Raw genomic sequence first — 1,153,433 nt, forward strand, 5'->3', positions numbered from 1 at the left:
GGATTAGCTATGAAAACAGTTTTCCCTTAGAGTAAATTACTACTGTGCCAGTAGGATGTAAAATGGAAGTGGAAGACTCTGTTAAACTTCATGATGCATCTGGGACATCAGAAAACAAATTACATCTAGAAAAGGTTGTCAGAGAAGAGTTGGGGGGCCACCGCATTCTAGGACACTCATGTTATATGTTGTTTTTTTAAAATACCCAAAAAACTCTAGTTAGAATATAAGTTATCCCTTGCACAGATAATGACGACTACTGAATTTTTAAGTTTGGTGTTAAATTCTTCAGAAGAGTAAGTATTTAAAATAAATAAGTGCAAAAATGTGCATTGCTAACTAGTAACAGGGTCCTAGCATGATACAAGATCCCACATCCAAAAAGTCCCAAAGAAATCGTCTGTGAAAGTGGCCTGAAAAGCAGCACTTCCTCACCATTTTGACAAAATTTTGATAAGGCTAGTGCCAATGTTCCCAGCATCTCAGTAATCACAGAACATTAAATGTCCACTGGTCTGGTTGTGGTATGTGCCCACCCCTCCAGTATTCTCCTGATCCGGACCCCGCAGTAGGACACTGAGAGCTCATGCCAGTCACATGTGAGTGGAATGTAAGTTCCACCAGCCTTGTCCCAGTTGTGGATAGCCCTAGCCTACTCAGTAAACTCCATCTAACAATACACAACTCCAGCACCCAGACCTCACCACTGACTTGAGCCACCACTGCTGCTGATTCCTTTCTACCTGATCTGTTGGTTGAAGTCACTGAGCTTCTCTCCATGATGATATGGCGGTGAGGGCAGGGAAGCCCCAGAGGGAGCTTGGAGAGAGAAATTCCAAAGCACCCAGCCCTACTGTTTTGTGAAGCCAACTGGGCCCTGCATTTGCAGTGACCAGGAAGGTGTTCAGAAATATCTTCTTTACTGGCTGGGGAAGGACTGCTACTGCTACACCCACAATGAACCACAATGAATTTGAGGAGGGAAGAACCGATTTAGGACATGCTCAGATTTGAGTTTAAGTGGAAAAAATAGATCTGAAATATTTAATTTTTTTTCATTTTCTCACAAAAATTTGATCAGTGCAGAGATAAAATGCCAAACTCCATTGGTTTTGTGTGGCTGTGTTTCATGGCACCACATAATCTCAGATAAACAAACATCATTTACTCGATCCCCTCCAGGTAATCGAAACCATTTCACTGTCCCTCACAGTATTTCAATGCATTGTCACATTAACCACTCTCACTGGTCTTCGCTGGGGATTGAACTTGTCACCTCATGCTAAAGTATGACCCTCCATGCTAAAGGAGTAAGCAATTTAAAGGATTGCTGTAGTGAGTATCTTTGGACCAGCCCCTAGAAAGGGACACAATACACACTGAACAGTAGATAACAACAGCAGTCTTGATTTACCCAGTATCTGCCAATATATATACTCCATGTGTCCTTGGGAACACGTTGTTTTCTTGCATTCTTCTATAGTTATATTTCTCAAACTGTTTAATGGCATGGTCCAGCTGCCATTCAGTCAGTGGCAGTTTTGCTATTGACTTCAATGAAAGCAGGATCAGATGTCAAATGCCTGAAAGAGTAAAACAAACATTTTATATTCTAGACTATGATAATATTTGCATCTTTTCATTTATCACTTTTGTGTCCTTGTCTCTGCAGTCAAATGTTATGTTGACAAAATATTTTCAGTCTGTGCCAATAAACCTGAGCTCTCCTCTCCTCCTTTTCCAGGTGGTTGCTTTGGTCTCATGTGGTGTTATGTGCTGCTGTTGTGTTTGCCTAACAGGGCAATTTCATATTCCTAATGCTTTCAGTATGGTATTCAATTCCAGCATCCAGTTCTTTCTTTGTTTTAAAAGAGAAAGACTGCCAGGAAAATGGAAATTTAAATAACTCACAGAAACTCTCAAATGTCGATGACACAAAGCCACTTACTAAAGTAAATCATATCCTGGCAACTTAATGTCTTGCCGTAATGAGAAAATTTGAAGTAATGTCTAGTGACAATAGATCACAACTCTACATCCTCACACGAAATACAAGATAAAATGGAAAAATGCAGTGCCTATTAATAAAGGAAACTGCTCTAAAAGCAAATATAGCAGAACAAGCCTTAAATAAATTGCCTAGACCACCTAAGGTGATAATGCCAAGTCAGATTTGGCCCCCAGCTAAGGTTTCATTTACAACATTTAGTACTACCAGAAATGTTTCCATGAATAAAAAAATTCCAGTATAAACACAGTGGCTGTCTAAACAAGTAAGAAACCCAGCAAACTTGGTGGCTGAACTTTGTGACTTTGTCCTCACCCACAACTATTTCATATTTGGGGACAATTTATACCTTCAAGTCAGCGGGATTGCTATGGGTACCCACATGGCCTCACAGTATGCCGACATCTTTATGGCTGACTTAGAACAACGCTTCCTCAGCTCTTGTCCCCTAACACTCCTACTCTACTTGTGCTACATTGATGACATCTTCATCATGTGGATCCATGGGAAGGAGGCCCTTGAGGAATCGCACCAGGATTTCAACAATTTCCATCCCACCATCAACCTCAGCCTGGACCAGCCCACACAAGAGATCCACTTCCTAGACATTACAGTGCTAATAAGCAATGGTCACACAAACACCACCCTATACCAGAAATCTACCGACTGCTATACTTACCTACATGCCTCCAGCTTTAATCCAGACCACATCACATGATCCATTGTCTACAGCCAAGCTCTAAGATACAACCACATTTGCTCCAATCCCTCAGACAGAGACAACCACCTGCAGGATCTTTATCAAGTGTTCTTAAAACTACAATACGCACCTGGTGAAGTGAAGAAATAGAGTGACAGAGCCAGAACGGTACCCATAAGTCACCTACTACAAGACAGGCCCAACAAAGAAAGTAACAGAACACCACTAGCTGTCACCTACAGCCCCCCAACTAAAACCTCTCCAGCGCATCATCAAGGATCTACAAACTATCCTGAAGTACAATCTCTCACTCTCACAGACCTTGGCAGACAGGCCAGTCCTTGCTTACAGACAGACCCCCAATCTGAAGCAAATACCCAGCAGCAACTACACACCACACAACAAAAACATTAACCCAGGAACCAAACTCTGCAACAAACCCCAGTGCCAACTCTGTCTGCATATCTATTCAAGGGACACCATCATAGGACCTAACCACCTCAACCACACCATCAGGGGCTCATTCACCTGCACATCTACCAATTCCATCATGTGGCACAATGCCTCTCTGCCACATAGATTGGCCAAACCGGACAGTCTATGCAAAAGAATAAATGGACACAAATCAGGAATTATAACATTCAAAATCTGATAGGAGAACACTTCAATCTCGTTGGTCACTCAAAAAAAGACTTAAAAGTGGCAGTTCTTCAACAAAAAAACTTCAAAAACAGACTCCAACGAGAAACTGCAGAACTGGAATTAATTTGCAAACTGGACACCATTAAATTAGGCCTGAATAAAGACTGGGAATGGATGAGTCACTACAAAAACTAAATAATTTGTTAGTCTCTAAGGTGCCACAAGTACTCCTTGTTGTTTTTACAAAAACTAAATTCCCTTTGCTAAATACGCACACCTTCTTGTCAACTGTTTGAAATGGGCCACCTTGTTTACATTGGTCTCTTTAGCACTACAAAAGTGATTTTCACTCCTTCTTGTCAACTGTTGAGAATAGCCCACTTCCAACTTAATTGAATTGGCTCGTTAGCACTGACACCCCTTCCCCCCGCTTGGTAAGGCAACTCCCATATTTTCATATGCTGTGTATTTATACCTCCCTACTCTATGTTCTGCTTCATGCATCTGATGAAGTGGGTTTTACCCCGTGAAAGCTTATGCCCAAATAAATGTATTAGTCTCTAAGGTGCCACAAGGACTCCTCGTTGTTTTTCCAAATATGATTGACATTCTCTTGTGCTGTTAGCAACCCTAAGGTTACAGTATTTTGCCAGTGTATGCCATGACAAAAGGGAAATTGAGGAAGCAATGACTAGATTCAAGAAAAGGGAAACTTACTAGTCTACTGTATGTCCAACATGAGAGAAAAGTATCAAAAGTAAAGGGGGTGAATTAGATTTTGAATATACTTTTGATTTGAAAACTCTACGGTGGTATTAAGAACACACATAAAGACATGTCCTTAAATACAAATGGGGGTGACGCCACTGATTTCCTAGTCTGCAAAATACAGTCAGTCAGCTTTCAGTCAGTTGTGGTCCCTTCTTCTTAGCCCCACCTTTATGAGGACTTATAAAGAGCCCAAAAAGAACAAAACAAGTAGTAGAAAAACAAAGACCACATCTATAACCAATAGTCTCCACATAGACCTATGTACAGAACTCAAACTCCCCCTCCCTCCCCCCAGGCAGGTCCTCTAATATTTCCTCTGCTCCCTCTAATAGGCAGGGATAATTGGCTGCTGCATCAACCCTATACAGACCAGGCTAGGGAGAGTCCTTGTACTCCGTTACAATGAATTTCAGTTTGACAGTGCCCCATTTAGAATGCAGCAACTAAAGGAAGTCAAAGAAACAGTGTACAGAGATCAAGGAAATAAAATAGCATTCACTTCTTAGGTCTGCTATTCCCTAGAGCTGCAGCAGCCAGTGTGGCTGATTGGAGAATGTCAGAGATGCTGAGAATCTGATTCTCCATTTTGGCTGAACTATACTCAGCACAGAAACATAGCTGGAGAGAAATGGTAAAGGTAATTTCATGCCCAAGACAACCTGGTCCACAATGTCTGTTAAATCAGACTCAAGGCTGTTTTGACTTGCTTGCTGGCTCCTCCATTGGCTCTAAAGGGTTATTCCAGCAGCTAGGAATAGCTGGAATGCAATGCACTATGTTCACATCCCCTTTTCCTGTCTCAACTCTGCTCTAAAGCCCTTATGTTGGGACGGGGGTTATGCAGGAAGGTAGCACAGAGCCATTATGCTGGTTTGCTTCCACACAGGACTTGGAGGACTGAATCAGCTGGGTTTCTCAGCCCTTTGAAGTGTCACAATGAAAAACCGAGGGCAGATAATTCTGACACTTCTTAAAACCATGGAATTAGGTGTATGATGAATGCATCATAGAATGGTCAGGCTGGCTCTATGTCCATATCACATAATCTGATAATATGTAACTTTAAATCACTTTTTAAAAGCAAAGAGATATGAAAAAAGCAGATAAAAATATTTAAAATCATGCAGAAAAAATTGTAGCACCTTACAACTAAAAAAAGAACCATTTTGATGCAGCCAGTGAGTGTTGCACTAGTTTCTGAATAAAAAGATGAGAAACACCTGGGTCCAACACAGGATGATAAATAGGTCCGTATTTGGAGCCTCGTTTTGCACTGGGTGATGCACAGCTGATTCTTGGGTTTCCTCAGGAGCATGCCTCTTACCACCACTCCAGTGAACAATCAGGCTACTGGAGCAGCACTGCTCACCAGGCTGAGCTAAGCTTACTCATGCTGGTCTCAGCCCTTACCTACTACATCTGTGCAGCAGGAAGAAGGGACATGGGGGCCCAATCCAAAGTCTCTAAAGTCAATAGAAGACTTTCCATTCTCTTCCATGGGCTTTAAAGCAGGTCTGTGGTGCAAGACAGGCCTTGAGAAGAGATGCAAAGCCCTACAAAAGGCCATCTTCCCTTAGCCCCTAGGCTCTCACTCCTATGTTTATACTACAGAGCTTACAGCGACACAGCTGTGCCACTGTAAGGTCTCCTGTGTAGCCGCTCTATGCTGACGGGAGAAAGCTTTCTCGTTGGCATAATTAAACCACCCCCAATGAACAACAGTAGTTATGTCACTGGGAGAGCATCTCCAACTGACATAGCACTGTCCTTACCGGTACATTTGTTGGTGAAAGTTAAGTCGGTTAGGGGGGTGTTTTTTCATACCCCGACCGAAAAAAGATCCAGCGTAGACATAGAGACTTCAATGGGATTTGTAGAAAGTCATTGTTGAATATGGTATTATTCAATGTGAGTAAGGGTATCAGAATCTTGCCCTAAATATCATAACAAACCACAATAATAATAATTATTATTAACTTGTATTGTGGTAACACACAAATGTCCCAGTCAAGATCAGGGACCATTGAGCTACACCTTGTACAAACACATAGGTAAATTAAAGTTAGAGGGGGTCTCTGTTGAAAATCAAGTTTTTTAACTTACAGATCTGCTTTAATCCTATTTTGAGGCACCTAACGCAGGTATAACTCTGAAAATCTAGCACACACCTAAGTAAAGTTGGAAACAAGGTTTCCGCAGCTAAACTGAACCCTTTTTTCATTGTGTGATAGGAATGTCACTGCACAAGATTGCACTGCAGGAAGTTGCACATTTCAAATCCTTCCACGAAAAGACTAAATCCTTTCATGAAATAGGTTCTGTTCAGCTTTCCATATAATCGATTATGATCTATTGTGTTTACAGAGGAACTATTAGCAGAGCATCTTAGGGCCCTCCTCTAGTAATCGTTTATATAAATAGAAAGTTTATTTGATCAGTATTTTTCTGTATTTTCTTTAATTTTATGACATATTTGAGCTTTGTTCCTCAGAGTCTATTATCTCCCTTCTGCTGAGCTTACAGTACAATGAAGTTATAATCCTGTGTTTTGTGACACCACACTGTTGCTATGAAAATGATTGTGCTATTGGAAATCTGGCATCATTATGATTTCACTGAGGGAGGTAACAGAAGCCTAAAATACATTAGGGGGAAAGTCTTTCATGTAGAGATGGCCTCAAGCTGCCCAATTCAGATCCGGATTTGTAACTGAAGCATAATTTCCCTGAATATGGGGAAAGTGTTGTGAACCAATGTTCCACTTCGGGCCTGTTGTTATGTGAACCACAGGAAGCTTCAGGGTTAGATCAGATGAGTGCAAAAGTGGGTGACAGACCGTAGTCATAGAGTAGTTACCAATGGCTCACTGTCAGTCTAGGGGATGCATCTAGTGGGGTCCTGCAGAGGTCTGTCTTGGGTCCCGTACTATTCAATATTTTCATTAATGACTTGGATAGTGGTGTGGAGAATACGTTTATACAATTTGTGGATGATACCAAGCTGGGAGGGATTGCTAGAACTTTGGAGGATGGGATACAAATTCCGAACAACCTGAACAAATTTGAAAATTGGTCCGAAATCAACAAAATGAAATTCAATAAAGACAAGTGCAAAATGCTTCATTTAGGAATGAAAATACTGTAACGCACAACAAAATGGGAAATAACTAGCTAGGCAGTAGTATGGCTGAAGAGGATCTGGGGGTTATCGTGGATCATAAATTAAATATGAGCCAACCATGTGATGCAGTTGTGAAAAAGGCTAAAATCATTCTCGGGTGTATTAAATAGGAATGTCATACGTAAGTGTAGTGAGGCGGGCTCTGGTTCTGCCTTCCAGCCCCAGGCTCAAAAACAGGCTTGGACTCCACTGTCTGTGTATATGCTGAGCCATTTATTTGAGTTCCCTCTACCAAAACCTTCACGATCCCTTGCAGCAGTGCTATTTATAATATCCCCCATGCATTTCGCCCGCTCCTCAGGACCTGAGAGGAGCAGGGGGAGGGAGGGAGGTCTGGCTGTTTGGCTGCTACTGTGCTAGTCTTGTTCTTCTCCTCCTAGCATTTCCTTCCTAGGCCTTTTTATCAGCCTTGAGCTGAGAGGCCAGTTGTTCTTGTTAACTCACCCAGCATGCAGGCCTGATTAGCTAATTACCTTTAGTTATCTCAATTAGCTTTCTCCTGTGGGATGTAATGGGTGTCAGAGTGTTCAGAGTGCAGGCTCATCTGTCACACACCTCCTCCACATTGCCTACCAGCCAAGTTTCTCTTCTACCATGCTTTCCTTTTTGTAGAAGGGGGCATTGGACTGCTTCTGCTCACCTTTGCCTCCAGGGTGGTTGCCCATTCTCCACCCACAGAAGTCACATTTCATAGGTAGTGGTCACCCCCATAACTCCGTTCCTGTCCATAGGTCCTCACACCAAGGGCAGCCTGTATCCCTACTCTCCATAATTAGTTTGGAGCAGGGCCTGTTGCTGTCCCTCCTTTTCCTTCCTCTACTGGGGACTCTGGGTCCCCCACAGCTTCATAAACTGGTCCCGAGATTCCTTCTCCCGCTGTTCCAGTGAAAAGGTTCCTTGCGACTGTTTCATCAGCAAACTAGGGCTACTTTTTCCCCCTACATCTTATCCTGGGCTGCCTTTTTCCTTCCTGAGAGAGGTCCTATATTCCTCTTGGCTTCTGTCCTTAGGTCTAGGATTTTCTGATTTTTCTATGTCAAACCCCTTTACCTGATTTCTTGTTAGCCCTGCTTCCTGCCTTAGGGGACTTACAACTTACATGTTTCTCTTATAAGGAAAGGGACTCTAGTCAGTTCATATAATGACCGTATGAGCCAGTTCATCCACCACCCCTACCCATTTCCACTTAATCTCTGTCATTAGGCAGACTCTCCTTTCACCATGGATGCACTTAAGCTTTTAGTTCCTACCTAGCAGCATCCAATTGGGATTCACCAAATACCTTCAGACTGGTGATCTACCTGAAGCAGCATTTACTAGTCATCTCTGAAGTCTCCTCCCCCAACTTTTACAGAGATGATAGGCATGCTCCCCTTTTCCACTCATCACTGCTAGTCACATTTCACCCACAAAATGTAACTGGGCAGTCCTGCATTATATGCCTTGGATGCCAACATTGTTAGTAACCACACCCCGGTTCCCTAAAAGAATCCCCTTCATCTTTTCCTTTTTTCCTTCCCCGATCATCCTTGGTGTGGTAAAATCATCTCTCTTCTTCCCTGAGTCCAGTCCCTGAAATGTCTGGACTTCATTCTTGGGAAAGTCTGCATCCACAAATGCATCTGCAAACTTTACCACCTCCTCTGGGGTCATTGGCTGGTGCCTCCAAACCCAAACATGTGTACTTTCAGGGAGGGTCTGGAGAAATTGCTCCTTTATTATCATATCTATTATTTCCTCCACACTTTGGGTGTCTGGCCTCAGCCAGCAAGTCACCTTGTCAGTTAATAAGTTTTTGTGAAACACCCTGAGCCATACCCCTCCAGTACATCTGGCAGCCCAAAATTTCTGTTGATATCCATTGACCAAAAGGTCTTGCCTGTCCAGAATGGCTGCCTTTACCCCATCATAGTCCCAGGCCTACTCAGGGCACTAGAGGCCTGGGCTTTCCATGACAAGTAGGGTGCCACCTGGAAGGCCCACAATCCTTATCCCATCCAGCGCCCATTGCTATTCTCTAGAAAGTTAATAAAGACACATCAGGGTCACCCATTGGGCTCTCTGTGTCCTGCTGCTGTTCCCCATCACAGGATTCATCAGACTCTGGATCAGTTGCTGCTTCGCATGCACTTTCTCCTTCATCAGCTCTTACAGGCTCTTCTACTGTTTGGCCTGCCACACAAGGAAGAACTGACTTTCCATCTGGTAGGATTCCTGGAACAAAGGCATGGTTTTATGCATCTCTTTTTGCTGCTCCACTAACCACTGTAGAGTCTGTTCCATTACCCTAATGCCAAATCCTCACTCCAGCAGTCCCTGTCTGGTCCTCAGTCACCACAGATGGGGAAATCATGATCTGAGACAAGCCTCCACATATAGCAGGGCAGGCTCTGCTCCTGCTTTTCAGACCCACAAAAAAACAGCTCAGACTCCACTGGCTGTGTACACTCTGTACCATTTGAGTCCCTTCCACCAACATCATCACAGTCTTTTGCAACAGTGCTATTTACAATATCCCTGTGCTTTCTCCTCCCCATGCAGGACCTGAGGGGAACAGATGTCTCCCTCTTCGAAGCCTCTGTGATACTAGCCCTGTTCCTCTCCCCCTCACACTGCCTACTTGTGTCTCTTTAACATTTGTGAGCTAATGGGCTAATTGTCTCATTAGCTCATCCAGCCCACTGGCCTGATTAGCTAATTACCTTTAATTTACTCCAATCAGCTTTCTCCAGGGAAACTAATGGGTGTCAATGTGATCAGAGTTCAGGCTCACCTGTTAACTCACTGAACTCTGTCACAGCAAGACAGGGGAGGTAATTGTCCCACTCTACTCAGCACTGGTGATGTCTCAGCTAGAGTACTGTGTCCAGTTCTGGAGACCACACTTTAAGACAGATGTGAACAAACTGCAGAGAGTCCAGAGGAATGCAACAAAAATGATTACTGGCCTATTAGGGAAGGTTAAAAGCATTCAGCATATTTAGTGATCTACCCTATAAAGTTAGGTCAACCCAGCTACATCACTCAGGGATATGAAAAATCCACAACCTGACTGACGTAGTTAAGCTGATCTAACCCCTGGTGTTGATAGTGCTGGATAGACAGAAGAATTCTTCTATTGATTTAGGTACCATCCTTCAGGTACCAGTATAGGTACCTAACTATACTGACAGAAGAACCCACCCCATTGGCATAGTAAATGTCTACTCTGAGGCTCTACAGTAGGCTGTATATATTACAAGCTGTGAGAAAGAGGAAGAGGATCAGTTGTTTTCCATGTTCACTGAAGGTATGACAAGAAGTAAAGGGCTCAATCTGCAGCAAGAGAGATTTAGGTTGGATATTAGGAAAAATGTTCTAACCATAAGGCTAGTTAAGCTCTGAAATAGGCTTGCAAAGGTGGCTGTGGATTCATCCTCACTGGAGGTTTTTAAGATCAGATTAGACAAACATCTGTTGGGATGGTCTAAGTATATTTGGTCCTATCTCAGTGCAGGAGGCTTGACTAGATAACCTCTCACAGTCCCTTCTAGCCCTGCATTTCTGTGTTTCTATAACACACAATATGTGCCCATGCAAGGTGTTCCCATATTGCCCTGCACAGGCTACCTCCATCATGGGTCACAGAGGAGGATGGAGAAGAACCTCTCCAATGTGCCAACCAACACAGATGAGCCAGTGTAGAGGGGGAAGTCAGGTACTCCAGGTAAAGAGACAATGCAGCATATTTACCCTTTGGAGCGGGAAGAGCCAGGGACAGCATTGCAACACCCTGGTCTGCTCCAGGGGCAGTGCATCCACAGACAGCTGCTTACTCAGAGCTTACAGTAACTCCACAAACCAGCCCTCAGTATTCAGCAGAAATAGGGCCTAATCTTGCAACTCTGATTTGTGCAAATAATGCTTACTCTCACAATTAATCCCACTGAAATCAATAGATCTACTCACATGACTGAAGGTTTTAGGGTTGTGTTCACAAGCAAGAAAATATAAGAGAAAACATATTAAGCGTACTTTGTGTGTCTGACCCTCCAGAAGGTGCATATAACCTTGCAAGAGCAGGTGCTAAAACAATACTTACAATGGAACCACCATCTGTGGCACAGAGGACATAACCACTAAGAGTTATAAACCTTGGGGACATAAAAGAAAAATAAGTTTCTGCATGATTAGAAACATACAAAGACAATTGGTAGTACCTTGAACCTGTGTCCTTGCTAATCAAGTGCAGCCCAAATGATACAACTGGTGGGCTTGAATGAGAAAACAGTAGATGGCTTCTACCATGTTTTGTTGTTGTCAATCAGATTCCAAAGAGAAAAATCCTGCAGAAAGATTTAAATGGTGCCAACCCTGCATATTGAGTATTATCCTCTAGAAAAGATATTCTCTGAACACCCTAAAGGATAAGAATGCATCTCACCATTATATAACCACATTGCTTTCAGTGGTCCATTTACACCAGCTGAAAATATGCCATCTGTATGTAATAGTGTTAATGCTGTATAAGGAGCACATAACTATTGAAACATACGAGAACACATTTTAGCTAACCGGAACATAAACCCTGTCACATACTATAGTCTATGCACATGTAACATAGATCACATGCAAAACAATCTATGTTAAAAAAACATTAAAGTTGCAAAGTCTAGCGCTCAAATTTCAGAAATGCCAATGTTTATATTATCGGTACAATCTTGATTTGGCCCCCTTGAGTGCATGCATTATGATACAGTGTTTAATTACATGATCACATGCTATTTTTTTGTCCAGAGGACCCTTGCCCAGAATAGCGGGTGCTCATTTAATGATCAGCTATTCCATATTTTGTTTTCTCTTCATTGTTCATTGTGTGGCCCCCAGGTTTCATTTACTGCACACTATTAGAACCCTGATCAAACAATAGAAAAATCTGTGTGAAAGTTAATAATTTAATGTGCTTATCTTTAGAGTATCTGAGTTCTTCACAGACATTAAAGACCTTTAAAAACAACACCTTGTTCCCATTTTACAGATGAGAAACTAAGGAATAGAAAGAATAAGGTAAAAGTTTCCATTGATTTTGGTTGCCCAAATTGAAACCTTGATTTCTCAGAATACTTAGCCTTTTATACCACTTTATATGTTCAAAGCACAGCTGTCATTGACTTCAGTTGCAACTGAAATTGCTTAGTATTTCTGCAAATCAGATCCCAGTGTATCAAGTTGGGCACCCAGCAAATGAGGACTATATAATTAGAGACTGTCTATGAAAAGTGTGGTTTAAGTGACTTTCTTGCATCACATCGGAACTCTGTGGTAGAGGTAGGGATAGAATCCGATTCTCCAAGGCAACTTTCAATTGGTTCAAAGAGGAGACTGTCTTTTCCCCTTCTGCAATTCCCGATCTTGTTCACTAAACACCTTTCAACTTCTGCCATGAAGTCAAAATGGTCCTACAGTCAACAGTCTCCGTCAGTACACAACTCCGAATCATCGCCAGAGTAAGTCCATCCTGTGTACCCAGTGAAAAAAATAACATGTGATGGAGTAGTTAAAGACTCTATCACAATGCATAAGGAGCCAAAATTAAGGTAGCACAGCCAACTCCTTAATTCTAGCATATTCTAACTTCTGAGTGCTTGATTTTGCAACCATGGTGATACCTTTTTAATGCAGTTTTGTATGTATGTGATTTCTTTGGCTTTTAGAAGAGTACCGTTAAAAAAAAATCCACCATGTGGCATCATATTGACATTCGTGTGGTTCATCAGTATGTTTGGAACTGTTAGATCCACTGCACAGATCTCAGCCACTTGAGCTAATTGAGTAATTGATATCAATAGTGGATTGTTATCCTATATGTGAACCCATAATAGAGTGGGATGAAATACATACTTTGCCAATGGGTTTTACAGATTTTTGCTGGGAGTTGAGGAATGGTGCGACTCAAGGATTATGGGTTCCATTCCAGGTTCTGGAAGGGGGTGTGCTATAGTGGTCACATCTGCCTGCTACCATAAAGTTTGACCCCTTTTGCCCCAACCTCTTGTTCCTGTCCATGTCCTGTCTCTTCCCCGTCACTAGCTCATTGTCCTAGTCCCATTCGCCTGGTCTACCCAGTCCCAGTCTTCACTCCTAAGGCTTCTCATCCCAGTCTCAATCTCCTTGCCCAGACAGCCCCAGTTCCTTCCTCCCAGCTCCTCGTCTTATCTGTCCCTCCCCTCCACTCCCCTCCCCCTACTGGCTTCCAGTCCTAGTCTCCTTCCTTAGATTCCTCATCCAGTCTCCGTCTCCCCCATGCCCCCTGTCCTGCTCCTTGCCTCAGTTCCCCCCCCACACACATCCTATTGGCTCCTTCTCTCATTATCTTTGCCAAGCCTGTCTCAGTTTTCCCCTCATTTCCCAGCTCCCCGTAAGATCTGACTTCCCTCTCCCCTACCTTGTGGCATCCCTACTCCTTTTCCTCCCACTTAATCTGGCTTTTGTCCTCCTGCATTTAAATCCTCCTCTCTGCCTGGGTGCCAGCAGGGGGTTCACTGACAGCACAGGAGCAACAGGCTCCCTGCTCTCACTTCCAGTGTCTGGCCCCATGCTAACCCAGAGCAGCCGTTACAAGGAAAGTCTGGCTTGCCCATTATAGCCCTGGACTACAGCATGCTCAGACACTCTGCAGAGATGGCACATGGACAGTCTGATTAGCACTAGGAGCTATGAGAGGCTTGCACATGCTCAATGAGGATGGAATCTTCATAGATTTTTTATCTATTAAACCCTAAGGAAGTATCTACTGAGCACTGACGTTTTTCAAATTCATATAATATGGCTAAATTTGGGTGGATTTTCATAGGGACAGCAACAGACACATCACAGAACTATCAAAATGTAGGATTGGAAGGAACGGTGATAGGTCATCTATCTCTGTCCCTGCACTGAGGCAGGACTAAGTATTATCTAGACCTTCACTGGCAGGTGTTTGTCTAACCTATTCTTAAAAAATGTCCAGTGACAGAGATTTCACAACAACTCTAGGCAATTTATTCCAGAGTTTAACCACTCTGACAGTTAGGAATTTTTTCCTAAAGTCTAACCTAAATCTCTCTTGCTGCAATTTAAGCCCATTAATTGTCCTCTCCTCACTGCATAAGAAGAACAATTTATCACCCACTTCTTTCTAAGAACTTTTCATGAACTTAAAGACTGTCATCATGCTTCCCCTCAGTCTTCTTTTCTCCAGACTAAACAAACCCAATTTTTATCCAATCTTTCCTCCTAGGTCAAGTTTTCTAGAACTGTAGTCATTTCTGTTGCTCCTCTCTAGACTTTCTCCAATTTGTCTGCATTTTCCCCCAAAGTGTGGTGCCCAGAACTAGACACAATACTCCAACTGAAGTCTTATCAGTGCTGACTAGAGTGGAAGAAATACTTCTCGTGTCTTAATTACTACACTCCTGCTAATACATCCCAGAATGATGTTTGCTTTTTTTTGCAACACTACTACATTGTTGACTCATATTCAGTTTGTGATCCTCTCTAACCCCAAATCCTTTTCAACAGTCATTTCCTATTTTATATTTGTGCTGTTGACTATCCCTTCCTAAGTGCAGTACTTTGCATTTGTCCTTACTGAACTTCATCCTATTCATGTCAGACCATTTCTCTACAGTATTTCATCAAGATAATTTTGAATTCTAATCCTGTCCTCCAAAGTGCTTGAAACCTCTCCCACATGTCCACAAACTTTATAAGTGTACTCTCTATACTATTATCCAAATAATTTAAGAAGCTGATGAATTGAACTGGACTCAGGTCAGATCCTTGAGGAACCCCACACAATATGCATTTCCAGCTTGACTCTGAATAAATGATAACTACTTTGAGTATGCTTTTCCAACCTGTTGTGCATCCACCTTATAGTAGGGTCATCTAGGCTATATTTTCCCTAGTTTGCTTATGAGAAGATTTTATGAGTCAATGTCAAAAGCCCTTCTAAAGTCAAGATATATCACATCTAATGCTTCCCCTCATCCATCAAGTTTGTTTCTGTGTTAAAGACGGATAGCAGATTGGTTTGACAAAATTTGTTCTTGACAAATCCATGTTGACAGTTACTTATCACCTTATTATCTTTTAGGTGCTTACAAATTGTTTGATTATTTGTTCCATTATCTTTCCAAGTACTGAAGTTAAGATGACTGGTCTGTAATTCTGGTCTGTAATTCCATGGCTTGTCCTTGTTCCCCTTTTTATAGATAAGTACTATATTTGCCTGTTCCCAGTCCCAGTATCTCTCCCAGTCCCAGTATCTCTCCTGTCCTCCATGAGTTCTCAAAGATAATCACTAATGGCTTAGATATCTCTTTAGCCAATTCCAGAAGTATTCTAAAATGTATTTTTTTTATCAGGCCCTGACCATCTGAAGACATCTAACTTGTCTAAGTTATTCTTAACTTGCTCTTTAGCATCATATCTTACTGTAATTACACTGATGTTGACTATGTTAGTTGTTCTTTTTGGTGAAAACTGGTCATTGCTGTGTTTTCTGATATTGTCTTTCCTTCCTCATTGGTCCTTCCTCTTCCTTCTAATGTATTTGAAGCATCCCTGAGACAAAGGCCACCCCTCTGCCAAATTTCAAGTTCTTCCTTTAAAGCATAGAATGCTAGCACTATTCAAAGAAAAGGTCAGCAGAATTCTTTAACATGGGCAAAATCATGTATTTCCCCTAGCTCCCTTCTAGGAAAAGGCTGAATTGTTTTGGCTGAAATTTGCTACAGACATTTTAACCTGGGGCAGACACACATAGCATTTGAGTCCAAACCGTTATTTATACGTAACTGAAAACAGATTCTTATAACAGGAAGTGTTGTGTAGATAGAGTTTCCAGTCCCACCTATAATAAAAAATTACATTATTTTAATGTATTATTAATGTTTCGGTGTAAAAGTTAGGCACATGTATGGTCGCTTGAACAACATTAATGGTTTGTGCCCCTGGTGCATCCATCCTCTGTGCTGCAAGAAGCAGGGGTCCATGGAAAAAAAGCCCATATAACCATGAAATTAATTACTATCATTATGCACAGGGAGCAGAATTAAATGCTTGATTTTGCAACTTAAATCTTCTTTTACTATAGTTTTTTGTATATAATCTCTTGGGGTTTTTTTTTAAGGAAAAGGAGTAAAAATAAATTCTATTGTGTACAATTGTCACATTCCCTGATCTCTCATCTGCCACCATGCATCACCACAGTTAGTACCTTGAATTTTCAACACAGACTGTACCACTTGAGCTAAAATACTAACAAGATTAGCTGTAGAGGGCTATAACTGTATTAACCTCCTCTTTGCCTACTACCAGCTATCAACTCAGTGTAGAGGGATGAGTCACTGAGGCCAGTTGCTGGGAACAGGTTAGAGGCAATGGGGAGCGAGGTATGGCTCTCTTTCTTCCCCACCTCAGGAAGGTGGGTGGTTTCTACCCTATGTGTTGCCCCCAGCGTGGGTACGGGATACTGCAGTCAGGGAGTCCCCTCCATCCCCACCTCCTACAGGTACTTTGGTAACTCCCAGGAGTTCCCAGTGCACTCGGTGCTGCTGCTGCTTTGGTGGCAGTATGGGCCTGGCTCGTTAAACTGTTTGTGGCAGGCTGCCAACATTTTCCAAAGGATCACAAGCAAGAAGAAAAAAATTAAGATTTTTATCAATTGAGTTACATCAATTGTAACTCAGGTGCGGTAGTTATCCTATATAGAGAGGTCACTACCCACTCCCTCTATAATATAGAACATAATGTCTTTGTATATTAAATGTGCATGTGCTTGCCATAAAAGGAAAGACATTTTTATTTTTTTAAATTTCTGCAGTAGTCTCTATCAACTTAGACTAGCACAGCTATCACACTGTTTTGCCCAAAGAAATCAGCATCTATGACTGTTTGCAGCTGATAGCTACATATCAGTGCTGTTCAAGCATCATTTGATCTACTGAGATGGCACTAAGTGAATATAGTTGATGGTTACATTGAGTTCTAGTTGTCAGCTCCAGTTGAATGCTAGCTGTTTCTTCGCTGGAGATATAAGCTGAAACAACTAATCAAGAGTGAGATCTCATCTGAATAGTTAAACACTCTCTTCATTTGAGCATTAACTAATTTGCATGGCAAAATTCCAGTTTACCATCTATCACTTAAATGACAGCTTGTGCAATAGTAATTCAGCACTTTCCTTTTACATTGTTAGATTTCTGTCCAAAACAGATTTCTATCTGTAGTAGATATAAGTACAGTGTGTACAGAGGGGAAGATGTAAAAATCACACACACAACACATACTTAACACCACTGAAAGAATTAAAATCCAAATGTGACATGTCATTCCATATTCATTATGAAAATATGCTTATGATATTAGTATAACATAACAGATACTTCATGCAAGATGGGTCATGTGAGATATCATTGGAAAGGTTATGATTTACTGAATGTGATTATCCTATTTGTATGCATGTATCATTTCTGTATCTGAAATTAGGAATATCGACTATGTATCTGTATTTCAACTATGTTACTTTGGGTGATGCCCACTGCCAACACTTCAGGTACAACAATGGAAAAGCCAACAAGGACAATGGACTGTAACAGATCTTAGTCTTCCTGTGAAGGTGTGGGTCAGCCTGTGAAGAATGGCTACAAGGGCCCTACAGAGGCATGTAACCATGTCACCTGACACTGGAACATATCTTGAATTCTGTACTTTTCCATGAGAAGCTAGTGGGGGGGTCAAACTAGGAAACAAAGGACTCTCACCTTATGCAAATCCTATTTAAGGGTGGGGCGTGAGGTAATCCTGGCTGTCAGTTCTCCCCTGCTACCCTACCCAAGATGACTGCCGGAAACAACTAAAACTGAACAGGGGGAAAGAAATGAGCCCAGGCTGGACAGGCATCTGGCCCGTGAAGAAGATTATTAGAACCACATTTAGGGTGAGAACTCACATGTAACCAGTTGTTTTAGTGTATTAAGCTTAATTTGCACGCTTTGTTTTATTTTCTTAGTAATCTGCCTTCTTCTGTCTGCTATTTCCTTAACTATTTAAAATACACCTGTTATAGTTAATACATTTATTTCCGGTTTATAATACAAACCAGTTTATGTGATGTCTAACTGGGGGGAAGCAAGAAACTGTGCATACCCTCCTCCACATGGAGGGACGAGGTGAATATAATATATCTTTCGGTCTGTACTCCAAGGGAGGTGGACATCTGAGTGCTGGAGCAAGTCCCTTAAGCAAGTTCTCCCCTGCCTGTGTGTGTGTTAGAAGAGGTTTTAAGAGCCTGGCTCAGCAAGACAGGTTAAAGGGGGCTCATGCTGGCAGAACACGTAGACTCAGTGGTATTGCAGCACATCAGGTGGCTTCCCAAGGGGTCCAACCCATCACACAAAATATAGACTAAAATGTCAAAAATAGACATTACTCTTCTCCATTAAAAATTCACAACTCTGTTTGAATCAAGCATGGACAATAAGCAATACCTAATTATCTTCCCAAGGGTTCTCCTTTTAATCCAAATCATCAAAGGCATTTTACAACTCAATAGATTTTCTCAAGCATAATTGAAGGTGACCACAGAATTTTCCTTTAGAAAATTGCAAATATCTGGTAGTAAATGCAGCTCCACCATTTTGGTGAGTTGCAGAAAGAGTTACACCTGTTGTATGTCCGAGTGCATATAAACACCTGTTTTAATACAAATGTTACTTCTGGAGAAGACTATTTCACAGCAAGTCCATAACCTTGTTACATTCTGGCCTCTTTGTGTCACTCAGGCAGTCCAAAGGGCCCAGAAACTGGGTTAGATCGCCTATGTGAGAACTCCATTTTGCGCAAGGGAATTCTCAGTTTATCCAGAACCAGTGTAGCTAGCTCTGAACCCAACAGCCTAAAGTAGGGAGCATTAGAGTAGGCACAGGTATGCCCAGAGCACTCTTATACTCTGGCTATTCTCAGCTCATGGACAGTCACTTGGAGACTGCAAGTGGCTGCCTTAGTTTAGAGCAGCCTCAAGTTTGTAATAAAAACATAAGAGGAAATTGAGAACTCTTAGTCCTTCCCCAAATACCACCTACCTGAAACCCCACTCCCAGATCCAACTATATTCAGTGGTAGTCAGGAGGTGTGAAGGGGTGGCTGACCTCTGCTGGTCTGGTCAAATAGAGACAGAAGAATTCCACGTGGCTCAGTGCTGTGATAACCTCCTCATCCTGATCTGTTGGGTGTGGATACTGCAAAGTCATCTCACTGCTGCCACCACCTATGAAATAGGCCAGCCGCACTGTCAAGTCAGCTTGCTACCACCACCAGACAGGTCCAATCCATTCTCACAAGCTCACTTTACACAGGGCTGCATAATTGCCATCTGGGGAACACAGCCTAAAAGAAGCATATCAGAGAGAAACACTGCTTATCGGGATAGATCTCCTACCACCTAAAAAATAAACCCCTTATCCCTCTCTGCCCTACTAAACTTGAGTTTTGTTACCAAACCAAAGCCAATTACCTAATCATTCAGAGTGACCCACTCACTCCAGGACATATTTGGCCCAATTTCGATGCCCTTTCATGAGTATAATAATAAATAATAATTATTATCACATTTACAGGTCAAAATATAAAACTCCAACAAAAGCCACAAAACTCAGTAGGTGGACTCATGTGTAAACATATATGTAAATGAAGCTGGCCAAAGCTGGATATACCCCTTCTCTCCTACAGAAGCAGCAGAGAGTTCAGTCTTCTGGACCTGGGGTTTACAGCTGAGTAAAGGGCCTCTTTCTCATATGAGCCTATTACGTTAATGATATGCTGGCTATAATTTATCCCATACAGGGCTATATTTCCAACCAACAGGATGAATGAATAGGACTCTACCAAATTCACGGTCCATTATGGTCAATTTCAAGGCCATAGGAGTTGAAAATTGGTAATCGGGGGAGGGATAGCTCAGTGGTTTGAGTATTGGCCTGCTAAATCCAGGGTTGTGAGTTCAATCCTTGAGGAAGCCACTTAGGGATCTGGGGCAAAAATTGGTCCTGCTAGTGAAGGCAGGGGGCTGGACTCAATGACCTTTCAAGATCCTTTCCAGTTCTAGGAGATTGGTATATCTCCAATTAATTTAAATTTCACGTTTTCAGAGGTTTAATGCTGAAATTTCACAGCATTGTAACCGTGGGGGTCCCAACTGAAAAGGTGTTTGGGGGGGGGGTGTCACAAACTTGTTGTAGGGGGATCATGGGATTGCCACCCTCATTTCTGTGGTGCCTTCAGAGCTGGACACAGCAGAGAGGAGTGGGTGTGGAGCTATCTGAAGCTGGGAGAGATACCAAAGATTGGCCCTGCAGGGAAAGAGCAAATCTGTCCCGCCCCATCCCAGCCTGGACTAGGAGCCCCCTTTCCTGGGGCGCTCCCAGTAGCACAGGAAAGATTGTATCTAACTCCACAAGCCTCCTCCAGCTGCAGGAACCTCTGGAGTTGCTGCACAGTCCCAGAGCATCCTGCAGCAGGCAGAGGCACCTGGAGGTAGGTCTGGTCTCCCCAACCCCGAGAGTGGCTGAGCAGGGGATGGGCAAGTCCTGTCCCTCCCCAGTCCAGCCAGAGCTAGGAACCCCCTTTGCTGGGGCGCTCCTAGGAACAAGGGGACATTGGATTTCACAGGGAAAGGCTTATTTCACCATCCATGTCGTGTTTTTCACTACTGTGAAATTGGTAGGCCCCTATGAATGAGGAAACCAACAGGAGTAAAAACAAGGGAATATATATATATGTATATATATATATATATATATGTGTGTGTGTGTGTGTGTGTGTGTGTGTATGTGTGTATACACACACACACACTTAACTTTCATCATATCAGAAGAGCAACTGGCAAGAGATTGCAACAGATCTTCTTGCGAGACCCTTCAATTGAGAAAAACCTGGGCCTGGACCCTAAGGAGTGAAACCAGACTACCACACCAAAACACTGGTGCCAGGCAAGGACATAAAATAAAAGCCACTTGCTGAAGTATTTAGAGTTTAGGAACCTAATCCAAAGATCACTGAAGTCAATAGAAGGACTCCATTTCAATTGGATTTTGTGAGGAATGGGCTTGGGACATCCAGGGACCTTAATCTGAATTAAATAAAGGTGTGAGTGGATTAAACTGTATTAAACCCCTATGTGAACACCCTTATTCAGATTAAAGTGGCCTTAATTTTGTTTAGTTTAATTGCCTTCACAAATGAATTAAGAGGTGTAAATGGCCTTCAAGAGTATGCTGAACCCACTTGAAGGCCCTATCCACTGCCAACACATGGGGGCCTTAGTTTTGTAAATGATAATCTGGTTTTTGTCAGAGGGACATCTGAGATGAAATTGAGCTCCAGTGGAATCTCCAGGACTCCTCGTGTGCTCAAAATGTCATCAGACATCTGATTCCTGTGTGCTCTAAATGTCATCATTTGCAAAAGTACCAACTTTGTTTTAACATGTGTCATGTTGGCGGTGGAGGATGAGAGGGAGAGGGGTTGTTATGGTTTATACTATGTGAAACGTTTTCATAAAACTTATCCCGAAAGTTTTCAAATTTTCACTGTATGGCTGAAAACATCTTTCCAACCTCCAAGCATTTGGCCAGACTCAGGCTGAAATGCTTTAGGCTTCCCTCTGGTTGCTTGTATAGCAGCTCCATTGGTAGTCATCTTTTTTTCATCACCATCTGGAGGTCCATTCATTAGTTTCCTCTCATCCTGATTACAGTATCCCACTGATCCCATTCCACTAGCTCTGCTTTTTAACAGGATCTCCCATCCTGGCTCTGACACTATAAAGCAGTTAATAATGCATGATTAGCTCTTGCATCAATACTTCAGCCTTTGAGGACTGAAATGGGTCTTCAGCTTCTTGGCCTGGGAAGACAAAGACTCAGACTGTGGACCCAATGACTTGCCTTGAGTAATAACAGAGCAGTTATTTGAACATCAGCATGAGATGATAAAGTATAAGCATCAAAACCTTTTGTTACGTCTTCCATGACCTTATATAGTTTTTACTATACTAGAACAAGAGAGTAGTGCTCATGTATGTACTTTATGTGTTATTGACTAGAAGGCTGAGTTCCCTAAGAAAACATTAACACTTTCTAGTATAACTAGGCAGTTTGTATTGATGTATCCGAATGCTTTATATACTTTATTGGTCATCTTTGCACATGCCACACACCAAAAAATCGGTGGCTATATCCTAAAAAATTCAAATAAATATTTTTATAGAAATATTTTTTCCAAAAAGTAACCCATGATAATCACAAGTCCCTGTGTATTTTCCCAGAATAAAATATGATGTTCAGTTAAAAGTTCCTAGTGAACAGACTGCTGAACGCTCCAATTTTTTAAAACAATCTTTAACATATTCCCACAGATTGTCCAAACATCTGTTCCAAAAGATACACCAGGAAATTTTGTTGCTTGTGTCTCCTTTGTTGCAGAATATTCCTGGTTCCAGTGATTTACAAAATTACAAAAACAAGCAAGCAAAACAAAAAACAAAAACAAAACACCACCACCAAAATCAAACAAAGCCACACATATGTAAGCAAAATAAACTTTTAAACTATGCTGTCACATTTCACTCCTCTCATTCCTGTAAGAAGCATTTTTGTAAAGGAAATTAAAAAAAAAAAAGCTAGCGAGAAAGAGAGCAATATTTACGAATATGCATGCAGCATCCAAAACCCAGGCAAACCATTGTGCAATATCTGTACGTTTCTCTGTGAATTTAGGTGTTGCTTAAATTGGTGTACTTCACAAAATACCATGTGCCCCGTTGAGATGTTCTTAATGCATCAGGAAGAAGCTCACACTCTGTGTTCTGATTGCTTACAAAGAGAAACTGCTGCCTCTTTCGTCTTTTCCCAGAGGAGATGGGCAGTTTGCCAGTGTTTCATTTTCTAGAGCCATTGTTCACCTAGGGCTTTAGCAAAAAGCTTCTGCTTATTTATTACTAATCCTAGCCTAAGTAATGATCATTTTTAATCCTTTCACATTTCATAACAAATTTTTCAGACAATGACACCAAACACACTGTCACAAATAGCTCAGGCACTTATTTTTTCATTTAGTAGGTAATGCCGTATTTCACACATCCACTGAATTGCTTTATTAGTTCATGAAGCTTGCCTTTATGAACGTTCTATTGACAAAATCTAAATCAGTTTTTGAGGATTCTTTTCAACATGGTTTCATTAGTTACAGTCTTGACAACACAGCAGTAGAGCATGTAGCAGTGTTTATTGCATTACTTAATCCTTCTGAATGTGAATCTTTGCACCACACTGAGGATATTCATAAATTCACAACATTCAGTATTTATATGCATTATAGGTTCAGAGTAAAATTGTTTTACTAAATAACACTTGACATTTTATTGAAATAGTAGCAACATAAGAGAAGCACACAGTTTTTTAAACACAATTTCAGTATGAGTTCATGCTCTGGTTTAAATGTAAATAAGTTTTGGAGGCCCAGTTTAATCCCTGTACTCCAAACTAAACAGCATAATTTGGTGTAATTGACTGTGTTCGGCTAGGAGAGGCCCAGAACTGAGCAAGCATTGATGCCAGATGTCATCTTACACATTATAAAAAATCTGATCCCTTCAGTTTGATGGCTAATGTGCTATAATTGCTAAGGGATGCTGTGAATATCAGATGACTACTTCTCTAGCTAGGCTAGTTTAGCTATCAGCCTGCCAATCCCTAATCTACAGTACAAAATAATTCACCTAATTATTTAACTAGTTTAATGTCAACAAGAAAATGCCTGCCAAGCAATTTGCAATGAATTCATACCATGCCTTTTTTTTTTCTTTTCAGAGTTGGCATAACATCTGATGTAAGCCATAAACCCATCCAACCTCAAATTTCACTCATGTAACTTTAAAACAATATTTCTATAGGCATGTATACTTTAGCAGATTACTTGAATCCTTCATAGAACTCTCAAAGTTTTTCCTGTGACCCACCATTTGTGCTCCAGCTAGTAGTGCCAGAAACACTCTAGAGACTGTTTGTGTGATTATGTAGTTTCCACCCCATGCAGAAACAGCAATCTTGCATGAGGAAATGGAAAATGGACATGTTATTTAAGCTGTGCACTGAGATTACTATTTCATCTTTTGTACCAGGAATTGGCGTATCTGCCAACCTCCAGAACACAAAATCCCATAGGTGACATATTTGCATAAATGCACAAAGTTTACATGAATGTATATAAAGACAGATAATGAAGAAGGAGAGAGTGAAAAGGGGAATGGGCATATGAGACAAATAGAGAGATCCCAGCATTTTGTTAGTTTTTTCCTTCTCTAACTGCTTTCTTTTTCAGCATTTCAGTATGTTTCTCCCTCTTCACCCTGCAAGCTAAAATTTCATTCTCTTCTTCCACCCCTGACCTCCAACAGTTCATAGGATCCCTGCTCCAGTTACCTTTGAGAAGCCAGGGTTGTAGGAAAGGGGACAGGACTTTGAAGATCTTTTCCCCCTTCTAGGCCTGGAGACAGAGAAGATGAGGAGTTGCAGAGATGGCAGAAGCTGCTTCTCCTACAGCAGTGCTCCAACTTTTTAGCAGTGAGAAGGGAGAGAGTACTAGCTGCTGCATGTGCTGATGGATCTGACTGTCACATAGCACAGGGAGAAGCTCTGATTGCCTGTCCTTTCCCAGGAAGCTGGAATATAAGGAAGAATAACCAATCCAATGGGGCAACCCTGCAGGCAGATCTATTTGAGAGCCAGGTAAACCCATAAGTTATGGAGTTTCTCCAACAACTTGGCAGGTTGGGATTGGTAGTGCAGAGTACATTACATGTGCGAATGGCAGTTGCTGTCCTGGCAGGGGGATAGCCTTGCTGACAGGCTGAACTGGGGAGGGGATAGGAAGTGGAGAAATTTGGGGGGTAAAAAGGGAGAAATCTTGGGGCAAGGGGAGAACATTACAGGGAGGTTAAGGGCTGAAGGGCACAAGAAATCTCATAGCAAGAGGAGGTGTAAAGTTTAGCAAGTATTTTGAATCTGGTTGTTTGGAATGAAGACACATACCTTATTAACTGCATAATCATTTAGATAGATCTGAGTCTGTTTAGGCTTCTGCAGTTATCTAGTTCACACTTGGCATGCTCAAAGGTTGGGTACAGGAATTAGAATAGTCAGAGTGTCTCATTTGCATAGTCACCCATACTAGAAGCTCAGATCCTTCAGCTTCCATTGATTTAAATAGGCACCTGGCAGGATTCCACCACTATATCAGAAAACTATCTAAATATATATTTTTTTAAAGCTTGAATTATTTCAAGATAGAATATTTGGGTTAGGCCAATTTTGACTTCGTAAAGTTCAGTAGTCAGGATGTTGCCTTCGCTCTATGCAAAAACTGCCTGTTTCTTTGTCCGCATGAATTATGGTCCTAAACATCACCCATTTTAACTGCTACCCGTTTTTGAGGGATTGTTAATCCCTCTAAAAAGATGTGCAATTGCTAGTTGAGATACATCAGGAGCAGAACTAATACCAAACAGCATTCACTTAAGGATTTTGGCATTGTATATTATCATAAACTTGATTCATAATGTGATATGCCAAAATCAGTACTATGTCCCTATGATGGTCTTTGCTCATGGGGAGTGTTGTCTAGTAGTCAGGGGCTGAAGGCCCTTCAGCATGCGGGGGAGGGGGCAAAGGGGAGTGGAGGAGAAGAACAAGGATAAACTGGGGAGAAAAAGAGAGAGGGAAAATAGAGTTAATGGAGGGAAAGATTGGAAGATGGGACAAGGACAGGGAATCTGAGGGAAAGTAAAAGGAAAAAGATTCAGAAAATGAGAGAGAGAGACAGGAATGTTATAAACTAGTAGAAGTAGCATAAGGTAAAATGAAGAAACAAGCATTTTATTGAAAGTAATTAAATGTGTTATTACAGTCTGTAAATGAAATGACACTTTCTGTTCAATGACAAAGTGGTATTTTATGTTTAGGTAGTTTTCCACCACATTTATTCATATGTTAGCAGATTAAGGTATTGGAAAATATGTTTAACATCAAATTCAGGCAATTTAAACCACATATAAAATGTAGAGAAATATTATAATGTGCATCAGTGGTTTTGTTGTCAGCGAGAGACACAGAGAGAGAGAGAGATGCAGCCATTTGAAAAGAGAAGTGGGTGAGTTGGGAAAAACAAAGGGAAATCTCAGACAATGGGGCTACAGTGTTAAAGAGACATCAGTCTTGAAATAAAAAGCTAATTAATTGTCAACCTATTGTCAGAATCAACAGCATATTTTCTGTTGATATTTACCAGCTGTGAGAGCAACTCAGCCTTGGAATCCAAGGAGGACCATATTCAGATACTAGTCAAAATCACCACCGGAAGTCCACATCATTCACAGGAAACTTTGAAGAACTGGCAATCTTATTATAAAGATATTTAATATACTAAATTATGCCATGTCGACTATTTTTCCTCATATCACTACTGACAGGTGAGTCTGATTTATGCCACAGGACCACCTTGCTCACACTCATTTGGAGACCTAATATAGAAATTCAGTTGAAAGAAAACTCTGGTAAAAGTAATTGAAGACAAATTTAAAATTTCAATAGATTTCTCTGAAATTTGCCCACGAAGCATATTGCTTACATATCCAATTCCATCCAGTAGGTGGAAAATGTATCCCAGTGCACCTGCTTTTAATATTATAACCATGGTGTAGCCAGCCTTCTCATAAAGCTCCTAAATATTCTAGGCCAAGACAATTAATCAATGCCAGGTTGTATGATGATTTATGACTATAGCTGACCCAGAATGCTGGCTTGGTACTGTCTCTCCATAACTAGTTATTTTGAATTGAAACCATTCCAAATAGCTAGCTGGCAAAGTGGATTTAGCATTAGAGATAGAGAAGTTGTTTATTGAATTCCTGGGTAAAATCAGCAGCAATAACTTTCACAGTTGAAGGAAAATGTTGGAAAGGTAAATATTGGAGTAAACCTTTCAATTATACAGCACACATGAGTTAATATAGCATGTCAGAGAAAGAAACTAGACCTTTCTAGGAGATAATGAATCCTCTAAAATGGATGAAGAGTTATTGGGTCAGGATTTGTCATCAGACTCTGTCAGTGTACCAAAGTAATGAACAACTGAACAGATATCCAACACATAGTTGTGAAAAGAGTATAACGTAACTTAGCAGACAGACATGTGCATACATTTAGGCAGGCTATAAGTGAATCTATTTGTACAATAGGGAACATGTTGGCTCTGAAGCTTCAAAATCTACTATCTGCACAACTAAGAGGCCACATATAATCTGTATCTTGGGACAAAAGAGCAAAATAATATCCGCAACAAAGAAATGGAAGAAAAGCGCAATAAACAAACAGTTAGCAAATGAGTTTTAGTGGAACCAAAAGCAAAAATCCAACTTTTCCAAAAAACATAAAAGGGGGAGGGTCTTCAGCAATCTACAGGGATCCACATTCATGTGTAAAAAATGAAGGCACACACAGAAGGAGGGTCAAAGTGGCCTGTATTGTATGAGTCACCATGGATCAGATGCTGCTCCGCTTTGTTACACTGAGTAGCACCTTACTCCACAAGTAGACACTTTGCATTCAATGGAGCTGTTGTGGAATAAGGTGCTACTCATCATAGTAAGGATATCAGAATCTGTCGCTACATGTCAGTGGGTGAATGTACCTCTAAGGGCTTGTGTACACAGGAAGTTTATTGCACAATGAGTTGATGTACACTACCTGGTGTTCAGTATGTATGCTGGAGTAACAGAGTGCACACAGGACAGCTGTGCCCTGTTTCAATTTGCATAATTGCTTACACTTGACAGGGACTTGGTCCACACTAAACATGTGGCATTCTGGGTGGATATCCTCTCCCCCCATCCTTTGCTTTGCTTTGCTGCAGCGTTGTGTGCATTCTGGGATTTTTCTTACTGCACATTTTGGGATACAGTGGAATTCTGGGACTTGGGGGAGTTAAACCTCAAAAATCCCATGCTTCCTTCATCCTATGGTTCCTCTGCTTCTGGGCAGACTAGGACTGTTTTGACAGGACATGTCATTTTCAAATTGTTCTCAGCCACAACAATGCTCCATGTCACAATACTGGCAACTTCAAATATATAGCAGCTTTCAGGGCCTTATTTGAGCTGTCAACACAGGGTATCTTTGGCACAGCTTTGGACAATGATGATGTAAAGAATGCTCTGGTCATTCTGGGACACAAGGTTTATCCTACCCTTTCCTGGCTAATGAAGCTATTTACAGTGTACTTGGTCAGAAGGAAGGAACTGTTTTAACTATGACCTCAGCAGTTGCAGAGTGGTGTGTGCGTTTGGCCATTTGAAATAAGGCAGTGCTGTGTTATGGCTAGTTTACAAGCTGCAGAGGGATATTTACCTAGGATTCTAGGTGCATGTTGTGTTTGACACAGTATTTGCGAGCTCAAAGGAGAAAATCTTAATGCTAGGTGGGAGGCGGAGGGGCAGAGACTGCTTAGCGGCATGAGCAGCCGGCAGAGTTTCTGCTTGCAAAGTGTAAACCGCGAGGACTCAGTGCACTGAAGCTGATTTAGAAGTGGCACATTGTGGTATTGTTTATCGTACATTGTGTGAAAGCTTTTATACTTTGGTAAAAACCCATGACACAACTCTTAAGTATAAAATTGGTGTTTTGTGGGCTTTATTCAAAAAAAGCATAGGTCAGACTAGCAAGCAATGCTGTGATATTGTTCACCAAGATGGCCCTCCCCCAGAAGTGCTGCAGGGGGAATAGGGAGTCGTTAGCTATACCAGGGGCAATGATAATGCTGCCAGGCTGCTGAATTTTTATACTGAAACCGAGCAATTTCTTAGCCTTAGATTCCGCTTTATCTCTTCTGCAGACATGCAGAAAGTACATTGAAAAATAGATCAGGTTGTATGCTGATTGTTTAAAACCTTAATGGCTCCCAGTCTTTTTCTATGAAATATGTAACCCTGTGAAAAGCCATTATGCCACCTTTGTCTATTTGATTGCAATAATGATGAAAATGATATTTGATATACCTCAGCTGAGAGACTTAAAAGCTGCATGGCTATGCAATTCCTAAGCTAATCTTCTTTTCCTGTACAAAACCCTGTTTGCCATGCTGTACAGGTATATATTTCGCATTTGGAAGCATTAGCCTTATTATGTGTACTTGCATGCAATGCCTAATGCTTACATATACCTCATGGAAACTGTGAAATCTAAAATAACCTTATTTTCTTCTGTAATGACTGTCTCAGTAAACTTTTGAATCTGGCACAACGGCAAGGCTTCATTATTTGAATCCACAGTGCAAGGAGAAGGGCAGGGGAGGTTGTGGCTGTGTCATGCAGATGCCATTTTAAGCACACAGGTGGGTTTGTTATTGGTAGGGGTAGGCATCTGCTGGGCAGGACAGATGGGGGAAGGAAAAGGAAATCAGTAGGTGGGTATGTGCCCTTGATGGCATAGGCTTCTCAACAGTCAATGGTCGGTGCAGCAGCATGAATTAGGCCATGTATACACTACCACTTATGCCAGCAACACTTCTGTCACTCAGGGATGTGAAAAGAACACTGAGTGACATAAGTTTCGCTTGCATAAGTGGTAGTATGCACAGTGCTATGGTGGTGGGAGAGCTTCTCCCACTGGCATAGTTACCACTGCTCACTGAGGTGGTTTTATTATGTTGACAGGAGCGCTCTCTCCCATCATCATAGAGTGGCTACAAGAGCGAACTTACAGCAGTACAGATCCCAGATGCCATTTTGAAAACATATTCCTGTGGGTGGAAGGAAAGGGGACGACACTGGGTAAGGGAGGGAGACAGGGAGGTGGGATCTGGTGACTTGGAAAGGCACCTAGCTCATATCCACTCAAAAAAACAATGGCCCTCAGGCACCTGGAGCAGAAGTTACCACAGCAGTATCACATCATCATCATAAATTGAAAATATAGATACTTATCTGCTGAGCTCCCCACAAGATGATCTAATTCTTGTGTCCCAGGCTGGAATGGGGGCTGGGAGTAGGGATGGCTTCATACAAAGCCACTCTCAAGGTCCCAAGTTCTGCAGAGATCCTGGTGTGGGGAGAGCTCTTCATTGTCCTCTTCCGATGATTCATGCTTGTTTTCAGGGGCCACAGTCTCCTTGGTGGTAGCAGTGGCAGGGTACCACACTCCCCAATGTCATTGGGTCTGTACAGTGGCAGATTAGACACTGGGTCAATGGGGCCTGTGACCAGGGGCCCTGGCTAATTGGGAGGATCCAGAAAAATGGGCGCTCTTGTGCTCTAACCCACTCCACCTGCCCGCCTGGCACTCCTGCTAGTGAGTGGGCATGGGGGCTTCCTCCACTCCCTAGCAGGAGCGCCGGTCGGGCAGAGCAGGGCAAGTCCCCACACCCAGACCCTACTCCCCAGCAGGAGCACTGGGTGGGGCAAGCCCCCACACCCAGACCCCACTCCCCGGCAGGAGCACTGGGTGGGCGGAGCAGAGGAAGCCCCTGAGCCCCAACTCCATTTCTACAGCAGAAGTGCAGGGGACAAGCTAGGGGAAGGGGGGTTGGAGGCAGAAGTGATGGAGGGGGTCCCCACTTGCTCTGGCCCAGGGCCCCACAAAACTGTAATCTACTTCTGGGTCCATAGTAGCATGCTGGCAAAAATCCTGTCCAGCTCCTCACAAAATGGACAGGTCCAATGAGCACCTCCAAACTTGTTTCTTGTTTTCTTGTAAGTTTTCCTGATCTCATCACTCTTTATATGGCGCTGGTCAGAGTCCTGGCTGTGACCCTTCTTGGCCATCTGCTTAGTGATGTCCTTGAAACGTTGCTTAATGGGTGGTCAGTCACAAGAGCTTGGGATACCAGTGCGTCTCCCCAGATGTCAAGGAGATCAAGGATCTCTGTGTGATGCCAAATAGGTTCATGAGATGTGTGATGGAGTAACATCTCTGTAAGACTGACATATTTGATTCTGGGACCAAATGGGATGACCTTGGTCCTGTGCCAGGCTTAAATGGGGGAAAGGGCCATCTGAGCAAAGCAGTGTGGGATAGCCGATGGAGGACTGCCCAGATAGTGTGCAGAAACATTGCATGTACACAAACAACAGTGTGCACTAATTCAATTTGCACTGACCCTACTCCTCTTTGAAAGTGTAGTACACCAGGCTGCAGTCTGGGATTTTCATTGCACTGTAGCATGTCCACATGAGACGTTACTGCTGGCAAGCTGGTGTGATGTAGATTCACATCCTGGCTCGCCACGTACTAGCGTGCCATGTAGACAAGCCATAAAAGAGCTACATAGACATTAGGGAAAATATATTTTTCTGTTTTTAACAATATTTTCTAACGGAACATCTTTTATACAGCGCTGTCATCCAGCAGAGCTTTATTAATAGTGCTATGCTGATAATGGACTGCTACTTTCTTTTTAATGTACCAGCTAGTGAGACAAAACTGAGCATCGTCAGGAGAAAAAAACAACACCCACAAGTATTAGTGATGTTGATTCACCTTCACAGAATCCACGAGCAGGTCTAAGTCATATAATTTCACTTCAGTATAATACAAGCAATTTTGAAGATTATAGCAGGATAGCTTTATTATTCACTGCAGTACCTTTCAGCATGTCTTGACCATCTCTGACAAGTGTTTCTGAAGCTGAAAACAGTCAAACCCTCAAATTAAATCTGACAAACACATAAAGCATTTTGAGTTAACTTGTCCTCCCTCAGAACTCGCTTATTACTGAATGATCCGCTCTGTTCAGTGTTCTACAAGACATACATTCCTGTGGTGTGTGTTGATTGCAAGTTGATAGTTATCTTAACTGACATTTACCAGCTTTTATATGCTAGGAAATTAACATTAAAAGGAGCTGAGAAATAAAGACATTTACAGAATATGAGGGGCCCTTCCAGTGTCTGAAGGAAATGGTATCCATGAAGTCTGCAAGCCCTCTTGGCAACAACATATTTTCAGTGTATGATCACTATTAGAAGTGCAGGCACAAGGCAGCAAGGATAATGGGGTGCAGTCCAGACCAGCAAAGAGTTGTGTCACCTCTTACCCTGTAACTCTGTGTGTCTCACAGTGACTTGCTACCGTAGCTCTCCTCCTGGGATGCCCACCGTCAGCAGCAAACTTACACTCTACGTCTATGTAGTGGATCTCAGAGCCTGCCAACAATACCACAGACTTCCACTGGTTTCAATCAACCTGGGTAACAACTGGTAAAATGATTCCACACACTTGTCAACCTTTAATTTCCCCTCAAACCTGTGTTCTAACCCTGTCCTGGGACAATCAGAAAAAATGTAAGGTTCATTGCTCCTTTAAAGAGCCAATATTCAACAGTTTGTTGTTTTAACAGGAGTTACAAAACAGTTCGGTTTAAACACAGCACTCGATTGGTTTAGATTAAAAATAAAACAAGTCTGTTTAATTCCAAAGAGACAGATTTTAAAGGAGTACAATTATAAGAATTAAAATCAGAAATGGTTACTAGAAATCTTTATTTATCTTGTAACTAAAATGTAACAAGCTAGACTTGATTCAAGGCAAAATCCTCACGTTTCCATCAAGATGGCTGACCAAATTCCTGGGTCACGATCTGTCCCCCAAAAGTTAAAGGGCTGGTACCTTTGTCGTGTTAGGTGAAAGATAGATAATATGGGATTTCTTGGCCCCTTTCTTTTATAGTTCAGTGAATCTTTGAAATGGATTCTTCTGAAGGATACTTCCAGATAAAACTCTATTTCCAGCGATGAGGTAGTCAACATAGAGTCTGTCTTGAAGGAAGTTTCCTACCATGTCTTCCCCACTTAACTTGTTTCTGCTAAAATGATTTTTTTTAGTTCCTGCCTCCTCCAGTGCAACTGAATGAACATCAGACATGTGATTTTCCATCTCTCTGCCATGATAGTGTGAGGCTTGACTCACCCCTTGTTAGCTTGATGGGCCTGTTTATATGGTATGTAAATACATTCTCATTGTCTGACACCCTGCAAGACACTTTTCAGCCATATTTCATGACATTAAAGAATTGGGGTACACTTGAACTGCTTAAGCCTGCTGCAATTCATTACCTGCTATCTAGGTGCCCCTTGCCCTCTGCCTTTTCTTAACATCACAGACATTTACACTACGTAAAGGTTTCAGTTTGCCATAATGAGGACTTCATCATACAATGAAAATTATTGGCTCGCTTCAGTCCTGTTGATGATTTCCCTCAAAATCTTAAATGTTGTCAATTTGCCAGATGGACTGATCTTACTAAGCACAGACATTTATGAAGTTTTGAAACTTTAACCGCTGGCAGCCGTGCTACAGTTGAAAAATCTCCCAGAATATCATTTAAGCAATAAACAATGGTCTGCCTAAATAAAGATATGCTGTCCTGACAGTACTTCCTGAGCTCTATGGTAGGAATACATACCAGCAAAAGGAGAGGGGACACATTGCAGCATTATAACATTGCTTCCAAAAACTAGTACCCTGAAGCTATCAAAAGCTACTTGAGAATAACCTAATCTCAGCATCCTTTTAAACAACATTCAACTTGATAAACAGATTTAGACTGTGAAAAAAAATATATGGAGATATACCTATCTCACAGAACTGGAAGGGACGCACAGAAGGTCATTGAGTCTAGTCCCCTGCCTTCACTAGCAGGATCAAGTATTGATTTTGCCCCAGATCCCTAAGTGGCCCCCCTCAACGATTGAACTTACAACCCTGGGTTTAGCAGGCCAATGCTCAAACCACTGAGAAGCAGTCCAAAGAGAAAAGGAGCTATTCATCATAGGGCATTTTGTCTCTCATTGGTCTTGTTTCAGAGGATTCATTTAGGGTAAATTTACTCTGTAGCTGGGCGCGTGCTTCAAAGCTTGTAGCTCTGCTTGAGCTAGCCTGAGTGGTGTTTTGGGCTAACTTCCTGAACATATCCTTAGGGAGTCTGGGCAGGGTTGTACTCAGGAAGCTAGTCCATACTACTTTTAGCTCATTAGCTTGAGCAGAGCTATTGCATGTTGGGCTACCTGAGCTGAGAAGCACATTCCCTGCTTTGGAGTGCTGTATTGTTAGTGTTTTAAGCACTAAGAATATTCCACTACTTATAATCTGTTTACAAACATTACCTAGCTGAGGTGACAGGCAGAGTAGTGAATTAAGTGTAACTATCTTCTTTTGGCAGCTAACCGTGGTTTTTCTGTAATCTAATTTTCAAGGTTTGTTTTACTAAGCCCACAACTCAGTTTCTAAAAGAAGTGTAAGAAGTGTTCTAAAATCAAAGCAACAATATTTTCTTAGTGTTCTCTCCACCTGAACCTGAAAGGGGCCAATCAGCCTGATAGGAAAATGGAAATATTTTGTTTGTATTTTTTGTCAACATTTTCTGATCAGCTGCAGTGCTGAGCACATCCTGCGGGATGCTAACTACCAAGTCCCAATAAAATCAGTGGGAGTGCTCAGAGGCTTGTAGGACTGGTCCCATACAGAAGAAAAGTGTAAAAGCACTGTACTGTTTACAAAAAAATTAGAACCTTAAATCTGCTGCATTGAGTTTACAAGGTGAGTTACAGCAGAATTACAGAGGAAGTGGGGGAAAATGTCTTGTTTTTTCTATTAACGGTATTTTCTAAAAGAACATTTATACAGCGCTGTCACCCAGCACTGTGTTATCAACCGAATACCTTACCAAGGTGGTATGCTGTCCTGGATGGGAACATTTGACCAATCTTTTTATAGGTCAAATTATTTTCATATGATGGGAGGTTTTAGAATCTAGATAATTTCACTGTAGATAGTACAGAATGGTATAATACTTCATCATCATTCTGAAGTAATAGTTATATGGTACTGATATTGAAAAAAATATTCCTAATAATATTAAAGGGACAGATAGCTTTTTGTGTACTGAGACTATCTATCTATATGGCCCCATTACAGCAGTCTCTGAGCATTTCACAGTTTTTAACATATTTATTCTCACAGCAGCCCTAGAGAGAGACTAAGTGCCTTGCTCTAGATCACACAGGAAATCTATGGCAGGGCATGGATTTGCAACTGGGTCACCCAAATCCCAGACTACCCCTCTAAATTCTGGGCCACCCTTCCTCTCTGAAATGAACCCTGCTGAAATCAACTGGTTAACATATGGGTAACTAGAAACTGAAATAGCTACATGAAATTGAAATAGAAGCAATTTTGCCTCAATTTAATCTTGTATTGTAGCATTTTCCTCCATAGACTGTATAAAATAGACATGAGATTCTGGAGAGATGTTTTTTGATTAAGAGAACACAGAACATTTATGGTTAGCAATGTCCAAATCCGCTACGGACTCTGACATCCCTCAAAGAAGATGCCCATCTCCTAGATATACACACATATGGGCTATTCAGTTGACAGTTGTGTTGTTTGGTGATCTCCATGTTAATCCTCTTGTTCTTGAAGAGATGGACTTCTATCTTTAGGGTACATGTGCCACAGAGTTTCAAGAACTGTCAGTCATTATCAGTTGGAATGCTTTCTGTTGCTGAACCCAAGACTCCTTTTGAGCCAGTACAGTTGTTGCCAATTTGTGCATTGAAATCATTTGTCATCAACTTGATGTCAGGGTTAGGCACGTCATCCAATACTTGCTGCATCTGCTCATACCTGCTCACTGTTGCCTACTGCATTTGTTGGCGCATTTACTTGGATTATTGTACACTTGAAATGTCTTGTTTGCAGCCCAGCTGTTGTTATTCTGTCATTCACTGGCTCCCAAGACAGTTTGCTGTGGTGTTAAATTCCTACACCTCTTTCATGCATTCCTCCTGCCGAGTATAAGATTGTAACACTATTAGAGCCCATCTTGCCACTCTCTGTCCATTTCATCTCATAGATGACAAGCATGTTCAGGTGGCATTTTTTCATTTCCCATGTAACCTGTACCAACTTTCCCATAATATACAAAGTACATACATTCCACATGCCTACTCTTGTTACAGATTTGGTCATCAGCATTCAATGTCTCAAAATCTCAGCTTCTTTTGCCTTTCGCTGAGATCTGTCATAGTTAGGTTTTGAGCTCCATCTGCACCAACCATACTCCATTTTTGGTTTAACTGAACAGTTTCTGTTGCAATAAAGTTTTACCTGAGTTGGATGCAAACCCAACTACAGAACCCGCATCTTTTATCTGAGCTTGGGATTGGCACTGTTGCTAACTGATGGTGACTCTGATAATTTTCTCTTTGTAGCCACATTTTAACAAACTCAAAAGAGATCACAAACGTTGTGTGGGGGAGACTGTTATACCAATAGACAAAGAAATGTAGTTCAGATTCCAGATTGCATTTAGCCACTGTTCCAGTACAAAGGGGAGACTTCAAGCAGCTCTATAGAATAGATAGCTGGGGGAGATATTACACATTTTATGGAAAGACAAAAATAACACATGCAAGAGTAAGGCTGTTGACAGACCAGCACATGTTAGAAAATATCATCAAAGAAAGATGGCTCAGGTGGCTGGGACATGTGCACCATACGGCAGATGGGTGCCATGCTAAGCAAGCATTGAAATGGGTACCCAAGGAAGAAAAGAGAAAGTGAGGAAGAACTTGCAGAAGACAGGTATAGTGGATATTGCATATGCTGGCATCACCTGGGAAGAAGTGCCATAATTAGTGAGTGATCATAATCATTGGAGAAACTGGACTACTATGTGTCAGCAGCAGCACAGGAAGAAGTTAGATGTATGGTACTATAATGTCCAAATTCCTGGGAGAACACCTGGGGCTTGGGCTAGTCCCTAAAGGTCAAAAAGTGTTATTGGACCAGTGAAGGAAGAGGTCCCTGACACTTCCTTATGCATCTACACAAATCTGGGGAATGGTAGAAAGAGCTAATCCCAGTGAGTTATGAGAGTACACAGAAGACAGAACCATGCCATCTAGTAGGCATGACATAAACCACATTTTATGCCTACTACTGGCATTTAAAAAAACACTTTAGCTGTATTTAAACAAGAGAATGGATCCCTCTTTACTACAAGCAGAGACAAAGATAATGTCATCTCATACTAACTGGCTAAAAAGCAGTACCTACAATTTCCTTTCTTCCCTCCATGAATATCATTCATTAGTTACTTTATGTGTTTCAACTTCCTTTACAGTCGGGGTAGAATCAATGGGAGTGTTGTCAATCATTTGCCAGGATGCCACCCCAGGTATTTTGCCATTGCTGGAGGCAGGGTATTAGACCAGATGTATCAAATTATGTTCCTATACGTAGCTCCTAAATTGCTATTGATTCACCCAGAGTCATGATTAATGCTTCAAGGGCTCAAAGTATGGTACAGAAGACACTACTACACATGCCCTTAAATTTGTTGCTGTTAAAATTAAATTGAGCTCTTTCATTTTCTCCAGAAGTATGGTTGAAACACTCAACAACACTTACTTAAGAAAAAAAAATACTGTAGCTGGGCTTGGAAACCTAAGAGAAAGACCATTCCCTGACCGGCTGATACTATTGATCTGTCTTTTAAATATGCTTATCAATGGACCCCACTATTTTTCAGAGACATCTAGTGGTCTCTCACCTGCCCCTGCTCCTCCACCCTGCAGCCTAGGATAGCTACGCTTATTTTTCACACAGCACAAATATACAACTGAAATTTTATAAATGGAAACAAAATAAAAAAGCAAAACCTGAAATATCTTAGAATGAAAGTTATACCACGTTGGGGGCAAACAAGTAAAAATACCAATTCCCACAGTAAAGGCCTAGTGTCAAAGAAGAAACAGTACAGGTGCATTGTTGGTGGGCTAATCTAGCAAAACTTAACCGGCTTTGCAGTGTAGGATTTGTTTGACAGAACCCAGTATTTACACTGGGGGAGGTGATGAGGCAAAATCATTTGAGGGATTTATTTTCAATACAAAATTGAATAAATTGTCTTTTTAAGAGCAAAAATGTCTCCATTGACTCAAGAATATAAGGTTTTCAAACGATTAATGACTAATTGTGCTTTTTCTATATTGCATCGCTCTCTCTTAACTCTAAGATCTGTTTGCTAATTGTTTCTGTGTTTCTCAGCTTAGCCTTTTGTCTTAAATGTAAGTAGGTAATTTCTATGCCAACAACAATTAAGGTCTGTTGGAAATAAAAGAAAACCCTCTTTTTTCTTTTTTTTTTCTTTTTGTGACATTTTATGACACAGCCTTTTCTTTGTTTAGGTCCTTTACTTCCTGGCATTCTCCCTCTTCGGGTTATAGCTTTATTTGTTTCTTTTCCTGTTGGCACTTGATCATTCTGTAAATTATTGTTGCATGCTTTGCCATCACTGTATATTGCTCTTAATTTCCCCCTAAAGAAATTCCTATTTGAAGGCTGGTAGCTGGTTGTGCTGTGCTTGAGTAGAAAGCAATTTTGACTTGTTTGTGAATTTGTTTTCTTTTCTATTTCAGTTGGACTCAGTTCATGTTTGTTTGTGTTGTACCCTGCACATCTAACACCTCCCCTCCCTCCGCCCTGGTGGTGACTAGCATCTTTACTGCTGTTATTAGCAAGGCCTAGCTAGTAAGTCAATTGCACTTTGTTCCTGCTAAGAAAATCAGTAAAGCACATTAACTGGCACTTGGACCAACTATTGTTTGATAATAAATGTGGCCCCCATGTGGAAATTGCTCACGCTCATTCCAGGGATGTGTAGTTAACAGGTCACCACTGACACATTTAGGCATGTATGGAATTTTACAATTCCCATCCTCATTTCCCTGTTTTCCCACCATTGTTTTGGTACCGCTGCATTTTGGAGTCCTGTCCAATATGTGGGAGAGGAGCTGCCTATGTCACTAATTTACCTGTAGCAGGGAAGCTGTATTTTTCTTCTTCGTTCACTCCTGGAAATGACAGCTTAGTACAGCAATAAATTATTATCTAGGGATACTCATCAGCACTATAGACATTGATTTTTTAAATCTCTCACGGCAGAACTCTCACTTACATTGTACTGCCCAAATACAGTGGAACTCAGTTATAAGGACAAATTGGGGCAAGCCTTTTTTTTTTGGTTGTTAAATCCACATCATTACAGGCTGCTACATGAAACTATGCATCACACATATGCTTAGAGGCAGTATCTCCGCTCTGCAAGGACAGAGTTCTAGTATGCATTTTACTGCCAAAGGAGGTCAATTAAGTTTAATTGGCTCTAATTAGCACTTGCTCAAGCTGTTATATTCTTTACCTGCATCCGAGTGGCTCGCAAATTGGTGCACATCAGTTTCCTGCTTTTCAACACAGCATAGAAATACTAATGTGATCCTTGAAGTCAAAAGCTGCATTGATCAGCATAAATGAGGGCTAACCCACATAAATGGCAACTGACTTTTGGAAAAACTAAATGTAAGCCTTATTCTGCATTTCATCAGTAAAATAAATGCAAGTGTACAATTTGTTGATACTTTCAACATGGAAAGGAAAACACTTGCTATAATTCTTCTGAACGGTGGTAATTTTTTTAGGTGCACAAGATGCATCCTATGGGCTGATTCATTTTTACACATTAGAAAGAGATGACTAATATGTATGGAAGTTAGCAAAAAAAAGCATGTTAAACAGAATACATATTAAAACATCATTTTTTCAGTGACAATTTTTTATCGTGAGTCCAGTATCATGGATCGGAACATAATCAAGTAGGTTTGACCTTTGTTAAAAGAGGGTAAACGAAAGGAACTGGTAATGAGATGGACTGGGAACTCTAGTGGGTGATTGCCATGGTAGGCCTCATATTAATATAGTCATTAATAGAAAAAAGAGTAGTTAGCATGTGAATCAAACTCATAGATGATACTAAATGGGGAGAAGAAGTGACCACCAGTGAATAAAGAAAAGTTATGAAAAGGAATATTGGAAAGAACATTAGATCCATTCTGGAAAAAAAAACAGGTTAATAGAACTGGCGAAAGAATCGAAAGAGACAGTCAATGGGAGGATGAAACCTGGATAGCAGCGATGTTGCCACGGCCAGCTCCTCAAAACTATGGAGGCACCTAATCCCCATTGAGCCTTGTAATGCGAAATGGTAGCAAAAGCAACAAAACAAAAACACCAAAACCACCCCCGGCCAACACACACAGAGAAACCAAGGCATTTTTGTGCTGCATCTGGGATACCATGTGCCTGCCCATGGTTCTGACTGCTATTTCTGACCAAGATATGATCAGCACAGGGACCAAGGGGTGGAGGATGAGGAGAGGAGAAAGACCATGTTAATTCACCTTTGTGTTTCCCAGTATTCTGGGTCAAGTGCTTGGCATAAATTAGAGCATACTTGAAGCCTCAAGGATGTGCTAATTTACACTAGTCTCCAGTATTCCCTAAGGGGCTCATTCAGCATCCAAGAACAGACAAATCACAGATGTGGTATTGCCTGGATTAGTTGCCTTCATGACCCGTTTCCCCCCTTAAACTGATGGAGCAGCAGCCACAAAAGGTCCTCTATGGCTTTGGCTGATGCAGTACAACTGGCCTTCTGGCCTTCCAGCAAACAGACTATAGGCAGCAGTGGGAGGTGACCTAGAGCAGGGAAAATAGGCTATTGTGGGATTATTGCACAGTAGCCCCACAGAGGCAAAATATAGGTCTTCTCAGTTGTTCCATGCAGCCTCTATTAATGCTGCTCCACGTCCAGCACTAAGTAGGCTGAATGTAGAGTCAATCTGTACTAATATTATGAATATATTATGAATATGTGACCTAGTTATTAAGATAGTCACTGCATAGCCATATTGGGATGTGTGAATAGACTGGTTCAGTTTTGTAGAGAGCTGTTGGGAAACAAGTAGGAACTGAAACAATGACTAGAGATTAGCTAGCTTGGTAGAAAATACTTAAAGGGTCCTTAAGAGACCAGTGGGTAGGCTACTAATTGGGACATGCCTAGCTGCCTGGTGCCAGCCAGGTAATGCTAAGGCTGGGAGCACTAAGCACGCTAAACCATTAATAAAACCTATCTGGAGAGGATGTGTGGGTGTGTGGAGGGGGGTTGAGTGGATATCAGCTGCTCAGGGGAAAATACTTTGGGCAAGACAGAGAGAAATTGCAGCAGGGCAGTCTGTTCCTGCCAGCCCAGAAGTGTGTGTCGGTTTGTGCTTTGACTGAATGGCACGTACCCAAATTTGCAAGGAAAAAGGAAGGTGTAAATGCCAGGTGGGTAGCCATTTATTGTTTTAACCCTATTTTGTGCTTTTATGTGCCTTTGGGTGAACAAGCTATTCATTTGCTTTTGAAGAAGCTGTTTTAAGTTACTTTAATGAGCTCAGGGCTCAAGTGCCCAGAGGAACGTGTCTTGTGGATGTCATTTAAGAAAAGTTGAGGAGGCAGGAGGCAAAGTTGTGTCAGCATATAGGATGATATGTTGCTTATATTACAGCCTGCAAAGTTAAGTGATGGAACAGCAAAAAGAAGCAGAAGCCATAATTGGCTGGGGGGGGGGCCCTCCACTTATAGCAAATGATGCCCTTGAACAGGTGCTCTGACCCAGAAAGCCAGGCTAAGAGTGGCTGATCCCTAGAGTTCCACCTCTGAGTGTAGGAAGTGAAGCCTGTCATATGAAGGGTGCCCTTGAGAGGAGCTATAAATGGGGTCCCAAATACAACTCACTGTGTAACTTTGACAGGGAGGTTCTGAGCAAAGCTGGGGTTCTGCCCAGAGGTTAAGTCTCAGACTTGGCATAGGTTTCCAAACCCGTATGGCTTTTAGTGTGTGCATGTGATGGGAAGGGTGTTAACATGGAGAGAGAGAGCATGCGTGCATGTGTGTGAGTCATTTTGCAAATGCACTAGGTATTTTGGCATCAGCCTTATTATACACCTGGAATATTGTCTACAACTCCAGGCACCTCACTACTATGAAGCTTTTGACAATAAAACAAAACAAAACCAAACCAGAAAAGAGCAGCAAGAAAGCTTCAGGCTAGAAGAACTGACATAAGAATAAAGAGCTAAAAACTATGAGGTACATTGAACTCTGTCCCTGTGTGAGTGCAAAAGGGGAGGCAAGATCACAAGACACCTTAATCTTTATAGTCCACTGTCAAACACAAATAACTGTGCAAGTTGGGTTTGGTCCTGCTTTGAGCAGGGGGTTGGACTAGATGACCTCCTGAGGTCCCTTCCAACCCTGAGATTCTATGATTCTATGAAGGCTACAAATATGAGGAATGCTAGACACGGTCAGAGAGCAGGTGGAGTTACAGCTCCACATCACCCTCTGCACTAGGCAACAGTGCCCCATGGGAAACATCATACTTTCCAGAGACCATTCTGGGGCAGTGGACTCCTTCCCTCACTTCCATTGTTGAACATTGCCTTGGGGCAGCAGCCCTTATAACAGCAAGGATAAAGGAAGGGTGTGGTGATGTGATAGCAAAACACTTGAAAAGTTGTTGAAGGGTGTAAACACCCAGGAAGGAGAGGAATTACTGATTGCAATAAAAGAATTTTCCTGATGAAATTATATTTTCTGGTTTCATCACATTACTCAAAATTTTAACTCTTTGTTTCACTCAGGAATCCCTTTCCTTCCTGGGTGTGTGCTCCCTTCAAGGATTTTTCCAGTGTTATCCTGTCATATCCCATTTTATATTTTTATTTATTGCTTGCTATACTTCTTCCAATTTTTAATAGAAATCCTGAATGAATCCATGTCCATGTCCTATTTGGTTTTCAGAGAGAACTTATTTTTAGTTAAAGGGTTCCAGATGTGGTGAACGTGTTACCAAAAAAAATCAACTATTTTTTAAGACTGTGAGAACTACATATGTCTAACTTGTGGACAAAAGCATGTAAGTGAATTCAAAAGTCTATTACAGAACAGAATAGAACCTTTAAAGTTAGAGTTCCCATCTTTTTTTTTTGCCTTCACTCCTCAGCTCAATCTCCACTAATTTGAAAAACAAGAACAACAACAACAATGGACATGGCCTAAAATAAAGCACATCTACTTTTCAAATTTCAGGACTCTTCCTCAACGCTGCTGCTGAACTTTTCCATTGTCAGGCAACATACAGGTTGGAGGCAAACACAAGCTAGAGTTATTTCGGACTGATTCATAATTTTCTAGCTCTCAGTATAGTTTAATAAATACATTAAAACAATCCATGTGTTTTAAAGAATTCTCTCCCCTCTCCCCCCCGCCCAAGAATTTGTGTACCACAAAGTACAAAAACTGTTTCTGTTGTATTTAAGGACCTTAGGGAGATATTTGCAACCTGGGTCCTGCATTTCTTAAACACTTCAAAGACCTGTTGAAGTTAATGATGATTTGGGGATGTATTAAAGATGCAGAGCAGGGCATTTGGCCCTGGTTTAATAACCTTTGAATCAATGGAAAGGCTCATTCAAAAGAATGGGCTTTAGATCAGGACCTTAATGTTAATGTTTAATAAATATTCTGTTTCAGGTTGCCATTTGTATTTCTGTATGTATCGTTGAAGTAGCTGCCCAAACAGTATTCTGAAGTACAGATTTTTTTTTTATTATTTCAGCTGTCTTTTCCTTATTATTTACTCTATGCAAACCTCAGGGAAAACTGGTTTAGAGTCTGTTTATACTGGGGATATTTGTACCAGTGTACCTACACCAGTTCAAATCCCCAGGGTAGATGTGCTGCATCAATGTAAAACAGTTTCAATCCATGGTAAGCCATACAGCTGCAAGCCTTGTATTACATTGATGCAGCACGTCTACACTGGGGAGTGTGGCACCAACATTGCTAAATTGTTGAAGTTACATTTGTACAACTATTCTCACTCTAGATGAGACCTTAGACACAAATCCCCCATGATGAGCAATATTTACCACTAGCCTAAACAGGCACAGCAGAGTTGATTTCAATTATGTCATGCCACTGACACTGGTGGTAAATTTGTCCCAGAGTTCCTAAGAAAGTTAGCAGCAGTGTTCAGCAATACTTGGTACCTGTAAGTAGACAGTGAGCATTATAGCTCAGTATATGTTATAATTCCCTGTTTGTTCCCAGTTTATAGATTTATAGATTCCAAGGCCAGAAGGGACTGTTGTGATAATCTAATCTGACCTCTTGTATAACCCAGGGCATAGAACTTCCCCAAAATAATTCCTAGAACATATCTTTTAAAAAACATCCATTTGTGATTTAAAATTTGTCAGAGATGGAGGAGAATCCACCATAGCCCTTGGTAAATTGTTCCAATGGCTAATTACTCTCACAGTTAAAAATTTACATATTATTTCCAGTCTTGAATTTGTCTAGCATCAACTTCTAGCCATTGGACTGATTTATTTAGGGTTTTTTTTAGGTTATTTACGTTTATTTACTCTTTTCACATATTGACTCCTTACTCACATTATTTTAACATAAATTTGAAATGTGAATGTGTTTTATTTTTTTCCCCAGTAAATATACAATACACAGCTCAACAATACTATTAACCAACTTCTTATGGCAATTAAACTTTGCTGCACTAACAATACCAATGAAACACATTAAGAGGTCATACTTTTTCATGAACAAGCTGTAGTCAATAAACAAATTAAAAAAAACAAATTGGAAAACTATGTGCCGCCACAACATCCCCTTTTAAAAAGCACATTATTCACAATAAATGTTTTCGGTTTAAAAACCAGAAATAATATTTTTTTTAAAAATAGTAAATTAAACTGCATTTTAAAAAATATGTATTGTGGTTTGTTGGAAGTACACTGTATAGAAAAGAGGAAAAAAAAGATCACTTGTAAGATAATGGAGACACTTGGAGATACACACGGACAACTTGTTATGTAATATTGTAAGCAAATTATTAATGAACAAAAACATACAGAAGCAGATGGACAAGGTAGTGAATATCATGATACTGCACAGCTTTAATACTGACGCACATTTACTTTCCAGTGGAATAGATAAAACATATCTGAAAGTAATTGGGATGGCTTTTGTCAACTTCTCATTATTCCAATTTTAAAATAGAACCTAATGAGAAAGGTGTTCCACCAAAGCTCAGGACAAGTGTTCAAATCAAAATCCTCTCTAGTCATATTGAAATGTTTCCAGTGAACCAAAATTTGAGAAGTGTGCTGAAGAATCTCTATCTTCACATATCAGAGTCAGCATAAATCTGATGCCCTTTTTACCTTTGTTGAATATTTCTGTACGTTTACAGACAATGGCTTTAACTATATTCATTTAATCAGCAGGAAAATTACATATATTCATTGGTTACATATATAAATAAATTCATACATTTTGTTTTTGTCTTGTAACCAGCTAAGTAACGGATTTGACCTTAAGAAAAGTTTAAATACCAGTTTTTGATATTTGACAGTTCTGAATAAAATTGAAAACTGTAGTGTTTTATTGTATAATGGAACAATTAAACAAAATGAAAAGAAGCACATATATTTAGCAGTGTAATTTACTTGTCCGAGGACTTTGCCATCACTAAAAGTGTACTTCACTTAATACTGGTGAACTCCAAGGCGATATACAAAACAACATAGACAGGATATACTTAAAGGGTGTTTAAATGCAAACTTGCATTCATGATTAGGTGATTAATAGAAAAAAAACCTGTAGAATGTAATATTTAAATTAAGTATTGAATGAATGTGGTATACAATACATGTAGCATATTCTAACAAATGTTTGAAAAATTTACTCATAGGGATTTTGGAGGTGCAGAAAATCTAGAGAAAGTCATGAAAACTAATGATGAGACAGGATGCTGTTAATAATGTCCACTTACAGAGTTTGGTTTATTCAAAAAGTGTATAAACATGCGTTACTTTGTTATTATAGTAGGGTTTAAATTCACACGTTAAAAGTAGGTCAAAGTTTTTTTTGTTTGTATCCAATTTCTGAGAACATATTGCATTGAAAGAAAAATATTTACTGCAAACTGAATATAATTTTACCATTGCTTTCTTTTTCAAACACTAAGAATTTTGCTGCAAATTCCGTGGAATCAACTTCAGTTATTGAGGACTTCAGTTAATAAAACACAAAAGTTTCTAGACTGCATAAAAAACAACTCATGTAAATGAATTTCAGTGGTGCAGCTCTATCCTCTATTTTACTGTACATGTATTGGAAAGATGAACTAAGATACTCCAACATATTTTATTTTTCAGAAGCATCTTGAATATGTCTCAATAATAAATTGCATCTTTAACTATTTGCTAGGTAATCCCAGAGTTTATATTGTTTCTTTTTCCTGGGGGAATTTCTGCATTACATGCTGGCTTTGAGAGATTAATTATGGTAATTCTTTTTAAAATGTAACATAAAAACAGCTTTAGTGAAACACCTTAATTTCTTTTGTTTGTAGCAAGTTTTCCCCTCCTCCCCCCCTTCCATTATTTAATTATATTGGGCAGGTAAAAACTGATCCTAAGAGTTGAGAAGCTTAGCGTTCTGTTCAGAGGTCACAGTTCAACTCTGTAGTCACTTTTTTCATATTCACTCTTGAAACTCACATTTTCATCTTTTGACACCCCCCCTTTTTTTTTAAATAGTAAGAGCAACTATGTTGCTTGTTATTAAAAGATTTAATTCTGTCCCTGACATCTTTGCTAACATCAGTTTTGCCTGTCATCTTCCTATTTCTACACCCCAATGGAAAACCATTTACCATACTCCATTACATCCAGCATTATCCAACACAGCTTACAGCACATAAAACGCTCTTCACACATTCAGTCTTCTTCTTCTTCATGTCACAATGAGTAGAGTTTTGTGCTTATCACCAAATAAAATTGCAGTGCAAACTTTAAACATAAAAGTTACACAATTAAAAGTTAATATATGGCACCACAGCCTATTAATTCACATATAGTACAACAGACCAATAAGAACAGACAATAATATGAACATAGCTAAAAAGAAGGTGAGCTTGCATAGCAATGCAACAAAAGAAATTATATACAGAGGGAAATCATTTTCATCCTGGAGGGTGATTTTTTTTTCTTTCTTTTTATATACTCCTGACAAGAAATAGTTTAAGGTGGATGGTGTATTAAAGAGACGAACACAAGTATCTGTGGGATATGTGTGGCTGTGTGTCTTTACATTGCATTTACAGTTCTTTTAATAGTACATAAATAAAGAAAATGTTCATTGCACTGTTTAGTGTCATCACTTCCATGAGTTCAGACCTGATGGTCCTTCAGAGCAGCTTGGGATGTCTCTTCTCAACTACTCTATAGAAAGAAAAAGAGAAAAAATGCACTAAATAAAACAAATCCTCCGGCTACATTACCACAGCACATCTCATAAACGTATTGGATTTTTTAAAATTGCTTTTAAAATTGCAAGTGGTTGACTTTAAAAATTCCACACTTACCACCAGTTGTACTAAAGATAACAAATATGTCTTCCTGTGTGCGTGTAGGTCAGGAGTTTCTGCCTTACCACTGTGTGGTAACTGCAAGTAAATATTGAGGGTCTGGTTCTCTGCTGTACCTCATGGAGTGAAGTGCCTGTGCTGAGAGTCCACTGGGATGTGTATGTATGTGTGTGTGTGGGGGGGGCGGGAATCCTCACCTAACTGTTTAATGGGACTAGTGTAAATGCTAACCTAGGGCTTGATCCAAATTTCACTGAAGTCAGTGAAAGTCTATCCCTTGACATATCAGGCTTTGGACCAGAAACTAAGGCCTTACTTCTTCAGACTGATCCACATAGGTAGACAAAATGTCTGCAGAGCTCCACTGACAAAGGGACTCCTTCTGGTGAGTATCTGCTCAGATATTACTGGAGGAATCTGGTGTAGGTACAGTTAAGCAGGATTAGGAATAGTTACAGGGTTGATTGTATCTAAGAAACATTTATTTGAATAGGTCTGAAAGAATATTCTGTTAGTACACTGCAATTGCTGTCCAGGTAATATCTGTTATGCTGGTACTGCAAGAGTACCCTATTTATTGCTTTTACTAGAGAGAGAAACAGTGATCAGAAGTGAAAAATATACATGTGGGAAAGAACAACATACTTAATATTTTTAAATGACCGCTATATCTTTTTCAAATGGAAAATCTGTGCTGAAGTCAAACCTGGGGCTTAGACTGGATATCAAGTAAAACCTGGTTATTTAGTTATGTACTTCAAGTGTTCTCTAATTGTGTCGCTTTTAAATTGCACTGCATGTGGAAATTAACATATTCTTTACTAGAGTGAGATACCAATTTTATGGGTCAGATCCACAGCGGAGGTGTGCTTGGCAGAGCTCAGAGAAAAGCAAAGATGTCTTAAAGGCACCTTTGCACTCCTCTGATCCTGGGGTCACCCTGTGATGGGTTGTACTCCTAGCTGCCTATGGCACCGTCATGGAAACTGGGGCCCATAGAATAGTAGCAAAGTCCAAGCCACATCCCTCTTCCTCCGGCCATGTTCCCTGCATTGGTTGCATGACGGTTCATCCTAAGGCCTTGTCTACACTGGCAACAGCATGTAGCATAGGTGTAACTACATGCCGCTGTGAAAAGCAGGCTGCATTCATACTATGGTGTATAGCTACATGCATCAGTGGACGGCTCTGGCAAGCGGAAGGCCTTGGCAAAAGACTCCAGCAGCAGAGAGATCCCAGAGCCTTTCTCTACTGCCAAAGTTTTTCCCAATGGTGGAGAAAAGCTCCTGCAGTGGGGAGACAGAGGGACACTACACAGCTAAAAATAGGAGTGTAGTTTGGGGGAAGCACTTCTTGGGCATGAATAAAGCCATGTAGGATACATACCCGGAGGTTTTGGTGTATCTTTATTCTACTCACCTACGCAGTGCCTTACTGTCTACACTGTTATTTATACCTGTGCTGGAGGGTGTACAATATATGTAATCTACATGCAACCATACATGGAGGCCTAGCCTGAGATATCCTATGTATAGGAGAGCCTTCTGGCCCTGGGTAATCCAATACTGGCATTGCTTTGCACTGACAAACATCAGCAGGGGTCAGGTATCAGCCTTCTCTAAAGGAGCTGCTGATGTGGTGAAAAAGTCCCAGAACCTCCTCCAAGACTTCTGGGCCCAGGTGTGTTCTCACTGTGTTTCTCAGGCAGCCAGAACACCACAGTATTTGCTGTCCCTGTTACTAAAAGGTCAGCTTCTATGACCTAACAGTCTTTGAGGTCTCATGTGAGTGTCATCTAGCTGACATATACACAGCATGGTACCAGGTATGACATACATAGTGGTAACAAATTTGGGAAGGAGTTCTGCTGGGTGGGGGAACTTGAGAAAAAGGGAGGCACCACTTTCTTTGGGATGAGCAAAAGGGAGACCTAATCAGGGGGCAGAGAAGAGAGAGAAAGCTGAATGGGAAAGAGATGGGGTAAAGTAAGGGAGTGATAAGTTTGCCTGCCAGAACAAAGTCCTCTTTTTAATGCACTTCTGTAACAACATCACCAATGCCACTTTCAGGTCAAGTAACTTGAATTTGGCCAAAAAATTCTAAAGGGTAACGACTAATTCTAATCAGCTGACCTGATGTGTTTCCCTTTACACTAGCATCATAGATTCAAGGATGTGTTAAATAGATGACCCTGGCATGACTTACAGTACTAACACAGATTAAAAATCATGTTGCAGGGTGAAGTCTAAGATAAATCTAAAGGCACAGAAAGATACATTTCAATCATTTGCCTTTTTCACAAGGAAGTGACCTCTCAGAGATGACAGAGATCTGGGTCAGAATCATATCTGACTGACAAACTGAGCTTCTCACTCTCTGGAGTCCAATCTTGCGTCAATGAAAATGTTAATAAAAAATTGTTCTTTTTTTTTCTTTTTCTTTTTTTTTTACATTTGAATTGCAGCAAGAAAGACACTTACATAATTCACCAGTAAACTGTCCTGGATTATTTGATCCCATATATCCTACATCAAGAAGGTCACTAGCATTGCGTTGGTGACCTCCTCGCAAGGCTTCGCCTTTTCTGGGTCCAGTCGATCCTTTAGAAGAAGCTGTTCCTGAAGAGCTGTGACCACCTGGGGATGGGAAACTGGGCTTACTATATGGCACCAGTGCCTCTTCTAGAAAACACAAAATCATAAACATATTATTAACAGCATTATCCAGGTGTGGATATCAAACTCACCCAGTGTGTTTGATAAAAGTTTTTTTTTCTTTTATTTTACCTTATGATATGGCAGTAATAGCAAAAAGCCTCCATGTGAATCCTAAACTGCTTCCACAAATAATGAAACCAACGTGTTTGCATGTAAACTTATAAACTTATTTGCATTAATTATAAAATGAGATTCATTGTGAACAAATAGAAGATGAATTACAGATTGCTTAATAGAAATAGCTGCACATAGAATTTCCAGAATAATGTAATGATTATATTTTCCTTTAAACTTCTAGGAGTGTGTTTTTTCTCCTCTTCTTTAGTTTAACTTATGGTAACACCACTTCAATCAATTTAGATAAAGAACTGTGGTATCAGCTAATTTAATTAGCTTCCTGGAGCTCAGTAATTTCCAACCATAGAAAGTACATTGGAAAAATCTCATTTTACAAATAATCCTATTACTTACATATTTGTGGGGGAATAAATCTTTCTGTGACACTCTTTCAGGGGCACTACATGGTCTTCTTTGAACAAAGGGTTATGTCCCTCTCAGTTTACCCCTCCTCTTGCGCAGATGAAGGATTGGAAGAATAGGCGTCTTGGGAGACAGAAAGTCTTTGGGGATAGGCTTGCACCTCTGTGTTTGTACAGCACTTAGCAAACCAGGGCCTCAAACCTCATTGGGTCCTCTGGGCATTATGGTAGTAACAGTAGCAGCAGCAAACAACAGAATTGGTTTGATTCCCAAACTGAGGAGTTTGGCTGTTTATTTTGTGGAACTATTTTTATTTTTGTACACGCAGCACTCTGGCCATCTTGACTAAATCTTGAGGAAGAGAACTTGATAACTACAGCACCAATTCAGCAAGGTACTTAAGCATATGCCTAACTTTAAATACATGAGTAGCCCCCACTAAAGTCAATGGGACAACTCACAAGCTTAAAGTATTCACTTGCTTAAGAACTTTCCTGAATTAGGGTTAAGATTTTTTCCCCTCTACCTATTGCTAAACCATTTCACTGGGCAAGGCATATCGTATTTAATGGCGGACAGAGACAGGGAGGGAGAAATAGAGAGGGAGTAGTGGAAAAGGAAGAGGGAGATAAGAGATTATATTTGACTCTCTTCCGTAATCTTAGTGCCCATAGATCTAGAATACTAGCACTGCAGAATATCCGCTTCATATGCTATGATAGTGCTTGTCCTTGCTGAAATGTAAGCAAACATTTAAAAGACATAGAAAGGTGGCATTTAGCTATCAATGACTTTTAAATTTTATTAGCAGTTCTTTTCACAGCAAACCCTAACAATAGAGTCAGACGGAAACTCCTTCCAACAGCTGGATGAAATATGCAGCAACCTGCAAAGGCAGCAATAAACATAAGTAGAGGAAATCAGTTTAGCAGAAAGCTGGACACATTTCTAGAGTATAGAATGGAGAAGTTTAGGAGAATGAAATATACTATATACTGGTTTGTTTTCCCAGTTTTGGGATGAAGACTAAGGTTTTGATGAATAGTCCATTCTTCAGCACTTTTATGGGTGAAATGAAATATTTAGAAACAACCACCACCCCTATTATACTGTTACAATAATTTAATAGAATATATGATGTTATGATGTGGCCTGAGAAATGTGTAATTCATAAAATAAACAATAACAATATAAAATAACAGTCAGATTTTTAAACATTCTAGAACTTGGAAGCTATTTGTCTAAATCCCCAAAACAGCTCTGAAGGACATTTCCCCACCCCAAAAACAGCTTTTTATGTCCTGATCCTGCAAAGAGTTCAGTATCTGCCCATGTGGTTCTCTTTGCAGAACCAAGGCCTTAATTTACATCTACAAAATTGGTGTTTGTTTGTCCAGACAGGTGTTCGTATGACCCACCTGAGCTGGACAACCACAATGTTCTCCTTGTTCTCAAAACTACTCTAATCTGATTTGCATAGTGTGCCTATTATTGGGGTAGCTGAGCATATCACATTTAGGTATGTTGCTGCTATTACTCCACTTAGTGATCCTGAGCACGCTCAAAAGTCATCAGTGAAAATATGGTTTCCAGTACTAGACTACTCATGCTCTTTTGAAAAATACATGAAATTAGGGGCTTAGTTCTGCACAATTGAAGTCCATGGGGGCTATGCCCTTGATATCGATGGCATTTTGACCATGTCCTACATGGGACCCTACGATAGAAAGAATAATAATCTCTTCGTATATAATTAGGGTTATTATTACAGCTATTACAGTACTTTAAAATATGTTAATAAATGTAACTCATTCATTGAATAAATCATCTGACAAATGCAGCAAAATTTTCATTGCATAGGTCAATCGATGTAAAAAAGAAGAATGTATTCAGTACTCAGCCAGATTCCTTATTGTTTTATATGTGCAGCACCCAAAGTGGGCTTGGTGTTTTATAGGTACAGTACGTATGGCCTCTGCCCCGAAGAATTTACAATTTCAAGCTCTGATCCTGCAAACACTTATGCGTGTGCACAACTTTACTCATGTGAGTACTCCCACTGACTTCATTTCTGAACCAAATCAATGACACTATTCAGGAACACAATTTGCCACAGATGCAGGTGTGTGTTAGACCCAGGTCCAAATGTAGACGTGATACACGGAGTCAAAGCAATGAAATGGGGAAGGTAGGATGAGGGAAGAATGGAAGGGAAGATATAGCTACTGTGGTTTCTTATGCATGTTTTTTTATTCTTCTGCTATATCTATATATCTATTTCTACAGTATAGCTACTGTGGTTCTTATGCATGATTTTTATTCTTCTGCTATATCTATAGATAGATATAGCAGAAGAATAAAAATCATGCATATATATATATATATATATATTGCTATATGCAAGTGTTTGCAAAGAGGTTGCAATTAGCTTTCTTTTGTAAAGCAGATTATGACTACTCACTTTCAAACTAAAAGTCATGCTTTCAAAATATTAAGGCTAACACTCAGTAACAATAGACATTGTTTTGAATGGTATCAAGGAAATTGAGCAAATAGTTTTTCAGAAAGACAATAATTAAAAATGCCTTCTTTTGAAAAAATTTGTTAAGTGTCTAACCCTGTTATCTGGTGAATGGATTCCCAATGAACTTCATCATTAATTGGGAAAATAGTTCAGGACAGATTTCAAGAAAAAAATATACTCATAATTAACGTTATAAAAATGATGCATGAGTATCCATTGTTAAACCTAATAGAGAAAAGAATACGGAGAAAGAATGCTTCAATACAAGAAGTTGGAGTAGAAAAGAAAAACACACACAGTGAAAAATGCTGGCACAGCTTCAGTGAAGCACCTTGCATTCAACTACTGGCCATCACGGAAAGCATTTGGAGACAGATTTCTGTATGTCTCGCACTGAAGGAGAGGGCTGCAGCAGCTCCCAATGCACCTCCTAAGGTATGCATGAGGGAAAGCCAACTGCCTTGGATCTGTAAAGTTTCACAGGACAGGAACTCTGCAATCACTGTAACCCCTGGGGGGCCTGATTCAACACTCACTGAAGTCAGTGGGAACCAGTCCTTTGTACTCAATGGGCTTTGGCTCTGACTCAGGTGTGAGGTCTGAGAGCCCTACAACTGTAGACCCCCTAAGTTACATAATAGTTAACATCCTCATCAGGCCTTCCTGCACATTTACTAGAAATAGAGATGGGGACCCTTGTTGCTGTGGAATTTTGAGTTTGGTAGCAGAGGAGCTTCTCTGAATATAGCTTCACATAACAGATATACATACAGTATATCAGAGGTGTATACGTAGAAAAAGTTTGTAAGTATGTCTTGTGGGTCAGAGTTAAGGTTGTTATTGGACTGTACCAGGTGAAATCTCACATGTTAATATTGTTTTTAAACAAACATCTGTACTGCAAAGGTAGAACAGACATATAAATGTCCTTTCACTTGTCCATACTAATGAAGGATTGTTTTGGTTTGTTTTTAATGGCATATTCCTGTTATTTATTAAAATATGGGTTATCATATTTACGTAGCAACTGTAACCAGACATTAACTTTTTTTTTTGCTTTTGCCTAGAACTGAAGAGACCAGTCATTTTTCTTCTGAGGCTGTCCCGAGAAGCAGATAAAGGAGGATAACATACAGGTATCAGAAAAGGACCATTCAGAAATCCTTGCTCCAGGACAGGTGCACCTACCCATATCATTGTTTTTACAGATATGAGATTAGCTATGAGAATTAGATTTAAATACTTATTGCCAGTGTCATTGTGTAAGTTTAGTACGTGCATGAGGGTCCAGCATGGCCCTAGAAAAAAGAACTGTATATGCCTTGCTTCTATGCTGTATGTTCCTTGTGCAATTGTCCCCTTGCATCATTCTATTTTATCAGCACTGGACTAAGATGTGAGATGAAGGTTACGGAAAATAGTTAGGTGTCCTGAAACAGAAGCTGTTAGTGGCTGAACTGAAGGAATCTGTGAATGTTGTAGAGCTGAATCTCCAGTCCAATCTCACCTCCTGTACATGGTTTTACAGGCCTGAGATCCATTTAGAAGTCAAGCTCAGTAATCAGCAAAGACAAGTTCCCAGATAAAGTCTATATTGTCATCAATCGAGGCCTTACTGAGGAAGGTTATTTTGTCATATTCTTGAGTAGAGAGGAAAGGATGCTATAAATATAGTGGGAAAAAATGGCTTAGCTAAGGAGGGTCAGCCCTCTGTAGGCATGCAAAACAGCTAGTGCCAATTCAGTTGCTGGTTGAAGATACTGCTATATGTGGCCTTACATGTACAATTAAATACATTTATAAAGGGGAACAGTTAAAAGGCTGTTCCTCTTGCCTTGCCCACCAAGAACAGAGTTCAGCTTTTGTTTTTTTGCTGCTATGTTTGACAATATTATTAATTCCCTAAATAGTGTAATGAATGCACTGGCTTAGGGGGTGAATGTATTTATTCTTCTAAGTCTTGGCAATGCTGGGGACGACTGGTTTAAGGTGATCTTATATTCTAGTGAGTTATAAACCTCTACTGGAAATGTTTCAAGAAGCTGTCTACACTTCTTTGACTTGTGCAGCACACACACCTGATCCAAATGCTTGTTTATGTTGGGCTTTCCTGAAATCTTCTTGACGTTCTGTGGAGCTTATCCATTCCTGGGTTTGTCGCTGCCACTCTAATGATGTTCTAGCTTGACGATCCAATGAGCTCTTTGTTTCATCTATGTTGGAAGTATGCTGCCTCTCAAGAGAGCTTCCTTTTCTCTCTGCCGAGCCTCCACGCTGGCCAGGGCCTATTTGCTGCCTTAAACCCTGACCAGGGGGCGGATCTGGTGGTGGTGGAAGATCTAAAAAATGTGAATAAGATTTAGAACAAGCTAATATTTAATTGAAACATGTTTTGTTTGAAACCGCAGAGAAAAAAATGTCCCCTAATAAAAGGATCTGAGTCACTTATTATGACTTTTTAAAAAAAGGAAATGAATGTTAGTCAGAAATGCAGTTTATTTGTCCTCACTACTAGCCTCTCCCTCCAGCAATTGTGCTACTAATGTCTTCCATGAAATCAGTAGAATATGAGCTACCATTTGTGTTCCTTGATGTATACATGATGTATACTACTGTACTTGCCTCATTCAGCAACAGTTAAGGAATTTTGTCAAGTTGTGAAAAATTAATCCATTATATTTGACTCAGTTTATTCTGTTTCAGTCTGTTTGGGACATACCTCTCTGCCCCCATCCTTGAGTTTCACTTTCAGTTTCAGTTTTGAATGAACTCAAAATCTAAAAGTAATATTCAATCAAATCCCACCAAATTTCACATAATTTCACAAAATATCAAGTTATTTTAAAAATGTGTCTTCACTGACAATATATTATTATAAATGTTCAAAATATATTTTAAACAGAACCATTTAATAAGAGGAATATTTTTTTCAAAAAAACCCCTCACTTTTTCAGAAAAAAAGTTCAGTCAAAACTTGCTATTTTGGAAAAAATTCAGCCACATCATAAGTTTAAAGAACATATAGTTTACCCAAATCAAAACAAATTTTCAACTGATCACTGAAGGTCACATGATGTTCAGAATAACTTGTATGCTACATTTCAAAGTTTATATACTAAACCACTAAAGTGGTAGTACTGTTCAAAAAAAGAGGTTTCAAAGTATGTTTGTGATGAAAAAAGCATAAGCACATAAGAACGGCCATACTGGGTCAGACCAAAGGTCCATCTAGCCCAGTATCCTGTCTTCCGACAGTGGCCAATGTCCAGTGGGAATGAACAGAACAGGTAATCACCAAGTGATCCATCCCCTGTCACCCATTCCCAGCTTCTGGCAAACAGGTTAGCGACACCATACCTGCCCTTTCTGGCTAATAGCCATTGATGGCCCTATCCTCCATAGAGTTATCTAGTTCTTTTTTGAACTAGATAAGCATACTTTTCTCACTATATAGAATCCTGAGACAGTGATCAAAGTTGGAAAATGATAGCTCAAAAAGTGAAATTTTGACTGAAGTTATACAATAGGAAAACAAGAGACAGTGGCTCTTTATGCCTCAAACTCAGATTGTGAGGAATTAAAAAAAAATTGAAGTGCCTCTGACATTCCCCTGAGAAGCTGCCCCATGCTGCCTATCTATAGTGTATGAAGAACAGCCTGTAGCTCATCATTGTTATGTACTATATTATGGTTCAACTAATTGTACTGGGAACATTTTACAGATATGTTGGGAGAGATCCTCAGATTGTGTAGCTCAATTGACTCCAGTGGAGTTATGCTTGTTTATACCAGCTGAAGCTCTATCCTTTTGTTTTTTACCCTTCAGAAATTACAGCATTTGAAAACTTTTAATTGGAACTTGACCAGGAGCAGTGGATAGTATGAAGGATTATTCCTCTGCTTTTGGAACCTGCAGAGAAATCTCAGGGTTATAGCTATAAAGGGACTGAAGCAATTTTCACATATTGATGAGGAGGTCTTGGTCAACAGATTTATTTTAAAAGGATGGCAGTGTTTCAGTTTTATATGGGGTAAGATTTCTCATTTTCCATGTCCTTGATAGTAGAGGTGATACTTGCATTTCCTATGTGTGGGGCAGTGTTGTCTCCAAAGTTGATGAGACATCTTCCCAGTCAGCACTTCTGTCTTGCATAGTTAAATGAGAAAATGCTGGTTATTTGGGACAACAGGTCAATGTATGGGACAGGAGAGTTATATCTGGTAGCAGCACTTTACCTTTGTTCTTGAATGAGGTGCCAACCCCCAGATTGAGACCTCTCTCTTCTGGCTAGCACAATATTATAATAATCTGTCAGTGGGCTTGGTGTATACTTTATGTTCAGTGCTAATTTATTTGATTTTTTTTTAGTTATGAATATAAATGTGACCTTCTATGCCAACGACTGTGTTTGAGTTATTGTAGGTGGACGACGGGAGGGGTATGGGAGCCTGCCAATGTTAAAATTGCTTTATAGTGTTGGCTTCCAAAATGGCATTCCTTATAATTGATTTTACTGCAATCATAACCAGTTACCTTACAAGAATCACGACACTGGCATCTGCTTATGCAATTTGAAATTCAGATTATTGAAGTTGTAACTTACAACCTCTATTTGAAAGTCCATGGAATTCAGTAAAGGCAGTTTGTAATATGGAATCTGATTCTCCAGCATAGAACTATTACAATTTCACATGAACAAAATAAATATAATAGGGATCAACAAATGTGTAAATTTTAAATCTGCAACAGGCAGTAGCACAGAAAAAGAACTTCATTAAATTCAAAAATTGTTTCAGTATTTTACTTTATACAGTGCCTTTCATCTGACTATCCCAATGCACTTAACAAACTTTCATTAATCAAACACTGGAGAGGAAGAAAGCCTTATTGTTAAGGTACAGCTTGGGAATCAGGAGATCTGGACACAACTCCTGGACCTGCAGCAGATTGACCTTGGGCAAATCACTCATCCTCACCTTTCCTGCAATTCCATCTGTAAAATGGATATTGTTGCCTACTGCACAGCAGTGATGTGAATATTGATGTTTGTAAAGGACTTTGAAATCCTTGGATGATATCAGCAAATTAAATAAGTTATTTTTGAAGGCAGTCTCACACATTTTTGGAAGTAGGGTAGGTCTGTCTTAGAGAATCCATATAGGTTGGTCCCACCCTGAGTCGAGGGTTGTGGAGCCCATGTTGTACAAAGGCTGGCAGAGGAGGACTGTAAGCACTGATGGCCCTACTAGCCAGTCATGGCCTGATTTAGTGTTGAGCTGGCTAATTGCTTGCTCTCTGTCTCAGGACTGGCTGGGAAAGAAACACCCTTTCCTCCCTTTTTTAAAAGAAGTTTTGCATTTAGTGGTAACCCTTTTGCCTCCCTTCTTTTCCTGTGTCCGTGACATTAATTATCCCTTCCCCCTACCTTTAGCCTTAGTTAAGCTCACCGGACACACTCTGCTGTCTCCCCTGAGCCTATATAAAGGTCTCACTGCATCTGGAGCCATGATGAGCCCGTTCCCATTTCACAGCAGGCTAATCTCTCCCGCCCACACACTCTGCTCTTTGTCTAAATCAGTGGTGGTGGCAGCACCCCACATAATATAAAATCACCTCATAGTAATCAGTCAACAGGTTGGGATTTGGGCTACCAGCAAAGAATAAGAGAGACTGGATGGATTTACAATCCCACTTCCCTATGGCCAGGCTAGTATGGTTAGATTCATCTCCATAGCACACATGGAGGGGAGTCAACTTGTTTCCTAAGATCAGTAGCTCCAAGAAAATTGTAAACCAAGAAATGAGGGGATTTCAGAGGGGAGACCCTGATACGTGATGGTATTGCCTAGTATCTTAGTTGTTCCATCCCAATGGGATTCATCTTTCTGATGTCAGGTACTACATATTTATCTTGGATATCCAGCAACTGATTGGTTTGGTGGGATGCCAGCCAACCACCACTAGCAATATCTAATGGCTGGATCATAAATTTGCAAGCCAATTTATAATTGAAATGGTGGGTGGTGGGGGTGAAGGCCTTGTCTTCTGATCGCCTAATTGAGGGACTGGGATTCAGATTCTTTAGCACAAACCCCAAGCAGAGATTAATGGAGAGTTGGCTTAGGCTTAGTCTAACCCTCTTTATGAGTGTAGAGTGCTGGCTGCCTTTCATGGCCAAGTCAAACAGGCTCTTGGGCTGTCATCAACTGGATGAAGGCACAGCATATGGTTGGAAGGTAGGCTGCAGGCACCCCTTTCTGCAAGATCTGGCCATTCATTGTTTTTCCCAGGAGTGATTTTTATAAAGCTGCAGCCTATGAGCTGTTCTTTGCAATCAGAGTGTGAGTATCCTCCTTACAGTGGCACAGGCAAAGGTGAGCAGAGGCAAAGACTGGGCAAGTCAGTGGCAAAGATGAGGAAGTAACTGAAGTGCTAACTCCAGCTCCACTGCTTTAGTCACTAGATGTACGTCCTCTCTGATTCTTCTTCTATGGCTTTGTCAAGCATGATGTTTCACTAAAGATGTAAATTTAAAATCAGCCAGGAGGGTATAGTGTAGTTAAAATATGTAGCTTGCAGTGCTCTGCAATTTATAAGTTTATTAAATAAATAAGTAATGGAAGAGTTTACTAATGGATTTAGAGCACCGAGAAATGTTCATAACAGAACCACACACCACCTGACTTCTGCATTTGCTGGAAGATTTGTCAAGGCTCACTAGCCATTAGAAAGAAGAAGAGACTCATTTCTGAGTGAACACAGACTCACAGGCATAAATCCCACCCAAGCATTGTTTGAGGGACCACAAAGTTCAGCTGATCCTATGGTACCAACTGAAATAGGAAAAATGCAGCCTCAGGGGATGCCCTTCTTTCTGTCTCTGATTTGCCTGTGTGGAAGAGAGGGCAGCTGCAAAGCATCAGGGGGGACTGAAGGGTTGACCAGAACAATGAGGAGAGCATCCACTCCCCACCCTCATTACAGGAGTGGTGAAAATGGCTGATGGATCTTTTAAAGCTGATTGTTTGCCTGCTGTCCTCTCCAAATCCTTCAGCGTTTACAGTAGCCAGCTATGAGAGCAGCAAAAGTGGTAAGACAGCCACACATAGGAGTAGCAGATGGTGGTTGCTTCTTTTGCTAATCAGAAGTGTAAGTGAGGTAGGAATAACAGGAGAGGTGGTTGTTCAATTGATTAGAAGGAACAGATCCACCAGGGATTTGCAGGTTGGAAGAGGGGATTAGAGAGAAACAGAGGTGTCAGAGAATTGAAGAGAAAGACAGAGCCACTAGGGCATGGAGGTGAGTGGAATTCAGGAATGGGATAGCATTACCAAGCAGTGGGATAGGTGGGCAAGGAAAGCATGGCATGGGTTAATATGGACCTTTTGTATGGGTGGCACAAAGAGCATGAGCAAAGTGGAACACAGCACGGCACACTTTGAATTTGTTCTTGGGAAATTCATTTGAATATTGTTACCTCCATACATTGGCTAAAGTCATGGTTTTGGAGTGAAAGCAGATGAAATTCAGTCGTTTTAGATGTGACTTGCAATGACATTTCTGGAAACCTGAGAGGAGTTAACCCATCCATAGATGAACCAAAGAAAGGTTTGCTTGAAGTCCTGCTCAATGATGAATCAACCAAGTTTTGCACAGCTCTCATTTCAACATTATTCACTTGACAACTTAGAGATCTTACATCATGGAACAAATAGCTCATTGGAGCACACACACTTTAAGGGAACACTCTACATTTTTTTCAGTCCTGCATGAATGCAACATATCAGTACTACTACGGAGCTGACTTCAAACCAAAGAACTTACCGTCTGTCATTCCCTCCCTGCGATGAGGCAATGGGAGTTGGTCCAATCTACCCCCCTTGTGTTTTTTAGTAGGCCTAGGCCTCTGACTCTGATTCAGGGCTGCACTGGTGTTACTGTCAGTTGAAAATGGGCTGCTTGGCCGAGGTCGCTGAGAGGAAGGGTATGCTTTGCCTAGAGGGAAAAAAAGGAAACCAAAATGGAAAAAGTTATTGCAATGAAGTAAGCTGTGCTCTCATGTGTCTGATCTGAAATACTGCATATCTTTCCTTTCAGCACTCACGTGAAAATTGTCAACCCTTTGGGGCGGGGACCATCTTTTTGTTCTGTGTTTGTACAGTGGGGTCCTTGTCTATGACTAGAGTTCCTAGGCTCTCTGGTAATACTAATAATATTAATGATGATGATCAAGATAAAGTAAGAGCCCTGCTGAAATATCCACTGATGACAATCATTTTAAAATACTCCACAATAAGCCAAGTGGGAAACTCAGCATTATATTTAACTAAAACCATTCCAAAACCATTATGTTAAAACGATTATATGTTGTTTAACTCATGTCTACTTTTTATACTAAACAGATGTATTCAGAATAATTTCTTACACTTGCAAGGGGATAAAATAGTTTTGCAATTATATAACATTTATTCACCCTATATCATCTTTCTCTGTGTATAGCAAACATATACTGGGTCAGATTCTTAGCTTCGTGACTCCAATGTACTGTATATGTGGTGTAATGCCAATGACACTAATGTAGCTGATTTTACAAAATATATACTAACTCATGCCTATAGATCTATGGACCCAAACAAACAAAGAGCAAGAACATTTATTTTTGTAAAGATTTCCCCATTATTTTATTATTTTGTGAGTATGCACGTGTATGTAAAAACTTATTCTGGACACATGTTGGCTAACTGAATTGATTACTCAGAGATCTGTTTACACTAGAAACACTTCCTCTAAAAAAACACCCCTCCTCTGCTTGACTCTATTCTAATGGGGCATTCAAGAGTATCACAGCAGGGGTTGTTTGATGACAATTCAGTTGCTTTATTCATTTCTTTTTTACACGTATATATAAATTCAATCAAATTCTCCAAAGTCTTTTGAATACATTGGCTTATTTCCTATTAAGATTGGATGATCCCTTTGGAATCTTTTCAGAATGTTTTATTCTTGTTTCGCTTGTTTGACATCTGTAACAAGTACCTTAGGAATTTTAACATTGTACTTTGTTTTGAATTGGTGGTTATTCTAATTTTCTTTAATTGTATCCAGAGTTGAATGTGTTAAGGCAACCAAACATCTTGTTTTTCTTTTAAACCCAGAAGGACCAGTGCTTAGGTCTGGCCAAACTGCACAGGACTTGATAGGAGAGATGAGATGGCTGTAGGACATCTTTGTGCTCCCAGGCTGCTTGGGAGTCGTTTTGGTGTCTGGTGAAAAACTTAGAGATGACTGTGGGCTGCTCTAACTTAAACTGGCTGTTAATATCCCTCAAAGAGGAACTTGCAGGAACTCTACTGGACTACAGTAGAGTTCTAAATACACCCCCTTCTTTTAGCCATGCCCTAGCACATACCCTACTCTGGCGGGGTCTTTTAGGGTTAGAGATAGCTATGTTGGCTTTCTGTCATCTGGGGTTTCCTCCATGACAAGGGAATCTTTATCTGCCAATTGGTAGAGTGTTACAGCCCTTTGCACTGCCGGAGCGGTGCAAAGGAATCAAGATCTCTCCCACAATCTCCCAAAGATTGATTTTTAGTAATTTGTACATGCAAGAATTGCTTTTTCAGCATTTGATTTCTTATTTTTCCTAGTTATAGATTCAACCAGAAACAAATACATGCCAAAATAGTGAGGATTTGATTTAAAAATTGTAAGGAAAAGAAATTCAGAGATGAGTCTGAAATCCCATCATTAACTCACTCCATATTGCAGCACAGATGTTTTGTAAAAATAAAACCCGCCAGCACGTAGATACCATGGAGTGTAAAAATAACCTCCTCCATGGAATTTTAATCTGCACCAGAGGAGATTAAAGGAAAAGTTTCCTAGTGCATGTTAATGTAGCACTGTTTGAAACAGGACTACATTAATGAGCACTTGGGAACTTTTAGTGCACACCAGTACAGTCCACACTGTTCAGTCAGTGCATGAGATGTTAGTGAGGACTAAAATTTGGTGCAGACTAAAGCACCTTGTAGGCAAGCCCTGAATCTAGGATGAAATTTCATCTTTAAGTGAATTCTCTTGCTTTCATGGGTATAAGTCTAACCCTTAATTCAGCATGCAGGCTTTGGAAAAAATATATGACATGTTTGTGACTGACTTAAGTACCTATGAAAGAGAGGGGCTAACAATAGTACTGACTTGAGTCGTACACAGGGCAGGCAGGTGATGTGCAAGCTTCCCAGCACAATTCTTTCATTGCACCTCAGATCTGACCTATAGCATATCTGTTATTCTTGTCTCTTTAGTAAAATCTGCTCAATTGTGCCAGACTGTCTGTATTAGTGATATAATCATCCCATTATAGGGTGTTATAAAAATGAGAAGAAAAAAATACTCCAAATCACTGAGCTATATGACAATTAGCACAACAGCACCTGGAAACCTGAATGAGTGTGTCATGAAGGAGAGATACTTTGGTCCCAATTACCAATGCCTTGTCCCCTGCATAGTCACAGGCACCCATGAAAAGTGAGTGTAAGATGATACCAGATCAGAACGTGCCAATCGCACCAGTGATGGTATTTTACACCCACTTGGCTATAGGTGTTAATGACTACACTGGGTATAAGGTAGTGGAGAATCGGGCCTTGAGATAACACCCCTGAATGACAGTCATAAAGAATATTGCCTCTTCTCAGCTAGAGAAATGCCCTGTGAAGAGTCATTATGGTGCATCAGGTAATATGCATTTTAAAAAATGCATAAATATATATTGTTTGATAGACCATGGCCCAGGAGGTATCACTAAAAGTACCATATAGTCATTAAACTATATCAAGTCCCAGGAAGTGTTTTTGCTTGCTGCATCAGACCCACAGAGGAGAACAAAAATCTTTTGCCATAATGGTCCTGTGATGATAAGGGATACTTTGGCATATTCTAAACTGTAATGGTTCATCAAATAGGTAATATGTTAGCATGCAATTTTTAAAATGCACATCAATCACTTGATAAATCATAATACCACCATCAAATAATTGGGTGTTTTTCAAGCTGAACACTCCCAATACTTGACCAGAAAGATGCACCTTTCTTGCATGGCTATGCTACAAAATAATACATTTTAAAGTTTGTGCATGTGGAGGGGAAGAGGGCCTGTACCTCGTAATGGGCCTGATCCACACAACATTAAATCAACATTGACTTCAATGGACTTTGAATAAGTCCCAGTGAGAGCGCACAAAAACTAGAAAGGATGCAAAAGTTTTGGTGCTCTCACACAAGGCTTTTCAAAGAGTCTCTTCAAGCAAAATAATCAGTGTTAAATGATATTTTGGCCAAATTCTCCCCATATTTTGGCACGTCTAAAGGCAGGCAGTCTATTTATTTATTTCCCTATGAAAAGACAGACTGAACAAATCAATGTTTCACAACTGCAGAGGAGCAACTGGAGAGCTTTGTCTGTTTTTAAAAGTGAAATAACTGTTTTAAACATTGATGAATTTAACTAAAGAGTCGGGTGAAATCCCGGCTCCACTGAAGTCAATGGCAAAACTCCCACTGATGCCAATGGAGCCAGGAATTTTTACCCTCTGTCTTTGTGAGTGGCTTGGGTGAGTGCCAAAAACCTTTTCTCCATTTCTAAGGTATTTGCCATCTAGTCACTGAGGTAATTTTGCATGCATAAAGACTGCAGGATCAGCCTCTATGTTTATGGGCAACTTTCCTAAATGCAAATAATGTACTAAAGGGCAAACTTTATATGAGAATGGTACTAAAAGTTCCAAAGTTATGGGAACAGGGTAGTACCTGCAGGCAGAAATGTGAAATGAGTGTGTAACAAAAAAAAAAAAGTTCCCTAATTAAAATTGTGCTGTTAGTTTTTGTCAGTTTAATTAAACAGCAAAGGTTGTTTTTAGATAAAAGTCAGGATACACAAATCAATTCTCGCTGTGTCCAGAACATTTTTATTACATTTTACTTATCTCTTTTTTTTGCTAAAAATGAACATGTGAAACATGACACATAAGAGGCTTGTGAATTATAAATCACATAAAGTAAATTATATTTACTCTTCATTTGTTTCAGAAGGAAAGAGTGTGTTGTTTTCAAAAGCAATACTCATTTTGCCACTCTTACATTTAACTTGTAGATGCAGGTGATATATTTTTAATTAATATCCTGAAATCCAAATATAATAAGTTATTCCAATAAGTGCCATTAAAGCAACTGATTAATAAGGCTGTTAGTGATAAACTTACACCAGCTCATCCCATGCTTAGAGAGCCTTCCCAGAAAACACATTGTGCAAAAGAGATGCACTAGAATAGCAGTAATGGAGGTAATGACTAAGTGTGCTCTTCATCACTAGAAATATTATTGATTGTGAGAAGATTTTGCAAAAAATAAATCATCAAAAATTGCATGGCAAAATTAGTAGTCTCTTTGCTGCAATATAAAAGGGAGCACATGTCAGTAAATCCATAGTGGAGTCAGAGTAAAGGGAAATAGCAGATTGAAGCTGGTGATTAAAAGCTTGTGCTATTCATTGCTTTGGAGTACTAAAATTAAAACACAGTGGAAGGTTTTGATTAAAGCTATGCAGAAAAAAAAATGTCCAACCTCCTTATTCCATGCAGGTTAAATAAATTCTGAGTGAGACTTGAGTTCACTGAAAAGAAGAAGAGAAAGAAAAGGAAGAGACCATGCAGAAAGCATCAACTTTGAGTCTACAAACCTGTTCTTGTCAGGCTGGTTCCATCCAGCCTAAACCCAGCTTTATCTGCTGCTGCAACCAATGCTTGTGCAAAACTGCCGCTGGTAAAGATCGAGTCATCTGAGGAGCTACCTACACTAGATCTATGACTAGAAAAGTTACGGTCCTCATCAGACGCAGAACCCCATCCATTTACCATTGAACCTAAAAACAAATGTAGGGGTCTAGTGAGTTGTATACATTTAATATCTTATCTGTTTATCTAAAGCTCAAAGGCCCATCATGTTTATTTTCTCTTATCAAGAAAACAAAAGTTTATCTGGGAGAGTCTGGCATCAAAGCATTATCTGTGTACAAGGAATCTTTCAGGAGTAGATGGAATTACATTCATAGGTTGTCCCTTGATCATTTGACCATATGTACAAAATGGGCCAAATTCTGATATCATCTATACTTATGAAAATTCTGTGTCAACTCCACCAAAGTCTATGTGTTTACTGAAAATTTACAGCAATGTAAAGGAAATCTATTGCCACATGATCTGGCTCCATATGTTGTAAAGTAGTGCATAGCCTGACATTCATAATGTAAGGCCTTAATTTAGGAGACCATGAACGTGCATAAGTCTCACTGAACTTCTTTAAATTGAACATTGAACGCATGCTTACATACTGTAAGAGATGGAGTTAAGGAACTATGTAAATGCTTTCTTTAATTGAGGCCTTAAAATGGTTATGTGATCTTTAAGTCAAAACTAGAGAGTAACAAGTACATACTGCAGTTCATTGTAATTCCTTGAGCAAATTCAAAGAGTTTCAGTCTTAAAGTTTTGTTGGGAACAGATTTGCAGGAAATATGTGACTAAATTCTGAATTTAATATTGAGTCACTTATACATTCAAATGCTGCCTTCCTGCCCTGCTCATGGGTTACCACTATTGTAAGAAAAAAGTGCAACTACAGTGACAAAAACATATTCAGAAATAGAACGGATCAAATCGCTTGAGAGAGAGAAAGAGAACGAACATAAGTATAATACTTAATACTGATGGAAGGATACATCCTTTTGGCTCCCCAGTTATCTGTACTTTTTAGCATCTGAAGCGTGGTTTTGATACACAATGTACAGTATACAGATTTCAGAGTAGTAGCTGTGTTAGTCTGTATCCGCAAAAAGAACAGTAGTACTTGTGGCACCTTAGATACTAACAAATTTATTGTAACATAAGCTTTTGTGGGCTACAGCCCACTTCATCGGCTGCATGTAGTGGAAAATACAGAAGGAAGATATATATATATATACAGGGGCCATTACACAAAGTAAAACTATTTCCCCATGCTTATCTCCCCGCACCCAGTTCCTTATATCTCTCTGTCAAGTGCTGGAAATGGGCCATTTTAATTACCACTACAAACAGTTATTTTTCTCTCCTGTTGACGACAGCTCACCTTAACTGATCACTCTCCCTATAATGTGTATGGTAACACCCATTGTTTCATGTTCCCTGTGTATATATATCTTCCTTCTGTATTTTCCACTATATGCATCCAATGAAGTAAGCTGTAGCCCACGAAAGCTTATGCTGCAATAAATTTGTTAGTCTCTAAGGTGCCACAAGTACTCCTATTCTTTCAATGTACAGTATAGTATGTACTACATTTTCAAGAGTTAACACTGAGTTTGGGATTTTTAAAGTTGCTGGACATCCATAGTACCCATTGACTTCAACTGGGGTTATAAGTGGTGTGTACTTTTGAAAATCAGTCCCAACCAGGGCCGGTGTAAGGATGTTTCACGCCCTAGGCGAAACTTCCACCTTGCGCCCTCCCCCGTGCCCCCCCAGCCCTGAGGCGCCCCCCCCACGGCAGCTTCTCCCCTCCACCCTGAGGCGCCCCCCTTGCGGCAGCTCCCCGCCCCCCACCCTCTGCCCTGAGGCACCCCCTTGCCCCAGCTCACCCCTGCTCCGCGCACAAGCATGAGCACCCCGAGCACACCATCGCCGCTTCACTTCTCCCGCCTCCCAGGCTTGTGGCGCCTAAGCTGATTGGCGCCGCAAGCCTGGGAGGCAGGAGAAGTGAAACAGCCACGACGTGCTCGGGGAGGAGGCGGGGCAGGGGTGAGCTGGGGTGGGGATTTCCCCTGCATGCTGCCTCCCCTTACTTGCTGCAGGCGGCCCTCCCCGCGCTCCCCTGCCCCAGCTCCCTCCACCTAAATGCCGGCGGCGACCGAGGCGGCCAAAGATCCGGCAGCTGTGGTCGCTGTCGAAGAAAATGGTGCCCCCCAAATCCTAGTGCTCTAGGCGACCGCCTAGGTCGCCTAAATGGTTGCACTGGCCCTGGTCCCAACGTGTATGATTTCCAAAAACTGAGATACTCAAAATCACACAGTGGCCTACATCACTACATACATTACAAAATAAGCAAGTGAGCACCTGTGCAGCAGCAGAAATGCTGATTTTTTCAAGATATGCATGGATACATGTGGAGGGATAAATCATCCCTTAGATTTACTATATACTTACTGATGATGTACAAATGTTGTAGTGTAATTTTAATACCTGACCTGCAAACTCTCTTTTTCGTTACATGTACAAGGGAGTTATTTAAAGCCTAATGTCTAAAACAAAACTTTTAAATTATGGATTGCTTATTAGGCCCATGTTGATAGGATAGATATTTGTGGTATTGTAGTTTATTAAAAGCTATCTGGCAAAAGTAAAGGAAAAATATAATTGAAATCAGGAATTCAAACAACAACATACACCAGTGGTTTCCAACCAGGGGTATGCATACTCTTGGGAGTACAGAGAGGTCTTCCAGGGGTACATCAACTCATCTAGATATTTGCCTGGTTTTACAATAGGCTACATAAAAAGCATTAGTGAAGTCAGTACAAACTAAAATTTCATACAGACAATGACATGTTTATACTGCTCTATGTACTACACTTGATCTGAGCTCTAAGGAGCCGAGAAGCGATACACTGAAATGTAAGTACAATATTTATATTCCAATTGATTTATTTTATAATTATATGGTAAAAATGAGAAAGTCAGCAATTTTTCAGTAACAGTGTGCTGTGACACTTTTGTATTTTTAGGTCTGATTTTGTAAGCAAGTAGATTTTAACTGAGGTGTAACTTGGGGGTACGCAAGACAAATCAGACTCCTGAAAGGGCACAGTAGATTGGGAAGATTGAAAGCCACAGACATACATTGTACTACAAAAAAAGAGGAAGAGGGAGAAGTTTATGTGCCACTAACTTTTTGAAAACAATGGATTGCTTTGCAGTGACCAAATCTTTTAACATCAGCAAAGTGGCAGGCTGTAATAACACAGGTTCATGCACTCCAAAGATACACGAACAGAAACTGAAGAGGTCTGTGGAGGTCTGACAAGCAGAAAGTGTGCTAAGCGCAACAGAAAGTGACAGAGTTTGATTCTGCTTGCCAAGAGCACACACAAAATTATTACTTTCCAAATAGACTCCACTTGACACAGACAGATGTAAGGAATGTAAGATAACAGCAAGGGAAGGCTGAAACCAAACCTCCTCAAAGAGGACAATTTCTTAAACAACAATAAGGGGTCACAGAACATCATACAGAAAGGAGAGCAGTAGCTTGGCAATAGGTATTGATATGAAATATGAAAAACAATGGTATAAACAGATATAAAAACAATGAAAAGGACAAAAGAAAATGAGATGCTATAGGTGAAGACACTTTCAAAAAATTGCTTCCTATGACCTTAAAGTTCAGCATCTGCTTAGTTACCTTGCTGAATTGGGCCTACAATTTTAACAATGTAAATAGAACAAAAGGAATAAGTCTAAGTATTATTTTAAGGAAGAAAATTAAAATATACTTTCCATTTGCATTCCATCTACTTGAATACCAGTCATGCAATTTTCTGAAGCAGTTGTTATACAGTATGTACTATACATGCATACACAAACTACACACGCACACAGACCAGGTTTACTTAGCAGTACCTAGACTTTAATTATTGCCAAACTATTATTACAAGAATACATATTTTTTACATGTATTCTTTCTGAAAGTGTTGGAAAGCCCTGGAGACTGAAGTCCCACTTTTAAGTACAGAACAAGTTGTAGCATGGTCAGGGCCGGCTCTAGACCCCAGCGCGCCAAGCAGGCGCGTGGGGCGGCCCTTTCCCTGGGGGGCGGCATTTGGCTCCGGCTGAGCTCCCGCAGGCGTGCCTGCGGCAGGTCAACCGGAGCCCGGGAGGAGCGGACCTGCCGCAGGCATGACTGCGGCGGGTCCCCTCTTCCCGCGGCTCCGGCTGAGCTCCCGCAGGCACGCCTGCGGCAGGTCCGCTGGTCCCGGGCTCCGGTTGACCTGCCGCAGGCATGCCTGCGGGAGCTCAACAGGTGCCGCGGGAAGAGGGGACCCGCCGCGGGACCGGGGAAGGGGCGGCGCTGCGCACGGCTGCTTGGGGCAGCCTATTTTCTAGAGCCGCCCCTGAGCATGGTGAGCAGCAGTGCGCTCCTAAACACACACACACGTGCACACATGTCTTTCCCTTTGTCTGTCATACTTCAACTATGTTGTGGAAGGACCATCTCTAGAAGTGAAAGGGTAGCTCAATCCTCTTGCTGATTTGATCTTTATTTGCTGAATCTGTCAACCTGGTTGCCAGCTACTGATGATATTTTTGGCATTATGGCTTCCTGTACTTTGGAAGCTGAACTGAGATTTGCAGCTCATTTCACATAGATCAACAAACTGCTATCAAATTGTAGGGAGTTTTTGGTATCCACTGACTTGGGATATAATTGAACTGGGAACTATGGGTGAAAATATCCAGACATTACTACCAGTCTCCTGAGCTATTCTGGCCAACTGCTTAAACAATTTTTTTTTCACCACAATCTGTAAAAATAAAAATGTTCCTTTGTTTATCTTAAAAACACGTGGACCCTCACAACTAAAGACTGAATCTTGTTTTGTTGTACAAACACTCCTAGGCCATAATTCAGCTGGGTTAATCTAACACACTTAGTAAATGATGACTGCTTTTTAATGGTGCCCACTGGCACTGTTTTCCAAACCAGATAAACAATTGTTATCTGAATAAAGGCAGAATAAAAGGTACTGGTGTTCCTCTTAGTTCAACTGTGCATTTTCCAAATGGGCTTTTAGTAAGTTTACCTCCTTTACATGCAGCAGGTTACTCTGTGTTGTCGAAGAGTACATTGGAGTTTTTATGTTTTCTGGCAACGGTAAATTTTACTCTGGCAGACAGCAGCAGTAAATGCATTATGCAAAACAAAATCAACTATCTGAAAAGTTGAACTCTGTTTTCTTGCTCTATAAAACATTTTTGGATGCTATGGCACACAGGAAGTTGTTTTGCTCTTACAGAAAGGTTAGGGGGATAGAATTGCTAGTAGATTGCTTGCTACTGATTTTATTATTTCCTGACATTTTATAGGCAATGAAAAAGCTACTTCTTTGTGCAAACTGAATCTTTCAGTACATCTCAGTACTGTTTTTAAGTCTATCTTGCCTGTGAAACACAACCAACCTCTCTTTTCATAAGAAGCTGCCTGTTGGTCCAGATGCCTTCAAAACAAGCTCTTAGCTATTGACTAGTACTAGTCCAGGTGAACCGATTTAAGGCTTGATCCTTCAACGTGTTGAGCACTCTGGCCCCAGTGTGGCAAAGCACTTAGACCTAGCTTTACAAAGGCATTTAGGTGCCTAAAGATGCAAATAGGTGCCTATTGGGATTTTCCAAAGGGCCCAGGTGCCAAATTCCCATTAGCCCTTTTGAAAATTCGGCTAGGCACCGATCTACATATTTTGGTGCCTAAATACCTATAAAAACTGGTTTTTTGCACTGATATAGCAAAGAATCCCTATTCATTAAAGCACTTATAAGCACATGCTTAAGTTTAAGCATTGAAGCCAACAGAACTCAAGTATGTGCTTAAGTGCTTCCCCAAATGAGCATCTTAAGCACATGCTTATCTTTAAACATGGGGATTATCCACATGCTTCAAGTTAAGCTTATGCTTAAGTACTTTGCTTGATCAGGGCCAGAGTGTCCAGTGCATTTGCAGGATCCAATTCTCTGAGCCTGATCCTGCTTCCACTGAAGTGAATGGCAAAACTCTCATTGCCTACATTGTGCAGGAGTAGCCCTTTACACTCCTAGGAGCGCATCTGGCCTTTTACATTTAATACAAAGCATGATCATTGACTTTAGTGGGGTATCATGCAACAGTGTGAGGCTATGGCTATGCTGGGTAACAGAAAACCATGCAAAGTCCTGAATAGTGAATAAAAAAGTGCTCTCTCCCTCTCTCTCTCTCTCTCTCTCTATATATATATATCTATAAACCCACTCTGAAAATAAGACCTTGACATATCCTGTATATTATACAACAGTGATTTCCCCCTGTACCAAATATTGAAACTTATAAGTATGAAATGAAATTTGTATGTTCTTAAAATTGTCTCTCCTGGCCAGGGAATCTTTAATAAAAGAATACAAGCCATTCATACAAGTTTGACACTTTATAGGTCCACACATAATCAAGACATCTATAAACATTTAATGAAAAATGAATTTATGCCACTTAGCCAAATTTATTTGTGTTTTTATTTTCAATCTTTCTAGATATTTTGGTTTCCATATTGCTGAAAGGCCCAACATTTTTTCTAATTTATTCAAGCTGTTAGAGAAGAAATGCACATAGAACATTAAGTAGTTGCTCAAATGTTGCCGAGCAATAAAATACTATGATAAAGTGGCATCTTGCTGTGTCTCTACTACATCTTCAGCACTAAAATTAATTTATGATCAGTCATCAATTCATTTACATGTCATTTTATGCTAAATCCATCCTTGCTGATGAATGCGTATCCCCAGATCCATTAAGCTAGGATAAAGTCTGTGCTTTATAGTATGACCCTGCTAATTGTTGTATTACCATTTTTATGAGATACAAAAACTAGCAGTTCCCTATTTTCTAAGCACATATTTAATCCTGAACCACATTCTTCCTATTAAATGCAATCTGCCTAACTGCCTGTAAAATAAAATCTTTAGCAATATGTATCCCTGAGCAAATCAATACAAATATTGACCTCTGCCTTGGTAAAATATTGGTTAAGTAACTGATGTTGTATAATTTTCCAGAGTTATGCCATTCATGCTCAGACACACTGAATAAACAGTTTTTACCACATAGCTAACAAGCAGAGTGTTTTTTTTTTATTATTAGGTTGAAAATATGCAAAAGAAGGCTGTTATTTTCTCTGTGCTATACTTCTTGTTGGCATCTTTATTAGAATTTTAGATTATTTCAATTTTGTTACCCATGTGCAAGAATAACTGTGTACTATTTTCAGTCATAAGAACATAAGAATGGCCATACTGGGTCAGACCAATGGTCCATCTAGCCAGGGGCGGCTCTAGGCATTTTCCTGCCCCACGCACGGCAGGCAGGCTGCCTTCGGCGGCTTGCCTGCGGGAGGTCCGCCAAAGCCGCAGGACCAGCGGACACTCGGCAGGCAAGCTGCCAAAGGCAGCCTGCCTGCCGCCCTCACGGCGACCGGCAGAGCACCCCCAGTGGCTTGCCGCCCCAAGCACGCGCTTGGCGTGTTGGTGCCTGGAGCCGCCCCTGCATCTAGCCAAGTACCCTGTCTCTGACAATGGCCAGTGCCAGATGCTTCAAAGGAAATGCAGAGAACAGGGCAGTCATCAAGTGATCCATCCCCTGTCATCCAGTCCCAGGATCTGGCAGTCGAAGGCCAAGGACACCCAGAGCATGGGTCTTGGCTAATAGCCATTGATGGATGTATCCTGTTTCACTTGAGCAAACTATGGGTTTGATTAAACTACAATAAACCCTGGAGTTAACAGGGTTGCATCTACACTAAACTCTTTTCTCTTCAGCTTCCACATAAGTACAGATGCACTAACGGGGGGAATGGCATGAACCATTATGTAGAATGGTCACTGGTGCTAGACCACCCAGGTGATCTATCCCTGCCAAGAGCAGGTCTATCACAGATGACAAAGGCTGAAAGTTCTTAACATGTCTGTACCTTATTTGTAGCTAGAGTGCTCACTGTTTCTACACTGCTGGTGGCAAGGCTATGAAATTTTAAGGGGGTTGGTCAAGGCCTAAGAGTTTTTCAATTGACTTCAATGAAAAGTGGCTCAAATCCCATACAGTAATCTTAGACAATTAAGTCCTTATGTACTCTTAAAGCAAAACAACAAGAATTCTGGTCAAAATTATGGTACAAAATTGAATCATAAATACTAACATTACATTAAACCAATGCAACCCTGTCCCCCAAATGTCCCATTACCAATATTTCAATGAACCTGTTAAAAGAAAAGGAGACATAAATGATCAATTAACTGAAAGTTAAGAAAGCAGGAGTTTTATATCAACTCAGTATTTTTATGAGAACCAGCAACTTAATCGTCTAATAAATTATGGATGATTTGGGAAAAAAACACATCATAGTGTTAAAAGAACTCCTTCTTTCCATTTACTATTACTCAGAATTTTGCTGGAAACAAGTTAACGCTTCAGCTTTTAGATTTATAAAATCATTACTCAAAAGTTTAAATAGAATTTTCCCAGCTTGGGTTTCCTTTATAATACCTAGAGACGATTAAGATGTGTTTACTGTGAACTCCTCTTTTCCTCTTTCCCTCCCTCCCTCCCCATTTTTTTTTATACATGTCAGCATTTAGTTTCTCATGCACAGAGGAAAATCTCTGTCTGCATCCTCCATCATCACTAACTAAATCAAGAGGGGCTGGGAAATAAAGACTTTTTGACAATGACTATAATTTCTAAATCTAACATTTCCTAATTCAGTTGACATATGAGCCTACTGACCCTAATAAAATAGCCTTTGGAAAAAATCCTGATGGTGACTTTCTATTTTGGGTCTCAACCTCAAACTTTTGGATTTGTATCGGATTTTCATTCTATCAAATTATATGGTATAATCAAAGTAATTCCTCTACTTTCAGATAAAAAGATCCACTACCACTGAGAGACCACTCAGAATGCACTAAAATCTGATGGCATCTCCAACAGCTCTGCTTAATCATGGTCTTAGATGTTATTAGGACTTTTCTAGCAACTTCTCTTTTCTAACTGCCATAATGGGAGACTTCCTGGAGAAACATCAGCAATAAATTCCATCACTTAAACATGCCTCATGTCAGATGCATTTGGAAGTTGGAGTTCTGTTTCCACTGAACCAGTCTGCATAGCACAAAAATCTTCCCCTTAGTGGGTGCTGGATATAAAACTAGTTGGCAACCTCAGCAGCAAGCACAAGGATTGACTCTGCTATGAAGACCAAACTACCCTCTCACTCCTAGAGATGATATCTCCGGGTCAGTGCTGAGGCAGGCACTGCTTCTATCTCTGTTGTCTCTCTGTTCTGAGGCCTTCAGTATCTGGGGATGTGAGCCAATATTTTTCCATAAGTATTAACCTCACAAAAACACCTCTTTTTAAAAATAAATGTTGGCTTCTGAGTTCTTAAGGACCAGGTACTACATTTTTGCTCAATTTTCTAAAATATTCATTAGCTTTAGAGAAATGAAACAACATTATAAAAGTCCCAGGAAACCGCCGTTCTAACGTATCTGAAGCCCAATGCAAATAATGAGCTTGTATTTTAACTCATCAGTTATTTTGTTTGCAGGATATGGGGAGACCTCAGGAATGCCTAACATATCAAAGATAAGCAAATCAGGCAATTTGAGAAACGTTTGAAACAATGGGTTTTACATACCATGCTTATTGCTGAAAAATCAAGCCTACGGGGGTTAATGGGATCATAAAAATCTCAAAATATTATCCTTTGAAACATTCCCCACAAATATAATATGCACTCCCTCATGTGAAAGTTACACTATTGCTAAGAGACTCAAATCCAAGAGAGAAAATGAAGGCTTTTATCCTATTTCCCCATACAGTCATTGAAGAAGGCAGAAGACAATTTGTTATCTAGATGCCTGAGATTTTGTAGGTCATTTTACTAAACATATGTATTATTTATAGGTTACGAGGTAAAGCACAACTTCTTCCTGCAATATACAACTTCACAGACTGAGATTTTGAACACACCAATAATTAAGCAGTATTTCTATCTAGGAAAGCAGGTTTGATTTTTATTCATCAATTGTAATGAACCCAGAAGTATGTTAACTGCAGCAGACATGCAGCTGTCCTTATTTCATTCACATTAGGTAAAGTAGGATACTAATAACAGTTGAAAATGTAAATAGGTGAAATGCTCATTTTCTGATATAGATATACCAATATTGACATATTAATACACACTGAAGGGACAATATGTAGTAAGCTGATTTTTTTTATTTAGTCCTGTATTATCACTGTAAAACCTTTGCTGCATTCCTAATGGAAAGGCTTCAGAGCCATTAGTGAGATATGCAAAAATATGCAGAATTATAGCCTGAAGGAGATTATGCTAGAAATTCAGGCAAAGTAGCTTACCATATTCGGGCACTAATAAGTCAGCCTTCTGAATTCAAAAATTTAAACTATAACTCTACAGCTTTCAGTTTGGATCTGGATTTCAAATCACAACACTAGAGCTACAGTTTTTAAAACTTAATTAGCTTGGCAAGCAGTCTGGCCTAGGGTAAGGGGGAAACCGGAAAGTGGGATAGAGCAGTACACTGTTTAATTCAACAAGGGAAGAAGAGGAAAATTATAGGTACTGATGCTTCATCACTGTCACAGTCCTGCCTCCATCAGTGGGAACTGCAATGTGTTTTCAGAGCTGCAATGTTTAGATAAAGGAGTAAAATTCTTAGAACTTGTAAGGCACAGAGAGGAGAGATAAAATTAAGTGGTGCTACATTAATATGTCCCCAGTGAGCAAGGGTACTGTGCAGGTATATCAAGAAATTAGTGCTTTCACATAAAGATCAATGACTGAAGAGACAAACAGTATTTTTAATGAGCTATGTAAGTCCACGCACATTTGAGTCATCAGTAGAGCTAAATCATCATGGATGCAGTACGTTACGTACAGGTCCACCTTCAGTTTAAAGGAAAGTTTACTGATTCCTCAGAATGGGTTCATAATGTTCATGTAAAAACTGCTTTTTCTCAGAAAACTCCATGGCTTTCTGTCTTTCTTTGACAGTAATTTTACTAATTCAGATTCGGTGGAATAGTTTAGCATGCATTTTCAGGCCCTTCTTTGTTGATCCCAGTTGTAACTTTTCTAGACACCCAAGGAATAAGAAACATTGAAGGAAAAGGTGACAATAATTAAATATCTTCACTGAAAGGGAACAATTATTAAACACAGCAATATGAAGTGGGTATAAAATATATGTTTCACCTACATATACATTTTTTTCAGTCTACAAATACATTTTGTGCTGATCTAGCCAAGCTTATTCTGAAAAGTCTTTTTACCTCCCTGTGTTCATCAGTGCATGCTTTTACACAGCCAGATATCTAGAAACATTTTAAGATAACATTTACTTTTTATGCTGCTCCCAATATACAAAATACAGAATTTCGTTTCAAAGTTAAGAGCTTCCCCCCTCCTTTTTATGTAATAGACTTGCTTCCCCAACAGACTGAACTTTTCATGAAAGACAGGATATAATTGAGTTTTCTTTCATGTCTTTAAAGCTTTTTAAAATTCATGAATTTTCTTATCATTTTGCAGCAAAGCAAAAGTATTTTCAAATCCTTCTTTAACTTTAGTGTTTAATATTAACATATTTTAAATATCACAGAAATAGAATGGAATAAATTTTTGCTTAAAAGGTATTTGATTTATGATGTATTTTAATATTACAAACAGGTTGGTTTCACTGTTAAATGTGTTCGGTTACCTGTCACAGAGCTGTCTAGATTGTCCATACTGGATCCCGGAGTATGCTCTAGACCTCTTAGTGGCCTAGTGATTTCTATAGCTTCTTCTTCAATATCATCCTCATCATCATCTGGAATGTCTGTTTCCAAATCTGAAATAAGGGTTCCAGCTACATATCCAAGTGGTGGAACTGGCGCCAGAGGAGGTTGAGTATTGCTTTGGATGTGCCTATACAAACAGATAAACAGAAATGCTGTTGGGCTGAGCAGAAGACATTGGTTTGCTGGGCAAATGAGAAAAGAGACAAATCTTCCAGTATACCCTGAATGTATTTACACAGTTGTTTGTAAGTTATTTACCCAAGAAGAGGTGACTCAGATATCTATTTCAGGTACGTATATGGTACCTATTACCATAGTATCTGAGCGCTACCTTTTAATGTATTTCTCCTTACTACAACCTCAGTGATGTGGAGAATTGCGATTACCCCCATATTACAGATGGAAAACTGAGGCACAAAGAGAATTAGTGAGTTGCCCAAAGTCACATAGGAAGTCTATGGCAGAGCAGGGTCTCCTGGGATCCAAGCTAGTGCCCAAACTGTTAGAACATCCTTCCTCTCAATACAAGCCAAAAGCTTTCAAATTCAACTCGTACTGCAGGAAGAGGACATTTTTCCCACCCAAACTAGATGTTATTACATCGAATTCAGCCTGAAGAGCAGGAAGTGTTCTCCAGGAGAAGAGTTTTCAGGTAACATGGATTGTATCTCATCTTCAGCAAGCATGTATTTAGTTTGCCCAACTAGAACTAATTTAACTAGAGCACAATGAGGTCATTATTGTGACCCTTCACAACACTGATTTTGAAATCTGTGGATCCTAACTCTGCAGCAACTCTAATAAGGGGAGCAGAAACCAGTCTCTTAGCTGTGAACTGCTTTCTTGAGCAATTCTGTTTGAGTGGGCACTGTGACAGGCCAGTAGGGGGTTCTCAGAAGCCAGTTATGACTTTGCTTGACTGTTTGCAATCTGTAAAGTGGATCCTTATTCATGATTGGTCAGCATGGTAGAAAGCCCAGAATTGGTCTCCTTATTGTCGAAGAAATAGATTCCACAGTGAACTGGATAGGGAGGCTAGGACTTAGAACATTTTACTTGCACCAGCAGTAGGCCACATTGGGTCATCTGACTGCAGTTGAACAGGCTATGTAAAGCAGGTGTAGTCATCAGATAGCAACATTCCAAAATGGCCTCCCTACCCCTTATTTGGAAGTTGTGAAGGGCACTTACTGAGCAATTTTGTCTGCCTGCTGGTATAAAAGGGCCTTAGGTGGCAAGAGAGAATTAACTTTTGGTTAGTGTATATGGATTATGAGTATTATGTATATTTATACAGGTGTATTTTTATAAGCTAAAATCAGGTGGATAGCCCTTCCCCCAAAAGCAAAGATGTCATAATGAGATTCACAGTGTCATCTGACACCAAAATGGCACCTGCAGTTTGCAGGCCATTGGAAGCATAATACCTGCAAATTACAGCCTTCACAGGCAGGACACACATTTGTATGCTGGCTCAAGTCAGATACTGGAATGGGCCAGGATTAGCTGCTGCCTCAGATTTGGGCCAGTCCCCTGGACAGGCTAGGCCTATACTAGGCAATGTGGCACTGCAGTAGGGCTTAATTACCCTGTGGATTGAATGCAGCTCGCAAATGAGCCTAGAGGCTTCCAAGAGAAAACAACTGGCTTTGATTTGGCATGGATTGTCTACCTGTCTGTTCTATTTATGATGGCAAATGTTGAATATAGTTGTGACCTTTGTTTGCCAATGAAGCATGTCTGCTTCTTCGCTGGTGGAGTGTCATTCAGTAACTAGCTGTACTTTATCTTCTCAGATTCTCAGGCTCTTTTTATTTTCTCTAGATGGAAACGTTTTAAAAGGACAACTACTACTTAGGGGACACCCAGAAAGCAAGTGGCCTTCAGTTCTTGTCCTGTGCAGCTGAAAAGTTCTTTTTTAGTCCCTGAAGAGATCGCTTCTAATGTTTGTTTTATAGTGAAAATGTTACAGTGATATTTGTTTCTTCATCCTTTGAATAAGCGAAAAACATTCTAACAGACTAGATCCAGTCTGTGTAATTTAACAACTTTCTTCCTGCTGTTTCTATTATCTTCTTATTAAAATTAGAGTTGCTATTTCAACATACTATCAAAGCTCTTAGCTGTGTGGATACTTCAGTCTCATGTAAATGTGAATGAAGCTAATTGTCCAGAAAAATAACAGTTGTATTGATACTGAAGGTGACTGACCTGAAGTTTAAACAGTGATTTAGTGTCTTGTTATTTCCAAAGCCCTGAAAAATTCAATTTATTTGCTATCCCTGAAATGTGTGGATAAAAGTTACCTGTTGATGGGGTTAATCAATTGGCATATACCAGCATACCAGATGAATATCGTCTTTAGATGTATTTTAACACAAATTGAATACACTACCAATTTTTAGGCTCCATTTTCATACCATAGAGATACTCTTTTTAATATATATATATTTTCAATTAACAGTTTCATCTGTTGTGTAGTAAAAAGGATTTTGGCACTGGATACTGTATTATTACAGTATCATTTTCTAAAATTGCATGTGTCTAACTCAAACATTTACCATGTTTGCTTTGCTATGTCAAACTGGTAGGCCCTGGTTAATTCATCAAGGTGGGCTTGAAGCATTGGCTGCATTTCCTCTCGTGGAGAAGGTGTGAGAGTTGCAGTGGACTGTTGCCCAAAGGAGATTGCTGGTGAGGAGGCCACCCCTCGGACAGGTGGTGTAGGCACTCTGTCATCATCTTCTTCAAGCTCATCCTCCAGGCCCTGGTGTAAGTATGTCTGAACCGGTAAAGGAGGACACCAACCATCACTGTCATATCTGAAATCAAGATAATGTAAATTTAGTATCAACCATAACTAGCCTCTTCTCTATATAGAGGGAAAGATGCACATCTTTATTATTACTAGTTATTATTGACATTACTGTAGAGCCCTAGTTATAGGCTAGACCCCATTGTGCTAGGTGCTGTACAAACTCAGAAAAGGTGACTTTTGAGGAGGGATTTGAAGGTGGATAATGAGGTCGTTGTGTAGATGTTTATGGGACATGCCCACCCTGACATGTAGTTTGAGTCTTAATTATTATTTTAAATATAAGTAAGGCAATAACTGCTGAAATTTGTCACAATGGTTTTGTTTCTTTGTCTCATAATAGCTAAGCAATTGGAACAAAATTTGGTACAACAAACCACATGTCCATTATCATGTTTTTTAATATTAATCAGATAACATTATCTCACAGTTACCAAAGGAAATGAACTAACTCACTTTCTGGACTATTAAGCTAAGAGAATGAATTAAAGATTTACCTGCATCTAGACATGAAAATTCAGGCTACTGATTAAAAGACAGTGAATGAACTCAAATATTTAGGCATAGCATTTTCTTACTTCCACCTTCCTTCTAACAAGCATATGTTAGATATCTTCTTGCATCCCCAAAGCAGTGACCATACCAAGAGAGGTTTGGAAGATTTGTTGTTACCATCATTCCACACATAACCCAGTCATTACTCCCTCCCAGTTGGTAAATTAATCGTAACTAGCAAGGCAAGCAGCCTTTTCACATGCTGTTCTATAGCCTGCTCCACACCACACTACCCTAATTTAGCCCAGGTGTAGGGGTGAGGGAGGGTGGTTGGCACAGGAGATGTCTATTCTGGTGTCATGTAAACAAAAATCTCTACCTTGAGGAAATTCTCAGCTGGACACTTAGGATATGTCTACACTGGGTTTTAAAACTCCTGGCAGCAAGTCTCAGTGCCTGGGTCTACAAACTCAGGCTCATGCTACAGCATTAAAAACAGCAGTGTAGAGTTCAGGCTGGAGCTGCCATGGGATATAGAGTGCAGTGTGGACATACTCTTAGGGCCATATTTTAAAAAAGGTATTTAGGCACGCAGCAGGATTTTCAATAGTGCCTAGATGCCCAGCTCCCATTGTAGATGGGTGCCTAGGTGTTTCTGAAACTTCCACTAGGTGCCTAATTGCATCTTTAGACATCTAAATACTTTTTAAAATTTGCCCTTTGGTCCACATTTGCTGCATGCTCATTACAAAGGAGCCAGAAACAGGGAAGGGAATATGGCTCTAAATGTAAAATACTAGTGTTCATTAATACATTATTACATCTTTGGCTTTCAGTGCACTTGTCATAAACAGATAGTTAAGGGTTAATGTCTCTTTTACCTGTAAAGGGTTAAGAAGCTCAGTAAACCTGGCTGACACCTGACCAGAGGACCAATGAGGGGACAAGATACTTTCAAATCTTGGTGGAGGGAAGTCTTTTGTTTGTGCTCTTTGTTTGGGGGTTGTTCGCTCTTGGGACTAAGAGGGACCAGACATCAATCCAGGCTCTCCAAATCTTTCTGAATCAGTCTCTCATGTTTCAAACTTGTAAGTAATAGCCAGGCAAAGCATGTTAGTCTTATTTTTGTTTTCTCAACTTGTAAATGTTCCTTTTTGCTGAGAGGATTTTACCTCTGTTTGCTGTAACTTTGAACCTAAGACTAGAGGGGGGTTTCTCTGGGCTATACAAATCTGATTACCCTGTAAAGTATTTGCCATCCTGATTTTACAGAGAGAATTTTTACCTTTCTTTCTTTAATTAAAAAGCTTTCTTTTTAAGAACCTGATTGATTTTTTCCTTGTGTTAAGATCCAAGGGGATTGGATCTGGACTCACCAGGAATTGGTGGGGGAAGGGAGGGGGGATGGTTAAATTCTCCTTGTGTTAAGATCCAAGGGGTTGGATCGGTGTTCACCAGGAACTTGGTGAAAAAGCCTCTCAAGGCTGCCCAGGGAGGGGAAGGTTTTGGGGGGACAGAAAGTGATCCAGACACTGAAATTTCTGGATGGTGGCAGTGTTACCAGATCTAAGCTAGTAATTAAGCTTAGAAGTGTCCCCACAGGTCCCCACATCTGTACCCTACAGTTCAGAGTGGGGGAGGAACCTTGACAGCACTATATGTAGTGAATTCAAAAGTTATGGTTTCCACAAAGGTTGTAAACTGCGTACATTGCCTTTGCGTATTTTGTGCAACCTAGAAAAAGTATTAAATGCATACAACTGCAACACACCCAATTCACCCCAAGCACAAGGAGAGGTTATATACACATGATAAATTACAGAGCCATCTGATAAATTGCATTTATCATACACCTGGGCCTCTCTGCCAGCACCTCACCAGCTAAGTAATCTCTGTTGAGACTGCTTAGATGACATTCTAAATTTCTAAATATCTTCAACACAGTTGCCACAAATTTAAAAAAAATGCCAAAAAATATTTCCTTCTTTCATTCTTCTTATATAAGGAATTCTCAGCTAGAAATACGTTGGTCTGAGTGTAATACTCAGTCCTGGCCCAAAGAAAAGTTTAGGGTCTAATATATTGTGACTCATCAAGGCTAAAAACTGAAGTTGTATCTTCCATTCCAATAAAGCTATTGTTTCTAGTCCTGACATATCATGAGAGAGAGAACATTAAAGTTACATTATGGACAGAAAAGCTATTTTACGCAATATTTAGAGACTTTTAAAATGAATGAAAGTACAATTTCCCGCTCCCTGTGTAGAAGTCTATACAGTTTAGATACATAATTGTTAAAGGAGCTTGACTTTACAGACCGAAGTTTGGTGGAAAGGATCATGTAATTAAAGACACTATCATAATGCATATGCACAGGCAAACTTAATTTGGGTATTTCCTAACTTTTGAATGATTGCTTTTGAAACCTTAATGTTCTTTTAAAATGTTTTATGTAATATAACATGTACAGAATACCTGATGGTGTGATATAGTATCAAGGCATTGCTGGCACTTATCTGTGATGACCTTCACAGCTAACTCATTTCATCTGATATACCTTACTTAGGTTTTGGAGATGAAACCGTAGCACAGTAAATATTGTTAACATCCATGTTTTCTGAGTAAAATACAATTTAATACTTTCATAGTAGCTATCTATAAAATATGAGTGCTTAATATCACCAGGGCTGCCCGGGGGGGAAGGAGGGTCTGTGTGAAAGTGGGGCAATTTGCCCTGGGCCCCGCAGGGGCCCCCACAAGAATTTTTCAGGGGCCTTGGAGCGGAGTCCTTCATTCGCTCCGGGGCCCCCGGAAAACTCTCACCCGGCCTGGGCCCCCGGAGCTTCTTCCGCTCCAGGTCTGCGGCGGGGCTCCAGGCCCCCTGAATCCTTTGGGCGGCCCTGAATATCACCAAGGATTTCTGGCAATGATTCCACAGAAATTCACTTAAAGTCCATGTCTGAAACTTGTCCTGGAAAACCCAAAATCTGTATGTTCCCATTACTGTTGCCACTCTATAGTCTTATGTGTTTTAATCTATTTATATTTGGCTGTTAACGAACTAATATATACTCCATTGACATGTTGCCCTCTCCTTACAATATGAATTAGATAAGATAAACAATGTGATAGGTTGGTCTTTACACTGCAGATTTGTTATAATACACAATCTTTCAAGCAAGGAAGGTCCCTTTCTTCAGGTGTTGTCCAAAAGGATGTAATTGAACTAAAAGAGTATCATATTATTACCTTCATTACTTTTTCCTCAAGAAGCAATATGATTAACAATTATATTGATATCACAACTAATAATATTTCCTTTTTATTTCCAGTTAGGAATAATCAATAACAATAATTAAACATGTCTTATAACTACCTGTCTGCATGAAGGGTTTTCATTACTGTGGTTGGGTGGAATGATGTATATTATTAGTGATAAAATTAAACACTGAAAACAAATACTAAAAATAAAAAGTGATAATAATTAAACAACCGATGTTCAATACAGCCACTGTCCAGATTATTAACTAAAACAAGGAGAAAAATACAGTTTCTTGAGAAGGGGAATTGGGAGGGTGCTTGACTGACAGTAGTTCAGGGAAAGGAGAGAAGGTACAAAGGGCATGTGGGGGAACTATGAAAAGTTAGGGAAGACAAAAGGGAATGGAGATGGTGTTAGCGGAAGATCAGGAAAGAGAGCTGGAAATATCCACACACACTGACTTTCTGAATATCTTACCCAATAGCCCACACCATACAAAACTCTGCTTTGATTCGGAGATGATGTCTCCTCCCTCAATTGAGAGAACAGGACAGATTCTTTATCTCGTCCAGCATAGCTGAGGCAAAAGGAAAGGCTGGGGGGCAGCCACAGGTAGTCAGCTGAAGCTATTTTATAATCCTTAGCCACTCAACTCCAGTGCAAGTTGGAGCCACATAGGAACAGCACTAAGTTAGGTCACTGGAGAATATGGCATCGTGGAGCTCTGCTATGCCACACTGCTTCCTCACCCCACTCCTGGCACACCTCCTCTATCCATTTGTGTTGCAGGTGCCTGGCACAGCATGTGGCAATCATCTCCATGAGCAGGGAGTTCCCCTGTACAGGGGGAATTCTCCACTGGCTATCTTTGGCCATTTTAAGGCCATTTGTGTGAAGTATCTTAGTGGCACAAAATGGCCTTAGTGAACTTGAGAATTTGGCCCAATATATCCAACTTATGTAACAAGGGTTTAGGGGAGCGTGGGACTGATTTTAGGCCCTTGTACACATCTGGAGAGCGGTAAAGAGCTAAGAGGTTGGCCAGGTGACCATGACCATTGTTCTTGGTTGCAGACATCACAACAGTTAGTTCTGGACTGGATTACTATAATGCACTTCATCTGATGCTATGCTTGAAAACAATCTGGAAACTTAATCTAGTGCACAAAGTTGCTGCCTGCTAATTTAATGATGAGGCTAATGTAGATTATAATATAGATGTGCTTCACAGGCTGCTGCCTACCTATAGGTCTCCAGGTGCAATTTACTGTGTTAACTTTGATGTATAAAATCCTTTGCAGTTGAGTTTAGTTAGGATGCTCATGGTAAGTGTCCATAAATGGAAACTCAGGGATTAGGGAGAGGAGAGGGTTGGAAGTTGAGCATTCTCCAGGACACTGTCCTGCTGGTATAAGTTTGTTCATCTTCAGATCACATTGCAAGGCCTGTCTGAATGGATTCAGTTTTCCTGTGCAACATGGTTATTTCCAAATATGTGATTTTAAAAGTTAAAATGTAATGTTATGGTGGGTATTTATGTTAGAAATCAAATGAATTAAGATGAATAAAAATATAAAAATAAAAATCTAAGCAACTTTTTTCCAACATGTCAATATTAAAGCTGACATAGGAAATACAATCTTGATTTTGCACTTTCATTTGACTTTAGAGGTTGAAAGAAAAAAGATGCAAAAGGCCAAAAATGTACTGGCTACATCCTCAGCTGGTATAAATCAGCATAACTCTACTAATTTAAATGGAGCTGTGTCTATTTATTCCAGCTGCAGATCTGGTCTATACATTTAATTTATTTTTTTATTTTTTTGGTCATTTTGATGTACTTTAGAAAGTCTGGTTGCCATTACTATCAATGTGACATTATAACTAACTGAAAAGTGTAATTTGAAAGATAAACACAGCAAAAACTGAGCCTGAATTCTGTGGAACTTGAAAGTGTGCTGTCAATAGCCCTGATTACTCTACCCTTAAATAACCAGTGTTGTCTTGGTGACTAATATAATTTCTTCCATCTAGATAACAGATATTTTATGCAACTAAGAAGTCAAGCCCTGTGTCACAAAGGCTTTCTCTAGACGGTACTTCAATTCACCTGTCTTATTTATCAGTTTGTCATCTTTAAAGAAGATGGAAGTGGTTTGCCTATTATTGCGGAATTAATTTAGTTAAATATTAACAGACATTTATTTTAAAAAATAATTTAAAAACCAAGCTGATCTAGAGAATTATTATTATTTATCATATCTTAAATTTGTATAGTACTCTATTAAAGTAGATTGCATTTTTGGAAAAAAATCCTTAAGTATAGACAGTGCTTTGAAGTCCAAAATATATATAGGAAATAGAGCTGCATGAAATTTGGGGTGCAAACTTTTCCCCTGAAAAATGCATTTTTAGGTTGGCTAAAATGTTTAGAGACTTTCTGTTGAATTGACCAAATTTATCGGGCTGGAAAATATATTTGAATAGTTCTAGGTATAGTAAGGAGTATTTCTGATTCTGGCATGCTTACTTAGGCTGAATGGAATCTCACTCTGGAAGTCATCCCATAAATTCATGGAGCTGGACACTATTCAATGTGAATAAGGGTAGCAGAACCTGGCTTAAAGACAATATTTTAGATTTATTTGATCACCTACATTTTGGTATTTTGGAAGGAGGGTGGCTTACAGGGACACGTAGCTCTTTGTGAGCAGGATGGAGATTAACTATCAGTATACTGTTTATGCCAGATTGTGGGGGGAAACATAAGCATGGATCCGAGCCTCTGCCCATTTTCTGAAAGGAACCATATCAAAACTTTTGTGCCCATATCAAATAGTGCAAATAACATTTCTTTCCATTTCAGTAACTAACAACTTTTTTCTTTCCCCATGACATTCTAAGAGGCTCCAGCTCCTGCACAACATATTAATCTCCAGTAGCCTCCTTTTCCACCCACCTATCTGGAATTGACTGATCACACTGCCCCAGCCTGCTCTGTGTAAAAGTGTGGCGGGGGGCTTCACACACAGGGCTACCCCTTTTAAGCCCTTCTACCCATCTGGTTCCCATGGGATGAGTCGGTGTCATCACACTTGCCCCTTGCCCCTTCTGCAGCAGTTTTCCTCTCCACCCACCCCCAGCCATAAATCACTGTTCCCTTCATTCAGCCAGCCAGACAACTCCCACCTCCTCCTCTTAAAGGTGCAGAGTCCATTTCTGGACTGAGGGGGCACAGCTCTGTGGCAGTCTCTCTATTAGGCCACAGTCACATCCATATTCAGTATTCCTATTCTGAGTTACATAACCCAGAATATGGCAATGCGAATTCTTCTTTTGGGACTAGTGCCCTAGAGAGAAGAGGCCAGAACAGTTTTGCCACACAATAAGAGGTTGTATCAATAATAAGTGTTGACTAAAGATGCTGGCGCTAGAGATCAGTGTGTGGGGGGAAAAGGGGAACAGGTAGGAAGGATAATTAAGGATATGTGTTGGAGAGTCAGGGACAAGAAAAACTGTGAGGTGAGAAAGAAAAATATGAACCAAGGGAATGGGTAATTAACTCCAGCTAGCAAGATCATAGGGATGAGAGGGAGGAAGCTGAGACCTATCGAGGAACTGCAGGAAAAGAAGAAGAAACTAGTTGCTATGGCTGGCGACTAGGAGAAGAGGGGAAGCTGAGGGTAGCGTGTTAATGGAGAAAGAGAAAGAAGTTTATGGAAGGCCTCAGAGAGGGTGGGGAAGTGTGGGCCTGTTGAGAAGGTAAGGGAGCGGGATGGGGGAAATGAAGGATAGATTGCAGGATTCCACAGTGGAACGGGGGAAGAGTGAGCTTGAAAAAGTTTGGTATGTATTCTGGTAAGTATGCCAACACCGACAAATACACAAACAATATATCGTTTGCCCATTAAAATGTATTAACATAACTTAAATCAACCGTAGGTTTGGGAGATGATTCATTAAATATTTCATGACCTTTCTCTAGGATAAGGGGAACAAGAGGATTAGCTTCTAACTTAAAAAAAGGAAGATGTAGGATACTATGATTATTTTTAAAATTACTTCTCATGATCTTAAATTATTGGGTTATCAATACAGATGGATGGTCCAAATTTATCCCCAATGGTGCTCCATTGACTTCCACAGGCTCCACCAGAGATGAATTTGAACATTTCCATCTGTTTTCCTATATTTGTTATAATTTCTTTTTTGTTACATTGTGATTGTTCTCCTCAAAAATGTTAAATACGTAAGTTATGAAAACAAATCACAGGGTTGTTTTTCTTTACATAAAATGTCCACTCCCATTTAAAAATGTTTGTGGCATGCTTTTCTGTCCCTGGGAATGATTTTTAGCAATCCAAAGAGGTTTAAAGTGTCAAGATGCATGTTTAAACTCCGGAAACTCACACATATAGTGTGTCTATAACTTGAGCTCCTTTTTCAGTTCTGCAAGTTGAGTATCATCGACTGGCAGGTCTTCTAAACTTATTCCATTTTGGTGTCTCTTTGGTGATTAATCTATTGCCAGACTTTAGAAAAGTCGAAGAGCCAGATTCTGCTGCCCTTCCTCTGCAAGAAGCCCAATTGACTTTAGTGGAGCTAGTTGCAGAGTAAGGTACTACTTCGCATGAGTAAGGATAGCAGAATCAGCTCTAAATCATTATGACGCAAGGTTGTCCTTGGTGCCCTTTTGAGACACTCTGAAGAGAATCTATGAGACTTGATCATGTAACCATTACTCGTGGAAGCAAACACCCTGGACTTCATTAAGACAATTTACATGATGAAAGGTTGCAGGATAAGGCCCTTATTTCACAGAGATGGTATATTTTCTACCAAATAATAAGCAATATAATAACTGGGAATTCATTGCCATGGCTTGCAGACAGTCTAAGATAAGGATGTTTTATTCACATTAAGACAAAATTGACTTTGATAAAGAACTACTGATTGTGTCAAAAGAAGAAAAGGCCTCACCCTGCTTCTTGCTGGTCCTCTCCATAGTGCTCTAGCTCTGTGCCTGGGAGCGGCTGCACTGGAGGAGGTGGTAGAGGAATATTGGCCCAGTTAGACCCATTATTTTTCTGGGGCTTGGAAGTATTTTTGTTTTTCTTCTTTTTTCCTCCTTTCCCACCTGTAAAATCAACAAACGTTACAGCAATATAATGGAAAAATATATGTTGGCTTTGTACACTTCTTTGGAAGAAATCTGAGTCCAGATGGCATACCCAAAAAAAGAAGATGTATTTATATCTTAGCAACATCAGCATCAACATGTTAAGGTTGTTTTAAGGTTCTAAATAATAATAAGATGAAATGGGAAAATATTCTACATAATTGCTGAAAATTGCTTCTTTTAAAAATATGAACCCCATAAAACCTCATCACAATGGTGCATAAACTGAATAAGGCAGAAACATAGTTTTTCTTTATCAAAAATATATGTATTGATTTATTCATGTCTGCTTTAAGCCTCCGTGCATTCATTGTTGGAAAAAATAATAGATCACAGCATATTCTTTCAAATGTCAGATTTCAGTGTATTTATAAGACTGTTTTGCATAATCTCTTTCTGTGGAAAACAGAGAGGTTAAGGACAGAACCTAAAACTTTGCCATTAGAGTCAATTTCTTTCAGCCAGAATGACAAGCATGGTTGTCAAAATGTAAAGGTAGAAGTAACTGGGTTTCTGCTGAAACGGTATGAGCAAGTTTAATTTAAAAAAAGGATCAATGAGCCTTTCAAAATGTTTTAGGAGAGTATGCTTCACATGGCTTATTTTGTAAGAAGCATGCAAATAGCTTGTGGACAATGGGCACTACCATTGGATGTGCAACTCAAAACTGGGAAGATGCAGGTGGAAATGAGGTGGGTAATATTCCTTGCTTTTCTCCCTCTTTTTCCACCTTTTGTTCCTTGCCTTGTACCCTCTTTCATCCACACTTTCCTTTGCTCTTTTCAATCTTTTTGTGCTACTTCCATTTGAATCACTCCTTGTTTGGTGGAAACCAGTCAGTTTTCACACATCACTTCTTTACTTCCTCCTTCTTCTCTACCTCTTTTCTTTCCTTTGTCCTCCCTTTATAGTACAACCTCAAAGATACGAACACCAGAGATAGGGACTAACCAGTCAACCGGACACCATGGGGAACCGAAAATAAGCTATTAGGCAGCATCGGAGACAAAAACAAACAAACCAGCAAATACAGTGCTGTACTGTATTGCATCTTAAAGGGAGGCACCCTCACCCCCTACTCGTCACAATGCGGAACAGCCACTTACAAGTTGGAGGTGGTGAATGTTGTTTTTCCCTCCCTCTCCCGCTCACCCCTATCTGGGAGGGGAATAAGCTTGCAAGCTCAGAGTCTGGGAAAGAAACTTCCTGAGCTGCTACTGAAACCTGGCCTGGAGTGCAAGCTGCTGGAGCTGGAGCCCGAGCTCCTGCCTGCACTCTGAGCTCTGGAGGAGCAGCTCAGTTTTAAAGGGCTACAGCTTGCACCGTGCACCCATTGACACTGTAGTGCCCTAGGTTGCCTCACTCATCACCCTTTTAGCCAGGGGGCTAGAACCAGCTGCCTGCCCCCATCCCCACTCGCCAGGCAGCCACTGCAGAGCTGTGAGCCCCCACTCCGAGCAGTCTGCCCTGAGGAGCATCCCATAACGGCTTGGTCAGAGTCATGAACATTTCAGAGTTATGGACAACGTCCATTCCTGAGGTGTCCATAACTCTGAGGTTCTATTGTATTTTATTCTCTCTTTCCCTGTGGCAAATGCAATTTTGGGAGGTAGGACATGTACAAAAGAGATGGTTGTTCCAACCCGCCTCCCCCACACCACTCTGTTGACTGATATTCCCATTCATATGCGATTACAAGAGAGGTAAATCAATCATCACTCAAGCCTTTTATCTCCTGTACCTGCACTGGGTGAGATGCAACCAACAGCATGGCAAGATTTCTATGCACCTGGCAGAGCCAAAAAACCAACAACCCTCTATGTTTTGATCAGTCCTACTCAGAGTGAATTTTCTAGGACTGGTGTGCCAGCATCCTCCCTTGGAACATCAACTATTACTTGTCATCCCTAAACTGTGGTGTTTTCAGGGGACAATTCAGGGGCTAGATAATGTGGGGGTGTCAGTCTGTCAGTGGAGGTGGATTAAAGATTGTAATAACAGTCAGTCAACCGGACACCCAAACAACCCAAATAGTGTTTCATCAATGTGTAGTCAGCAGCATTCATCTGAGAAGCCTACAACACAGCTGAAGCCATCAGCATTTCTAGGCCCAGCATTAAAATATTTCCCACACATATTTGCCACCACCCCAAATCAACAAAATTTTGGATAGCTCCTCTGAATCCCAGCCAAGAGGAGGGGTGGCACTGACCATGACTAAGACAAATATCTTCACGCTATATTTTGCTATCGCAGCTCAAAGAGCAGATGCAAGCTAGTCTTCAACCACTTGGAAAAACCTGTGGTTATCATGGAAGTCATGAGATCCTGAGCAAAACCCAGAAGCATCAACCAGAACAGTAAGTCTATATGATTCCAGTACTGGATTCTTCAAGTAGTCAGTCATCTTGTGGAGGAATCCAGGGGAGTAATAATTCCCATGTTAGTTTCTTGATTCTACAGAAAAAAGTTAAGTGGACCAACCCACATGAGTTTATATTTGGGACGAAGCATCTCCTACAGCAAAGACTATCTTCAGAAAGCACAGCCTAATCCAGCCTGCCCATCCTACTCTCATGTTATGCTGATCTGAGTATGCAGTTAGGCAAATACCAGCCAAAATAGCGTCAAAGGTCACAATACCACAAGCAAGGATTTCTAAGCCATGATTGAACTGTAGGTGGTGCTGCCAACCATGCATCAAGCCCTGCTTGTCTCATCCCAGCAATATGAGCAGAAACCCAGCAAGGGGCATAATGATAGATGAAGGGTGAGCGCAGCTCAGGTACACCAGAACTTTTCACTTGTGAGGGACAACAGCCCCTTTTGACTAGCTAAGGAGAGGAGAGGCAGTAGAGACTGCCCCAGCAATCAGGCTGCTGCTTTATACTGAAGTTCTCAGTCACCTTGTCCCTCTCCTGCAGGCTGCCAAGCCGGGGTTCATTGCACCCCTGCTGGAGAGATGCTGCAGCTGAAACTCCCCATTGTAGCTAGCTCATTTCTGTGCCTTCTCTGCCAGGGTTCCTCCTCTTCTCTCTGGGAGGGTCTGGGAGCTGGTAACAGGAAGGAGTCTTGTAGAGCTGGGAGGGAGCTGAGCTGGTTAGGAGTTCTAACTATGAGACTGGCAGAGCAGTCTCTTTTCTTCTTCCCCTCTTTGGAGACAGATTAGGAGGAACTTTCAAAAGAAGGGGAAAGTGTAGGAAAGGAAGAGTTTGGAGAACCTTAGTGTGGGGGGCGGGAAGGAAGGAAAATGGGGTAGCTGCATCATGGAGCAGCTTCAGGAAAAATGAACTTCCAGGGAATAGATTAAATGCATCTTTGGGAAGGGGAGGATAGAAATGAGGCTGGAAGGACATGGAATCTTGCAAGGACAGGAAATGGACATAAACTGGGGCACCTGAGGCACCCTAGAGAAAAGGGGAACCAGTAAAAGGGGAAACTTTGGGAAGGCAGTGGGGACAGGTAAAAGGAAGAGCTTGGGGGAGGCAGATATAAGGGGCACAATAGGGAGGAAGGAACCTGTGGGAGACAAGAACAAGGAAGGAAGTTGGGGCAAGGAAAGGCAGGGGAGACCTTGAACATTGAGGATAGGCATAGGTGTGTGTGACCCTAATAACATACCAATGCAAGAGGTTCACTGTTATCTGCTAATGTTATAACCTGTATCTAAAAGGTGTCATGTAAGATATCAACAAAACACCAATAACATACTGATCATTAATGTTGTTTCATGGTGTATGTATGGAGGACAAATTAAAAATTACAAACATATTGGATATTGTGTTATCAAAGTGTGTCTCCCAGGCAGGGCTAAAGTTACCCTACCCTAGACAAAGGAATATGGTTCTTCCACTTTGAAGGTGCTTTCAATATACAATAAGAAACAACATGTATGTAAATTACATAGAAGGTGCTCAGGACCATCAAGCCAACAAGGGGAGCACTACTGAGCACCACAGCAGGGGGAGAAGATTGCAGTAAACAAATCAATTTGCATTTTAGCAAACACTAGCAGGGGAAGAAACCAGCATGGAACTTCCTTCACCACCAGACTCCATGTTGCCTTAAATGAACTTTACCCTGAGGGGGTGGGGTGGGTAATTTCAGAACAATCCATTTCAAAGGTGCACTGGACTATAAAAGAGAGGGGCAAAGAACGACAAGGGATCTTTCACCTAAGATGACAAAGGAACTGAGCACTTTGGACTTTGTGGGAGATCCTGACCAAGGGGGAACTTAGCCATCTTTCTGGAAGGTAGATTGGTAAGGAAACCACCTTGAACATTTTTTTAAAATTTTATTTCTTATTTTATTGAAAGAACTAACAAATCTTAATCTCTTGCTGAGTGGCGCAGCAAAGAGTAAGACATTGGAGAGCACAGAGTTTTGAGAAAATTTAGGACTGGGGGCAGGGGTTGGGGTCATCTTGCCAGATGTAATTAAGGCTGGTGGAGGACAGAGTGTGGCAGTGGTGTAACAAGCAGGCTCCTGGAATCAGATTTGCTGAGTCAGAGCTGCTTAACACACAGGCACTCCTGGTGCAGGCTTGTATGCCAACTGGCAGCCTCCAGCCAAGGATGAAGCAAAGCATTTTGAGGCACTCAGGGTTACAGGGCAGGTAATGACACAACCCCTCATCAGTCTGGATTGCACCCCAGAATGTGATGGGGATCCCGGGAAAGTGGGCACCTTGGACACAAGTACAAGAAGAGAACCTTAGGCAAGGAGAGCTGGGAAGTGTGGGATGCTGCGACCTTGGGGAGAAATTACAAGTACTGAGAGACCTTGCGGATACTGGGAAGGGGAGGCAGAAACTTGGGGGGGGCTGTTTGAGAGGAGAGATTTGGGAAGATGGGGACAAAGGTCTAGGAGAGCCCTTTGGGGGAGAGGGATCTGGGAGAAGAAAAGAGATTTGTGAGATAAAAGCCAGGGACTTGGATAGCAAACTAAGGGGGCATACATGCAGGGAGGGAAGACTTGAATGATTTTGAGAAGGGACAGGAAACTTCAAGGAATGAATGGAGGACAAAATAGGAAATAAGGAGAGAAATACAAGGTTGGTGGAAAAAAGTGGGGGAGGGAGAGAAATAACATGAGTCTTCAGGAGAATATGACTTGTACGGAGAAAGGGAGGATGTTTGGGGAGAGGGAGGGGAAAGTGTGGGGAGGGAACTTGTATTACTGTGATCCTTGTGGATATGGGCCACATGGTTCTTTGTGGAAAGGGATTTGTCCTCTCCTCACTCTTTATAAGCAAAAGTACTCCAGTGCCTGATCAGAGGAACAGAGAACTAGAATGTAATGTCTAGTCTATGTTTGAATATTGTTCCTTACAAGTCTTATTTCTCCATGCCAGTCAGGCCAGAAATTCAAAGGTCTTTTCACCTTGAATTTCAGTGATTCTACAATCAAATATTTGAATGAATCCAGCCCTTGAACAGAATCTGCCAGGTGGACTGATTTCAGTACCAACAACACAGTTAAAAGCTTGATACTGCCTTCTGATACCTAGCACATACTGACTCATACCTCGGCATAGAAATGTCTGCACTTGAAAATATGCATGGAGAGGAGCTAATTTTCTAAGATACGTGTCAATGCACCTCAGATTAGAGAGCAAGTACAAACATGTAAAATACCACAGTATATTATCTCACTGTCCATTTTTGCCAACACAATAAGATTATTTCCCCATCTAACTAGAATCAGTTATTGTTTCCCATAAAATGTGAGAATACTTTTGGCTACTTAAATTACAGGCAAACAGTTATAGCTGTATGAGCTCAACATTTATTTTGAATCATCATTAAAATTGACCTACAAAGAAACCATTTCTAAAGTTGATCTGTATTGTTATGTTCAGTTTATAACAGAATTTCAAAGGTTCAGAAAAAATATGTACCTCTAGTTAAAATCCCTGGAACTCTTTCCTTTTGTGCTTAAATGTAATGACATACTTTCACTTTAAGTGCAAGTTTTTTGGTTTTGTTTTTACTTTAAAAATGGCATAATTTTACAATAATACTATTTTAACAAAGTCAAAATTAAAGAGTATTTATAAAGAAACAACATTCATTGTTGTTCAGTGAAAATGTGTTATGTTTCCAATATAGCATGCAGCACACATATACTATTTACATTATGTTTGTATGCAGACTTGAAACAATTTTTGAAATACCATCTTGAGGATTTGTTTGGACTTGAGAATTTTGCTGTTTCTGGTGGTTCTGTTTATATAAAATTTATAACCTGACTCACAGGAGTTGGGATCCAATAATGATTCAACAAAAATATTAACCTCTTCATAAGGCTCAACAGAGGTAATCTGTACTGTAAAGTGAAGACTGATTTGAGAATAAATTCAATATCGGACTAGAAGGGTGAGAATGTTACAAAGTACGATTTCAAATCAGGCTGAAAGATACAAAGTCTAGAAAGATTTTCCTATTATCTCTAAATAGGTTTCTTGTGCAGCCTGGACAAATAAGATGTTTTTTGTAAAAGCATGTTTTTATAGACTACAATGACATGTTCAGTGAAGTCTAAATGGACAGACATAACATTTGACTGTAAATTGTGATTGAAGTAATCTCTCTTTCATGGTTATAATCAGGACCACAGAGCAAGCTGCTTACAAACACAAATACTTCTCTTTACACACGTTGTAACGAAACCAACCTGAAAGGCTGCCACTTCTTTCTGAGCTGTTGTGAGAGCTGGTGGTGCTGAAATCCTGTGACTGGTTGTGTGGCATTCTATTAGACAATCCCTCAGCCAATCGGTAGTCAGGGATGTAAAGTAAGGCTAAAGGTTAAAGGGCAAAGGTCATAGTGGCACCATGTGATTAGTTTACAGCATAAGCACATGCAGAACATGCAGTTAGCAAGTCAGAAGCAGATGTGGTGGGACTGTGGGAAATGTTTTACCTAGCCTGTCCTAATGGAAATACAGATGGGCTGCAGATTACGGTCAGACAAAGAGGACTAAAGCACAGAACAATTTATTCTGAAATGGTGTAAAGAACAGTATGCATGCAAGGTGCATGTTATTAGTTAAGGTAAATATGAATAATAAATCAAACCACAATTTTCTAATTCATGCACAGAAGATCCAGTATAAACAGACTCAGGAAAATAAGAGCAGGAATCACCGTTGTTGCCTTTGCTTTGGTCCGGCAGAGAGTAACCAAATCCGATGAGGTCAGTTTTTTGCTGAATTGAGCTTTTCCACTGAGGATCAGGTAAGTCAACTGCCAACTCATGGATGCTGTTGGAATGCAGAATCTGTGTGGTGGCATATGGTGTAGCTTGTGTGATTTGGCTGGAACTGTTGTAACTAGTTTTGGTGGTGAAGTCAATGCTGCTGTAAATGGCTCCATCAGAAAGCATAGTGGCAGTTTTATCCCCTTGGCCTGGCACTGGTGGCAGCACATCTGTGGTGAGCATAGGGAAATAGAACAAATCAGTGATGCACAGGAAGCCTGAAACTATCAAGGTTTAAGATGAAAAATAAATGTGTCATTCTGCACGTTTGCATTTCAGCTGAGACAGGGTCCATGAGCCAACGAAGGGAAGATGATGTACAACCATTGCCAAGCTATCAGCATCTGTGACAGGCCTACCACTTGTCCTTCACGTTTCACTGCCTAAAACCATCTTTTTTTTCTTCCATACCTTCAACTGTGAAAGTGAAGTTTGGAATATTTCACTACTGAAGAATGTTTTCAATTGTTCGTTCTATGTCAGAACCAATGAAACTGTCTGGGCTTTACGGGGATGAAAGTTAATCTACAAATCACAGAGGAAACCATCTCCCTGCAAATATCTAACAAAACTACTGAATGAATGCCAAGACTTCCCAAAGTAATTCTTTTCAGGGCACAAAGTGCATTTTTCTAAGTTTTATCCATCAGTTTATCTGGTTTGATTTTAGAACCTAAACAAGACATTTCATCTGAACAATACAGGAAAACTGACATGAATAAGTCATTTCAGAATGTGACAAGATTTCAGCTACACTCAAGAGATTCAGGTGATCAATCAATTATAATGATACAGTACACTGCTGGAAATGGAGAACAACTCAGTTAAAAAACTGTACTATGTATAGATTGAAATTAAACCTTGGAAACAAAATATCTGCTCACTTTTCCACATGCTGAATCATTTTACATATTGCAGAATTATATTTTTAATTCTGTAGATCTAAATTCTCTCTCTCCTTCTGAAATTTCACAGTGATACTTACTGGCAGAATACAGTAACTCCTCGCTTAACATTGTAGTTATGTTCCTGAAAAATGTGACTTTAAATGAAACGATGTTAAGCAAATCCAATTTCCCCATAAGAACTAATGTAAATGGGGTGGAGTGGTTAGATTCTAGAGAATTTTTTTTCATCAGACAAAAGACTATATTATATATAAGTATAAGTTTAAAACAAACACAGTATAAGTTTTAAACAAACAATTTAATACTGTGCTCAGCAATGGTGATTGTGAAGGTTGGTTGCGGTGGTGAAGTCAGAGGGTGGAAGAGGGTGGGCTATTTCCCAGGGAATGCCTTGCTGCTAAATGATGAACTAGAACACTTGAGACCTCAAGGGTTAACACATTGTTGTTAATGTAGCCTCACACTCTACAAGGCAGCACAAATGGAGGGAGGGGAGACAGCATGGCAGAGAGAGACACCTATGTGTGAGAGAGAGATGCGCATTGCCCCTTTACGTATGCTGACCTCACTCTAAGTACTTTGCCTTTTTAAGAAGATCAGCAAGATGAGACAGACCCTGCTGCCAGCAAGCTCCCTCTGTCCTGAGCCCTGTCCTGTCTCCCCCAGCTCTATGGAGATGGGGTAAGCGGGGTGCAGGAGCAGGGGGCACATTACCCCCCCACTTCCCTCCCACTTGTACAGCAAGCAGGAGGCTCCCGGGAGCAGCTTCAAGGCAGAGGGCAGGAGCAGCACATGGCAGTGCAGGGACGGACAGCTGAACTGCTGGCAACTGATAGCCTGCTGGGAGGCTGCCACACAGGGAACTTAGGGGAGCGGGGAGCTGCTGGGGGGCTTCCAGTCTCCCTGGTTCCAAGCCCCCACCAGCTAGCTCCGACGGGCTGCTCTTTTTGCAAGCAGTGGACAAAGCAGGCAGCTGCCAAACAACGTTATAAGGGAGCATTGCGCAACTCTAAACGAGCATGTTCTCTAATTGATCAGCAACGTAACAACGAAACAACGTTAACTGGGACGACTTTAAGTGAGGAGTTGCTGTACTAGATTTAAATGTGAACACCTCTGAAGTATGAAAAAGTGCCTGGAAGGTGACTGGTACAATGGCATAGGCAGCAACACTGCTCAGTTTATGATACTCTCTCAGAGCCAAGTATTTCAAAAATGGCTCTTTTTCTAATTTAAGATAAAAAAGTAGCACTCTGTGTGGAATCCAACTGATAGAAAACATGCGAGCACCCTTCTGCTTTATATCATGACTGCCAGCTACTGGACATGGACTCTGACTATAAAATTTGAATCATAATAATTATGAATACTCCTAAATTCAAAATGCTCAGATCTGGGGTTTTGGTTCAATGCATTGTTAAAATCAGGGTCATTTGTTGGTTTTTGGGGACTATTTCCTACTATGTGTATGTCTGTACAGCAACTACCACAATGGGCCCCTAACTTTGGTTATAGCCTCTAGACACTAACATAACATAACTAACAACTACTATTCTGGGTTCAAACGTCAAATATGGACAATTTCAGAAGATTTTGGAAATGAGGATTTGGTTTGGGCTCGTCTGTATTTTCAACTTTTGCAGGCACCAGTGAAAGGATTTAGATGCCAAATGATCTATGTGTAAGGCACAATCAGGTATACAAAATGGCTAAATTCTACCACTGTTGAATCAGATGGTGCCATTTCTATATAATCACTTTTCAAAGTAGTCTGCATGACTACAGATTAATTATGGGCACAGAAGTGAGATATAATCAATGAAGAGCACATATTGTAAAACAAGTGTTATTTTTTTCAAAAATCAGGCAGTTAGCATCTACTTACATGGTCTAATGTACTTTCAGTGTTCAGTTTACAGCTATAAAGATTTATTTTCTTACTACCAGCCCTGCAAACTCAGCCTGAGATCTGAGAGTCAAGCTGGGTCCTATCTGGCTTGTGTACCATCACCAATAATACAGAGTCTACCTTGCCTCAAATGGTTCCATGATGGTGCAATGGATTAAAAGTTAGTAACCAATTTTGTTAGTGACGTACAACAATAATAGAATCCAGCTTAATCAGCCTGCAAAAGTTTCCCATAAATATTGGGAATTTTCAATAGAACTATTTATTTTAAATTGATTGTTTTAGTTCAATAAAATGCACATGCTGAGCACATGAACTATTAAATTGTCAGCTCACAAAGTAATTATATAGTAAAAAATCAAGCACTACCAGAGCAAGACTCATATCATTCAATTATACCTCTTGTGGAAAAGCCTAAAAAAAGAAATGAATTTTGCACCATGTTGTTATACTCAAAGAGGAAAGCATATTCCAGAATCAAGGTTTCTCTGTTGAAAATACTCCAAATCCTAACCTGCACTGCAGATCCTCATGTAATTGAGACAGTCTTGGAGTCCTGTCTGAGTTACAGTAGCCTCTTCAGCCTGCCATATGAGGTCAAAGCAAATATTTGCAGCACTCTATGATATGGGCCTGCCCCCAATATGTCCCTCCCACTCGGCACCTTGGCCTGGCACACCTGCTACACCAGAGATTGCAAGGGGATTCTTGTAAGGCAGCCTTAAAGCCATCCTTCACAGTTCCTGCACATGGAAACCCTCCTCTGGTCACATCCAAGATGTCTAGAGACCCTTCATGCTACTCCTCTGACTTCAGCCTCTAGGGTTCAAATCAAGGGACTGATACCAGAAGCATCAAGTTATGAATGCAATTTAGCTGCTAAAATTGAAAGAATAAATGTTATGTCCTTCTGATGAATCTGGCCTTCAGCTCCATCGCCACTGAAGGCAAAAATCTTGAAAAGCTACTTCCAGTCCTGGGGCTTATAGAGCCAAATGCTATAAGAAAATGTTATTTTTTTGTACTATGGGTGCTCATGTAAAGATGTGGAAATGCTGAAGAATCATAGTTTCAGGGCCTCTGCAGTCAAGAAGCTGACAGATGTATGTATAATACTACCGCTGTCCTCTTAATATTATCTATACACCACTTTTGTAAGATCAGCACTTAAAGATAGCTTTGCTATATTGAAAGTTAATATAAAGTGTTTTAATGCAGTTCAGCGCCATAGTGTAGTATCAGAGAGACAGAGTCCGTTATTCAACACAACAAAGTGTTACAAACAAGTTAAGAAATGATTCTCCAGATGGGAACTTTGACACACTTTGGTTTATTTCTGCTTCCATTTTTTCGTCATTTTTTTAACATTAGAAATTCGGGTCTTTTTTACCTTCGAAGGCTTTATGGAGACAGGAGAACTGGTAGGATTATGACATTACAGAACCAAGGAAGTGAGAGGGGATGTGATTATTATTTGGCATGTTTAAAACTCGGTCTTTTGTTTTTTTAACACCTTTTTGACGAAAACACTTGAGAGAAAAGCTCTCTCTGTTAATGAGTCAACACTCAAAGTAATGATGCCTGAGACCTTCCAAAAGGGCTTCCAATGAAACCACGGCAGAAAAAAGACCTTAAAAAATTCAAAGAGCTCCCCTCTCCCTACTTCTCTCCTCAAAACCCTGCCACTCAAAAAATCTTTGAGGTTTTCTTTATAGATTACAGCCCTCCAATGATTCTGTGCAAGCATAGAGAGTTGAGCAACAAGATTCCTCCTCTGTGGAGATGCTCAAAAGCTGCTCACAACTGCCTTCCTAAGTTCCTTGCTCACTCCTGCTCTCCCACGTGACCCATTACTCCAAAAGGGGTAGAGAAAGAGGTGAGGACATTTCCTTGTCCCCTCTACACCATCCTATAGGGCTGATTGCTCATCCTCATACAGGGCTTAAATAAGAGTATTTCCAAGAGCCCACCACATCCCTCCCATTCTCTGTGGGAGGTGCCAGGGCTTGGGGCTTCAGCCCCCACGGTGGGCACAGGGGAGGCACTGGGGTTTAGCTGCAGGGCGAGGGGATTTGGAGCTTTAGCCCTGTGGGGCTAAAATATTTATCAGCGCTTCACTCTGGACAGCTCCAGCTGAATTTAAGTCCTGCCCTCATACGAAAGGAGCAGCACCTGGAGAATATCTTGTGTGCTTCCTCTGAGGTGATGTTGCCCTCTGGGCTATTGCTTAAGTCACTATTTAGCCCTATATTTAAAGAAGCAGAAATGGGCACAAACATAATTCTATTTTCTTTACAAGTCATCTTTAAAGCAGATGAACATTTCATTTTGAGTCAGCCATAGTACACAGAAAGAACTGTGCTTTTTACCACCCTGAAATAAAAATAATTTGTATATAGTGCTTATCACAGAGCTTAACATACATGAAATAACTAATTAATCCTCAACACTCTGGCGTGATAGGAATTGTTATATTCCCACTTAGCATTTTAATCTCTATGACTGAAGTGCCTAATTTGCCACAGTAAGAAGTAATACTGAAATTAAAGTAATAATAACAATGATTTTACAGACTAGGGAAGTGAGAGAGGTGAAAGTCAACATTTTCAAGAGTAGTCTCTGATTTTGGATGCCAAATTAACACTTTGGGCCTGAGTTTTAGAACTGCAGCATACCCACAACTTCAGATGAAGCCAACGGAACCCGAGGCAGCTGAGCACTTCTAAAATTCAAGTCTATGTTGAGCACCCAAATACTGAGGTAGCCAAAATAAGAGACTAGTTCTGAAAATGTTGGCTGTAATGACTTCCTTCTGGCAACATAGTCAGTTGCAGATCTGGGGTGGGAGTCAGGAGCTCCCGGCTCCAAGTGCTACACTCAGCCTGACAGACCACACCTCACCTCTCTCCCCTTTCTCTACTATTGGTGTTTCTATGATAGATTTAAGAATATGAGTGGGACATATAAGGACTGGAAATAGTGAGCTAAAATGCAGATAAAACCCAAACATTACTAATTAGCAGAGTTGTTGTGCTTTACGGTATTGTACCAGGCAGCAATTTTACAGCACTGCTAAGGCTCTTTGATGAACAACTCCCCTCCCCCACAATATATATACACGGGCACAAAACAGAACCCAATATGAAAAACAAACTAAAGTGAAAATAATATGTGTTATTCACCGCATGATGACATGATTCAGTAAAACCCACCTCCACGACCAAAATTCCCAAGATCGTTAGGTCCAGTAGTGCTGTTGTTTACTGGCAGACTGGTGGCAGGCCAAGAGTCTGCAAGCCAAGGATAACTGGGGTCACTTGCATTCAACAGACCTGGTCGACTGAAGCAGGATGAAAAAAAAAAGGAAATGAACATGAAAATATGTCTGTCAGACAACTCTGGACAAGATTGTGATCGAAGAGATTGTATCATTTTTCTCCTGCCACAGTATGTAATAAACAGTTTAGGAGACTTCAATATATTTCAAATTAAAATTGTGTAGGCTTTCATGATTTAAAGACCTTCAGCAGTTAATTAAGGCTATATACAAAATAACTTTGGCAGTTGAAATGGAACTAGGCATCAGTCGTGATTCTGCCAGAATCCAAATGAACTCTGTTGTCTGTCTGAAACAGGGAGTAGGCTGTATCACTGAAGGATTCTAAACAAGGGTTGAATGATAAATTGCCACTTCAAGGGAACAATCACTCAAAATGACTGCTCTGTATCAGCCATTTCCAGGACTTTGGGCTACTATTTCTTCACTCCTTGAATCCCAAATGTACATCTGTCATCTATAGGCTGGTAGCTTTTTCTTTGAGTACTCTTGTATAGTTTAGAGGCAAATAGGTTTGAGTTGGATTAATGGAAAGTTCACAACAGTATTTTTATCTGTGACTACAGCATGCTTTCATAATTTTGTAATATTTAACTTCGAGAGCTGTTGTGTGACTTGGATATCTCAAATAGGGAAGGGAACTTTGGCCATAAGAAACTGTGAACTCACTAAGCACAGGATAAATAATGTGGCCCTATCCTGAAATTCAGCATAGCAAATGTGGCCAGCGCTTTGTGTTTTGCAAGGAAAATCAATCTCTTAATATGAAAAGCACAGTTCTGAAGGTTTTCCGGATTATTAGCACACTTATGAGGAAGAAGCAACATTTATAATCATTGTAGTTTTTCTGATAGACCCCTTCTGGTACAATCCCTAAGAGAAACATGGGTTTCTATGGAAACGGCAATAAGAAGTTCCAGCAGTTTTCTTGCCACATCCACTAGCTCTCATTAGGTCTAATCTCTTTTTGCTAAAATATTGATTAAATGGGAGATTGGAAGTTATTACCATGGCCTAATTACAATCTCCATATTGGCAAAGAGAAAATAGATGAGGATATATGGGTTTGTTATCAGCTTTTATCAATTTCAATTGAGTAGCCAAACTTGTGGAATCCAGTCCCATCAATCTACAACCTATTTATCATCCATGAATCATTTATTTTGTGATCGATTATGTGTAATTGTTCACTCACAGCAATTTAGTGTGAGCCAATAAGGAGTCTTAAACAGCAGCAACTTCATTTGCTAATGTCTAATTAATGCAATAAACATCCTGGTAACAAATGAACACATTCCTTGTGATATTTACTACTAATTTCTTCTTGGGCATCTGGGAGATATGAAACATCTGGACTTGATTCCTCTAAAGTGTCCAACAGATTGATCATTAAACCTCATGGTAAGCCATTTAATTCCTCCTAGACTTGTCAGTCTTATAAATAATCTTTTATTATAATAGTCTTTTATCTATAGAAAAGTTCAAGTTCCTAATCAAAAAGAAAATAGGATGGAAATAGATCTTTTTAACAACAAACCTACCTTCCATTGCTCATTAGTCCTCCATCTCCTCTTTGAAAAGTGACTGAGATTTAAAAAAAAAAAAAAAAAAAAAGAGAGGAAAATAAAATCAGTTAGTAATAATTAGTAATAAAAAAAAATCAGAGTTTTCATCACGCAAGAGTAAGACCTCTGGGCATCATAACAAAATATAATGCGCAGTTACAAGAAAGAGAAACATGCCACATTGAGAGCTTCCACTGGACAGATTTAAATCAATCTGCCCTGTAGCCTGTAAGCCAAAATTGCAGGATGGCTAAAGAATCTTGAATTTACTATGGGTCCTCTGACATGACTATGTTGTGTGAGACTACATCAGGTGGAGAAATTGTGTTTTCCTGGCATGTTTCTGCTTCAGTATATAATGACATTATACCGGAATGTTAATGACTTTGGTGTCATGATGCAGCAGCATAATGCCACCACACAAATATTTTGTCCCATAGGATAAATGCAAAGAGGTGGCAGTCCTGCTAGAATTATAGTGGAGGAAAAACAAGTATAAATCCTACCTCACTTCCCTCACATATACAAGATAAAAACATCACACACACAAACGCAAATACATCAACATTACATGGGGGAAAATCCCTTCAGTCTTTCCCTGAAGGATGCCAAGGATACACTTTGAAGTATATGAATCATGTTAGAAATCCATAAATAGATCCTTGACAGAAAAGTCCCTGCCCCCATCGTATATTCACAGAGGTATATTTCAGGATGGCCCACAGTTGTAAACCCCATTTCTCAGATGCTGCTTTCAAACGTAGGTCAATATAGGTGTTCCTATATTGTGGTCCTATGTTATTAATTCCTTTATATACTAATTCTAAGCCAACCTTTGCTGCACACTTGCTGAACAGCAAGTGCAATTAATGCACTGTAGAAATCACTAGATATTAGGAAACAAGCCAATGAGCAGACCTGGTCCTTCAGTGACAATAATCTATTAATGATTTTCGGAGATCATTCCAATTAAAGTGCCCTACAGCAGACTATTTTAGTGGTCCGGCCTGGATCCTGAAGATCTTGGACAAAATCCACATCTATGAATGAAGATTGCAATTTCAGATGGAAAGAAGCTTCATGGTCAGCTTAGTTAAAAATAACCTCCAAATAGGGAATTCTGACCACCTTCCTGGGGTAGCCATCTTCATCAATAAATATACAGTCACCAAAGCATTTGCAAGGTTCTCCAGCTGTTACCCCCACCAACACAGAAATACCTTTCTTGTATCTAGGCTGACTTTAACCATCTCTGTCAGATACTGCACTCTCAGCCAGATAACAATACAGCACCAAGATGAAAATGCCATGATTAGCAAAGAAGCTGACATAAATCTGTATATCAGTAGCATACTTGTGATACTTCATATTTTGCCAGTTTATCAGTTCTCTAAGGCGCTTCGCAATACACATTTAACAAAATTTAATAGTGATAAAACTAACCCCTTTGGAATCTCATATGGAAGGGCTTTTGGGGTTGATGATTAATTATCCATTAGACCACAGACTGGACTACTGTTTCTACTGGAAAGCCACTGTAATTCTATTTTGCATAAGACTATTTAATAGCTGTATTTTGAAAGAGTTAATCTGAAACAATTAATGAAAAGAAAATCAAAAGTGTGGGAAGTATTAAATAAAAACCTGCTTACGAAAACACCACATGCTAAAAGCATTGCAGCTAATTAGCTCTCGATCTGACACTACTTTCCAGTTATGTTGCTTTTTAATGGACTATCAAGTGATCATATCACTCTTTGCTAAAAGTGATGCTAAAGAGCTGTGGATATCGTTTGTGAATATGCAAATAAATGGGTGCTGTCTGGCTATGTCTCAAAACATGTTGTTAAGAAATGTATCAGTAGAAGCTAATTTAATGTTCTTTTTCTTCCCCATCCTCCATTTCTTCCAGACATATTATCTCTGTCAAAGCAACAAAGATATAAACCCAGAAACAGACCCCTAATGTATTCAATAATGAACTTTATGAATTTGGTTTAGTATTTTATAGGGGACTTCCAGGATAACATAGTCTACATTGAAACTAATTTCACACCTGAGATTAATATGTTTGTTTAGGCTACAGACTGATATTAACATTTTAATTTTAAAAGAAATAGTGTCACTCTGTGTGTGTGTGAGAGAGAGAAATTTTAAATATGACAAATGGGGAAAAATAATATTTTTGGTCACCTACATATTTATATCTGTAGGACTCCCTAGCATAGCTGGAGGGGGGAATACACAGGGAGAGCACACTAACAACTGTCCCCAGAGGCGCTCTACTTGCAGAGCCATGCTGTATGCAGGATACTTCTGAGCATGCTGGAGATCACATCATGAGAAGACGTGCTTCCTACACTATTTGTATTAAGCTGTAGTTGATCTCCTCGGGCCGGCAGTAGTCTGCTGGCACAGAAGACGGGTGGATGGCACCACTCTGCCCCACCTTTGGGGTCACTAGCATCTAGTGGTAACCCTGCCTTGTCCTTGTGCACAACCTCACTTTCTGACCATTCAATAAAAGCCTTGTGCTTTATGGGAGAGCTACAGCTAGGTATTGGCTGAAAGAGAGAAACCCATCAGAGAGAAACAGCTATGGGCCAGGTTGTGGCTGGGCATGAGTAGGTTCATGTGGCTTGGAAAGAGGAGGCTCCTTATGCTTGCTTCCACTTTGCACACTGATGCAGGAATGGCTACAACCTTCCCATAATGTGGAACAAGCAAATACTACAGTCACTGTTCTTGTTCGACAGGCTTCGTCTGATCAGCTAAACTCTCCAATCCAAGGTTGTAGATCTTTTTTTGAAACCAGAGGACATTACTGGCAGATCACAAAATCATTTTGTATTTCTGATCCCCTCCAAAAAAGGGCTACCTCAGATTTGCAGGAGCACATCCATTTCTCTAAGAAGAAGGAAAAGGCAGCTAACGGCACGAAAGACACGGTCACGCTGCCAAAATAAGCACTTTGTTTATCACTCCTGTCATATGTTTTGTCAGCATTTTTGCCTGCAGTTTGATTTCTGAAATTACAAAACAGGTCTAAATGCTGGAAAAAGAGCATATTTAATGCAACACAGTCTTGTAGATGTCAATGTAAAATAAAATGCCCAGACAAGCTGGCTTTATTCAGTCTGTCTCCATTTCAAATCAATGCTGAACAGTCTCAAGGGGCAATGGGGGAGGAGGAAGAGGAGGGTCTCTCTAGCTCTAACCCAAACCAACTTCTCTTGCCTTTTATCACTGAGAAAGCATGAAAGGTCTTTCAGCATTATCTGTATCTGATATATGTCCTTAGAATGGCTGAAGTCCTGCATAGGTGCCAGGAGGAGATTGTCTTTTAAAAGAAGATGGGGGGAAAACAAGAATAGTGATTTCTAAGGGATTCTCACCAGACTATACTGCAAGAGCTGCAAAAATGCAGAGTATACTCCAAAGTGTATTTAAACTATATACAATGTAAAGAAATTATACAGTATATATTTGTATGAAGAGTATATGTTAAAAGAGCTTTTGCATGTTTTTTTAAATATATAAAGAAGTACCTATGCTATTTACTAATATTATCTGACAAGGTTGAACCTAATCTTCATGCCTGCTAGAACTGGAAAAATACAAATATATAGTAAGTTGACATTTTGAGGCAAGAAGCTTCAGAAAGATTTCTATGTGCCTATCTCTAATAGGCCACATTTTCCTGCCACAAATGAAAACTTTAATGTTGCCAGCCAAGTCTCATTCCTTTTCCTGATAAGCTGTTCCTCAAATATGAATGTGGATTAATCCTCTTTTAATAAGCATTAACTCAGAACAGATAATCAGTGTATAAAAATTCCATCAACTCTTCTGCCTGCCTTTGGATGATTCTGTCAAATAATTTATACTCCTCTAACAATTTTACGAATTATGCATGAAACATTTAGAATGCCATGATTTCCTGTTTTTAATTTGTTTATATTTATTAAGTTTCAAAAAATCTTTAATCCCTTAGGGCACTAGTCACTAAATAAGCTTACCTACTCATAACTGAACATACACATTTACTTTCCTTGCATGGCTGATGGCCTGTGCATTCTTGAAAAAACCTTGAGTATTCAAGTGAGTGGTTATTGGCACACCATTGAGTCAGAGGAGCTATGTGAATTTACTGTACAGAAACCTGCGTAGAAATGTGATGACACATTTGTAACTTTCCTGCTAAATGAATCAATTCTGTTCCAGAATTGTAATGGATGGGAATGAAAGAACTTGCATACTGTACTAGAAGGGATACCTGTTTTGAGCCAGCTCCCTTTCTTTGTGTCATGTGCAAACCTGTGTTGCATGTTTGTATCTGGGGAATGTGAGTAGAGGGCGAACATGAAAAACAGGAAACTAGTGAATAACTCAGTTTCAGTGTGCATAGCAGCAATTTTGCTCTTCTAAAGGGTGTCAAATGTGCACAGACATGTCAGGCCAAATTGTCCTCTACAATCTGCACTGCCAATTGCTAAATAAGGAATAAATCATGCATTTGTGGTGCTGACAGACTTCTGTGTCCAGCTTTTGCTTTGCTGATACACTGCCATCTTCCAAGAATATATATTTAACCCACTGGTTCCAGTTATGTCACTACTGCTTCCCAGCTAGTGGAGTCACTTATTTCACTCACATGGTAGACACTCATACCTTTAGTGCTTTAAGTCTCAGGTTCAGTCCCTGCTGATGAATCATGCAGGGGTAGGGTGGGAGGGGGTGTTGTTACAAGAGATGGCCTGTGAACCTGAAGGCTACATACATATTACAGATGTTCCACTGTAAATAACCAGAAACCATGTCTGAGGTCATATTATTTGTGAATATGTGAAAATGTTCACAAATCCAGAAAGTTACCTAAGTTTTAGCCCAACAGATTAATCTTCCCCAGCCCAGCTATGTAGCAGCAGCAATTCATTTGCTATTTATTATTTTTCTGATTAAAATATTTCAGTGATTCAGTCACGCAGGAGAAACAATACCTTTCTGGTGGCCAATCACACAACATAAATAGCAAATAGTCCAAGTGAACAATTCACAAACTTCCCATAATCAGAAAATTATCAGTCCAAATATTTTCAAATAACAAATACATGCCATTTAAAAAAATCAGTGACAATTTGTGAATAATTTGCAAATAGAGTTGGAAAACAAAAAAAGATTGTCACAAAAAAAATAAAAAATGTTCTTCCTTCTTTTGTTTGTTTTTTTCAAAACTTTCCAACCAGTTCGGTTTATGAAGCAAAGCAAAAATCAAAATTTATCACAAATTTACATAATGAACAGTTTGACCAGTACTATTACATATTCAGATATTCATGTTTTATGTATTCATGAAGGAAGCAGATGTTTGGCCTGAACAAAAATGTGCTTCTTTCCCAAACAAATATATTAGGATAAATTCACCTCCAATGTAACTTCACTGAAATTCACCTCTGATGAAGGTGAATTTGGTCCTAAGCCTGTCTAAAAATGTAGGCCTGGAATCTATTTTAGCATACATGGGTTACAACTGACTATGGAAGGAACGACCTATAGACTTGAGTCTTCTCAGATCTGTACAAACTGGCTAAGTGAAAATTTCACCGGTTAAGTGAAAATGTAAACATTTTGTGACTGTAGATCATATAACCAACTCCAAATTCATGCTGTCAGGAACTTGATTTGAGACTCTTCTTGGGGAACTCAGAGCCTGGACAAAAATCAGTAGATTTTGGTTAAGTGAAAATGTAAACATTTTGTGACTGTAGATCATATAACCAACTCCAAATTCATGCTGTCAGGAACTTGATTTGAGACTCTTCTTGGGGAACTCAGAGCCTGGACAAAAATCAGTAGATTTTTGCTAATCTCCAAATGCACTTTTGTGCTAATTGTGACAGTTTCTGAAGACCATGGGTCAGATTTTGATCTTTGTTCCCCCAGTGTAAATGGACTTCATTGAAGTAACTCTGGATTTACTCATTATGAGGGAGATTAGCATCTAGCCCAATGTGTTCAGAACACACATGAATTAAGTTACTGATATACAGTAGTATGTGATTAGGGTTCAAAGCATTCACGTTGTGCCGCCCAATGAAATGAGAAAAGCATTAGAGTCTGTGGTTACTGTCTGTCAAGCTGTGCCATGCCTTACTCTTATCTGAACAAACATGCCAATAGTGCTGTTTTGGCTAAGCCATTCATGAGTTTTCAACCCTTCTCTTTGGGTACAGTTGTTCCTAATAACGATATAATGATTGTGTGGGCAGGTGGTATCCAGAGCCGGCTCCAGGCACCAGCCTAGCAAGCTGGTGCTTAGGGCAGCAGATTCCAAGGGGTGGCATTCTGTCCAAATCTTTTTTTTTTTTTTTTTGCACTTCGTGGCTTCCGCCGCCCCTGCAGGTTTTTTTCTTTTGCTGCTCCTGCCGCCCTGTAGGGGGTGGTGGCACGGAGGAGGGGAGCTAATAATAATTGGAGATATACCAATCTCCTAGAACTGGAAGGGACCTTGAAAGGTCATCAAGTCCAGCCCCCTGCCTTCACTAGCAGGACCAATTTTTGCCCCAGATCCCTAATTGGCCCCCCTCAAGGATTGAACTCACAACCCTGGATTTAGCAGGCCAATGCTCAAACCACTGAGCTATCCCTCCCCCACACTGAGCTAACTGCTGGGAGCGGTGCCAGGTCTGCAGCAAACCCAGCACGCAGCCCGCGTCCTTCCCTGCCTGCCCCCCGGAGTGGCGGGGAGCCCTCCCAGCAGGCAGCCAGCAGGAGGGGCCGCATGGCGAGTGCCCCGCGTAAGGAAGCCCTGGCCACCCCCTTCTCTCCTCCCCCATCCCCACTAGCTGGGGTGTGCACACCACTGCCCGGGGTCTGCAGGGCTGGGAGTCCCCCTGCATTTGCGCTCCCGCCACCCTACAAGTATTATTTTTTTCTTTTTGGTTTTTTGTTTTTTCTTCCCTTCACTGCTCGGGCGGTTTGTTTCGCACCCAGCCCCCCTTTGCTGCTCCGGCCAGCAGGTTTGTTTCACGCCCCACCTCCTTTGTCACTCCGACCGGCCAGCAGGTTCCCCGCCCCCCTTTGCTGCTCCGGCCGGCCGGCTGGTAGGTTGGTTTCCCGCCCCCCCACCCTTTGCTGCTCCGGCCCCGCGCAGGTTTTTTTTTTTTGCTTGGGGCGGCAAAAAAGCCAGAGCCGGCCCTGGTGGTATCACCTCCTTCCCTTTCTTGTCACACCTCTCAGCAGCCAGCTGTGCCCTCCTGCTGAGCTGCATACAACTCCAGAGATGGCTGAAAGGTAGACAGAGCTGGAGAGAAGCAGCAAGAAGGGAGGAGTGGAAAGTTCCAATGAGCAGCAGGGAGAGGAGTTAACTGTACAGGGAGTGCAGAGAATGAGCATAATGTGAGCAATGGAGAAAGAGGGGGACCCATTAGCACAAGGTAAAAGGAGGAGGAATTATGGTAGGATAAGCAGAAGCACCATTTTAAAGGTCTGTTTTCAAGTAAGCCAGGAGTCTGGGGCTGTCGGAGGATTCTGGGTACATCTTGGTGAGTTTTTATTGCAACTTTTTGAGGAGAAAATAACCTAAAATTCCCTGAGAGGCATGCACAGCTTACTAGTAGCTGGGAGACCAGTGGCCCACAAACCTCCAACTTATTTGGAAAAATATCCCTTGTCAAAATTCTTGGCATTTGGCAGGTATGACTGAGAGGTGTACTACATGCCACAAAATGTTGCACACTTATACTGGAAAACATTGAAATCTATTGGCCACGTACACTGTAGTGCATGGAGATAATGTAAGAATTTTTGGGATTGTGACACTCATGCTTAGATATGAGAATTGAGGTCAATTATTTGTATTAATTATTACAATTAACTGGATACACTGTATCTCTTGACCATACATATGTTGGCAAAGCTGTTTGCAACCTGCTGTTTCAGCCACAGTTCGTTTATTCTTCACACAACTTTAATCACACTCATGATAATGGCCTACCGTATGTTACGCCTTGTAAAAAAATGATAACATGAAGTTGGTTGTGGATTGGACAGGCAGAACAAAGGCAAATGCTTCAATTAATAAAAAGCTTTAAAATGCCTTAAAGACCTACCTAGTGTATCAATGTGTGTGTATGGGTTAATCACTGGCTAGGTTTGAAATAAGTGCAGATCTGAAAACCCCATGCAGAGGCAGATTCATGTAAAGTGAAGAGTGGAATCTGGGATAAGTTCTGCTTCTCTGGCCAGGTGCAGAGGCCTTCAGAAATTTGCAAGTTAAATACAGGAATCCTCAAGAGCAAAATTTGGCCCTTTGTGACTAATGCCTGCCTATCGTAGTTATGTTAGTTCAAGCATTGCCCTGAAAATTACCTTTCAAAATTGCATAATTTAGAAGGGTTGGATGAGTAAGAAGAATGCAGAATTATAATGAAAGAGAAGTTAATTGTGGTAGATTGTAGCCTTCTTCTGAAATCACTAGCAGAGTCAATACCACATTATTATAACAGATGGGGAATGGGAGTGTTTCTCCTTGCACTTGGTTTTAATTCTGTATACCTGCTATGATTATAAACACTTATGCTAATGGTTGCAGTGACATGTTGGTGAGGTAAGAGACAGACTAATGGACAGTACCTGCAGGGGTGAAGGTGAAGGACTGAACTGCAAAACAAGAAAGCAAACACATCGTGAGTTACAGACCCTGATAACAAGCACTGATTGCAGGGCACAAGGTTCCCTTGGAATTCACTCATCTCTAGTTTAAAATCATATGCAGGTTATAACAATTGAGCTTTAAGCACTAGTCAGCCAGCAGCCAATGAGAAATAAAGGTTGAAGAAAGGTGAATAGCGAATTTTGAGAATTACATTTGATGGAAGTTAGTTCTGAGGTGGGCATGCTATCCTCCTTATCATAAATAGTAGGATGAGTCCTGAAACATGATGTCGTACGAGCTTTCATTGTTAGGAGCATACAGCATTTCACAATTCTGATAATGGTCATTCTGTGTCACGATGCAATGTTCACATAACGTTTAGGTGCTGCAGATGTCATGAGAAAGAATGAGCTACATTAGACAACAGCTTATGGTAGTCAATTTAAGCTGCATTTGAGCAGGGGGTTGAACTAGATGACCTCCTGAGGTCCCTTCCAACCCTGACATTCTATGACTGCTCACAAAAATGTGCCATGCCAACTCACATAGATATAGGCCAAAATCCCTTCTCTGGAAAAATGAGGCTTAGTATGCATTTAGTTAATGTATTTGAAGTACATGGAAAGGTATGACACCTCCATAAGGAAATGAGACTGCTAAAATCCTCATGTGTTCATGGCCTGCTCTGGTATTTTTGCCGCCCCAAGCAAAAATAAAAAAACTTGCGGGGCGGCCGGAGCCAGGGTGCAAACTTTCGGCTAGCGGGACTCCCTGCGCTGCAGACATGCCCTGGGCAGTGAAGTGCGCGCCCCGGCTAGCAGAGGGGAGGGGGAGGGAGTGGGGGGCAGCCAGGGTTTCCTTCAGCCAGGGCGCTCACCACTTGGCCCCTCCCGCCGCGCTGCCTGCCGGGAGGGCTCCGCACCACTCTGGTCGGCGGAGAGGGAAGGACATGGGCTGCCCGGCTTGCTGCAGACCTAGCACCGGCTGGGGCAGATGGAGCGCACAGCCAGCTCCCAGCAGGGGCTCCCCTCCTCTGCGCCGCCGCCCCCTACAGGGTGGCCAGAGCGGCAAACAAAAAAAAAAGATTGTTTAGGATTGGATGGAATGCCGCCCCTTAGAATCTGCCGAGCTTGCTTGGCTGGTGCCTGGAGCCGGCCCTAGATGTGTTATCAGTTTAATGTAAGTAAGTGATAAAATAATGTAACTATTTCCTACTGTTAATTATCCTCATTAGATAGACAGATACATATTTATCTATCTGCATGAATTAACAAAACCTCTCAGAGTAGAAACTGTCATCATGTATATACACATTATTAATTACAAGGAAAGAAAGAAAACACCATGTGCAAACAGCACAGCCTACAAATAATGTTACTTCACCACTGTGGTCACTCAGGCTCACTGTATAGAATTAATAAGAAATCAATAAGATTTTGGAGTGAGTTTAGCCTGGCATGCTAATACTGCCAGCAGTAAACATGTGTGAATTGCCAACAGTGCTTAACCAGGGCCAAATTATGAAAGGTGTTTTCCTCTTTGAAACCAATAATGTGCTAACATTAATTAGTATATTGGGCAAGAAAACTAGCTGGAAAATACCTCAATATTTTAAGAGTTATTTTTCATGTAAAATTGGCCAAATTTGGAGGTAGTTTTTTTCTTGTTTTTTTTTTTAATAGAATCATATGTAATTTTATTATAACTATCTGACTTCTCCACAACCCACAGGAAACTTGACATATATCAGCTATAGGAGTGTTACCACTCCTGACAAAACAGAATAAAGACATCTGACGGGGAAAATAAGAGAATTTTTATTTTTATTTTTCCTTACCAAACGTAATTCTCTGAGGCTAGATTGTGACTGTAGGCAGAGCACTGAGAAAAATATGTGTGTGAGAGCTGCACCACACTGCTGGGGTAGCTCCAGGAGGCATTGTGCTTCATAGACATGTCTGAGGGCCTACATCTCACCCACTGCAAGTAAGTAATTTATTGCTTGCTTATACCAGCACTAAATTATTACTTCCCCTGTACAGGCTCAGCTACTCTCGACAGTGAGTTGAGGTGGATGGAGCCAATGCTCTGCCCATTCCCCTCTCCTTCCTTCCTCAGCCCCCAACTCCAGATAAGGAGGGAGTGGGTGAGTAGCTCTGCTTACTTGTATGTGCCTAATAGGGTGACCAGATAGCAATTGTGAAAAATGGGACAGGGGATGGGGGATAATAGGTACCTATATAAGAAAAAGCCCTGCATATTGGGACTGTCCATATAAAATCAGGACATCTGGTCCCCCTACTGCCTAAACCCAAAGTTTGGGGCAAACATAGGAGTAAAGTGGTGAAGTTGGTGGGGGATTCATACTCCATCTTACTGTCATGTGATTATGTAGTCTGATTCGCAATGTAGCTCATAATTAGAGTTGGGAACACTGAAAGACTGCCTTTTGCAATAAGAGTTGGGTGAGAGATACAGTTAATCCTTTCTGTACTTTTGTTATGCTAGATGTGCTGGAGATGTAAAAGACTGTCTTACAATAATGATGAAATGTGGTCCAGAGCAATGCATTTAAAGCTTCTCATACACTGGCATTTTTACAGCACATGTTAAACAGGCATACGACATTCATCCATTCCACCTTTATTTGTAAAACCAGCATTGTTAGGGTTGGGTTCATGATAGAACCTGACAAGTTTGTAGTAAATAGTTACTGTTCTTACCAGCATAATTGCTCAGCCCCTTCCTCTTCTTTCTTCGCCAATACAGCCAGATGCTGAAACCCATCAGAATTACCCAGCATGCCCCACCAATGCCAGCTATAAAGGCAGGCTGCTTGACAACATCAGTGATTTGCTCAGTTATGCTGTTGTTATTTTCAGTGATGACAACTTCGTTACGACCTCCTGCACAAAGGAAAGTCATTATCACATGTTTATAATGTACTCGTAATGCAACCAAGAACCAGAGACCTGAAATGGAAAAGAAACAACAGTACTGTGCTTCAAAATAATTTTCCATGATGGGGTACAGGTAGTTGGGTGTAGATTTATAGGGTGTTCTAAAACAGATTTGAAGGCAATGTTTCCTGCAAGAGAACCTACAATTCATTGCAGTTATTCAAACATATGTTGAAAAAATATCTACTATACTACTGTCCTCATAAGCTAACAGATGGCAGCTCACAGTCAATTTTTGTGAAATATTCTTGATATGGGTATAAGCAGAATACCACAAAGAGAGACAAAGACACAAAGTGACTGGAACACAGACTATATGCTGTCTTGATTGTATGTAATGATTTAGAATTTATTGACTTCCTGCATATGTCCCATTTTCCTTCTCCTGATTTTAAAACTGAACTGGTAGCTCAGTATCTGGCTTGATAACAAGCCCCTAATCTAAACTGTTATCTGTGGATGGACGTCACACAAATGCCAAAGTGTGTAGCTACAGAACTGACAAACACTGTGATTGCTCAGTTATTATAAACTCTTTTAAAAAATGTCTCGCCTCTCCAATCTGAGCCACAGACTCAAAAATTTAGCAGTTATAAAAATATGAAAATCAGATAACATTTTCTACAAAAAATGTGAATAATAACCTTGTACATGTTTGGTGTAAAACATCTTGTTCGGTGTGGGTTTTTTTAAATGATGCCAAAATTATCCAACCTTAATATTTAGAGCATTCGTGAAACTACTTACAGCATTTTTAAGATGTAGAGGAGATGATTCAGTGCTGCAAATTACTGTATTATAAAAAGCAAATATTTGGACTCTTAATTACAGGAACTAGCAAATTATAAGAACCTATCCCCAATGTAGGAAGTAGAATATCTGTAGCAATAAAGTGGTTATTTCAGGCAAATTGTTATAAGTATTGTAGCATTATGCCTGCTGTGAACATTTCTATATTCCTCTTCTATAATTCAGCAATGGTTAAATTCACTCTTCACTTCTTGGAACACAACTGCTGCTGTGTCAGCATACTGGCTGTAGTCTAAAGTAAACAAACAAGGTCATTTGCTAAAGTCAATGCAAGAAAGAAAAGACTTTAAGGATCTGATTCTTATTCCCACTAATTCTCCTTTACACGACTCCAGCAGCCTTGCAGTGGATGTAAATGTAATATCCCCTTTAATGCTCCCTTTCATTGCCAAATCAGTGTAATGGGGCCTTAATATAAATGAGACTCAAGTCCAGAGAACATAAGAGTTCACTTTACTTCATTATGCTCTACTTGTCTAACCATACTCTATCTGTCAGAGCCTCCACCCCTTACTCGGTCATTGATGTCAATTGCAGCAATGCCTTAGTGACAAGCCCGGTTTAGATCTTATACTTCATTCAGAGGTGGTTGAAGTTACTTATTAATAAATATGATGTAGAGTATTATTTGCTGGAACTGCTGTTAGTAATCCATGTGATTTTATTATGCTTTTTCCCTATCTGATTACTTATATCAATACTTAGTAATTCTGTCTGCCTTTGTGAACAAATGGTTCAAATGTTATGCTTGATGTTGGCTTGGTCTTAGTAGTTTTGTTGAAAAATCACTGACAATTGTACTATAAAGAGAAAAAAAACAGGGAATTTTAGGAAACACCAGAGAGTAGAGTCAAGGGAGAAAAGCCCTTGACTGATTATGGCTGAGGGCAACATGCACCCTCCCTTATATACATTTGGTAATTTCAAAGCATTGCATTGCATTGTGCTTGAAACTTAAACCACAGGTTACAAAACCTGCCACAGTGCTTTCCACAACTTTTCAATTTTATCCGGCCAATTATCAAAACCCCAGTGCTTCCCACCCATTATATGGTACGAAGGCCAAAAGCTCAGTGGAAACCAGTGGGCAAGGAAAAGATGAGAGGGAGCAGTGGCTCCATCAGATGTTTTCCTCTTCTTTAGTGCCCTTGGAACCCTTCTTTAGGTGCACCATAGAGTTGAGTCTCCCAGGGCTAGAAAGGAATGAGCCTCTCTCCTTGTGTACCTCAAGGGCTCAAAGGGACAGAAGAGGATGTGGTGAGACAATGGAAGTGCTGCTGCTGAAGAACCCATGGAAAAAGGAAGGCCAGGGGAACACTTTGGACATGCTGGCTCCTTGAATAGATGTCCAGGAATCCAAAGAAAGGTAAGGAACTGCTCCGAATGAGCTCTTCTCTACCATCTACTGATGGGGGGAAAGACCTCAAGAGCAGACCATATTTTTATAGCTGTGTCTAGTCCATGTAGGTCACTAGCAAAAATACCTGCTCTGCCAAAGTGATCAATTTTGGCTGTTTTGGGTTAAAATTAAGTCTTGGATGGAGGGATAATGAAATGTCATCCTTATTATATAAAGGAGAAAAATAAAACCTGTATTTAATATGCCCTAACTACAACCTCACTTGCTAAGGAGGATAGTGATGCCAAATCCAAGTGAAAGTCAGACGGGGTTAGGACAGGTGTTCCTATCTAGTAGTGTAGGCTCTGTTAAAAGGTTCTTAGATATCATTTTACCCTTCTCCTCCAGTGTTTAAAGAAAGAGATGATTTTCTGTCCATACAGAGTCCTTGATCTTACCAGTGATCACTACAGCTGAAATCATTAATAAGCTGGTCTAAATGGCTGAGTCTTAGACCTGGTGAGGGGACAGTGCTGCAGTGAGAGACGACACAGAAGAGGCAGCAGTGGTGAGGTTCTCTGCTACCTGGTGAAATCACTAGAAGCAGGAGGACTGGGCTAGTGGCAGAACATCAGAACCCAGCATTCCAGCTAAAGGGAGCAGGGCGAGGCAGGAGCCATGGTAGTGATAGTGGTGGGCAGGCAGAGGCATCACTCAAACCCAACCTCCCCCACTATTGGCAGGAGGTGAACTCATCTGATCACAACTCTGGAGTCTGGGACTCTGCTGAGCTCAGACAACAAATCATGAATGCGGATGCAGCGAAGGGAAAGGAGAGGGATGTGTTAAAGGGACATTTGTCCATTGGACTTTTCACACCACAAAGGACTACCACCCACAACACTGTGGCGACGGTATTTTACTTATGGCTTGCCTGCTTCTGAATCACCACTGGGGTGTTTTCCCAAATTACTACTGTGTTCCCTCTCCTTTTAATATACATTTTATTTTGTTATACACAATGTGCAAGCAAGTGGAGAAGTACGGCCTTGGAGAGGCATACAGGCATGATGATTAGTTTTTCCAGATTTCTGGGTGGGGGCTCGAGCTGGTTCTGTTTTGTAATGTTAAGAGGAACCCTAAGATATGAAAATAGCCCTTGTTGCTACCACCACCACCTGGTAGAAAGGTTACAGAAAGGAATCTTGTTTCCTTATAGAAACCTTAAGCCCTGGACTGGACATTCTGCCTTCACAATGAGGTCAGAAACAGGTCCTCCATGAGTACTGGATGCACAAGAAACTCCGCAAGGAGAACCTCAGAGGAGCTTTCAGATGACTTTATCCCCTCTCAGAGCCTCTTCCAGAGGAAGATGCAATCTGTCTCCAAATTAGGTCAACTTACCTTCTAAGTTAGCAGCCTGGATGTTTGTTCTACCCTTCAGTGCTTAGCAATTACATGTACAAAAGTAATAATTCATTTAAATGTCAAAATAACATATGCTTTGTGATTTCAGTAGCTGAAAAGTAAATGAACACAGATGCATGTTTCCTATGGACGTAAAACAAAATTAATCTAATTGTAAGGAGTTTGGGGAACAAATTACATTAATTTTGTATTTATTTGTCTGATATTTAATCAAAAGTAATATATATGTCATCCAAGGTATCAATGTACTATTTCATATACTGCAGGTGTTTCTATAACAATGCTGTCAATTCTACTAATTAGAACACATATGAGGGATGTGTATGACCTGTAACGCTCCATTGTTCTTGCAGACAAAAATATAATGAAATATGTCTTCCTCCCATTGGAGAGTAATGAAGAACAAAACTAATTTGTTGGACCAAAAATTAATTAGACACATCAGATTCGATTGTACCTATTACTGTGAAAGTTTGCAGCTGTTCCTCATATTATTACACCAACTATAAAATGTAAGTATGAACATGCCAACTGATTACCGAAATAATAGCTATATTATTAATCAATATTATTTTAAAAATTATTTCTTCTTATAATCCAACTACATTTTCTTCTCTAGCATCCTCAACACTGGTGAGAAAAATTTTAGGTTTTTTTCGTAGAAATAACAAGTTTGACATATATTTCTTTATAGAAGCTTTGCAAGGTTTGAAGACGCGTGCAGTTCATGGAAAGAACACAATTCATAACAGTTTCTTTGTATTAGACCAAGCAATCAAAGTATAGTTTCAAGATCGTAATTACAAATCAAAGTAAGAAAGTATTTTAATGTAATTAGGGAAGAAAAATTTATTATAGATATCTATATATAGATATGAATGGCATTAGAATGGCAACGTAAGATATCACTGTGGTATTATTTATACTGCATAGTTGTGCAGATAATTAAAAAAAAATTCACATTATGGTCCTTTCCCATGTAATCAAAATTTTATCCTGCAAACACACATATGTGAGTAACTATTCACTTGAGTAGTCCCAGGGGCATAAATTATAGAATCATCAAAATACAGGGCTGGAAGGGACCTCAAGAGGTCATCTAGTCTCTGCACTGAGGCAGGACTAAGTAGACCATCCTTGACAGGTGTTTGTCTAACCTTTTCTTAAAAACTTCTAATGATGGGGATTCCACAACTATCCTTGGAAGCCTATTCCAGTGCTTAACTCTCCTTATAGTTAGAAAGTCCTTTCTAATATTTAGCCTAAATCACATTTGCTGCAGATTAAGCTGATTCCCTTTTTGTCCTACCTTCAGTGGATGTGGAGAATAATAGATCACCATCCTCTTTATAACATCCCTTCACATATTTGAAAACTGTTATCAAGTCCCCCGGAAAGTCTATTTACATGAGTAAAGTTACTTACATAAGTATTTGAGGATTGCAACCTATAATGATTCCCCATTTACAATTACCTTTTGAGACCTGTCAGTTAGCCAGTTTTTAATCCATATAATGTGTGCTATATTGATTTTTCATTGTTCTAGTTTCTCAATCAAAATATCATGTGGTACCATGTCATCTTTTAGGGAAATCTAACTATATTACATCAACACTATTACCTTTACCAACCAAATCTGTAATTTCATCAAAAATAATATCAAGATAGTCTATAAACAATAGAAAAAAAGATGGGATTTAAAGAAAAGTGAGATGCAGACAGTATTTTTCTGAATACAAAAGGGAAAATTTAAGTGAAAAAGGGAATCAAAATCAAAATAGAAAAGCCCTTATCCATCACTTTTCATCTAAAGGGCATTAAATATGTAGAAAGTGCTACCAGACAAGATTGTTGAGGCAGATATTCTGGGATCATTAAAGTAAGAATTAAATGACATAATGAGTATAACAATGAATAAATGAAAAGTCTCTAAGTTCTAACTGGCATTTTCCGATTTATGATGTACTTACATTCTCATGTCTCTTCCACAAACATGGAAGCATATCTTTCCATGTCGTTCTGGGGTATATTAACCAGTTTTGTAAGAGTCAGGGAAGGACTGATGGCTCAGTCCTGCAAGGTGCTGAGCACTGTAGCCCAGGTCCACCAAAGCACTTTCGCACATGTTTAACTTGACGCAAGTGAGTAATGGGACTACTACTCACATGTTCCAAGTTAAACGTGCTTAAATGCTATGCTGGATTAGCACCATTTATGTTCAGCATCTTGCAGGATTGAACCCTTAAAGCAGTACTTCCAGAGACACCTCACACAAAAATCAGGTCATTCAAAAGTAATGAACTAAAAGTGAAAGGTCAGTCTCTCGGTAGAGATCATTTGAAGGGAGGCCCCAAATTCATATCTAGTATCCTTCCCAAGGTTTTTGTAATAGCTGAGTTCATTATTTTCAGTCTTGCAAGATTCTTTTCCTTGTCATACATACTCCCGTGAAGCTTCAATGAAGAGACTTACCCTAAGGGTAGATCTATCTTAATCTCCCTTTTCAGACTTCCTCTCCAAAAAGAAATACAAGAGAAAAAACCTAAATCTAAACTTCTGCATTGCCCTACTTTTGAGAGGATACATTTGTAATGTGAATGTCATTAACCACTTAAAAATGAAGCTTAAATAGGACTTAAGTGGGAGCTAGGTCTTGTGCTGGCTTTTCTCCGAAGGGTGAATTTCACCCCAACTCAAATGAATATTCTAAGTCTGAGACATTGCTTTAGTTACATTTTCCACTTTTCCACATTTTCAGTAGTCTCTGCCAAGAGTCCTAAAGGCACAGTATAAGAAATAGAAGAGGCCATTACAAAACTTTGTCCCAGTACTCTTTTAGAAATAACAAATTTTTAAAGCAACATGAACAGTTGGCCCAAAGCCATAGTTCAAATAGATCAAATTAATAAACAAATTCCTATACTCAAAGCACTTTAAGGCAGCTCCACAACAAAAAAGCTCAATTCAGATCTGTTCAGTTGCCTGCCCCACCCCCAGTTTCTGTTATAGAAGAATCTCAGAAGGATAAGGTTCTAGGTTTCCCTCAGGTCATGAAATTAATTGAGCATGGAAACCACTAATAAGAAACAGTAATTTCAAAGGAAAGAGATGATAATACTAGCTTTCCTCTTTAGTTGGACTAGAGGCCCCTTGTTCTTTGGCAGAAGGAAGCCCATCTGCTTGGGATAGCTGAGAAGTGCTAAACTTCAAATGCTCAGAAAACCAACTTTAAACAGTGCCTCGAGCAGCAGCAGCTCAAATAAGGCAATACTACGAGCATCTGAACAGGATAAAAGAGCTAGTTCTATAAATCTGTCAACCTGTAGGAGTGGTAAATTCGTAATAAAATATTAAATCAGCTGTGCAAGATAATCTATGTTTTTTAATATGTTTCAGGAAAGGAAGAACAATTTCATCTTATTAGCTGTGAGAACTATACAGAAGAGGAAGCGGCAGTGTTGGCAGGCAGTGGTACATTTAAAGTTAACTAGATAGCTCAAATTGAATTGCACCTTGTTTTTTTGCTCTACTGGATTTTTATGCTTTCAGAAGTGATTTATGAAAGCTTTTCTGAAATACTAAACAGGTAAAATAAAACAGAGGAGACAATCACTTACCAATTATTATGGGTTGTGGTTCACTTTTTACTCCAACACCTGCACTGGTACTTGCTGCAACTTCCACTCGATATTGAATACCAGGGTATAGGCCACCTATCACTACAGAGCGAATGGCTGCATCTACTGTTTTGTTGATGTGAAATCGAGTCTCATTACCTAGGCACCAGATCTGGGGTAGGGATTGGAGAAACAAAACAATATGAAAATAATCATGCTTGCAAACAATGGTGTACAAATATTGTATATTAATGTACTGCATTGGAAATACATATATTATGTTGAAATGCAACTGCTAAATTCTTTAAACGTTTACGCCTGATTCTGCAAAGCCTTATGCATGTGCTTAACTTTACACAGGGCTAAAATTCTCATTCTTGCTCTGGCCTCTTTACACCAGGTAAAAGAGCCAGAGCAGCATAAGGGGGCTATCTTAAAGCCCTAGATCCAACCAGTGTGCAGGAATGGAGAAAGACTGCCACATGCTATCTTCCAAGGACCCACTTACCAGCCCTGACATAGGGGGAATGCTGAGAACAGTGCTGGGGGTGGAGAGGCATGCTGGGGGTGGAGCACATAGCACGGCAGACATTCTTCATGCTACTACTGTCCACAGGCAGCTGGGGATGGGATTCAAAAAGCCCCCAAGCAGCCCAGGATCAGTAGGGTTCAAAGATGGCTTAAAATCACCTCCTTCCCCATGCCCCTGGGCTGTAAGTTCCATGCTGCAATTCTTAGAGGCACAGCCCAGAATCTCACCCATTGACTTTAATGACATCAAGCATATGCATACATCTTTGCTGGATCAGGTGCTTGTTCAGTTACTATGGCTATAATCTATGGTTTCCTAAAGTTATTTTTTCAGTCTCATTTTTTCCTATTGAATAGAAAATGTGCATCAAACATTACAACAAGAAGCATGTTGAAACACTGCTAAGAATATTATACAAAATTTCCTTTTAAGTATTTTCAGCTTTCTATCCTGGTAGAAAAAGGATGTGTGCCATTTCTAAAATGCTATGCTATGTTGTTGCTGTCATAACTGAAATTGTTCAGGAATCTAAATTTTGCGGTCTGACTTATTTTATCCTGTAATTCAACAAACACAAAAAATGCTTCCTACATATCCTGATATGTGCCATATTTCAAACCCGCACTTTGTGGCGCGAGTGGTATATTATTTCAAGGCAGTTTTGCTTCTCTCCTTATATTTATTCATGAGCATTTCCTGAGACATTTTAGCATTGAGATGTTCAGGGACTCTTTTTTAGTTGAAGGGATCTGTGGAGACTATTACGATAATATTAAAGAATGCATTAACTACCACTCTAATTCCACTCAAGGGAACCAATACATAAAAAATCCCATATATGCATGTATGTAATTACTGTACCAAAGGAAGGTGCTGCTGGTTGAAAACAACATGTGGTTGCTGACAAAGGGCTGGATTATCACAGACCTTACTTGGCTCAGTAGAAGAGAAAGCAAGAGTAACATCCCCATTGCTCCTTTGCTTGGCACTGCTCAGTTTTTGATTCTAGCTTCACAGTAACAGAGGCTACTCACCTGCTACACCTCCCTGTAAGCAAGGAGTGGGGGATGGAAGAATCCCTGCTTCCCTAGGCTCAAATAGAGCTTATTTGCTGGCCAGAGTCCTGGCCAGGTGCATGAGGGAGTGGGAAGAGTCATCATGATTTGTTCTGATCTGGTCCTAGAAAAGTACAGTATTACATGGTGCTCCTAATTTAAGGCAGACTGTAAGGTCGCAAACCAGTACTTAGTTAATGAAGGCATTTCAGACTATTTTGACAATGAAATTGTTGTAGGCATAAATGAAGGAAGAAACAAAATTCACAGCTCATCTCAATTGATTAGACTCTTCCTGTTGGTATGCATACTTCCACCATTTCATGTTCTCTGTATGTATAAATATCTCCTGTCTGTGTGTTCCATTCTATGCATCCGAAGAAGTGAGCTGTAGCTCACGAAAGCTCATGCTTCAATAAATTTGTTAGTCTTTAAGGTGCCACAAGTACTCCTGTTCTTTTTACAGATGTGTGTGTAGCTCAGATTGTAGGAAAATGCTGAGATATTATATTACTTAATAAGAGAAATATCACATAAGCAAGTAATTACAGATTAATTAAGATTTTCAAAAATAGGTGCATAAAGGTAGGGTCCTAAATTCGTACTTATTTAGGTACCTAAATGAGGTACCTAATTTTTAAAAGTGCTGATCATACAATGCTTGCCACAGAGGTAAATGGCAGCTACTGGGTCACTTTTGAAAATCATGTCAATCAGGTACATAAATATGGAATTAAGAGCCCAGATTTAGTCTCCTAGGTTTTGAAAATCTTGGCCTATGTCCCAATGCATATGTATAAAAGTTAAGAGTTAAAGTTGTGTGGATAACTCTTACGCATTTTCTGATGTTTTTAATGCTTAACCGCGAAGTCATAACATTCTCTTAAGATAGTTTTTTAATGGAATTTATATGAAGCAAATATTGACATATTGGAGTTGGTATGAAGATGAATTGATGTGAAAATGAGGTTTCAACAGCATAGTTGGTTTAATAAATTGTGGTATTGACCAAACCAAATAAAACAAAACAACAAACTAATACATTACAAATAAATATTGTGTGTCTTTAAAACACCCACTCAAGAGAATGAAACATAAAAGAGCCTATACTGATTTTAAAACTAAGTGCCTGCCTCCCTCCTCCATCTTTGAGTTAGATTCACCCACATTGGAGCAGGGGGTATAAATTACACCTTCCTGTGTGAGATGACCAAACTGCATCCACAAGTGGCAATTCCAACACTTCCACTCTTCTGGGACTTCTGTTGGGGCAGGGCAGCTTCCTTTTCCACCAGAGACTCCATATGAGGCCCACTAGCTCAGGCTATTGAAGATACTCACTGAAATAGTGTATCCCCCTACCCACAACCTTCTGATATCCCCAATAGGATTTCTCCCTGAAGAAGGGAAGTTGTGGCCACTTTCCCCAGATGCAACCTCTGGCAGTTTTTTTGCATCTGGAGCTTTGTTCCTGGATTCCCACTAGCTTCCACTGGCAGAAACCAATGCTGAATCGGCCCCAAGAGTATGGCTTCTCAAGTTAATTCTCTGACCTCAAGCATGTATGCTGCCAAGCCCATCATTTCCCCCTGGCATTTGGGTAGAAGATGTGATGAGGGCTGAAAGGGTTTTACTACTATTACATCTGCTGTGCAGGGCTATTTCCGTTATTCTATGTGCTGAGGGGTATTTATTTACTGGAGTGGGATGAACAGTCCATTGGATAGCATTTTGTAAACATTTATTTATGCATAAGTGGTCAGAGCATGGGATTGACCGTTGACTGATATAGCCTCTGAGGATGACACTTTGCAGACACCACATGAATGATGGAGGACAAAAGATAAGTAAAGGGAGATACTAACCCACTGAGGAACAGATACAGCAGGCATTGGCTATATTAGTGATGTTCAACCCGTTGCCCCAGGGAGGCTGCTTGTGGCCTGCAGTTCTCTAAATTATGGCCCTTAAAGGTGACCGTGGAAGAAGATTTGCATTTGATTACAAATTGAACTTGTGTTCTCAGGGTCACGCCTGGTGATTTTTAGACTGAAGTGTTTGAGTCAGCATTGTTGCAGGGCAGGGAGGAAGGAGTAGCTTTGGCTGATACACTACCAGCTTCCCTGTCAGGCTGTGGGAGTTCTAGGATAGGAGCTTGGCTGATTCACCCCGAGCCTAGAGTGGTGCGTAGTACAAGATGACTCCTCTCCCCCTCACAGATCAGTTTTGTTTTTAACATAATGTTGATGCTGCTTAACTTGAGAAAAAAAGGTATAACTGCTCAGACCTCTCTGCTTGTTATTATACAGATGCATATTTCATTATGTCAAAATCTAAATCCACATAAAAAAAAATCCGACGAAGTGGGTATTCACCCACGAAAGCTCATGCTCCAATACATCTGTTAGTCTATAAGGTGCCACAGGACTTTTTGCTGCTTTTACAGATCCAGACTAACACGGCTACCTCTCTGATACTTTAAAAAAAAAAAAAGTGATGTTCTATAATTCAACCACACAATTTGGCTTAATTCACATCCCGCCCATTGTACATCAATTCTACCTTATACTCCTGGATGATTCCATTTTGGTGATCTGGCGGGGGAGGGTCCCAGGAAATGCTGATGCTTGTGCTGTTATGGTTTCCAACTGTTAGAACAGTAACAGACTGTGGCGGGGCACTTGGAGCTGTACCAGGTAGAAGGAACAAATAGAAGAATGACATTATTTCAGTTGCTGGATCATTACTTTTGCTTAAACAGTGTAAGAGCAAGCAGAGAATCTATGAAGTTTGCACTCCCATGGGCTTGGAGATGGACACATTCTTGGGCAACGACAATTATGAAAAATGCCTTTCTGAAGAGAAGCATGGCATTGAATGAAAATGCAGTATTGTGGCAACAGAGAAGCAATGCAAATCACTCTTATTTTATTTATTTATTTATTTTAGCATGTCTCAAGTTTACATTAGAATTAGTCTCAGACTTATAATCATTTTCTTATACACATGGTTGCGACTGAATACAGAAATTAAATCTGCTAACTCAGTCTGCCCTAAACATTGTTCTGACCCCCCTATCCCCACTGCCCCTCCATGATCTAATATTGCCTAGTGATGAATAGAAGGGGATATTTTTAAAGACACGTATCCTTATTTAAATGTAGGATATTCCAATTTTTGCCCGGCCAAAGAGTTAAAACACATGTGGCTTTAATCTCACTCACATTGCCAGAGAAATGGTCATATATATTGTTACTCCTTTTGATTTGAGGGATTAGCCAAAATTTTGGGGCCTTGTGGGTTGTCCCAGTTAGGAGGATAAACTGATGATGGAGTCAGGTATTTCTCTGAAGCAGTCCTGTTTATTTACAAAGAAATCAGTGCTCAGACCTCTCCGGGACAGAGCAGGAATCAAACAATCAGAAAAATGACAATTTCTTTGCTCACAGTTCGAAGCCTCTTTCACACAGCACTCAGCTCAAAAAGATTTCTCTATCTAGGCTTTTCCTCGGGGCCATGCTCCAAGTGCTCATCCAGGCCATGCCCCATCTTTCTGCTCTTCCTCTGTGTAGCCTTTTATTTTCTTAAAGTGAATTTTGTGTTATAATACACCACCGTGGGTTCAGCTCTGGTTGCTACCGTTTGAAGCTCAACAGAGTGAAAATTGCCTCTGGTGCTTTTTTCAAATGTGGAGACTCTAGAACAGGGGTAGGCAACCTATGGCACGGGTGCCGAAGGTGGCACGTGAGCTGATTTTCAGTGGCACTCACACTGCCCGGGTCCTGGCCAGCGGTCCAGGGGGCTCTGCATTTTAATTTAATTTTAAAGGAAGCTTCTTAAACATTTTAAAATCCTTATTTACTTTACATACAACAATAGTTTGGTTATATATTATAGACTTATAGAAAGAGGCCTTCTAAAAACATTAAAATGTATTACTGGCACGCAAAACCTTAAATTAGAGTGAATAAATGAAGACTCGGCACACCACTTCTGAAAGGTTGCTGACCCCTGCTCTAGAAACACACGAAGTCCAAGGATGGGGATCACAGACACAATCACAATCACAAAGTCCTGTCCATACTGCAAGTTTTATTAAAGCAGTAAGTAAAGTTACAATTACCCATAAATATAGAAATCCTACAACAACCCATGCAATAGTTATAACTGCAGTCATACACAGATCCACAAAAATATTCTAGGGTCTGATGGACTTCTCAATAGATGATCATTGCTAGAGGTATGGTTCCTGCTGGAGGGATCAGATCATTCCCTGGGTTTTCCCATTTTTACCCAATCATGTAACTCTCTTTTATATTGTAATTCTGACTACACCCTCCTCCTTACACATATGTATGAAGGTGCTCTTTTTTCCTTATCTGTTCTTTCACACCCCATGACTATTGGGATGCCCCATTTTTCATAGGTTGTTCTTAGTTCCTCTTATTCTCATTATCATCTACGCAAAACATGTAGCCTGCAGTCAAGACAGACATTCAAAGATGTTACAATTAGGTGTCTATTGGTTTTGGACAATACATTGCGGTCATTACGATCTACTTTCCGTAACATCACATGTTGGCACATCTTTACAGTAAACTTGTGACTTTACTGCACAGGGTTATTCCCAGTTCACCCACTCCTGTCAAGTTTTCTTAAGCCTAGGACCTAGTATGGCTAAACTAACATCTTACAGGTCTCAGCCTGCAGGCCTTGCGTTCCAGTCATGCTTTACTTATACACATAATACACACTCATCACTCCTAAATACTTATTAATCCTATACTTGTATAATCCTACAATTTATTACTATTTAGCATATATAAATTATATATGAAATAGCATATGAACTGACCATAACATCACATAACAGAATGATCAAGGGATGATAAAATGAACTAATGAACATCTGTAACCCTTTGTGGTGTGCATCTCTCTCACATGCATCCCCACTCCAAATAGCAAAACCTCTCCACCCATACAGTTAAAATTTCTGAATGACCTCACATGTGCCATAGTTGTAGGTGGTGACATGTGCCTGTGTTTTGTTTGAGGCCTCTATTGTTTCAGCTACGTGGTTCTAAAAAGAAGTTTAATTGCATCTTAAAACTATTTTACATGAAAGGTGGCAGTTAGATTCCCTCTGCTTCAATAATATTGAACCCAACCCATAAAGATATCCACCTCTTCTTTTCTGTACATTTCTGTCATGTTAAACAAAAAATTCACTGAGGTCCAGGATGTCCAACTGAAGCCCTTCCCTCAGTTTTCTCCTCTAGCTCTGTATCCCTGTCCATAAAGGACTTGGTTCACTTTGTTGCTCCATTAGTTCTGAGGGCACCAAAACTCTGGACAAGTCCTTTCGTTACTGGGTTTTCCTGATTGTTTAAACATCCTTGGACCATAGTTCCCTGAAAAGTGGGCCCAAAGTCACCGTCATCTCCCTATTCACCTTTTGATCTTCCCTGGCTTTCAATGCCTGGGTTACCCAAAAGCCCTGGCAGCCTCAGGACAGCTGAGATGTCAGGATCACTCAAGTTTCCTGAGTCAATCCAGGATTCATTAATTTTCCCTATGGCTTCTCGACTACACCTGTTGTTTTGCAGAATATGACCTACAAATCTGGATCCAGGAATTTAAACTCAACTCCTTTTAGTGACTATAATGGGGGGAATCTCACCTCTTGAGAGACTCCTAGTAGCTGGGTGTGGTACACAGTCTTTTTATCATGCCTGGAACTCTCTGTAGGCTGCCAATTGACCTTGGTGGGGCTTCAGTGGCTTGGCCCTCCAACCAAGTCACAAAGTCCAAATGAAACACTTCTGTGATAGTAAAGAGTTCAATAAATGAACAGTTACACTGCCCTCACTAGGGTCTTCAGCCCCAGCTCTGGACCCTTTAAATTTAGCTCTGTGTTTAGGTTCTCAAATAAGCTATGTCCCCTTCTTTGGGTTTATGCCACTGTGACTGGTAGAGGAACCTGGGATATCCGACTACTTTGGGTTCCAACTCAGGGACCTTATACGTAGCAGCCACATAGTGCTTAATTTCAGTTTGTTGTTGTTTCTTCCTTGGGCTGCTTCCTATCTAGCCTCCCCCCGCCCCCTTTTTAATTAATTTTTTGTTTGCTTCACTCTTATCTCAGGGTCCTCTCTCTCTCCCTGTAAACCCAGCTATTCAAATGCAGCCAGCACCAAACTCTGGCTATCCATTGAGCACCTGTGGTCAGAGAGGAGAACCTGGCCTTGCCTCTCTCGTCCGAGCCAGGAATTGACCTGCTAAGGCCCGGCATCTCCTTTTATCTGAGCCTGCTGGGTTCTGATTGGCTAGTTCTGTGAAACCTCTCAAAGCAGGCCTGGAGGACCCACCTACACGGCTCTTTCCCTCTGAGCTCACTACTGGCTTGGGATATCTTCGTCTCCCTGCTTGGGATCTTGACCTACCCCAAGCTCTCTGAATGCATGAACCTGGAGGCCACCTCCCTCCATAGCCATCCTCTATTGGGGTCTCCATTCCAGAACCTATTGCCTTTCTCTCTTCCCAATACCACCTACTGGTATGGCCTCCACTACTGGTACTGTCTTCTATACTTAATGCCACACCCTTGGATCAAGGTGGAAGACTCACCACAAGTGTGAGGCCACTTCACTTTTGTAGGCCCTAGGGTTCTTCACACAAAGCCCCTCTTATCTACTTTCCTAACTGCCACCTCCTATCCCCTAGCTGTAGGAATATCCTGCTTGACCTCTCCAAAGGGACTGCTCTGACCTGGGATTCTTATCCATAGCCCTCAGTACACTAACGTTCCCCATATGTTTCAAAATATTATGATAGAAAGCATTCTGGAGTTCTTGCCAAACTTCCCTGTTGTTGCTCTATCATGTTGGTCATTAGCAGCAGGTTGGCTGTGGTATCCTCTTCTCTTATGGTTGTCATCTTCTTCTGCTCTTGCATTGCTGCCCGTTGTTGTTGCAGGATCAACAGGGGTGCCTCCATCTTTCCCTTCTTTTGGGGTCTGGTCTGAAAATCCCACTTCTAGTACCAAATCATAATGGGACCCTCAACATTTGAGTGCCTCCTAGCAGATAAGTGTGGTACCACAGTCCTTTACTCACCTATGGCAGTGTAGTGGTCTCTAAGGAACTGCAGTAGCTGATGTAACTTGTGCAGCACTTAAGTTGCTCTAAATTACTCCAGAGGCAAATTGGCCCCTGGCCAACCCAAATCAGTGAAGCAGAAAGGTGGCCTAAAGCTACTTTCCTCAACCATGCTGAGTATCAAATTGGTGCAGTTGAAGACTAGGACCTAAGTTTTGTAGCACTTGAAACAGAACTAAGCCACATAATAAAAACAGTATCAATATAAAAAATCTATTTTCTCTTTAACAACAAAAATGTAAATAAACCTACCTGATTCTAAAAGAAAATAAATAATAAATGCATGAACCTGTAGGACATCTCTCTCTATAATCATCCTCCATTGGGGTCTCCATTCCTGAACCTATTCCCTTTCTCTCTTCCCAATACAACCAACTGGTAGGGCTTCCCACACGGGTACTGTCTTCTATTCTTAAAGCCACACCCTTGCACCTGCATTATTATTATAATGGCAGAGATTAAAACTAAGTTGCTTATGGTCTTTACATTAAAATATAATGGACTGTTTTGCTGAAATACATTCACTTCCCTCCTTAACATGTATAACATTCATGTATATACAAAAATACACAACACATATGGAAAGATAATACATCACATATACATACTGTACAAACATATGTAGCGATAGAGAACTGGACAAATACTGCAAGATATTTTTGAAAAATATTCATTTTGATTAAAAAAAAACAAACCTTCAGTTCAACTGTATTAATTCTTTCTTTGAGTTTATATTTTATGACTATTATAGTGAATTAATTTACTGGAATGAATGTTAATGGAAATAGCAAATTTTAAGACGATACAGAGTAATATTAATGGAAAGTGAAATTGAAATTAATAAATGCAATCAGAAGCCTTGAGTCAGTCTAATCTAAACAGCAAGTGGACACTATGAAAACAGTGTCCAATGAACACTGAACAAGAGAGCTCAAGTTTAGAATACCATACATTTGCAATGAACAGGTCACGAACAACACACAGACCAATTATTAATAATTCCCTGAGGAATTTCAAATAAGTGAATGAATTTGAAAAAAAAATCATGTTCAGCTTTTAGGATAATTTGTGAACAAAAAACCTGAAAATTATCAAATACATTATCCATTATATTTGTCCAGTTCTCTCTTGTGTGTGTGTATATAGACAGTCCTGACTTCTCTCTCTGTGATAATATTGCTCTGTAAGCTGGCACCATGATATAAATTAAACCACTTGTCTGACTGTGCTGTAGTTATTAAATAGCCCACACTGAAAAATAACATTTTTTAAACTATTTTCTCATTTCTCTTGCTGCTGGCTTGTGGAGAACACCTTGCCTGATTCTTGACAGATCAATTATTCCAGTGCTCAGCTTCTTGCTACAGATATGAAAGAACCCAAATCACTGCTCATCTTTTCCAGACGCAACCAAACAGAATTCCATTTGTTACTTTCACAAGGCCATAGAGGTAGGAGATGAATGGATACTGAATTGTAACAAATGTCTGATCTAGAGGAAAAGTCTAACTGTGGTGAAATTGATTTCTGGAGGTAGGCCTCAGAAGTAACATTCTACGTCAAATTAAATCCAGTAAAAAAGCTGAAACTTCTTTCTGGTAGTACGCTGCCTTTGCCAAAGCTATATATTTTGATGTTGCAAAAATATACAGTATTCACAGCACTCTTCCAAATTGTTTCTCTAAAGATAGTATAACTGACTTTTTCAAAAGTAAGGTCTTCTGAAACGTCTGATTTTCAGAACAGAATCAGATGTCAATGCAACAAGTGTGATACCTTTAAAAATACTACTCCTTTTATGTATGAATGAGAAGTAAATCATATTCACCATTTATTTGGGACTATCTTTACAAAACTATGAACAGCAAGGTAATTACAAAGATAATTGGAAGAATCAAAGGAAACAGCCATTGAAATACACTCACTAATTTTCTCACGGAAGCTTATGTTACCTATTGGTGCTTTGATAGAAAAAAAAAGTCTATCACACAAGCAGTTAAATACTGTGGGGGTTGGGGAATCTTTTATAGTGGTTGACATTTGACAGGTGGCAACATTTATTTTTTCTGAAGAAGACACTAGTCAACAGAGTGGCTGAAGCTTAGACTAATATACACATGGACTGTGCCTTGAACATATCTGTAAGCAAGGAAAGTTCTAAAAATCTTTACTGTGCAGAAAATTATTCCACAAGGAAAAGTGGCCTTTAAAGTAGGAAATTACCTGACAGATTCTGCTGGGAGGTGAGGGTTACAAATGAAAATGTCACTCCTGAAGTACTTTACAGAAATAGACTACAGATACAAAGCCTTTTCTCTTTTTTAGTGAGTCTTAATTTAACTTTAGCAGGAGACACTTAGATGAACTAAATAAACAACAAAAATCAATTGAGAATGGACAAGGATAAAATCCTCTAGTGAGGGGGAGAAAAATCCTACAGTGAAATTCTAGCAAAGCAATTTCAACCTAGTAAGCTTTTTCCAATTTTCTTTTTTAAAACTTTTAAAACAAGTTTTGTTCAAACTACAGTGAAGCTAATCTTTACTGAACAATTTAGGATTTATGATCTAATCGAAGCAATGGGAGTCAGGCATTCCCAAATTCTTAATTTGCCTTTGCCAATGACTCCCTGTATGATCTCAAGTAAGTCACAGGACCCTCAGTTTCTCCATCTGCAAAACAGGGACAGCAACTACCTAACTCACAGCACTGATCCCAGGGTTGCTTACTTAACTGTTGTCTAATTAAGTAATTATAACATGTTTGAAGGTGAAAAGTATAACAACAACAACTATGATGATGACATGTTCGATTCCTAGATCTCAAAGCATGCTGCAATCATTATTGAATTAACTTCCTCACAACACCCTCTGAGCAATGGAGATCACATAGACCCATATCTGAATGATAAAAAAAAAAGATTACAGTCAAGATTTAAAAAAAATAGATGCCCATTTTGAATGTCTTGGCCTACATTTCTTGCCTAAGGCTTCAAAAGAAGTCTGTGGCAGAGCCAGGAAGATAACCCAGATCTCTTAACTCCAGGCTTGTAGTTTGGCCAAGACCATCCATGAGATGCCAATGGTGGCTCAGATACTATGGAAATAGGGATGATTAGATAGACAGACAGGCAGATTTTTTTAAAAAATTGTGTGTGTGTGTGTGTGGGGAGAATACTTATGTCAAAGCCAGCTTAGTTTCTCCTCTCTTTACACTCCACCCAACTCTAAAAGCATCTCTTTCTAAGCAGAACAATACATCTATGTTGCATGATGTACAGAGGGTTGTTTCTTCATTTCAGTGTTATAAGATGGTTGCTACTTCTGTATAGTATGAATGTTCTGATCTGTGTTTTAAGGATATTTTACACTGAGTAACGGACAACTGGTTTCATCGTGTTTAGCACCATAGAGGGCTGCTTCAAGAATGGTATGCTACTTAGACTAATTTTAGTGTTTTTGCACACTAATTAAAGGCAGTATTGGGAGTCCTTCACCCATCCTCTTCTCCTAGCTATGCCATCCATCTATGTTATTTCCCACTCAAAAAAGAAAGCCTATTATTACTCAGTCATCTGCAAAAGGTTTCTGTACTTGCAAACCATGGACTGGGTCTGCTGCACCAGCAGCCTGGGTACTTTAAAGGAAATGCTGTTGCAGAGCATGTGTCAGAAACCCTTAACTGCTTGCTGCACACGTTGAAGAGACAAAAGGTAACTCTTCTGGAGAAGAGAGGCATAGGACTGGCCAATGCAAACCCCATAATATTATACCACTCAAATAGATTGTTAGGCGAAATCCAAAAGCCAGCATTTCATGCAAAACAGAGAAATCTTTGGTGAATTATGTATAGACATTTTGGAAACTAATTAGAACAAAATTATTTGCAGTCTTCACAGTGAACACAATGATTTCTCCTTTCAGACAAGATGGGGAAGCCAGTTGCTTTTTTTGACAATTATACTAACCTTCTTCAGTCGTACGGGCAGACTTTGATTCACTATCCATTCCTTGGAACTCATTGAAATAGGGTCGAACTTTAATTTCATAAGAAATCCCTTTTTTCAAGTTGACTAGGACAGCACTGCGCTCAGTGGGGACTTTCACATCCAAATTCTGCCATGTCATTGGAGAAGACAGGCCTGATGTTTGGCGATACATTACTCGATAGCCCTGAATAAACTGGGATTGGCGGTCAACCTGGAAATAGTATTAATTGGCACATTAATAAACATTTTAAAGTACATGATCCATAATCCAATAATGAAACCAAAAAGGCTGCCTACTGTATTCATGTGTTTATGACAAACAGTAAGCTAGTCAGTTGCCTGTTACTGACTTCCTCTAAATCTAAAATTAAAACTTCTTGTGGATTACTGTCATTTCACTTAATTTTTTTAAAGTGGTATAACTCTATCTCTCATTGTTCCCTTTAGTTTATCACAATCGATATTATGATACACCCACCTAAATCTCAAAGTATAAAACAAAAATCATAAGTAGATAATTTTCTAGCAATTTGTCATAATGAGTATTGCATGTAAACAATTAAAACTAACTTGGCTACTGATGTGCTGAAATATGAGAAAGGAAAAAAATTATTTTCAGAAAAATACAAAGCTTTGAAGATGTACTATATGCTTTTAGTTAGTCCATTACTTGGCTTATGGCTGGTCCTTTCATGAGATATTCAGGAAAGCAAAATAAACATAGACAGATGCAGAAAAAACAATGACCAAGAAAATGTGTTGTTTCCTGTGTTCTTAGACTAACCAGTCTATTTGCATTCTGAGGTTACAAAGCACTCATGACATCCGATGGGGATGGAATGTTGTTGTTGTTGTTTGTATTTAATTTGTTGCCGTGCAAACAGAATTCAAGGTTGGGGCTGTATACAGTAATATAACAATTCTACCCTGTCTTTCAAAACAATAAACGTTACTGTAATTGAAAAAAAGATAGTTCAAAATGTATTATGTTGAAGTGACCACAAGCGTTTTTATTTGGAAAAAAAGGTATTATATCAAATAACGTTGAGGTATTATGCCGTACTGTACTGTAACATTTGCACGAATTTGTATTTTAATCTCTAACAGTCAAAATGTTGCATGCTAAAAGAAGATTTTCACTTCTGCATTTGTCAAGCAAACAGCCAAAGAAAATAATACAAGTAGCACGTTCTGTGTGTCAGTTTGGACATATAGCTGAGTGGATTGTTAGCTCTAGTCTTATAGCTGAGTTGTGACAAGAACGATTTCCTTCACCCTCTTGACAGCTTGCTAACTCATCAAAGATTTTCCAGAATTAGAGCTATGCTTGTTTGGGCTATGTCAAGAATAAGTGGGTCCAAGACTGAAGGCACAAACCAAGATCTTCTGACTTCCACTACCTTTACTATACCCTCACTTACTAGTCATTAAGTTCTTCAGTTCTTGTAACATTAAAAAACAGAGCAAGCAAGAAGAAATCTTAATTTACAAGAGCAAAGCAAAAATGTCTTTAATCAAAATTGTCACCGTTAAAAACCTTGCAACATATGTTACAACAACATTAAGCCTGCATTTTGTAAACTTTTCTACATTCACTTTAAGTGAATTTATGCACTGAAAGAGGGACATAACTCACAATAATAGCTTGTTAATACTGAAAGAATCAAGCTGTGTTTTTAAGAAGAACATTAAGCAGCTGTTTCCAGATGAAGGGAGTCTGTAAATCAGGGTAAATTGTTTTTATCCATGTTTGACTTTCATTAATTAAATGTTTTACAGACGTAAAGACTTTATGAACCTCAAGTTTACTACGAAATATAGTATTAACTCCTTTGCATACTCTATAATACATCATTTTCACCTAAACTATAGTATATGGCTGAGCTGTTTAATAATCCAAAGCTAATTTTAAATTAGATTTCTCTCTACACTTCAGAAAAATACAGTAACTTTTAATCTGACTGGTTTTTTTTTTTGGCTGAACCTTTAAGAACGGATGGGTACAAAGAGTTGTCAAAAAGGGAAAATTTAAAAAATACTAGGCTGAAAATCAGTAGGCTGTATATAAAATATGGGTAAATTTCTGTTTGCGACACAAACTATATGCATGTATAGGTGCATGTCCCCACCCACACAGAGTACATCTAATAATGAACTGAAGGCTCATAAAGCTGCATACATTGAAACTATAACTATTAATTCGGATCACCAGATTTTAGCCATTAAATATCTTCAATTCTGAAGTGTGAGGTATTGCAAGCATTTACTATACTACCAAATATTAGAATAGATGACCTTGCTAACCATTTCATAACACGCCCAACAGTGCAACTAACAAAGCACCATCTATAGTGTCATTATTTCACTTGTGGTGTGTGCTTATGAACTGCCATCTGAAACACCCTGACATATTGTTAATGTCATGTATTTGGGCCAGACAGTGGCTGGCCCCACAATCATATGCAAGGAGTATCATGGAGGACACGAGGAAAAGCTTCCCTTCTCTTGTCCTACACAGGATGCAGCCAGGGGTGGCCCTATGTTTTTTGCCACCCCAAACATGGCAGTCATGGTGCCTTCGGTGGTGCTTCTGCAGGAGGTCTGCCAGTAAAGAGGATTTGACGGCGGTTCTGCGGCTGATCTTGTCCCGCACCTTCGGCATACCAGCCGCCGAATTGCTGCTAAAGCCGCAAGACTGGCGGACCTCCCGCAGGCATGACACCGAAGGCCACCTGACTGCCGCCTTCACAGTGACCGGCAGGCTGCCCCCTGCGGCTTGCTGCCCCGGCAAGCACTTGCAGCGCTGGTGCCTGTAGCCGCCCCTGGATGCAGCCACAGACTACTCCTAGCTAGTACAGATAGCAATGCTATCCACCCCAAAAGAGCTGGACAGGAGGTGGAACTAAGGCACCTTTCTTTCTTCAAATAAGAGGGTGCATATGCCTTCAAGGGGCATATAATCTGGTACCAGAGAATAACTGCTGGTGGGCTGCTGCTCTACACTGCTCCCAATATCATGTGATGCCTTAAAAGGCACAATTGATCTCTATGTCATGATGACTATTTAGTAGAGAAAATCTCTGTAACACCAATCAGAGTTTCCTACACAGGGTAGGCAATAGATTTTGTACTAAACTAACACATTTGTTTTACCTACAAATAGGACCAGTTAAAATACACTAGTGACACTTTGTGCACTATTAGCACTAGTTGCAGATACAATTCTATGGAACAGGAAACTGCCTTTTCCAGATCTATGCACATCACCACCAAATGCTATATGGATTCTAAACCCATTAGATTATACTATCAGGCTATTCAGGTGTTAAAAATATGACACAGAGAATTCATCACTTAGCCAACCCTGTAGCTACGGCTTCCTGGGGACAAGCCCACTAAGCCACAGCCTAAAGACATTTTACAGAACACTCTTTTGTATGTAAATTCTCCTCCCACAATATCCTGAATAAGATACTACTTATAATTATGCCAATAGCAATTCTCCATCTGGGCGGAATAACTTGTGAGTTTGGTCACGGCTACTGTACATCTCAGTCCGTGCCAAGTTCAGCAGTAAGAACTCACCATAACCTTGGAAATTCACCAGCATTCATGCCTGGCCAGAATATCCATAAAGGATGGATGCAGGATCCTAGTGTGCTCTGAAATCACTCAAAAGACCCTACTCCTGAAGTCTGAAGTGAGATACACCTAATATTTAAAGGGCTGCTCATAATTTCTTATGTCTGCCACTCCTTTCAAATCCATGGGGTTTACTTGCATCACTATGGGATGGGTAGCCAGCTGGCTCCCTCTCTCAGTTCCTTGCCTCCCAGCTCCCATGATCTGTGTGAGTCCGTGTCTTATGCTGTGCACAGTGTGTGACTGAAAGCAGAGGAGTGAGGAGCAGTGAGACGAATTAGAATCAGTCAGCTGGTTCATCCACCTGTCTAGTATCATCGGAACAACTTTCTAATACTCCATGGAAGGCACAGTGATTGGAGAGAGAAGAAAAGACATTATAGGGAACAGGTGAGTTCTTGGCTGAGAGGGAAAACAATATTGTGGAAAAGAAGAGGAGAAAGGGAAAGAGTATGAATGCAGAGTAGACCAGGGCAGGGGAATTAAGCTGCATTCTTGAAGTGATGGGACAGCAGGAGGGTGCCGCATTAGAACTGGTAATTTTTTTCAATTATTTGTTTATTGGTCAAAACAGTTTTCTGTTGGAAAATGTCATTAAGAGAAAACCAAATTTTTTGTGAAACTCTATCAATTTTGACAAAATTTCACTGGGGGGAGAGGGTAAAAAAGTCCCACGTTGCCATTTTTAGAAAAGATGGTTTCAATTTTTTGTTTTGAAACAAGTTTTTGTTTAATTTTAAATTTTAAAAATGTAAATTACAAATAATCAAAATTGAAACAAAACATTCTGGATTCATCAAAATGAAAGCGTTTGATTGACCTGAAACAAAAAACAAAAATGCAGAAATATGTTTTAAAAAAAAATCAAAATTTGGGCCTTTGGTCCCAATTTGAGTTGAAACATTTTTTTCGAGTCTCTTTTTTTTTTTTTTTTGTGGGATGGAAAATCCATTTTCCCATAGATCAGCTGAGCTCTGATACCATTACAAAGAAAAATGAAGGGAAACATAAAAAGAATCAGCAACATAGGTCTTAACCCAGTAAAATAGCAGAGATCTTGTTCAGAATTATATAGTGTTTCCAGCCTGTGTTTCACCTACATATACAAATTCTTTCAGACAGCAGAGTTTACTCATCATTTCCTGACATTTAGAAATGTATCCTCTGTAATGGAATGCTCAAACAATATTATAATGTACAGCCACTAGGTGACACCACTTATAACATACCTCACTTGAGCTGGTAACGTCTATAGGTAGCAGTGCATTCATGTATCTCTCTCAACACGATGGAAGCTCTGTAGTCAGTTCATATCTGCTGCAGAAGCCTGACATGCTAGTAGCAGCCCTGCAACCTGCCATGTACAAGGAGTACATGACATCCTCGCTTGGGCATTTAATCAAACCCCAATAAAGAACATTTTAAAAAGAAGATATCATAAATGCCTTCAATGGTGACTAGATCTGAGCAAATAATTCATAATGAAAAATGTATTGGACTCATGTAGTCTCTTCTTCTTGTCACAGGACACCCACAAGCAGACAACCATTTCTCAAATATATGTGTTATTCAAAATTATTCAATGTCTTGCCATTTTTTAATCATGTGCTGTGTTGGCTAGTTATGATTAGTGAAACAAGTCACATACTATAGTTTCCGTTCTCTTATTATATGAGTGCGCAAGTGTAACCCATACACCTCCTGGGTGTGGTGCTCTGGCGCATCTAGTAGCACTGAGACTACTTAGAGAAAGAGATTAATGAGTCTGCTCTACAGCCTTAGCTAATAGGTATATGGCTTTTAGCTCATGCAGTAGAGGCTCATGCACTAAGCTTCAGAGGTCCCAGGTTTGAGTCTGCTCACTGACAACTGAGGCCTGTCGGCATTACACAAGCACGGCTGATGTGAATTCTCACACACATGGTATCATGGATCCACAGGATCTGTGCTACTTCCTAGATTTTAAACAGTCCTTTGGAGGAATCACTTCAGTGTGTAAAGGGGTCCCACTCTTCCTTAAGGGTAGGCCATACAATCTCAGCACCTCCGAGACTGAGCCTCTGTGCTGCAGCACTCCTGTTTCTGCCCAGTGAGTCCAATTGAGATAGTCTCTGAACAGGAGCTTTTATTTCCTCTTCAGGGATCAATGCACCTCAGCAAATATTTGCAATGACACTGGGCAACTTTTCCAAAACAGAGCAGGGTTTATTAGTCAACTGGAAAACAGCACTGGGAAGCCCCTACGTTAGTATAGAGAAGCAAATGTGAAGACAGAGTTCAGACTGGCCAACATCAGGGCTCTACCCAGTAAAGCTGCTGTGGAATACATTTTGGCTGCCTGTCTCTCTGTCCCTTTATCTCTTGTTCCAGAGATGCATGTGTCTTGTATCTCTTTGATCTCAGCTCCTAACACAGACACCAGGTGCCCTTCTCCTTCATTCTACCACTTGGGATCTTTGCTTGGCTTCCCTGCAGAGAGGTGAGGGAAAAAATCTCCTTCCTCTTGGCTATTGGATGCTAGATGTGAATGTCCAGACCACTGGAGTTCCAATTGTCTTTCCAGATCATTAATTGATATGGTCAGTTTCAGACAGTCCTTTAACAACCCATTCATACCACCCCAGACAGGTACAGATACCTTGTGGCTCTGGCTCTGATCCAAGGGCAGCTTTTTAACCATTTTTACCAACATGGTAGTAATCCCTACTCCAGTAAATCACTGCCATGCTTATCATTCATAAATGTATTGCAGAAAATTCCAACTTTGTCACACATGGGAATGTGAAATTCAGTTTCCACAAGTACTTGTGCCTGTGACTTTAAGATTTGCTTTATGCAAATATTTGTGCCAGTACAACTCTGTTACTTAAATGTTTACAGGAAGAGACATAAATCTGACTCCTCACAGCCTCAGTTAGGCACATCATGTTCTACATTTCCTTAATATGGCCCCTATTTTACTGTTAACTCTGCATAGACAGACCCCAGTGCCTATATAGAGCCCTATTGAAGACTTTAGAGGATTGATTGGAGAGGGAGTGGGGTTAAAGAAAGCTGAATACTGCCCTGGGGATTCAGATTATATCCGTGTCTCTGCCACAGAGCTCCTTTGGGATGTTGGAGAGGTACCTAACCAGAATTTTCACAGTTGGCCACTACCAGCATGTTCCTCAATTTCTGGGTGCCCAAACAACCACACATGGGGCCAGATTTGTAGTAGTGCTGAACCCTCACAACTAACACTGAAGTCAGCTGGAGCAGTACTTTGAATGTATAAAGATTACATACACTCTGAAAAATCAGGTACCAGGTGTTTCAAGTTGAGCACCCAAAGTTAGTAGACACTTAATAATTCTGGCATTGATATCTTTTGTGTCTCAGTTCCCCATGTATATAATGGAGATAACGATACCATCTAATTTCACAGGCATGTTGTGAAAATAAATTAATTAATGTTTGTGATGCACTCAGACACTATGGTGAAAGCACTACAGCAGCACCCAGGAGGAAATTAATAATTTTATATTTGGTATAGGGTTTGGATGGTGTGCATTAAATAAAGCCTGGGGGCATTCTTTGAATAAAGATGATAAAAAGAAATATTGAACAACTACCCATTCACTGAATGAAGCAGGGGGTCCTGTGGAAAAAATACTATGTGACCATGTAGTTAAAGACTGTATAGGGGGAAAAGTAAGTTGTAATGGTAACCTTAATAGTGCCATTACCTAACTTTTGAGGGCTTAATTTTGCTATTTCAGACTCCTTTTGACATAGATATTTGGATGCAATATTATAGCCAATACATACACCTCTACCCCGATAAAACTCTGCCCTCGGGAGCCAAAAAATCTTACTACGTTATAGGTGAAACCACGTTATATCGAACTTGCTTTGATCCACAAGAGTGTGCAGCTCCACCCCCCCGGAGCGCAGCTTTACCACGTTACATCCTAATTTGTGTTATATCGGGTCGCGTTATATTGGGGTAGAGGTGTATATATAAAGTTTGCAAATCACAGAGTTATTATTTCTGGAAAATATTTCTGGAATTTCAAGTCCTGATTTGGAATAGAGGAGACAATTTCAGAATCATTTTAAAAATCTGTAACAGAACCCAAAGAAGGGGAGCGACTGATGCAAGTTTGCCAGCCATCATAGAATATTAGGGTTGGAAGGGACCTCAAGAGATCATCTAGTCCAACCCGCTGCTCAAAGCAGGACCAATCCCCAAATAGCCCCTTGAAGGATTGAACTCTCAACCCTGGGTTTAGCAGGCCAATGCTCAAACCACTGAGCTATCCCTCTCCATCAAAATGATAAAAAGGCATCTAGGTGGTTTGTCACCTAGCAAAGCATTTGGAATTTCAAACAGGAATTTCCAGAAGGGAAAGAGTCACATCATTCTTCTGACATCTGTCTCCTTTTGGATGCTAGCTATGCTGGATCTTTATGCCACATTAATAAAGTTGGCTTTACTCTCTGGATAGTGTGGCTGCTATCCCGGAGACTGTGGTTAATTAAATGGTTTTGTCCTGATTGCTAGAAACTTTCTAATTAGCAGTGCTAACTTCCCCTTCCCTCCCCAATCTCTTCCTTCTTTAGGGCAATTCTGATGTATTACCGGTGGGCAGTGTGTGCTTGGTAGATGGTGTAGGGTCACTGCTTTTCACATCAAGGGATCTAGCAAAAAAAGCTGATATTATAAACCACAACAATTTGTATTTTCCTTATGAAAAACAGGGTAGGCACAACTGTGAGAGTTTGTTCACATTATTTAATCTCTTCCTGGTGGAAAGAATGAGTGTGTCTGGATCAAACGGTGCACTCCATTTTGTATTCTGAAGCCCTATTTTACTAGGACCTCCATTTTGTACTATTTGATGAACACATCTAACCTTGCCCAAGGCAAGCCTATTTAAATGCATTCCTGATAGCTATCCTGCCCAGGAAAGGCTCTTGACGCTTCACTGAAGGACTGTCACAGAGAAGCCAAGGGGACTACAAACTGGGGCTATCAACTTTGAATGATTCTTAACTACTGAGCCACCCCCATGGAACAAAGGGTTTTCTGCACCGGTGCCTTACTGAGGGAGGGGCTGGAGCTTTTCAGCTGAGCACATGGCAAAAGGAGACAGAGACTGTATTTAAGAAGAGCTGCTGCTCCGAGTTGGAGACCAACCATCGCCACATGTAAGCAGAACTGGCTGAAGAGAGAGAGGGCAGGAGAGACTCTGCCCAGACTGAAATGCTAACAGACTTCAGATTCACAGAAGAGGTGAGGCTCTTACATGATGAGGGTGTGTCTGAGGATATTTGTTGTTCTTCAGACTAAGATCTGTACATTTCTAGAACGGTGGTTCCCAAACTTGTTCCGCCACTTGTGCAGGGAAAGCCCCTGGCGGGCTGGGCCAGTTTGTGTACCGGCCGCATCCGCAGGTTCGGCCGATCACGGCTCCCAGTGGCCGTGGTTTGCTGCTCCAGGCCAATGTGGGTTGCAGGAAGCGGCGCAGGCCGAGTGACATACTGGCCGCCGCTTCCAGCAGCTCCCATTGGCCTGGAGCAGCGAATCGCGGCCACTGGGAGCCGCGATCAGCTGAACCTGTGGATGTGGCAGGTACACAAACCGGCCTGGCCCGCCAGGGGCTTTCCCTGCACAAGTGGCGGAACACGTTTGGGAACCACTGTTCTAGAGTAAAAGTGCATGGTTAAGAAATTTCTTTGCTAAGACCATGTTCCTTGCTTTACAGCCATGTTGTCCCTGAAGGCTTTGGACTAGGAGCCCAGTGTGACCACATCATCAGTGAAGCTCTGGGGGAAGCAGTGTAACCACTTGGGGGTTTCATGAGGAGGAGCTCTGGGGGAGTCCAGTGTGGCTGGACTGCAAAGTCCCACATCCCAAAGAAGGGTGTCAGAAAAAGTCTGAGCCTCAAAAAGCCCCTTACAGAGCCAGAGCTGAGAATAGTGACTAGACTCTGACCAGACCCAATTGTCTTTGAAGTACATCAGACCTCATCAACTGGATCCATTTCCAACAGATTGGTGACCATACAACCTGGTCCAGTGCACCTCTGTAATACCTGGTTCCATGGATCATATGCATGAAGGTACTAACTGCCTGTTTAGGGATAAATTCTCCCCCTATGCCAATCCAGAGTAGGAGGGCTTGTTACAAAGCCATTATCTGAGGACTGGAGATAAATGGGTTCCCCCATTCTCAGTCTTTGAGATGCAGTGAAATATTTCCTATAGTCCTCTGAAAAAGTTAAGTCAATGAATTTCCCATTCTATTCCAAGCCTGCCTCTGTCCAGCCCCAAATCTGTCTGAACAGGGATGTGGTATGAGTAGGGCCCTACCAATTCATGGTCCACTTTGGTCAATTTCACGGTCATAGGATTTGAAAAATTGTAAATTTCATAATTTCAGCTATTTAAATCCAAAATTTCAGTGTTATAATTGTGTGGGTCCTGATCGAAAAAGGATTTTTGGGGAGGAGTGGGGTGTCGCAAGGTTATTGTATAGCGGGTTACAGTATTGCTACTCTTACTTCTGCGCTGCTGCTGGCATCGGTACTGCCTTCAGAGCTGGGCAGCCGGACAATAGCCACCACCCTCCAGCAACCCAGTTCTGAAGGCAGGGCAGAAGTAAGGGTGGCAATAGCGCGACCTTCCTAAAATAGCCTTGCCACACACACACACACACACACCTTCGACCCCCCTGCCTGCAACCCCTTTTTGAATCAGGACCAGTTTGAGAAACGCTGGTCTCCTCTGTGAAATCTGTATAGTACAGGGTAAAAGCACTCAGAAGACCAGATTTCACAGGGGGAGAAAATATTTCATGATCCATGATGCATTTTTCATGGCTGTGAATTTGGTAGGACCTAGGTCTGAGTCCCCACCAAGCCAGGCTCTGTAGTACAAAGGCAATAAGCCTTACATCAGTGCTGCAAAATTCACCACACACCCTCTCCCCCACCCAATACATATACACAGTTCTCATCTTCAGTCCCCTCTTCTCTTTTATAGTCTACATGACTCATTAGCTGCTGGCTGTAGTGACAGTGCATGTGTAAACAAAAAATACTGTGCCCTGGATCCCTGCAGCAGCATATATAAAATAATCATTCAAGCCCTGTGCACTGATGGCACTGCTGTGGTGCTTAGTCCACTCTCTCCGATCTGGTATTCCCCTCCACAGGGTAACTGCCTGAAGAAGAAAGCACTCATTTGTGGTGTGTAGTGCCCTAGAAAATCTCTGCTTCTATGGTTACAAATCCCTTCCCTGAAGTGCCAGGAAAAGAAATGTAGCATTTTGAAAGCTAAATACTATAAACTTAGTCCTCGGGAGCTCTAACCCTATAGTTTGACCTCTTAAACAGAGATGTTGTAGGTAATGTCAAAGAGATTCAGGCCTTCCATAATCCATCAGGTGAAGTTAGAGCTTGTGCTATAGAATGAAATACCATTACATACTTAGACCATGCACGCACATCCGTCCACAGGTGCCTTGTAGGAAGATCATTATTGCAAGTAAAGGTCACCAGGCAATGGGATATTGTGGCAGGAGGTCCCCAAGGATTGAAGTAGAGAGAGATTATGAAAACATCAATTTATCCTTAATTCTGATACTTAATTTTGCTTATTACACTCAATTTACACACTGAAGACTAGTGTAAGCATCAGTCACATTTTTGCGTTATGGGTTAAGACACATTCTGTTAAAAAGATCTTCTTTGTCAGTCAGTTAACATGCTTTGTGCTACATGTGAAGCTTTTGAACCTGATTGACTTCAACAAAGACAGATAGACACAATGAAAGAGAGAAAGAAAGAAAGAATCCATTCCTTTAGCACACTGTTCATTGTCTGTACAATGTTAGCTTATCTGGCCACTTGTACTAAGGTCAAACTAGGGTTTTTCAGAGCTGAGAAAGAATTGCAGGGACAAGTAAACAAGATTAAAGCTGTCAATGAAAGGTAGCAATTAGAAAAGTCTTACTGTCCAGGTGACTTGAACTGTAGTGGGTGTCAGCACAACAGGATTATGTAGCCGTACAATGACGTCTCCTAACTCTTTCTGGACTTGCCTGTGATCCACTCCTTGTGCTGGTGGGCTGATATCTGCCAGGCCAACCACAGACACGAAATGATTATTTTAATAAGGAGCCTCACTTGTATCATTAATTCATTAGGAGGACTGACAAATTTAATGTACTGGGTTAAAATAGTATTAGTTTGTATCACTTTCAAAAACAATGCAGCAGATTAGATTAACCTATGAACTCTGAAAAGCACCAAGTAAACATTCACTGCCATAAACAAACACCACATGTTCTATTAGTTAGGCAATTAGAAAATGTTCCTCTCTAGCCCAAATAGTCATTGAAAACATTTTTTCCCCTACCAGCTAGTGAGTGATTGGTGAGATACCATATTCACATGCTTTGAAATATTCAGATGATAATAGTCTAGATGTGCCAGTGTGCCTGCAAATCTAGAGCACAAGTTTGTATAATCTAAGCAAATTATATTGCAGAAGCTGAATATGTACATTTGCTTGTTTTTAAACTGTGTATGTTACACTCATTATGCTTCTTCAAATTTTCCCTCCTTTTCAATATGTATTACAATTTCCTTTCCTTTTCAGTTTGACAAAATTAGAGTTAGAAAGTGAGAGAAGACAGAGAACCATACTAAAAATAGCAATTTCCTGTTATTTAAGCCTATTCCACTATAGAAAATTTATACATTTTCCAGCTGTTCATGTCTCAAAATGGGATAAAGTTGTGAGGTCAAATTGCCCCTTCTCACATAAAAAAAGACATGGGAGAAAAACTCCACAAGGATTATCTTGCAGAGATTAGTCCAAATCATGCCTTCAGCAGAAGGGTGGGGAAGGAAAACATGGATTTCCCTATCTGAAACCAGGTAGGTTACAGTGGCTCTGTGTAAGGTCAGGGCAATCTGTGTGGAGGCTCCATCCCACCACACCAATCTGGCTCTGCTCCCTGGCAATAGTGGACCTCCAGAATTTCCGTGGCGCTATGTGGAAAAAGTTATGCAACCTGAAATTGTATTGTTTTTACTGAGTGTGGCCTCAAAATGTGAATCCCTCTAGTCTTGTCTCTGGTCTACCCACTCATTCCCCATCCTGTTCACATTTACTCTGAGCCTACCCATCTGCATCCCATGACCACCTGGAGAAGGACCTGAAGAGGTGACTGAATCACCCTTCTGCTCAGAGAAGTGGCTTTCTGTGCGTGGATCTAGTGTGTGGTGAACTGGCTCCCTAGTATGCAGCACTTTGAGAAACACTTCTCTGTCCCAATGTTTTCAAAATTCCATATATTCAAATATTGGGCCTCATGTTCTTCTCCACAACATAGCATGGAAGGGAGCAAGTCAGCATAGAAACCTCCGTAGGGCTATGGAAGGAGTAGTGCACCTTCACCACATTCTTCCCAAACTTGCCCTTGGAAAGAATTGAGGATCCCTCCCACGAGGTGCACTAGTACTCTGGGGAACTTGAGGTGTTATTCTGGGTTAAGAGTCAGAGAGGAGCCACTGAACATGGTACATGTCCGTATGCATACCACAGAATTCCCAGTGGAAATCCATGTAGGACTTACTGCTACTGGAAACCATCACTAACTCCCTTGGTATCTGCTTTCCTCCCTGAAGGGCAGGGAGTTGTGGAACAGGCAGGGTACTCAGATTCAATTACTTCACAAGAGTTGTGCTCCTAGAGGAGAAAGAGGGCCCAGAGGCCTGCTACAAAGCGGATGAGCATACATGAGTTCTGCTCAGATTTCAAGGATGATCCACTGGAGCCATTGGTTTCATTGACCACACTTACTTCCCCATATATGCTGCTGCAAACTCTTCACCTCATAAAGGGAAGACTCAAACAAGGTGACATCTTTTCTGTCTGATGGGTATGGGAGAGTAATATGTGGGCCTTTGTTCTCTTAACAGGAAAAACATTATGTAAAGTAGAGATAATACTGCTCTTAAGAAAGAAAAACATTCAAAGCATGTCTCAAATACTTCAGTCCTCAGGATTTAGATAAAAATCTAGTTTTCATAGTCCAGATTTCAGCTTCATATTTCAAGCAATATTATGGGTTTTGATTCACCAAAGAGACACTATCTACACAGGCTTTCTATTGACTTTCAAATGTGTGGGATGAGTCTATGGGCCTCCCAAAGGGAATATAATCCAAATATGGAAATGTTAGCAATGGTACAGAAGTGGTGTGCTCAGCAAAATATGCCTATTCAAAGTGAGTGAAAAAAAAAAGACAGATATTAAGATAAATCTATAACAGAGCAACTCAGACTTGTTTATTGAAAGATAACTTATACTAACTACAAAACATTTTTATACTGGATATAAAATAATTCCCATAGCTACCCATGATTAAATCTTAGAAAATATTATCTACCAATGGTACAGAACCAACAGCGTGCTATGATTATATCCCCCTTTGGGAGGGAAAAATATATTGTGTATACAGTGTGTATTTTTGTTTAATATGGACAAATGTCCATAAGCTATAAAAAAATTACTAATTAGAGCTACAGCGGGATATCACCACTACACCAAACACAAGAACCTACATGTGTTAGTGTTAGCCATGTGATTAATTGCATTTTGCATGCAACTTTAACTTTCTATATCGGCATTCTGCCCACTTATCCATCTTCCCAAGGTCTGCATTCTAAATGTCTAGCAACTTCAGATAGCTGCATTTTTCAAAATCAACCTGAATGAGAAATATGTCCTTCTCTCCCAGAATTACAGTCACCTGATGTCCAGGGCAGGAAATAGTAAGTCCAAGACCCAGGAAGATCCCAGGATACTGTATCTTCAAATCATGCCATTGTTAGGTATAGAAAATGTTCTTTAGGTTTCTAAAATTACATTGTGTTCCTCTGCTACTGAACCCTATGTCGTTGGATTCATGGCACTAAGCATATGTGCCTTTACAGATGAGGGAAGTGAAATACGGTGCCAATAAATATTTCTCTCTGAAACATGTTCAAATATTTTCTGAAAAATACCTAGCCGATCCTAAATAAAATGCTTTCCAACTCATAAGGCAGCTTTTCCAAACTCATTCCAATATAACTTTTTTAACCAAACCACACCATAGGATGTGGGTATAATTATTCTGGAGCAGTCTTTGTGCATGTGATTTTCATGTAAACTTGTTTAATCGATTTTTCTGTCCTACGCAGAGTAGTGCACTGACCTACAAGATGCTACTCATTTGTATATAAAGCTGTAGAACAGATGTGGGAAAACTACGGCCTGCGGGCCACATCCAGAAGAGGAAGGGGGGCAGTTGGATGGAGTGGAGGTTCTGGGGGAGCGGTCAGGGGATGGGGAACAGGGAGGGTTGGGAGTGGGAGTCCCAGGGGGCCTGTCAGGGGCCGAGGATATGGATAGAGGTCGGGAGGGCAGTCAGGGGACAGGGAGCGGGGGGGGCAATTGGGGGTGGGGGTCCCGGTATCCCACCGCCTATCCATCCCACCCTCTATCCAACCCGGGGCAGGTGGTCAGGGGACGAGGAGCAGAGGGCAGTTGGATAGGGGGTGAGAGTCCCAGGGGGGCTGTCAGGGGGCGAGGGTATGGATAGGGGCTGGGGCAGTCAGGGGACAGGTAGCAGGGGGATTGGATGGTTGGGGCGAGGGTCTCAGGAGGGGGCGGTCAGGGGACAAGGAGTAGGGGGGGTTGGATGGGTTGGGGATTCTGAGAGGGCAGTCATGGGGCAGGAAGTGGGAGGGGGCGGATAGGGGGCGGGGCCAGGCTGTTTGGGGAGGCACAGCCTTGCCTACCCAGCCCTCCATACAGTTGCACAATCCCGATGTGGCCCTTGGGCCAAAAAGATTGCCCACTCCTGCTATAGAAGAATACTGTGTGATATTCTGTTGTATTATTTGTGAAATTAGGTGTGATTGTGTTATGAAAAATTACCCTAGAGTCACAAAGGGGCAGAGTTAGATTGTATGGGCAACCTTACTGTAGTCATTGTTTGATTTCAAGTGATTAATTGTACATTTTTAATGCTTTCTTAACATATTTTTTCAAAGGAATAGAAAATAAAAATGTCATAATGTGCAACTATTGGCTAGATGTGATTGGACTGTTCCATGCCACGCGGCTAAGACAATCTGCCAGGGGGGAGCTACTCTTCTGCAAATCTTAGGAGCTTCACAGTCCCTATCATGCTAGAGGAGAGTCCCTGCCCTAGTGGAACTTATCCTAGAAGGAGACCTGATAACTAGTGCAGGCGGGAGGCTACACTTCTGTACTTCTTAGCAGGCTCACAGCTAGAGATACTTTTGGCTGGTTGGATGAGCTTGGGAAAGGGAGTTTGGGATAGGGGAGGATGGCACAGGAGCCAGGGGAGCCACTGAAATTGAAACTTTGTTCACATATGAAAAACACTGTTCATGACATTGAAAAACTTGGTGCTGGCCATAGAGAAGTTAGACCATAGCAGGGTAGTCCAGGAAGGAGAGAACAGATCAGACCCAAGCCACCCTGAAAGGTATGGCAATTGGGGTTGCCCGGAAATAAGATATACCAGATTAGAGACCACCTGACAGAAGCCAAACAACAATATGGTGTTTGAGAGCTCCTCAGAATAGGAGGGCTAGCCTCAAGTTGTGTTTGCTAGACATCTTCTGGGTGACCAACATGCCAGCGAGAACCATGTATTTATTTGGAAGTTACAAAGGACTTTATTAGAGCATGACCTCAACAACTAGTAGCTCCCAATGAACCTAGTATGTTTGGAAGTGTTTTATTTAGAGTTTATTATTTCAATATTATTCAAGGGTGTTTCTGAATATATGGTTATTAAACATACAAGCGATCAGTAGTGCTCTTAATGGCTTGAGGAGTTCTTGCTCAGTGTAAGGATTTGCAATCCAATGGTGTAAATTTGCCCAGTATACCCTGCATGTTATTTGCCATATTTTTATTTAATGAAACCAAATTTTAAGACATAAAAGTTATCATGGATACCTGTTGTGAATTAATATAACGTACCATTGCTTTAATTGCCTCTTTACTTTGCAATGGCTAGTATGAACAGGCTTTTTACTGCATGTCGGCTTCCTTTGTGAGTCTGAGTTGAATCCAAGCATTATTAGAAATCACATCAAAACATTATGCTAATTCTCAATTGATGTTATGATTTAATTCTACTAAATGGTAAGGTATCAAAGAGCTATGCATACTCTACATGTTGCACCATGTGTGGCTGGCGAACAGCTTGTGGAAATGGAAACTACAACATGTCCTGAAGCTAATGAAAAGAACTATTTTTGCTGAAATCAAATCTCTTGTCAGTATGTCAGATATAAAGATGTGGAACATAAGAGTTCTCAAAAGCTAGATTGTGCTATGAGCATGGAGCTTAAAGTCAGGGATGGTGCAGAGCCGCACATCCCTGGGGAACTGATGGGAAGCGTACTGCTTTGAAAAGCAGAATCCCACCTGGAGTCTCCTTGATGCAGTGGGGGTGGGGAGCAAAAATTTGCAACAGACCTTTAAAAACCAAGCCTCTGCCCATTCCTCATCTGTTCTCACCCATCCCTGCCCCTTTGCAGAGAGGAGCCTAGGGTCTCCTACCAGTGCTGTGGCTACTACTCTGGGTGACTCTGCAGGGGTGGAAAAGCTGTGTACACCCTCCTTGCCTCACTGCACAACCATAGAAGTCCTTTCTGTAAATGAATTGTAGGAGATTACTCTGAATCATCCGTGAACAGGAATAAGTCTGAGTAAACAATTGTTCATAACTGTTTTCCAATCTGTTCAATGAAGAGTTATGCTGTGGGGTGCAGAATTTGGTCAATGCATTGACAAACCTGTGCTCCACCGAGAAGCGTGTCCATTTTCACCATATTCATTTAGACTGAGCATAGAGAGAGTAAATTGGGTATAAAACAACCATTCTGGTTTGTCAGCATTTCACACCCTTTTTGTACAGGTGTAAGAGATGGGAGGCAATGGAGGATCAGGCCATCTTCATCTAATTGCACTAGCTGTCCTACAGTTGAGAAGTCCTATTTAGGCCATCCTTTTTAGTTTAGTATTCAGTAGATGAATGTAGAGAACATAAAATATGTCCATACACACACACACATGTGTCTCAGAATATCTTTTAAAATAATTCTCAGCATGAATTAGATTCACATTGATTCTCTGCAAAAATATTGGGCCAGACTGATTCATACACTCTGGCTGCTTTGTGCCACTCTGGTGATGAAATCTAGCTGTAGACCTGGCTTTTATCTTTGTATCATACTTATATGTCCCCCATTAACATAGTGTTTAGTGCCTCATGATCTTGAACATATGTATCCTCACAAAAACCCTCTGAGGAAGGGAAGTGCTACTATCCCCATTTTACAGATGGTAAACTGAGGCCCAGACAGACTAAGGGCCAGATTTGTTAAGGTATTAAGGCACCTAAAGATGCAGATAGGAATCTAGTGGAGCCCAATATGAGTTGGGCATCTAGGTGCTTTTGAAAATTCCACTAGCCATCTATCTTCATCTTTAGGCACCTCAAAACCTTTACAGATCTGGTCTTAAGTGACTTGTCTACGGTTATACAAAAAGCCTGTAGTGCAGCAGGGAATTAAACTGGGGTTTACAGGTTGTGTGGGTTTACAGTGTTTTGAGTTACCAGAGTGGTGGAAAGCAGCTGAACTAAATTGGCTCAATTTTCAGAGATTTTCCACCCTTCTTTCTATTATCAAGTAATTCAAGCAGAATTCCTGGATACAACTGGAGATCATGTGAACAATTAATGATTGACATTACCTTGTGTGCGGACAGGATCTGACATAGGGCTGGGGTCACTCAGACCTTGTGAGTTGATTGCTCTCACCATAAACAGGTAGATTGTATTGGGTCGCAATCCTCTTAAAGTGTAGAGTGTTGTCTTTACATGATTAGCAACTGTTTGCCAGCTATTGCTCACAGATTGGCTGCAATGAAAAAAAACATGGTTGAAGACTACAGATTAAAGCAAAAAGAAATCATACTAATACAGAATTGGAAGTGTCCCTGATAGTCCAGTTCCCTGCACTGATGCAGGACTAAGTTTATCTAGGCCATCTCTGATGGGTGTTTGTCTAACCTGTTCTTAAAAACTTCCACTGACAGAGATTTTACAATCTCCCTAGGTAATTTGGTCCAGTGCTTAACTATCCTTACAGTTAGGAAGTTTTTCCTAATGTCTGAATCTCTATTGCTGCAATTTAAACCCATTACTTCTTATCCTTTCCTCAGTGATTAAGAAGAACAATTCATCACCCTCCTCTTTATAACAAACTTTTACATACTGGGGAGAGAAAGGATTTGTAAAAGAAGTTGGGTTTCATTTCCTTGCCAAGGTTAACCACTGGGGGAAAAAAATAACAAGATCAATTAAAAAAAATGAAACAGTTCTGCTGGTTTTAATTAATTCATCAAGAGGGTAGACCACATTATGAAACAAAACAATAGTACCATAAAAATATTTCAGCCCAGCTGAAGAGAAAGCCTTTCCTAATACATGTTAGCCCTCTAAAATAAATACTTGCAAAATGAACAGATACAGAAAAGTGGAAAAGTAAATGTGAATGATAAATGGGGCCCTCTTGAACAAATGTATGAAAATAATAAACCTGTTAAAAGAATAACTTTCTATACTACAGGGTAAATTATGCCAATAAATTGTCTTGCTAAAAGAATGTGTTCTCCTTGAATTAAATCCATATGTAAAATTACTTTTGACTCTTTCAAAAACACAACTGTAAATGAAAAATGCATGAATATATTTTCCTGTGCTTATGTTTTCAGCTGGACTGTCCTATAAACAGAATATAGCACTTGCATCTGTAATGATCTCAAGTGTGATTGTTAAAAACAGCTCCCTATGAATATATGGTGATTTTTAGAGTCATCAGTGGGATGTCACTGCAGCTATGTAAAGACAAATGGAAACTTTTGCTAAGGATAAAGAGAGGATTTCATTTCATAGCTGTCGTTTGTATATTATTCATTAGAAAGTTTTTCTGTCTTTTCCATTTGGGCTTATTAAAGGTAGTCACTATTTTCATATGAGTCAAAAGACATACTGGAAGTTACCATTTTTATGGAAAACAATTATTTGCATATTTTAGAAATGGTACATAGATATTTATGTAGAAGGATGAGTAGTCATCATTGTAGCCTTTTGAGCTATTACTGTACATATTTTAGATGACCACAGACTACCATGCTAACTAAAAGGAAAAATATATTTACTCCTTTTCTTTCACATAAGACTCTGATTCAGGAAGGTCCTTAAACATCACCCTAATTTGAAGCACACAAGTAACCCATTGATTTAAGTAACTTGCTGAATTGTGACCTAAGGGCTCAGTCCTGCAAAATACTGTGCACACCTGTGAGGTGCTCAGCTCTTCAGCTCTGATCGACTTCAGACTTGTAGGATCAAGCTCTAAATGATCAGATGTTTGTTTTTTAAATGATATATTTTATTCCATGTGGTATACACATACTAGAATTTCAAAAGGTGTTTTTGTTTGTTTGTTTGTTTTTGTTTTTAGGTTCTGCTTTAAGACTAAACATCCCAACATGTTCAAGGTTTAGGGAATTCTATTATTAACTTTTTTTTAAAAATCTGTTTTGCCCAACCCTAATTAAACTACCTCCTCTCACGCTGTCCAATCTGAATGTCAACATTCTCATTTGAAACCCTCAGTGATGATCAGGATTAAAAATAATAATAATGGAGATATCCTATCTCCTAGAACTGGAAGGGACCTTGAAAAGTCATTGAGTTCAGCCGCCTGCCTTCACTAGCAGAACCAAATTCTGATTTTGCCCCAGATCCCTAAGTGGCCCCCTCAAGAATTGAACTTATAACCATGGGCTTAGCAGGCCAATGCTCAAACCACTGAGCTATCCCTCTTCAGGGATTAAGAAAAAAGTAACAGATGAGTGAATGCATAGTCAAGCTATACTTTTGCTGACCTGAAGAAATAGTCTAGTGCTTGTCTAAAAGTTCTATTAAGAAATAGGTGGTTAATAATAAAAAGGAGAAATTCTTGAAGATTAAGAATGAACTCCATGTCATCAAAGATAAGGCCTTTAGTGAGTTAATTGAATTTGCAGATGTCCACACAAGTACCATCATACCAGGAGCATAGTTAACACTAGGGTTAAAACAAAATTAGAAAGGAAAGAGATTAGAAGTAGAAATTTTCACATACCTAAAAGCCTCAATGATATATGCACTAGCTGGTAAGCTTCCAGGGGTGCCTGGCTGCCAGGACAAGGTGACACTGTTCTTAGTAACATCAGTGACCTGGGGTTTGGATGGTGGCCCAGGAAGATCAATCAAATCATAATTTTTACTGATTGTTGCTCCACCAGACTCTGTAAGGGGTAAATAAAAAAATAGTTAACTTTTATCCTTGACTGCACAATTTGATTTTAAAAAAGAGGAGCAAAAATAAAAAAATATACAAATAATTACGATAGTCAGCACAATGGCCCCAGTGCTTACTGACCTAACTTAACAATAACAACAGAGAGTCAGGTTTACATTTAGAGGCTTATGTTACTGGATGATTGGCTGTGGGTCTTTATAGAAGCTTTTGCTCATAAAACAAACCAAAGAAAGCAACAACAATAAAAGAAAAAGGAGGGGAGGAGGCAGACAGCCTAGTCTACTTTATTTATTTTTTAATAGCTGGAATAGATTCACCTAAAATGTCAACACATCAGTCAATAGAAGGCATGAGAAAGCTCCCAATCCTACAAAAGGATCTCCAATTAGGTAGAGTCTTTCACCCCACATGAAGCCCCAGTGACTTCAGTGGGATTCTTCATGGCCATAAGGGCCTTCCTGCATGGAAACAGTTAGTTTGTTGATACTCCACTTGAGACTAGATATAGCTCTCCAACGTACCTTGATACTAATACAACTGGTTGTACTATCAATGGAGATTTAGAGATAATAATACCAAAATCTAAGGCGCATGAAGATATCCAGCCTTTCTACCAAAAAATATAGTAGTCTCAATCCTGGTTCCCTTTAAAACACATCTGCTATGATACAGTGAACACAAGCCAAGAGAATGGCAAGCCTCTGACATGACTTACCTGTCACCTCTAGCACAGCGCTCCAGGATGTCTCCCCACTTGAACTTGTGGCCACACATGTGTAAGTGCCAGTGTCAGATATCTAGTCATACAAAAATGGTAATTTTTGACAAACCTTTAACATCAGGTGACACAATCCTCTCAATTTTTTTCTGAATATTTCTTGATGTAAAATAAGAAGGACTTAACCTACATTGTACATCACTAAAGGACACCAGACATTTCTCAAATAATCATTTAATGGTGGCTTACTTTTAGCGAACTATAATAAGATTACTTGCTCTTAATAGTTTCACTCTCTTTTCTCCCCCCCGCCCATTATTCTAATTCTCATATTGTTAATGTCATTGGTACAGGGTATGGGCATTACAGAATGGTTAATTTAAAACATGTCACCAATGTTTTTTAATATATGAAGGAAGATCCAGGTGAATTCCAGTAAAAATATAACATAACATAGATGTGACTGAAATTATAATTTAAAGTGTGTCTAAATTGTGAAATGGGTACAGATTTCACTTCTCAGAGGACATTAAGCTTCAGTTTCATAATCCCTGCCTTGATTTACAGTTTCCAGTCCCAGCAGGGTTGTCTCACCTCCTTTTATTCTTCTGTTGTAGAGGAAGTATTACTATGCAGTTTATCATGTATGGGTCTTTTTAGATGAGACTTTAAAATCAGTCCTGTCTAATTAGTATGGATATTAAAGTCCTCATGCATAACATTTTCTAAAGGGTAAGGATGGCCAAAATTCCCTCTTCCCTCTCCACTTTTATGCAGAGTGGAGTGAGCCTGTTGATGAGCTAGCAGCTGCCTTCCACACCAGAGGGGTTTCAGTGATGCTGTATGTGCATTTCAGTGGCGCTGTACGTCTGGGGTTTGAGACGTGTTTTGGGATGAAAAGCATTATATTCACATAAATGATCCAGATATGCAGAGTTTATTTGGGGAAATTGTTTGTGGTCACATTGACACTATTAGAGTTATTTCCCCCCACTTCTTTTTATTTTTTTTCCATCACACTGACTGATTTCCCCTGATATATTGTTATTTGAAGGAGACTGGTCTGGGGAAATTGATTGAGATCAATGGAATACCACAGTTGGCCAACAGTGTGTAGTCTACTCAGAAGCCCCCAACCTGCTGTGTGTAAAGCATGTTAGCCCAGAGATGGAAATGAAGTGGGGAGAGTGCTGACTCTGATGATATGAGAGAAGAATTATATTCACTGGGGGAAGACTGCATTGGAACATCTCAATGGATATAGGGCTAAATCCAAAATGGTTTATTGGACTGTAAGGGAATAGTATGTGTGTGCTCTGAGCTATATTAAACTGGAACTGAAATCAATGTGCTCATAGCTTGATTTTCCAGATGGCTGTTGAGGCAAATCAGCAAGATGCTCTTTACAATATCTGCTGATATATATTTTAATTGATTTTGAAGTTTATCATGTTTGAATTGTGTTGGCACTTTCTGCTTCTGACACATTATCGCTGCAGTATACTATTGTTATGGACAGGGCACGACAGGTAATTAGTGATGTAACTGTTTAGTAGATTTGTATAAGCATGGCCCGAATTTTAAGAAGATGCAGCTGCCCTGACTCAGAAAGGCTCTCTGATAAAAGCTGAAATATTCAAAATGTGAACCAGTTGCCGTGGCCTGTCCCAGTGCTCTGGGCAGCGCGGCTGAAGTGCCGCCAGCCACCAGTGCTCCAGGCAGCGCGATAAGGGGGCAGGGAGCAAGGGGGGGGGTTGGCTAGAGGGCAGGGGAGTTCGGGGTGGTGGTCAGGGGTGTGGATGGGGGCAGGGCAGTCAGAGGGTAGGGAACAGGGGGGTTGAATGGGGGCAGGGGTCCTGGGGGAGCAGTCGGGGGAGGTTAGCTGGGGCGGTGGGGGGCAGTTAGGGCAGGGGTTCCGGGGCAGTCAGGGGACAGAGAGATGGGGTGGTTGGATGGGGTAGGTGTTCCGGGGGGCAGTCAGGAATGAGAGGAGGGGTGGGATTGGGCGGTGGGAGGGTGGAAAGGGGTTCCGAGGGTGATGGGGCAGGGGTCCCGGGGGGCAGTCAGGGAATGGGGGGGTTAGATGGGGCAGGAGTCCCAGGGGGGCTGTCAGGAGGCGAGAAGCAGAGGGGGTCAGATAGGGGGTAGGGGCTGGGCCACACCTGGCTGTTTGGGTAGGCACAGCCTCCCTTAACAGGCCCTCCATACAATTTCAGAAACCCAATGTGGCCCTCAGGCCAAAAAGTTTGCCCACCCCGTTCTACATAGTTTGTGGATCAGCCATCCCCTCCCAATGACTGCGGCCAACTGGCTGCTTTTAAGGACATGGAGGGAGACAACTGAAAATCTGAATATATGGCTGGATTATGATCGTTATTAAGCACTTTCCCTCCTTTTCCTGGTTAACACTGGGTTTCTGGGCAAGCTATGAATAATAAGCAAGTGGCTTTTATGGAGCAGAGAAGGAATTTTCCTGTCACCATTGACATGGGTATGGAATTTTTTTCCACTTCCTCACAGCAACTGGTATACTTGGCACATAGGGGAATTGTGTAGATTCACATTCAAGGTTTATCACAACTTTGGCCTGGGGTCCAGTGTGGTTGTTATTAAGCATGGGCAAGGTGATGTAGGGGCTCCAGAGTAAATGTCAGCATTGAGCTAAGGAGAAGGACCATACCCATTAGATGTACTGCAATGAGCTACCTCGACATATACAGTGAACACTTGTATGCAATAAGGGCAGTGACAATTATTTTGGTAAGATGCTAAAATCCCTATTGGTTGGTTATGGTGAAGGGGAGCTAATTGTAGCCTGCCCTGAGATTGGTCCTGTCTAAAGGACTTCAGTTTGGACTGGACTCCTTGTTGCTGTGGTAGCCTTAACAGAAGACTTTAATTCATAAAAGTTGCAGCTTCCTGTGTAAACTAGGGCTGTCAAGTGATTAAAAAAATTAATTACAATTAATCGCGCTGTTCAACAATAATAGAATACCATTTATTTAAATATTTTTTGGTGTTTTCTACATTTTCAAATATATTGATTTCAACTACAACGCAGAATAAAAAGTGTACAGTGCTCACTTTATATTTATTTTTTATTACAAATATTTGCACTGTAAAAAACAAAAGAAATAGTAATTTTCAATACCCACATTACAAGTACTGTAGTGCAATCTCTTTATCATGAAAGTTGAACTTACAAATGTAGAATTATGTACCAAAAAAACTGCATTCAAAAATAAAACAATGTAAAGTTTAAAGTCTACAAGTCCACTCAATCCTGCTTCTTGTTCAGATCGCTCAGACAAACAAGTTTATTTACATTGACAGGAGAAAATGCTGCCCGCTTCTTGTTTGCAATGTCTCCTGAAAGTGAGAAAAGGCATTTACATGCTACTGTCGTTGCCAGCATTGCAAGATATTTATATGCCAGATGTGCTAAAGATTCATATGTCCCTTCATGTCAACCAACATTCCAGAGGACATGCATCCATTCTGATGATGGGTTCTGCTCGATGACGATCCAAAACAGTGCGGATCATCACATGTTCATTTTCATCATCATGACTCAGATGCCACAAGCAGAAGGTGGATTTTCTTTTTGGGTGCTTCAGGTTCTGTAGTTTCCGCACTGGAGTGTTGCTCTTTTAAGACATCTGAAAGCATGCTCCACACGTCGTCCCTCTCAGATTTGGAAGGCATTTCAGATTCTTAAACCTTGGGTCAAGTGCTGTATCTATCTTTAGAAATCTCACATTGGTACCGTCTTTGTGTTTTGTCAAATCCGCAGTGAAAGTGTTCTTAAATCTAACATGTGCTGGGTCAGCATCCGATACTACAATAACATGAAATATATGGCAGAATGGGGGTAAAACAGATCAGGAGACATACAGTTCTCCCCCAAGGAGTTCAGTCACAAACTTAATTAACACATAATTTTTTTTAATGAGCATCATCAGCATGGAAGCATGTCCTCTGGAATGGTGGTTGAAGCATGAAGTGACATACAAATGTTTATCATAGTTGGCACGTAAATACCTTGCAATGCCAGTTACAAAAGTGCCATGCGAACACACCTGTTCTCACTTTCAGATGGCACTGTAAATAAGAAGTGGGCAGCATTATCTCCTGTAAATGTAAACAAACTTGTTTGTCTTAGCAGTTGGCTGAACAAATAGTAGGACTCAGTGGACTTGTACGTTATAAAGTTTTACACTCTTTTGTTTTTAGTGCAATTATATAACAAAAAATATCTACATTTGTAAGTTGCATTTTCACAATAAAGAGATTGCACTACAGCACTTGTATGAGGTAAATTGAAAAATACTATTTCTTTTGTTTATCATTTTTACAGTGCAAATATTTGTAATCAATAATAACAGAAAGTGAGCAGTGTACACTTTGTATTCTGTGCAGTAATTCAAGTCAATATATTTGAAAATGTAGAAAAACATCCAAAAATATTTAATAAATTTCAATTGGGATTCTATTGTTCAACAGTGCGATTAAAACTGTGATTAATCATGATTAATTTTTTAATTATGATCAATTTTTTTTAATTGCATGAGTTAACTGCAATTAATCGACAACCGTAGTTTAAACCAATTTATGGTGTTGAGTCTTTCTTCCTGGTGTGTCTGATTCAAATAATGCGTGCTACTGCACTGAGAAGGTTTAAGGTGTATCTTTCTGAGCCTTAAAGGAAAATGGGTATTAAAGAATGAGCCACTCAAGGATCAATAAAAGCTCCATGTCTTTTAAAGTCACACTTAATGCCAGATTTTCCTTCCCCCTGCCAGTATTTCTTTTCTCCTTTACAGATCATGTGCCTCTAACAAAGACATTAATGTGCTGGCACGATTCAACAAGTATTTTACTGTTTGTATAACTGCATGCAGGCAGGCATCCCATGAGCTTCTGCCTCATGGACACTCCACAGAAGCCCATCATCAATGCTCTGAAAGTTTGTTTGAAATCACCAAGCTCCCACCTTTAATTGCTGCTTTCTAACACTACTGGGGAATCTTGACTATTCAACCGCACTGTTTAATCCAGCTCTACAGTAAAAATGCATTAACCTTCATGGCCCAAGCCCGCCTTTAGCCCAGAGAGGGAGGATAAATTGTTTACTCAAGGAAAGCTAGCATAAATTTTTTAATAAATTCCATTTTGTTCCAAGGAGGTTAACAATTCATTTACGATCACTGATGAGATGTTGGCAGAAAACTAAACGGCTGCTCATTTCTTGTTCTTTATAGTTCTGCAGATTATCTTTTTTTTTTCATGATAAAACTAAGTATAAGCATTAGTGCTGATGAAATTAAATATTTCTGAAATTATTTTTAAACAATTAATGTATAATATAACTATATTTACTTCCTGCACCGTATGTATTATATATTTGGATATCTATAATGAGTATCTCTATACTTTATATATTATACATAAATACATACATCTACACAAAGGTTGTCATTAGCAAGATAACATTTACCAACAAGATACAGCAGATTTTGTTTGTACTCTAAATAAGACATAATAGTGTTATCTCAGATATCAATATGTTAAATTGTTGGTAAATTTTGCCTTTTGAATGCCAACCATTCTGTGAGAGTATAGATATATCAAAGAAGCAATCCTCTATCCGTGATCTGCACAGCAGCATAAAGTAGCCAGAAAGCTACTTTAAATGAGCGACTGAGGATTACCCCATGCCACCTGGCTCCTATCGCTTCCCATAGAGGGCATTCCCCGAGTGGGGAAGGAACAGGTTGGAACACACGGTACATGCTGGGACCACTGCAATTGGCATAACTTAGATCCACCACATGTATCTGATTCCAGAATTGAGCCTGTGTATGCACACAAAGCTACACTTTGTCACTTCATTCAGGGTTATTTATTTTGTTTTGTTTTATTTTTGCTTTCTTATAAAGCCTTGTAAACAGCAGATTTTGAACACAGTCCTCATTTATTTAAGAAAGGAGTGCCAATCTGCATGTGTAAGGATCACAGGCATGACTACAGGCTGCAGGAATGGACCCAATTATATAAGAAAATGGCCTATTAATTAAATTCTAAATCCCCTTTGGAAAATAAACATGCTTCAAACATATAGTGTTTTTATTTTATTTTATTTTAGATAAAAAGTCATTTAAAATGTTTGACGAGAGGCGATCAAGGGAACCAGAATTTCATTTCAGATCAAATTTCATATTGACAACTTTTCATTTTGTCTCTTCTCCCTTCTAAAATTCAGGGCATCTGATTTTCACATACCTCAAAACCACACTGGCCAGACAGTGTTCCATGCCCTGTGCCAAAGAGGGATGAAATATTACCCTAACCAAGCAGCAGGGGAAACACCAATACACATAGGACAGAACCAGCGTAGCCAGCTGCAGGGTATCTCCTTCTCCCAGGCCCTTGTGTAGTGGATCTGGTAGGGGAGGGAGTAGCCAAAGCCCGGCTGCAGTCTAGGAATCCCTGGCTGCGGTAACACCTCCAGGGAGACAATTATCAGCTGGAACAAATGAGGCTGCTCTGACTTGCAACTTTGAATGAACTGGCATCCAGCCTCAGGATCAAATGAGATGGAGATGGTGACTAGTCCTCCCTCCCATCTCCTGCATGGAGTGAAGCTTGACCAGCCCCTGCTGCTGGGTACTATGTTCTAACACATTAGGTCTGTATCCTAATGTGTTACCTGAACCCTCTACAGCAACGTTAAATCATATCTCCCTTCTTTATTTCTCTTGCAGAGAATTTTGCTCAATGAAAGCTTGCTGGTGAAAGACATTATTCTAAATGGAGGGACACGTCAACTTTGAAGATAAGGACGCCTAACTGTTTGATGGGGGCTCCTCACCAGCTCAGTAATGACCCAGTCCCAACAAAGATTCATTCGTATTAGTACTCACGCGTAGACTTTTAATCTGCAAGGTCCCCTGCTCCTGTATTGATGTTCTAGGATCTCTGCCCAGGAACATGAATCCTTCCTTTAACCAGCTAATAACAGGAAGTGGGTCGCCAGTGGCCTTACACTTCAACAAAGCTGTCCCATCTACTGCCAACGTCTGATTGGCTGGACCTTGGAGAATGATGGGTGGAGGCCTATCTGTCAAAACTAAATGAAAACACAACAATTACTGAACCTCTCTACTTTTAAAAATCATGTTTAGCAGTTAGTATCTGGTATTGTGCAGGAGGTCAGACTAGATGATCATAATGGTCCCTTCTGACCTTAAAGTCTATGAGTCTATAACAGAATACAGATTTTAAGAAAATCCTATATGATATCCAGGGAGGTTGAAAATGCTAATTTCTGCAATGCTCACTATGCATTCATGCACCAACAAATGAGATGTTTGATTGACATATTTAAAAGGGTTGTCCTTAGTTACAATAAAATGGTACCTAGATGTGAGTTTGCTATTAACAAACATTGAAAGATTATCACATTTATTTGCGTAAGGGTATGTCTACTCTGCAATAAAACACCCATGGCGGGCCCACGTCAGCTGATGCAAATTGCAGTGTAGACATTCAGGCTCGAGCCTGAGCTCTGGGACGCAGCGAGGGGGGAGGGTCCCAGGGCCCAGACATCTACACTGCTATTTTAGAGCCCTGCAGCCTGAGCCCTGCAAGCAGGAGTAACCAGACACAGGCCAGCCGCGGGTGGTTTTTATTGCAGTGTAGGCATTGCTTAAGATTAGCTAAAAAGTACTCAAGCACATTCATAGGTGCTGGAACTAGAGATGCTGGGGGTGCTGCAGCCCTAGGTGCTGACTGCATGAGTGCTCCGAGGCTAGAACACCCATGGAAAAAAACTAGTGGGTGCTCAACATCCACCAGCAACCTCCCCGCATCAGTTCCTCACCCTCCCTCCCAGTGCCTCCCATCCGCAGCAATCACCTGTTCAGCGGTGGGTAGGAGGCACTGGGGGCTGGGAGTGGAGTGAGGGAACTCGAGGGGGGGTGGAGTGAGGGCGGGAAGAGGCGGGGCAGGGCAGAGCAGGGATGGGAAGAGGTGAGGCAGGGTAAGGGCTTAGGGGAAAGGGTGGAATGAGGGCAGGGCCTGGGGCAGAGTGGGGGGTTGAGCACACCCTGGTAACTCAGAAAGATGGTGCCTATAGCAGCAGAGCCTTTTGGCTTAAAGTGGTTTATATCATAATATAGGGTTTACATTTTGATTCAATGGCTCTCAGCACCCCCACTATACAAATTATTCCAGCACCATAGAGCACATGCTTAAGTTTAAGCAGGTGTTTCAATCTCATTGGCATCAAAGTTAAGCATATGTTTAAATGCTTTCCTGAAAACAGATGGTCTCCTGAATCAGGGCCTTAGATAAAAGCTAAGACAGTTATCTACCAACCATAACGGTTAGTTAGAAGTGTGCATTTGATCATGTTTCCCATTCATGTTCAGTGTGCAAATGTTCATCATTAGGAAATAACATTTAATAACAACACAAAATCTTTCCCTAACTGATCTAACTGATTGCATCATGCTCTTCAGTGAGGAACAGTTCAGACTTAATCAAGCTGTGTGTTTACCTATCAAATCATGTTACCACCTTTTGAAACCATGAACTCTGTTATTATTCTCCTAATATTTTACATTTGCATGCTTAAAATAGTTCATAAAAGATTTTTAACTAGTGAGTGCCTAGCTGCACCTGAGCCTTATTCTGCTACCAGTGGGATATCGTGAAGATGAGGTAAATGCTCATGTTAAATTTTCTTGCAAGAATTTTTTTCAGAAATAATTCTGATGAACCTATTCCGTGCCATCTGTGAAGGAGAAAAACATAGCTTTGTTGTTTCTATAAGAGTTGTTTATGGAGAGAGAGAGTAAAATAAACAAGGGGCTGGATTCTTCATTAATGGAAATGGAGTTATACCATCATAACAGCAGTCTAACAGAATTGAGAAACAGTTCTCAGATGTTTAGCTTCTATACTGTTATAACTTTAAATCTCTGAACAGTATGTCTGGCATCTGAATGAAAGTATTCTGATAAACAGAATTAGCTCCTGAGCTAGTGTAGGTTCACATAGCTCAAGTGATGTCAATTGAGTTACATCAGTTTACTCCAGCTGAGGATCTGGCCCAACGTATTTAGTATATATACATGCTTTTGAATGAAACCACAATAAATTTAAGTGCGTCTTAAAGAAATGTGGCTTGCATTGTGTTGATCTGTTCAAGACATGAGCCCACAGCATTGTCAAGGCTCCAAAGTGCTTTCGGTACACTGTTTAATATATAGGAAAGAGGAGGGCTAATGTAAGCATTTGTTTTTTTATTCAAAATGTTTGTTTTTGGAACTGTAACATCACACCAACCCTAAAACCTTCTCTTAATCTGGGAAATAAGGATGATGAATCTACTTGCTGTAATAATACCTTGGGTTGTGATTTCAACAAACTTATTGTAACTAGAAATTTAAAATGTGCATTGAAAGCTAATTTTGACCATTTGTCACGGGAAATGAAAACTGCCTTGGAAATTCTGAAATACCATACACTGAATTCAGCTATGACACAGGTACCAGTAGGACACAAGAAAAACACAATGGGATGTATTTTCACCTCAAAACACATATTTACATCTCGTTAGGGTTAAGCACAGTTACACACAACTGTTGAAGAGAGAGTACTGCCCCGTCATTTTAAGAAATAAAAACTCAATCTCAATTTTATGCTGTAATTACAGAAATGTGTGTATGGCCCATCAAAGTACTATACCTACAGCAAAAATATATCCAGGTGACAACTAGGCCACATAAGTTTTCATTTACATTTAATGCAGATCAATGAGTTTTCAGTTTTTTAGGTGAGTAGGTATAGATTAAAAGAATGAAAACATATAATTGCTTAGGTTGAGAACTATATGTCTTTAGTTATTTGTAGCAACTCATTGCCTTGTTTTATGGGTAGCAATCTAGGTATTTTAAAAGCTTATTGTTTTTTAGATATTGCTCTTTGGCATCTAATTAGTTTTTTTACTGCCCAAATGAGTAGCTCATAATCTTTTAAATGGGTTTGATCAATAAAGTAATTGAAAGTCTCCTGGCCAGAAGGAATCTTCATTTTCAAGGGTGTTATGGGTGAAAGACTACTACAGGTTTCCATGACACTAAGGCTAAAGGTTAAATGAACACTTAGGATTTCCAGTGATCTGTGAACAACTGTATTGTCTTCACTTCTATGACTTGTAAATCTTCTGTAAAATGTTTCTAAATTCTCCTGTTTTTGTCAGTTATTTAAATATATAAACAGGATTCCCATGATATAGGTCCCTCAGTGAATCAGGAACCAACACTTGAGCAGCGCTTTGGAAAGATGTCTGTATATGTCTGAGGGTCTATCTATCTCAAAGATGGACAAATACGGTAAAAAATCCATGAATGGTTGCTTTAATTTTTAGGTGAATTTGTTTTGTCCAAGCACAAACCCTTTTGTGTTCATTTTCTACAAACGTGTGTGATTGAGCTATACTGGTATGAATATTCACGAAAAGTGAACTTCAAAGTCGTATGTGCACACATTCATGAAAACTGAATTTAAAATTAGTATCTGCAAGCATTCACATATGCATGTAATCTAGTGATGGAAACAAGATCATGTGCCTTATCTGACTAGTCACAACTAAGCAATACAACTTGAATTTCAAGTAGAGAGAGCTGGATACTCACAGAGAACTATTTGTGACTAATCCATAGAGTAAAAAAACATACACAGTGGCCAAAAAGATCAATCAATAATTATGAATAATGAATTGATTAGGGGAAATTGAGATTTACTTCTGAATATTCTGTGCACAAAAAGAGGCTAAATTTATGGAATAAATTACTAATTGTGAATTATTCTCTTTATATCACACAGACACACAGTTAAATGGAAGCTTTTAGTTTATTTGCATGACCTGCTGTTACAAGACTCTGAGCTGCATGCTTACCTTTGCTTTTGAAAGATTGCAAAGACTGTCTCATTTTTTTTTTGAATGATGTTACTTTTCTAGATGTGAGTTAGACTCTGGATTTATGTGATGATCTTTCAAGATAGTACAAGATTTGAATTTCAAATATATCGAAAGCTCTCAGCACAGTCCATAATCAACAAAATTATCACTCAACTCAGCACATTTCATCACAGCAAGTAATCTTTTCTCATAGGAACACTTGAGTTAAAAATATTTCCAGTGAAGACGTCTAAGTGCAAAAATGTAACAACTGAAACACTGCTATATATGGTATAATTAAGCACTTGTTTTTCTGCACATGACATATGTTTTCATTCTGTATTGGAATTTCAATTGAATCCAAATTACTCTGAGATCAAACAAAACTGTGTTCAAAATGAAAATGATGGCTTGCCACTATTATTAAATCATTAACCAAACAGAAAAATTCTGGGCTATGAAGTAAAACTGAAATCACCAGCCAAAAACTGGAAAGCTAATGCTTAAATATATGGCTAATATTTGAAATGTTTATATTTTAATATATTTTTAAACCCTGACATTAGATTTCTCTACTGATAAAAACATTAACTTCTATAACCTATACTTAGCATGAGCTGACAAAGAATATTTAGTATCAGAGGGGTAGCCGTGATAGTCTGGATCTGTAAAAAGCGACAAAGACTAACATTATAGACTAACAGATGTATTGGAGCATAAGCTTTCGTGGGTGAATACCCACTTCGTCAGACGCATCTATGATACAGTGGTACCTTTATTTATACAATCACACTTGCAAAATACTCTATTTGCACATTCTTCATGACCTTCATCTACCCCTCAACTCAATAATGAATTCATATTTCTATAAAATAATCTTGTATTATATTACAGTGAGTGTCCTGACTTTGAGGTTCTGGGAGATATTTGAAGAATGCAGGTTTTTCATTCCTTTAGTCATACAGGCACCATTGAATGCTTTCTTAAGGAATGTAGAATGCTAAGTACCTTTGAATGTAATTAGTTCAAGCTGAGTTTGCTTTTTGCCATGGACACCTTAATGAGCTTTTTCTGTTGACTGGCTGCATAAGCTGATGCAGATGCAGAAGAGGTCAATTATGATTTCTTTTTTCATACAGAGAAATAAATAAAGATTAAGAAGGACCAGAGGCCTTGTCTGTCTAAAGGAAGAATTTTTCATCACTGATATCCCCTTGAACCTGACTTGCTCCTTTCAGCCCCTGTTGCAGTAAATCTCTGCAGCAACAGCAGGTGCAACCATTAACAGCTCAATGTCCTATCAGCCAATGTTTGTATGTTCTATTTATTCCAATCACAGCCATGGCATTGAATCAGACAGCGCCGTGGACAGATATTAAAAAATACTGCCTTTCCATTAATTTTAAATGACCTTTTAATCTACATGTAAATTTGAATTGTATGAAAATGCATCATTTTGTCATAGAGAGTAAGAGAAAGAGAAGACTTAAAGAGGTCACAGAGCGAAGGTTAGGCTTTAATCTCCTAGAAACTACTTTAAGGAAATGCAGTGTGTGCTTGTAAAGATGCAAGGATAAGGAAGAAATTATCTTTCCTTGTCATAGAAATATAGACAGCTTTTGGAAAACAACAGGAAAAAAGGCATCAAATTCATGCTCAAACCTCTATAGCGTGTGTCTGAACCTCTCTACCTGTCACTTGCGATGAATATGCTTTTGTGAAAAGCCAGATTATTCAGAATTAGACATCTTTTCAAACTTTCATGATGTAGGCAGGTCTCTGAGGGAACTGTAATAGTGGATCTGTGCATGTAACAACTGTTTTAACGGCAAAAATTCATCAAAGTCTGTCAGGAGATATTTAATGAGTCGGTTAAGATAGGGAATAATAAGGCCTGGGAATGCGATGACCTGCTAGGCAAATAGGAATTTCAGCTCCATTTTCTCTAGTAATATAAAGGCACTATTCTGCCCTAGATCCATGAACAGAACTCATACTGATGTTAACAGGATTCATGGGCTCAAATGAAAGGAGATATATGTACTATGTAGGAAAGAATGCATTTAAGGTATTTTCCTGAAACAAAATGTGGAAATGATTAGTGACAAATCACACTGTGTTGTAGTATTTGTCAATCTGTCAGATTCCTATCACTGCAGTATCTGAACGCAGCACAAATATTAATTATCCTTAAAACACTCCTGGTGAGGGTAAGGAAATATTACGGGCCCGTTTACAAATGGGGATTTGAGACACAGAGAAACTAAGGGCCAGGGTCCTCAGTTGATGTGCACAGACATAGCTCCATAGATTTAAATGGAGTTATTCCAATTTTCATGAGATGACAATATGTCTCAAAGTGACTTCCCTAAGGTAACACAAGAAGTCTGTTGTGGAGCTGGGAATTGAACTGAGTTTTCCTGAGTTGCTATTCAATGCTTTACCACAAAACCATGCATTGCTCATTCTGGATTAGGATATGGGCATCTTAAATTTCAGTTCCACTGTATTGGACAGTGTCCCTTAATACAAATTATATTCTGAGCTGGTGTATCTTTTTCACTTTTGATTGTTTTAAAGAGGTACAAAATTTCATATAATGTGCAAACCTGTATTCCATGTTTTTGTGTTCATGGAGAAGACTCTGCACCAAGGTCCTTTTTGCATTATTCATAATTTGTAGAATCCTACATGTTTGCCAATATGAATTACGTTATCTGACATGTCTATATTTACAAATTATATTTTAATTCTTTGGTGCTATTGGTTTAAAAAAAAATCCTGATTTCTCACCATCAGTAACTTCCAGTTGAGCTTTTGCTAAAATGCTCCCAGCAACCGTCAGTGCCTGACAGATGTAGTAGCCTGCATCAGATCGTTGAATGTTAGTAATAGTGAGGTCGCCTGTTGGTGATACTGAATATCTACTGTTGGGCTGGAGAGGCTGGTTTGGAAAGAGTAGATTCTGTAGAGACAATTCAAATCACATCACTGCAAATACAAGAACATTGCTTTTCCCTCAGTCGAGGGCACAATAATTTTCTTTACAAGCATTATGCAAAAACACAAATAAAAAAACACTACTGTTTATATAATATCACAGGTGTGCATAGGGCTTTACAGACACATAATAAGATAATGTTGCCTGCCTGGAGAAGCTTGCAGTTTAAATTAGACACAGCACCATTGAGAAATTATGACAGACAATTGTGTTGCCAGTAGGGGTTGAGGTTTGGAAGAAGATTTCAACAAATACATGCGGGTGATTTGTTTCATATGTATCTCATTAGTTCTGACTTTGTTTCATATGTACCTTGGTAACTCTGAACTTTATTTTAATAACATAAATAGCTGGGTGTTACATCAGGAAGAGCTAACACTACAGTGCACATTAGAAAGCTACCTAAAAGGAATGAATTATGAGTAGTGATCTGAAAGAGCAGAGTGAGATTGTTTGGCAAAGGGGGCAGCATGAACAAGGCATAGAAGCAGAAGTGGCAGGAGGACACAAAAGGATCATAAAGAAAGAGGGATTGGCAGAGCATGGGAGGTGAAAGGAGGAGTAGAAGGAAATTAAAACTGAGACGTAGACAAGAGGCAGACAGTGTGGAACCTTGAAGGTGAGGACAAGAAGTATAAATTTGATGTGAAAATTGGCAAGGAGATGATAGTTTTGAGGAGAGGGTGGCACATTTATATTGGGGGTGGGTTATTTTAGCTGAAGCCCTTTTAATGGACTGGAGGGGGAGAGATGAGAACTGGGGAAAATAGAGTGGAGGAGATTCAGTAATCAATTCAAAATGATAATCAAGGAACCAGGGTTTTAGCAGCTGGGGACAAATATTCCAGGGAAAAGTGGTAACATTTGACAGTGGCTTTGATGCGAGGAAAGAAGGGTTGAGAAGAGTGAGACACAGCACTTGGGGAAAGACAGGTTAGTGAAAGTGACGGGGAGAGAGGGTTTATAAGAGTTATGATGAGACGTTAGTACCTAAAGGAGGAAAACTGACTGAAATAACTAATTCCATAAGAGATATGGAACCATGATTTATGAACCAGCTTAAATAAAACAAGCACTGAACCAACCCCTATAAAAAATATTACAATTGTTAACACCAGTGACGTACCCAAACACTGCAGCAACACTACGGTTAGCTATGGGTCATTACTCTAGGGCAGTGGGTCTCACACTTATTTGATTGTGCCCCCCTTCTTTGTGTCTATAGTTGCTTATGTTCTCCCCCTACCCCTCACAAGTATGTATACTGCTGCCCAGCTCTGAAGGGAGAGTGGAAACCAGCGGCTGCTGGCTGGCCACTCAGCTTTATGGGTAGTGCTGTGCGGGCAGCAGCTCAGAAGTGAGGGTGGCAATGTGATTTTCTAATATCACTTTTCACAGCAGACTTAGCACCCCATTGCCACCCTTACTTCTGTGCTGCTTCTGTCACCCCAGCGCTGATAGCTGGAGTCCTGCTGCTACCAGGTGAGGGAAGGAGAGCCGGAGCCAGCTAGTGCTTGGGATCCAGCTGTCACCCTGGGGGTTGTGCGGTGGGGCTCCGGCTGTCCCCTGGATCCTATCCCCCCACCTCCTGGATGTGCATGACCCTTTTGCACAAGCCCCAGCCACCTGGGACTGACAGCCCGAGCTCTTAAAAGAAAAAATAGCACACAGCTCAGGCCTCCCCTTGCTTGACACATTCACATTCTCATGCCTCCTTTGAGAGGCCCGCTCCATAGTTTGAAAAGCACTACTTTAGGGTAAGGTAGTTTTGTTTGGCTTTCTAATAATGGGAGTTTGGAAAAGTTCAGTTAAGATTTCGAAGTTTGCCTAAATATGCAGGATGGGATTTTTAAAAGCTTTGAGTGTTGACTAAAACTGTTCCAAATGGAACTATTGGGAGTTTTACCATTGACTTCCATGGGAGCAAAGTTAGGCTAATGCTGAGTCGTTTTGGAAAAAAATCACACCTCCTACCTGACATGGCTTTATCGGCAGTGTAGATGCAACTGTGCCAACAGAAAAGTGCTTCTGTCGGTTTAGCTAATGTCATTCAGGGAGGTGGTGTAACAATGCCAGCAGAACTCTTTCTGCCGGCTTATGCTGTGTCTACATTAGGGGGCTCTGCTGGAATAGCTATATTGGTCAAGGATCTGTAGTGTAAGCAAACGCTGAATGAAGAATGAGCATAAAAGCCCACTTGTGTGAGAATTTTGATGAGGCCGAGTTTTGGAGCCACTCATCATCCATCTTGACGATTTGTAGACGGCAACACGAGGTAGTACAAATCAGGGTTTATAATAATTTTCACTGTTGCATTCAAAATATTAATTTCCGATTATGCGACCATCCTTCTTTGATTCTTCAGCATGGGCCAGATACTGACGGGCCTTGGGCCCCAGTGAATTCTACGCTTCAGTGGGAATTGATGAGGCTCAGCACCCTTGAGAATCAGACCCCATGGATTATAAATTGCCATAAATTGACCGCAGAGTAAATTTAAAAGAATTTAAAATAAAGTAAGTGGATTCAGTTAAACTGTTCGCTCATTCAGGCCTAATGGTGACATGCTGGCCCACAGAGGGCCACAGTCATCCCTGGCATAACTCCACTGACTTCAATGGCTTTATGTCCATTGACTGTAATGGAGTTACACCGGGGATTAATTTTGCCCACAGTGTTTAGGAACTAGAGACTAGTAAGAGTAAATTCACTGCCTTAAGCTGCTGCATTTCATTGGAGTGCTGCTGTTAAGCTTTGGGGGGAAAGGCTACCAAATACAAAGGATCAGCTGCTGATGCACAAGTTGGCACAAGGATTGTTCCAGAGGGAACTATTCCCCTCCCTTCCAGCTGGCTGTGCTTAGTGAAACAGGATGGAGGAACAGGTCCAGGATGAAGAATTCCCTGTAATCACTGGAATGGGCTAGCTTGACTAGCTCTACACAGTATTACAATAAACACTAACAGCAGCATTGCAAGGAAAATAGTTTCTTGACAAAGGGTATGTCTACAGTGCAATTAAAAATCTGTGTCTGGCCCAACCGTGCCAGCTGACTCGGGTCCGCCTGGCTCAGGCTAAGAGGCTGTTTAATTGCAGCGTACACATCCTGGCTTGGCCTGGAGCCTGGGCTCTAGGAACCTGCAAGGTGCAAGAGTCCCTGATCTTGGGCTGCAGGCTGAACCTGAACGACTACACCACAATTAAATAGCTTCTTAGCCTGAGCCGTGGGAGCCTAAGTCAGCTGGCATGTGCCAACCACAGGATTTTAAATGCAGTGTAGACATTCCCTCGGAGACAAAGAAAACATTGCAAGTCCAAATGGCAAGGAGTAAACATTCAGAGATACAGTGTCCTCACATGTTAACCTTAGGTGTGGCCAAAGTATTGTACTCTTCATTTCGATGATAAAATACAGTAAGTGGAGACTTTGCTATTTAATGGAACAGTGTCTTATTTCAAACCTGGAAAGTTTATATTAGGATGGTAACATTAACCTGGTTAACCTGTGTTGTTTCATTGTTGCTCAATTAAGAACATGCGGGTATAATGAATCACATTGAGCTATGTTTCAAGGTTTGATTATAAACATCAAGATATCAATTTTATGTTGCCTTTATTTGCCAAAAAAGAACATTCTAACCCTACGGGATCTGGTTCTCAATATTGTAATTAATTTTCCAGGTTTGTAATTAAACAGCTTCAACATGGTACAATCAGTAGGTAATAACATTCAATTAAAGACAGAAGACACATTTTCACCTTAAAATGTTTTTACCCTTGAAGTGATACCAACGGAAGAGGATAAAATAGAGTATTAACACTTTTCAATTACACTAAATGACTTTAATCCTGCAAATGATGCCCTACTTTAATTAGAAGCTCTTCTCTTTATTACAACATGATGGATGTCCACTTTATTAGATTCAAGCGTGACACTATAAGCCCACTTTACATAAACATTACCATGTTATTAAAACCCTCTACAAGAAGGGTTTTTGAAATGTTTGCTAGCACATCAGCATTTCCTGGTTTAATTTCAAAATGCTATTATATTTTCCTCCTGGAACAATTTGCTCCTTAGTGAGGCCACAATCCTGCACCTTGCAAGAATCAGAACCACGTATTTGATGGTTAGATCTGAACTTCCTTACATGTCGCATAATCAAATTAATAAAATTGAGTGAAGAATCAACTTAAACAACTTAACAATTGCACACGCATGTACTCCTGTAGCTGCACAAACCCAGAGAACATAGGATATTGAGTCTGGTCTTGATCCTGTAATTAGACCGTTGCGCCCCATGCAGTGCTCCATTAATTTCATTGTGGCTCCATGTGGGTAAACCTTTGCACAGGTCCGAGGCTCCACTCATGTAGATCTTCTGACTGCACAACTGGGGCCTCAATTAATATGTGCAGTAATAAAGATGTCTTTGGACACCTTGGTGCACAGCCATACCAGCCCACATTCTAACATTCTAAGAAGATGAGCTTTTATACAGGATGCAGACTTTCTCCATTCTTAACTCACTTTCTTGTTATAAAGGCACAATTAGATGGTGACTAAGCTGATGGGACTTCAATGAGGTCAGGTGGTGGCAGCTCATGGTGGGACTAGACAAGCAGCTTTAACAGGCCCAGAAACAGATCTGCAGAGAATGCTGGGCTACTAATATTCACTGACCCAAACCAAGAGCAAGTTTTGTCGTGGGTGGAGTGATGTGATCAGAGAACTCTTGCCTAGGGCTACTGGGAATTCACTGAGACTGGTGGGAGGGATTTGAATGGATTACACTGCAGGTTTCCTGATTGCTTTAATCTTTATTTGAATATTACTGGATTGCTGCATTTTCCAAGAATCTATGTCCCTATAAAAATAATGCCTTGGTGGTAGCATGTAGGACAAGTGTAGCTATATGCCACAGTGAAAAACAGGCTGCATCCACACTATAGTGTGTAGCTTCCCTGTAGTGGGGAAAGGCTCCAGCAATGGGTATGCAGTGGGACAGTGTATATGGGGGAGATATTGCTTGTGCGTGAAAAGAACTGCGTAGGGTACATACCCTAGGGTTCTGGCATGTCTTTATTTGCCTAAGCCATGCCTCGCCGTCTACACTGCTATTTATACCCGTGCTAGGTGGGAGTGCAGTGTACGTACTGTACATGATGCCATAAGTGTAGACATAACCTGAGTGCTTGGGGGTGGTGGTGGTAATGAAGTTCCGCCTGCTTAGGGCAACAGGAAGAGGATTTATTTATTTTCCCCAGAATTCTAGGTGGGGGCTAAAGTTAATTTTAATATTCTCCAAAAGGGACTCATGACACATTGAATCTGGTCCTTCTAACTACCATTAACCACCTGGGAGAAGGGTAACAGATGAAAATATATCCAGTTGACTCCAGGAGAAAAATTATATTAATATCCAGGGCTACAGTCTCTATTTAGATCTAGGCCATTTGTACAATTCAGGTACCACAAAGTGCAAGTAACTATCCACAAATGGGCAGCAGAGAATTCCACCAGTGCAATGTATCTCACATGGATGTAACAACAGCCAGCTCCCTGATGCTCTCCTCTCCTGCCCTTAGTAGAGCTCATGTTCAGGAGAGAATCTGGGCCGTGGTTTGCAACATCCAAACTTTACCCACCAAAAGGAAAACCATCCAGACAGTGAGACAGCCTGTCTTCTGAAATAACTAGTCTTGGCAAAGCAGCAACATTGAAAATTTACACAAAGATTTATCGGTGACAGCACCACATTCAAATCTAAAGCTAAGGAAATCATTATTGGCCCTGGGTGGTGTCAGAAACTCAGTCATTAAAATGACACTAAATACCCAGGGGAAATTTTTCCAAAATGAGTCTCGGAAATTGTGCATGCCAGTTTTATGGAGGCAAACAGCTGCATGCTCAAAACCTGCATTTGCATGCACTGTGGCACACGTCAGTGCAAATCAGGCAGTTAGATCTATAACTACCTGATTATGACAACACAGGTGCCCTGTTGTAATTACTGCCCCTGATTGGGTAAAAATTGTGTACATCCTCTTATTTTTGTTACCCTGTCTCCTTCGCTCCATACCATATTTATCCCATCCACCTGTTGTCTTGTGTTTCAGACTGAAAACTTTTTAGGGATACAGACTGGGATTTTCTGTATGTCTGTACAACACTTAGCACAATGGGACCCCACCCTGGTTGGCCTCTGGGCGTGTCACAATACAAATGTGCATCAACAACAACATTATTAAAGGACATTTATGGAGTGTAATGAAGCAGACAAGATCTCTTTATAAGGTGCACAGAGCATGTGAAAGACAGTGAGTTAATTAAGTGACTTAAAATACTGAATAATGTGCAATTTCAGAAAAGAGGTAAGCTTTCAGATGAAGGGTTTAGACTCACCTGGCTGCCTTCCTTTTGCCAAAAAACAGCAGGCTGGGGATTTCCTTTAGTTTCACAGGGAAAGGTCACTGTTCTTCCCTGGGCTACAATCTGGTCTCGTGGCCTTATCACAAACTGCGGGGGAGCTACAATGTAAGGAAAAAATGATGTAAAATTGAGGGAGATTTCTCAAAGAATGGATGAATAATATCAAAGGGAAAAGACAGCATTATGTAGATGCATTTTCATGCCAGAGGACATTCATTAATTAGTACATACACAATTAGTAAATACAGGGAAAAAAAAGAGAGAGAGACAGAAAAGAAAGCATCTCCATGTATGACCTCCATCAGCTGTAAGAAGGAAAGCATTACAATCACACATATTTGTTTAAGCTCTGATGTCAATAAAAGCTGAGGGGCAACAAACGGCCCTTTATGGTGCACAAGCTGGTTATGTTCTAACCTTGTTCTCAAGCCTCCCCTGGACCAATACTGATACTCCCATACCATCTGCACTTTAGAGAGCTCACTGTTGTGCCTTAAATCTAGAGGCAACTGTACTTTGTTGTGGTGAGCCCCAGGGTATGGAACTGGCATGTCCCCAACATCCTTTTCAGTCCCTCTCATCACACTTTTAAAAATGAATGGGAAGGGAGGGGTCTGGAAGTGACAGAGGCAGGAGAGGAGAAGTCCAATGCCTCCCCTATGGTCCTTTAGGGATGAGTGGGAGCAGAAAGTGTGTGGGAAGGAGAAGTAGCTATGAAGGAGAGTGGCAGTGTGAGATATTGTCCAGGTTTCAATGAGTGCAAGGAGATGACGGCAGCAGGAGCTAAAAGTCTGTGGATGGCAGTGATCTATGTTGAGAAGGAGCAGGCTTCCCAGACAGAACAGAAAGAGGAAAGGGGAGAGTAAATGGGGAAAGAAGGGACAAGGGGAAGATTGTGATGCCAAAGAGATGTGAGAGTTGGCAGGGAGGGCTGCAGTTGGTGGTGAGGGAGGAGATACATGGAAGACCAAGACCAGGGGAAATGTCAGAAGTGAGCAGTTGAAGGCAATGGAGAATGGAGCAGTGTAGTGTGAATTTACCAGGGGAAAGGGGAGCATAGGAAGGGGAGGAAGGGCTGGTGAAAGGAGTGGAGAGTAAATGAGTGAAAGAGAAACGATGATGTGGAGATGGGCGGTGATGAAAATAGAATGGAGGAGGAAGGTGAAAACACGGCAGCTGAATTTAGGAATGATAAGCATGGGGGAATAAAGGAAGTGACACACTTAAAATGCATGGCAAGCAAAATCTCCCCACTTTGAAAATAACTGGTGGATTCCTTAGGCATTTTATGATTGGATTCACAGTATTTTACATTTCCAAAGGGTCTCTCCCAAAGGATCCTAGAACATACTTCAAATATTGCCAGCTGCTCTGTTTATGTGCTGGGTGCAGAGCAGCATAAGGAGCCTCCCCTTCTCTCTCATACTCCTGAGTGTGACTTTTCCAGCTCCCACTGAGGAATGCAGTTTGCGTATCCTGTTAGTGCCCAGCAAGTTGCTAGCTATTCGAAAGGGGTAGAGGGAGAGATTGAGGTTGTGCCTTGGAATTTCCCTCAACTTCCATCAGTCATCTCTGAGTGGCCTCTGTATTGACAGCGATGGTACTGTTTTGGTGTACAGCCCCTAGACTCTCAACTCAGCTTACAGCCTTCTAGAGCCCTTAGCTGCAGCATGATTCTCTCCCCACCATACTTCTCTCTACCCAATGCACATTCATGCAATGATTTCAGGGTGCAAGAGCAGCAACGTGATGAATAGCCAGGGAAAGCAAACCCTCGCTCTACAAAAAGTGCCATAATGTCTACACACCACAGGCAGGTTTTTCCAGATTAATCTGAAACACCCTCACACATCATTGTGGACTTTCATCTCCAGGAGCATCAGAAGAAGTCCCCCAACACTTGGAAGAAGCAAAGGGCTTGTCTTCATTAATGAGTGGCAGGAGTGCTAATTGTGGGAGATGGGGGTTAGTATTTACACCCCTGCTGCTGGGGTACCTGCTTGAGTGGGAGGGGTGGGCTTTCTGTGCTATTCTTATTGAGCCATAAACAAAGTCCTCTCTAGAGTGGTACTGAAAAGGCCACCACAGCATGTCATGCATTGAGATGAATAGGGCAGCTCACACCCTCACAGCAAGCATTTCAGGCTTTCTGCAGACTCAGGCAGACATTGTTGCACTGATTATGCTCACGTTTCCAAGCTTTTCTCTGCAGTTATGAGGGCTAGAAATATAATTTAAAAATATCAATAAATAAATGATGAGGTTTTGAGGTAATCACATGACATCAGGAGTTGGCCTATAGTATCTATGCCTTGATCTGGTACTCGTCATTAGAGCACAAAACCATCCCCTCCAGTCAACTTTTAGCTAATCTATTTTATACTATACTTTTAGGGAACATAAGAAAAGCATCTAAAATGACTAAACCCTACTTTTCCAATGTCCCTATACAGGGTAACCTCTCTACAGGATGTGATGGATCTTTTTATAGGGAAATCAAAGAGTGCCCCAATTTGTGCCAATGCACTGCAGTGTGGAACTGCAGCTCTGTTAATAGGGAACTTTGGATTTTAATGGTGTTCACCGGATGAAAACCATGACTTCACAATACTAGAACAGATTTACCTACCAAGCCAGGCTTCCCAACCATAATTGAGACTCGATAATAAAATTTAGCACTTACAACAGGAGGAATTCTGGTGGAGTGTCACCTTCAGGGCATCAAAGTGGTAGCACTACTACTTTTACAGAGTGCAGGGTGTGCCTTAAAGCAGGGACTGGTTCAATCTTGTCCTCTTTCAGATGACTCTAGGGCTTTTTTGAACTTATTGGAAAGGGGGCAGATATAGAAGCAGTTTCCAAAGATGGGTAGTCACTGTTATTCCCATTTTACAGATTAGGCAACTGAGGGACAGAGCAGTTAAGTGACTTGCTTAATGTCAGCAGGTCAGTGGCAGAGCTGGGACCAGAAGCTTGGTCTCTCAGCTCCCCCTTCAGTGCCCTGGCCATTGGACCATAAGTTTTAAAGCCTTAAAACAAATGTTAATCAGATAAACTCATTTCAGCCCTAGCAGGCACTGCTATAACACATTGTTGCACTTACCTAAAAACCCAACACATTAGGAAACCTGTCCAAAGAACCTGTTGTGATGTAATAAACCAAGAGTTTTGCCCATCAACCAAATACCCTTCACTGTTTCAGCTGTAACATTAACAGGGTTGGGGAAATGGAGTGGAAAAACTCTTGTTTAATTGACATGCGCAAGTCAAAGACAGTGGCTCTAAAACAAAGTATATTGCCTGAATTCCAGAGAACTAGACAAGAATATAAAGAAGAAGAATTAAGATTAGAGGCTTAGGACAGTTTTCTTGAAACAGTGTTTTGAGAAATTTTAATATGGTTCACTGTAAATTAGATTTGATTTCTGGCAAATTATGCTTTGATACTGCATTCAGCAAGCACTGGCTTCAATCAATGTCATGCTAAAGCTCTGTTATGCTAATAGCAGCTTGTGAGGGCGAGTAGGATTATATGGAAATCAGATGGTTGAACATGAATAGAAAGCACAGGCCATGTACGAGTGGGCTTTGAGATGAGGGTCTGGGGGACCCTAAGGTTAATCACATCATGTTCAGCGTTGTTTTTACAGCACAGGATGGTATTCTACGGCATGAATTAAAATGAAGATAGCGAAGATGCAGTTGTGAGTATTGGTATGTTAATTCAAGATGCTAATGGTGGCATTCTGTTGCACCCTGTCTTTCTGGATCTTTTCATGCCCGAGTGAATGATTTCTTTATGCTATATTAATAAACGTATATAAAAGGTAGCCTGTGCTTATGTGTTAAAGAGCCTTAATAAGGGGGGGGGGGAAGCAATGAATATTGCAAAGTATTTCAAAGGAATTCCTCAGCATTTATCATAGCCTAATAGCTAGCAGAATGAGCCCATTGGGATAGATTGCAAGCCATTCATTTTTCCACCCAGGGGTGTTACTGAATTCTAAGGCTATGCTGAGTCACATGGGGCTTATAAAGCATCGGCTGTAGAAAATTTTGACTGATTATTTCATTCCTCCCAGCTGAATGCTAGTCACCTTATACGAAATGTGGCAGAATATGAATTGTAGAGGGCAGGAGCTCAGGCGAATTATCAAGGTAAAATGTACAATTTCATAGTAAAAAGTGTAGTGACCCTATAGGAAGTAATATCACAATAGAATTATTGGCCTTCTCCTAAGAGGTGCTGTGTACTAGCAGTAATCAATGATCATAAGGGACTTGTATTGTCATTACCTCCTCACTGACAACGGCCCCAAACTAGGTGCCCTTAGGTCTATATATTATATACTTTGATTTTAATTAAAAGTAAATTCTGTAGTAAAATATACTATACTATACTATAATCACTATCGGAAACTAAAACTGAAATAAAATCAGTGCAAATAGTACCGTTGAGAGAGTTATGTCCACAGTTGTCCACTAGGATCTACTATGCAAACCTAACTCATTGTACATAGTCCACCAAATAATGCATCAAATGGTGACAACCTAATTAATTTGTTAATTATGCATACTTAGATAAGAATTTTTAAATACACCATAACATCTAGGCCCTGATCCAAAGGGGGACTTTCCACTGACTTTGATGGAGTTTGGATCAGGCTCCCGATGAAATTAACTTTCACAAGAGAAGCGTGACAGTAACAAAATTAAAAGGACTTATTTATAATTAAAATGTATTCACTTACTATTTGTAGAGTACAATTTGAATTAATGATTTCATAACATCTAATTTCAGCTATTATATATTCATGGTCAGTGACATACAGCATGAAAATTACTTTGGATACCTTTAAGTTCTAAAAATAGGAGCTCAACTGAAACTTCAATGATTTATTAACACGTTTACCTCAAAAGGAAATGGTGTATCAAATGAAATCTCTAATTCATGATGGAACATATGTGCCTTCAGGCTGTGAGATCAAAAACAAATTCATTCTGAAGGCCTTTTTCCAGTTGCACTTTATTAATTTATGGTCTGCAAGTGGCATGAAAGTTTAATTTCTAAAATCTTTTCACCTTTAAGATGCATCATTTTCATAACCCATACAATATGGGTTGTGTGCTTAGCCTCTACCCAACATTGAAAGTTCCATTAACTGCTGAGATGTACTACACAGCTACAAAGATCAGATCTGCTCTTCTATTAGGTAATATTATTACTAACTGTCATCATCGTCTTTTTTTATTTATTTGGAAGTAGGGATTAGATGACGCTGAAGAATAAGATGACTCTTCGTACACTTGACCAGGATAAATTTCCCTGATACTCCTCTAACTGGGTGAAATGGAGATATAGAACTGCAGCAGGTGAGAGGCTCATTCTGGGCAAAACAGGTGCTGCTAATTGACAGGTACATTCTAAAGAAATGGTCCCTGACCACTCCCTCAGCTGAGAGCATCTGGTTCAACAAAGCTGTCAAAGTGATGCCACAGCCTACAAGCACTGCTACTGAACTTCTAGATGTAGCAGTGGCAAAATTATTATTTTTTTCTGTCTACAGGACGACTGGTCAAAACATTGCAGTCTTTTCCATCAAATTATCACCAAATTATAGCGACTCATTCCTATCAGCACTCCCAGGACAAGCCATTGAAACGTGCTGTATCAAAGATGACATATGAAGGCCTCCTCGAGGTTATGTCTCATACAACATGCTGCAGCACAGGATGGTCTGGTAAGGACATATCATAACTGCGCTTTCCACTGGATGTCTGTCTAGGTCTGCGTCCAATTCAAAGTCCTGATCTTCATCAGTAGAGCCCACAGTGGGTTTGGATCTGGCTCTCAGTGACCACTTCTTTGTCCAACTCCCAGGACACTAGTGGCATTCATTATGAATATTTCAGTGGATTTAGGTGCACATGTTGTTGGTGGGGAGATCATGACATTGTCAGTGGATGGGCTTTGGAATTTGTAGGTCACATGACAAGACTCACATCCACATGGAGGTGTTTTCCTGAAGGATGGCAGGATTCTCTAGCTCCATATAGGTACATAAGAACGGCCATACTGGGTCAGACCAAAGGTCCATCTAGCCCAGTATCCTGTCTTCTGACAGTGGCCAATGCCAGGTGCCCCAGGGGAAATGAACAGAACTGGTAATCATCAAGTGATCCATCCCCTGTTGCCCATTCCTAGCTTTTGGCAAACAGAGGCTACAGACACCATCTCTGACCATGCTGGATAATAGCCATTGATGGACCTATCCTCTATGAATTTATCTAGTTCTTTTTTGAACCCTGTTATAGTCTTGGCCTTCACAACATTCTCTGGCAAGGAGTTCCACAGGTTGACTGTGCATTGTGTGAAAAAATACTTCCTTTTGTTTATTTTAAACCTGATCCCTATTAATTTCATTAGTTCTTGTATTCTGAGAAGGAGTAAATAACACTTCCTTATTTACTTTCTCCACACCAGTCATGATTTTATAGACCTCTATCATATCTCCCCTTAGTCGACTCTTTTCCAAGCTGAAAAGTCCCAGTTTTATTAATCTCTCCTCATATGGCAGCCGTTCCATATCCCTAGCCATTTTTGTTGCCCTTTTCTGAATCTTTTCCAATTCCAATATATCTTTTTTGAGATGGGGTGACCACATCTGCATGCAGTATTCAAGATGTGAGCATACCATGGATTTATATAGAGGCAATATGATATTTTCTGTTTTATTATCTATCCCTTTCTTAATGATTCCCAACATTCTGTTTGCTTTTTTGACTGATGCTGCACATTGAGTGGATGTTTGCAGAGAACTATCCACAATGACTCCAAGATCTCTTTCTTGAGTGGTAACAGCTAATTTAGACTCCCATTATTTGATATGTATAGTTAGGATTATGGTTTCCAATGTGCATTACTTTGCATTTATCAACACTGAATTTCATTTGCCGTTTTGTTGCCCCGTCACCCAGTTTTGAGAGATCCTTTTGTAGCTCTTCGCAGTGTGCAAAGCTTGGAGTCAGGCAGTTCAAGTAAGAGTCTAAATGTTTAGGAAAGTGAGCAGAGCCAATTCCTGTTGCATGGAGTCCATTACCTATTAAAACAAATATATGTAAGGCCACTCAGATACTATGGTGATGGGCATTCCCAACCTCTTTTTCTATATATTTAGATTGAGGTTGAAATTGGGATTATGATATGGAAAGTGGGGGAGAACAAAGGAAATAGGGAGGATTTATGGAATAGTACTAATTATTTTTGATGACTGCTTTCCTGGAGGGTTGTACTGTGATTAAACCTGCCCTCTGGTTTTGGTGATAATGGGATTGGGAAGGATGTTGACTGTCCCATTTCAGGGAGATGAGAGCACTTTTGAGGGTGGCATAGGAATTGTTGGGAGGGAAATAAACTGGGTTCTCACCCACCATTGTGTGTGGATTGCATCGGCATTTTTGGAGGTTTATGTCACATATTTCTAAAAGGAGACTGAAATATCTATTTAAGGATCGGGCTGTTGCACTGTGTCCATTACAAGGCGGAGAGTGTCAAACAATGCTGCTATGAGCTGGGGATATGGCAATCCAGGAGACTAGTTGAGGGAGAATGGTCTCTTTGAGCTCTATTGTTGTGAGTAGAGGAAATGGGCAGATACAGACTAACAACATATAAGCTGAGAGTGAAGTATTAAATATTGGATACATTGGCTGAGGCAGCTGTATTTTCTCAGGAATACAGAGCTGGTTGACAGTGACTCTATTCACCGCTTCTTGTGAAACATAATCACCGTCAACCACGATATGATCACAGATGAAGCCCTCACTTTGGAGACATAACGGAGAACTGAAGGGATGACACTGCGGATTTATTATTAACCCAAATATCTTTGACTGGTTACTCTGTTCAGCATGAAACAAGGGAGGGTGGAGGAGATGGTGAACCCATCTCATTAATGTTTCGCTTTAAAATGAAGAGGATTTCCCAATCTGATACTGGATTTGATATAGTCCCAAGCTGGAGTAGGGAAGCCACTAGTATTGTTATGCAGATCCTCTCGCTGCACCACAGTCAGTACTAATGGAGTTGTTTGGAATATCCATACTCTTGTTGTTCTGCCTGGATGGGGAGCTGTGTTGGGTTAGCACAGGGAGCTATGCTTGCAGTCAGTAGCCTGTGTCGTACATCTTGACTTTGAAGCAATTCCATGGATTTTCTGGGCACAATTTGTTTCCTGAATAACGATGAGTTTGTATGTATTATTTGTCTCCCAATTTTTCTTCTTCAGATGGGGGAGAGGGTAGCTGATGCATACTGTCTTACACTGGACTGGGATTCTTACCTAGAAAAGGTAATAAAGCCCCAGGCATAGATGATGGAACTCAAACAGATATTTTGGATGGATTTTTCCACCATTAGAATTTTATAATAAGAACAAAAGGAATTATTTGGAAAAGATCAGACTTCTATTATCACACCAGAAGCATCTTGATTCCAAGACTAATTGTTTTTATCTTCAATTTAACTTCAGAGTCTGAAGTTCATAAATAATAAAATACTTATTCTTATCTTGTTCTGTGATTTTATGTGGTTCAAAATGCAGACAGCCTCTGAAAATTTTGGAGAAACACACACAAACTACTCGCTCTTTGAAGGAACAGAGAGAAGGTCAAATAAGAGCAGATCAAAGTGCATTAACAACCAAGGTCCATATAGACAGTTAGTCTGTGAAAGGCTAATGCATGGTAGATTCATACACCAGCTTGCTGTGAATTTCATGTTTGTGTGGACAAGCCCCAGTTTGTGTAGACTGACTCAAAGCCCACTGAAGTCAGGGGAAAGACTCCCATTGATTTCAATGTCCACAATGGAGTTGGCTAAATTCAAATAAGCAGCAGACAATAAGCATCCCAAATTGTGGATCCAAGCAGAAAGTATAAATCCTTGTGGGGTCCAACAATCACTAATGAAGCTCTCCATGAATACTTGTACTTGTATCAATCTGGGACTCTGTAATGGTACATCATGATTTTGGCACAAATTTGGCAAATATTTGTAGAAGCCTAAACAGAGAAAACAGATGAGTTTGGGAGATTTTGAGGTGGAGAAGTTTGTGGTCCAGTATTTTACTGTTTGGTGGTCAGCTTATTGTTCCTTCAACTGAAAGGGATCGGCAACCTTTGGCACGCAGCTCACCAGAGTAAGCCCCCTGGCAGGCCAGGCCAGTTTGTTTACCTGCCACATCCGCAGGTTCGGCCAATCGCAGCTCCCACTGGCTGCGGATCACTGCTCCAGGCCAATGGGGGCTGCAGGAAGTGGCAGCCAGCACATCCCTCGGCTCACGCTGCTTCCCGCAGCCCCATAGGCCTTCAGCGGTGAACCACAGCCAGTGGGAGCCACGATTGGCCAAACCTGCAGTCACGGCAGGTAAACAAACTGGCCTGGCCTGCCAGTGGGTTTACCCTGGAGAGCCGTGTGCCAAAGGTTGCCGATCCCTGTGCTAATCTTACCTGAGCCATTTGGGTCTCTATGTCACTACTAGCCAATAAAGTTACAGCAAAATCCAGTTTGGACACATAAATGCCATACTGTTGCAAGGCCAAATCCTCAAGTCCTCACTTAACACTCACTCAGGCAAAAGTTCCCTGAAAGGCAATGGAATTTTTGCCTCAGCACAAAACTGGACACGAAGGTTTGGCCAGTAGATCTAAAAAGGATAACAACTGCCTGGCCAAACTGCCTCAGTATTTTGTTTTCTTACTAAAACCCAAGGAAATGTGTATGTTGCCCTGTGATTAGGTTTATTCTATTTTCTGATTTCATCACTGATCTGTCTAAAGTGTTCGCCAGTTAATAAATAATGAAGAATCATTCTAGCTCACTCACTTTCCATTTAGGGAAGCGCTAGCTGCAAAATGTCTGTTGTTGCTTTGGTTAACCGCCAAATCTCTACAGGCAACAGCAGCAGACATGTCAGAATTTCTACCACCGAGAGATGGCACAATCCTGGCAAGTGGGATCTCACAATCAGCATTTCTGATAATGATGTATAATTCCTGAAAGTCCAATGTGAACTGCGATATTTCCATGACTGGCACTCAAATATAACAGCGTTCACAGTATAAAGGGTTTGCTGCAGAGAGAGAAATATCTTCTTCACTTATCATCTAACCAAAGACATTTCAAACCACAAAGTGAACTTAGTTTAAAATACAGTTCTATGCATTTCAGATGTATTGTGCTGCAACATTTCAGATACGCCATTAAGTTGTGCCAGGTTGATTTACGATGTGACAACTTCCCAGAACAGGGTACAATGCATCAAAAAGTTACATTTCACTTAAATTTGAATAGATTGGATCTAATTAGTATTACACATGGCAAATGGAAAGTAGGCAACTTATCTATATTATCTGCCTACTCCATGTTAGAAGGAACTCTCCATTTTTAGTTAATTGCAGTTAGATATTTTTTATACAAGCTGAAAATGAAATCCAACTTCTTGATGCATTCTTTTCTGGGAAGTTGAGTCGTATCATAAATCAAGTTGGCTTGACTTATTACAATGGAACTGAAATGCAAAGAACTGTACTTTCAACTGGATATAGGCAATTAATTTGAAAACTGAGTACTGTTTTTGATCTGAAGTGACTTACTGAGTGATCAGGAAAAAAGACTGGTAAACAGAAGCATCAGACACATAGTTGATTTTCTTCTTTTTTAACTTAATTTTAAGTTTTCCATCTCAGGCAAAACAGTTTAGCAGTTACTTTTGAAGACTGGGCCAATGATACTTTTTTGTAGGATTGATGAATCTTTTTGGCTCCTTCCAACTTTGGTGATGGCTTTTCATAGTTATTCTAATGTGTGATTGCCATAAGAAAGACAGCAAAAATGAAAATGTGTGAAAATATTAATTTGTTCATCTGGAAAATGCATCTGATGAGTGAAATAACAGAAGTAAATGGGCTAAATAGGGATAAATATCCTGCTTCCTAAACCCATCTGTTGTAACTCCTATAGGAAATCTTTTAAAAGCTTATAAATAAAGAGAGCATCTATTTGGGAGATTGACAACACATTTATTTCAAGCAGCAAATCACAACATGATGAGTAATCTGGTAAAGAACTGTTAAAAATTCACAAGCTGCCATCAACCTCAGGCAGTACCATGCTTCATTTTTGTATACTATATGCTACTAGCTGCTTGAACAAAAGATGGTGAGCAAGAAAAATAATTCAGCCCTGAATTTTTCTGCTCCATCTGAAGTTTAAACAAAACTGTTAAAAATAAATTCAATAAATAAATATTTGAAACTATCATGGAAAAAACGGAATTGAAAATTAAAAGTACTCATTTTGCAATAAGAATTACATTATCTTTGAGCATTAAAATTCCTCCTCTTTTGCATTTCAAGGAACATTCCATTAAACAATATCCTGGTTTTGTTGTCCAGGTTTTTGGTTTTTTTTTAAAGATGCTTTTCTCCTGAAGCATAAGCAGAAATAAAGAGTGCCAGAACCTCTTCTGGTACATGAATGGGATGATAGAGCAAAATCCTTCAAATTCTACACTGCATGCAGCTGTTGTTGTTCTCTTACATGCAAATATACCACTATTAAAAATAGTCATATGTTTCTAGGAGAGGTCTAAGTATTTTAACATTAAGAAATCAACAATCATTACCTTTTATCATAACCTATAATCTTACTGACAGTTGGTAGACATTGGCTTGGCCCAAATCCCTGATGTGAATTTACTAAACCTGGTGAAATGGAGATCTGAACCTTGTGCATCTGGCCCACCTCAAGAACAGTAATTGCATATACTGTATTGTGGGGAAAGTATTTTGTTGTTGTTGTTGTTGAGACTTCTTGTAAAGTTATTCAGTTATACATGAATGATAAACATCAAGCAATATACAACCACTAGTACAGTAAATTTGCTTGGTAGATCCTTACATCTGATATGATTAGCAGGGGTGGAAGGTTTGCAGAAATTTTGGTGGTGCCCACAACCCACCCCCCCAACTCCACACCCCCAAACTCTGCCCCCCACCTTCCTAAGGCTCTGGGAGGGAGTTTGAGTGGGGGAGAGGAGGTCTAGGGTGGAGGCTCTGGGATGGAGTTTGGGTGTAGGCTCTGGGCTGGGGCAAGAGGTGGGAGTGTAGGAAGGGGTGAGGGGTGCAGGCTCTGGGCTGGGATGAGGGTGTAGGAGGAGGTGAGGGGTGAAGGCTCTGGGAGGGAGTTTGGGGATAGGAAGCGGTGCAGGGATGAGGGCTGTGGGGCTGAGGATGAGGGGTTTGGAGTGTGGGAGGGGGCTCAGGGCTAGGACAGAGGGTTGGGGTGTGGGATGAGGGCTGTGGGGTGGGGCTGAGGATGAGGGGTTCATGATGCAAGAGGGGGCTCAGGGCCAGGGCAGAGGATTAGGGTGTGGGGGGATGAGGGCTCTGGCTGGGGCTGGGGATGAGGGGTTTGGAGCATTGGAGAGGCTCAGAGCCAGGGAGGAAGGGCAGGGTAAGGGCAACCTTCCCTGCCATTAGTGGTGGGGGCACTAGGACCCTGTGGTAACAGTTGATACCAGGAGCCGGCAGAGCAGAGTCAGTGTGAGCTGCAGGCTCTGGGGCTGGGGGAGACACACAGGGGCAGGAAGTGGGGGCCGGGGGACACTCGGTGGAGGCGCGTGGGGGTGGCAAGCGGGGCCAGGGGAGAGACCCAGCCCCAAACATCGGTGGAGCAGCGCCCCTAGGCCCTGAATATTGCTGAAGCCCAGGCACCATGGGCCCATACAACTTGCCACCCCGATGATTAGGGCTGATATTTTTACATTATTCTCAGCAAATTAAATAATTTAACAAATACTGTACTAAACAATAATTATTTTAAAATAACCCACTCTATTTTATGGCCATCTCAATAAGTTAAATAAGGGAGACATTTTCTTTGTACCAAATTACTACTTGTAACAAAACAAAACAATTTTAGTATGGTAAACACAAAGCTACACCCTTATGAAGGAGTCATGTGCTTGGAAATAGAATAGCTTAAGATCAGGAGTACGAAATAATGGGTATGAAATAATATGAAGCATCGACACAGCAAAAGTCTATTACTTTCCTTGTAGATTTTTTTTTAATGTGGCCTTTATAGAGCCCAAAGAGCCTTAGCTAATGAATTTCTTCTTCCTTCTCTTTTAAGGATGAGAAAAAAGAAAGCTTTCCAAAACAAAATGTTTGTTTTCTTGCACTGGCTTTCCCACTGCACTAAAATGTGGGTATTTATTGTTTATTAGTAGTGCTTTTCTAACCTCCATCAACCTAGCACTATCTTCACAGGGGGGTTAGATCAGAAGTTTTCACGCCCCTGAGCAACATAGCTGAGTAAACCTAACTTTTTTTAGTGTAGACCAGGCCTGAGTCACATTCATCTCCCAAACAAAGGGCCCAGTTCAAAGTAACTTTACTCCATTTTCACAGTGGTGTAATTCCATTGATTTTAATTGAGATCATTTGTATAAATCAGGCTCAGAGTCAGCTTAAGAAATTCCAAATTGTGTATACAAACTTAATGTCAAACCCTTCACACCTTACTCAGGCGCAACACTAATGATAATTTTGCCTGAGTAAAGGATTGTACATTTCAGGAGTGTTTATTAACTAAGCCCTAATTTTGATGCTAAGGGTTTGTCTTCACCACAGTATTAGCTTGAGATATAACTCAAATGTCATCCCAAACCGACGCACATACACACACAAAAATCTGTAGCTCAATTTGCTTTAACCTTAAACTCGCTGGCCCATGAAGGGGTGTTGGTGGAAGTTCGAGTGCAGTGGAGACTCAACTACTCTGTGCTGCTAATACAAACACTCCATTGCTGTCTGACATCTCACATGAGCTATACTTGAGTATAGATAACTCGAGCTGACACTGCAGTGAAGACAATTCTTTATATAAAAGGCTAAAACAATGAAATCATTATTCTAAAAAACAACGTAGCTACAAACAATGACATTCACAATAGTAATTTGTCTGGAAAAAAAATATCTAGCAAATCCCCCTGAACATGGAGTGCAAAGCCATTAATGAAAATAACAAAACGAAAATGGATTTCCTTGGAATATTTTTCAGTACAAGAATAAGTTTCAGTGAGTGACAAGCTTCCTTTTCATTTTGCTCAATCTTTCAAATGTAACCAAAGTTTTGAAAGAAATTACCAGGATATGTATTTTCTGAAGGGGGATTCAAAATGCAGATGGTGATTCAGGCCAGCCTTCCTATGCACATTGTATTAGCATGCACAATATTTTCATTTGCAGCCATCTTGTGCACTCCAAAGGCAAAACTTACACTCTAAAAGAAGAATTATGATCCACGGATAAAAATCAGTTATGGCAGGCTTTATACAGAAGGACGATGAACTCCTCCAACAGGAAGGGAATCCATTCCACACTCTCTTCAATTCAAGAACAGGGCATAATCAACTATATTGTTTCAAAGATTTTACACCGGTACAAAAGACACAGTATGTGCAAAGTGTGTGCTTCTTTTCTTACTTCAGGAAAAAAAAAATAATGGGCTGCTCATTTAGTGCCTGATCCAAAGCCATTTGAAGTCAATAGGAGTTTTTCATTGACTTCAATGGCCTTTGTACTAAGCCCTTAACACACATCCACAAACTGTTAAGAATTATCCTATTAGTAATTTCGGCTTAACCACACTACATCCCTCTGTGATATAATTGCTGATTTGTTAGTGATTTGGCAAATGCCATTACATATGATATTCTAGAAGTAATAACAAATTCAGAGATAGCACTTCTTGCCCAATCAAAATCGGTTGGCTAGCATTAGAAAGTTAGCACTATTAAGCATTGGTCATTAATAATTGTGCTTAAGTCAATTAAATGCTGCTGCAAATGAAAGATGAAGCATTGCATGAAGCCGTGCGAAAATGGATAGAAGGATGGTTACTTACCAACAGGGCGAGCTGTAGACATTACAATGGTGTGGTGAGAACATAAAAAAGAAATTAAAAAAAAAAGAAAAGAAAATCTGTCAGAATGCATGACGTGTAATGTTACATTTAACTATGGACACTCCAGTGATCTCTAAACTCACAAATGTCAGTGAAAGTAAGATGCCCAGCTTTATTGTTTAATTGAGAGTTATTGTTATTACATTTTTTTTGGAGACAGTAGTTACACAGCTTCTGAATAAGCTGGCTGGAACCAATCATCTGAGAAACATTTTTGATAGGTTCATATGTCGTCATCAAGTATCACTGTTAATGCTTGATTGAAGTAAAATAGCTTTGCATTAGCACAAACTTCTAGGCCTAGATGAATACATCCATTCAAGCCACAGACTGGCAAATGTCATGCCAATAAATGAAAGCCATCACTGTCTGATTTAAATACCAATTGAATTTTAAGCATGGCCAGTCAGTACTGCAGTAAGAGCTGAAAAAAAGCCCAAGACACCATTTTTCCTATCCATGAAAGCTTACAGCACATCACTTTTTCTTCACTGACAGGGTTGATGAAAATATAACAAATAGGTTGGAATGGCCACAGGGATTTCAATTCAGAGCCTCCCAAATTACTGCTTAGATAAACTTGTACTTCCTAAAAAATTGCTGCTGAATGATTGACAGGTTAATTCTGCTTCAGACTGATATTGAGATTGAAAGCAGTTGCTGCAACAAGTGATTTCTTGATTATAGTAGTAGCCCTTCATTGCACCTGAGTTGAGGGAGAGGGCTGTCAGGCCTGCTGTTATTAAAATACAGACATCCCTTTTAGAGGAGCTTAACATTTGGACAGAAAATTCACTTGAGGTTAAAACCTGGGAAGATGAAACTTACCTTATTTTAGCCATCACCTGTGGATAATGAGGTCAAATGGAGCCATGGATGCAAGCTGGGTATTAACCTGTGGCAGGCAGGTTGCGTATGTGTGCGCGCATGCACATGTAACTTCAGAACTGGGTTTTCAATGGACACGTAAGTTACACAGGACTAGGGCCACCCCACACAGTGAATTCTAAGGCTTGTGAGTTGTTCCCCCCTTTTCATGGGACAAAGTGAATATGATGAAAGTAAGGTAATTTCAAATAATAACTTTATATTAAATACAGTAATGACACAAGCTGACAAAAGTTTGCTAATTCAGGGTTAAGACCTTCATTAATTAAAATAAGACCAAATCCTGATCCCTTTGAAGTCAAAGGAAGTTTACCTAGGGGTTCCTTGTTTCCAAAGAGCCTAGAGTGCCAAGCATTCAACATTGAATTTCTTAGCTTTTCTCATTTTCTGTCACATCCTGAATGTTTAATATGCTTGTAATATAGTGGCTTCTTTTGTATTGAATAAACACTCTGCCTATGGCCTTTAGATTATAAAGCCAAGAAAAAAAGATAATGGGAAATCTTCTTGAGAGTAGGAAAATCGATTAAATTATATATTTCCTTTTTCCACCTTAATTTGGTCAAGTTCAAGCTCCAGTGAGTTCAAAAGATTTTTGCTTTGTTCTAGTCATTGCTCATATCACAAGGCTAGGCTAGTAAAAAGAAAGGCTTGACCCGATAATGTATACAGTAGACACAGTTCTAGGAGAATGTAAGACCACTAAACTAATGGCTGGATTTATTGGGTATTGTGATTCCTTCTGTGACAAAGGAAGTGCACACTTTTTGAGAGTTAATTCTTGTGCCTATTTTTATCAAATTATACCGTAAAATGGAAGAATGATCCTCATCACAAACAAATAGCAAGTAAAGCCTTTTTCAGCTTACATCAAGAAAGCCACATTATCACTTATTATCTAAAGTGACATTATGGCAATATTTTAGCAGATGGATTATCACAATACTCTCTTTTCTTTGTTATATACTTTACTAACATCTCCCCCTTTGCAAAGCCACTGGGTGACTTTTTTTTCTTTGAATTCAGCAAATTAAACTGAACTGTGTCCATGCATTAAATGGATGGAAATGGAAGTCGGCCTCTGGGGTCAGTTGACCCTGTTCTAATAAAGCAATCCATAGAGATTTTGAACATTTGATTTAATGGGTATGGGGGGAAAAAGAAAAAAAGAGAAGATGAAGCTAAAAATGTTTTTATTAACCTTTCACAGCTCTACTGAAAACCTTCATCATGCACCAATAAACTGTGAAATAGTGTCTGTGTGATACCCATTGTATCAAAATTGCGGCTTATCTTTTTTGAACGAAATAATAAAATATTTTAACTACTATTATATTTTATTTACTCTTATGTAATTTTTTTTCTCTCTCGCCATATTTAACATCTCCGTATGTACTGTCACAGAGTACTTTCCAAAAACTCATTAGGCTGCTGGGATTTTAAATCTCCTCACTAAATTCAACTATACTATGTAAACAATAGGTGGCAATAGGTGGGTACCAGTGTCCAAAGATATTTTCAGAGGAAAAGGTTATGCTTTGACTCTTATACTTAACCCAGTCTCTTATTTCTTGGGATGGTGTTAGTCTGTCATGTGAAAAAAATGGCAGATGGCTCCATTATGAAATGTATAATATTTAAAAAATAAAATAAATATACATTGACTTATGTTGTTCCTAATTTTATTACAGAAAGGAACATGGAAAAACAGTCTACACGGGGGTGAGGGTGGTTGGGCAATACAACCTACAGCTAGACACATACATACATATGAATCTGTGCTTTCACTTATAAATACTGAGACAGATCCTCAGCTGAGGTGAAATCTTTGTCCCATTATAGGAGTTTTGCCCTTGACTTCAATGGGGCCAGGATTTCACTGTTGGTGAAAATCAATATAGCACCATTGGCTGTGATGGATCTAGGCCAGGGGTTCCCAAACTTGGTTCGTGGTTCGTTCAGGGTAAGCCCCTGTCCGGCCGCGAGATGCTTTGTTTACCTAAGCGTCTGCAGGTATGGCCGATCACAGCTCCCAGTGGCTGCAGTTCGCCATTCCCAGCCAATGGGAGCCCAGCTCTCATCACTTCCAGGTGAAGATCTGGCCCACTGTGTCAGAAAGTGACACTGAAACATAACACTATCTCAAGTACTGTAGCACTCACCTCGAACTGTGAGGGTGGCAGAGGCTTCTACTTTTCCAACTCGATTCTCAGCAATGCATGTGTAGGTTCCCTCATCTGTGCTCGTGGCCTTTTTAATGCGTAAGGTATAATCATCTTTGATGTCATATCTGCATTACAGAAATAAGGAAAAGGAAAGATATTATGTAGTTGATAATATACGTGGCAAAATTTCTCACCTGAAGTTTACCAATCAGATTCCATCTTGGATACATCTCTGGAAGATAATTTATTATCTAGAGTTAGATAATTCCACCAGGCATTAATCTTCATGACAATTTTATTGCACTATGCATTAGTTAAAAACTTTACAGCCATAAAATTAGTATTGCTATGTTCACTCAGTATTAGGGCTTTATTAATAATATCACTCACTCTGCCCTTGATCTAGAGTAATATGATAAAATTAAGCTATCAGGCATCAGTTATCAATATATGACAGCTTGGGTTTATCATGGCTTTAACTGCATGAGCTGCATATTTTACTTCTGCTGCTTTAAAAACAGTTTTCCCCTAACGGGTCCCTAGTAAAATTGTCAGCCCCTGTAGGAGGGCGGAGCAGGAAATTACATTGCGTTCATTTGTGCACAATGCACATGGAAAACACAGGCTTTGAAAAGTGACAGTTTAGATGCAAGACACACATCAGTTTCCCAGTAGCACAATGTAATAATTTAACAGAATAGGGAGAGGATATTTATTTATTTATTTATTTTTAAACAAAGAAGAAACATTTTCATTGCATTTGTCTCCCCTTTTTTCCTCTTTCTTGTTACTTACTCTTATTCTAGTGCTAAAGCTATTCAGAATGTATCTGCATAGTGTGCATACTTCAGTATGAATGAACATTCATTTGTAAAGCTTTTTTTTTTTAACTTAAATTCTGAAAGATATTCAGATTTCAATTGCTGTCATCCTGAAAAACATTCGCTTGATAAAATATTATGGCTGTTTTAGGGACTGATCCATTGAAGTCAATGGGAGTCTTTGTCTTTTATTGATTTCAATGGGCACTCTAAGTCCCACAAAGGGTTTTATGAGGTATATTTTACTCCTGAAATATTCCCCTTTACAGAATTTGGATAAACATTCTGTTTGGAGGTAACAACCCTACTATACGTGAAATTAACTGATCTTGACCATAACGTTTAGCTGCAGATTTGTCAACTCTAAGGGGGAAGGATGCTCTTGAGGATAAAGTACCAGACTGGACCTCGAGGGAGCTGAGTCTTATACCTAGATCTTCAAAGACACACTGTGTGACCCTTAGTAAGTGATTCAACTGCACTCTGCCTCCATTTATTTACCTGTAGAATGGAGACTATGGTCCCAATTAAGCACTTGCATAATTTAAATGTGATTTAAGCACATGTGTAAATGTTTTGCTGAATCAGAGCATAATTCAGCTACTTCCCTCCGGAGTGTTGTGAGATTGTGTAGTGTGAGGCTGAAGTTATTAAAACTTGTAAACCATTTCTGAACCCCAGATGTTAATTTCTGTGTACATGCTAATTATTATGTATTGTTATTACTTTTTTATTTTGTACTTGTAATAGATGCAGTCAATATACAGTAAAGCTACTGGGATGTTAGTGTACTAACAAAATTACTGAAACATTAACCCATGAGTTCGACATGCTGAAATACTGTAAAAAGATCAGTTTTGCCAAGTAATGCTCAAATTATCAATTAAAATTAATAGTTTCAGGGATAATTAAAAATCAGAATCCCCTTATTTTATATTCTGCAGAGCTTTTATTGTGATCTGAGATTGTTCCCTTTCATATTCAATAAATTCATTAGGTAAGAAGCTATATAAAAATTAACAAAAAGAACAACTAAGGCTAACCATTCTACTACTGGTGTGCATGATGGTGCATAAGTACTTGTCACGTATGTATTTAGGAATCATATATAGGTGCACTTTTATTCAGTATGTCACATTTATCTGATGCATAAATGGTATGCCAGAGGAAAAAGCGGGAGGGTGCTACAGTGTATTCCAAAAATTTAGGGCCGTATTTACTGTTGGCATAATTCCATTGAGGTTAAAAATTATGACAGCAGAGAATCTGGCCCTCCATTCCTTGAGCAGCTATTGTAAATATGCATTTAAAAGCCATATGCGGTTATTATGGCACATTTATTCTGGGGTGTTGCACTGAATTATGTAATTTTGCTCACTGTGCTGCACCAGTCAATGACAAATTGAAATCACTGTTTTCATAGGAGTGAAAGGCAAATGGAAGCAATAACTTCCATAAAATCACAAGAATACAACACCCATTTCCCATACGGATGGAGAAGCTACTGTCTTTGGCAAACAAACTGCTACAAACAAGAGAGAATGCTTATTTCCTTGACACAGGGCTAGCTCTAGAGAAGTAAGACACGTGGGGCCACATTCGGTTCCTGTAAAATATTCTGAAATTAAGACTTGCTACCACATAGAGATTAGGTGAGGGTAGAAAAAAACCCTACAGTGTGGGGCAGCAACTGGCCATTTATTTTGAGGAAGTGTTTTTGTTTGTTTGTTTATTTGTTTGTTTGTTTTTTAAGGAAAGATAAAATCCAAATGGCACTCTGACCACTGCTGGGCTAAAACCAGACGGCAGCAAGACTGTGCCTGACTGACTGTTTGAACTTTAATGTAGGCAGTCTGGGGCATGACTCTGCAGTTTGCTGTGGGCTGCAGCTGACTTGCTCCTCTTCGTCTCACGGATGTGTTGTTTGCTGTGGGCCAGCCAGCTGCCTTGTAAGCCTCAGCAGCTTTTATGTTTGTTCCTGTCCATCATGCAGATTGTGAAAAGACTACCAGGTGAAAAAGCTGGCCGCCTGGCATGCCAGAATGCAGAACTAGAGCACAATCTTAATCATCCACTTGGGTATTGACATGGAGGGTAGAGTAAACATGTCCCTATCAAGGTCCAATCATCAATTACTGGTACTTCAAACTGAGGTCCAGGCCTTCTTGCCTGCACAGCCGCCAGGGCCTCAGCGGGTTTCTGGACCATCCTGAAAGAACATGCCATCTAGCAACTAGACCAGTGCATGGAGGCACTCGTGGGACATTACAACCATCTGGTGTCCTGAACCATTGATGCAATACCCCTCAGTCATCTGTTCCATCCACACTGTCCACATAAGTCACCATGGTTAAATGATAAACTTTGACAGATGAAGCAGGCAGTAAGAAGACTGAAGGAAAATTGGCTCTGAATCTGATCACAGCAGCACAAATGACCCTGTGCAAGAAGGGGTGGTAACACTGAATCTTTCTTTTCCTCCACCATGGTCTTTGTAAAGTCACATCCCGCGGAACTGTTGTGGATGGTGAACAATCTAATCAATTCAAACTGCCTTCTCCTACTACCAAAGTCCAGTATCTCCTATTATAAAACGCTTGCATCTAACTTTGCAGGCAAGATCTCCTGCATCTAGATTAATGTCACTGACCCTCTGGAGTATCACACCTGACCAAATTATGGCCATGCTGAGACCTGGAGGTACTGAAGGCTCTGGAATAGTCCATTTTAACACATGAGAACTGGACCCCTGTCCCTTACTATTGATGAACGGTATAAGTATTTAAATATTAAAAATATCATATATGAACAATAACCTAGAGCCCCAAAGAGAATGTTACCATGTGATATCTCTAGTGAACTGAACATATGTAGCATCAATTTTAAAGCTCTGTGTGTGTGTGTCTGTGTGTCTGTCTCTGTGTGTGTAAGTAAGTAAAACTGGAGCAGTGCAAAGAAGACAGCACAGACTGGTCCTTCATTTGCTAGCATACAGCGACATAACTTTTAAAAGCAGTGACAACTAGCAGCAAAGTAATTTATCAGTGAAAACTCTTGACACATGCACAGACTTCCTCATGTCACTGACCCATTTCTACCAATAGAATATTAGCACGCAATGATGATTGATTCTATCATGGCTCCAGTTAAGAATGACCTCAGTCACTGACCCATCCCTATCTAATTAAATACAACAAGTAATAACTTAGCTTAATTACAACATAATTTCTTCAAATGTAGCCCATACATAAGATTTCAAGGAGCTTTAACTTTATGGAAAGTTTGCAGGGCCTGGGTTACTCCATTATTAAGATCACTCAGGGCAGAAAAAGGTCTGATAGTGAATGCTAAATTTCTTACAGAACCGATTTTAAAATTAATTGTAACTCAAATTTATTAAGGGATGAACTTGTAAAGTGTTAGAACATTCATTCTGTACTCAGAGAATGAGCAGGGTAAATTTGGGGATGATACACTGTACTCGTGTATAACAAAAAAGGCTGAATCTCAGTGTTAAGGGGAAAAAATCAGCTCAATCTTAATTAACTATGAAGTCACAACCAACGCTTGTACAATATGCATAGTGTCAAGAAACACCTTTCAATATACTACCTGAATATTACTGGCTGTTACCCAAGCTGATGCCAAAATTAACTATAACATGTAGCCCCTAATGTGTAGTTATATGTATTTACTATCATCTAATAGCTTTTAAATAGTTCTTTTGTTAAACAGTTTGAGGTACTTAACCTTTCACTCTAGCTTACTCTTCAGCCATCAGTACTGAGTTGAGAGAGGATTTTTAAATAAGCAGTCATTATATGTGTGGCTACAAAACAGCCACTTTAAAACATCATATAAAATTATTCCTGTTCTACAAGTAACAGTTAGAATGGGTCTGGCTTTAATAAATGAGAAAAAAAGAGAAAGCGAGCAGATGAAAAAACATTGCCGGTGAGGAAATTCTAACAGAAATTGGGTGATTCTGATTGTGAAATTTGGCAGTCTCTGGCATATATGAATGCACTCATTGTTGCCGGTTTTGATTAATGACAGTTGTACAATAGTGTGCTGACAGTCCCTGCCATGCAGACACGTTTTTTTCTGATATGAAACACTGCTGAAAAAATGCAACCCAATCAGATTTGGCCCCCGGACAACATGTGCTATCATCACTGTACCGTGAATTGAGATTGATTGGTAACCAGCTGTGACAAAGTGGGGAAATGAAAAGAAAAGAAAAAGAAAAGAAAACTGTGACAAAACCATTACCATCTGTTTCACCAAATAATGAATAAAACACAACAAATTAATCTACAATGCTTAAAAATAGTTAATATATTGAGGTTACTGTCATGCATTGGTTTGAATTTATAAAAAAAATGGTTAAATTATTTTTCTTCTCCGCTGCTAATGATTTTGCCCCATTTCTAAAACTTTATTTGTTCATTGTTCAGTACCCAATCATCTGTCTGCACTTAACAAATAAAAAAAAGATAATGTACTGAAATTATAGAACTTTTGATAATTCAAATGCTGTGTAGGTGACTGTTAAAATGAAGGTTCTTGGATTTGCTATCTTCTATTCCATTAGAGTGTAATAAATTTACACAGTGCTTTACAAAACACATTGAAGGCAAGATTTCCAAAAATGTCCACGTAATTAAGAAAATTAGAAAATACACATGTGCTTACATGCCTACTTTGCATGCACAATTAGCACAATTGTGTCTGCAGCTGCAGTCATTACACTCATAGATGGCCTGGTAAATGTCTAACTGGTGATGTGAGCGTGCATTTCCTTTGACTGTGTATTCAATCATTGCAATTGTGAATGCAGATAAGACACATCAATGGGCATGAATTTTAGCATTCATATAGTTCTCCAAATGTGGCCCATAGAAAGTCATGGTCTCTGCAGAAAGCAGTTTACAAGAAGAAGGATTAGATCTTTCACTGGTGCAAATTGGTGAACCTCATTTAAATGAAGTTACAACAGTTTATACTATCTGCGGATTTTTCTCCAAAGTATGTTCACGACATTATCTTTATTAAAAAGAGAGTTTGTGTGCAGATTTCTTGTAGCTACTACAAAAAGTGAGATATTTTGCTCCATTTTATAAGCCTACAGCTTAATTTTTTTTATCAGGCTAATTAACAAGTAAAAAAGAAAAGTTCCAAAAAAATGAAGTTATTTTATAATGGAAAGCTGGGATTACAGGCGCACACCATAATGCCCGACCATTTCAGATGTTTACATCTAAAATTTCACAGTGCTGTAACCGTGGGAGTCCCGACCCAAAAGGGAGTCGTGGGAGGTCGCAGGATCGCCACCCTTATTTCTGCGCTGTTGCTGCCGGTGGTGCTGCCTTCAAAGCTCGGCAGCTAAATGGCACCAGTAGCAGCGCAGAAGTGAGGATCACAGGATATGGGATGGTCATCGCTTTTGGGGGGGGAGAGCCTGGTCCCCCCCCACATCCTGCCCAAGGCCCCTTTAATCCCTGAGCGCTGGATCCGGAACCAGGGAGGGGCAGTCTGGGGACACCCCAGCAGGGGGTTCCTATCATGCACTGGGCCATTCCCGTGGCTGGGTCAGACACACCTCCGGGAACCTCCACTGGTTGCAGGAAGCTCTGTGGCTGCTGGCTGGGAGCTCAGCTCTGAAGGCAACACAGAAGTGAGTTATATATAAGATAGATGTGTGGATACAAACCAGCCACTTTAAAATCACATAAAATTATTCCTGTTCTACAAGTCACAGTTAGAATGGGTCTGGCTTTAATAAACGAGAAATAAAGAGAAAGCGAGCAGATGAAAAAAACATTGCTGGTGAGGAAATTCTAATAGAAATTGGGTGATTCTGATTGTGAAATTTGGCAGTCTCTGGCATATATGAATGCACTCATTGCTGGTTTTGATAAGTGACAGTTGTATAATAGTGTGCTGACAGTTTATATATGCTTTAAATTACCTTTATTTGTGTGTGTGTGTGTATAAAAATAACACACACACACAGAGCTTTAAATAACCTTTATATATCCTTGAGCCTGGGGATCCCAGATGCTGGTGTGGTTTTGAGATGTATCTTAGAGTCAACTCAGGACCATTCTAAATTGAGCCAGCTGCTAAGAGCCCCCAACTCAGCATTAGAGCAGGTGGACTGTGGCAGTCTGCTCCACATAGTGGCTACCTGTACACTCCCTTTTCCCTGGGCATGCCTCCTACACCAGCCGCAGGGTACATGCACAGCATAGGATCCATATGCTTTCTCTGAATTCACCATGCCACGGAAATCCTCAGGTAGCTTTTTAAAATGGCTTCCTGGTGGTTTTTCACTTGCAGACCAAGTGAAGTGGCCAAAGTAGGGCCCAGGACCTGGACCAGGGACAGAGCTAAGTGGCATAAGTTATTTTTCACATCTGCTATTGGCACATTAAACACTTGGAAAGAATTTTTTGGCTTCATCTGAAAACATTTATGGTTTGCTATCAGCACATTTTTATAATTAAACTACTATTTCCAGTATTAATTGCAGCAATATAAAGTACAAAACCACATGCTCACTATTCCTTAAACCAACATATGCTTTTGGCATTTGATAGAGTGGCCTGAAATACGTTAAAATAATATAAAACTCTAACAGTTACATTCATTGTGCAAAATTGCTTCAAGTTCTGAAGTAACATGTGATTTTTCTCCGCAAGCAATGCATTTTTTTGTTATTAATATTTATACAGTGCCATAAGTCACACACACATATGTATGTATGTACACATTATTGACAGCTCAAAATCTAAATAAGACAAAATTCAAAAGTGATGGTTACAGATAAAAAAGAATAAACAATGGGAAGGATAATCCATAGCAAAAGACAAATGAAGTGTGTTAAGTTTTCTTTCTTTAAAAGTTACAGTGACTGGTAAGAGACACGGTCAATGCTGGAAAGCTAGCCATAAAGTTTAGGTGCTAAGAAGGGATTTGAAGAAGAAGAGAGTCAGGATGCCATTCTTTTCCACAAAGAAGTTCTCTCACAGACAGTGAAGTAAATCTGTAACACCAAAATGTATACAAAGGACCAAATGTTTGTGTTTGACTAAAGGACTGAAGGGCTTATTAAAAGGATATGGAATCATTCACCTCACCTCTACATTACCTTTTCAATTACAGACAAGGTCAGTATTGACTGGAAATTGTTACCACCTATGACTACGTGAAATAGCTTTGTGGTCTCACTTCAGCTCCTGACAGACAGTTCTCCGTGACACAAAAATCAGAACCAATTGTCACCCTTTTTGGCATTCTGACATAAGAGGCCACATGGGCAGCAGTGATACAAATGTCCCCAGTGCCTGACAAATATACTTCAACGCTGATGTAAAGGACCATTGATTTAAAGGAGGGTAGCTCTCCACGCCAATTCATTATGGGTATGCGTACACTGCAGCTTGGAGTGAGCCAGACTTGTGGAAGCGGGGCTCACACTACCATACTAAAAATAGCTGAATGACATTGTGGCACTGGCAGCAGCTCAGCCTAGCTACCTGTGCTCAGACCTGGGGGTGACTCATGCTTCCCCAGGTGCTGCAACATCCACACCATTATATTTAGTGCACTAGCATGAGCCCCACTACCACAAGTCTGTCTACCCAGGCTGGGAGGCTCGCTCTCAGCTGCAGCCTAGATATACCCATAATGAATTGGCATGGAGACCTATCCTCCTAGCTCTGAAATGGTTCTTTACATCAGAGTTGAAATGTATTTGTCAGGCACTGGGGACATTACTGCTGCCCATGTCGTAATTCATCTGTCAACAGAGGACTCTCAAGTCTCAGGGCTGTCAATCTAGCACTTTTCACAGCCACAAAATTCACTTTAAAGAAGGGGGGAAATACTACTTCATGTCCATTTCTGCTTATACATTTTAAAAAAAGGATACAGCCATGGCTGGAATCCAATAACCAAGCCTGAGCCAAGATCAGCATCTTGAATTCACTAAACATGCTTTTAGACAGTTAAAAGAAGCATTTTTCAGAAATCTGAACATGCTGCTTGTTAACATTCTGAAATGAACAGAATTTGTGTTGGCTGGTCTATGCTTCTTTGCCTTAAGCGTGATGATTAACTACGGTAGTCTTGTCAGTGAAATTAACTGAAAGATTTTCTAATCTCTATTGTAAAGCAAGAACAAAGCATAAGGTGGTCACTAAAGAGGAAATCGTGTTAATGTTCTAATTCAAGCATTTTTGATGTTACAGTTGAACTCAAAATCATGTTATTAAAACCAGTTGTTTCACTATTGTTGAATTGGTCTCAGCACAAGACCTAACAACAGGAGCTGGCTCATGTCAGAGGTTTGTTGGTTCTTACAGTATAAACATTCTTCTGCAGTGGTTTCATGGGCAACCTTTGATTTCTTCTAATGAAATGCTCATCCTTCATATCCTTTACTGGGAAGGAACATACTTAAAATAAGAGAGGAAGTCTCCCTGTGTCCCACCTTCCAAACAGTACCAGTGAGCTAGTGGCTACTGGTCCTAATTCCTGTTTGTGGAGAATACATCTTATTTCTCTTCTGAAAGGGTTTCCATGCAATTTTTTTCCACACAATTTTAAAAAAAAGTATATGGTCGTATTAGTCAACCCAGGCAGTGTAATTATTTATCAGAAACCCAAATTACTTCATGTCCTTAAAAGAGTGTAGTACATATCAAAAACGCAGGCTTCCTTAGCATGAACTCTGAGAACCTGCTCAACATTTCTGAATTTTAGAAGCAAATGTTACAAACAATGCAATTACCAAGCTTTTTTATTTGGTATAGCCAAAATTTTCCAATATTGCAAGTGGTAATAGACTGGAACAAGTCATATTAAGAATTTTTAATTTGAATGCAATTCTACATCACGGTTTTCAACAGCATTTATTTAATATCCAATAAAAACCAGAAAAATTGTAAAGGAAGAATCAGTGCTTGAAGGGAATATCATTGGGCTGGAATGTTGTTCCAGAACATTATCAATTTCAACAGAATTTAAGTATTCTGATTTTTAAAAGGATTGAAAAGGTGGAAAAAAAACAAAAACCATCTGTGACCAACCAGCTTTCAGTGGGGAAGCAGCAAGTGCTCCACAGAACACCAGTTGTTCATGTGGCAAAATTTGAGCATCTCTGCACTAAATTGCTGGTTGACAGGGTCACTTTAAGTCTGTAGCCACATGGTTGTAAATAAATTCTTCCAGACTTGAATCACATCAATGCAGGATTGTCTTCATGAGTCTGCAAAAAGACAGTTTGAAATAATACCACCTCTGAGAGGTATCAACTCCCTTTCTCACCTTCTGGAGGGCTGTTGACTCTTAAATACAAAGGAGAGGGGGAATCAATCCTCAGGTGAAAGGGAAGGGCCAACAGGAGAGAATCATGGTGAGTGGGGCACCACTTTGATACTTGATAAGAATTATATAGAAGACACACACACACCCCAGTTTTAAATGACTTCATCTGTTTTAGGATAGCAGCAAATAAATATGTTTGTATTGCAGGTCTTGGACCTCTACTTTTGATCTGTTAAGTTGTATGAAATATCCACAAGTTATATTATAGACCAACATATACCAGCCATGTGCTGTATTTAACACTGGACAACAATATCCTCTGGAAACTGCCTCTAGTCTCTCCAGTTGCACATAAGTATACAAATATCACATTCAATTTCTTTCTTTTACTCTCTCTCTTTGACAAGCTATTAAAAACATCCTGTTTTCTCCCCTATGTTCCTCATAAAGGGAGTCAGTCTCTCCTTGATGGTTAGTTTAGGAAGCAAAATGCTGAGAATGGAAAACACAATGGATGTAAGGTGATATAGTGTGAGTGCTACAGTTAATATGACAAACCTTTCCCCCTGATTCCTTTATTTAATACGATTAATTGTTATTAATTGCAACAGAAATTTGCTGATGTAATCAAAGATTAGATCCATCACACCATTAAAACACAGTCTTTCCTCTAATTAATTTTCAGTACACATTAGACTACATTTTGTTACAATCTGTACTAAGATTAACTCGACCAAAGCACTCAGCACTGTAGGGTTATTAACTCATATTTCATTGAAAGGTCATTCTCCCCTTGGTTGTAACTAGAGGAGACTGCAGTTAAATACCTCACTGTTCCATCCACAAAATATAAATGTTGTTATGTAGCGCTTCTTTTGTACAATAGAATTCAAAATTACACAGTTTCTTTCTTACTTACTGAAACAGCTTTTAAAGCCTGATTCTGAGAGATGTTGGCGTCAAAGGGAAATATAAGTGCTCGGGATCAGGCCCTAACTAAATCCTTTTTAAAAATGAAAGTTTCTGACTTTTATCCATTTAGAAGACCTGATACAAGTCTTATCTGAAACTCTTTCCGAAGAGTCCTACTATTGTGGACACTAAAGGGCTGATTTTTAAAATGAAGTCTTGTACCTGCAATTTTGTGTCAACAGAAATTACCAGTGCTAATCCTGGAAACTAGATCTCTGCCTGACAATGCATGCAAATCAGAAATCCAATTGATGGAATTTGTGCCCACAGAATGTGTATGAAATTACGTGCACTAAAAAAAGATACTAGATTTAAAAATGTGTCATGGGCTGCTACATGGGCCTTACAGTTGAGGCCAAAATGTAGCCAAATTCATACTTGAAAAAAAAGAGAACTTCTAATTTTGTCTAAATTCTCACTTGTGACTGAAGTTGGTGCTCATATAGCTCTCACTTCAACAATTGCTTAATCAAATTAAATATAAAATCAGAGGTTTGAATAATGACTTTTTTTTACATATAAGCACAAGAGATTATCCTTTAACAGAACATAATGCATGTATTTTTCCAAAATAATTTTTAAAATGAACATTGTCAATTTTAAGTAAATAACAAACCATACCTCTGCTTTTTATGATTTTCTCTGCTGTTTCATATAATAACCCTCAATCTCATAACACTTAGCAATGCACTTTGTGTAAACTGCATACCACTTTAATTCTGAAGTATAACTTAAGGTTTCCCTGCCTACCTTCTCCCATTGTGCGGATGGCATCTAAAATAAATAACTCTTTCTGCTGGTGCAGTTGCCACTTTTCATTCCTTAGTACAATGCTCATCTAATCAGACAGTGTCTGTAAATGCAACTTACAAGTGCAGGTTGTAATTTCATTAAAGATGTATTTACAGGGCTCAACCAGCTGTTCTGGGCTGGAATACCAAAAGAAAAAAAAAAGACCCATGTGATTGCTACTTAAGACATTTTTTAAGGCAACTGTAAAATACATTCTCTGAGTAAGTCTCACTCTTATGAAGAGCTGGCACTGCTATCTTCTTCTATGTGAAAGGTTTAAACAGTTATTACAGCGTGTCATAAATTTTAACTTGTAATTGAAAATCTCTTCACTTCCTCAGGAAAAAAAAAATCCTGTATTGCTTGCTACATAATTACAGGCTATGCAGCTGCTCTCTTAGGCTTTACTAGGAAATTTGAAGACATGAAACACTGCACAAACTCTATTCAGATTTTTATTAAATAGAAAGCCAAAGAAATGTCACCCTCCACCAAAGAATCTCAAACAATAACAATGCCCCCCTTCCTGTTCTAAGGATTAAAAGGAGCAGAGTCATGATTTGAGTAAGGCCATATTTGGTTAGAGGTCTTAACTGTTACTCCCCATTTCTTAGGAGTCTATTTGCCCTTCAGTAAGTCCTGTTTACATCAATCATGTATCATGGAGACAACTGGACACCGAACTGTGTCACTGAAAAAGGGTGTGGTATACTGACTTAAAAAAAAATCCAATATGGCCTGGTTCCTCTGCCTAACTTATTTGCTTTGAAATAATCTTTTGTCCTCAGTTGCTTTGAAATCATCTTTGTCCTTTCTACCTGTATCATTTATATGGCAAACCAAGTTTATTCATGAGATAGTGAACCTAATCTTTTAGCTAGGGGCATCAGGCTAGTGACTGCACAATTTCCTGTTCACCTTCAGTAGTTTGACATGAGTCATACTTGATTAACTATTCCCCTAGCCTCAGTGCAGTGTGGTAGCTATGGATTGATGTAGAATTTTTAGAGCAATTAAAATAAAATATACACCATGTGCCTCTCTCCTTGACTCACAATGCATTTCAGTCGTGGGTCATTGATTCAAAATGGACAGCCTCTGGAATGAAGCTTTACACATCCCAGAGTTCACATTGTACTATTATTTTCCCTGTTGGTTTAGTACCAAAAATTTGTAATATAGGGAATTGTTAATCTGTTGGGAGTAGTTTGTGGTCTACAAAAGAGTAGAAATGCTGAATAATTCAGTTAATATACAATCAAAACAATATAAGAGGAATATGGCTGTAGGCAGCAATATTATTGTATAAACTGTGTCCATGGACCCTTTCTTAGAGCTTTCTTAATTGATGACCAGTTTCTTTGGAAACGAATACAGTGTTCTGTAACTATGTGGTTAATAAGGGGGCACCAGGCACCAAAACCTTTACATATTTTCCTTGCAGTGCCTACTTCAAAGTTTAAAATAAAAAACCTATCTACAATACATATATAGCCCCCTATTACTTTATTATCTGAGCATCTCACAGTCTTTGTCTTTACCTTCACAACTCCCTCACATGCTATTATCTCTATTTTACAGATGAGGAACTGAATTATAGGGACACTAAGGGCCAATTTTAAAAAAGATATTTATGCTCCTAATGATGCAGGTTGGTTCCTAATGAGATTTTCAAGAGTATCTATAGTGACTTGCCAGAACTCACACAGGAAACCTGTGGTGGAACAGGGACTTATACTCAGGTCTCCGAAGTCCCAGGATAGTGCCCTGACCACTTACTTTGTTACCTCTCATTTCTCAGAACTTTTGGAAATCAGGTCTTTTATTTAGGCACTTACAAAAGGATTTAAGAGTAAGATTTTTGTTAAAAAAATAACTACATGACTTCGAAGCACCAGTCATTGACTTTCATTTGGATTTATGCTCCTAAACCACTTAGACACTTTTGAAAATTCTATCATGGAAAACTTACTTTAGGGATCCAATTTTGAAAAATCTTGCTAAAAACACCAATCCAAACTTCATATTTCTACTTGAATTCAGCTTAAAAATAACATCATTCATTTATTTTTGTAAATAGGAATCTGAACAAAAACACTAGATTGCAACTTTATTGTTAATATAACTTAAAAATACTCAAAGTTTCTTCAGAAGTTATGAGTTGCTTGCTTTTCTTAAATTAATCCAGCTGCAACTTGATATACACATTGATCACAAAAGGATCTTTATAACTAAAATTATAATAGGAAGGTTTCTAAGGAGCTGAAGGGCTTTTCAATTACTATGCAACACAAAGTTTGGTGTAGTAACAGCTATATAATTTGACTGTATTATCTCCTAAGTATGATACGTGATTATGCTCTCCTTACTCTTAGATTTCTCAGTAAAGTTTAAAGAAGAATTTAGATTGATAGAGAGAGAGAGACATTTACATTCTTGTAGGCTAATATCCTGATCTTGCAAATTACTTTGTACAATTGCTTCCTATGAGGTGCTCATTTCAGAATCAGGGCCTAACACTCTGTATAACAAAATTCATGTTTTAGCATTACTGAACTAGACATTTTTGAAAGCTGAAATCTTGAATGGAAACCTTAATAAACCTTTAACACTAGTCACCCTAGTGGGCATCTCCTATAATCCTGCCATTGTACTCCTGGGATGAAGCCAAGAGGAGATTATTATTTAAAAACAGAATATACACTAACATTAGGCAGCTGCACAAAGAATGTCATCAGCTGTGGAAATAGGAAATTGACACTCTAAGCTGTAAGACAAATAGATGGGTGGAACATCTGCTCAGAGGAGGGTTTTATTTATGTAATAAGGGATGCAAAGGGAAAACTTTCTGAAGGTTTCATACTGAAACATAGATGCAAAATGCTTATAATAGAGGTGCTCAGAAGATGCAAGTTCACTTCATTTTCTCTTTAAAAAAATCTCCCATTCAATCAAAGAGAAAATACTCAGAAGTTGTCTTCAATTTCAACTGACAGAGCTGTCATGCTGTCACTTGCCCATCTTTTAGATATTCATTTTGTCTACAGCTAGACAAATATCTTTGCCCACACTGAACAAATATATATATAGTAAAAGCTGTTCTTTCAGATTATTCCAAATTCAGCTGCCTAGATAAAATACAGTTCAAAATGGCTTTAGAGTCCCAAGTACTCTTTGAATGATGAGGACGTCACTTTAAGATTTTGTTTATATAAATGATAGATTTTTCCTCACTTTACCTCATCCTTAAAGGAAGCTGAGCGGTCATAAAATGTACTAGAGTGAAAGAACTAGAAACTAAAGTAATCTTCTTATTCAGTGAACACGTAAAGCACAGAAAGGGGTAGTAGAAATCCACTCACCCACACAAACAGGGATCTGATGGGGTCAGTGACAAAGGGAAACCGTCCAAGCAGCCAGGGAGGGAGACACTTGCCAAGGGACAATAGGTAGCACCTCCCCCTGGGAGTCTCTGGAACTCATTGGCCAGCTGGGGAGTGAAAGGTACTGATTGGCCAGCATTCCCCAGCTTCAGGATTTAATCCAGCATGGAGGCCATGTGGAGTCTACTTTGGATCTGTTCCAGCAGCGCAGCCTACCCTTCCAAACAAGGAGTGGGAATTTGGCCAGACAGATGCGGCAGGTCTAGCTGATCACCTGTTTAGGGGATCAGGAAGGAATTTTTTCTCCTATGGGCCATTTGGCAGAAGACCAGGGAGTTTAAGTAGGAAGGTGCTTAGTATGTAACTGAGATACTGGGGTGGAATTGTTTATTTGTTGCAACCTGTAGCCAGTTGCCAGAGTGGCTAATGAATGGTTCCCAGAGGTAAGAAACCTGGGATTTTGGTGAAGGACATTGGGTTCCTGTGATAGGGTCAGACCCTGTGGCCCTGCTACATCCTCTGTTCTCCTTGGACGGCAGCGGGGGCGGGGGGAGATGGAGGGTGCTAAGACTTAGAGAGAGCTGACTCCTGGAGGGTAGACTGAGGAGAGCCTACTCTGCTTTCTGGGTTACATGGTAAGGAGCCCTGTAACTTCTGCAGTGGAACCAAATAAATGCCTGGTATAGGAGAGTATGGGTGGTAGGTGGGTAGCCTCCCCTGTGATAAAGTTTAATAAAAGTTGTGATCTTATGCTTAATTCCATGCATGTGTCTGTCCTCACTGTCCTGCTCTGTCCACATAAAGCCTTCCCTGTACTGCCTCATCAATGTATCTCAGCCTTGACCTAAAGAACTTAGGCCAAATCCCCAGCAGGTATAAATCATCGCACATCTATTTACTTCAATGAAGCTATGTCATCATGGAGGGGGGTGCTCTAGTCCTCTCTCTAGAGAGAGCAACTTCCACGTCCTTCGAATCCTCAGCCTTCCTGATGAGACTGCTGAGAAGCATCTGCCTGTTAGCATGATATTGATCCCAGAAAAAAAATAATGGAATGACTGATACTAACTACCTAAACCAAAGGACTCAACTAAAAGAGTTAAAGAAAGATTGGCATTAATTATGTTACTGTAACCCGCACACCTGGGTGTGGTGTTCTGTCCCATCTCGTAGCACCGAGACCACTTAGAGACAGAGATTAATGAGTCTGCTCCACAGCCTTAGCTAACGGCCATATGGCATTTAGCTCATGCAATAGAGGCTCACGCACTAAGCTCCAGAGGCCCCAGATTCTATCCCCCTTGCTGACAACAGGGGATCTGTTCGCGTTACAAGTGAGGGCTCATCTGGGATTTCAACTGGGAAGTCTCTGAAGCTCGGGACGTGCTTGCTCAGCTAGGGGAAGTATGTAACCCACACACCTCCTGGGTGTGGTGTTCTGTCCTCTCTGGTGGCGTCGAGACCACGTAGAGGCAGAGATTAATGAATCTGCTCTACAGCCTTAGCTAACAGCTATATGCTTATAGTTCATGCAGTAAAGGCTCATGCATTTAGCTCCAAAGGCCCCAGGTTCAATCCTGTCCACCAATGACCAGGATCTGTCAACGTTGCATTACCAACATGGGTTTATGGAAAATACATATTACCAAAAAAAATTAATATAATATTCTCAGACATCTGAAAGGCATTTGACTGGGTATCATAATTTTGGATAAAGAATATAGAATAATACAAAATCAACATGGCACATAATAAATAGACTAAAAACTGGTTTACTGATAGGTATCAAAATACAATTGTAAATGAGGGATCATCATAAAGTAGGTGTTTTTCTAATGGGATCAAACAGGGATTGGTTCTTGGCACTATACTATTTAATATCTTTATCAATGACCTGGAAGGACACACAAACCCATTACTGATAAAGTCTGCAAATGATGTAAAGATTGGTGGTCTGGTAAATAATGAAGAAGAGAGGTCACTGATACAGAGTAATCTGGATCGCTTGGTAAGAGGGGCATAAGCAAACAGGGCCAAATGTAAGGTTATACATTTAAGAATGCAGGCCACATTTATAAGAGGAGGAAGAATCTATCCTGGGAAGCAGTAAGTCTGAGAAAGACCTGGGCGTTATGTAGAAGGTCAGCCTAGACCTTCTGGTCTTAAAATGAATGAATCTAAGTATCATTGTAGCAGCTTGTGATGTTCTAAGGACTAAGATGAAGATTCTAACATTGTACCTTCCAATTATAAATGCAAAAAACCTGTTAATGCAATGTTAAACTGCACTATAAAAACATAACATCTGGGGTATTCTCTGGTGGCTAAAGCTGGTTATGATCAGAATGTTAGCGTGCATCTCCCTTCCATTTAAGTAAACAATGAAAACCAGTTTTGTGTGTGTGTGTGTGTGTGTGTGTGTGTGTGTGTGTGTGTGAAAGCCCGGTGGATGTTTTAAAATCAAACTTTTACTAAGAAGAAATCATATTTGGATATGAAATTAAAGGTAATGCATCTCACAATAGTTAAAATATGAAAAGAAAGAGAAGAGCATATAGGCAGTAAGAATGAACATGATCTAATGCAGTGTTTCCCAAATTTGGGATGCGGCTTGTTTAGGGAAAGCCCCTGGCGGGCCAGGCTGGTTTGCTACACCTGCCACAGGTCCAGCCGATTGCGGCTCCCACTGGCTGTAGTTCGCTGCTCCAGGCCAATGGGAGCCAATACGTCCCTGGGCCCGCGCCGCTTCCAGCAGTCCCCATTGGCCTGGAGCAGTGAACCGCGGTCAGTGGGAGCCGCGATCGGCTGGACCTGCAGACGCAGCAGGTAAACAAATCAGCCCGGCCCATCAGGGGCTTTCCCTACACAAGTGGCATCCCAAGTTTGGGAAACACTGATCTAATGAAATATAAAACTTAATTGCAAACCACCATCAGTTCAGAATCTGGAATTTCTACTTACAAGACTGACTTAATAGTAATAACAATGATTTTTAAAAAAAGCACCTGAACACAATAGATGTCCTAAGCATGAAAGTATACGCAGTGAAACAAAAATCAAAACCAAAAGGACATCTTGATCTGCCCACACATCAAAATCCCAAGTTTGATGTAATTATTTTAATCATAAGCTTCCCTGATGCTGGTTCTCACACTAGATATACATACATTTGTTACTGCATTTGGAACAATAGCTCTGTCAAAAATCTCCCTTTATTTTAAACTGCAAAGTAAAGATATATTTTAATAGCTATAAATATGCATTCTATTCAAATGGTACGTTCAACATGTGTAACGAATTTAGGGTTATTTGTCCTATTCTGTTTTTTGTCATTTTATTAATTTTTTGGGTGGTGGGGGGAATTAACAACCCAATCTTGAAAATATTACTAAGAGTATTGTTGCACCATGAGTTGCTACCACTGACTTCAATGGACCTGTGCACAACAGTAAATGCTACATTTGGCAATAGTGTTTGCAGGATCAGTTCCTAAAATATTAGTCTTACCACATTACGTGCAAATACATACAGTATACCCAAATTCAATATGTATTATCATTACATTAGTTTTGATGTCACAATATATCACTAGTAGGAACGTTACAGGAAGAAACAAATTCCAGTTAACACATTTTTAAATAACTCTATTATTATTATTATTATTATTATTATTATTATTTGGTGAAAAAAGAAAACCCAAACATTAAATATTTTAAAATCCAGAAGATTGGAGTTCTTTGTTAGCCTGAAATCTTTATCAAACGTAGCAGTTAAAGCAACGAGATCAGCAGTTTTCTACTGGTGGGGTATGAGTCAAAAGTAGATCATGAAGGAGCAATAGATTGGTCATACCCTCCAAACCGAGAGCAGCAAAATCTTTGGATTAATATGTATGCATCCAGGAAGAAAGAGTGGTATGTTTATAATAGATCCTTGTAGTATGCTTTTTTTGAGTACCCAATTTCAGACATCTTAATGGGGTCTGATTTTCAGATGCTGGTCGCTGAGCATTTTCTAAAAATCAGGCCCCTTTAAGTTGTTTTAAGTTAAGCGCACAGAAATTGAAGCACATGAAAACTGAGGCCCGCAAAGGCTACATCTACTCTATGAGCTAGGGTTATGATTCCCCTGCTCACAGGCACATACATGCAGTAACTTGATGACAGTTAGTGCAAGTATAAATGGTAGGGTAGCTATGGTAGCAAGGGCAGCAGAAGTGGAGGCACAGCTTAGCCGTGCAGAGTATTTTCCCATCAGTTTCAGCAGTGCTTCTACTCTGCACAGTTAAACTGCCATGCTGCCATTGCCTATGCTAGTATCACAGCTACACTTCTATTTATACCTGTGCTAGCTCTCATTGAGCTACCACAAGTATGTGTACATGAGCAGGGGAATGAGACCCTAGCTCACAGTACAGGCATGGTCAGAGTCACTTTTGGTCAACAAATGAAGGTGTTAAGAGGCCTTCAGTCTACCAAAGGGAAATCGGGGCGGGGATAGGTAAAGTTTACTACATGTCAAACAAAATGTTCTTGCTACCTTTCACAACATCTTATCACAACACAAGCTCATACGGAGCATAATGGAGCAAGCCACAGAAAAAAACAGAAAATTATTTATTGATACCTCAGAAAAAAACAAACCTCTTAATACAATGAAATGTCCATTTTCTGTAGAGAGTATTATTCTATTGACAAAGGTACATGCTAACAAAATACCTACACATGGTTTTGTGCTATTTTTCATGTCACTTTACTTGTCTATATACAGAACATTTCAAGAAGAATGAGAAAAGACAATATAATGAGTATGACACAGTATATTGTTTATGCGGGAGATGAACAAGGGGTTAGATGATGAATGCAAACTACCTTAATGTTATTTCTACTTGTATATCAACAACAACATGTCATGACCAAATATTTTACCATTGCTGGAAATATGAACATTGCTTTTGTTTGTGCTTGGTCAGGTAAGGAGAAATGTTTGGTTGCTGATCATGACCGCTCCTGACGATTCTCCTCCCAGGGAAACCAATGGGAACTTTACAATTCATTTCAATGGGAACACCCTTAATGTGTTCACAGCTGGAGTTCTTTTCTCATCCTTCATTTGCTCAGTCCTCTACAGTTCTAGCACTTGAAATTATTATACAAATATTCACCTCTCTATTAATAACTACCTTTTCAAGCTGTTGCCTTATTTTTCACTTTCACTGGGGAAATATGTTTTTCAAGTTAAACTAAGTCTGTTGTGTTAGTGGTTTCCTGCCTTTCTTTCTGCCAGAACATCTGTTACTAATGACTGAACTCTCTCTAATTTATTTTCTCTACTTCTGGCATTTTGTTTCTTTCTTTCCAAATAATCCAGAAAAGACAGACTTATTTTCTAGCCTCAAACCATTGTGCAAGACTGGAGAAGAGCCAGCAAACCCTTCCAGCCTGCCTTATTTTTATGCCTTCCAACTACTGTTTCCAAGTGATATGTAAGCACTCTGCTCTGTTTGCCCCCTATAGAGCATTTGTAAGTTATTGCCTGGAATATCAGCTTTCTAAAGTACTTATTATTGTTTCTGGGGGCTCATCAGATACGTTCTTCAAGTGGAGTGAATGTCTATGTGGGCAAAATAACTCTCCACCATTGCTCTCCCCAAGACCCTTTTCCATGGGTCATCATACCCCGAGTGGTTTTCCTTAGTTCACCAGCTCAGGTGCATATTTGATAGGGTCATTTGACCAACAGGCAATAAATTTCCTTACCTATTATATCTGATTACAAGGGTACTAGAGAACAAAGCAATCGGGGTTAACCAGAGAGGAGAGACTGACAATGGGAACAAGAATGGTTACTCTTACCTTCCTCTTGGCAAATCCACATCATCTTTCTTCCACCGGACTGTTGGCTGAGGATCCCCCTGGACCTGACATCGGAATTCTACTGCCTCTTCCTCCAGAACCACTTGGTTAATTGGTCTCCTGAGAAACGTGGGTCGTTCTTGAAAGAGATTTTAAGATGACATATAGTAAGTTGAGTTGACTACATTAAAATATTTCAGATATAGATATAGATGAATTGATGAAGATGTGATTGTTTATAATTTGCACAGATACACTCAACTGTTGAGAACAAGGAACGAAAGTCAGTGGCTGCCACAACATATTCTGCATGAAACATAAACATAAAACAGGGGCAGCAAAACTACATAATCAGCTGCCACAGAAAAAGTAGCTTTACAAAGAGAACAAATATTTTAACTGTATCTACTCTAGTTCTAAATATGCAACATCAGGCTATGAAATACTAAGTCTAAGGCTACATGGTGAGCAGCCAGGCAGAGTGAAAGGGAGCAAGCAAAAAGCATCCCATTTTTGCTAAATTTCACAATAGCCACACACAGTCACAGTTGCATTCCCTGCACTCTGGGTAGTGTACAGACAGTTTGTGGGAAATGAGAATCAGAAAATGTGGCAGGGAAGTGGGATCACTGCCCTCCCCCTCTGTACCATGCCACAGAGTAGGACCAGTGCACCAGGATCAGTAATCCACTAAGAGATGGAGTAGATTGCCAACCTACCATGTACAAGGAGCAGTCCAGACAGAGATTCATAGAATCACAGAAATATAGGGAAACTCAAGTCCAGCTCCCTGGGCTGAGGCAGGACCACATAAACCTAGACCATCCCTGACAGGGTATAGAACCAACATTCATGAGGAAGGCATCAGAAATGTTGGGGGTGGGGGGGCTAGAGAGGAAACTGTAGTCAGCCGGGGGAGATATCACCCTGAGCAGGAAACAGCTGGAGCGACTCCTGAATCCGCAATAGGAACTCCCATCCAGGAGATCACAATGCCCGACACTACAGGGAATGCATTGAACTTCCAGGGTAAGCCTGACAGAGTGAGCCTGATTCAGCTATCCAGATAGAAGGACTCCTAGAAAACTGCTACTTAGAGAGAAGGTACTGCAGGCCTTTTCCACTTTGGCCTGGTCCACACTAGGACTTTAATTCAAATTTAGCAGCGTTAATTCGAATTAACCGTGCACCCGTCCACACCACGAAGCTATTTAATTCGACATAGAGGGCTCTTTAGTTCGACTTCTGTACTCCTCCCCGACGAGGGTAGTAGCGCTAAATTCGACATGGCTATGTCGAATTAGGCTAGGTGTGGATGCAAATCAACCTTAGTAGCTCCGGGAGCTATCCCACAGAGCACCACTCTGTTGTCGCTCTGGACAGCAGTCCGAGCTTGGATGCTCTGACCAGCCACACAGGAAAAGCCCCGGGGAAATTTGAATTCCTTTTCCTGTCTGGCCAGTTTGAATCTCATTTCCTGTGGACGTTGTGGCGAGCTCAGCAGCACTGGCAACGATGCAGAGCTCTCCAGCAGAGGAGTCCAGGGAATCTTAGACTAGAAAGAGGGCCCCAGCATGGACTGACCAGGAAGTCTTGGATCTCATTGCTGTGTGGGGCGATGAGTCTGTGCTTTCGGAGCTGCGCTCCAACAAACGGAATGCAAAGACCTATGAGAAGGTCTCCAAAGCCATGGCACTCAGAGGATACAGCCGGGATACAATGCAGTGCCGCATGAAAGTCAAGGAGCTGAGACAAGGCTATCAAAAAATCAGAGCGGCAAATGGACGCTCCGGAGCCCAGCCCCAGACATGCCGGTTCTACGAGGCACCGCATGCCATTCTCGGTGGGTCTGCCACCACTGCCCCACCAGTGTGCGTGGACTCTGAGGATGGGATACTGTTGACGGACTGTTCCTCGGAGATGTTCGCGGACGGGGAAGATGAGGAGGACGAGGCAGTCGACAGCGCTTACAACGCTGATTTCCCCGACAGCCAGGATCTCTTCATCACCCTCACTGAGATCCCCTACCAACCCTCCCCAACCGTTACCCCGGACCCTGAATCAGGGGAAGGATCAGTCTGTAAGTGCTTTAAACATGTTAATATTTATTTTTAATGGAGCAGGAATAGTTACTAGTTGAAAAGAAGGTCAATATATATGGGGATGGAACATATGGAAATCTTGGGAGATTTCCGAGAAGCTCTCCTGCAGGTAATTGAAAAGCCTCCGCATGAGGTTCCTGGGGAGAGCTGCCTTATTGGGTGCTCCGTGGTAGCACACTTTTCCGCGCCAGGCTATCATCAGGTACTCCGGGAGCATTGCCTCCACGAGCATGGCAGCATAGGCCCCTGGTTTGTGCTGGCTTTCACGCAGCATGCACTCTCTATCTGCCTCAGTGACCCTCCTCAGGGTGATCTCGCTCCGAGACTCCTGCATTTAATTAGTGTAATTTGTGTACTATTAGTATTGGGAGTGCTTCACTGTTCCTTTGCATAACAATGAGCAACACTTTACAGCCACGTGGTGGAGGCTGCAGAGTGGCAGCATACAGGGATCTTTCCCAGGGAACAGACGCGAGGGGGTGCAACAGGGGCAGAGTTTATGCTTTCAGGATTGCCTGTAGCAAGAGGACAGTGGTATACATTGACTTTTAAGCAGCCAAAAGTTTTTGGCTTACCATGCCTGGCTGCTCCACAGATTCTGCTGTCCTGCCCCGCTTGTCTGATCTGCAGTGCAATCCCCCCGGCAATGAAAGCGAATTCCGAAAATTCGAACTTTCCCTGAGTGAGTGCGTATGAGATAGGTGCTGTGCATGGTCTTGTTCACAGAGACTGACTAGACTATGTTTCTTCTTTGGAAAACTGTATCTTTATAAGGAAGTCAATCCCTTTTTCCCATCACACAGCTGCAACTGTATCCCGACCTGCTCCAGCATGCCCCTCACAGAGGCTGGCGCAGATTAGGCGGCGCAAGAAAAAGACACGGGACAAGATGTTCGCAGAACTTATGGGCTGCTCCCGAGCCAAGGCGGCCCAGCAGAGCCAGTGGAGGGAGAACCTCTCTCAGCAGCAGCGCTCACACAGCGAACAGGAGGACAGATGGCGTCTGGAGGACCAGCAGGCGACTCAAACGCTGCTTGGACTAATGAGGGAGCAAACGGACACGCTCAGGCGCCTTGTGGATGTTCTGCAGGATCGCAGGCAGGAGGACAGAGCCCCCCTGCACTGTATCTGCAACCGCCCTCCCCCGCCACAAAGTCCAATACCCCCCTCACCCAAAATAACAAGAAGGAGGTGCCGTGAAAACTGTCACTCCACCCCAGCAGAGTGCTCAAGTACCAAAAAGCTCTCATTCGCTAAATTTTGAGAAGTCCTTCCCTTCCTGGATCACCCAAGCCCAAATCCCAGTTTCGTCCCCTCACTGTGTAGTTGATTATTAAAAATAGTTTGCTGTTCATTACTTTTTCCGTCATGTTTCTTTACAGAAGACTTTGTGTGAAGGGGGGCGAGGGGTTTGGTAATTGCATAGGACGGTCACCATTACCTGGGTACAGACACGGGGGCAGGATCTACAGCAGGTCACACACACAATGCAGTCACTAGGCACCCTGGTCAGTCTGGGAGGTGTTTTTCATGTTCTGTGCATAGGCGGCAGGTGCCCTGCTCCAGCTATATTTGGAGCTGGGTCTCTCCCCCGGCCCTGCCTGGATTGGGCCCTTGGCCCCACGGGTCTCCCCCTGCCCCGCCGCGCTCCGTACCTGCCTGACAGTAGAGCGGCTCCTCGCAGAAATGCTGTCTGGTACCCCAGGGTCCTAGCGCCTGCCACACACAAATGGCAAGGCAGGCTGCCTTTACCCTGCCCTTCCACCATAGCCCTGAGCCTCTCCAATGCCCCAAGCCCTCAGCCCCAGCCAGAGCCCTCATCCCCCTACACCTCCTCCCCCTTCCCACACACGCCTCACCCCTTCCTACGCCCCCACCCCCAGCCCAGAGCCTGCACCCCTCACCCCTTCCTTCACACCCACCTGTAAACATCCTCCCCCGAGTCCTCCCCCGCCACAAGGCCACATAGCCCCCGCACACAGAGTCCCGAAAAGGAGGGATGGCAGGCTTCGTTGAAACAACCAGTCCGGCAGTGCAGACCGCTCTAGGGGCAGGAGCCTGTCATTCCTCGGGTGTAGAAGTGGTCTGTACATCACTGCACACCCTACCCACCACAGTCTGCGTCCCTGTTTCAACCCTTTAACGTGAATTCATTAGTAAAGAAAACGTTGTTAATTAACAATATTCCATTAACTTTATTTTTAAACGTGTGTTGGAAGGGGGGAAACGTGGTGAACGGGCTACGTAACCGCAAAAGAAAGTCAACAGTAACTGAAAGAGGGGCAGGTTCAGCTTCTCTGTAAAGAAACAGAACTGTCACAGGTTACCCTGCAACCTGAGGAATCTATCTTTCAAAGCCTCCCGGATGCACAGCGCTTCCCGCTGGGCTCTTCTAATTGCACGGGTGTCTGGCTGAGCGTAATCAGCAGCCAGGCGATTTGCCTCAACCTCCCATCCCGCCATAAAGGTCTCCCCCTTGCTCTCACAGAGATTGTGGAGCACATAGCAAGCAGCAATAACAATGGGGATATTGGTTTCGCTGAGATCCGAGCGAGTCAGTAAGCTCCTCCATCTCCCCTTGAGACGTCCGAAAGCACACTCCACCACCATTCTGCACTTGCTCAGCCGGTAGTTGAAGAGTTCCTTGTCGCTGTTCAAGGCGCCTGTATAGGGCTTCATGAGCCAGGGCATTAGCGGGTAGGCTGGGTCCCCGAGGATCACTATAGGCATCTCCACATCCCCAATAGTTATTTTGTGGTCTGGGAAGAAACTACCTTCCTGCAGGCGTCTAAACAGAGCAGAGTTCCTGAAAACACACGCGTCATGAACCTTGCCCGGCCACCCGACGTTGATGTTGGTAAAGCGTCCCCTATGGTCCACCAGTGCTTGCAGCACCATTGAAAAGTAGCCCTTTTGGTTAATATACTGGCTGGCCTGGTGGGCTGGTCCCAGGATAGGGATGTGAGTCCCATCTATAGCCCCACCGCAGTTTGGGAATCCCATCGTGGCGAAGCCATCTATGATGACCTGGACGTTTCCCAGGGTCACTACCTTCGAGAGCAGTAGCTCAACGATTGCGTTGGCTACTTGCATCACAGCAACCCCCACGGTAGATTTGCCCACGCCAAAGTGGTTCGCTACTGACCGGTAGCTGTCTGGCGTGGCAAGTTTCCAGAGGGCTATGGCCACTCGCTTCTGCACACTCAGGGCTGCTCGCATGCAGGTGTCCTTGTGCTTCAGGGCAGGGGACAGCAAGTCACACAGTTCAAGGAAAGTGCCCTTACGCATCCTGAAGTTTCGCAGCCACTGTGATTCATCCCAGACCTGCAGCACTATGCGGTCCCACCAATCCGTGCTTGTTTCCCAGGCCCAGAATCGCCGTCCCATAGCATGAATATGACCCATTGCCACCAGGATCTCCACGGTGCGGTGTACCGTGCTTTCTGAGAGGTCTGTGCCACTCAGACTTCATGTCCTCACTGCGCTGCCGGAGCCTCCTCGCCCGATTTCTCAGCATCTGACTGTTGAAGAGGTGTACGATAAGGTGCGAGGAGTTGACAACGGCCATAAGTGCAGCGATGATCGCAGCGGGCTCCATGATCACAGTGGAGTGCTGTGGCATCCGCGCTGTCACTAACAGGAAAAGTGCGCGAACTGATTTCCCGCCGGCGGGAGTGACGGTGGAATGCTGACAGTTACCCAAGACCACCCTCAACACATTTTTCCCCCCAGCATGCATTGGGGGGAAATGCCAGAATTCCAATGGGCAGCGGGGAGTGCGGGAACTGTGGGATAGCTTCCCACAGTGCACCGCTTCCAATGTCGACGCTTGCCCCGTTAGTGTGGACTCACAAAGTCGAATTAGTGTCCTTACTGTGGACACACAAATTCGACTTTGTAAGGTCGATTCTACAAATTCGACTTAAGTTGATTCGAACTACTCTTGTAGTGTAGACATACCCTTTGAGTTGGCTCTGGAAGCAGTTATTCTCAGGTGCATTGGTACATTTATTTTCCTTATCAGAAGACCCACAATGGGCAGGGGCCCTCTTCCAAGGACTAAGAAACTGAAGCTGAACATAAGCCACCCAGTGTAGATAAGTGGGGATGGTCAGGGTCTTCCACCATCTGGGATAAAAACCTAATGGGACTCCTTTACAGCATATCTCTGACAAGTGTTTGTCTAACCTGTTCTTAAAAACCTCCAGTGACAGGGATTCCACAACCTCTCCTGATGACCTAATTCCAGTGATTAACTATCCTTACAGTTAGCAAGTTTTTCCTAATATCTAACCTACATATACCCTGCTGAAGATTAAGACCATTACTTTTTGTCCTATCTTCAGTGGACATGAAGAACAATCGATCACCATCCTCTTTATTACAGCCGTTAAATATATTTGAAGACTTAACTGGTCCCCACCTCAGTCTTCCTATATCAAGACTAAACAAGCCCAATATTTCCTCATAAGTCAGGTTTTCTAAATCTTTTATCATTTTTGTTGCTTTCCCCCTTATGTCTGTCTGAGCGCTCCTCCTTGCTCTGCTCCACCCCATATGCAGGGAGTGTTTTAAAACCTACAGTCTAGCCATAAGAATAAAGGATTTGCCAAGCAATATCAGTCTAATAGGCGATTTACTGTGGCAGTCTGCCTTTCATGATAATCAATACTTGATGCTGTAGAGGAAAGTGAAAACACCCTGCAATACATCTAGACCTGATCTCCATCACTAAAGCCACCACAAGAAACTAATAGGGCTGTCGATTAATTGTCATTAATTCATGCGATTAACTCAAAAATATTAACGCGATTAATTGCAATTTTAATTGCACTGTTAAGCAATAGAACACCAGGTGAAAATTATTAAATATTTTTGATGTTTTTCTACATTTTCAAATATATTGGTTTCAATTACAACAATGAATACAAAGAGTACGGTGCTCACTTTATATTATTATTTTTGATTACTAATTTTTGCACTCTAAAAATGATAAACAAAAGAAATAGTATTTTTTCAATTCACTTAATACAAGTAATGTAATGCAATCTCTTCATTGTGAAAGTGCAACTTACAGATGTAGATTTTTTGTTGTTACATAACTACACTCAATAACAAAACAATGTAAAACTTTAGAGCCTGCAAGTCCATTAAGTCCTACTTCTTGTTCAGCCAACTGCGAAGACAAACAGCTCATTTACATTTACGGGATATAATGCCACCTACTTTTTATTTACAATGTCACCTGAAAGTGAGAACAAGCGTTTGCATGGCACTGTTTTACACTGCAAGGTATTTACGTGCCGGATATGCTAAACATTTGTGTGCCCCTTCATGTTTCGGCCACCATTCCAGGGTACATGCTACCATGCTGATGATGCTCGTTAAAAAAATAATGCATTAATTAAATTTGTGACTGAACTCTTTGGAGGAGAATAATGTCTCCTGCTCTGTTTTACCTGCATTCTGCCATATATGTCATGTTATAGAAGTCTCGGATGATGACCCAGCACTTGTTGTTCGTTTTAAGAACACTTTCAAATTTGACAAAATAGAAAGAAGGTACCAATGTGAGATTGCGAAAGATAGCTAAGGCACTTGAAAATCAACCTTCTACTGGAGGCATCTGACTCAGATGATGAAAACGAATATGCATCAGTCTGTACTACTTTGGATAGTTATTGAGCAGAACCCATCATCAGCATGGATGCATGTCCTCGGGAATGGTGGTTGAAGCATGAAGGGATATATGAATCTTTAGGGGATTTGGCACATAAATATCTTGTGACGCTGGCTACAACAGTGCATGGGAACACCTGTTCTCACTTTCAGGTGACATTGTAAACAAGAAGTGGGCTGCATTATCTCTTGCAAATGTAAACAAATTTGTTTGTCTGAGTGACTGACTGAACAAGAAGTAGGACTGCATGGACTTGTAGGCACTAAAGTTTTACATTATTTTATTTTTGAGTGCAGGTTATTTTTTAACATAATTGTACATTTGTAAATTCAATGTTCATGATAAAGAGATAGCACTACAGTACTTGCAATGGGGGAATTGAAAAATACTATTTTGTTTTTACAGTGCAAATATTTGTAATACAAATAAGTATAAAGTGAGCACTGTACACTTTGTATTCTGTGTTGTACTTGAAATCAATATATTTGAAAATGTAGAAAACATCTAAAATATTTAAATAAATGGTATTCTATTATTGTTTAGCAGCGTGATTAATCGCGCAATTAATCACGATTAATTTTTTTAATTGTGTGACAGCCCTAGAAATGAAATGATGCCCTGAATAATTAGTTTTGCTTAGCCTTGTTATTCTAGCATGCACAGCTACAAAAATTATTATTTGTTACAATCTTATCCATTCCTGTTTCAAATTTAGTCTCACAGTCAAATTCTGACCTCAGTTATACTGGGACAAATCCAAGGTAATTTCATTTAAAGACATATCACTGATTTTAGTCTCAAAGTTGCCTATGCTTCACTCAAATTTAGTTCCAACATCCCCCCCCACCAAACACACACTTTTACTGTTATAAACTATATAGATCACAATTAAAGAGGGCATAGTAAGAGTCATTCACACTACAGAGAGTGATTTAAAAATAAAGGTGCTTGTCACGCATTGCAGCCCACATTTCAGTCTCAGTGAGCTGAGAGGTTACATTAAATCAATCCAGATTTACACCATAAATAAGATCAGAATCTGGCTCATAAAGTTTGGCTTCATGACTTCCTGTATTGAATTTCACAGGTTGACTACATTATGTGGTTGCATGCTATTTTTTCCACAGTGCATAGAATGGACAATAGTAACTAAATGAGCAGCCACTCGATGTTTTGTTGTATTCTCATTGTTTAATGGGTGGCCTCAGGCCTTATTTACTGCACACAGTTCAAACCCTGCTGTGAGAAAAAAATATTTTGTTAATTCATTAGCTAATAAATTCATGGGCTTTTCTATGGCACTAATCACTATAGTATCTGAGTGCTTCACAAAAATAATTAATTAATTAATTTTTCCATCACTTCATGAGATGGGAAAGTAAAGCACAGAAATATTATATTTGAAAGTATCCACTACTTTTGGGATCCCAATTTGAAGTCCCTAGGACCTCATTTTCAGTCTAGTTAGCACTACATAGCACTTCAAATGGTCAAAGTGCAGCTCACAGTGACTTCATTTGAAGCTGTGAGTGCTCTGCACTTCGGCAAATCAGATCTCAGATCAGGCACCCGAAAAATGAGGATCACACAAGTAGTGTCCATCTGTGAAAGGTAAAGAGATTTAAAAAAACTATTCTGGCACACCTGTGTTATTCTTGTGACTACATATATGTGTGTATGTGTGCAAACATGTGTGATGTTGCTTGTTTATATTGTTGTGTGTATTTGATTGTAACAATACATATGCACGCACGCGCACGCACCTCAGAGACATCCATATAGCTAATATGTGCAGATTTGCAAGCACAAAATGCAATGCAAAGCTCCAGATGTCCAATATTTCATGGAAAATGTAATATTTATTACATTCTTATCTGTTGCTGCATATGCCTACACAGAACGAGCCACAAAAAAATATCCCAACACATTTTCAGGAGAAACTTGTGTGATAAACTCAGGACAGACAGTTGCCAGAGGGGGGGGGAGGAGTCAGTCCCAGAGGGTTAAAAGGCCCTCCTCCTTATCAACTGAGAGGCAACTACAGGTCAAGCAGGTTCAGCTGAGAAAGGGTTACCAAGGTAGCAAATTAGAATCAGCTGAGGGGAGCTACCTGAGGGTAATTAGGATCAGCTGGTTCCAACTTGGAGCTGCCTGAGACCTTTTTTAAACCCCTTCCTGGGAGGAAGGAAGCGGAGGGGGGAAAGCAGAGAGAGAGAAGGAGCCTGGCTACCAGGAGTGTTGAAGCAGCAAGCCTCCCCAGGCAGAGCGGCAGGACGCTCTCCTACAAGGCAGGGTAAAAAATACTTTAATTAAGACTGGTGAGAAGACAGGGAACAGACTTCCCCTGAGTCCTAAGGGAGACTGCATTACCCTAGCCGGTCTCACCAGAGCTAAAAACAGCAGAGGCTGGGGAGACTGAGACGGGACTTTGCCACACTTGTTGATATGTCAGTAACTGGCTCAAAGGTCTTAAGGAAGAATACTTCCTTCTGCATCAGGCAGTTTAAGAGCATAGAATCAAATAAATATATGGTTGAAAGGGACTTCAAGAGATCACTGAGTCAAGCCCTCTGCACTGAGGCAGGACCAAGTAGAGTTTGAAAGCATGTTAGAAAGGCAGCATCCATAGGTGCCACCTCTGTGAGTGCTCCAGCCCTGGAGCACCCACAAAAAAAAGGGTGAGTGCTGAACACCCACTGGCAGCTCCCCCGATCAGTACCACCTCCTCCCCGCCCCCAGCGCCTCCCATCCGCCATGGATCAGCTGTTCCGAGGCAGGCAGGAGTTTCAGATCAGAACTTTGGAAAATATGACTTTTTTTTAAAGCTTTGGCCATAAATAAAGTCTAGAGGTGTAATTAAACATTGTAATTCTGTCAACAATATTCAGAACACAATATATCTGAGAAAATAGCAGGAAAGAGTGATAAATTAAAATCATAGCCATGTATAAAAGTTTTAATGTAGCCATTTTAAAAGCTTGAACTGAGTAAATAAAGTGTCCATTGCCCAAGCTATGCTTCACTGATGAATACTCTTTGAAGAGGACTATAAAATAGGTCATGATTATATGTCATGTCAGCTGGTTGTACTATTACTAGTGTGACCTTTATAACTTCAGAATAAACTTTGCTTGCAGTTATAAAAGTGGCTTGTTAATGTAATCAGAAAACCAGATAGACACCTACAGTATGCTGCAGCACTTGAGACAGCCACTTTGAGAAAATTTGGGTTAAGTAGTTCACTGGACAGTAAGGCAAAATCCTACAGAACCCTTCCTACCCAGATCAGAAGGAGAATCCTGTTCTTTCTTTGGAGGATGATGATCAATCAGGGCCGGCTCCAGAGCCCAGCGGGACAAGCACCCGCCTGGGGCGGCCCTTTCCCGGGGGGGCGGCAGGCTGGGCCGGCGGACCTGCCGCAGTCATGCCTGCGGGAGGTCCACCGGAGCCCCGGGAGCAGCGGACCTGCCGCAGGCACGACTGCGGACGGTTCGCTGGTCCCGCGGCTCGGCTGAACCTCCCGCAGGCATGACTGCAGCAGCTCAAGCGGAGCCGCCGGACCAGCGAACCGCCCGCAGCTGCGGGAGGTCCAGCCGAGCCGCGCGACCAGCGGACCCTCCGTAGTCATGCCCGCGGGAGGTCCGCTGCTCCCGCGGCTCGGGGGCGCCTCCCGGGCATGACTGCTTGGGGCGGCCAAATTTGTAGAGCCGCCCCTGTGATCAATGATTAGGGCCCTACTAAATTCATGGTCCATTTTGGTCAATTTTAAGGTCATAGGATTTTAAAAATTGTAAATTTAATTATTTCAGCTATTTACATCTTAAATTTCACAGTGTTGAAATAGTAGGGGTCCTGACCCATAAAGAAGTTGTGTGTGTGCGCGCACGGGGGTGGGGAGGGGGGTTGCAAGGTTATTGTGAGGCCGGGGGTTGTGGTACATATATCTGCACTGCTGCTGGTGGCAGTGCTGTCTTTGGAGCTGGGCAGCTGGTGAGAGTGGCTGCTGGCCAGGAGCCCAGCTCTGAAGGCAGAGCTGCTGCCAGTATCAGCGCAGAAGGATGGCATGGTATGGTATTGCCACCCTTACTTCTGCGCTGCTGCCTGTAGAGCTGGGCCCTCAGTCAGCAGCTACCACTCTCTGGCTTCCCAGCTCTGAAGGCAGCAGTGCAGAAATAAGGGTGGGATTTTATGGTATTGCCACCCTTACTTCTGCGCTGCTGATGGCGGGGCGCTGACCAAGAGCCACCACACTCTGGCCACCTAGCACAGAATTAAGGGTGGCAATACTGTGACCTTCCCAAAATAATGTTGTGACCCCCCTGCAACTCCCTTTTGGGTCAGGACCACCCATTTGAGAAACGCTCATCTCCCCTGTGAAATCTGCATAGTATAAGGTAAAAGCACACAAAAGACCAAATTTCACAGGAGGGAGACCAGATTTCATAGTCTGTGACATGTTTTTCATGGCCGCAAATTTGGTAGGGCCCTACCAATGATTCAGTGTCACTGAATGCACCCTATATTCACATCCTAAACACTACTATAATAATCTTTGTACAAATATGTCTTGTGAGCTATCATTTGAAAACTAATAACTTACTGAGACAATAATATCATGGTGAGATGTATGTAGCAACATTATTTGTAAAGTTATGAACATAAGCTGAAATTATGACTAAAATGGGGTTATCAGATAAACCTGTTTCTCAAAGCCAAAAGACAAACTGGCACCTCTAGTCAGGTGTCATCCAAGTTGATGGGCAATAACCTATTAAGTGGCCATTTTTTGGCAAAGAAGAGAGGCAGTAACAGATCAATCTACATTTTAGCAAACAGCAACCTGGAACCTCTTTCACCATGAGACTCCATGACTCCAACCTCACAGTGGGAATCAACATTATCTAGGGCTAACACTCAGGAAAATGCATTTCAAAGGTTGACTGGACTATAAGCTTGATAAGTTTATGGAGGGAATGGTTTGATAGGATAACGTGATTTAGTCAATAGGTCAATAAGGTATGACCACTGGTAATTAGTACCGAGGGTCAATGTTTGGATATTGAAAGTCTTTTTCCTGAGTGTCTGGCTGGAGAGTCTTGCCCGCATGCTCGGTGTTCAGCTGATCGCCATATTTGGGGTCGGGAAGGAATTTTCCTCCAGGGTAGATTGGCAGTGGCCCTGGAGGTTTTTCGCCTTCCTCCGCAGCATAGGGCAGGGGTCACTTGCTGGAGGATTATCTGCTACTTGAACAGCTGAGTCAAGGGAGAGAATTATTTCAGGAGTGGGTGGGTCAGCTTTTGTGGCCTGCATCTTGCGGGAGGTCAGACTAGATGATCATAATGGTCCCTTCTGATCTTAAGTTCTATGATTCTATGATTCTATGATAAAGGTGAGGAGCAAAAATAGCCCATGTATCTCTCTTTCTTTCTTTGTCACCTAAGACAACAAATGAAGCCACCATTTTACTCTGGGAGAGATCCTGACCTGAAATTTGGTCAGTCCTGTTGCTGGGAGTGTGCGGTGAGAATTTTATCTTGAACCAAGTCCAGTCTGTTAAGTTTTAGTTATTAGAAAGTGTTGTATCTTTCAAAAGAATGAGGAGTACTTGTGCCACCTTAGAGACTAACAAATTTATTTGAGCATAAGCTTTCATGGGCTAAAACCCACTTCATCGGATGCATGCAGTGGACAATACAGTAGGAAGATATATATACATGGAGACCATGAAAAGATGGATGTTACCATACCAACTATAATTAGACTAATCAATTAAGGTGGGCTATTATCAGCAGGAGAAAAAAACTTTTGTAGTGATAATCAGGATGGCTCATTTCCAACAAAAAGGTGTGAGTAACAGTAGGGGAAAAATTAGCATGGGGAAATAGTTTTTAGTTTGTGTAATGACCCATCCACTCCCAGTCTTTATTCAAGCCTAATTTAATGGCATCCAGTTTGCAAATTAATTCCAATTCTGCAGTTTTTCGTTGGAGTCTGTTTTTGAATTTTTTTGTTGGAGAATTATCTTTATTTCTCTTGTATCCATTTCTGACTTTAGCACCCTGTACTTGTACTAATTTAAAAGCTATCTCTTTGCTGTTAAATAAATGTGTTTTATTCTTTAATCAAAACCAATCCAGTGTTGTAAATGGCTTGGTAACTCCAATTAAAGTAGCAACCTGTTGGATATTTTTGCCTTACAAAAGCAATGGACCTAAAATACCTGAACTCTCTAGGAGAGGGATGGACAGTGCAGAACATGTGTTTTGGGGTGAAAATTTGGGACTAGGAGTGTATTGGGGTCATCCTGCAAGTAGTAACCAAGTCTGCTGGAAGCCAGAGTGTGGCTGGTGTGCTGCCAACAGGCTGCTGGGGTCGGAGTTGCTGGACAAGGGCTGTGGCCACACACAGACATTCATGGGATCTGCTGGTTGGCAGGCTGATTGTGAGGAACCCAAGTTGAAAGCTACAACAGCAAAGCATTGTTGAGGTACTCAAGGTTATAGGGCACAGGTGACACACCCTCTCGCTGGTCTGGATTGCACCCTGGAATGTGACACCCAGTACTTATTTTTCCTTTATTTAACTAATTGTGTGTATACTGCAGTCCATTAGAGAGGCACTAATGGCCTTCAAATATGTGTTACTGCCCTCTATATGCCCCTCAAAAAAGTTAGACGAACATGTATGGGAAGTCAAAATCTAATAAAAGGAATCCTAAATGCCTTAATATCTTTTTCTGCCAAAATAATCACTGGAGTGAAGGATGTAACGTGTCCTCTACTATGTAGATTCAATCAAATTTAAAAATCTTTTCTCTTTCTTTATTGGAAAGAAATAATCATTTTAAAAGTGTTTTCACCTTCTAGTAAGAAACATGACAAACCTGTGTAAAAATGCTTTTTTAAAATAAAACATTGCAAGTGTGTGTGTGGGGGAAATCTGCTTTTTCACCTAGAAATATTGATACAAAGGAAGAACATGAGAGACATTTTTTTTCCAGATCTCAGCCAGTGGAGTGAATATTTTGTTAATTGTAGCATGATTTGGATTACTTTCCATCCTGATAGCCTCAAAGCTCTCATTGCTAAAAATAAGTCCACAGGAGATGAAAGGATGAGTGTGGGTCATGCTATGTTTTAAAAGGTTCTTAGTGTATGCTGAGTGAGCAAGTAAAAATATGATGACAAAAGCTGGTGTTTCTGTATTCAGGACATTCTTCCCAAGGTATTTCTTTTCTTAGGGTATTTTTTCTTGTCATTTTGGAAGTAAAGCACTTATGCAGCTATTGTAAACATCTGTGCCTTATACACTATTAAGGTTCTGTGAGTTTTCACAATAAGGTGGTGAGAATTGTGAAAGCTACATGCAAATGGACTGGAACCATTATTATTGAAGGTTGGAAGTCTCTCCCTCCACCCCCCACCAACACACCTCTCTCCACTGATTTCAGTGATACCTGTTTCTAAATATTAGGTTCAAACATCTAAGATCTAATAAGCACCTCTTATACCTGGCTAATTATCCTATTACGTCTGGATATTCTGGCAGTATCTGTGGGGTAGCAAATATTGTGACATCAGCTTATCTCTTTACAAAAAAGTAAAAACTAAAATATATGGAGATATACCTATCTCATAGAACTGGAAGGTACTCTGAAAGGTCACTGAGTCCAGTCCCCTGCCTTCACTAGCAGGACCAATTTTGCCCCAGATCTCTAAGTGGACCTGTTAAGGATTAAGCTCACAACCCTGGCCAATGCTCAAACCACTGAGCTACCCCTCCCCCCGTCAGGGTCATGAGTATAATATATTTGCATTCTTTATATGGAACATTTTAATAACTAACTGCAACTAAAATGACTGAAGTTGAGGAAAATAATCATGACCCTTGCCATGACAAATGAAAGACATGCCAACTTCTCTCTCTCTTAAGAGATCTGAATTGAATTGTGGATATAACAATGACTTAGTCAGGTTTGTTGCCACAGTTTATTTAGGAATCTTCCTGTACTGGAATTAAAGAGCCCTTGATATATAGAGAATAGCCAGGATACTTTATCAAAGTCCATCTTGTAGCCACAGAACATAGTGCTGGCTCCAGGGCTATAAGAAGGCAAAAATTGGGACCTAACATCTTCAGTAAAGCGCCTTCTTCCAGGGGTATTTCTTTTCCAAATATAGTGTAACCCTTAATGGACAACTCAAATTCTGTCCCTAAGTGTGTGGACCAGGCAGTGTCTTTCTAACAAAGACACTTCCTTATCTAATGCTGACTGAATAACAAAGTTCATATAGCTTAAAATAAAAGGCTGAATTCAGAGATGGGTCCATCTTAGAGGAGTCTAACCTGTGTCACTTATACCTCCTTCTGGCACCCTCTCTAGTTGTGTTTCACCAACTTAAATTCCCTCTCAAAGCCTTTAATTTCTTTGACTTTCTCAGGGCCTGATCAAAAAGCCTCCTGAAGTCAATGGAAAGACCGCCAGTGAGTGAGCTTTGGATGAGGCCCTTAGATTTAGTGACAAATTATTCACACAACATATAGTGTATACATCCTTATGCATCATCAATGAATCGGAACTTTTGAGTCCAAGACAGTGACAAGGAGCAACTCATGCTGAGATCTTTGATGAGAAGAGTGTAGGAGAGAAGCAATTGACAGAAGACAGTGAGAATAGTAGTTTCTATGGTACTTAACTTATACCTTCTGGTTCTTCAGACACCCTTGCACACTGATGAGTGGGTATAAGTGGCTCTATAGGAGCCTAACTGCTAACAGAGCACAACTGAGTGCAAGATTATCTGGCTACATTCTCCATCTTGCTGAGCTCAGCTCAGCACAGGAATGGAGTGAGGGGGCAAAGGTGCATTTTAAGCCACTTATGTGCTGGCCTGTTCAGACCTGGGCACAATTTAAATCGGACTAATTTATACCTCTTACACTTCTGAATTTGGTCTTTAGAATTTAGGGGGAAAAATGAATCCATAATAAAATAGAGTAGCATGGTGCCTTTTGTGACTGAAATTTGTTTAATCGGTCATCCACTGATCCTAGATTCTGTGACAGTGTTCTTGCTCTCTTGCTGCTCTGCTATGAGATAACACCTGGGAGCCTCAGAAGACCTAAGCAAGCAGTGAAAAAGAGGACTGGCAAAGCCTAATGCTGTTCTGGTGTCACAAGAACAGGACTAATTTTGGGATGTGCTGCTTACAGAACCAGTTACATTTCTCAAATGTTACTGTGAAAAGTTGGACAATTTCTGCTTGCAGAGGATTCAGGATTTGACTAGGGGGGACAAAATCCCCTTTTTTTATTTACAACAAAAATGCTGTTGCGGATCGATTTCATAAATGCACACAAAAATATCAGTTTTATAAATAGAGGGCAAAGTGTAACTTGCTTGTTTTGAGAACAGTTCTAATGGGGATATTTCTGAATATTATTTAGTAATACTTGTGCATCTCAGTGGGAGGGTTCTAAATACTGCAACCTATCCACATCCCCTTCTTTTCTCTTCTCCTTTCATTCCTTTACTATCCCTTTTATTGTGTTTTCATATATTGCTTTATTTAAGGTGTTGGGTTTACAGGCTTTTGTTTTTAAAATCCCAGACATCCTTGCTGTTCCCATCAAGCCAACAGTCACCACCATGTGGACTCAGTTTTTCCAGAGGCATTGCCTCAAGCTAAATTCACTGCACAGGGAACCCAAAAACTATCAGGAGTGACATGCAAAAGGTATTATAGAAAAACTTCCAGAGCTAAAAACAAGCTACAACTGATTTCCGGAAATGTAGTATGGAACTATCCCATTTCCTAGTAGGGCAGCAACATACACTAAAGCTTCCCACAGGGTTTTGTTTTGTTTTTGTTTTTGTTTTGGATTGAGGCTTTTTTAAAAGGGGAGAAGAGTGGTTAATGATTAATGAACTTTTCCCTACCATAATCAGTAGTTTCTGTATATTTGCCAGTAACATTAATAAATCCTTTTAATTTCCCAGTAAAGGCAGATTCATTTCCTGTCCTGGATTTATTTTAAGTGTCAAGGCCAACATTTTTAAACCAATCAGGCAATCCATATTTAGGCATCTAAACATTCATTTTGGTGCCTAACTTTCAGCATCCAACTTTGAACATATTGGCCTGTGTGGTACTCCTGCTGCAGCAAAAAAAAAAAAAAAATCCTGAAGAGCTGGAAAAATTTGGACAGCAAGGAAATTCTAAGTACAGATTTCCTTATATAGACTAACTCAATTATGTGGGATCAAAACTGCTAATTTAATTTACCATTGCCTTTATACAGTACTAGGAAGCCAGGCATAGAATGTACTTTACTGGTTGACTGCTATGATTATATCCTGTAGCAAATTTTCAGAAGATTGTAATTGATTACATAAAAGTTTGCATATTAAGGCAAACCTAATACTTCTCATGACTTTGCAGTATAGGAATTTAAATGTATGTTTCACATGATTTTATACCTAGTATTTAATTCCTTTAACAAGTTATGGGAACCTTAGGGCTCTGTAGACTTGGACTTCAATCTGTTTAGTATCTACCGGGATTATTACCATAAATTACTAGTACTCAAAGTGATGAATAAGAGAGGTCCTGTCTCTCTGTCTCTCTGTCTCTCTCTCTCAATCTCTAGTATTATAAAATAATATAAAATAATGTTGATGTACTGGTTGTAACTGAAACTATAATCAAATACTGGTATGAGTTGCAAGGTGCAAAAGTACCATTTAAAAAACAGTCATGTGATTTCATGCTTCGTCAATGCAGTAAGCAGAGTGGTAGTTTACAGTCATGTAATACTGCATCGTGGCAAATCCACAGGTGGTCATGGAATTTCGCTAAAGGGAACCATTTCATGCTCACAATTTGTTTCAAATGGAGAAACAAATCTTGATCTGTGTATGTGAAAAGACTGATAACATTGTATACTATATTAGATACGACAAACAGGGCCACAAACCAATTTTACAATTATCTTCAAGCAGAGTTTTCATGAACCCCATCTAGAAATCTTCTGCTTGTAATGAAAGGATTTACTGTCAAGACTGGGAGTGATAACATGGCCTGAGAGAACACCAGGGGAAAGAAGAAATAGGATCAAGAAATGAGAGGTGATAATAGTGCAGAACTGAAGCAATTTAACAATTTGTTTATAACAAACTCAGCATTTCAGCACAGGCAATTCCATAAAGAAACTTGGATTTCTAATGATGGTATTACAGAAAACATGATCAACTTCATCCTAGTAGGACAATGCTTGAAAACAAGTGTATTAGACTGGACACTTCTACAGAAGTATGAATGCAAACTCAGACAATCAAGCAGTGATCACTACCATCAGAATCAGACTTCATATTTCAAAATTTGCAAAAATAGTCAGAATACCATCGGTGGCCACTTTGCCCTTCATTTAGACCTAGATGACACAACAATAGAACAAGTCTGGACAGAGCAAGAAAACATAATTCATGCCACAAGTGAGGAGGTTTTAAAGATGAGGCTGTATCCAAAAAGGAAAAAGTGGGTAACACCAGAGATCAAAATCCCATCAAAAAAAGAAAAAATCTCAAGAACATCTGAAAGCTGAAGACTGTGCTGAGCAGAAAAACAAATAGATCAACAAGGAACTAAAATGCAGAGTTAAAAAAGCTAAGAAAGAATGGCTTAAGAGAGAAGACAAAGAGCTTGAAAAAAAATATTACAGAACTTAACACCTGTAACAAGTCAGCTATGCAATGAAAGATTAACTCAAAAGATGGAAAGAACATTTTCACCAGCTACTCCACATGAATAGTCAAGTTGACCCAGATGTCCTTGAGGCCATCAGCTACAAAAGCAACAATGAAGAACACATAATGGAAGCAGAAATTAAAGCTGCAATGACGTGTTAAAGCATGGTGGAAGAGGCAGTCATGCTCCTTTACAAACTATTTAACCTAATTTGGGCAAAGGGTAAAGCCCCTGAAATAACTGCAATAACTACCAAGGAATAAGTCTTATGATTATTCCTAGCACGGTATTCTGTAGAGCGATTCACAGCTGAATGAAAAAAAGAGCAGAAGAAATCCTTTCTGAGTCACACACTGGCTCTAGACCTGGGCACTCCACCATAGATCAGACAGTTGTTTTTGGTCAAATCTTGAAGAGACACACCAAGTTCAACAAACTTCTGTTTTGCACATTCCTTGCCTTTAAGAAAGCAGTTGACTCTGTTAACTGAGAGGCTTTGTGCAAAGTACTCAAGTGGTACAATGCTAGAAACAAGCTGACTCAAGTACTGCAGAGTTTGTATAGCCTCGCTTGGTATGCAGTAAGGGTCAATGGAGAGCTGACAGAGTTTTTTGTGAAAACTGGAGTCAAAACAGAGATGAATACTCAGAGATGATTACTCAGTCTAATACTTTTTGCTTTAAAGTAAAATGTGATCAACTCATGAGATCAGCTTCTTAACTGTATAGATATTTTTATCTAAAGACTTTGTACAGTTGATCCAGCTTCTGTGTGCTGTGCTACAACAGCTTTGATCTCAGAGCCCTCTGGGAATAAGAAATTATTTAAACGGGCTATGTTGGTCCAAGTCTCTGTTAAGCAGATACTGTATTAAAAGTGGCTCAATTATACTCGGTAATGTTGTGGGGGAAAGCATTATCTACTGGATTAAGGTTTCTGAGTTTATGCATTTCACCAAGGATCTCCAATTAGATTTAAACTATGCACTCACAAAAAAAGGACTGCTTCATCCCAGCTTCCAACTTATAACCTGCATCCCTTGAAACTTGTCCTTCATGGAAAAATTATGAAATGTAGCCTGTACATTAGCAGTTACTCTGTCTTTTGTTACCCTGACTTTGTCACCTGATTTGGCTGTTCAGCTAGATCAATTCAATATTTTGCATGTATAGTAAAAATAAAACAAAAGCCGAGGAAGTAGTTTTACCAAAGACAGTCAGCTCTGCTGGATCGCTGTCTCGTTCGCCCACCATGTTGGTACCGACACAAGTGTACATGCCAGCATCACTTTTCCTCGTGTTTGAGATCATTAGTTTCCCACCTCGTATCTGTTTGTAGCAAAGAAAATACATTTTAATTTACATAAACAATCAGAAATAAAGGGAACCTCTTAGATTGCAAAGATCTCAAATATGGGGCGGGTCTTTTATTTTTTTAAAGAAAAGCTATGACATTTGTTGTTTAAGGGTTATCAGGCCATCTATTTGGTATTGAACAATACCAAAACTACTAGATATTAGGCTCTTCTGAAGTATATTTGACCCTACTTCTGGTCTTGTCTCAATTTTTTGTTTTTGTATGATGCCCTTACATTTCAAAACAATTACATTTCTTGCTACCTTTCTTTGGTGATATATGTGGCATCTGCTACACTAGTTCTAGTAAATTAATCTGTAAGCCTACAGTACCACAGTGGCACTTTAAAAGAAAGCCTGATTTATCAATAGTAAATTGATCTCAGAATCTGTAGTATTCCCTTGTACTCTCTGTACTTACAAGGCCAGATTTTCTACTTATTTCTGACTGGTGCAAATGGGATGGAATCGATCTGCAGTTGCCCAACTAAGAATTCCCTTGACATCTATATCAACCTCACTTCAACCCCTGAACACGGTCTTACCGAGGAAGAGAATGATAAGGTTGATTAGAAGAAAGGGCACAGCTCAGAGCTGCAAATTTTCAGAAAATGTATGTACTCTTTGGGACCCTAGGTAGCTGTTATAAGTTAGAGCAGTCAATAGGTTGCTTCAACTTAAGTCAGGGCTGGAGCCACTATAACCTGAGACACAGGGAAGTGTAGTAAGCTCCCTGCTACTCTTTCTTCCTCCCCCAGTTTGAGCAGAACTTAGTGGAGACAGTCTAGTCCACAACACCTTGAATAGTATATATATATATTGAGATCATGTAACTGCACATCTTTATACATCAAAGGCAATCGAGTTTCCAAAGGCCACCATTGTATCAAATTATACCAGCACTGAACAAGTTCAAAATGTATTATGTATAAAATAACTATGTTAAAGGAATACTAAGGTTGCAAAGCCAACTACTCAAAAGTTAGGAAAGGCCAGTATTAAGGTTGCCTGTGCAAGGGTTTTACAGATAACAGCCTTCTTCACTACACAACCCTGATTAATTCTCATCTCTGTCCAGTTCAGCTCTTTTACAACCTATGGTTCCTGTCCTTGGTATCTATCAATGCCTCGTCCCCACTCCCCCAACCAATTCCTTCCTCTCCCCACTTTCCTCCACTTCTCACTCATCTGCATTCAAGTCAGGCTGTTTCCTTGTTCTTCTCCACATCCTCTGGGCACTAATACACTGGTGCATGCCCAATGGAAGATGGAATGTTCAGAGAATTTTGCTGCCAAACTCTAACAAATTTCTCCTAAGCATGTGCAAACTAGTATTTTTCAGAAGCTTATATCTTGGACAAATTTGCATAGCTTTTCAGAGGGAAGGCAAAGAGACATCCCTGACATCTGGGCAACTCCAACTCCAAAGCATAGAAGAGTTATCAATAGAAACAGCTGTAACAATTCTTTTTAACATGGACAAAATGATGTTTTTTTCCTAACCTTGTTCTCAGAAACAGCTGATCCATTTATGCTTAAACTTTTCAAAATATTCAGCCGATAGGCAGATAGTCAGCATAAAATATTGCTTCCTGATTAAAGTTCAGCAAAGTTAACAGTGTATTTAGTAGAAAATATTAGACAATCTTCATTATAGACTTTGATACCAAATCTCCCTATGACTAAAGATGGACCTGAGGTGCAAATTTTTAACTTTCAAAGGTTAGCACTGGAGGGTTTGGTTTGGCCCATTGTAGAGACAATCTGGGAAATTCTGCTCCAGTTTCAGAGTTGCAAGGTGTTCAGTTGTGGGGCTAGTGGGGGTGTAGTGGTGCAGGCCCAATATGAATACTTACATCCTCAGTCCTACAATAAGAACTGTGCATGGACACCCAATGTTTGCCTAGTGTCCCAGTAACATAAGTGAAGTTCCATATAAGCACAAGAATTTCCCTCCATGGAGCCAATTGAATGACGGGGGTTTATATCTTTGTGGATACTGCTATGTAAATTATTCAATGCTCATTCAAATCCATGGAGAAATATACCTTTTAAAAAACATTGTGGACAACTATCTATCAATGGCATTTTGGTAGGACTTACACTGATTCTCTCTTCCCTGTCGTCAATGCGGATTTTATCTTTCTTCCAGTAGATTGTGGGCTCAGGATGTCCTCGAGGAGGCTGGCACTCCAGAATAGCAGGTTCTCCAGCTGCCACAACAACATCGGTAGGGTTTTGGCGAAAGTCATCCCGTAGCACTAATAAAACAAATAAGGAAAGGAAAATAAAACTAATTGTTAGGAATTGCAACATGCTAAAGGGAAACAAATTGTTTTTCCGGTAAAAGTAGCCTCCAAGTTATTCAAATGATGCCTTTGTATACTAGGTGCACTGTAAAACTCCTTGCAAAATATGTTATTGGGGGCAGAGGGAAGAGGAAAGATGACTCAACAGGTAGCCTCTCTTATCTAATGAATACAGACAAGATGTGCGTGTTTTTACTTTACATTTGCTAAAAGTAAATGCATTGCTCATCATTTAAAAGCAAAAGGACCAATATACACACTGCTCCTTTTATCCTTCTATTGTAGATCCACCTGCCAAGTGACATCTGGACAGCCTGACGCGCTGAGGAGAAATATTCCTTATGGCAGTAGTTCTGGTCTGACACTGAACTCTTTTCATTAAAGACAGCAGCATGCTGGACATTGGTTGTAACCTTTTAAAAATCAGGTGTGCCTGTTCTCTTAAATTGGCACCTTTCTTGTCAGTGATTATTTTCCTCACTACTGGCTAGGTGAAAAGGTTCTAGATATGACACCGCTGGTATCAAATTGTGGAGTTTTGCCTTTATTCAGGAAGGATTATTTTTATGATCAAATTGGTGCTAAATGATCAGTGTTTTTGAAAGATGTCAAGAAATTGAGCTGATATACAGTATGCTAGCAGTGCACCTGCTTCTTCTATTCCTTTGATATTCTTGCAGCCTTGACCAGTCTTGTCTCACACTGCCTAAAAGCATATACATTGCCAAGAGGTTTGAAAACTAAATTAGGCAACACATGCTAGCTCCTTATGTAAATCATGCTGCTGTAAAGCAGGATTAGGTCCAGCTAGCTGGCTCCTGTGTGTGTTGAAATGATATCTACTTCATCATTATTCCTCCAAGTGTGTCCTCGTCTCTAGGTTAATTGTCATTCTTATAAACATCAGACTTAAAATAGCTCTAGATAGAGCTACTGAAATTGAATTTAGAGCATTTCCTCTTCTTGAATATCAGCAACGTATGGGCTTCATTACTGCTTTAACACAGTTCCCACCCTTAATGAAACCAGGGCCCTTCGAGAAATTAGAAAACACTTTATCCTAATGAAAGTGCAGTCAGGAAGAGTTTAATAGAAATTAGTCACTTTCAGTTTATAGGCAGAGTTAATTTACTGCTTTCACTGTTAATAAAATAAAAAAATAACATTTTAAACTGCATATTTTCTGTTCTCTTCTGTACAGACAAGAATAAATTATTATTTATATGCACAAGGATTAGCCTCTGGGTGTGCTCAGGTGAGAGTGCATATAATTGTGGAACTCAATATAGGTGTGGGTTTACAGTCATCATTCAGTATTTTGGGATACACAAGTAAATCCAATGGGGAGAGGAAATTATATATATACAAATTATATAACACAAAAGGAGGGGCTATTTAGGCCATTTCTAGAGGTACAAAATAAAAATGACAGGAAGTGGTGGGCAACAAACTTCATTTTGGCAAGGACCCAACCTTTTCCGAAGTAGCACATCTAGTAGGTTGAAGGGCATTGTTTAGTACTGCTTTCCAAACAAATGACTTGCCAAAAGCCTCAACCCAAAAGGTATTTCTGACTAATGCAAATTGCTTGTCCAATGCCAATTTTTGATCCACAATAACTAAACTGAGAGAAAATAGGGTCTTTTGGTTTTTAAGATAAAATGGAATATAAAGAGGCTAACCCATGATACAGAAATAACATGATGAAGATTATGGGCTACTAACAATTTGGCACTACAACATGTGTTTGTGGCAATCTTATTAGAAAGACAGTATTTTCCAAATGAAGCCAAGAAAGGCAACATCAGCAGCAATTTCAAGGGAGAGGCCAGGAAAGGAACTTTCAAAACCACCCATTTCTGGAAGTTTCTCTTATATCTGAGAGCTGAAAGAAAAAGAAATGTTTTTGAGTGGAGAAATAGCCTCTTGCACAACTGGTAAACAGCTGCCAAGCATCAACTGTTTCTAAAACTAAAAACCTGCCAAGTGACAGACATTAATCCTTTTGAAGAGGCCTATGGACAACATCAAGTGGTTCCATCATCATTACATATGCTACTAAACTCATGATTGTTTTAAAAGTTAAACAGATACGTATGACCTGGTTCTTCATTATATTACAGCCCTTTTAATGCAATTCCAGAGATGCAAAAGGGTAATAAAATTAGCAGGATACACCAAAATGATCCCCAAAGCATCATGGTTCCATACCACCCAATCACAGTTCCTGACACGGGGTTGAGACTGAGAGCGTGGTTGGGACTCTGTGATTGTTTTCAGCAGCCAGAACAGTCTCTGAGGGCCACAGGAAAGCAAGAGTAAGTTACAGCAACATGGAAGCTGCTCTGACTTAAGCCAGGAGCAGAGTAGGGCCCCAGCCAGCCAAGAATAAGGTTTGAACTCCCCTTTTCCCCTCTACCCTGTTTCTATATCAAGTGTGGCTTGGATGGAACACAGAACTGTGATTTAGTGGGGAGAAAAACATTGAAACTTGACTCTTGTGGCTGTAATAGATCTATCTAACTATGTACCTCTGAAAGTGTCTTATGTTTTAGAAAATGCAGGAGAGAAAATTGGAAAACAGGAAAAGAAGAAAACAGATGGAGACAAAGGGGAAGAATAGTGGTGGTTGGTGAAATAAAGATGACCAAGAACACAGGAATTATGAAGCACAAAACAATGTGTTAGGTGAAATGGGGAAAAAAAGAAAGAGGGTAAAAGGAAGGGAAAGGAAAAGAATAAGGAGGATGAAGAACAAGAGGATGGCGTAAAAGAAAGGGAGGAATAAGTATGAATAGAGATCACTTGATGCCATTTAGGATGAATATGTGACTCAGGGCTCCCTCATACATTGTAATAAAGACAATACAAAGCACAAACATCAATCAGATCAGCATGGCTCTCCCAAACATTTCCAAAAGTATCAGCCTTGGGAAATAAGAGGAAATGGAGGTCTGGTAGGCCATGTGTACACTACAAATTTTTGCTGCCACAAGTTATGTTGGCATAAAGCCACAAAAGTTAGCGTATCCCTTGTGCATGTCCTACTTGGCTCCTTGCATCAGTGCTGCATGTGCTTACCAAGAGCACTTGTGTCAATGCACAGTGTGGTGCACCCTGGTTAGGTATTCCAGCATACAACCTGCTGCCATCCAGTGGAAAGTTTTTAGCAATATATGGTGGGGAAGAAACAAGTTGCATGGGCTGACTGGGAGAAGTGGATCAACTTCCAGCATGCAACTGATTCCATTCCATAATGCTATCTATATCCCATCATTTTTGTGCCTTTTTAAAAAATCCCATGAACCCACTTGGTCCTCCTCGCTGTCCCCCATCTCTGTCAGAAGCATGGAGCCTGCACAGCTTTGCACTATTGTCATAAGCATTGTAAACACAGGACACACAATCCTTCAGTATTTGCAGAGCTGCAAGAATCACCAAATCACTGGCGAACATGACAATTTCTTGGAGGACAGATTGCTATGGAACATAGCGAGAATCAATTCAAGGTTGTTGGTGGCATTCTTGGAGCAGCTGCAGATGGTGGAGCAGCATTTCTTGGCCTGAGAAAAACACTGACTGATGGGATTGCATTGTAGTGCAGATTTGGGGTGACTAGAAGTGGCTGCAGAACTTTCAGATGGGGGAAGACCATATTCCTGGATCTGGGTGCTGAGCTTGCCCCAGTCCACCAGCACAGGGACAGCAGAAAGATCACTGCACTGACAGAGGAGAAGTGAGTGGCAATTGCACTGAGGAAACTTGCAACACCAGATTGCTACCAGTCAGTGGACAATCCTTTTGGAGTTGGAAAATCCACTGTGGGGGCCATTGTCATGCATGTGCACAGTGCCATTAATAGCCTCCTGCTACATAGGAGTATGACTCTCAACCATGTGAAAGGCATAGTAGATGGATTTGCACCAATGGAATGCCTCAACTGCGGTGGGGTTATAGAGAGCACACAAATCCCTATTTTGGCACCAGAAACATCTTGCCACAGAGTACATCTGCTTTTCTATGGTTATGCAAGGTTTGATGGATCACTGAAGAAGCTTCAACAACACTAGTGTTGATTGGTCAGGGAAGGCGCATTATGTATGCATCTGTAAGAACACAGAAAGCTACAAGCACAGATTCTTTCCCAACCAGTAGTTTACCACTGGTGATGCTGAAATACCAACAGTGACCCTGTGGGACCCAGGGCTGGCTCCAGACCCCAGCGCGCCAAGCGCACGCTTGGGGCGGCGTCCCCTGGGAGGGCGGCAGGAGGCATGCCTGCGGAGGGTCCGCTGATCCCGCGGCTCCGGTGGACCTCCCGCAGACGTGCCTGTGGAGGGTCCGCTGGTCCCGCGGCTTCAGTGGAGCATCCGCAGGAGGTCCACCGGAGCCGCAGGACCGGCGACTGCCAGAGCGCCCCCCGCGGCGTGCTGCCGTGCTTGGGGCAGCGCAAATCCTAGAGCCGCCCCTGGTGGGACCCAACCTACCTCTTGCTCATGAAGCCACACACCCTCCACCTTGACAATATGAAGGAAAGATTCAACTACCAGCTCAGCGGTTACAGAATGACAGTTGAATGGATTTGGGTAGACTGAAGGGATGCTGGTGGTATTTACTCACAAGATGAAATACTAGAATTTTATTGAGTAACAAAACCAGTACAAAGAAAAATCTGTGCAATTTAAAAGCAAATATGCTAAAAACTTAATAAATTAATGGAACAGAACTTAACAAGGGGAAAAACATTCATGTCCATTTTAGCTACACATGCAGCAACTGTGGCTTCCACAGGTCAGTGTACATGAAGCTGTGGTTGTCCTTAATGGCCCCTGGTGTGAAGCAGTGGGGGTAGGGTTGTGAGTCTCGATGCCATGTGGAATGTTGTGGGAGGTAGGGAAATGCTGCAAAGGAGTGCTCCATGGGTAACAAAGAGAAGCGAGCCTGGGATTGTTGAACCTATAGGTCCACAAGAGTCTGCAATATCTGTTTTTGCTACCGGAGAAGCCCCATTATGTCCTGGTGTATGCATCTCCCTTTCCTTTTCCTGCTGGGACTCTTGAGCCTTTCTTCTGTCTGCTTTTCCTTCCAGGCTGTCTGCAATATTCACCCTTCAGGCGCTTTATTCATGGTCTGATGCAGCACTGCATTGTAGGATCGCATTGATCGCATCTTGAGTCCTTCCCTCCACCTCATTATCTGACTCAGGCATTCTGCAGGTGTGGAGGGGGAACCCTCAATGCCGCAACAGTGGCAGCCACAGATAAAATACACAAAGGTACCATTGTCAAAATAGTCACAAGTGAAAGTGTAAGTTAAGATTCAGAACTTGCTCCCCTAACGTTTTAAACAAGACATGATTATTGACACTTCTGCTTCAGAGTGCTTGTGCACAGCACCACTAACAACATCAGCATTGGTGAAAATGGACCACCAGGGGTGAGGGAAATGAGAAGAGAATTTCTCAGTTGCATGACACTGTGGGTATACAACAATGACACTGAATAACTGGCACCATTTTCCGCAGGTGGTGGTGATTTTAACTAATATCTCACTCCTGAGGGTAGGCCACCAAAGCCTTCTGGATCCATATGTTGCTAGCCTGTTTACTGCAATGGTGCCTGCTGAAATTATTGCTGACTGACATGGGAAAGCATCATACTGTGGAGTAGAAATAAGGCAGCCATCCCTAGAAAGCTTCAGGAGATGATGCAGAGTACCTCCATGAAAGTTTCATCAAGATCTCTCAGGAGGATTCAAGGCCAGTCTTGTGTACATAAACAAAATGCTCTCTCCGTGGTCTCCACACTTCACTCTAGAGGGGAATGAAAAGCTGATAACGATGCTGCCTCTCTTTGTTGTACCACTATCTCTTCTACTATGAGTAAATTAATAAAAAAGTCAGTAGCTGTGTTCTGTTAAATTGGGGCTGCCAAAAGTTGTCACTGTAACAGGAAATACAATTACACACTTACCCGAGGTTCCTTTCCCTGCATCGTGCTCACCCATGCTTGACTACTGGGAGCACCTGGACTGTGGTGGAGTCTCAAACAGGTCCTGGTTTGTGGCATAGCTGGATTCTCCAGACCCCCATCTGCCTCCTCCTCATTATTCGTGCCAGAGGCCTGTGGCTTGGGCTCCTCTGAGGTAACCACAATGGTGTGCCAGGTGGTGGTCTCCACCAAGTATGGCACATAGCTCTTTAGAAAGGTGGTAGGTCTGTAATTTGGCACCAAATCGACTGTTGGCCTCCTTGGCCTTTTGATATGCCTGCTGCAGCTGCTTTGCTTTCATGCAGCACTGCTGCTGATCCTTGTTGTACCTCTTCTCCCATAGCCTCAGTGCAATCTGCTTACAGATGTCCATGTTTCTACAGCTGGTCCATAGCTGTACCTGCACAGCCTCTTCTCCTCACAGGCCTAAGAGATCCAGTATTTCTTGTATACTTCAAGCCAGAGCATGTAGCCAGTATGGTCAGCTGGGCAGCTGTACACAAGAATGGAGAGTTGCTAGATGTATTTGCCAAGCTGAACAATCAGGAAAAGGCATTTCAAACATTCACAAGGCTTTAAAAGGAAGAGGAGGGAGCCTTCTTGTCTCTGTGACTCCTGGGCAGTGGAGTTCACAACTGTGATCAGACCAATCAGTGTTGGGCATTGTGGGACAGCTGGTGGAAGACTGTCATGGTTGGCATAAGTAACACAGTCTGCACTCACACTGTATCAACCACAGCCTATTGAACATGGCTCAATGCCACTCAGGGAAGTGGTGTTACTATGTCGCTGTAATGGAGTACTTAAGTTGGTGAGAGACCATCTAAGTGTAGACAAATGCATAATTAGGTTGACACAAGGTGGCTCATGCCAACCTAGCTTTGTGGAAACCAGGCCTTAGAGGCAGAGGTTTTAGAGTGGTACCTTATAATTCAAATGTCCCAGCAGCACCAGCAAGAAACCAAGCAGCACAGGAATCAATGGAAGAAACCAGCATCAGCTGAAAGTTGAGTTTGCACATTACAATGTGGAAACACACATGAAAAAGTTGCACCCCATATCCAACAGCTCAATGGTCTGTGAAAACAGAAAAGGCTGAGAACTGCAGAACATTTTTTCAGCAAATTATTCCTGATTTCTTCATATTTTCAAGAGACCATTAGTGTATCTTAGCAGAACACCATCTCCTGACATCGATTGGAGCCTTTTTGTTCATTCCAGAACACAACACTTCTCAAAGTCTTTCTGGGAGTCTACAAATGATGTCTGTCTAAAAATTCAAAGGTAAGTGGTGAAAGGCTACAGACAGATCCAACTTCTTCATCCAGTGTTCTTTTTTGCTCTATTCTCACCCTCTGAGCATTAGCTGACCTCATCTTGGCACTTAACATGGGATGTACAGCCTCCTTTATGTTTGTCATGAGTGTTACTCTACATGTGACAAAGGATACTGACGAGAAGTATGGCCAACATCCGGCCCAGTGTGACTCCACACCATAACTTCCATAGTGCTCCTGATATCCTCAGGCAGTAAGAATCTTCAGGTCACTTCTAAATCCAGATGTTAATTATGACAGCGCAAACAGTGCCATGCCATCAGGCCAGCCTCAGCGAGGCATATTCCTTACATCTGAGGTTCAGAAATCTATCATTGGCATTTTGCTGCACCACCACTAAGTAGAAACCTTACTGGATTCCTTAAGGATTTGATGTTTGAAAAGGATACACATATCGTACATATAGTTTGATGATGAAGTTGGGGACAAAAAGTTAATTAAAGTTTGATCAGTCTCCTTGCAGCTCTAAAGTATGGTTGTCTGTGACGCTGCTCAAACAAGATAGATATCTGTGAAGAATCATCTCACATTTGAAGTTCTGAAAGGCAATTTGGGAAGTATGCACAAGTATATTAACTGGCAGCAACTACATCCAGCAATAGAAGTATTGAGATAAACACTTGCAGGCAATGCACCTGCTATAATGAACAAAAAAGTCCCGCTACCAAGGCAACTGTTTACCAGCACCTGCCAGCTTAGGCCCAAATCCAGGCCCTGGTCAAACTGATGCCCATAAACTCAGGGAATTATATAGATACTGAATCAGGGCTCTAACAATGTGTTTAAAAGAGCCAGAGAAAAAAACAATGTTTTATGAGGGAGGAGGTGCAGGGGTCAAAATTATTCTAGGCTAGATAGCTATCCCTTAATCCTACTTTCCACTACAGCAGCTTTCAAGCCCTTAGGAGAAAAAACAACATTTTTATAGGATTTACATTTACATGATGATTACAAATAACCATCTGTCTCCTTCTAGTTTTTCAATCTGGTCCATGTCCCACGAGCCCCAAGTCTGTGGTCAAAGCAGCTAAGCTGGAAGGAAGAAGTACAGGCCTGTCAGAAGGCTTGGAATAATTGCATTCTTTTCCCACCAGCACTCAGCTTCCCTCCTTCTAATGAACGTCTGAGATGATTTGTTAAAAAAAAAAAAAACCAAAAAAAAACCCTGTCCATAATTTTTCCTCCTCATTGAATGATACTGCCTTAAAATACAGCTACATCTGTCAATCTGACTAGAGGGTACAAAAACATATCCAGTAAATATTAATGTGCTGTTGCAGTTTGGGTCCTGGTAGTATGTCTTGTCCCTCCCATTCTGTTTAGTGCTTATCTGAAACTTTAAGCTTTTGTACCACCACAATGTTGGGAACATGACATGCAGATTGGTCTCCTCCTGATCTGAGGCACTCTCCCACATGCATTTACCCAAATCAGGCAATTTCACCTTCTCCTCAGCCCACATCATTGCTGCTTTGGTATTTCTCTCATGTGAGGGATGTTGATATGCACGATCAATATGAATTATAGTGCCAAATAACTGACAGATGTCATGATTTATAAACTGAACAGCCTAAAGATTATTACACATTAGACACAGTATGGTGCTGGGGTGGAGGGTGTCTGAGAATGTTTTGTTTTATTTATTACAAATTGACATGGCCACAGAAGAATCTGAAATTGCCCGAAGAAAAGTGAGGGAGAGAAGCAGCAGTCATGGTCAACCTCCCTTGTGAAGGATACTGCACCTTTTTTGAGGCCACATGTGCTCTACCTTTCTGCTTCAGCTGCTCGCTCAGATATATGCTCCACTGAGGCAGGCAACATAGCCTGGACACAAGGTTCACACCAATACTCTTAGCAGAGAGTACATTTCATATCACTGTATGGGCCTGTATACATGTAGCACAGTTTCCCTAAAGATGTGCTGACACTTCTTGGAAAACTTTGAAAAAACATGAAACAATTCTACCTATACATCTTAATTTCTCTCTCTCCCTGGAATCTCCCTTCTCTGCCCTTCCCTCCCCCAAAACAGATATTTCTAAGGCATCTAATACTTAACCACATGGAGCAAAACTTTCAAACTTGAGTGCTAAAATTAACACCAAAATCAGTGGCTTACTTTCTGTGGTGTTGAGCCCCCACTGAAGTTAATAGTAGGACCAGTGGAAATTACAGTGGGGGACAAAGCTGCAGAAGAACATTTGCCAAAAAAACTTGCATCTTCATTTCTGAAAAACGCATCTACTTCCTCGTTTTAAGTCACAACCTGAAGTTGAGATTTTCCTTTACCCTTTTTCTTGCAAAACACTCAGCTGAACTCTGTATGTAAGTTTCCTCCTTAATACTATTATTTAAAGGTAGTAGTCTCTTTATTTACATCTCTCAAGTAGGACCAATAGTGTACTGAACAATGCCCTGTACTGATGCTAGCACTATAGATTGGCTCAGCCACATACAAAAGCTGTAGCCCAGGGATCGGCAATCTTTTGCCCACAGCCTGCCAGGGTAAGCCTCCCGGCAGGCCGGGCCGGTTTGTTTACCTGCCGCGTCTGCGGGTTCGGCCGATCGCGTCTCCCACTGGTCGTGGTCCACTGCTCCAGACTAATGCAGGCTGCGGGAAGCGGTGCAGGACGAGGGATGTGCTGGCCGCCACTTCCCGCTGCCCCCATTGGCCTGAAGCGGCGAACCGCGGCCAGTGAGAGCCACGATCGGCCAAACCCGTGTACGTGGCAGGTAAACAAACTGGCCTGGCCCACCAGGGGGCTTACCCTGGCGAGCTGCATGCCAAAGGTTGCCGATCCTTGGCGTAGACAGTACAATTCTGGGGACCAAATCCCGAGGTACTTTCCAGACAAACTCCTACTGAAGACAGTTAGGAGTTCCTTACAAATTCATTAAGAAACTCAGGATTTGGGACAAACTTAGGGAAATCTTTACACATTTTCCATAGCGTCACTGCACTCTTGCCATTAACTAGCTTATTTCACAAAGGTGCTATACTCTCCTGACCTTTCTCCTTCCTTATTTAAAGCATGAACTGCAGCCATTAGTTACAACCCCGCAAGTCAGACTTTTAGATTTCTCATCAATAGTTAATTAACCCTTTTGGAGGGACTTGCTAACATATTTTCTTTCACACACACAATTACATAGGCATGGGAGCTTGTTTGCTATAACCTGCTTTTGATTTTTCACATGCCTCTGTTGTACTTTTCACATGCCTCTGTTGTTTGCTACTGAAAAACTGTATAATGTCCTTCTGACTCACTGTGTTCAACTGAATGCAACCTGACATTGCCTTATTTTCCATGAAAGATTTTATTTCACTTCTGGAAGACATAAAGACTGGATGTTTTTCTAATCAAAAATGTAACATATTTATGTTTAAGCTTCCTGATTGAAAACAAAGTTATATCACCTATCTGCACTGTGCTGAAGTCCCAATAACCTTCTCTTTTTTTTACCCCCTAATGAATTCTGAATGCTGCAGTTAACATTCAGCAATCTCATTACCCATCTACCATAAATCTTCAAAAGCATCAGTGTGTTTTGACAGCCAAGCAAGGGAAGGGGAAGCAATACGCATATCCAAGCATTTTTTATGAATGCAGATTTCCTAAAGACCAAATTTAAATGATTTCAGAAACCTAACACTGCATTTGTGACAGTGAGTGCCAGAGGAGGTGTTGGAAAATCTTTCCCCCACAATGGAAAGCACAATTATATTTTTCTGATGTTGTTGAGTACATTCTCTTTTGATGCATTCACTGTGAAAATAGATTGTTAATGCTAACAAGGAGTCTGCTACTGAAAAATTACATGTTCTTAGAACGAAAGTAACAACAACATTTATTTTATACTTAAAAGTTCACAGAGGCTTTACAAACGAGTTGGTAACAAGACTTCAGCAACATTATTCTGGCAAATGTGTGTACAGTACTTGGCTGTTGGAAGTCTTAAGATTTAACAAGGATCAGACATTTAACAGTTTACTAGAATAGTTATTTAATGATCCTTTAAACTGAAGTCTGACATTAGCTTTTACGTGCTCTTTAGACTTAATGGGCTACATATTGAGAAAACCATGGGCAAGTAATTTATTTTCCCCAACTAATGTATGTATCGTGCATGCCACTATGTGCAACTAAAACAGTGCTGTATCTTCAAAGGATGTCACCTGCATGAAGTGAATGTGGGAAATACAGTCATTACTGTTTTGCAGCACAAATAAGGGACAACAAGTTTCAGTACTACCGAAATATTTAGTACACCACGTATGAGAATCTTCTAAGCTTTGTGGAATGTCAATTTTAATTACATTTCCTTCCAAAGGTTAGTCATGACGATGAGCAGTAGAAGCCATAGGCATATTTAAGAAGTTCATTTCTATTGTAGCTTTCATTGTGTGCTCTTGGTACTATTGAGATACTTTGTAAAGTAAAATAATTCAAGTATGAAGTAAATATATTTCTATATCATCAAATAAAGAACCGTACAGGGAATCGCCAAATATGTTTGGAATGTTTAAACATATGCTTCCAACTTGCCTGACTTAAAATCTCTCTTATATATTACAAACAATGAAATAGTAGACATAAATAATAGCTACCATTTCTTAACTTTGCTGGTGTGAGAACTCCTTCTCTCCAGCTCCTATTATTTGGACTAGTTTTTCGGTATTCCCCATGTCATCAACTATCTACCTCACTTCAATTTTACCTTAAGACATAGCTTCTGTGCCTTGCCTCTGTCTCTTAATTTCTCAACAATACTTGAACTCTGGTTCAAATGGCAGAAGCTACAGAGAAGGAGACTCACACACTAGCAATGTTAAGATTTCATGGGGACACACACAGTGGGGAGGACAGTGAGAGATGAAGAAGGAAGGAGAAAAGGAAAGATAGAGCCAATGGGTAAAATTTTCAAAAATGACTAAGTGACTTAGGTTCTGAAGTGCCATGTTCAAGAGTCTCAGAGGCTTTTAGGAGCCTAAATCTCATTGAAAGTCAATGAGACTTAGGTTCCAAATTCACTAGAGGGGGTGAAAATGTTACCCAATGCCTCCAGGCAAGTCCATGGAGCAAATTTAAAACAAGAACGGCATTTTTAATTGGATCTTGAAGAAGGAACCAATTAATGTTTGTGTGAGAAGCACACAACCTGTTGAATACTAACTCTAGCCCCATATGCAGCAGACTGGATTCAACCCAAGAGTTCTGCTGGACTGAGATGGCCCGGTATCCTTTATTTCTGTTTTCAGATATTTAGCAAACCATGGCCCTTTCACACTTTTAACAAGTGAGGAAAAATGTTAGCTGGGATATCAAAGAAGCATTTTTCATCTTCTTAATGCCTTATCACTACTGACAATAGATGAAATTCACCTGCCCATAATCCTCTAACCCACATTTAATATTGTATTTAGATTACAGGTCTACACCATGCTGCAGGAAAAAAAGATGTGCTACAACATAGACCTAATATCCAGTTGAATTTATTAGGGAATCATGTCAGTTATAATTTCATCACTGCAAACTAGGAAATGAACCAAATATGTGATCCACTGAATAGCACTAGCTGAGACACTGTCTCTCACATACTGTCTCAAAACTGAAAATAACTTTTTCATAAAAAAGCATAACCTGCAAGAAATATTTGGCAAGTTTTGAAAAGTAGGCATGAAACTTTCCAAAATTAATTTCCACGCAAATTACTTAACAGGAAGGAAATGCATATGCAAGCATTTTTTTATGAATGCAGATTTCCTAAAGACCAAATTTAAATGATTTCAGAAACCTAACACTGCATTTGTGACAATGAGTGCCAGGGGAACGCGAGAATTTTCTCCTGTTTATTTTCAGATGGGGAAAGAAAGAGAAGTAGGAGTTCACATAGCACTAATTATTATTCAGTACATAGAGCAAGAGGGAAGAAAAACTAAAGCAGCAAGAGAAAAGGCCAACAACAATAGCCTAAAGCAATAATTTAGAAGGGGAGTCTCAGCATCCTGGGGGAGGCCAGAATCTGGGTGTCCAGTTCCACCTTCCAGTAATACCCTCTGTGCATAAAAATCAAAATGACTTTCAGTATTTGGTTCCATCAGATTCTTTAGATGCTCATACAAACGCTGTGGCATAATATTTTCAATTGCTGTGAAACTCCCCTCCCCTGCCCCCATCTCCCTAGATATTCTAACTAAAATGGTAGTTCATGTACAACAAATTTTGCACAATGGTATTAGAACAAAGGGGACCAGTATTCCCACACCCTTCTGAATCCTCCAGCAGCTCGCAGCAATACAAAGCCAATGTAATTACGTGTGTGGATTCCCCTAATGCAATAGTTCTCAACCAGTTTATCATTGTGGGCTGCATATGACCCCTACTTCCCAGTGTCCCCCCTCTCACTGCCCAGAGACCCCACCCCCACAACCTGCCCAGAGACCCACTCTCCCGCCCCCTGTCCTCCTGCAGCACTTACGAGCCCCCTGCTGGCAGGAGCTCTCCTGAAGGCTGCCTTATGGCTCTCCCCCTCTGCCAGCCACGCCCCCTGACAGACAAGAGCACAAATTTTGAAATTTTTAGCACATAGCTAGGCCGCAGCTGTGTGCTAATTGGGGCGTGGGCTGAGAACCGGGCTGCCGTAATGTAAGGGAATCCCTCTGCTGGCAAAGTAACATAATAGTCAGTGCTGTGGCATTGCTCCCCTATCCCAACTCATAGCACAGGAGGCATTTTGAGGGTCTAGCCAGAATAATACTAGGCTCCCACAATCCCCAGCTCCTGGAGTAGCCCTTTGGATGTTAAAGCAGCAAAACAAAATTTAAGTGCAGCCCTCTGACTGCTCTAAACTGTGGTGGTGCCAGACAGGGCCAAGAATTAAGGAACATAAACGTGGAATAAAGCCACCTTTACAGTTCTTCCCACTCCTCAACATGTCCATGTGTGGCACTGGCATAGCTGAAGATCTGGAGCAACAGGTGAATATCTTATGAACTGCCCATGAGTATTTTATTACAATGATCAAAAAGCATATTAACAGTTCAAGTGACACCCATGAAAGGGAGAATTTGTATACACCCAAGGAACTACTGTCATTTTTCACTTAGATTAGCCAGTGAGAGTTTTATTGACTAGATAAAATGTTCAGATACCATGGCGATGAACACAGTATAACAACCAAATAAGCAGAGATTAGATTCGATGGAATTTGACACAATGTACATTCATCCCAGCACAGTATTTACCTGCACTTCGGAATGTGTTGTAGTCTCTATATTTAGAATGGGAAATTGAGAAAATACAATGGTTCATGTAACTAACACAGAAAATAATTGTGATGGGATTTTTCTGAGACCAGACAGAACTGGAATTCTTCTTCTTTAGATTGATTGTATGGTTTCAATTAAGGTGAATTGAATTAAACTCTCCCCAGGGGTGGACATCAGTGATTCTACACCTTCCTCTCTGAGAGATTCCAGATGTTGGGGTTGAGCATTTTTTCTTCCTCCTCAACAGCTTTCAAATACTGGCTAGAGGGTTTGGTCTCACTCCCTCTCCTGCTCAATCTGCACATAAGGCTGTTAGGGGAGAGCAGAAGGTTTTATGAATTGTAGTGGCACCAATGCAGGTGGCACTCAATTCTACATCAAACTTTTATTAAAATCAAATTTTCCTGTTTTGTGCTGTCTGAGCACGGCATAAACTGGTTGGAACTGACCCAAAGGAGTGATGGTGTTGTCAGAACAACCAGGAACATTGTGCTGTTCTTTTCCTGTATGGTTCCTAGCCACTGTGGCCCATTAGAGCCTTCACTGGTTTTGCATATATGTAATATCAGAGGTGACCCAGTATTGCCTTTTTTTCATCTATAGCTAACCAAAAGACTGCCCCCTTTCCTCCCAAATGCAGACTTTATTGTCTATGCTCGACACACTCCCATTAATTACATGTTCTGTGTTGCATTCACATTATTAGATAAACTTTTGTGGTCCCTCAACGGTCTTGGCCTCTATTATTTAAGAGATCACCCTTCCTTTTCATCTTACCATGATAGTTGAGATCTGCTCGGTTATTTTAGCCTAGAACTAGCAATAAGGAATTTTCATTTAAGGGCCCATGCCTTTTGAATTCATGCTTCATAGTCTGAAAAGGCTCAACTCTGGCAAGTTGTAGATTACAACATAGGGTTTTCCTTTATTCACAGTTAGGCTTTTGGTAGAACATTTTATTATTATTAATTATTATTAGTATTCCAGTTAGTTGGCTGTCTAAGGTCAATCACATTTTTATGAAAGGCATGGCTGTTTGTGAGTTAGTTTTGATCTCTTTTGTTCAATGTCTAGCTGGCTTTTTGTTATAGTTACTGTACAAGACAGTAAATAACTAAAACAAATACAACACACAAGGGTCTCATATTTCTCTTGACCCAACAGACTGTGGTATCAACCAAGCATTTATTTTATTGCTGGTTACAATATTTACTACCAATATGAGAAAGAATGCTCCACTCATTCAGAACAACAAATAATATTATATTTCAGATATTGAAACGCATTTCACGTTCTTTTTTAATTAACCATCTGAGCACTATCCAGTCAAGATAGATCCCTCCATCAAACCATTTTAAAACAGGCAGATGTCTCTGTTAGCCTCTTTCATAATAAATATATTGCCACTATTTATAGCGTGTCTTCACATCCCAGTAACAATGATAAATCCATTAAACTTCACTTTCATTGTTCCTGATGTTTCAAAAAATCCTAGGTGGGATTACAACCTGATAACACAGAGTCTGGTGTACATTGTACCTTATTTAGGAATGAACTGGGGAAGAATAAAGTTGACTTAGGGCTTCTAGTATCAAATACTTTTATTAAAAAACTCAGAATAATAGCGAGTAAATCCATGTGTTCACATCAATATAATAATGACATTATTACACCTATTAATAAATATAGATCTGCTGATGGGGTTTTGGCTGACGGGACATCATAAAATGAATTATATTCCTTCTTAAACAATATAATTAACTCTTAATGAACCTTTCCCTTTCCCCAGTAAATTCAATTTTGTCTAATCCTTGGGTTTATGGTAATGTTGATCTCATTAAAATGTTACTTAAAACTCATTAAAATGCACACTGAGAGGTAACAGCTTCATTACGGTAATATGTTGTAAAAGAAAAAAAGAATGCTTTATTATCATTTAATTGTTTCCAAAACTGAATACATTTGCATAGTGATAAGGTTCACGGGATATTTTCAGTGGTACTCAATAATTAAGCAGCTCAGTAATTAAAAATGCATTTTCTAAAAATAAGTTTATGTTATTGCCTATTCCTGGTTGTTTTTTCAATTAGAAAAAGTGGACATAGCAATACAGTTCATACCATCTCAGCAGCTGATACTAAAAAGATTTTAGTACTTTCGGTCCTTGATAAAATTTTATTCCCAGCATGTTCTACTGAAAAAAAAATCATTCAACATGCCTTTTATATTGTTTAAAGATAAAATGTAGGCTTTATAATGAAGTTATAATACTCTCCAATCTTTTATTTATTCTTTCAAAACCAAGATATCAGATTTAGGCACATCACTGGCCTTTCAGCTTTGGAAGCCTGGTTTCCACCTCTAATTTAAAAGTTACAAATGGAAAGACATTTTGTGGTCTCAGTCTATATGTGGGGAGAAAAATCACTATGTTTTTGATACTATTTATAATCACCATATATGCAGACTATACAACAGCCTTTTATCTTTACAGCACCCATACACTGAGACTGGGGTCAGCTGGGACCCAATTCAGGCTTTAGGGCAAACCAGATTATCCATGAGGCTGCTCTAAATTGTGTCTAGCCTGAACAGCCTTCAAGGGGCTGGGTCAAACGCCAGGGTAGCTGCAGCACAACAGAGTTCTAGCCATACCCCTTTACCCTGGTCAAATCTATGAGGGTTACACCAACTCTATATCACACAGGATTTTTCCTTCTCTAGGGAGCTCCCCAGCTAGGTAGCATGTCATCTTTTTGATTGCTTCTCACTGCTAGAGCAGCAGAAAGTTCCAGTGGCAGGAGCAGGGATCTGGCCCAGTATATAGAAGTTTGAACAGAGTGTATCTGTATTATCGGGATAGTTATTACCTCTAGGTGCATGATGTATAGGTTTAAATGAAAATATCAGCCTGATCAGACTTGTCTATATAATTCCAATCTGAATAAATTGTTCTGGTTTTTTTGGGGAATTCATCTGGCTAGGTCACAGGTCCAGACCTATCTCCAAAATATTGTTTGAGAGCAGCGAATATAAAAAATATAACAACGATGAAGCCAGTATTTATGGGCTAAAGATAATGCTGCACAGCTCCTTACATAAGCTCCAGATTTAGAAAAATGTAACTCTGGTGCTCAATATTTGCCATGTGAGCATTGGCTGGAAGGTGATGTAATGCTAACTGAGACTTAACACTTGCATTTACGCACCTACACCAGTTTTCCAGAAAAGATGCTGACACATACATGGCTTTCTAGGACATGTAGCCCGGACCCTAAGGATATGTCTACACTGCAATTGAAAACCCATAGCAGGCCCAGGCCAGCTGACTCTGGCTCAGGCTGTGGCACTGTTTAATTGCAGTGTAGACTTCTGGTCTTAGGCTGGAGCCCAGTCTATAGGGTACAGTGAAACGGGAGGGTCCCAGAGCTCGGACTGCAGCCTGAGCTTGGAATTTTACAGTGCAATTAAACAGCCGCACAGCCTGAGCTCTGCCAGCCTGAGTCAGCTGGCACGGGCCAGCCACCGGTGTGTAACTGCAGTGGAGACCTATTCTGAGATGGGGAAAGAAAGAGATGTCTTTGAAGCTGAGAGTCAGACAAAGAACTTTCTACCATGACAGCTTTTCAGGCCCCTTGTAATTTTAGTTTACTCCCAGACAAGTGATGTTTTCAGTAGTATTAAATTAAGGACATTTATTTCTGTATAAATCCTTTATATTGTGATTTTTTTTGCTCTCGATTTCTGTAAACTGTTTATGTGTGTGTGTACCCTACAGTACAACCCCAGAGTTACGAACTGACCAGTCAACCACACACCTCATTTTGGAACTGGAAGTATGCAATCAGGCAGCAGCAGAGACCAAAAAACAAGAAAAAACCCCGACATCCAAAAACAGTACAGTACAGTACTGTGTTAAAGATAAACTACTAACAAGTAAAGTTTCAAAGTTGTATTAAGTCAATGTTCAGTTGTAAGTTTTCGAAAGAACAGCCACAAATGTTTTGTTCACAGTTACGGACATTTCAGAGTTACGAACAACCTCCATTCTGAGGTTCTATTGAATATAAAAACTCATATAGATATGCGTGTACACACCCACACCACACACATTTAAGACACTCGGAGTACGGTTTCAAAACTGATTGCTGAGGGAGTTGCCTAACTAGCATGCCAAAGACAAAAACTGAACTTGAACATGTTGTGATGGCAGACCCAGGAATATGGAACTGCTTAAGTACAAGATCACTGCACAAAGAAGGTTTGTGGGTCTTCACATCCATAGAGTGCTAGAGGAGGACTAGCAGTCATCTCAGAAGAGACAAACAACCTGAAAAGTACTAAGCACAGTAACTGCACAAGTGGTTGGGTTAATTCAGGGTTATTTAAACTCTGTTTAATGAGAACAAAATTTACTGATGTATTTGTGAGGAATGATATTCTTGGGGGAAAGCACTGGACTGGGACTCAAGAGAAACAGCCTTCTATTTCCAACCTTGCCACAGATTTCCTTGGGGAAATTGGACAAATCAACTAATCTTCCAGTCCATAGTTCCCCTTCTGGAAAATAGAGATAATAGTTCTTTTCATTCACATTTTGTCTATTTAGATAATTCTTAGCTCAAAGAGCTCATAGTCTTTCATAAGTACTTTCTGCAGTGCTCAGCACAAGGGCTCCAATGGATATTTCTGTAACGCAAACAATAATAAAGTATTCAAAAATCAAACAAATATCGGATACTGACTCCACTAGACCACAGTATGTTGGCCTGCAAATTATTCTCTAGTACAAGTCCGGTGATGTTCCTAAAATTCCTGTTGATACATTCTTAACAAACACATGCCCATAGAGATTTACATGGTTATTTCTATAATCTTTCACATTTCATATTCTGAGCCTTTTCAAAAGAAAACAAACAACATATCACTTCAGCCAAGAAAATAATCTCTCATTTTATCTTTATTGCACACACCAGCAGATAAGTTATGTCATTTCTCTCAAACACAGTGTGAGATGCCTGGAAATAAATAACCCAGACAGAAAATAAGTAACTTCCATAATAACCATTAATGTTAAACTATCTTTGTTGTATTTCCATGTATCGAATAAGCAAAGTTAAATGAGACACCATAAATGCAAAATAAAAGATAGATGACACATTTGAAAGAAAAGTACCGGTAATTGCATATTATATTTACTAAAACTTCTCATCTCCATTGAAAAGCTAGCAACAAACAGCTTAAAAATACCAGTTGAAAACATTATAGGCTCAATTATCAACTGATATACATGGCAGGTCATCACTGCATAGCCTAAATAATCCATTGCTTAGCATGTGCATACAAGTGCTGTTTTTACATTATTTGCAACATTGTGGTCCTGTATACATCCAAGCCTTAGAGGTAGATTTAAAAAAATATATATGTTTATATTTCTCAATATACAAACAAATGAAACCAATAACATTTTAATTGGGACCCAATAGAATTAATTTCCATATAAACTTCACCCTTTCTATCTTGTCCTCTCTAATCTGTCCCTGTCCTAGTCCTGTCTGTTCCCCATCTCTCACACCTCATCTCAGTCCCACACCTTTTGCTAACCCAGTCCCAGCTTCCACTCCTCAGGCTTCTCAGTTCTAGTCTCCTTGCCCCAGATAGTTCAAGTCACAGGGCTTGCTGTCCAACTCCCAATGCCCACCACTGTGAGGACTGCGGGATGGGCGGTCAAGCATAATGGTGAGTCGCAAACCAGAACCAGGGGTCAGAGCTGGAATCAGAGGCTGGAGTCAAGCCAGAGTCAGAGTCAGGGATAGGACATAGGAGCAGGGTCCTGGAGAGAGAGACAGGAAAGCAGAAGTGAAGGAGGATCTGGGATAAGTAGGGCAGGGACAAGCTGGTAGTGAGGAACCAAGAAGAAGAGGGAAGGCAAGGTTTATACAAGAAGGTAAGGTCTGAAAAGGCAGACGGCCAAGGATTCATCTATTGAACTTCCTGTGCCTCCTTCTGGCTTACATAGTGCATCTGAGCCAACTGGTAGGGCCAGATGTCTCTCCCAATAAGGAGCTTGGTGAGCAGACCCCTTAGCAAACTAGAGCTCTGCTAATCCTCTTCTCCATTGGTTCCAGTGAGCGACTGGGTGGTGGCTGTGGCCTGAGTGCTGCCTGGGTTCAAGACCTGCAATCCCTCACTCACATCTTTTGCCACTGTCAGCGTTGTCCACACCCAGTGTCAGTCTCCTTGCCCAACCAGTCCCATTTTCTCCTTCCAACTCCTCATCCAATCTTCTATTCCCTTCCCTTCCTGCTAGCAGCATCCCAGTCCTAGTCTCCCTCCTTGGGCTCCTCATGATTTACAGTCTTCACAGCAAACCCGCTTCCCAACTCCTTGCCCCAAGTCTTTTTGCTCAGCCAACCCACATTTTTTTCCCTACACCCAGTTCCTTGTCAGATTTTTCTCTCCTCTCCACTGCTGTCCAGTCCCAGTCTCTTTGTCCAGCCAGTCCCAGTCTAGCCTACTGTCTCTCCAGCACCTCTTCTGATCTCAGAGTCTACCCAATCCAACCAAGTGGCAGGAAGTCTCCCCTCCACACTGTTTCCCTCACTGGGCTCCAAATCCCAATCTTTTCCTGACTAACAGAGCCAGTGTGCTTGTCCAACCAGCTTTCCCTCGCCCTTGCCCCAGCCTCCCCACCCAACCACTCCCATTCTCCCCCTCCCCTTCCCCACCAGCAAACAGGTCCAGTCTCCTTGACCAACCACTCTAATCCTCCCAGCCCCAACTTGCTTGCCAAGTCAGTTCCAGTTTCTGCCCTGCCAACTCCCAGTCTCGTCCCACCTCCAGTTCCAATTTTAAAAGACACTTTGTGCCAATCTACTCTTTTCCTGTCCCCCAATCCAGCTTTGGTACCTTCTGCATTTGAATCGGGCAATTTCCTCCTCCGCAGTGCCTGGGTGCCAGCAGAAGGGATAATGGAGAGCATGGCAGACAGAGGCTTTTTGCTATCAGTGCTCTACCCCACCCTGGCCTGGAGCAGCTGGAAACAGCAATTACTGGAGCAACATACTCAGTCACTTTGTGGGCATGGCATACAGGGCCAGCATTAAGTGGCAGCAAGCGAGGCAACTTCTCAGGGCCCCATGTCTTAGGGGGCTTGGCATGATGGGGCTCAGGCTTTAGCCTTGGCTTTTGCGCCACATTGCGGGGCTCAGTCTTCAGCTTCAGAAACACTGCAGAAATCCAGTGAGTAAGCAGGTAAGGGGAAGCAGGGTGAGGGCTCACTCTTTAGTTTCTGCCCTGGCCTCAGCCAGTCTAACACAAGCCCTGAGTACATGCACAGTCTAATTAGCTCTAGGAGCTATGAGAAGCTGAAGCAAGTTAAAAGACGATGGAGTCTTTGGAGAGATTAGCTGTGAAGCTGTACCAAGTTTGCATCTGTGAATTGCGATTTTTCAAAGGCTTGTAACTTGGCCTAATTTGAACAGATTTTCATGGGAATGACAAAAGGAACCTTGAATCCAACCCCCCTTCCTTGGCCAAATTTCAAGTCCCTGCTCTAAAACATTGGGGCACTAGAGCATTTCAAACAAAGTGGACAGAATTTTTTTAACATGGGTAAAACAATGTGTTTTGGCTGAAATTAGATCTCTCTTGATCTCAGCCTGAGGAAGACATCTGGCATGTAAAAGGATGGTTAAAATCTGGCAAAGTTATAAACAACTGAAAACAGGATCTTATAATAAGACATGTTTGGCAATCTTAATAATTAACAGTGCTACCAGATCCCCTTTTAATTTATCCTGTGAAATTCCTAATTGACACAGACACTACATGCACAACTGCTGGCATCCTATGAGCCTAATAAGGTTTATCAATCTGCCAGAGGAGGCAGGGGTTGGAGTAAAAGGGGCCAAAATTAGGATATGAGGGAGAGATGAATTGCGGAAGGAGGAATGTGAATGAAGGGCTGCATATACTGTGCAAGTCCACTAACAAAGTGTCCTCCTAAGCACATAAGAATAGCCATACTGGGTCAGAACAATGGTCCATCTAGCCCAGTACCCAATCTTCTGACAGTGGCCAACGCCAGGTGCTTCAGAGGAAATGAACAGAACAGGCAGTTATCAAGTGATTCATCCCACGTTGTCCAGTCCTACTTTCTGGCAATTGGAGGTTTAGGGACACCTGGAGCATTCCTGACCATCTTGGCTAACAGCCACTGATGGATTTATCTAATTCTTTTTAGAACTCGGTTATACTTTTGGCTTTCACAACATCCCTTGGCAAAAAGTTCCACAGGCTGACTGTGAAGAAATACTTCCCTATGTTTGTTTTAAACCTGCTGCCTATTAATTTCATTGGGTGACTCTGGATGCTTGTGTTGTGCGAAGAGGGAAATAACACTTCCCAGTGTAGTGTGTCTGTGTCAATTAGGAATTTCACAGGATAAGTTATAAGTAGGACTTATAGCACTGCTAATTAAGGTTTGCAGACACGTGTTGTTATAAACAACTGAAAACAAGATATTTTTGCCAGATTTTAACCATACTTTTACATGCCAGATGACTGCCTCAGGTTGATGCACTTTTTTTTTTAAATTTCAGCTAACACATTCTGTTTTACTCATATTAAACATTTATTTTTTCCACACCATTCATGAATTTATAGACCTCTATCATATCCAAGTATCCTCCTAATACCATGTATTACAGTTTCTGAGGGTGCTATTGCCTTTGCACTGAGTTAGTCTGTCAGCTTGAGCAATACAGACTCAAGTATCAGAGGGGTAGCCGTATTAGTCTGGATCTGTAAAAGCAGCAAAGAGTCCTGGGGCACCTTATAGACTAACAGACATATTGGAGCATGAGCTTTCATGGGTGCATCCGACGAAGTGGTTATTCACCCACGAAAGCTCATGCTCCAATACGTCTGCTAGTCTTTAAGGTGCCACAGGACTCTTTGCTACTAATACAGACTCAGACCTTTAAGTCTGGGGATGCCAGGTTCAGAAGACCACAACTGCTGCAGAAGACCCTAATCAGGGTGGTGTAACATATTGTCAACAGGGGTGAGCTGGAGCCGGTTCGCGCGAACCCGTTGTTAAATTTAGAAGCAGTTTTAGAACCGCTTGTTAACTAGCTTCCCTGCGAGGGAAGCTTTGATGGGCTCTGCCTGGGAAGCCTGTAATTCCTCCTCCCGGCCGCCGGGGGGCGCTGCGCTGTGCTGCGAGAGCCATGTGAGCTGCCTCCTGGCCCTGTTGCTGCTCCTGCTCTTTGGACCTCTGGCCCTGGGGCTCCGGCTGCTGCTGCCTGGTGAGTCCCCGGCTGCCTCCTGCTGCTCCCAGCCCCCCCCCCCCCGTGTGAGTGTCTGCGCCCCTCCCCCGCCTTCCCTGCCCCCAGCCAGCCCCTGCCCCCAGCCAGCCCCAGCCAGCCCCTGCCACAGCCACCCCCTGCCCGCAGCCACCCGCAGCCACCCCCTGCCCACAGCCACCCGCAGCCCGCCCGTCTGCATCACCTGCCCACAGCCAGCCCGTGTCACTCCCTGCCTCCAGCTAGCCCTGCCCCACGCCCCTATCTGCAGCCAGCCCCACATCCACTGGTGCCCTGCAGTTCCCAGGGCAGTAACCCTGCACACCTGCTTTAATGAGGGGGGGGGGCAGGGAGCAGCTGGGACCCACACATGTGCACACCCTAGAGTGACCAGACAGCAAGTGTGAAAAATCGGGACGGGGGTGAGGGGTAATAGGAGCCTATATAAGAAAAAGACCCAAAAATTGAGACTGTCCCTGATCACCACCCACACATGTGAAACGGAGCTCATTTCTAGTTCAGCCCCATCTTTTTAAAAAAGAACTTTAGGTAGGGTTAAAATACATCTGTATTTTCCTGGACATGTCAGGCTTTTCGGTTCTTAATCACCTCCTGGGAAAATATGGACGTATGGTAACCCTATTGGTACAAAAAATACATGCTGTCGCACATCCCTTAAATCAGAACTTTTTATAGGGAACCCGTTGTTAAGATTTTGGCAGCTCATCACTGATTGTCAAGCCACTAAAGAGGGAGAAACAGCCACCCTGTGTTAGTATAGGTTACACAATGCCCCTCGCCAGGGAAGATCTTCCTATGCATCGCAGTCCCACAAAAATTCAAATCACTGTAAATGTCTGAAGGGATTGAACTCAAGCCCTCTGAATCTAAAAAGCATAATCCTGTACTGACTGAGCTAAAGGACCACACTGATTAGATTGAAGGCAGTACCAGAAAAACTTTTAAATATGGTCCAGACATCAGAAGGTGACAAAGCCATAATGAGTTAATATGGGTTCCATAGGAAAAATCATGTGAATAAGGTGTAAAAGACAAACAAAAAGAAATAGCAGGAAAAAAGGACACTGATGGGGGGGGAAATGGACCTTTCCTTATAAAAATAAGAGTATGATTTTTACTTTCTTATACAACTGATAAATTTAATTTATAATTGCCGGGTGAGACACATTAGTGGTTAACAGCACTTGGCCTTAGGTGTCAAGTCTAAAAACACAACTAGGTGAAAGAATATTCTTGTAATCTTAGTTAATTATAATGTCTTATCTGCATCATATTCCGTATTAGCAATTTCTTTTTACTAACTCTGGTTACTGAATACTGCATGTTCAAATGGGGGGGAGGGATAGTTCAGTGGTTTGAGCATTGGCCTACTAAACCCCAGGTTGAGAGTTTAATCCTTGAGGGGACCATTTAGGGATCAGGGGCAAAAATCAAATTGGGGATTGGTCCTGCTTTGAGCAGGGGGTTGGACTAGATGACCTCCTGAGGTCCCTTCCAACCCTGATATTCTATGAACTATTGTTTGCACTGTCCCTGAAACACACACATTTCAGACCATATCTTCAGCTGGTGTAAATCAACATTGCTCCATTGTAGTCTTCGCTAACATGCAGTATTTCAATGCCATTGGAAGCTTTTTATAAATAAATAAAACACAATTTTTATAAGTTATGGTAAATTAGTATCAAAATTCTATTATGTCACAGAAATTTACACAACCCCTCAAAGGGTCAATCCTGTGAGTACTGAGCACTTCCTACAAGATGGTGAGTGTCCTCAACTCACCGAGATTTGAGGACCCTCAGCAAGTGGTAGGACTATGTCCTGCGAATTTACTGCCCAAGATTTTGTTTCTGATTCCCATGCTGGACATCTGACTGATTTGTGCAGCTTTTACCTTCTATCTAGATGTTCCTTGTTGAGAAATACAGTCATGCGGCTTTCTTCAGTTGCCTTGGGAAGTGGAAAATTGGTTAAAAATATTTAAAAATGAAAAGAGAAAGAGAATGAATGCCAAACAAAGGGGAGAAACAGTCTGCAGAAAATGCTTAAAGTCACTTGTTCCCAATCTCCCCACCCTCCATCCCCTAAAGAGTGTATTGGCAAAAGAAAGCAGTCCAGCCCACCCCCTGAAGTCTTTAATTGACTTCATAGGGAGTGTTATCAAGAGCTACTCAAGCAGTGCTAATGGTGCCTGCAGATTCCTTACACATCCCATGGCTGGCATACATTGGACCTTAAAAGGGCTAATACAGAGTGTATTCTCTACTCCCTGTGTCAGCAAGAACCAAGGGCTATCTGGAAAACAATGAATAATTAGACAGTGCTATTCTCAGACAAAAGGAAGGTGTGTAATAAACACAAAATTGGTATCCAAATATAGACTCTCCAGCTAACTACCCCATTATGACACTTAGGTTACAATATAGTGATATTTCAAAGAGTGTGGCATCAATTAATATAAGACGTAAATATGAATATATTAAAATATGATTTTTTTTAATTAAAGGTGTCAGGGTTTTTTGTTTGTTTGTTTGTTGTTGTTTAAGATAATATTCCACAACAGGACAGATGGTACCTGATGGGGTTAGGAAAAGTGAGGGAAGAGCAAGGAGAAAGCCCCCAAACCCCATGAATTTAGATTAAAGTTACAATAGCATTCCTGTGAAGAATGCCGCAAAACTTGTAAGTCACAGACCTACTGTTTGTATCACCGATTAAGCAAACAAAAACACCAGCATGACAGTGGCTTCTAACAAAAATGACAACATTTAACAACAGTTTAGTAATAGTTACCACACTGAGGCATCTGAGATGCTACAGTCAGATGACCTATAACATTTAACTGAGGGGAGCACAATTTAAAAGGTTTTGAGGGGATTGTAACCAGGGTTTGATTAACACAGGGGCTTTAGGGACTGCAGCCCAAGGCCACAGGCCAAGGGGGGCCCTGAAAAAATAGATTCATAATTATATACAATTCAGTGGTCACCAACCCGTTGATCGAGATCGACTGGTCGATCCTGGAGCATCTGCCAGTTGATCGCGCTCTCCGGGCTGATAAAAGTCCAGCAGCGCAGAAGGGCTCAGGCAAGCTGCCTGCATGCTCTGGCCCCATGCTGCTCCCGGAAGCAGCTGTGGCCCCTGTGGGAGGTGGAGACGGCTCCGCACACTGCCCCCGCAGCTCCCACTGGCCGGGAACCTGGTTCCTTTCCCAGGCATGTCCTGCTCTGCTGTGCTCAGCCTGACTCCCACGCTGGCAGAAACCTGGTGGGGCACATAACTCTGTATACATCCCTCCCTGCTGCCACGCATCATCTCTGGCCACAATTATTTCCATCTTCAATTTTTGGTAAATGCTAAAATTTTAATAATGATATGTGCATGCTGAATTTCTATAATTCCTTTATATTTACCGACTTCAAAGTGCATTACAAACATTGCCTAATGAAACCTTGCATACCCTTGTGAAGTCAGTAAGAAAAGCATCGCTTCACTCTCTGCTGAAATGTAGGTCACTGTGAAGTGGCCCACCATATCTCTAACAACACAAAGCAATACTTCAGGACTGTCTGGATCAAGAAACGAAGAGGAATATATCCAGTTGGCATCGCAGAGGGAATTTCTATAGGCAGAAAGAAAAAACATGAGTTGGAACTTAGCTTCAAAATTAGGTCTAACACATCCCTGTCTACTATAGGGGCCACACCTATAACTTCTTATTGACCCAAGTCTTTCATATAAAAACCTAACCTAACAAAAATGTCATCTCCCATTGGTCTACTTTAGTTGCCCTATGTTCTCTGCTAGTGTAGTGCTATTTTCTACACTGTCCCAGTTAGCTCCTTAGCCAGCTTCTTCCATGCACTCCCTCCTTGTAACCACACAGTGCAGCTCCAAGGTGATTAATAACAATGTGTAAAATTATAATGGAATTGAGAAGATAGAAAATGAATGTGTTGGTTTTGCAGTCCAAGAAAATGTAAAGGGGACTATCAGAGAGGATGGCATGATTGCTGAGAAGGGAACTGCACTCTTTGCATTACCTTCACTATAGAAGATAATGGGGATACTTCTATCCTGTAGGCATTCTTAAGAAAAAAGCATGATGTACCATTAGAAAAAAGTTGCTTATAGAAAAATTAAGGAGAAACTTGAGAATTGTAAGAGCAGTAAAATCACCAAGGCCATGGAAGGGAACTCAATCAAAAGTAGCTGAGGTACTGTTAAAGAGAATTATATATTCTGAACAAAGTCATCAACATGATGCTCACCTTTAAAAAAGAAGCAAAAGGTGACTCTTGGAATAACAATTCCCAGTGCCTCAGTTTGGTTTGAGAGAAGCTGACTGAGAGAATAATTCAGGACAGACTACTACAGCATTTGAATAAGTATAAACTGATAAGGTCAAATCTCCCTGAATGGGAAATCTTAACTCTTTAACCTACTAGAATTCTTGGAAAGGGTTAATGAAATACAGGATAAATGGGAGATCCAGTAAATATAATTTGCTTGGTTTCTCAAAACCTTTGACAAGATTCCTGACAAAAGACTATTAAGAAAAAGAAATAACCACAAGGTAAGAGATAAAATTCTGTTGTGGATAAAAAAGTACCTAAGTGGTAAAAAAAAAAAGAGTTTTAATTAATGGCTCCTTCTCTGAGGGGGCAGAAATTAAGAGTGGAGTACCACCGGGATCATATGCAGTGTAAATAAAGAAAATCTGTAAATAACACAAAACTCTCTACATCTGTAAAGGATAAAGAGGACTGAGAAATGCTATAAGGACTTATTCAAATTGGGAGACTGCGCATTGCAAGTGCAGATTACCTTGTAGTATTCTAAATGAAAGATTAAGTACATTGGGAAAAAGAGTATAAATTCTGTATATGTGCTAATTGGCTCAGAAATACTAAAATAATGTAGGTGGGGGAAGATGTAAAAGTGTCAAAAGTAATCAAGCATCAGAAACAAAGCCATGCTACTTTGTCAATCAGTTTCTAAACTCTAAACAAAGTATTACCACCAGAAGCCGTCCAAACACTTCACAAACTGCCAATTGTTAATTTCTGATATCTGTCCAGTATTTTAGACTAATCATTACAAAACAGGATTGTTTCACAAAACTTTTCAAATTTCACAGAATTTTATATTTATCCAATACTATTCAACTAATTTTGTCCATCATGTTGTCCAATACTTCAACTATATTGAACAATTAGCTAGTTGTACAAAGTGCTTTTAAAGTTAACTTCCCAAGGTATGTACTTCTATTTTCCTCCTTGAATTGAAATATATTAGCTGCAATCTTACTTAGGTGCTTTTCTGATAGTCTTGTGCTACTGTCTAATCGAAAGGTCAGTAGCTCAAATTTCCAATCCGGCCCCTCTCCTAGCTTGCAAATAGAGGACTGCAAATAGACATTTAAATGAACACCACACCAAAGGAGCTGCCTGCATTTTTGTTGCCATGAAAGCCAGTTCCTACAGTCTTATGTACGAATATAAGTGTGAAAAATTTAGTGTTGACTCTTAATGAAGCTATAACAGCACAAAACATCCAGAGCTATTCAGCCAATGAGGTTTGATAATTTGTTCACATTTCAGTTATTACATAAAATCATCACCTTTTCCATAGAACCCCAAAACACTTCCCCAACACACACACACACACACACACACACATTTGAATTCTAAAATTAAAAATTAAACGTCAAACTTCAAAATGCTATCACATTATTTCAGCCAATTCTGAAACCCCAATTTAACCAAAAATAAATAAATAAGACTTTCCCGGCCCTGTGTAGCCATGTTAGCAACCCCCACATTGCAGCTGCTCATCTAGTACTCCCCTCAAAAAGTTACGTGGAAAGGATCAAAGAGGGCTTGGGGATTGGACGGAGCCTTAGTTCTGTTCCCCGGTGCAGTGGCCTGCCTAACTGAGCGAGCACAAGAGAGGAAGTAATCTGTATCCATAAAAGGCTGTATTAAGTTACCAACATGAAAAGAGCTCTTCCTAGGGCAGTGCAACTATCACCTCCTCCATGTCACTTTATACAGAGCACTGAGTAAAGATTCATTCTAGACAATAACTAGAAAAATATTTAACATTCCTCCCATCCCTCCCCAGGGAAATCACCTAATCCTCTACATTTCAGTGAAATCAAATGTCTCCCCCCAAAGGTCTCCTTTTACAGATTTCAAAAGTTAGCTGTGTGGGTTAAGAAACATAACAACAAATACATTGATTCCCTCCCTGCTCAATGGTAGTAACATATATTTATTATCTAACTTAATAGGTTAATGTATGAAAACATAGGGGCCTGCTCCTACAAACATTTAAGTTTGATGAAGCGACTACGCTCATGTTTAAAGTTAAGCACGCACATAAGTGTTTGCAAGATCTTTCCCATAGAGTGTTATCCGAGGGTTAAGTATCATTACTTATCTTTTTAATGGAATATTTTCAAGTAGCTAACCACAGCATCTTTCCTTTAACTAATTTAAATAAAATATCTTTTACTACCATTTTTTGCCCTTTTTCATTTTGCAAATGTAATTTCCCCCGTTTCCAATGGAGCTTGAAACTCGGCTCTCTATGAGCTAAGATATGAAAAAAATGATCTAATTTATTTCTACTTCCTAGTTTGGGCAACATTGTCAGAGAGTATGGCTTTGTGAGTATTGTTTATTCATTGTATACTCCTGCAGGTGGCTTTCCAGAAGCAGAGAACCTAGATTGTACACAAGCAATGAATATTTTGAAGAAAAAAGAAATCTGAGTAATGGAGTAATGGATTTTTACAATTAAATATTTAGAAACCAGCACCCTGTCTCTGTTATGTATACCAGTATTAAAGGTAGGTAAATTGTGAGAATGAATTTGACATTTGGGGCCTTATTCTTATTTACACTAAGGCTCCGGAGCAATGTTAAAAGAGCTTCAAAGTGGATGTAAGGATTATAGTGTGAGAATCATGTCCTGTCTCTAATTACAATGTAAGCCTCCAAATTTCATATCATCCCCAGTACCCTTGATGGAGATCTTGTAAATAAGAATAACACTGAAAGGGTAAAATTGTGTGAGTGTGTGCGTGTGTGTTTGGGTGGGGAACAGTATGAGGCTGTTCACCTGCCAAAGCACTGAAATAAAAATAATCTCTGCTGTGCTTTACATCAGCATTTAGATCTGCAAACTACCTGTTCTGACCTGTTTAATTAAACTCTCTGCTGGAAATGAATAGCTTTTTCTATCATATAAAATCATTCTGAGCTTCACCGTGAGACGCATTCACTTTGAAAAAGAGGTTCTTTTATTGATTCTGTTCCATTCCCAGCTCCAGACCCACTAATGTACTTCAGACAAGTGGTTAAGCACGTCTTCTTCTGCTGCTTTTAATTTTAAACAAAGTTAATTAGAATCAGTGTTTCATGCCAAAGGTGACGAAGATCTTGCCACCATTTGAATTATTTTACAAACATGACCAGTTAAACAGGTGGTTTATATTAAGCAGTTGAATTAGCAATTTTTATGCTCAGAAAATATGACAATACAATTTATTATTATATTTTTACCTCCCAAGAAAATGCTTTCCTTTGAAGTCAGAGGCCAGATGATAGGACATCTGTTATCCTACAAAGCATTTTTTTTTTAAATCTAAGGTGTCTGTTATGCCCTTCTGACAAATGTTAGTGTATTTAATGCATTGCTGCCAATGAAATGAAAATTGCTTAACTAACACTGTATGCACAGCACATCTTTTCATGCAGGCAGAGCCATTTGGAATTATGAGTTGGCCATATTGGCTTTAACAACTTATTTATACACTTTGCAATTGTGAACAATATTTTTTGGCTAAACTCCAGCTACCAGCTATATTAAAATATATATTCATGTACATGTTGATTCCCATCATTCATAGAGCTAGCACAAATTATGGAGATAGAAGTGCCATACACTATCTATTACAAGAAAACATGGTAGAGGAACCTGAGAATAATTTACTCATATAGGGCCCAATTTTCCTCTCACAGCAGTGTAAAACAGTAGTAACTCCACTGAAGTCAATGGAGTCATCCCAGTGTAAAAATGGTGTAAGAGAAAAGAATCAGGCCTGTTTTATTTTTAGCTAGCATTTGTGACTCACTACTGAGAAAGACCAGGTGTGAAATGAGAGTCTATTGCTTATGTAAAGTTAAATAATCCTAAATTCCTGACTTTTGCCAAATGGGGCAAAACAGGGCATAGAAACAAATGAGAGGAGTAAGAATGCTACTGAATAATTAAAATGTTGAAATGTCTGTGGAAGAGCATAGACACAATTGTCACTATTGACAATTAATCGTTTATCTGCTGTTACCCTACTCTGGAATTTGAGATGTCAAAGTTTTCCCCTAGCTTCAAAATGACCGTGAAATCCCAGACACCACTGTACAGTAACTGTGGGCAGGGACATATCTTTTATAGCAATCTGCCAAGTTCCAGAAACTTGAGGAGGATATCTACAGTACTGGAGGGAGACACAGATTTTTCTGCTCTTGCTTTTCTTTCTTTCCCCTCATAAGCTGTCCATTTCCATCATTCCCCCTCTGGTCCGGCTGGTGATGTGGGAGAGGTGCACACACGCAAACAGCTAGTCCCTTCCTCTCTGAGAGTCTAACCATTACCCATCCTTGCTCTGAGATTGATGGCCAGAGGAGGGAACCAAGAACCAGTCAGTGCAGGGAACATTCCCTGCAGTGGAATTCAGTTGTCCATTCAGGCCATGTGTTTTAGAAGTCAGGGGAGCAGACTGGTGGAGAAACAGAATGATCTGAGCAGGTAGCAAGGAAGGGAAGAACTGGCAGGATATTAGGAAACATTGGTAGCATAACTGTCATACCACCCCACCCTTACAGATGGGAACCCTGGCAGACTTGGTGGTGGTTTGTGAAATATTTGATGTGGGATTAAGGCATATATTACACAGCAGAAACCACACAGATGAACAAGAGAACACTGGTAGGGTGACCAGTTGTTGCCTTTTTGTCCACAGAAACCATAGTGCCTGTGACCAAAGATAGATGTCATCCCACCAGCATTTATGATTGTGTCACAGGGAAATTTACACCACAATGCTTTGTTTTTTTAAGCATTCTATGCTGTTGCTGAGACTTTAGTTTATTCACAGGGTCTCAGGTGTGTTCTTGCTGTGTGCACATCACAAATATTATTGCACAGAGACAAATGGCAAGCATTCTGGCATTGCCAAACATCTCTCACTTAATTCCCAATTAATTGTTGAGAACTCATTTTGTGCATGAGCACGAGCTCACACATTGAGGGAAAGGATTGCAACATGAAGGACCAGGCATATTCTAAGGCAATTCCAAGACCACCTGTCTTTGTTCTAACTTTAACCTAATTTATTTAGGTCTAGTTTTGAATAATATAAATAATTTTGTGTCTTTTTTAATTCTTTCCACATCATCATTTACGCAGTTTTCGAGAACATCAATAAAAATGCTTACCACTACCAGTCCTAGCCTGGAACTTCCAGACACTCTATTGTTAACCCTTCACCACCTGAAAAAAATGACCATTTATTCCTATTGTTAGTTTTATGTCTGTGAAAAGCTGCTGGGTTTCTCAGAATTGTGTGTTATGGTGTTACCCCTCTCAGCTTCAGCAAGTGAGAGTTTTGCTACTACTAAAGCTGTGCAACAACTCACTGACATCCTAGCTTGTCTGTCTTGCCAGCAAACTCTTCAGAACTCTGCTAGCCCAAATCTTGCCTTGCAGGTAAACAAACAGTGAACCCCAACTCCCGAGTTCCCCAGAGACATCTCCCTGTGATGTCCAGCCTCCTTCCTAAACACTCACAGAAGTTAAGTTCATTGCTCCTTTAAAGAGACAATAAGCTGCAGCTCAATAATTTATCTGGGGTTTGACAGACACTCTTATTTCAATCATAATGCTGTGCTGGTTTACATTAAAACTAAAACTGGTTTATTTAACAAAAAGATATATGATTAAGTGATATCAAGTATAAGGAATAAAGATAGAAAGGATTACAAGCAAACAAAAGTACAAATATGCTTCTAAAACTAAAACCTGATTTAACAAATTAGTTTCTCTTGTTCAGAGAAGTCTCCCATTCCAGCATGGCTGATGAGACTTCCTGGCCAGGATCCTTCATCGATCTCAAACAGCTTGGTTCCTTTGTCTCTTTGGATAAAGGATACCAAAATGGCTTTCTGTTTCTGCTTAAATCTCCCAAAATGGCTTCCTGCTGTTCTTCCTTTTCTGTTAACTTCCCATCCCTGTGCTGATTCAGATGTAAATGGAGCTTACATTGTTTTGATTATATAAGGCTTAATTTACATTGGAGGCAGGTAGACAACTACCTTCCCTCCTGTCTAGGAGAAAACCTGTTTCTGTGTTAGGTCAGAGACTTTAAAGCTTAAAATCAGTGAATATCCATAATTCTTCAGATAGTGTTACTGCATACATTTCACAGTGATATTAATCACCAGTATGTCTCAGGCTTTCAAAAAAGACCTTACTCAATACAATTTTAACATAGTAATATTGTATACAATCAGTTGATTCAATTGTTCACCATTTGAGGTTCAGATCCCCTGTCTTTAAAGCCCAGTTAACTTTTGAAATGTATTCTTCTAAAGTGTGTCCCCCAATATAGTTTCTCTCCTGTTGGGATGTAAATGCCACACTGTTTTCTCCTCTGCTTCTTAGCTTGATGTCTTTATCTTTTACATAAAAGTACTTTCATTGTCACTGCCTGATGACCAGGCTGGTCAGACATGCAAATACACATTGCTTTGTCTAAGGCAACTGGGTTTATGCATTGCTTACCAAACACATTTTGAGAACATAATTCTAGCACATATTTATAAGTCTTTGTATACACTCTGTACATATGACACACAATGATTTTCAGGACCAGCGAGTTATCAGTTTGTATATTACACCGTATGTGATACCTTTTAGATACAGATTCTGATAAGAGTGTGTGTCAGGCCTGATAAGAGTGTGTGTCAGGCCTGACAAGAATTGCTGACACTCAGAGTAGTGTACCACTCATGGACTTCTGTGTCACAATGTCTCAGCCAGTTTTTAATCCATGACAGAACTTTACTTCTCAACTAGAACTCTTTTGTTTTCTTTCAAGCCTTTTGCAATGAGCTTTGCAAAAGACTTATTGCAAATCTATTTAAATGATAATTTCAGTAGTTTGCTTACACGTACAAAGAATTCTAGTAGATTGGAGGCAGGATTTTCCTTAAAAGAAGCCATGATGATTTGTCCCTGGACCCATGCTTTTTTAGGTGGTACATAATCTTGTAGGTAGTTATCTTTTCAACTAATTATCCTGGTACTGGAACAAGGTTTACTAGTCTATAATTCCCAGGATTGTCCCAAGCACATAGATTAACGATAGGTGCGATATCTGCTACTCTTTTGTTCTCAAGTATAGTAACTCATTTTAAGGAAAGACTGCACAGTTTTGTTAGCACATACACTCGTCTCCCTCTCCCGGACACTTTTCCAGCCAGCGTTGCCCATTTTCTTAGCTCTGGAACTCAGCTCTTGCTTTCCAGTATCCTAACATTACCAGTAGAGTTTCCACCTGGAGCCTCTCTCTGTGAGTAATCCATCAGAAGCTGGCACAAATACAGGCTGAATCATCCAAAAATTATAACAACAATTCAAAAGCAGGTAACTTCTCATAACCTTAACAAGAGTCAACTTCTACATTACATTCAAGAAAATAATACACCTATTGGCAAGGATAATGCTTAATATATTCCTGAATCAGAAACTTTGCTGCCATGCCAGTAAAGCATAAAAGCAACACTATTTTAGTTACAGTTTCATTGAAAAAAAAATAAATCAGCCTATGAAATCATTTCCACTGAAGATAAGGACCTTAGAAGTAGAATATTCCCTTGAGAGTCCTTGCATAAACTGTACATTGCATATCTGCAAAAGAAAATTAAATCTAGAACTGTAATGAGCAGATATAGGAATTCTGGCAAACAAGCCCCTCCAGACTTTGTCTCACTCCCTCATGCCAACTGAGTTTATCAAAAAGACTGTAGCTGCTATCATCACTGAGCGTTCTTTTACAGTCTGGTACTAAAGCAGGAAGGCATGAACCTGACACAACATCAGTGGCTTAGCAAAGCTATTAGGCTTTTTATAAGAATGATTTCTCTGAATTAAGGTAAAAAAACAAACACAAAAAAAACCACCGCCACCCCATAATTGCGGTGCGATTCTGCATACAGAAAGACAGAGGGCAAAGGAAGACTGCGACATTGATTATATGGAAAACAGCGTATAATTAAGGTAGCGAGGGACAGGAGACCAACGGAAAACTGTGCGTTATTTAAAGGTGAGTTACAAAGATTTTTATAAAAAAATTATCTAAATTCAGAAGAGTGAAAACACTTCTTCTTAAGACTGTGGTGGGAAGAACACCTCAACTGCCCAACACTGTGGCATTTAATTACAAAAGGGGGAACTATACAAAAATGAGGGGGTTAGTTAGACAAAAGTTAAAAGGTACAGTGACTAAAGTGAAATCCCTGCAAGTTGCATGGGCCCTTTTTAAAGACACCATAATAGAGGCCCAACTTCAATGTATACCCCAAATTAAGAAAAACAGTAAAAGAACTAAAAAAGAGCCACCATGGCTTAAAAACCATGTAAAAGAAGCAGTGAGAGATAAAAATACTTCCTTTAAAAAGTGGAAGTCAAATCCTAGTGAGGCAAATAGAAAGGAGCACAAACACTGCCAACTTAAGTGCAAGAGTGTAATAAGAAAAGCCAAAGAGGAGTTTGAAGAACGGCTAGCCAAAAACTCCAAAGGTAATAACAAAATGTTTTTTAAATACATCAGAAGCAGGAAGCCTGCTAAACAACCAGTGGGGCCCCTTGACGATCGAAATACAAAAGGCGCGCTTAAAGACGATAAAGTCATTGCGGAGAAACTAAATGGCTTCTTTGCTTCAGTCTTCACGGCTGAGGATGTTAGGGAGATTCCCAAACCTGAGCTGGCTTTTGTAGGTGACAAATCTGAGGAACTGTCACAGATTGAAGTGTCACTAAAGGAGGTTTTGGAATTAATTGATAAACTCAACATTAACAAGTCACCGGGACCAGATGACATTCACCCAAGAGTTCCGAAAGAACTCAAATGTGAAGTTGCGGAACTATTAACTAAGGTTTGTAACCTGTCCTTTAAATCGGCATCGGTACCCAATGACTGGAAGTTAGCTAATGTAACGCCAATATTTAAAAAGGGCTCTAGAGGTGATCCTGGCAATTACAGACCGGTAAGTCTAACGTCGGTACCGGGCAAATTAGTCGAAACAATAGTTAAGAATAAAATTGTCAGACACATAGAAAAACATAAACTGTTGAGCAATAGTCAACATGGTTTCTGTAAAGGGAAATTGTGTCTTACTAATCTATTAGAGTTCTTTGAAGGGGTCAACAAACATGTGGACAAGGGGGATCCGGTGGACATAGTGTACTTAGATTTCCAGAAAGCCTTTGACAAGGTCCCTCACCAAAGGCTCTTACGTAAATTAAGCTGTCATGGGATAAAAGGGAAGGTCCTTTCATGGACCGAGAACTGGTTAAAGGACAGCGAACAAAGGGTAGGAATTAACGGTAAATTCTCAGAATGGAGAGGGGTAACTAGTGGTGTTCCCCAAGGGTCAGTCCTAGGACCAATCCTCTTCAATTTATTCATAAATGATCTGGAGAAAGGGGTAAACAGTGAGGTGGCCAAGTTTGCAGATGATACTAAACTACTCAAGATAGTTAAGACCAAAGCAGATTGTGAAGAACTTCAAAAAGATCTCACAAAACTAAGTGATTGGGCAACAAAATGGCAAATGAAATTTAATGTGGATAAATGTAAAGTAATGCACATTGGAAAAATAACCCCAACTATACATACAACATGATGGGGGCTAATTTAGCAACAACGAGTCAGGAAAAAGATCTTGGAGTCATCGTGGAGAGTTCTCTAAAGATGTCCGCGCAGTGTGCAGAGGCAGTCAAAAAAGCAAACAGGATGTTAGGAATCATTAAAAAGGGGGATAGAAAATAAGACTGAGAATATATTATTGCCCTTATATAAATCCATGGTACGCCCACATCTCGAATACTGTGTACAGATGGGGTCTCCTCACCTCAAAAAAGATATTCTAGCACTAGAAAAGGTTCAGAAAAGAGCAACTAAAATGATTAGGGGTCTAGAGAGGGTCCCATACGAGGAAAGATTAAAGAGGCTAGGACTCTTCAGCTTGGAAAAGAGAAGACTAAGGGGGGATATGATAGAGGTATATAAAATCATGAGTGATGTTGAGAAAGTGGATAAGGAAAAGTTATTTACTTATTCCCATAATACAAGAACTAGGGGTCACCAAATGAAATTAATAGGCAGCAGGTTTAAAACAAATAAAAGGAAGTTCTTCTTCACGCAGCGCACAGTCAACTTGTGGAACTCCTTACCTGAGGAGGTTGTGAAGGCTAGGACTATAACAATGTTTAAAAGGGGACTGGATAAATTCATGGTGGCTAAGTCCATAAATGGCTATTAGCTAGGATGGGTAAGAATGGTGTCCCTAGCCTCTGTTCGTCAGAGGATGGAGATGGATGGCAGGAGAGAGATCACTTGATATTGCCTGTTAGGTTCACTCCCTCTGGGGCACCTGGCATTGGCCACTGTCAGTAGACAGATACTGGGCTAGATGGACCTTTGGTCTGACCCGGTACGGCCGTTCTTATGTTCTTATGACTCCTGCATAAAGTCAAGGGTAGTATCAATTTACTATATATACACATGTCCGCTATCAGATGACTGCAGGTTCAACCCAAAGCCCATTGAAATCAATGGAAAGATTCCTATTGACTTCATTGGTATGAGATCAGGCCCAGCAACCTTACTCTTCCTGGAAAATGATCTTCATGGTCTAATAAACCTTCTACATCCTTAACTATTAGGGGGGAAAAGTCCGTTAGTGCAAACTGGTGTAGTTCTGATAAAGTTAATAGAGATTTGCCAATTTACAGCAGTTTAGGATATGGCCTATGATTTTAAAATACAAACTGTCCCATCCCTGATTTATATAATTTGATACTTTCAAACCTGAGTTCATAATTCCATGTTTCCCTTTAAATAGTTGGTATCATTACAAACAACTAAAATACAGCCGTGAGTATTTCTTATATTCTCCAGCAATTCTTTAGGTGTTTGTGCTGTTGAAAACTGTTGTAGGGAAAACCTGGAATCTTGAACTCTACTCTTAGCAGTGTAGAACTTCTGTGCACATCATGAATCCAGTGTTCTCGTAGGTTATAAAAGGAGTGGGAAGAACTTTGTGGTATCAGTTCTTTATTTAGGCTGCTGCTGGATACAAACTAAGACCAAGCACTGTAATTCTTTATTAGTTGATTATAGAGGCTTTATCTCCCACACTAAAGCAGACTGCAAGCCAGGGTGGATAAAAATTAATTAAAAAAAGATTTTTCTTATTTAAATTTTATTTTTTTTATTTTGTTATTGAAATTATAATACATTTTTCTTTTTAAAAATAAACTTGTTTAAAAAGAAATCTGAATTTAACACACGTGTTAAGGCCTAAACTTGTGATAACTTCTTACAACATTTAAATAAAACAAATATACTGAATCCAGGAGCTTCTATCAAAAACTTCGGTGCTAAAGGCTGCTTTTGTATATAAAGAAAGAATCAGGAGAAAACCATCTAATTTTGGAGGTCAAGCTATGTAAATATGGCACAGAAAATTATGCACTGTATTAAGGGATTGAACCTGTGGGAGAATCAAGGGGTATGCTACTAATTGCAAGAGGCTGGCAAGGTCAACATAGGCCTTGGGACCTGGCCTCTGACTCCAGGATACACCATCATGTATCTCATCTGGATCATCCACTAAGGCCATCTGGGTGGTCTCATGCTTCAAATGTTATAGCTTCTTCTCCCTGAGTGCCGATTGGTTCAGTTCTCAAATTATGAATATTTCTGACTCCACCCATCATGGAAACTTACTCTCCAGCACATGGAAAAACACTGGAGTTTAGATATCCAAAACATTTAAGGTTGTTTTGTTTAATAAAGATATTTTAGGTGTTATTTTGTGTGTTTAATTAAATTGCAGTTGCCATACTAATACAACCTGATATAAATCATGAGCAAAACGTTAATTATTTAGTAGATAAGTAATATATCAGTCACCATTTTCTCGCCTACTAAAAATGTACAGTTAATAAGAATCTAAAAATATTAACGTATATAATTGCATAGATCAATATATATAGCTATAGTGTACCCTCCTACTTAGCATAAAAGATGTACCAAATCTAGTGTAAAGGCTCTATTTAGTTGTAAATCAACAAATTGTAATGGCTATATCAACCAATGAGAATGTACCTTTCTTTAGAAAACAACTGAAGTACAAATGGAAAAGTTGATTAGAATCAGTTATTTAAATTGAGGGTTTCCAATTGGTGATACAATCATGATTTAAATCACCTTGATTTAAATCACCCTGCTGAGTGCTGGCCTGAACAATCATGGAACAGACTACATTACAGCAGGTAATAGGAGGAGGAATTGATTTTAAAACCAGTATCCTGCGCTTAACTGGGAAATCTGCTTAAACGGGATGTCTCCCAGGGAACTAATTTAAACCCAATGATACTTAATAGCTATGATTGGTACTTAGTAAGTACGGTAATTACATTTAATGGCGATGCCTTAAGGCAATTGAGTGGCACTTAGGTCTTTTGTGTGTCTCATTTTCAGGATACTTCTCTCCATTTTCTCCTCTAACAGCTTTCTGACTCTCCATAACTAGTATAACTGTGGAAAATTTACACACCACCACCTGTTCCTGTTAGTTTGTGCCTTCTGTGACAAGTGCAGGTCCACAATACCAAGTGTATCGACACTGCCCTGATCCTCTGACTGGGCTGGCAGCCATCCCTATCTCAGTAAAACAGTGCCTTCTCCCAATTCCGTGTCTATTAATGTGGGGTTCGATCCTGCCACACACACACAAAAATCAATGTGAGTTTTATCTCTGACTTCAGCCGAAGAAGAATCAGATCCATAGCAGGTTCAACAGCTTCCTTTACCACTGAAGTGGGGAGCAGCAATTCCTTTTAATGAAGGGCAGTAGGGAGGTTGAAAGACCATCCACTGGGGCCACCCATTTAAGAGGATTCTTCTTTGTTTCTTTAAAATATATTTATTTGTCATGTTTGAGTTTACAAATACATTCTATTAGGGCAGATTTCATCAGTGCACACAAGGCCACCAAAAAGCTCCTGGACTGGTTCACTACAAAAACAGTGTATATAGTGGACTCTTGTACTAACCTTCTGTACTGAATTAACTTCGTGCTTAGTGATTTGGAATCTCTCTCACTTGCGCACACACGCAAGCTATTTTTTTTTTAAAAACCTATGCCATTCACCATAAAAAACTATTTCCAATACAAGACTGAAATAGTAAGTGGGGGAGCAAACTTTAAATTAATCTCTCTTTCGGCTCTGAATCTCTTCTTGTTGTTATGAATAAGAAGGGTGTGCTCACCAGGAAGACTGTCTCAATGTCTCAAAAGTCTTGAAAAATCCCTTCTAATAATAAAAAGGTGGCTAGGCTACTAGGGCTCATTATTCTCTCAGAGGTCTGAGCTTTACCGACTGTAGACATCTGCCATTTTTTCACATGGATAATTTTGTTTAAATAAACTGAAATGTTGCAAGCTAAGCACATGGATGCTATATTAAACACATGCAATGATAGGGCATAAGCAAATGAAACATAGTACATCAAAGGACTACAGCACTGTAGATGCCAAAACCCATTGCCCAGTGAATGAAGTGGTTTTAGGAGGATTTCCCAGTGAGCTGTGATGGAAACATGATTCAATTTTAATGAGAGATGTAGGCCCTTGATTCAGCTACAGTAAAGATATTTTAATGTAAGTTTTTACAGTTTTGAACGTATTTGTTTGTAGCTAAAACAAACCCCAAAGCCCTTAGAACCAAAATAAAAAACCCACCACAATTATCTTTGAGTAAATGTAATCCTACAGGTCTATTTACATATAGCACTCTGAATCTACTATGAGGAAAACAAGAACTTTCCAGTTGACAATGTTATTCTGTTCTCACTGTATTTTTTTATATATAATTATGGCATATGCCAACATATATTAGTTACTGTAGTATCCTCCTAAAACACTTTGGCAAGATGTACATGTAATTATTACATTTATACTCAAAAGACAGGGTGAAAATGTAGGGGTCTATCCTGCTAATTATCTTCAATTCCCATTGGCTCTAGTACCTCCCAGCATTGGATCCTACATTCATCTATCCCTTCTCCCAGTTTCCACATTCTCTTACTTCTGTGTGCTCTGCATCACGTTTCCCTTTGGCAAAGATCTTGGGCTTCTCGTAGTCATTTAAGTACAGAAGTTGCATTCCTAAGAGTTTCAATCTTCCTATTACCAAGACAAAGACTATTTCATTTTAATGGGATATTAAATTGTAGCATATTAATCCCTCAGGTTTCTATCTCACCACTAGTCTGTTCATTGTGTTCCCACTAAAATCAATATGACTTTTATATATATATAAATCCTTGGTAAGATAAGCGTGTTCTTATTGGTCTTTATTTTCTTTTGGTTATATCCACCCTTAAACAACTGATACTTCCAAGTAGGCTCATTCCATCAATAAGATGCATTATTTTTGGGTGGTGATTGGTGAGTGTGACTGAATCAGCTTCACTCATATAACTCATAAAAATGAATAAATAATTATAAATAGTATTAATGCACTATAGTAGATTTTCCCCCAACAATACAAAAATACTTAAAATATTATTTAAACCTGGTAAAATCTATGAGAGTTAGGTTCTATATAAATCCATGGTATGCCCACATCTTGAATACTGTGTGCAGATGTGGTCTCCCCATCTCAAAAAAGATATATTGGAATTGGAAAAGGTTCAGAAAAGGGCAACAAAAATAGTTAGGGGTATGGAACAGCTTCCGTATGAGGGGATATTAATAAGACTGGCACTTTTCAGCTTGGAAAAGAGATGGGTAAGGGGAGATATGATTGAGGTCTATAAAATCATGACTAGTGTAGAGAAAGTAGATAAGGAAGTGTTATTTACTACTTCTCATAACACAAGAACTGGGGTCACCAAATGAAATTAATAGGCAGCAGGTTTAAAACAAACAAAAGGAAGTATTTTTTCACACAATGCACAGTCAACCTGTGGAACTCCTTGCCAGAGGATGTTGTGAAGGCCAAGACCATAACAGGATTAAAAAAAAGAACTAGATAAATTCATGGAGGATAGGTTCATCAATGGCTATTAGCCAGGATGGGCAGGAATGGTGTCCCTAGCCTCTGTTTGCCAGAAGCTGGGAATGAGCGACAGGGGATGGATCACTTGATGATTACCTGTTCTGTTCATTCCCTCTGGAGCATCTGGCATTGGCCACTGTCGGAAGACAGGATACTGGGCTAGATGAACCTTTGGTCTGACCCAGTAGGACCATTCTTATGTTCTTATATCACTATTATTATGCCTTTTTTGGATGGGGAAACTGAGCCACTGAAAAGTTAAATGCTTTGTGCAAGGTCACACAGCATGTCAGTGGCAAAGCTAGAAAGAAAATACACCTCTACCTCGATATAATGTTCTCCTTGGGAGCCAAAAAATCTTACTTATAGGTGAAACCGTGTTATATTGAACTTGCTTTGATCCACCGGAATGCGCAGCCCCGCCCCCCCGAGCACTGTTTTACTGTGTTATATCCAAATTTGTGTTATATCGGGTGGCAATATATCGAGGTAGCGGTGTACAGATATTTTCACTTTCAGCTTTTAGCTCTGACAGCTAGATGGCTCTCCCTCCATTATAATTCATACACACAAAATACAGGCCAGAATCTGTGACTCTTACTCACAATGCATAGCTCCTTACTCACAAGCTATCCCATTGAATTCAGTAGGACTACATGCAGAGTAAAGCCTTAATTTAAGAGTGAAATCATCTGGCTGCAACTCAACTCAAATTTGAGGATGCTTAGGAAAGTCATTTGAATCTAAGGAATCGCCACCATCATGTTCTTCCTTTAATGGTTCACATTTTATGTCCACACTTGCAGTCTCCTGGGTCATAGGACAGGTAATAGAAAATCCAAATGCAAGTCAGAGGATTTGGGACAAATTTAGCTGATCGTGAAACAATCTGGATTTCAAATACAAGACTTTTTCCTCATCTGTCATAGAAGAACAGTATCTGTCCTCATGCCTATTAACAGTTTACACAGAATGTTTCTACAGAAACCAAAGGCAGCAGTCTCCAACAGATGATAGGGCTGAGAACCTGCTGAGATTGATGCAAAATAGCAGGCAGAACTACATTTCAAAACTATACTTATGGATTCTGCCTCTCCACATCCTCTGTTGTTACTGCCATATTAGCTCTCAATGGGAGATGGGATGAAGGCATGTTCTGGACCTTGACAGAGAAAGTCGTCCAAATGCCCACTTACTAAATAACGTACTGTTGTAAAAGTATACTAAATATTGAAAAATACTAAGTGGGGCATGGTTGAATTATTGTAAATATATTTGAAATGACTGCCATGAATATGTTTGCTGAAAACAAGATATTGGATACAATTTTCATATAAAGTTATCCCTATAGATAATTATAGAAAGTTTTAGCCCCTTAATGCTGCCTAGGTCAATAATGCTTGTGCTAACCTGTAGACTAGGAGCCCAATACAACTCCTGCTGAAGTCAGTGAGAGTCTTTTCATTGACTTCAGTGGGAATTTGATCAGGTATCAAAGGCCCGATTCTGATTGGTGCTCTCAACTTCACCATAAACAGCATTTGTTCAGCATATGTCAGGACTTGCTTGCTGATCACATGATTTTTCTGACCCATTGTGCAACACATTGCAGGGATAAACTAGTAAGTAGTGTTATCTCCTACCCCTTTTAAATATATGCAGTTTCCTTCATGCCTTCTAATGTATACACAAATTTTCCCCAAACTATGCACCATGTCTTGTAAGGTAAATGGGGAAGATGTGCTATTTGCCAACAGTTTTTTTTCTTTCAAATGAAAAAAAGGATGTACTAAGCACAAAAGCAGGTGAAAAGTACTCAAGAGCTAGATATTTTCAACGGCTGCAAATCAATATAGTTTAATTCTGCCCCAACAATTTTACTTCTGTTCCTTTTTGCTGAATCCTGAATTTTGTCTAACACATGTTTAGTTGTGGAAAGACCGATGCTGTTAACATGTACACTGCCATTAACAAAAACAGTAACAGAAATCACTGCTAAGCATTCCAAATGGAAAACACGTGGCATGCTGCTGAAGTATGTACAATAAACTGGTGTGAGGCATCAGTTAGCAAGTTTTGCCAAATTTGAGGGCGGAAGGAATTATAAATGATTCTGAAAATGGTCATAAAATTATTCCCACTATCAGGCTGACAACTAGCAACAATAGTAAAGGAAGTCACATATTTGTTTTATTTTAAGAACTACCATAACTCCTTGGCACACTGTCCAATGTGACTTGCATGCACTTGAAAGCAACAGCTCCAAAACAGAAATGGTTTTAACTGCTCTGTCGTTTAGGGTGGAAATTCCACATAGTAAATGCACAAAGGCACAAAGACTTACTTCAGTCAGCCTTCAAAAAATATCACAACAAACCGAGGAAAGTTAATGACATCTGATTGTCTTGTTTACACATTTTCATTCCCCAAAACCATTTTGCTCCATTTACCACACTTTGTCACTATGAGTATGTTTTGGGGATTTCAAATGGCCTCTTTCGGTTCTAACAGATGTCAAAGAAGAGGTACATTGGTTTTAATGCCTATTTGGGGGCATATGGGAATAGCTTTTCCTGTGTAAAAAGTCTGCTGCAATCACCCAGCAGGATCTCTCTCTATTCTCCTCCATACTTCTAGCCAACTAAATTTACTCAAATTTATGAAGCTATTGTTTATGAGTGCACTGACATTGATGAGTGAGCTTGCTCATGCACACCATTATTATAACACCAGCCAAATTACAAAAGTGAATTCACCACACCTTCATAACACTAGGCAGGGAGCTTGGTCTAGTCAGTAAATACACCTACACATTACAAATGAGACACAGATTAAAAACAATACTTGATTCCCTTCCTCCAAACATAGTTGAAGGAAATAGTTCTTGGGTTTTCCATTAGATAAAAAGTTTAATTAAAGCCCAACAACAAAAAACAGGTCATTATTGGAACAAAGGTTTTAAAGTGGTTAATCAATTACATTATATTGGAGGGATATTGATTTAAAACCATTTACATGCAATTACCTAAGTAAATATTGCATGGTGCTGTCATGATCATGCATACTAGGGAGTGTTTCTACCTGGACATTTTAATGCACAAAAATACACGCTTTGCATATACAATAATGGTAACTGCACATATCCATTAGGTACACCAAGTGTGGATGCATTTTTCCATGCCAAAGCAGGTACACACAAATGAAAAAAGCTGGCCCTTGGAATCTTTCCATTATTTATGCCTCAAAAGTGAGACACTTGGTTAAACTACCAGTCCATGTGCCAATTTTTGCCTTCAGATGTAAGTCACATTAAATGAAATAAGTGTGTGCAGTGCATGTGAGGGATCTTTTGGCTCCAGTTAAAGTTGTTAATGTCATCTAGAATAAATTGCTTCCCCCTCTCAAAGTCCTTGAATACAAAGAAAGCTTTAAGCCTTAGAACATCAAACATGCAGGCAGCCATGTCTGTGTCATCACATTTTCCTTTTTCTTTTTGGCTTTGGCTCTCACTATTTTTGTCTTCTTAAGTGATTCCTGGGCAATTAAATGGTGCTGAAAAGTAGTTAGTGACCTAAAGTATGATACTATTAACATAAGTCAGAGAGACAAAAAAGAATCAATACAAATTTTGCTCACAATTAGCAAATAATTCAATGATCTCTTTTTGTCCTCCAGACAGGACGACTGTGGTATCTCTGAATTCAAGTGAAGATCCTTTGGATCTATTTCAACAAAGAGCTTATCTCACAAACTTGATGAGAAACAACATAGCTCTCAATGAGCCCAATGCCTTTGGATAATTGAGTCACAGACCCAATTACTATATGTCATAGTCAGTAATTATATAACCTGTACAATATACGTGGCCTACTCTTAATGTGGGATTCTATATGTTTTATTATCTAAAAAATGTCCTGATTGTGCAGTTCTCTCTCTGTATTCCTTGGCAACATACTTCCAATTTTTAATAAAACAGTGGTGTTTTCAGCACAGGAAAGAAAAGGAGAAACTCCCTCTGTGGCTTTGAGAAGTCTCATCTCACTCATTTTTCCCACCTGGGGCAGTGCTATTTACCTATTTCACAGAGCTGCTGTGAGCATTAGTCAGGGCTCCTAAAAGGCTTTCAAGATGTAGGCAGGAATTTTCTAAACTGCCTAAGGGAGATAGGTACCCAGTTGCCAGTAGGAGATGGGCACTAAGCTCCCTTAGCCTCCTTTGGATATCCAAGCTGTAAAGTTCTAAGTACAATTATGAGTATAAAAATGGATTGCAGATTATCCTCTTTTTCTTTGTAATATTCTCAGAAATACTGGCATAAAATGTTATTTTTCCTTTGGAAGCTACCATTTCATCTGTAGTATTTGTTATACCACTCATATTTGTACCGTACTCCTCTTCCCTTTTCCATGAGATTATTCTGTGCCTTTTATGATCTTACAGTAAGTCAAGGTTGAATCAAAGCCATTCCGATGGCCAAAGTGCATGTATACAATTATAGCGGTAAGTGTTAACCCTGCTTTGTAGGTTCACTTATACTTTTCAATTAAAAGCCCTCTTTAGTATTGAAGCACAATAGTTTATAGTTTTTAGTCAAAAGTCACCTTTAGTATTTAGGTAAAGCCTATTTTATGATAATTCACATACACATTTTAAAAATATCCTTCTCTATAGCAATGGCTGTAATATAGGCAGGAAGTGTGCTTTATCAGGAATAGCACAAAAACATAGCACTGCCAATACTGACTTGCCATTATTTAATTATAGTTTGCTTTCTTGTAATGGCAAAAGTAAGAGATGGTAAAATAACTATGTCCTCCCTCTTCCAGGAGTGAGGAAATATAAGGAAACAGATGTATGTCACATAAAGGCTGGAAGTGTCTCTTAGTAATGCAGTGGGATTATCATAACAGAACTTGTCCAACACATGTTTGCTATACTTTTTTTAAGTGTTGGAAATGGGCTGAGAAAGGTCAGGATAGCATTTACAGGACTAAGTTCCAATTTTTGTCAATTTCAACCAAGCGCACATGAAAATTCTGGATCCCACTGGTAAAATGTGAGTTGGATAAATGAATGGGAAATGTGTTTCACTACTTACCGGTACTTCTATTTTGCCTGTAGAACTTAAGGCACAAAAACAAGACACTGTGTGTCTAATACAGTATGGGATTTTCATTTGCAGAGTTATATTGATAGTATTAAGACTAAATCTCCAGAATGTCAGAATGTGCATAGCGATGATAAAAGATTATATGCTTTACATGTGACTGATGATGACACATTTGGAAAATATCTGGAAAGAAGATCAAGTGATTTCTCATGCAACTTATGAAACTGCAACATTTACAACATGTCACCCTCAAATTAGACTATAACAGGAAAAAAATGACCTCTTCAATATCAATGTCCCCTGCTCTTTTGTTACAATGGCCTTGACAAGAAACCCATTTATTTTCTTCAAAGAAATTGTTCTGAGGTGGTTGTTAGACACAACAGAAGCTTGACTTTTTGGATCTGTGCTGGGTTAGCCTGCCTTGATAAGCACTAAATTGCATGTTTGTCTCTCAAATGCTTAAGAAAAGTTGCACTTCTTCTCCATAGAGAACGGTTTCTGTTTATTTTGCCTCATAGATATTTTGAATTTCAAGATTGTAGAAGTTGGCAATGATGCCAAAAATTATAGCATTTTCTTAATGATGTATCCAAGGAATGTGATATTCAGAACAATAACCATTTGAAAATTACAACAAAACAAATATTGTAATGCAATTGTAGCAGATTATAATAATTCTTTGGACAGAAAAATAATCATCAGCTGATATTAAAAAAAAACTATTTCAAACATTGCGGCTATTTATCTGTTCCGCTTTTCTTAGTAATTTTGAAACATGCACAACAACAAATTCTAAAAAACAGAAAACATTGATCTTCTAAACATATTTGCTATGCACATATTACTAATCTTATTGAATCCATTACTTTTACTCAGGGGCCAACAGTTAACTACAAAGAAGTCAGTATTTTCAGAGCTATCTTCTTACACGGTGGCATTATGTACAGCTCAAGACACATGTTGCTGTCAATAGTTTAGAAAATGGGAGCCTAAAGTTAAGCTATAAACTTCATATTTAGGTATCTACACAAGTGTCTGGATTCCTGAATTGCCGAGCCAGGGCCGGTTTAGGCATCAGCGAAGGAAGCTGGTACTTGGGGCGGCCAATAGAAAGGGGCAGCACATTCAGGTCTTCGGCGGCGGGTCCCTCTGTACCTCTCAGAGGGAAGGACCCGCCGCTGAATTGCCGCCAAAGAATGAAGCGGTGCGGTAGAGCTGATGCCGAAGTGCTGCCGGTCGCAGATTTTTTTTTTTTTCCGCTTCACCGCTTGGGGTGGCAAAAAGGCTGGAGCTGAGCTGAGCACACAGCAACTCCCAAAAAATCCAGTGGGTGCTGCTGTGTGTTCAGCACTTTTGAAACTCAGGCCACTTATTATCAAAATATGATTTAGGAGCCTATTTTTAGGCACCTTGTACCAGTAGTGAGATTTCCCACCCCCCTAAAGATCTGGTAGGAATCGGGTAAACAGTGATTAGTGAAAATGAAGATTATATTGATGTTTATATTAAATATTCTGCCTATTTAACAGAGCTAAATAGAACAAAATTAAGAGAACAAAATTAAGAAACTTGCTTGCAAGGGGGAGTTTTTGTTTTTATTTTTTCTACATTTTCCCTTTTTAAGCAATCCATAATTTTCTAATTCATAGACTCAGATTTTTCATTCCATGTGATTTTAAAAAGAGAATCCATGCCATGTATACATAAAATAACTGATTTATTTCATTTCCCCATGTAAAATGCCATCTAAACCTTAGATGTGTACTTTAGAAAAGGGCCAGAAAGTGTACTCTCCTATAAGCAAAGGACTGTTACTCTGAAGGCTAATCGTTACAATCCCTTACAATGTGGTTCTGTTGTGAGAACTGACAACACAAAAATGACACCATTTTACTCAACAAATAAGCTCTGTGTATGATTTAAGGAGTGGTGTCTGCTTGCTGATTTAACCTTACAAACAAAAATACTTTTGACTACGTTTACAGCAGAGCCAGCAAGCTGTATCCTATTCTGGCTCATGCATCCACAGGATTGTTAATTAAGTTTCAGCTGCCGGCTCGAATTACATGCTCCAGCTTCAAGCCTCTCATTGATTTCAATGGACTTTGGATCAGGCCCTAGCAGCTTGGTTCGTTCCTGTTCCAAAATCAAAATATTGTGACTGTGTTATCAGGTATGACATAGCTGTGGACTACACACAGTTTTAGAACCAATTTAACTACGTCATTTAGGAGTATGATTTTTCTGTCAAAATAATTATACTGGTACTACCCATAGTGTGGACACAGTTATATCAGTGTAAAGATACCTTTGTACCGGTATAATTTTTTCCCATATGGGCAGGGGTATAAGCGATACTAGCATAAAGCACCTTTATACTGATAGAACTACATTATTGCTAGAGAAGATTGTTCTGCTTTCACTGTACTGGTTTAGTTAAAGCAGTACAAGGTTTTGTGGGTACACAAGCCCACGTTTGAGAGGCAAGGCAGTAATAGCTAATAATAATATAATATAAATATATGGAGATATACCTATCTCATAGAACTAGAAGGGACCCCAAATGGTCATTGAGTCCAACCCCCCTGCTTTCACTAGCAGGACAAAGTACTGATTTTGCCCCAGATCCTATAGAAGCTACAGAATTTCTCTTGCTAGCAAGTGATAAGGCCAAATGTTTGATCTCTTTCTGTATCTGAGCTTCACCTCACACTCCAGAGCTCTTTATCATATTTATTGTCTAACACATTCAGCTACTTAGTGAATTAGATAAAGCTCGGTGACAGTTACTATGATAATGTGAGCCAGGATTCTTGGAATTCTAGAAATAGAGTTACTTGCTTGTTAATGATTTATAGGATTTTATTAATTTGCCTCTATTAAAGTAAATGGCTCTTGGTTGGTTGTAAATAAGGTGGCAGATACTTTTTAATCCATACAAGCTCATAAAGAGACTAAGCTAACAATAAGAGTTGTAATTTAATGTCACTGAAATTGTGTTTCACTTTCTCCCAAAACACTTACCATAGTGCCTGCACATCTTCCTATCATAAAGTAGCAAGACATAATCATACTAGAATAAAACGTTTGGATGTATTTGAGCAGCTGTTATACATTAATTAAAGGCTTGATTCTGAAAGGAGCTGAGTTCTACTCTCAGCTCCCATTGACACGGGGCCGATGCAACCATTTAGGTGATCTAAGCGGTCGCCTAGGGCGCTGGCATTTGGGGTGCGCTATTTTCTTTGGCAGCGACCGAATCTTTGGCTGCCCCGATCGCCGTCAGCATTTAGGCGGAGGGAGCTGGGCAGGGGAGAGCGGGGAGGGCCGCCTGCAGCAAGTAGCGGGGGGAGGGGGGAGCACACAGGGGAACTCCCCGCCCCAGCTCACAGCTGCTCTGCCTCCTCTCCGAGCACGCCGTGGCCGCTTCACTTCTCCTGCCTCCCAGGCTTGCGGTGCCTAAGCTGATTGGCACCGCAAGCCTGGGAGGTGGGAGAAGTGAAGCGGCCACGGCGTGCTCGCGCTCCTGTGCGGAGCAGGGGTGAGCTGGGGTGGGGGGGGTGCCTCAGGGCTGGAGGGGAGCTGCTGTGGGGGGGCGCCTCAGGGAGGAGGGGGGGAGCCGCCACGGAGGGTGGGGGGCATCTCAGGGCAGGGGGGAGGGCGCAAGGTGGAAATTTCGCCTAGGGCGCAAAACATCCTTGCACCGGCCCTGCATTGACATTGACGCCACTCACATATATGCTTAATGATAGGCACATACTTAACCATCTTGCTGAATTGGTGCCTTTAATGAGAGTTGAGGGTGCTCAGCACCCCCTGGAAGTGTTCAATACATTGCAGGATCACCCTGTAAATGCATACCAGAATAAGTCAGTTCTGTGCACTCATCAGGCCGAATTTATTCCAGAAGGATCTTTACCCTGATGTTATATCCAGGATGAATTTGATTCACTACTTATTCTTTCTATTGACACTAGGCAAATAGCAATTGGGACTTTTATTTTATAATTGGCTGTACTGCTCTTTGAGGTAGAGATTTAGGGTGGGGTGATTGCTTACTTCATGTAGCAAAAACTATATTTACTGTTTTAAAGTGTAGAGAGAAATGGCCTTTATAAAGGAAAAACACAGAATCATGCTATAGCCAGAACATTTACTGGCATTACTTTTGTTGTTCTGTAGACACGTGCTTTATATTATTGTGTTCAGTCCTGAAGGATGCTGAGCATTCTTGTGAAGTAATGAGTGCCCTCAACACCCAATGAAGTCAGGGTTGGTTGATGGCACTCTGCATCTTGCAGGTTGAAACCAGTTGTGAATAGTGTGGATAGTGAATACAACAAAATGAAAGCAAATATTACAAAATAAAAACAACTGTGATTTTGGCCACAATATTTTCAGATGAACACTTCCCAAGAACTGTGGAATGTTGAAAATTTAATGTGTTTAACTCAGTGAATATAAATCCAGAACCAAGGAAATGGATTTTGAAATAATTATTTCAGACAATAAGTGTACCTCTAATGAATGCATTATTTGGGATACTTCCAACCTGGTTAATAAGGTAATGTTCATAAAGGAGAAAAATGAAAGAATGTTTCTGACCTAGCTTAACATGAAGAATATTGAACATACAAATGGTATAGAATTAATCACACCAAAATTTTAAACTCACTTTTTACCCCAAAGGCAGGTAGAATACATCAAGAAAAGACAGAATATGCACAATGTTTGACTTTGCATAGCCAAAGAACTTCAAGGTTGACTGACACTTCCTGTGGATAAAGGTTATTTCAGCTTTTTTCTTCCCTGCTTCCCTCCCCCGCCCCCCATCATCCACCCCCAGCTTTTTATTAAACACTTTTCCAGTTTTTTAAGTCAAAAAAGTTAGTGAAGAGCTGATTTGCCAGACATTTTCCATCAGGGATTCTGTTAAAAACACTAAATAAAAAACATTAATTCAGTTGACTGTTCTATTATTTCCAGTTTTTTAAAGGAAGGGTTCATAATCATTTTAATGCTTTGTTACTCTCAATGGACATGAATTTTACACCAAACATGCATTCATTAAAATGCTTTTTAAATAAACTAAATTGCCTTTGTTTGTAGTTGCCATCCTAACAGAAAATATGTTTTCTTTAACATTACCTTTGCATTGTCTTAAAAGAGGACCTCTGACCATCTTTAGAATGCCTTTGAGATTTAAGGCCTTTATTTGAATAATTCATACCAATTTTCATTCTTAAAAGCAGTTGTTCTAAATATCAGCATTGCATATCATCCCTAAAAAGTATCTTGTCCCAGAAGATAGAAAAGGAGGAATTAGAGGTACAAGTAAGGGTGTGATGAATATTTTCCTTTTTGCAAAAAAAAAACCATACAACTTCTAGCAGCCCTGCATTGTAGAATATATTCCCTAAAGAATACACATCCATAATTTGAGAAAATGTTCAAATTTCATCCCATTGGAGGGAGGAGGACTGGCAATCTGGTGAATTGTTGATTTGTGATAATTGTGGAAGATCTATCTTGTACTTCTCAACCTTTCATCAGCCCAGTATGAGACTCTTACCTACAAAATATGGTAAAACCTAAGGAAATTGCAGGATTGATATAAAAACATGGATTAGAAAGCCATGGAAGCAACTGTTTTGAATGACACTCATTCAACAGCTCTTACAGACAAGGCAGCAGTGCAGATTTAACATTAATTTTGGGGATTAATCCCTAAACTATAATTCTTGTGTAGTGCAGACATTCCTCCCTTACTAAAAGTGAATTTTCAAAAGCAGAATGAGGAAGGATTAGAAGGCATGAAAGCTATAAGGGGTTGATCATATTATAGTAAAGAAAAGGTCCTGCTTATAAAGCCCTTGGCAGTCCCAGCGGATGTCAAGGACACAAGAAACGTACTCTATTGCTGCATAATACACCATGGTACAAGTACACTTCAATGTTGTTGTCAAATTAAACCAGCGCTTGTCTACTTTAGTAATAAGCGAGGAAAGCTGAAATGTAATAGAACTAGTCTCTGAAAGGATGCACAGGCCAACATTAGAACCACCAAAATAAGGTTCAGACAAGGGAGTCAAGGGAATAAGAATGTCTGAACATTTGAATTTTATAATTTTCTGATGTGGTCAGAAAAAAAACAAGATTTTTCACAAAAGCAAGTTTCAGATTTTTCAATTACTTAAGGCTGCCAAGTGCTAAAGTATTGCACACAACTTCAGTTTTGCAACAGACTCCTGATAGTCAGCTGCTACTCTTGAGTAGGCACAGATTCCTTCTGAACTCTTTTAGGTGTCTGGAATCCCAGATAAAGCTTATTATCCCCAGCTTACACGGTAAAACCTGTTACCACTGAATTCCTTTACAAATACCAATCAGGTCTACTTTATGATATGTTCATTTCATTGTCTCCAATAATCTTGGATGCCCTGTTCCTTTATTGACCTTTGGTGACCCTGTTTCATATTGGTCTATACTGTGTATCTGCATTGATCTGTAGACAAAGCACTGTCAGATAGAATCGATATATCAGTCCTTTAGTAATGAGACTGGTTTTTGCTCAGTTTACTTACTTTAAAAAAAACCAACAACAACAAAAAAAAACCCAGATCAATAGTGCTAAAGTGATGCATGTTAAATTGGGGTGCAATTAGTACCTGTCTTCAAGCTAGTTAACAAGGCACAATAATTTTATGCACAGATTTTTAGTTGAAAAGAAGGTTTCTAAATTTCCTCATATGCCATTTGGCTATTTAAAAAAGTAGCTTTTGAGACTATCTACAAATCTCAATAAAAGGCCAAAGAACTCAATCAAAAACAGGGCCAAAGTAATTAAATGTAAAGGTATACACCTTGCATCGATAATGAAAAGACATCTACTGATTAAACTGAAACACTTAATCAAATCTGGTTAGTAGACCAGAATTTCACCAATGAATACTGTTAAATCCATCATACCTCCCACTAACTAGCTATTTAGGCTGAGTTGGTCATTTTTTGTAATCATTTAGTTTTCCAACTAACATTCCATTGTACTAAGAAGATACACATGACTAAAAAGGGACAACAACTGAGAAGCTTCTGAAGGAAACAGCATTACTGCAATTATTGCTATGATGTGTTTGGCACCATCTGGTTCCAAATTTTAATTGCAATGTGCTAATTATAGCTCGATAAAAATAAAAAGATTAAGCTTATCTGCCACTACTGTCATCAATAGTTAAGCGGAACTGCCTAAAAATGATCAGTATCTCTGCATCTGAGGGAAACAAAAAAATCCTTCAACAAAGACAGCATTTGGGTAATTTGTAAATTAATTCAGGATTCTTTTTTTTTAAAAATGCAATGCAGATTGTTTTCTGCAATATAAGTCTTTCCAAAATAGTTTGTATTTGAACTAAATTTTAATGAGAAAATCCAGTAGAAGCCATTCCAACTACTAGACTGAGGCTCAGCATTAATTGTACGCAACAGGGCAGAATAAGTGGGATGTGTGCAAGACTTGGAATCAGAATGGCATACTGTGGGCTAATGGGGGTTATCATTTCTCCATTTTTATTCAGTGCTTATTGAGACAAAATTCACACTGAGTTCAAGTCAATAAGTCAAGCTCCTTGTTTTTGCTTTCAGCACAGTCCACAACTTAGGTTTCTCTTTCCTCATCTCTGTCAAGCTGTCTGGAGTAGCTCACAACCACGAGTGCCAACTTCAAGACAGACTGCTAAGAAGCAGGGCACAAGCTGCAAATTAGTTGTGTGTTCTATAATTAGATTTCACCAACCATCAAGTGTGAACTCCTCAAGCACTATAACCAGGGGCAGCTCCAGACCCCAGCACGCCAAGCGTGTGCTTAGGGCGGCATGCCGCGGGGGGGCGCTCTGCCGGTCGCCAGGAGGGCAGCAGGCGGCTCCGGTGGACCCTCCGCAGGCACGCCTGCGGGAGGTCCACTGGAGCTGTGGGACCGGCGACCGGCAGAACGCCTCCCACGGCGTGCCGCCCTGCGTGGGGCGGCGAAATGTTTAGAGCCGCCCCTGACTATAACAGTCTTAACATGGAGTTACAGACAATCCCCTTGGGTACTCCGGTCTATCTTGCCACCCAGGCAAACTTGCCTTTGTGATAGATGGTCCCTTACACCAAAAATCGCAACAATATTCAGATTACTCCCAGTCCCAGAGGATCAGTCACTTACCCCAAGTCAATTGTACCTTAAACACCAAAAACAAAGCTTGTAGCCAATCCTATAATAAACTCATTATAGATTTATTAGCTAGGAAAAAGAAATGAGAGTTGTTTGCAAGGTTAAAGCAGGTAAACACACACACAAATGAATCACAGTCTTAGGTTTCAAAAGGCAATAGAAACTGTATACAAGCTTTTTATGTCCTCTTACAGCTAACAAGCTAAGCAGCATGGGGATCCTTTGCTTATGCTTAGAAATATTGCCCTCTCCAAATTCCAAGTAGCATAGTGATAAAGTTATTTCTGGTCAGGGATTTTTCTTCTCTTCCTCTAGAGTTCCAAATGATGGGGCAGGTGTTGGCTCCTGTCTCCTCTTCATCGGTGTGGAAGTTTTTTTCGGGGGGACAATCAGCATAGACTTTGTCCTTTGATGTTTCACAATGGCTCATTTGGTTTCAATGGGCCTTCTGGTGTGCAGGACCAGAACTTTATAGTAATTAATGCTTCTTTTCTGTTTGGTGAGTCACATAGTTACAGAGGTTTACAATGCAACACTCAATGTAACTTTATACCATGGGATACACATGTATCATGCAACATCCTACAAACTTTTCATCAAGTCAAAACACTAAACACATTCTTATAAACATTGCATCTATTTTAACAGCACTAACACGCGGGTGACAGTAAGCCCAGACTCGTTTCCAGATACACGTTTGTCAGCGTTCAGTGAGGCCTAGGGGCCCTGGCATGAGCTGGCACCTGGTCTGAGCTGGCAAGCTTCCTTTCTTCACTCAGCCCAATCTACATATCTGACTGCTTCCTTTGTGTCCACCTCCTATGTCCACCACTGTCCCTTCCTTCATACAGCTTCTCAGGCCTGGAACCCCCTCCCTCCCTTCCTGATCTTTCCACCATTCCCCCACACTCTACTTTCTAAATGCCTTCAGTAGGGAAGGGTTTTAAATTTTGTCTTTGTGCTTCCCAATTACCCTGTTTGTGAACTTTTCTTTTTGTTCTCACCTTAATGTAGGCCCCAATCCTGCAATATTTACTCAAGCTGAGCAAAGCTGCATTAGGGCATAAGTACTATAGGCCCACATCAATGACCCCCCCCCTCTCCTGAAGTAATGTAATTGTTAGATTACACTTTTGGGGGGGATAAAGTGTTTCTAGCTCTAATGGCTGAAAAGAAAAGCTGGAAAATGTGAACAAGCTTATCCAAGTAGCAACATCTGCCATAGGCAGCCTGAGCATGGAGTGCAAAATCATGGGAAAAAATGTGATGGGACCAATGTTGGGGGGAATTGGCTACACGTATGCTTCCTTTTTTCTTCCACAGTATCATGACTATGCAACCCATGGACTAAGTGGAAAAAATCAGCAGGGCTGGAGATGGTAGGAGGAGATGCACACACCAGGCAAGATGCCCTGCTCCTCCAATTGAAGGGTGAACAAATGGGAATTATTTACTCCTGAGGGAATTCTGCACAAAAAAAAACCACCCTCTGTGCCAAAAAATAAAAATAATAAGCACAATATTTTAAAATTCTGCAAATTTTATTTGTCAATAAATAAATGTGGCTCCAGCATGGCAGTGGAGAGCACAGGCCACTGGCTGCATTGAGGTGGGAGATCACCCTGAAGCCCCCACATCCCCCAGTACAGAGACTCGGTGGTGAGGCTACACCTGACACTGACACAGTGCAAGGGCTGGGCCTGCCCCAGAAACGCCCCGGGGCCCTGCCCCTCTGTGCCAGGCACACCAGGTGTGGGTAGGCAGGCTCAGCCCAACAGGATCCAAGTCTGGGGGAGCTTAGTGTGGGGGAGATCCAGGTGTGAGGTTTCTGTGTGAGGCAATCTGGGTGCCGGCAGCTCAGTGGGAGATCTGGATGCACAGGGACTCATTATGGGGGTCCGGATGCAGGGGAAGTGGGACTCTGCAGGGGATCCAGGGGATGGTGGTTGGGCTCAGCGGGGAGGAGGGTGTCTTGGTTTGGGGGCTCAGTGGGGAGGTCCGGGTGCTGGGGGAGTGGGGCTTGATGGGGTGGGGCTCTGGGTGTTGGGGGCTCGTCAGAGGAATCAGGTTGTAGTGGGGTAGGGCTTATCAGAGTGACAGTTTGCTGAGTCTGCTTATTGAGGGAGCCGCAGCTGCAGCTGAGGGGATGCTGCATGCTGGGCTCCCGCTTCCCCCTGTTATTCCTCTCTCCCCTTTTCTTCTCCATCCCCCTCCCCTCATTCCCACATTCCCATCCCCCCTGCCCTATTCCAAGTCCTTCCCTACTGCCTCTTCCCCCCACTCCCTCACCCCCACTTCCTCATTTCCCCCACCTCGGGGGCTCACTCTTCTACAGAAAACAGGAAGGCTCCCAGCACACAGAAGGGGAGCCCGACTGGCACTAGGACCCAGGAGTCTGCATTCAGCTGCAGAGAGTCAGTGGAGCCCTAGACGCAGCCTCCAAGCTGGGCAGCTCTGCACTTGCAGGAATGGAGGGGAAGGCCATCGCACTAACCCCATGTGCCTTCCCCATGTCTTGCCTCAGTTTGGGGGGTAATCCCCCCCCCCAAAAAAAAAACTGCACACATGATCATCCTCCTGTGCGGCTTCCCTTTGCTTCAGGCAGCATTAATTCCTTAGCACAATGTGATCCAGATTCCACTACTCTTACTCACACTGAGTAGTTCCCACTGACTTCAGTGGGACTCTTTGTGGTGTAAGGTATTACTCAATATGAGCAAGGATATGAGAATCTGTCCCTATCTGATTCCACTCTGAAGAGTCACAGACGTCCAAAGGTTGGCAATCAATGGCAGCACGGCTACTGGTACCACTGTGCTAATACCCACGGAAGAGCACAAAGCTTCCCCTCACACAGCTGGATCGGCATAGTAGCATGGGGTGGGGCGGGGTTGGCGCTGCATACCCTCGACGCTCCAGAACCTTTTGGAGACCCACACCCTACTAACTCTTACTGGTCCCATGAACTATGGGATAGAAGAATGATTAAACTCCAAAACACCAATGGAGATGCAAAATTTTGACATTGCATTGTACCCCTCTACAAGACTCTGTGCAGGGGGAGAGCACACAGGTTTAAGCTTTACTCAGGCAAAACCGCCAATGATTTCAAAGTGTTTTGCCTGAGTAAACTGCAGGCTTAGGCTGTAAAAGTGAGGCCCTGACAAAAACAAGATCAGCACAACTGATGAAGGGGAATATTTTAGTCCAAGTACAGTAACTCCTCACTTAATGTTATAGTGATGTTCCTGAAAAATGTGACTTTAAGTGAAACGATGTTAAGCGAATCCAATTTCCCCATAAGAATGAATGTAAATGGGGGCATTAGGTTCCAGGGATTTTTTTTTTGCCATATAATACAGTACAGTACTATAGTTGGGAGGTGCCCCGGCCTTACCCCACACAGGCACAGCCCACTGGCACTGCAGACAATGAGGCAGGAAAGGAGGCTGAAGGTGCTGTAGGCTAGGAGAAGCACATTGCACAGCAGAGCTGGCAGCTTCCCCTACTCTGCAAGCACCAGGGGCGGGGGGCTCAACCCTTGGCCTGCCCATGCCACCCCGTCCCCCAAACCCCCACCCTTAACCCGCTTCTTCTTCCTCCCCTCCTCCTCCTTTACTCCACATGCCGTGTCCTCGCTCCTTCCTCCTCCCGCCCCTGCCTCCTGCCCATGGCAATCAGCTGGCTTGCAGTGTTCAGGAGGCAAGAGGGGTGGGGGGAGGTGCAAGGACAGGGTGCGCAGTCTCCCCATCACTCCCCTGTCTCTGAACACTGCAAGTCAGCTGATTGCCACAGGCAGGAGGCATGGGAGGGAGGAGGGAGATGTGCCACATTCTCACTCCTCCCCCCTTCTCCTGCCCGCGGAAATCAGCTGGCTTGCGACATTCAGGGGGCAGGAGGGAGGGAGGAGGAGCAAGGACTCGACGCACAGGCTCCCCCCTCCCTCCTGCCCATGACGATCAGCTGGCTTGCGGTGTTCAGGAAGCAGGGGAGGGAGAGGGAGCCTGCGCGCAGAGTCCTCCCTCCTTCCTCCCAAACATCGGAAGCCAGCTGATTGCCATGGGCAGGAGGCGGGGAGGAAGGCGCTGATCCTCTGGGTCTGCCGGTGGGTGTGAAGTGTTGGGGGTGGGGCTTAGGGAAGCTGATGGGGGGCTGCCAGCTGTGGACAAAGCAGGCAGCCAAACAACATTATAGCGAAGCGTTGCACAACTTTAAATGGAGCATGTTCTGTAATTGAGCAAGGATGTAAGATCGAAACAACGTTAAGTGAGAGGACGTTAAGTGGGGAGTTACTGTACTTCATTCAGAAAAAAATCTGAAAATTGTATATACAATGCTGATATTGTGAGTCCCTCTGGCGTTCTCTAAGTTAAATATTCTCTTTTCTATATTTTTACACATTGCCATTCGTTAGGGAAATAATTAATTTTAAAAGCCTCCCTGTAGCAGGATTAAAAACATGTGGGTTTTACAAATACTTATTTTTCACAGCATTAGCCAACAAGGTGACACATTTTTCAAAGCTGTTCTTCCTTCTCTTTTTTTGGCTGGAGATAGTGTGCATGCTACAACAATAGATCAAATATAGACAACCTGCTTTTACCATTCAGTGTTATGCTTTGAAAGTTCCATGCATCACTGGAAATGACCTCATTGATTTTCTTTCTAATCTTTCAGTAGGAAAAAGAGATAAGACTCTAAAACTCTATGCATCTGTGCATGAAAACATAGCCACTTGGACCTCCAAAGATAAATTGAAATTAATTTCTTGCAACTTTCCCTTCAAGTATTTCCCTCTTCCCCCACTCTCTGCATACCATGATATTCTGACCTACAAAATTTCCTTTTCATCTTTAGCGTCCACTTACATCTAACTATTAAAAACTGTAATCCATCACAGATTGCCAAAAGTTGATTTTTATTTTATTAAATTCCAATTTGGAAAATGACATACATGAAATCTGGTCTTTAAACATACCACATGCAAGTATTCCCTTTGGTTTCATTTAATCCTACTCACATTGCTGCTTTTCATGCTGTCAGAAAACTCAAGAAGTCACATAACTAGACACTTTTGGAAGAAGCTAATTTTAAATTCTCTCCAGTGAAAATGATGTGTGTATGTATGTATATGTCCTAGATTTAAAGAAAGACAGACAGCACAGCATGACAGTTGTTGCATTTCTTTTTAAATCTGGAAATTATGCTGCTCTAGCTGTGAATATAAGAATGTTTATTTCATATATTAGCCCACATCTCCTCCTCTCCCAGTGCCTAATCAACATTCAGCTTAATTTGTCAGCATCCAGAACTGGAACTGGAACAAGTTCCAAAGCTGCTAGCCAGAGAGAAAGAAAGTAAATCTGAACTGCAAATGCCAGTTTATTCTTTACATATATAAACTTTTACAGCACACTTCTCCGACGAAGCATACCAACTCGACTCTATTCAACAATGAAATATAATTTTTAGCAAAAATAAAAAGCAAAAGTTCTCTAGGCCCCCCACTTCCTTTTGAGACTAATCACACACTTCGCTATCTGTATCATTGTTTTGTTTGCTTACTTAGGCATCAACTGTGCCTTTAAGGAAGTGTCCCACATGGAGCAATGTATAGAGCTGCATCACTGCACTAGGAGCTCTGGGAGGAACACTGTCTGATGCCAGGACAACTCCAGCACACGTGAAAGTGCTGCTTCTGCTGCTTAACCCCTTCATGCTGTGCAGAATGCTACCAGTAATGCACTCAGCCTGCTCGCCTGGCTGGTGTTTAGGGGAAGTGGTGCTGTGGCCCTGGCTCCTCCCCATCTCTTACTGTGCCCTTTGGGGTATCTGGTGCACCAGGGGAGGCATGGGGAAAGGAGTCCATTCAATCCAGCTAATCTAAGGACGGCAGTCGTGAAATACAGTTACTTAAGAAAACAAGGGGAACTCTTTGCCATCCCATCCAACGAAATTGCAGAGATGCATGACCAATTTACTCCATAGATTGTAAAGTGTTTGAGGGAAGAACCCATGTCTTCTTCTCGTTCTCTACTGTCTTGTCAATATTGCCAATGCTTATCAATCATATAGTAAATATCAGCCATAATTACTTGCATACTTGCATGCATCTGTGACCACTTTGCCTGCACTCTGCTCACTACTTCCAACATTTGAAACTTCTGACCAGGTTCAAACAGCTGCCATTTAAAAGAAATACAAAGCAAAATAAAAAGTCTGCCACATAAATGTTTCCTATAACTCAAATGTGGAATCTTTTCCATTCCCTTTCTATTTGCTGGCCTCCGGAGAAAATTGTGGGGATCCACCAAAGTTAGGTGAATGGGACATAAATGATACATGATGTTACTTGTTGACAAACGTAAGGTAATGCACCCTGGAAAAAGTAAGATGAATGAATGACTCAGATTATTTGGTAAGAAATTAAAGGTAACCATTAGGACAAGACCTGGGAAACACTATGTACTTCTCTCAATAAAAACCTCTTTTAAATGTTCAACACAGATCAAAAAATGCAAACAAAATGCTAGGATGCTTACAGCAAGAAATGAAAAATGTTGAAAATAGGATAATACCATTATACAAATCAAAGCTACTCTGTGACCTTCAATACTATGTTCAGTTCTGGTCACCTCATCTCAAAAATAATATAGCAGAATAGAGGAAGTTCAGAGACAGGCAATGTGAATTATTAGAGAAATGGAAAGACTGCGAAAGTTTAAAAGATTGGGACTATTTAATTCAGAGAATAGACAAATAAGAGTAGACATGATAAAGGTATACAAAATAACGAACAAGATAGGGAAGGTTCTTATTTAGGACACACCTTAAGGATGCTATCAATATGTCTTTCACATGCACAACACCTGGAAAAATAAAGAGGCTTATTTAGGGAAACATTACACAGGACAACAGAGAAAGAAGTCAAATCCATCAACGTGACATTCAGAAGCTTGACCAGCACAAAACCAAAATAAATGGCAGAAACTGGTGGTTGCTTCTGAAACATCTAGTAGTGGACACTGTCAGAGACAAGAAGATACTGTTTGAGATGGACTACAGATCTGATCCAGTATGGCAATTCTTATGTTCCCAAATTTCGCAATACGCCCATACCCACCCACCCAATTGACAATAGAAAATTCCCAGCTTTTAAATGGGATACACAGAACTTCCTTCTCTTGATCGAAATATTGGACTTAGTCATCAGAATATTTTATATAGAAAAGATACTTCAGGTAATTTGTAGAGCTGTTTTCATCATCTGAGAATTGTCCTCAGCAACTCATGGAGCAAAAGTAGTTGTGATATTAAAAGTGGAAGGATACAAAAAAACCCCAGTACTAATATAATTAATTAAATCACTGAAAGATTTGAAAATGGTAAAACATGTGACACACAGAGTAGCTTATGGTGTGGTGTATTATAAAGGTTTTGACAACACTTGTTTGGGATGATCTGCATAATTCACTTGCATTTTTGCCATTCATGAGTAAAGTGGCCAAACTCTTGGTGTCAGTATGTCCTGAAGTTTGTGATGAGATGTGACTATGTTCAGTTTGCCATGATGCAAATTCACTTAATCATGATACATAGATCACCACACTGTAGAGAAAAATCATCACATTTCAACCTAACCATCCAAACAGACAGCTCAGTGACATTGGAAATATTCCAAGATAATAATAGGATCCTGCAAGCCTACCTTGGCAGGAGAAAATAACCCATAAAATCCTATCTAAAACAAACAAAAAATATCATTGCAAGTGAAACAGCTAAGAGTATTACCAAGAAATAATGAATTAATAAAATAAATTAAGAAAATTATTATTAATAATAATAAAATAATAATAATAAATGGGACTGTGATTATAATGCCCAAAGCTGACCAAAATGTCACTCAATATTACACATTACATTACAGTGAGATAATTATGTCAGTGCTTTTAACATTTAGTCACCGGAAGAATTAGGTCACACAACTTCTGGAGACCTGAGAAAAAATGAATTGCCTGTTCTAAGCCATGAGGAGATTCTTAAGAGGAACAAAAGGAGCCCTGTATTCTTTTGGCTTGATTTCTGTAGTTAGTTTAACTGAAAGGTTTCAAAACCATTAATTTGTGCTAAGCTGTTTTTTTGGCTGCCCAGCAAATGTAGACTTCAAAGAAACAATAAAAAAATAGATAAAACCAGGAATTCAGACTCCTAATGTCACTAACAGCAAGGGGAACCGGATAGTTAATGGCTTTTCCTACCTATTACAGTTATTGAATTCTTACATTTTTATGCAGTACTTTTTTTTTTTTAGTTAATTAGAACACCCTGCAAACAAAACTAAGCAGACTGGATGATTCAGGTGAAATGAGTCCACAGAGTACCAGGTGCAGAAACTGCAAGCCTGACAGTTAGGAAGGTGATGTTTTATGGATCCAAAAACCTGCTGTGCTTTTTTGTCTGTTTTTCTTTTTGCTAGTGGGTACCAACAGGCATTTAGCTGCAGGCAACATCCACAGCTTCATCCTAGAGCAGCCTCTTTTCCCTCCTATGCAGCCAACTGACAACAAGGAACATTTCCCTCCAGCTGGGAGGATTCTATACGCAACATCTTTCACAACGTCTAGCAATGGGGTTTCATTAAACAGCCTATAGGAGGTACTGAAAAAGGTACAAGCAGAGCAGGGTGGAACAATTATGGATGACTGAACTGAAGCTTTAGTATAATCCAAGTCCATTCTCCAAAGGGGCTCTGAATAGATTTAGGCTAATCTGAGCCCAGTGCTTCAATGGGAGCCACAGTAAATTTTCACTCCTTCCAGACCCATCCTCCAAATATAGATCCAACAGCTTTGAGCAGGTCCAAGTCTCACCTCTAAAGGGATCTACCAATGGTATGGGCCAATTCCTAGTCCATGTTCTAAAAAGGTCCTGGTCACTCTAAAGTGACTTCAGTGCCCCATTTCAAGATGACTCCTGCCCCAATGCTGTGGTTCCATTTCTGCAAGGAATAATCTGAATTAGTGCTAAAAATTGGTGCTTGTGTAGGTGAGACATGGAAAAATCTTAGTCAAGAGCTTCCTGTAATAAGATTAAGAATGGTATTGTCTACCCCATCGACTAACCTATTTTCAGCACTTATTCAGGGTGAAAACTGCTGCCAACAATAAGTGAATTTCTAGAATAGGTGGGGATCGGGTGTTGCAACATTACTCTCATATTTTTGTGGCAGCAATGGAGCTCATTCATTCCACTTATACTGTACTTGTTCATATAGAATCAACTCAGGACCAAATTCTTGCCCAGCTTTCAAGAGTGGTCTTGATTTACCTGGCCAATGACACTGTGAAAATGAAACTCTCTTCCACAGATGGATAGTTCCTGCCCTACCTTTCAACATGTTTCTACCGATGGGTTTGTTAAAATCTAACTCTACAAACTTAAACCATTTACGTGTCACATAACCAAGCTGTTCCACAGTTCTCGGATAGTAAACCCAAATTTTAAACACATCAAATGGCAAATCTTCAGGTGGTGTAAATCAGGTTAGATTCACTGAAGTTCACAAAGCTACACAGTTTCCATAAGGTGAAAATTTGACCCCTAATTCTATAAACCCTTAGTTTTTCTTTTTAATTATTTAAAACTGAGTTGACCAAGTTTATTGTAAAGAGAAGACTAATCTTTAACATTTAAACTAAAGAGATTGTTTTATCAGTTCAGTTATATTTTACCTTCTTACTCATGTGATATCAATGTATTCTCAGTCACTCAAATTACCTTTTTTAAGCAGCAGTGTTACAGCTATATTGCAAAACAAAGATCTCCAGTCTTTATCTGAAAAATCAACAGACATGTTTCCTCCATAATAAACAATAGGATAAATGTGTGTGTGTCCGCACATGCATGGCTTTCTTTTTCACAGTAACCCATGAATACATGCTTTGAAGAAATTGTGAGTGGCAGATATGGTAGACAATTGCAAAGGCAACCTTAATTACTGAGAAGATAAACATATGATTCCCATATCAACAATAACAGAATATAGTCAGTTATGGCTCTTTTCTCTCTTTTGTTTCATGAGATATTAGTAGAAGCTCTGTCATAATCGGAGGTCAATTTATGACCCTAAATATTGAAGATACACCTTTTGTAGAATAAATGAACAGAAAGGGGATTTGCTTCACAATCACAATTAACAGTTTTATTTAGTTTACTGGCAAGGCGAATGAGAAGAAAACAATACAACTGGCTCTATACAGAGGAGAATGGTCTCACCATCCATACCTCTTTTCCTATTGACACAGTCAAAGCTTGCATACTAGATTATGCAACTGCAGTTTTTCAAGTTACTTACCTACACACTCAGTGACACTCATTTTCACTGTTGATGTGAAACAAATATTCTAATTCAGTGTTTGAGAGCAGAGGGATTTGGGGAAATATTAGGGGGAAAATGTGAAAGTTTCCAGTCTCACATAGCTCACCAAAGACGATGATTCTGAGAAAGGGGCCTGATTTCCAACATTCAGATCTAGATCTAAATTTTCCCCCAAAATTGATGGGTTATTGAACTGAGTGTTTTGATTTGACTTGTCACAGTCAAAGGGGTCAACTATAAAGTTTGGATGTGGACAACTGCTTTTACATCTATATGGCAGCTGCATCGTTGGACAGGATCCCTGGAACAAAGTTGTCTTATTGGGTTGGAAGGATAAATCAAGAAGTAGCTTCACACAGTGATTAGAGCACAGAGCTAGGGACCTGGGGATGTGGGATCTATTTCCAGCTCTGTCTCTGACTTGATATATGACCTTGGGCAGGTCACTAGTTGCCTGAAGGTCAGAAATTCTGAGCTCCCATAGATCCTATTAACTATAGTGAGAGCTGTGAATGCGCTGCAGTTTTGAAAATCAGGGATTTGTTAATCCTTTTGTTCTTCAATTTTCTCACGTGTTGGGAAGAGATTACACTACTTACATTCCTCTCAGGAACATTCATTAATGTTTATAAAGTACTTTGAGTTCTTTGGATAGAAGGTGATAAAGAAGTGCAACATGCTTACTCTTATTGTAAACTATGGCATATTTTCATGTTATTATAGAAATATATAGACTTGAGTTACATATCATTTGCTTATTAATCAATTGTCACTTTTATTTATAAGGTTCCACTGCTATTGATTGGTTTCTCAAAGCTGCAGTTGAAGACATTAGGATTTTGCAACATATGAAGGAGTAGGGTGTCTTGAAACAGATTAGCCCTACTCTGTATAACAATTGCTAACACTGAATAATCCTCTTTTTCACTTCCAGATGCTCATCTTTATTTCTTTTTTTGCGGTGGGGAGGGAAGAGGTTGTTTTGTTGAGAGATGGTAGGGAGAGAGAGAGATGTGTGGGGTGGGGATGTTCAATATTAAAGACAACATGCAGCAAATTTCTGGCTAATTAAGAGATAGCTCCACAGTTACATTAGTTGTACAGGGGGAATACCTCAATGCATAGAAGAGCTGGATATATTTATACCAAAATTCATATAATACTAATTATGTCCTGATCTACCCTCATTACCAGAGATGCCCCACATTTACTTCTGTTCTATGTGAATGTGTCCACACTTGAAGAGGGATTTTAAAATAAAAAAGCATTTTGTGTTTGTGAAAAGTGCCAGATTGACCGCAATAGAGAATAAACCTCTCTATTTAGGCAAAAATCATACACAGCAGCAGTGCAAACAGTGCAAGTTTCCATAAACAACCCACCCTGAATTAGAGGGACCAGGGATGATAGGATAGCTGTTTCCCTACCTATTCAAACTGTGGCTTCTGCTGAGATTATCACAAGAGTGCTGGTCATGTTGGTGTTTTTACGGCAGTGGTTCCCAACCTTTTTGTGGCCAGTAGCACATTCATGTTTTCAGAAGAGTGTTGGGGGCACCAACAATTTTTCAAGGCTTATTTTGTATTTGTACATTAAATAATACAAAAATCATCATATTTAATATTACATAATATATGAATCCATAAGATAAAAAGAGTAATTTTACATGTAAAAAGGTATTAATTAAATTATTCGGCAATTACTCTTTCACCTTCCCATGTGAATTTGCTCTTTTTTTATCTACCTGTAAGAAAAATTGAGGCGCTTTTACAAAATAAATATCATAAACAGTTTTCATCTTATTTATTTAAAAAAGTAAAACAATGTTGAACTACTGGTCCAAATATATTTATTATTCTTACTTTAACATAGAATGAAGCCTGCAGCCCCCGAGTTCTCTCTCCCCGGCAGGGGCAAGGACGCGGTTTCTCTCCAGCTTAAGCCGCGACCCCACGCCTGCCGGGGACCAAGAACACAGGCTCCCGCAGCCTGCAGCTCTGGAGTTCTCTGTCCCCAGCTTCGAAGTCGGAGAGAAGCTGTGTCCCGGCACCTGCCGGGGACAGAGAACACCAGCGGCTGCAGTCTGCAGCTCCGGAGTTCTGTGTCCCCAGCAGGCGTAGGCCCTGGCTTCTCTCTCTCTTGCTGGGCACTAGACGGGCCCCAGACCTGCTGGGGACCGACAACACCAGCGCCCGTAGCCTCGGAGTTCTCTGTCACTGGCAGGCGCGGGGCCCCGGTTTCTCTCCCATGCTGGGCACTAGACGGGCCACGTGCCTACCGGGACAGAGAACACCGGCGCCTGCAGCCTGCAGTTCTCTGTCCCTGGCAGGAGCGGGGCCGCACCTTCTCTCCGGCTTAAGCAGCAGCCCCACACCTGCCGGGGACAGAGAACACCGGCGCCCGAAGCCCGCAGCTCTGGAGTTCTCTGTCCCCAGCAGGTGCAGGGCTGTGTCTTCACTCCCCTGCTGGACACTAGGTGGGCGCACATAAATGCCCCAGCGGGCACCGTGTTGGGGACCACTGTTTTAGGAGGGGAAAAAAGAAAAAAGGAAAAAAACAAACAAACTTCGTACAAAGTTGTCTTCCAGTAACTACACTGATCTCATTAACTTAAGTTTTCAGCTGCTAATGAGTTTGGTCCTGAACTGGATTTAAATTGATGACCTAATAGTGAAAGGCTCTGTATCCCATTATTAAGTGCCTGAGTCAGCCACTCCCTGATCTTACTTATAGTACTGCATGCTATTTATATCACATGCTGAATAATGAAGTTGAGTTTATGAACAACTTTGTTTATGATAAAAATGTGAATCCTTAAAGTGTCCCACACTAATATTATTTTCTCATGGCCACTGTTTTCAGTCTTCATTCCATGAATCTTTGACAACATTAGATACTGCCTTTTATCTCAAAGGTTCACAGAACACTTTATATCTAAATATATATGTATACATTCATAAATACATCATCACACACACATATATACCTATGCCCATGTATTTATTTTTAGGTATTTATATTATGTTAACAATCATTGCCGCAAGCTCCTAAAATTCCTCTTGGTACCTAACATGTCAACATATAGTATTAATTACAAAGGTTTAATCCGACACCCCAGAGATTATATAATGTGGGAAACAGATCTGTGCCAACACAACAATTCAGCAGTTGGCACCCTTAAAATATAATGTCTGGTGGGATTGCCTTGGAGTTCAGCTCTTTTGGAAACAAATAACTATGCAAAGCAGTCTTCTACTAGGCTCTCTTGTTCAAATTAATGTCTATTGCTATTGTCTGTGTGGATACTGAGCACCAAAAAGAAAAAAGGGGATTTCCTTCTGAGCTTTCCATTGATCACTGTCAGACTTATTACTGCAACACCCTGAGAAAACTGATATTATAAAATGTGGGATGTCCTTGCCATGGAAGAGCTTCCTAACATGAAAAAGATAACCAATAATTGCTGAACCACTTATGAGCAGTGAGTTCAAAATAATAAATAACTTCCACCCACACATGCACACACTAATGTACATGCCTAAATGAGTAACTGAGACAATTTACTCGGGCCAGTATTTTCAACTTAAACATTATTTTTAGAAACCTAAGTAAAGCACCCAAGTATGTATGTAGTCACCTGACTTTAGGGCCAGACATTGGACTGCTTACTTTCTCAGCAGTAACAGTGTATTGCTGCTATTTTTTCAATGAACATATTATATTAATTATTATTATTATTATTATATCAATGTATAAACATGAATCTCTACACCAGTGCAGTTACCTCTTGGGTGGAACACATTAACTGTTTAACACTTCATAACAATTTAGGATATGAAGTGAAGAATACTGCTTTATATTGAAATTGTAAGGGCAAATTAGTTAGGCAAGATGTTTGATCAGATTTTGAATCTGGCAAGGATTGCAAGTCTAAAACACTTATTTCTGTGAAAAGTATGCTCTTGGATTCTTTATGATCAGTACCTCCATTTTATATTTAACTAAGACAGCACTTCCAAGACCTCCCTTTGCCAGCAGTGGTGGAATTATAAAGTGCTAACGTTGCTCATACTCCTTTTCCTCAAATTTCTACTTGTGCCATGACACACAATACATTTGCATAACACGTTTTTTGCTCTGACACAGTACTGTACCCTACTAATTAAATGTGCCTTCAGTCACAGTTACTCAACAGCAACACACCACTACAACATTTGGAGCAGCAATGGGAAGCAGAATGAATCAATGGAATTGTGTGAACATTTTCCGATGCCACCTATAAGTATTAATGGCATCCAGTCATTTGCTGACGATATGTCGATTCCTTCTCCAATGAAAATTACTGGCCATGAATCAAGCAAACATTTACAGGAATCTGCAAATGAAACAGCTAAATCCAGGATGACAAGGAGCCTCATAAAAGCAGCCCATTTACTCTCTGAGCACTCATCCCCACCAGGGGGATCAATAGCAAACCTCATACAATACACTTCTAAATGTCATGCTGCAAATCCTCTTTGCATTTATGCAGCGGGATGAGCCCCTCCCCCAGTTTTAGAAGCTGAAATCAAGTAAAAAGGCTATAAAATGAATAAAAATAATAAATCTGAAAGAGACCCTTTTATTCTCAAACCTGTGATTTTACTGCCTATTCTTCCACAATGCAATGATTATGACACAGAATAATATAGAGATTTCAGCTGTTACACATGGGGAAATGAAATGGGTGGCCACAAATTTAAGACTACTTTTATCTAGCAACATACAGAGATTCAGAAACAGCAGCAGTCAAATTAATATCAAAATGAACACAACTGGTGGTCTTGGTTATTCTGATTTCTAGAACTGGTGTAAAAATTTACTTTTCAAAGCAGATCATTCAAATAAAGTTGGAGCACCAACTACTCTTGTTAGATGTATATTTTAGAAAAGACTTTGCACTTTTCATAAAGTGACTGATATCACTAGCAAAGAAGAATGTTGGCAAAATAGAGATAAATAAGAGAACAATCCGTTCTCACTAGAAGAGTGCTGCATATATTCAGCAAAGAAGGACAATATCTGAAATGCTGGGATTCAGGTTCAAAACCAAATCAGGCCACGGTTTTGAAAAGAGTTGGAATTCAACTGCACTCAATTTTCAAGAGCTGTATTTTGGCTGGATCCAAATTGTGGACAATGGCCAGAAAATGGGTCCCTTTTGTTCTGGATTCAACTTGGAACCAAAATTATAGAAGCCTCTTCTGATATAGAGATCTGAATCTCAAAGTTTCTCCTCTTTCAAAACTTAAAAAGATTGCAGCCCAAGACTTCTGGATTGGCAATCTATATTCAGGTTACATAAATATAAGAGAAATAAATATTACTACTTCATACTTTATTCCCACTAACTGGCTGCTAATTGGAAAACTAAGTGGTTTTGTCAGCTGTGTGATTCATGATCATTCAACTAGACTGAAAATATCTTTGGGATAAATGTTTATAATATTATTGGTTTTAAATAAAGGGGCTATGTTACTTATAAAAAGAAAGATACACCTTTCTGAATAGAGAAACTTAACGAGTAGCTGAAACCATTCCTTCTGTAATAAAATAACCTCTTCAGAACAACCAAAATACTCAACGCTCAAATGAAGTACTTATCCTTAAGCAAAGAAATCAGTTGTAACACAGCATGACTATTTAATGCTTCATAAAGGCTAAAATGTTCCTGAGGAACAACACCTGTGATGTTGTTTTATGGTAGCTCTTCCAAGGGCTATTATACACTTTTTAGTTTATATTACAATGTCAGATCTGTATAAGAACTCTTGTCTTCCAAGGGTGTACATCCCTCTCCTGCGTCACCAAATCTAAAACATTAGAATAATAAAAGCTTCACACAAACTGTTGGGAACAAGTACATAGAACAAATTTAATCCCCTAATCCCTTCTCAATTACAGGATATGTCCTCCTATAAAGTTTTATCAACTCCTGGGAAAAAAACAAAAAACAAACACCACCCATGGTGCCATCCTTTCTCCCTTGCCAGTAGGATATCATTCATTGTAGTACCTCTAAAGGATTAGGAACAATATCTGTAATAAACATATACATCAATATTTAAAATTTGCTCTAAGAATCGCAACATTTCACATTTCAAGCTGTGAAAATGGTTTGATTTGGGGGATGGCCTGAGAGGCAATAGGCCAGCAGGATAGCACTGGGATTAGCCCTAATTACCTCATGTTTCACCTTAATTAACTACTGATACAGAAGGTAAACTCTGCAGGATCTATGCAGAGACCTTAGGCCAGTAGGCAAGATATCTAAGCCTTCATTGTTTACACATGATAATCTCTCTTTTGAATTCCCTTTAATTCCTCAGAAAGATTAGCTGAAGGCTACCCACTGAATATTGATTAGCTATGCTAAATAGATATATCATTTTCATATTTGTTTCATACACTGTTAACACTTAAAGAGGCAAACTGGTTATTTGCCAATTGTCAAAGGAACATAAACTAACTTTGGTTAAGACAACATTGTCCACAATAAAAACCACTGTGAACATAAATGCGTACAGAAATACACAACAAAAGATCTTCACTATGATCCAGTAAACTCCAGTGTGCTACTGGATTGTCAGTTGCAATCTATTGTGTATGCATCTTTGATTGGAGAGCAGAAGGAAAGAGACAGAACCTGGCAAACACAGAAAATATTGACACCCCCCCCTCGCAGAAAAATAAATAAATAAAAAGAAAAGAAATCAGTTTCCCTGTTTCTGAATTCTTTTCCCCCCACAGTTCTGCTTTATTTCCTGTTTTATCAGTTTTCATCTATTCTTCATAGGCCTTTGAGAACAACTGAACATTAGATTTAGCAGAATTTAAGCACAAAATTAATACTTTTTTATAACAGTGTATAGTTAAACTGATATATAGTTTTTCACTCTAGAATATTGCCCCCCCACTGATATCAACAGGATACTCATTAAAAATAAGTCTTCATAATTACTCCTTACTACTAAAAATAAAATGAAACTCTCAAAAGTCCCTTTTATTCAAATGCACTGAAGAAAAATAATGTGCAGTGGATTTACATTGAAAGATAAAGTTGATTAACATAAAACACAAAATAATCTAAAACACAAGATGGCTACAAATTGTGGATCAGCCTAGGGACTGAGAGACTGTTCAGAAAGTCTAAATCAAAAGATGAACTGTCTCAAATCAATTGTATCAGTTAAAATTTTAAGTATGCTTTCAAGCACAAGAATCAAAATCTTATCTGTACAACAAAGTATTGATGACGTTTATGAATTTATGTTTTTTCTGTAAATAGGATTTACTGTATTCTTGATGATTAAAATATACATCTTGAACATTCTGATGCTACTGAGCTGTTAGGTTAAGTTCAGTAGATTAGATTCAGATTTCTCTTATTCTTCCCAAGAGGCAACCTCCCAGAGCACAATGTTCCTTCTTATATGTGTGCTTCATGTGGTAGCTTCAGTAAGAAAGATATTTACACTGCCAGTTTAAAAGACTCACACATTTTTCCTACTCACTGGAGGTGAAGGAACTGAGAACTTTCCCTGGGATCTCACTTTCCTCACGTGCATGACAAAATGCCATTCAGTGAGGGACAGTGTAATTTCACTGGTGACTGGTGCCCATTCTGGATCACTGCTTCATTTCACTTGTAGTGTCATCTTGTGCTCTGGGCAAAAACTCACAATGGCTTACTAGATTGATAAGGCTTCCAAAAGGTATTTAAATAAAAATGTAATATATAGTGGAGCTTCATCAGTGGCTTTTTGACAAAAAAAAATACTCTGCATAAGACTAATATTGAAATAAAAGTTAACATTTTTTCCCCCAAGCATGCTTAGACTATTTTTATTCCCAGTGCAGGACTGTGTCCCCTTTAAGTTTTCTTGTCTAGTTTTCTTGCGCCCAACAGAATAGCTTCAAATAGTATTATTTTTCTCATAACATTAAGCAACATTGGAAAGTCTTCTCTTACATCACAAGCAACCTGGGCCTTCACAAATAATCAGTGATATGTTTAATTAATTTAAGCATGTTTCTGTTATTTTGTTTTCATTGTAAATAAACAGAAAAAGAGATTTTCTTTTAAGGAAATAAATTACAGCCTCAAGAATTTTCAAACAAATCTATATTTTTAAAAGCCAACATATGAAATATTAATCATTTGGAAAGGGTTTTGTTTTAAATTATTTTTAACATTTAAAGATGCAAAGCGTGGCCTGCTTTGAATTTAGATAACCTATTTTGTATATAAATAGGGCTGCGGTTTTAAAATATGTTTATATTTCAGATGGCCCAGATTATATTGATCTTAAACAAAATATTTGACCTGTAGTTATATTATATCAAGCTATGATCTTATCAGCTCTCACATGATAAGCAGAGTGGGCTAAGAAAATACTTCAGTGTGAGATCTTTCAAATTTTTCAGAGGGTACTACAGTTGAGGAAGCTGATGATTCATTAGCTGACTCTTTTCATTCAGTGTCATTATTGAACCAATGCCCCAGTATGACGCCAATGTGCTGTTGCAAAGGGTCATCCTGACAATGAGCTACAAAACTGAAGACCTCGTCAGGTGGTTTGGTTAAAGTACTTACCCCAACCTCAAACTGGAATAGTAGCTGAACTTTTTTCCAGGGCTTAGGGGGAGGGAGGAAATAAATAAATCTCAGTTTAAATATTTCCTTCATTATTTTTAATTTGTATTCTTTTCTTCTGGCCTGGAAGAAAAGCAGAAGTGGTGACATAACTCAAAAGAAGCTGTTCTTATGTTCAGGGTGAGTATAGAAAAAAAGTACTGAATATGAGATGAAAGACTTCTCTTGTAAAACTTGTTTGACTGATTTTGCAGTCCTAACAGAGTTGAATAAAGTTCTAAGCATTTGTGAATACCAAAATTGAACCTTTTGAGGGTTGCCCATTACAAGTAAAAGTATTTTTAGATTAAATTTAGAAGGAAACAAAAAATTTTTAGCAAGATAACTGGTTGCTAACATGTACAAAAGCTAAAAATAAAAATCCAGCTTTAGAAGTACAATTTTGGTCCTGGTGTCAGGCTAGAGATTTATTATTTTTATTTCTAACACTTTATTTTTTCTTAGACCATTGCTATTTTAAGGGAAAAGACTTTAAAAGAACAAAAACAAAAACCAAAAACAAAACAAAACATGGATTTCAAATGCTGTTCTAGTGAAATCTGATAAGCTGACAGCTGAGGTCATTAGTCACCTGGAAACCAACAGAGCATTTCTAAAATATCTAGCAGTCTGCTTCATTGATCTCAATGGAGCATTTTTAATGAATCCAGGATCTTCATATAGAGCACTGACATTTAGAAAGGATCAGCTCAGAATTAAACACAAAACAAGGATTTTTTCTTCCCTTTGTGAATTTATTGAGGAAAATAATGATTTTCATCCACTAAAGGATAGAAGTTCACATTTAAGTAACAAACATAGAGCATCTTTGACACAATGGGCTTGGTTCTCCTCCCCCTGATGATATAGGTGTAAATTTGTAGACTTACACTTGATTTACAGCAGGGTATGTGTGAAGAAACTCAATGAGACCTAGTGAGGGTGCCTGAAACATTCCCAAACTGTACCACATCGTATAGTTACTCAGGATTTTTAACTTTTATGAACTCAGATTACAGTTTTAGGGTCTGATTCAGCCCTTATTGAAGTCTATGGAAAAACTCCCAATAGACATGGATTATACTCTTAATATTTTGCTTAAGGTGTTTTCATCTTGAGGTATTTTACTTCTTTATTTTGTGATAGCAAATAACCTATCACAAATAAGCAAATCAGAGAGTTATCTGAAATAGCAACAAGATTAAATTATCCACTTAAAATTCCTCCTTGTCTCCTACTATATGTTTGTTCAGAACAAAGCACAGTGGTTTCCCGATGCTGATGGGGTTCTCTAGGTGCAATCACCACCTAGGGTTGCCAGGAGCCTAGTTTTCAAACCAGTGAGCACTGCTGACTGGGTCATTAAAAGTCTGGTTGGCGGTGCAGCGGAGCTGGGAGTCTCCCTGCCTGGCTCTGTGTGACTCCCAGGAAGTGGCTGGCATGTCCTTCCGGCTTGGGGGTGGCCACGTGGGCTCCACACACTGCCCTGCCCAGAGGGCCGGCTCTGCAGCTCCTGTTGGCCAGGAACCATGGCCAATTGTAGCTGTGAGGGCGGCACCTGCCCGGGGCTGGGAGGAGGCAATGCACAAAGCCCCCTGGCTGCCCCTCCACCTAGGAGCCAGAGGGACATTCCAGCTGCTTCCCTGGAGCCACCTGTGGTAAACGCCACTCTGAGCCCACACTCCAAACCCCCTTCTGTGCCCCAACCCCCTGCTCTAGCCCTGAGCCCCTTCCTGAACTCTGAACCCCTCATTTCTCACCCCACTCCAGAGCTCACATCCCCAGCCCAAAGCCTATACCCCCTCCCACACCCCAACCACCTGCCTAAGATCAGAGTCCCCTCCCACACTCCAAACACCTCAACCCCATCCTCCAGCCCAGAGCCTCCTAATGTACTCAAACCTCTTATCCCCAGCCCCACCCCTTATCCCGCACCCCCCAGCTGGAGACCTTATCCCCTCCCACACCCACACCTCTGCCCCAGCCCAGTGAAAATGAGCAAGTGAGCAAGGGTGGGGCACAATGTGGGAGGGAAGAAGGGAGGAAGGGGGATGGACTGAGAAGGGGCGAGGCAGGACAAGGGTGTTCAGTTTTCTGCGATTAGAAAGTTGTCAATCCTACCACCACCACAATGGGCCAATTTTCAAAGGTATTTAGGCCTCTCGTATGTTTTTCTAAAGCATGTAGGTGCCCAAAGCTCACTGATTTCCCATTAGGAACCTAAATACCTTTAAAAATCTGGGCATATGACAAGATTAGACAGATATTTTCTCTTTGTTCCTTTACTTTGTGTTTGAGGATCTTGTATGTGTGTCTTAAGGAGCACCTCAACTTGAAAGGATGTATTATAATAAAACAAGAACTTATGTCCTGGTTCTAAAATCAAATTACCCAGTTATGCACAGTTAAGCTTATTCCTCCATCAGACTCAGTTTATACGATGCACTTTTAGAAAATACATTTTCTTGTTGCCACTGAGTGGCACAGAGCATCCAAGCATTGACTTTTCATCACCTCATTTACCTTACAAAGGCATTCCCAGAGGCTAGAGCATAAGTATATCGGGGTCCGAGTAAATAGGGTCTGCTGTGAAATTATATATTGAGTAATATAACCAAACATTTTTTTGTTTAGCCAGTTCTAGCTACTCTGAGTGGAATTAGGTATAAAAGTCAGATGCTAGATTTTCAGGTTTGTGAATAGGTATTTTAAGACTTGATAAACTACTGTATGCCTGTTGATCTCTTTCTCCCACCCCCAGGTATAAACTAAGAGGCACAAATTGCATCACTGAGAATATCAGCCATTTGATCATGTGCACTAATGGATTTGTGGAAACTGGACAGGTTTTTCAGCATACATCTAAGATTCAAATGTGGACTGTTATGTATACAAGTTAAGCGGCATGATGATGTATCATTTTAAATTGGGGCCTGGAGTAGAAATCTCCCAATGTTAGTGACAGTATAGTGCATTAGCATTGTGCATAAACAAGCAAACAAAGACAAAATATTGAAACAATGGACGTTGGTTCAGATTTGAACCTGGGGAAGCAAAGTGTGAATTAAAGCTAAAACTACCCTGGATTCCCAACAGAACTACAAACAGAATAAATAAGAACATCCACTGCCAATGTTTAAATGAAGAAAGATTTACTGACCAAGAATACAGTTAATTTTTTTGGTGGTGGTGGTGAATTAATGTAGCACTCTTACTGGGGTCATAATGACTGTAAGCACTGTTTAACATATATTATTATTCTTAATATAAGCATCAGCACACAAGGATGGTTCCTGTCCCAGACTAGCAACCTATAAATCTAGAAGGAAGCCATGGAAACCGTTTATATTTGGAAAAGTTGTGAAAGCGACTGAGGACAGAAAAATCCTACATAATTAGAAACATGAGAAGGAAAAACTGAAACTCAACTTGCAAAGCAAAATAGAACAACTCAGGGAGAATAATTCAAAGCATACATGCAAAAAGAGGGAGAAATCTAAGAAGTACTACTGCACAAAAAATTAGATATGCATTTGCCGAGCAATATAACTGCAGAAAATTCCAAAGTAATTTTGGCTGCATATGTAAACACATTGTGCTGCTATATAGCTCTGGTGGGACAACACTTAGAAAATTTGTTCATTTCTGGCTAACATATTACTAGAAAGTTATTGATAAACTGGAAAGAATTCAGAGAACAACAGAGGTTTTGAAAAAGTGTGCAGTAAAACTTGGCTAAGTGATTACAAGTATATACAAATGATAGTCTGCAGATATCTGAAGGGTGTATACAACAATGGCACAAAGTAACTATCCAGTGTAGAACACATTAGGATACTACATGAAGATATAACAAGAAGTAACAGGATAAAATAAAGCAACAAAATAGTCTTAAATATGAAGGGGGGAAATATCCAAGCTTCCTGACAGGAAGATGCACTAGACTAATCTCTCAAGGGAAGTTATAGAAACTGCATCCCTGAAACTTTTAGAAGGACGCTGGAAAAATCACTAGAAAATGTACTGTAATGGGCGGGGAGGGGGGGATGAAACCTTGTTAGGAGATTGAGGTTGATAGGTGGGGCTGATGCTTACTGTTGTGTTAATTGACAGATGAGTTCACACCTAAAATAAAACCTGCACAAGAACTTGGTTTGGGTAGGGATATGCGTTCACAGTGGGAGAGCTGAATAAAGTCACTGAGAACAGATAAGAGAGGGAGAGAGAGCACAAAAGGAGCATCTAGAAGCATGGGGGCCCCATGCTAGAATAAACTTGCAGAAAGGATTTTGGGTCAAGAATGCCTGCTGAAAAAGAGTGCTCTTGAAGATGTGATAAAAAAGCTGTTTTTTGCTATTTGACTGTTCCTGCATTCAGAGATGCTGGACTTTTGTAAATAAAAAAAAAATCTCCATCGAAGAGATACCTGACTAACCAATTTCTGCTCCCAACTGGAACAGTTACAGGGCTCAATCCTTGACTAGCCATTCGGGTAAAAAGAGGCAGCATTGGAGTCAATAGTGGGATCCTGTTTCCAAGGAGACAGATTGTGAACTGATATGCCTGTTGAAACAAGATGGAGCAAAATTATGGTGATGCTTACAGAAATCAAAGCTGACCAGAAGGAATTGATATAACACATAAAACAGGAAACGTCTCAAAAGAATATAAAACAAGACTGGGGGATTTCTCAAAATCCCATCTGGATGATTCCTAGAAAAGGGCTGAGGGATGTCTCGCAGGCAGAGATCAAATCTTTGTTGGAGCAACAACTACAAAGTGTCCAGACAGGCTGGGAAGCCCAGCTGCAAAGCTCCCAGGCTGGAACAAGAGGAAAGATCAAAGAGGTGACCAACAACTTGACTGCCATAGACCAGAAGTTTTGCCATAAAATAATGGAGACCAGGCAAGCTTTTGTCCTCATGGACCTTGCTAACAGAGATGAGCGGCAGCAAGGACTTAAGGAGCTGAAAAATCAGCTCCAGAAGGAAATCAAGAGAGACAAATCACAGTGAAGACAGTAACATGGATGAGGAATTGAGCCAGTCACAGGACTTGCGTAAGACTGGATATTTGCAACAGTTTCTTACCCCATTTTAAACATCACATGCCCAGAAGGGAAAGATCAGGCTGTCCCAGCTCCAGTGATGCAAAAGCCCACTATCTTTGAGGGAAAAACACCCTAAGAGGCTTATTCGGCTCAATTAATCATTATAGCTCAAATCAGTGGCCGGGAAGATGGACAGAAACGGGGGTTACTAGCAGCCACCTTGGATGGCCCAGGTCTGAAGTTATCCCCAGAAAAGACAGTTATCCAGAACTGGTACAAGCTCTTGACATGCGGTTTGGAGATATTCATCAACCTGATCTGGCTAGGGCAGACACTAAGTTTTAGGAAGAGAAGGAAAGAAGAAATCCCACCTGAACTAGCAGAGTTGCTGCAGAGACTTATATTCCTGGCATATCCAGATACCACCAAACCTTCCAGGAAAGAGGGCTAATGGACCATTTATAGATGTTTCTAAAGAACTGGACGTACAGATCAAGATCAGCAAGAGGAGTTAAAAGACAATCAGAGAGGCTGTGGAATTTGCCACAGAATTTGAATCTATTCTTGCAGCAGTGCACCAGAAGATGAAGCACATCTAGTGGGAAAATTGAAAGTTGATCACCATGAACCGTATAAGTACAGCTCTGTAACCAATATGTATGATGAAAGAGGTGATTGTGATCTGGGTCATGACCATATTGAACAGTTAGTATAAATGATACATTAGATTTATAAAATAAGGGAAACTGGCAATAATGCAAAAATTAAAGGAAACAGTTTAGTTAAATGTTGGAACTATGAGAAAATTGGCCACAAAAAGGCTTATTATAAGTTTAAGGCAGGCCAAAATTGATTGTTGTAAGTATCTCTTCCACTTCAGGAAACTGGGGACACCAAGCTGAAGGGGCAAAGCTTGGAAGGCCTAGAATCAGCCCCACCATTTGTGATTAGATCTGGACAGTTAGATCTACTCTCATTATTTTGTTTTTTCCCTTTAAAGATATAGCCCAGGTCAGACAAATGGTTTGTACACAATTAGTTTGCAGTGAACTAATTGTCCTCCCCACCCCGCAGGCAAAAACCATGATAACAGCTAGATGTGGTTGTAGCCTTTCATCAAGAGAAAGATGGGGAGAGGTCAAAACCTATTTTGAGACCAGTTGCTAATGTTCCTGGGGATCTGAAACAAGAACTGATCCCTGTTCACTTGTTGAATGTTTCTGACATGCAGAAAATAGTAGAAAAAAAAAGGATAGTATTTTAGTGGTCAGCTGGGTGCGATTTAGCATTTTCAGTTGAACAAGGATCTAGTGACTGCTCCTAACTTGGCCCATCTATGTTTTTAAACATCATTCACACTGAACACAGATGCTTGTGCTTACAGTTTGGGTGACATAATTTCAGCTTGGCTGCCCCCAAATCTGAGAATGTAGCTGTGGAAGTTGAGCTGGAATAAAAAGTGTTACAGAGGTGAATTCCCTACCAGGACAAAATGGGCAGGGTCTCCCTTAGCCAGCAAATTCCAATAGGTGATCCTCAGTTGGTGAATGAAAGGAAACCCAAGAAGATTTGGGTGGGAATACAATTCTTTTGGCTTGGTGATGTGACAGGAAGACATTGTACATACTGTATATAAATAGTTAATCTTGTATCATTTTCAATTTGTTAAATTATTTCCTTTCTTTCTGCTTGGGCTTGGTTGTTGGATGTTGTTTTAGGCCTCACTGGGACAACAGGAAAATGGAGGAGTGATGTAATGAGCTGAATAAAACCTTGTAATGTTATTGAGGTTGATAGATGTGAACTCATCCATCAGTTAAGATACCTGTAAAAGCTTGAATCCCATGTAAGACAAAAGGAGTGTATGAATCCGTCCAGGGTAGGGGTAGGATTCGGGGCAAGGCAGAGCATAAACAAACAGAATGGACAAGAAGGCGAAAGATACAGATGAAATCACGTTGGCTGACCCTGAAAGAAAGCTGGGGGAGAGCTTTTTGGGTCAGGGTTGCAAGCTGAAAAGAGTGCTCTTGGTGCTGTGAGCAAAAGATGTTATTTGATTCCTTCTGCATTCAGAGACTTAGGACTTTGTACACTCTTTATAAATAAATAAAACTGCAAAGAAATACCTGATTACCCCACCAATTTCTACTCCCAACTGGGCCATCCACATAGCCCCAAACTTTTAGTAAGTGTTTGGGTCAAAATGGAACAGTCCTTCACAGGTAAAGAGATGGGAGGGAAGATTTAGTAGTTATTTTTTTCTTTTTCCACCTCTACCTTAGGACTGATTTTATCCCACTTAGTGTTTCCTCCAGAAATGGATCTAAACAGTCACTTTGTTAGGAATATTGAAAAAAAAATCATTTTGTATAGAAGGGCTTAGCTTTTCAGGTGTAAGCAGGGGTCTGTTTCAGTGATAAAATGTGACTTCCCTGTCTTCATATGGAGACAGTGTTTCTATCTTCTGTCCGTGATCTCTAAGGATCAATAAAGGTCAGATGCCCATGTTGAATTGATGAGATCCATCAGTAGATTTTAATGCAGATAGTCATAAAATGCTTCTGACACACCTGAGAGATCTGGCAGAGGTGGATTAGTTTTCAGAAGGTAGCTGATCATCCTCTCTAACGCCTATCTGATAAGGAGTCTCAAGAGATTCCATTCTGTCACCGCCTTTGTACAGTGTTTATATGAGGCAGCAATGATTGGGAGGTGTTTGGATCAGTAACACCAACAGTAGAAGAATAATGCTCAGATCTAAATCTCCTTTTCATCAGATCTCAACCAGCAGCATAAAGCCTTAGTGTGTAGAAAACCTCTTAGCTAAATGCAGACATAAAGGACAGTAAAAGATACCAAGCTAACTAAAAATCCCAAAATAATCTGGGGTCTAAATGTACCCAAAGATGGCAACAGGATACTTGGTTTTCTCACTGATTGGCTAAGAAAGGGGATGAGAATGACTTGGCTGAGACTCAGTCTAGAAAAGAGAGGTGGAATTGATTGGCAAGGGAAATCTGAAGCTGCTGAAAGTTCTTACTGTTCCATGTATTGATGGAATGGCTCCTTGCAATCCTGGGGTACTACTGGTGGATTCCTGGATAATAGCTATGGCTCATAGTGTTATTTCCATTTGCTCTTAGGTAACAAGTTTTAGCATCTTCCCTATGATGTGAACTTCAAAGTACTGGGTTTTTTTTTTATTTCGGGTCTTTTTTACTACAATGTGATCTTTGTGGGGCTATCCTTAAAACTCACTCAAATTCAACTAGTGAAACATGCACTGGACAGACAACATGATGGTGAAAGCTGATGTGGACACATTACTGTGTGCTGTGAAGTGAACTGCCTTTCCATTTGCTTCAGGAGCAATTGCAGGTATTGGTTCAAATCTATGAAACACTGCATGGTTTGGACTAGATAACTACAGCTGATTTTACAAGCTCTGTGACCACAGATATGCATGCTTGGTGACAAGAATGAGGACTCTAGTTTGAGCATTCCTGGTTCAGGAAATTCCTTTTTGAGTTGGCTATGTGAAATAGATGTCAGAAGGTAGGGCAAGACAAGTTTGTTTGTTCAAGCATTTGCTTGATTTTGGACATTCAGTGAGTTATTTATGGCTAGCTACGGTAGTCCAGAAAGGCCTTACACTTCTCTGTTGAGGACAGTTTCATGTAACATCAGGTAGGATTTAATCTGTGTCATGCACCTAAATAGTATGGCAAGGGTATCTAATAAATAAATAAAACATACATTTCCTCAAATTCCTCAAAAAATACTACTGTACAGCAGAATTAAACATAAAAGGGAAAATATATAACTGATCACATTTATGTGAAAATGAATTACACATTTACTTGTTTCTCACTTCTGCCTTTTTAAATCCTAAAGGTCAAGAATTGCCACCATTATGTTGAACTGATTGTCACCCACAGCACAGACAAGAAAACCTCATAGGTGTTCATCTCTTAGCTTCCCCAGTAATATGAAATGGCTTGACCAGGAAAGTGTTTCAATTTACCTTGGTTGCCTAACAATGTAAAATGAAATTGGCAAGATTAAGACAAATGGCACGAGAGCCTTTTGCTGATTGGCTAAAGTATTTTGTATATGTTGGAAAATTCAGACCATCTATCCTAATTGGCAGTAGACAGAACACTTTAGCAACTGTGACTGTGCAAGACAGCAATCTAACCACAGCAGGGTCAAAGGGTGAGGTCAACAGGATAGGATGGTGATGTTATTATCTGACATGAGTTATCTTCTATAAACTCTGTCTGTAAGACATATGACATTGTGGTGAACTCTGTGATAGATATTAAATTCAAGATCTCAACATGTTGAATGGGATGAACAGAGAACAGAGGATGTGTTTAATAAGTTAATTTTGAAAAGCAGAAACAGTACTTGAATGGCAAAATAATTAACTGACATTACTACAGTTATAATAAAGGAGATGGAAGTCTGCAGCAACAATGAAATCAAAGTTCAATCAGTGTTGCAGTGGGAAGACAACGCAAGAAGGTAAACAAGGTCAAAAAGTTAACGGGACAAATAATTTTCTATGTAAAAATCTCATTAAAAATGCACTAAAACAGCTATCATAGTCAAAGGAACTTCAAGAGTTCATCATCATTTAGATGCTCTATCTAGATATGTTCAGAAAAATAAAATATACTTCTTAAAGGTTTGGGATCAAAATTTTTCTAAATAAAACCTGTCATCTAGATTGTGGTTAACCAACTGGAGCATTATTGGCATACATCCCAAAGCACTGATCATATTCCAGTTCTATTTCCAAAGCCACCAGAAATGTAACAGTATCATCTAAGAATTTCCATGACCTGGAAGGGGAAACCAGTACACCAGTTATGTTTTCTGTGCAATTTAATGTGCAACTATCAGCAATGTGTTTGTTGGATTCTCTGTTTCTGTGGGTTTTTGTTTTTGTTTTTGGGTGCACAGATCCTTGCATTACTCAGAGCATTGTTAGAGGACATGATTGTCACAGATTGATAATATCCTGTAATATACTGAACAAACCTTGTGGAATTAAGATAAACTTTACTGAATTAAGTTAAACCTTACTGAACTACGGTTAACACCCTTGGAATTCATTATATAACAAATGGAAATGGTTATGTACTATTTTGAGATTCTACTGAAGAAGTTCCATACAAAGACAAGATTCATGCTATTTCTGGAAGTTCAAAGGTCTTTTTAGAACAATAAGTGTAATGTGGATTTCCCTAGGAAATACTTTGAGGTGAGGGGAATGAAAATTCTCTTCCATTAAAGCCAACCTTTTGAAGATATGCCCTGGGGAGAGAAATCCTTTGTATACTAACTACCTGCTTCTGGAAACTCCAGCTCAAAAGACCCCTGAACTCTATAAAAACGAAACTGAACATGTTATGAGTGTGCTTGTTTTGAGCTAAAGCTCTATTGAACTTGTAACCACAAGGATGCCTGTAGGGTGGGGTATTGCCAGAGCTCACAAGAAAGCTGGGATGAACTCTGGTAAGCTTATTAGCATGTGTGTAAGTTCTCTAATTTTTATTAATGTTTTCTCTGTAATGCTTTTTATCTTAAGAATAAACCAGGCATGCTTAGAAATGTGTGTAGTAACTTATAACTGTAGCAATTACACTGTTATCCATCTCTGAAGAGAAATCAAGCAGGTGTCGTAGGGCAACCTGTCTTTGCTGGGAAATGCACAGTGAAGGCAAGGGAACTGTCCAGCCTCAGAATACCCAAGTCAGAAGGGAGAGAGATGTGTCTCCACCCAAAAGAAACAAACAGCTGGGAGCTGAAAGCCAAGAGTGGTGCCCTTGCTCAACCATGGAGGGGAAATACAGGTGCAGTTGCCTTGAACTGTAGCAGTGATAAGAAGACATTCACTAAGAACATTACTATCATCAAAAATGACTTAGTTAGGGCTTGCCTACACTTGAAATACTTACAGCAGCACAACTGCAGTGCTGCAGCTGCGCTGCTGTAGCGCTTCAGTATAGATACTACCTACGCCAACAGCTTAGTTAATCCACCTCCCCAAGAGCCAGTAGCTGAGTCGATGGAAGAATTCTTTCATCAACCTAGTGATGTCTACACCAGGAGTTAGGTCATCTTAACAGTATTGCTCCGGGGTGAAGGATGCCATTCTCAAGCATATACTGGAGTAATCTGAAAATAACTGATTTCATCCATGGAACCCTGATGTCTAGAACTTTTCTGCAACTGCTGCTATTGAAATGCTTATAGGTATGCTATTGTAATAATAGGCGGAGAATGGAAGGGTGAGTTGGGAGGAACATACAGACATAGAAAAAATATATTTGAGAATCTGAACAGAACATTATTGCAATAGAACTGAAACAGTTATTTGTGAAAGCAGTAAAGAGTCCTGTGGCACCTTATAGACTAACAGACGTATTGGAGCATGAGCTTTCGTGGGTGAATACGTGCATCCGACGAAGTGGGTATTCACCTATGAAAGTTCGTGCTTCAATACGTCTGTTAGTCTATAAGGTGCCACAGGACTCTTTGCTGCTTTTACAGATCCAGACTAACACGGCTACCCCTCTGATACTTGACAGTCATTTGTGGTAATTTTTCCTGTTGCCTTCTTAACGTCCCTCACCAGACTGCTCTTTTCTGTAGAGAACTCTTGAACCTTGATTCGCCCTCCTCATCTGTTTGGACTGGGCTACTCTGACTGTTCAACTGTTTTGCAAGGAAAGGGGAAAATTCCCCCAGTCATGGAAAAAAAGGCCTAGTCATCTCCCACACTCTCATTAGCCCCTCTCTTCCTGGTTCAGCTTTTTCTGCTTCCCATTCTCATGCTTCCCAGTGTGGCACTGCTGGTCTGTTAGGCGGGAACTACAATGAACAGTTTCCCTAATTGTCTAGTTTGGAACTCTAACAACAACCCAAGTTAACTTACGTGGGAACAAAATGCTTAACATGACACAGTTTGCAATGTGTTCTGAAGATATTCATATCACCGTACTCTACTTATTTAAGCATCAAAACCAAAAATATTCTCATTTTTTTCTAACCTTGAATCACTTTCTTTCTTTATAGAATTCCCATCTTTGAAATATAAAAGCACATTATTTTTAACACCCTCCTACCCCAAAAATATACAATTAACAAATAAATTAAAACATGTTTTATGAACAACTATAATATTTTAGACCTAGAATCCTGGCATGACACTTGCTCAGGATGCCCAGAATTGAGTGTCACCTTGTTACTCCCCTACCTTCAATATGAAGGAGTTGATCTTGTGGTAGCTGGGTTTCAGCTTTTTTTACAGCACTGGCCTTTCAACCACATAAACACTCTCCTCAGGACTCTCCCAGTCCTATTTTGCTTTGCATGTTTTCTTAACTGCACCACAATACCCCAGCCCCCTTTGTAGAGCATTCCCATGTAGCATCCACCCTGTGACTGGACACTCACAGAAATGACCAGGCAAGCTGCTTCTCAAAGAGACAGCATACAACACACAGCTAAAAGGTTACAACTCAGGACTGTATGTCAACACAGCACTGTAATCTACTTATAGTGAAAAAAAATATAAATTTATTACCAAAGAACAGAAATTCACTGATTCGAATGAGCATTGAGTAAGAATAATGGAAAAAATGGTTCCAAATGCACAAGTATAACACTTTCTAGAGAATAGGACTTAAGTTAATAGACTACGACCCTTGTTTAAAGAAGGTTCTCACCCTTCAAGTCTTTCTGAGATGCTTGCTGGATTTCAGTGAATCTAGGATCTATTCCTTAATGAATCACACATCCCTCCTCCAAGGGTGTTCCTCAGTGAAATGGATAAGAAAATGGTTATTTTCCCTTCCTTTTATAGTCCAATAAACCTTTGAAATGTATTTTTTTGGTGTGCAACCCCAGATCAAACTCTTCTCCCCCGTTGCTTGTTCTTCAGTGTGCTGGTGCCATGTTGAGTTCACCTGTCCCTCGTCAACCTGTTTTTCCCATTGACTCTACATGCAAATAGGGCTTCCTTTGTGTTGGCTTTACCAGCCTCAATTTACATTTGACAGAGAAAACTACCTTCCTTCCTGTCTGGGAAACAAATGGTTCTCCCTTTGTTTGGTTACATACTTCAAAGTGTAACCAGTAGGTATATATAATTCCTCAAATAGCATTAATACACATATCTCACAATGCTATTAGTGACCAATGTGCTAGCAGGGGATTTGATGCAGGCTAGCTATCCTAATACAAGCTTACCAGGGACCCTGAGTATGTACTTAGGTTGTTACCTGCACTAGCTAGATTAAGGTAATTCTGCAATCACACCTTCATTTGCAATAGAGACACCTTCTATGAATGTCCCTTTCTTCTAGCCCTGCCATCTCTGGTGACTCATCATAGATAGCTGGTTCCCTATGGGCTGGGGCAGCATCTGGCATTTGCTCTCTCATGGCTGCTGTAATCAATTTTCAGGATAATCTCCTAAAGGCAGTGTCTGTATTCAGCTACAGATGTCTTCCTCTGGCATCCCACTGGATTTCTCAAGCCTGGTATCTTCTCTGCTTTGCTTCCGTGGTCAAATTTTATCCCTTTGGGTTGGTATTTCAGTTACACTCTTATTTGGAAGACAGTCACAAGCAATTAGAAGATTCTGGTGAAGTACTTCACTCACACCCATTCCCCTTTGGGTTTTCACCTTTTACCGATGTTTCCTGTTCTCTCAATAAACATCATGCCCCCAAATATGATTGGAGACTCCAATGTTCAAATAGCTTTCTAAGTGCAAAACTCCCTTCTTGTAAGTGATTTTCTACTGTTTGTCATAGGAATTTCATAACCTCTCTCCAACTGTCCTTTCCATTGATCGCCATATTTGATGTGACTATTAGTTCATTGTTCTGTATGAATTCATAGAGGTTAACTACGAGTAACACTAAAGACCACCCATATGGGAGAAAAATGTAGAATAATCAGGTGTTTCACGCTCAGTGTAGTTAAAAATAGGTAAATTTAGTTTTGATAGTCCTTCCAAGATGGCATTTGTTCCTGAATCAATGTTTGTAACATTGGTAACAGCATTCTGTTAAATCTTTTAGCTGGGTATCCTTGTGGATAGTAAGCAGTGGAGTACTGGAGCTTTATATCTCCTTATAGTCACAAAGGGCTAACTCCTTTGCTGCATCTCCTGAGAGGAAGAACACAGAAACACAATATATCACTGGTGGTCAGAGGAAAAGTGCAGAGGAGTGGAGGCACAGTTGTCTTTACATCACTAGTACATCTGCCAAATTTTAGGCTGATTCAGGGCTGAAATCAGAGCAGCCCTGGGATCTATCCTTGTGACTCTCATATACAGTCCATATGACCCACCACAGTGGTGTATAGAAGTTGGAGCAGGAGCCAGAAACCTTCCCAAACTCTGTAGAACAGTTAATTCTCAAATTCACTACTCTGGCTATAGTAAATTTTTACAGGAAATCCCAATGGAAGGATAAAATCTTAAAATATTTAATCAGTAGCTTTCCCTTGTTGCTGAGTTTGTATATCAGGCACTAGGGCTCCTTCAGTATCCCCCATATCACTCCTGAGTGTGTTATTTTGTTGCCTGTTCAGAGTTGTTCAGGAAAAGAAAATCTACATCAACACTGGTTTTCACTGACACAGATCATGATGAAATTGAAATCACGTAATTCTGATACCCATAAAAGCCCTGTGATGTTTAGCATCACTGTGTTATGGAAAAAAATGAGAGGGTTATGGTGGATTTTCAACCCTTTTGACCATTAGACACAAAGTGTCTTAAACTGGGCACCGCAATCCCAAGACACAGAAAATTAGTGAATAGGTCTGAAAATGTAGGAATTACTATATATTGTGTCAAAAGAATACAACTATAAGCATGGAAAAGTATGAGATTTTTAATTTTGGCCAAGAAACATCACTGTGACCAATGTAATTAAATCATCACATATACCAGGAGGAAATGAAGTAACTATTCTAAAAATGCATGGCTTATGAATTATTATTTATGCTCCAATTGAGGTTTCTCCACTGTCTGGCTGCGTTTTCTTTCATCTTCTCAACTGACTGCTGAAATATATACTACTCAGAAGTATTTGCCATCCTACTCCCACCCTTTATTAATCCAGTTTTCTTTGTTATTAACAGAGAACTTAACTACAGTGGAAGCTAGCAGACTTATGCAACTCTGAAAATCAGACACAAGCTGTCTTAACATTGGGAACCCCAAAACTGAGGCACAAAAAATAATGTTCTGTTGTAATGTATTAATTTATTTCCTCTCATAGATTAGACATATTTGCATTACAATAAAGAGATTTCATTATGTGAAAAACAATGATACATTTTGCCATAAATTTGCATGTGTGTATTACATGATAGTCATTCATAGCATTTCTGAAAATGACAGAACAGATTTTATTGGTTAAAAAAAAAGAGAAACTACTTCAAAAGTTACCCTAATGCCTAATACTCCTTTCATTGCAGTGAATAAGGAAGTACACCTATTGTAGATTTTTTTTAAAATAGGAGCTCCATCCGTCATCCTCCTTTTAACTGACATTTTTGCCCCATTATTATCCATAATATATTCCACTGAGGATTTTCTCCTACTACAGAAAGGGGGAGGATATCAGCCAAAGGCCATCCCCCAACAACTACTGCCTTCTAAGCCTGCTCACTAATCATAAGTGGGTCAAATGGTCTTCACATGAAAGCATCTAACAAGGTCCCAAAGGAGGTTTCCCTTTAGTGGCAGCATGGGGAAAAACACTATTCCTCTTCAGAGAAGATGGATATTGTCTTCCATGGCACAACTGAGGTGCTGATACTTGCCCCTTTGAACCTGTTATATCCATGGATGTTTTCTGAAACGGTTATATCATTTTGGAAATGAAGTTCCCAAGACCAGGGGATCTAAGCAGCTGGAAAGGCTCTGTTCAGAGAGATTAGAAAGTCTGAAGAGAATGGAACAAAGCTTAAAGGGCTAACACTGATTTCAAGAAACACACCTAGGATGGCATCAAATTAGCATCAAACCAATCATGACTCATTTCTTGTTAATGCATATTTTTATCACTTTTTTTTAAATTAGATATGGCTTGCTGGAGGTTGTGGGGTTTTTTTTGTTTGTTTGGGATTTTTTTAAGATTGGATTCAAACCATGCATCTCAGAGAGCAGATTTTCTATTAATACAGCATGAAAGAGCCTCTGTGTTAACAACAAAGAAAATTAGATTGATAAAGAAAAATGGAGAATAGTCAAATCATTTGACTACTGTAGGAGGGATGGATGCCAATTTTTAGTAATTAGGGTCATATGTACAGAACAAGGAGGATCAGATCAATTAAAAAGACAAACCATGTCAATTGCATCAAACCACAAATTTGCAGCTGAGACAGTGGCTTTAGTGAACAGGGTCCTTCACACAAAAGATAACATTTGACATTAATCCCAGGATGACCCATACACACACACACACACACTATCGTATTATTTATCACATTTTTCATTTTGTGGTATACTCAACATAGCAAGAATGGTTTACCAGTTTTATGACTTCTCAGATTCAATAGTGCAAATTTATGCACCACAAGTCTATTTTCATTAGCTATATAAAGAAATGCACCTAAATTGAGTAGGCTTAAACAACCAGTCATTTACTTTAGCAGATTCCAAACTACTCTGCTTCCTTCTTGCAAAGTTCTGACTGATTTTCATCAGCATCCTTTCTTGTGACAAACACAATTTAGTTTCCAAAATGTATTTAGATTTGAGAAAGGTAAAGAGAAGGCAAAAGAAAAGACCCCTTCAGGAGAAACAAAAAGACACCCCACCGTCCCCCACTGACGCACATTTTAAATCCCATGAAATTAATGTTTAGCTCAAGGATTTGCTGTTCATCTCAGTGCCCTTCAAGCCTGAGGCGGGATTAGGCCAGATTCATGTTCGAACAACTGAAAGAAATCAATAGATTTCACCGTATTAATAATTAAAAGACTAATGCAGACTTTCATGTGATTAAAATGGTGTATAAAATGTATGTACTATTATAATTGGAAATGCACATACACAAAAGAAGCTTTGAACCAGGCAACAGACCAGAGGGAAAGAGATTAACTTGAAGCATGTACCAGTGACATATGACAGTAAATGGAAAGGAAGGAGGCCACTCAATACAGTACTAACAAGGTATCTACACCTCTACCTCAATATAACGCTGTCCTTGGGAGCCAAAGAATCTTACCGCATGATAGGTGAAACCGCGTTATATCAAACTTGATTTGATCTGCCGGAACGCGCAGCTCTGCCCCCCCAGAGCGCTGCTTTACATCATTATATCCAAATACATGTTATATTGGGTGGCGTGAGAACGGGGTAGGGGTGTACTTGTAGCTGGCCAAATACTTTAAATTACTTTCTGAATATCCTATGTAATTTCTGGGTTATTTACAAATGCTGAATCATCACAAGCTACATCATGCCCCATCAGCAGCCATCATAAGGGATAGGACAAGGGAAGGTATGATAGAGGAAGTCACAATTAGGTGGACTAAGACTGATATGATACACAGAACTACAGTCAGAAAAGTCCCCAAAGTAATTCAGCTACCCCTAAAAACTTCATCGGTTTAATAGAAGGCAGTGATTTTACAATATCCCTACTATACATATTCAGGCAACATTAGAACACATCCAGATCTGCTATGCCATTTTTGAAGACTATGTTGGAAGTTAAAGGAAACAATTATTCCATGTTGTTATTGAAATATCACGTGTCCTTTTTTGTCCCATTGATTAGGTCTTTGAACTATGACTTTGCTAAGCAAGTCATAAGCTGTCAAGCCACTGAATTAGGACAAAAATGTTTGTGCAGTCAACCTGGAAATCATGCACACAAATACAATCTGTGTCACAGTTAGTTTGAATGGTGCTTTCATGCCCTTATCTCATTAAATCAAGGTGTTTGAGCAATGCAGCATTCAGCCTTAATGCAATACAAATAAACTTCCATGTTTCTATGTATGGAACAGAATCTATACGTGCTGTACTGAGTCCAAACTTACCCCTTCCAGCCCAGGTCTACTTTTTCCAAAGACCCACTCATATCACCCTGCTTTGTGGCTGAAGTTAACAAGCCAATTCTGTCATAATCAGCAGGAATTGTTGAGGATCTCCATGGAGGACTCCAACACTTACTAACAGGTTGGCTCTGCAGAAGAAATCTGTACCCTGTAACACTGTAGATTTTTTATTTTTATTCCAATTTAATTTTGTAAGTGCAGATGACAAGATCTAGGAAAACTGACAGATTCAAGTGCCTCTACTCCACTCATTTTACGGAGAAGCTAATGTTTTCTCTTATGTTTTACAGATATATTAGCATATGTGAATGATTAGCTCATTTTATTTTGATACATCGTTTTTTACATAATTATTTTGAAGTGAAGGACTTCATGTGTTTGACTTCACACTGTTTCTTTCCACTTGTCCCCATTTTATATGCTCTGGATTAAGCAGGTCAAAGAAAAAATGTTATACTCTATAGATACCTGAGACAGGATGTATTAGGCCTCAGCAGCAAAGGTAGTCCTCCAAGATTGCTAAGAGAAGAGTTTCCACAGTGACTATTTTGGAAACCACCGAGACCCAGTCCTCCAACGGCTAGAGGGGCTAGTAACAGCCAATCAGGGCCCTGTTGGCCCAGATTAAAGGAGCTGCCTGTCCTTAGCAGGTCAGTTCATGGCTGGGATCAGAGGGGCCAGGCAGGGTTGTCCTCTCTGGCAAAAGGAACTCAAGAGATAGTCAGAGTTTGTTTCTGGCTGCATTTGTCTAGCTAGGTTTGCAGGGAGAGAGAGGACTAAGAACCTTGACCCGGAGATAAGGGTGAAGCTAAAGGGACCAGGAAGGAAGCAGCCCAGGTAAGAAGCAGCAACAAATTTAATCAAATGGTATGTGGCTGCTGGTCATAGGGTCCCTGGATTGGAACCCAGAGTACTGGGTGGATTCAGGTTCTGCTACTGGCCACAGGTAAAGTTGCCTAAAACCCAAAATGAGACAGAGCTTATTTTGGAAGCCTAACAAAGAGCTGAATTTAAAGGGCCCAGATTTGGAGCGAACACTCTAGTGAACGCAAATAGACTGTTGATGTATTGGACTCTCTAATACCTGGAAGGAGTTCATTCAGACTTAGTGAATTGCCAGATGGCCAAGCCACTGAAGACCCTCCAAGGTTAGCTGGCAGCCTGTAGGGGATAATGGGGAATGAGAAAACGACTGTGCTACCTCCCGCTGCTACTCTGGTACACCCAAGAGGTGAGTGTACCTTTAGACTACCCCTTCAAACTAGACACCTCCACCACACTCAATTTTTCAAAACCCTTCTCCTTCTACCTATAGTGTATTCCCTATTACAAAACCACAATAAACAATCTGGAGCTGTAAAACAATCAAGGAGCTGAAAAGATTTCACCAAGGAGGTATCTAGCTGAAATTAACTACTACTTCATGGAATTCATATAGAAGTTACATTTGAGCTGTTGTAAAACTGCTCACTTTACAAAATGAAAATTGGAAAATCAGTCTGAATGAAATAAAACAGGGTCATTGAAAGAAATTAGGCAGTGAGAAAGCTGTGTAATTGATAAGGCTTGATGAGATCATCAGGAAAAGAACTTGAATCCTAGCAACACTTAGTTCTAATAGCTAATTCTTTTGGATCACTCTAAAAAGTGTCAGTACCAAGCCATGAGCTGACTCTGCATTCCACACTTCAAACACTGATTTAAAAATGCTAAATCCCTTTTCCATTTAAGTTACTTTTGGGGAACTTTGCTCTTTCAGGCAGATTTTTGCAGTTTCCATTGGCATATTAAGGTCTTTTCCTGATTTACAGTCAATTTACGGTGGCTGTAAAAGGCCACAAATTGAAGAGCTGTGATAAAGTACTTAAGAAACATCATTCCTTCTCAGCTCAAGCTGGAACTTGGCATTTATTCTCAGTACAGCAAGAAAGATCATCTATAAACATATCTACCATAAACGTGAAAGGAACCCGGCTTGTGTCCTATAGTTTTGTAAAACAGCCCTATTTCATCCCTTATAAAAATATCAAATGCATAGAAAAACTGTGCTGGGTGCTGTAGAGTGTGTTATGCTATTACTGTTGAATTGGCTTATTTTATAGCTATCTTTGCCAGTAATCCACTGGCTATTGGGGGAAAAAAAGAAAAAACTAAGTAACATACAGTATAAATAGAGAGAGTTAAAGAATAATTTGTTGTTTGACTTTGACAAATGTTATAAATGTTTAAGTAGCAGGAGCTAATTCCGGATAATACTGGAATGGTCTAGGTCAGTGTCCAAACATACAGAATTTTACTACAGAAAGTAGAATCCTGGTGTGAAATCCTAGCCCCACCGAAGTCATGGCAAAACTCCCATTGACTTCAGTGGGGCCAAGATTTCAATCCTGGTAAATGGGTAATCTTATTGATCCCTATAACACGTACTTGATTAGGAGGGTTCTGCTCATATGTGAAACTTGCATGTGGTTTATCATGCAAAGAATGTAGACATACAGTCTTATTTTATCAGCTCAATTTTCTATTGCTTTTTCTTTTTATCTTAGTAAATGCCAGCCTCATTCTGATCACATTTGGACCAGTGTAAATCAGGAGCTATTCTACTGCAAAATAGAATTTCATCTGTTTCAATCCAATGGAGATCAAAAACAGACATATAGAATATCAGGGTTGGAAGCTACCTCAGGAGGTCATCTAGTCCAACCCCGTGCTCAAAGCAGGACCAATCCCCAGACAGATTTTTACCCCAGTTCCCTAAATGGCCTCCTCAAAGACTGAACTCATAACCCTGGGTTTAGCAGGTCAATGCTCAAATCATCCCTCCCTTGTCCAGCAGAGCATTTAGGGCAAGTGACAGGGAGGTAGAACTCCATGGATGATCTCACTCAAGTCCCTTAGCCCAGTGGCTCTAAACCTTTCCAGACTACTTTACCCTTTTCAGGAGTCTGATTTGTCTTTCATACCCCCAAGTTTCACCTCACTTAAAAACTACTTGCTTATAAAATCGGACTAAAAATACAAAAAAATGCCACAACACACTATTACTGAAAAGTTGCTGACTTTCTCATTTTCACCATATATTTATAAAATAAATCAATTGGAATATAAATATTGTACTTACATTTCAGTGTATAGTATATAGAGTAGTACAAACAAGTCATTGTCTATATGAAATTTTAGTTTGTACGGACTGCACTAGTGCTTTTTATGTAGCCTGTTGTAAAACCAGGCAAATATCTAGATGAGTTGATGTACCTCCTGGAAGACATCTGCATACCCCCTGGAGTAGGCATACCCCTAATTGAGAACCACTATCATAGCTTGTCTGTGTCTCGTAACACTTAGGCCTCGTTTACACTTACAGCTGCGTTGCCCAAGGGTGTGAAACACCATAGCTATGCCAATCTAACCCCCCAGCGTAGATGCACTAGTTACACAAAAGAATGCTTCTGTTGACCTAGTACCGCTGTTGAGGGTGGGGGAATTCCATACAGCAACACAAAAATCCCTTCTGTCTCTGTGGGAGGCATCTTCACTATGGCACTACAGTGCTTTACCTGTGCTGCTGTAGTGCCTATAACGGTCTTACCTTTCTCACCAGGTTTCAAAGAATTATCTAGGAATTAAGCCTCCAACCTAATAAAAACTGCAATTGTTACTCAGCAATACAGGTTCCCCAGAGCCCATCACCATAGTGCTCCACTCTCTTCGCAGGTGTTGAAAACTGGGTCACATTCAAGGGTTCAATCCTCATTTTCAAAACTCTCCATTGGTCTATATCCCCAAGTTACTTGTCAATGTTAAGAGTCAGACTCAGAGGCACAGGAGACAAACATTTTCTCAGCAACTGTACAGCTCATTTCACAAAAAGATTAGAGTGACCTAAGCCTTACTACAGTAACATCCCCAAAGTCCCATTCAAAGGGAGAGGGGTTGAGCTTCTACTAAGCCTGGTCTACACTGGGGGAGGGGCGGGTGTTGATGTAAGATACACAACTTCAGCTATGGGAATAGTGTAGCTGAAGACATATCTTATTTCGACTTACCTCCCATCCTCACGGCGTGGGATCGACAGCCGCAGCTCCCCCATCGACTCCGCGTCCACCGCTCGCCCTGGTGGAGTTTCAGAGTCGACGGGAGCGCGTTCAGGGATCGATATATCGCGTCTAGATGAGACGCGATATATCGCTCCCTGATAGATCGATCGCTACCCGCTGATTCAGCGGGTAGTCTGGACGTACCCTAAGTGATGGTCATGGAATAAGAGCCTATATAGTTTGCAAAGCATTATGAGATACTTGATGTAAGATGCCCTAGATATACTAAGACCCCAACATAAAAATATCCACAATACAGCAGGATGGGGAGAAATGAGGGGTGAGGTAAAGATCTTAATTTTCACGAAGTAGCTTTGTATTTGCTGCTGCAATTTGATCTGATTGGCAAAGGCACTGTCCAGCAGATTAAGCAGTTTGATATTTTGGCAGCTCAAAAGGAGTTTTTAGAATGTTATACTTTGCAAAGTGTTGCTCTATCAATTTGAGGCCATCCACTCAGTACATGTTTACAAATAATAGCAAAAAAACTACAAATCAATTCAATTTAACTATTACATTTCTTATGTCTATGGGTTGGGGATGGGGAGAAAAAATCTCCCTAATATTTGATTAAACTGCACCACAACAAAAAGGAACAGAAGGTGAACGAGAAAGAGAATAAGGATGCCAATCCTGCACAGGCCTTAGTAAATTCTGGGAGGATATCATTGGAGCTGACAGTGCTAAGCATAAGTGCATAAGAAGATATGTATAAAAACTGTTCACAAATATGAAGCGAAACCATCAAAAAGCATTAGCAGGTCTAAGGGAAACAATAAAACCAAATATTATTATAAAATTAACTAGTCCCTAAACTTGTAATTAATGCCTGGCCTAACTTGTCTATATTTCATATTGTACAGTCTTCTCCTTAACTCTCTGCCAGACACCATGGTCCTGAACTGCAACATCTCTACTTTCCCAGCACAGTTTCAGCTTGTGACATAGACCTAGACTGGAATTCAAGGTTAAGTGCAGTACAACCCTATCTCCCATTTACCTTTTTATCTCATATTAGCAAAATAAACTCTGTTAGTGAAGCAAATAGAAATAATGCTCAGATTGTATTAGTACAGCACAATGCATTAACATACATACGTGCTATGTCACAATAGGTACAATGAGCAGCTTATTGTTGTAGTGCAGATCAAGATAAAAAAACAAAGAACTCTACAATAATGAACTTAATTAAAATGTTGTATGTCAAAACAAACATACAGCTCTATGAATAGGGTTTAATAGCTTTCCAGTGCCACCTTTTGCAATGAGATTGATTGTAATCTACTGATTGAATCATGCTGTGTTGCTATGCCAAACGACCCAAAGATGATCTGTGGCTCATGTGTCCTTAGGGCCAAATGCTGTCCCCACTGAAGTAAATGGCAAAATACATATTTAAAATTACTGGGCATACAGCCTTTCCTGTGATGCCTTTCCATTGGGCTCGAGGAGAACACTTTCTTAAGCCTTTTTTTTCCTCCTTCAGACAGACTTTAGCCTCTGAGTAGTCTCAGGTATCCAAACTGGTGATTATCTAACTGTGGGGACTGTGGATGGTGTGTATGCTGTAGCACTTGCCTCAAGGGAGCTACAAATGTCAGTAAGATGCAAAAATAGCCACAGTGTGAAATCAAAGGAATATAGGAAGTTTAGAAGCCATCATTTAAGAGCTCTTCATGCAGAGTTGCTCTGCTGAAAACAGCAATGCAATATACCTCAGAAGATCTAAGTGAGGCACAAGAGACTGAAAATCTGATAATGGTTTTATGGGCTGGCAGGGCATCCTGGAATACTTTAAACGTTCTATAGATTCCATGGAAACAGAGAAAATATAAGGACAGAGTCTTAAGTATTCTAAATGTCTGATTTACGAAGAATTCAGGGGAAAACGCCAGTATCTTGTTAGAAAAAATGTACCCTGTGATCTCAAAGTCTGAGTTGAAGGGAAAAAAAGGGGCATCAAAAGGCTAAGGTTTATCACACTTGCCATTTGGGACTGTGCTAATCAGCAGAGGGAAACAGAGCACATTCATCTTTGCACAGACTCGCCACTGAAATAATCTCTGTAACACCCACTGCTCTGATAAAAAGGACACTTTAGCCTAACACAGATTTAAGGCCATGCAATACATGAAAACAAAGCACTGTTATTTCTGTTAGTACTTTGGTTCTGAAAAATCCCCATCTGCTGCTTTTTCTTTATTATCTTTTGCTTTCAACTCTTGTCTCCTTTGTGCTCCTTTATTTAAAGTTCCTGGTTTTATATGTTATCAAGGCCATTTTGTCTTGTTTTTCTCTTCACTTCTCAGTCTCCCCTCAACAAAACAATGATTCTCCTGCCTCATCTCCCTTAACTACTACATACATTTAGATCTGTATTTAATGGGGAAGATATTAAAACAAACAAACAATGCTATACCTTGCCCTCAATTTCATAGCAGATCCCCCCACTGAAATAAAAAAAACAATGAAAAATTAAGGGCACTATATGGACCAGGTGTGATGAAGTGAGAGTTTTCTGAAATATTTTTATGAATCCTGTCTGTGCCTCTGTTTCCCCTATATGTTGTGTTGCTACTGGGGTGATGGGAAGAGGGAGGAGACTAAGTCTGCTCATGGGGCAGGCTAAGAGAGATAGGTATGTGTGTCACCTAGCTTCTGAGCCTGAATGTGTCATTAAACAAAGGAGCAGTAGAGGCTGAACCAATATCAGTGGAGTATCTAAGAAGACAATAGAAAACCCAGTCACCAGGACATTGACCCCTAGCAACCAATGACCCAGAGGGAGATGTATTTCTCCACCTCTCATCAGAGACGCAGGGAACAGACCCCCAGCTCAGGAAAAAAGGACTGGAAGTTGTGAGGTGGGGGATAAAGTGTTGACTTCTGGAGGAAGCTGGGGGCTCTCTCACCTGGAGACAAAGTGAGAATGAGGGGGAGACAGAGCCAGAGCATGGGGTTCACTACAGCTTTTGACTGTAGCTCTGGGCTAACCAGAAGGGAATGTTTTACCCTTCACCTCTCTGTGCTAACCCATGGACTTCCACATTCTGTTTGCCAGGTGACTAAAAAAAGGTTACCTTGTTTTGAAAAGGCTGCCTGTGTGGCTGTAAATGCTCTCTGAGAGCATTTCACCTTGGAGGGGGAAGCCTCCCACAGGACTCTAGTTTGGCTGGATTTGCTACAGGCAGCCATGGAGACAGGGGATGCTTGTGCCAAAGCCTCAGTCTTGGAGACAGGCCTATCACTGTGGAACTGTGTGGTACTTGGGGACCGGCACACTGAACATGTCTGCAGAAGGTGCACAATCACAGACAGTGCCGCCTAGTGATCAGGCAGCATTTTGGCAGAATGTCTCCCCGCTGGAGCACAGAGACTGTACTGGGAGCTGGGCCCTTGAACAGTCAAGGCCTTTTCCAGCTGGTCTCTCACCTGGTTTGGCAATGTCCTTTCACAGGGGGTAAGGGATCCCAGGCCCACCCTCTCCGCTGGGCTCTGGACCAGGGCCCAATGGTGGGTAGCTACAACCAACACCTTGGGTCGCTAAGCTGCTGCCACCCCAGACCTATTCCTACCCCAGTCTCCTTTAGCTTCCAAGGGTTCCACTGCAATCAGGTCTCCATCCTGCACTCGGTCATCTGCCCCTCCTTTGTGGGTTTGCACAGATCTGTGTTGTCAGGTCCCAAGTAATGAGCTCTTGGGTGGTACTTTCCTCTCAGAATAGCCATCTGCTCCCTTTCACTCCCTGCTTCTGAACGGCTCTGCTCCTCTTTTTAAAGCCCTGCCTCCAGCTCGTGCAGGCTTTGCGGATGTGGCTGGGTGGGGTCACCTGGGTCCAGAGCTATGCCTTGACCCCTTTCTCTCCAACATAGGGTTTCTGTACCCCATCGCAGGGTCACTCCCGGGTGGCCGGGGCACAGACCAGACCCTGTGACTCTGACACCAGGTTGGGAGCTTACTTTTGGGTTCTTTTGAAAATCAATAAATATAGGAGAAGGGCAGATTCTTAGCTGGTGTAAACTTTCATAGTTCTATCAAAATCATAGGAGGTGTAACAACTGAAACCAGCTAAGGATTTGCCCTAGAGATTGACTTATGAGGAAAGATTGAAAATACTGGGTTGTTTAGTCTGGAGAAGAGAAGATTGAGGGGGGACATGATAATAGTTTTCAAGTACATAAAAGATTGTTATAAGGAGGGTGAAAGATTGTTCTTCTTAGCCTCTGAGGCTAGGACAAGAAGCAATGGGCCTAAATTGCAGCAAGTGAGGTTTAGGTTGGACATTATGAAAAACTTCCTAACTGTCAGGGTGGTTAAGCAATGGAATAAATTGCCTAGGGAGGTTGTAGAATCTCTATCATTGGAGGTTTTTAAGAAGGAGGTTAGACAAACACCTGTCAGGGATGGTCTAGTTATTATGCAGTCCTGCCTTGAGTGTAGGGAACTGAACTCTCGAGGTCCCTCTACACAGTTCCATGATTAATACACACTTCTATGATTAATTCTAGGAGCCTAAGCACTATGAAGAGCACAAACTGGGTGAAATATTTCTAAAGGAGAAACGGGATTATCTGGGTCTCTCTCACTTTATCATTTGCCTACCATTGCAGGGGCCTAGGGCATTGGTGAACCTCGATCCCTCCTATTTTCGGACTGTGGCACACATGAGTCTAGTGTCCTGTGGGCTGTAATACTTTGGTCTCATTTGGGATGTGGGTTTAGTGTGTGGATATTGGGTGGTGCTGGTGGCCTCTGATATACAAGAGGTCAGACTTGGTAATCTGTTGGTCCCTTCTGGCCTTAGACTCTATGATGGAGAAATAAATAAAAACATTGCCTGTCTGAGTTTTCCTAACAGATGAAAGGTAAGCCAATTGTACAAATATGTGACAAAAATTCATGCAAACATTTTTGTGTTCATACCATAGAAATATCTTCCATTCTATCCTGGCCAGACAACAAGGTCTATTCCAGGCTCCAAATTATATTTCCAGTGGTGGCACCATAATTCATACTTCCCTGTCCACTTCTGCCCTTGCCTGACTTAGTCACTTTATGTTCGTGTATAGCATTTGTCTGTTCCTTCCTGATCTGCAATACATTGCCCAAAACTGCTGAAGTTGACTGTCATGGTACTTCCACACAATATTTCCATATTTGGAATTTCAAGATAAAGGAAGATTTTTGCCTTGAATTTGTGTGCCAACCAAAATGTGAAGGGTGTAAAAAACAAACAAAAAAAATTATAAAACAAATTGACAAAAAATGTTGTAAAGTGTTTAATGAAAAAAGAACTCACCATTTTCGCCACTGGTAAATATGCTTTTTTAACACTCTTCCCCTTCTTTCTGAATGATTACAAATAGAATGTTTTTCAAGTGCAAAGTATTTAATCTACTTTTTAAATTTACATTAATGTAGCAATCACTTCTATCCTCAAGTATTTGGAATAAATTTGGAACTAGCCAGAAACTTCTGCAAAAAATTGAACCCCAAAAGAACTTTGTTTAGAAGCTTAAAAATTAAAAAGTGGGCCACCCTCTGCCATCCTCACCCAAGCTGCACTGTACCTTTCCCCCATGAGCAGCACAACTCAAGGGGGTTGTGGAGTAAGGTACTATTCAGCATAAGTAAGGATGATAGAAACTGACATGGTATGAATGTAACTGTTTCCTCCCCATTTGTTTGTATTTTTGGGCACCTCTGCATTCACAAATTCCACTCAGGACTGGGATGGAAGTGCATAAATATCTCTTGTTGCATGTGAGGCACAACTCAAAGCTGACTACTGGAAATCACGCAAGTCACTCTTCCAGTTTTCCAGACCCAGTGATCAAAATTTGAGAATTCTCTGAACTGATTCCTAAGGTTTATCCATGGACACAATCTGGTTAGCAGACCTATGTAGAAAGTCCATGTACCTTTTCAAGGAGAACCTGAAGATCCCCTAAACATTGAGGAACTTAAGAATCATGATACAAGTTTTACAGTCTGGGCACATCTCTTATTCATTTTAAACCATGTATGAAAATTAAGGTACCAAAACATATACACCCATCTTCCCCATGCCCTCCCCTCAAAAAATAATTAGTTGAGTTTCTAAAGATGAAAAGCGTCAAAGAGTCCTGTGGCACCTTATAGATTAAGAGAAGTATTGGAGCATAAGCTTTCGTGGGTGAATACCCACTTTGTCAGACATCTGACAGAATACCTGACAGATGTCTGACAAAGTGGGTATTCATCCACAAAAGCTTATGCTCCAATACTTCTCTTAGTCTATAAGGTGCCACAGGACTCTTTGTCACTTTTTACAGATCCAGACTAACATGGCTACCCCTCTGATACTTAAAAATGAAAAGTAACAAGTCAAATAAAAAATAAATAAAAATAAGATAGGTTGACGCAAATACATCAGTTGTGGATACAGGCGAGGTGGAAATAGCTGTATTGGAGAACATTTCCCAATAGGTTGCACAAATGAATGCAAATGACTACACCTGATGATTCAGTTACAAAACATAGAAGGCTAGATTATTGTTAACCCTGCATAGGTGCCCAGTGAGTGTGGCAGGGGTGGGCATCCCCATGGAACTCCAGCTCTACTTGCACATTTGAGCAAGAGACAGTCTGTGCAGCTGGAGTTGTTAGCCTGATCTAGAGAGCATACTGCATTTATTCCAAACTTCCTGCTTTCCTGGAGTCTGGCATTATCTGTAGCTCAGACAATAACCTAAATATGAACCTTGGACTAAGTTTTCTTCCAAAACTTGGCTGTGTCTAGTGTTTCTTGCAGAAACCTCTGTATCCTAAAAGCCCAGTTCTCTCTGCCCAAAGAAAATAATTGTTCCCACTTCCATTATATCCTGGGTGGAATTAACAAGGCACACCTGCCATAGTGAATCAGCAGGAATCAGTCAATGTCTCTGTGCAGGGTTTCAGCATCTAGATCAAAAGAAGAACACTGTCACATTCAGCCTTCATTCTCTGGCAAACCGGACTGTTTAGACAGCAATGGTCCAGGTGAGATGTTAGATACCTCAAAGGGAGCTGGCACAAATGAGAACACATATTGTACTCTCCACTGAAACACATGGTTCTGGCTGCTAGCAAACACAAAAAACTGAACTAAATAAACTGCTGGTCTGATCTGTTATAATAACTGGTATTTTCCTAATATAGGGAGTGAAAGGAACAGCATTGGGTCAAACTTGGCCCAAAATATATCTTTTGTCCAAACAAGCTTTTACAAAATCCAGAACCAAGAGAAATGATTCCATTGAATTACTTTAAAATAGTTCCAGTGGAAATACCTAAAAGAAAGAAACAGAGTATCTTTTCCCTCCAACATTTTCTGCCCAAATATTGCAGGTTTTTACAGTAGAATCATAGAATATTAGGGTTGGAAGAGACCTCAGGAGGTCATCTAGTCCAACCCCCTGCTCAAAGTACAGTATCCAGTACAGGGATATAAAAATGTGAAAATGGCAAGAAGTTAACTGATCAGTTTTTATTGTCCACTCTGAATGACATGACTTAACAGTAAAGAAATCCCACAAGTGGCAATTAAAAAATGATAACATTTAAAAAATTACATTTTTTTCAAGTTTAATACTCTGACAGGTTTATTTATGTATGTATGTTAATATATTTTTGGTCTATCATTTAAAATTGTGTAAGGACAGAATTTCACTACTTTAGAATGGGATACCAACATTCTACAGCTTTTAAAAAGCATGCCATGTCCCTGGTAATTTTCTTTTGTTTTGTTTTTTTGTTAATTTGTCCTACTCTGCATAGGTTTGGTATGGGTCCAACAGCTTGTGCTCTTATCCCTCAGTATTAAGCAAGTCAATAATAATTAATGGTAGTAATTTTTGTTGCTAAATTATATACAACTGGCAAAAGGCTAGCAAGAGATTCAAAAAGTGTTCCGTGTGAGATCTCTTTGTTCCTGCTATGAGCATGGATAGGCAAACATAAATCAGAGCTCTTACTTCTGCTACAGTAACTTCTGCTTGTTTTAACAGGCATTTGGCATGCACAGAACTGACATTCTTGCCAAGAATCACAGTGTGCAGCAACTCTGAGCAAGGCCTGTTGCAAACCCACTGTTGCTACTTAAGTTGTACACAGCAACCCACTAGGATCAGCTTTCTAAACACAAAACATTAACTGTGTATTCAGCATCATAACCAGTATTTTTAAAAGTCTGTTTCTAGCTCTACAACAATCATACTAACTCCATAAAGAAGCTTTTGGAAATATCCTTAGCAGAACAGAAGATTCTTTCACCTATTGTATTTTACTAAGAACCACGACTAAGGTGCAAAACAAATGCCAGAACCCCTGCATGTTAAGGCAAATAACCCCCATCTCAATGCTGCATTGAAAGATTTAAAAAAAGGAGGGGGAGGCTATTATGCCTTAGGGGGGAAAATGTCATTCATCTTTAATTCGGTGATCAGCATAACCCTGTGTAGGTGGGGAGAAAACATGGTTAAGAATCTAATCTCATTCATACGAAGCTAACATTTGAGTCAATACATTGTCCGTATTTTTTTCTTGAATCCTACTCATATAGCTCCTGTCAAGACTTCCAGAGTCTGTTAATTCCAACCTTTCATTACCCTTTGGATGAGGTAGGAAGAGAGCCTCTCGGTGTTTAACTCAAATTTCCAAGAATGTCCATGCTTTCCTGAAACAGATCCATACCAATGATTTTGAGATACCCTTCAGGTATTTATTCACTAGGAAAAAAAGTATAGCCTCATATCATCCAAAATGTAGTGCAGGTTTAAAGTTTTTATCCTGGAAGAACAGATACAACCCATCATATTCTGATCAATTTACTTATGCTTTTCTAGACTTCCTCCAGAATTTATGCATCTACATAGGATTAAGTTCTTCAGAATTGGATTCAATACTCCATATTAGACTGAACATGACCTTCTGTAATTGTGGTATAATGACATCCTCTCGATTGGTCATCTAGAGGGATTGAATTTGGGAATCTCTCCATCTGACAATATAATTCTCTACTGTGTTAGCTAAGGACCACATATATTAACACAGAGGCAGCAGCAGACTTCTCTTCGTATGTGGCCAGCCAGCAGATTGGGACAAAGAAGGACCCACATTGGATTAATAGTTTTTAAATATAACAATTTCCACTGTCTTATTTATAGTGCTCCTTATGATTTATATTAGGGTCATATTTTTTGGATTCCTTGAGATGAATAATTATTCAAATCCTCTAGTTACTGCTTACTTTCATCTTCAAGTTTTTTAATGGTTGGTCCCGTCCAGATCTTAATTTAATGATAGGTTGCTTTATAATTCTCATGCCAAAATAAATCGCTTATTTATCTGTGGAAAATTAAAGCAGTGCTTGGTTTTTATCCCTTTAATCCAGGTAGGGCTAATAAGTGAGTAATTCCAGGAATGATACTTAACAACCCAGTAAGGTTCTTGGAATTACTCACTTATTAACACTACCTAGATTTGAGGGATAGAAACAAAGATTGAAACATAAGCGCAGTTGAAGTCAGTAGCAAAAATTGTATTGTAGGATTTCACCCAGAGTCTCCTTAAAACTTGACTCAATCAGCACTTGGATAATTATAACCCACTGCATGGAAACCTACAAGAAAACTCTAAGGAAAACTCTCTCTCTCTAGTCTGGTAGACTTATTTGAAAAAGTCAATAATATAGTACATATGGGCAAGTATTGTGCTTTTCCCCCCTGTATCAATATGTCCAATGCCTGTGACATTAGTAAATATTACCAATCTATAAGCAAAGCTAGTCTTAAAATCATTAGTTAACAAAACTGACCAAGTCTGACCACTGCGGTATCTTACTAATATGTATCACTCTTGTAATTATGATGATATGCCATTATGCATTTTTAACAGATTCCACATAAATGCTGTCAATGAAAAGATCAAGCTTCTTTTTATCAGATGCATTCTTCACTTTGGTAGACTTGTTTAACTCCTAAAACAAAGAGATTATTTATAAATAGATAACATGATTATCTAATGTATTGTAAAATCATACTTGTCGGCAGTCAAACCATATATCTTCAACCTAGTCCACCAGTCAATCATTTATGAGAGTACTATACGTGTCTCTTGACTGAAGGTAGAGGGAGAGGAAGAATTTCCTGGTTCACACCATTTTCCCTTGTTAGAGATGGAGATCACATGAGTTAATCCCCAAACCTTTGTTACAACAACTGATCCTGGGGAAAGATTAAGAGATTAAAAATTCTCTGTGTCCAACTTCCATGCACGTGTGCACACACAAGTGAACAAGTACTATACTATATCAAATATATACACATTTTCTTCACTACTTACTGTACAGGTAAGTCACTATTCAGAGTATTTATTGCATATGTTACACATGATGGAATGCATAGCTGTTCTTAAATTCTGTCCATTTTCTCTCTCTCTCTCTTAAGGGGCTGTCACTGGTGTACAATGACCCCTTCTGGAAATGAAGCTTTGCTAACACTGTGACTGGGCACAACAGGCCTCTGGGTGGGTCACATGAACTTTTTCTCCTCCCTTGCTTTTAATTTTCTCCCTGCAGTGAGATACTGCTGGCAGCTATTGTTTCTGTAGTACACACACTCAAAATATACATCTCTCAGCTACCACCTCCGGGGGGTATTTGTACCGGAAAGAAATAATTCAGTTTACATGATGTTCTCTATATTTGTCTGCAATTTAGCTCTTAATGCTGTTATCAAATAAAATATCTGGTATTGCTTAATACATCTATAGATTAGTACTGGTACTATGGAAATATTAACTCATTAGATATGGCTCTATTTAAGGATTTTATAACTAAAATAATCTTCTGCAATGACCTTTTTAAAAAAATTGAAATAGCATTTCCACAATATAAGGATATAAACAGAAGGGTTTGAAATCAGTCAATACATTGCAAATATATAAATAAATGATTCCGATATGACAGCTGTAGAAAGGTTTAATTAAAGTGATTTCACTGGGTTCAATACTTTGTTCCTATAATTAACACTAACCAGTATGTTTTTTTTTCTAAAGAGAAGTTCTGAGATTACTTCCTATTTTACTTTAATTATGTGCTGACTTCAATAAGGTGTCATGTCTACTACTCATGATTTAAATGCTGTACAGTATATATGTGGAAGCAATGTGGAGAAATCTTTTTCACCTAAACAAAGTTTCAGAAGCTAATGTACAAAAGCCCTACTGACTCTAAATTCAGATAGTTTCTAAATGAAGGAAATATATGCCATTTATTAAGGGCTTACACCAAAACTTATGCTGTTGTTTCCCTTTTCTGTAAGTATCTCTCATCTTCCCAATGAGCAAGGACATGCTTTTGAGACCATCCAAATTAAGGACTACTTTACTTTGAAGTATCACTCCCCACCCCCACCTCTAACACCTCCCTTTTGACGGCTGTACAGAATCCACATCTATCACTGCTGGAAGAGAAATGGAATACCATCTACTGAGCAAGAGTCAATGATGCGCTATACATTGCTGAATAGATTCCTCCCTTCCCCTCTAGTTTTGTGCTTTAGCTAGCTGACTTGACTCATTTCTTTAAAAAATGTTTCCCACCCCACCCCTCCTCATTAACGCTGTACTACATGTCACTGGGTAATACAATTAGATGCCTACTTCCGAGGAGGTTATACTTCTTATATTTGGAAGAGGAATAGTCTACCCTTTTCACTCTACCTTCCCCTCCCTGCCCCTCAGAATACAAGCAAATCTTTGGATTTGGATGGTCTCTTGGTACAAAAGGGATCTTCAGAAGAGGATTTTCCTTCACTATAAATACAGGATTCACAGAACCGGATCGGCAAGGCTAAAGGAAGAATATTCTGCTGCTACCTTCTACCATGAAGGCAAAGCAGTGAATTTCAATAAATTTACTTTCTTTTTTGAATATTTCATAGAAAATAGAGTTGAATGAGTGGCATTCACACACCAATCTAGTGATGACAGAAGGGATTGTACATAAAGAATGCACTGCTCTTTTTCACTTTGTAGTATAGAATCATAGAAATGTAGGACTAGAAGTGAGCTATTGTTAAAACCAAAATCTAGTACAGCCTCCTCCGGTTGCTTTCTGCACCTTCTCAAATAATAGAAAAAAAAAAGAAAAAAGTCTCCAATGCATTTCAATAATAAGCTGGATAGTCTGTGACCTGCTGTATTATTTTCCCACCAGATGCTGGGTAGTTGAAGTTCCCCATCACCACCAAGTCCTCTGCGCTAGCTGATTTTGTTAATTGTTAAAAAAAAAAAGCCTCATCCACCACACCTTCCTGGTTAGGTTGTCTACAGTAGACCCCCTACCATGACATCACCCTTGTTTTTTACCCCTTTTTTCATTACCCAGATACTTTCTTGTAACAAATTCCCTTTTTTCCACTTTTGTGTCCAGGGTTATGGACTAGACAACATACTATTTATTCTACACCTCTTAATTGCCAAGAACCTGATATTGCAAGGTGGTTTGGCAGCATTGTTAGACCAGTTCTACCATGCAGTGCTGGAAATTAAGTGAAGAAAAGAGACATTCTCCACTGCCATTGCACTCACTTTCTGACTAGGTAAATGACTACACAAAGTGCATGTAAAACTCTGTCATGCTGATTTATTAGCATTTTATACTACTTTGAACAAGTACAAATGACCATGCAGATACAAGGCAAGAGAAAATGTGAAGGATGTGAAGGAGCTTCCCAAACCTGAGCCATTCTTTTTAGGTGACAAAACTGAGGAACTGTCCCAGATTGAGGTGTAATTAGAGCAGGTATTGGAACAAATTGATAAATTAAACAGTGATAAGTCAACAGGTCCAGATAGTATTAACCAAAGAGTTGTGAAGGAACTCAAATGTGAAATTTCAGGACCATTAACTGTAGTCTGTAACCTATCATTTAAATCAGCTTCTGTACTAAATGACTGGAGGATAGCTAATGTGATGTCAGATTTTTAAAGGGGCTCCAGAGGTGATCCCAGCAATTATGGGCCAGTAAGCCTGACTTCAGTACTGGGCAAACTGGTTGAAACTATAGTAAAGAACAAAATTGTCAGAAATATAGATGAACATAATTTGTTGGGGAAGAGTCAACATGTTTTTTGTAAAGGGAAATCATGCCCCACCAATCTACTAAAATTATTTGAGGGGGTCAACAAGCATGTGGACAAGGAGGATCCAGTGGATATAGTGTACTTAGATTTTCAGAAAGCCTTTGACAAGTCTGTCACCATGACACTCTGTACCTTGGGGGAAACACCCTACACCCCCATGTTCATCTTTATAAAATAATTGTGTGGTATCCAATGATTGTGGTGTCATGTTGGGTGTCTTCAGAAGGCTCATGATGCACTGAACATGGTTGTTATAGTGATGTCATAGTAATTGTTACAGTAATGTTATATTAATGTTATAGGTTATATTTTTATGTATGTAGTTATGAACCTGAAAAATGTAACCTCATGGCTTAAAACAAGCCCAGGCAAAAACTCTCCAAGAGCAGAGAGGCAGTTAACACCTCATCAGGGCAAGTATGGGACAAACCCAGCCCATCCTCACAGGAACAAAAGACGCTGGCCTAGGCAGAAACAAAAAAATCTGTTTGACTCTCGAGGGAGTCACCCCCCTTCCTTCGGTCAGTTTGGAACTGCAATGAAGTAATGCTCACCTGACTCTCAAGGACGGGGTGGGGCAAAGCCAGGAGAGAAGAAAAGACATGATAAAAGGGAGAGACATTTGCCATGCTCCCTATCTCTTCCACCTACATCTACAGACACCACACCAAGCGACTGAAGCACTGATCAAAGGGGAGAGCCTGGCTGCAGAGCAACCAGCAAGCCTGTGGTGAGAAGTATCTAAGGGTATGGCTACACTTGAGAGTTGCAGCGCTGGTGGAGGCTTTCCAGCACTGCAATTAGTAACTGTCCACACCTTCAGGGCACATCCAGCGCTGCAACTCCCTGGCTGCAGCGCTGGCCGTACACCTGGGTCTGCTTGGGGAATAAGCATTGCAGCACTGGTTCTGCAGCGCTGGTCGTAAAGTGTGGCCACACACCAGTGCTGTTATTGGCCTCCAGGGTATTAGGAGATATCCCAGAATGCTTTTAACTAAATTATTCCCTTTGTTTTGTTATGCAGCCTCTCTTTGTTTTGTTGTGAGCGGGGCTCCGGGAGCTGCTTATCTAAAAAAACAAACACAGCTCCTGTTTGCTGTGATCAATCTGTGAACAATCAAATGAGATATTCCCCTCCCTGCGTGATTCACAGGGGTTGAGTGTTTGCTTTTTGCTTGACCAGCAGCGAGAAAGGGAGTCGGCAGCTGCTTATCTAGTCTGCAGGCTTTTGCAGTTAAAGAGTAAGGGGTCGGAAAAAGTTTCTGATTTTGCAAGTCAGGGAGCCGATACACAGTGTTGGCTCCAAAAATCCACTCTCTCTCTCTCCCCCGCTCCCTGTCACACTACACTGCACCCCACCCCCCTCTTTTGAAAAGCACGTTGCTGCCACTTGAACGCTGGGATAGCTGCCCATAATGCATCACTCCCAACAGTACTGCAAATGCTGCAACTGTGGCCACACTGCAGCGCTGGTAGCTGTGAGTGTGGCCACACACCAGCGCTGTCCCTGCACAGCTGGACGACCAGCGCTGTAACTCCCAGCGCTGCAACTCTCAAGTGTAGCCATTCCCTAAGTTTATAAGGGCACTGAAAGTGTTAAGATCATCTTAGAATGCGTTTTGCTTTTACTTCATTTGACCAAATCTGACTTGTTATATTTTGACTTATAATCACTTAAAATCTATCTTTATAGTTTAAAAATATTGTTTGTTTATTCTATCTGAAGCAGCGTATTTGGTTTGAAATGTGTCAGAGGCTCCCCTTGGGATAACAATCCTGGTACATATCAATTTCTTTATTAAATTGACAAATCATATAAGCTTGCAGCATCCAGCGGGCATAACTGGACACTGTAAGACGGAGGTTCCTAGGGTTGTGTCTGGGACTGGAGATATGGGCTAGTGTCATTCAGTTGCAAGCAGCTGGGAACAGCTTACATGCCAAAGTAATGCACATTGGAAAACATAATCCCAACTATACATATAAAACAACGGGGTCTAAATTAGCTGTTACCACTCAAGAAAGAGATCTTGGAGTCATTGTGGATAGTTCTCTGAAAACATCCACTCAATGTGCAGCATCAGTCAAAAAAGTAAACAGAATGTTGGGAATCATTAAGAAAGGGATAGAAAATAAGACAGAAAATATCATAGTGCCTCTATATAAATCCATGGTATGCCCACATCTTGAATACTGTGTGCAGATGTGGTCGCTCCATTTAAAAAAAAATATTGGAATTGGAAAGGGTTCAGAAAAGGGAAACAAAAATGATTAGGTCATATGGAACATCCTCCATATGAGAAGAGGTTAATAAGACTGGGACTTATCAGCTTGGAAAAGAGACTACTAAGGGGGAATATGATAGAGATCTACAAAATCATGACTGGAGAAAGTAAATAAGAAAACGTTATTTACTCCTTCTCATAACACAAGAATTAGGGGACACCAAATGAAATTAATAGGCAGCAGGTTTAAAAATAGCATGGAACTCCTTGCCAGAGGATGTTGTGAAGGACAAGACTAGAACAGAGTTAAAAAAAGAACTAGATAAATTCATGGAGGATAGGTCCATCAATGGCTCTTAGCCAGGATTGGCAAGGATGATGTCCCTAATCTTTCTTTGCCAGAAGCTGGGAATGGGTGACAGGGGATGGATCATTTGATGATTACCTGTTCTGTTCATTCCCTCTGAAGCACCTGGCATTGGCCACTATCGGAACACAGGATACTGGGCTAGATGGACCTTTGGTCTGACCAGTGATGAGCTGGAGCCGGTTCCCACAGGTTCCCAAGAACCGGTTGCTAAAATTAGACCTCCGTGGAGAACTTGTTAAAGGGCCAGGGAGTGCTAAAATTAGACCTCCGTGGAGAACTTGTTAAAGGGCCAGGGGGTGGGCAAAGAACTCCGGTCCACGGGCCGGATCATCCTGTTGCTCCCAGGATTCCCAGCTGGGGAGGCTGAGGCTCCCCGGCCCTTCCCCCGCTTCCCCCCAGCTGCAGTGTGGCCAGCGACCGGCACCAGCTGGGCAGCTCAGCTGAGCTCCGGAGTCGTCCTGCTGCTTTGAGCTGCCGGCAAGGTAACGGGGGAGGGGGCTGCAAGCTCTAGGGCTGCCGGGGGGGGGGGGAAGTGGGGCAATTTACCCCAGGCCCTGCAGGGGCCCCCAGCCCCATGAGTATGTCTCCCCCTGCCCCGACCCCTCCCCCGCTCCCCCCCTTAAATCAGAACTTTTTATAGGGAACCGGTTGTTAAGATTTTAGCAGCTCATCACTGGGTCTGACCCAGTATGTCCGTTCTTATGTTCTTAAAACCTTGCTTGCAGTGTGTAAGGCAGACATTTTTCTTCAAATCTTTTCATTCATTTTGGAACCAGCTCTCATCTACTGCTGCAGGTTCTGTATGTAATTCACTTACAATACCCCAGGGAAAACAAATGCTGAGGACATTAATCAGAACAACTGACTGATTATCTGAAAAGGAGGAAGCAGATCAGGAACTGGTATGTCTGTGTATTTTGTTCTAAAGATCTGTTTTTATCTGTTCTTTTCCATATAGTTCTGCTTCAGTTCATAGACCCAAGTTCCTCATGGCTTATTCAAGTGAAAGGACTTAAATGAAGTACCTATAACGCCACAAGAACTTACCTGAAACTGAAATAAATGGAAATCTTTCCATGGAGTTAAATGAGATCTGGTTCAAGCTTTAAATAATGCCACTGAAACTTGGATGTAATTTGCAATGCTTGGTGCACCAGAGGCAGTTATATTTCAGTAGTGCCCTAGGAATGCCGCATCTGAAGTGCTTTTGTGCCATTTGGGATGAAAGCTGTTACTCACAAGTAAAATATTACTATAATAAGCCTATCTTAAAAATGTATGCTATTTTAAACCCTTTGGACTATTTCTAACTAAATTAACAAAGGAAAGAGAAGAAAATTACACAGGAAACATGAGGAACAAAAGGAAATGGAATGAAGGGGAGGACGAAGTGGTAGTTAGAAATAAATAAACGATATTTGTTTCAAATGAAAGCCGTCTATTTTCATGTATCCAGTGAGTCAGGCACAGAAAGTGTTCTTAGCTAGGCATGAAATAGGGAACATGCAAAGACATGCAAAGTTCATGCCTATTAAACATTACACTTTGTGCATAATTCCATTTTGCAAGTCGTCTGCATGATCCTTGCTCTTATTCCAGTAGATGTTAAAATATGAGTGTTTTATAAATTATTTTGGTATACGAAGGGAAAAAAAAGTCACAAAAGTCAAGTACAGATGCCTGACATATGTATGACCCTTGAATATATACATGGATAAAGTATAACACTGCTCACCAGTGATTGGTCTAACTAAATGTTAGAGAGAAAAAGTGTGGTTTACATACAACACACACACACACTAATGCTTTTCTGTGTTGCAACTTATCCATTTCAAATTATTCAATTCACAGACAAGAAACCTTTCTCCTTTTGTGCCCACTCCCCTGCCAAATCAATCCCACGATGATATATTATAGCCAACTGTCAAATACAGTGAGCCTTGGTACTCCAATGGTTAACCTGAGTGCAGCATTCCTTTGAGAGAATAAACGGAATAAAGTTCTGGAAGCTAGAGGTAATATTTCAGCCTCAGATTTTATTACACACAGTTTCTTTGCTAAGCATAGTGTCTCCCACAGAACTAGAGAAAATTACTATCTCCTGTTCTCAAAGGCTGGAATCCTTCATCACTCTGATAATCCCTCAGTAAGACACAGAAAATCACTTCCAACATCTCCATAATACCTTTAATTTTTCATGTTGAATGTCTTTTTTTATTGCTCATATAAGAAAGGTGCCAAGATCTCAGTTATTACTTATTAGCCCATACCAGTTTATTACTATGTTTAAAATACTGTGCTCCAACTCTCCAACTATGTGCAATATACACAATTATATAGCAACTATCTCTTTTTTTTTTCTTTCCAAGAAGTGAGAGGAGAGAGCTGGAAGAGGTTTGTGCCAGATGATCTCATGCATCTAAATGTGGGCATTTGCACCTAACTAGCCTTGGTAGAACCATATACAAGGTGATTTACAGCTCCTCCCCTCCAAAATTAGTGATATTAAGACATGTATTAGCATACTATTCTATTCTGAGGCACTTTATTTTCCCTTCCTTGAAAGCAAATAGGATTTGTGTCATAGCTAAGAGGGAATATAGCTTCTTCCAAAACTGCATCACCACACTACCTGGTCATAACATTATCACTCCACCTGAAGCATCATCTCTGCCAGGTCCCATCCAGATTCTGATATTCTCATTCTTACTCCCCATTAAAAGAAATAGAAATACTCAACAGAGTAAGGTACAAGGCAACATGATTAAGAGATCAGAATCTGAACCTCAGTTATGGACACCGCTGTTGTTCTACAATACAGATGTTCTAATGCTACATAACAGTCTAGCAAATAGCATCATGTGGTACTAAAATACCTATATATGCATGTACATATGTGCATCAAAATCATATGGTACTGAAAATCTGTTTGGTACTTTATCCACAAACAAATGCACAGAAGCCCTCAACCATCTAGCACAACCGCTATAAAACATTTCCCCATTTTTTAATGAGCTTCTAGAGTATCTCAGACAGTGTCACTGTAAGGTTCTCTTCTAATTTGTAGAAATAAAACCCTCTAACCAGCTCCCCTTCCCACACTATAACCTTTTACTGGGTACTTTGTCATCATGAACTACAGAAAAATCACCCACAATCTGGCTGTCATGCCTTCCTATTGCTTCAAGAAGATACATTAAAAATCAAGAATAGAAGCAGAAGTGTTCGTTGCATTTGCTAGAGTTTCGTAGCTAGGCAGCAGTCTGGCCTCTATTGCTGCTCTCCCTTGTGCCAAAGAACAGCCCTCATTTTAGACTCTAATTGAACACATCTCATTCACTGTCACCACCCTCCCAATTATTTTAACGTGCGAGTCAGAATATATGCTGAAGCTGAAAGTTATAGATATTCACCAAACAATATTAAACTTCACTGCTCAAAATTAGGCATCAAACTCTATCTGTGTATAGCTAAAGTGGCCTGAATTTCAGATATGCTGAGCACCCACAGCACCAATGGACACTTTAGGTCCCTAAATATGGATTTTTCTGTCTGTTTATGAACATTAAGGCCAAAAAAGGACCATCATGATCATATAATTTGACCTCCTCCACGTTACATGCCACAAAACCTCACCCACCCATTCTTGTAATAGACCCATAACCTCTTGCTGAGTTACTGAAGTCATTAAATCACAATTTAAAAACTTCAATATATAGAGAATCCACCATTTACACTTGTTTAAACCTGCAAGTGACCAGTGCCTCACGTTGCAGAGGAAGGCAAAAATACCCCAAGGTCTCTGCCAATCTGACCCGGGGGAAATTCCTTCCCAACCCCAAATATGGTGATTAGTTAGACCCTGAGCATGTGGGCAAGACCCACTGGCCATAGTCCTGGGAAACAATTTGCTGTACTAACTCAGAGCCCTCCCCATCTAATGTCCCACCTCTGACTGTTGGGAATATTTGCTACTAGCAGTCCCAGATGGGACACATGTCATTATAGGCAGTCCTGTCATACCACGCCCTCTATAAACTTATCAAGCTCAGTCTTGAAGCAAGGTAGACTTTTGCCCCCACTGTTTTCTCTGGAACTTCAATCCTTTGATGGTTAGAAACCATCATCTAATTTCAAGCCTAAACTTGCTGATGGCAGGTTTATATCCATTTGTTCTTGTGTCCACATCGGCACTTAATTTAAATAACTCCTCTCCCTCCCTGGTATTTATCTCCCTAATGTATTTATAGAGAACAATCTCATCTCCCCTCAGCCTTCGTTTGTTTAGGCTAAACAAGTCAAGCTATTTGACTCTCATCTCATAAGGTAGGTTTTCCATTCCTCTCATCATCCTAATATCCCTTCTCTGCACCTGTTCCAGTTTGAATCCATCTTTCAAACATGGGAGACCAGAATTGCACACAGTATTCCAGATGAGGTCTCATTGGTGCCTTGTATTATGGCTAACACTTCCCTATCTCTACTGGAAATACCTTGCTTGATGCATTTTAGGATTGCATTAGCTTTTTTCACAACCATATCATGCTGGCGGGTCATAGTCATCATGTGATCAACCAATACACCCAAGTCTTTCTCCTCCTCTGTGACTTCCAACTGATAAGTCCACAGTTTATAGCAAAAAAATCTTGTTGTTAGTCCCTAACATCCAAGTTTCAACATTTTGGCCATTGTCATTTTAAGAACTAGAACCTCTATCAATGTATGCTACTATTATTATTTTGTCTCTTTGTCCCCACTTTTGTATCTTGCCAGGGTGATTCATTGGTTTCTTAAAGGGCTGAAACATCACCATTTCAAAAATCTGAAAGGGAATTTCCTCAAATTTAAAATGATGCAGTTAGCATGGGCCCTACTGTGCACTGCATTCCTCATTCAGTGACAGGTCTCTCAAATGCCAGTTGGAGTTTTGGTTACAGAAATAAAGTCTGGCAACTTTTGAGCATTTGACACTAAAACAACATTTTCGTATGGTGGTTCTAGTTATTTTATGTTGTACAGCAGAGCCTCAATACTCATTTGTTAATTACATGTGTATTTTAAACTAAGAAATAAACAATCAATTTCAAATAATGGTTCTTTAAGGAAATAACCATTAGTAGGTGCAGCACACACTGCAATGGACATATTGGATTTCTCACACAGAGCTTACTATAGTTTGTATCCAAAATAAATGCTTTCTGTTGGCTCTAGGTACAATGTCATCCATCTGAAATGATCTGTGTCCTTTGAATCTCAGTTGATCACTATATAACCACAATATTATAGCTCGCAATACCAATATAAAAATGTATTTCCCATTAGAGTTCACATCCCCATTTATTTAGATTTTTCCAAGTGAGTTGGCTTTTTTAGCAGAAAAAAGAAATAGTTTCATCCGCAGAGTAGAATGAAGCCCAGATTCTGTTTATTTGTTTTAAATGCAATCTTTCACTGGACACTAGTTGCTCTCATGTAGATGCTCTCATTTTTTTCCCTGTTGGTGTGGGAGCCTTGATCATCACTTAATATCAAGAAAATAATTTCATCACTGCCTTTCTACAGCAATAATTTCAACTGGAATCAGAAAAGCCAGCTTTCCATATCATGATTTTAACCAGATATTTAAACCTACGCTAAGAGCTTAGGCTCACAAAAGGTCTTTGAGCATTAAGGTATTTACTTTCTGTAATATACAATGTTTGGAATAAATATAAAGTGGAGGAATTTGGAAAGGGGAAAAAACTCAATATCTGCAATTAAAATTCTCTATTATGGGTTGACATAAGATAGCTCAACTGCTTTAAGATGATGACCTGCTGCTACTGATCCTGAGAACATAATGAAAAGTATTAAGTGCTTATATATAGATATGAATAAAATACATAACAAATAATGCCAGACAGAGGGAGTTTAGAGATGCCCGCTATACTGATGCAAATAGTAATACGGAAGAAATAGAGGAGAATAAAGCATTATAGGATAGATCTAGCAAAATTATTTATAAAGCCTCCCCATTCCTAATTAAGACTAACAAACCTATGTCTGTACACACACCCCAGCTATCCCCACTGCTCTTCCCCATGTCATCCTATACTTGAGCAGATAGAGGGAGGCATTTCTTTCTATTTGCAGAAAAATAAGAGACCATCATATCCTGCACTAGGATTTCAATCCAAAGTCCACTGGACACCCAAACAATGGGGGTTTTCCCACTGAATGCAATTGGCTTTTGATCAGGCTGAAGTAAACATACACAAATATGTGTATGTGTGTGTGTGTGTACACTTAGGGGCTCATTGAAAGCCTATATCAGGGGTAGGCAACCTATGGCATGCGTACTGAAGCTGGCATGCGAGCTGATTTTCAGTGGCACTCACACTGCCCGGGTCCTGGCCACCCATTCGGGGAGCTCTGCATTTTAATTTAATTTTAAATGAAGCTTCTTAAATGTTTTAAAAACCTTATTTACTTTACATACAACAATAGTTTAGTGATATATTACAGACTTATAGAAAGAGACCTTCTAAAAACTTTAAAATGTATTACTGACACGTGAAACCTTAAATTAGAGTGAATAAATGAAGACTCGGCACACCACTTCTGAAAGGTTGCCGACCCCTTGCCTATATCTATCTATCCATATGATATCACTATTATTATTGGTCTAGCTTTCCGCTGCTGGTCCAAATGGGTTACTCACATACACAGCAACTCCACCAACAGGGTTTCTGAACTGAGGCTTTCCACTCACTCAAAGTAAGATATTCCATGGCCTTTTAGGAATCAAATGCCCAAAATTTGAAGGGATGCTGTATTATAGCTTCTTCACTAAATTTTCAAAGGGATCTCTGTGGCTAAACCCTACGAAACTCTGGAAAAATTAGCATTTAAGAAAGGATTCTGAGACTGACTATGACTTCATCCTTCATGACTATTCTGGTACCTCATATATGAATTATTTATTAAGGATACAACTGTTCTGTGTAACAGTACATCTAAACTTTCATCTAAAACAATGAAACAAAATTAAATGTGCAAAGGAGACAAAGGATGAGAGGACTCGCTGAAAGTCAAAAATCAGTAGTACCTCTCTGGGCATTTCTATGCTGGATGACAAATTAGGATTCAGCATGCCTCTTCTAATGCATAAGTTAATGTTTAAAGTAACATAAAAGACACTAGAGTAAACTAACTAGACAATTATTAAAAAGAGGGAGTGCATTGTGGAAGTTTCAGCACATAAGAACGCATTGTGCAGTACAACTTAAAGCTACTATAAAGAACGTGAATCAGCAATGAAAAAATGGTTTCCTATCTGATGTTTAATGTCGCAGCAATCAAAAGTTTGTACGTGTGTAAAATGACCTCATGTGTTCTGCTTCAATTACAAAAGTGTTATTGGATTGAACTGCTGTGCTGCGACAAGACGACATGCACTGTAATGACAGTGATGGAAATTCTCATTCTGTTTGCATTTAGATTACAAGCAAAAGAAAATTTCATTTTTGTTGTATTCTGAATGGAAGGAAATGCTGGGAGGAACACGCAGGCTCAAACACCTTCTTGAAAAGCTGATCAGAACTTTAATGCAATAAAAAGATAAACACTCACAGTAATTTCTACTGCTGGCTCCTTAATTTCCATGCGTAGACTTCTCCTTTCTCCACAGAGCACGATTTTCCCTAAAATTCTCTTAGATCCTCATCTAAGAACAATTTCTCCAATTGTTCAACCAGTATTCCAATAAAGGGGAGGAGTTGCCTAGTGATGCTGAAGGGCTCAATCATCTAATCACACACTCACTAGCTCCTAAATCCCATCCCCTCTCTTTTTCTTCCATGGTCAACTTTCCTGCCCCTTTCCCATCACACACACTTTATCTTCTCAGAGTCTTGCTTCTGTTCTGCTAGATGGGAATCACAAATGGTCCAGTTTGTAAACATACATTGTTTTAAGTATGTTGCAAGAATATGCAAGAATCTCAACAAATATCAGTACTGAAATTAAGATTCTATTTTTCCACAGCCCTACATTAGCAATAAGATATATGCAGGAAGATAAATATGGCTCAGAAACAGAGGAGGAAGTATTTTATCATTCTTGTTAACAATTTCTCTATATTTAATGATTAATTAATTTATCCTGCTTGGCACTACACAAAGTTTTGGAAAATAGTTTGATTAACACTTTCTCTACAAAATTAAAAAAACACTTTCATCTTAGAGAAGTATCAAGCAAATTTTTTGTCTACATATTCTTTCATAAAATATGTACTATACATTCCTAAATTGATAGGTAGGGTAGTTGAATACCAGAAAAATATGTATTTAATATTTTAAAAATATTTATCAAATTGATTCATACTGTTCAGCCAACTGGTCAAATAGTCAGAGATAGTTTATTTTATCAGCCAGCACAGCAAATATAAAGTTTTATTTTTAATGCTGCAGATATACCACATCCAGCACTTGTTCGACAAGAAAGAATTTTTTTTTACAAATTTCAGATTACACAAATAGCATATTGAAGCTTTCACCCCACTCCCCACTCCATATTAAGGCTACTCTTCAAAGTATACCATATACCACATGCACGTGATTCAAGTGTTATTATATATAGAAGTAGTAGCTGAGATTTTCAGGTACCCATGTGAACTGAGCATCCAAATCCATTAGGAATCTTGTAAAATCTCAACCAGTGTCTCTCTATATACACAATTGCCTAGGTCATGAAACTATAGCACTCGCACAGTAAAGATTAGCAAGGTGACAGTGATATTTAACATTAGAAACATGCATTTTTGAAAGAAATTATTAAACCAATATTTTGTGGTGAACATTTTTTATTTTCTGCCCACAAAGAAAGAAAGATGGGAAGGCTTGATTATCTAAGGGAGCAAAGTTAAAGCAGTTGGCATGTCTTCAGTGTGTTTTTCAATATTTCCAAAGGGTTGGGTTGCAAGTTTAACTCTGAATTTCCTGAGTTTCTAACATTTGTTGTGGTTTGTTCTTTAAAGTTTAGTGTTCCTGAAAAATAGAATATTACACATTCACTGTTATATGAAAAACAAACATCAGATTGTGATAGTTGGCCTACTGGGGTTGTGATGGTAGGAGAGAAAAATGAGGAAAATTACTTTCTCCTGAAACATTTGTATTACCAGGAATCTCATCATTCGACTTTAGCTTTATGACATTTGCCCCCATTTCCATCACAAATGTTTTTAAAGGTCAGTCTGTCTCCCTTCCATTCCATTCTGATGTTAGAGGATTCTTAGAAGGCAGGGTGGCCTTTCACAATCACTAGTCTTGGAAGGGACCCACATCAATTCACATAGCTTAACATGGTCCAGTAAAGGAAGCACAAAGCTACAGTAAGAGAGGAATCGTGTGTCTAAAGAGTTACAGCCTGAGTCACATTCCAAAAGACATTACAATGTAAAATAAGTTAACATAGTAAAATAGGATCCTATCAACTTTTTGCATCAAAACATATATATTTTTTATCCAAATTCTGAGCAGTTCCAATTCACGGCACATGGAAGTAGGTCCTGCTCCCCTAGCCCAGCTTCTGCCCCACTCAAAAAGTACAAGGAAGTACCTTAGACGATATTTTTGAACCTTGTCTTAGCAGAAACATACTAGAAACTTAATGAATAAAAACTAAATCATAGAAGACAATCTGCTTTTGTTTTCTAAGTGACCTCACACTGAGCTTTCAATCCAGGTGTTGGGGGAACAGAGCTGACACATCTTACGCGTTCAAGACTTTAATGATGCCCAAAGCTTTCATTTTCTTTTATACTCTGACAGTGGAAAACATGGCCTCCTTATGTACAACATAAAACCTAATAAAGTATCCAGCTGTTCTTTCCCTGGTGATTCCTGCTGCTCCAGTCTGTGGTACGGTAATGTCAGATTTTCATGAAAAGGGCTGGAAAACACTGCTGAATAACGGTACCACACCTGAACATGTATGGTATGCTTGCCTTTTCTCTCTGCCTGTCGGTATATATCAAATACACAGACAGAGGCTTTATTTCCCAGTGGTCTAAACCAGCAAAATAATGCATCTATTTAACATCCTAGCAGTTTTTACACTGCTCCTTGAGAGTTTTTCTGTCACAATATTCCATGGTATATCCTTTGTTTCCTAGCACCTTTTGTGCACTTCAGTTGCTAGCAATGCCAGCTGATGTATCAATGTTAGCTAGTGCAGAAAAAAAAAAGGCAAATACACCAAAAAAAATATTATGTAATAACTGCTGTGTTGCTCTAGCATACCTTGGCACAGTGTGCCAAATGCTGCTGTCTGCTACACCAGCATACACTCAGTCCTAGTGAGGTCATCTATACATTGGCATACTTGAGGCCAGTATCTGGACCAGCCACTATCTCAGTTTGTCCATTCCTATGCTAATAAATCATCTAAAAAGTCTGACACACAGAGCATTGACTATGGTTTTTTTTCAGTGCAACCCAATAAAAGATTGCCCAGAATCAGAGCTGCTGTAGTTTCTATGAAGTGCGCTTCACCTCAGCAAATTACTGTCCCACCCATCACAGCCATGGAGCTGTGGGGCGCTGCTGCCTGAGTGATATGCAGTGTAAATTACTATATACTGGAGCTGGTTGGGAAAAGGGGGGAAATACTGTGAAAATCTTCAGAAAATCTCATTTCTGTTGAATTTTTTTATTTGAAGTGGGGGGGGGTTAAATTTTCTGATCATCTTTGCTAAATCACAATGACTCAGGAACACTTCACACATAGGGGATTCCAGGTTGATGTCTACTTGGGGTAGAGTCACTATTTTACTACTCATGTCACTGTTTGCCGACTGGGGAGAAACACCCCATGACAATGTGATTTTGGGAAATGAGTTCTCAGTGGCAGGTAACCTGCTCTGTTGGCACTGACATTCTCAGGTCTACCCTTATCATCCCATCCAGACATTTATACCATACTTATCTTTCTGGTATCTGGGCACCTAGTGGCTTAGTATACTTGCTGATCAAAGGGAGTACACCACTGGCATCTCAAGACGATATTGTAATATAGTGGCCAGAGACCTACAAGTTGATAAGGGCCTCAGTTCCCCTCCCTACCTCACCCCACCCCATCTGCATTACGTAATTGCCATGTCATTAACAATATCATAAAGTGAAGCTTCCCCCCCCAATGAACATATTGAGCCCAACCTTTGGGTCCATCAACATAATCCAGAGAATACTGGACTTCCGGAATGGACACTGGAATGGGTGTCCATGAATGTTTTGAAAACTCAGATTTACCCCTGCTGTCTCTGCCAGACTCTGCAGAAGTTCCTCAGTGCAGATCTGCCTATGGAAAGATTTGTCTGGCAGCTTTTTTGTATTGAATTGAGGGTCTTTTTTTCAATCAAGCCCTGAGAGTTACCATCTCTTTACCAGGACTTTCCAAACATCTGAAGCATCTGTCCTCCATGACTGGAGATTTTGGTATTAGACTTCTCTGCTGAGTCCTCGCTACACAGTATGGAGCTGAAATAACAGTACTTTGACAGAAACAATACAGAATCTTCATTCTTATTCTATTATACACCTCAGAAACTTAAAATTCAAAAATAAAGATGTCAGTATCAGATCTGCAGTAATTCTGAGATAACTTTGTTTACTTACCTATTGGAGTTATATGAAATTCCAGTCATTTGGACAAAGGACAGCAATTCAGAAATCCACATCAATGACATGAAAGAAAAAGAAAGGAAACAGTTAGCTAGTTTTTTTCCCTTCTAAAACAAAAAGGTATTAAAATAAACCAGTGTATCCATGTTGACCAACCAGTATTACATTCTACCTCTAATATGGAGTACATTTGTTTATGGAACTAACTTCTAGTGCTCTTTTATTTTTCCCTTTACCATTCATTATAGCAAGATGACTGTGGAAATAGCCATCAAAAATGTGAGCTGTGCTTGTTATTACACCTAAATAAAAATTGAACTCTTCTGCTACTTTTGATGGTAGGCTACACTGGAACAGTTTCATAGCATTTTTGTAAATGACTCAAATGAAATCTTTAGTTGAATATCAACAAGAAGGGGTCCAATATGGAAATTATGCAATAAAAAGGAAATTGAACAATTCAGGTATGTTTATGGAAAGCTCACAACTTGGGGCATCTCATTTGGCACCAAATAAAGCTGTTATTCATGATAGGCAGCAACAAAAGGGAAAGCTGCTATCCAGTATAGGATGTGGCCATGGCAGGGCAAGCTGAGAAAAATAGTTTTTGAATAAATGAAATGAAAGACAGAAATTCCATATAAAAATGTATACTCTGGGCCACATCCTAAGCTGATGTATAGTGATGTAGCTCCAGTGACCTCATTGTTCTATTGTGTCTTTCTTCTCCAACCCCTTCTCTTAAATACAGTATAATGACCCAAACCAGTGATTCCTCATCAAGCCTCATACATACATATACATTTTAATTCTCCCAAGCATACTCTCTAACAGATTTGGAAATGACGTGCCTTTCAGAAACTTCACACAGATGCAAGATCATTTTTAATGCCTCTGAAGTTATATTGACTGCAATCGGTTCCTGCATTTGGCAGATCTTTGATCTCTTCTAAAATGTGAACTGCACTGCAGAGTTGTCAGATCAGATTTCCTTTTAGACACAAACATGCTGAAAGGCTGTTGTCTAGAGTTGGGCTGGCGTTAGAAAACTGAACTAGTCTGGCTGGGCACATCTATCAAATCACTGACTTTTCCAGGCCAAGCATATGGAGGAAGAAGGAAGTGCCCTCCTCCAATAGGAAGTGATTCTAAAGAGATGATGGAATAAGTGTTGAACAGTTCTGGTGTTTTCATTCGGGGAAGCACATACTAAAATTTGCGATATTGGAAATTAAGATGAACAGCCTATTTTTTAACTTGTTTTTCAGATAAATACAGGTCTTGAAACAGCACCTCTGGGTATGTCTGCACTGCAGCTGGAAGAGTGCTTTCTTCCCAGCATGGGTAGACAGATACATGCTAACTTTGCTTGAGCTAGGGCACTAAAAATAGTGGTGAAGCTGGGGCAGTTCGGACTAGCCACCCAAGTATGTAACCAGGGAGTCCGGGTAGGTTTGTATTCCAGTAGCTAGCCTGACCCACCACCCATTCTACTGCAAATGCACTATTGCTATTTTTAGCACAGTAACTTAAGCAGAGGTAGCAAGGGTCTGTCTACCCGTGCTGGGAAGCATACTCCCAATTACAGTGCAGACATATCCTCTGATAAGCAATAACTTGATTTCTTAATGGTAATAAGTACGTGGCAATGTTTTAGTTCCTTTCCAGCCTGCCTGTTCCAAATGCCCAAATCTACACACAGGCTGCAAAACTAAGAGGAATTTCCTCAATTTTTTCCAGACAAATACACTCCACTCCAATTCTACAGAGATCCATGGGTGTCAGAAGGGGGAGACAGATATATTTTGTTCACATCTTAGATTCTGATTCTTGTACCAATTGCTTTCAGTCTGAACACTGCCCACATGGTCAATATTGTATGTGTCTATATATATATTAGACACACACACACACACACACACACACACACACATAGAGAGAGAGAAGGGACCCACATATATTAAGCACTTCATTTCCTCCCCCACCTACACACAGATGCACTTTCTCACAATTAGGGGCATATCACTTGCTCTCTCTGGTATGCCCCCTTCTGTTTCATCAAAGCATTCATAAATCAAAACAAGAGTGCCGCTGGAGAGGAATGGTGGCTCACTGTATTGCTGTGTCTTTCTCCTCTGCATCTGCAGTGCAGAAGGTTAGCTCTGTACAGCTTCACAGGCAGAAGGATGTACTGTTTGGATGAGATGAGGGAGGAAAGAGCAGGATGGCCTGAACTCTGGAAGACCTGTCTGAGCCCTGTCCCCTGGCAATTCTGTTCTGCCAGAATCATGGCTTCTTGCAGGAGATGATGTGGCTGAACAGCAGGCCAAGCATGACAGATTTTCTGTAGCAAGTCCTCTGTGCAAAATGGGAACATCAAGATCTTAATTCTGAAGGGTCAAGGAAAGAGAATTTTCTTCACTAATCTCACAAATAAATTGGGGGTGGGGAAGGAGACCACTGACACCACTATAATTTTTTTTCTCAATATTCAGATCTGGATCTCAGTCTATTCTATATAGGTTCTTATAGGCCACAATTCAGCAAAACATTTAACCATAGGCTTACATTCCATTTAAATCAGGGGTTCTCAAACTGGGTGTCAGGACCCCTCAGGGGGTCGTGAGGTTATTACATGGGGGGTCGCAAGCTGTCAGCCTCCACCCCAAACCTCGCTTTGCCTCCAGCATTTATACTGGTGTTAAATATATAAAAAAGTGTTTTTAATTTATAAGGGTGGGGGGTCGCACTCAGAGTCTTGCTATATGATAGGGGTCACCAGTATAAAAAGTTTGAGAGTTACTGATTTAAATCAATAAAGCTTAAGCACATATTTAAAGTGCCTTGCAGACTGAAGGCAGACTGCGCTTAAACTTTGGTTTTTCCTACAGTTTTAATGAAGTGCTGCTACTTTGGGGATACACACATAGCCCTTTAAAATCATTTTGACACAATTTTATTTCTATTTACTTTGATGCAGATCAGAAAATGATCTGATATTTAAAAGTACAAACATACAATCCCTGCAGACTTATATGAGACATGATGGACTAACCCAGGGGTGGGCAAACTTTTTGGCCCAAGGAATAGAATGCCACCACCCACCCACAGTGCGCTGCGAGCGCTCCGGCCCACTGCTCCTGCCCCGCAGCGTGGCTGGCTCCAGCTGGGCAGCGGGGCTCCAAGCTCCTGCTGCTCTGAGCAGCCTGGTAAGGGGTGTGTGGTGGAGGTGGATAAGGTGCAGGGAGTCCCAGGGGACAATCAGGGGACAGTGAGCAGGGGGCGGTTGCATGGGGCAGAGGTTCTGGGGGGGTGGTCAGGGGACAGGAAACGGGGGGGTTGGATAGATGTGGGAATCCTGGGGGCGGGCTCTCAGGGGAAGGGGGTGTGGATAGGGGGTGTGGTCCCGGGGGGCGGTTAGGGGAGGTGGTGTGGATAGGGGTCAGGGCAGTCAGGTGACAGGGAGTGGGGGGTTGGATTGGGGTGGGGTCCCGGGGGGGCAGTCAGGTGCAAGGATCGGAGTTTCTGAGGGGGGACGTCAGGGCATAGGAAGTGGGAAGAGGTGGATAGGGAGCAAGGGCCAGGCTGTTTGGGGGCGGCACAGCCTTCCCTACCTGGTACTCCATACAGTTTCGCAACACTGATGTGGCTCTTGGGCCAAAAAGTTTGCCCACCCCTGCGCTAGGAGTACCTTTCCCAGACCTGACGAAGAGCTGTGTGAGACTCGGAAGCTTGCTTCTCTCACCAACAGAAATTGCTCCAATAAAAGATATGGCCTTATGCAACTTGTCACTGCTAATGATTGTAATGGAAATAAGTTTGAACATTATGTCTCAGATTTTTTTCTGAAAATTTGCTTTTGCAAGAAATTGCCATATAACTGGCTGTTAAATGTCTGTTCAATTATTCTCCTACTATTCTCATAATCTGTACCTATAACTAATTGAAGAAATAGCGGCAGGAGCCAATCATGTTTTTTATGCAAGTGTCTTAAAATCTATTACCCTCTCCCTCACACACACATACGCACGCATGCATGACACACTTTAAATAAATAACTTCTGAAGTTTTCTATAGGCTTTAAGTGGGTCATTCAAAGGTTTCCATAGCCCTCCTCTCCTCTCACATTCTGGTGACAGTTGCCTGAACTCTTGATCTTTGACCTGAGAAGAAATTAACCCTCCATAGTCAAACACATAACCCTGAACATTTTAGCAGCCTTAATAATGAGAGGTTATTAAAAAATCTTAAAAGTTCAGCAGAGCATTTCAAGGACGGCAGAATTAGGCTTCAGCCAATACCCACAGATTTATTGGATAACGCAACCTATTTGATTTGTTGGGCGACATGCTCCAAGACTAGTTCAGAATTTGCTGGCGTGAAAACAGCTGTTTGACTAATTTAACTACTCAATGAGTAAACACCCCTTGTTCTGGACATGTGCAGCTATAAAGTATTAACTCCCCCCCTCCCTTTTGAAGAAACAATGGAGATTTCCTGGTGTAACTTTCTTGATGCAAATCCAGAAACAGTGCAGATGATGCAAGTTTATCATGTGGTCCAATGTAGGCTTACATCACTGTTATTTTCCATAAGAGTTGTACTGTCCATGCACAGTGGTGGCATGGGGGGGCAGTCCTTGCACTACTTCACCAAACCCTGTGCCTCCTTCCACACTCCCTCACTACAGGAGCTCTGCCTCTCCAGTAACTTGAAATGCAGCTGGTCTATAATGGGGATACATTTCCACTGCATTTACGTATTATAACAATTTTATGAAATAAGGGGTTACTCCTGAGCATTGTAAAGTCAATGGTCAAACTTCCACTGGCTTCAATGGGGTAGGATCAGGCACCAGATGACTAACTCGGGAGTTTAACTGCATATGATGAAATCCAGACTTCCACTGGGAACAGACTGCGCACTTGCCCAAACTCAGTGAGGGGTCCAAGCTTGGTGGTACCTCATCAATGGAACTGTTCACTGGCGTAATATGTGTCAGTAAACATAGTAGCAGCAGGTCTAGTCAATGCCTCCTGCAGAGGAAAGCCAGCAGGGGTAATCTGCTGGGGGGAAGCACTATGGGCAAAATTCATGGAGCCAGCACATCCTACATAGTCCTAATAATTTTGAGACTGTGGAAAGACAAATAGGAAGGTAGATCATGCCAAACTCACTTGATCTTGTTCTTTGATAACATTACCACATTTTCCTTGTCTAAAAAATTAGTTGATTTCATCTATTTGGACTTCAGTAAAGCATTTGATACAGCATCACATGGGAAGTGGAGGATGGAGCAATATAAATGGGATGTAAAAGCAGCCAAGAGACCTGTGGCACCTTATAGGCTAACAGACGTATTGGAGCATGAGCTTTCGTGGGTGCATGACATGACATACTCCAATACGTCTGTTAGTCTATAAGGTGCCACAGGACTCTTTGCTGCTTTTACAGATCCAGACTAACATGGCTACCCCTCTGATACTTGACATAAATGGGATGAAATTTAATAGTACAAAGTCACACATTTAGGGACTAATAATAAGAATTTCTGCTAATAACTGGGGACTTATGAGTTGAAAATAACGAAGAGGAGAAATACCTCAGTTGCAGTAGCCGATGACAAGATAAATAAGCACCACCAATGTGATGCTGCCACAAAAAAGGCAAATGTGATCCTAGGATGTATCAGGCAAGATATTACCAGGTACATATTTAGGCGGGAAATTAGAAGAAGGTTTCTAACCATCAGAGGAGTGAGATTCTGGAATAGTCTCCCAATAGTAGTCATAGGGACAAACAACTGAATTCATTTTGAGATGAAGCTTGATAAGTTTATGAACAGGATTATATGACTGGGTTGCCTGTGATATCAGGGGACTAGACTCGATGACCCAGGAGGTCCCTTCCAGTCCTGTGTTCCTATGACAGCAAAACCAGGAAGCCAGAGGAGAGGCAGCAATAAGTGGGAGGGTGGAAAGGGGCAAAGGGAGGTATCAAAATCTAAGGCAAAGAGGGGGCCAGTGAATACTAGAGGCAGAAAAAAATTGTGACTTGAGGAAAAGGAAGGTTGAAAGAAAACTGAAGACCAGTGTCATAATTAGGCAGGAAGGTGAAGGAAAAAATGAAGGTGAAAGGATCAGGGCCTTATAGAGAGAAAGTGGGACCATGAAGTGGCATGGATGCTAGACTGGAAGGCAGCATCGTTGTATTGGGGCCAGTGAGGGCTTGCTTCTATACCTTGTCCAGGCCTGGCAAACATCACTATGGCCTTGAATAGAATCACAGCATAAAAATGTACCACATTGCCCCAATATCAACACTTTTAATTAGCAGTTACTAAAATAGTGCTGGTGCAATATCTCACCTCGATAAACAAATTCATTGCCACCTTAAAATTCTCAGAGACCTGCAACTCGAGCGATGCATTTAGTATCAAAATTAATTCTTTTTATTTGTTGTTCTCTAGTTTGTTTGAAACTTCTACTAAGGCACATTAGACTTAGTTCCCCTTTAACCAAACGGATATCAGAGCAATCATATAGCTTCCTAGCTTAACATAAAGACCAAACACAAATGCTTTTATCTTTCTTGCTTTCTTTGGCTTTTAATTTATTTATGTTCAGTCTAGGCCAGTGGTGGGCAACCTGCAGCCCGTCAGGGTAATCTGCTGACAGCCCGCGAGACAGTTTGTTTACAATGATCATCTGCAGGCACAGCCACCCACAGCTCCCAGTTCTATCTCAAAAATGTCAAACTTAATGAAAGTGAAACTCACAAAACAGAAGTTTGGCCAGTATATACATTCCTACGGGTCTCTACAACCTCAGCAGATTGTTCTGGTTCAGCCACCACACCTGAGTTAGACAGGCAAGCTACTGCCAGCTAATGCTAGTAGGGTGTCACCCATCAAAGAACACCTCCTGAAGAACAGCAGAATGTCAGTGATAGCTGCCAGCCAGTGAAAACCTATCACAATACTGAACATTACCAAGGGTACGCTGTCCCTTCTTCAGTATACACCAGGCAACCTGCTAAATACCAACAGTTATTGTAGAGCTGATTAAAAAAGACCTTGTGTGAAGTTACTTAACATTATGATATGCACCTGTTCAGTCCCAGCCAAAGAGATCCCCTCCCTGGCTGTGGAAATGGATACAGAATATAAGAGTGACACAATTCATGCCACAAACCTGTTATGGAGAACAATTAATTCCAGAGATCAACTTTCTCTGTCACCTGTCCATATTGCTACCCAATATGTGGTAGCTGTTACTGACCAGCAAGCAGATACAAAATTCATTATCTGTGCTGCTGGATATTGAGTTGCAGTATGTAACGTGCCTGTGGCTTGGCTTAGGGTAGATAAGGAGATCTAAATTCCCAAAAGAAAAAGTTTTCATCACAAAAGACTATGGCTTCTCCCTGGTACTTTCCTATTTATTTATTTATTTTTGTACTTCTTAGTTATTAAAGCTTTTTTCTCCTGGCTAACTACACAACCCACGTTTTTCAGGAATCAGAATAATCAAGTTACCCAATTACATGACAAGATATTAATGCCTTAACTACTCACTAACCAGGACATGTGGACTATTTCAATATGTATTTGTAATCTTTGCTAACAGGGAGATTTTTGGCCAATTAGCCATCTTTATTCAACAACTTCTGCATTCTCCTCATCTTAGCCTTCACATCACTGTGAAGGGAAAGGAAAAAGAAAAACTCTCTTGAGGCTACTAGAGATAAATAGGAGAGATTCAAATATGTATAATGCAGAACAAAATCCCACTCTTCTTGGTTCTGCATAACAGTCTGTTAATTTACTACCAATTTATTACTGCACATCTGAAAATGGTTTCCTGAAGGTAAACCTTTTCATCCGATCCAAAGGAAGAATTATATTACTTCTTCCATTTGTCAGAACATGCCTGGTACTTGTTGGACATATAAACCGTATTCAGGACAATAACCCAGCTTTATTGTTCTTTATTCTACTAACAGAATGTGTCCTCAAAATGTCACCAACAATAAACTGTAAAAGGCTTCACATCAACTCATTAAAGACTCTCCCTAAGGCAACAAACCACAAACTGAAGTTGCCAACTACCTTAGATGTTATTTATTCATTTAGGAATACCTAGACATGGCAACTTACCATCCTTTTATTTTATATAATGTTTATACATTAAGAGTGTGTTTCATTATGGATATGTTGAAAACAACAGAAGAGAAAATGTACAGTATTCTTAAGAATACACTTTCATTTCTCCAGTAAGCATCCTTGAAATGCTTTTGGAAAGCTACTATCCCTGAAATCCTCAGGGCTGTTCACCTGTCAGTTTTGACAGCGAAGTCTAATGTGACAGGACATATAGCTTTTTTTTTGGTGACAATGAATGACAGACTCAATTCTACCGTATACATATGTGGCGATTTACCTTTTCTTTAAAAATAGATTGTTTTCTTGTTTGCTACTATGTTAAAAAACAGCAATCGCTAACATGCACAGAGCAGTTTAAAAAATGAGAACATTGCCTATTCACAGCTGTAATTAGAATACAGAATGGAAAGAAAATATATGATAGTCTCTACACAATAAGCCAAATTCTGCTCTCAGTTTACTCTGGTATAAATCAGCAAATGTCCCATTAAAATGAATGGAGTTACACTGTTCCAAAAGAGCAATGCTGGTGAGAAGAGAATGGGTTTCAAGGTGCTGGGAAAAAAAGTGAAAATGAGAGAGTTATAATTGCTCTTTTTCAATAAAATCTTCATCTAAAAAGACCCATGATTATCTGCAGGTGGTTCATTTGTTATTGAAGTTAAAGAACAGAATTTGCTTATCTTGTAAACCAGTAAATGCTGCTATAAATAGCGATCCCGCATCACAGACAAACTGACAACTGACACCAGAGTACTGTTCAAGGTTAAACCCGCTTGCGGCACCAAGACAGCAAATTAGAGTTTAAAGTATGGAAACATCATATTGCAATGTTATTTCCTAGCATACTCACACACATAAGTGCATACACTGGGAATGCTCTCTGCCCTCTGATCCGTAGCAAGTGATGTGCCTCATATTGCTGCTTCACACACGTTACCTCACCATATCTATTTATTGTTAAGGAGCTTCCTCAGCTCTAGCTCTGGTGTTGCATTAGGGTGCATTACCTTGCTTTGTAATTGTGTTATCTCTGTTACATTATTTTCTTATTTCACTGAGGTCTATGGATATTGGGCACTACATTAACATCATGGGCTTTGCAGTGGTGAGAATCATATATATGCCTATTAAATAGATTACCCTTGCGTGTTTATATTCTCTTTGTTTCAGTTTTGTGGCTTAGTATTTTTATGTACATATTTTATATATCTAGTAGTTTGCCTTCAAACACACACACACACACACACACACACAAGGAAGAGCAAAAAGAAACAAAAACAATATTCATAACTTTAAGTAGCCATATCCTATAAATTAACACAGCTCTACTGAACTCAGTGGAGCTACACTGATTTACATCAGCTAAAGATCTAAAGAAGCCCAAGAAGTCCACACTTTGAGTCCAGCATGAGTAACTCACTGCTGTCATAATATATATCCCAGAGGTGTCATGCAATGTATCATATGTAAACTGGTGACACACTGGTCCCCAAAATCATTGCATGATGGTAACACAGCGGCTCACCATTCTGGGAGTCCTGACCAAGATGTCACAATCTTTCTCTAAGAAGTTCTCCAGGAGGATTTAGAATCCTAATGTTCCAAAGGCTGAGACAACAATGGTAACTTCTCACTCAATCCATTGAAAAGGAGAAATCAACAAAGTTATTCATAATATTTCAAAAAAATCACAGTGAATAGTTCATCTAAATTAATTCGGTCACTTTTAAACTTTGTGAATTATCTATGAATCTATCAAAGTACTTATAAACTCCCTAGCACCATAATATCAGCGCACTTCATAATCTTTAAATATTTATCCATACAACACCCCATGAGGTAGGGCAGTGCTAATATACCCATTTTACAGATGGGAAACTGAGATGACTATAACCAGGTGGCACCAACCTCTCACAAGCACCCCCCATCCCCATAAGGTGTGCATCTGCTCCTCTCTCAGTCTGTAGTGTCCCATCAGCAGTTTCTCAGGTGGTTTTGGTGACTCAGCCCTCCAGCCAAGTCACACAGTGTCTCTATGTGAAAGCAGACCCCTTCTTGGGTATACAGTCCAACAGGGACCTATCCCAGTACCCCTCCATTGGCAACGTCACTGTAGCCCTCCCCAAGCTCATCCCTTAATCAGTCCTGCAGCTCTTTCTGGGCTAGCCTTCAAATAGTCACTTGGTCCTGGCATGGGACCATGCCCCCAGGACTTCCTCCCTGGAGACTCTTCACCCTTTCTGGTGCCAGCTGTTCTTCTATCTTCAGTCCCAGAAGCCAATCGGGAGCTCCCTCTTGCTCCCCCCGTTCCTGTCAGCACTGAGCTGTCTATGGTGCTGCGGTCCTTCAGGCAGTCTTGAACACAGCTCACACTCCTCCATCTCCAGGCAGCAACTAACTATCTCTAGCTCTACAGCTCCTTTTATATGGCCCTGACTGGCTACTCCCTTCAGCCTCTCTCATTAGCTGCTTTCCCTGCAGCCACTCTAGGCACCCTGCAGGACTTCTCTACTGCTCCTTTCCTGGACGGGGTGTGGTAGGACCCTGAGGTCTCAAGCAGGGGACCTCTGGGCATAATCCAACCGATCACAGTGACTTTTCTCAGATTTATTATTGTTATTATTTATATTAACATAGTATCCAGGAACCTGTTAAGGATAAGGACCCCATTGTGGTAGGCACTGTCCAAATACAGAACAAAAAGGTAGACCCTGCCCCAAATAGTTTACAGCTTAAGAGAAGAGAAAACACATAGGTACAGACAGACAGGGAGTACAATGAAATAATGAGACAAAATTGTTCAGCATGACAGGCTGTGGTTTCAGCACTCCAGCAGCCCAACCATTGTCAAGTTTTTGTAGGCACTGTGGAAAAGGAGAGCTAAGGGTTTTGCAGGAGGAGAATCTGTTATTTGTGCATATTTGTGCAAATATGACAGACAGAATGGGAGAAAGCATGATGGAGCATGTTTGAAATTTTAACAAGTGGAGCATGGATGCATTATTGGCCAATCAGAAATAGAAGTTGACTTTTTTTGATAATCAATGAGAGATAAAGGGGCAGGATGGGGACAGACCATAAATGATTGGAGTGAGAAGACAAATAGCTTATGTTTGATGTGATAAAGAAGAGGGAACCCATGGGAGGATGCAAAGAAAGGGGTGACCTGGTTAAAGCAAAGGACAGTTAAATTGGAGAGGATGGAGATTAATGTGAGAATTGAAAGGTGGATAAGGAACTGGTTAATGTGGACACTACAATGAGTCATACTTCAAGATGAACTGTCAGGCTGTAGAGAGCTTACTAGTAGAGTTCATCAGGGATCAGTCTTGGGATCACTTTTAAATAACATTTTTATTAATGACCTTGTCACAAAAATCAGGAGCATGCTAATAAAATGTGCAAATAAGATAGAGTTGGGAGGAATTGTCAATATGGAGGAAAACCGAGTATCATACAAGAAGATCTGGACAACCTTGAAAACTGAAGTACTAGAAATGGGATGGAATTTAATAGTACAAAGTGCAAGGTCATTCACTTATAGACTAACAACAAGAATTATTTCTATAAGCTGGGAACTTGTCAATTGCAAGTGGCGGAAAAGGAGAAAGACCTGGGTGTATTGGTTGATTACAGGATAACTACGAGCCGCTAATGTGATGTGACCATAAAAAAAACTCGATCCATTCTTAGGATGCATCAGGCAAGGTATTTCCAGTAGACAAGGGAAATGTTAGTACCATTATACAAGGCACTGATGAGACCTCATCTGGAATACCGTGTGCAATTCTGGTCTCCCATGTTTAAGAAAGATGAATTCAAATGGGAACAGGTGCAGAGATGGGCTACGAGGATGATCAGAGGAATGGAAAACCTACTTTATGCCAGGAGATACGAGGAGCTTGGCTTGCTTAGACTAACCACATAAAGGCTGAGGGGAGATATGATTGCTCTCTATACATACATCTGAGGGATAAACAGCAGAGAGGGAGAGGAGTTATTTAAGTTAAGTGCCAATGTTGATACAAGAATAAATAGATATAAATTGGCCATAAACAAATTTAGGCTTGAAATTTGGTGAAGGTTTCTAACCATCAGAGAAGTGAAGTTCTGGAACAGTTTTCCAAGGGGCACAGTAGGGTTCAAGACTGAGACTGATAAGTTTGTGGAGGGGATGGTATGATGGTACTGCTTACAATTGCATGTAGCCGATCTGCAACTATTAGCAGCAAATATCTTCAACAGGTACAGAGCGGACACTAGATGGGGAGGGCTCTGAGTTACTACAGAGAATTCTTTCCCAGGTGTCTGGCTGCTGGGTCTTGCCCACATGCTCAGGTCTAACTGATCACCATATTACGGGTTGGGAAGGAATCTCCCCCCAGGTCAGAGACCCTGGGGGGTTTTGCCTTTCTCTGCAGCATGGGGCATGGGCCATTTGCAGGTTTAAACTACTGTGAATGGTAGATTTTCTGTAACTTTGAAGTCTTTAAATCATGATTTGAGGACTTCAGTAACTCATCCAGAGGTTATGGGTCTATTACAGGAATGGCTGGGTGAGGTTATTGTGGCCTGCAGTGTGCAGGAGGTCAGACATGATGGTCCCTTCTGGCCTTAATGTCTATGAGCCTATGACAAGAAAAGTGATATTTGCAGCAGGCTGTACCTTACAGATGATATGCAGAAAGAATCAGCCTGAATGTGAGGACCTAGTGGGAGGTCTTAGTCAAAGATGAAGCCCACAATAGAGGCTTAAGTGTCAGGCAGGATAGTAGTGTTGTCCACAGTGATTAAGAAAGGAGGTTGGAGGGAGACTTGGAGAGAAAGATTAAGAGCTCTGTTTTAATTATGTTGCTCTTGAGTGGACAGCTAGGCATGCACAAGAAGATGTCAGACATACAGGCCAAGATTTTAGTTTGGACAGGAGACAGGACTAGAATATACAGGACTGGAGCTGTGAATCAGAAGCATAGAGATGATAGTGGAATTTGTTTGTGGATGAGGTTACCCAGAGATAAGGTGTAGAGAAGCAGACCAAGGACAGAGCCCTGTGGAACCCAGAGAAAGCTGGAAGGGAGATAAGGAAAGATACACTGAATGCTCAGAGAGGTTGGGAAAGCACCAAGAGAGGAGACAGTCAAAGAATCAAAGGGAGGACATGATTTCATGAAGAAAAGCAATGGTTACCAGTGCCAAAAGAGGCTGACTGGTTCGGGAGGATGAGAACAGAGCACTAGTTCTGAAATTTGGCTAGATAAAGGATATTGACAAGAGCAATCGAGTGCAGGGAGAGGAAGTCAGACTGGAGAGCATCTAGGATGGAATTGGAGGAGAGGAACTTCAAACAATGATTGTAAAAAAACATATTCAATTACCTTAGAAATTCAAAGGTCAAGGGAGAGGGGCAGTTAGTTGGAGAGGCAAGAAGAATCAAGAGTGGTGTTTATTGTATTTTATTTTATTTTGGGGGTTTTGCTTTGGTTTTTAGATGGGAAAGATGAAAGTATGCTTGTCCTGCGAGGGGAAGAGCCATAGAAGAGGGAGAGGTTAATGAGAAAAATAAAGGAGGAGATATGACTAGATGCAAGGAAGATCAGGAAATGGTACCGGGATCAGATCACTGTGACAAGCATAAGGGTTATATCAGAAGAGCAGAAAATAAACTTTTGCATTCATGTAAAGGAAGGAGGAGGAGAGATATGTAAAAGGAAAAATGAGCCGAGGGGACAGAGAAAGTTATGTCGTAATTTGTCAGTTTTCTCTTGGAACAAACCAGCAAGATCCTGCATGGAGAGAGAAATGGAGGCAGGAAGAGGGAAGGGTTTAAGCAGTGAGACAAAGGCAGTGACAAGACAGCTGCAAATGTGGGAGTGGGAATGAAATAAGTTGGAGAAGTAGAGTTGTTAGCTAAGAAGATGGCAGAACTGAAGGAAGAAAGAATAAATTTGTAGTGGAGAACATCAGCCTGGTCGTAGGATTTCTGCCAGGGACGCTCCACAGCATGGGATTAGGAGCAGAGGAAGTGGATGTTGATAGCGAGCGAGGGTTGGATGCTAGCAGCGCAGACTTTGCAATGGGAGAGAGGAGCAAAAGAGTCAACAGTGGAGAAGAGTGCAGCATGGATATAATCAACAACCGTATCAGTAGAAGAAAGGGGAGAGGGCAGGGAGAAGAGGGCTGAGAGCAGAGGAGAAGTTATCAATCCTGATGGACTGTAAATCACAGAAAGGCCAATAGATGGGGCGGGGAGATGTAGGCAGAGAGGAGGAGCTGATGGGCGATGCAATACAGTCCAAGTGATGATTGCAGAGAGATAAATCAGGAAGAGAGAGAGAGAGAGAGAGAGAGAGAGATCTCAGAAGGAGAACAGTTAGCAATAGCTAAAACAGTGATCGCTGCCAACTCTGATAAAAGAAAGGATGTTGCTTCTATATCTTGTGTTACTGGTGACAAAGTCAGGTGATGAAATATGGAACATACTTAGCACTTTCACTCTTGACCCCACCAACTGAGACCCCCCAATATCTACAATTACTGTAAGAAAACAAATATTTACAATTCATCTAGGAAACATAACTCTTCAAGTCAGATTTATTGTTTCCCTGTTTGCTGGAAGCAATGTCTCCTGTAAAACTTGGCTTCTTCCGAAACTTTGCTTGCTTCACATATTCTAAAGTCCTAAAGATGAATCTTGGCCTTTTTGAAGCCAATAACAAAGCAACCTTTGATTTTAAAAGAGCCAGAATTTGACCCCTTTTTGGGAGTACAGAAGGGATCTTCCCAGGACATTTTAAGTGGAGACTTCAGAGACAACAGAGTAACAAGATCATATATTCTGTTGTGTCCCTAAAATAGGGTAATAAAGACAATGGGAACAAATCTAGCAGGGATGGGGAGTGAAGATTTTCCTTCTGTTCACCAATAAAAATAAAATAAAAAGGAAATGTATAGACTTGACGCTAGATAAAACAGTATTTGTGCCTAACACAGAGAAATTGTTCAAGAACTTTTTATGCAGGTACAAACATGGCTTGTGTGATGCTGCCAAGGCCAGTAACATGCTAGCTGTTCTGCTGCTGAACTGCTGCCATGCAAGTTAAACCTGCCCAAGCGCTCCAGCTACTTACTCACACACACAACAGATTTCAAAGAAATATGGAGAAAAACCATCAATGTAACTTGACAGTTTGTGCTGGTTGGTGCTCCTCTTTCACAGGTTTCTCTATTCCAATTTAGGATACATGCAGCATACAGTATTGTCCTTGACTCATTTCCAGGGATGTACCCCAATATACTAGAGGGAAATGAGAGCCCCATCATGCTGCTTTTTCATTTAAATTACACTAAAATCCTCAACAAATCCTAGTGATCAGAATGGGGTCCTAAAATGTACACAAAGAATTGGATGCTTGTACAGGCAGGATTCCTGATTTCATGAACCAATAGGCTGATCTGGTATGATGAACCCTTCTTTCTATATATAGCAACGGTGGGCTTTATCCACAACGTTCGAAACAATGGGATCATGCAAATTCATTTTCAAGAGACAGATGGATGATATCCATTATTAATAGAGCCCCAACTGGATCCTTTCCCTAAACAATGCATGTACAGCCTTTATCAAGATCTGTCAGACAAGAAACCTGATCCAAAACCAAACTTTATTATTTTATTTGCAATGATAGATGCATTGGGTAAATATGAGTAATAGCTACAGTCTATTCAGCAATAACAATTTGGTGAGTACTTAATATGTTCCTTTAATATGTCTGACTAGTTGGTTCCTCTTAATGAAGCCTACTTCCACATGTGCTATGTAAAACATTCATGGGGGGAAAAGATTCCAAACAAGTACTACACTCTAAACAGAAATTCTTTCAGCCAGAAGAAAATATAATGAACCATGTCAAACAGAGCAATTATATTTCTATTATGAGAGAAATTTGCCCTTCCTTTCCCAAGCCAGAATAATTGGTTGTTGTGCAGAGATCTCTTTGGGGGCTGAAGGGGAATGGAATTTCTACTAACTGTCTACATAGGATAAGATGATCCTTTGTGGCTTAGATCCTGTAACTCAGACAAATTAAGATGAGATTATCCCAAGAAAATTATACAAACTGTAGCTGATCAATATTCCTGTTTTCAGACATCCCAGGGATATCCCAGTGATGAACATTCTTCAGTGAAATAGAGATAAAGAAAGGAGGGGAAGAATATCAGTGGGATAGACAAGGTAATATTAGGTCCCATCGCTTCAATATTTCTCCTGGTACTGCCAAATGTAATATCAAGCATCATACATACAGAGTGAAATCCTTGCCTTATTGAACAGCCATACACTTTTGTGCCCAGGATTTCATCCATTGTTTTGGGCAAGTTCATGGACATATTTCCAGTTGTTCTGAATCAAATGTTTAATGCTGCTTTTATTCCAGGCCTCCTACTAAGTAATATCTTGAAATATTCATCCAATTATAAAAGAATGAAAATTTCATGCCTCTCTTAAATTCCCATTTCCTGGTCCTACCAGTTATTATCCACAGAACTAAAAAGTAAACAGTTGCTAATATTTCAACATGGATGATGCCTATTCTAAGTATAAGAAAAATATGAAAATTTCAGATGCCACTGTATAAGTAACTGATGACAAATGGTGACTTTTTAATGGTGACCACTGTTTGTCAAACTGGGAACAGTTGCGGATCACTTTTCACTGGTAAACCATTTGCCCTAAAAACTGTCATTTGCCCAAAATAACTAAATAGCATTACCTCAGTATTTCTGTACTTCCCCATATTTACTATAGACAATACTGCAAATATTGGTAGAGTGAAGTGGTAGGGGCAGATATCTTTAAAGCAAGACTTCTCCTTCCATGTTTATATTGGGCAGGGTGAGGTGAGACATATTCCTAACTAAAAACATCCCCTCAGAGAATGATAAGTGGGCATTGTAGACACTTAGTTTTACTTTCAGTAAATAAAGTTATCAACTTATCTTAATATTTGCAGTATTCACTGTGCTTCCATTTACCATAGGAAATACTGCCAATAGTGAGATAAATGCTGATTTTGCCTTTAATGAACAAGGATCTAAGGGTATCCATGTACCTACTTTTTAATAAAAAATATTCCCTAGAGAGAGAGAGTAGAGCTCAACTTCCCCCCATTTCTTGCATAAAAACATATGGAAAGGGAGATCTTACTTTCAAGACAACAGCAGGATCACATAAGGCTTGATCCATGAAGTCTATAATATGATATCCATTAATTCCAATAGATTGGGCCCATAATAAGTATTTTTTCTAGGACTGTCAAGCGATTCAAAAAATTAATCATGATTATTTGCATGATTAAAAATAAATAATCCTGATTAATCGTGCAATTAATCGTGCTGTTAATAATGGAACACTATTTATTTAAATATTTTTGGATTTTTTTACATTTTCAAATATATTGATTTCAATTACAACACAGAATACAAAATGTACAATGCTCACTTTATTTTTATTACAAATATTTGCACTGTAAAAAACAAAAGAAATAGTATTTTTCAATTCACCTCAGACAAGTACTGTAGTGCAATCTCTTTATCATGAATGTTGAACTTACAAATGTAGAATTATGTACAAAAAATAACTGTACTGAAAAATAAAACAATGTAAAAGTTTAGAGCCTAGAAGTCCACTCAGTCCTACTTCAGACAATCGCTCAGACAAACAAACTTGGTTCAATTTGCAGGAGATAATGCTGATCGCTTCTTGTTTACAATGTCACCTGAAAGTAAGAACAGACATTTCCATGGCAGTGTTTTAGCCAGCATCGCAAGATATTTACATGCCAGATGTGCTAAAGATTCATATGTCTCTTCATGCTTCAAACACCATTCCATAGGACATGTGTCCATGCTGAGGATGGGTTCTGCTTGATAATTATCCAAAGCAGAGCAGACCAATGCATGTTCATTTTCATCATCTGAGTCAGATGCCACCAGCAGAAGGTTGATTTTCTTTTTCGGTGGTTCGGGTTCTGTAGTTTCTGCATCTGAGTGTTGCTCTTCTAAGACTTCTGAAATCATGCTCCACACCTCGTCCCTCTCAGATTTTGGAAGGCACTTCTGATTCTTAAACCTTAGGTTGAGTTCTGTAGCTATTTTTAGAAATCTCACATTGGTATCTTCTTTGTGTTTTGTCAAATCTGCCGTGAAAGTGTTCTTAAAACAAACATGTGCTGGGTCATCATCCGAGACTGCTATAGCATGAAATATGTGGCAGAATGCAGGTAAAACAGAGCCGAAGACATACAGTTCTCCCACAAGGAGTTCAGTCACAAATTTAATTAACACATTATTTTTTAACGAGCATCATCAGCATGGAAGCATATCCTCTGGAATGGTGGCCGAAGCATGAAGGGGCATATGAAAGTTTAGCATATCTGGCACATAAATACCTTGCAGTGCCAGCTACAAAAGTGCCACGCAAACGCTTGTTCTCACTTTCGGGTAATATTGTAAATAAGAAGCAGGCAGCATTATCTCCTGTAAATGTAAACAAAACCTGTTTGTTTTAGCAATTGGCTGAACAAGAAGTAGGACTGAGTGAACTTGTAGGTTCTAAAGTTGTACATAGTTTTTAACAAAAGAAAATCTGCATTTTCATAATATAGAGATTGCACAACAGTACTTGTATGAGGCGAACTGAAAAATACTATTTCTTTACTTTATCGTTTCTACAGTACAAATATTTGTAATAAAAATAAAAATATAAAATAAGTACTGTACACTTTGTATTGTGTTGTAATAGAAATCAATATATTTGAAATGTAGAAAAACATCCACAAATATTTAATTAATTTCAATTGGTATTCTATTATTTAACAGTGTGATTAATTGCAATTATTTTTTAATTGTGATTACTTTTTTTTAGTTAATCACATGAGTTAACTGTGATTAGTTGACAGCCCTATTTTTTTCCCTTTTTGTATCACCCCCTGGATTTCTCTCAACACCTCACTCTGGGTGGAATCATGTGGTCTAACCACTCAGACTGGATCTCTGAGTTGCAGCCCCACTGTTTTCCAACTAAGTTAATGACACACATCCAACTGTGTTTGGCACCTGTAAGCCCTTTCACTCCAGTGAGCTATGACCAGCGAGTTGATTAACAGGTTTCAGAGTGGTCAACATCCTATAAAGCAAACAAGGAAAGATTAAGAATGAGCTCTCAAAACTGGAAACTCTCATAAAAAAACAACCTTCCACACAAACTTACTTGTGGCTGGACTTTACAAAAACTAGGCAAGCCATTTACAACACACACTTTGCTTCTCTACAAAGGAAAAAGGACACTATACTATCTAAACTACTACATGCCACAAGGGACCACAACAGTGGTTCCCCTGACACACCCAACAATATTGTTAATCTATCCAGCTATACTCTTAGCCCAGCCGAAGAATCTGTCCTATCTCAGGACCTCTCCTTCTGCCCCCTCCACCCCGCACAAACATGATACAATTCTATGGTGACCTAATATCAGAGGGGTAGCCGTGTTAGTCTGGTTCTGTAGAAGCAGCAAAGAATCCTGTGGCACCTTATAGACTAACAGATGTTTTTGCAGCATGAGCTTTCGTGGGTGAATACCCACTTCTTCGGATGCAAGTAGTGGAAATTTCCAGGGGCAGGTAAATATAAGCAAGCAAGAAGCAAGCTAGAGATAACGAGGTTAGATCAATCAGGGAGGATGAGGCCCTGTTCTAGCAGTTGAGGTGTGAAAACCAAGGGAGGAGAAACTGGTTCTGTAATTGGCAAGCCATTCACAGTCTTTGTTTAGTCCTGAGCTGATGGTGTCAAATTTGCAGATGAACTGGAGCTCAGCAGTTTCTCTTTGAAGTGTGGTTCTAAAGTTTTTTTGCTGCAGGATGGCCACCTTAAGGTCTGCTATTGTGTGGCCAGGGAGGTTGAAGTGTTCTCCTACAGGTTTTTGTATATTGCCATTCCTAATGTCTGATTTGTGTCCATTTATCCTTTTCCTTAGAGACTGTCCAGTTTGGCCAATGTACATAGCAGAGGGGCATTGCTGGCATATGATGGCATATATTACATTGGTGGATGTGCAGGTGAATGAACCGGTGATGGTGTGGCTGATCTGGTTAGGTCCTGTGATGGTGTTGCTGGTGTAGATATGTGGGCAGAGATGCCAACTCATTGTCTACAGCCAAGCTCTAAAATACAACCGCATTTGCTCCAATCCCTCAGACAGAGACAAACACCTACAAGATCTCTATCAAGCATTCTTAAAACTACAATATCCACCTGCTGAAATGAAGAAACAGATTGACAGAGCCAGAAAAATACCCAGAAGTCACCTACTACAGAAAAGGCCCAACAACGAAAGTAACAGAATGCCACTAGCCGTCACTTTCAGCCCCCAACTAAAACCTCTCCAGCGCATCTTCAAGGATCTACAACCTATCCTGAAGGACGATCCCTCACTCTCACAGACCTTGGGAGATAGGCCAGTCCTCGCTTACAGACAGCCCTCCAACCTGAAACAAATACTCACCAGCAACCTCACACCACACAACAAAAACACTAACCCAGGACCCTATCCTTGCAACAAAGCCCGTTGCAAACTCTGTCCACATATCTATTCAAGAGACATCATTATACGACCTAATCACATCAGCCACACCATCAGGGGCTCGTTCACCTGCACATCTACCAATGTGATATATGCCATTATGTGCCAGCAATGCCCCTCTGCCATGTACATTGGCCAAACCAGACAGTCTCTATGCAGAAGAATAAATGGACACAAATCAAATGTCAAGAATTGTAACATTCAAAAACCAGTCGGAGAACACTTCAGTCTCTCTGAATTACAGACCTAAAAGTCAGAAACTGCAGAACTGGAATTAATTTGCAAACTGGACACCATTAAATTAGGCTTGAATAAAGACTGGAAAGGGATGAGTAATTACACAAACTAAAAACTATTTCCCCATGCTATTTCCCTCCCCTATTGTTACTCACACCTTCTTGTTTGAAATGGGTCATCCAGATTATCACTACAAAAGTTGTTTTTTTTTTCTCCTGCTGATAATAGTCCACCTTAACTGATCTGTCTCGTTAGAGTTGGTATGGAAACCCCCATCTTTTCATGTTCTCTGTATATATCGGTATATATCTTCCTACTGTATTTTCCACTCCATGCATCTGATGAAGTGGGTTTTTGCCCACAAAAGCTTATGTCCAAATACATTTGTTAGTCTCTAAGGTGCCACTAGTACTTCTCATTCTTTCTGAGTTGATTAATGTGACTCCAAAATGGTGCCTTCAAAACAAAGCATTATTTATTCATTCTCCCAAAAGATACAGAGCACATAGAGCAAAGGATAAAAACAATAAAAGGCCTGTATGCATGGGTTGTACCTGCACCTTAGTCATGCCTTGCCAGCTTTTTAAAGTTTCCTTAGCCCAGGTAACCCCCTATCTTTGGCTGAGAGAAACAGTCTCTACCAACCTCTCCCAAACATGTTCTGTTCGTCAGGCTATCAGCTTTTGCTGACACTCTCTGGGCAGCCTCTGGACACTCACCCAATCCCCATCCTTTCCTAGGCCCCATTGTCCTGTCATGATTTAGTTTCCTTTGCTCTTTCTTCTCATCCTTGGCAAAACAGCTATGTCACTAGGGTTGGCGCTCAGGAGTCGTCTCTTCACAGCTATAATCCAGGCAATTATTTTTGAGTTTTAGGATGCTCCTTAAGTAGGCCATTGTTTTATCTTTCCTGCTTGGTTCCTTTAACAACCCCTCCTTTTGATCTTACTCCATGGCAGGTAATCCATCAAACACACACACAAAGAAATGCAACATATTCATAAAAATAATCAGATATTCCCCAGTTCATCACACGTCCTCAAACATGGCATCTCCCTCCCAATTCATCCCCTAGTCTGAAATAATATTCATTTCTGAGCCAGTGACAAGTTTAAGGTCTGATCTCTTAACTCATTAGGAGCCAGAAACAGTAGCTTTGTATCACTGAAAAGGGAAAATTCCCAACTTTGTACTGAAATATACAGCGCTTATTTCTAGACCATAAGGATCCAGAGATATAAAAGCTTACTAGACGAAAAATCACAACATACAAGTGTACAAAAACTACTTAAGATGTTTTTTTGAGGTTTCTAAAATGTTTTCATTTTAGTTTTATTCTATAAATTTAGACTCATGGTAAGTACAGTATTTCTAATTTTACATTCTAAGGACATGTATAACAACATTTTAAGTACTATCTAAAACAATTGTTCCAAAATATGTAGCATATACAGAAAATGTGATGGTGTGGTATCTAGGTTTCAATGGTGCTTACTTGGAATGACATGAATGTGGCTTCATGACTTGTGAATAATGCAAGATCATAAACTCAATACTTGGCTCTGACATTTATGCCGTACGTATCACTACCACAGAAGTAATGGTTATACATATGTATGTATTTATGTGTATCAGCTGTAACAGCGTAAATGCACCCACACGAAAAAGATGGAGATGAGGGGAAAAGAAAAGCAAAGAACAAAATCAATAAATATGAATAGATCTCAGAAAAACAACTGATTAAAAATATTGAATCAAAATTGATTTAAAAATAATTCAAATATCAAGTTATGAATGGGGAAAAATATGGCTGTTTTGTTGTTTGTTAGACCCAAATTCAACTGATGCCAGGGTAATACCAGGAGTGAATTTGGCCCTTGCGATAAAGAGTAGAATATCTCAAATGTCTAAGCACTTATCCTATAGGGATAAACAGAGTATTTGTGGCACTGCCCATGAGCAGAATGATTTCTGTAAATCTCAGCTGAAGAGACTCTGGTGAAACATATTGTCCCAGTTCAACACTGGTAACACTACGTACACATACAGGCACTGATACTCAACATCCTTGGCCTTCCTGCAGTCAGGTTCATCTCTGAAAATGAATGCAAAGTGGATGAGAAATATCATCCATGCTGATTTGCTAGCATTTTATTCCCATTTTGCACAAGTGCAAATTATTGCATTTTCACAATCTTTTCCCACACTCCTGGTTCCCTCTGCAGGTTGTCAACTTTGCTTGGTAGGTCTTCAATATCTCAGCCCTCTGGCCAAGTCACACAATGAACCCCTTCCTGGGGTAGCAAAGAGTTTAACACACTATTGGCCTTTCAGCCCCATCTCTGACCCTTTAACTCTTGGGCTTCTCACCAAGCTTTGTCCCCTTTTCAGGGCTTATGCCACTTTCCCAGTGGCCAGTGGGGAGACACAGGCCCACCTACTACTCCAGGTCCCAAACCAGGGACACTGTAAACAGCAGCCATGTACCACTGCCTCCAGTGCACTGCTGATATTCCCTGGGCCTTTTCCCATGTAGCCCTGTTCCTTTCACCTATTACCTTAGGATCACAGTTAGGGTGACCAGATGTCCCAATTTTATAGGGACAGTCCCGATATTTGGGGCTTTTTCTTATATAGGCTCTTATTACCCCCCACCCCCTGTCCCGATTTTTCATACTTGCTGTCTGGTCACCCTAGTCACAGTACTCAGGTTCTCTCATTCCTAGAGCCAGTAAATGAACCCTTCAAGCCCCTCTGGCTACAGTGAAGCCCAGTTCCTCACCCCTCTGGTTTCAGTCAGGAACTGCCTGGCTCAGACCCAGCAGCTCCTTTTATGTAATCCTGCTACACTCTGATTGGCTGCTTTCTATGCAGTCACTCTAGGCAGGCCTGGAGAAACCACCTTCACTGCTCCTGTCTTGGGATGGGGTGTGGTAAGACCATAGAGTCTCCAGCAGGTAGCCTCAAAGGGCCAGGTACATTCAATCACACTAACCATAATAGTATATTATTGAAAGTGAAGCAAATTCTAGTGCTTTCATCTTATTATCCTTCAGGGGAAGGTCACCACTCAAGTCACCATAGCTGCCATCAGGAACTTCATTGCTCTGACTTCTAACAAGGTGAAATGAATTTCAATACATAGTTGAAAGGGAAATGAAGAGGTAAGGTTCCAGGCCATATGACTGCTGAAGCTTTCTGAAAAATTCAATAATTCTAATGGAGCCCAGTAAACAAAAATAAAAAGTGATTGGTGTGCATAACACACCACAGGGGAAATGCTGCAGGAATTAGCTTGTGTTGAGTTAGTTCATGTCCCCAAAGAGCTGCGTTTGAGCTGCTTGAAGCTGCTCACTCCGAGGGATTATCTCATTCAATCTGCTTTAATCACAACTAAATGCTTTCAATTGGTATATACACTGAGACAGAATTAGAGAATCACAAGCCTTCAAGATCCAAGTGACAGGCTTGAAAGGGGGTGAGGGGGGGGGAACCAAACAAACTACATGGCTGAAGTAAAAATACCGTAAACCAACGTCCACTTTTTGCATTCACCGAAGGCACTCCACAAATGAAGTTTAGAAATCTGGCACACACACACAATGAGCTTGATTCACTACGTTACTCTGCTGAAAATAATAATGGATTACACCAGCATAAAACTGGAGAAGCACAGTGGCGAATTAAACCCAACCTGTGTATCATTTTTGGGGTGATTACTAAGGCTTTTGAGGTTGATATGCAGTGCCTGTCACAAGTATTTATAATGTGCCTCAGTTAGTTATGATAATTCCTACTTCAACAGCCTCCATTCCATGTTAAATAATCTGAAAAGCTGTTAACAAAAACATAAGTAATTACATTTACAAAGGTACAATATGCAATGAAAACATTACTACCATCAAACAAGGCAAATAGAAGTTCATTGCAGATAGGAGAAACTGCAATGCATTCCGGCACAGAAACTAATTCATGGATCAGACAAAGACAATATTGAATATTTAGGTTATTAAAGTACACAGTGATATAATCCAGATTTGATGCCAGATACATAACCGTGGATTAAGATTTAATGTTGAATAACTGTTGTGTGTTTATGTGCATGCCTCTACGTTGAGAGCACTATTCAATTGTCAGTTTTCTCACAATTGAATGGGTCAACAATTTGATTTCTGGTTTATGGCTGGGCTGTCAATAGATTCATACTTTGCCTGTGATTTAAAGCTATCAAATAATTTTATGCTGACATAAGTTGCCTCCCTGACAGTTTTAAAATATGAAACAACAAGCAGTCAGTGTCAGCACTCTTAAATCAAGCCCAAGGGCCCCCACGGCACCACACTATGGCAGCTTGTTACTGCTAAGCAAATGTCAGTCTAGTCAATGTGTGTAGGAGGTTGTCAACTCCCTGGTTGCATCTGCCCTAATAACTAGTCTGCTATAAGGTGAAATTCATAAAGCTTTCGTCATGTTGTCTGAATCCTAAGGTGAAAAGTCTATACCATTGCTTTTTGTGTTCAGGGAATGGTTACTAGCGTTGGTGACTCTGGACTCTGCAGTTCCACAGCAGAGAGGTTATTATTCTGTATGCTGCTCTTGCTGAGAACTGTAGAAATTACATGATAAACGTATAGAAATAAATAAATAGCCACCAACCTCATTTCTTCTATTCACTCTTAGCAGCATGCTATTTTTAACTGTGCAATTTAGCCAAGGGTGTAGCTAGCAATTTGATAAGTATACATACACACTGGCATCTCTGTTGGTCCCCTGCCCTCACTATACCCATAATCCCCCTAGTTAGACATACCATAATGTATAATATGATGACTCCACAGTGGGTGCTACTAGACAGGGATCTATCAGTGTGTTCATACAAGCCTAGTGAAGAACAAACCCCCCCAAAATGTTGCCCCTATGAACTTAAAATTGTATGTTGTGGCATGCACAGCACATGCCTCCACTGAACATATTTGGCATACATATTACAACACAGAATAACAGAAGATCCACCTCCATTGGAGAAGTGGCAGAAACCTGATTTCAATCATATACCTCTACCTCGGTATAATGCTGTCCTCGGGAGCCAAAAAATCTTACCGCGTTATAGGTGAAACTGCATTATATCACATTTGCTTTGATCCACCGGAGTGTGCAGCCCTGCCCCCTTGGAGCACTACTTTACCGCATTATATCCGAATTTGTGTTATATTGGGTCACGTTATATTGGGGGTAGAGGTGTATTTCAATGAAAAATCATGACCAGAGATTGTTTTTAATATATAAAACAAATAGATTTTATGATCCTAATATTAAAAACAGTTCTTTTGTCCTTTAGTCTAAAAGTGTTTTTTCCTAAAAATGTCTGCAAAATACAGCTGATTCTTATTTTAAATAGTGTCAGTAGCAGCAGCATTTTTAAAAATAAGATATTGAACAAGTTGCATGATTATATGCAGCAAAAGAAAGAAAAAATATAGAGGGCATTAAATTCTCCATAATTTGCACAATCTTCTCCACTCATGAGTAGTTATAGATACTTCACATTCCCATGTTTCGATTGTATGCCGTTTTCAGTACAGTGAATTTAGAGCTAGCTAACAAACAATATAACAATGCTTAAAATTATTTGGGGTGCATGGTTACAAACTCAATGAAATCAGTGTCAAGAGTTCCAGTCCATTACAGTAATGGACAATGCAGTGCCAACATTCTTAAGGATCCTATAGCTTTATAAGCAATTGTATCTTCATTGCTTCTGTGAGCCTACAGTAAGGGTTCAATCTGTCTACCAACTAAGCACGCACACTGGAAATAGCTGGGCATGTAATGAAGTCAAGGCAGGAATTATGCACTCACATAATTGATTGGAAATTGAAAATATTAACAGTGACTATATAAAGCAAGATTGTTGTATTTTCTACAGCTTGTAATATTACACTCATTCCCATATATCTTATTACATAACCTACACTGCAAGCAGAGAAGGGAATGGTATTTCATTCCATGGCCACGTATCTCTTCTATCAAGAATTCTGCAAAAAATTGTATAATTTCATAGACATCTTAATGATGTTGAACACCCTTATCTAATAGTGCCAGTCAGCAACTCTGATAAAGGATGCCTGCCTTTGGATATAAGGAAACTACAAACAAAGTCTTAATTTCCCCTCTCCTTTCCCCCCTCCCTGCCAAATAAAAAGCACTAAAAAGACAAAGCACCAAGGCTAATGGAGAATTGACCCTGAACCACATGGTTATATCCATGTTTCTAAGGTTCCCCTAGAACCCATATCCATTTCCACATAAACTGTAGATCATAATTAGAGCTAATCACATAAACTTTAATAAATGTATTCAATGGATTTCAGAATTCTGTGAAAAGATCCAGTTTGCATTCTCCCACCCTGTGCCAGCTTAGCTCTGCTAGCCAATGGAAGAGTGCTAGGGCCATAGCAGTAATATTGCAACTGACAGTGATAGCCTTGAAGAGCCTCTGTGTGCAAAAAACACATGGGACTGAGATTGTAGCTAATCCCTGAAAGGAGTGGAGAGGAGAGAGAAAGCTTTCTCTGCCTCTCTGCAGGACTACACACAATCTAGGCCTAACTGTATTCTTTTTAAGGCAAAGTATGGGAGAGCCAGCTAATGTTTTTGTCCATTTATTTGTTGAGAGAAATGTATATCTACAGATTAGATTTAAGAGTATAAAGAACACACAGATTTCTGATGAGAAAGAAACAAATATGCTGTTTTAAGTCTGTTTGTATTTTACATTTTGAAGTGCCTGGCTGACTTTTTCCCTGTATACATACAGAAATTACAATTGAGTGCCACTCTTGTACAATCTTCAGATTCCATGGTTAACATGCGATCTTGAGAAATTCTCCTAGACACCTATCACCACTGACGTAAAATGTTGAAGTTTTAGCCTACTTGTCATGCTTTGAAATACATTCATTTTCCTAAGAAAGACATAAACGGCTTAGAATTTAAACTCTCTTCTTTCTCACTCTGTCAAGTTCAAAGGACATGCATCCTGCTGTCTCCCTCCCACTGTGTCTCACCTCCCCCTCCCAGACATACCTGAAAAGGTCTCTGGGTTGAGCAGTCATTCTGGAAGGCAAAATACCAATTTTATGCAATGTAAATGTTGCACACTGTTAACACACACTCTCATTTACATTGTACAAAAATAGGGGATATATTGGTCAGCGGTGACGCCAAAATATTGTCCTAAGTATTCCTGACTCTTTAGAGCCAAAATTAAAAATACCACTTTTCTCCACTAGAGTGTCTACTTTCAAACCATAAACAGTAGTACAGCAGCTGAAAGATGCTTTTGCTGTGGTATAACAGGTGCGCTCCTATAAAGACACATCTGTGGGTTCTAATGCTCTCAATGCATTACTTTTCACAAGATGCAAATAATAAAAATAAATCCAATTTTAAAAAAGTAAAAACACAACAATTGATTTATATTTGGCAAAGGAGAAACACAGGAGCTTTTTCTCACAAGTGCTCTGTGAAGCGCTGTATAAGTAACTACTGCAATTTGTCTCTCTCCAGGGGCAAATGCATGGGAATCTAACATCAGTACTGAAGAAAAAAAAAAGAGGAAGGAAAGCAAGAGAGACAGAGACAGAGTGAGAAGCCATGTCCCCATTCAATTCTTTTCCTCTGCCATCTGTCACAATCGCTGTCATTCCCAAAAGACTAGGTTTAGAAAGGCCACTACAACTAATGAGCAGTGCAGAAAGGTAGAATCCTGAATCAAGCTACATATAAACATCCAAAAGCCACATAAAACTGGCAAAGCTGTTAATAAACCCTCAACTACAGGAGGACAAAAGTCCAACTCTGTTGGTCCCATTGGTGCCTTATTTGTGCTGGTATTAAACTCTTAAGAGATGCATGGCTGGTTAAGAGGAAGGCTTGTCATAGTGGGGTTTGATATATACATACATACATATATGTGTAGTTCATAGTTATGATTTAATCAATTATTACAGTACTATGCAGTACTAAAGGAAAAACACATTTATTCCATAAAGTTGACAGTATTCAACTGTGGCAAAGCAACAGAAATCAGTCCGTCAGTCTTATGGATGCAATAATAAGCCATCTCACTGGTATACTGACAAGACCTGTCCAGGGTCTTCAGCACTCTTCAACTCTAAGAAACAAAAACAAATTTATTTTGCTTAGGGAAAAATCAAATGGTAGACCGTTGAACCATTTCTCTCTATATTTTTTTAACCTATAAAGAGAAAGGAAATACATTTTTTGGGTCATCATCAGGGGTTATGAAGTGAAATTTCATGCAACCAACACACGGTCAGGGGATTGCAGCCTGATATAAATTCATCACAATTCAGTGTGAAAATTAAAGATTAAGCAGACTAGGCAAAGTCCCTCCTCTAAACTCACAGGACTGACAACTCTCGCCATGTCATGAACATTTGATAAAGAAGCCTAATCCAAAGTCCACTGAAGTCAATGGAAAGACCCAAAATGCCTTAAGTAAAGTTTGGATCAGGCCCCAGGTGAGCAAGTGGGGCATTGCTCTCCTCAAAATGCCTGGGGAACATCTTTAGGGGAGTCATGTATCAGAGGGGTAGCCGTGTTAGTCTGGATCTGTAAAAGCAGCAAAGAGTCCTGTGGCACCTGATAGACTAACAGACATATTGGAGCATGAGCTTTTGTGGGTGAATACCCACTTCGTTGGATGCATGGATGCCAACTCCCACAACTCAGCACAGATCTGCTTCCACAACGTGCACAACTAGAACACCAAATGTAAACATTTCCAACCCAAACTCTGTGGAAATTTGGATCCGGACACACACACTGCAGCTCAGATTTTTCCACTCACAAAAATAACTCATTTTGCCCCTAAACCCTGACCAACCAACGAACACCATCAACAAAATGTAAAACCAACCAAACAAAACCCTAAAACAGTATTTTGACCCCCCAAAAAGGAGAAGTACTGGAGACACCAAGAAGTCAACAAGGGACTTCACTATTGCTATCAATTCCACCTGAAAGGCACTCAGATACTATGGTGGTAGGCATCAGTATAAACATGATGATTGGACAGACAGACAGCTTTGTCATGAAATTAGTAAAAATCCTTTAAACCTCAAAGAAATAAAGTTCCAACTTGGATTCAAGTTTTAGGAGAAAGGTTAAGTCAGTTCTTACTTTTAATTAACCAGGCTTGCCCTTCCCTGCTTTTAATTCCATGACCACTGTAAAGTGTCTAATGAAAGGGGATGCTGGTGTCTCCGGTTAAAAACACACTGTCTCTGAGCCACCTCTTTCCTCAAGTGGATCCTTCCTTACTGCGAGTCAGCAACCCACACGCTCAGCAGTGCCACTCCAACTGGCATTAATGTAAGCACAGGGGTCAAAGAATAATTGTACTTGTAGTGGTCAGGGAAAACTTGCATGACTGAAAAAACCCAGCAAGCTTCTGACAGCTGAGAAAGTGAAAAACTTGACAGGCATAGTGTGTATGGACCTCAGCAATCAGCGGTAGGAGTGGAGGGAGGGCTGTCTGTATATGACTTCATCAGCCTAACATGAGGAAGGCTTGGCAAGAAGAGATTATAATGATGAAATGCTACTTTTGGTAATTGTAGGTGTACAATAAATAAAATATCAATAAAGACTGTACTTATTTACGAGTTAAATTTATAAATACCATGTATATTTATATAAAAAGCACATGTATATGCAGAAAATATTTGCAACTATGCTCATAATTGCCTTTTAAGATAATGCAATTTTGCTGACTATTTTGCTCTACCGCATTAAATGCTGGCATAGTTTTAAGTACTCTTAATTTTGTTGTCTAGAAAATGATTTCACACTTGCTGTGTATTGACAGATTTTCTTACTGTATTTTAAAGTCACTTCACTTTTTCCAGTTATGCTGAAACTTCATGTGCTCTCACTATATAAGAAAATGAATTTATTTAAGCCAATACTTTTTTCATTATTTGCATTTTTATGACAAATGATGCCACCGAGTCTTGGAGACTTTATCCTAAAAGCAGGTATAACATAGGCAGCAACAGATCAAACCTCCTTACAGTGCTCCACCGACATGTCTTAAATTTGAAGAGAGCCTCTCCAGAAGTGAGAGGGTGACTCAGTCTGCTGAGTTGGCCAGTAGGTGGCACCAATTGTGATGGCATATTTTGAGATATGGACACCTGACAGGAGACTTGAAGGCAAAATCCAATTCTTTTCAGCTATGCCCCCTAAGAGCTGTGGGATCATAACTTTTGGTGCTGCCAATCTATTATTTATTATTTGTATTGTGCCAACTATGTGCTACAGTATTTACAAATATGCATAAAGAAAAGAACCTTCCCCCAAAGATATTACAATCTAAAAGTCATGATTTAACCAATGGCATTGAGATGAAATGTTGCATTTATGGGAATCCCCATTACAAACATGAATGATTTTCTCTAACTAAATTATATTCTGGGGTAAATACATAAAATACATAACAAAGCAAGAGACAAAATAACATGGCAACACTTGCACAAAAGAACAGAAAAAATATATTTTAAAATATACTGCCTATTAACACATTTTCAATGTACTATATTGCTTCCAAAACAGACTACATTCAACAAGTATGAGAACATGTTCAGAGCTACATTCTATCTAATAAAGTGCATGGTGGCGTAGGTCAGACATGACATTTCAGTTTTCTCCTATGAAAACATTTGATAACTCAAGAGTGAGAAGACGGTGGTGTAGTCTTCATACACACATTACATCTTTCGACAGTCAAACACACATTACATCTTTCGACAGTCAAACAACTCAGCTGGCTCTGTCACAGCCCCATATACCCTTGAAGAAAGTGTGATGCTATTGCCCTATTTGGCAGGGCAATAAGTTTTGGCGGCAAAATCAAAGTATTGACTGGACAGCCAGTGGCTAATGCACAGTTCAAATGACCATTTAACATAACATATGTCTCATCAGAAAGTACCTCTTTGCTGAAGCATATTTTGAGAGGACAGAGAGGACTTATATTTTAACCATTTTTCTTCTTATATTTTTAACCATTGAGGTGCTCTTGAATGCTGCCAGACTGATAACAATGAAGAATAAAAGTATCTGTCCATAAAACAAGTTTGGTACGTGCAGTGACAGTGACCATCCTAATGACAAACAAACAATAATCTATTTATTATGACTATCATCATTATAAATACTTCACTGTAAATAATGCTTGTATAGCTAACACAATGTGCCTCAGCTCTGGACTACAGGAAGCAGCTGAGACCTTCAACCTCCTTAACATTTAGAACAGCATTTGGAGTATTTCATCGCTTGCCTGCTGAAGCTCCACATATAGAGATAATGGGGTTAGTGTAAAGGGAGAAGTATTAGCCATTGTATTTAAACAAATTACTATCATTGACAATTAACTAGCCATCCAGTTCAGAAATTATATTCCACTGTGAATTGCTCTTTCAACTTACAAAGTTTTTCACTTTACACTTCATCTTCAGTCAATATTATTGCCTGGGAGTTCGCCTGGAGAGAGCTCTTAGAAGGAAGAGACCATGGATGCTGAGCAATCCGCCGTTGTAACCTGCACAGGATGCGCCATGTTTGTCTTCCTTCCACAGGATAGAAGCGACTTTGTCTGTACAAAGTGCAAGCTGATCTCCATCTTGGAAGAGAAGATTCAAGGTCTGGAGAAACGAATAACAACCCTGTGTTCCATAAAAGAAAATGAGGATTTCCTGGATAGACGTCAGGATCAGCTTCAGCGGCCACAATGTTCTGAAGATTCAGAGCAGGCTATGCAGCGGGGACAGAAGGCCAGCGAGGATAATTGGCGGCATGTGACTTCCAGAAGAGGAAAGAGTACCAGAAATGTCCATGTACCAGTAACACAGATACAGGTGAGCAACCGTTTTCATGTTCTCTCCGCAGGTACTAGTGCAGAGAGTGGAGTGGATGATACATCTGAGGGAACAGAGCAGAAGGAGACTCCACTGATTGGAAGGCATGAGATGCACTGTCCTAGGGATGGGGGTTCCACGACCACCACTCCCAAGAGGAGGAGGAGGAGGGTGGTGGTGGTCGGGGACTCTCTCCTCAGGGGGACTGAGTCATCTATCTGCCGCCCTGACCGGGAAAACCGAGAGGTGTGCTGCTTGCCAGGGGCTAGGATTCACGATGTGACGGAGAGACTGCCGAGACTCATCAAGCCCTCGGATTGCTACCCCTTCCTGCTTCTCCACGTGGGCACCAATGATACTGCCAAGAATGACCTTGAGCGTATCACTGCAGACTACGTGGCTCTGGGAAGAAGGATAAAGGAGTTTGAGGCGCAAGTGGTGTTCTCGTCTATCCTCCCTGTGGCAGGAAAAGGCCAGGGTAGAGACCGTCGAATCGTGGCAATCAATGAATGGCTACGCAGATGGTGTCGGAGAGAAGGGTTTGGATTCTTTGACAATGGGATGGTCTTCCAAGAAGAAGGATTGCTAAGCAGAGATGGGCTCCACCTCACGAAGAGAGGGAAGAGCATCTTTGCAAGCAGGCTGGCTAACCTAGTGAGGAGGGCTTTAAACTAGGTTCACCGGGGGAAGGAGACCAAAGCCCCGAGGTAAGTGGGGAAGTGGGATACCGGGAGGAAGCACAAGCAGGAGACTGCAAGAGGGGAGGACTCCTGTCTCAGACCGAGAAAGCGGGACAATCAGCGAGTTATCTTAAGTGCCTATACACAAATGCAAGAAGCCTGGGAAACAAGCAGGGAGAACTAGAAGTCCTGGCACAGTCAGGGAATTATGATGTAATTGGAATAACAGAGACTTGGTGGGATAACTCACATGGATGGATATAAACTGTTCAGGAAGGACAGGCAGGGCAGAAAAGGTGGGGGAGTTGCGTTGTACATAAGAGAGCAGTATGACTGCTCAGAGCTCCAGTATGAAACTGCAGAAAAACCTGAGTGTCTCTGGATTAAATTTAGAAGTATGAACAACAAGGGTAATGTCGTGGTGGGAGTCTGCTACAGACCACCAGACCAGGGGGATGAGGTGGACGAGGCTTTCTTCCAGCAACTAACAGAAGTTGCTAGATCACAGGCCCTGGTTCTCATGGGTGACTTTAATCACCCTGATATCTGCTGGGAGAGCAATACAGCAGTGCACAGACAATCTAGGAAGTTTCTGGAAAGTGTAGGGGACAATTTCCTGGTGCAAGTGCTGGAGGAACCAACTAGGGGAAAAGCTCTTCTTGACCTGCTGCTCACAAACAGGGAAGAAATAGTAGAGGAAGCAATAGTGGATGGGAACCTGGGAGGCAGTGACCATGAGATGGTCGAGTTCAGAATCCTAACACAAGGAAAAAAGGAAAGCAGTAGAACAGAGACCCTGGACTTCAGAAAAGCAGACTTCGACTACCTCAGGGAACTGATGGGCAAGGTCCCCTGGGAGAATAACATGACGGGGAAAGAAGTCGAGGAAAGCTGGCTGTATTTCAAAGAAACCTTATTGAGGTTGCAGGAACAAACCATCCCGATGTGTAGGAAGAAAAATAAATATGGCAGGTGACCAGCTTGGCTTAACAGTGAAATCCTTGCTCATCTTAAACACAAAAGAACAGCTTACAAGAAGTGGAAGATTGGACAAATAACCAGGGAGGAGTATAAAAGTATTGTTCAGGCATGCAGGAGTGAAATCAGGAAGGCCAAATCACACTTGGAGTTGCAGCTAGCCGGAGATGTTAGGAGTAACAAGAAGGGTTTCTTTAGGTATGTTAGCAACAGGAAGAAAGTCAAGGAAAGTGTGGGCCCCTTGCTGAATGAGGGAGGGAACCTAGTGACAGAGGATGTGGAGAAAGCTAGTGTACTCAATGCTTTTTTTGCCTCTGTCTTCACAGACAAGGTCAGCTCCCAGACAGCTGCACTCTGCAGCACGGTATGGGGAGGAGGTGACCAGCTCTCTGTGGAGAAAGAAGTAGTTCGGGGCTATTTAGGAAAGCTGGACGAGCACAAGTCCATGCGCTGCATCCGAGGGTGCTAAAGGAGTTGGCCGATGAGATTACAGAGCCATTGGCCATTATCTTTGAAAATTCATGGCGATCGGGGGAGGTCCCGGATGACTGGAAAAAAGCTAATGTAGTGCCCATCTTTAAAAAAGGGAAGAAGGAAGATCCAGGGAACTACAGGCCAGTCAGTCTCACCTCAGTCCCTGGAAAAATCATGGAACAGGTCCTCAAGGAATCAATCCTGAACCACTTAAAGGAGGGGAAAGTGATCAGGAACAGTCAGCAAGGATTCACCAAGGGCAAGTCGTGCCTGACTAACCTAATTGCCTTCTATGACGAGATAACTGGCTCTGTGGATGAGGGGAAAGCAGTGGATGTGCTGTTTCTGGACTTTAGCAAAGCTTTTGATACAGTCTCCCACAGTATTCTTGCCAGCAAGTTAAAGAAGTATGGGCTGGATGAATGGACAGTAAGGTGGATAGAAAACTGGCTAGATGGTCAGGCTAAACGGGTAGTGATCAATGGTTCCATGTCTAGTTGGCAGCCGGTATCAAGTGGAGTGCCCCAAGGGTCGGTGCTGGGGCCGGTTTTGTTCAATATCTTCATTAACGATCTGGAGGATGGTGTGGACTGCACCCTTAGCAAGTTTGCAAATGACACTAAACTGGGAGGAGTGGTTGATACGCTGGAGGGTAGGGATAGGATACAGAGGGACCTAGACAAATTAGAGGATTGGGCCAAAAGAAATATGATGAGGTTCAACAAGGACAAGTGCAGAGTCCTGCACTTAGGACGGAAGAATCCCATGCACTGCTACAGACTAGGGACCAAATGGCTGGGCAGCAGTTCTGCAGAAAAGGACCTAGGGGTTATGGTGGATGAAAAGCTGAATATGAGTCAACCGTGTGCCCTTGTTGCCAAGAAGGCTAATAGCATTTTGGGTTGTATAAGTAGGGGCATTTCCAGCAGATCGAGGGATGTGATCATTCCCCTCTACTCAGCACTGGTGAGGCCTCATTTGGAGTACTGTGTCCAGTTTTGGGCCCCACACTACAAGAAGGATGTGGATAAATTGGAGAGAGTCCAGCGGAGGGCAACAAAAGTGATTAGGGGGCTGGAGCACATGACTTATGAGGAGAGGCTGAGGGAACTGGGATTGTTTAGTCTGCAGAAGAGAAGAATGAGGGGGGATTTGATAGCTGCTTTCAACTACCTGAAAGGGGGTTCCAAAGAGGATGGATCTAGACTGTTCTCAGTGGTAGAAGATGACAGAACAAGGAGTAATGGTCTCAAGTTGCAGAGGGGGAGGTTTAGGTTGGATATTAGGAAAAACTTTTTCACTAGTAGGGTGGTGAAGAATTGGAATGGGTTACCTAGGGAGGTGGTGGAATCTCCTTCCTTAGAGGTTTTTAAGGTCAGGCTTGACAAAGCCCTGGCTGGGATGATTTAGTTGGGTTTGGTCCTGCTTTGAGCAGGGGGTTGGACTAGATGACCTCCTGAGGTCCCTTCCAACCCTGAGATTCTATGATTCTATGATTATAATCCAAATGATGACAAGTTTTACAGGCAACGGTCGTGAAGTGTTGCCTGAGGAGCAATATTACCAAGACTGTCCAAAGTCATCTCTCAAACACAACTGTCTCTCTCAAGGGCAGTACTTTACAGACCTACAGCTTAAGGAAGAATGTTTCCACATTGGCTGACTTAATCATATTAATAAGTTAAGCCTGATCCAGCCTGATATAGCTTATATACTTGTACATAAGCTAAACACATTCATTCATCTTTATAGTCCTTGCCTTTGTCAGTAGCCCCCTGACCCCTGCATTCTTGTCTGCTATAGCAAAGTTACGTGGCCAATTAAGCCTGGTTCATGGGTACCCTGAGGTTATGCCAAAATGCTTAAACACGGGGAAAAGTAACTTCCCTTTGCCGGCCACCAGGAATCCCACACATCTACACAGACCACTACTTGTTTCAATTGTTTATTAAGTTTCTTCCTGGGCAATGAAAGCTTATCTGGCATAGGTACAGAGCTCGGATTACTCTGTATTTACTCTTTTTTTTCCACATTGCACTTATCAGCACTGCATGATATACCACATATTTTATAACTACCAAACTTCGATCAATGAGGCCTGGGTGGGACTTCCTTTCGACCCCATAAGTGCTTCTGTTTATTGACAGGGACAGACACGTCATCATTCTAAAAAGCCAAGCATTTGTCTTCAACACTCCTATCCACGAGGCAGAGAATCCAAGATTCAGAATCAAAACAACATCTCCAGCATGGCTGTTCAGAAAAATCACAATTAAGCTATAATCCTCTTACAGTTTCCTGAGACACACCCATACTTACAAATGGCCAAATAGACACGTGGTTAATGGAATTGTGCTAGCTTAGACCAAGACTTAGTTTATCCACTCTCTCTCCCTTTCTCTCTCTCTCAAAGCTGGCCACCTAAATAAAACCCATAAAATTTGCAAGTGCAACTGCTTCATTATCGACAAAATCTGATTTTTCATTTGCAAATGGACACTTGTGCTCACAGACCCGCTAACTGTGCACATAAATACCCACCTGCACATGCAATGGCTGACTATTCTCATTTGGCAGGTGAGATTTAGGTAGCCAAGTATGGCAACTGTAGCTTTCCAGGCATTTTTATATTCTTTCATCTAAATTAAGCCAGCTCCTCATCCACACTGGTATATCTCTGTTCCATTCATGCCTTCTTTAAAACTTTCCTGTGGCACATAACAGAAGGTCCAATAATTTACCTGGCTGTGCCACAAGTCTGATTTATTATCTTTTTTTTTTTTTTTTTTACCATTTGTGAGCACAAACAGTACTTTGTGATGCATTTTCTGGGGCCCTTGATTCAACTGTATTGACTAAATTTGATATTTTATTTTCCTGCACAAGCTCAGGAACCCTCCCTCCCCCCCAACACATATGGATTTCCTGCTTTGCCCCAAAGAATAATTTACAAAGCATAGTGCACTTCTGGTTATTTATTGATTTTAAATAGGATGTTTAAAATATTGTTAAAATATTTACACACAGAGATATACTGGTACATCACAGGCCCTCATATTTATTTAGCTGGGGAAAATGCAGTGGTTACTTCAGTGCCTCGGCTGAAAACAGCAAATGAGGTAATTATAATACGACAAATGAGGTAATTATGGGACATCCATAATGAATCTGGGCCAGGTTTGCCAGAAGATTTGCGGAGGGCTGAATGCTAACCAAAAGTAGGGCAATTTTTTTTGATGGAAACTATATGAACGTGGTGGTTTTAGCAGCAGTATTTTTTGAAATAAAGAACCTGTTATGCTCAGCGCTGTCCAAAGCAAAAATAAAATAAAATAAAATAAAAAGACAATAGCTGCTCCAGGGATGATACATTCTGAGTGTCAGATGCTGAGACAGAAGACAACAAAATGCACTGAGGAACCCAGAGGAGGGAGTTAATGTTGATGGATTTATTTTTGATACTTTGATCTCCTCTAGTGCAGTGTTGACAGCTCCCATAAGTCTCTCATATTTGGTGTTTTTTCTTAAAGTCCCACCACCTGGAGTCAAGTGATTAGTGGAAGATCTTAGCTTTCATTTATTTATTAAGTTTCTAGCTTGTGATTGTGGAGGAAAGCTTGAAAATGTGAAATGAGGGAACCCCCAAAGTTAAAAAACCAATAGGCAAATGAAAAGAACCTCAAATTTATTATTTTTTAAAAAGCTCATACTTTTCAAGCTATTTTGTGATTTTGGAGGGCTTGTCTCATGATGATTTTTGAATGCTTGAGGTTGGCAATACAGCTAATGTGATGATGGGATGGAAAGAACATCCAGTGTAGGCTTTTTGTGGCGGAGTTGTAGAATTATTATTATCATGTATTACATATTATGAAGAAATTGATGGAGAACATGGGCCAATCTTTGGGGATTGTTCCATATATAAAGAGAAATATGCAAGAAGGTACAGAGACAAGAGAAGGAGAAAAACTAATGGGTCACTGAGGCTGGCATTATCAGTGGAATATGGGCTAAGGGAGGACGCAATAAGAGTCAAGGGTGAGTATTTTCAAAAGCATCTAATTGACTTAGGATCCCAAGTCCCATTTTCAAAAGTGACATAGCCGCTTAGAAGCCTAAACTTGTTGATCTAAGGCAGGGATCGGCAACCTTCATCATGCGTCTCGCTGGGGTAAGCCCCTGGCGGGCCGGGCTGGGTTGTTCACCTGCCGCGTCTGCAGGTTCGGCCAATCACAGCTCCCACTGGCCGCAGTTCGCCGCTCCAGGCTAATAGGGGCTGCAGGAAGCGGTGGCCAGCACATCTCTCGGCCCGCGCTGATTCCCACAGCCCCCATTGACCTGGAGTGGCAAACCATGGCCAGTGGAAGCCGCGATCGGCCGAACCTGCGGACGCGGCAGGAAAACAAACTGGCCCGGCCCGCCAGGAGGCTTACCCTGGTGAGCCGCGTGCCAAAGGTTGCTGATCCCTGATCTAAGGTCTGAGATGTGGGCCAGCGCAGAATTCTGTAGGGACCTGAAGGCAAAAATGAGCATTTTAAAAAAGCATTGGCCACAAGAAATCACTGGAGTGACTGGAAAAAGGGAATTATTAGGTCTGACTATGGGCACCATAATTTCTGACAGTCTGGAGGTACAGTATAAGTATTAGGGAAACCAAACAGAAGTATGATGCAGTGATCAAGAGAGAAGATGGACAGACTAGCCTCAATTGTCCATTCATTAATTTCATCCTCTTATTTCTAATTTATTTTCCATTTCCACTGTGCAGTCTCCTTTATCTGTATTGACACACTTCAGATAGTTGTAGACTGTTATCATGTCCTTCTTACTTATCACTTAGCTAAGCTATACATATTTAACTCAATCACTCCCCATCAATCATTCCCTCTGGCATCTTACTTTTTGTTGCTGTTTTCTGAACTCTCTCTAATTTGTCAATATCTTTCTGGAACCTAACACAGTTTCCCACATACAGATGCACTACAGCTGTATACTATGAAAATATTACTTCCCTGTCCCATGATGAAATGCCTCCTGTACAGATATAGCCAAAAATATATTTGGCTTTTATACTGCCTTATTATGCCTAATTTGCAGTTCATTCTTATTATGCTCTGAAAACTGACCCAGTACAAAATGGCAATGGGGATTCTTCAATTCCCCTATCAAATGTGCTCCAGTTCAGTGGATCTCCCCCTAGCTAACAGCTCTGTAAACTCTACCTGGGATCTGAAAACCAAGCTATGTACTTTCCTTCTCACGCATCATCACCAATAATAAAAAGTTCTGCAGGACAAATTACACCCTCAGTTATATCTGTGTAACCCACAATCTGTCCAATGGGATTGCGTAAGTGTACTTTTTTGTCTTCAGTGGACCCTCTTACAGGAAGATATAATATGACCCTTCTATAAGAAGTAAGTTAACAATTTTATTGATGATAAATGAGCCTAAAAAACATTCTTAGACATCTCCGCATTCACTTCAGTGGGCTTTGGATCAGGCCTACGCAGCTATGTTCGCTCTGTAATGTGAACACAGATAAAAAGGAAAACATTTATTTGAGTAGGTAAGCAGGCCTATTTCTGATTACACAAAAGAAGCAGTGCAGTTTTACACAGTCACCTTTTTAGACTAGAACTGCTCTTGCAGTATATTTAAGCAATATATACCATGTTTTACCCATCTATTGAATATCTGCCTTATTTTTCTCCAGATGGACAAGTTTATATTTTTCCATGCAGAATCTTTTGTTGTTATATGTCCATGATTCTACTGGTCAATCTGTATTATTTTCTTTCCTCACTGCTTTTTGAATCATATGTGAATTTACTTAAAACCTTGTTTATTCTGTCTTCTAGATCACCAAGGAAGGTATTAAGCAGGGCCGCCCAGAGGATTCCGGGGGCCCGGGGTCTTCGGCAGTGGGGTGCCCTTCCGTTCCGGGACCCGCCGCCGAAGTGCCCCGAAGACCCGCGGCGGGAGCCCCCCACCGCCGAATTACCGCCGAAGCGGGACCCGCCGCCGAAGTGCGGCGCGGGGGGGTCCCCGCCGCGGGTCTTCGGGGCACTTCGGCGGCGGGTCCCGGAACGGAAGGGCCCCCCGCCGCCGAAGACCGGGCTGCGCTTCGGCGGCGGGTCCCGCTTCCCCCCGGCCCCGGCCCCAGCCTCTTACCCCCGGCTCCCTCCTCGCCCGGAGTCTCAGCGCCTCGCCGGAACAGCGGCAGCGTGTGGCCGGCGGGGCCTGAGCTCCACGCCGAGCGGAGGGAGCAGAGCTCAGCCCGGAGCTCCCGGTCCCGCCCCCTCCCCACGCGGCTCTGAGCAGGGCGGGGCTCAGGGGCTCCGCCGGAGACATCAAGCTCTGAGGCTCCAGGAGAGGGGCGGAGGCGGGAGCCTCCGCTGTTCTCTTGGGGGCCCCTGCTGAGCCCGGGGCCCAGGTCAAATTGCCCCCTTTGCCCCCCCCCCTCTGGGCGGCCCTGGTATTAAGAAACACTAGATCTAATAAAAATCCCTGTGGTGCCTTACTACTCACAGTTCAGAAGTGAGAGAGACCTTCTGATAATGGCCACTGATAAGGAACAGCTAAGGGAACACTTGGAAAATTGGAACAACCAAATCAGTTATGCATAATTATTAGGAGTGGAATTCTTGCCCAACTGAAGTTAATGAGAATGTTGCCATTTACATCTGGGGTCAGGACTTCATTCTAGGTTTTGAAAGTAATTTGTAGAGGAAATTATGCCATTATTTAAAAAAAAATAGACAGGGAAAATTGGGGATTATGTACCAGATGATAAGAACATAAGAACGGCCATACTGGGTCAGACCAAAGGTCCATTTATCCCAGTATCCTGTCTTCCAACAGTGGCCAATGACAGGCGCCCCAGAGGGAATGAACAGAACAGATAATCATCAAGTGATCCATGCTTCTGGCAAGTAGAGGCTAGGGACACCATTCCTGCCCATCCTGGCTAATAGCCATTGATGGATTTATCCTCCATGAATTTATCTAATTCTTTTTTGAATCCTGTTATAGTCTTGGCCTTCATAATATTCTCTGGCAAGGAGTTCCACGGGTTGACTGTGTGTTGTATGAAAAAATACTTCCTTTTGTTTGTTTTAAACTTGCTGCCTATTAATTTCATTTGGTGACCCTTAATTCTTGTGTTATGAGAAGGGGTAAATAACACTTCCTTATTTACTTTCTCCCACCAGTCATGATTGTATAGACCTCTATCATATCCCCCCTTAGTTGTCTCTTTTCCAAGGTGTAAAGTCCCAGTCTTATTAATCTCTCCTCATAGGGAAGACACTCCATGCCCCTAGTCATTTTTGTTACCCTTTTCTGAACCTTTCCCAATTCCAATATATCTTTTTTGAGATGGGAGAACCACATCTGTACGGAGTATTCAAGATGTGGGCATATCAGGGATTTATACAGAGGCAATATGATATTTTCTGTATTATCTATCCTTTTCTTAATGATTCCCAACATTCTGTTTGCTTTTTTGACTGCTGCTGCATATTGAGTGGATGTTTTCAGAGAACTATCCACAATGACTCCAAGATCTCTTTCTTGAAGTGGTAACAGCTAATTTATACCCCATCATTTTATATGTACAGTTGGGATCATGTTTTCCAATGTGCATTACTTTGCATTTATCAACATTGAATTTCACTTGCCATTTTGTTGCCCAGTCATCCAGTTTTGAGAAATCCTTTTGTAGCTCTTCGCAGTCTGCCTGGGAGACTATCTTGAATAGTTTTGTATCATCTCCAAATTTTGCCACCTCACTTTTGACCCCTTTTCCAGATAATTTATGAATATGTTGACTAGGACTGAACCCGGTACAGACCCCTGGGGGACACCACTATTTACCTCTCTCCATTCTAAAAACTGACCATTTATTCCTACCCTTTGTTTCCTATCATTTAACCAGTTACCAATCCATGAGAGGACCTTCCCTCTTATCCCATGACAGCTTACTTTGCTTAATAGCCTTTGGCAAGGGACCTTGTCAAAGGCTTTTTGAAAACCTAAATACACTATATCCACTGGATTCCCCTTGTCCACATGCTTGTTGACCCCTTCAAAGAATTCTAGTAGATTGGTGAGGAATGATTTCTCTTTACAAGAACCGTGTTGACTATTTCCCAACATATTATGTTCATCTGTGTGTCTGACAATTTTGTTCTTTACTATAGTTTCAACCAGTGTGCCCAGTACTGAAGTCAGGCTTACCAGCATCACCGGTAATTGCCGACATCATCTCTGGAGCACTTTTTAAAAATTGGTGTCACATTAGCTATCTTCCAGTCATTTAGTACAGAAGCTGATTTAAATGATAGGTTACAGACTACAGTTAGTAGTCCTGAAATTTCACATTTGAGTTCCTTCACAACTCTTGAGTGAATACCTTCTGGTCCTGGTGACTTACTACTGTGTAGTTTATCAATTTGTTACAAAACCTCCTCTAATGACACCTCAATCTGGGCCAGTTCCTCAGATTTGTCATCTAAAAAGAATGGCTCAGGTTTGGGAACTTCCCTCACATCCTCAGCCTTGAAGACTAATGCAAATAATTAATTTAGTTTCTCCGCAATGATCTTATCATCCTTGAATGCTCCTTTGCCATCTCAATTGTCTAGTGGCCCCACTGGTTGTTTAGCAGGCTTTCTGCTTCTGATGTACTTAATTTTTTTTATTTTATTTTATTTTATTTTTTTTGCTATTACTTTTTGAATCTTTTGGCTAGCTGGTCTTCAAATTCTTTTTTTGGCCTTCCTAATTATATTCTTACACTTCATTTGCCAGAGTTTATGCTCCTTTTTATTTTCCTCACTAGGATTTAACTTCCAGTTTTTAAAGGATGCCTTTTTGCCTCTCACTGCTTCTTTCTTCTCTCACTGTGGCACTTTTTTGGTTCTCTTACTATGTTTTTTTTTTAATTTGGGGTATACATTTAAGTTGAGCCTCTATTACGGTGTATTTTAAAAGTTTCCATGCAGCTTGCTGTAACTCTTAATTTCAGTTTAACTAACCTCCTCATTGTTGTCTAGTTACCCTTTCTTAAATTAAATGCGACACTGTTGGATCACTGTGGTGTTTTCCCCGCCACAGGGATGTTAAATTTAATTATCTTATGTTCACTCTTACCAAGCGGTCCATTTATATTCACCTCTTGGACCTCCTGTGCTCTACTTAGGACTAAATCAAGATAGAATCATAAAATCATAGGGTTAGAAGGGACCACACAAGTAAAAAGATATTACCTCACCTGCTTTCAGGGACTGTAGGCCTTGTAGTATCTAAAAGCATAACAGGACAAAAGTAGATGTTGTACTAGATTTGAGAAAGGAAAGAAGATTGATCCTGGTGACTGCTGTCTTATAATTAACAGTTTTTTCAAGTAAAACCATGGATTTGGAGCAGAGGGAAAGGAAGGTAGAGGGGCAGAGATTACCAGCTCATGAAGGATAAAAGAATCATCAGCAATAATTAGCATGAGTTTAGAAAATATAGGTCTTTCCTAATTTTTTTTTTTAATGAGAGAGAGAGAATTTAAAAAAAATGGATGATTGGAATTAATCTATTTGGACTTTAGTAAATCATTTGATACAATGTTAATATTAATATTTGATAGTAATCTCAAAGATTTAAACAGAGACAGAAAGACTCATTTTTTATAATTGTTTGCAGGAATCCCTGTGAAGCAAAATTACAGAGTACTGGAAGTAATTATTCTTCACATAAGAATCTATCCCTTGAAATAACTGGTAATAGAGTCCTCTAAATTCACAATTTCTGAAAAACAAAACAAATGACGGTCTTATGATTATTATCATTTATACTGTAGTTGTCCCCAAAAGTTTCACTCAGGCTCAGAACCTGATTGTGCTAAGTATTGTAGAAACACAGATCACAATGCCTGCCCACGGAGCTTAAAATCTAAACAGGCAGAACAGGTAACACGCAAACCAAATGTTAAAAATGTATTAACAGACCCAGACCATTACATCTCCTCTTCTGCCCCACTGCCCAGTTATCCTGCTAAACCAGTGCTGTCCCACTGTGCCTTCCTTTCTCCATGTCGGCCTCAGAAAAAAAAAAAAAGTAAGGCCAAAAAAGAATGCCAGTCAGATGATACCCATCATTTTAGTGAAAGTGTCTGAAAACCAGCAAGGGCCATCCCTCTCCCACCTCCCACCCCAGAAACATAGTCGAAGTTGGTGGATTTTGCCACTTTCCCCTTGTGTGGAGTTGTGTGTGACAGGAGGCTAACACCAGAAGTGTTTTGAGAACAGACAGAAGGGGCCTTTATTGCCAGTTCCTATCCAAGTATCATAGCGTGGCTCCTGCTGCTCTCTCCCATGGGTGTGGATGATTAGGGGCGTGGAGGTGCACTCCAGCTCTCTCTTCAGGGGTGGGGACAGAGAGTACAACATGGTCTCTGGTGTAATACTGTTCCTGCCTAACAGGGTTTTGTGAGGCTTAGAGACCTAAGAATTCAAGGTGTTGAAGAAATGTTATAGAGAAATTTGATGTACATTTCCACAAGCAATATAAAAACAAATACGACACAGTTATTTCTACTTTATTAGTTTCTGAAAAGAAGACAGCAAGTTCAACTATGCTATTTTTTTTTAAGGATTGCATGAATTTCTTTCATTTTTCTAAGAAACCAAATCTCATTTAGTAGCTCACATACAAGCCGATATGAACTTGTTTATTAAGCCAGGTGACTTTTTGTTCAGTTTGTTTGTTTGCCCAATGAACAATTCATGAAAAAAACTCTTTGGCTTTCTGGGAATATTTTAATTGCTTGTTACTAGATGTTTGCCCTTGAAAGAACATGACAGAAGCTTAACAATGCATTCTGAGAAATATATCCACTTAAAAAGAAACATTATTTTGCTAAAATTGTGCAGTCTAAACAATGCAGAAAGTCTACTTGCTGTGCAATATGCTACCTTTACACTTCATCTGTATGCTGCACATACAATTTCATATACTCATGTATATTTGGGGGAAGATACATTGATATTATTTTATGAGAGGGACAATTGTCTACTGCAGGCCTGCACAACATGCGGCCCGCGGAGCCTCACTGTGCGGCCCGCCAGGGGATTCTAAATCCCCCGCACACGGCGCTCTGGGGCAGCCCAGAGCCCTTTGAATCCCAGCCGTGGCCAGGAATCAAAGGGCTCTGGGCTGCCTGCAGGAGCAGGGAACCCAGAGCCCTTTAAATCTCAGCCGGGGCTGGGATTCAAAGGGCTCTGGGCTGCCTGCTGCGGCGGGGAGCCCAGAGCCCTTTAAATCCCAGCCGCGGCCGGGAGTCAGAGGGCTCTGGGCTGCCGGCAGCCACGGGGAACCCAGAGGCTTTTAAATCCCAGCCGCGGCCGGGAATCAGAGGGCTCTGCGCTGCCCACAGGGGCAGGGAGCCCAGAGCCCTTTAAATCCCAGCCCCTGGCCACTGATTGCCCCCTCTCCAGCCCCCTGCCCCAACTGCCCTTGGGACCCCAGCCCCTATCTAAGCCTCCCTTCTCCTTGTCCCCAACTGCCCCCTCCTGAGACCCCACCCAACTTCCCCCCCAGGACCCCACCCCCTACCTGTCCCCTGATAAACCTCCTGGACTCCCATGCTTATCAATTGCTGCCTGTCCCCTGACTGCCCCTCTGAACCTCTGCCCCATCCAACCCCCCCTGCTCCCTGTCCCTTGACTGCCCCCCGGAACCCCCTACCCCTTCTCCAACCCCCAAACCGCTTACTGTGCCACTCAGACCAGCGTGTCTGACTCCTGCAGCTCCAGACAGTTGCTGCCATGCTCCCCCATGGAGCCCACAGCCCTCTCCCACCCCCAGCACCTGCCTTCCAGATTTGAACACCTCAACGTTCAGGAGTGCTCAAGTTCGGTTTGGGCAGCTTTTACTTCATTTCTCCCAAATCAAATATACTGATCCACTGTAACTTGCTGTAGAAAAAGTAGGATAAAATTGAGCAAGAAATGCTTATTAGGACTGGAATTGCTATTTTTAACAGCCATTGCCTTTTTGTTTGTTTGAAAGGAAGACAGTGATATTGCATTGGCAAATTCCCCATAGAAAGAAAGAGTGGAACAAAAGAATAATAAAGGAACCTCAACTTTTCCTCATTTATGGAGGACAGTCTTATAATATGCATCCAGATATCCTCCAATCACACAAGCTGAAAATTGTTCCACTTTACTGCAGCTCTGTAACCATATGGGAACCAATCCTGTCTGTGTTTTGTGCACATCCAAATTTCCGGCTGAATGACCCGCCCTGGGAGCGAGTTACCAGTGACCCAGGGCTGGGGTGGCAGGAGGTGTGGGGTGGGGCATTGGTGCGGGGGAGCCCAGGGCTGGGGCAGCAGCAGGGTGGAGGGAGGGCACTGGTGGGGAGGAAAGGGGGAAGCCCAGCGCTGGGGTGGCAGGGTGTGTGTGTGGGTGGGGGGAGAGCCCAGGACTGGGGCAGCAGGAGGGTACAGGGGGGAGCCCAGGGCTGGGAAGGGAGACAGCCATTTTTTTTTGCTTGGGGCAGCAAAAAACCTAGAGCCGGCCCTGCCGGGTTCCCCCAGCTGCCGGAGCCCCGGGCCCTTTAATTTGACCCTGAGGGCTCCCAGCCACCTCTTTAGCTGGGATCCCCTGGTTGATTTAAAATAAAGTATCACCTCCCCACCCCCAACCTTCCTTTTTGGCCCACAGCTGTTTTGGTGGGGCGGCGCTGGGGAAGGAGGGTTTGTTTCCGCAAGGCTGGGCGGCCCTGGGGCGGGGTGTTTCCTCGGGCTGGGAGGTTTCAGCCCTCAGCTGTTTTCTTTGGAGGAATGTGGCCCTCGCCACTTTACGAGTTGTGCAGGCCTGGTCTAATGGTTGGAGGAGAGGAATTAAGACTTTTTGTGCTATATCACAAGCTCTGCCACAAACTTTCGTGATGGTGCACAAATCAAGTACCCTCCCGTCCCCATATCTCAGTTTTCCTATCTGTAAAATTGGGATCATATTTTCCCACCTAACAGGGTACTTTGACAATGTTTGTAAAGCACCTTGAGATACTCAGATGAAAAGTACCAGATGACTGCAAAGTATCATTATTATTCAACTAATAATGTTCTATGTACACAAGCAAAATGGACCAGGCAATTTACATCCTTACAAGCAATTGTTTAAATAGGTTTTCCTTAATTTTATATCACTTGAATTCCTACATCAATGGAGCAGGGTAAAATAGAGCACTTAGCTCATTCCTGAGGTCCTAATTTATTTGTATCTAGCTCTTTTTTGTTTTCATTTCAAGTTATAGCAATAATGAAGAATGTGGATTTTTCCCGTCGACCTTCACTGCATAAAATGCAAACCATTTTCTTCATAAAAAGCACATTTCCCTCTAGGGGCTTGGGATCTGTTCTTCCTAATATTTTACAAGTCCGTAGTATGTTGTATATAACTTTTGCAGGAAAAATTGGGGGGTGGGAAGAGTTATTGCTTCCACATCTTAAGTTACTTCCATGTGCTGTTTAGTGAACATTCACATTTCAAAATAGCTTCCTTTGCAATTTGAGAGTTTTGCCCCTTGCAACATGAGAAATCCCAAATTCCCAACAGGAACTGAAGCCAAACAATATAAAGGTGCTGAAATTGGAATAATTCAGTGTTCAATTTCATGCTGAGCTGCAGCTTTAAAATTTTTCAGGATGTTTTTACCATATGCTTTAATTTAATCTTGATAGTGTACATGTGAACCTGTGTGAATTCACAGCACTGAACTTAATGCTTCAGGGCTAAGAGATAAGAAACAAATCTTTATTATCTGAGCACCATAAACTAAATCCTACTGTCCTTTACTTCCCACCTGAGGGCTGCAACCAGCACCATGGTGTCTTTGAGTCCCGATAAGCTGCTGCGTTTGGACTCTGCTGAAGATTTAGAGGTGTGCTGCCTTCGTTTTTTACCAGATTTATACACAAAGCAAGGAATGGGGGAACTCACTTATCTGAAAGAATATGAGGGAAGAATGCTTCATTGGTAGGGAGGGAAAACAAAAATTAAAAATTCACTTTTAAATATCTCGATCACAGATACCAGCCTTTCTTCTTATTTAACTGTGCAAAGGTTTCTAAGTGGTCAAAATGTGAAATAAGCAGGTATTGCACAGTACAATTTAATGACATTTCTGTGAGCCAGCAAGTAACTGGATATGGTACAAACCACCCAGCTCTTCACGTTTCAATCTGAGTTCTAATTGGGAACCAAAATGTGACACCATGATAGAAGCTATCCTTATAAATGAAAGTAGTTCATGTATGTTGATAAACCCATCCTCTTATTTCTCTTGGGCAGGAACTGCCTTAAATGAACATGTGGTTATGGAATTCAATTAAATATATTCCCCAACAGGGGTCCCTGTTAAGCAAGAAAAACTACCTAGAGAGGACAAAAGTGAAAAATCAAAACTATGTTTTAAATATCAGATACAGTAAAACCTTTAAACAATTTACTATAATATATATTTAGTATAGTATGTCTAACTGATATATTTGAAGAACTGAAGTATTACAATTACTTAACTGCAATTGCACATTGCTTATAGATACAGCCCCTTCCTACAACACATTACACACACACACACAAATATGCTCAGCCTAAAAGAACCATCTTCAACCCTCCAATACAAGACTTGCATGCAATATTTATCACACCGTTATGCGACCAGAGATCAAATTTTCTAATACAAATAAAGTGAAAATGGTTCTTCCAATTTGAAGCCCATAAAACACTTATTAAAGATAAAAGCAGGTTATTTGGCTATATGGGACTCTGCAAGATGCAGTATGTGCAACAGAATGAAATAGAAATTTCCGTGATGGAAAATCATCCTCTTTCCCTCTTGATAGTATAATAACCTTTTAAATCATGTTTGACATTTGTAAGTTGAGTGAGCTGGCAGCCCTGTAAAATCTATGTGGTAATATATGTGGTAAACCCTTTCTGGCACAGTAATCTCATTGCTTTGTCTAATGGCTCTCACTTCATGTGGCCTACATGTCCCCAAGAGACTTATTTGACTCTGCCTTTCCCGAGCCACTGGTTGCTAATGTTCCTTATTATGAACAAAGCAGGAAAGTGCCTGGAGGCAATGGCTACTCGGCCAGTGGAACAACCACAAGTCAACCTTCTGCTGAGCTTTTTTTCCCAATTTCCTAAAGACTATAAAATATGCACATGCGTTATAAAGGGAGTTCTTTGTGCTAACACCACCCCTCCCCCCAATTTGACAGCACTATTTACTCGGCTCCAATTGCTAATCTGACAAGCTCCATCTGCTAAGCAGACCTTTTATCTTCTCATCACCCTAAATCTCTGAAGGAAAGTGGACACTAGTGGCATATGTCCATTGCTGGTCCTTTGCTTAATGAGGTACACTATTTATAGGTCTAACTATAAGGACACCTCGGAGACATGTTACATCAAGTTGGGTCAGGAAGGAATATGAGGAAATAATGGCAGGCATTGTATGTTTCTCTTTTTCAGCAAATCAATTGACTTGGACATACAGCTAGACAACAAACTGTGCAGGACAGTACTGTAAATTCTACAACAATTCATGCATCTGCACTTGAATTAAGTTATTGAATGAGATCCGACAGATTTGTCTAAATGTTTCTTTGGCAGTGGTCCAGCAATCATCTAACTCTGTATTAGAATATTTCATAAATTTACTAATAATTCTCCAACATGCTTTAAGGGGGGAACTAAACGATCAAATTTGAAGTCAGGTTTTGTGCCTACTTCCATAGCAAACTGCATCACAGGAATGTTGTGAAAATAAATTAATTAATATCCGAGAGGCATTCAGAGGCTATTGGTCCATATCAGTATCTAATAAAATAAAAACCTTCATTTTAATTGAAGTTACTATTTGGGGCACCCACGTATTATCCAGATATTACAGAAATATAGTCTAGCCTGTCATATATAGTTTGCATATATTGAAGGCTTTATTTTGTATTTCATCTTCACAAATATGGCCTGAACTGAGTCCATCCTACCCCAAAAAATAAATACATCAAAATTACAGACTATCAGTGTTTCTTTGTATTGGAACCCAAACAAGAATCAAACCCAATGGTGAAGTAGCTTTTTTTTTAAATATTAAAAATGGTTTCAGAACTAGTGGAAAGTTTATTCCATTACAGGGCAGTCTTACAGCCTTCCCAGGCTCGGACTTAAAAACATTTAAAAATGTTTAAACTTCCAAGTAAAGCTTTCTTAACCCCCAGATCTTAATCTACATATGGAGAACTTCCTCAAGCTTCTGAAATTTCTTGATCTTAACTAGTTCCCCAGTGTGGGCCTGAAGGCCCCATGGTGACAGAGTGCATTGACACTCCCCAAGTCATCCATCTTGCCATGGCAGCCAACTATCCAAAAGGGGGTTGATTAGAACATTCATCAAACATGGGGATAAATTTCAATCACATCCCACTTTAAAATAAGTATTTTGAAACTATCTGACACTAAGACTGCCCGATATCTGATGGGAGATTAATTCAACATTTCACTAGCGGACAGATGGATGCCACACTAGGTCATCAAGGAATTTGCAGGCCAGACTCCTCCTTTGGTTCCATTGAACTGCATAGAACATAAAGTTCATGCATATTTCCCATTACAGTATAAATGTTCTTCCTACAGAGAACCTCTGGCCTGAGCCTTCAGAATTGACCCTAATTTACCCTTATTTTTACCCAGTCTATGTCACCGGCTCAGTACTCCCCACTACAATGAACTGAAGATGTTGTTCTTTAGACAGCATTGATGCTATTTAGTAACTGGTCAGGGAAGTGCAATCACATGAGCCACCTTATCAGTGTTTACAATGTCTGCTCATGGGATCCTCAGACTTATGCAGTCACCACACTTTGTCATGAAATGGTTCTTGGTAGCACAAAACATAGTAGCATCAGCCAGCCAAGACATGTTGGCACTTCAACTGCTAAAGCTCTAGCACAAGGTAGGTCCACAATACCCTCCAGCTGCCTACAATCACCACATATTTCCCAGTACCCGCAGGTAGCCTGCCTGTCACCTGCTCATTCCAGTAGCCTTCCAAATGCTATTGAACCCTCCTCTCCTGGCAACCACATCCATCCTGAGTGGGAGGAAAAGAGCAGCAGCAGTTTCACCCTTGATAAATTCATCACATTGGCCTCTGCTGACCTTTTTCTGCTCAGATTCATCACACAAGAAAGGAACAGGCTACCTCCCAATCCCTGACATTTTTGTGCCTGCCTTTTGTTCCCCCACTTCTCTTCCTCCTGCCTCCAGTTCATGACCTCCTCCTACTCCATTTTGTGCTATTCCACTACTTTGCCAACACTTCTGACTCTAACCCAGTATCCTTCCCCCTGACACACAAACACACACAATCCTATGAACCCTTTCAGTCTTACTTGCGCTCCCTCAGTCTTCTCCTGCCCCCTACAGGCCCTCTGCATCCACTTCACTCTCTCCTGCACCTTATCCCTATCTCCTCATTCCTCCTATATTCTCCCAGACCTGCTCATCTGGTCTCCTGTCTTCCACATTCCCTTCAGTCTTCTCCTGGCCCTCTTCAGCTCTAAATCTCAGGTTCCCGTATGTCCTCATAGTGACCTCTACAGCTTCTTAACAAAGTGGCAGCCATTTTTCCTGAGGGCAGCCAGGCTTTACTCCCATGCAAAATAATAGGTTTTGGGCAGGACTAAGGGCAGGTCACTTTGAATGTAGGAAAATGGTGACCATCTTGCTTGGCTTCAGCTCTGTTAAAAGTCATGGGAGATGGTGACCATTTTGAATAAGAAAAAACCCACATGACGGAAGGCAAGTATAGAGAGATCACATAAAAATACCTGAGAGAATATTGCCAGACTCAGGATAAAATCGTGAGAGCTAGTAGCAGTGTTGGCACCATATAAAGAGAGTGAAAAATAATTCCTGTCCTTAAGAGTTTCTAATCTAAATAGACAAGTCAGAGAAAGGACAGAAGAAAGGAAATATCATTATCCACATTTTACATAGTCCCTAGTAAACCCCTGCATCCTCCCTTATAGCACTAGTACAGCGACTAATCCACAATTTCTTCCTCCTCCATAACTGTGTATGTACTTTCTTTTGGGACACTTAGCCTATTGCAGCATATTGTACTGTAGCAGCAGCAGCATAGTAAGCTCCTCTTCCCTCTCCAGCGGTGCCATTTCACAGGTCAACCCTCATACTGTCCTGCTCCTCATACCTCATTAATAATATTACCCCTTGCCAGAGCCCTGGCACCTAGGTAACTAATGAAAGAAGAGATACAGAGGTAGGTGACTGTAATCTTGACAAACAGGGCTGCGCACATAGAGATGAATAATGATGGTAGTGAATGTATGAGGAGAGCACGGCCTCATTAGCCAGCATAACAGTAGACCTTTTGTTCGGTTCCTGAACGGAATGAAAATCTTTCACGTTTCCAGAAATTAAGGGGAAAATTTGTTTGTTAGTTGTAATATATTCAATAGTGAACATTTTATCCCAGTCATAAAACTGCCAAACCATTTGTCATGACCGGTATTCTGAGCAAAGCAATGCGCAGACAAGGCCTAGCACATTAGAATATCTCTGCATCTACAAATCAGCAATGAAATACACTGGTAAAGCTATCTGACAAAGCTTGTACATTGAGTGCCTGTGTCATGACTGGCTCATGCCACAGTATCACCAGTTCCTGAATTACCCAAACATCAGATTTACCCAAACACTTGGAGAAAAAAAAAATTTCCAACAAAATTTATGACCAAGTCCAAAACATAGGCTTTAATCACGTTACACTTCACAGAAAACCTCACAAACCTATGATGTTCATTCATTCACCTAACATGTTCAGTCATCCCAGTTCTTCCCCCACATCTGCCTGCCAGACTCCGAAATTACGGAGAAATTTCAATAGCATAAGAAAAATATTAAGCTAGAAACTTATTTGACAGAATATCCTTCCCACTAGAAGGAAGATTTCAGGACACACCTTAGTCACAAGTCCAGTACTTACAAGGACCAGCTTTATGATTTTCAAGACCCCAAGAAAGAGTGGGGTCCAAAAAACCAGAAAATGTAACATTAAATTTGAATATCTTCTTTTGGTTGTGTTGCTGGAGGAGATATGGGATTCTGGAAATGTGAAGACTTTTTCCCATGTAGTCTGCATGCTCGAGATGAAGCTAGGAGAATCCACCAACTGCAAAATTTGTATAGGATGCACAGCCCCAAACAACTGCTTGCTTTGTTTACTTTAATGAATACTCAAGTTATAAACCCTTATGAAAAAAAATGTGTGTATGTTATGTGATACTGCTCCATCACTACAATCCTAGATTTCTAGACACAGATGAATACAGTGAGTTAAATAACGATGTAGAAGTAACGGAGTCTTCTCTCAATCTTTCTGTACACTCACTTATATTCATTCACTGGAATTCTTGTAACACACACTTTGTTAATGCCTTTGTTTAGAAGAAGATGTGATTACATTTGTGACTGGGTGCACTTAGTACAAAATCTGCTGCACTTGGCATTTCCTGTGCTGATTGTTCACAGAGGGTGTCAGACCAGTGGCTGTCACATGGTCAAACAAGGAAAACAGCACAACAAGCACGTTAATTAGTATAGCATAAGCACAGCAATAATGAACTCTAATTGCCTTGCAGTGGCAGTTACCATAAGGCATAAGCCCCATATTAGCCCTCCACCTGTGGTTATGCCTAGAAGGTATAGTCTAAGCTAAACATAGGCTTCTGATAAATGCACACATTAAAGGTGCTACTTTATCAGCCAAAAAGTGCATTTGCCAACCTGATGTTTTAATCCTATCACTACTTCCTGCACAACACGTACTATTATATATATATCACTATTTCTGATTCTTTGCCATTTGAACCAGCTCCCACAATCGTAGAAGCAATTCATGGTTGGCCAGTTTTGTAGTCAGGTATTTGATCTTAGTATTTTTGAGTGAAAAAAACAACAACATAAAAACATATTAAAACAGGTTTCCGATACATTAAAGTAGTGCCAAATCGTACAGAAGTTAATGGCTTGTCAGAAAACAATTACCAGATATCAAAATATTTACTTTTAATCTAATTCTGGAAGATTCAGTGTTGCAGTGACAATACCTTAACTAAAAGCCCATTCTATACAACAGTGAAGTGAGCCTTATTGAAATAAACAGGCTGCATAGTATTACTTAACCAGTTTAGCTCACATTTATGTTAATTTAAGGCAGACTTTTCTCTGAACACTGACTATAAATTATGCTGAATTATGCCACAGTGTGAGGTAGTCTGGGGAAAAAATGGCTTACTATCTGCAAAGGATGAACTGAGACATCAAAGCTCTTATTCACCACATCTCAACTGCAGTCATCTTTTAGCATGACACTCCAAAGTACTGACAAGATAGCAAAATCTGTGAAAGTCTCAATTGGAAAGCCTCGCTCTGCAAATCCTTCTCTCCCAAGAGAAAAACAACATGCCTACCTTTGCCTCCTTACTTCCCTCCTTCTAACCTCCATATCCACATTTCCATCACAATAGGTTTTGGTTTTGTTTGGAAACCTCAGATTTCCTTACTCTCCATTGAAGGATGATTGCATTGGCATTTTCACTTTATATGCCAACAGCCTAGTTAATACAAAAGCTTTACTTGGAGACCATTATTCCATGGATTTCTCAACATCTCAGATATTTTTAAAACGTGCTGATCACCTTAGCATCCAGTTTAGTATACCCTGGAAAAGAACATTTAACTTGCTAGTACCTAACCAAGTGCAAATGACAAATTTGACCTATTATCAGGAGGCTAAATTACTTGGTGACTTATAATCAGCTCCTCTCCTTTTTTATACCAAGTGAGGGGAAAAGATCATTACTGACTATTCCATCAACATGTGATCAAGAAGTTATGTCCCTTATTCCACATTAAATAGCAAATAGATTTTAATTGTTGCAAATGCTCTATCTTTAGATTACAAAAGCAACATGTCACTAAAAATGAGCATTTTACCTAGTGTCTTTGAGGCTAAGAGTAATTCATGCAAAAACAGCACAGAGAAATCACTTGCCGAGGTGCACTGCAAAACACCAGGTACAAAAATCTTGCAATAATTCTGTTTTGTAAGCATCTTTCTGTTGTTTACCAGTCTCTCCAGGGAATGCATGTCTGTTAGCAGCAGCATCCTAAACGTATCCCATGTATTTCCCTAAAGAATTGTAAGCATTGTGTGATAGTTTAATTCCATTAAGTTAAAATACATAACACATTTTATTTTAGTGTGTTTTTGCAACCACTGAGATAAAACATATAAAGAAAAAAGAAGAATGAAACCATTTCCACTAAATTCCTATCACTGTCTAATATCTGGAAGCATTTTAGGGTATGCAACCTGCTCCTCCTTTGGCGATTCAAGCCAAAATCAGTACTGTTTAACCACTCTGCAGTGAAGACTTTAAGCATACTAGACGAAATATTTACTATAGTTTCATACAGTGAAGGTTAAATGAATCCACTTAGAAGGATACAGTGAAATAATATATTTTAAACCTTGGGAAACTTGAATCTGACACATTTCAGCTGTATTTTTGTTTTCCTTAAAGATGCATGAAAGTGAATAAGCCTGAAGACTAAATTGCCCTGCTGTCCTTGGAGAGGTCAATCCTTTTACATTCGAATGAAAGTGCTCTGCTAATGTGGGGGTCTAGATAAGTGTGTGATTTGGTCTCAGTATGGAAAGATGGATTTATGTTCACAATGTCTCCTAAAATGAACAGTAATAGTACAAAGACAAACATTGTTGTTGTTTTTTTTTAAATAAATTTTTATCCCATGCCCCTTTCTCCTTTGTTTTCCTTTCAGCATTACCAATTTCAAAAGTTCAAATATCATGCATAAGTCAGTCCCTCCCCTGAAAAAAACAATTGAGATTTTTTTTAAATAATACATTTAGTGTTCTTTTTATTTGCCTTTTGTTCTGTGAGCCTTAGAGTGCACTTTGCTCATGTCTTCAAGCTTTTCTCCACAACCACGAGGCATAGAAACTTACTTTTCCTTTTAAATGAAAGCTGAGATTCTCCCCTAATCACATGCCTCCAGGAGTTGGGACTTTAGGAAAACAACAAAATAACATGAAACTAATGATCAAATCACAAGAGTTGGCAATACTCTCTTTTTTGAGAGCTTTCTTCATTTAGAAAACATTACACTGCGATATTACAAAATAGATTTTTGTTAAATTTGAAGACCTTGTCAAATTATAATGTTTAGGACCTATACAATATAATAAGGTTAGAGTCTAAACACATTAACTGTGACTATTTAAACTGAAAGACAAACCAATAAGGGTATTTTAGAAAATTTCTGATGAGTAAACTATGACCAAAAGCGTTGACAACTACAGCATTTATCCAATATTGGGAAAGGATAGCAATGGTGTTTAATCATTAGAGGAGGGGGAAGGGAAATCAGGATTCCAAAATGTTATTCCCAAACTCTGCCACTGATCGTGTGTGTGACTTCGGGCAAGTCACTTAATCCCTGTATGCCAACATCTACGCCTTATACAAATAGAATAATACTTATACCACAGTTGTGTTGGGAGGTTTAAATAATTACATTTTGTAAACGTCACAGATACTTTCATGTAAGATGCTATATAAGGGCCTGATGCAAAGCCTGTTGAAGTCAGTGGGAGTCTTTCCATTATCTACAAGTGCTTTAGATCAAACCTTAACTGCCTAAGGGAAAGAACCCAGAGAGCACTGCAGGTGCTCGGTACCTCTCAAGACCATAATCTTTTTATTAACTAAGAATGGGTGGAGTCAATTCCTTGATTGTGATCCTGCAAACAGATTATTGCAGCACCGCCTATAATACACCAACTGAAGGCAATAAAGCTCCATGTGTGGCATGGGTTTGCACATGTGGATATGATCACAGGATCAGATCCGTACTGCGTAAACACTGGATTAAAATACATTAACTTTGTATAATAATGGGCTAATGCATTCCCTTCTAGTGACTTAAATTCAAGACTGGATTAGATCACAAGGGAGAAAAAATGTCTGGTGGTCTCCTCTGAATCCCTAGAGAATATCTAGTCGCAACACAAAGCCACCAACATATTCCAACACAAGTGGCAGCAGCCTCTGCTCAAAATTAACTTTGTATAATAATGGGCTAATGCATTCCCTTCTAGTGACTTAAATTCAAGTCTGGATTAGATCACAAGGGAGAAAAAATGTCTGGTGGTCTCCTCTGAATCCCTAGAGAATATCTAGTCGCAACACAAAGCCACCAACATATTCCAACACAAGTGGCAGCAGCCTCTGCTCAAAATGGAATCAAAACTGGAACAAGCGTGTTATTGAAGGTCAGGACTAGATGAAGCTTTCACCACATCTGGCCACACTCTTCCTGGCTCTAGCCAGTGGGAGTAATCCCTCACTTGTATGAGCCCCAGACACACAGCCATTCCACTCATGCCCCTGGTTATTAAACATGCATGAAAACATTAGGGGGTATATTTTCCTCATGATCTGCAGTGTGTTTCATATGTAACTGCAATTACTGAGTATGAGAATTGTGTGTTTAAGTCTCCACTCTCAAAGACTATGTCTTTACATGTACGTGGAGTGGAAAAAGAGCAATGTTATCTTTGCAAATTGTATGCTTTGATTGTCAGTGACTTAGAAAGCAGTTTATTTTTAAAACAAACATTCAGAAAATCTTTGATGGCATATTCATCAATCCATCTGCTTCAGTGTAAATTCTTTGAAGTGCAGGTGGCTTGTAACGTCATGTTACAGCAATTAATGAAGTTTTTGAATCTCTTTTGCTCTTTCATGCTCTGTTGAATGGTGAAAAGGGGTTATCATCTTTAATTCTCTATCCAAACAGTATACACAATTAGATATTTTCATACATTTTCATTTCCCTTTCAATAAATGCATGCATTACATGTGTTTAATATAGAGTTACTGATTTCAATATAACTACATCCTAAAATGATCAGGATGATAGTTTGAAAAATAAAAGATTAAAAATTCTAGATGCTGCTGTACTCTAAAAATAAACGTTGAATAAAGAAACAGGAAAAAAAAACAACATGACCCTGCCTGTGTTAACAAATAAGCTCAGAAATTTAATAATACTCTGAAATAAATCATACGTTTCATACTGTAATTCTCTAATGAACTAGCTAAATGGGTACATTTTCAACTGTCCCCTCTCTGCTGGCATCAGTCCTGCTCAACTTTACTGCTAATATCTAATGGTGATTCCCGTATATAGCTCAGGCTCGGGTAGGTACTCCTTAAAAAAAGCAGGTTTCGAGTTCTATCCCTGCTACTGTGAAGTTCCAAATGGCCATGATATGCAGTTTCCTGACAGTCATCAAGTGCTAGGTGATTGCAAGAAAGTTAGATACACCCACACAAATCGGATCAAATTATTTACACATGCCTATGACTCTCTTTATGTCATTCAGAATTGTATTATTAAAAAGGGCACTAGGATATCCAAAGGATTGTAAGGCTTCTTGCCTAATTGTGAACATGCTCCGTGTAGATTGGACACAATTATCTCAAATGAGTTGTCTGCAATAAAATTACCCTTGCTTTGTGCAAATGGGAAAAGAGAAATTGCATTCCTGTATTTTTCAAACTGGCATTTTCACATCAAGTTGTATTTTAAAATAACACAGAGGAGACTGGAAAACCTTGGGTGGTCTGATAGGAAGACAAGGAAAAGAAGAAAACATTAACATGCTCTTTGGTGCAACAATTATACATACCAACCCCCAGGCAGATGGACTTTTGTTTCCAAAGTTACAAAGAATAAGCTGACTGTATGCGGCTGCCTTGACCCTGGAGTATGCTGTAGATTTTAACCTCATTTTTAAAGTTTCCTTCCTTTCACCGTATTATTGTGTTGACCCTAAGATACCATGTATTGTGTTTTCCTTAACCCCTATTGTTCTCTCGGCTACACGGCAGGGTATACAAAAGGATTTTTGTGTATGTGTAGTATGCTGCCTATCTATTAAATTAAGACCAAGCATATACTTGAGCCATAACAATATACATGAACGAAGTTACCTACTCATCAGTCAGTGCAATGTCAGCACTAGATGTACAGCACACAAATAAATGAAGAGATCTTGGATCTGTGCTAGGGCTTTGTAGACCCTGCAGGATTCTATTATGCTTAGGAAACCAACACTGCAGTTCATTTTGCAGGGGAACGTGCTGTGAACCAATCTGTGCATCTTCACTTGCAAGGGAACATGCCACTCCCATCTGCCCACTATGAGCCCCCTCTCCTAAGTCATTCACTTCAGAACACCTGTCTTCAGTGAGGGCTTGCCTGCACATTCACTGACTTTTGACCTGGTGACCCTTTCTCTGGGCTTTCAAGAGCTGCTGGGTCAGGCAGACCTCCTTCCATTTTTTCCTGTTTTTTTGGGTTGAACAAGAACTTTTGCAAGACCACTGCCCCCACCAAGTCTGAGGGTCTTTCTGTTGGGAACAACAAGGAAACAACCTTGACCTCTACCAGGCAGTGGGGAAGGGACACTTCCCATTTGCGACTGCTATTGTGGTAAGCAGCAGATGCAGGTGGCACCACATAAGTAACAGCACAGCAGTTTTAGAGCCCTTTGAATTTCTCTATCTATCTTGCACTAGAAACTATAGGGTGTCAATTCCCGAGCATGATGTTGCTAGGATACACCTGACTATTCTCTTAACTACTAAAGCAGGCTATATTAGGCAAGACCTAGCCCTGCAGGTTGTAAAATCAATTACAGAAGGAAAGGGAGATTTCCTCCTCCCACTTTCCTTTGCCAATTCTAAGCCTCTGTCCAAGGGTAGAAAATAAGGCAGTAGCCAGACAAGCACTCTCAAACACTCAGTATGCCATTTAGCCTCAAAGGTAGTAAGAGTGGGAAGGATGACAAAGACAGTAACAGGAAGTAAAGGTTGCTTAGAAGATTTGGGATTTTCTAAATTTCTTTTGGCATCTCCACTATGATCTGTATGGAAAAGTCCTATACACTTTAATAGACATTGATAACCTTCCTATATAGACTTTAAAGATCAATCTCTAGAATTGTAAAAGACCACCCTCTATTAAATTATATATGATTTTAAGTAATTTGTAAGGAACCCTATTGGACCCATCCCTATTAAACTCTAAACAACTATTCCATAATGAAAAGCTTGCATGTCCTACCAGGCTCAAAGGTCATGAGTAACTTTTTGAAGGGGGGGTGAGGAGAGGGAAGGAGATGGAATTTCACAGTTTGGAAAAAATATTTTTATTTAAATATTACATTTGGAACCAAGAAACTGAATCCAAATGCAAATGAAATGCAGTCTTACTACACAGTGTCCTTTTCCTGCTCAAATCTAATCTATTCATTTGATTTGCAATTGTGTAGGAATCAAGATACGTAATACAGAATCACATTTCTTTGGTATCAGAGTTTCAGTTACTGGATTAAGAATGAGTCAGATAATATGTTACAGGCTTGTCTTGATTTACAGAAATATCTGTAAGGATGCTGTGGAGCAACTAGATGTACAGGCCAAATGAAGCCACTTGAAACCAGGGTTTGGAAAAAAATGGAGTTTTAACATAAGAGCTGGTTACACAAAATGACTTTGTAATTTATATGATAAGATTTAAGAGTATGGCACATTAAAAAAAAACATAAAAAAAATAAAATAGTCATGCTGGTTGGACTCCAAATTTACAACAAAGCCTTGAATGACTGAAAAAACTGAGGTGCTCCCAGGTCCACTAGGAAAAGGAAAAAGAAAACCAAATGCATAATCTCTTGCACAGTAATTTCTTAAAGAGGAAGGTAGGGAGAGAACCTGTAAAGGAGGCACACATGGTTCTGAAAAGTCACTTTAGGAAATTGGAAATTGTTAACAATAATAAGCACTCTTCTCTTTACGGAGAGTGAACCTTGTGCTATTTGATAATTTTTGAACCTTTACATTTCTTCTTTTTTTTGAGGGGGGGGTTCAAATCCAGCTTGAGTTCATGAACAATTTTCCCTTTTATTTAAACTCTTTTTCACCTTACATTAATTTTTAAAGCATGTTTTTTCTAGCTAAAGGGAACCTTGTGCTTTGTGTGTCAGAGAAAAAATGTGTTTGGCTGTGGGCTATATGTACTACACTTGTACAGGATATATATTTTTCCATTAGAACTTCTCTTCTCCTCCCCCTCCCCCCCATCCAATATCTTGGTATATTAACTTTTCTCTCGATTTCCTTTTATTTGTTAGGGTGAAATCCTGGTCACACTGAAAACAGTGGGATTTTGCCATCGACTTCAATGGAGTCAGGATTACATCTTATGTCATCGTTTTTCTCCCTGCTCCTCCCCTTCTCCCTGTCTATTTTAAGAGCAAAAACTTACCCCAAAATTGTGTTCTTTTTGATCCTTTTATGTTCAAGTGGGCTAAAAATTATGCAAAATGAATGCGCCTCTTTCTTTTCCTCAGAGTTAAATTTTAACAGTCCTTCTTCCTAGCTGTAGCTGCATATGATAATCCTTCCTAGTTAAGGGATGTATGCTACTCTCAGTTGACACAACTATCTCTCATTGATATCAATGGACACTTCCTTTAGCTCAACAACAATATTCGGCCCTACAACTATGCAGAGAAATACTGTATTGTGCAACTGACTGCTGGAAAAAACTGCACAGCAATAAATGGTTCTATTTTCAGAGTGGCGTGCACAGCAACAGCAGGTACTGGTCACCAATGTGCATCTATAAGGCAAATATTGATCCCTCTTGAGTAAGTTTTTGTAAACAGGCAGCGCTTCTGGATATTTCCACCAGGGCAATGAAGGGAAGCAATGCTTCCCATCAGGTAGAAAATGTCTCCAGAGCTGCTACTACAGACTTAGTAGCCCCCGGGGCACCAATGCCACTCCCTTCCCCCTCCCAAGCAAGGAAAATGGCCCCTAGATTTTCCATAGGCCTGAATCTACTGGGCCTCAACCCCACATTTATCCTGCATGCTGGGGAACAGGAGCTACCTGTGGAATACAGCTCCATTACATGCAGGGAATGTGGATCAGACATCCTACCTCTCCAGTACAGGGAATCACACGAGATTTGCTACTGACAGAGCTTTCTGTGCCCACAGAGCATGGGACTCGTTTATGCTCAACACTGTGTCTGACTTCATCCCACTTCAAAAATATAACCCCCAAATTGCACAGACTTGTACTCTGAAATCTTCCTGCATAGACTAATCCTCTTTTAAATGTCAGGAAGTTTGATCTGATCTGCAGTAAGAACATCTGCCCAGTTTTCTCCGTGTTCAGGCTTGCAATTATATTGTGTGTTGGATTAAAAAAAAAAACAGTCCGATAGGCAAAGTCAATTATAACTGTGTGTTTTTCTTTCTTTCTTTTTTTAATTGCAGGGTTTATTGTTTCAAATAGCTGGTTCACCTATCCAAGTTTTTCTTCACTGAACGATTGGAAGAGATCTTTTGGCATGATATAAATAGCAAATGTATAAAAAAGTTACACCAGCCATCTGAAATAATAGTAATAAAAATCTGCAGAAAAGTGATTAAAAATTCCACATATGGCTCAACATTCTTTTAACTATTTAATTTAAGATAATTTCATACTCATGAAATTTCAGAGAGATGGTTGGTTTGCATGTTAAAAACCAAAAGGAGAAGAATACAAATATTTGAGGCTTCTTTCCAGGATGCTGCTGCTATTAGCCCTCCCTCTTTCTCTTGGTCCAAATTCTCCACTTCAAAGCTGATGCAGTGGGCAATCACTCATACGTGTAAGCCTGTGATCTGATCTCTTGTCTACATACATATCTCCAAAGAGTCCTGCAATATGTACTGTCTTTTGGGTAAACCAGCCTCTCTGTTCTGCAATAGTGTCAAGTGATGTTCACAGGCAGGACAGAGAGACAATTTCTCAAACGCGGGAGAAGATACACTTGGGTCAGGACCTTAGAGGGCATGAGTTCTAAACTTACCTTTTCTACAGAGTACTATCTATACTTCTGTGCACTTCAAAACCTTCCTACTGAAGAAGACCTCAATACTACTTCCTAGGAAGGAGGCAAATATTCCCTTCATTTTACAAATAAATCAACTGAGAGGCTGCACAAGAACATTTTTTTTAGACCCCAGCTTTTCATTATAATAAACCTAAGCCTCATCAACTTCACCACACTACTGTTCAGAATGAATGTGATTTGGCCTGTCTGCAAACCCTAGACCCCCACTACCCTTTCAAGGCTAAGAACAGAATCCAGGAATCCTGATCTTCAACAGTCTACTGCAGTGATGGACAAACCTTTTGGCCTGAGGGCCACATCAGGGTATGGAAATTGTATGGAGGACCATGAATTCTCACAAAATTGGGGGTTGGGGTGTAGGAGGGGGTGAGGGCTCTGGCTGGGGGTGCCGGCTCTGGGGTGGGACTGGGGATGATGGGTTGGGGGTGCAGGAGAGTGCTCCAGGCTGGGACTGAGGGGTTTGGAGGGTGGAAGGGAGATCAGGGCTCGGGAGCAGGTCAGGGGTACAGGCTCCAGGCAGCTCTTACCTCAAGCAGCTCCCAAAAGCAGCAGCATGTCCCGCCTCCAGCTCCTACATGGAGGCGTGGCCAGGCAGCTCTGTGTGTTGCTCCATCCAATGGGAACTGCGGGGGAGGTGCTTGGAGCCAGATGGGTGACATGCCGCTGCTTCCAGGAGCCATGCAGAGAGAGGCAAGCCCCAGATCCCACTCCACAGAGGGAGCTCGAGGGCCAGATTAAAATATCTAGAGGGCTGGATGCGGCGCCCAGGCCATAGTTTGCCCACCCCAGTCTACTGCTAACCAAAAAAAAGTTATGTAAACCAGAGGCGAAGTGTGCATATTGCTTATTCCCCTGTTGACTGATCTATATAAGAGGTAACAGTTCTTTACCTCAAATGGAAATGTAAAGGTCAAAGGATCTAACTCTGGTACTAACCTACACCAGTGGTGACTTGCATTTGATGTTTTTCCTTCCAGTTTTCTTGTTAAACAATAGATTTGTTTAGCTCAAGCAGTGAAACATCATCTTAAAAACTGGTCTGATAGTTAAAACAATTATAATATGTCAATTATGGCATGAAATGTAACAAAAACACAGGTGTTCTACATTTTAGTCATTTGCTACATGTTGATTACTTCTGTGACACATTGGCAGGTTTAATGGCTGAGAAGCATGTCTACATGTCCGTGTACATGAGAGGAATTGTCTTATCTGCACAGTTCCCCAAATCAGCAAAGCAGAGTGAGTGCAATTTTGCTAGCTGTGCTTTAAGTAGGCTGTGTACATGGAATTTAGATCAGGTAGGCAGGACAGAGAGTTCATTCCCAGTCAAAAGCCAACACTAGCAGAATCAAGTAACCAGGATGTTTTAGACAAGAAAGCATATGTTCTGTTGTAGATACACAGGCAGCATCTTCAGGAGCAACAGTAACATAGATTTTCTAGCCTACTCTGATTTGCTCTCCAGATTCCCTCTATTGACTTCTAGGACTTAATTTTACTCTCCAGACCCTTAATACATACATACATACCTTCCCAATTCTTCTCCAAGGTTCTTTCTTTATAGACTGGGAAAGGCATTGCCTGATTCAACCTTTACTTACCCATGCCACCTCCATCTCAGTGCCTCCTGACATAACTTGTCTGACATTTACCACTAGATTTGTCAACCCCAATAGCTATGTTCTACTTCCCCAGCAGTAATCAATTATGCTACATATTTTCATATTGCTACATGTTGCTTTGGCCAAAAAAGGAATACAGTAACTCCTCGCTTAACGTTGTAGCTATGTTCCTGAAAAATTTGACTTTAAGCAAAACGATGTTAAGTGAATCCAATTTTCCCATAAGAATTAATGTAAATAGGGTGGGTTAGGTTCCAGGAAAAAAATGTTCACCAGACAAAAACTATATATTATACAGATATACACACAGTATAAGTTTGAAACAAAGAATTTAATACTGTTCACAGCCAGACGTTAGAAGGGAGCATTGTGCAACTTTAAACGAGCATGTTCCCTAATTGATCAGCAATGTAACAATGAAACAACATTAACCGGGACAACTTTAAATGAGGAGTTACTGTAGTTAAATTGAGATTCAAATCCTTTTCACCGCAGTTAGTATTTCACAAAGGCAAGACCTCTGATACTGCAAACCAACAAAGTTCAACATTACAGGTGCAAAGAGATGTTGGATATTTCCTATCCAGATATAAAGATTTTAAGGGAGGTCAAATATATAGTCTTAGGCTACAGTACTTGACAGTGGCCTTTTAAACACAAAATTCAATAAGTTAAGAAAGAAAGATAGAAAGAAAGAAGTCTGCATCATTGATAAAATCAATATTGGTCGTGTTATTCAAATGAAGTTCAACAGAGTCTGGCTCAGTTACTGTAGTTTAGTCTGAGGATAGTTTAAAAGTTTGTTTTTAATGGTTGTATTCAAGACATTTCCTGTATGCAAACATTGTGACGTCTGGTGGAAAAAGGATGTGGGTGCTTCAAAAGTTGTTAATATTTGGGAGATATACAAGTCTTCATGCAAAAATTTAAATATTTGAACAGATGTAAAGTAACAAGTAGACTTTAAAAGAAGAGGTTAATCCTAATTTGAATCTTTACTGTATATGAAATTGCAGGTTTCTACCTTCACCCAGGATCCTTCCCAAAGATGACAGCTACATAATCACATTGTTCCAAATGGAACAGGAGTCACAGAATTTATTTGGATAGAGGGGAAATTTTCATGTAAGTGACTTGCACTGTGGAACATACTGTGGTTTCCAATCAAATGTTCCACCATATTTCTCTGTTCTTAGGACGGGAAATAACATTTCAGGTGTCATTATGTGGTATCAGGGGAAAATACTTGTTCGTTATTTAATAGCAACCACTATAATCTAACTTGACAGGAACAAGAACATATTTCAGAAAAGAGGGTTCTAATGCATGCAGATGAAAGCCAGGTCATGTGTATTATTGAGATGTGACTCCACCAAAAAGGTCTGTTAACAATCACAGAAGTGAAGCACAAATGGCCTATGTGGTCATCAGAGCTGAGAGATAAGGGATACAGAACTCTATTATTATACATTTGAAAAGTATTTTTTGTTTAAATTTTCTAGCATTTACAGGACTTCCAGATTAATGCTCTCCATAGACTCATGTTCCATCCTGCTCTCCCTAGTGCTACCTGCCCTTACTCCTTTCCCAGAAAGTATTATCTAGAGTCTCTCCAATCTTCCATCCTTTGGCCCAATCTCGGAAAGGGAACCTCATGAGAAACACCATTAACGTCTGTGCAGATCCCTTTGTTAGAAAGGAGCCTTTGATTGCCACTGCAGTGATTCTTGCTTCCTGGTTGATCACTATCAGCTAGGCCACCATCCAGAATGACTTTAGCTACATGTTAGAGCAGCCCCTTCCTTTACTCTCCTAATGTCTTTAGCCTCCTTCCTGGGCATTCAAAGCTGCTCTCACCTCCCATAGGTGTTCAGCACTCACTGATTAGTTTAACCCTTGAATCAATTTATTAATATCTAAGGTAAAATTCTTTCTAGCTTTCTTTTTTTACCGATTTATCAATATTTGATTAGATACCATTAACAATAAACTTTCCTCCATTAACAGTCTGCCAGAAATAAACCTTTTTAAATGACAAGATGCATTAGTTAATTATGACCTTAATGTTTAGTATCAGCTGGATGCGAGCTAAAGGAATGAATGGCACACATATGCCAAACCCCCAAACCAGGATGAGCTGCTCATGAGCTAAAATCAGACTTCATACTGGGCATCTCATTCTGGTGCCATGACTTGGCAGAGCTTAGTTTCTGGGTGGAGCTTGGGAGAATAACCCCCTTTTTATTATCATTATCCAATTGCCTATAACATCAAATAAAGGAATAACAGTACTGTTCTCTACAGATCAAATTACTTGTGAATAACAGATTTTGCAACACAATACAATAGTGATTTAAAATCCTCTTTAAAAAAGAATGATGCATACCATTTTTTTTAAAGCATTAAAGATAGGTGAGCCAGTTTGGCTAAAATAAATAATACAATAAAATAAAATAATAATAATAAAAACATACTTCAAAGCCTACACTGAAATGATTAATTAGAGGGTTTTTTTTAATTTGTTTGTTTTAATTTTTAAATGGTCTATGTGTGCAGCTTCAAGTTTAATTTGGGACAGAAAGAGAAGGTAGAGATACACCATGAGAAAAAGCTATTTGCACCATATTTCTGATCTAAATGAAATAAGGAAGGACATCTGTTCTTTTAGGATTTCTAATCCAATCTCCAAACTAAAGGGTTTTGGGTATATTCAACTTAGGAATCTAACTTTGGAGTAATTAACAAAGGGGAACTGGAATCACTGAACATTTTGAGGTTAACTAAAAGAATTCTCTAAGGCCTGGTCTACCCTGAAAAGTCTGTATTGGCTACTTTGGTCATGGCTGTGAATCAAACACACCCCTGACAGATGTAGCTAGGCCATCGTATCCCCCAGTGTAAATTCAGCTGTCTCGATGGAAATGGGTTTCTGTCAATATAGCTAACTTTGTTTAGGGAGGTGATGCTCCTGCACCAGCAGAAAAAAAGCCCCGTCTGTCGGTATAGGCTGCGGCATAGCTGTGTCATGTAGACATATCCTATGTGTGGGAAGCGAGCTTGAATTGGTGGAATGACCTAACCTGATTGCTTTGCCATGTATGAGCTTTGTAGCCACCTGTAACTTCTGGAATAAAAATGTATAATCATTGGTCACACATAATCAGGAATATTCTCTAGTGGTTACATCAAGGGTCTGGCAGATAGGCTCTATTCCCAACCCTGCATCTGTTGCCTTGTGAAACTTTGGGCAAGGTAAGTTTTCTGTGCCTCAGTTTATTCATCTTACTCATGGGAATTTGTAGTAATTTTAATACTGCACTTTATTGACTATTAGTGTGAGCATGTGTGTTTTAGAACCACCACCTCTGACATTCTTCCAACAGCTCAAAGCATAACTTTCATAGCTTCCCCCATGTTGCTTTTCAAGTCCAAAATCCAAAGAGGTCCTGTCTTCTAGAACCGAAGCACCAGCAGGAAAATGAAAATACTAGCTGGGGAATGTTTTGTTTCATCATTTTAGTGTGAGTTTACATGTTACTTCCAACTACATCTTTCAAATGGTTTTAGGGGTCATTTTTCTGTGGTGTTGAAAATCTAAAAAATAATAAAATAATTGCAGAGCTACCACTGAAATCTTTATTTTTTGTTCTTTCCCTAAGCATATGGATACCAATCAAACACCTCTTCCCTGGTTCTTCCTTCCCTCACCCCTACACACTAGAAAGGATCATGCATCCACTCCTTTGTTGTTATAAAACTTTATTCAATTGAAGGCTAGCGGTTAGTATTCTGGCAGAAAAATAAAAACAAACTTTTGATTATACGAATCAACAGGTTTCCCTCCTTTCCTTACTGTGGCCTGACTCACTATTTTTAAATATTTATTCACACATTCCCCCAGTCACTAGTTTAACTTGGAAATACAAGATAGTTTAGATAAATGGAACATTTTCTCTCACACAGTGTAAAATTATAGCCACCTGCTACCTGCCCTATATTTGTATTGCTGTTAGCAAAAATAAAAGCTCAAATTTAAGAGCTTCCTTAGACTCTCTGCAGGGCGGTTTATTAGTTCACCAAATGGAAAAAAAACAAAACTGCTACACTCAACATTGATAAAAGTGGGCTAAAATAATATTGCAACACGCTCTTGCATTATAAACTTATTCAGAAGTCTTAAAACTCCCTCAAAACACTGTGCCTAGCAGACTGCATAAAGAAATTCATTCTATAATGAAAGAAGGAGAGAAATTGGACTCAGCAACCAAAGGGGAAAACCCACTTTTGCTCTGAATTGATCCTCCAGGCTTGAGCTTCCCTGATCAATATTGTGCTAGCTGTGAAATAAACAAATGAGTTCTCTATTCTGCTTTCCTATAGTGTTGACTTTCGTTGCTTATTAAAAGTCATCAACCTTTCATGCAACCATAGAAAGCAAAATCAACACAAAAACTATGGAGACATCAGTGGATTTCTCAAACAACTGCCTAAGAATAGCACACCGAGCAGTGATTTAATCATATTGTGTATCCTTGTTTGCTTTACACAACATGGGTGTTCCCTTAATCCTTCAGCTGCTGCTTATAAGTACTCTTTGGGGCAATGCCTGACATGTTAATTTCTATCTAGGGATCGTGCACTGTTTTGAAACCGGTATACAAGTGAATACACACAGGACCCCTATTATATACAGTACCTCACTCAAGAAAAAATACATTGAGAGATGCTTTAATCATGCAGCAAGGCAAACTTTCCTACTTCTTTTAGACCTTGGCAACCATGACAGTAGTGATTAATATAGCAATATGAGTTTTATATGCCTTAAATATCTTAATCAAGAAGGAGTAGCATCATAGATACACAGCGTCGAACAACAAGTTTGGGGACGCTCAAGTCTCAGTGAGCCACCCTGAATCAACTGAGATTCCTCTCATGCTGTAAACAAAAGGAACAACAGAGATGCTAATTTCTGTAGACGTAAGCAAAAAATGGTAACTCTGGATTTAAAGAAGACTGACGATGTGCTCGGTCCTGCTTCCATTGAAGAAAAAAAAACATATGCAGTTCTGTTCATCAAATTCTCTTCTTTTGTATGAAAGATGTAGCAGAAGTTTTTTTTTTGTTTTTTTTTAAAGATAGTTAGCCTAGGAGTTGACTTGTTAGCATCTCATAAGAACATAAAAATGGCCATACCAGATCAGACCAATGGTCATCTAGCCAAGTATCCTGTCCACTGACAATTGTCGGTACCAGATGTTTCAGAGGGAGTGAACAGAACAGAGCAATTTATTGAGTGAGCCATCCTCAGCTTTTGGCAGTCAGATATTTAGAGACACCCAAAGCATGAGGTTGCTTCCCTGACCATCTTGTTTAATAGCAGTTGATGGACATATCCTCCATTAATTTATCTAATCCTTTTTGAACCCAGTTATACTTTTGATCTTCACAACATCCCCTGAAAATGAGTTCCACAGTGTGAAGAAGTACTTCCTTATGTTTGTTTTAAACATGCTACCTATTAATTGCATTCGGTAACTGCTGGTTCTCGTGTTATGTGAAGGGGTAAATAACACTTCCCTATTAACTTTCTCCAACCAATCATGGTTTTATAGACCTCTGTCATATCCCCCCTTAGTCATCTCTTTTCCAAGCTGAACAGTCCCAGTCTTTTTGATCTCTCTTCATATGGAAGCTGTTCCATACGCCTAATCATTTGTGTTGCCCTTCTCTGTGCTTTTTCCAATTCTAATATATCTTCTTTTTTAAAGGGACGACCATCTTTTTTGGCTCCTCGTCTGCTTGACATATGACCTGATGACTTTATTTAATGGTGAACAAATCAACAAATGGAAAACAAAGTTCACAGCACTGGTACTGTAATTTGCTTAAATAAGTGAGGGAGATTTGTTTACAGAGAGAAATCATGTTGCATCATTACCTATATTGCAACAACACAATAGCATCCTTATCATCTGAGTAGCAAACTAAAGGAAACTGAGATTTGTTTTTTTCCACAGCTTTTGCCACTGAACTGATGTACATACACATAAAATCTTACTTTTGTAAGACAGATCTCAAGTGTACTAAATTGTAGGCCTGAAGTTTGGTGGGGAAAAATAATAATGTTAAATATTATACAGTACTGCAGGTTAGAATGACAAACAACATCTTGATTTATTAAGTATTAATTAGCTATTCTGCCTCTACAGAAAACAAAGATTATGATTCCATAAATTAAGATGAAAGAAGTAGCATACTAAATTTTACTTGTCATATGTAGCTAGAGCCTTTGGTCACAACAGACACAAACTAAAACATCTAGGTCAGGGGAGGGCAAACTACGGCCCACAAGCCAGATCTGGCCTGTCAGGGCTCTCAATCCGGCCTGTGGAATTGCCAGCCCCGTGGCGCACTGGGGCTAAGGCAGGCTCCCTGCCTGCTCCGGGGAGCAGCCAGCATCACGTCCCTGTGGCCCCTGGGAGAGGGGGATCAGAGGGCTACGTGCACTGCCCTCGCCTGCAGGCACCCTCCCCCGCAGCTCCCATTGGCCAGAAACAGGCAACCACAGCCAATGGGAGCTTCGGGGGTGGTACCCTCAAGTGACGGCAGCATGCAGTGCAGCCACCTACCCCACGCCACCCCCAAGAGCCACTGCTGGAAATGCTGGCCACTTCTGGGAGCGGTGCAGGACCAGGGCAGGCAGGGAGCCTGCCTTAGCCCTGCTGTGCACCCGCTGCCACCCCGGAGCTGCTCGAGGTAAACTGCACCGAGTCGGAGCCCACACCCCTCCTGCATCCCGTACCCCAACCCCCTGCTTTGAGCCCCCTGCCGCACCTGTCCTTCACCCCAACCCCCTGCCCTGAGCCCCCTCCTGCACTCCGCTCCCCCTCCTGCACTCAACCCCCTGCCCTGAGCCCCCTCCTGCACTCAATAACATGCAATAGGATAAAGGCTTGTCTACGCTGGGAATTTTTGAAACTTTTAAAAAAATCGTTTAGCTGAACCAATTTTACAATGTCAGTGCAATTTCAATGAGCTTTGAGGCAGTCTGACCCCCTGTTCTCACTGAACCTGTTTCAAGACCACCACATTGTTTGACTGCAGTTTTCTCTTGTCATTGGGGGTGATTTTGAAATGAAATGAGAATAAAAAGAGTGTTCACATCAGGGATTCCTATTGTTATTTTATGAATAACTCTATTACTTGTTTCTAGCTATAATTTTTAAAAATTGTAAGTACAGTATTTTGTTTGTTCTGCCTCTCTCTCTCTCTCAACACACTGGTGGTTCCCTCATAGATTTCAAATCATTAATAAAGGCAGGTAGGTAATTTACAAATGAGAAAACTGAAGCATACAAAGTTGTAATGACTTGCTGATGGTCACACAGCAAGTCACTGGCAGTAGAAGAAACAGAACCCAGAGCGCTTGACTCCCAGTGTGGTAGGGATGACTGGAAAACAAGAATTGCTTTTTGAAAAAAATGTTTCAACATACGGTCTTGTTCTTGTTCTGTATTTGGAACAAAAACTAGACTTTTAGAAATCTTGGTCTGTAACACACAGAAAAATATGATAGGAAGAGATGCAACCCAGTGGACAGGGCACTCCTGTGGGAGGTGGAAAACTCACATTCAAGGCTTTGCTCTGCTTGATTTGAAGCAGGGACTTGAACCTGGATCTCTTATATCTCAGCAGGCTATTGGCTATTCTGGAGTGGGTCTTTCTTTCTCTCTCACTCTCTAATTTCCATCCTGGACTCTATAAATCAGCATTTTCTGACTAAAACCATGTAATTAAAAAATTCTGACTAGCTCTACAATGTGGTGCTATATCCACTGGATAGGGAGTATTGACTTTTTTCCTTCTTCTAAATGTAGGTATTTCTCAGTTGTCATTTCATCTCTTCACAAGTTGTTGGTGATAAAGGAACACCTATTGTGCAGTGCCTACTCAGGAAACTCTCCAATTTATTATTAATTTTGCCTAAATAAGATCTGCAGGAGTGAGCACAAACTTTTCATCTGAAACTACTGCACCAAAGTTTATCATTGCATCAAAATAAAGAAGTCACTCCCCTCATGACTCATCTCGCCACAGGTGAAATCCTGGCCCTCTGAAAGTCAATGGACAAATTCCTTAACTTCAATGGGCCAGAATTTCACCTTACTTCTGTTGCAAAAAAAGTGAGGGGGAAAAGACTTATTCATTCAATTTTGTTGCTCTATGCATCCAGAACTCTGTTCCTCCCTTGTCATTGGCACACACTTTCTTTGACAAACTATAGTCTAGTCTACACTTGAAAGTTATAAGAGTCTACCTGTGTCAGTTAGGGGTGTGATTTTTACCAAAATAGTTATAACACTACAAGACATAGTGTGGATGAAGTTATATGGATATAAAAGTGCCTTATAGCAGTGTAGTTTATTCCCCTTCCTGTACAGGGATAGCTATATTTGGTATAAAGCATGTGTATACCAATATAACTGTATCCACGCTAGGGGGATTCTACTGCTTTAACTACACTAGTTTAAGAAGTACAACATTTTGTACAGACAAGGCCTTTGAACACTATTTTGTTCATTCAACTTAGGCATGATTCACAGTACAAAGCATCTTGTAGTGTTGGGAATGAAGGACACTCTATAAAATAAATTGTATCTGTAACTATATTGTATGTGAATACCTTAGCTTGGCTTACCAAATGATTTTCTATGGAAAAAAATGAAAGCTTATAAGAGGTTATGAGAAGGCTGTCCACCAGTCTAACAGTATGTGTTTAGTCTCTATGTCAACCAAAGACATAAGCATGATCATGAAGAACATATTCACCCTCTTGGTATATAAAAAGTAGTAACAGGCAAAATATATTAAATTTGAAATATAAAATGTTCCACTATAGTTCACCAATGGCATTTAAATATTCAACTTCAATGATATATGATACTTGCAATGAATTGTCAATTATAAAATCTGTATTACTTGAATTCAAGAGAGTTCAAACTAAGTTTAGTGTGTCCAAACTCAGTGAATACCCTTTAGGGAACAGTATTTTTCAACAACTTGCTTTTTTATACGAGTAAGGTCATGTAATATTTATCATTTATTTCAATGACTGTGAAAACTTGATGCAAAATAATGTGCTCTTTTGTATGGAAAGGGTTAAGTTATGGCCTCTGTGAGCCATTAGCTGGAGATTTATTGGGGGAGTTAGTAAGTCTATAGTTCAATATGTGGTGATTGAACAAGGACCATAGGTGCAGAGACAGAGAGAGGAAGAGAACTCAGTCAAATGATGCCTCTGGGGCTTTGCAACATATGGCCCATCAGTCAAGGGTCAAGCCCCCTCACAAATTGCATGCACTTTACATAGCCATCTGCATCAATAAATTACTACTCTTCTGAAGCACAAGCACTAATGCATGAGCAAGAGGGATCACCCCACTTACAAATGAACTGCTTTATTTATTCTTGTTCGCTTCTCCCTTGCACAGTGACCTATCTTTTCCACACGGAGATTTTCTTGCAGGGCAGATGCACTAATAAGCACCCATAGGCGGCAGGTTTGTATAATTTTTGGTGGGGCCCAAAATGGTGGTGCCCCCCCGCTCCCACCCTGTAAGCCGATATAAAATGAAGCTACAACGCGTCAGTGCCACAAGATTACAAGGGTCAATTAAAAGTGGAAAGTCAGAAGCAACACTTGCCTACTTCAATATACAGTATTATATTTTGTTGCACCTGTTGTGATGAAGTGGGAATGTTCTTAATATTTTCTCTGAATACTGTGGGTGCCTCAGTTTCCCCTGCAAGATGCCAACTGAAGGTGTTGGGGACAAAGAGATCAGGTGGCCTCCTTGTCCGGAAGAGACACAGAGGCCAGAGGAGGGAGTGTCAGTTTGGAGCTGGCTGGGGAAATGGGGAGAGACCCAGAACTTGGTTCTGGGCTCCCCACCCCCCAAGATGGACCTGACAGAGGGGTTCTGTTTTCTGTACCAACAAGCTCTGTTTAAACTGTGTTCCCGTCATCTAATAAACCTTCTGTTTTACTGTCTGGCTGAGAGTCACATCTGACTGCGGAGTTGGGGTGCAGGGCCCTCTGGTTGCCCCAGGACCAGCCTGGGCAGACTCACTTTGGAAAGTGCATGACGTGGAAGGGCATGCTGAATGCTCCGAGGTCAGACCCAGGAAGGTGTAAGCTTCTTGCCCTGGAGACAGTATGCTCAGAGAGGAGGCTCCCCCAGAGTCCTGACTGGCTTTGTATGGAGTTGTTCCAAAGCATCACAGCATCCCCTTCCACACCATGCGCTTCCCGGAAGTCTGCACAGGCACTGACACTCCCTTCTCCGGCCTTTGTCTCTTTTCCAGGCATTAGGAGGCCACCCGATCTCTCTGTTCTCCAACACCTTCAGTTGGCACCTTGCAGGGGAAGCTGATTTGGGAGAAATAAAGTAAAAGCTGCCCAAACCGAGCTTGAGCACTCCTGAATTTTGAGGTGTTCAAATCTAGAAGGCAGGTGCTGGGGGTGGGAGAGGGCTGTGGGCTCCATGGGGGAGCATGGCAGCAACTGTCTGGAGCTGCACGGAGCCAGACACGCTGGTCTGAGTGGCACAGTAAGCGGTTTGGGGGTTGGAGAAGAGGTAGGGAGTTCCGGGGGGCAGTCAAGGGACAAGGAGCAGGGGGGGTTGGATGGGGCAGAGGTTCGGAGGCGCAGTCAGGGGACAGGCAGCAATTGGATAGGCATGGGAGTCTAGGAGGTTTATCAGGGGACAGGTAGGGGGTGCGGTCCTGGGGGGGAAGTTGGGTGGGGTCTCAGGAGCGGGCAGTTGGGGACAAGGAGAAAGGAGGCTTAGATGGGGCTGAGGTCCCAAGGGGCAGTTAGGGGCAGGGGTCTCGGGAGGGGGTAATCGGGGAACAAGGACCAGTGGTACTTAGATAGGGGGTGGAGGTCCTGGGGGGCAGTTGGGGCAGGAGTCTGGAGAGGGGGCAATCAGCGGCCAGGGGCTGGGATTTAAAGGGCTCTAGACTGCTGGCAGCCGCGGGGATCCCAGAGCCCTTTAAATCCCAGCCCCGGCTGGGAGTCAGAGGGCTCTGGGCTGCCTGCAATCGCGGGGAGCCCACAGCCTTTTAAAATCCAGCCGCAGCCAGGAATCAGAGGGCTCTGGGCTGCCCGCTGCGGCGGGGAGCTCAGAGCCCTTTAAATCTCAGCCGCGGCCGGGAATCAGAGGGCTGTGGGCTGCCCGCTGCGGCGGGGAGCCCAGAGCCCTTTAAATCTCAGCCGCGGCCGGGAATCAGAGGGCTGTGGGCTGCCCGCTGCGGCGGGGAGCCCAGAGCCCTTTAAATCTCAGCCGTGGCTGGGATTTAAAGGGCTCTGGGCTGCCTGCAACCGCGGGGAGCCCAGAGCCTTTTAAATCCCAGCCGCGGCCGGGATTTAAAAGGCTCTGGGCTGCCGGCAGCGCAGAGCAGGGGAGAAACCTAGCTCCAAATATTGCTGGAGCAGAGCCCGTCTGTGAATATTCCTGGGGCTAAAGCCCCAGGAACCCATATAAGTTGGCGCCCATGTAAGCACCTTAACTCTTTTAGAGCATGCATCTCTTTCTTTCTAGTGTGAAGCTAATGTCTTAGATCAGACTGAGGATCAGGTGGATCAAGTCAGGAATCATGTGTTTTTATATTACCTTGTCTCATTTCCCTGTTCTGGATCCTCTTTGCTTCTCCATAGCTTCCGTATTGAGAATAATATATTCTCAATGAGCTCTCCTCATGGAATTTTGAAACTGTTGTATTCAAAATGGTTGCCTTGCTCGAGAGTAAAACCACACCTACTTTGTAACCAATACCTTCCACATATATTGCAAATTAGCTTTTCTATATGCTACCAAATAACATGCCTTAAGTCCGCAGCCTGTAGAGCAGTGTTTCTCAATGATCATTCTGTGGACAGGCACCGGTCCCTGAGATCTCCCTAGCACGGGTTAGGAAGGCAGCAAGCAGGTCCCTGATATCAAAGATGTTGAGAAATACTGCTTTAGAGCATGTTCAACTACACATAGAACCTTTTTTTAAAAAATCAGTATTTCCTCTTCATTGTAGTTACACCAGTTTCTCAACTATATAAGTTTATATAGTTCAATGACTATATATCCTTGTGATTGGCATGGTGTACAGTATACTGTATGTTAGATTTGTGTTGGCTGGCATTCCCATTTTTTCCAGTTTTTACAAATCATATTTGTTGAAACCGTTTTATAGCATTAAATAATATTTAATTCCAGTCTAGCAACTGTCAAGTAGAAAGTTAAAGAGGAATGGACTCTAAAGGTAGAAGTATGGAATCTCTGTAAACCCTGAAAGATGGTCTCTCCAAGTTAGGTGTGATACTGCCTGTGATGTATCTATATTGTGGACAGACATAGGACCTCAGTTTTCTTATTGATAAATTCGCATCATTTCTTGGGCACTAAATTTAATAAATAAATAAATAAATAAGCAAGCAAACTGTTGATCTAGCTCAGGGGTCGGCAACCTCTGGCACAGGGCTCGCCAGATTAAGCATCTTGGCAGGCTGGGCCAGTTTGCTTACCTGTCGCGTCGGCAGGTTCTGCCGATCGCGGCTCCCACTGGCCACGGTTCACCGCTCAGGCCAATGGGGGCATCAGGAAGCCACAGCCAGCACATCCCTCGGCCCGCACCGCTTCCTGCAGCCCCCATTGATCTGGGACGGTGAACCACGGCCAGTGGGAGCCGCGATCGGCAGAACCTGCCGACCCGGCAGGTAAGCAAACTGTCCTGGCCTACCAGGGAGTTTACCCTGGAGAGCCGCATGCCAGAGGTTGCCGGCCCCTGATCTAGATAGTATCAGACAAACAAAAATAACCTGTAGAAAGATACACAACTTACTTTACACCTACTCTGTATGGAGGCTTCAAATTGGCAGGCCACATTTTACAAGCACTAAGAAAGTTGTTCTCTTTTTATCTCATGTATCACTCCTGCTACCACCAATAGGATTTGTATGCAGAGAACAAAGGAAAAGTACAGGTGTAACTCTTTAATATAGTCAGCATTCAAAGAGTAAATGCTTTCATTTTGGGGAGATACACATGGGAAAGAAATTGAATTCCTGTTTTAAGTGCAAAAGCAAGTTCAACTTTAAGTATGGAGCTGTGATCAATGCCCACATAATAAAACAGAAATGTATCATTTGCTATTGAAAATAAAACCAAAAATGGTCTCATTGTGTCCTGCACAAAAACTAATTGGACATGAACTTCCTAAGTTACTGGGATCAGATAAAAGATATATAGGAGTACGGTAACTTTTATTGGTCTTTCTTTAAGAAATATTCTGATTCTACTTTACACCACATATATGAATTGGAAAATACTCAAAATCCTTTTGAATTAGACAAAAGCTTGTATTGTAATATTGGCATCATCATGAGTCATTGGCCCTTGATCTAAACAGAAATATCAATACAAATGTTTCATAGAAGGAATGGATCATATGTAATGATTCTATTAAAATCAAAGTGGGATTAAAGAGGGAAGAATATGATTGATGCTACTGGAAATGGGAGTGGTTTTGTTTATTATTTGCATGGGTTTATTGCAAAAGGTGTATTTTTTATTTTCATGTTTAGATTAGCCTTTAAAAGAAAAAGTAAAGTAAATAAGGTTCAACATTAAAAATATTTGAAGATTCTAACAAATTCACAAAAACAAGTAAAATTCCCTAATTTTCCTCCCACTTTTGTGCACTAGTTCATATTCTGTACTGACTAACATGCTAAGCATGGACAGACATCAATGGTCTTACATGGGTCTTGAGGGCCTGATCCTGCAAGGTACTGTGCTTTCCTGTGAAGTGGTGAGAGCTACTGGTTGTTGAAAAATATCAAAAATTAAGTGAAACAAAATGGGCCCTTTAATGAGTGATTTCTTTTAGCTATTTTTTTAAAAAGTTTTTTAAACATCAGAAACATTTAGATGAGTTTTCAGTACACAAACATTGTTTTATAACCATTTTGATGTTTTTGATAAATGCTCTAAAATCTTTCATGATATTTTCAACATTTTTTCTCAAAACGTTTCCTTGAAACAAGAGTCGTTTTTGAAATGTGCAGACCTGCTCTTTGTAGTACTCTTAATATCCACTGAATTTAGTGGGAATTGAGTGTGCTCAGCACCTCATTGAAGTGATCAGCAGCTTGCAGGATCAAGCCATAAATCTGTACAGAATTTGGCACAATGGAACGCTTAAAGTGATCTGAAACAAGTGCATGGGTATGGGTGAGTTGAGGGAAGAAGGCGTCCTACCCTAATCTGGGAACAGCAGCACTACTAAGACAGTGCTTAAAGTGCACCCTTAGTGAACTGGCTCCATTTTTTATTATTTTTTGCTGGGTCTGAGAGTCCCCCAACATTCACACTTTAAGCACTGGCTCAACAGAAACAGCAGTGCAAAGGAGGGAAGAAAAGGTTGCAGGACACAATGTAGAATAGTAGCCATTGGAGCCAGAGCAGTCATGTGACAGAGGTATAACTTTTTGTAATTCTGATCCAAGCAATATGCTATGGGCCAGGAAATGAAGAGCAGTCTTTTACCAGCACTTCTCTGTGTTACCCTTTATTACACAATGTTGTATCAACCAGGCAAGGTACTAACAAACTTCAACAGGACTTTATTTTTAAAGTGGAAACCTCTTTACCAAACTGCTGCTGCACCCTCTGTAACTCTCACTCTGCCTCCTCAACTCCTCCCCCCTCCTTCCTGTTTCCTGTCCTTTCAGACTCCCAACAGCCAGTTCCCCCAGTTTTTATAATCACAAGCAACATTTAAACACCACATTCCCTCCTCTCTTAAGAAACTCTCACAATTAAAATAAACATTGTTGTTCTAACCACAGGAACAAATAGGAAACAAGACACTATACTATTGGCAGAAAAATTACACTGAAAACACTGTAAATACTACATAACATAGTCTCTAGTCCAGATAGGTGGTCGTCTGAGTCTGACAGGCTGTCTCACAAGCCCCAGATCCAGTGCAATGTCTTCTTGTGTTGATACTATGGTGAAGTCATCCAGTGCAGACTGGGTGTTGGCGTAATCTCCTCTTGGTGCCTAGGCAGGTGCAAGATAAGCATTCCATACCCACCCATCAGAAAGTCAATAGGTGTAAGGTCCCTTCTTCTCTAAGATTTTTAAGAGGAGCTTTGAATTTATGGTCCCCTTTGCATAAAATTCCAGGTTTTCGTATTCTAACGAAGGAACCACACTCAAACTTTGGTTCCTTAACACCCCGCCGCTTGTCTGTGAAAGCCTTATACTTTGCTTGGTTCTGTTCAACTGTTTTTCTCACATCATCCTCAGATGGGGCCTCAAGTCATGCCTCTAACAATCCAGCAATGATCAGTTTAGTATTCATCTGTTTCCCATGCAGTAACTCTGCAGGTGATCTTTGCATTGTGGCATGTCATGTAGCCCAGTATGCTTGCAAGAAATCAGTAGTGAAGGGTATCAACAATCGCCCTTCCAGTTTAGCCGTTTGCAAACTCTCTTTCAAACTTCTGTTAAACCATTCGATTTCCCCATTGGCTTGAGGGTAATATAGGGATGACCTTCTGTGTAAAATGTTCCTCTCTGCTAGAAAAGTTTCAAACTCCAGGGAAGTAAATTGACTACCATTATCGGAAACCAGTTCTTTGGGGTTACCTTCCCTGCTAAAAACTGAAGAGAGGAACTTAATTACTGTAGCAGAAGAGATTTGTGATATAAACTCTACCTCAGGCCATTTACTGAAATAGTCTATTAAAGTGATGGCTTAACGACAGTCAATTGGAGCAGCATCAGAGGATCCTACAATGTCAATTGCCACTTTTTCCCATGCAGATTCAGGAAGAGGAACAGGCTGTAATGGAGGGGTACATGTCCCTGCTGTCTTATCATGCTTAGCAAGTGACACAGAATTTTATGAGTGCTTCAAGTTTGAGAGTCCATCCCTGGCCACCAATACAGATCTTGTAGTCGTCGTTTGGTACTGACAATTCCTTGATGAGTATCGTGTGCCAGGTGTCTGAGTTTTGACTGTAATTCTTCTGGTGAAATCTGTAGCGATTAGCTACTACATTCACTTTTGGCACAAAAAAGTTCTTTAATGCAGTGAGTGCAGTCTCATATTTATCATCTGCAAGGGGAAAAGTGTAAAATATGTGCTGCCCTTCTGCTCCAAGGAAGTGGATTAGCAGAGCAGGCTTTCTTACTTCAGAAATCTCTGTAGCACTGATTGCAAGCAGATAAGTTTCAAACATATGGATCCAGGCAGTAAAAACTCATCTGGGCTTTGCAGAAAGGATGCAGGTAGGTTCAGAGACAGAAGATCCATCCTCGTCACCAAACTGTTGTGTCAACCAGGCAAGGTACTAACAAACTTCAACAGGACTTTATTTTTACAGTGGAAACCTCTTTATCAAGCTGCTGCTGCATCTTCTGTAACTCTCACTCTGCCTTCTCAACTCCTCCCCCCTCCTTCCTGTTTCCTTTCAGACTCCCAACAGCCAGTGCTCCCACTTCTAATAATCACAAGCAACATCTAAACACCACACACAATAAGAAGCTGAATCATTTTGCAGCCACTGGAGTTTTGACTATAGGCTTTGGCCTTTTTTTTGTTGGTTTAATAATCTATAACATTATCTTACCATACTGATTCCCCCACCTGTGATCTGACACTGGATACCTTTTTGATTCTTGAATGCAGATTTTTCGGAAAGCAAAAGTGGTGGTACAACCTTGTATTCTGTCACTCGGAGAAGTCATCATCCAGGTCGCCACTGTCATTTTGTTGAATTCTCTTCGCCAACAAAAGGCTCATTTCAGAGATGTAACTGCAGTATTCATTGCAGAAGTTACTGACACATTTGTATGCAGCCATAATAGTTTTGCAAGATATTTATTTTCCAGCTAGCAACAGACTGTACAAAATTGAAGCCGTGAAAATTACTATGTGGGCCGCCCCAAGCCATTATTTTCAGTAGGGCTGAGACTGTGCCAATCAATGTAAGGACATTTCAGAGAAACCATAAACTGTCCCCACATCTCATTCATGTACATGATGAAATCTGAAATGTGCTCATTGGCATCAGAGCAACCTAGAGGAACTGTGACAGTTTATAGCGTTTCCTCCAGATGAGATAATATACACCTTTTTATTACCTCTTACTAGTTGGCTGCCAAGATACAAATAGCAATATTTTCATTGTTTCTGGTTAAACTACCTTGCTGTAGAAACTCAGTCTCTAACACAAAGGGCTGATCTATAATAAAACCCAGCTCCCCTCCACTGAGTGTTTTAGAAAACAGCATTGTGCTGCTGGATTCCTTTGTTCCTCTCAAGGCTGTATTTGAAAAAGAAACATTCTTTGTATTCAGAAAAAAACCAACAACACTATCATCAGGACATCAGCATCTTTTTTACACAACGGAATTCATTTTCCTTAGAGGTTGTGTGTTTGGAAAATGAAGTACTATGTTAATTTACAGAACTGGCACAGGAGAAGAACAAGGCTCTCCACAGTGCCCTGCCAACCATGACCCAGAAGGACTATATCAAAGGATGAGAGGGTAGTTCATTTTAACACTCTTTAGCTGCTTTGCTCAGACTGCAGAGGGTGACAGCTGTAGTGGTTGTTCCTATGGCCTGTTCACTAGGGTCTGACCTTCCTCCCATCATCACATTTCACAATAAAACATACAATAAAATAACTTCTCTTTTTCTAGTAACTGACAACATTCGGTTATCCTCCTTTTTGAGGGCTTCTCTGGGATTGCCTGTTTTCCCCTTCACACCCCCTTCCTTCAGTGGTTTTACATTGAGATGATTCTCTTTCCAGGCAAAGAAGCCCTTCAAGGCCATTCTTAGGGCTGGGTCACAATCAGCCTTCCTCAAACGGAAGAAGGTTCATCATCACACAAAGCCAATGAATGCGGAAAGATAAGAAGAATTAGAAGGTGGTAGGAAAAAAAAAACCCATCAGCTCTACCCAGTTACTGGGGAAGAAAATAGTATTCCCCCCACCCACCCTTTTTATAATGTGAAATGAGAGGATTGTCTTGGTTCAGTTCCTAGGGGTCAGCTGTTTACATCACAAAAAAAACACCAATACAGCTGCCACTAATTGGCACCCTTGGCAGTCATAGCAAACAAGCCCTGGAGTGAATGGCTTGTTGTGTTTGCAAAATGAACTGCCCTTTCTTTCACCCTTGGAAGTGATCTCTCCAGGTCAGGGTGGAAGCACATTGTGCTCAGCTACTCTCTCTGTGTTCTATGCATTAGCAAAGGATATCATTGTAAAGCTTCCTCCCCCTTTCTTGTAAAGCATAGCTGCTGCCATCCCCTTCCCTGAAACTGAACACACAGTGCCCTCAGCAGCATTTCATGTTGCTGCTAGTCTGGAAGTTTGGGATGGTCCATATTACAGTGCAAGGTGCACACTAGGTCCTGATCTGGCAAACACGTCCTTAACTTTACATGCTTTTACTTTACCATGTGACTTTGCAGTTGTTTCAATGGGACTACTGACCTGAGCCAAGTTAAGCACATTCATGTGCACCTGCAGAATCAGGGCTTAAGTAAAACACTTTTGTCCAATGTGTGGACTTTTATTACCGTTTGTAGCCACTTGGTCCAGTCCTTCCAATTTCAAAAGTTTCTGAACAAACAACCAATTCAGAATCTACTGGAAGAAAAATGGAGAATCAAATTCCTATAGTTATATAGGTCTGTGCCACAATGAGTTCATTAAATATTGAATCTACACATTCTTGAGTGGCACAAGAATAAGAAGTAGAATAGTCTATATTACACCTGGAGAATCCTGCATCTATAGTGCTTCTTTAGGGTAAGACCCGTTCTGCTACATATTGATAATCTGGTATTCTAACATGCTGGACGCTAATGACGCTACTTCTACTGTAATCCTAATAGACACTGTGTATTTTATTTACTGTGTATCATAAAACCAATTTAATAAATTAATCTGCAAAAAATCTACAAAAAGTATAATGGAACCCAGCAGAGACTAAAATACTTGATTTTGATTATGATTTTGAACAATCTTTGAGGATTTTATTCGTGACTCATAAGAGATCTATAGAGCAGAATATCTAAGGCATTTCATGTTTCTATAATATTAAAACATACCCTAGTCATCTTCCTGTATACGAGGACCACCTTTTTATTCCTTTCAAATGGTGCTATAGAAACATAAAAGGGATCTGGGGCAAAAATCTGTCAGGGACAGTACTTGGTCCTGCTGTGAAGGCAGGGGACTGGACTCAATGACCTTTCAACGTTCTATGAGATAGGTATATTTCTATATTATATTTATTATTAATTATTATTATTATTAGAGAGAGAAGGGATAACTCAGTGGTTTGAGCATTGGCCTACTAAATCCAAGCTTGTGAGCTCAATCTTTGAGGCAGCCACTTAGGAATCTGGGGCAAAATCAGTAGTTGGTCCTGCTGTGAAGGCAGGGCACTGGACTTGATAACTTTTCAGGGTCCCTTCCAGTTCTATGAGATAGGTATATCTCCATATAAAGTTAAAGTGCTCTCACTTAAAAATGATTCAAAGGAGTCCCAAAATGGTTTGACCCAGCAAACATCCCACAGGCTGTTCTACTGTCCAGCAAAGCCAAGGAGTGAAAACAGCCAAGAGACAATAAAAGAAACCAGCCAGAGACCCAGATGGCACTATCATAAAAATACATTCCAGAGCTTGGCACCTGGATTTTGCAGATGCCAGGTGCACTCCATGTGTGGCCATAAATATTGGTTCTGATGGTGGAGCTGTTAGAAATTGAGCTCAAATGGAAGCACATTTGCCACCCCAAATAATGGAAGGTAGTAGTGCCAAATTCAATTTAAAGTGACAATTTTTCATGTGTATTGTGATTTCATTGCTGTCAGAATTGTTAACATCAGATATGTGCCTGGCTTGAAACTGGAAGATCTGTTTTTCAATCTGCATTGTCAGTATTCCCATTTCCAAGAGCAGGGTCCATTTAAATAGGGAAACTGGAGCCTAGATCTCACATGGGCTTTGGGAAAAGCAGCTCTCACCGTGTGGCTTTTTTTCAGAGCTATGTAATATTGATATGTGGTTTACTCTTTAGCAGCTGGAACCAAGTAGCCCAGCATTCCCTTCTGGACCAGTCATGTGTGCTTCTGAGCCACTTCTCTGGATTATGGCAGTCATTTATAAAGTCACATATATGTGTCTGGGACAGGAGACCATGAATAATTTTGGGTAACCATTTGTCAGGCAGCAATGGCTTGATGGATAGGGGTGAAGTGGAGTTAGGGGTAGGGTTTTTTACCAGGTTGAAATGTTGTGACTGTAAAGGATGCACACGTGTGAAAACGAAGCACTTATATGCATAGGTTTCTATTCTGCATACACAAATGGGTGCAGCTTCAAACATGGCAGGCATATTCATGCAGACCCTTTGAAAAACTTAATCTGGAATGTTCTTATTAAAGAAGAGGCACCATCAGCAATGACCAGTTAAATTATATTCAGTTTTTCATCATCTCCATTTTTACTCTTCATATACCAAGCATATTCAAAGACCTAATAATCAGACTACTTCACCCACCTTCAGCAACGGAGAGAGGAGGAAGCAGAAAATTGGAGAAATTATACACAGTCTATTTAGAATTACACAGAAATTTCAAATATGTGTAATAGTTCTTATAAAGTAATGTTTCAGTCATGATAAAAATGCATTTGTGCTGTATGAATTTACATTTCATTGGGACTAGGGAAGCCGATGTCCTTCAGCCATTCAGTTGAACTTTGGCTTGCCCTTTCATGAACTGGTTTGGTGGTTAGTCTTATCTCCAGCTCACCTGAAAACATCACAAGGCAGAGATGAAAAAACTCAGTAGTGGCCATTTTTTTTCTCTTGGGAAAGTTCATGCTCCCAAAGTCTACTTCTGTCACTTTCCTCTCACTGTGGATTATAGTAGGAATTATGTCTGTGTATCAAGGAGATAATACACCCTACCTGTAATGAAAGACACTTAAAATCAAAAGTGAAGGGGAAAAAAAAGATGGTTGAGAATCTGCTGCTAAGTGCGTCCAGCACCCAAGCTGGAGACCACTTAATGTCAATGAATTGACTCCAATTAACGTCACTCAGTTCTGAATGAGCTCCGGATGCATGGACTAATATTCTTAATCTTCTATAAACTCTCTATCTATCACAAGCACTAAAACAACATGCAGGGAATTTGACTGATGTTCTAATGGCTCCTATCTTTTAAACTGATAAACTTATGTCATTGGGATCCCGGATACTGAAGGAAGAACCTCAACAATTTGAAAATTCAAGATAAACATTTAGGAGGAAACAAAACACTTCACATATTTCCAAACCCCAAGAAAGGTTCAGTTTGTGATAGGTTCTGAAATTGGTCAATGGGTCAAGGATAACAGAAGTCTGTGCAAAGGGTGTGTGTGAGAGAGAGTTTAGTTTATCTGAAGCAGATTACTCGTATCTTGTTTTTTAGTCCCAGATGTTCTCAGTTTTGTAAAGACTCTAGGCAAAGTAGTTACTTATTTTATTAGCTTAAGATTTTTAGTGTCCTCAAATCACTATTGCAAAAATATACAGCATGTTCAGTATATTAAACATTTTATTGATATATTAAAATAACATCAAGCCAGAAGAAGAAAGTTTAAATTGTTTTAATCTGGAAATCACTATCACAATTGCAGAAAATGACATCTTTCAAAAAAGGGTAAAAATGTCTGGTTTCTCTTTTGGAATATACAAATCAATTGCAATAATTACCTAGCAGAATTCCTCCATAGGACAGTGATTTCATTTGGTGGATCAGATAAAACATAGAACAAGAAGAGACCCGTGCTTAACTGGACACACACTCCCCCATCCTCCAGCTATTTATACAATGCTGGTTTAAGTGTATAACACCTAGATTACTACATCCATGACCTTAGCACTGTTCTCATACCTAGAGGATTAGGGATTAAATAAACAAGACATGGAGAGAAATGCTGTCCCCATATCAAGTAATTTAATAAATATAAAGATATTATGTGCAGAAAAAAAGATATCTTACCCCTGATTTTCCCCCTGATTTTAATTCTTCTTCAACTAATAAAGTGAATGTAGTGCTCATGAAAGTTGCTAGCCAGAGACTAGAGCAGTGGTGGGCAACCTGTGACCCACAGGCCACACGCAGCCCGTCAGGATAATCTGCTAGTGGGCCGTGAGACAGTTTGTTTACATTGACCGGCCGCAGGCACGGCCTCCCGCAGCTCCCAGTGGCCACGGTTCGCCGTTCTCAGCCAATGGGAGCTGCGGGAAGCGGCGCGGACTAAAGTATTCTATCCTCACAAAAGACAGACATAGCAGCAGCAGCAGCACAAATCCCCTAACACTTAAGAGCTGATGTAAAGAACTACACAGAAGAAGTCATTTCCAGGGACAACAAATTTTATTGGTCCTACAAAAGCCAAGAATTGTGATATGTATTCTTCAGTGCCATCTACTGTATATTTACCTATTTACATGTTTGTAGCAATTCTTCAAGGGTTGTTGGCAGCAACAACAAATGGGTTCAACAACTAAGGGTTTCTTAAAACTAACCACCACCACTAGCTTCTGTTGCCATCCAGAATTTCTGGTATCCCTGAAAACCTTAATTGGGTACCCTCAATAGGCAACACTTCCTCAATTACACACACTGAGTCTGTGTACAAAACAAGGAAAACTTTATTAGGGGAAAGAGGAACATATCATCAGCTTTGGAAATCACAGCATGAATCTATAAGAATGCTAACTAAAACACTTCCTCCTCCCGCCCCCCGGTAACTTTTTAACTCAATTCCCCACCCACCAGAATGAACATCCAATAGCTGCATCACTTCCACCTCACCCCCCGCCCAATGGTAACTTTTTAACTCTAAACCCCACTCATGGTTTGGTGTTAGCAGGTAGTGTAGTCCCAGCTGTCCCCAGTCCCTTGGGAAGTGCTGCTTGGTCCTGTTCTAAAGCTGCATCACATAACACAGCTATAGTGATTTCATCTTTATTTAGTGGTTGTGTAGGAGGGGACCTAGCCAGAACTCACTGAGGTCCACTGATGCTTTAGCGAAAAGCCCTCTAAGCATTGCACCCCATTGAGGAGCCATCTCTGAGTCACTTTCCATTGAAGAGTTAGTTCTTCCAACAGGAAAATGGAGGGGAAACATATAGGACCCTTGAGCAGAGTCCTGACATAAGGCAGAAGCCTTCTCTCCTCACTTTGCTCAGGCTACTACCCAATGAATTCTGGATTTGTGTGTCTGGATTCACAGTTATGGTGATTGCCAAAAAGCCAATGAGGAATTCTGGGGTGAAAGCTTATGCAAATAAAACTGTCCTTCCTCCTGTTCACCAACAGATGGTGACAGACAGATCCTTTTCTTCTGGAACTTTAGTACATCAGTCAGTCTGAGTAAATAGCTTATGCAAATAAAGCAGCTTTGTGGCTATTCTTCCCCATGTTCACAAACAGAGGGGAGTAGAGCTTTAGGCCACAGACTTCCCTATATACACAAACATCTCATTTCTAAAGCACACCTGAAACAACACTGACCTAGCAAGCAACTTCTAACATGGAAAGACAACATGGAAAGGGGTGAGATGGTTATTCAGTCTCCGTAGTGCATTCAACCCCTATCTCCTCTGCTGCAAATGCTGACCAGGGTATTAATTAATGCTAAGTGTGTTTGTGTTCATGCCCTCTAGGAATTGGATGGTCACTCTTTGACTCCTTTCACACGGCCCACTAAATTGTTAATAGAGCCCTCTCCGTTCCTCTTGATTTTCACCCCATACCACACCATTATTGGAAAAGAAATTCTGCATTTTAACCTACTGATCATAAAAGTTACACAATTAGAATTAGGCAACGACAACACTAAATGGATATATACAGAATGATCTTACATGTAATAAGTAACAATAAAGTTCACTGAGACCAATGAATTTCAAACCTAACAAACTAAAACTTCAGCACCCAGGTTTTATTGGTTCACTCTCAGAAACTGACAGATGATAGCAAAACCACAAGGAACTTTGTTTGGGATTAGAATACAAAACTTAATTTGAGAATCATTCAATCATCACCAGACCCTTTCTTTTTTCTCAAGCTCCTTCTCTGACTTTTACCGACCACTTTGAGAAGTATTTTTAGACCTGCCATTGGAATCCTGGGAGTCTGGGTGCAAGTAAGGACTAGCTAAATCCTCAATGCAATTGTATAACTTCATTTCCAGTTGGTGACACACATCAAATTTACAGCAGCAGCAGGTTTTCCTGTTGAAGTGCCTGGTAAATTCTTCCCTTAACTTGCCTGTTTGAACCACTTGGGAACTGGATGTGAGCTCTCACACTGCAAAAACATTAAATAGTAAGGTTGTGGCTTTCTAGGCAACCAAACTAGCCTTTTATCATCAGGGCCGCCCAGAGGATTCCGGGGGCCCGGGGTCTTCGGCGGCGGGGGGCCCCTTCCGTTCCGGGACCCGCAGCCAAAGTGCCCCAAGACCTGCGGCGGGGGCCCCCCGCCACCGAATTACCACCGAAGCGGGACCCGCCGCTGAAGTGCAGCCCGGTCTTCGGCGGTAATTCGGCGGCGGGGGGCTCCCGCCGCGGGCCTTCGGGGCACTTCGGCGGCGGGTCCCGGAACGGAAGGGGCCCCCCGCCGCCGAAGACCGGGCTGCGCTTCGGCGGCGGGTCCCGCTTCCCCTCTGCCCCGGCCCCAGCCTCTTACCCCCAGCTCCCTCCTCACCCGGAGTCTCAGTGCATCACCGGAACAGCCGCAGCGTGTGTCCGGCGGGGCCTGAGCTCCGCCCCACTCAGAGCCACGTGGGGAGGGGGCGGGGCTGGGAGCTCCCCGCCGAGCGGAGGCAGCTGAGCTCAGCCCGGTGCTCCCAGCCCCGCCCCCTGACCACGCGGCTCTGAGCGGGGCGGGGCTCAGAGGCCCCGGCGGAGACTCGGCGCTTGATGCGCTGAGGCTCCAGGAGAGGGGCGGAGGCGGGAGCCTCCGCTGTTCTCTTGGGGGCCCCTGCGGAGCCCGGGGCCCGGGGCAAATTGCCCCCTTTGCCCCCCCCTCTGGGCGGCCCTGTTTATCATCACCATTATTATTAATTATAATTAATTACTTTAGCACCACTTGATTGGAGGTCCAGTAGCTATCTGCTCAAATATGGTATCATCTCAAGTGATAAAAGTCTATCTCTTCCCACAACACAGACAGATCCTTTTCACCTGAGCTAGATCCTACCCTTATGAGTGACACAGTACTTACAAACAAGCTGGTTTTCCAGACACCCTAATAAGATGAAATATTTATCTAGGTGCTTCCAAAGCAATCCTTCAAGTTACAGGAGCTAATATGCAAGGTGCTCAGGTCAAATCCAAAGCCAATTTCCCTACTATGGTGGTAAGACACTTTCTCTGGCACTTTCCCTTTTAAGAAGGTTCCTCCATTTTCTTCAAGATGCATCCTGTTCTGAAGCAGCAGCTGCACTGTATGTTCTCATGAAGACTGCTGCTCCATAAGCATTTCTGAATGGCACTCTTCCCTTTATTCTATAAGCTATTTCTCAATGACATGCTTACCCTTGCAGCTTAAGATCCCGATGCTAGACCACCAAGCCAACCCTCTTCCTCTTTTCCACTACTTTCACTCCATTTACATTTATATTTTTATAGAAATGTTGTAATGACTGGCCAATTTAAGGAGACAGAGCTTGAGCGGTAATAGGTTACAGTTTTCATTACCCTTGGTGCTAGGTTTTAGCTTTTAAACTTCTTCCAGCAGGATTTCTTTAGAAGACAGATAAGATAACAAAGTCACTAGCTCTTGCATCATCAGCAGTCTATTCTCCTCAGAACCCATTTCACCAATCCAAACCCACTGTCTGCTTAGGTGTAATCATTTCCCCACCCTTTTGGGATTTGGCCTCAACCAGCTATTGGCCATCTGAACAAACAGAGAAAATTATCAGGTGGAACAACCGCTAAACACTTTGTCCCTCCAGGAAAGTCATTTGCCCCTGTCCCACAATCCCAGTTCCAGCATGCTAGGGATTTCAGGCAATCTGTCTTGCTATTGTGAAAAGTATGAGTCAGTTACAGAAGGGTGGCTGAGATGAACTGCTGATTAATTAACATCTGTGGTAAAAGTTTAAGATTGGACTCAGTGTCAATTTCCAGGTGCCATCGGAATTATTCTTATTATAAGGAAAGAGAAAGGTACAGAAATAGTTCTATAAATGCTTTAAAAAAATGAATGAGCCATGCAAACAAGACATACTGTATGACATGGCTTGTCACTCACAACAGCAGCTGGTAATTAAAGGGAGAAAAGGCAGTGCTCTTACAGATTGAAACTTACTTTACTGTAAAGCAGCATGACATGGTTCTCACAACTCTGCTGCACATATGAAACAATCATGCAGAGCCTTGAAACCCAGGCAAGTAAATGAACATGCAATAGCTGCAAACATGTTTGTTGAAGGCAGCAAATTCTCTTTGTTTAAGTCAGCTTGGGTTTTAGACGAATATTTAAATGAAGGTTTCTGCTATGCAGCTCATCATTTATGTAATTGTGTTTCATCCTGTTTCAGAGGGGCTCATGTTCAAGCACCACAGATATTTTTGGGACAGGGGAATGGTGGGGGGACACTCCCACTATCCAGACACTGACTAATTCACTCTTCGGAGAGAAAGAGAATTTGACTTGTAAGCCTGAGAAGCATAGCCATCTGCTACGGTCTTGAGTGACTAGCTAACTGAGCACATGCAGCCATACGGTTATTCAGCTCTGCCTTGACCAGCAGCAGGGAGTCCAGTGTACTACAAAGGTTCAAAGGTAAGAGGACGACTAACACCTGGACAGGGCCAGAAACATTTCAACTTGACAAGGGGAGGACCAGAGAGGGTTTGGCAATCTGATATGTCTAAAGGAGGAGATTACCTTTGAACAAACCATTTCCCACCCAGCAATACAGCAATTTTTCCTTGGGCTGTATTAACTGCAGCAAGTGAGGTAGGTGTAAGGAGTAAGGCAAAATGGAGTACGGGAAATAAAGTAGCAGCAGCTAAAATTAAGTTAAATAAATGCCTGCAGTGGTTCCCCTGATTAGAGGAGATGCTTGAAGGTCTGATCCACCGGACCTCTGCAGAATAGTTCAGCTGGCAGGTATGCATTAAGGTGATTAATGGATCCAGGAATGTACTTTCATGCTATGTGAAATTTCCCAAAATGAACCTCTCTCAATAGAGTCATAAACGTAATTCTCCCATCAATGAGATACTTCCCCCCACCCCGACATATATGTCTCAGAGCCAGATGTGAACTATCATCTGCTTTATGGCAAATTATTTGCTGAATCACAGAAATATTTAAATAAATCAGTTAATAAGTAACTATTGCTGTTTCACTGAGTGAAAGGTACACTCACAAGAGAGTGTCTGGATAACAAACTACTAGAGCTGATGGAAAAACTTTTTTCCTGTGAAAGTGTTCATTGGATTAATTAATTAATTATTATTATTTACAATAATATAAAAGCAAGAATAGCTGACCATATAAAAACAGATCAGAAAAACTGGGGAGGAGAGGAGTTGTGAAAATGGGCATTGTCAAAATATTGTTAATTTTCAATGGATCCCCCCAAAAACTTTTCTGACTAGATCTACAAACTGATATTCTGAGGGGCTCATCTCCTGCACCTCCCATAGACTTCAATGATGGGATTACTCACATGTTTAAAGTTAACAATGTGTAGTGCTTTGCTGATCAGGGCCTGAATCCTCAGCACCTTGTCTGATGAATCCCTAAGCCCTCTGTCCACTACACAGGAAGTGGCTTCCCCGTGCTGCTCTATCCATGTGCCTGTATCCTGACCTGAAAAGATCACTTCTTAATATGAGATGGTAGCTTATTCTCTATTTTCATTTAGTCCTTGGTCTTTCACCTGACATTGCCAACAAATGTGCCAGTAATTGACAGTTTGGGTGGTGGTCTGGCAGCCTATAGAAAATTGATTTAAGGCTACCAGCTCATTTCAGAAAGTCCAATGCAACCTTCATATAAGATAACTTTCAGTCTATATTGAACTGAGCTCGAGTTAGACTTATTCCATAAGAGTAGGAGAAGGGGCTCTGTATTCTCTGAACTATCCAATCCGCTCAATTGTGCCTCTTCAAAGATCATTGTTCACATTTTCCTATACATGCAGGTTTTACTTTTCTAATTTTAAGCTGGTAAGAAATATAGTCAACAAAACAAATACATTTGAATACTATTACAAATATTGAAAGAAACAAAGATTCATTTATATCACTATCATGCTTTAAGCCTCTCAGGATGCCCCATACACAGATCTCCAATTCATTTCTTCAGGGACACACCCAGTCCTCAAAGCTCTCAAATAAGCAGAAATTTTCATCCTGAATCTAACTGGCTTATATATTTTTTGAAATTTCAAACTTTAGATGACATTTATTCACAAAATATCACCACCATTTTTCAACCAGAGGTACCTCGGAGGAACCCTTAAATCCTATATTAAACTTCAGGGTTCCCTCCAGTATTTTCTCTGATCACTCCTCTACTGGACAGAATGCAGAATGACCTCCTCTACTGAACCTCAATCTAAAAGATCCTAGCCCCACATAACCACTGAGCAGCAGTTGTTTTTGCCTATTCCTTTGAAGACTCAGTAATATTCACAGAGACTTGTAGACATTTGAGATAAATGAGGCAGTGTATTGAGGGAAAACACACATGCACACACACAAAATTTGCCTTCCCAAGTTTCTCACATAAAGAGAATAGTTTCTGTAGACGCATGGCACTGTACCAAAATCTATCATGACAATGGGCTCCACTGTAAAATGAACAGAATTATTTTGTTTAATTAAATGCCTCTGATGAGTTTCAGAGCCAAAACCACCTGATAAATGTCACCGGGCAACGTCATTACCAGATCATCATAACAAGGTATTTAAAGCAGATGGCAGCGCAACACATCTTCAGCATTACAGCCTGTTAATTTTAACCATCTCCCCCCAAAAAAGTAAAATTGGCTCATGTCAGTCAAACATGACAGTACTTTGGATTTCTCCCCCATGATATCCTTTAGCCTTGAGGCAGATATGACAGGTGCCTTATTAAATTCCAAAAATAAAATGTAGCACAAGAAGGCAGTGCATTCCAATGAGACAACAGACTGGTTAAAATGCAACATGCATAAAATGTACTTTGCTTTAATTTTGGCTATCAACAGTTTCACCATTTTTAAAAATCAAACACCATATTTCCAAAGTGGCTACCAGTATAATGTTGAAAACAATCCATCCATTTTATTTCAGAGAACTGTGTAGTTCATAAGCCTTTATAAATGTTGCATAGGTATTAAAGCAGGTGATTTTTTTTTATTTACTGTTCTCTTGTGCAAATGACTGTGCAGTGATTACTCCACAATATTGCCCCCATCCTGCACCAATGCAGAGGCACTGAAGTCAAAAGGGCTTCAAACAAGCATGGAGGTCAGCTTGCACACATCACATTCTTGGATTAGATAAACTAGAAAAACAAAGCTATTGCTAGCAAAACTCAAACAGAATTAAAGCAGTCAAACGTAAATAAACAGACAAAGTTAAGATTGTGTATAAAAACTTACTCTACTTTTGAGAATCCCAGTCTAAGGGAGTTAGGCAATCGGATCCCACTAAATTAAAATATGAGTAGGGCACTCAACTGCTTTGAGTTCTTTTGAAAATCCCACTCATAGAATAAAATCCTAGCCCTGATGAAGCCAATAATAATTTTCATAGTTTTACAGAATCCGAGGCCAGAAGGGACCATTGTAAACATCTAATCTGACTTCTTGTATACCACAGGATATAGAACTTCCTCCAAAATAATTTTTACAACAGATCTTTTAGAAAAAAAAATCTAATCTTGATTTAAAAGTGGTCAGTGATGGAGAATCTACCACAGACCCTGGTAAATTGTCCCAATGGTTACTTACTTTCACTTTCAAATTTATGCTTTATTTCCAATCTCTATTTGTCTAGCTTCAACTTCCAGCCATTGGATCATGCTTTACCTTTCTCTAGTAGACTGAAGAGACATTAAATATTGTTCCCCATTAATTACAATGGGGCTAGGATTTAACCCATAGTCTTTAATAACATAACTTAATTGACTTTGAGAACAGAGTACATATAAAATGTCTAATCATGTATTTGAATAATTTTGTCAGCAGTCTTGAATAAAACAGTTTTTTTTAAACCAGCACCACCTTCCTTATGGATAATTATGGAGAGTGGGCCAACTTTGCTGAGTGTATGTGGCCAGCAGAGCCTTGCTTTGTGCTGTATACAGGGAGAGCTAGTTAACTACAAAACTAAAGTAGACCACAATCCTGAAAACTCATATATATGTGTAAAGTTATACATGTGAGTAGTCCCAGAGATATCAGTGGAGCTACTTACATGAGTACATTTAATGGACTACTTGTGTCAGTAAAGTTGTGCATGTGCTGAATATTTGCAGGTTCGGGGCTTGAATTGTCAACTTAAATTATCTCTCTCTCTCTATTCCTGCAAGTTCTCATGATAACCTCTGTGCTAATTAAGTATACTTTGATCCAGGGCCGGCTCCAAGTTTTTTGCCGCCCCAAGCAAAAACATTTTCCCACGCCCTTCGGCCCCACCCCAACTCTGCCCCTTCCCCGCCCCATTCCAACCCCTTCCCCAAATCCCCGGCCCCACCTCCTCCCCCGATCGCGCTGCATTTCCTCTCCTACCCCTCCCTCCCAGGCAAGCCTGGGAGGGAGGGGTTTGAAGCGGAGCGGCGGCGCTCGGGGCAGGAGGCAGCGGTGAGCTGGGGGGAGAACGGTTCCTCTGCTCCTCCCCCCCAGGGTTTCTTCCTGCGGCCCTCCCCGCGGCCCCCTCCACTGCAGCTCACCTCCGCTCAGGGCCGGCTCCCGACTTTTTGCACCCCAAGCAAAAAAAAAAAAAAAAAAAGGAGCCGGTGTGCTGCCCCTTGAAAGTACCTAGAGCCGGCACTGCTTTGATCTTTCATTTGGACCCATGTGGGTGGACTTTTATTCCCATGCAAATTCCTCTTGCAGTCACAGTAGGACTTGGTAAATCTGTCCATTGAGTGAGCAAAGTGCTAACTTCTCCACACTTTTCTACAGATGAACCACATTCTTGACCTTCAGCACCCCATTATCCCAGACCCAGGCCTCTGTGAAGAAAACTTTGATAATTATGGTCGTCTCTTTTTCTTCTTTTAAATTGTGGATTCATTATAGCTTCCATTTGACCAGTTTCATTTTTCCACTTTGTGACCCACTTGATCCTAGCTCTATCCCCACAAGGGTTTAAAGCTGGTGCCCTTACCTACAGAGGTACTCTAACTCCTTGAGTTTGCTTATATTTTATAATATACAGCTGTTCTTCAGATCTGATACGCTGCATCTCCCTTCTCAAACTGCTGTGTCAGACATTACCTCCTACAGCTTTGCCTTCCTACAAGCCACCTTTAAAGTTAAAAAGGGAGGATTTAAAATTAGAAAGTTTTAATGTTGATAACACATTCTCATAAACAAGCTGCATCTCTGCTGATGTATTAACAAAGCAAGATGACTGGGGTTTGCACTGCTCAGAAGCTGCCCCCAGAATGCTCGTGATCAGAACTCTGCCAACATATCCCATAAACAAAACAGAAATTGCTTCATTTTTTAAGTGCAAATATTTTTTTTCGGCTCCCTGTGTTTGTTTGTTTCAATTCTTTTATGTACCATCATGCAAATCCTATTTTAGGAACTGTAACCATAGTGTTACATAACGCAGAGAAAGTAACATTTTCCTTTGCCAAGAGTTTGCACTAAAAGCAAATCAGCAGGGGGAAAAAAGCCCATTCTAACAGGGTGTGGATGCTGTTATCTTTATTTATCAAACAAACACCATCTTGTTGCCACTGTAACTTGATTTTTAGTTTCTTGGATTATGTTATTCTTGTTTTTTCCTGCAGTAAATATAAACTCATCCAAGTACTCCTTAAAATGTGCGAATGCTCAACACTCAGAGAGCTTGTGCCAACTGCAGCCCATAAGGCAATACATATTCCAGCGCTAATGTGTGTACTTTTATACAAGAGGGGAGCGAGTGGGGGAGAATCAATGAAAAAAGTTAAAGGCAAGAGCTTATGTTCTAAATGTTAGTAAAACAGCTCCACAAAGTAACTTCATGCTAATCAGTGATCAAATGTATTGTCTCATCCTGACACTTATTTTGTTTGGCTATTATCATTTTATTAGGAACCTGGTTAACTAGAAGAAAAATGTCCCAGAATTATTCTTCATTCTACATATTGAGGCACTACCTGTATGATTGCTCCATTCCTCCACTGGGTTGGACAATAATTTGAGAGGCTTAATCAGCCAATGAATTTGAGGGCTCAGATGCTGAATTATTTGGAGATCAGACTAAGACAAAGGTCTGTGTTGACAAGGAGTATGTTTCTTTTATCTAGCACTAGGTTTCATGTATGCAGTATAGCTGCTTCCTGTTAGTTTCCAACTGACACATTGGGCATGCCAGTAGCAGAGTTGTATTTTCCCATCATTTTGGAGCAAGTCACAGTAATGTAGATTTAAAACACCACAACAGACAAAAATGCATTCCATTCTGTAGCATAACTCTTTTGAACTGCCTGCAGAACAAGCTCTGAATGGCGCAGCACTGTCCTAAAAAAATTTTGTTTTCTAGTAAGTTAAAAGGATTGTGTTTGTTTTGTTTTTCAATAATTAAAATAACTGTCTTTAATTAGTTGTTACAAACATTACTATATTAGCTGTCACATCAGCATTGCTGTAGCACAGTCATGGGCACAGACAACATTACATGTGGGCATTTTTTTGCATAGATAATGCGAAGTGGACATTTCATTGATGGAGTGAAAGGAAAGGAGTGTGAGATATTGTCAAAGGAATTATTTGACTTTTTTTTTAAAGAAAAAAGGACAAAAAGTTGTACTCATTATGTTCTCATACATTTGTGTGTGAAGGTGAGGAGTACAGAGAACATTATAAAAGTAAGGCTCAATTATTACTATGGCATTGACTATACTAGTGAAATGATGTAATATGTGTGGAAGTGATTAGACCAAAACCAATATTAAGCTTCTGAGCATGCTCAGATCCATAGTTTCCAGAAGCCTGAGCAAACACAATCTGATCTGAGATCGAGTTAATAGAAGTGTTTTGCTATCTCTCTAGATGACTAAACATTTCAGTAAGCATGCAAGACTAGTGGGTAGTGTCTCTGATTGTCTAAAGTATACTGAAACCACCATCTAAAATGTTATTACAATAGACCATACTGGCAAGTGCTGAGTTCCAACAGTCATTGTGCTAGGCACTGCACATACACAACAGGATATAGTCCCTGCCCCAAAGAGCTGACAATATAAATAGGCAAGATGGACAAAGGAAGCATTTAATACCCCAATTTTTAAGATGGGAAGCTGAGGCACGGAGAGATTAAGTGACTTACTTAAAGTCATGCAGGAACATTTTTCATATTCAACAAAACTTTTCAAGGCTTCAGAAATGTTCTTGTACCATTTTGCTGAAAAATTCCCAATGAGGTGTACTCCTGAATCCCACTCTAGTGCCCTAAACCTAAAACCCTCATCCCTCATAAAATGAATTCTCCATCCATTAAACATTTGATTGCTCAGTGGATTACCAGGTGAACAACAGGTGAAGCTTATGGTGCACCAAGACTAATAGCAAACTTAATTGTAGACTTCAATCTGATAATATCAGACAGATTCCAATCCAAACAAGATTGTATATAACACTTTGTATTTGATAGGAAGGAACTGTCAAGTTATGGCTGAATTTGATGGTCCTGAATTACTCATTTGCATCATATTAACAAACTAGAAACTTTAAATTAGCAACATCAGTGTCCCAAAACATTTGTAAGGTAGTGTGGGTGGGCTTTTTAGGGGGTGGTTGTTTCCTGTTTGTTTGGCTCAAGCTGAGTTTGTTGCTGTGAAAAGATCAGCAAAAGAGATTCCAGTGAGAAAGATCAAGGTTATTGTGACACACACAGATACCTGCAGCAGTTCCTGTGTACTGCTGGAAGCACCTCTTCTGACTTTTCAGGTATCCCCCATGCAATGATACTTTGAATGTGTGACAAAAAATTGCCCATCTAAAGACTTTTCTGTCAATTGAGTTTGGAGTTCCCAGGCCAGTTTCTCATGGGCAAGTGGCCACATCACTAATAGCACTAAACTAATCATAGTTTACAGCAGATAGGCCAAAGATTGTGTGGAAATTGCAGTTATAATAAGCTATCATTCCTAGAGATAGTCTTTTGAGAACAGAGTTTAGGCACATTGGCAGATTACTCTATGGCAGACTGCATCATTGATGCCGTACTATAATTGTCCTGTGGATAAACACTGGACTTTATTCTAAATAGCCAGTGTTCTAGCACCTTTCATAACATTAAATGAATCATTTTAGAAAATGTTATGACACAAAAGGCAAAAATGTCAATCAAGAAGGAGAAAAAGGTATATAATCTCATTTAGGACATTCAAATACTCAAATAGGTCACCTCATGGTCTAAACCTCTGCCCATATTCTGAAAGGAGGGAATAAGGCTATATGCCAGCAGCTTCTCTCAGAGCATATTTTCCTGAAGAAAGCAGAATGGCTCTGGAAGCACAGGGATGAGCTACCCCTGCTAAACTACCTTACCAGTTGTAGCATGTGCTTCGACTTGCCCCAGGCCACGTCCACTTGTTGGTGTGGAGACTGATGGGGCCATCACTCTGCACTTTACCTACCCACTGTCTGTGTTAGAATCCCCTCAGTCCTTATGCTGCAATAACGCAAGGACTAAGTTTGTGCCAGGTACATGAATTGAGGTGCACGTGTTAAATGCAGAAAAGGATCTTTCTACCACTTGTGCACCTGCACTGGCTTATGCGCAATCTAGCCCTTACTCTTTAATTCCCAGTACAGATTTAGACAGGCATTCTGCATGAAAATCCTACCCTTCCACTATTACCTCTTTCCTCAAGTATTCATTAAGCATATCTCCTAATGGGTTACTGAGTATATTTACCAAAAACTCACAGGATAAAGCAGATAAAGGGCTGGATTTGTTATTTATTTATATATTTAAGGAAATTATAGTCCTATCAAATTTCATATTTAAAATATTCCAGGCCTTTTAACACTTTTCAAATGAGTACCTAAGCTAATCTTAAATCACTGATGTGATTAGCATCTGCTTATCGCATACATGTATACCCATGTTCTCCAGCAGGGTTCCGTGCCATATAAATACACTTGGCTTGGAAGAGGCCTCATTACAAGCTTCAAGCAAATATTGATATACAATATTTGTTTTCTTTATTCTATAGATTTTTTCCCCATATTTGTTTAGTGAAATATGGAAACTTATACCAAATTGCCAATGTCGGCTTTATCAGCTCAGTACCGTCAATCAGTAGCATAATTAATGCTATGTTGTAAATTGTTTCAGTATGAAAATGTGAAACTTGAAAAAACACACTGAATGGACACAGTACCAATTTTAAATTCAAAACAAAAACTTTATAAAATCAATTTTATTTAATAGTGTGCACACAAATGAGCTCTCGTAAAATGGAAGCCTCTGTCTCATAGGAAGTGTAACCCATGCTGTTAAAGTCTCCTGCCAGGACTTGAGCATGATGCAGCAGCTAAAAATGCCCTGGCTTAAGTTGTTTCGGTCCATGCTAATATCACTCACCTAAGCATTTGATGAAACTGTTTTAATACACCCTCATTTCATAGCCTAAAGGTTTACAGATATGGATTGATTATATAATATACCAGTCCTTCACTGATTATGAACGCTTTGCAATAAGTTCACTACATCTAATCAGACACAGGAAGGATGCTACATGGGCAAAGATCTCAGTTAGGGCATACATAAAAATTAGAGAGGAAAACAAAGATAAAAGATCACAAAAATTTAATTTAAAATATATTAATAAAACACCCTGCCCATCTCCCTTACTCTGTGTCTTATGTAGTATCCCCATGCTCCTCAGGGAAATAAATACTCCTTTCATTGGTTAGATAACCTTTAAATATGTGAATCTTTCATTTCAAACAATGCTTGTAAAAAAAAAGACGATGTTTTTAGGTATTTAATCATTGTTATTCACTACCGTTATTCTTTTTAGTCAGTATATACATTAAGTCACCCAGGAGCAACTGTCCAAGCAAAAAGAATCTCACTGCCAACAAAACAATAAAAGAGGTTCCTGCCTTGATTACTCCATACAATATCAGACTGCCTTCTGGCAGGGCCCTAATTTCACTTCATTTTAACACCAACAACCCTAGGGGTTGTAGAGATGGCAATGCTGACAGAGTCCTTTGGGGGTGAAAAGGGAGTGAGAGGGTCAGATTTCATTTCAGACAACAACATTAGCTATTGCTCCTCAGTGTATGTTGACGGGGCACCCAAATGAGAGAGGATGCTTTTCAAAGTAAGCACAGAAAAAGCAATATTAAATATTTAATTTCCAGAGTCAAAGGGGTGAAGTCCCAAAGCTCCATCAAAGCTAATGGTCCTCGGCTAGCTAGGCCAACTTTAAAGGAGTAAATACCTACGCAAAATCTTTTGTAAGCTCTGAGTTTTTATTAGGAAAACAAAAAAATAAGTATTGACCTAAATGATTGCTTCCACATGTAGAAATGTAAGATTATAAGTAAGTAAACAAATAAACAATAGGCTTAATTATTAATTGACTTTCACCTCTTTGAGCCTTACCTTAGTTACACAAGGGGTACTAAAGGCAGTGCTGATTTTGTCACAATAAGTTCAGTTTAGCATGCTTTGCAAAATTGTGCAACTTCCATTAACTTCAACAGGAGCAGAAGCCATTTATCTATGTACATTGTACAAAATTTCATAAAACTGGAGACCGCCAGCTGGTTTTGTTCAATAGATTTCACACTCTAACACTAAGTGCATTTCAGTTAACTCTTGCCCTTTTTACCACTGTTTTTTGAATGAGTAAAGAGTGTTTAAATAATTATAGGAAAGTTTCTCTCCCCCTTCTACCTCTACCCATGCATGCAGAGAAAAGTATCTGTCATCATTATTCTGGTTTGTTACAAAATGAATAACCATAAAGATTAATGACTTTGGCTATTGCTGAGATAGTGATAGCAAATCCTTTAGGGGTTTGATATTGTAGGAAATGTTGATGTATTCTGCTTAATGCCTGCCACCTACCACCACTGCCTTTAGATCACATTTTAGAACTACGGTATTTTAAAGCTTTGACTGTTCCAGGGACACAAAGAATTGGTATGGAGGGTTAGTTGTCATGTTTTGTATTTGGACTACAGCTGGTAGGAAAAAAAAGTTTTCCTATTTTTGCCTGTTGAAAATTCTGAGAAAAACAAAAACAAATCATATTCACAGAAATTTTCCATGGACAATTTCAAATTTTCAGGCAAAGACAAACAACTGCAACGTCAGCCAAACCCCAAGGATATTTGGCTGAAAAGCAAAAATTTTCAGCTGAAAACACTTGATTAAGCTGTGTCAGTGCCTCATGAGAATTGTACTTCGTGTACACCTCATGTCCCAAATGTCCTCTGAGGGCTAAGCTCCCTGGCTGGACTATGCCCAGTGAATACAGGGTGCAGCTGAAAAGAAGCCCAGTGTCTTCACATTAATAATGTATGCTATCCAGAAGGTAAAGGCAGAAGCTACTTTTACCCTGCAGAGGATTCTGTGGGTAACCATTATTCATCATGTTTAAATATTTACACTTTGCCCAATAGTTATTGTCCTGTTATGACAGGAGCTAACTTATTTTCCATACAGCCAGAAATGTGTCAGACCCTGGCTAATTATAGATAAAACCATATTAATGGTTACAGAGCAATGGCATCATCTGTGATGCTGAATGGCAGCCTCTAAACCATGAAGTTTTCCATCTTACAGGTTGATAAATTAGAAGCTTCTGATAAACACCATTACCATATTGAAATAGTGACGTTGTTTAGAGATAATGAAAACAAGTCTATGTTTGGTTTGATACTTACTATCTGTGTTATAATGGCAAACAAAGGGATCCTGCTTGTTACAATAACAATTTACTCCTGGGGGAATTCTGCGCTTATGCATATGAGCAGAATTCATGTCCCTTGCAGATTTCTTTGCTTCCCTGCAGAAAAATGACTTTCTGATGGGGAAGCAAAGGGAAGCCACAAGAGCGGGTGCATGCCCTGCCCCAGCAACGTGGGTGCAGCATTTTGGGTACCTGGAGCAGCCAGCAGAGAGGTAAATGACTGCCAGGGGTTAGGGAAAGCTGGGGATGCCCCGGCTAGTGACTCCCAGCATGTGCTGGGCTCAGCTGCTAATCCTGTCTGGACTTGGGGAGGGAAGGACTTCCCCTCTCCTGCAATGAGCAGTCGGGACTGGGTCAGACCCACCCCCAGAAACCTCCCATAGCTGCAGGAAGATCTGCACCCTTGCCCCTGCTTCCTGCCTCCATCGCTCCTCAGCCATAGGGAGTGGGATCTCTGCATGGGAGCTGCTCCCCATCCACCCAACCCCCATGCATCCAGATCCCCCATACTAGACTGCATGGGATTGCAAAATCTGTCACATCTTCCCCACTAGCGAGATTAAGTACATAAACTTTATACAATAAGGTATTTCAAGGATATGGCAAGAACATTACCCTGGCATAATAATCAGTAATAAAATTATATATATTTACACAATTTGTGAGAAACTGAAGAGAAATCTTATAATTTCACACAAAACTGATCAAAACATTCTAATCTAAGCACTTTTATGGCCCCCATCACTACAGTACCCAAACATCTCTCCAGGTCCATACATTTCCAGAGTGATTACAATAAATATGGATCGTGATTGTACCATCCCTTGGTATCATGAAATTTAATAGGAATAAAATAGGTTCCCTATACAAGTAATCTATTTCAACTTTTTGGTAAACAAATATGAAAATTAAATTTAAAGAAAATATGTTGTTTAAAATTCTGGTGACTTAAAGTGTCCCTTAACCACGAAGATTTTACACAGTTGTGTGTGATTTCCCAGGTACTGCACCTAAAATACTCCACCAGCATGTTTTCTCACATTCTTTGTTTCGCTTTATCACATGACTAATGCTTACTATTGCACCTATACTAGTTGGGTTTTTTTGCTCTCAGAAATTTGCTACCACAAATTTATATTTGATAGGAATCATATGGTAGCGTTCAGCTTTCAAATAGACCACAAGGAGTCTAATAGAAATGTAAACTAATATAAAATTCATACACCCAGTCTTCACCTATCACTTTTGTATAGTCCCATGAATCCAATTCTCGAACTAATATTCTTTTAATATCATTTCCCCTTTTGCCTTTGGCAGACCTTATAGCATTCACCTTTGTCCTTAGAGAAATCTAGGTTAATATTACATTTGTGTAGCAGGTTCTACATTTTTTATTTTATTGGAAAAGCAGTCTAGCATGAAAGAATGAAGGCACAACCTTAGAATTACCTGAACCACTGGAGAGATATACTTCCAATCACCAGGGGAAAAATCACTTAATACAGTTCAGTCCTCTTATGAGACCATCTATTTGCCAGACAAAGCAATTATTTCATTTGGATAGTCCCTGCATCACACCATGAGCATTGACTATAAGCCTAACTGAGGTTAAGCACCTAAAAAAAAAAAATTGTACCAACGCCAACCTGTCAAAATCTGTCTTTACTTTTGTTCATCCCCCCTCCACTCCCCATGCAGAATAAATAATATATAAGGAATGAAACTGTACATCTGCCAAATCTCTAAAATTACCATTTTTTTGGAATACAACCTGTGTATAAAATCAGGGATTAAATAAACTCAGACTTGTATTTAACACAATTAAAATCTGGGCTTCAGCACCATGTCACAAAACCATGAGAAATCATCTTGGAAACTGAACATATTTTTCATTAATTAAGCCCTCAAATATTACATTCATCGTAAGAGTTTCATCATTATGCAGCCTTTTTTCCCCCTTAGAAAACACAGCAAAATTATTTGTCTGTTGAGGAACTAATATCACAAACAGGGGCTGATATCTGATGGACTCAGACATTTTTTTAAAAAAGTACATTACATACATTTCCACAGAGTCCACGCACCGTTAGGGCACTTCCCCCTGTCTGCTCTGGGGATTAGCTCCTTCCAGATCTGACGGCGCCTTCTGCCACGCATTGGCACTCCCTGCTGCACCTCTCTCTCTCTGTGTCTCAGGGTGCTCTCTCTCTTTGACCTCCAGTTAGATCATTGTGTGTTTTCCCCTTCCAGTGTATCAAAGTCTCTCCATCCAAACTGTCTCAGTCAGTCTTCCCACTTCCCCAGTCGCTGGTAGGGGAACTCGACCTGCCCTCTATTGCCTGTCCTCTACTTCAGATTTCACCTCAGGGCCCTCTAATCAGCAGTCAAAATCTGCACCCTCTCAAATCATGTTGCCATTTCCCTGAGCTTTTTCCTACAGCCTTTCCCCCCTAGGTTTCTTGTCTTCCTTCTCTAATGTTCTGAGAGTTCCTACAGGCTCCTTCATGACAGCCTCTTCTGCTGCCAGCTTCCTGGCTTCCTGTTCCTTCTCAGCTGGGCTTCTTCATCAATTTGGAGTTACTTAGACCTCCTAATTCCCCTCAGGTGTGGCCTATCCACTTAACTGGCCCCTCCTCAACTTCATTAACATTTCCTAGGGCTAGTGTAGGGGGAACACCTCATCACAATATGCTTCCAGTGGTTTATAAACATAACCTGATCATCTTATTCCTCAATGGATAGTTTCAGAGAAGTAAAGGGATACGTTTCTTCAGGGAATGAGAAATAATTCAGGGCTTGTCTACGCTATTGCGCAGGGTCGATCTAAGATAGGCAACTTCAGCTACATGAATAGCTTTGCTGAAGTCAACATACTTAGATCTACTTACCATGGTGTCTTCTCTGCGGTAAGTCGACAGCTGATGCTCTCCCGTCAACTCCACTTGAGCTCCTCATTCTGGTGGAGTACCGGAGTCAACGGGAGAGCACTCAGTGGTTGATGTATCGTGTCATTTAGGTTTACAGAAACTGAATGTAAAGAAAAACCTAAAACAGAAATGGAAATTTTAGTTCCATTTTTATTTGATTTTTTTTTTCATAAAAAAGAAAAATCATTAATTGAATTGAAATTGAGCTGTTTTCACAAAATATGGACCATACCCCAGTGGAGGGTTGCCATAGCGGGGTGAAGTTCCACTACACCTACTCCAAGCCTCTGACTTCCCCCCTGTTGCTGGGAGGGATAGGCTTGCAGAGGACAGTTCTGGATCCAGGTCAAATACACCATCAGGGGAGTCACTCTATGCTCGGGAAATTCCCTGCTAGAAGTCTGTAACTAGAATTCTGCCTCTTTACGCTATCTGAATAGTACAAAGAAGCCAGATCGCAGAAGAGAATGTGACCTGCTAATCTACTGCTACCTGGCCAAACCACATCACTAGATCCACAGGCACTGAATATTAAAATAAGACTTTTCAATAATTTATTGACATATGTTAGGAAGATTATATATATTACGTTTCAGCTCAAGATTAATTTTATTTTCACAGTCCAGCGGCCTCACTTTCCCATTGAAATTGTGGGTTTATAAGCAAATGCTGATCCAACTTTACCTTTCAGCATGGTGAACATCTTGCTATAATACTGAAATGAGTACAACATAAAGACTTATCTGGATATTACAATTCTAGCTGTATATATTTAGCCTGCAATGAGGGACTGAATTTAAATGTTTATAGCTTTTCAAAGACTATTATGTGCTTGCAAATGTTAATTCAGTTTCAATGAAAGAGTCAATCTTTTTTGTAACAATATAGAATGCATTTTAATACACTATTACGCACAATAGGCCAACAGTGAATGGACTCATAATTGATTTAGAAGCACGTATTACTATCTCTCTACCTCTATCTCTTTGGTAAATCATTTTTTAATCGGGCTAGTCTAAGCTGACCCATACAGAGCTTTATTTAATTTATTACAGAATTTATATCTAAGGTTGACTGGAGCAGCATTAAAAAAATGTACAGTGAATAACAAAGAGGAAAAATAGAACAAGAATTCAAATAGCCTATGCATATTGCTGAGGTTAAGACAGGTTCTAAATGAGCAATGTTATTCAAATGCTTTGGAAAGGAAAAGAGGGGAAAGGGCTCTGACACCATTAGAGCTTATGCAAAAAATGGCTCGGTTTGAAGCAATTAGTAAAAGGAGAATAAGAAAAAAAAATCTCACAAAATGCATTAGTTGGCTCTTATTCCTCCTAATGGGCAGGGGGTTGGGGAATTATATGCAGGGCTAAACAATAGTTCCAGAGTTCTTATATAAATCTCAAGAAATCTTACTGAAAACACTAGCAAGGCTGAGAACCTGAACCTGAACCTACGTAACTGAAGCTTATTGGGAGCTTTTTCATTTATTCCAGTGGGTGAGGATCAGGCCCTTAGGCTCCATCAGTTCAGTCCTGTTCTTAGATTCATAGGTACCCTGTACTGGATACCTTGTAAAAATTAGCACAGTGCATGCCCAAGAGAAATTCTTGGCAAAAAAGGAGTCCCCCGGGGAGAAGTGGATGGCTCTGGTGATCAGTAATGGGACGGAAAGCCTTTCACCCCTCTAGGCCAGTGTTTCTCAACCTTCTTGATACCAGGGACCAGCTTGCTGCCTTCCTAAACTTTCTAGAGAGATCTCAGGGACCGGCACCAGTCCACAAACCGATCTTTGAGAAACACTGCTTGTCATTGTTATTCACAGCTAGTTTGGTAGTTGACATGAAACTAGCTGGTACTCAGTCTAGTGTCCACAACCTAAATCCACAACCTGATGGCAGTTTCAGCACTGAGGTCAAGGATTGAGAGGGTATGGAAACTCATCTTTAGAGGTGACTTCTCCAGGGTCAGGGTTCAGACATATTTGTTGAGGAAACATGCACTGCTGCCCTCCTCCCACCCCCATGCTGCACTACTTCTGCAGATAAATACAGAAATTAATCTTCAAGTGCTGTCATAATCCAGAATTTTGCACAAGGATTAAATGCCTATTAAAAATATGTTCATCAGCAAGAGGACAAGCCCATACTTTTAAAATCACATTTATCATTATAGCAATACTTTTCACTGTAAAGTTAAAAAGGATAGAATAAGTACAGTCCACCATTTTATTTATGGGTCAGGTTTAAAATAACTGACTGCAAGCAACATATACAATGCTAATTTTAAAGACTTTGTAATAGGGTTACTAGCATTTTATCAAGTAACAAGGCTAGCAATTCCACATGCACATCAAGGCCAGTAAAATGGTCACACCTTTACAAATTTTAAACCCCTGACTGGTATAAAACTGAATAATCTCAAACAGAGCAAATTAGTTAAAACAACATAAGAACTCTTATGAGCCACTGTCACCTCTAACTTATCCACAAGAAAATCAGGAGCATGGCAAATGAGACATCATTCATTTCCTTTGACATAAATAGTAATTTCCACTGAAAGCTGTATGTTAGCATGGCTGGTAAACCACTGGCTTGACTGCAAACTTGTGTAAGCCTTTATGTTTGGAGTACAACGCAATACAAGTTCTGTGAAATGCATCCCTAGATGTGACTGCTTCTTTACTAGTCCAGTAGCACAAAGCAACCACAAAACTAGATTAGCTGGCTATCCCAAACTTACCCTGCTGTGGTATAAAACCAGCATAGCTGACCCTATGACATCTTGTCACATCCTCCCAGCAGCCTGTGGAATAGGGCATATGACCAAGGGAAATCAGGCATGGGTGAAGTGCTGCCTTACTCTGGTGATCACCAGCTGCCAGGATGACCCTTAGGGGTTGTTGGAGCCCAGTGCAACTTAGAATGATACTGAGTTTGCTGTAACTGATGCCAAACCAGACCCAGACAGTCCCAGGATGTGTGAGGGCATGAAAATGGTATATATTCACCTTTGCCTCTCCTTTTTACCTTCTGGCCCTCCACTGAGTGCAGCTCAGCTGGACCTTAGATTCTATCTCACTGTCTTCCAGATCGATCTTTCCTTCCATCTGCACTTTGAGCATGGTATTTTTCAGATGCCACCAATGCACTAAAGCTTTTGTCCAATTACATTCTTTTATGCCTAAGATCCAAGTTGTGGTGCATAACACAGGATTCATATATCATCACTTCTGCGGCAAATTGAACGGATGATACAAATAAAATGTTAGATATCTATTCTGACTTTTCTGATTTATGTAATATTTTAAAATCTTTCAATAAAGATTTAAACATAAGAACAATGCTACAGATTCAGTGCAGCATGTACTGTAAACAGATGTGATCTGTCTGGTCCTCCCTCTTCAATGTCCAGGAGGGCAGAAATGTATTATATTTGATGCTATTTTGACTAGGTGAAGTGGATTACCTAAACAACAGTTCATGCATATTTAAACAGGAAGAACTCTTTGGGATCTGTAGCTTTAAGTGCCCAAAACACCAGATGTCTGCAATTTAATGGGCCCTCATATTTAGAAAAAGAAAATAAATTTAGGAATTGACCATACTTTTGCATGGGATCAATGCCAGTTCCCACAACTAACTCTAAGTTTTGACCACATTGCTGTTCTATCTCACAATATTTGTCTAAGCAAAGAATAAAAGAGAATTAAAGTAGGAAGAGTGGTTGATCAATGAAAACAGCAAATCAACTCTTAAGTGAAGCTACGTTAAAGAAACATCTCACTGATAAAATGTTTAGCTTTTTCTTTAAACAAAAATTTAAAGGAAAGCCTGAGTCCATGAATTCCAGCAGGAGGTACATAGAAGGGGGACTATGGGCTCTGTCTCATACACCTCCCCACTGAAGCCCCAACTGGATGAAAGCCCCTTCATGGGCAGAGGCGGTGTTGAAGGGATGAAAGGAGGGCTTGCTCATTTCTAACCTTAAGCCTGCAATTCAGTGTGCGGCAGCCACTTCAGGGGAACCCAGAGCAGCAAGGCTCCAGCAGAAAACATGCTATACAGAAGTCATCGGTAGCTAGGGAAGCTGCAGTTAAGAATCATGGGGACTCTATTTAGATGTACTTTGCCTCTGGCAAATGCCCTCAGGGTTTAAAAGATGAAACCCACATCCTCTTCTGGGGTGGGTAAAACCATTTTTCCCCCCATGAAAGAGACAAAGGGAAACTCCATGAAGTGTAACTTTGCGTTTTCACCCTTTGGCCCTATTCAGGAATAACATTCGGAGGGGTGAAATTGGCCTAAATGCAGCTCAAGACAATCATTAATTGATATACATTAAAAACTTCCTCATTGCTCAAGTTTTAAAGTTATTTATTCTGCAGCATGAATATACACCTTATGCACCTTAGCCATTTATAATAAAAATGCTGCTGCTTAAACAAGTATTCTCATTATACATGTAATAAAGCTCACAAGCATTATTGAAAGCTATGTAATAATTTGTCTTTTAGAAAAAGATAAATGGGTAACTTGGGTGCACAGGACTGAAAATTCATTAATGTCTTAATGGTGAAACAGATATTAATCTCTCTTCATTAGCTCAACAAAATTAGGCAAGCTAAGTTAGAAAACGTTCTCAGACATTATTTGATTTCAAATGAATATGCCTGAAGTATGAATCTTCCAAAGAGCTATTATAAACAACAGTCAAGGGAAAAATCAGTTGAAAAATTACCTTGACATTGTCCTTTTAATCATACACTATATTCAAGTGAAACAATTTGAATGTATCTCCTGCATGTGAACAAAAGGCTTCAATATATAAACAGCATTCATTCAAAAACTGCACACAATTCACTCAAGCAATTTATTGATACAATTCTTCCAGCATAGTTTGCAAAATATACATGAAGAGAAAAACAAGTGTCAGTATAAATGGAGTTAAAATAATTTCAGGGCTTAATAAATTATTTTTTCACTATATTACAATATATCCTGGGAAAACTCAGGACTGTTTACCAGATCACGCACAAAAATCTATTTCCTCACTTTCGACCACAACGACTGAGGGAAATAAAGACAAGCAATTTTCACTATTCCAGCAAAATCACTTTTTTGCCTTGGGGGAGTGGACAAGTAGAAACTTTGGAAGGCTGTCATACAGCAACAGAAGTCTTGTCCTTCACTGAACATCCAAAACAAATAGGCTGTGTTTCCCCCAATTTTTAAAGAAAACAACTTTTTGACTTTACACTCATAGAATTTCCGACCTCCTTTAAGTTAGGGCACTTAGGATTTTCTATCTGGTCACCAAAAAATATCTATATTCAAAGTCATTATTGCATGTCATTGAATTGAATCAGAGAGTGATGAAGGTGTTTGTGATTATGTTGACCTCTAGTGGCTGTAAATATATGTATCATATGATATAAACCCTTATCTTACTCATAGCTAGTGAAGATTCTGTTTCAGTTCCTCTGATAGAAGCTTTATTTTTTGGAGATAAAAATAATGTATTCTACTCCCCATGTGGCATGCATGTGGTTCATTTGAAGCCCACGGTGTGTATATGCATGTGACACTGTATTGCTACAATCACTGCAGGCAAAAACGGGATTTCACTGAACTATATCTGATGAGACAAATTACAAAATGAATATCAGATTTGGGATTTTTTTTCTTCTTTGCTCTCTACTGCACTGCTTCTTAGTTCTTAATATATATTTTTCATGCAAAACAGCTGCAGCACACAGTCTTTTGATCTATCAAGGATCAAATGTTGGATGTTATCCTTAAAGCTTGGAGAAAAAAAGACTCAAATTAATGACCCAACCAAAAGAAAGAAATGGCTTGTAGGTAATTTCTGAGCTAGGAATATTTCTGCCTTTGGATTCAAGACTTAGCACTGTTAATGCTCTAATTTTTTAGAAAGAAAAATGATTTCGATCCACCAACATCAAAAAGGCAAAAAGGAAGAGAACACGGTTGATCAAAAATAAGGGGGTAAGCCACTAATAGAGATTATGACTAGGAAGTTAAAGTGTGGAGAAACTCAGTGATAAGTGTATAGTAGAATCAGGTATGCAGTCTCATAATATATCAGTAACTCCCTCTTATCCAGGACATTTTTCATGTAAGAATCCAAATGATGATGGGGGGAAATGTGGTCTCTTTTTAATGGAGAGGGGAGAGATGAATCAAAACGAACACAGATATCTCATGACCCTCCTTTGCAATTACATCTGGAATTTTGTTATGGAACTAGCAAAATTTCCACTGCACTGATAAGAAAATTGGGTGGAAACAAACAAGATAGGCTTTTCTTTTTTTAAACTAAAGCAACAATTTCAGGTAATTGAAAGCACTTGACAGAAGGTGAGGCACAAAACAGTAAAGTTTGGATCAAAACGTGAGATTGATTACCCATTTAAACCTGCATTATAAGTAGCTTCTTCCTATTAATATTAATTAGATCAAGACTAATGGGCTCTCATGAGCAGAATGTTTAATAGGTCAGGAGCCAGAGGAAAGGTGGCAGATATTATACTGTACTCTGTCCATTGTTAGAAGTGAAATGCTTCTATGCACATGGTAAACATGTGTCTTGCAACATTGTACCTGTGAGCATCATTACCAGCTTCTTGACTGTTAAGAGTTTGACTACTTACCGTAGTGCTGAAATACTGAAAATCAGACTGCCATTGGCTATTAAAGTGCAATTTTGAAATAGATATATATACTCCATTTTAATTAACATTCATAAATCAATTTTTAGTATCTCTGAAAATGTCAGTTTGACAGCACTGGGAGCTGAAGCTCTCTGCTTACCCACAGAGCGGGGACAGCAACACTGCACATTTCAATATAGAGACCAGCCAGCATGCCAGTGTTTTGTTCTACAAGCAGTTCCTTGTGATAAGAGGAAAGGTCACTCTTCACATACCCATTCGTTGTTTGGCCTTTCATCTGCACCATCAAGGAGTCATTAATTGTGGTGGTACATTTTGTAATGTGGACATGCATCCTACTAGTAACTAGACATATTGCATGTAGGCCAGCAAACAGTTGTTGGATAGTAACAGTTATTGGTTGATAGAAAGCTTTTGATATGATTCCAAATTAAAATAAAAGAGTGATCCTAAATACACTCACCTTGCACTTACTCCAGAAAGCAGAATACATATATGAAATAGTTTCTAGTGCATTAAAAAAGTTAAAACAAAAATCTTTCCTACCTAGTGTTCTACTTTTATGAATAAGCAGAAATCATACCCAAGATTTAATTTTTTTTTAAATTACCCAGTCACAGTAGTATCTGGAAGCACATGGTATATTCATTCATATTCTGCCTTTCATCTGTTCTGGTCATGAACTGACAGTGTGGGCTCCTGTCATGGATTAAATTTATGCTCTTGTGCTATGGAAAAACTGGTTATGAAACTCTTCATCTTACTAGTGTTAAACTCACCCCTCTCAGAAAAGCCCCACACAAGGCCTATGCACCACTTAAATTCCACTTGAGCTCTCAAAACAGTATTCAAGTGGGACTGAAGTGCTATGCAGTCCTAGTGCAGTCTCTGCAGAAAATTAATTTTACACAGTGGAAAGGACATCAGGACTACAGCATACATGATAGCCAAAAGATTTTGAAAAGTTACTAGTGATTTGAAGCGCGCGTCCATTTTTGGTCCCAACTTGAGACACTTTAAAAGGACATGATTTTCAGAAAATGCTGACAATCCACCCTCTGAAAATCAATCCACCCAAGTCAAACAGCTAAAAATAGCAGCACCCAAGAAACACTAGTCACTTTTGAAAATCTTGGCCACGATGTATGCTGTAGTCCTGATGTCCTTTCCACTGTGTAAAATTCGCCCTCTGCAGAGACTACACTAGGACTGCATAGTACTTGAGCACTTAGCCTGCATATATTGGTTTACAACTTGCAACTTATATTAAATGTACTCTATTTTTCTCTGGAGTTTTAAAATGAGATTGGCTTCAAAACAGCTCTGATCCCTTGATGAGGCAGCTACTGAAGGAAACAGTGGTGAACTCAAACGGCAAAAAAAAGGAATATCTCTTATATGGATGAATAACTAGTTTAGGCCAGGTCTATGCTACAAACGTATGTTGGTATAACTACATTGTTCGGGGTGTGTGAAAAAACAGTTACTGACCTAACCTCCAGTGTAGACAGCACTATGTCGACAGGAAAGCTTCTGGTGCAACTGCACTGCTGAAGCTTTTTAAGTGTAGACCTGCCCTTAGCAAATGCAATATTTTTGCTGTCACTGTTAAAATATATAGGACTAAATTCTCTCCTGCATGTCACATCTCACTTCTTGTATTACTGCCATGACCCCATACCAGGGAGGGGTCTTAGGAACAGGTCTTAGATCTAGCACGTTTATTCTAGCAGTGAGTTCCCCTATGGATCATGGCCCATTTGAGCCACCTGATTGATACCAAGGGCCACAACTGATTTGAAAATCTCACCCACACTTGGGATAGAAACTAATCCATAAATGTAATAATTCAGCTCTTTCCTTGCAAGATGGCTAGTCTTTTTATTTTATTTTATTTTCCTGATGCTACTAAATAAGAATGGTTATTAAAAAAACCACCCCATTTTGAATTAAAAAGTCATTAACCAAAGGCAACTTATATGAATGAAGATACATTACACACTTTTGTAGTAGACACAGAATTTGTCCCAGTTGCTCCAGTAGCAGTCGTCTCATTGCTACCCATGCCTTTGTCTTTTCTCACCTTGACTATTTTAGCACAGTCTCCACTGGGATGTCAACAAATCAGCTCCAACAGTTGCACTATGTGCACAGGTGAGAATTCACAAACATATGCCCACCTAGCATTCTCCATTGAGGCATAGATGACTGCACAAGGTACAAGTGGGGGAATCAGTCCCTAGCCATTATTCCTGGGGGAATTGTGCGCCACTGCGTGTGCGCAGAATGCCCCCCCCCCGCAGATTTCTTGCTACCTGCAGAAAAATGACTTTTTGACAGGAAAGCATAGGGAAACTGCAAGAGCGGTCATGCACCCCTCCCTGACAGCTCAGGTATGCCATTTCAGGCACCTGGAGCAGTCAACGGAGAGGTAACTCACTGCAGGGCTGGGGACACCCCCACTGGTGGCTCCTACCCTGTGCTGGGATCAGCTGCTATTCCTGGCTGAGCTGGAGATGGAAGAGAATGGGGCTTCCTCTTCCCCTACAAGGAGTGGCTGGGGCTGTCTCAGACCCACTCCCAGAAACCTGGCGGCTGCAGAAAGCTCAGCATCCTCCCCTGCTTCCTGCCCCATCACTCCTCAGCCACAGGGGAGGGGTCACTGTACGAGGAGATGCTCCCCCATCTGCCCAACCCCTGTGCATCTGGATGACCCATACCTGCCCCACCCCACTGAACCTCAACCTCTGTATCTGGAGTCCCCCTGAAACCAGACCCCGACCTCTGCACCCAGACCACCTCCCACTGAGCTCCCTGCACTCAAACCCCCACCTTGATGAGCCCCACCTCCTGCACCACCAACTAGCTGCACCAAGACCCCCACTACCCAAGCCTCACTCCCCCAGCACCCAGACCTCCCTGCTGAGACCTACCCACACCCAGACCCCCACGCTGAGCCCCAACCACCTTCAGCTGGAAGCCCCTGTATAGTCCCATTTCTCCTGCACCTGGACCCCACCCTCATGAGCCTCTGTGCATCCAGATGCCCCCCACACCTAGATTCCCCACTGAGCTGCCTGCACCCAGATTGTCCCACACAGAATCCTCTCACCCCATACCTGGATCCCCCCCACACTGAGCCCCTTGAAACTTGGATCCTGCCTGGTTGACCCTGCCTGCCCCACACCTAATGCACCTGCCACAGAGGGGCAGGAACCCAGGGCATTTCTGGGGAAGGCCCAGCCCTTGTGCTGTGTCGGGGTCAGGTGCAGCATCACCACTGACTCTGTGTCCCGAGGGAGGAGAGGGACTGCAGGGTGATCTACCTTCATGCAGCCAGTGGCCTATGGCTCCCCAATGCCATGCTGGAGCCTCCGCATTTATTTATTGACAAATAAAACTTGCAACATTTTAAAATATTGTGTGCAGAGCTTTTAATTTTTCTGCACATCATTTTTAAATTTTTGGTGCAAAATTCCCTCAAGAGGGTCACCATGTATCCATGTACTGAGTGTTATGATTTCTTATGTAAGGATTAATTTTTTTCAGAAGCAGTGCTTACCTACAATAGGTATCTGAACATCTCAAAATGTAATTAAGAACATCAGCTATGACATGTTTGCTGACACAATAGAAAATTATTACATCCCGTCACACATTGTGCTAGGAATAGCTTCACTGCATTAGAAGCTTTTGTTCTTCTATTATAAACACACAGCAATAGAATACAACACGATTTTACATTACTTTTTTAATATGTTGTACATAAATAGGCTTGCTGAAAACCAAACAGTAATAACAACATGCTGATGATATTGAGATGGAAAAGGCAATGATACTGTAGTTCTTTATGTTTCAGTTTCATCAGTGGTAAGCTTGCTAGGAGTCTGAATAGCCACATTTTGAGGCAATCTGCAGCAAATGCGGCATGTCTTTTGCACAGCTAGAAGGAAATGTGCCATTTCCTCTAGTGTCACTGTCCATAACACAAGTAACAGCATATTTCTCAGCCTACACCCCACAGAAAGGAAAAAATACTTCTTCTAACACTGAAAATTTTGAAGCTGGTTTAAGACCATATGAGGCTACAGCTGCTGGCATGAGGTCCTGGCACACCCCCACCTTCATGCCCAGAGATCTGGTTAATTAGGCTACCTAGATATTAGAATTTCTCTTCTGGAAGGGCAGTTTCAGCTGGACACTGTATGGTATGTCCTTGAGTCTTTATACCATTCACAGTTGAGGGGTGGGGGAGAGAATTCAGCTCAAAGGAAGAACATACTGGTTCTGGTGCACATGCTCTGATTATTGTGCCACAGGCCAAAAAAGGTGAACCCTTGGCACTTTCCTTGTTGTAAGAAAATCATATTTTCCTCATGTCAACATTTTTTGGTATTTCTATTTGGAGGAAAAAAGTCCTTGCTGTGAAGATAAAGCTGATTCTGTCTTTTAAAATGTGAATGATTGGGCCAGTGGATATGCTAGTGCAGAATTTGATTCATATGGCTGAGGAGGGAGAAAATTTCCTTCTCCTTCCCCCCAAATTTCCAAGGCTGCCAATGTATAAATCAGCCAAAGGACAGCTCAGAGCCTAAGGTCACCCTAAGTTGTGCCATCTCATCAGAAGGGATTGACAGAGTACAGACCACGCTAGTCATGGCACTTCCACCCCAACCAGGGAGGGGGTATCATAGAGTATCATGACATCTTTACAGTACTTGGGGATTTCCTGCATGCCAGGACAACTCCTGCTGCCCTTTCAAAGCTAAATGTAAGTCCCTTCTGAATCACCGGACAACACACAGGAGATTTAGCAGGGCTAAGGATCTAACCCATTGTTCGTAGGAGAATAAGAGAGAAGCTTAAATGTTGTGAATGATGTACTAGGCTGTAGCGGATTTTATTTATGAAAACCAAAATAAATATAACATATGCAATTGACATACAAATTAAATGCAAATCTCTTCAAAGTGTAAAATTAATATTCAAAATTGTGGGTACTTTAGTCATCAGGTCGTTTCCTTCCATTGTTTCAAGTGCCATCATCTACACTGATGCTGTTATGGGCCCCATACTTGGGCACATGCTTAACTTTAAGCATGTGAGTGTAGTCCCTAACCAATTTTGATGGGACAACTTATGTCCCTAAAGTAAAGCATGTGCTTAAGGGCCTTGCTGAACTGGAGCCATAACACGGTACTTCTCTCAGTCAGATTATAAGTGTGCTGGTGGTAGGTGAGAGAATTAAATCATCATCCTAAAATTAGCTTTTAAATTTCCACTGTCACGAGGTCACAAAAGTTTCAGAAACATTTCCTTTCTCATCATGTGTGTGACCAATCACACTTTGTGACATCCATTTCCAAAGCTCAAGCAAGGACCAAATGAATCTTCCAGGTCAAATAATTATACCAGGGCTGAATTCTTTGAGCTGCTTAGTGTTTTTTGAGAGATGCAGAACACCTTCAACTCTTATCACCTATAGGGGCACTTATATGTTCATGTCTGAAGAATCCATCCTGATCAACTGCATTTCACTTGTAATTAAATCAAAATAAAGAACTCCATTACACATTCTGACACTCTATACCTCGGGGGGAGCACCCTGCAATCCCCATATTCATTGTTTATATATAATTGAGATATTTCATATAAAGCATGCCATGTGGGGTATCAAGGGAAAGGTTCTGATCTGCTGAAAGCCATGGTTTTATCTAAATATGTATATTATCAGTGCATATGAAGTATGAGTTTGTGTTGTATGGTTGTCACTAACACATGCTCTGAGTCAGGGAATTGCCCAGATATTAGATCCCTAGATCCAAGGACAAGGGAGCTAACCAGTGCCCAGGCGGGTGTCGAACAACCATTAACAGCCATTGTCCAGCAAGGGAGCTACAATGTAATGACTCAGTTGCACAAGGACATGCCAGGGGAATTGTTCAGCCTTGCTTGGTGACTCAGCAATGCCCACCAGACATGCCTGGATGTGTGTTCTCCAAGCACATGGACTAAGGGTATAAAACAGAACATAGTGGCCCCATGCTTTGCCTTCCTCCTCCCCCCCCCCTCGCACTTATGCTGCAAAGGAGACTAGCCCAGGTTTCTTTGGTAACTGACTTTTTGCCTATCACTTGAAATCTATCTTTTGTAATTAATAATCTTGTTTTACTGTTTATCATCACCAGCGAGTTTGCCTGAAGAGCTTGATAAATCTGCTCAGGTTAACAAAGGTTCGTGTATATCCACTTTCCATTGACGAAGTGATGAATAAATTAATAAACTTGCATTGCTCAAGAAGGAGTCTTGAACAGTGCAAGATGGTATATTCCTGAGGTACAGTGTTGGGAGCTGTGGGGGATTTAGCTGGTGTCTTTCTCTGTGTGATTCCTGAGTGGCTCTGGGTGCATTTGTGCAAGCTAGCTGGGCAAGGGGCTCCACATGTGGTTGTGCTGAGCGATGATAGCTCCTGGAGGGGTTTGCTGCTTGTCACTAGCAAATCATTGTGAAACACAGCCCAGGCTGGAGAGTTTAGGGGGCACAGCAGTCCCACAGTCCGAGGCTACACATCCAGGGATCCCATCATACACACCACCTTAAATCCTAAAATGGGATAAGCTCAGAACAGGTGTTCTGTAATTGCCTACATTATTCAAAACACCATGAGGAGAGACACTTTACTTTTTTAGGATGAAAAATGTTCAACTAACCTTTCTTGAGACTATTTTTACTTCTTCTAAAGTATGGTAAGGGCAGCCACACATTAGCAGATAATCTTTTTTTTTTTTACTGTATTATCCTTCCCTGAAGTTCCACTGGAAAATTTGCTACAAACCATCTAGTATACCTCTAGTAAGATGGACATGTAATCAACTGCAGCAAATTGGTATAAAGTACTGTGAAGCAGAAGTGCTGTACACTGCAGAAAAAATGCGTTGATTCCAGTTCACTATATGCAGTCAAAACTAGGGCAAAAATCCTGATGATCAGTAATTTCGCAGTTGGCTGACTTCTCTCCTCTTTGATATTATTTGTAAAATCTTTCCTTGGCCTCTAAATGTTTGAGTGAAATAATGTTTCATTCATTTACTTGTGTATAAGAGAAATTAAAGAAGCTGACTTTATTGAAGATGCTAAATAGACAAGAAACACATATAATATCTGAATTAAATTACTGAGAAATCATAAGCATTTTTAAAAATACACACACAGGAATTTACAATTCTATATCATGATAAACTAGAAGTGAAAACTAAGAGAATGACTTAAACAAATTGTGCAGAATGAGGATACCCATTGTGCAGGACTGACAATATTTATGAACTACGCCCATGAATACAAAATCGAATAATGTTTTTTCTTACTAAATTGGGGAAACTTATATATGGTTTATCTAAATATTTAATATGCAAACAATATGTATTTAATCAAAATACACTGGGATTTTGAAAAGAAATTTAAGGGAAATTCCTTCCTTTTGGAGTTACATTTGGGTAAGAATGGCCCTTAAATGGTGGATTAGAAAGACCCTGGAGAGTAAGGTTTCAATTCAGAAAAGTACAGTTGCATGTGCTTAACTTGAAACATGCGAGTAGTCCTTCCAACTTCGAGTCATTGCATTGAACTGTGTCTTCCTGAATATGGTTCATAAATATAATCAATCTACACAATGAGTATTCTGCACAATTTGAAATCTACCGATGACAAAAACAACCTGCAAGTTGAACTCATGATTTTTAAGGGGCCTGGATGGATCAAGGCTTAAAAGGGGCAACAGCCTCAGACACTGAAAATTCATCATCAGACAGCTGCATCAACCACCAATTCAAAATGCCTTGTTTCCTGAATGCGAATTCTCTTTAGAAGAGGGGCTCCTGCAGCAATATAAACTCTCTGAAAGCCTGCACACCAACAATGAAAAATTTCTTGAAAAAATGATCTCTCCCAGCAATGTTAATTCCTCAAGGGGGAGCCTCCAGTGATATGAACTTTTAGAAAACGCTCATGCTCAGCAATGTGGAAAAAAAGAAGAAAAGAACAGTGGAAAGCAACATTGGAAGGTTGCTGAAGACCAAGATAAGCCTGCATCTATAATTTCACTTTAGGCAGTGATTTACTCAGATCTTCACTCTTTACCATCAACTGGACTTATTACATATAAAGGAATCATAACCATCCAAAGGCAAACACTGTACAAAGGCATCAAGTCAAGCACTTCATTTGTCTTACTTGCTCACAAAAGAAGTGAAGTCCTTAGATAAATAGATAAATAAGTGGCTAAACAGAAAGACAGAGAGACAGGCAGATGAATTAGACAGGCAGACAAAGATTTTTGCACAGGGAATTCTTTTCTCTTTGTAAGTGAATCATTTAGTATGATCTTGACTTGACAGGACATTTCCAAATTCACTGGGTTTTTTTTCTTGGTTTTTTTTTTTTTTAGGTACTGCAAAAGCATCCAGAAAAAACATAATCATAAAAAGACAGAAGACTCTCTCATAACAGCATTTGACTTAATAATAGCTATAATCACATGACATGCTTTCAAAGGAAAACATCACATTCCCATACAAAGCCAAGCAGTGCCTGAAGGGATCTGCCCACATGTCTGGCGCTTTCCTATTAGTACCCCACAGCTATCCAAGTAAGCTGCCAGCAAAGGCTCTAACTATATATGATTAGTTTCAGGCCTTCATTTTTAGCGAGTCATCACCCTCTTAACAGCAGATGATGCCCCCTAGTTGGAATCAATGCGAGTGGACCAGCTCACAATAGGCTGGATTAATGATGAAAAATGTGTAGTCAGCCTGGAGGCCTTTGGACATTTATCACCCAATAGGTCTGCCAATTGGTGGGCTGCCCCCTGACTCATCAGGACAATACCTACTCTGCCTTAAAGAGACAGCGCACTCTCACTCTCACTCTTTAGGATTTTGACTTAATGAGACCTGGGTGAGAGAGGTAACATAACACAACATACTAGATTTGTATTATACATTTAAATACATTTTGAAATGTAATTTCCTCCCAGTCTCTTTTGCAATGCTAATGCAGTGCTGAGTGGATTTTAGCTAATTCAGTTATATTTAAGATGAGGTAAGGTTGCTAAGGGTGAATATTTCTCCTAAATTCTTCTGAACTGTAAAACATCCCTATGTAAATTGTTTGTTAAAAGATCGACTGTTTCTTATTCAACTGTAAAATCAGAGAACAAATGATGTGTGGTATTGTCTTGGAAAAATTTTCTTTGCCAATTCATCGAGGGGAAGTAACTTTCTGACAGGCAAGTGAAATCTCATCAGGGTTTCATCATCATCACCACCACCAGAATAAGTGTGTTTGGGATCATAAATATTCATGTTAATTTGCATACCAAAGATAGGATCTTATTACAATAATAGAATGTCCATCATATTTTAGAAATACCTATTCCTAAACTTTTGACGATACTAAGGGATAATTGTTCAGTGTTCTCCTTGGGGATTTAGTAACATGAAGTCACATTAACATTAAGTCGCGTGAGTCCCCACCATATGGCTGCCTCATAAGTTATTCTTTCAGTTATCAGTTGAAGTGAAGAGGATGTGAAGTGCAATGAGATTTATAAAACAGGTCAGTACAAACAAATACAGGTTCTAGCAAAACAAAAGTATGCTACTCAGTAAGATAATATAACAGAGAAATGAAGCATTGTTAAAGGTCTACTTCTCTGAATTGGGGTGTCAAGCTGAAGTTGTTCATACAGAGTATGTCTACATCACAAATGAAGGTATAATTTTGTAGGGCAGGTACAATCTCACTAGCATGGGTAACAATAGTAGACTTGGTAGCATGAGCTTCAATATTGGCTAGCTGCCATAATAGAAGCTGGCACAGAGCATGGGTACATGTCCAGTTTACTAGCCCAGGCCAAAGTCTGTGCCACCATGTCTTCACTACCATTGTTACCAATTACTCCTTCATTTGCAATGTAGTCATATCCTATGTGAGCAACTTGAGCTTGACACCCCAATTCAGACAAATAAGTACATGCTTAACGTTAAGCCTCTCTTTAAGACCCATTCCCTTCAATGAATCTTAAACACAGACTTGAAGTTAAGCATGTTTTTTGTGTGTTCTTCTGAATAGAATGGATTTAGGTGTATGTTTCAGTGCTTTCCTGAATTAAGGCATGTTACCTCACTACCCATTCTATATTGAATTGTTCTCTCAAACTTCAAAGCATTTTGCTGTCAAACAAACAAAACAGACTCATTATTAAAATTAACAAACTTGCTCAAGGCTCATCTTTATAATGAATTAAAGGTTCTGGCCTGCATTAGGAAAGTGCCTGCTTAACCATGAGGGATCTCTTCTAAACTCATAACTTTAAGCCAATGTGATGCCTTAGGAAAACAAACCAAGGTTTCTTTATAAAAAAAATTACTAACCATTCAAAATGCCTTTTTGGGGAGTGGGTGGGAAAAGGAAAATAAATTATCATCTCAATGGGTTTTTTAATGAAGAATGTATGTTCAAAGTTATAGGAAATCCTTTATATTAAATATGAAATGTCCGTAATCTTGCCTTCCATGGCCAGCAGATTTGATTAAGTACTTTTGTTTGGCAAATGTCATAAAGACGTCTCATTAAATTTTGAAAATTTCAAGATCTCTTAATATTGAATCAGGTTATTTTCTCTGCTATCATAAGAGATACAACAAATACATAAATCATAAATTCAGTTTCAAATTGCTAATCATGCTTATTAAAAAGTGACTCAGAAGATTAGTAACATTATTATATTACAAAACAGTTCAGTCAACTTAACAGCTTAAAAATCTTAACAGGTACCTTAAACTTTTTCCACAATTCACAACTTTTTCACAAATCTATGAAATCCATTTTAATACAAAAATGAGACATAACCCTTATTTAGGGTTAAATAGTGGCTTTATCAGAAGCTGAGCAAGAAGCAGCACATGGTTGAGCTGCCACAGATTCAGACCAGAGACCCACCTCAACAGCTGTTCTTTGTATGCATAGCCCCAGAGTGGGGTGTAAGTGGTGTGGAAGCAATTGTGTGGGCTTGCCATGCTTCTATCTCAAACTGGCATCTCTTTTGTCAGACTGTATTATGTAAAAAAAAATATTCCTCATGTGCACATCAGTGCTACTATATACTGGCCTTTTTTTTTTTTGTTCAACTCTGTTGCTTGAATGAAGCATCATCCTGAACATGTTTTTCCTCAACTATCATAGTTAGTCTATAAATCAGTTCTTTATGATACATATTGGGTTAAAACGCTGACGGGCAAGTACTTTTATTAAAAAAGAAACTATAATCTGTTGGCTGAGAAAGTCAGGTCATTTGGTCTCTTCTGTCCAATCTTTGCCATTAATTCACACTGCACACATTTGTTAACTGACAAATCTTAAACAGTATTTTGCTAAACTCTTTCATAATTTGTTCAACAACATACAGTTTACGTTTTGCTTAGTTTTGGAGATCATAGAAAGAAAGAAAGAAAGAAAGAAAGAAAGAAAGAAAGAAAGAAAGAAAGAAAGAAAGAAAGAAAGAAAGAAAGAAAGAAAACTATTCATTAACGACTATGCCATGTATCATCAGGCCATTGCTTTATATTAAGGGGAAAATATTAGTTATAACTTATGCTCTCTGTGTTAGCACATTTTTACAAGTCATCCTCATTGATATCCCAATGTGAAGAATTTATAGGTCTGCTATAAAATTTTATTGCAAGAAATAAGGATTCTCAAATAAACCAAGATGCATTTTCTGTCTTAAAAGTTCAGCAATTAATTCGCAGGGACTTGTTCATGCATAGTGTTTTTTCCGTACTAGAAGAGATATCAGTTACTACTTGGGTCTCGGGATATTTTTCTGAGTAAAGGAAATGGTCTGAAATGTGGAACAGTAATACATTTCCCTATGTGGTCTTTAGTTAGAGGTGTGATTTAATTCTGATTATTTTTATTAAACTTTTTTTAAAATTTTCTTTGCCTTACTGGTCAATGACAAGAGAAACATCTCCATAAGAATAATTTCAATCGCAAGGTACAATTTTCCCTAGATTTTACAAAGGACAACAATTAGTACGGCTAAGTGGAACAGTGGTTTAGTGCATTAGTATTTCATCTCTGGAGACGAGGGTTCATATCTGTACTAGGTCACAAGTTAAAAGAGGTTGGCAATCTCAATTAAATCCATAGTCGATATTTAGCCATGTCATGAAGCAACTGCACCATCAGGCATTTCTGTTCAGGTTGAGACCTAGTACTGAAGCAGGGGGTGGGTTGCAGGTCAGGATTAAGGCATATGAGCTAGGCTGTTTGGAAAAGGTTTACACCACTACCCGTTACAGAAACAAAGTGGGTGAGATAATATCACCTCATCTCTCTAACATCCTGGAACAACATGGCTATATCAACACTGCACATCACTACCCATTGATATTTATCACCTGCTTTCAAGAGGAAACAAAAATATTAAATTTCCACCCAGGAACCCACCCCCACCCTTCCCAAAAAAAAACCAACCCATATCAAATTATACTTCAAGTGCGTTTTTTTTCCCTCTGAAAAGTGACTTGTACAAATTGCATCAATGGGGCTCATGTTCATTATCTTTCAGTTACTTCTTTTTAGGTTCCTTGTGTGAAATTCTGTCCCCATTGAAGTCAATGGGAGTTTTACCACTGACTTCAATGGATCTAAGGTTTCACTCTGTATGTACAATATGTAATCTCTAAGGTAGCTCATTCCAAATTTCCATCTCAAATTTGCTTTGTTTACAAGTAAAAGATGTTTTCCTTCCTCACTGCCAGCCCTGAAAACTCGTCTGGGGATCTGAACATCAAGCTGTATTCCCCACAGCTTAACCAACCATTGCACTCTAACCCACCTAAGGTGTGTTATAGCAGCTAGGTTCAGCTGAGATGTACACCTCAAAGTAAAGATTCTGTAACTGGAAATTATAATGGTTGTCACTAAGACACCAACATTTGTCTATAGTTCCTAATCAGAGATCTAATATATTGCAATTATATCCAGGATAGGAAATATATATTACACAATAGGAAATAAATGTAACATCTGAGATACTTCTTAGTGGCAGCCATTGTCACATTTTTTTAATGAAAATCACTACAGTTAACAGATGTTTTTGTTGATGTATGAGTCAAATAGGAATCAGATTAATCTCCTATAGATATTAGTAGAATTATTTTAAGTATAATATAAGTAGAATTAGTAACACTTATTTTTATCAATACAGTAAGATACAGTATATATGTAAAACATATAAAGAGCAAAATTTTGGTTAATAGTTTGCCATTTTTACATAGGTACATTCTTGACCTTTCCTTCCTCAAATTTAAATGTAGAGTTAGAAAAATGATTTAATTAAGCAAATTTGTAAATCGGACTGGGAAAACAGTTTAAAACAATCTTTAAACAAATCCTGTTCAAACATGCCTGAACAGAACCTGGACCACAGTCTTAACAGAAGGAGAAACCTAGTGCAGCCCTAACTTGTGCTGACTTTTCTATTACATGCTATGTTTGTTTCCAATGTCTCATATATAGGTAGCTTAACGCGACTCCTCCCATATGATACACTCTCATTTATGTTTATCGATGTTCTGCATGATGCCATTTTTTTCTGTTGTAAATTGCAATGCTAAAATGACAAGTAGGAAGCTTTGGCCTTGGGCTGAACTTTGGAGGCTGAATGTGTAGCAATCTGCTACCCTTCTTCCTGGTTCTGTGGCTTATGGGTCACATGAACATATGGCTGGTGAGCGAGGAAGATCACTATAGACACACATGTTTAGGAAATAAGACCTAGCCATAAAATCAAGGTTTAAGTCCACATTTCTCAAAAGTTTGGTGATATTCATTCAGCACTATGACAGAGGATTTGCGGTCTGTCAATAATTTGTTTTATGGTAAGAATTAACAGACTTTAAAAAAAATGTGACTGGGTGTTTTCAGCTGGTGAGCATGAATTATCTCCTATAGAGAAGTGCAATGGGGTATGGGTCAAAAATTGACCATAACACTAAGGCCATGTCTACCCTATCACTTATGTCTGCAAAACTTAGGTTGCTCAGGGGTATGAAAAAACCCACCCAACTGAGCAACACAAGTTTCATTGGCATAAGTAGTAGTGTGCATAGTGCCATTTTGGTGGGAAAAGTTGTGTGGTTCAGTTGTCAGTGTGTATATTTAGAATATCAGGGTTGGAAGGGACCTCAGGAGGTCATCTAGTCCAACCCCCTGCTCAAAGCAGGACCAATCCCCAGACAGATTTTTGCCCCTGATCCCTAAATGGCCCCCTCAAGGATTGAATTTACAACCCTGGGTTTAGCAGGCCAATGTTCAAACCACTGAGCTATCCCTCCCCCATTCAGTTGTCAGTGTAGATGAAGGCTAACATCCTGGGACTGACATGGCACAACACTGCATACAGCAAGAGCTAAACAGACAGTCAGGAGAGGCATATCTGAACATACACACTGATTAAGGGACTTGAAAAGTAAGTCCTGGGCACAGAAAAGTGGGAGCGAAGGGATAATATAGACAGCATAAGATGCTGACAGACCAGAAGAGCATTCAGAGACAGAATATTCCTTTCAAGGGATATAAGCTCTTTGCTAATCTGCTTTCGGTATCTAAACAAATAATGCCTTGTTTAACTTAGCATATCAGTAGTGTGACTTTAGATATATTACAAAAACACTTTTTTTTAATTCCACTGACTTTGTTTTAAATAAATGTTGTTTAAATTAAGTTTACTGCTTTATGAATAATTCCATGCTGACATCCCCAAGGAGGAGAAAACTCTGAACCTCAAAAGACAGGTGCTGATAAATTTATATGACCATCCTCAGTGTCGGTCAAGGGGCATGGACACAAGTGTGTCTTCCAGTGAACTGTGTTACCAACATGTAGTGGTACAAGTAGATTTGTTATGATGATTTTATTCAGAGTTTCCCAGTATTTAAAGGATAAAGGAGTCTGTGACCAGGATTTGGGCCCGTCTCTATACACAATACAGACACATACATAATATCATATGATGTTTAAATAAAATTTATATAATTTCACATTTAAAATGGGATCTTCATTTGTAACTAAACTTTATTCTCTACTTTTTGGAAGGGATTGAAAAGTTTCTCTAATTAACTTTAGCCTAGCACAGTAAAAGACCTGTCATTGTTCACAATAAAACTCATCTTTCCAGTATTATTAATATATTTTCTCTGAGAAGAGGAAGTATTGTTCTTTGCCAACAAGTATCATTCATCTCTAGCAAGAGCCACCTTAAAGCTTTCAACATCATGCAGGAGGATTTCTGCTGCCTGAAAGAATAGCATGACAAAATGATTGGCCTGTTGCCTGCTTTATAGTCTCCTACACTACTTCAGGATATCCTTCTTGTATATGCTCCCACATACCTCATCCACTCTTGCAGCACAAGGACTGCATAACAGCTTGATACATATGTGCCAATCACAGAGGAAAGGCAGCTAACTGTTATTTCTGTTTCTTTTCTATTATCCTTTCTGATGGGTTTAAAAAGATCAAAGGCAAGAGGAAGTCCAGCAACAAGCCCTTCCCTACCCAGATTTTGCTCACAATGGAATTGTGTGTACTACAATGAATTTCACTGTGTGTATCAGCTGCTGGTCTAATAGGAATTATGACATTTGGTCTGAAAAGAAAATAGGATTCTTTCTTAAGAGTTGAATCAAGAGATAAAAGCTAAAAGGAGGCTACTAGGTCGGGTTTTGTGTACTTTGCTCTCAGAGCTATTATCCTGGTCTTGAGAAATTTCTGGTTGAATAGACTAGAAATCACAGCTTTTTGCTTTAAGTGAAGCATTGTATGATTGGACACTAACTACTTAATGTGTTACTCCACATGCTACAGACATATCATAAGGCAGCCATCAGAGATGTACGGTAAGCCCGTTTCCCATATTATAAGATTTTTCACTATATTTCACTTAATACTATAAAAAACACAACTGCCAAATCAGTCTCCCAGCAGAGGCGACCTTAGCATTCACTGTATTTGCTTAAATATGTTAGGAAATGCACCATCCTATCCATTTGCAAGCACAGAAGATTTACAAATACATGTCAATGCAGCTTCCTCATGGACACTTTGATATGTATGCTGTGATTTTAGTCATGACAATATCTGGGAAAAATCAGTAGGCAGGACATAGGACATCTAGTTTTAGATGCTAAGCACATGTTTTATACCCACAATAATCTTATGTTTTAATACTGTAGTCACCATGCCAGAGCCAACTTTGAAAGACACTGTCAGGATTCCATTCCTTCCCCACTCTGAACTCTAGGGTACAGATGTGGGGACCCGCATGAAAGCCCCCAAAGCTTATTTCTACCTGATAAACTGCCACCACCATGTGCTTTTACAAGAAACAGGGAAAGAACCACTTGGAGTTCTTCTTCCCCCAAAATATCCCCCCAAGCCCTTACACCCCTTTCCTGGGGAGGCTTGAGAATAATATCCTAACCAATTGGTTATGAAGTGATCAAAGACCCAAACCCCTGGGTCTTTGGACAATGGAAAAATTAGTCAGGTTCTTAAAAGAAGGATTTTATTTAAAAGAAAATATAAAAATCATCTCTGTAAAATCAGGATGGAAAATAACTTTACAGGGTAATCAGATTCAAAGAGCCCAGAGGAACCTCCTCTAGCCTTAGTTTCAAAGTTACAACAAAACAGGGAGAAACTCCCCTCTAGCAAAGGGAAAATTCACAAGTTGAGAAAACAAAGGTAAATTAACACTCCTTGCCTGGCTATTACTTACAAGTCTGAAATATGAGAGACTTGTTCAGAAAGATTTGTTGAACATGGATTGATGCCTGGCCCCTCTTAGTCCCAAGAGTAAACACCACCAAAAAAAAGAGCACAAACACCACCCCCCCAGATTTGTCCCCTTATTGGTCCTTTGGGTCAGGTGTCAGCCAGGTTACCTGAGCTTCTTAACCCTTTATAGGTAAAAGGATTTTGGTGTCTCTGGCCAGGAGGGATTTTATAGTATACAGGACGGTTTTTACCCTTCCCTTTATAGTTATGACAGACACATTCAGGTTTGTTTTTATTAATTAATTATAATTATTATTCCCTTTTGTGAAGGGTTTGGGAGAGAAAAAGGCATTATGACTCCAAGAACAATCAGAAGATTGTTCACAGGTCCCACCATGAAATTTCCACAGGAGAGGGCTCAGGGCTGGAGCCAAGAGGTTGAAGTGCGGAGGGGGCTCTGAGCTGGAGCAAACAGTTGGGGTGAGTGGTGCAGGCTCCAGGCAGCACTGACCTCATGTGGCAGTTCCTGGCCAATGGGAGCTGCAGTGCCAGTGCTCAGGGTGACGCCTATGGGCGGAGGCAGAGCATGGAGCCCCTCCAGCCGCCCCTCCACTTAGGAGTCGGACATGCCAGCCACTTCCTGGGAGCCGCACAAAGCTGGGCAGGGAGCTGCCAATCCCACTGCACCACCAACTGGACTTTAAACACGTATTCCAGTGGAAAACCGAACACGTGGCAAACCTATAACCTCACACTCTGAACCCTGTGAGCCTGAGTCAGCTGATCCAGGCCACAGCTGTGGCATGAGTCTTTTATTGTAGTGTAGATGTACTCTAAAGATGAAATGCTAGGTGCATTTAAATCAAAGGCAAAACTGCTACTGTCTTCATTGGGGTCAGGATAATACCGTAGGCTTTACATAACCTTGACATTATGTCTGAGGCACTCAACCAAAGGCCAGATCATCTAGTCAGGTTGCTTGCATAACACACCAGGATTGCAAGAACAATTTGCACAGTGCGGGTGCTGAGAGACATTGAACCAAACTGTAACCCCTGTATATGATGGAAACCACTTCAAGCCAGGGGGTGCTGCAGCACCCACAGCACTCCTAGTTCCTGCACCTATGTAACACAGGCCATAGAATTTCATCCAGTGATTCCTACATCAAGACCATAACTTCTGGTTAAGCTAGTCCTTGCCCACACAAGAAAGTTGTATTAGTTTAATTACAAGCATGATTTTAAAAAGCTCTAGTTAAATCATTGCAAAAGGCTGTGTTGACACTTACTTCAGTTTAAACAAGTTTATTTCAGTTTAGCTTAAGTTGATTAGAAATCAATTTAGGCTCTATCAAAATAAGATACTCAAACTGAAATAAGAGTGTCTACACAGGGGTTTGCTTGGTATAACTAAAGTTAAATCAGTGCATCATTTTTGCATAGACAAGCCCTTAGTGTATTGGCAAGTTCTTCAAACATGAGAGATGCCTCATTGAAGGGGAAACATAATAACAGAAAATGTGGATATGACAGAGGTCCTTAATGACTTCTTTGTTTCAGTTTTCACCAAGAAGGTTGGTGGGGATTGGACATCTAACACAGTGAAAGTCAGTGAAAATGAGGTATGATCAGAAGAGGCTAAAATAGGAAAAGAACAAGTTAAAAATTACTTAGACAAATTTGATGTCTCCAATTCACCAGGGCCTGATGAAATGCATCCTGGAATACTCAAGGAGCTGACTGAGGAGATATCTAAGCCATTAGCGATTATCTTTGAGAAGTCACAGAAGATGGGAGAGATTCCAGAAGACTGGGAAAAGGCAAATATAGTGCCCATCTATAAAAAGGGAAACAAGGACAACCTGGGGAATTATATATCAGTTCACTTAACTTCTGTACCCAGAAAGATAATGGAGCAAATAATTAAGCAATCAATTTTCAAACATCTAAAAGATAATAAGGTAGTAACTAACAGTCAGCATGGATTTGTCAAAAACAAATAGTACAAACCAATCTGATAGTTTTCTTTGACAGGGTAACAAGCCTTGTGGACAGTGGGAAAGCTATCCCCACTTGACTTTAGTAAAGCTTTTGATGCTGTCCCGCATGACCTTCTCATAAATAAACTAGGGAAATGCAACCTAGATGGCGCTACTATAAAGTGGGTGCATAACTAGTTGGAAAAACCATTCCCAGAGAGTAGTTCACAGTCATGCTGGAAGGGCATAACGAGTGAGATCCCGCAGAGATCAGTTCTAGGTCTAGTTCTGTTCAATATCTTTCATCAATGATTTAGATCAGGGATCAGCAACCTTTGGCATGCGGTTCACCAGGGTAAGCCCCCTGGCGGGCCGGGCCGGTTTGTTTACCTGCTGTGACCGCAGGTTCAGCCGATCGCAGCTCCCACTGGCGAACCGCAGTCAGTGGGAGCCGTGATTGGCCGAACCTGCGGACGCAGCAGGTAAACAAACTGGCTTGGCCTGCCAGGGGGCTTACCCTGGTGAGCCGCATGCCAAATGTTGCTGATCCCTGATTTAGATAATGGTATACAGAGTACACTTATAAAGTTTGAGGATGATACCAAGCTGAGAGGGGTTGCAAGTGCTTTGGAGGACAGGATTAAAATCCAGGACAAACTGGAGAAATGGTCTGAAGTAAATAGGATGAAATTCAATAAGGACAAAGTCAAAGTACTCCATTTAGGACAGAGCAATCAGTTTCACACATACAAAATGGGAAATGACTGTCTAGGAAGGAGTACTGCAGAAAGGGATCTGGGGAATCATAGTGGACCACAAGCTAAATATGACTCAACAGTGTAACGCTGTTGCAAAAAAGGCAAACATCATTCTGGGATGTATTAGCAGGAGTGTTGTAAGCAAGACACGAGAAGTAATTCTTCCGCTCTACTCCACTCTGATTAGGCCTCAACTGGAGTATTGTGTCCAGTTCTGGGCGCCACAGTTCAGGAAGGATGAGGACAAGTTGGAGAGAGTCCAGAGAAGAGCAACAAAAATGATTAAAGTTCTAGAAAACATGACCTATGAGGGAAGATTGAAAAAACGAGGTTTGTTTAGTCTGGAGAAGAGAAGACTGAGAGGGGACATGATAACAATTCTCAAGTTTGTAAAAGGCTGTTACAAGGAGGAGGAAGAAAAATTGCTGTTCTTAACCTCTGAGGATAGGACAAGAACAAATGGGCTTAAATTGCAGCAAGGGAGGTTTAGGATGGACATCAGGAAAAACTTCCTAACTGTCAGGGTGGTTAAGCACTGGAATAAATTGCCTAAGGAGATTGTGAAATCTCCATTATTGAAGATTTTTAAGAGCAGGTTGGACAAACACCTGTCTTGAATGGTCTAGATAATTAGTCCTGCCACGAGTGCAGGGGACTGGACTAGATGACCTGGACTAGATCCCTTCCAGTTCTATGATTCTCCGTTTAATTTAAAGACAACTGGGATAGGATCATTAGACTATATTTGGATATTTGTGTATTAATGAAAATTCTCTGTGTATTTTAAAAGTTCTTTGTATTAATACTGAACAATTTATTCCAAATGAACAGTTTATCTTGTCATTTAGGGTTTTTTCACTGACTCTTGATATTTAATTCATAGCTTTCCAATAGTGATATGATGTATCTGAGTTATTTTTTATTATTATTACTTTAGTTTTTGCTTTAATCAAATGTCTTAACTCCACCTGGGGATTTATTTTATAGTGGAATCTGTGTCATTGCAACAAACAGCCTTCCTCTTTTAAATCAAACCAAGTAAGTGATGCAATAGCATGCTCAGTAGCATGTTGCCTCACCTTTGCTTTGAGGCATTGGTATAGAGGCAGGTGTCAGAATTCCCTTCATAATTTTGACAGGCCATTTTGCATATAAAAGGAACCTACCATCTAAATTAGTGCTCTTGGGAAAGTCAAAAGTGTGTTGACAAATATCACTGCTTTACTTTCAAGTTATTAATCCTATTGGTGGTAGTGGAGGGGAATTAGATAGAGTTTTGTTTTGAGGATCAGTGCTCTTCAGTTGGCTTTTGGCTTTCATAGTGAAGAATAACAATTCATAATTCAATTCCATTGTTAATCTTTTTCTCATAGAAATAGCTGAGATTCATGGGAAGCTCTGATATTTTATTGGTGTGTCTAGTTGCACAGAGCACATGAATAAAAATACTCTTAAAAATGCAAAGACAATTAAATATATTCATATAATCTATAAAACTATTTCATAAAAATGTATGCAGCTTCGAGATTTTCATGTGGACTTTAAACAAACTTCAAGAATCACTCGCAATTTAACTCCTTTTCTCCTGCATGTAATGTGACCCTTTATTGTCACTCATTTATAAAGATCCTTCACAGAAACAGAGAAATGGAAATAAATAGTCATACGAACAAGAAAAATGTACAAATGCTGCTAAGGATGAACTCTTTAAGGTAGGATAATGCCTAGGTTGAGACTGATCAAAGGACGTTTGTATTTCCATTAGGAGACACTGACATGGGTACTTTATAAAGAAACACATTCAACAATACCACATACATTCAGCCACAGAATTTAGAGCTATGTTCATCTAATCAGAGTTCCCAATTGCAGCTCATGGAGTCACAAGCGTGAGTAAAGATTCTCTTGTTCTGCCTAGTCCAGATAGAATGAGCATAATACCAATCACAGACCCACTCCCATGCCACCTATCACATAAGGATTTGAAGAATGCTGGTAAGTGGACTAGGTAGAAGGATTCTTCCCTAGCTTCCAAGAAACCAGGAATTGGATAGGAGCAAGAGAAAGGTGATTGTGTCAGCTGGATTCAGAATGAACCAAAGAACAATCATAGCTCACTATCCTGACAATGCTCAGGGGTGTTTTCTTTGTAATGTTGCATCCTTATGGTATATGTGGATGATGATGATGCAATGTCATGATACGAAGGGCCAGATCCTTGGTCAGTGTAAATTGGCAGAGGGGATGTATGTGTGTGTGTGGGGGGGGTAGGTAGACAGGCAGGCAGGGTCACCCCCCCTGCTGCCACCACCCAGATTTGCTGCTTGGCTGGTACTGAGCATGCTCAGTAACACTGATGAAGCGGGGTTTCCTCAGGTCACACCCCGCACACGCTATCAGCAGCAACAGATCGCCTCAAATAATAATGCTACACCAGTTACATGAACTTATGATTTGGCTCCATGGTTTGCAACACAATGGCAGAACACTAGGACTTCCCTATTTTGTGGCTATCCAAACTGCATTGAAAGAAGAAGCAATTCCACACCTTGACTGCCACTCAATAGGAACTTTGGTAATAGAGTCAATTCTGGGGAACATTTTTTGTACCCCTGCATCTGAAGGTAGCTGTTGTTAACCTATCAAGAAATCTGCCCTTCCCATAGTATTTCTGAAAAAAGCTTCTTGGACACATTATTTCTAGAAATGATATTCTATTGTTAAAAACAAACAAACAAACAAAACCCCAAAATCAAACAAACAAACAAAAAACCCCACTTCTATTAAACTGCAGAGAACTGGGCTCCTTGTGCCCTGTGTCAAATTTGAATAATATTCCACCAAATGCAAAGTCTTCCATGTTACTTTTTGTTATTCCAGACAAACATTGTTGGCAAAAATTAAAAAATAAATGCCTGTATTTGTAGAAATGATATTAGCTATCTGAAAATGAAACTTGTAACTTGATTATTAGAATAGCACGTGATACTGAACATTGTGATCTTCAGAATAGTATGCAATGCATTTGAAGTACATCATAAACTAAACGGGCCATTATATTCATCTAGTTATTAAAATAGGACCCTGGAGGGTCTAAGAGAAAGAACTCTTTGAATACATGTACAATTGTATGTTTCAAGCTTATTCCATGATTTAGTACTGTAACTGACAATATAAGTATTCCAGATTGATAGCATTTTTTATTTTCTTGTAAATTAAGATTCACACAATAAATTTGTAATGGAAATGATGATTAAATGGGACTTTTTTGCTACTTAGGTGCAATGTTTCATTGATAATGTAATATAGCAGCTCACTATTTGTTATTGACAAAATACTGCAAATATATTGCCACACATCTTTGAAACTCTGTCAATTAACATGCATTATGCAAACATAACACCAGGCAATATTCTCCAGTGTTTGTAGAGGACAAGAACAAACCTGAAGTTTCTATTAAATGTATTCTCCCTTTCTTCAATTAACTAACACTCGCCTTGGTTTGAAAAAGAAGGGCTTTTTTAGCCAACTACAATAAAATAAAATGGTAATCCAAATACACTCAGTTTCCTATCCATAAATCATTGCTATAAAGCTAAAATGCTTTGCTGATTTTAGATTTTGCAAAGTAGGCTGATGTAAGCTGTGTAGGGAAAAAAATACGCACTTTACAATTAATGTGATTGTCTCTGGAGATGCAGGTGTGCTGTCCAGTAATAAGAATGCCTCAAGAGTAATTATTCATTACACCAATCTTAATAAACAGCTTCCTAATTACCTATATGTATTTTGGGTATAAGGTTGTTTAGAAAGATTTAGTACAGTTCACTATCACAAGCCTGCAGAAAGTCGAACTGTACAGCAGATGTAACAGGCTTTATTCCATGGGTAAACTCAGAACCATTCAGGACTGCAAACAAACTGACAGAGTGCTGGGCTCGAGGCTGATATGGGGTGGCCACCTTTACAATACTTCGATGAAGACAATGTTTATATGAATCAAACGTTTTATCAATGTGCCTGTTCAGCTACTTTACAAGGCTCTGCATTTGTTTGGTAGTTTTATTAGTAGAGCTGTGGATAATTTATTATTTGCATAAGTCTTGATCAAAAAAACCTCAACGTCCACTCGACCTCTTCCCATGTTTGTGTTTTTCATCCTTTCTGATGGGCCAACATCCACATAGAATTGAAGAATTGTCCCACAGGAAATCTTACCACACAATTCACATTTGTGGAGTTTTGTTTTGTTCAGTTCATGCCCTGTAGCCATACCACCTTGGGCTTTGATCTTTTCAGATCTCTCAGACTGAGCAGGATCATTCCTTGTCTATTCTGGGCTGGGTGTCCTCCAGGGAAAACGCAGGTGCTGTAGGAAGCCCTTTGGTGATTCAGTAGCTGGCACTTTCCCCTCCAAGTGTCTGATCTACAGACTATTGAAGACAATGAAGGGTTTTCTATTAATTTCAATGGGCATTGGATCAGAGCCATTGTTAGTATTGAGCCAGGAATCCCAGGAAGGTGTGATTGAGCACTGTTTCTGGAAGTGCTACCTTTTGATGATATATACAACTGAAGTCCACTTGATATTAAATAGCTTATGACACTTAATCTTAATACCCAGGCAAAATTCCAATTTATCTAATTACATTCTGCCTACCTACATGACCTCCTGAAGTTTCAATTTAATACTCTACACTTCATTTGCTGTCCAGGTGCTGCTAAAGAGTTGTTGTGTTCCACCTTAAAGGTGTCTGTACGTTAGTGGTGGGTGAAGTGCACTTATAGTCTGTAAAGCATTTTGTGATTTTTAAAAAGTGTGTATAAATGTAAAATATCACATTAAAACCGTATATTTATACATCTGTTGCCTGATATATATCACGAGTACCCAAAGGTTAGTTACTGAAGAGACTTCCAGATGTACTGGCAGATGGTATTTAGTATGAAATTTTTCCCATGATAACTATGTGTTTATTTAAATATCAATAGACTAGTAACTTAAAAACGAAAGCCAAACTGAAGTCTGAAAAATTTCAGAATGCATTAGGGGAGAGAAATGTCCAACTACAAGACAAGACCATGGTGGCCTGATTGAGCAATACAACCAAGTATTAGCCACAACCAGTGGCATCTTGGTCCCAAAACATACCATGTAAAACCACCATGGCTCACCACTGAACTGTGTAAGAAGCAGCATAAAAACTGCAAGACCAGAACACTGATGACATAAAACCTGCTCTGATCCTCTCTGACAACAACCTGAGGATTGTTTGCACAACTATGGGACAGCTGCTAAGGAATTTAAGACTGCCTTGTTCTTTGTCATAAACTCTGTCAAATCACAGCTGGTTGACCTATTGTTAATAGTCAATTAGCTGATAAACCCATACTGCATCAGCAAACCTTGGATCCATATGTCACCTGCTGCAAAGAGCTCTAGAACTACTTCTTGGAAAAGATCAACCGAACAGTTTTTGAGGGATTAATGACAACAAGCTAGAAAAGAGATCCTGAACCATCCTGCTGAATTCCATGACAGTTTAAGCCACTGGACACTCCGAGATTCATCATTCCACTACATGTAACTCACGTTGTTTCTGTTCTCTAATGGCAGTTTTAAGAGTTTTAAGAGGCTGGTGGCACAAAGCCTACTTTTTCTGCAGAAAAGGGAAGACAACAAGCGGAGGTAGGAAGTCCCCAAGAGTAAGACACTGAACCCTTGGGTGGCCATGCAGACTCTGTTTTGATTCATCTCAATCTTTATGTTAATAAAGCATTTGATGCCTAGATACTGTGGTGATTGGTACCCTATAAATACAAAATATCAATTAGATTAGTTAGACCAGCAAATATACAAAGCAACCATGAGAGTCAGAAGATATGCATGCATGAATTTAACACTACCCTTCAGCTAGGTTACACTGAAAAAAAATTATCTGCAAATGAAACAGATAGAGATGTTATAGCTTAAACCCACCTAGACTGAATGGCTTTTGAAATGTTCAGGATACCCATCCTCTGCAGGCGAGGCATTCTTGTACATTTATCCCCCAGCAAATGTACCAAATATAGCTAATTTAATCATAGATGATCTTAATGCAACTCTCTTTCAACTGGTAAGTACTTTGTCAAACGTTCTTTCCAATCTCTGTCTACAGATTCTTCTTTGACCAGCACATCCTCTTCCACAGTGTTCATTCTCCCTCTCTATCCCATTACTTACTCTTTTCATAATTTCCAGTCTTTTTGTCTCTCCAGTGGCTCTGCTTTTTCCACCCCTCTCCTTCCTAAATTCCTGCCTATCTTCTTCTCATTTCCTCTACATTCAATTCTACCCTTCACTGATTAACTCCTCCTTACAGTCTACCCAGTCCACCTCTCTGTTGTGCAATTGTGGGTAATCTCTCATCATCACCAACTCTATTTTTGTGTCACTCCTCTTCTCCACACCCGCGTCTACATGCAATTACTGGCCTCCGTTTTGTGTACTTATCTATCTTTTCATATGTGGGCTGCAAACACTTAAGCATGTGCATATCTTAACATATGCATGTGCTTAATGGTTTACAGTGTAGATTGTAGATCTCAGTTGAGCTCCATGTAGGTTGTAGATTTGAACTCAGACCCCTAGATTGTAAATTCACTAGAATGGGAAATTTGTCTTTATGTTTGCAGAAGGCTTGTAAAATTTATGGAACTATATGTTGAATTTACTATTATTATTAATAGTAATCATGGGATTTAATGGCTTAAACAAAAATACCTTTAATTAATCTGATTCCATCTGTGACATCTGGTAAAAAATGAAAAAACAAAGCCAAAAACTGTAACATTTTAATAATTTGTTACAATTTTAAAAGCTTTTTATTTTTAAAAAAATATTATTATTTTTTAGGATCTTCATCCAAAACCTGTTAAAAAAAACAGTGAGTATCTTTCCATTGACTTCAGTGGGCATTTTGGATCAGGCCCTAGTTAGTTTTAAATATTTATTTGAGGTGCTGTTCAACACTGGAAACTGAAATTTTTCATTCCCAGAAAGCACTGGGACCAGCACTCCCATGCCATCCCACAGTATGACCATCTGTAGGATCAACTGTCTCCATGTCAATTCAATGGAGGAATTAAGTCTCCATGATTTAAGTGTTTGACGTCTTCTGAAACTCTTAACAACAAGGATGCCAAATAGGACCTTTCAAGGTTTTTGGTATTTTTTTTTAAATATGGATTTTTGTCCATTTACAGTAGCAGTAAGGCCTCCAATATTATTTCACATAGGTTCCAGACAGCAATTACAGAGTAAGAAGCATTTGGTCACTTACTCTACAAATCTTGTCTGGAAATGAACAAGCAGCCTAGAGGTTAAAAGTTTTCTATCCTCTTGCCAATCTCCTGAACTGAAATGACCCCTTTATTTATTTTTGTATTCAAGCTATTTTATTGCATTTGTCCAGACCGTTTCAGGAAGAAGGAGGGCATCTGTCTTTGAGATACTTTAGCAGACTGGCTCCCTAGAAAAGAGAGGGTGTTGAAGGAGAGAGACAGAGGGATATTACAAAGAAAAAACAAAAAAAATTATATACTTAAAAGCTAAAAAAAAACAATACTTGTTTTACCCCTTCTGGTTCACACTGACTTTTTTAGGCTTAGAGCACTTTTGAGGCTGCATCTGGGCTGATTATTATTAGCCTGTATACGTAACATGCAGCAAATTGTAGATCACTGTTAATTTCTGTATCCTTTTGGTGCACTGTGCTCACACTGCACTCCTTTGACAGACAAACTAGATAACATTTTTTTTAATTAAATCTTTACATGCCTGAGAATGACCCTGAAGAACTGATCACACTTGTAGGAGAGAGACTAAGAGTCTGCTGAAGCAAAGAGAGTGCACGCTCTCCTTTAGGACCCACTTCTGCAAATTGCTTGGCATGAGCAGACAACTGCACTTTTGCGCAACCCCACCAGTGAGGCTCTGCATTGGTGCAGAAGTCCACCCATGCAGAATAGCATGTAGGATTCGGGCATTAGTAGCCCCAGATGTAGTTTGGGAAATGACTTCTAGTTTCTTTGTTTGTTTTTAATCAAAAGATAAGTAACAGATGTACTTAAGAATTCATTTCTTCCCGATCAAAGAGTCAGAGCTTTGCCTTGGGCCATAGTTTTCCAAATGAATAGTCTAAATCTAGCTGCTTCTTTGAACCAACCACAGCCAGTACTAAGCTTGCACTGATGTTGACCCATCAGAGTTTCCTTTCTGTGGTATTGTATCCTTACTACAAGTGGTTTGCTAGTAAACATAAGATTGAATGGAAGCTCTGGGTCTCATCAACACTAAACATAGGACAGAAATGTCTGTGGCTCGTTTCCAGGCTGCAAATTACAGAGTAATTGTCAGTGTTACTCCAAACAAGGCCTGATGCTTTTATTGACTGCATCACCATCTCCTGCATAGCCTAGTGTTCAGTCAATAGCTGTCACTGGAGGGGAGCCACTAACTCACTGTTCCTGTCAGTATGTCTTATCTAATTACAAATGGGCTCCGGCTAAAGAAACTCTATCTCCTTATCACTGTCCACTTCAGCAGCAAGTTTGAGCTTCCAGATTAACTTATCCATATTATCCTTTTGCAGCTGACAGGGATTGTCTCCTCAAAAAGTTCTCCCTTCTCTTTGACCAGTGCAACTCCTGTTACAGAATGTATATCGTAAAGCAAAGATACCACCACAAGTCACTCTGCATGCAGGCATGTCGGGGAAAAAACAGGTAGCCAGTTAACTGTACAGGAGCTATTGCATTTTGATAATTTCTATAGTTTGTAAGCAAAGAGAGTTGGATATGACGGCCAATACTAATATGCTCTGGATTGTCAGGTACTTTAAAGAAAGGCCCAGATCCTCAGCTGGTATAAATTGGTGTCGTCAACAGATCTGGCTTCCAAACAGACCAAGTGTTTTACTATAATGTATCAAACCATATCATCTGCATCTGACTTGAGCTAAGTTTCCTGGGGAAGAGACCATGTGTAAGGAGTCTGCTGAGCAGTGATGGGTCAGCAGAGAGGTAGATCTGCTGGGAGGGCCTCTGTGGCTGCTCTTTTACTCCTGGGGAGTTGGATGAAATGTGGCCAGCTGGGGAGGGGCCCAGGGCAGTCAGGAAGGCAATTGGGAGGGATGATTGTGGAGGAAGAGAATCTGGGGTGCTGGGAAAACCTTGACCCACTAACAGGTACTGTGTCAATAGAAGGGCTTGTGTAAAACAGCGCTAATGGACCTCAGCAGGGGTCAACATTTACATGTCTGCCTCTTATCTATCCGGCTCTTAGTATGCTGGCAGTGCTCAAGAGATGAATACAATTAAAATAAGTGTAACAAAGTATCAAACCAATGCATTAGCCAGCTTGGGAGACAAATGTCATATAAAGGAACAAACATGCAGGGCCTGCTTTCAACCATGATGTCTCTTACACTTCAGCCAAGCGTGCTGCCAGTGCCCCCTGCTATTGATACGAACCAGTGAAAAACAAAACTATTTTAGAGAGGAAAAGATATGAAGATAATAATGATGGCTGATATTTTTAAAATAGTCTAAAGGATTGTGACAGTTTTAATGGAAGATGTGTCTGTAAATCCCCTAAATCCCCAAAAGAATATTATGGGCATGTTCTTTCAGTGCATACATCTAACTTCCATTAGTTATTGGGATTTACGTGAGCTCACTGATGGGAAAATATATTCTTAATGAATGGACTGGGAATCTTTTAAAGGATAGTAAGATTCTCTCTCTCACACGGTTTTCCATTCTCCTGGTGATAAATCCAATTATACCATGTACCTGGCAAATCAGAAAAAAAGAAAAAAAAAGAAAACTAGTTTAAAAGTGAGCTAACATGGGAAACTACTGTCTTTGAGGTTTTTCTACAATGTTTTAAACTTACTCACGGATTAGTCAATGACAAAGCAAAGCAAAATCACTGCTTAAAATGTTATTGCCCCGGTAGTCTAAAACTATGGAGCTAATACTCTCCCTGAAGCTTTCCTAGTAAAATCAGTGAATCTCAAAGTTGAAGATATTTTTGCTGAGTTTTGGTATTAGAAACTCCAGCCAAAGCTAGGTGGGGTTTTGTTGTTCTTGTTTTTGTTTGTTTGTTTTTTGTCCGAATGTAGGCAGAGAGGAAGCAAACCACTGAGATTCCAATTCAGAAAGTACAATGACCTCAAATTCTCCATCCCTTGAGTTGGGTCATGTTGTCAGATTTGTCATACGGAGAAAATAAAAACCCTTTCAGGTACATTCTGTGTTATAATAAAGTCTTTCTTCTGAAGTGGAAAGAATATGAAGAAACATGAATGGGAATAAATAAATGTAAAAAGTTTAACTGACAGGCAGCTCACCAGGACTTTTACACAAGACCAAAGTATAGAGCAAAGAAAGAAGCCAAGACAAGCCACATGCAGCTGAAACAAGTATCCAACAAAAGTTTACGAGAGAACTACACACCTACAGCTTTCAGAGTGGTAGCCGGGTTAGTCTGTATCAGCAAAAACAACAAGGAGTACTTGTGGCACCTTAGAGACTAACAAATTTATTTGGGCGTAAGCTTTCGTGGGCTAAAACCCACTTCATCAGATGCAGGGCCGGCTCCAGGCACCAGCACAGCAAGCAGGTGCTTGGGACGGCTAACAGAAAGGGGCGTCATGTACAGCTCTTTGGTGGCAATTGGGTGGCGGGTCTCTCAGGCCCTCTCGGAGGGAAGGATATGCTGCCGAATTGCCGCCAAAGAATGAAGCGGCAGCAGTAGAGTTGCCGCCTAAGTGCCGCTAATCACGGCTTTTTGGTTTTTTTGGGGTTTTTTTGGCCGCTTGGGACAGCAAAAATGATGGAGCCGACCCCGATCACGTGGAGTGAAAAATTCAGTAGGCAGGTACAAATATACAGCACATGAAAAGATGGGAGTTGCCTTACCAAGTGGGGGGGTCAGTGTTAATGAGGCCAATTCAATTAGGGTGGATGTGGCCCATTCCTAACAGTTGACAAGTTACTTTTGTAACACTTTTTGTATATTTATACCTGCCGACTGAATTTTTCACTCCATGCATCTAATGAAGTGGGTTTTATGCCCAAATACATTTGTTAGTCTCTAAGGTGCACAAGGACTCCTTGTTGTTTTTACATACCTACAGTTAGGCTACCCTGCTCCTGTAATTGCTCAACTCAGCTGAAATGACGAAGCTGTTACCAGGAAGTAATATGCTCACATGGCAAGATCAGACCTTTAGTTTCTGGATTTAGACATTGAACTGTTCATGTATCAGAGGGGTAGCCGTGTTAGTCTGGATCTGTAAAAGCAGCAAAGAATCCTGTGGCACCTTATAGACTAACAGACGTTTTGCAGCATGAGCTTTCGTGGGTGAATACCCACTTCTTCAGATGCAAGTGGTGGAAATTTCCAGGGGCAGGTTTATATATGGAAGCAAGAAGCAAGCTAGAGATAACGAGGTTAGTTCAATCAGGGAGGATGAGGCCCTGTTCTAGCAGTTGAGTGAAAACCAAGAGAGGAGAAACTGGTTCTGTAGTTGGCAAGCCATTCACAGTCTTTGTTTAATCCTGAGCTGATGGTGTCAAATTTGCAGATGAACTGGAGCTCAGCAGTTTCTCTTTGAAGTCTGGTCCTGAAGCTTTTTTGCTGCAGGATGGCCACCTTAAGATCTGCTATTGTGTGGCCAGGGAGGTTGAAGTGTTCTCCTACAGGTTTTTGTATATTGCCATTCCTAATATCTGATTTGTGTCCATTTATCCTTTTCCTTAGAGACTGTCCAGTTTCGCCGATGTACATAGCAGAGGGGCATTGCTGGCATATGATGGCATATATTACATTGGTGGACGTGCAGGTGAATGAACCGGTGATGGTGTGGCTGATCTGGTTAGGTCCTGTGATGGTGTTGCTGGTGTAGATATGTGGGCAGAGTTGGCATTGAGGTTTGTTGCATGGATTAGTTCCTGAGCTAGAGTTACTATGGTGTGGTGTGCAGTTGCTGGTGAGAATATGCTTCAGGCTGGCAGGTTGTCTGTGGGCGAGGACTGGCCTGCCACCCAAGGCCTGTGAAAGTGTGGGATCATTCTCCAGGATGGGTTGTAGATCCCTGATGATGCGCTGGAGGGGTTTTAGCTGGGGACTGTATGTGATGGCCAGTGGAGTCCTGTTGGTTTCTTTCTTGGGTTTGTCTTGCAGTAGGAGGCTTCTGGGTACACGTCTGGCTCTGTTGATCTGTCTCCTTATTTCCTCGTGCGGGTACTGTAGTTTTGAGAATGCTTGGTGGAGATTTTGTAGGTGTTGGTCTCTGTCTGTGGGGTTAGATCAGATGCGGTTGTACCTCAGTGCTTGGCTGTAGACAGTGGATCTTGTGGTGTGCCCGGGATGGAAGCTGGAGGCATGAAGGTAGGCATAGTGGTCGGTAGGTTTTCGGTATAGGGTATAGGGTGGTGTTAATGTGACCATCAATTATTTGCACCCTATACCCTATACCGAAAACCACGTCCACCAATGTAATATATGCCATCATATGCCAGCAATGCCCCTCTGCTATGTACATCGGCGAAACTGGACAGTCTCTAAGGAAAAGGATAAATGGACACAAATCAGATATTAGGAATGGCAATATACAAAAACCTGTAGGAGAACACTTCAACCTCCCTGGCCACACAATAGCAGATCTTAAGGTGGCCATCCTGCAGCAAAAAAACTTCAGGACCAGACTTCAAAGAGAAACTGCTGAGCTCCAGTTCATCTGCAAATTTGACACCATCAGCTCAGGATTAAACAAAGACTGTGAATGGCTTGCCAACTACAGAACCAGTTTCTCCTCTCTTGGTTTTCACTCAACTGCTAGAACAGGGCCTCATCCTCCCTGATTTAACTAACCTCATTATCTCTTTGCTGCTTGAACTGTTCATGTTAAAGTTATACCTAATAGTTAGCTCTTTAGTATACTTTTGTAAATAGTACAATTGTTTTATAACAAATTTTACCACTGTTTTCTACTCTTAACAGCTGGAGTGTGAAGCGAGCTTCACACCCGCACAGGGGATTAACAGAGAATAAGACCTCGTCCACGTATTCCTTTGTAAGGGCTACACAGGCCTAATGGTAACGGTTGCTGCATGAACACTCCCCACAAGCCTCTGACTCAGTAGGAGGGCAGAGAGGGATAGGAAAGAGATGGGCACCTTATATTCCTTAATGTGTTTATCCTCACAACAGCCCTGTGAGGTAGGGAAGTGCTATTTTTCCCATTTTACAGATTGGGAACAAAGGCACAGACGGCTAAATTTTTAGTTACAGATAAGCAACTAGTAGGATTTTTTAAAGCACCTGGGTGGCTAACTCCCACTGAAATCAATGAAAATCAAGTGCTTTTGAAAATCCCACTCTGTGCCTATCTGCATCTGTAGGTGCATAAATATATCTTTACAAATATGGCCCAGAGAGACTAAGTAACTTGCCTAAGGTCACACAGAAAGTCTGTGGCATAGTAGGGACCTGAACCCTGATCTTGCAAATTCTAGGCTAGCTTCTTAAACAATGGATGAACCATCATCACAAGTGTGCCAGGCAGCACTGCTAAGCCAGAGCACCAAGGGTAGTAATTCCAGCAGTAAAACACCAATTCCCAGGAGCAAGGGGAATGTAAGGGGAAAACTGTGACTTCCTGGGCTGCTTCTGTAGTAGCACAGCAAAACACCATCTCTTAGTATGGGTAGTGTTCTTGCTACACATTCCTATTTCATTATCTAATGCAGTGTTTCCCAAACTTGGGATGCCGCTTGTGTAGGGAAAGCCCCTGGCAGGCCAGGCCAGTTTGTTTACCTGCACCGTCTGCAGGTTTGGCCAATCGCGGCTCCCATTGGTCGCGGTTTGCTGCTCAAGGCCAATGGGAGCTGCTGGAAGCGGCACAGGCTGAGGGACATACTGGCCGCAGCTTTCAGCAGCTCCCATTGTCCTGGAGCAGCGAACGGTGGCCAGTGGGAGCCGCGACGGGGCAGGTAAACAAACCGGCCTGGCCTGCCAGAGGCTTTCCCTACACAAGCGGTGTCCCAAGTTTGGGAAACACTGATCTAGTGTATAAACTACTTTATTATTGTACAAATAAAAAGAATTTAACATTTACTAACAAATCTCTCAATTGCAAAATATTTTAGACACCTTATCAAGGCAAGAACACGAGAGTTAGGAAAAGGTTTCTCAAATACAAACCTCTTAAATGTGCTAATAAAATGATCAATGCGAGATCAGCCAACCAAAGGCCATTTTTTGAATAGCTCAAGTATACGGCACGATATCTATATCTGAATGTGTTTTGATGTAGTGTTAGCCAAAATGCATGGCTGCAATCCTAATTAGGAAGAAAAAAATATGTCTGCAGAAGTTATAGAAGTATTTCAAAATAAAAAAAAGTCTCTCACCCAGCTAATTGTGTAAGCCTTTAAGAAGTAATTGATGAAATTAAAAAAGCTACAACAAAGAGGCTATCTTTGATCATCTTAAAAACTGCAAATGCAGGATACATCAGTGTCCTCCCGTATGTGATTGTCTTCTCCCAAGGGATGACATTGCTTATTCAACTTTCTTATGCAGACAAAAAATAAAGTGTCAAGAATAAATTAGGCAAAGATAAGAGATAAAAAAGTGGCTAATCTACAGATTTGTCATTTTTCACAGAGGCCATACAGAATAATTACGATACGTCTCTGACAGTGGACTGCCCTTAACCACTTAATACACTGCTAATAAATAACAAATAATCTGGTAGTAAAGATTAAACCCCAATAGGCACTAAGTAGGATAATGGAACCAGAAGACAAAACAATGCCTATGTTAAAATTAAAAAGAAAACATTACTTGGGAAAACATTGTTATTCTCAGAGAGTTCAGCTTGGTAGCAAACTAGACCTACAGCTACTGAAAGTCAGTATACCTCCACTGAACTCAGTGGAGCTATTGCAATTTACACCAACTGAAGTTTTAAGATAAAAATTACTACAGGGCCTAAACGACAAAGGCTCCTAACTCCCTGATTTTCAATGAGACTTAGGGTGGGATTCACAAAGCTTCTTAGGCACCTAACTCTCATGAATATAAATGGGAGTTAAGCAATCCCAACAGTAGGCCCCTAAGTAACTTAGGCACGTTTGCAATTTTTACTGTTGACGTCACTGAATGTCAATGGGACTCAGGAGCCAAAGTGCCTGCATCACTTTGAAAAATGGGATTTTAGGCACGTTTGAAAAATTTTCTCCATTATTAGACAGTAACTCTTTAGCATGGAAAAATGCCTAAGCCTTGCTTATGACAACACAGTCCGTGGTATCGAAGGAATAAACAGCAGGATTGTAATGACTAAAGATGCCAAATGCTAAAAATCAACATAATGGTAACTGGGATTCTTCCTTGTGCACAGACTATGCTGTAGATTGAAACAGCACCAGAAGTAAAGCACAATTTCCAAGACAACAGAAAGTTATTTTTAAAATGAAAAAATGGTGTGACACTATTTGGGTCAGTCAGAAATATTTCTCACTGTGAATCCAAATTTGCGAATAGTTTTTCCATCTGCCAGTTTACAATGCCACAGTCCTGAAACATTTGTACTGTCGTTTGAAGAGCCCCTTATCCAAATATTTTGAACAAATATTAATACCCCCACGTGCATAGTACATAGGAATTGTCAGACCAGTGATCCATGTAGTCCAACATCCTATCTCCAACAGTGCCAGCAATAGGTGCTTCAGAGGACGGAGCTTCAGAACCTTCAGAAGGCACTTATGGAATGATCTATATTTTCTAATAATACTGTTTGATATTTATGACATGGCTTTCAATTTAATGGAAGTTAAGTTTATGAGGAGACTGTTAGACCATTTCATGATCTCAGGTGTTTTGCAACCAAATTAAAGGTCTGTTTGCTAGAGTACTGAATATCAAACATGACATCAAACTGAGGTTATGAAAAATGTTTGTGTGTTGACAGAACTATTTCAACATAATCTCACATTTCTATTGTTACTTCTGCATTGCTTTCCCACATAGTTTAAAGTCCAGTGCCACAGCTTTGGGGCTTGGAGGCTGAGAATCTTGCAAACTTTTATAAGGCTGGGAGTTGGTGGGCCACCATCAACTTAATCATATTTCTGGCTAAAAATGAACCGTGCAGCACTAATGCACAAGTTAAACAAAAAGAGATTGCAGGAAAAATTCTCTCTTTTCAGTTTACTTACATTTTGCATTTGACAGCACATTGTGTCAGACAGTTACTTTCCCCAGGTTTTCAATAAAGATCATTGGAGTAGTTTTTGATTTTGTTTGTTTTGTTTTGCTTTGTTTTAAAGACAAAAAGTGACTGTAAAACCACAACAACTGACAAGTGGACTCAGGGGCAGATGTACCTGAAAATGCTTACGGTGTTTTTAACTAGATTTGAAGTTGCTGATGTCCCTTCAAGGGAAGTTAGTTGGTAACCTGGATTTTATGATTGGAAAAGTATTTGTTTTGGGTTTTTTTTTCCTTCCTCTGTTTTTCTGATGGTTAGAAAACCACTTCTGTTTTCCTTTATGTTCATATAGGCTGGCCTCCTCTCTTCCCCACAGGTCCTTTTCTATTCAACTCCATATATTCCATTTCCATAAGGACAGTGAAAAGAATCCATTTCCCCTTCTGAGGCATTCACCTGCAGCAGAACTTCCAGCTACAGTGAAATGATGCTTCATAACACAAAAGCCAGGACACAATGAAGACCTTTTAGAAAGGTACAGTCTATCTTCTCAAATTGTTGAAACAACCAGTGACAGCAATGTCATTTAAAAAAAAATATAATCCTAATAAAGAGTCAAGTTATTTTCCAGACCAAATAATTCACACAGATTTCTCTTAGTTACAGGACTGTCAAGAAAAATAATTCTTGTCTCAAGCATGAGTGATTATGACAAGGTAGCCAGTATGGTCAAAGTCTCATTAGGCAGCACATGTGCACAGTATACAAGTAATATACTAGTAATCAGTAATCTATTACCTCTAAATCTATTACTTTAGTGAAAAAGCAACTAGTAACATGTAATGGCTTACTCTTAAAAATAAATTTAAGAACAGTGTTTGCTTGAGGCTGTGGTAATGAGCTGCACATGTATTAATTTAAAATTAATGACTTAAAGGCTTCCATGAGTCAGGGAAAGTCTAGAGATGGAGACTATGGGGAATAGTAACATAGCTAATTTTACAACAGGGAGGGTTCATTTAAGAGCTATGCCTTCTAAGAAACCCACCTCCAGAGGCAGAAGCTCTACTTTGGGTTAAAAGTGGAGATGAAAATGAGCTGTATTTAGTATTCACTGTTCTGAAACCTTGCAACTAGATTTGAATTTGTGTATTTGTATCCCTGTATAAATACACCAGCCTAAACGGAGGAGAGGGAAGGAATCAAAACCTGAAGTAGGTCCCTTTATATCAAACTGTGTCCTATCATAGTTGCCGTCTCAGTGGGATACTAAGGGTGACAGAGCTTGCACTGTGAAGACCCATATTAACAAAAGACATGTAAAAGGCTAAAGGATGGCGGTTTTCTCTGTCAGTGAAGCATTTAAAAAAACAGGAAAGGAAAGGCTACCTATCCATACTTTTAAGAAGACTACACAGCAGCACACAGAGCTCCTTTTCAAATTAATAACTCATTCTGTTATCACAGATATGAATGTGCAGCACAGCATCTACACATGACTACATCTCCCATAATGAACAATGGACCTCCTTGTTGAAGAGGGGAGATGGCACAATATGAGAACCCCTGCCTATGGTGTATGTTGGGAGATGTAGTCTAGGCCTGGAGCAAAGAATCAAAGCTAAGGGTCGGAGCCAGGGTCAGATACCAAATGCCAGAGCCCAGGGTCAAGGCAGAATCAGAATTCAGCGGCTGGAATCAGAGCCAGGACTCGTAATTGATGGCTGGAAGTGAGGCATAAGGTCAGGTACCAGAGAAGAAGCAAGGATCATGCACAGAGCAGGAGCATGGTGGAACAGGAGTGAAGGCAAGGGTGAGGCCGGACACAGGAGCAGCTCAAGAATCAGAAACAGGAATGGGTGCAGATACAAGCAGGGTCCAGGCAGCTATAACAGAAAATCACTTGGCTGCTCAGGCAACTTCTTGTGCCTCCTTCTGGCTTAAATAGCACAGTTAGACTAATTAATGGACCAGACAGTCCTCAAATCAGGGCTGTCGTGGGGGTGCCCTGACTGAGGCTGTTGTTCTAGTGGCATCTCATCCCAACAGATTTCAGTGGAGACAGGGCAGATGCCAGGATGCAACAACTATCTGAGAACTCGCAGGCCTGGGACATCACACAGTTAGTATTTCTATGCCAAAATATGGGGTGAGTTTTGGGCTGAAATATTTGGGGGTTTTTTGAAGGAAAAAAAAAGTTAATTAAAAAGTTCATTTAGTCAAAAACCCAATTTTCCATTGAAAACCAGTTAACAGAAAAATTTCAACCATCCCTACTTACACCACCTAAGAAAGGAAGGGAAAGAAAATTGCCTATCATTTTGGATACTCATCTTAAGACACATCTTGGGCCTAATTTTTAGCACTCGGAACTCTGATTAATTGCTAAGCATCTACAGTGCAGTTGAAATTTTGAGCATAAGGCTCAAAATGTCTCATGTTGAGCACCTGAAGTCAGAGATCACTTTTTTAAAAAGTGGCCATTAATGCATGATTGGACTTCAATGAGTTAAACAGGGCAGAATTTGTCCTGCTCCTTTCATCAGGCACATTTTGCAAAAAACTTTTATGACAAAGGACCTGGTTGATTAGTATGTTAAAAATAATATTTTTAAAAAACTTTGCTAACAAGAAGTTTGAACTTTAACCTAAAAATGGATGTAGATCATTATGTTTGTACAAATGTATGCCGTACAAATGCCTTGAACAAATTGGTAATAATAGGTTATTATGTACAGTATCTCTGGGAATGTGCTTTTTCTAGATCAGGTGTGTTTGTGTTAGGATAACAGTGCACATTTAATTACAAGAAGGCAGATTGAAGAATATAATCACTTTGCAAACCAATGTCTTCTCTGCTCTACAAATGTCTTTGGTCCTTTTACTTATCCTTAAAAGTTCTTGAAAGCTGAGTACAAAAAGATTTCTGAGCTGCTAGCCGCTATTTCCTCATGGCTAAATCCACTATGTCAGTTTACTCTGTCGTTACCTGACATCTCCACTCTATTCAGAGTTCATCAAACACAGACACTCGTCTGATTACTGGCTAATTTATTATTTGCCTTGCAAATGTTTATCTGCAGGGAGATGAGGTAAATATACTTCAGCTCTGACAACCACTCTGGCTCCTCTTCTCTGTCTGATGGAATGGTCAGTTGATGGCATCCCTGAGGAGTCATGCCCTGCCTTGGGTTGCTGAGACAGCCCTCTGAAAGGCAACATATCTATTTTTAATGAGCACAGCATAAAATCAATTAGCTAGTGGCTTGGAAGAGGAAATTAATAATCACTTTTGTTTGGCATTTTCATGAGTCCTATCAAAAATAAACTTCAATATTAATTACGTATATTGGTATTCTTTGGCAACCTGGAGAACCAGTGCTTGAACATAAAAATATGAAATCAAAATCACAGGCTTTCACATCAGTCATTTAGCTGAAAAATGCTATAATGTATAAAAAAGAAAACATTCAAAGAAAATACATTTTCAGAAAGAACAAAAAAAGAGAAGAGAATTGTCTGATGTACTTCCCCTGCCACCATTCATGGGAGACAGCCAACTTCATACGTCATATTATATACCCACTGCAGCAGGCAATTCTCCCCAAAGTGCTAAATGTTTAAAAATGTGTGTGTGTACCTGGAAACTAATAGCTCTGGAATAATGCCTCTTATTTGTGAAGAGTTTTCTTAGACTTCAGTGCACTGATTTTTTAATTCTAAAAAAGACACAACATTTAAGAATTTAGAAAACAGGGAGACAAAAGGTTATGTATTTAGATCTTAGAAAAAAATGAGGACAACCAGCAAAGTGATGTAAGCTTAATACAGGGGAACAGATGCAGTAAATCATAAGGCATAAAATGCATCCTCTTTTACGCCCAAGGGAGCAGCTGTCCCAGAGAGGTTGGTCACCTTTAAAGACAATATTGCTATCACTGCCTGGGATTTAAAGCCTGCTGTTTCCTTCACAACTCTGCCATAGGCTGCCCAACAGCAGTATTGAATCAGGACTGCTTTAGGACAGCCATGTCCTGTTTGAGTGGCTGTGCTGGGTATGTCCAGGCCCCACATGGAAGTGAGTGCCATTCTTCACCCCAGTGTCCCTCTTTCTGGTGGAGCTACTATAATCAAAGCCTGCAACTCAAGGAGCGAATCGGGCCAAAAGGATGAGCAAACTCATTTTGCCAGATTTTGAACTTGAACACTGAGTGACTTGATTGTTATTGGGTTCAGCTGGATGAAAAAAAGATCAGGAAGAAAGAAAAAATATTTCCTGAAAAATACACTGAAAAATAGAGAGGAGAGAGTGAGCCCAATGGAAAAACAAATACAGAGACAGAGGGACAATAGCAGAGGGCAAGAGAGAGAAAAAGCCTAATTAACTGTTAAGGATATTGGGTGACCCCTGGTCCTTGTGTTATGTGAAGGGGTAAATAACACTTCCTTATTCACTTTTTCCACACCACTCATGATTTTATAGACCTCTTTCATATTCCCCCTTAGTCATCCCTTTTGACAAGTGGAATGGTCCCAATATTTTTAATCTATCCTCAAACAGAAGCTGTTCCATAGCCCTAATCACTTTGGTACTTCTCTGTATTTTTCCAAGTCTAATATATATATATATTTTAGATAAGGCGACAAGAAATGAACACAATATTCAAAGTGTGGGTGTACCCTGTATTTATAAAGTGGCATTATAATATTTTTGTTTTATCATCTATCCTTTTCCTAATGGTTCCTAGCATTGTTAACCTTTTTGACTGCTGCTGTACAGTGTGCAAAATGCTTTCAGAGAACTATTCACAATGACTCCAAGTTTATGTTCCTTTTTATTTTCCTCAGGAGGATTTGACTTCCAATTATTAAAAGCTGCTTTTTTGTCTCTTACCACCTCTTTTACTCTGTTTAGCCTTGGTGGCATTTGTATGGTCCTCTTACTGTTTTTTTTTTAAATTTTTTATTATTATTATTTGGGATATACATATAGTTTGTGCCTCTATTATGGTGTTTTAAAAAATGTTCCATGCAGCTTGCAGGCATGTCTACTGTTATGACTGTTCCTTTTAATTTCCATTTAACTAGCCTCCTCATTTTTGCGTGGTTCCCCTTTTTGAAGTTAAATGCTACTGTGGTGGGTGAGTTTCTTTGGTGTTTCCACCCCTACAAGGATGTTAAATTTAATTACAGTATGGTCGCTATAAAATACAAATACACAGTTGAATTTTCAACCTGTGTGTAGGTTAGCCAGACAACATTGTGATGGGAACTGTATAGCTAAATCAGACAGCATGAAAAGAATCCATGCAGTCATGGATAGCAAAGGCACTCTATATGCCAAGCCGTTTTCCACTCAGTCTGTAAAGCAGACAGGAAGTATTCTCATTGCCTTGGCGTATTCTTACATTCGTCTTCTGAACCCATAGTTCTGTCAAATTGCTCAATGCCCCTTTTTTTCTTATCCATTATTATTAGATACTGAGTCCACAGCACAGTGCGGGTAATATCTCAAGCTCATTTTTATATAGGCCCATGGTAAAAGGAAATGATTATTCCTAAAATTGCTATCCCCATTATCCTTAGTTGTTTTAGAGTCTAAGTGGTGTGTGAGTTCTCTCCACAGCTTGCTGCGGGACCTGGTCTTTGGAAACTCTCCTGAGTAAAGTCTTCATATGAAGTAGTAAATAACATTCCTCTATTCCAGGGATCGGCAACCTTTGGCCTGCGGCCCGCCAGGGTAAGCCCCCTGGTGGGCCAGGCCGGGCTGGTTGGTTTACCTGCCACGTCCACGTGTTTGGCCAATCGCGGCTCCCACTGGCCATGGTTGGCCGTCCCAGGCCAACAGGGGCTGCGGAAAGCAGTGGCCAGCACATCCCTCGGTCCACACCGCTTCCCGTAGCCCCCATTGGCCTGGAGCGGCGAACCAAGGCCAGTGGGAGCCGCAGTCAGCCGAACCTGTGGACACGGCCGGTAAACAAACCGTCCCGTCCGGGGGCTTACCCTGGCAGGCCGCATGCCAAACATTGCTGATCCCTGTCATTCACTTTTTCCACACCAGTCAAGATTTTATAGACCTCTATCATCTCCCCCCAACTTTAGTCATCTCTTTCCCAAGCTGAAAAGTCCCAGTCCTTGTAATCTCTCTTCAAATGGAAGCTGTTCCATACCTCTAATCATTTTTGTTGCATTTCTCTGTACCTTTTACAATTCTAATATATCTTTTTTGAGATGGGGCAACCAGATCTGTATACAGTATTTAAGATGTGGGCATACCATGGATTTATATAGAGGTATTATGATATTTTCTGTCTTTTTATCTATCCCTTTCCTAATGATTCCCAACATTTTGTTCACTTTTTTGACTGCTGCTGCACATTGAGCAGATGTTTTCCGAGAACTATCCACAATGATTCCAAGATCTCTTTCTTGACTCTCAACAGCTAATTCAGACCCCATTATGTGTAGTTAGGATTATGTTTTCCAATGTGCATTACTCTGCATTTATCATTACTGAATGTCATTTGTTGTCCAGCCACCCAGTTTTGTGAGACCCCTTTGTAGCTCTCTGCAGTCTGCTTAGGACTTAACTCTCTTGAGTAATTGCGTCATCTGCAAATTTTGCCATCACACTATTTACCCCTTTTTCCAGATAATTCATGAATATGATGAATAGGACTGGTCCCAGTACATACCCCTGGGGACACCACTATTTACCTCTCTCCATTCTGAAAACGACCCTTTGTTTCCTATCTTTTAGCCAGTTACTGATCCATGAGAGCACCTTCCCTCTTATTCCATGACTTCTTACTTTGCTTAAGAGCCTTTGGTGAGGGATCTTGTCAAAGGCTTTCTGAAAGTCTAAGTACACTATTTCCACTGGATCACCCTTGTCCACATGTTTGTCGATCCCGTCAAAGAATTCTAATAGATTGGTGAGGCATGATTTCCCTTTACAAAAGTCATGTTCACTCTTCCCCAACAAATTGTGTTCATCTAGGTGTCTGATAAATCTGTACTGTAGTGTCATTTCAACCACTTTGCCTGGCACTGAAGTTACAAAATAAACCATTTTCTTTTTTTGCACTGTAACTCTAGTGCCTTATGGGTGTATACAAGCAATTTCTGAATCCCCTTCTTGCAGGGGATGATTCTGCTCTCATAGCACCCAAGCTCAATGGGAAGTTGAGAGCACTCAGTATCTTGCAGGATTAGCCCCATAGGGCCTTTTCAGTCGCCACTAAAAATCAATGGGAATTTTATCGATGACTTCCACAGGCACAGGATAGAGCCCTTAGCATCCACTAATAAATATTCGACTCATGTCCATGAGCAGTTGTTTTCTAGCTGAAGATAGTGTACATATCTCACTATTAGTGAAAATATGTATATATCTGGATCTTTGTTAGTGAAGGGGGCACAAAATACAGCCTAGTATGTGATTGTTCTACTGGTATGTTAAAAATACATCAGCTAACAAGGTTAGCACTAGTAATAAACTTGCAGGGAACTCCTTCTTCCATTAACTCACTTGTCACAATACATCAACAAACACCTTTTTCCCTATGGCTTTCATAAGACATTGCATTACAGGGTTCCCTATAGTGAATTAGGTGTACCACTTTAGCAAGGTCCCTAACTTAAAATATTTGTAATACACACCTCCAATGTGTCAAATCCTGCACAAACTGTCATTTTACTTTATTTTGAAACAGCCACACAGGACACAAGTTCCTTGAAATTTTATTCCCAATCAGGATTCTCATGATTACTGGTGAGAGAGCCAATAACTTTCCCAGGGTTAATTTTTACACAGGATGAGGCATACAGTACAGTGTGTGTCAGTGGCTGAGGCAGGACAGTCTGGCCTTGTTATTCAGACATCATATATGTAACACGTCCTGACAACTGCTGATTATATCTTTTTTAAAGCACTGCCGCCTTTTTTTGTTTGCCACTTATCCTCTGGTGTATATGCCAGTGCAGACAATGTCTCGTCACTGTAATTGTCACTCAGCTGTCTGTCAGTGACAGGAAGAAAAGGGTGACAGCCTTGACATCCCACCAATCGTCCCTCTGGAAAATTGATATCGTCCTCCCCAGTAAACAACAGCTAGAGAATCGACCAGCCTTGCCGGCACATCCCTGAACAATCAGCTTCCATTAAGAGCAGAAGCCACACATTTATCCCACCATACTCCAATCAATAGTACGCTGACTTGTTCTACACTCAAGCATGCAACTGCTCAAGGTCTGCATTTAGCACAGGCTAACTTTCAGACACTTTCTGAGGCTCTTTTACTTAAATATCTCTTTCAGCTTAAATGAAAATAAAGCATGGTTTAAAGCGTTTTTCCTCCCTCTCCCACTGATCTGGCATATTTACTTCAGCCCACAGGAAGTTTAGCAGATTTATTTGCTTAATTAAATTGTATATATGATTATTTAACCTCATTATTAAAGACAATAAATAATAGAAACAGTGTTTTATTACTTATACTTTGCAGTCTTGCATTTATGTTTAGTTGTGCTGTGGAGAAAATAATGCATGCTCTTTCAAACTGGGCTTAGGTTAAGTGAGCTACACTATATTTACACTCTGCAGCTGTTGTCTGGGTAAACAGTGCAATTTGTTAACTATGAAGCCCACACATCAGTTTATACACCACCTTAGTAATCTAAAACTATTTGGGCGATCAGCCTAGGAGTGTAGTAACAGCACTACGTGCTGCCATGTGGGATGCTTGAAATGAGGAGGGGAAGACAGGTTATTCACAACTCACTGATGGAGAATGAGTATTTCACGGACACAAAATGTTTCATCATTTCAGAAGATGCAGCTGACAGAGCCTACTCCACAGTTTGCAAAGCTGCACTGGTGTCAGTCTCAGCACACAATGTGATGCTGTATTTCCAGCCAGGATAAAGTGCAAAGTCAGCAGCTGTTGACAACTCCTTGCTCCACTAGCCCCGTAAGGTGCAAGAGTTTTGAGGCTATTGCTGGACCCAGGTCTCCTACACAGACTGCACAGTCTGTCCTTATTGCTAAAACTAACCTTTTGAAACAGTATTAATTTACACACCACCTCTCAAGGATGACCTTTACCTACAGTAAGAAAATATGAACACCCTTGTGGTCTGATCAGAAACATCCTTTGACTAATAAACCAGTATAATTTGGGGCTATGGAGGACACAAGTGGCAGGGACAGCAGCAATAGCACAAGCTATCATACACAATGGCTGACATGACAATTACTGTTCTGCAATTTGGAAATCAAATGTGATGGAAGGTACAACTAGCAGATTTTTAATTCCATGCTACAGAATAGCAAGTCTGACTCCAAAGCATCCCTCGGTCATTTTACAGTCTCATGTCTCTCTTTATAAAATGTTACTCTAAAGTCAGGTGAAGATCCTTGCTTACCAGTTGTATTTTCAGATGTATAATGCTAAAACCTAATGTACACATTCATATAAGCAACAGCAAAAGTCTGTATACTTTAGCAGCAAGTATCCTTCAGAGTCTTTTCTTATCTTCCAAAGAACCACATCAGCATTAACACCTGTATTTTTACTTATGTTTATATTCAAATATTTTAGGGGTTTAAGGAGTATGATTAAGGCACTTCCTCTGTTTTGGGGGCTAGACACTAATGGTGTGATGTGCAAACCATTAGGGAGTTCATTGTCCCCTTCACTTTGCTAAATGGACACAATCAATACCTTAATGGGAATGTTTGGAAGCATCCTTATGAGGACAGAATTGGCACATTACAACACTGTTTCTGGCCTGTGCATTAAGTTCATTAACTTTTCTCATTTAAATTACAAATTTAATTTCTCTGATCAAGATGAAGATAGGTCTTTCATTTACAAGCTCAGATTTTTGCTGTGATAATGTTTTACAGGGAATGATAAAGTTAATGCAGCAAGAGACACATCATGTCACCCCTATTGTAGACTATTATAGATAAGGTTCCAAATTCCAATAACCCTGACCGGAGGCACTCAGGAACTTCCATAGAAGAATGACAAAAATATTAAGTAAAGAGGCCAAAAGGCTAATCAATCTTATTAGGAAGATATTCATGCTTGTCATGACACAAGCAAAATCCACAAAACCAAAGATGTGTTATTTAATTTTCATTTGATGAACACAACCACATTCTACTTAGTACTGAAAATTAAGTTGCTAATTAAAATCCTTTTTTAAAGGTTTAAAGGTACACTTCTCTAATTTTTATATAGCAGTGTGTTTAGAAGCTTGATCGGGCTTTGGAATGTAACTACATCCTAAAGAAACTTTCCCCTACTCACATTGAAGCACCGGGCTTGCTTTAAAAACAAACAAACAAACAAACAAACACACACACACACACACACACACACACTACTTGTATAATGTATTTATTATGGACATATCTATGCAGACACTATATGCATAATACATGCATATTAATAAATGCTTATAATAGCCCCTCCAAACTATGTTCAGTTTATTGGTGCAGACAATCAAGAATTTAAAGTCTGGTGGTTGAGAGTCTAACACCCTCATTCTCACTTAACTTCCTTATGCCACAAGGAACCCATAGAAGGGTCACTCACCAGCTGGTGTGCTCCCTCCTAGCAGTAGGTTAGCCATCTGACTCTGGTGCAACCTGTTGACAGTCTGATGATTTGTCTCTTCTCAAGGCTCAGCTGTTTGGGCAGGTCACTTACAGTTCCACCCGCTTCTGGGGTAATAATGAGTCCAATCAACCAACAGTCCAATGACTTTGTGCCAGGTCTTCAACTGGGCTCAATAGTCCTTGCAACTTTTCTGTCAGGAGGGCTTTACACCCCCTTCTTTGGTGGCAGGTAGGGGAACTCAGGCCCTCCTTCTTCTCTGGGTTCCAACCCAAGGACGCTACACTAAGCACGTAATATCTGCTCCTTCAGATTCCCTTCTGCCTCAAGACCCCTCTCAAAGAGCAACTAGTTCCAATGTTTTGTTCTCGGAGCTTCCAACTCCTTGTTCCACTGCCTCTTTATTTTTAGAGTCCTCCTTAGGTTCCCTGGTAGCAGCCCCTCCCTTCCTGAGCTGCCGCCTTTCATCCCAACTGTTGCTGGTCAAGTAATTAGCCACAGGTGGGGAAGTAGCTAGTCTGTCCATTAACCTATTGGTGGCTATTGCAGCATAAGACCTAGAACCCCCTCACCTCTACCCCCATTATATAGCCAAAATGAAGTCAATCAGGCTACTTGTGAGGTAAGATGCTACACTCCACTGGACTACAGGTATTGAAATCTGGCCTTATGTTTGTTAATGAAACAGAAATTCCCAAGAATTCTGCAACTTGGAAGGAATCCTACATTTCCAATTTACAATGAAAGATGAATACAAAAAAACACAATGAAAATCACAACACTAAGGCTATGCTATTAGTCATAATGGGCTGTCCCTTTAAGACATGGACTCAAACAGGAATGATGTGCAGTCACACCTGTCTCAGGGGGAGCTGGGACAATCCCTCCTTGAATTCTCATTTGTGCCCAGGGAACTTAGAATTTACAATGCCCTTTAGGACAGTGCCACTCACTCTCCCCCTTTTTTTTTTTTTTGGTCAAGCCAACCCCTTAGACTATTGCCGAATGGGAGGAACCCATGGCCCCAGCTCCTCCCTGTTCACTCTCGGGCTGTCCATGATTTCTCCTGAGTGTAGGCATTATAATTCTCAGTCAGTTGCTTGTGTTGAGCACAAAGGGGAGGTAGGTTCCTTTGACACAAACTTTGTTCATATGTTTAAGGACTTATCACAACCTACCCCATTGTGAGTAACTATTGAGTACTGTACCCAGTATATTAAGGAAGGTTAATTTGTTGAGAAAAATCATGCTTGACTGCTTGCTCGCATTCATAATCAAGGGTACTAATTTCGAATTTAATTTTACTTTCAAAGAGATGAACAGCCCACTTTAAATTCAAAGCAAGAGGTATTTAAGAACACCACCTCTTGTGATTAATAAACCTTGGCTGTTTTAACATTAATGTTGGGGCAGGGGGGAATTTGAAGGGAGAAGCAAACATCACTGAAAATAAATGGGAGTGTTCAAAATCAGAATTTTAGTAGTGATAAATTACTGATAGATGATTATAGATTTTTTTAAATATATGGCATTATAAAATGAACAGCTTAGGGCATTATACTGCAGTATATGTCACTGCTCTATTATAGTTTCTGTATCATGCAAGTTGGTGGCTTAATGACTAGAGAAAATCCACTGTCTTAGCTGTCAGCAGATCTTTATTATATTTTCTGACTAGTAGGAATGGTCAACTTTATTCAGGTAATTTTCAAGCATGTTTGATTTTTAATGGGGAGTTACATTTGCAGGCTCTTTGTGTAGGTTCTTAATTTCCAAAGAGTAGTACGTTAGAAGACATACAAAGTGCCGGGATGCATTACAAACAATTTAAGACGGTGCTAATAAAGATGACATGAAAACAGTGGAATTTGGAGGTCAAGAATATGAAAGATGTTATGTAGGATGACCAGATGTCCCATTTTTAAAGGGCAGTCCCGTTTTTGGGGACTTTTTCTTATATAGGCACCTATTACCCCCATCCCGTCCCGTTTTTTCACAGTTGCTATCTGGTCAGCCTAATGTTAAGTAAATGTTCCAGTATCCATCAACCTATATTTCTGCCCACTATTTATTAACCCTTTATGCACCTTGGTAAGTTTGATATGTATCATTCTCTTGCCCTTATGGATATGCATTTCGCATCCCAAAATTATGTAAGAGGACGGGTTTTCCTTTGAAATGATAGAACACAGAGCATGCAATGTGTGCTGTCATGCAAAGTTTTAACTGGTAACATGCAGAAAGAATATCTCCCTTTGTAAATCCTTCCTTTGCACTCTACCCCTCCCCCTATAAGAAAAATAAACACCACTAGCACACTATTAAGACTACATTAATATTAATACCAATATGAATAACAATTGGTGCACCATATTAAGAAAGGTTAATTTGATCAAAAAATCATTCACTCACTCTTGTAATGAGATGGATTCCCAATAGCAATTTGGGATTTACAGTAGGAACATCTACTTAGAAACAATCTAGCCATGGTTCAGGAGAGAGACAAACCTCTTTCCACTGTATGCATTTTGTAAGAGATTTATTTATGCTCTCAACTTGTTCTATCTGAATCCATTTGAGGCAAGGGAGCTAAGGCGGTATAATGAGTACACTGTTGTGTGAACAGGGGTCCAAGAATGTATTGCAGAAGTAAGAGAATATTTCAATTGCAGCCAAGAAATTGTGTGGGTTATTTTTTACCATATTACACTATTTTGTGTCTTGCATAAGCAATGCATAGCTCTTTACAATAATTTAGAAAAAATCTTGCTAGCTCATTCTTATACCAATGCTTCCAAAGTTGCCTGATCCATTTCTTTTGACTACCTTCTGCTAATCCAAAATGTATGTTTTTTTGACTACTAGTTTTAAAAGTGATTTGTCAAATTAGAAGCATTGCCAAGGAAGTCAATGCCAACATTAGGAAAACAAAGGAATGAGGGACTACAAGATATTACTTAGCTACCTATGAGACATACAAACATACAATGGTAATATTTTGCACTTCTATCATGCCTTCCATCAAATCACTTTACCCAGGTGGCTAATTATTTATCAACCCCATTTTACAGACAGGTAAAGTGAGTCACAAACAGTGACTTGAAGTAGCACAGCATAAAGCCTGTGCACCACTTGAGCCTTCAAAACAGGATTCAATAGGAGTCAATAGCAGCTGTGGCCCAGGTCTCCCCATTGCCAGTCTTTTACTCTAGCCATTAAATAATACTGTCTCCCTAAAAGGCAAGGAAGAAAATACTTTGCTTTGACTTTCAAAATATTCCTAAATTGTTAAACACTGTTGATGTGTCAGGGAGTACATGGGGAGATGGACCATGAATATTCGTTTAAAAAGACTATTTATAAGCTTAACATATTTACTAAATTAACTGTAATAACATTTCCTGTCAATTAGATGCCTGTATTCAAGTAGTTTTGTGAAGCTCCATTAGCAAATGAGGCATCTGAAAATTATGCTGAAGCTGCATTTTAACGCAAGATAGAATTTTGTGATGTAGATGTAAAAATCCAATTCAAAATACATAATTATTATTATGGTCATAATGTGTTTTTCTCAAAACCTAAATAAACAACTCAAAGCCTTTGGGACATACATGCCCTAGGCAGTCGTGCTTCATTGGCTCTATCTTTCAAGAAGCACATGCTATGAAGCTTTCTGAAGTAGAGTTGTAATTACCAGCCTCTTCCAATTCACTGGAGTACTCTTTCCTTTACCTCTTTATGTTACCAGTTAACCATTCAATAATAAAAGATGCTTTAATAATACTTAATATATTCATAATTTCATAGAAAACCAAGGAACCCATACATATGAATTACTGTTTTGAAGAGAAAGCACACACTAAAGCAGTTCAAGTGCAATGCAATTTCATATCATGCAGAGTGCTGATTTAATATTTTTGCAGATTACTAGGTCTCTCTACTTGCAGGTACAGAACTAAATTTATTTGTTAGGGCTTATGCTATAGATGAGGTCTAAAAGACAGAACCAGAACATTTACCTTGAGATTGCATAGTCTTAAATTGTAAGTCGATGAAATTACACAATTGCAACAGTGCATAGTTATCCAGGTTCTAAAGTAAAGCAATAGCAAAACAAAGAATGATATATTGAATAATATATTTTATTTAAATATACACTAATTTTTATTCAGAAAACTTACTTATTATTTTAAGTGATTATTTTCACTTTCCCAGCATCGCCATCTTCAGCTTGTCAGTATTACATTTTTTTTTTATCATTACTAAGGAACTGCACACTTCTAAAGAGTTGATGCTGTTAGCTTGACCCTGTTCCTGTTGGAATGGCAAAGACTCTTATTGACTTTAATGGAGCAGGATCAAGCCCATTGTGCCCAAAGCATTGCTAAAAGGACTATGGCAGTTTTCTAACCACAGTTATTACAGGTTTTTGAAAACGATTGCACAATTGCTTTTAGCCCTCCAATAACTAATATGCACATGAGCTGTTATGCACAGATGAATGAAAAGGTCTGACTTCTGAACAGTACAAATCAGAAATTCCTTACCCTGCTGGTTTTAAATATAAATTCCCTCTACTAGAATTCCAGACTGGAACTCGCTTTCTTTGGGGGTATATAATACTCTTAAAACTTAGTTATTTCCAAAGTACCTACCTTTGAAAACACTGATTTCTTTGGACTAGCTCTTTAAAATATTTGTGTTATTATTCATTATCAGTATTTTATTAATATCATCCTAGAGTGGCAGAGAGTCCTCCTGAACAATAATGCTTTTGTCACAATAGCACGTGTTTGCTGACACAGAAGGAAGAAACAGTTCGGCTTTATTCTGGCTGTAAGATGTGGAGGTATTTCTATTGTGCCTCAGTAATTAATCAGTCTGAAGCCAGGAACTGGAATAGAGCTGTGAAGTTGTCAGGTGAGCACATCAGACTTACTATGGAGCAACAAAGAAAATTAGTACAATTTACAGCCCCCTGCAGACCCTTTGTCATTATTTCAACTAATTTCGTAACATGAGAATCTTTTGTGCTCCCATGAATGCAAGAACTGTTCCCTGTTTCTATCCTTGGAAGCACCAGCCACCCCAAAAGGGAGGTCCAGGAAAGAGGTGGACCCATGCCCACCATCCACTGGAGATCATCATTAATGTAACTGAGCTGGTCAAAATCTGCTACATTTTTAATGAAATTTTAATTGATTATTATTTTTATTTTTTTACCAGAAAGGAGAGAGAAAGCTGTCTGAATTAGCTGGGGGTTCGTCAAGCTTGGTATTGAGTGAGGAAAAGACAGGCAGGACCAGGGTAACACTAAAAAGCCAAGTGGCTGCGTTTATTTAGGGGATAATTACAACTTGGGCTGGGGGAGTAGGCAACTTTGGCTGGGATGGTATCAAAAGTACAAACACACCCCAAAACACAGTAATAATACACTTTATACTGCTCACCACACCACACCAAATAGGCAGACACACCAATCACACAGATAGGAATCGGGTTCGTCAGGGCGATGCCCGGTGCAAACACAGAAAAGAGACCCACGGGCCACTGCCTCGGCCACCCTTGCTTTCACACAGAGGGTAAACCCAGAGTGTGGTGCGGCTGCAGCTGGGCAGATTCCACTCACTCAGACCGCGGGGACTGGACCCCCTTGGTCAGCTACCCTCTAAGTAGAGGCAGCTCCCAAGTTAAACACACACACACACTGGACACAGACAGAGCAGTGATTCAAACACATAAAGCAGTTGGCAATTAACAATTTAATAACAGCTAGAACTATTATACAAGCTAGCTAAGCAATTGTGCAATTCTGAGCTCACTAATACAATCCTGATATCCTGAGTAGATATTTGGTACCAAGTTAGGGAGGGGAACAAATAAAAGGCTAGATAAGCTAACTGTCAGATATCAAAAAGCAAATACCGCACTCCAGGCGCAGCTGACCAGCAGAACAGACACCAGAAGCATGACGAGCAGACAGGGATCGGGTCCAAACGACAACGAATCCAAACGATACGACACGAGTGCACTTTACCGGGAGGAGACCCTGGCCGAACGAGTGATCAGGTCCTTCAGCTAACACGCGGATGCTCCACACAAATTTTGGGGGGAAACCTAGTTTTATAGAAGGGTCTCACTCCCTCGTGTCAGCATCTGATTGGCTCCCTGGTCCCTCCTCCCTTCAGGTTTCGAGCTGTTGCCACCCCACGTCGGAAGGCTTTGCACACGGCACACTGGAGTTGACGAGTAAACAAACCTGACCCTTAGATGACTGGGTCCAAAAAAGAGCAGGAAAATGAGTCTCTGGGCAGAATTAACCTGACCTCCAGACGACCGACCCAAAAAAAACAGGTTGCTGGGCAGAATCAGGCCTCCACACACAGAACTAGCCTGACCTTTAGATGGCCCAGCAGGAGAGAAAAAAAACAAAAACACAGGAGAGCATACACAGCTAGTGTTGCTGGGCAGGATTGAGTCTCTGCCCTCTCTTATACAACAGGAACCTGGTCCAAAATGGAGGCTGCCTTGTCCTTTTAACAGGACAAGATGGCCATGGACCGACAAGTGGCCATACATAGCCATAACTATGAATCGGATTGCGACATGCCCCCGTGGCCGATTGGCGGTCCATCACGGGAGGGTCAGCTTACACCTAGGAGGGAACGAACCTAGGGAACATAAGGGAAAACCGAATTCAAGCGGAAAGCTCAGAGCCCGACTGGTCGTCAGCTGACGTGAAGGCAGTGTAGTGCACAGTCTGAATAGGAAGTGCTGACACAGCCCTGTTAATTAGAGCTTTGGTACATGCAAGGCTTAAGCAGAAAATAACAATAATTACTGCTGCTGCAATTAACCAATATTTTAAGGATTGTGCCCATTGTCCAAGTCCCCAGCCTGACAAGGTTGTTTGCCACCAGTCCCAGGATTGACGCTCCTCACGGATGCGGACCGCCAGGGACGACAGCTGCTGGGTGATGGCAGAAACATTGTTCCAGCCAGGACGCAGGCGAAGGCAACATTGTCCCTCAAAACGAGAATCAAGGTTCTCCAGGGCCTCGCAAAAGTCCTGATGCAGCAGAGTCTGTATCATCAGGCGGTTCTGCTCAGCATACTCAGCTAGGATAGTGAGGGAATTGTCAACCTGTTGAAATCCAAGGGCTGTGAGATTAGTAAGGGTTTCTAAATTTCTAGATAGGCTACGGATCTGACTAAGAGTGAAAGCATAACTATAAGGGTTAAACTGTACATAGCCCCAAAAGAGGGTTTCAGTGGCAGATTTGAGACGAGTCCACCAGGTGAGTTCACGCTTCTGTGGACCAAATATGGGGGGAGGCCTGTGGAAAACACCTCCTCCTTTAATGTAAACCTGACCAAGGGCGCAGATGCCCTTGGGGAGGCGGAGATGATTATACGCGATGCCATTGCCACAGAACCAATAGATCCCAGGAGGGGAATGCAGGCTAAGGGCATTGCTTTCATTTACAGCTGTGGGGTCGCGGGCAACTGCAATCCAATAACGATGTGCCCAATCAACAGCCCTAATACCAACCGTTTCCTGTCTAGTACCAAATGCACGGCTGGGAGTGCCAAATACCCGGCTGGGAGAGGATAACCACGAGATAGCATCGAAAATAATAACAGGGAGCTTAAGTTGTTGAAGAGTGGCTAAAGTGGACTCAAATGCCTGGCAATACCAATTAGGGGAAGTAGGTAGCTGCCAATTGTGTTCCTCACTACAATGATATTGCTTACCACACCATTGACAAGGGGCTGGGGGCATATAGAAATGGGAACAGTTAGGATATGACCCCCAGGAACGGAGAGATTCAGGGCCCAAGAACACGAAACAGGGACCAGCTGGTGGCCTGGGATGAAACACAGAGATAGGGGCACTAGAGGTTGTAAAGCGGTCTGATCGTATGGAGTTACAGGTGAACAGGTGCCGCCAAGGCCAGCTGGGATCCTTACATCGAGAAGCAGGCTCCTCATGAGTCACATTATAAATGGGAAGGAATTTAAAGAAATAAGGAGGTTTCTTGGGGTCTAACAGGGACCCTGAGCATACTACACAGTGGTGGTCTGGAGGAATGGAGGACACATCACTCCAATTAGCAGCCAGAAGTTCCTGACGAGCGTAAGCCAAAGTCCAGTTGACTAGAGGGTTCGGATGGGGATGGCGTCGCTGTGAACAAACCTGGAATGAAAAAGGGGGAGAATAGGACAAGCCCTAGGGCAGGTCCTGTTATGATGTGGGCCGGCCGACTTTTTGACTGGCCAGCGATGCCCAGGTTTGAAGAGTCAGGGTCGTGGGGCTTCGTGGCATACAAGGGGTTGGGACGCAAGACGGGTCGCCTGGCCTAGATGTTATTAGGGCAGATACCCATACCCGCATCCTGGAAAAACAAAAGGGGGAAAAGGAACAACTGGCTCTCAAAGTGGAGGCGGCTCTGGAGCAATATATTTATGCCACCCCAACGCTACAGCCAGAAGCTTTTGCGATATAGAGCTTACCCTGCAAACAGTGTTTTTGCTAGGCTCCCCGCTATTGGTTTTAGGAGCCCGGGGCTTGCCCCCGTGGGGTGCAGTGCCCGCAGCCACCGCAGGCGGTTGGGGCCCAGGCCACATCAGGCGATCCATAGCCTGAAACAACGCGGTTACCGGCCGCCCCTGGAACCCCCGCATCCACAGCAGCGTGCTAGTGTCCCCCAGAGGGCTGCTATCAAGGGCCACGTCTATCCCCTGCTCTTGGATGGGAATAGCAGCTGGATCAGTAACATAGCAATAAGCTTCAAATGACCGAAGCTGTTGCTGTGCCAGTGTTAAGCCTAGGGGGTTTTGTGCAGGCTCCCACCAAATAAGAGATGCCCCTGCGATGGTAAAAATGAGATCGCGTGGGGTAGTGATCCCGCTGGGAGGTAGCTGAAAAGCTACAGCACTATTTTGAATCTGAAGGAAAGCAGCTGCTGGCACGGAGATTGGCCAGACAGGAGCAGCTAACAGTACCCCTCGGCCCGTTCCCCTTGACCAGGCAGCACTCCGGGAAATAAGGGTTGCCTCCTCCTGATCAATAAGTTCCTGACTATATTCTAAAATAAGCCGTCCTAACCAGGTGAATACAGGTTCGTTTGGTCCCCGCCCTGTGTCCTTGATAAACTCCTTCATCTCAGCCTTGCTGCGTGTACGCCACTCAAAAACGACATTCTGTGCCCCTGTGGGGTCCACCTTAGTCCGAGTGATTTGTACTGGCATAGCTTCGGCAGGATTAAGAGCTACCTTTTCGGGGGTCAATGATGGCAGGGTCGGGTACAAACTAGGCGCTGTTGGATATGGTGGAGGGAAGGGTTCGGGGGTTTTAGGAGTTGGCAGAGAGGGAGGAGATGGGGTTGCAGGTAGGGATTGGGTTGTACCGGGATCCTCAGGGGTATCAGCCATCTCCCGAGCAGTGGACGCCAGAGCCCCCATAACAACGGTCAATTTGTCCAGAGCCAGACCTAAAATCTTGTGATAGGTACTGGCAACGATCTTAGATTTGTACTGGTCAGGGAGGAGCTTTCTGGACTTTTTCCCTTCCTCTAACTCCTGCACTAGCTGGACTACCAATTCATGTGCAGGGCCCCCACTTGGGAGTCTCGGGGGAGTAACAGTTGATGGACAAGTGCCCCCGGCTGCTTTTAAAATCCTTCGGGCACCTTTCCACAGCTGGACTGGATCAGTCCCAGCGCCGGCTTCCCCTGCCTTAATGCACGTTGGCCGGTCACTGGCCTCCGTGGGGGTTAACCGCAGACCCATGTGGCATGTCAGGAGACAGCCTGCAGCACCAACAGTCAAGCTAGCAGCATAGGTTCGGCTCAGGTGGCCCTCCCCAATAATACAATTCCAGCCAATGGCCTCTGCCTCCCCCCGATCAAGTAAAACATGGTGTTGAAAATGATTAAGTTCGTCCTCTGGGGTTTTGTCGGTGACCCTGGTTCGCCACGGACAAGCAAACTGTACAGACAACCGGGAAGGATTTTCCTCACTCAATCCTGTTCGTGACGCCATGTCTGAATTAGCTGGGGGTTCGTCAAGCTTGGTATTGAGTGAGGAAAAGACAGGCAGGACCAGGGTAACACTAAAAAGCCAAGTGGCTGCGTTTATTTAGGGGATAATTACAACTTGGGCTGGGGGAGTAGGCAACTTTGGCTGGGATGGTATCAAAAGTACAAACACACCCCAAAACACAGTAATAATACACTTTATACTGCTCACCACACCACACCAAATAGGCAGACACACCAATCACACAGATAGGAATCGGGTTCGTCAGGGCGATGCCCGGTGCAAACACAGAAAAGAGACCCACGGGCCACTGCCTCGGCCACCCTTGCTTTCACACAGAGGGTAAACCCAGAGTGTGGTGCGGCTGCAGCTGGGCAGATTCCACTCACTCAGACCGCGGGGACTGGACCCCCTTGGTCAGCTACCCTCTAAGTAGAGGCAGCTCCCAAGTTAAACACACACACACACTGGACACAGACAGAGCAGTGATTCAAACACATAAAGCAGTTGGCAATTAACAATTTAATAACAGCTAGAACTATTATACAAGCTAGCTAAGCAATTGTGCAATTCTGAGCTCACTAATACAATCCTGATATCCTGAGTAGATATTTGGTACCAAGTTAGGGAGGGGAACAAATAAAAGGCTAGATAAGCTAACTGTCAGATATCAAAAAGCAAATACCGCACTCCAGGCGCAGCTGACCAGCAGAACAGACACCAGAAGCATGACGAGCAGACAGGGATCGGGTCCAAACGACAACGAATCCAAACGATACGACACGAGTGCACTTTACCGGGAGGAGACCCTGGCCGAACGAGTGATCAGGTCCTTCAGCTAACACGCGGATGCTCCACACAAATTTTGGGGGGAAACCTAGTTTTATAGAAGGGTCTCACTCCCTCGTGTCAGCATCTGATTGGCTCCCTGGTCCCTCCTCCCTTCAGGTTTCGAGCTGTTGCCACCCCACGTCGGAAGGCTTTGCACACGGCACACTGGAGTTGACGAGTAAACAAACCTGACCCTTAGATGACTGGGTCCAAAAAAGAGCAGGAAAATGAGTCTCTGGGCAGAATTAACCTGACCTCCAGACGACCGACCCAAAAAAAACAGGTTGCTGGGCAGAATCAGGCCTCCACACACAGAACTAGCCTGACCTTTAGATGGCCCAGCAGGAGAGAAAAAAAACAAAAACACAGGAGAGCATACACAGCTAGTGTTGCTGGGCAGGATTGAGTCTCTGCCCTCTCTTATACAACAGGAACCTGGTCCAAAATGGAGGCTGCCTTGTCCTTTTAACAGGACAAGATGGCCATGGACCGACAAGTGGCCATACATAGCCATAACTATGAATCGGATTGCGACATGCCCCCGTGGCCGATTGGCGGTCCATCACGGGAGGGTCAGCTTACACCTAGGAGGGAACGAACCTAGGGAACATAAGGGAAAACCGAATTCAAGCGGAAAGCTCAGAGCCCGACTGGTCGTCAGCTGACGTGAAGGCAGTGTAGTGCACAGTCTGAATAGGAAGTGCTGACACAGCCCTGTTAATTAGAGCTTTGGTACATGCAAGGCTTAAGCAGAAAATAACAATAATTACTGCTGCTGCAATTAACCAATATTTTAAGGATTGTGCCCATTGTCCAAGTCCCCAGCCTGACAAGGTTGTTTGCCACCAGTCCCAGGATTGACGCTCCTCACGGATGCGGACCGCCAGGGACGACAGCTGCTGGGTGATGGCAGAAACATTGTTCCAGCCAGGACGCAGGCGAAGGCAACATTGTCCCTCAAAACGAGAATCAAGGTTTACAATGAGCAGAGGGAGATAGGCACCTTAAAATGTGATGCACAAAAGCCAGCATTCTAAGTGGGTTGCTGTGTAAGATAGCCAAGGGGAGATGCCAACAGGTTGTGTCCTACGCCCTGTGCCTCTCTTGAAGAGAGAAGCCTATGTCTGGGACACAGAAAGACATCCATCTCTGTTTAAAAAAAAAAATGAGGAGTCCGGTGGCACCTTAAAGACTAACAGATTTATTTGGGCATAAGCTTTCATGGGTAAAAAAAAAAACACTTCTTCAGCTGCATCTCTGTTTAGCTATCCATGAGTGGCAACCAGCTGCCTGGAGTCAGGTGGCTTAGGAGCCTAAAGCATTTCTTGTGAGAATGAGTTAGCTCAATCTGCAGAAGACAGCTGGATGAGGAGGTAGTGGTGTGGCTGCCCACCTTATAACTTTTAGCCCAGGTTCAATTCCTCCCTGTCATAGGGGGAGAAAGGATTTGAACTCCACAGAACTACAGAATACTCTGACATTGAGACTCCCTCAATTTCTCCTGTTGGACCCGTTCTTCCGTGGATAAATAATGACAGAGTGATTGAACCAGGCAACTGGACCATGGGTCTTCCACAGGCGGCTGCCCTAACCACTGGACTACAAAATCATTCTCGCTCTCTCTGGCCCAATGTGTATGTAAGTATTTCTCTATAGTGGAACATTCACTAGACCACAGAGATAAATGGGAGATGGGAGACCCGGGGTCCAGATCTCCGGCTCCAGCAACTGTTTCATAATTTATCCACAATAGAATGGCTTCAGCAGGAGAAATTGCCTAATTCTTGGAGCACACCAACCAGATCAGGTGACATATCTGAATGCCTACCCTCCCCCCCCAACCCTACCCCATTTGTGAATAGCTCAGAAGCTTAAGTAGGAGACAGACAGACAGCTGCCTAACAGGAGGCAACAGTGCACATGTCCAGAGGCAGGAACACAAGCATCTAGGAAACTTTTACCCTGAAAAATTAGGCATTGAGTGAGTTCAGGTGCCTACAAGATTCCGCGGGAGTTTTGTGGATCACACTGGAGCCTAAAAAGTCAGAACTTATGCACCCAAACCCAAGACTTAGATACTGTAGGATGGGGTTTAGGCACCGAAGTATCTTTCTGTATCCCACCCAATGTCTCCTTCAATTCCCACTAGGCTACAACATCCTCAAAATGTGCCTTATTAGAGTCAGCCCATAATCTTAAAAGTTTAGGCCTTTCTGCTTTGCTTTTTTATTACCTCTGTATCTCTCTACTTAGTGTCATATCCTAGATAGATACTATATACATAAAAGCTAAGTTAATCCTTTAAGAGTATTTTAAAGTTAAAGGGCAAATTCTACTCTCACTAAAGTAAATGGGAGTTGCAAACCCATACCCGAGGTCAGAATTTGACTCTAAAGCGATTGGCCAAATCCTCATCTGGTGTAAAATGGTATAATTCCATTTGCTTCAATGGATCTACTCTGATTTGCACCAGCTGGGAATCTGTCCCAGAATACACATCTTTCTTCAACTTAAATGATGTATAGATTTTTCACCACTCTGTATACAGGCTTTCCCAGTGCTTATTGTGCTAACAGTATGTCAAACCATGCAGCTCTCAGACATCAGCCAATCCTGCCTGGCATATAATGAGATTAACTTTCTCCTCCTGGGACATTCTATTATTGCATGGAGTTTTCCCCTGCTTAAAAACACTATAATTTATTTTTTTTAAAAAATCCTGAGCAAGATTTATATTGGTGGTTATCTTTTATGGTATGAGTGTATTATTGTTTATAACAGACATATTAGAATTGCCCTTCTCTCACTCATACTATCTCATGAGATGACATTCTTATTATATAAATTCCCTCCTGAAACAGGCATTTAGTTTATAGACTAGCAAATACAAGACTGGGTGAATGTGCCCAAAAAGCTTTGTCCACACACGTTGAATGGATTCAGAGTTGGTGGTAGTTTAATAAGACACTACCTTGTTGAATGCATGGCTGTAAGTTATTTATTCCCGTTCTGGTACTGCATGCATGAACTGCCACTGTTTGATGAATCACTGAGGAAAATGGGATCTGACACACAGCTCTTCTTTCAGCAGCTGGCTACTGTGACAGCATCAATAGAAAAACACATCATTGGTTCTAAAATGCCACATTTTCACCATTTACATTGAATAAGACGTGCAACTCTTTAAGGAAGGCAGTACTATGTTATCATTAGGGCCTGTGGACACTGTGGAGGGTGTGCTTTGCACTCGATTCTGTCATCACTCTTAATCTGCAACTAATCTCATTCCACTCCAAAGAGAGGGAAAGGCTGACTGCATGGTGACACTGGTGCCAGTGATAAAGTACTGCACCCCTTAAAAACTAATTTACAGATTGGTTTCATTACCATCCACAAGTGGTTTACATCTGAGGGGGAACATTCCCACTCTCATTAGACTCATGTGATCTCTGCTTTAACATTATTTTCATGCAAATAGAATGACATAGGGATGAATGGCATGGAAATTCTATTTTCCTATCATCTTATTTTGCTGATTGGATCTTCTACTTCATTCTGAGAGATAACATGTGTGCTATCTGTTGATTATTCCCAGAGTTTTTATAATGGAGTTTCACAGCTAAGAAGCTAGGGGAGTTTTACTGTGTCCCTCAACCTGCATCATCTATTATGCAGCATACCTGAGTCTCCAACAATGGGCTTTCTTCAGTTGTGAAAATTATACACTATGAACATTTTATTGTACGGTTTTGCCCAGTGACCTCTGTGAAATTAGATACATGATTTAGCATAAAAACAGCTATTGCCCAATTATACTTACTATAATGGTATAATTAATGCAAACCCTCACTTTAGAGGGGTTTATAATTTGTCCATAAAAATGTTACCTCACATCATTTTTCTACAATATAGATGAATCCTTTATGATAGGATATCTTCCAAGAGTATCTAAAATGGCTGAAACAATGGCATCTAAACCATGGCATTCTGTGCAGAGACAATTTTGCCTGTGGATTTTTTCACATATAGCATATAGCATTCTGGATCCATCATTTGAAAATGTGCACTACTATTAATATGCATTTATTGCAGTCAGAGTGCATGATGAAGGCATATTAATAACAACACACAAATTCAGCAAAATCTTAATAGGTTTATTGACATAATGTGTGTTCAAATACAGAGGTCAAATAGTGGCTGACCAGACATATTAGCAGCAGTACCTATGGGGAGTTAGGCACAACTGGGTGAGTTACAGATGGAGTTTCAATATGAATTCTGAATTTTCTTCTCCAGTGGCGTTCAATTAGACCTTTAATCACAGCATGAACACAGTTTTAGTGTGTTTATTCCAGTTTGTTATAAAAAAATTCTCAGAGATAATTTCACTTAGTCATAGTTGAGCATGCTGTAATATTTAATGATCGGAACAAGATTTTATTAAGAATTAAGCAATACTCCAGTCTGAAAAACCACATCTATATAGCAAGGAAATAAGAATCAGTAAGTGGGGGGAAGCATTATAAATTCATGTAAAAAGTACCATTAAGCTAAGGAATTCAACATCCTGCCATCTTAAAGCAATCCAGAAGGGCTTTTACTAGTCATATTCTCCCAGAATCCTGCTTTTATGGCATGATTTGTGTCACATGCCTTGTAAACGGGTCTCAAAGTATGACATGCCATGACAAATACCTTTTCATCAATAGGATATATCAGGGTATAGATAAAAGACATTTAGAAAGGAGATGCTCCCAGTCTGGAGACCACATGACTGGAAATCTTTTTTGCCATCAGTCCTAGGCATGTTGTTATAATTATAGAATCAGTTTTCTAATTTTGCATTTATTGATGTGAATGCACATATGCACCCATAATATATACATCATTCTTTATTAAATCAACCTGGGCACCAGCATTATTTTTAGACTGGATTATTCTAAACACATTTTATTAGATACACAAAACATATAGACTTACATTGACTTTTTTAATAAAATCCTTGACATTTTTTTCATCCTCTCAAACAAAAGAAAGAATGGTATAAATATTAAGAATTAAATATATGAAATAATACCATTCCTTATTTTCAAAAATCCATCCAACATTCTATAATTCAGTCTTATTTTAAAGTTCAAAATTTACAAACTGTAGAGATAATCAGTTGTGCTGTATATAATAGTGAATAGTTACAGTAAATGACTGTGTCTGGGTATTACTGAATTTCCTACCTTTCTTAAGATCTCTACTATAATGTAACAATAGCAGATTTCCTCTCTGCAGTCCACCTTGTGGATCTCTGTTACACATGGAATTCTCAATGACTGCTCAGTGTGTGGAGACCAGTACAAAGCATTCAGCAGAGATCCACAGTGAGGCTAAGAGATACTTTTTTTTTCTTTTTTTTAATCTGTAAACTTTGTCTACCCAAGAAAGTTGCACTGGTTTAGTGAAAGGTGTGATATTAAGATCAATTTCAACCAATATTGCTAAACCAGTACAAAAGGCTATGTGGACATGCTTACTTTGCTTTATCCTAAGTCAATGTGGAAGTGGTTTAAGCTGAACCTAATATAAGCAAATAAACCAACTTAAGCAAAAGCATAAGGGTTTACACCGGTTTAACTAAATTAGTTTAAAAGCTGATTTAAGTTAAACCAATACAACTTTCTCATGTAGCAAGGCCTCAGTGTTAGACACCAGTAGAAGAGTACTGAAGCACAGGGGGGAAAAATCTTAAAGTTGATGATAATAATGAATCCGTGCTTATTTGGCATTTTTAAACTTCAAAGTGCTCTACAAACATTATTTAACCTTTTCAATGTATCTTGAGGCAGGTAAATATTATCCCCAGTTTTCAGGTGAGTAAACTGAGGCCTTGCCAACATACACATTTGTACTAGTTTAGTGACATCATTTCGGTATAAACTAAAATAAGTGCATGACATTCTGATTCCACTGAAGTCAATGGCAAAATTCTCCCAGTCTTCAGTGGGACCAGGATTTCACTCAATGTCCACATAGCCTTTCTGCACCAGTTCTACTAAATCCATTTAAAATACACACCTTAAGTTGAACCAGTGGCAACTCTTCCCATAATAAAGCTATGGGGCAGAGTTTGAGTGAGTTGGGCAAGTCATAGGGGCAGTCACTGTCAGCGTCACTACTCTCAGCCTTCCAGTTCTGTGATCAGTACACTGGGCCATGCCTACATCCGGCTTAGAACTGCTAATTTATTGGGAAGTTTACACAGAGCAACAGCCATCAAATAGTACTACCTGAAGAACAATAAAATAAGCAGCAGTTTCTTAGCAACAGTTTTGTCATTAGTTGATGCAGCCAGACGTAATTTTCCGTGGGAAAAAAAACTACAACTTACCACCTTGCATTATGAAGTCATTCAACCCACAGAGTCTCGATTGATATGTGTTTGGCTCCACCTTAACCATTAATTTGGCCCCTGGATATGATCATGTATTATACTGGAATCTATTACAGCCTGGCTGGCAATATAGCAGCAAATGAATTAAGAGTGAGACAGAATTTTATGTATGATGCACTACTATAAATAGGAAGTGGCAGCTCAGAGAAGGGTGTTGCTAAACATATGAAATATGGCATCTATTTCCCCACATCTGTTCTCTCAAAAATGCCAGTGTTACTTCCATAAATATTTCTGAAACCTTGGAATAAAGACTTATATAAATTGTGTAACTAAACTATGAGAATTTTTTCCAGTCTAAAAGTCTTAACACAAAGGTTCCTGTTCTTTATCACCCAGCCTACAATCTGCAGCACTGATTTCATGCGGAGTATTTCCCTTTTACTACATGTAACAAATTAATCATAACAGTAGCTTCCTTACACCATTAAAGTTGTCATGGTGTCAGCTGAAACCTGGTATACAAGATCTTAGATGGTCAGTAACTTTTAAAAATTATTTTCACTGGGTCATTTTGAAACTAGAGAAAAGGATCAGAGGGGTAGCCGTGTTAGTCTGGACCTGTAAAAAGCGACAAAGAGTCCTGTGGAACCTTATAAACTAACAGAAGTATTGGAGCATAAGCTTTCATGGGTGAATACCCACTTCGTCAGACGCATGTGGTGGAAATAGAGAAAAGGACACAACCAGAAGGCGTGGGTACTTATAGTAATTTTTCTGCACACCTATTTGTATTTTTAATCTGAATATTTGCATATAGTGCTTAAAAACGTGAGCTATCTTATTTAGAAAACATTGTCCATGCAGCAACTTCTCTCTCAACAAAAATTAATAAGAGTGAAACAGTGAGCTTTTCATAGGCACACAGTTAGAAGACGTTCAGAGTTTGCAATGGAATTAGGCATTTAGAATTACCATTCCAAATTTTACTACTGGACTGAAATCAATAAGAGTCCCATCTGAATCACAATGTGATATTACAATGAATTATTGGGATATTCCGAAAAAGCCATTTCTCACTGTTTTGTCAATAATGTACAATCTAATAGAATGGCTCAATTAAAAAAAAAAACCTGAAGTCAACAAGATCTTTTCCTCAAGGGTTAATTTTTACAATAAGAAAATAACTTAATATGATCAGAAAGTAAACAGAAAAAGTCCCCAGCTAGCAAGTCCTATGAGCCTTCAGTCCCTTTGTGTCCCCATGCAGCCACTCATACCTTTTCCCCTGGGCATATGTGCAGAGCTGAAAATGAGCTGGGGTTGATGCTTTTTTCATAGGATACCAGGTTACACAGGTTAAAGAACAAGATTGTTTAAAACAACAGTGAGATGGTGACACCATAAGAAAAAGCTTAGGGACCTTGTATGGTAAATCCCACGCTCCAGTGACATATAGTACTGAATGTGCTGAAACACCTAGCAACAACAGGGCAAAGGATCAGACAGAGCTTTACAGGCTAGATCTTCAGCTGCAGAGCCAATGAAGCTATGCACATTTACAACAGCTGAGGGTCTGGCCATATCCTTTATGTATGTGTTGCTTTGCTTTAGACACTTCTTAGGGCAGGAGGGTACACACCACCACAGCAGGGGACTTGGGAAACATTCTGATTCAGGCTTAATGTCCCTGAGGCATGGAAGAATAAAAAGGGGGGCCATAGACACCCCAGCTGTACCCTCTGAATGGAACAGTCTGTATCCAAGGGTGGGCCTATGGCCCTACACTTGCTGCTCCTCCACCACCCCCTTTGGGTAACCAGCATGGCTGTTAGTGCTAGCCTTACACAGTCCTCGTGCTCACTGCACACAAAGACTGGGAATGTGCTTAGCCTCTGCAAGGGGCACCAGGCATGCAAGGCTTCTTTCATCCTTTCCCTCTTCCTTCCATCCTCAGACCTGGCACACTGGGGGCAGCACTATTCATCAACTTGCGCTTAACATTTAAAGCTGGGATTTTTAAAGGAGCCTAAGGGACTTAAGTGCCCAACTACCACTGAACTTTAATAGGATTTAGATACTAAACTCCCTTAAACCCCTTCGAAAATCTCTGCTCACAAGTGCACCTTGGGTGTGTTAATGCTAATGATTTTTTTTTTGGCAGCAGATGAAGTAACCCTATGCCTAAAAATGTTTATAAAATACAAGTCTCTTTCTAATTAAAGTAAAACAGACAACCTCATTCACACGTGGACCCTTTGCAAATCACACATTTTTCAATCATTCATGTGTCTTGTGCTTGCTGGTTCTGTGAAATATAAACAGATGGGTTCTAAATGATTTTTCACAGAAATGGAACTTCCATTTCCAGAGCTGAGTAGCTACAATATATCCTTTTGAATGCTGTTACTGAGAGCTAAAAAGAAAAAGAAAAAAAAAAGAAATCTTGATATATCTCCCACTTCTTGTCAGCCAACCATGCTCTCTCTGCTTCTTCAAATCCTCTCTTAAAACCTACTTCTTTCATTAATCATTCCTATGTTGGTCTCTCTCTCTCCACCAATGATCTCCCCACCATCTTTCTTTTCTGCCATGATCCCTCTTACTTTTCTTGTCAGCATTAGATTAGAAGTTCTTAAGCAAGAGACTTTCATTTTTCTACATTTTGTAGAGTGTCATGTACATTTATGGCGCTATATAAATGCTTAAAAGCAACAGTAATGACAAAACTGATGAGCATGCTGATGTTTAGAAGGGATGTTTATCATGAGATTCAACAGAATTGAGAAGCACAATAATATTGATGATTAGGAACTATCTTTCCACTATGTGTTTGGACAATGAATAGCACAAGGAAGCCCCAGTCCCTGACGAGGACCTTTAGGCATTACCACAATATGAACAACAAAAACACAGGGCAGTGTTATTAGAGATCATCAACTTTATCACCTTGTGCAGAGTCCTACTGCTGCAACAACTACCCTAAAAAGATTCCAGGAAAGCCTTGGGCTAAGTATTTTACGAAAGGATACACCCACGAAAGCTCATGCTCCAATACATGTTAGTCTATAAGGTGCCACAGGACTCTCTGCTGCTTTTACAGATCCAGATTAACACGGCTACCCCTCTGATACTTGACACTAAGGTGTGTGTTACTATGTACATACCTTGAGAACAAGCTCATAGTGAGATTTTGGTGTTGTCTGTTAATGCAGTTGCCTGTATGCTCCTCTATATGCAAAAGGGTCCAGAAAAGACTGCACTGAGGATGGAAACATGTAGGCTTCCTTGGATCATAACCATTTTCTAGAATTGCATGGGAAAAGTAAATCTGAGAAGGCAAACAACTTAACCAAGGCTACAGAGGAAGTCAATGTCAGACCTGGCATCAGCATCCCTTCTTAGTGTCTCATTCACTAGACAACACTGTAAATATGTCAAACAATGTGATCCACGGACACGTATTAAAAATGTGTAACAATATTCAGCTTCTGCTCTTCACCCTTTCTGCGGGACTCTTTCTTTGATCCTTTCTTAAGATGTGCATTATTGTACCTCTTTAAATGGAGGGACTAGAAAGTAAAATGGGAGGAAAGGGTGATTGAAGAGGTAAAAGGAGAATTATTAGGCTCTGATACTGCAAACACATATGTTCTTAACTTCAAGCATGTGACGTTGAAGGGGCTACTCACATGCTTAAAGTTAAGCATGTGTGTAAGTGTTTACAGGATGGAGGCCTTGGATTGTAAACTTGGTACTTTAACCTCCATAGGACCCAGCTGTATATTACAACATGTTAGCTAGCACAATGAGGCCCTGCTCCTAACTGGGGCTGCTAAACACTAATACAATATATTTTTTTAATAATTAAAAGATAATGAAAGCAAGAGGGGAATGTGAGGAGGTGGGAGAGAAAAAACAAAATGAAGGAGGAGTGCGGGGGGCGGAATCAAAGATTTTAAAATCTTAAGAAAAAAAAGTCTCACTCCCCCCAAAGCCCCATGATAGTCAGCTACTTTCCATGTTTGCATTTAAAAAGCCTACATGGGAGTTCAAAATTCATGACACTCACAGTTCTGACAAAAGTTAAGCAGAGAATAAACAGCAGGAGAAAACTGATGAATCAAAGCTGAACCTTTGATTATATATGTAATTAATAAACAACATATTTCAAAAACACTTTACTGCACCCTCACCCTCACACACTGGTCAGTTGCTCATTGTGACAGGGTATCACATTCGGGAAAGGAAGAGGCAGAGATCTATCCTGGGCTGTTCGATGGCTTCATGAGGAGCCATTGCAGGTCACATAAATTAGAGCACTCCTTGGGGCTGCTCTAGTTTATGCTGAGGCTGCTTCAGTTCCCTGCTCCCACTAGAATCCAGGAAATGCAGAAGTGGCACGTTGCCACTGCCCCCTGGGCTCTGGCTCTTGAGACATGCAGCTCAGAACCAGACTTATTTCTCACTCCTCATTTCGTTGTAAAGGACCATGTGACTCTATGTTGCAACATAATTAACAATACAAATAATCAGTGCTAATAACCATATTGGTGACAGAATGCAGCTACAGTGATTTACTGGTCTGAAAAATCCTGGTGTTCTATCAGTTTAAATGGTATAGCATAGAATGAGGCAGATCTGCAGATCAGACCTCATATCAAAGCAATCAAGAAATTGATTGAGATACTTAACTTCCTATGAGGGACCTAAGACGCTAAAGATCCGCAGATTAAATGCCCCCTCCAAAACACATTGACATGATAGACCACCAGGGCTCTGAAGTATGTCGATACAATAATCCTCACACTAAAGACTCAAACAGGTATCCAGTTATAATACTTACATTGCATACGGTGTCAATAATTTGCAGATTTTAAGATATTCTTAAAATATACAGTGATATGACCGAACCTAAGAGCTACAAGGGTGTTTTGTGTCAATAATCCACAGACTCCCTAAATATAGATTCATTGCATCATTACATCTACAGGTTTCAGAAGGGTAGCCGTGTTAGTCTGTATCAGCAAAAACAACGAGGAGTCCTTGTGCACCTTAGAGACTAACAAATTTATTTTGGCATAAGCTTTTGTGGGCTAAAACCCACTTCATCAGATGCAAGGAGTGAAAAATACAGTAAAATCCATCTACTGTTATTTGATACACTGGAAGAATTTATCTCAATGGAAGAATAACAACATGTCACTGAAATGTGGTATTGGGTCAATATGCTGCAACCTACACTAGGACGCATTTGCTGTACAGAAAGGATTGACTGCAAAGGAGAACACAATCTACTCGATCAATAATCCACAATTTAAAATATTTTAATAATATTTATAGCTAGTATTCCAAGTTTTAAAAGGATCCCAAAACTGTAATGATAGAATCTGCTTTCTAAGAAGGATTTTTCTTGCAAGTTTTCTTCAAGGTCTAAGATATATATTGATTTTGTTAACATGGATATACAGATGGAGGAGAATTGCTGGTGACATTCACAGGAACAAAACACAAGTTCTGTTTAAATGAGTTGGTATATTGGTTTCCTCTGAGGGTGGTAATAGATCATTAATATAAGGACAAAATAAAGGGTGGGGAATGGAAGGATGAATGTATTATTTCTAGGAAGCTACAGTGGTTTAATTTATCTATATATGACACAGCAAAATCAATTTGACTCATAACAAAAAGATTGTGGGAAAAACAGGGAAATTGCAACAAGACATAAAGGCTCTTGATTCTACTCTCACGTAAACTGGTATAAATGAGGAGTAACTCCAGTGAATTTGATGGTGACCATAGCTCAGAATCTGGTCCAAAATGAATGAATAATTTTAAGAATGTGATTTCAGACTATAGAATTAAGGCTGCCATTCTGACCTTTTGCTTATTCCAACATCTCTTAGCAGTGTAATAATGAGCATTACACAGTGTCTCATATGCACATGCATGCATGTGCACAAGTGCTTTAAGACAGATCATTTGAACATTAGCTTTAGTTAACACTGATACACCTGTATTAATTGATCTGCCAATGGCATTTATCCATCACACAGAAATTCAATACAAACAATTTGGACAGGTGCCAATTGTTCACAAATATTGCTTATTACTACAATCAGCCCTGTTTTTCCCCCTCTCTGTAGATAAGAATGATTGAAATTTATGTATACATTACAGCCTATGTCAGCATAATTTATGTCGCTAAGGGGTATGGATAAACCACCTCCCTGAGTGACATAAGTTAAACCAACCTAAGCACCGGTGGGGATAGAGCTATGTTGGCAGGAGAACTTCTCCCGCTGACATAGCTTCTACCGTGCGTGGAGGTGGTTTTATTATACTGACGGGAGACCTCTCGTCTGTCAGCATACAGTGTCTTCCCCAGATGCGCTGCAGCGGCACAGCTGCATTGGTACAGCTAAGGCGCTGCAGCGCTGTATATGTAGGCATTCCCTAAGCAGCAATACTCCAAAGATGTGTTTGCTTTTAAATCTACAGTACCAAAAACAAAAATTCCCTAGTGCAGAGATTGTATCAGTGACCATTTATAGGTCTATTACCATGGGCAATATTTGAATGTATATAGTAAGAAAATCTACATCTCTTAGCAATAATATCAAAGATTTTTAAAAGGCCAACAGATACAAATGCAAGACGTAAAACTGCAGTAAAAATGATAAACATTTCTTTATTAAATGAGTGCTCACATTTCCAAAATTTCAGGGGAAATTTTCTGTTTTAAGGCCTCATTTCTGCTTTCCACACTTTTTAAGAACATACATGCAATAGATCAACTCTTAAAATAACATTGGAAATAAAATCTCCACCTTTGAAATCACTTACATTTTCCCAAACAGAAAGTCTCCTTAAACTGACAAAATATTTGTTTGATTTTCAAGTGTTGTCTGCAGCCAATCCCAGTAAACATCCCCTGAGACACTCCACAGCCGAAAGGATGGGCTCTAATAAGTAACTGCACTGCCGAGCATATAAACATTTAGCACTGGGACACATCCTCATCTGGTGTAAATTGGCATAGATATCAATGGAGCTACGCCAATTTAACCAGCTGACTGTCTGACCAGGCATTCCAAATTAAATGACTGAACATAAGTCACAATTGGTGATATTCCTACTTTCAGATCACTGCTAACATTTAAAAAATTCTCACTTGCACTTTTAATTACTCATTAATTGACTATGAAGACTGACACATCTGGTTTGCTTAAAGAGTTTAGTAAACAATTCGGTCCCAATGAAAAGAAAAAGGCAAAATGATGATGCTGAATTCAAAGACACAGATTGTCTACAAATTTACCAATTTGGTGTTCAATTAATGACCTTATACCAATAGAACAACCTAAGTGCATCCCAGTAGCTGCTCTAAGTTGTATCAAGGTCAGGACCACCTCTCGGAACCAAGGAGTGATAACTGATTCTTGTATCCCCTTTTCTTCTCTCCTAGAGCTCTGATGGGGGGCGGGGAGACCCTCTCTCAAAGACTTTATACCAGCAAAGCTCTTGTCATAAAGGGAGGCAGTGTTGCCTTGTGGTTAGAGTGTGCTGAGTCTCAGGAAATCTAGGTTTTATTCTTGACCGTATTGTTAATTGCCTGTGATCTTCGATAAGTCTCTGTGCCTCCGTTTCCCTATCAATAAAGTAGAGCTATAACCATAATTGCAAGTTCTTTGAGATGTTATATATACAAGGTATTTAGTACACATGCAATGTCTGATTAAGACTTTATATCTTTTGCCATTTGAATTGTTTTAAGTAAGCAAATGAGCAAGCCCTCACTTCAAAAGTGGAGAACACCTCAGTAAGTGAAAGTCAGACATATCAAATTTGATGTGATTCTAATGTTAAATTAACAGTATAACAGTGTATGACTTCAGAGAGAACTGTATTTTTAAAACTGGAGTCATATGTAGCTTCAAGACTTTGTCTTTCTTTTTTTATTGAGAAATCTACAGATAACGGATCAAAGCTCATTGAGCGTTAGGAACTGAAACCCGTTCCTTTGGTTTGAATGAAAGGATTGCTTTGATCCCTGTGAAACAGGAACAAGTAAAAACAAGGTTCATTTTATCAAATCTCTTTCCGCCATATGGGACTGGCGGAAGAATGGAATGAGGAGAAGTGTGATCAAAGCTTTAAACATGTATATATGAAGGATGAATAAGTGCTAATTCACTCAATTAATTATAATGTCACCTGCGTCTTCTTTATTACAATTAAAACATTTTATTTTCCAAACAAAAAAATAAGCTTGAATAGATTATAAATGTGTCCCAAACAGCTTTTGACACTATGCGATGATGGTCACCTGTGCATTGTTCCTTGTTTCTTGTCTTCAACAGACAACTTGATTCATTTTATTATTGGTGGTAGTAAGATCAACACAGATATGTGGCAAACTTGACTTGAGAATTTACAAATATGCTAAATTTGCCTCCTGCATCTTATCATTATGATACAATAATAAATCATTCCAGTCAAATTTACTGTTCATCCTCCAATACCCTGAAATAGTTCCTTGAAAAATATTATGGAGATCATATCTGATCTGAACCCACTAAGTTTAGTTCAGCTTTCTTTCAAAAACTGTGGCATCCGGATTGATTTCTTTCGTTACTTTAATAAATACATCTTGGATAGTAAAATCTTAATGCTGTGTTCCTTTTATTTGTTTAAATGGAATGTAGGTGGAAGTCTTCCATATGGAATTTCAAAATGTGCAGTGCAACCCTCATTTAAACTGTCAGAGTTTCTTCCACTGAATTCAATGTATCTGTATCCTCCTCACACCTGACCTGAATTTGGCCTCATGTACTGACACAGAAGTAAGATCCACTAAATGAGATGGATCAAAGGTCAATATCTGGGTTAGCAAGACCATATATTGATAGCTGAATATAAATGTATCTTTATAGCCTCATACTGTGAATCAAAATTATTAAAATAATCATAAGCCTGATCCAGCTCTCATTCAGTCAATGAAAGACTGTCATTGACCTGAATGGGAATTGAATCAGGTCTCAAATTAAGTAAATATTGGAATTACAAAAGGGATCTAGAACACTCATGGTTTTCTCTTACCATGCTGCTACTATTGCTATTCGCCAAGAGCATTCCAATCCAATTGGAGAAAAGCAATGTCTTCAGTGTGGCTGTAGCACATATCTCATTGAAAAAAAGAGTCTGCAATTAGAATAAGGGGTATCAAAGGCACAAAGATCTGTGATATTTTGTCTTATCTTATTGCTAAGTCAAATGGTTCCTTTGGCCCCCAGGTTCTGAATGGTTAACCGTTCCTTAGAAATCCACATTAACTGAAATGACACCTACTGATAAAAGAAGTGCTGAACAACAGACATTGCAACATTTCTATTGAATACTCTCCATTTGTCACCCATGACTTCAATAGATATTTCTGCATGAGATGTACAGTTAGCCAATCATCACAGAAGATAACTATCCAGAGATAAGTGGAAATACTTGTTTAAAACATGTATTACTGTGGAATATGATGTGTGTGTATATATATATATATATAATATCTTTTCTAATACATATTATCTTAATAAGCATCTTACATATACATTTTTAAAGCAACGTATGAAAAACACATGCCTGAAGTTCCCCAATTTTTATGAGAATTTGCATATGTCCCTTATGTTGTTTACAATAGTGCACAAATGGAATTTGTATTACAAAAGCAACTCAATGGGAGGATGAAGTTCTCAGTGAAGTAAGTAAAATGTATATAGAAAAATACTAAAACTGAGAAACTCACACTGGTCCTAATTCAGCCATGGTACACCTCTGACTTGCACCTATCTATCAAAGGACTTCATTTATGCCTGTGTATGTTATTTTATACCAGTCACTAGTTTTGCTCTCCACTAGCTGGTGGCAACTACACAGCTGTCTCTGCAAATAATCACCTTTAGGCAGCAATGTTGAGGATGGGGGAGGTAGGAGGGGGGGTTGCAAGGTTGTTGTTTTTTTTGGTATCCCTTAAATTGGTTCCAAATCTTCTGCAACGATCACAACTATGTAAGGGATTTCTTTCCTTTTAAATCCATAAATCTGACACACACTGAGTGGGCCTACCTTCTGGAAGACAGAAAAGCCTCTATATAAAACTGCAAAATGTACATTTAGAGAAAAAAACTTTTACTCTAAGTCTAACTTTTCACACAAATTTTGTATCAACAATGCTGTTCAGAACTGAACTGCTGAGTATCAGAAATATAAAAGGGGAAGTTATAGGAACTGTTCCTCTGCATGTAATGTTATATCATAGAATCACAGGACTGAAAGAGACCTTGAGAGCTCATCTAGTCCTGCACTCATGGCAGGACTACCAGTGGTTCTCAAACTTTTGTACTGGTGATCCCTTTCACATAGGAAGCCTCTTAGTGTGACACCCCCCCTTATAAATTAAAAACACTTTTAAATATATTTAATATCATTATAAATGCTGGAGGCAAAACAGAGTTTGGGGTGGAGGCTGACAGCTCGCAACCCCCGATGTAATAACCTCGTGATCCACTGAGTGGTCCCGACCCCCATTTTGAGAACCCCTGATCTAGACCATCCCTGACAGGTGTTTGTCTAACCTTGTCTTAAAAATCTGCAATGACGGAGATTCCACAACCTCCCTAGGCAATTTATTCCAGTGGTTAACCACCCTGAGTTTTAGGAACTTTTTCCTGATGTCCAACCTAAACCTCCCTCGCTGCAATTTAAGCCCATTGCTTCTTGTCCTGTCCTATCAGCAGTTAAGAACAACAATTTTTCTCCCTCCTCCTTGTAACATCCTATTATGTACTGAAAACTGTTATGTCCCCCTCTCAGTCTTCTCTTTTCCAGATTAAACAAACCCATTTTTTTTTTCAATCTTCTCTCATAGGTCATATTTTCTAGACCTTTAATAATTTTTGTTGCTCTTCTCTGGACTTTTTCCAATTTGTCCACATCCTGCCTGAAATGTGGCACCCAGAACTGGACACGATACTCCAGTCGAAGCCTAATTAGCCTATGTGCAATCAAGCTTTTCCTCAGATGCCCATACCCACTTTTTAGTAGCTTTGACATGAGACTTTTGTTGGAAGGTTGAGGTAATGTCTGTGGACTGACCTATGAACTCAAAAGTCTCAACATACCTAACAGACCTGCTGATTGACTGTTTAGCGGGAGAGAGGGAATGAAAGAGAGGTTCTGTGGACTTTCTGAGCCAAACACTACTGGAATGGGGAGTTTCTTATACACCTTTGCATAAAGGTGATCTAATCAAACCACACTGCTGATGCCAGTGGCTTCAGAAGCTGAGTGCCCCCTCCTGATTCACTAAAGAAACTCCTGATGAGTTCTCATGGAGGAAGAACCATCTTGAGGAGGAAGAAGACCACCATCTTCAAAAATGGAAGGAAAAGAAAAAGCTATTTCTTGCTTCTGGCGATTGGCTTCAAACCACTGCTGGCTGTCATTGTGACTGCTGCTAGTAATGATAGTTGCTGACCACCATGCATGACAAAGAGCCCTGGGGTCAACCTCCATCATCCCAGCTGGTCATTGAGGGGAAGAGGTCCATCAACATACAAGATCTACGATTCAACATATACAAGAAAGTAACCTCTATCCAGCTAGCAAGACCACTTACATGAAAATATATGATCAGACAACCAGCTAACCTGTCCAACCACCACCAGCATCCTGCAGGTAACCACTAGAGTCATGCCAAGCATTCTTCATTATTGTCCATCTTTTTAGTTCAGCTCATTTTTCCAATTTGTATTAATATAGGGATGTCTCTACCTTCGTGTTTCAGCATTTTTTTTTATTTTTTAAACTCCAGCAAAGGGCTGTCAGTGAATCTGTGTGTGTGTGTGCACAGCAGTGGGTGTGGATAGAATCCATAGAATTTATCTGTGAATGATGCATATAAAATAGTTCTTAAAACACCTAAAACAACCCTGGGTATAACAACCTTGTTCTCTAAGAGATCACACACCTAGGAGCTGTACATTTAATCTTGAGAAATCATGCTATTTCACCTAAATTTATCGTTTGAATTTAAAATGTACCAAGCTGTTATATTGAATTGTACTGGCATGTTTCACATAATCTTATATTTGGGGAACAGGAGCTAGAGATTGGCTATTATATAACCACCTATAATTGGGCAAGCTGCCTTAATTGGCATCAGATATGTAGTCTCAACATTGACTTAAACCTGGGAGTGATTTGTCCCTTCCCTGAATGAGCCTTCACCTGGAATATAAATACTGCCACTAGCACTAAGACTGATAATATCTTTTACTTATAGGGATTAAAACTAAACAATACTGCCTCCTTCCCATATTATTATATAAAACTTATAGGAACTGTTGATTTACTGTGGTTTAATCAACCTGATGATTAGATTAATTTGGTCATTTGAGATTAGCCCACTCATTCTAATTTGGCTTGTTTATATGTACTTCATTTTATGTTTTTGCTTTGTTATTTACTCCTGGTGGAATTCTGCACCAAAAATTAAAAATTATGTGCACTATATTTTAAAATTCTGCAAAATTGTGCATATTTTATTTGTCAAAACAACAATATAATCACAACAGTTTCAATTAGTTTTTGATCATTTATTTCAAAATACCTGTCAGCAAGTAGGTCTGTAACAATACAGATAACAAAAAAGATTCAGGAAATGTTTTTTGACAAATAGATTCCTTAGTAGGCATATTAATACAGAACTCTGAGAAATAATTCATTTAAACTACAACAGCGAACCATATTTCCTGCACCCCTCAGAAGCAGTGCAAAGGCTTCGAGGAATGAGGGGGAACAGAGGAGAGGGGGAAGAAGGAAGTAAATTGCTGTGAAGAAGCCTAGGTGTGAACTTGGAGGGTTGTTGGGTATGGGTGGGAAAAGTATGGAAGAGTTTTTTTGTCGGGGCGGGAGGGATTGTTAGGGAGTTTCCCCCATGTAGACCCTGGCTGACCCCTAGCCTCTCCCATTCGGTCAGGCACATCTGCCCCCTATCCCCATGTGTTCCTGCAGCCCCTGTCCACATGTGTTTCTCCACCCCCATTCAGACACCTACCCCCCACCCCAATGTGGCCCTGCACCCCATCCTTCTGTCCCTATGTGGCGCTGTACCCTCTGCCCTATCCCCATGTGTGTCTGTGCCCCCACTCAGCCATCTCCTGTCTCTATGTAGCTCTGCAGCCCTCCCAACATCACCATGTGGCCCTGCACCTCCCTCCCCCATGGCCCTGTGCCTCCATTCTCATTCAGCCCCTGCTCCAGTCTGTCCTCCCCCACTAGCCCTTATGCGTCCCCATCTGACCCCCCACCAGCACCCCACACTTTCTGTCTCCCAAGGCCGCCCGGGGGGCGGGCAAGAGGGGCAATTTGCCCCAGGCCCCACAGGGGCCCCCCCATTAGAGTTTTTCGAGGCCCCTGGAGCGGGGTCCTTCACTCGCTCTGGGGGGGGCAGAAAACTCTTGCGGGGCCCCCTGCCACCGAAGACCCCAGGCCCCCTGAATCCTCTGGGCGGCCCTGCTGTCTCCTCATATCTCCTGACCAGCACTGCAAAGAAAGCAGGCTCTCTCTCTTCTCTAGCTGGCTGGGAGCTGCTGCTTTGTTCTATCGCCATAGCTCCTTCTGGTGGGCAAAAGGCAGAACTGCTGTAACATTTCAGCAGAATCTTTTTTCTGTGCAAAAAAATAAAATTATGCACAGCTCATTAATTATGCACACACTCAGTAGCGCAGAATTCCCCCGGGAATAGTTATTTAGTTTAGCTGATAAATTATATAAAATTGGAAATCTGTGTCATTTGAATGTTTCTTCTCCAGCAAGTCAGGGTTCCAAACCCGATGAATCCCAGGGTAGAAACCAGAGACACCTCTGTGACCCACCTACTTTAGATCCAGAGAATTGCCTCTGTAATCCTCCCATAATTCATGCCCAAAAAGTGTTGGATTAGTAGTAACTATAAAGGCATCATTTAGCTATTTTCTAGCTATCTTACATGACGCCCAACACCATAGTATCTGAGGGCCTAACAATTTTTAACACATTTATCCCCACACACTGTTGTGAGGTACAGAAGTGCTATTATTCCCATTTTATAGATGGGGAACTCAGACAAAGAGAAACTAAGTGACTTGCCAAAAGGTAATACAGGAAGTCTACGCCAGAGCTGGACTTTGAACCCAGGCCTCCAAAGTCCAAGGCTATCATCCCAACCATTCTAGGGACAGTGGGAGAACAAGGACACTGTTAAATTTTCAAGGAGAGTTGACGTATGTAATAATAATTGATTTCAATAAGCAATGTGGGTTCCAGAGCTGTTGAGGGCCTGGGGTCGATGCTAGTGAATCAACCTAAAGGCTGACCACTTCCTACAATAAGGCCAAATGCCTCACAATTTTTTAGTTATACTAATGCGGTTTGACAGAGATGGTATCTCTTGAAAAAAGCTTGCAGAACCTCAGACTTCTAATTTTTTAATTACTATTTTCACAGGAGTCATGGAATAGAGGTGAAACTACTGTAGAAAAACACAGCTCATATACATACTGTAGGTAATAAACCTGCAGTGTTATTAGCTACCCTTGTTAAAATGTTAATGGCTAGCTTGAAATTTGCTGACTCTCAATTTATTTTTGAGTAGTTCAGCATTTTCCAGTTTCTACTTCTTATATCTTATTTCCAGAGTACTTTATTCAGTATTTTAAAACTGTTTTAATGAATATTGTATTTCATATAAAATAAACAGTAATCTGGCATATTGAACAAGGCTATATACTAATATACATTGAAATATTATATAATATTGAAACAAGATATAGATTTCTACATTAGCTGTTAAAACACAGGCACTGGCGATTCATATATACACATTCTTATGCGGAAAGGCAAGAGAAACTGTGAGTATATACAATCTTTTCAATGCCATACCAAATGTCTGACCAGTTTTACCTGACTTTTGAGATTAAAGTCCTACCTTCAAAAGAATTTCTCTGTAGCTTACCTTCTATGGCTGTGGTTCTGAGTATATCTTATTAGAAAATATTTTAGTTCCTCCAACCCTAAGTAAAAACAAGTATAGTAAATTGCATATGCAGCCTTGAATGTTATTGAGGTACACAGTGAGAGGTGCACCCTAATAACAAAATTATGATAATACAATTTGATTATAATAGGGAAAATAAGCAGAATAATACTGAAAACTCAATTACTCTGGCAGCTCTAACTGGGAGCTACTGTGACTTGGTAACATCTGCTCCTAAAGCATATTAAAAATGACTTTCACGTGGTTAATTCACTGAGTGACTGACTGCAGTTTCTGAAGTATTTTCTTTGCAAATAATTTCCTTCTTACATGTGTTTCCTTTTTTTTTTTTAAACTGCTGCATTGTTTCACAATGAACTGCAACCTTGGGTGATCCTTTAATAAACCCAACTCATATTATAACCTCTCTACATTTGCTTATCCTAAAAAAGCACTGAAGGAGCCAAATTCATCTTCACAAAAGAAAATGCTCATGGAACGTATTCCGTTAAGCCATGTTATTTAACGTACACCACACTGCATTTTTTGGGGAGAGTGAGGGGAGGGTTGGGTTTTTTTTAATTCAGTGTGATAAAAACAACAAATATGGTTTTCATGACCATGTTCCCTTGGTTTCCTCTGTTCAAACAAGTTACATCTGTCCCGGTTTTTGAATTCTTCTATCAAAAAGAAAAGAAAAAGCTTCAGAATAAAAGATTTTTTGTCGCTCTCAAAACCCTTTAAGATGAAGAGGGACTAAAAAAAACAACAACAAAAAAACAACCATCAAAAACTGTGTGTAAAACACTGACTTATTTCCCTCCCCCCTTTTTCTGTTTTAGTTTTAAGTATTTTCTTTTGTTCTCAATGCAAATGGTCACTGGTTCATCGTCTCTCACCCGGGACAGTTATGTCACATCACTTGACTAATACGCATGCATTTGCCACTAAAAGACATTTTAACTGAGAGCTGTCACATCCGTCATCTCCACTCGGGCTGGTTAAAATTTTTATCTGCCGTCTTGAATTAATTTCAGCTTGCCTGAGCCCAGCAGGGGACTTTAGAGTGGTTTAGTTAAATTCCTTATTTAAAAGAAAAAAAAAAAAGCATTTAGATATTTCCCCCCCGCATCTAATTTTTCTTTCACATTACTGAAACAATGATGTAATTATACATCCAGCGAAGAGGAAAAATCAGTTGGGGTAGAAAGAAGGAGAGAGAGAGAAACCAACCAATTTTGACATTTTTGTAAGAAAGCATTTTCTCTTGCTTTCCTGCTTTTTACATGGTTCACTGTTATTTTTCAAATTGACTATGTCCCTAGTTAAATGGGATTAAACTAAGAAATAAACGTGCAGCATGCAAAGCAAAAAGGAGAAAGACAACATTAACTGACAGTCGAAACACAAGAGTTGAAGGGGAGGGAGAGAGATAAACCAGAAATGAAAGATCCAGTCACCAAAATATTTTATACAGATCACGTCTGTGACAAGGCTGAATGTAACCAAGCCAATAATCTACCCTTCTTAAAGCAATCCTTCAACAGTTTGCTTTTTAGGCAGCAAACACATATATTGGTAGGTAAGGAAGTTCAAGCTGTGAATTGGATGAGAGGGATGTTTGAGGCTGAGTAATGCTAGCAAAAGGATCTAAATCTCTTGAAAAGATGTATAAGCCAGCACTGACCTGTGGGAATTTACACCCTCCCGTGACCAGTATTGGACTCTTGATAAATTTATTTTCTTACAGGTTGGAGGCCAGGAAAGCATCTGTGTGTATTCTCAGCATGTGGAAACACTCACTAGAAAAGCTCAGCAAGTGCAGGGAAACTAATCCCCAAAGGCACTGTAGCTAATCTATACTAAATACTACTGTCTGCACAAAAATGTTTGGAAGATCTGTAAAATACACTGGGGTTCCAAACATTTGATTTATGTGCTTGATTACTGTCTAAATACTTAAGTGAACAGGTCCACAACTGTACTATGAGTGAAATCTATCAGAATAAACTTTTAAGAAAAAGAGGATTTAATCAGAGTACTGAAAAGGGCAAAGCATAGGTAGAATTTCAATGTCAAGATTATAGGGCTAGGATAAGTGCATCTTTGCTTATAGTATTCACCAAGAACTTGAAATAGTCAAAAATATCGTAAAACAAAGGGAAAAATCAGAGTCCACCTTGAAATTTTTGAAAGGATCTTCTTAGTTTGACGGCTTATCCAAAATTTACATTGATATACATGCATTGTCTTCGCTGGCATGCTTCCTGAGCTGAGGATGCCTGCAAGGGTGAAGCAGAGCTGGCTGTAGAAACTAGAGCTGTTAGGGACTCCCCCTATGTCAGGGGAAATCCCCCAAGGGAATATATAGATATATATAGATATATATATATACACACACACACACTGTGGCTTTGTGGTGAGTGGTTCCACTGTAAAGGGAAATAATGCAAAATGAATTTCACACATTGACTTGCTCGCCCATTGACAGGTTTCTTATTGCTCTTCCAGTCCTACGATGTACAAACAAGCTACCTATCTCTTTTGAAATGGCTATAATGTGCTTCTGCTGGAAGATAACTGGATGAAATGCAGCAAGTGAGATTGTACCATGAAGTTTAAAACCTTTTTGTTTATCATAATTTGAAGGATTTAAGTAGCTCTTGTGGAGGAGTGGGGGGGAGGGAGGAAGGTAAATATTTTAAGTTTATGCGCTTTAAAATTTATCAAATTAGCCATCTGGCAAATTTACAGCTATTGTTATTAATTCTTATTTAAATGGTAATAAAATCAGTTGCTGACACAAAATTAGTCATGCAAGGACCTGCAGATGTACTGCCTTCTGCCCAGGCACTGCAACTCTCTGTACAAAGTTCAAGACTGTTCATTTGTTCAAAGTGCATGGGACAGAGAAATAGTGACAACTTTAAGTGTCTTATGGGGGTGGGGGAAGAATTTGTCACCTGAATTCATAGATGCTAAACTTCAAATACTTTTCTTCTTACTAAAAGAATAGATCACGTTTTCCCAGCATAGCAGAATGCATGGGATAGACCACAGGAATTTGTCCTGTCCCTTCTTTATTTCTCTTTTGTCAGATAACAGCTGTATGAGACAAAGGACTGGAGGGAAAACACACTGGAATACACTCATTGCAAGCACTAGCTCAGTCACATTCCATATACATATTGGAGCTTTTTATGAAGCAATAACAAATTATATAAAATAAAACAATTTTACTATGCTAAAATTCTTTCTGAAATTACATTTAACATACCAATGTTACTGTAAAATCCCTTCAGAAGGTAATACTTAGAACACCAATATGAATTCATTATTATTAATGGCGTTCATTTTTTTTAAATATCACATTTCATATAAAAATAAACACTATTTTAAACCTATTTGTAGCATTTTATGATCTTATGAAATTTGCACCAGTTCACACCTAGTTATAAAGACTGCATCATAAAAAATTGAATAGCATAATAGCTCTGCAATTAAATATGTGGGTAGGCACAAAATTCAAGTAGACAGCATAAGTAGGCTGCATATTAACACCTCACATTTCTATCTTCCTCTTGGACTTCTGAATATGGGTAAAATTCTCAAAAGCACCTATATGACTTAGGATCTTAAGTCCCATTTTAAAAGTAACTTAGGCACCAAAGAGCCTAAGTCCCACTGACTTTGGTTACTTAAGCTCCTGAGTGCCTGAGTCACTTTTGAAAACAGGACTTATGATCCTAAGCTATTTAAGCACATCTGAATTTTTTTCCATATATGCTTTAGTTTATTCACTATAAGATCCTATGCTTTAGTGTCTTCTAAAGTATTTGCTATACACTAGCCACTATTTTGCATGAACTATTTATGAGTCTGATCCTGCAGTATTTACTCATGTGGCTCTGGGCTATTCTTACATAGTAGCACCTTAGTGAGCATCACCTGCACAGTACTACAAGTTGATGGGGAAGCTTTTTGCTCATCCCTCTGCCCCTGCATAGACAGGGGTTCCTTTCAATGCAGGCTTTTGTACAAGAAACATAGCTAACAAAATAAATCAGAAGAGATATTAACTAGATCAGGCCAGATACTGATTTTACTCATACTGGTGTAAATCAGAAGGAACTCCACCAATATCTGCTGTAAGTGAACCAGAATCAGGCCTATAGACTGTACAGATGAATGGGTAACAGGTTAGATTCTGCCATCCTAACTCACACAGAGTAGTATTTTACTCAGCACTTAAATGACATTACTTGTAGGATACCCAAGATGAGTAAAGGTGGTAGAATTTGTTCCAAAATTATTTGATCTATTACAATAAGAGAAAGAGGCTGCAAATGAAAGTACCCAGAAAAAAATGATCTTCTCTCTCAAACATACAGTTAATTTATTAACTAATACTCTAGGATTAACTGCCCACATCTATTCCCATTTTACAGTACCCTTGTGGACTCCCCCAGAGCTTCTCTTGTCTCCTCTCTGCCTTTGCTCCTCTGCGCATGATAATGAAAAGCTTCTGACAGTGACTTCTCCCCCCACCCTTTTTCCCCCGGCAGCTATTTGAATTCAAACATGCACAGCTCATGCATAAGCAAACAGGTGCAAGGGACAGGGGTCTGCCAAACCCCAAGCAAGCATGAGGTACATATGTATCTTGCTGATTGTGGCACACTACTGATAGAAGACGACAAGGCCAGACAATAGGAAGGGTCAGTAGGTGGCTCTTTGATTTTTCTGGCTCCTGACACAACAACAGTATGAGAGTTTGCCTACTGGGGAGAAAAAGCTGTCCTTCTGCCCCATAAGATTGAAGCATTGGAGTAAGCAACTCAAGATGCATCTAAGATGCAGATTCTGCATTTCTATTAGTTACTTTCCATGGAAAGGCAAATGCAATCACCATGTGTTTACCTCCACTCCCCCAAACCCTCATTCTTTTGAAAGTGGAGAGATCATTAACAGTGAGAACTTCATAATAAAATAAATGGCTCTGTGCACATTGTATGTTTTCCATTTGAACACCTTCCTTGCAGAATAAGGAGATTCTATAGTACAGTACTACAATAGAGAGTAGTATGCAATCTCTCTCTTTCCCATGAAAAAGAGACTAACTACACTTACAGTCTGACCATTGTTGGTTTACATTCACTTCAAGCTTCTTTTTTCCCCTCTTTTCCTTTAAAAGGTTGTTGTTTTTTTAAGTTGTGAAATTAAAAGAACAAAACAAAACTTCTAAACCCTTTGCAATTAAAACTATAGCTGTTTTACAAAACTCTTGGTGATGCCTATATGCTACTGGTATGTGAGTCAACATTGCCTTCATTACAATGTGTATGTTCACTCAAGTTTAGTCATGCAAGCAAAGTATATTTGTATCCAAATTCAAGGAGGAAAATATGATACCATTTCTTAAAGGTAACTGAAAATCTAGCGCCAAATTCACAACTGGTGCAAATTGGTGCAACTTTATTATCTTCAACAGCACCACACTAATTTACACCAGCAAGGGATTTGGCCCTTACAATTGTGTGTGTTTTTCTTTAATCGTATGTTATTTTCTTTTACTTACCTATTCAGGGAATATCAGCTATTCTTCCTTAAGAGTCATTAATTGTTCTATATGCTCTCCCACAACACATTCAGTGGTTCTCACACAGAAGTCAACATTTACCAAAAGTTGTCATACAGTGATGTCAGGGTTAATGCAGCTTAGAATAGGAAATACAATAGGATCTCAGAAATCAAGCTTTCAGAACACTTTGCAAATGCTGATTTTTTTTAAAGACCTCTTAGAGCTAAATTATGGATCTACGAGACTGAGCTTTGCAGGTTATGAGGAAGGAAGTGCCCTGTTTGGGTAGAGGTACCTGGAGAAAGTTCTAAGCTCCCGTATCTCCACACATTCAATTCAATTGGTATTGTGTATGCTAAAAATTTCCAAAAAACAGGCCCTTTATATTAAAAATTTCCAAATTTGGAACACACTAAGCACCTAAATTCATATTGAGCCACATAACTATCCTCATCTTCAAAGCTTCTGAGCACCCAGGAGTTGCCACTGAATTCAGTGGGAGCTCAGCACCTCTGAGAATCAGGCTGCTTAGTCAGATGCCTAATTTTAGGCATCCCCATTTGAAAGTTTTGGCTTCTGCCTCTACAAGGCATAAACTTCCTGGGTACTGCAAGGTCAACTCACTGCACCTTTGAAAACGCAAACCCTGCATTCTCCACATCCCAAATAGTGAGCTTCCCCTTCACCCCCCATCCCCGCCAAGGCACATATCTTATGGGGCTGGCTAGTACTGCCCACAGAACTCTCAGGTATGACATTGACTGCACCGCACCTGAAGCGGGGGGAACATTTTCTGGGCTTGCCGAAGGATGGGGAGGGGGAGAGAAGGAGGTCAGAAACTGCTAGAAAAGTTGAGTGGTGGTCAGCTTTATGTCACTGACTCACCCCCGGGGAATATGAGGTCAGAAGGCTTTAAAGGTGCAAGCCCTGTTCATTGGAAGCCCTTTCTCCAAGCAGCAGGCAAGGAAGTACCCACCCTCCTGCCCCTAGAGGTGGCAAATATCAGTTTGGGTTAGGACCTGCTGTGGGCATTGTGCTGGTCGCTCCTTTTTAGGGTGGCTAGGAACTAATTGTTCCCTCACCACCAGATTGGCTTTGGTGGAGTGAGGTTTTTTTAATCTTTTCCACAGCAGGTGTCAGGGAGGACCTTTTCTGGTAAGAAGAAAAGGTGATAGGCCATATGTCACAACTTATTTTGTAAGTGTGGGGCGGATGTCCAGTGCAGGTACTCCATAGGGGAGGCATCCACTGACCAGATAAATGCCCTGGTAAAGGACTTAAAAGGAGGTGCCAGATAAAGGAACAGAACGGTGGAGAGGGGGTTGGGGACTCCTATGATTGGTACGGCAGGGAGCCAAATCCCCCTGCCCGCCCCCCGTTCTCGTAGCCTACCTTAACCCTCCTACGAGGAGGGTGGATGGTAAGGTCCAAGCCATAGGTTGGCAGGGACCTGGATGGAAAATGAAGCGGGGCTGGTGTAAGCCCCGGGTAATGATTTGAATAAACATGGATTTGCCTGCACTGTACACTTTATCTGCTGGGTAGTCCCAGACATCTATATAATAAAGTTGCGTCCTGATTAAAATTCATATCAAATGTCTCCTGTCCTTCTTTTGGTATAGCCGGAGCTAGGGTGACCAGATGTCCCGATTTTATAGAGACAGTCCCAATATATGGGGCTTTTTCTTATATAGGTGTCTATTACCCCCTACCCCCGTCCCGATTTTTCACAGTTGCTATCTGGTCACCCTAAGCTGGACAAACACACAATCCCCTTCTCCCTGCTTCCCAGTGTAGCCAGTCACATTATGGTGCTTCATGGACAGGTGTACTGGGTGGGTAGGGGGATTAGGGACAGGAGTCCCTGTTCGCCCACTCTGCTCTAGCACACCCATGCTAAATTAACTGAAATCTGGCTTTAATTTTAAAATCTTTCCTGTAGATTTTAGGCTCTGTAACTATTAAAGCAAATAAATATTTCCTGTTCGTTTTCCATTTGCATTTAAGTACCTTCATTATGCAGATTATTAATATTTAAAAGCAAATGGCAAATGATGAATATGCTATAACCTCTGACAGCTTCTTCCCATGACCCATTTTTAAATGTTTCAAGACAGATTAAAATAAGACAAAACAAACGATCAGAGAGGTAGCCACTGCTCATTTTTATCATCATGCTCCATTGAGCTAGGGCATTAATAAATAATTGTCTCCCGGTCTAAGAAGTATTACTAACATTGGGAACCTGATTTAAAGCCAAAAGCATCCATGTCTACTGTAAGCCTGTGACTTCCAAATTCAGAAATCAGTTCTTTCTTCCATAGGGGTTAACTTTCAAATTTAAAGAAATCTACAGATCTGTGTTTACAACTTCAGTAACCTCCAGCCTAACCACACACAGCTACCCAGCACCACATTTATATTCATAACTTATTTTTCTCTTCACTTATATTTTATCTTGAAAGCTAAGGCAACATTCATTTGAATTCTTCACTCTATAATAAGGAAGCAGAAAAGAGATAGCTTAAAAGCTTAAAAACTAGGTTATTCATAGAGAGGTTTACTGTAATGACAAAGATCTTTCCTTCACTTTGATCTTCTCAGATTTTCCACAGCACAGATAGCACTTCTGGCACCACTGAGGAAAGGTTTCAAACTCTAATGTTTTTTTGTCACCTCACAATAACTGGCAGTGAGAACTGCTGGAAAATGTACAGAATTTAAAATCAAGATACTGTAGTAGGTAAACACTTCTGTAACGATATCGATATTTGGCTTGGCTATTTTTCTCATCCCGCTATCCTTAACCTCACTTCCAATCAAGATTCAACTACAGAAAGTGGGGAAAAAAAGACAATATATTTTATATGGGAAAAAGTTATCAAATGACTTTTATATAGGAAAAAGTTATTGACTTTAATAGGGCCAGGATTTCACCTAGAGATCTAAAGAGTTTTCTAGCAATGTAGTAAGAAATTGATGATTCAACTTCCAGTGTGTATGCCTGTTTTCTAACTTTTAAGCTCATCCCTTTTTATTTGAATTTCACCTCAGATATAAATTGGCAATTACTGTTATTTAGGTTTTATGTATACTGAGAGGAAATCGTCCCCTTCTCCTATCTCCTTCCCCTGTTATCCTAGGCCTCCAATCATTTCTAACCAAGCAGAGTACAGAACACATTGTAAATCATGCAGTCAGCTTCACAATTTCCAAAAAGAATCAGTAGAAATGGGTGGCTGACTAGTTACAGAGAGGACTAATGCTTCAACTTGGGATACACTGGATGAAGCTGCTTACTTGTTTACAGTTGTATAAACGACAGCAAAAAGCTCTTATTGGCAATTGCTTAATGTGGAGAGTAAATACATGAATGCACTAGTGCACTAATGGACTGTATCACTAAAGTGTATGTGCTGCTAATTCAGTATGTGATTCTCAGTGCCTTGTGAAACTATATTAGCTGTTTACTAATTGCAGATGCTGGAAAATCAAACAAGCAATGTGGTGTAGAGGCCAAATATGGCACTGTTGGCACTACTCATGCAATAGATTTTACCCAAGGATGTAGCAGAAATGAACAATCATTCAGCAAGGCTGCGTGGCCTGCCTCTAATTTATCATGGCTTACATCTCTTGCCTGCCAGTGGAGCCGAATTCATATGTTATTGTCCCAAACCTGTCACTTTCTGGACTGCTTTTTAATCTTCCTCCCTGAATTACATTCAGAAAGGTCACCGCTATCCAATTAGAACCTTATCAAAGATGCACATGCAGGCTGGATTCACGCTTATCAAGAAAGGGTCATAAATCCAGAAATTGCACATCACAAAGTACCATTACCATAATGAATAACTGAAGGGAAAAAAGAGAAAAGTGACAAAAATACCTGTGTATTTGCCAGGCAAGTCTTTTACTCTATTTCTGTGGACACCACGATAGGTGAATGATTGAAATGCTTCTTTAGGAACACAGGGTGGATAGGAATGGAAGATAAGGCTGTTTAACCAGATCCATTTGCATAGAGAAAGTTTGAAACATGTACATTGCTTCAACGAGAGGTTTTGCCTAGTTCTTAACAAAGCTGATTTACACCAAGGAGCACATAGTCAAGAAGGTTTTGGGAAGGCAGTCTTCATTGCAAAATTACCAACGAAGTTAATGGGTGTCTTTTGGCTTCAACCCTTTAAAACAGGGGTGGGCAAACTACAGCCTGTGGGCCACATCTAGCCCGTGTGACCATCCTGCCTGGCCCCCAAGCTCCTGGCCGAGGAGACTCGCCCCCGGCCCCTCCCCTGCTGTCACCCCTCCCCCACTGCCTTAGCTTACGCGCTCCAGCCTCACCCGGTGCTCTGTGCTGTGTGATGGTGGCGGTGGCAGCAGCGTGGCCCGGCTCCAGGCGGGTGGCATGGCTGTAGCGCCGCCAGCCACCAGTGCTCCAGGCAGTGTGGTAAGGGGGCAGGGAGCTGGGGGGGTTGGATAGAGGGCAGGGGAATTCGGAGTGGTCAGGGGGCGGGAGTGTGGATGGTGGTCAGGGGGGAAACAGGAGGTTGAATGGGAGCAGGAGTCCTGGGGGGCAGTCAGGAAGGAGAGGGGATTGGATGGGGTGGCAGGGGGCAATCAGGGAAAGGGGTTCCAGGGGCAGTCAGGGGACAGGGAGAAGGGGTGGTTGGATGGGACAGGGGTCCCGGAGGGCCATCAGGAATGAGAGGAGGGGTTGGATATGGCAGCGGGAGTCCGGGGGCAGTCAGGGGGACAGGGAGTGGGAGGGGTGGATGGGGCAGGGGTCCCAGAGGGGCCACCAGGGAACAGGGGCAAGGGGGTGGTTGGATGGGGCAGGAGTCCTAGGGGGGTAGGAAGATAGGAGGTGGAGGCCAGGCCACAACTCCCTCCCCTAACCAGCCCTCCATACAATTTACTAAACCTGATGCGGCCCTCAGGCCAAAAAGTTTGCCTGCCCCTGCTTTAAAACTTTACGAAGGTGCATGCATGCCAATATGCTTTCAGCAAATGAAATGAATAAAGTCTCTGAGTTTCAGAAAGGGAGTTCAATGTTCTTTTTTATCCAGACAACCAATTTTAGGGCAGGTAACTGGTTAAAATTAAAGTTACAATTTCCCCTCATTAGAGGTACCCCAATGAGAGCAATGAAGTGTGTCATGAGGGGAAGATACAGCTTTACGATACTGGCTGTCGCTTTCTGCTAAACTGCTCCCTATACTAGAGGCGCTGGAACAATGCGGGTGCTGAGGCCTTGAACCAAACTGTAACCCTGTGTATGATGGAAACCACTTCAAGCCAGGGGATGCGGCCCCTGCACCTCTAGTTCCAGCAACTCTGCCCTATACTGTTTTGATTGACAACTTGTCGAGTAGTGTTGTATATGCTCAGCAAGTTGTTACTTTTCATTCCAGAGGTGGTTACATTTCAGTGGTGTGTAATGATTTGGAAAATACCGTCTAGGACCCTTCAGGTGTAAAGTGTTGCAGCAAAGACATTATTTACTTCTCCTACATTTCCCTGTCCTCCATTCAATGGGCTTTCATTGTCATTTGTTCCAGAGTCACATTTAGTTCAGGACAGGCCTTTGTTTGGGCCCCGATCTGTGAAACTGCCTCCCATAATATATACAGTGCTTTGCAGTCCCTCAGTAGTTCTATTCACAACCTGGTGGATCCTTTTTATGGGCTAGATTGAGCCTTTCAACTCATTCCTAAGTAAGTAAAGGGCACGGGGCTGTGGTATCTTAGGATGAGCGCATGAAGGATCTGACTCAGAGTCAGAATTCCCACTACTGCCCAGAAATGGGTGCAGGCTTACTTCTCCCTTCATGCCCAGCCAGCTTTGTTGGCCAGTGCACTGAAAAGAAGGTGGGTGAGGGAAGAAGCAGAAAGTGCTAATACTCTTCCTTTGCTCCAGCCATTTGTTTGCGAACCCAGAGCCAGAATGCAATGTGGATGTGGAGGGCACCACCTCATGCCATGCACAGCTACATTAGGGCTAGTTAAAATTTATCCCTTTGTGAATAATTTACTCTATGATAATTTAGGCCTCCCTTTTTCATCAGCTTGTCCCTATCCCCCACCACATCCCCAATGGTGCCCCAAAACTGGTTGGAAACTCCAGGCTCTGCTATAATACAAAGAATGGATATTGAAACACAATCTACTTTTTGCTAACACAGGATTATTTTTAAACTCTCTGTCTAAAGCCTTAAACATAACTGTGTGAAAAATGTTAATATTTTATATTTATTTAAAAAAAAAACCCTACCCTCTGATTTTGGGAAATGATTTGATAAAACCAACACTTCAAATGAAGACCTCGACAAGTGCATGTTTTAACTAGAGCATTTGTATTCTCTGAGAATACTCTCTGTGTACGTTTAACAAGGTAAATGTAATTATCCATTAATAGAGCTTAAAATGAGAAATATTCCCCAGCACCATATATATATATGTGGCTGAAAAAAGGGGACCCCGACCTCTACCTCCTTTTTTTGGCTTTGACTTTCAGCTGGTCACGAGGAAGTAAAGATATATCCTAGGGTTTGAGGTTGGGGGTGGGGGTTATGTTGACAAGCATGTCATCTGTAGCTCACTAGCTGACATATGAAGCTGTCAGGATCTGCCTCGATGGGAAAGTGATTGACCTTTATTCATAATTATCAAAACAAGTGAAGAAAAGTGACTTGAGAGAAGCAGCTTCTGCTGCTGTCCAACTTAATGGGGAAGAGGGCCTACTGCAATGGTTTTCAAAGCCTTCACTAAAATAAGAATGCCCATGCAAACCAGGAGATTTACTGCTAGACATTCCTAATGTTCTGTTGTAGGGCAGTTCTGCAGTGATGTCACCACTACATTATTCATTTATTATAACAGTATTGCTAAGTCAGACTTCAACATAGATGTAGATTTGAAGGCTGTACAGTGAACCATATGGTCACAGGCCAGTTTGGAGTGGACACATGTCCACATCACATGACCTAGGCTGTAAACTAGCAAGGGGCAGGGATTGTCTCTTTGTTATGGCTGTACCATGCCAAGCACAATGGAGCCCTGGTCTTAGGGTGACCAGACAGCAAGTGTGAAAAATTGGGACAGGAGGTGGGGGATAATAGGAGCCTATATAAGAAAAAGCCCGAAATTTCGGGACTGTCCCTATAAAATCAGGACATCTGGTCACCATACCTTGCCTACAAGCATTACTGTAGTACAAGATAATTACTATTACTAATAAAATTTAAACTCACAGCTGAAAACAGGTGGTATCATTTTTGGCAGTCATAAAAGATTCTGCCCAGAATTTAAAGAGCATGGAGCCAGAACTATGCTATCACACCTAGAGATGCCCTCTCTAAGTCAAGGTTACAGTACACTATGAAGGGAAGCCTATATTTCTTTTGCCACTAATGACTAGTACCCCTGATGAATACAGGACTTTAGGCACCAGGTCAGTCTTGCACCTTTCTTCAGTAATATATTCTCTTTAAGTAAAATCAGAACCCTGTAAGTAAATGAAATGTTTTACAGTAATGAGAACTCTTGCACCATTGTTCTTAAACGTACAGTTTCTTGTATAACAGCCAGCATTTATGCCATACTTTACCAACATTTAATTAATTATATACCACATTGTTTCTAATCAACATTCTAATGATAGAGTAAATACCTCAAAATCATCAAATGCCCACCCAAGCTCCTATGCTCAGCTTAGAGTGTCAAATGTGTTAATGGAACTGTGTTAGGAAATGTGTCAATCTGAAAAGATCTTGTTGGTTTCAACTGAGTTGTACTTGTCTTCCATTCCTTAAATTCCTTTGTGGTCATATTTGTTGAATATATGACTTATTTCCATAGCAATATTTTCTAGACTAGACTGAAGACTATGAGTGTTTCCACTCTGAACTCATCATTCAAAGGCTTGTGACCCAACCATAATAGTTTGCTTGGGCTATAATTTAGCACATAAATTCTCAACCTAGGTTTAAAGTAGATTTTGAAAACAAATAAACAAATTCAAACATGGTTGGATCTACTGTGTTTTTGTAACTTACACTGTTCTCATTCAGTATCTGTGTGTGACAGAGTACTGAAATACTAGCGACTATTTGAAAAATTAAATTAGTTAGATACTCAGGCTTCTTCTCTTCTTTGTACTTTTCTTGCTTCCACCCTTGGGCATGTCTATCTAAGAGAAAATCAATGCTTTAGGGTCATGTCCTGCCATTGATGATTTTATGATACTCTTTTCCTCCTAATGGAAATTCTAGTGGAAAAAATGTAAACTTGTTTTTATTATTTCCAGTTGGCATCTAGGTTTTGGGAGGGAAAATGGGATCTAGTGTTCTACTATTTCCAAGGTCCTCCAATAACAAATAAGTTATTCCCCACCTCAAGAAATACCAGTAGTAACTTACAGAGACCAATTGAATGATCATAACAATACTGGAATTTCCACTAGGGTAACAGGAATCCCACAAATGATATTGACCTTTGGTTCGGCCTAGTGACTAACATTTTGTTTACAAAGGGGGGAAAATAAAACCTTTTAAATTCCCTATTTATCTTCATACTTACCTCTGGCATTTCTAATGCATTCAACCTTGCAGTATCAAGTGCTGTTAACTATTAATCATTACAGATCTTTAAGCAAACAAACAATATGCTTACACTGACCATAGCATGGAACTTTAGCATTTAGTTGATGCTGAGCCATTCAACAACAAATATACGTATTTGGTAGTACAAAAAATAATGGTATCAGGCAAGGTTCAAATTAATATTCGCATGTACTGAACTGGTATCTCTATTATCATTGGCAGGTATCCTGGATGAACAACTGTTTTTGCTGATGGAGTTTAACATTCACTCTCTCTACCTCATTCTCTCGAAATCCTCTTCAGCCTCCGGGTATGTCTACACTGCAATAATGTAAGCCCAGGGTTCAAACTCAGACTCAAGCCTAACCCCCCCTTCATCTACACAGAAATCATGCTAACTCAAGGCTCGGACCCAGGGTCCTAGGACCCCACAGGGGTGGAGGGTCTGAGCCTGAATTAAGCCAGAACCCAGGGTTCGAGCTCTATTACTCTGCAGTGTAGATGCAGCCTCACCAGACTTGTGCTCTGGGAGTCTGCCAAAAGTATCCCACAATCCCACAAGTGAACTTTATCCTCTGAACAGTCATCTTTGGTGGACAGTCAAGTTTTCCCACTCTGCACTATGAACAAATGTCTAGAGCAGCAACATTTTGGGATGGCTCTAGAAAATCTGGGATACTGGGCGGTTGGACTCCGGCCCGCATAATACAGTGCAGATGCTGAAGCTCCAGATTGGGACCCAGGGTTCCACAATTCTTAACCTGGGTTACAAATGAGTGTAGACGCTCAAGCACTAGGTTAACAAAGCCAGTGTCTGTAACTCTAGTTCTCCTAACACAAGGCTTACACTGCAGTGTAGACATACCCTCAGAAAGCCAGACCCCCGGGTTCCCCTGATAGTGTGGTTGTTCAAGGCACCATCTAGCCACTAGTATGATTTAGAGCAGTCTGCTTAGTCAGCTAAAATGACCAAAATGAACAGGAATACCCGGTATGCCTGGGGAGGTGGCAAAGAGCTCTCTCTCTGCAGGTTTTGGGCACATGGGGATATGTTGGTGGGAATAATATGGTATCTTTTTTTACTTTTCCATTTTATTTTCAAACTGTCATTACTATTATAATATCAGCACATTCTGTTAAATAAGGAATACATCATTACTACACCACTGCTGTGTGGTCTTGGCACTGAGAAAGGAAGCAGTTTGAAGGGTACACACTTTTTCAGGCAGGGAAAGTAATCTAGGATACTCGCCACCAGCCCCAGCTAATAAAATGTCAGTATTCCAGTTTCACTCCAATATATCCTGCCAGTAACGGGGTTTTAAGGAGATTTAAAACACTCTCAGTAGTGCAATCAAGTGTTGGCATATTGTAGAAGACACTCTGGCTTTGCCCACTGGAACATGAGCAGCACATGTTCAAAAGCAGCCAGCAGAAACAGTATTGTGGGCCAAGATAGGGCTACTCTGCCAAGACGATTTTTAAAACTGAAGCCAGAAGGTCCAATAATCAAAAATGAAAGTTTTGAGACTCTTGTTCAAACTAAGTAAGTTTCAAGAGATGCCGAAAACTCGATAACTGTCAAGAGATACATTTCAAAGTATGGAATCAATGTGGTTTCATAGAAAATAGGTCTTACCAAACAAATTAGATATTATTTGATGAAATTGGTAGATAAAGGAAACAGCCATAATGGAATATTCAGCAAGGCATTTGACCACATAACATTCCGATTAGAAAATTAGCACTATTCAAAATCAATACGGCATATAGTAATTTGATTTGAAACTGCCTCCAAGACAGATCTCAAAATACACTCTTCATTAGGGAATCATCAATGAGAGGATGTGTTTCTAGTGGAGTCCTCCAGGGATCAGTTATCTCCCCAATACTATTCAATATCTTTATCAGTAATCTGGAAGAAAATATAAAATCAGTGCTGATCAAGTTTTCAGATGACACAAACTGGCAAATAAACATAAAATACATGATTTATACAAGGTGATCTGAATTGTTTGTTAAATTGGGCACAATCGAACATCATGCATTTTAATACAGCCAGTACAAGTTCGTATTTCTAGAAACATAGGTTGTTAGTCACGGTTACGGGGTGAGAGACTGCATCCTGGAAAGCACACTACAGAGGAAGACGAAAAACCCCCATGGCCTCTGCCAATCTGCCCTGGAGGAAAATTCCTTCCTGACTCCAAATATGGTGATCAGCTAAACCCTGAGCATGTGGGCAAGACTCACCAGCCAGACACCCAGGAAAGAATTCTCTGTAGCAACTCAGATCCCACCCCATCTAGCATCCCATCACAGACCATTGGGCATATTTACCACTAATAGTCGAAGACCAATTAATTGCCAAAATTAGGCTATCCTATCATACCAATACCATCCCCTCCATAATCTTATCAAGCTTAGTCTTGAAGCCAGATGTCTTTTGCCCCCACTGCTCCCCTTGGAAGGCTGTTCCAGAACTTCACTCCTCTGATGGTTAGAAACCTTTGTCTAATTTCAAGTCTAAACTTCCTGACGGCCAGTTTATATCTTACAATGAGAGACAAAGAGCTTAATATACTTAACACATCAAAGAGAGGGTTCAGAGTCAACTTGATTGTAGTTCATAAGTATGCATGTTAGGAGAAGACATCTTATTTTTAAAGATGCTTTATTCACGAAAAGGCACAACAAGAGCCAACAGCTGGAAGTTGAAGCTAGAAAAATTCAAACTGGAGATAGGGTGCAAAATTTTAATTATCCATTAGAACAACTTACCGTGGGATGCAGTCAACACTTCACCCCATGCAGTCTTTGAGTAACTACTAGTGGAATAAGCTCCTAATCAAGATGAGTAAAAGACCAGAATCTGGCCTTCAATCAGAATTGGACATCTTTCCATCCAATCCGTAGAGGAATTTCTATGTGAAGTTCTATGGCCTGCATTATGCAGGAGATTGGACTAGATGATTCTAGTGAATTTTGACTTTGCTTATTCAGTTAACTTCTATAAAATATAATCCAAACATTGCCAAGGTCAAAGACTCTGAAGATTTTCAGAGAGGGAAAATCATTTTTAGTTTCCTTTAGACATCTACAAGGCACTTAAGCAGTTTTGAAAATCAAGACACTTACCTAAGTGCCCAAATATGGGTTTAGGAGCCTAACTTCAGACAACTGCATTTGAAAATGTTGTCCGTTTATATATTTATATGTATATGTAAATAAGTTTTCTTTTCTATCAGTTTAGCAGCTCAAAATAAATAGGAAAAGCCAAAACCATGTGACTGACTAGTTTTCCCTGGATTGGTTTTATGGTCCAATGCAACAGGTGAGACATTGGAATGGGTTAATATTACCATCATACAGGCAAGTATGGTGGAGGGAGAACAATTATCTGTTTTATTTTGTTTTTACACTAGTCCAAAATTATAATTAATATGATTTTTTTTTAAATTGGCAAATTTTAAAAATCATCTTGAATTACATTGCAAATTTGCCCTACTTATTTCCTCAGAAGTCCAGCTGGGCAAAGAAAGAAGCCAATTAAAGATTCTACTGCCAATATAGCTAAAGGGAAAGTAGAAAGAGAACACAACACAAAAGTAACCTTGTCAAGAACTATTTGCATGGGTAACCTCAGATGGAAGACCAGGTCAACATTTTTTTTCTAAAACATTGCAGCTTGCCAACACTCTCCCCCCCTCCTCTCCCATCTGCCCTCACTTTGGCTAACCTCTAAATTATGGCCCCCATACTAGCATCACACCATAACCAACTACAACTTCCTCAACTAATTGCAATTACAAATTTCTGCCCCATAGTTTCCTGCACTTAAAGGCTGTCAGTACAGTTGTCAGAAGTGTGTAATTGCTGTGTGAGACCCTCACAACTGGCCTCTGCACTGATCTGTAGAACCACTCAATTCCACAGCTGTCAGACTGCTGACACCCACTGCAGATAATGACATGGTGTCATCTCTCCAGCTCGTTTACCTGCCGACCCTGCAAACAAATGGACACTGGCAGGGGAGAAAAGGAAGTGAGCAGCAGATACCAGATTTATCATAATCACTATGATCCATGATGGAGGAAAATCAATTTCTCTTAATCGAGTAGAGTGACTTATTAAGGTTTATGAGTCCTGGCTGGATAGCTGTACTGATTTGATTATGGTGAGAGAGAAATTAGCAGCAAGCCTCCTACACTGTCTTTCCCTTTGTCTTCTGGCTCAGGGCTGTTATTAAATTATTAGCTTATGAGAGTCTTAGTAAGCAGGTCATGCTTTGATCAGGAGGAGCACGAGGAAACAGGGTGCTGAAGGTTTCAGAAGTGTTGACAGGTAGAGACGTGAACATTCACAATATGCCCACTGCAGCATTTTTTGTTTATAATTGAAAGAGCACAGGAACAGCACACGGCTGCTCCAAACCTTCAAGCCCTCCCAGAGAGGTGTCAGTCAGGTGCTGAATCAACTCTCTTTCCATTTCTAGGTCTGAGCTGGGAATCCTCCACTGGAGAAAGGTTACATTTAATCACTCCGAGTGTTATATAATGTGGCTGCAAATTAAAGCTGAACCAACCCAGCTTGTGAGAAATGCTTTATTTAAGAGAAAATCTATTGGATTTTCGTGAATTTAGTGTAGCCAAAGTCAATGGTAGAAAAATGAGCACTTCCAAATGCAATTTTGGGGGCCTGTAGAACTTGACAAAGACAAAATGACAGCATTCAGTTTTTGTGACTATTGCATCAATAGGCTGGTGAATGTAGTCACTAAGGTCCCCCTTTTTTCTGTCTCTCCATCTCGCTGATATTTTAGAGATGGGAAAAGCACTTAAAAGGTACACTGTCAAAGCAGAGCCCTCAAATAGGTTTCCCTCTCCAAACAAAATACTACTGGCATCTGAAAATTTGATTTTGGAAGATGCAGACAAAACAAAGCTCAACACGGAATCTGAATTTTTAATGCTCAAGGAAGGATTGAAATATTCTTCATTTAATCCTGCAAGATGCTGAACTCCTCCTGCAGGGTGTCCAACAGTTTCAATTACAATTAAAATGAATGGGAGCTGACAGTACACCACCACTTCTAGTATTAGATGTGGACCATAGGGCTGTATGTATCTTCTAAAAACACTGAGCCAGATCTTCAGTGAAATACATGGACATAACCCTGTGACAAAAGTTCATTACTCTGTGTCAGCAGCTCTTGTCAGGCCTGACACACTCATTACACCTAACATACTGTTGTCATGATATATACACAAAAGGTGGCATGTAATGTGTCATTGGAAAACTAATAACTCACTGATCGTTAATATTCTTGTGCGATGTATGTATGATCAACCCACAAAGGATTATACAGACGTGCTGTAATTACGAATAAAAGGTGTTTAAACCAGGCACACAAGCAGGAGTTGATAAACAGGTTTTTTTTCCCCAGACAAAGGAATGCAATTCCACCTGCTTGAATGGGTCTCCCATGTAAATTAAGCAAGGTGTGACTAAAGAAAAAGGAAAGCACATTTGCATGTTAGGCAAACCGCAATCAGGAGTGCAAGTAAAGAAAAAGCAATCACTTGACAGTCACAATGGGGAATGGAGACTGCACCCCCAGAAAGCCTTCCTGCCTCTTGAAGCACGGCCAATCAACTTTGACAGATATACTTTCAAAGGTGTCCTGGACTGTAGAGAGAGGGGCAAGGAACCCCAAACTCTTCAATCTTAGGAGACAAGGAAAATCAGAGCCTTGGATTCTGTGGGGATCACAGCCATTGCCGGAAAAGGAAGATGGGGAGGAAACTACCTTGAACAATGACTGTAGCTTGTTATGTTAGATCTTAGCCATTAGAAAGCGTATTTTTACTTTTGATTCTTTGTTTATAACACATTCTACCTTAATTCCTTATACTTGGTATCACTTAATCCTATGTCTTTTTGTTAAATAAACTCGTTTTACTTTTATTATAAATCAATTCAGGTGCTGTGATGGAAACCTACCAGTTTGTCAAACCCCAGCTAAATTAAGGCGCTTGAGTGTATTGTCTCTTTAAAGGGCAATGAACAACTTCTGTAAGTGTTCCAGGAAAGAGTGGATGTGCAGGGGGTGTCTTTGGGGAACTTGGGAGTTGGAGTTCACGGGCAGTTACCTCAAGGCAAGGTTTGGGCTGGTAGAGTCCTCAAGAGTTTGCTGGCAAGGCAGACAAGTTGGAGTTAAAGGGAGATGTCACACAGTTTAGCAGTAGGAAACTTCTCACTAGCTGAGGCTGAGAAGAGTAACAGAGTATCAGTAGCAGAATTCTGGGAACCTCTGCTGATTGTCACATTTGCAGATGGCTTGGGGGAAATTTGGGACTGAGACATTGTTTGGGTCACTCCGCAAAAAGTAACTGGGTGGTGGAAGCAAAGATGTGACCTTGGTGTCAGGGCTGCTAAGGTACCTGGAATTGCATGGCAGGCAGTGGTACAACCCCTTATAGATCTAGGTTGACCACCAAAATGTTACAAATTCCACTGAAGTTAATGGTACTGTGACAATTTACACCAGCTGACGATCCTGGACCACTAATGTTAAGACTATTACAACAACCCCAAGATTAACATTTTCAGGCACATTATCTCCAGGCCCTGCCCATGTTGATTTAAATGAAGTTATGTGTTTATTCTATGACCCCTATCTCTCTCCTTCACTGAGATTTTTACAATGGACAAATAATGAAAGTCTATTTTCACCATTTTGGTGCCCAACACATGCTACCCACAATTCTATATTATAAATATATATTAATATATGTCCAAGGTTGTGGTGAAAGTGAATGGCTTACAAGTGCTCAGGATCTCAAAATGTTATGGGTAAGATCAGTGCTTCTGGTGACTGGCAACTCAGTTCTAATGCCTTCACACATACATACACACAAGGGCATCCTTTAAAAATTCCACCATTTTCAATGATTTTACTAATTATAAATAGAACTGCCCAATCCTCTGCAAGGACCAGCACTAAAATAGGATGTGACAGTGTCAGTGGTGAGAATGGTGCAACTCAGAAATTTGGAATTCTACTTCAGTCTCTGGAAGGGATATGCCCGCAGACTCTTCTGCCTATTCCTCCCAAACTTGATTGCTTCAGCCTTCTCCCCCCAGCCTGTCTTTGTCCCAGTCCTGCCTCTTCTCACCATAGCCTTTTATCCCAATCCCATTCTCCCCTCCTAATCAGTCCCACTCTCCATTCTTTGGGGTTCCTCATCCCATTCCAAGTCCTCTTCCCAGCAAGTCATAGTCTCATTCCTCCAGTCTTCTTGTCACAACCACAGTGTCTTCGCCACTCCCAGTCTCCTGGCCCCATGATTCCCAGTTCTCCTCCACCACACAGATCCTTGTTCCCAGTTTCATTGGCCAGCCGAGTCACAGTCCCTTTCTCTCCTGGCTCCTCATGCAATCTGCCCCTTGCCCTTCCCACCCTGGACTCCAGTCACCCACATTCCCCAACCCCCCGCTGGTTCCCAGTCCCAATCTCCCGCCTCGGAAATTTAAAAGATACTACATATATATATTTATATACTCTTCCTGCCTAGCATTGCAGCAGTAGTCATTCTTTACCAAGTGTTTCAAATTGCTGAAGAAAGCTTTATACTCTGGAGGATAAACGCTGCAGAATTTAAAAGTCAAGGGTCAAAAGAGATTTTGCAGCAAGCACTTTATAAATACTGGAATCCACTAACACCCTATTAGTCAGATTCTTAAATTAACCCTTCAGTGCCTTCAGATGAACATATGTCTTTTACCCTCTAGCACCAATGAAGTGTTGTTTAAATAAATGACAGTAAACAAAGTGTACCATTTTATAAGGTTATAGTCCTCAGAATGATTTAATTCTCAATGAAACAGTAGCTCTGTCAAATTGGTCTCCTCTGACACCTACTTTGATGACACATTTGAATCTGATACAAATTGACACATGACAGCAAAAGGCCTGTATTAATTAGAAAGGGTTACAGCAACATTTACCACTGAGACTTAACTTGGATCATTTTTTTGCTTATCAGCCAATATTCACCCAGAAGCATTCAGGTACATTGTCTCCTGGTGCACAGAAATTAGAACTACAGTGACATATGGTATTACAATGTTATTAAAATATAATGTTACTATGTGTCTTCTATGAAATGAGTCAAAAAAAGAAAACAAAACAACAATGCTAATTTACAATATAACTTAGAGCAGGAACACAATTAAAATAGATCTGCATCTTTATAAAAACACATTCATTTTTAATCACATGCCTATTTCTTGAATGGGAGGGGACGGGGTGATAATCTAATAGGTTCATTCCACCTCCAACATTCATTATTCTATTATACACAATAATGGTATTACTAAAGTCTCACATCTAAAATTTCAGTTATTTATTCTATACATCTAAATCTTAATACTGTATTATTCAAAGATGCATCTATAAAACAGCATCTCTGTTATTTTCAGTTTTTGTATGTTCATCAAGTTCAACAAAAATGCCAATATTATAATCATCCATTAATTCCATTACCAAATATATTACTTCTCATATAAGAAACAATATGTAAAATGAATGGAAAGCAATCAGCATAGAAGCATTGTTGGTTTGGAGTGGGGTAGTGGTGTTTGTTTTGTTTTTAGGAAATGTCTTCCAAATTAATCTGCAAACCTGAAAAATGAATAAAAAGTTAACCAGCCAAAGAGAGAGTTCCAGTTATTTTAGTGTTTTGCCTGTGAAAACCTCTAGCAGGCAGCTGCAAAACTTGTGTCACATATGTTCCTTTAAATCATCTTCCAATTGCATTTCAGAGAATGGACTGTGACAATGGTTTGAAGCTTTATTCCCCTCTGTAGCTACAAGTCATCACAATGCTGACTCTAATCAGGTTACTCTGCATCTGTCTGTCACAAATAACCTAGTAACAACTAAATGGGTTGCCATAAATCTTTCAATTAGAATGCATAACTTTATTAGCACAATATTTTTGAACTGATTGCATTACTTTAAAAAAGAGCTTTCATTTACTCTGTCATTTGGGGGTCAAATGTGTTCAATAGCTGGGAGCTGCATACATATGAACCCTTGCTTCAGCATTATAGTGGTCTCCACAATTTCTTCTCTTAACACACCAGAGCCATACTTGTAAGCCACAGAGGCATCCTTCAGAAGATGCTTTGCTCAATGGTATAAAGCTGATTGATAGTGTGGTGTGTAGTTCTGTAGGTTAACTAAACATGACCAAGTTTCTTCATGACACAAGAAGGTCATAGGCCATATTACCACTTCCACGGCAGTGTCAGCTCTCGTGTACCCTCATTGTGCTTTGTAAAAATAGCTTGTAATTGGATGTGTTTTCTAGGAAATGTTATGCCTAATTTTTGTTTGGGGGTTGTTGAAATCTAAATATAGCAAAACTGTATGTAATTTGAAATCCATGCCAGGACCACATCTCAGCAAAAGGCATTCTATCAAGCTGTAGTCAACTGGCACAGTCATTGTGGCTTTAGGGAGATCTGTATCTTGTTTCATGAACTGGGAGAAGAACAAAATAGCATTAACTCAATGAAAATTAGAACAGATTGTTTTATTCCATTACTTTCAGAATGACTCTCTATTCCATTCGCTAACTGTAGTGATGTTGGTGTTTTTCATAGCTCAAACATACAATTAAATATTGTACCATAGAAAATGAGATGAACTGACTAGCTGGATTTACATGATGACAGTACGTAATCATTTATACACACATACAAGTGTATACTATAGGTAGAGCAGGTATCAGTATTCTATAGCTAAGGTTGCACAAGCATTTTCATTTAAGGGATCATTTTTGGACTTCAGCATGTTATCCAATCTGGTTGAAATTTGGAAGGATTTGTTTTTCTTTTTCTCCTTCTTCAGTCCAGGAACAAATATTTGTTAGAAAGCTTGAGGATTCGGCAATTTTCAAGAATGAAAAAGTGAAGGGTAAAAATACTTCAAATATTTATTTATTTTTTAAAGTAGTTGCAACATTATTTTGAACAGTTCATCCATGGTAATGGCAGAAAGGTGAAATTTGGAGATGGTCCCTACATCACAGATCACCTGTCAGTGCTCTAGTGAAAATTAATAATAATTTCTCAAAATTGTAAAATGGACCTTAGCTATGTACACCGGATTCTCTAATGCAATCTCTTAATAGCCTACCAACATTCTTCTGGTGCTTTGCATGTAAATACAAACAACAAAAACAACAACAATAGGTCTTTTAGAGTGACTTTCACCTAATGTTGTAGGCAGTGTTGGGATTGTTTTCTCTATGATTAGTAAGGAAGGCAGGAGAGCTCCTTTCATGTAGTAAGTGAAGGTGCACGTACAGAGAGGCGGTGGTCTGAAGAAGTCCTGCTTTTATTAATTTTTTATACACACACATACACAGGCTATAGAAAGGTGTATGCAGTACAGTGTTCGAGTATGCGGTCTAGCAAATAGCTGAACATGATGGAATGTGTGTCGGCATTTTGATTTTTTTTTTAATATAAAGAAAGAAAGACCTATATTAAAAAGCAGCACTATGAAGTCAAGAAATAACAAAATTAAGGTCACCTGTGCTATTTTAACACTTCATTCATATGTGGATGCAATATGTTACAGTCTTTTATTACATGGCTACATATTACCTTTTCTACAGGTCCTCTGCTCATTCAGATCCTGAACCAAATCTCATTAACTTAAGTGTGCTCTGGGTCAGGCCCTTAGTTTTCTATGTGGAGAAAGAATGAGGCTGGACTATGAAGAGAATCAGTCTGGAATCCAAAGCACCTCTGCCCCATTCGGTGTATGGTATGTGCCAAATGACACAGGTGCCTCTAACACCCATTCCTTATTGTAGGTAGAAGTTGTACATTGTTTGAGGAGTCAGGTAAGACTGGAAGAGGAAGAATACTCTTGAGTTAAGACAATAGACTAGGAACCAAGGAACCATTGACTTTCTGGGGCCAATCACTGATCAATCGGGATACAAAAAAGTTATTGAACAGCAGCCTGGTTGACTGGGCACTTTCCATCTTGTTCACTGACTGAAAAAGGAGTCCTGCAGAACATACGGTATGTGATCATGTAACACCACCACACACATGGGGGCAGAGTTAAGGTTTCACAGACAATCTTATCTTTGTTACTTCCTGACTACTTCACTTTACAATTACAACCTTACTGTTCTTTTAATGTATTTTTCTAATAGTGTGTGTATGTATTAATGTGTGTACTAATTTTATGTATATACACACACAAAACAGATAAATTCACTAATGCATAATATTGTATAACATACACATATACTGTAGATACTAAATTGTAATAAAAAAATATTAGGAAGAAACAGGCACAATCAGCAGACAAATTGATCCCTGGTGTAACACCATTCAAAAATCAATAGAACTACAATATTACACCAGAGATGAATTTGTCCCATTTTATCTTCTGTCAATCCATTTCACAAGCTGTACACTGAAAAAACAGGCTACTTGTTAAAGCCCATCCTGCACTAGTGTTACAATAAACCAAAGATCACTTGACTTAGTCTGGTTTATCTTTCCATACACATCTCTTTTACAGCAATAATCTGGAAAATAGTCTTAGATTGTATAGCCTAAGATTAACCAACCTTATTTGATTCAATAATAAAGCTGTGCAGCAGCAAAATAGTTATGAAGGTTATATTAAGGTTTCTGTTCCATACACTGCTTATCTTTCCCCACTAGAAACTTGTAATAGATCTAAAATCAATATTCGTGTCATGTCTTAAATTTACCATTTTTTCCCCTTAAAAGCAGCTCCACAGGGGCTCATAAAGAATCAAGTGGTTAAATTTCTTTTAAAACTAGTCAATTATAAAGATAGGCCAATTTATTCATTACCAAACTGCTCAGAGTTTAGGTTCTTGATACAGCACTTGATTCTCTGCTGCTGATTCCCCTCCAATCAGCTTTAATAATAAAGTAGCACAGCTCTGAGCAAGCAATTTCCTCTGGCTACTGAAGGAGACCACCACAAGCAGTTTCCATATTTGTCTGTGAAGCAGACAGCTTGCAAAAAATGAAAGCTTGTGTTAGCCGTGGGGGCAGTAAGGTGCGAGGGGTGTTTAGTAAAAGAAAATACAGGACATCCACATTCAATTTTAAATCTATCAGACATGGTTTGTGACATTATGTCACTGGACTGTTGTGCTGTCGAGATGAAAGAACACAAGACAAAATTGTTTTAATACTTGAATGCTTGCAATATGACCAAAATGCAGTGTACTGTATATAGCAGAACAAAGCCCTGGGTTAGTATGGTACATCAGTTTTTCATGCTGCCAGCATAAATGTTAGTTTCAATTCTGTAAAATAAAAGCTTTCTAAGTAGCAAATTCATTATGCTTCTCACTAAATGGTACAAACTCCTCTGAAGTCAATGGTACTGTGCCAATTTACACCAACTGAGGATCCTGGACCACTAATTTTAAGACTATTGCAATGACCCCAAGATAAATATTTTTTAGGCATATTATCTTTGAGGCCTGCCCAGGTTGACTGAAAAGAGGCTACGTGTTTATTCCATGACCCCAATCATTCTCCTTCACTGAGATTTTTGCAATGGACAAACAGTAAATGTTACAAGATAACTTTATAGTATATGCATTTTTTCTTGGTATTTAGGTGGGAAAATATAGGGACAAATCTAGATATTGAGGAGACAAGAGTCATTCATGTATAATAAAGATTACAACCAGATTCCCATTATAGCTTCAGTTTTCACCATCTTTACTATTGGAACGTCAACAAAACTAAACCAATCCGTCTAGAGTTTTGCATAGCACATCTCTCCGCAGGGTATGGATTTTTTGGGGGAGTTATTAAAGAAAATATACAAACATTTAATTTAACCCAGTTTTTCTTTAATTCTCCTTTTAATTAAAGCTACAACTTTTTATCATGTGATTGCCTGCTTTAAAAAGCTTTTTTTTTTTACTCAAGACCACAGAGCTGTGAATATGCAAAGTATTTAGTGTACCTAAACACCTCATTAGATTGAGCTGTATTATGCTTATCTACTGAGTTGGAAAAACTAAGAATATTAATATGGCAGGTTTGACATCACAACAATTGATGCAAATTCTAGGGTCTAACTTGATAATTTCTGAATGCTTCCACCAGTGAAAGAGCAGAACTATTGTCATACTGTAAGTGTATGTGTATTAGCCTCACCTCATATTTGTAGCAAGGAACTGTAACAAAGAGCTGGAATGCATTTGCTAAACTAAAGCTTACCTGTCAATAATAAGTTAATTTTTAAAAAAATCACAAGAAATAAGGATTACAAATTAGAGATTTCAAAGGAAAATGTCAACTCAAAAAAGCTAGTCAATATCAAAACTGAGTTAAAAGTAGGTTTCAGGTACTACACCTGCTCCTGAATTCCTCCAGATTATTTTTGTCCTTTTAGAATATTTTTCCCATTTTTTGCCACTTAATATATTAAAGACAACCACTACGACAATAAAATAAAATAAAATAAAATAAAACAAATATAAAAACAGGGGAAACTAAGAATCTGCACCTGAAAACACTTAAGGATGTAAGTAACTTTATGCACATGAGTATTCCTTCTGAGTTAAACAGACGTGCCCAAATGATTCTATGAAATGTTGGTCAGATCATAATGGCTTGATTCCACCCACATTTCTACCAATGGGAACAGGATTAATTTTATCTAAGTATTTATATGACACCTATTACCATAGTATCAGAGCACCTTATTAACTCCAATGTATGTATCCTCACAGTACCCTTCTGAAGTAAGGTGTTATCTTCTCCATTTCACAGATTAGGAACTAAAGCATAGAGAGCCCATGGTTGCACAGGAAAGCTATAAAAGAGCAAGAAATTGAACCAAAATCTCTAGCTAGTGCCCTAATCATTGGATCAGTCTTCCTTGTGATGGAATAGGCCCTGGCTATAAATAGCAAATATATATTTGAATTGTCAGTTAAATACAAATTAAAACAAAGTGTGATTTTTAAGTTGATGGCAATTCCTTTAAAAACTTAAAATCTTGCAAAATATCCATTGGTGGCAGATAGGTAAACCAAAGCACATGTGGGTGCTAACTTTTATGTTAGTGCTAGCAATTAAATTTTAGTTAAGTCCTTTGGAAAAAATCAATCATTTCACCTCCTCCCAAAGCCTCATTCCCCTTTGGCTGTAGGTGACATTAAAGGTTTCAAATGCAATATTAGTTGATGGCTCAGAATTAAATGATATCTTGTATGGAAGTGCTACAGTAAATGTGTCTCCAATGTTGATGATGGCTATTTAAAAAAACCTGTATTTCTTGGACAATGGAAATGTGTGTCAAGATTGTCTATGAGAGAACGGAATGTAGATTTGACAGACACAGCTACATATAAAAAGATATTTAAAAAAAATGTTCACCACTTCACTCAAATACAACTACATTAGCCCCAACAGAGACTAGAAAGTTGCCATTTCCCCATCTACTAAGGAATGGTCAGAACACTACTAGCATGTTACCAAGACACAGAGTTCTATCTAACTCTTTGATGCTAAAGTAACATTTTCCTTAAAAATCTCTATCATCTTAATTTATAAAGATAAATGGGGCAGAGATTGCAATTTACTGTATGTTTGTCTCATGCCTAGTACAATGGAACCTGATCTGGTTTGATGCAGGCCTGGGTGAGAGGTTCGATACTGTGATTGGAGTAAGACAAGGATGTGTATTGTCACCAATCCTCTCTGCCTTAGCAACAGTCTGGGTGAGGAAGCAGGCAACAAAAGGCATCATGGATGACTTTGACAATGACACTAATTTACTAATATTACATGGAACAGAACAATTGCCCTTGCACCAGAGGTAAAAGAGAAAGGAGCAAAAAATGGACTGAAAATAAATGCAGAGAAAATCAAGAAGATGAAAGCAGTAAACTGGACAGCAGATGCAAAGGTGTACGTGAGTGGAAAGGAAATTGAACAGGTAGCAAAGTTTTGCTACCTGGGGAATGTGATGACACTGGAAGGTAGCTGGGACAAAAACATTCATATGAAATTAGAAAAAGCACTGTTAGTTTGACCTTCCAAAGGTCATACTATATCATGCAATTGAACTGAACGTGCTACTGTACGAAGCAGAGATTTGGCTGAAGACACTGGCTAACAAGAATTTGGAGGCTACCCATCACAGATGGCTAAGGAAGATACTACATGTTCCATGGAAAGACAAAACAAAAAATGCAAAAGTAAGGGATCTGACAGAGCAAGACAAGTTAGAAAATATCAAAGAGAGAAAGCTCAGGTAGTTGGGATATCATGGCACAGAGGTGATTCACTACTCTGTGTCAGTAACTCTTGTCAGGCCTCACTAAACCCATTTCACTATGGTTATAACCTGTATCTAAAAAGTGTCATACAATATGTCATTGGAAAACTAATAACTGACTGATCTTTAATACTCTTGAGTGATGTACATATAAAGAGTGTATTAAGAGTTATGGACCTATGCTGCAATTATGTCTAAATTGTGTTTATACCAGGCAGTTGGGGGACTTGGTAAACAGGTCTCCCCTAGAAAAAGGAATGCTTATTTGCTTCTTTGACCAGCTCAGTCATCAGGAAGAGATAATGAAGGTCAATTTACATATTAGGTAAACAAAGCTAATAAGCAGGGGAGGAGAATAAAGTCTCTGGGTTATAAAGACAGGGGGTGTAAAGCAGTTGAATCAACTGATTTATACAATGGTACTGTACTATAGCAGTTTACCCAGTGAAGTGTTTTATGAAAGATAATGACACAATGGTGATAATATCATTGTAAAATATATGTATTAACACAATATAAGAAATTATGGATACTCACTGATATTAGGGTTCACAGTGTGTGTCCAAACAAAGGAAGAAACAGGCCTCTCCCAGACAGGACAGCTATTTACCTGTCTCCTATGTCAATTAAGCATGGAAGAATCAAAACAATGAAAGCTCCATTTACATACAGGGGAATGGGAAGCCCAAAGGCAGGGGAAATCAGCATGAGGTCACTGTGCCTCTTGAAACAAGGTAATTGAACTTTGGAAGATAGAAGCCATCTTTGGCATCCATCACTAGCTAGATCAAGGGAACAGAGCTCTTGAAAAAGATGGGTTGAGGTCTCTGGGAACTGACTATACGTGAGAACCCTACATAGGCGAGACACCTACATAGGCAAAGATCTTTCATCTAGAAAGACAAGGAGAGCCAGCATCTTGTACTTCTATAGAAAGTCCTGACTGAGAGAAAGTCAGCCAGGGCTGGGAACACAAGAACGGCCATACTGGGTCAGACCAAAGGTCCGTCTAACCCAGGGATCAGCAATCTTTGGCACATGGCCCACCAGGGTAAGGACCCTGGCGGGCCAGGCCAGTTTGTTTACCAGCCGCGTTCGCAGGTTTAGCCGATCGCGGCTCCCACTGGCCACGGTTTGCCATCCTAGGCCAATGGGGGCTGCGGGAAGCAGTGCAGGCCACGGCATATGCTAGCTGCTGGTTCCCGCTTACCCTGGTGGGCCACGTCCCTGATCTAGCCCAGTATCCTGTCTTCCGACAGTGGCCAATGCCAGGTGCCCCTGAGGGAATGAACAGAACAGGTAATCATCAAGTGATCCATTACCTATCACCCATTCCCAAAAGAAGGAATATTGGTGAGATAAACCATCTTGAACAAAGTCTGTACCTTGCTAGATTAATTTTGGACTTTTAGATGAAGGTTTTCACTTTTATTTGCTTTTAACACTTTCTATTTTCCTTTTACCAGGTATCACTTAACCTATGTCCTATTGTTAATATTTTTTTTATTTTCACTATAAATCAATTCTGTGCATGTTTGAAGGGAAGGGTTATTTACCCCCAGTTTATAAAGCTCTCATGCGCTTTTGTTTCTTTAAAGGAGCAACAACACTTATTATTTCTCAGTCCACTGCTTCTTCCTCGGACATCCTCACCTATCAGGAGAAATGTCTTCTTGCTCACTGAGATTCTAAACTGGAGGAGACTGAGGAAGGAAGTGGTGATGTGGTAGTGGAGGGATGCACAGGGACCCCTTTTAGGCTGCTGAGAAAGGAAGCATGATATATTCCCACCATTTCCTGGCCATTTGCACCACACAGTAGAGTTGGTCACACAGTGCAAACTAGCCTCACTATACATGGATGCAGCAGAGTGGAACAAGAGAGGCAGATGCTTGGCTTTCAGTGCTTCTCCTCTACAGTGGCCTAGAGGCTAGACAGGGTAAGGTGAAGCAAGTAAAGAAACCTGCACAGGGAGGCTCCTGCTGCTCTTAGGTTGGGACGGAGGAAACAACTTGGAAGCAGACCCAGGAGGATGAAAAACTGTGCCAAAATCTTCTTTGCCCAAATTACCTCTATGACAGAATGATACACTCCATACCTGCACTGCCAGAAGCCAAACCCAAAAAGAACAAATAATGGCTATGCAGTGAAATCCTTCTGCAATGTAGTATAAGGTATTAACATACATAATTCAGCCATACTGCGTAAGAATTTAAGGTGAAAGTAAATGATATTTGTAATCCTAAATACTTTCAGTGCTTTAGAAAATCTCTCCTTAATGGAACATGACTCCTTTTTGGCATCCCAAACTCTCGTAATTTCAACTGATATAGGAACTGCTGTATAATTGGATAAATAGGGACATGAAGAAAGTTCTTAGTGAATTATAGTTCAGCATTGCAGGCCCCAGTCCTGAGAATGATTTGTAGAAGTATTGTGGGAGGGTGCTGTTGGTGGAGTAGATGTTGGGAGGAAAGGGAAGAGGGACTAATAGCTGGGAACATATAGTCCACACACTGGAGATCAGATACTATAAAGTGCCGATCGCCTCACAAAAGTTTGAGAGTGCCCTTAACTCTCTCTTAACTCAGTGGGAGTTGAGGGAACTTAGGCCCTTAAACTGGCAAGCAGAACTACAAGTGGCAGACTTTTAATCTCTTTCCTGGAGGCTCTCTTTTATTGAGTCCAAACAAAAACAAGCCACTCAGAAGAGTGGTCCCAACTGCCAGGGACCTTGGCAGCTTTTTTTGCCAGATGAGAGGGAAAAGGACACAGTTTTTTCCTACATAGCCATGACTACAACACTTCCCCTTTTCCTTTATACTCCCACCTCCGATCACACTGTGATGGACAGGAGTCCAGGTTAGCTCCTCCTGCATGGGAGCTTGTATAGCAGCACTGTTCTACCTTGTCACAAACTTCAGTTCAGGAGACCACGCCTTTGTGGAACAGTACTTAAGAACATGCTCAAGTGTTGTCCCGTATTGAGGCCCTCAGTCCTTAGCAAAAGGCACTAATCACCTTTCAGGATCAGGCTCTGGTACCCTAGCTCAAGCAATTGCCAGGACACTGGGCGGAACATAAATAGACTGGGTTCTGGTGTCAGTCAACGGTGACATCAGGGATTATAGAGAAACAGATGACTTAATGCTTATACAAATAAAGTATCTTAATTCAAATATATTAGTTTACCAGTTTGACAGTGTAATAGAAAAGACAACACAGAAAAATACCAATTATATACTTCCTCTTACTTAAGTGTCCTGTTAATCAATGTTTGTGTTAGTGTGGAAGACAAACCAGCTTTAATTCTAAAATTACCATTTAGTTTCTTTTGACATTGTAGAGAAACATTTAAAATATTGGTGAACTACAACTGAATCTCTGTACGGACTCTAGTGCACTATTACTAGTCAACTCTGATGGGTGCTTTTGCAACCATGGAAAAAAATGATAGCCTTCTAGTTTCTGTGACATATGTCCTATTAATTCTGAACAAAATGTTTCCAATATCCAGATCCATGATCACACAGGTAGCTGAGCATGTTATTGTCCAGGCAAATGTGTTATGAATTCTCAGATGATGGACTACACTAAGGCCAGATGTCAGAGGTGCTGAAACTGATAATCCATCAGTAATTTTCTATCTGCCGCAATAGCTCTGACCCATTGAACTAAATAAATATGTTTAATCACCAACTGGTCAACTTATCAAAAAGTGCCACAGGGTAACAGTAGGTCTTGACAAACAGAGGACAGACATTGCCTGAACCATTGCCACAAGCAGGAAAGTAAAAGTGTGCCTTATCTCAGCATCTTATGTTTAGAAACAGACTCAGGGTGAAATCATATTAAGGGGGAAAAAATTCATATTAGAAAATAAGCCAGTAGGCTAGAGCTCCTATCTGAAATGCCATGATTCTTTTCTATGGTATGTTTTACATTCTGGATTGTTTTTCATATAAGCAAATGAAATTATCTTTTTTTTTTATTAGAAAGTCCAATTATTTTCTGAAGAGATCAAAGTTTAAGTAGTTCACAGTACAGCCGAAGGCTTGATTGCTTAGTGGTGCTGTTGGCCTCTGCACCTTTTTGGATGGAGCCTTAAATGATGTATTACCCATCCCTGGACTACATGTGCCACCAGCTGTGTGACTAAAAAGGAATGGCAGGCAAAGCCTCACAGATATCACATGAGTCTTATATAAACTCTTCCTGAAGTCTGAAAAACAATCACCACGTAGAAAGTGGTACTTTCGCTAGGTGCATCTATGGTAAAGTGACCCAGCTCCCCCACATCGAGTTATTAGTCTCGCACTCTGCTGCTGTCCAGTGTTGGCAGTCATGACAGAAAGCTCTTGAACTTGTTTATTCACACTTGTTTAATCCTGTTTCCACACACTGTCTTACAGTCTGTGAGGCTAAGAAGATGGATGAGGAGAGCCAGGGCCATGAGAGGTCGGGGTCATGATGTCGCTGGATCTCATTAACTACATCACTCACCACACCAGTCACTCCAGAGGTCATCTCAACTGAGGACTCTGGGATAGGTGATGGAAAAATGGCTGGCAGAAATGCATACATTTTTTCCTGCAGCTGATGTGACATATGGAAATAAGTATAGACACCGATACTGGCCTTAAGCTCCAAAAGATGCTGGGCTATTGGGTGACAGAAATATTTATATAAACATTTTCTCACAGATACTACAGCAAAAGCCAGAAAAGGCCACTAAATCAGAAAAAAACATTATCAGGATGTACAATTAATTTTGTAAGTCCGAATTTGTGGGGGAAAACTATGCTATGTTTCTTTTATTAGCTTTTGCATATCTATGAGACTAATTGGAAAGAGGAAAATAAAGCAAATATACGAGAGATAATGTTATATAGTGGATTTTACCAAATCAAATAAAATAGGCTGGAAATATACCCATCTTATATTGAAATTAAATTGAGCTCACTGTGTTCTTAACAGAGGAGCTTTGTCATAATTTAGAAGCTTGAAGATTATATGAGCATTCCTTTCAGGGTCCAGAGCATGAGAACTTTTAAGGGTATTACTCACAATTTATGCAGAATTTATATATTGTAAAGTGTGCTGTAAAATAATACTTTCCATGTTTCATTATAACTTGAGGATATATTTTTTTCATAACATTGGCAATAAGGATATTAGAATTATAAATAGTATTTTCAGATATATTGCGTAGCTTATTTGAGCAGCAATTCTGTTTCACAGTTTAAACTTCACTTCAAATAAAACTGTCCCCTTCATCTACCTGTTTGCTGTGACTCTGTTTAGATCTATGCCCTGTGATCAGTCGTTCTGTAAAGGGCAAATCAGTTGCAAGAGATGGGTGAAAAGGCTACATTTAAACACCACTGCATGGGCTTGATAACATGGGCGTTCTGATCCCATCTTATATAATAAGGAAATATGATGCAAATCCAGCCTGAAAAAGCTAGAACTGATTCTGATCTCATTTTCCCCAGTTTTACACCAGCGGAGATACTCCCAATTTACACAAGTGAGAGAGAGATCAGAGTCAGGTCCATAATCAATAGCTTCTACTCACGAGAGTGCAAACTCTGGGACTCCACACTATTAATTCCTCAAAGTGCATATGGGCACTTAGACTGCATTCATAAGGGAAACCATTTGTCCATGATTTTTATGATTTCTTTCTCCCGAGACAACTTATCTATAAGCTATGGTTTATATTGAATATCCCACTGAAAAAGAAAAAAAGTCTCACAACCTTGCCACAAGGTGATTGTGAACAGAATTTACACAATTAGTTAATTCCTTGTAAAAGACAGAACTTAAGGGAGGCCTCTATTTTACCCATTGTCTTGACATTTAAATGTTGCCACAAAATGTGTGTGGTCAGAGTGAAAGAAGACGTGAAAACAGATTTTGTTTTTTTGTTATGTTTTTAACGACAAGTAGAGAGTGGGAAGAACAAAAAGACAGATGGTCCTGTGGTTGAAACCTGTCTTCAATTCCTGGCTCTGCAACACCTTCCTGTGTGAATTTAGGCAAGTCAGAGTCTCTCTGAGTCTCATCTGTAAAATAGGGATAATAGTACTCTCCTATCCTTACAACGCCCTTTGAGCTAATCTCACTAAACATTTCTGAGATGCTAAAATACTACGATTGGATCCACATAACCAGAAAGAAAGAAGAGTCACTTCAATTCGGGACAGGTGACCTATTGATGGCAATTAAAAAGAGTGTAATGTGAAAGGGGTTCCCCCACCCCTAATTTCTACTCATGTCTCTCAGCTCCACCCATTGAAATGGGCAGAAGGAACTTCTTCCCCAGGAGGCCCTTCCATTTCTGATTTAATTCACCAACTTATAATTTGTATACTGATTTGTACTGCACATTTATTTTATATTATCAGTTTCTTCATTTTTTTAATCTGAGAAAAACAAAGATTCAACATGTTCTCTACAGAAGACAAAAAATAAAATATTCAATTTCTGAACTCTGCATGATACAGAGAATTCCTCCCCCCACCCCCACCCCCACCCCTGGAGCAAACCCAATGCTTTTAACCATTATTTTTCACAATCTCTGTACTTTTCTGATTCCAGTCAGGAGGAGACATGTAAGTGCTAAAATACCCTAATAGCTTTTTCTTGTGTATTTCCACCCTCTTCAATGGACTACATAAAAGTAGTAGTGGAAATCTCACCAGAGAGCTTTTATTTGCAAGATTTCAAACCCAGTGTTAGAGGTCGGATGAGTTAGAATAGTTTGAATAAGGTCTAAACTGATAGCCAATCAGCTGAATGCTTATCTAACCAGAAGTAAATCTTGTTTAAGGTAAACCAACTACCACATTAAAAATAAGTAGCATCAGGAAACTACCTATTCTGAAGTAAAACACATTCTGAATTTTCATTTAAATTGCAAACCAAATCTTTTTGAAAATTTGAAAAAGTCATTCACTTCTTTTGTCCCCATCTCCATTTTGCTGTGTCTGTGCACCCTGGTTTCTGCTGGGGCAAGCTCAAAGATCCCAAAGTCTTTTCTAGTATGACTCCAGCCCATTTCTTTTACAAAATTAACACATTTACACATGGTCCAAAACCTTTGGGCACTCATCCACACCAAAGCTTTGCAGTTTCGTTCATCAGCATTAAAAAAAACCCTAACTATTCAAAAAAATACAAGTATGCACTTTAAATCTGCCAAGAGTTTATATTTCTTGTCAGAAGAAATCTGAAGGCTGCCTCAAGGATGCCACTATTGTATTTCTCTGATATAAAGTGAAAGGCTGGGAGAATTTACACATTCACACCAGGTGGAAGGTGTGGTTTTAGTGGACAAAACACAGGAACTCCTACATTTTAATCTAGTCTCATTATGACTTCTTCTTCTACGGCCTTAAGAAATGTAATTAATGTATCTGTCCCTTCCTGCCAAGTTATAAAATGGGGTGTGCTATGCATACATTTCTGATTATGGGAAGTAAGCTTTATAAAAAAAGTTGGTCTTGTAATGTGATCTAAAAAGTAGTTAGATTTAGGATTATTCTAAACTCCTCTGGAAGAACATTCAACATCTATCACTCCTCACTCCAAAACACTTTGTCTCTGGTGCTCACACCTTTCATCCTGGGACTTGCGAGCTGCATTGCCCCAGAAAATGCAACTTTCTTTGTGGATCATAGTTGGAGGTGTGGTTACTAATACAGTTTTACCCTGTGCTGTCAAAGTCTTTGAAAAGCAGGACCATGGCTTTGAATTGGTAATGGAGGCAGAATGAGAGTCACAGGAGTAATGGTCTAGTGATGGCTCAGCCCATTGAGAGGACAAGCCATCATATTCTCTACAAGCTGAAACATCTGTATTTCTTCAGCATTTACCACTTCGCCAAGTGAATTTAAAAACAAAACAACAAAAAACAACAATAATAGATCCTATTACAAATAGAACAGGACAAAGTTTCCAAGAAAGCTGAAGGTGGAAGAAGTCATTGCCAATCCTGAATGACATGGCCACTATCTCTACCTAGGCATGCAGGATCAGGGAAGAGTCCAGCAGGACCACAAGAATTCACACCCTTTTGTACAACAATGCAGGTATCTGTGATGGAAGAAAATGATAGTCCAACTTGCATATAGAGCTGAAAAGAAAAGTATGTTAGAATTTTGCTGAGGAGTGAGTTGATGCCACATGCTTAAGTGAAGATTACTCTCCCCACACAGGAAAGAGTAACACCAGAAGCATCCACAGAAGTCCACATGTGTGCTCACTGAAAGATGTGAAACAGATACCTGTCTACTGGGAACTGGTTCCTCTCCCTCCTCCCACTGGTAAAGCCATCAGATATTATCAAATTGCCAATTAAAAACACCAATGTAAACATCTTGAAATGGGTCATCATCATCATCAAAAGCCATGGTGAAGTTTTAATGCCTGGAGACTAGAAAAATGAAACACAGAACTTTGTAAATGAAGATAGAAAGGCTGAGTCTTAAAAATGAAAAGGAGGAATGATAAGAGTCTAGTTTCCATGAACAAATAAAGTGATTATCTGAATGCCAGCCCATTAATGTATAACATCCACCAACTTTGCCCTAATGATTTCTGTTAATTAGCAGTGTAATGCACTTTGTTAGTATTTAGATCATGTAGTGTTTGCAAATGAAAGGTCTGGAGTGTTGCTTCAAGTGAATTTTTTTTATCTGATTTGACATCACAAAGTAGTACAACATGTCTGAGGCATATGCCAACAATAGCCAGTATTTCAATTAATATTCAAATAGCACTCATAGTTTTCTCAGCAAAGGGAGCAGAGGTGTGGAAATGCAAATGTGTTAAATAATTTGATGTTACAGCGTTATCGAGATCTGCTGTGTTATTTCCTGGACTGACTAAAATTAGAAAAATGTCGAGCACAGAATGAGTACATGAAACAGACTAATAGAAGATCAACCCACACACACTGGGAGGTATTTTAAAGATAATAATACATGACTCATTGCAGTTGCTTAGTTTTCAACCTTTTATCAAGTAGACTGTTCAGAAATTATATAAATGGCAGGCTTGATAAAAATCAAAGGCGAGAGAAAGAAGGAAGCCTCAAAATCAAATGAAGTGATGTGCAAGAGATTATTAAAAAGCAGAATCAGATCAACAGCTTTGCAAAATAGCTTCCAAAATGAAATGTCAGCTTTTTCTTTGTGCAAGAGAAAGTAGTGGGCACTGAGTAGATAATTTCAGAGGAGAAACTGGATATCTTAAAGAAATTTGCTTTGCCCTTAACATTTTTTGTGGGGGGGGAGGTGAGAAATCAATAGTCTATCCAAGGTGTGGAGAGCTGCAGAGAAGATCAGCCCAGTATGACAGGTCCCTGGGAATGGATGATTGGAGAGAAAACAGGGGAAAAGATCAAGGAGACCAAAAATGACTGCCTTTTTGTTGCTGCTGTTGTTTATGGGTTCTTGAAATTTTTGTAGATCCAGGTCCCATTTAGTCCACCCTGGAATGACAGAATAGTCGCTAACATTTTAGATCCTGAATCTACAACTGAACCTTGGTGCCCATGTAAAGACAAACTGGTAGAGGAGTGGGTCTGGGATACCCTATTGGAGGATCAGGACCTTAATCATTAAAAGGTACTTTGAAATAGATTACCTTTCTTTGCTCAATATAGTTATTTGGGGAGCTAGAGCACTATCTGAATCAGATAGCGAGAAATATGCTAACCACAGAAGGTGAAGTTTGGAGAAGTACTGAAAAAGTCCAGATGTGTCGGAACTCACCCTGATCTCATAGGTTGGATATCTAGTGAGAACAGGATCTTCCATCATATTTCTGCTCTACTCTGGCTGCAGCCAAGTAGGAAATAACACACACCAAAAAAGCCTCTCTCATGATAGTTCTGCTCCTATTACTCTCAGAGGACTAGATTTTGACCTATAAATACAAACTAAATTATAAATGAAATAATTAGAAAACTTATTTGACCCTCAAATAGGAATTTGAGCTGATGTTTCCTTCAGATCGTGGTTTATCTGTAGTGGTTTCACTCACTGTTAGTTGTATGGTTCTCTAGTTTCATATTTTCACTGTTGAAATAAATGTGTGTGTATAATCTACTGACATTTTTTATCATATTGTAACTTCCTGCAGTGGTAACCACCAGTGGATTATACCAGATAACCAGTTTCCTGCTACAGAAGTATCCTGTAGAGAGATTTTTAAAAAAAAATTCTTAAGCCATTGGCCTTTTTCGCATTGATACTATACAGGTTCGCTGAGTTCAAGCACCCACTAATATACACCTCTCATCACCATTGATGGAAGTTGTGCAGGTGTGTTAAAGACTAGCAGACTTTTTGATTAGGAATTCCACCCTGGAGAGACTTTGAGGGCAAAGAAGGAGCACAATTACATCTCATCATAAGCTACATTTTTGACAGTGAACAATGCTGATGGGAAGCCAGACAAGATGATACTACATCTGTCTATTTTTTATCCCACTTCAAGTATGAAATTCTGGCATTTTTTTCCTTAAAGCATTTCAACTATCCTTTCTTTTAATATATCGTCCTTATTTATCACATCTGTCACTATTTTCCCCTTTAAAAGGAATGTTGCACTCATGAAATGTGTTCTGTTGACAACCCAGGAGTACCATATTTATCCCCAGAAAAACTGAAGTGTGAGAAGGACAGTACCAGCTTCACTCTAATGCCCTGCTCTTCCGCATCAGCCAGGTTCTTAAAGGACCACTGGCCACTGCATTCCACTTTCTTCAGTCATTTATACCCCTGCTAAGAGAACATAGATGACTACCAGTTCAGACAGGTAGTGTTGCCCAGTTCCTTGGCAAAGGTGTGAATGTCTAAAAAGGGTGCATGGCAGTGGAGTATTCATCCTCCAAACATCAGAGAGCAAATCAGCTCTTTGACCACTGAGCCCTTGATTTCCCTGCTGACACTGACACTTAGTGCCAATTGTGAAATTATTTTTTTAAATGGGAATATCTGTGCAGTAAAGACTAGACCAAGGTCATCAATGCACTTTACTCTGCCAATGTGGCACAGGTTACTATGTTATGTTATTTTGCAGGTGCTTTGGATTTCAAGTATCTTTGATAAATGTAATTAATTTCATTGTCATCAACACACAATTGCCCTCTACAATAGCTTCATAGAATATCTGAAGGGATTATTTTTATGATATATGGATGATTGTTTAGTCAATATTTTACACCTCTCATCTTTTAATCTTCACATTTTACAAATAAAATGGACATGTTGTAGTATTAGATTTCTTGTGTAAAAGATTTGGCTCACTTTGGAGAACACCTGCGACTCCTCTTGCTAATCTCAGTCTACTGCTGTAACCTCTCTTACTCATACAGATAAAGCATCAATTTAGTTTTGGATTTAATGCAAACAGGACCATTATGTTTTGAGAGTGTTCCAAAGCTTGCTATTCCAGCAATCTGTGACCTATAAATAATGCAAGACCTTTTCTTTCGCCTAATGACTTCAGTTCAAGCACAAACCCTGAAAGATGGAGGCCAAAATTTATATTGCAGTCGTGGAATTTAATCTATTTCTGGTTCTCCAATTGAATTACGAATCAGAGTTTGTTCACTCCTTTGTATCAGCCCCAACCTCCACACTCCTTCCCTTTTCGTGAAAAATACCTCTACTTTTGAACAATTACCCTTTTTGCATTTTGATATCAAAAGCAAAATAAAGCCTGGCTAATCTGAGAAGCCCTTGTGTTTTGTTTTAGAAGAAAGCAAAGGGTGGGGGAGGGAGATGATCTTTTTATTCATGACCCCTAACCTTTGAACCACAACCTCTTTGCCACTAAAGCATTCAACACCTCATTTAATCTCTCCTCACTGCATTGGCACAGCATTGAAAAAGGAAAAAAAATAATCTGGGGACTTCATCAATTTTTCATGAATTTTCATTTAGGCCAGAGCCCCCTCTTACACTGGTCGATAGATCAAGCTGCTGTCACATATTTAACACCTGGGGCTACAGCTGTTATCTCTGGGGGCTGCCACTGACTCAGGCTAGATCAGAGACAGCCTGAGTCAGTGCGAGGACCCCTTATGCTCTTTCTGTTCCTTACATGTGGCGCCCTAGTGCTTGAAACTGAAATCCTACCTACAGTAGCTACCGCAAATGTGTCTCCCAATATTCCCATTGGAAAACTCCCCACCATAGTTTCAGGCATGTCAATTTTTTGCTTTGTGAAAAATAGTGCTTTTATTTTCAAAACATTTAAAAAGCACTGAAGGCATTTCACAAAAGACAGATGACTTAAAACCTACCTTTTATACCAGATTATTTAAAATGATCCTAAGCAAATTTTGGGCATTACATTTATGACGCTTCTAATACCAACTGTAAGTTGCATAAAAATTCTATTTGTGGTATTTAGAACATATTAACTCAAGATAAACACATTTTTTCTTTTGAATAAAACAACTATTTTCTGTTGGTTTAAGAGCACAGTGCCTACTATTAATGGTTTAACTATTTAAAAAAAAACCGCAACATAATTCCCACAGAAATGTCAGATCCATCAATGATGTTGGAATTAGTTTTCTGCTTAGCAGGAAATTCTTACTAAAATACTAACCCAAGCATCAGTCCAAGCATGATTTAAATGCATCATATCAATGATGAATTATGCTTTCAAATAAAAATATTTTTGAAAATATTTAGGAGTAAGACTTTTTTTTTTTTTTTTTTTAGTTTTCTTTAGGAAAACTAAGACAGCAACCACAGGCCCCAATCCAGCAATGGATTAAGCATGCTTAACTTTAAATATTATATGCTTCCTTGAATCATGGCCCCTTGTAGTTCTAATGATTTCAACTAAACACAGGAATATGAATAAGTTCAAGAATCATGGTGTTTGTGTGGTAGGTGCCCATACAAAACAGTAGGAAAAGGAGACAAGAATGAACCAGTCACTTGGATCTTTGCCCAGACCAAAAGCATGCACAGTCTCCCAACAGTAATTTGAGAGACTAATAAAAACAAACGTTTATTTGCAAAGTGCCCCTTCTCAAAGGGACTGTTCAGCTTCACAGTTTTAAAGAGACACAATTTAATACAGATACTTAAATAATTCACTATTGATTAATTACCAAAATAGAAGAGAGATTCAAGTATTTTTAGATCTGTGAAAAGCAGCCGTTTCTCTTTTGCTACAATTAGGGTCCACCCACACTGGAAAAATGATCTATGGCAACGGTTGTCAGCAAAAGGACCCCACTAGCTCCTCTTTATCGAGTGTTGAAAAAGGTTTAACTGCAAGGTTAGAGACAACAGTTTTCAACACCATTACAGATAGCATGAGTGAGACCTGGCGGAATGTGGCCTATCATGCTTTCTCTTAACAATGCTGTAGTGTCCCAACTACCTAGCAGATAAACGGTTTTTAATTCAGCAATGGAGTGGTGCACGGGCATGCACTGCTGACAACAGTTATCAGCAACAGGCCATTTCTCTAATGGAGATTGACTTATCGAGAGTCTCCTACATCCTATAAACAGTTATGATACACAAAGCTTGATGTAAAGCCTTAAAGGGGCTGTTCCCTACAAATCATCTGGGAATTTATTTTAGATCCATAAAAAAATATATAGACATTTGAATGAGAAAATACATTAACTTTTGCAGTAAACTGAGAAGAGTTGAGTCATTTTGCAGTCTCCAGTAAGAGCTGCATCCCAGTCAGGTGCATCCCAGTCAGGTGTCCAACATAACAATGAACTTTGGAAGCAATGCTACCTAAGCTATAAAAGATGTCTAGGTCACAAAGTTAATAAGGATGTATATTATTGAGTCTATAGTCCAGTGAAATCAATAGATCCTATTCACAAAGTAAGTGTGGCAGAATCTTGCCCTTAAATCATGAATGAACATGTTTAAAAAAAATTTCTACCATCCTTTATGAAGTCCCTCATACCATCATGTTTCAGTTCAAGAAAAGACAAAGCACCATTTAATTTAAATGGCCCAGGAATGTTCCCTTTAATCCCCAAAGAGTTTAATTGGAGAATTCAGTCAGTTAAACTTCAAAGGTACAAAAACAGTAAGATAATCTGGTGTCAGGTGCACGATGCCTTTACAGAATCTTTGGCTATGGTTTCAGCTCTCAGATTTCATGTTCTGTGATCCTTCCCTAAAACACCATCTACAGTGAAACCTGGTCTTATAATTTTTGCAGTCTTCTGTTATCTGACTTTTAGTTCATGCATGACCTGCCACCAGCTGCAGTGGTTAAAATCGTAACTCAGGAGACTGAACAGTTCGTAACTAGAGACTCTCAGCAGTCATTGCAGTAGAGATCAGTAAGATTTGATGCAATAAAAGCATACTTTTATTTTGAAACAATCAATCATTTTGATGTGATGACTCAAGGTGCAACTCCACCAGTTTTTCTAATCTGTATCCAGACAGTAGATGTTTTAATCTTAACATCAAGTAAAAAAGCCAAACATGTTTATACCTGTAATAAAGACAACATAACCTCTCTCAGATCTTAACAATCATGCATGTGAATAAAGTGCTCAGAAGAGTAATAATCTAATAGTGTTGGCTGGACACACACACACAATGTTGGTTTCTTCAAACAGCTTTGCAACCTCTCTCATGCTATCCGTCTCTGCAGTGCAAAAATGCCTACAATCCTAAACTGTGCAAAACTATGTGATGCTTTTGTGATGGGGACAAGTCTTCACTGAGGACTTGAAAGAAAACTATAAACTACCTTTCAGGTATGATTTGAAAAAGCTTTGAAACAAGGTTCTATGAAATGAAAGGTAATGCATTGGCCTACCCTACTCTACTGTTTAGCTCCCATATCATCTAACAATTAGTTCAAAGGAATGAACTATGAAGATAATGATGAAGTATCAAGATTAACTAATGTTTAGCATTGTACACACAAAAGTCAGTTGAAGCAGGAGAAATTCTTTTAAGGAAACTGAACCAGCAGTTCTTCCAATACTCTTCAATTACTTCTGGTAGTTTCAGATATGAACTCCTTCCCTTATTCCTCAAAGACTATAACTGATATCAGCCATGGAGAAGGTACCTCTTATCCTCATACAAGGGTGGCTGTATGACAATGGAGGGATTTGGAAATTGGAAGATTAAAAGGGTTAGCCACCTAGAAAAAAAGTAGGCAAAATACTTGGGTGGCAGGTCAGCAAGGCATTTAAGTACATGCTTAAGTCCATCCCTCTTCACCCTAAGTGCTTAAGTATGTGCTTACCACAGAAGTCAATGGGGCTTAAGTTAAACACATGTTTAACTACTTTGCTGAGTAGGGAAAGATTGCTGAATCAGGGCCTTGCAGCCTCCCTGTAGTGAAAATGAAGTCTAAGAAAAGAATTGTGTTTTTTGCTTTTTAACCGTTTTAAAAAAAATAATTTATATGAAAATGCACAGCCAGCATTAGCGGACTTCATTTTTCATGCTGAAATTTATTTTTCTTTCCTGTATCCTTTTCAACCCAGATAATTAATTAGAGACAGTTAACACATAGTAACTTTACATTTTGTGAAAGACAAGCTTCTTGAACATGCAAATAAAATGACCTTGTTTCAGCTTGTTCACTTGGAAGCAGAGCATTCATGCATGAGGGTCTCGGTAGTTTCAAATTCTCTAGAAGATTGGTGATGACTTCACTGTTACATAAAGCCAATCAATAGGAATATGACTGTTCTAAATGTGTTGAGAAATGGTTAACAATTATCATATGCCAGTCACATAATGAATGAGACCTGCACTGAGTTTTTGGCAGAAGGGAACTCTGAAGGGATTGAGGCTTTCAACAGTACAGTACGAGTCACCAGACTGGAAACTGACTACTTCTGCAGAAGTAACAGATGACCTAATAAGGAGAGAGAGACAGTGCACCCTTATATTAAATTATATTTTTCATGTTATGGTTCAGTATAACCAACTTCACCCATAATTTCAAAATTAGATTACTCATTAAAGGGAGACTAGGATTCCTCCATGCTAATGTCAATTATGATTATACACAGGCTAGAATAGTACCTCAGTATAAATCATATATTTTGCATGGTCATTGTGACGGAATAGATGTATGTGAAAACAGCTTGGGTAAGAGTAATAATGAAAGGTAAAATGACATGCTTATCTACATTTATTATCTGCTAACTCGATACTGCATGAGAGGACTATATGTTAACATCAAAGCAACAACAAAGTTTTACATTAATTTTAGAAGGTGGTGATCATATTTTGGATTACTTACATGCTACTTCCAGAGATGCATTGCGACTCACAGCTTCACCAAGATAGTTCCTTGCAACACAAACATAACTTCCTTCATCAGGTTTGCTCCTGCGTCCATGTACAATGCGTAAGAAAAATAAAGATCCGGTGGGCAGCAGCATACGGTGGGAACGGGGGTCATCTTTGTCAGTCTCTACTCGCTCTCCATCCTTGTACCATTCAATAGTGGGAGTTGGCCTTCCCTCGGCTTTACAGTTCAGAGTTGTTGGCTCTCCCTTAGAGACTATCACATCTGAAGGATGCTCAACAATCCGCGGTGGAAAGTCCTCCTGGCGAAGACGGGATCCTGGAGACAAAGGACGGGGGGGGGAAAGGGTTTTTTTAAAAAAAATTTCATCTTGATATGTGGGGTCTTACTGCTAGTCTCTCTTAATACAGCTTGGGGTTTCCAAGCATTTGAGCATGTGTGATGGCAGCCATCTTGGCTGACACACTAAACACTGAAGCAGGGACCTCCAGAGCTAAAACTCATGAGCTGCTTCAGCTGAAGCCAAGGCTTTGTAAAGATTTTAGCCAAGGCTTTGAGATTGTAACAGAATCATATCTTCTGCAAATGGGGCACAGAGGGGGACCTGTAACACACACTCACCAGTGGGTCCAATAATCTTTCTGAACACCACATACCTTTGGCTATCCATGCCCCTCCCAGACTGCACTCATAGCTGTTGCTCTCTTGCTCTTTCACCTGCCTGAATCAACAGATGGGCACATCCAAAATCACTGCATTTTGTGCCTGGGCCTCAAGACCTATTGTTTAATATGTCTCTACAGATGTGTGACTATGTCTTGTACCCCTATCACACAAACTACTAGAGTGTGGAAAGAACAAAGGCTGAAACATGACAGCTCATTTTTAATGCCTTTGCTCATTTTTAATTCCTTTGCTCATTTTTAATGCCATAGTTGGGATGATTTGGACTTTCAAAAAGTACTGACTCATATATACCCCTTATTGCCATTACAAAAAAACCCCCTCAGTTATGAGCTTTAGAAATTCCCAATTAATCTATATGAATAAAAAAGAAACGGCTTAAAAAGACATTTCTGACACTGCTCTCTATGAGAGGAGATTCCATGTCCCTGTTCTCTCTCTACTACTTTCTTAATTTACAACTCTTCTGATTTTTTTCCTTCTTGACCTCCTCGCTGCTCGCAAGCTCTTTCCTAGGATAGTTTGTGTGTCTACCATAAGCGTGCTATATGACAGTGATATACCTTTAGACACTTCTGTGGCTCATTCTACCCTTTTTTTTTGGTCCGTGAAATCTGTACCAAGGGGTGGCTGTGGTGAAAAAAGAAAAGCCATCCCTGAAATCTATACACTACAAAAACACTTCCATCTGTCATTTGTGTACTATATTTGTATAACCCCTTTTAAGTTCAAACATCAGTTGACTGAGCCTCTCATCACACCTATTAGTAAGTGAGATGTGTACCAGGTTACAGATGAGTATACCCAACAAAATAATTGGCAGAGCTATTTCAAGAACCCACGAGTCCTGACTTCTAGTACCCTGCTCCAGCTATTAGGTATATACTTCTTTCCTACAATTTCAATTAGAATCTACAGTACATTGGCAAACAAGTCCTCTTCTGAAAAAGGGCCCTAATTTTTCTCCAAATCCTTTCTCATAAAAATGAAACCAATCTTCTTAATTACCAGCACAAATTACCTTTAGCTCATTCAAGATGCTAAAAATGCTTGCAATGGAGCTGCCAATCTAATGTCATTGCACAGAACTGCTTAGACTCATGTAATGTCACCTTCAGCAGCAGATCCATGAAACTTATATGCTTCAACTAAGGATTCTGCAGTGCATTAGTAGTTAGGAAAAAGATTTAACATCACGTTTCAGACAGTATACATTTGAAAATATCTTCTATGCCTCATTTGCCCCCAAAGTTTTGAGAAATAAGGTTACATTTCACAGATCACAAAGTTTTTCCCCCTTTGGAATTCTGTTTTACTGGCATCTGGATCATTAAACTGAGGCTTGCCCTAGCAATAATGTGTTAAACCAATGCTGTAGATCTGAGTTCTTTTAGTGGCTACAACATCCTTTAACCAATACAGTAAAATTATCTGTTCATCATTTCAAAGACCAAAAACAGATTATGAATGATATAGCCAGCATGATATGGCCAGAACATATGTTCCTTATTTCATTTAAAATTTAGCTGGAGAATTTGTAATTAGAAAGCATCATTATTCTCTGCCAAGACAGGAATTCAAAGCATTAGAAATATTCAGTAAAAAAAAAGGATGAATTTCATATATATCAGTATGCTGCACTGAAAAACAGAATAAGAACATTGGCAAGAAGCTGGTATAATACACCCCATACAACTTTTTAAACATATTTCATAAATACCAATGAACAATTCTTTTTTTCCCCAGTATTAATTCTATGTTCGCTGGGGACTTCCAATAGTGCCATTACAACTAGTCAATATTTTGGGTATTTCTGAATTTTTGATGATTTTTTTTTTCAACCAACTCAGGTCAAAATATTTTAAAAGCTCTAATTGTTGACAAATATTTTTAGTGAAAATTTAAAAAAAATGACCAGCTCTACGTATCAAAATACATGGTGTTTTTGATACACAAATGTTTGCAAAGGACTATCAAAATCAGGAGGCAAATCAGAGCAAAGGATTAAAGGCCTGATTCAACCCCTCTTGGAGCCTTTCCTTTGGTTTCAGCAGGGCTTGCATTTGTTCCAACCTTTCACCTCATGAGGCTGACTTCAAATCCTATCTTAGGGTCATAAGAAGACAATCACGATACTTCAGTCCTTTTCTACACTGATGCAAAATTAACATGCTGTTTCTAAAATGATGAAAGTTAAAAGGTCTGGCAATGGCCTTCACTAGTACTTTAATGCATACAGAGTTATCTGGGGTACTTTTCTGAGGGGGAAGCGGAAGAGAGAAAGATGATGGATTTTATTTCTGCCCCTAATCTATGTAAGAGTACAAGTTGTTTCACTGAAAGGAAGGCAGTTTACTTTGTGCACTGCGCTACACATATAACACCATTTTCATTAATTTTTCCCTCAAAGGATTTCCACCACACAGACTTTGCATGCATGCGTGCAAAGCCAAATTGCCCCTGGATTTAAGAGTCCCTAAATACTCATTGTCATGAGGGACTGCAACGGTTCCAAATTAGCTGTTACATGCTACTGAGTCAAAACACACCTTTGCAGAAAGCCACTATAATATGAGTTTATACAATGGACCATGATGGCTACTTCAAAGAAGACTAAGTTTTAGCTGTGAAAAAATGGGCAGTTAAAAAGTCCCTAAATATATATTTAAACAGTACATTGTATTGGCTCTACCATGCCTATAATAACCTGATCTGTTGTGCATTAGCATTGGCATATTATCATTTATTAGGGGGCTTCAGAATTACAGTTTCATATATACCTTATGAACTCAGCAAGACAGGAGGGTAACCAACATGGCAGATAACTTTTTCAGCTTCACCTCTGCATTTCCTAGCTTTAAAGGGACTAGTATTATTTAAAAAACACTCGTAAGGCTGTCACAGTATCTTCCATTATTATTGTTATTTATATTGCAGTGGCAGACATTGGGGGCTATACAAACCTAGAGGAAGCCATGGTCCCCGTCCTGAACAGCATACAATCTAAAAAGATCATTACTCACATACAACACTGAAGTGCAGCCACCGGATCGGTCTGGCCAGTAGGAAAATTTCCCAGAAGACCCAAGGAACTTAGAATCAGCCAAGACCCTTCCAAGAAGTGACAAATTAAGGATAAATTCTCATTGATTTGTAGATCTGACTCCTCGCTGACAGGAGGTCCAGGACCCAGCACAGCTTTGCTCCATGGAGTAGGATGATAGAGAACAGAGGGGCCCAGAGACATAAGAACTCGGGCTTCCGTTTGGAATGAGTACAGATGCTAGCTGCCTCTTGTGTTTGAGTATTTAGGCATGTGACCATGGTATATATTATGATCTTAGAAAACAACACAGCACAACACAGCACAGGAGCATACTAGTAAGTGAACATGACAAACCAAGCACTGAGGAGCTGTGCCCACTAGAGAATCACAACATGAAATTGCAGAAACAGCACTTCCAAATCCATTAACTGAAAGAAGAAAAACAACATGAGCGCTCCCCTTGGCCCTAGGCTAGTGTCTTGCTACCCTAGGCTAATGCTTTGTCGTCACCCCTGGGGTGGGATGTGTAACAAGTTGTTTACTGTACCTAATTCAAAAGTGATTAACATCACATAAAAACTCTGAAGAAAGTAAACAACAACAATTTGAATTAAGGAACAATAATGCCCTTGGACCATAAGCACCATGATGTAATATTAGATACCTGATGCAACACTTCTTTACTAAATGAACATAACTACCACTATGCAGAGTTTTTGTTTAAGGTTGCATCAGGATCAACCTACATATCAAAAAACTTTGAAAGTATGAAAACAAGAAGTCGAGAGAAAAGTCTCCACTGTTCCTTGCCACCTTCAAATCACCTACCACAATGTTGATAACATAGTCCAAAATTCCACTAAGCAGTTGCTTCCAGCTCCAACATGTTGTTGAGGTCACCATTGCATTTTTGCACCAGGGCACACTGAAGCCAATAGAGCTACAACAATTTATATTAGAGTACCACGGGGCACAGTGTTACCTTTCAAAGAACTTCTATACTGTGTTGGCGCAGGCACTGGGGGCAATATGAGCAGGAGAGCTACCAGTGACATCTCAAAAGTAATCTACTGGGGACAATTCAGGTTCTTTCGCAAAATACTTATTTGGGGCAAATCCTAAATTGCTATAGCTCAGTTGAATTCAATGGAGGTTTTACAATTTACACCAGCTGAGGATCTGTCCCTCACTTTTCATTATTGATTTAAATGAGTTTTCAAGGCTGTCACTCCTCCCTGGACAACTATCACTAGTGCCAACTAGGGGTACGTCTACACTACGGGATTATTCCGAATTTACATAAACCGGTTTAGCAAAACAGATTGTATAAAATCGAGTGCGCGCGGCCACACTAAACACATTAAATCGCTGGTGTGCATCCACGTTCCGAGGCTAGCGTCGATTTCTGGACCGTTGCACTGTGGGTAGCTATTCCGTAACTATCCCATAGTTCCCGCAGCCTCCCCCGTCCCTTGGAATTTCCGGGTTGAGATCCCAGTGCCTGATGGGGCAAAAATCATTGTCGCGGGTGGTTCTGGGTAAATGTCGTCAGTCACTCCTTCCTCTGGGAAAGCAACGGCAGACAAGCATTTCGCGCCTTTTTTCCCTGGATTGCCCTGGCAGACGCCATAGCATGGCAATCATGGAGCCTGTTTTGCCTTTTGTGACTGTCACCGTATGTGTACTAGATGCCGCTGACAGAGGTGATTCAGCAGCGCTACACAACAGCATGCATTTGCTTTTGCATGACAGCAGAGATGGTTATCATCCATACTGTACCATCTACCATGCCATAAATTAGCAATAAGATGATCATGGTTACCAGTCCTTTTGCACTGCACCATCTGCTGCTGTCATAAGTGCCCCTGGCTGAGATCGGCCGGGGGCGCAAAAGCCAAAATTGGGAATGACTCCCCGAGTCAATCCTTCCTTTATGGTATCTAAAAATAGAATCAGTCCTGCCTAGAATATGGGGCAAGTGTACTAGAGAACCAGTGTATCATAGAACCAGAGAGCACAGCTGCTCTGTGTCAGATCCCGCAGAAATTATGAGCTGTATGCTATTCACAGAGGGTGCTCCTGCAACAACCCCACCTGTTGATTCCATTCTCCCCCAGCCTTCCTGGGCTACCGTAGCAGTGTCCCCCCACTTGTGTGATGAAGTAATAAAGAATGCAGGAATAAGACACAGTGACTTGTTAGTGAGAAATGAGTGGAAGGCAGCCTCTAGCTGCTATGATAGTCCAGACAGGACATTAAGCAGTGTTGGGGAGAGGAGCCCAGCATCCCGCTGCTAGTCCAGGGACAATTGAATCTTTTCTTTACACATGAAGGGCGGGGGCTGATAGAGCTCAGCCCCCTGTTGCTATGATGAAGATGGTTACCAGCCATACTGCACCATCTACCAGGAAAAATCAGGAGTTTTTTACACAGGCGCCCATGGTCGACCTCACTGGATGCTAGTCAGCATGGTTACCAGTGCTTTTGCACTGCCCCATGTGCCAAAAGGCTGATGATGACAGTGGATATCAGCCATATTGCACCATCAGCCACCCATGGCGGCGGGAGGAGCGAGGATGTTGGTGTTGACTGCTGCAGCATCGCGTCTATCTGCAGCATTCAGTAAAGATAGGGTGACATGTAAAACAGTCAAGAGAGGATTGTTTTCCCTTTCACTTCTGGGGGTGGATGGGGGGGGCGTAAATTGCCGAGCTATGCCCTGAACCACCGCGGACACTGTGTTTGACCCTAGAAGCATTTGGAGCTCAGCCAAGAATGCAAATGCTTTTTGGAAACTGCAGGAACTGTGGGATTGCTTGAGTCCTCCAGTCTCCGCTCCCTCCCTCCATGAGCATCCATTTGATTCTTTGGCTTTCCGTTACGCTTGTCACACAGCAGTGCACTGAGTCCCTGCTATGGCGTCTGTCTGGAGAATTTTTAAAAATGATTTTGAATTTCGTCTTCTGTAATGGAGCGCTGATAGAACAGATTTGCCTACCCTTACAGCGATCACATCCGTATGGTCCATGCTGGAGCTCTTTTTTTATTTTGATTTTTAACTGCATCACCACACGTGCTGATCGGAGCTCCACGCTGGGCAAACAGGAAATATTCAAAAGTTCGCGGGGCTTTTCCTGTCTACCTGGCCACTGCATCCGAGTTCAGATTGCTGTCCAGAGCGGTCAGTGGTGCACTGTGGGATACCACCTGGAGGCCAATACCGTCGATCTGCGGCCACACTAACCCTAATCCGATATGGTAATTCCGATACTAGCGCTACTCCTCTCGTTAGGGAGGAGTACAGAAATCGATTTAAAGAGCCCTTTATATCGATATAAAGGGCCTCTTAGTGTGGACGGGTGTGGCGTTAAATCAGTTTTACGCTCCTAAAACTGGTTTAAACGCGTAGTGTAGACCAACATTCTTCTAACAAAGGAATCACTTTGGAAAATAAGATGGACTGCAAGGGACCACTAATAAAACAGTATTAATTCACTTCACTTTTACTACATAGTAACGTGCCACTTTAAATTAATAAATTAAGAAGATCTGCACTTTTCCCTGGTTGTTTGGTGAAATAAGTGCAAAATATTAAGTTTGCTAAGCTTTTTTAAAGCACACACTTTCCATCTAAGAGACAGCATTGAGTTAAAGGAAACAGATAATAGGAGAAACTCCTAACATAAGGAAAGAATATTTATAATCTTTCTAACATCTAACTGGCTATGGACCACAGTTATGAGGGATTTATTTTTACATTTCAGATTTTAAAGAATGCCACTATTTGTTACTGTGGCAGCCAATTCATAGCAAGACAACTGGTGCACTGAGGTTTAATAGTTAATTAAAGTTAAACTCATAATTTAGTTTTAAACTTACAAACTCAAAAAGTAACCACTTGGTAATGACATTTAAACACTGGTAACAAAGACAGGTTTGAGCTACAGTGAAAAGAAGTGTAAAGTCATGTTAATGGGGACTATAGGGACAGAAATAAAAATTGAAGAGGAGAAACTGGAGAAGGTGGTGAATTTTACGTATCTTGGAAGTACTATCAGCCAAGATAGTACTAGTTCCCAAGAAACAAGAAGAATAATCAGGAACACAAACGCTGCATTTGGAAGACTCGAAAACATCTGGTAACTCAAAAATATCTCCCTCAAGATAAAACTGAATATGTACAAAGCAATTGTTATTGCCATCACAACATATAGCAGTGAGGCATGGCAACTTATCATGAAAGATACTCAAAAGATGGATACATTTCATGACAAATGTCTGAGAAGAATATTGGGAATAATATATAGAGATAGGAAGATGAATGAAGAAGCCAGAAAAATTACTGGACAAGGTACCCTTTCACAAATAATCTACAAAAGAAGACATGAGTGGCTGGAACATGTGCTGAGAATCGGGGGAAAAAAACCAACCACTTACCAAATACCATCCTTGAATGGAAGCCAGAAAATGCAAGAAGAGAGAGAGGAAGACTGCGAATATCATGGAAACAAACAGTTCTGAACATCATCAAGCACCTCAACATGAAATGGCAATATTTGGAGAGAAGGGCAGTTGACAGGCAAGAATGGCAAATGTGGGTAGCCCAATGTGCAGCAAAGCACGGAATGGACTAAGGTTTAAGGTCTGACCTAGACCTAGAATGCAGAGCTTCACCCAGCACCCCGCCCTCCTTGGGACAAAGCAGATGAGCCTTCTTAACTTGTCTGCTGGCTCCTGATTGGTTAGTATCTTTTCTTGGCATTTCTAGGCCCCTGGAGGACTACGTCTTGTTGGTAGCCAAAACTGAATGGGCTTTTCCTAGGCAAGGGGGGTGTCAGGGTACTGATGCCTGCTGCGGGCAGGAAGAGAGGGGAGAGACACAGAGAGGGCCAGATAGATCCCTCACCATCACATATCTACTTGTGAATACAGTGGTCTTCGTTTAAAAAAATAGTCAACATTCATCAAGTTATCACCATGTGATATCTGAGATAGTGTACCACTAAGCTTCACTGTACAGATTCCATAGTCTGCTAACTATCACTAAATGTTGACTCGATAAAAGATGACTAATGGAAAACACTGTCGTTCTTGCAATAATAATTGGTGGATTTATGATAAGCTGTCACTTAACGGCATGAGTAATCAATTCACATCCATTTGTATCTACTTTTGTGTTAATAACTTCTTCTATGGTTACTAATAACTTCAGTTAAACTCCAAGGACTACAACAGCCCCTCAGTTAGGTACAGCCCTGTGCTGGAGGTGATGTCAAGCTGCCACAGGACAGGATCCATCTCAAAGAGGCAAAATCCTGTCCTTGGCTGCCAGATGTGCACTCCTACAACCACATGTCTGCAAATAGTGGCTCTTACTTTTATACCTTGATACAAATGGCAGTGGGTGTAATTCATTTCCTAATCTAAAAAAAGATAAAAAGAAATAAATAAATCAAACAAATAGAGTCAAAGCAGTAGTACAAATTTATTTGCAATCTCTTTCCTATTGTTTTCTCATTACTATTATAGGCAGGGCCTGCTCCAGGCTCCAGCGAAGGAAGCAGATGCTTGGAGCGGCCAATACAAAGGGGCAGCACTCCATCCGGTATTGGGGCGGCACCTCCAGGTCCCTCAGTCCCTCTCTTCCTCTTTGAGCTGCCGCCAAAGTGCTTCTGAAGAGGAAGAGAAGTAGTGCAGGACCCGCCACAGAATTGCCGCCGCTGAAGAATGAAGCAGCGCGATTAGACTGCCACCGAACTGCCACCAATTGGCTTTTTTTTCTTTCTTTTTTGCTGCTTGGGGCAGCAGAAAAGCTGGAGCTGGCCCTGATTATAGGATCTTGTTTCCATAATGTAAGGCAATTTACCTAAATCCCCATAAAACTGTATTTTTACAAGTTAAAAAACATTTAAATGTAAAATGAATAAGCCATACTCCTACAGCAGTAAGTCTCTCCAGAATATGCATTAGTTGACTATTGGTGCACTTTTCAAGTGGCTGAAGACACTCATCCTTCAACCTGTACCCACAGAATAGCCTACTATGTAGCCTCTAGGCTTGCCTTTATCGTATTCACTGTGTTGCCTTCATTATATTTATCTGCCTTCATTATATTGAGCTGTAACACAAGAAACCTACAGTATCCTGTAAGACATTAGCTGAAGCATAAGTTAGCATAAGTGTGGTTAAGCAGGCCATAACCCTTGACATAGATCAAAGGTTACCTTTAAATCTTAGGAACTAAGAAGAGCTTGCTCAACGGTAGGAGATAGAATGTTCCAGTAAGTGCTACCACAAGGCACATGAAAGTAATAACTGCAAATCCGCTCAAGCAAGGGGTGACGGATATGATCATGAGCTGAAATGGTAGTTAAACATATCAATATAGTATCCTATAGAAGGACACCTCAACATTAGTAGGACAAGGAAAAACAAATAAGGAAAACTAACCCTTGGATGAATCAAGGCAAATATGTTTTGTATGAGCTTTGCTGTAGAGGTGCACTGATATCCATATGTGTCTCCTAGAAAACATTTCTAGCTAATCTACTATGCTGGTTTCTACTTATTAATGTTTTGCAAGACTTTCAATGAAACCAAAATAATTTGCCCATGTGTATGAAAGCAACAGATTTCCCATAAAAAAAAGAAATAGAGAAGTAAATAAACTCCCCTTATTTATGACTCATTCCTGTACAATTAAGCATAAGGTCCTTTCACTGAACTTTATAAATGAACTAAGTAGCTACACTTATCTCACACTAAACAATAAATGTATATAGTCAAGAGGAAGACTTATAAATTTGCCTTATATCTCACTACCACTATGCTGAGTTTAAGGCAAAAAAATCATCATCTTTTACAGTGTAAGAAATAAACTGCTTCCCCCCGCCACACACTTCATGCTGCTCCAGTTTTGATTTTATCACTTTCAGACAAAAGTTGATTTGATTTATTAAACCTGCTACTTGATGGTAGTCACTTCCCAAAGTCAGCAGTAATATAAGCAGGCTAAGTTCATAGCCAATTTTTATTTCTCAAATCACCAGACTATTCACGGTTATTGAGATTATGTTAATTCTTAAAGAGGCACAGATTATACACCAGGGAGGATGCTGATTTCGCTATAAGCATCGAGCAGTTTAAAAGAAAAACAGCAAAAACACATTACTTTATTAACAGAGTATACAGAAAGTACTTCATAATACAGTTTTCAGTCTTGCCTTCAAGGCCCTCTTTAGCTCTGCCACTCTTTTTCCTATCTGACTTTGTCACCTCTTTGTACACTAGCCACCCATTTGTGATCAGCGTTAGTGTGAAAAAACATTTGTAGATACAAATTATAATAAAGGCCTCCTTAGATAAGTTTATTGGAAGACAGTCACACAGTTATTGCCCACTATCCTACTTTCAAATGTCTATGCTGTTTATTCCACTTAGAAAGTACTTATGAGCCACACTTATTATCCACATCTCCTAGATATAATGAATAAATATGTTGCTTTCACTACCCTCTTAACCAGAGAATTGGCTGAAAGAAAGCAGAGATCTCAAATAGAGATCCAGTCAGTCACATGCTAGTTGGAACAAAAGATAGTGTGAAAATTCAAGATAATGAGAAAATGCAACTGGAGTGTGAGCTGATACAGTGGCATCAGGCTACCTAATTCTCCTAGATGCATTCCTCTACACAAAGTGTCACAGTGAAGATTACATTTGTAAGCTTTATAGTTTGCAATTTTTTGCAAATCTTGGCAGAAATGAAAGGACTCTAATGTGTTTCTATGGAAGGGCACTGAGAGTGAGCTGTGTCAGCTGTGTCAAAGTCTATGAAAGCTTTTCCTACTGTAAAATTAACCCATTAAGCAGCACACCCTACCTTCCACAGAAAACTGCTTCTACAAGACATGCCACCTTTCCTGCACTGGAAGTTTCCTAGGGACTGAGGAAAAAAGTTAAAACAGTTCTTCAAAAATCTCCAGGAGAGAAAAATCAATATCTGCTATTAAAATATTTAACCAAATATTATGGAAAGAGCAATTTTATTAAGATTCTGTTATACACAATTTAGACTTCTTAGTGTGATATAACCAATTTTAATGGGAAAAATACTTAGCAAACACAAAAACCTGCTCTTCATTGTATGTGTGAGAAGAATAATTTGTCAGTTGTAATATAAGCAGCCAGCCTGTTGTATAATGGCTCTTTTCTAAAACACTTTTGCAGAGAACCCTTACTCTTTAAAGTTTGCTAAGTTTCCACCACTGCGGCTACATGTTGTTCTTCTTACACCACGCCAATGCTAATCAGGAGTCAGTGCAAATTTCACTACCTCTAAAAAGTGGTGTAAATAGCCCACAGTGTATGATTATCTATAAATCAGTCATGTCCTTGGAGATGAAAAATATTATTATTAATACAAGTCCGTATTGCACAGAAAAATTGAATCAATTTTGTTTGGTTGAACAGAATTTCACCAAGATTAATTCAAACGATAGGGATCTCTTTTGTTTCCTCATTTCTTACCCTCAAAAGTTACCTCAGATCTATGTTTTCTCTTGACAACTAATTGTTATGTTATCACTGTAGGGTAGTCTGGTTTGGGGAATGGTATAGAAATTTATCATACACTATGTACTTCATCAAAAGAAGATCACAGACACTTATCAGACACTTATAGACACTTATCCTTATTCACCTAATTCCATAACTCATATTTATTTAGTTGGTAAAACTTTTCTATCAATAGACTTTTGCTTTTGAACTTAAAATAACAGAGATTAATTTTTAGGTTTGAGTTCCTTGAGTGTTCCACTGTGTCCCCACAATATGACATGATAAATTCACTTCAGGCATGAAAATATAGTGGGGAAAACATTTTGAGCTATGAAAGTTAGTATGAATTTGGGAGGGGCGGGGGGAGGACTTCTTATCTGAAAAAAAAAATGCAGGTAACAAGAGTTCCACAAAGACAATGGGTATTTTCCTCACACTTTTCATCCAGCGCAACTGAAGCAAAGCAGCTCATCCCGAGGGATTCTCTCAAAGCCATTTCTAAAATTTAGCAAAGTTAAGTATATTCCTAACTCCTCTCAGCATGTTTCCTTTCTGATCTTTTTCTGATCAAGGATGAGAGGAAAACAGACATCTTTTCAAGATTTCCCAGTCCATCCTTTGCTACAGAACTAACATATCATCCCAATACTGGGATGATAACAATGGCTTCTTATCAGACAATAGAAGGACCTCCTTCACATCTCCTTGCAGATCACTTGAGACCAAGTCTAATTAGGGAGAGCTGGTCAGGCTTTTAGGATAACTTGCTGATACCCACCCAGGTCCTGGACCCACACCATTTATTGAAAGAAACAGGACTCAGTATTAGTTTTATACATTTTATTAAAACTATTAAACAAAAATAAAATCAAGTATCATATTACCAAAGCTAATTTTCTGTTAACAGTATGAAACAAAGAATAAAGAACAACTATCAAATCAAGGTTAAATCAACAAGTTAGTCTCAATATTGGACTGGAATTAAATAACCAAATTATTTAAATAATTAGATTCATATAACAAATTCATTCTTATAAATTCCAAGAAAGGATCTAAGGAGGTGGTTATCTGTTTGGTTGTAATCTCCAACTAGATTCACTATAAACCCCAGCTGGTTAAGTATTTTGATATCAAAAACAAATCATCTAAAATCTGGACCACAACCTCAGAGCCAATTACAAAGCTTCCTTCTCCGATCTGAATTCTTGAGTGGTAGTTAACCCTTTTCTCCCCCTCCTCCCTAACAGAGATGTTATAATACAGATTTTTACAGAATATTTTGACAAGCAGAAGTCTGATCATTCTTGTGTACCAAATTTTGCACATGACAATTGAAGTTTCTTAGGACTTTTCAACACACAACATGTTTTAATGAGCATCTTTACAAGACTGTGTTTAGGACTGCTTAAATCTGGAAAACTTCCTTTCAAGTACTTTCCCTGTGCGGAGTTTACGGGTGCTCATACAAACATGCATCCCCATGATCATACTTTCACATGCTAAAATGATAGGATGAAAAGACAGGGACAAAACACAGAAATAGAAACCAGGAAAAATAAGACACTTAAGATAATGGGGTTCACAAACTATTTAGCGTCCATAGTCTACTGGACTCTTACAGCTTAGTAGCTGGAACTGCAATCAAGAAGCCAAATAGTGATATTAGTTGCACAGCACTTCTTGCTAGCAAGCTTCCCTCTGATGCAGCTCAAAGGCTTGTCTGACGCAGGTAGCCTGTTTCTTGATGTCTTGACATTATCTCCCCAAGTTGACCGGACCTATGGTTCCAGGAACATCAGTCTTACTTCAGGTGACTTTTTGACCTGAAGGTGAAGCTTCTCATTCTTATCCTTGATTTTTATGGTTTATGATCTTTGCTTATTTCACCTTGCAGTGCCTCCCTTTAAGGACTTCAGTCAAATCAGGTGCGAGGCCTACCTTGAACCCAGGCAACTTGGTCAGCCTTAGTTAATATCAACATGGAAAAGTCCTGATTAAGTCAATAATTTGGGGAAAAAAGCAATGTTTTATATAACAAACACAGTAAGCTTGTGACCTTCTCCCTCCCCCTAAAAAAATCCAAAAATACCTAAAATGAAACTACTTTTGAGGAAGTTTTCGTGGCCTTGTCTGGGTGAAAAGGTTTTAAGATAATATGTCACCAGTTTAAGGAAAGTTTGAGCCAAAAAAAAAAACAACAACAAAAAACTATAAAAATAACTGACTAAAAAGACCCTTGCAACAGCCAGCCAGACAATGTTCATCCATCATAAAAATGAAAAATAAACTTGAACATATTATGCATACATGTCATCATTCTTCTTACAAAGAAGACAACTTACAGAAGTCTTTATGTTTAGTAACTGGCCCGTAAGTCAAACAGCTTACCTTTGAAAGTTTCATATTGAGAGAGGAGAGTTACTTTAAAACTTCTCAAGATGAAACCCAGCAAGGAAATAAAAAATAATCAAGTTTATATAACAGGCCTGGATTCCCATAATATGCTGTTTCTTTCGCATCATATACAAAGTCTTCACCCTCATTTTCAAGGTTTTGCACAGTTCTGCTCCTGCTTCAATCACATCTCTCATTGGATGCACATTTTGCTCTATGCCTTCCTAACACATTAGTCTTCATGCTCCCTTTAAAAGTCAGATTGTGTCTGGCCTCTGGATAGCTCTGCAAGAGAAGGGCACAAGTTGCTTTCTTCCCCTCACTGCACTTGCACAAGGATCAGTACAAATGCAAGCTGACAGAAGTGTCTGCCCCCTCCCAGGACAGGACTTCATCTCAAAGGAACCATCGTCCTACTCTCTCTGCCTCTTCACGCCGACGTGGAAGGGACAGCATCCTCTGAATCTTCCAAGGATGGCATAACCATTCTGCCAGCATGCGCTTCCTGATATCTGTACATCCCTGCTATTTACACTGATTATATTCAGTTATTAAGGCTATGAATTCTAAATGTTAGTTTCTTTTGAGTTTGCTCTTTGTAGCATGTAACTTGGGAACCCATTGAGTTGCTCTTAAACCAAAGTAAAATTTCATATCAAGAACAGTCACCTACTTTGTGTTATGTTTGTTGAACCCAATATATACATACCCTGGGGTCACCATAAGCACTTACACTAATATTCTGTTATGACGCTCAACCAGCATTTGTTACCACTCACATTGAGGATGGCTTTAAAAAAATCATTTGTATGAAAGATGCCCTTTTCGGCAATGGTTTGACCTGGCATTAAAAGGATATTTCAGTGCTTGCCACAGTGACATCTGAGGTAATAATTATTCCCTCTTCTAAATATAGGAGAATATGGAGATAACAAAAGCACTTTAGTATCTAGGTACCAAACACAAGATTTAAGAAAGATTCATTTGTGCTCCAGAGAACCTGTTCTCCAATTTCCCCATATCTAACTGTTCCTGGTGCACCTGGAGTACAGATTAGCTCACTTGAGTGTATGGCTACACTTCGTTCTGCACGGTATAAATTCCAGCTCGAGGAGACATACCTGCACTAGCTGCCCTTCAGTACATGCCTAGTGACTTGGATGGGTAGGTACTTGGAGTGGCTAGTCCCTTCTGCTGCTAATGCTGCCACGGCTACACTATTTTTAGTACACTAGCTCAGTAAGAGCTACTAGCATGGATATGTCTGACTGAGCTTGAATTCACAACTTCCAGTTGAAAGTGCCGATGTGTTTGAGATTCTCTCTTTCACATACTCTCACTGCTTATGGAACCCCACTCTGAAGTGGGATACTGAAAAAACATAAGGCACTTCTGAAGATTTTCCCCACCCCACAGAATCCTTTTATGCACATCATTTCAGCTTGTTTCACAAACATCTCACATAGTTTAATTAACAAAATTTGTCAATCTTGCCACAATTACCAAATAGTAACTAGCGGTATGTCTCTGGCTAAGATGATGATGATTTCTTTATCCCGTCCAAAACAAAGACAACCTCTCTCTCACTTCCATTTACAAGGTGAATCCTCCCTCCCCTCCCCAGTAGTAATCCAGTTATATGTCCTGTTAAACTGTAAATTGAAATTCTCCAACTCCATCTTGTGCAGCCAGAATTAAATGGAATGCCCTTGGGCCTGATGATGGAGCAGAGGACAAACATTCTGAGTCATTGTGCCAACTCTTGGCACTCGTTTTGACAGTACTGACTGATTTTTCCTCAACTCTCCTGCTATTTGTTTATTTATAGTCAAGGCTGGCAGACATCAGAGATGTCGCTTGTAATAATTCAGCTTGAAGGCACCAGTCCAGTGCTTCTCTTGAGCTTCTATGAATGTACTGGACCCAATTCTGTTCTCCAACATATGCATGTAAAGCCACTGCAGTCAATGGAGTGGCATACGTGTAGCTGAGAAGAATTCTGCCTTTCAAAGGACAGGCATGATACAGTATCTTGTCCCACCGTTATTTTAGCTTTGATGCATTAACAAAAAATACTGTTCTAAGAAGTGTACTTTTAATGTACGGTCTAGGTCAATGTTTCTGTCTAAATAACTTTATTGGCTTAGGTTGTCTGTTGATTCCATTATTGCATTGCACACTCCCAGTAAACCACCACAAGCAAGAGTCATAAAATGGTTGAGTGTATAGCTATGACAATGCTTACTTTAAATGCTTTACTTCTTCCAGATATGCAAATTATTTAATCTATTTTGTTCCACTGTGAGCAGCATGCACAAGGGCACAAGAATAAGACAGGCTACTATCCAAGGAGGTCTCTTGCTCTCTCCCCCACAGACATACAGGTAGTTCTCACATTGTTTACTGCCATAGCCATAAATTTGTGAATGAGATGTAAAAGTAGTAGGACAAGAAGTGAAAGGAATATTACAGAGGAAGCAGATGGTACCATCTCTGGTCATAAACATTAATTGACTTATCATTATTTTCAATAAGCATAATGCATGCTGTCTGGGCCGTAATAAAGAAAAAAATATTTCAACCTTCCAACACTTACATATGTTTCATGCAACTGGACCTAAAGGAGGGTGGGTCACATTACTGCTCCTGAATATTGGGTGTTTTTCTTTGTCTAGAGCTAAAAATTACAGCAGGTTCAGGAAACGGATGCTATTTTATAGGGTTCCTTTTTTATCTGTCAATATTGTACATTTGTAAAACAGATAATGTGAGGGCTTTATAAAAATATAAACACACACATATGGGACTATACACACCTGTACACATGCCTGGATCACTTATGTTCAGACAAAATAAACTCAAATGGAATACAATAGTCTTCTCTTCTGCAAAACTATTTTGTAATTAAGAAAATACCTCAGAGCTTCCACACTTCAATGACAAAACAGAAGGTTATTTCATACATTAATCTGTTTGATGTGTTTGTAAAGATCTGTGGCCTTACTTGCTTCTGTCAGTAAAGCACAAGACATTTTCAAATCTATTTATGATTCATTTTCTAAAGAAATTCAGATGCAAGAAAGGTCATTTAGAATTATAGTTACAGTTTGTTCTGGTCCATTTACATGCTTAATTGGACAACAGGTCAAATATTTTTTTTTAAAGGACAGACATGTTAAAGGGTTCATACCACTCTCACACTGACATGCAGCCCTTGTGTGCCAGCATCCACATTATATGCAAATAGCTTGGTACCACCTTACTGCATCACACTTGTGTGCAGTGGGGAAAAAAAAAAAGACTGATTTGTGCCTTTACTAAGAATGCTCTTCTTTTCATCACCTTGTATTCAGTACTGGAAGACAGTGGCTAGAAAATAATCATAATCACATCTAAGTGTGGTGTGGATTTCTCATTTTAAAATAGTGTTTTTCGGGCTTTTTTTTCCATCTAAAGAACACAAAGTTATCTTTTTGTGCTGTATCTCAGGCTCAAAGCAAGCATTCATCCTCTAGAACACTGTTGAGATGAAAGAACTATTTAAAAGTCATCAGGGCTGTTGTCAGCCAGGCTCTCCAGATTTTAGGACAAACCAGTCCAACATCAGACATTTCAGGTGCAATAAATATAACTCTCTCCAACAGAGTGCTCATGCACACACACAAATCTGTCTTGTTTTCCACCCTCAAGGAAGAATCTGCCTCTCATCATTAATGTCACAGCTACATCGTGGCCATAAAACAAAATGTTACTCAACTACATACAGTACAGTATATACAGTACCTTATTAAAACTGTGAAAAGGGGGCTTATTACTAGTACCTTGGGATTGATGTCCTCTTGGGGATCAAGACAGGACTTCAAATAACTATGCAACTGGATTTATGAAGGCAAATTTATTGCAAAACAAAGCCCAATAAATTTCATGCATGCCAAAAGCAGCAGCATGCTTGAGGAATATTACACAGGTCTAACATAACAGTCAACTGTAGCTAGCTCAGCTAAAGAGAGATTTCTATTTCTTGGCACAATAACAAATCCTCAAGCAGAGAGGGGCTAGGGGTGAGATTTTTTCCTCTGTAAGTAACTTAATGAATGAAGTACTAATTAACATTATGGCATTGATAAATGGAGAGAGAGATTAGGGATATACTCGATATTCAGGCCTTCCCAGATGGACTGTCAAAGCCACATTAATTCCTATCTCATTGGAGCATCTGCTTCTCCCATAATCCACTGCCCCTTGGTACGAACAACACAAACTGTTGTGACTCAATTCGATTTATATCAATCTAATTTCTTTTAATCCAATTTGTATTCCAATCTACTACCTTCTAATCACTTAAATCTTCAGCCTCCATCTGGTAAATTTTCTCTCAAAATTAACCGAGCAGATGCCTCTGCAATTGTCTTCTACAGTCAGGCTAATCATGCCCTAGCAGTGGCCTACAGAACTCTCTGAATAGTACGTGACTTACAGCGTTGCCCTTCTTATTACAAACATGGTGTCGCAGGAAGGCCATTTTGTCTGTCATTAATTGGTTAATTTGCATAACACTGTCAGGGAAGATGCTTAGAAAACACAGGCCAAGAGTGGAAAGTTCCATGAAGACAGAGCAACCTGCTCATCATTTGTCACATGGACATTACACCCTGGATCATCTATTGTTTGGGGTAACAAATATGGAACTGGATTACAACTAAATACATACCAAAAGTCTAATCTATGTGCAGTATTGGATTGCAGGGTGTTTGGTGTCATTGCCACTGAATTTGCAGCATGACATAGCTCTAGATTTCTTTGGAAAAAAATATCTCCAAGCTACATTTCAAAACAAATACTTACAAGAAGATAATATTTTCATGACTATCACTTGTGTTACAGTGCACAACATGCAAATTAAGTAGACTCTGGTTAGTATGCACACTAGTTTCACTCCTATGGGGAGCTCAATCATCATGCGTAATGGATTCAGTAATTTAAGCTTTCACCTTATATATAAATTGGACAGTTATTTTAGCTGACAACAGCAGGGACAGCATTTACTAAATAATAATAATACCTAAATGTATATTGTCCTTTTTCATCCATCATTTGAATAAAAAAATTTTTTTTACAGAGGAGGTCAGTGTAATTATTCCCATTTTACAGATCTGGAAACTGAGGCACAAAGAAACAAACTGACTTGTTGACGGTCACCCTGCAGAGCCATGAACAGAAAACCCAGGTCTCCCAAGAGTCAATCCAGTTCTGTATCCACTAACCCACACGGCTAAAAACAAACAATAAAAGAAAAAGCAAAAATAGGAACATTATCAAGTATTAGCTAGAGGTTTCATGTATAGTTGAAATTTAATATATAGAGAGTTCAGTCCCCAGCTGTGTTGGAGCAGAATTCAGTACACCTAGAGGAATGCAAAAGTGTTTTTAAAAAATTTTCTGCTTCCTCCAGTACTGGCTAGTAGGTTTAGCCTTCCCCCTACTAGGTAGCTAGTGAATTTTTCAACAACCTGAGGATGGGGTTGATCCAGAAGGTCAACTCTGTATCTACAGTATTCCACATCCTCAGGTCACTGAAAAATTCACCAGCTACCTTTGACCAGCCACAGAATGTTGGGGAGGGAGAGGAAGGCTATGCTTGGTTAAGCAGAGGGAAGAGTAGGCAGTCTTTTTCCCCCTCCAGCAACCTGTCAAGCCTTTCTGTGCTTATTCCCCTCCCTCAGACCTACTAAAGCCTCCCTCCATGTGCCTGCCATGACAGGTGGTCCAGATTTTCACAAGAAACTCTGGTAACTATGTTTACAACACCTCCCCATTTAGTGTCATCTGTGAATTTAATTAGCATGCAGTTTACCCACAACTCCAGGTTATTAACAAAGATGTTAACAAAACACAGACCAAAAAAATGATCCCTGCGACAAGCCAACCAATACCTTCCTCCAAATCAGTACATTGCTGTCTATCACTACCCCATATTTGCAGTCATCCAGCCAGTTGTTAGTCCATGTGATGACACTGATATCCAAGCTAATTTGCATTAATTTTTTAACTAATATTGTGTGGCACACTGTACCAAATGAAGGTATGTTATTAGATGCCTAACTCCACTGAGCTGCTTTGCAAATCCCAGCCTACATCTACTGCATTGCTTTTAGCCACTTAGTTTTTTGTTACGCTAGAACATCTAATCTCTTCTTGTTGCTCCTGTTCCACCTGCTACTCCCCAGCAGTAAATTCTGCTTCACTGCTAAATGCAAGTCAGGAAACATCCACATCATCATCATCTGTGAGCACTTGCAGTGACACAATCCAGAAGCAGTCAGTCAAACTCTGGCAAGGGGTAGCAAAGTCATTAGAAGAAGCAAGATGGCGATAGATTTAATGTATTTAACAGTTTTCTAAATTGGTCCTGAAATGAGGGATTAGCAATAAAGGGAATGGGGTAAGGAGGTTTCAAAAGGAAATGCTATTTTTATTCATTAAAATTGATGGAGAAGAAGAGTGAAGCTCTGAGTCAGGTAGCTTTGATGATGTAATCACAATTTTATTCAGCAGAGAAATAAGAATATCAAGGAATAATGTGCCTCCTCATTGCCATTACTGTGTATCAAGGTTACAATTTTATTTTTTATCTTCAAGCGTTACAGTAACAGGGAGTTCATGTAAGGATTCATTCCTAAAGAAAAGACCCTTTGGTAGGAAACATGGTTATCAGGAGAAAAGGTAAATAATGCCACCCAGCCTAATTTCAGCACTATTATCCACAAAGAGAAGCATGAGAACACATTCCATGCAAGATAAGAGGATTGACAGAGAAGATAATACAAAACATAGGGCTCCATATATACCCTACAATGGTTTATATATATGACTACAAACCAGACATCTAAGAATGGCATAAAGGATGGGGAGCAATCCATTGTTGTTGCTTATTGTTGTTTGTATTGTGATAGCACCTAGGAGACCCAGTAGTGGACCAAAACCCCAATGTGATAGGTGCTGTACAAACACAGAACAAAGAACATATATATATATTAATATATATATATAATATATATATATTATATATATATATATATATATATATATATATATATATATATATATATATATATATATATTATATATATATTACACACACACACACACACACACACACACAAACTGGGGGGGGGAGAATTGGAACTGGACTCAAACACAATCTGTAAACCCCTAACCTGGGCCTCATTTTCTATAGGTAATGGATCTACTACACTTACTGACCAAGAACATTCACTGACTGGCAAATGTTTTCATTTGTACAAAAACCAGATGCAAATCTCATGATTTAAACTTACCTCTAAAATATATAGACTCGTGCTATATATATATATATATATATATATATATATATATATATATTATACTTTTTCCTGTGAGCTCATTGTGAGGCCACTGCTTTCTCCTCCTTCAAACTCCTTCTCAATACCTACCTTTTAAAGGATGGTTCCCCTACAACTGTGAGATCTTTGGAACAGAGACTTTCTTTTTGCTTCACATTTGTACAGTGCCCAGCACAATGGAGTCCTGGTCCATGGGCTCTTAGGTGCTATCACAATAAAACAACAATGGATTGCCCCCCATCCTTTGCCTAGATGCCACAATTTATTCAACTCTTCACTAAAATGGCAATGACCTAAACATGGAGGAGATCTAACTATTTTTTTAATTCTGAAAAGAAACAAACTCAGCTGTCTATGGAATAGAGGTGTAAAAATCTCCATACAAGTACCATTTAATGAGCAGGCATAAAATCCAGGCATCCTGATCTGCTTGAATCTCTTAGTGGTTTTCAAAATGATGCTATGCATTCCAACAATGGTAGACCTTTACATACAGGATATCACCAGCATAATGAATGTACTTAGATATAGATATCAAACAACATATTAATACAAGACCCAAGGAAGAGCAGGAAAACCAAGGAGCTTTGTGGGAATACAAAAGAAATACTGACCAAAGGAAATCAGAAGCTATTTGCCATACTATATGTGGCATATGCCTAATATGATCAAGTCAGCACAGTCTCATTTAAATCTGTATTCAAAAAGCATGCTATATTCCTGATATACATGCTTGTGTAATAGTGATGGTTATGTCATATTTTCCATTCTCAAAGGTTTATAACAGAACTCATGGAAACTGTAGGCTGAAACATGGCAAAAGGAATTTTTACCACCCTAATGTACATTTAGCCTCCAGTTCAGGAAAGGACCTAAGCAGATGCCTAAGTCCCTCTAATTCACGAAAGCAGGAAGAACATGGTTAATTTTACAGGACTTAAGCTTGCGGTTAAAGATAAGCAAGTTCATAAGTACTCTCCTAAATAGGGGTATTTCCTGAATATATGCCTTAAATACAGACATTTTATAGTTAGAGAGGTCTGAGAAAAAATTCATATGACATTGTCTAAAGCATCTCAAACTCTCATCACTATCTGCAGTTCTTTTTGTTGAAATGTGTGTGACTACTTTTAGACTAGGAGTAGATTGTGAAAGGCATGTAGGTGCCTACTGCCTTTGAAAATTGACTGCTAGGTTATTATTATTATGGGTTTGTTTGTTTTGTGATTCAAATGGGCATGTGGGCAGCCAAATTGGTGATCAAATGATTCAAAACTGAATTCCAAGTTGAGGAACTGAATTTGCTGCATTGTTACTGGCCTGAAAAGGGTTGTGAACATTGTAGAGATCTCATTCATTCCAGACCATGGACATCAGCACCAATCGCTCTTCCTGGTAACTGAGGAGCTATGCTGACTTGTTCTACCTCCAGCACAGAAGGCACCCAGGCCTTCTATGCTGGAGGTAGAGCTGGTGTTATACAGGATTAAGAACTGGGGTGAATGAAGGGGGAAACTGTATATGAAGGTGAGGGCTCTGATGGAGGGCAAAGGAAAAAAGGTATTATCTGAAACACATGCATTGCATGTATACCATGACTGTTTAATCCTTTTTTTTAAATAGGTATATCTGTATTAATCTAATATTGTATCTCTATTCTATAGATAAAGGCAAATTGAAATGTACCAGCTCATTAACTATTCTGCAATTCTTAATACTTACACAAAGCCGAAATGGGAGACAGAGTGACTGTCTCATTTGGGAATAGCCTTAATTTGTAGATGCTTATAGACAAATTTTCAAACATGGACATCTACTGCACCATAAGAAATGCCAAACAGGCACTTACATATACAAATCAGGTTGGGTCACCTTCCCACACAGACTACATTTATACTGTAAAATTGTTTTTACAGTGCAAATTAGATCAGGATCAGGCTGTATGTTTGCAAAAGTGGCAGTTTTGGGAGTACAGCTTAGGCACAAATATTTGAAAATGTGTTGTATTAAAGCAGAAACATTCTCCTCTTTGCTTAGTTCAGTTTTTAGCCTCCTTACAGATTGTAAACTAGTGGATGAAACCTTATGCCCAATTCAGTACATCAGTGCAATTCAGTACACCAGTGCAATCCAACAATTCTTTTTTTTTTTCAACATGATGAAAAAAACTGAAAAAAGAAAGAAATGCAATTCAAATGGGCTCAAACCAGACACAATAAGGTCATCCTAAGTGTTAAGGTCAAGCTGTATATTCCCAAGAAAACAGCCAGAAATAAACGAAGTACAAGTTAACAGTGATACTGAAGAGGAAGTTAGTTAATATTCATGTTGACAGAAAAGAAGAAAGGATTAATCATGTGGAATTAGCATTTTCATTCAGGACTCAGTTGAGTCCTGTGTTCTAGTTTGAGGGGAAGACGGCTGCTTCACAGTAGCATTTTACATCTCTCATTTATCGAAACATTGCAGCTTGCTCCTAACTGTCATTAACTGATGAATAATGAAAGACTTCCTTACTTTTGCTTCAGATTAATCATGCTGTTCCCTTGGTCTTTCCATTCCTGAATGTGTTGTTCTGAACCTTTTTTCTGCTTGTAGGATAAAGGAATCTGTTTTAATTAAATTTCAATTCTATTGGGGGGAAAAAAGTCTTTAATAAAAGGGCATCACCTAGCATTTTCACCTCATAGTTCTGGTGTTGCAGTGCCATACAATTACCCTTCTGAAAGTAGAAGCATCACTTTTATGTTAATTTCACCTTGTTCTTTTTGTGTGTGTACATACACACACACACACACACACACACACACAAAATATCTGTCAAAAAATAATGGAGCACAGTTACCTGGTGTATTAAACGCTAAGTAAAATTGTTAATAAAACATGTATACTTATAGTGATTAAGGAAAATTACAAATCATTTGCCAAACGCAATGTATTAACCCCTTTTAGTTCATACCGCTAACTTATTTTAGGTCATTTTTAAACCTACCTTTGTTATAATGTCTTTGCATGCCCCCCACTCCACTTAACAAATGTTTACATTGAAATCATAACATTTTATATAGAATATATGTTGTTTTTCCCACAATAAGCAACACATTGATTAGCATGGCTTATTTGGCTATTTAATGGAGTCTAATTACTGTAGAAAATCTAGAGGAATAAAGGATTTGCCAGACTGGATCAGACCATACTTCCATCTAGTTTGGCATCATGCTTGGGGGGTGGGTGAGAGAGAGAGAGAGAGAGAGAGAATGTATAGCAGTTGTACAATCCTGTAGAAGGGACAAAATTTCTCATAATCACCTCCAGGTGATCAGATTACATCCTGAAACATGAGCTTTGATTAACCTTTCCACATTTTAACTTATGTCGCAACAGATGTTATTTATGGATAGAAAATCATCCAACTCTATTTTAAAAAAATCCAGCCAATATTCAGCAACCCAGTCCAATTTTTCTTTCCTAAAAGCAACAGCTCTAAAGACAATCTATTCCAATCTCTACCTACTTTAGGGTGCAGAAACATGACAATGATTTTGATTACTGTGCAATGTTATTCTCAACTTGGATATAATACTATCTAAAATATTCTTCCCAAAATAATCTTCCAGGGTATATTGAGTGTGACTGGTTATAAGAATTGGATTAATTGCAGTGGATTATAGAAATTAGAGATTTTTTTTTAAAATGCCTATTATATCTTTTCATCCATCAATCTACAAATATGGGATCATATGGCTTTTTCCAGTCTAGTTTTGAATGCCTCAAGAAATGACAAACCCCTTCCCTTGAGAGATTATTCCACAGTTTAATAGACCTCACTGAATTCCAGACTAAATTTTCATTTGCTTAATTTCACCTCATTATACCCAATTGTGCCATCCTAAACAGCACCTCTTCTGCTACAATATCTACACCCTTGAAAGACTGGTAGACACTTACAGCTCTCTTACATTTGCATTTTAACTGTGCATTTCCATGCACTAACAGGTTTCAACTTCATTTAAGTTTAAGCTAGTTCTGAACTTCCTATGGGCTTGCCTTCACTACCAGGAAGATCGAAGCTGCTACAATCAATGAAATGGATATTGATTTAGCAGGCCCAGCGAAGACCCACTAAATTGATGGCAGAGCACACTCAGGTCGACTCCAGTATCCACCTCTCCGAGAAGAGTAAAGAAAGTCGACCAGAGAGAGTCTCCCATCAACGCAGCTCAGTGAAGACGCCGCAGTAAGTTGACCTAAGCTACGTCAACTCCAGCTACATTATACAAGTAGCTGGAGCTGGCATAACTTAGGTCGACTTACCCCAGCAGTGAAGACAAGCCCTAAGTTTGTAATGCTTTTTTTTCCCCAAAAACAAAATTGTTTCAGTGTTACTGTAATATATTTTCCCCAAAATTGCTGACATGTACTATCAGTCTTAACTCCATCTGAACAGAGGTTTTTGCCTGGGAATATTGAAAAAGCAGCCTAAATTCTTGAGATAAGTACCCATCTAATAGTGACAGTTCTATCAGCTTTACCATTTCATTTACAGACTAGTCAATAACACATTCGCCTTTTCACAAACCTTACAAATCCTCATTCCTTTCTTGTTGTCTTCTCTGATTTCTCTCTAGCTTGTGAGCTTCTTTCTGACACTAGAAATGCCCTTGTATTACAAGACTAAATTCACCCCTTTGCAGAAAGCATAAAGACTCTGCAAAATTCAAGTCTCAACTTAATTTTTCAAGGGGATGGAATTGTTATGGATTATTCTCCCCCAGTTGCTTTAATTTGCATTTTGGATTTGTTATGTAGGATCAGACCATTGGTCCATTGGGTCTGATATCCTGCCTCTTGCAGTGTTAATGTTACAGAAGTCAAACACTAACATAACTACTAATTTTTGTGTATGCTCTACTTCTGTAAGCTTTCTTCCTGAAGCATAGGATTTGATTACTGATATTGTGGGTTGGATCCCATTTTATTTCCTAGCTATATTGTAAACTACTCTAGATCCCTTTGTATTATTAGCTGCATAACTGTCCTCACTTGAGTTCTGAAAGCTAGCATCATTATTGTCTCTGCTCTTTTAGTGCAGAATTATTAGTTTTGGATGATCTTTAAAATGAATGTTTTCATGTAGTCTAAATTTACACATTTACTAACGTTATCTTCTGCCTCTCCCTAATGCTGCTATCTCTAGGAAGTGATATTATCACAGGCAGCAGAATGTGTTCTTTCAGAGCAAAACCGATAACACTGATTTTCAAAGGCGTTTAATGTAACAGAAAAGGGTAAAATGGTCCCCTATACTTGAACATGTGATTTTTTTCTCCCTATCTAACAAGAAATGCAATTACTGGGGAATGTAGAATGGATCTTGGTATTTTGTTGGAGTTACAGTAGGTATAACCTTCTTGATATTTTATATTGTTTACAAGATTCCATCTTGCAATATGTTCACATTAAAACTGTTGTTAGATATTGTTTTCATCAATCTTTCCTGAGTTTGTTTTTTAAGTTTAATGAAGATGTATTTTAACATTACAGAGCCAAATACTTGGGTTATACACTTAAGATCTACACAGTGTGGGCAGCGCACACACTCACAGTTGCCATCAGATGCATGCAAGGAATGAAAAATCCTGTCATTTCTAGCCAGGATATCATGTATGAGGACAGCTGAATGCACTACAAGCTATGGGCACTATTCACTGATGTTGTAGCAGCATCTTGCTCTTCCTGTTGATGCTCTTGCTGGATTTTGGGTCAATCAAATGCCTTTGCCTTCAGACCACGTTCCTGTTGCCAGAGTACATTAGCAATGTGCTTCTGCTAGTGCACTCTTATGCCTCTTAGCAGGATATTGTCTGGATGTCCATCTTGCATGCACTGATATTTGTAACAAATTTTGGGCTGTTTACACACTTTTCCTCCTCATTACACCCACACAGATATGAACAGATTTAGCTGGATTTATCCCTAAATATTTAATATGCTACCTCTGTTCTTCTCAGCACAAAAATAGCTGAGACGCCCTTTACATCTGTTCCTCATGATTTAGGTATTTAGTGCTATTTCAAAAGGATTAACATATCTAAAAGGAGCTTTCACAATTTTAACAACTGTTTCTAGAATATACAACATGGAAATTCCCAGATCACTTCCTTGTCTTATTAATTATGCCTGAATTAAGTCACACTCTTTTGATGTTCAAGATCCATATCCAAATTGTTAAGCTTGGGCCCATCTTCAGTGGCCCTGGAAAGCACAAAAGACATTTTCTTTTTATTTCAGCATACTATACACTCTCTTTTAACCATTTGTTTCCAATCACCCTTTTTATTTCCCTTTCCTGCTCAATATTCAGTCAACATTTTCATGGATATTTGTCTTGTTGGAGTTGCTTCACTTGATGGGCCAGTATTCCTAATACTTCCTGCAAGGCCAAAGGCAGAACTGCTTATCACAATGGAGTAATCATATTATTGCCAGTGGGGTGATGATACTATTATATATAAATAAACATGAGGCCAGTTCTCTGCTAGTGTAAGTCAGCATCGCACCATTGGTTTCAATGGAGCTGTTCAGCTTTGCACCAGCTGAGGATCTGGCTCATCAGGTTCAGAGGTTCAACATTGTGCCCCTCATTTTGTTTATGGAGAATATTTGTTTATGGAGATTACGTCTCTTGTGATGTTCAAGAAGTTGATGATATCACATAAGTTATTTTAGTTGGTGACAAAGCTGTTCTGGAAATTTTGATCCTACTTCTGCACCTATTTAAGTAAACTGGAGTTTCGCAACTGACTTAAATGGTGGTAAGCTCAGACCTTTGCCACCAAATAGAATGACTGGGCCTCTACCCTACCTTGTAAGTGAGTGAGAGGTCAATCGATACCCTATAATGCCTTCATACACTACCGCAGGGAGCACCACTATGGAAGCAACCTTTGCCATGTTGCAGTATGAGACACTATACTGTAGTTGCAATATTTCCTGTTCCATATATAGAAAATACAACAAATATCACAGTATAATGAATGTTGATTTCTTTATAATACTAGTTTTGGTTTGTTTGTTTTTACTTGTAGAAATGCACATAGTTCCTCTATCTTGTTCTCCAGGGTTAAATGTTACTCTACTGTCACCACTCTATTCCTCAAACAAACAAAAATAGCCATCTAATTAAATCTGAAGCTCTCTTGACATTAAACAAGTTGATTAAAAAAAGACAAAGAATCTACTGTCAGCAAACATAACCCTTTAAGATAAATAAAACCCAGCAAATGTTATTCACTGGGAAAAAAAAAAGACTACTCATAATCAGTGCTTCCCCTCAATCCCTCCTGTATAACAAATAGTAAGTCCAAGGACAAAGTCTCCCCTACTCCAAGTCAGTGCATCCCCAGAGATTATAATATCTCATACATTTTTATATCTAGATACTGTTTTGCCTATTTTTTAGTCTATCCATTTTTTCATCTTCCACATTGTTCTACAATGTGCTGAAAAAGCACTTAGAATGAGGTATTGCTCACATGAGGAATCTCTTCTTGACAGACCAAACAATGAGGATAGTACCAGCAAGAAAGAACAAAAGAAGGAAACTTTATTTTTAAGTGAGTTTTAAGTAAGATATTGCCTCTCAGTGCACTATCGGATCTTTGGCTAACTGTTAAACAGAAGCTACTAAACTTAGACACTTTTAGATCAGCAGGTCCAGATAATATGCGTCCAAGAGTTCTAAAAGAGCTGGGTGAGAAGTTCACTAAATCTTTAATGTTGATTTTCAGTAAGTCTTGGAGCACTGGAGAAGTTCCAACAGACTCGAAGAAATATGATTATGACAGATTTTTAAAAAGGGTAAACAGGCTGACCCAGGTAATTATAGGACTGTCAATCTGACATCAATCCCAGGAAAGATTATGAAATGGCTGATACAGGACTCAATTAATCAAGAATTAAAGGAAGGTTATACAATTAATGTAAATCAACGTGGGTTTATGGAAAACAGAACCTGTCAAACTAATTTGATTTTTTTATGAGTTTACAATTGTGGTTGATAACGGTAATAGTGTTGACATAATATATTTTGACTTGGTACAGAACAACATTTTGATTAAAAAACTAGAATAAAAAAATTAGCACAGGAGACATTAAATGGATTAAAAACTGGCAAACTGGTAGGTCTCAAAAGGTAACTATAAATGGAGAATCATGATCAAGCAGGTATGTTTCCAGTGGGATCCCACAGAGATCAGTTCTTGGCCCTATGCTATTTAACACTTTTATCAATGACCTGGAAGAAAACAAAATAGTCACTGATAAAGTTTCCAAATGACACAAAAATTGGGGGAGTGGTAAATAATGAAGAGGACAGGTCACTGATTCAGAGTGATCTAGATTGCCTGGTAAACCGGGCACAAGCAAACAATATATGCTTTAATATGGCTAATTGTAAATGTATACATCTAGAACTAAAAAACATAGGCCTTATTCACACAATGGGGGACTCTATCCTGGGAAGCAGTTACTCTGAAAAAGATTTGGGGGTTGAGGTAGATAATCAGCTGAACATGAGCTCCCAAAGTGATGCTATGGCCAAAAGAGCTAATGAAATCCTGGGATGCACAAACGGTAGAATCTCCAGTAGAAGTAGAGAGGTTATTTTATCTCTGAATTTGGCACTGGTGCAATTGGTGTTGGAAAACTACGTCCAGTTCTAATGCCCACAATTCAAGAAGGATGTTAATAAATTGCAGAGGATTCAGAGAAGAGCGACAAGAACAATTAAAGGATTAAAAAACATTCCTTGTCAATCTATTTAGCTTAACAAAGAGAAGTTTAAGGGTAATTTCATTGCAGCATATAAGTAACTGCATGGGGAATAAATATTTGACAATGAGCTCTTCAATGTTGCAGAGAAAGATATAACACAATCCAAAGATTGGAGACAAATTTAGAAGCTAGACAAATTTCAGACTGAAAATAAGACATTTTTTTTAAAGTGAGAGTAGTTAACCATTGGAACAATTTACCAAGGGTTGTGATGGATTCTCCATCCCTGACAATTTTTAAATCAAGACTGGATTTTTTTTTATAAAATATATGTTCCAGGAATTATTTTGGGAATGTGCTATGGCTTGTGTTATATAGGAGGTCAGACTATATGATCACCATGGTTCCTTCTAGCCCTGGAATGGCTAGAATCTATAAACCGCACTGCCACTCGCTTGCAGACTGAAAACAAGAAAAGCAACGTGTTAGGGGTTTGTTTCCTATGTTGTCAAAGTTTCGATTCTGAAACTTCTCATCCCATAGTAAGCATCATATGTAATGGACACATGGTATTACTAAGATGTTCTTTCAACAAGTTAGGATATTAGAAGACCATTAACAAGCAATTTACATGAGGCCTGGCTGCATTTTATTTTGTTTGGTTTTAAATTTAGACTCAATGGACCTTATCCTTACCCAGACAAAAGTGCAACTACAGTCAATAAAAGTTTTGCTTGATCAAATAGTGCAGGAGCAAGCCCAAAAGCGAGAATGTAAGCCTATATTTAGTTTCCCTATATAACTTTCATTTGCAAACTTGGAATAAATAAATTGCATTCCATTCCAGATATTGCAGATTATGGACACAATTTTCAAAAGTGCCTAGCTGCCAGAAAGCCTGAAGTCCCATTGAAAGTCAGCGGTGGGGAAGAAGGAAACATTTTATTCACCCATATGAGAGGAATGATAATCATAAATTTATTTTAGATATCTCGCGGACAGCCAAGAATGGGATCCTCTATTGAGAGCATGATAAGGCAGCAAGATATTCTGTTACTCTTGGCCATCACCAGTGTCATGATCCCCAAATATTCTCACCTCATTAATTAATCTCTCATATTTTAATATGACTTGAGACAATTGAAATTTAGGGGGAAGGCAGTAGAGCACCAGCTGCAGTCAGCTAGAGAAGAGACAATTAATTATGGCATAGAGAGGAATTTTGTTCTAAAACAATTTTCTTCATATCCAGGAAACCTCATAAAAGTAGAACTGATTCAGTCGGGAACAGTTTAGTGAATCTATCTTGCCACTATCTGCCTTAGAAGCAGAATTAAGTATGTCTCACTGTGAGGAGTTTGCTTTTTCCATGAGTAAAAAAATAGCAAAAATTGGACCAAATTTGCTGCATCAGTGGCCACGATCTATGACTGTGGGAACATATGTCACTTCAGTACGAGTTTCAACCAGTTTCACTCACTAATGGCTTAGAGTAACTGCAACTCTACTGTACCTGTGAGTTCAATATTTGCCCCTAATTGCTAGTAAAATGAAACAGGGGAGGTTTTGAGTCTGCTATTATTAATCCCTCTCTGAGAGAAGCCAGTGGGCCAACTCCTCTCAAGGAAAAGGTTATCATCAAAACTAAGATTTTTCAACAGCAAGAAACAGCTCTTCTGCAGAATAATGGTCTCTCTTTCTCTTCCCTTTCTGGACAAACTTATGGAGGGGCTCTCAAGAAAGCTCTAGAATCACTTGGATTCTTTAAGTTCCCTTGATACCGTGTCAGATCAGTTTCAGGCTTGATTATGGTATGAAGATGGAAATTACCTTGCTTCTTCTGAATGACAGAGATCAGATATCCATGGACAGAGCCAATACCACTGACCAAGAGTACTGATTGTCTCCACCGTAGATCTGTGAAGAGGGTGGCTTGAGAATTGCCTCTCAGAGAATTGCCAAAAGACAAGTACATAAAAAGTAAGCCAGTCACTTTTGGAAATTAATCAGTTGTACTAATGGGTTATCCTTGTAAACAAATACACTTATTTCAGCTCTAGAAAATAATTGTGTCTGTTTGCCTATTCCTTACCTAGACAGAGATCATTAATATTTTGTGACTCTAAGCACAGGTGAAATCCAGTACATTACTGTGACGCTAGGGAAAAGTAGTTTTAACCAACATATGACATGACTTTCAATTCCTTTTAGGTGAGGTATTTAGAAAGACCACATTATGGTAAGAGCAATAAGTTTACCCATAAGTTGTTTAAACATACAGTACTTAACTGCCTGTCTGATTTTATATGGGATCAAATCAAAGTGACATGCCCTGCTTTAAGTCACACTTTTATATTTCCATAAAAGACAAAATAATATGTATGAATTACCACACCTCAGAGATATCATTAATTACTATATATATAAAAGGCAGTGAGCATAGATTTCTACTACACAGCAATACAGTGCATTTTAGAGAGCATAAAACAGTTGCATCGATCTCTGTCAATGGGCCCAATCGCAGGGTTCTCTGTGTGTGATAATAAAGTCCAAAGCAGCTTAAAAAGCTGTGTTCACTGCAGAGGACTAAAGCAGTCGAAACCCTAAGCAGAAAGGTCTTACTGCCAAGTTCTATATGCTGAGTCACTGTAGCGGACTCCAGAGGGACAGCTGGGAGGTAATCAGGAGGCAGAGGTTCCATGAACAAATATAGATCTTCTAGGCCAAAGCTAACTTGAGGAAAGCAGCAAGTCATGTCTACCTCCTTCCCCCATTTAACAGTAGTAGCAGCCCCCGCATGCATCATCCCAGCTTCACTGAAAGAGGTTGGTTGGGGTTGGGTAATCTGTACCTTAGCCCCATAACATTTCAATATGGAGCAAGGTCCTTTTACTTGGGTTTGGCTTAGTTTTCTAACATTTCAGAAACTGTTTGACACCCAGATGATAGGGTTATTGGTATCTTATAAATGCCTAGAAAGAAACAGAGACAGAGAAAAGCATGGCCCAAAGTGAGTAAAACATTTAAGAATGATTTTTTTTTATTTGCTTCACAGCTCTTGCATTTCTAATTTCCTAAGTCTATGGCCATCTGAATTTATTTAGCTTTTGCAAAGCCCAGTTAATAATTCAACTCCCTCCACCAGCACTTTCAAAAGGCCTATTTGAAGAGGAAAGGTGGCAGAATCTAGCCCTCATTGAATAAAATCCATTGGTAAAACAACAATGCAAGAGATTACCATTATGTGGTTTGTCTCTCATGTCTATCTGCCCAGTGAGCATAGTTTTTTGACATCCAATTAACAACTACAGCATGAGATAAAAATATCAGAAGTACCTCAACTAAAATTATAAATCAAGTGACATAAAATAAAATAAAAATTATTAGGACAAATGTGCAAAATGATTTCCTGAGCAACAACCAATGCTCCCTTTCTTTTCTTTTTTAATGTTTCAATGTGATGTCTTCATTAGCAAATCCTCTGTGTAAAGTTAATCCCTTTTAGCTACTTAGGGCTTACAACAGCTCCCATCTCCCATTCCTGCCAATATGTTCTGCAGATGATACAGTAACAGCCTGTACGAGATATATATTTTATGAAATCTGCTCACCTATAAATAGTTACCGCAAAATCATATCAAGTCACCAGTGCTAGAAATTAGAAAACTAGACCGTTTACTTCATGTGAATCATATAGGATGCCAGTTCATTATCACATGTGATGTTTCTTTTAAACTGAATTCCCAAACTCAAGTTGAATGTTGTCAAATACATAATGGCATTTGACCCAGTGCCTATGGTAAATATTTAATTTACTCAGATTTAAGCTAAACGTGCTGAATTGCTTGTTTTGTTGCCTCACTATAATTAAAAGTACAGACAGATTCCTTCCATTTTCTAAGCATAAGAACACAACAGAAAAGGATTTTGTGCTATGTACACATGAACATTGTATTAAGATAAAACAGTCTCTCTCTTGTCGTTTTGTGTTCCTTATGTTTACCTTATAAATATGTACATGTAACGAACATATGCTATGTAGAACTGATTTAAAGTTTTCCATGAAAACATTTTTCAATGAAAATGACTTTTCATCAAAAACAGAAACCCCTAAACAAAAAACAACTCTTCTTTTTATTGGGGAGTGGCCGGGAGATCTGAGGGGACAACCTGCCTTCAACAAAAACACAAGACATTTTGATGGAAACTCAAAAATTTGCATTGACTTTGGAATTTTTTGAGAAGAATTTTTTTCCTGATTAGCTCAAACATAATATATATAAAATCCAATTGTATTTAGATAGTTTTCTTCTTAACGTGATCTTTGTAAACTGCTTCTGGTGGGGAGACTAAAAAGAGAACTAAAAAGATGTGTGCGTATTATAATCCGTGACAGTTTTCCTGTTTGTTGTGTTCTGTGTCCTCAGTCTCTCTCTGATCCTTGTCTTTTTAGGATAACAACTCTTTGGGGCAGAGGCTGTCTTTGCTTTGTGGTTAAACAGCACTTAGAACAATGAGAGCTCAATCGGATTGAGTGCTCTGGATACTACAATAATATAAATAAAGAAGATTGTGCCTGGTCATAATGCAGCCACACTGGCAAGACTCCTTTCCACTCCCGATACAGCCTTGGGTCAAACTGGAGGACGGGGAAAAGTAGGGAAGTACGTATGTGTGCTCATTCCCTGGAAGTTGACAAGGAATGGGTTGAGCCATGGCTCAATGCCCCCAACCTATCAGCCAGCAGGAACAAGTCTGACAGGAGAAGAAATCTCCACCCGATGGAGATGTGACACAGATTACTTTCCTCTGGGAGCAAGAGAAGAGCAGGGAAGGAATAGAGCTCCTCCTGAGATTTCTAGGGCTCCTCCGGGGACAGCACAGTTACATGCTGCCCCATATTCCAGCTTAATCTCACACTTAATAAATAAGAATATAAATTGTACTAGTCTACATTTCTCTCCATGTCTTTGTCTTTTCATAAAGGTCCGAAGGCCATCATGGAAGTGTTAAGGTAACTGTCACTAAGCCATGATAAATTACTTTGTTTCTCTCTTTAATGCCTGTGAACATTTGAACTCATGTAGTTTATGGGCCACTATGTAAAACCCTGGGGTCAGATTCATTTTTATTTATTTTGTATTATAAAAATGTTGAATTAAGAAGAGCACCGATCACTTGCTTTAAGCACCTTCAACGACATTGAAATACAGACAGTATTGGATTTTCTTCATAGACCTGACAATGACCTTAACCCTGACCTGGAGAGACCATCTTTCTAAGCAGTAAGAAACAGTTCATTTTCAATGCCAGTATCATAGGCAGTCCTATGAGAATGCCAATTATGCCAAGTTTGCAAAAACAGATGTATGGTGATTTTGTAATATAGACTACTTTACACCAGGGACAGAACTAAAACCATTCATCTCAATTTACTTAGGACCAAAGGCTTAATTTGAACTGTGGCCTCAAAGGTGAAAGGCCATCGCTTTATCCAATAATCTACCCATATGTGTTATCTGCAATAAATATAAACCATCCAGATTTACATACGAAAAACTTGTTTTATACAGACAGCTTCTTTTTTCTTATCCCTTGAATTATAGATTTCCATGTAATACAATAGGCCCACATGTATAAAATATGTCCATATGTATCAAAAAGTTTATTAGTGCTATTATACCAGTGGTTAAATTTGCCAAACAATCTAAACAATGTTTAATAAAGATGGGTGACTGGTGAAACAATGATACCTAATCAATAGTATGTACGCATGATGACAATTGATTGAGATTCCCCAACTTAGGCATCCACTTCTGTTTATAAATAGTCTAACAACCACCAGTGACACCAGATTTAAAAAAGCAGCTTAGATGCTTACTGAATTTGTGGGCATTTTTGAAATACACCAACCAAAGGTGCACTGTCACATATTTAGGGATAAGGATTCCTGAATAAAGGGGAAAAAAGTAAGATTCATTTTGGATAAAATGATCAAAAATAAGCTTGAGGCAAACTTTGATTTAAAACTAAGTCACTTTAAGGCCCACCAAAGCACAAAAATACTAGTGCCACTTCACACCTGGCTTTGTGTAAGTGTAACCCACACCCCAAGGGGCACTATTGTCCCTTAGGAGGCACAGGGCAAGGTTCGCCACACACAGTTCTGTCAATTTACAGCCATCCTCGCCCACAACATGCTGTGCATTCAAGCCTTCAGCCTTTTTCATTAAAAAATTGAGAACTTTGGGAAATCCTATAGCGATCTTGCCATATATGCAAATAATAAATATACTAGACTAGAAAACAAGGGCCAAAGCCTGGCCCACACTCTGGTGGTACAAAGGGAGGATAAACCTGCTTTAACGTGGAAGTTGAAGATTCCCCGTCTGGCATAATCCTCAAATGAGGTAGAGCTGGCACAGTGCATTCTAGGTCACTCTCTCTCCCAGCCCCTCCACAGTGCAAAGCAGTGGGATTGGGCACAGCTCACTCTGGCAATCCCTAGGCAATGTAACAAGCACTTGGAAGCCATTATAAACCAGTGCAAGTTAGAGAAGCTCTGCTAATGCTCTAACTTGTACCAGAGACCACGTTACCCCTTGCAGCCCAACGACTGGAAACAAACAGTGGGTTTGAAAAAAGATTGAAAAAATTGGTTTGTTTAGTCTGGAAAAGAGAAGACTGAGAGGGAACACGATAACAGTTTTCAAATACAAAAAAGGTTGTTAGAAGGAGGAGGGAGGAAAATTGTTCTTCTTAACCTCTGAGGACAGAACAAGAAGCAATGGGATTAAATTGCAGCAAGGGAGGTTTAGGCTGGACATTAGGAAAAACCTCCTGTCGGGATGGTTAAACTCTCAAATAAATTGCCAAGGGAGGTTATGGAATCTCCATCATTGACTAATCTGCTCTTAAAAAAAATCCAAACACCTGTCAGGGATGATCTAGATAATACTTAGTCCTGCCATGAATGTAGGGGGCTGGACTAGATGACTTCTCAAGGTCCCTTCCAGTTCTATGATACCTGCCATCTGGCATGCTCTGTCCACTTTTCCTGTAACTCTGAGATCCTCAGAAGTAGACAGGAAATTCTTCTTATGGAGCTGAACATGATATAATCAGGAATACTGTCAATGTGTAAAGTAAGTCATACTTTTAACCAGCAGACAACTAACAGGATGTTGGTGGTTTTTTCCTTTATGGTAAGATTTTTACTGATTCCAAGTATTATTGATGTTAAATATTTGGTTAGATCATATAAATGACTTATCTGTTCACGTCTAATCTGTTCATTTTAATCCTTTTCATATGGTCTAAACAAAGTAGATTTGGACAAACCCTATGATACTGGCTGTAGAATAATGGCAAATGAGATTATTGGGAAGGATTAAAGAGGAATTGTTCCTGAGCCATGCACACACAGGGGTATGTCTACACTGCAGCTGTGAGCATACTTCCCAGCACAGGGACAGACACACTAGTTCTGATCCAGCTAGCACACTAAAAAAATAGCAGCACAGTGTGGGTGGCAGCTCAGTCTAGACACTTGAGTTCAAACCTGCCCAAACCCAAGGGCTACATACTTGGTGGCTAGCCCAAGCCACCGCCCGTCCTACCTCCAGCTATACTACTATTTTTAGCACGCTAGCTTGAGCAGAGATAGGACAAGCCTGTCTACTCACACTGGGAAGCAGAAGTGTAGACACACTCAGAGTTAAGCATTCTGTTCTTTTTATCTAACCCTCACCATTTTCCCTATCTGTGGTTGAAGCCTACCAGACCCAAACAAAGCAAAATTCCTTCTTTCACTGGAAAAGATAAATGATACAGCCAGTCCAACTTTTAAAGAGAACGTTATTAAAACCATAGCTGCATTTGAACATTTTTGGAAGGGAGGAGAATAAAGTAATGATATGTCTGAGAGATGGTTATTTATTTTTCTACTCAGTGATTTTGCCCTTTAAAGCTTGTTCAGGCTGATCTTTGCTTACTGAAACTGCTATTCCAACATTTTATAATTTCCTCAGATCCAGCTTTCCCCACAAGAAGATAACTCCTTGAATTATACCCTAATGAATTTGGAAAATGCTTATAAAACACTTTCTATAATCTCTCCCTTGAAGGCAAGATAATATTGTTTAGTCATTTGCACTGACAACTCAGCTACTGTTCCCAGCCTTTAAATGAGGCTCACAAATATTTTAACAAGGTTCGGGTTTTTGTTTTTTTGCACTTAACACTTTCTAACCTCTAAATACCATGTGGATTATTTTAAGGGTTGTGAGTGATGGTTTTGTTTGCATCTTAAAGGAGGAAAAAAGAAAGAAAAAGAAACATGCAGTATTTTTGCAGTTTTTGCAGTTTTCAAGGGTAACTGTTGGGGCCATATGTACCAAAGTTGCAGGCTGATTTGTATCTCTGGTTTTAAAAAATCTAGTTTAATCATATTATAATGGAAGTCCAACAAATTCCTATCACTCTAATTTAAGGTTCCGTGTGCCAGTAATACATTTTAACGGTTTTATAAGGTCCCTTTCTATAAGTCTATAATATATAACTAAACTATTGTTGTGTGTAAAGTAAATAAGGTTTTTAAAATGTTTAAGAAGCTTCATTTAAAATTAAATTAAAATGCAGAGCTCCCGGACTGGTGGCCAGGACCCGGGCAGTGTGAGTGCCGCTGAAAATCAGCTCGCGTGCCGCCTTTGCCAAGTAGTCAACATACAGGTAGAACAGTTTTGTTCTAGCATTCCAGTATTTTCACTTGTGTTGCTACTGAACTCTAACTTGCTTCCAAAGAGCTTCCAAAGCTAACTCTAAAAATCCCTAACTAAGCCAACTTAACTTTTAAATGTTCTTTCAGGCCTGTAAGACACACATAGACATACCATTATGATCCTATAAGATCTCTCAAGCTAAGGAGACCGGGACAGTCATACTTGGATAGAAGACTATGGAGGAACACCCAAGATGCTGCAGGATGTGGTATTAATGATTCACTAGGTAGTAGTCTTTGCACTGAATCAATACTAAAATCAACCTCCCAGCTTCACCACACACACTAAAGACCAGAGTGCTGTTTCTTTGAAATGTTAAACCAAGGTCTGGTCCACTTGCAATTAAACATAGAATGACATTAAAAAAACCGAAGGGACACTGAGATCCCTTTCTCAGCCAAATTCCAACTCTGGGAACTACATTTTATTTACCAAGATTGTCCTTGCAATCATATATAGATATGGTATTCTACATACCCTATTCTGAACCAGTACATTGGTTTTCTGAGCACGCCTGAACATTTGCTGTTCTCTACCCCAGAGGGGGCTGCATTTTAATGGCAAGTGAAGTAAGCCTCGTGTATAGTTTATATAAGAGTTAATAAGAAATGCAGAATGCCTCTCTGCACCTCAGTTTCCCTAACTATAAAATGGAGGTAACAATAATATTACAGAATCCGCCTGACAGGAATGTGTCAATAATTAATTTCTTAGCGCTAGATCATCCCTCATTCTTAGATGGCCACACAAGAGGATAGGATGGAATAATAATTTCCTCACCTGCCTGCAGAGCTACATACAGCCTACTTAGATCACAGTTCTGGGTGTTTAGGGAAGCACAGGGGCTGCACACCTCGTGCACCCCCTGGGAGCAACTGAGTGAGACACAGGCAGAGAACAGACTGAGCCTTGGCTCCACAGCCTTCCCTCTCATGTACCAACCAACGGAGTCAGCTGCACATGAGAGGTGGAGTGTGCTGTATCTATATACACCATTGCAAATTATTCCTCCATCCTGCTCCACAGGGAGGCCCAAAAGGCATTGTCTCTCTCTCGGGCACGTCTTCAAGGGCTCCTCTCAGGAAAATAACGATGCACTTTCCACTATAGCCCTTAAAGTCTGTGAAGCACTAGGAGACCCTTGGACAGAAGGTGCTATGTATGGCCTAAGTAGTGGTATATCGGTACCCAGTCCTGCAAAGTCTTACTTCTAGGCACAGTCCTTTCTACCATCCTTTCTTCATCCCATTGCTGTCAGCCGATAAGTGCCTTGCAATGAAAGGCATTATATAAAAACATACACACACACACACCCCTCTACTTAGGCCATACACACAAACATATATACAAGTTAGAAATGCCTTGTTCACACATACACATCTCTTGAAAGAGCATCCCCGAAAGTGAGAATCCTCGCAAAGGTAGAACGTATAGATGAAGTCTTAAATATGATACTTTCTGTTCTTTTCATGCCACTGTGGGATCCTGAATTATTCCTCGTTTGTTTAGTGCCAGTGGGGTGTTTTTCCTGTCTGTAGTCAGTAGTCTGCAAAGACACTGCGGCCTGGCAAGACAGTGGAATAAAACTGCATAAGAGTGACACATCAGCTGGCAAACCTGAGAACTCTCTTCTGAGTCTGACCATTTTCTACTTCCGCATTTTATTCCATGTGTATTTGTTTACATATAGTTGAACAGTTCCCTACTACTGGAAGCTCTACTCATCAGGGCAGGCATAATGCTGAAAGTGTTCTTTGTAAGAAGACAGTCAGTCTCTATTTTAAAGAGAAATAATTATAGTCTTCATGCTGTTATAGGCACAGCACTGACCTGTTCACAGGTTGATGGCTATGCTGCCTACTGTTGGATATAGCTTTAACTACATTGCTATTTGAGCTAATTGCCAACTGTCTTCATTTAAATGGACACAGTCCAGGTGAATCTTCTTTTACCTAATAGTCTTGTAATTACAGCTGTACGCTTAATTTTAAGCCAATCTCTTAAGCTCTGTGTAAGTAAAAAACATCAAACTCCATTTTCAGCATTACCTTCCCATGCAGAAGAAACATCGTGCACTCACAGAGTGAAATCCTGATTCCACTGAAATCAATGACAAATGCCCACTGACTTCCATAGGATTTCACCCAGAGACTACAAGGAATACCTACAATGTAGTGACATCAATACTGTGATGCAGTAGGGAGCGGGGAGATGACCCTTCAGTACAGGGGTCAGCAACCTCTGGCATGAAGCTGGCCAGAGTAGGCACCCTGGTGGGCCAGGCCAGTTTGTTTACCTGCCAAGTCTGCAGGTTCGGCCGATTACGGCTCCCACTGGCCACGGTTCACCGCTCCAGGCCAATGGGGGCTGCGAGAAGTGGCGCGAGCCGAGGGATGTGCTGGCCGCATGCTTACCCTGGCGAGCCGTGTGCCGGAGGTTGCTGACCCCTGCTTTAGTAGATCTATTCCCTGGGACAAGAGCTGGCTCCCCTCTGGAAACAATTCCCCCGTCTGATCAGCTAACCCCTTCCCAGCAAGCTGAGATCAGAAGGGTGCTGTATCTGTACCGACAGCTGTTTTCCAACCAGCCTGGACACGTTAACCGGGCTGTCCACTGGGTGGAGACAGGATCGCATCCTCCTATAAAATGCTCCCCCTTCCGAGTCACAGGGAAAACTGCGCAGGACCTGGAAAAAGAGGTCAGGGATATGCTGGCTTTGGGGGTGATCCAGCCATCTTCTAGCCCTTGGGCATCGCCAGTAGTGCTGGTCCCCAAAAAGGACAGGTCGATCCAGTTCTGTGTGAACTATTGGAAGCTTAATGCCATCACTGTATCCGATGCCTAACCCAGGCATGCCCAGGCCTGACAAACTCCTAGCCTAGACAAATTGGGAAGAGCTCAGTACCTTACCACCATGGATCTCAGCAAGGGCTACTGGCAAGTGCCGCTGGATGCAGATGCCAGGCTGAAATCGGCCTCTCTCACCCTGCTGGGGCTCTGAGAGTTCCTGACCTTGCCTTTTGGCCTCAAGGAGGCACCAGCTACCTTCCAGCGGCTGGTGGATCAGCTACTGAAGGGGATGTTTGTAGAGTTTTGCCGTGGCGTATATTGATGACATCTGTGTCTTTAGCCAAACACGGGAGGACCACGTGTCCCATGTTAAACAAGTGCTGGACCGATTCCAGGAGGCTGGGCTGACCGTAAAGACTGAGAAGTGCAAGGTGGGGATTGCTGAAGTATCCTACCTGGGCCATCGGGTGGGGAACGGCTGCCTAAAGCCGGAACCAGCCAAAGTGGAGGTGATCAGAGACTGGCCCGCTCCACAAAATAAAAAGCAGGTTCAAGCCTTTATTGGGATGGCGGGATACTATCGAAGATTTGTGCCCCACTTTAGCTCCATAGCTGCCCCCATCACTGAGCTATGCAAGAAGGGGAAGCCAGATAAGGTGGTCTGGACCGAGCAGTGCCAGACGGCTCTCTGTGCGCTGAAGGAAGCTCTGGTCAGTGGCCCAGTTTTGGCAAACCCAGACTTTGACAAGCCCTTTATGGTGTTCACCGACGCCTCAGACCGGGACTGGGGGCGGTGCTAATGCAGGATGATGAAAAGGGGGAGAGACACCCCCATCATGTACCTGAGCAAGAAGGAGCTACCCTAAGAGCAAAACTACGCGGTCATCGAGAAGGCCTGTCTGGCTATGGTGTGAGCCCTTAAGAAACAAGAGCCATATCTATTTGGGTGACACTTCACCATGTACACCGACCACTCTCCCCTGACCTGGCTACACCAGATGAAGGAGCCAACGCCAAGCTCCTGAGGTGGAGTCTGCTTCTGCAGGATTATGACATGGACGTGGTCCACGTGAAGGGCAGTGCCAACATGATAGCAGATGCGTTGTCCACAAGAGGGGGCCCTGAACGTCCCCAGGTCACTAGTCAGAGTGACCCCGCTCAGTTCAGTCTCGAAGGGAAGAGAGATGTGACGCAGTAGGGATTGGGGCGGACTGATCTGGGAATGTTGTCTAGTTTTACTGGGACTGTCTGCATGGGGGATGGGATAGCAGGGGGTGACTTTACTTGAGGGACGATACCTGAGCCTTTAACCTGAGCCGGGAGGGGGATGGGGCCAGGTGACACCTTTGCCTGGGAAACTGGCCAAAGGTTGGAGGAGGAGCTGGGAGGAGGGGGAAAAGGAGACGGCTGCAGTGGAGTTTCAGTTTGAAACTGGCTGGGGAAACAGAGGGAACCCCCCATGGTTGGGGTCTAAGCTCCCTGACTCCCTCCTCCCCCCCGAGGGACCTGGCTGAGGGCTCTGCTTCGGACTATGTTCCAGTCATTTAATAAACCTTCTGTTTTACTGGCTGGCTGAGAGTCATGGTGAATCACCAGAAGAGGGAGGTGCAGGACCCTGACTCCCCCACACTCCGTGACAAATACTAATTCATCAGCATTGGAAATATCAATATTAAATTCAAGTTCCTATAGGTATAAACATTTGCTCCCAAAAATATTAAGGTACACATTTTTAAGAGACTTCATAGGCCAAAGTCATCCTCAGTGTAATGCTATTGACTTCAGTAGAGTTACACCAGAGACTGTTTTGGACTTAAGTACCTCCTTGCAGTCCTTTCATATAAGCAGAGCTGCAAGCACCTCTGTAGTTAAGGTTGCCTGAAACTTTCACCATTTGAGCTGAAAATGTCTATGCCTGAGTCTACCTCAGTCTGAATTTCTTTTCATAAAGTGCAGCAAAATGGTTCAGCCATTTGCTAGAATAACGTGGGGGGGGGGGAGAGAATACATTGTTTTTACCTATGTTCAAAAATTATTACCACTATTTCATTGAGAATCTCTAACTCCTCTATGTTTTGAACCAGGGGCTTGAAAATTTGGGATGGGTCACCCTAGGGCAGGGGTGGGCAAACTACGGCCCATGGGACCATCCTGTCCAGCCCCCAAGCTCCTGGCCAGGGAGGCTGGCCCCCAGCCCTCCCCTGCTGTCCTCTCTCCCCTGCAACCTCAGTTCACTCCGCCACCGGCGCAATGCTCTGGGCGGTGGGGCTGTGAGCTCCTGGGCAGCGCAGCTGCAGAGCCTCGCCTGACCCAGTGCACTGTGCTGCATGGTGGTGGCAGCGGCAACGTGGCCCGGCTCCAGCGCCACGGCCCAGCTTCAGGCAGCGCGGAATGGGGGCAGGGAGTGGGGGGAGGGATTGGATAGAGGGCAGGGGAGTTCGAGGTGGTGGTCTGGGGGCGGGGGTGTGGATGGTGGTCAGGGGGGAAACCGGGGGTTGAATGGGGACAGGGATCCCGGAGGGCAGTCAGGAAGGAGAGGGGGTTGGATGGGGTGGTAGGGTGCAGTCAGAAGACAGGGAGAAGGGGTGGTTGGATAGGGCAGAGGTCCCAGGGGGGCAGTCAGGCATGAGGGGAGGGGTTGGATGTGGTGACGGGGGTCCAGGGGCAATCAGGGGACAGGGAGCAGGGGTGTGTGGATGGGACAGGGGTCCCAGAGGAGCCGACAGGGAACGGGGGGGTTAGATGGGGCAGGAGTCCCGGGGGGGGGGCAGATAGGAGGTGGGGGCTGGGCCACGACCCCCTCCCCAACCGGTCCTCCATACAATTTACGAAACTCAATGTGGCCTTCACGCCAAAAAGTTTGCCCGCCCCTGCCCTAGGGTCAGCAATGTGCCTTTGGCCATCTCAATGCAAAAATACCCATATTTGGCTGAGTTGTAAACCTCTGAAACATCACCATTTGCATATGCGCAGTAGAAGTTTCTTAGAGCATGGTAGCAAAATTCCCCAATATTCTGTCTCTACTGAGTCTGCTCCCTCACAGGCTGTTGAGGGAGAAAATAACTGGGAGGGAGGGGCAATAGGAGGTGGGGGACATGGAACAGCAGGGGACATGCTGAGGAAAAAAGACATGCTAGCAGACAGGGACAGTAGGAAAAGGAACAAACAGCATGCTCCACCCCCATCCCTCCCCCACCTGTAATTGAACTTTTAGTCCCAACATTTCTCTACAGTCAGCAAAAGTGTGCATCTCATCCCCTTTCAGGAGCTGGCCAGCATAAAGGATAACAGCCTACTACCAGCCACAGAGATAACTCAAGTGGCAGAGGTCAGGGAGATGGATATAACGGTTCCAAACCCACTAATGAACCATGTGGGTATCACTATGATGGAAATTGGTTTTCTTCAGTTTCCCTTTTTAAAAGTCTGGAAAATTACACACAAAATAATATGGTGAAGAACATTAAGGTTGCAAAGCAATCAAAAGTTAGAAAATGCCAGGATTAAAGGTTGCCCATTCAACATTAATTCGGCTATCTTGTTCTACAGTTTTTGATCACATAATCTTTATTTACTATTTCCTCTAGAAAAGAATTCTCTCTGGGGATAAATCAGGATTGTGTAGTGATGGAGGTAGTTGTCTGTAGGACCTCTGCTTCATTTTTGCATAAAGTTGGAAGCTGTGGGGGGAATTAGATAAGGGACTGCAGGAAGAGAAAGGAGAATCTCATTGTTAAGGGAGTTCACTGCTGCCGCGGATGATGCCTATGGTGATGTTGGGCAATCAATTGGGCCAAAATATTCATAGCTGAATGTTGTCAGCTAGCCAGTGCCCTACTAACCATAAAGATAATTAACCAACATAACAAGGATCTATCCATTATCTCTAGGATTTACTTTTGCACTGCCAAATGATTGCATAAACAATACAGCTCCTATTGCAATTTACTGGGCCATACTCAACCTGTAAGTATGTGTTGCCTTCATGGAAGTACTTGTGTGATGTAAATGGCAATCTAAATTTCTGTGGTTAGCAGGAAAAGCCACTGACAGCTAAGTGTAACATGAAGAAAACTCTATCTAATTTAACTTACATCTGTGTCATCTGTAGCTCTCCCAGAGGACATATTCAGTCTTGACCTGAACAGGCACAAATCCCATAGAATTATGCCAGGACTGAATCTAGTACCTAGAGGTAATCTGGTAACCCCAGAAATAAATTGTACCCATTCTGCTCAACCATCGACAAATTGGTAGGAGTTACACTATTCTTTCCATTTAAGCCACCACTTATGTCACCGCTGACACTGGCCTTACATTTCTGTATGATCTGCAAGTCACGAGAATGAATAGCCAAGCCATTCCAAATTAGTAATAAGATCCCTGGCCACAATATGGTTCTGCACTTGAATAACTAGTTTTCCTGTAAAGAAATTATGCATAGGGCTGTTCTGATCCCAGTCACTCATCAGATCTGCAGCACAAATCCCAATTGTTTATAGTCACATGGTCTCATCTTCATAGGACAGCACATGAGAATCCTCAGATCCCACCTTTGTAGCTTTTTCTTAGGGAACTTCACAAAAATGTTGGGATAACTGTAATGAGATTTTAATTATGCAAATTAAGCAGACTATTTAAAGTGGGAATGGTCTGAATTATGACTATTAAATCATTTTGTTTTCATTAACAGGCATCTCATTGTCTAGCCATACAATGAAATGAACCAATTTATGCACAAGATTTTAGGGGCATCCAAAAATGTTTGGCTAACTTATGTTTTAGAAAGATCATTTGGGGGAGATACTGGTTAAATGATTCACACCAGGGTATAGGATTGAGTCAGATAAATCAGAGAGTTTTGAATGAAAGGGCTTTACATAAATAGGATTGTACTGTAGCATGTTGTTAATAATTTTGTCCTGTTAGTGTTAACTAAATTGGATTGCCACTATTTGAAATCTTAAAACACGCCTCAGGAAAGCTACATACATTGCAGTTTGAGAGAATTCTTCGCAAAAAGTTCCATAGAACGTAGTCAGAATCTAGGCTGAAAACTGGCAGAACCAGTATGAAGACCTTTCTGAGGGCCTTTTACCCCCAGCAAAAACAGAAGGTATTAATCACTCAACTTTAAAGGCAGCTGACTGAAGCTATTCATTGAGCTGTGCATTGTCACTAATGTGGCCCCATGAATAACTCTCAACCCCTTTTTTTGTTTCTCTGAGTGGTCTCTCAGCAGCACAATTTTTCCCCTCTCTGAAAGGCTTATAGAAGATGGTTGAAAAGAAACAGTATTGGTAAAAACAAAAGTTTTTGAAGAAAAAGTGGGAACAAAGTGGACATATTAGAGACAACTCATGATTCATGGCCCATACTGTGCTTTGGGCCTCGCTCTACCTCAATACACCCTTTGGTTTTATGGCTGGGTAAGAGGCGGCCAGACCACTGCACTTCTCCTAGCAACCGAGATCACTTAGGGGAAAAGGCATGTTGTCTGCTCAAAGGGGGAACAGAAGAATTCGGGGTCATACAAAGCCAGACACATGTTCTATTGCATCTGATCCTAAATTGATTGATTGTCAAAAAGGATTCAGTAAACACTAAACAATTCTGTTTTATGTGAATCTTAACAATCCATATTAACTAAATATCTATTTACCTACTTGTCAGGTATTTCATTTTCTTTTAATTCAATGCTCCAGCAATCCCCATTATTATGTTTACAGTTTTTGCCTATAACTGCACATATTTCCTTATGTTTCTGGAGATGTTTTCTTTCACACAGCCATGCACGAACATACATGAAACACATTTTCCAACGCACAGTTTTAAAGCTCATAGGATTGTATGCTGATTTTTTTAAAAAATCCCCATATTCCAAAAGCTTGGATTTTATCCTATGCGGAGCTGAATTTTAAAAAACAAACTGTCTGGTCTTATTAGGTGCATGCCACATTGTGCTGCTTAAGAAGATGAAACGAGTTCATGTAGAAGAAAAGTGCAGAACAAATTTGTAGTTCAGACATCCGCATGAGTGGATACATTCTATTGACTAGCTTGAAATTTCTTAAACTCCAGTCTGGAAACATTACAAATGCAATAGTTTGAGGTGAAAGTCCAGTGATAACCTATAGGTTCTCTTTCTCCAAGATTTTTCTCTTTACAGAATGTTCACTACTTGATGACTATCCGCATTGTCAAAAGGCAAGTTAACGCACTGAAATTCATTTGTATCATATAACCATATACTTGCAAAAATGAACAAGAACATCGATCTGAATGGAGTTATACCAGCAGAGAATTTGGTCCAGGGTGTCTACACAGTGTGCAGTTTAGGATCACCTCCTCCCACTTTCCAAAACAATAACTCTTGGGCTGAAGCAATCAATGTATGCCATGAAAACAGGCGTTCACACTTTCTGCACCGCTACAGATCTAACATACAGTACTACAGGTTAAAACTCCTCTTTCCTTTTGCCCAATGAAGAAGCAATAGTGGCTGTAGAAGCGTAAGCACCTTGAAAAACTATATGGAATTACAGCTTTAAGATCCATGATTACAGTTCTGATGTACCATTAAAATACTTCTCATAACTACTACTTAACTCTTGACATTTTCACAGCAGTAAAAAAGTACCTCTGATACTCCTGAATGAAGGGTTCCTCTAGTCCACTTTGCAGGAGAAATATGCTGGCTGATACAAGTTACCTGACATTTTGGTTTTAAAAAGGTTAAATTTTTTCCACTCAGTTTCTCCTGAAATCAATGGCTAGTGATTAACAGAAGTGAACTACAGAGCTTACGGTGCTTTACAACTTGCTGCTGGCCATTTATTCTTTGCATTATTTGCCTGATGTACATTTATGACAAGCACATTACTGATAAAGCCTACTCGTGTTGGCACATTGCACTGCAGTTGCACAGGCAATGCATAAATGCATATTAAAAGACTGTGTGCCACATCAGAAATAGTGGCTTAATCATCTAGGTAGTTGCTTCATTCTGTAAGAAAAGAGATTGTACTTTGAATCTTGCCATGTCAGGCTAACAGTGTATTTCCCATATCTCAGGCCAAGAAAACTGTTACTCCATTTAAACCCACCTGAGAAAATGAAGATGGGGAATGGTGACAATGACCCCGTGACTGAGTAGGAAGAATGCTATGTCAGACCAATGGCTTGAGTATAGAGCACTGGACTGGGACTCAGAAGACCTGAGCTCAAATCCTGGCTCTGCCACTGGCCTCCTCTTGACCTTGGACAAGTCACTTCAGCACTCTTTGCCTCCGTTTCCCCAGCTGTAAAATGGAGATAGTGATACCAAACTTCTTTGTATAGCACTTTTAGATCTACTGCTGAAAAGTTCTATATAAGAGCTGGGTATTACTATTATTGTTATTTAGCAGAAGTCTGTTGGAACCGAAGAGGTACAATGAAGTCTCATTAACAGGGAAGGCGATCATGATGTATGACACTCACAGTAAGTTTGCTCCAAACTAAACTCGGAATGGTAAGTAATACAATATGCCCCTGCAAATACTGAACTAGCAGTTTAATGTGCAATTAAAGTTGCAGTAGCATTTCCCACTATTCCAGGAGAGTTGTGCACAACATACATAGTGAAAACTCAAAGCCTACGATCTCATTGGGTTTTAGGTTTTGTCAAAACTCACACTGCATTGACCCAAAGATCTGCCAATGTTCATGAGCTTCAGTTATCAGCAAATCTAGGCCAATTTATGGTTTCCTGTGGAACTATGGTAACTTTGTGTTAACTATGGAAAACACATGGTTTTGACAAAAAACAGGTGAAATTCTGTGGCTTCAACTGAGTTAACCATTATAAGTTTTGGGCTTTGTTTGAATTGAACATCAACCTTTGCTTGGGGGAGGATGTTTGCAAACCCACCCAGGAGCAAAGCCAAAGAGAAAGTTAACTCAATACCTGGTGAAGCAAAACCGCTACCTTGTGCAGAGCTGTAGATAACAGCTGTCATTAAATCAGTTTACAAAGAAACCATTTAGCCAAATAAACAAACACCTGGTTTATTGAAGGATCAAAATCAATCACAGATGCAGAAGTTTAGTACTTTTTGCCAGAACATTTTTAAATCGCAACGGTCCATGGACTTTCCTGCTAAAGCATAATGGCTCCACACAGGCACCATCAGCTTATTATGTATGTGTGCTTGGTGCAGTTTCTGTGTTATTGTTTCCACACTTATTTGTATGAGGAATTCTTTTTACAGAATTAAAATCCAGACTGTGACTGCTATCATATGGCTGCATGACAGCACAGCCAGGGCGTGGAGCAGAGATGCCATAAAAAAGCCCTCCCCTACTTTAGGCACTCCCTCCATTGGCAGGCATCAAGAACTTGAGTGCCTACACAGTCTCAATACAAGGGAGAAAGAGTTGGTGAAGCCTGAGGTGCTCCACACCTTTAAAGAGGGTGTGGTAGGATCATGGCTACCCTATTTCCATACTGCTAATGTTTGGAGGCTACATCTAGCACAATGTGGAGCTCATGCTTCACTTGTTAAAAGGGTGCAGTCATTGCAGCTCCTCAGCATGCTTCCCAAAAAATGCATTGTGCCTCCAGTAGCTTGCACCAGAGCAGGCACACCTAGCTCAACGGTGGCTGCAAAAGCCCCAGTCTAGTCCTGAATAGAGTATGCAATTAACTCAGAAGAGGAACTCAAGGCAAAAAGCTTGTTATTATTTGCCTTGTGTTTTCTCTCAATGTTGTGAATTACGGTCAGAGTATCAACCCTTGACTTTGAATGTCTTGGCTTTAATCAAGCTGGCGTCAAATCTGCATCATCATAAAGACCTTGTTGTCCTAAACTACTCTGTATAACCTTTCAAATCTCAGCCTGGACTTTTTGCCTCCAGTATGCCAGTGAAAAATAATTCAGCAAACTAAGTCTGTGGACCATAAATTAAAAATGAAGCAAAGACCTTTTTCTGAATAGTAGCCCATGTAGAGGGGTGAAAAGAGAGAATTAGTTACAATGTTTGCAGTGCATGTTCACATACTTGTTTCAAGTCTTACAGGTCTAATTTATGTCGATTTCAGTAAGGCATTTGACACGGGTCCACATGGGGAATTATTAGTTAAATTGGAAAAGATGGGGATCAATATGAAAATTGAAAGGTGGATAAGGAACTGGTTAAAGGGGAGACTACTACGGGCCGTACTGAAAGGTGTACTGTCAGGCTGGAAGGAGGTTACTAGTGGAGTTCCTCAGGGATCAGTTTTGGGACCAATCTTATTTAACCTTTTTATTACTGACCTTGGCACAAAAAGTAGGAATGTGCTAATAAAGTTTGCGGATGACACAAAGCTGGGAGATATTGCTAACACAGAGAAGGACTGGGATATCATACAGGAAGATCTGGATGACCTTGTAAACTGGAGTAATAGTAATAGGATGAAATTTAATAGTGAAAAGTGCAAGGTCATGCATTTAGGAATTAATAAGAATTTTAGTTATAAATTGGGGACACATCAGTTGGAAGTAACAGAGGAGGAGAAGGACCTCAGAGTATTGGTTGATCACAGGATGACTATGAGCCGCCCAATGTGATATGGCCGTTAAAAAAGCTAATGCAGTTTTAGGATGCATCAGGCGAGGTATTTCCAGCAAAGAGAAGGAGGTGTTAGTACCGTTATATAAGGCACTGGTGAAACCTCATCTGGAATACTGTGTGCAGTTCTGGTCTCCCATGTTTAAGAGGGATGAATTCAAACTGGAACAGGTTCAGAGAAGGGCTACTAGGATGATCCGAGGAATGGAAAACCTGTCTTATGAAAGAAGACTCAAAGAGCTTGGCTTGTTTAGCCTAACCAAAAGAAGGTTGAGGGGGGATATGATTGCTCTTTATAAATATATCAGAGGGATAAATATCAGGGAGGCAGAGGGATTATTTAAGCTTAGTACCAATGTGGACACAAGAACAAATGGATATAAACTGGACACTAGGAAGTTTAGACTTGAAATTAGATGAAGGTTTCTAACCATTAGAGGAGTGAAGTTCTGGAACAGCCTTCCAAGGGGAGTAGTGGGGGCAAAAGACATATTTGGCTTTAAGACTAAGCTTGATAAATTTATGGAGGGGATGGTATGATAAGAGCCTAATTTTGGCAATTAATTTAGCAATTGATCTTTGATTATCAGCAGGTAAGTATGCCCAGTGATCTGTGATGGGATGTTAGATGGGTTGGGATCTGAGTTACTACAGAGAATTCTTTCCTGGGTGCTGGCTGGTGAGTCTTGCCCACATGCTCAGGGTTTAACTGATTGCCGCCATATTTGGGGTTGGGAAGGAATTTTCCTCCAGGGCAGATTGGCAGAGGCCCTGGAGGTTTTTCGCCTTCCTCTGCAGCATGGGGCACAGGTCACTTGCTGGAGGATTCTCTGCAGCTTGAGGTCTTCAAACCACAATTTGAGGACTTCAATAACTCAGACATAGGTTAGGGGTTTGTTATAGAAGCGGATGGGTGAGATTCTGTGGCTGCATTGTGCAGGAGGTCAGACTAGATGATCATGATAGTCCCTTCTGACCTTAAAGTCTATGAGGTCAGAATTCTATTCACTTGGGAACCCTAAGTTTACTCTATTCTGAGAGCCTGGTGAAAAGGGAACACATACCTGATAACATGTCTTCCAGGGCTATGAAGACATAGCAATAGGTAAATCACATTCCCAAAGGTCACATTCTGAACTAAAACCAGTGCTTTATTTATGATCCAATAAGCCACCTCCTTTCCAAAGTCCTACTACAAGTCAAGGCAAAATTCTCATCAGGAATCAGGTCCTAAATGAACAGACCTTGTTTGTTTAATTTATACATTAACTATTCCTCTTTTGTTGTTTATACTTATCATTAGTTTGTTGAGGAAAGGACCGGAGGGAAGGACAGAAATTTACAACTTGCTCTTGTTTTTGGACAAGAGCAGTTATCCATGGTGTGTGCTAAGTAAGATGGGCCTGAGACCAAAGATGACAAAATAAGGCCTCACTTTGTACATCCTTATTCATGTACATAGTCCTATTCAAGTCAAACAAACCACTTTACATGAGTAAAAGTTTACAGAATTGGGCCTCTTTAAGGACCTACCTCCTGCCCCAATGTTATCTCTGAGGTCAGGTTTAAGGTCAGATTTCTGCATTCCATGCACACCCACAATTCTAAAGATATGCTGGGGAAGCACCAGGAAAAATTGCAAGTGTAAGGATTTTGTACAGTGCTTTCCACGAGAACAAATATTCTGTATTTTCGCCAACACTCACTCACATACAAGGAATAACATTTCTGCTTGAGCAAATAAAGCATTTATTTATTTGGCAAGTGTGAATACTTCCTTTCTTCCGCAACACAAAATGGAGAGATTCCCATAGAAATGAAGAAACGAGCACCAGTACGCTAGCCTGCTGGCAAGAGAGAAGTAACATCAATATGATTTCTAAGCAATGGAGCAACTATGGCAATGGCAAGTGTACAGGAAGGTGGGGAACCAGATTGTACCCAAAGAAAGAGCAGCCATGCCAGCTGAGATCACAGAAAAAACCTGACAGTGTTAGGATGGATAAAATAGAAAGTGCTGAACCTGTTAGCAACGTATTTAGCAGAGATCAACATTTGTATAGTAATTCCAGGGTAATGAATTGATAAAATGCATCAAGCTACATTTAGTAATTTAAACTAAACATTTCAGCAGTGGACAAAGCACGCTCTGGGCCATGCTGTGACCCTTCATATCAGTTCTTTGCCATCCTGAATGCCGAGTCCTAGAAGCGCACTGGCTGGATGGCCTATTCAGAAAGTGTATAAACAAGCCTACGCTTTCTCTTCTCCCCTGAATTTCCCTTCATGCCTCTCTCACTTTTTAAATAGATTTTTGAAGCCTGCCAACTTGTTTGGCTACAGCCCATTAATCCATTAATCTGTTGTATTGCTAAAATGACACTTCCAGAAGCAACACTGCCTGCTCCCTACACAAGACTACTTCTGGAAGGATTGATCTAATGGTACATGCAATCCACTGAGCTGTTGCAGAAGAGGTAGGATAGAGATTTAAAACAATAACTGCTTGTATCATATCCTTTTATTGTGCACCAAGATGAGTTTACCTAAAGAGGAAAGAAACAAATTCACTATGAAAAGACATTGCCTTTTACACACGCACTTGGAAATGCTACTGCAACATGATAATTTTCTCATTTCCTATCTTTGCACAGGAACGTATGCTGCTGTGATAGCTAATTACTGTATGGGAAGTAGAGAAAGTAAATATTAAGTTCCCAGTTTAGCAAAGCAGCCAAGCACATAAGTTCATCTCTATTCAGCTAAACCCTTAAGCACTTGATTAACTTTAAGCACATGCTTAAGTCCCCATAACTTCAGTATTTGAATCAATGGGGCTCAAGCATGTGCATAAGTGCTTTGCTGAATCAGGGCCTAAGGAAGGAAACGCCAGAGTAAAGGAAAGAAAGAGGCAAACTGTATATTTAAACAGCACTTTACTCTTAATGCATTAAAATGCATACATTCCACAGAATCAAAGGTTATCCATCAACAGCAAAACCACATGAGAGATCAAGACCCTGTCAGCACAAATACCCATTGGAAGAATATATTCTAGCTTTATATGTAATCTGTGTCCTCTGATGGGCAACTGTGATCTGGATGAGGCCACGGATTTAATCCTACTGTTGAAAAAGGGGAGTTAGGAAAAAGGGAAGCAGAAGGCTTGAACCTCCATTATAGATATTTTTCCTTATGAAAATAAATACCTCAAAAATGTACGTCCAGAATTATATGGGAACATAAAATTGTGCTTTGTATAGTGTTATTTGTACACGTGTTTATTTAACACCATCAATCAGATGGAAGTGTTGCATTTGCAGTGTGCAATGGGACAATGGATAAAACTGAATCTTGGTATAAAAAGTCACAACTTCCATTGAGGCAAAGAAGTGCACCAAGGCTCAATTTGGCCCAACAAAAATGCTTAATGTACATGTGTAATTATAGCTATTCACAAACTAGAATGGTTGTGAACTTTCCTGTTAGTCTTTGCAGCTTTTTTTCAAATCATTCGTAAAGCTTGAAAGAAAAACCAGTGAAAGAAAATGACATGGAATCAGCAGTTTTAACCCTGACTTCAACTGGTTTATTTTTGGGTGTGCACTGTGGTAAAAGAGAAATTTCATTTTTTTTTTTTTGGAATTGGACCCAATTTCATTGCCAAAGGGAAAAAGAGGGAATTATAGTTATTCCCTGAGCAGACTGCACAAGGATATGGGCAGGGCTGCAAGAAAATCATAAGCACAATTAAAAAAAAAAAAAAGGACCCATTTTCTGCCATACTCCTGTAGGAGTGCAATTTTCTGGTACAACAAAAGCATAAAGAAAAATTACCACCTAAATCTGCACCACCATCATAGCACTGTGTATTGCTACCTGTAAGTCACTGAACTAATGTCACAGCAAGGGAAAGAATAGCCCCTCTCTCTCAAACCCTACTGGATGTTTCTCTCCACTTGAAATTCAGGCCAAGTAAGTATGTTAAGAGTGAGCCTTTAAGGAGGGGGAAAAAACCCACAGGGATATAGCAACTGAGTGGGTGCTGACATAAGTTTTGTTTTATTTCTGACAATGTTTGAGGGTTTTTTCTAAGCAACAATTCAATTATTCCCAAATGTGTGTATGCTTCATTATAATGGTCTTTACTTTTATTTGTAATACTTTTTTTCAAAGCAACTGGTGGCACCATGTTACCCGACGGTGCTACCATCACAACTATGCATCTTTGGGGGCAAAAGTGACAACATGCCAAGGCGGAATGTCAGTGTTTCTTCAAAGTTACTTTTTAGCAATGTTGACAATAAGAGCTTATCTGCAGTTTGCCATGATGTGCTATCCACAAGGCATTACACAACTGTATTTTTTAAAGCCTGTTAATGTACTCAGTGTTGACCTTGCCTCTGCAGTATCTTCCAATGAAACAAGAGAGACTCACATCTATTTTTGGCAATTTCCTCTCATTATTAGTGGTCCAGTGCTGAATTAGTTATCTGCTTCACCTGCCCGCTCCCTTGTCCTATAATGCTAAATCAGAACAAAGGCTCTAGTTGTGTTCCCCATGACAAAAACAGAATAAATTATGTCTTGCTTCTGTAGTTCCAGCAAGCTGGTTAATTGCATTTGTTTCATATACCTCCAAACAGCCTGGTACATTAATTACATTCTGTAACACCAAGCTCCTCTGGTTCCCTCTGTCACTTCCACTGAGTAGTTTAATTGTATTCCTTCTAGATACATACAATTTTTAAACACATGCTTATATTTACATGTCTGTAGTATAATGTTTACAGTTTTTATATTACACACACACACACTCTCTCTCTCTCTCTCTGCAGTGGTTGCCTTAGATTTGTGAATTGTGATAGGTTTCACAGGAAAAAATCCCATCCCTGTAACAAATGATGCTAGAAGTAGGTGTTTTATCAAAATCCTTTTATTGTGAGATGTTGCATACTGATTAGGATGTACATACCATATGCAGAAACTTATTTTCTTATCAACAGGCCAAACTGAAGAGTCAGTTGCAAGGCACATTATACAACTCATGTGAAGCAATACTTTCATGTCTCCTGCTCTTAGCTTTGCATTTGTGTGTTTTGCCTACTGCTGTGCTGTTGGGCAGAGATACTCAAGTTGCCCATGCTGGCAAACAATTTCTACAGTAGGTAAGATGATATCACTGCATGTTCATAGAGAGGCCTCACTTTGATTCTGATATATTAAATGTTTGTAAGCAGCAGCTTCCTGCAACAAAGTTTGCTCCCACAGACAGGCAAAAATGGCCAGTGCCCCGGACTGTGAAATAATCTAGTGTCCAAAAGCTTGTTTAAAGTTAATAAAAATGATCCAAATTAGACAGCTAGAACAAACATTTGGTACCACTACATACCACACACATAGGACTTCTTGTAATATATGCATATGTTCTCCAGTTGTGTGCATACAAATACTGTATGTAACATGCTATGTATTTCTGCACTGTGCAGCACAGCAGCAAACCATGCTTTTTTAAGTGCTTCAATCCTATCCTTTTATTAAATTACAGTCTGCTTGCCAGATAATGCTGATATAATCTTTTTTACCCCTCAGCTTCCTTCACTTGTCCACCACAACAAGCACAGTAACACAATCCCAAAAGAAACCCTCTCCAAAATGCTGCTGAGTTTAATCACAAAAAAATCCTGGGATAATTGGTAAAGAAGAAGAAAAAGAAACAACTCTAAGCAAGAGTATTTGCCTTGATAGACTAGGGGGAGACAGTTACAGCACCTGCACAGAATCCTTTGAATCTCTGAACACTCACATCAGAGATTTTTCCCCAGTAGCAAGCCTGGCTTCCATACTGTACTTTTCTCTAGTAACACAACCCACTTGCACACTACTTCTGATAGTTTTCCCCTCCACCACATCTTACAGTCAGATTTCACACCCTTTAATACATTCCCCTGCCTGATTAGATTTAAACAGATTGTTTAGGAGCTCATAGCTGCAATTTTCTAATTCACTTCACTTGAATCCAAGGAACAGTTACCCTGTTTTAAATCAGTCGATTCTCTACCTAAAAGTTCAGAAAGAGGACCAAGCAAAATAACAGTAGCTGAAACACAGTGTTACCTCCAAGAGATTTACTACTGTGGGTTCTTCGCTTTCCTTTCTAGCTTAGACTGATATTTTTCCATTCATGACCTATTTTCCATTAAGTTGGCAAATAGGAAGGACTGCTTATTGGAAACATATATGCTCCCCTCTTCTTTTTAATTGCTATTTCTTTACCAGAAACAAACTTGATTAATATCCTATAACATTAACGCTAAAAACTATCATCCATGTGCTGTCCCCAATCAAATTCAGATGAAGAGAAATTCTGCAAAAAGAGATGACAGATTTTTTTTCTAGAACTTACCATAAACTTGAAAATATACAAATCCAAAGAGCAGGAGTGGCATCAGCAGACCCATTTTGACATATTAAAAGCAATCCAGATGGCTTGAGACACCAATCCCAGAGTGACACAAAAAAGTACCCAAAAACAAGAAGAGGTAGGTCCAAAAGTTTAGACTTTCCTAGCAGCTAATTAAAGTGAAGGGGGAAATCTTAAAAGCAAAAGCTGCAGATGGCAAGGTCTTGAAGATGACACTTTTAGATCCATCCAGATTAGCAAAGAGAGCTCCAAAGGCTTCTGCTTTGCACACACAGCCTCCTAAATTCCCACCAATCCAGCTCAAGCAGAGGAATTATTCAAGTGTGTCTAAGACTCTCCTTAGGATCCATGGCAATCCAAAGCCAAGTTCTTTCTTCGGAAGACAAGAGGAAAAAGGACCTGATTCCTAGAAAGTGTTCCACAAACTTCTCAGCACTTTGCAGGAAAAACATTGGTTGGGTTTGGCTATTCTGACTCCTCTCTCCCTAATCAGTTCAATCTGCAGAGTTCCTCTCCTAACTTCCTTCAGGGATGGTTAGGCAACATTGTGCAGCAGGGATTTCTTCCCTCAGCACCCACCAAAATACTCCCCTCCGCCCCAACTAGAACTAAAGAGCAAAGTGCTCGAGTCTAGTAAGTCCAACGTGCTGCTGCTGCTGCTGCTGCTGCTGCTGCAGGAGGGTGTGAGCGGCAGGGCTGCCGCTGCTGCCGCGCCGTTGTGAATGGGAAAGGCTCCGCGGAAAGAGCGGAGCTGGGCGGTGAGTGTGTGTCGGGCACAGCGTGAGTTTGTGTGCGAGCGCGGCACCCTCCCGCCGCAGCTCGCCCAGGCAGCCAGACGTCCCAGTCCTCCTCCTCCTCCTGCTCCTCTCTGCGGCGGCGGCGGCCCAGCCGACTCGCCAAGAAGGGGAGGAGAATGAGAGCGGCTCCCAGTCTGCCTGGGGGAGGCAGGGAGGGTGTGGACTAAACCGCTGTACTCCACACCCACTCCTCGAGAGATGCGGGGTGGCAATGCCATGAGGCAGCTCTCGCTCCCTTCCTTTTCCACTCCCCCCACCCACTTGGGTCCGGGGGGGATTTACATGATTGCCCCTCACTGCCTCCCGTTTAATGGGCAGGTAATTTTCTCGGTGAGTGGTTTCCTGGAGGTGTTCCCTACTGAGTCCTCCTCTCTCACGCACCCAGCGCCTTGGAGTGAACCCCATGGTCCCCTCCCCCCGATTTTTCTTCTGCCCCCACCCCCACCCCCTGGGCCAGGTTCGCTTCCAAAACGAACCTGGCCGGCCCCGCAAATGTGTATTGCTGGAGCATTTTGTTCCTTTCCCAAGACACGACTGTCCCGCTTTCCCAGGGTCTGGCCAAGCCCTCGCTGGGGCTCTACCTGCCTCGGCGAGAGGGGAAAAGTTTATCTGATCCTACCTGTGAGCCGCTGGGCGTTAAAGGAGGGGAAGATAGGAAACCCAACAGGGTTCAGCCACGAAAGTTTAGGGGGCGATAGGAGAATCTCAGCCAAAAGGGGGTGGGGGGAAGGCTACAGAAAACAGCGTTCAGTAGGACCGGGGTTTGGGGGTGGGGGAGAGAGATATAAAAGGCAAATTAAAGTAGGCACAGAACCCCCCGACAGAAACCTGCATTAGAAAATCTACCGGCGCAGAACACAAGGTGAGCAGGTAAAGACACAGTTAGATCAAAGGGGTTTGATTATTTCCAGTGTCTTTAGTGTAAACAGTGTGGTTGAGACCACGTGTGATCACAGACTAGCTGGTAGCTATTTGATGTTTGCACTGATGATTAGACAGTGGGTTACAGGAACACACACAGGTCCCTGAGCCAAAAGGAAGGTTGGACGATGAATCTTTAGTTCCCCCTACTGGAACATAACAGGAAACAGCCTTTCTTTGCTTCTTGAATAGCCTCTCTTTTGTTTCGGTTTAGGCCTTTTGTGCTACCCGGTAATCTCCGAGCGTGCTCTTTTGTACACACACGCACCTCTGTATAGCTACAGTGATAGTAGATTATTTACACAGACGTGTATGTATATCATATCTGACTAGAGGATAATTCTGTACACTAACATCAATGTCCTTCTGTTTACAGCACAGTGTACACTCACCCCATGCAAATACTAGTGCTGAAGAACTAGAATAGAAAAGTGTACTAAATAGTCATGGTACTCTGAAAGCCTTTTACACAGTGTGCAAAAGCTTGAAACTAATGTATTACTTTCCATTCATTTTTCAGTTAACATTGTACTGCAGAAATGAACACATTCATCTTGAATTTAGATAGCTGTTATGTTTGTAACAGGGATATTGAGGCTCAAGATTCTTTAAAGAGCTACAACAGAAACCTGTTAAATGGGGAAGTGGGGGAGAGAATTACTATTGCTTCACCAAGATTAAACAATGCTGTCTTGTCAAAAGGACTTTCTTACCTTCTTATGTATGTTTTGCCTTGGCGCATGGTAAATTTGTTCTCTGAATACATCGTATTTTATCATGTCAGTTTACTGTGACATTTTCCTTTTAAATGTACTAGAAGTTTATTCTTTTAGTAAGTTCATTCCTCATTTAAGGAGCTACATTACATTATGTAAATGATACACTGGAGCTTATTTAAATGAATACTTGTGAAATATGTATCTTTTACTGAGAGGTCCAAGTCTAGCTGGAGTTAACTTTAAAAAGTCACAGATAGAATACAAACAAAGTGGCAGTGTAAATGTATTTACAATATAAAGTGTATTGGTTGCCATCTGTAAACAAGCTATAGCTGTTGGATAACACCTATATAGCAACTCCAACCTCTTTATGTAAAGCCTGGAACTACATTATCCTATAATATGCCCTGCAGATAAATATATTTTTAATACATCTAAAGACTATTTTGTATAGGAGGCTATAATTAAAGCCAATTAGGGCAAGGTGATGAAAATGGTCGTCTTTGTCAATGTACTTCTGAATTGGCAATCCTGGAAAACCATCAATCACCTGTCTTATAGAAATATGTAGAACAAGACATGAAATATTAATCTTTTCCTTTGCAGTGGACATTTCAAGGATTCTATCAGTTAAAGTTACTGACTTATTATAGAAAAGTTAAAATCAGAAATGGGCTTACACTGTTTTTCTAATAAATGCAAACTATTTATTTGAAATACACCAAATCACTTTACAGTTGTTGGTACAATCTTACAAACCCTTAGCCACACTGCTTATAATTTATTCACTGGAGCATTCCCACTGAAGTCAATAGACTGCTTAATACAGGGAAGGCTGGTACTACTGCTTTTTAAGATTGCCAAACATGTCCCATTATAAGACCCGGTTTTCAGGTGCTTATAACTTTGAAAATTTCAACAAAAATGTTTAAACTTGGGCAAAGCTGGGGGTCTGTCTCAGTCTGAATTGGTTTAGAAATTTCAGCCAAAACGGTTCAGCAATTTCTAAGAACACATTTTGCCAATATTAAAAAATCCTGGCAATCAGCTGAGCAGCTTTGTAGCCACATGGTTTGGATAAGTGACTTGAAATTTGGCAGGGTGTAGCCTTTGTGGCAGGGACGTTCCTTTTGCATTCCCTGTGAAAATCCACCTAAATTTGGACAAGTTATAAATCCTTGAAAAAAATCGCAGTTTGCCCATCCTGTTTCAGCATGGGAAACATTCTAGATGACCTCCTGAGGAACCTTTCAGCCCTACGTGTCTATGATTCAGTGCTCAGCAGAGACATGCTAAGGTTTAGCATGTTAATTCCCCAAACAATCCATCTGTACTGGGCATGTTCCAGCATGGATTAGAGATTGCTGAGTAGGATTTTCCCTGCAGTGGCAGTTCCCGACTGGCTCAGGATGTGCCAGGTCTAGTCCAGGCACTAGAAGTGAGATCACTTCTCTCTCCTGTGTTCTCAATGGTCCCTGTGCTGGGCACAGGCAGTGAGAACAAGGAAACTGGCAGAATTGAACAGAGTTAGTTCAAGTAACAAGTGTAGGCAGTAGATCTAGTGGATCTAACTTTACTGATGACCGATGTGGGCGATATGATATCACCTTATGAAATTTAATTGTTGTCAGTTTGCTTTTTTAAAAACCTAGGAAATTACACAGAGAGAATATATGTTCAAAGAACATTAAGTTTTCCAACTGAAGCACTCAAAAAAGTTAGGAAATGACAGAATTAAGATTGCCCTGCTGCATCCCCAAAGCAGGTCCTCCTGTACACTGAATACGGCAGGGGTCATGCTGAAAAAATAGTATGTGATCATGTAATTAAAGACAGTCTCAAGGGGCCTGAATTAAGATTCCACATGCAACCTTAATTCTGGCTTTTCCTAACTTTGGGTGTTCAACTTCACATAATAATGCTCTTTGAATCTATTTTTTAAAGTGTAATATTGGTAAAGATTTGCAGACTCCATTCCTATATTTAAAAGTTTCTCTTCACCCCACTGAATTGCAGCCCTCTTTTGGGTGTCAGGCTAGTTAATAGCACAGCTCAGTACCGGTATATCACACAGCAGTTTAGGACAGTACACATGACCTTAGGCAAGCACTCACTCTCAGTTTTCTTTTTGCAAAAATCTCCCTATCATAAAATCATAGGACTGGAAGAGACCTCAAGTGGTCATCTAGTCCAGTCCCCTGCACACTTGGCAGGATTAAGTATTATCTAGACCATCCCTGACAGGTGTTTGTCTAACCTGCTCTTAAAAATCTCCAATAATGGTGATTCTACAACCTCCCTAGGCAATTTATTCCAGTGTTTAACCATCCTGACAGGAGATTTTTCCTAATGTCCAAACTAAACCTCCCTTGCTACAATTCAACTCCACTGCTTGTCCTATCCTCAGAGGTTAAGAACAATTTTTCTCCCTCCTTGTAACGACCTTTTACGTACTTGAAAACTGTTATGTCCCCTCTCAGTCTTCTCTTTTTCAGACTAAACAAATCCAATTTTTTCCAGTCTTCCAATCAAAAACTTTACTAAAGGCAAGATATACCCTGTCTACTGCTCCCCGCCCCCCCCCCAATCCACAAGGTTTGCTACCCTGTCAAAGAAAGCTATCAGGTTGGTTTGACAAGATTTGTTCTTGACAAATCCATGCTGTTACTTACCTTCTAGATGTTTGCCAATTCATTGTTTAATTATTTGCTCCATTGTCTTTCCAGGTACAGAAGCTAGATATCCAGCAGAAACCACAGGGGAGAACTGAGGTAGGTAGCTCTCCAAAGTGGAATTTGGCCAAGACCACTCACACTGTTGTTGAAAGTGGCATGAGATCTTCAATGTCCACAAGTGTCCAGGACATTATGTAACCAACACACCTCCTGGGTGTGGTGCTCTGTCCCATCTAGTGGAACTGAGACCACATAGAGAGAGATTAATGAGTCTGCTCTACAGCCTTAGCTAAGGGCAGTACGGCTTTTAGATCATGCAGTAAGCTCCAGAGATCCCACGTTCAATCCCAACAACCAGAGTCTGTCGGTGTTATAACAACTCTTTAAATCTCATCTGAAAAATGGCTCACTGAACTGCATGCTGCCTTCCTATGACTGTTCTCAATATTGGTTTGTTACTGACTCAGCTATAGGCTTCACTCTGTATGTATGGCATGAAAGAGAGGTGAAAGGCATACAATGGGTGGAGGTTAGTCAGAGGGCCATACTGAGGGGAAAGTTCCATGAGTAGTATGCTCTGTCTCTGCATGAGTTCCTCTCCTCTTTGCAGTCAGTGAAATGATGTTCCTCTCCATGCATCTGAGGGCATCAAGTCAGTTACGGGATGTCAGGGACTATATATTGCATATTCCCCCTTTAGGTAGTCAGGATTTATAAAATGTATTTACCATCATGAATTACTGCTACTCAAATCAGCCAACAATTCTCATGGTGTAGCTTTTCCACAGTGAGTGGGAAGATGGATAAAGCAGAAGGGAGAGGGGATCTCTCTCTGTGTATAGACACCCAGTGCAGAAAGAAGCCATATTACTGGATGCAGGCTATGTATAGAGGCTACATCCTTCCAGTGGAAGTTCAGTGGATTTCAATCCCAGTCTCCACAATTTTGGCAAACTATGCAGTTCCCCAGACTCACTTCAGAAATGGCTCCACCTTCAATGGAGGAAAATGTGACTGAGTAATGGAAGCTTAAGAGCTGTGGATCTTTCTTTCCTTTTCCAAGGTGTTTCCCTTGTTTGGTAGGGAGCCACCTGTTTCATCAACACCACCACTTCCTGAATCATGTGAGTTGTCCTCAAAGTGTTCCCATTCAAGTACTGAGCAAACCCAATCCTACTTAGCTTATGAGGTGTCATATAGTGTAAGACCAAGTTGGTATGGTTGTAGATGAGTTAAAATATGCATTGGCTATTAGTTTTGGGAGAGTACAGTAATGTTTAGCCAGCATATATCGAGCAATGTCAAGACAAGAAAAAAACTGAATTAATCTAACAAGATTTTTGACACACATTGTACGGTACCTCTAGTTTCTGCAGCCACAATTCATTAATTGTGTAAAAGCCTTTCAAAGATCTATAATATACTTTTGTCACAATTTTTGACTGTTTTACCTACAAAATCATATGGAATTTGCTTACTTTTTAAATGACATTTTAACAGGCATATAGGCACAAGTATTTATATAGTAATTAAAATGATAACACGTAATGGACAACTGTTGAGGGTTGTTGAGGGTCTTACACTCTATTCATAACTCTCCTAGAAAAGAAAATCTGCTGCAATCAAGAGAGTAAAAGAACTTGGCCCCAGTGCCACCTCTTGTGGGTTGTGGTGGACAACACACTGTCCACAGAGATAAAAAAACAGTATGCTTTCCTGGCAACAAGGGATGAGGAATTTCACCCAGAGATGGAAGAGGAGAAGCAGTGGGCTGGGAGGATCCCAGGAGGAGTGGGCCACCACTCCCAAGAGGAAATGAAGGTGTCAGTGATTCCTTTCTAAGGGGGACTGAGGCACTCACCTGCAGGCCTGACCTAGCATCCTGGGAGGTGTGCTGCCTTCCAGGAACCCATATCTGAGATATTATGAAGGGATTGCCAAGGATCATCCAGCCGTCTGACTACTACCTGATGCTGCCCATCCTTGTGGGCACTAATAACACTGCGAGGTATGACCCTAAGCAGATCAGAAGTGACTACATGGCTCTGGGAACTAGGTGAAGGTGTTGGTGGCACAGGTGGTTTTCTCATCGATCATTCTGGTCAAGGGTAGTGGTCTGGGCAGAGACAGACACATGCTGGAGGTAAATATGTGGCTGTGTGAATGTTGTCACCAGGAGGACTTTGGCTTCCTCAACCACGGGATCTTGTTCTAAGGAGGACTGCTGAGCAGAGATGGGTTTCACTTGTGAAGGAAGGGGAAGAGTACTTTAGGATACAGACTAGCTAACCTAGTAAGCTTTAAACTAGGTTCAATGAGGGCAAGGGACAAAAGCCCACAGGTAAGTCCAAGACATGGAGACTTGTGTGAAGGGTCAGAATCTGGGAGGAAACATAGGAAATCACAGCATAGACAAAGAAGCGACAGGAAGGAATATTGAGGGGAAATTAATAAACATTATAGATGTCTGTGTTCTAATGCAGGAAGTAAGGGGAATAAACAATGAAGTACTAGAAATACTAATGAAATAATCACAAATACAACATAGTTAGCATCACAGAATCTTGGTAGGAAGAATTGGAATCACAGAAACTTGGCCTGCTCAGGAAGAACAGGGGGGAAAGGGAGGTGGTGTTGCATTTATATCCAAGAGGTTGAGATAGAAGTGAAGGCAGACGTGTTGAAAATCTCTGGGTAAAGATAAAAGATTAAAAACAAAAACAAAAAAACCCAAGGGTGATGTCATGTCAAGGGCCTACTTGAGACCACCTACCCAGGAAGAAGAGGTGAATGAGACTATTTAAACAACTAACAAAATCATCAAAAGCACAAGACTTGGTGATGGGGGACTTCAACTACCCAGACATCTGTTGGGAAAATAATACAGCAAGGAATGCATTGGAGACTACTTTTCATTATAGAAGGCGTAGAAAGTGACTACAGGAGATGCTATTTTGGATTTGATTCTGACAAACAGGGAGACACTAGTTGAGAATCTGAAGGTGGAAACCAGCTTGGGTGCAAATGAATAATAAATTACAAGAGTTCATGATTTTAAGGATAGCAGGAGGGAAAGCAGCAGAATAGAGACAACAGACTTCAGCAAATTCAGAGAATTGGTTGGTAATATCCCATGGGAAGCAAGTCTAAGGGAAAAAAGAGTTCAGGAGAGTTGGTAGTGTTTAAAGGGGACAATTATTAATGGCACAAGAGCAAACTATACCAATGCATAGGAAAGATAGGAAGTATGGTAAGAGGCCACCCTGGGTTAACCAAGAGATCTTCAGTGATCTGAAACTCAAAAAAAAAAAGGCATCAAGAAGGGGAAACTAGGTCAAATTGTAAAGGATGAATATAAAAAGAAACAAGCATGGAGTGACAAAATTAGAAAGGCCAAGGCACAAAACAAGGTTAAACTAGTTAGGGACATAAAGGGTAAAAAGAAATGCGTGGGAAGAAAGAGGAAGACCAGAGACATGGTAGGCCCATTACTAGGAGGGAAAGACAACAACAGAAAATGCAGGAATGACCAAAGTGTTAAATGCCTTTTTTGTTTCAGTTTTCACCAAAATAGTTAGCAATGATTGGGTGATTAACATAGTGAACATCAGTGTAAGTGGAGCAGGAGCTTAGGCTAAAATAGGAAAGGAACAAGTTAAGAATTACTTAGACAAGCTAGAGGTCTTCAAGTCATCAGGGCCTGGAGAAATCCTTAAGTATTTTAGGATAAAACTGGCTGAAGAGATCTCTGAGCCATTAGCGATTATCTTTGGAGGAGGAGAGAGATACCTGAGGAAAGATAATGGAGCAAATAATCAAATCAGTTTGTAAGCACCTAAAAGAAAATAAGGTAATAAGTAACAGTCAACACAGATTTATCAAGAACAAATTATGTCAAACCCATCTAACATCCTTCTTTGACAGGGTAACAAGCCCTGTGGATGGGGGGAAGCAGTAGATGCCATATACGTCTACTTTAGTAAGGCTTTTGAAATTGTCTCATGACCTTCTGATAAACAAACTAGAGAAATATAGTCTTTATGAACCTACTATAAGGTGGGTGTACAACTGACTGGAAAACCATACTCAGAGTAGTTATCAATGCTTCACAACAATCAAGCTGGAAGGGCACATTAAGTAGGATCCCACAGGGACCTGTCCTGGTCTGGTTCTATTCAATATCTTCATAAATAATTTGAATAATGGCAGAGTGTACACATTTATAAAGTTTGCAGATGATACCACGCTGGGAGGGGTTTCAAGCATTTTAGAGGTTAGGATTAAAATTCAAAATGATCTTGACAAACAGGAGATAAAAACTTTATTAAGTAAGATGAAATTCAATAAAGAAAAATGCAATGTACTGCACTTAGGAAGGAATAATCAATTGCACAAGTATAAAATGAGAAATGACTGCCTAGGAAGGAGTACTGCATAAAAGGATCACGGGGTCATAGTGAGTCACAAACAAAATATGGGTCAATGGTGTAACACTGTTCCAAAAAATGAACATTATTCTGGGATGTATTAGCAGAAATGCTGTAAACAAAAACACAAGAAGTAATTCTTCCACTCTACTCAGCACTGATAAGACCTCAATTGGAATATTGTGTCCAGTGCTGGGCATCACACTTCAGGAAAGATGTGGACAAATTGGAGAAAGTCCAGAAGAGAGCAACAAAAAAATTCTTAAAGGTCTAGAAAACATGATCTCTGAGGAAATATTGAAAAAATTGGTTTTGTTTAATCTGGAGAAGGGGGGGACATAAGAGTCTTCAAGTAAAAGGTGTTATAAAGAGAAAGATGATAAATTGTTCTCCTAAATCTCCCTTGCTGCAATTTAAGCCCTGTTCTCCAGTGGACAGGGCTTAAATTGCAGCAAGGGAGATTTAGGTTAGACATCAGAAAAAACTTCTTAACTGCAAGGGTAGTTAAGCACTGGAACAAATTACCTAGGGACGTTGTGGCATCTCCATCATATGGAGGTTTTTAATAACAGGTTAGACAAATACCTGTCAGGGTTCATCTGGTTAATACTTAGTCCTGCCTCAGTGCAGGGGACTGGACCAGATTACCTACTGAGGTCCCTTCCAGTCCTACATTTCTATGATTCTATGATTTTGCTGGTTGGACAGAGTCCCAGGAATCACAAGTACATTTTAGTAAAAGAATGTATTATATGTAAAAACAGGCGAGGTTTTTTAAGGGAGTGGTAGTGGGAGAGGGAGAGTTGTCAGGGGAGGGGTGGAGTGTTCATACAAGAATTGTTTACCTCTCTAATGACTGCAAGACTATATTTCCCTATTTAGAAAAAGGTGGCAGTATACTGTCCTGAGAGATATGCTGAGCTGGAGTTACGGAGAGCAGTAGCGTTTTTACAACAGAATACAAATGTCATTCATTAGAACTCTGTGACTATAACCTACAACAGTACTGGCTAAAATTGATAGTCTGCAGTAGAAAAGGTACAATATCTGTCATCATAATAAATACAAAAAACTATGTTTCAAGAATGTTGAGCTCGTATTGACTGTAAACTCTTGAAGGCAAAGCCATGTATAGATAACTCTGAGCACAGAAGACAAAATTTCCCATATGTTAGCTGTTTAAACATACAGAAGTCCTGATTTCTGCATTCTTATAAAGTAACTGCACACAAATAAGCTGTTACCAATTGCTTGATTTTTCTCAAACTTAATCAACAAGTGACATTCTTTGCAATTTCCAGGGGCTTTGTTTGTTGATAACTCCTATTGAGAGCTAGATAAATCAACGGTGAGAGAACAGTTGGCATTCTGCCAACCTTCCCCCTAACTATCTAGAAGTAAAAATTTCTTGTAGATACTGTATAAGAAAATCCCAAGTCTCCTTGTTCACCGTTTTTCCTTTAAGCAAGAGGATTTATATAGACAGTACAGTCTAAACTGCAGTCTTTACCAGTCTATGGCATGCTCACAACACTAGAAAACAAAATAGAAGGTATTTCTAAACTAGCCACTCTGGAAAACTGCAAAGAGAATTTAAAACTAGAGAACTGCACACTTCATTACTTCTGTAGACTGAGCTCACTGCACACACCAGGGGCTCCTTTCATTCTTCCCCACAAGCTCCATGTGTTCCACCCTCCCATCCCGCACTATTTTAGAGGCTCCATGCATCCCCTTTGTCCCCTCACTCAAGCCAGGGGCTCTGTCTCCCCCTTTCCCTCCTCCCCTCCATGCCGGAGGCTCTGTGTATCACCCATTCTCCCCTCCTGTCCCCTGGTCCCTCATTCTCCCCTTCCCCCCATTCCAGGGTCCCCCATTCCTCCTAACATAATTATTTATTTTATGTCTGGGAGACAGACATTTAGGATGTCAACATTTTAAGATCTGTTGGGTCAGTGGGCAGAGTTTGTTTTGGGGTGGTTGTTATGCTGGAAGGTCTTAGTGACTGCAATCAACCAGTTCTTTGATCAGCTGTCGGCAATTTCAGACCTGATTGAGGCTGATGGCTATGCTAACCAGATGCCAGAGGCTCCATGTGTCTCCCAATTTCCCTTTCTGGTTTTCCAATTTACCCCAAAAATCAATATAGCATTCTGCCCTTTGAACACTCCCTGAAATTTTGGTATTGATTGAATTCAGGGGTCAGAGATTATCTATTATGTTACATCCTAACAGACAGACTGACAAACAAACAAACAGAGAAATGCCATCAAGTTGAGTTGTAGGATCTTGTTTTGCTTGACCAAATAAATATTCTGAATGAAAAATTATATATATCTGAACATTTCCATGCAAACAACCACAAACAAACTTGTCAATGGGGAGCATGAGTAATGACACAGGATGATATTTTAGATCCCCAAATGTTCAAGTTCTAGGATATCATATTGACAAAAGAGATACAGTATTGATTTTCTGTCTTGTGTAGATGAACCAGTGCTTAATAGTTTGAAAGTTAATATTCAAGAAGAACCTATTTACCTATGAAACAGTTTGAGGATATCATAGAAAAATGAAAGTAAAGAGTAAAGTTGGGAAGACAGTCAATCTCTCTGATATATATACCCATGCCAATTACAGGAACTGAACCTGGCAAGCAGCAAAATAAATCATGGACATTCATTTTGTGGGACAAACTCTTAATTTTCCTGGATTTTAGCCCTACCACAGTCTAGCTGGGAAGCTTTGGCCCCCATCAAAAAGAAGGCTCTGAAGAAAAGGTAGAAAAGTCCCACCAAATTGAAAATCATGCACGAATGGAAAGGCCAGATCCTCTTTTGATAGGCTGCAGAAAATCATGTACCACAGAAGACTATAAGTCAATTTTTTTTTAAAGACTCAGAAAAGGAAGACTCAGAAATATATGATTGGTCAGCTGTACCTTGGAAAACTTGTGTTGCGGCCAGAAAACCTTAACTCTGAGGCCAGACTTCTCTGTGAGACCTCAGTACTGCTTATACAAATTGTTTCAAATCTCTGCCATTACTGAAATTAGCTCACTTGAAAATTGTACTAATAATGCTTTCCCACCTTTGTAAAGTATTCTCCAAATGAAAAAAATACAAAGTATAAATCATCACTATTGCACGTTTTCTGATAGGGTAACAAAGGCCCAGGGGAGTCATTGGAGAGAGTTGGGGAGTTGCAAAGAGTTAAGTATCATCCACTATTCATTTAATTCGCTCAAGTGTTTTTAGTATATTTTACTGATGTTTTACATGAAGGAAAGCTGTCCTGCACATACATGCCTGAATAAGTTAGCTACAAAGAGCCAGACACTAATAGATCTTTATTCATATTCCTAATTCACTGAAATATAAAAAGAGAGATCACTAGTGTAGTAAGATGTTCCTCCATATGAGTATGGACATCAGAATCGGGACCACAGTGAATGTGAATACCTGAGCATTATTGTGTTGGCCAGTCCTGTTCCATCATTCTTTTAATTTAATAAATTCTGGTGACCGGTCCATCCCATTTTTAAAAAGTTAAACAAAAATTATCCTGCCTGTATTTACTTACAAAATAGAAATAAAATGAAAATTGTAAAAAACAAAGAGCTTACACACAAATTCCAGCAAGAATGAAACCATAATTTCAAAAAAAGAGTTAAGGTTGCTAAGTGAGCACAATATAATCATTACATCAACCATAAAACCCAAATATCTAAAATCAAGGAAATGGAGGAGGTCATTACATTTTACACTGCCTAAATGAGAGAGAGATAAACATATCATGCTTACAAGGTAAGAATGCAAATTTCATCACAGCCACACCACCACCTTAATGTTGACCAAAAATAAATACTATTCTTGCATCAGTAAATGCCAAACATCACAAAGCCTAATGAATGATAAATATATGTACATACTGACACACTAATAAGTCTCAAAGTGAAGCCCATACACTTACATAAATCAATAATGTTAATGTTATACACTTTCTTATTAAACTACATATGCAACATTCTCAGTAGCAATTGTGTGAACTTGAAAATATAATTTTTGGTTAATTGCTAACCATATTAGCTGATATTTACCATTTACTTATCTCTCAAAATAAAAGATATTGTTTATGTATGTATACATTTATCTACACTTCATAGGTCAGAGGTTTCTGTGATGTGAAATGTGTGTTTATTTCTTCTTGACAGTATAATATGTTTATGTTAATCATGGGCAATGCAAGATTTATTATGTCATTAACTATCCAGTTCCTTCCTGTTAACAGCATGGGTACTGGAAATAACATGATAGGTAAGTACAGTATTGTCTTTCAGTCTGAAATGTTTTTTTTGAAATGAGGTTCTTTGGAGTAAGTTACTTGTTGTGTAGAAGCCTCTCACCCTCAAATCCTCTGTGTTATCACTGGCTTCCGAAGTGTCTTCAGCTTTGTCACATTACTGCATACTATGATTTCTTCTAGGTTAAGGTCCTCAATTGTAATAATTTATTAGCTAGACCACGGATCTGGTGTGACACACTGCAGCTCCTGGTTTATGCAGATGTCAACCCCTGTGAATTTGGTCCATCAGCGTATTGGCAGCCCTAACAGCATTAGAGACTCTTGCCTGGTTCTAGTGGTGGGCTGTAATCCTTGCATCAGGCAAGGATTCTTTTTTGCAATATGATGCTGTCAACACTTTTGTCATCAGTTACACATATCAGTAGATTATTAACAATATTATTTGTCAGATTTCTATATTAGTTTGGTCCCAGAGCAGCCTGGCCTCACTTCAGCAACAGAATTACATTTTTACATTGTCTCCAGAAATGCTTTTAAATTAAAATTGATGTTTCAGTCATATGATTTTTTTCACTGGTGATGTAATTTACTTTTCTATCTAAATTTTTCATATAGCTGTAGGATTTATTTTTTAAAACATGATGCTGCTAAACAAAAATGAAGCACTACTGTACCACTACTGTGGGAAAAATGTACCTCCTGTACATGATAAACTAAACAAGTGCTCTTGACTGTAACAATTTTCCAAAGGAAACTTTCTCCTAGAGAGGAACAATCTGAAAGTTTAACTCAAACAGCAGTATAGTGGACTAAACTATTTCATTCATTCATATGTTTAAGTGAATGACCAAAAAAGTAATACATAAAATCCAAGTACCCGCAATCTTACATACTAACTCCTTTAGTGATTGTATTTTATATAGTCTGCAACTAAAGACTATACAGATTTGATTGCCAAACATTTTATACACAAAGTCACTGAGCTTTTTCCAGGGAAACAGAAATAGAGGGCCTCATGGTAGTACAGAGATTATTAAGCACAAAATTATTCTGAAAGCTACAGACAGGTGGTGGAGATGGAAGGTTTCAGGGTATCATGTTATATTTTCCCGCATACATTTTCTTTTTCACATTAAGGGAAATGGGGGAAGGGGAAGGAGATAGACCTAAATTTTCATTACAAAGAACACATTGGGCAGGGCAAGTTTTCTTTTCCTTCCGAGCTTCACTCAGTACAGGAACTGAATTTGGGAAAGGAAAGGTGAGACAAAAAGTGAGGAGGCAGTTTTGTTCCTCCTTTGTACTTCATATTGTAGATCTGCCAACTGGAGATCTGCCTATCCCTGGCATAATTTAGAGCAGCCTCAAGGATCTTTAATTTACAATTTACAGTTTTTATGAAAATGTTAAATCCAAAGTAAGCAAACCAAAATAAGGAGCTAAGCCAGTAAGTAGTTTTAAAAGCAGAAAAGGAGGGTACACAATAAAAGAGTAAAGACAACAGTTGTGTAGGGACTCTAAATGGTCTGAATGTGCTGGATATATCCTTTTATGGGCACTTAAAAATAAGAATTAATAGTGCATGCTAAAAATAGCATTGAATGGGTTTCTTATCTAAATGCACAGGAATTTGTGTGCAACTCCCATAAGTGCTAATGGGTCTTACACACATAAATCCCAACACATCATGAGGATACTATAAGGCTTTTTCATTAGCATCATACCAGCCTGTGGAAGAAAACCTCATTGAAATAATGTAGTTCGCCACCCTGCAGATTTTCCCTTTGGGAGTGGTAAAGAGTCTTTGGAATGTTCTATATTCCAAAGAAAATTAACTTCATTTCTGAAATATTTTGCCCCCATCCACCACAGTCCTATAATGGGTTTGCAGGGACATAACATAAACCTGATTATTTAATCATAGCTGCCCTAGAATGGAACTCTGTATATTCTTGTGCATTGACTTTGATTTTATCCTTTGCAATAAATTTAAATTTAATGCCATATGATCTGGAAATCAGACAGTGACTCAAAATGTGCTAAGTTAAATCAAGTTTGGATGTGTTCTATGACATATTAGTCTTCAAGCCAACATAAAACACAATGTAACGCAAATTAAAAGATGCAACTTCGTACAAGTCAGAATGGGCTTTGTGAAAGTAATGGATCTGATTTATTGTCTGTCAACAGTCCACAGTGTTTACCCTCCAATGACTTTAATATAAAGTATCCTAAACAATTGCATTTCTGAAAGCTTATGTAGTTTCACAACTGTTCAACAATTGTCCGTAAACTTGTACAAAGAGACTTTGGCTGGGGGCGGGAGGTATGGCTCCTGGATCCTCAGGGCTGGATGCAGCCCCAACACCACTTAAAGCTATCATGCCACTGACACAGGGGCTTAGCAGAGCTCTGACACACCCCTCCCCACAATCAACATATCTGGGAGTAGGGAAAAGAGACGCAAAGCCTTGCTATGACACACACGCATTAGCAGAGAGATCTCCTGTGGCAGGGATAGGATTACAGATTATAAGTGGCACAAAGAAGCTATGAGTGAGCTAGGGAAACTGTTATAGAACAAATATAGGTGCATTAATCTCTGGATAAATCTGGATTTAAATCTACTCGTTCTTTAAAGCAGAGACTGTATTTATAAACCATTATGTTTCAAAATCTATGTACCCAAATAATATAGACTATAGTAACAAGACCGTTGTGTGTGGAGATGGGGTTTCATATTATATTTTAAAACGTCAGATGCATGTTCTTGTGTCTTATTAACTTCTTAGATATTCTTTGTATTTAAAGCAAATCAGAACATTTTAAATCAATCTGCTTAATATTCTGGACTGACATGCTCATTAAGCTGAGCAGTAGGAACTCTGTCATATGCACTTCAGGTACTTACAGTAGGAAATTTTCTAATTTTAAATTCCAAATAAATGTTTTAAGGGAAATCTCTGTTGCTAAAACTGTAATTAGGTTTTTGTTTCATTGAGCGGTACTACTGTATGTCTGACATCTGAACTGTGCTGATTTCATGGGTCTCTACAATATTCTGAAAAATTAAAGCTAAAGAGATTTTTTTGAGAGTTACTATAGTATGCTATTGCATACTAGTTGCCTGTTTTTCCAAGCCATTTATAATCTATGCTAATCTACTTCATTCAAATACAGTTAATCACACACTGTTACTGTATGTGTTCAGACTGGCAATATTACATAGTAATTTCTGTTTGGCCTATGCTGTTTTTCATGCTAGAAATGTCAAGCTATATCTGCAAAACTGTCTGTTTCTTGTTAAGTACATCACCTTATCAAACAGCCTTTAACAGTTATTTTATTCCGCAAATTACCACAAACCATATAAATTAATGTATAATGTTGTTTTAAATTATACCTGAAGCTGAATTAAGGCTGTTTGCTGTACCTATGTTGTATGAGATTTTATTTGGTCTTGAAACTTAGTCTGTGATGATTTTCTTGTTCCCTTGGGGCCAGATTTACAAAAGGTGTTTAGAGGCACCTAAAGAGGTAGACAGATGTCTAATGGAATTTACAATAATATGTAAGCAAGTCAATGGGAGTTACATACCTAACTCCGGTAGGCACTTCTGAAAAATCCCAGTTGGTGCCTATTTGGATTTTTAGTGGCTAAATGCTGTTATGCTGGAAGGCATTAATAGCTGCCAATAAACCGATTCTAGATCTCTCATCAATCACAAACCTGTTTAAGTTGATGGGTGGGCTAAGCACCAGTCTTCCAGGCTAAATGGAAGTAGCAGTTAAGATCCTTTGTGCATGAGATAGGTGGAAAAAATAAAAGCCACTATCCAAGGCAACAGGCCACGTGGCAAGACCTAATCAGATGCTAAACTATGTGGGCTGAGTGGTTCCCTGATTGCAAATGCAGGGACTAGATCAAGGGTCAGCAATCTTTCAGAAGTGGTGTGCTGAGTCTTCATTTATTCACTCTAATTTAAGGTTTCGCGTGCCAGTAATACACTTTAACATTTTTAGAAGGTCTCTTTCTATAAGTCTATAATATATAACTAAACTATTGCTGTATGTAAAGTAAATAAGGTTTTTTAAATGTTTAAGAAGTTTCATTTAAAAATAAATTAAAATGCAGAGCCCCCCGGACCGGTGGCCAAGACCTGGGCAGTGTGAGTGCCACTGAAAAATCAGCTCACATGCTGCCTTCGGTACGCGTGCCATAGGTTGCCTACCCCTGGACTAGATGATCATTTGTGGGTGTGTGATAGGGCACCAAAGCCTGCAGAGGGTCAGCAGACAGGGAAAAACAGTTATGAGCAGATGTGGCTTCAAGAGGCTGCAGAGACAAAGTTCCTTGAACACAGAATGTTCTAGAAAGGCGGGTTTAGGGAATTCTGAGCAAAGAAACTGCCAGCTATTTGTTTCTATTGTCTTCAGAGACCCTGATTTTGTGTACATTCTTGGAGATAGCAGGATTGCACCAAAGAATATAGCTGACTTGTGTCATCAATTTCTCCTCCTAACTGAAACAAACTTGCAAGGCCTGAATATTGACTAACCACTCTGGCCCTTGGTGCAAATAACATATGGATTTCAGTAGCACACACCCAGCTTCTGGAAATTGCTGTCCCATCTGAAGTCCCCAATATCAAGTCCACTCAAGTCTTTAAATCAAAAATTAAATTTGACTTTGATTTTTTCATAAAGAGCAAAGCAAGAACAGGTCATTTTGGTTTTCCAGTCTGATACCCTGAATTTTGAAGATGCACTCAGTAGCTCATTCTAAACACCATTTGTTAATGAATGACAATAATTAAAGTGCCTCTGAATTTTTAACCTTATTTGAATGATGTGAAAATTCACCAGCATTAGCTGGTTTTGTTTGCCTCACCACCCCAGAGGTGGAGTTGAAGTTTGGAATTCACCTGAAACACTGAATTATGTTAATTTTGCTTCTTGCTCCCTCCAGTCTCCTTGGGATGGAGGTAGGCTGAGAACCACTAAGATACTACAATATAGAACACTCTACTACAGATCAAGGCCTCATCTGATTCTGGCACATCAAACTTGTAGTACTTGATTGCATGCATCAACGTCCATAATGTTGCCTTATTAATTTCCTTGTATGATTTCTATGCCCATGATGCACAATTGCTCTTAGAGAATAGGCTTTGATTTTGGATGGTAGAGAAGAGCATTTGTTAGACTCAAATCCATCCTACTACTACTGTGTGCATCTACCTTGTCTCAATGGGTAACTGCTGGATAAAAGAACAAAAAGAGGTGATGCACTTCTGACTCCATTTTCCCCCCCACTGTCTATATTGACAGCTCTACCAGTGCCTAGTTTATGCGATAACTTCTCTTTCAGCTAAATTTGGCTTACTTTACAGAGAGTTTACAGTATTTGAATTAATTACTGCATAATTCAGTGCATTGACTATTTTAGACAAAGTATGAGGTAATAACCAGATTTATAAGTTCACCATGGCAGCCAGAAATGTTTCAAACTGACCAATTTGAATGATTTTTGAGAAGTTGTAAACATTTTTGTTAACAAAACCTGCCAGAGCATAAAGACATCCATGTTATAAAAATATATTGAGAGCCAGTTCCAGGGGCAAAACACCTGGCACATTTTGGGAGAAAGGCTCCCTCATACTCAGATCGCCATCATGCACTGGGTTGTTTCCAAAAAACAGCTTAGAGCAGCCTTAGGAGTGCATCTGCTGATATGGCCCCCAAGGGACACAGGTGCTGGAACAATTTGTATAGTGGGGATGCTGAGAGCCATTGAACCAAATTGTAAACCCTTTATATATTATGGAAACCACTTCAAGCCAGGGGCATGTGACAACATCCATGCTAAGGGACCATCCTCACGATTGGAGGCTGCTGGAGTACAGCAGGGCTCTAGCCATGGTCCTTTTCTTTCAGCTATGTTCCTGACATGCTCTCTGCACTGGGGTCAGTTGGAAGTTATCAAAGAGAGGAGAATCCCTAGGTGTCTGATTCAGACAGATTTCTGCTGGCTTTGCATGACAGAGTGGAGGAAGATATGCAGCTATCTGGTGGATAGGATCTAGGCCTTCAGTTTTTTGTTTTTTTTTAATTCAAAATGTCTGGCTAGCTAAGTACTTAACACCTATTAATCTGAGATCTGAGCTTGGGAAAATGAAAGATGGATGTGATGTCATGAGTTATGTAAGTTTAATTGTGTCTGGTAAAAGAGGAAATAGACAAGACTCACTTATCACATATATGTCATATGAGTAAGTCAAAAAGCAAGTGAGAAGAACAAGATATTAAATTTGTTTCTCCCCCCCCATCCAATTCATTAATACCTCAAGTTTTAACTGTGTTAGCCCTTTTACCTACTTGCCAATTATTAGAAATTTAGGTCGGACTCTTAAAGCCTCAAAAATCTATGTAATAGTCACACACAATATTCTCTTGTACATTTCAACCAGGCAGGAGTTATTTATGCTATTTGAACTGAAAGCTATTGAAATTGCTCAAATATTTTCTGCATTTGTAAGCACTTTATCTGGAAGACTTGTAGCAGACAATAACATCCTATTTATGGTTCTTAAATTGTTCTTTTGATCCTGACATTCATTAAATGTTCTCTGTTTTTAGTGGGGGAGGACTTGGGATGGAAGGAGAAGCAGTGGTAAAAAAATATTTTGATAATACGAATACTTGTTTTCCATCTACTTATTTGGATCCTTCCCTCAATTTCCAATGACTTTAAAGTCATTTCTTCTGAAAGTTCAGAAGTGAAGTCACTGACACAAAGCTGCTAAGATATCTTGTTGGTAGCTGCTGAAGTAGATACAATTACCATATCACCATGTTTACTTAATTCCACTGAAAAAAGAGCATCATCTCTTGTTTCCTTATAAATTCCTTTTATTCTTTACTTTAACATCTTCATTCTTTAGCTTCCAAATAGCAGGCAGGAAAGGAGAGTGAAGGAGGAACATCTAGGTAGTAGAGGTTCAAATCCCATTTCTCTCTCCATACCTTGATCAAGGTGTATGTCACTGCTTGTGGGAGAATATGTATATCAGCTCCATCAGGGAACAATAAATTCATAAGACGTACAGCTTTAACAGATGTAAGCTCTATAGGCCACAGGGAGTGACTCAACCAGTCCCTCCGCAAAGTCAACAACTTAAATCCTACCAGATAGATAATTTTGCTCAGCAGCACTAATATTGTTTTGTTTAACTATCTGAGAGAAGATGTACTCATAGCAGCAGATCTTCAGCTGGTTCATTGGCTTCAATGGAGCTATGACAATTTGCACACTAGCCAAGGATCTGATTCTTAATATTTGCCAGGATTGGGCTAGCTCCTGTTCTAACTAAAATGAAGATATGCCAGTACTGGGACCGGATTCATCCCCCATTAAAGTAGAAAGACTCTTATTGACTTTAATGGGAGTTCGATCATTCCTTTAGTGGCAATGAATGTTGAATTTTGAAAATAAATCTTTTTTTCTTCAATAATGTGATTGTAATTAAACTATGCTTAGACATTCTTTTGGGGACAGAACTCAAAACTTTCTTCATTGTCATAACGAGTGGAAGCTTTCCTGTATTAGCCTAGTGTATGAGGCAAACCAAAATATTCTACCTACGGAGGGAAGAAGTTATGAGGAACTTCAGACTTGAGATTCCACAGGCTTGAATCCTCCCCTTTAACTTGGTTGCCCTTTGTTCCCTATAATAAACTAAACATGAACTATCTAGCAAAGGAGAGGAAGAAGTCCTTACATTTCATCATCTGACATTGAATTTGAGACTTGGGTCTGAAGAATAAAATTTGCATAGTGTGGCTTTGATTCATGGATGGGAAAAAAATTTAATATTGCATGATCCTTCAATGACCTTTGAAAAGATGTTCCAAGGAGACTATGAATGAAAATGGAGTATTCTGTTAATATATCATTCATAGACAAGGAAAAGATGTAATCTTTAATAGAGTGTTAGCTTTCTATGTGTGAATCTCATAAATCCCAGACAAATACACAAAAGGCCTTTCATTACAAATTAGTTATAGAGAGAGGGAGAGAAAGAGAGAGAAGGGTGACACCACCTGTACTAAACACCAAAATAATATTAATCATGTTTAAGGAAAAAATAGTTGACTTTAGTAAAACATTACCTAAGTCTTGTAAATTGATTTTGGCCTTCCTAGTTAATTGATTTTAAAAATTATTTCCCTAGAGCTTTCATGGTGAGCTGAATTTAAAAAAAAATTGGCTAGTTTTCCCATTGTAGTTGTGAATCTCATCCATTTTGATCATAGATACCTACAGCCAAATTTTCAAAAGGTATTTAGGTGCATAAAGATACAGATAGGCACCTAGGGGGATTTTTAAAAATACCTAGGCACCTAGTTCTCATGGGAACGTAGGTACTTTTGTAAATGCCACTAGATGGCTATCTGCATCTTTAGGCACCTAAATAGCTTTGAAAATCTGGCCCCTTAGCACTTACTAAAGTAAAATATTGAGCTGCTGTTAAGAGGATAGATTAAGCTACATTTATATGGAAGTTATTAGGAAACCTAACAGCATAAATTGATGTTGATTGAATTCATTAGATATTTATGTAATTTTATTTTCTATTGTTTTCTTTATTCTGTGCTTTTTCTGCAAGAACAAAAACAAGTAAATTGTGGCATAACAATGGTATAATAATTTGTTTAAGAGAGACCATTTTGGCTTGGTATTACACATCATTTAGTGACATTTTATTCTTACTCTCTCCTGGATCTCTTCTTATTCTGATTCTTACTGCATGCTTTTTGCTAGTTGTTAGGTGATTAGGTCCCAGTTCAAGAAGATATTTAAGCATGCACATCTTTAAGCATGTCAGTAGTCCTATTCCCATCAGTGGGACTTAGTGACCATACCTGAAATATAGTCAATGACAGGAGTTCATAGTAAGAGGTCATTGACACCCAGTAGAAATTTATGAATACAACTGCTTTGTGATTCTCAGCACTTCCCTTATGTAACACAGATAAAGTGACCAAGATACCCGAAAATGTCCCAGTTTTCCCATATACTCAATTAAAACTTGTTTCTTAATATAACTATAACATGTTTCATCAAAGCATATTGCTGTATCCAGGGGAGTTTTCTTTGTGTTTACCAGCAACAACCTTCCCAATAGTACATATATTCAGTGTGATGTGTTCAGTGTATGGAGTATGAAGTTGTATCTGTGCTCAAAATGAATGCTAATGACACTTTTTCCGTGCTCCAGGATAAACTCATTGAAATGACTGTTACTGGGGAAAAAGTGCACTCCAGTAACAATACTAGTGCGGCTGTTGACTTGTTGAGTAGAAGTTGGTAGTAGTGACATAAGTACACAACTTAAAAAAAAAATAAAAAAACAAAAGTTATCCTTTTGCATTGATTTCACATGCCTAAAAACCTCTCCACAAATATGTTCTGGTTTCTATTTTGAAAATAAGTTGTGCTGCACATTTGCTGCATGTATAACAGGTGGCACTGAACATATCTGAAAGCATGTTAATATACAACATAGTGACTAAATACCCTAAACTATGCACCTCTGGATTTAAATGGAAGCACTCATGTTGTCTGCCTACCTATTTCGCTTCTACTGGTAGCTTCCACAATTCCAGTTAAGTGAAATACTGTAATTACCAAAGATCAGTGAGCTTTTTTCCCCTCCCTTATAAAGTCCCTACTATTATACATTACGTAGAATATAGAAGCAGTTTCTTGATTTCCTGAATTTTAAGTATAGGATAGAACGCTTTTTATATCTACAGCTGACTGGTGACTGACAAGGTTAGTTGTGACCAAATCATTGCATTCTGATATGAATGTTAAAGGAGTTGGTGGTTTAGTCTGATACCTAAAGGACAGGCATCCTCAGCATCACATCTGGCAGATTTTTTGGCAGTCTCAGGAGAGAGAACAAGAATGAAAGCATTAAGCCTGAACTACACCTTTCTATCTAGAACTGGTCTCTAGAGACAGTTGGAAAATGGAAAAATAATTTAGCAAAAATATCAACATTTCAATGTCCATTCAGTTTTTCAGGGTTCTAAATGGAACAATTTTTCAATTAAAAAAACAGGAAACTTATTTTTTAAAATTTAGTTTCACCTGTTTCTCTTATTTTGCCATTAAGAGTAATAAAATAAATGATGTCCAGTTTCAGCAGGGGCTCTGGGACATTGTATATTTAATATTAGAGCTGGTCAATGTTTTCCAAATTGGTATTTGACACAAAGTTTCATCACAAATTTGAATTTTGACAAAAACAGGATGATTTTTTGCCTACGTTTGTGAATAATTGATTCACTTTTTGGACTAGCTCTATTAAATATAAAGTAGCAGGGGAGTTCCTGTCTGCTTTATAGGGGACATTTACTAAAAAAAAAATAGTAAAGAACCACTCATATGAAATTCTGTGCATATATTCTGTTGAGGAGCATGCATACAAGTTGACTACAGTGGTGCTACCAGTTGTCATTTATGATGGGAATTGTAATATGGACACCTGTCTACTAGAGATTCATTTCACACTGGCCAAACAACCATCAGATTAATAAATTTTCATCCTTACTGGTTTGAGACACAAGACAGTATTCCCAATACACCTCTACCTCAATATAAACGCGACCTGATATAACACAAATCCGGATATAACTCAGTAAAGCAGGGCTCCGGGGGGCAGGGTGGAGGGCTTCACACTCCGGTGGATCAAAGCAAGTTCAATATAACGTGGTTTCAACTATAACGCAGTAAGATTTTTTGGCTCCCAAGGACAGCGTTATATCGAGGTAGAGGTGTATTGTTGTCTGTCTTTATCCATCAAAATCTAACAGCTCTAACAACCTTATCAGTCAGATAGCTATAGTAGGCTCTAAAAATTAGATGTGCGTTTATATAACAGACTGCAGCCACTTTGATATAGTCATTACAATCCTGTAAATATGAACTGGAAATATTTGTATGTTATCTCAGCAGTTAGTATGATTTACTGGATCAAGTCTCATCATTAAAAGACACTTAAGTTTGCAAAATGAAGGACTGCAAAGATAGAAAATGACAAAGCTAAGCTTGCCCCATGTGGTGTATGAATTGCACGTCAGTCTTTAATTACAAACCATAATGGATCATGCACTATTGATATGAATAGGAAGCTGGTACTATCGCTGGACCATTACTGGAACAGTATGTCCAGTTTTGAAAATCTTGGCTTATGTTCCTCTCACTGAAGCTCTACAGATTTTGAAAAACAGATCACACATGGAAAAAATGCATTTTCTACACTTGAAATCAGATGACCTGTTTTCTAACTTCTTGACTAATAGTAAACATACCAAATTTCTGACCCAAAAGTATGAGATTTTGTGTAAATGGAAATACTTGGGCAATCTCAACTACGGGCATCTTCAAACACTGCCCTATAAACTATATAAATGCACACCTACACTGCGCATATCCATTCACAATAGCAGCACAATTCTTAGTATACTCCATTATTTACTAACACCTCCTGTGAAGCTTAGGTATGACAGAGTTCTAAATCTTATGCACCAGATTCCAATTCCCTTATTTCCACTGAGTAATACCATTTAGCATGAGTAAGATTACCAGAATCTGGCTGTCTGTGAGTAGCTAACACACATATTATAAACCCTAGGCACAATTGGATCATGTGAGGATGGCATTTAAACCTTAACTCAGCCGTGGGCTACACTATGAGTTTAGGTCGAATTTAACAGCATTAGATCGATTTAACCCTGCATCCGTCCACACGACGAAGCCATTTTTGTCAACTTAAAGGGCTCTTAAAATCGATTTCTGTACTCCTCTCTGACAAGGGGACTAGTGGTGAAATCGACATCATCGGGTCGAATTTGGGGTAGTGTGGACGCAATTCGACAGTATTGGCCTCCAGGAGCTATCCCAGAGTGCTCCATTGTGATTGCTCTGGACAGCACTTTGAACTCAGATGCACTAGCCAGGTACACAGGAAAAGCCCCGGGAACTTTGGAATTTCATTTCCTGTTTGGCCAGCATGGCAAACTCAGCAGCACAGGTGACCATGCAGACCCCCCAGAATGTTTCTATGCTCCCCCTATCATCTCTGTCCCTGAGGTTATCGCAGATTAGAAGGTGAAAAAAAATGCACTCACGATGACGTTTTCTGAGCTCATGCAGTCCTCCCGCACTGATAGGGCACAGCGTAATGCATGGAGGCATTCAGTGGCAGAGGCCAGGAAAGAATTGCTGTGTTTGCTTAATGGCAAAAGTATCAGGCCTCGCTAGCGATCCTGCCCGAGCCAGGTCGCTGTGTCACATGCACTCTGCGCTATGTCAGCCTTGGGTGGGGGGCATGACCGCTTTGTGAGCAGGAAGGCCACAGATATAGATATTGCATTAGGTAGCTTCTCTAGCTAGAGAAAACATTCCTGTGCATTTGGCAAAATCTGTGGCAAAAAAAGAGAAGCCCCATAGTGTAGTGGTGATCATGTTCACCTAACATGCCAAATGTCCCTGGTTCAAAAATGGGCGGAAACAGGTCTCTGTTCCTTTTTCTGACTCCCCTCCTGCATTTTTAGTCTTAGAACAGACCGTGCTGTGAAATTTTACTTTGAATTATATCAATTATGAGTTAAATAATATGGAAGCTCTCTCTAAGTTATAGTCCCGGGTTCCCTACCGTTTCATCTGCTCTGATAAATTAACATTTTGTTAGGGGCAGGGAAAAATTTTCATGAAGCCTTTTATAGGGACTAAATGCTATCTCGGACTCTGAAATAATCTTAACGTGGCCCATAGAGTGCAATCCTTCGTTCTGGATTTGTCATTCCATAAGTTGAACTGCTCCTTACTACTGTCCAGGCTTCATGAGCCATGGGAGCAAGGGGCAGGCTGGGGTAGGTGTGACTACGCGGTAATGTCGGCTGGGAGAACAGTCTGAGGCAGAAGCCTCCAGCTCGCACGATATTCCAGGCAGGATTGAATCTTCATGAGACGAAACTTAAAGAAGAGAATGACCTGGGGTCACTCCCATTCAGTGCTCTAAGAGGAGGATAGCCATGTCTTTTCAGGCACCCCAATCAACCTAACCGAGGTCTGCCAGCTAAGTGGTACCCAGGCCAGCAGCAGTTCCAATCATCCAGGCAGGCAGCGGGCTGAGTGGGTCCGGCAGACCCTGGAAAAAGGTGCAAAACAATTGTCTGCCATTGCTTTCACGGAAGGAGGGAGGAAGGGGGGCCTGACGACATGTACCCAAAACTACCTGTGACAAAGTTTTTGTCCCATCAGGCATTGAGCGCTTAACCCAGAATTCCAATGGGCAGCGGAGACTGCAGAAACTGTGGGATAGCTACCCGCACCGCTCTGTAAGTCTATTCTAGCCCCGGTAATGAGGACGCACTCTGCCGACTTAATGTGCTTAGTGTGGACATACGCAATGGACTGTATAAAATCAAATTCTGAAAAATCGACTTCTATTAAATTGACCTAATTTTGTAGTGTAGACATACCCTCAGTTTGTCTTACATTATAAAAATGTTTATAATTTTCATATAGGTTTTTAAATATCCCAGGAATGCCATTTTCTGTGTTTTACTCTGTGACATACTTAACTATGTAGCACACTTTACAAGGACAGCAAAGGAGTGGGCAATCTATATAAAATTCACACCTGTAGCTATAATAAGAGCTTCATAGTTATAGATATAGCTACAGTATTTGGGGTTTAAATTTATGAAAACATTATATGGTAAAATGCTCAACAAAACAATCTCTTTTATAGTATTTGAATGAATCATCAAAATTAAATTAAAACCCATTAATGAGAGAGACTTAGGAAACCCAAAACTTTGTAGGCTTTGAACATGTCTGACAGGATATATGTTTTTTTAATTGAAGATCAGGTTCCCACTGTGGTTTGAAACATTTCCATTGTAATAATCAGAGAACTATTTTTAGTATTTGTGGAATGATGCTACAGACTCCATTGTAAATTCAGAGCATATGTTCAGTGACAAGAAACAGCAGAATCCCCTCCATTTTATGAACTGTTAATGAGTCTATAAACTGATTGTTTGGTAGCCAGAACTCTGATACTACTGTCGTCGTCCAACATTCCAGTCTGGATTTCTGTTGGCAGAAGTAATTGTTTCCAAAGTTAGAACTCTGTTCTTGCCTTACTTTTACTCACATAGAAGATTTTTTTTGTTCTTTTTTCTTTAAATAAAGAAATGAGACTATTTGAATAGAAGTGCAGTGTTGTGCTGTTTTACCATTCAGATGAGATGAAGTCAGTGTTCTCCCTTTCAGAGTTTGTGAGCGTCTCTGAAGACTTAGAAGGATACAAGTGGAAGCTGGGGGCGGGGGACATTTGCTAAATGAGTTTTTGCCCTCTAGTTCCCATTGATTTTAATGGGACCAGCACAGCTAAAACAGCACTGAATGCTTTGAAAACAGATATGTACAATAGTTGTCCAAAACATGGTGAAAAAAGCAGAAGTGAGCCAACAAAAATTAATGTGCTGCATAGATTTCCCCTCTCTCTAGATCTATATCTATAGTTACACCAGTTGTATCCAAAGAAATTGGATAAGACCACATTATCTAAAAACCCAACCAACTTGAATTCAGTGAGAAACCTCACACAGCAGTACCCATCTCCCCTAGAGCAGGCAACAGATGGCACCACGCACCACCGGAACATACACTTTCAGTTTCCCATTTCCCTAGTCTTGCTCTCAAACCACACCCCCAGCTACTGGGGGAGAGGAAGTCAATTACAATGTTTCTTAAAGGCATACTTGATGCGTTAGGAGATGGACGCCACATACAAATATCAAAGTCACCCACCTATCTTGAAAACCAGTTGAATCTGTCATTCCGTGAAGTTGCTTGACCAAACCTACTAATTTTTTTTTAAACGGTCATTTAAACAGCTCACACTCAAAAAAGGTATTTGAGAGACAATCCTAATTAATTGTGTCATGAACTTTTATAAGGTCACTGCGCACTAAAGGAATACATGCTAATCCATACATTCTTGGTCATCCAGTTCTGCCACTAAGTCTTAAGCAGACATTCTTTTGTGTCATTTATTGCAAAGGAGACTATAGATCATCACTTTACTGGACTGTGATAGCACCTATAATGTGCTGTGAACCGTACAGACATGCAGGAAGAGATAGTCCTGCTTGCAATCTAAAAGACAACTGCAGGCAAAAGGGTAGGGGTAAGGGAAAACAGAGAAGCAAAGTGCTCAGGGTAGTGTTTAGTACGTGTCTTATTTCCATATTGTTCCATTAATTTTTATTATAGGGGCACAGCTGGGATGAGAGAGAATGGCAGAAGGAAGGTGTGAATAAATAGGAGAAAGGAAGAAGAGGAGGGCATTTAGGGAGAAAAAAAGCAGGAAATCCAGAGGTGGAAAACAGAATGTGGAGAAGTATGGAGGGCAGGGAAAGTCAGGCAGGCAGTTGGATAGTAGAAAGTTGGGAAAACAATCCATCAGCAGACAGAGCAAAATGTCTGGCATACAAATTGTGAAATGTAATCATCTTCTGACATCACCAGCATCACTGATGATAGTGGTGAAATCAAGAGATCAAGCTGGACCTCTGCCTGCTCATCTGTTACTGCTGCCCTGGTTCCTGCTGGTGGACAACTCCTGTATGCCTGGTATATAGATTCATCCTTGGGAGCTTCTGCTCTGCCTCCCTAGCCCATGTGACTAAAGGAAAGGGGGTTGCTTGCAATTGAGTTCTCATTGAGATGAGGAGGGGGACATCCTCTCCCTTGCTACTGTTTCAGCTTCTTTCGAGTTATACCAGCTTCATCAAATTGCCAGATTTTTCTGCCCAGCCGCAAAGATCTGTGTGTCTGCCCTTTACTATGAAAGTGATCATGTTAAAACTAAGGATATCTTGCTCACCCATCTTTAAATGTTACTTGCCCTGAGCACGTGAGCAAAGAAACGATTTCAAGAATACAGCCATTTGCTGGACAGACACTTGCGCCACATCATTTTGATCTGCTACTCCATTTTATTGGAGAGAAGCACAGTGTTCAAAGATGTGGATAACAACATAGCCAGTAGTTAAGACAGATTGACAGTGAGCCTCTACTCAAGTGCTGACAGAACACTGTCTATCAGTGGCATTTCAACAAAGAAGCCGAAGCTGTTGAAACAACCACTGGAGATTGAACCAGTGGTACATCATAAAGATAGGATACCAGTAGCTTTTTAAGTGTGCAGCAAGTAGTGTCCCACCACCCTCTCCCAACACTGAATGAGGCAGAAGCATCTTGGGATGCTATAGTTCCTTAAGAGCTGAGACAGTCAGGACTACAAGTGTCATGGCTACTTGCAAAGTATAGTTAGCAAGCTGCAGTCTGTCCACAAAACTGGCTGGCAAAGAAAACAACTCATGCAAAGAAAAAAAAATCATGATAATCCAGCTCAAAAATGGCAACTGCCTCTCCTTTATCTGTTAACATCAAGTAAAGTTCACCCCGATGCTGAGTGCTATCAAAAAGTTTATGACCCACTTAAGTCCTACCTAAGCCCTGAAAACAGAGGAATGCCCTATACTAATACTGTGATTTATTTTCTTGGTAGTTGCCACAGCTATATCTGCCCAAGAAAATGTGCTGTTTCTTCACATGGTCAGAAAAGGGTATCTCTATGTTATTTTAGGTAAAGAATACCATTGATTTCCCTTGAAGCAAATGCATGACAACATGTTCTGCATGTTCATTTTTTAAGAGAACTTTGCAGGGCATACCTCTATGCTAGTATGCCTAAGATCCACCCCCATAAGATAATAAAATACATGAATGTATTGAAATAAGTTTAATGCATTTGTTTAATTTAGGAGACAGTACTGTTTCTCATTAAGACAATCACCTGCAATTTATTACATTTTAAACATTAAACTTTTCCAATCACTATTCACTAGAGATTGTAATGAACACACTTATAAATAGTTAAGTAATAGCCTGATGGAAATATTTGTCACATGCCACTGCAAAAGTTTTAATATCCTTCATTCTAAAGTGATATTCATCTCAAGGTGCAGGAAATTAAGCATCAACCACAATTTAACCCACATCCACATGGTAATGTACCCACAAGCATATATGTTATGATAACTCAAACTAGTGGCCCTCCAAATATGCTGTTTTAGGGCATTGTCACCTAGGCACATGTACACAAATCAGTGGACATTTTTAATTTATCATGAAAAACATTTTTTCCAAAAAACTGTGTGGGATACAAATGTACCACACTGTTACCCTATATTTTTAGTATTTATATGTGCATATGTTTGCTTCTAGTGAGAGTATCTTATATTGTAATAGTGGTAAATGTCTCCCCTCACTAAGCTAGCTTGTCTTTTTTTAAAAAAAAAGACATGTAATTTGCATATACTAACTGATAACACATTTGAGGGGTAATGTTGTACCCCACTAGGATATATGATGCAATAACTCATGAACTAGTGACCATCCAATTATGTTGTTTTAGGACATTGCATATGCTAATTGATAATGCATTGCCGTGACAGTGGTTGATAGACTCATCCTAAGATAGAAGGTGCTCCAGGGATGTGTGAAAATTGCATTTCACAGGTTCACACAGAATGAGACTCCTGCTAGTTCTTTCAATTTGCTAGAAGTTTTTTTCCACCTAAAACATTCAAAAAAAATCTATGTTTCTGAATGGATTTGGGGGACAAAAGTCCCCCACAAGTTAATGTAGTTTTTTCATAACTGATTTTTTTTACCTAAAATATTATGAATTGTTCTTGATTTCTGAATTTATTTGGGGTCCAAATTTCTCTCATGATACAGTTAAATCAACTTTTTTCTGGATGAAGATTAAGGCTTAATGGGTATTAAATCTGTAAATCCCTACACATTAAGGTGAGATAATACATCTAAATTTGCACTTCATAACAGCACAGAATGTTCATAAGTCTAATACTATATTACTATTCATATTACTAACTCTATATAACTTCATATTAAGTACCATCTTAGTGGTGCACAGGCCTTGTTTGGGGTTCACTGCACAGGGATAAATTTTGCCCTTAGACTGGGAATCATATGGGCATCTCACCATGAAACCTGTTTTACATAAACATTCTAGAGACTAAAAAAGCACTTGAATGGAAATTGCCTTCTAACAAAGGTGAAGTGGAAGACAGGAGACTGACCGACCCCACTGTGGTCTATAGTACACATTTCATTGTCCAGCACTGGGCAGAGGGAAGCAGTGCTATGCTAGAGAACAGACAGTGAGGAATACCTAATGTGGCGCTTTGCTTTGAAGATGCTGGAAAAATTAAAATTTTTAAGCTGAAGGACTAAGATTAGTATCCATGACAGCAGACACTGGGGTGAAAGCCTGACCCCACTGAAGTCACTGGAAGTTTCGCCATGGATTTCAGTGGGGCCAGAATTTCACCTTAGAAGTCCCGCAAAGTTTTTTTTAACCTAGTTGCCATGGGAAGAAGATATGTCCTATCAAGTAGATGGGGCAATGATTTCAATGGTACGAGATTTGTTTTGTATTTACCTTTTTCATGAAGTTGTTAATTCATTGAAACGTTGTGAGCAAACCCTTCACTCTGCTGATCTTAAAATAAATGTGAATGGCTCTAATAACAAAACAATTTATTTTTCAGATTTCTATTACAACGATAACTCGTTAAAATTCCACAAATACTATTTTATATGCATTATCTGGCTGTCTCTTTAACATATAAATGAAAAGATTATGTAAGAGTCTGTCTTTAATCTCCTTCTATGTGTGTTAAACATTGCAGAAAAAGAAGCCATTTTTTCTTGAAACAAGGAGGTTATTGACCTATATAGCGTAAACCTCACATCTACAGTGTCAACAGAAAAAAAATCACTGCTGAAAGCTTGAAAGTACTATTTGCCCACGTAAATTCAAAGGCATGGTCCCTTTTTATCTGTATATTTTTCATGCTCACTGCAATGTGAATGTCCGATTAAAAGCTTCTGCAAATAATCTGAGTGTGTAATTAGGGGCACACAGCTCCCAGACTGGGGTTAATACCCTCACAAACATGCAGATCTAGCTGGGAACCAATTCAGTTTCACTGTATTTTTCCTTGTAATTAAAATCTTCCTGTGTTTTGAACAATGATAAACCAAAAATAGATGCATCAACTTTTAGAGCATCAGTAGCTGCCGAAATATGCATGTTACACATACAAATAAGTTAACATTGCATATTAATATATTGTCCTGTTCATTTTTATCTCAATATAAAGATCAGTAATATTTCACCCAAGAGTTATTTTGATCTCCTTAGCTTGTCATTACTACACTGAAAAGTCCCATGAATAAAGTGATATCAGGCATTACTAAGCCATAATTTATACAACATGTTTTAGGAAAACTAAGTGGATGATGTAAAGAAATCAACAGGATTCCATTTTAATTGGTCCTGTTGGGTTCCGAGGAGGTAGGTGGGTGCAAGCCCACCCATGGCTAAAGGACCATCCCCCAGCCTATGGTTAAAGGACCCTCCCCCAGCCTATGGGGAGGATCCACTGAGCCCAGGAACTTAATTACAAAATATAACAAGGACAAATGAAGGTCAAAAGATCAAAAAGGGAACCTGAATGGGTTAATTGATGCAAGTGGCCATTCATTCTACAGAAGTTGTATAATAGATAAATATATTGCAGAGAATTACATTGACAGTACAAAATATTTGTATTTTAATTGACGCAAGTGAACAATAACCTGAAATGGCTTGCATAAATTGCAGATGATTTTTTTTTAACCATACGAAACAAGAGCACCTGATTATAAAGAGATCTTCCTTGGGTTCCCTGATGATCATGTCACTATGTATGTGTCATTGCTGTGTGAGGAAGTTATTGGTTTTAAACTATAATGCTTTGATTTCATGAAACTGGACATCCCAGGGATTACTGTGTAAGTATAAATTCTTTCCCTCAGTTAAAGACAGTCTGAGTCCCTCTGCTTAACTACACACACACACACACACTCTTCTGAGTCAACGCCTTAGGTATAGGATGTCCTGCAGATACAGCTTGATCTTGCAAAGTGGTGAGCACTCTGTCCCCAGTCCAGCAGAGCATTTAACTTTAAGCTTGGGCATGGAAGTAATGTTAAGCATGTGCTTAAGTGCTTTGCTGGATCAGGGCCAGAGTGCTCAGGATCTTGCAGGATTCAACATTTAGCACTCGTGATGCAAGGAGAGGATTTTGCCAAGTATGAACTACAATATAACATGTGGATACTGGGGACAATTAATTCTTTTTTAAACCATATCAAGATGGAAGTCTGCATTCCAGAAAGGAATTATAGTTTAGTTTATTCTGCAACACAGAGGAAGGAATGTACCATCAGAAAAATATTAATTCAACAAATGGCCACATTAAAAAAAATTCTGAGATGTAAGGTGAAGTCAAAGAAATACGTAGATATCCTTGACAGCCATATTTGTTCTCATAATGTGTAGGGATTTAAACCATTCCTTGAGAGAGTAGCCATGAATACTCATTTTACAAATCCAGACAATGATTCCAGGATTAAAAAAAGTATTCAGCCAATGACCTGCTTTGAACCATGAAAGATAGGACATTGGCTACAGCTCATTTAACTGTCATTTAGCTGCCATCTATATTTTTCTGAATTTCCTTTTCCATCAGTACTGATTACCACAATATTTGTATCTGAATAGAAATTTTTGCCTGTCTAATTTAGCCTGCTCATCATTCTTGATTCTTTCTGAGCTTAGGACATCAGTATCCTTAGAAGATAGAGAACTTTGGTCCATGCAAAAAACTGGATTGTAACATGAAGCCAGGAAAGAGAAGCAATAGTAAAAGGGAAATTGGTAGATTAAGGTCCCCAACTGTGAATGCAATACTGATTTCAAGATGACAGTTATTCTAGATGTAAGCCTCAGAGGTAGAAGGGAAAAGGGAAAAGAAATTCTCAGTTCCCCCTATAGGAAAAAGGAAAAATGCTAGCTCCGGCTGGCTTAATTTACATATTATAATTTCTCTGCAGTGCAGGTCTGTACAAGTTTATGTTATATTTTATGGAGATTGTGTTCTGCTTTTGAAAATTATATTAATGGTGCATGTAAGTGTATTTGTGAAAGTTGAGAGAAATTATGACAGGTTATAGCCTGGGAAAAGCAGGCTGAACTGACAGGTAGTGGACTCTGGGTATTGAGCTCAAATTGAGCAAGAAGAGATCAGGGACTCTGTTGCTTTGCTTTGGATTTCCTGCGCTTGGATCCTGAAGGCTGTGTGAAGCTGACTTGATAGGACTGACCTGGTAGAAATGGAGCTGACTTTGTGGGGCTAGAATTACTAGCACCCAAGCTGGTACAGCTGAGTTTGCTGAACTGTACTGTGCAACAGCGGAGCTGGGACAGTTGAATTCACTGAACCCAACCTGACCCGCTGAGAGAGATTGTGGGAATCCAAACTGGCAGTCACAGACTGGAGTGGGGCCGATCTCAGTGCACCGCAGCAGCCAGGCTGCAGAATCCACCCTGCACCTACTTGACCCCTATGGAGTCTGATTGGGTTTGTGAATGAGGTTTAGATAGGAGGGGATTGTATTTTATCAAGAGTTCTGGGGCCCCCAACAAGTGAGCAGTGAATGCTATGGGTTTGGCCAGACCACTCAAACTGAGTTTTGCCAATTTCATTTTACTCTGTAAATAGATGTTTCTCATTTTCCCCAAAAAAATTATTTGTGGTTTCATAGTCCCAAGGACTTCAGAGTACTTGAAGCAGGGAAGAAACCATTGTATACGTGACCAGGGGAGCTAAATGTTAAGTTTCTGAAATGTCAGACTGGATAAGGGTTTAGATGGGACCTTGAGCCAATTATTTTAAACAGAACCCCTAGACATCATTTGAACTCAGTGCCTACTCTTGCTAATGAAACATGGCAGAAGAGTTGCTTAATTTGAGATGGCAATGTTTATGTAATGTAACAGAAGTAAAATGCAACACAAACCTCAGGTTTTTAAAGTTTGTGTTGGTTCTGTTACTTCTTTTCAAAGTGTTCATACTGCTTTCTTCTGTCCAGAATTTATTGATTTTGGTAAAGTGGGAAATAAGCTTCTTCAGCACTCTTTCCTTTCTGAACACAAATGAGGGGCTCTCTTCAGTTATATCCAACCCTTGTATTAATGCAAATCCCTTACTATAAGACTCTTGCCCACTGGCTAGCCTGATTGTGCAGTAATAAAACTACTAGCAACAACAAAAAAACAAAGCTATGTAGTAGAGATTGTGTCAGAACTTCAGATGTGGGATGGACAGATATCTCCCTAACACTACAGCTATATGTGAACTATAGGCAACTTATTGAAAGAAAAGGAACTGATACTTCCAATTAACCAGTTTTGGTCTCCTGTTATTCTGCCACAGTTGGTAGACAAGCAGTGTGTTTTTGATGTCTCCATATAGACAGAAGATCAGACACTGTGAAAGTAAGTGACAGTAAAGCTAATTAAAATCCTTGGGTTCAGTAACATGAAATTTCAAAAGGGGGAGGAATGGGATGCTGCTCACCAACCATGACAACCTTTTTCTCCTATAGCCAGTGCTGGACTAAGTCATAAGAGGTGTGCAGGGGGCGGACGTGGGGGACAACAACATTTGTATAATATTTATATTGTGTACTAAATACAAAACTCCAAAGAAATATTTAATCTTGAAATAATTTCAGATATACCGGTAATGGGATCAGACAACTCCACTGAGGTCAAATTAGGTCTGAATTTGGCCCAAATATCCGGCACCCCTCACTGATTGTCAGGAGTTTTGCCTGAGTAAGGATTCAGAGCTAAGCCTTAAGAAAATAATCGCCATTACACAGATTCACAGTAAGGAGCAGCAGCACAGAAATGATTCTACATCTAATGTTCCACCTGCTTTCTCCCGTTCCTATCACTAAATTAACTGAAAGAAACAGTGATGAACTGATTTAAGCACACTTTCTAACTGCCTGATGTTCAGGATGTGCCCTACATATTTTTTAGCATAATGCTAGTGCAAAGAGAACACCAGTAATGTAGAGCTGATGGAAAAATGAAGACATCTCTAGCCTATACACCAGGCCTCTGTAGAAGCTGCAGCCTCAAATACATTGCCTTCATAACCCCTTGCAGGAATATTGCAGGAGAGGAGGGGGGAAAAGGTGGCTGGATAAGGCACATTCCCTCCTCCTACCAATTCCCCACCTGCCACCAGACTCATCAGGGTCTTTACAAGGCAGGGTACGAATTGTTGCAGACTTCAAGGCTTCTCCCAATCTGCCATAATCAACCCCAATGCCCATGATTAAGGAGTATGGGTTTAAACTGTTTCCCTGTCCTGCACTAGCACAAAATATCCCTACTAAGATAACAGAATGATACGTGAATTGATTGTACAGTGGTAAACTGTAGATTGGAAAGTACTGACTTATTCACTTAATGCAGAAACTGCTGTGCCACTACATACCAAAAAGGGAACGATAGATGACTAAGCAGTTTTTCTGTTGTCCATAAAGGCAAAAACACCAACCATAAATAATGATTAAGAGTTTCATCAAGGAGAAAAGGCAAACAGTTGGAAAAAATGGCTTCTTTTCTTTCCCTTGGCCTTTTATGTTGCTTGGCGTACAGGAGAGATGTTTAACAAAATGAATAGCACAAATAATGCTGTGAACACATGTTCTTTGTAAGTGGTCAAGATCTCTAGAGGACAGTGTATTAAATTGCAGATATTATCTATCTAAACTAAAAATCATAAAAGCATGAAATTAGTAATTGACTCAATTTACCTCGTTTATTAGTGGCATAGACCTCTGTTTGAATTAATATTTCCCAATGGAATTTCAAGTGGTAGTGACATGGCATATCATGACACAAATTAGCGCCTGGTTCTATTACTGTACTTCAAGCCACCCATATCCCCCAATTAGGTTGGGTCTAATCTAATATGCATGCTTTCAGAATTTCTATTGACAATAAAATGTGACTGCTTCCCCCCCCCCATGTAATGTCATGTTCATTTTACATAACAGTTAATTTCCTCAGCCTTATGTTAGCACTGGGTAGTGGGTTACTGGTTATATTCTACCACAAACAGTTATATGCACTATTACTGTGAGCCATACTGCATGTTCTATTCAGTCACAATTAAGTTAAAAAATAAAATTTTATACATAAGATATACAAGTAGCTTGAACAGAATTTCACTGCAGCATGCTGACCACCATGTTACAACAACAATTTCTCAGCTCAGTGTGAATTACGGTGTGAATAAAAAGCAGGATGCTTAACTTTGTAGAATGACAGCTCAATTGTTTTGAAGGAGATTACATAAATTTACTAACAAAGATTTGTATATGACTGACTATCAGAAAGGACTAATGATTTCTGCAATAAGTCTACAAATTAGTCATTGTTATGTTTTCCACATTCAATGGTCTATAGAAATATTAACTAATTTGTCCTAAAAAAAATATTCCCGTGATGGCTCCTATTTTACAGATGAGGAAACTAAGGAACAGACAAATTAATTGGCTTCCCTAGTCACAGATCAAATAATGAGTCAGTCACAGAGCTCGGATTAGAACTCATGATGACCTCCCATTTTTCATCTGGATATTGCCTTGCTTCAACCAGCCATAAACCAAATGATATAGTGCTATGAAAAGAAAATGTCTGATAGTTATGTAAGGATTCTAAGGTAACCTAACCTAAAAATATAAATACACATGCCTCAGAGTGCATAAGTCTCCAGCCTTACCCTTTTTCCCCTCACTACAGCCTCCACACTGAGGGCATTGAAGACAGAGAGCCACATTGGGATTCCATTCCACTTAGGGAAGATTCAGTTGGGCTGATTAAAGGTGGATGTCCAGAGCTGCTGGGTAGATGGGCAAGTGTCATCTGGCATGTCTGCTTCCATTTACTCTACTTAGGTTCCATGGATAGTTACAGAACTATTTCAAGGGCTAAAATCTGGCATTTCTTATGAGCATATGAAGATACACTTTAAAAAAAACAACACACACACATGAACAACAATGTGACTGTGGCAGCTATTTCACTTTCTTATGTTGAAAAACAATTTGCCTGAAACCTTTCCTTTGGCATTTGCAATTTTCATTCACCATGATATGCCAATTTTTAGAAAAAGGTCAGAGGCCTGATATAGTCACCACCCTACATTACCAATATTTCTTTTAATAGAGTCCATGTGAAAATGGAAATAAATTTAACCGTATGCCACTTGACAATACTGTATATATGTGTGTGTGAACCCAAAGCTGTAAGGCTTGAAATTACGTTCACGCTCCACTGAAGGGGGAGGTTACTTGCCTATAACTGGATGTTTGAAATATGTGGTTCCTATCTGTATTCCACTGAGGGTTTATGCATGTGCACCATGCACCTAGAGCCAGAGATTTTGAAAGTAGTAATGTCCATTGGTTCACTTAATGGTTTTGTCGGAGATGATAAAGGACAGGGTGGACTTACCTCATTTCCAATTCCTTCTCCACCATGAATGCAAGAGATCTGCAGCAGAGATGAAAGAAGGAGGGGGAAGTGGAATAAAGATAGGAACCACACATATCAAAGAACCTCCAGTTACAGGCAAGTAAGCTCCTCCTCCTCTTTGAGTGATGGTCCCTATTGTATTCTAATGAGAGTGATTAACAAGCAGTACCTAAGTTGGAGGAGGGTGCGAGGATGAGGACAGAATGGTTGATGGAGAACAGCTGCGCCAAATGATGGATCTGTCACAGGGTCCTGCCCAAGGCATAATGCATAGAAAAGGTATGCCCTGAACTCCACGTGGGTACTCTACATAGGTCTTGAAGTGGTACATCGTGGAAAGTGGCCGTGGTTGAAGTCTGGGCTCTCGTGGAATGGGCCCTCACCCCAAGGGGGAAGAGGAAATCCCAACACCTAAGAGCATAGCATAATGCACCCCAAAATCTACTTGGATATTCTCTGTGTGGAGATCGCCTGTTCCTTAACTTTGTCAGCTATTACAATAAACAATCTAGAGGATTTCCTTATTAGTCTCATCCTCTGTAGATAGAAGGCCAGGGCCTGGTGGACAATGAGGGAGTGAAGTTGTCGTTCCCCTTCTGAGGCATGAGGCTTTAGGAAGAAAGCAGCTAAGTGGATGGGTTGGTGGAGGTGAAACTGGAATACGACCTTTGGCAGAAACTTGGGATGTAGGTGCAGGGAGACTATCCTTATGTAAAGTGGTGAACGGCCCCAAGTTGTGATAGCCAGAAGGAACGTGACTTTCATGGAAAGGAGGGAAGCACTGGGAAGGAATAGGTTGTATGGGTGGGAAGAGTCTGATGAGGCCTTTCCAAAATCTAGCAGTCAATGGGTGTGTAAATACAGAGTGCCCTTCCATGTGGGCATGGAAAGTGCTAAATGCCTCCTTGAGAGAGTTGAAAGTGAGGCCAGGCACTTTCAAGGACAGGAGGTATTCCAAAAGAAGGAATTTCCACCTCTTCTGGGGAAAGCCCTTTCTGTTGGGTCCAGGAGGCAAAGTGCTTCCACTTGGCCTGGTAAGGGTGCCTGATGGACCCTTTCTTGCTACTCAAGAGGATGTTTTGCCCGTCTTATGAACATGCCCATTCTAGAGAAGATGCCCATCCAAATACCACACTCTGAGGTGAAGCTACTAGTTTCCCCTAGTCAATTACTGCTGGGAAGTGGGTCTGGTCTTGCTGTGGTCGGTTCTTAGCAAAGTCCTCCTATTTGCTGTAATTCAAGAAATCATATTTGGCAAGCAATGCTTGATAATTCAAAATCCTAAATTGCAAACTTGGGGAAGAGAAGACCTTGTAGCCTAAAACGTTCAGTTGCTTGCCCTCCCTGTCATATGCGGTGTAGCATGGATGATGTTGTCTAGCCCATTCTGTGGCTGACTGTACCACAAGTGACTTTGGAGGGGGTGTAGGAACAGAAACTCGGATCCCTTGGTTGGTGCATAGTATCTTTTTTTTGTGCCCCTTTTGGGGTAGGCATACACGTGGCCAGCATATGCCAAACTATTCTAGTTGGCTTAAGAATGGCATGATTGATTGGTAGAGTGACTCTGCTTGGCACTGATGAGTGAAATATATCCCAGCAGTTTATACTGAGCATCTTGGATCTCTTCCAGGGTAATGTGAAGCTCTCCTGCCACTCTACATAGGAGATCCTTAACTTGGTGATAGTCAGAGTATGGGGGGAAGTCGAAGCCACTTCTACATCAGGTGAGGATGATGGGAATCTCTTCTGTTCTGGTGGTACCATTGGAACCAGGCTATGCAGCTCATCTTCCATTACTGGTTCCAAGCATCTACTTGAAGGCAGTGAAATAGGAGATGCCTCCCTGACAGAATGGATGTGGGTTCCAAAGCTGGGTATTGGGGCCAGGATCCCCAAAAAGGCAGCATGATTGATCCAAAGGGTATGTGGAGGGCCCCACCGTGCCAGGAACCAGTGACTCCATGTTGGCTGGAGTGGAGAATACTGCCACTATGTAGAAGGCTGCCATTGGTGCTTATAGTGGTGGGAAAAAATGGATGGTCTCTGATTCCCACTCAATTCCTTCGAAGACAAAAATTCTGAGACCAGTTCCGTTGATGGTACTGTGAGCCAGCAGAAGAGCATACCCCTCCGGAATGGCGGTAGGGGAGTGTCTCAGATGCAGCATATCTGGTGCCGGAGGTAACGTCTCCTTTGATTTAAACAGCCTCAGAAGGTAGGGGATGTTGGTCTCCCAGGGCAAACACTTCCTCGGGCTCAGTACTTTTCGCAACCTCCCTGGGGTCAAGCACACTTTTTTAGTCCCCAGACTGGTATGGAAGCAATAGTCTTCCCTGGAGCAGATGGCTCTTTAGCTCTGAAGGGCACCGATGTTGACTGTGTGTGGGGGCCCACACTTGGTACCAGTGGATCTGTCTCTTTATGTGGCTTCTTCTCATGTCTGTGCGTTCCGTCTCATGTCTGTGTGTTCCGTCCCTCTGATGAACTCATGGAAGGAGTCGTTCCCTTCTTAGGTCTAGAGGAAGTCTTACTGCCATGCTTATGTTCATGCTTCTCTACTTCCCAACTAGGCCCCAGCGCGGGATCCATAAGGATGGTATTGCTGGAACTGGCCTCAGACTTCTCAGCTGGATGCACACTTCTGGCAGCCTCCAGCCTGTGTCTGGGATAGAGGGGTTGCTCAGCCAGGATCCGAATGGGTTTCATGGTGACTTCCATGTGGTGCTCCTGGAGGTGGAGAGCCTGGCCTTCTTGGGTATGGCTCAGGAAGAACTGGCAGATAGTGCACCTGGATGAAATGTGGGCTTCTCCCAAGCAGCAGAGGCCGGTATGATGTTCATTGCTGACTGAGAAGGAAGGTGGGCAGGAGGTGCAGATTTTAAAGCCAGTGTCTTTTGGCATAGTCCAGTATCCACATGTCAGTGTAAGAAGCAGGAGGAGGGTTCACGGGGAACCAAAAAAGGATGCCCAGTCTTATTCCTAAAACTAGCAAACTACTAACAATTACTATATAAACACTAAAAATAATAAAAATTTTAAATTAGCTATGTACAATTGTAATTTTTTTTAAGTGCAACATGAGGACACAAATAGTACCAAACAGGACCATATAGTGGTGAGAAGGAATTGGAGACATGGTGGTCCACTCCACCCTTTATCACCTCAGACGAAACCATGAGGGGAACAAAAAGTGCATGCATAGACCAACGGACACTGCTACTTTCAAAATCTCTGGGCACACAGTGCACATGCATAAACCCTCAGTGGAATACAGTAGGGACCATCACTCAAAGAAGAGCTCTCAATATCTTTACTATAACTTTAAATTTCAGAGAAAAGAAAAAATGGGGGCGCTCACTTTGGTGGGAAAAGCAGCCTGCTGCCTATAACTGTACCTTAATGTGAATGTTTGCAGTTTCTATTAAAAAATCCTTAGACCTGACAGTGTGTTAGAAATTGAAACAGCATTTCTTATCACCTACTCTACTGGGCATTAAGGACCTGATCCATAGAAGTGAATGGAAGACCTTCCACTGACTTCGGCTCAGACCCTAATTCCCTAGTGGTGCCCAGATAGCACTAATCCTATTGAACTAATTTTTCTTACAGCATTTTGAAAGTGTAATACTGTAAAGGATAAAATAAGGTAAAACTTTTTTTTAAAAAGAAAGTAGTAACAACAATAATGACCTTGGCATAGGGCAATCCCTGAGGAATTAATGACCGGCTGGGGTAATGGCCTTTGGCTTTGCCTCAGGTCATCAGCTTTCCCCGCTGGTCATTAATCCCCAGGAAATGCCCTATACCTCAATTATTAATATTTAACTTGTGCCATAGCCATAATCAACAATGTTTTTCTTGGTGCTATAAATATGGCTGCAAAATCTTGTAAAATGCTTCATTATACATAATATTACATATATTACATTACTCTAGTCATACACATAATATAATGCATTAACTACTGATGGCTCCATTGACTTCAATGGGCTTTGGGTCAGGCCCAACTCCTACATTATCTGTATGCAATGATTTACTATATAGAAATTTATTGTCTATAGAGTTCCTAAGACCTGGACAGATTGTCAGTTCATGTGCACATATTTCTTCACTACAGTTCTTTATATTTTCCAATACTAAAGGACTATATTTTTAAATGCCGAGAAAACCCATCCTCAATATATTTCTTCCCTTTTTTATTTTTTTTAAGTTAGCTATCTCAGTTTTGAGAATGTTCAAGTAGGTTTACTAAAGAAATGAAAGGCTGAATGTAATTTGTCTACACTGAATTGGATTCAAATTTTGATACAAGCCGAAAAAAACATTGACAGAACACAGTTTATTGATTAAAATGCATTTCATTAATGTAAAGGCCTTTGAGCAATAGAGAAAGAAAGTAGTAAGAAGCACAAAAAAGGTGTATTTTTATGTCAACTAATAACCCTCCTACCTCCTCTGGCTATATAACAAATTGATTTGTGGCTGCAATAGCTTATTCATTTAGTTTAATGTAAAATTAAGCTACTGTGGTAAATAATCAAGATTTTACTTAACATTTCTAATCTAACAGCAGCAATTTTAAGTGTGTGTACACATCTTGAGGTATTTTTCCTCAACTGTGGTATAAGAGGAGGCATTTTATGGGCATACCTCCAAGTTTTAGTATTGTATATGATGATTTGACGCAAGCCACTTTTAAAAATAGGATATAAATCACTTTTGAGTTTTTATTTTTAATTTTTTTAAAAAACAAACTACTAAAAGGGTGCCATGATACTCCATTTCCCCTCTACAAAATATTTATTGTATGCATTTTATAATCAATCAATAAGATGAAAGAGGGAGTGTTTCTGGTGTGAGTATAACACATCCCTGGTGGCGTTATAAGGGACAAAGTCATATCTAGAATTACTTTAATCAACCAAGTATAATAATTGCCTGGAAATACACTCCCTGCAGTGTCTTATTGCTAATAGAATTATTGTTGGATCACATAGCAACAGAGATAGTTGTGGCTGCCTAAGTAGCCCCAATATGAAGGCACATTTTGTGTTGCTTGTAACTTTTAAACTTTCACCTGATATTTCAGCTGAATATTGTTTTGAAAGTGTAAACACTTTGAGAGCAACAGTGATTATGGGATTTATTCCATCTGAGTCTTGAACATAGATAAGGAATGGAGCCCTTTAAGACTAGGTCTAAGCGTGGAGCGGGATTCCCAGCTCGCATTCAGAGCCTAGTGCTAGCTGTTGTTGAGCTAGCGCTCTAAAAAGAAGTGTAGCAGGAGTAGTATGGGCAGTGGTGAATGGCAGAAGTGGTTAGCTGTGCTGAGCACAAACCTGCCCGGGCCCCATGGGTGCATACTGGGCATGGCTACCTCCCCAACACTACTATTTTTAGAGGGCTAGTACTATGAATGCTAATATAAGTGTGTCTATGCGAGCTGGGAAATCATACCCCTCGCTCCAAATGTAGACAGAGTGAAATTCATCTCTATGTGGAGGCCCAGCAGAAGGCCTATGTGACTTAAGGCCTATTTTGAGGGTTTAAATAGTGCATGTACTTTGTGCTACCCCCATGCACTGGGGTGAATTTCAATCAAAGTGAAAGGGCTCTTTTGACAACTTGCTCTAGACTTTAAAGAGAAATACAATAGTATGAAAGAGAAGTGCAGTAAAGAGAGATTCTTGAAATATGGGAAGACGTTTGGCTTACAAATGTAAAAAGGTACAAACAGTTGAAAATTGTGCATTGGCCATATATATGAGTTTGCTTTTTCAATAATTTGATTACCAAATGAAATTATACATTTCTTCAGGTTGGTGTTCAAGTTCAGGATTCTATGAGTGTGCTCGTGTAAAAATCTCTTTGAAACTTTTCAAAGTAGAATTGCACATGCCAGACCTAGTGAGTATGTTTAACCACTGACAACTGACCTAAGAGTCTGGATTAAGTTATGTTGTTAAACTTTGATAGAACCTATTTCATGAGTATCCAAGCACTGTGATACAAAATATGTAACTAACTAAATAAAAATATTATGCTACTCTTGGTAAGTAGCACAAAAATAACTCAATACACAATATATCCAAACTGCAAGGACCAAAAACATAAAATAGCAAACCAGAACAAACCAATTAGTTTTATTTTGTACTTTCACATCCCCCCTAGTCCTAACTCTATAGAATTTGCTCCGTCTCGCAGGGTAAATTTCATTGACTATCTCTGAATTCCTGTCAAAAATCCATTCCCTTACTGAGAACAGGGTAACTTTTAGGAAGTGGGGGTATGTCTACACTACGGGATTATTCCGATTTTATAGAAACCTGTTTTTTAAAACAGATTGTATAAAGTCGAGCGCACGCAGCCACACTAAGCACATTACATGGACGCACACCACCGAATTACAGAGGCTAGCGTCGATTTTCGGAGTGTTGCACTGTGGGTAGCTATCCCGTAGCTATCCCATAGTTCCCGCAGTCTACCCCGCTAATTGGAATTCTGGGTTGAGATCCCAATGCATAATGGGGCAAAAACAGTGTCACGGGTGATTCTGGGTAAATGTCATCACTCAATCCTTCCTCCGTGAAAGCAATGGCAATTTTGCGCCCTTTTTCACCTGGATTGCCCTGGCAGACGCCATAGCAGGGCAACCATGGAGCCTGTTTTGCCTTTTGTCACTGTATGTGTACTGGATGCTGCTGACAGAGGCGGTACTGCAGTGCTACACAGCAGCATTAATTTGCCTTTGCAAGGTAGCAGAGACGGTTACCATCCCTATTGCACCGTCTGCCATTGTAAATTGGCGACGAGATGATGGTTATCAGTCATTTTGCACCGTTTGCATTTGGAAATTGGCGATGACGGTTACCAGTCATATTGTACCGTCTGCTGCTGTCATGGGTGCTTCTGGCTGGCCTCGCTGAGGTCTGCCGGGGGCGCATGGACAAAAATGGGAATGACTCCCTGGGTCATTCCCTTCTTTATGTTTTGTCTAAAAATAGAGTCAGTCCTGCCTAGAATATGGGGCAAGTGTACTAGAGAACCAGAGAGCACAGCCACTCCATGTCAGAGCCCCAGAGATCCCGCAGAAATGATGAGCTGCATGCCATTCTAGGGGGTGCCCCTGCAACAACCCCACCTGTTGCTTCCCTCCTCCCCCAACCCTCCTGGGCTACCGTGGCAGTGTCCCCCCATTTGTGTGATGAAGTAATAAAGAATGCAGGAATAAGAAACACTGACTTTTAGTGAGATAAAATGAGGGGGAGGCAGCCTCCAGCTGCTATGATAGTCCAGGCAGGACATTAAAGGGTGAGCGGGGAGAGGAGAGGAGTGCAGCCTCCCGCTGCTATGATAGTCCAGGCAGTACAGAATCTTTTCTTTAGACATGAAGGGGGGGGGCTGATGGAGCTCAGCCTCCAGTTGCTATGATGAGGACGGTTACCAATCCTTTTGTACCATCTGCAGGGAACGACCAGGAGTCATTCCTATTTTTACCCAGGCGCCCCCCGGCCGACCTCACTGAGGCCAGTCAGGAGCACTCACGGGCTGATGATGGCGATGGATAGCAGTCATATTGTACCGTCTGCCACCAGGAAGGGGATGCTAGTGTTCAGCGCTGCAGCACCCCATCTACCAGCAGCTATTCAGGCTCGTTTAACCAAAATCAAAAAGGCAAAAGTGATGTTACAAAGAGAGCTCTGCTAATAAACCTAGAGAATGCAACTTCAGGGACTGACATCAAGAGTATGTAAGAACATAGAAGGCTAGCAAGCAGTTTGTGCACTAGCTGAAGCTCCTGGGTGGTTTTAAATGGCATTGCTACTTAGAATGAATTACAGTAGTCTAAACAAAGAGAAAAAGGAGAGGATGACCATTACAACACTTCTCAGTTGATTAAAATTGCAACCCTTATCTGGCCATATGTGGGGGGGGGGGAAAATACACCGTGGAGCACCATTTCTGCCTAGGAATCCTGAAGCAGTAATGGAATTAATATGATCCAGGCACTGCAAGCTATCTTGTCAGTCTGCTTGAATATATGGCATGTAGACTGCCTTTACTAATTCTTCTTAATGCTTACTTCTGTCAGAAAACACTGCTCTAGTTTTATTTTGGTCAAGTTGCAGCCAATTCACTGTCATACAGATCTCTATCTCCAGCAGAGTAAGGAGACCGTAGAACAGTATGGCAATTCCTATGCAGAGCTGTGAATGTTAGCATATAGAACGGCAATATTTTACAAAAATGGTTTGCTTTTAAAAATTCAATACAAGATAAAAATTAGAAGACATGCAATGAATACTGAACCATAGGCTCAATGCAGCAAAAACAAAACCAGAAAAACGGTATTCTCTAGAGTTTTGCAATCTCAAAAACTGGGTACAGAAACTGCTGACAGAATGGACAGCTATGCAGTGGAAACTAACTGCCTCTTCCTTTCCTTCAAAACACACAAAACCAACTGTGAGGTAATGTCCTCATAGGGTCCCTGTGTGGGACAGATAGGCAATAAGATTGGCCTCTGGATGCGGAATGTTTCATTTCCTTTAGAGAGAAATAATGATAGCAAAAAATGTGTGTTACTGATGGATTACGTGTAAAGTTTGAAATTCACACAGTTCAGGAAACAGGCCCAGAACCTCATCTGTTGTAAATCGGAGTAATTCCATTGAAATCCATGGAGCGGTGTTGATTTACACTAGCTGATGTTCTGGTACTCATTGTCAAGGCTCTCTCAGCACAAATTCCCTTTCATAAAAGTATTATCACCTTTCATGTACTGTAACATTGAGTAATGAGACATACTATGTAGGTATATTAGGCCAAATTCCCAGGTGGCATAAACAGATTTGTTGAAATTAATAGAATTGCATGAGTTTAGGCAAGCAAGGCATACAACCACATGCTTGTACTTCCCATAGGATTAACAGGGGCTTTTAAAAAAGTATTATCGTTATATAAACAATGAAGCAGCTTCTAGGAACTCCTTGGGAATCTCACAATCACAAGCCACATGAGAATCTGTATCAAGGGGGGAAAAGCTTGCTCTCTCTCCTGTGAGGTGACAGGTGTAATAATTTTAGTTCAACTCACATGGTTAGCACCGTCCCAAAATGCTCAGGCCACCCTCAATATTTGTATGGGATTCAAACCATCAATTAAAAGAAGAAGGTGATAAGCCAAACTGATGTTTAGCCCAGAAAGGAACTAACTTCAAACATCCAAATCTATTTGAGCAATGGAGTATTATTTTGCTTGCAGCCATTACATAAAGAGGTGTCTTGTTTCATTCCCCATCCAGAAAGCTAATCATATTACAAACTCTTCATTAAGTAGTTAGAGCTTAGGAATGCCAGCCTCACCTGCCTCTACTTTGCTGGCAAATGGGTTAGCATTTTCTCCTGTGCCACCCCTTTCAAGTAGAAAAAGCTTCCAGTCTAAATTTGTTAAGGCACCTTCAAGCCCCTACAAGAAACTGCTGTCTGATAACGGATAGGCAGGTGGCAATTTGTGATTAATTCTCCATATTGATGAAGAATTATGCACATCTTATTATTTTTGTCATCCTATCTTCCCCACTCCCACCTCACACTTATTTATCTCCTCCATCTGTTATGTCAAGAACAAATATCCTTTTTTATGGTCAGAGGGAGAAAATATCTCCTTGCTCCAGTAAGTGCTGAATTAGATAGTTGGTAACAATCCTATTCTCAGAGGCAGGATTCAAAGATTTGAATGGTTGTTGATATTTTTTCTTTATTATTTACAGGGTAGAATGTAATCCTTCACTATCACATACTTCCATGATAAATGCTCTAGTTTAACAAAATAATTTTGAACAAACAAAATCTTAATTTTAAAATAACCTGCAATTATGCCATCAGATTATTTTAATTGATTTTGCTGCATATAATCTAAATATATTTTATCCTAAAAGTCCAGAATTGCTTCACATTTTTAAGATTATTGGAAAAGTTTAATAAATGATAAAACCAAGAAACTTCATCTGTTATTAATCCAAAATTTCATATTTTGGACTAAAAAATCCATTCTTTCTAAAATTGTTATTCTCCAGCGCTCTTTTTTTTTAAAACTAGATGCTTTGGGAGAACAAGTACTCCTTTAGGTTTCAATGTCTTTTTGGCTCCTAACGCAACTTTCATCTTTGCCCCAGCCTAGGATTTAACACACCATAGCTTGTTCCCAGCTTGCATACCTGAAAGCTTTCCACCGAATTCCTGCCCATAAAATCTATTTACCTCAATACTGGATTTGCTGACCTACAATATAGTTATAAATAATATCCATGAGGATGTCAGTTTAATGGCTGTGGAACTGACATGCCTGAAGTTGGCAACTACACTGCGGGCATTCCTACACTGTTTTGCCACTTAAACTGTGTTCAGGGCAGGCAGAACCCCCGTAGCAGAATCAAAGTGTGTTATTTTCCATGCTAATTTAGTTCAGTCTTTTTGAGGGAACCATCGCCAAATCCAGCTACTAAGTAGTACATACAGCAAGTGTCAATTGAACTTCAGAAATCTGAACTGCTGTCCTCAGACTCGTGCCATTTTGTTCTCTTTGTAAACAGTGTTTAATTACAATTTGATTGGAATGCAGAGAAACAGAAGCAGAGAAAATGCAGTTAGACATACTTTTACCTTATAAACCTAGGATTTTCAAAAACGACTAGTGATTTCTTGTGCCTAAACTTTCTAGTGCTTAAAAATACTTATAGGGGCCTGATTTTTCAGAGGGCAGATGTTCAGCACTTTATGAAAATCAAGCACCTTTAAAGCATCAAGTTGAGCACCCAACTTTGTGGCACCCATAATTACCAGCCATTTCTGAAAATTTCATAGATTCATAGATTCTAGGACTGGGAGGGACCTCGAGAGGTCATCAAGTCCAGTCCCCTGCCCTCATGGGAGGACCAAATACTGTCTAGACCATTAAGTATTTCTTATAAAAAGACATGATACTTTTTAGTGACACTTAACTTGTCACCGAGTAACCAGCTCATCTGCAGACATTTACAAACCTGATTCCTTTTAAAGATTGCCCGCTACACAATAATATTAATGTCGTACTTTTCTAGGTCCACTAAAGAAAACAGATGGAAAGTCAAGTGGAGTTACAGCAGGTTGAAAGTACCTACTACTGAATGTCTGAACTCTGCTGAAATGATGCCATTTGAAACCAATTAACAACCTTGTCTATACATCTCTTCCCAAAGCCTTGAAATAGTAACGTCTCTCTTTGTATTGATTTCCATCAACTCTCATATACTTCCCTGTCATGTAAGCTATTTAAGTAAATGCTTTCTTCCAAGATGTACTTTAGTATGCTCAAAAGTGTTAAACCAAAGCAGCATGTCTATTAAACAAACATCCTATCTATAATAGTGATCTTACATAGAGCAGCACAGAAGGTGTGTTTTCCTGTGATTCTCTGAATATTATTTCTTCTGAGCATAAATGATCACCTCTCCATTATACACTGGGAAAGAACATGCAATATATGCTTTAATTACCAATAAGATGGAAACACTCAAGATGAGCATGCCTACATATTCAAATACAACAAAGCGAAGAACTACTCCTACTCCCTATTACTGATGCATTTATGAAGAGGATGAAACACTAGTGGGAAAAACCTTAGTTTTAAAGCAGGAAATTATACCAGAAGACCAGGTTTTCTAAAGTAAAATTTGCTGGACTTTTGTCCTATAAAACCTATCTAGAAGGCCTCCAGACACCAGCTGTATTTCCCTGTCTGCATATAGCCACATATCTCTGTAATCCTTCAAATTACCCACTGGCCACCTTTGAAGATGGTTCTTAATCCCTTAACCCATGTAATTAAATCCTCAGCACAGTAATTTCAATTGTTATTAAATGTAAGATTTTAAAGGGATTATTGTTACTCCTGATTAATAGTATTTGTGTAGCACTGTTAGTGTTCATGTTGCTGAAGCAAAGGGAAGAGGACAAACAAGTGACATATTGCCTATCTTGAACAGCTAATACTTCTGAGGTCTGAGTCAGGAACAAGACAATACAAAAATACGATGATAGGTGGGAAATATAAATGGAATTAGTTATTGAACAAAGGGGTTGTAAAGATCATCTACAAAAGGGAAAAATGTATTTACATTTTAAAAGGAGACGATTTTTTTTAAAAGCCCTTTTCCTCTTTGTTTTTTATTTTACTAATAAAAAAACCTTGTCTACTCTATTTCCTAGGGGATGCTACATATGCTATACATTGTGACAAAGTTCCTCCTCTATCTTGGTGGGACCTGCGCTTATTGGTGGATTTGCTCGCCTCACAGATTCACCCAGAGACCTTCCCCTCTGGTAGAAGCCACAGTCCAGCTCCATTCCTCCTGTGTTTGATCAGGAGTTGGGAAGTTTGGGGGGAACCCGGGCCCACCCTCTACTCTGGTTTCCAGCCCAGGGCCCTGTGGACTGCAGCTGTCTAGAGTGCCTCCTGGTACAGCTGCGCAACAGCTACAACTCCCTGGGCTACTTCCCCATGGCCTCCTCCCAACACCTTCTTTGTCCTCACCACTGGACCTTCCTCCTGATGTCTGATAACGCTTGAACTTCTTAGTCCTCCAGCAGTATGCCTACTCACTCTCAGCTTCTTGCATGCCTCTTGCTCCCAGTTCCTCGCACGCACTCTCTCCCCTCTGGCTCCCTCTGGCCTGACTGGAGTGAGCCCTTTTATAGCATCAGAGGGGCCTTACTTAGAGTCAGGTGCTTAACAGCCTCACCTGACTCTTAGCAGGTTAATTGGAGTCAGGTGTTCTCATTAGCCTGGAGCAGCCCTTGCTCTGGTCACTCAGGGAACAGAAACCTGCTTATCCCGTGGCCAGTATCTCTCTCTTCTACTACTCTGCTGTTCCCAACTGGCCTGGGTCTATCACAACATATAATTGGAAACAATGATATTATAACAATGACACTACAATATCACAAAGAGATTAAAACCTGAGCAATTGAGAGAGGAAAAAAAAATTATCCAGACTGTTTTATTATTTTGTTTTTTGTGGACACAGAGGGCAATCAGTGATGGACACAGTACTGACAAATGGATCAAAATGTAACTTTCCAAATGGACTAAAGATGTAAAAATCAGCCAAAATTTTGTTCGAGATTTTTCGTATACCTCAGCAGATTAACTGGGTTATAGAAATGACAGACTTCTCTTCCTTTATATGGAATTTTTTATGCCCAATATGTCCTCTGAAGTGGTATAATATAAAAATGTGAGGGGAATAGCTACCTGTCAGCTTCCCTAAATTGCTGTTTATAATCACTGAATAATCAAAGTCTGTATCAAACAAAGATGCAACTGTTCATTAAGTAACTTTACAAATGGTATCTACACATTGGCTCATTAATGTCCAGTAGGGTTCAGCAGGGGCGGCTCCAGGCACCAGCATGCCAAGCACGTGCCTGGGGCGGCAAGGCGCTGGGGGTGCTCTGCCGGTCGCCGCGAGGGCGGCAGGCAGGTTGCCTTCGGTGGCATGCCTGCAGAGGGTCCGCTGGTCCCGCGGCTTTGGCGGATCTCCCGCAGACGTGCCACCGAATCCATGGGACCGGGGACCTCCCGCAGGCAAGCCGCCGAAGGCAGCCTGCCTGCCGTGCTTGGGGCGGCAAAATACCTAGAGCCGCCCCTGAGGTTCAGACTGCAACTGATTTCAGCAGTGAAAATGCACATTTGTCTTGTATACATTTGTATATATATGCTTTTAATTATATAACATATCACCTATAAAAATGCATATTAAGTTTCTGAGGTATGCCCAATGTGTGACTAAACTCAGGGTAGGGAGCATAAGGTTAGTTTATGCAGGTGTTAAGTAGATCAGTTTATGTGGCCTAAGATTTTTTTGTTTTGCTTTGAAAATTCTGACTGGAACTGCCAATATATTTTTTCTGGAATGCACATTTTTAAACATATAATTTCTGTCTTTCATTCTAGGAAAATATCAGTCTCTGTTGCCTTTTCTCTGTGTGCTTGTGTGTGTGGAAGGGCAGGGGGAAGGGAAGGAGATGGATATAAAGCCCTTGAGAAATTAACTGTGGATTCCAAAACACCACAGGATGCACACACAAAAAAGATTGACTTTAGAAAGAGTAAAAAAATCCTAATTGTCTCTATTTAAATGAAATTGTCACATTTTGCTAATGAATATACTCAAAAATGCATATAAAACATTTTATGTGAAGTGAGAATATTAAATTTTATAGATTATAAACATATTAGTGCAAGAAGCTACCACAAGAGGATTTCCCAAAACGGAAAGCTCTACTTCCATAAGTCTCTTCTTCTTATACCAGTGCCAGAGCTTTAATATTTTTATGCTGAAAAACAAGTACCCAAAAAATACTAAAGACAACTTATGGCAATTTTCTCCCTTTCATCTGAGGTGAAAAATCTGTACTTCTATGAAATGCAAAAAAAAAAAAAAAAAAAAGGTTAAAATTACATAGTTTTCTTCCTTAAACAGATATTCAAGCACCACATTTATTGCATTAGCTACGCATCAACTACACAAGCCAGCCTTGCTTCCTGGAAGGAATAGTCACTGTCAGTTTGCATTTAGCTGTTATCTTGATCCAATGGATATAAGCTAGTTAAAATGGTAGTAGATGGAAAAGCTGACATTTAGGCATCCCACATAGCCTAACCCCTCCTGTATTCCATGAAGAATAGGAGAGAGCTGGTCATGGCTGCAGTTCTTCTGATATTTCCCCTCTAAGGCTTTGCCATTTAACAGTATCAGTCCTTTACAGTGTATTAAATAGTTACATGTCTTTTCTCCACTGGCAATCCCACTTTTCCCCCCACCCCCAATTTCAGTGATTAATGGCAAACCACCACATGTAGACAGAGAAAGCAACGATATATACTAGTGAAGCTTACCTTTGCTTGAATCTAGGTTGAGTACAAATCATGGGTTTCCTTGTTTGCTATGTCAATTGTTAGCTACTGATTGCTGAAATCAGGGCCAATTTGAAATGTAGACAAGGCCCAGGCTTGTGATGAAATAAACCCCTGAAAACTTTGTAAAAGCTATAATTTATTTTTACATGCTACATCTCTACACAGCAATAGGTTGTTCAAAACAAACAAAACTACAAACTTCTTTGCCAAAATGGAGTGCTGCAGAGGGAGCACACCGAGCACTGAAATGGTGAGGCTTAGAGCATCTCATCTTACTCTTGAACAGCCTAGGAAGTCATATTAAAGGCTCTTGGAGACTCCATGGGCAGCTTTCATCTGTGTGAAGGGATGAGACACCAATTTTCACATGCATGCCCCCCCTCCCCCCCACACACAGAAAAACAGAAGCTCCAAAGGATCTCACTTTCTCCAACCCACCCATCCCATTCTCTTCAAAATTTTACACTCCGATTTTTAAGAATTACATAGTACTTTAGCTATATGGCTTCCTTTGACTTTCATGGGAGGCACCTATAACTCCATGTAGGTGTGGATTCTCCCTATTACTCATCTGAATGTGAAGAATCAAGGTTTTCATTGAAAAAATATATTTCTAGCCATCATGATAGCAAATATACCTTCTGAATGTAACGCCTGCTGTGCTGCCATAATCTGCCGACTGATGAATAGGGGAGTTTAGATTTATTTTACATCTCAATGAGGCCTTAAATCTCAAGACTAATTCTGAAGAACAATTTAATTGTAAACATTGTTAACTATTTATTTCATAGAAAGGGGCTGTGGTTCATGTGACACTCTCTCTCTCTCTCTCCAAATTTCAGTTTGACATATTCAGAGTCCTACAGCATCTGAGTAAGTGCCCCTCTAATACAAGCCTAACCCATTTAAGACATGCTTAGGATAGGTTGCATCCAATTTTACAACTAGGCCAACTGACAAACCTGACCAATTGACACAAGAACACAGATCTGGCAAAGGATTTCCTGGTGGGCATTAATGGAAGATGTGTTATTTGCAGTCAGCTTATCCAATCAGTCTTAATAAGTCTGATAAGACTAGACAGCTCCTGTACAGTATCTATACTTGCTCTGGAATACTGTGAAGCCCCATTTTGTGGTCAGAGACTGACCGCTCAGAATGACAGAATCCTGCATGAGATTCTTCTGAGCATTTATAAATAGAGAGGAGTTTTGGAGAACCATAGAACATTGACCTCACTGAGCTTACTAGGTAAGACAAACGAGATACACTCATGAGATGCATCAACGATTGGAACACTGGGAAATTAAAGAACTGACAAAGCAATGAAGGAATGATCCTTTTCTTGGGTTACTTGCACATCATCATCAGAGAGGATTTCCTCTACTTTACTGAACTGATTATAGAAATGGAAGAGGTATACCAAAGAAGATATTGACTGAGCTGTGAATTCTATCAGTGGATATCAGTGGGTTTGTGAGCTAGGGCTTTGAAGGCATAAATGCAATAAATGGATTGAGCTCAAGCACTTATTCACAACTGCACTGTGTATCTGTTGTACACTCTCAGGACGGCAATCAGTAAATCTAGCATGGCTCTTACAATTCACAGTTGTTGGAATACATTTGCAAAAACAACATTAATCAATAATCCATCCAAAAGGGTAATCTGAACCCATGTGCTCAACCATCTTCCATAAAGCTGCAGCTAGGTAGTATATTGTTCCCTCCTCGCCACTGTAAAAATCTGGCCATGCCATTGTACCACCATGTATTGGTTTTGCAAAATTAAAAAATATGGTAGGTACCACAAAAACTCAGAAAGAGATAATGTCCTGCCTTGACAAGATTACTTAAAAAAACATACACAAAATTAATGTTTGTAATGAAAATAGTCATCAAAACCTGGTGTGGTTTTAAAGTTTACAGAAATCCATTCGCTGAGTGAAAATAGGAACAGAATAGAGGTTGGACCTAGATTCTGTTTTGTCCATTACGTTAAAATCTTGAAGAATGGAGGTTGTATAAGTGTTTCATTTTCACCAATGTCTAGTTTAAAAGTAAAATATTTGTGAATATAGCTGTAAACCCTAATATCAGCTCCCACGTGATAGGATGCAGCATTGGCTGCAAAATATAGAACAAAACCCATGCACCTTTATTTTACGGCAGCATTTCTCTCAGGTTTGAGGGAATACATATTTCTGTATAGATCTTATCTTCTTTTGATTGGTTAAGGTGTGTGCATGTCTGTGTGCCATCTGCATACTTTCACAGGGAAATTAAGCCTTGCAGAAACATTCTTCAGCTCCAGGTAGGCTGCTTTTCCTTTTAAAAATATAGAGGATTTGAAATGCCCAGGAAAAACTATTCCTATAGGAGCTCTTGATGCTTCTGAGCATTAAATCAGCATCCTCTGATCTGTTTAAAAAAGTTTGAAAATTAACATTCAAACTGTGTTAATAATAATAGACTTTCAACATGCTCTAATAATTTGAGAGACCGCAATTGTTTGCTATTTATTAAATGGGCCATTTACCAGGTTTTCATGACACTGATGAGGTTTTCATGACACTGTTAGTGGTAGCTTGGATAACTTTTCTTCAGGAAACCCTTATTAATCCTTTTATGCTCAATAATTTACAGTATATTCTGTGCAACTAAAGAGTGCAAGATAAAGAAAGACATTATCAGAGACTAAAATATTCTTTTGGATACCAGAACAGAGCTATGAAGTGAAGACTGAATAGGGCAGAAATAAAGAGAATGAGAAAGAACCAGCATGTGGCCGACAGCGGTTATGAAATTGCTGTTGAATATTCTTCAAATTTTTTTTTAAGTTCTTTTCAGTTCAATTTATGAACCAGCCAAAAAGGCCTCCTTGTAACAGCCTTTCCCGCCCCAAGTTAAGCTGGTACTTCTGCATTACAAGCCAGAATGGACATGGCACTCTCTCTCTTGCATTCTCTGAAGCTAATCAAATTAGGTTATTGGCACAATTCACTCAAATGTGAGTCTCCCGTGAGGGCACTCTGACTTCCTGATACTTTTCATATGCATAATTTCTGTTTTATATATTCTGTAATGAGAATCACTGCTACTTGTACAAATGTGGATTAATACTTCTGGAGTGAAATGCTACCCCGCCCTTTTTTTTTTTTTTAGGAAACGGGAACTTAGTCATTGATTTCAATGGGGCCAGAATTTCACACCTGAAGAAACTATAACCTTGATGCAGGAAGCTGCTGAGCACTGCCTCTGACTGTCCTCAGTTCCCATTGATAAGGTGTGGGAGTTGAAGGCTCAGCTCTTCATAGGATCAGACCCTATTCAATTTTTATTAGGGATTTCTTTTCAGGCAGAAAACATCTTTTTCTGGAAGTTTGAACATGATGAAAGGATTAATTTAGAAGCTTATAAATATTTAGTTAATGTTATTATGAGGCCACTTTGATTCCAATCCTGAATTCCTTGTACACCAGGAAATGTCAGTGAGAGCTGAAGATACATGAGGCATTCAAGGTTAGATATGGATTCACCAAGGGCAAGTCATGCCTGACCAACCTGATTGCCTTCTATGATGAGATAATTGGCTCTATGGGTATCGGGAAACTGGTGGACATGATATATCTTGACTTTAGCAAACCTTTTGATACGGTCTCCCAGTGTTCTTGCCAGCAAGTTAAAGTAGTATGGATTGGATGAATGGACTAGAAGGTGGATAGAAAGTTTGCTAGATCATCAGGCTCAACGAGTAGTGATCAATGGCTCAATGGCTAGTTGGCAGCCGGTATCAAGCGGAGCATCCCAGGGGTCGGTCCTGGGGCCAGGTTTTGTTCAACATCTTCATTAATGATCTGGATGATGGGATGGATTGCACCCTCAGCAAGTTTGCTGGGGGGGAGGAATAGATACACTGGAGGGTAGGTGAGGCCACATCTGGAGCATTGTGTCCAGTTTTGGGCCCACACAGTACAGAAAGGATCTGGACAAATTGGAGAGAGTCCAACGGAGGGCAATGAAAATGATTAGAGGGCTGGGGCACATGACTTATGAGGAGAGGCTGAGGGAACTGGGGTTATTTAGTCTGCAGAAAAAACGAGTGAGGGGGAATTTGATAGCAACCTTCAACTACCTGAAAGGGGGGTTCCAAAGAGGATAGAGCTAGGCTGTTCTCAGTGGTGGCAGATGACAGAACAAGGAGCAATGGTCTCAAGTTGCAGTGTAGGAGGTCTAGTTTGGATATTAGGAAACACTATTTCACTAGGAGGGTGAAGCAGCACTGGAATGGATTACCTAGGGAGGTGGTGGAATCTCCATCCTTAGAGGTTTTTAAGGCCCAGCTTGACAAAGCCCAGGCTGGGATGATTTAGTTGGGGTTGGGTCCTGCTTTGAGCAGGGGGTTGGACTACATGACCTCCTAAGGTCTCTTCCACCCCTAATCTTCTATGATTCTATGATAGCGCCTGAAAGTTCAGTAGGAACCATGCAAGCATGCGCCTGCACCTGTGCTATGTCCCATTGAGTACACCGTGGGCTTGTCTTCACTATGGGGATAAATTGACCTAAGTTACTCTACTGCAGCTACATTATTCATGTAGCTGGAGTCGAGGTAGCTTAGGTTGACTTACCCTGGTGTCTTCACAGTGCTGAGTCAATGGAAGAGGCTTTCCAGTCAACCTCTCTTACTCTTCTCAGAGAGGAGTAGAACCGGGGTCAACCCAAGAGCATTCTGCCATCAATTTAGTGGGTCTTCACCAGACCTGCTAAAATTGATCCCTGCTGCATTGATTGCAGTAGCATCTCTGCCCCCAGTAATGGAGACCAGCCCTCTGGTTCTCCATGGACACTGACTTGACACCAGGTCTTTCACCTTATTTATCTTGTAACCAGTAACAGTTTCATTGTTACTGAGTTATTGACATTGATCCATTTCTGAGATTTATTTTCAGACTGATCCATTCATTGATATCTTCAAAAGATCAGACTTACCAATTGTTTCAGCAACCATTAATAAAACATGTTGAGCTGATTTAGCAAAGGTGATTATTCATTTCACAGAAACGGTCACCACTTAGATCAAACATGCCATAATGTGGAGCATACATTGTTAACCTTATTGTATTCCAATTTAGTAAGTCATACTTTATGAGGAAGGCTGTCTAGCTGGTAGGATGTAGTCTTACAAGATGACTAATCAGGTAAGCAAAGCTGTCTATTACATTTCATATTAAAACAAAAAACTTATACTCTAGATACTGAAGATATAAAATGATTATGCTTTCAAGTAGTGAGCAGGCTAAAGCGATTCAGCTAATTTAAGGGTTTCCAGTAAAGTGTATTAAACAATTTCCTAGAAGATTGTTTGCAAATTTACATTTTAAGGTATCTGGAATATCACTCAGTAGCTTCAATCACTACACATGGAGTTGTAGACGAATGATGACTGCAGAATAAGGAGGTGGGGGCGGGGAGAGAGAGACAAACTATGTGATTAAGGGAGAAACTAAAAGGAAATAGGAAACCACCCATAGTGGTGTATTTGGCATGTGTTGCACTGCCAAGCATAATAAAGGAATCATAACACGCTTAGCAGGGTGCAAAATAGTGTGTGCTGGTCTCTCTGGGAAGGATATTATCCACATTATAGATTATGATGCATTTTCTGCTGGTCGGCACTGGCTGCCTTACAAAACCAGAGAAAGAGCATCTGGCTGGGAATTGGGAAACAAAACAGAGAAAATAGCACCAAAATATATGTTGGCAGTCAGATTAGAGGGGGAAAAAAAGAATAAAAGTGACTGAGTTAGTTTGTAGTAAACCTCAACTTGTTTGATTTCATCAGATTTGCTCTACTCCTTGCTACTTCTACATTGTGCTTAACAGCCTAACCTTATTTTTAAAGCCAACAATTTTCAAATTTGGGAGTCCAAATATTTTTCTTTTATAAAGCTGGTGCTTGATCTAGTATTCTTTGTACATCCCCAAACTCAGAGTTTGGGTTGCACAAATAACACAATATTTGGACCATGGAATCTAGCCTGAATGTGCACCCCATTAGGCTAAGGAGACAGTTAGAGGAAAAGAGAAAGTCTTGGCAAATGAAAAGTAAGCTAAAATCATAAAGGAGTTGGACAAATTGAACTTGTTTCTCTCATGGCTATGGAATACGGCTAAAAAGTGTATGTGTGATTTATAATCCACCTGTTTGCTCATGCCAAATACCACTGTGATGAAACCTGAAACACACAGAGTTTCTAGAATTGTTAACCCAACCTGGATAGGCATCAGCAGAAGACAGCAGATGATGTACGTTTAATATACTGAGGGTCAGATTATTCCCTGGTCTTAGGTACTTTACAACAAGACTACTCAAGTGGCATAAAAAGTTCCACCTTATGGAACACAATTAAAGTCTCAGACATAATTATATTAACTATTATTTTAGAAGGCGAGACTTATGACATATTCAAGGCGATTAACTGGCAATTTGCATATAAGAATAAGATAACTTTTAGACAGAGAAAAAAGCAGGTTGGCCCATCATACTTATGTCTATTACTGTAAAATTAAGTGCTCTATATTCTATAAAAAAGTTATAATTACTGTCAGCATGGGAATTCAGAAGTCATCAATGGAGTGAATTTCTACAGAGTTTGTGAGTATGTATTGACAGTAACATACTGAAAACAGACATGTAGAATAGAAGAATCCTTCTCTCAGCCCCTTGATAGAATGATACTTTTCTTTAGCATCTTCTCATCATAGGAGACAATTGAAATATGTAAAGGTTTTGTTTGATTGCATGCAGATCAAAACAAAGAAAAGGTTCACATAAAATTATGTGCAATTACAGACCAGTAAGCCTAACTTCAGTACTGGGCAAATTGGTTAAAACTATAGTAAAGAACAGAATTATCAGACACAGATTAACACAATTTGTTGGGGAAGAGTCAACATGGCTTTTGTAAAGGGAAATCATGCCTCACCTATCTGATAGAATTCTTTGAGGGGGTCAACAAGCATGTGGACGAGGTTGATCCAGTGGACTTAGGTTTTCAGAAAGCATTTGACAAGGTCCCTCATCAAAGGCTCCTAAGCAAAGTAAACAGTCATGGGATAAGAGGGAAGGTCCTATCATGGATCAGTAACTGGTTAAAATATAGGAAGCAAAGGAATAAATGGTCAGTTTTCAGTAGGGTGACCAGATAGCGAGTGTGAAAAATTGGGACAAGGGGTGGGAGGTAATAGGAGACCAGATTAAAAAAAAATAGCACAACTGTCCCTATAAAATCGGGACACATGGTCACCCTAGTTTTCAGGATGGAGAGAGGTAAATAGTGGTGTCACCCAGGGGTCTGTACTGGGACCAGTACTGTTCAACATTCATAAACAATCTAGAAAAGGAGTAAACAGTGAGATGGCAACATTTGCAGATGATACAAAACTATTCAAGAGAGTTAAGTCCAAAGCAGACTGCGAAGAGTTACAAAGGGATCTCACAAAATTGGAATGGCTGCTGTATGAGGAGAGATTAATAAGACTCGGACTTTTCAGCATGGAAAAGAGACGACTAAGGGGGGATATGATAGAGGTCTATAAAATCATGACTGATGTAGAGAAAGTAAATAAGGAAGTGTTATTTACTCCTTTTCCTAACAAGAATGTGCTGTCACCAAATGAAATTAATAGGCAGCAGGTTTAAAACAAACAAAAGGAAGTATTTCTGAACACAAAGCACAGTCAACCTGTGGAACTCTTTGCCAGAGGATGTTGTCAAGGGCATACCTGGCACATTGCTTAGGGCTTCAAAGGAGCTATTAGAAAGTCTGCATGGCATTTCACCAACCCACAGTGCACTGGGGATTTCCAGATGTGTAATGCCAAAGAATGGTAGATTCATTATCATATACTGGTTTGGAACAGTCTTATTTAACAACTCAAACGGATTTCAAAAGGGGCTGATTATTTGCTTTTCTTGTAGTTCTGTTTCAGGTTAGGTCTTTCTTTATGGCTTTAGGAACTCAACCTAGCCCTGCAACTCTGCTTGCTACTGAAAGAGGTATACAACTTAGGTAATGGAAGACAGACATTGTTTTAAATAATTCTTGGTTATCTTGCTTCCAGGCACCTTGATTCCTGATTAATGGAGTTTACATGAAAGCATTTCTAGAATGGGGTAGCACCAGAACAGTAGCCAGAATCTCACAGCTTAGTCTTGTAGGAAGACGGCCCGGAAGGGAGAGGGGGAGTCAAAACCAGTCTTCAAATATGTTAAGCGCTGTTATAAAGAGGATGGTGATCAATTATTCTCCATGGCCACTGGAGGTAGAAGTACTATTAAGGGGCTTAATCTGCAGCAAGGGAGATTTAGGTTAGGGATTAGGAAAAGCTTTCTAACTATAAGAGTAGTTAAATTGTGGAATAGGCTTCCAAGTGAGGATGTGGAATCTCAATCATTGGTGATTACTAAGAACAGGCTGGACAAATACCTGTCAGTGATGATCTAGGTTACTTGGTCCTGCCTCAGAGCAGTGCACTGGACTTGACTTTGAGGTCCCTTCTAGCCCTACATTTCTATGATTCAGTGATTTTGGGACATGGTAGGCAAGTTAAAAATAAAAACTACAAGATGACAGAACAATGTAGAATTACCATAATTGTCACAGAGGGGAAAATAAACTGAACAAGTTAAAAATACCCCTATTTCCACTCAGTCACAAAATTATTAAAATGAAAATTAAGAAAGATCAATTTCAAAGACAATTAAAAGTAAATAGAAAAATCTGAAGTTATATCCCCATGTAATGCATGACTCCAATTATAATGCATGTCCTCAGCAGTACCCCCACTAGCACATCCAGTTCTCTTTAAATTACAATTTTTTTGCCATTTTCATTGTTTATATTCTCAATACTGGCATCCAGCATACTTGCACCTAATGTGAAGTGTCTAAGACTTACATACTCAACTTTCTTGACTTAGATCAGATCAAATATATTGTTCAAGTATTATCCCTATTATAGAGATTTTATGTTTTGATCTTTTCTAACACTTCATGTATATAGCACTTTTTAAACTTGTTTTTATTACAGATTTTGAATAACCCATATTAACTTTGAGTCCTGTAAAACCTTTATAGATTTTTTAACCATATCACTCTGCAGTGCAATATTAAGTAATTAGTAGATCCAGGAATAAAGCTAGCTAATATTTCAGAAGTCTGCTCATTCCTTCTTTCAATATCAGGTCTGTAGTAATGGAAGCATTCACAATGGATCTGAATGCAGCTCTATTTCATGTTCAAAAAGGATGCCAAAATAACTATGTAATTTCATTTTTTAATATAATTAATTCCCTTGAGGAAAGGTTGGTTTCAGTGACCAGTATAGTCTAAGAAATGGAGATCAGAAAAATAATATTTTATTGATTTACTTACACAAAAAGTATAGATCCAATTGTGAACAAGTTCTTCTTCCGTTCAGTAATACAAATAGATTTACTGTTTTAGGCTCCAGTTTTCACTCTCAAAATTAAATCAAATTATACATGTCCCCTCTCCTTGAAAATGCAGATTTTGTTCATGTATTCATCCCTGTCTAAATTGTTTTCTATATGGCTTTACTTTGACCTGAAAAGTAGAGCATATGAAAAGAAACCTGAAAACAATGTCATCAACAGTTGCAGGAGAAATATTTGAGTCTTGGCATCTAAGTTAAAGATCTTATTTTGTACTATTGTCTCCCTATAGCCTATAATGAATATAACAAGAACCAAAATGATCAGGAAGATACTGGGATCTTCAGTGGGTATAAATTAATATAGTTCTATTGAGGTGAATAGAGTTATGAAAATTTATACCAGCTGACCTTTATTTTCCAGTTATGCCAGGAGATCTCAGACCCCTACTAGTCTAAAAAAAGGAAAAAATACCACATGGGAAGCTGTAAGAAATGACATTCTGAACTTTCACAGAACAGCATAAATCTGACTCGTCATAATAGGGTAAAGACTGAAAATAGGTAGAGTTCTTGTTCTCTGCTGCGGAAGGCAGAACAATGGCAAATTTCAGATTTAGACCCAATTCCCTTTTCAGCTATATTAATGAAACCACGTTGACATCAGTGGATTACACTAGAGTACTAGAGAAAAAATTTGTCTCAGATGTAAACTGGTGCAATTCAGAAGGCTCTGGAACAAATTCTACATGGATATAAGTTACACCTTGAGTACAAGTCAATCAGAAACACCTGCTCAAGGCACTTGTAACACACACAATTGCCATTCAGTATGTGTAATCTATGTCTTGCATACCAAAGGGGAGCAAGGGAAGGTATAGGAGAGTGTATAGTTAAACAGGCTTTCCTACCGTACCTTACACCTTCATGTTATTTGCTTTTTAGACTGTAGTTTACATAAAAGTTGCTGTTCAAAAGTGTAGGAGTATAGGGTCAAGCCCTTAGTAAGCTTCTAATAAACTCTTGGTTATTACTTATTTGGGTCAGATACGAACCAGTAACTGATACCAGAAACTCAAAGAACAAAGATATTTAGTCATTGAGAGCATCTGCCAAGACCCCTGTCCACCCACTACCCATCATTCATATAAATCAATAACTTTTCCTTTTCTTTGCTATGTGCATATACAAAAAAAACCTGTGTGAAACTTACCAAGACACAAGCAAAGCAAAAAACATATGTCTGGTTTAGGGTTTTCTTATAAATCCCAAACTAAGTCCAGGTTTATGAATCTTTTTGATGAATCTGGGCCAAGTTTTAGATGGATGGATGGAGAGAGAATGAATATCAATGGTTTTAGCATGCTTAGTTTTGGGTGAATTATAACAAGCTTCAAAGCAAAATTCAAGGCATGTATAACAAAAATACAAGGTGCACAGGAATGCCTTACAAAGCTCTAGTACATAATGTGAAGTTTTCAGGTACTTGGTATGATGGTTCAGCAAGGAGTTAATAGACATACAACTGACTCAGGTAATGAAGCCAAAAAAACTCAATCCCTCCATTTGACTGACCCTTGGAAGTAGGCAAACAGCCAGAATATTATACATAGTGAAGAATGCTTGTTCAGCTGTAAAGTATTTTCATATATGTAAAGGGAAATAAGATGTTGTTAACATTTTGGGTGAAATCTTGGTCTCATTGAATGTTTCTGTTCCAGAAACACTTGTAATTAAGTAGGGAACAGACAACACCACATTATAAAAAACAAAACAAAACCCCAGAAGAGATACCATTTGATCTCACCCATTGTGTGTGTGTGGGAGGGGGGAGGAGAAAGATCAACATGCAGCTATTATGAGCGTCATAATTCTGAGCTAGAAAATGGATGTTTGTACAATGCTGTGAAACTAATCTTAGAAATTAACTGTATTTTTTTCTCCCTTAGTATAAATGGTGGAGAATGAGGCCCCTGAAGAATTAGAAGAGTCTGTGTCATTAACCTTTGTAAAGAATGACATTCTTGGAGATAGATGGACATGATGGCTAGAACTCAAATGAAATATGAATTTGGCTTTAACAGTATTTTCAAGTGTTGGTGCGGCAGGAAATAGAAAATAATGCAGGAAATAGTTTTGACACCTTGCTACAGCAAAAGAATCACTGAAAATACTTTCTGCAGTCAGAGGGATAGACTAAGGCAATGGATATGGTATAATTGACAAATATTATGCATATAAAATATTGTGTAAATCCCAAGTGCAACTCTTACTACAAATAGATATCTTGCAAACCTAAACTGTTCAAGAAAGATCTCCCTCCAGTTGCAAAGTCCAAATTAAGTTAGGATGACTTCTTGTAACTAAAAAAATTGACACATGTTCTTGTCTGTCAGATAAAGCTTCTGGAGTGTATACCAAGAGCTGTGTGTGTAGATAAGGAAAATAAGAACCTGAAATCATTGCTCTTTTGAGTTTACTTTGGTCATCTCTCTCAATAGAGCCATTCCTTGCTATAGTATTTGCACTTAACTAATGTAAGGAGATACAAGACAAGTGTGTATGTGCATGTGCTTGAATATCTTGTTTGTTTTCACATCTATGCAGCTTACACCAACCTTCTAACTGTTGGTATTCAATGAACCAGCCACTAAATTTGTCCTCTAGAATGGGCCTGGATCAATAACTAATTTTGAAAACTGATTAGTTTGCAGCAGGAAAGTAGACACAGTCCCAAATCTTGCCAGGGGATATAATCAGCCAGTAAATAGCAATATTAGTGCACTAGGTAATAGGCTGCTAATAGCAGAGGAAGGGAATATGGCCCAATTCTCTTACAAAGCCCTTCTTCACAAAAGGATGATTCAAATCTTTTGAAAGGAACATAAATTGTAAATTGAACTTTTTTTAAGTTGAAATAAAGCTTAGTTTTTATCACATTCTATACTTGGTTAATAAGAAATGTCTGTAAATGCAGCCTAATAAAGCTTGCAAGTGAAGCCTTGGGTGATTATTAAAAAGCCACAGACATTTTTACACATCTTTGCTGGTTGTGAATTCCAGATGTTTCCAACATGAAAAATGTTATGTTCTAACAGTTAATGTTGTATCATCAGCCATTCAGAAGACGTATCTTCCTATTAGAGCTGGAATGCTGCTATGGTGATAATTGTAAAATTCTAACCTAGAAGGGAGAAAACAAATGTGTATAGTACAAAGAGGGCAAAGGTATCTATTAAGCCAATAAATGGGAAGAAAACAAAAAGGTAATAGGAAATTAAGGAAGGATACACAAATCTATACTGTATGCTTTGAGATATACTGTAATTAACAGTTTTTATTTTTTACATGCAACATGCGCAAACTAACTTCTGGATAGATAATAGCCTTTTTGCATGTAGGGAGATGTGTGCTCTGTCTGGGACTATAGAGCTCTTCCTGAATTACAGCCCCCTACTCAGGAAAGCACTTAAATCAATCTGTATTCAGGACAACGTTTAAGCATGTGCTTAACTTTAAGCATGCATTAGGATTTACAGCACATGCTTAAGTGTTTTCCTGAATAGGAATGCTTTTCCTAAGCCATGGCCCAAATGCACTAAGGATGAAAGTCAGTGCTGTGAAAAAGACTAGCCAAAAGCCTACACTCCACTAAAAGTCTCATTTAAATCCCATGCAAACCCCAAACAGAGTTTAACTTGTGCACCTGCTGTGTTCTGGTCCTCTGTGCAAGGGTGATTTTCATCTTAAGTCTAGCTATTGAACCATGTATTTGCATTATTGACAGAACCACACAATGAGCATCAATCAAACTTGAACTAAAACCCCTAAAGTCCTACCAGAGCATGCCCTGGGTCTAGTGTAAAACTAGAGATGGGTTATTTGGAAATTAGTTTCTTTATGGACTACTCCTTAGTCCTGATGTATTTAGAGTGGATCTTCATAGGGTATTGTCTCTCTAATATCCTGGGAGCAACATGGCTACACCACCGCTGCATACGAAAGATAGTATCACGTTTAGAATGAAACCACAATATCATTCATCTCATCATTCTGATCAGGAACTTGCTAGTTTTTATTTATTTACTTAGATGGACATTAGCCCAGGTATGAGCATCGGGGAGAATGAAAGCTGGGGAGGAGAGCAAAGGGAGAGTCATGGTACTGATTTTTAAACTTCATGGGGATTTCCCTCCCCCCTTTTAATCACAAGAAAAATGGAAGGAAACAGAAAGTAGATGTCATTCTTTTTTTTTTTACAATAGTGCCTACATTATTTAAAAAAAAATAAAAAATGACATTTCTGAACACTGAGGGTGATAAACCATCAGAACAAACTACCAAGAGATTCTCAATCACCTGAGGTCTTCCAGACAAGATGCAATATCTTTCTGGTTGATAGATTATTGAGCTCAGTGTAGGAGTGACTGGATGTAATCCTATAATCTATGTAATGTTAAAGTCTATGAAGAGGTTCTAACCAAAGTTAGGGTCCCATTGAGCTAGGTGAAGAATGCACAACTTTGAGTGACTAAATTCTTTGGGGCACAGACTATCTAAGTAGACAAGACAGAGTAAATGATGGATTCTCGTAACTTGAAGTCTTTCAATCAAGATTTGAGGACTTCACTCACGTAGAGGTTATGGGCCTATTTCAGGACTGAGTGGGAGATGAAGGTCTGTGGATTGTGATGTGCATGAGGTCAGACTAGATGATCATGATGGTCCCTTATGGCCTATGAGTTTATCACACTTAGCTTCAAATGTTAGCCTGCACCTTGACAGCATTTCACAATCATGAAAAGCTGTGTTTTGAAGCCATGTTAGCATTGTGTTTTAGCCAATTTCATCCCTCCAGGCTAAAACACAGCCAGATATCACCTCTTGAACTATGTTAAATGGCACCTTTTGGGGAATTTTCAATTAACATGACTGAATATGCATACCCTTACCACCCTCCCACCCCCCGCACCTCCATCAGCAAAGGTAGAGGCTGGGAAAGGGAATAGAGGCACACAGAGCTGACATGACTTATGTCAGTTTACAAAGCAGGTCAGTAGCAGAAGTAGGAATGCAACTCATGTCTCTAGAATTCCATTAGGAGAACACACTGCTTCCACTTGTTTAGACTGAACCTAGAGAAAGCTGTGAAATCCTTCATTTTTATTTTATTGTTTTTAAGGTTTAAGAAAAGCTATATTTCATATGGACATTCAACAGCATGATGCTATGGAGGACATTATAGGCAAACCCAGTTATCAATGACACCACTTGGTTAGCACTGAACTACCACAGCATCTCTCTCAGCTGGTCCAGAACGTTAATTCCCAAGATAGAGCCCTCATTGAACAGATTTGAATAAGCATTAAACTGATGGTTCCAAAGAAGGAAGTAAACTATGCAACAAAAGGGTTCAAAAAATGAAAAGGTTGAATGAAAGTCTCAGAAGACTTAAGTTGCATAAGAATTTTTAAAAGAATGAGATGGTTATTTCTTTTCTCGGCAAGTGGTAGTGACTGGCATAAAAGTGCAGCTATATAAGGTAAGTGAACGGTCAGGGTAATGGTGTTGATAAACCATTGTACAGAGATCACTTGAACTTGAGAGCAAAACCCGAGTCATTTAATGAACATACATTTTTCAAATGGAAAATTTATCGAAAATGCAGACTCTGCTGGAAACAGTTGCTAAGAGTAGTAGTCTTTGATTTTTGTTCATATTAATGAGATAGGACTGTCCAAGCATACTGTGCCATGAATATGTCTAGCCAAAAAAACAATGAGTTATGGAAAATTGGAGCTTAGAATATTCAAGTAGCTGCTGCTGTAGAAGCAACAAATGCCCTAGGTATGTATGGAATGATCCTGCCTGTTGTAGGTCTGACATTGACATTTCCATCCTCATTTCCCCCAGTTTCAAAGAGATCAAGAGTGTACATATATTTTTGCTTGTATTGAGAATATCTCGCCATGTGTTTCTAATTACCTCCTCATTGTTTCTTTTGGTAAATGCTGTACATTTTGCACATGCATGCATATAGGTAACTATACATACTCTGTGGGCACACACATATATACTGGTATTTTGATGCTATGGGGGCTGCTTTGCTTGCAATTCATTCATTGGATTATCTATCCCAAACACTTTACAGTCTCCCCTACCCCTCACCTTTTTGTGAATGGCATTTAAACCCCTTTAAGAACTTAGCCTGAAAAACACGGCGTCTCAAATTATTTGATGAATTCATGTCAAATTTGCAAACAGTTTCAGGTCAACCAAAACTTTGCATCTTCGAGTGAATGAACTATTTGTCTGAATTTTTTTCCCCAGGGTTAGACTGACCTCAACCCCCCTCACCAGCTTTAGAACCCACCTGCCACATTGTACTAGACTACACGATCCAAACTAGTTTAATGAGGCCTGATTTCTGTACACTTATTTTCTTCCCAATTTCCTCCATCTCATCTCAGCATACACTTGTATTCTATCAAAGAGAGCAATGTCTCTTACCCTAGAGAAGGGATCAAGTAGCATGCAGACATTGTAATACAGCCCTGGGTAGTTCTATTAAATGTCGAGTCATTGATTTGACTTTCAGTCCTCTGGAAGCCCACAATTATTACTCAGTTTTTGTAAGGGAAACTGAAGAAAGCAAGCTCCTTTTGAAGACAGGCAGAATTGTGGGGGCAGCCAATGAGGCAAACAACCTCTTCCTATCTTTCAAGCATTCACACATTTCTAGTATGATTTGACTCCAACAGACCTAGAATCAGTAAAGCAACAGTAGGTATAAGTAGTTGAGAATAAGAAGTGAGAACCCACACATCCATCCAATAGGGACTAATGTGTTACAAATCATATATGCATCAAGTGGTGAAAATGTACTTAAATATATAGAATAGTCAACTAAAATGTCAGATAAAAGAGATATGTAATACTGAGATGGTGAGACAAAAGAGGCAAAATAAAAACAACAAACAAAAGGATAATAAAGGCATTAGGAAATAGCAAACAGAACCAAATGAGTAGTAAAGGAGAACTGTCAGACACACACCATAGCTAGATGAAAAAGGGAAGGCAGGGAAAGCCCAGCCACACAGTTTGTTTCCTTTTAACGAAATGTGTTACTGCTAGTAATTCCACAGTCCCATTTATTTAGTACTTTGCAAACAATCAATCAAGTCTCACAACAAGCCTGTGAAGTATTGTTATACTTTGTTTACAGATGGATAAGCAGACACAGTGGGTTGGTGTGGCTTGTCCAAAGTCACATATGAATCATTAGTGAGCTGGGAATAACCCAGGAGTCCTGATTCCCAGTCTTTTGCCTTAACAGACAGAAATTCTGCTTCTCCAGTTTAAATAAAAAGACACTAACTCCAATTTCTGCCCCAGAATACTGCATTTAAATCACACAATGAATTGGGTAACTTGTCAGGCAGTGTAACTGGCAGAATGGATGAAGCTGTCTTTTCCCTCAGCCAACATCCTCAGCTCTGTTTCTGAAACAGAATACTTTTAGCATGTGAGTTGGACAGAGAATTACAAGCAAAGCATCGAAGTCTCAATAAATATGTGGATTACCCTCACCTAAAGGTTTACCCCCTCCCTCTTTGGTTTTTATCAATGTCAATTAAATGAACTGTCAGATGAGCATAACATGGCAAATTTGCACCTGCTATGTTCTACATACAGTCAGAACCTGCTGATGTACGGTGTTAGTAGGAATGACAGTTTTTATTAAACATCAGCGGGCAGAAGTGAATTGCATCAATTTTCGTCAAGCAATAATGAACTATAAAATTGGTGGAGAACTGCAGGAGGAAAAAACAAAAACAAACTGCTGCTGCTGCATGAGTTAAAGTAGCAAGTGAATCCAATAGAATTCTTAGTTTCGTATCCTGAGAAACCTGGTACAGCAGCCAAGTCAGTAATTGCTGAAAGAGGAGCCTTGCGTACATAGGAGGTATAGGGAGATGTGTTCTCCTAGCCCTGGGGAAGAGGGGCCAATCATTGCAACTGCAACCATTGTAGGAGGCCAAATGTGGTATCAATTAAAACAGGCGTTTATAGGTCACATTATACCCTTTATCTAAAACACACTGAATACTTTAAAGAGGCAATGTCAAATTTCACCCTCCAGCCCTAAAATGTCAATACATAACTCCTAATCACAGAAGAACTTACATCCTAGCTAAAGGAGCTGGGAGACCCAAATCTAAAGGACTAAAGTTATTGGATTGATTAGGAATGTGGAAACAGATTTTCAACTTCCTTTGTGAGCTGGCAAGAGATCTCTGAAGCCACAGGGCCAGATTATCTGGTCTGTTAAGGCTGATTTGTTTTAAAACCAGATTAACTGACCAGTGGAGAACTCTTCCCCAACTCCAGTTTTAAATGAATCCTATGCTATTGTCAGGCTGCCATAGTGACTTTTCTGCCATTTCAAACAACTTCCTACCAATCTGACCTTGAGCAAGTCACTTAACATCTCTGTGCCTTAGTAAAACACAGAGAGACCTCCAGCTGCCAAGGTGTTGTGAGGCTAAATCCATCAATTATTGTAAAGCATGCATACACTGTATGGAGGGGGACCATAAAAATACCAGATAAATAATATATACATTTTATCCAAGAACCAGATACGATGTAATTGCATTCTCTCTCTTACCCACCACAAAATACACAACCTGGAAAGTCCACTACTATAATTCTTACAGAATCTTCTGAGGTGGAAGCAGACTTAAATGACAATGAAACACTAGCAGGATAGGACAATCCCCTTATGTACTCGCTTCTGAAATGAAAAAGTATGTCTTGCTTGATTTCAACTGCTGTCAAGTGCTTTAGACTGTCCTCCTCCCAGCTTTTATTCAGAGTGTATTATTTTTTGGTACAGCTGGGAAGGTTGCTACTCACTGACACACAAGTCTAATATTGAGATTACAGAGTGGAATGATTGACATACTTAAATGGTAAACAAAGACTTTTTCAACCAGCAAGTGCTGCTGCTGCTGCTAGAGATGCTGATAAACCTTCTGACACAGATAGTGATGTGTAATGTCAGCTCCAGATAAAGAGGTTACAAAAATGTGAAAAGGAATCCCCTGAACATGAATCCCATGGCATCAAAGCAGCATTTAACAGCTCAGACCTTCCTGACTTCCAGGGAGATGACTGACTAAACACCTGGGAATGGCATCAATAACATACTGCCAGCAGGACAGAGGGAAAAAATTCCAAAGATGTACTTCCTATTTAGGTTTAGTTTCTTGCTATTCATTCAGAGATTTTGGATGAAAGATTACCTTTGAGGTGCAATACTACAATGAAAATTGACTACATAAAGTCACTTCTTACTCAGTTTCCTCTGTATGCAGAGTTTTATAGTATGCCAAATAAGCCTTCTTCCAATTGATTATGCTGTTGGATAGTTTATTAAACTACTGCTATTGCTAACCAATTGTGCTCTTAGATCCAATAATTATTGATTAGTGTGTCCTAGTTTGTTAAGGCTTAGACCAGTCTAACATGCTCCTTGTTGAGTGACTTTTTAAGATAGTGTCATCTGCTTAAAAAGATAGGCAGCCTTTCAGCAAAGGAACAATCTCACCTTAGTTTCTAATGAGCAGCAGAAGTGGAATTTTCATCGTACTGAATGATTTTCACAACAACATAACTTAATACTGTAGATTCCCAAACAATTTTAAGTCGAGGAAACTTTTCTGTTTAACTTTGAATATGTTTCCATTGCTGAGTTGGAAACCTCTGAAAATAGGTACTTTTAATGGAAGTATTCACACATCCCTAGATAGAGTAGCACAAACAGAACTGCTGTAATACAAATATTTTGTAAAGATGGCTTGTAGTTTTCCATAACGTTAACACTTAATGATATCTGATGTCTGGAAGGTATTAGAGTGTGGTTGTAATAATCACAATAATTGTAACAGTTCATGATAGCTAGACTGCATATCTATTCTTCATCTGTCCTTAAACTAATTTGTTCAAAATATGAATATATCATCCTCATCAATTTCAAATGCCTCCTTTGGCTATGAAGGCCATTAAGGAATATACATTATGTATGAGTCAAACACAGCAAACTTACAAAAATGCTTTTTGGTAGAGTGTAAAAGAGCTGCTTTAGCTGATTTTTGTGAGTTATTCTAATCAAAATCCCAAGTCACAGCTGACCAGCAATCAATTACTCCTCTGTATATGGTGTGTCTTGCACAATTATAGTTGTACTGTAGTTCTACACTAAGTAGACTGAATATAGCAATGAATCTGATTATTTTCCGCTTTAAATACAATCAATCAACAGTCTTTTCCCCCTTATTGAAATAAAGCTTTATGGACGACAATCAGATCATAGCATTTTAAGCCTTCTCCGATCATGTTCAGACGTACAATTAAGGGTTAATTTCAAATACCTGTTGGTCATTGGTACATAAAACCTGGCACACAGCAGCCCTGGATTCTTCAAATTAATTCTGTCCTTCAGGGTGAATTCCCCCTACAGAACACAGACCTGTATGTGCTCAGTACTTTAACCACAATGGGGCCCTAGATCCAGTTTGGGGCTAAATTCTAGTGCAATAGGAATATTCCACAAATGATATCAATAAGAGTCACTTCATCCAGGAATGGAGGAATTCTAAAGAGCTAGGGATGTCGGGTGACAATGTACATCTTTACACAGAAAGTCTGAGAAATATGAATAAGACTGAATGGCTCAATGGATCTATAGGGAGCATTCTTCTTTGCGGCTGCTAGCTCTAACCTGGACCAGGATGGTAGAGATGAAAAGCTGCTACCATCTGATCGCTATCTGATAGTCAATATGACACTACTTGTTTGCCTCAGTCTTGTTCCTACTACATAGATGTCCCATAACAAATGTACCACCAATGTGTCACCCTTGTGGGACAAAATGAGAATTAAAAATGAACGAATCCACCCTTTAACCTTTAGAGCTGGTCACCTCAAAGTTAAGGGACCATGGCAAAATTTGCACTACTGATGCCTGTACTGTACTTGTTCAGGGCTAGATTGTTACTAAGCTAAAATGGACCTGTAAGGGTAAGGCCTGTCTCATTCCCTCACACTGCCTATGCAAATCAGAGAAGCGGCACTCTTCCCCTCTCAAGCATGTTAGTAGGGAGATGCAGGAGTGTCCAGAAGTCACCAGTTAGCAGAGCTGGCTAGGCTCAAGAGTGCGGGAGAAGTGTCCGAGAGAGGGGTAAAGTAGGTAACTTCTGCCGGCACAACAGGAGTACATCTTGGGAACAGCACCACTTGGACTGATATGATTGCATGTTACCTCTTACCCACAGCTAGGAAAGAGCACAACCTAGAACTCAGTGAACAAAACAAAGTACATCCTTCCTCAAGGCTGGTAGCTTGTTATCCTTCACACACACTGAATTTAATAAAAGAAAGTGATTAAATCAGAAAAAGGGAAAAAAACTGTATGGGAGACGAGCAGCTCTCCTAAAACACACTCACACAACATTTTGTATTATTTTACAAAAGCCAATAGCGTCTTTCTTAATTTCAATTAATAATCTTATGATTACAATAGACGAACACTTAGAGAAAGCCATTAATAATTTTTAACTGGTATTGAAAAATTCAGAGCTTTTTCATTGTTTTATTGGCCATTACTACAAAATCCTTTTGAAACTGATGTGAATACAAGTTACCAAATTATATATAGCATGTATTTTCTCAGCCGTGACATGATTTGCCATGCAAATACCTTCTGGGTATTTCATAGCAGTTGGTAGGGATACTAACCTAATGCTTGTAGATTTAATTATACAAATATTGTATATATTTCAATGTGTAATGTGGGAATCTTTCTTCAGCAGCACTTATTTTCCTCACATTAATGCAGTGACTTTGGATTCTGACTTTTCCACCAGAGTTGTCTTGACAAAATTCATTGAGTTAACTATAAATACTGCTTCCAGATCATTTATCCTGTAATAATCATCACAGATAATCTCAGATCCAGTAATTCAGTGGGACTACTCACATGCAAATATTGAATACATGCATAGATAATTGCAGGGCATGGATCTGAGTTAGGAAAAGTCTCTTCAACATGTTCTAGATGCAGGACTACCCCTACAGTGGAAGAAACACCCCTGAAGTTTGTCTTCTCACCAAGAATGAGTTATTTGACAAGGAAGAAGAGGTCATCTTCTTCTTACAGAATTTACTAAATGGAATGGGCCAGATACTCAGGGCATTCTATTCAACAATAGAAGACCAGCGGCAGTGAGTCTCAGAGCTAGCATCAGCTGACTCTGACTTACACTATGGGGCTAAAAACTAGCAGTAAAAATGTTTGGGTTTGGTTGGAGCCCAGGTTCTGAAACCCGGCCACGGGTGAGGTTCTTAGAGACTCTGCCTCAAGCCCAAATGTCTACATTGCCATTTTTAGCATAGTTGACCCAGGCTTAGGCTTGCTGACATAGGTTTTTTTACTGAGGTGTAGACTAACCCTCAAGCTGATATAAAATGGGAAACTTCTCCAATTTACATCAACTAAGGATCTCGGCCAAAAATGTGCGGAGTGAAGGGCAAAGCGTTGTCTCCTTTAAAAACATGTTTTGTAGGAAACTGAAGAAAGATTTAGATATCACAGGCTCCCTACTGTTCCTGAGCAGATGCCTGAAGTACTTGTGAAGTCATCGCTAAAAAATTCAGTTTAGAGTTGGCTCAGATTTGTCTCTCTTCATTTTGCTTTCACAGAAGTGTCCCCATTTTATATCTTACAAGTAATTTTTTTAATTCTGTTTCTGAGCATGATATGTATAGTCTAACCATTTTCACTGTGTAACTCCTCCCCTCTGCCCTTTCCTACATTCAGCTCCAGCATTTCCCCCCTCATGTTGCAGTCCCAAATCTAGAAGCAGAGACTGGGTATCCTAGGAAGGGTGTGGAATATTGAATGGTCCACAGTGAATAGTGGAACGTCTGCTCATTGTGTTGTTATAGACTGTGATATTGTGCTGATTTCTAAAATAGAGGCAAAAGCTGTCATGAATGAATTGTAATTAAAAAAAGAGAAAGGAGAAGAAAATAGAGTCGAATGAGATTTATTGTTTGAAAGGCAGGTGAGTGTGTGCACATGCTCAGTAGTAGATATTTTCAGATATGTAATGACATATGTAATGAATGTCTGAGATTACATTAGAATCCAGACTTCTCTATTTCTACTTGGATAATAAAATATAGTTTAGTTGTTGTCTGAACACTGTTTATTCCTTATGATGTCAAAGTCAAAATGTACTTAGCATGATTTCCATTTTTCACACTCAGTTTAATTAGGAAAGTGATACACAATGGCATTAGTTTGGAGTGGAAGATGGTGAAATCAACTATTGCCTTTAGCACTAAATTATTCTGATAATTAACGAGGATTAGCTTCTTTACTTTAAGTCATGTGCAGTAGCAAGTACACTTCACAGTGGCATTCATAGTAGTGTTTTTAATTTACTGAACTATTTAATGTCACAGCTACATTTACATTCTTATCCAAATGTAAATAAAGTCAGAATTTAAGCCATGTCCAGATGTGATACTTTACTCCACCCCAATTTAAAGATTATGATCATGGCTGCCTGGCTTGCGCACAGACTAAGCACTCATAAACCCTCTTCAATAGAATGAAGGGCTATGGTTTGATTTCAATGGCCATGTTGAGATGTAATTTGGTTTGCAAAGTCGTCCCTGATGTTAACATCAGGAGGCTTAGATCTGTCATGGGACTGCTAATTTGTCATAAAGATAACCTAACGGTTGAAATCAAGTATCCTACATTACAACAAGACAATAAAAAGGTCCTTGTATTATCTTATCCTTATTTTAGGGCCCTATAAAGCAAATGGAAAAGCAAACACAAACCCTCAGTATTTTAGCTCACTTAGAAGCTATTTGGCTCGTGGGCATAAGAAAGCCAGCATATTAATATGTTTTACTAGACTGAAAAGGAAACATATGTTGCCGTAAGCCCAATGATTTTGACCTGGTTCAAGACTAGCCAACCTGTCTCACAACACACATGTATCATATGCATAACAAGCATAAATGTGCACCATCCCGAGTGCTACCATGGACTGCGGAAGACTTAGAGGGAAAGGAGGAAAAAGACAGTTGTGTGCAACACCTCTGTGATACTGTCCATATATTTCATTCACAGACTTTTCCCTGACAAACTACCCTATGTGCTAGCTTAAGTCTCCAGCACTGGCCAAAAGGGACAACGGCAGGAAATTTGAAAATACAATAGTCCTAATATTAATTCACAGGAAATAACATCCACAGTGTGTTAAGAAGGACAGGCAAAACTGTATTTACCACTTCTTCACAGAAGCTTATTTGCAATTCTGACATCAGAATTGAAAAGTAACAGTTATTTTATGTACACTAAATTCCCCTTGCATCTTTCTTCCCACTACATATTCCGTTCCCTCCCCCCTTCAACACTGTAACCCCTGCCTCCGTTTCTGTGCCTTTGCACATGCCCTCCCAATAGCCAATTCATTTTCTTAGCACAAGGGGACATTTTACTGACAATGCCAGAGAGTAACAGAAAAGTTCTGAGGATTCCAAAGGTTTGCTGCTACATATCCACATGACTCTCCATGTGGGGATTCGTTTGGAAAAGTACATTGACTACTAAGGGGAGTGTAGCTATACCCAGCAATATTTCATTTTTCACCTTCCTTAATGTTTTAGTAATTTTCCAATCCAAATCACTATTACAAAAGTATGAAAAAAGTTTCAAAGAAATTATAGCTGTTCACTCTGTACATCATTTCATGACACTTTTTTTTGGTAACTTCTATGCCATTAGGATTTCATTTGTAGAATTTTACCAGTGCCTGTTGTCATTTGTGTAGTATGACACTATAGTCACAGTGGTTCTCACCAGCCTTTGCTTCATATCCAAGTAGTTACCTATTCCTTTCTCCATGTATTTTAAGAGGTCAGAATACTTTCCTCTTTCCTCTCTCCTCCTCAGTAACAACTCCAAATTAGCATCCAGATCAGATTAGTTGAAATGAAGATTATTTTATTTGGAGTCAATGTCTGTTGAGATAGACAAGCACGCTCAGACCCTCCAGGAATTACATATAATCTGTAAAAACATCCTCTGGGGCAAAAAAAGGCTGCCTGAGAAGAAAAGGCTGCTGCTACAAAGAGCAGCAGCCATTACAAATTCAGAGGGTGAGTATTTGTGCACTCGTCAGAGTATTTGAGGGAGTCTCCAGGGAGTCGCTGAGGCCATCTGCTATTCCCAATATTTAAGAGCAAGTGCTCTGTACCTCAAGCTAAAAACCACCTGTGGAAGCCTCTCCTGCCACATGATAGGAGAACTGATGTGGCGGGGTTTGTTTCAAAACAAGGGTGTAGTGGGCAGGTCAGCAGGACAGATATTATAAATAAGGCTAAGATTTTGTCATGGATATTTTTAGCAAAAGTCACAGACAGGTCATGGGAAAAAAGAAAAATTCATGGAGGCTGTGACCTGTCTGTGACTTTTGCTAAAAATATCCATGATAAAATGAGGATCTATGGGTCCCCACACCACCTGAAGAGGGGCAGCTGCACAGGGGCTAGGAGCCACCTGCAGCAGCTGTGGGCTGCAGGGTACCCCTGCTGCCTGCAGCTCCTGGGCTGGCCCCATCACCCGTGGAGGCCAGGAGCTGTGGGGGGTCACCAGAGGTTGGGGGTACCCCACAGCTCCCTGCAGCTCCTGACCACCACAGGCTGAATTCACAGAGATCGCTAGAGGTCACGGACTCCGACTTCTGTGACCTCCGTGACTAAATCGTAGCCTTAATTATAAAGTTACCCATGAGCACAAAGCTGTCCAGTCCTCCTCACAGCTACTGGGAGAGGGATATGATGTATACCCTCCTCTCACAAGAGATTTAGTGTGAAACTGGTTGGGGGGCGGGGGGGGAAGAACACTGGGTCTATGTCTGGCTAGTGTATATCCGATTCACTTATCCCAACTTGTAGGCAAGGAGAAAACTATAATACCAGTGATCATAGCTGGCCCATACTAATAATGCTGCACAAGGAAATGCATTTTTTAGTAATAAGTGAGCAGAAAAGAACACAGGATGTAAATAAGACTAAGTGGGACTTTCTCAATCTATTTTTAATCAAAATTTTGAAATGTTTCCTACATGGTACAAATCACCACTTTACCTCAGACTTTTTTGAATGAAACCTCAAAAAAAGTATTGAAAAGGGGACTTCATTTTCTAAAACCTAAAAGTCTGGTCAGTTTTCAATAGTTTCTTTAAACTGTTCACCCATTGCTACAGTGTAAAACGGAAACATGGAAAAGTAATTGCTCTTTGAATCTGAAGGGCTATTTCTTTGGCTCCTACAAGATTATTTATAGGAAGAATATTTCATAACAGTAACACCATATGTTATAATGTGAACCAACTGCAAGCACTTGCAGACTTCTTTGTAGGTGCCACACTGGTTTTTTAAACAATTAAACCATCATTTATAGAAAATGCTGTCAGATACACAGGTCCTAACCGGCATTTGAGCACATGGATTGATATGTTCTCAAGCAAGCAAGCAATCAATTTATTAAGAATTAATCTGAAGCCTTGAGCTCTCTTAAAATTGCCTAATGTTTTGGCAAACTATTGGAAAGGGTTCAGTAAGAATTTATAAGTGTAGCTTGGAACCTTTTTTTCTGGCCCAACAAAGGGGATACTGTTTCCACTCTGAACAGATCTCTGTTCTAGTTTAACACAGTAATGGATAGGTTTGCCAAAAATCACAATTTTTAATGGCCTTTGGCAAAACTGTAGATTTGTCTTTGCATTCTTACTGTGTACAGCATTTCTGCTGTTAAAACTCCTCTTAGTGTGCTTGGAAGTGTCAAATGTTTCTGGCCTTGAAAAAACAGTTTGTGCATTGACTAGAAAGTATAAACTTGTCAAATAACCACATTGCCTCTTCTGAACAGAAGAGTAAATGGCACTGAAGCTGAAAGGTCTAATTTCTAGTGATTTTCAGCCCCTGACATAAAAATGTCAGGAGCTCTGGATAAATTCTAAAACATGGAAGTCATATTAACTCCATAAAATGTGCTGAAATTACGTGAATGATGTCACTCTGAACAACACTTCTAAGCAACAGATACTTTGAAAACTTTTTACTGGTTGGTCTTGGCCTTAAATACATAGTGGTGTGCATGGCTGCATATATAAAATCAGCTAAGAGCAGGTTCAAGCTATTAATATACAATGTGTGTAACTACAAAAAGGCAATAAGTGGTATCATGCATGTTATTCAAAGTTGTTACAACTTTGAGGTTTCTGTTTTTCAAATACTCCACTCTAACAAAAACAATGAAACAAAGTGGTACACTTTTTCCCCCAATGTATATACTTAATGAAAACTATAGTAATGTCACATAGGAAGGAGCTAAAAGTCATATGAGAAAAATCTACACAGGAAATATGCTTAGGTATCATAGGCAAACCAATTCCAAGCTGCAAAACTGTGGCTACAGATATGAATATGTATACACATAGAATCATACAAGATGAGGGTTGACAAAGACCTCGGGACAGAGGTGGGCAAACTGTGGCCCACGGGACCGTCCTACCCGGCCCTTCAGCTCCCGGCCAGGGAGGCTAGCCCCCAGCCCTTCCCCTGCTGTCCCCCCTCTCCCACAGTCTCAGCTTGCTGTGCTGCCAGCGGACTGGGTCTGTGAGCTCCTGGCGGGCAGCACAGCTGCGAAAGCCATCGGCCTGCCCTGTGCTTCAGATGGCGTAGCTGGCTCCGGCCAGCTGGCATGGCTGCCAGTACTAGTGCTCTGAGCAGCATGGTAAGTAGGTGGGGAGCAGGGGGTTGGATAAGGAGCGGGGGGTCCCGGGGGCTGGACAGGGAGCAGGGGGCAGTTGGCAGGTTCAGGGGGGCAATCAGGGGATGGGGAACAGGGAGGGTTGGATAGGCGTGTGAGCCCTGGGGGGCCTGTCGGGGGTGGGGGTGTGGATAGGGGTCAGGACAGTCAGGGGACAGGGAGCAGGGGGGGCTAGATAGGGGGTGGGTTCCCAGGGGGCCAGTTGGAGATGAGGGTCCTGGGAGGAGACGTTCAGAGGACAAGGAGCAGGGGGAGTTGGATGGGTCAGGGGTTCTGAGGGAGGCAGTCGGGGGCAGGAAGTGGGAGGGGGCGGATAGTGCGCAGAGGCCAGGCTGTTTGGGGAGGCACAGCCTTTCCCTACCCGGCCCTCCATACAGTTTTGGAACCCCGATGTGGCCCTCAGGCCAAAAAGTTTGCCCATCTCTGCCTCAGGAGGTCACCTAGTCCAACCCCCTGCTCAAAGCTGGACCAACCCCAACTAAATCATCCCAGCCAGGGCTTTGTCAAGCTGGGCCTTAAAAACCTAAGGATGGAGATTCCACCACCTTCCTATGTAATCTATTCCAGTGCTTTACCACCCTCCTAGTGAAATAGTGTTTCCTAATATCCAAACTAGACCTCCTACACTGCAACTTGAGACCACTGCTCTTTGTTCTGTCATCTGCCACCACTGAGAACAGCCGAGCTCCATCCTCTTTGGAACCCCCCTTCAGGTAGTTGAAGGTTGCTATCAAATTCCCCCTCACTCTTTTTTTCTGCAGACTAAATAACCCCGGTTCCCTCAGCCTCTCCTCATAAGTCATGTGCACCAGCCCCATGATCATTTTTGTTGCCCTCCGCTCAGGGGTGAGCTGGAGCCGGTTCGCACGAACCCGTTGTTAAATTTAGAAGCGGTTTTAGAACCGCTTGTTAACTGGCTTCCCTGCGAGGGAAGCTTTGATGGGCTCTGCCTGGGAAGCCTGTAATTCCTCCTCCCGGCCGCCGGGGGGCGCTGCGCTGTGCTGTGAGAGCCATGTGAGCTGCCTCCTGGCCCTGTTGCTGCTCCTGCTCTTTGGACCTCTGGCCCTGGGGCTCCTGCTGCTGCTGCCTGGTGAGTCCCCTGCTGCCTCCTGCTGCTCCCAGCCCCCCCCCCCGTGTGAGTATCTGCGCCCCTCCCCCGCCTTCCCTGACCGCAGCCCCAGCCCCTGCCCCACCCCCTGCCCCCTGCCAGCCCCAGCCCCCAGCCACCCACAGCCGCCCCCAGCCCACAGCCGCCCGCAGCCACCCCCTGCCACAGCCACCCGCAGCCAGCCCCTGCCCCCAGCCACCCTCTGCCCCCAGCCACCCCCAGCCAGCCCCTGCCCGCAGCCGCCCGCAGCCACCCCCTGCCCACAGCCGCCCGCAGCCCGCCCGTCTGCATCACCTGCCCACAGCCAGCCCGTGTCACTCCCTGCCTCCAGCTAGCCCTGCCCCACGCCCCTATCTGCAGCCAGCCCCACATCCACTGGTGCCCTGCAGTTCCCAGGGCAGTAACCCTGCACACCTGCTTTAATGAGGGGGGGGCAGGGAGCAGCTGGGACCCACACATGTGCACACCCTAGAGTGACCAGACAGCAAGTGTGAAAAATCGGGATGGGAGTGAGGGGTAATAGGAGCCTATATAAGAAAAAGACCCAAAAATTGAGACTGTCCCTGACCACCACCCACACATGTGAAATGGAGCTCATTTCTAGTTCAGCCCCATCTTTTAAAAAAAGAACTTTAGGTAGGGTTAAAATACATCTGTATTTTCCTGGACATGTCAGGCTTTTCGGTTCTTAATCACCTCCTGGGAAAATATGGACGTATGGTAACCCTATTGGTACAAAAAATACATGCTGTCGCACATCCCTTAAATCAGAACTTTTTATAGGGAACCCGTTGTTAAATCAGAACTTTTTATAGGGAACCCGTTGTTAAGATTTTGGCAGCTCATCACTGCCTCTGCTGTCCACATCCTTTCTTTAGTGGGGGACCCAAAAGTGGACAATATTCCAGATGTGGCCTCACCAGTGCCGAATAGAGAGGAATAATCACTTCCCTCAATCTACTGGCAACGCTCCAACTAATGCAGCCCAATACCCTGTTAGCCTTCTTGACAACAAGGGCACACTGTTGACTCATATCCAGTTTTCCATCCACTATAATCCCCAGGTCCTTTTCTGCAGAACTGCTGCTTAGCCAGTCAGTGCTCAGCCTGTAGCAGTGCCTGGGATTCTTCCACCCTAAGTGCAGGACTATGCACTCATCCTTGAACTTCATCAGATTTCTTTTAGCCCAATCCACCAATTTGTTTAGGTCACTCTGGACCCACTGTACATCAAGTCTGCCATTGTCTCACTGTAAAGTATTTGTAAATTATACAGGACAGCAACAACTGAAATCCGAGCTAACCACATAAAACGATATTGCAATCTTCTGCAGTGTGTTTCAAGCTGCCAGTTTTGTGAAACAGCTCTTACAAATTCTTCTAAAAGGGGGACTATATATTCAAAAGGTGAAAAGGGAAAAATGTGGACAGAACTGTCCACCTTCTTTTGCCCTTTCCTCCCACCTTATTAATTCAGAACTTTGCATGAAAGAAATGGCAGTAATTGGCCTTGACATGGACCAGTGCCAGAGACTTTTCTATCAGGTTTCTTTCCTGTTTATCTTTGAATTACTCAGAGGCTGCCTCTGTGCGCCCTTTGGACTCAACAAATGTGGCTCCCACTTCTCCCATGGTACAAAGAACGTAATCTTAGCTGACTGGGCTCTGTTGTATATCATCATATTTCCTTATTTTAACTATGGATTCTTAAAGCAGTGGAGAAAGATTACTGCTTTAAGAATCAAAGTTTTAGCAGTAGAAAGTTTTCACTTAGGTTAGAAATGTTGCTTTGATTGAAGGCTTGTTTGTGCTCCGAGACTCTAAAGTTTGGTCTAGCAAATCTCTTAGGAGAGTGATAGGAGTTGGATTCTGATCTGGACAGTTTTAATTGATAGTGTAGTTTTCCAATTACCACCTCTGTCTCCAATTTTGACATTATGAATTGCCATACTGGATCTGGTCCAAGTTCCATCTAGTTCAGTATACTGTCTCAGAGAAGGGCCAGAATCAAATGTTTCAGAAGAAGGTTCAAGGGATACTGCAATGGGGATAACTAGCTCTGAGAATGCCTTTTCCTAATCTCCATTAATTAGATGTTGACTTGCACTCTGAAGAATGAGTTTTTATCTCTCTCCCAAAACTCTTGTGTATTTTAACATTTTCTGTTGTAACGCTGGATGATATTTTTTAGTTTATAAACCATAGACAGCCAGAAAACAGCAAACTATACTTGGAACTTTAGATATAGTTTGAAACTAAGTATTAGAGTTCAAATTTTTCATCAAAAAGTTGATTTTAGGTGAACAAATTCAGAACACTTTTGACCAGCTTTATTAATTCTCTATCTACATATCCTGATTTTTATAGTTAATGTACATTTTCTGAGGAACTTTGAGATTTCTAGGTATCTGGTTGGCCAATATTCATTAAGTGCTGCTACAGTGACTAGAGGAACACCACTTGCCCAATGAAAATTTTGGATGGCAGTTTAAAGTACAACCCATTGAAGGATGCTCTATAGAGATCCATCAGTGATCAGGTTTGCTGATGTTTTTCTTCTTTTCTTCTTGAATGAACTTGGGGCTTGTGAAAGTGAGTGACAAAGTAGCCCTCGCTCAAATCATGGGAAGTGCAAGCCAGGCTGTTGCATTAGTTTCTTCAACCATCAATCACAGTGCACTTAAATAGGGATGGCAACAGACTGCTTCCCTAGTTCTGTGCTTCTCTTGAGCTGGGGTTGCAAATTTGGCCAGATTTCACTCTGATTTTAGAAGGTTGTTTACTTGGAAACAAGATGATTAACTAGTTTTCACTTATTTTTAAACAGGGGCTCTAAAACAGGGGTGGCCATCCTGAGCCTGAAAAGGAGCCAGAATTTACCAATGTACGTTGCCAAAGAGCCACAGTAATACGTCAGCAGCCCCCCTATCCGCTCCCCCTCCCAGTGCCTCCCCGATCAGCTGTTTTGTGGTGTGCAGGAGGCTCTGGGTGGGAGGAGGAGGTGTGAAAGTATAGCAGGCTCAGGGGAGAGGGTGGAGTGGGGGCAGGGCCTGTGGCAAAGCCAAGGGTTGAGCAGTGAGCACACTCTGGCACATTCGAAAGTTGGCACCTGTATCTCCAGCCCTGGAGTCGGTGCCTACATAAGAAGTCGCATATTAACTTCTGAAGAGCCACAGGTTGACCACCCCTGCTCTAAACAGTACATTAACACCAAACACCCCTCCCCTCCATCCTTTTTGTGATGGGCATTTGGCTCTGATACAGCCCTTTGCCATCCCATAATCCTTAATCTAGTGGATTATCTGATCATATAGGTACAGGAGAATAGAATAACTCAGATTTTTTTCAGAAGATGGAATGAAAATGAAATTCTATACAAAATTTTAAAAACATTTTTCTTCTGCATGGCCACGTCTAAAAGGTGGTTCCTCTTGCCAGAAAGGAGGACTACTTGTGGTACAACGTGGAGAACTTTGCATTGGCTCTGCCTGTGGCAAAGATGGAGGATCAGACTCTCCATGGATGTCAGTCTGGCATCTTTCTCCAGTACAAAGTGTACTTAGAAAGAGAGAAAAATATAAATATGGAAATATGTGTAAGAGAGAGTGTGTAGGGGAGGGGGAGTTGATCCATGGAAAGTAATTTATTTCAATGCTTATGTAACCCTTCTGCCGGGCCGAAACGATAGCAGCAAGGGCTGGGTTCAATACATAGGGGTCCCTTCCGCACAACATAATGCAAAACCAGCTCGAGCCCCCACCCAGTGACCTGGGAAAAATCTTACACTCACCCCTGGGCGCCTCGAAGAGGCAATACTTCCCCTCTCGCAAGCACAGAGTCTTGGTGTAGCAGAAAAGGTTTAATTACATGACAAACAACAAGCATTAAACTGGGAAAATACCTCAGCTAGAGTTCATAGGTCAAACCGTGAGCAAAGACCCACTCCAGCAAATTGGGCCATGTCCTTCTCTTGGGGCCCTTGAGTCCAGCAACCCCCAAGTCACCCACAGTCCCAAAAGTCCCACAATCCAAAAGTCTCTGTCCCGGGTCAGTGCAGCCCCAGAGCTCAAGAGTCTCTCTGCAAAGGTCCCCCTCCCCAGCCTGGGTAGAAAAGGGGCACCTTACGTTGTTTCGGGGCCAACTGCCCTGCCTCTTCGTGAGGTTCTGCTTCCACTAGTCATCTCCGCAAACAGCTCAGCTCCGCTTGCTCTATGGGCTGCTCCGCTCTGCCAGCTGCTCTGGTCCACCAGCTGTCCTGTGAGCCACTCCAGCCATCCTCACGAGCTGCTTGGCTCCACTCACCCAGTGGCTGCACAAACTGCTCCACTCTGCTCTGCCAGCTGCTTTGCTCCACAGTATGGCTTCAGGCTCCCCCACTCATTAGCACAGTACTCAGTGCTCTCAGCTCAGCAAGTCCAGCTCTTCAGTGATTTCAGCTCTTAGTGATTCCAGCTCTTAGTAGGGGAGCCCCAGTACCAGTGAATTCAGCTCAGTAACCTGCATTTAGATTCTTAAGGGAATCAAAAATTAACTCTGACATTCCACAGTGGAGAGAGGCACAGGTGAACTGGTGCTTCTGGCTCACACAAAGAGCCTGCACAACCAAGTACAGATCTCTGTCCCCAGCCTCTCTCTTTTCAATGGGTTTTGAAACCCATGTGCCCCATCTAGCAAGCGCTATCCAGCTGACAATGAAACCCCCCATCACAAGACAATTTTGTAGCTCCCCATTTACCCAATCAGGGTGACAACATTTCATTCCTCCTGCCCCAATAACAACGAAATTGGGGCTCCCACAGCTGTGGAAATAGCATACCACAAAGCAGCATGGGATGGTTAAGTGGGGTGGGAGTGCCCATGCAAATAACCGAAATACCAATGCAACACTTTCCGCACTCCCCATAATTTACCACCAGATGTCAGGGTGGGGCTCATCCTGACTCTGCTTACATCTACAAATAAAAATTATTACTATTTGTCCCAGTAATGTGACATCTACATGAACGTACATTTATAGTTGAAGGGATAATTACAATATAAACATAGCAGATGCCACAACAAAGTTAGATCATCTTTGCTTAGTTCATAGTCTAGTTAATTGAAATGTAATCAAAGGATAAAAGAGGGATAGCAGGAAGAGATCCTGAAACTCTGCCGGCTAAATATGTTCCTAAATATGTTTTGATTGGATGACCTAATTGGAGACTGAACTAAGGGTCCCGAGGCTACTGTCTCAGTACCATACTAGGTAACTTAATGGGTCAACAGCATGGTTTGAATTCTCTATTCCCTCTTGCAAAGTCATTTTTTCTCTCTCTAATTTCTCTAGCCTCAAGCTATTTACATAGGATTCTATAGATTTTTTGTGTGTGTGTGGACTCTAAAGCTATCCCCTAGCTATAATTCTATTTGTAAGGTTCACTGATCTCGGGGCTATTCAATATGAAGGCAATTCTGGAGAACATTATGTCTATATGCTTACATGTATGTATGCATGCACACACACACACACACACCCACACACACCCCTCCTTTACTACATAGATGTTCACATATTTCTGCAAACCATATGGGAAACTACGTTGCATTTCTGAGAACTCCTTGTGGAAAACTGAACTTTAATTGCAAATCATAGACTGAAAAGGTAAAAATAAAAAATTAGAATTTTTTTACATTGAAACACAAAGAGGTTGAGCATTCCTATTACTAGGATACCATTGTCAAATTCCATAATGGAATTCACTTGATAATTACACATTAGTTATTAATATTATTCTCTTTTGTTATTTTATGCATTGTATTGTATTGTGGTAATAATGGATGATAATGTGCCTTGGGAATGAAACATCTCTGAATATCATTAGGAGTTCAATATATAGAAGAAGAGAAGTGAAAAGATAAAATTGTTTTTTCTGCCTGATAGTATAAATGGAATGTTATACGATAGGAATGAAATAATGAGATGCTAACATTTATTATGTATATGAATTTCTCTGCCACCATAGCAAGGAAAACACACACACACACACACACACACACTCACTAAAGACGGTATTAAAGAGTTAGGGATCTTGGCATAAACCCAATCAGAAGTTTGAACTAAGATGGAGTTTGATGGTTTCAGTTTACATCCTAATTAATGGTCATCCACACTACAGAAACACATACGAATTTGTTACAAACCTGCACAGCTGGTTATTTCTGCTCAGAGGGAGTAAGGGGATGTAGCTAATATGGATACTAGGAGACATCTTTATTTTAGGAAGGGTGGTCCTTTCCAGGGTGGCCAAGGAAAGGTCAAAGAGCAACAGAGATTAAAAAAAAATCAAAGGACTCCTTAAAATTAATATGTTCAGAATAGTAAAATGTGCTTCCTACCTATTTGTTTTAACACTCAAAGCATGAATATGGAAATGAAGAAATGTTCCAAGAAGAAATATACACACAAATAATGGTCACCTTTTGAAAACCAACATTTAGTACAAAGTGGCACTGGCGATACCACTATTATGTCTTACTTTACCTATAGAGAAATATCTATGGTTTCTTAAAAGCCATGGTGGTTCCTGTAGGAAAATGATTTTTAAATGGCAACCACTGTACACATATCCACAAACACGTAGCATCTTGCTCCCAGCAGAGGGGGCAAGAGTCAGCAACTACAACGGGGACAACCCTTGTAAGGTCAGCAGAAAGAATAAAGACAGGTTTCAGAGTAGCAGCCATGTTAGTCTGTATCTGCAAAAAGAACAGGAGCACTTGTGGCACCTTAGAGACTAACAAATTTATTTGAGCATAAGCTTTCCTGGGCTACAGCCCACTTCAGCAGATGCATGCAGTGGAAAATACAGTAGGAAAATACACACACATACACACACACACACACGATGAAACAATGGGTGTTACCATACACACACTAACGAGAGTGATCAGTTAAGGTGAGCTATTACCAGCAGGAGGGGAAAAAAACAACAACTTTTTGTAGTGGTAATCAAAATGGTCCATTTGCAGCGAGGAACGGGGAGCGGGGGAGAAATAAACATGGGGAAATAGTTTTACTTTGTGTAATGACCCATCCACTCCCAGTCTTTATTCTAGCCTAATTTAATGGTGTCCATTTTGCAAATTAATTCCAATTCAGCAGTCTCTCATTGGAATCTGTTTTTGAAGGTTTTTTGTTGTAATATTGCGACTTTTAGGTCTGTAATCAAGTGACGAGGGAGATCGAAGTGTTCTCAGACTGGTTTTTGAATGTTATAATTCTTGACATCTGATTTGTGTCTATTTATTCTTTTATATAGAGACTGTCTGGTTTGGCCAATGTACATGGCAGAGGTACATTGCTGGCACATGATAGCATATATCACATTGGTAGATGTGCAGGTGAACAAGCCTCTACTGGCACCTGCACATCTACCAGTGTGATATAAAAACCAGTCGGAGAACACTTCATTCTCCCTCATCATTCGATTACAGACCTAAAAGTCACAATATTACAACAAAAAAACTTCAAAAACAGACTCCAATGAGAGACTGCTGAATTGGAATTAATTTGCAAAATGGACACCATTAAATTAGGCTTGAATAAAGACCGGGAGTGGATGGGTCATTACACAAAGTAAAACTATTTCCCCATGTTTATCCCCCCCCCCCCCCGCACTGTTCCTCACACCTTCTTGTCAACTGCTGCAAATGGACCATTTTGATTACCACTACAAAATGTTTTTTTCCCCCCTGCTGGTAATAGCTTGCCTTAACTGATCACTCTCATTAGAGTGTGTATGGTAACACACACACACACACGATGAAACAATGGGGGTGTGTGTGTGTGGGTGTGTGTGTGTGTATATCTTCCTACTATATTTTCCACTGCATGCATCCGATGAAGAAGAAATAAAGGTGACCTGCAAAGTATTTTAAATACAAAAAGCCACTAACAATTCAGTTTTTTTGTTTCTTTTTAAAATTTAAAGCAAAGCTGAATACCGGTATGCCCCTCCTCTCACTTAGAAATATCAACAGTGTCAAGATAGGTCTTCCTGGGTTTTATTATAGAACTTTTGGTAGTCTTGCATTTCTATTGATCTGGAAACAAGATAGCAAGGGCACAGGCCTTTGCAGCATAGATGTACCCTTCTGCTACAGAACCTCAGCTGAAGCACAACAGGATATAGCATAAAAGTCCCAGAGGCACAAATGACACTCCCAGTGACAATCCCAGGATGCCACAGTTGATTAAGAAACACACAAAGCCACTTAATTAGGAGCAGACAAAGTCAAGGAAAGACCAGAAGGTGTAAACAGAATTGCGGAAATCATGGACACAGGTTTCCCACTTGGACATGGTATTGGATAACTCTGGAGCTCAGGAGCAGGCCCAGAATAATCATAATTAATCTCAGTGTCCCCTTATTTAAGGCATGATGGATAATGGTAGCTGGCCCAAACTGTGCTGGCAAATGAGTCCTCACGGCAATAAGAGCTCCCATAGACTTCAGTACAGTCAGGATTTCAAGTCCAGCTAGAGCTGGTTGAAAGTTCTATAATACCTGGTTTTCCACGATTAGACTATCTTTCATGAAAATCAGCTGCTAGAAATATCATTTTCATAAAAATACTTTGGTCCATAACTGAACTATTTAAGATAAAAATGGGAGTTTTAGTGCCTCATGGGAGTTATAGGTTGCTCCTCATATCCCGCTTCTCCTCTTTGGGTCAAGATCCCCAGCTGGACTACAGCTCTCACAATGCTACTACTAAAGTTTCTCTTCTTTTCATTGAAAATTGTCAGAAAAATCGCCTCTCTGACAGTAGAAAAACTTCATGCCTGATAGGAAGGGGACAAAAAGGAGCCTTGGGCTCAATTAGCTCTACCCTGCTACATCTGTGGTCAGCGTTGGACTTAAGAGGATTAAAGTCTAACAGTTGGGGGTGGTCTGGGAAGGTGAGCAGATAGCTGTGCTCCTGCACAGCATTTTTCTCCCACATCCAGATGGAACCTTTTTGAGGGCCAAGAGTTCGGTGGGTTTTGGAAAGGAGGAATGTGTGGTTGTCTTTTATCCGTCAATATTGCTGGAAGAAATGGGTACAGTGTCAGATTCCTTTGATCACAGTGCATTGCTCTGGAAATACAGAGACTGCAGTCTGCTTGAGAGGAGGAGAAGAGACCTGGTCTGGGTGATTGATTAGACAACAGCCATGGAGCCAGTTGCTAAGTAGGAAATCAGGCTCTTGTAGCTGGGGTCTGGCCTACTAGAAAGCGAGATGAAGGATGAGTCCAGCTGGCCTGAGGAGACTTTTGTTCATTGTATTTAAACTAAGTAAGGGGGGGTTGAACACTTTGAAGTGGCTTGGTTGGAGTGCCATGTCACCTCTACAGCTGCAGTAGGCTAAAGAACATTGTGAGGGCCTGAGGCAGAGCTCCTGCATCGCCACCTCCAGCCACGAGGGGTGTGTGCTGGACAGCACCTCAGACCCACACTATTTTTGGATCAGCTCTACTGCTAGCTTTTCAGCCCCTTGGAGGAGGGATTGAGTTTACTCTGAGCTTTGTATATACCAAGAGTATCAATATTTAGGAAAGAAAGATTTTATTATTCTTAGCACCCCTCTATTAGTCTTCCCTTGCTTCCCATTTCTTTTCTCCCCATGCCCTTCATCACTCTTTTTCTTACACATCCCTTAAAAATGTAACTATATGCTTAACTACTTCCGCATGCAGCACTGAGAAAGCACCCTAGAACACTGCAAGACCTATCACTGTATAGTGGTATTTAATGTTTAAATACAAAGATGGGACTGAGGTTTCCAACATGCCTAGTATGATCTGTGCAAGATGACAGCACATATGCGCCAAATGGCTGCCTCTCCAGCTTAAATCCTGGGAGCTGGAGGAATGCTGGCCAATCAGCACTCCTCTTCCCTCCAGCTAGCCAAGGGGTGCTAAAGTCTCACAGAGGGACAGGCTACATGGTGTGTCTCAGTGAGTGACCCCTCCCTCATTGCTGGCAGTGTCCGCTTTCACTGGCCGCCCCATCAAGTTCCTCCAATTGTTGAGGCAGGTCAGTGGCATTTCTCATGTCTCTTGCCGTCGGATTCTAGAGAAATGTTCTGTGATGAGAGTAACCTAGAACAGGGGCCATTTCTTTTGGCAGGTAGCAGGAATATTGAAAGATAAAAGAAAGGCTGCTCTCTCTCTCCCCCACACTTACGTCTCTTCACTCCAAAACCTACCTAGCTCTGGAATCTGAACAAGATTCTGTTCATTTATTTGTATTAAAGCTATTTATTTATTCCCTTCTTATCTTGGTGGATCAGGCATACAGAAACTGTGGCCATTTCATAGGGATAATACCCAGGACTTTTTGGAACCAAAGCCATAGTGCTTTATCCCTGTAGCTGTGTGAAAATAGTGAGTAATTGTTTGAGGTGAAAGTAAGCTGGTACCGGACCAGCTTCCCCGGCCAGCAATTTAAAGGGCCTGGGGCTCCCAACAGCAGCCAGAGCCCCGGACCCTTTAAATCGCCACCGGAGCCCCACTGCCGGAGCTCTGGGCTGGCGGCATGGGGGTGGGGGGCGCTCAGGAGGTGATTTAAAGAGCTAGGGTCTCCAGACGCTACCACCACGGCGGAGCCCCGGGCCCTTTACATCGCTGACGGAGCCCCAGAGGCTCCCGGTTGCCACCGCTACCCTGGGGCTCGGGGCTCTGGTGCAGATTAAAAGGGCCTGGGGCTCCACTGCGGTAGCGGCGTCTGGAGCCCCTGGCCCTTTAAATCACAACTGGAGCCCCGCTGCCGCCGGCCTAGGGTTCTGGCAGTGGGGCTTGGGCAGCTACCACCCCGGGCCCTTAAAATTGCCACCCAAGCTCCGCTGCCAGAGCCCCTGGGGTAGCGGCGGCTGGGGTCTGGCGATGATTTAAAGGGCCACAGGCTCCAGACGCTGCTACTGCAGCTGGAGCATCTTGATTTAACGGGTGCAGGGATTTAAAGGACTGCTCTTCCGTTGAGGCCATGCCCCTTCTGGTTGAGGCCCCACCCCCTGCTCAGGACTCTGGCCTTTAAGTTATTTTCACTCTGGTAATTATAGTTTCTAGGGCCAACTAACAGAGACCCAAGACTAGTACATTACACAAGATTTTTTCACTCACCTCTACTTCATGGCTTTAGCCATATTATTTAACTCAAATACTAGAATGCAGTACTATGAAAAAACAAAATCCCAACACTTATTTTTTCCTCAGCTATCCAATTCTCTTGTTGCAAAATTCCCTATTCAATTTCTAGACTCAGAGGTCTGAATAAACTCTGCTAAATAGCTGAACTTTGGGGCACAAATCTGAACTGAACTGATAAACCTATTGAGATATGTAGACTTCTGCCCTAATAGATCTGCCTTTCATTGTTTAGTTTTAAATTACTGACAACTTTGGAAAAAAAAGGAACTGTTGCCCATCAACAGTGTTTGATCTGGTCTCATTTTCACTAGTCCCAAATGATGCTGTTTCTTTGCTTCTTTTTCCCATATCTGGGAAAGATTAAGGCTTGGGAAAGGGGAAAGACGGTGGTTTTGTGGTCAGAAAAGTAGACCAGGAATCAGAAGATTTAAATGCAACTCCCAAATTTGATACAGATTGTGCACCAGTCTTAGTTACTGTCTATTAACTAACTCTTCCACACAGAGATGCTGGGAATAAATTAATTTGTAAATTCCATGGAAAACCCTATAAATAAAATTTTAAAATAACCTGAATTTTAATCCAAATACGACTGAGACGTAGAGAAGTGTGTGTGTGTGTGGTGGTGGTGGTGGTGGTGGGGGAGTCGGGGGAGAAATGTTCTGATTATTGAGAGCTTTTGATCAGTAAATTTACCTGGATACCTGATTTATCATTTTTAATCATGCTTTTGAAATTCTGTGTCGTCATCCATGACTTTGTGATCTAAGGCCAGATTTTAAAAAGGTAGATTGGTGTCAAAAGATGGAGATAGATGTCTGGTGGGATTTTCTAAAGTGCCCAGGAACCTAACTCCCATTTGAACAGTTACTGATTCTTCAGCGTGCTCTCTCTCTCTCTCACACACACACACACACACACCCACCCACCTCATTTTGTACATGCAAAGCTTCAAATAATGTTTAACATTTAAAACTAAAAAAAAAAACCACTCAACGTTTTCATTTAAATAAATGCATCAGTTTTAGAGGTCTAGGTATCAAAGCTAAAAAACCTTCCTTCTTTAGTCTCAGTACTATTCTAACATGTCTATGGGAGGGGAAGTCAAGGATTTTTTTCTTTTGGGGAAAGGAAGACCATTTGCAGCATACATCCTACATCTGGCAGTCATGCATTGATGAACACATGTAGCAGCAGGAACCTACTTATCCCTCTTGCCCTTTTTAGAGTTACCATGAGTTTTGTTCTTTCAGACAGGGGAAACGCCACATGGAGGCAAAAGGCTTTTTTCTAAAATTTCCACAGTTATAGGAATGGATCACAAATTACGAGCAATAAATTCTGAAAATTTTCTAGATATTTTTCTACCTTATGTGGTACACTACTCTATAATTATATAATGCACACAAATATATTATGTACACTACATTTTCTAGCTTGATGCAGAAAAAAATGTGTATAAGCAAAATGAACAGAACTCTTAATATTTTATTGGAACTTTTAATTTACAACAGAAGCAGCTCATTCTATATACAATAGCCTCCTCATACTACCTGCTGTTAGTTTCTAGGGCTTTTTCCCTTCAAAATTCCCGGATCACCATGAGAGCACTGGTATGTGTTTCTTGTGTGAAAAAGAATTTCCAAGGTTGGTCCCTAAAAATGTGCAAGTATTATATAAAGTTGTAACAGTTTGGTTAAATTCTATCACTGGATTAAATCCAAGTCACACTTGCTGTGCATACATTTTGCCTGAACAGTTTTTGTGCAGGACTTCTCCCATTTAAAATTATATTCTAAATGTTATTAGAATAAACTACTTGTTGAGAAAAAAACACCATATAAAGGCCTCAAACATGCTTACATTTACAGGCTACAATTTAAAAAAAAAAAGTGTTCCACACATTCAAATCCTCAAGCTCCATTTTGTAGAAAGCTGCTCTTTGTTTTGACTACGGATCTCTGATAACACACAGCACCGCAGAGTTGCGGAGAGAGAAAGAATTCCATGAACATCATAGAAAGAAATCCTCATGATAAAAACAGCTGTATTCCTTTAGCAACTTTAAACATGCATACATATTGAGAGTTATTTGCTCAGTTCACATGATGTACAAAATAAGATCCTAGGTAAGGCTGCTCTCAGTTACTTCTATAAATCTGAAATCTAAATGCACTGATTTCAGTGGTGTTGCCTCAGAGTTATCCCAATGTAAAACAAGAGCAGAGACTTTATCTAGGTTACTGTATAGTAGTCATCACTGTGATACCTGAGCATCTAAATAACTGGTAGGTTTAGGCATACATGTTGGTGGGAAGCAATCAGCAAGTCTTCATTTCATATCACCTAGGGGCATGTAATAGTTTACAATCATACAATGGTTCATATCACATGGTGCCATTTTTAAGTCTGGCATACAACGGATCTCAATCAGAATCCCCAAACACTACATTAATACAACAGTAATACTAGTCCTGCTGGAAATTAGTATCATGCTCTACAAAGGGAGGCAGGCATTTGCATTTTAAAGATGGGGAAACTGAGCTGCAGAGTGGTTATATATTTTGCTTAAGATCATCCAACAGACTCAGTGGAAAAAACAGGGACTAGATCATGAGACTCCTGGCTCCCAATTTCAGGTGTATCTGGATAATAGGAACATCCACAGTTACATGAGAAAGGATAAAGGAATATAACACCCATGCTATGCTGTAGGATTTATCCCCAGGAAGTTAGTGATTGGCTTAAGAAAAAACTTGAATGTCAGTGGGGTTCGAGCACCTAATTCCCCTTTATGCCCCACTTGCTGATCTGGTATGGCAATTCTTATGTTCAGTCAAGGGCCTATGTTGACACCTATGGAGTGGTTAGTCCGTGGTTCAAACCCTAGGACCGTCCCAAAACATGAACTCTTATGGCAGGGGTCCCCAACGCGGCGCCCGCGGGCGCCATGGCGCCCTCAGGGGCATCTTAATCCTTAATCTTAATCCTGGCCCCCGGGAGAGCACCCGCCAAAATGCCGCCGAATCGACAATTTCGGCGGGTGCTCCACCGCCGCAGTGGTCCTTCCTCTGGCACCCACCAGAGGAAAAGGTTGGGGACCACTGTCTTATGGGGTGGTGCATAGCTGCTGCACTTCTATTACCATGGCAACATTTCCAGTAGAGGGGAAAATGCTGTTGCTTCTGTCACTGCAACACTGGCTTTAGCCCTAGTTTCAATATCCTTTTTGCCCCTTTTCTATAAGGACTTAATTGAGAGATCAAGTCTCTTCACTGTATGCAGGAAAAGTGATTAGGCAAACCGATTTGCATACAGGAGTTGTGGCTACTCATCATCCTAATGCTTTACACAGTGCAGGACTACCTACAGGGAGCATGAATTGCAAGTGAAAGGCAACAGCCATTCTGCACCAGCAGCACTAAACTTTGGGCTTTCTACAGAGAGAAACAAACCATTAAATGGCATTAAAAGAGGAAATCAGTTATAAAGAATGGAAATATTTGACTTGGAATTTGACCAGAAGTGTGGGGCTAATACTTTATTATTTTTTTTTAAACTTGGCAACAACTGCAATGGGGATTTTTAATTGCCAGAGGTTTTACAAAGCTTCACATTTCATCTGAATGCTCATCTCCCCAGTGTAAATACTGTGAGGCTGGCTGTGTATTGATTCATAGGTAGAGTTGGAAGTATTAGATTGATCGGTAAATGTCAGTAAACAGTTTCTATGTTACAGTGAAATCAGTAGAAAAAATATTTTGATCAATAATCAAAATTTACAGACAGGCGAAATAAGAAAAATGCTGCTTGAGGACTTCAATAAAACTTTAAGGATATTTATTGTGTGTTTTGACATGTGATGTTGATAATTTGTTTTAATGGTTATAAAGCTTTAACTTTTTGAGTCTCATCAGCCACAGTCATTAAATAATTGTCTGACACCCTGTTATCTACTTCCCTTCATAATTGCCCTCAACTGTGAAAAATTAAATTGATAAACAAACAAGCAAGCTTAAAAACAAATATCAATTTTGCTTGAAATTATACATAATCATTAAGTACTGCCAGTACTATTCATAGAAATAATGCTGCTCTGTTTTAACTTCATTAACTTCAATGGAGGCACTACAGTCTTGCACCCAGTAAATGATTAACAGCGTTTGTTCCTGTGGGTTTTACTTGGCATTCTCTCAGGCAAGAGCTAATTAGACTCAGTACATCTTACTGTCTGAGACCACAGTCCAAGGTGGTATGTCTTCAAGGCCAATACGCAGATGGGAGAAAAGTAGCTGTCATTTTTCAGTAACTGATGTTTTATTTATTTTAATATAAAATATTCAAGCTAGCACACTCCTGATGCTTCCCCTCTCTCCCTTCCAAGAAACAAAATTTGAGGACAGGAAAGGCTGGGAGGTAGTAGTGAGGGAAATTAGATTAGTACTATAGGTAAACTGAAAGATTATAGGATTTTAGTCACTTATTAGCACATTAGCATTTGTAGGTCATATTTTTTGTATGAAGATGCTAAGCAAGGAAAGGAGGAATGATGCCATTTACAGAGGTAAGGTAAAAAAATATGTAAGTTTTAACAAGTAGTATCCTTAGATCTGTACAAATTCTCCACCTCTAACTTACCCAGGCTGGTTTAAACATAACTTTCTAGACAGATAAATTGTTAAATTGATCGCAAATCTAGATAGACCAACTGCAGTCAAGCCATGTTGTAATGAAGCTTATAACAGGGTCACGGTCTTTAAATCATTAGAGGAATCACCGTCTCAGAAATATTGGTAGATCATGACGCACAAAGTTTTAGAGTACTTTCAGTGCTTCATTTATATAGCAAAAACATGCAAGAATGTAAAATGTACACTAGATTTACAGTGCAAGGTTGTAAATTGTTTTAACAAGGAGGACATATTTTTCTGGTTAAAGCTATAAAGGTCTCATTTTGGGGCTTTTATTTTTGGAAGGTTGGGAGAAATTGAAGGGTAGAAAGAATGAACATAAAGGGCTCTGCAATTAGAGATGGCAAGATTTTAGGCATGCAACATGTGTGAACATTTACACTTGGCAATTAACTAATAAATCACCACTCTCTGTTTTTGGCCATGTTTTAATCAGTGCCATGTTTCTTCCAGCAACATGAGATAAAGGCATTTTCTAGAAAGGGGGAGGGGTCCAGACAGTGATTTACACACTGTAAAGATTGATGTCATTTTGAAAACTCAGCCATAGCCTAGATAACAGACTGTTCTGGGACTATAAGCATTAGTCTATATACGAGTTCAATTCAACATGTGATTTTAAATTCCTATATTAATACACAACAGAAGTAACATGAAATAATGATCTCAATCTTATTTGCATATATTCTCAACTCTAGCATCCTCTTACATTTGTTTTATATCTAATCATGTCATACAAAAACAGTCTGACTGATGAAACACATGCAGAACCAATGGTTTGGTGGAATGAAGTTGACTGGTGCGAGACAAAGGAGAATTATTGTATGTCTGCAGAGGAGTTAATTGCTCACTTCATTTTAAGTGGTTTCTTGCATGTGTTAATCTGCATGCTGAACAGTTTATCCCACCTTGTATTTAGCTGTGACACTCTGGTTACCTTTTCTGACTTGAAGACGACCAACAGAAGTTGGTCCAATAATAGACAATTCTCTCCCACCTTGTATCTCTTATCCTAGGACCAACACAGCTACAACAACACTGTAAAATTCTGATCATGGCAGATGGCCAAATACATGTATTTATACAAAATGTCTGTGACTTCACAGAGCAAAATATTTACCATGTGTCAGTCATTCATTTCTCACACTTCCGCACCTGGCAAGCTTCCATGGATGGAAGCTCCATTGGCACACGGAGTAGAAAGAAAGTTGTCTCAACTTCAGAGATTAAACCAAATGGGAAATGCATACAATAAAGGGAAATCTAGTTGCCAGCATCAGTGGCTACTTCTTGATAAGCTTTTCGTAGAAATACTATACATTAAAGAGACAGAATACATATTACCTTAATACTGATGGCTCTCAACCACAAAGACAGGATGCTTGTAAAGAAAGCATTGGAAACTATGGAGGACAAACATCAGCAGGATTTCTATAGTTATTTTGTTGTACCTTTTAAAAAGGGTTTCTAAACGATCAATTCTTTGCTTATGAAAAGGAGAAATTGGAGCATAGTGACTATAACACACATGCTTACATTTCAGCATATAGTGATGTTAATATGGAACCTAATGACCCGGCCAAACATTGTAGGTAGTGTATCTAAAGGTTTATTTTAATGTTCCTTCCCCTCCCCTGCCTTACACTTCCCATCCTCAGACTGCAGTGTTAATGTAGCCTACTCAGCATAGCTTACCGGATACTTAAAATGAGACCTGATGAAGAGCTCTGTGTAAGCTCGAAAGCTCATCTCTCTCCAAAGTTGGTCCAATAAAAGATATTTCCTCTCCCACCTTGTCCTCAGACTGGAAATTAATAGTCTTAATGGCCTATATCTTCAAGAGTGACTAGTCATTTTGGATGCCTCCATTTGAGTGCTAAACTTCAAACATCTCAGAGGCCTGATTTTCAGCGTGTGTGGTTGCTCAGCGCTTTGTGGAGGTGGGGAAGTCAGGCTTTCAGGTGTTTCAGGTTAAGTGCACAAAAATCACCAGTGGCTTTTCCAAATTTGAGAGATCCTTTTTGGGGGATGAGAAGGGAGGAAGGGGAAGAATAAAAAAACCCCAAAAGACAATGAACAGTGAAAACACTTTCCATACCCATTAGCATAGCTCAGCTAAAGTGACAATAAATCAAGACTATTCGGTATTCATTGCATCTCAGATTTGACTTTACCATAACATTACCTGTGCTCGTACTAATATTAATTATGAACTGTACCAGCATTGCTGAAAGTGTGAAAAACGCCATCCAGTAGGGGCAAGAAGAATTAGCCAGGACAGGAGATAGGGAAAATATACATTAAGATGGGCAGGGCTTTAACACCACATGGAAGGGTTGCACATGTGTGGCGGGGGGGGGGGAGCATTGATTTTCTATCATTTAATATTTAGATTGGGAATTAGTGTTGAGAATTTAATGGCAACCACTGCATTCTGATTCACAGAATGACAACTAGCTTTCCTACACATCAGAATCTTTACTGATATAGACAGACAGAGAAATCCTGAACCTATTGAAGTTCAGCAGGACCAGGATTTCATTCAATATGTACAAATACAGGGGCTGATGTAGTCACCTGATTCAATGGGTGTACTATACTAAACTGCTAAGGTGGCAACAACCATCAGCAGTAGCACCCACCACCCTGGCTTTGCAATCCCAGCCCAGTCTAGAGGAGAAGCCCTGGGGGTTTGGGAGGGGGCTGGAGAAAGAGGCCATCCTGCATTCACTCTGCAGCAACAGCTTCATTCTATGGGGCTGGGCCCAGATCCCTACTCGGCGTCTTGTGACCTGGAGCACAGGATCCTGTTAGAAGGGTCTCAAAGCCACTAAGGGTTGACTCAGCCATCCATATGACAGAGCTGCTGCACAATACAGGGAGAAGTGTATATTTGCCTGTTTTTGCGCCATTGATTTCATGATTTCCATGAGTGCAACTGAACCTATCAACCCCCCACTAAACCACCACTGGCAAAATGAAGTAAAATAGATTTAGCATCTTCCTATAAACCTTCCAGTAACAAAAAATGATAAATTGAAGCGAGTGAAAATTCTGTCAGTTCAGTATTGAGTACCTGATATTTAAAATGAGACTTTAGTTCCTGAGAATGTTGGTGGTACACAATTTTCCTCATTTAGATAGTTTGCTGTGATCTGGCAGGTAAGAAGCTTTATTTAATCATAGCTATGATTTATGCTTTTAATCAATCTCCCAATTTACTCTAATGTTTACATATTTAAACAATTTACTGTTTAATGGAAATAATTTCGTCAGTCATATTTTTTTATTTATTTCACTAATTAATCGTGCAACCATGCACACTTGGATAGTAAGACTTTTGAATTCTGGTATGTCCTGTAGTTGCAGTATGATACTTAAGTGTTTTGCAAACAGTATATAACAAGTGTTATTAAATGAACAATGTCTTATATCTCTAATATGTCTTATCAACCAATCAAGTTGTAGGCTGACTGCTATTTCCTGATAATAAATCATATGACTGTAGCTTTCTAAAGACCATCAGTCCCTACCTCCATCAGAGGAACTGAATCTCTAGGTTACACAGACATTCAGAACTTCTTTAAGCAAGAGCCAAATCAAATAATAGAAAATACAGAAAGGAGCAACTTACATGCAAAGAAAGTGAAGATTAATGCTATTCAAATGTGTATACCTATATTTTTATTATCTCAAAGTCCTCTTCCCTGAGTTAGGAGTGAGACTGGGAGTATAAACTGTATGTTTACCATTGTTCTGCCAAGTTGCTGGCACTAGTTATTTTTAAATTGATCGCTTGGTTGATATAACAATATGGATAGAATTAAATTTTATAGCTAGATAATTGTCTCCTGCTCTGGAAAATAATGGTGTCTGCTTTGCCTTGATGTTTACATTATACAAATACCTTGTTTCTTCATGAGAATTTAATAGCAGGAGCTGTGAGACTTTTTTTATTCTTTCATGTAACATTCAGTTGTAGTCACAATGTGGCTGAAGCCTTTGTATTGATGTTTTTATGCCTCAGAGGGGAACAAATACACAGAAGTGCAAATTTTACTAAAGTATTTCATAAACTATTGTTCACAGGCACCACACACATATTACAGTCTCCCTCCCATTCTGTTAAGTATCCTGATTGTGGCTTAATTTAACCTCAGATTCCAAATATGATTAAACTTTAATAATGAAATTAAGGGATTGTTTCATCTGTTTATCTTCATTAGATATTTTAAACTAATATCTGGACAATTTATTTTATGTGCCCAAGCTGAATTCCAAACCACATCTAACTCCTCCCTACCTGAAAACCAACGAAACAAAAAACTAAAAACTTTGGGATTGTTGAAAATCCAATTTTGCAGTTTGGACCCACTTCTACCAGACTCATGTCACTAAGTATGTAAGTTCACTATATAATGAAAGTCAATGGGACTTGTGCTTTTAAGTCACCGAGGGCTGGTCTACACTAAAGCTGCAAGTCAATCTAAATTAGGCTACTTCAGTGACTTGTTATGTAACTGAAGTCGACGTAACTTAGGTCGACTTACCACAGCGTCTACATCACACTATATCAATGGGAAATACTCTCCCACTGACTTACCTTCTGCCTCTTGGGGAGGTGGAGTAGAGACGCTGAAGAGAGAGTGCTCTGTCATGGACTTAAGTGGGCTTCACCAGACCCACTAAAAATCAACACTGCTGCATTGATTGCAGTGGTGCTGACTTAGCTGGAAGTGTAGACATGGCCTTAGAGTCGATCTACACTGCAATAAAGCACCTGGGCTGGTTCACGTCAACTGATCCAGGCTCACAGAACTCGGGCTTCAGGGCTACAGAATTACAGTATAGATGTCCCAGGCTCCAGCCAGACTGTCTGGACTGAAATTTTGTAGTCCTGCAGTCTGAGCCTCATGATCCCAAGTCCACTGACATGGGGAAGCTGTGGATGATTTATTGCAGCGTAGACACTTAGATACTTTAGAAAGATCCATTCCTAGATTTTTTTGTGGGCACAAGAAAATTGTGTCTCTTCCAGTTTTCTAGCTTTGCATGGTACTTGTAAAAATGTGCCTTACACCTTCCTTTTGTCCTCTCAATAGTTAAACAGGGACTTCCTAAAATTCTATTTTACTGTGGATGGAGTTTCTACATTACATGTTTAATCAGTTCTGAACATGATGGAATAGGAAGAAAGAAGAGCAAGAAAAAATATGGATGGCTGAGATGATGGAGAGGAAAGAAGCAGGTAAGAAGATAAATTTTTAGAGAGAAAAAAAAGTTGCAGATGAAGAGAAGCTATTAAGAGGTACTGGGCTGCCATTATGGTTATCCACCTATGACACGTCACTGTTGGGTGTAATTTCCTCCTGGCCACTTTGTGAGGTGTTTGTCTCTTTAAGAGCATCTCCATCCCCTAACAGGCAGGTAGCAATGATGCCTAGGGCAAGGAACCACCATTCCAGTTGCCTCTCTGTACCAACCTTCCTCTCACCAGCCAGGACACTAATGGGGTGTGTGTGTGTGTGTGTGGAGGTTGTCTGTCTTGAAGTTCTCCCCCTGTTCCCCCTATACCACCTGGGCAGCTTGGAATTGCTCCACTAAAGGTCCATCCAGGACAGCTGGTGTCTGCCCCTTAAAGGGTGACCTGGCCCTTCAACTTTCTGGTAGCATCACTTTAGGTTTGAGGAAGTAAAGCCATTAAGCAAATGACACAAAGGACTAGAGAAGAAAAAAAAAGGGAGGGGGGCAGAATGACAAATATTTGCAAGAAAAATGGTGCATCATTACCATACATTGTGAACATTTCACACAAACTAGAATATTGTCTTGTGTTTGCAAAAGTGGAACCCCTCAAGGAAAGGTGTGGAAGGTGGGAAAGTTCATAGAGGCAAGGTTTCTACATGAATGGCTTTTTCTTTTCCCCAAAGGAAATTTTAAACAGATTTCTTAACTAGATTTTGAAGAAAAAAGTTAGCATTCCTTTAAAATTCATTTTTCTATGTTTCTCTTCAGCTACTGCATTATTGTTTCTGCTTCTCCTATATGCAGTCTCTCTCAAATAGTGTGCCTAAATTTCCTAATCTACTTCAATTTTTTATTGCTCCTGCTGACAAAATAAAAATGAAGGGTTAAATTTTGGGTCCATTGAAGTTAATGGGAGTTTTGTCATTGATTTCAGAGGAGGCATGATTACACTAAAAAAAATTGGAGTGAAAGTATCTGAAACTCATGAGGATAAATCCTGATGTCTTCCAAGTCGTGTCCCTGAGGGGAAATACCATATACAGACCTTCCTTGATTAATATTTTGAGTATCCTTCATTATCGGGGGGAGGGATAGCTCAGTGGTTTGAGCATTGGCCTGCTAAACCCAGGGTTGTGAGTTCAATCCTTGAGGAGGCCACTTAGGGATCTGGGGCAAAAATTGGTCCTGCTAGTGAAGGCAGGGGGCTGGACTCAATGACCTTTCAAGGTCTCTTCCAGTTCTAGGAGATTGGTATATCTCCAATTGTTACCTTTGTTGTTACCTGTTTTATCATCAGTTCTGTGACTGCGCAAAGCACAGCCTGCATAGATTGTGTTCACAATGCTTTGGCAGGAAATTAAATGAGAAATTATTCTGATAGGAGGTATACACCACTCTATGCCCAAAATGGTTTTGCTCCCACTGTGCCACGGGTACACACACCCTTTTATCTGACTTGAGGCTTTTCAGTTTCCATAGATCATAAGTCTGAACACACAAGTACAGGTGGAATGCACATTTATTGTGGATACTTTTGTTTGCTCTGCATTGAAAAGATAAAAATTTCTCACACACCTCACTACACACTGTAATACTGAGCGTCATAATTCTAATCCAGATTTAAGTATCCACAACAGTCTACCTTACAGCCCTCTATCAACTAAATCTCTACAGTATTCTGCTCTTCTATCCTCCTCCATCACAAAAATACTGTGTGCATAACCGCTTACATGCACAAAATCAAAAAACTTTCACTGCCTCTTCCACCACCCTTTCTCCTCACAAAAAGGAAAGTTTCCAAGACGGGACTTATCCAGCACCCACTTGAACTGCTGAAAACAAAAATCATGCTAAAATGACTTTTGACATTCTGAGAACAGTATCCGTGATCCTGAAACTACAAAAGCAATTTCAAGGGGTAAAATATACATACATATATACACACACCACAAACAAACAAACTCAGTGAAGAGTGGTGATATTGTTGCAAGACGTTTCACAAAATGACTTGTTTTTAAATAATCCCTACTTCCACACAGCTCTGCCTATAGCTAAAATGTGGTGAAAGCAAGCAGTTTTTCCCTTCTAAGTAATGGCAAATCTCATATTGTACAAAATGTATTTAATTTATACCACAAATTAAACCTTTGATATTTTCCTTTTTTTTTTAAATCTGTCACTTTGAGTTTTTAATAAACGGTGGTACTATGCTGGAAACACCAATGATATTTCCAGTAGGTGGAAATAATATGTATTCAATCACTTTGAGGCCCTCAAGGTGGCATAAATACAGAAATTACAGTGAGGGAAAGAGAAAATTACAAAGGAATATTTGATTTAACATGGTTAAATAATTTTGCATCAGTAAGCATCTTGTTTTTTAAAAGATATTTTAAGAACATCAGCAGCTTGTGTTATTCAGAATTTAGAGGAAATATTGGCGTGTAGTGTGATAGCTCAGTAAAATGGGACAATTCATATAAGCTGTGCCTATTTACTTCTGGAACTGCTTATATTGTCAAAGCCTGCTGCCATTGCTTTCAGGCTTAATTCAAACTACTTAGGAGGGAGGGTGCTAATCATTTTTTGTCATACTTCAAAACTCTAGTTTATGGTGTACCTCTTCGATACCAACAGAATGCCAGGTTTACACAGCATAGAGATAAAGTAGTACTCACTGTAATTTAAAAGGGGTTGACCTTTAAAAGCTGTTAATCTACATGTGCATTATAATTAACCAATTAAAAGATTCAGTCTAGCACCAACATAATTAGATGCTCTTTCAATGCTGACTACATCATAACCCTAGACAGATTAATACAGAATCCATCACTTTCTTGCATTTTCAAGCATCTCAGTTTATAGTTTCTGCAAGACAATGGGTATCTCCCAAAATGGAATCTATGTAGGTATGGACAGCATGAACAATAGATGGATTCCTTAGCTAAACTGCATTCCATATATGGTTCTCAGGAACAATGTTTAGAAAATGCTTTTAGGCATAACATAGAGACTGCTTAAATACCTGCCTCCAGGGAGGAGGAGATGGTAGTTATGGTACAGGCCACTGTGGTTAATAGTAGAAAATTATTGCCAATGACTATTTTCTGAGGTCTGTGAAGCCATCTAAAAAGATCAAAAAAACTATGGCAATGTATTGTATTTAACCATCACAGCTAACGGTCCTTGACCTAAACCCAGTGGGAATATACCATGATTTGAAACACCTGCAGATTAATAATTAAAAGCAACTAAGCACAGAGACAATTAATATAGGAAGTCTCCCAGGGGAGGGAGAAGGGCAGAACATAGCTTCAAAAATGTGAATGCTTCAAATTTCTTTCAGTATTCTTGTTTCCTAGAGACACCAATACTATTGCAGTCATTAAGACAAAGCTTCCGTTGATATCAATGGGAGTTTTGCTCCAGTAAGAACAGCAAGATTACAGATACATGAGTGATTTGAACCCATCAGTTCAGTGAGAGGTCTATAGCTACTAGATGGTGATTGCGTGCAAGAACAAAAAGCAGCCATTCTCTTGGCCCACAAATGTAATGGCTCCACTTTTGGGGGATTATCAGAGAAACACAAAAAAGGTCATTCAAGTAATGTGTTTTCAAACCTAGACTCTTATTCTGAGAACTTGAAAAGAAAGGCATATCTAGTTATGCATAAATATATCAATTTTACATTTAACCCTAAAAGAAAACTGTTTAGTACACTAATTTTATATGAAAATATTTAGCAAATAAACAAAAGCTTCAAGAAACTGATTTCACTTGGAAATCTTATCACTCAGTTATAGTTTCCCCTTAAACGACATAATATGTAATCAGTGCTTCACTGTTCATTTTCTCTTCAAAGCCCACTGTTAAAAGTAGCAAAGGCTAATATATTCCTCTGCAAAATGGAAAAATGATAAAGTGAAAAAGATACATAAAGGGACTGTTCTGGCCATGTGACCTAGTCATTAAAAAAACACTTTCAGGGTAAGAAATCTCAAACATTACAGGAATACAGGTTCATAAATTATTTATAGCCATAAGGGCCCCTGGAAAACATGCAAAATTCAGCCCCTAAATCATTTAGTTTCAGAACTACTCCAGTTATTTTTCTTTGTCTTTTAATGAATAAATAATTTGATTCAATATTTCAATGTATTCAGGTCCCACAGCAGAATTTCCCCCCCCCCCCGTCAAAAAAATAGACATCAACGCTAGCTGGTATGCCTCAATTCCCCTCTCTTCACTCCCCACCCCCTCTCAGCAGCAGTTTTTTAATAGCTTACAAGATACTTAGGAGCCGATGTGGAAGAATATCCTAACCATTGATTCAGTTCAGGTGTAAAAGGTTTGAATATAAGAACAATACACAGTGCTAAGCAGTAGCAATATTTTTCTTTTTTGTTAGTGTACCAGGGTGGGAAGAGGTGCTGGGAGCTTGCTTTCTCCTCCCAAAAGCACCTGCATATTAATAGATCCAGATATGGACCTTCTGAGTGACAGTCAACTAGATTGTCAACGTACCTTGCAGTGCTCTGCGGTTCCAAGGTGGCATGATCAGTTGATTTAGGGGAATGGCCAAATCCCAATTCCAGCTGAGATGAGCATATTCTGCTGCTGGCAGCCTGTCCCATTCTGGAGCAGTAGCAAGAAGCACTGCAAAGGAGGTCTCACTGAACCATCCCTCCCTGCATAGTCTGGTTATCTTGTACTTTACAGAAACTATGACACCACCCTGTATTCCTACTTTGTTCTCTCCCAGCTAGCCTTATGATACATTGTCGACACTAAACGTTTAGAATATATTAGCTAAAACCTTCTAACATCTTCCAATCCAGTCAAAATATGGCCAACACGATCTCCATGGCAAAAAAAAAAAAAAAAAAAAGATGGCTTCATATTACTCAGTTCTTTAAGTTTCAATCCAAATGGACCACTCTGAATTTAGCAGAGGACCTGCTATTACCTCATTTTGCTTCAAATTCTTCAGAGAAATACCTGATAGGTTTTTTCAACTGAGTAAATGACATCCTCATTCACATTTCTATTTTAGAATAGTAATTGCTAGTTCTGAAGATTCCAATTTCCAAATGTCTATATTTATTAAAAGCCAGCATGTCACAGAATTTATAAATGAAGCCTTGATACCGAATATTCTCCTATCATCTAGTTGTGAAGATTCGTAGAAGTACAGTATAACAGAAGAGGAGATTGAGAGGGAACAGCAGAATTCATAAGCTGTGCAAAAAAATTAGTGATAAAAATTTGTCACAATTCATCTGTGATCTTTCCCCAAATTTGATGTGACAAAATCACATTGGCTCTACTAACAACCAACAGGAATATGATTTGTTAACATACAAAAAGTTGAATAGTGATTATAATATATTATGTTTAAGAATTAACTGTGAGTAAAAGAAATGCTAAAATTAAATTAGTCTCATCAGGACCCTTCAATGATCTATGTTTTAAAGGAGCTGTTTTACAAACAGTTTTGTGAAACAAATAAGTTCATAGATAACACTGACCAAAACAAATAATCCTGTTGACATATGTAAACCCATCTGGACAACAAAGAACTGTAGGTCTCAACACGGCCAGAATAAAATTATAACAAAGCAAGTCTCAGCAAGAACACAACAAAACTTGAGCAACTTGAAAAGAAATGGAAACCACATTCAATTATTTCAAAATAAATATATTTAGACCTACCTCCTACCACTTGGTTTGTTTAAATACTATGATATATATATAGTGCCACCCACTGTTATATTTAGACATTATTTAAAACAAAAGCAAAATTATGAACCTATACATTCTTCTAATATTTAGAACGAAGAGTTTAAAAAAGGCTTTAGGGGTATGGCACGCAAGGCATAAGAGGCTGATCTTTGCCCCCTGGATCCAGTCACATGACTTGCATCAGATTTACAAAAAAAAAAATCATATTCCTGTCATATGGCCAGGGGCAACATGCATAGAGTCCATTGGCTTTAGTGATTACATCTGTCCGATTTTCCTGTGTGCGCTAGCTATGAGTGTGCTAGAATCATATGGTGAAGTAATCTGAGCTAGCTCAGTCTGTACAAAGATATTCATATTTCAAAAATACAAATGAATCCACTTGTGAAGGACAGTGTGGCCTTGTGTGTAGAGCACTAGACTGGACCGAGCTTCAGAAAACTTGGTTCTAGTCTTGGCTTTGTTACTGCTGGGTGATCTGGGGCAAGTCACTTCACCCCATGTACCTCAATTTACCCTTCTGTAAAATGGGGATAATGAAACTGACCTTTATATTGTGCTTTGAAATGTACTCTTGAAAAGTGCCTTACAAGAGCTGGATATTGTTATGATTATTATTGTGTGGCTCCTAATCCCTTTGCAAGGTCAATCTGTGGTTACAGAGATGCTAGGAAGAGTCTGTAATGGAGTCTCTCATACTCATTTAATCTCTAAAACAGCCAGGACCTTTGAGGCTGATCCTGCAAGTGATTCACCTGGAACTCCCATGTGAAATGCAAAAGGCTAAATGAGACCTGAAAGGTCATTAGAGATGCTTCCTCCATCCCTAGCTGCACACAGGACAAAGCAATCAGTGATCACATCTGAACCCAAGGAACATGCAGCTAGAGCTGACATAGGATATGTCTACACAATAGCTGGGAGGTGTGATTTCCAACTCAAAGCAGACCTACACACTCTAGTTCTGCTCAAGCTAGCATGCTAAAAATAGCAGCGTGGCTGTGGCAGCATTGACAGTGACCTGGCCTAGTTGCCCGAGTCCATCCCTAGGACCCTGGACAGTGCTATACTCATGTCCTGCCACTGACACACAGAGCTAGTATGCAAGAGAGACTTCTACCCACTTTGTTTAAAATCCTCTAGCAGAGCCACTTTGGAGCGATTTAACCCAAAATTGAACAAACGCCTTGCACTCTCAGTCCTTTGTTTACTTACATTTTACCAGTGGAACATTGTTATTTACAGTACATTCCATAAGAATTATACTAATGCCTTGGGAGGTAATATATATCATATGTGATTTATACTGTGACCCAGGTGATTTAAAGTCAGTCAAAGATGACTATGGTTTCTCAAGGCATCGTACTGTTACTATCATGAATATTTATTGTATTGTACACCCATTTATGATATCACTTCTTTGGATATTTCCAAAAGTTCTTGCTTCTGTTCTCCCTCCCTCTCCCCCACCCCATACTTAAGAGAACACTGTAGTTCTGATCCAAAGCTGTAATACCATGCAGGATAATTATGTCTGAATATGAAAGACCATGATGAAAAGAATGGGCAAAAATCCTGCCCATATATCCTAACCAGGGTGGAAAGAACATGGCATAGAGATCCCCCCACTCCCATTGCAACCAGGAGAACAGGATTGCATCATCAAGGGAACAGAAGGTGAAAGATAAAACATAACTCACAACCAAAGAGAAGACTAGAGATAATTCGGAGTCTCTTGAAACCCACAGTTGACCAACAGAAATTGCATACAGCGACAAATACTAGATAAGGACTACTCTTTTCCTGAATAAGTAACACTAACCTGTATCCCACTGTGTGGTGCTTTGACTGACCGGAGATATCTGACTACCTGCAGGACACCTATAACAAGAATACATCATCCAGTCTCTGCTCCTGCATCACTGTACTGACATGGGCAGATTATCCCACTATGTTGTAAGAGGTTTTGTAGCTCGTGTAACTATGAACAAAAGGCAAAATAACAATTTCCGAGTATGACCTTTCATTTTTGGCTCTACAACAGTGGTACAACAGCAGCAGTATGCATCCTTTTCTAGGGATACATAGGTCTGTACAGTAGTTTTATGTTGTATACTGGATCTCTTATCCTCCTATTCAGGTTTAAGTAGTTACACAAAACAATGGAACCCATGATTCTTATAGTACCCTAGAAACTTGCATTGGCTAAGAGAAAGGTTTTTGGAAAACAACAACCTGTTTGGATAACCCAAGCACATACTGCTCCACAAAACAGTAGTGCATTGCTCAAGGAAAATCATCCAACCTATTGTAACTCTAAAAGAAACTTTTCTCCTCAAATTTAACATCTCTCAGGTGCTATAGTAAAGTAAAATATGTTGCTGTTCTTGGAGCCCTCCTGCCTTATTGAATCCAAGCCTGAACTTTTGAGGCTTTGCATACTATTCACTGTAGCATAAATCAATTTTTAGAGAACAATTAAAATATTTATGAAGTTTTCTTGCCCTGTTGCACATGAACTTTACCTCAGCAGAGGTTTAAATATTGACTGTTCCATTGCCAGATGACATTAATTAACCTTTGTGATGTTTAATGTGCATTCCAAGTAATCTTAGTCTATTACTGCTGTCCTGTATTCATTTCCTGGGTTTTGAGCAGGGTGGCTCCAGGCACCAGTGCAGCAAGCATGTGCCTGGGGTGGCGTGCCAGTCGCCGTGAGGGCGGGAGTCAGGCAGCCTTTGGTGGCATTTCTGCAGGAGGTCTGCCAGTCCCGTGGCTTTGGCGGCAATTCAGCGGAGGGTGCCAAGGGTGCAGGACCGTCAGATCACCTGCAGAAACGCCACCGAATACACGTCACCAGCGGACCGCCCGCAGGCATGCTGCCAAAGACTGCCATGCTTGGGGCGGCAAAAAACAGAGCCACCCCTGGTTTTGAGAATGCCATGAAGGGTTAATATCAACCCGTAATAAAAGCAGAATGACAAGAGCACACTAACAGTATAATGTGAATCTACACTGATATTATACACATCAAATATAAAGGGGAACGTGGTCCTTAACCTGCCAAGACCCAGAAGTAGTAACATGGCTTTAGTAAAACACAGTCAAGAAAATAAGAAGTGAGAATGTTTGAAAGAACAAGATTAGGAATTATTATATTTGCTAAAAAAAATTTAAAGCTTCATTTTCGTGATTCTGCATTTTAATGTCATTAAATTCTAGTAACAGGTAATAGTTAAGCATACACCAAATGCATGTGGCAAAATCAAATCTGGGCATCAAAATGAATGGTGAAAGTTGTAACAACGTTCCATCAAGAGATTAGTTACATACTGTCAAAGGTGCTTTATAGATATATAGGCAGGTCCCTGACCTAAACGGCTTACAAGCTAAATAGACAACACAGAGAGGACAGGGAGAATGGAATGCAACTCAGATGGGCACAAAGATTTGAAATGAGAGTTATGTATGTGCCCATTCAAAGATCATATTGAGTTCTTCTAAGTTTGCAAGAGACATTATAGCCAATTGCAAAAACTCTTGACCTAACATGGCTTGCTGATAAAAGAATATCAATTGGCATTTATTCTGTAGACACTGAAGAGACAATCTGTGTAGTATATAGGAAAGTCACAAAGCTTCCTAGGCCTCTCTAGTACTGCAATTAATTTTTCAACAACATTGTGACAACCCTCCTCAAAAAAAAGAAACCCAAAAGGTGGCATTTTTTGCCATCTCCGCTGAAAGACTAGAGCCTCAGCTCTTAGGAAAAAAAAATAATGGTGACAAACTGCTGGGATGTAGACCTGTCATTTCCATCATCACTGGATTTTCTGTAGCTATCTGCAGTAACAGCTATCCAGTGATAACATATCTGGCCAGTCCTGTTTAGATTTAACCCAAAGGTTGGTTTCACCAGGGTCTCTACTCACCGATGGGATGCCTCCTTGTGGCCCTGTCTGGGGATTAGCTTTTTTCAGGTCTGACATCCCTCTGACGGTTGCTCACATCACATTCCCCCCTCACTCAACCTGCTCTGTCTTGTACCTTACAGAAACGGTCTTGTGTGGGGTCCCCACCACAGTTGATCTTGAATGGACTTTTTACATGCAATGTTGTCATAGTTAGAAATCATACTCGCTTCACATTAAATATGACCAGATGTACACACCACTAAGCCGTTAGATAATAGATATATGTTGAAAGACAATGTTCTCATCTTCTAATCACCTCACTTTGTGCCAGTGCAATTTTTGTGGATTTTACCTGTTTTTTCCTGAAGTGCCTTACTGAGTGAATTTCATGCCAACTCAATAGTGACAAATACCCAGACAACAACAAAAAAAGCCAAGCCAGTACCCAGTGAGGAAATCTCTGCCCTACGATACATTCTCACTATTCAATTCTAAAAGGAATGTGGCACTTCTGACTATGGAAATATATGGCAGAATGCGGGTAAAACAGAGCAAGAGTCATACAATTCTCCCCCAAGGAGTTTAGTCACAAATGTAATTAACACTTTTTTTAAACAAGCATCAACATGGAAGCATGTCCCCATGAATCGTTACCAAAGCATGAAGGGGCATATGAATGTTTAGCATATCTAGCACATAAATAGAGAGAGTGCAAGCGCATAAATACCTTGCAATGCCGGCTACAGAAGTGCTTGTTCTCACTTTCTTGTGACTCTGTAAATAAGAAGCGGGCAGCAGCATCTCCCGTAAATGTAAACAAACTTGTCTTAGCAATTGGCTGAACAAGAAGTAGGAATGAGTGGACTTGTAGTCTCTAAAGTTTTACACTCTTGTTTTTGAGTGTCATTATGAAACAAAAAAAATCTACATGTGTAAGTTACACTTTCATGATATCAAGTATCAGAGGGGTAGCCGTGTTAGTCTGGATCTTCAACAGCTTCCACCCCACCATCAACCTCAGCCTGGACCAATCTACACGGGAGGTCCACTTTCTAGACACCACAGTGCAAATAAGTGATGGTCACATTAACACCACCCTATACCGAAAACCTACCGGCCGCTATGCCTACCTTCATGCCTCCAGCTTCCATCCCGGGCACACCACAAGATCCATTGTCTACAGCCAAGCACTGAGGTACAACCGCATCTGCTCTAACCCCTCAGACAGAGACCAACACCTACAAAATCTCCACCAAGCTTTCTCAAAACTACAGTACCCACACGAGGAAATAAGGAAACAGATCAACAGAGCCAGACGTGTACCCAGAAGCCTCCTACTGCAAGACAAACCCAAGAAAGAAACCCCAACAGGACTCCACTGGCCATCACATACAGTCCCCAGCTAAAACCCCTCCAACGCATCATCAGGGATCTACAACCCATCCTGGACAATGATCCCACACTTTCACAGGCCTTGGGTGGCAGGCCAGTCCTCGCCCACAGACAACCTGCCAACCTGAAGCATATTCTCACCAGTAACTGCACACCGCACCATAGTAACTCTACTCAGGAACCAATCCATGCAACAAACCTCGATGCCAACTCTGCCCACATATCTACCCCAGCGACACCATCACAGGACCTAACCAGATCAGCCACACCATCACCAGTTCATTCACCTGCACGTCCACCAATGTAATATACACCATCATATGCCAGCAATGCCCCTCTGCTATGTACATCGGCCAAACTGGACAGTCTCTACGGAAAAGGATAAATGGACACAAATCAGATATTAGGAATGGCAATATACAAAAACCTGTAGGAGAACACTTCAACCTCCCTGGCCACACAATAGCAGATCTTAAGGTGGCCATCCTACAGCAAAAAAACTTCAGGACCAGACTTCAAAGAGAAACTGCTGAGCTTCAGTTCATCTGCAAATTTGACATCAGCTCAGGATTAAACAAAGACTGTGAATGGCTTGCCAACTACAGAACTAGTTTCTCCTCCCTTGGTTTTCACACCTCTACTGCTAGAACAGGGCCTCATCCTCCCTGATTGAACTAACCTCGTTATCTCTAGCTTGCTTCTTGCTTGCATATATATACCTGCCCCTGGAAATTTCCACTAGTTGCATCCGAAGAAGTGGGTATTCACCCATGAAAGCTCATGCTGCAAAAGTCTGTTAGTCTATAAGGTGCCACAGGATTCTTTGCTGCTTTTACTTTCATGATAAGAGATTTCACTACAGTACTTGCATAAGGTGAACTGAAAAATAGTATTTCTTTTGTTTATTATTTTTACAGTGCAAATATTTGTAATAAAGTGAGCACTGTACACTTTAATAGAAATCAATATATTTGAAAATGTAGAAAAACATCCCAAAATATTTAATAAATTTCAATTGGCATTCTATTGTTCAACAGTGCAATTAATTGTGATTAATTTTTTAATCGTGATTAATTTTTTTGAGTTAGCCACGTGAGTTAACGGTGATTAATCAACAGCCCTAATACTATGTTATTTTAATACTCATTTTACCATCATATGGACTGAACTTTCAGATATTTGAGAAAAAAGTGAATTTCTCACAGCATACATATTTTAAAAACATTTTTGCCATAGCATTTTTCAATATGCTTAAACATAACAGCCTATGCTGGATGAATACTACAGATTAAACACAATATTCTAGACATTAACACCTTGTGATAATCCATTCTGACCTTTCAAGAAAAGGATGGGCCAGATCTCAGATCTTATAAGTCAGCCTAGTTCCACTGATTTCAATGGAACAGTGAAGATTTATACCATTTGAGCTTCTAATTCAGTATTTTAACCTTTGTCTCTATATAACATTGTGACAGGGTCAGGCCAGATGGCTACAGAAGAGTGATAGAAGGTAGATATATTAGCCCTAGATTAAGCAGGTCCCTTTTCCCTGAGTAAGATAATGGGCTGTTCCAGAACAATTAAGAAGTTGCTGGAACCAGTTAGGACAGGCAGGTGAATCAGGACACCTGGTTTAAAAAGGACCTAATTTCAGTTAGTGAGGTGCACGCAAGATGCTGGGAGCAAGAGGCGCGCAAGGAGCTGAGAGTGAGAAGGCATACTGCTGGAGGACTGAGGAGTACAAGCGTTATCAGGCATCAGGAGGCCTGCAGTGAGGATAAAGAAGAGGTTGGGAGGAGGCCATGGGGAAGTAGTCCAGGGAGTTGTAGCTGTCACACAGCTGTTACAGGAGACATTGTAGACAGCTGCGATCCACAGGGCCCTGGGCTGGAACCCAGAGTAGAGGGTAGGCCCGGGTTCCCCACATGCCCCCCCCAACTCCCTATTTAATACAAGATGAGTTGACCTGGACTGTGGGTCCCACCAGAGGGGAAGGTTTCTGGCCTGTCCCCCGTCCCACTAGGTGGGTCAGCAGAGACTGCCGGGATTGTTCTCCTCCCTTTCCCCAGGCTGGCCAGTGATGAGGTTAGCTGAGTGAATGGCAGGTTTGAGCCACTAGCAAAAGTGGCCAAACTGAGGGCTGCTGTGAATCTCTGAGGTGAGCAAATCTGCCAATAAGTGCAGGACCCACCAAGGAAGAGGAGGAACTTATCACAATATGCATTACTCATGAAGCTCTAGAAAGCATAACATACATTTTAAAAATTGTTCAAATATTCATTTAGTGAAGATCAGTTCTATAGTTATTATTTGAGCTTATGAGCCTGAAATTGGGGAAAATTTGGCTCTAGATTAGATCTAAAATGTGTACCTGACTACTACAAGGTGATACTACTATAATATGCTGGCCCGATTCCATTCTACTTTTAATACCCTTTACTGCGCCTAGGTATTGCAAAACTTTTGTATAGGTCTTATATTTTGTACCTGATGTTATATTGAATATGTAGCATGACCCACAGAGATAAAGTAATTAGGAGAAGGAGGAGTGAAACTGACCTATAAACCCTGAAGCTTCTACTTTCAGCTGGATGTTTGAAAGGTATATTGTGTATGCGTGTGTGTGTGTGCATGTGTATGCGTGTGTGTGTGTGTTTTTCATGGTCAATCAATGTTGTAATTTGTGGAGAGTTTGAAGGGTTCATGTCTTGCTTTCGTTTGGGAATTTAGTAATGTCTTCACCTAAGGTATTTTTTTTCCAGGTAGATTCTTAATCAGTAACTAGGTGTCAATAAGATGGTTCATTAGTTACATAAGTTGAAGTCATGGAATGATTCTGCACTGTAAAACCAGTAGGAATGGCTGAATGATTAACAGAATTAAACAAATGACTGAACTAGATCAGACACTTGAGAAATTCTTGAAGAATTGGAGAGTGGAAGTTGAGATGTGCAGGTGCTGGTACTTAAAATTTCTACAGATTATGGAAATGATCCTCTTCTAGCAGTCATTCATTCAATCTGATTATACATGTTAAAGTCTGTTGCTTTTCTCATTCATTCCTGATTTTCCAAATTGTGTTATCAGGGTTAAGCCACAAACTTGGCCAAAGTATTCATGGAAAGGGATTAAATATACATTTCAAAAATCACTCTTCAATAGAAACCCTGAACAAACACTCAATATCCAGCAGTATACAGCCATTTCAAGTAAGTATTAGTAAAAGCATATTGATGTATGCACTTCAGGTAACAAGATATCTTCAAGTTCCCTGATCACATATTTTCCTACAAGTTATTTATCAATTTTGGAAGCTATGTAGTTTGAGCAGATAAAGAATACAGCATCATACAGTAACAATGAAAAGGTCAACTGAATGTACTCCAACATGTGTCACGGTGAACAATTTCATTAAATTAGAGATGTAAAATCAGTATTAGATCATCCAGTTCATCTTCCTGCCAAAGCAGAGTTGTTCCCTGCAGTTTATTTTCTCATGTTTCATCCAGTGTTGTTTTAAAAGATCATCATTTCCCTGGGGACGATATTATTGAGCCCAATACATCTTACCCTCAAGAAGTTGCGCACCCCAGCCCAATGTTCACAGTAAGTTTTCCTCTTAACTTTTCTCTCGCTGGATGGACTTATTGCATTATGGATTGATGCATTATGTGAAAGTTCATTTTAAAGCATCTAGAAGTATTATTGACCTAATTTTCCCTCTGATTACGACATATTGAATATGCTGAAGCCTGTTTACCACAGAATTTTTCACCTATGGAATCCAGCCTTTGTTAGGATACTATATGCATTACATTTGACTTTAGTCAAACTACTAAAACCACTTTCTAGAGAGCATACTTTAGCTAAACAACTCCTAGTGAAACTGAAAACATTCTCTGTACATGAAAAATGCCAGAACTATACTCATTCCAGTGGTTTTACACAGATTGGTAGAGCTGTTCTCAACATTAATTCCTTCAGACTTGTATAGAAATTGGGAGAATGGAAATCACAGCTACTTCCATGACAATACAGTAGAGATTTCCATCACAGTGTCTGAGTTGGACTGACTGTTTCGAAAACCACAACATCAAGAGCAAAGAATCAGTATCCCAAAGTAACAAACCCACAACCAGGCTGTGAGCATCCTAAATATTATAACATACACAATGACTAACTAAAACACAATTTTATCATGGAAAAAATGTTTGACTGTATAATGATGTTAATAAAACCAATCTGCTTCACTCTTTTAGCACAACCCTTTTTGAGAATTGAATAGAGTTTTAACAGGGAAACGTCTATGACAAATTTATAATTCTTCTATTTTGGAAAAGAATGTATTATTAAGTGGAGTGGAGTGCAATGAGTAATGGGATTCAAACTAGATCTGCACTGCTGGTTCTGGGTCGTTAAAATCAAAAGAACACTTTTCACAACTTGGAGTCTGGAGGCACTTTGAAAACCCCAGACTTTTCTCCCTTTGAACCAATGAAATGGAGTGAAACAGATAGCCTCTAGGCAGTTTTTGATACTGAAAGATCAAACAGAAGCTATTACAGTGCAATTTACTTGAAACCTAAAAGAAAGGATCTGTTGAGAGACTTGTGTATTTGTCTACTGCATAGGGAGGGAAAAAAAGTAAAATCCTGTTATTGAAACTGAAGTTGTGTTAGAGTAGGCCCTATCCTATGACTGAAAAATGTAATATTTGGCACTGGATCAGGACCTAAATTCAGCAAACAGGAGAAAGGTCCAGATTGGGTCCTATCATTCAGTTAGGCATAGCAGAGTCATCTGACGTTTGACCTATACTTTTAAAAAGAAGAAAATAAAAAAATGAGCAGGTCACATTAACAATTGTAAATGAATTATCTGATTATATGAGTCCTTGTTTCTATTCACAATCCCAGCTTCGGTGAGAGTATTAGTTATTATAAGTATCCTAATAGCTTATTTCAATATATATTTTAGCCTCTAGGCTGTTTGTGCACTTTTTTTCCCAGTTTGGTTTGGTCACCTAAATCACATTATTGTTCTGCTCTCACATTGGAGGACAAAATTGGAGAATTATGAGTTGTGAACAGCAAATAAGGCAATTCCATTGAGCTTTTGGATGACTTATCAGTTAAATTAACTTTTTGAATTTGTTAGACTTTTCATAATAAAATGCAGAACTCCACCTAATCAAAGAGCAGCATCACCCTGCAAACTTATTCCCACAAAAATATTCCCCTCCATTACATTTTCTATTCTTTGCCATGCTTCAACAGATATTGGTCAAAGCTTTCCAACAGAGAAGTTCAGCCAATGAGTTATCATGAAGATCAGCTCCCCAATACTTCTCACTTAAGAATTGGAACTTCCAAATGCTGCACTGTGATTTCACACTATTCTTTGAAATTTGGCCATCTTTGAAAATTAGCTTTTCATGCTATAGTATTTTTACTGCCTCCCCTGTGCAGTGTCTTTTGGAAAAAAGACCACCACTCTGCCTGGGAATACTACAGTCCTGACACATGCAATATGATGGGCATACAACAGTACCAGAAAAGTCACTCACATATTTAATTAGCTCCTGCCGCCTTGGTCTATGTCCATTTCAGTGCTCAGCCCATCCAGAGTGCATATCAGGACACTCTCTAGGGTTGATAGTATGATCCTATATCCCTCTTTGAAACTAGCAGCTCAGCAATTCATTCATGTTCCATGACTCCTCATTGCCTTCCTCTGGAACTAGAGACAAACTCTAAAGATGGCCTAGACAGATTTACTATGACCGAAGAGCCTTATTTGCAGATCCATGAGAGAAAATATATATTCAAGAAAATGAACCCAAAAATCTCACTTTTCAGTTGAGATGTAATAGAGATGAATTTAGTCTAATTTGCATAAACACATGATATTGCTCCTAAAATCTTAATACAGGGTACTTGAACTGAATCAAATTTTGATTAACAATCTTGAGCGTAGAACTGATCAACAAACAATTTCTATCCCACAGAAAATTCCAATATTTTTGGCATGTGTCCCATGATGCTGCATCAGCCAGAGCTGGAGACCATAGTGCACCATGGAAAGAGTAGTCTGGCCTGGGAGCAGAGCTTCTAAGAGAGCTGGAATTACAGTTCCACTAAGGCATTATAATGACTCAGGAGGACACAACCTGACAAATATTTTAAATAGTTTAAGATTCCATCAAAGTGTTTCTCCCCCCCCACGCCCCCTGAAAAGGTTAATTGATGAACCACCATTTTCTGGTGGGAAAAGATTTCATTTCACAGGCTGCAGCCAGCCCTATTTTATAGCATGCAGCTCAAGTTCACATTTTTTCCTGAGCTACACATAAACAGGCCTTGCTCAGACTCTTCTGAAATGCTGTCCACCACCAAGAAGCAGTCATCTTTTCATCTACTTCAGATGCTTTGGAAAAGCTTTTCTGTGTAGAACACAAACTGCTTGAGAGGAGAAGGTAAAGTGTTGATCATCCTTTGAGAGATTTCAAGACTCTAGTTGCTCACATTAAGTATTCCTAGCTGCTTACATTGTCCCACTACTATAGTTCCTGGGAATTACTATGTTTTCAGTGTCATAAGTACGCACGCTTGGTATCTTCCCCTATGGACCCTATAACCTGTCAAGCACACGTTAGCAGCAATTAGTTTCCAGTAATCCTGTGATACTTCCAGTTCTGCATATGTATGGATTTTTCCCACTTCAGACATGAGCAAAGTTCAACATTTTTCACCAATTCACAAACACACTGCTACCAAGCACAACATTAAAAATCCTAATCAAAGACAAGAAAATTCTAAAAAAAAAATAGGTAGGTTGAGCAATGGTCACAATCACATTATGTAAACCATAATTAGGCATGCAGTTACTTGAATAGAACTACACTACTCTATCATGCATACACTTCCTATACTAGCATAGTCTTAACATCTCATCTTGTTGCATGAAAAAAGTGCCCTTGATTTTACATTTTTGTCTCCAGGGAAATATTTTTAAGGGTGTTTAAGTGACTCAGCTGCCTAAAACCTGTTTTTAAAAGTCACTTGGATTTAGGAGATTAGTCTCACTGAAAGTCAATGAGAGAGACTATTAAGTCACTTGATTGTGTTTAAAAAAAAAAGTGTATTCCAGGTCTCTTATCATTGGTGGTGGTGAAGTATCCCACAGTTCAACTTCCATTAGGAAATATTCCAGACTGAAGAGAGAGGATATTACAAAATGTTGGGGGACAAGTGTTTTTAAATTCCATAAATGTAGAGAGGAATCCAAATTTTGGAGGGTCTAGGTTAGAACTATTTTATACATCATAACCTGTTAAGTCTTTACCAACTGTACACTTGGACTATCTATTCATTTTTAAGCTGAAAAAAAAAGATTTTGCTAGTATGGTTAAACAAAATCATTCTAAAGCTATGAAAAGGCTGAATGCATGTTTTAACTCTAAAATAATCAGATTTTTGCAATGAGTAATCTTTTGGAGCCTGTGATGCCTTCTCTCTTTGTATAAGGGCCAAATTATCAGACAGCAAGCAAAAGATTACTTAAGAAAAAGATTAGTTCTGAAATATCACTTACTTTATGAAACTTGTATTTCTTAGTGAGTAGAGCAGAGTGTCAAGGAATCTGGGAACCTATTCCCACCTTTGCTACTGATGTACTGTATGTTACTGGGCAAATCACTTAAACCCTCTGTGCTGACCTTTGACCCCTGACTGTAGTTCCAGGTGCTACATCAATAGAAATTAATGAATATTAAAAGACAACATGAGTAAGCATTTCATGGGCAGCTGGTGACCCGGCAATTGGGTGAGCTTAGCTCCTATCCCCTCCCCTTGTGCCCAAGACCCCACCTCTCCCCTTCTGCCCCCCTCTCCTGCAGGAGCCTGGAGCCCAGAGTGCCAGCACCAGGCAGCGAGGTCCCAGCCCTGGTACTCCGGGCCAGGCACTCCTGGTGTTCTGGGAGGTGCGACCACAGCATCAGCTGCCCTGAGTCCCTGCAGGAGTGAAAGGCAGGCCAGCCAGCCCGCTCGCGCAGGCAGAGCGCTGGGAACTGCAGGAGGGGGTCTGGCCTGGGATGGAGCCACACTAGGCTGTTTGGGGAGGCATAGCCTCCCCCACGCTTACAACATCTGCCGCCCATGAAGCACTTTGTGTTCATCAGTAAAGCACATCCCATGGCCAAAGCTACAATGTTTTCTCTGTAAGGAACTGTCTCTCTTAGAGGAAATAATCTGTGAAACTACTTCCAAACTTTGTCTTTCACAAATGTGTGTTTAGGTATTCGTTTGGCTCTTATCGGTTCAGTGTACTAGCAGTTCACATTGTCACAGGAAAATTTTACATCACCGCTTGAATAAAATAAAAAAAATAAAAAAAAAACACTTAAGAGTTCTTGCTGCCTTACTTCATAGAGATTGTTGACCTCAGTGAAAAGAAAAGAATTAAGGCTGGGATTTCCAAAGAAGCCTAAGGGAGTTAGGTGCTAAAATCTCATTGAATTCCACTTTGATTTAGGTACCTGGGTCCTGTTGTATTAATTTAGATGAAACACAGGTCAGGTGTCACCATAACCCATTCACTGTCCTACATTCAACAGTTTTAAACAAGGCTCAGTATACAGAGACCTCAGCCTGCTTAGTGAAATGACAATCACCTTGAAAAGTCTTTTTAACTCATTACTAAAGAAACAGAAAATAAGGGATAAAATAGTTATGAAGCATTTGAAATGTTACATATTAAATAAGGCTTCATTTTGACACCATCCCTCGTTCCCTTTCACTGGAGAGAGTTTATAAAGGGAAAAAGATCCATTGCTTGACATGCTCTTAGATGGCATCAAAGATAAGTATTTTCTGAGGACAGTAGTAGTTAGTTGAAGTGGGCTGGAGCTGCTGTTATTAAAGTCCGATCCAGATTCCCTGAGGACAACACAAGACAAATACACACAAGAGGCAAGAGAAAAGAACAGCAGAGAGAAAATGAAGCTTCTGTTTCTGGTGTTGACTCTCTTGCAACCTCACAGCTTAAAAACAAAAGGTACGGTTTTATTGCCACTATGAGACCTGGAAAACTTGTACCAGTGCTATTGTTTGTCAAGGTCCAAATTTCTTGGTCAAGATATACTCAAGGGGCAGATTCCCACTCAGCTCCTTTCCTCTAGCCCTACCAATTGCTCCCCTCCAAGTTCCCTGCCCAGAGAGTAGGGTAACCTTATTTCTCTAAACTGAAAATGGGATGCCTGGGGCTGGGCTGAGCCACCTTGCATGTCCTGTCCCTCTCCTGAAACATTCCTCCATGATCCCAATTGAGCCGAGTAGCAGAGATGGGGGTAGTGGGGGAAGAGGAATGGGTATGGGCTGGGATCTCAGCAGCAAGCCAGGGTGCGAGTGCGTGAGACTGCTTTTGGGCTCAGAGCCAGGACATGAAGCTATTGGACTATGATCCAGCTAGTGGTGCAATGCCCCTTAGTGGGCTGGGATAGCAGAGCAGCAGGAAGGATGCTCCGGGTAGCTGGGGGACACCAAAGAGACTCCAGATAGTAGCCCTGAGGAGATGTGGGGAGGCCAGGATGTGGCAGAAGAGTGTGAGTGGAGGCAGACTGGGGCAGGGGTGGGGCTGGATAGGGCTCTGTGGATTGGACCCAAAGAACAGTGGGGTGGGGAGGACATGAGGCCAGGATGATGGGCTTGGGGATGGCTCAGGGGGCAGAGGGCACAAGGCTCGGGGGGAGGGAGAAGACACACCTCTGGGAGCCACTTGGAGCACAAGCAGCCACTCAGGGATCCTGTGCTGGGGAGTGGACATGACTCCAGCCCCACTCAGCTTCAGCCTGCATGCAGAGGCCATAGCTGTGGTTAGTGGGTGGGAGCTCAAATGAAAGGTTCCGAGGCATCACGTGCGTCTTCTCCCTGCCCAAGATTTCTCAGGACACCTCTGGCAGGGACAACAGAAGAGAAGGCAGCAGGTAAGGAGAAGAAGCAGTCCAAGTTCGGCAGGGGAGGAGCTCTGCCAGGAGCCAGCTGCTTCCTCTCTCCCCACTGCAAAGACACAGAGAGCACTGCCTCCTAGGCCTGGTCTACACTAAGAAGGGGGTTCGAATTAGGGTACGCAAATTCAGCTACGTGAATAGCGTAGCTGAATTCGAAGTACCCTAATTCGAACAACTCACCCGTCCACACGCGGCGGGGTCGAACTCCGCGGTTCCCCCGTCGACTCCGCCAACTCCTTCTGCCGAGGTGGAGTACCGGAGTCGACCGCGGCGCTTCCGGAGTTCGAACTATCGCGTCTAGATCAGACGCATTAGTTCGAACTCCAAAAAGTCGAACTCTCCGTGTCGAACCGGCAGGTAAGTGTAGACGTACCCCTAGCTTCTGGGCATCCCCATCAGAGGCGTTATGAGAAATCTGTGGGCATACCCCACCCACACTCTCCTCAGCTCATATGGTCCACTTACAAGCATCTGGCAGTCTGTACTTGGCCTGCAGTCTGCCTATTGACTACCCCTAGTTTAGGGCATTGCTTTTAGTTGCCTCTCTGCTCACACACTTACAGCAGCATTGCCAAATATGCAGTCTGGGACTACTATACACTCTTATTAAAGAGAAGGAAAGAAAGAAATAAGGTAGGGAAGGAAAAGGACAAAGGGGGAAAAATAAGGTGGGGAAGGAAAATCACACCTTCCAGGTGGCATTTAGGTTTCAGCTGGTGGAGGTGGTGGCATCACCTGGTTCCCTCTCTTTAGTTTGGTCTGATCAGGGAATCTTTCTGTATTAGGATGAAGAAGGTCCAGGGTCACAGAAGATGGCAAACTTCACTGCAGTGACCAATTTCTCCCCCCCTAAAATCTTTAAGGGCCCAAAAAAAGAGTGGTGTTTGGAATAGCGCACCCTCTCGTTATTTTGTTCACCAACTAGGTCCAATCTCTTACACCACCAATTTTGGTTCAGGGATTTCTGGTTCTACTCCTTTCTTGTTTCCCAAAAATGATCTCTTAACATAGTCCTTGAATTATATTAATAGGCCTTTTTGTTTGGACTAATTCAGTCTGGTTTTTTTTGCACCTTTTCACATTGACATTTGTTGTTACAGGTTATAGTGACATCTTATGAACTTGTACTCACTATTTACAGTTGAGCTGATAATTAGGGTAAATTTGTAGGCCCAATTATCACAACAGTCCCTTCAGCTTCTTTTGAAGAACAGCCTCATTTATGTTCTCTTGATTGAGAAAAAACAAAATGGTGTCAGCCTCTAGACATCTGGTGGAGAATTTAAAATTTTCAAGTTTATTTTCATAGCAAGAAGCAGAAAAGATTCTTACGGTTAATAAAAATTGACACTTTTTTTGCCTCTGGGATAGAGCTAAAAAGGAAGAATAGTAGAAAGCTAATGAAAACACGTAGCATGAGTGACCCATTACATTTAAAAAAAATACGTATTTGAGCTCTTAGCCACCATACCTTCCAGATTTTTGAAAAATAACCTTTTACGAATTAGCTCCTTGCTTTCCCTTTGGTGACTGAAACAGCACGGCCAATGGAGAACGTGAGAACTATTGGAATGGAAAATAAATCCCAACTGAATGGATTAAACTCCATGCCCCTCCATCCAACATTTCAACCCAGTGGCCCATATTAACAGTGGGAAAGAGTTGCAGGTCTCACTTCTGAATGTTATTCTGCTGAGAAAAGATGGAGAGAGCTAATTATGTTCTCCTGAAAAACTTGCTATCTATGTGTGGGATGGGAGATTAAGACAATTGCAAGGAACAGGGAAATTTGAGCCTGTTATGATGCCTCTGAAAGACATTCTGGGTTGTGCTGTCAGACAATTGTAGGGAGGAAGCAGGACTGCTAGACAGATGCACATCATCTAAAAATGTATAGCATTTCAGATACTACACATAAGCATCCAAATTTGTGGACAACACTTAGCACCACTGAACCCCAGAAATTTGAGCGTTTCTCCTAGTTACTTGCCATATTTGCCCATTATAAAGTTTAGGAGTGAAGAAATCAGATTCCCTCCTTAGCCATTTTGTCAGACACCTTTTTAAAAAAAAACAAAAAACAAAACACAAAAAAACAAGTGTATTGCTTGTAACTTATATTTCAAATTAGTGATTTGATGCCTCCAATTATACTCAGTCAGCAGTCCAAAGCAGAGGTACCAATTAGAATACATTATGAAACAAGAAACAAGTCTAAGTTTGTTCTCCTGCTACAATCAAAAAATACATCAGAGTACTGCAATCAGACATTTCTAATATGAATATTCATTGGCAACTGTTCGGGACAGATTTATGAATGCTTTCACCTGCTGCTGAAAAGAAAAAGAAAAACATTAACTTGCAAAATAAAGCTATTAACGTAAGCAAAATGAAAAAAAGAAGACACACAGATGGATGATGATCTTGGAATTATGCAATCTTGTGAGGAAAAGAATGGTTTCATTTTTCATGTTATGAAAACATTTGTTTTATATATGCAGATTGTCCAGGTCTTCGCATTTAACTCACGATCTCCAAACAACACTCTAAATAGTATTCCTGGTTTATGTGAAACAATGCGGCACACAACTACTTGATTACCTTGTGGCAGAACCACATGCAAGAATAATTTTCTAAGGACTGACTGCTATACTGATTGAATCATCTTAAATTGTTTGAACCCAAGAGGAAGTTTCCATTTACAGAACAGCCTTTTGTTGCTTGGGATGAAAGGTTTTGATTATCATTCTTTAATAATAATTAAAAAAACACTTCTAGAGTGACTTTAGTCTGAGAATCTGAAATTGCTTTTAATAAATTGAGTCTCAACCTCCCCATGAAACAATGAAACACGAGTCTCATTTTATAGATGGGCTAATCAATTATCCTCTATGTACATCACTTCCCCAAATTTAAAAAACAGGTCAGAAGCAGAGCTACAAATTCTGTGGTTTACATATCAGAGGAATCATGGCCTATTGGTAAAGTACAGTTTTAACTGACTGACACCAAAGAATCACCATGGCCCCAGATTTGCAAAGATTTGTGTAGGTGCTTCACTATCTTCACCAGGAAGAGTTCCATTGACTCCAATGGGAGAATTCACAATGCATACATTTAATTAATATGATTAAGTGTTTGTAAGACTGGAGTCAAAGTTTTCATTTCAATGGTTTATTATAAGATAGGTGAAATGCAAAATATTCTCCAGGTTCTATTAATAGCCTTAGTGCAAAATTAGTCCCTAATCTTGCAAGTTCATCCCTTCCATCCAAATGCCACCCTACTGAAATCAATGGGGCTGTGTGCGCGCATAGGGGTCAGCTTGCATGGAGTAGCTTGCAGGACTTGAGACAGACTGGAAATAGTTTCCAAGAAAGGGTGTATTCTATATATGCCAATACTTCTTGCTTCCAATAAAGCCAGCTTTCTCTGGCAAATACTGGAGGTATGTAAAAAATGAACTTTTTCCAAAACATCTGAAAACTGGTGTCTTATTGTGGGCTGAGAACTGACTGGAGATTGTTTTGATTGGTATAAATATTGTTTGTCGTGAACAGGATTTTCAATCTTACTGCCAAATCATTCAGATACCTCACAAGGAAAAAAAAACAATTTAGAGAGTAAGAATAGGGAAATATTAAACTGTTAGTTCTCTCATTGGGCTCTCAATGTTTTACTGCACTGCAACGTATGCTGAAAGAGTTTAAAGCCTATATTGATTTATACACTGCCCATATTCTTCATGAATTACTTCCTGCAGGCACTGTATAAATTGGTTTTTAATAAGGAGTTACAGAAACAAAAGCAGTTGTTTCTCCTGTAATTAGGAATGAAACCATAATATACTATACCAAGATTTAAAGAAACACCTTTATGCATGTGCACCATATGTGGAGTGAGATACTTACATTTACTGAACAAGTATGAAGTACATCCCGACTACACTTACATTCTATTATACCTTTCTCACAGACTACACTGGCATTTTCTGTAATTTACTGGTTAATGAATTTTTTTGCCATATTCTTTGCTTTTCAGATTAAGATTGGTCCCCTTCACTGATTATTCCCGTGTGACGCCTGTTTTCCATTTTATTGAATTCAGTTTTACAGTATTCTCCAACCTACTGGGTAATTTAACACACGCTGTCAGTTTTTAGCAACAAAAGGCAGCTGTAGCAAAAGTGTTCTTAGCAGAAAATATTTTCCCTTCCTTCTCTTCTCACATTAGATTAGAGGAAGAAACAGGATGATATTTAGTCTGGCAAGCGTGATCTCAAGTTTTGCCCTTGTGAGTTATGCGCCAGAAACCTAGTGTTGTGTGCTTACATGGCAACTTCTTAACTAAAAGTTTTTTGTAATGGCATATGTAGGGAAGATGCAGAAATCTGGGTTCCTTTATTAGTCTGTGTGAATTCATGGGAATAGTTTATTTCATTCATTCCTCAAATTTTATGAGATGGTCGAGTTCAGGATCCTGACACAAGGAAGAAAGGAGAGCAGCAGAATACAGACCTTGGACTTCAGAAAAGCAGAGTGACTCCCTCAGGGAGCTGATGGGCAGGATCCCCTGGGAAAATAACATGAGGGGGAAAGGAGTCCAGGAGAGCTGGCGGTATTTTAAAGAATCCTTATTGAGGTTGCAGGAAAAAACCATCCCGCTGTGTAGGAAGAATAGCAAATATGGCAGGCGACCAGCTTGGCTTAACAGTGAAATCCTTTTTGATATTAAATGCAAAAAAGAAGCTTACAAGAAGTGGAAGATTGGACAAATGACCAGGGAGGAGTATAAAAATATTGCTCAGGCATGCAGGAGTGAAATCAGGAAGGCCAAATCACACTTGGAGTTGCAGCTAGCAAGAGATGTTACGAGTAATAAGAAGGGTTTCTTCAGGTGTTAGCAACAAGAAGTAAGTCAAGGAAAGTGTGGGCCCCTTACTGAATGAGGGAGGCAACCTAGTGACAGAGGATGTGGAAAAAGCTAGTGTACTCAATGATTTTTTTGCCTCTCTCTTCACAAACAAGGTCAGCTCCCAGACTGCTGCACTGGGCAGCACAGTATGGGGAGAAGGTGACCAGCCCTCTGTGGAGAAAGAAGTGGTTCGGGACTATTTAGAAAAGCTGGACAAGCACAAGTCCATGGGGCCGGATGCACTGCATCCGAGGGTGCTAAAGGAGTTGGCGGATGTGATTGCAGAGCCATTGGCCATTATCTTTCAAAACTCATGGTGAACGGGGAAGGTCCCGGATGACTGGAAAAAGGCTAATGTAGTGCCCATCTTTTAAAAAGGGAAGGAGGAGGATCCGGGGAGCTACAGGCCAGTCAGCCTCACCTCAGTCCCTGGAAAAATCATGGAGCAGGTCCTGAAGGAATCAATTCTGAAGCACTTAGAGGAGAGGAAAGTGATCAGGAACAGTCAACATGGATTCACTAAGGGCAAGTCATGCCTGACTAACCTAATTGCCTTCTATGAGGAGATAACTGGGTCTGTGGATGAGGGGAAAGCAGTGGATGTGTTATTCCTTGACTTTAGTAAAAAATTTTGACTTGACTTTTGATACGGTCTCCCACAGTATTCTTACCAACAAGTTAAAGAAGTATGGGCTGGACGATTGGACTATATAGAGGATAGAAAGCTGGCTAGATCTTCGGGCTCAATGGGTAGTGATCAACGGCTCCATGTCTAGTTGGCAGCCGGTTTCAAGTGGAGTGCCACAAGGGTCGGTCCTGGGGCCGGTTTTGTTCAATATCTTCATTAATGATCTGGAGGATGGCGTAGACTGCACTCTCAGCAAGTTTGCAGATGACACTAAACTGGGAGGAGTGGTAAATACGCTGGAGGGTAGGGATAGGATACAGAGGGACCTAGACAAATTAGAGGACTGGGCCAAAAGAAATATGATGAGGTTCAACAAGGACAAGTGCAGAGTCCTGCACTTAGGACGGAAGAATCCCATTCACTGTTACAGACTAGGGACTGAATGGCTAGGAAGCAGTTCTGCAGAAAAGGACCTAGGGGTTACAGTGGACAAGAAGCTGGATATGAGTCAACTGTGTGCCCTTGTTGCCAAGAAGGCTAATGGCATTTTGGGCTGTATAAGTAGGGGCATTGCCAGCAGATCGAGGGATGTGATCATTCCCCTCTATTCGACATTGGTGAGGGCTCATCTGGAGTACTGTGTCCAGTTTTGGGCCCCACACTACAAGAAGGATGTGGAAAAATTGGAAAGAGTCCAGCGGAGGGCAACAAAAATGACTAGGGGGCTGGAGCACATGACTTATGAGGAAAGGCTGAGGGAACTGGGATTGTTTAGTCTGCAGAAGAGAAGAATGAGGCGGGATTTGATAGCTGCTTTTGATAGCTGTAGTTACCTGAAAGGGGGTTCCAAAGAGGATGGATCTAGACTGTTCTCAGCGGTACCCGATGACAGAACAAGGAGTAATGGTCTCAAGTTGCAGTGGGGGAGGTTTAGGTTGGATATTAGGAAAAACTTTTTCACTCAGAGTGGTGAAACACTGGAATGGTTACCTAGGGAGGTGGTGGAATCTCCTTCCTTAGAGGTTTTTAAGGTCAGGCTTGACAAAGCCCTGGCTGGGATGATTTAGTTGGGGATTGGTCCTGCTTTGAGCATGGGGTTGGACTAGATGACCTCCTGAGGTCCCTTCCAACCCTGATATTCTATGATTTTATAATCACCCCTCTTTACCATTATTGATAAAAATTGAATACAAGGGTTGGTATTGCATTGCTGTCATGATTTTGCAATCTCAGTTTCATCTCAGGTATTTGTATAGCCCCCATGAATGTAGTATGAGACCTCACAAACTTTTTAATACATATATTCTTAAAGCGGGGTCGGCAACCTCTGGCATGCAGCTCGCCAGGGTAAGCACCCTGGTGGGCCGGGCTGGTTTATTTACCTGCCACGGTGGCAGGTTTGGCCAATTGCAGCTCCTACTGGCTGCTGTTCGCTGTCCCAGGCCAATGGGGGCAGCAGGGAAGCGCCACAGGTGCAGGGATGTGCTGGCCGCAACTTCCCAGCGTCCCCATTTGCCTAGGATGGCGGACCACGGCCAGTGAAAGCTGTGATCAGCTGAACCTGCCAATACGGCAGGTAAACAAACCAGCCATGGTGCTTTCCCTGGCAAGCCACGTGCCAGAGGTTGCCAATACCTGTCTTAAAGCATTTCCCTAGAATCATAGAATATCAGGGTCGGAAGGGACCTCAGGAGGTCATCTAGTCCAACCCCCTGTTCAAATCAGGACCAATCCCCAGACAGATTTTTACCCCTGTTCCCTAAGTGGTCCCCTCGAGATTGAACTCTCAACCCTGGGTTTAGCAGGCCAATGCTCAAACCACTGAGCTATCCCCCCTTCACAAGGATGTTATTTCCCCACATTTTACAGATGGGAACTGAGTAGAAATGTGCAGGAAACTGTTTTCCAATCTTGTGATATTTTCCCCAGTTTCAAAAAGTTTTCTATTCTGCAGCGGGATAACTATTTATGGGAGCAGAGACTTGAACCCCAGGTTCCCAAATGCCAGGGGAGTGCCCAGCAGCTGGGCTAGAGAGTCAGGCTAGTTCAGACCCACTAAATGTTAATTTTTTTACCAAGAGGAATAGCTCCTACTGGGTCCTAAGGGAGAGGCTGATAGATTTCCATAACCCAAAATAGCCAATAGCACAGCAGTAACGGCACTCCCCTCAGATGGAGGAGACCTGGATTGAAGTCTGTGCTCTGAATCAGGCAAAACAGAGACTTGAAACTAATCCTCCAATGTTTCCTATATCCCAGATGAATGCTGCAACCACCAAGCTTTTAGTGAGTGTGGGTTGGTGTCTCTTTTGCTCCATCTCCAGCGAGAATCTTATCTTGGACCCGAGAAACATTTTAGATGAAAGTTTAATTGAAACCGCCCCTTTTGCAGGGAAGAAAAAAAAAAGTGGAGGATTGTCTTTTTTCCCCCAAGGGAAAACTGTTTAAGCAAAACATTCCCAAGTAGTGCTAGAGCTGAGGAACAGAGACACTAAGGGGAAAATCTGGCCACATTAAGTCAAAAGAAAAAATTCCCATTGACTTTCAAATTTTACTCTAATTTATTTGTCCAAGATCATACTGGAAGCCTGTGGTAGAGCAGGGAATTGACGCTTGGTCTCAGGTCCCAGCCTAATGGAGCATTCTTTCATCTAAAAAAATTAAATACATGTACAATGATTTAACATTAAAACAGAAGCATTCATTTTCCATATATTTTAGCAATAGAAAAATATCCCAATTTGTCATGGCAGTCAATATCAGTCATTTAAATACTTATTCTTTATTGCACTGTTTGTCCATTTGCCATGAGACAGTAATATTTTAAGATTTACATGCTTAAAATCCAATTCAAAAAAATCCCCTTCTAAAATATTTTCCAAAAGTGTGCCAAAAACCATGTGTCAGATTTATTAAAAAAAACAAACTGATTTTTATTTCCACTGTCACATAGACAAACACTGTCACACATGAAATACTGTAATAGAAGAATGATATGCAATGGCATGTTTACCATATGTGCTCATTGTCTAAAACTATGCAAAAACAGCTCTCAACTATATGATTTTTTCAGCCACTTTTTGAAAGAATGGAGAAAATGTGCCAACTCCTACCTTAAGTTTTGTGCCTGCTTGAATCAGGAACTATTTTGTTTCATACCACTTCATCTCTTCCTTTTTATTTGTGAAGGGTGAGAAAAAAAAATCCCTAGTTAAAAGGGCCAGACTGGGTCCTGAGCCTACACCCAAGTAGGGGCATAGGTTGGAATAAGGATCCCCAAACTCCCTTAGTAGTGTTCAGTACAACTAGCACACCAGGGACACAAGGGCTACACCAGTAATTCCCACCACACACCAACAAGCAACTGGGTGGGGAGTGGAGTGGAAACATGGCACTGTTTCCTCATCCCTCAATCTGATGAGAGACTACTCTACTTTGAATTGCCATGGTACAAGCTCAGGTGTTTCAGATGTGAGGTAGTCAGACATGTGGCAAATGACTACAACCTGGGGACTCAGTTGAGAACACTGCATATCTACAGAATGGCTGCTTCTCTCGTGCTGGTCTATCAGGAAGATTTTCTCAACTCCATACTGCTGACCCTGACGCTTTTCAGTGGCTAAAATTTGTGTGATGTCTAAGCCCTTTTGACTTAAAAAAAAAACAACAAAAAACCCACTTCTACGTCTGCTCATCTTCCTGCCTTGTGTTTTGAACCTTTTCTCATCTTTATACTACCACTGATGCATTCGCTATCAGCCAACCAATTGTTTCACTTATGAACTATCACCAAACACGTCTGTTCTGCCACATATGGGGTGCAGAATGTGTCCTTTTCTCCTAAGTGGTTAGCAAAAAGAGGAGAGAAAATAATTGGAAAAAATAGGAAACTACAGATATTGCCAGGGAAATTCAGCATTTGAAACTACTTTTAAGAACTTTTTTTTAAAATGATTTGTTGATAATCATCCCTTTAAATTCTTTGCAAATTCATCAAAGATTCTTGAAAATCCTTTATTTTCCTTTACAGTAAAAGGGGACATTTGCTTACTGTAGAGCTGTCACTTGTTTTAGTTAAGTGCATAGCACACACTGCCAATATGGTTGACTTTTCTGATCCCTGTCATTTTCTACAAAAGAGGATTCACACACTATGAAAACTAGTCTACATGATAAATCACACTTCACAACAATTTGCATTTAAGAAAGGATTGTACAAGTAGCAGATCAACACGGCAGGCAGCGGTACTGGAGAAATCTAACTAAACAGGCCAATAGACATGAATAGGGATGTGAATTTACTTTTGTAAAGGAAAACGAATATTGACATTCCCAGTTTAAAAGACCATTAAAAGTAAAAGTAAATGAGTTGGTTGTTGTTGCTGGCCCTCTGCACAGGGGTGAATTTTATTTCACTAGGTGTCCTTTTTATTTCTGTTGCAGGAAAAAAAAGTTAAAAATGAAACGATAGTTGAAGTACCTCAATGTTTTCTCCCTCCCATGAAATGTAAACCTCCATTTTTGAATTGTATTAGATCTGAGAAAGAAAAACTCATACCTACCAAACATAGAAAATACTGGCATTTTAGAGTGAAATTTAACAAGAGCTTTTAAGTAAATCTAGTGCTGTTGTCACTCCAGGCAACTAACATTCTCTATCTACAGGACAGGTGCTGCTGGACAATAGTCCTCATGCTGCTCTGTCACTATGCCCCAAGTCTGACCTGGATGGAACATTCCTAGATGGAAGTGTGACATTTCTGTTTGAATTTGTTTGTGTGTCTCTATCTGGGCATAAAAATTGAATGTTACAGAAGACCATGTTACTTCCAGAAACAAGACCAGTGAACACTATTCTTTTTAGAACCTTACAGTCAGCTAGCAAGACATCACTGCTGAGAAATACAAGGCTCTCACTCTCCCTCCTTTACCATATAATCCAACTCCAGTTCAAGTCAACCAGAGTCTTTCATCAATTTGAATGTGTATTGGGCTATATCTTAAGAAGGAATCACTCTTCAATTATTTTTTATTCCAGTTAAGAAACTCTAGACTTAAATTCTTCTGTCTGAATGGCTGAAACCAATTTTTCTTAAGACAGGGAAATATTAGTAAGTCAATGATCACAAGATAAATCAAATCAACTTTTCATCCATTACTATACCAGAACTATTAAAATGCCAAGACAATCAAATTTATTTTCATAAGGATTTGTGATTTCCAAGAATATCTGCTAACAAACAATATCTTAATGCTTATTTTTCCCTCTGACAGTCCTTAATCAATACATTACTATTAAACATTATTTTGGATACTCAACTCCTGTATTTAAATTATGGATTTGTATAGATGACAAGAATAATCATTGTTATTTAACTCTCATGTGTTCTTAATTCTATGCATTTCAAATATGACATAGGGATTGTTTTTATCATTTACTGCACTGTACGTGTTCAAAGTGTTGGTGTATGATTGGCAATCTTTTCAATGATTGAATGACAAATAAGATTTATCTGATCATAGTCTGCATAGTATTATTGTTAGACTGATGCCCGGACATGATGGGTATGGTATAAGAACTTGAACAGAACAGAAACTGCACACAGTTGTGGTCAGAAAAAAAGGAAAACATTCTGATGAATGCTTCACCAAGGTCCACTTTTGTCTTCAAATATTACAGTGATAGTTGGAGAGGGAAAAAATAAAAGCTAGATTTTGCAGCTGTGGCACACTCAGAACATGCATCCGACGAAGTGGGTATTCACTCACGAAAGCTCATGCTCCAAAACATCTGTTAGTCTATAAGGTACCACCGGATTCTTTGATGCTTTTACAGAACCAGACTAACACGGCTACCCCTCTGATACAGAACAAAATTAGTGATTTTGGGTAGCCAACCTGAAACATGTTAAAGAGTCCTGATTTTCAGAGGGTGGGTAATCCACACTTCCTGAAAATCAGGATCCCTTAAGATGTCCCAGGCTGAGCACCCAAAGCCTGAGGCATTCATATAAAAATCACCAGTCATTTTTTAAATGTAGACTCCTAAAGAAATAGGGACCGATTTCTAAAATACACCTGTTTTGAAAGGGGAAACCTAACAGCACTTCATAATTGTACAAACTTTCAGGGAGAAAATAGAGCTGTTTAAAGGATTAAAAAGAAATATGCATTTACAGATCACTACCACATCTTCACTGAGTACCTTTGTTGCTCTGTGTAGAAATCCTTATGTAGACCTGGACACTGCTACTTCAAAGTAGCAAGTATCTTATTACAGATGTGTGAGAGAGAATCTGTGCTGGTCATAACCACTTCAAATATTTTTTTTTAAATGGCCAGAGAGTGATGGGGACATTTGACATTACTAAGTACAAATGTCCAAGCATAATCTTCCACACCCTGTTCCTCACCACTCAGACATGTAAATTCTTATTTTAATTCCCTGCCTTCTGTCCTTTTTTCTTTCTACAAAACATCAAGAGTTGGCTTTCTTAAATTTATGTCATACTCCCATACAGTTGAGGTTGACAGAAGGGAGGGAAAAACTCAGCAGGAGTTTATTAGCTTAAGGAAAATTTTGCCACTGCTGATGGGTATTTTCTTGCTAATATGTCACATTTCGCCATAGGCTCAGCACAGTTGGATATCTAGGGAGAGTGATACAGCCTAACTGTTATGTCACAGATATTGCACTGACATGCCTTGACTTTGATACACAGCTAAGCCACCTATTCTCAGTTCTTATGCAGAGGGTACAACTATTCTACTCATATCACTGATTGCATCTGCTAGTTTTTTCCTGTAGCTTTAGAAGAGTTTTTTTTCACCTTAGTTGATCCTTTGCTCTTAATACAACATATATTACTATTATTTAGTTGTATCTAAGAGTAAATGTGAAGCATCTTGAGGACACTAAAGGATGTAGATTGGGTTCACAAAGTAAAATAGTCAGTTTCTACATATCTGGCAAGCCTTCCTGTTTAATGCTTAATTCCCCCTGCCCCCCAGCAACATGAGGACACCTACACTTGTTGAAAATTTATGAAAGCTGGTCAAATCATCATATTCCAGCAAAATTCTCATTGTGTTATATAAAGTAATAACCTACCCCAATCCACAAAGTAAACTGAATCTGTGTACAGTACTTAACCTATGTAAGAATTTTCAGATTATGAAATTGTAACATGCCAAAATATGGGAAAGTGACTAATCTTGAATTTTTTTCTGAACAAACTCTGTGCATGATATAGCTACTCAAAAGTCTGCAGCATGGTTAAAGGAAAATTAAAAAAAAAGAGCATTCATCTAAGCATATTAAATGCATCTTGGATATATATTAAATTGACTATTATATACATATCCAGCTGTAAAAGCTGATAAACAAGTCTTCAATAAATTACACCCAGGCTAAATGAATTTTAAGTACCCATAAATGTTCCTAAAAAATCCCAAACCTCTATGTACCTGTTTTGTTTGTGTAAAGAGGCATATCCTAGCTCATGCATGGAGCACTAACAGAAATAGCTGAGTCTGATTGCTATTTCCGAGATAAACACAGAACTCGGAAAATTCTCCCCTTTATGCAAACCAAAGCCCGTCTATTTTCTCAGGGTTTTGTGGGAGAGATTTTGGAGAGATGATTGGCTCTTTTGTTTGCTTTTAAGACTACTGGTATGTTTCTTTTCCATTGTCATTTTTCATTTTTGTTCTTTTATTAAGAGATTTGTGATTAGTGCATTTTAAAATTAATCAAATATTAATAAAATTATCCATGTTATTTACCATCTTGGCCATTTAAGACTTTTCCCTATCCTGCAGAAAAGCAACCTTAAAAAAAAAAAAGAAAAAAAAAAAGAGAAGAAGGAGTTCAATGTTATTCAATGGAATTCAATCTGAACTGCAGTCTATCCCTTGCAAGATGGAGCAGACTTGATGGGCCAGGACTGTACAAGCATTATAGTGAGTTATGGGCTGTTTATGGGATGGAGAGAAGAGAAATCAAGCAAGAACAACATAGTTGAGTCAGATTATAATAAATGCACAACTGCACAAAATGACCTCTTTGTCATTAAGGAAATTATGCACACAGAGTCTGGATGGGGTTGCAGGGAAATTTATGGCTCCAAGGAAACCTCTCTCTATTAGCATTTTATATATATTACATACAGTAACTCCTCACTTAAAGCTGTCCCAGTTAACATTTCATTGTTACAGTGTTTCATTGTTACATTGCTGATCAATTAGAGAACATGCTCATTTAAAGCTGTGCAGTGCTCCCTTATAACGTTGTTTGGCAGTCGCCTGCTTTGTCCACTGCTTGCAGGAAGAGCAGCCTGTTGCAGCTAGCTGGTGGGGGCTTGTAACCATGGTGGACTGGCAGCCCCCCTATCAGCTTCTCACTCCCCTAAGTTCCCTGTGCGGCAGCAGCCCAGCAGGCTATCAATTGCTGGCGGTTCAGCTGTCCCTCCCCCAACTGCCATGTGCTGCTCCTGCCCTCTGCCTTGGAGCTGCTCCCCGGAGCCTCCTGCTTGCTGTGCGGGGGGTGGCGGAGGGGGAAGATGGGGGCTAATGCCAGGCTTACCCTTTCTCCATACAGAGCAGGGTGAGGACACGACAGGGCTCAGAATGGAGGGAGCTTGCTGGCCACATTTGCTGTCTCAACTTCCTGATGTACTTAAAAAGGCAATGTACTTAGAGTGGTGTCAGCGTACTTAAAGGGGCAATGTGCATCTCTCTCTCTCACACCCAGGGTGTGTGTCTCTGTCTTCCATGCTGTCTCCCCTCCCTCCATTTGTGCTGCCTTGTAGAGTGTGAGGCTACATTAACAACTATGTGTTAACCTTTGAGGGCTCAGCCGAATTATTTAGTTCATCATTTAGCAGTAAGGCATTCCCTGGGAAATATTCCACCCTCTAACTTCACCACTCAATGAAGCTTCACAATCATCATTGCTGTGTACAGTATTACATTGTTCATTTAAAATTTAGAGTGTGTGTGTGTGTGTGTGTGTGTGTGTGTGTGTGTGTGTTATATATTATATAAAAAATATATAGTTTTTTGTCTAGTGAAAAAAATTCCCTGGAACCTAACCCACCCTATTTACATTAATTCTTATGGGGAAATTGGATTTGCTTAACATTGTTTCATTTAAAGTCGCATTTTTCAGGAACAATTACAACGTTAAGCGAGGAGTTACTGTATATCATCTTATTTGGTGGGGCGAGTCAAGGACAATAAAAGAAGAAATGCTTGAGCAGATCAGACATTCCATCCAGTGAAAGGCAGTGTTATACTCCCAAGAGCAGTGGAATGTCAGAGCAATATTACACTCTTCCACACTCCCAAATTAGTAGAAATGTGTAGGATGCCTAATCTGACACAATGAGTTGAATAACCCAGTTATAAAAACCACATCTGCTTTACATTTATGCATCACAACATATGGTCAGTTTTAGTCACTTGTGCATATACCCATTCTGTGCATGTGCAGATACAAACCCATCTAAAAAGTCTAAAGTTGACTTTTAATTATTTTTGAACACTGCTCATTACTTTTCATTTTCCAGACATATCATACTTTAGACATTTGTTTAAACATCTGCAGGTTAGGAATTTAGAAAATGGTTACCACAAAATGCAAAACTCATTAACATCTTTCAGGAAAATGCATCTTTGCCATTTGTAGTCAGACAAAATAATATCCATACTGATAATCTCATCTGCTAAAAAAGTGTTTTCTTAGAAATAATACAAAAATGTCAAAGAGTTGCTATACTTACAGTAAACCATAACATTCACTTTTGAGAGGTGATATTAAAGCTTACAGTCTCTGTAAATTGAAGCCAGTTGAAGATGAGATAGCATCTACAATCCAGTATTTCCGAGTACCATCAACATAGAAAGCAACAATGAATATGCTGTTGTTGAGTGAGGAGGGTCTTGTCAAAGCACAGGACTGGGAATCCAGAAGTCTAGGTTCTATTCCTGTTTTGCCACAACCTCAGTCTCTCTCTGTTCTCCCATCAGTACAAATAGAGATATACTTCCCTACCTCAAAGATGTTCTGAGGTATAAATACATTGGGGTATTTCCTGAGCCAGTGTAAATTGCCATAGCCTCATTGACTTCAATAAAGCTATGACAACTTATACCAGCTGAGGATCTCCCAATTATTTGTGAGACTATTAGATGCTACAATGAGAAATACTATAAACCCATCTCTAAAATGAAGTTAGTAGGTAAGAAAGAGAGAGACATACCAATTTAAAATATATTGTCTATCCCTACTATCCAATGAGACCTGGATTATCTAAGGACCTTCAAAAGATCAACGATGCACATAAAACTGACATGATCAATGACTAGCTGAAATGACTCAACGTGGATATTGTATCCCTCCAAGAAACACGGCTAGCGCCAAACAGATCTCTCAGATAAAAAAAAAAACTACACATTTTTCTGACGGGAAAAATGTGGAAGAAACATGTGAATATGAAGTAGGATTCGCCATCAAGAACTCACTTCTGGGGATGATCGAGCACCTACAAATGGATCAGAGAATTTTGAGACTACGCTTGTTCACATCTGAGAATCCAGTCAACCTTGTGAATGTGTATGCCCCAACATTCTCCTTGTCTTCAGACGTTAATGACCAGTTCTATGACCAGCTGAACACCAGTTAGCAAGATTCTGAAACATGAATATGTTTTCCTGCTAGAGGACTTCAATGCAAGGGTGGGAGCTGATCATTAAGCATGGACCAACTGTCTTGTCAACATGGAACTGGTAAGATGAATGAAAAACGGTTAGACTGCTAGAATTTTGTTCCTATTTCAACCTCCATGTTACAAACTCATTCTTTCAGACAAAGGCACAACACAAAGTGTCTTGGAAACATCCCAGATCTGACCATTGGCACCAACTGGATCTTATTACCACAAGGCATACCAATCTTAACATAGTCCTCATTACTCGCAGTTATCAAAGTGCTAATAGACCACTCTCTGGTATGCAGTGTCACAGCAAGGTAAGATTTAAACAAAACAACAAAATACAGAGATCTAAAGGATGTCCTTGTATTAACATCAGTGCCATAGTGGACCAAGAAGTCACAGCATTACAAGAACATACTACAACAAGCCCTTGACACCAGTGATTTTGCTCCCACTTCAGCTCTTGTGGCACATGAAAAACACAGTCTACGATGCAGATCTATCAGTCTTTGGGAAGAAGGAAAATAAGACCAATGATTGGTTTGATGCATATTCCAGTGTGTTGACACTAGTGAGACGGGCCAAATGCACAGCCCAAACAAACTACAAGAAAGACCCAAATGAAAAAAGCTTACAAAAACGTTGAGAGTGGCAAGAACCAAGGTACAACAAACTGCTCGATGCTGCACAAATTACTATTGGCTGGATTTATGTGAAAGAATCCAAGTAGCAGCTGATGCAGGCAACATCAGAAACATGTATGACGGGATCAAAAAAGCCTTGGGTCCAACTTCAAAGATGACATTCCCCATTGAAAACCAAAAATAGGGAAAACAATCAAGAACTGCACCAAGCAGATGGATCACTGGGTAGAACACTACACTGAGCTTTACTCCCATGAAAATTATTATTAGATATGAAGCCATCAACGCCATCAAAAGCCTGCCTGATATGAACCAACTCAATGTTGAACCAACTATTGAGGAGCTAAGCCTTGCCATAGACTGTCTCCCCAACGGAAAGGCTCCCGGAAAAGACTGGATACTGTCTGAGGTCATAAAACATGGAAATCCTATTCTAATGCAACATCTTTATGAGTTGCCCTAACCTTAACCCAATGTTTCCCAAACTGGGGTTTGTGAACCCTTGGGGGTTTGTGAAATTTTACAGGGGATTCTCAGGAAAAAATTCCCTAATGGCGGCCAGAGCTGTCCCTAGGGATCCCAGGCAGCATGGGGCCAGCAGCTTGGAGCTCCTAGACTTCCAGGAGCTAAGCAGATCAAAGCAAGCATATCACACTGAGGAGATTTAAATTTCAAGACTCCTTATAAGAAATAGAAAAGGAGGAATATTTTTTGCTGTTTTTAAAATTAAATAGGCAGCTAGTATTGTTTTTAAAATTATTATGAAGAACAAGTTTAAGCTTTTTTGTAACATGTGCTGTTTGCCTGGACTGCTCAAGACCTGAATGCTTGTGTAGGAGGAACTCTTTGGAGGGAGATCTTGGAAAAGTGAGATCTTGAAAGGGCATTGCCATTTTCATAATGTAATAAAATACTGTAATGATAAATAATTAATAATAGAGTGTAATAAGCATGTCAAAAACAAATTTTATATTTCCAAGATCACTGCTTTCATAATTTATACTCGGGTACAGGAGAAAATCCCTGGAAATATTCATTTTTAAGAGGGGTTTCGCGAGACTTGACATGCTAGTGAAAGGGTTTCACAGGCTATTAAAGTTTGGGAACCACTGCCTTAACCTAATTCTACACCAAGGAGTTCAGTCCCAAATTTAATTAATGCATTATTATTTTAATGAGCATCATCAGCATGTAAGCATATCCTTTGGAATGGTGGCTGAAGCATGAAAAAGGCATATGAATCTTTAGCACATCTGGCACGTAAATATCTTGCCACACCAGCTACAACAGTGCTATGCAAACGCCTGTTCTCACTTTCAGGTGACATTGTAAATAAGTATCTCTCATAAATGCAAACAAAATTTGTTTCTCTTAGGCCTGGTCTACACTAAGGGGGGGGTGGGTTCGAACTAAGGTACGCGACTTCAGCTACGCTATTTGCGTAGCTGAAGTTGAAGTACCTTAGTTCGGGCTACTCACCCATCCAGACACCGCAGGAACGAAGTACGCGGCTCCCCCGTCGACTCCGCCACCGCCATTCGCAGTGGTGGAGTTCCGGAGTCGATGGGAGCGCGTCCGGAGTTCGAACTATCGCGTTTAGATTAGACGCGATAGTTCGAACTCCGAGAAGTCGAACGCCGCCCGTCGACCTGACAGGTAAGTGTAGACCTACCCTTAGCGGTTGGCTGCACAAGAATTAGGACTGAGTGGACTTGTAGGCTCTAAAGTTTTACATTGTTGTGTTTTTGAATGCAGTTATGTAACTGTGATAAATGAAAGGAGGGGCGTAGCTCTCTTATGGAAATGCAGCCAGACAGTAGCAATAAAATCCCTCTTAGTTGCTGTTCTCTAATTGTTCTACCTCTAAAGGGTTAAAAAGTCTCACTGCTATATATAGGTAAAAGGAAGTGAGTGGGCACCTGGCCAAAAGAGCCAATGGGAAGACTAGAACTTTTTAAAATTGAAACAAGACTCCTATTTTCTCTGTCTGTTGTTGTTCTCCTGGGCAGAGGTGAAGAGGACAGCAGCTATGATGTAAGATCTTGGGCCAGGTATAAAAAAAATCATCAGTATCATACCTAGAAACTACTCATTTAAAACTCCAGATATGTAAGTGGATCAGGAAATGTCTAGGAAGATGAAATTCAGTTTATTCCTTTTATTTTGTTATAGTTTGTGGATTCCTCTGTGCTAACCCCAGATGCTTTTGTTTTGCTTGTAACATTTAAGATGGACCTCAAGAAAGCTATTCTTGGTGCTTAATGCTTGTAGTTGCTCTTTTAAAATCTAGCAATAGTCTGAGTTCCCAGATGTATTCTCTCTTTTTTATTAATAAAATTTACCTTTTAGAACAGAATTGGATTTGTGTGTCTTAAGAGGTTTGTGCACATGTTTAATCAGCTCTTCCCTGGAAGGGTGTGTATGAAAGAGCTTGAGGGTACCCCACAGGAAGGAATTCCCAAGTGCGCCTTCCTGGGCTCTCACAGAGGTTCTGCACTTGGGTGGTGGCAGCATCTACCAATCCACGGTTAGCGAAAAACTCAAGGTTACAGCTTAATACAAGTCTGGAGTGGCCAGTATTAATTTTTAGAATCCTTGCGGGCCCCCATCTTCTGCACTCGAAGTCCCAGAATGGTGAAATTAGCCTTGTCAGTAACAAATAAATAAATAGACATTTGTAAGTTGCACTTTCATGATAAAGAGATCACACTACAGTACAGGTATGAGGTGTATTGAAAAATACTATTTATTTTGTTTATCAGTTTTGCAGAAATATTTGTAATAAAAAAATTAAGTGAGCACTTTGCAGTCTGTTGTAATTAAAATAGATATTTGAAAATGTAGAAAAACATCAAAAAATACTTAAATTTCAATTGGTATTCTATTGTTTAACAATGTGATTAAAACTAATTAATCGTGATTAATTTTTTGTAATGTGATTAATTTTTGAGTTAGTGTGATCCATCAACAACCCTAATTTTAATATTTGTCACATCAGCCAGAATGTTAGTCCAATTTTGGACTACATCATGTCTTTTTTGCCCTTTGTTGCCTCATAAGTACTAGAATGTAATAGTATCTAGTAAGTGACATATTGTTCTGAAATATCTTTTTTTATTATATATTTCATAATGCATAGGTTTTAATGCAATACTTGTGTATCCATTTTAACTTCAATACAAATCACATTGTATCTACAACAACCATTACCACCACTTTTCCCTCCCAGAGATCTGATTATACTGATAGAAAGGTATAGCAAAGGGTCACATCCAGAACAGAATTGGCTCAGCTATCCACCCTAAAAGGTAAATATTTCATGGATTGTATGGATACTGTAATGTTTATAGAAAGGATGCAGCTAGTCATAGGTCATGCAAACAAGCTCTCCTGAATGCTGCTAATCATAATGTGTCAGTTTTCTTATCCCTAACCACAGCGTTAATTTGCAGGAATCAAGAGCTTAGATGTTTACAGACGCAGGATTGTTCTCTCCAGTCTAAGCATAATGTAATACTTCCTATATAATTAGGCTCTCTCCTGTGGAGAATATGTTGTCTTTTACTGGAAAGGTGAGAGCCTCGTACTTCATTTCTCAGTTGAGAGCCATGTTGGTGTATCAGGCTAACCATGGCATACTAAGAATATTAGTTATGGCGTTGCATTACTTCACACAGATGGCTGTGTTCCAACACTACTACAGTTCTCTTCATTCAATTTAGGCCATCCTGCTAAACAGAAGGGGAGGATATATTGACTGGGAAGATGTCACACAACTCCTTACATATGCACATTGAGTTCCCAAAGTTTGTCCACAGTAATTATCCTTGAAGGCGGTAGGACATTTACATGAGTAATTACGCAAGATGGGCCCCTAGTAGCAATGAGGAACAATTATCTCTACTAGTTGGATGTGGAATGAGGGGAGGACAATTAAGACAAAGGCACAGAAGGTTAGATCTAGCCTTGTGCGGCAGTACCTTTCATTTTTCCTGAGAAGCAGTCATGAGTTCCTGAAGCTGCAGTTTGTGGAATCTGGCAGCAGCAGTGGCAATTACTAATAGATGTTTCTTGTTGCACCATTCATTTAGCACTTAAAAAAGTGACTTATACGTATAATCTTTCATTGGAAAAAGAAAAATAGTACAGCTGTAAAGGAATGACACGCCAATTACGTATCCTACAAAATAGTCAGGGGACAAATGAACCAGCACACCTGTCCAATTTTTTGACTTAACACTTATAGACATAGCTAGTTTCTTAAGTGTATCACTAGAAATAGCTTGCCAGAGGTGTTGTAATGGTTCTCACGCTAACATGGTAAAACCCTGTTAAAGACACATCTGATGACTATATTCCTGTCTAATGTCTCTTAAAGCTCACTGTTACGATGATCATTGTTTTGCTTCTGATACTTACCTGGCAAAGATTTATAGATCTGTTAGTATTTTCTAAAATAAATAAGTAGTAAAGGTACCTTTTCAGAGGTGTATCTTGTGGCATTAAAAAAAGTGTTCTGCTAAAAGAATACTCTGGAAAAGAGACATGTTTGCATATATGTAAATAGTTAATATTAAGTATGCCAGTAGATGGCACTCAAGAATGTGCAGAATTCTGCACAGGTTTTGCAGAACCAACAAGAGGTGGAGTTGTGCACTGCAATGGTTTCCAGTGTGCAGTTCTTTAAATGAAATGAAGAGTAGAATTAAAAGGATAGAGAAGGGAAGCCTGAAGTTTCTAACTCCAATAACTGCAAACAAAGTGACATATTTAGCGCATGTATTGTGGTTTTCAACCCTTTAAGCCAGAGTTAGAACTTACACCTCTACAACCCCACTAAAAATATCAGGTTGGAGCCTCAGACCCTAGGTAAGCAAAATGTGACTTAAAGCTACCTTAAGGCAGCAGGTGACGTTTCTCCTGTTATAGGAGACATTCTAAGGTGGGGAACATACAGGGATTGGGGGATACCAGGGCAGTGTCAATGATCTTGACTGGCTATATGGCTCCCTGAGAGATGCTATGTGCTGATGAAAATTACAGCATCCCAAAATCTAGTTGTTAAAACCACCTATTCTCCCACTCCAAGGTGTGTTGAGCACAGCTCTGACACATCTGAGGATCTGGTCCATCATTCAAAAATACAACAGTTATAGACCAACTGACTAGGGGAGGGTGGGGGAGGAAGAGAGGCATCACACTCTTCACTAGAGAATCAGAAATCCTCAGCATTTAAAAAGCGTTGCAGAGGATAATATTTCTACCAATATAAATCATAATAAAGAATCTGTTTTAGAAAGCTCTGGGATGTAGGATGCTGTGCATTTTCAGCGAGTAAATTTAGCCATACCACTCCCACTGAGGTCAATGGGAATCACATGGACAAGTGTCTGTACATCCCACTGAAACTTCTGCTTGGCTGGCAAAGAGCTATGATTTTGAATTTCTAATGGCAGAAAGAGGGAAGGAAAAAATGCCATTTTCAACTGCAACTATCATGCCAGAATGTCAACTGGAATCTTGCAAATCTAAGGCAGCATTTGTGGACAGATTTGCTTTTAACATTTATACCCTCCACGTGGTGTGCCAAAATAATAAGAATCACAGCTTTTTGCAAGAAGGTTAAAACTAAATTTTTCTATGGAAATATATATATTTATTACATGATAGGTTACATATTGTAAAGATTATCAGGATGTTTCCTTTCAGTGTAGAAATAGACAGCAGATTCCCTGCTGATTTAGTTACTAGTTGCATGAACAGCTAATTGTTGTACATTCTATATTTCTATTTGTGTTTTGCTTCTGTGTCATTCCTTTTATGTGAAACTCCTCTCTCATTTATAGAGGATATCAGTGTCCTGTATGGTTCAGCTACAGCTGGGACTCAAGTGTCTGACATTTGTTTTCCTGCAACATCTGTATGAGCAGTTCTTGTCTCTGTAGTTTTATTTGTGAGCACAACAAATATGCTGATAAGTTTGAAATCTAAATGTGAATTGTTACTCAGATTGTTAAAGCTATTTTTCCAGCATGCAAATGAAGCACTTACGTTGCACAACTGTCTGTCTGAAGTGCATGTGTATAATGCACACTATTATTTTCAAACAAATATATTATTAATGAAAAGTCATATCTACTAATAGATTTAAGAAATACTAAAAACGCATTAAGATGGTCAGCCATGCAGTTGACTAGACTGGCTTCACATTCATAACACTATCATTTTGAATATAAAGGGCAAGCTACATATAGTGAAAACTAAATAGTGCGAGATTGTTCAGCACCATTATAATTGTCTATTTTATTTAAATTTTGTAGTAGGGGAGAAATTATAAAAAAGTCTTTTAAAAGCTAATTGTTATTTCACATAAAAGTACAGGAGACTGAGCTTGATATCACACAGAAAGCAGCTTTAATAATTTTAAATATCTAATGTATAAAGCATGACAAAAATTGTTCCCTAATATATGATTGCCTTGAACTTGAAGAAAGATGCTATCTAAAAAGAGACAACACTAGACTGGTAACAGAAGCAATGCAGAAAAATTGCAGTAGTTGCCATTAAAAAGTTAGGATTTAGCCACAGTGCAAGAGAACAGTCATTTTATCTTTTGGATACAGGGAAATACTGCAGTAACTCAGATCCCACTATGTGCTAACTGTTGGGAGGTGCTTCCCACTGTAGATGCATACACTGAATTCATCCCCTCTGAAAAATTCAGAAACAGTAATAGGAGCAGAGAGTTAAATCTTGCCCTCTAAGCCCTCAGATCTGAGGTCAAAATTTGAACCATTTACATTTTTATGTTGTTCCGTCAGTTCTACATTAAAATAGATGCTCTGAACATCAAGTCTCATTCTCCACCTACTGGCATTTTCTGCAATCTATTACCCCTATAGAAAGTGAGTGAAAAAGAGAGAGAGATTGGAGAATTCTGCATTGGTAATCACGGTGATGGCAGTTTACATCCACTTTGTGCAAGTACAAAGGGCTACACAAGATACAAGGCAGTGAAGAGTCAGGCCCCACAGGTTTTAAAACTAATTATACCGTACGGTCTGCAACCTTTTCAGTGTTTACAGCAAAGAAAGGCAGATTCTGAAAGGAGACTCCAAAGAAAGAAAACCAGAAAAAAAAGTCATTTATAAAGGATGGAAATTCCAGTAGCAGTCAAAATACTATCCACTTCAATATTTCCTGTTTAATAAAAGTACAGAGAAAGAAGAAAGATTAAAACCAGCACCTGATTTATTATTTAAGGTTTCAGTGTGAGAAAACAGAAAAAAAAAGAGACAAATGTTGTTAAGTAAAGATACACATTGGAAAAATCATATTTAGCTACAGCAAAGTAGACAATTGTCTAAAGTGCAAATCAGTTATTGGTTGTATGAACTTCTGGACAGAGCAACATGCACACCGTTCTACTAAACTGCTGACAACCTGCATGTTCAGAGAAAATGGTTATTTCAGAGTGAACTATGAAGCACACAAGTACTTTCACTTAAATCTGAATAGAATTCCAGGTATATTCTTCGTACATGATCATGCCACATATTCAGTGGCATGTAACTTTAGATCAAAGTCATGCTTTCATTTCTAATCAGAAGCTTTATTATAACAAGTCATTTCATTTTTCCCCACCAAGTCTCACAGCAAATTTACCAGTCCAGAGAAGAGAAATGTTATCTTAAGAAGTGACTGATAATATGGAAGTATACAATAGAGCAGACTTGAAATTCTCTTCTGTGAAAAATAATTTGAGTGAACCAAAGATTAATTAATTGTAATTTTAGTAGTAGAACATGAATGAAATAAATTATCTTCGCTTTATACTGCATTTCAGGTATCATACAGTTTCTTGAATATCAGAACAGCAAGAGTGGAGGGTGAATTCTAAAATTTTAAAGGCCAGTTGGGACCATTTTGATTGTGTAGGTTGGCCTCCCTCATAAACATGTCTTAGAATTTCTCACAGAAAGGCACATCACCTACAGTGAAACATTGTTACTGGATTTTCAAAGAAAAAAATCTGTGCCACTCCCCTCAAAGGAGATAAATTTTAAATGGGAGAGAAAAAGTAAGTATATATAGGATGAGTTCCTGTGTTATGGAGCATTGGGAAGGTTCCCCCTTAGATGGGCATGTTGGGTTTCTTCTGCTTTTATTTTTCTTTCTTGCTGGGCCTAAAGTATGTTTTTACATCACAATTGTAGAATATTTTGATTTTGTGATCAATAGCTCCACATACATTACTTGTATTTCAGTCTGAGCAGATTTCAAACACTGATCTACTACCTCCATGATACCAGCTAACTCTTAATTTACTACTATAAATTGAGAAACTATATTCTTGAAGTAGACATAATAGAATGAAGTTTGACTTGAACTTAAATATTCTTTATCAGTTATTCCAGTGGATTTTCTTGTTTGAGAGTTGATGAAGGAAGTGGGTTGTATTTAACAAGGAGGTGCCTGAACAACTTATACACTAGATCACATATGGCAACTGGAAATTATTATTTTGTCATTTTTCTTTTACACTTTTTGGCTTCAGAGGAGTCACTGACAATTCAGTTCTTGATGTAATATAGCTATAGACATGATATATGAAGGATAGAGAGGGGCGAAATGTTTCTCCATCTAAAAAAACAAAAACAAAAACACAAGGCAAACTGGATTCCTAAAGACTGCAAGTGTCCAGCCCCAAGATACCATTTAATCTTACCATTATAAAAGTTGGCTGACAGTTATCAAAGTTTCCATTTTAAGCCTGCTGAGCAGCCCTTATTTGAGGCTTCCATAAATCCATTTTAAATTGTGGGATAAGCCTCCAATTGCAATGCCATACTTCACCCGCCTCCCAACCACTTTAAGACAGAGGAGTGGGGCATATTCTCCGTAGTGCATGAGGAGATACTGGTGGTGTGCAGTCCCTATTAATGAATCCTGGCCACTTAATTCCACACATAACGCATTGAAAACATGCCCTACAGTATCTGTCATCTAAGGCTGCACCCACATACACTATTGACACATGCCATGTATCCTCATGCTTTGTTTTTCTACCACTGAAACAACATGTCTGACTGCAAGAGAACCCAAGATTTTCTAACCAGTGCACTTTTATAGATCTGAGAAGGCCTAGTATATCCTTCTATAATGAAAAATGAACTAAAACTTTAGAAATTATACAAGTAGTACAGGCTTGATTCATAAGCTGCGTACTGAAGTCTAACTAAAAAAAAAATCAATCTATGATTTTGGCTTTAAAGAAGAGCTTTCTATATACTGTGGGAAAAAGAAAAAAGTAATTTCCTCCACCACCTCCCATCCACTGCACACATTTTTCTGGATCCTTAAATCCATCTCAGAATAAACCCAAAGGCATTTGGCCAATTTATTCCTAAAAGATATGCTGAAGTTGAATGGATCAGATACCCTTCTGCTCCAAGAAACCAGTTAAGCAAAAAGGATTTCAGGATTTTTAGGCAGAAAACATTTTAAGGAAGTGGTGATGTGCCAGAATAAAAAGGATTGTGTAGATGTTATGATGACCTCATTTTCTGAGCATAATCCCATCAATGAACATCAATTCTCATAATTACTGAGTCTATATAGGCTGTAACTCAAAAATAATAGTACTCAAAGTTTATCTCTCATTAAAGTTGAGACTTCCTTAAATTAGGCCTGGTCTACACTAGGAGTTTGTCGAATTTAGCAGCGTTAATTCGACTTAACCGTGCACCCGTCCACACCAGGAAGCTAATTAGTTCGACCTAGAGGGCTCTTTAGTTCGAATTCTGTACTCCTCCCCGACGAGGGGAGTAGCGCTAAATTAGACATGGCTATGTTGAATTAGGCTATGTGTGGACGGAAATCGACCGTAGCAGCTCTGGGAGCTATCCCACAGTGCACCACTCTGTTGACGCTCTGGACAACAGTCCGAGCTTGGATGTTCTGACCAGCCACACAGGAAATGCCCAGGGAAAATTTGACAGAGCAGTCAGTAGGCACCCTGGTCGGTCTGGGAGGTGTTTTCCATGTTCTGTGTGGGTGGGGGGTACGTGACTTTGTGGCATGGGAGGGCGGTTACAGAACTTATGCAGCGGTCCTTGTCCCGGACCACAGAGCCACGCAGCAGGGGAATCTGTAACCGTCCTCCCCCGCCACAAGGTCACGTAGCCCCCGCACACAGAGTCCCGAAAAGGAGGGATGGCAGGCTCCGTTGAAACAACCAGTCCGGCACTGCAGACTGCTCTAGGAGCAGGAGCCTGTCATTCCTCAAGTGTAGAAGCGGTGTTAACATCACTGCACACCCTACCCACCACAGTCTGCGTCCCTGTTTCAACCCTTTAATGCAAATTCATTAATAAAGAAAATGTTAATTAACAATGTTCCATTAACTTTATTTTTAAACGTGTGTTGGAAGGGGGGAAAACGTGGTGAACGGGGTATGTAACCGCAGAAGAAAGTCAACAGTAATTGAAGCAGGGGCAGGTTCAGCTTCTATGTAAAGAAACTGAACAGTCACAGGTTACCCTGCTCCCTGAGGAACCTAGCTTTCAAAGCCTCCCGGATGCACAGCGCTTCCCGCTGGGCTCTTCTAATTGCACGGCTGTCTGGCTGAGCGTAATCAGCAGCCAGGCTATTTGCCTCAACCTCCCATCCCGCCATAAAGGTCTCCCCCTTGCTCTCACAGAGATTGTGGAGCACACAGCAAGCTGCAATAACAATGGGGATATTGGTTTCGCTGAGATCCGAGCGAGTCAGTAAGCTCCTCCATCTCCCCTTGAGAGGTCCGAAAGCACGTTGAATGATGACAGTTACCCAAGACCACCCTCAACACATTTTTCCCCCCAGCATGCAGAGTGGGGAAATCCCAGAATTCAAATGGGCAGCGGGGACTGCGGGATAGCTTCCCACATTGCACTGCTTCCAATGTCGACGCTTGCCCCGTTAGTATGGACTCACAAAGTCGAATTAGTGTCCTTAGTGTGGACACACAAATTCGACTTTGTAAGGTCGATTCCACAAATTCGAATTAAGTTAAATCGAACTAATCTGGTAGTGTAGACATACCCTTAGTAATAGCTTGCTTCAATTTTGTGTCTGAAATGATTCAAAGCTTTTTCTGAACTATTTTGCTCACTGGGTAACTGAATTTTTTCAGGCTAAGGTCAATGGCAGTTAAGTTCCAATCTTTGTGCTGATAGGTCAGGATTTGGCAAGTCACGTGACATTTCTCTTTTATACCTGGACTGCTTGAGCCAATCCTTATATAATCAGAAGGGTCTGCCAAAATCAACACAAGCTATTTTCAATTGGTTTTACAGACAGAAAATGGATTTCATTTGAGAAATCTGATCCAGTTGGATACATTAAGGGAAAAATAGTGTTCTCCAATTTATAGCCCATGTGAATATTTGACACTGGCAAAAAGTGATTTATTACATTTCTCTTCTCTAACTAGTTTTGGAATCATCTTATTTTATATGTGACCTAATTTAAGTTTCTCTGAGTTTTACAAGAGGAAATGTATTTATTTCAGCAGGAATGATAGTTCTCATGTTGCACCACAGGGTATTTTTCCTGGATAAAGTCCTACACTAAGAGGTAGTAAAAGTCTTTCTGGAATCCCCTCATTTATTGCCTGGAAAAATGATTTATATATGGTAATAGCCTCTTTGCATATTGTAACCTATTACATTAAGATTTAAGTTTAAATTGCCACATATGGATACACGGTTCTCAAAAAAGAAAATGTCCATAGTATATGAAGGTCCTTAAACTTGAATTTTAAGAACTTAGAGACTATCAGTCTCACACTTGAAAGCTGAGGGTACTTGAGAGCTGAAAGTAACAATAAGAATTCCATCTTAAGCTGTTTTATACTGGAATAAAATTGCGTCTTATGCATATATAATTAAATGTTTTGACAGTTTTAACAAATCCAGCCCCAGAATCTTGGAAAAGACATTCCTAGGATGAAATCCAAAGCCTACTGAAGTCAAAGGCAAAACTTCCCTTCAGTGGAGCCAGGATTCCCCCCTCCCCAGCAGGGAACTAAATCAGTACGCAGACTATATTGTTCCAGTTTCCAGCTTAATTTTTCCCCCCGTTTTCTCTAAAGACCCAAGCTATATGTTTCTAGAATCCTTTCAATGTGTGCAGATGGTGCGGGGGGGGGGAGGACAACAAAGGAATCTCTTCATAAAACCTTATAGATTACAGCAAATTACTCTGAACCCATTGACCTCTTCTGGACGAGGCCATGCCGGTAAGTCCTGTGAGTTACTTTCACCCCTGCCTGGCCCACTCCTCTGCAAGCAGCAAGCCGAAGATGTTGGAGAACAAAGATCAGGTGACTTCTTTGACATTGCACTCCACGTTTTATGAAAATATGTTTATAAGTGTGAATATAATATAACTGGAATATGCTTTATGCAAAAGGTCTCTTGTAAGGTGGTATTCATCCTATTTGTATAAATGTATCATTCTTGTATCTGAGGCAAGAAATATGAAGTATTACTCTGAAGTCCTATTCTAATTATACAAAGTGCGGGCCATTAATGGTGGCTTAGGATCTTGATGGCTCCCATTAACTAGAACAATTGGTTGTAAATGGCTCTGTTGACTTGTAAGCCTTCCTGTGTTCCTGTGAGTCAGGTCAGAAAGAATGGAGGCTTGGGGTAAATAATATATAATAATAATAGGAGATATACCCATCTCCTAGAACTGGAAGGGACCTCAAAAGGTCATTGAGTCCAGCTCTCTGCCTTCACTAGTAGGACCAAGTACTGATTTTTGCCCCTAGATCCCTAAGTGGCCCCCTCAAGGATTGAACTCACAAGTCTGGATTTAGCAGGCTAATACTCAAATCACTGAGCTATCCCTCCCCACTAGGTCTCACAGGACATGTGACCTAGTACTGGAATCCATCTTAAACCTGGTGCTTTTCCATTTGGAAGGAGGGGTGGGGACCCAGAGAGACAAAAGATTCCTGCCTTGTAACAAAGCTATAAAAGAGGATGAAACAGAACAGAGGGAGCTGCCAGTCATGAGAAATCCCCTAGTTACCACCTGAGCTGGAACTAACAAGAGCTGTACCGGGGAAAGGATTGGGCCCAGACTAGAAAGGAGACTAGTCTATGAAAGAAGCTTATTGGAACATCTTTGAGGGTGTGTGGGGGGAGCTGATGAAGGGCTGCCAGTTACTGCTCAGCACCACCATTTTTCCCCCCATGGGCGCTCCAGCCCCAGAGCACCCACAGAGTCAGTACCTATGGTTTCAGAGCACCGAGACCGAGTTCATGACACACTAATGTCTTTGAGTAACGACCTTCCACTTCAGTGTTATTTCCCACACCGGTGCACACTCAAAGTACCCAAGCTGCTGAAAATACTGGGAATGGCAGGGGAGAAGCCAGGGAATTGATCTGAGTGTGGCTGTTTGAAGTTAATTTTTTTCAATTTCCCCTTAATACAATTGGCTTAATGTCCTCAACTGAGGTGATAGAACACAGCCAAATCTCCCCCACGCACCCCCAGTGCCACCACAATTGAATTATTTGTTTGGCCAAGACAAAAGTGGTTGCCATGGTGGTGTGAGTGATGTACTGTTTGTAGCATAAATCAGAGCAACAGTGGGGATCATTTAATTTGTAAAAAAAAAAAAGTTAACACCTCCACTAACTACTTTGCGCCATTACCAGTGAACACTATTTTCATGTGAGGAATTTGTGGCTGGTTCAATAATTCAGTCTGGATTCCAATACTATACTTCACCCCTAACTCTACAAGGGGATAAAACAAAATCCTGGATCCAAATGCCTCCTCATTTTAGGTATGTTTTAAATGTGGATCCAGATCCATACTTTCAGCAGTGGTCCAACTTTAATTCAGAAAGCTCTGCTTTAGCCCTGACAGTAAGAGTCTTGAAGATGGTGCTATTGCAATAGATCAAATTGCCAGAAAAGAGCCTTCACTACCCCGATACAAAAAAGGGTCAGCTGGATGTCACTTGTTCTGTAACACAAGGGATGAATCCTTCCTTGTTCACTGTTGAACTTTTACTTGAAACGTGTCACTAATTTGGGAGAAAGAGAAAGGAAATAAGATGAAGCAACTTGTGTTTCAGGCATACGCTGAAGCAACATCTCCCATTACATATAAGACTCATTAAGAACTGTGGGTGTAAAGAAAGTATCTTCTGTTGATCACCATAAAACTGCCCCCTTTGTGTCAATGAAATGGACTCTGAAGATGTAAGGCTCCAGCTCAAATATTTCATGTTGGTTTCGTTTTAATTTAAGTTTATATATGAACAAGGGAAAGGAAAAAAAAATCATAAGTGAAATAATTTCTAGATAGCCAAGAGAAATGTTTTGATTTTTAATTCATCCTCTTTATTCCTAGCATGCCAATCCACTGCACTGCTTGCAATGAGAGCTATTCCCTGAAACCATAATCAAACAAAAGTCAACTGATGAGAACAGAACTGGGACTAAAAAACTGCAGATCAGCTCAGATTAAGTAGAATCAAGATGGCTACACAGTCTTGCATAAAACTGGAAATAACCAAAACCAAACAGATTCCTGATGAAGTTATGTTAAAAGTCTGTGTTAAGAAAGATTCCAAGACACTGCCAGTACAACCAACCACTGAATGAACCCAGGATACTTAGAATGAAAACTCATTAAGTACAAATTTTCAACATGTGGCTCAGAGGAGGAATGCAACTTTGCTTTATAATACTGTACATAGCTGAAAACACTTAGCTAGTGCTAAAACTTTGGGATTTTGCACAGGCCATAGCTAGGGTTGGTATTCGAAGAGAAGTCTTTACAACTATTCTGTAATTTTCACCTCAAAGAGTCTGATTATGGAATACTTACTCATATTGGTGAACCCTTACTCATGGGCATAGCTCCATGAACTCTATGAGACTCCGTGTAAGAGTAAGTGCTCACATTGGTGAGCAAAGTTCCACATTTGGGTTCTAATTCTCAGTTCTACAGTCACTTTTTCCAAACATCTTCACAATATAAAACCTAAAGAAATAGCCTAATGCAGGGGTTCTCAAACTTCATAGCACTGCATTCCCCTTCTAACAAAAATGACTACATGACCCCAGGAGTGGGACCAAAGCCTGAGCTTGCCTGAGCCACGCCAGCCTGGGTGTAGTTGGGGGGGAGGGGGATGGGGGGCGCAAAGCCAAAATCTGCACCCATTACCCTAGGCAGGGAGGCCAAAGCTGAAGCCCAAGGGCTTCAGCCCCAGGTGGCAGACCTGTAACCTGAGCTCTGCCACCCTTGGCTGAAGCCACTGGGCTTTGGCCCCAGGCAGTGGGATTCTGGCTTTGGCTTCACCCAGCAAGTCTAACACCAGCCCTGGCGACCCCAGTGAAAAAGGAGTTGCCACCCACTTTGGGGTCCTGACCCACATTTTGAGAACCACTGGTCTAACTCCATCAAGAAGTGTAGAGCCTAACAGGTACTTTACTTCCCAAGAAAGGAAACTCAAGTTTGAGTGAGATTCAGAGGGAACAGGGAGAGGGAGACAGGAAGGACATCCTTAATATAAAATTCTCATTCTGGTTTTTTCCCCCCGATGTAAAAGATTCAGAAGAAAAATAAATGCTCCCCACAGAATCAGTATTTATCATCCATCTGTAAGGACATTCAGTTTACTTGTGAAGCATTTGTGATCAACCCATGATAATGATTTCTACTGAGCTTTTTCCCTTTTATGACAATAAGCTTGCATGGTATTTGCAGTTTAAACAAACAATCTTACTCTAAAATCATGCAGTTGATTGTCAAACAATTTACTTGGTTTTGTGAAAACATATATGAAGTTCAGTACAGGGAAAAGTTACATTCCATTTGCAGACATCAAATAGCACCTCCCTCTTCGCCAAAACAATATTTTAAAGATGTTGTCCATTAGGGGTCTGATTTTCACATTATCATGTACATATAACAATTCAGGAGCTTCTTTTTAAACTATTCCATAATTCTCATTTAAACTAAGGTCACTTCTGGACAAAGAGGGATTTATACTGTCCAAAAGTGATATAAATTAGGGAATTTTTGTGACTTCCCTCCTAGAGCTCAACTGATACATTGAATGCCCTCTTTTTCTTGTAATTAAAGGTAATACAGTAAAAAAAAATTGGTTTCAATTTTGAAACAAACAACAACAACAAAAGACTGTGGAATCAATTGATGAAGGAAATTGAGACCAAGAACTTAACTCAAAAAAAAAGGATTGGACATTTAAAGATAATATCCAGAGCTGTCATAATTTGTGCCAACAAAAATTTGGAATTTGTGATTCAGCACTTAAAGCAGTCTCTATTAGAAACATGGGAGGAGATTTTTTCCACCCCATCTGCCTACTGTGGAGTTCTTAAACCTTCCTCTGATGCATATGGTATTGGCCACTGACAGACCCAGGATATTGTACTAGATAGACCCAGGCTTTGATCCAGTATGGCAACTGTTGCATTAATATATTGTTTGCGCTAATTAAGCTAATCATGGTTTACTATCCAACACAAAGTACTACAGTTGTCTGCACACAATCTCATGAATCTCTAGTTTTGGACTTGTTCCAAAACATTAAATGAGAGGCTACCATACATGACTGAAGTCTAGGATTCTTGAGTTCTCTCCCTGGCTTTACCACTGACTGGTATTTTTGGACTGGAGCTCAGTGAATAGCTACAAACAGTATTTGTAAAGATGTTGGTAAATCTGAATCACCATTAAAAAATAAAATCAGACCATGTTTGTACCCTTTTTTACTAACTTTTTTTTTTTTTTAAATGTTGGTGAGATCAGTTTCTCTCTCACACAAGGCTGGAGCTTATATATGAAATGAATATGCATGCTTACATGCAAACCAGCAAATTTGGCCAATGTAAGGTAAGCACTTCTGGTACATTCAGAAAACAAAAATTATACCATTAAAAAAAAGACACTAAGCTCTCACAGTTATTATGAATAGCAAATACTTATGGTAGTACCTAGCTTCAAATAGTTAAACTCCTCATTGGACCATTAGGATCATGAAATCAATTTACTGAAAAAGTAGTAAAAATCATGGACTTAGAATTTCAAGAGTGACTAGCAATTCTGGATAGCTCAATCTTTAAATGCCCAGCTTGAGACAACATAAAGGGGCCTGATTTTCAAAAAAAGGGTTTAATACCCATTTCCTGAAAACATGGTCTCAAGTTGGGCAGTCACAGACTAAGGCAGTGAAAAACCACTTGTCACTTTTGAAATTGTTGATCATAATCTATTCATGGACAATCTGAGAAAAAACGCAGCAGATCAACAAATTGACTATGGGAAATACTGAATTATTTAAGGCATAATTTTTAAATTTGGAAGTCAAAATCCATATAAAAACATTTTCCATATCTCACTTATATTTAGATGCCTATGTTTAGACATTCAAGTTGGAAAATTTTTGGCTTGAACTTCTCTCCTCAATTTTACATAATCTGTAAAAAGGAGGTGATCATAACCTGTTTAGCTCACAAGAGATTTATAAGGCCCCATTAATTTAAAAGGCTGTCTGAGATAAAGTAAAAGTTTAAGAGAAATACAAACTATTTTACTAAAAATATTTCTCCACCCAATATTATTAAAGAAGAAAAAAAACTTTTATATTATAAATAATGTCTCACCTACAGGGCTTCTTCTTTCTTACTTCAGTGATGTATCTGATATTTCACAAGACTATACCATTTGGATGCAAGCCAGAGTTAGTCTTTTAATTACAGTTATTTTCCTGCCCAGTATCATTTTGATAATGTCAGGGAGAAACAAGGAACTCCACACAAAGTAACACATATTTTGAAAAATAAAATAAAGAATTTTGTTCTTTTGCAGCATCAAGACTCGAGAGAAATCAATAATTAATCCACAGCTAAAGTGGCACACAGTCAAAAGGTCAAATGTACATAAGTGAAAGTGTGTGCGCGTTGGTGAAGAAAGCTTGAAAAGTCAAAGGTTAGATTGTAGATCCCATTTTATAAACAGGAATGATAATTTCTTTCCTAGTAGTCAACTTACATTTCTTTTTGCACATAATTTTATACTCCACTGTGCTTCACTATGCTCCCCACCCACAAATAAAGTAAGCCCATAAAACCAGGAGAGAGGCATAGATTCTTTACAAAGAGATGTGCATAAGTTTGATCTTGAGCGTGGCATGTGAAAAATTACAGAACTAATGTAAAGGAAAACTTTTTTTAAATTTGTTTAAAAATTAAACTTCACACTGAACAGAAGAATTATTTTTGTAATGCACAGAATAGGCACAACTCTAGATGAATTCACACCCATAGAAATTCAGGGAGATATTTCACAATGATCCATATGTGCTTTGTGCTAATGTCACTCCACAAGTCGTTTTATAGATTTATGATGATGATTAAAATGTGTTACTAAGATCCAAAAATAGAAGAGGCAGGAAGACAGGTTACTGAACTAAAAACAAAACAAAGCATATTCTCCACCCCCGCCCCCCTTTAGACTAAGCCCATTTCATTGTGCCATAAAATTTAAACAAGCAAGACGCAATTAATCTGAAAAGCAGGCTTGTTCCATATGGGTAGGACTTTGTTGTGGTCCCTTACAATAAGTAAATAGGTTGTAAGTGTTCATTAAACTGGGAAGTAACAGCAATATGAGGTTAAATCAAAATAAGCAGAAAAATGTTAAAAATAGGAAAAAATAGAGCACTTTCAACAGGGAATGAAACAGAGGTTGTGGTATGGACATTCCAGTGATTTAAAACCTCAGGAGGGAAATCAAACTGATCACAATCCTTATGGGTTCTGTGAATGTATATGCTTCAAAGACAATAGTTCCATTCTTACTATCAGATGAATTCTATCTCATGGATAAGAAAGACTAAGTGTGCATGTGTGCAATTTAGTAATTAATATAGCATTCTGCAAGGTTCAAGGTGATGTGATGCATACCTAATCCTTCAGTAGCTGTTCCAAGTTAAAACATAAATATCGATATATGGACTTTAAGTGCTTTTGTTAATTTCCAATTATAAAGTTCCATTAAATTATTTAGCATATTCAATTACTAACTAACTAGTGTGCTTAAGTGTTTGATATGGCAACAAAGCATATGAAATACGGAGAAGAGCATACCTTTCCCTTCTAATCATCTAGTGCTTTCTAGATTCAATTTAAAAATGTTTTTGATATACGAAGTGAATCTTCAGCATCACGCAGGGGACGTTAGCTGGCAAATAGCATGAATGGGATGCACGTTATATTGCCATCAATCATGATAAGTATTTTTACCTTAACTTGGGGGATTCAGAATATTTAAAAAAACAAATGTATTGAACTATATTTAGTGCGACAATTTTTTTTAGGATGCAAATATCAGATATTTCTGAGATCTGTCATTGTATTTTAAGTAAGTAGGAACTGAAGCAGTACAGGAACAGTGTAGCTAGGTGGGAACAGAGGTGTTAACAGGAGGGTATTGAGACCTAAAACATATTATGGAATTTAGAGGACAGGGTGACAACAAAGCAAAAGCTCTGGTTGGGAAGGATTCTTGAGATGTACATGCCTCAAGCCAGCTCATTATCATTTCCACTGGAAGATGCCTCTGGGCAGCTAAGCAGGTGGCCAGAGAGTCAACAGGCATTTAAGAAAATTGGGACAAAGCAATTAATTTGGTAGACCCAACAGGGACACTGTAAATAGAGTCATACTTATTCATCCTGGCTAGTAGATGTCATCACTTTGATTTGCATGGCTCTTTGGTCACTGCTGAAGTACAGTACCATACAATACCCTACAATTACTGCTCATATCCTAAGAATATCAGCCCCAGGAGAAAAAGAGGGCATAATTAAAAACATGATCCAACATGAAAAACTTATAGGCCATTTTATTATCTTTATAAAGAGTTTGAGTAATTTACAAAGCAAATGGAACATCCATCCCACACACTTAAAAAAAACCCACCCACACACCCACCGTTAGATCCAATTGTCAGTGCAATTAAAAACGAACAAACAAATGCCGGATATAAATTTGGATTTTAAGTACAAATGGCATACAGATTTTTAGTGAATTAAACCAAAGGGCTTTGACAAAATGAACAATGAAATGAATACAAGGGGCCATGGGAAGAGGACTGAGGGAGAGTGGCAGTGGCATTCTAGCTATCCCTTGCTCTGAGCACTTAAGTGCATCCAGGGTACATCCCCCTAAATCCCACTGAGAATTTGGGAAGTGCTTTAAAACAGGCAAGACAACAAAGTGTACTGAGTGCCCTCAGTTGCCACCAATATCAAGGGAAGGAGAGGGGATGCTGGGAGCTTAAATCTCGTGAACAAGCCCTGTATTGCCTTGCACAAACACAGTATTCTGAAAGAAGTGATGCCAAAGCTGCTGAAAAAGTAAAGCTTAGATTTTCCTGTAATCCACTGGTCAGTGGATATTGTCTCCCCCCATGTGCCTCATCTATAAAGGATGTGATCCTCCAACACCTCTGTTGAGAGCCTGGCTTTTAGGTTCAAGATGTTGACACCCATGGTTTTAGCTCTGGATGTCCCTATTTCACGCCCTCTGTGTCTGCCTAGATGGCAGTCATCACATTTGCAAGACTGAAACGCAAAACACTGAGAAGAAAGTGAGTCAGATGTACTATGATTGAGAGTTAGCATCTACCATTTGATAGCACTGGCCTCAAGTAAGTTTGAGCATGCAAGCTCTTGAACATGTAAGCTCATGACAATATATCTAGAGAGGCTCTTGAATTGGTTCCAGACATTCCATTTACAGCAACATCTATTAGTATTATGTCAGGCATATATCACCACAGAGTTTAAAGATTATTTGAAATGATCAACAAATTGAATACACCCCCTGCTGCCTAAGGCTTGCCATTCTGTTGCATGAGTATCTAAGATGTGCTCATGGAAAGGCCTCTTTACAAAGTGGTTGCAGAGATGCACCAGTTGCCTTCATTTTGGTTACCTTGGTAACTATTGCCACATGGACACACAGGAAATGGCCAATAATTCTGTAATTGCAGAGCCACTGATCATTCCTCAATACATTTAACTTCCTGTTCATAATTGGATGTACAGAGCCCATATGAGCAATATGGTCCATGGCATTCAGAGTGTAAAACCCCTTTGCAAGCTCCATGTATCCTCCCTTGCTCCAAACAAAGCAAAATCACATTGATTCTGTTGTTGTCAGGGCCCTTTGACCCAAAGTAGTAGAGGCAAGACTTACCCCTAACTCAGATAGGTAGAATTATACAGAATAGTATTCATCTCTCTCCAAGTAAGTTAAATGAAGAGGGAGATTTTTTTTTTTTTAAAGTTTAGATATTTATAAAAGGTACTTATAATATTTATTTTGCATAGATAAGCTGACAAAACTGCATTCCAGACATTATATTAAATCTACAGCTCAGAACTGCTTCTGAACTCTACATTCTTTCCACAATAAACTATTGCTAACGCATGGCTTCAGATCAAAGCTACCAACATACTGCCATACAAAGATCATTGTTATTTGGAGATTTACTCTGTTACAGAAGTTTTGATACATTAATTTAAATGAGCTCTAAGTATGTTTGTAAAATTCTGAAGACAGCTGTTTTTGGCTAAATCCCAAATCAGTATAATTTTTTTTATTTTATTTTTTTAAGTTCTGACACAAAAGGACCTCCTCATAAATATCCATTGCAGCAATCAGCATGGCATTTTCATACAACTTATTGAGAAGAGCCAATATACTTCATGCTTATTGGACAAAAAATCCTATTATCTCACAATTTTCAGTCCTTTATAGGACAGTTAGACAAGTCTACACGTCCTAACTTTACTTGACTTCAGGGGGATCACATGAACAATTCTTCGCAAGATTAGGGGCCTTGGAATGGTAACTGATGAGAGCCCTTAAGTGAAAAGTACCAACGTACTATATATGAAGATATTCTGAGTAAATAGGACACCAATGAATCTAAGGGTACGTCTACACTACAAGACTATTTCGAATCTACTTAATTCGAATTTGTGGAATCGACCTTATGAAGTCGAATTTGTGTATCCACACTAAATACACTAATTCGACTGTCTCTGAGTCCACAGTAACGGGGCCAGCGTCGACTTTGGAAGAGGTGCACTGTGGGAAGCTATCCCACAGTTCCCGCAGTCCCCGCTGCCCATTGGAATGCTGGGTAGAGCCCCCAATGTCTGCTGGGGGAAAAAATGTGTTGAGGGTGGTTTTGGGTAACTGTCATCATTCAACCGTCACTCCCGCCCTCTCTCCTTGAAAGCGCCGGCGGGAAATCTGTTCGCGCCCTTCTCTGGTCGGTTACAGCTCGGACACCACAGCACTGCGAGCATGGAGCCCGCTGCGATCATCGCTGCACTTATGGCCGTTGTCAACTCCTCGCACCTTATCGTCCACCTCTTCCACAGTCAGCTGCTGAGAAATCGGGCGAGGAGGCTCCGTCAGCGCGGTGAGGACAGGAAGTCACAGAGTGGCGCAGACCTCTCACAAAGCAGGGTACGCCGCACAGTGGAGATCATGGTGGCAATGGGTCAAGTTCATGGTGTGGAACGGCGATTCTGGGCCCGGGAAACAAGCACGGACTGGTGGGACCGCATAGTGCTGCAGGTCTGGGATGAATCACAGTGGCTGCGAAACTTCAGGATGCGTAAGGGCACTTTCCTTGAACTCTGTGACTTGCTGTCCCCTGCCCTGAAGCGCCAGGACACCCGGATGCGAGCAGCCCTGACTGTGCAGAAGCGAGTGGCCATAGCCCTCTGGAAACTTGCAACGCCAGACAGCTACCGGTCAGTAGCGAACCACTTTGGCGTGGGCAAATCTACCGTGGGGGTTGCTGTGATTCAAGTAGCCCACGCAATCGTTGAGCAACTGCTCTCAAAGGTAGTGACCCTGGGAAACGTCCAGGTCATCATAGATGGCTTCGGCGCGATGGGATTCCCAAACTGCGGTGGGGCTATAGATGGGACTCACATCCCTATCCTGGGACCGGCCCACCAGGCCAGCGAGTACATTAACCGAAAGGGCTACTTTTCTATGGTGCTGCAAGCACTGGTGGACCATAGGGGACGTTTTACCAACATCTACGTCGGGTGGCCGGGCAAGGTTCATGACGCGCGTGTGTTCAGGAACTCTGGTCTGTTTAAACGCCTCCAGGCAGGTATTTTCTTCCCGGACCACAAAATAACGGTTGGGGATGTGCAGATGCCTACAGTGATCCTCGGGGACCCAGCCTACCCGCTAATGCCCTGGCTCATGAAGCCCTATACAGGCGCCTTGGACAGTGAGAAGGAGCTCTTCAACTACCGGCTGAGCAAGTGCAGAATGGTGGTGGAGTGTGCTTTCGGACGTCTCAAGGGGAGATGGCGGAGCTTACTGACTCGCTCGGACCTCAGCGAAAAAAATATCCCCGTTGTTATTGCTGCTTGCTGTGTGCTCCACAATCTCTGTGAGAGCAAGGGGGAGACCTTTATGGCGGGATGGGAGGTTGAGGCCAATCGCCTGGCTGCTGATTACGCTCAGCCAGACAGCCGTGCCGATAGAAGATCCCAGTGGGAAGCGCTGTGCATCCGGGAGGCTTTGAAAGCTAGGTTCCTCGGAGAGCAGGATAACCTATGACTCTCCAGTTGATTTACAGAGAAGCTGAACCTGAGCCTGTTTCAGTGACTGTTGACTTCGATCTGCGGTTACATACCCCGTTCTCCAGGTTTCCCCCCTTCCAACACACGTTTTAAAATAACTTTAATGGAACACTGATTATTAACAAAATTTTCTTTAATTATGAATTCCTGTTCAAGGGTTGAAACATGGACGCAGACTGTGGTGGGTATGGTGTGCACTGATGTACAGACCACTTCTACACTAGAGGAATGACAGGCTCCTGCTCCTACAGCGGTCTCTGGGGGGAGGACGGTTGCAGGTGGGTGTGCAGGAAGGGGTGGGTTTGCAGGAAGGGGTGAGGGGTGTGTGGGAAGGGTGAGTATGTGTCCGTGGATGAGGGCTCTTGCTGGGGCTCAGGGCATCGGAGAGGCTCGTGGCTAGGGTGGAAGGGCATGGTAAGGGCAGCCTGCCTTGCCATTTGTAGATGGCAGCCGCTAGGACCCTGGGGCAGCATACACCTCACAGACTGACCCGGGACAGCATACACCTCACAGACTGACCCTGGTTCCTAGTGACTGCAGTCTGTGTGTGTCCTGCTGTTGATCCTGCCCCCAAATCTGTACCCTGGTAATGGAGGCTGTCCTATGCAATTAAAAAAACCCTCCCCCCCTTCACACAAAGTCTTCTGACAAGGAAAATGTGACGGAAACAGTGAACAACAACAAACTACTCTTAATACTCAACTACACAGTGGGGGGATGAAACTTGGATTTGGGACTGGGTGATCCAGGAAGGGAAGCACTTCTCAAAATTTATGGCATGAGAGCTGTTTGGTACATGAGCGCTCTGCTGGGGTGGAGTGACAGTTTTCACGGCCCCTAGCGCCCCTCCTTCTTGTGATTTTGGGTGAGGGGGGGACAGGACTTTGTGGCGGGGGAGGGCGGTTGCAGATACAGTTCAGGGGGGCTCTCTCCTCCTGCCTGCGGTCCTGCAGAACATCTACAAGGCGCCGGAGCGTGTCCGTTTGCTCCCTCATTAGCCCAAGCAGCGTTTGAGTCGCCTGCTGGTCTTCCTGCCGCCACCTGTCCTCCCGTTCGCTGTGTGAGCGCTGGTGCTGACATAGGGTCTCCCTCCACTGACTCTGCTCGGCCGCCTCGGCTCTGGAGCAGGCCATCAGTTCCGAGAACATGTCGTCCCTAGTCTTTTTCTTTCGCCGCCTAATCTGCGCCAGCCTCTGTGAGGGGGAAGCCGGGGCAGTTCGTGAAAGAGCCGCAGCTGTGTGATGGGAAAAAGGAAGTGATTTCCTTGAAAATATACGTTTGCGAACACTGAACACAGTCTAGTCAGTTTCTGTGAACAAGACCATACAGGGCACCTAGTCTCACGAGCTCTCAGGACAAGTTCGAGATTTCGGAATACGCTTTCATTGGCTGCGGTCGTGCACAGGAGATCGGACAAGCGGGGCGGTACAGCTGAATCCGTGTAGCAGCCAGGCCTGGTAAGCACTACATTATAGGCTGCTTAACAGTTAATGGATAGCTGTGCCCTCCCGCTGAAGGCAATCTGGAAAGCATAAAGTCTGACCCTGTTCCAGCCCCTCGCGGCTGTGCCCGGGAAAGATCACTGTATGCTTTTCCTCTGCGGCCTCCAACACGTGGCTGTTAAACGAAGGTCATTGCTATGCAAAGTAAAAGTCAAGCATTCACAATAGTAACAGTACACTAATTGCCCTAATTAGATGCAGATGAGTCTACTTTTCAATATGCTTTTGTTAACAAACATCAGAAATTAATTCTTAGGCCTGGTCTACACTAGGACTTTAAATCGAATTTAGCAGCGTTAATTCGAATTAACCGCTCAACCGTCCACACCAGGAAGCCGTTTAATTCGACGTAGAGGGCTCTTTAGTTCGAATTCGGTACTCCACCCCGATGAGGGGAGTAGCGCTAAATTCGACATGGCTATCTCGAATTAGGCTATGTGTGGATGCAAATCGAACTTAGTAGCTAAAGAAAGAAAGAAAGAAAGAAGAAAGAAAGAAAGGAGGAAAGAAGGAGGAAAGAAAGAAAAAGGTTGTGTACTGTAGATGGATGCAACCCATTCATTATGGATATAAAATCCTCCATGAAAAGTCACTAGTTTGAATGATGTCCCTTAGCGCAGTATTTTTCCACGTAACTTAGCCCTCTAACTTAAAAACAAAACAAAAAGGTACTGTAAAAAAATAAAACCATGACCCATTTTCATTATCTTTGAAAACAGCTCCATTATTAAACTGAATTAAGGACTTGACACAGTAACCTTTCTTCACATAAAGTAGTCATGGCTATGTGACTAGTCCCATAGTCACTAGTTCTACTAGGTAAATGATGACTATTTAGGTGAGCAAGAGTTGCAGGATCAGGCCCTTTTCTGGAAATAGATCTTCCTAAGAAAAAGAGATCGGGGTTAAGGCTGGTCCTAGCCTTTCAGACTCTACAGCTTGTATACATGAACACTTAGTTCATGGCAAGCTGGGTGTGAATATACAATGCACTCACCATCTGCACACTGTCCATATGGATCCTGCTCACGTGCACTACAAGTTCTGCAGTTCACTTTCAAAGCAGGGTAGATCAAACGCAAATAGATGAAAAGTGCACTATGGAACTTTTTGTGGACCCTGCTGGCATGCACTGAGACAGTTAAGTGCATGGAAGTTTAGGGCAGGAGAGTCACACCCTGTCTTGCCATAAACTAAGTGTTCGTGTAGACAAGTCTTACATTATTCTATTTTTGATGCCATGCATGTACAGATTTGAGATCAGAACTAATCTCTTAGGGCCTGTCTGCACAGAGACTTAGCGAGCAGCAAGCCAGAGTGTAAATGTATAGCACTCTAGCCTGCCACTCACTAAATGGCCATGTGGACCTCACTACTGTGCACTAAAATGTTCCATAGTGTGGTTTGATGTACTACAGTATAAAACTGTAGTTCAACACAGTGACCCCTGAAATGGCTACTTCAGATGCTGAAACATACTGAAGAAAAACAAAAAGAAACCTGAAGTCACTGGATTTCATGTGCCCAAAGAGTTTACGTTTTCCAACTTTTTTTTTTTTTTTTGCTTCTTGGAGCTCATAATGGTTGCTGCTTTTTCTCCAATAATTCATAAGAATATTAACAAAAGGACAGGAACGCATGGCAGAAGCACTTGGAGTAGAAGAAATAATTTATCTTAAATAGTTTGAGGAACACACATTTCTGAAAGAGTGCACATATGCCTGTGATTATTTATAGTCATGCAAGTTATATTCAGAAGGAGCCAGATGGTTCTAACAGCACATAGGCTACCTTCAAGAGAGAACTTTTGAAGCAAACTTGGGACACTCACCGCTACAATAGAGCTGGCAGTGACTTGGAGGTTCTTAGGACTACATTCAACTTTGAAATCTGTAACAGTTGCACTCCCTTACACAAGAGTTCAGTTTGGCTTAGAGTCAAAGAAATAGACTAGAGGAAACAGTTTGCAAGGACTACCCCATAGTGTCTTTAACTGGGTTCAGCATTCATAGCTGAAAAGTGGAACAAGTGAAAAAAAACCACCAAAAAAGCCCTACATGTGCCAGTATGAAAAAGTAGTTTTTAATATTGAACTTCTAGCCAGTGCATATTTAAAATCTAAATATTTTAACAAAATGCATGTGTTAAATTTGCTTTTCAATTAATGAAAAATGCATGAAAATGGGTCAGAAATTTTCAGGTTTAAAAAAAATCAATTCAAGGATCAACCCTAAATTATTGATTGATCGGATTCTGGTTTACCAAATGTTAATAAAGGAGTTAAGAAGGATGAAACAACCTTGATTTACAAGGCACCAACTAGACACTAAAAATAATGTTTTTAGAAGTAGGGTGACCAGACAGCAAGTGTAAAAAAATCAGGACGGGGGTTGGGGTAGGGTTAAATAAGAGCCTATATAAGAAAAAGACCCCAAAAATCAGGATTGTTCCTATAAAATTGGAACATCTGGTCACCCTACTTAGAAGTCATTCTTGTAAGATGTGTCAACACTTACTAAGAGATAAATGGCCAGAATTTCCCATACTGCCACTGGGTCTAACTTCCACCTGGACAGCCACTAGAAATAGGGAGAGAAGACATCTATTTAGCACCTTATCCAGAGATAACCAGGTAGGTTTACTCCCACAGGCACAAGGACTGCAATTTGTACTTCACCATCTGGATCTAGATTGCCTTGTTATATAATGTTGAATCTGCTTTTCCTGTCACTGGGAATGCACCCCACCCCATTGCCCAGTTCCACCAACTTTGTGGGCTGTACTGTATGATCAGCTATAACCCTCCTGGTATAGCACAGGTATCAGGAAGTCTGCACCAGTGAGCCACAGATTGACTTTCTGCTGCTGGAGGCTCCACGCCTGTGTTCTGCTACAACACACAATAGAACCTTGCTGTTCTATTCACGAATACATGACAAACTTGCAGATTTCCATCTGAATTTTAAACACCCAGCAGGTCTATGGATAATTATTTGGATCTCTAATTTTTTTAAATGCAAACCATGCCAGAAATAAGTGATTAAAATGTAAGCATCAGAAGACTTCACACTGTCCAGCTGTCACTTAAACTAGCCAATTTTACCTTAAATAAAATTATTGCAATATCAGCCTATTTCTCTTTACTTCCCTATACTAGAAGGAACAACATGAATTCTGCAAACACTAAGATAAATACAGAATCAATAAAATACTTTACTGAAATTGAACAATTTTCTAAGTAATCATTCTGAAAACCAGTATATTTCTTTAGCACTACTAATTTTTAGGGCTGTTAATAAATCACAGTTCACACACACACACACACACACACACACACAAATTATTTAAAAAAATCAATCTATTAATTGCCCTGTTAAATTTCAATTGGTATTCTATTGTTTATTAAATATTTTGGGATTATTTTCTACTTTTTAATATATCTTGTATTCTGTTGTAATTGAAATAAAAGTGTATATTTTTATTACAAATATTTTCACTGTAAAAATGATAAACAAAAGAAACATTATTTCTCAATTCACCTCAGACAAGTACTGTAGTACAATCTCTGTTGTGAAAGTGCAACTCACAAATGCAGATTTTTGTTACATAACTACGCTCCAAAACAAAACCATGTAAGCCTTCAGAGCCTATAAGTCCTATTTCTTGTTCAGCCAGTCCTTAAGACAAACAAGTTGGTTTACATCTGCAGGAGATAATGCTGCCTGCTTCTTGTTTACAAGGTCACCAGAAAGTGAGAACAGGCATTTGCGTGGCACTTTTGTAGCTGGCATTGCAAGGTATTTAAGTGTCAGACATGCTAAACATTCGTATGCCTTTTTGGCCACCATTCCAGAGGACATGCTTCCATACTGATGACACTCATTGTTTAAATGTGTGACTGAACTCCTTGGGGGAAAATTTAATGTCCCCTGCTCTGTTTTACCTGCATTTTGTCATATATTTCATGTTATAGCAGCATGAATGCATGTCCTCTGGCAGGGTGGTTGAAGCATGAAGAGACATATGAATCTTTAGTACATCTGGCATGTAAATACCTTGCCATGCCAGCTACAAAGGTGCCATGCAAATACCTGTTCTCACTCTCTGGTGACCTTGTAAACAAGAAGCAGGCAGCATTATCTCCTGCAGATGTAAACCAACTTGTTTGTCTGAGCGAATGGCTGAACAGGATAACAGACTGAATGGACTTACAGGCTCTAAAATTTTACATTGTTTATTTTTGAATGCAGGTTTTTTGTACATAAATTCTACATTTGTAAGTTTAACTTCCATGATAAAGAGATTGCATTATAGTACTTATATGAGGTGAAATAGTATTTTTTAATTCTTTTGTTTTTTACAGTGCAAATCCTTTAATTAAAAAATATGAAGTGAGCATTCTACACTTTGTATTAGGTATTGTAATTGAAATATATTTGAAAAAGTAGAAAACATCCAAAAATATTTAAATAAATGGTATTCTTTTTAATTGCTTGACAGCCCTACTAATTTTTATTTATATTGTTTCCCAAAATTTACAACTAGCTTTTAGAAAAGCCATCCCATGAACAATTGGTAGGAAGGGCTTGTATGTTATCTTAAAATAGATATTAGCCTCTCTATGAATTGTTCTTAATTTCATTAGGTTACCTAATTTCATAAAGGGCTACCAAATATCCCAACTAAAATAACAGAAAGTTTTTGGGAGGTAGGAGTGAATCTGACCTCTTTGAAATACTAATTCAACTCCTTAGCTACAAACCCATGGTTTGTATTGTAGAGCTCAATGAAAAAAATCCATCAGCTTGATGAAATGATAAAATGAGTTTAACCAAATCACTGAAATTAAGCAATGACTTCTAATCTATTTCAACCAACATGAGAGAACCAAACACACCTAGAGGTCATAGGCCTTTAAAAAGATCTGTTAAACTTTTACCAAGTTATCAGCACTACCTTACCGCAGGACAGCATGTGAGCAGACCGGGAGAAGCATCTCCCCAGTGAGGTGTTTACACAAAAACAGACTCAAGTAACAATCCATTGTTAAACCCAGAAAAAAGACAAGGATGGGCCATTCAAGTTAATAGAAAGACATTGAAACAGCTGGGGATTTCCCAACTTTGAATCTTGATAGTGACTGGAAAAAAACAAAAAAAACCTGCAAACTTTTTTACAAGGGATGGTACTTGAAGTGAAAGTCATCTACACTCACACTGCAATGAGACAGCCACAGCTGGCCCTGCCAGCTGACTCTGTTTAATTGCAGTGTGGACATTTGGGCTCAGGCTGGAGACCAACCTTTGGGACCTTGCAAGGTGGAAAAGTCCCAGAGCTCAGGTTCCAGCCCAAAACATCTACACCACAATTAAACAGCCCCTACACAGCCCCTTAGCCTGAGACCCTTGAACCACAAGTCAGCTGGTAGAGAACAACCATGGGTGTCTAATTGCAGTGTAGACATACTCTGAGGGACAGCTTCTATGTGTGAAGCAGTCTGAAATGCTGGATGCTTACTATAGTTTGGAGTATGCTGAGAAACTGTTCAAAGGCAATAGGTAACTTGTATTAGACAAGGAAATTGTGTCTAATGTGCAAGCATAAAGCCTGAAGTTGTGTCTTTATATTTCCTGTGTAACTTGTATGTTTGCTCTGTCTTACTATTTTATCTTTGAATCTGTGTTTTTCTCTACTAAATAAACTCTGCTTTTACCCCAAGCAGGGTTATGCAAACTAGGTGGCGTATGGGGGCCAAGTAAGCTGGTATCTGGGCAGTGTGGGGTGGTTTCACACCTTTTGGAGTGACATACCAAAGGCAAAAATTCAGAAAGAGTCTCATAGTTAAGAGCTCAGGAAGGACAAATTTGGGAGTCTCGGGATAGGAAGCACTGTTGGTGTCACTTTGCAAAGAGTAACTAGGTGGAAATCAGGGTAAAACCTTGTGATTGTAAGCTGATTCAAATCAAGTTTGGTAACATACACATTGGCCCTGCCTGAAATCTCTTACAGCAAATCTTTGCCCAGAGTGGGATTTTTTTTTTTAAATAACCAAAATTCTAATTGTGGATGAATCTTAAGTGTAAATTTAAGTACTTCTGTCAATTAAGATATAACAAATGGGATATATAAACCAGCAAAAAATTTCAATTCTTATTTTTCATAAGAACACTGATGATACTTTCAGACTATTTTCCAAAAAGCTACAGAGTAGTGCATGGAACAGTTGCAATGGAACAGGAGAAAAATTTAAATTATTTTTATCTATGCAAAACCACAAACATACATCAGCAAAGGAAGTCTGGTCTCTAAGAACATTAAGACTGAATGACAATTTCCTACGCCTTAAAAACCCAAAGGCACCATTGTAAATTCACGTATTGCATGGCAATAAGTCCAACAACACATAATTTATTGTATTTTTTTAGCATAATGCAACTGTTGCCTAGCAACATTAACTATGTAAGCATAGAGCAGGGGAAGATCAGAAGTCACACTACATTTCCAAGCAGTCTAGTCACATCACTCTTACTTCAAGTGTTTTCTGCAATATCAAAATAGCACAAAAAACTGACTGAGCAGAGCTAACATTTCTGTATTTAAGTACTTCATTGACTAAACAGAAGCACTGTACAAAATATAAAGTCTATTCAAGATTACAAGAATTTAAGATAAACTGGATATAAATATAGAATAACTAAGTTGTGTGAAATGTTCCCAGCAAAACTCAAATCCATTTCAAACTCAACATGTGTTTCAGGTTAATTTCAAATTTCAACAGATCATGTTTGTTGGACCATTTAAGGGATCATTGTTCTGTTTTAGAATGAACCTTGACAGAGATGCAACTCTGCATCCAAACCATAATTCCAACACAAAACCTGGTTAACGTCAGTGGTTTTTTTCTCTTCAGAGTCCTAAATCTAAGTGAAATTTGGGGGCTACAAATCCACATAGTCCAAAAACCACAGAAATTGTTAGTATAAAAAGTGTTCAAAGAGAAACCAACAAGTTTCACAAAAGCATAACCCCACTTAATTTCAGGTCAAACCAAATGAAACTGAAGGATATGCAATATTTCAGATTATGCATAATTTTAGAGATGGGTTACAGATGTAAACCCTGGTTTAGAAGTTTTATGGGAACAAGAGCTCTTCAGTTCTCTCACTTAACCTCTAGAAAGAGCTAAAGATGAGTTCTTACCTATTGCTGACATAGACTCATGGGGTCAGAAGTGACCACAAGCATCACCTAGCCTAATCTTCCAAGAGGCAGGATTTGTTGTGTTTAAACCACCCAAGAAGATGGCTCTATAGCATCCTTTTGAGCGCCTCCCATGAAGGAGCTTCCACAACCTCCCTAGGCAGTCTGTTTCATTGAGACTACTATCTTGTCTCCTCTTAACCTCTTCTTTTCCAAACTATGATTTGCATATATAGTTCTTTGGCTCCCTCTGTGGACAAGTAGAGAAAACAATCCATCTTTGTACTGCTGATAGGGAGAATTTGTATGTTCTAGTGACCCAGACTAAACAATCTGTGCTTTTCCATATCTCCATACTGTGATATATGAGAAGCCTATTGTAGCAAAGCAAAGACTCACCAGCGTTGCCCCTCCTGCTGGTCATTGTGGGAATTAGCTCTTCACCAGCTTCGGAGCGCCCTCTGCTGGCCGGCTGATCTCTCACCTGCCTCAGGCCCTATGTCCCTCCTGGACCCCGGTGCCCTTTTCCTCAGGGTTCTACCCCAGCAATAAACCCCATACTCCAGGTCTTCCCTCCCTGGGGAACCCCTAAACCGCTTAACCCACCTTGCCTCAGTGGCTACTGCCAGTCATCACCTAGCCCCTGCTGACTGGGGAAGACTGCAGTCTGTAAAGGCCACTCATCATTAACAAGGGAGGCAGACCAGCTGCCTCTGGCAAAGCCCAGACTGCACCTCTGCAGCCCCAGTACCTTTGTTAGGCCTTGCACAAGGCCTGCAGCCTGGGGAGTTGCCAGGCTGGAGTGCTCCAGCTCCTCTTGCCTCCTCCCCAGCACTGTTCCCTGTACCCTGAGCTCTCAGGCAGCCAGGTCCTTCTCTCCCAAGAGCTAGGGAGAGACTGTTTCAGCTCCTGGGCCCCAGCCCTCTTGTAAGGGCCAGCTAGGCCCGGATTGAGCTGGCCACAGCTGTGGCTGCTTTCCCAATCAGCTTAGCTTTTCCCAGGCCCAGCCCTCTCCAGGGCTGCTTTTAATCCCTTTTTACTGGAGTGGGGCAGCTGCCCCACTTACACCTATATTGTGTCATCCATTAAATTAGTTATGCATTTTTAAGGAAAATGTCAAGAGGTAATGAAACATAGGAGAACATGTGGAACTTACCCTAGATACAATTTTGCATTCATTTTTTTTCCATAAAAATATATATATTACACATCTTTCACCAAAGAAGGTACATAAAGCTGATACTGGGTCATTTTAACTGGCTTGCAGCAGAGAGTCAAACAATACTAGAAACCACTTCAACAAGTCCCTAATCTCATGATCCTGCTAATAATGAAATAAGAGTGAAATAATTTGTTAATATGAAATTTATAGGGCTCTTCCCCCTCCCCCGACACTGAAAACAGTGCTACTGAGTAAGGACTCCAGGGCTAACCCACAAGGATTGATGTATTCTAGTAACTGCACAGTCCTAATGGAACTGTAACAAGACTATGACCAATGAAGCTACTTGAAGTATTCCCTTGAATAAGACTAGTAGAAGCTAAAATGCATTACAAATCATTTACTGCGCTTTCATCAATGTAGTGCTAAGATCATACTTGCAATTTTATACCAGCTACAGTCCTTCTTCCACTATTTTCAGTTCATAAAATATGAAAATCTGTACACTTGGCTCCAGACCCAAAGCCCTCTGGAGTCAATTACTTCAATGTGCTTTGGAGAAGACCTATGATGAGAATATGGTGTAGTTCATCAGCAAATTGAAATCTTGACCCAAAACAGAAGCCAGTGGCAAACTTCTACCAACTACAATTGGTCAGGATTGCACCTTATATTTCTTACTTTAAATTAGTACTGATGCTCAGGTAGATGAGGTAGAAATCCCCAGTGGAACACAGGAACATCCAGAAGGAGTTGGTAGACCACTGGAATCAGAAACACATGACTAGATGAACTAAGGCAAAGGAAAGAGGATATCATTACAGTGTGCTCACTTTGTATAGCTAGTCCTGGGAAGTTTAGATTTAGTATCTCAGATTTCAAGGGCAGAAGGAAACACATGATCATCTTGTCTGAGCTTCTACATAACAGACCAAAGAACTTCATCTAATAATTTTATGCATCAAGCCTATGTATTTGCTTTTACTGGGTTCATTTTATCCATATTAAAACAGTTGAACTCAAAGGGTATGTCTATACTGCCATTAGACATCCAGGGCTGGCCCGTGCCAGCTGACTTGGGCTCCCTGGGCTTGGGCTAAGGGGCCGTTTAATTGCAGTAATGTTCAGTAAAAGCCTGAACATCTGCACCACAATTAAAAAGCCCCTGAGCCCAAGCTTGCAAGCCTGAGTTAGCTGGCATGGGCCACTGTGGACTTTTAATTTCAGTGTAGACATAACCTAAGATTGATGGATTTGTTTTCTCTTTATATTAGTTCCTGGGCCTGGATTAGAAAGCAGGGTCTTACTGGCTGCCATTTTGAGCACTCACCATTAATACCAACAGCCCCATTATGGCATTCTTCAATGCTTTCGAAGAAAGTATTAACCTTTATAGAACACTTTATGATCTGACAACAATTCACTGCAAATAATTTAAAATGATTTCACTAAAACATTTCTTTTAACAAAACAGAAAGCTCAATGTAAAGTGCAATTCTCCCTAGAAAGCCTTATGTTCAACAAAATTCACCATATGAAAGCAAAGTTGTGGCAAAAACAACTGTTTTAAAATACTAGAGTTATAATCACAACTTAAATGGAAAGTAGTTTGCATTTATCTCCTATTAGTATTAATGAGAATTATTCAGATTTGATCTACACATTCCACATGTTTTGCTATTTAGGGAAGTAATAAAGACTATTAAGCCAAAATAAATACTACTACTAACAACTGTTCTGCTAAAATGCAGCATGTCCATTTCTAAAGGCACAGAAATACAATAGATCTTTGTTCTCCTTACAATTTAAATATAGCTTAACTACTTGTTTAGTTAAATTAAACTTCCAGATGTAATACCTTCTGCTGTTTACTGAGGAAACAGCATCAGTGTATGTATGTGGATAGCTGATTCTTTGTGTTCTCTATGATGTTTTGGCATGTCCTGGGTTAACCTTAAATATGCAAGTTTTACCTTGTGAAAGAAAATGTGTTGTGCAGAATGTTTAAAAGGTACTGTACCGTTAAAGATGGCTTTTGCACTTAGGGGGAAAATTATTTTTCTGAGGAAAAGTAAAAGAATGAAAGGATGAATTATAAATATTCACCCCAACAACATTAGACATTTTAGTAATATGTTTCAAGACAAGGTACCTGACCTGCTGATCTTACACTGTCTGGCCTGGATCCTACATTGTGATCCACTGATAGGGACTGCTGCACCCACATGGATCTGCAATTGAGTCAACAGGACTCCACGCAGGTCCAGCAGAGCACTCACACAAAATCAATGCAGAATTGCCCCCGCCAAAACCAAACAAACAAAAAATCCCACATAAACCTACACCAGGGGTCAGCAACATGGCTGGTACATGGCTCGCCAGGGTAAGCACCCTGGCAGGCCGGGCCAGTTTGTTTACCTGCCGCGTTGGCAGGTTCGGCTGATTGCGGCTCCCACTGGCCGCGGTTCGCCGTCCCAGGCCAATAGGGGCTGCGGGATGTGGCCAGTGGAAGCCGCGATCGGCCGAACCTGCCGACGTGGCAGGTAAACAAACTGGCCCGGCCCGCCATGTTGCTTACCCCGGTGAGCTGTGTGGCAGAGGTTGCCAACTCTGGACATACACATTTCATACGATGCAGCCAAGTTACTTTTTGCTTATTCAACTAAATGACTAGTGAAGGCAGAGAATCTGCTGTTTATCTTAGATCTCAGCCTTTCAGTTTATAGTCTAATGTCAGCGTAGCCAGAAGACTTATTTATTTAAGTTATATGTGGGAGGAATAGTTTTAATTTTGACCTCAGGTCCATGGCCCATTTGGGAAACAGTTACTAAGTGGCAATTTTGTTTTGTGTATTGAAAACAGAAAAAAAAGTGATATTAATAAGGGGAAAGGAAGTATGAAAACAAAACAAAAATTGAATGTGTCTTTAAGAAAGTCAGTTTAAATAATCTGAAACCAAACACACAAAATGAGTTGGCTATAATTGTTTGGCTATTGCATGGCACCATTACAGAGCAGAGTTAACATTGCTTGGATACTTTAAATGTGTATTTGCATTCCTTGGCTTTTTTTTTTTTCTTTTCAATGTAACCACAACTCTGAATTTTCTGTAATGGTTAGCACGCGCACGCGTGTGTGTGTGTGTATATACATACATACACACACACACACACACACACACACACACACTCCCATTATGTTACTGATATATACTCAAGTCCATTTTAACTTAATATTTTGGCTTGGAATATGAGAGAAAGAGAGACTGAGTTGATTCCTAGAGAGGCCTTTTTATAGTACAGTTTATACCCTGCTAGAGGTGACATGTAAAAAAGTTTGTGCCTAAGGGTAAGCTTGGGGCTAAGAATTTTAGTCCCAGATTCAGCACAGAACTGAAGAACTTGTTTAACTTTAAGTATGTTGTGTGCCCAAAACCATCAGTTATTTCCCTCAGCTAGGTGATATAAACTAGCCAATAACTCCATGAATTGGGGGCTAGTATACTTTTGTAATTTTTGCTGTAGTTTTCTTTTAATAATGTTTATAGGGCTTTTATACAAGTATTTCTCTGGTTCTTCAGTGTGATAGTCTAACAGGGTGACCACTTATATTTTAATGGGTTTCCCTTATTTGGCAAGGCAGTGGTAATACAGTGAACCTTCAAAAGAGAAAAGTAAAGGAAGCATATACCTTGTCTGAGAAACAAAGACACTGAATTATTTTTGTAGCCTCAGTCACTAAGGAGATAAATTAATTTATATCATTTAAATGGTAAATAATGGGATAGATTTTATATAGGTCATTACCTATACAGATAATGATTATAAAAAGAGACATATGAATCTTGTGGTAGTATTTACCCTTTGAGGTATTGACTTTCTTTGCACTTCCTAATACAAAATGAGGGGGCAGGGAAACAGATTGCTGTTTTGCAATCTGTTACAACAGAACACAGTTAAAGTACTACTTACAGATCTTTCCCAGACAGCTCTGTAACAGAGTATTTAATACATACGTTTTCCAGGAATTCTTGTCCATTCAGTCTTTTTACCTGCTTTGGTTTTGCTGAATTAATTGCAAAATTCTTCCACAGAGCATTAGGTTGCTTCTGACAGCAAAGGAAGTTAAGTGTTAAATAAGAGGGAACAGAAGAAGCTGCTGCTGATACTGGCAAACCTTTGCCCCCCCTCAAGATACAAGACATTATTTTAAGTCTGAACCCTTATCAAAATTGACTATAAAAATCTTTCAGAGAGTCCCTGTATAATTTCCTATAGATTCCCAGCCCTCAAAAAGGCACATGGAGGAAAAATAAAAAAGTGCACAAGGTGAAACGAAGTTTTTAAAACAAAAAACTGCATTTCCAACATTTTATTCTTACAAACTTAAACTGATCGTAACAGATGTGAACAAACATTCCTCAAAATCCAGTGTCCTTTGGCTGGGTCAGGAAAGTGGCACATTGGTTTTTATACTTCTACAGCCCTTTGGAGACCACTCTCTCTGCATCACTTGTTAGACTATCTGCAGGGGTAACTAACAGTTCCCAACAAGTTCTTGTGCAGTCGCTCAGGGTACGTCTTCACTACCCGCCGGATCGGCGGTTAGCAATCGATTTTTCGGAGTTCGATATATCGCGTCTCATCTAGACGTGATATATCGAACCCCGAACGCGCTCCCGTCGACTCCGGAACTCTACCGGAGCGAGTGGCGGTAGCGGAGTCGATGGGGGAGCCGCGGACGTCGATCCCGTGCCGTGAGGACGGGTAAGTAATTCGAGCTAAGGTACTTCGACTTCAGCTATGCTATTCACGTAGCTGAAGTTGCGTACCTTAGATCGACCCCCCCCCCCGAGTGTAGACCAGGCCTCAGAAACCATGCCTGCTAAGGAACATTATGCTTTTAGAACATTTATGCCCGTCTGACACTGCATCCCACATTCTTCACAGTGAGATTATATCATCATTATGGCATAATTATGATGCATGTTGTACAAGCTGGGTCATGTGAGGTGTGTGGAAGTAGAGAAAAAACTGAAAGGGATGTGAAGGGGATTTCAAATCCAGGCAGTCTCCTTATGTGAGCAAGAGTCAGCCTAGCTGTAACCCTAATAATGCGAGATTTGTAAAAGCGAGGATTGTGTGAGGCGAGTGGGAAAGAACTGTGTAAAAAGTTGTTGCGACCTTGTATTAGATAACTATGAAATGTAGACTATAGTTTAAATTGGTGAGAAAAATAAGATATCAGGATGACGTATGTATAAACAAAATGCAGCTGTTGCCCATTATTGTTTGTAACAAAAGGTATAAATGCTTGCTGTAATTGTTTATCTGGAGAGAAACCTGTTTAGCTCTCTCCCTCCACGCAATTGCTAGAGATAATAAAGTATCTGACTTGCTGCACCCAACCCGAGAGTGAGAACTCTGTTTTTCTCTGACAGGTGTCATTAGAAGAGCTATGATTTGCTGAACAGAATTATCCTATTTATATGTATGTATCAATCATGTATATGAAGTTATGAATATTGACTATGAATCATTTTTCAAAGGTAGTTACACTTGGGTGACACCCACAAGGCAAACTGCTTCCAGTATAGATAGCCAGCTGTGAAGCGCTTATTCAAGATAATGGGCCACTGGGAAAAACAATAGGCCTTAGGAGAAGCTTATCTCCTACCTGGTGAGCCTTCCTGAGAACATTCTAGACAGCCTTTCAGTAATGGCTGCTATGACTCAGCAAGATATGCAAGGGCATGTGACCAGGCCACATGACTCTGGATGTCTGTATTTTTCCATAAACTGGTCTGGGAACCAAGTTTAAAAAACAAAGGGCTCCCTCTGAATGCTAAAGCTGTATAAGGCAGGGAGTGACATCAGTTGTTCTTCACTCCCCACACAAGACGACACCTGGATCACCTGAGGAACAAAGACTGAACTGGGGGAAGTGCTGGACCCAGGCTAAAGAGATTTTTAGCCTCTGTATGAAAACATGAGGATCCCAAGCTGCAAAGGACGTGCAGCTTGGTGTTTGAGAATCTGCAGCCTGCTTGTATCATCAGCCAGGGTGAGAATTTGCTAATTGATATCCTATCTTTCTAGTATCTTAGACTTAGTTTGTGTTTTTGTTTATTTACTAGGTAACCTGCTTTGATCTGTTTGCTATCACTTAAAATCTTTTTGTAGTTAATACGTTTATTTTATATTTTAATCTAAACCAGTAAGTTTGGAGTGAAATGCTAGCTCCTGGCCTCTGCCCCACAGCCTCAGCTTGCCGTGCCACCAGCGCTCTGGGTGGCGGGATTGGGAGGTCCTGACGGGAAGCACGGCTGTGAGAGCCACTGGGTGTAGTGCATTAAATTGCTCCCACAGGAACGTGCTACTTATGGAGCACCAGGACTGGCAGCTGTAAGTAGTACCCTATAAGTAGCACATTCCTACAGGGAGCAATTTAATACACTACACCCGCCCTCCATACAGCTTCAGAACCCTGATGTGGCCCTCTGGCCAAAAAATTTGCCTGCCCCCGTTCTAAGGGACTAGTGAGGTCTTATACGGTTTCCCCTTCAAAGCGCCTCTTCTCTCCAGCCGGCTGTGCAGCCGCCCGGTGCTCCTCCTGAGTCCTCCAGCCACATTGCTCCCGCTACCCGCCTGCTCCCGCAGTCCAGCCCTGCCCCCACACCAGTGCTGAGCTACCCGAGTGCCCGGCCCTGGGGCCCCCTGTTGTTGGCTTTAGGGCGATTCACTGATTCCCCCGAATCAGGCCCCGTAACATCCCTAAGGATCCTCTGCCACCGTGCCGCCAAAGGCACCGGCAGCCAATTGAGCTGCCGCCGAAGTCCCGCTGCTGTCTTCGGCAGCAGCTGTTTCAAATCAGGCCCCACAGTGCCTAAAGCTGGCCCTGTTGGGGGGCCCCATGCCAGGGCACCCTGTGTTCACTGTTAAATCTGCCCCTGAGCCGCGCCACCCGGCCGGAGCTAACCACACCGCCACGCTGCCGGCACAGCAAGCTGAGGCTGTGATGGAGGAGGAACAGCAGGGAAGGGGCTGGGGCTGACCGGGAGCTCAGGGGCTGGGCAGGATGGCCCCATGGGCTGGATGTGGCTCGCGGGCCACAGTTTGCCCACCTCTGTCTTATACAATTCCTAGCAAGTAGCTCTTTCTCTCAGTCCCCGAGTTAAAAATGGAGTTGGAGGTGCAACATAATAAATTACCATTTTTGAGTATTCAGATGCTGACATTCCTGGTTCATCACTTGTTATTAGAGCTGGTTAGAAAAGGTATGTTTTTCCTGCAATTTTTTCCATAAAAAAAAGTCAGTTTTCAGCCAATAAAAGGTCTTCCATGATATACCACTGTCGCCCCTCTTTTGGAGATGCCATGGTGCATCACAGGTGTCAATGGCCGCAATGTATTATGAGAGCTGTAGTCCAGTGGGGGAACCTAGCCCATATGGGAGAATAGAAGCATTAGGCAGCCAAACTCCCAACTCCTATGAGGCACTGCTGTGGCATTTTTAAATTTAAATTCTGCAATTTATTGTTTTGCTTTGAAAAATTCACTTTCAGTTGAAAAAACTAGATTTTTTTTTCAAAAAAAGTAGTAGTATTGAAAATAACTTGTCAAAAAAGTTTAAATGGAAAGTTATTAAATCAGCCCTACTTGTTATTCTCCTGTTTAAAAAATGTCAGCCATCCAGTCATTGGTGGAAAACACCAATTTACACTGTGAGAACTTGGGTCACCCTCCCAAAATAAACAAGAACTAAGAAATATTGTTTCTTTATCAACAACCAGTAGATCCTGGCCACACTGAAATCAATGAAAGTTTTACCCTAACTCTGTAGAGATCATCATCCATAACAATTAGTTTGAGCAAGTCCACATACTGTTCATATAACACTGGCTCTAGTTTAGTGTTCTCTCCTGACAGGCCTAGCTTCCATCAAACTTCTCTCAATGCTCCTGAGAGGTCAGTGGTGGCTTTTGGGGGTTCATATAAAAATACAAAAGACATTTTTTTTAAATAATTATCTGCATCTACTTGGTTTGTGAAACTAGACCATCTCATGAGAAGAGACTATCCTAACATTTGTGGCTCTCTAATCCTATTCCACATTACCACTGGCCCTCTCCCAAGTCTAATTAAGAGCAGCCTCAGAGCTGCTCTACACTATGAGGAGGCTGTATGCCATGCCATTGGGGATTGCTGGAGCACAGAAGGCTCTGACCACACAACCCATCCCCAACACATTCATAAAAGCCAAGGAGAGAGTGGTAGTCACCCATACTTGGCTTTTTACCAGCAGAGGATGCCACCTTACCCAGGGAATTTTCAGCTCCCCATTTAGGGTAGCTTTCTAGCCCTTTTGTGCTGTGTCAGTAGCATAAAAGAACCTGGATTGAGGCCAGAATCTGACACTCCACCCTGAATGCTATTAGAATTTTTGTGGGTGTGTTTTAGGGTCATAAGGGGGGGTTGGGGTGGGGTGGGGTGGGGTGGGGGGAAGTAGCATCAGTCAGGATTTTTTTTTTTAAATCACTTTGGTACTTTGCTCCATGGACTTACATTCCAAGCATTTCTTTACTAGTAGCTCTTGGGGGTTGTGTTATCTTGCATGCAGCACCTCCTATATCATACCATACCTTATCTGAAGTATGGACTGTGACTATTAAATTATGGAAGATGTAGGTTTATTCCCCCAGTGGAATGCCTCCTGAATCTACTCTAAGTTACTTTAAAAATTTTCTTCATCATGATATTTTCCTCACTCGTATTTGGTTTCAAAAACAGAATATTGCATTTCTCTGAGAGAAAATCTTACACTAAATTATATTAGTTTTGTTATATTGCATCATTAGTTACTACTCCTTAGTGATGAAGATCCTAACAAAACAATCAATATCTCATTACTCAGCCATCAAGCTGATAGCAACTGTGTTACATACCTTTATCCTGACAAAAAGCCTCTATTTATATAGAGAGTTGAAAGTGATTTGACTAAGTTCAAACCCAAATCTGTGGCAGAGTCAGCATCAGAAGCTGGTCTTTTAACTCTGCCTTCTATTAATATATTCAATGAAGTGGTGGTGGAAGCTTCACACATCAAGCTACTCCTAATTCCAGTGATTTGTATTACTCTCCATCCTTACCACAGTAGGCAGCTACTTTTTCTTTCAAGAGCATTAGTACTGCTCAAGGGTAATTTAGTGACATCAATGGTGTTCCACTTGCCCCTTTATTTCTTCCTGTGACATTACTCACACCAAGGGGTACCAAAAAGACAGGATGAAATAAGAGTTGATGCAGCTCTAAGGAGGGATATTTAGTATGTGCCTAATAAGGAAAAGGCAAGATGATGCCATAAGAGGAACATTCATCTCTTCCTCCATTTCCAGAAGAAATGTTAGAAACTTTGTTAAGTTATCCTCCCCCTCAGTTTTTATGGTTTCCTAGATTCAGACTTCTTTTCAGGGAACCTTAACACCCCTATACTTCCCCTCTCCTTTCCTTGCCATTTCACCTTTTCTCTCTCTCAACACAAAAAGGAGTTTAGCTGATTAGCAGGACTCAGCTTTCATTGATTAGAAAAAAGTGATCTAATTAACTAAAGACCTACTGTATAGATGCACAACTATTCCCTGCTTGTAGGGCATTCGCTTATTTCCTACAGTTCTTTATTATAGCAGCTGTCCTACTTTTCTTTTCTCCCAAGGTCTCTAATGAGTGAGTGTGGCTATATGGGTCAATATTTTGATTGATAGCAAAGTTATATTGCAAAAGGTATTACAAGGGTCTGTTGTAATTCAGAGCTATTGTAGTTGTGCTAGCAGCAAAAGTGGTGGTTTCTCCCACCCACTAGCAAACAAGGTGAAGAGGAGAGCCTGGCTGTTTTTATGTAGGTTTGAAATTTATCACATGAAGTTGATTTTGACACCATGAATTTAATATCTCAAGAGCAATTAGTCTATTGTCTAAATGAATACTAAGGGACTCAAAGCCATGGATAATTTGGCTCCCACGCATGCATGGTAAACACAAGTGCTTTAAAGCCTCATTATGTTTACACTGAAGTACAATTAAATGTAAATTTCTTTAAAAAAAGTAGTTGGTCATTATTTCCTTCTCCCCAAGACCCAAAGGGTTTTTCTCCCCCAAATCCATTTTTGGAGCTCTTAGTCTACAGAAATGATGAAGGAATTGAAATCAAAGTTGTGAGAAAAATTGTTTTTAGTTTTTCCACTCCTATAACCAATTGATTTCTCTTTCAAGTAGGTCTTAAGTCTCTTATAGATTATCTGTAGTTAAAGATCTGCAACTCAGCCATTAACCATTTCTCTTGATTGAAATTTAATTTTGTATTAGTCCGAACAGAAGCTTTAGTCAAGAGAAATTTTGTAATGGCTAAGTTGCAGATCCATGCCATACATTAAAGTACCCAATGAAAATACAATATAGGGAGAAAAAAAAATGTTCAGCATTTACATAAATATCCATTGAATCCCCAAACCATAATCCCCTTTCCAAATGGCTGGGGAAAAAAGACAGCCTGATGGCATGTACCTAGAAAGCATGATAGACACATTTTACAAGGTAAACATAAAAAACAGATACAACACTGGTTTGACTCTTTCACAGTTCATCACTATCACCATTTCAGCATGGAGTTGTAGACAAGAAAGAAAAATATTTTAAAGTTCTATATGTTTTATTAGATGTCTGACCAGATTAAATGCTGTGTAATATTAAGAATGAGATTCCCCATGCTTTTCACTGGCATACACAATTTGCTACTAGCTATGGTGTTATATTAGACAACAAAACTACCATTAGTCTCTCAGTCTGGCAGACGTTTTCAGACCAGATTAATGACTGTAAACAGCAAGTCTTCTGACCAGTGTAATTTTCAGTTCCTAGTATATATCAGTCAACAAAGGCAATGACAGTCAACTCACTAATTCCTTTATTCTTATACTAGATGAATATACTACAAGTCTAGCTATATATAGCTACCCAGTCCACTTTGTTCACTATTACTGCTGGACAGATCACAGTGTATAATGGTTAAACAGATAAGTTATGTAAAACAGGCAGGTTCTATTCATTGTACCTTATTGCTTTGCAACAAGAAAAAAGTTCTTTCAGAATCATGCATAGGCAAAAAGCTTTCACCGTTTTTGGAAGTTTACATGAGAAATAGCACAGAGTTTCGGCTTCTACAAAAAGGTCCTCAAAGTTCCCAAGCGATTACATAACATTACACTAAATATGCTTCTTGAAGTTGGTTTCTTTATGAAAAGATTAATCACAATACTGAGTGCATGATAAAAATATCTGTAAACAAGATGCTCCTTTTTGTGTATGATGCACCATGATTTGGAATGGAAGAAAAAGGTGGCAGGACCTGCTAGATGCTCAGTGTCTACTGGACCATGCTTAGCACCATTAGCTCCCATTGCCAAGGACCTGATCCTGTGCCTTCTTATCCAGCATATAGAGCTAGTCAGTGTTCTGTCAGGATTGTAAATATTAGGATGGGGTGGTCAAGACTTGCTGTCTTGCATGTGTAATAGGAAAGTTTGGATGTTCTCTCAAAGAAATTACATCACCACGTGAAGGCCCGAAAGGATTTTCAGTGGTTTTGAGACACAAAAATATGAACCCTAAGAGTTATTCCTTGTCACCAGCTATTCCTCACTTTTTTTTTAAACCTGCTCAGCTTCCCTAGTGGATAGGGAACAAACTATGGATTTCTCTTGTAATTATATGAAGTTCTGGTCCCCTCAGAATAAACTCTGGCTATCCCATTGATTTCAATTGAAGTTTTCTATGTGAGAGCAGACACTAATATTAAAGTGCAATATATATTTAATCTAAAGTTGAAATGTGAGTGAGTCAGCCAGGTTTTAAAAGTTTCAGTCTTAACTGGACATCTGTATGGAGTAATAAGCTTATAGCAATGTTTTATATTTATAATACCTTTCATTCAGATGGATCCCTAAAGTATTTTATGGACTTTTACTAAAAAAGTATATAAACTAATGTGTATTACATACAGGATCTATTGCCATAGCAGCTATTTTAATTATGCAAAAATAAAAAAATGAGATTGAACAATTAATAAAATGCTAAGCTAAAGAAAAGTAAACAGAACAAAGGAGATATTTGCCTATTTATTTGTATAGTGAGTTCCAGAGACATTTTTTGAATTTAAGGGCCCAGACCTCAAAGTAGACATGCCCTGGTATCTACTCTTCAATGGAGCTCCATGCAGGCACAGGGCTATACTTACATGCAGTCAATTTCAGGAATGGGGTCTCAATATAAATAATTTCTAAAAAAAGTTAAAAGTTACATTATATTGGACACTGCGTAATTTGGAAATAACATTTCATTCATTCAGTACATTTCTTCCTTTGCTACTATAATCCATATCCTATAAAGTATCAGCATTTACATTATAGTAAGTGAAGAATGAATTTTGTTCATGGTTTAGCCTAATAAAATACTATGGTGCTATTTGGTAGTATTTCTACAATTAAGTACCTTAATTTTCATTGAAAATCCCTGGTTTCATAGGTTTATAACTCAAGCACAAAAAATTTACTTTAGGCTAGAATTTAGCAAACCAAGAGTTAACCCAAGAATAATATTTTATTTTAACCAAAATTTGTTGTTTGGCCCTTTTAGAAATACATATGCATACACAGAAATAGGTGTATGTAAATTAGACAGATTCCTTCGTTCTCCTCCCTTCTTCCCCCAGCCAACTCTTTTTATAGTATTCTCTTAAAGAACCAGTTTCCTTTTTAGAAATGAAATATAAATATGATTAATTTAATCTGCAACAAGATTCTTAGATAGGAAAGAAAAACAAACCAAGAGATGAGATATCAAATTTTAAGGTCAGATACTGGATATGTTAAGTAAATTCAACTTGAAAATAAAAGAAGATATTCTCAACAACATTATTACCAGTTGTTTTAAAAAGTGAATTTTATCAAGTCCTTTAAAAAATTCCTCAAAGATTGTGCCACCCATAAAATAAGAAAATACTTTCAAGACCACAAGAGTATGAGAATACACATTTCACTAATACTTCACACATATAGTATATTTTTATAGAGCACTATAAACATTAATTAAATAACCTTCAGCATGATTGAAAACCAAATATTATGGAAAGCCACAAATATGTTCGCATCAGATTCATTTGTATAAGTCTCAAATTGGGTTTCTGTCATGAATAAGGGTCTTTTATGCATAAGAACATGGTATGTATTAACCTTGAATATGGAATGCTTGAAACAGGAGCTGCTCGGAGAAATGTCCAGGTTAAAAGGTATCAGTCACTGGCCTCACTGAAACCCATCTTAAAAGATGAGGCAAGCAAACAATACACAGCTATCTTATATGATTTTTTTTCTCATCTCTGGAGCAACCAAAGAGTGTTTTGTTTTTTGTTTGTTTTTTTGGGGGGGGGGGGGGAAGGGGAGAAACACACACACACTGATCAAACCTTTTATAAAAGCCAAAGTTTTCACACTCAACAAAGCTTCTGCCAGGAACAATGTCTCCTCCTTACATAAATATTTGCATGGCCTGACAAGAATAGTCATTCACTCTGAGCAGTCTACTCTTGTTCTGGTCAGCTAAAAATCAATACAGAAGTCCAGTGCAGGTCACTCTGCAGTGAACTTTTCAACCAGCTGCTGAATGCATCCCAAATTTCTTTGGACACTAATATTAGGACTGCTGTAAATTGGCCACAAAATGGTATTAGCAAATTCACTATCATCAAAATCCATAGAGCCATAAATTAGCCTAAAGGAAACGAGGCAGAAAACTGTGGAATTCCTATGGAACAAAGCATGGATGAGTTATTCTTTTGTGGCTGTAGAGACAGCTCAATATTATCTGGAAAACAGAGTCAGTCTCATCTGACTGGCAAAATGGGATTATTTTACTGCTGTGAAAATGCAAAGACACCAAACACTATTGCAACTATTTTAGCATTATTCTTCTAGCTGTTCAGGAGAAAGCTTTTGCTTCCATCTTGTTGGCCCGACACACTAATATCTTAAGGAGAAAGACCACCACGACAAGCTGGCATTAGTCCTGGTGTAAGTCCCAGACAAATCCATTTTAGGAGTAGGTCCGGATGAGAAGAATCTGACAGACATTGCTTTTGCTAGTAATACAGTGCTAGCTGTTGAATTAATGGACAAACAGGTTGTGGAACTTAAAACCCAGGAAAGGTCAGCAGCAGCAAAAAAAAAAATCAGTCTGAAAATTAACTGGGGCAAAACCAACATTCTTCTGGTCAATGACTTTGAACATGCTACAGGTTTTGTTGTGGATAAGTTGGGTGGCATCAAGAAAGAACCTGAAGCCCTCTCAAAATAAAATAAAATAAAAATCAGTAATGGGGAGTTTCATCAAACCAAGCATCTTCATAAGCTGAAAGAGTAAGCTGAGGCTGTGCAATGCTTTGGCCATCAGTATCCTGACCAATGGGACTGAAACATGACCCCTCACAAGACTGAAAAGAAACTGCATGTCATTAAAATTAACCATTTCTGAGTGACCAGAATCATCACATTGTTCAAATTCAAGTTGAAGAGATATATCGTCTAGCTAAACAGCTCCTGTTCTGTCAACTGTCACCCAATGATCTCTAAGGTGGAATGGTCATTTGCCTCAAATGCCTACCAGCTTCCCTGCAAGAATTATCTTTGACTTCAACCCAACGAAAGCAGGATGAAAGAGACCTCCGGGAAGACCTAAAAACACAGTATTCAGACGTCAAAAACCTGTCCCTTACAAGCAATTCTACCTCAATACACCAGATTTGTTCCTAGACAGAACATCCTGAAATCACATAACATTTGCAGTGGCCTCTAAGCTGTCCAGACAACATGAGAACTAAGGCACTATTGGACTCCCACATTAAAGTAAATTAATGTGCTCTGTGACACCAAGTGCTGGGTATTTGAGACTTGCTTCCCCCAGCTTATCTGACAAGCTGCATTTTAGATTATATCATTGGTTGTATCACCCAACCATTCTATGGTTTTCGTAGAACAGGCCACATACCACAAAGCTTTAGTCCTGTGTGTTTAAAACCTCACTTCACTGGCATGTATGGTGTTAATCTTTCTGTTTAAAGCATGGGCTCCCCTCTATCTGGTTGAAAATGATCTGAAGAAGGGGAAGCCAAAATAAACTAAATAAATGAAATGTCACCTTTAAGATGGTTTCAGGGAAGGAGCAATCTTTTAACAATGTTATTAAGGCCCTAGTTCAGAGATCCCAGAATTAGGCCTGGCAGTCTGGCACAACCACAGGAGCCAAAAAAAGTCTTCAAGAGGCTGTAAATCATTGTCAGGAAGGTCAAAATACGTAAAGTTATCCAGTGTTAAGCTGTTGAAGTGACAAGGACAAAATATTTACAGTAGCCAAATTTTACTTAAAACTGTTAAAAGCTAAGATTTTATAGGGGGTCTAAGTAGTCTATGGGCAACTGGAAGTTTTATTTTATAAATGTAAAAAGAAACATCTAGGCCCCCAAAATACATACTCCCCCAGTAATGGAAACCAAGAAACGGCCCTGCCCAGAGTCATAAGACAAAGTCCCTGGCTCACTCAAACTATTCTCCTGTGACAGAGCAGAGTGTGCCACCCCCTCAGCTGTCTTCTGTTTAAATAATCCAGCCTCAGGGTTGGGCAGGAGGCCTTCTTGATTACACTCAGATTGCTTGGGTTGCAGGCTCCAGCCTGTCCCTTAAAAGGGTAGGACACTCCTTCACAATTGTGTATGCTACTTCAATTGTAGGAACCAATGGGCCAGAAACAGAACAGAGTTTAAAGAAGTAACATTAACATTTTTAATTCTCAGGCATCTGTAGACTTGGGAGATGCGAGTGAATGATCTGATCCACAAAAATAGTCAAGGAAAGATCCCAGATGCTGAATATAGACATCTAAGCAGAGGGACAAATCAGCCCCTAATCTTCGAAGACAAAAAACTCACATGTGAAAGTGTTCACACCTGGTCTCCAATAGAAACATTAAACAATACATAAGCTATCAGGCTTGGGTACATTACATATAAAAAAAATATAAACTCCAAAAAACATTGACAGAAAATTCTAGACCAGGTCTATCAGTTGGAATTTAAATCTAAAAGTCATTGTTTGCCTAAACTGGCAATTTTTATCATTCATAATTGAAAAGCATTCTAACCTTGCGTGCATATTCCATCAGAGGGAAACCTTTGCACTGAAATGCAAAGTAATTCATTGAAATATACTGATTGGCAGTGATAATAGTACTTTTAACCTGATATACCGAATCCTGAACCAATGCTATTCCCAAAAGAACACAAAATGGTTTGTACTTCTAAAGAAAACTAAAATGCCTTCTGATAGGAGACTAAGTAAGAAAGAATTTCTTTAACTGGAATTCTAAGAATCTCAAGCATCATGCAATGTTGTCCTAACAGCATACTAGAGGAAGTATTTGACATATAGTACCCATCCTACATATCAGTAAAATCAGAATCAGCAAGAACTAAAACAATAGTTTAAAATGCCCATGTCTATCATCTTTTGGCATTTAATTTTAATTATTTAATAAGGATTCAAAGTGGGAGGTTAATAAAATTAATCAGTGGGTGTTCCTATCAATGAGCAGAATGTGAGGAGCCTACTACATGATGGTCTATCAATGAACCAAGAGGAATGATATTTTTCATTAAATGGAGAAGGAGTGTATGTATTTCAATGAGATATTTACATACAGAAGGTTAATTTCAAGGGTGAACACAGTTGAGACTGAAAAATTTTGCAAGTGAGAAGTAGTGCAGCATAATCCTGTGGTGCAAAGAGAAGGAAAAAGTACGAATCTAGCAGTTTTCATAGCAGGTAAATGCGTCTGTCCAGTCTTCATGAAAATTCTAATAGCTTTATTTATTTTTATAAAATTTGTTATTTACCTTCCAGATTTAGTTTGAACTGTGACATGCATGGTTTCAATTAACCTAAGGTTTTAGTCATAAAAGCCTAGGTAAGGATGAATTGAGGGTTTCATGTTTTGAAACAGGAATAGTGGGAAATTAAAGCTTCATAAAGGTCAAGCTTAGGCCCCAAATGTGGGCTGAGGTGAGGTCCCTTTATGATGCTCCTGTAAAGCCCTGGCCAAAGGAGTACTGCAGGCTCCAACAGCACTGCTACCTGCAAATGGCCTCCAAAGCTTCACCTACACAGCAGCTGGGAGGTGTAATGCCTTGTTTGTGTAGACATACACGTTAACTCTGCCGGAGCTAGCACCTAATGACAGCAGTATGTGGGTACAGTGGGATGGACAGTGGCTCAGGCTAGCCACTTGAGTGACACTCTGGGTATGTAGGCAGGTAGCTAGCTAGCCTGAGCCACTGTCCATGTTGCTGCATCCACACTACTATTTGTAAGTGTTAGCTCAAAGCAGTACTAGCACATGTAGATCTACACAAACTGGGAATTACAACTCCCAGCTGCTGTGCAGATGTACTTTTATAGGCCACAATTTAGCAAACATTTAAACATGTGCTCAAGTCAGTAGTTATTTAACAAAAGCACGATGAAATCGATGGTACTTGAGAGTGTTCTTCAGGGCCTTCCTAGTTAGGGTAAATTAGACTTTAAGGTCAGAAGGGACCATTATGATAATGTAGTCTGACCTCCTGCACAATGCAGGCCACAGAATCTCACCCACCCACTCCTATAACAAACCCTTAACCTATGTCTGAGTTATTGAAGTCCTCAAATTGTGCTTTGAAGACCTCAAGCTGCAGAGAATCGTCCAGCAAGTGACCCGTGCTGCAGAGAAAGGTGAAAAATCTCCAGGGCCTCTGCCAATCTTCCCTGGAGGAAAATTCCTTCCGACCCCAAATATGGCGATCAGTTAAACCCTGTAAAATGCCCCCCTTAAGGATTGAACCCATAACCCTCTGTTTAATATGCAAATCAATGTGCAAACCACTGAGCTATCCCTCCCTCCTAATCCCCTTCTTGTTTTCCACCCCTCAGATGTTGGAAGATTCTTAAAATCACTCAACTTTTTATTTTTACTCTCAGCTTTTTCTGAAACATTTACTACAAAATGCCCACATCAGCTATTGGCATCTCCAAAGCCTGCAGGAGCTCACAATCATTTAGCCCTCACCTATAACAGGAGTCCATTTAATTGAAATTTAACTTCAAGGGAATTTGCAGCTCCTCCACAGAAGGTCAATGTGTCCCTGCCTACAGTGGAAGTTTCTGCAAACCTTATGAGCTTGAAACGTGTGTGCACTTATGTACATGAGGTTCTGTTTAACTCTCGATATGTTCAGAAACCAAATGCACACCATGAACAATATTTACCCTTTAAGTTGCAGTTAGTGCTCCTAATAATTATGAATGTACTTTGATGAAAAGCTGCCTTTTAGCTTGTGGCAAAGCCACGTACAACTGCTGTAGTGAACAGTGTGATTTTTTCCCCCTCAAATGGACACTCCTTACACTTGTATATACCATTTTGCACAATGGATTCCTGCTAGTTTGGTTGTCTAAGACAAAGTTTATCTGTGACTGGTCTGAAGACTGGCGCTGGTTCCCCATACAGTTTAGGAAGGCAACAAGCTGGTCCCTGGTACCAAAAATGTTGAGAAACACTAGTCCAAGGTATTAATATCCTGTTGACATTGCCAGCTTGAAAATCTGAACCTGAAAGTCAGTTCAAGTGTTCTGGATCAGGAATGATGAAAGCTAAGTTACAGAACACACACTTCTAGACTTGATCTAGAAAGCCGCTGATCAGACATCTATTTTAGTATTCCCCGTTTTCTAATCCAGATTCTAAATAAAATGCTGCATCATGTTCATCTGATCATGAAGTAAAACTATGCTCTGTCTTTAGGATCTGAAGATATAACAGACTTAGTATACTACATTGCAATGTCTATACTATGCACCTTTTAGCAACAGCTGTGCTGCTAAAAGGCATGTCGTCGGCAGGAGAGAGCTCTCTCACTGAAAAAGCGCTGTTCGCACCAGCGCTTTTCGTTGGCAAAACTTTTGTCATTCAGGGATGTTGTTTTTCCCCCACACCCCAAAATGGACAAAAGTTTTGCTGACGAGAGTCCAGTGTAGACAAAGCCTAAAAGTACCCTCTTATAATTTGGACAAAATATGTGCTGGGGCAGGGAGGGAAGTTTTATATATATATAAAAAAGAGAGAGAGAATATAGAAAGTATATGAAATAAAGCTAACGGATACAAATTAAACTCACATAGTTGTAATTGCAATGGTCCCCTTATTTAGTCTCTACCTACTTGTGTTGACAATTAGAATTAATATATACTCTGACAGAATTATATCAAATTACAACATTAGGATAATATGTAAAATTGCTGTAAAAACTCATAAAATAATTAATATAATTAAAAGAAACGAGAGTAATAGCTACTATTGACAACTAAATCTAACTCTTGGGCTTCCTGGAAAGTCTGACTTGTCTGCTAGATGTGTCTCTCACTACATCTTTGAAAGGTTGAAAGGGAGGCTCTCCCTAAGGCACTTGGGTTGACACTTGTTTTGGCTAGAAATGCAGCCCTCTGTTTGAGCTGTATTGTTTTCAGTCACATTTTGGCATTCATCCTGAATGAAATACAGCAGTTTATTCCCACTCCATATCAACAAGGTGTAACCCAACCCACAACAATATCATCAAAATGGACTCCAATGCTACCATCCCAGAGTGTTTCTTTAAACATGCATTTTGAGGAAGGTTGGTCTAGTGTTTCAGAATCTAGACTGGGAGGTAGGAAATCTGGGTTCAATCCTTAGCTCTATTAAATGCTTCTTGGGCAAATAACTTCCTATTTCCCTATGTGTAAAAAGGGAATATTTCTGAACCTCACTTGGTCCATTAAAGTTTGAGGTGTTCAAACACAGGTGGTCATGAATGCATATATGTAGATGGAAATGCATCAGTAAATAGGTATTCTGGGAAGGTTTCCACAAAAAAAATGGGTACTACACAGGGCTGTACAGACAACCAGACTAGAGTTCATTCTGATATCCTCCAGTAGGTGGTTGCACTGTGTAAGATCCAGCACCAAGAAGCCTAAGTCTCCAGCTCTCCAAATATTCACTTATGTACTTCCAGTTGAAAGGCCCCAGTGAATGCACTGGTCTTTTGGGGACTGCAAATGGAACAAGAGTCTTTAAAGAATCCTGGTCCAAGACCACTGAAGGCCTTGAAGATAGGACCAGAGCTTTAAAGTAGACCCAGAAACAAGCAGTGAGATTGTTTAAAGGGTTCAATGGCAAGTCTCAATCCAGAGTTGCATTGTCCAGTGTTGTACATACTGGAATTGTTGACTTGTCTTGATAAAGTATCCCAGGAACAGAGGTTTAATGCAGTCAAGTCTTAAGTAACAACACATTGGTCCTAGTTGCTGGGTCCCCTGCTGTAGAATTAGCATTTTTGGAGGTGGAATAAGATATTTATTGCTACTTTAACCAATTATCAGGCAAAGATATTAATGTATAAATCTTTACCAGCTCTCATTTCTAAGGTTCTTGACCAACTAACTAGGGAGAGAATGACTTTTCATGTTATGGATACTTCTGGGAAATAGAAGCCCTTTAAGTTTAAAGGGAAGAGTTTTAGATTTCCTCTTTCCATCTCTAGTGTCCTGATGACCTTTAAAAAAAAAAAACAAAATTAAACAGGGCTGAGATAGTACATTTCCCCAGAGAGATGTTTAGAACTAAAATCCATTTTCTCACAGTGTCTTAAAAATGGGCAATTACAATTAAATCTACAAGCTTTGTTTTGGTATATTTCAGCACAAAAAGACACTGAGCTGACACTTGGGCTCTAGCCATCTGCTCTGTTCTTGTGAGCAAGGCAAGCTAGGTTTAAAAGGCGTAGAGAAATCCACAGTGATGCATTGAGAGAGAGCAGGAGTGATTATTTCAGATATTTCCCCAGCTGAAAAGAATGGTGTAGAGAAGTTGATTACTTCTATCAGCATTTGCCTCCAGTTTCAAGGCTATGTTTTGAGTAGATCAACCCTCTAAATCTCGGGTTAGTTATCTACATCTGGTTGATTTATTTTATTTTTTGATGAAAAATTTTGCATCAAAAAATAAAATAAGCTAGTTTTGAAACCTCTGATTTTGTTTGTGAAATGAAATTCTTTTGTAGCTAATCCTGTTTCTACAATTAGAGCAGGAAGATTTTTTGAGATTTGGTCTGGGAAGACAGGTTTTGAAGTTTTTCTAGAGTAGGAACTCAAGTTTAAAAAAATATCCATGGGGAGATCCTCAGCTGATGTAGCCAGTGACTTCAGTGGAGCTATGGCAATTTGAACTAGCTGTAGATCTGCCCCAAGTGTTTTTTTTTTTTTAAAGATTAAAATAAATTGATACTGGTCATTATCTGTATCTTTACTTATACTTTCTCCGGTGCACTCTAATATGGTAACCCCCCCAAAAAGCAATTACAAAGTGATGGCTGAGTGGTTTTAGAACTTTGAGGGTAGATTAGTGATGTAAGAGAGAAAAAGGTTCTAGATTCTAGCTCTTCCCCAAACTCACATTCAGGATGACATCACTAGGTCATGGATGTTTTAAGCTCCACACATGTGCATCTTTACATTTTCTACCACATAGGCTCATCTTTCAAAGCAAAGATGATGGGAGCATGTACAGTTCTATCTAGACAAATGGTAGAATATTTTCAAGCATTGGGGCATTAACTTACCAGAAAGGGCAAGGGCAGTAGTTTTCTATATCATCTTCAATATTATTGGAAGCAGCAGAAGCAAGTGACCAAATGAAAAGCCTCTCACAATTCCAAAAAACAAAGACAACCATGACTAGCATCCAACTCCACTTCTGGGCTATTTTGAAGACCACTTTTTATGCCCTCATATTCCCCTCTCTTATAAATTCCTCACTAATTTTTGTTAAGCTTTCAAAGGACTCATGCTTGGAGTTGTTTTCAAACGGGAGAAAAAAAAATGTTGCCTTGTCAGACTGGCTCCCTTAAGTCCTCACATCTTGAATTAAGATATCTGTATTATAAATGTAAGAACTAGACATGAGATTATAAAATGCAATCAGAATGTTTTTGTCTGTGCTACACCCTGAAATTAAAGATGTCTCCCTTCTTGGGCTGATTAACTGGTGATATTTTCTATAGAATTAATGTTCTGAAAAGCTTGCAGTTTAATTGGGAATTGCCTATGTAGCCTTTCCCTGCTATGGTATTCCAGGTCATTAGGATTTAAAACAAAGCCAAGTTACTGTCTAAAGTCTCCCAGTCTTTAAAATATCTTGGTCTCTATTTTGTTCTGACATCAAATATAAATACAGGCTTTCAGCTAAAAGCCAAAAACACCAGAGCTCACTAGGGTTATGAAGGGATTTACTGTGTCTCCATCCCCTTCTTTAGAAATATTCATTAGTAAACAAAAATAATCCTCAAACATTTACTTCATCTCTCAAAATATAGTGTCCAACCAGGTGTTTCCTATTCAGACAAGTTACTGCAGGGGAATGGACCAAACATTGTCTCACGAGCATTACATATCAAGTGCCATAAAACAAAATGTGAGGGAGATAGTAAAGCAGTGAGGTTGTCTGTAAAGTTTAAGAAATCTCTATACACCTGTTTCCACTTTAAGTGTTTCACTGTGTTTTACAAAATAATAATTTGTTTAGTCTCACAACTAGAAGTGTTAAATAAGAGGAGGGGAAAAGCTTTCCTAAGTTACTCACTTTTTACCCCATAAGAATTGAAACAAACATTTCTATAGTTGTTTGAAAAATGTGGGGAAACAGTCATGAATAAACATTTTTGTTTATTTTTCATAAAAACAGAGCAGCAGCCATACTGGGTCAAACCAAAGGTCCATCAAGCCCAGTATCCTGTCCTCTGACAGTGGCCAATGGCAGGTGCCCCAAAGGGAACGAACAGACAAGTTATCATCAAAGTGATCCATGCCCTGTCACCCAATCCCAGCTTCTGGCAAACAAACAGAGGCTAGGGACACCATTCCTGCCCATCCCGGCTAATAGCCATTGATGGACCTATCTTCCATGAATCTATCTAGCTCCCTTTTGAACCCTGTTATAGTATTGGCCTTCACAACACCCTCTGGCAAGGGGTTCCAGAGGTTGACAGTGTGTTGTGTGAAAAAATACTTTGTGTTTGTTTTAAATCTGCTATCTATTAATTTGATGGCCCCTTGTTCTTGCATTATGTGAAGGAGTAAACAACACTTCTTTATTTACTTTCTCTATACCACTCATGATTTTATAGACCTCTATCTTATTCCCCCTTAGTTGCCTCTTTTCCAAGATGAAAAGTCCCAGTCTTATTACTCTCTCCTCATACGGAAGCCGTTCCATACCCATAATAATTTGTTGCCCTTTTCTGAACCTTTTCCAATTCCAATATATCTTTTTTGAGATGAGGCGACCACATCTGCACACAGTATTCAAGGTGTGGGCATATCATGGATTTATATAGAGGCAATATGATATTTTCTGTCTTATTATCTATCCCTTTCTTGATGATTTTCAACATCCTGTTTGCTTTTTTGATTGCCATTGCACATTGAGTGGATGATTTCAGAGAACTATCCACAATGACTCCAAGATCTCTTTCTTGAATGGTAACAGCTAATTTAGACCCCATCATTGTATATGTATAGTTAGAATTATGTTTTCCAATGTGCATTACTTTGCATTTATAAACATTAAATTTCATCTGCCATTTTGTTGCCCAGTCTTGTGAGATCCTTCTGTAGGTCTCCACAGTCTGCCTGGGACTTAACTATCTTGAATAGCTTTGCATCATCTGCAAGTTTTGCCACCTCACTGTTTACTCCTTTTTCCAGATCATTTATGAATACGTTGAATAGGACTGGACCCAGTACAGATCCCTGAGGGACACCACTATTTACCTCTCTCCATTCTGAGAACGGACCATTTATTCCTATCCTTTGTTTCCTATCTTTTAACTTATTTCAAGTTTTGAAATATGAAAATAGGTGATCTAAATATCAATTTTTCAATAAGTAACCTATGTCAAATATACTTCCTGAGGTAACTGCACTTCTCACCTCTTTGTGGCTGAACCCCCACTTAAATCTTGGGCCTCCAGCTATCACTGTGTTCAGAGCAGGATCCCACAGTCCACTCCCTTCAGACTCCTGCAACTTACTATGGTTCCCTCAATAGGTCTGACTCTAGTTCAACACCTGCAGTCCTATTTTCTAAGATGTAATGACATGGTCAGTAACCAGCCAGCTTTCATGAGGAAAAGTTTGTTGTTCAGAACAAGAGCATTACAGAGAAATATCTCTTAAAAACAATACATGCCTAATTAGTTGTTTTGAAGAGAGAGGTTGTTTTAACTAGACTGGTTTCCCCAAGCCGTCACTGTGGTAATTAATACATCTGTATTTCACAGGTAATAACTAAATATAAGGTTATCAGAGACAATCAGACAAAGCTTTTGTCTAAACTACATCCTGAAAGTAGAGAGATCTTCCATTCTGAGGTCCTGGCAGGTTTCCAAGTGCTTCAAGTCCTCTTATAGGGCCTGTCCCCCTTGGTCACAGTCTTCTACCATTTATTGGAGCAGGTGAGTGACCTGCCTTCCTATATCAGGGTGGACACTTTATACAGTTTTCAGTTACTGTTTCAGCCCTCTTGGACCAGGTCAAGCTAGTATTTTCAACTTCCCCCATGGGACGAAGCTTCTCCAGACTTGCTTCCTAGGGACTTGCATTTATCAGCTCCAGAAGTTCCCTCAGAAAACTATAGCTCCCCATGGAGCCAGAGCACAATTCCCAGCTCAAAAATACATATGTTTTGTGAGAGGGTTCGGTCACAGAGAGACCCCCTTGGGACTGTCACCTGATGTACTGAAATTACCTCTGAACCTGTTTACCTGCCAGCTTAGGACTCCAGAACCCTGCCTTGTTGAGCCAGACACACTAACCTGCTGCAACACAGACCCAGGATCCAGGCCACGCCCCCAAAGCTGCAGACTAACCAAAAACAGCTCAGCAGGTTACCTCTCCAGCACCCAGACACCCAGCTCCCAATGGGATCCAAACCCCAAATAAATCAGTTTTACTCTGTATAAACCTTATACAGGGTAAACTCAAATTGTCCACCCTCTATAACACAGATAGAAAGATATGCACAGATGTTGCTCCCCCGGGTACTGATCACTTACTGTGGGTTCATTAGTAAAATTGCTTTTGTTTATTAAGTATAAAAAGTAGGATTTAAGTGGTTTCAAGTAACAACAGACAGAACAAGTCACCAAGCAAAATACGTTAAGAAACTGATTACAAGTAATATCTCACCCTCAGAGATATTCCAATAAGCTTCTTTCACAGACTAGACTTCTTAGTCTGGGCCCAATCCTTTCCCCGGTACAGTCCTTGTTAGTTCCAGCAGACATCTAAAGTGGTAACTAGGGGTTTCTCATGACTGGCCCACTTTGTCCTGCTCCACCCCCTTTTATAGCTTTGGCACAAGATGGAAATCTTTTGTCTCCCCAGATCCCCACCCCTCCTTCTAAATGGAAAAGCACCAGGTCTAAGATAGATTCCAATTCAGGTGACATGATCTCATGTCACTGTAAGACCTCCTTCTTCATTACCTACTAGCTAGAAGACATGTACATAGGAAGGCTTGCAGGTAAACAAAGCCATTCACTGTTCACTGATTCTGAAGCACCCTTAATGTCTTCCACGTAAACATGTTTACATCAGTAATAGGAGAATAAAGGTATAAACTTGTAACTTCAAGACATAGAAATAATAATGCAAATAGGATGAACAGAGTAGATTATAAACTTTGCAATAATACCTTACAAGAGCCCTTTTGCATAAAGCATATCCCAGTCACATCATATTCATAAGCATATTTTCATAAAGCAGATGGAGGGCAATGTCAGACTTTTAGAGTGGATACATTTTTTGGCTGTTCTGTGTGTCCATAGTAGTCTCGGTTTAAAAATAACAAAAAACAAAAACCACCCAAAAAAGGTTTGACAGAGACACTAAGAGAATAACTCAAGGTTACATAGGAAGTCTCTGGCACTGTTTGAACTAGAAGACCATTCTAGCTTCTAATCACAACACACACACACACACACACAATCAGTTTGGAACAGATAAACTGCCAATTCCCCAGCTCATCCTTCAGTTCAAATTCAGTGGATGATTGAGAAAGAAGCCAGTAGCATTTTAAGAGAGCTACCACCAACTTAATAGATTTACTTTTTTAAAAAAGTGCATTTATTGAAGCTTTAGGTTAGATACAATGCTTTCTGCAAGTCAGCTTCTTGGGGTTCCACATATGGTTCATTTATAGTCCGATCCAAATGCTAATCCTCCAGAAGAGAGTAACAAGCAAGCAGCAATAACATATGGCCTGATATTCACCACTCTGCCTTTTGCTGCTTATGGTCCTACTCTTGGACTGTCAAAAGTGTGATGTTGACTTTATTGAAGAATTCGGGTATGCTTGCCTGTCGGACGTGGGATGGGGAGGGGGGAAAAGAAGGCATACTGGCGGCTTGTGCTGTTAAAATACCACTGAGCACATGACTAAACACTGGTCTACATTAGGGCAAGGGACATCTTTTTTATATGTATTTTTAAAGTGACTAGTACAGTGGGGCCCCAAGCCAGGTCCTGGGCCCCCTGGTGCTACCACAGTGTTATAAATATTCCTGTGTTTTGAAAAACTGAGTTGGATGACATAATACCAACAACAACATTGAGGGTCATCGTTGACCAAGACCAAAATCAGGCTCTTCGTCATATCAAATAATTGAAATGAAAACCTTTAAGATTTAAACATCATTGGCTGACAAAATGTGTTCTGGTCACAAAATGACCACTGTTGTGCATCTTTGCAAACACACTTAAGGGCATTAGCAGATTAAAATATCCTTGTAGCAAGTAGCAAATCTTTTCCCCAAAAAACAGTTCTATGATTTTCTTTTAGAGCACATACTCTGCACCTAAAAAAGCAATATATACGGAAAAATAAAACTGCATTGCCAACAGTATAGCATAAATTCATGAACTCATGCTTTATGTTTCAATTGAATATTTATTCAGCTTCAAAACCAGAACTGCTACTTCTCCTAGATTCAGCAAAAATCTCATCTATAACTGACCAGTGTTTTAAAATTAAAACAATTTATTCAGTGGATAAGGAATTAGACTTATTACTTATCTCATAAATATTCTAGCAGTAGTTCTGGGCAGCCATCATTCTACACCATAATATCTCCTTAAGAAGTCAATCTTTTCACAGTGGATGATAACTTACACAATGAATTTGAAAAGAGTCTTCAACTCCTCTATATAATAAGGCTTTTGTGAAGTGTGTGATTTCAGATCAGTAAAATGGCAGACTAGCAGTTAAACACATTAGAATTCTGCATGCCTTGCTTAGTCTAATTAAGTCTGCTATTTTATGCCAAAAGTGCCATTAGTTTCCATTAAAAGCCCTGATACAGTGCTGACTAATTGTGTTTGAGCTAGAAAACAAAAGATAATTGTAATACATCTTTCCAGATTAAGGGCTTTGTTGTAAGGCTAGAAGATTCCCAGTTCAATAGCATATCTGAATGGCCATCTTAACTTGAATAAAGACAATCAACCTTTAATAGCAAAAATTTCAGAACACTTGTTAAGTCGGAGCTGGCTGATTGGAAGTCAGCCAGCAAGCTATTTAGAACACATTCAAGGGTTGCTACTGTGTTCATAAAAGGTAGCTGGAATCAACTGACTTGTGTCACAATTTTATTGCTGCACTGTAGTTTACTTTGAAGAAACTTTTCCATTGGATTGGGGAGTGATTTAAAAAGTCACAGTAATTTTAATTCCATTTACATGTTCTACATTTTCCTAAAATTTAAGTTCATTTAATACTTTTCTGTGTAAAGATGGGTTCTTTTTCTCATAGGACTGTGAGACACCAAACTGGCTTTCAACAACTGGAATGACATTGGAAGCCAGGACTTGATAAATGTTATACAATGGTCACTCATGTTTTCTATTTTTGCCTTAGATAGCTATTGGTTACCTCCATATTTATAGCATTCCCTTTAGCTAACACACTGGAAATACTGACAACACCCTGTCAATTCATCATGGCAAAAGGGGCAATGTGTTGTGTTTTTTGGAAGGTCACCAAGGTAGTACAAGGACAAAAAGGATTTTCACACATGGTGACAGGGGAAGGTGTGTTATTATATCCGACTTCTTGTGGTGCCACAGCCTGATCAAAGTTGAATGATTTCATTTCTTCAGAGCCCACCCATGTATAACAGAGTGGAGGAAGTTAAATCCTATCATTGACTAATAGGTCTCGCTGTAGGAAAAATACACACTCAATTCAAGTAGAAAGATCAAACTGCTAGAACATCTGAGGGTGTCCCACAGGCCATACGAAGCACTTTAGATTTTTAAGCATCATGTAACACTGGTGAAAGCACCACTGGCGGGAGGCAAAAGGGGAAGAAAAGAAGGAAATTTGCCCTTCAAAAGTGCTGACTAGATCACTGTCATAACTCACTCTACATCCCTTCATACACTATAGGGCAACACTGATCTGAACAAAGAATAGGAGAAAATTAACAGACTATGAAATGTTAGGATCTTGATTCATGCTCTTTATCTGCTGGGTATTCTATGTAGAATATCTGAAATGACTTGGTGGTTCTTCTTTCAGGTCATGAACATGAAACCCAGGACAGCAACTCCTGATGTGGGGAACTCTTCACCAAAGCTTTCCCCTTCCCATTGACCTGTGGGGTATCCTTTTTTGCCATCACTACACATACCTCCTGATGCCCCTAAAGAGCTGTAGAATTAACTCTGCTGCTCTGGAGTTACTCATCCATCTGCTGATTCCCCAGTTTCTCCAGCTGTCCTTAGCTGAGGTGCACAATACCACACTGGGTGCAAGGGGGGAGTGGGAGGGTCAGGCTCAGTTTGGTAATGTCTAACTTTAGGTGCCCTGCAACTTAGTGGAATCCACAGCCCCAAGTTGAGCACCCAAGTTAGGCTCCCTATAGGGAGAGTTAGGAGCCCAAGAATGGGATCCACAAAAGCCTGCATGCTAAAGTGGGGAAACCAAGGGGAGTGTGGCTTAATGCCATGCCCCTCCAAGGCAGTTAGGTGCTTAAAGTCTTGGCCAGAGGGAGGTGCTTCCTGCTGCTCAAGATTCACAGCCCTGAACCCTCTCCTGAGGTAGGCACCTAAGCCCTCTCATGAACATTTGAGAAGGCAATGCCCTGTAATCAGAACACTCACCCAGAATGTGGGAGACAGGTTCAAATTCCCCCTTTGTCTGATGTGGAATAGGGACTTGAACCCATGTCTCCCACCTCCCAGGTGAGGGCCCTGACCACTAGACTGTAACTCAGTGTCTGGCTCAATCACTGTTCACCTTATGTATAAATGAATAGATGTCCCAATTTTATAGGAACAGTCCTGATATTTGAGGCTATTACCCCCCACCCCGTCTCGATTTTTCACACTGGCTGTCTGGTCACCCTATTTATACATACTAGACTGGCTTAAACAAAAGAGACTGATAGAGACCTCTCCAGAACAATCTATAGCCCAGAGGATAGGCCACTCTGAGAGATGACATGTTCAGATCCCTGCTTCACCTCAGGCATAGTGGAGATTTGATCTTTCACATCCTGGATAAGTGCTTTAATCACTGGGATAAGCTTTATAAAAGGAAATGGCACCACCTTCTCTATTTTGTGCAGGGCTCATTCTGTTAAATGGTCTCCAAGAACATCTGCCATATCAGGCTCTGCAGGCAAGATAAGTGGAGGAAATGCCTATGTAATACTAATGGACCCCAGTCGCTGTCAGGCAGGATTGAACCTGAGGCCGCTGGAGTTTAGTGCATGAGCTAAAAGCCATATGGCCCTTTGCTAAAGCTGTAGAGCAGACTCAATCTCTTTAAGTGGTCTCTTAGACCAGAACACGACACCCAGTAGAACAGTTGCCAACTTTCAGGTGGTAAATAAGCACCCCGACTTTCACAACACCCCAAGGTAATCCCATTTCAAAACAAGGCCAAAACAAGTCAGTCCCTAAGCACTCCAACACTCTATGTGACTAGATCCCCCCAGTGTGCAGTCTGGGACTGTGGTGGGCCGGCTGTGCACCCCTGACTCTCTCCCCCCCTTATCCCTGCTTGCCCCCCTTGCTGGGAGCTGATAAAAAAAAGCAACAAGCTACAAGCCAAAAAACTAGCCAACAAGCAACTCACAAGCCAATTAAGCCAAAAAAAAAAAAAAGCAGCCCAATTTCTGCAGTGTTTTTGCGGGCTTGGCATGTCTGCCCAGGAGGTGTGTGGGTTAAACCTAGTTGAGCATCCTACTGGGGCTTAGGCATAAATTAGGTGTTGGGCAACACGACTTAGATAGTGGTTATGCTCAGTGGTAGATGTTTAGGTGCTTAGGGGACTTTACTGGAGGAAAAAAAACAACACTTAAGCACCTGGGGAATTTAGCCAATTAAAATATTAGGCAACAGCTGAGCAAGAGTTTTGAGGATCTACATTTTCAACATGATACCTAAAGTAGCAGTTAGGAACCAAAATCCCTTTGGAGATCTGGCCCTGGGAGCCAACTGCCTGATGAGACTTAGTAGACAGATTTATCAATGGGCAGCAGATGAACCAGCTACACCCAGATACTGGGGCAAAAGATCCTAAACTTTGTCTCAGCCCGAAGATGTTTATGCATCCATAAACAAGACATGGACTTCATGGTGTAAGGGGAAGAGCCATTTGCCAAAGAACACCTGGCTTGCTGTGACTACTTGAACTTTGCTTGCATTGTAAGTACATGAACTGTTCAGTGTTCTCCGCCGCATGTGATCCCACTTGCACTGGGGCTTCGGATGGCCCAGCTCCAAGGCTGTGGACCTTGGTCCTCTGCCATGAGATGTTCAACCCCATACCATGGGTGGCATTTTGGAGTGCAGGGCTGAAATTCTCTGACTTCTCCTCAAGCAGGACAGTGTAGTCTTGGTAAATGGCCAGTTCTTAACCCATCTTCAAGGGGTGATTCCATTAGCTTGGAGAAAGAAGGGGAGCCGCAAGTCTTCACAGACTGAGGTTTCTGTCACATGCACTCATCATAGGTGAAAGGTGATAGGATTCTGAAATGGGCTGAGTCCTAGGGATAAGGCTGAATGGATTCAGTCCCTACATTATGGTTATACATCAGGGAGACATTTAAACAGCACATTGGACTCAAAGAAATGCCTAGTATTTTGGAGGGGTCGGGGGATTAGTGCAATTAAAGTTACAGTTGTAGCCTACTATCTAAAATCCCTCCTTGGGTTTTGTTCTCCTGTGTCCCCCAATCAAACCATTAGTTGGCTTCGTTTGCTTGATATAGCCTAAAAGGCTAACTACAATTGTAGTTGCTTTATAATTGTTTGGTCATAAATTATCAACACACTCAATGCAATGGATTCTGTAAAAGATCAATAACGTCAAAAATATTTGCTAAAATGTTAATGATATGGATGGCATTAAATCAAATTGATCCCCACAAATATAAACTCATGATATTAATAGATTCTATATTTAGTCTTTGCTGTGTTGCTGAGGTAAAAATCAATTCAAGCATTGCCAAAGATAATAAGCTACTAACAAACAGACAAAAAGATAAATATAGTTGAGATTTCTTTTCTAAACTGTTCTGCTTTTTATAACATACCACACAGCGGGAGAGTTTTCTTTGCCAGAAACTTTCCAATATAAACGTGTGTAATATTAATAGAAACTGTTAATATGGACTTTAGATAAAACCTGTGACAACAAGCATTTTGTTTGCATAGCTATTTTTATATTATTCCTTCATGTCTGGATGAAGTGAAAGTGTGACTCTTTTCATATTGCCTAAACGAAGGTTTGCCATGGGGTTCAGAAACATTTTAAGTTGACTCAAACTTTTGTTCAGAAACCAAACTCTAACTTTTCTAAGGTTCCAAAAGCATGGTTAGTTTTCACTATTCTTAAACATTGCATCTCTGCACTTCCTTCTTTTGGCTGGAAGTACTAAGCTACTGAGGGGAAAGGGTGGCAGGGAAGGGAGAACTACACTTGTTGAAGACTACTCAATACCCAGAACTCACAAGAAAGCCTGATCTAGTTTCTGTTTTGATAATCATCTGAAACTTCAGATGTTCTCAATGCAACTTGAAATCCTCAGATAAAAAAAATTCCATAGGAGATGCAAGTTATTTGGATCATCATTACACTAAAAAATAAATCATTTTTTCTATTGCCACCGCAAAAATCAGCACTACACAAGACAATAGAAGAAAATAAATATCCCATTGATTGTCTTTGCGAAAGTAAATCTTGCAATACAGTAAGTGGCAACTGGTGTGTACCAGTATTTAATTTCCACATAAATTTTACACCAGACTTTACTGCAATATCCAAACACCTAAATAAATATTTTTCTATCATATACATTTGTAATATACAATTAGATCTGTAATAAATATTTGATTAAATGTCAGTCCCCTCCCCTCACTTTACATGACATTTAAACAAAATCCAGTTCTTATTTTGCACTTGAAAGCACCTAGATTTCGGGTGAATAACATTCACTCAAAAGTACAATTTGCCTGCTAAAGTACCCAGAGAAAATGCATGCAACTTCTAGTACTAAATCTATGTTCATAGGTTTACATCGAAAATTGTAGCATTACACATTCAATATTTTTAGCAGCATGTAAGAAAGGTTGCACTGAAGTATAGCAACACCATGTTACATTTGCATAACCAATCTCAAGTTAAACCTTAAAAAGCCATTTGGAGAAAAAAAACCCAAACACCTTGGGAAGAATAAGAGGAAGACATATTACTATGGTCTGAATAATGCCACATTCCATTATTGATTAAAGTGATTTTGCCATGACATTTCATTCATCAGATTCAATTTCTCATTATACACAAACCCTGAATATGTAGCAAGCTTATGAGACTTTTCCTCTATGAGGCTAGGTTATGTTGAAGGGGCTGCGTTGTCTTTCAACTCCTTTCTCACACTTGACCTTACAACCATCACTTTTTATTTCATTATAATAGCTACTATTAAGTATTTATATCTAACAAGGTGATTTCAATGGTTCATTCTTTTTCAAGCAATCCTGTTATTTTAAGTTAAGTTTTATTATATCAGAATGCATCTATCATCATTTAGTATTAATATTATAATCTATTGAGGACATGAAATCCTTCACCATCTACCATTACAAGGCAAAATTTGATGATTAAGAGTCCCACCCTCATTTACTGGGTAACTAAACCTCCTGTTGATTTCAAGGAGTGTTTATGGAATCTAGGATCAATTCTCTTACGAAAATAGGTCAAAGTGAGAATGCATTATACTACATCCATGGAAAGCCAAAAGGGAAATTTTTGGTGCATAACATAGGACTTAAAATTGTTAAAAATTAATCTGTTTCAAAAAGCTCGATTAACTGCCTATGAACACTTAATATTGATGGCAAATGTTGCATTTGATAATAAAGTGATTCTTCTAGCTAATGTAGAACAAACAGAAGAAGCCTGGATGAGATGGTACCTGCCTTCTTAAAGAGTAACCTCTCTACTCAACTCTCCTCAAAGTTGACACACACACACACACACATTTTTTATGTTAATGCCTTTAGCATTCTGAAGTCAATGGAAAGACTCCTTTTGAAGTCAACAGGATTTGGACCACACTCATGTTATCTCTTAGTTTAATATAACGTCAGTTTAGTTAGTTCACCTAGAAGCACAAAGTACATACTATTATTACTAAGATCAATATGGTGTTATCTAAGGCATTTGCAAATAATTTATCAGTATAAGACAGAATTTAGCAACAATTTGGGACAATTCATTCAGCAACTGAATATGACTTGCTTATGTGCTTAAATGTATTTGTTGAATACTTTGAATTGTGTACATATAGCACATAGATTATACTCTGAGGTGACCTGCATTAGTATTAATAGCTATGTAAACCACATAGTATATTTTTGTTCCCTAATTGTAGGAGTACGATTTGAAACATGGGGAAAGATTCAAAATTCATTTTCTATGAACATTTGAGAATGTTCACTTATTGTTCACCATTTAAAAAAAACAAACCCACCCACCCACCAACCTCCTGTCACCATCAGTGGCTCTAGCTTTTTTTGCTGCCCCAAGCATGGCAGACAAGCTGCCTTCAGCGGCGTGCCTGCAGGAGATCCACCGGTCCCGCGGCTTCGGCGTACCCGCCGCCAAATTGCTGCTGATGCTGCGGGACCGGTGGAGCTCCTGCAGGTGCGCCGCTGAAGGCAGCCTGATTGCCACCCTCGCAGAGACTGGCAGGGCACCCCCCGCAGCTTGCCGCCCCAGGCACGTGCTTGGAGCGCTGTTGCCTGGAGCCGCCACTGCCTGTCACTAACCGCCAGCAGGATTGCTAAAATATATTTGTAGAAAGGAAAAAACAAAAAAAAAATAGCTTAAAAAACTGAACTATATTAAAAATATTAAAATAGATTTTTTAATATTAAATAGATTTTTAGTATTCATTCAGCTGTGCTGATAAAAGACCAAAGTATCCTAATGTGATTTAATGAATTTTAGTCACTTGGGATATCTAGAAATCCAAGACGACATTTCAGTGTCTGGGATTGATTTAGAAAAACAGTCCAACATGGACCATTAACCAGAAACTGGAGCTGTTTGACAGCACAGCAAACTGCAGTGTTTGCAAAATAGAACATTTTGGAGGCTTAGAAATACAAGACATTGAGTGTGGCTTGATCTAGTCTAAACTCTCAGGATTTTATTATTTTAGTTACAGATGGAGCTGACAGTAATGCTGTTATTAAGATTATGTAACAGAACTATAGTGGAGATCAAGTATGAAGTAGTGTATAGGTTGCACATGATATATATTTTAAATGGTGTTATACAAAGGACACTAACAAGCACATCCATTTCTACTCCCAAGAATAAAAATGGAACAGTTTATAGAAAATGTCAAATAGTAGTCAATAAAAGCAATCCGACCTACTGATATTTAACCTGAGTCAGTAGTAAGGTATTGTATTTTTGAAAAGCAGTATAAAACAGTGAAATTTTCCATTGAAGAAGAGGAATCAAAGGAAATATCTAAGACAGATCCATCTGGAAGAACAGTTGAAGCAGTTACAATATATTTCCTACTTTTTAATGTCTTGTATTCTCTTGCTTGGCCCTTAAAGATAGAGATCACCTCAGTCTAAAGTACTAAATAATATACTAAAGAAGCCCAGACCATTTTATTATCCTTGAAAACGAATTAGGTGAAAACCAAAGTGACCACTGTTTTCTACATCCATCTTTACCATCTCTTTGGCTGTCTTAACTTTCATCTGTTGACATTGCACTTCTGCCTTCAAAATAAAAATTACTTGTGTTTCTGCATATTCATAAGAAACTGTGATATTTAAAAATTCAAGCTGCGTTGAAGTCTTTACTCAGATTCCCTGTGTTCCTTCAAAACGTTCCTTAACTGTTGCAAACCCACTAGTGAGCACAGTTTATATCTCATCATCTCTGGCCAAGAAGGCAACTGCTTTGTTAGCAGTAAATGATGCAGCAGACAGGCAGTGAGGCAGAGTTGAATAAAGGATATTTAGTGAGCATGCTAAGAGAATGGTGTTTATTCAGTAGCAGCTTGGCAACTACCTTGGATTCTTAAATTCCATAGGCTAGATTCAAAAAGGAACTTGCATGTGGTGATGTTCAGTGTTAGTATATAGGTCTGTTTGTTAGCCTGGGATAGAATTTTGGGTTTGACTTTTTGATACTCTTATACTAAACAAAGGACCAAGACACTGATGTTGCTTCTACCTAGTCAGATGGGTTTGTTAGTACAATGGGAACAGATAAAAGCAGTTAAAGTGTTACTTGAGAGCACACTTTAAGATTGCCTCAACCCCCTTCTCAAGGCAAAAAAAAAATAATCAAGCAACCACTCAGGAGGGGCAAAGGGGGCTTGAGGGGGAAGGTATAAAAACACTAAAAGACCAAAGAAATGCCCAACCTCGCTCCTTATCCGTCCCATGGGATACAAAAGAGGTGAGATGAAGATCCCAACTCCATAGGCGGCAGGTTCGTATAATTTTTGGTGGGGCCCAAAATGGTGCCCCCCCCCCCCGCTCTCACCCTGTAAGCTGATATAAAATGAAGCTACAATGCGTCAGCACTACAAGATTACAAGGGTCAATTAAAAGTGGAAAGTCAGAAGCAGCACTTGCCTGCTTTAATATACAGTATTAAATTTTGTTGCACCTGTTGTGACAAAGTGGGAATGTTCTTAATGTTTTCTCTGAATACTGTGTGGGTGCCTCAGTTTCCCCTGCAAAGTGCCATCTGACGGTGTTGGGGACAAAGATCAGGTGGCCTCCTTGTCCGGAAGAGACACAAAGGCCAGATGAGGGAGTGTCAGTTTGGAGCTGGCTGGGGAAATCGGGAGAGGCCCAGAACTTGGGTCTGGGCTCCCCACCCCCCAAGATGGACCTGACTGAGGGGTCCTGTTTTCTGTACCTACAAGCTCTGTTTTAGACTGTGTTCCTGTCATCTAATAAACCTTCTGTTTTACTGTCTGGCTGAGAGTCACGTCTGACTGCGGAGTTGGGGTGCAGGGACCTCTGGTTGCCCCAGGACCTGCCTGGGCACACTCGCTGCGGAAAGTGCATGGTGTGGAAGGGCTGAATGCTCCGAGGTCAGACCCAGGAAGGTGTAAGCTTCTTGCCCTGGAGACAGTATTCTCAGAGAGGAGGCTCCCCCAGAGTCCTGACTGGCTTTGTATGGAGTTGTTCCAAAGCATCCCAGCATCCCCTTCCACACCATGCGCTTCCCGGAAGTCCGCACAGGCACTGACACTCCCTCCTCTGGCCTTTGTCTCTTTTCCAGGCATTAGGAGGCCACCTGATCTCTTTGTTCTCCAACACCTTCAGTTGGCACCTTGCAGGGGGGTGGCCCAGGCCATCAGTTGCCTGGAGACAGGGTGTCGGCCATTCTCTGTGCAGACGGCATCACACTGGCCCTCTAGGGCTTTACAACAATCACACCCCCTTATCCCACCATCTAGAGCCTTAAGAAATGCATTGGGGAAACTGAGGCACACAGACAGTACTCAGAGAAAACACCTGTATATGACCAGTTACATACTTTGAAGGGTGTAAAATAATCAAATATTGTGCTAAATACAATGATACTCCAAACTGTGCAGGAGCGTGCTCGGTGCTGGGGGTCAGGGCTGTGGGAGGAATGGGTACAGGGGGATGTCCGGATCAGAGGGGCTGGGCTCGGAGCTGGGGTCAGGGCTGTGGGGGGAATGGGTACAGGGGGATGTCCGGATCAGATGGGCTGGGCTCAGAGCTGGGGGTCAGGGCTGTGAGGGGGATGGGGCCGGGGGTGTGCCCAGGTCCGAGGGGCTGGGCTTGGAGCTGGGGGTCAGGGCTGGGTGGGGAGGATGGGTTTGGGGGGGTGCCCACCTCAGAGTGGCTGGGCTTGGAGCTGGGGGACAGGGCTGGGTGGGGAGGATGGGTTTGGGGGGGTGCCCATCTCAGAGGGGCTGGGCTTGGAGCTGGGGGTCAGGGCTGGGTGGGGAGGATGGGTTTGGGGGGGTGCCCATCTCAGTGGGGCTGGGCTTGGAGCTGGGGGTCAGGGCTGGGCCTGGGGGGTAATGGGGTCAGGGGGTGCCTGACAACCACCTCCCTGAGACCCCCCCAATCCAACCCCCCTTCCCTGCCCCCTGACCGCCCCTCCCCCCACAGAACCTGTGCCCCCTGAGTGTCCCCGGGACTCCCTGCCCCTTAGCCAACGCCCCCCCGGCCCCGGCTGCTTACCCCCGGCTCAGCGCGCGCCTCGAGAAGCGGCCCTGCCCAGCGCTGCAGCCGCATGGCTCCCGGAGGGGGTTGAGCTCTTCCCCGCTCAGAGCCGCGTGGTCAGGGGAGGAGCCGCTCGGCCCGGAGCTCCCAGCCCCGCCCCCTGACCACGCGGCTCTGAGCGGGGCGGAGCTTAGCCCCGCCCCCCCCAGCCAAGCTGCTGCTGCTGCGCTGTGTAGGACCCGGCGCGAACAAGCGGAGGAGGAGCGGCCCGTCCTCTGCAGCCAGGCGGGGCCGCGCTACCGGTAAGGGGCCTCCCCTCTCCCCCAAGCGGAGCCGGTAGCGCGGCCCTGCCCCGGCTGCAGGGGACGGGCCGCTCCTCGGCTCGCAGCGGCAGGATGAGCTGGGGCCCCAGCTCTAGGCACCAGCTTGTTTTGCTGGTGCCTAGAGCCGCCCCTGCCGGGCGGGGAGGGGGGAAGCTCCAGCCGTGGCGACGGTGGCGGCGGCGGCGGGGGGGGCGCTCCAAGCAGGGGAGAAAACATTGGTGGGGCAGAGCCCCTGCTTGGGAATATTCCTGGGGCTAAAGCCCCAGAGCCCCATATAAGTCGGCGCCTATGCCCAACTCACGACCCTCCCAAACGCAACATGACCATAAGTTGTAAAGGGCATGACTAGGGGTGTGCATTGCAGGTATATTTAAGCCTGCTAAGAAGGAGAAGGGGAACGGGAGATGAGAATGGGGGAATGGAGAACAGGGACACAGGCAAGTCTCTGTGGCATCAGAGCTGGGAATGGAACACTGGGAAACAGAATCTGCCAGCGTGTAGAACTATGGATATGCTTGCTTGGAACTAACCCCAATAAACATTGCATTGCCTGCACTTTGGACTTCTGGTCTTCTGCTTTCTGTCTGCGTGACAAGAACCAGGGCACAGAGTGAAGGGAAAGCCCTCTAACATTCAGAATCACCATCCCTAACTTTTCAGTGCCTAGAAAAATCATTGGGATTCACAAAGTCTGCATTTGGCTCTGCCTAGGCTCCCTATGAAATGAATGGGGAGAGATAGGAGCCTCAGTGTGGGCTAGGCAGCTCCTTGCCTAAACTAGCCAATGGGAGACGTCAAGTTGAGGGGTGTGTGCTAAGCCTCAGACCTCTCAGAGATAGATGCCTAAATCTAGGCTGCAAGGAGATGCCTCCCTCTGCTTGGGATTCTCAGCTGTCAACCCTTTCTTGGTGTTAGTCACTTACGCTATTTTAGCAAGAACCAGAGGGGTAGTACAGGGGAAGAGAACCACCTCCTTTGTAACCTTTAGCCCTGTGGTTATGATACTCATGTGGGATGTGGGAGACGACCCAGTTCAAGTACTCCCCTCCAGCTGAGAGGTAGGAGGGATTTGGACAGTGATTTGCCACTTCTCAGGTGAGTGCACTAGCTACTGGTATGTGGGATATTCTGAGGTAGGGCTCCTCAGTTTCTCTTGAGAAAGCTTTTTGACTGTGAATAATAAATTAAACAGTCATCGGAGCATGGGAACTAGACCCTAGATCTCTCACCTCCCAGCTGACTGCTTTACCCCTGCGGCTACAGGGTCACTCAAACTTGCATATTATCTCCCTCTTTCCCCACCCCCCAATCCATTTTGTATAATTTTGCCTATAAGGACCCAATCCAGTAGGTGAGGTCTGACTATATTTATGGGATCAGGCCCCACAGCTGAGATAGGTGGAAAAAAATGCCCCTCTTCCCCCAGTTCATGCATCACTCTGGAGCTTAGGTATCTGGAGGCCTGGTGTGCAGCTGCAACGTGCAGACTCAGAGGCAAAAGCATAGGTATCTAGGGAACTTTTACTGCAAAAATTTAGGTACTGAATGTCGACCTTACAGGGTTCAGGTGCAGCTACCTAAAGGTTGTGTGAATCAGTGGGGCCTGATTCTGGTATTTAGGCACCCAAGTCCTCTTGTGAATCTACCCCCAATGTCACACCAGACTAGGTCACTCTTTTTCTAGACCCACTCCTTGTAATACCGTGATCGGTTGTTACTAGCTGCATCCCCTTGGAAAGTCAAACTGATCAATGAATGAAAATTTAGGTGTAAAAATGTTCATGGCACTGATCCTACAATCAGATCCATGTGAGTAGAAACTAACACCCATTCAGAGCCCCACCAAATCCAGTAGGGCACTAAATGGGGACAAGGATCTACATATATGGATTGGACTATCCAATTGGAATTGTGCTTAAATCTTTACAAACATAAGAAACTTGTGGAAGAGTCTGAAAGGGATTAAAAACCCAGTCAACAATAAATATATAACCCAATCTGAACAATCTGATTTTTTTTTTTTGCGCGCTTTGGAACAAACACACCACGACAACTGGGGGCAGGGGAAGGAAGTTGCCCTAAAGCGGGGAAGTTATGTTCTTTGAATGGGCATATTACCCTCAGTGTTGTGTTATTTTCTATTGGAAAATATTTTATGGCTATAGCCCTCAGACCCTTTAAATATGTTTAAAAGCCATCACGCAGAAAAATGTATAATTCTTTTTATTAGAATGTGTGTAGAACTATGTTGGTACCTCAGTTACCTGACAGTATTCATTAAACCTATAGTTGAATTCCCTTCAGCCATAGTCTCATTCCTTGTGTTTTTGGGGGGGTGGGAGAAAAAGGGGGCACACCACACACCTGAGTTATTAGGTTTCAACACAAGAGCTCAGGGAAGGGGAATTTCAAGATCATGCTCTAGTAATTCTTTGTGTTACAACTTTAAGTTACAAGGTTTTCAATTATTAAAAGTTCCTATAGAAGTTATAGAAATTTTCAGGTCACAAAAATAGCCAACTGAATTTAGGTGGCTATAAACAATGTGTGGGATATACAGTATGGGAAGAGGATTAGCATCATTGTTTTTTGCATCAGAGTCATGAAAGAAAAGCTTTTTAAAGATGCTAGGTGAGATCCTGGTTTCAGTGAAGTTAATCAGAAAAATTCATTGATCTCAAAGGCGTCAGAATTTCAGCTCTTATGGTTGATAATGGTTGAGGACTCTCCACTTGCCAACATAGTTAGTTTCAAAATTAGAGTTGAACAAACATGAATTGAGCCAATGATGTAAACACAGAGTCTAGGTCCTTTAAATGTAGTAAATTTGGGGGCGAAATAAAGTAGTTGCCTACAGAGCAATGGAAGAAATAAAGCGTGTGTGTGTAACGAGCAAAACAGTTTCAATTTCCCAATGCTAATTATCTCCATTTGTTCTTTAGTTTCCAGTTTTCCTCCTAAGGTAAGCTAAAAAAAGCATAATATCCCAACGTGTGATATATCGACAGCATCTCTGCTATATTGACAGAGTAGCATCACAATGTTCACTTGTCATCCCTAGTTCATTTACAAAGTGTAATCTGCAGACTTCTTTAACCACTCCACTTCTTCAAAAATCACAAAGTAGCTACAACATTAAGATTCAGACCTATAATTCTCTCAATACAGATTTGATAGGCATCTCTTCCTTAACTGCATACAAAAAGGAGCTCATAAAAGTATATTTTAATGTCAATCATAGTGGAAAATGATCCCCCACTCTCAGAAGCCTTGGAAGACAGGCCAATTGTTACTTACAGACAGCCCCCTCAACCTGAAGCAGATACTCACCAGCAACTACACACCACAGAAAGACTAACCCAGGAACCAATCCCTGTAACAAACCCCATTGCCTTCTCTGTCCCCATATCTACTCTAGCGACACCATCATAGGACCCAACCACACCATCAGAGGCTCATTCACCTGTACATCTACTAATGTGATATATGCCATCATGTACATGGCAGAGAGGCATTGCTGGCACATTGTCCAAACCCAGCACTCTCTTCATAAAAGGATAAATGGACACAAATCAGACACTTCAATCTCCCTGAACACTCAGTAACAGATTTAAAAGTAGTCATTCTTCAACAACAACTTTAAAAACAGACTTCAAAGAGAAGCTGCTGCACCATCAATTTGGGCATGAATAGAAACTAGAAGTGGTTGGCTCACTACAAAATTTTCCCTCTCTAGGTATGGACACCTCCTCCTCTATTATTGGGAGTGGACTACATCCACCCTGACTAAATTGGCCTTCAACACTGGTTTTCTCCCTTCTCTTCATGTGTCAATCTATATTTATTCTCGTATCTGTAATTTTCACTCTATGTATCTGAAGATGGTTTTTTTTTTTAACCACTTAAGCTTATGCTCAAATAAATAAGTCTTTAAGGTGTCACCGGATTCCTCGTTGCTTTTGTGGATACAGACCAACATGGCTACCACTCTGATAGGATGTACAGCTATAGAGCTGTACATCTTGAAGCATATCTGTGTTTGTACATTGCAGTTGTACTGAACATTTTACCTATGTTGATTTCAATTCTCTATCCATTTGAAAACAGTGTTCAATTAAGAGAAATTTATGTTTCGTGGTATTATTGTACTTTAGTGCTAACTTAAAATCAGAAGTGTTCTAGAAATGCAAGGTTAAGTTCACCCGAAACTTGGTATTTGGAATAGCAAATACTCAAAATATATTAAATTACCTTAAAGTTTTGAATGGAACAATAGACATTTTCCATTTATGAAAACAGTTTCCCATATTCATTGTGAACCCACCTCTGGGTTTCACTGAAAATTAATGTGGAAGTCAGGAGAGAAATGTGAAGAATCACTAATGGGGAAGTGTCTATTCTATTAGTTATTATTTACAAAATTCTGTAAGATAATATTGCTGTGATACTAACTTCATATTTGTAGGTAAAGAATACTGATGCTATACCCTGAGATGAGAATTAGCAAAGGAAGCTTTAAATTTTGCATGTAGGCTGAAATTTGTCTGTATACAGAAGACCACATGGTGCAGTATTAATCCAGCTCAGGGATAGGCTGGAAGTCAGGTTAAGATCAGACATCACTGGAATCTCAAACTTACTTTCAGTTCATTTCAACTTGGCCTGAGATCTCATCCTTGTGGCATTTCAGGTGAACTAAAGCAGAACTGGAAGTTTTGGATCCACCACAAATTAAAGGGTGGCTTCTTAAGGCTGCCATCAGTTGGTGTGAAAATCCTAGTTATCATATCATTATGCATATATCCAGAAAAATACAAATATGAATACATGCATAAGCTATCTGACAAAACCCATTTAAAAGGCAAAAGCAAGCCTTTTCTTAAGAATGGTACCCCCTGTTCATGATATTTACATAAAGGATATGCATATGATACATTAGCAACTTAAGACCAAACAATGAGACTATGGAAATTCAAGAGGAAATGAGGCCGTCTGCCATTTAAGATAGCATCCTCAGAAAGACATAGCATCAGCAGTGTATGGCCAACTACAGTGTTATTATTTAACCTGAAGTGTATTTTTGGTTATTGTACTTTAAAGATGCTAAGTGATATACAGTTGTTCAAGCCCGAGACCTTTGGGTACAAGTGCCTTAAGATTTAAAATATTCTTATTTTATGCATGTGTTCATGCAGTCCCTTCCACAAAGGATTACCAAAGCAACATCACAGTGGAGCTTACTTGAAACAAAACTTCAGAGGTTTTCCAAAAAACAACAACATTTTTCAGTGAGAAGCAGAAGGGTTATAGAAGAGCAAGATTAAAATAGACAGACTTATTTGATGTCCACTGTCTGCTAATGTACCTGGTGGTATAACTATTTTATATAAAGTCCCAGTGTCACTAATATCTGACTTTTTAAAAGGAATTAAGATATATGCAGGTATATATTAGCATGCTAAAGTAGTTACACCATCAAATAACCTTCTTATTCTAGTGTACAGTATTATTTTCCTTCATTTTTATTCCTGCTTTCTTATTCTGTGCCACTCAAACATATTGATCTGCTATGAGACAGACACAATGTGCCAATATGATCTCAAAGAACAATTTAGATATTGGACTACTTGGCCCACTTTAGCACCACTATACAAAGACTTAAGAACTGCTGGTGAAAGTATCTTTAGAAAGGCATCTCAGTATCTTTTGTTACTGCAAATAAATTGTATAAAAGTTTGAACTGCAAATGAAAATTAAATAGTTTTAACTGAAAAGCTAACTTTCAGAATAGTATTTACACTAAAGATATGATTTATTAGCTTTTTTCAAAAGGCATCAATATATTTGATTATTCACTGATGAGTAATTATTTAAGCAATACTATTACAAGTGCACTCTTATGAGGCAATATATTCTCTAGTGAATAAGTTACAAGGCTGATCTTGTTCAGAGAACTAGATAACCACCTTAGAAACTATCACAGCTCCACTTTTACTGCAATTTTGCTTATTGGTGTTTGTATTGTTGGAGTATTTAAAAAAAAAGGGGGGGGGGCGGGGAGAGGCTACGATTAGGGCTGGCCAGAAAACGAGAATTCTGTTTCATGGAAAATGTCTAAGTTTGCAAATTTGTTTTTCTGCATCAGGACAAAAAAAAAGTCACACCTTCCAAAAAATTTCCTTGAAATAAAATGAGACACGCTGACTATGGCTTGGTGGTTAGGACACTTACTTGAGATATGGGAAACTCCAGGCTCAACCTCCAGATAAGGCAAAGTAGAGACTGGAACCCAGGGCTCCCATGTTAAACACAAGAGCCCTAACCACAAGGCTACTGGGGCAAGCTAACTGTATCTTTTCAACTCAATATCTGTCTCTCCCCAGTATTGAACCTGAGCTCTCTTCCCAGCAAGATGCTTGTCAAAAAAAGCAAAAAAACAAACACACATACATTCCGGTTTCAACCAAACAGCATTTGAAGACAGAAAAAGGTTTTATATATAAAACACAATAACCCCAAAACCTTTCAAACTGCTCTAGTTATGATAAAGATATGGACTTGCTAACACACCACCCCGCCCCCCGGCTCAAATACTCCAGAACAATTTGTAATGGAAAAATGGTGAGGAGGAAGAAGCTGGGTCCTGTGAGTACAATAAGATATTGAAAATATTGCACCCCATTCACAGTCCCATAATCCATTTAAATAATTCAAAGTAGAATGTGTATTTTAAGGTAAGTCATTAAGCATTAATTACATATTCAAGGGAATATTGAGCCATTCCATACAGCTCCATACACTAGCTCAGTGCCACACAGATGTGATGGAATGTAGGTGAAATTATTGACAAACTAAATTGCGTACACAACTGTCATCAAGTCCTGCTTTACAAAGCCCCACTTGATAGCAGCAAGACTCGAAAACACCTCTGATCCCACTGCATTCTTTCTTTAAACATGATGGTGCAGAAGTTTGGCAAGTCACTTCACCTCTATTTCCCCTGCCATTTATCTAGAAAAAGCATATAATTTAGTGAGACAGACCGCCTCTGCGTGTATGAACATGGTAGCTCATTGGAGCACTAATCCTGGTTGTGACCTCTAGGTGTGTGATAAATGAAGGGTGAGGGGATGGACACCCAGCCAGCTAGCTAGCTACAAAATCCCTGTTAACAGTTGTTCTCTACTTGCTTTACCTGTAAAAGGTTAAAAAAAAAGCCCATAGGTAAAAGGAAAGGAGTTGGCTCTTTTGGTCAGGTGCCCATGGGAGAGCTAGAACTTTTTAAAATTGGGAAAAAAAAACAAACTTCCCCTTTGTCTGTCTGTTGTTCTCCAGAGAGAGGAGAGACAGAGCAGCAATGCTGTAAGAAGGTTTAAGCCAGGTATGAAAAATCAAACCAGACCTAGGAATTACTTATCTGAAACCCCGATATGTAAGTAGATCAGGGAATGTCTAGAAAGATGCTATTTGGTTTCTCTTATTTCTTTATGGCTTGTGGACACACTTAAAAATCACAAGTACCTGGGGTAGCGATTAAAAGAATTAGGTACAGAAATTTAGACAAGGAGCATTCTCAGAAAGAAATGGTTAGAGGTGGTTGAGAAATGAGAGGAAGGAAGACAAGAGAAAGAGAAAGACTTTAGCCAAGGGTTGGAGAAAACTAAAGTCACTGGTATTCAGGACAAGTAACAATTAATAAGTACATAACATTTCCCCACATTGATCCATTTTTTGTAGTGATCCCACAGACTGGGCCCCTCTGGGGAATGTTTCATCCCAGTCTCAAAGTGGGAGAGCCATGTAAAGGGGCAGGAGAGTGTGTGTGTATATGAGCCTAGATAGGAAGAGCTAGGTTGCTCTCATCCTTCATCCACTCCACACCAATACTGTTGATAAACCCTTCCCCCAAACGCTCTTCTTTCTAAGAACTCAGTCCTCAAGAGGCTACATCCACCACAACACTCAGTTCAAAACACCTCCACCAGCCCCCACACAGAGATTGAAGCTCCAGGAATCCTATTTTATCCAAAATTGCACAACTGGCTGCCATTGCTATTGGAAACAAGACTCGAGAAGCAGCAAAGAGTCCTGTGGCACCTTATAGACTAACAGACGTATTGGAGCATGAGCTTTTGTGGGTGAATACCCACTTCGTTGGATGCATGTGAGAGACTGGAGAGAAAATAGAAATGTGGCTGCACATGCTGGGGGGAGGGATGAGCAGGGAGGACTGGCATTAGGGGACAGCAACATAGGAGAATGAGCCAAGTGTTATCCAGCTGTGTAGTTCCATTAAATTTAACGGGACTCTGTGCTTCAGTAACTATACATGGCAGGAGTAGCCATTTGAAGAAACAGGCCCAAAGTTTGTATGTGCAGTGCAAATCAATAGAAGAATTTGTAAGTGTAACAATGTTTGAGTGTGCTTATTTATACGAACTACCATGCAATATTCAAATTACATGTGAGACCATGTTTTGAGTACATAAGGTCCGATCATATAACAGATGCTTATATGATTTCCTCAGAAACACATTATTTTTAAAAGTAAACTGCATTTTCAGGTATAATGTTGGATTAAGTCTTTCAATCCTCACTCAGGCTGTTTTAGTGGAAGTTATCAAGTGGTATTACAGTAAAAGGTAGGATTACTAAGATGAAAAAAATATTAAACTTAGTCCCTTTCCCCCCTTGTTTTGGGCTTGACTAGAGTCAGACTGGGAGGGGAATGAAGATACTTGACTGTAGCTCCAAAATCACCACAAATTATACTCATAAACCAAGAGTTGCTGAATATTTCCGTTAAAAGATCCATTGTGAAATAGTTAATGCTGACATCTACAGTCATTAGTCTGCAGAATTAATATCCAGTTGAGATTGATAGATGCAGAGCTCATCTCTCAAAGTTACTGCTTCAGATTCAAGACTTCATCAGTTCTCATTCAGAATGGTTTCTTCATAACCAGAGGGGCTATAAAATTGTTTAATTTTTGTTATGTAGAAAGCTTGAATTCTGCAGAAACAGATGGGACGAAAAAAAAGGGATACAGCATTTTGGCCAGTACAAGCTCACTCTAAGCCCTGGTGGTTAACTCATAGGAGCACAAAAAGGTGGGTATAGATATAGAAGAGTAACTTCTGAGTCTTAGTGAAAAGATTAATGGGTATAAAAGACAAAGCTTAGTGATCTGTTATATGACAGACATGGCCAAATAAAAGCAGATTCAAGTCTATTAACATGTATAATTATATTCATTCCTTTAAAAATTGCCTAAAGCTCAGCTGGATTTAATATTTCCTTCAATCAACATGCAATATGTGCTGTAGAATAAATTATGAATAAAATATAGACAATATGAAGCAAGAGAAATAGACCATTAATTTAATTCCATGACATTTTCAGCATCACCTTTGTTAAAGTCATGGATTTTATTCAAATGGATGTTATAGAGCTTTTGAGGTAAGCAATCTTTGAAGTCTCCTCTTTATTTGTTGTTACAGTTATCATGAAATGTCAAAGAAAGATAGTTTATTACTATCAGAGGTGCTTTATTACTCATTTAAGGAGGAATATCAAAATGAGATTCGCTAGCCAAGAATAGACATATAAGGTCATAAATTGTCCATGTTACTTTATAGGGTTACCAGATAGCAACTGTAAAAAAAAAGGACAGGGGTGGGGTGGGGTAAATAGGCACCTATATAAGAAAAAGACCCAAAAACCAGGACTGTCCCTTTAAAAATGGGACATCTGGTAATCCTATTCCTTTACGAATAAAAATTGGCATTGTAATTATCCGTTTCCCCCAAGAAACTCCCTGGGGTTGGGGTGGGTGAAGGCTTTATTCTCCCCGACTTGCTTTTGTGTATCTCAGATCAGTCCATAATTTGTACAAAAAAATCATGTTATGCAGCTCTTTTGTTAGTTACATTTGAACTTCTTCCTAATGCTAGAACTTGAATTTCATTTCAGGCTACATGCTAGGTAATGAGGGGGAAAAATTGTTCAAGGGGGGAGCTTATACAAATGCATGGATGAAAGATGCAGTATAATTGTGTAGAGAGGATTCAAAACCCATTTAAATAAGAAACCCTGGACCATAAAGTTGCATTACCTACATAACATCCAAAAGTAGAATCAATCCCACATTTGACTACACCCACACAGATTTCTACTGACCTCAGTGGTGTAGGGATAGGTCTTGCACAGTCAACTGAAGGTCTCAGGTTTATTAAGTGGAAGAGTTAAGATGAAATAAGGCACAGCTAGATATAGGAAAACCCAGAATCTTACCTTCCATTCATGGGTACTGCGACCAGTTCTAGACTATGCAGACAGAGACTGTTGTTTCCTGTATGTTACCTAATAAAGACAGCTACATGGTCACAGAAGAGAAATCACAAAGTAGTATGCAGTACATTAAATGATGTGGCATTTCCATTTATGGTTAAAAATAAAAATTTCTCAGCCAAGTTCTGCTCTTATGTCAATTAATTTTAACAACCAAATTCTGCTCATGTTTGACAATGTCTGCAGCTGAAACCAACAGTCAAATATTCTTGCCCTGACCCAAGAGTCAGTACATGTATTCTAGACATACTTGGAACCTATCACGCCGCTAATGCTGCTAGCCTATTGTATTTGTAGGCTCAAGGGAAAAAAAATAGAGAACTATATTTGTAGATCACAAAGGCGAAGTGGAGCTTTGCTTGTGAAGCAAAGTGATTATAAATGCAGAATGCTTAACATTACTCAGTCCAGGCAGAAAGTTTCTTTGCTAAAATAGCAGCAAAGAATCCTGTGGCACCTTATAGACTAACAGACTTTTGCAGCATGAGCTTTCGTGGGTGAATACCCACTTCGTCGGACGCAAGAGTGGAAATTTCCAGGGGCAGGTAAATATAAGCAAGCAAGAAGCAAGCTACCTCTCTGATACTTTGCTAAAATGTTTGCAATTTAATAAAACTCTTCATAATGCTAAAAATAGCAGTGCCACCATCATCTTAGAGCTTTCAGGTTAACAGGGCACTTACCCATTTCTTTCCTTATTGCTTTTTTTAGGTACTTCTATCAGGAAGAAGATTGTATGCTATACCTATTGGAACATGAAAGCTGCTTCAGCACTTGGTTATAAGATTAGGAATTTAGACCCCATTAAAATGCCCAACTTTAGGTGCCTTGCTGCCTAATGGAATGCACAGCCCTAGGTTAGGCATCCAGACTCCCTATACTAGGGATAGTTAATTATTTTTTGTCAAGGTTCAAATTTCTTGGTAACAATATAGTCAAGATCCAGACTCCAGAGTAAATTACTTTCATTTTGTTTTCAGGACTTTACCGGTACTGCTGGAGTCCTGAGGGGGGCATGGCCTCAGCAGGAAGAGGCATAGCCTCTCAAGATTTAAAGGCTCTGGGGCACCGGCTGTGGCTGGGAGCCCCAGGGCCTTTAAATCAACCCAGGACCACCAAGCCTTGCCGGGCTGGGGCTGGGATTTAAAGGGCCCGGAGCTCCTGCCGCTGCAGGGAGCTCTGAGTCCTTTAAATCCAGCCCCAGTCCAGGCGCCGGAGCCGCAGGCGGGATTCAAAGGGCTCTGGGCTGCCTGCTGCGGCGGGGAGCCCAGAGCTCTTTAAATCCCTGCCGCGGAAGCCGGTGCGGTATGGCACAGTGTACTGGCTCTTGCCGGTACGCCGTACCGTACCGGCTTACTTTCACCTCTGATGATAAGTAAATAAAGATGTTGGGATCCATTCAAAAACATCTGGTGATCAAGATTTGGCCTGCAGTCTATTGACTACCCCTTACAATGTATATGTTGTCTAAGAATGAAATCTGCAAAAGCCTGGAGGCTTTCAATTATGATCAATGTTTTATAGATACCACTGAGTAAACAAACATCTAAAATGAAATAATTTGGACTCAGTGCCATAGTTCCTACAATTTTATTGCAGGCGCTGAGCTATGTGCAGAAAAAGTAGCCATTTTTTAAAAAAGGTCTAAAAATGCCTTAAGTTAGGCACTCATTTTAAATTATAATTTGTTGTTTTAAGATAGAGGTAAATCTTTATGGTCAAACTAAGGTTTGTGCAGATCTTACAGTAAGTTTACATATTTGATTTGCATTTCAAGGGTCATATAGCTGGTGTAACTTTATTAAGTTCAATAGAATTACAGTAGGGATGAAATTGGCCCAGTGCATCAATTTCTGCTTCAGTTGCAGGTGGTGAACCTTCCGTTGACTGGTTTTTTCACTTCATGCATCAGATGAAGTGTCTAGCCCACAAAAACTTATGCCCAAATAAATTTGTTAGTCTTTAAGGTGCCACAAGGACTCCTTGTTGTTTTTGCTTCTATTGACTGAAACAAAAATTACATCCATGTTATAGCAAAACGCGGCTCCAAATGTGGACTTGAAATCTTAAAAGCCACAAAGGCAGATACTCACTTGCACAAATTAACCAGTAATTGTATTGGTGTTACCCAGAATTTACATCAGTTTAACAATGCAATAATATGGCCCATAAAACCTCTCTCTCACTGTCTGTATGCTGCTAACTGGACTATAGCTGAGCCAGAAGACCAACTGTAAGGTGCTACAGCAAACATGAAATAAGCCCTTTTTGTGCTAAGCTTTATGTACGAATTAAGTATTAAAAAAATAAGATCCCATATAACAAAAGGTGCCAAATGTAAATAGAATCCAGGTGTCAAACTGCCAAATGGAAACACAGTCCTATAGAAACAATTAATTATGCTGATATAGAGTACTGAAAAACTAAGTCATAACTACAAAATTAGCAAAAAACCCAACATTAAATATCATAGTGCTGGATGTTCACTTATTTTCTCCAGCTATAGAATAATTTGTAAAGAGTGTAGAATAGTATTCAATGAAAATTAATGCATTTGGGTTTGATACTGACTTCTGTTGCTTATCCTGAAAAGGATATAAGAACTAAAATATTTAAGAATAGGAGGATTGTACTACTGACACCCCCCCCCCGCCTCCCCCCCACACTTTAATTCTTAAGTGGATGGATAAATTATGAGTAATTTATCCACTTAGGAGGGAAACATATCACCTCTTCCTATCAAGTAGAAATCATTATGCAAAAATCCTTCAGGGGTCTGTTAAATCAAACACAAAGAGCTCTTGCTAGAGCATAGCCATCCAGCCTACTTTCAAAACCCCCTGCAGGAGGCCAGGCTGTCCAGGTATGCCCTCTGCAGACAAAAGCACACCCCCTCCCCCACCTCCACCAGGAAGGCTCTGGTTCCTTCATAATTACCTCACACACACATTCCAGCATTTCAACTAATTCTATTGCTACTTTATTCATTCCACTCCCATGCCCCTGGCCACAGCTCTTCAGTACTTCAATCATTTTTCCTGGGCTCGGTCCTTAGTTTCCCCTCTAACAGTTGTTCAAAAAATACCGTCCTCCCATTCTGTGATTACATGAATGCAGAAAATACTATGGTAACTGCCCTCTATGGGTCCGCCTGGGCTTGTCTCAGTGTCCACTCTCCCTATGCCCTCTTTCTTTCTGAAAGGAAACATGCTGCTTCACACAGCTACAACATAACACAAAGCATTTCACTCCAGGCTGCCTTTTCCTCTCCAACCTTTGGCAGGCCCTTTCCAGATGCAAAAACTTCCTACCTTCTCTGAGTTATCCCCTCTATTTATGTAATAATCTCTGATCATCCCTAGTCAGTTATAATTAAGTCTCCGTATCATGTTCAGCTGGCGAATAGCTACCAGGTCACAGGCAAATCTGAGCCCGGGTTTATACTGGAAACTTATGTTGGTATAACTACATCGCTCAGGGGTGTGGAAAAAAAAAATCACACTGCTAAGCCACACAGTTATAATGACCTAACTCGCGGTATAGACAGTGCTATGTCAATAGAAGAGTTTCTCCTGCCAACATATCTATTGCCTCTCTGGAGAAGCTATCAGCGTAGATAGGTCTTCACCACGTGCTACAGAGGCACAGTTGCACCGATGCAGTTGTGCTGCTGCAGCTCTGTAAGTGTACATAAGCACTGAGCCTGACTTGTCTTAAAGGATCAGCCAGCCTGTGAAGCCCTCGCAAGAATCAAACAATTTTGGCATCATGAATATTCTTGGGTCTGGAGGCTCATGCTTTCAGAAGTGACTAGTGATTTCAGGTGCCTGGCTTGAGACTTTGAAAAGGCTCAGTTTTCAGCAGGGCCGCCCAGAGTGGGGGCAAGTGGGGCAATTTGCCCCAAGCCCCGGGCCCTGCAGGGGCCCCCACAAGAATATAGTATTCTATAGTATTGCAACTTTTTTTATGGAAAGGGCCCCCGAAATTGCTTTGCCCCAGGCCCCCTGAATCCTCTGGGTGGCCCTGGTTTTCAGAGGGCTGGGGTGCAAGGTTTTTTCTGAAAAGCAGGCCCTTTCAAGGTGCTGGACGGGTAAGAAGACTGGGAGGCAGAGGGGTTGGGCAGCTACCATAGGAGTGAACAGGCAGGAGGGGGGAAAAAAAACAAAAACAAACAAACAAAAAACCCCCCAACAAACTCCTGCCAGCAAGCTTCTGAAATGCTGCTCAGGGACAACACTGTAGAAAGACTAGCAGACAAGATGAGGTAGGAAGGAGCTCGGGGCACAGCTAGAGTTGGTGAACTTTGATGCAACTTATCTAGCTTGAAGGTCCTGAGTTGGAACCCAATGGAGTTGGCAGGCCTGGGTTCCCCTACCAATCCCGATAGACATAAGAGCAAAGAGGGTTTTCAGCTACGTTGGCACCAGGAATAGACTAACAACTCTACCAGCCTGAGTGAGCTCAGGTGCCATGACAGACCTGGCTAGAGGGGACACCATGGTACTGACACATCAATTTAAACACCCAAACACCTTTGAGGATTTGGTGCTTTTGTACTTATGAACTGACTTTCAGTGACACTGAAGTCATAGTTAGACTGCTAATCACTTGGGCACTTTTTTTTTTTTTAAACACACCCCCACCCTAGGTCTCAGTGACAAATTTAGTTTTCAATTGTGTGTTGCCAAGCCAGCATCACCAAACGTGTGTTGGATCTGGTTTTATACTGAATGGATATCAGTCATCACCGGTGATAGAGTAACCATTTCCTTTGGCTCTAATTAAAAGAATGACACACTATAGAGTACTTTCTAACTACGGAGAAGTCGATCACAGCCTTGCCAATTTACATGGCTTTCAATTCACAGAGTGGTAAAGAAGCTCAAGTAAGCAGTTGAAAGAAAGATCAAAAATATGTTTGACACAAAAATAGATAAGATAGATACATAGAATAGATACATAGATAAGGCCCCAAAATGTCAAGGTGTTCTACATGGCTATGCTCATATAAAGTTCCACTGAGGTCAATGTGAATTTGCGCATCAAAGGTTTGACACATAGAACAGCTTGCAGGATCTGCCTAAATTTGACAGAGGAAAGAAAAAAAAAAAACACCCACAAAAACTCAGTAAATTTTAGGAAGTGAATCTGGGTTTGCTTTGACTCATAGCGAAGACAGTGGTGATTTGCAAAATCTAAACAGATTCCAGTTTACAACTCAAGTGTCTCCAAACTTTGACTGTGTTGCAATTCTGGGTTTGGGTTAAGTACTAGCTCTTCTTACAGACTTTATATTTTAGATAAACATGTCTCTCCTCCCCAATTTCACATAAATATAAAAAAAATAGAATATGGATGCAATTTAGGAAAGCACAGAACATAGGAAACATTTTTGCCTGAATCTTAGGTAACATGTTTACAAACATTTATATTTTCTAGTATTATGCAGAAATAATAATGTTCACATTCCAGAACTAAAAATGGACTTGGAATGCCAATAAATGGAATTTTATATCATGTTTGTTATCCACTAAATAATTCATTGTTCCATTTTATACACACAGGCTTTAATTAACTTACTGACTCAGAGGCATGATACTGCTAATCCTTTCATTTCCCCAATCCCCTATCCTCCCCCCCACCAAAAAAAAAAGGTATAAAACATGTGAGTGTAAGCATAAGACTGGGAGTTTATTAAGAAGGAATTTTGCATCAGAAAACCTCAAACAGCTGGACCCTCTTCTCCCCAGCTATGGGGACCAGATTGAGTAGTGATTGGTAACAACTGTTAACTACTGGCTTTTTCTTGGAGCCCTTGAGGCTCCAAATCATTTGCCCATACAACTGTTTTTAGAGTCATTGTCAATGGTATAAACCCGATGCTAATTCAGAGTGCCATTTTCCTTCAAAGTTCACTGTATGCATAAGACTTGTAATACAATTTATTTGTCTCGGAAAAAAAATCTAAAATGGCTTTAAAATTAGGAGCTGAGCTGAATACTTTTGGAAAAATTTCAAACAATTTCATATTTTAAAGCAATATGAAGCCTCTATTTTCCAATACCCCCTCAAACATTAGTGTTCCATTCAGCCACAGTTTTGCTTTCTCTCTCTATAACTCAAAGTCTCACTGGCAGAGATTCATCCAGTAAGGAGCAGCTTTTCAAGGCATCAGAGATAGGGATAGGAGAAAGGAGGGTGAAACCCTTTACTTGTATTATCTTCCAGTGGTATTCACCTTAACAAAAAGGATACACAGTCAAGTGTTATGATAGTAGGAGCAGCTTTTGCTGCTTTAGAGAGTTTAAAAAAAAAAACCAAGTGATCCCAGTGTCTACTAATCCCTCCATTATGCAGTTCAGGATAAAATATCTCACTGTGCCTGAAGATTCAGGCACAACCTTTGTCTTTTTCCTTTATTAGACCTAAATCCAGTTACTTCTTATAGTATATGTTTGTATACATTTTTGATTAGTAAAGGTACTTGAGAACATTTATTTTATAGGTATTAAAATTGCACACAATCTAATTCAGGAGGCTGCCTGTATGACTTAATAGGAGCTATAATTCCTTTTTTTCCCCTGGTTCTAGTTTACTTAATTAAGTATTACACTAGAGGATCCCTTAGTTCCTCTCATTTTTTCAATCTATTTAATGCCAACAGATCACTCCGATCAGTGTCTGTACTCTTATTCACCTTAAAAACCTGTACAGGTTAAAAGACTTGCCTGGTGCCTAAAGCTATGACCTCCTCAGGGATAATGCAGCAATATCTGGCTTAACTACAGCAGAAGTCCTGGTAACCCCTGAAGTCATAAGAAAGTTATTTAAGCCTTTGCCTTTTTACTATCTCCCAAATAGCCCCTGCTGGGTGAAATCTCCTGCTACCCTAGAAGAGACTTAATCACCTCTGGCTGGATGAGTATTAACAGTTCATTTGCATAAGTACTTGTCATTATCATTAAGTGTGTTTGCTTTCAGACTTTTTTTTTTTATTAAAGTCCTTATTAACTCTTTCATACCTGAAGTTGGAATCCTCAGCCTGGCAGGAGCTGCCTGATTTATCTGCTATGAACAAGTTCTGTATCTTGAACATCAGTATTCCCATTCAACTCGGACAGTTTTCCCCATCTACCACAGTGACATCTTATGGTAATGTCTGCTGGAGGCATCCCCTGCTGAAGTTAGCAATAAGCATTTTGAAAGCATTTCCTCTGTTTTCATAGAAAGGGATAAAAACTAGACCAGGGGTCGGCAACTTCTGGCACGCAGCTCGCCAAGGTAAGAACCCTGCCGGGCTGGGCCAGTTTGTTTACCTGCCACATCAGCAGGTTCAGCTGCTGTGGTTCACCGTCCCAGGCCAATGGGGGCGGTGGAAAGCCATGGCCAGCACATTCCTCGCCTGCACCGCTTCCTGCAGCCCCCATTGGCCTGGGACGGCAAACCACGGCCAGTAGGAGCCGCAATCAGCCGAACCTGCCAACGCGGCAGGTAAACAAACTGGCCCGGCCCGCCAGGGTGCTTACCCTGGTGAGCCGCGTGCCAGAGGTTGCTGACCCCTGAACTAGACTAATTCACCTGCTGTTGTATCAAACTAAAATAAACTATATATTCAACAATTAGTATCTCACATATGCTTTAAAATACACTAAATTCTTACACCTATTTCTTCTCAGTGTAACATATGCAATGTTGACATGCATTCCACTCAGTTTCTCTGTCTACGTTACATGCCAGCACACATGTATGTCCTTGGAATTACTGTTTTCAATAATAAATAGTTTTATTAATAACTATTAATAATTTATTTAATAAATATTGACATAATCTTTCTCCAGGAAGACTCTTTGGCAAGGGGATAGAATGGATGAACAGGGGGACACCAGGTTCCATTTTATGGGCATCCACTTTTCAACAAGAGAGAACATATCACTACAGAAATTAAAGCCAAGGAGTTCAAGGAAACCTATTTGCCATGAAATCTAAAAACGGGAAGCAAATGAGAGGAAATGCAGTGAATACAGTTTGTCAGCAAGCTATAAACGGAGTAAGCTTTCAGAAAGGGTAGTGTTTTGTCATTGAGCAAAAGTTTGACAATGTTATAGGAGTAGGAAACCTATGGCATGCATGCTGAAGGTGGCACACAAGCTGATTTTCAGTGCCACTCACACTGCCCGGGTCCTGGCCACCAGTCCAGGGGCCTCTGCATTTTTATTTAATTTTAAATGAAACTTAAATATTTAAAAAACCTTATTTACTTTACATACAACAATAGTTTAGTTATATATTATTGACTTATAGAAAGAGACCTTCTAAAAATGTTAAAATGTATTACTGGCACATGAAACCTTAAATTAGAGTGAATAAATGAAGACTCAGCACACCACTTCTGAAAGGTTGCTGACCCCTGTTATAGACACTAGGGCAGGGATCAGCAACCTTTAGCATGCAGCTCACTAGGGTAAGCCCCCTGGTGGGCCAGGCCAGTTTGTTTAACTGCCGCATCTGCAGGTTCGGCCGAGTGTGGCTCCCACTGGCCGCGGTTTGCCATCTCAGGCCAATGGGGGCTGCGGGAATTGGCGCGAGCTGAGCCATATGCTGGCCGCCACTTCTTGCCACCCCCATTGCCCGGGAATGGCATGCCAAAGGTTGCCAATCCCTGCACTAGGGCATGCCTGCTTTCAGCAAACCACCTTAAAACTGAATTCTCTCTATTTACTGTGCACCTGTTTTATTCTCTATAAATAGCACCACTCATCACCATATTCACAGCTGAAATTTACTTTGCACCTTTTTGCAATAACCTAGCTTCTATTTCAATGCTTTTGTAGCAAGAATTAGCTGATTTGTAGTATTAACTGATACAGCCAAATCAGATTCACAAACTTTTATTGCAAGCACTTTTGCCTCATTCTTAATGAATAAATATATTTTAAGGCATCTTTTATTATAAACAGTAACATGAAAAAATGAAAACATTCTTGCATTTTAACAGAAAAATGGGCTAAACACTCTAAACAGAGTTGGAGGGAACCTAGTACTGACAGCGTGTTTTTAAGCTTGAAACATTTTACTTTTCAGGAGCTGAGAACATCTCTCTTTTAATAGAGTTATCTTGTTTGTCAGGCTTAATCTCAAAACAAACAAAGTGTAATGAAGCATTAGTGGCATTTTATAGCCAGTTCATTATAGGGTTTAGTGCACTAGTGAAGTTTTAACTAGCACCAGCAGGGTCTGCACAGACCCGTTAATACACAACACATTAGTATGCTTTAGAAATCACACCCGAGAGCGCACATTGCCCCATCATGTAGACAAGTCCTCATTCTGTGTCAAGTTTGTTCATCTGAAAACTGGACACGTTCAATTTGTTCAGCTTTATTCTGTAACAATGCTCAAGAGCCTCACTGGACAGCCAGTAGCTTGTAAGATAGTGTGTGTTTTGTGAGTGCTCTTCTTTCAGTTAGGAAAGTGGTTTTGATTTTTTTTTTTAAAGGCAGTTGGTAGTCCCCTTGATGATCTCTACTATTTTGTAGACCTTGAAAACCTCTGGGCTTGTGCCACATACAAAAGCATAGAATATTTTACCTATTCCAATTTGTCCACACTGCCATTTGCTTCCAGGGGAATTTGGAATCCCCCCTCCCAGACACCTCTTCTAGTTTTCTGCCAGGTTCCCTTCCAGAATGCGGGATTTGAGAGGCTGCATTTAGTTAAGTTATGAGAGATTCAGTTTTCTTTTATCCCAATGTAATCAAGATGTGACACACATGTATGCATTAAAAACAAAAACAACAAAACTATTTCCTAGCCCCAATTATACAATGTGTATCGGGGGACAAAGATTAAAACTCATGTAACATGGCAAGGGGCAGTAGCCACTGACTCCATTCCCTAATATTACACTAAAAGCCTTCATTTATCCACAAATCAGATACAAAATATGCAGTAGCAATAAGAACACTTTGTATGTACAGGGAGAAATTAAACATTAGGATAGCAAACAAACACCACACACCTCTTTGTGTACAGACTTAGCTCAGCATGAGGAATGACAACTCCCACATTTTAAAAAAAAATGTTATAAGGGAGTGAAAAATAGGGGTTTAGGATAGAATGCCTCCTTCAAATCTAACAGTAGCATTATACAGTAGTGTCAGTTGTGGGAGTTCAAAAATCAAATCAGACCCCAAAACTCATGAGATTAGCTCCCACAGCATGAGATTTAAAACTATAAACATTCTATATAAAAATGGGTGTAAGTCTCTCCTCTGACTTTTTACTTCATCCTGTTCACTCTTAAAGGTGGGAAACAGCATTGACATCTCTCACAAATGTAGTGAGGCAATTTTGGTCCCCAATACTAAAGCTCTCACTAGTGGGGCCAACTGAAGTCAGGGCCCAATTGGGGGTACTGAAAATATAAAGTCAGAAATATAGTATAAGCTCTTCAGAGCAGAGCCTATACAGTGACTTAGGAGCTGCAGCTAGGATTCACCACAATTCTCTCAGTTAGGATGTGCCCATACTGCAAGCCCAGGTGCCTTTGCAGCGTGCTGTGACTTGGTCCTCTACTCACCACAGGTGGAACCTCCTCCTGGCCATTCTGGGGATTAGCTTCACAAGGGCAATAATACATCTTTCCAGGGTTGCATGCTGTCTCTCTCTGGGTCTGCAGCCCTTCTTGCTCACTGAGCTGCTACTGTCTCTTGGTGACTCAGTCCTCCAGCCAGGTCACTATACATGTTTTCCCCTTCCGGAGGATCAAAAAAGTCTTTCAGCAGCAATTTTGGGCAGTCTTTCCATTCACTGCCTCATTGCCAGGTTCTCTGTCTTAGATAGTCTGCTCACTCACTGCCCTATGTCTTCAGTGGCTAGCAGGGAAACCCAGGTCCACCCTCTAATCTAATCCAGCTCAGGGACCCTTTAATTAGCAGCCAAGGTTATTTTACTGCCTTTCCCACTGTATTGAGCTCTCCCCACCCTCTGTGTTTGCCAGCCTCTCAACTCCCTCCTCAAGAGTAACTTCAGGCTACCTGTCCCTACAGCCTGCAAACACTCCTTCCTTCATTCCCCCAGGTAATGGCTGCAGATTTTCCTAGCAGCCCCCTCTGCTTCCAATTTTCTGTCTTGATACATCCAACACAGCTCATTCCTCCCCAGCTGGGCTCCCTCTCTGAATCAGGGGATTGCTTAGACACCTAATTCCTCTCAGCTGTGGCCCATCAGATTAATCACCTCGTCTCAATCAACATTAACCCTTTCATGGCTGGGGGGGGGAACACCCCATCCCACCTGGTAGACATTCAAATAGCCGTGTAGACATGGTGACACAGGCTTCAGCATAGACTAGCAATGTGAGTATGTACTGAAGGTCTCAAGTGCTTGTACTGCTGTGCTGAATCCTGCACTGTCACAGCTACACTGCTGTTTTTAGCCAAGGTATTGTGGCTAAAGCTAGCCACATATATCTACCCTGTGCTGCAATCACACCTGCGATTGCCATGCTGTCATACCCATCAGATGGAAACAGTTTTTAATCTCTGATGAGCTAGACAGGATTCTTGGCACCTGAGTTGCACATTTTTTCTGAGACTGTGAGACAAAGTAAACAAGACTGAGGGCACATCAACATGGCCTCGTGTTCGGACAACAAGGATGTGAATATCAGCGCATACCAAAGTGCTGCCTTATAACTCCCCTTTATGGATGTGAATGAAAAGGGTCCTGCTTTATATTAATGTAGTCCTGTCTGAAGAGGACTATATTAATGCAAATTGAGAAGCTTTTACTTTACCTTTTAGCACACTTTGATATACACTCATACTCACATTCTCATAATCCAAACTGTGGTCAGTGCAGACATGACCTTAGATCCTTATAATTAGAGAGATGAGTCTATTCCTAGCTCTTCCTGATGTGACCTTGATCGAGCTCTCAGTTATGTTGTCTGTGAAATAGCAGCTAGGAGAGAGAAGACCACCACTGCACTACAGAGGAGCCAACAGACTGGCAAGGAGAACTGACTGGAAAACATTCTTCCTCCCAAGAAAAAAAATAGAATTTTCAAAGAGTCTTCATCCTGAATTGGGATGAAAGATCGCAGATTCCAAAATTTTTGCAGGAGGCAATGATGGACAAAATTTCACTTTGGGGGAACATAAACAGAAATTTTGTTGGCTTACTCTCTGGATGACTCAGGCTGCTACCCAAGGATTTGGGCAGCCTGGGTTGCCAAGGAATCTGCTGCTCAGACAGTTAGAGTTTGAAAGCCTGGGCAGCCAGCTGCCTGCAGAGTCAGGAATCCGATAGAGTTGGCTGCAAGCTGTAGAACTTAGAGAGGCAGGTGAGTGAGCTAGCAGGAAACCAGACAGAAAGTTTTGTTGAAATAGCTACATTCCCGCAGAATATTTAGATTTCAGCAAATTGGCATTTTCAAATGGAAAAAAAAATCCTGAAAATTTCTTACCAACTCTACTGGCAACCCCATCTGCCTCCCAATAAACCATTCGGAGGAGCCATCCTGAGGAAAGAGTGGTTCCGGGATTTCCCTAGACCGGTTACATGCAGTGTTGCCAATTTAGTCGTTGGTTGGAAATTTGAATTGAAATTGAAACACCCATGAACTGATTTATAAGCAAGGTCTGAATGAGCTCTCCCCAGACAGCTAGCAAGTGATCAATTTTGTAACCCAACACCAGCCAAAATTGATCACTTGGGCAGCACAGCTCTGTCTGGACACTGGACACTGTGCTAGGCATAGTAGGTGTTCAGTATGGTCCTGAAGCCTTTCCACCCACTACTGGCTCATCACTAGTTGTCAGGGGAGAACTCATTCAGACCTTGCTTACAAATCATATAATAATCCCTGTCTGTAGTGCTCAGCCACTAAACTTACAACCCGTCAGATGTAAAAATGTTGGGTATGGATGGATAATTTGTCCTTGATTGATTGACTGTACATCTAGCAAATAAGAATATAAGAATGGCCCTACTGGGTCAGACCAAAGGTCTATCTAGCCCAGTATCGTCTTTTCCAAAAGTGGCCAATGCCAGGTGCCCCAAAGGAAAGAACAGAACAGGTAACCATCAAGTGATCCATCTCTCGTCTCCCATTCCCAGCATCCAGCAAACTGAGGCTAGGGACACTTCAGAGCATGGTTTTGCATCCCTGCCCATGCTGGCTAATAGCCATTGATGGACATATCCTCCATTAATTTACCTAATTCTTTTTAAAATCCTGTTATAGTCTTGGCATTGACAAAATCCTCTGGCAAAGAGTTCCACAGGTTGACTGTGTGATGTGTGAAGAAATACTTTCTTTTGTTTTAAACCTGCTGCCTATTAATTTCATTTGGTGATCCATAGTTCTTGTGTTATGAGAAGGGGCAAATAACACTTCCTTATTTACTTTCTCTTCAGCAGTCATGATTTTATAGACCTCTATCATATCCCTCCCTTAGTCATCTCTTTTCCAAGCTGAAAAGTACCAGTCTTATTAATCTCTCCTCATATGGAAGCCGTTCCATACCTCTAACCATTTTTGTTGCCCTTTAAAGAATCTAGCAACAGAGCTCACTGTCCATTGTTGAATTGCCTGGCAGAAGCTCGACCCCATGTTGCAACCATATTTTCCTCACCAGAGCTGTGTGCTGTTGTCCCCTTGGCTGAGTTCTAAGCCTTAAAGAGACAGAGTAGTAGAAATAAAAAAGAGTTCTGGTATTCAACCACTTATGTGTAAAACACCCCATTAACTCAAAAAAGTCTATATACACTAGTGTACAATATTCCTTCTGATTGTTACACTTCCCTTCTCCTCCCTTTTATGTTTTATTCACAAATTTCAGTTGTCTAGTCCAGTGGTTCCCAAACTTGTTCTGCCGCTTGTGCAGGAAAAGCCCCTGGCAGGCTGGGCTGGTTTGTTTACCTGTTGTGTCCACAGGTTCGGCCAATCACGGCTCCCACTGGCCACGGTTCACTGCTCCAGGCCAATGGGAGCTGCTGGAAGTGGCGCGGGCCGAGGGACGTACTGACTGCCGCTTCCAGCAGCTCCCATTGGCCTGGAGCAGCGATCCATGGCCAGTGGGATCCGCGATTGGCCGAACTGCGGACGCAGCAGGTAAACAAACTGGCCCGGCCCGCCAGGGGCTTTCCCTGCACAAGCGGCAGAACAAGTTTGGGAACCACTGGTCTAGTCTTTTTAAGGAAAATATATTGAGATGTCAAAGATCATTTTCCTCCTAAGCTCTAAACTGGTTATGTATGTGAATCTGCAGCCATAAAACTTCATGTCTTGATGCCATTAGATATCATGCTTATACATACAATTACCATGATGATAAGTATGATAAAATTAATAGTCAAATAAAAGCTAGCAGGGACAAGCCAGGTCTGTACTTCGTTGGGAAACATTTTAGTCTGTCTACCTAAACTGCCCATACAGTTTCAGGTCAAGACCATTTTTTTTTTTCATTTTCGGACACACGGTAATATGTAGTTACTTTACACTCTTAGACAATATGTTGTTTTTAGCCCAGACAGTGCTGCACTCTAATTGTGGAAACAGTGCTGCCTCTGTTCTAAGTTACTATAGGTATCTATTTTCTAAGACCAAGTGTCTGCAAAGAAGGCTTTTGGAAGTCTCTATGTAGCAAAGCACAATGAACAACAACGTGCTGATTGGTAATACCAGTTTGGAAATTACTAGAATTCTGTTATTCTAATCCATTTCAGAATGCTGCTGCTGCCACTCCATGGAAAATGCTTTCGCACCAGAAAACAAGCATAAATCTGCACTGATTATCCCTACTTGAATGAGTGAAAACTTGTGCTTACTCTATTAAAAAGTGCTGCAAACCAGACTAACATTATAAACTTAATTGCCAGACTCCTGTGTGTCATGTTTGCACTAGGTTTAACTGTTCTGGAACAATGTCTCTACTAATATACATTAGGTACAATTAGGCTTTCCATGTACAGCAGGAATTTTTGTTTTACAAAGGTTTTTATTATCAAGCCATTTTATGGAGCCAGTGCAAACAAAAGGCCACTTTCCACCTGCACAGGTTTGATTTCCCATGTTACTCATTAGTGTACAACAGAGTGCTAGTGCAGTATGGGGTCATGTCCCAGATGCATCTACTTATACCGGATCTCTCTAAAAACACATTGCCAAAAGAAGGCATGTACTGCTTAGTGATCTCCAGTAAATAATTGAGGTTCTGTCCTTTGAAGTGTGTGGGGGTGGGAATCACTTCTCCTCCTCCATTTCAATGTGGTTTGCATTGTTAGCACCGGATATGACAGACAGCTTTGAGTGCTAAATGCAGCTGCATATTGATCAGCATGGGCAGACTGTCATGAGGCACTTCTCTTACTCTATCCTATGGAAAGAACCTTGGAACATTGTGCTCCTTTGTTAAGGAGTAAAGACACACAGGCCCAGATATGGATTTTGCAATAAATTTGTAGCACAGAAAGAAGAGGCTTATGGATGTGTGGGTAAAACAATACAGATCTTGCAGGGTTTGGTTTAGAGGGTATGGGCAGAATGGCTTTTCTAAGGCCATGGCTACACTTGCAAATTTGCAGCGCTGCAGCAGGGTGTGAAAACACACCCTCTCCAGCGCTGCAAATTGTGGCGCTGCAAAGCACCAGTGTGGTCAAAGCCCCAGCGCTGGGAGCGCGGCTCCCAGCGCTGTACGTTATTCCCCACAGGGAGGTGGAGTACGGACAGCGCTGGGAGAGCTTTCTCCCAGCGCTGGCGCTTTGACTACACTTAGCGCTTCAAAGCGCTTTGAAGTGCAAGTGTAGCCATAACACTGTCCCTGCACAGGTGATGCTATAATCCTCTGTTTTGATTGGATCTGTGACCCATCTTTTATTCCAAGTATTTAAGAATATCTGTGTGATTTATAGTTTAGGAGCCTTTGTATTCCCAATCCTTCACATACCCTGGTTTTATAGAGTAAATATAATCAGGAGTTAAAAAGAGAGCATGATCCACTGACACACAGAAACGGAAGAGGGGTGAACAAAAAACTGACTGAATTCTCCTGTTGGACTCTAATTATTCCATTGGTTGGGTGTAAATAGTCTGCTTTTTATTAGTTATTTCATGCTCTAAAACTAGAGCTGGGCCCAAGTTACAAAGTTTTGATCCTAATACACACTTCCCTAGAGTTTTGGAATGTTTTGGGATTTCAACCCCTCTGTATATTTAATTTAAATACTGAAGTGACCTAGTGTTTGTGTAAAAAAAATAAAATAAAATAAACAGTGACAAGGACACATCAGTTATAACCTTCAACAAAATCTAGCGTTAATATTGCAAGGGGCTTTTGGAGTTTAAACCTACAGAGTCCATTTGATTTCTTTTTAAATGCTAGATTTAAAAAAAACAAATATGATAGATTAATACAACATCTACACTAAAGTTTGAAAACTATGGAACTCTTCTGGCAGCTTTCCCTCAGTTATTGCATTCCTAATTATCAAGGTGAACATGTTTAATTTGCTTTATCTACCCTTTAACTTTAAATTTGAATTTTCTCACTGGATTGAGCGAAACACATCTGGAAACAGTAGATAAATGCAGACGTTTCTGATGGAGTCCAAAATGTCTCTCAGATGTTCCCTCAAATGTGCTAAAAAGGCTACAAACTGAGTCACTTCCACAGTAATGGGATTAGAAATAGCCTGCAGGGAAGCATGTGCCAAATGGTGCCAGCTAGCAAGGATTATAACAAAACTCTGTGACATTATGAAAATACCTCAGAGTGAAGCTCTGGGTCCTGGAGTACTGCTTGCCAATTCTTAAGAATGTGTCTCATTAAAATGACTGGAGTGTGCTGAAGCAGTGATATGTGTAGAAACATGATCTTCCTGATAGCTAAGTAGCTAATCTTTTTCAAGCATCTTGTCAGTTGACCAAACACATAAATGTCAATTAAAACTGAAAGAAAAAAAAGTCAGAGGGTGTCTGAAAATCTTTGAGACTTTTGGTTCTAATAAAACTTCAGGCTCAGGGTGAATTTCACATTTCAATAAACGTGTTGAGAAACAAAAACATTTTTAAAACATAAAACATAGTTTATTATGGAAAAATACTTGGATTGAATAAGGAATATATTCAAACTGGAAGCTAGATGCTATGGTATTTTCAAAGATCTAAACAGAACTCCTAATAACTTCCAGTGGGAGTTGTGGGTGCTCAGCATTTCTGAAAATCAGACTCACAATGTCCTCCATCTGGTACCCAAAAGGAGATGCCACTGTTTAAACTTTGCTCTAGACCATCTAACTTACACATTGGAGGTGTCTGATTTCATGGGAAAGTCTGATTTTGACATATGTTTAGTTCCAGATCAGAATGACAAAGAATTTAGACATTTCCCACAACATGAAATTTGATTTATTTTTATTTTGGTTCAATCAAAACACTGTGTAGAATCTGACATTTTAATGTGTTTAATGCTTATAAAATAAGATTGAAAGAATAAAAGTGTTTTTAAACAAAATCTGAACATTGCATTCCAAAAATGCCAACAAATTGAATGTTTCAATGTTACCAAAACACATTCTTTCAATATATTTTCCAAAACAAAGTTTTGTTGAAATCGACACTTCCTATGGGAAGTTTTGGTTTGGACATAACAGCATTTTTCTGAAGGAAAAAGAATTTCATCCAAAATATTTTGATCAGTTCTACTAAACAATAAATCTTACTGAATTTTAGTATTAAGAAAAGTTTTTTAAAACAATAATTAAGTTAAAAATTGCATCAATTTGGTAAGATTATTGATACAAAGGAAATTAAGTTTAACACTCTACATGTGGTTTCTGAATCTTTAAAGATAGTATGCTCGAACACAGGAATGTAAATTTAGAAAATGTAGTTACAGTAAATAAAATAATCTATGGTTACTCACTGACTTCAGTGAAACTACTCACAGTACATATAAACACATATGTGAGTCTTTGGAGGATTAGGGCCTAATTTTTTATTCCTATAGTCATAGCTTTAGGTAAAAAATAGCTCCTTATTTTGTTTTTTAAAAGTGCAACAAAGGCTGACTGTTTTTATGCATTATGGCCCAATCCTAAAAACACCCACATGCTTCATTTATTACCAGGAGGAGTACACCTCTATCTGATATAACGCTGTCCTTGGGAGTCAAAAAAGTCTTACTGCATTATAGGTGAAACTGCGTTATATCGAACTTGCTTTGATCTGCTGGAGCGCGCAGCCCCCCCCTCTCCTGGAGCGCTGCTTTACCGCTTTATATCCGAATTCATGTTATATTGGGGTAGAGGTGTAGTACTGTATGATAAAGTTAAGCACGTGCATCTTTGCAGGACTGGAATTGATATGTTCCAGCATTTAATTGTACATATACCATGTATGATGTTAATGCTACTATTGCAAAAAGTGATGCCATAACTTGACTATTTTGATTATACAGTAAAACAATATGGAAATGTATGATGCTGTGATCTTTTCATCTAAGTGTGGTAGATTAACCAGGTGACTGGGAGACAGAATTCTATTAACAAAGCCAGCAGATGGCACTGTTATTCTCACCCATGTGTTATAGCAGTCATTATTATACAAGCAATAAGTGAGACACTCATACAATATAAAGGGAGGATAATATCACCTCTGTGCCGGTAATAAAAAAGATGCATAATAAAATGCACCTAGGGTAGCCCATTTTACATTTCACCATTTGTCATAGTTTCCTAGAAACAGTCTTTTTGACTTTATATGGTAGTTTTCAGATTACTTAGATTTTAAATACGAACCAACACCCAATAAATAATGTATTATTACGTGCTCAAATAAAAACACTAAACTGATCAGGGCATGGAGGTGAATGAAAGATGGATGGATGCAACATTATTACCTTAACAATGGCAGGGAGCACTGCCCTCCCGCCCCACTCACAAACAAGGTATTTAATTGGGCCCAATGCACAGTTCAGGGCTCCTACCATATAATCAGTAGCTCGAGTAAACATTCTTCAGCCTAATCTCTAGGACTCAGCTCACTTCTGAATCCTTTTGCCCTTCCCCTGTGAGAGGGGGTAGAGGGTACCAAAGGGGTACCAAGTCTCTCCTTCTCCTTACGGACCAAAGATCCTGCAATGCTTCCTAGAGGTAAGCGGGGTTGAGAGGCATCTAGCTATCACCTCCCTTTAGTGTAAGGAAGCCTGGTCGGTGCCTGCCATAGGTCATCTCCCCAACTACGCCAGCCACAGGCAACACAAGCACTCCCCTCTTGGCCTCGCAGGACCTGCTATCACTCTACAGGTTAGCGATTGGCACATCCCAACCTTTGAGCATCTCCTTGGAGTGTCCTGCTCCTGGTCCATTGGACACTTGCATCATTCACAGATTTGCTTTTTCCAAAGAAACAGTACACCCCAACTTACCAGGTCCCCCGAGATCACTGCTCCACTTAGCACATAGCACTTAAATTATGTTTATAATGAAATCAAGTGCAAGTTTATTTAACAAAGAACAGAGATTCAAGTAGTAGCAAGTAGAAGTATTGGAAACAAATGGTTACATATCAAATAAAATCATAACATGCATTCTAGAGTCTCGACCTAATTCATTAGATACTTATGTCTAGTCAAGTACAGTTCATCCACAATCTCTGTAGCACTTTACAGCCAGGCTGGCTGTGATATCCCTTTCATGAGACAAGCACTCTGTCAGATTGCTTCCTTGGTGAAGGATCCCTGTAGAACCCTATTCATACCCCGTGACCTCTGCCTGTTGGCACCAAGGGATCCCTGAATCACAGCTCCACTTACCATATTCCGAGTCTCATTTTCCTCTGACAGCTGTCTGTTTGTGCCTTTAACTGCACTGGACACCAGCCACAAGTTGCAATCAACTAACATTCCTAAATTGCCTCCTAACATTAGAATTCCTATTCTTACTCTGTTAAACCTAACCTGGGCCTCCACAGTGCTGCAAGAAAAAAGAAAGAAAGAAACAGCTCGATATACTGCAACTATAGGGAGGTTGGACAGGGCAGCAATGCAGCAAGATGGCCCCTGGATTCTTGTGAAAGCTTTAAATTGAGAGAGTGGGCCATGAGCTCCCCTAATCCGCCTGGCTAACCAATAGTAGGCAGAGAAGCCCCTCCACCATGCACAATTCCACATGCACTTTGAGGCACAAGCAGGAGTTCAGCTCCAACATGTCTACGCATATATTATCTCCTCCCCATCCCAGGAGTTGGTCACCTCCTTGCTGGTCTGTCCAAACTTCACCTTTGCTGGGACAAGGAGGGGCATTTTTTTTCCTATGAATGTGCAATTTTTTTCCTATGAATATTCTAGTAACACTTGAAAACAGCAAACTTTAGGAAAATATTCTAATATATTAGCAGAAGGATATTTCAAAATTTATGATTTAAGTATGCCCACAAGCAATACATTCAGGGAATAGAATTGTACTGTATATGATGTTAATACTAACGAAAGCATGCAATTTTCAGATATCGACATTATATACTGGAATGATATTTAATGTCTCCATTACTTGTTTGCAACTGCCTCCTTTAATGCAAGATAAGCACAAACTCCACAAAAGTTAGGACAGAGCAGTTTTACTTCAAGAAACTGAACAAAATATTTTATTTTATATATTACACTATTTGATTTTGGTCAGTCCAATAATAAAAATTAGAACACACTAATATTTCATATACAAACTCATTTAGCAAATTCCAGCTTTGTTTTGTTTGTGAATTTACCATGAAATGTACTCTTAAGTTTAGGTTCTGATCCCCCCATGATTAACTTAATAACATGAGTATTTTCACTGATGCCAGTGTAAAGCAGTAGTGAATAAGAGCTCTTTGCATTCTCCATGGTGGTATATAGAAGAAAACATAAGCTAGTAGGCTCCAGTATTTTGCAACTATTTAAGGAAACAATTATTTGGGCCTAATTTCCCACTTTCCCTAGTGAGAAGCTTAATAATATCTGATGATAATACTTGGCACCTATGTGCCACCTTCATCTGAGGACTGCAGATTACCTCACAGTACATCTATTTGAAGTAAGTAAATACTTCATCTATTGTACATAGGGATAAGCTCAAGCATTAAAGCCTGTTTTTTTCAGAAGCTGTTGCGCACTCAGTTCCAATGGAAATCAAAGGGAGTGGAGGATGCTCAGCCCCTTCTATGTTGGGGGCGGGTGCAGGAGGAGATATTATAAGTGACTTGTCCAAGATCACACAACAAAATTAATGACAGAAATAGACTCGGGATTCTGAACTCCCGGTCATGTATATGAACCAGAACAGCATAGCGCCTTCCTTTAAATACTGCAAATGTCTTGCAGAATACAGAGGATGAGAAACAAATAGGGAAATTAAACACTCCCAGAAAACGAATGGAAGGACAATAAATGACAATACAGCCTTATGACAGATGTGTTAAACTATCTAGGAGAAGGATATTCTTTCCAGACTTCTGGAAATCCTGGTGTCACACCAACAATACAAGTTGTTACCTATCCATGTTTCCATAATCATTAGTCTTTGTTTTGCTCCTGCCTTTCCTCCTTCTTCAAAAACCAAAGAACTGGTTTTTGGCTTTCATTAATTTAGTCAGTCCAAGCAGTGTTGGGGGTTGTGATGTTCTCTTGGTGTTATCTGGACTGCTGATCTGCTAGGTCACTCCTACCTTCGACTCTGGGAGCCAGCTGTACCCTGCTTTCTGTGAGAACCCCCACTCCCGGGCTGTTCACGCACAGCCTCTAGCATGTAAGCTACTCCCAGCTATGTGAGTGAGCACTTTTAGCCAGCTGCTGCTTGGATTGTGCAACTAAATGACACTAGCCAATATCTCTGGTCCCAGACACAACCTTAGGAACCTCTGTCTTACAGTGTCCAGTTATGCCCACTAGAAGCTAAAAGCTTATGTGTTCATCAATTTAACAAAGAAATTGATATGTACCAGGCTTTTTATCCTCAGGGGAGTCTCTGACATGCTTCAAACCAAACACACTGTTTCAGGTAGAATAAACAAACACATTTATTAACTAGAAAAGATAGATTTTAAGTGATTATAAGTCAATGCTCAACAAGTCAGATTTGGTCAAATGAAATAAAAGCAAAACACATTCTAAGCTGATCTTAACACTTTCAGTGCCCTTACAAATTTAGATGCTTCTTATCACAGGCTGGCTTCTCATCACAGGCCCTTCAGCCAGGCTCTCCCCTTTGATCAGTGCTTCAGTCGCTTGGAGTGGTGTCTGTAGATGTAGGTGGAACAGAGAGAGAGAGCATGGCAAATGTCTCTCCCTTTTATCATGTATTTTCTTCCCTTGTGGTTTGCGCCCCTCTCCTCCTTCAGAGTCAGGTGAGCGTTACCTCATTGTAGTCCCAAACTGACCAAGGGAAGGGAGGTGACTCACTCAAGAGTCCAACAGATCCTGTGTTGCTGCCTAGGCCCGTGTCCTTTGTTCTTTTGAGTCTGGGCTGGGTTTCTCCCATGCATTCCCTGATGAGGTGTGAACTTCCCCTCTGCTCCTGGAGAGTTTTGCCTGGACCTCTGCTCCTGGAGATTTTTTGCCTGGGCTTGTTTTAAGCCATGAGGACACATTTTCAGCCTCATAACTATATACATGAAATTACAACCTATAACGTAACTATAAGAACAATACTCAGTGCATCATGAGCCTTCCGAAGACACCTGACATGACAAACTTGTATTGGATACCACACAATCATATTATAAGGATGAACATGAGAGTGTACAGTGTTCCCCAGAGGTACAGAGCATCACAGGGTTGGGTGGGTGTTTGTGTGTGGGGGTTGAAGGGCAGGGAATCCCCTAAAATTCTTTCCTCTTTTTCATTCCCATCCTGTTTGGCATTAGTATTGGCAATGATATTACTAGGAACTTATTAAGACCTCACTGCTATGGTGACCCTCCTTATATCAGTGTAGCCCTCAATGCTTTTTATTGATACAGGCTAAAATTTACAAAAAAATTAGAGCCTAAAGTTAAGCTGAGTCTCTATTACAACCCTAAATAAGTGGCCTACTTTTCAAAAGTGAAGAGTACCCAGTGAGGTCAACAGGAGGTGTTGAGTGCTCGGCATTTGGAAAGTCAAATACAGATTTAGGAGCCCAACTGCAGGTTCTTACTTTTTAAAAATCTTAGACACATATTTTGCTGTGTTAGCTATTTGTGATTTCTCTCAGCTCCCAGGTTTTCACTCATTGAGTTAGCCTTACCAACAATTTCAAGCTCAACTAGTAGCACTGGGAATACAAGTGAAGTGCATTTATTTGTCAAGCTATTATACTTGTCAGTATAAAGACTTTATTCATATAAATATTAAAAAAAAAAAACGCTGGGCAGCCCTCACATATAAAAGCTGTTTGGTATTAAATCATATTTATTGGAAACCTTTAAAATTCTGGGCTGTATTATTTTGCTATTCTTATCTCAGTACACAACAAGAAACCATTGTAAATCCAATAAAACTGAAATGAGACTATATCACTGTAAACTTATATTTCCATATGTGATGCACTGCAGTTCAGTTGAACTTCACTATAGTGTAGTTTCTTCCTTGAACACTTTCAATTCTCTGACTACCAAGAATACTCCTATAAAGGCAGCCTACTCTATTAGCGAATTGGGCACATTAATGTCAAAGTCATCTGTTCCTCAATGTACTTTGTACAAATATTTTATTAAATAAATGACAGGAATCTTACTTGGCTTATGTTGTCCTGTTACTTTATGATTAAATGCTTCCAATGTAAACCTACTACTCCTAGAAAAAAGCCTTAAAATTTATGTTTGAGCTGGAGTAGTAAGCTTTGAATGAGAGCCAGTTCCTATTCTTTTGTTTGAACATTTTGTAGATTCCTTAAATGAAAAGATAAAAATCAGGGACAGATCCTCAGCTGGGTTAAACAGTCATAGCTCCATTGGTGTTTGTGCAGCTATTGCAATATACACTAGCTAAGGATCTACCCCAGATAGGGCAATAAATGCTGGTTACACAATTGTTCCAATTCCTTACTTTGAAACATGCAGGTCTATGGTATACCCTAACTTTAGTTAAGTTGTTTAGACATTTTCATTCTCAGTCTCTGCTTAGAGTCACTCATAACTTTTCCAAATAGATGGAAATTTTCCACACAAGATTTCTTCCGAAGTTTGGGCATGAGTGGGGGAAAAAATATATCCCCCTTTTATACCACAAGCTCTAGTCATTCATGAGTGGGGTTTCTGTACAGGAGCAGCAGCTCCCTGTAATCTCATGTCATGAACCCCAGCAGCTGCAGCAAAAGATGAGCATAAAACAGGGGTCTAGTTCTGCAGGCTCAGTGCTGATGGTAGGAGGGAGATGGGGAAAAGATGCTGGGTAGCAGCCTCTCCCAAACACTGGCTGCAATGTTATTTTGTGGGACAGCTGCTGCTCCTCTTCAAAATGCTGCTGCTAAGTTCCCTGTTCCTAAATATGAGCACCCTCCTTAGCTTCACCTCCTCCAGCTCCAGGTCCTACTCTCTCTGGTCCCTTGAGCTGCAGAGCAAAAACTTAATGGTGCATAAGATGAGTGGGGGATCCCCAGAGCAAACAGTCCTTGGGGGCTGGATCTGTCTTGCATGCCATAGGCTTGACACAAACTGGTTTACATTTTAAGACTTTAAGACAGGGACTGTCCCTTACTATGCGACTCTACAGTGCCAAACACAATGGGCCTCAAAGGTTGAGCATCACAATAATAAATAAAAATAAATAATAATAATAATAATAATACAATAATAATGCTAACACTACAAATAAACCCTTAGGCGAGTAGCCTTTGTCAATGTAAGTTTTCCAAGTGAGCTCACCAGTACCCTTTCCTCAAAACATTAAAAACCTCATACCATCAATAAGGCTGAGAGCCTACAGAGATATGTGGGTGCACATTTCTTGAAAAATCACTGTTATGATTGCATATGAGGGTATACATTTCTGCCTGTCTGTGCTGTAACAACATGCTGCATTTCCCCAATTAGGATAAAACCCTAATGGAGAATGGGAAAGGGTTAAGTTTGTAACATTTCTCACTGTTGTTAAGTCCATGGAAAATGGATTCATGGTGTGCTATACTCAATCCGTGTTCCAGTTGTTGTCAGAAGAATGAAACCTCATAATGGCTATGCCTACAACTGCTTGTGATACACACTGGAAGCTATAGTGCAGGTTGTATTACAATATCCTTTAAACCTGCATTTCTCAAATGTGGCCACTGTGGCTGCATGCAGCCACCAGGGGCTTTTCTTGTGCCACAGCCTCCTGGACTGTAATTGGGTGGGTGGGGGGAGGAGTAGCAGCCCCTCCCTGTTGCTCCTGGATCCACCGCCTTGGTGGTGATTGCTGGTTGGGCCCTACTCCCCCTGTGGTGACACCTAGGGCACAATGCTGGAGGACCAGGCAGCCAGTGAGTTCTCCACCTTCCCATGGGGAGTGGGGTTCAGGCTTTGGGCTTCACAACAGACTTACTAGTTAGCAATAAATAAATTACAATGATTTGGATGTGTATATGTGCATATTTATTTGTTTTTCCTAAAGCTAATTAAGTATTTTAGGAAAACGTGTAAGAGTGTCCACCAGCAAGACTTGGTGGCTGCACTCTGAGACCACCAAAAAATTTATCCTGATAACCCCCGCTTTAAACATTCTGTACTTTAGGGTACAGTCCGTGTTCTCTGAATCTGTGAAAGATGACAATGAGAGCTCAGCAAATCAAATTACAGAGTATTGTAAAGGTCAAAGTAATACTGTGTATGCTATTCCTTTCTTTCAAATAATACATGAAAGATTAAGAACTTTATTCTTTTTGTAGGTACTAGGAATAGAAAATGGTACATGATGGACTCAAACCTCAGCTGGTTTAAACATGTGTAGCAACCCTGACTACAGTGGATCTATGCCACTTGGTGCACGAATTGAGGATCCAGTCCTATGAACCTATTTTAACAATAAGATAATAATCATATAGTGACTCAAATGCCACCTCCAAGACATGGAAACATTTCCACTGTCTGAAAAATAATTATGCCCAGGTTTCAGCTAGTAAACTATTGCATGTAATATGAATAGTGGTCTTAATTACAACTATAAAAAAAACTTGATGTGAATATTTATTAGATAAATGATTGGACAGTTTTCCCTAAGCATCATTCAGGATCCTACTCATTTCCAATAAGTTGGTACATACAGGCACATAAAGCAAGGATAGAGTGGGCAGTAACTGTGAAATATTACCACTTATTTCTGCCTCACAGATTTTAGATTACCATTTACTGTCTAGAAGATAGTGTTGAATAGGCTACAACTGTAAAACACAAAGGATTGAGTTCTTATACTGCATATTATCCTAAATTGTAAATAACACACCCTAAATCTTTAAAAGATTAAAGGGAGAAAGATTATTTTATCACAGCTAGAATATGTATGCCACACATATCCACAGTCATATAATTGAAAATGGGGCCTGGGGGTGACAGAGTGTCTAAAATTATTTATTAACTTTCAGACTGTATGTACAAAATGTATCCTTAGCCTAATTCCACGACTACTATATGGAAAAACTAAACAATTGTAAAGTGAATCATTGCTGGTGAAAATGCAGTTTAATACCAACAAACTATTTCTCTACTTGTTGATACAACCAGAAGTAGACCTGAATCAAAACCCTCGAGCCAAACACTGACTGAATTTTGGATGAGTCTGGATCCAAGTTTGAACATTGCAGTGTGTGCCTATACCTATCTACACAGAACACATGCAGAAGAAGTCGGGTGACCAGACAGCAAGTGTGAAAAATCAGGACAGAGGGTGGGGGGTAATATGAGCCTATATAAGAAAAAAACCCAAACTGAGATTAGCCTTTGGACAGAGATGATCAGTAATGGTGCCAAATGCCCTTTTTGTGACATGGACACCTTTGAATTAATAATCTGAAAGAGCCAATAGGACTGTGACTACCTTTGCGTAAGACAGGTGAATACCAACTGGCCCCCAGTTAAGTGCGAAGGCCATTTAGATATCATTGTAACCACAAATACAAACAATTCCCTGCTTGTGGAAGCACTTCAGGTTTGTTCCATTTGAAAGGTTCCACAGGTCTGGAGAGAGATTCTTTAAACTTTATAGGGGGAAGCAGAACCAGTAACATCGCCGACAGCTGAACAAATGTTAAATGAGACCATTGTATACATTTTGTATTACACCCCCCCCACACACAAAAACACCTGTTGAAATTTTAAAGCTTGTCAGTTTACAACAGCCTTGTTGTAAACAGCTTTATATTCAAATGTACCCTAGCTAGACTGCCAGAAAATTTTAACTTTTTTTTTTATTTCAAAACCTAAGTATTAAGTTTGGTATGGATTTTTCCCCACTTCTAACAGAAGAGCAAAATGTCTCAAACCAATGCACTTATGCTTATGAATTATTACTTCAAACTTAATCAAAAAGGTTTTTGGGGAAAATAGTGAGAAAAAATATACTGCAGCATTTAGACTTTCATCCTAGAATGTTCCCATTGTAGCTAATAAGTCTAGAAACTGTGGGGTTAAAATTAACACATTCCCAATTAGAGTAGTGATAGAGTAGTGATAATTATTAAGCAGCGCTAGTAAAGGACATTAAAAAGAGACAGCAGTGGTCGCTGTTTCATGATACTGTAAATCCTCCAAGTAAACTTACCGGGGCCCTGACCGTGCAATAAACTTAATACAATTGCCGGAACTTTGCACCCATCTGGCTCCTCAATTACTTTAGCGGGCTACGTGGGGCTGCTGAGAATTGCCTGTGCAGTCAATTGCAGGGGCAAGGCCCAGGTTGCACCATCATTTGTATATTGATCCTGTAGACATGAACATCAACTAACTGCAATTTTAGAAGAATAAATGCTGATTACAGACTGTACTTGGCATGAAAGAAAAAAAACACAATAAAGCAAACATACTATATTACAATTGTGATTTCTGTGGTTTATTCCTCATATGTTAGTCAAAACAGTCTGGCTACAGTAAACCTCAGCTGCCACAGTTTGGCAATATAACATCACCTTATTGGCTGCAAATACTAGTGAAAATACTGGTAATGCTTTCAAAGGTTATTCAGAGGCTAAATTTTAACGTCTAAACTAGCATTTGGATACAATAAACCAGTTAAAATAAACTGTTACTTTCTTCTGTGAGGAGTATGCATTCTTCTGGGAATATGCATTGATCACTATATACTGAATGTAAATGACAATCTTTCAAGATCAAAGCTCACTAAATAGCTTTTCTATTGTAAAATTATTTCCATTTCTATATAATATATACTTATTTCTAAATGTAATAGAGATATTATGTATTAAAACCTTTCAGGCATAATTGAAAGTACAATAAATTCCAACTACTGTATGAATGGCTACAGAACATATTTATTTATAAACCACATAATTTAATCATTTCCATTATATTATTGTTTCAAGCTGTATCTTGTATTAAAGTGAATGAAATAGCTTAATATTTAAGAAAATCAGCTACAAAATACAAACTAGTCTCAAAAATATTTAAATATCTAAACTGAACATTGGAGCAAATTCTTCCCCTAGACCCATTCCATAGGGAGTTGCATAAAAGCCTTCTATCTTGGTTTTCCAGTATCTTTCCAGAAGATTTAAAAATCCTTTATGATTTAAAAATTGAAGTATTAAGCTTTGAAAGTTGTTGCAAAAGCCATCTTTGATATACCTTTTATGCATACTTATCTCCTGATGAACAAAATGTATGCCATTAAAACATGGAATTATACAGTGTATCAATGGAAATGTACTCTATTTTATCATTAATATGTATCAATCTCTTAACCTTATTAATGCACCTCAGAGAGGAATGTAACAAATGAAGACAAAGCTGCCACTTCCCACACTATATTTTAATCTGTAGTAAGACATTTATGTTTACTCTCCTTGAAACAAAATGATACTTTATTCAGTCTCTTCACTCCTTTTTGCATGTAAGACACACTAACTTATATGGATGAAACACACAGCAATAAATATTCGTGTGTGATATTGTGTGTACATAATTCTGTCAATGTCCAGTTCCTATACATCAACAAAAATCTGGATTTCAGGCTTGGATTTTCCATGTCCCCCTCCCCCAAGTATTTATAGTACATAATCTGGCTTTACATTAAACACTCAGAATTTCAAAGCATTTGGACCTAGATCATGCAAAATGCCTAAGTCTCTCTGTGGAATCCAATAAATAGGTCAGTCTCGGTTTCTCCCTGCACCCACCTCAACAGCACTAGCATGCTTTACTATTGCAATCCTATACAGAGTAGCAAGAGAGAAATGTAGAATATTTTTTTAAAAAGGAGGTCACCAGAATACATTGTACTTGAGATTTTTTCTTTAAAAATACTACTTCAAGTTTTTCTCCTAATAAAAGTACTTGTTTTATATCTATCTATCTATCTATCTTTAAAAGAAGTACTTTTATTAGGAGAAAAACTTGAAGTAGTATCATATATATTTGATTTGTAAACTGATACATGATTTGGTCATGTTTACTAGCATACCCGTTTTTTTCCCTCTTCCCCAGTTTTCCATGAATGTTCATTCTTGATGATTTTGGTTCATTCTGTTCTCTAAACATATTTTCTTCATGGCTACTTTGCTTAATATATGTACTGTACAATAGGCATTAGGCATATTTGTACGGCCTTTTTGGCAAAAAAACCCTCACCCATTCTCATAATGCAACAATGCACAGTGCACGATGAAACATCTGACATTATAGAACACTGTTTTTTCAACTGAGACAAAGCATCTACAGTGTAGCTAAGTCATCAGACATGAATTAAAGAGCATTGTTAATCCCTTAAAAACTAAGCAGAAGGACTCCTGTTCTAGTTTTAGTACAAATAAGTATTTCTAGCCTGCTAAATTGTCACTTGGTAAATAATCATCTTCTGACCTGAGGACTGTGTTAATTAGATGACTGGGGCACAAAGACATTTGCAGTATATTCATCTAGGCATTGTGTCAGGAACCATTGTGCCTGGTTACCATGTTCATAATCCTGACAGCACAACTTTCAACATGATTAGAGCGAAGTTACTAATAGAAAATTATTTGTCTGGTTTTGTATTAAAAACACTTTGCAACATTCATCAAGTAATTTATTCAATTAAGATATTGTGAAAAATAAATCACTATGAAGCTTGGTGAACAATGACAAAACAATTGTCAAATAAGTTATTTTAAAAACATTATAACATTCAATGAAAATTATTCATCTGACTCTCCTGATATAGTTTCTTCTTTAAATACATTTCTTTGTTATAGGGGAAGTTAGCAGCAATTGGGGTACCAGGAAGAGCTGGGAAAATAAAAATATTTATTTCTGTTGTGTTTGAATGTTAGCTGGAAATTCAAGATATAGGAGCAGATCCTCAGCAGGCGTATATTGTCATAATGCCATGGGCTTCAGTGGAACTATGACAATTTATACCAGCTGACAATCTACCCCCAGAGGATATACATTTGTATCCCAAAATTGCGCATAGAGTGATGAACTATGACTAGTGCCAGTCAATTTGCTACTTACTAAAATGAACTACAGCATAAAATAGGGCAGTGCAGTTACTAGTTTCTGAGTGAAATGGCATGGAATATCAGAAAAGCCATAGTTTGGTATATCTGGTGTTGATTCATACCCACTAGACGTGAAGGGGATCTTTCCATTGGCTTAGTGGGCATTAAGGCAGTTCTTATATTCCCAAATTAATTTAAGGACCTGATCCAGCAGTGGGGTCCCTTTGAAGCCAATGTGAATCTGTGCAAGGATAAACAACAAGGCTCCCTTTGGAGAAATTAAGTCACTGCACTAAGATTGTTGGCACTGCATTTTAAATCCTGCCATGGTTAACAGCCATAGTTATCTATCCCAATAAAGAGGTCCTGTGACTTCATTTACACTTGAGTGCATTTATCATCCGGTGTGGCATTATGTCAAGGACTGTAGAACCTCACAGTTATAAGCACTTTGAGAATGGAGGTTGTTTATAACTCTGAAATATTCGTAACTCTGAACAAAATGTTATGGTTGTTCTTTCAAAAGTTTACAACTGAACATTGACTCAATACAGCTTTGAAGCTTTATTATGCAGAAGAAAAATGGTGCTTTTAACCTTCTTAAATTAAATCAAACAAGCAAGAAACAGTTTCCTTACTTTGTCAATTTTTTAAAAAAAACTTTCCCTTTATATTTTAGTAGTTTGCACTTAACACAGTACTGTACGCTTTTGCCCCCGCCCCCTTTTTTTTTTTATGGTCTCTGCTGCTGCCTGACTGCGTCCTTCCAGTTCCAAATGAGGTGTGTGTTGTAACTCTGGTGTTTGAAACTCTGGGACACTACTGTATAAGATAGTCAAACACGACAATAGTAGGTAGGAATTCATGGCCAGTGTTTAATTCATTATTAGAACACTTGTTGGTTTTTGGTAGGCAAATGGAGGGAAAAAGAAATTTACATTTGAAAAGGCAACTTTGACAACTGTTGTAATTGGAGAAGGCAGCAAAGGTAGATTTATATTCCCAAGATACTTGCTAATGTAATGACATCACTGACAGGCCTTTCATTCATCTTTTTGGGGAGCCTCTATTTCCATTTCTTGATCCCAGGGTACATCCAGACTACTCGCCGTATCGGCGGGTAGCGATCGATTTTTTGGGGATTGATATATCGCGTCTCATCTAGATGCGATATATCGATCCCTGAACATGCTCCTGTCGACTCCAGAACTCCACCAGAGCGAGCAGCAGTAGCAGAGTCGACACGAGGAGCCGCTGACGTCGATCCCACGCCGTGAAGACCCGAGGTAAATCGATCTAAGATACTTAGACTTCAGCTACGCTATTCACATAGCTGAAGTTGCGTATCTTAGATCGATACCCCCACCTAGTCTAGACCAGCCCCCAGGCACACTCCACTTTGGGGGAATTACTGTTAAGAATATGAAGAGCAGACAGATTTCTACTACAGAAGTTGGTCATTGGTTAGCAGCAAGCAATATTGTAACAGCTGGCTCCTTCTACTTATTACTCTTATCAGAGACACAGTATTAAATCACGTCCCCATTTCCAGGTTTGGAGGTTACCTCTAATCCTGGCTTGCATATACATTGGACATCCTGAGCTACAGGCTTTTGCTTAAGATTCCTCCCTTAGAATTCCCCACCTTGATCTGACCCCTAATTAAATCTTAAATTACTTTTAGGTAGATAACATTAACAGTAAGTCTGACTCACCTTTATTGCAAAGTCATAGATGCTTTGATTGATAATTTTCAGTTCTTTGTTTTAGCCATGAGAAGTCTCAGAAAAACATCAAACCTCATTTACTAGGATACATAAATATGGATTTAAGAGCCTAATTCTAAGCAACCAGTTTTGGCTTTGGGTTTTAGTATCTAAACAAATTACCCAACCCAAAACTGCAGCTGCTAGGGCTGTCATTGCAATTGCAATTAACATTTCCATTGATATTCTTGTTCGATGGTGAAATATACAAATAAGTTGCAAAACTTAACTGAACATTTTCTTGGATAATACATCTCCAAAGGTATTTCTGAGAAATTGCTTGTCCCCAAATAAATCCCTCTAGAAAGATAAAAAGCTGATCTTGATGGATTGTCAGCAGGAATTTAATATTAGCATCTATTCTTGTGATCTTGATTGGCAATAAAAAGAGCTGCACAATTTCTAATGCGATAAACTTCAGCTGGGGTTTTTAAAGTAAAACTTTTCTATTTAAAGTTAATGCTAGTGACTCAAACTATGAGAGTCAAGGAATACTCAGAGATGTGGCTCAAAAGATAAAAAGATGGATAGTAGCAAAAATAGGATAAGAGCAGTGCTAATCAAATAAAGAGGATATTTAACAGTAAATAATAGAGAAGTCTATAATCAGATACAGAAAGACTCTGAACATTTAAAAGATTAATAGATGGCAAAGACAGTTCAATACAGATAAATGTATCATAATGACGACTTTGAGTCTATCACATAGCTCTGTGCATCATAAAAATAAGAAATATTAAAGAGAAAGCGATCAAAACTTGCCTGCATGCATCACTTATGAGTAATGGGGAACAGTAAGATGAAAGACAAATTGCATTACATTTGATGAGTCTTTTCGCACAAGTCTAGGAGCTTTATGGTACATGAGGAATGAAAAAGAGCTGCAGAAGAGCTGAAAGAGACAAAGGCGAGTCTGAATGTCATAGAAAATTAGAGAAAACTTTTAAACATTCATTAAAGATTAGCCAATAGTAGTTGGAAGAATCAGTATTCTCTATCATAGAAAGATAAAATAGATGTTTACAATCAAATCTGAATATGGTGGTGTTCAGCTACAGTGGTTTATATTTATATGCCTTGTCATCGGACCAAAAGGACAACTTGAAAGTAGAAAATAAGGTCCCAATCCTTCAACTGACAACATGTGCATGGAATGCTGTGCCAGCATGGAGCCTAAATGAGGTCAATGGGGCTCCAGGCAGTGCAGCAATCTGCCCACGTATTGCAACTTGCAGAACCGAGGACTAAGACATTACTGTTCTTTATTTGGCTGTCATATATTACACACATTAAAAATGGCATTAAAAGAACATTATGGTTGCCAAATCACACACTCAGAAGTTAGGAAATGCTGGAATTAAAGTTGCCTATGAGACCTTAATAGGGCACCTTTCAAATATGCATTATGATACAATCTTTATTAACACATTCCCATTTTACTGATACAGGTTCCACAGGATCCCTGCCTCATTCAGTGCACAGGATGGATGGTGCTCTGGGAATGAATCATTGTTGTCTGATGTAGGAGGTAGTTTCCTTACCCAGCCAGTCCTACTTGGTTTCCCCCAATCCTTGGGCTCCTCGGGCTAGTCCCAGTCTCTTTACCCAGCCAGTCTTTCTCCCCCTCTGAGATTCTGATCTCAGTTTTCCCCCCTAGTCTCCAGTCTCTCCCCCTCCACAACTGGCTTCTTGTACCTCTCTGCCACTGATCCCACCTCCTCCAGCTCTGATTCCCAGTATCCCCATCACAATTTACTCCCTCCACACTACTTCCTCGCTATCCCCCAGATCTAGCCCTTGCCTCCTCTGCATTTGAGTCTGGCCCACAGCTGCTGGAGCAGCTCTTAGCCTCTGGAGCCCAGGGCTGAAGTATACTCACCACAGATGGAATCTTCAGAAGTTAGCTGCCAACCTGAACAAGTTTCTACTGAGTATATGTGAATTGACATTTTTCAAAGTCTTATAATTTGGTCAGATGCGGATATTTTTTTCATGGGAACAGCAAAAGGCATATCTGTGACACGAGGACATCACCCTCCCTCTGCCATATTTCAAGCCCTTGTTCAAGCTCTTGTTTATAGCTCTAAAAAAGTGTTTACCTGGACAAAACATATTTTTCCCTAACCTTGTTTTAGAAAAGGCTGACCCATTTTTTCTAGAAACTTAAAAAAAAAATTTTGATGCAGATACCCAGCATGGGAAATTTTAGCCTGAACTTTTAAAGTTTGGCAAAGTCTTCAGGTCTTATCATGAGAAGTGTCAGGGCACCTTAACTACAGGAAATGCTACCAGATCTACTTATCATATAACACCGCTTACTTTGGACCAGACTCTGCCACCTTTAATCAGATTCAGTAATACTTTATACCATCAATCGTACACTAAGTGTGAATAAAAGTGGCAAAATCTGGCCCTCTATGGCAGCTACTGAACAATTTACTTTATACATGAATCAGAAGCTGATCCAGATACTTTTTATAATTATACATTTTACAGCAGAGTTTAAAATCCATGAACACTGCTGGTCAAGAGAACAGCACATATGTAAGTCTTTACAATTGTCAATATTGTCTCTTCCCATCTACATTTTGAATTCAAATAGCACATTTTCTGTAAACTAAAATTCATTTTAATCCTAGTAATTACTAGTTTATGACCTGCATCTGGCATTTGCAAAAAAAGGATGGACAAGAATAGGAAGACATCCTGCAACACTATTTCTGTGCAATCATTGAAATATCTGAGTTGGAATTTATACATTTTGTCTTTGAGATTCAAATCATATCATTTTGCCAACACTTTCTACCTGTTCAAGTTTCTTTCCCCTGGACTTGGGGGGAGCTGGTGCAGCTTCAAATCCACACTAACCACTAGCTGTATTTATAATCAGCTCCCTTATTTTCAAATGTAGTTTTATTTATTGAAGCTGAGGATTGAGATTCTTTACCTGATAAGTACCTGCATATATCTGAAACTTGTCATCAGAACTGATTCCCAAATGATCATATCAAAGAAGCAAAGGATCTGATTATTATATCATAGGCAGTATAGATGGGGACTATTTTTGTAATATGTTTCTCAACATATTTGTGTGCTGGCTTCTTTTTCCAAGTTGCTTGTCAGATGCACAGTAAATTATTGTTCCAGTTAATTGGAGCCTTCTATATTTTGATGTTTTGACAAATCATTTTAATGTTACTGTCACAGATGTCTCATGTAATTACTGGCTTTCTCCAGAACAAGGAATTCTTTAGAGGTTCTCTTTATTGACTATTTCACTGCTGTGCACCACCACCAATTTACATAATTTACCATGGCATGGAGATTCGTGCTATTTACTCCTGCTATTCATTCAATGTAGTATGTCTTGGGGAAAGGCCAAATAGGGATGTTCATCTCCTTTGAATCCCCAGATATGATCCAGACTCTACTATTTTTGTTCCAGGTCAGGGGACTCCTTTTCAACATTCACGATAGCAGAAAACTTGCAAGAAAAGCTGATCTCATAAAATTTTATACCAAGAACAATGTTCAGGATGTCGGTGCCATTGAATCCAAATCAAGCAAAACCTAGGCTTGAATCAGCCTTAAACCCCAACAATAGCCAAAACCTAATCCTCATCTGACTAAATTGTGGTCATGTGTGGCCCAAATGGATACTGCTATCAAAAATCTCCGATCTTTGGCTCAGGGATGGCAAAGACACTTAGGGTATGTCTATCCTACCCGACGGATCCGCGGGTAGTGTTCGATGTATCAGAGATTGATTTATCGCATCTTGTCTAGACGCAATAAATCGATCCCCGAATTGACACCCGTACTCCACCTCGGCAGGAGGAGTAAGCGGAGTTGACGGGGAAGCCGTGGCAAATAGCGTAGCTGAAGTTGCGTATCTCTGGCTACGTCTACACTACCCGCCGTATCGGCGGGTAGCGATCGATTTTTCAGGGATCGATATATCGCGTCTCATCTAGACGCGATATATCGATCCCCGAACGCGCTTATATCGATTCCGGAACTCCACCACCGCGAACGGCGGTGGCGTCGTCGATATGGAGAGCCCCGGAGATCGATCCCGCGCCGTGAGGACGGGTAAGTTATCGATATAAGATACTTCGACTTCAGCTACGTTATTCACGTAGCTGAAGTTGCGTATCTTATATCGATTTTTCCCCTTAGTGTAGACCAGCCCTTAGTTTGAACACCCCTGCTAGTGTAGCCCAGGCCTTAGAGTGGAGCCCCATTAGGGACACTACTCGAACCAGCTGCCCTGGCTAGGGAGCAGTGCAGAGCCACCCCTTCCCTGGAGGTGCACTAATAGAGCTTGCCTGAGATACACTCACCTCTGGTGCTGCTTCCTGCACATGGGAAATATACACATATGTGCACTTTGTATCAACCAAGCCCACTAGCCTCACCCTGCAGGGTGATGCAGAGGTGGGACAGAGTCATGATCCTGACCCTTTCTTTGCTCTTGCAGTAGTGGTTTGCAAATCCTGTCACTCTTGCTTAGCTGAGCAAGACCAACACAAAATTTGATGCTCTATGAACTAGCCCTAAGCTCCTGTTCTTCCTTATTGTAACACTGAGCCAGAAAAGGGTTAAGCAGCCAGAAGACTAAATGACCCAAATTCAATCTTTAAAGACATATTAGTAAAGTATGCAAATGGTAATTAGGGACATTCCTTATAAATAGTTAAGAAAGTCATGTTAGATAGATGAGAGCTTTGAAATGTAGACTTGTATTGTTAAAGAATTAGACAAAGATAGTGATTGTACTTGTTGGTGTTTATCTATATCTTGTTAGATATGAAAAATGTAACCAGCCAGTTCTTGTCTGTTACTATATTCTATAGATTCAGAGATCAAAAGGGAACATTAACATTTAGAGGAAACTTGGGTATAATAATGTCATTATCTATATTTCTCTTTCAGGTTTGTACTAAACTGTCTATGAACTGCTTAATGGATAATTACCTTATGCTGATGAATGCAACTAATTACCTGTGTATACATAAGAAATAGGAGGTTTTACTTCAAAGCCACAATGCATTACCTATTCTTCATTCAAGGAATGCCTGTTGTATGTTCATGCTGTCAAGAGGTTATAATAGCCTGCCAGAAATCTATAAAAGAACTTTAGGACCTGATACTGTCATCTCAGATCTGCTTAAACTTGGTCAGGGGATGCTTGAGTTGCAAGACAGGTCTCCAGTGCCAGTCTCGATTACCCTGCTACTTCTTATGGAAGAATTTGAATATCTATATATGGACTCTGTATTTGTACTATAACCTGAAGAACTGATTCTGGAAAGAACTTTTTGCAACTCAACAGCTCCCCCATCTCTACTAAAAAACTTACCTAAGAACTCTATTCATATCTGTATGTATAATGATCTTTTAACCATAATACTCTCTCATTTAAAAAAATATATCTTAGTTTAGTTAATAAGAATTGGCTGTAAGAATGTATTTGGGTAAGATCTGAAATAGTCACTGACCTGGTGGATAATGTGTCTGATTTCTTGGGATTGGTAGAACTTTATTTATGATGAACAAGATTTTCAGTAATCCTCATCATATTTGTCTTGGCTGTCTGGGTGGGAGCCCAAGGCTGGGTTGCTTTAAGGGCACTGTGTTTTTGTCTTCTGGGTAACCAGTAAGGTATTGTAGAAGCTGTTTTGTTGCTGGGTTGGTGAATCTAATTATTAGAATAAACACCAGTTTTGGGGATCATCATTTTTTGTATTTTGCCCTGATTGAGCAATTTCACTGTGGCCCCATCCAATGACACTTTTAAAGGAGTTTTTTCTGCTTTTATATAGTGTCTTAAAAAAGAAAACTTTCCCAATAAAATAAAGTTTCACAGCAGCATGCATATACACATCGACAACATCATTTTTAATACCATCAAGAGCTAATGAGATTGTAAATCTCCAATATTCATGGCTCTCAGTAAACAGCTGATGGCTAAGACATTTATCTGAATCTTTGTACTGAGTGCACATATAACATTTGCAGATAGCCCTGGTATTTTCTGCCACTAGATTATTCTGAATAAGGTACAGATTGTGAATAACAAAGGTTTATTTTGAGCGGGGTGAGAAGTGGGGAATGGTTGACTCTATGCTGTACTGTGATTCCAGCCAAAGTCCTTAGATTATTTGAAATTAAAAGGAGTAAACAGAGAACATCAGAGATAGCTGTAAATGGCAAATAACAGCATGCATTTATATATAGCACCTTTCATCTCCAAGGATCCTAGAGCACTTTATAAACTTAAATATGTATTCAACCCAGGCCGTTTGCTGTGGGGAGGGAGTTGGAGATGTTGCTTTCCCACTCCACCTCCAGCTGCCTTCCCCGTCAGGTACTCAAGTCTATAGTTAGCAGTACTACTGTCTGCCTTGCTGAAGCAGTGCTCTGTGTACTCCGGTGCACTGACCTCTATGCACAACCCAACCCACCTTGTACACAGCATTACCAACCCTAAACCTTCAAAAACAACAAGTTGGGCCCCAGACAGAAACCATGAATTTAAAAATATATAATGTTATATCTAGGCTCTGCCCTATTTGCCTTCTGGTTTATGAGACTGGAGTATGCACTCCAGTCATGTATTCAAGCAAATATGAGGGCTAGAAACATGTAAGAAAGCTGAGATTCTCATGCAATCACATGAATCTGAGAATTGGGACATAAAGAAAAACACCAAATATTGCAAGACCGCCAATGAAATTGCAAGTGTTGGGCAATGCCCTGGAACAGCACTTCCAAAACCACCTTCTTTGCCTCCTTGCTAACCTGTTCCACACCCACTCCAGTGTCTCTAACCTGCTCCCTGCCTCTAGCAGCTACTGCCCCTGAGTGATTCTCCCCACTCTTTCCAGACCTCTGCATTTTCATATACAGTAAAAGCTTTGTTTTCCGGCATGTTGGGGAAATGTGTGTGTGTGTGTGTGTGTGTGTGTGTGTGTAAAATTCCAGTTAACTAAGAGTTATACTTACCTATGGAAGGAGGGAGTTTGGGTGCAGGAGAAGGCTCGGGGCAGGGGCACAGAAGGGGTTTTGGGGTACCAGATCCAGGTGACACTAAGATCAGGCAGCTCCTTGCAAGTGGTGACATATCCCTGCTGCTTCTAGGCATGGCCAGGTGGCTGTGCGTGCTGCCTCTGCCCGCAGGTGCCGCCACTGCAGCTCCTGTTGGCCGCGGTTCCCGGCCAATGGGAGTTGTGGATAGAGCTCTCTGGGTGGGGCAGGGGCAGCACATGGAGCCCCCATGTCCTTTCCTTTACCTAGGTGCAGAAGGGGCATGTTGCCACTTCCAGGGAGCCACGTGGAGCCAGGTAGGGAGCCTACTGGCCCTGCGCCAACTGGACTTTTAAAGTAGATCAGAAACGCCAGATTCTAGAGCTTTCTGGTTGGTAAAGTGCCAGATAACACAGATTTTACTGTACTGCTCTACTTTCTCTTAAATTTTCACTGACCCTTGGCCTCTCAAAGTGTCCCTTTTACTCACCTCTGCTCTAGGTCAACCAGCGAAATGCAAGCTATGGGGAAAGGAATCAGGCTTGAGGGAAGAGGTATATTTATTTTAAGGGATCAGAGCTGTACTATGTCTGCTGAGCCTGGTGTTGAAGAAATCTGATTGGAGAGGCTTATATTCAGGTCAGGAATATTGGACGGGGTCAGCTTGGAACAAACAGGAGGAGAAAACTAGACAGTGTTGTAGGCAGAGTAAGGTGGCTGGGTCTGTTGGTCTCTGTGCTTGTGTGTGTGCTGGGGATTATATTTTTGGTGAAGGAAGCCAATGGGTTCAAAGGAAGGAAGCAAGCAGTGGAGGGACATAGAATGTCCTGGAAAGAACCAGGAGGGCTGGGTTTCTCAGCTGAAGCAGGGATGGTCAGATAGTGGCAATCTGGCGAAGGAGCCAGGATTGCAGAGGGAAGAAGGCTTGTGGAAAATGTTCAATTGGCTGAACATTTGTAAGTAGCTGGAGGATGTGCTGCTATGGAAGGAGCAAGAGTTATTTTGAGATCGGGGAGCAGATTGCTGGTTGAATCTGGCATTTCTAACCAGGGAGTAAGTAGTGAGGTTGGGTTTAGGTGATAGGAGGTCTATTGTGAAAGGAGTCCTGGAGGGTATAGTCAAGGCTGCAGAGCCAGATGCATGATCTTATTGGAGTGATCAAAAATGTTTGTCTATGGCTGTGGTTTATATGGATTTGGTTAGAGTAGTTTGTGCAGGACTGAGAAGATGGGTCAATGACTTTGTGATCAGTGGGTGAATGCAGAAGAAAATGTATTTAATAGCTTAGAACCTGCTAAAATACAGGAAATTACATCTGACATAACATCTCTAGGAGAGGATCTCTGGATGCCTTAACATTTATTTATTCTTGCCTCCTTACAGTGTTAACTTTTCTGCTTGGTTAGCTACAGTCCTGTTCAAAGTTTATATATAAGAGTCAATTCACACACCAGTGAAATGCAGCTCTCTCTTGGAGGAAGCATGAAAGCTGTTACACAGAACCCAGAAACAGTATACAACAGTTTCAGACATGAAATTAAGAACAATTATATATTTAATCAAAACTAGAGTAGGAATTTAATGAGGACAAATGCAATTACCCATGCTTGGAATGTAGGGCTAGGTTTTGCCACCCTTAATTGAGTAGTGTCTTACTCCTTGAATAGTTCCACTGCTTTCAGTATGAGGGAAGGGACAGAATCTGGCCCCTTAATGAGCATCATGTTTCAGGAATTTGGTTTTACACTTCAGACATGAGATACATCTTCAGTTGCAGATCTTTGCTATCATAGAAGAGCATAAGTTCAGTCCTGAAGCAAGAACTATGTACTGAATTAACCTTTCTTGTTTATTTTCAAATGGACCACAACCCGGCAAACCTTTACTCATATGCAGAGCCCCATATCATGGCATAGGAATACTCATAAGAAGAAAGTGTGTGTATATTTGGGCCATTAATTACAGTCTTGCTGGCTCAGAACAGGGGTAATATTCCACTATAATAAAGTGATCAAAATAGCAGAGGAACTGACCAGGAAGCTCTGTGAGTGACCCTGTGTTGGAAGTCAGAACTGAATGGGTTAATGCTTATACACGAAGTGATGATAACTAGCTGGATGTTGGGCTAAGTTAAGTGTTATTTTCTCCCTTAGTGCTGTAGGCAATAACCTGCTTAACTGCTTGTGAATAATTATCAGCTACTGTAATATTCTGACAAGCTGTCAGAATACAAGGGCTTTAAAAGCTGATAATGTATAAAACATTCTACTGGCATATTGATATTTATAAAATGTTCTTGCACGCTGACAAATGAAAATCTAATTTAAGAAAGGTAGCTCCAGAATACATCAGGATTAATTTTTGTAAGGAAGTGGGGCCTCATTGTGTTAGGCACTATTCAAACACTTGTTAAAAGACAGTCTACACATATTTTAAGAGTGTTAGCTTCTTAGAGAGAGAAGAATTATGTAGGTCACAATCCTGCAAGTTGCTTAGACTTAAGGGAGTTGAGGGTACATAGCAACCCCCATAAGGTGCACAGCTTCTTGCATCATCAGCTCCTTAGAAGTGAGGTTTAAATAGTAGCAACGGGAAGATTTAATTTTTGAGTGGAAAATTTAGGGTGAAGTAAATCATGCCTGGTCTTAGTTGGGATCTCTAGGCACTATCATAATATGAACAATAATAAAAAGAAAACTTCCTGACAGTGAGGTCTAGTTTGTTGTACAATAATATCCTAAGGAAAATGCTGGAGCCGCGTTGCTTGGGCATAAGCTTTCATGGGTAAAAAAACCACTTCTTCAGATGCATGGTGCCATGCATCTGAAGAAGTAGGTTTTTTAACCCATGAAAGCTTATGCCCAAATACATCTGTTAGTCTTTAAGGTGTCACTAGACTCCTCATTTATTTATATACATAATGGTTTATCTAATAGTCTTTTCCATTCCTATTTTTTATGATTACATGACCAAAGTAAAATATTGCAGTTCTTGGTCCTTCCTTTCCTGCAAGAGGAAAGACTGACAAAACAAAGAGACATGCATTTGTATGAATTCCAGAAGGTCTCCTCATGCCTATTAGCAATCTGTCCACATTTAAGATGGTGAAGCCTCCTTGTCTTGGTAATTGTGTATCAGTGAGACTTGCTTTCACCCATTAGGACAATAGGATAGTAGTGTCAAAAATAAGGTGTTAGTATCTGTGTATCCAGTAGGTCAGTCAAAGTAGAGCGACTTGCTGAGAAAACCCTGCAAAAACCCAACAAGCTGGTAATATTAAATCATATGTACATAAGTGGAGCTGTGCGAATAATTATTTTTTTGATTTGCTGGCAATTTCTGGAAAAAAAAGTAACCACAAATAATTTTTTTTCTGAACTTTAAGCAAATCAGAAGTAACAAAAATTATTTTGGGTCAAATAAAATGCTAAAAAAAATATAGACCAAAACAATCATTCGATATCACCCAAAATGTTGTCAGAAAAACTTTGCCCAATCCTATACATCAGCAGTAACTGAATTTCTCACTAAATTCTGCATGTCTTTTCAAGCTACCAACTGAAATGCAACATCCACATTGCTATTAGTGCGATAACTCATGCCCTGCTAGAGCAAGTCTGTGTATCTGGGCTTGGAGACTTGTTCCCAGCTGCAGTATAGCCATACCTCCAGGCCCTGGCCCAGCAGAGCTGGTGCAGCTCCACTGCTGAAAAGATGTCACCATTTGAGTGGCATATACCCTCTGCAAGCTATGGAGTGGTAATACAAAGGGTCCTGCTACCATCTCTGGCTTTTGGGGACTGTGGAGGAGCAATAGTAGCTAATAGCAATCTTTCACCATGGAAAGAGAGTACATTGGCCATAGGTTCTGCTATCACAAGTGAGCCTGGAAGGATTCCCAAGACCTTTAAAAGCCCTCTAAATGCACAGGCCTATGTCAGCCTGTGTGTGTGTAGAGTTCCTTAATTTATGTAATGAAGTTAAGGTTAAAAATCACAAGCTGAAAAATTTAAGAAGTAACAGACGAATGTCTTCAGCTATCTTAGGTCTTCATAACAATTTCCATTCCTACTACCTGAGTACCACCTAGCAAAATTGAAATGTGTATAGTCAGGGCCCTAGCTGACTTCATGGCCTTCAGCCCCTTTTCTGTCTTAGGTTATAGGAAGCTCTGCTTGAGGCAGGATTTTGTTTTTGTATAATTAATTCTGCTTATCTTGGAAGGACTTTATCTGTATTATGAGTTTCCCTAAACTTAGTTACCATTTTGATAGTTCATACATCAAATCAGTATATACAATAAAGAGAGATGCTAAAGGAATTTCAGCATGCTGAACTTCTGGTTTGTGTGGGTATTATTGAGACATCTAAAATATATAAACAATTGTAACTCTCTCTCCATGATTGATGGGTAATGCAGCAAAGACCTAAAGGAGCCAAAGTTCAGAATGTCTGTTCATGCTTTGCTGAATCCATCTGTGTTAAGCCAAATAGTCTGTGTCATTTCAAAGAACACTCATTTCCAAGCAAACTGCTAGTAAAATATGTTTTCAATAAAAGTGACTATAATGTGCTAGACAATGCTTTTGGTTCTTAGGTACAGACAGACCTTAATGTGTGCTTTTGTTACCTTGCCAGCACATTCTGTCAACCTACATTTCACTTACAGCAAGTGTGCAGCATTAATGCAAGCATCCATGAAATAGTATCTTGTAAAAATCAAAAGATCTCAGAAAGGAATATATATTCTGTTTTATAAATGTACATTTCTATTACCTGATGAGTTATTAGGAATATTCTGAAATGCATTTTTTTTTTATTCAGATGGGCTGGATGTTCAAATTCTTATTTAAGAATCACCACAGATTAAAATGATGTAAAGACTCAGAGCAACCTACACAACTTCTGCTGTGCCTAAAGGGCCAGATTTTCAAAAGAACTCAACGCCCAGTAGCTTATGGCTAAAAATATGTATTATTGCAAGGGCAGCCTGGTAACCTACAAAAATAATTACTGAACTAGACACCTGACTTCAATTATTTGTCTGATGTCTAGGAAAACTGGGATGATTAAAATAATACTTTTCAAAATGTAACAAATTCGGCCTTTGTTGAGATTCTGGAATGTTTGGCTAATTTATCTACTCTTATAATTGTGTGTTTTCCTGGGTAATCAACAGGGACTGAAATAGGAAGTGTCAGAATACTGTAATAAGGGCTCTTGTGTTAATTCCCTGCTGGACCCAGGCAGAGAAATGCCTGTAATTTCCTCAAGGAAACCTGACCAATTTTACAGACTCAGGAGGTTCAGAAAATTCCCCCCAAGCTTTTGCTGCTTATCTGGAGCAAACTCAAGTTCTGAAACTTTGAAGGTTCACCTATCACTTGTCTCAGGAGTCCTGAGGCTGGAAAGACCTGAGGCAAGGCAGTCAGCCTTTGAAAGTGAGGGAAAAGTGTGTCTTGAATCACTCTGCAGAAAAGTGTCTTTTTGGATGATTCAGGAAAACAACCCATAGACTGGCAATGAGTTGGAGGGTGAGATACTCTGTGAAATGGAAAATAGGAAGGAAAAAAAATCCTCTTTGATCCCTAATGAACATGGCATTTTTCTGGTATAGGAGAAAAATAATGAAAAGGAACCAGAAATGTATGCCAGAAAGCTCTTTCCATTCCACCAGGATGCTTATACTTGAAACTGGATTGTTCCCATTTAACAATGAAGACCAACCTATTTTTTTTGTTTGTTTTAAAAGCAGCAAGTATTTTGCCCATCCAGGAGGGTATTCTATCTGCTCCAAGTGCAAGAACTGCAAGTGCAAGAACTAATGAAATGGAACAATCATGAGGCTTCTGCATTAGGGTGTCTGTTGTTGCTGCTCCTGAATATGAGGCAAAACCAAGGCCAGGAGATTCGTTATGTGACAGTGAGAAGGAAAAAGAAAGAAAGGAGGTGGGAGTGGGACTAAGTGCAAAAACATCACTGAATGCTTGAGGCTTTTTTCTAAGAATCTGAGTAAGAACAAAAGAGAAAGGAAGGCATAGATTAAACAATATAATGTTCTTAGAGCAAACCCTGCAAACACAGCTAATTATAGATTTGATATATTTCTCCAGGCTGCAATTTTTAGTAGTTTTATCATTCTAAAGCATAATACATCATCAGATACTTTCCACATTAGAGTCATTTAACATCTCCAAATTACAGTCTGCAGGCCTGAATTTAGGATTTGGTCTAAGTAGCAGAGTAGCAACTACTGGAAATGTTGTGATAGATGTCAAATATTACATGGTTCATATTGCTGAACTAGACAGCACAAAGAAAGATGTTGTTACAGTTCTAAAACTTTAATATACCCACCTCCTATTGTTTGGAAGTGAACAAGCCATTCAGTCTCCATTGAATATGCATGTTAATAATAGGATCAGAGACTCCTTTTTTTTTTCCACAGTAACAAAGCCATGGTGCCAGCTGGATGGCAGGTTAGTGACTTTCTTTGAAATATAGAGGAGTTTGCCAGAAATTCAGAAGAGACGCCACCGGCTGTCTTAATAATATGAGCTTTGGTCTGCAGTTACCTGTAAGGCTCCCGAGGCTCACAGATAAAGCATTTCTCTATTTTACAAATCTAGTTTATTGTTGTGAATGGTACACAGGCAAGCATTTATGTACTTGCAGACTTGCCAAAATTTTGTTTTGAGTCAAATTCTCTGCTGGCTCTGCTCTGAAGTCAGTGGTGGTGTACAAAGAAATTGGTAATAGCTGTTTTGCTACAGTTTACCAACATCAACTATCTTCAGCCTTCCTTGGAAAGGTGAACAAACATATGGTTCAGACCTTGTAGGAAGAAAAGGAAAGCAAAGCTTTTCTTTCCAGAGGAGGTGGGCCTGGGAAAAGGAGGTTATGTATTCCCCAGCGAGCACTATTTGCACCCTTGAAATGCAGTCACTTCTGCAATGTGAAAACAGGTATCATGTGGGCACTTGTCACACAGGAAGTTGATGGTAGAGAAATGCTTGGTCAAGCACACACACACAAGCTTCTGCACAATTGACAATGCCATGGCAATTTACATAATATTCACAGAAAGCTCTCGACCCACAAAACTCAGACCATAAGTTACATGCAATCCTAGAAGAACTGAGTCAGCCCTACAGTTTCAGAGACCTTGGGTGTTTCAGACTTAAGGGCTTGACCAATAAGCCAGCTGTTTCAAAACCACTTTTGTTTGATTCTGTATCATGAATCTTATTAGACTTACACTGTATACTGAACACTCCTGGTCAGACCACTGACTGAAGGATTCCTGTGGAACATCTTGATAGACATCCAGAGAGACACAGACTTAGGATATGTAAAGAAAATGGAGTGAAAGTCCTTTTCCTGAACCCCATTAGAGAAATGGGCTTTTGGTGGTGTGATGGGTTCGGTCACAGAGACTCCCTTGGGACTGTCACCTGACGTGCCGAGATGACCTCTGAACCTGTTTTCCTTGCCAGCTTGGGACTCCAGAACCCTGCCTTGTTGAGCCAGACATGATAGCCTGCTACAACACAGACCCAGGTCTGGTCCACACCCCAAAAGCTGCAAGCTTTAACCAAAAACTGCTCAACAGGTCACCTATTTCCAGCACCCAGACACCCAGCTCCCAATCGGATCCAAACCCCAAATAAATCCATCTTATTCTGTATAAAGCTTATACAGGGTAAACTCATAAATTGTCCACCCTCTATAACACTGATAGAGAGAGATATGCACAGCTGTTTGCTCCCCCACGTATTAATCACTTACTCTGTGTTCATTAATAAACAAAAGATTTATTAAGTATAAAAAGTAGGATTTAAGTGGTTTCAAGTAATAAGAGACAGAACAAAGTAAGTTGCCAAGTAAAATAAAACAAAAACATGCAAGTCTAAGCCTAATGCATTAAGAAACTGATTACAGGTAAAATCTCATCCTCAGAGAAGTTCCAATAAGCTTCTTTCACAGACTAGATTCCTTCGTAGTCTGGGCCCAATCCTTTCCCTTGGTACAGTCCTTGTTAGTGCCATCTCAGGTGGTAACTAGGGGATTTCTCATGACTGGCAGCTCTCTTTGTTCTCTTCCACCACCTTTTATAGCTTTGGCACAAGGTTGGAATCTTTTCTCTTTCTGGATACCCCACCCCTTCTTCTAAATGGAAAATCACCAGGTTTAAGATGGATTTCAGCATCATGTGACATGGTCACATGTCCTGTGAACCCCCCAACTTCCATTCTTCTTGGGCTGGCTTACAGGAACACAGGAATGCTTGCAAGTAAACAGAATCATTTACAACCAGTTGTCCTAGTCAATGGTAGCCATCAAGATTCTAAACCATCATCAATGGCCCATACTTTGCATAATTACAATAGGGCCCCAGAGGTATACTTTATATTTTTAGCTTCAGATACAAGAATGATACATACATATAAATAGTGGAATGTGTGTGTTAAATTGGTGATCTCACTTAAGAACCAAAACTTAAAGGTGTACATTTATATGTATTAACTTCCCTTGGTCAGTATCCCATCATATAATTTGCTCTTTCTGAATGCTGGCATAATTCATCATGAACTCCCTAGACCATTAGGCATGAAAAGCCATACAGCATTTAATGGCAAGGCATTTTTCCATTGACTGCATTCAATCTTGCATTTGACATATTACTTCAGTGTTAATAATTTCACTGCTCCATTCATACATCTCCTCAAATGGGAATCTCCACTAGTTTTTCTATATTTCTTTTGCAAATGTCAGCATTTGAAGAATACAGCTTTTCTCCATCACTGTTAAGAGACTGGTCCACGGGCAGTCAGGCCCAGTGGACATAGCAAGAATCCAAACCAAAGGTCAGAGCCAGAACAGGGAGTCAGTAGCCATTTCTGGAGTCAGAGCCCGAATTAGGAATCAGGGTCAGTGTGAGGAAGCCAGAACCAGGAACAAGGGGAGGTAGCAGGGACTGAGCAGCAGCAAGGTGAGTGAACAAGGGAGGAATGGGACTAGTAGTAGGGCTGGAGCAAGGCAAGGAGCAACAGACACAGGGAGGATTGCAGCTGCAGGCATGAACACACTGAGCCTCCAAAGAGCCACTGTTACTGGGCTTAAAAGCCAGCTGGCTGCCTTTCCTGACCAGTCAGAAGGTGCAGTCAATCAGGTAGCCTGCTGCAGGCCAGCTGTACTTGCTGGGTTCCCAGACTGACTCTGCAGCAGGCCCCGATCCCTGACAGTCACAACCCAGCTACTCCTTTTGCTTCAGCATGCAGCAAAGCCATAATCTGGTGTTGGTGACATCTGTGTGGCCAGGGAAATAACTGTTACAGATTCAGTGTTTTGTGGCTTTGGTGCAGAATTGACAAGGAAAAAAACAGGCTGAGTAGCAAGCAAAGTTCAAAAACAGCTTAAAAAATTAGTAAATATGGCAAAAATACTTTATAAAGGGAAATAATTTACATCAGAACCTGACCCTAGATGTTTATAAGTTTTAGGAATGAGAATCTAAGAGAATGAGAAAGTCATCAGTGACTGTGAGCTGAACAAAGAAATCAAATTAATAACAATTGAATATAATCTTGGAGAGGGCACCATTGACTCATCTTTCAGATTAGAGCCTGCAAGCTCCCAATGCAAACATCCTCCTGACAACAAGATCTTAAAAAATATCCCTTTTGTATTGTTTAGTCAGTTCCCAGGGTAAACTTCATTCATTCATTTTTAATAGTAGTACTGAGCTCAGTGAAAACAAAGAACTATCAGCTGCCTGTATGAGACTCTCTTTCTTTCTGCCATAGTCTGACAGATCAAAACTATGTGTATGATATGATATAATGATGTAATTAAAATAATTTCTAGGCTTTCTGGAGCTTGTTAGTTACACAGTCCGAGACAACTACCCACCTCAGTATCCACTCACTGAAGTAACATAACACTGGAAAAATTCTGGTTGTTGGATTTGGTATATATTCAGAGCACTGCAAATTCTGCAGCAATGTTCATGTTCCCCAGTTTTGACTCCTTTCCCATCCAGTAACTTATCACAATTTTGCTTCTAGACCAGGTAATATTGGTATCACCATTGATTAAGGGCTTGTCTACATGAACAATTGTTCACGGCAAGCTGGGGTGTGAATCTACTCCCCACTATTCTGCTGTGCAGTAACTGTCCATGTGGACCCTGGTAATGTGTCTTGACAGTTCATTAATGCACTTTGATCTAGTCCTCTTTGAAACAGGACTAGATCAAAGCGCATTAATGAACTGTCAAGGTACATCAGCAGGATCTACACATACAGTTTCTCCACAGCAGGCTAGTGTAGGATAGATTCATACCCCAGCTTGCCATGAACTAATATTTATGTACATAAGTCCTTAGAAATAAGGGAGGCTGTGTCCCAGACAACAGAAACCAAATGAAAGCACTTAGAAGCCACAGTTATGGGCCAAAACTGTATTGTGCCAGGCACTGTGCAGACAAAAAAAAAGAAGATCCCTTTCCCAAAGTGCTTACGATTGTCCATTTTAAAATGTAGGACTTTGTGGCTAACAAATGTGCACTGAGATGGGGGGGAAAAAGGGCTAAAGTAGCCAACTAGACCCTCCAGATTGTGTATTGGGCTACAATAATTCTGGGTAATTTTGCATTTGTTTTACTGATCTTCTGTGGCCTCATTCTTGTGAGTGAAAGGTGTTTGCACAAGAGAAAGTTTGCTAGAACCCCTTTAACCTATTCATGCTTAAATTATATGGGACAGATAACTGTTAAAGACATTTGTGAAAGTCTGACTAACAAGAAGCCATAAGCAATGGTTGTAAGGCATGCTGTAAGTAGGAAGGAAAAGCCAACAGAGGACATGAGAGATAGGACAGAGAGGAAAGCACCACAGAAGGAAACATGGAATGGTGCCTCTCGATTAGAGTCACTGGTCTATATACCAATATACTTTCCCCCCACACACACACTCCCCCAAAGAATACTGTATTCAGAACCCAATTCCTATATCTGCCAGCCTTTTTTGTTTAGGAATATCAACACTGAGCTAGGAAGTGTGATGTCCAGCAACACAAACTGCTACCATTTTTTGTATTGTATATGGGTATAATTATCCTCCGCAAAAATTCAAAAGAGGAAAATGAAATGTCTGGCTCCTGACTGTAAATGGTAAATTCATTTTTGGATTGGAACTAATAAAAGTCAAGTATCTGCTAGTTAGCAGCATGAAGAGAAATTGATTGCAGAGAGAAACAAAGGCAAGATGTGGAAAAGGGAAATACACATGTTTTCCTGTGATTCAGAATGCCCAATGTGGATGACTGATAAGAGGAGAAAAAAATCCCACATGCTGGAGGAGTGTGAAGAAAGTTGCTTTTAAATTCAATTACAGACTGTCCAAAGTTCACCAAAAGGTAAGAATTTCACATTCCAGAGAGTAACAACTGTTTGTCATTACAAATACGGGTTGAACTTGAACTGGTGACCTCAAGGTGAAAGGATATATATTCTATTACTAGTCTCTTAGGCCATGTAGTCCCTGAGCTCAACTACTCTGACAAGGCAGAGAAAGCTATCATCCACCAGATCAGTTTGAACTTAATCAAGTTCTCTAAACAAAAGAAAAAAATTATCCTGCATCTCAAATCAAGTTTCTTTCTTTACTCAGCCCTGAGATGCTAACACTAGGGGCAATGTTACCCTGACTTATTTTTATTTAAGTATTTATTTTACCAATTACATTCTCATTAAAAACAAAGCAAAAAACTTTGGAAGTTTTAGTTAAAAAACAATACAAGAATTCTTAAATAACTGATTAATTATCCTGGGGTAAGAAACCAATACTAGACTTACACATGTGCCTAACTTTACTCACTGTGAGCAGTCCCCCAAGAAGACTAATCACAGCACATATAGCTAAATGCATGCATAAATCTTTCAAAGATCAGGACATAAAGATATACTTGTTAGGTATTCACACTGCCTGTCAATTTGATGCAATAGATAGCAAACCAATTACATCCATTTTTTCCATCATTAACAACAGTTGGGAAACTTACACTACTGTTTATATAATTACTGAATTTTGACAAAAGACTTTTCTAGGGAGCAGCACATGGTTACTCCAGGCTGATTTGACCCTGTGACATCTTTTCCTTTTTTTTTCTGAGCCATAATTTTGAATTACTGAGAACCTGGGTTTAGAAAGAATGCAAATTCTTTTAACCTTTTAAAGTTGCATATTAGCTTATGGTTTCAATTCCTATATTAAATTCAATAGTGCAGAGCAGCTGGAAATTTTCTGTAGCACAGTTTCTGACAATTTTATCATGGGTCAGATTCTGATCTGTGTTACACCACTGTAAATCCACTATAGTTAATAACTCTGGAATGTTTACAGGTGTAAACAAGATCAGAATCTGGCCTCAATGCCAAATGAGCAATTGGCAATGACCTGAAGTTGGGAAATGGCTAATTCGCTAAGTCTGATCCTCTAGGAAAAATAAATAAATAAATAAACAAACTCACTGTTTTTCCAGATTGTTCTTTCTTTCTGGGATAATTTCATTAAAAATGCTGAAATATTTAAAGGCCTCCTGGAAATATTTAAATAAAAAAAATCATACAACCTAAAATGAAGAAAATACTAAAAATGAGAAGAGATTCAGGTGTCAGTTTCTTTCTTTGGAAACATTAAAATGCCATTGGTAAATGCAGGCACAAATCATAAGCAAATCACTGTTAATAACTAAATTCTCTGTAAAGTACAATGGTTCCAGTAAATGTCAGAACACATCTGTTCTATTTAAAAATTAACTATATCATTAAAGTTATATTACTAGTTAATTTCTGAAAATGTTTAATTATTAGTGAGGTAACTTTCCAGCTTCCAGAAAAGGATTAGAAGCATTGTGCCTATGCTTGGATCTTCCTTTTCCAGTTACTTTAAATTTTAAGAGGATTATATTTTCAATTATTTTGGAGATTAAACGTAATATCTGTCATTGTTATAGATGCAAAGTCATCAACCTTTGTGTCAAGACAAACTGAACCCAATTTTGCCAAGACTGAGCATCTTTAAATAGTATTTTCCCCCTTTAAAAGGGGGACATCAATGAAATTGTGCCCCACTTACACCTACAGCAGTAGCAGAGCCCAGAATTTCTTCAAAATGACTTAGCATTCCATTATATCTGCCTCCTCCCCATCATTTGCTTCTTTTAGTACTTAGAACCAGATGAGTTTAACTGGTGACTTTTAATTTAGAAATTATCAACAATTAAGCTATCCTAACTTTAGCAATATTACCCTTTTAAAAATGTTTTCAGATTTAAGTTACAAGAGGTTTTAGCTCATTATACCTGCCTATAGTTTAATCTGAGCACTTTTCAATGTGTAGCTGCTAAAGCAGAAACATTACAGGCAAGTACTCAAGGGGTTTTGCATGAGCTGTGCTTTATGATTGCCCATTAACATTCTTCTAATGGCTCTCCAATCCACAAAGTGCATTTTTTTGAAGAGCCTTAACATATCAGGAGAGACAGAATGACAGCTACGTAAAACCAAAGCAGTTTTAATACAAATAAATCAAACATCTTCCTTTTCAGAGCTAGCCAGATACTATAATACAACGAAACCTAAGTACTTGTACAAATACATTCAAATGGTTAATTGCCTTATTTAACAGAAGGCAAACCGACAATACTTGCACCTGACAGCTCTAGGTGGATGAAACGTTTATCATTCAAATCAGAGTTATAACATGAAAGCAAAACACTGACATGGACGTAAGAGAAGAGCTAGTGAGGAAAAATGCTTCTTAATTATGTTGTGGACACTTTCTCTAATGGATTGTTCTCTTAATTCAACCAACCTGCCAGCATGCTCTAGAAACTGATCAGCAGCTGCACACAGCCCTGTGCTTATCTGGTATACAGATGCACCTGTTTGCATACTTTAGTGATCCAACAATTGACTGTTGTGGCAGAGGGTGCATAGGAAGAAGGAAAAATCATTCATTCATTCGCAGGTAGAAGATAGTCTACATGCTGTTAATGATGACTGTGGCACGCCCGCGTGGCGGCGACGAAACTTTCAAATTTCTGCCCTATCAACTTTCGATGGTATGACCTGTGTCTACCATGGTGACCACGGGTAACGGGGAATCAGGGTTCGATTCCAGAGAGGGAGCCTGAGAAACGGCTACCACATCCAAGGAAGGCAGCAGGCGCGCGAATTACCCACTCCCGACCCGGGGAGGTAGTGACGAAAAATAACAATACAGGACTCTTTCGAGGCCCTGTAATTGGAATGATGACTGTGGCACACAGGTCAGAGAAATGGAGGTTGCTTCACATCACTCAGCATAAGCCTTCTGTATAATCAAGCAGAAGCAATGGCAGGTTCCAGAGAAAGGCTGACCCAATCACTCTCATAGCACTGTGGCTGCAGTGATGCAGTCACATGAGGATGTATTTAAAGGGAAAAGGAATATGGGGTTTTGATTCTGGCAAGGATAGTCTCCGTTTGGACAATAACATCATGTACATACACATCACAATATTTAATATTAATAATCACAGAACTAATAACTAGGAAAGAGTCATAGACTCAACCCTAGGGGTAGATAGAGTCAACTCAGTAGCCACCTCCAATAAACAGTTTCTTATGAAAATTCCACCTGATAACATAAGGTGGAATGTTAAGTATATGAGAGACTTTTTACATGTAGAAATTGTCAGAGTCTCAAATACAAGCATATTAGCTGAGTCAGTAGGGACATTTTGGCCCTGGTCTAGAAAAACACTTACGCATGTGCTTAACCCAAACCATGAGAGTAACTCCTTTGATTTTAATCAGTATGAAGGCTTTCGTGGATACTCTTTTGGGTCTTGCCTTAACGAGGAAAAACATGTTCCCCCACTTCAGCTGTGTGCAGTGAATCATTGGCTGGCTGACAGAAAAGTGGGTTATTGCTCCTATAAGGAGTCCCTTTGAAATTGGTGGCAGGTGACCAGGAACAGAAAGGTTATACCCAAGGCAGTGTTTGAATAGCCCTCTCACTGGGGTTGGGCTAGCAACATCCACCCTTGGAATCAGGGTTTCTTTGTGATCTGCTATGGGCATTATGCTGGTCACCTTTTTCCCTTGGGGGTGGGGAAAGTATGTTCCCCCTCACTCCCAGATTGGTGAAGGCAGGGTGGATTGTTTCACCTTCCCCACAGCAAGTCAGAGACCCAGTGGGGTGGGGAAGGGGGTTAAGTTAAAATGTTTTAACTAAGTGACTTAAAAAAAAAAAAAAGCAAATGTGCAGTGCAGATACTCATGACAGAAGGGACATAGTGATCAGATAAAATGGACCGGAAGGGGATTTAAAGGAAAGTATCTCTTAAGAGAGTTGAGGAAGAGGGGTTTGGGGCCTCTAACATCTGGTACAGCAGGGAGCCAACCTCCCTCCTTTTCCAGCCTCTTTAACCCTCATACCAGGGGAGACTAGCAGGGTCCCAACAATGGGCTGGCTAGGACCATGTTGAGAAGGAGGATGACTGATAATTGTTTCCACCTATTTGGGAGGGTTATTAAGGTAATAACAATGACCTGCACTGTACAATTTATTGCGGGGGGGGGGGTACTCCCAGATATTTCAAATGAATAAAATTGGGGCCAGTTAAACCACCATCACCTCCTGGTTTTCTTCCAGCATGGCCAAAGGTATTTTCTTAACTCAAATTAAGATTTAACCTTAAGTTATTAGACAGATTTCAACTAATGCAGACAACAAACTTTGCCTTGACTAGAATTTTATCTGTAGTTAGCTAATAGGAAGAAAGAACACACCATTTTCTTAGTGAAGGTTCAGCCATAAGTAGAACTCCGCAGTCGCTGCCAGTAAATTGACCTTTCTATTTTTCTTTAGCAAGTGCTAAGAGTGACTTAAGTTCCTCTAAATTGTTTTCTTTTAGCGGTTTTGGGAAGTGGCTACATTACATTTAATTTTCTACTCCCATTGTCCCAATGACTGTGTTTTGAAACTTAGGAACAGTAACCTCAAGTTAAAGCAAAGGATATATAAATTTGCTTGCCTAATAAAATTGTGGAATATGTACTTAGAGACAAGAAGAGCTGTGAGTCAGGCTTACAAAAAGTAATTACAATGAACTTAAGATAAAAAAAACCAGACTGACAGTAATAAACAATCCCCCCCTCCCAAAAAAATACAAAAATAAACATTCCATAGTTAAAATTCTAAGTTATGATATTTTGATCATAATCTTTGTTTAAGAGATTGTATTGAGCTATGTTGGTAGGCGACTAGAAGACAATACAGAATCCTGATTGTGATATCACACCACTAATTGCAGTTATTTAACCCAGATGTATATCACAATAAAATCAGGGCCAGAGGCTTTGTGTCTTATTTTTTTAGTTTAAGGTAGCTGGACCTTCTCATGTACTTTCAGCTCTCTGGTGCATAATTAGAAGTCCAGACCCATCCTTCCTCTTAAAGGAAGAATTCAGAAGCCTAAGTAAGCACTCTACACTCAGGTGTAGAAAAGTCATGCACCCTACATTAGCTGTCTGAGTATAGAAACATAATGAGCATGGCAAATGGTGAAAACAGTTGTGCAAGTGATGTTCATTCAAAGAGTAATAACGCCTTTTACATTACAGAGAAATACACTTAAAACAGCTAAGTGATCCCAAATGTAGCAAAGGAACCAGAATAATGCTTTGTCTAACTTTCCAGCTTAGTTTTTGTTGTTAGTCTCCTAACAGAGAAATCCAGCAAGTTTGAATCATGCCTATGCTGATGTTCTAGAAAGTTTTATTTCTGCGTCCTGCACACTTCCCATGCATGCCAGGGAATCCAGGAAGGAATTATTTCTCCCCAAGAGTGAATGAATGATACTGTAGTTCACCCCTCCAACACAAAACTATGGCAAAAAATGCTTTAATCGTGTTGCCTGTGAAGCCACATCTCGTTGATCTCACTCTTCATGCATTTTGTATGTTACCAAAGCTGACACACACACAGTGGAACTTTCAGCAACTCCATTAGGTGAGTCAAAGAAGAGCTTCCCTCTGGCCAGGCTAGTAGGTGAATAAGAACAATGCTAGGCTTAGCTCCTTACAAAATTATTCTTTGCATGTATTACAGATCAGCACTAGTGGCTTGCAGTACGTGTTGCCTAGATACGAAAGATGAGACTGCAAACAGCAACATTTATATAAAAGGTTCAGATCTGATTGTAATGGTGAATAAAAGTAGTAGATGGATACAGGGTTCAGCAGTACAGTAGAACAGCCAGCTCGGGATGTTTCATCCCATTCTGTCTATTGGGCAGGAAAATGTGGACTGGAAGAGGCTGCTCAAGACCTTCTTCAGCTCATTAAGTGAATCCACTTATTTCTAAGACAGGAAGCCAACAGTAAAGTTGCTGTTGCAGACCTAGCTGTGGAGTTGTGAGACCACTGGTAATGGTGCCTATGTCAGTCAGCAAGAGTGAGGAGAATTTGGTGGGGGCGGGGTGGGAGGAATGGAACAAAGTAACCATCTATTTTAAAAAACATATTTGGAACTGCTTTTGATGAAATATTGCATTTTTGGTAATTTTTTTTGCATGAAAAGTGTCTGATTTCTATAGAAAATTGTGACTTTACTGAACCCCCCCCAAACTGATGCAAAATGGCCAGAGATTCTCATGATGTACCGTGGTGGCACAAGAGGGGAGACCAGAGGGCATCATGAAGATGATGTCCAGCCAGGGAGGTGAGCCCATAGAGGAGAATGAGAGCTCGAGGCACCCAAACTACAGTTCTCCTTTACGCATTGCAGTGGCATTTCCAAATCCAAGTTTTTGGTTTTCAGCTGAAAGCTTTTTATTGATTTTTAAAATTTTAATCTAAATTTTCCATGGGGGGGGGAAATTCCAACCAAATTTAACCATATTACATAGAAAACTATATGTCCTTGCTACAGAATTTTATAATAGGGTTCAAAAACCAAATTAAATTTTATTGAATTATATAGGGTTTAAGCATTATTTCCATAAAATCCTATTACATTTCTACAGAACTATTTTGGTTTCATCTGCAGGGTGGATATGTACACAGATTATTCTTTATACATTTAAATACTCACAATGTAAGCAACATATTCAACTGTGGAAGAAGATAGATTTAAAGTTGTTCTGTTAATGATGCATTCTCCTTCAAAGATGATCAATGGTATTTGACAGATTCCTTCACACTTCACATCTATTTTAAGATGCTTCCAGATTCTTTGCTTCCATAAAATCAGACACGCGTATAGGGCCTGATTTTCAAAACTGTGAGTACAGTGGCTGTGATTGTGTGCACTAAGGCAGTGATGTCCAATCAATCAGTTTGTATGTGGAAATAAGTACTGGCATGTGTAATTAGTAATTGTAGGTCCAATTGCAAGCACATTTCTGTACACAATTATGCAGGCAATTTTGATAGGCCTTTAGTCCTTACCACCATCAGTTCTCATCTTAAATTAAACATATGTGATCTATTTCCAATAATATTTATAAGCAAAATTAGAGATGGACCTGAGCCACAAAATTCACATCCAGATTTTGAAATTATTTCCATCAATTTGTGGTGGTAGAGGAGCAGGCAAGATATGGTTCTGGTTAGGACCCATTTCTAATTAAAATGATGGCTGTTACTCAAAGCCACTAAATCAGGGGTCGGCAACCTCTGGCACACAGCTCGCCAGGGTAAGCACTCTGGCAGGCTGGGGCAGTTTGTTTACCTGCTGCATCAGCAGGTTTGGCCAATCGTGGCTCCCACTGGTCGTGGTTCGCCATCCCAGGCCAATGGCGGTGGCGGGAAGCCGCGGCCAGCACATCCCTCGCCCACACCGCTTCCTGCTGCCCCCATTGGCCTGGGACAGGGAACCGCAGCCAGTGGGAGCCGCGATTGGCCGAACCTGCCGATGTGGCAGGTAAACAAACTGGCCCGGCCCACCAGGGTGCTTACCCTGGCGAGCCACGTGCCAGAGGTTGCCGACCCCTGCACTAAATAGTGTGAAAGTCACCCTTAAACTTTGATTCAATATAAACCTGTTTGTATGGTATCAGTAAACCTACCGATGTATGAACAGATTTTACTTCCAAAAGATTTTCTTCAGATGGAGGCCAAATTAAAAGTGAGCTGTCAATAGCATTAGCTTCAAAGGGCAGGGTATTTTTGTTTAACCATTTAGTACATTCTTCCTGAAAAACTACAAGTATGTTTATGGTTTATTAATCAATCATGTCAAGATGATTCTAAAAAAGGTATAAACTAAAGTAGCTCTAATGCTTCATTATAAAGAAACCAAGTAGTTATTTGACCCTGATATGTATCTAAACTGGCCCTTTTTTCCCTGCTCAGAGGACTCCCTGGTCTTCTACTGAACAGGTATGTGATATTTTGTTACATGAATTCTGAATAAAGGAGCTTATGTGCCACTGACTAGGGGAAGACACACAGGTGTAGATTTTAAGTTAGGCTGTCATCTCTCTTTTCGTGCATAATAGCAGCTCAGAATGAGTCAAACATTCCTCATTGATAACAACCATTGTGTTTCTTCAAGTTTTAACCAATATTCATGAAAAAAGGTAAGAATTTGTTAAATCAGAATAAATCCCAATTGCAGAATAAATGGTCATTTTCGCAGAGTCATATTTTTCTAAGAAAACATATTGTAAAATGGCATTACAGGATATTCTCCGTATAATGGCTTGTACTGGTCACTGGGGCCCCAAGTAAGGGGCTTCACAGTCATGACGTAATCTATTTAGCCGTGCTCTTAGTGAGAGGCCTACTGAGAGACATTTGGGAGTTACATCCCAGATTCCTGAAATAATCTGACCCAGCTCACCTACATTGATTCAAATCTTAAAGGAGTCAGGCTCCTTTTAGAGGGGAAAAACCCACAGTTTGTGGAGTAGGAACCCAATTAATCTTTATACTACTTCCCCTTTATGCCCACTAGGAAAGTGTGTGCCTCTGAAGTGAACAACACTGACACGAGACACTTGTGCAAAAGGCACCAAGCCAATGATTGTTTCTTAAGGAGGTGGACTCACACATTGGTATAGGAGACATTCCAAGGCAGGTCAAGATTGGAGTGAAAATGGAGGGCTATCATGGCGGACAGCTGAGAACCATTTACACTCTGGCAATTCAAACCTTATAGGGGTTACTCAATAGGGATGTAAATTATGGCATCCTCAAGACTGTCTTTGCCTGACCCAGTGGTGAACCAGCATCTTATGGCGGCCTCCGAATAGGTGAGGTGAAAGCAGCTTCCCTTCCATTTCTGCACCAGCTCCTGCACAGTGTTGAGTGTGCTTCTATAAGACAGAACAGGGAGCTATGGAGGCAGAAGAGCTGCTCTATTTATATTATTTTGTTTGGGGGATATATTGTTTGATTGTAGATTACAGAGTGTTAATCTGCATGAAGGGAATGTGTCCAGAGACTTCACTACTTTATGTTTAATTTTAGTTACACAAGGGAAAATAATCAGTAAATAAACCTGAAATGCCAAAGGTGGTTTCCACTGCTTAACTTGGGATTCCTGCTGAGCTTCTGACCAAGTCCCTGCCAAACTTAGCAATAACCTTAGCAGGAGGTAAAGGTAAGACAGTCTCTTTCCAAAACCAATATGCAAACTCATAGTTAATATCTGTATTTTCCAATCTCTATTTTGTATATAGAGATTTGTTTTTCGAAAGGTTACTTTCAATATTATAAATCATCGGAAAAATAGAGTTGTCCATGTTGTACTGTTTGATATCTGGGGCAAGTATCCCCTTAGGTAAAGCTGATAACCCTTCATAATAGTCAGCTATTACATTATTAATCTCTTCACTCATAAAATGTGCTATTCCTTTTATTACCTCAGTCAGCATGTAACCTACCTTCCACCTCTAGCTATCTTTAATAGTGTTCCGATTTAGGTTGCACAACTTCTCCCTGTCAAATTCCTTTTGTGCATTTCCCCCCCCCTTCTCATTTGCTGACATGATTTGAAAACCCCACCTTAAAGTTTTGACAGTCTATTTTAAGATAAACATTTCTAGGTCCATGTCAGCATGAGCTGTGGTAATTGAAGCCTTTAAAGACAATCAGTGCTTCCTAAGCTGATGGTCAGATATTGCTAACACAGTAGGGCTTAACTCTAAACCCTGAACACTACACAGATGACTCATTCCTCAGATAAAACATTCTAAAAAAAAACGATTTAAGCTGTAGGCTGATAAAAAGATATGTAGATAAAGAGACACGTTATTAAATAGTGCACTAGATGCTCCATGTAGGTAGCAATCTTTCATTGGCAAAGGAATAGATTTGATGACCCAAGATGCCATTTCTTACATCTATGATTCTATTTTATAATAAACTTCCCCTGCTTGAAAATACCATATGGTAATAATGTGAGAACCATAAGGCACAATTTTCTGGTTAACTAGAATTTAATTTGTTTCTGTTAGTTAGCAGAAGGATTCATAAGGGTCCACTTAATCCCAAGCTCACCACATAGTATAGTTTAGAAAAGTTCACAAAGAGTACTTCTTTGGGAAAGAAAAGTTGGCAGAATCTGACTGCAATTACCCTGTGGTACTAATTAAACTTAGCCATAAAGGAAGTGGTGATATAATGGAACACTAAAATGAAAATCTGCTAATATATAGTCTTGTGGCCAAAGAACACACAAAAGGAACAGTTGAAAGGTTGGGGCCAGCATGGTGATGTAGGTCAAATATACTAGTTTGGGTTTCTTGCTCTTCGTAGGGTATGGAACCTCTGCAGGGTATGGAACCTCTATGGGTATGTCTACCCTACCAGATTAGTTCGATTTAACTTAATTCGAATTTGTTGAATCGACCTTACAAAGTCGAATTTGTGTGTCCACACTAAGGACACTAATTCGACTTTGTGAGTCCACACTAACGGGGCAAGCGTCGACATTGGAAGGGATGCACTGTGGGAAGCTATCCCACAGTTCCCACAGTCCCCGCTGCCCATTTGAATTCTGGGATTTCCCCACAATACATGCTGGGGGGAAAAATGTGTCGAGGGTGGTCTTGGGTAACTGTCATCATTCAACGTGCTTTCGGACGTCTCAAGGGGAGATGAAGGAGCTTACTGACTCGCTCGGATCTCAGTGAAACCAATATCCCCATTGTTATTGCAGCTTGCTGTGTGCTCCACAATCTCTGTGAGAGCAAGGGGGAGACCTTTATGGCGGGATGGGAGGTTGAGGCAAATCGCCTGGCTGCTGATTACGCTCAGCCAGACAGCCGTGCAATTAGAAGAGCCCAGCGGGAAGCGCTGTGCATCCGGGAGGCTTTGAAAGCTAGGTTCCTCAGGGAGCAGGGTAACCTGTGACTGTTCAGTTTCTTTACAGAGAAGCTGAACCTGCCCCTGCTTCAGTTACTGTTGACTTTCTTCTGCGGTTACATACCCCGTTCACCACGTTTCCCCCCTTCCAACACACGTTTAAAAATAAAGTTAATGGAACATTGTTAATTAACAACGTTTTCTTTATTAATGAATTCGCGTTAAAGGGTTGAAACAGGGATGCAGACTGTGGTGGGTAGGGTGTGCAGTGATGTTAACACCGCTTGTACACTCGAGGAATGATAGGCTCCTGCTCCTAGAGCGGTCTGCAGTGCCGGCCTGGTTGTTTCAACAGAGCCTGCCATCCCTCCTTTTCGGGACTCTGTGTGCGGGGGCTACGTGACCTTGTGGCGGGGGAGGAAGGTTACAGATTCCCCTGCTGCGTGGCTCTGTGGTCCGGGACAAGGACCGCTGCATAAGTTCTGTAACCGCCCTCCCATGCCACAAAGTCACGTACCCCCCACCCACACAGAACATGGAAAACACCTCCCAGACCGACCAGGGTGCCTGCTGACTGCACTGTGTGTGTGACCTGCTGTTGATCCTGCCCCCGGGTCTGTACCTGGTAAAGGTGACTGTCCTATGCAATTAACAACCCCCTTCACAGACAGTCTTCTGTAGAAAAACTTGACGGAAATAGTAATTAACAACAAACTACTTTTAATAATCAACTACACAGTTAGGGGATGAAACTGGGATTGGGGCTTTGGTGAGCCAGGAAGGGAAGGACTTCTCAACATTTAGGGAATGAGAGCCTTCTTGTATTTGTGCACGCTGCAGGGGTGCAGTGACAGTTTTCACGGCCCCTGTCGCCCCTCCTTCTTGTTACTTTGGGTGAGGGGGGTTTGGGACTTTGTGGCGGGGGAGGGCGGTTGCAGATACAGTGCAGGGGGGCTCTGTCCTCCCACCTGCGGTCCTGGAGAACATCCACAAGGCACTGGAGCATGTCAAATTTTCCCTGGGCATTTCCTGTGTGGCTGGTCAGAACATCCAAGCTCGGACTGCTGTCCAGAGTGTCAACAGAGTGGTGCACTGTGGGATAGCTCCCGGAGCTACTAAGGTCGATTTCCGTCCACACATAGCCTAATTCGACATAGCCATGTCGAATTTAGCGCTACTCCCCTCGTCGGGGAGGAGTACAGAATTCGAACTAAAGAGCCCTCTAGGTTGAACTAATTAGCTTCCTGGTGTGGACGGGTGCATGGTTAAGTCGAATTAACGCCGCTAAATTCGACATAAACTCCTAGTGCAGACCAGGCCTATGAAACTTTTTGAGGAATGGTGTTGACATGCCAAAAGGGACAAGACTTATCTAGGTCTCGTTATCTAGTAAGGTGGTGGCTGTGATGTGTGACTTTGAGGTTGATAGGCATGAAGGGTGGAGGAAATCATTTAGTGATGAGGGTGTGACACTCTGGCCTCATAGTCTTCATAGAGATATTGTTAAGATATGGGTATGGCATAATTATTATATATTTTATGCATGTTAAGGCATGTGAGATAACATTGGAAAGGTTATGATTTATTGAATATGATTATCCTATTTGTATGCATGTATCATTTCTGTATCTGGAGTTAGGAATATTGACTATGTATCAATTACAATTGTGTTTACACCTGGGAAATGCCCACTAGACAGAATGCAATCAGTTTAGATGGCTAGCCAGGAACAAGTCAATGGACCATTAGGGAGAACAATAGGTCTTTGAAGATGCTATTCCTGGAAAGCCTTCCTTTGGATGCTGCAAATACACTTTGAGTTGTGGCTGCAGGGTCAAGTGATCACATCACCTGATATTGGACTCCATGATAAACTTAGTACTTTTCCACTGACCGGGATGAGGCGGGGGTGGGAGAAGGCTGGAAGACAAAGGGTTCCTGCCCTATGTAAAACCTATTCAAGGCAGGAGAGTGACATAATTGTGGTTGATTCTTCACTTAATCCCCACCCAAGATGATTGCTATAAACACCTAAGACTGAACTGGGGAAGAAAGGATTGAACCCAGGCTAGAGGGTGTCTGGCCTGTGAAAGAAATACCTGGAGTTTTTAGCTGCAAGCAAGAGCAGCTTGCCTTCAAGAACCTCTGTAATAGGCCCAATTTCTTTAGTATATTAAGCTTTGCTGTGCATATCTTTGCTGTGCATATCTTCCACATTGAGGGAGAGGGCAAATTTCAATGACCTTACACTGTATAGTTCTCTGTGCAGCGCAAGATGGTGTAATTCTGGGTTTGCACTCCAGGGGGGCGGGGTGCACTTGAGTATCTGGGCAGTTTCTTAGCTGAGCTTTCCCATGCAGAGCTCATCTCAGCATCTATATAAAACTGCAGCAGGGTGTGTCCCCACCTGTGTGCAGTACCAGGTTTACAATGGCTCTAGTGGCGCCGGGCCCACACTTGGAAGGGGCCCACAAAGGGTTAATCCAGCCTGGGCCACAGCCCAGCAATGTGAAGAGTCAGCAACTTCCCAGCACCAGCTGAAACACTCAGCAGCCTGGGGAGCGCAGTGCACAGGTGCAGCAGAGACTGGCTGTTGCAGAGTGTGCTGCGAGTTGTAGTTTGCATGCCTCTGTGTTCCGCAGGAGCCCTGAGACCTGCGCTGCCAGCTGCACTACTAGTCCCAGAATGCCCCGCGCCATGCTACCAGCCACCCCAGCTGAAGTTGTCTGAGTGGACCAAAAAGAAATCCCAAACCAGGAAATAGTTTGGTGCAGGGCGAGGGTTCCTAGCACTAATCCCACTGCGCTCCTCCTCCCCTCAAGTCTCCCCCATTCTGCTGGGGCAATGGGGAGCTGGGGGCAGCCCCTCAGCGACTGTGATGCCCGGGGGCTCCTGGGCACTGTCTCAATCCTGCACTTCAGGGTGAGGGGTGGTTGTCTGTGGTGCCTGGGAGCATGAGGGGCAGTGACGGCAGGACTTGTCAGTGCTGGCTGCTGTGCCCCCTGCCAGTGGGAATGCCCAGAAACTGCCTCCCTGCACTCCGGGGAGGGGAGGGGGCACAATCCAGTTTTGGGGGAAAGGGGTAGTTGTGGGGCAAGTCCAGGTGTGATGGGGGAGCTGTCAGTGACTTCGTGAGGGGGGTGTAGGAGAAGCAGGGTGTTAAGATGGGGTTGGTGTGGCAGGGGGCAGAGGAAGGGGAGAGTCTGGGTTGAAGGTGAGGGTTGGCTCGATGTGTGTGTGTGTGTGTGTGTGTGTGTGTGTGTGTGTGTGTAGGTAGAAGGGGGGTAGTAGAAGAGAGGGAGGTGCCAGCCCTGGGGTGAAAGTGTGTAGGGGGCAGTAGCAGGGAGATTGAGGAGAGCCTTTGTTAGGGGATTAGTTGTGTGGGATGGGGACAGTAGGAGGGATGTGGGGAGAGCCCAGGTGTGAAGATTGGGGTAGGAACTTGAGGCTGGATTGTGGTAGCCTTTGTGGTAAAGTGTGTGTGTTTCAGTGGCCCTTTCTGCCTGCAAAAGATGGGCACCAGCAATTTTCCTCTCCACACCCCGCCCCAAAGTTTTGTAAACATTATTGTACCAAAGTAGAAAATGCAGCTTTCAAAAAATGCATTTAGGAAACTCTATCCTGTATGAACCTTTTCTGATATATATTTTGTTTAAAGATGATGCTCAACACATTAATGAGAAGTAGAGTTACCTTTTCCCCTTTTGATTTGGAGGGCTTTTTTAAGTTTAAAAGAGAACCACACCCACTTCTCAACCCATCTAACAATTCACAAGGTAAGAAGGTGCTTAGTTATCACCATGAATAAGATGTGAAATGGATATTTAATTACAAGTGGCATTTTTGAGCCTAGAGCTAGAGGGAGTCATCTTACTGATCAGTCCACTAGCATCCGAAGAAGTGGGTATTCACCCACGAAAGCTCATGCTGCAAAACGTCTGTTAGTCTATAAGGTGCCACAGGATTCTTTGCTGCTTTTACAGAACCAGACTAACACGGCTACCCCTCTGATACTTACTGATCAGAGATATCATCTGACACTCTGTGGAAGGGACTGTAAGCCAAGTTGTCTGCTTAGAGAATGGCTTGACACTAACAAAGGGACAAATATAGCCCAGTTTTACATTGGCTTCTTCAAGCACACACCCATTTGCAATAATGCCCTTTCATGCAGAAGTTCAGCAGGGGATGAGGTTGCAATGGCAAGAACCTTTTTCCTAGAGGTGAGTGGCAAGAACCTCTTCCTAGAGGTGAGTCACAGGGAGCTAAAGCATCCAAAGTAGTGAGCAGTGTTGACCAGCATAGTTGCTGGAACTAGGGGTGGTGGTGCTGCTGCACCCCTTGACTTGAAGTGGTTTCCATTATATACAGCATGGTTCCCAACCTTGTTCCACCGCTTGTGCAGGGAAAGCCCCTGACAGGCCCGGCCCATTTGTTTATCTGCCGCGTCCGCAGGTTCAGCCAATCACGGCTCCCACTGGCCACGATTCGCTGCTATAGGCCCATAGGACCTGCTGGAAGTGGCAACGGCTGAGGGATGTACTGGCCACCACTTCCAGCAGCTCCCATGGGCCCGGAGCAACGAACTGCGGCCACTGGGAGCCGCGATCGGCCGAATATGCAGATGCAGCAGGTAAACAAACCAGCCCGGCCTGCCAGGGGCTTTCCCTGCAGAAGCGGTGGAACAAGTTTGGGAACCACTGGTATACAGGATTTACAGTTTGGTTCAATGGCTGACTATAAAAATTGTTCCAGTGCCCCTGTTGAACAGGCAAGAGACCTGGACACAAAGACTGGGGGACCATACTTTTCCAGCAAGTCCCCTTACTAATTGCTGCTGACAGAATACCTGGTTGTAAACTAAGCCTGCCATAAGAGGGTAGCAACAGAGACCCACCTTCCTTGTCCCAGAGTAAATCCCACTGATGCATAGAGAACCAGGCTGAACAGAGAGGCATAATTTACAATCCCCCTGTGCCAGTTTCAGTGAATCTGGAGGTAGCTGTTTAACTTTTTAAATATATAACCTTAAAGAGGTACCTCTCCTTCCCCCCGCAAAGCATTCTGGAGCAGGTTGGAAACTGGCCTAGAGTCAATTCAACTCTGCTCCCCCACTGAGAGTGTCACCAAGGATAAAGTTCTTCAGCAAGATGGCTGCCTCCAGCACTAGACTCAGGAATGCCAACTGTAATTAAAAATGTTGAAAAAAACAAAATATTTAATGATTTATTCAGGGTGACAAGTGATTTCTTAACTTGGGAACCCTTGGGAGCAAAACAGGCCTATGATTTTCCTTTCCCTGTGCTTACACCATCCATTATCCCTACATTTTTCCAAGTGCAATATTAAAGACACATTTGGTAATCTTTTGTTGAAGTCATAATAAAGTGTCAAACTAATTTACTCCTTGGGAATATTTTTCTAGTTTCTTGTATTAATTTCCCTTAAAGCTAATTTAGACACTTGTAGTCTGTGTATTATGCATCTGTCTATATCAATAATTGTGCAAGTGTTTGAACAAATTAAGACATTTTACAGCATTTAAACATCCCAGAGATGTTGCATTTTCAATGCAAGTGGAAAGACTTTACTTTAATTTATGAATGTTTTCTCATTAATCTATGAATTGTTTTGGCAGCTAATGCCTAAAAGCAACAGCTACCTGGCAAGGACAGGATATCTGTCAGACTACGCAGGGTGCTGACATTCAGTAGATAGATGAATAGGAACACTGAAATACATTTAAGCCCAGAGAAGGTGGCTCATCACTGGACTGGCTTGCCAAGCTAGTTTCATTGTATCTTATAGCTTTCATTACAGCTTAGTGAATATTGTCAAACCCTCCCATCAAAAACAAGCTTGCTTTTCCAGACAGTGACACTCCATCGGGGTGGCTCTATGTATTTTGCCGCCCCAAGCACAGCAGTCAGGCTGCCTTCGGTGGCATGCCTGCGGGAGGTCTGCTGGTCCCGTGCCTTCAGCATACCCATTGCTGAATTGCTGCAGGACCGGCGGACCTCTCGCAGGTATGCTGCCAAAGGCAGCCTGACTGCTGCCCTCATGGCGACCGGCAGGCCGCCCCCAGCGGCTTGCCACGCTGTTGCCTGGAGCCGCCCCTGCATTCCACAATCCCCTGAGATGTCATTAGCAATACTAAAACTTGTTTACTGGTTCTGCACTGAGCTCAAAGAGAGACACTACTAATTAGAAATACTTTACATTTTCCAAGTTTTGATCTTTTGAGGAGAAAAAGGGCTGATTTTTAAATGAATGGTATTTGAAAAAACAAAACAGAACCACCCTTTTTATTTTTGACCAACCTTCACCCCCTCAAAAAAACCAAAATAACCCACAACATTTTTCACTTTTTTAAAGCCAGCTCTATTTATAAGAACAAAAAGCAAAAAGTTACTTTAAGCATTTAGGAGTTTACTTCCCATTGACTTCCAATGGGACTTAGGCTCTTAAGTGCCTACCATCCAATGGAATTTGGCTCAGAAGTGCCTAAAACACTTTTGAAAATGAGATTTAGACTTTTAAATCAGTTAGGTGTTGCCATGCTGAGCGCAACAATGCCTAAATATCTTTAGAAGTCTGGGCCTGAGCCATTTTTGCCCTAGATCAATACATAGCGGTTATTATTGAGTCACATGTAGTGGACATGTCTTCCTGATTATAGTTTGTATAAGGCACATAGGGAACCAATTGCAAGCTGCACTATGTGGTCTATGATTTTTTTGCAAGTCCTTTTAACATGATATCAGGTCTATCTATAATCTCCAATTGCCTTTCAGAAGAAAATCTACAAATAAAAACTACAAACAGCCTTTTAAAAACTTATCTTTGTATTTTCAAAGCAGTAGACAGTGATTCAGGCACACAACTACCATTAGAGACAATGGGCCAAATTTCTTTCTCAGCACAATTAGAAGAAAGCCAGGTATAATAGAATTAAGGAGGCTGAAACCGAACCTAGATTGGCCCCTAAATAAGTGATTTTTTATATGACTTTAATTATGAAAAACATTTAGGGAACAGTTAGGATTTTATTATGAGTATTTAGAATGCTTCATTTTACTGTTTATTAATATACAGAGGGTTAAGAGCAAAATTGTAAATCCTATGAAGGAGTAACTCTGCATTCCTACCCCCCTCCTTCCTATTGTGCTGTCTACATCTGGGGAAAATTCAGAAAATAATATGTCTAGTTTTCTTGCTATTGAGGCCAGGATAAGCTGCCAAAACCTCAAAATCTTGGCTTGTATTAGTATTATGCAGGAGCTAGATAGTTATTTTTGTCAGGAAGCTTACAGCTTTTGGTACAGAGGAAATATGTTTTCTGGAAGGCAAGGAATTATTCAGCTGTTATTTTTTCTGGTCAGATTACAGGTATTTCATTTTGAAGACAAATGGGAGCATAGCTCTTTCTCTTGCACACACATGATAGCATTTGTCTGCACAACAACATAAGTTTTCTGCCAATATACAAATGCCCTAGAAGAGTCAACTTCTGTTCTCATGTTTACACCATCAATATGTTTAACTGGACTTCATTTAACAACTGTATTAATGGATTTAAATTACTTAACATATGCATGTCATTTGAGAGTTATTTCATTGTATGCTAAATGAAGCTTAGTTGTAAATCTCAGCTCTTTAATCCTGGACCAACTCTTCCAGCTCCACAGGGGTATTATTATGCGCATACATCAACCTGAGAGATCTGACCACAGAATTTGTCTCCCTTCCCCCTCAAAGAATTACAGCCCTTATCCTGCACAGTGGAAGTCCATGGGAAATGTATAAGAATCAGGCAAGGAGTGTACAATAAAACCTACTATATAGGCAAGTCCAGTATTGCCACATCTCTGGTACAGATTTGCAACAGTAAGCTGGGCTTTTAAATAGATGAACAGGCATAACAACAGCACCAGCAGGGAATGGACTGGTTGATCTTTTTCATCTCTAATTTCTATGAACAAATACAAAAGGAGGTATTAATCTAATTAAAGTTCTCTGTTAAGTAATGATCCTTTTATTAGATCATTACAGAAAATATTCAGATACATGGCAATATTGCCCACCAAAATTATGCAATCAGCTCTTTTCATTTGCCTGTTATGTTGAACAGCACACTGTATGGAGCTATTTGTATTTAACTGTTCATTCAAGAAGGCTTCTCAACCACATTAAGTACTTTGAGTGTCATTACAAAAATCACCATCATTATACACCATATAATAACCTCAGACCCTATGAAGATCAAACCTAGTATTTTACAAAAAGAAATAAAACAGAAATATGGGAAAGCAGAAAAGCTTACTGTGTTTGATAGATATTTCTTCAGAAAAAATGTATCAAATCATGTTCTTTAAAAAAATAAAAACTAGATAGCAATCATTGAGTTGCATCCTGTGAGAGGAAACTGGGTCAAAATTGATCGGGATAGTCAAGATTATTATTACATGCAGAGAATGTACAATGAAATGTGATTAGATTGAGTGTACCCATCAGTCCCTTTTGCAAGATCGAGCACAGAAAAGCACAGCCTTGATGAGAGGAATCAATAGCATTGAAAGCAAAATTGGAGGGCTGTCAAATCAACTTAATTCCTATTTTCTGAATGAGTGGAGCAGGATCACCTCATGCACATGCTAATAACCAAATTAGTTTGCTTTTGACTCCTTTACGGAGTCAGTCCACTATGAAGCTTATACTATTGCATTTTAAAAACCATATATTTGTCTGTATTTGAAATTAAAAATATTATATTTTCTCTGAAACCTGTAGATATTTGGTTATGTAAACTACTACTTCATATCATTCTCGGCTTGCTGCCTAGCAATCCTTGTTTTCTTAATGCTCACAAGATATGCTAATCACAGGGGCACAATTATATACAGCAAAGCCAAGAATATGTCTAAGACTCAACTAGAAAACCATCCCCTAGAACTTAATAATAAAAATTCCCTTTGGGCCGATACTGCTCATGAAAGCTCTCCATGAGAATGGGGTGAATGCTGACAAATTTGCAAACATTTCAGCAATTCTTAAAATAGTTCCATTTTGACTGTGCTTGCACCTCTTCTATTAGCTGTGCGAATTTTCTGGAAAGCAATGCTTCATTTGTGTAACTGAATGAAGTTAGAAACTGATTTTCATTTCTGTCACCTAAATTTGTTTAGGGAAGGAGAAAATAGAAGGAACCTTGGGTTCACACGTCAGGATTTGTTCAGAAAACAGCTATGATGTTATCAGTTCTCTTTCCTTTATGGTTTGGTCAGAAAATTTTGCATTATTAGAATAAGATGTTTGATGATAAATTGCTGGGTCTCAATACCTAGTACTTGTGCTGACCACAAGAGTGAGGCTGGATGTCATGGTGATGGAGGTGTCCCCTGCCATACTGACTAGATCTGTGCAGAAATCCCATTTTGTGGTAAGTTCTGCAATTTTGATATTTTTAATTGTAAACTGAAATGAACACAAAAGTTTTTGAAATTTTCCATGAAATGAAACAAGAAAATAATGATTCTGGTCAAAACTTTATTTTGATTTTGACTTTAAATTTAGGAAGATATAGAATCCAACAAAATGTTATTTGGAAATGAAGCATTCTGTTTGGAAAATATTTAAATGTTCCATTTTGATGTATTGAAATGCTCTATTTCCCAAAACAAAACTTTCCAAAATCAGTTTCTCATGGGACATTTTGGTTTTGTGTTTTCAAACAGAAAAATAGTCTGTTTGAAAGTTTTTGCTCAGCTCTAATGCTGATGGCATTGATAACTGCAGCCAGAAAAGTTACAGGCAAAGAGAGGATGGCAACCCATGACCCACCAAAATTATCCAGTCAAAGAAGCATATGGACAGCTTCTTTCATTTTTAAGATGGTTCTGGTCTGTTTTGATACTGTAATCTTATCAGAAGTCATGAAAACCCATAGTCATCAGTTTTTAGTTCCAACAAACTCACTTTACAAAATGTATGTGAGGCTTCTTTCAATAAGAATTTTGTGTAACATGTTTCTAGGTTAAAGCTACCTTCCTTCTCCACAATTTAAGATTTCAACACAAAGTAGGTTTTAGCAAGACAGTCCCACATACTTGAAAAGGGTCTTCTCTAGAAGGAAGATTCACTTGCTCTCATAGTACAAAGGCTCCACTTCCACAGTAACCTGCTCCCTCTCCACCCCACCACAGTGTTGTACTAGCCCTCTTGAATCTGGCTGTCTGTTCCAGACTTTAATCTTTTGAGTTTGCCTAGTGAAGTCTCTGAACTTTGCCTCTCAGAAAATAGATGATTCATTTTCTTGTCTCCATGGTCAGCAGGATGCACAGTCAAGTACTGATTACATTATCTTCTGCTGTGTTAGAGGCTGCAGGAGAAAAGCAGAGGTGAGAGGCAAAATTCATATTCTAGAGAGCAGTCTCACTTTTCCAAGAGGAAGAAGTGAAAGACTTAGCTGAGATTTTCAAAGCCACCTAGGAGATTTGTACATCCAGTTCTAATTCATTTTAAATGGGACTGCAGTATTCAAATGTCCTACGTGATGAGACTTCCAAAGCCCCCTTTTTTAAGGAATCTCAGTCCTGCAGAATTGCCTTGTACTTTGTAGGCAAAACTGATAGAAGTTTCTTAGGAAGGTTTTAAACCTTTTCTTCTGATCTTTTCCAAGGTGCTTGACAAAAGGAGGGTTTTTTTCAAAAAAAAAAAAAAAAGAAAGAAAGAAAAAAAACAAACCCTGGGGATTTGTCCTGCTTTGAGCAGGGGGTTGAACTAGATGATCTCCTGATGTCCCTTCCAACTCTGATAGTCTATGATTCTGAGTCACAATTAGAGCTGGTTATAAAGCATATGCTTATACAAAATCCAGAGCCTGCACAAGGACTTCCATGGACTTTAATGGATTTTGGGTAAGGCTTTTATTATATGATATTAGCTCTTAAATAATGCTTTTCAAGATATATGTGAAAGGAGATAAGGGACCTTTTACAAAGGAGTTATCCCCATTTTACAGATGGGGACACTGAGGTTTGAGTTATGCAATTTACCCATTGTCAACCAGCAAACTGATGGCAGAGTTGGGAGTAGAATTCAGTTGTCTGGGTTCTGAGTCCAGTACTTATCCATGAAACATCACCATCTTCCTAGTGACTCCTATAGTGCATTATGCCTTAAAGCGTGCATGAACCAGTTATTTATAAAGCTATTCAATAAATCAAAAATATTTATATTGTATAATAAGTGGTAATCAATGAATTGTATAAGTATCCAGTGTTGGTATTTACATGTCAACGCTGGTCATCCAAGAACAGTAGATGGAACGAATATGGGCCAACTCGAATTACGTGTATTCAAACAAGTCATGCAGACAATTTTTAAAAGCTTTGAAAATCCTCGATGGGTCTAATACAGTCATAACATCTCTCTCTCCCTCTCTCTCTCTCTGTATATGTATATATATATATATATGTGTGTGTGTGTGTGTGTATATATATATACACACACATACAGAGAGAGAGAGAGATAGAGAGAGAGAGACACACACACACACGCATGCGCACACAGAGAAATTTGCAAGAATGTTTTTCCCATTTCATTTCCCATTATTTAGCTAACCCCCAATTCAGCGACACATGATTTTTGCATCAATTCACTACTCATCCATTTTTGCACAGAAATTAGTAATTTTTTTAAAATGAATATTTTAGCAAAGCTATCTATAAAATTGGGTGCATTTTAGAGTTCTTAACCAGAAGAGTAAATTTCATTTTTTTTAAAATTGTTTTGCATATTGTTGTAAATATTTTGAACAGTTTTAATTACAAACCCATCTGGTTTCTGACCAAGCTTTGCTCCATAATTAAGTTTTATTGTATGTAACATTTTATAGTGGCATTACAGTGGTAAAGTTAAAAGGACTTTTTGAGTTGTCATTGCAAGAGATTGCTAATACATGAGGATACACTAATATACTTCAGTGGCACATTTCAGTATATGTGCTATACTACAAACCAAGCCATCAAAATCTACAAAATGCACCATGTTTTTCATGTGTATTCAAAAACATACTTCAGTTCCATGGCCATGAAGGAATTTAATCGTTCCTATGGGCCTACTGATAATGTATCGTATGTCAAAGCACAGTATTTTTCATCCATTCAGGTCTCTTTGTTTCAGTACATACTACACTGATTCAGAGTTAACCTGACTTTGGTACATCATAAAGCAGCCTTGAAGTATGAGAACATTGACAGAAATGGAGAACTGAAATCAAAGCAAACAGAGGAAATTAAAGATATGGCCTTTGCTTTTCTAATTTTTTTCCTTCTTCAGCAAAAGTAAAGAAAATAATTTAATTTAAAAAATTGTGACAAACCACACCAATAAAATAAAAATAAAATTAAAAAAACTTCATATTGTGGTTTTTACTTTGTTGTTTTGTTTATTGAAGAACCTAGAGAAATCTCATCCACCTTGGGAATTTGGCTGTCTAGGCACAAAAAGGCAAGATAACTATTTACTGCTCTTTACAATCTCTTATAACTCCAGCTGAAATGGACAGATATGTCCTAATATCCATGGGTTTTAATGGCAGGTTAACTAAGGAACGGCATAGCAGGTGCACTGCAAGGTTACCTGACTGAGATTTAAAGGTTTGTTTCCTTCCTTTTGTCTATTTTAACACATGCAGAGCTTACAGGCATTCTGACATTTCCCTACTTTCTTTGATCCAAAAGGGAGGTAGGAGATGATGACAGTCCCGAAACTGTGCATCCCTCTGTGGATATCTTGGATATAATGCTATTTGTCCTTGATTCCCAGTATCCTGACTCTCCAATTCTTCTACTAATACCTTATTTATCGTGGAACAATGTAGAGCCAAGGGAAGAGGCTAATGTATCTATAAATAAAATGAATGGAAGCCAGGCGGCAGCATACAATGCAGCAGGAAATACTCTCATTGTGCTGTGATTTAGAAGCAAAGAGGACGCAATACAAGAACTGGACTTAGACAAAAGCAGAGATGCAATCCCTCAATATACTGTTCCATGTTACTATGCAACACCCTACCTAGCATTCTATGTGTGCCTGTTTCCGCATGCCCCATCCTCAGCAGTACCCATGACAGTCTGGATGCTCTTGCCTCTCCTATCTTATTCATCTCCTTACCCTTCATACTGGCAGTGCCGGCGCTAAGCATAAGCAGACTAAGCAATTGCTTAGGGCCCTGAACAGCTCAGGCCCCCCCCCATTCGCTTTTTTATCATGTATTGTGGGATGAGGGGCAAAATATTCCTGCTTAGGGCCCCCAATGGGCTAGCACCTCCTCTGCATACTGGCACCACTGGAAATATCCCCCAGTTTCCTTCTCCCACGTGGCCACCAGCACCAGGTATATGGAATACAGCTCAGAAGTCCCCAGTACTCTAGATGCCCCAACAGGGGAGGTAGGAACTAAAAGGCTTCTTCATTCTGCCACCTTTACCTCAACCAAATGCATGGGGGATTCATTCAAGCACACCAGATTTCAACGGGTGACCATCTCCATCACCAAGTGCCTTCCTCATATGGCTTCTAGAACCGAGAAGATGATGGGAGGGACTCCTTCACAGTCTGCAGAGTGGACATTTCTCTGGATCTCAAAACATGAAAATTTCTCTCAGAACCTAGATTCCTCCAGTTGCGGTTCTCAACTTTATTGATTTTTACAGGTATGTAACTTACCCTGCTTCCCTGTGCCTCCTGCTCTCATTATCCTGACCTTCTTTCTCTTCTACCCACTCCATCCCTCCTCTCATTTTTCCATTGGGCCCAAACCTTGTAATCCTTCCCCTTTCCCCACACATAAATGACCTGATTTAGGCTGAGGTTTAAAGAAGAGTTAAACAATAGAAATAGTTAAAGAGTATTAGATCTAAATATTAGAACATGCACATGAGCCAGAGTTATTCACAATGTTACACAAAGTGAAGCGGCAGTCAAATGTAACAATATTAGCCTATCCAACTGTGTGTGTGCAATATATATATATATATATATATAAATAAAATCTTATTACTATTACTGTCCTCCTTCCTTCCTCTTGTCACCATTACTACCCTCCTCTTTACGTCCTTTTGTGTGTTATACTCCCTTATTGCACCTGGGCTTAAAAAAGATTGCATTTTTCTATGTATTTATACATCCCTTAGCACATCCTGACTAGAACCTGTGCCTCAGATAATAAATAAGAATACAGTAATGTTATGATCCTATTTAAATAGGCTTTTCTCAAGCCCTCAAATATTGAGCAAAACCAAGCAAGGACTTTTCTGAGCTCTATACTATGTAGATGCCCTTCATAAAAACAAAATTAAATAATACCCATGTCAAGCAGAGCTACTCTCTGCATATGCTTCACTGGTATTCTCACCTGAACTATTTAAAAAATGCACGTTTTAAATGGTGGACATTCCAAAATGTTTTTTTGTACAAGTTTAAGTGAAGGCATTAATTAGGATTTGGCCCACATGAGAGTTGTGTGTGGCCCCAAGGACAGATAGACAAATACAAAGGCTTTTCTCTGATACTAAGTGTGACCTCTTAGCTTATTTGGACTCTTGATATAACAAGCACTGAACTAGCTAATTAGCTTGGCGCAGTTTCAGACAGTTGGATTATAGGCAGTGATAAAGCGCAGCAGAAGGCACCTCTTGGCACGCTTCCCTATAACTCATCCATTTCCGTGAGGAATTCCAATGGAAGACATGTTTTAGCACGTTTTGAAACGGTAGTGCTGCTTCAGGATACAGAGCAGCTATTTCATTTATCACAGCAACATTCCGCTATGTGCCCATGCAGTAAGCACAGAGTAATACATCTAATATAAATAAGTCACAGCAATGATGCAAGCTACTGTAAGTTATTCTTGGCTGAATAGTGAGTATTTTTGTTTTTATTGGAAAGTTTCACACCCCATAAAGCTGAAGTAGTGCACACAGAGATGGATGTACTGAAGAGATCACTCCGAGTATTCTCTCACTATTGTTTTAAAAACCTGTGTGATTAAATTACCCCCTTCTCCTTCCCTCTACTGACCTTGTTACCAAGGTGCCTACAGCAGCTATATTTGGTTTAGGTATAGCACTTGTGCTTCATATGCGTATGTTTAAAATTACTTGGGAACATAGATTACAAACTAACAGTCTGCACTATTAAACTGGTGCAGGTAGCTGAACAGAATGCAGACAAGGCTTTGCGGTAAGGAGGATTACAATACTTCTGTAATATTCACACTACCAGCAAGTGTCACTACAGTATAAGTTTCAATAATGAACAGTCAGAGAATGTTGTGGTTATTACAGGCCAGAATTAAAAAGTAGCATCTTTAATCTTTGTTTTCATGACTTCATTTGCTTTCAGTGGAGTAGCATAATTTTATGGTCACATCCAGTGACAAAATTTGGTGGTGCAATTGTAATTAACAAGGGTTTGAGTACAGACACAGCAACCTTGAGTTAAGAAGCAGTTATAGTGAACAATCTCACTGTATTTCTGCATGCTTTTCAACTAATATTTTTATTCACTCAACATTGATATTGAGTGAATGTGTTTGCAAATACCACACCAGCACAATTTGGGAATATTCTATTCAGTTATGTTATTTGATAGAGTATACTTTAGCATTGTTCTGGAGCATATATTCATTCTCTCTAACACCACCTGAGCAGTTTTTTTTCCCCCTTTCAAAAATGGCAGAATATGAGCTGATGTGGTTGTGGATTTCGTGCAAATGATGACAAGAACACAAAGACATGTAGAACTAGAGCTAGGAGCAAAGCATAATCTCTACGAGAAGGTACCTGAGAAGTATCATGTGGGTTTAATTTTTAATCCTAGAACACAACTGGCCCAAGCCTGCATCATTTCTCATCCACTTAACATTCTTTTTGATGTGAATGGATTCATGGGGCTCCGTTTTCTATTCTCATTACAGTCTTTGTCACTAAGAATGAGGTATCCAAATTTCAATGCCTCATATATTTTGTCAGCTGTAGTGGTGTGCTCTACTACTTTGACCTTTTTGATTGGCTTGCCATTTCAGTTCTTCCTATTTACAGCCTCATTAACCTGTGGGGGAGAGGTGGAATGGCTAACCAATCAACATATAGTATACTGAAAAGGTCAGCATAGTCCAGTATATTTACAGTCTTTCACAAGATATTTGAAGGTTAAAAATTTGGATTTCCTATTCGAGTGACAGAGATTGGAACACTAGCAAAGATGAAGTAACATTAATCCATTCTTAAGATAGATATTGCAAGAATGATAGGAAGTAAGGAAATATCCTAACTTCATTTTACTGAAGTACTGAATTTGTCATCTTGTAGACCTTTGCCAAAGATATACTTCAACCGTTACTGTATGACCTTACCTCGGATATACAAGATCTACAGTAGTTAAATCCAAGATTTTAAAACAATCTTGAAGTTAAACAGGCAATTAAATATTTTGGGGTTATACTGTGAGAAAGCAAAAACAGTTCAATCAGTTCTGAGTCTACAGGGGACTTTTTACACAGAAAATAACAAGATTTGCCAAAATTCTTATCTGCACACTTCATAAGCATCTTTGCTAATAGAAAAGAAAATATTTATGATATGTAGTTAGTGCCACTTATTAGATAAACACTTAATTGGTTCATACAACAAACTTCTATGTGGACCACAAAGCGATATGACAAAATTTAGACTAAACAGCAAGTTTGCTGTTAGGGAGCATTGTGCTGTAGGAGATGCATTCTTTCAGATAAGAAGCACAACTGGGCTAATGACCCCTTATGGTCATTAACAGTGTTGTGAGGTGTTAATCCTGAGGACCTGGCCAAATTCCAATTTTTTTAATTACATTCTGTTTGCAGTACCTAATCTCCCCCTACAGTTTCAGCTGAACATGGTATTCTTTGCCTTCTGTGTAAACTGTTGCATAGTATGATAGTTGTTTATAAAAGCTCTGCATTCCAACATAGAGGTAATAGTATTTCAGTGATGGAAGGAAGGGGGAATCATATTACATACGACAGTTTGTATGTCCGTTATATTTATGACACTCTTTGGGAAGGCACTATATAAACAGATACACCTCTAAAAAGCAACGTGAAGCCCCATAGACCCCCCACCCGCACATGGTAAACACTTGCCAGATACCACTGGTCTACAATTTTTGAGAAGTCGTCTGCTTCAGTGATAAAATGTCCTTTTTATTATGTATTTTGATGTGCTGAATTCAAATATGACAATTAAAACAACTGATTGGCTACTGTTTCTAAGATATTTAAGTTTTTACATTTTATGTCTATGTATATTGTGTAGATAGTAGAGTTTTCATCATAAATTGTAAACCTAGGTCTTTTCATGCGTTTATGGTTGCTTTACATGATAATATTTCACCTGTCCTGTTTATGTAACACTTTAAAAATCAGCAAAAGGGTTATATAACTAAAATTTATTATGAAACAAAAGGCAAAAAAACTATTATGTACATAGTTTAGTCCTATTCAGTGTCTACTCGGCACTTCTTGGCTTGTCTCTTGTATTCATTAAATGGAGCATCTCTTGTCACTGTCCAGCAATAGTCTGCAAGCATTGATGGGCTCCATTTGCCCTGACAGCGTTTCTCCATTGTTGCAATGTCCTGGTGAAATCGCTCGCCGTGCTCGTCGCTCACTTCTCCGCAGTTCAGTGGAAAAAAGTCTAGATGAGAGTGCAAAAAATGTATCTTTAGTGACATGTTGCAATCAAGGCTTTTGTATGCCTTGGGGAGGTTTTCCACCAACAATCTGTAGTTGTCTGCCTTGTTGTTTCCGAGAAAATTTATTGCCACTAACTGGAAGGCTTTCCATGCCGTCTTTTCCTTGCCACGCAGTGCATGGTCAAATGCATCACCTCGAAGAAGTTCACGAATCTGAGGACCAACAAAGACACCTTCCTTTATCTTAGCTTCACTTAACCTTGGAAATTTTCCACGGAAGTACTTGAAAGCTGCTTGTGTTTTGTCAATGGCCTTGACAAAGTTCTTCATCAGACCCAGCTTGATGTGTAAGGGTGGTAACAAAATCTTCCTTGATTCAACAAGTGGTGGACGCTGAACACTTTTCCTCCCAGGCTCCAATGACTGTCGGAGTGGCCAGTCTTTCATGATGTAGTGGGAATCTCTTGCACGACTATCCCATTCACAGAGAAAACAGCAGTACTTTGTGTATCCAGTCTGCAGACCAAGCAAGAGAGCAACAACCTTCAAATCGCCACAAAGCTGCCACTGATGTTGGTCATAGTTTATGCAACTTCAAAGTTGTTTCATGTTGTCATAGGTTTCCTTCATATGGACTGCATGACCAACTGGAATTGATGGCAAAACATTGCCATTATGCAGTAAAACAGCTTTAAGACTCATCTTCGATGAATCAATGAACAGTCTCCACTCATCTGGATCGTGAACGATGTTGAGGGCTGCCATCACACCATCGATGTTGTTGCAGGCTACAAGATCACCTTCCATGAAGAAGAATGGGACAAGATCCTTTTGACGGTCACGGAACATGGAAACCCTAATATCACCTGCCAGGAGATTCCACTGCTGTAGTCTGGAACCCAACAGCTCTGCCTTACTCTTGGGTAGTTCCAAATCCCTGACAAGGTCATTCAGTTCACCTTGTGTTATGAGGTGTGGTTCAGAGGAGGAGGATGGGAGAAAATGTGGGTCCTGTGACACTGATGGTTCAGGACTAGAAGTTTCATCCTCTTCCTCCTCCTCATCTGACTCAAGCGAGAATGATTCTGGTGCATCAGGAACCGGCAGTCCTTCTCCGTGGGGTACTGGGCGTATAGCTGATGGAATGTTTGGATAATGCACAGTCCATTTTTTTCTTCTTTGACACATCTTTCCCAACTGGAGGCACCATGCAGAAGTAACAATTGCTGGTATGATCTGTTGGCTCTCTCCAAATCATTGGCACTGCAAAAGGCATAGATTTCCTTTTCCTGTTCAACCACTGGCGAAGATTTGTTGCACAAGTGTTGCAGCATATGTGTGGGGCCCACCTCTTGTCCTGATCTCCAATTTTGCAGCCAAAATAAAGGTGATAGGCTTTCTTAACCATAGTGGTTATACTGCGCTTTTGTGATGCAAAAATCACTTCACCACAAACATAGCAGAAGTTATCTGCACTGTTCACACAAGTACGAGGCATCTCTGCTCACTTTAGCTAAACAGAAATGTGTCCCTTTACAAAATCAAACACTGACAAATAAGAGAGCACGACACTGTATGATTTCTAGAGCTGATATAGGGCAATTTGTTCAGCAGAGTGATGTAAGCTTCATTATGATTGCATCATCCATGACTTCTAGGAATAACATGATGCAATTCATATCATGTATGATGCAATACCAGCTTCAGATTGCATCATTCATTGTTTTGCCTAAAAAGCAAGTACTGTCTAAACCCAGTCATAGATTTATTCATAGATCCAGTCAAAGATGTATTTTAGTCATTTCTGGTTTAAATTGAGATCCCTTCCCTTTATAACTCAGTTATCCTCCGCTATTCCCAAGTCAAGGGTCGTATATACTGACCCAATAGCATAACTTGAAAACTAGAGCCATTCAACAATTTTAAGCATCATTTTCGTTCTCAGTGACCCAGAATTAGTAAAGTTGGACTACATTTATTTCAGAAGCATTTTGCCTGTAGAGCAGTGTACTCAGCTCATACAATGAACACTATTTTTCTTTCTTAAAACTTTGTAGGTGCGTGGAGGTCTCCTGGGTGCACCCTCGAGGTCAGGCATTGGCACCACAGGTGAACTTCGGCCTTGGTTTTGCCTCACCCAGGATATAAACAAGTTCAAGCAGCAATACTGCATGTTCATTTATTCATTGTGATCCTAATTCAGGTTTGAACAATTTCATAAATGGATGAAAAAGGAGGCATAAAGCAGAGGTTCTTAAACTGGGGGTTGGGACCCCTCAGGGAGTCGCAAAGTTATTACATGGGGGGTCATGAGCTCCACCCCAAACCGTGCTTTGCCTCTAGCATTTATAATGGTATTAAGTATATTTTTAAAGTGTTTTTAATGTATAAGGGGAGGTCGCACTCAGAGGCTTGCTATGTGAAAGAGTGACAGACTAACACAGCTACCTCTCTGATATGTGAAAGAGGTCACCAGCAGGGCCGGCTCCAGGCACCAGCACAGCAAGCGGCTGCTTGGGGCGGCCAACGGTGAGGGGCAGCACATCCGGGTCTTCGGTGGCAATTTGGCAGCACTCCCTCTCGGAGCGAAGGACCAGCTGCCAAATTGCCGCCGAAGACTGAAGTGGCGGCGGTAGAGCTGCAGATCGTGACTTTTTTTTTCCTCCCCCTTTTTGCTACTTGGGGCGGCAAAAACCCTGGAGCCGGCCCTGGTCACCAGAACACAAGTTTGAGCACCACTGGCATAAAGGTTTCTTTATCTCAGAGAAAATAAGCCATTGCTGGAGATGCTATTTATTATAATAAAAATAATAATGGAGATATACCCATCTCCTAGAACTAGAAGGGACCCTGAAGGGTCATTGAGTCCAGCCCCCTGCCTTCACTAGCAGGAACAAGTACTGATTTTGCCCCAGATGCCTGAATGGCCCCCTCAAGGATTGAACTCACAACCCTGGGTTTAGCAGGCCAATGCTCAAACCACTGAGCTATCCCTCCCCCCATTAATTTCTCATTAACTTGCTTGCAAATATCATTTGAAGTCCATATAATATCGCATGTACAAAGACAGAGTAACACAAAGAAGCCTGATCAATCCTTTTGGATTGAAGATATAAATTAGAAGAACAGATATGAGAAGGTTATTCACCCTGTGCAGTAAACTGAGGTTCTTTGAGAAAAGTGTCCCTTATGGGTGCTCCACAGTAGGTGTGGCCGCACCCCCTGTGCCTGGGATTGGAGATCATTAGCAGCAATGCCCATTTGACACATATGCACACCTCCCCCATCTCATGCCATGAGCGGGATGTATATATAGTGCTGCGTGGTCCGACTGCCTCCCCCTACCCTCAGTTCCTTCTCTGCCGCGGAGCTTATGTTTCAGCTCCAAAGCGGAGGGGAGGTGAGTGGGATGCATAGCAATGCACATCTTGAAGAATGTCAGTTACTGCACAGAGCGAGTAACCATTTCTTCACTGAGTGATGTCTCTGTGGGTGCTAAACTGTAGGTGACTAGAAAACAGTGCCCCCAATAGGAAGGCTGGGGCTTTGGAGCAGTATTTACTGCAGATGCTAGGACAGTATGTACTAGGAAAGTATCTACTGTGCCATTGTGAGTAATGGTATAGTGACAGGAAAAAGCGTCCACTGATGGCCATGTGGCCACTTGCAAACGTCAGCAAATCAGGATATTATTGAGAACAGCAATGGAGGTGGAGATTGAGCGGGTGGAATGTGCTCTAATTCCAGAAGGAGGTTGTTGATTGTGTAGTTGGTAGGACAGATGTATACATTGCAAGATCCACTTGGAAAAGCATTGCTTAGAGATGGCTGTGCCCTTGGATCTTTCGGCTGCTGAAAGGAATAAACGTGGTGATTTTTTGAAAAAGGCTTAGTTCTGTCCAGGTAGAAAGTTAATGCTCATCTGACATCCAGGGTATGTGGTGCTGCTTCCTGTTGTCTGTTGTGAGGCTTCGGAAAGAAGCAAGGAAGGTGGATAGGTTGATTGAGATGGAAAGAGGATGTTACCTTGGGTAAAAATTTGGAATGTGGACATAATGTAACTTTGTCTTTATGAAAAGATATGTACAGGAAATATGCCATATGGACTCCAATTTTGATGACACATCAGGCAGAAGTAAAAGTGACAAGAAATGCTATTTTCATAGATAAGTGAACATAGGAGCATGTTACCATTAGAACAGAGGTCTAGTAAGAGAGAGGAGGACAAGGCCGGCATCCCAGGATGGGGTGGTTCCCGTATGTGAGGGGAAAGATTTTGGAGACCCTTCAGGAAACGTTTCATGAGTGGGTGCGTGAAGACAGAATAGCCATCCATGTGGCAGTGAAAGGGTGTGATGGCTGCCAAATACACTCAGATGGAGCTAATGGATAATCCCAATAATTGAAGGTGTAAAATATAGTTCAGGATAAGTGGTAATGGAATGCTCATTGTGTCAATCTGATGGGAGGTGCACCAGCATTGGAATCTAGTCCATTTGTGGTAGTAAGTGAGTCTAGTTGTGTTGCATCTGCTATTCAAGAGTACCTAACTGCTTCCAAACAGGTTATTTCCAAATCCTGGAACCATGGAGGAGCTAGGCTTTCAGGTGGAGCAGCTGTGGTGGGTGGTGGAGCAGGATAGATAACAAAGGGATGGAGTATCCTTTCCTGATGATCTCTAGGACCCACTGGTCTGGGTAATTAGCCTGTATGATGGAAAGAACAGGGCTAATTGGTTGCCAAATTGCTGAGATGTCAAAGATAGTTGGTGTAGCTGTAATAGGGGGAGGCATTTCAGGGCCTTGACCACACCTTCAAAATTGTTGTTTGGTTGAAGGTGCATGAGAGGTTGCTTCTTGAGGAGTCACCTATGTGTGTTTGGTAGGGGGCTTCTGGTGCTACTGCTAAGTGTCATAGTGCTGCCAAAGAATGTATTGTGGTGGTCAGGATCACGTGGGAAGAGTGTATTTCCCTGGTTGCCTCTTCGGCGCTGGTGTGTAGATGCCAAGAGAGTGGAGAGTAGCTCAGGAGTCTTTAAGGGAGTATAATGATTCATCTATACAATCTATGAATGATTTGTGGCCCTCAAAGGATAGATCCTCCACAGTGCTTTGTACCTCCTTAGGAAGGCCGGAGAGGTGCAACCATGATGCCCATCTCATGACTATGGCAGTTGTTATGGAACAGGCAGTGGTATCCACTGGTTAAAGAGGCTTGCAAAGCTATATAGGCCAAGAGGTGTCCCTCAGATGAGAATGCCTGGCGTTGTTCTTTTTTACTTTCATGAAGGTCTTGGCAGAGTTCCTGTATTTTAGAATAGTTGAGTTAGTTATACTTGGCCATGAGAACTTCATAATGAGATATGCAAAATTGGAGCATGGCGGATGAATAAACCTTGCGTCCCAATAAATCCAATTGTTTCCAGTCTCTGACATGATGGGTGGATTGAGGTTGGTATTGGCATCCTTTTTCTTGCACTACATTAACTACTAAGGAATTTGGATTGGGATGGAAGAAAAGAAATTTGCGGGGACATAAGAAGAAGAAAGTATGAAACTACACTTGTCATAAACAGACAGTTAAGGGTTAATTCCTGTTTTACCTGTATGTTAAGAAGTTCACATAGCTTGACTGACACCTGACCAGAGGAACCAATGGGAGGACAAGATGTTTTCAAAGAGGGAGGAGGGAAATCAGTCTTTTGGTCTGTTCAGAAAAGTTTGTGCTTGAGTGAAGGATCCAGGAATCAACCATCTAACATTTCTTAAAAGTAGTAAGTGTTTAGAGAAGGAATGTATTAGATTATGTTTATTTTCTTTTGTGACTTCGTTTTGCATAGAAGGAGAATCGAATTGGGTTTCTTTGTGTAACTAAGGTTTTTGCCCAGAGGGGCATCCTCTGTGTTTTGAATCTGTTGTCTGTGAGAGTAGCTTGCATGCTAATCTCACAGAGGTATTCCTTCCACCCTTTTTCTTTAATTAAAAGTCTTCTTTTAAGAACTTGATTGATTTTTCTTTGTTTTAAGATCCAAGGGCTTTTTGGATCTGGGATCACCAGGAATTGGTGGGAAGTGAATCAGTCTCAATCCTGCCAGGAAAAGGGGGATAAAGACTGGGGAAATATTTGGGGGGGAAGACAAAATTTCCAAATGACTCTCCCATAAATGTTTGTTTAAACTATTTGGTGGTAGCAGCTACTAGATCTAAGATGGTAAATAAGCTTAGGGGTTATCTCATGCAGGTCCCCACATCTGTACCCTAAAGTTCAGAGTGGGGTGACACCTTGACAACACTAAAATTGACAGGTAAGGCACTATCTAAAGGGTCAAAAAGGAGAAGTGGGCTCTGTTGAAGATTCCGTCCCAGACCAAAGGTTAAGGAACTGGGGGGCAGGTGGACCACATGGTGCTATATATACACATCCCACTCAGGGTACGAGATGGGAGAGGTGCATGTGTGGTCCAACGAACACTGCTGATGAAGATCTCTGATCCCAGGTGCAGAGGACATTGCTGCACCTACAGTGGAGCACCCACAGGGACATCACTTGAAGAAGTACTGGAAGTTTAAATCATTCTGCCATAGCTCTCCTTTGGATTCCCCTGAGTTTCCAAACACTAATCTGTTGTATATAATAGGAATAAAATATTTGAAACTGTTTTGAGACCAGTATTTTGTTGTCAAATTTTTCTCACCATTTTTTTGGTGAGGGGTGGGAAGGGAGCACCTTTAAAATTAACTATATTTTATTGCAAGTTAGGGTAAAGAAATGTTCTCCACCAAAAATAACTGGTCTGAAACTGATGATCTGGGAGCGTTCTAAATTTCAGTGAGCTATTTTGAATTGTCCCGGCACTCCCTCTGAAAATATCTGATTCAAAAAATGTAAATGTAGGTTGGGTGAAAGTGATCATGAAATCATAGAGTTCACAATTGTAAGGAAGGTAGAAGGGAGTACAGCAAAATAGAGACAATGGATTTCAGGAAGGCGGATTTGGTAAGCTCACAGAGCTGATAGGTAAGGTCCCATGGGAATCAAGACTGAGGGGAAAAATGAGTGAGGAGAGTTGGCAGTTTTTCAAAGGGACGCTATTAAGGGCCCAAAAGCAAGCTATTCTGTAGGAAAGATAGAAAATGTGGAAAAAGACCACCTTGGTTTAACCACGAGATCTTGCATGATCTAAAAAATAAAAAGGAGTCGTATAAACAATGGAAACTAGGACAAATTACAAAGGATGGATATAGGCAAACAGCACAGGAATGCAGGGGCAAGATTAGAAAGGCAAAGGCACAAAATGAGCTCAAACTAGCTATGGGAATAAAGGGAAACAAGAAGACTTTTTATCAATACATTAGAAGCAAGAGGAAGACCAAAGACAGGGTAGGCCCACTGCTCAGTGAAGAGGGAGAAACAGTAACAGGAAACTTGGAAATGGCAGGGATGCTTAATGACTTCTTTGTTTCAGTCTTCACCGAGAAGTCTGAAGGAATGCCTAACATAGTGAATGCTAATGGGAAGGGGGTAGGTTTAGAAGAGAAAATAAAAAAAAGAACAAGTTAAAAATCTCTTAGAAAAGTTAGATGCCTGCAAGTCAGCAGGGCCTGATGAAATGCATCCTAGAATACTCAAGGAGCTAACAGAGGAGGTATCTGAGCCTCTAGCTATTATCTTTGGAAAATCATGGGAGACAGGAGAGATTCCAGAAGACTGGAAAAGGGCAAACATAGTGCCCATCTACAAAAAGGGAAATAAAAACAACCCGGAAACTACAGACTAGTTAGTTTAACTTCCATGCCAGGCAAGATAATGGAGCAAGTAATTAAGGAAATCATCTGCAAACACTTGGAAGGTGGTAAAGTGATAGGGAATAGCCAGCATGGATTTGTAAAGAACAAATCATGTCAAACTAATCTGATAGCTTTCTTTGATAGGATAACGAGTCTTGTGGATAAGGGAGAAGCGGTGGATGTGGTATACCTAGACTTTAGTAAGGCATTTGATACGGTCTCGCATGATATTCTTATCGATAAACTAGGCAAATACAACTTAGATGAGGCTACTATAAGGTGGGTGCATAACTGGCTGGATAACCGTACTCAGAGAGTAGTTATTAATGGTTCCCAATCCTGCTGGAAAGGTATAATGAGTGGGGTTCTGCAGGGGTCTGTTTTGGGACCGGCTCTGTTCAATATCTTCATCAACGACTTAGATATTGGCAGATGATACCAAACTTGGAGGGATTGCAACTGCTATGGAGGATAGGGTCAAAATTCAAAATGATCTGGACAAATTGGAGAAATGGTCTGAGGTAAACAGGATGAAGTTTAATAAAGACAAATGCAAAGTGCTCCACTTAGGAAGGAACAATCAGTTTCACACATACAGAATGGGAAGAGACTGTCTAGGAAAGAGTATGGCATAAAGGGATCTAGGAGTTATAGTGGACCACAAGCTAAATGAGTCAACAGTGTGATGCTGTTGCAAAAAAAAAAAAAGCAAACGTGATTCTGGGATTCATTAACAGGTGTGTTGTGAGCAAGATACAAGAAGTCATTCTTCTGATCTACTCTGTGCTGATTAGGCCTCAACTGGAATATTATGTCCAGTTCTGGGCACCGCATTTCAAGAAAGATGTGGAGAAATTGGAGAGGGTCCAGAGAAGAGCAACAAGAATGATTAAAGGTCTAGAGAACATGACCTATGAAGGAAGGCTGAAAGAACTGGGTTTGTTTAGTTTGGAAAAGAGAAAACTGAGAGGGGACAGGATAGAATTTTTCAGGTATCTAAAAGAGTGTCATAAGGAGGAGGGAGAAAACTTATTCATCTTAGCCCTAAGGATAGAACAAGAAGCAATGGGTTTAAACTGCAGCAAGGGAGGTTTAGGTTGGCCATTAGGAAAAAGTTCCTAACTGTCAGGGTGGTTAAACATTGGAATAAACTGCCTAGGGAGGTTGTGGAATATCTCTGGAGATATTTAAGAGTAGGTTAGATAAATGTCTATCAGGGATGGTCTAGACAGTATTTGGTTCTGCCATGAGGGCAGGGGACTGGACTCGATGACCTCTCGGGGTCCCTTCCAGTCCTAGAGTCTATGAATCTATGAATCTATAAATCAACTTAGTTGATTTAAACCAGCTGAGGATCCGGCCTAGTATTGTGAAGAGAACATTAGTTACTGCAACACAAAGCATAAGTAAGATGTAGGAATTTTACATCATAGAGGTTAGATGGGAATAATATTGGAGAAAAGTGAAGATGAACATACTGTTTCAGGGTTTTTTTCAGATTTTGCTACCTGACCCCTTTTTTAAAAATTCTGTATCCTCATTATTTGGATATCTGTTGTAATTTTAAGTGAATTAGCTCTTATTATAGACAAGCTAATACAACACTACATTTAGATCTTGTATCAGTAAATATATATGGTACAGCAGATGAACCCAACAATGAAGAATTTTTAACTCCCTTTGTTATTTCTTTGAAGAGGTCACAGGAATTGCCATATTGAATCAGACAAATGATCAATCTAGTCAGGCATAACTATGCAGTTTAAGCAGCTTAATGGAATAGCCTGCCAGCTTCTGCCTAACTACTGTAAGTTAGAGGTTGGTATATGTCTTGAAGACTGAAGTTTGCGTCTCTTTCAAAACTTTGTTTTTAAAAATGTTTATTATTCTGTATTTTTCGGTGTTCTCATTATCCATATAAATGTCCAATATGTTTTGCAGGATAAAAATCAGAAAAACACCAAACTTATGTTACTCAGGAATTCAGTTAAGAGAATACTGCAAAAAGGCATTCAATAATATTTGTTGGAATAAAACCCACAAGTTCAGTTCTGTGGTATTTATTATCCCTTGTATTTGCTATCCACAAGCATCCACAGAAGTGGATTTTTGTTTGCAAAAATGCTCATGGAAAGAAAGTCATAAAATACTTGAGGTATTCATGTCAGAAGGTTTCATGTGGTAACCCTAACAGTTTGAAGATTTGGGAGCAGAAATATTCCTGTTTGACGTAGGTGACCGATGGTTTACTATTTGTGCTGTTATTAAGCATCTATGCATTTATATAGTCCCATCTGCATAAAATATAGGTCAAAATAGTCATGAAAAATAGTTTGAGGGCAATCTACAGCCAGAAATATGTTTTTAATCAAATAATTTCAAACAAAATAGCAAAAATCAAGATCTCTTTAATAGATATTCTTAAAGAGAAAGAAAGGTTAAATTATCAAATAACTTGTTTGCTGTGAATAATTCACCCATCTCTGCTCGGGAAAGGATAGTTATGTAAACATGAAATTAACAATTATCTTTTCAAGTAGTTACAAATGGCACTATAGAAGATATCCATTCTGTAGATGTAAGCCTTTCCCGCATTAATTAAAATGGGAATTATCTTAGTTTTTCCTTCATCTACTTACCTGATTTATTTTGCAGACACTGAATTTTTTGATAATATAATTGCTTCTGTATTTTCTTGTGACAGTACAATAATCATAACTGGTTTTGGCTGTCAAAATAATAGGCCATAATAATTTGGTAGCTGTTGAGTAGGACAAGGAGGAAGTGATTTTGTTACTGGAAGATCTGTTTCAATAAAATCTAACACAGATGCAGCCAGGCTAAAATTACAGTTTTTCCACAAGCTGAAATTCAGTTTCTTCCTTATTTTTTAAAGAAGGTACTAAAAGAGTGGAGAAAAGACATATCATCTAAGAAAACCCAGATGCTACATATTCTTGTTATGTTTGTGTAACAAAAAAACCCAACTGTGCTTGATTTAATTAACACTGGAGCAAATACTGCACAGATATCCCCTAAGATATGTGGTTCTGTTTGACAGGGTATGGCAACCCCTGAACCTGCCTGGGCTGTCAGGAACCATGCATCACAGAACAGAAATCTACAAGGGCACTCTGGGCATAGACTGGTTTTGAGGGTGGGAAGATGGTGCATCTGTCACTATACAGGTGCTCCACTCACTCTCCTCTCTTCACTAATAAAGGTGATGCATTATATTTGTAGGTGCTACTAGAGCTCTGAGGCTGCAGTGATCTCACTAATTTATGGCCGTATTACCTGGGAAATATGTTAGCAATGGTATTTGACTTATTATGTATGTACATTCTATTCTATCAAAACATCTGAGTTAGAGGATATTAAGACTTAAGTGAAGCGCTCAAAAGACAGGAAATTCCACAGGTAACATTGCAGGGATAACCTTACTTGTAAATACTTTGGGGCAGTGGCTGTCTTTGTTCTGTGTTTGTATAGTGTCCAGCATAATGGGGTTCTGCTTCATGACTGTATCTCCTAAAAGCTACCATAATATATTAATATTATTATTAATAATTAACATATTTCCAAGGGCCAAGATTTTCAGAAGTGTCTAGTGAGTTGGGATGGCTCAATTTTCTGTGGCAATTGGGGGGCACTTTAAAGGCACATCTGAAGACTGCCCCCAGAAATTCACTAGTCGCTTCCCCCCTGCACACTTCTTGTAAACTTGCAATGTATTTGTTGTTAGTGTTATGGAATCCTTTTATTGGCATGTAATGTCAGTGTCAGAATAAGTTGTAGGCAGATTGACCATCTCACCTATTTATCTAAGACACATGGCTTTTATGAAATGGCTTTGCAATTACCACATGGCTACAACACGAACATAGATGGAATGCATATATTGTATAGATAGAGACAGATTAACAACTAATAATTTGGGGGAATCTGTCTATGTAGTTAGTGAATTCTGGTTCATATTGGGAACTTTCTATGTATCTGTGCAAATGTCATTTTGAACATGGAGCTTGTTTGCCTTCTTCACTGTCTTTTGTGTCCATATTGAACTGAAGCCCACAGGAATTAAGAGGACAAATTCTTGCATCTGAGACTTAGCTAACAATACAGGGTCTTTAAACTTTGGCAATTGTCCATTGACATGGCGTACCCTTGGCAGTCACCCAGGTTTGAACTCCAGGAGACAGTTAACTAAGCAATGGATCACCTGGTAAGGGACTCTGTTCATCTGATGAGACTGATTGGGGGCCACCTGACAATTGAGGATGGGAAGCTATAAAAGACCATCTCTCACTGGCCTTTGTGGGGGAGCAAGCAGAAGGGCACTGACTGCAGAGTTAAGAGAGACTCCATGATTAATGGCGTTGCTGGAAGGGAGATTCAGGACACTCCAGAACACTCTGACCAAAGCCCAAAGAATGCTGCAGAGTGGCAAGGAAACAGAGACAAGGAAATGCATACACATGCTCTATTCTTTTTGTCTGAATTTGTGTACTTGTGTTTGGAAACCTTTGCAAAGCTTGTGTGTGTTATGTGCTACGACTATCTGTCAGATGATGCAAACTGTAAACCCCAGAGCCCATTCTTGAGCTACTGGGGATCAGCACTAGTCCCAGGGGCGAGGCAGGTGGACGGACTGTGGAGTCTGAACTCTCAAAAGGGGGTGCTAAACAGTGGCTCTGTAACCCTGAGAATATACACAGAAGTTCCTAGTCAAAGGCAGTGTGTGGACTCTGGAAATCTAAAGCATGCCAGGCTCTGTGAGGTGCAACCAAAACAGCAAACAGGTGAGGGGCCAGCAGAGGGAGCTTTACCAGGGCTGTGAGACATGATATACACAGAAAAAGCTTACCATGCATAGAGCAGATTATTTAGCCATTCAAATCACGCATGTCCTCAAGAGCAATTTTACTACTTGTCTAGTCCTCAATCTCTTTGAGAATATTTCCACTGAGAATTTATGAAAGTAGCATTTCTTCCAAGAGTTACTTTTGTGGGTAACTGCATAGAGATAATTTTGTGAGGCCTTTGACATTTCATATTGTGAAGAGAAGGGATGAGTTTTTCCTTTAAAACTATGACCTTTGAACAGAAAGTGCCTGTAACTTTATGCAAAGGATTTTAAAAGAAATCCTTGTTCTTTAAGTAATTAAATAGACATATCCTCTTCCAAACCAAAATTAATTACACCTAGAGCAGAGGTCCCCAATCTATGGGGTATGCCCACCCCTGGTGGGGGGGGGGACTGAGAAAATCAGGGGGGCGCAGTTGGTACGTTGGCAGTGGGGTTGCAGAATGGTGAGGAGCAGGATCTGTTTTAGGATTTGAAGAGCATCATTACTGTAGAATCTAAGCCCCAATCTTCTTATTTATATTACAGTGATATCTAGGAACCCCAATCTAGGATGAGAGCCCCATTGTGCTATCCAGACAATCTGGTACAGTATTTCTTTGGTGGAGAGTTAAGCAAAACAGGTGCACACCAGCTCAAACGTGAACCTTTAAAGAGGCAACAAGAGGTGAATGCATCAGAACCTCCTTAGGCAGTGCTTAATTTGTAATGAAAATGGTGCTGGAATTCAAGCAATTTTTTTACTCTCATAACTGATGCAGCAAGCCCAGAGGTGCTAGGGCTATGAACTGCCAAGCCTAGAGATGCCAGGGCTCAGCCCTGGCAAACCCTGGCACAAATTAAGCACTGAGCTTAGGACATTAGTACTACTTTACACTCCCATAGTATTTTATATAGCTCTGAAGTTAGTCATGGCCATACCATCTTCCTTGTTTGGCTGTTGAAAAAAGTGCTCTGTGAAAGAACATGATGAGACCATTGATGCAGCATGAGCTGTGCTAAACCTTTACAATGAAGCTAGAAACCAACCGGAAACCAGACTGCTTTCAGGTTTCCTCAAAACCTCAGAAGGTAGACTAGGTTTCCAAAAAGATGATGAGCACTAACCCACATCAGTGAAATGCCCTCTCCCGTTCAATGCTAGTTTGGTGAAGTGATAGAACACCCACCCCCCAACATTTTATGTTAAGATGCTTGCCTGGGTCTCTTAGTGAGCTTTCTCTTATTCTCTGGGGCAGGGATGCACTCATTACTAATTAAAAAAAATTATCAGCATTTGAATAATAATAATTAATAATTTAATATCAAATAAATAAATGTTTTAGAAGTTTTCAAGCTAGCCTTGTGGTATGACTCATGGGTTCACCTCAAAATGATATGAAATATGTATGGTTTCACTGGCAAACTAAGTGAAACTGCAGTTTCAGTTTAACTTTATATTCATTTCAGCATGAAACTCAAAACAGATCTTATGCCTAAATCTGCATACACTGAAACTCACAAAGAGGTTGGCACAAACCCCTGCAAAATGACAGCACAGTTCTGCATATCTTTACCTGCGTTGCACTTGGAAGGCAGCATGGTAGCCATAATTAAATCATCATAAGTAAAGATCCAAGGCCAGTATTTTTGCATACTTTTAGAATATCAGTTCAAAGACTTAAGTAACCATGTATTTTTCCACTTAATACCCTAAGACAGATTCTCACACTCAAGCTGCCAACAGCATATTAAAGGATTAGTAAGGTTTATGAAGGAAGTAAAGAACATGGAACACCCGCTCTCCTTCCCAAGCTCCTCAACTCCTCAAGTGAGGAGAGCCTAATTGTCAAGCATGTTACAATTACTTCCTTCATGTATGGTATACTTCATTCTATAAACAAAGTACTTTACCATGAAGTAAAAAGGGGACACCCTAGAAAAGCTGATTTTCAGACATTGACAGAAGCTCAGAATACCATCCAATGCGACATAAAATTCCACCTCTCTAATCTATGTGGTTGAAAACCTGCTGAAATGCAAGTTTCATTTAAAACTTTAGAAAGGCAAAGAAATAAAAATAATGTTCTCCAGATTAATGCACAGCCTTACTTACGGCTAAGAAAAGGAAAATAATAATTAAACATCTTATTTATGTGGAATTGCTGATTTTTACAATGCAAACAAATGTGAACCTATGGGAAAAAAGATTAGGATGAAATAAGAAATTGACAAGAAGCTTTTTCTGTATAATTATGTTGTAAACACAGCAAAATCACATACCAAGATTACATAGTTATTTCTAGTGCCTCCTGCCCCACCAAGTGGACTAATCATGTTATTTTTTATCACTTTGTAATTTGTATACTTTTAAGAGTGAGAGAAGTACAGTAGGTTTCCATAGCAACAAAAGCTAATTCTTTCCAAATTTAGGTTGGAGCTTTTAACATTTACTTCCATGGCAGCTTGCTTTCATATGCATCTTTGAAATACAGTAATATAAAGCACAGTTTTAATCTGCAGAGCTAGAAAATGCAGAGCTAGGGGGAACATAATATACACTTGGCATAATATGCAAATCTACAAATGAACCATGAATTCCCATTTCTAAATGTCATAGCAGTTTTGAAAAATCTATGTTAAATCTAGTGCTAAAGGAAATAGAAAATGGGACCATTTTCAGCATTTGTTAGATAATAAGAATTGTTAAGTAGGATGCCATTGCAGTTCTCATAAGAGCCCTACAAAATATAAAACAGTGTCAGAGTTCCAGCTCTCTCAGTGACAGAGGCAGGTCAGTGATATCAGGGTTAATTAACTTATTGCATTCAATAAAATATGTTGTCTTACAGGAGAGTAACATGACCAAACAATAGAGTCCAAGTCTGCAGAGATACAAACGAAAGTAACTGAAATCAGAATATGTGCAATTTCACTGGACTCTCTGAAAACTCCAGGATGTCTGTCTATAAAAGATTTTCTTCCACGATATGGATTACTAACTAGCACACCCCAGAAATGATGAGGGACCAGTCCACCCACCCCAGAAATCTCTTTTTGACCAGTTCTCAGCCTGACCCCTCTCCATAGTAGCTAAATTCTTCTAAACCCTTGGGTGACAAGGAGTCTGATCATGGTTATTTTCCTATTAGAGCACTGAACCTCTCCATTCCCCACTCCTACCAGGAAAAAATGATCAAAATAGATAGATTTTCATTCCAGATCACAGCTGTTAAATTAGCACTTTCAGATGTAGCCTGTTTGCGGCATTTCTAGTGCCCAGACTGCATAATTCATGCTCCAGTATGAAACGCTAAAGCAGCAGTGGCTTTATCACATCAAAAGACTAAAGAGCATGTTTAGAAGTGCCCTTAATTTATTGCTGTACAAGGATGAAAGCAAGATCAGACCATACAAAGCCCCCCATTCCATGGCAACATAGGCACTCAGACATTTTTTTATAAACAAGTTATTTTCATGAAATCCTTCACAGACAGTAGTTTTTTTCAGATTGTGTGTTCTAAAATGCACCATTATTATACATCACACACATTACAGTCTAACCATTTCCCAATGGGAAAAACCTGTAGACTCCTCAGTGGTACTTGGATATGGTGCTGGAGATGACTTAGAGATGGAACAGACTCAGGTTTCCTTTTGTCAGGTTCCAGAACATTCCACATCCCCCGCATTAATGACAAACACTACCAGTCTGCTCCCCTAACCTCACAATTGATAAACCTCATGTAATCCTTTTCCATCCTTCCCAGTGACACCCAACCTCTTTGCAAAACTTCAGAGAGTGAGTAAAACATGTTAAAGACAATGTTAATGTGGATGAACTATTGAAATGAAATATTAAGTCTCTTCTTGCATGTATTTTAGATACAAAAATCTATTTTAAAAAGTAAATATAAAGAGATGTGAGTCTAACTCCTAGGGCTTCTAACAAGTGCCATTGCAGATTTTGCTGTCACAGAAAGGAGACATCACTGGTCCCATGGCCATGCCAATAAAATGAAGACCACTCAAGGTTATGAAGGACTTCATTTTCCTTGAAACTTCATTCTGCATTGGATTATTTTACACAATCAAGGAACTCAGATTCTGGCAATGATGCAAGAACTTGAAAATGATGATGGATTTGATGATGGTTGTAACTTCACACATAACAGAACAGCATAGGCTACCCAGGAAAAGAAAAAAATAGCAATAACAAGGCAGTCTTAAGCACATCAAGTTCCTCTGCCTGCAGGAAAAAAACCCAACCAAAAAAATCCTTATTCTTTTTCTGTTAGAAGATTGGATTAGAAGAGCAGTTTTGTCATCACAAATCAGGTTTCATCATGGCTTGTGTTCTGATTTCCACAACAGTGACCTACTCAGTATTTTCCCCAAAGTTAAATATTATTAATCTATGTATTTGTATCATGGTAGCACTCAAAAGCCCCAGCCATGGACCAGCACCCTTTTGTGCTAGGCCCCAATATGCTAAGTAAATTTTGTACTGAATTATAGCCTCAGTGAGCAGTATCATTCATCAATACTCTGTTTCCTGTTGTCATGGGAAGTCAGAGTCCCAGACAAGCTGTGCCTCATCTCCAAAGTTCTAAAATGTTTTAGCAACATAAGGAAATCCTTGAAGGGTACACATGGTATATGTTTCACATAGCAGACAGAATATATTGCATTTGGGCCTCTGTGCCCACATTAATATAAAACATATTACCATTGCAAGTTTTTAGCAAGGAACCACAGGTTTTAAAAATATATTTTAACAGGGTTCACTCACTGCAAGAGCGCCTCCTTCTGGACAGACATAGCATGTGGCTCTTTCTTCATATGGCACTCCTTGCCAATGGGCACTCCATTGCTGTAGTGATCTATCTTCCCAAAATTCATAGCACTCCCTCTTAATGACTCAGCCCTCCAACTAGGTCACTATATAGTCCTCCCTTTCAGGTTATCAAAGTCTCAGTGGACCAGCTGTCCAGGTGGCACCTCCAACAGTCCTTGACCACTTCCCAGTGGCTGTAGGGAATCTGAACCCAGATCCTCCCTCTAAATTAGGGTCCAGCCCAGACATTCTATAAACAGCAATCAAGAACTGTAGAGTCCCCCATTCCTTGCTACTGTTTCCCTAGGCTTCTTGCTACTCTGACTGCTCAGGCTTTCCTTCCCCTCAACTTCTCTGGGGTTGACTTTTCTTTCAGGACTAGGATTTGAGGGCTTATTCCCCCCCGGTTTCCTCCTCTCTGTTCCCAGCCTCTTTCCCAGCAGCTACAAACTTCCTCCCATTATGATCCTTTCTCAGCTGGACTTCATCAGCAATTAGTATTTATAAATCCATGGGATTCCCATCAGATGTGAATGTTAACTGACCCCTTTGGAGGCACCTTAACACCTTCAGGGCTGGTGTCAATTGACCACCCTATCATATATTAAATAAACATTGTAGTTTCCACTCCTTCTCCCTTTAAGTTGTGAAATTTCCTGACCTCTTCACTATAAAGGTGCAGCATTCAAGTACCAACTTACTCAGCAAATTTGCATATCATGCCCAGTTGTCCCCACTAAACTGAATCTCTGCCATTATATACTTTCCTACTGAGCTGCCATCCACTTCCAGTGGGCAATGATAAGCCTGATTCTGACCTGCAGCACATTTTGACAAGACACACTTCAGTTTATGCCCGAGTTCCTGAGACTGACTCAGCAAATGCCACAGTATGAGGTACATGATTGCCTGAAAAAGCTCTAGTATCTCAGCTGTGTTATATTTTCCAAAGTTATTCACTAATTCAGACCTCCAGAATTATGTAACAGTATCAGGAATGCCCATTTCCAAGCAAGTTTAGCGCAAATGACTAAAATCTCTAGAGTCTGTATTATAGTCAGATGGGTAGCAAATTCCAGAATTGTAGCTGTGCAGTGTGCTGGAGACATTGAGGAAAATTTGGCAAAATACTTAACACTCCTAAATTGATGTCATCAAACTGTTTCTCTTGTTACATTCCAACTCCTCTTGTACCAATTAAACTTTCCAATTCAGTCAAACCATATCTTCAAGGCTTTTAATATAGAAACTTCAGGGATATACTGTTGAAGCTTTCTACATGCTGTTGACTTTTAAATATTAGTTTTGCATAATGCATTTATCCTGATCCCGGAAATTCTTTAAATATCTCATCATCTTTTATCGAGAGATGGCTTCACTGGAAAAGCCTTGTTTGGATAATTTGTTTTACATTTTAATAGCAATATTTCCTTTTCAGCTCAGAGCATGTCTAAAGTACGAACTTAAATCGACCTATGTTAGGTTGGCTTACAGCCACTGCAGTAATTATATTACTCTCCTTTTTTCTGTGGTGCAGGTCCTCACCAGGAGCACTTCCACTGACAGAAGAGGGGTGTGGGGAGCAGCTGCCTGGGCTTCTTGCCTCTCTGCTGTCTGCCAAGAGCAGGAGGCAGCCACCCAGTTTTCTTGGCTTCCTGAGGGGGAAGCAGGGAGCCGGGATGGTGGGCAGCCAGGCTCTAGCTGGAGCCCCCTACTGGCCTGAGAGCCGTGAAACTGACAATGACAGCCAATAGCTAATGTATGGATCCCAGTGCCTACACAAACACTGAGTCGCCTGAACTACAGTGACATAAGCCCTACACTTCTCATGGAGGTGGAGTTATGATGTCGGTGTACTAGAACACTTACATTGGTGGGAGCAAGGCTGTAGCATGTACACAGACATAATTAAGTTGACATAAGCTGTCTTACCTTGACCTAACTTGGTAGTATAGGCAAGCCTCTGTCTAAAGTGATCTTAGTATATTTCAAGTTTTGTTGTGTTAGAATTAATGGCAGTAAAACCTATTTCCAAATATCTATCTAACCTACTGGTTTAAAGACAGACTCTTTAGGCTCCCCACATCCCTCAATTTGTAGAATTTCATTATTTCCTATCATAGCTGATTTTCTACCTGTTGATCATTTGCTTTTAGGGTTCCCTCAAATTCTCATTTCCTCTTCTTTTTTCCTCCACAAGACCAACATTTCCAGAAAGTCCCATCAAGGCAACCCTCCTGCCAGCCAAAGAGAGATAGTTATTGCTAACTTTGGAGGCCATAAAGACAGAAGCATCTGAGAATTCTGATTTCTGGGGGTCACTCATAGGGATTCATTTGAGAATAATGTAACAGGTTTCTTTACTGTCTTCCAATGGGCACATTGCAGTACTCTGTCCCATGAGCTCTAAATCTGGTTTATATTAGGGAGATTTTGCAAAAGTTTCCCGCTATTACTTAGGCTAGTTCAGTTCCACCAGTGGTATCAACATTGGGAATTGGGTGAACATGGTCCACCAACATTATAAGCGCCATGGGTAAACTTTTCTGACGCCTGTAAGTGATTTAGGGGCCTAATTTCCATTTCAATGGAATTTAGGCACCTAAGTCACTGAGGCATTTTTCTATGTCTATTGGAGGATGAGATGTCATTGTGCTTAACTCACCAGTGTTCTGTCTACACCAAAATTGCTTCTACTAATAGAGCTGAACTGGAAGTAGCAACGGTAAACCATTTTTTAAAATTTCCCTAGTGTTAACAAAAGAAATCCTGAGAGAACAAAGAGCTCAAAGCTTCATCTTCCTGTGACTTAGCTAAAGAAAAGCTCAATACACTGAACAGTATGCTTCTGAAATGCACTATTTGTCCCTTCTGAAAACAACATAAACTCCAATTACAAAACAGAATGAAAAAAACAAACAAATTTAATTGGCTATGTGACATCCCAGTTTGGGATCATCAGTAATATAGCAGTGATACATTCAGAACAGCTGCATGCCTGGTTTTTTGAGTTGCGAGCTAGTTTGATGTGTTGAACAATGGAATAGAGCGGGGAGGGGGGGCTGAACCGTGGCTTTTGAGCTGCATGTCGCTCTTTGACAGTTAAAGTGCGGTCCAGGAGCCCCCCATAAATCCTCATTCTCTGCCTACCAGACCGGTGGGGGAGCTCGGTGCTTCTGCCCTGCGGTGGGGCTTCTGCCCAGTGGGGAGGGGAGCCTCTGTGCCTGCTGGGGTTTGGAGCTTTAGCAAGAGCCCCGAGACCCAGCAGAAGAGCCTGCAGGGCTGAAGTCCCAAGCCCCATCAGGTGCACCCTGGCTCTCAAACTTCTGAAGATCGTTGTATGCATCTCAGAGGGTCAGTAAGTTTGGTCACCCCTGGGATAGAGACTACTGGATTTACTGAATATCTTAGATGGACATTTTTTGGTAGACAAATATGACTAAATTAATCCCTGGTGCACTCTCTTTGATTTCAATGGAGCTTTACCAGGGATGAATTTGGACCACAATATTTACTCCAAAAGAATGAGGTTGCCATTTAGTGTGAGCATTCTGATTCAAAGCCTGCATGCTTTGTATGTCTGCAAATAAATATTCTGAATTTGAAAAGCATAGCATCCTCAGTGAGCCTATATAACAGAGCAGTTGGCCCTGTAACACATGCTGTGGTAAGATGTGTTTTTCCATGTGCCTAACCACTTACATTTTTGACCGTTGTCTATATTTTACTTTTATGTCTAAAAATGCCTTCCGGGCCTCAAAAGCATGAAGACAATGGAACCCAATCAATCTGTAGTAAAATAAGTTAACATGCACCAGATCCCCTCTACATACAGATCAGGAGTTATGTCCAAGATACCAGAGATAAAGAGACAGTGTTGAGGGCAGGCTTGCCCACATTTATTCTTAAATGTTCAGAATAAAATCCTCTCCGGTGTATGATAGCATCTGAGAAAAATAAATGTATTCAGAAACTTGGTTAAATTGTTATGTTTGTTTTGACTTCTTAAAATTTTCACAGACAATGTTTTTAAATTATACACAGGACAACTCGGTGGGCAGAATTATAGTTGCGATATAACCGTTCTTTGAAATCATAAGGTAGATTTTTCTGTGAAATCAGGCCTGCTGTTTAGCTAACACTAGATTTAACATGTAACTGAACAACAAGAAAGATAAGCAGATATTATGAAAAATTTGTTTACTCTGGCATTAAAGCAATGCTACACTTCACATGAAGTTAAAATGCACCTTTTTTTCCTGGTCACTCTCAGAGTAAGCCGTCAGTTGCCTTAAATAATCAAATAAATATTTATTTTTAAGTCCAAAACAAAGAGTTGTCAGAGCTCTATTATCTATTCAGAAATAGCAAAATGAGGTTTTAATTTTCTTTGTTCCAAATTGCAGCAGTGAGGCTTTTAAATCTCTCACCTCATTGTGTTTCCAGATTAATGAAGAGGTAGCTGATTCAGAAACTTTCATATCAATACATCCAGACTTGGATGAACTTATACCTTCACAAGCCTGAGGCCCAGTTAGGGCAAAATGTTACATGATGGGTAATTCACACTTTAGGAACATAGTTAAAAGCAGCAGCTTTGAGAGCCTCTGAAGATGTCCCAGAGAAGAATCTCAGACAAGCCTGTACTAGCCAGTTATAAGTAGTCTTCTGCTCTAACATTTCTTTAGTGAAATGCATTTAGAAGGAATAATATACAGATTTTAGCCACTTCTAGAAGGACAGAAATTTTACTCAAAAGGCTGCAAGCCTGCAAAAGGATTGGTGTAGATGGACCCTTACACCCATGCACAGTGCCACTGGCTTTTCAAACTTCTCATTAAAGTTAAACATTACTCTGTATCTGTCATGTACTGTTTTCCATCTGTTGATATTCTCTCCTGGGACCAGTTAGGCTACCTTTTCTTCTGACACCATATTGTGTACTCCTTGTACATGGTAGGCTGTAGGGCTGCTACTAGCAGGCCACACTTCTGTACCAAATATGGACTGGTTACAGACTTTCCATCATGGAAAGAGATACAAGAGATGTGTTCTCTATGAGATACATGAATGGGCTGCCAAGTATGGCCCTTGTTACCAGCTCAGGTAAAGTATGTTACACGTGGTGCCACCTACTGGCTGAACATTATAATATCATTTTAGCATTCCATTACAGCAGTGGTTCTCACCCAGGGGTATGTGTACCCCTGGAGGTATGCAGAGGTTTTCCTTTGGGTACATCAACTCATCTAGATATTTGCTTAGTTTTCCAACAGGATACATAAAAAGCACTAGTGAAGTCAGTACAAACTAAAATTTCATACAATGCCATGTTTATACTGCTCTATATACTATACACTGAAATGTAAATACAATATTTACATTCCAATTGATTTATTTTATAATTATATGGTAAAAATAAGAAAGTAAGCAATTTATCAGTAATAGCGTGCTGTGACACTTTTGTTTTCTTATGTCCAATTTTGTAAGAAAGTAGTTTTTAAGTGAGGTGAAACTTGGGGTTATGCAAAGCAAATCAGACTCTTGAAATAAGTACCATAAACTGAAAAGGTTGAGAACCACTACATTACTGTATCTATTTTGAACATTCTAAATTCCCTTCACAAATATTTTCATGTTAACAGGTCCCTTTCTGATGAAGGAAAGCAAACATCAGAGCAGCAACTTATGTTTTCCTGCACATTATGAACGATCATACACTTTCATCCTAAATTAGTTTTATTTTAGCTTAAGGGCAAAACAGGAGAGAAAAGTAAGATCTCCATGAGAAAGGACAATCTCTCTCCTTTGTAACACAAAATGGCAGCTGCCTCAGCAGGTACCTAAAAAGTTAAGAGTGTAGTACACAGAAAACAAAATAATAAATTACTCCTTAAACTCTCTTCCCCAACTCCTGCATTCCCAGCCTCCGTGTTTTGTCAAGGGTATCTGCAGTGTGTGGATAGGTGCTGGGTTTTAGTGTGTATAAAAAGAAAAGAAAGAAAGAAAGCCTTGATCCTGGATCAAAGACTTCACTCTGACTCCACATGAGTATAAGTTTCCACACTTTCCAGGATCAGGGCTAGAGCTTGTTGAAAGGGAATTTTAAGCAAAATTGGAGAATATAGCTAGAAAAGGAACTTTAAGGCCATGATTCTGCAAACACTTATTCGCAAGTTAATTCATAAGACTAAACTTAATCCCCTACTTATGCCTTTGCAGAATTGTGGCCTACATTTGCTTTCAGACAGAATTTGCCCTGGACATCTGATTCTAAATGTTGCATTCTTCAGGTATGGAGAACATAAATATACTATGGAATATAAGTAAGCTGCCACATAGCTGAAATTTCAGATAGTGCATACTCACAACAGACTGCTTGTGAATGAGTTATGCATGACAGAATATTCACTGATGTTATGTGAGCAATTACAAATGACTGAGGTTTTAAAAAATCATAACAGAGAGAATTCATGAACAGAAGATAGTGGATTATATTCAACCAGATCTGCTACCTAAGTATAGAGTCAGACATTGACAATGTAACTTTTGCTTATGATTATAACATTAACATTGAGTCCAGTACAACACTAAAGTGGCCATGAAAATGTTGAATGAGCAACAATGTTCCATCAACAAAAGCACCTCAAATGATTATTGCTCTGAGTCAACAAAATGCATAACTTTAACATATTCTTAAGTCTTTTGGAAGTCAATTTGCTTAAGCACTCAGTGAAACAGGGATGGACCTAAGAATAGGTTTTGGTGCTTTGCTGAAACAGAACCTAAAGCAATAAAAAAGGTAACAACCCTGCTAACCCACCACACAACAACCATAAACACTACAAAACACAAAGAAACAGAAGGATACAACTGAGACTGGTGCCAGTTAAGGGGGAAGAGGTCTCCATATCCATCCTCTCTCATGTACCCTTCATGGATGGTCAGAAAAACTACTTCTTCCAATGCAGCATGAGGTAAAACAGACTTTTTATTAAAAGTAGAATCTTAACCTGGACTCACTGAACAGTAGCAAGTGAAACTTGTGGCACAAAGACATCACCAGCTTTCATGTGCATAAACCTTGGAGCTTACATTCAGCACTAGCTGCAGTCTTGGGTGGTCACAACTTATAAATTTTGGAGATGGGGAAAGACCATTATGAGCACTTTTTAAGAATGTACTTACATGGTCTAAAATGACTCTAAAATTGGGAACCTTCCAAGTATTGGCCCACACTGCTCCCATATACATGGAATCTACAAGATATTTCCTTGACCCAGCAAACTAACCCCATATCTTCTGCGTTAACCTTAACTAACTGGAATATCTATTTTACAATAGGAGCCAGGTGAAATTACAGAGCAGAGACAGAATTAGTATGTTTTGTAGAAACAATAATATTGATGCAGGTGTCAACAGCTTGATGATACTTTAGAGTTGACCATCAGAGCAATTAAGGTGTAATATACAGGTTAAGCCACAGAGCTGCCATTGCTAAACTCTTCAGGACTCAAGGAAGCAGGTTCCTCAGACTAGATGAATTTCTTCCCAACAACACACTTTCTGAGAAGAAATTAACATAATCAACCTAGTGACACTATGTATGCCCCCAGCTTGGGTGATCACCCTGTTTGAGCATTAATATCAAAATCAACTGTTAGATATAACATAAAGAGTAAGCGCATACACATGAATGGACACATGTGAGTATAGAAGTACTGAGGGCATGTACTACCATAGCAACAAAACACAAAGGGAGGCAAATTGAAGCTTTAGTTTAGATCACATTGAAAAACAGTGACACGGTGAGTTCCTATTTCAGTTGCATGGAGCCTAAATGTCTGATCCCTTTCCTCCTTCAATGCTGGCAATCTTGTTCATTGTGCAAGCTGAGGACCAGCAAATCAGTTCAAATAGGACAGGGCTTTATTAGCACAGCAGAAGGACACACTTGTTCAAATATTGCCCAGGAGCGTAATCAGAACCTTGGCATGGAGATTATTACAAGGATTCACTTTAAATGCCCTAAAACTTTTCTAATCCTATCAGCACACCCTTTCCTCCAATTAAGTACACAAACTTCCCTCACCTTCTTACTGAGAAAAACTTACTGAGTTGGTCAACACCCCTGCCCCACTACCACCACACATAAACATCTCATTACTAAAGTTACACTTAGTTATGTGGCATTGATTTTGTTCCACAGTTGATAAGGTGAATCATCACCCAGCAATAGTAACAAACACACTGGGTACACTTAAAAATCTCATGCTGGTTCCAGAAATATTATTGGCTTTAGCAGGATTCCACATTTTAATTATAAAGACTATTGCTGGAACTGATCATGTCTATAGAACCAGAGCAAACTTTTCCATTGTGCCCACTATAACACTTAGCAAACATTCCAAATGCTTAAATATAAACAGTCAAGTAATTTTGAATATACAATACATTTTAAAAAATTGAAATCTGTTGGCAAACAATTTATAACAGAAAAACACAGGAAATGGTTGAATAAATAGTTTGACCAAACAGTATATCTGCTTCTAGCCACTCTTGCATCCGACGAAGTGGGTATTCACCCACGAAAGCTCATGCTGCAAAACATCTGTTAGTCTATAAGGTGCCACAGGACTCTTTGCTGCTTTTACAGATCCAGACTAACACAGCTACCCCTCTGATACTAGCCACAAATGAAATGCATAAACAAATGTAATCTACACTCAAGTCACACAATGATGTCCACACAACTGAGATGCTTTGCACTTGCCCACATAGTAAAATTTCATACTTTGCGTGTACAAATGGCCGGATTGTCTGCCCACTGAAATAAACAGAAAGATTACCATTGACCTCAGTTGGCTTTGGATTTTGAAGTGTTATCCTAACATTAATGAATAAAGCCTCACAATAAACCTGAGAGGTAGTTCAGTATTAAACTTATTTTACAGATAAGTATACTGAGGAATAGAGAGGTTTGGATATGTTCTTTCTTTGCAAACGGCTTTTCTGTCTGTTTTCCAACGTTTCCCAGTTGGAAAACAGAAAAGAGGTGTGAAAATGGGGTTTCCCCTTCTTTCTCACATTTTATTTTTACTTTTTTCAAAGTAAAAAGTAAAAAGTGGGGGTGGGGGGAAAGGCACATAAAAGTGTAAAAAACCCAAAAAACAAAACAATATTTCAAGTGGAAATGAACTGAAAATGTTCATGCCATTTTGACACTTGGTTTCAATTCAATTTCCCATGGGAAATTTGAAATTAATTTTTTTTATTTCATTTTATTTCAAAATGTCCTAGGGGAAATTGAATCAATTTTTTTTCCTGTGAAAAAGCAGAGGAAAAAATACCTCTGTTTCAAAAAGCTCTGGTGAAGAGTGTAGTGAGAAATTAGTGGCATTAATTTATATTCCTAACTTAGGACAATATGAAATTATTTAAATAATTATCTTTTCCTAGGGAAAAAAACAAGTACCATTACTTTAACTATACATTTAAATGTGCACCATACTTCTGGCAAGCATACAGGCTCTGTTTTGTCAGACATATGCCATAAATTCATTGGCAGAATAGGGGCAAATCACTTGACCTTCTTGTGGCTCAGACAATCCAGCTGTAAAATTAGATGAAAGCAAAACTGAAAAACAGATGCTGCTGCATCTAATATTAGGTTTTTTGAGCAACCAATATTTTAAAAGAGCAAAATGAATGTCCTGTGGAAAGTGAAACATTTTGTTTAGGACTTATTGGCATAATCTTTACATTAAAACAAAAATGACAGAATTGCATAAATCTGTTGCTGGATTTGTATGACATTATCTAATTTATAAATTCACTGCATTTTTCAGAAGATACTTAATACTAAAACTATTCCAGCCTGAGCTACTTGCTGATTTCCACTAGCAGGATGAAGGCGATAGCCCCTGGCAATTGAAGCCTGCCATGGGTTGGGATGTGCAATAGTATAAATCCTCTATCATTCCTACTCTGGGCCTGAGAGAGCTTGGGTGGGCAGTCAGAAAGAAGCCCAGGCTAAAGCACAGGAAATCTGTTGGCTGAGGATTCCCAGCAAGAATTTAAAGCTGCTGTCTCCTTTCAGAGCAATGATATTTCATTCAGATGCAAAGGAATGTACACATTGCACCCAGCTGCCAACATCCCAATGGGCCATTCTAGTACTTGAGAACAGTCGGGGCATAGCAATGCCCTAGCCAAATTTCCATCCCCCAACAATGAAACCAGCAGAACCTTGCATCAGGTAGCTCCTTTGGAGGGGCCATAGGGCTAGTCATGCTGGCCCTACACCTTCCACAGCATTATTTCTATGCTGGGGGGCCTTACCAGCAACTTTAGAGCCAAATTCTGACCTCAGATAGACAAGCACAACTTTAACAGAAGCAATAAACCTGTGTAAGGGCAGAAGTTGGCTATTACATTTTTTTAGAATTACTAAGGGTACATCTACACACAAAGAAAAACCCACGGCTGGCACTGGGCACTGGGACCCTTCCACCTCCAGCCTGGAAATCTACACAGCAATGAAACAGCCCTGCAGCCTGAGCCTCAGCTGGCTAGCACGCGCCAGCCGCGGGTGTCTTGTTGCTGTGTAGACATACCCTGGAGGTTAATGAGAAAATATATTGCATAAATATTTCCAAATCCATTACTCAACAAACAAATCAAAGTAATTCTGCTTTTTCTACCTGTATTTGTGAATATTAGTTGCAGCTATCCCTATGGTATTTAAGTGCTAGGTGATCTATAGAATGACCTCATGCTCTTGAGGTGAGAGTATGCTGCCTTCACAGTGTTCTTAGCCAGTGGATCAAAAAACTGATCCTGACTCTCTCATATCTATGATATCTCAGAGCAATAACTACAAGGCCAGTGTTCAATAAAATTCTCTCTCTCTCTCTCTCTCCTTCTCTTTCTTTTTTAAAAGACTGTCTGAATATGCCAAGCGGGAAAGTTCGCATCACAGACAATAAGGAAATATCTGATGCCAGCAATTAGTGTTGTAAATGTCTAGTGGAAGGAAACAATGTACAGTGTTTCTATATGGATCACTCTCTTTTTTGCCTTATAGAATTAGTGCTGATTGAAGTGCATGTATCCTCCTTATACCTTTGGTGAAGTTTATGAGAGATGGGTTACTATGTCAATTGTACTTTATTCCTGAACTTTAATTAATGTAGGAAAATCCAGTGTCACCTGCTGAAGTCTTGGTACAGCTTCAACTTAAGTGACCCTCATTTAGAATTATTTTAATTGATTTATATTTAAAATATATTTGCATATAGTTATGTCTTTTTGAGTGAATCTATTATTTTGTAAGGTGAACCCATCACTTGCCCAGTAAGGGATCTGATACTGCACTGAAAACTTATACAGTACTTTGTACAGGGGATGGTGTGTAACTTTTCCATTAATCAGATCCTTAGGGAGCTGAAGTTGACCTTGCTGTTAAAGAAATGTCATGGCTTGATTAGAAAGCAGCAGCTTTTACTGGCAATATAATAGGAACTGACTATACTTGAAAGAAATATTTGCTAAGATTTTTTTATAGCATCCAACACCATAATATCTAAACAGTGATTTTTGTCCATTCATCTTAACATACACACATTATTTGACATTTCCCCTACTATAAAATCTGTTTGATAAAGAATACTTTCTAATACCATGGTTAGAAACATAATTTTCACAGACGTTGCGTAAACTCTGAGACAGAGAAGGACAATACTTATTTGAGAGAAGAGTTTGCAGAAGGTTCATTTTAGGTTTACATACCCCCTACAGTAAGAATATTTTGGAAGGTTTAATACCAATATATTTCTAGCCATCTTGTGAATTTGATTAAATATGTATGTTTCTGTTAATCAAAGTTGAACTCTCCTTGATATTTTAACACAACTCTTAATTCTTAAACAGGGCTCTAAGTGTCTTAAATACAGTAGCTCTTGGGTACGTGGTTGCTAGATGATGGAATTTCACTAGTTCAGACCAACATTTTTGAGTCGGGGTAGCTTGTTTACATTAGTGAAAGCCAGAGTCATGAAATTAAAATTAAGATCCAAATTTAGTGTTCCCTTTCATTTGGTGGATGGTTGGATTCAGAGATCCAGTTTGGTCCACACAGGCCAAGTTGTGAAGTTCAGATCTGGATCTCTGTGCATAGGCACAGAGCATAGGCTGAGCACCCACCGGCAGTCCCCCTTATCAGTTCACCCTTCTCCCCCAGCACCTCCCGCCCAGTGCAGTCAGCTGTTCTGCAGCATGCAGGAAGCACTTGATGGGAGGGGGAGGAGTGAGGGCAAGGCACACTTGGGGGAGGGGCGGAACAGGACAGGAAGAGGCAAAGTGGGGTGGAGGAGGGGTCAAGGACCTCCTGGCACATTGGAAAGTTGGTGTGTCTGTCTCTGTGTATATGTGTGTGTGTGTGTACACGGGTTGTATCTGATGTACTATTTCAAGCCTAACCATCCAACCCTTTCCTGGTCTGGTTCAAATAGATCTGGGGCCCTTGTGAAGCCACTCAGTTAGACTACCATCTTCTAGGCCCAAGATTCAGTGTGTGACTTTCACTCCCACAGACTACCTCAAAGAGTTGCTCCATGCCAAACACGGGAAAGCTTTTGTTTAATTCAGTGGGGGGGGGTCAGTAGGCAACATGTCCAGAAGTGGTCAGCATGTTTTTGCCCGAGGTGCTGCACAAAGCAGCTTGTACCTCACACTACTAGCATGAATGCTGAACAAATCTCTACCATTTCAATCTGTCCCTAGAGAAGTAAGTGAGAGATAGACAGAAAATGTAAATATAAATGACATTTCAATGAAAAAATGGGAACGTAAGTTCATGAAATAATGTTGCATTTCCTTTCCTCCCCTCCCTCTACATTTCTGACATGCTCTTGTTCCACTAGCTTTAAGGGGGTCCACTGCACTTGCAAATTTGGTAGGATTGATTAAGCTATCTGTGCCAAATTGTGGCTATGTCTCCATTTTGTTTTTTGAATGCCATTTCTTTTTAAAGGGCTCTACTGTGTATTATAATGGTGAACTGGCCCTTTAAAGGAGTTTGCCTTGGATGCTCATCAGAATGGCTGAATGGTTATGGCTTTGGACTCAAGTTTCAATGGGTGAGAGCCTGGTTGGTTTGGATCCTACTTCCTGTAAGGCCATGTTGCCTGCTGCTTTGCTTTGACCAACTGCTACAAAAATTCAAGCTGCTGTTCTCTATAACATGGTCCTCTGTCATCCTTCCCCACCCCCAAAATAAATAAATAAATAAAAGCAACAACCTTGCCTCTGAGGAATAACAGGCCTAGCCAGAGTGGCCTCAGCCTCATCTGTGGGAACAGTAGCCTGCCTTCCAGATAGAAATAATGACAGTACAAGGATCATGGAACAGTAGCATGTGACTAAGAATAAGGCTGTCTTGGATGTAGGAAGGCAGACTGTGGGTATTCAGGAGAGAGGCTCCAGGGAAAGCAGGCCTAGGAATGAATGCTCCATTAATGATTGGGAGAACAGACATTAATAGGCCAGCGTGGAGGTCTAGGGCTAGGCTGAATATATAAGAGGCGGTCCTGGGAAGGACAGACAGTGTAGGGTTACAGGTAAGGCAGACAGCCCAGTTGTTTATGTTGTCCGGATTAGAATGCATGTTGGAAGGCGAGTGTGGGTTCATGCTATGCTGCTAACGTGGGAGATGAAACAGCCACCCCATCAACAGGGGACTAGAAGGGATTGATTAGGGCTTAGGAGGACGCTGGACTCATGAGAAAGGCTAAAGATAATCAAGAATACAGACCCCAAGAGGAAGGGCTATGCCCAGTAAAAGTCTGGTATGGAAGACTGGATTTTGGAAGAGAAGACACAAATGAAGGTGCATGTAAAGTGCTAATTGCAGCTGAATTAGAAGACAAGCACTTTTCATGAGTTAAATATGTATATTGTATATATAAAACAAACTGTTGGAGCTCATCAAATCATGAACAAATAGGCAAGAAATATTTTTAACAAAAGTTCTGAGTTTGGTTTCATGCTATTAATTGTTTGTGAAAATTCAGACAGCCACCGTTTTGAATTCTAGCACAAATCATTATAATTATTCATCTGCATACTCAACTCACACCAGTACATTACTGGTTACTACTTAAGACTTCATGCTAATGACTAGTAAGTGTTTCAATCATCAAATCAGAGAGCAGACTGCAGCTTAGATCAACAACCACATAGCCCAAGTGATAGCTAGTGGATAGCTTATGTGAAGAGCTGGCAATCAAATTGCAATCTCAATACCATTAATCCAGACTTTTTGGTGATTACTAATGATAGGAATAATTAATAAATGCAGAGAAAATTGGAATCAGCTTTCAAATGATTTGCAAATCAAAATGGGACCTAAATTTATAATGAAATATGATTTAGGATGGCTAGTTCACTCAGCCTTAGGTGCTGCTCAAAAAATTAATACATTTATTCTGCATGACCAAAAAAAATTGTAATTTGAACTTTGGCCTTTAGGCCTAACCTGAGGCAAACTATGGTTAGAGAAATTATTAAGCTACCTGCTCTCAAAGCTTTTATTATCTCATACAATGAAATGCTACTCTAGAAAGAAGACAACTACATTCCTTGTCAGTGAGCCTAAAGCAGAATTTCTCCCTTTTGTGGAGATGTGCTTGTGCCAAGGCAATCTCAAAAGCCTTTTTATTGTTCCATTTTATTGGTCTGTGTTTGTATTGCTGAGACTTGATTGATCTCACTAGACTGAGATACCATGCAGTTCAAAGACCACTGATGTCAACGATGGCAATCACTCAGTAGAAGAGAGTCTGCTGCCCAATCAATATGCTTGGCACTGTCCACCATGCACCAACAAGCAGGATAAGTGTCAGTTTTTCCCTGTTAAATGTATTTGCAAAATGTCACATACTGCGTACTCAGGAGATGGAAATGTTATCACAGCACAGGTCAGCAAACTATTGATGGGACTAAGCAATGTCTACTGATGTTCAGAGTAATATGTGTGGCAGTTTGATCTAGCAGGGAGCTGTTAGGTATGCCAAGCACAGTTTTATTCCCTGTGTTGTCTTTAAGATTCTCTTTAGAATTCTTCAATGTCAAAGCTTCAGAAAACCTGGTATCATAACACAGTAGCAACTTTAAAAAAAAAAAAGCACATTTTCCATGTGCTTGTAATGCACCTCAAAATGAACCTGCAATTTATTGCTTCTTAAAGTTTTAGAGCTTTAATACTCTTCTTACATTACTGCATATAAGCACAATGACTTGCAGTGCCCAGCTAGCCAAGTTTACTAATGTTCTAATTATGTCACTATGAATTAGCACTTTAAATTTCTTTGATAATGCTTGTGGGGTGACTACTAGCAATGAGAGCAATATCAGGTCAGACATTTGGGTCACTGTGAGCCAACCTTTCCTAACAAGGTTGGACTTTCTTAGTCCCATTTTAGCTATAATTTAGGTTTATATCATAACTAATTTATATAGAAAAAGGACCACTGTGTGTGTATGCAGCATCATAGTATAATATACTGCATTATGTAGGAAGAGATCGTACTTTAACATTTCTATTTATGTAGGTCTGATTCTATTTGCAGGCAGGCTGCACATATGCAAAAATTCTTCTAAAAACCACTGTAAATTACAGAATATGTAAGGGCTAGACTGTGATCTACCCTTGTGTGTTTATAGGCAAGGAGATCCTATATCTTCTCTTGCACAGCCCACATAAGAGCCAATCACAATATGGGACCAGAAACTGCTTAATTCTTGCTCCCTCTAAGATGTGAATCATTGAGAAAGGATAACAAGATCATGGATATGCTTCCCACACCTTCTGTAGCAGCTAACAGAGAGCAGCCTGTGCACCATGGGGAGAGAGCTACACTATCTTTACAGCCACCGTAGAGTGTTCATACACTATGGATATGTCTATATTTCAAAAAAGGTGTGTTCTTAACTGGGGTTAGCTATAACTTACTTGGCTTTTAACTCGGGTTAGCAACTCAAATTTAAGCATATAATGGAGTATGGAATTGAACTCAAGCTGCTAACTCAGTTAAAAGATAAGTTGGCATGTCTTCACTGCTGTTTTAACTCAAGTTAAAAAAAAAGTTTGTTCTTTTATTTTCCAGTGTAAACATACCAAATGTGCAATAGGAAATATTGTACCTCTTGAAGCTCACTCTCTTAGTGCTCCCCATGGGGAAAGTGGCTGTGCCCTGCTCCCTACCTAGTGTTTTGTGCAAATGGTACAATCTAGGCCTCATCATACCCTTGACATAAACATATTTGGTTCTAAAAGCCAAGGGGGGAAATGTGTGTATGCTGTTTGTGTAAGTGTGGGTTACATAATTCCTTTGGTTAGGGAAACTCATCCCAAGACTCAGAGTTCCACTGCAGCTCAAATCCTCACCTGGGCATCCAATTGTAATATGACACCTGCTGTCAGACATGGGGATTTGAAACCAGAAATTCACTTATAAAACTGTATGTTGTCCAGGCACTAGAAAGGGACAGAGCCACACTATGGAAATGTTGGATATACAAGATGTGATGGAGACTAAGCTTATTGGTGGTACCCCCTAGTGGTTAGGTCACCAAATCCCAGCTCTACTTCATCACCAGTAATCCTCATATATCCAGCAATCACTCCAACACTGTGGCAATCCACCTATCTGTAGGGCGTGACTTGGCCCTTCACTCAGGTCACTAATTGAGTTCTCCCTCTTCCATGATAATAAGCCCAACAAAATGTATATAGACCAATGTGCCCACAGAAGAAAATGTCGTCAGCCCAGCTGGGGGCCCCTATGGGTGGCATGCCTTTGACCCAGGCCTTACAATGTCTCTATCCAGGGACGGTGAAACCATTTAGGCGATCGCCTAGGGCACTAGGATTTGAGGGGCGGCATTTTCTTCGGTAGCGACCGCAGCGGCCGGATCTTCGTCCGCTCTGGTCGCCACCGGCATTTAGGCGGAGGGAGCTGGGGCAGTGGAGTGCGAGGAGGGCCGCCTGCAGCAAGTAAGGGGAAGGAGTGGCATGCAAGGGAACTCCCCGTCCCAGCTCACCCCTGCCCCGCCTCCTCCCCGAGCATGCCGTGGCGGCTTCACTTCTCCCGCCTCCCAGGCTTGTGGCGCCTAATACCTAGGGAGCTGGGTTACAGACGATGACGAATATAATGGGTTCGGCCACAGAGACCCCTTGGGACTGTCACCTGATGTGCTGAAATTATCTCTGAACCCATTTTCACTGCCAGATTGGGATTTCCAGAACCCTATCTTGTTGAGCCAAACATGCTAGCTTGCTTCAACACAGACCCAGAGTCTGGTCTTCGCCCCCAAAGCTGCATACTTAACTGAAAACAGCTCAGCAGATTATGTGTCTCCAGCACCCAGACATCCAGTTCCCAGTAGGATCCAAACGCCAAATACATCTGTTTTACTCTGTATACAGCTTATACTGGGTAAATTCATGAATTGTCCGCCCTCTATAACATTGATAGAGAGATATGCACAGCTGTTTGGTCCCCCCGGTATTAATCACTTTCTCTTGGTATACTAATACACAAAAGTGATTTTATTAAGTATAAAAAGTAGGATTTAAGTGGTTTCAAGTAATAAGAGACAGAAGAAAGTAAGTCACAGAGCAAAATAAAGCATGAAAGTCTAAGCCTAATAAATTAAGAAACTGATTACAGGTAACATCTCACCCTCAAAGACGTTCCAATATGCTTCTTTCACAGACTAGACTCCTTCCTAGCCTGGGCCAATCCTTTTCCCTGGTACAGTCTTTGTTAGATCCATCAGACATTTTAGGTGGTAAGCAGGGGTTTACTCATGACTGGCTGCCCCTTTTGTCCTGCTCCAACCCCTTTTATAGCTTTAGCACAAGGGAGGAATCTTTTGTCTATATTTGTCCCCACCCCCACCTCATCAATGGAAAAGTACAAGGATTAAGATGGATTCCAGTATCATGTGACATGGTCACATGTCACTGTAAGACCACTAGTCTCCATTCTTCCTGGGTTGGCCCACATGTACACAGAAAGGCGTGCAGGTAAATAAACCATTTACAACCAATTGTCCTAGGCAATGGGAGCCATCAAGATTCTAAACTCACACTTTACAATAGGACCTCAGAGTTATACTTCATATTTCTAGCTTCAGATTCAAGAATGATACATGCATACAATTAGGAGGAATATATTCAGTAGGTTATAACCTTTGTTATGATACCTTACAAGAGACCTTTTTCATAAAGCATATTCCAGTTACATCATATTCACACCCATAAGCATATTTCCATAAAACATATGGAGTGCAATGTCACAATGAGCTTGAACATGAGATACAGTGCAGACTGGGGAGTGTGGAATAACACTCAGGTGTTGTGTATTACATGTGTACGCCACTGAGATTGAAAGCGCAACTGCATAGAACAATGCTGCCCCCCACAATCAGTGTATGGCACAGAAGCATGGGCAGTAAAGAGATGGCAGGTTCAATGCCTACAGGTGTTTGAGAAGAGAAGCCTTGACACAATAAGAACAGTTACATGAGCTGTTTTTATTGTGTTTATTGTGATCTGGAGAAAGGGGTAAACGGTGAGGTGGCAAAGTTTGCAGATATACTAAACTGCTCAAGATAGTTAAGACCAAAGCAGACTGTGAAGAACTTCAAAAAGATCTCACAAACCGAAGTGATTGGGCAACAAAATGGCAAATGAAATTTAATGTGGATAAATGTAAAGTAATGCACATTGGAAAAAATAACCCCAACTATACATACAATATGATGGAGGCTAATTTAGCTACAGCTAATCAGGAAAGAGATCTTAGAGTCATCCTGGATAGTTCTCTGAAGATGTCCACGCAGTGTGCAGCGGCAGCCAAAAAAATCAAACAGGATTTTAGGAATCATTAAAAAAGGGATAGAGAATAAGATGGAGAATATCTTATTGCCCTTATATAAATCCATGTTACACCCACATCTTGAATACTGCATACAGATGTGGTCTCCTCATCTCAAAAAAGGTATACTGGAATTAGAAAAGGTTCAGAGAAGAGCAACTAAAATGATTAGGAGGTTTGGAACGGGTCCCATATGAGGAGAGATTAAAGAGGCTAGGATTTTTCAGCTTGGAAAAGAGGAGACTAAGGGGGGATATGATAGAGGTATATAAAATCATGAGTGGTGTGGAGAAAGTGAATAAGGAAAAGTTATTTACTTGTTCCCCTCTTATAAGAACTAGGGGCCAACAAATGAAATTAATGGGCAGCAGGTTTAAAACAAATAAAAGGAAATTCTTCTTCACACAGTGCACAGTCATCCTGTGGAACTCCTTGCCTGAGGAGGGTGTGAAGGCTAGGACTATAACAGGGTTTAAAAGAGAACTAGATAAATCCATGGAGGTTAAGTCCATTAATGGCTATTGATGAGGATGGGTAAGGAATGGTGTCCCTAGCCTCTGTTTGTCAGAGGGTGGAGATGGATGGCAGGAGAGAGATCACTTGATCACCACTTGTTAGGTTCACTCCCTCTAGGGCACCTGACTTTGGTCACTGTCAGTAGACAGGATACTGGGCTGGATGGACCTTTGGTCTGACCCAGTATGGCCATTCTTATGTTCTCACATTATGTTTTTATGAGGGGACAGATTTTGAAATGAAAGCATTAATATGGAAGTCAAAGTCTGATGTGGCTGACAAAAGCCAGGAAGCATGACTTTCCTGGTTCAGACACATACTGAGCATGAATGAAGAGGACCTAGTGAAGATAGCACAGCAGCAGAGGGTGGTAGAAAAGAAACCCTGAGGAAAACCAAAGAATCAATGGACAGATTGCGTCGAAGAAGACGGTAAGAAGGTGCCACCTCAGACAGGTGATGATGGTGGATGCTTGTAAGATTACCCAACCCCGATGATGGGATAAGAGGAAGAAGCAGCAGCAAGTAATATAAAAGCATTATTCACGTAACAGTTGCAGGATCTGGCCATTATTTTGTACCTTAAATCTCCTCAATTGCGCTCTGCTTTACAGGGACATCTCAAACATCTGAACTTCCAACAGGGGCCATATTTTTATTTAAGCAAGTGGAAAACTAAGTTGATGAACATCAAGGAAGGTTTACATGAGGAGAAACTGATAAAACTGATTTCAACTTGAACAGATGGTTAAGAAGGGATGTGATTAAGGCATTTAAACTCTCTAAAGCAGTGGTTCCCAAACTTGTTCCACTGCTTGTGCGGAGAAAGCCCCTGGCAGGCCGAGCTGTTTTGTTTACCTGCCGTGTCCGCAGGTTCAGCTGATCGTGGCTCCCAGTGGCTGCGGTTCACTGCTCCAGGCCAATGGGAGCTGCTGGAAGTGGTGCAGGATGAGGGATGTACTGGCTGCCACTGGGAGCCGCGATCGGCCGAACCTGTGGACGTGGCAGGTAAACAAACAGGCCCGGCCCGCCAGGGGCTTTCCCTGCACAAGAGGCGGAACAAGTTTGGGAACCACTGCTCTAAAGGTTATTATAAAATTTAACTTCATATGAAAGCATGGTTTAGAGGTAAAAGGATTAAAATGTCAATATAAAACCTTCAAATCTGTAAGGTAATTTTTTTTTAAATGGCTTCTCTCTAAAATATGTTGCATAAATTAAATATATGATGGTGATTGGATGTTTAAAAGTTTAATTGGCTCAACCGACCTGTAATTTTGCCACTTGAAATGGACTCATGTAAAAGATTTTATACCACACTGATCTGTGCACTAAATTGTTGCATTAAACCAACCGTAGATACAAATTTGTACTTTCTCTACCTTGATACACCTGTGCGGGCACTAGCCACCATAACAGCTGTATTACTGAAATCAGTTGCAATACCGCCATTTTTTTCAATGGGCTTTAAAGCTGGCTAACACTCAATATTGAGTCCTGTCAGAAAACTTCCAAACTTCCTTCCCTCCACCAGACAGTCCTGTTCACTCTCCCTCTTCAGTCATGAATTAATTATTGTGCTAGTTAAAAACAGGAAATATCCAGAAAATAAATTCCAAGGTACAAACAGATCTCTCTGAAATGTCAATCAACATAGATTAGACAAATACTGAATATGCTTTTTCAACCTGTTTTGCCTGAATACAAAAAAACCCGTGCCAAATGAAATTCCTTCCTCTTTTCTAATCACTAATTAGCTGAAATGCTGAGTTAGGAAATTTCAAATAATTTTAATATGTCACAGTGTCAAACATTACATTTATTAGCATAATCAAAATAAATTCTGGTGAGCCAGTTGACCTTTAACCTAATTTAATACAATCTTGATACGCCTCTATATACTATACTTCTGGAGTTTATTGTACTAGGACTGTTCTTGTGTCAATATGTAAGTGTCTTCTGTAATTAACAGACAACTTTTCTTTGATACCCTGCCAAGAAAATGATAACTCTGTTGCTGCAAAATGTAGAACTCTGGCAAAGGGAGGCATCTATGTGTTTCAAGGGTCCCATGGAGATTAGCTTGGCCCTAATTAACAGTGGCTTTCTAAAGTGAGAGATAATTGCTGACACACATAATCTAGAGAGTTCAATAGCTAAAATGAGCAATAATGAATATTCACTTTGAAGCTTGCCTGACAGAGTGCTTTAGACTACAAGTTAAAAAGTATCTTGAATACAGCTGATAAATGAGATTACTTCACTATCTCCCCTCCCCCACCCTTCATCACTGTTTAAGCACTATCACTTTTCAGTGTTTCAGATTTGGATCCTTGCCTCTTGCAGTCAAAGACTAACGATGAGTGAGAAATGTCCATATTAAGAAGGTAAAGGGAGATCCAGACTACATCCATTTTTGACCATTATAATTAATAGCTGGATCTTCAGTTGTAACTAATTGAATGAAGGTCAGTGTGTTGCCATGGTAATGTAGCCAAGTGATTTTACCCATTTTACAGTCTGCTGCCCCTTTGCATAACTGCAAGATTTTAATTGCAAGATTTGCAAATGATGCAACATCTGGGCTGCGGATTTACATATATACAGAGAGAGAATTAATGGCATTATTAGCATATCTATGTGAACCCTAGAAATACTGAATTTAATTACTGAAAACCATCATTTCCACAGATCAGCTCTATATGTGGTAGGCTGGAAATCCATACAATTTTTAAAGGAAAATCATGTGTGTGTTTTCCTTCTACACCACTCTTAAGTTAAAAATGGTATTCCACAGCTGAGTTAGAAGACCAAAAAAAATAAAATAAAATGCTGTGAGTGTTGGACAGAGGACATGCAAAAATAGGGAATGTGTTTGTTTGCACTGGCCTCACTGTATTGCACTGTTCACTGTTCGTGTTATGCACTCTTATTTTATTACTGCTTTTGGTGTTGATTTATCACTGGTGTTTTAGTGTTGCGATGGCAGCTGACCTGCCTGACAATGCTTAAATTAGTTTTTTGCAATGAAGCCATGGTCACAAACAAATGTTTTTATTTTAATTTTAAAAAGTTTATTGCCACCAGTGCATCACAACATAAAATGTGCCCTTTGAAGAATAAAGAAAAAGACATAAGACACAACTGGGAAGTTGTACCCAACGCAGGCTCTGAATACATCTATTCGGATCAATCCATAATGAAAATCCACAGTTAATGTCACACAAACTGTGACAAATATTCCCCACTTTGTGGGAGAACAGCCCCTTTCAAATATGGGGCTCAGACAAAGAAATTCCAGAGCATAATAGATTACAAAAATTCAAAATCTGTAAATTTCCTGGGGCCCAGAGAGAGATACTTGGAACCAGCTGGGCCCCACAAATGATAAAATCTTGTAGAAACTTTGTGCAAAATCTGAGAAAAAGGATATTGCTCATAAAACCTGATCCAAAACCCAGTGAAGTCAATGGGAGTCTTTTCCCTGATTTCAGAGATTATGGAACCAATCCAATACCCACTGAAGTATTTTGGGAACCTTCAGGAGGAAAGATGGTATATCTGTTTAAGACCTTTTTTTGTAATTAATGAGAGCAAGTTAAAAGTTAGTTGGAAAATAAATGTATTGCATATTCCTTGACAACATAGCACAATTATAATCTTCAAACTAACTTGGTAGTGTTTTTGTGCAGATACAGAGATTTCAAGAATAATCCCACTCAATTATATACAGTGATTAACTGAACTGGAAATAATAAATCATATACCCAAATATATACTTTTTACATTCAATTTTTTTTTAAATTGCTAAAAAACCCGTCAGAATTGACTTAGGTGCTCTACCAACCATGGAGATTATTTCCTTCTGCCTCCCTTGCCTTATTCCATTTCCTGCAGCATTCTGTTTTGTCAGTCAATTTAACTTCTTAGCTTTTGGGGGCAGGTACCATGTCTTTATTATGTAAAGAATCATTAACAGTTATAATGCTATATACACATGTTTAATAATAAACAACATTTAATAAATGAACAATAATAAATTACATACACCTATATACATATGTTGTGCTAGATTATGTCCTGGACTGCAAAGCCATTCAGAGACCTAAGGGATAATAAGACCTTTCTTTAAGCCCCCGCATGGCCTCCACAGATCTGCTACTCTCCCTGCTCCAGCAGATGTCAGGGATTCTGTGAGGGATGAAGCAGTAGTGGGTCTGTGGAGGACATGCAAGGGAATAAGGGAAAGTCTTTCTGCCCCATAGGTCTCTGGGTGGCTGCATAGTCCAGGACATACTGTTGCCCTATATGAGGATATGTATAGGTTATGTAATTATTATTTACCATATGTATAGAACACCATAAGTGTGCATGACTCTTCACATAGTAAGTAAAGACATGGTCCCTGGTAGTAAGTAAAGACAGCTAAATTGGACTATGACAAGACAAAATGCCATACACTCTACATATCCTCCTCCATGCCTGAAGAAAGCACCAGCAGAGGTGAGCTGGTGAGGAATGGGAACATTCCAGCAACAAATAACCACCTCTCTGGAGCTAGAGCATCCAAGTGAAAGCATGAGGAGAGAATAATGCGTCTTGGAGACACACTTCCTTCCCTGCGCTGCTCTGGGCTTGGTTCACCAATGCACTGTCTCCTACACTGGACTAAAAGCAAAATCTAGCCCATAGTTCTATCTTGACAATGTATTAAATTTTGGTAGACTTTTAAATCAGAAATCTAATCTGAAGCCAAGACTCTAAATCCCATGCTGATACATCTGAAGTAAAAATAGAATCCTTGTCAGTAAGACATGATGGGCTGAAAATAACTGCTACCGTTTCTACCTGAATGAACAAGATTTTGTCAGGCACTCTTGTCCTATTAATCACCAGCCAAAGATTCATTACGGTGCCTAATAGAGTCCGTTTACATCAAGATTACTATAAAGGAAACCAGGGAAAAGGTATTGAAAACCTGGAAACACAAATTGCAGTGCAAACTCTATAGTTATATATTCTGCTATTCTAGGGCACATTGATATCACAAGATGGGACAGAAAAAAAAAAGTCAGAGAGAAGACAAGAGATCATCAAGAAAATCGAAACAGTTTTTGTTCATATTTAGGTTGTTGACTTATATGCAAACATGCCTGGGGCCCTTCTTTTCCCTACCCATAATCTGATCCTTTCATGCCCATGTATCCACTTCCCTCCCTCCTGCCTCAACCACCTACCTGCTGTCTCCCTCACTAAACTATGGTGGGCTGTTCTCCTTCGAAAATTAGACTTCACTGCATCTGGTGATGCTTTCCTCCAGTGGGCTGTGATGCCAGGTGGTGGGACCAAAGGAGGATATTCCAAATGAAAGATCAGGGATGGCAGCTAGGGACTAGCTGCCTCAAACTGATATTACTGAAGTCAGATGTGATACTGAGCAAGGAATCTTGGATCGCATTATGTGTAGTGGGTTAGGTATTTGTGCTGCAAACACATAGGATTCACAGATTTAAGGCCACCACTGAGGGTAGTGACAAATCGTTAGTTATCTTAAGTAACTAAACAGCCATAATGTCTTCATGGGATTCATTGTTTCAATTAACTTCATAATGGACTGATTTCTACATCACATCACACAAATTGGCAGAGTCCAAAGGCATGGAAACTGAACTACCTTTCATTCCCAGAAGTTGTTTCCTTGACACAGAAGGAAGCACATTGATACCAGCACATGGGGAAGCTTTCATGCAGCTGCCCCTGCTGTACTGATGAATCAAAGATATCATTCTCTGTGGCCAGTCTTATTAAACGTGCTCACTAATTTTAGATACCTTGATTTTCGGCTCCCTTCCACACAATTAGGCCTGTGTTTTAGAGGTTCTGTAGCCCAATGTGCAATGAAGCACGTGATGGATCAAGGTCTAAGGTAAAGTTTAGAGGTCCTGAGTACAGCTGGCTGGAAAACAATTCCCTTTAGCGAAAAAAAGAAAAGAAAAGAGGTTTTGATATTTATTGTCATTCTGCATTGGAACAAAACTAAGAACTTTTGATTTTGGGGGGCGGGGTGACAGGGGTGTTAGGGTGAGAAGAGGAGAGAAAAGACAGAGAGAAACATTACCCACCCCAGAATAGCCAATAGTCCAGTTGTTAGGGTGCTCACATGGGATATGGGAGGCCTCTGATCTACCTGATTCAGAGAAGGGACTTGAAATTGGGTCTCCTCCATCCCATGTGACCACTGTAATCAATCACCAGGTTACTAGCTTTTTTCATCTCTCTCTCACTGACCAAAAATTCCATCCTGGACCTGAGAAACCTTCCTGATAGAAGTTTCATTGAAACCAATACTTTTCTTCAAAAAGTTTTAGTTTCAGTGAATTTCGTTGGCATTTTCAAACCAAACAAAAGTTTCATCACAATGATTCTTGACCAGCTCTAGCCCTGAGTATCTTGTAGCTGCTATTGACTTCAGTTGCAGTTGTAGGATTCAGCAATTATTAAAATCAGGCCCTTGAGTGTCTCAAGTTTGACAACCAAAAACTCAGGCCTCCAAAATGAGTCAATGCTTTTGAAAATGTTAGCCTAAGGCTGTTTAACACATTTCACAAGCATCCTAGTGAAGTTAAAATAAAAATTCTCAAAGGATAAAAATAATGTGCATTTTGCTTGTGATCTTTATTATAATTAGTTATAGGCTCCTTTACCAGTTCTTCATTCAACTAAATAACTAACGCATAGCATACATTATACTGCTGTTTAAACTGTATTTCTGCAGGCAGATTTTTGGACTTGCAACATGAATCTACTTTGGAAACTGCTTTAAAAATAAAATAGCACAAACTAATCAGGATGTCCTGTTATGCACCTGAGACTCATCTGCATAAGTGTTATTTCACACCCAATGTTTTTTTTGCAAGTTTTCTTGTAGCATTTTATAATAAGAAAAATTTGAACACACAATGATTAATAAAATATCACTAGTCTTACATTGGCATCTCTGGGCTAATCAAAAGTGTCAGATTTTGCATAACAGGTTGATTCACACTTAGGAAGTGTGAGGCAACACTCTAAATTATCTATGTTCATATGCTATTCCATCATTCTTCAAATGATAAGACAAGGGGAAAATTTATAGTCAGGGAAATTTCCTAGATTAATTTGGGGAAAAATGTGCTAAGAGTTTTTCTATTGCACATATTACTTGTCTTTCTAGTTACATTCTCACCTATAGAATAAAAGTTATGCCAGAATGTACACATTAGATATGCCCAGCTCAGTAAAGGACACATTGTTCACAAGGCTGTTAGGCTAGAACACTGTGCTTAGCAGTATATCCTGGCATTTTTCACTTCCAGTCAAGGGACTAATGCTGCTTTTGCTTCTGTGCAGTTGACAGTCTGACTGTGCAAGGGAGGCTACGTCTACACTATGAGCTAGGGGTGTGATTCCCCACTCATGTATATGTCTACATCTCATCGAAGTAGTGTGCTAAAAACAGTAGTGTAGCCACAGCAGTGCAGGCAGCAGTGACACAGGCTAGCTACCCACAGCACATATCCAGGGAGTTCAAGAGGGTTTGTGTTCAGCATTGCTAGCCTGTGTCACTGCTCACCACTGCCAGTGTTCCCACAGGTACATTATTATTTTTGGACACTAGCTCGATGAGATCTAGCGTGAATACGTCTAGCAAACTGGGAATCAATCAACCCCAGCTCATAATGAAGACAGAGCTGTGGAGGTTACAAGGGGTATGCATCCCCTGTATGGCACAGAGCTCCACTCCAGGACAGTTTATCGGGGGCAAAAGGCATGTGTGGGGACAGAATGGGAGCTGCCTACAAATGGGGAGGGTCCAGAATCAAAGGCTCCTTCCCTGTCTCCCCCCCACCCCACAACCTCAGATAGGGCAGCCTCCACAGAATGGCTTTAGACCCTGTGAGGGAAGGAAAATGCGCCCCTCCCTTCACATCTGCCCAAGCTTAGATACTCGGGCTGGATGCTGCAAGTGATGATTTGGCCCTAAATGAACAATAAACTCAACTCTAGCAGCAAAGTAACTGATGGAACAGGATCATTAAGAAAAAATGGTTACCCTACTTTTTGTAACTGTTGTTCTTTGAGATGCGTTGCTCATGTCCATTCCAATCTAGGTGCGTGCACGCTCATATGCAGTGTCGTTGGAAAATTTTGCCTTAGCGGTTTCCGTAAGGTTGGTAGTGGTGCCCTCTGGAGTGCTGCAACTCATGTGTCAGTATATTAGGTGCCACTAGCCCTACACCCTCTCAGTTCCTTCTTGCCAGCAACTCTAACAGAGGGGAGGAGGGTGGGTAATGGAAATGACATGAGTAACACATCTCGAAGAACAGTTACAAAAGGTAGGTAACCATTTTTCTTCTTCAATTCTATGTCGATTCTATTCTACACGACTAACAAGCAGTATCTATGGAGGTGGGCTCAGAGTTCACGGATGTGCGGCTTGCAACACTGTTATTCAGAAGACAGCATAATCTCAGGCCTGCTGGGTAAGTGCATAATGAGACTTAAACATGTGGATAGATTGGCACTTGGATGCTTACCGAGCGCCCTACTCAAGTGCACAGTTACAATCGCTGGTGAAGGCACCTTTGCCAGATCATAAACAGCAATGGATGCAGGCAGTGACCCAAGATGAAATTCTCTGAGCAGACACTGGACGACCTTTCATCCTATCTGCCACCACAATGAACAACTGCATCAATTTACAGAGCATCTTGGCCCTTTCTATGTGGAAGGCTAGGGCTCTCTTGACATCCAGAGATTGCAATGTGTGCTCCTCCTCCGACTTATGAGCTTTTGGAAAGAAGACAAGTAAATATTGTGACAGATCCAAACCAGTAGGGTACACGAGTCTGGTAGAGGGCAAATATACTGGTCACTGGATGAGTAGTTTTCTGTTCCCTGAGTGACCAGAGCAGGGGCTGCACTAGAGTAATCAGGAACCTGCTAGAACCAATTAAGGCAGACAGGCTGATTTGAACACCTGCAGCCAATCAAGGCACCTGGGTTTAAAAAGGAGCTCACCCCAGTCAGGCGAGGGGGAGCCAGAGGAGAGGAAGTGCATGTGAGGAGCTGAGAGCAAAAGGCACAAGGAGCTGAGAGTGAGAGGGTGTGCTGCTGGAGGATTAAAGAGTACAAGCATTATCAGACACCAGGAGGAAGGTCCTGTGGTGAAGATAAAGGTGTTTGGAGGAGGCCATGGGGAAGTAGCCCAGGGAGTTGTAGCTGTCATGCAGCTGTTACAGGAGGCACTATAGACAGCTGCAAACCACAGGGCCCTGGGCTGGAACCCGGAGTAGAGGGCGGTCCCGGGTTCCCCCCAAACCTCCCCACTCCTGATCAGACACAGGAGAAGTTGACCGAGACTGTGGGGAAGATCACTGAGGTGAGCAAATCTGCCAATAAGCGCAGGACCCACCAAGGTAGAGGAGGAACTTTGTCACAATATATGTCCTGGCTCATATGAAACTATGCAACTACCTTGGGCAGGAAGGCTGGGTGCAGCTGCAGCTGGATCTTGTCCTTGTAGAACACCGTATAGGGTGGCTCTGAGGTAAGCGCCCTAATCTCAGAAACCCTGCAGGCAGATGTTATTGCAACCAAGAAAGAAACCTTCCAGGAAAGGAGGAGAAGGGAGCAGTAAGCCAGAGGCTTGAAGGGGAGACCCATGAGCCACGACAGCATGAGATTCAGGTCCCAGGGAGCGATGGGTCCCGGATGTAGGGGTAGAGTCACTCCAAACTTTTCAAAAACTGGACCGTCATGTTGTGAGAAAAGATTGACCTAGCCTGGAATGGAGGGTGGTTGGCCGAATTAGTGGCCAAGTGGACCATAATCGATGACAGGGACAGGCCCTGGAGCTTGAGATGCAGAAGGTAGTCCAGGATCGACTGCAGGGAGGCCTGTTTGGGCCAGATACCCTGGTCCGAGGTCAAGCACGTGAATCTTTTCCATTTGGCCTTGTAGGTTGCCTTGGTGGAGGGCTTTCTGCTTTCCAACATGACCTTCTGGACACATGCCAAGCACTCCTGTTCTTCCACATTCAACCATGTCACAGATAGGCAGTCAGGTGCAGTGCCGCCAAGTTGGGTGCAGAAGACTGCCGTGGTTCTAGGATGGAGAGGCAGCTGCAGCAGAATGGCCACTGAAAGGTCCACTGAAAGGTCTGACAGCAAACCAGTGCTGGCAAGGCCAAGACAGGGCTATAAGGTTACCTTCGCCTTGTTCTGTTTGATCTTTGTAAGAACCTTGTGGATTAGCGGCACCAGTGGGAAGGCATACATCAGAGCCCCCCACCATGAGAGCAAAAAGGCATCTGACAGGGAGCCCGGCTATCTGCCAAATCAAGAGGAACAGTGGCACTTCCTGTTCTGGCATGATGCGAACAAGTCCACCTGGAGAGTTCTCCACCTTTGGAAGATCACACTGACCACCTCCAGATGGAGCGACCTCTCATGGAGAGAAGAGAAGGTCCTGCTGATGTGATACATTCCTGGCCAGGGGAAGGTGCGCAGCCACCCGATGAACTGCATGTTGCACACAGAAGTCCCAGAGATGGAGTGCTTCTCAGCAAAGACCGACAACCTGGCTCCGCCCTGATTGTTGATGGACAATACTGCATCGATGTTTTACATCGGACTATACCACCTTGCCCTCCAGGTGGGGGCAGTAAAGCCTGGCAGGCTAATCGAACTGCTTTTTAGCTCTCTGAAGTTTATGCAGAAGGAATGATTGTCCTATTAGCAGTGACCTTGCATGCTGAGCTTGCCCACGTGGACTCCTCAGCCCAGGATCAAGGCATCAGAGACCAGGGTCAGCAAAGCGGACAGGGCCACAAAGAGAACGCCCGCTAACACCAATCCGGGCCCAACCACCATTCTAGGGATGACTGTATGTGATCCAGGACCCTGACTACCCAGTCTAGATTATGCCTGTTAGGGATGTAGACCAACGCCAACCACACTTGCAGTGGCAGGAGATGGAGCTGGGCATGATGGACCATATAAGTACATGTGCCATGCGGCCTACAACCTCGGGCAGGTGCCAGCGATGGTGAGTGGGTGGCCCCATGAGAAATCAGGTCCTACATGGCTTGGATACTGGCCTCTGGAAGGAAGGTTCTGGCTCACATGGAGTTGAGGGCCACCCCTATGAACTCTATCCGTTGCACCAGTCAATTTCTTTTAGTTTATTAACAGACCCAGGTCGTGGTAAGTGGAACATACCAGATCGAGGCTTCTTTGTACGGATCCCGAGATCTGCCTTTGATGGCCCAATCATCAAGATACAGATAGACCCGGATACCTCAAAGGCTCAGGTAAGCAACCACTGGTGCCATGCATTTTGTGAACACCCATGGGGCCAATGACAGTCCAAAGGGCAGTGCCATGAATTGGAAATGACGCCAACCCACCATAAAAACAGAGGAACCATCTGTGCCCTGGGATGAGGTAGATATGAAAATAAACATCCTTCAAGTTGAGGGCAGCGTATCAGTCTCCAGGATCCAGGGAGGGAATGATGGAGGCCAGGGAGATCTCACAGGCCAGTTCACGGATGACTTTAAGGAGCCTCAAGTGTTACTTAGAAGGGTGGCTTCGAACTTGGGTGTAGAAGTGGAGGAAATGGCAGAGCAATCTGATTCTCTGTTCAATGTGCTTACAGCAGCAGCCCCCTCATGGGTCGTGCTGCCGGTACACGAAGAGGTTCTAAAGATCACCAAGGGTCTCTGGCAAACCCCGCCCTCCATCCGGCCCACCCCTAAGTGGGCTGAAATGAAGTACTTTTTCCCTGCCAAAGGGTTTGAATACCTCTATACCCCTGGGTCGCTGCTCATATCTGCGGCCAATGAAAGGGACAGGCAGGGGCAAACCAATTCTACGCTGAAAAATAAAGACACCAAGAGGTCTTTTTGGGAGAAAAGTTTATTTGACAGCCAGTGTCCTTCTAAGTAAGGCTTGAGGCTCCTTAAAGTCATCGGTGAACTGGTCTGTGAGGATCCTGCTACTGCCTCGTCTGGCAACGAGGACTATTAGACCACTGGGGGAGGTTCTGGGGCACTATCCCCTGGGTGGGAGAATTCTTTTGGGGTGGGCACCTGCTCCTCTACCCCAATCTCCAATTCCACTCTGCGCACTGAGCCCAGTGCCATCAGTGCTGGGGGTTGTTTCTTGGGGGACAGTGAGGGAGGGATGGTGTGAGAAGGGCACCAAGAGAGTTGAGGCAGCTTTGAGTGCCCTTATGGGCTGCTGATATTGAGGCGAGGTGCTGAAGTCCAGCTCCAACCCAGATGAGTCCCTTTCCAGTGACCAGAGTGGGGCTGTGGATGCTTGAGTCTGGCCGCTGACCATAATCATAGGAGAGTGATGCATCCAAATAGGGGGACCGCTGCCTCTCTGAACATCGGTGCTGGAGGTGGGGAGATCAGCACCATGAATGGGATCTGTCCCGAACCGGCGAAAGGTGCACCAAGGGAGATCTGTGCTGAGATGTTGGCTGGAGGGAAAATGATCAATACTGGGCTTACGGAGACCGATACCTTGCTGCCAGCACCATGACTGCAGTGCCGGTGACCTGGGCCGTCTAGCGGGAGACATGAGTCAAGCAGTTGGCGATCTCGGCTGCGAAGATGAGGATTGCTGCCTCAACTCCGGAGACTGATGGTCCTTGGATACCTCCGGGGGGGTGGGGGGTGGGGAAGGGTGTCTGATGGCTGGCTTGCCCTTTGAGCGGGGAGCCTTAGCTGAGTCTGATGCCGTGCGTGGCACCAGGAGGGCTCTTTGGTCCCTGGCCACCAGGAGGGCCTCGGAGGTCGATTGTCCTGCCAAATGCATGGGTGCCCCACTGCTCCCAGGAGTCAGAGGAGTATCCCTGGACAGGCTGAGGGGTCCAGAAGAGGCACCCATAGGTGCCAACTTTCTCCGGCGCCAGTGGGTGCCCATGCCCCCTACCTCTGGCCCCGCCCTGACTCCACACCCTCCCTGCCCCTATTGGATCCCTTCCCCAAATCCCTGCCCCACATCTTCTCCCAAATCCCTGCCCCACCTCTTCTCCCAGCACGCCATGTTCCCCCTCCTCTCCCCTTCCTCCCTGCCCCACGAATCATCTGTTTCGCGGTGCAAGCACTGGGAGGAAGGGGGGAGAAGCAGGATGCAGCAGCAGAGGTAAGCTGGAGTAGGGGGGTTGGGTGGAGAGCTGCCGGTAGGTGCTGAGCACCCACCAATTTTTTTCCATGGGTGCTCCAGCCCTGGAGCACCCACGGAGTCAGCATCTATGGAGGGACTCCCTTGGGGCTCCAGAATGGGAGGGCGGCTCTAACTGGGTCCTTTGCCCAATGCTTCTTGTGCTTCCTTGCTCGGTGCTGGGGAGCCTCGTTTCTTCAGGCGCTTCTTCGGCACCAGCAAAGGGGAGCAGTGCCAGGCAGGCCCCAGTGCCAGTGGTGCATTTCTCACCAACGCTGAGGTACTGAGCGTAGAGTTGGAGTGGGAAGGCTCTGACCCCTGGCAAAGTGCAGCCTCTATTAGGAGGGCCCTTAAACAAATATCGCATCCTTTTTGAGTTCTGGAACAAAAGTTTTTGCAGATGCGACACTTGTCTTTGATGTGCGACTCTCCCAAGCAGTTGAGGCAGCTGCTGTGGGGAATCGCTAACAGGCACAGACCTGTCACAGACAGAACAAGGCTTAACCCAGGGACCAGGCCATGCCACATCCCAGGGCATAAGGCCCTGTTGGGACGCTAACTTGCTAACTATCAGTACTTAACACCTACTGACTAACTAACTTGTGTAAACAACACTATACAAAAGAACAATGGTGACGAGTAGAGAGAAAACCTATATCCACTTGGGAGGCAAGAGGAAAGGCGCTTGGACCAATCATCCTGGGAGTAAGAAGGAATGGAGAGGGTGTAGTGCTGGCAGCACCTAATATACCGACGCATGAATGCAGCATTCCAGAGGGCGCCACTGCCAACCCTACGAATAACACTAAGGCAAAAATTTCTGACGACTGTGCATGTGGGCGTGGACACATCTAGAATGGAATCGTCATGAGCAAGCACTCAAAGAACAATAACTAACTCAGTACAGTAGCCTGAGAATTGCTTCCATTTTTACACAGGAAATTTTATAAACACCACAACCGAAAGCTGAAACAGTAAATTACAGGTAGAGGATGTGAGCTATAAATCAGTTAAATAATTAGGGAAACATATTTGTTCTTAAGAGCCCCTGCAAGAGATTACAGTGCTCTTTTATCTCATTACTCACCTTGTGTTCATAGAAGCAACACTTGTTCATTGCAGGTCACAATGCAACAGCTTGGTTGATTTCCATGAGGCCACAAGAAATGGTTTTCATAGGCTTGTGCACAAAGTCATAAGGAAATGTGTTAGGATGATATTGCCATCACTGCAGTACCTAACCACTCTAAACAGGATTACACAGAGTATTAAGATCATTAAACTGGAAGAATTTAGGACCAAATCCTGAGAGTCACTAAACATCTGGCAACTCCCACTGAATTGAATAGCAATTGCAGGTTAGCTCTACTCACAATTCGTGTTCCAAGGCAACTCTTGGAAGTAAAACCAGCTGCAGAACATTCAGAGAGTCACATCATTCATTTAATCTTCCAGTCTTTAACACAAAGAACTTTAATTTTGTTTTACAGCAGAGTAAGTACAAATGTTAGTAAAGGGCAAATCTCAAAAGGTTAAGTGATTCAGGTTGATTAAACATCAAGAGTTCAGTTTCTTTCTGCAAATTTCCAATAAATTCCTGAGCTGCTCCCCAGTCCTTTCCTTTCGCCTCTCCAAAATAGGTTTCTGGTCCTGCCTAATCTCCAATGATCAGGCCCCTTGCTGGGTCATTGTCCCCAGTAAATTCAAATCACCCCTTCATTAGGGATATACTTACCAGAGTACACTATGTGCTCCAAATCCTGTAAGATTTTATATTAGCAGAAGCTAGGGCCAGGTGAGAGGCGGCAGGAACGAATGTGTCCTTTCATAGGAAGGTTGTATGGAAAATATATGGAATAGCTTCCATATGAGGAGAAATTAATAAGATTAGTCATCTCTTTTCCAAGCTGAAAAGTCACAAACGGGGATATGATAGAGGTCTATAAAATCCTGACTGGGGTGGAGAAAGTAAATAAGTAAGTGTTATTTACTCCTCATAACACAAGAACTAGGGATCACCAAATGAAATTAATACACAGCAAGTTTAAAACAAACAAAAGGAAGTATTTCTTCACATAAACACACAGTAAACCTATGGAACTTTTTGTCAGAGGATGTTGTGAAGGCCAAGATTAACAGGATTAAAAAAAAAGAGAACTAGGTAAGTTAATGGAGGATATGTCCATCAATGGCTATTAGCCAGGATGGGCAGGGATGCAAAACCATGCTCTGAAGTGTCCCTAGCCTCAGTTTGTCAGATGCAGGGAATGGGAGACAAGGGATGTATCTCATTATGATTATCTGTTCTGTCCATTCCATCTGAAGCACTTGGCATTGGCCACTGGTCAGAAGGTGCATGGCATGCTGCCAGTGGAGATTCTCGAGTTCGGGGCAAAGTGGGTATCAGAGCCCTGGTACCAAGTAAAAAAGACTCCAGTACTTCAGGTACTGCAAGGTCATTCGAGTATCTAAAATCCTTTTGTGCCATGGAGGTTGGTACCAGTGGTTGCTGCTGGTACAGAGATGACAGTACCGGTAGGATCAATGTTGTAGGCCAGGGTAAATGCTCCAACATTGTTTGGCATATTGTTGATGGTACCAAGGTTGTTTCCTGTAATGGGGAGGCCTTCCCCAAAGCATGGTCTTTATCCTTATCTCTCCCAGTCAGTACCATTGCTTTGGTGCCTGTTCCCATTGGGTCTTTAGGTATATCAACGTGCTCCATTGGGATGGTACCATGCGAGCTCTGGGTACCACATTTGGATGGTTTCAGTGCTGTCTTTACCAATGATATCCAATGTACTGGGGATCTTTTCCAGCTGGTTCAGGGCTTGCTCTCTTGTTTTGAAGCCTTATGTGAGTGTCTCATGGCTTTAGGTTTATCACCTTTGGATATGGAGGGCTCTGGTGAAGATTCCTACCTTCTCGGTGAATCCTGATGCGGATCTAAAGGAGGCTGGAGAGTTGCCTCCATTAGAAGAAGTATAAGTCTGAGCTCTGTGTCCTTTCAAGATCACAGCTTTAGCTGCTAACAAAAACACCACATTTCTGGGGAATGTGGTTTTCCCCGAGGCAATGGACATAATCATAATGTTTGTCCCTTACCAGGATGGCCTCTTTACATGAGAGGCACCTTGTGACATTACACCCCATAGTCTTCATAGAAATATGGTTATGATATGAATATGGCCTAATTAAGGTATATTTTATGCAAGATGGGTCTTGAAACATAATTGGTAAGGTTATGATTTACTGAATGTGATTATCCAGTGTATCATTTCTGTATCTAAAGTTAGGAATATTGACTATGTAACAATTACAATTGTATGTGTATTTGGGAGATACCCACCAGACAACTGGCCATCACAGCCTTGATGGGCCATTAGGAAGAAACAATAAGACTGTGAAGATACTAATCTCTCTTATTCCTGAGAGGCATCCTGGGATATAGCTGTGACACTACCAGGTCATGTGGTCTTGTCACCTGATACAAAATACCATCTTGGATACTGCTGATACGTTTCCACTGTAGGGGGATGGGGATCAAACCAAGGTTTCCCGCTTTAGGTAAATCCTTTTTAATGCTTGGGAGGGATTAATCTGGACTCTCCTCCATTGCCTACCCAAGAAGGACGACTGCTGAAAAAACCTGGCGAGAGACAGGAACTAACCTGAAAGGAAAGGCAGAGGTGAGTCCAGACTGACACTGGAGTCCAGTCTATAAGAAGAAATAACTGGGATTATAAGCTACTGAAACTCTGCAACTTTCCAAAAACATTTAGGATGAGAAATTACTTCTTGAAACCAGTTTCTTTAAGATCTTAAGTTTAGTATGCGTGTTTTCTTTTATTTACTCAGTAATCTGTTTTGTTCTGTTTGCAGGGCCGGCTCCAGGCACCAGCCGAGCAAGCTGGTGCTTGGGGCAGCAGATTCCAAAGGGCAGCATTCCATCCCAATCTTTTTTTTTGCGCTTCGCCGCTTCTGCCGCCCCTACAGGTTTTCTTCTTTTTGGTTTGCTGCTCCTGCCGCCCTGTAGGGGGCGGTGGCGTGGAGGAGGGGAGCTGCTGGGAGCAGTGCCAGGTCTGCAGCAAGCCTGGCACAGCAGCCCGCGTCCTTCCCTGCCTGCCCACCAGTGCGGCACAGAGCCCTCTCAGCAGGCGGCGCAGCGGGAGGGGCCACATGGCAGGCGCCCCGCTTAAGGAAGCCTTGGGCGCCCCCTTCTCTCCCCCTCCCCGCTAGCTGTGGTGTGCACTCCGCTGCCTGGGGTCTGCAGGGCTGGGAGTCCCCCTGCACCCGCGCTCCCGTCGCCCCGCAGGTATTTTTTCTTTTTTCTTCCCTTCGCCGCTCCGGGCGGCCGGTTTCACCACCCCCACCCTTTGTCGCTCCGACCAGCCAGCAGGTTTCCCGCCCCCAGCCCACCCCTTTGTTGCTCCGGCTGGCCAGCTGGTTGGTTCCCCCCCTCCCTCCCTCCCTCCCTTCCCGTTTGCTGTTCTGGCTGGCTGGCAGGTTTGTTCCCCTTCGCTGCTTCGGCCAAGTGGCAGGTTTGTTTCCCCCTGCCCCGTTGCTGCTCCAGCCACCGTGCAGGGTTGGTTTTTTTTTTTTTTTGCTTGGGGCAGCAAAAAAGCCAGAGCCGGCCCTGTCTGTTTGCTATCACTTCAAATCTGCCTTTTATGGTTAATAAATTTGTTTTGTTTATTATACCCAGTTTGTGCAATTTCTAACTGGGGGTGGGGGGGGCAAGAAATTGTGCATATCTCTGTTCACACTGAGGAAGAGGGTGAACTTTTAGGAGCTTGCACTGTGCAAATATTTTTAAACAGCGCAAGACAGTATTATTCTGGGTTTATTCCCCAAAAGAGGTGTGCACGTGAGTGCTGGGTGAATCCTCTCACACAGAGCTGACTTCAGTCTGTATCTGTAGCTGGGTGTGGCCCTACCTGCTTGTGCGTGTGCGGTAAGAGACCGGGGAACCTAATTCAGCAAAACAGGGAGAGGGAATCCAGACTGGTGGAGCAGGAGGGACTCAGTGAAACCCCAGTACATCAGGTAGCATCCCAGAAGCGGGGTTATACCCATCAAAAAAAAATCCCGGTGAACCGGACATTACCCCACACTAGGGTAGACCAGAGAAGGGAAGAAATAAAAAAAATTCCCAAAAATTTTATCTAAGAAAAATCAAAGGAAACTCTAAACTAACAAATAAAGATTAGTAACTAGTTAAGTTTGAACAATAGAGTTAATGATCCAACGAACCCATAGCTAATAGCTCTAGGTAGGGGCGGCTGAGGAAGCTTCACCTGCGCAAAGCTGGTTAGCCTCGTGGCACAGCATGAGGAGGCACAGCATATGTGTGGGCCAATACTGCTACAAAGTTCTCCGATCAGCAGCACAGGGATGCAAGTGCTTCTACAGTGGAGCATCAATAGGGACACTACTCGAAGAAGAAGAATCCTTTACAGGATGAGAAACACTGATCTCAGTCTGATCATCCCTTACTCTTCAGCAGCCTTGCTCACTTTGGCACCTGGAAACACTTGATGGAATAACTCGTTCAGTAGCAAAAAGTTTCCTTAGCCATTAAGATTAAATGCTGATTGGGCAGAGTCAAGATCATGCTGAAGAGCCAACTCACAGGCTAAAAGTACATAATCTTACAAGATTTAGGGGCTTGCTTTCTATAAAAAGATTTCCAACCTTGGCAAGCAGTCACTACAACTTTTATGATAAGGGTGGAGAACAGCTATTATTGACCTTAATGGAAAAGAACAGAGGAAATATGTAGTTAGCCAAAGAAAAGGTGAGCAGCGTCACATGTAGGTTTTAATATTTAATGAATCTATATGGATGCAATCCATTATGTGACAATTTAATTATATGACAAAAAATTTGATAAATAATATAGTGGTAGGACATGTAATTCATTATTTAACAAAGGAATCAATACTTTCATAAATCATACGTCTGTACACATACACATTTTTGTAGTGTGTGAAAAACCTTGTTCAGGATCCATAGGCAATTTATTTTCTGGTCAAGACAAGTTTGAATTGAACTTTAATCAGGCCCTAGACAGGCATAAATTCTATTTGTTTTGTTTTTTTTAAAAAGGTAAACAGTTGAAAGATCAACAGTGGTTGTTGCTAGCTTCCTTTTCTCAGATTTGCTTACTGAAAAACTTGCCTCATATTGGACTCTTATTTTTAAATGACAAAAATAGAGAGTCAACTTCTGATATTCTTAATTGTGTAAAACTACCATGCAAATCACTGGTATTACTGAAGTGAATAAATGTAGGCAGGGGAATACATGTTTTCAGGATCAAGGCCTAAATAATAACAGATAGACAAGTTGAAAGAAGAATCAAGGTTATGATTAAGCGTATAGGATGAGAATGCAAAGTCTATGGGGAAGGATAGAAGAGATAATGTGAGAGAAGCAGCTAAAAGTCCGGAGCCAGTTGGTGGGCAGAGGCAGCATGGTGAGGACTGGGAGATATTTTATGAAGGGGATGGAGCAGGGCTACAAAAAGACTGGGAGCAATTACCATATTACCTCTTTCTGTGGATAGCTCCATCAAGAGGATAAATTCTACTGGAAGCTCCACAAATTTGACTAAAACTCCTCAAAATTATTCTGTTGGAGAAGATTTGCCTCCAGCTACAGAACAAGCAAGGAATTTGGCTTCTGCAAAACCTGTAGGTCCCAAGATCTGAGCAGCTCTTTGAATAGTTGTGGAGAATGGGGATATCAGTGCCTAGAGTCAGTGCATCTCAGCAGCTTTCTGGGCCACCTTCCCTCCACATCATGCTCTCACTATTGGCTGCTACTTTCAAACCCTATTTGCAGAGAAGTTTTCAACGAGTAGAGGAGCAATAAGTAAGATAAGCATTAGCAAATGCTGATTGGCTCCACATTATCTTATGAGTCACAAACCCCTTTAGGGTAAGGGTGGGGAGGGGGAGAAGGGAAGATGTCTCAGGACCCTTCCCTTACCCAGCTCCTTGACACCTGTTAGAGCACCAACCCCCCCAGTGGGATTCTGTTGGATGAGGGAAAGGGAGATAATGCCAGAGAGCCAGTTTTCTTCCCCGCTTTTGTGCTTCCCATCCTGATCCCAGATGTTCCTGAACTGGCTCCTCTCTCCACACAATAGGGGAGATGATACTCAAGCCCTGTGTTACCTGAGGAAAAGACATAAAATGGGCCTTGAATTATGAACTTGCTACAATCAAATGGTAGCATTTTCAAATATGCTTCATTGTCAGCTAACTCTGTTCTCATTTAAGTTATTGGTAAACTTCCTATTGATAGGAATGGCAGCAGAGCAACCTCCCACCCCAAAGTCTCATACACTGAGCAGAAGATGTAAGCAGTTCATTGTTTGTTTGAATGCTGCCAACCTATCAGCTTTAGCTATCTTTCTCTATTGATTTACCATTTTTTAAAAGCTGGGTATTGCCAACTAGCTGCTAGTTTTTTTCTCATTTGAAAAGGTGGGCATCACTTCAAATTGCCTATTGAGAGTGGAGTTAAGTTTTCTTCATTTGTCTGTGGGGTTTTTTTTGGTTTATTTGTTTCTAATCTTTCATTTGCATCCTATTGGTATGTTGTTCTGTAACTGACATGATGTGACCTGCTTACTACAAAATGACATGACTGATTAGGCAGTAATACATTCAGGCTATTGAAAATTTAGACATTTAATTTTAGTTGAATAAAAGGCTATAGTAATTTTTAGAATTGTTCCTAGACCTTAAAATTAGTACATTTCTCTATGTGCTGGCCAGCTGTGGATGCATGTATTTGAGTTTCATTCCTGATATTTTCAGCAAAATTTCTGCTTTAGCACACTGTAAAATAATGAAAATGACCTTACAGATGCCCAAGCTACTAATTATGTCAAATAAATTCAGACCAGAGCTCAGCAGCCTAAAGCCTCTATTGATATACAACAACATAACATTAGTGGGTTTTCATTGTGTTTTCAGCAACTTTATCACATTAGTGCCCGTCTGTCATGATGTATTTTATTATTAATGATTTCTGCAGATAAACTTGATAACATGGCACATAAGTCTAGGGACTTTTCCCCTGTTGAACTTACGTGATTATGTTTTGATTCTTTCTGTAGATCTTCTGCAGGGCTCATTAGTGACATTTTTTTCTTTTAATTTTTGGAAATCATTTGCTGAGAGATTTGGTTGATCTTTAAAAAAAGATCAGGCTTTTCAGATGAGCCTGTTAAATTACTTACATTCAGTTTTATCTTTATATAGATATGCATATATCAAAAAAGGGTAGTCCAGCTCACAGTCTCATACAAGCAGCATATAATAGTATCCAATCAGTCTGACTATGTGAGTAACTTCATGGAGCACTAGAAATACTATTGCACTGATTTCCTGTTTTGTTACTTTTCTGAAATGTGCAGAGAGTACCACTTTTTGGGGGGGAGAATAAATTGTATTCTTTCTGGCTAGTCTAACGTTCTGATTAAGTCCTTTTTTATTCTGAATTATTTACAATCGTACTTGTTTAAGTAATTTAGGTCCTGATCTAGCAAAGCACTTAAACACATGCTTAACTTTAAGCCCTTGAATAGTCCAGCTGAAGTGGGACCAGGGACGGCTCCACGCCCCAGCACGCCAAGTGCGTGCTTGGGGTGGCATGCCGCGGGGGGCGCTCTGCCGGTCACCGGGAGGGTGGCAGGTGGCTCCGGTGGACCTCCCGCAGGCATGCCTGCGGATGCTCCACCGGAGCCGCGGGACCGGCGACCAGCAGAGCGCCCCCCGCGGCGTGCCGCCGTGCTTGGGGCGGCGAAATGGCTAGAGCCGCCCCTGAGTGGGACACACCTTAACACTGCCCAGATTCTGGGCTGCTGTAGAGACTACTGCTGCCCTGCTCTCTTTATTACAGCCTTAACTAGGCTGTCTATTGGTTGATTTGCTGCCTCTAACTGGCTGTAGTACTAAGCAGTACAGCTCTGCATGGGGCAAAGGTGGCTCCGTGTGAAGCAGGGAGGAGGCAGGTGAGTGGAAGGACTGAGAATTGGCAGAAGGCAACCAGCTACAGGGTGGGAAGGAGAGCGTCCCAGGTGTTCCTACCTGCTCTCGGGCCCATTCCAGCCCCTCTGGGTTCTTCTCTCACTCCACACACGGTATCCTTGAGTTATGCAGGGGCGGAGCCCCCACAAAATTTCCATTGCAGGGACACTAGCCCCTTTTGCCATCCCCGATTCTGCTGCCCTGAATGCCTACTTCCAGCTGCTGCCTCAACCCCCCACTACTGCCCCTTTCTACTCTGCCCTATCCTTGGCACTCCTCTATGCTGGGTGATACGAGTTGGGCAGTGCTCAACTCATTTACATTGGTGTTATGCAGCTACTGAATGTGGGTAATTCTCCAGCCTGCTGGGGCCATTTTAAAGCTCAAATATGTGGTTGGAGTGGTGTAGGAGAGCCCGAAATCAGACCTCATACTTCCATTTTTCAGCCTATGGGTTGTTTGTGAACAAATTGCTTTGATTATGTCTTTGTTTATCAGCTACCCATATTTGATCACTCATGTTTCTGCCCCCTGATTGGATGACACATTTTATAAAGGACAAACACTTCCAGCACAATTAGTGAGCACTCTCATTTGCACACAAATACTCTTATTGGCACGCCCTGTGAATATTGCACAAAGAAGAGCCATTTCCCAGTAATCCAAACAAAAACACTCTGCAGATTTTTGTTTAAAAGTCAAAAACATACAAACAAACAAAAAAAGCCCGAATGGTATTCTGCAATATTCAGCCAGCTGTGGAAGAGATAATTTTGAGAAATGCTGAAAAATTATAAACCATATACACACACACACTATATATATACACACACACACACTATATATATATATACACACACACACACACACACACACACTATATATATATATATAAAATTTAGGACTATTAATTTGTTAATGATTATTTTTCCCTGTATCTTTTATAACGTAGCTTGTTTGCTGGTAGGATCTGGGCCCCCTCATGCCTTCTTCATTTTAGTTGAGCTCTCAAATATCAATGGTTGTTGAAAAGGTAACAAGCAAGGTATCAGTACACCTTTTAATGCTAATTATCTGCAGAGTACTGTGACTTTAAAATAATTTTAAAAATAACCTTAATAAATACTGCTAACAATATCATGGCTTTAAGCCATTTCCCATGCTATGGCAGAGTGAGGAGATGCATCACGCCGTAGCAGCTGCCATTTTGTTACTGCTACAACCTTTAACAAGAAGCAGTGCGTGCTGCTCCCATGCCAACCCAAACTCTGATGGCTGGTGCAAGGAGGAACAGGATAATGACACTGCCATCTCCTCACTCCTTCCTGCTCTGTGGAGTGCCTGCCATTGCTGCTGGCACTGGACCTTCTACCTGATTGGGAGTGCAAGGGCTGAACTTATGTCTGGAGTCAAATGGGAATACAAGCGTTAGAGAATGAGCAGGCTGACCCAGAGGCGGATTGAGTAAACGGGCTTCTTTATTGTGGTACTTGTATAGGGATATTAAAGAAGGTTTATATTAACCATGGTTTATATGAAAAATGACTTATTGTTAATTGATGCCTTATAACTAAAGGTTTATGTTAAAAGTAAATTTGTGATTCTAACCTGCAAGCCACCAGCTGTGTCTGTGTGAAGCCTGCTCAAAGAAATACTTTGTATAAAACTTGTTAAACATTAATTAACTCTAAGTAAGCCAAAACAGTAGCTGTTATAGTGTATAAATAGAGACCCCCACCCGCTGTAAGTTTTCCTCACTTTATCTTTGCTTGTTAAAAGACAGAGAGTCTCACATAAATTGGTAACACCCCAAAACGTAAAGAGACAGTGAACTTAATGTAATTAAGATAGAGAATGTATGTGAATGAACGGTTAGGGAGTTACCAGCCAGAAGAATTCAGTGTCGGCTGAAGAAGGTGTCAAGTGGGATCAACCAGATGACCCTCGGAGGGCAAACTGGAATCCACCCACCACACCTCAAAGGAAGGAAGAACAAAACATCTAACAACATGAAGCCAGCCACCTGCTGATTGATTTAGCAACAGCAAAATGAAGCAACTCCTATGAACTAACATAGGGAAAAATCCCTATAAAACTGGACTCTAAAGAATAAGGACTTTGAGTCTATGGTTCTGCTGCCAGCCTCCAGGAGCATCAGATGCATCTGACACAGACTTGGCTCCATCCTCATGACCAAGATACCTGGCCAGTAACTTGGCATGTGTGTGTGTGTGTGTGTGTGTGTGTGTGTGTGTGTAAGGAATAAGTAGTGATAGAAATAAGTAGTAAAACAACGTTGTTTACTGTTGTCTTCTGTTTTGTTATGGTATCTACAATAAATGTGGCATCTTTGCCTTATCCCTTTTAATAAGGTCCTGCTAGTTTTTATTGGTATAACACTTGTTCCCCTCCACACGATCATCAAGAAAGCACTGAGTTAAACACATCACACTCTCTTAATCTAAGTTAATATGTAAATACCCACATTTACTACAAACCCCCCAAAAACTCTTTAGTAATATGAATGCCCATATATTGAATATAATTATCCCCACCCTATTTACTGTTTACAGCATTAAGCATATTCTACAGACATTTGTACCTTCAAGGTACATTTCTTTGCAGGGAGGAAGGGCTTGTTTATGCAGCTGGAAAAGGAAGGGAGGGGGAAGATAACACTTCTTTACACAAAGGGTATTCTTCAGACAACCACAGTTCTCCTGGAGCTGTAACGCTTATTTATCCTTAACAAGCAGAAGGGAAGGGAAAAAGGTGGCAACTTTATCAAGCGAAGAAATGTGCATGCCTGTGCCTTCCTCCCTAATACCATGCTAGCGTTACCCAGGTCTTTACTTAACCCTTACATATCCCAACTACAAGGTGGTTGGACTGGCTCCTTTTGCCCCGTTGGTCACTGTGTAGTCACACAACATATACTCATTCATTTTGATGTCTTAAGTAAGCCTGGACCTGAGGGCTCAGTAAGAAGAGGAAAGAAACAGGATAAAGGCAAACAATTACACTTACAATTACACAGTCAAATCTCCCAGGAAATGAAAGGTAAAGCTAAATTCTGAAATCTCCATGGGAGAAGTTAATCCCCCCACATAAATCTCACCATTCAATCAATACTCTCAATGCAGAAAAGATTTACTAATTTGAGAACACTGAGTTACTATCTTGGTTCTTTTTATTTGCATGATTCTAGGGATGAGTCGGGGCCTAATTCTGATCCCATTGACATACATGTGAAAGAAAGAGAGGGATGCGAGACACTAAGGTCTAAAATCCTCTTCCCATTAATGTCCATTGCAATGAGAATCAACCTACTTGCCTCCAATGCAGGATTTTTTTCCTCCTGCACAAAATCTTTTATAAAATATTTGTTTGCAGGGAACAACTTTTACACTTAAAATCAGGGCCCCGTATTTTGTTTTCCTCATGTTCTTGCTAAAAGTTTTCAATATGGATAACACCACATGTACTGGGCCAGGTCAGAGGGTTGCCTGATCAGCAAAGAGCACAAGTGAGGAGTATGTGTGTCTGTGTATACATAAGTGAATCTTAACTTTGCACTCTGCTGATCCTGCTGCCATTCATGGGGTTAGAACAGCCTGAGAATGATTTCAGTTTTGCTGGTTGCAAACAGACCCAAACGAGAAGAGCTTCTGCTGGGGAATGGCATGGCACAGGGGGTTGGCCACACTGGTTCTGGGGAAGGGGGTGTAGAAACCCCTTTGTTGGATCTGTGCCACTAGACCAGCTACAGCAGACCATGCACTGGAGAAACTGGTCAAATAACTTAATGTTTCAAGTAACAGAGATTTCTTTGTCCCGCAAGATAACTATTGACTTTTTTATTAGTTTCAGTCAATATTTACCTCTCCGGTCAATAAATCTGGATAGCCACCTTAATAGAAATCCATATATGTTTATTTTAAAAGATAGTAAAAATCATGCATTACACTTTTATAGTTCTTTTTTATATAAGGATCTCAAAGTGCTTCATTAACAGGTGGATCTTGACCTTCTTCTACTCAAATTATGTCATAGCTACTACTATGTAGCATGATCCACATTTTTGAATTGCAGCTGCTATTTTTGTGCATCATAATTCAATTAGAATACAACTATCTGATTTAAACATGCTCTTGCAAAAAACAAACAAAAAATGAAAGGGGGGAGGAGGAGGAGAAAAACACACAAAACACAGAGAAGCTGGATTGAGGAACCTTTGAAAATTTGTCCTTATGTATGTAAAAAGGCACTATTTACCATGAGCCTAGACAGTCTGCTCCTAAACAGAATGAAAGGGCAGGACCTGAACTCAGAATCCAGTGGCTGATCAGTCACAGGCTAATTATGCATTACAGGCTAGGGAAGTCATTTGGTGAAGAAAAAAATTGCACTATACTCAGCATGCTGGATATCCATTTGATTTCTGAATGGCTAATGTCAGTGACCCTCGTTAGTTTCTGTCCTTGAATATTTGTGGGAATGGTTTTGTTCACATGAACACTTGCAAAATCCTTGTTCTTTCAAATACCCCTTTTTGAAAACAAAGCTCTGCCACAAGCTTTGTGAGTGATCTTGGGCAAGTCACTTAATCTCTGTCCGAGTTCCCCTTCTGTACAAGGGGGATAACAGTGCTCTCTCATACAGGAGTGTTGTGAGAACAAATCCATTAAAAATTGTGAGATGCTCAGATATTCTGGTGATGGGAGTTGTAAGTCCCTAATATAGTGAACAGACAGGGATAAAATGTGCAATGAAAAGTATTCACAACAAATAATTCAGCCACCTGTACTATAGATTATATTTTGTACATTCTTTAAACTTGCTCCTCAGTGATTTCCTATAGCCGTGGTAGTAAGAATACTAGGAGTGATCTGTTTGTTTTGCCTTCCCTTAAAAAAAAAATAATAATAATGATATGGGGTGTGGACTGACAACACATTAGGCTTCTTCTTCCTGAATTAGTCACTGATGTCATCATAGCGAGCAAGTAACTATACATGTGCATGCTAATGGCACAGGGAAATTACAAGTTAACAGCAAAATTCATCTCAGTATACTTTTCATTTGATGGTTTTACATGGGAACCTCATAATGGGTTAGCTAGTCAGTAGGTAACTTATGTAGATATGAATCACTATTCACTGAAAGAAAACTTTCACTGTCTGAGGCAGGTTAAAATAACCAAAAAGAATATCAATTTTTCCTGACAATCTTGCTTTTTTTTAAAAAAAGATAAGAAGCATTAATAAGAGGAAGCTTGTAACTACTGTAGCTAGTATAACCTTAATGAACTGAAAATTAATCTTGTGTGTGTGGGAGGGGGGTTAAAGTAAAATTTCTGGTGATTTAATCACATAGTGCCACAGTAATAATGCTACACGGCATTGATGAAGATGGAGTATGTTGGTATAACACTGGAGGAACTCAAACTGCGATAAAAAACTTTCAGAACATATCTGTACCATTCCATGCAAGTGTCTCAAGATCCTCTACTGTTTATTCAGGTAGTAAAGTATCTGTCAGCAAGTCCTTTGGAATCCCTTAGAAAAGACCAAAGCATCTTTCCCCAGCTGTGCCCTGAGGTGGAAAAATTTTCCAAGCCAGACAGTGGGGCAGGGATTCTGTGGATAGATTTCTCTCAGAATCTGAAGTAATCACAAGTACCTGAACCTAGTTCAACTGACACTCCTGTTGAGTCTCTGTCCAACTGTGTGAGCATTGGCCCTAGTACAGTCCCATGCTTACTTTCCTCTTCTTGGCAAATAAGACTTGGTGTCTGACTTGGAGTCAGTGATAACTGCTGTGGAACCTTCAATTGTACAATGTAAAATAAAATAGAACTCTTGCAGGGCCAGAGCAGAATGGTGGGAGAAAGAAACTCACTAGACAAGCAGGTGTGAATACAAATCCTCTCTACTGATAGTTTATTCTAAGAGTTCGTCTTATACCCAAATTGAAAGCAACTTGACAAAAGTCTCCAGCTACATTCCTACCATGCAGTTTTAATAGTAGTAAACTCAGAAAAGGTAGCCCCTATATTTTCCCAGTTTCCAGGCCTGTGGTCTGCTCAGCACCCATCTCTTTTCTCTCTCCTCTGAGCATACCTAATTAACTCCCAAGTCAATCCCTCAGCTGCTTCTAACCTCTGTCAAACACTCTGCCAAGCAATAGCAAATGTTAGGGCCTTCCAGGTTGCTTCCTGTTAGAGGCAAAACATCAGTCATGTAGAAACTGACTATATTCTCAGTGCAACTTATTTTACTTACAAACATATGTTTACTCCTGGGGGAATTCTGTGCCAAACAATTAAAAATTCTGCACTCAATATTTTAAAATTCTGCAAATTTTATTTGTCAAAATAATCATGCCCATTTCAATTATTTTGGTAATTTCATAATATCGGTCAGCAAGTATGCCTGTAACAATACAGATAATTTTTTTTTTTTTGACAAATAGATGCCTTACTAGGCATTAATACAGAACTTTTAGTAATTCATTTAAATTACAATATATAATTGTATTTCCTGCACCTGTCAGAAGCAGTGCAAAGGCTTGGGGGAGTCAGGTAATGGAGGAGCTTAGGGAGAGGGAAGAAGCCTGGAGTGAACCTGGAGGGTTGCTGGGTGTGGGTGGGAAAAGTATGAAACAGGTTTTTGGGGGAAAAGTGAGGGGTGGGATTGTGAGGAAGCTGAGAAGCCTCCCTGATGCAGACCTGGGCTGACCCCAAGACTCTCCCATTCAGTCAGGCACATGTGCCCCTGTCCCTGCATTCCCACCCCGGCCATCCCCATGGATCCCTGCAGCTTTCCTCCCTCTCATGTGGCCTTGCCCCCACACTCCCATTCAGTCCCTGGCTCAACGCTGTCACCGCACAAGATCCTGAACCCATGCCCCAGTCTGTCCCCCCCACTAGCCATTCTAAACCCCAGTCTGTGACCTCCTCCAACAGCCCATTTACCCCCACTATATCTGTCCTAACCTGGCTTTATGGGCAGGGTGTTGTGATGAACTTTTACTCCTGGGAGAATTCTGCACCACTGTGCATGCACAGAATTTCTCCCCCTCCCCTAAAAATATATTTTGCCCCAGAGGTGCTACAGTTCTGCTTTTTGCCAACAAGAGGCTTCTGTGGCACCAAAACAGCTGGCTGGGTTCAGACTGCTGGCTGTTCAGCCTTTCACCCACCAGAAATTGCCGTGGCATCAGAACTGCAGCACTTCTTGGGCAGAATGTATTTTCTGAGGACAACAAAAATTTTGTGGGATGCATGTGCGCAGTGGTGCAGAATTCCCCCAGGAATAATCAGTCTTGAAACAAAAGTGATCATGAACAGCATGTGAGCAATCCCCTAAACACCAATGGCCAGTTCCCAGGGGGCAACTTTGTCCCCAAAACTGATTCTAGGCTTAGAGCAAACTACTGAACTACTTTCCACAGCTCCCCCAAAATAAACTGAATCAGAAAAACCACCACAGGATTTCTTTCAAAACTAATAAATTGCTCACCCACCCACAAAAGAAATTGTGGGACTAAGTATACTAGTGTCATTTGGTGATCCCTGCCAAAGCAGCCCCTAACTGGCGCCGTGAGGGGAGAGGAGGAGAGCAGGGTTTCAGTGTCCTGTCCAAGGAGCACCAAAAGGCCTGTTACATTAGTCACAAAGACATTGCATACCCTATTTGATATTTTATTCATATTTTCTATATTATTTTCAACTCAGCTTTTTCTAATGGGCCAGGCAGTGTCTCGTATGTATGTGGAATATCTGGCCCCCTGGTTCTATATCTCAAAGTAACAGGCAGTTATTTGAAAAGTCATGTTGTCAGTGGAGTCAAATGGAAGGTGAAGCAGAAACCTCCAAACTTAAAAGATGTATATTAAGCCTACTCAGCCCGTAACTTACTGGGTATGGAGCTAGAGAGTACTAGGAGCAAAGACCGAATCCCGTATACAGGGCTGGCGCAACCCATTAGGTGACCTAGGCGGTTGCCTAGGGCACTAACATTTGGGGGGCGGCGGCGGCATTTCGGGGGCGGGACCTTCTGCCGCCTAAGGCTGCAAAAAAGCTGGGGACGCTCCTGCCCATATACTGTTCTTCATCCACATGCAGTGGTACTGTTTTTCATCCACATTCATTGACATCAGGAGTTTCCCATATGGACTTGGGGGTGGAAGGGAACAGCATATGGCTCTCAGTCCCTTACTTTGTTTCTGATTCTGCAAGGTAATTTTCCATGTCTGAATAGACGCTTACCCTTCTGTGACCATAGTACATCCTGGCTCTGGCTTATTAGACAGATCCTCCCAGATGAGTATTTAATATTTAAAGTACAGAAAAGACGCAAGGCATATCAAGTCTCCTGCCCACTACAAAATAGACACACTATATTTATTAGAAGGAAACTGCTCCTTTGGGAGCTGAGCTCTAAAGTAAATAGAACCATCTCACACTTAGCAGACCCCTGCCAGCACAGAAGAGCACAGTGTTCAGTCTCTTTTTGTAGGGTGACCAGACATGTTTTTAAAGAGACAGTCACGTATTTAAGCTCTCCTGTCGGTGTCCCAACTTTTTTTTTTTTTTTTAAACTGGCAAATTGTCCTGTATTTTCGGTGTCCTCCCCCTCTCATTACTGGTGTGTCCTGCTTCTGGCTGGATCCCTGCTCGGCAGCCACATACCCACCAGAGGTAGGTGGGGCACCAGTGGCCGACAATGGGAGTGGGCGTGCAAGTCTGGTGGCAAGGCAAAGATGCATTGTGTGGGGCCGGCCGCTCCCCCTGCTGGTCTGTCAGTGCAGCCCCGCTGCATGCCTGTTCTCGGCCAGCAGGGCCCTGCCCCACGTCCCGTTTCCAGGCAGCACTGGCTGTGCACTGCAAGCAGTGGCGGCTGGTGAGTGCAGGCAGGCACCAGGCAGCAGCCAGTTGTGTGTCACCACTGCTGCCCATTCATTGGCCCTTTACATGCTCCCTCTCACTGTCCTCTCCCTGCTTTGCCCCATTCTGCCCTCCAACCCTGCTGCTCCTCCATACCCCCAATGTTGGGGACATCCAGCTCCCAGTACTGTGTGGAGAAGCAGCCTCTCATGGGAGCGCTCAGTTCACCAACAGCCTGGCAGGCAGGCTCCTTCCTTCCCCCACTGCCTTTGGCTAGGCCAACAACCCAGGAAAGCCCAAGACCCTCTGGCCAGTAGGAGCTGAGCCCTACATGTGCTAAAGCCCCACACAGCGCTGGCATGGGGAAGCCTCTCCACCCCTCAGCTAAGCTCTGGAGTGGCCAGGAGGGAAGCGATATCCAGCCTGTTCCTGCCCCGAACCTGCAGGCTCCACAGCACCCTCTTCACACCTCCTCATCCCTGCCCTGGGTCCTGCCCCCAGGGAGTGTGGGGCTGCTCCATCCCCTAGGTACCTTTCCCTGCTGAGCCACCTCTCCGGCCAGGTTCACTGAAGCCCCTGCAGGCAGGTTCCCTGGGCCCTGGTGCACAATGAATCCTGAAGGCTTAACCCCTTCCTGTCTGAACTGTATTGGGGGGCAGGAGACAGCTGGGTTATGTGGGTGGTCAGCAGCACCCTGAAGGTGTTAGATGTCTTTCGACACTGTATGGGCAGGAAGGGACAAGCTTTCTCCAGCCATGAGTGGGGAGAGTTAGAAGAGATGAGCTCTACAAGGACATGGGCCAGGTCATCCCTTCCCCCCTCCTCCACTGTGCCAAAAAGCTGCTGCTGGCCACATTCAGATGTGAATCCTGGCAGAAGTCTGGCGAGAGGGGGGCATAGAACCCTGCCTGTCACTGTCTCACACACACCTTGAGAAGAGACACCACCAGTTAGCGGGAGAGGAGGGTCTGTCCCAGGGGCCCAGTCAGGCATGGAGGGCAGAAAGCGACAGGAAGAGGATCAGGTTGGTTGGTCACTCTCCCGTGAGAGAGAGGTGGACAGGAGTGGGTGTGTCGCCTCTCCCCATGTGAGCCCTAAAGCCTTAAATATATGAAGGTGAATAGAAAGAATCCAACTACACAGTATCTCTTTTTAAGAGGGGCTCAGTTAACTTGATGTTAATTTGAATGTTTGTATTGCATAGTTCTGATTCAACCGAGTTCAATGGCAATAAATATGAGTAATTTTACCAGGTGTCCCATATTAATACAGGGAAATATGGTCAACCTATTTCTTTGTGGAATAGCCTGCACTGAACAGACACATTGGCTTCTCTCATCAGTTTCAGTAGTTCTTAGTCACACTGTCTTTCACAGCTTAAAGACTGTACTTAAGAATGTAGAGTTCAAATAACTCCTGATATTTCAGGTAGAGGGCATAATGGTATATAGCATAGGCCTGGTCTACACTAGGAGGGGGGTTCGAACTAAGGTACACAAGCTACGCGAATAGCGTAGCTGAACTCGAAGTACCTTAGTTCGAAGTACTTACCCGTCCTCACGGCGTGGGATCGAAGTCCGCGGCTCCCCCGTCGACTCCGCCACCACCATTCGCGGTGGAGGAGTTCTGGAGTCGACGGGAGAGCATTCGGAGTTCGATATATTGCATCTAGATGAGATGCGATATATCGAACTCCGAGAAGTCGATCGCTACCCGCCGACCCGGGCGGGTAGTATGGGACGTACCCCAAGAAGGCTAATACTCCTTTTAGTAGCGTGGGCTTGATTCACCATTGGCATCACTCCACTATCACACTGGGGGTTTTAATGCAGTGACTCTTGCAGAAGACTGGAATGATGCAGTTGCAAACTTTATTTTTAAAGACACAGGTAATAAAATAAAATTAAAAAAATCCCTCTCCCAACTAAAACAAGAAGACTGTGTACAAATTCATACTACACACTTTACCCAAACAAAAAAAAGTATATTTTCATACCTCTGAGATACTACAGTAAAGATCTGTTTGTTGATAAAACACATTGGGGTTGGGAGTACAGGAATGGGGGAGAATCAATTCACAATAGTTTTATTTCCCCAAAATGAAAAAGCAAAAAACCATGCTATGTACACTATCTACACCTTGTGATAAGAGAAACCTTATTCCAGTTTTTCCCCCACGGATGTAAAAGTGCAAGCATTTCTTACAATAGAAAATAGTCTGTGATGAAGCTATAACTCTGAAGTCACCACCACAATCATTATAGAAATTCCTGTATATGCTATCCCAGGAACATCTGTTACCTGCTTCTGGGTATAAATCTGTTTGCAACTCGTCTCCCATTTACCCAAAGGTGGGATGTTTCCAAGCTCTTTTTAACCCCTGCGTGGCATGTTTCACTTGCATTTCTAGGTCATACTGTTAATGCAACATTGAAGGATTAAATATTTGATCATTTATTTTCAAAGGTGAGCATGTGCTGCTCCCATTGATCTCAGTGTGATTTATGGATGCTTAGTACTTCTGCTTATTAGGTCATTAGTGCCTTTATTGAGAATTTACATATAACAGTTTGTATATTCACTGAGACAAATCCAGCCCCTTCCACATCTAGGAATGGAATTAACAACTAAACTAGTGTGTTTGTGTAAGAGGAAAGTAGAAGGGAGAGGGGCTGATTGCAGGTGTGGGACCCACCTCCCTGGCACAGTTGCTGTGGGTGGTTTGGGAACAGAGCTGTTGCATAGATCCTCCATTCTTCCTACCTGCATGGCTATCACAGAAAGGGCTGTGGAGGATATTCTATGGGGCCAATGCAGAGCTGCTTTGAAGTTGATCTTCCCAAAGAAAATCTAATCAAAACTGATATGTTCCCACAAAAAGTTTGGGTTCTGACAAATTGACTTTTTCAGATGAAAAATCATTTAGTCTGAAAATTCCAGTATGGGTCTATGGACCCTGTTATCAGATCTTAAAGGGATGCAGATTTTTAAATATCAGTATTAAAAAGGTCACTTTCAAGTTCTTTTATCCAAAGATAATTGTTTTAATGGCTGTTTGATGGGGGGTTTTTTTTGGGAGGGGAGGGAAGCTTGTGTTCAATGGATTTGGTCTTTTTTGCTTTGGAAAGGTGGGTGGCTGTCCAGGCATAGAACAATAGTATTGTAAAGTCCTTTACAAACGGATACCATTTTTTTGTTTGAATACTATAAAACTGGAATTTGAGTGCTTTGGGGGTTTATTTTGTAAATAGATTCTATTTTTTTTTTGTTTTGTGGCATTTTATTTTACAGGTTAAATTCTGCCATTAATTGCACCCATTCCACCTTTAAGTTCAGTGAGATAGGGCAGTATAACTAATGTTGGAATTAAATTCCAAGTCCTGTGGCTCTCAGAGAGCTAACATCTTTCACAGTGCTCGTATTATCAATCAAAATGAGTGGCTCTATCCAGTAAGAATGAATAACCTACAGTGGGATGGAATACAGATGATATGCAGATATGCACTATGACTTTACATAGACTAGCAAAAACTGTCACCTCCAGTTTGCATTATTTCTCAGAGCTACCATAGGAAAGGATGAGCTGGCATGAAAATACTGTAGCAGTTGCAGTGGCAACACGTGTCAGAACCATGCATATGTGGAGATTTTTTCATGGGACTTTAAAAAGAAATGCAATAAGGCTTTCAGCATACATGCTTAATACCTAACAATTATTCATTCCACCACTGTATGGGCACTGATCAGCCCTTACCAATAAAAGGGAGGTATAAAAAGGTTCTGGTCTATTTAGGTGTTTATATCCCATTCAAAGTGAAAGGGCTGATTTCATCTTTATAGCATTCTTTTTGTGCTCCCTTACATCTGAAAAATAAATAGTTAATACTATTGCAAGAAGAGTTCTCTTTTGGGACACTGCCCTTTTGTAACTTGATGCATACCATTTCCTTTCTTTTAGATTTAGTCCTGCAATCATTTTTTCCATTCTCATTTTATCAATTAAACAAATAAACAAGCTTACGAGAAAAAGGAATTAGATCAGATGCTAATTTTATTTGCTAGGCAGTGAGACTGCAAGCTTTGTATTAACAGTTCAGAGGTATAGGACAGCTGAATGGAGAAATTCCCCAGCAAGCATTATTTGCATGCTAAAATAGGCTATCCTCCGGCAGCAGAAATATATACACCTCCTAGTGTAATGGCCAGCCAATAATCTTCACACTCAGTACCTTAGAAACTTACAATGTTCTTTCTAGACAAAATTTTGTCCTCACTCATCATCCCTAAAGGCATTTTAATTGGCCATGGATACACAAGAACACTCAGGAAAATTAAGGTGAATCAACTAAAGGTGTGAAGTCCAGATGTTAAGTCAATGAGCATAGTTCAAGCACATTAACCCCCCATATGGTTGCTCTCATTCAGGATTTAAATGGCCTTAGGCCATGTCTACATTAGAGACCTTACAGTGGCACAGCTGTACCAATATAGCAGCACCACTGTAAGATCTCCCATGTAGCTGCTCTATGCTGACAGGAGAGAGCTCTCCTGTTGAGATAATTAAACTACCCCCAATGAGCTCATCTCCCACTGACATAGCACTTCCATACTGGTGCTTGTGTCAGTATAACTTATGTCACTCAGGGTTCCCCCCCCCAACCTGTGTGACAAATTATATTAACCAAAAGTACTAGTGTAGACATAGCCTTAGTTCTTCTGCTATCTCTATACTGCCCTGCAGTTTGGATTAAGGGTGTGAACAGCAGTGCACATGAAAGTGCTGGGCTGTAACTCCTCTGTGGGCATGAATTAAAGGTTCCTAGTTCTCTAATTCATAGTTTTCTTCAAACAGTGATTTGCCTTAACATTCCTGTGTCTTCCCCTGTAGATAAACCCATGGAGTCTGAAAGGAACAGAGCTGATGTGGTTCTGTAGCACAGGAGTGAAATCCTGAGGACATCATCTCTTGTAGTCTAGATGGAAATTTTGGAAGAGAGATGGGTCATGGAGCCAGATCCTCACAGGCTACCTACCCTCTTGGGTTTCAGTCATGTGTCAAAGCTGGTAATTGGGTTTAGAATTTGTGCTTAGCTGCACCTTTGGTTGCCAAGAGATGTTTCTAAAATAAGCAGCAACACTGTTTGTGCTTAGCCAGTCTATTTTTCTTGGCCCATTAATGTAATGGTTCAGATACATGATCATGACCTGTATTTAGAGTACAAAATTATCCAAAAATATACAAATCACTATCTTTTAGATTTGTGTAATTTACACAGTAATATTTCAAAATAGTGTTAAAAACATTCATTGTGACAGTTAGAGTTGATTATAATGTATTCATTTAATCCAATCCTTTGCTCCTTTTTTTAGAAACAGACCCAAGAGCAAGAAATCAAAACTACAAATTAAACAATGCCCTCCCCCAAAAATACACCCGCCAACCAGTAAACCAACCAACCACAAAAAATAGTAAACCAAAAAAGGATTTAGCTCCCATATTTATGATTAAAATATTTGGAGACCAATACTAAGCATCAGCTTATCTTGCTGCTTCAGTGGAAACACCATACTGGTACAATAAAGCACACTCATTAGACCATTGTTCACAGTTCCAGTGTCTCATTATGGATAAGCATGCAATTTCTATCCCTAATTGGGTAATCAGACTGATGTGTCAGGGAACAACACTGGGACTGTGGCCCTGATTCTGCAAATGCTAGTCACATGTTTAATTTTATGCAGGAGTTTTTACACCACAATCCTGAAATTGAACACATGCACATACCTCCACACACATCCTGCACACATGTGGAGACCAACTCAAGTCAATGGGCTCTAAGCAGAGTCATTTGCAGGACTCAGGGCTTAATACTTGCAAGATCAGGCTTTAAGATTTTAGCTGTCAGAGGTAACATCCCAGTGATCACCTTTATTTGTTGGGATTCCCTCTGAGATGTCTTTCTACTCGGCTTCCCAAGAACTCAGTTCAACTCTAGACTGTCACTCAGGTATCTTCATTTGGCATATAGCAATCCTACAATGATTTGATCAGGCTCAAACTCAGGGGAGATAGATGCAGGGTATATCATAGCCCCAAAGTCACATAGAAACCTCTCTCTCTCTTTATATATATTACACACCAGACATAGAACCAATTGCTATGCAGCATCCACTGTCCATGCTCGACCTCCTCTTTACCACTTCTCTACACCTTATCTTGTTCACTGTTATCTTGTTGGTAGTAAATGGTTCCCTGGGTGTCCTCCCTCTTATCTTAGCTGATCCAGACATTGTGTCTTTTTAGTCTAATGATCCGTTTACCTCCCAAATTCTATCTTACAAGAAATGGGGCCTCCCTCCATGTTCACTCATGTCAGGCCAGACCACAGCTACATTATTACAGTCATAGTTATTTAATAAAAGACTGATCTCTTTTATAGCTGATCACGTTTGCTGATCTGAATTGACAGAAGCTATTAAATAAAGAGGGAAAACTGGGCTGTTTATCAGTGTGTGTATGTATCTATATTCTTGTCCATAATATGCTATTAGTGATTTAATAAAAAGTTAGAATCATAGGAAAATAAATCTATGTTATAATACATCTGCTTAAAATTATAGTTTGAAGTATTTTTATTTATAGATGAGACAGTCTTTAAAAATGTGGGTATATGAAAAAAAAAGTCTGGTAGTTTGTCCATAAATTTTTGGAGAGTTGGTCTAAAGCAAGGCTTCCAACAACATTCCCTTTTGGCATGTGTTTCTTAGAAGGAAATAAAACCTTTGAAAATAAGGAGGCCAAAACAAATGTCAAAACTAAGACTGATAACGTTTTTATGAGCTTTCTGCGTCTTTTATTGGTACATAACATTTCTACTGGCTTTGAAAGGAATGTAACTCATTGACAAACTGAGCTCTGTCTATGAAAAATGAATTATTTTGATTTGATTTTTAAAATTGCACTTCAATATGGTGCCATTGCATATCACTCATGGAGCTTCAAAATGCATTGGAACTGAGCACTTCCCATACAGAAAGCCAAGAACACATCTTATGAACTGTAGAAAAGTATTTCACAGCATATTCAACTACAGAGAACAACTATTTCCAATTTTGGGAAAGACAATGACTAATCTGCTGCATATCACTTTCTCTGGATGGATACCGACCCTGTGTGGAGGGTCCTCCAAACTCTGTGCCTCACCTCGGTCCCTTCAGTAACCTAATTTAGGACTATTATCCTGCAATCAGTTACACAGGTACTTAATGATACTATTGTAAGTAGCCTCACTGAAAATATATGAAACTAAGCTAAGGTAAGCGTGTGCACAAGTGTTTTGAGCATCAGGGGCCAAGTACACAGAGCTTCTGCCCAGAGATAGATTGCCCTTCCTTTGAGGGACGGGTAAGTGTTGGTAAGATTGAGCAAGGTGAGTTTGACTAAGGAATACAAAAAAAGTTAATGAAGTCCCGACACAGTGAACCAATATGTTCATGGTTAATAAAGATTTAGAGCTTAATTGTAAGCTTAATTCAGTACTACCAACCCCAAGAATTCCAATATAAGTCAGGCCTAAAATAGTCATGATTCGCTTAAAAATCATTTTTTTAAATTAGTTTTCTGTTTGCGAACCTTTGGAGTTCACATTTTCAAGTTTTCTCTGCAACTGTGAGAGCTAGAAACTCACTTTTCTAATAAATGTAAGTGGAGATTCTCCTGTGGTCACATGAATCCAGGAGCTGGGGCTTTGAGGAAACAGCAAATCTGTAAGACATATGATAACTGGCGACTTAATTGTTTAGACATCTGGCAGAAATTAAATAAATATCAGTTTAATTGGTGCTTAAAAGAACCATGCTGGTAGAAGACTACAATACTGTTGGGAGTCAACAGATGGCACGAATACAATTAAGCTTGCACATTGTTAAATTGAAGGCATAGGCAGTTAGATCTAGGAAGAAACTTTGTGTTAGTTGTGGTTTAGAAATAATTGCAATAGAGAAGTAAATTTCTTTGGTGCAGTGCCCACACATCCAATCATTCATCTATGTTCTCAAAAAAGAGACAGGGGGAAAGCTCAAGGCAAGGGGCTTTCAAAAGATTCCATTCCCAAAGCTTATTTCCAAAACACTCTCCATTCCCACAACTTGTAGGGTAACAAGTAAAAGCAAACTCAGTTAGTAAAATGCAATATTAGGATTACGTCTTTAGAATAAACCTTCATTGGCTTATTTCCTATAGGATGTGACACTAGTTATTTCAGAAAGTCAACTTTCTGAAAGAAAGGCTTACAAGAATATCACATGCGCTAATTACAACAAAGTAAATGACAACTAGAATACCGAGCCATGAGTGTGCACGCGCATGCACAGACACACACACACACACACACACACACACGTATTAAGTCCATAGTTCATGTCCTTAGGGGGTGAGTGGGTTTCTTAAGGGACACACACGTGTAGCCTTTTTATCCAGTGCAGAAGAGGCTTTGGATTTGATTTATAAGTGTCCTGTAGCAGGAGAATGGTACTATACTTCAGACATCCACTTCCCCACAACAGCCTTCTTTGAATTCCTGCCACCCACATATTCAGGGATTCTGCAGTGTTGCTCCCAAAAAGCAGGGGGTGGCGGTGAATAGGTCACTGCTTAAGAGCTCTGGGCTGTGCAAGCCCCAATAACATTTCCTTCCACTCCAAAGTATTTGTACCTGTCCTGAAGCCTGTACACCCTCAGTATCAACTCATGCTCACTTCTCCCCTCCAAATACATATAGGGTGTATCATGGTGGGGATTCTATAAGGTTTAGAACTTTTCATGGACACTTCACTAATAAGTCACACTTTAGACAGTGCAATGGAAGGAGTTATGTCCAGTATGTCCTTTATTTCAGTCATCCTGAGTTTGAAATATTTCTCAATTTTTCAACCTCAAAGAAAATTCACACTAGGTTTGTACATTGTGTTTCCTGTTAACAGGAACTTTTTGGATTTACCCTTATCAAGGAACTCTGTTTTTAATGACTTTTCCATATATCCAACAATCGATGTTTGTATATAATGCAAGTTTGTTGAAGCAGATGCAGGAGAGTGCTAAACTATTTTAGTATCTCATTTGAATTCAAGAAGCAGAAAATGCCAGAATAGCCAGGTCATTACTGTCACATTGCAAAATTCACTAACTAGCCTATGAATATTATATTCAGTTATTCAAAGCATGCTATGCATGTATGACATTTTTAAGCCATTGGAGAAACCAGGACAGATGTCAGTCAATATCTGGTTATCAAAATGTTAATAGTGAATAATTTAAAACTCTGTGCCTGGAATAATTATTGGTAGTTTCAGTCCGGCTTTCCTAACTGTTACTTCAGACATTTATTGTAATTTAGTTTTACTTGCATGTTTAATTAGAATTCATTTGAATTGTCTTGAACTACGGAAAATGCACCCTCTACTGGCTGACAAGCATGTTACAGAATAGAAGCTTAGTTCCCTTCTCAAGTCTATTTTAGGAAAATATTTCTCATCTTCTAAAAAATTTGTTCAATGTCCACAGAAGGTGCAAAGAATACAGGTCTTGACTGATTAACATATATCTGATGTGGAAAATATTAAGGTATTTTTCTCCTTTTCTAAGAGCAAAAATTTTATAAGTTATACAAAGGTGCACTCCCACAGTGTATTAAAGAATAGTTCACTATCAGCCCACAGAATAGAAATAGTATTTTAATGTAGCAAACAAAAAGCACAATGATGCAACAGAATAAAATAATCAATATACTGGTAAATAATGTAGAATATCAAAACCATGCCTGGAATACTAAGTCAGTGACTAATATAAACATTTACAATATTATTTTCCCCGTGTACTTTCATACTGCAATTTTTTAAAACACTGGGTCTGATTTTCTCATACCTGTTTTACATCTGTGTGACTCCATTGACTTCAGTGGAGTTTCTCTCATTACACTATGTAAGTGAAAAGAGAATCAGGTCTACTCTATCTATTCAAGTCAATGTATTAGTTCTGTGACTGCAGCAACATGTATTCACTGTGGACCTGTTCTGCTTCATAGCTATAGAGTAGATGACTAATTTGGAATCCATATACAAATAGCTGGTGTCTGTGTTCTGCCATCCCAGCACAGATAGTGTTACTCTAATATCAGTGTAAATAAGGAGTAATGCCAGAAAAATCAGTGGTGCTACACTAGTGTAAAAGCAAAAGTAAGTGAGATCAAAATTCGGCCCAGCAGCTTTTCTTCATGCAACTCCTCATGTAGAATAACTGGTGGACAAAGTGGTGTTGAGCAGACTCCCCAGGACATAAGCAGACTATCCCCAACTGATATGGTCATGGTGACTTACATCACCCGAGAGAGCTGTAACGTTATGAATATACTCTCCTCAATGGGCTGTGCAGTTAAAGATAGTGTCTAATGATGTGTGTTATCACATAATGATAATGTTCTTCATGGAGTTTCTCTTTAATGATGTGTTACTCTATAATGATAATGTTCTTCTTAGAGCTAGACTATAACTTTAATATTACAATCCCATGGAGGAGACTCAGAACTTCACAGCTCTCCTCCATGACCTCAATTAGCAGCCATGTCAGTCAGTGGGATGCTCATCTTAAGTTAGAAAGAGCCTCCAAAAGAAAAAAATAAAATGAAGGTCAAAGGCCTCCAAAATAATTGGATTAAAGTCTTCTGTACAAGGAAGATATATTATGTATATTGTTTATAACCTGTCTGTTCTAACATTATGCTGACTCTTCTAGGTTTACTTTCTCTTCCTTTATAACACTTGAGCATTTTTCCAGTCTGTTTCTGCAATGGCAACACATCAGGGTTTGCACCTGTGAGATCAGATCAAATTGATGCAAGCAGCCCAGGAAGCTTGACCTTTTGTTTGTAGAAAATCGTACCGTGACTCATCAGATCTCTTGTAGCCCTGCTAATTCCTACCCACCTCCAGCATGAATTATGTTTGCCATTTGTGAAAACAGGCTCCACAGCTTCCAGGACTTTGTATGGGCTCCTACACTGCAGATGACAAATTATTTAGTGATTATTAGAACCCTTAATCAGAAAAATAATATGAGGGTGCTTTTAGTCCCATAGAACTCACCAGCTGACTCCCAGTATGTTTTAATTTAAATGATGAATGTGCTAAGCATCATCTTACAAAAATCCAGTTCAAACAGAAATTAACAGTTGATTACTGATGGTAGAACCAGCTAGGATAAAAGAACCACTATCCTGGGTCTTTGCTAAAAAAAAAAAACAAAAAAAAAAACACACCCCCTTAAACTTTGAAGTTAAAAACACTCCACATCCCACTTCCCTCAGTTTTCATTTTCACATGTCTGTATGTGTCATTGTCTGGACAGAAACTGAAGTGTTGTAATACAGGATATTTTTTCCTCTGGTATTTCCATCCCAATTGGAAGCAGAAAGGCCTGGAAATGTTCTTGTAGTAAAACCATTGGACTAGGACTGAAGAAATGGATTCAGTTCCTGTCTTTGCCACAATCTTCCCATATAAACTTGGGCAAGACAATTTCTCAGCTGCTGTCATTCTTATTGTTGCAATGCCTAACTTAGCAAATTTAAAAAGCCTGAATTAGGTGCTCAGGCTCCCTGTGCAATGCATGGGCAGAGTTAAGATGACTAAGAGTTGGAATAACAACAGCCAGTACTTTAAGAGAAACTGTCTAATCTAGCCAGTAGGAATTGCTGAGGACAAAGGTGCATACAAAGCCTTACAGGGCATAGGTACTTAGTTCCACTCCACGTTCATAGCGGAGAACCCTCTCCTGACATTAGGTGCCTAAACCAGGTCAGATGTTTTTCTTGAAAAAACAGTGGTCATAGGGTCATTGCTGCTGTTCTATTGTACCTTTTAGCACAGGTGAGTGCCCTGACCACTGGGATACAAAAGACCCAGACTTAAATCCTGTCTTCCTCACAGAGCATTTGAAATGGGTCTCCCAGCTCTTCGGGTGGGGCCCTAACCAGAAGGTTCTGGGGTTAGCTGGGGCGGGTGTTTCCATCTCTTCTGTTGAAGCTGTTCCACTTTGTATAAATAATTAAATATTCATATAAGTGTGTGTGAGAAAAATGTGGCTGTATGGCCCAGTGGTTGGGGAATGAATGAGGGAAATGTGGGTTCAAGCCTGGCAGAGTAGGGATTTGAACCAGGCCTCCTTGATCCTGCGTAAGTGCTCTAAAAATTGGACAGGGCCGGCTCCAGGCACCAGCTCAGCAAGCAGCTGCTTGGGGCGGCCAACGGAGATGGGTGGCATGTCCGGATCTTCTGCAGCACTTTGGCAGTTGGTCCCTCACTCCCTCTCAGAGCAAAGGACCTGCCGCTGAAGAATGAAACGGCAGCAGTAAAGCTGCCACCAAAGTGCTGCAGATTGCGATCACTGCTTTTTTTGGGCGCTGCTTGGGACGGCAAAAAACAGAGCTAGCGCTGACCACCTCCTCCTCGGGCTGCTGTCTTGTGTGGCTATAAAGATGGTCCATGCATACTTACCAGATCAGTCCAAGGAAAAATAGGTGAGGGAACAGCCAGATTATTAATCGCACTGAGGGTTTGATGTGAGACAGGTCAGTGGCAAGCCGCGTCAGGCTGTAGCTGTCAATATGCATGCTCAGCCACTTGAGTTTAGGGGTCTTGGGTATGTTAATGGTGGAATAAGGCATCTACAGGGTTAGGCAGAAGCAAAGCAGGAGTTATGAAAGCCACTGGAGTTTTATGAAAGCCTAAATATTGGATGTAGCACCTAAAGTAGAGTTAGGCCTTTAATCCCACTTTGTGTATCCCAGCATCACTTCCCCTTCTGTAGAATGGAGGAGATAATATTTCCTTGTCTCACAGATCTGTTGTGAGGATCCATCAATTAGTGTTGGTGAGGCCGGTGTACTATACTTATAGCACACATTTGGGTAACCAGATAGGTCCCTGCTAGCCTAATTCCATGAAGAAGTTTCCAGTCCAATTTTGTTGATTCATGAGACAAAGTCTGGACAAGTTTTCATTCTTTGAAATTCTTGGCTGCTTATGCAAAGTTAATTTGTTTTCTTAAAATTAGATAATTTAATCCAGCCTCATTATATTCAACAAGTTACCAAGAAAGTGGGCAGTCATAAAAGAAAAAAATACCTTACATTTGCTTTCCTTAAATAGATAGTAAATTGTAGTGTTTTACTACCAGAAATATAGAAGACAGGTTCTGGAAGCTAAGATGTATGAGGGAAGCAGCAGTTACTGGAAATATCAGTGCCAACAAAGCAGGGTTCTTCTGCAAAGTCATTCAGTTGGGCCCCCAGCTGCACTCCCCAAGATACAATGTGGGACTCTTCATTGTCCGACACCACCACCACCTTGTATGTGGAGATGCTTAGTGACAAAGGCAATGATGGGCATGGAACAGATTGTGTCTCAAAAATTGGTGTGGATAGTCTTAGGGGAAGAATATATAGAGATTGCAAGTAAGCAGTAGCATGGCAACCGACAGTATCTCTCAGCCATGGCTGAAGTGGTGAGACAGCAATACAGAGCTATCAATTGGCATGAAGCAGTTCATGCATGCTTCTCCATGTGGCACGGGAGCAAAAGCAGTAAAACACCACACTAGTATTGCTGGGGCCTCCAATGACAGAGACCTCCTGCAGCTGCATAGTTGGCAGCACTCTGAATCAACCAGTGACAGCATATATTTTTCCCCCCTTCATAAGAGTTTCAATTAGTCTTTGTCTCAGCAGAGGAAGAAAATGCTCCCATCCTTGGAAGCAGCACTCCTAATGAACATCTGTTCATTAGTGCCTGACCTTCGTCTTAAGTCAAAAGGAGTTTTGCCATCAACTTCAGTAAGTCCTACCAAACTCTGCTCAGCTAATAGTTAAGTTTTATTTTAATCTAGGTATTGGTTCTGATTCATTTAGAGGCAATTCCTTCAAAGGAAAGTTCCATATTTCTGCAATTAACTGTTTCACTCCCACCTAGAGCTGGGAGATTTTTTTTTTTGGTGTCAGAAGCACTTTTTTGTGAAAGAAGCAGATTCAGTGACAAACATTTCACAAATTTATGTCAGTTTTGTCAAGTTATTTCAGTAAAAACAAAAATCTGAATATTGTTTCAGTTCAAATTGACTCAAAATTTCTTTGTTTTATTAAAAATAAATCAAACATTTAAAAATGGTCAAAAACAAAATTTTGATTTGTCAAAACAAAAGGTTTCATTTGACCCAAAATTAGGGATTTTTTCAGCTGTTTGATGCACCAAGTTTTTTTGAATTGTTAGTTTGACCCAAATAGAAATTTCAAAAAAATTAACAAAACAATAGGATCTATTTATACAATTCTACCATCCCCTAGATGACTTTATTACAACAATCCACCATTAGAAATCAAGGGATTCTCTCACCCAAGTCCCAGTTTTAGCTCTTGGATTAAGATATTTAACCTCTTCATCACTGACACAAGCAGCTGAATATTTGCCCACACTTCAAAAGTTTGTGAGGACATTAGTCTTATTGTGATTCATGGACTGATTTTTCAGAGGTGTTGAGCATCCACAGGTCCCAGGTATTCAGATACAGCAGTGATGATGGCCATACAAGTACACATCTAGGCAAAGAAAGACTTCAGTATCTTTGGAAATCATACCATTAGTGCTTTGCAATTTTCTTCTTCAAAGTGCATTATAAAGATTAGCTGATTAATCTTCACTAAGGTCAGAGCCTGCAGCAGAATTCAACTTCAACAAGGCTCTATTCAGGTGCTGGGCTCCACCTGTATCAAGAGGATGGTCTAAAACTGGTTGGCAAATTATGACAGTTGTGAAGTAGGAATTCTTAGCTCCACTTATTTCTCTACTGGCTCCCAGGCTCTTTCTACTGTATTTTTCCTACAAGTTTCCAGATCCCTTTTTTCCATGCTGTCCATTTTTCTTCTGTTGGACTTCCCTATTCTTTAGATTTAAAATAACTTTTTTCATACTACACCACTATCAATCTAGATAGTCTCACTCCACCTCCAAATCCTGTTTTTCTTGTGGCTACATTTTAAACCTCTGAAGCAGGCAGGGAAGGTGCCATGCAATAAATGCCATGAACACCTGATTCTAACAAATTTAAGTGTGGTCAGAAAGTGACTAAGGTGGCATTTAAAAAAAATAGTTACCCTATACAGAACCAATCTTTACTGACAAAAAAATAAATGTACTGCTTTTTAAACGCTGTTCACCCTGAAGAGCCAATAAAGTCATGGAATGAGAAATGTATTGTGTTCCTTCTTCAGTATCAGCTTAGGTTCCAAACAGAGCCTGGGGGATGATGGTCCAACCAGAAAGAACCTCACCTGACCTAAGATCCCAGGCTGAATTTGTTGATCTGGAGTTAGAAAATACAATAGCTGTAAACTAAGCAAATTTGATCTGGAGTCATTGATGCATAATAGCCATAAACTCTTGTGAATTTTACAGATGCACTTTTCAGAATTTTAGTTGCACTTCTGTGTCATGATATGACTTAGACTAAACTGTTTCGTCTTGCACAGCCAAGCATCTATGAAAAAATTAGCCGAGTATTAATCTCCAGTTCAGTTCTATAAGTGTTGCTGTGAGGGAGAAGCTTAGAGACCCACAGAAGCAAAAAAATTCTCTCTCAGCCTTATTTTAACATTACAGGGGGTCTGACTTTGGTCTGTCATTAGCAGACGAACCAAATGCCTAATCATAAAGATTTTCTGTGATAGTCACTATAAGCCATTCATACAAGACAGACTGAAGAGAATTTAATTATCTTCACAGTTGGTTTTCTAAAATCTAACAAGACACCATAATCAGTGGATGAAATATCTGGCTTCTAAACTGCAAGCTAATTTTGAAAAACTACTGTTGCTGTGACTGAATGCTACCTAATTGACAAATTTCAGAGAAGACTTTCAATACATTCTAATCAGTTCAGAGTAAAATAAGGCACAGTTCTCACACTCTGAAGGAGCCTTTTTTACCATAAGAGAAACCGTTAGAATTGAGGAAGGCAGAGATTGAATTACCCAATCCATTCTGCTGCTTATTGTAATTGATTTATGTACACAACACCAGGGGGAGCAGCTACAGTTCACAAAACACCTGTGTTACAGAGTGGCAAAGACGATTGTTCTGCTGTTCTGACTAGTGCTCGCTACTTCTTTTGCGGGCAAAGGTTCATCAGACTCAATGCATGCTCAGGACTTGCATAGTATGGTGCATTTTCATGAAGAAATAAGTTCTCTGACGGCAAAGAAAATATCCATATGGAACTGCAAAAGTTAACATTTGTGGAAGCACCAATCTGGTTGTGCCAATATCTCCATAGTATTATACCTTTGTTATTCATGTAAAGTTAAACTAGGTTTTAAATTTAACTTCAGAATAAATGCATTTATTCTGAAGTACAAGTTTTGACTAGACCTTTTTCTTCCATTACATATCAAATTAGATGTGATATCTTGCTGCTTTTTTCTTGAAGGCCTCTACTGCACCTATGCATTAAGTGCCTGCCAAATTTCAGGAAACTTCATTTTGGCTTCATTATTTTCATTTATTATTTATATTACATTAGCACCCAAAGGCCTCAATCAGGATAAGAAATCCATTATACAAATGCAAACAGATAAAGTGCTGACATTCAAAGAAAATGACCCTTGGCTGAAAGCAAAGGGTTATTTTTATTCTTGCTTTTACCCAACTTCACTCATGACCTTTCTATTCCACACCATGAGCATGATTCTACAGTGTCTTACACTGATGTAAAATGGATGTACCTTTGTTGAAATCAATGGAGTGGCACAAACATAAAACTGGTGTAAAGCTGTGCAGAATCATGCCCCAGATTCGAGTCCTGACTGTGCTTGATTTAAAGCAGTGGGCTGTTGGCTATTTGGAGATGGGCCCCCCTCTCTCTGGTTTTGATCCATTCCATTCTGGACCTGAGAAACTTTGACTAAATCTTCATCAAAACTAGTATGCTTCTGTCAAAAGTTCTGGTTTTGACAAATTGGCAATTTAAAATGGCAAAACATTTTATCATATTATTTCCAACCAGTTCTAATTGAGTGACTGCCAAGGGACCAGAATCAGGACACTATAGCTTGAACTTTGGTGGTGGTGGTATATGTGTTCTTCTCCTCTTCCCCAGTACAATTCTGCTCTGTAGGAGTGGAGAGCTCCATTTTTATTGTCTCTCAGTTACCTCCATAGGAAAAAAAAAATCAATATTTTCTTACTGCCAGCCCTGCAAACTGAGCCTAGGAATTAAGTTCTGCAAGCCAAGTTTCTCTCTTAGTCACACCTGTGCAACTCCCAGTTGCATCACTGGGGTTATACCAAGTCAGCGAGGTACTGTAATTGGAACTTTGTAAAAAACTTATAAGACAAGAATGTACTGAGTCTAGTTCACTCTTCCATAGGTGTGCTAGCTCTGCAGGATGAATAAGAATCAAAACTTACTTCTGTCAGTAAAGTCAGAGGGTATGACTCTCAATATACAGAGAATTCAAGTCAGTGAAGTTATTTATCATTTCCCCACTTTTTAGGAGTAGCTTAAGTATCTTACTATAATCTTTGTAGTGTCTTATAAAGAAAAAACCTTCATAACTCTCAAACAAGCTAAGAAATATTCATAATATAGTACTATATAGGAGATCCTTGATTTCCATTTGTGCTATCAAACATTAAGACTTATTTTGCACAGAAAGAAATTAAAGTTAGAAAAATCCAACTAAAACAATTTAAGGTATCATTAGCAGCCAAACACCACTTTGGTTCCATTATGAAAAATATCAACTGACAACTGTAATTAAATGCATTATTAAAAACATCAAGATGTAAATACACTGTACTACAGACATTCAGTATACAGAGCTAAACATTATGGGTAGCACAAGTTTTGCTGCCACAGCTATAAGCTGTAATATAAAACAAAAGAGCAAAAGCCAAAGCTATACATAAGGTCCAAAACAGTCTAACACATTATCAACCAAAACTAATATCTGTACTTTTGTTCTCCTCTCCCACCCACACACTAAAAAAAGGTGTGTATGTTTGAGAGTGGGTGGGAAGGACAGAGATATGATAGTAGACATTTCAGTCAGTGACAGAGAATTATCCATCTTTTGTAACCCTGACCCATGGTATGCAAGTGAGGCTAGACAATCAAGGGCTGTCTCTTCCCAGCACTCCTATGTGCTGCAGACCAGTTAAGTCACCCAATATGTCTGGGAGAATCCAAATTCCGGGGGACCCCTGCAGTGCTTACGCAGTTGCTGCATTTTCTTCACTGGGACAGGGGTTATTTGATTAGAAACCTAGAGAAGACAACATGCCCTCCCACCAGCCCCCACTCTTCCCCCCACCCCCAGCCACTGTAAGAATGTCACCACTGACTCCACCTAGATCACAGCAGGTCGGTGGCTATGGATATAAAGAGCAGCACTAAGCAGAGTGACATGGGGCTTTAGCCATGTCTCTATAACTGTTCCTATAATGGGGACCATGCACTAGGTATAGAAGAAGTGGAAAACCAAAGGGGCGGGGAGTGAAAGGAGAGGGGAAGGGGGATCAGGAAGGACAGATCAGGGAGATCTAGGAGATAAATTTTCCCCATCCCGTTGGCTTGGTTAACGGGGTGGAGCGGGGAAGATAAGGTATTACTTAAAGGGGGTGATTTAGGGAACCAGAAGTAGCAGGGAAGGTTATTGGGAAGAGCAGGATGGGGATGAAAATTTGAGCGGGGGGTGGAATAGTAGGAAATAAGGGGAACACAAGAGGGAGCCAGATGTGGGGGAACCTCAAAGAAGAAAAACTAGCTTGGGCAGGGGGAATTTGTGTGTTCTTAACAGGGAGGAGAAGCAAGCAATTGAAAGACTTAGTGGTAGGGGATCTAACATGCATTTACTGAATATGCAAATAAGGACTGTGGCAGATATGGAACAGCTATGCATAAACTAAGAATACTGATCTATAATAATTTTATGCAACCTGGTCACTGAGGTACAGAAACTGTGTGGTTATACTGGTTATTAGACTTCCCTGTATGAATGTATTGGTCTGGTTTAAAAGGGGGCTGTTGGTAAAGCAAGCAGGAAAGCAACACAATTAAATCTAGATAAGAAACTTCCCAATAAACACTTAGAGGGCAATTACAGGACATGTTGACAGGCTCCAGCCCAAAGTTGCACAGCTGTTTTGCCAGTGCTGGGAGCTAACAGATCAAAGAGCTAAAAACAGTGAAAGAGTCAGTGTCATTGGCAAGGAGGTGATCTGAAAGACTAAGCAGCATTTAAAACGCACTGTCACTAAGCAGACTGGAGTCAACTGCCTTGTGAGTGCTGGAATCCTTTGAAAATAGTAGTAGTATTGCTGGACGAATTGCCAGTACTTCCGCAACTATCACTCATATAGGATCATATTGGAGAGCCCTTCTAGCTGCCAAAAACAGTGCTGGGATGGTACTCTGCAGTGTTCTGGCATGGCTTGAGTACTGGAATTATGGAAAAAAAGATATCACCCAGACTCCTGCAGTCTTGGAGAATCTATAGGAGGCTTAGACCTAACAGGATCCCCATGTGGAAGATGGATCGGTACTTGGTGAGCTAGACACCTATATTGTCTGTATTGTTTTAAGGCCTTTCTGCTCTGAAATGCTTTTAAGTAGGCTCTCTGTTCACTGTATTAACCTAGAGCGAACAGAACTGCAGGTTCTGAACATAACTAAGGCCTGCTGAGGTAAGTCATGGTTAGCAACAAGGCACTGCACAGCCTAAAATCCGGTCTGAGAGTGGGAGAATCATTGATGGCTGGAGGCCTGACAACTGAAAGGGCTGTGCACTCCAAAGAGACCAGCTGGATCCCTAATTTTGAACCTATGTCCCCCACTCTTGACCCTGTTATTCCTTAGTTGTCCCCCGTACTTAGTTGAACCCTGGGTCCAGTAACTCTTCCCCTAAGGTTCGGGGAGGGGCCTTTAGGTGCAGGAGGGATTGCACCCATCTACCTCCCAAAATTCAATATGGCCAAAGAGACCAGGATGAGTTCAAAGGTGCAGTTATCCTGGGAACTGTGGTAAGCACATGATATCATTTGCATAAACTCAAAGTCACCGTCTTTACAGGTACACACACACAGATGTAGAACACTCTGATTATATAAAGTGTCACTGGACCTGCTCCATCCCCTCCTCTTCAATAAACTTCACCAGAAAAGGAAGACAGGACATAAATATTCTCAGTCTCAAGATAGGACAAAGGTTACCAGTGACCAAAGACATGTTCTAACTACTGCTTAAGTGGTGCTGGCAACTTGCCCACCCACAAAGCAGCATTAATAATCCTTGTCAATAATGGGCTCAAATACTTGGCAATTTCAAGTTATAATCCTTCAAAAAGGTTTCAAATTATATATGCATAGATAAACAAGCCATTAGTTAGTACAGTTAATAATCCATGACAAATTTGCTTAAAATGAATGGGATACCTAAATTTGATTTTATTTATTAGCCAATTTGAATTTCTCTTAGGCATTTATCCATCAAACATGGCACTGTTATTGCACATGCATTATGCAGCATGTCAAATTAAACCATTGTTGATAAAACAAATGTTATTATTCTGTGCTAACATTTGGATCATTTCAGTAACTATCTGGTGTAACTAATAAATGTCCCTAACAAACCTTCTGTGCAGAGAAAGTGGGCAAACATATGTTTATATATAAAATAAAAATATCACAATATTATACATAAAATAAACCTCTCACCATAAAGTAGCAAAAAGAGAACATAGCAGATCAGAGATTATGTTGTGTTCTAATGCAAGGCAGACACTATACAGTAAGAAGAATCATGAATGAAATCCAGAGGAGCTGTGATACAAGAGTCATTTTTTTCCCCTTGGAATTCTTGATTTTGTCTATTTTCAGTATTCATTCATTGGTGTGACAATTTTTTTTCTTCTTAAGAACTATGGAATGAAATCTTAGGTTCTGACCCTGCACCACTTAAGTCACTTAGATTATTGCCATTGATTTCAGTGAAAGCTACAGAAGGGATCCTAAATGCCTAATCACTAAGAGCTCAATTCTGCCAAGTGCAGAACATCCTCAGCTCCCATTGAAGTCAATGGGATGTGAAGACCATTAGCATCCCTACTGAGCTGCTCAAGACTTAGAGATAACACCAGATTTCCTACATAAGCATGCCCCCCACATCAATAAATCACTTAGGCACATGTTTAACTTCAGCACATGTGCTGAAATCCATCCCTATTTAGAAAAAGAAAAAAAAAGTGCTGTTGAATAAGTATGTTCTCCTGAATCAGAACCCTACACTTTGACTACTCAAGAAGGTCAGTGATTTGTTTTGGAGGCTTTCTTCATAAAATTCTGAGCAAACTGGAGGCACTAAAATAAAATAGAAACAACAATAAAGATTATTGCACCTAAATCCTGTTTTAGTGGTATTATTATACTTTGTCTAGTCTACATTAGAAAAAACCCCAGACTAATAGGAAGATTTACAATGCCCAAACCAGAACAGACAGTTCTTTCTCACAGATCTCTGTTCTCTGAAGGTATAAGAGTTTTTAAAACAGAGATGCAGGGAGAGGGAGAGAGAGTTACTTTACTTTTAAGCAGCTATTCCACAGGCAGCATCTCAAACTTCCCAAGGACAACACTTTTCTGCCTCATATTTTAAAAACAAATTAAATTTTGACTCCCTTTTGTATTTCAAAAGGGCTCATGAAGACAAACATATTTCATTGCCACAGTGCATTAAGAGGACAGGTAGTAATCCAAATAGTTTCATTCAGTTATTTTGCCAATATTTTCCTTGGCTTCAAATTAATTTTAGAAATCTTTTGGTTTAGTTTGAAGATAGATTTTCCTTTACATGATACTGTAAAGTGGTCATTTGTTCCCAACTGGGGGGAAGGAGGGGGAAAGAGAAGAAATAGTACACTAGAGAGCCCCACAGCTCTGAGGAAACAGAGCACAATAAGAGTCAGCAACATACTGATCAATAGCAAGTTGACTTGTTGTAAAAAGCAAAAATGCCTCTCACTTTTTTTCTAATGGCCAAACAACCTCTAACTTCATTAATTTCCCTAGAGATTGTCCTCCCTCCTCACCTCAGAGCCTCCCATAAGACATGTATTTTCCTTTTTCAAAAGAAATCTGTGTAATATTTTCTCCTGTCCATAACAGCTGCAATGACATGCTGCTTCCTAAGGCACTGGCCCAACTTGACAGCTGGCCATTTAAAGAGGCAGAGCAGCACAGGTATGTTCAGGATGTTAACAAGCCACACATGTTTAATTTAAATATGAATTTTAAAGCTTCCTTGAGTGAGGGAAAACATGGAGGTAATTATTTACATATTGAAATTAGGTGGCTGTGACTTTAAGAGTCAGCATTCTAGGAAACTTCAAGGGGGGGAGGGGGAGGCAAGAGAGGAGAGAATCCCAGCTCTGCTACACTCACCATCAGCTTAAGAGCTAATGTGAGAAATTCAGTACAGGTAAGTGACTTTGGCAAGTTCTTCAGCTGGTATATTTTTTTTATACAGCAGGCCTGATTCTTCTCACTTATGCTGGTTTTACAGTGGTGTAAACTCACTGACTTGAATGGCATTATTCCTGATTTGCACCAGCAGGAGGAGAGGGGAATGAGACCAGAAAAGCCAGATCCTTTTCAGTGTTAAGATTTCTGTGCGCTGCTCTGGCAGCAATCTGCCCTAAAGCTGGCCTAACCTGCGACTGTAGAATCCCTATGTGTGTGTGTTGGGGGGCGGGGAGAAAGGGGGATGACTCAAGTGATATCCAGCCACCCTAATAGCTCCTAGAGTGGCCAGGAGGAAGGAGACATGGGCAGTGTGTACCTGTTTCTTAGTGATCCCCAGATGCTGGAATAGCTGCTGGGACCTTTGACAGCTAGTGTAAATTAGAGAAGCCTTCATACCTCAGATCCACCCAGTAGCCTCAGGTGTGTGCAAAGGACATCTTTGCGCAAATTCACCCCTTTCTTCAGCTGCCCTCATCATGGCTAAGCCTTAGCTGAAGATATGACCCCATATAGAAGCCATATGATTGCTTTGCTCAAGTGAGCAGCCCACTGCATATCTCATAGCATGAGTAAAGTGAGCAGGATTTGTTTCTGTATGTGACAACTGGGAAAACCAGGACCCCCACATCTAATTGCTCAAATTTTGGTTTTGCATAATCAAACCCCCACAATAATCCTGAATTGGACCCAGATTCCATGAGGCTGGGGCAAATTCAAGGTTTTATCCCCTTGTTGGGAAACGAAAAGATTTGGTATCTAAAGTTAGAGATTCAGCATTTCATCCTTAACTGGATTACTAAAATAAAGCTTTCCACCCCATGATACATTATAGAACGGTTGTAAAGCCTTGAGGACTTACCTGTTTCACTATACATGCATGTGTTTCACTGTTCACTATGGATACATTAAAAATATAGTGGTTCACATTTCAGGATCTCAGCATTTTATTACTCCTTTCATACTTCCTAAACTCTAGGTCTCTTACTGATACTCCCTTCCCCTTCATACCCCTGGAGTTACTAGTGGTAACAAGGAGCCAGATTTTCAGAGAGATGTAGGTGCCTAAAGGTACAGACAGGCACTAATTTCAATGGGAGTTAGGCACCTAATAAGTAAAACTCTATAAAAGTTTGGTGCCTAACTACATCTTTAGGCCTCCAAATACCTTTCACAATCTGGTCTAAATTACTGGAAGCTCTAGCTTAGCTGAATATTTTAGTTAGATTCTTTCTGAGTTTACTCAGTTTGTTCTTAAACGATATGGATCAGTTTCTGTACCACGCTGGTAGAAGATAATTAGACTCCATTGGAGCTCATGATAAAGTTGTAAGCACCTTTTTAAGGATATTTTGAATATGCACATTAAGATATACATGTTCTTTTCTATCTCACCTTCAACCTTTAGGGGGCTCCATTTTCCCTTGGTTACTCAAGCAATATCATAGTGTGTCTTTGAACCCTATGTGACCCTCATCTGTTACTAGTAGACCAGAGTAAAAAAGTTGTAAAGATCAAAACAGCCCCATAACTAGAGGAAGTAAGAGGACCCAATGCAGCATGCTCCCCCTTCCCCTCCAAGGCACAGAACCTTCTGAGCTAGCACTGTGCCATTAGGTGGAGGGGTCTGTTTGGAGTGGGTAGAAGAGTGTGTTGAAGTGAGAGCAGCTACTCTACACTACATGCTAAAACAAGATTTCTAACAGAGTGCATAGGAAATTAATATTGCAGGAAGTGACTTGAGATCCTCCAAGGACAAGGGGCTATAAAAGCACAAAGCTATATAGCTCTTAGCTAGTTCAGCTTCATCTGTATCTAAACAGTGACCAGGGCAGCTTGGTTGCTAATGGGCCCAAAGTACAGCTGAGAGAGGCAGTACCCCCACTGGCTGGAGTTTCTTTCCCTCACAGATGACATTGCCCATGCACTACAATAATTACTTTCTCCATGGCCCACCAACGGCTACTACCCTGAGGAGAGCACTTCAGGGTAAGTTCAAGTTCACATAATGGAATTCCTGACTCCTCTCTGCCCATCTTCTGCATGCTATGGTGCTTCATAGCAATGTTTAACTATTGTTGACCCAAGGCAATTTTCAATAGTAGTCATATATACTATTTTTCAGAAGCAAAAGAGACAGAAAATGCTATACTGGACCAAATAGCATTGGTACCTCCCTCTAATACCCCACAGCACAATGAAGCATAAGAAGCCCTGACTATCTGAGCAATCATCTGCAAAACAGATCTATGCTCTCCTGGCTGGTGAAGAACTATGCATAATGGATTACAAAAATAATCCATACCTCCTCCAGAGAAGCTAAAACTGCCAATACTAGAACTTTCCAGAAAAAGTACAATAAGTGCACCTGATCTCCCCCCAACAAAAAAAAAGCCACACACACCATTTGTTGCAAAAAAACTCACCTCTCCAACTATTCCCCTAACTGACCAGTCCTACGTAAAATGATTGAGAAAGTGGTGACAATCTGTCACAGGGTCCACTCACCACAAAGGTGCTTCCTCCTGGCTGTTCAGGGGATTGTCTCTTTCCAGGTCCAGTGCCCCAGGCCTGTTTGTTCACATGCCCTGCTACCTGCCCCACCCCACACTCAAGGTGCTCTCTCTCTCTCTCTCTCTCTCTCTCTCTCAGAGTTTTGGCTCTCCAGCCAGCTCACTATAGTCCTCCCTTTCAAGGGTAGCAAAGTCCTATCAGACAATTGTCCTAGGCAGTTGTCTGTGCCACCTCCCCACGCAGTGTTGTAGGGGAACCTAGACCTACCCTCTACTCTAGATTTTGGTCCTAGAACACTATGTCTAGCAACTGTGGTCTGCTTTCACGTAGATCCTGTTGCCTTTTACCTTAATTCCTGTCTACATTTGCTGGCTCTCACACTTTACCAGTCTCAACTCCCTCCTCCCAGAGAGTACCTGCACACTATTTAAGTCCATAACACCAAACACACCTCCCTTCATCCAACTGGCTTTATACCAGGCCCACCTGTTCCTTCTCAGCTGGGCTCTATCATCAATCAGCCTTGCATTCCCTGACTGTCCTCCAGGTGCAGATTATCAGGTTAATTAACCTAATTTAACCTGCTCTGCATTGTGTGGGGTGTAAAACCTATCACAAAGTATGTTCTAATAACCCATGACATCTGGGTCATGATGCTATATACTCAGGCTTCAGATTAGCTCCTGTCATGGAAATAGCTCTGAAGGGTATGTCTACACTGCAGCATAAATCCTGGCTCAGACTCAAGCCCAAGCCCCCTTCCATCCACACACAATTCTGTCTAACTTAGGCTCAGGCCCAGGCGCCACACAGGGATTGGGTTCAAACACTTATCATTTTGCAGTATGGACACAGCTCAGGCCCAGAACCCTGATTCTGGGGTCCTGAGAGTCCACCAACACTGTACCACAATCCATGGGAATTTGTCCTTTCTATCCCAAGATTGGTCAATCAATTCCAAGGAAATGGAAGCACCCCACCCTGGTTCAAGTACAGATGTTCTGCATTTAACTCTTCCATTTTGTTCTAACCACTGAGCTGCATGCAGAGTGAATCCTTTCTTGTGTTTAGGTACTGTGCCAAGCATAGAGCCAGCAGCTCTTCAACCGTCTGGTCATCTGGAATGGTGACCTTCTTTCCCATGAATCCAGTATAGGACTGGAGGGGAACCAGCAGGTGCTAGATCAGGCTGCCAAAGTGACTTGTACTCAAATTGGTTCCTGAGAAGGCTTTACTAGCCCAGCAGCTGCAGCACATTCTGGGTCCCTACTCAGAGGAACTGCCCACTATTGAATCAGCATCCAAAACAAGATGTAGAAGTAGTTCCTGAGCCTGGTAAGTTTCTGGTTCCATGTTTGTTGTTATTAATACAGAGATGGGAGGAATTACTGGTTTATCATCCAATGCAGAATTTATTGCAAGCCATGCCAGCATCCAGACATCACCTGTTCCCCACCAACTGGAGAATGGGAAGCTTAAACAACAGTGGAACAAGCTTTTAAAATGAACTTTTTATTAGAAACTCACACATTCTTGCAGAGATGTGTCAGGCTGTTTAATGTAAGAAACTTAAATTGCCTTCCCTTTTAGTAGATCCTGCAGTACAAATTGGGTATGCTACAACATAACAACCTGAAAATAGAACACTGTGTGATGTGGTGGTGGAAGCCTAAATATAGTCCCTGGGTGATGAAATCCATGTCTGGAGTATGGCCAGGGGGTTGTATGCAGTGCAGAAATGTACAAGGGGAGGGATGGGCTGGCTGTTTAGTTCTTTGAAAGCCTGAATTACCATGTGTCTGTTTGCATGTAGTCCCTCGGTAGATGTGTTCAGAGCAGTCTACATCAGAAGCCATATGGTAGTCATTCATGTGGATACTAATGCAGAATCTGGTTGATTCCCCAATGAATTTTGACCCATCCTGGATGCTGATAGCCACAAACTTTTCCTGTAGTAGGAACTCCAGATTAGTAGTCAAATTTCCACTCCATTTGGGGACACTTGCCAAGTGCACACAGTGGTGAGTCAGCCTTAGGCTGCTCACACTGCCATATACCTCCCCACCTTTTGTTTTCCTATTGGGGTGCTTCTCCTCCCTCAGCCTGACTCATCTGGGGGCTACCATTCATCCCCTCTCGTGGACATAATTTCTTTCAACTGGCTCTCTGGCACTTCTGTGGAGGTCACTTCCATCCTCAAAAGGTGCAATCCGAAGGAGGGTGTAACCCCTACACTTCCGATTCTGCCCACCTGTCCTCTTGGCAGTGGCAACTCTTTACTCCCATTGGACTCCTCTTCTGCTTGTAAGGTCGTCCTTTCTCTATCTCACCCAGGTTACTTCAAACTTCCCACCCCAATTGTTCTTGCTCAGGATCCTTCTGGCCGTCATCCTGTTTACATCCCCTTATGCCTTCTAAATCCTGTTCTATTTTTGCCCCCTGTTTATTCTCCTCCATCTTCAGGCCTTCTCCCAGGTCCCTGGGTTCTTGGCTTGCATCCCATCCAGCAAGTCCCATTATGCCTTTTCAACAGGATACAGAGACTAGTAACAGGCAATGGCTCCTCTTTCCCAAAAGCCTTTACCTGCAGAATGCCATTGAGATCTGTCTCCTATCTTCTTTGCTAGCTACATGACATCCCTTAGAGAGAAATGAGATGCCAGAGACTGTAGACAAAAATATGCTGATGACATTTACCTACATATCTCATTTTCCACCAATGAAACCAATCTGTGAGATATTACATTATATAATTTTAGAAATAGTACCTGATTACATATGTTCAAGAGGCAGAGATAAGCAGTGGTGTTAATTCAGATATTTCTAGTGGAGGTGTATCTAAAAATTCCCCACCCACCAGGATACCTTTCTGGTATTCACTCATCCTACCCCCTCCCACCTCCCTTCAGGGACCTTGTGTCTCCCATCTCTCTCTTACTCACACAGTGCATGAGCTGGTACCACCAGAAATCAAGTTCTTCATGGACTCGCTTGTGCTCCTTCATACAGGAACAGAATCCCTGCATGCCACAGCATTTGGCCTGGCTGCCATTCCAATTGGACAGATGGACGGCCAAGACAAATCTGAGGGGAGTTCAGAGCCTATCCATCAGGTCTCAAGGCCACTCACTGCAACTTGACCTATCCACCCCTCCAGCTAGTCAAATTTCAGGAGGGTGGGGAGGACGACTAGTCAAATTTCAGTGCTATTGTGACCACACAGCTGGAGCAATGCTCTGGACCACTCCAGCAGCAGCTATCCGGATTTAGTATGAAACCACAGTTTAAAAGCGGCCAGGCCCTGGTCTCCCCTGGCTCTGTGGCCTATGTAACTTTAAGCAAGTTCAAAAACCTGGGGGGGGGAAGATGTACATATGCCCCCTCCCCAGTTTTCCTAATTAGTGTCCCTGGATGTAAGGTTGAACATACCAATGGAAGTTTAGTTTAGAGTGCAGTAGGTGTTGTCAGAATGCAACACTTACAGAAGTTTTACCCTATTCTGCCCAGTGGACCTGGGTACACGCACAGGATGGGTGTATACTGGACACATTTAAGAGCTGTAGCAATGAAGATGTGAGGCTGGAAAGAATTTTGTCTCAGAGGGGTGTCTCTTAGGGCAGTTGTTCTCAACCAAGGGTACACATTCCACTTGGGGTATTCAGAGGTCTTCCAGGGGGTACATCAACTTATCTAGATATTTGCCTAGCTTTACAATGCTCTATACACTGAAATCTAAGTACAATATTTATATTCCATTTGATTTATTTTACAATTATATGGTAAAAATGAGAAAGTCAGCAATTTTTCGATAATAGCGTGCTGTGACATTTTAGTATTTTTATGTCTGATTTTGTAAGAAAGTACATTTTAAGTGAGGAGAAACTTGAGAGTACGCAAGACAAATCAGACTCCTGAAAGGGGTACAGCAGTCTGGAAAGGTTGAGAGCTATTGTCTTATGGTATGTCTACACAGCAGCTGGGAGGTGTAATTTCCAGCAGAGGCAGACATACACACACTAGCGCTGGTCAAGCTAGCACCCAAAAATAACAGTATGGCCGTGGCGGCATGGGCAGTGGCTTGGGCTAGCCACCCAAATATATACCCAGGAGATAGGGTGTAATTCTACTTGGGTGGCTACCACACCCCTCCTTCTCCCTTCCCATGGGGTGGAGGCCGTGGAGTGGCCAAGATTGTGTAGGGGCTAGGACATAAGAATGGCCGTACCGGGTCAGACCAAAGGTCCATCTAGCCCAGTATCTGTCTACTGACAGTGGCCAATGCCAGGTGCCCCAGAGGGAGTGAACCTAACAGGCAATGATCAAGTGATCTCTCTCCTGCCATCCATCTCCATCCTCTGACGAACAGAGGCTAGGGACACCATTCTTACCCATCCTAGCTAATATCTATCGCGCTGCGGTATTTATATTTTTAATATATTTTTTTTATTTTTCAGGACTGCATGACCTACCTAAAGCAGTATTCAAATACAATGCTATTTTAGTTTTTTTGAAATTCAAATAAGTCTTGATCAATTCATTTTATCAGTGAGACTGGCACAATCTTAGAAACTAAAACCAGTTAATTTCTGGAAAACATTAGCAATTTCATGTACTGATCATTAGCTATTGCCACTTATAACTCATAGATTAGGTGTTTATACATTTCAAGGTTACTAACTGCATATTCAATTACCTATCCAGAGTACTTAGTATGTAAGCATTATCCTCTCCCCATTTAAGGTGCCATCAAGATCCTGGCACCTTAAATACATTTATTCTATGATTGCTCTCACATGTGGATTGATGCCTTTGGTTCTTAGACATGTTTTGAATATGTCTGTGTCCTTCTTCAGGTCATTGGCCATTCTAGGTAATCTATCTATGACTAAAGCAAAAGCTTCAAAAGGAAAGCTATTTTGCTCCTATTACTTGTAGCCAAAAGAACATTTTTAATGTCTTGAAAAGGTACTGCCATTGCTCAGTTTGATGGGTAGTGACTAGATGTGAGCAACTGTTCAGCTGTAGAAATGTACAGATAAGGTCAAAGTATATTTTTAATGAATGCCTGTTCATCTGAATCAATTTTATCATCATCATCGTCGTCGTCGTCCTCCTTTTTCCAAGGTTGGGTAGGGTCGACGTTATGAGCAGATTCCATCTACATTTGTTTTAAGATGCCATGTAAGCCTGTTAGGGGACCCTGGATAGTTTTATATTTTGTTTTATATATTGCTATACCACTCTCTCCTTGGACTTCGACAGCGTCTATCACCATGCACTTTTCCATAGAGAACAATTTAGGCAGTCACTCTGGGGTCGTTCTAGCAACATGGCCAAACCACTGTATATAGCTCTTTTTTGATTACTGTAGTCACACATTGCACTTTCAATCTTCTATGGATGTCATCATTTCTTAGTCTATCCAGCCTTGTCATGCCTAAAATATGGTGCAGCCACCTCATTTCAGAGGTTTGCAGCTACTGCTCCAGATGCTTTGTCAGTACCCATGTTTCAAAACTGTAAAAAAATGTGGGTACAATGAGTGTTTGTATACAGTCTGGTTTTAGCTGTCATGGACACTGATTTAAGGTTCCAAAAGTTTTTAGTCGGGCATGCAAACTTTCTGCTGGCAGTAGCTATCTCCTTGTTGAAGTCATCTTCATAGAAGATATTATGATGGAAACAAGTAGTGGAAGATCTCTACTTATTCAACATCTACACCATTAATGACTAGTTTAGCCGGTTTCTTGATTTTTGATATTACTATTATCCTGGTTATTTGTTCACTGATTCTTAATCCCCATTCTCTGGCTGTTGTGTACTAATTGGTCCCTGCTTCTTGGCTGTACTGCTCTGTAGGCATTATTACAATATCATGTGCAAAGTCCAAGTACTCATGCAGCTTCCATCCATGTTGTCAAGGGAGTTGGGTGAGATGTTTTCTAAGCATAGAGCAAAAGTACTGGACTGAGCATACAGCCCTGTTTGACATCAGTTTTCACTACAAACCACAGTCAGCTCACCATTGATTCTTACAGCATACCAAACTATGTTGTACAAACTCAGTAGTATTTGAATCAGTTTACAGCTAAAACCATACCACTTGAGTATTTTCCATAGAGCTTCTTTGTTAATGGAGTAGAATTAAGGCTGTTGATTAATCACAGTTAACTCACGTGTTTAACTCAAAATAATTAATCACGATGAAATAAATTAATCGTGATTAATCGCAGTTTTAATCACACTGATAAACAGTAGAATACCAATTGAAATATATTAAATATTTTGGATGTTTTCCTACATTTTCATATATATTGTGTTGTAATTTGAAATCAAAGTGTATGTTGTTTTTGATTACAAATATCTGCATTGTAAAAATGATAAACAAAGAAACAATATTTTTCAATTTACCTCATACAAGTACTGTAGTGCAATCTCTTTGCCATGAAAGTGCAACTTACAAATGTAGATTTTTTTTTTGTTACATAACTGCACTCAAAAACAAAACAATGTAAAACTTCAGAGCCTACAAGTCCACTCAGTCCTATTTCTTGTTCAACCAATCGCTCAGACAAACGAGTTTGTTTACATTCACAGGAGATAATGCTGCCTGCTTCTTGTTTATAATGTCATCTGAAGATGAGAACAGATACTTGCATGGCACTTTTGTAGCCGGCATTGCACGGTATTTAAATGCTAGATATGCTAAACATTCATAGGCCCCTTCGTGTTTTGGCCACCATTCTAGAGGACATGCTTCCATGCTAATGATGCTCATTAAAAATAATGCATTAATTACATTTGTGACTGAACTCCTTGGGGGAGAATTATGTCCCCTGCTCTGCTGTACCCACATTCTGCCATATATTTCATGTTATAGCAGTCTCAGATGGTGACCCAGTCACAGTTGCCAACTTTCTAATTGCACAAAACTAAACACTCTAGCTTTGCCCATTCCCTGAGGCCCCACCCCTTCTCTGAGGCCTCGACCGAGCTCACTACATTCCCCCTCCCTCAGTGGCTTGCTCTCCCCAACCCTCACTCACTTACAGTGGGCTGGGGAAGGGGGTTGGGGTGCAGTAGAGCGTGAGGGTGAGGCTTCTAACTTGGGATGTGGGTTCTGGGGGGGCATAAAAGAGGGGTTCAGGGTGAGGGAGGGGGCTGCAATTTGAGACAGGGGGTTGAGATATGTGAGGGGGGTACGGGCTCAGGGCCGGGGGTTCAGGCTCTGGGGTGGGGCCAGAGATGAGGGGCTTAGGGTGCAGGAGGGGGCTCCAGCTTTGGGCAGGGGCTCGGGTTTGGGGCTTAGGCTTACCTCGGGCAGCTCCTGGCCGGTGGCGTAGTGGGGCTAAAGCAGGCTCCCTGCCTGTGCTGGCAGCACACTGTACCCCGGAAGCAGCCAGCAAGTCCGGCTCCTAGGCAGGGGGGGCAAGGAGGCTCCACACACTGCTCTTGCCCGTAGGTACCAGCACCCATTGGCCGTAGTTCCCAGCCAATGGGAGTGCGGAGCTGGTGCTCGGAGTTGCCCACCCCCGCGCTGCGCCTAGAAGCTGGACCTGCCGGCCACTTCTGGGGAGCCTGCCAGGACAGGTAGGGACTAGCCTGACTTAGCCCTGCAGCACTACCTACCGGACTTTTAATGGCCCACTCTGCGGTGCTGACCAGAGCTGCCAGGGTCCCTTTTTGACCAGGTGTTCCAGTCGAAAACCAGACACTTGGCAACCCTAGACTCAGCACATGTTGTCCACTTTAAGAACACTTTCACAGATTTGACAAAAGAAAAGAAGGTACTAATGTGAGATTTCTAAAGATAGCTACAGCACTCAACCCAAGGTTTAAGAATCTGAAGTGCTTTCCAAAATCTGAGAGGGAGAAGGTGCAGAGCATGCTTTCAGAAGTCTTAAAAGAGCAACACTCTGATGCAGAAACTACAGAACCTGAACCACCAAAAAAGTAAATCAACCTTCTTCTGGTGGCATCTGACTCACATAATGGAAATGAACATGCATCGGTCTGTACTGCTTTGGATTGTTATCGAGCAGAACCCGTCATCAGCATGGATGCATGTCCCCTGGAATGGTGGTTGAAGCATGAAGAGACATATGAATCTTTAGCACATCTGACATGTACATTTCTTGCGACGCCGGCTACAACAGTGCCATGCGAATGCCTGTTCTCACTTTCAGGTGACATTGTAAACAAGAAGCAGGCAGCATTATCTCCTGCAAATGTAAACAAACTTGTTTGTCTGAGGGATTACCTGAACAAGAAGTAGGACTGAGGGGCATTGCAGGCTCTAAAATTTTACTTTGTTTTATTTATGAATGCAGTATTTTTGTACATAAGTCTACATTTGTAAGTTCAACTTTCATGATAAAGAGATTGTACTACAATACTTGTATTAGATGAATTGAAAAAATACTATTTCTTTTGTTTTTTACAGTGCAAATACTTGTAATCATAAATAAATATAAAGTGAGCACTGTACACTTTGTATTCTGTGTTGTAACTGAACTCAAGATATTTGAGAATGTAGAAAACATCCAAAACTATTTAAATAAATGGCACTCTATTATTGCTTAACAGTATGATTAATCACACAATTAATTGTGATTAATTTTTTTAATCACTTGATAGGCCTAAGTAGAATGCTTTCTTGTTGTCAAAAAATGTGCAAAACAGGGGTTCATTGAACTCCTATGTGCCTCTCAAAGGTTTGACACAAGGTGGAATGGAATGTCCATGTCCAAAGCCAGCTTGTGACTCAAAGGATTTCCTCTGCTCTTCTTTTAATTCAGTCAAGAATCACTCTCCAGAATGCCTTGCTAGGAATGCTCATGAGACTTATTGCAATCTGTCAGGTCACTTTTCTTAAAGAGTGGAAAAAAGGCATTGAGTGTTGCTTGCCAGTCTTCAGGGACTTTGCCTTTCATCCAAATGAAGTTAAATAGTTTGCAAAGAAGCATGATCATGCTTCTTTCACCATGTTTTATCACTTCTGATGATACACATCTGGACCAGGTGTCTTGATTTTCAGGGACCTGATTGCGGCTTCAATTTCTGCTTCTAATACATGTTGTTGTTTGTTATTACTTTTGCAGTTGATGGCCTCAAAGACAGCTGGATCAATTTGACTATTCTTGTTCAATAGAGGATGAAAATATTCTTTCAGTTTTGGATATCTACCATATAATTTCCATGAACATCTCATAGCTGACTTGTTGCAGGTGCTAACTTATTTGATAGTAGTAACGTTCTGAAAAAGGACTCTTGCATTACTTTTTGGAAAATATTTTTCAAGCTGTTCGTCTTCTCTGTCAAGCCAGTTTTTCTTAGCTTTTTTACCGGTATTTTTTGTTCCTTTTGATCTGTCTGTTTTTCCACTCAGGGCAAATACAATCTTCAGCTTTCAGATGTTCTTGATATGTTTCCTTTTTTCTTCTTAATAGGTTTTCAACCTCTGGTGTAACGCAGTCTTTCCTTTTTGGATATGACCACATCCCTAAAACCTCCTTGCTCATGGCATGAATGATATCTTTTGCCTCTGCCAGACTTGTTTTATTGTTGTGTCATCTAGATCTAAAATGGGGCAAAGAAGCCACTAATGGTATTCTGAAAGGACACCGCAGTGTCTATATTTCTCCAAGGATTGACATTATAAAGGCCTATCTTCTTTTGCAAATGTTTGAAGTGTTAACTCTGACCTGACTGTAGCAATCATTGATGGCCCGAGTTTTTGTTTAGGCTGTTTATAGACCTTGCAGTCTCATTTTTTTTCCCCAGCATTGTCTTCCTATTCCTCCTTTCCCCTTGATGTTCTCCCACTCTGAGTTGTTATTCCCAATCTTGGCATTAAGATCCTGTTATGAGCATTAATGGGGTTTGTGAAATATTTGTTTGATGTTCATTGTAAAGTTGGTTTACGGCACTGTCTTCTGCATCTGTTGTGGGTGCACAGACTTGTATGGTAGTCACATGTTTCCCTTGTAGTTCAGTGATCATTATGCATGAAGAGATCCACCTATAGTGTTTCAAAGAGTTGTAAGAGTTTTCTGATAATATGAAGGCAACTCCTTGTTAACACTGTCTGTCCTTCCAGATCAAATGATTTTATGGTGCTTTATGGAGTGTTGGCCACTTCCAGTCCAGTGTGTTTCACAAATAATGAGAATATCAATGGAAAAGGATGTAGATCTAGTTTCAAGTTCACCAATTAACATGATTTTTTATTAGCTTTTTGCTTCCTATTTAAAACTTCCATTTCAACAATTAGTTTATTATTGCTATTGTTTCTCATTTCTTATAAGAGTTATAGTTATTTGTCTTCTAGAAATCACTGTTCTAACACATTAGTCTTAAGACAAAAGATGTGGGAATACCATGGTAGTATATTTTAACTGATTGTACAAATATATTTCTTTACTTTAGTATACATATTTAATTTCAGTTTTTCCTCTAAAGAGATGTATACAAATTACCCTATTTTAACATTTGCACTGATTATATTTGTTCTGAACACCCTAGATATATAAAATGTATGTCTAGGAGCTCTAGGGTGAAAAAGACCTTAGAGAAGTTCCTTGTTCTGAAATACTTTCAAGATTGGAATGTTACATAGGAAATATCAAACTAAAGACAGATCCTTTCCTTCCCAGAACATTTAAAATGATTCAGTGATTCACTGTGGTGAGCCAAAAATAACTCAGAAGTTTCTCCTTAGTTTCCATTTGTAGGTTTCCTCATTTCTCTGTCATCACCTTGTAAAAGAAATTTACAACATCACATGGTATTTGTTGTTGAGAGGAGACTCAATTTAGAAATGTAAACATAACAAATATCACAGTGTAGCAAGGCCTGTGAAATGAGATTTGGTCATTTTAATCCTTTTATAACGTGCTCTGGCATTTTGATTAATACTATGAATTCTAAAGCACCTTCAAGCTATGGAAATGGATGCAGATCACTGTTCAGATGTGTGAAGGACAGGGTTTTTTTAAAAAGCAATTTTTGGCTTAAACGTATAGTATAAAATATCTTTATTATTATTCTAAATCAACAGGATAGTAGCTGGGATTTTGTTTGCTTGGTGTATTTTTTATTGGATTCACATAAGGCATGAATGTGTAAAATGTTAAAATTCTATTTTCCTGTAAAATGACTGACATTTGAATAGGAGACTGAAATGTTAACATAACAAAAAAGGGGAGGAGGGGATAATAACACTGACCTGTAGTACAAATCTTGCCCCTGGTGTCTCTCTGCAAAGTACCATAGTTATTGTCTTCTAAATTGTTTATCAAAGAGGTTTGTACAGTAATACCACAAATAAAATTCCATAGACCATAATACAGTTCATCATGCAGAGACTGACAGAAAATATGAAAATTGTCAGTGCCATCGTTTATGATGATCTTGTTCTGAATAAACTCCTAAATGCTTTATTCTGTCATTTAGTTTATATGTTGCTGTCTCACATTTGGATTGATGGTTGACAGCAATAATGGCATAAATTATGCATGCCAATTTAGTGAACGCCATTAAACCAAGGGAATATGGGTAATTTCAATAATTATACATTTAAATAGCTGTATTAGCTCTGTCAAATTCTGTACCTATATAGTATGTCAGCATGTAATATCAACTAGGGATTTGAAAGGTTTGAGCTTTTGCATGAGGTTGGTGACTGGACAGGTTCCAACTTAATTTCCTTCAGAAACCAATGATAGCATTTATTCTACTTAGCCAGAGACTACAGTCTGTAATCATGCAGTACTGAACAGGTTTAGAAAAGCATTTTGTGTTTTGCTTTGCAGTTTGGATCATGATTTATTGTTGCAGACAGGGAGGTAGAGACAAAGAATTATTACTTCTAACAAACATTATACTGTACCAGCAGTGTTTACAATCATCAACAAGATAAAAAAAAAATTCTCAAACACAGTGACAGCCCTGAAGAACTTCCAGTCTAATAGACAAGACTGACAAACTGATCAAGTCAGCAAGATCAAACAGGACAAATGCCCACTTCTGCAAAAAAAGTTGGGACAGCTGGGACAGGGCTTAAAAAAGGGACTGTCTCAGCCAAAACAGAATGTATGGTCATCCTGGCACAGAGAGACTAAGGGGGGATCCACAAAAGTACTTAGGTCCTAAGCCCTGTTATTAGGCACCACTGCAAACCATAAAACTCCCATTGCCTAACCTTGTAAGTGCTTGAACTCACTTAGAGCCAGAATGTTTGTGGTAAAAGTTACACAGGTGCCTATGTTTCTGCCTCTAAGCATGCACACTGCTGCCTCACTCTAGGCACCTGGGAGCCTGTCTCCGGCCTAAGCCACAGAGCGATTCATTAACCAGGGTAAAGATAGGTGTTCAGACACCTAAATCGCAAGCTCAGAGACCACCTAACTCCACCAAAACGGTCAGGGGATGGGTGGGGAAGGAGCTTCCTTAAAACCTTTAACCTAATGGTTAGGCAACTCACCTGGGACTGGGAGACCCCTGTTCAAGTGCCCCTCTGCTTGATGAGGAGACAGGAGTGGAACAGGGATCTGCCACCTCTCATGTGACAGTCCTAGATGCTGGGCTACAGGATGTGGGTTTCCCTCACTCCCCCCTACTGAAGTTTAATTAAATAATTGAATAAGTCAATATTAATGGGGACAGAGAATAAATTAGGATGACTCTAGTGCCTTGTAGTTAGCACACTCACCTCAGAGGTGGATGATCCCTTTTGTGGGTCATTTACCCAACGCCATATTGGAAGTCTGTGGCAGAGCTGGGGGCTGAACCGAGATCTCTCAAGTTCCAGTCCAGTGCCTTCACTGCAAAATCATCCTCTCTGCAGACTACTGTGGTCTGGTATTCCTATTAACTGGTAACAGCGGTAAAGATGGAGAAAGCCCTGTCCATATTTCCCACCATCTTTTCCATCCTCCTGCACCCTTTGCTGTCCTCACACTTCTCTGCAGTCACCAGAACCAACTTATCAGATGTCCTAGTTTGAAATCTTTATCATAAGAGCTACTGAGCATTATGGTCTACTGGGTATAAAGCAGACACTATAAAAATAAAATCTACATATGTATTCATGCATATGAGTTTATGGCCCTAAATGAGGGATTATATTTACTAATTTAAACAACATATTTTAAATTTAGGGCCAGATCCTCATCTAGTGTAAATTCATTGGCCAACAAAGGGACACAGATTTAACCAAAAAAGAGAATCTGGCCTTTAATCTCTAAACTAAAATACATATACCATAGACTTAATTGGCCTTCTATTACCCATTAAAAAGAATTTGAATTTGGTTCATTTTGATTTACCATTGCTATTGACCGTTTAGTTTCATCCTAATTTAAAGTTAAGGGAACTGTTTGGTAGTTTGGACCATTCAAATTTAAGAATATCAAATATTAAGCACACAAAGGCCATGTCTCCACTGGGGACTATAGTGACATAGCTATGGCAACATAACCCTGTAGTGTGTACAAAGCCTATAGCAACAGAAATACTCACTCACTCACTCTCTCTCTCTCTCTCTCTCTCTCTCTCTCTCTCTCTCTCTCTCTGAATGATTGTAGCTTGGCTGACCAAAGCATTCTGTCATTGACCCAGCTGCATCCAAACTGTAGGTGAGGTCAGCATGGCTCTCAGTGGGTGGGGTGAGTGTCATAGTTGTGTCAACCTAAATTTTAAGTGTACACTAAGCCAAAGTAATATAATATAAATACCTACTAAGGGAATGGAATTACATAATTGCTACAAAGGCTTTGTCATCAAAATGTTGACTACGTGGCGAAAGCTCCTGCGTAACTTACACAGAGCTAGATTCTCACTGTCTTTTGCTTCAGAAACCGGGGAGGTGGAGGGAGAACACAGGGGGCATTTCCCTCTCTTTTCATAGCTTGTGTAAGAGCTAGGGACAATTGCCTTTGGGAAGGCATGAAGACTATTTCCTTAATATGTCCCTGAAGATACACATTTAAGTAAGAGGGCCAAGGCCATAGTTCTCTCCCTTCCTTGACATCAATCCTTTGAAAGGGCCAGGTGTAGCTGGATGCATATACATGAGTTATCCTGTTCACAATCCCTCCCTGAAGTACCCTGAGTACATGGTCTTTCTGCACTGGCCCCCATTCAAGGCTGTGCCTATTAGTCATGGTAATTTCATTCATTTTCTAATATTCTCTTTTTTTTTTCTTTTTCTGGATTATAGTATTTGCCTGTATACCAGTGCTTTGCAGAGATAAAATGATACCAACTATTATCAAGTACGAGTAGCAATTTATAATTATCAGGCCATATTCTCTCATGTACCTGGAGAAAGGCTTAATGACCCTGAAATGGGCACAGGTTTATGCTACAAAAGCAGCATGATATGTCATGTGTTCTGGCCAAGACCAATTCACTTCAAAATGTCAAACAATCATCATATTAATAAAAGAAAAATGGGGCCATTTTGAGTTATTCAACACAAAAACAATTTTGAACTTTTTCCTGTAACTTGTTTTCATTTTTCAGCCAGTTCTACTTCAGGAACTTAGGCTACAAGGGAAGCAGTGATTGGAGGGAAAGAATAGGAGAAACCTGTAGGAGAAAAAGTCAGCAGATTTCAGCTCCATATACTGCTTAATAATGCAGTATAATTAAAATACATTCAACAGGAATGAAAGAAATTGTATTTCTCTCATTTACTTATGTACTGGATGTGTATATACTCTCTGGTAAGTTAAAAAGAGGTGTAAGCAGAGTCTGGATGAGCTCTACCCTGACATCTGGTGGTGAATTTCAGGGAGTGTGGAAAGGAATTTCAGGTGTTTGCATTTGCACACTCACCCCGCTTAGCATAGCCCCCGGCAGCCTGGGATGGTTATTTTGACAGCTCTGGGATCCCCAATTGCTTTGTTACTGGGGCAGGAAGAATAAAGTGTTGTCACCCTGATTGTGTGAATGAGGAACTAGGAGACTGCTTTATGACAGAGTCTCACCATCAATTAAGTAGCACTTGCTAGACAAGGGACATGGGTGCCAAAACACAGTGAATTGAGAGAGGTTGGGGGGACTGGTGTATACACCTGATGGTATAGGCCTCTTTTGAGGGCCTGGAACACCAATTGCACCTTCTCTTCTCTCCACTGTTGAAGAGCAGAGCTAATTTTGATTCCATTAGGAGCTCATCTAGATATTGCTGAGCTGAATTCACTTTGGGCCAATGGTGCACCAGCATTGGGGCTCCCCTACTATGAGCTGAAATCACTAAAAGAGCTAAACTTACTGAGCTGAGATCACTGAGTGCTGTGTTAACTAGTGGGGGAGCCTGAAGATCTATCGCTAAGCAGCTGGCAGGGCGGAGCAGTTTGCAGCATGGTTGGAGCGGCCCACAGAACAGCGAGCGGAGTGGAGCAGTTTGTGGGGATAGGAGGAGCGGCACAGCTGATGGAGTGAAGCTGGTCATGGTGAAGACTGCAGCAGAATTCCACGGAGAGGCGGAGCAGTCGGCCCCGGCCCACGTAAGGTGCCCCTTAACACCCTGTGTGCCCCCCCATTTCCATCCAGGATGTGGTGGGGTAAAACTCTCCAGATAAACTTTTGAACTCTGGGGCGGCACTGATCAGGGACAGAGACTTTTGAGTTGTTGGACTTTGGGGTGATTGGACTTAAGACCCTAAGGGGAAAATGACATTGCCAAAACTTATTTGGTGGGTCTTCTGCTCATGGTTTATGTTATGAATCCTGTTTGTGGTGTTTCCCCAATATGATGCCACATTGTTTCCCTCCTTTATTAAAAGGATTTTGCTACACTCAGACTCTGTGCTTGCGAGAGGGGAAGTATTGCCTCCTAGAGGCACCTGGGGGGTGGTATGTAATTGTCCCACTGGGTGGGGGCTGGAGCCGGTTTTGCATTGAGTTATTGAAACGGAACCCCTGGATATTGAACCTGTCCCTTGTTGCTGCCAACTCAGAGGGGCAGAAGGGTTACAGAGGTAACCCTATAATCATACTCTACTTGTTAGAGATGGAAGAGATCTCCTAGGTTACTACATCTCTCCTTGATTTAAGTATTCTACCCTACAGAAATATTTTCCTCCACAGTATATTTTTTAACATTGCTTGAGACATTTAAAACTGTCTTACACTCAATGTGGTTTTCACTACTTCTCTAACACTCTTATTAGTTTTCCCCTGTTTGAAACAATTCTTTTCCTTCCTTGGTATTCATAAACTTCAGTAACTTGCCTGCAGTTATCATTTAGGCAGTACTTTTTATTTTCCCCCATATGTCAATTTTAACAGCCACTTGAATTCCTTACAATCAGTCTCCATCTCTCTATTACTGAAGTGCCCAGAACAAGGCTTGATAGCCAAATGGACTTGATTCATCTTGATCTTTCCCTTTGTGTCATCATTTACACCTGTGGGAAGTGGGTGTAAAACACCATGATTCAGAATTCTCTACTCATACTGATTTTGCAACCACTTTGCACAGATGTAAGTGACTGTACATGGTGCAAGAGTGGAGAATCAGGCCCAAATTCTGTATAGCATCACCAAAAAGCTACAAGTAACACTGTTATGGCCAACTAGTGTTCAAACTACAAAATAATGTCCTTTATTATAGAAAATATTATACCTATATAAACACAAGCCTTTGTCTAATGTGCCTTCTACTAACTTCAGATAGGAATTAACTAGCAGAGAATTATGAGGTTTGTTAAACTAAGGGTATGTCTACACTACAAGACTATTTCGAATCAACTTAATTCGAATTTGTGGAATCGACCTTATGAAGTCGAAGTTGTGTATCCACACTAAATACACTAGTTCGACTGTGCGAGTCCACAGTAACGGGGCCAGCGTCAACTTTGGAAGCGGTGCACTGTGGGAAGCTATCCCACAGTTCCCGCACTCCCCGCTGCCCATTGGAATTCTGGGATTTCCCCCCAATGCATGCTGGGGGAAAAAATGTGTCGAGGGTGGTTTTGGGTAACTGTCATCATTGAACCGTCAATCATGCCCTCCCTCCCTCCCTCCCTGAAAGCGCCTGCGGGCAATCTGTTCGTGCACTTTTCTGCTCAGTGACAGCGCGGGCGCCACAGCACTTTGAGCACGGATCCCGCTGCAGTTATGGCCGTTGTCAACTCCTCGCACCTTATCGTCCACCTCTTCCACAGTCAGCTGCTGAGAAATAGGGCTGCGAGCACTGGTGGACCATGGGGGACGTTTTACCAACATCAACGTCGAGTGGCCAGGCAAAGTTCATGATCGTGTTTTCAGGAACTGTGGTCTGTTTAGACGCCTGCAGAAAGGTAGTTTCTTCCCGGACCACAAAATAAGTCTTGGGGATGTGCAGATGCCTATAGTGATCGTCGGGGACCCAGCCTACCCGCTAATGCCCTGGCTCGTGAAGCTCTGTGCAGGCACCTTGCACAGCGACAAGGAACTCTTCAAGTACCAGCGAGCAGTGTGACCTGTGACTGTTCAGTTTCTTTACAGAGAAGCTGAACCAGCCCCTGTTTCTTTACCAAGTGACTGTTGACTATCCACTGCAGTTACATACCCCGCCCACCCCGCTTCCCCCACTTCCAACACACGTTTAAAAATAAAATACATGTTCCACTGTAACTTTACAAAGGTTTCTTTATTGATGACTTTGTGTTACAGGGTTGAAACCGGGACACGGACTGTGCTGGGTAGGGTGTGCAGTGATGTAAAGACCGCCTGTAAACTCGAGGAATGACAGGCTCCTGCTCCCAGAGCGGTCTGCAGTGCTGGACTGGATGTTTCAACGGAGCCTGCCATCCCTCCTTTTTGGGACTCTGTGTGCGGGGGCTATGTGGCCTTTTGGCGGGGGAGGACGGATACAGATTCCTCTGCTGCATGGTTCTGTGGTCCAGGACAGGGACCGTTGCATGAGATCTGTAACCCCCCTCCCCCGCTACAAAGTCACGTACCCCCCCACCCACACAGAACCTGCAAACCACCTCCCATACCGACCAGGGTGCGTACTGACAGCAGTGTGTGACCTGCTGCTGATCCTGCCCCCATGTCTGTACCCTGGTAAAGGTGATTGTCCTGTCAAATTACCAACCCCCTTACCCCCCTTCAAACACAGTCTCCTCTAAAAGAACATGACGAAAACAGTAATTAACAGAAAAGTATTTTTTATTATCAACTAGACAGTTAGGGGATGAAACTGGGATGGGGGCTTGGGTGAGGTGGGAAGGAAAGGACTTCTCAAAATTTAGGGTATGAGAGCTTTTGGGTACTTGAGCACTCTGCTGGGTGCAGTGACAGTTTACACGGGCTCTGGCGCCCCTCCTTCTGGTTATTTTGGGTGAGGGGGGTATGGGACTTTGTGGCGGGGGAGGGCGGTTGCAGATACACTGCAAGGGGGCTCTGTCCTCCTGCCTGAGGTCCTGCATAACATGCACAAGGCGCAGGAGCATGTCCGTTTGCTCCCTCATTAGTCCAAGCAGCGTTTGAGTCACCTGCTTGTCTTCCTCACGCCACCTCTCTTCCCCTTCGCTGTGTGAGCGCTGGTACAGAGAGAGGGTCTCCCTCCACTGGCTCTGCTGGTCCGCCTCGTCTTGGGAGCACCCCATAAGTTCAGCGAACATCTCGTCCCCTGTCTTTTTCTTTCACTGCCTAATCTTTGCCAGCCTCTGTGACGGGGATGCTGTGGTGGGTCTGGAGACAGTCGAAGCTGTGTGATGGGAAAAAGGGAGTGAATTCCTTGCAAAGATAAATTTTTGCGAACAATGAACACAGTCTAGTTTGTCTCTGTGAATTCTGGGTTGAGATCCCAGTGCCTGATGGGGCAAAAACCATTTTTGCGGGTGGTTCCGGGTTAATGTCGTCAGTCATCCCTTCCTCCGGGAAAGCTACAGCAGACAATCATTTCAAGCCCGTTTTCCCTGGATTGCCCTGGCAGACGCCACAGTGTGGAAACCATGGAGCCTGTTTTGCCTTTTGTGCCTGTCACCGTATGTGTACTAGATGCCGCTGACAGAGGCGGTCCAGCAGCGCTACACAGCAGCATGCTTTTGCTTTTGCATGATAGCAGAGATGGTTACCAGCTTGTACCATCTACCATACCATAAATTGGTAATAAGATGGGCATGGTTACCAGTCCTTTTGCACTGCACCATTTGCTGCTGTCCTAAGTGCCCCTGGCTGCTCTTAGCCAGGGGCGCAAAAGCCAAAATTGGGAATGACTCCCTGAGTCAATCCCTCCTTTTTGGTATCTAAAAATAGAATCAGTCCTCCCTAGAATATGGGCAAGTGTACTAGAGAACAACTGTATCGGAGAACCAGAGAGCACAGCTGCTCTGTGTCAGATCCTGCATAGATTATGAGCTGTATGCTATTCACAGGGGGTGCTCCTGAAACAACCCCACCTGTTCATTCCATTCTTCCCCCAGCCTTCCTGGGCTACCATAGCATTGTCCCCCCACTTGTGTGATGAAGTAATAAAGAATGCAGGAATAAGACACAGTGACTTGTTAGTGAGAAATGAGTGGAAGGCAGCCTCCAGTTGCTATGATAGTCCACATAGGACATTAAGGAGTGTGGAGGAGAGGAGCAAAGCATCCTGCTGCTAGTCCAGGGGCAATTGAATCTTTTCTTTACACATGAAGGGTGGGGGCTGATGAAGCTCAGCCCCCTGTTGCTATGATGAGGACGGTTACCAGCCATACTGTACCATCTACCACGAAAAATTAGGACCAGGCGCCCTTGATTGACCTTACCGATGCTAGTAGGCATGGTTACCAGTCCTTTTGCACTGCCCCATGTGCCAATAGGCTGATGATGAGGACGGGTACCAGTCATTTTGTACCATCAGCCATCCATAGCGTGGGGGGAGCAAGGATGTTGGTGTTGAGTGCTGCACCATCGCGTCTATCTGCAGCATTCAGTAAAGATAGGGTGACATGTAAAAGAGTCAAGAGAGGATTGTTTTCCCTTTCACTTCTGGGGGTGGGTGGGGGGCTGCGTAAATTGCCTACCTATGCCCTGACCCACCGCGGACACTGTTTTTGACCCTAGAAGCATTTGGAGCTCAGCCAAGAATGCAAATGCTTTTCGGAGACAGCAGGAACTATGGGATACCTTGCGTCCTCAGTCCCCCCTCCCTCCATGAGCGTCCATTTGAATCTTTGGCTTTCCATTACGCTCGTCACGCAGCAGCGTGCTGAGTCTCTGCTATGTCGTCTGTCTGGAGATTTTTTACAAATACTTTGGACCAGGCGTAACATTACAGTAATTCCCCTAATTAGATGCAGGAGTCTCCGAGCGAGATCACCCTGAGGACGGTCACTGAAGGAGATAGAGAGCGCATGCTGCGTGAAAGCCAGCACAAACCAGGGCCCTATGCAGCCGTGCTCGGGGAGGCAATGCTCCCTGAGTAGCTCATGAAAGCCTCGCGCGGAAAACTGTGCTACCACAGAGCACCCAATAAGGCAGCTCTCCCCAGGAACCTCCTGCGGAGGCTTTTCGATTACCTCCAGGAGAGCTTCGTGGAGATCTCCCAGGAGGATTTCTGTTCTATCCCTATATAGAGAGACCTCCTTTTCACATACTTCAGATTCCTGTTATATTAAGAATAAAAGTTTACATGGTTAAAGCACTTACCGACTGCTCCTTCCCCTGATTCAGGATCCGGGTTAATGGCCAGGGACGGTTGGTAGGGGATCTCCGTGACGGTGATGAAGAGATCCTGCCTGTCGGGGAAACCAGCGTTGTAAGCGCTGTCGCCTGCCTCGTCGTCCACAAACCCTTCCTCATCTTTCCTGTCCACGAACATCGCCGAGGAACTGGTCGTCGACACTGTCCCATCGTCAGAGTCCATGGTCACTGGTGGGGCAGTGGTGGCAGGCTCCGTAGCGTCCGTTTGCCGCTTTGATTTTTTGGTAGCCTTGTCTGGGGTCCTTGATTTTCACGCGGCACTGCGTTGCATCCCGGCTGTATCCTCTGTCTCTCATGGCTTTGGAGACCTTCTCGTAGGTCTTTGCATTCCATTTTTTGGAGCGCAGCTCCGAAAGCACAGACTCCTCGCCCCACACACCGATCAGATCCAAGAGTTCCCGGTCAGTCTATGCTGGGTCCCTCTTTCTATGCAGAGATTACATGAACTCCTCTTCTGGAGAGCTCTGCATCGCTGCCGGTGCTGCTAAGCTCGCCCCGATGTCCAACCAGGACATGAGATTCTAACTGTCCAGACAGGAAAAGGAATTCAAATTTTCCCGGGACTTTTTTCCTGTGTGGCTGGTCAGAGCATCCAAGCTCGGACTGCTGTCCAGAGCGTCAACAGAGTGGTGTAGTGTGGGATAGCTCCCGGAGCTAGTAAGTTCGATTTGCATCCACACCTAGCCTAATTCGACATAGCCATGTCGAATTTAGTGCTACTCCCCTCATCGGGGTGGAGTACCGAATTCGAACTAAAGAGCCCTCTAGGTCGAATTAAATGGCTTCCTGGTGTGGACGGGTGCACGGTTAATTCGAATTAACGCTGCTAAATTCGAATTAAAGTCCTTGTGTGGACCAGGCCTAAGTGACAGTAACTTCTGTAGTCAGAGGTAATGCAATCAGATTACAATAACTGATAAATTACAGATTTTGTTAAGGCATATATTTTCAGAAAATAATGGGAATCATTTTCAGTTGATTTTCTTAGCATTCCTCTTCTGAACATGAATAGTAATTGAACTCTACCTGTATGACTACAGTCCTCATTGTGAAACTCACAACCATGACCATTACTGGTATTATGCCAGGGCCTGCCAAGGCTATGACCCAATAAATCAAAGCACAGAATCATATTAGAAATGGAAAATAATTATTGTTATATGGCTGATCCCCTTTTCAAGGCCCCCGGTGCTGCTTCTTATGGTAGCTTCTCCATAGCTCCTATGGATTGCTCTTAAGAGTCCTGCCAGAAATCATCCACTTCCTTTCTGCCCCAAGCACACTGCTGGCATGCCAGTGGATGCAAGGAAGGGCAACATAAAACCGCAAACGGTGCCTGTGCCGGGGGCATTCTCCATGGGGCTCTTGTTGTCCCCTTATGCTGCTGGGCCCTAAGTAGGATCAGGAAGCCTTGTGTTTTATTTATCTGTAAAATGCCATGTACATTGCTGGAGCTCTACATGTAAAACAGATGTGCACAAATGGGAGATAAGCTTTGCTAAAGGGAGTTCAGGCTAAATGAAAATTGGCACCCCTTGATCTGAGAGCTAAATTCAAACACTGGTCAGGAGAAAAAAATAGTCTAAAAAGAATGTTTTTTTAATCACTGATTATTTTTCAACTCCAGAATTCATTATTTTGTATTAGATTGCTTTCTCCGTAGTAAATTTCACAACCTTGAATATTCTTCCCAGCTATCAATCACAATGGTATGCAAAGAAGTAGAGAAAGAAATGCTGGCAAAACCCTTATTAAGAAAGATAGGGAGAACTAAAATCAATGGCTTGGTAAATAGAAAAGGACAAAATGGATAGGAAGAGAAATAACTGCAAACTTTTAATACAGATAGTAAAAAAATAAAATTCAAGCTATAAAAATTACTTAATAGTGTTATGTTAAACATCTTAAAATACTGCAGGTGGTCAGTGCAGACAATAAACATGTTTGATTTTAACAAAAGTCAAGTGCAAAAATTGCAGATTCGAAACCACAGGTTCAGTCAGCAGCTGCCTTGGTAGACAAGGAGCACAGATTAGCTTTCTTTACTATAAGACATACACACATCACTTCACTGAGGGGGTTTTCCTCATCTGTTAGCTCACTGAGACCATGAAGCCCTGATGAAGACTTGGTATTCATGTTCCGCTTCATTTGTGGAAACAAATTGGAATTTAAATTATTGATGAGAATCACTTCCTCGATTATGTCCTAAAATAAATCCAGTACAGTAAAGATGGTATTTTCCTTTCTTCATTTTAAAAGTGGCAAATATTCACTATTTTCTACAACGTGTGGGCCAGATCTTCAGCTGGTGTAAATCAGCACAGCTCCACTGGCATCAGAGAAGCTACACTGAGTTAAACTAGTTTAGGACGTGGCCCCGTTGTTTTATATGAATAAATGTTTAACGGGAATACAAAGCAATTTGCTACCTATGTAAGCAACAGCAATTAAGAGACCTTTGATAAGAGGTGGCACCGAGAGGAGGGAGACAGAAATTGGGGCTTGGTCTATGCTACAGGGTTAGATCAACTCAAGCTGCCTTGCATCAACCTAGCTATGGAAGTTGGCTCACGGTGACGTAAGTGGTTCTCTGCGCCCATGTAGTACCCAAGTGGTGTAGTGTCATGCTCAATGTAATTAGGTTGATGCAGGGTCAGTGTAGACACTACATTGCTTATGCTGTTACTGGCCTTCATGAGCCATCCCATAATGCCCCACACTGAAAATACAAATCGATATAAGTGCTCTTGGTGAGGATACACACTGCCAAAAAAAGGAGCCAAGTGTGTTCACACATAACTGTGGTGGCTGATGTAAGTTAGGTCAACATAATTTTGTAGTGAAGACATGGCCTGGGTTGCACAGGAGATGAAGGTCAATGCATTATCTGAACATTCTGCCTGGAGAAAAGATAACTGTGTTAGAGGAGAATAAAAGGAGTTTCCCTCATCAAAAGTCCAAGCCAATCAGGTTTCTGATACCAAAATAGTAACAGACATATATGTAGATTTCCATGGGAATGCGCAGATCATGGATTCTAGTAATGGGCAAATCTCAAAAGGTTCTGAAGTTAAATTTAGATAAACATCAGTATTGGAGGTGGTCCCAAAACACCTGTTGGGAGCTAGCCCTGAACTTCCAAAAATTGTTCAGATTTAGGGCTCTCTTTTAGCCTGATGTAGAGGTAGGTTCTAGCTACAAAGTTTGAGTTTGTATAGGATCCTGATCAGAACTTTCACAAATGTACAGGAGTATCCTGACCTGGGGTGTTTGTTTATGGTCCATCTCTAATTCAAACTTTATCCAAATCCTCAAAACCAAGTAAGCTTGTAAAACTGGAATGTCAATCACATAAAAAAAAGAGCTTCCACAGCTTTTGTGTTAGACTGCAAGCTCCTTGGGGCAGGTGCAGGGACTCTCCCTCCTTGAGTATCTGGAAAGTGCCTACCACAATATGGGCATCACCATAAACACTTAAGTAAATAATAATGATCATTACATTTTCAGGCTGTTAATGTGCCATTTCCACCCTCTTCAACATTTTGACATTTCTGTTCCCAACTAGAAACAAAGGGTCTGATTCTGATCTCACACTGGTTTTGCAATGCTGTAAGTCCATTGATTTCTGAGGAAACAGGAGGTAACTCAGGCCCAGAAAAAATGGTTACTTACTGTAACTGTGATTCTTCGAGATGAGATGCATACCCGTAATCCACTTAGGTGTGCCCGGCACATCAGAGCTGGAGACTTTCACCTAGCCGTATGTGTAGAGGGGCAGCACTCATGCCTCATGGCTAAAGCTGTGATTCTCTCATGGAGACTGTGGATTCCGTGACTTCCTGAGACCTCTGTGACTTCCATAGCTGCAGCTGATGCCAGGGCCCCCCAAGAAGCTGGAACCAGGGCCAGCTACTCAGATATCCTGCAGCAGCTCCAACTGCTATTGGACTGGCCCCGGGCTGCTGGCCCTGGGGAGTGCCCAAGCAGCAGCCAGTGTGGCTAGTTCCGGGAACCACCCGAGCAGCAGCAGCCCCTGGCGTGTGTCCCAGCATTGGTCCCAGGGGCAGCCCCGGGGACCACCCAAGCAGCAGCAGTCCCAGAGGTGGCCTCTCTGAGGCCATTGTGAGCGGGGCTCCTGGGGTCTTGGAGCAGTAGGCCACCGGGGGCCCCTCAGAGCAGCAGGGCCCAGAAGCACAGATTTAGTAATGGGTGTATATATAGTAAAAGTCATGGACAGGTCATGGGCCATGAATTTTTGTTTATTGCCTGTGACCCATCCATGACTTTTTACTAAAAATACCCATGACTAAATCTTAGCCTTACTCATGGCTATGGCCCCTCTTCTAGCTACATGAGATGGTGCTGCCCCGATCACTTTAATTTATTTAGCACTGAATGCCCATAAGAAGAGATTCCAAAGAAGAGGGGATGGAAGGCAGGTCATGGAACACACGTGTGTATCACATCTTGAAGAACCACAGTTAAAGTAAGTAACTGTTTCTTCAAGGAGATGCAGATGGGTATTCCACTTAGGTGATTCATGAGCAGTACCTCAATCGAGAGGTGGGGCTCAGAGTCTACTGTAATGGGGATTGCAGGACCCACTTCTGAGGCCTGTGTCCACTCTGGAAAATGTGGTAATAGCATAATGGCCCATAAGTGGATGGATGACCACATGGCCACACTGCAAATGTCTAGTTTGAAAACGTCACTGAGGAATGTTATCAATGTCACTTGCACTCTTGTGGAGTGTAGGGGGTTGGTTACCTGCTCCTGCCCTGAGGGGTTTAAAAAGCTGCCTGGCAGGGCTTGAGAGCAGTGGCTCTAAAAGCTGGGCTGATTGGGGAAGTGGCCGCAGCTGGGCCACACCCCAATCAGGCCATAGCTGATCCCTATAAAAGGCTGTGAGCCAGGAGCCCAGTCACTCTCCCTCAAGAGAGGCCTGGCTGCAGAGAGCAAGAAAGCACACACCTAAGTGTAATACATGTTCACATCTACTCAAAGAACAACACAGAAGTACATGAAAAAGAATCATTTTCAGGTCAAGTTATCGCAAGTCAAAATTGGCTACGTTCAGGTTGAGTGTGAGTGTTGCGTGGTGCATTGGGTAGGTTCTTATTTCCCTCACCCCTAGGGGAGATAGTCCCTGTATATATCTGCTAAAAGGGTGCAGAAGAGAATTCTAATGAGAAAAATAAAAAGCTGATCCAGTCCCCTGTGACAGAGCAGATGAATCCTGTATGGCACTAGACAAGCCAAGAGTTAAAACTCTGTCTCCAATAGCCAGAGGCTCCACAGCTGCTCAGAGTTTAAGCTTGTCAGTGTTTTCCCCCCTTCCTTGCAGGAAACTCTGGCTGATTTATCAAGGTGAACTGCCAACAGGCATCTTATTCCCCTAGAAAAAAGGGATGTAAACCTAGCAGAGAGACTGCAGGGAGCTTGTGGGGGCAAGGCAAATATGCTTCCTTACTTCATTTACAGAAGCAGTATGGACTAGTGGTGAAGCACAGGGCTGGTAGTCTGTAACTCAACTCTAATCCCTGCTCTGCCATTGGCTTCCTCAGTAACCTTGCATAAGACAAGTGTTTTGCTTCAGTTTCCTTCATTTGTACAATGGGAATAATATTTACCAACCAATGTACTTCACAGAGCTATTATCCTGATGGTTATTTAGTTAATCTTTGTACAGCAATTTCAGGGGCTAACTACAATGATCAATAAATGTCAGCATCAGATTTAAAATATCACATTTTAAAAACATTTTGCTTTAGTTAATATTGTTCCCCATAGCACTTTCAAACACCACCAAGCGACATACGTTTTGCAAAACATTTATTTTTCACAAGATTCATGACTTGTTTTCTTATGCTCTATCTAAGCAAACAGACCAAGGAAATGCACAAGAAGCAATGTAATGGGAGGAACCATCTCCCCAAATCCTCCCCAGGCTGGCAAATCAACAACACAGACTCCACTCCTCATCCCCCACACAGAGCTAAGAAAGGAACAGGGACAACAAAGGGGCCTACACGATAGCCTGCCACAGGGTTAGCAAGAGACCAGTGTTTGCATTGGGTCTTCCCTTACCCTTGTCCCGGGGTTGGAGAGAGAGAAGTAAGGCTAGGGTACTTCTCCTTTTCCACTAACCAGATGGTGCACATCAGTATTCTCATGTCCATATACCCATGTTTCATGACCCAGATGATGTTTTAGTGCAAACACCGACAGGGAAAAATAAAATGCAAACAGATACCATGAAGTTGGAGGAGTTGGCGGGGGAGAAGGATCAGAAAAAGCTTGTAAAAATATTTGTTAGAATTTTGCAACTTAGGACCAGTTTCACCTCAGAAACTGAGCCTGAACTGCTGAACACGACTTAAAGGAATCCCAGGTGACACGTTTGGATTCCGGAGAAAGGAAACTTTTTTTTCCAACAGGATCAATACAGATGGTGCAAATTCCTTTTCCTTGGTACATCCAGCTGCCATTCCAAACAGCCTGTAACACTCCCCAAAGACAAACTGTAGACATCACTTACTCCAGAGAAAGAAATTTACCTTCAAAAAGACAAGTTCAATGTTTGTTTTTTGACAGAAGAACTCTTACAAACTTGAGGGGCAAAAACACCTGCAACTAAGGTAAGAAAACAGTGGCCTGGACAGTCAATATAAACTACACTGAAATTATAGAAAAAATACCTATTAGGTCATCTGCCAATGCAGGATTGAGCCCTATGGTAACATAACAGGTTATACTAAAGTTATCCATCCCTTTTCCACTCTAGCCAGCACTAGGGATTTCACAGGCAAATTATTCCCTTGAGCACCTTTATGAACTCCAGTCCCAAAGCAGACACAAATAAGGGGTGAACCATGTGGGTTGTTATGTAATCATCTTTAAAAATCCTAGGAACCTATTATAAAAAGTTGTTTTTCTAACACATTGCAGCAGGTTTTGTGGACTCATGTCAAATTATGGCACAACTTTGTCTGTTTTAACATGTTATCTTATTTTAACTGGTAAGTGGCGCTGAAAAGTTCTACAATGAACATGACAGGAAAATGTAAAGAAATGGACAGTTTTGAATAAAAGATCAAGAAGAATCATGGTTTGTTTGTTTTTGCTGCTGGCTTTCAGCATATTATTTCATCACAGAAAACTGAAAGTTCTTCCAAATTATTGCAAAATGTAACTGACATTGAAACATTAGAACAGGGATCGGCAACCTTCGGCATGTGGTTTGCCAGAGTAAGGACCCTGGCAGGCTGGGCCAGTTTGTTTACCTACTGCATCCACAGGTTCAGCCGATCGTGGCTCCCACTGGTTGCGGTTCACTACTCCAGGACAATGGGGGCTGTGGGAAGTGGCGCGGGCCGACGGATGTTCAGTCCTGCCTGGAATAGCATGCCAGCTGGAGGCTTCTGCCTCAGGCTGCTCTCCCAGCCGGCAGCACCGCGTGGTTGCACCTACCCCAGCCTACCCCTTGCTCCCATGGCTCATGAAGCCTGTACAGTAGTAAGGGAGCAGTTCAACTATAGGCAGAACAAGTGCAGAATGGTGGTAGAATGTGCCTTTAGATGTTTAAAAGCTCACTGGCACTGTTTGCTGACTAGGCTGTTTGCAATTAGATTAGAAGAGCACAGCAAGGTGCGTTGTGTATCACAGAGGCTTGAAAACCAGTTTCATGACTGGCCAGGCTTCAGTGTGATAGTTGTGTGTCTTTCTCCTTGATGCAAACCTGCCCCCTTTGTTGATTTTAATTCCCTGTAAACAAATCCCGTAAGCCAAGTCATGAGTCTTCCCTATCTCCATGAGAGCAATGGCAGACACTCGTTTCATGCCTTTTTTCTGCAGACAACATACCACGGCAAGCATGGAGCCCGCTCAGACCACAGCAGCAGTTATGAGCACTGTAAACACCACACTCATTATCCTGCAGTATATGCAGCACCAGAAACTTCAAAAGCAGGCAAGGAGGCAATGGCAGCGCGGTGATGAGAGTGATGAGGACAAGGACACAGACTTCTCTCAAAGCACGGGCCCTGGCAATTTGGACATCATGGTGCTAATGGGGCAGGTTTATGCCGTGGAACGTCGATTCTGGCCCCGAGAAACAAGCACAGACTGGTGGGACCGCATAGTGTTGCAAGTCTGGGATGATTCCTAGTGGCTGCGAAACTTTCACATGTGTAAGGGCACTTTCATGGAACTTTGTGACTTGCTTTCCCCCATCCTGAAGTGCAAGAATACCAAGATGAGAGCAGCCCTCACAGTTGAGAAGTGAGTGGCGATAGCCCTCTGGAAGCTTGCAATGCCAGACAGCTACTGGTCAGTCGGGAATATCTCTTGCATCCGAAGAAGTGGGTATTCACCCACGAAAGCTCATGCTGCAAAACGTCTGTTAGTCTATAAGGTGCCACAGGATTCTTTGCTGCTTCTACAGAATGGTGATAGAATGCGCATTTGGATGTTTAAAAGCTCTCTGGCACAGTTTACTGACTTGGTTAGACCTCAGCAAAACCAATATTCCCATAGTTATTACTGCTTGCTGTGTGGTCCACAATATCTGTGAGAGTAAGGGGGAGACATTTATGGTAGGGTGGGAGGTTGAGGTAAATCGCCTGGCTGCTGATTACATGCAGCCAGACACCAGGGCAGTTAGAAGAGCACAGCAGGGCACGCTGCGCATCAGAGAAGCTTTGAAAACCAGTTTGATCGCTGGCCAGGCTATGGTGTGAAAGTTCTGTTTGTTTCTCCTTGATTAAAAACTCACCCCTTTGGTGCACTCTACTTCCCTGTAAGCCAACCGCCCTTCCCTCCCCCCTTTGATCTCCACTTGCAGAGGCAATAAAGTCATTGTTGTTTCAAATTCACGGATTATTTATTAATTCGTCGCACAAATGGGGGGGATAACTGCCAAGATAGCCCGGGAGGGGAGAGGGAGGAGGGAAGCACCAGGTGGGGTGGCGGAGGACAGGAGGAGGGAAGGACAAGGACACACCGCACTTCAGAACTTATTGAATGCCAGCTTTCTGTTGCTTGAGCAATCCTCTGGGGTGGAGTGGCTGGGTGGCCGGAGGCCCCCCTCACTGCGTTCTTGGGCGTCTGGGTGAGGAGGCTATGGACCTTGGGGAGGAGGGCGGTTGGTTACACGGGCTGCCGTTGCTGTCTGTGCTCCTGTTGCCTTTCCTGCACCTTAACAATATGCCAGAGAATATCCATTTGATCCTCCAGTAGCCTAAGCATTGCTTCCTGCCTCCTTTCGTCATGTTGATGCCACCAACCATCTTGATCCCGCCATCTCTCCTCTTGCTCCCGCCACCTGTCCTCACATTCATTTTATGCTTTCCTGCACTCTGACGTTGTCTGCCTCCACGCATTCTGCTGGGCTCTTTCAGTGTGGGAGGACTGCATGAGCTCAGAGAACATTTCATTGCGAGTGTGTTTTTCTCGCCTTCTAATCTTCGCTAGCCTCTGGGACAGAGATGATAGGGGGAGCATTGAAACATTTGCAGCTGTGGGAGGAAAAAAAGGGAGAGTAGTATTTAAAAAGACATTTTAGAGAACAATGTCTCTAAAACAATTTTAGACTCTTTCACGGTGAACCAAGGTGTTAACATTACATAGCACGTGTGTTTTCTTTACAAGGTCGCATCTTGCCTCTTATATTGAGGGCCTGCCAGTTTGGTGGGAGAGATAACACATGCAGGGCCGGTGGGCAACAGAATTTGGCTTGCAGGCAGACATGGTAAGCCACAGTCTTTTGGCTTCTTTAACCTTCATAACATGTGGGGATGGTTTCAAACAGCAGTGCCCTCATTTCCCATACCAAGCACCCATTGGCTTGCCCATTTAAAAGGAGGGGCTGCGGTTTTCGGGTTAATGTGGAGCACAAACCCAACTAACCCCCCCCACACCCAATTCTCTGAGATGAGCGCTTCACCCATCCCCCCACCACCTGGCTAACAGCGGGGGTGATTTCTGTTAAGCCACAGGCAAACAGCCCAGCAGGAACGGCCACCTCTGAGTGTCCCCCTAATAAAATTCCCCTATTTCAACCAGGTGACCCTGGGAGTACATCCAGGAGAGCTTCACTGAGATGTCCCTGGAGGATTTCTGTTCCATCCCTATACCCGTTTACAGACTTTTCCAGTAGCTGTACTGGCTGCCAATGCATCCCAAGTCTTCAGGGCAAATTAATCATTAAACACGCTTGCTTTTAAACCATGTATTATATTTACAAAGATACACTCACCAAAGGTCCCTTCTCCACCTTCAAGGTCCGGGAGCCCACCTTGGGTGGGTTGGGAGGGTACTAGATCTAGGGTGAAAAACAGTTCCTAGTTGTCGGGGAAAACAGTTTCTCCGCTTGCTTGCTGTGCACTATATCTTCTGCCTCCTCCTCCTCATCTTCTTCCTCATCCCCAAAATCTGCATCCCTGTTGTGTGAGAATCCATTGATGGAGTCCACGCACAGGGGGGAGGTAGTTTTAGGGGCACCACCTAGAATGGCATGCAGCTCATCATAGAAGCTGCATGTCTGGGGCTCTGACCCGGAGCAGCTGTTTGCCTCTCTGGTTCTTTGGTAGGCTTGCCTGAGCTCCTTAAGTTTCACACAGCACTGCTGCGGGTCCCTGTTATAGCCTATGTTCTTCATGCCCTTGGAGATTTTTTCAAATATTCCGGCATTTCGTCTTTCGGAATGGAGTTCTGATAGCACGGATTCCTCTCCCCATACAGTGATCAGATCCACTACCTCCCATTCGATCCATGCTGGAGCTCTTTTGTGATTCTGGGACTCCGTGGTCACCTGTGCTGATGAGCTCTGCATGGTCACCTGTGCTGATCAGCTAGCCACACTGGGCAAACAGGAAATGAAATTCAAAAGTTTGCGGGGGTTTTCCTGTCTACCTGGCCAGTGTATCTGAGTTGAGAGTGCTGTCCAGAGCAGTCACAATGGAGCACTCTGGGATAGCTCACGGAGGCCAATACCATCAAATTGCATTACACTACTCCAAATTTGACCCAGCAGGGTCGATTTCAACGCTAATCCCCTCGTCGGGGAGGAGTACAGAAATCGATTTTAAGAGCCCTTTAAGTTGATGAAAATGGCTTCATCGTGTGGATGGGTGCAGGGTTAAATCGATCTAACAGTGCTAAATTTGTAGTGAGGAGCAGGGTTAAGTGATAAATAAATCATTCATACAACTCCTGCAGAAAAATCAAAATAACTGTTTCTAAAAGCATCAACTCTACTAAAACAACTTCGGCTGTAAAATTAAGACCTTCTCACAATGGGAGACCAGAGCCCTGAGTGTTACTTTGACAAAATAGAAGCCATAGGTAACAAACACAAAGGTCAGAAAGGAGATACATCAGAAGTAACTGGAATATATCCCAAGTGCTCTTGCAACCTCATGGAACGGTACAACATTGTGGAAGAAATCCAGACTTTTAACTGGCCATAAATAGGATGTTTTGTAGGGGAGACAGTATTTGTAGCATCCTTTTCTTCGTAGCTGAGCACAAATGGAATCTCACACTAAAATCACAATAAAGTATGGACTTTACTGTTTGACTTATGCCTCTTTAGTCCATACAGAGCATAGGGCCTTCACCGCTGCTTTGCCTCTTTAGCAGTCTCTTGCTGCAGACTTAGCTTCCTCCCATGTCATTGTGTTAGCTTTTCTGCCTCTGGTGGGCATTTCCAAAATGTTTTTGGCCTTCCTCATCACTTCTTGCCCTGGGGATTCCAGTCCAGAACAGGTCTTGTTATGTTGTCTGGTTATTTCCTCTGTGTGTCCACTCCCATTTTCATTCCATAATTTTCTCTCCTATCAGTTTCTGTTTTGTCGTCATCCTCCAAAGCTCTTCATTTGTGATTTTTTTTTTCTGTCAACTTGATGTTGAGGATTTGTCTAAGGCAGGTATATAAAAAAACTTGCAGTTTAGATAACAAGGTCTGGAGAGGGCTCAGCATTCAGTACTTGATTAAAGTACCGCTTCCATATATTTAATGGTTCTGATGTCTTTGTTGTTAAATTACCCTCAGTGCTTTGCACTAATATGTTGATGTTTACTTCTCTTTCTGACAACTGTCTAGTGATATTGTACAGTGTCTTCATGTCACTTTGTGCTGCAGCAATCTGTGCATCTGTTGCAATTTTGTCTATAAAATATTGTTGGTCTTTCCTGGTGTAACCCACATATCTCCTGGGTGCGGTGTTCTGCCCCATTTAGTGGCACTGAGACCACTTAGAGACAGATAAAATAAGTCTGCTCTACAGCCTTAGCTAATGGCCAGCTGGCTTTTGGCTCATGCACTAAGCTCCAGAAGTCCCTGGTTCAATCCCGCCTGCTGACAACTGGGGTCTGTTGGCATTACACTGGCACTTTTTTTTGACCTCTTTGTTCTTTGCAGCACATTTCTCCTGGAGTCGCTGTTTCTGTGTTCTTGTTTTTGCTTGACCTACTTTCAGTTTAAATTTTATATCTTTCTTCTATTTTCTGCAATGTATTCTCAGACAACCATTCATTGTAATGTTTATTCCTGAGTCCCAGCACTTCTTTACGGCTTTGGTGCATAGGCACCAACTCCATGGGTGATTCAGGGCTGGAGCACCCACGGGGGAAAATTAGTGTGTGTGGGGAAGCGGGAACATGGTGCGCTCAAGGGAGAAGGTGGGGAAGAGACAAGGATCTGGGGAAGGATTTTTGGAATATTGTCAGGGAAGGGGCAGAGTTGGGGTGGGGACTTTGGGGAATGGGTTGTAATGGGGGCAGGGAAGTGGTGAGAAGAGGCAGGGCAGGGGTAGGGTCTCATGGAAGGGGTGGCATAGGGGTAGGGCTGGGGGCAGAGTGGGGGTCGAGCATCCACAGGAAAGAGGGGAAGTTGGTGCCTATGGTTTTGGTGGAAGTTTCTTTTACACATTACACTGCTTATCTCACACATAGAGGAAAAAAACCCAATGGTTTCCTTAATTCTACTTATTTGTAAATTGTGTGTTTTATCTTATTTGTAGAAATGTGTGTGATGACTTCACTTGGATTGAATAGACCTAATTCATTTCATGTATCCAAAAGTCAACTGAGTTACACAAGGGGTGACTTTTCAGTTCAGTTCAGTTTTTGTCTGAGAGGAAAAGCAATCGCTAACAGGGAGTTTCGCAAGGGAGTTCTCCAGGTGAAGGAGGAGCTAATACAGCATCTGTGGGGTAAGTGACTGTCTGTAGTGTGTGTTTGTTTGTGTTTGGGGGTTACCTGCTGTGTGCTGAGCTTGTGTTTGTCAGTCTGTTTGTTTGTTTGGTTGTTTGAGGGACCGTGTGCTCTGGCTGGCAGTTGGAGGCAGGTTTGAAAGCTCGAAGCCTCTGGTAATTGGCTGAGCCTTAATCAGTGGGCGGGGCATTCACTCAGGCCAGGGCTTTATAAAGCCGCGCACAAGTGACCAGGGAGCTTTGTGAACAGGGGCTGCTAACAGGGAGTTTCGCAAGGGAGTTTAGAAGGGGAGTGGGAAGGGAGCGGGAGTCCCTTGCCGGCCGTAACCCCTTCCCTGTGGCCCCCCCCTAAAATCCTAAAACCTATAAACCAAACTACATTCCAAAACTACTTTCTGTAAACCACCCTTTCACTAACTAGGAGACAATGCAGGCAGAAGCCCAGCAGCAGAGTGGGGGCTATCCAGTTTATTGCACTGACTGTCGCATGTATGATTACCTGCCCTGTGGGTGGGTGGCGTATGTGTGCAGTAGGTGCAAGGAGCTCCTGGCCCTCAGAGACCATGTACGGACTTTGGAGGCCAGGGTGGCGGAACTGGAGGAGCTGAGAGAGGCAGAGAGGTATGTTGATGAGGCTTTCCGGGACACTGTAGAATTGTCCCACCTCCGCTTAGACAGCTCCTGTGCTGTTGAGGAGGAAGAAGGGCCCAGGGAAGTAGAGCAGTCAATGGGAGCAGAGGGAAACCTTCCCGTAGTTGGGACCCTCCTTCCAGATGGTGCTGGGGTTGCCTCTCGCACTGAGGTTGCCTCTCCGGGGGAGGGAACTCCAGTTTCTAGGAAAAGGCAGGTGTTAGAAATGGGAGATTCGATTATTAGAAATGTAGATAGCTGGGTCTGTGATGACCGGGAGAACCGTATGGTGACTTGCCTGCCTGGTGCAAAGGTTGCGGATCTCTCGAGGCATCTAGATAGACTTATGTGTAGTGCTGGGGAGGAGCCGGTGGTCGTGGTACATGTAGGTACCAATGACATAGGGAAGGGTAGGAGAGATGTCCTGGAAGCCAAATTTAGGCTGCTAGGGAAGAGACTGAAATCCAGGACCTCTATGGTGGCATTTTCAGAAATGCTCCCAGTTCCACGCGCAGGGCCAGGTAGGCAGGCAGAGCTTCAGAGTCTCAATGCGTGGATGAGACGATGGTGTAGAGAGGAGGGGTTCACGTTCATTAGGAACTGGGGAAACTTCTGGGATGGGAGGAGCCTATACAGGAGAGATGGGCTCCACCTAAACCAAAGTGGAACCAGACTGCTGGCACTAAACATTAAAAAGGTTGTAGAGCAGTTTTTAAACTAGGAGATGGGGGAAAGCCGACTGCTGCAGAGGAGCGTGTGGATCGGACACAGACTTCTCTTAGGGGAGAGTCTGATGATAGAGAATTTCCAGGTTATAGTCAGGAGCAGAGGAATGAAGTATAATGTAAGGGCCGGATCAGATGATAAACAGTCACATAAAAAAGAATCTGGCACATCAGAAAAAGGCAGGCTAATAAACAGGGACAAGTTTTTAAAGTGCTTGTACACAAATGCCAGAAGTCTAAATAATAAGATGGGTGAACTAGAGTGCCTTGTGATAAAGGAGGATATAGATATAATAGGCATCACAGAAACCTGGTGGACTGAGAGCAATCAATGGGACACAATCATTCCGGGGTACAAAATATATCGGAAGGACAGAACAGGCCGTGCAGGGGGACGAGTGGCACTATATGTTAAAGAAAGTGTAGATTCAAATGAAGTAAAAATCTTAAGCGAATCCACAGGTTCCTTAGAGTCTCTATGGATAGAAATTTCATGCTCTAGTAAAAATATAACAGTAGGGATCTATTATCGACCACCTGACCAGGACAGTAATAGTGATGATGAAATGCTAAGGGAAATTAGAGAGGCTATCAAAATTAAGAACCCAATAATAGTGGGGGATTTCAATTATCCCCATATTGACTGGGAACATTTCACTTCAGGATGAAATGCAGAGATAAAATTTCTCGATACTTTAAATGACTGCTTCATGGAGCAGCTGGTACGGGAACCCACAAGGGGAGAGGCGACTCTAGATTTAATCCTGAGTGGAGCGCAGGAGCTGGTCCAAGAGGTAACTATAGCAGGACCGCTTGGAAATAGTGACCATAATACAATAGCATTCAACATCCCTGTGGTGGGAAGAACATCTCAACTGCCCAACACTGTGGCCTTTAATTTCAAAAGGGGGAACTATACAAAAATGAGGGGGTTAGTTAGACAAAAGTTAAAAGGTACAGTGACTAAAGTGAAATCCCTGCAAGTTGCGTGGGCCCTTTTTAAAGACACCATAATAGAGGCCCAACTTCAATGTATACCCCAAATTAAGAAAAACAGTAAAAGAACTAAAAAAGAGCCACCGTGACTTAACAACCATGTAAAAGAAGCAGTGAGAGATAAAAAGACTTCCTTTAAAAAGTGGAAGTCAAATCCTAGTGAGGCAAATAGAAAGGAGCACAAACACTGCCAACTTAAGTGCAAGAGTGTAATAAGAAAAGCCAAAGAGGAGTTTGAAGAACGGCTAGGCAAAAACTCCAAAGGTAATAACAAAATGTTTTTTAAGTACATCAGAAGCAGGAAGCCTGCTAAACAACCAGTGGGGCCCCTTGATGATCAAAATTCAAAAGGAGCGCTTAAAGATGATAAAGTCATTGCGGAGAAACTAAATGGATTCTTTGCTTCAGTCTTCACGGCTGAGGATGTTAGGGAGATTCCCAAACCTGAGCTGGCTTTTGTAGGTGACAAATCTGAGGAACTGTCACAGATTGAAGTGTCACTAGAGGAGGTTTTGGAATTAATTGATAAACTCAACATTAACAAGTCACCGGGACCAGATGGCATTCACCCAAGAGTTCTGAAAGAACTCAAATGTGAAGTTGCGGAACTATTAACTAAGGTTTGTAACCTGTCCTTTAAATCGGCTTCGGTACCCAATGACTGGAAGTTAGCTAATGTAACGCCAATATTTAAAAAGGGCTCTAGGGGTGATCCCGGCAATTACAGACCGGTAAGTCTAACGTCGGTACCGGGCAAATTAGTTGAAACAATAGTAAAGAATAAAATTGTCAGACACATAGAAAAACATAAACTCTTGATCAATAGTCAACATGGTTTCTGTAAAGGGAAATCGTGTCTTACTAATCTATTAGAGTTCTTTGAAGGGGTCAACAAACATGTGGACAAGGGGGATCCGGTGGACATAGTGTACTTAGATTTCCAGAAAGCCTTTGACAAGGTCCCTCAACAAAGGCTCTTATGTAAATTAAGCTGTCATGGGATAAAAGGAAAGGTCCTTTCATGGATTGAGAACTGGTTAAAGGACAGGGAACAAAGGGTAGGAATTAATGGTAAATTCTCAGAATGGAGAGGGGTAACTAGTGGTGTTCCCCAAGGGTCAGTCCTAGGACCAATCCTATTCAATTTATTCATAAATGATCTGGAGAAAGGGGTAAACAGTGAGGTGGCAAAGTTTGCAGATGATACTAAACTACTCAAGATAGTTAAGACCAAAGCAGATTGTGAAGAACTTCAAAAAGATCTCACAAAACTAAGTGATTGGGCAACAAAATGGCAAATGAAATTTAATGTGGATAAATGTAAAGTAATGCACATTGGAAAAAATAACCCCAACTATACATACAACATGATGGGGGCTAATTTAGCTACAACGAGTCAGGAAAAAGATCTTGGAGTTATCATGGATAGTTCTCTGAAGATGTCCACGCAGTGGGCAGAGGCGGTCAAAAAAGCAAACAGGATGTTAGGAATCATTAAAAAGGGGATAGAGAATAAGACTGAGAATATATTATTGCCCTTATATAAATCCATGGTACGCCCACATCTCGAATACTGTGTACAGATGTGGTCTCCTCACCTCAAAAAAGATATTCTAGCACTAGAAAAGGTTCAGAAAAGAGCAACTAAAATGATTAGGGGTTTAGAGAGGGTCCCATATGAGGAAAGATTAAAGAGGCTAGGACTCTTCAGTTTGGAAAAGAGAAGACTAAGGGGGGACATGATAGAGGTATATAAAATCATGAGTGATGTTGAGAAAGTGGATAAGGAAAAGTTATTTACTTATTCCCATAATACAAGAACTAGGGGTCACCAAATGAAATTAATAGGCAGCAGGTTTAAAACAAATAAAAGGAAGTTCTTCTTCACGCAGCGCACAGTCAACTTGTGGAACTCCTTACCTGAGGAGGTTGTGAAGGCTAGGACTATAACAATGTTTAAAAGGGGACTGGATAAATTCATGGTGGCTAAGTCCATAAATGGCTATTAGCCCGGATGGGTAAGAATGGTGTCCCTAGCCTCTGTTCGTCAGAGGATGGAGATGGATGGCAGGAGGGAGATCACTTGATCATTGCCTGTTAGGTTCACTCCCTCAGGGGCACCTGGCTTTGGCCACTGTCGGTAGACAGATACTGGGCTAGATGGACCTTTGGTCTGACCCTGTACGGCCTTTCTTCTGTTCTTAATCACAAATGGGAAATACCCTTTCACTTCCTACAAATGATAAATCTTCCCCTTTTCCTCCAGCCTGCAGAAAACTTACTACAAAATCCAGCAACAGAAAATCTGCCTTTGGATTTCACAAGATCCACAGAGTAGAGTAGCATACAGTGTATAGTAAAACTGACAATCTTTGACCTCTCTCTTCCTGTCTACAGTCTACCCAGCATCATGAAACTATGTCCCAGTATAACGCCAACATACATGCATTCTAATATTGTGTGTGCTTCAGCAACATACAGGGATGTTCTACAGAGCTAGTAAAATTAGATTAAGACTGAATACTTTTATTGGGCTTGAAGATTATATATCAGGGGTGGCCAAACTGTGTCTCGCGAGCCACATGCAGGTCTTTTACAGTTAAAGTGTGGCTTGCAGAGCTCCCTTTGGCCCCCCATTCTCCACCTACCAGACTGGGAGGGGAGGAGGAAGCTTGGAGATTCTGCCCTGCAGTGGGGCAGAGGGGCTAGGGGCTTCTGCCCAGCATGGGGGGGGGGAGTGTCTCAGGGATTCAGCCCCATGGGGAGCACCTGTGGGGCTCAGGGCTTCACCAGGAGTGGGGCAAGTGCCTCCTGCATGGGGCAGAAGCCCCAAGCCCTGGCAGGCACACCTGCTCTCAAACTTCTGAAAGTCATTGCATGCAGCTCAGAGGGTCAGTATGTTCGGCCACCCCTGTTATATGTGAGCACATTCTTGAGGCTTGTCTCTTCAAATAGATGATAGTGACAACATTGTGTCACTGATAAATCAGTCGTTACATGAAAGACTGACCTATAGTATGCTAGATGTAAACCAGAAACACTGTATTTAACAGGATGTATATAACATTGTAACTGCTAAGCAAGAACTAATACTAATGCTAAATAACTAATGATATTATGCCCCTGATCCCCTCACACCAGGGGCTGGGTGGATCATTATCTTGCATCTTCCACCCACCGACATCTACATTCACCACCTCACAAAATATTAACCTTCTTACTTCATCTTGTTTTTACTCCACCCTTTAGACCTTCTGGTGTGATGGTTCCTGGAGGTAATCAGGGTTGTGAGGCATCTTGCCATGAGGAAGCCATGTCTGTCTGCGCCAGGGGTCAGCTCCCTGATTCCTCCAGCCACAAGCAACACAAACACACACTTATCTCATGCAGGCTCTACTGTCCAACTTCAGATAAATAATTGAAACACTCCAGCCCCCTGAATCCTCTGAGAATTTCCCTGGAGAGCCCAGCCCCCAGTCCACTAGATACTCTCAGAATTTCCAGATCCTCTGTTCCCAAGGGAACAGTACACCACAGCAGATCAGTTATACTACAGGATACAGCACATCTATTTGTTAATAGAGAAAGCAAGTGTAAGTTTATTTAACAAAGAACAGATATTCAAACAATAACAAGCAGAAATATTGGAAACTCAGGATTACATATAAAATAAAATCATAACACACATTCTAGAGCCTAATTTTAACTGACAAGATGCCTTTTTGTCTGATAAGGTACTGCTTACACCAGATCCTCCTCACAATGTTTTTCAACCTGGATGGCTGAGACTCTCTTTTCATAAGACCAAGCTCCGTGGCAGCTTGTATCCCCTGATGAAGGATGCCAGGACATCTTTCTGCACCCCTAGATAAACTAGATCAGTTCATTACCTGTAAAAGGGTTCCCTCCCCCCATGTTCATCTCCTCCTGTTAATTTCTTTTCCTGAAGTCCCTGCAAGCTCTTCATTAGCATTTAACTCGGTATGCAAATGGACTTCTATTATAAGACACACATTACACAATAAGTGAGATGACTATCTCCTAATTCCTGTGTAGGGGAACCTGTCTTAAGGCATACCATATCTGGGTGACCTGCCTTTAACTGCAAGGCTTTAAGAACATAAATTCCCAGTGTGTGTACATCCACATATACACATCTCCTCACATATTATCTACACACACATTTAGCAAAGATTATGATGACCAGTGTGACACAGGTTTTCAGTAGGGACCTTATATGACATTCTTAATGACTAGCATGTACATGCCAGATCCAGGGAATACCTGTAACTCTTATGCACCTTGGCCCTCTGCCATTTGGCACAGTTGGCACCCCTGCATTTCAGTTATCAAACACTACAGGTCCAAATAGTGCCACAATCTTCATCAAACACTGTCTTGCCCTCTTAGCATATTCTTGTATACTCCAGTCCAAATTCCATTCCCACAGCTCCAGTTCCTTTACAGCAAATCCTAGTTTCTCTCCTCCAGTCACTACTGCCTCAGAGTCACTCATCAACACTGAATCACAACCCCATGACTTATCTCCTACCCTCAGCCCAAATCCCAAACACCCAAAGCAGTTCCATGTCTTTTCTTTTTCCTCGTTCAAGCTTGCTAACAAGCCATAACACACATTAAACCCCCACACTGTCAGGTTCCTGAAGCTTAGCGAAACAAATATTAGGTGTGAGGGGAAGTAGATTTTGGGGAAAGTTCTAGAGTTCTCCCCTCCCTAGGAAAAACAGATTGTGTGTGCCACAGTCTCAACCACCTACTTCCCCAACAAGATGAAAACTGGATAAGCAACTAGAAGTAGAACTTGGGAACCCACACTCTAGATGTCAGGGGGAGTACAGAAGACTCTTGGGATTCTCTGGCAGGTGATACACAGGAGCAGCAGTTTCCCAGAAAACCCCATGCCCAAGAAGTACAGAGGAGCAGGGTGTGGCCTGAGGACTTGATGCACAGTCAGCTCCACAAAATGGCACACAACCTGAAGACACATTCCCTAGCTACTTCTACATAATGAGGAGCCATCTAGGGCAGGGGTCCTCAACCCTTTTCATTCTGAGGCCCTCCTAATATGCTATAAAAACTCCAAAGCCCACCGGTGCCACAACAACTGTTTTTCTGCATATAAAAGCCAGGGCTGGCATTCGGGGGTAGCAAACAGGGTAATTACCTGGGGCCCTACAAAGCTAAGTTTCTCAGGCTTTGGCTTCAGCCCTAGGTGGAGGGGCTCAGGGTGGAGGGGCTCTTGCTTTCTGATCTGGGCCCCAATGAATCTAATGACAGCCCTGCTTGGAAGACCCCTGAAACTGGCTTGTACCCCCTCCCTTCACCCCCCCCCCCTTGAGAGGGGGGTGACTTGGACCTCTGTTTGAGAACTGTTGCTCTAGGGAATACTATCCTGCTGAAACCGGATAGCAGCTCACTGCTTGCCTTGCATTTAACAGAAAGATAGGATTTCAGAATAGACTATGTGCATATACCAAATACCTCATTTAACTCCTCTCAACCATCCCCCCACTACTCTTGCAGTTAGAGCCCATGATATTTAAGTTTTTATCCACTGAATCATATTTTCTACAGTGACTGACTCAAGGTTAATCCATCTTTTCAATGCATATCTGCATACATTAGAAAATATCACATACCCTAATTCCTTATCATCAGACCCCCTAGATAGGTCACTATCTTCCACTAATCCTCATTTGATGGCTTTTCATGAACTCAGGGAACCCTCTAACTCAAGGATTTTAAATGTAAAATGTACTTCTCATTAGCTCTGCCTATGCATCATTAGCTCTTCTAGTCCTGCACTCACAGCAGTCCAGTGAATTAGGAGGGATCAAGGAGGGCTAGGAGAAAAGAAAAAAGTTTTTATTCTTTGCTAAAAGGAATATAGAAAACGAATCAGCCCTTGTCTTGCAACTGGTAGCTTGGGAGAGGAGACAGGCCAACATGGAAGAAAAGCAAAAGCAGGGAATTTGTTAGCCAACAGCAAAAAGAAAATGATTGATTCTTGCAAATCAGATTGGCTCCCAACTTGTAAGATTCTGATCTTGTCAACACTTATTCATGTGCTTAACTAAACATACGAGTACTTCCATTGACTTCATTGGGGTTACTCACGTGCTTAAAGTTAAGTGTGTGTGTTTGCAGGACTAGGGCCTGAACTACTAGTCTTAATTTTCCTCTGACATCAAAGGATTTGGGAGACACCATGTCAAGTGTAACTTGCAATTATTAGATCCCAGTTTTACTCTGGTTTGGGAGATAAAACAACCAGATAATTACTCTGCAATTACTTGGTAAGTATCCCAGGCAATTACATGGACAATTGTAACACCATAATTACAGAGTTTCTGTCTTGCAAAATAATGAAATTATTCCAAACAATATAATTTACACAGATCAAAAACTGAAAGCATTATACACCTATGATCATGTAAGGAACAAAGAACGAAATGTTGATCCCTCTCCCTCTGCCAAGCCCAAGCAACTGGCCATGGCATTGAAGGAAGTGGTGCGGGAGGGAAGGGATTCCATTCTGATCATGGAGATGGAATCCTCCCCAGACTACAGAAGAGTAACAGCAGAGATTTTGTAAAGCTTGCACAAATCACAAATGTTGCACACTGATCCAGCATGGGAGAGGCTGAGGGGGGAATGAGATAATGGGTAAATTGGGTCCATGGAATTGCAAATCACTGGCCATCCTATCACAACACTCATTGCTCATTGATTGATGAGGCCCACATGAACAGGAGATGTGGAATCCATGTTTTTCATTCTCCCTCAGCAGCAGATCTTCACTGGGCAGCAGTCTTTTGGGTGTTATGTGCCTAGGTATAGGTTGGAGTGGGAACTGTATTTCCCCCAGGGTAATTCATTGCATATAGGGTCACATGAATTTCACAACCCTATAAATTTACCAATAAATATGTTAAATTATGAAACAATTACCTCACAGACATAAACCAGTTTATTATGCACATAAATTAGGTGAGATGAAGACAATGTAAAGCAATATAAAGTTTATTAGAAATATAGACTAAGGGACTATGACATTTTACAAGTTCCACTATTTAGACCCAAAGTGACAAAATGTATCAATGTCATGTGTTCCCATTTGTTACATGTGTAGCATATATTTCTCTCTCTCATATCCTAGCTCCCTAATCTGTACAAATCCTATTGAAGTCTCCCAATGTCATTTGGATTGTTTGATCTTAAACTCATTTCATGTCACCAGAAAATTGATATTCTGCTCTTGAGCCCCTCTTGTAAGTCATTTATAAGAAACGCTAGTGGCCCTAAAACTAATCCCTGTGGCATTGCCATTTGTGACTTCTTATCTGAGTATATTTTGTTAATGGTAACTCTCTGCTTCCTCTTGCCAATGCATTTTTTATTCCCTTTGTTATTTTTCATATAATAGCAGCAAGGCTTCCTCCTTTCACCTCATCTTTAGGAACCTTCAAAAATTCCCTTGTGAAATCTAAATATTGTCACCTGAATACTTTTTAAATCACACATCTTTGAAATTACTTGTAAACTAACAGTAACCTTTTTCAGAATGGATGTTGCTTCATCCATTTAACACACCCTCGTCCTTTATATTTCTTCCATCACAAATAATTTCCAATACATTTTTCACATCACTAAGCTAAGTTAACTGGCCAATAAATTCCTCATCAGTATTCCCTGTTCTTAAAAAGATCAGAGACTATTTTAACTTGACAATCTCAAGATGTTTTCTGTTTATTTAGAAACATGTAAGTTCCTCTTAGGTGGCATTTTCTTCCCTGAAAATTCTATACAATTTATGTAATTATTAAAGCTTTTGTTTTCATCCATATCTTGATAAAAGTAGTTCTAATTCAGTCTTTTAAAAATATATTAAATATTCCAATGCTTATTGTAGTGATCCACACTCTATAAACTGTAAATTAACTAACTAAGGACTGGATCCTGCAACTGACTCCATACAAGCAGATCCTTGAGACTGATCAGAAACCCACTGAAGCTAATGGGGCTCCATGTGAATGACAGGGGTCCTGCCACATGGAGTCAATAGTGATAGAAGAAATGATCTAGAAAAAAATAAGCAGCAGCCTGAACCATAAGCCAATTCAGACCAGTCACACCTTCCTAAGGCCTGATTCTTTGTTGACGCCATTGGAACTAATCGTGGTGTAAGGCTCAATTCAATATGCTTAGGGATATTGGAATCTGGCTCTTTTTAAATAGTCTAATTGAAATGAATGAGAATACTCATGGAGTGAAATACTACTCAGAATTTGGCCCTACGTTTTCCAGATAATACAAATTCTTTTCTCACCATTTCATTATGTTAGGTCAACACATAGCAGTCAGATGACATTAATGTCATTTTAATACTGTTAATAAGTCAGTAAATACACATTTTGGGGCACTAGAGGGATATCCAGAAAGAATAAGAAAAAGAGGAGAATGAAACAATGAGTCTGCTGCCATTAGGGTTGGAATCCAGGGGGAGCATGGGACAAGGGAGAGACAAGCAGGAACATAGAGGAAAAATCAAATCAGTATCTTAGATGTCTGTATACTAATGCAAGAAGTAAGGGGAATAAACAGGAAGAACTAGACATACTAGTGAATAAATACAACTATGACACAGGTGGCATCACAGACCGACCTGGATAAGACACATGACTGGAATATTGGTATAGAAGGGTACAACTTGTTCATGAAGGACAGGTAGTGAAAATAGGGAGGAGGTGTTGCCTTGTATATCAAAGATGCATACATTTGGACTGAGGTAGACATGGACATAGGAGACAGACCTGTTGAAAGTCTCTGGGTAAAAATAAAAGGGGTGAAAACAAGGGTGATGTCATGATAGGGGTCTACTATACACACCTAACCAGGAAGAAATGGTGAATGATGCTTTTTTTTTTTAAACAAATCATCCAAAGCACAGGACTTGGTGGTGATGGGGGACTTCAACTACCCAGACATCTGTTGGGAAAATAATACAGCAGGGCACAGATTATCCAACACATTCTTGGAATGTATTGGAGACCATTTTTTATTTCAGAAGGTGGAGACAGCTACCAGGGGAAAGGCTGTTTTAGATTTGATTTTGAGAAATAGGGAGGAACTGGTTGAGAATTTGAAAGTGGAGGGCAGCTTGGGTGAAAGTGATCATGAAATGGTAGAGTTCATGATTCTAAGGAATGGTAGGAAGGAAAACAGCAGAATACAGAGAATGGATTTCAAGAAGGCAGACTTTAGCAAATTCAGGGAGCTGGCAGGTAAGATCCCATGGGAAGCAAGTCTAACTGGGGAAAAACAGTTTGAGAGGCCTGGTCCTACACTACAAGTTTATATCGAATTTAGCAGCATTAAATCAAATTAACCCTGCACCCGTCCACACAACGAAGCCTTTTACTTCGATATAAAGGGCTCTTAAAATTGATTTCTGTACTCCTCCCCGACGAGGGGAGTAGCGCTGAAATTGGTATTCCCATTTCGGATTAGGGTTAGTGTGGCCGCAATTCGACGGTATTGTCCTCTAGGAGCTATCCCACAGTGCACCATTGTGACTGCTCTGGACAGCAATCTGAACTCGGATGCACTGGTCAGGTAGACAGGAAAAGCCTCGCAAACTTTTGAATTTTATTTCCTGTTTGCCCAGCGTGGAGCGCTGATCAGCACAGGTGACCATGCAGTCCCAGAATCAAAAAAGAGCTCCAGCATGGAATGTATGAGAGATACTGAATCTGATCTCTGTATGGGAAGAGGAATCTGTTCTATCAGAGCTCCGTTCCAAAAGACAAAATGCCAAAACATTTGAAAAAATCTCCAAGGCCATGATGGACAGAGGCCACAACAGGGGCTCAACACAGTGCTGCGTGAAACTTAAGGAGCTGAGACAAGCGTACTGGAAAGCCAAAGAATCAAATGGGTGCTCACGGAGGGAGGGGTGACTGACGACTGTAGCTATCCCACAGTTCCCGCACTCTCCAAAAACCATTTGAATGGTGGGCTGAGCTCCCAAAGCCTGAAGGATCAAAAACATTGTTGCAGGTGGTTCAGGGTATATGTCGTCAGCCCCCCCATGTAAGCAAAGGGGAAAAATTGTTTCTCGCCTTTTTTGAATGTCACCGTATGTCTACTGGATGCTGCTGGCAGACACGGTGCTGCAGCGCTACACAGCAGCATCCCCTTGCCTTGCCTTGCGGACGGCAGATGGTACAGTAGGACTGGTCTCCATCGTCATTGTCCCGTGGGTGCTCCTGGCTGGCGTCGGTGAGGTTGGCTGGGGGCGCCTGGGCAAAAATGGGAATGACTCCAGGTCATTCTCTTCTTTAAGTTTTGTCTAATGGAGATTCAGTCCTTCCTGGAATATCATGCCAGCTGGAGGTTTCTGCCTCAGGCTGCTCTCCCAGTCAGCAGCACCACGCGGTTGCGCCTACCCTGGTCTACTCCTTGCTACCAGGGCTCACAATCAGGTACTTAGACCTCTATATTTTGCTGCAAATAAAAAAATTAAGCTGCCATTTAGAACTGTCCCCCAACCTACATATCCTGGGACATTTTGTATTTTACCAGTGTCAACCAAAGGCCCACACACAAATGGAGATTCAGTCCTGCCTGTGCTTCTATCCTAGTGCTTATCACAGATTCCCATTTTCAGCTATAGGCTAAGCAAGTGCAGAATGGTGGTTCACTCTACTTTGCTGTAAGCCAACCGCCCTCCCCTCCCCGCTTTGATCTCTGCTTGCAAAGGCAATAAAGTCAGTGTTGTTTCTTATTCCTGCATTCTTTATTACTTCATCACACAAATGGGGGGATAACTGCCATGATAGCCCAGGAGGGGTAGGGGAGGAGGGAAGCAACGGGTGGGGTTGTTGCAGGGGCACCCCCTAGAATGGCATGCAGCTCATCATTTCTGTGGGATGTCTGGGGCTCTGACCCGGAGCGGACATTTGCCTCTCTGGTTCTTTAGTAGGCTTGCCTGATATTCTAGGCAGGACTGACTCTCCATTAGACAAAACCTAAAGAAGAGAATGACCTGGGGAGTCATTCCCATTTTTGTCCAGGCGTCCCTGACTGACCTCACCAAGGCCGGCCAGGAGCACCCATGACAACAGCAAACAGTACAGTATGACTGGTAACCGTCTTTATCAACTTGCAAAGCAGCAGACAGTACAGTAGGGCTGGTAACTATCTTTGCTAACTTGCAAAGGCAAGGGGATGCTGCTGTGTAGCACTGCAGTACCGCGTCTGTCAGCAGCATCCAGTAGACATATGGTGACAGTGAAAAAAGGCTGAATGGGCTCCATGGTTGCCGTGCTATGGCATCTGCCTGGGCAATCCAGGGAAAAGGGCGCAAAATGATTGTCTGTTGTTGCTTTCACGGAGGGAGGATTGACTGACGACATTTTCTCATTGTCACGGAGTCCCTGGGCGATGCTCTGGAACTGCTCCCCACAAAGCCAGTCTGGACTTTGGGGAGCCTCCTCTCCCTCGGAGCAGACTGTCTTCAGGGCAAGAAGCTCACACGGCTTCACCTCCTGGGTCTCTCCTAGGAGCATTCAGCATGTGCCCCTTCGTGTGCTTCCCACAGCTAGTCCGCCCAGGTGTGGTTTTGGGGAAGCCACCAGGTCCTGCACCCCCACTTCGCAGTCAGATGTGACTCTTAGCCAGCCAGTAAAACAGAGATTTATTTAGATACAGGAACACAGTCCAAAACAGGTCTTGCTGGTACAGACAACAGGACCCCCTTTAGTTAGGTCCATCTGGGGCCCCAGGGAGGCCACAGCCCTGCTGGGAGGCTCAAGCCCCGTCGGGGCTCCCCTCCATTTCCCAGCCAGCTTCCAAGCTGAAAACTCCCCCCAGCCTCTCACTCAGCCTTTGTACAGTTTCCCGGGCAAAGGTGTCACCTGGCCTCTAACCCATTCCTGGGTTCTCATGTTACATGCTCAGGTATCCTCCCTCAGGCCAGTCTCCCATCCCCCAATGCAGACCATCCTCCCAGGCCAACACTACCCACTCAGCATTCGAAGACCACATTAAGAACAGTCCCAGTTTGTCACACTCATAACCACCCACGACAAATTTTTGGCCCCATCAGGCACTGAGATCTCAACCCAAAATTCCAATGGGCAGGGGAGACTGCGGGAACTATGGGATAGCTACCCACAGTGCAACAACGCTCTGGAAGTCGACGCTAGCCTCGATACATGGACGCAGACTGCTGAATTAATGTGCTTAGTGTGGCTGCGTGCACTCAACTTTATACAATCTGTTTCCAAAAATTGATTTCTGTAAAATCGGAATAATCCCATAGTGTAGACATACCCAGAGAGTTGGCAGTTTTTCAAAGAGACATGATTAAGTGCACAAGAGTAAACTATCTCCCTGCATAGTCATGATGGGAATTGTTGTCAGCTGGGCGTGTGTTCTGTCTGTGTGCCACACTGGCTCTGGCCAGACAGCCCATACAGCAGACTTTGATTGAACTGCCCAAGAAGACCACAGGCTTGGTTCAGTGGTGAAGTTGTTCATCCAGGTTAATTGTTAATAAAGCACAGTCCTAGCTCCCTGGATCAATATCTGCAGTTACACTAGCACATGTACACCCATCACAATGGACTCAGCTTAATGAATGGCAGAACCTTCCCCCCCCACCCAGGCCAGACAAAGACACCTCCTCTGTGACCCTTTTTTTAATACACTGATACAAACAAGTAACATATTGCCCTTTTGACATGGTTAGTTACCACCCTTTACCTTGTGCATGTTGGCTTGCTCAAAACTTTGTTATTCATTACCCTATTAGCCTCACATTATCTTTAAGAGGCATCAGTGTGTTCTTGTATCCTCTTCAGGGAGTGTGTTTACATGATAATCTTATATCAGGGTGTTCTGATACTACCCTGCTGAGATGTGTTTACATGAATACTTAGTGCATAGTGCTTGTGTTTTTGCAACACCAGACCCGTTCTTGACAAGTTAATATATCGGATAGTGAACCTGCAAGCAGGCATCTCCTTCATACCAGAGCCTGATTCTTTCTTATAGCTTGACTCTTGCCAACTTTGCTTTATTTCAGCAGGACTTGACTTTTGTTCAGGCCTTGGGCTTTAGACCAGGCCTCATGTCTCAGGCTCTCTCTTTCTATTACATTAAGTACAGCAAGAGACCACTCTGGATTAACCAGGAGATCTTAACTGATCTGAAACTCAAAAAAGGGTTCTACAAAAAGTGGAAACTAGGTACATTACAAAGGATGAATACCAAAAAACAACACACAAAATTAGCAAGGTCAAGAGACAAAATGAGATTAAACTAGCTAGAGACATAGTGGGTAACAAGAAAACATTCTACAAGTACATTAGAAGCAAGAGGAAAACGAAGAACAGGGTAAGCCTGTTACTCAGTGAAGGGGAAGGGGGAAGACAACAACAGAAAATGTGGAAGTGACAGAAGTGGTAAATAACGTTTTTGTTTCAGTTTTCACCACAAAGGTTAATAGCAATTGGACCTCTAATATAGTGAATGCCAGTGAAAATGAGGTAGGATCTGATTCTAAAATAGAGAAAGAACAAGTTAAAATTACTTAAACAAGTTAGATGTCTTCAAGTCAGCAGAGACTGATGAATACTCCTAGAATACTCAAGGAGCTGACTAAGGAGATATCAGAGCCATTAGCGATTATCTTCAAAAACTCATGGAAAATAGGAGAGATTTCACAGGACTGGAAGAGGGAAAATATAATGCCAATCTATAAAAAGGGGAATAAGGATAGCCCGAGGAATTACAGACCAGCCAGGTTAACTTCAGTGCCTGGAAAGACAATGGAGCAAATAATCAAGCAATCAGATTGTGAATGCCTATAAGATAATAAGGTAATAATTAATAGTCAACATATATTTGCCAAGAACAAATTGTGTAAAACCAACATAAGAGCTTTCTTTGACAAGCTTGTTAGCTTGGTAGGAAGCTGTAGATGTGGTATATCTTGGTTTTAGTAAGGCTTTTGATACTGTCTCACATGACCTTCTCATAAACAAACTACAGAATACAGCCTAGATGAAGCTACTATAAGGTGTGTGAATAATTAATTGGAAAACCATTTCCAGAGAGCAGTTATCAGTCAAGCTGGAAGGGCATACTGAGTGGGGTCCCACAGGGATCGGTCCTGAGTCCAGTTCTGTTCAATATCTTTAAAAATGATTTAGATAATGGCATAAAGAGTACACTTTTAATATTTGTGGATGACATGCTCGGAGGGGTTGCAAGTATTTTGGAGGAGAGAATTAAAATTCAAAATGAAATGGACAAACTGAAAAATGGTCTGAAGTAGATTTGATGAAATTTAATAAGGACAAATGCAAAGTACTTCATTTATGAAGGAATAATCAGTTGCACAAATACAAAATGGGAAATGACTGCCTAGAAAGGAGTATTGCAGAAAGAGATCTGAAGGCTATAGTGGATCACAAGCTAAATATGAGTCAACAGTGTAACACTATTATAAAAAAGCAAACACCATTCTGGGATGTATTAGCAGGAGTGTTGTAAGCAAGTAATCCTTCCAATCTACTCTGTTCTGATAAGGCCTCAGCTGGAGTATCGTGTCCAGTTCTGGGTGCCACATTTCAGGAAAGATGTGAAAAAATTGGGGAAAGTCCACAGGAGAGTAACAAAAATGATTAAAGGTCTCGAAATCATTATGTAAGAGGAAAGATTGAAAAAAAAATGGGGTTGTTTAGTCTGGAGAAGAGAAGACTGACAGAGGACAGTTTTCAAGACCATAAAGGTGGTTACAAGGAGGAGGGTGAAAAATTGTTCTCCTTAACCTCTGAGGCTAGAATAAGAAGCAATGGGCTTAAATTGCAGCAAGGGAGATTTAGGTTGGAAGTAGGAAAACTTCCTGTCAGGATAGTTAAGTACTGGAACAAATTGCCTAGGGAGACTGTGGAATCTCTATAATTGGATGTTTTTAAGAACAGGCTAGAAAAATGCCTGCCAGGAATGTTCTAGTTATTATGTAGTCCTGCCTTGATTGCAGAGGACTGGACAGATGATCTATTGAGGTCGCTTCTAGTCCTATATTATACTTCTATGATTAGTGTTAAAAGTAGTAGTAGTAGAATCTGTTGAAATACAGGAGGATCAAATTCATTTTTCCACTGCTTGCTTATTGTGCTAAAAGGGTGCACACACGCACATGTGCACACCAAAATTTTCAACATTTTAGAAAAATATTTGAAAGGTATATTTCCCCAAGCCCTCCTCTTCCCTCCTTTTTTAAGCAGCCAAACCTTTCTCTAAGAGAAAGTTCCTTCTGGTAGAAAACCCCTGATCTTCAGGAATGTATGGGCTATTCTGCACACTAATACCACCTGCTGCATGGAAGCAGTCCTGCCAAAGTGTTTGCCTTACAGGCCAAATCTTGCAATCCTAACTTGGTAAAAACTCCCTTTGAAAACAATGGGGATTTCACTCAAATGAGTGCTTCAGAGTTTGGTCCTAGAAAGCCAGAAAGATTTTCTATTTTATTTTTATTTTGCCTTGACTTGTAACTTTATAGAAATCAGTAGGGTTGCACAGAACGTATCTCAGGATAGAGTGTTTCCCAATGCTGTTCTGGTTTTTGTTTGAATAAAAGATGCTGTACAATTGACTCTCTGAAAAATTTTCAAGGAGTTAAAAAACAAACTGATCTTCACTTATTAGCATGTGTAATTATGTGATATGATTGTTGAATCAATATGAAAATAATTTTCCTGAGAACATGCACATATTGTTTTAAGGGAACACCTATTTTGACTGGAGCTGTCACATTCCACACAGTACTCTTTATGATGGACTGCTTTCAATCTTTTTGTGTCTGTTTCTTCTCTTCCCTGCTGTGTTATGTTTTTATTTGTTATCACTGGCAGCTTTTTATATATTTTCTCCTGCTGTGTGCAGTAAAATAAATTAGTTTAATACATTTTAAAGTAGCTGATTTAATTTTTTCATTGATCTGTCTGAAGATAACACTTTAATAAATTAGTTTTAAGGTAGTTGGGTTTTAGTGCTTTCATGATTTGCTACCTGCTGTGGAAGACCCAATATACTTTACTAAAATATTTGTAAAAGCACCAGCATCAGTATTTTCCTCATCTGTATATTGCTGCCCTGGAGATTTGAGTTTCATACTCTAGATGTTTATTTTTGAAAATGGGTTTCTTAATGTTTGGTACTGATATACATATGTATATTACACTACTTAGAGCCTAGGAACAAATTCCAAAGGGAAAATAAAATCATAGGCAAGAGTTTTCTTTGCCGAAATATGTGCTTAGTTGAGAACGTTGTCTTTTTTTTAAAAAAAAGATATTGGGATCGGAGCCTTTTCCCTTTAGGTCACTGGTTCAAATCCAGTCCAAGGAAGTTGTTAACAAAAGTAATATCTGATTGTGCTTTGGTTGTCCATGTGAAATCATTTAGTGAACTTAGTCTAGTTCATAGCAGACATATATTCACATCACAAAAATCACCATTGCAAATGGTGCCTATGATGGCAGTAACACTACCAAAGCCAAGAGTGGAATGGATAGGGAGGGGCAGATCTGTGACTGGGATAAATAGTTATAGTCCTACTGAAATCAATGTACTCCTTTCTACAACTAAGGTACAAGTCCTCCACTCTACTGCTAATCACCTCCATTGGTTGACGCAGAAGGTGTTTTCTTGCAGAACATATATGGCACTTCTGGTTTTGGTTATAGACACGGTAGCCACCTTTTCTCTCTCATGTTCTCATTTTTGTATATTAGGGGGAAAAATAGGGTTACATATAGAGTTCCCTTTGATTTAACAAGAATAAACTTTACATTGTTTAATGGCCTCATTACAGTTCTCTTTGTAACTAAAGAAAAGTCACCTGTGTGGAAAAATTGACAGTATGGGACCTCTGGTATGTAATATTTATGTTCAAGCTGATCTACAGTCAACATACTCAAGCTGTAAGTTAATTGATGTTGGCACACCAGCATTTAAAAACAGTAAAGTCCACAAAGGACTATCAACCAGACATGGAGAAAAACAAAGATGAAAACCTTTACTCCATTTATTTACATTATTTTCATCTATTAATTAATTCCAAGAAAATGCAAAAAAACTCCAAACAATTAAGAGAGATTTCTTGGATCAGATTTTTTCATGCACAAAACAGAGCATAAGTAAAACAGAGTTCAACTTTTCTAATGATCAATCTTAGTGTTTATTTAGCTCACTCCCCACAAAAATCCATCATTAATTAAAAAATGGGGCCCTCGAATACATTTTCTGATGAGTGTTGTCTACTAAGAAATCCAAATTATGAATGGATTTAGATGCGTAATTTAAAGTATCAGGACAAGCAGGAATTAATTGGATGTTGCATGTCACTATGTAAAGAATGAGTGCAATATTCACACATCTCAATTACCTTTACTTCTTTAAAATTAATGGATAAAATAAAGTAAAATGTCAAAATAATTACTCAAGATTGGATAGTGATAAATATAGCTACACACACACACACACACACACACACACACGTACACGTTATGGGCCAGATCTTCAGCTGTTGTAAACTGACATATATCCATTGATTTCAGTGGAGTTATACAGCTGAATAACTGGACATAGAGATATGCATGTATGTGTCTCTCTTTCAAATTCAATAGAAAAGACTATCTTGTCTGAGGGATTTAACAGAGACCAGTGACTTAATAGCTATTGCAATTTCTTCCAGAGAAATAGGAGAGCCATTCCTTTCCTGAGCATCACAATTAATCTTTCCAAGTGATAGTCCATCAAAATATTTGTCTACGACCAGTGGCAAATAGAAAGCTACAGCGCAGTTGGATAATGCACCCTATATTCCTCTGTGGTTTCTTTCATTACCGCCCTATTTCTGACTCCTTGCCCTGCCCCAGTGGTAAGATCTCATTAAATACATTATATGAGTCATGGAGAATATATTGGATTGACATGTCTACACACAAGTTACTGAAAAAGCATTTTTATTTTTAAGGTTTTTTTACAAATATAATGGGCAGATTCTAACATCCTGACTCAGCACCTAATTGGGTCCAGTGAGATCAACAGGAGAAGGCTCCTCTTTGTGCATCCATGGAGAATGTGTGGGGGAGAACATTCCATCTCTGCAGCATTCTCTCCTGTGTCTTCAAACCAGGTGGAGGGTCATGGCTCTGCACATGTAAAGAGGATGTGCCAGTGGAAGCTGGCTCAGTGGAGACAGACTGGGGTTCAAGAGAAAACAAGAGGTGGGATTATCCCCAGTAGCATACTGCTTTGGAGCCATGTTGCCAGGGAGCCAGATGGGAAGCCCCAGTGAAGATGGAAGGGCACAACACAGATAGTAAATAAAGGTAGTCTTAAAACATGAGTTTTTGCTATAAAATAAAAACTCTTAGTCCTTCCAGAAAATTGACCATATTGGGCCTGATTTGCCACTCAAACTGGTGAAAAAAACTTTTATAACTGTTGTTCTTCGAGCTGTGTTGCACATGTCCATTCCACTCTTGGTGTGCATGCACCCTGCACACAGTCACTGGTAATTTTTCACTCAGTGCTGCCAATGTATCACTGGCATTGATATCAAAGGCCCAGCCAAACCCCAAGCCACCACAGTTCCCTTTTTGCAGAAACTCCAAAGCAGAAGGGTAGGACAACAGGTCATGGAATGAACATGTGTAACACATCTTGAAGAAAGTTATGAAAAGGTAACCGTTTTTTCTTCTTTGGGTGATTGCACATGTGCATTCCACTCTTAGTGACTCCCAAGCATTTAAACAGGCAGAGGGATCAGAGTTCATGTACACAGAGACTGCAGTACAGCTCAACCAAAGTTGGCATCATCCTTTGAGTACTGAGTGGTGGTGTAATGGGAGGAGAAAGTGTGCACAAATGACCAGGTTGGTGCTTTGCAAGCGTCAAATGCTAGAAATGCTGCAGGGGATGCTTGTGATCTTGTGGAGTGGGCAGTCAGCTTGTATGTAGGAGAGATGCCTGCTCGATCATAACATGCCTGGATGCAAGAAGATATCCAACATGAAATTCTCTGTCGGGAGATTGGAAGACCTTTCATTCTGTCCACTATCGCCATGAAGAATTGAGCGGATCGCCAAAACGGTTTGGTCCTGTCTATGAAGACCACCAGTGCTCAGCTAACATCCAGAGTGTTTAGTCATTGCTTGTGAGATTTGGGATAAAATAAAGACAAGTAAACTGGTACATTGATATGAAAATTTGCAACTACCTTAGGGAGAAACCTTATATGAGGGTGTAAGAACACTTTATCTTTAAAAGAAGACAACGTATGGTGGTTCAGAGATGAAGGCACACAGTTGTGAGGCCCTTCTGGGAGAAGTGACAACACTTAGGAAAACCACCTTCAGGAAAGGTGCAGTAAGGAGTACATTGCTAGAGGCTCAAATGGTGCTCCCAAGATAAGACAAAACTAAGTTAGAGTCCCAATATTTCCAGGCCTTAAAGGAATTTAATTTTCCTGTCATTAGAACAGTTATTCATGTGAGGGTAGAAAGCTGATATTTCTGCCAGGTGAACCTTGATAGAAGAAATTGCTAAGCCTTGCTATTTCAGGTGTACTACAGAGTCGACTATTTGTTGGGATGGACAAATGCATCAGCGAGACTCTGATTAGACAAGCCCAGATAGGGAACTGTTTCCATTTTCACAGATAGGTGTCCCTGGTAGAGGGCTTTCTGCTACCTAGGAAGACCTGGTGAACTTGCTCAGAACAAGCCTGCTCTTTGTGAGTTAACCATGAAGCTTCCAGGCCATCAAATGAATGAATCAGAGGTTTGGGTGGAGCAGCCAACCTTGGTCCTGAGAGATCAAATTTGGGTTCAATAGGAGTGAGATTGGAGAGATCCAGTAGAGTACACAACCATATTTGGCAGGGCCATACTGGGGCTATTACTATAACCCAGATATGGTTCTGCTTGATCTTTAGTAGCACTCAGTGTAGGAGTGGGACTGGGGGAAAAGCATAATAAAGTTCTCCTATCCAGGGTAGCAGGAAGGCATCTGAGATAGAAACTGGCCAGTGGCCTTGTAGGGAGCAGAACTGGTGACATTTTTTGTTGTACTTGTTCACAAGTATATCTATTTATTTGGGGAGTTCCCCACTACTGAAAAATGCATCTGACAAACATGTTTCTTCCCAATATGAGGTAGGAAAGCCTAACAGGCAAGACAAATCACCTGGAGCTCTTGGACATTCATATGAAGGGTAATCTGAGTCGAAGACCAAAGACCCTGAGTTTGGAAGGGCCCTAAGTGAGCTTCCCACCCTAGAGCCAATGTATCTGAGACCAGAGTCATCAACAGCTGAGGGAGGAGAAAGGGAATACTTGCACAAACATTGAGAGGATTCAACCACCAATTCAGAGAAATTAGAATCTGCAAAAATACCATGAGCACAGTGTCCAAGTGCAGATGGCTTGGCAGATATGCTGAGGCAAGCCATGTTGGAAGGGGTCTGAGGTGTAACCTAATGTGCTGTACTAAATGTGTGCACAAGGCCATATGCCCTTGGTGCCTCACACAGTTTCGGGCTGTCATGATCATATGAATCAAATAGATTGGAATCTTGACTATGGGATGATCGTTCTGGCTTGGGTACAGTCCAATGGGACCCTATAAACTCTGTTTTCTGCACTAGGCAAAGGATAGAGTAATAGAATAATTTGGCAATGTCTGTCTTGTGGAGGAGTCTATCATATGCACTACTCTTTCAAAGCAAATACTTATATTCAAATAAATGGCACTAACTAACGAATGGGAATCTGTTCCATAAGTCAAACAGAAGGTACCACTGTGGTGCTATTTAGTAAAATATATAAGAAAAAATAGAAATAAGGAAAACTAGGTTAAAGAAAATTAAAATAAACCATTTATTTACTTACGATTTCTATCATTTTTAGCTGATATAATACAAATATTTGCCCATATTATACATGCAACTTAGGCTCCCTAAAAGTAATTAAATTGCAATAAATGAAAATACACCACCTGTCCTCTACAAAATACCAGATGACAGAAAAAGCAGCAACCCCTGTCCCTCTCCACCCAAAGTCCCATGTCCTCAGCTTCTTCTGGGAGCCTTAAAAATAGGGGGCTCACTACAGTATGCCCTGAATTTCAGCATTTGAGATATGTTTAACCATGATATTGGATTAATACAGATGGTTTCCATGAGATAACACCACAAGAGTAGTGGCGTGAAGGAGAATATCAGGTAAGGATACTTTTTCTTGCTCGTGATATTCTTTTTTCAGAGCACCACATTCTGCAGTCTCTTTCACAGAAGCTGCAGGTTCAACATAGCCATTGGTAATTTATTATCTGCTAATTATGGCATGTTATTCTGAATTACATTTTTCATCTCTTTGTGCCTTCCCCATGGCATGATGACTGCCATTTACTTTAAAAATTTATAAGCAACATAAATATGAAGAAAATAAAGGTCAGGTGGAACGTTAACATCCAAGGGATACTTTGTCGAAGATCAGACACTCTAGTTTTCCTTCTGTGTACACATCAAAAAGTGCTGATTATGGTCTTCATCACATTTTTCTGCTCAGGAGAGCCAAAGCCTTTATAGATAAGTGTTTTAACATAGGCTGAAATTACCTTGGGTGCAAAACAAAAAATATGCAAATTACTGTGGTAATAGTAAAGCATTAAACACTTAGTTTTAATGTGCAAATGAAATGCCAAATCTAAAAGATTCCTCTTTGCTTTGCTGTTTCAAGTTTCAAGTATAAGGTGGATTAAAATATGTGCATGATGGACTGCATGGTAAATTGCTGATTACTGTTGTACATTCTGCCACTGTTGTTGGTACCACCAGGGAGGAGGGAGGATTGCAGGAGGAGGAAAGGGTAATTTTTGGTTTTCATAATTCAAAATGTATCTTTAGTTGTTAGTTAAATTAGTGGTGGCTGAACCTCAAAGTGGAGATGAACCTAAAATGCCAAATTTGGAGCTGGTTTTTAATTTCACTCATATACAAAATTAAGATAAGATATGCTAAAATATAGCATTGTGGCTATGCCCATTAAAAGAATAGGGAAGAGTTATGAAATTCAGATCCAGGTTAAAAATCAAATAGTAACTAATAGTCTTTTGCCCCTCAATTTGTGCAGATATGTATAACCAGAGTTTTATTTTGGTTCATTTCTACTTAAAGGGTCCAGAACTCTGGTTCTGTCACCAAGCTTCCTATTTTATATAATTAAGCCTCTTCAGTACAGTGCTTTGAGATCATCAGCAGAAAGACAGGGAGTCTTTCCATTGACTAGAACGGGCTTTGGATCAGATCTTTTAAGTACAAAGAAATTATTATACAGCTGACTACCCGAGTTTCTTAATCCAAACCCTCTACTGGTTGAACATTTTGGCAGAACACTTTTTTTGAGAGATTTCTGGTACTTTCCGCTTCTGTTCAGTCTAGAAATAAAATAAGAACAGTCTCTGGCAATATTTCTGCACTTCCACTTCACAGCATGTCTAGCACTAGGAAGTATTAAGGCTCATGAAAATGAAAAATATGGGGAAAAATATTAATTAAATATTTTTGGAACTTCAGAAAAGGTTAAGTTCCAATTTTTCCATGTAGGTTGGGATCAATTCTTATTGAATTCAAACTGGTTTGTATGTGCTTAATTAATATAAATTAATTTCACACACTTCATAGCATCTTTTGAACAAAAAAATAGAAAACATGAAAATGTGACATTCTAATATGTTTTTTTAAATGAACAGATAAGTATCTCTGTACAAACAGTTTATAACTTACTTTTTACCCTCCTTTTAAGTCAGTGAACATGCGACCCTCTATTCTTAAATGACTAGCGCAACATAACACATGAAGTACAATTAACATTTAAGGTAAAATAAAGTATGTTGAAGGTGCAACACAAAAATGTAGACACTGAATTTGTAACATTAGTAACTTTTATTTTAAAAGACACAAGAAATCAGAAAATGTAGACATACCAGGAGGAATTATTTATCTGCATCTTTCTCCCCAAATCAATTCTCTGGCATAGCAGGAGCCTCAGGCATTGGTGCACCTCAGTCCTTTCTATTCTCTAACTGTAGCATACAATAGTTTAGGCTCCTGAGGGCTGTAATGCTTTAGTCTAACCCAGGTTATTGGGCTTAATACAGGTGTAACTTGGTGGTGTTTAATAGGCTGTGATGTGCAGGTCAGACTGATGCTCCTTTTCAGGCCTTAAACTCTATGACTGTTTATTTTGTTAGCATTCAGCTTTGGTATTAGAGGAACATATGTATATTATTTTATTTCAGCCCAATCTTTATATGATTTCCTTCCAGTAATAAGGAACTGGTCCCACAGTTATTGGGGACAATTTTGGCATGCAATAATGTCAATTCTTAATCAACCTGCATATTACTAACCGTCTCCCTCGCATGATTTCCCAGTACTCTTCTGTTGGTATTGTCACCATTCAGGTCAGCTGCATCTGTATTCCCTCCCTGCAACCCGTGGTCCAGCCTGGGCACCCACCTTTAGGCTTCTGCCTCTGAGCTGTCCCTTCTCTTGGGTGGAGACCTGTGTCTCTCTACTTCCTGAGTAAGGTTTTTCCAGGCTGCACAGCTCCCACTAGACACTATATTATTCCCCAGGGGAAGCCAGCCTGCCTAAGCAGGTGAGCATCTGCGCTCTGCTTACTCTTCAGAGACTATGACCAATGTAATTGCCAGCAGCTATGAATTACCTGACAGATTTCCCTAAGCAAGCACATTACTGAGAAAACATTAAAAACAATAAAATGATCTACACACATCGTAATACGCTTACCAGACATCACCCCCAAGTCCAGCCAGAGTACTGGTATAAGTCTGTACTTTAAGCCCCACAAAGGGTTTTTTCTATGGTTAAAAGTTCATACCAGCTTTAGCTCAGATCAAGCACACCCATGAATGAGTTAGTCTTTCCTTTATACAGCGTGGGCCTTTGATCTTCAGATTCTGGGAACAGGTAGGAAATGGTCCCCTCTTCAGAGCAGGGACTTTGCATAACTGGAGGTGGGTATTCACCATCTCTCTCTCCCCTTCCCCCTCGAGTTTCCAAAAGTCCATTCTTGTCTGGCCTATTGTTCAATACAGTCCTTTGAATTTAATAGTACTTCCCAGGGCTCACAATAGTAAACACCCTCTGCATTTAATAAAATGGACTCCAAAGATATGTAAACTTAAGTCAGTAGGGTTTTCAAGGATATTGCAGGAAATTGCCATATCTATCACAGGCATATAATAATATTTAGCTACACAGGATCTGATACTGCAGGTACTTAAAACTCATTGAAGTTATAGTAGTTTTGTTAGCATGGTAGCTAAGGACCTGGACTCTGAATATTATTTGTTTTTAAAACAACTTTGTCCCTAAACTGACAAATTACCCATCAGGATATTACATTTCTATATGTACATTTTAAGGGCCAAATTCTTCTCTGAATTACAATTCAGACCTCACCGTTGATGTAATAAGGTAGCACAGGTTCTAAATCAGAGCAGAATTTAACTTATTCACTGTGCTTTTGCTTCTTGTCAGTACAGCTAATACTGCTTATTCCAATCATACAGAATCAGTAATGCAAGGTCATGCAGATTTTTCCCGCTACACTTTTCTCCACATATCAGGCAGGAATCAAACAGAAAATGAATTCCCTTAACATACAGAGATAGGGAAACTAGTTGCTAATTACAGTGGTTAGAATTCCTAATGGGCAATATTGCTCTCTGGAGTGCAGTAGACTCCACAGACAATTCTCTTAGATTGTTAAGCTACTCTGCTCTTTTTGTAAGATTTCTTAAAATTACCAGCAGCCTTTATCAAGCTGATAATGTAATTTCTTTTGGGAAACTAAAATCGCATCTAAGGAAACGGTGTGTGTGGGGGGAATAACCACACACACACACACCCCTCTGTGTAATTTAGTAATAGGAAATTTGGAGAAAGAATCCTCATAAATGCTCTTCTTCATAAATGGAAATGGGGTAGGCCACTAACAGCTTCATTTGGGGTGGTAATATTGAAAGCAGAACTCTGGCCCTAATCTGGCTGTCCTTCTTCAGGAAGGTTTGCATAAGTAAGCATTTTCCCTTTCTGGGAGTATAAATGTCTCTCCATCCAAAACAGCAGTCGTCCCTTAGCTGCCCAGTCTATGCCACTAGCCCAGTGGCTGGTAGAGGAATCTGGACGCTCCCTTTACTCCATGTTACAGTCCACGAACACAATATCTAGCAACTATGCTTTGCTTGTTCCCAGATACAGGGACATAGGAACAGGACTCCTTCCTACATCTTCTGGCTCCCCACTCTCCAAGTTTACCAGCCCAAACTCCCTTCTCCCAGGGAGTGATGCAGACTACTTCCCCGTAGCCCCTTTATGCTGGCAGCCTCCTGTCTTATACCAGCCCTGCCTGTTCCTTCTCAGCTGGGCTCCATCATCAGCCTTTCACACCCTGGTTCTCCCGCAGGTGCAGCCTATCAGGTTAATTAACCTAATTTAACTTGCCTGTGTGGCATGGACACCCCACCACACTCCTTCCATAGTTGAGTGTGAGCTGTGACAAACTAGTCTACTACCAAAAGCTGAAGGACGCTCTAAATTCCTCATTCTGGTTATTCACAATAATAGAAAAGTTCTGTTTGGCATGTGCTTTTAGGGTGACTCATCCATCCATCTTTTCCCAGACTTCAGCTTTGAAAGCTCACATGCCCTGCCATCTAACAAACCTCTGTAAAGCTCAGTGTAGATGCAATCATAAATCTGTTGTCACAAAATCTGATTATTCTGATGCTAACCCCAACTCCCAAGGCAATGCAAGTATGTCAAAATATGTTGAGAAGTCCTGTAGTTTAGGAAAAAATCAGTCTCTCCAGTGAGAGACATTATGCTTCATAAAATCAAATGTTAACAATGTTGACTGGCAAATATGTATTTAAAGTGGGACTCAGTGCTGGCCTAATTGCTCCCATTGATGTTAAGATAAAACTTCCATTGGATTTCATGGAAGCAGAATTGAGCCAATGCTGAGTGCTTTTAAAAATCCCGTTCTTAGATTAATTCCAGTTTCATGAAAATATTTTAGTTAAACCACATTGACCAAGCTGCATTCATCTCACTCATGCAAATAGTTCCACTGAAAACAAGTCTTCTTGTGTGAGTAGGAAGAACACAATTTGGTCATTTGTCCATTTAGCTAAAGAAATTAAACGAGCTATATATTTTGGCCCAGATCCTCAACTGGCACACACTGAGAATTTGGCATTTAATATATTCAAAGTTAAACAGAGGGCTCTTTACAGAAGACAACTAGGTCTTGTCAGTTGTATGAAAATTAAATTGAGACCACCTGCCAGTTCTGAAACTATTGACATTAGATTTGCAGTTCACAATCCAATAAATTTGCTTCAAGATGTGTCGGGGTGTGACTTTCCAGTACCGTAATATGTTCTAAAATTCCCCACAGTGCAGCTATAATACAAAGAAATAACTAAATAAATCATAATTGAAATTTACCAATAAGCTATCCAACATTAAGTTCTTCATAGGAAGAGAGCTGCTTTTTTAAAACATAAATCAGCTATTAATCATTCCATAAAATATTGATTTTATAAACATAAGGGGGTTATAAAAGTGTTATTTCAGTAGAATATTGGTTCATAAGTAGTATAATGAGAAGTGAAACAAAAATCAAGGCTTAGGAAGCTAAGGGTATATCTATCCTTGCAGAGTTTTTGTGCTGTAATAGGGAACTGGTGAAAATAAAGTGCTGGTTTGCGTACTCACTTAATTCCTCAGGCATCAGAGAGTGTTTACATTAGCAGCACTTCTATCGCTGATGAGAGCAGGGCTCTAGAGCAGCTATCCCACAATGCAGCTCTCTCCATTTTGACATGGGTCCTGTGGGAAGGAGGGGGGGGGGGTGATTGTGGGGCATCCTGGGTCCCTGCACAGCCTTCTCTCCCCAAACACTGATCAGCTCCTATAGCTCAGCATTGCTCCAAGCAGGGGATTGTTTGCTCCATGGAGCAGCCATTGCCACCTGGCCAGATAAGTGAGCACTTGCCAAGAAAACAGGAAGGGGAGTTTCAAAGTTCCCAGGGCTTTACAGGGGGAGGGGTGGATGTCTGTTTACCTGCATCAGAGCAGCAGAGCTGCTGGCCAGAGTGGTCACCTAGGCACTGTAGGATATCCTCAGAAGGCTAAAAGCTGTGTAAACAGGAAGAACGTGACTTCACTTGCACATCACCACAAAAGCATCACCGGTAAGAGCTGTACACCTCTCGTGGAGGTGGTTTTCTTTTTGCGGTGAAACTTCTGAGTTTCACCGCAAAAAGTCATTGGCAAGTATAGACGCTCCCATGATTTTTGCGCAAAAAAGGGACTTTTTCCCGCTTTAAATGGCAAGTGTAGACATGCTAAGAAAGCTTTACATAAGCATTTTTTACTCATTACCAATGTTTGTGTTTAGATATAAAATGTATATATGGCAGCAAAGCGGGGCACAGGAAACTGAACTGAAAGAAAGAATGATTTTGACAGCTGTGGTGAAGTTCTGAAGATTTGCTTAGAATATACACTCAAAAGCTTAATCAAAAGGTCATAATAAACTGCCCAAAACTTTTTGCTTCAGAAAGGGGCCTGAGAATTTTACAAGATTTCCTTTTGATCTTGGATCTGGCTAGGTCTGAACTAATTCACAAAATAGTCTCTCTTGTGGCATCAGTTGATTGTATTTATTCTTCCAGCAAAAACCAGAAGTATACAGACTCAAAAGTGCAAACAAAATTAAATGAATCTTTTCAAACCTGAAAAGATTTGGTTCACATTTATCTTTCTGAACTGGTTCACCAATAAAGACTTCATTAATAAAAACATGTCTATGAATTTGTCCCTTTAATGTAAAACTTTCCACATGTTTACTGTAGTCTTATGAAAACTGCTATCCCGAGTACCCATATATTGTGTCAATACAAGGGGCCTGGTTCACCAGTAGGTTGCTGATATAACTCCATTAAATAGAATTACATTGGGGGGGGATTGTAAAAACTAGACTAGCACAAAGGTGAATCATGCTCAAAGTACATCTCACTGAAAGAGGGGTAGAATATTATCCTGTTTATGGTTAAAAGTTAATTGAAATGCTTAAAAACTGTTTTAGATCCTGTATCAATAAAATTATACATGCACAATGAGACATGAATACATGTACAATTAAATATTATGAAAAATGGTTCCTTCTTTTCTTCCATACCAAGACATGAGGTTAGTGCTCTGTGTTTACTATTGGTGTCACTGAAACCTAAAGCAATGCAAAGAATGTAACTCTCTCAACTCCCTATGTTAAAGGTTTATCAAACGTTTGTGAGAAACACAGGACCTTCAACTCAGAGTCTTAGGCCTGGTCTACACTAGGACTTTAATTCGAATTTAGCAGCGTTAATTTGAACTAACCGCTCAACCGTCCACACCAGGAAGCCATTTAATTCGAACTAGAGGGCTCTTTAGTTCGAATTTGGTACTCCACCCCGACAGGTGGAGTAACGCTAAATTCGACATGGCTAGCTCGAATTAGGCTAGGTGTGGATGCAAATCGAACTTAGTAGCTCTGGGAGCTATCCCACAGTGCACCACTCTGTTGACGCTCTGGACAGCAGTCCGAGCTTCGATGCTCTGAGCAGCCACACAGGAAACGACCCGGGAAAATTTGAATTCCTTTTCCTTTCTGGACAGTTAGAATCTCATTTCGTGGTTGGACATCGGGGCGAGCTCAGCAGCACCGGCAGCGATGCAGAGCTCTCCAGCAGAGGAGTTCATGTAATCTCTGAATAGAAAGAGGGACCCGGCTTAGACTGACCGGGAACTCTTGGATCTGATCGGTGTGTGGGGCGAGGAGTCTGTGCTTTCGGAGCTGCGCTCCAACAAACGGAATGCAAAGACCTACGAGAAGGTCTCCAAAGCCATGATCCAGACAGAGGATACAGCCGTCATGCAACGCATTGCCGCGTGAAAACCAAGGACCCCAGACAAGGCTACCAAAAAATCAAAGCGGCAAACGGACGCTACGGAGCCTGCCACCACTGCCCCACCAGTGACCATGGACTCTGATGATGGGACAGTGTCGACGGACAGTTCCTCGACGATGTTCACGGACGGGGAAGATGAGGAAGTGTTTGTGGAGGACGAGGCAGGCGAGAGCACTTACAACGCTGGTTTCCCCGACAGCCAGGATCTATTCATCACCGTCACGGAGATCCCCTACCAACCCTCCCCGGCCATGAACCCGGATCCTGAATCAGGGGAAGGAGCAGTCGGTAAGTGCTTTAACCATGTTAACTTTTATTCTTAATATAACAGGAATCTGAAGTGTGTGAGAAGGAGGTCTCTCTATATATGGTGATAGATCAGAAATCCTCCTGGGAGATCTCCACGAAGCTCTACTTCCGTTAATCGATAAGCATCAGCAGGAGGTTCCTGGGGAGAACTGCCTTATTGGGTGCTCCGTGATAGCACCCTTTTCCGCGCGAGGCTTTCATGTGGTATTCAGGGAGCATTGCCTCCCCGACCACGGCTGCATCGGTCCGTGGTTCGTGATAGATTTCACGCAGCATGCGCTCTCTATCTCCTTCAGTGCCCATCCTCACGGTGATCTCGCTAGGAGACTCATGCATCTAATTAGGGGAATTACTGTAATCTTACGCCTGGTCCAAAGTATTTTTAAAAAATCTCCGGACAGACGGCATAGCAGAGACTCAGCACGCTGCTGCGAGACGAGCGTAACGGAAAGCCAAAGAATCAAATGGACGCTCATGGAGGGAGGGGTGACTGAGGACGCAAGGTATCCCACAGTTCCTGCTGTCTCCAAAAATGATTTGCATTCTTGGCTGAGCTCCAAATGCTTCTAGGGACAAAAACAGTGTCCGCGGTGGGTCAGGGCATAGCTCGGCAATTTACGCACCCCCCCACCCACCCCCAGAAGTGAAAGGGAAAACAATCCTCTCTTGACTCTTTTACATGTCACCGTATCTTTACTGAATGCTGCAGATAGACACGATGGTGCAGCACTCAACACCAACATCCTTGCTCCCCCCACGCTATGGATGGCTGATGGTACAAAAAGATGGGTATCCGTCCTCAGCATCAGCCTATTGGCACATGGGGCAGTGCAAAAGGACTGGTAACCATGCCGACTACTATCTGTCAGGTTCCCCAGTGTCAGGTGAACCTAATTTTTCCTGGTAGATGGTACAATATGGCTGGTAACCATCGTCATCATAGCAACAGGGGGGCTGAGCTTCATCAGCCCCCACCCTTCATGTGTAAAGAAAAGATTCAATTGCCCCTGGACTAGCAGCAGGATGCTGGGCTCCTCTCCTCCACACTCCTTAATGTCCTATGTGGACTATCATAGCAACTGGAGGCTGCCTTCCACTCATTTCTCACTAACAAGTCACTGTGTCTTATTCCTGCATTCTTTATTACTTCATCACACAGGTTGGGGGGCAATGCTATGGTAGCCCAGGAAGGCTGGGGAAGAATGGAATGAACAGGTGGGGTTGTTGCAGGAGCACCCCCTGTGAATAGCATACAGCTCATAATCTATGCAGGATCTGACACAGAGCAGCTGTGCTCTCTGGTTCTCTGATACAGTTGTTCTCTAGTACACTTGCCCATATTCTAGGCAGGACTGATTCTATTTTTAGATACCAAAAAGGAGGGATTGACTCAGGGAGTCATTCCCAATTTTCAGAGGGATAGCCGTGTTAGTCTGGATCTGTAAAAGCAGCAAAGAATCCTGTGGCACCTTATAGACTAACAGAAGTTTTGCAGCATGAGCTTTCGTGGGTGAATACCCACTTCTTCAGATGCAAGAAGTGGGTATTCACCCACGAAAGCTCATGCTGCAAAACTTCTGTTAGTCTATAAGGTGCCAAAGGATTCTTTGCTGCATTCCCAATTTTGGCTTTTGCGCCCCTGGCTGCTCGGCGAGGGGCACTTATGACAGCACCAAATGGTGCAGTGCAAAAGGACAGGTAACCATGCCCATCTTATTACCATCTTATTACCAATTTATGGTATGGTAGATGGTACAATATGGCTGGTAACCATCTCTGCTGTCATGCAAAAGCAAAAGCATGCTGCTGTGTAGCGCTGCTGGACCGCCTCTGTCAGCGGCATCTAGTACACATACGGTGACATACACAAAAGGCAAAACAGTGTCCATGGTTGCCACGCTATGGCGTATGCCAGGGCAATTCTGGGAAAACGGGCTTGAAATGATTGTCTGCCGTTGCTTTCCCGGAGGAAGGAATGACTGGCGACATTTACCCAGAATCCACCGCGAAAATTATTCGTGCCCCAGCAGGCACAGGGGTCTCAACCCAGAATTCACAGAGACAGCCTAGACTCAGTTAATTGTTCACAAAAATGTATCTTTGAAAGGAATTCACTCCCTGTTTCCCATCTCACAGCTTCCACTGTCTCCAGACCTGCCACAGCATCCCCCTTGCAGAGGCTGGCAAAGATTAGGCGGAGAAAGAAAAAGACAAGGGACAAGATGTTCGATGAAAGTATGGGCGGCTACCTAGCCGAGGCAGACCAGCAGAGCCAGTGGAGGGAGACTGTCTCTCTGTGCCAGCGCTCACACAGCGAACGGGAGGAGAGGTGGCGTGAGGAAGACAAGCAGGCGACTCAAACAATGTTTGCACTAGTGAGGGAGCAAACGGACACGCTCAGGCGCCTTGTGGATGTTCTGCAGGACCGCAGGAGGACAGAGCCCCCCTGCAGTGTATCTGCAACCGCCCTCCCCCGCCACAAAGTCCCATACCCCCCTCACCCAAAATAACCAGAAGGAGGGGCGCCAGAGGCCGTGTAAACTGTCACTGCACCCCAGCAGAGTGCTCAAGTACCAAAAAGCTCTCATACCCTACATTTGCAGAAGTCGTTCCCTTCCAGACTCACACAAGTCCCAATCCCAGTTCCATCCCCTAAGTGTCTACTTAAGTAATAAAAATACTTTGCTGTTAATTACTGTTTCTCTCATGTTTTTTCAAAGAAGACTGTGTTTGAATGGGGGGCGTGGGGAAGGGGGTTGTTAATTGCATAGGACAGTCACCTTTCCCAGGGTACAGACACGGGGGCAGGATCAGCAGCGGGTCACACACACAGTGCAGTCAGTAGGCACCATGGTCGGTATGGGAGGTGGTTTCCAGGTTCTGTGTGGGCGGGGGGGATGTGACTTTGTAGCGGGGGAGGGCGGTTACAGATCTTATACAGCGGTCCTTGTCCTGGACCGCTGAATCACGCAGCAAAGGAATTTGTATCCGTACTCCTCCGCCACAAGGTCACATATCCCCCCGTACACAGAATTCGAAAAAGAGGTATGGCAGGCTCCGTTGAAAGAAGCATTCCGGCACTGCGGACCACTCTAGGAGCAGGAGCCTGTCATTCGTTGAGTTTAGAGGCGGTCTTTACATCACCGCACACCCTACCCAGCACAGTCTGCCTCCCAGTTTCAACCCTTTAACGCAAAGTCATGAATAAAGAAACCTTTCTTCAGTAACAATGGGACATGTATTTTATGTTTACACGTGTGTTGGAAGTGGGGGAAACAGGGTGAACGGGGTATGTAACCGAAGAGGAGAGTCAACAGTCAGTGGGTAAAGAAACAGGGGCAGGTTCAGCTTCTCTGTAAAGAAACTGAACAGTCACAGGTCACGCTGCTCGCTGGGTATTTGAAGAGTTCCTTGTCGCTGTCCCAGGCACCTGTATAGGGCTTCATGAGCAAGTGCATTAGCGGGCAGGCTGGGTCCCCGAGGATGACTTTAGGAATCTGCTCATCCACAACAGTTATTTCGTGGTCCGGGAAGAAACTACCTTCCTGCAGGCGTCTGAGCAGCCCACAGTTCCTGAAAACACACGCATCATGAACCTTGCCCGGCCACCCGACGTTGATGTTTTCAAAACGTCCCCTATGGTCCCCCAGTGCTTGCAGCACCATTGAAAAGTAGCCCAATTTCTCATCAGCTGACTGTGGAAGAGGTGGACGATAAAGTGCGTGGAGGAGAAAATGGCGATGATCGCAGCGGGCTCCATGCTTGCAGTGCTGTGGCGTCCGCGCTGTCACTGACCAGAAAAGTGCACGAACAGATTGCCCGCTGGCGCTTTCAAGGAGGGATGGAGGGAGGTTGTGATTGACGGTTCAATGACGACACTTACCCAAAACCACCCTCGACACATTTCTCCCCCCAGCAGGCATTGGGTGCTCTACCCAGCATTCCAATGGGCAGTGGGGACTGTGGGAACTGTGGGATAGCTTCCCACAGTGCACCGCTTCCAAAGTCGACGCTGGCCCCATGAATGTGGACTCAGAAATTCGAATTAGTGTATTTAGTATGGATACACAAATTCGACTTCATAAGGTCGAATCCACAAATTCGAACTAAGTTGATTCGAAATAGTCTTGTAGTGTAGACAAGGCCTTAGTAGGTTAAAAGATCTTGTTTCTTCACTGTCTTGTGTGTGGAGCAGCTGCAATTGTTATGTAAGGATATGGATTCAGAGAGTAAAGGTTTCTGAAGGTATGTCCCAGCACCGTGGAGAGCGGCAGGCTGTAGTCAGCGCCAGGTTCTGGTTGCTGTTGTGTTAGAATTATGTAATATTTAAATAAAAGGAAAGTAAAGGATAAATAGAAGCTCTCCATGCCTTAATGAGTATGACAACAGCCCTTTCACTATGTGTAGTCATTTACTACTGAAAGAGTGAGTGCAAACACCAGAGGGAGAGGACAATTCTGATTTGGTAACATTTTACCTTTTTAAAAAGTGTGCTTATATTCTATACCAAAAAAAAAAAAGGGATGGCTCATTTATTACTGCACTTCCCCATGAGCTGGTAAGTCAGAGACAAAATCCATACAATGATCTGGGCTAGGACACATTGCTGATATTACTGCTTAGCGGGGAGGAATCCTGTCTTTTGAATGACTCATCACACAGAACTCTTGCCCATCCCTGGCAGTTAAAGACCCAAATGAAAAGAGAAGGGTATAATATCAGCATATTGGCTAACATTGGCATTCTGAACAAACCCATTTCCTCTGAAGGTGGCTTTGGTGAGCTATGGATGAACACAACTGTCAAAATTGCCAGTCATGCAACATTAGAGTATAATAATATCATATTCTAATTAGTTTGAGAAGTGCTCTGAGATACGTTGACTGTGAAAGGAGCTATATAAAAGGAACAGAAGTGGGAGTTGTGGGAATTAATGTTCAAGCACAAAATAACCCTATAAACTTAAAATATTCTCTGGCATTCCAAACATGCTCAAATAATGTCATTTTTTTTCCTCAGTGTAACCCCACAACATGTAGAATTATATTGATATGCACAAAACTAAGTCATACATCAATTAAATAAAATTATCTCCCAGAAAATACAGTGAGTAGTCATAGTAGTTTTCACAATTAAATGTTTGTGGTTCAACCTGAAAAATTAGAATGGGGAAGACACACACACACACACACACACAAGTCCATAAAAATAGCCACTAAAAGTACCATCAGTGTGACATTGCTAATGACAATATTAATAACAGTCTCACAACCATAACTGTGGTTAAAAGAGGTCATTAAGAAGTAAATTAAAATCTAGGTTTCTGAGAAACTACATCTATATTTTAAATCACTGTCCTTGTATCTACAGGTAGAACTTTTCCTCTTCTGTCTACTAGTACCTCCAGATTAGGAAATACGCTCATGGTTCAAATTGAGAATGGGGAACTCAATGGCAGTAGCATTAAGGACTTGATCCAAAACCTATTCAGCTCAATAGCAGATATCCCATCTAATGAGCTTAGAGCGTGTGTTCACATTTATTTACATCTATTTCCCTGAAACCCACTGTCATTTAATTTATTACAACATTTTGCTCTGAATTAAAATTTTATCTAAAATCTTAATCTTAATTGTCCAGTTTTTTTTTAAATTTGGTTTTACAATTTTGAAATAGGTATGTCTTTCAAACTCACAAAACAGTAGAGTTTACCAAGAAAGAGATAATCAGATACAAACAGCAATAAAAACCAGGTATCTGCCTGTGCACTGTTCAGGCATTTTTATCACCAAGAAACAGAAAAGGTGATTGATTTCAGGAATATGAAATGCTATTAGGAAGATTCTGATGTTTACCACGTGACTTGTTTCACATGACATTAAAACAAATAATCCAATCATACCGGAGCTGTAACAGCAATCAAATGATGTCCATCATAGTAGATGTGAGGTTCCTATCCCCATAGCAACATCTGTAGTGCTTATGCTAATCACTTTAAATTAACCTTGATATGAAAAAAAACACCCTAGGGATAATGCTGCTGTTGTGGCAGTTCAGATGAGTAGCATGATTTTCCAATAAAACTCCACAGCAGAAATTAGGATGATAATGAGATGTCCTGTTAGCACATTTTGTTAATATGCACTGGTTAAACCAAAGTGTTAGTACTAGCATCAGGGTAATTGTAAGTATCATAGATAATGAGCTGCCTTATTGATTGCAGCCCTTCCATAACCCACTGTGGTTAATTTACAGCATTATGTACAAACTGAGCAGTTCCAAATATATAAAGCTGATACTGCATCCAAAAATGTATTTTTCATTTTATTAATTTAAATTTCCCATTTGAAACCAGATTAAATTATAGTATACACAGATCAAAAATGTGCAGTAGTTTCCTTTGATAAAATCCCTACTTTCTTCATCCTGAAGTACAGTATTATGGAAGTTATTATAGGCTTCCATCTTTAACATGAGAAATGTTTGGCCTTAAGCATAGTCTTAAAAGAAGACATAGCACTGAATAGAAGAGCAAATCATAAACAGTATGTTGAATAAAGAGAGTATGACACCCTGAATTAAATATGAAGAGACTTTTGAGATCTGTTCAAAATTTAATATGCAATGATCTCCATATAAATAAATACATTATACACTTCTCATAGAAATGTATGTGTAAGTGAAAAGTAAATACACTGGGAATTCTATGAAATAATCAGCTGGAAGATTTACACAAGACTCAGGTTCTTCTATATAACTGAAAACCATATTAATAATGAGAATATAAAAAGCCTCCTTGGATGCAGAATTCAAGACCCTTTCAAATAATTAAATTAAAGGTACCATGACCAATTCTAATTAGATAGCATCTGCAGCTTCAACCACATTTGTGACAGAACTGCTTTAACAGACCTTACATTTGAGAAAATTGACTTAATCGTTAATTATCATCTGTGGCAGCAGAATACAGTGGTTGCAGTAAAAGGTGCATGCAGACATTTGAGGAGTGTTCAAAAGAGAGTGCATTAGGGAACATTTAGTTACAAAGACAGGAAGTGCTCCATGCCTATTAGGTTTCAGCAGAACAGATTAGTCAACTGAAATGCAGCAAGTTCTGGGGTAAAACACAGTTGACACCGCACTGCTTCAGAACTTTATGAAAAGGGGAAATGAAGTATATGTCTAGAATGACTGACTGGATGACAATACTAAACACTGCAAGACTGAAGATAGTGACCATGATGTTCTTATGTTCATTATGTTCTTATGACATTGCTAGAAGGAAAACCTTTTAATGCTGAAGAAAACATATTTGCACCTGATGCACAGAACTAATAGAGAGTTACTTTTGAGTATGCTTATTATAATGTGTAATTGATTGTGAATTTTTATTAAAAAGTCTGATAGTTATGAGATTTACCATTGGAATGCTTTATTACATGCATCTTTCTTCCAGTACACCACCCAGGTCATTTTTCCTGATCAATTACAGTTAATTTAGAACCAAGTAAAATATATGGGTGTGTAGCTGAAGTTGTTCCTTCCAATGCTCATTATCTTACATTTGTCAGCAGTTTTACACTTCATCATGGTGCCCTTTCACCTAGCTTTAGTCTGTCCCACTGAAGTTCCCCACAGGATTCTCTATTCTCGACAAGCCTTAATAATTTTGTGCCATCTGCATCTCACTGTTCATCCCCGCCTTCTGATCATTAATGTGAATAACACTAATCCTAATATTATACCAGAGCCAATGTTTTGCCTTATTGAAAAAAAATAGTTTACTCCTGCTTATCGTTTTCTGTCCCTTATCCAGCCTTCTGGTATGGTAGCTTATTTTCATGAGACTGATGGTAGCATTATCTCTAGTATGTAACACTAACACCATATAGTCTCTTTTCATGAACAAAGACTTAAATAGTGATCAGTGCTAGCTGAATTTCACTCTCCATTAATGGCAGAGTCCATTCACAGAGGGTAAATCCATGAGAATGATCAATACAGTATTGCTTCAATCCCAAATCTGAATGGGTCTTTTAAATTCCTCTTCAGCCTTCTAGTGCCTGGGAGCAACTAGTGCTATTTAATTACTTTCACTTTCTGCTCCAATGATTTCATCTTTTTGGAATTAAAATTGGTTTTCTGTATGCTAGCATATGATGATCCAGTGTTTGTCCTCTCTTCCCTGACAAAGGTTGATCCAAAGCCTACTGAATTCAATGGAAATATTCAAGGGGCTTTAGATCAGGCCCCTAGTATGAAACAGTGCCAAAACCAAAGGAAAGGGGGAGAACAGAATTTTAGATGTTAGCAAAGTATCTAAGCATAATCAAATTGTGCTGAGGCACTTCTTCACCCCCATTATTATGAGAGCAATCAGCATGCTGCCACGGGGACCTCCCTTTGTTAATGAGTGCCATCACTGTATCTTAAAACAAACTTATACATTAAAATACTTGGTCAGTAACAGCCTTAGGACTGGCACACGGGTCTGCTCATTCGTCCAAGGTCTGTGCATACCCTGAACTGCCAGTCAGAACATTAGCCGTGAGTGATACATTTTGCCTTTTGCACCAATGACTATGGCAGAGATTGAATTTCCACATCATCCTTTCCCTTCACACTCTTAAAACCTTACTTTGTCTGCATCCCCAGGCTTCTGGTTCATATCAAGGGTCACTAGGAACCATGGACTCTCCCAAATAAAAGCAGGGGTCGCTACAGCTTAAAAACATTTTCAATCAAGCAGGATTGTCAAGCCTATATGTGAGAGTGTCTTGGGTATGTGGAGGTGGATTTTTGGTGGGAATTCAGTTAGTAAATAGGAAGTTAGCCTGACAGGGTCTTCCATACTTTCTTTATGTCCTCACAAAACCTTGGACCCACCTTGTCCTTTCTCACAGTGTTACCAATTTCAGATATAGTTTGCTCAACACCAGAATAGAAAAGACATGTCTTTCCTAAAACTTCTAGAAAAGTCAGACCTAAACAGGGCTTCCACTTCTTCATATACCACAGAATTTATGAATTTCCTTTAAGTCCATAATGTCTGCAGTAAACCAAAAGAAGACAACCCTTTTGTTAAGGTCAGAGTTATGTGCCATTTTCCAGGAAAGGAAAATAAGAATACCCACTTTCTACATTCAGTGAATTATAATCTTTAAATGGAAAATAAAGAAGTAATTATTTTTATATTTGATTCTTGATTACATATGCTTCAAAAGAGTGGTTTGATTGTAACATTTAAAAAATAGGGTAAATTAAAAGAGCTGATATTTCTAATGTAAAGCCAAACTCTCAAATTTAAATTGTAAGCTACTTGGGACCTGTACCTGATGTCATTAATCTATAAAGCACCATGCACATGTTGCTGCTCTATAAACAATAAAAGTATGTGATCTTCTAGCAGATGTACACTGCAGATTTTTCCACCACCACGATGGTTTAAAGGAAACAAAAGCTAAAATAACTGGATCTCGTCCAGAAAAATAAATGTGTATTCTTTCAACTAAAAGCTACATATTTGAATAAACACTTCTAAATTATATATATTTCTTCTAAAATGCTCCAATTTTTTGAATTCCTTCTTCCTGAATAAGAGACTAACCCTGGTCCCATTGAAGTCTGTGACAAAATTCCCATTGATTTGAATTACAGAATGATAGTGTTATTTTGCAAGATTAGAATTGTGCACATGGTGATGAGTGCAGAACGTGGTAAATCAAACTCTCATATTTAGGGTATGTCAGCCCTTTATTGCATTTCTGCTTCTCTCAGCGCACAAAACAGTCTTCTTTCCCTCCTCACTCATTACCTACAACATGCACTGTCTGATGGATGACCTTTTAAAAATATTGATAATGTCTGCCTACGCTATTGTGACCTGCCGGAGGGACAGTCTAATTTGACAGGAATGAAAGATTTGCCATGATTGACACAGTAAATAAATTCTGTGGCAAGAACATGAATGTATGTTTACTTTGGCTGTGGGCAGCCTCTCCTGCACATTGAGTGTCTGCTGTATACAATAGTGCTCTGCAGTTTCAATGAAGTCTTTAATGACAACTCAGTTCTGCAGTTGTATGGATCATGCTAAATCTGCCTGTGCCTTAAACATGCCCAAAGAAAAAAAAGATTACCAACAGACACACAAGTAATCTAAATTCCAGATTTAAGATTTCTTATTTGTACATATAATCTGAGGGTCACCGATATAAAAATGGATGTTTGCTCTGATCACAGAATTGGCCAGACATCAAGTCATAATCCAGTTCTTAAGAGGCACAAGCATTTACTGAAAAGCCCTAGCAAGAGATAACAATGTTATACACACTGTGACAGAGTAATGTTCTCAGCTTATCAGTTGTTGAGTCTTATGTTTGAACTGGACTTTTAAGAGTTTGTCAAGGTTGCACAGACCCTGGGATGGACTTTATGTAGCTTGTATAAATCTCAATAAACAAGCACGTACCTCTGGCTGCAATGTAAATATAACTTGAGAGAGCAGAAGCTTGGGGTTACAGCAAGAAAAGGAATTAATAGGTGAGCCTAAGATAAAGGAACTGCCTCAACCAGCCACACTTGCTATCTCTGTCTATATAATTATCTACTTACTTATTTATACCATACTGCTTACTGTGAAATCACTTTATCTTACACCTTCTTACTAAATCACTTTGCACTACCCAAGGATAATGTTTTGGCCAGATAGCCAGCTTTAGTGCAGATGTCTACTGGCAGAGCAGTGCAAAGCTGCTCTAATGCATTAGAAAAAATGGTCCAACATTTTATCATCGTAAAAAAGTGATACCACATCTAACAAGAATTGTTTATTCTTTGCTCCTGAAAACTATACTGAACATATTAAACATACAGTACAGCATGTAAGCCCCGCCCCCCCAGGGTCTAGAATACAAGCCTGCAGAGCTACCAGGCAGCTGACTTTGCCAGGCTACCACCAACTTATACTCCACTTCCCACGACCAGCAGTGGACACAGATCATGGGACATTCTTCCTCAATGGTTTCACAGGCCACAACATCACGGCTCCTGATTGGCTCCCTGACCTATATAAACCCAAGCACCTAGTAAGCAACCCATAGCTGCCATGACTATTCCCTTTACCTGAATTTGTAGCTTTGACCTCGGCTTAGTCTGAACTTCACTTCCTGACTTGGACCCTGAAACCTGACTCTGACCCTTGATATCAAGCTTGGCTTGGAATCTGACTACAAACTCCTCTGCTACTCCCAGCCTCAGGTTTTCACCTGCTTTGACTCTTGGCCCTGACTGACTTGGTTGGGTTTGTGACACAGGGCTCAATCTGTGTCATTTGAAATAATTGGCAAATGGGTAGATTAAACTTCCTATTGGAGAATATGAGTATATTTTCATTTGTGATACTTTCATGCAGCACATATGATTTTAGTCCTCCTGGTTAATTCATTTTGGACTCTTTACTATAGATCAGGGATTGGCAACTTTTGGTGGCCAGTACATCCCTTGGCCCACGCCGCTTCCTGTAGCCCTGTAAGGGCAAACTGCGGCCAGTGGGAGCTGTGATCGACTGAACCTGTGGACACTGCAGGTAAACAAACCGGCCCAGCCCACCAGTGGATTTCCCTGACGGGCCACAGGCCAAAGATTGCCAATCCCTGCTATAGATGTTGGCTCTATGATAGGAAAAAGGAGAGTACAGTGTAGGATCCTAATGGATTCCAATGTATCTTCCTCCAAGTAGAAGCAGTTACCAAGGGGAAACTGAAGATCCATATAATTGGAGCCACCAACATATGTGCCTTATTAGTTCCACTTTTCCACAGATTCAGTGCTAAAACAAGATTCTAATTTTGGTGCTCTTTGTATAGGGATGGCATATTACTGTAGAAAGACCAGGAGTACTTGTGGCACCTTAGAGACTCACAACTTCTTGTCAATTGCTGCAAATGGACCATTTTGATTACCACTACAAAACGGTTTTTTCTCTCCTGCTGGTAATAGCTCACCTTAACTGATCACTCTCATTAGAGTGTATATGGTAACACCCCTTGTTTCATGTTCTCTGTGTATACATATATCTTCCTACTGTATTTTCCACTGCATGCATCCGATGAAGTGAGCTGTAGCCCATGAAAGCTTATGCTCAAATAAATTTGTTAGTCTCTAAGGTGCCACAAGTACTCCTGTTCTTTTTGTGGATACAGACTAACATGGCTGCTACTCTGAAACCTGATATTACTGTATGTAAGTTTTACACAACCTTTATCTTTGGTAATTACAGCCCATCAGGAGCTAAGCTAGTTTTGGCCAGGTTTACAGTCAAATTAAAATATTACAAAAAGTTATTTCCTACACTAAAGAGGCAAGTAAGATATCACAAAATTTCATGTAATTTCTCATAGGCACCCACAAAATAAGCTACTTATGTGCATATGTAATTGATACAACAAACTCAGTTTACAAGGTTAACTGCCTTTCTTTCCTGCAAAACATACAGGAGGAAGCCAGATGCAGGAATTGTCAAAGGAACCAAAGAGAGTTAGGCACACAAATTCCTTGACTCCTCCTCTACCTCTCACTATCCCAACCGGAGCCTAAAATAAAGCCCATTTAAGTTAGTTTGGTAAATGATAGAATATACGTAGGGCTGGTTGAAAATTTTCCATCAAGACTTACTCAAGAAAAAAATGAGGTTTTGACCGAGCAAAAACTGTCACCAATATATCTGCTTTCCTCAGAAAATTTAGAGTATTTTTCAAGAAACTGAACCCCAAAATTGTTTCAGCTGAAAACATTTTGGCTTTGGGGTTTTCACTCTTTCAATAAAAAGTCTATGAAATTTATAAATTGTCTATAAAAATAAACCACTCAAACCATTTACCAACATAGAATTATAAATGTAGGACTGGAAGGGATCTTGACAGGTCATCTAGTCCAGTCCCCTTCATTGAGGCAGGACTAAGTATTATGTAGACCATCTCTGACAGGTGTCTGTCCAACCTGTTCTTAAACGTCCAACAATGGAGATTTCACAGCCTCCCTAAGTAATTTTTCCAGTGCTTAGCTACCCTTACAGTTCAGAAGTTATTTCTAATATCTAACCTAAACCTTCTTGCTGCAACTTAAGCCAATTACTTCTTGTCCTGTCCTCAGTGGCTAAGAAGAACAATTTATCACCTTCCTCTTTATAACAACCTTTCACATACTTGAAGACTTATGTTCCCCATCAGTCTTCTCTTCTCCAGACTAAAACAAGCCCGATGTTTCCCATATTTCTTCGTAGGTCACATTTTCTAGACCTTTAATCTTTTTGTTGCTCTCCTCTGGACTTTTGCCAGTTTGTCCACATCTTTCCCGAAGTGTGGTGCCCAGAACTGGACACAATATCCCAGTTGAGGCCTTATCAGTGCTGAGTAGAGTGGAAGAATTACTACTTGTGTCTTGCTTACAACACTCCTAATACATCCCAGAATGATGTTTGGGGTTTTTTTTGCAACAGTATTACATTGTTGACCCATATTTAGCTTGTGATCCACTATAATTCCCAGATCCCTTCTGCAGTACTGCTTCGTAGGCAGTCATTTACCATTTTTGTATTTGTGCAATTGATTATTCCTTTCTAAATGTAGCCCTTTGCATTTGTCCTTATTGAATTTCATTCTATTTAGTTCAGACCATTTCTTCAGTTTGTCCAGATCATTTTGAATTTTAAACCTTTGCAACCCCTCCCTGTTTGGTATCATCCACAAACTTTCTAAATGTACTATCTATGCCATTATTCAAATAATTTAATGAAGATACTGAATAGAACCAGACACTGGACAGATCCTTGTGTCACTCCATTTGATATTCTCTTCCAGCTCAAATTCTGAGCCACTGATAACTATTCTCTGAGTATGGTTTTCCTGCCAGTTGTACACCCATCTTATAGAAGGTTTGTCTAGGCTATATTTCTCTAGGTTTGCTTATGAGACAGCCGTGAGACAGTATCAAAAACCTTACTAACATAGAGATATCACTTTAATCTCTACTGTCTCCCCTCTATCCACAATACTTGTTATCCTGTCAAAGAAGGATATTAGGTTGGTTTGACATTTTTTGTTTTTGACAAATCCATGTTGACTCTTAGTACGTTATTTTCTTCTAGGTGCTTACTAATTGTTTATTTGCTCCATTATCTATCTGGGTACCAAAGTTAGCTGACTGGTCTGTAATTCCCTGGGTTGTCTTCATTCTCCTTTTTAGAGAGTGGTGCTATAGGTACTATAACGTGCTCTAGCTATATATTGAAATTGGCTGCCTTATGTTTTTCACCTGTCCTCAATGCTTAAGATTTGTATAACTTAAAACAAGCAAGCAAAAGCAGACTAATAGATTCTTATGAATCTGTTAAGAACTTTGAATTAAAGGGGAGATTCTACATGTATTTATTCTATATAGTCACAAAAACAGGAGGCATTGGGTTCCCAAACTTTAAACAATATTATCAGGCAGCTACCTTAAGAACTGCAGCTGAAATTATGGAAAACATGATCTTCATTAGATTCAGATGCAAGAAGAGCATGTATAATTTAAATCTTCCTATATTCTTTCATTGGCAAGGAACAAATAATATATACTTAGGATGATATTTCAAAAAGGCTTCAGGGTTGGCCTAACTCTGCTCCATCCCACTAAAATCAATAGGAGAGTTAGGCCAACACTGAGCATTTTTGCAAAACCCCCTCCTTGAACAACATTCCTTCATTATGGCAGTACTAGAGGTATGGAATGAAATCCTGGTCCCACTGAAGTCAATAGTAGCTTTGCCATCTTCTACAGTGGAGCCAGAACTTCACCCAGGGACTTTATATGTGGAAGCGAAAATAAGGATAAAACAAAAGTAACTCCAGTCACCCCAATTACTGAACTTCTTGCTCTGGCGCATATAAATAACTGCTAAGGCCCCTTAGTAGGGGCTTTAGATTGCATAAAATATTATAACAACCTTTTTAAGAATGGAGGTTTTATTACATTGAATAATTTAAGAAACTGGGAGTAATTTATTGATTTCTCCTTGCACCTAGATTTCAGGTCTTTTGTTTTTCCTGTGGCCAGACAATGTAAGGCAAACAATGTAAGACTGATTTAGAATCAGTTTTATTCCTGGACTCTGAATGGAAAGGGATTACAAGTAGGTGCATGTAGTTTGAATATTAATAAAATGAGCCATAGGGACAAGAAAGAAAGAGCTTCCGACTTCCAAATGGAAGAAGAATGGAACGAGATGATGATGTACACCAGGAGCACTGCTACTGTTTGCAATGTGATGGAAAATCAGTATAAACTGTTATAAAGGGTCTATTATATTCCTGCAAGGCTATGGTTGATAAAATTCCTGCCTCACATGCAGTGCTAGAGAAGCTGTAACAGGGAAGGGAGTTTACAACCAGAGCTGGTCATAAACAGTCTTTCATTCCTGCAAAAATTATGAATTTTTAATAAGGACAACAGGTCAAAATGTTTTAAATGGCAGAGGCAGTAAAGACTGAAAAAATCCATTTTGGGAGAATGGAAACAGATTTTTTTGGCTTGCTCCCTGGAATGCCCAACTCCCCCAGGTAGGTGGCTCTCTGGACTGACCGAACCCCTAGGGGAGCTATGCAAGCCTGGGGAGCCAGCTGTCCAGCACAGGGAGTCTGGCTTTCATGGAGCCCAGAAACCCAGGTGTGACTCTTCTAATGAAATCAATAGGAGTTTTGTCACTAACTTCAATGGGCACAGGATGAGGCCCTTAACAACCAACCTGTGTAAGGGATACTACATGGCAGCAGCACCATCCTCAAAGCCCAGCACCTAGCTTTTCAATCTCTCCATTAACACATTAATAACACCTTCCATCACAACTAAACAAAGTGGTTAGTGCATTAAGGATGTATTTTGACAAAAATCAACATTTACCCACAAATTTCAATTGTGCAGAAACCACATTTTCTGTCCAAAAATATATCTGGCAATTTCTGATTAGCTCTACTAATGACCTAATAAATGAAAATAGAATGATAAAACACTGTCTCCCTTATACAACACTCCAGATAAGGTGCAGGCTATAAACCTTTTTGTTATACTGTGGTTATATTTGTGTGTTTTATTTCCTAATGGTAGGCTATAAATAGAGTTATAGGTATTCCTATTTTTTCTCTTTTAAGAAGGAAGGCTTCATTGGTGCTAGTTATAAATAATCCATTAACCTTTTTCTTTATTGGTCTCTATTTTACTTCTGAGAAATCATTAAGAAATGACCAAGCACAACCAGAAAAAAAAAGTTACCAGTACAATATGACTGTGATTACTGTCAACTATATAATGTAATAATTACAACTCTCCTTAGGGATTAAAAAAACTATTAAAGTATCAAACATCTCAGTGATTTGTTTAGTTAATCTAGGGTTTGAACCTCTTAAATGCCATTGGTATATAATGTATTTTCTGTCTGCCAAAAGATCTTGCCTCTGGACACACCCTGCTGAATTGGTTCCAATGAAAAATCATGGGACATTTTAGAAGGCAGACACATGCATGGTTTGAGGACAAACTGGGTAAAGGTTTCATTGGTTTATATGCATGAAATTAATTTGAGGGTTTTTTAAATTTGTTTGGCTGGATTTTTTTAAGTGACTAGAGCTATACTGCTATGCCAACTTCTTCTACCATTTCAGTGGATTTGTGGCATCTCTTCTCAGGAATGCTACAGGTATATTTTTCATCTTTATTCTGTTCAGGATGCCAGCCTCAAAATAGAAATAACCAGGACCAATAAAGGAGATTGGAATTGAGGAAAGGTAGCTTTTAGCCACCTTTGCATCACCCCACATCAATCCCTCTCCTCCATGTACTTGAGAGGATTCAGGGCTGCTCTACATGTGTGTCTGCCCATGGTCCCAAGTGGCCATTCCAGCAACTGGGGATACCCAAAGAATAAGAGAGCACTTGTCCTGCCTCTGTTGCCCTGCCACACCCACTATATATCACTTACACCAACCCTAAACTAGATGGGGATTTCTCCTCAACTGGCTAGTTAAGCTAATCTTATGGCCCTTCACACCACTGGATTGGTGCTATAGCAGGACCAAGAATCTGGTTTATGGTCTATAAATAAATAAACATGAACATTGATGGGAGAATCTCAAATGTATTCATGTGGTTTGCATGTTTATAAAATTCATCTGAGCTCAGGTGGAGGAAGTCCACCCTGTGTCCCCACATAATCCACTGCATCTAACAGACCCTCTGGCTGTCCCTGCCCTGATAAAGTTCATTTACTTTAACAGTTATCTTCTTGTAGCAATAAATAGCTAGCTTGTTGACTCTGCTGGGGTGTTTGGTGGATTACTACTACCCTCTATAGTGTTTTAAAAGGGCCACTGCACCCTTTGAAAATTGGATGATCTATGGTGGATGTGATACGCAGCTGTCTCCCTATACTACATCAGGAAGTAGTACTGAGCTGCACAGAGGAGAGAGACAGCATAGTCTAGTGAATGGGGTACTGAATTGGGCATCAGAATAGCTAGGCTCTCTTCCTGGATCTGCACAGGGACCTTGGGCAAGTAGCTTCATCTCTCTGTGTCTCCATTTCCCTTCCCACTATTTGTTCTTTTTATTTAGATAGTAAGCTCTTCGGGGAAGAGACTGTCTGCCACTCTGAATTTATATAGAACCTCTCACAGGAGGCCTGTCGCCGGATGCTCTACTCACCTGTAGTGGGGCCTGGTTCTGGCCATGTCTGGGATTAGATGTGTCTGGCTAATGCCCCTTCTTGCAATTGCACTCTGTCACTGTCTCAGTCTTGCCCTCTCCTGCTTCATGGCTTGGCCCTCCAGCCAGGTCAATGTGGTTTTCCTCTTCCAGAGAAATTGTGTGCATGTCTCTCAGGAATCCACTGTCCCCAGCAGTCTTCTCTTTCATGGCCCCTTAACAGTGCCACTTCCCCAGTGGTTGGTAGGTGAACCCAGGCCCACCCTCTACAATAGGTTCCAGTCCAGGGACCTTAAAACCAGCAGTTAAGGTCTGCACAATCCTATCCCTTACAGCTGTATCCCGAGCTACTTCCTATCTTACTTTCTCTCACCCTGAAAGTAACTGCAGCCACCTTCTGTTGTCAGGTACTATTCTTTTTTCAGGACCCCTCCTGTTCCTGTCCTAATTAGTCCTTGCTTCCTGGATCCTCCTTTAGGTGCAGCCTAGGTGGTTAACTGGTCCACCTAGCTACCTTAACCCCTTCAGGCTGTATGTGGGGTGGACACCCCATCACAGGGCTCCTGATCTCTATTGAGACCTCTAGGTGCTATTGCAGTAATACCATCCAGCTCTTATACACAACTTTTCAACAGTGAATCTCAAAGCACTTTACAAAATAGGTCAGTATCATTGTTCCTTTGTTACAGATGGGGACACAGAGAGGTGAAATGACTTGTTGAAGGTCACCCATAAGGCCAGTGACAGAGTGGGGAATGACATCCTAGGTGTCCTTAGTTCCATTCCAGTATCCTATTCAGTAGGCCACACTACTTGTTCTGCACTGCAACACAAATAAATAAATAATACAGCATGCACTGACACTTCTTCTCAAGATTCAGCCCCTAAATGGCTCACAGCGGTGTGACAGTCTATATCATTATGTTCACCACTTTACAAGACTATGATAGATTTTGTACAGAATATCATTTGAAAAGTCATAATCTGCTGAACATCAATGTCCTGGTAAAATGTGTGTGGAAACATTGTATGTGAAGTTACCATGCTCAATTGTATGACATTGTTATAACATGCTCCAAGGTTAAGAAAAGCAGGCCCAAATCAGTTTTCAGAGACAGAGACACACTGGCACTCCATCTAGGTGCTAAAGGGCTATCACCAGCTTAAGTGACCATTTTCTGGCAGGGAAAAGGTGTGAATAATGAATAATGAATTTTTATTTCATCACAGGGCAAGTGGTATAAGAATGAAACAGTGGCCTCAAACTTGCCTCTCTCTCCCCTCATCTCTACTCATGGCAGCAACCATGCTTGAAAGACAAAGAAAGCATAAGCAACTGGGGGACGGCTGGTGGTCCTGTCTGGAAGGGTTTTCAGCTAGTACAGACTGCTGTAGCATATGGTTAAACAAAACCTTTTGCTTTTAAGTTCAGTTAGCTAGTTAAGTTAATAGTAGCTTGTTTTGTCTTTTATTTCTTTTGTAACCAATCCTGACTTTTATGCATCATTACTTGTAATCATTTACAATCTATGTCTGTAGTTAATAAACTTATCTTGTTTTTCTTTAACCAATGTGTTTGTGTTAAAGTGTGCGGGGAAACACTATTTGGGATAACAAGGCTGGTTTATATCATTTTCCTTTGATGAAATGGCAGTCTATGAATTTGTATTCTTCAGGAGGGTGCTGAGCAGCATAAGATGCACATTTTGGGGGGACAAGGCTGGGACTAGGAATTTGCAGCTTTTGCCCTGTATGTAATTCATGAGTGACTGGTCAGAGCATTCATGTGACATAGCTGGGACTGATTTTGCTTGCTGAAGGCTGTGTGAACAGGCCAGGAGTAGATGTTCTGACAGTAAAGCTCTGTAGAAGCCACCCCAGGCTACAGGATCAAGGGGAGACAGCTGTTCAACAGTCCAGATTGCACCCTGGGCAACTTGTCCTGCACTGCAACACAAATAAGTCATATGGCATGCACTGACATTTCTTCTCAAGCTTTTGCTCCTATCAGGCTCAGAGAGGGGTCATAAAATGCAGTTGTGCTGGCTGAGAAGTCCCAACGACTGCTTCTAATCTCACAGGGTTTTGCTCAGCTAATAACGGAACTAGAACAAATGCAATATGATCAATTATAAATAATCCACCCCATCAAAACTGAAAACTGTCATGTGAAAATTTTCAGTGATACCAATATAAAACAAATCCTACCATTCAAAATTCTTAAAAATCAATCTGATTCTGTGGACATTTTACAAACCTGAAATCAAGCAAATTTCAAAAAAGAAATGCTTTGCTGTGAACATTTCATCAAGCCTTTATGAAGAATATCTACATCAGCAGCCCTTCCTTATCAGCACTTGGAACTCTCAGTAATACACATGTATCAGGCAGAGCAGAGAACTTTAGTAGCAAAGGATAAAGCAGACCGAGCACTATGAAATAACAAACATGCCAGACTGGTGCTCCTGGAGCTTGCTGCAAAGCCCATGGCTGGAAGCAGGGGCTGCTCCAGGCACCAGCACGCCAAGCACGTGCCTGGGGCGGCAAGCCACGGGGGGCGCTATGCCGGTCGCTGCGAGGGCGGCAGGCAGGTTGCCTTCGGCGGCATGCCTGCGGAGGGTCCGCTGGTCCCGCGGCTTCAGCGGACCTTCCGCAAGCATGCCGCCGAATCCGCGGGACCGGGGACCTCCCGCAAGCAAGCCGCCAAAGGCAGCCTGCCTGCCATGCTTGGGGCGGCAAAATACCTAGAGCCGCCCCTGGCTGGAAGGGCTTTCCATTGAGTACAATGAGTTATGGAAGAGGCACATGGCCACAGGCACCATTACACTTGTAAATTGCACCACAATACACAGCGATACTTTATGAAAAAAAATTTATGTTTATAATACGCCTGTCAATTAATCGCAGTAAACTCAGGTGATTAACTCCAAAAAATTAATCGTGATTAATCACAATTTTAATCACACTGTTAAACTATAGAATACCAATTGAAACGTATTAAATATTTTTGGATGTTTTTCTACATTTTCAAATATATTGATTTCAGCATGTCCTCTGGAATAGTGATTGAACCATGAAGGGACACATGAATCTTTAGTGCATCTGGCACGTAAATATCTTGCAATGACAGCTATGACATTGCCATGCAAATGCCTGTTCTCACTTTCAGGTGACATTGTAAACAAGAAGCAGGCGGCATTTTCTCCTGCAAATGTAATCAAACTTGTTTGTCTGAGCTATTGGCTGAAGTAGGACTGAGTGAACTTGTAGGCTCTAAAGTTTTACTTTGGTTTATTTTTGAATGCAGTTATTTTTTGTACATGATGCTATATTTGTAAGTTCAACTTTAAGGATAAAGAGATTGCACTACAGTACTTGTATTAGGTGAATTTAATAAATACTATTCTGTTTTTTTAATAATGCCAGTATTTGCAATAAAAATAAATATAAAGTGAGCACTGTACACTTTGTATTGTGTTGTAATTGAAATTAATATTTGAAAATGTGGAAAATATCCAAAAATATTTAAATACATATTATTCTATTATTGTTTAGCAGCACAATTAATCACATGATTAATCACGATTTTTTAAATTGTGCGCTTAATTGTGATTAATTTATTTAATTGCTTGACAGCCCTAGTTTATAGAAAATATTTTTGAAATAGGAAATTTTACAGAACCTATAACAGTGTATCCCAAGACATTGCAGATCCCAGCTTGTAATACAGTTTTAGGAGTTTTTGAAGCCTTATTCTTGCTTTTACCCACAGCCATTTCTTCCCAACTGATAGTAGGAAACTTGATACCAAAATAGGCTGACATATTAAATACCTTATTTTTGGATATATACACTGAGGATTTATGCACTAATAACTTTGACCTGGTGAAATGCTGGCTGGCCAGATGTATTCAGGTTAATTCACTTGTGTGTTCGTACAGATCAAAGTGTTTAATGTATACGTGTGTATTCAGATGTTTAAACTTCATGAATACTAGTGGAATGTTATTTGTACTGTTTTCACTTATCTGTTTCTGTTATCATGTAATAGCAAACATGTACAATTGTGTATACCCCTGAAACTAAATAATCTATCAAAGAAATTTTGTGAAATGCTAATGAAGGACTTAAGGAATTTAACAAAAAATGCTCATTTCAAGTGGCCATTATGCAGGATGATTGGAGGTCAGAAGGCTAAGTGCTTTCCTCACTCATAGTCCTCAAAGGAAGTGTCCATGGGGGTAGAGAGACTGTCTTCTGTGAGAATATATAAATATGGATTCAAAGGAAGATCCTTTATCTTTGGACTGTTTGGATTCTAACAGGGCAGAATAACTGAATGAGAAGATGGAGATTCCCGAGTCAGTGTTTCCCAAACTTGGGACACTGCTTGTGTAGGGAAACCGCCTGGCAGGCCGGGACAGTTTGTTTACCTGCTGCATCCACAGGTCCAGCCGACCGCGGCTCCCACTGCCTGCGGTTCACTGCTCCAGGCAAGTGGGAGCTGCTGGAAGTGGCGCGTGCCAAGGGACATACTGGCTGCCTGAGTTATTCTGGGTAGCCCCAAGAGACTCTTGGGGGAACTGGCAAATTACTACATCTTCGCTACCATTTGGAATTATAGACTGTGGCTCACCTGTACGTATATTTTACCTGCCTTAATCTCTCAATAACTCTTTTCCTCTCTAATAAACCTATAATTAGTTTACTATACTACTGCTACACTACTATAGAATTGGCTGCCAGCATCATCTTTTGTGGCAGATCTGGAGTACCAATTAATCTGGGGTAAGGAACTGGTCTCTTGGGTCTGAGAGAAAACCAATGTAGTGTGATTTTAGCTTTAAGAGACCTTTTATCACAAAGTCCAGTTTGTCTGGGTGGCAAGATAGACTCGAGAGTCCAAGGGTACTGTCTCCGACTCCATGGTAATACTGGTATAGTGATCCAGGAGTTCACAGTTGTTACTGACTTGGTGAAATCTAATTATAGAACATACCATCAATTTGGGGTGTTTGCCATTTTTTTTTTGACAGTCTGCCCTGAAGTAGCCACTCACAGTCGTGAGCTATTCCAGACAGCTCGTGGCTAAGAGAAATAGTACATAATGTACAACATTAACCCTTTAATAAAAACTTTATTGCATGCATGGGCTCAATAATCATTAATAGATATACTATTCTGCCATTAGTTTACAACCCAGCTTGAATATTTCTCATTATACATATTGCAATTCTTTGCTCCAAATGGTCCACACATTCTATTAAAACAAAATGATTAAATGTTTGGAAAAGATAAGAGGCGATACATTGGAATATCAACTATACTTTCCATGAAGCTTTTCAAAGTTATACAAAGTCATGAAAAATGCATATATAATGATATGAACGGGGAAAAATATTTTCAAACTTTGCTGCATATATTGGGCACCTGGCCCTAGATTTTAAAAAATATGAATCTAAACATAAGCTCCATAATATATATACAGACACCTAAAAAAAGTGTCATGATTTTCAAAAATTCTAGGTACTAAATAGCTTCTACTGATTTCAGATCAAATTCACTTTTTAAATTGTGGGCACTTTTTAAAGTGTTTCCATATGATTTTAGGATCCTAATGTCAGACTCCTATTTTTGAAAATCAATGGATTAAATCCATATTTGGGAATTTAAAACTAAGTGGCCTGATTTTCAGAGATGTAGAACACCGACTTACTACCCTTGAAGTCAGCAAGAGCCGTGGGTACTTAGCATTTAGAAAGATTAGGTCACTTATTTAGATGTCTAGCTTTAGATGGCAGTACCTGAATTTAGAAACCCACATCTGGAAATGCTGGCCTTGGATCACAAAAATGAAAGTGGATGCTATTAACTGGACTAACCTCGTGCATGCATAATTGGCATTAAGGCCAAAAATACATATGAATGTACCTTTGGAATTTTAATTCATGAAGGACAGTATATGGTACTTTTATGACTCCCTGATCATTATGAAAGGCCTGATTGCAAGGCCTGTTTCCTTAGAAACAAATCAAAAGGGGAGACATTCTGTTGACTTCCCATTATACATTCATAACATTATCTTTCAATTCTATGTCATAAAGAATTTATGTAGGAGATTAATCATGCCAGACCATTAAATTGTTCTCATTTCAGTGATAACTGTTTACTGCTATAACCGGTTCATGTTTTTTTCCAACAGTTGGACTGTGACTAAAACATATCCCAACTTGAGGTTGGCAAGGAAGATTAACTTCTTATGTAGGGAAGTAACAATGAAAGTGAGGGAGCTGCACATTATTGCATATGTAAAAATGCGATGGATGAAGTCTCTGTATAGTGCAATCACTGAGAGGGAGAAAGAGAAGCAGTGGCCATGAGAAAAGACACTTCATAAGAGTGGAAGCAAAATAATTTTGCGATATCAGTGTATTAATAACACATCTGGACTCTTTCCCAAAGTATAATGATGATGAGGTTATAAAATGATTTTCATTTTATAATGGCCTAAAAACAACAAATTAAGTAAGATGAAATACAATAAAACTAAATTATGAAATATTCAACAATTAAGTCAAAATACAGAAAACACGATATAATATTGAGCATCTACAGAAACAACTAGTGGTTTAAAAAAATGTAACTCAGCTAATCAGAATTATGCTGTGCAATGCAAGTGATTTGTCACCTGCTTTTAGACTTCCCTATTGACTTCTGAATGGAATAAGAATGGGATCAATTTAAAGCAATCCTTTAATCCCAAGGGTGCCATAACTAATGCTGCTTTCTGTTACTGCTTTCTAAACGGACCCAACTATATATTTTTTCTGCAGTAAAGTATCTACTTTATGAGCATAATAAATATCCATGGCCTTTTAATGACAACTTTAGCTATGGCCATTATGGTACATTTTAAGTGCTTAAAAACACTAATGGGAGCAATACAATGTTAATTATATTTAAAGCCTGGTCTACACTACACGTTTAAACCGGTTTTAGGAGCGTAAAACCGATTTAACGCCACAACCGTCCACACTAGGAGGCACCTTATATCGATTTTAATGGCTCTTTAAACCGGTTTCTGTACTCCTCCCTAACGAGAGGAGTAGCGCTAGTATCGGTATTACCATATCGGATTAGGGTTAGTGTGGCCGCTGATCGACGGTATTGGCCTCCGGGCGGTATCCCACAGTGCACCACTGACCGCTCTGGACAGCAATCTGAACTCGGATGCAGTGGCCAGGTAGACAGGAAAAGCCCCGCGAACTTGGGACAGGTCGATCAAGGTCGCCTGGTCCTAATTTTTCCTGGTAGATGGTGCAGTATGGCTGATATCCATCATCGTCATAGCAACAGGGGGCTGAGCTCCATCAGCCCCCACCCTTCATGTGTAAAGAAAAGATTCAAGTGCCCCTGAACTAGCAGAGGGATGCACTCCTTACTGTCCTGTCTGGACTATCATAGCAGCTGGAGGCTGCCTTCACTAACAAGTCACTGTGTCTTATTCCTGCATTCTTTATTACTTCATCACACAAGTGGGGGGACAATGCTACGGTAGCCCATGAAGGCTGGGGGAGGAATGAAATGAACAGGAGGGGTTGTTGCAGGAGCACCCCCTGTGAATAGCATACAGCTCATAATTTCTGCAGGATCTGACACAGAGCAGCTGTGCTCTCTGGTTCTCTGATACAGTGGTTCTCTAGTACACTTGCCCATATTCTAGGCAGGACTGATTCTATTTTTAGATACCAAAAAGGAGGGATTGACTCAGGGAGTCATTCCCAATTTTGGCTTTTGCGCCCCTGGCTAAGAGCAGCCAGGGGCACTTATGACAGCAGCAAATGGAACAGTGCAAAAGGACTGGTAGCCATGATCATCTTATTACCAATTTATGGATTGGTAGATGGTGCAGTATGGCTGATAACCATCTCTGCTGTCATGCAAAAGCAAAAGCATGCTGCTGTGTAGCGCTGCTGAATCGCCTCTGTCAGCGGCATCTAGTACACATATGGTGACAGTCACAAAAGGCAAAACAGGCTCCATGATTGCCATGCTATGGCATCTGCCAGGGCAATCCAGGGAAAAAAGGCGCGAAATGCTTGTCTGCCGTTGCTTTCCCAGAGGAAGGAGTGACTGACGACATTTACCCAGAACCACCCGCGACAATGATTTTTGCCCCATCAGGCACTGGGATCTCAACCCGGAAATGCCAAGGGGCGGGGGAGGCTGCGGGAACTATGGGATAGCTACGGGATAGCTACCCACAGTGCAACGCTTCAGAAATCGACGCTAGCCTCGGACCATGGACGCACACCACCGATTTAATGTGTTTAGTGTGGCCGCGCGCACTCGATTTTATAAAATCTGTTTTACAAAACCGGTTTATGCAAATTCGGAATAGTCCCGTAGTGTAGACGTACCCTTATAAGATATGAGTGCTGTACACAAGAACTACTGTAAAATTAAGTAAAACAATTCAGCTAATCCTAATTATAGTCTGCATGGAAGAGAACATAACCAAGTGCCTTCTAGAGAATGTTATTCAAATAGCAGAGAATGGACGGACAAGCTGGTTAGAAAATCACTGGAAGCATCTTTTTAACATAGGATTTGACCCCATAAATCCTTATTCACATGAGTAATCCCATTTGCTACAATGGGACTACTTGCACATATAAGTGCATGCAGAACTTGGTACTTAGGTCCTGATCCTGCAATGAGCTCTCATCATGCCCCATTGAAGCCAATGGAGTTCTGTATGGGCAAGAGATTTTGGCTCACTTGAAAGACTGGGCCCTTAGTAGGGTTGTGAGATTAATGTACTGCTCTGCATTTTGGGGTGTAGGAGAGGGCAGGCCGGAGTTGTTAATAATAAGCAGTGTTCAACCCTTTTCTACTATAAAGTAATGTCAGAGTCATCTTTCTGGGGTGGTGTGCGCGCACTAGGAGAACTGTGAAAGCCAGCTGGGCATTGCAAAACTGGTCACAGATGTTATGAAACATGTCCGATGATTTTCAGAAGAATTTAGAGAAGATACAAAGAACAAAATGTTGATTCCTTCAGATCTTATGGCTTGGAAAAAATAATCTCTGACTGGTCTGACTGATTATTAAGCTTCCAGCTTAAATGTTACTCAAGTTAAAATCCTGGGTGACGCTGCTTGCCCTTGGTTCTCTCTCTCTTCTGCTTTTCAGGCATCAGTAAAGGAAACATTCTCTGCTCCCAGGCGCATCACCATGCTCATTTCCTTGCTCACTCTTTTTCCCCCTCGCCTCTGTCTCTGCCTCTGTTTCTTTTGCATACCCTTATTGAATTGCTAGCCTTTCCCTTCCCCCACCTCCCAGTGGTCTGCACAGTGTCCTCTGACTGGTCTGCTAATTTGATTGTTTCTCTCTCTTTGCTCCAGATGCCAGCTTCTAACCCTCTCCCTGCATCTCTCTTACTCCCACTCAGTCCCAGACTCTCACCTATTGTGATGAAAACATAATGGCTCCATCCATCTGCAGTCTAGA

The 1,153,433-nt window shown here is 40.6% G+C and overlaps 1 protein-coding gene and 1 long non-coding RNA gene across 6 annotated transcripts; one reads left to right on the plus strand and one right to left on the minus strand.

The window, feature by feature from the left end:
* Positions 1-43,302: 43,302 nt before the first annotated feature.
* Positions 43,303-898,777, minus strand: ROBO2 (roundabout guidance receptor 2). Of its 5 annotated transcripts, none has more exons than XM_045002139.1 (31): positions 898,289-898,777; positions 894,732-894,884; positions 605,020-605,346; positions 240,928-241,085; positions 238,677-238,797; positions 217,941-218,079; positions 196,782-196,909; positions 193,672-193,683; positions 178,671-178,795; positions 172,057-172,228; positions 165,218-165,423; positions 158,292-158,373; positions 157,397-157,562; positions 154,956-155,122; positions 148,113-148,234; positions 136,449-136,680; positions 127,887-128,011; positions 123,738-123,909; positions 116,307-116,489; positions 104,904-104,946; positions 103,238-103,365; positions 97,097-97,378; positions 96,625-96,750; positions 89,748-89,904; positions 80,757-81,017; positions 78,114-78,322; positions 66,239-66,421; positions 61,324-61,494; positions 55,577-55,837; positions 50,258-50,458; positions 43,303-47,631 (listed from the first exon to the last, which is right to left on the minus strand). In XM_045002139.1, coding segments are annotated over exons 3-31 (4,476 nt in total). In that variant the 5' UTR covers positions 605,162-605,346; positions 894,732-894,884; positions 898,289-898,777; the 3' UTR covers positions 43,303-47,629. The 5 variants fall into 5 exon arrangements, with proteins under 5 accessions (XP_044858074.1, XP_044858073.1, XP_044858072.1 ...); XM_045002138.1 differs by having other exon boundaries at positions 894,732-894,887; XM_045002137.1 differs by lacking the exon at positions 894,732-894,884.
* On the plus strand, positions 505,507-510,200 carry LOC123361917. Its single transcript, XR_006576275.1, has 3 exons — positions 505,507-505,627; positions 508,575-508,707; positions 510,108-510,200. It is a non-coding gene; the product is annotated as an uncharacterized LOC123361917 (long non-coding RNA).
* Positions 898,778-1,153,433: the final 254,656 nt, after the last annotated feature.

Source organism: Mauremys mutica, chromosome 1 (genome assembly GCF_020497125.1).
Source record: "Mauremys mutica isolate MM-2020 ecotype Southern chromosome 1, ASM2049712v1, whole genome shotgun sequence".
Classification (NCBI taxonomy): Eukaryota; Metazoa; Chordata; order Testudines; family Geoemydidae; genus Mauremys; species Mauremys mutica.

Excerpts from the sequence above, each read along its gene's own strand:
- ROBO2 (XM_045002134.1), bottom strand. The coding sequence starts at position 663,490 with ATGGGTCTGCTGATGCCACTCCTGCTCTTTGGATTTGTATATTTTCAA. Across the intron at positions 155,123-157,396 it reads TATATCATTGAGGCTTTTAG|CCAATCTGTGAGCAATAGCT; the intron begins GTATGTGAAAAT and ends TTTTCATTGCAG. Across the intron at positions 61,495-66,238 it reads AACCAGCCTGACAAGAACAG|GCAAAGCATACCCTTCCTCT; the intron begins GTTTGTAGACTC and ends TTTTCCCTCTAG.